Here is a 1,153,433-nt window from a genome sequence, read left to right on the forward strand (position 1 = left end):
AAACTTTTTAATGTGCTTGACGCAAATTCAATTGGCTAGTCAGAGGATCACTACTCGACTGTGAGAAAAGTCACAAGCGACACTGTACTTTCTAGACACTGTTTCTACATTTCAGATACCAGGGGATAGTTACTTTCCATTCCTACTTTTACATTCAGTATATCTCAATGACTTAATGCCTCCATTTCTCACTTCACTCTCCGCGCTTCTTATTTTTAAACGTGGCTTTGATACTGACAAGCCTTTTTTTTTGTAAAGCAATTAAACTACATGTCAGAGTGTATCCTTTCACGACTGTGACGTGTCATTTGAATTTGCGTCGAATGTAATCTGGCCGACGATTGCGTGCCACTGCCGAGCCATATCAATAAACGTGTTGTTAGCGCGTACCACGAGTACCCATGCACGTTATATCAAATATTTAATGGCCAAGCACATCAGACGACGAAACGATCGCTACGATGTACTTAGAGAAAGCGTATCAGGGTTTTCAGCAACAACAGCGGTCGAGCATTACATATTAGCTCGACTCTGGTCGCGCTTCTTCACCTGGTGTAACACGCGGATAAAATTGTCGGCCCGTCGAGAATGTCTTGAAGTAAATACGCTTAAATGGAGAATAAGAGCTAAGAGAAAAGAAAGCATTAACAAACTCTGTGGATTTCCTCCCTCGTTATTATACATATATCTCTGTATCTTCCCACTGGGTACGCATCGAGAGCGTTGTTCCTTTTGTGAGCTTGCCAGCGCAAGTGATCGTTGAACAATCAGACGCGTGTGTTACGATTTACATTTGCAGCGGCGAAGAGAGGAAAGAATGTTGGGACGAAAGTGGCGAGGAGAGAATGAGCCGCGAGGGGGTGTGAAAAAGAGAAAAATTTGAAGAAAAGACGGCGATAAAGTGGAAGGGGAGGAAGAAAAGCGGAACGACCGTTGTCCTCTTTGTAGTGTGTGTATACTCGCGCGGAAAGAGAACGAATCTTTGCGTTATTCAAATGCTTAAGCTAATGTCTCTTTAAGTTCTCTTATTTTCGTCGACAGTATCTCGTCTGTAAGCATGATCTCTTGACGGATAATACGCATACACGTACACACTACACAGCAAACACACAGACACACGTAATTCTGTGACTAGGTATGTATATTAGTTAATGAATTCCAAATCTGAGGAACAGTATCTCTGTGGAGAAAGAGAGAGAGTGAGAGTAAGTGAATGAACGAGAGAGCGAGAGGGTAAGAGATGAACGAATGAATCTTATGGAAAAACGAGAACCTCCGTATTTATATTGCTACCCTGCCACGAGCTGGCGCGATTATTGCTGCAACTATGTTGCAATTTAGCTTGTAATTTTTTAGTCGATTTTTCAAGCATCACCGATTTTAAATGATATAAACATGACTGACTGCTGGTTAAGTATGGTTGTGAGCGAACATAAGAAAAAGAAAGAAAACAAAGAGAACGTTCCTTCTTTTATTTAGGATATGTTCTTTCTCGAGGTCTTTGATTTTCTTTTTTCTTTTTTCTTTATTCACTCTTATTTCGTATAGAAAAACTATTATACACTTGTCCCGATAAGGCGATTATCCGTTTATCCATGAAACAGTAATTCGGTTTGAAAAAAAAGTGATTATTTGTATATGTGTAAATTGGTGCGAATAGATCAGACCAAGTTCAATGCATATGATGTGTCTTTCATTTCCTTGCTCTCGATAATGTGTAAAAAAAATTATTCATTATGTTAATAGTGAGGTCTGATTCAATCGCAAAGAATTGCATAGAAGATACGTGCTTTTCGTTCAAATTTATTACTTTTGTTTCATTTTCCATAATCATAGTATTTTTTTTTTAATTTATCTCCTTCATCTTTATTTATCTTCAGCGCGCATCTTATGCATGAAATTGGGATTACTTAGCTGTTTCATTGTATATATCGCAACTTGCTTTTATTGTAAAGCAAGGAAATTGTCGTAAAATTTCAATTCTATTCTTTTCCTGTAATGTGATCGCTTTTGAATGTGAGCGACAATGATTGGAAATGCATTGACAGCTATGACTGCTGCGTCGTACTTCTATATAGCGAACTTTTCACGCGATATGTTACTCTATTGAATCGTGATTTAGATGATATGCGATTAACGTGCGTTACGATTATTATCATTATTATCATTTTTATTGTTTTTAGCATGTATTTGTTGCTAAAGGATTACGTAGCTTGTGTTCAATAATTATATTCGCCATTTACATGGAATTGGCAGCTGACGTGCATTAACAATAGTGTGTACCCATGTATATGAGTGTGGTTGGTGACGTTAAAGACGTTTTGTGATGTTCATCGATATAGCGAGGAGACGTTGCGCTACGCGAAACGAGAGCAACAAACATCGGATATATCGGTTTTATTTTGTAAATAGAGATTATATCGGAATGAGGAGAACAGTACGCACACGGTGACACGAGGAGTTAAGGGGGACATAAAACACGAAGTGTCGGATATGTCAGGGAATGTATCAGCTTCAAATTATATACACATATACATATTATATAAAATTTTATCAATAATGACGATTGATAAGCGATAATTATTAATATCGGTAATCGCTGTTGCCGTGCGATCGACTAATTTTATTACCAACGCGTATCTTGACGCCAGTGAGAGAAGTGGATATGTGTTCTTTACGACGAAATCGGATTTCGAAGAAGCAGCAGAAAAAAAGGGAAACTCGTAATCATATTCTACTTGCTAATTTATAGAGACGATTCAAGGGCATCAAGGATATGCTTCGGGCCGAACTTGTCCATTTCGTACATGTCTACAAACACAAAAATGACACGAACGCACGTGTCCGAAGTTTTTTGCGAGGATATTCTATACTATATTAACGAAATGAAACTGTTCACTTTTAACGTGCTTTTCTTTTTTGTTATACATTAGTGGATTCGTTTTCTTTCCACTTGTGAAACCCGTCATCTAAAGTAATCGATTAATGACGAGGAAATTAATGTACATAGAAATTAAATTGTTTGAGTACTATCCAGATGGAATTCTGTGTTTTGCGATGATAAGCGTTAAGGGAACGAAGGCGGAGAGTGGTTTGCATGCCGATGATGTGTAAAAATACGAGACTGAGAGACACACCGGACCACAACAAATTTCATGCGTTCAATTCACGTAATATATACGACAACGCAAATACGATTTATTGAGACAGAAATATGTTTTCGTTAGTTTTGTCAATCAAATGTGCACCTCTCTCCCCCCCTATACATGTACTACATTTTTATCGTATTTGTAAGCTGTGATTGAAATCCTATCTTTTAACTCGTAATCACTGGCTTACAAACTGTTATTTAACGACTACTATACATATATAAAAGAAAAGAAGACCGTCTGATAAATCTGCTTTAATAGAACTGAAAAAGACATTGAAAGTGTGAGGAAATTCTTTTCCATGTAAATATGTGTTGTGCCTATGCACCTAGGAGAACAAAATTCTTAATGAATTTCTTATACATCTATATTTTGATTTATGCAATTTTAGCTATATCTTTTAAGTTTATTTCGCCTTATTTTTTCTACAAAGTAGAGTTCTTTACAAAAAAATTTCAAGCTTCATTAAAAAATAGTAACTGAAAAACAAGTATCAACAGTTTATTTTTCATATTTTTTGCAAAAAAATTTTGTGACATGTTGCCTAAAAGAAAATTAATATATTTTGTTTAAACTTTTACAATAATTTCAGTTTTATAGGTAGATTAGTAAAAAAAAAACAAATTCCATTGTAGGAACAGCATGATTAGAAAAAAATGAACAAAATGAATGAAAATTCGGACTTTCATTATGTAAAACTATTAATTTAATATAACATTTATCATAACATTATGTTCATCCATTGCTCCAAAGAGCAAATTAAAAATTTATCAACTGCATTAGAATTTGTTTTTTTGTACTTTTTTGGATTAAGCATTAAATATAATTAGTATTAGATAGTTTACAGTTCCTGAATATCTTTAATTGGCCTTATTTTTACAATTAATGGAAAAATTATCTATTCATTTAATGAACAAGACAAAAATAGGTTTAGTACGGGTCATAAATTATATTTCTGGCATGCTTTTTGTTTAGAAACACTATGGTAGGGGAAGAAAAGTTCTGTCTAGGAACATTTAAGTTGACAGTAAAATCCCTAGCTCAAAGCCACTCCATATTCTGCTAGTAACTTTGCAGCAGGATAGATATTTTAAAAGTTGTTCCATTAAATTGATAAATAATTCTTTAATTATTATTTCTAATATATGGCAGAATATTATAGGAACCAAATCTATCAATTTTCTTTTGAAAAGCATTTTCAGATCATCGGATTTGCTGTATCGTATGTATTCGACTCTGGTTTAAGCTTTTCATTGGTGGTTACTTCATTTATCGGTGTAGCGCAGCTGCACAAAATTGCATAAGAGAACATGTAAGTACTTTAGTTTGTTTACAAATATTTCCCTTTAGATGTAAGATAGAAATAGTTAGACTGAACAAGGAATGCGTTTTCTGACCCACGCTTTTGGGACTCTAAACTCTAAAACCCTATTATCATTTTTGTGTCACGCTCAACGTTAATGGCTATACGTGGAATAAGAACATAGCAATGTGTATGGTAAGACTTAAAATTATTCTATCGAAATGAAATTAAATATAGGGTGTCCTGATAAGTCAATAACAAATTGATAAAGCATATGCAGGAAATCAAATGGTTGACGAAGTTTATATAAAACATAAAATACTTACAAAATTTTGGGCCCAAACTCGAATAAAAATAGCACATATTAAGACAACAGAAAATGAAATTGACGTTTGACTGTATTCTTCACTTGACATTTATTTGATGATTATTTAAACCACGTAAGATTAAAAATTCCTAGACGGATGCAACTTCTTCATTTGATGAGCGATCTTCAGCTAAAGAGCAAAGAGGAACCTAGCGAAACAAGAGTACTGAGAGTAACCAAAAAAGTATACCAATGAATGGGGAAGTCTCCCCAAGAACAAGAGAGAAACCATAGACAGTTCAAAGAACGAACGAAATAATTCCTCCCCCTTCCCCATAATCTATTTTTATATCTAAACAAAGTGTACAGCCATTAGCTCGGACAAAGTCGACCCAGGTCTCACCACGAGGAGGTTGCTGTACTGGAGACCCACAGGAAGATAGATGGAAACATAGTTCCATCGATCTCCCTTTACAAAAATCTTACAATGTAAACTTATAAGTATTGGACCAGTCACGTGAATATAAAACAAGCGTAAGAGTTCGAAATATTAATCGGATTTATCTTCTTTTGATTTAGTAATAAAGATAATAATTGAATGTTAAATCATAAATGTTGATAAAGAGTGTAAAATTATCAGTAGAGGTTGGAATGTAGCACAGTACACATAAGAATTTAAAAAAAAAAAAACAAAGCAGAAAAGATGGGGCACAGTACAATACGAAATAGGGGTAACAGAAGATATAAATTGAAAATTTGAGTAAAAACTGACTGGTCAACCACGATGACCACTGGTCAGCCATGATGACCACTGGTCAGGGTTGTCCAGGGGTTCATAGTGGTCCGAGGTCCAGGGCCCAGGAGTCCCTGCAGGTCCTCAGGTAGGTCCGCACCCACCGGAGGACCAGCGACAAGTGAGACACTCGTGCTCCTGCAGCAGTGTTTATACTGTCTTGAGGAAGATGTGGAGCCAATCAGAGAAGTTTTTCGGTTGGTTAGAATTTCCAGATTGATCTAACGAACGATATTTTGCGAAAAATTGATATTTTGCGTAAAATAATCATCTCAGCAACAATTTCTGGTACACATATTGTTAATAACAATCACGCACATTGTGCAGTTGTACAAATTATTGATATTTATTAATGTTAGTTAACAAATGTGGAAATTATTAACTTTTTGCAAATTATTCTTCGTTCGATCAATCTTGCAATTCTCGAAAATCTTTTAATATTTCTTTAACTAACAATTACAAATGTTAATAACTTGTATCAGTGACTGCGTGCGATTGTTTTAACAATATATATAACAGAAATTGTTATTGCAATGTTTATTTGTATCCACTTTATTTCTTCAATCGGTAACCAGAATATTATCGACCATGGCTATCTTGCTTAGCAAAAGCAACAGTGGGTAATGCTGAAATTTATGCCACTCTTAGAATAGTTTTATTTATTTAAATGATCTCATAAATAATCATGTAATTTCTCTTCTTTAATATTTAATTTAATTATACATGTATTTATTAACAGATCTGCACTTCCGTTACCATAAGTTGATACTAGTAGTTTCGGCGACTTCCTGTAACAAGACGGAATTTGACTTCAACAGTAGGTATCATTTTAACGAGCTTTACCTTACGAGTCACGCGTTCGAATTTTTTTAGTAAATTTTAAGTGAAATTTAAACGTATTTATAGAAATATAGTCATAAATTATTGTGACCGTGTAACGTAAGCTTCTGGAGCTTCTTTTTTGGTTATTCACTTCAGGTAAAAGATAGAGATCGTGAAGATATCATCGAAGGAAAATCATACAGCAATTTGCAAAGACTGTGGGAAAGAAGGTAAGGAATATTATCTTGGTTATGTCTATTTAAAATGATACAAATTAAGTAAAGTAACGTGTAATATTTTGGGGGGAGGAAGAGGGGGGGGCGATATGTATAGTAATATATGACTCGTTGTCATGTACCTATTTGATTCAGCAATTGTCAAGCGGCTTGTCAGCCATTATGGCGCGCTAATTCAAATCGACTAAACGTCAACACATGTAGGCGTACCTATGACATACTTGTCTATTAATCTACCCCATTGCCTATTGCGTTATATTATATATGTTTAATTGTTCTCAAAATAGTATTCGACCAATTCCCATGTACATTACGTGTATATACATATATGGGACATCATGAGTAATCGATTAGACGGTATTTCACACATTTTCCAGTTTGCAGAACATACCCTTCTGTTCGAACACAATCCCTACCTGGGCGAACGATTACACGTTACCGCCCTCGTGCCCTTTTTCTGCCTTTCGAGGAGCCCTCTTCGTATAATTTTGGTATTTACGGGATTAATGCTCATGTCATGAACAATGTATAAAGAGATGGGTTTTCGATAGATCGGCGGCCCAGCTGTCATAGGCACACGTCGTTAATCCGCTTACGTCAGCTCACCAAAATTTTTGCGCTTTTTTGGAAAATCGATCTCTAATCCGACAGCCGCTGGAATTATGGGTAATTTCGTTGGAATCAAATGATAATTGATTTGTAGGGTGGGGGGAAGAGATCGTTGCGTATGTATTTCCAGGGGGGCACTTTGTACAAGGATCCAATGTATTCACGCACAAGAGTTGAAGAGTTGTTTCAGCAGACTTTAGTATTATAATAATAGTAACGAAAATAATTTCTTTTTCATATAACTAGATATATATTCCTTAGATTTATATGATCATCATTGTTTCTACTTATAGCTGGTATTAAAAATTAGAGGCCATTTTTCGAAATACTAAATTAGGTAAATTAATTCAATCTACATGAGATTGCCCATAGAAAATTTCGCAGCTCATTGCAACAATTTCGAATGGCGTCACGATTCAAGATCGATCGAAATTAAACAGCGTTTAGGGTTGAGTTGAACAACAGTTTACCCATGATCAAGAGCCAGCTTAATAAGTTATAGCCTAACGTATTAGTTCGACTCGGCATCAGTTGAGAACGTACTCGTTCCTCGACGAAACACCAGAAGCGCATATTTCACGGCCACTTGAAGTCTTCACGTTGCTTGGAACATTCGTTACGTCGTAACTAGTTGTTCCGCTGCGCTGTGCCGTCTATCGAAACTTTAAAGTGGGAAACTACGGTCGCGCGGAGTGAACAGTCATTGTCCCGTAATACCATGCACTGTGTACAGTGCACATACTCACGGATTGGCCGAACGTCCACGAAGGTGTGAACACGTACGAGAAGGAAGAGGCCTAACTCTGAATTATGTCGAGCGTTTTACCCCGAGATTACAAGTTACAAATGAGCCTCATATATCGCCGGATTATATCCCAGCCGAGGTGGAATTGAAAGGAGAACCGCAGCCTGAACAAATAAGGTGGATGCTTACAAGCGCGAGCAGACTGCCGATGGATTCGACTTGAAACGGCAGACGCGTATCGTGTGGTCGATACGTATGAATACTCGGAAACCGTGGCATATGCATCCGCAAAGGCAATCGCATAATTCACCAGAACGGTATATCAGAGGGTGCTGGTCTACGATCTGTTTGGCGTCGGTCTAGGAAAGCCTCGCGTCGCGCTTTGCGTTATTACGCCTCCTACGAATCTTCTAATACACGTCGTCGCGAGTACGTAGGAACTTTAAATTATCCGCAGAAACGGGGTAAATCTGGAGCACAAAGCGAGAGGAAAATGTTAGATGAATGTGTGCTATTTGGGATGTATTTTTTGAACCGTAATGGATTCGAGGAAATGCGGGGGAGCTATGTGCAGTGGAATATTAAAGGCATTTATTGCACTTTATTGAATGCATTTTTGGGAGTATATAAGATTATTTGAAATATACGGGCACCATTTTGAGAGTGAGTTTGAGTCATGGAAATGATAAAAATAGTTAATAGAAATACTTCTCATATTTGATTCTGTTTTCAAGTTATACACTAGTTTGTGTTCCAATGAATTTCATTAAAAATTTAGAGAAAAGGCTCTGAAACTAACATTCACTTTTGAATGATTGTCTACCAGTTTAGCAAAGTTGCTTTTTCAAAGATTTGAAAATACGTATAAGATTGATTCACTTCCTAAGGTTTGTTCACATACTTATAGCAGTCCTTATTCAGATAACTGGAAGGAATTAGATAAAGACAGTATAAATGTTCAATATTTCATTTTTCAACGTAATAAGACACATATTACCTACTCACTCGTGGATCGCTTCCGTGTGAAGCAGATAATGACGTAAAACAATGTGCCATTATTAATTGGAAACTAATACTTCGCGAGATTTTAATTATGGGAGTTGTAATTAAGACTCTAGGCGAAGGAACGCAAAGAAATACGTATCGATCATTTTCGTCGGTATTATCTCTCGTCTGGAGACTCTCGTTATCCGACGGCTGGACCACGGGAGTAAACGCAGCCGGGAGAAATTAATTATCGGAAGAGAGCTGCTTCTCAGAACTTCTGGATTAATTGGGCAGATGAAAAGAACGATAGAATACTATTGCGCAATTTTGGAATCGTTATATGTCAAGGCTGGCAAACGCTATTTCGTTATCGACGACGCAGAAGAGATTTGTATCATGGTTGAGTTCTTTTAACTGACCAGTCTCTCTTGTGAATGAATAAATAGAGCTCCGAGGCATTTTAATTCGGTTTCAAGGTATAAAAAACAGTGGGAGATTGAAAATAATGTCCATCGTAGGTCAAAATCGCACACTGTTCGCTCGATCAAATTTCAACTTGTTGAACAAGGTTATATCGTCGCTATTAATCGGATTACAAGTCATATTTTTCACAGGAAACTTTGTTATAAAAGAACATTTATGCTGCCACGCGATGCTGGTCAATATTTAACGCGGGGCGCACTTGATACAATACTCTGTTCAACTTTTTCCGCCAAAAGCCCAATATTTCGCATCCCTTTTCCCTTTGCCCGTTATTTTGAGCGCGCTTTGACGAATTTATCGACTGTGCCCACTAGGATTTTCCATCATTCTATTGAACCAAAATCCAAACTTGGAATCTCCTTTGACAACAGAAGGGGGAGAGATCGGGTGGTTCGAGGAGACATGGTTTTAGGACGACAAAGAGCAAGCATGAGCGAAAGAGGTGGACGATAGGGACTGGTGCAATGCGCAATAGAATTCCCTTTCGGTCAAGGGTGCACTGGGAACTTTTTAGTTGCGGAAACTAAAAAATTATTTGATTCCCTCTAGATCTGCTTTCGATTCACCTACAGAATTTTACTCTAATTATACTTAGCAATCCAGTGGTGTCAACGTGGCAATTTTAATGCAAATTCAAAAATCCTCAGAGTGCAGAGGGTTAATAAAAATGTAGAACATTTTCATGGAACTAGTTGTGAAATTCAGATTAAAAGAAGGGTTGCAGAGAATGTACCAGACCAGTCGCTAGTACATTTTTGAAACTGTTGCTAACTTTTCACTCAATGGTACCTATCGAATTGTTAGGACATGTAGCTATTGTCGAGGACAATTGAAAGCGATAGAAACTATGAACAACAGTACGTGAAGTTTTGAATTTCCCTACGTTCGCGCAATCGTGAGAATAAATTCAGTCGATTCGACGCAATATAGCCGGACCAACCACGTTCCTTCTAGCAGGATATAATTTATTGCGATGTAAGCATTGCGTAACTAATACGCCATAACTAAAGATAGGCTTTGCCGACACTCGACGCCACTCGAACACAATATCGAGGTGCTTTCGCAGAAACGGTGTCTCTCTGTCATTCGAGTTTACGTTGGTAAAAGGGGCTCGAACACTGTCAACGTGTATGGTCGATTCGATCCGCGTTAACGGCACTGGGGAGAGATGTTAAGTAGCCGTGCTTTCGGAGCCTACCGTTTTCATCATCGTACACAAGCGCTGGTAAATGATAAATAAAAGAAAATTGAACGCAGCGGAGGTAATCTTTCGCAAAAATTTCAATTAAGGTTTACATGAATTAATCTTTATTTTTGTCGTTTTTTTTTTACGTCGAATGGAAGGGACATCGATCGCTACCACTTAATTTTGGACCGTCCTTTTATACTTATTTCGCCTCGAGTACTAATAAGTTCCTTCCTCCTCGATTAATTTTCTCTATGGGTCTCTCTTCGGGGTCTTTCGAAGGTAAACCCTCCTCGTTCATGGTAGCTACTTCATAAATGTTATCACAGAGCCCTCGTAAAAAGGCAGCAAATTTCGTAGAAAGTTCTAGTGTTTGAAATGCGATTATAATGTCGTGATTTGTATGGAAAATGAGCTATTCAATGTAGTTGTGTAATGTCGAGGGATAAAGAATCGTACAATTAATCGTGTTCGATGGCAATGAGAAATATATGTATATGCTCGAATGAATCAGGAAGCGATATTTTATTTTGAATTTGCAGCGCCATTGCAGTTATAATCTTTTATTGTGCGAGGACGAATTCGACGTTCATTATGTCGTTTATCCCTTGAAAGGTTTAATCGATGAGTCGGGAAAAAAAGGATTAATCGTGCTACAGTGGGTATGTTATTCCGAGGTGAATCAAGTCTTCCGTTTTTCGTTTGGCGTTTTCATTTTTCGAAAGCTTTGCTTTAATCCATCACGCACGTTTTTCTAATTCTCGTTGAGACTTAAGCGACTGCAAGATATTCAGCTTTAACTACTTTCCTTTAAAGAAAGAAGATGCTTTTTTCTGAAATAATCTGAGCGACGGTGGAAAAATTGGTCGATGCAACCCTTCCAATCTCGAGGTTCCAGGACGAGTCAAATTAAATTTCCCGTGTCTGTGTTTTAGAAACGAAAAACCGACTGAGTCTTTGTTATCGATTCTCTTGCTTCTTAGCAATATCTGTGTCTGTCTCAGGCCGAAAGCGCTCCAATAAATCGCGAAAAGGTTTAGCGACGCCCTCCTCTGTTTCATCGTCCGAAATTGCAACGAGAAGACTATTCGACCGTTAAAGGAACTTGCCTCTTCGCTAGTAAAGAAAGAGTTTACGAGTTTTGACTTCAAACAATCTGTTTAAAATTTTCAAATTTTCAAATTTTCAAACATTCAAATTTTCAAAGATTTAAATATGTAAATATATGAAAAGCTAATTTTGACGTGTTCGATTTGTCGAGTTGTCCAAACTAGCAGAGACTCATTAAAACATGAGTGGTAGACCTGAAAATAACTCTCTGACTAATAAATTTTCTAATCGCAGACTACGCGTAGACTTCATTATTAACACGACCGCGATACTAATAGTAGGGAAAACGTGTTCGATCAATGCCCATAAATAATGCCCTATAAATTACGAATATCGTCCTAATAACGAATTTGTTCATTCGTGTGCATGAAGTATTGTCATTCGACGATGAATCAGAGAGCCATTTAATAGATGAACCTCGTCGAATATTTGGTACAGGGCCAAAGATGTCCTTGCCTTTCGATGAATGCGATTACAGGCCATTGGCCGTTCGATCGGGACACACGTTTCTCCATTGTCGTTCACGGTCCTACCTGTTTTTGTGGAAACCACCAAAAAAGACGGCCCATTAGCCACCGCTGTGCGTTGATCGAGTGGCTGGAGGCGTTGGTTGGAGGGAAACGGCCAGGAAGAGAGAAATCAGTGTCTCCTCTTGGAGGAAGGTAGGAGGGTGGCAGAGATTTTTCGGCGACACCTGGTGCAGCGTCCTGCACGCGGAGCGGTTCCATCCGATCGGAAAATTGCCGTAAAATTGCCGCAAAGAGCGATATTTTATTCCTTTCAGAGGCACGATTTACCAACCGCGCTCGGCTAGATCCTCGGGGATGTTTATGGGATTTTATGGACTCGTGTCGACCGTCTCTCTTTCTCGAATTCGAGGGGGAGGGTCGAGCGCGAGCCATATGCACCTGGCCAGGGTCCACGACGATCTGGTGTCAAGGGCAATAATTACTTCTACATAACTGCAATATCGGCGAGCTTTTTCGAGAGAGTCGCATTTTCAAATATTTTTCACTCGCCTGTATTGATCTCTCCTGGTCGCTGTGTTTAATAAAACGTATTATCGTGTGAACAATGCTTTCGCTGCGTCGAGTGCGCCCTGACACTGAAACGCGGAAAAAACCGTCGATATTTCTATCCACTGCACGGATGTATAAGCGTTCACTGAATCGTCGATATCCTATCGAACGTCATCGGCGATATCGTTTTCGACATGGTCGGTTTCCAACGAGCCATGCATAAGACACGAAACTATGGCGAAGGGAAAAGTTTGCCCGAGACTTTCCTTCCAGATCGCCTTGAGGAGCCTAATCGAGGATCTCGCTGCGCTACGAGCAAATTTTCCGGCTGCTCGACAGGCGATTGCAGCGATGCGCTAGTTGCGCGGCGACCGTGTCTTTCCAACCGATAAATTCTATCCGTTTCTCGTTTCCTCGGCCAGACTCCTCCAGTTTAGTAATTAATTACGCTGAGAGCAGTAAAGATCGAGCGTCTTCGACGCTTGGATGTTGAAAGTTTCCATTCGACGCTGGCCAGTATTTCCCATTGGTCTCGTAATTTCATTTTGTCCGCGTGTCGCGAAGGGAAGGCTGACTCGGCCGACGATTTCGCGTTTCGAGGCACGTCCCGATTCGAAAGTCGCGCGTTTCGAGGCCTCGGCTGAGTTTATTTCGTTCGGCGCGTACCTTGCGCACGATAATGGGATTAATCACGGGACTGACGCGGCACGACAATGCGCCCGTTAGCGCGACGACGTAGCCTTCATCAGGAGCTGCCTTCAGGAATGATTATCCCGGCACGCGCTTATTATGCGCCACGTGATCGGAACTGGCCTCCCACGGCCATGCATCGCAAACGAAGTTACAACGCAATCTATCGTTTATTGTGCCGCGATGAAAGTCGTCGAACGAAGTTTCGTTCACGATTCGGAAGAGCCATGGTTTAACTCTCTTCGGCTTTCGATCTCTCATTCGAGCCCCTGTTTATAGCGGGGAAAGGGAGACATGGAATTTTCATCGTTTGTTCAAATATTCAATACCTTCAATAGCGATATGTTCAAATTACGGGAGCGCTCGAAACGTATGAACAGAGGGGAGTCAAGGGTGAAGAGGTAATGAGAAAAGTTTGTAGAAATATTTACTCCAGCTGACCTTATTTCTGAGTTATAGATAACTTTGCGTTTCTCGATGTCTTGAGACACCTTGAATTCAAGTTTCTCGGTATCCTTCTTGTATCAACTTCCATACCTCGTTATCTATGGAGTTTTTCAGGGTTCATGGGAGTTAAATTTCTTCCACTGATTGAGAAATAAATTATGGTAATAGGAAACTGACTGACTGGTAAAACGTCCTGATACGTTTTTCGATCCACCTATCTAATTTGACAATATGTGATACCATATTAAAATTGTCTGCAACGATCAGGTATAAAGAGGGCAGATTCTCGATCATCCTTTCCCCACGGTAGCCTGATGAATTTATAAAATGGTACACGACGAGGGGCTCCGGTCGAAACACCGACGGAGAAGAATGGCTCTCGTATCGCCGTGTCATCGCGAGTTCATTTTTCGCGCAGCGTTACTTAAGGGTTGGGGGAAATGGCGCACCTACGGGGAGCCAGGTCGCGTCGCGTTGAATAAAATAGCGAGCCCCTTTTCTCTCAAACGTTACTGTAAATCTTGCACTGCCTCGTAAACTTTATTCTCGTTTCCGATAAACTGTCTCTCTGGTTCGCCGCGGTTTCTCATGCAAGATACTGGCTGGTTACGATTCTAGAAAATGAATTTCGGTTTCACTTATGCAAGAGGAAGCTCGACCCTGAAAATCTTCTCTGACAAGGATGCACTAGGAAAATAAAGCGAGAGCAGGTTTTGAAATCACACGGACTGAAAGAAAATCCTGAAACACCATAGCTAGGTCGCGAAGATTATCTTCATTTTTCGCACGTGGAAACACGGTAAGCTTTGGTGAAAAGCAGAGATGCGACATTTTAATCCGCAATTTACCGAAGCGCGAATGCAGCTTCCCGACGAAATAGCGAGATCCGATAAAACAAGTTCGCAGTCCCCTAAAACAAAATCCTCGTTGTACGTGGAAATCCTTTCTCCATTAGTAGCCTCTCATTTGCCGTCGCTTGTCCCCCAAAAATTCTGTGAAGGGTGGAAATACTCTTCGTGCCAGCTTTTCATTCGCTATTCGATCCAAGCCTACTTCTCTCTTTTTCGACTTTCTTCACTCGACTATTGATAGTCCTCAGTATGGCGTATCTCATGTCCAGTGGGTAATCTGTTGGAGGCTGGAGCGTGAAAATAAATAGGAGACAAAATTCTTTACTTTACCTTATTATAACAATAAAAAATAAGCACACCTTGTAGCCTTGATTGGCGAAATAAGAAGGAGCTAAACACCTTGAACCAATGGAAAGGCTCCTGCGAAGGCACCCATAAAACACACACGCATGCATACACAGATCCTTAAATTACATAGAACAACAGATGTCGCTATTAGTCTCATCCGTCGTGCTTCAACATAATCCTTTTTCTGCTGATGTCGCGAAAAACTAAGCACGAAAATTACGATTTAAGAATGTGAGATCCTTCCAGCGAATGGGAATGCAAAACACGAGCGGCTCGACCGTACTGAGTAATTTATATTGACGCGCGGCTGTGCACGTTCACGTAAAAGGGATCCTCCGGTGAATTTTTCGCTTTCCCAGCCGCGGCAAAGGGAAATGCGCTTAGCGGTCCTTTATCCGCCGCTAAAAGGTACAAAGTATAGTCTTTTAACTCTGACGGGGGGCGGTCATTACATCTCATGATACTCTCACGGCTGTTGAGAAATTATGAAGCGTACAAGAAGATCGTGCCCGATTCAGAGGGTGCAGCAAACCGTGAGGTATCCATGGACCGACCGACCAATCCAAATCTGACTGCGCCGCTAGAGAAGGCTCCTCGGCGCGTGTCAAAACACTGGTACCAAGGCGGAAACACCGAGGATCATGGCCGAGGAGCCGATGGAAAAAGATGGGGGACGCGTAAACCTAGTGAAATTATCGAATAAATTACGCTAGGATGATCATCGCGATGCGGGAAGGGTCATTGTTGCCGACAATGGAATGGGAAACAATACGATCATCGCCGACAAAAAGGTCATCGATGCACGGTTGCGATGGATCCAGGTCGGGGCCGTGTCTCTTCGAGACTTAACATTGTGGGGTTAATTTACAAAATAATTAAGCTTAAAAAAATATCCTGTAAGAGAAGCGACAAAATAACGATTTTAAGAAACAGTGAAATGAAGGATAATGTGTATGCAGAGATTTACCTATTTTGTACCTTTTTTTATGTCGGCCTCCTCTCTGTTTTTCTCGAAAAATCCCTGCATCATTCGCAAAAGGTTGTCTATAAAAAAAAACGATTCACTTCGCGAAAGGCAGTCCCTCGTTTCGCGAGGAGTATTAAGCTTTTTCCTAGAAAGAAGTAACCCTCACTTAATCGTGGTCCACGGAGTAGATTATTGAGTTGAGGACTTACGAGTTCGTCGAAAGTTTGGGTGCGCTAAGTACGTAACACACTACGGTCGCTCGAGTGTCGGTGACTAGGCGGATACCGAAACGGGATTCCTGGTCTACACGATAAGCTTCTTTCCGCGGTACAGGCTGAACACGCAAACTTTTGCCTTCCGCATTCGGGGAATTGATAAACACAATCCGATACTATAATAGAAATTACCGAAGTTCCATTCAACAGGATATCGTCATCCTATCTGTACCGATTATTTCAACCCTTGTACAAGGTCGAAAATATGAGATCGACAATTGAAGAATAAAAAAAAGGGTAATTGTTGCGAGCGATGGCTCGTATAGATACCTTTCTGGTCTTCAACAACGAAGGGGGTGAACCACGAATAAAGGATTTTCGCCAAAGTTCGCTCTCTCGACTATGGTCGAATTATTTGCTTGGCGTGGCAGTAAAAGCAGAGATCCGAAATCGTATTTGCCATTCCCATGATTATTTGGCCGAGCTCGGCACCGTTTCTTTCTGCTTTCGTTCTTTTTTTTCTGTACGTTCACGAGGCCCTTTTATAGATGACCAATAGCGTGGGTTGTGTCTGGCCTGAATAGGATGCTCCTTTGGGATCGCGTATCCAGCCCTAAGAATGCACTTTTCCGCCGGGTGAAATGAGCCGAGCTAATTTCGGATCCTTGCCTCGAGATCGAGCACAGACCGTGGAACGAAACGGCCAGGATAATGGTCCCAGGAAAAAGGAGCGGGTTTACCGAACACGACATCGATCTCGTAACTCTCTTTGATCGCGTAGCAATCGGGAGACGCGATTGATCCATGGATCGATCTTCACGGAACAAACTCCAATGAATGTTCCCTCTTCTTCATCGTGTATATATGTTTGGACGGAGGCATCGAAGCCTCGTCGAGCACCATTGCGTTTTTTCTCCCTGAACCCTAAGGGTTGTTGTCTCGTTACGTTACGCTTTATCGCGTCCATCTTGAAGGCTTCATCCTTCGATCGCTTCCTTATTGTCCATCGACGAATCCTCTTCGCTCACGCGAGTCTACTGTTCTCGGCGAGCCCGTTTTTGCTTCTCCTCGAAGTTCCGGTTAAACTAAATTCTGAAGTCGACGATCCGGCAAAAAGGAGCAAGAATGGAGAATGCAAACTCTTCTAAAGGGAAAACGCATCGATCACGGGGTTTCATTGCGCGGTTCTGGAGTTGAAGAAGTTGAAATCGAATCTATCTCGGATGTCGACGGTAAGGAACTCTGGCATTCTTCCAACCACTGCCGTATTTGATTACTCCACCAGGAGGAGACCGAAATTTCGTTGGATCACCACTTGGTCCTACACACGAGCAAACTTTTCCTGGAGATCCCTTCTGGTATCGAATATCGTATCGTAAAATATGTACATAACAAATAGTTGAATAAGTAGAATCAAGGATCATGGTACTTGATACCGCAATCCTGTTGCATTTGAGAGGCTGGAAGTTAGTATCTCTTGTTTGATTTTGGTATTATCAATAATTGAATATTCGTGAACTTGAGGCAACTATTTGGCAAAATTTTCGGCATACACTTGAGTGACTCCGCCGGTTAATAGGACAGGCTTCCACACTCGGGCCAACTCCGGTGCACACTTTACTAGCTTTTCATTCAGCCTTGGGGTATCGAACATTGTGTGCAAGTGCAGGGAACTATAACGATAAGGCGCGCGGGATTATCTATAAGTAATGTCAGAGGGTTCGTCAGTTTTGCTTTGAGAACGACGGTATGGAGTATCAACAATGTCACTTCGAGGGAAACTTGGGAACTGTATCGAACTAGGAGGACAAGTTTCGAACCAGACGACGATGTTGAGCGGCACGATCGGGCTGAGAAAATTGAAAAGCCTGACCCTATCGAGCATTTTGAAAATATACATGCCAAAGAACTTCGAAGACGAGATAGAAAGACTGGAAAACTGAAACGGGCTACGACACGACTGCTCCTTCAAAGAAGAAACAACGTAAAACACAAAGTAGTTCCTCGACTCACCGATACCTCGCGTTCAACTAACTTTTTCAATTATATCGACTTCGAATTTTCCTCCTGGCTCGCACTCTGTGTGCCCTTTGTTTGCGCGAAACGTTCTTCGCGAATTTCAAATGCAACTTTAATATTTCTTCCTCGAAAGGAGATTGAAGATTTTCAAGCGGCCAAGTGCTGCACTTCTGGCTGGATCCTTTTCCTCGGAGTAGCGAGCCGCGTTGTCCTCGAATTCCTTCCACGAGAGCGAAGGGCACGCCCCTCGTGAAAAGGTCAGCCAATGGGGTGGTTCAAGGAGGGGTTGCACGCGAAATTAAAATATCCTTCGGCCGTAATCACTCGAGATACGCGGGTAACGACGCACGTGAACGGGCAGAGTGCGGCGCGGGCCAGCGTAACTTTGTTTGCGATATTCTGCGCGCGTAATATAAGGGTGGCGCGCGGTTCCAACCCCTCGCTGAGGGTGCGCCTGTAACCCTTCGAATCAGCCGGTTCCGCCGGACATATGCTGAAAGAGAGAGAGATGCGCTTTGTATTATTCACGGGGCTGCTCGTGAGATAACGTTACCCCCGTTTTTAATACGAACACAGAGGGTCGGGCCACGCTTCTCCTCGCGCTGTCTTGGTAACATTGTAATGGGATTAGTCGCGTTATTAGGGGTTTAAAATCACGGCCTTGTTTTCTCTGATCTTCCGCATGTTCTAACAGCATTATCGGTCGCTTAACGCGTGCCAGATCGTCTGTGTTATCTCTGGATATGTACAAGTGTCCTTAGCATTCGTTATCGTGACTAGCGGTGTGAAACCACGGATTGGATAAATATATCTTAAAGTATAAAGAATCTATACTTAAAAAATCAAATAAACACACTATTCAAAAAAATGAGATCGATATTTAATACTAAAATTCTATTACCCAATTATCAATCTCTACAATATTTTTCTTCACGATACACAGTCAATTCTCGAACCATGCCTCGCTGTAAGGATTAATTCCAGTCTGGAAATCGAAGAAGAGTATTCATCATGTATGATAAATCTCTTTTCTAGCCCTGCGTATATACTGCGATATTATCATGATTTATCGCGCGTAAATAAACGCGACAGTGGTCGTAGCATGCGAGACTGCGCGGAAAGTCTGTGTCCAGCTTGCAGCAGGTGCGCGACGGGGTGGGTGCTCGTATAAAAATGTGGCACGATTGACGAAGTGGAAACGGTGAACAGCGACGATACCCCGATCGACTGAAAGGACGCTCCGCGTTAAATATTAATTTTCCGGTTCGTGAGCAGCGTGGGCGCACCGTACGACACGCTCGATAAAACCCCAGCTAGTAATGAAGAAATTAGACCGCGGCCTCGCTGCAGGGTTGCACAGTGCGCGCACGTAACCGCATTTTCGGTTGGGCACTGGTCATCGGGGCAAACCGTTTCATTATCGGAACACCACTGTTTCCTTTGGTGGCCTGGCCCTCAGGCTTAATTAACGGCCGATTAGAAGTATCGAGTCCAATTTACCTATGGGATTCGGATGCACTAATAATTTTCGGCTCGTCGTTGCAGTCTCGACAACTATGTCGTTCGGGGAAAAATGTAATATCGGCGACCGGAGTTTCGGGAACTATGTAATCAAGGAATTGTTTGAGTTAGGGAGTCCGTGTCTCCACCGATACTGGTAACTGAACGCTCGTCCCCGTTTCCAGGGCTGCCTATGTGTTCAGGAGATCGCGCATGCTCACCATCCCCGAGATTGTTAAAATTCTTGGTGGATACAGGGATACGCGAAATTACGCAATTCGTCCACTGATGTCATAACGTTGGTTAAACACGCTTTGAACTTCGTTAAATAAGCCTTACTGATTGGTGGCAAATATTTAAACGCTTAACACTGATTATGAGCGTTGGGGATTACGAGCGAAGGAGTGTATCGGAATAATTCAATGATGGTACTCGTAACGTTAAATAAAACCAGGTTTAATTAGGGGAATATTCGAGCATAAAGAACGAGAATTATTGTGGCTTCTCTGTTCATGTTTTTTCCTTGTAAAATCTACGAACGTTGCGTTGATTTCTCGCGCCTCTGAATTTCGTTAGGAAGATACACCCACTCAGAGGAGGGAAACGTTGCTTGGGGATGCAAATTGTCCGATGGAAAGCGAAGAAAAAAGACGCTGCGCCTCAGGTAGAGTCGGAATTTGATTTGGATCTCCTGAGTTGCTGAATATCACTGCGGAGGGAAACGAAATTACTATTCAAACGACTTCAATGCGTTTTATGGAAACGCCGACGACGTTGAAGTCAAGACCACGGGTCTTGAAGTTGAGAGTGAAATTGATTCTCTTTGGCGATAGAATGTTTATTGTAAAGTTGAGCCCTTTAGCTTGAAAGGGCAGCGGAAGTTAACACTTTGTATAAGCACTTCCCTGGAAGAAACAATAAATACTTATAGTATACGAATATGTAATTCGAGAGGTATTTACATGGTATTATAGAGGCTTTATGACTTCAATAAATTAAAATTCATTTAAGATCATCCACAGAACTTTGAGGTAATCTGAGAGCTGAACAGTTTTCCTCTGAATCTACATTTAAATGTCCCGGTATAAAACACTTCTCCAAATCCGTCTAATTTCAAGTCTTTAAGGACTTCTAATGACACTTTCTTAACCGCGGTGAATACCTACATCTCCAGCCACTTTCTCCGTGCCAGCTTATCTTGATTGCCCGCACAGATTCTTCAGCACGTTCCACAAGAATCTAAGCGATAATCGTCGACGACAAAAACGCGTACTACGCTCCACGGCTAGTTCGAAGAAAAATGGTCGGATAAAACGTCTTTCTCTTTTGTCTCCGACCACCTGGAGATTGCAGCTTGGGAATTCAGACCGTCATCAGGGGAATAAAAATTAATCGAATTTGTCTCACGTTCTACAAGACAGTAACATTGCAAAAATACTTGGGAATGAAGATGGCGGTTTGAAAACTAGAAGAATGAAGATAAATAGCTAGAATCTACTGACAAATCTTTAACGCTCGTTACATGTATTATTTTCAGTCAGCTTGTATTATCACACTCTACACAGAGTAATTATTCAATAGTAATAATTATTCATCAGAACAGAAAATGCGAGAAACTTTATCCACGAAAACATGCAAACGACTCAAAAACCGAAGTTCAAACCGATAATGTATTCGCTGCATCTATTTGCAGGAACGAAGGACTTGACAAGTAAACATAGAATAGTACTCACAACATCCCCTGGACGTTTGCGCTGCAGCATCCACCGGATCGGAAGATCATTTCTGCCAATTTAAAGTCATACTTCAAAATCATCGCGAGGAACGAATGCGTCGGGAAATAATGAGACGTCGGTGGGGTTGGTCCTACAGGGCAATAATAGTGGAAAGATGGGTACGATGTAGTATAAAGTTTCCGGACATATTAGCCACCCGTCGAATTAGCGTTGCGAGAAAATGCCCTACTCAATGTCGATCCCAGGGGAGGCGAGCCGTTTGGTCCCCGTCACGTTGGGGTGAATTGAAAGGGGGCACCCTTGAAAAAGGGCGGGGCCCCGTACAAAAGGGGCCCCGAAGAATACCAACCCCTGGGTGGAGTTAGCACCCTGTATATATGCCTGTGCGGTGGTCCTTCAGGATGCAGAACACGGTGTACCATCGTGCCGTGAACACCTCGGGAGTCTATATCGTATTTGCTTTTCGAATGGACCGCTTGCAACCTCTTCAAGTCTCGTGAAGAGGAATCGCGATACGAATAAAAAATACTCAGAAGAGAAGGTGAAATTGAAACTAGTGAATCTTGGATGGAATCGTGTGCATGAAGGACTTACAGTGGCTACTGAATTATATAGTGCATGGAAACTAGTGCTAATTTTACCTGGAGACCCATAAACATAGACTAATCGTGAGAGTAAATACTCTGACAGTATGTCGCGAAGTTTCCTGGTGGACTCGCTCATTGGCAACAATTCACCACCCGTGTACCCGTTGCCCTATTATGGGAATCAGGTGCCCAGCTACATGTTCAACTTCTTCAATTTGGGATTGGGCTATCAGCCAATCAGGCCTGTACCCAGGCCGCCGACCATGCCTGTTCCTGTGCCAATTAGCCCGCCAGCTTTAGGAAGCTTACCTGTCCCTGGACAGAGTCCTCCGTCGCCTTTGAACACCTCCACGAGCAGACTTTCAGGTAAATATCTGCTGTTACTTAATTGGTAACTGCGGCTAAGTGAATCTAAGAAATTACTCTATTTAGTTTCATAGACAATTATGCGCTAATATTGGTTTTTCTTTTTTAGACATTTCTGCGCCAAGTGAATCACCATCACGAAATAGTACTCCAACTCCACCGCCAAAGTCTCCGAATTCCATGAGTAACAGTTCTAAGAGGATTAGAACCGCGTTCACCAGCACCCAACTATTGGAGCTAGAACGAGAGTTCGCGTCGAACATGTATCTGTCGCGGCTCAGGCGGATCGAGATCGCGACGAACTTGAGGCTGTCTGAAAAGCAAGTGAAGATCTGGTTCCAGAATCGCAGGGTGAAATACAAGAAGGAGGATTTGCCTTCTGGACAGAGTCAGAAGTGCTGTTGTCTGAGGACGTGCGGCAAGAAGAAAGAGGGCTGCTTGGACGACTCGTCGAACCGAAAATGTGAGCAGGAGGATGAGTCTCGGAAGTCGCTGAAAAATGAGAAGATAGAGGCTGCTGATAAGGCTGTCGACAGAGTCAGCCACGAGGAATCCTCGAATCTCGTTGCGGATCGTTTCGAGCGATCGATCTCGTTGCCCCTGGCAGACAACTCGCAATTTCATCAGGACACCGAGGAGAAATTAAATCTTCCGAGAGTGAGTCCAATGCCCGATCGTTCTGGTTACGAGAGGGATGCGCACAATTTGTCGAGGGGCTTGAAAAGAACCATGAGCGAAGTGCGGGTGGAAACGGACGAGAGAAAGAGGCGGTTCGACGGGTCGTCCGTTTATCAGAACACGATTCAAGACACAATCGGTGGCCCCGTGTTCAGATCCATTGGATGTACTAAGCACACAGTTGACAGAATCGTCAATTCGTAGGGAACAATAAATATCAATTTTCTGTTCTTTCATTTCGTTTGATGTTTGAATAGTAGGACTGTACATATTTTTGTATATTTTGTAAATATATTTTTGTACGATTCTTGAAAAGATGGAATACACTGTATATTTTTAATATATCTTTAAGGAGAATAAAATGATTCCTTTAAATATATTTAACACTCCATTTATTGCGTTTTAGATACCTCTCCAAAAAAGTTAATTTGCCTATTAGGTTATCGAACAGTGCATGAAAGATTCCAAATACACTTTGAATGATTGATCTTCACGTAGAGTAATTTCGGTAGCGATTCTTTCGACACACTTTTATAGTGTGCAAGTTTATTAATTAATTTTGGAAAATTTATAAATGCATGCATGTTTCATAGATACTGTCCGACAGTATTACACCTATATTTTCGATGCTTCGTAACAATCGTCCATTCGTACATGTAGTATTGATAGAACTGAGTTATTGATTCGTACAAATATCACCACTCCTGTGAATATTGCCGAAGCTAATATAAATTTTATACATTACACTGGCTGGATTATTTATATTGGGGTCCTCGGCAAAAAGCGACGTCGTTTTTATCTACGTCGGCATGTATCGATAAAATTTATTGGTCGCAAATCTCCACGGGAAAATATCCTCTTCCTCGAAACGAGACATCCTATAAATACGAGCGAAATGTCACGAGATCGGTGAACGAATTGTGGATTTTAGGAAATCAAACAAATTCGTATACGTCGATCATAAGCACAAAAGTCGAATTCCACAAATTGAACCTTGTACAGTAACCAATAGATTCATTTTTTTTAGAATGTCACGAGTACAAAGGGTCATCGTTTAATCCTGCAGAACAATTTAGTTTATTGAAGTATTATCTGAATGCAGTTACACAGACACTCGTAAAAAATTTATCATATTTTTCCCAAAATTGGTGAACTTTTCCAACGAAGTAAAGACACAATTGGATTGAAGAGTACTCAAAGGGCTGCAATAGGATTAACTCGCACGGACCATTTCATTGTACCGTTTCGAAAGAAACAATTTGCCAAGACGAATGAAACCGATTAAAGTTGCTCAAAGCTAGAAAGAGAGGAAAAAAAAACAGAATCAACGAGATGACAAGAGAACGAGGGACAACGACAAGAGAGGCTGGAGAGGATCTCGAAACGTGGTCAGAGCAGTGGAGTCATTGTTGCCGAGAAATCGGCCGTGATGCCGTAAATCCTGGAAATTTGTCAAGAGGCCCCCACTTTGGGTTAAATTTAAGGTAAAACGTAGTTAATGGTGTTAAGGAGCGAGGCGACAATGCCCGGAGGCACTCTCGTATCCTCGTCGATCGACAATAGGACACTTGTGTCGCCTTCGTTCTCGCAGCGGGCGAGCCAACGTGAAAACCGGCTGCCTTTTTTTCGGTCCCCGAAGTTGTCGGGCCCATTCACGTCGGTTCCTAGACTCCCAAGTCCGTCTCGCTGGTTTCATTCATTCGCCCGAGGAGCGAGGAGGTGAGCTCGATGAATGACCAGGTCTAGGAAAAGTCCGAATCAAAAAATTGTCACCCTCGCGCGCGGCCTCGCTTTCTTTCGCTTCCTTCCCTCTTTCTTCCCCGAGAGACGTTGAACGGAAGGGGCGGTCGGCACTTTTGACGATCGCCCTGTTCACGACTTTAAAGGACGTTTAGTGGCACTACAGTGGCGAGTTACTGCGAATTTCGCGGTCCTTTAACGTGCACGGTACTCCAGAGTGGATTTGCTGGAATTTCGAGCGTCGAGGGCCCGATCGAATACGCCTTAAAGTATCGTTGTCACTCACTGTGAGGCTTTGTCAGGGCCAGACAAATTTCGAGTGCTTGGTCCTTGAATGCTGGGCACCATGGAAACTTTCGAAATTGCTTCGAAAGCAAACCTTGCACGATGTCTCGGTATATCTTACCTCGGGGTTACCGAAGGTCTCGAGGCATGAAGAGTGTTGCCTCGCCTCTCACGAAACGTGTTACGCGAAAGAGGGCGTCGCGACGTCGCTCTAACTGCATTATCAGTTCAGCGTGCTGGGAATTTCCCAGCCCTTTCTTTCCTCCGAAATACAATTTTCTCGAGGGGCAATTGACTTACATAATACATTGCCCACGTGACACGCGAAAATCTGCTCCCTTGCTGAAATTTGACTTTCAAATATGATCCCAGTTATGGAGTCTGAAAATAATATCCACGAAGATTCTCGCAAACAGAATGAGAAGTATCGTTTGAAGGTTCCTCTGAAAGCGGCTCACAGTCCAATCATTGCTCCTTCCGATCGGCGAAAACCGCGTTTCCGGTCCGACAGTCGCACCATCCGATTGCTCGCCCCGCAAATTCTGTATCGACCTAAATGATTCTGGAACTGCATCGTCGCCGCTGGACGAGCTGCAATTCAATTTTCCGGGCCCTCGCGTGCTCATCCTCGTCACGCCTCGAATTCAATCCGATCCCTGGTAATACGAACGATATGCAGATGCGTGGAACTGGCTCCTTTACAAATCTGTTAACATTTCAGCCATTTGAGGGACAAAGTTGCTTTCACGTATATATGTCGGGATCTCGGCTAACGAGGAGCAGACAGATAATTAGCCACGTTTCAACTCTGTGTCACTGGAACTTTGGATAAAGCGAATTAAACTGGCCGCTGTCTCAGCTGTCTCCACGTAACTCGTCAAGGGTATGCTAATGTTATTAGACACGCGTGCTCTCACGGTTTTCCTGGCCCAGGGTCGACGACATGGATTCGGTCGAATCTGGGGAGCCTCGATTCGCGCCATGCTCGGTGAATTGGCGTCGCGTGGCTGATAGTTTAATTGTTTCGGTCGCGATAGACCAGTTATGGCAATGGAACCATATCTGCAATTATGTCGGCGTAATTGCTATTGGAATTGTAATTACGTGGCGATACGGCGATTACCATTAGCCCTGTGGTAACGATGAGCAGTGTTGTTCGCGATCGATTCGAATAAATTTGTACAGTTGAATCGGAACTGGTGATATTGAATCGTTTCATTGCTTTAATTAGATTCAGCTGGCGGGGGTGGCGGTGGCCGACGAAGCGGACCGATGGATGTACAAACGATAACTTTGGCCCAACTCGAAGTTGACTGAACGTAATTCAATAGTACACAATGGAATTCAAATAACGAATGGAGCTCTGACGCGTCTCTTTGCTATGGGATGACGCGATGGTTTCGATCAGTCCGCTCCGTTCCTTCGAGCGGAGAGCATTTGTCCGTTTGATGACCGATCAAGCGCTTCGGCAAACTCCACGACAATTTCACACGAGTTTGAGGTTTAACTGTTTCCTACTCCCTTTCGAAAAGTGGAGCTGTTCGTGGCTTCGTCGGGAGGGTCTGTCGAGTGGCATTAATGAGTACGAAGCGACTCGCGACACTCCAGAAAAACTGTGGTCCCACAAAAGTCTCAGGATCAGGGGGAGGGAGGAAACCGCAACGGTTCTCGCGCCTGGAAGCAAGCGAAGGAAAGGGCGCGGATTGCAATGGAGCGGAGGGAGACGACGCCAGCTAGTGGGAAGGCAGAACGAGAAGGAAGGGGAATGGACGAGGAGAGAGAGAGGGAGAATCGAGCTTTCCGGTTCCGGCGCGCTAATTCATTTGATCTTATGCGCACTGAAGAGGCGCTCGATCAAAGCTGAAAAGAGTCAGCGCGACAGCACTCGAGGTTCTCGGTGAACGGCGGGGGCTGCCGCTTCGGCCTCTCGTGGCTGTCGAAGGGGGACACTGTGACAAGACGACAGAGAGCGAAGGGACACGGTGCGGGCACTCGAAAGTTGAAACCGTTTTCACGTGTTTGCCCGAGAAGAGGGACAATGGCGAGGCGCGGTTTCCAGTCAGCCACGGGGATCCTTTCTGCCGCGCGACGTGCACGAGTGCTGTAACGAATTTCTCTGCGCTGTAAAAGATGCGCCTTTCAAGGTGGACTTATTTAGAGTTACGTCGCAGATTTCAGTCGATTCGAACCGAATCAAATTTTTATTCGCCTCCATTCCCTTTATAGAGAACATGGAGATTCGGATATTGCGCCATTTTGCGAGTTCGAGAGGTAGCTTTAACTTGCATACGCGAATTTCTCTCTTACGATTCTTGTAGCAGGGAAACCGGGTCACGATTAAAATATTTACTTTTGGGTCATCTTTGATCCTGTTCGGACTTACTTCTCGGTCCATTACTAACTCCGTATAATATCTCTCTAGCTTGTCTCTTTTTATTATGATAGATGCAGTCAGCTATCGTACTCGGTTATGAGATGCAAAATGCGCTACGAAAGTATGAAATTTTATGAGTTTGTATTATCAACGCTACTGGTTCAAAGTTTGGAATTAGTTTGCGAATTAAGCGAAATTGGAGTTTTCTCTCGGAAATATTACAGTCGTCGTAACATGGAATGTAGTGGAATTTTATAATTCACGGCGAGCTCAATCAAAAACTCGGCTTTAATACTCTACACTGTAATATTTGTTATCAGAATGGGAATTGACGTCTTCCCATTGGTATTCCGCTAAATAATGTCGTCCTCTATAAAGGACGAATTATTACGGGTCATTTGGTATCGTGTGCGCGCGCTTGTTCCATTTTGTCATTCCTTTGGAACCTCGACGCCTGCCGCCTCCCAATGACGGCGCACAAAACCTTCGACTACTTTTAGGAAACATCCACGGCGCAGCTTTTTCATTGTGAAGCGGCTTGCATTGTGCAAAGAACGCGATCGTGTGCATTGCCGATTTCATTTAGTCACCGGTGCTACGCGCACTGTGCTCGACCAATGACGTGGGAGTAATTCCTCTGTACTGCCCACAAACACGGCCACCTTTTACCTGAATTCGATTTAAAAGGAATACACACGATCGCCGAAGGAATTCACTGGGCGACGTGTGTTGGCGTTTCAGTGGTCATTGTGAGCAAGGGAACTTGTCATCGATGGAGATTAATTTATGGAAGAGTTCTTTGCAGCTCTTAGCAGGAAACATTTGTAATGATTTATGAATCTACCAGAGTTACGAAAGTAACTATGATTTATGAAACTAACTTATGCTTCTATTAAATATGTATATTTAATTTTGAATTTGAAATTCGAATTTTTGAATTTTTTAAAGTAGATTTTCTATAATACAGGAGCTTAGTTTCATGTTTTAATGAATAGGAATTCTTTGTAAGTATTTTTGAGAACCTGAATACACTCGGTTTTCATCTGCCATCGAGCTCTATCGAGGACCTATATAGAGAAGTTAATTAACTGTGGAATAAGAGAAAGGTTCCAGCCGTGAAGAAACTTTCCATACTTACAATTAAAGGAACAGGTTCCTCTGTTCCGTAATTAGAACCAGCGGCTGTTACCTCTGTAAGATGACTGAATTTTCGTCGGTTTTCGTAAGAAACAATAAAGACCGAGTTTCGACTAGTCATTAGAGGATCGTTACGCGTGGCAGGTGCCTGTCCCCTGTACAACGTATTACCTGCATGCTGTTTGATTTTCCTATTTCACCGTGAAACACGCGTGTCCCACGCATCTGCGTCCATAGTGCGCCCATCTAATTCTAGCTCGCCAACTTTCAGGAAATTGCCCCGAGGGTCCATCGATTCGGTTTAACCGAAAACCTGGCGAACCGTGACGATCGAATGCTTGAACGGGTGCCTCGAAGGGTTAATAATCGAAGGAAGAAGGAAGCCGGCTGTAATAATGTCAGGTTAGATTCAACGTTACAATTTCACCTACTTTTCCGCGCATGAAATCGATACACCTCGGCTAGTTTTGCTTATTACACGCTTGTTGTGCGTGAATACGTTCCACTTTACTGGGAACTTAAACGATTCGAAATACGCTACTCGAAATAATTATATAAGAGTATTATCTATTCAAAAGACCGCATCCGATATTCTTTTAACGCTAGACTTATCAAAGCAATCAAAGTGAACGGTGCAATCATTTATTAAAAAACCACTTTACCTATATTAAAGAATGAAACGTTTTTGAAAGAAGTCGAAAGTGAACATTATTTTTTAGAATTACGTATTTTTTTAAAATCTGAAATTTTGATAGTTCTCATAGAAATAGATATTCGTTGATAATTCTAGTATTCAGCATTCCACCTTGAATTAAAGTACTCACAAAAATATGATTGCGTTAAATAGGAACACTTTATTTCAGACATCACATTTTTCTAAATTTTGGCCTCTGAGTTATTTCGAGCAATGCATTTTAATTATGGAACGTGTGCGCAATGAAATATGCAAGGCGCTGACAGCAACAGAATAAGATTAATTATGACTGTAGGAATGTAATCTAATAAATACGAATATTGTGTTAATGTCGATGGTTTCGGTAGACCAGCTTCCACCATGCCTAAAATAAACACTTAGAAGTTGTAAGAAACAAGGCATTATATTCTGTTCAGTCGTGGCATTAGTAAAACGCGGGGATGCAAATGAGCATCTGCCGCATCTGCAACGTAGATTGATTTACGAGCTTGACGTTCGAAGCTGGGCACAACGAGAGCGTGGGTATAGGAACACGATGATACGTAGAAACTTCAACAGGATTGATATTCGCAAATGTTCGACAGGCTGGATTTTTATGCGTAATAAATGCACCGTCTGTTGGAATTTCCTCTTTCGCTGTTTCATTCGCAACTACGTTTTTCACACGAGTGGTATAAAAGTGAAGTGCAGGAAAATACACGTGGCAAATAATACCGATTTAAAATTTTTTTATTTTGAACAGACGCTTCATTAATGGTAACATATAAACATTAAATAGAAATTTAATACACGAATAAAAAAATATATGTATCTGGTTGTAAGTGTTTTTGTAAAAGTAAAATATTATTGTTTTAAATATAACAAATTATTTTGCATTTGCAGGGTGCAAGCTGTATTTTTTCACGTGAAATGGAATTGTTTGTTGGAAGAAAAAAATTGGGCTCAGCCGGGATTTGAACCCGGGACCTCTCGCACCCAAAGCGAGAATCATACCCCTAGACCACTGAGCCGCTTGTGAAAAGTGAGGCTTAATACTGAGTGTCGTCGTGGATCGTAACACACTTTTTCATAATTATTCTTATATTTCCTATTTTTGTTTGAACTTCATTCGATACTATAAAATATAAATTTCCTAAACATTATACGTATACACTAGAGTTAAATTTATACCCTTCATAGACATTTTATCGAATCTTACACGAAATTACACAAAGTTATGAATTATTTTTCAATTACCGATAAAGATTCGTAGCAGCAACCTGTTGCATTCATTGAAAGAGATTGCTTTAGTCATTATTATACTCGATTAATAGTTTCATTCGTATACAAAGAGACACGCAAGGAACGTGGTCGTGGGTGAAAGTATTTACACACACATTTAAAAGGCAGAAGAATGCCTTCACCTTGGCACGGCCAAGATATTCTTAAACACTCGCTAACGAGAGTCTCGTGTAACGACCTTTCCAGTAAAAATATTCACGGGCTTATCTCGCCCGTCGAAATTAACTTCCTGATATAATCTTAATTAAATTATCAGCCTTCTTGAACGTGACCGTCATAAAGAAATTAGTCTGATCTGTGTGATTCGTTAGAGAAATTTATTTCTGCAGTACAGTCGCCATTCTCGCGAAACACCCTCGGAATTATATAGGGGAAAAAGTTGTTCCTGGAACTCTTGCATCCACTGAGCAATTTCCCGGGTCTCGTAGACGATGCGAAAGAAAACATTCGTCCTGGAGTATCCCAGGAGCATTTGTAATTTTAAAGTAGCTTAAAGGATTACGGCTATGAAAATCTAAAAAAAAATAGCAAATTTTCTGAGAAAAGTACAAACTGTGATAGAACTATTTCAAAATATAATATGTGGTATCGTGTGAGATATATCCTGCATTTTTTAAAATAAAACTACTCTCAATGGCACAGCCGACAATTTCCGTTGAAATTCTCCACGCGACCAAAGGAAAATCGCCAGCTTTGTAATAAGATACGTTCTATGTTCCGCGATATGAAACCAGATAACTCGATCACAGAGCGCGACCAGCTATGGTTGACCTCTGACTCTGCTGCGATCACCATGATCGCGGTATTTCGCAGTTATGTAAATGGATAAGTGAATCGAACATTTCCGTGGAGCGTTTCAATTTCTTAAAAAACTAGGCCACCGTTTAGAACCTTATCGAATCAAAGAGAGGTGTACTTATGAATCCAGAAATAAAATCGCGCTTAGATCGACAAAGGATTGTAAGGCCGAGGATTTGTCGTATTTATCATAATTAGCACCATGAAATAGCCACTTAATTTCGAGCTCCCCTTGCAATAAGAATTGCTCATCGTGTCATTCGAGGTGGCAAAAAACCACTCATTGTGTCTCGTCGCCACGATCATCCAGTACGAGGACACGATGCCACCCTTTTGGACCAGTTACGCAGTTTCGTGGGGTGGAAGCTCAGCTGGCTAGGAGGGTAGAAAGATTTGTAGCTCTTCTGTGATTGTACAGCCAGAGCGAGGTCAAATCTAATCTACAGACTCCACACCTCGATTTCAGCAAAAAAGACTCAAGGCGATTTGAGAAACTGGACATGCCAAAACGAACTTCGGTTTCGATGATAAAGCTTGAATGACGTTGTCGATATTCTTCCCTCACTTCCAGCGATTCGTCGATGTCTGTCGTAACGTTTCGTGACTAAGAATTTAGTTCATCCATAGGCTATTGTTAACAGAGAAGCTTCGAAATGGAAGATTTCCTCAAACTTCGAATATTAATCTTCTCCGTGATAAGAGCTTTGAAATATGGGTTAAATATGGATTCGCCATAACCATCGAGTTGCTCGCGTGCATTTCTTTGAATCTCTGAAACCTGTCGAGTGTGTAGAAGTCGGCAATGTTTCCAGCAAGGGATCCTCGAGATGTGCGTGACGAAGTTCACCTTTTAACGTCACTTTAACAGGTTCAGATACCGATCTACCGATGTTCCCAAACTGGGGGTCGGACTTTTTCACGGCAATTCCAGGATCGCTCAGAGGAAAACCGATTGGTCCGCGATTGGCTGGGTCTCTGACGAAGAAACGACGCCTCGATTGACCGTGCTCTCGACGATCGACCGCCTGTCCTTAAATCTCGCCGAGTCATTGCGCTAATCCTTATTTAACCCGAAGTCTATCGGCAAGATCGGGCGGGGCGGGATTAACTTAACCGTTCGGCAACAATGGGGCACAGGAAAAGACACCACTTAGCGCAGGCTACGCGTTCGGTATCTTGATCGGTTTGGCAGGCGGGATCGCGAGGAAAGTTGTCAGCCTTCGTCGAGATACGTGTCAACGGGGGACACGCTGTAATGGAAATTGAGTAAGGAATGCAATTAGCGGGGACACCCGGGCCTACGAAAGCGACAATTAGTGGTGACACGCTTGACAAGCCGCCGGTACTTAGACAATGCGATAATAATGATCGTTATCAACAGGGATACCTGGCCGAAGATATCTTGGGCATGTCGCGAAGCGTTAATTAATTAACGTCCTTTAACACGCTCTCCAACGACGTTCAGGGGTCAGTGAATTTGGTGGTTGAAAGGACGAAGGTCAATACAAAACCTTTGACGACGGAGGCTTTTGAGAGACGATATTGTGCTTCGCTGTACTGTTCCCTCTGGGATATTAGGTCTAGATACTTAGGAAGAAATTTTTGAATTTTTGAATTTTGAATTTTTGAATTTTTGAATTTTTGAATTTTTGAATTTTTGAATTTTTGAAATTTTGAAATTTTGAATTTTTGAAAACTGTTTTTTCCGCTGAGGGAGAAAATTAGAAACTATTTTCGGATTATAACATTTAACTGACCTCTGCTATTTGCTATTGGAGTAAATCTCATAATTTCCTCAGAAATATTCGAAACGATACAAAGAGGCGACGAGTGACTGACGAAGGATGGCTGAGGTTCTAATTATTTAAGGGTGGCGAAAATTGTTGACATTTCAAGATTCATTAAATGAACTGCGATTCAAGAGACGGACGAACCCGTTACACGCGACGAGGATTGCTATTTCCAGTGTGGGGTCGCCGTTAATGAGAAATTTGCATAACATTGGCTACCCTTCGACGCTGAACGAATGTTACTCCTTGCGAGCAATATAATGGCGGGACAATGAGCACCGGTCTAGGGACGATGCGTTAAACGGCTATAAAAAATCGTGCCCACTTATGTCTATGCTAATTTTATCTTCTGCCGAGACTAATCGCGCCATTAAATCGGCGGTCGTGCGATCCGTGGAACGGAAGTTAATTGGTCTTCTTTACACCGCGAAATTCGACATATGAGTGTAGTAGTAAATATTGTAGCCTTCTTTTTCTCGTTTGTATCAATGGAGCCAAACAATCGAGGTTTAATTTAAATGGCAGTGTAATTCATAAGAGAAGACCAGCAAGTACCTACTCTTGGATTTTCATTTTATCGAAATACGAAGTAGTCAAAATTCCGATCTCGTCGCGAGAACCATCAGACACTTTAATTGCATCGACCGTTGACATTTATTTTGAATGCCTCCAAGCACGACTGAAAAGAAGAATTCTCCTTTTGTCGTTTATTCCATCACGTTTCTTTTTAATAGACGAGGGGGTAATTTAATTAACCAGGGATTTTCTGGTGAATTCATCTTCCCGAAAATAAAACGGGACGCTTCAGCGTAACGACGGCTATGAAATTACGGTTCTCCTTGAATACGTCTTGCGTTTTCCGTTTTTCCCTACGGCACGAGTCGCTGCGGCTGATAAACTCAAGATAATGACTGCTATCTTGCCTTCACGCTCAGGCACGTCCCATTTCCCCGCGCAGAGAGGCAACCCGTCGAATTTCGAAATAAAATTGCGACACAAAACTAGCGAATGGAATCGCTTCCCGTTGCGCGGACTTGACATAAGTCCTGCTTTCGAAGTTTAATTGAAGTTTAAATTGAAAATTCTCGTTTCCAACCACTTTATGTCCCGTTCGCACGCGGTTTATTTCCCTTAACGAGACATACGTTCCATGTCACGTACAGAAAGTCGCTTGAGTTTTCCTGAACCAACGAGAACCTTGAGAGGTGTGCAATCTGTTACGAGAAAAAATTTCAGGGAAGCGTCCCTTTATTTTCATTCACTCGATCGTTTCGACAGCCACTTCGTGTAATCCAGTTCCCTCTAAAATGTATCTCGATGTACCACAGTGGAAAGAGTGAACACGTTTATTAATTACACCTGACAGCTTATATCATCGACCATTCATTGGTCAGAAGGTAAACGTTTCGCGCAACTTGTGATTTATAGCCTCATGCAACTACCGCCCGATTGTTTTGGCAAAAGCTTCAACCATCGACGATAATGATTAATAGTTCCGCGATTAGTCGACGCCAGTCTAGAGGAAGCCGTCGCTTATACACGTTATGCTAGAAACAGTAAAACTTTATGATTTCCCTGGGGACTGACGCGTGACTTCCCAATGACAATGGCTAAGAGCACGTGAGCGAAGCTCTCGAAAGCCACAATGAGTTTCTTCGTTACGTGTACGTCATGCTGCAACAACTGATTAGGCCTCCGCGGTGCAGCCTTTTAAAAGTCGACATTTCGGGGCAACGAACGCTACCAAGAACTTGGGAATTTACTAGCGTTCACGGAGGGTGAAATTTTATTAGCAACTTTGGAAGAACGATCCCGCTAGAACGAGAATTCAACGATTAAAATGACCCTTGTAATTACGGTCGGAGCAGTTTGCATCCTTAAGAGCTGCCAGAAGTTTTGGGAACTTCGAAATGCTCGATGTTTCTTAAATGAGAATACTTTCTCGGCGCGGTTAATCGCTGCCCTTGGTTGATCGATTGCTCGAAATTCTTCACCCCCGCGAAGCTTTTAATTTCGTCTGGTATCGACTACTTGATATCGCGAGAACTCGGAGCTCGTGCTCGCTAAGATTTACCGATTGCCCTTCTTACGGAACCGCCTCTTTCATTGCTGATAAGAGGACACTTGGCGCGCGTTCGCTTCCTGGGCTGGGCGACTGTCTACGTAGATTGCATAGACTCTGATAGCTTATCGTACGGTCGAACCGAAACCCGTGCGCGCCCGACTTATTTCTCCTGGTTCGGGGGTTGAAAGGTTACCTGGCAAGGACGCACGGTTCAACGTCAGCCGTTTTTGTTCGCGAAATTAAATATCGAGCTTCTTTACGGGGAGAAGACGCGTTGCGTGAATTTGCCAGGTCAAAGGCTACCATAGACTTCATTCTGGATTCAATATGAGGATACAGAAGGTGAGAGAAGCTGTGATGAGGAGGCAAAATGCAATTTATGAAGAATTTCTTTCAATAGGAATTCAATAGGATGTTCAGACAACGAATATTCGATATATACCACGAATGATCTTTTATTCTTTAAGCCCTGTTAGTGTATTTCTCCACAAATGAGGAAGCAGGGAATTAATTTCTCTCAGCGAAATATAAATTCATTATTCACACTTCAAAGAACTATGAAGTAGTTAAAGAAATGACTGAATTAAAATACTGGCTGCTATCTGAATTAATTGCTTTTTGTAGTGGACTAACAATGATTCAACTCGAGTACTTTCATTATAAGATTAACATCATACCAACCGAGGGTTAAATTCCGTCTGAACTATTTCGAAGAATTCCCCTGTCAATGGCACACAATTAATGCCAGTCGTGTGGAGTTCCATTAAGGAAATACCTGCGGCAGTTCCAGGTGGTATTGGCCGAGTCGATAGTGAAATTCACGACACGAATTCTTCCGCATCGCGTGAGAGTGGCATTTGTAAATCACCGTAAATACCAACGGAATGGATTAGCGCGAGGGAAATCCTCCGCGCAAAAAGGGGCTCCGCTCTTTTCGCTTCTACGTGCTCGAGCAGAGGAGTGCACTTAATTAATACTCAGCATCCCCGCGGCTTAATGGCATTGTTACCGTCGCATGTGTTTATATAATGGGCGCAGAGTCAATTGTTCGACGTCCGATTCGACGATTTCGGCCTGGCAAGTGAACCGTTAATGCCACATCGAGTGGCTTCTCACTCCTCGTTATGCAGATTGAGCACAGGCGAAACGTGCACCGAGGAGCTCGACTGTTGCTCGAGTGTCCTCGACTTTAGCCGAGGAAAACGTTTCCAAAGGATATAGACACGCGAAAACACCGGAACTGCCGATAGCCCGCAATCTCCGCGACAACCCATCGAGTTTATTCAAATCGCTCGAATCCACTTAACGTCGGTCCACTAACTTTCCAATTCGTTTCTCTCGGATCCTCGATAAAAGAAACAGAAGACTCGTTTTTACTGTTTTGATGCGGAACTTTTAACGAAGTTCGACTGGGTTTGATTGTTAGAAAAGAATGCATGGAAGTAATAAAAACTTGGATGTCGAGGAGTGAAAAAGTAGGGAAGAAGATTCACAAGAAAAGAAGAGCGGAGACGTTGAGAGACTACAGTTCCCTGAGAAACCTAAAAATCAATCCCTGCCCTCCTTTATTCCCTGTTCATTAAATCCTCCCACCATATCTCACTGATACGACGCAAGTAGATGCAGCGGAACTGCCAAAATACACAAATTCAGGCACTAAATCAAGAGGACTGGAAAGTTTCTTCCAAAGAGAATCAAAAGTTTCACCAGGGTGTGAGTCTGATTCAACGAGAAAATTTATTACTGAATTAAGTTGGCGCTAAGAATTTCCCCATTGGTTTTCAACATCGGGATCTTCTTTCCTCGGCAGATCAATGTCGTCACTTTAACAAGATGCGCGAGCGTCAGGACTGGCCCAATAAATTCCTCGAAAGCGACCAGGATCAATGATTCCTCATCCCCTAGCATCAGGACACACACTCCTCAGGTTCACGCCCCGTAGTTATTTGACATCAGATCGAGAGCTCCTTTCTTGCCACTGGTATTTACATTTCCGTGTGTGCCGATCTCCTCCTATTGGCCACGTTAAACGGATTAGAAGGGGGCGTACGACAAACCACTCTGCGTTTTGACTCGTCGCTTGCTACATTTTACAGCGAGGCTTGCGTGCAAGGGTTGTGTACTCATCGGTTTTGTCGCGACATTCAACCGCACTTCCTCGGGTCGTGCATCTTTTAGCATTCTGTATCTCGTGGAAAGGAAAAGAACCGAACAGGAGCTTTCCGCAACAGGCATTAGGATTACTAGACATTTAACAGTGCACATAATTTAGAGACGGATGGTCTGGGATTCATCTCCGAGCGTATGAGTTCGCTCAGCGCCCCAGTTCTCCACAGAGACATGAAAATCGTTTATTAAACGCGGCGTGCATTTGTCAAAGTGGCGTGCAGGGACCAGTACGCTGCATGACACGTCTTCGACGCGACGATTTCGCCGAGGATTCCGCGGCGGATTGAAACGACTGGCCAATTTCGGTCGGGCACACGGAGCTTGCCGTCTTTCTCCATGGAGAAAGGGACAGGGTGATCGACAGCTGGGGAAATTGCACGCCCATGGGCAGATTTCGAAGAAGATTTACCTTGTTCGAAGGACAGGATCGCGTGGCTTCCGTAGCGTAACAAGAACGTCTTTTCCTTAAAAGTCACTTCGATAAATTTAACATCAGTTCAATCACACGCCACCATCTCGAGGTAACGCATCAAGGCATTATCGCTGTGAAAATGATTCTTTTAGAGTCGATGTTCGTGCCTCAGCCAGGAAACAAATCGCCCTCACGTGGAGTGCTACCTTACAGGCAAGAACGTCGTTAAAAATAGCTGAGATTCCGACTCATTACGTTAAAGAGTACAAATGACGTGCCAGAGTCTAACTGAAAAATTCGTTCGTTGTTGAACTGTCAGTAACGAAAAATCGCGGAGGAACACGCGAGGACTGCTCCTGTACCGCTGATACGTCTGTGTATGTATGCGCGTCCTTAATCGCATGCAGAAATGGGAACTCGAGGGACGTCCTCCTCGGATTTGCATTTTCTACTCTTTCATAAATTTCTCAGAGTTATGTCGGTGTTAAGAATAAATTAGATATAAAGCCAGAGAGGATCAGAGGCAGGCGCAGCGGATTTGAAAAAATGTACTTTTATATCTGTTCGTTCTGACATTTCGTGCTGGTCCTGTTGCAAAAACCGTTCGAAAAACGCCTCTTTGAAAGCCGAGAACGATCGTTTAATGGCTCGTTAAACGTGCAAGCATTATGCGAACGGCTCATTCGTAGAGCAAACAGAGATCAAAGTTATGACAGCCATCGCTCTAGGCCTTTGGTTATAATTTTTCCTCGCCCATAAGGAGCGGAACGATCCTAGGCTCCATGAACGAGCCTAAGTAAACGGCGGGAACGATATCCTCGAACGTTTCGATGTCGGTTAGCTTTTATAAAACCACGAATTCGAACATCCTCCACTTTTTCCCTTAACATTAAATACGACAGCCTCTCAGTTCTTCTCTAAACATTTTGCTCTCTGAAAATTGACGTTTTAGCAAGCTTAAATCAAAATTTGTGTCTATCCATTTCGCATGAATTTACAAAGCGGGCTACCACATGGGCGAGCACAAAGTTTCAACCAGTAGTGCTCATTAAAACTGAAACAGGTCAGAATCGCCGTGTGTGGTATATTAAGAAGGATATATGATACTGCCAGAAGCAGCATATTTAAATCTGTCCTCAACGTAGCTTTGATTAAACCGTTGCTTCTCATTGCTCACGTCAGTGGTTTCCAGCGTAATCCGAAATTTCAAAATGGAGCGCAACATTGTGGGCTAAACTTCTCCTATTTCGTCAGTTTCAGAGGGTGCATGTTTTTTTTTGCAACGAGCTCTCGGGATCGTTTAACGGCTCTTACAGGCCGATTTAATATTCGCCCCAGCCCTATAGGGTTGCAATTATAATAATTCGACACAAACGGTATAATAGCTGGGCACAAACACGCAAATAACGCGGATGATCCGCGATGCCATAAAGGGACTTGAGCAAACGTAGCGATCGTGGATCCGTCGCTAGTGAAAAGTAGCCGAGTGGATTCGGTTACGTGTGTATCGCTGGCGAGAGTGCTCGGTGCGCGTTTGATCGAGGCAGGAGCTATTGTGCGTCGATAATACATGGCAGGACGGTCGAACAGGCCGAATCCATGGGGCCCGTGGGTGCCCCTATTGTTGCCATCGACGATGCTACCCTTGGCTGTGTACAGAAGTGCTTAATGCAATAATGCACTATAAAGATACCATCGGGAGCTCGATGGCCCGTGTTCTTTGCTCGGCACACAGCCTGACCCCATCCGAACTAGTCTTCCTTTCGACGGGAACGTAAATTAATAAGCATAGCCCACGACCTCCCTTCCACTTGCTTCTTGCTTGAACCTCGTGATCTCGTAATTGCCCAAATCGTGACTTACCCTGTTCACAGTAGCATATTCAGGGATCCCAGGATTCATGTACCCCGAGTATACTATATCGATGGCGATCGAAGTTTCAAACTACCGTTTAATTATGCTTGAAAAGAGTCCAGTGGACTTATAACTCGGATCGCGCCCCCATTAGTTTCGTGACCAACAGTCTGGCACGTTAGGTATGCACCGCATCACGCTTAGGATCACGACTTCCCGAGCATACGAATAATTAACTAGGTCAGGTCACCGGGCACATCGGCTATGAGAGTCGTAAAACCGAAGAAACCGGGCGAACGTAATTTCCGCTTTATGGGGCTGCACAGGTGCGCCAGCGGCCAGTAGGATTAAATCCAGTCAGGTACAGATTTATCGACCGACAGGCTGTTGATGATGTTTATGACTAGTTCTTTGTCCGAAATTATGACACGCTAATGTAATTGCATTAGAAAGATCGAGGTCATAGATCCCCCCAGTCCCCTATTTTTGCTTGTTCGATAATCATTTCAGTGTTCCAGCCTGTTCGAAGTCCTTTAAACGGGAAACAAGATTAACTCTAGTAACTGGCCACCAGGCAAATTACGTCACACCCCGCGGTGTCCAGGTATCCACCAGGTGTCACCAGACCCGTCCTATAGGACCATTAGCCATTCGAATTCTTCTGGTCCTCGAAAGCGTCTTCTCCTTCAGGCGCCCCCTTCTTCTGCGTCGGAGTTCCAGCCTGTGTTTTGCCACAGTGAGAGCAAAGTTGCTCGTTCCTAGCAGCTCGGCTTTGTCAGTGACACTGTGTCACGTTGGTTTCCTGACAAATTGGGGGAGACGAGGGTAGCCTATACGAGAGTGAAAACAAATTTGTCTGCAGGGTCGTTGATGGATCGTGCCGTGTATGGTCTTCCAATTTGCCACTACAAACGTGTAATATCGTTTGTCGATTAATCATATCGCTGGCTATCGATAGGAGACATTCACTTCAATCTTCTAATCGCATTGCATGAGCTTTGCTCTGCTTTCTTCTAAGTACCTAAATATTTAGCTCTAAAAAACAATATTATTCAGGTGACAGAAAACAAATTTGGAAATTGATTGCAAACAAGCTCTAAGAGTATCGAGTATTTGTACGCGGTAGGTACGCTGTTGCAGCGTGAAGAATCTCAAAAAGAGTCTCAAGAACCGTTCACTGAAAAAGACTTAGGGCAGCTGCGAGATCTCGAGACTCATTGCACGCCGATTTCCTGCGTCAGGGCCGAACGATTTGTCGAGAGCACAGTGGGCCTCCATTTAGATTTGATACGCTGGATCTAGGATGGATCCTGTGGCACGGAGGACCGAAGGATTTCACGGCTCTCGAGGAGCACAGCGCCTCTTTGACGCCGCCTCTTGTACATTAGATCATCTACGCAGCATCAAGGGAGAGGCAAGCAAAATACACGCGTGCTCGTATGCTTCTGTCCGTGTGAAAGGGACAAATCGACAGAGGGCCGAAAACCGTGAACGAGCTTAAGAATCCGCGCGACACTCCATCGATTTTGCGGAGGACGCGTGAAACCGAGAAAAACTCGGGAAACCGCAGATGCAGCGTACGCGTCTTCCCTTCCCTTTCCTTTCCTCCTGCTTTTTCGCTTTAGTTTCATCCCGTCACTTCTGTGCTGATCTTTAATCGCATCTCCCGACGTGCTCCGAATCCCCATCGATTATAACTCTTTTCAAGCACTGTATGACACTTTGATCCCGATAATCGCGATAAAATATCGCTGTCTTCTCGCGAGAATGTGGGCGATATCGCTGCTCGTTTCACTCGTCGTCGTTTCATTCTATGACCCAGGAAATTCAACCTTTTTAGATTTCTTTCTTCTCTTTTTACAGATATGTGGAATTCCTTCATCTTTCTTGTCGTTTAGCAAGGTCACCCTGGAATCTCGTGATGTAATCTTGCTTGCAAGTGAGGGGATGGTTTGTTGCCGAGCTTCCCAAGTTTCTCTTTATTTTCTGGCTGCTTAGAGGTAGAGTGGAGGATGCGAATTTTAGTAAGACTCCTTAAGGGTTTGATTGCCTGTCGCTAATTTGTTGTTTGATTGGCGACAATGTTTCGGCGGGAGCGTACAAAGGCGACAATTAACGCGTAAGCTGTCGGCAAATGTTTGCTTGGTATGGCTGTTGGAAAATGTCGGAGAATTTGAAATGAGCTCGACGTAATCGCAACCTATGAACCGAAATGCCGACCGCTCGAGGAAAGGTTAAAGGCACGTTAAAGCGGACAGCACACGCTGCCTCGTTCCATTTCCTGGGTCGCCCCCGACAATTTCCGCTTTATCGCGACGGCCAGGAGCTCCTTATCAAAACTGTCATTCTCTCAGGGAGCAATGTGGCTCAAGATTCAAAGCATGCCCTATCAAAATGGATTCGCCAAATCTGTTGGAACCCCGATGCCTCGCGGTTAATTTAGGAAATGGAATTTTCTTTTACCCTCCGAGATATCTGACTCTATTACGTTCTGTGGATTCCAATGGAAATTGGTCGGCTGACAAAACTGGATTTTACTAGGTGAGAGTATTAATTACAGTGAGCTCTGTAGAGCTTTCGCCATTCTGACTGTGCAGCTTTGTGCTTCTTTTGGTAATCCTTTCGAGGAATACAGACTGACGCAGAATTCCAGGCACAGGGATTTCACAGGTCACGTGAAATTGTAATAAAGCTTTGAGTTAGGGATTGCATGTCAGCTGACAGGGAGTACGGAGATCCATTGAATTTCATTTTAATTAACGATATCAGCACCATCCTCTGTTTGATTGATCTGTATTTTCAGGTCACCCTGTATACTTTAACTATTTTCCACTTTATTTTTACACCGCTAATGTACCGATCCATTATTAAAGGAAGAAAGGTTCTTCGGTGTTTGTCTTGGGTTGTTCTAGCAATCACACTTACACCGAAACGTGTAATGCAATCGATATCACAGTGAGGTCAGTTTTTCACGGTGCATGCAATCGCAATTCCACTGTGAACCAGTCCATCAGGGTAGATGGAAATTGCAGAAGCTTTGAATGGCATTTACCTCCGCCAACCACGAAAAACCGATACATCTTGAACATTCACGCGCTGAATGAAATCCAAACGGCGACAAAGGGATTGCCTGCTTCTTACACGACGTTTCAGGGAACTGGCAAGTAAATTGATTCGCGAAGCCTCATGGGAAACGGCAGCTTTGGATCGTTTTGTCTGGCAAAGAGACAGAACGAGTTGGAGCGGTTTCAAGATGAAAGTTCTGTTGCTTCCATAGATGTACATATATATATATATATATATATATATATATATATATATATATATATATATATATATATATATATATTTCCAGCGTTCTTACTTGAGAAAAAGAACGCTTTGAGTGGGTCAATAGGTATCACATAAAAATGGAGTAGTCAACATAATCCTATATCTCCACGAATTTGCACGTATTGTATCGAAGAACACTAAGCTTCTTCTATTCCTAATGGCAGACAGAAATCACTTCCAAGGTTGACAGAATCCATAGCCATTAATAATCGTAACACCCTCACGAGTACTTGAAATCCTATTAGAAAGTTTCCAACAATCAATTCGTTACACGCGGGGACATAAGAATGAATTATTCCGTAGTTTGTAAGTTAAAGCCTCTGCCGATATCATTTTTCGAGTTTCGAGCTGCCAGTAAAGGTTTGCTCCGAAGCAACCGCTCGTAAATCTTCGCAGCCCTTCCAGCTGGTGCACCGTTCGATACTTCAGACCCGATAAATTCAACTTACTCCCGATCCTCCTATTAATTCCGCGATCCCAATAATCGTCGATGAATTCCCATGAATCGTAACATCGTTAACCGCGGATTAACCGTAGAATTGATCAATAAATGGGGTGAAGAGTCCCGATATGGAAATCGGATGAACAACCATTGCGGTAGCTTTATCCTGCTCGAGGGTCGGAAGTGGAGGAGGCCGATGAACGAACCCGATCGATGATGGAGTTCGGCCAAAGGTAAGCAAATTGAGGGCAAAGAGTAGTGGCTCTTCGGGAACTGGATTTTTCATCGTGTATCGAAATATTCTCTCGACGGTACTTGGATCGCTGACCTCTTGCCTCTCTTTCAAGATGCCACGCGCAGGGGAGAATGAAAGTGAACTGAAGTATCGTGAATCGAGATAAAGCTTTATTCTCGCGCTGATAAGCGACGATAGCTATAGTTACCTTCATTGATACGCTTCTCGCGATAATGGGAAGGGAGAACGATGTGGAAGGGTATCTCTGTTGGTCCAATGACGTACTTATATTTCTGACAAATTCTCACCTGTTCGCTAATACGAAATCGATAGCGCGAAGCGTCGAATGTAAAGGCGAGAAGTGGAAGGAAAGGAGAAGGCGTTGCAGATCTTCTGAACGAAATGGACGCGATTTTCCATTGAAGGTCGGAACACGTGTCCTTAGCATGGTGTCTCGGACCAGGTCAGCCGATACGGGGATCTTTCACAGGGTGCCATAAACCACCATAAAGGAGAAGAGAGCGATGCTCGGTCGAGGTCTTCGAGGCTCAATGATCCCCGAGAGGCCATTATTATCCTCTCGTAGTAAGTCGGGCTGACCAGATGCTAAGACCTTCCCGTTCTCCTCGACTTCTTCGCTAGTATGGATTTCATTCACAAGATCTTCGCTGGCTTCTCGAGTCGGGCCCCATTGTGACTTTCGAGTACCTGTAACCTAGAAGACCCGGAGGACCTTCTATCGTGTCCTCGTCTGGTAGTACACTGGAGAAACGTAAAATTCAAATTTCTTGCACGGAGGGTGGCTTCTCGAAAGCGTTCGAGACTCTCATTGAGAAATGCACAGTACACCGTACAATGATAAAATGCCTCGAACTGAACGTTGAACGAAGGAAGAGAGAAAGGGACCGAGGGAATAAGGAGAGACAGAGAGAGAGAGAGCAAGGGGATATCCTTACACCAGCCATTCAGTAAAAACACGATGGAAGCCTCTCTTGAGGGTGTTTTCTTACAGACAATCCTCGCGCAAAAGCCAAGTGCCTCTTCCAGTCTCATTCAGCCTCGCGACGATGAATGGAAACCGAACGGTTCATTCGTAGGCGTTAGATGGAGTAATGTCATTGGTGAAGTGTTGCACACGGTGGGGTGTCTTCATGACTGCCGAAAAAGTCGATCCTCCGACGAAAGGGTACTACGAACTGGAGAACGAAGGATAGACGTTTTGGGGGTGCCAACAATTAACCCTTCAAGGCAATTGGATTTTTATTTATATTAATTGCGACGACTTTCCGAGGGAAGCTTTTCCTGTTTTCTTTCCACCGTTGAAAGGAAATATGGATGGAAATATGAACACCTCATAATATCCTCGAAGCGAGGGATGTTACGTCAGCAGACTGCAAGGACAGCGGAAGTGAAACGGGGAAATGGATTTTATATTAATTAATGAGTTTCCTCGTGGAAAGGTCAAGTCTCAAGAAAAAAGATGATGTAGAGGAAATGAGTACAGAAAATCGAGATGAGGAAGAAGTACGTTCGTCATGGCTTCGACGTCCTGATTCTGGCGAAAGTCGATTCACCTTCGAGCCTGAAGTAGATTTGAATAAAAAAGGAAATCGAAACGCTAAGGACAAGCTTCGTCAAGGGGAGCCAAGGAAAATGCAAGGCTAAATGATAACCTACAAAGAGGAACGCGTTCGTTTCGCTTTTGCAGAGTGAACTGCTTGTTTTCTTTCACGAACGGTTTCCTTTTGTGAGTTGGCGTGCAAGGGCGGTGTCAGAGGCTTCCTTCGGTAGGATTTTTCCGCGGCACGGAGAAAACATGGTGATAACAACGTATAATCACTTGCCGCGACACACGCGCAAATACATCGTTATTTCAGCGACCACGCTTTTTCACCTTCCCTGTCGTTGCGGTGACTATATCGCGCGAACGACGTAAAAGGGGTGGGATTTATTTTCATAGTGGAGGTAAAAACGAGATAGAAAAATGAATGTGTTTTTAATAGAGGTGTGGAGGACGTTTGGATGAAAGTATTTTTCTTTATAAAGAATGATACAGAAAAAGTCTTTTGCAGTAGATTTACTCAATGTTAGACCTTTACTAGCGTGATGTAATTCAGTAACATTCTACATCCTGATTTCTTTTTTGCTAACACTTTCTCTGACACATTTATTTTTCTTTCGTCTTTTTAGCTACATGATGCGAATGAAAAATTCTCTGGTAAAATACGCAATGTCTTAAAAAAGTACGTCCACGCTCGTTAACACCGATTTTCATAATCCACCTTTATTCATTCATAGAATCATTCAATGCTAAATGAATTAGATGCAAACCAAACCTCTGAATTTATAAGTTCTATCGACAAATGTCAAGTTTACTTTGACACTTTACAGGTTAATGGGTTGTAATTGAGATGGCACGATAGCACGGGACGTGTTCTGACCCCATTTCCGGTGACACCAGCTGCATAGTTCCTGGTGAAGTTCTATTCAAACTATCTGATTCTGACGCACGTTCGACACAGAAAGAAGCCTACTACATTTGAAAGATGAGAGTAGTTAATCATTGAGCTATTAAGTAAGGATTTGGTGGAAATGGTCTTAAAGTCTTTAATTTTATTAGCGATATAACTCGAGGACTCTTCTGCCGACTAGAGTGCCGCCACACTTTCTCAGTCGTAAATTTTTATTTGTTGGAGCTTCGTAAGCCCTGCTGGCAGCGCTCCGCTGCCTTCACGCACAAGCTTTCCTACCCTTCTCGAGGCAAAAGGAGACTACTGGTTGTAATTTGCAGACAGCCTCGAAAGTCGGCTTCGAGACATTCGCAAGAGAACTTTCTAGTACTTACGAACGAATCTCATCTTTTATAAAACTTTAGTCACTCGCGTCCCCATTGCAAAGTAATTTCGTTAAGACTGTAAAAATAAGAATCAAGGACGAAATAGCAGGAAGGTAGTCGAAATCCTCCCTTTTACCTCCTTTTCCTAAGATAGCTCCATATTAACATGAGTTTGAAATCTGTAAAAACATCGAAAGTTAACACAAGTTGGCTCTGGCTACATTACATAGCGTGCCATTATATCTTGTAATTTGCTGTAACATTACTTTTTCACTTCTGCAACTTTTCGTCTGTAGACCTTTTCCTGACCAGACAGGATGCTAGAAAATATCTCCACGCTCTCTTCGGCCATAAATTTTTATTTATCAAAGTTCCTGAAGCCCTGGGGGCGTTCTTAGCTCGCGACGACGAAACTTTTCAGTGCCTGGCGGAAATTCGTGCACGAAGTCCCCAGAGAATTCGCGATCTTGGAGCTTGACTTTGACGACGCCCGATGTTTGATGTTTTATGTAGGAGTGCCTCTGTTGATTTTCGGCCTACCGTTTAGGAAGTTGACAAACTTGTCTTTTGTATTGCTCGTTATTTTCTCGATTCGCTTCCTTTTGATTTTCCTCCGCTATCGACCAACGTTTTCCAATTTATTCAGCGTTTCGTGCAGCAAATAAAAATCGTAAAATGAAACATCTGCAACATTCCGTGCTCAGAGGAACACGGCTGGTAGCCTTACAATTAAAAAATTCTGGTTGAATTCAACGACGCATAGAATGTCGAAAATTCCTGCAGCAAGCATTCATTCAATTTCTATTTTAATCTAAATAAAGCCACGGCAATTGACGCGTATGCACGGCTCGTGGGCGATCCTTTAGAGTAGAGAAATTCGGTAACGTTCGAATTAAGCTATTTACGAGAAAGTTTTTGCTTCGACAACGGAACCGAATTGTTCGAGGCGCAAAGTCTGCCGCTAGGGAATTGATCCTCTTTCGGTGTATGCGTTAGTGGGAAAATAATTTCGTGTTCGCGCGTCCTACAACTTTCCAGGAAGCAACCGCGATACCAGAGTCGCTTCCTTTCCGCAGACGACGTTTATTAAATTAGGACTAAAGGGAGAAATACGATGGATGACAAATAGCTCGAGTACAGCTGAGGCTCTGAAGCATCTGGGATACGTGGCGAGGAATCTTTGCGTCGTGTCTCAATGAAGTGAAACGTTCGCGAGGTCGCGTGGATTCATTGCGTTCCAGAGATACTAGTCTATCGATCGAAACTCAAAATGAAACTTCGTGTACGCTAAAAATATTTCTATCGCCGACAGGTGGTCCCTTCTCAAAATGAAAATATTGCGCAAGGGAAAGCAAATATTTCGTGAAAAATGCTGGAATTATAAATAGGCCGCTAGGCTTCATTTATTGGTCATTTAGTCCAAATTCAGGATGTTTTGTTGCAATCAGCTGCGCTGGCTGGTTCGACGAATTAATATCGCATCATCGGAGATTCATTACATTAAGATTCCGCAGATTCATCGAATGGCACCGGTTCGTTATGTATTCATCGTTCCTCGAAAACTAATAATTTCACGATCGTTATAAAGGGACGTAGCCAGAGGCCCCGGCTGGGAGTCGCATTAATCTTCCAGGCGAAGTTCGTAGCCTTAATAAACGCGTGATATGACAGTCTCGCCATTACGGGGCAGATCCATTGTAGGGCTTCCTTCCTTAGTCGAGCACCTCGTTACATTTAGCACACCGCTGTTCGTGCATTGGTCGCGCCTGGCTGCACCGATGGACCAACTATGCAGCTCCCGAGGCTTCGTTTCGGAGCGATACCTTAATTATTCACTTGACTTCGGAAGACAGAGGGATTTCGATCTTTCGACCGCCATTGGATTTTCTATTCTGACGAGTTGACCAAGAATATTTAACAAGATCCAGCATACAATACTGATGCACTTCGGTGGTAGGTGTATTTCTCAGCAAAAATTTTCCGAAATTCGTTCAGAGTATCTGAACGTCATCCTTCACTGTCGCTGTTACAATTTTGCATGGTTGCGTCCTCACAGGTAAACAGACCGAAAAAGGGAATAGTGTAATATCATTGTAGTTGCAGGATGCAGCTGAAGGTGATCGGTCGTCGACCAAGTCGCGCGTTTTTAACTAGGTGTACTGCGGCCTGTTAGGATGACGTGCAATATATCATAATTTCGTAACTGGCCCGCGAAAAAAAAAAAGAGGCGAGAGCAGGGAGAGTGAGTGCGTTGAGGGGGGAAAATTGAATATGTTTCGTGTATTCATAACCCAACAATGGACACTTGAACCTGCCTTGTTAGATGGGAGCAGTGAAGCGAGAAACTGGGTGGAGTCGGCACCTATAGGTCTCTTCAGGATCCGTTGAACATTATTGATGGTGAAATCGTTTGGCGGATGTATCCCGATAACAAGGTATTCTGGATGACTGAGGGATTCGGTGACGCTGGAACGTGCTCTTCGCCTATCTACCGAGCTACAATTGACAAGAAAACAGTTGCCGTTTCTGAAAGCCGAACAAGCGTTATTACTAGGCATTCCATACGTGCTAGAACTGCTACATGAAACACTTTCGCAACCAGAATGTGGAATATTTCAAATATGTGTACAATTTGACCATGTTTGGTTTGGATTACTTCATATAATTAAACCATTTATTTGTTCATTTCCCTGGTTATTCAATGTTCCCAATTTAATACGCAATGCAATCAACGATGGAACGTAAGGTAAATTGAATCAGCCGTGATTTTAACAATATGAAATAGTAATTGGAGATATAAAGGACGTGAAGCCTTATACTTGCTATTGATAAATATTCTAGCGACAGCTCACAGCAATGTGATTATTTCAGAAAATGCAAACACAGTTCTGGGGTTGCAGGAAACGCGATTATTTGTTAGACTGGAGGGTTTGATGAATCCACTGATAATCGGAGCAAATTCGTCCTGTTATTTGTCGGGCATAGGACAAATTAAACGCAATACCAAACCTGACTGCGTCAGCCAGCGGCAGGGTGAAAGGGCTCGTCCGCTGACGAATTTAATTCTTAATTAAACTACGAAACGAAAGTTCGATTCGTTACGCGCTGAGCCACCCTTCTCGCTTTTCGGGCCGCACCTGCACGCCCGCGCCATTCTACCACGTGGAATCCGTACAATATTAAGCGCATAGCGACCGAAAACAAATATACGTCACCCAGGACGAGTTCTCGAACCGTAAGCAATATATGTCCTCGACCCTAAACTGTCGAGTTGAAAAAGATGAGGCGACGCGTTCAATCCATGTATACCTCTTCAATTGAGCACTGGCGCAGCATCCGTCACATTTTCTCGCTAATCCCCCGATCATCGCCTAGGAAAAGCACTTCGCAAACGTTTATCTCGATGAACAATACTCCTACAGAGAATTTATCCACGAGGGAATGAAAGAGTTTACTCTGCTTGTGCTATAGTTGATGTTTATAAAATTATCGCAAAATTGAACTGAATTTCTCTGTTGCATTCCACTTCCAACTTTTGCATAATCGTTGCAGTTACTTTAACCGCAAGTTAGTGGGGCTAACCCAAAGCCAAACTATTTGCGCTGCAAGTAGAGCTGAACAACCATTTTGGCCGAGCCGAAATGTATAATTTGCAGTAAATATCAAGGGATGATAACTTGCATGATCATCCTGTTGCGACGCCACTGGGAGCGGAACACCAAAAGGCAGGGTTGTTCTGTCGCACCCTCTCAACGCGGTACGCGACGCACGTGTGCGATCCTAGGATTCGTCATGGTTCTGGTTTCCAATGTGTCCTACAATAGCCCGCGTTAATATGCGTTAATGTGCGTTATATATCGGGTACAGTGTTTATATTGAATACCAGTTAGTGGATATTGCCATAGCAGACGACTATCGCATTATTTATGGAGCGTCGTTGTTTTTGGAGCTGATCTCGAGTGCAAGTCACGCACGGATCGTGAATATTCATAGCGTGTACAAAATCGGATGGATGTGGGTCAGTGGATGGAAAAAATAGACGAAAAGCGAGGACATACGAGTTGCCTCTCGCAAACAGGACCTAAAAAATGGGGACGTGACAGGCGCTTAAACGATGCAATATTTGTGCGCGTAGTGATCTGAAAAAATCTATGTTTACACGCGGAGGGATGAACGAAACGTGGCTGTACATAGCGAAGGGAAAAAGTTAATGATTCTCTGTTGTCAGCCGTCGATGACCGCCAAGAGGAGCATCGACGGAAATGGAGTCGTCATCGATTTCATTCGTAGTAGCCGATACGACAAATTCGTATTAATGACCAGGCAAGTTCCTTTCGATGGTTTTTTGCATACTCATCCATGGCACAATGTGACGTAACAGTTGGGCCTGAGTGCAGTCGGCGCGCGCCTGAGTTTCTTTTATTGTCGAAATTCGAATCGGTCGGAGATCATATGTCGGGGAAGCAATGAGGACACGTTGCGCGTCTGTCATGCAGATTCCGTGGACGTCTCTGATGGCAGACGGTTCGATACGGGACGTGATGCAGGAGACTCCGTATAATTAATTAACCGCCAGGATTATTGGTCGACGACTGCATCATTACGAATGGAGCATCGCGAATTTACATACCTCATTTTTTCACATGATAAATCAAGCAGAACTGTCCCTGAACAATGTTTATACACAAATAATTGCGTTTCCGTCGGTTCATAATTTTGGAAAATTGGATGCTTTCGATATCAAGAATAAAAACTCCACCAACGCGTACAAATATTAATTTTATGCAGCTTGTCATAAAGTAAGGTACCTTATTCTATTTCTGAAATTCGCAAAGGATGTCGAACAGTTCGAGTAACAATGTACCCATGAATGTTAATGAAAATTTCATTGCGCTGGATGGACAATGAGTGAAATAACGTTCTTTCACTTACTTTTATATTCACAGTGGTCTATGATGTGAATTAAATTTTCCAATTACTACCCTTTCCATTCTACGTATTATCGAGTTCGTGTCCAAAGTGAGTTCTACGTGTTCAAAGAAACGCTCTTCCCCATCGATATTAGGTTAACCTATCATCCCTCAAAGCAGTTTCACCTTCCGCTTCTGTTTGCTACTCATTATCTCGTGGGTTTATAATATTCAGGGACACGGGGTGCTTGCGATCGCGCGCATCATCAAACAGCCACGCTTTTTGCCCAATGTTTCCCGTGGGATGGTATCCAAACACACGCTCGTTGGCTCACAATCGGCGATGGTCGGGGATGACGGAGCGCACAGTCGGTGCACGCGTCTTCGGCTTTGCTGCACAATCAAGTGTCCCTCATTATTGTTCGCGGTTATTTGTTTGGCGCAGTAGTCAATGCGAAGTGATTTAGTAAACAAGTAGCATATTGCCGATGGCCGTCCGCTCAGCCGTGTGATTTAATGTTTCGTGGAATACGTTAGCGAGCAGGATCGATTCTCGGTAGACTCGGTGGTCCATCCAGCTGATTATTGCTGGGAAAGGGGGAGTCCGCCACTCCACTCGTGCTCTCTGATTTAAGTGCGCGAATGGTTGGGCAACCTCGCGACTCATTAAACCTTCCCAAAGACCGACACGCGTATCAACTAATCTGTCGATCCTCGGGACACGTAATAGCGATCGTCGTGGGACCGGATGATTAAAAGTGGGGATAATTATCCGACTCGCTTATGTTCGCTAATCGGTGTTTATGTTTGTCCAATTTTCACCCTACAATTCACCCCAGCTACTTGTTGATTAACTTGGTCAGCACGAACTAAATTAGTAACGCGCAAGATTAGTGGGGATAACACCTGTTCCTTATTCCTTGCGATATTATTCACTTTTTAAACTCCATGCTGCAACGTGTGCTTCCGATATTCCATCACCTTCCGACGTTCTCTGGCTATTAGACCAGCCTTCACTGAGGTTCTCTTTTGTTCCGAACAATCCCGTAGCTGTATAACTGCGACTATAAACGAACAGAAACGCGAATCCTACGCGTTTGGGTTCATTGTAAAAAGCTGACACGCTGGATCGCGTGTCTGCAGGGTTAATGGTCCGATTTACAGCCAAGACTCGGAGCAAAGAGGGAGCGAGACCGTTAAAGAGGTCAACGTGGACGAGTTTCGAGAAGGTGGGCCGACCAAAATGTGTATATCCCTCCGTTGCTTCCTATTTCGCTGGTAATGTAAGTAATCTGGCAATTTTCCGGGACGTTGGGCGTCTACAACGCGAAGTTCGTAGAAGTCGTAGGAAGTCGGGTTAGTTTAACACCTATTTGGCCGACCCAGACCGCCTCCATTTTCGACCGTCATGGAATATTTTCGTGGATCCTCGATCGGGCGCACCCTTGTCCAGAGCACGCTCCAGAAACATATGTCGGGTCCTTTGTGCGAGGTCCTCAAGGTTTCCTTTCTGCCTCGCCCGCTATGATTCCCTTTTTTCGCGTCGTTTCTTTTGCTTGAACACCCTCTGCGACCTTTCCACGCGATCATCGGCGCGTGGTCGATCTCGTTAATGACCCACGCCCGTGGCAAACATCCGTTTTTTCCCAGTCGACGCTGGAAAGCTGCTCGTTTCGCGTGGTAGCTTCGGAAAATCACACTGACCTTTTGCAGAGCGGTCCATAATCATTAAAACTAAATTGTACCTTGTATTCTATTGACATGGTTCAAAACAGTTGGTATTTGGGTGAACTCTGGAGTAATTACAGATTGCAAAGATAGAACTGTGCGATATTACAAGAGAGCTGAGCAAGTGGAAATTTAGTTAATTAACTCGCAATAATGTTTCTTACATAGAAACATTATCCTCAAAGAAGGATCACGATGGTTCTTTGTGCCCTGAAGACCAAGGTATCAGGTCTGAAATTCTTCACGTCAGTCTGCACATTTTTATACGTCTGCTTTTTGCAGGGAACTAGCTGAACTCAGCGTCATCAATCTCGAAGAGGCGTTTCGTGCTGCTTGGCGAGGCAGACGCATTCTCATGCACTCAATAGCCTCTGTGGCTCCCCTTTCGCGTTCTCCTCTTGTTCCGTGGCTTTTCTGCTTTTCCACCTCGCGTTCGATCGATGACTGCCCGCTCATCGGACCGATATCGGAGGAGGGCGCCAATTGTTTGCACTTCTCTTTTTTTCCTCGACTCTACCGCCTGCCTCTCTCGCAAACATTTATTCCTTGGCGTCCATTTCCTCGCCACCTCGTGACATGAATTTTCACGCGAACGACTTCTCTCGTCCGTATAAATCATGGACGACATCTTGAACATACTGCTAATGGATGGAGATATTCTCTGATCTCTCGACACGTGTCGATTTCCTCCCTCGGAAATCCCAGTCCATTGGTTACGAATATTTCTCGACCAACTCCTCTTTGACTTAAATATTATTAAATACAGTATAGCAAGGCTTAATCAGAGCGTTGTGCAACAGGAGCTTCAGCCTCTTATAAATCTCTCTATGTGATATCACGTTTTAAACTTCCATTGCCTGTTTACCACCCACGCATTCTATTTATATTCCTCGTGTTGGCGACTGTAAGTCACAGAATGGGTGAAGCCAGAAGCGAGCTGTGGTCGCTTTATTCTCTTTAATCCGAGTCCTCGTTAATCGAAGCTGCTTCTGTCCCTTTCACCTCGAATTATCGGACCTCCACTGTAATATATAATACACAGGAAGCGTGGACGCTGTAAAAACTAATTACCCTTTGATTAAACATTACGTTGCCCAACCAATGTAAGCGGATCTTTTCAAAGTTAATTTGGGAGCTTGAAACTTTGCTTTTTGAATGAGGGATTAAATCGACTGGGACCGTCGCGGAAGCTGCTCCGAAAGCTAAGATCACGGGGGCAAAATTCAGCTCGAGTGCAATGTCTCGATATGGTTTCCACAATCTATCGTCGACCGTTTCCCTGTAATTGACGGAAGTCTGGTAAGTGTAGAGCGGTACAGAATTCATTGACCACGCGTGCCAGGGCTTCTCCATTGGAAAACATTACTTGGTCAAATGCTACAGCCCCTTCATCGAAGGATTAAGTCCTGTATCTCTCTTTACGAATCTCTCTAGCCTCGTGCAAATTGGTTGCTTCGTTTAGGACTTAATTCCACCTGAAACGTTATTATTAATAAAACATCAGTGCGTCTCTGTGATGAAACATTGTAATGGTTTCATTCACTCTTAGCAAAATTTGAGTTTTATTTTTCGAGGAACGTGCGAGCTGCTTTTCGATACGATATAGGCCATACGCGAATTATGTTTATTAGCCAGGCGTCAACAAAATAATCAATTTTCACACAGCACACAGATAATGGTCCAGGGAAATACTTCTGTATCTACGTATCGCATTGAAGTGAAAATTATGCCCATGTATAATCAGATAGCATCGAAATATGCTTCCAAAACGGCCCGTGCAAATTGGAAGCTGGCGAGCAATTTTCTGGAAATAGCAGAGAGCGACTGGTATTTGCATGCCGTTGTTTCGTTCTGAGAGTAAGTTGAACGCCGGAGGAATGGCGTGTTTGTTAGGCCAACAGTCAGAGTTCGAATATAAATTCGTTTACACCGCGCAACACGCTCGGTAAAACTGATCTTGTCGAAAACGTTTATTCCGCTCGACGAAAAGGTTAGAGATTCTCGATATCGATTCGTGCTCCACGTTACGATTTTCTTTGAATCCTGTTCTTAGGTATAGCTTACAGATTGAAAATCCTGCGCCTTCAAAAAGACGACTTAGGGAGTCCTCTGTGCTAGGTTGATACCTAAACAACCGACAGAAAATATATTTTCAGCGTCGTGTCCGAGGGAAAGGTCAAACACGATCCTCCTTCGCCGTAAAGAAATGGATATCGTAAAAATGAAGCCCTCGCTGGAGGAGGATAAAAAATATGCAAATATCCAACGCTGGCAGAAGGGCGGTCCAGTCATTCTTCTCTGGTGTACGCGTCGATAATTTGCAGGAAAAGTAGATTCACTCGCGAGAATTCTCTTTTATTATGCATTATCGCCATTCCAGTGCAAAAATTCCAGCGAAATTTTTTCAGGAAGTCCGACCTACTAGTTTACTGGAACGTGAATGCTCTGTTATTTATTTCCACGCGATCTGAAGCCTAAAAGGGCTGAAGTTTTTTCTGTGAAAAAATCGCCGCGCTAAAAATAGGGTCTTCCGCTCACCCTCGTCCGGGAAGCGATTTACACGGAAGCCTGCGTATTACGATTTCCCTTGGCAGGGATGACAATTTTCCGCGAGTTTCAGACACGATCTGAACAACCACGATTCTGAGACGCTCCACACTGCCGCGGGGTGGAGCGAGCACACAAACAGCCGCGCGAAATCCCCAGGAAACTGTTCGAGGGTGGATCTCGTAGGGTTAGAACGCGATTTAAGTGGGTGGTACGCGTGAGAAATTGCGGTTCGCCCAACCAGCCGAGATATCGCGAGTCTTTTCGTCCTGGCAATCATCTCTGCCTCTGCCCCCTGTTGCCCCTTGTCCAGCGATACCTTACCCCACAACGGGAGCCAAGAAAGGGAACTAATGCCCAGTGATAGCCACCCTCCGACTGCGAGAGAACGAAATCAATAAAGCTGAGGCAAGTTTTGTTGCTGCTCTTTCCCTCTCTCTTTCTCCTTTCGTCCTGTCATCCTGAGTCCTCCTGCTTCCCCTATTTTGTGCTACTTACCTCCTCGCACCCTTTAATCTTTAATTTCAATTAGAACAGAATTATTTGCAATTGCTACCAAAAGGCAGACAAATTGCCGTTTTATTCGTAGTTGAACACGCCTGTGAATAAAGGACGGTGGAGCGTGGAAACGTTTTATTGATTGCACCTACAAACGTGCAAGTTGTACACGAGCGCTAACGCTATAATTAAATTAAACGTTTAAGCGAATCTTCGTCGGAGAACCAGCGGCAAATCCATCCGAGATAATTCACACGACCGTGAACCTTGTCGACCCTGGACGTACACGTGCGTATCGCCGCGCTGCGTGCGACGGGACACGAAATTGCTTCGTTCTCCATACCCATGCAATTCAGGAATATTGTCCTGTGTTATCTGCTTGCGACATTGTCAGTTTCGATACGCTGGAATTAATAGGCTAAAGGCAACACTTCGACGATCAAAAGGATTTATGGAGGCACCGTGACTATAGAGAATGGAGATGCCTTTGTAGTCTGCCTTTTTTGATTCTCAAAAATTACTAAGAGTAATTTACTAAATGTTTATATTTTAGAAGTCCTAAATTTCAGTCGGACCATTCAATAGGTGGTTCTACTTTGGTAGCATATTCTACTTTAGACAAGCCTCCTAATAATAAATTCACCTTCTAAATTCTGTGTTTATATTTTGCAAAGAAAGAGTTTCTGTACCCATGTTTACACGACCTTTCTTCATTCTGAAGAATAGTAGAATACGCTAGCAAAGTAGAACCATCTATTTCAATGTCACCTTACATAAATATTTACTTCAAGTCATTCAGAATTTTGCATAATTCTTTTGACCCGATAGCAATCTGATCCTCTTCAACGCATTCATATTCAAGTCTCTCACGTATGCGATGGCTGACCGTCGTCGTGTCACGCTAACTGAAACCACGACTTCGCTGGTACGGGGTGTGACAATAGAGAGGGGATTGTTGCGGTCTGACAGCAAACCCCAGGTGAAAAGTTTCGGTGGTGGCAGCGAGATCCGGTTTTCTGGTTGCGTCGCGAATCGTCCTCATGCGTGCCGCGTTCACGGTAGGCGTGTCGCGCTCGGCAAATCGTCTTTCGATGTATGCCTGAGCGATTTCGAATAGAAGAAACTGCATCGGGAAGAGGAGCACCCGGGAAACAAGGGGCTGGAACCATAAATATCATTATCCCCCGTGACTGTACGTTGCCTCGTTCCACGAATCCTCGCGTTGCCTTCGCAGAACAGGTTTCCTACCGCGGCGATAAACTTTGCGCAAAAATGTGGCCGCGAGAAGCGATAATTCAGTCTTAGGCGAATGCGCGTCGCGCGCCCATTTATGGAAAAGTTTTCGAGCTGATGCGCGCTGCTTCGAACGCACGGTTGCCTCGCTCGCCCACCTGAATTTACCTGCTTTTCCCTGATTCGACGCTGGAGCGTGGAAAAGTTAATTAGTGGGAGGCGTGAAGCATCTACTTTGAAATTAATTACCGAGTTTGTAGCCGATTTAGCTCCCACTCCACGATATCCAAGCGGAGAGTTGCAGAATTCCGACAGGCGGGGAACTTTCGACTGGAAGACGGTAAACAGCAGAGAAAAGCGGGCATCAGCCACGTGTACACCAGTGTCACCCGCAACGCGTGATCAAGGCTGTTTCCCTTGAACTCTGAACTATTAACGCCACACGGTCGTGATAATTGGAAAGCGACGTCTTCGGAAGTTGAACGTAAGTTGGAGGGCGTGCGAACATTCGCTAAGCAACGCGACTCATTAATATCCGTTCCTGTTGAAGCGCGAGCTGAATCGTCCCGGGTAGCAGTTACTTCAGACCTTGCAGTTTTTTCACCGACTCGGTAATTTTGCTGAATTAAATTGTTCACTGAAAATTTTACCTCTCGCGTGTGTATCTATTTGCTTTATTTGTTTGTGAACTGTGAAGTTTCCTTCACTCGCAACTGAACTAAATCCCTATTATTTTAATGAAACGAAGAGAAAGCAATAAAATCCTGTAAAAAATTCTATCTAAACTAGTTATCACCAGTAACTATCCGCTCGACGCGTTCAATCTCATGTGCTATTCCGTTCGCGTGTTCGATTCGAAAAACCTGAAGGACGCTTCGAAATCGAATTAAGCACTAACGAACGTTAACGCGCGCGTTAACGAGCTCGGTCGGTCGGAGCTGCGAACGACACGAGTCATTTTGGGTAAACAGTGTGTCTATCCGACTATCGGGGTCAATCGATCTCAATACTGGCCTGTCTTGCATCGAAGACACGTCAATTCATCCGAGCGAACAATGAGAGATTCGATGGAGCACCTACGGCCACAATATCAGAACACTGCGCTAGCATTGTCGGCGCCCTACCCTTGGTTTACCTGTTTCTCACAATGTGCCCTTTCAGCCCCAATCCATCGACGGTTTCTTTCAGGGCTGCGGACACCAGAGAGCCCTTTATCGATGTATCGAGAAGAGGTTAAACGTTGGATCACGAAAGCAATCGGGAGGGCCCATCTGCAAGAATCTCCGAGGTTTCAGATGAAAGTGTCGGTGTGCTCGACGTCGGCAGATTCAGCCCGAGAGGCTTAATTCGTTTTGACGTCACCGTTTAACCCTCTACGCTGCGTCCTTGAACAGCCTCCTCCTGTGTCTCTGCCATTTACTAACTGAGTTAGAGCGTTGCGCACTTCAGCAGATGCCAGATTTCTCGATAAGCCCCGATACCTCTGAATCCTGCCCCGCGCTACCAGAGAATCCATTTGCAACGCTAATTCGGTTTAACTCGTTTCATCGCTCTACATGGACTCCTGTTTCTTTTTTTTCCTGTTTCTAAGTTACGTCGAATGCAGTAAGGTTCGTACGTGACTCCCTGTACAGGAGTAACGGGAATTTTCAATTTGTCCAGAAGAAGTTCGCTCTTTCAATTTGCGGGGCTTTCGAGTTAAATGATAAGAGATCCGGAAAGATTACAGCGGAATCGAGGAGGAACCGTCAGAAATTGAATGCTCCACGGGCGCATCCTCTTCAGGGAGGCGCTATTAATCGTGAGGCGTTTTGAACGCTCGAATTCGAGCAGGTGTCCTACGCGATTAAGAGTCCGAGTGCACCCTCTGCTCGATCGATGCGCCGATCTCTCGAAACAATTACCGCCGACGAGGGAAAGCTTTTTCGTTCGACGCAAAATGCGCCGTCGCAATTTCGGCTAGCAATAAAGCGTCTGTTAGAGCTGGTTAATGGGCCATTAAGTGACCTGTAATAGAAAAACTTTCCATACAATGCAACTTTATCTGACAGGCCTGTGATCGCGCCAGCGACAGCACACCGCTGGCCAATATGCCAGTAACGCAACACCAGGCTGCATTACCTCTTTAATCATCAGCTGTGACGTATGTAATCTCGGCGCTGAAGAGGATATTAACTTTTCACGATAATATCTACCCGTTTGGCGAACATAAATTCTGCCCACGATGAACGGGGACCATTCGATACTGATTATACCCTTGTGCTATCGACGGCAGTGCGTTTGTCCTGCGATTTTAGCCCCGATTTTCCCTCTTTAAATATCGACAACCTATGGCGTCTCCCTTTCTGCCTAGGCTTTAATAAAAGTCACTATTCGTCAGGTATTTGGAGTATTCTATTTTGTAATAATCTAAAGCAGAGTAGAAAATTAGAGATTTAGATAGACTTGTTTTTTTCGGAATTCGGATGCGTGAAGGTTCCCATATTTGATTCGTTTAAAATAGAGTGCTTGCTTTATTGGCCCTGACCTTATGCTACCATCGACATTGGATTTTCATGGGATATTAAAATCCCATCCGTTCGTTCAATTAACTCGCATTTCCCGACAGCAACATTATAAAAATGTACGCGTGCATAAATTGATCGAGTGGTGCAGCGATTTTGACGGTCTTCAAATTTTAATGGATCATCGAAAGCAAATAGGTTTATACGCTAAAGCCGAAACTGACGTAAACAACAGTTTTTTTCGTTATTGGGTAAATAATTTTCCTCGGCTTTCCCCGGGTTTTGTGAAATAAAAATAAACATTCGTTGGTAATTCAGCAATATCGTCTACCTACGCATCAGCATTTTGATTTATGGATCAGTAATATAACATGTATAGAAAAAATAAACAGAAATTACTATTTACAAATTAACAAATAAAACAAATTAATGATATTTATCGAGTATTAGTTGTAATGGGTTTGAGAATCGAAACAAATCTATGGAATAAGTGAAATAATCCGCGAAAAGAATTAAAGGAAATAACAATATTGGATTACTGTGTTATTTTGCAGGAATTCCACAATAATCGTCTGATAATAGCACGTGTAACAATTAGGTATCGGAATTGCTTGTTGATTCAGCTGGTTCCCACACTTTTAATTGGTCGGCCGCAATGACGTTGGGCGATTCGATTAAACGGCTGTCACATAGCTACCTCGAGGACAATTAATGCTGCCTCTTTCAGGCATTCTCCTACCAGGGGCTCCATTGTCGAACTCCTTTTTTCTAGGCCGTACGTTATGTGACGAGCGTAGAATTGTCGCAGGTCGAACAAAATCGTCGCCTCGTCAAATGTCAACCCCAAAGTACGGCCACTCGAGTTACTCGAAAGGGAAATACGAGGCCGAAAGAACGAGCCAGCGGACTTTAACGTTGTCAGTTGCTCCCAACGATGAAAGTTAGAGTAAACCAAAGCGATGTAATCCAAGTTCGTATTTAACTCCTGTAGAATTACTTCTGTAGAAGAGGGACACGTGGCAGTTGTGGCGATATGAACAAGGCGAGTGAATAAATTCAAATTTAAATTCAAATTCAAATTCAAATTCAAATTCAAATTATTTGGCAAAAGGAAGTTGTGGAGTAACACAGAAATTAAAAGTGGAATAATGGGACAAGGGAGATGTACATTTCGTGGAAATATACTGATTTCCAGATAGCAATGAAACTTGGTCGTTAATATGCGATAGAACGACGAGTCTCCTCTTCAAAGGAATCAAATTAACTTGAAAGTAAGAAGAAGATAGCATTTTACATTCTTAATTATGGTAATAGCACGTTGCTCGCAACTTGCAAGTTTGAGCTTCCACTCTAATGAGCATTCATTGGCATCCAGCGCTGGTAATCCTCTTACTTGACACAATAAAACGCCGCAACGAGACCTCGTTGCAAGAGGAATTTAAGCGTCTTACGATTCATTTACAAGAATTCGCCAACGTTCGCAACTCTTTGAAGTATATGGCATCTTACAGGGACAGGAACGATCGCGCCCACACGGATTAGTTTTTTTCTACGATTCCACGTGCAGCATCGCTCCGCGCCTCGTACTTTCCGTCTGCTTAGCGTTTTTCGGAGAAGGCGTCTAGGGATGCACCGCAGCCATCAGCGAGACTGCACAGAAGCCTGAAACGAAGTATTCGACGAACTTCTTCCTCTATTGTTTGCGTCTTTTTCTTTTCCCCACGCGAGTACTTCCGGAATATGTCCCAACGCATATTTACATTTAGATTGAATTCTGTATTTGCCAAGACAACTACGCGCCAGTATGCTTGGCTGACTTGACCTCAGGCGAAAGCAGCCCATCTTCCTATGTTCCTTAAATTCGACCTTCCCTTTCCTTGGTCGAAAGATAAATGAGCTTGCAGCTTAATAAAAAGGGAATTGTGCTTCCAGGGCTTCCCCCGTCTAAAGTATTTCGTGAAAGGAAACAATGGAGTGAAATCAAAGTAGGTCATTAAATTATTAGACTACTGCTTCAAATTTTCTCGAGGCTGATCACGATCCTGTGATCGATACTCAGGGTTACTCATCCAAACCGACAGGACGTTCTTATCTAATTGGATTCTCCATGGATAACAGAATTATGGCTTGTTAACGAAACGTGACAGTGTTGGAAAATTCGGTAATAAGCTGAAAGGAAACGTGGTACGCGGTTTCCCTTGACAACGAGACCCGTCCTGTTTCTCTTTTTAACTCAATTTCGAAGTTCGGAGATACATAAAAGAAAACTACTTTTTGGTAAATAAAAGAAGGAATGGCGGACGTACCTTTGGCGACTCCCCATTACGTCGACCTTTCATCTTTCTCCAGCTGTCGCGGGGCCGTCGAGTAATAACGATATGGTCAGGGCGTATCGAGCAGCTCGTGTGACAGGTCAGCGGCGAAAGAGATGGGAGAGCTGGAAATGGACGAGGGTCCGGCGTGGGGGTGGTTTTTCGGGGAAGTAGCTGCGGTTTCGGGTCTAAAGAGTAGATACACTCGCCATTTACCACATAGACAGTTTTTATTTCCAGTACTCGGCGGTTACGTTATAAATGGGTTACAATATGAGTCCATCGTACAGTCCCCGCTGACAATCGTATGCTCTCTCACTCTCGCGAAATATAACGCCGTGAATACGTGCGCGTACAGTTAATAAATCTCTCTCTACGTGTCGCTCATATAATTCTACGACGATAGATTGCGTGCACGCGTCCCGATAGATTCGAGGATGCGTGCACTGACACTGCTCCATTGTTTTCTCGCACGTCTGATTGTCGGTGCGCCTTCGCGACATATCCTGATGTTCTTGCCGATCTCTCTGTCCCCTTTCCACCCTCATCCGCTCAGCCAATCGCTTTCGTAGACACGATCTACATTGAACGCCGCGTGAATGAAATGCGCACAAAAGATCCTATCGCGCTCGCCTTTGATTAGCCCGTAAATGACAGGAGGCCATGGCAGAGGCACAGAGCCTCGCCACCTCGCCGAGGTTAATTTAATTAAACAAAACATGTGCCTGGATAAGCCTCTGCATTGTACAGGGCGTTGCTTGTCGTCTGCTACGTGCAGATAATACGTTACAATTCGCTGGTGAATTTATTTTAAACGCCTGCCAGTGGCTGGACATCAGCGATTCCAGGGAAGTTGACCTTTCCTGGAAGGGCTGTTATTCAGCTCCATTGTGGAGGAATTTGTTCCGGGTCGATCGATCTTTTTGGGCTGACTTGAATAATAATTAGCGACTCATATCCAAGCTACGTGAGGTGTAGTATTTTTGTAGAAGTTTTCGAGAGGATTTTCGAATTTATAAAGCCACGACAGAGAGTCGACAGAGATAAAGGGTTATCCCAAAATCTCCCTCATTAACAGAGGATAATTTTTACTGGCATGAGTCTGTGGAACTTTCGTCATCCGCCTCACCAGCTTCAATGAAGTCGCGTATTCCTGTCTCTCTTTCAACAAGCGACCATAATAACGCCACAAAAATAAACTAAGAAATGTTTGTAGAATCGTCTCGGAGTTGGATAAGCTTAAACAAAATTTTCCTAGTTACGTGACCCACAACAAAAAAGCGTATTTCTGAGCTAACTGGAACCGCAATCGTCTCATGAAGCTCCATAATTACAGGGAGGTTATACAACTTAAGAATTACACAAATGATCAATCCACGAGTTCATTAAAAATTCTTATGCAAAAAATCGCTCGAAAGTGTATAATTATTTTTCGTAAAATAAAATTAATCACAGCACAACTCTTTTTTTCATTAAATTGCTACCCCTTTTTTCTCATTCAAGTATACTTGTGCTACTGTATTTGTGAGTTTTGGAATATGATAGTGTTTTAATAATAGAGAAGCTTCTGTTATACGAGACACATGAACAAAACTTTAAAGCATCTTTACCTGGCGTAAAGACAGTAGGCGACGCGAGAGGGAAAAATCATGCGCATCCCTTGAGCGCGTTACATCACCGGTAATACCAAACTTTCTGGAACATGTTCCAAGAGACCGTTTTGCATGCTTGAATCGCGATAAATTGTTGTGATATTCCTTTTGACATAGGTACGTTACGATGACTTGTAACACGTACACACCAATGGGTATCCATATACATCTACCATCAAAGCGATATGTTAACATTACATAAGATGTTGATGGCTCAGATGGTTGAGAAAGTAGCGAGCGTCCTATTCCAGGGAGATTCCTAAGCCCCCTATTTAATATAGTGTCTTTAAAAACGAATTTTATCTGTGTTACAAAAAATGTAGTAAATTTTTGGAGACGAATAAGAACAGTTTATACATTTATACTGTATCGCATATACTTTCTTCGTTATAAGCTATCTTATACACGTACCTTAAAACACTGACCTGTGATATCAATCAATAGCCACGGATCGATATCCCAGTGTAAATATTTAAATCCTCGATTCTTGAACTCGGGGACGATGGTTGGCTTAGGTCAGTACCTTACGTAATATAAAATAGCTTGCAAATAAGAAAATAAATATCCATGTACACGAACTCTTCTTATTCTTTCCCCATTGCCCCACATTTGTTATAACACCTGCTATAACATCGCCAAAGTGTTTCAAGGTACAGTCACACTCGAGCGATATGCCTCGATCAGTCATGGTAGAAACTTTCCACACTTCGCACTTTCTAGAAAAATAATTTTGCTCCAGCGTCCAAGCTTTTCCTACCTTTTGCTAATCCTATAACATTCCACCCTCGAGGTGACAATATTTCATGGCTAGTCTGCTCGCTAATTTCTCCAGATGGAGCCACGGAAACGAAGTTGTTCGGTGAAGTTTGAGCGTGGCCCTCGGAAAGCGGTGTTTCGGTTTTGTCAGCGAACAGAGAAGAAGAGTGCTGTTTCGTCGGCTGATACGTACATGTAGTCGATGGCATCTGGATAGCAGTGATTGGACCTTCGAACAAGTCTTCGTCGTAGAGGCGATGGGAAGTTGAAGTGTGTCCATCGGTCCTGCGTCTTGTTCTCGATCCAGATGCGCTTTCAACCTAGGCGCAGCGATTAGCAATAGGCGAACGACAGCTTCGTCGGTTCTGAGGACCGATTACAGACTGAACAGAATTTCACATAGGTATTGACTGCCTTTTTATTCATTAGATAGAAAAAGAAGAATCGTTCAGTCCGTAATCAAGTTTTAGAATCGATAAAATACTCGTTCACCGATTTTCGGTCGTATGCACCTAAGCTCAATCACCCCGTGGGCGCTCAATACGAAGTGGCAATTTGCTGTCCACCACGGGCTTGCGCGGGGTTTTTATTTCTTCGCGCCAGGGTGACGCGTAATTTCGTTTCCCTTGTTTGGTCGACGAGACGAGTTGTTCTCGAGAGACACGTAGTCGACGCGTGAATGTCACTTTATGCCGCGAATCGGGTGAACGCATTAATTTCGCGGGCAAATGAGGGGACGTCGAATGGCAATATTAACCAGGGGTAGACTGAGCAAATAAACGCGTGTGTCATGTGTCGTTCGAATGGCTTCGCGAAAAATAACAGGGGCGAGTTAACGTTAAAAGAATCGCAGGTGGACGCGGTTTGAAGTTGAGCTTCCATTGTAAATACGAATACGAATTTTCGCGCGTTGTACATTAGTCTTGTTGAATATTCAGGCGAAGCCATTCGCTGTGATCGGTTGTATTTTTACAAAGATTTCGCGGTTAACAGAAAGGTAATTGCTGAAGCGTTTCTCTGTTATATTCGGAGGAAGGAAAATCAATAACGATATATTGTTGTCTAGTAATCGCAGAGTACTTTCGCGGGCACGTTTCAACGTGTACCGCTGATCGGATATCTATCTTCCTTTTCCTTTTATACGCTCGTAATAACCGGACGGCCCAATTAACAGTTGCGTCGAAACGATGTTGGATGGAGATACGCGTTATACGAGCGGGTCACGTCGCGGCGACGCTCGCCTCTAAAGGTACCTTTTTCAATATCGATTTCGCGCACGATATGCCTCCTCTTTCTCTCCGCGCACGGACGATCGTGAGGTATACACTGAAACGACGCGATTCGCAGTCGTCCGTTAGGAATAGTGCAAATGGTGTAGAAAAATGTAATCGATGTCTGAGACAGGTCGATCAGCTCCGTAAATAGCGCTGGGAACCTCTGCGATCTAACATGTGACGATAGAAGGGGTAATGATACGTCAATGGTAAGGCGTTGAATAAGAAAGTAGTTTCTAGCTCGTCTGGGGTGTCGGTAAAGTTTCAAGCGTCTCGTCGTAATTTACACAGTCGAATATTGATGATGAAAACGCTCCAGCGTGAAAGGGAGTCGACTCCCATCGCTATTTTCGGGGCGAGATGAGGTAACGTTTGATCGCGTCAGAATGGTAAAATCTACGTTAAAGCCTGGACCACAATTCGCGACGTAGTGCGTGCAAATAATCCTAATCACTACTAAATGGGTACAACACGACTAAACGCACTCCACGCATCTCTAAAATCTGACCGAAAAATGTCACGTAATTCTACGTATGAGAGATACACGCATATAATTATAGGACACTACGTATACGTACATATACATGTGTATTACTTAATTAGCCATGGTAATAACCGATGAGAATCGGTGAAATCAACGTGTAACTTGGTCAAGCGAGTCGACCGTATTCGAACATATTCAAGAAACGAAGAATTCACGCGGCAATAAGGAACAGCCCATTTCTGCCTTCTTAGGTTGATTCAATTAAATATGGTGGACTCTATCGAACCATCCAGTATAAAAATAAATAAGCTCTCTATTCTATATAAATCCAACGACATCGTAACATCTGATATATCAACACAATCGTTTAATCCTTACTTACTAGGAATGAAAACAGTTGCGAAAGGGAAACGGTATCCCGACATGGCTTCACCATTTGGAGAACGGAAGAAAATACACGATTTCCCTTTCCCGACTGCCACCGACACACGGTTAAATATATATTACACTCAGTTTATTGGCCACCGATATTCATGGAAACGTTAAATCAAATCGGGAGTCGATTTGGTGGGTTAATTTGATATTTGCCATCGCACAACGTTTTAATTAAAAATTTCACTACCTCCGCATCGATCCCTTCCTCCCTCGCTATCTCGTATCCCCTATCGCGTCAGCGAAAAATATTTTGCTCTAGTAAAATCGGCTCCAAATAAAAAGCATCTGGCGAATTTTTTCTAATTGCTTTTTTTTTTTCAATTCATCAATTTTTTGTCTTTCGAGCAAAATGATAAGGTGTGGTAGAGATCGATGCATAATCAACGCCAGCAACGTTTCCACGAGCATTCGATGACGCTCTTCATGCAACTGACATACTCGTACCTAGACCATCGGCTAGTGTTAGAACACATTCACATGCATTGCTCACTCGTCCATGTACCCGTACACGCGCGCGACCGTGAATAGAGATAACGATAACCCAAATAGTTAATCGGCAATTGATGCGTGTGCGTACATCGCGCATATTGCGAGTTTCCACGAAATGGCCTATGGCCAAAGGTCAAAATGCCCGCGGTTAGTTTCGGAACAACTCATTGCTACCAAAAATGCGCGCTTCGTTGAATCTTCGATAGAATTAACGGTTAAACAAGGATTACATCGCCGCGGGCTACCGCGCGCGAATACCGATGCTTGTTACATTCATCTATCGCGATGATTAAATAGCAGTAACCACGAAAATGAACGAAAGGACGAAGGAAGATTCTATTTCGAGCAAATTGAACATTCGATACATTTGCAATGATCCTACTGCAACTAAAACATTAACTTAGATGCCATGGAAATATTCTCTCTTTTAATAATTCTCTTTTTCTCTCTGCCCTTATCCTAGCAATTCGCTGCTGCAAATCGCGAAAAATTCTCGCGGAAAAGTCCCATCGCGAGTGAAACATTTTGATCGCTGGAAATCTAATTGCATATTCAGGTCCCCTTTTTCGTTCGTGTGCCCCTAGTTTCAAGCGATTCTCAGGTTCGCCTTTTTCTTTATTTTATTGCCCCTTCCTTTTATTTGTACTTCGTTGTGTACGCGCGTGACACTCGTGCCGAAGCGTTGTGTGTACACACGCTCGTCGACATCGTTATTACGGCACGATGCGTCGCGTCGGCGTTGTTGATTTCCCCTCGACATTTGATATTCCATGGAAACTGTTTCGTTTACAAGGTTCTCTAATTTCGTACGTTTCCGGTAATTTTATAATATTCTGCTTCAAAAGCTTTGAGCGGAAACGATTGAAAATATCTGCAATTTGGTTTGTGCTTTTTCTAAATCACATCCAATTTCCGAATCCTGTGAGTGGTTCGTTAATTGTATCGATCGCGAATGTCCCATGATCGAGGACAGTAGTCTAACGAAAATGGTTCATGCGTAGTCGTATCGGCGAAGATCAGTTACTTTTATTTGTACGGACGATAAAGTATGGACCCGTGTTTGAATCATCGCGGAATCATGGAAATCTAGCAGTACATAACTCGTTGAGCCTTCCTACGTGAACCAGTTCCATCAAGTTTTTAAACTACCTACCGATCCCTTCTCTGTTGGTCGATTCTTCGATAACGATTATTTAACATACAAGTGTACATGTATTTATATATATATACATATATAGAATATACTTTTATGATTACATCAAATTGTCATCGATTGTTTTCTTTCTACTGCATGGAATATAATCTCTGTGTTTTGGTTTAATTGACACATATTTTGTTTTCTTGCTTCGTTTCGAATGGCACAGGTGTCGATCATCTTTGTTACCCTGTGCCCTAACTGATTCAGACTCGAGTTCTTGACTCGGGGAGGGTACACTCCAAACGGACAGTTCACGTCATTTTTTTTTGTTTGTATTTTTTCAGAACGACAAAAGAGTAGCTTGTTCTTAAAATAGCTTATAGACAACACTTTTTTTTAATTAGGCTTTAACATTGAATCAAGTCAATTACCATAAAGGATGTAACAGTAAAGGTTTGACAACAGATAACAACGAAATACATTATCATTGTTGACATTGCCACTACGAGGCGACCTTCCGTCACCTCGATTTAGGATGGACGTGGATTGACAAAGCAATCAAGCACCATAGGTTGCTCTGATTGTGGATGACCAACGTTAACTGTTAACCGAGCGCTCATGTTACCTTCGGTACTGTGAACGAACGTCGAGAGGCCGGAAATTGTGGCAAACAGAAATGAACATAGAAAAAAGAGTGGAAAAAAGTACCTCGATAGCAATCGCAGGTTGCACAATCAGTTAACAGCTAAAAGGATTGTGTTTCAGCGTTGGCAATGCGCGTACACCAATATTGTATCCCGTCTAACACACAGTATGAATGGAACCCCATAACCGCCGTTAAAAACATTTATAAAAAGTAGTATATGTATACAACAAAATTTCATGCTAGGGATTTTCTCGTGACGATTGAATATTAGCCATTCGTCACGAGTGGAAAGCTCGTCAATAAGGTTCGGACAAAAACTATCGAGAAAAAGTGTACCATCGTAGACCAGATATCGTGATGCAAAGTCGTCATATGTAAACTGCTGGCACTGACACGACTCGACTTCCGTCGAGGATCGCGAGTGCAGTTAAAGGAACAGGTAGAAGCGTGTTGCTTACCTCCAATCTTTCCCGACAAATTTCAGCATCAAGCGGCAGGAGAGCGATTGTGAGCCCTTACGTGCGCCGATTAAAATCGTGAACTTCCTTCTCCAAGATGTTTTACTTCGTCCCGGAAAAACCTTGCCGCTTGCCTCCCTTTTGCAACGCGCTCAATTTACTTCATGAAATCTTTAGTGGCTGCTTTCAGCTCGCGAAATGCTCGATTCTCTCAGCTCAATATCCTGAATAGAATAGAAAGCAGAAAGAGCAGCTGCAGTCGGGTTGAAAGTGAACCGATGCTTCAGGTTCGTCAGCCGTTTGCGCCTTTCACAACGTGGTTAGTTTTGTATCATTTAGGAAACAACTCTTTCTGAACGCGTTTCGAATCTACATGCTTCGACCGCGTTACATCGTCGGATTTTATTCTCCGCGAAGTGGATTTTGGTGTAGATTCGAACAGCGGGTTGTTACATCTATCTACGCCCCGTGACAATAAAGATCCAATATACTTTTTCGTCGATTCGTAGCCTGGAAATCGATCAAATTCTCTTCTTCGTCCTAGTAATCCACTCTTTTTCGAGGAAATCCTTTTCCTTTCCTCGACGCATCTACCCTCGCACAGATGGCACGGACGGTTCATATCCAACAGGATTTCACGCGGGATCCTACTCGTTGGAGTCTTCTTTATTTTTACGAGACTCACACTCGTCGCGTTTTTGTCGATGATGCTTGAGAGCAGATCGGACACGCCCACGCGCTATCAAGCACTCGGTGGTGGTAACCATCGACACCATTATCTTCTTCAATTTCACAGGCAGAACTTTTTTCGCTGTTCTCGAAGAGTGTCGTCGAAACTTTCTTGTGGGTGCTCTGAAATCAATTTTTCTTCGACCACGTAACTTTTAATGGGAAATTTGAGCGTTTCGTCTGCCACGCTTTGGTATTCTATTCTTCAGATTATACTGCGTTAATCGGGAATTTTCTGCTTTGATAGAGATAAGGATTCTGCAGCTAGTTTAATTTACACGGTGATAGATTCCTATCCAATTCAGTTTGGTGGGTAGCAGATTGCAGGTTACTTGAGATCAGAAGTTTCTCGATTTTATGGCAACTCCGCCACTCTAAAGGTTCGGTCCACTTCTGTTGCTTCTCGAAGGTGCCAAATTACACTTGGTCAGATTAGATTCCCGGGATGACCTCGTTATTAAAAACTTTTAGAGGATTGTCTCGACTCTTTTCGTCCTAATTTTGCTTGACAACAGTCTTCAAATAATGTTTTTGTCAGGTAAGCGGGTCGTGGTAGTTATCTGTATCTGCAAAGAGACGCGATGGAAACGGTTGGACGGTCAGTTGCGATTTCGATCTAAACTCGGTCGATCGACGCTCGGCTATCGACGCGCGTATTGCATGCCTCTTTTTCTCGGTCTTTTGCGGTCTTGTGAGCTGAATGGAGCAGAGATAGGTGGAAAGGAGAGGAGTGCGAAAAGGGAAACAGAGACCTGCTTCGTTCATCGCAGCGATACGCGCCCCCTAGATCCTTGGTATTTATGAGCCTTTCATGCCGACATGCGACCAAATTCGTTGACCTACTATTTTCCTCGTATAGAAGTCTACACATCGAGTTGTATGCACGTGCACGTACGACCGGTTGATTGCTTCCCGAGCTTAGAATATTTGGCTTTGACGTCGCATGCGGAATATTCGCGACGATGCACGGCGCAGCCCAATGCCCTCGCAGATTTCTATTGTTAAAGGGAGGGAGGTGGGAATTTTCATGTCTCGAAGCAAGTGATGGGTATGAGATCACTTGAAATGATTTCGAATTTGCTTCTTCGAAGATAATTCGAAGTGGTCTAGTCTCATCACTAGTTGCGAAGCATATCTCGAGGCAAGTATATCCCGTGCAGGAGATTCTTAACATATGACATGAGACAACTTTGATCATCTCTAATAATAATTGAAGTAACTCGTTAATAATAATAACAGTTTATTAGATGCAACGGGAAGTACCCTTTGTGGTAATAATACTTAAAATAATAGAATAATAACAAAAAGTAGTAATAAAAATAAAATAAGGTCATATTGCTCTCAAGACAACGTTTGATTCTACAAAAAAAAAAAAAAAAAAAAAAATAATATATATAGAGTGATGGAGCAGGAACTGGTATGGTGTGATAAAGAAAAAAGAATGAATGAAAGTTTCAATACGCAAGCCCTTCAGTTTGCTTCAATAGTAGCAACTCATATTGAAAGCTTTGTAAAGCCTTTGAAAAGCACCGTGCATCTGCCCACGCGAATTCGCTATGGCAAGTGCAGATAGTCACGAGTTTATCGCGTCGAATTCCCCAGTTTCGCGATACCACGATCCCACTGGCGCGTATCGCGGGAATGTATCATGACACAGAATCGCGGTTTTCCGAGCGCCGAGCCGCTCGCGACTGGGCTGACCAGCGACGGTGATTTACTACTGGCACTCGTTCCGATCGCGGCAGAGATCAAATCGCTTACCTTTCCGACAACGGGCACGCCAAAATTCTAAAAGAGGCCAGGACCATCATCGTGAACAGAATAATGGCGAAAACTACGTAGATCACGCCAAGGTGTACCACAGCGAAGGTGTACAGTTTCTTGTTGCAGAAAAAATTCGGGTTGAACATCGACCACTCGTCTGGGGGCCACCAGACACGAAATATCCAACAGTTTCCTGAGAACAGAAGAGCTACGAATAGGAACTACAAAAGAGCTGAGTTTGTAAGCTGGTTTGAACTATTTGTAAGGGGGTATTAGTCTGCGAATATTTATGGGACCCTTTTTTTCCACCGTAAATAACAGCCTTAGTTTATCACCGCGGGTTAAAACGAACCGATAAAAACCAAAGGCTCGTAATTTTCTAAACTGACACAATTATCGTTTGCAAATGTACGCGGTAAGTAGCTTCTAACTGGTCTCGATCACGAACGAAAATTAGGTTGCATTGAAGCAACTTGCCACCCACGTCGAGCAACTGCTCTCGCGAGCGAAACGATCGATCGTTTTCGGTAGGTTTTGAAGCGCGTCGAGCTTTCGATGTTCAGCGAATAGTGATTCGAAACGTATCGTAACACGGTAATTTGTATCGATGAGCTTCTTTCACAGCTGTTCGTTTCCCTATTTTTCCTTTTCCATAATGTATGATCTACCCTTTTAATCCCCCGGACTTTATTACAACTATGAATCACTTCATACGCTGTTTTCGTGCCAGCAGGCGCTTGTAAATGCACGGTCTATCAACTGTTGCAGCGCATAAGTTGGTGTTCGCGATAAAAGCATTAAAATACGGGGACGGTTAAACGAAGCACCCTCGACGTCCGTTCCGAGCGCGTCCGTGATCGATCTGTTCCTCGCGAGGAACAGACTAGTCTGAGATAAAACTTATCCGGGTACCAGGAGGAGACATAAAGGAACCTTGCTATTTCTCCCTTGCGTCGCATCCTATCTCGAATTTTCTCTTGCACTTACCCAACACGAACCAGTATGTTAAGAAACACGTTAGGACGATGACGATCAATTTCATTAGAGAAATCTGTTGTGACGGTGGCGGGACCATTAGTATCTCGGGCCTTCTCGAGCGTATTTGCGCGTAAATGATCAGGAACATGAACATCGATCCGAACGTTCCTCCAATAATCATGTACGTTGCTATCTTCGGCTCCACAGGGCATTCGTTGTAGAACTTCCAGCCTGGAACATATGGTGAAAATTTCGTCAACTCGTTTTCGTCGTTTTCCGATCGCGCCACCGCGGTTCGCGCGATTGATCAATATCAAAAAGTTCTCGCGCTAAGTGCGCTGAATAATGTAAACGCTAATGACGTTGCCTGACTTCCACTCACTGTGTCGCGTCCTATTTCGATACTTAAATAAGGGCGACGCGGCATGCGATCTGCTGCAGGGCTGCTCGCCCCTCTTTTCCTTCGTGACAGACGATTATTTATTAACCATGCTCCGATCATTCCTCAAACTATTGTCGACCGACATTTTGCTATCGCCCTTTTGCAGGAGGGGTGAGAATTTCAGGATATATGGAATATTTCGATCGAATGAGGAAATAAAGTGTCCTTGATGGACAACAGAACTTTATTCGTTTTAGGGTTTCGCGTGAAATAAGTAGATCTGTTAGAAGATAAATAGAAATATACTTATTTCAAAACTCTAAATTACACTCAGGAAGACAGAAAGTATCTGAACTATTATTCGATTCTCCTAAATTGATCAAAAATTGTTTTTTCGAGCTTTCATGATTACCTCTTATAACTACATTGAGAAGATCTCAAGAACCGTAGATTGAAACGTATCATTCCGTCCCATTGCTCATTAACTGAAGTTAGAACCTAACTCTATCTCCATGAATAAGCATCTAGAGTTCCACTTACGCCACCGATGCAATCAATTTTACAAATGGTGTGCGAAGTTCTTCAAAGGTAGTTCTAGTTTGGCTTGGTCTGTTCCGTAACGAATGGCACGCTGTTTATTGATTCGAGTAGTTCTATACTCGCGACGAAGAAGGGGTGAACGTGCCGTTCTGCCGATTTCGAGCTGAGAATCTATGCCTCGGAGCACCGAGCACAGGGGATCTAGCGAAAAATTAAGTGGGCTTGCATGTCGTAAGTAGTGCACGCCAACGGTTTGCGTGTCATAAACTCGGCAGGGTCGATCAGTTCGGAAACGATGCCTGTTTTGCGCGGACTTTCTACTTGATCTGAAGAAACGAGGATACCGAGTGCATTTTCGTGACACTGTAATGTTCTTTGACGAAATCTGTGTCCCTGATTGGCCTAAGCTTCATTAGCTATTAGGATGTTCGTTGATTAGTGAAGTTATACATAATTCCTGAGACGTAGACTAAATTGGCTTAGTAATACATTAATCTAGATGATATCTACATATAACTAATCACGTTGATGATATGATTCTAGGTAGATTTCATTAGAAGACACTGCGGTGTTGGTATCGACGATAATTGGCAATCTAATTGCATATTCTGGGAATAAGGTCAGTATTCGTGAAACTAGACGACAATTTTGGAATGACGGAAAATTTCCTTTTACTTCTTAAAGATTTATGGTTCGTTGATTTAACTGCTTAAACAAAAGTGTCAGTTTAGTTGCTTCTTGTCGAGATAAATTATTACAAATTATGTTGGTAGAACGGACAGAATGACCTATGAGCGAAATTAACGCAACTAAGGTTAATAAGCTGCTTTAATATCGCGGGAGCACTTTCATCGTATTAGCGTGGAAGCGTATGTAAATTGCAGCTGCGTGCAATTCATACATTGTTGTATATTTCCGCGTGAAAGCAGCCCGTAAATGGGGCGGTTGTATATAACGAGAAAAATGTCTCGTGCATAGTAAGGAATCGCTTGCCATTTGTTTCTGATACCGCTGGCTTCCACCATTAAGGGAAGCATCAGGATGCATTTCCCTGATAACAAACCGTATTTATTGCCTCAATTTAGGGTGTGCATCTTCACCGAAACTCGTCGTTTTTGATCAAAAATCGCATCTACTAACTACAAACTAGGGGAATATAGAAGGCTAACCACGAAGAAATTCTCACAGGTCATCTAAGTTATTAAGGCCACGTTCACTTCTCGAGGATTAATAGAAGCGCAAGTCGCTTCGATGGCGTTACGCGCAGCGATAATTGGTTTGCTAATTATTGACAGCTAATTATAGACGAAGTATCGATACCGAACATATTTAGAACGTTACTCGAAAATTGTATTCATTCTAGGTAAATGGAATTTAATTAATCATAGATATTGGTTAGAAATACTCACCGAAGATCAACATTAAAACTGGAAGCGTGAAGAGCAGTATTAAGCATACTGTAACCACTCTGGTCTTACTGACCACTTTCATCGCACGAAACACAAAATCGCAGGTATTGTTTGCTTCTAAATTGGCGTCCTTCAGCTGGAATACTACAGAGCCGTAGGTTATCACACCGAGCTTCCTGTTTTCCATTGTGTTCTCAGGTATTTTGTCAACGGTAGTGAAAAGTCGACGGGACTCGTCGCCTGAAAACTGAAAAATTCAAAAGTTCAAGTTCATATCTTGTTTAAACCAGCGGAATTTTAAAGCTCTAGAGAATATAGACAGATAGAGTACGAATGCATAGATCTGGAATGCTAAACCAGCAAAGGGGAAACAAAAATCGCTCGTACTCGGACATTCGGTGGCAGGAAACCCGCAAGTTCGACCGTTAGTTAGTGGGAAATCCACAAACTCGAGCCTTATTACACAAGGAAACTTGCAAGCTTGGCCGTTAGAGCCTAAGAAACTAAAGTTTGCGGTTACAGCACAGAAATCCTGCATACTCAGGGATTATAAACTATGATGAACAAAAACGGTGAGCCCCTCGTGCCGAACTTGTAAATTCAAGCATTAGGAGAACTAGGAAATTCCTGCGAGTCATCGTTCGACTTAATTTTTCTCTAAGTGTCCCAGCGATAATTGCACACGCGTTCGTGGTTGCAAAATGTTATTACTATTCAAATACAAGCTATTGCTGGTAGGGGTTGAACGTTTTTTACGAGGTGATAATTTCTTTGACACCCCTGGGAGTCTTTTCAGCAACTGTGTGTGATTTGGATAGTTTGCTATTTCCTCCGAAAATTTCAGGGAAAAATATGATAGAAGTCTCACGTTTTTCGAAATATGTGGTAGGATGAAGAATATTTTCAAATTTTCAAATTTTTAAATTTTCAAATTTTCAAATTTTCAAATTTTCAAATTTTCAAATTTTCAAATTTTCAAATTTTCAAATTTTCAAATTTTCAAATTTTCAAATTTTCAAATTTTCAAATTTTCAAATTTTCAAATTTTCAAATTTTCAAATATTCAAATTTTCAAATTTATATATTTTAGAGCTTTCCAAATCTTCGTATGTTAAACTGTGATATTATAATTTCCTGAACAGTTCTGCTTACTTCTTCGCGGTTAATATCGCATGCAAATTCGAGAAGCGAAACTATAACTAAGTATCTCTATCCATCGTTTCCTCGTTATAACTGGCAAACTTTAGTTATTATATCGCGAATACCGAAGCTAGGAGCATTTGTATCACAAAACTAAATATGTGTGATAAAAATTCTTGACAAGGGATCACTTGACGTTATAACTTTTAATTGCCAACTGAATTAGAGTATCAACGAAAGCAAAAAATTGTATGTAAAGCATTCAGGATAGTAGTATGCCAAAATATTTAATTGACTTTTTCAGACTAGTGTAAATATTCACTAATAAAGAAATTCAAGAAGAGGTGAAGAGTTGCGTACCTGCGATACAGAGCTGCTAGCTCTTCTTGAGTCCTCGAAAGCCGGATTCGGTCCATGTCCTAAGTTTATTTGAACCATGTTTCCGCCTGACTTTACATTTCCTAAGTTCGCTTCTTTCTGTCGATACGGTGTGACGTTTCGACTGCCACTCAAACCTTCACAAATATGAAGCACGTTCGTATTATAATCGCCATGATAGTAAAATTTGTTTGCATTAGTTGGACGGCCGGGAATAAATGTTCTACACGCCGTATTTACTCCATTTTATCACTAATTATATTGAGAAGTGTACTCGTGAGAAAATAACGCAAATAATCCAACGAGCTTGCACAGAATTGTTAGCAGAAGAGAAAAAACACTCATTTTCCGCTAGAAATCGTGGCAGTGAAAATAACCAGCGAAACTTTGCCGCAAACAATTCGCTTCTCTTATCTGGTTCGCTTTGAAACGTACACTATGATCATGTGTCAGAATCCGGTTATTAATTTTTCTCGCTAGTTCGTTTTCTGGTGCCTCTTTTCTTCTGCATCGATAAATTCGCGTTTTCAATATAGCTTTCACTTATTCAGTCTGGTAGAAAGAAGACGATAACCACGGACGTGTAAAAAGAGAAATCGGTACGAAATTCTTATTCTATCGATAGTTCATTGATTTCGCTGAGGAATTTCAACCGAGAAAATATTATCTCCGACCAATCTCATAACTTCTTTACTATATCCATTATCTATCTATCTGTTCGATACGTTTTCTGCGTATCTTTTAGCAAATTACTTCAACATCGATTCAAAATGTTTCTTGATAACATTTCCCATATGCTCCTTTTCCCTCCCTTACTCCAATTGGTTTGTAAAGTCAAGGTATACCACTATTTCGGGGAAACTCGTACAATTTCTGGTCGGATTGGTACATTGCATTCGATGGATGTAATTTCCAGCTGTTCGACAAGTACACGCGTTCGTGTCGAATTTTACGATGCTTCATTGGGTTGTTGCTCGTAATTCAATGATTTCAACGACAGCTTTGCAGCAGGTATTTGCGGGGCGTGTATTTGGCGCGTGTGTTAAACTCTGTGTTGTTGAACGGAAACGTTGCGTACACGCTTGCTAGTTTGGCTTAGTCAGTTTAACACGATCGTATGAAAACCGACAAAGCTTTATAATGCTAACCCTGCCTTATCGTTATCCGCGATATATTCGTCGTTAATGGGTTCGGTGATCAGGTGAGCTTTTTGACTTGTCAGAAATACTGTCCCAATGTTGTAAAAGTTTTTTTTAATAATAGATTTTTGCATTGAAAAAGTAATGGAATTTTTATGCCACAAGTAGCTGCACATACGATCGTTTTACGATGTTAATCAGCACGTTATCAGGTTCAATTCCCCTTGCTTGGATCGTATATAAACATAAAATCGTCTGTATATACATCTATCTAGAATTCGTGGGTGAAACGAGACAAATTCATGATTCCCTTGAGACGTGGCGTCAAGGTGGACGATAATGAGCATCAAATTGCCGTCGAGTTTTCGATAAGAGGATCGATTAAAGGTCAATTTATACTACTGACATATGTATATACTGTACACATTAGCGAAAAATCCCAAATACTCAATTATAAATGATAAAACACTATCAATATGTGTTCCGTCGCTGCAATCATTCCGCTAATAAATCCATGTTGAATCGCGTTCGATGGATGAACGCGCATTTGCAGGAAAACAATTCACTTTATTAGAACAAAAGGGTATGGATAGAATTAATATAATTAACAATTTCATTGGACACCGTATATCAGTGGCGGCCTCGGAAATGAATTCACACGTGCGACTAGTGGTTTTAATTTTCACAGAGTCTCGCGAATTTCAGATGACATCACACCCCCTTCCCTATTTGTCTCTGCGAATATATGCACGCGTTCACCGCGATTATTCCATTTCAGAAATGGCTGCCCTGCGGTTAAATATATTCAAAATCAAGAGGTGTGAGCAGCGTCACCGTTGATAGAACATTTCAGAAATTACAAAATCTCATTACTCGATTCCGTCCTCTGTACAATAATTTCCACTTAATCATTTAACTTTTCTTCCTATCCTATTGCAAAGAATAGACGAGCTTACATTTAACCAAACTTCACTAGTCAAACATCGTTTCCAGAAATATTCCTAAGACCTCGTTCCCCCATCGAGTTAACAGGTCACTAGGCATACTCGAAGACAAACGAAAACTTACCTTGATCAGCAGAAGCCCTCCTCGGATCCTGCGCCATCAGACTCGCCTTTGTGGCTCTTCTATCTTGCAGTCCAGCCAGGCTGCCCCTCGGAATTCTGTCGTTGGTCTGTGGATCGATACTACGCCGAGGACTTCTCATCTCTTCCTCGTTAGCCCCGATGGATCCTCTGGGAATGTCGCTAATGCCGATACTCCCTCGCGATGATCGGCTCACTTGCTCGTAAGGGATGATTGAGTTTCTTGGACTTTGATTCAGGCACTCGGAGCCTATCGAGCCGCGGGGGCTTCTCTGTGGGCTGCGATCGACCATTTCCATATTAGTGATGCTGCCACGGGGACTCCTCGAGGAGTTCAGTATCAACGAGTGCCTGGGGCTTGGGCTGGGTGTAGGATTGCCGTTCTCGGACATCAAAGACGTTCGCGAGCCAGTCAGAGGAACCAGACTGTTCCTCGGACTTTTGCTGTGAACGCCTGGGATTATTGAATTCCTAGGGCTCAGAGCAGCCTCTGGGACCAAGGAATGCCTTGAGCCGTACAACATCATCTCGCTGCTTAAACCAGGGTCGAGAATTAAACTGTTCCGAGGGCTTCGTGGTCCAATCCGTGGACTTCGGTAGTGATCGTTAGGTACCAAAGAATTTCCTGGACTTCGGCTGACCTTTTGGTTCAGCATGTTTCTCGATCCACCGTATTGGTCTCGGTCCGGCAGGATCCTGTGACTAATGTCCTGTAAGGTCAAGGATGATTCAAGTTTACTCGGTAAAGAGAAGCGCCGCGAATGTTTCGTGTTGGATATTTCTATAGGAAACTTTCGCCAATTAAATGCGAAGCAGTTTCGAGGAATCTAGTCAAAAGTTGTTCCCGCTCTGTACGATGAGAGTACCTTATTTTCCACGGCGAATTTTCCGTACTCAACTTTCAGCCAATTATTTCGTTCGAGTGGTTACGAAACGGTAAGCGTCTGGTTTCAACGTTACCTTTGACGCTTCCCTATTGGCACGTGTCAGATTTGTCAGAATTTTTTGCCTCGCCAGGACAACTCTCCTGCTTCCGAAAATTTCTTTGCTGAGCTTTAGTCAGGGAGGAAGTAATACGTTTTACAATACTGCCACTTTCGAGAGAAACGACGTCGGAATGCCAATACATGTTATTTGTCGAGAGTCTGCGATCAATACTATCGATACTTCTCTTCGAACGTTTGTGTGTCAGTTATGATGGGGTAACGAGACGGAAACGAGACTCCCTGTTATTGTGATATAACTACATTGGGATCTGAAAGATCAAAGCCTGCAGCTTATAAATCTTCTTCGAGTAGATACTATCAGACTTTTTACCTTCTTTATCGTTTAACAAACACCCGCTCCTAAAATATTTCTTACACCCTGAAGGTATTCGAGGGCTTTGAGTGGAGAACTCAAGAGAAACAGGATACGATTAGGATATCGTTATTGCGCGGAAGTTTTCGCAAGGAAAGAAGCGTATACTGTACCTCTTCAGCTGAGTCGTTCTCGGCGTCGAAAGCAATGTCGGGTATAAAGCTGCCGCGTGGCGATCGTTGCCGCTCCACGCTTCCTCGAGGACTCGTTTGCAGCAAGTCAATCGGTTTATCGGTAGCGACGCTCGCACGTCGTCCCCTTGGCCCTGTGGCGATGGTCGACGATTGACTTTGGTTTGTCATATTTCGCGAGGCCCTGTAGCGTCGCGATGATGTGCTTCGATGCAACATCACAGGAGCATGCTCTCATCCCTGAAACGCAACAAATTTTATTTTACAGATAAATTCATTTTTCGACAAGATTCATTCATTTTTATTTCCTCTATTTTGCTCTGGTTAGAAGGATAAATTTTGAAACTGCTGCGTGCAGAATAAAAACGAATTCAATCATTACTTTCTATAACCTTCTGTCAAAAAGCGTCGAATTTCTGATAGTTAATGCTTCTCGTGTTCTTCCGTCATTGTAACTGTGCACAATATCTTTGTTTTTATGCTTATCAAAGAGTCGTGAAATTACCCATAAGTCCTTCGTCCCAGTTAAACGACAGACACGAAAAGCAACCAGCACCCATTAACGATATATTTCGGCGAAGTTTCGGAAGTCTAACCAATGTACTTCGTTTCTTTTAGAGAATATGTCTACTTGACGAGCATGCAAAGTGTCCATGGACACGAAACGCAGTCTTCAACGAACGCTCAGCTTAGAGAAGCTATAGAATAGACCACTATTCTATACTTAGAACCACTATCCTGTTAGGTACAGGACAGGTCAGGTATGTAATGGACTGTATTCCATATAAATTACCTAGATAGATCATCATCGGTCTCTATTAGCTGTCCCTTTGATTCTGTCGGCAATTAGCAAGAACTCTCTCCTAATTACTCAGCGAGAAAGCATGACTTTAATGCAGTTTCACAAATTTTGCATTTTGGAATCCCATTTTCCTGCAAGGATCCATCTTACGCCCATGGCAGCTCACATGTTTACAGAACACAGTACAAAACTCGTGAAATGAGCGCTCCCAGGGTGCTAAAATAATTTCAAGGGCCAGCGTGTGCGAAGTTACAGTAGCGAAAAGGTTTTTCTAAACTCTCTGCAAATTCGTCGGCAAATACGTGGAATTTCACGCGGGAACGAATTTCCTGAGCAAACATGGAAGCGTTTCCGAGACGTGGCGCGTTTTTTTCCCGCCTGTCGCGTTCCATCGCCTGTCGCGATCCTTGCCATTGGGTGATCGTTCACTGGTGAATAGAAGACACGCTCGCGACCAAGCGGACATTTTTTTTCCCGGGAAATTGCATTCCATCGCAGCCATCGGATTTTTAATAACTCAGCGCAGCCGCCATTAAGCTTTGTAGAGGACAATCGCGGTCGGTCACAATTAATGTCCGTGCATGAACTCCAAGGGGGAACGATGTTTTAGGTAAATCGAACGGAAATTGCGTGGCGCCTGTTGCGTAACCGTCCATTCGCGTGTTTGCACGAGTTTTCCGGGATGGTAGAGAAATAGTACCTCTTACAACATCCTTGATATAAATGATTCGGTAGAGTCGCGATTCATTTGCCAGTACCAACACGCGATAAGTCACTAGGACTGATTGAATTTTTTTGGTACTGTGTTTAGAGGTATTTAAATGCAGGAAAGTGTTCTGGTTAATGCGTCCACAGTCCTATGACCCATGTATGATTTTTTACAACTCTTTTATCAGATTCTGAATTATCGAATTTCTGGCAAAAGAATATGTAGCTTTAAGATTTCTTTCTTAAGAACTTAATTAGCGTATATCTACTTTTAGCATTAGCAAACGAAGCTTGAATAACCTATAAAAATAACTGTGCATAGTAGCGCCCAAGGGCAGTCGTCATTGGAGTAGTAAACTGAATTGTGAATGGCTCGTTTTGAATGAAGTCCAAGAAACTCAACTCGAGACAACGTTAATGCCTCCGTGGCCTATAAACGAGGAGGATATTATGCAGGACATCAAGTCTCATTTTTCGCTTTGTTTTGGTTCTATCAGACCAGGTTGATTCAGTTCACAGAATCGTTAGGGAATTGCTCGCTTCATCAGATATCATAGCGCCTAATGGCGCAATTTTCGTGCAATTTTCCAATCGTTATACAAGTCAAGCATAAAATTCAACGACTGTCGCAAGGAATTGGAACGATTAAGTTAACGATTCGTGGAAGTGTATACATATTATGAAACGGTTGCATCAAGGTCTAACTGATGCATCTGCGAAGGTGCGCGAGCTACCTTGAGAGAAAGTTCGTCGAGACCTTAAATCAAAAGTTCTCGGAACAAGCTGTTGCCTGAAGGATGATATACAGCGTCACTTTGGGTAAACGTTGTTCAAGGAAGAATTGTATTAATAAGTAAATAGCAGGGGAAGTATTAGGGAATGTTGTCGAGTTTCATGGACACGACGAGGGTGGGAGTAAATTGGTCTGTGTCGATGAAGTTTTAAGTTTTATAATATTTTCGTCGATAAAGCTATCCGATCGAAATTAGTAAAACGGATCGAAGATAGATGACGTGGATGAAATAAATGTCGACAACGTCTACTCGTCGACTTGTCATGAAGGAATGTAGGTTTTAGCGATAAATCAATGTATCATCACGTCCAATGCGCGTTTATGTTGCTTGCGTGTAGAGACACACTTGACAACGTGTGAAGGACACTTTACTGTAGTGACTTGCTTACGCGACGAACTTGTCTTTTGCTCTTTATTATTTTCACGGAAGCGGTGATGATTGTAGTCGAGGAAAACTTTCCACCCCTGTAGCTTAGCTTTTTTAATTTTTCAATTAAGTGTTAGTAGAAGCGTTATTAGATTAATATTATAAACTGTAGTATTAAATTACTGTATGACAAAAAGTGAGCAAAAATATCACATTGTTCATTTCTTCAGTTTCAACACTTTCCAATAACAGTACCATACAGAATTCTTTTTATACGTTTTGTCATTCTCAGTTCATTTCAAAATTGGAATAGGAATTTAATTGAACGAGAACATTGACGGGACGACAATCGATTTATGCTCGGGGAAGGTTCCAATTTCAAATGGAATAGACTTAATCTGACCACGGGCGACGGATCAAAAATTAGTTTCTTTCATTGCCAAAAAATCAGTTTTTTCACATTCGATGAGTATCTTGGAATCGGAAAAATTTAATTGAAAATCTAGGAGACTATTGTTTCTCCATTATGATTCAAACGAGTGATGGAGGATTTCCTGTATTTTTGTGATACGAGCCAACTTTTGAGAACCCTCCTATATATTTGTCTTACGAGAGAGATTCGATTAACTTGCAGGAGGCTGAGCCCCTCTTGTAGCTTCTCGTCGTTCCTCGACAGACAATTCCTTCTATCATTTTCCCCGAAGTCCATTTGTATCCATCCGAAGCGGCTTGACGAGGGAAACGGTGCGATGAGTTCAACAGCTCGGAATGGAGGCCAATTTTGGGAAACAGGGCAACTTCTAGAACGAGTATCCACGCAACGATTTTTCTTCATTTCAATTGCAGCAAAATCGTTTTAAAGACAAATCCCTCTAGTTCGTTGGTGGAATTTCAAGTTGAAGAGGAGAGCGTTTTATTTAAACGAGGGTGAGTAGCCATCTTGACAAATGCATGGGTCGCCATTTAAAAACTTGAACGCTTCGTTTAGAGCGAAATCCAAAAAGCGACCACTTAGAGAAGATCGATGACCTCCGTTATCGCGAATACCACTAATTTGCCATTCGAATAGAGACGAATGTTCGACGAGAGAAATATGGCGGTCGAACGAGCTCTTTTCCACCACCACGACTAATTTTTGCGAGTAGCGAGAGCGAATAGGGGAGAAAATGTTCGTTAGTAATGGATTAGTTATGTGATAATATCAAGGATATACTTGGTCATATGGTTGAAGGAAATTGCTCGAGAAATGGAACTCAGACGGTAAGGATATTTGTCCAGGAAGCGTGTCAGAAGGACTCCTTCTGTCAGATAGGAAATTTATTCGTATGGCCTGGTGGAAATGAGGATTTTCAGTTGGGACTCCTTCGCGATCGTTTTGCAGGCGATCAACTTGGAATTCTGATGCAGCGATCAATTTCATTTAAAAGTTGGACGATAAAGGATAATGGAGAATGTCGATGTTCCTTTTTACGGATGAATTTCCTGAAAATTGAAGAAAATAGTGTTTCTATTCGTCTCCATTTCTCGAAATCGTCCCCACGAGGTAGAGCGCAAGTGGAAAGACCAGAAGGAGCGCAGAGAAGACGACAGAACGAGAATTGAATATTTTTATCAGAAGAGCTCTTGCTTGTCTTTAACCGTCATATGCTTCCAACGTTTTTATTTCAATATTAATTTTCCATATATTTTTTAGGAAGAATACTTTCCCCGATTTCTGTAGTCATATCACAAATTTGGGATATGTTAGTTGAAATGATTTAGGCAATCAACCGTAGCTTCAAGCGTTTCATTTGCTAAATGTCTAAATGTCATTCCCTTTTTTAAATCGAAAGCCATCGAGATCGAATGCCAAAGTTCCCCTACAGAATCACTGGAACGCGTTCATTTAATTTTACGTCAGAAGTTTTAATCTTTCTGGAAGAATAAAAGATACCTATCGCTGCACCGACTCCATTTATTTATTCCTATCGATTTTCGAATGGAAAACTACGCCGAATGCAGGTCGAATTTTCCATAAGACATTTGACGTAAAGAATATTCTCTTCAAAATTAAAAATTTACTTGTCACCAAATATCTGGAACGCAATTCTGATCAATATCCTTTTACTTAATGTAAAATTACATTTTCTATCGCAACTTTTTGAGTGATTAATTTAATGATCTCACCTACAAGGTCATCGAAGGTGAGAAAAGCAATCTTTGAAACTTTATCAAGTTTAACTAAAAACAAACAAGGGTAAAGGAGACTAAGAAAGGTAGGATCTCACGTAACGTGTTGACAAACAACTATGCTAGTAACATCCAGACTAAACGGACAATGTAATCGTATCAGCGGGAACTCGAGCCCCGATCCTTATTCCACGAAGTTTGCATAATAATGTTCTCTGGGATCCTGGAATTTCGGTCCGGGAACGCGCTACTTCGGGTACACACCACGATATACATAAGTTCTTTAACATTTGGCTGCAGTAGATAATGCAAAGTTGCGACTGGGTACGCAACGTGGATTAACCTGCCACAAGATTAACCCGAATTCCAGTCAGCGTGCAACTTCCAATGAAGGACATTTAGTAAACCATTACGCGAGCAATAACGATAGCACTACGATATTAGAATATAATGACGATTTTAGAAGAGCAGATTCGATAATATTAGAACGTAGAGGTGTGTTAAAGACAAATGGTTATCCTTTGAAGTATCCCTTCGCGTTTAAGGGAATCGTGAGTAAAATCCTTTGTATTCTCCTTATTCGAAAATAATTACTGCGGTAGATTTCGCGGAGCTGATATCGCGTTAGGATGAATATCACGTTTCGTCCTTGTGGTGAATACTGAGGTGTTTCGGTGATACGAATCGGGTTAAGGCGCCACAGTGTCTTCCTTTTGTAATTAGAATTGTTTTGTAATTTAATTTAATAACAAATGTATGCTTCTAGCAGAAGGCAATAAAGCAGTGAAAAAATTTGACTTATACTGTTTCCTTTTGTAATTAGAGATTCTTGCATAAATTATGTTACCTTATATTCTTCTAATTAGTAATAAAAAATGAAAGCTGTGTTATTATCATTACATTATTCGAAAAATGAGAGAGAACGTATTCCTCAAAGAAGGACCTTAAATCGTCAGGTTCTGTAATATATCGACAATGACATAGATGGAACAAAGGGTTTCAGCTTGTACATCTCGAGTTTATAAGGAGTACCTATTAAGTATTAATTAGGTGGAAAATGTGCCTTAAATCCGCAACGCGTGTGCAAGATTACGTGCCCCGAGGGAGATCCTCCCTTTAACACGGGGAATGCAAGTATTAATGACGGTAATTAATTTGATTATTCAACTACTGCAAATTCGCAAATCCGACCGCACTGGCATAATTCACGTTGTATGATAAAGCAGACGCAGCGATTCCCAGAATAATTCATTTACAACGGTATTGCCTTTATTTTTGCTTATTAGAATGTACAATTCCAGAAGAAATGAAGGATCATGTTCCTATATGAATCTTTGGTCACATCGAAATCGTGCGATTCAATTAATGAAACGAAATGAAATTCCACTCCTGGGCTATTTAATTTCGTTCAAATTTCGACACGTTTCACGGATCGACAGGATCGTCCGAAATTTATCGCTGATAATTTGAAAACGAGGTAATTTCTAAAACATGTGGGCAGCCATGTTTGCAATTGCATTTACTATCTATAAAAGCGATACGTGACTGACGCCGTACGACTTTAGGTTCTACGATCGATATAATGCAAACAAAAATAGACCATAGTACACTTATTTTATCTGGCTAGGCAGATGCAGAAGCCAGATGCAATAAAACGCTGCCGAAATGGTGCCGCCGCAGTAGTTACGGTGTTTTACGTGTCAGCCAGTGTGCTTGGTGGGCGCGAAGCAAAGGCAACCGCATATCATTTAGATTTACACGAGTTCACGGGCTGAATCCCTCAGCAGACGGTTCTTTTCTCTTCAAAATACACACGCCCCCTTATTTAACGCGTTAGGAACTGTGTATTTTCGTAACAAGCAGGTGAAAATTCGTGGCATTCAGACACGAAGTTGCACTACGCTTGACGAAGATTTTGCACAGCAAATGCTTCTGAATGGTTATCAAAGTAACAGACAATGCCATGGGTTTAAATAACTGTATTTCAAAATATTCCCAAATTTTTGAAATCCCAGTAACTATTCTCATCGTAAGTGATTGAATCAAGGATTAACTCTCAGAAGTACGCTTGTAATTGTGACGCCAAGTGCTGCTCAGAGAAAAGGTCGAAACTGTTTGAATGAGAACTGTAGGCGTTCGAGGACAAAAACTTTTAAAATTGGATGCGACGCTCGTCTCAAAATTACTCGAAACTTTGATAGAATTCGTATGGTTGAGTTTCTGTCGAATTAGCCTCGCGGCTGTCGTTTGTTTGAAAGTAGAGGGTCGGCAGAATGAATATTCCAGGAAGATACTTTCCGAATACGGTTCAGAGGGCAGAAATGGATATTAAGCAGGTTATTATGAAAATGCACAGAGTCTTAAGGGACATTTTTTGAGTGAAGTTTATCACGGCTTACGCGCATACGTTTTACAATTTTATATTTGTACTGAAGGTAGTGGTCCAAAATTCGCTGTTCCTCATTTCGTTTTTGTTAAAAAATCTCTATTTCACAAAACAAGCACGCGAAAAGATGAATACGATTTCGAAAATTTCGTTCTCTCTCGTATTCGTAATTTATTTTGAAATTTGCAAGGTAATTGCAATAGGTATTGGGCAGTATCGATAAAAAGTATGTATTTAAACAGTCCAATCACTTTCAAAGCAATTTGCCTAATGAAATAGAATATTTGGTTCAAAGTATGCAGTATTTTGTTGTTCGTATTACCTTCGCGGATAGTGCAAAGAATGTATGGATTCTATCTAGGAAGAAGAATTTTTCTTGCTTAAAGATTCATCATTTAAATCCATATATATAAACGCGTCGATTTTATTAAAAATTCCATCTATATTTAATTCAGGTTCCTATCCTTTTGCGTCAAAGTAGGAGCTCGAGTCTTCAATATCTGTGCGATGGAAAAATGTTAAGTTAATTATTTTCGCGAGCTAAGAAATTTTTTGAGAGTTACTCTACTGAATTGGACGCTCCAAAAGTTGTGAAATATTTACCTTCTTGACCCACTTTGTGCCAAAAAGTGTCTTCCTGTCATAGAAAAGACTTTATACTAAATTCTGAGTTACGATGAAACCCTGCACCGATGAAAATGAACACAATTGTAACAAGGCTTTCGCCAGCGTACCAAGAACAGGGTCAACGCCCAAACAGTCCCTGTGTTTACAAACGTCTTTAAAAAGAGGCACTCCTTACATGGCGCATAATTATACAGTAGACATTTAGTCCCTTTCATGTACTTGTTTGAGCGTCGAGTTTGTCCCCCAGCCTTTCCATGAATCGCCAAAAAGGGGCGACTTAATCGCATTCGAAGTCTCGAGTAACTAAGGGTTGCTCCTCTAGTCCGCCTCAATTATTTACCCCCTTCTGTTTCCGTTCCCTTTCTGTCAATAACATCCTCGCGAAAAATTAACACTATGCATTGCAAACTTACTACCATAATCAATCTCTCGGTTCATTTCACCCACTCTTCATATAACATACAACATAAGAACATTTCCACCCCCTTTCGAAGCCATTTCTGTACCTCTCCAATCTTCGTATATAAAAAAATGGTTTAAAAAAAGAAACGCTGACAGGAATCCACAGAAGTGGGCTACAAAAAATGTAGCAAAAACTCGAGCTCCTTGATCATGAACGCGATTATTTCGAGGGCAGACAGGAGCATATTATGAAACAAAGTTTCTCGAACCAGGTAACAGCATGCACGAGCCACGCAGAAAACATTTTGGATCGACTTACCTCGGTACGCAAAAACGGTGGTGTCATGTTCATGTCCACCAAGGAGTAGGATCGCGAAGTTTCCCGCTTTTTTGTCGGTATCATATGTAAGCGCGGTGCTCGGTCGTGAGTTGATAGAGACTAGATCAGTTGTGCAGGAGGGTTTCTCCGACTCGAGATCGGTGAAAGTAAGCGAGTCTACGATTGAAGCAGTTTGTCGGTCGGTAGTGGTATGGATTGTTTTCTCGACAGACCCACGGTCACGACGCAAGTAGTCGCGGTCGCGGCTGAGAGCAGACTGAACGCGCCCCCGTCGTTCTTGCCGACAAAATAGCGTGGCGCGCACAAGGGAGACGCTCGTCCTCACCGATACGCCTGTGATTGTGGTTCCATTCGACCTTGAGCGTGATTCAAGGCCGATTGCGGGGGTATCTTTTCAATCGTTCCTCATCCTCTCCGCATCTCCTGAAGCTTTCGAGCCTCGACTCGTAGATACTACCGTCTGATCATTTTTTCTGGAAGTTTCCATGTGAAACGTTGCTATATTCTTTAATACTGCGGGTCAACTTCTTTGGAAGAAAATTCCACGAAAATTTTTTGCCCTTTTTCTACTCACCAGCGACACGATTACTCTCCACTTAGCGATCTAGCACACCGAGACCATTTATTGAGTCACTGGCTGAGTTTTTGCCGACTACTTCGTGGGTTTTGCTCGCACTGTTATCGCGGCACATCTGCACGGTCTGTACAGTAGGATCGCACCGGTTGCAGGTTAATTGATTTACTTTCGTTCCCTCGTTCCTCGGTTGACACGCGATCTTTCCACTTGGGGGTTCCTCGTGGTAGAAGCTGCTTCTGATGGAAGAAAATTCCGCGAACAAAACAGAGTTTTGGAATGCTTAGGGGCGTACCTCGCTGCAGAAGAACTTTTTTTGGTATTGTATGAATTTTTCATCTGCGTTGAATTCCCCCGAGGGATGTCGTCGCGTTGAGTTTTTCGCGGAGCACGCGAAATGCTCGAGTACCGGTCTCATCTCGTGTTTTGTACTAGAAGTGATCTGGGAGAAGTAATTTGGGACGCTGAAGGAAGCACGTATGGGAACAATAACACGACCGTTGGACTTTTTAATATAATTGTTTGTCTATCGATAACGTAATGAGGTATTGCAACTGAGCAACTCTGAATGGGTGACACGAATGCTTCAGGTAATCGAGTTTATCAGGCTTCGATATAAATATGATATAGGTACCGAAGTTTCGACGGAAGCAAATGTTATTAAAAGTTGGTACTGCAATCACAGGGCTATGTTTAAGCGACCTGCTAGGTGATTTTCCTGTTTCAAAAGTACAGTTTGACTAGCCAGATCGATGGGCTTCTGTAAAATATAAATGGAAATTACCGTGAACTTGTCTATATATGGAAGAGGAAGTAACTAATCTCAGAGCGATCGTTAACATCTTATGTATCTAGAATGAATTAAGTTGTTCCTGAAATTTCAAGGTGTATCCCTTACATTTTCACTGGTATTTGTTTGAACTTTCGACAAAAATAGACACCATGTTACGTCTTTAGCATTCTTATCATTATATTTGAATGAAACAGAAATATGAAAGTTTCGCTAGGTGTATAGAGCTAAAGTTCTAAAAATGATTATTTTGGTGTAACGGCGGCTATATCGTCCACACTTTCGTCGCATCTGGTTCAAAAGTTTATAAAATTCAGCATCATAGCATCGTCATAACAGTGATACTAAAAAATTCTTATTACCACAATATTTTTGCGTTTCTGCTATTCGCGCAGAATGGCTGTGGTCTGACTAAGCAAAGGGACATTCTACTTCCTTTTTTGGTAAATCTCGCTGGTATACTTTTTTCTTTTCGTGCTCACGTGTTTTTCATTTACATACACATGCTATAGATTTACATACGTAAAAAATTGTCACTTTTTTTTAAGAGAAACGTGTAATAAAATTTTAGACGCTGCGTGTAACGAACATGTATTTCCTCTTAGCTTAAGTTAACTAGTACAACTTTGGAAGAAACTACCCTTAAATTAAGTATAATACGTATTTTATAATCGCAGTTTTCATAAACTATTCAACTTTTACGATATTTTTTTATGATTACGATCTCTATATTCCCCTAATCCTAGGAAGTGGGCCACTTCCTTGACCAAAGGAAACTCCTTATAACGTTCCCTTCGCCATCCAATTTTGTAATCGGGAGTGTGGATTTAGTAATTAAGGAATACTCATTCTGTATTAATTAAAATTTCTGAACTGCTTAGCTCTGTAAACATCTACACTACACAGTAGCTACGTGTGTAATACATATTCAACAGCTTTAGTGTACTTGGAAAATTTTTAGTGATTTTTCTAATAAAGATTCCTTGTGTTTAAATAACGTTCTTAGTCGCGGAACTTGTACACGTTTATAATGCATTTTATACGTCGTCCATGAAATGCCCAAGGAGACGAGAAGATGTTTGTCCTCGTGATGTTGCATAAACGTACCATATTTACCGACAACAGTGCGATTGCTATCATGGAAGGTTGCAATAAGAAGCGCGTGGCGCAGACACGTGGCGAACCGGGCAAATTCGCGAAATCGTTGAATATTTAAATTCTTTTGCCACAGTATACTCTATAAATATGCATTTCCTGCGGTTCGTAATCCATTTTCATTAAATTTATTAGACATCGATTTACTCCGCCTCGTTTTGCAATATACATGACCTTCAAGAGAGCTGACCTTCGACAGGCATTTCCCAAACTCGTCCCTGTCTAGAATTTATATTTTTTAAATTATCATTTCTCGAGCATCGAGACGCATAGTAATAAAGGATTTCTCAGATAAAACTTTCTGCGATGCCTTTTCAAGAAAATTCCCTCGTTTGCACATTTCGCCATTCCCACTGGGATAAATCCCTTGTATTACTAAGCGGTGATTCAATTTTCTATGTACGATGCACGATACGTAGAATTAGTTTATACTTAGGGAAATTGAAGATTTTTAAATTCGTATACAATGAATTTCTTTGAATCGTGCTTCATTTTACTGGTAAATGCAAATTCAATGGGGTGGATTAGCGCATGTTGCGAGCCCAGGATTTTTCAGCCGTATAACGTGAACTTCAACCTTGAACGTAGAGGATAGAAGAGGAAAAAAGGTTTGATATTAAATTTCTACGATCATTATTTTCCTCACTATCAATCGATCTGCAGTCTGCGATATCTACATTTGTTTTGGTCTGCAGAAGTCTGTAAATATTGTGCAGAGACATAGAAGCTTTGAATATTATTGCAGGATATAAAACGAGCATAAACCTCGAGATTTAACGTTTGAATTTAAATTGATCGTTGACGGAGAACAAAATTTCCAGCTATGATGAAAGATTCACCTCGATTAAGATGCTGAATACGGCCACTTGTACCATTCTCAATTTGAACTTAATTCGAACTTGGTGCAGCCACTAACAATAGTCCATTGTCGATTCTGCTATTGTGATTGGATTCCACGAAACCACAGGTCTCCTTCGATCGAATGAGTTCACAGTGCGTTAAAGCTACGTCTGAGCAATTCGATGTGCATAGTTCACTTGTTTCGAACGCGAATATACGATTAAATCGTTATCTTTTGTTAATGGTTTCGTGATTTGATAATTGAAGCAGACATGTAGCAAGGCTAGGGATTATAATTCTGCAAGCCTACCTCTGTATCCAATTAATCGCAAATACGTCCGTACAGTTCATTCAATAATTTCACGAGCTGACAGTTCATCGTTTCTGAATTAAGGTGGCAGGTTTCATCGATACGATAAATGGTAAAAACGCCGGTATGTGCAATTTTCGACGCCAATATCGCGAACTGAACTGTTACAGTACCGAGGGCTCAGGAGAAATACGAAAAAAAGGGAAAAAGCGCTCCCTTTTGTAATTTCACAAGGTCTGATAATTTCCGATAATGAACCAGTTAATAAAGCGCGCTTTTAGCGAGATCAATTTTGTCCCTGACGCGTGGTTGCAATTTAAAGTTGTTAAAAAATCGATGCACGACGTCGACTAAAGTGTGAGGTGTCGGTGAATATATCGGGCTCGACGCGATGGAGTTACGTACAAATTTGCAACATTTTAAAATTCCCTTTTTTATTTAAAATAAGGGGAAATACGAAACATGTCGCTTTGATGAGACACGTAATTAAAACAGCTTGGAACACTGCGAGGATTAATGCCTGACACAAAATTCGTCGATTCCACGATGCAATCATTAATTTCACGGTATGATTACGGACAAACGAAAGTCCGACAGTTAGCAGCAAATAGCATCTGCCTGAGTTCTCAGTTTTTGCACGTTTTATGTCAATTAAAATGGCATTTAGTGTCTAGTGGGCGTTGAAACATCGCGCTAAGCGCACTACCATTGGGTCGATCAATGTTAATAAAATTTGAAAGTCGCACGAAGACGGAACATTTCTACCGCTATCTCCGAGACGAAACAAATGCGCAGCGAGCACACACGGTGAAGTTATTTTTATATATGCGAACTTTTGCTTCCTGCTGTTTCAATCCCTCGTGTTAATTGGATTCCATTTAATCGTTGCGGTTGCAGAATCTAAAATGGGTTTTAAAGCTTCTGATGGAAACAAGAGGAGGGATCCACCCCTTTCTCTTTCCATCGAAAAGAGGGGACCAGAGACACCATTGAATTACTCGCTTTCCAATTTATGTAGTCAATTTATAAAGTCGTCCCTCCGTCTTTTTCTTCCTCGTAGGAAATCGCGCTCGAACAGTTGCCAGAGAGTTTCATTTTTCTACGACACTGCTTCCCTTAATTTCATTTGCGAGACACTTTCACGAGACAGCCCCCGATTGCCTATGCGCCCGACGATCCAGAACAACGGGCATTGAAGCGAGGAGCTTTGTCCTCTTGGGATTGTTATGTTAAGAAGGTGACGAGGGCGGCGGAAACTCTTCCGCGACGTGTCGCGGCCGTGCCATTCGTCATAATGAAATTAATTAAAACTGTCGTCGCATATAGTTGCTCCTTCCCAACATTCGTTACGTCGTACAAAGAAGCTGAGTCTCGGCTGCTGCGTGACATTTCAATGCTTCTCTTCGTCGTGGGCGATTCCGTTTAAATTTTAAGCAAAGCTCCTGGAAACGAATTATTGCAATTGCTTAACTTCTCTCCTCGTCGTTTCAAGTTCCCTGATCCTGTTCTTCTCTTTGGGTCGTCATCTACACCTCAGAACGAAGTCCTTCGCTGGCAAACGCACTGGTGATACGCTGAAGGCACTGGAAAACCTGACGATCGTCGTAAATTTTTTCCCATCGAGCTCGAGCGCGTTCGTTCTCGCGTTATTTGGACTGAAAAGCCGGCACGTAATAAATTTTCTTGGAAAGGCGCGCACTGGTAGCAAAGAGAAAACAGAAATGACCAATTTCAACGCGATCAGACCTACGATCACGTTGACCCCCCCTCTTGCGTTGAATGAACTCGTGGGATTGGCTTAAAGGAGCCGCGCACCCTTTTAGTCTTGCCCTCCTTTTATCGGAGACACGAGTGTAGAATTCTCGGATCGGCTGAACGATTTTTCGTGTCGATGGAGAGCCGATCGAAATCCCGCGATTCCCAATACCGTTGGCTTTAATCCGAAACGCTTTCTCTTAGATCAGCTAGAGGTCCATTCGAGCTTCTTTAGACTCGAATTTCCATACATATTGCAGCTAATGGAACCGAGTGTGAGAAGAATGACACAGAAGAATGGAAATCTTTCATTGCGTCGCTAAACAACTTTCGTTCTCGGCGAAATCGAATTTCGGTTTCAATCGAAACGATCAGTCGCTCCGATGGGGTAGTCGCTCATGAAAATGAGCCCTGAAATTTCATTCCGGCCAACACGAACGTGCAATCAATTTACGAACTGTATTAATGAACTTCTTGAAGGAATCGATTCGATGGTATTTGATGAGATGCCGCTCCATCGTTTTCCTTATAAATTACTTGGTGGCCCGAATAATAAATGTCATTTCTCTGATCGGGAGTAAACTAACTTCTTTTTTTATGCTACATCAGCTTCTGCCTGAGTCTTTTTTTATTTTCTTCTATTGTTTCCTCCGGTAGGAAGTATACTTTTCGAAAGACATTGAATCGGAAACGAAGTACGCTTTTTGATCTCGGTTTCTTTATCTTCCGTTGTCATAAAGATTTCTTTTTATTCATCGATTCTTTTCTGCGCTTTCTTTTTCTTTTGAGATACGTTAGTCTGCTTTAGGAGCCTCGGAAACCAAGTTAAGGGGTTGCCCTAAGCGTCTCGCAGGCTGCGATAAAATACCTGGCTTTGAAAATATCTGCAGGCGAGTTTTTGATTGATTTTAAATAACAATGAATCCTCTTCAGCGTCATTTCAAGCTATGTATCTCGCTCCTAAATGCATAGGAATAACACAGAAGAGTGTATCGTCGGTGTTGCTATATCAAAGACTCTTTGTTTTCAGTCTCGCTTTCCGAACAATTCATAAATAATTTTCCGTAATTTCTCTGTTATTTTCTTCCTCATCTTTTACCAGAGAATTTTTCACTTTCCCTGAGGGCTCTATCTTACCCAGCACGTGACAAGGAAATAATAACACCTGTTCAAACCTGGTTCCCTCTACTATAAACAAAAATGAGACTTCTGGATTTTCTGATGGAATTAAATGTCAAGGATGAGTCAACTGATCTTGAAATGTCGTGAATGCTAAAAGGAAGGTGACTACCTTGTGAACTCCTGTAATGAGCGTCTTATCTTGAGGCCGACACACTCGATATTCCTTCGGGAGTAAATGACATTCCATCGACCTATTTCTATCATACTCTTCCGATCCATGGTGGAACAGATCCCGCTGACTTCGCAGATTACCTGCACTTTCCTTTCTGGCGCAGATATCTACTATTTGGAATTTTTATTTAAGAATTCGGAGTTGTTTCCGAAGATACTCCAACTCGGTTGCAAAACTACTGCTTCTCTTTTTACTTTATCGAGGAAATGTTAACCAGTGAATTGTATAATGCATTGAGCTCTTTAGTTATCTTTGGAAGAAGGAATTTGAGTTTTTTTTTCGATTTAACCATATAGCCATCGAGGTAATCAAAGTAGCAATGATTATGAATTATTTCCCTGGATTTTGTAGCTCTCTGAAAACCCCTCACTTTGATCGCTTCAGTAGAAATAAGTAGATATACCTTAATCATTATTGCTGGGATATTTGATTTATTACGCGTATTTCACAATTGATCCACTTACGAATTCCAGAGGGTATCGCGTTGTAGGAACGTTGCTTTACGGCAGGATATCCAGTTGACATTATATATGCATTTTCCCATTGGTGAAATACCGATGTGCGCCACGAAAACTGTGAAAATATTTGTTCCGCAATACAAAAGGTGGGTCGAACCGTTCTCTCTGGTATCCCATTCTCGAACATACATATAGTCAATAAGAACGAGAACGTGACTGTAGCAGGCATTAAAGAGGAGATGATACGAAGAAGAGACGTTCTCCACCTTGTAATCGTTATCCAGGGTTTTGTTTTCAGGCTCTAACGATCGTTTTTACCATCAGTACGTATATAGCTTACTAATATTGCTCCCTGAAAGCAATCAGACGCAAAATACACAGAATAATCTCTCTCCGATGTCCTTCGTATTTCTACGTCTTTATCAAACAATACCAATAAAACCGTTCAAAGACGGTCGAGGTAAAAGCTTTCCTTGAACTTTTATCAAGAAAATAGGACCCAACATATCCAGAGCACAATGTCTTCATATTGTTGGATATTATTCGATGATTGCGTTCTATCGAGGGAAATTTTCTGTCGTACAAGAACCTGTAGTTCGCTACGATTAAAGTATTCATTAATGCTGAGAATACTTGCGGTCATAGAAAAGAAGTAGAAATGGAATCTTCGTGTATAGTAGGCAGACTTCTGCTTCTATTTTTTTTGAGGAAAGTTTTCATTAGCGATCAATCTACGGTCAGCTATCGCCCCCGAGAACTTGAAGGTCAGCATCCTGATCGATCGTAGGCTCGACGACCGTAGGACTGAGCTTTCCATTCCCTCCATTCAATGTATTATTGTATGGCAAATCGAGTCCGCGGCCGATCGAGAAAAATACACGGAATAGTCATCTTCTGTTCGTTTCCCAGAAGAAAACGATTTCTCGCGCTCTGTTACAGGTGTAATTGCGGAAAAATGTTTCCGCTAGCTGGACTGGTCGCTGGTCCGTTGGATTGCCTGTAAATTAACCGCTGCCCCAGACACCGAGGAAATAACGTGGCTGTGCATCGTGGTGGCGTAAGTCTGGCTTAATTTAAATTTACGGACCACCAATTTTTCCCGTGCACACTGGGCACTAATTAGCAGACTTCGTATTATTTTTCCTCTTTCCCTCTCCACATTGCACGAGCCATCATTCATGTACAATAGGAGGCTCGCTTGGCCGCGAATCAAAATATCAGCCACTGAAGATTTGTTCGTGAAACGCGCGGATTTCGTGATCCTTTCCCGAGGTTCCGCGGGAACTTGTGGTCGTGGATTTTCTTCGAATAATATTAACACTTTTCACGCGAATGTCTCATTTTAGTGGTTCATTCTCTGAGTCAAGAATAGAAGCTCCAGGGGATGGGAATAAAATTAACATGAAGAAATTTTTTAAAAAATTCTTTTCGTTGTTGAATGGCGGAAGTGTCGACAAGATTGTAAATATTAATGTGCCATCTGCGCGCATTGTCTCAGGGCGCATCGACTTCCCATTCCTATTGGAAATATCCCTATATGTAAATCTCGTGGTAAACAATTCCGTCGCGCGCATGAATATTTATGTCGTTTAAGAAACTGATAACAACCCCGCCGAGACCTGGGAATTAGGTAAAGCAAAGTGTTATCTGAGGCTTACGTCGGTGCAAGCTGTCTCGCGTTGGGATTCGTGAAATTGTGAATTGAGTAAGTGAAATTGGAATGCCTCAAATAGAAGAATTACCGTGTTCTAAAGCACACTGGCGAAACGACAGATTTTCCATTCAATGAAACTCTGCTGGCAGCTTTGCCGTTCGTAATCCTGTAATTTGTCAGCTTTTTGTCAGAGAGCCGCGCGTCAAAGGCAGTGGACAAAAAATTTCTGTTTAATTCTTATCCGCAATGGGTTGATGTTACGCCAGTCGTGAAACTGTACATGTTGGGTGGAGTTTTTCAGGAAGGCTTTACCATGCAAATTTCGATTTTGCGTCGACGAGTTTACCTAACCGAAAGGGAATTTTAATAAAGTAACTTATATGCTCCAGCTGTATTAAGGATAATCCTTCTTCGACAGAAAACATTTTTCTTTAACAATTTTAATGAAACTCGTTCCTTGTTTGTGCATGTTCGTCTATGTACGTGCACGATCCCCTGGAGGTAGTTCAGAGCGATTCGTACTCGTCCTAATTTTCTCGATGAGCTGACGATATTGGACAAAATTATAACTGAAAAAATAGCTTCGCTCGTCGTACTGTCAGGGAAGAGATAAAAGGGATATCGAATCGAGTTACGAAAGTAGCTGGATACGTTTGCGAACGTGAGGCAAAGAGAAAGCATCGTTAGTCCCACTGGTCGCTCAGTTTGGAACTGAAGAGGGGTGTTTGCAGTAACCTTAAACCTTTAGCTGTGTACATAACGGTCAGTGACCCTCTAAAGCTTTGGATCAAGGCTGTCTCCATTCCTTCAGCCATTAGGTTTCTTCAGAACTTCCAGACTGTGGTTGTTTCTTGTCGTTGATAATGGATTCCTGCCACTGAACTTACAGTACACGGGTTAGGAAACGCATTGGTTTGATACCCACGTAACTCCGTGCGACGTGGAAATTGTCTTGGCAGAGAAGTGAAAGAATTTTTTATTCTAATTTAAGAGAATCCGATAAAAGTTTATAGAAAGTTTCAGAACACTAGAAGGAGGGTTGTCTTTATCGTAAACTTCTTGGTTGTATAGCAACGTCGTCAGAACATACTTCTTTTATGCGAAACTCAGCAACGTTCAGAATTTAGTATTCATAGTTGCATCCCGCTGTGTACTCGTGGAGAAATGAGAGGTAGACGATGGTCTACGTGTATACGGAAACATCGATACTTACAATTGATCCAGCGACCTAGTAGTATTTCAAGTAGGAGGTGTAGCTGCACGAGTTACGTTGTCTAACGAGCAATGGCCTATGTTATTACGTGCAGATTCGCAAAGGTGTTCAATTGTTCTATCATATCTATATTACAGCTGGTGTGGCCAGTATATCCATTGTTATCGGCACCATATCACGTTACAAATTGTCTCTGAGAACGAATACGCATCGTGTCTGATATATTGCGGTCGTTACTACTAGCTTAAAGATATGTACTATACACAGACACGAGTAGAATGACTTTTGGCTGAATATAAATTCCTATGACTTAGAAATATGAATTTACGGGGCATAAATCATTAGACTATTCTCGGAATACCTGCGTCACTAGTCTGCTATGAAAGCAAGCCATAATTTTCAATTGTCTTGAAAAAAGTGAGCGTCAATGATGCAAGGAATAGTAATTGTGTTATAATGTTATTTACTATACTTCATTTTGCAAACGAACAAGAGTCCACTCGAATTAAATGATCTCGCAATTTCGCCTCACCGCTGGGTGATCAATAACGGACTCTACTACTACCAGCAGCGCCAAGATCAAGGTTCATTTATGTTATGCTTGTAGTAGGGCCTGTATTGCGCTTTCAAAACCCAGCATTTGAAGCTTAAGTAGCTGAAACAGGTCAGTATTTAGTAATGCTTCAACATTTGAACACTACTTACTAAAATCCCTAACATAATGCTTATTCAGAAGTGAAATCTGGTAATGCGATGCAAGTGGCTAACTACGTTTATTGATTCATCATTATACCTTTGTCATTTTTGCATTCGCGGAAGTTGGAGCATTTCCATGCCAGCTGCATCCACTTTAGAATCCTGTATTTACGGTGATAGGAAGCATTCTTTAATTCGTGTGGTTTCCTGGATGGAAACATAATCCGGATACGAGATTCGTTTAGTAGCGTCAGTCCACTGAAGTCGAATGAAACGTTCGTTTAGACGGTAATTAAATGTTTCCCGTTTTGCAGTTTGTTCAAGGTTGCTGAATTAAAAGTTTAGAGGTACAGACTCTGAGTAGCTTGCTGCGTGGAAATTAATATTAATAGTTAAATACTCGTTAAGTAATATTTAGCACCATAAACGAGTTTAATTATTCTTTCTATGTAGAAGTAGTTCAATATACATGCAACTGACATGAGAATATTGCTACTAAAGGAAAAATAGGAATCGTATTTCACGAAGTGTTTTCGCATCTTGAGGAAACACGATCTAATCTTTGACCGTGAACACAAACAAGATTCAAGATCGTCTCTGTCGTAGCTGTTCTTACAGTTTCAATTTAAGTCTCTTTACTTTCATGTTTCTATCTCTGGTCTTATGTACGTTTGATTCCCGTATAATTAAATTCATACTCCATGCTCAGCGCGCTTCTACTTGCGCCTGGGAAAAGGAGATTATGAGAACTTTTAATCTTCAAGTTCCTGTTAGCCTTCTTAAGATTCAACAAAATCTCTTTTGTACAAACAAAGGAGTGTCTCTTTCTTCCTTCCATATAATAGATACCAATATCACTCTTCTCTATGACTCTTGTCTTACCTTTGTACGTTATTTCGCCGCAACATAAGAGTGCTCGTCTCCTTCAAAGTCATATTTTCATATTTTCACTACCAACTGTTATTGATTATTAGATTAATTTCCTTCAATATCAATTTCCTTGCCTTTCAGCGACAAATTTATTCAATATTAGTTCTATATTAATCTCCCTCTCGGGGCAAAGGATCCGACGATAATATTTATATTTACGGTATTGAAATAACAGGCCGTAAATATTACGATGCAGCTGTCTACAATTTATCTCGGTAATGTTTATTTATGTAGCTCATTAAACTAGACGGAGCTAAAATTTCAGTGGCTCGTTTATCTTGACGGACCACTGCCGCAAATTTTCTACAACTTTTTGCGCGTAATCCGGAAGGCGTATTTGAATCCTATTTCCGAATCGATAGCGTAGAAACTGCGTCAAATTTCAGCTGCTCGAGCGGAAAATCGACGGCCTGAAATCCCTAGAAGTACATTCCCTTTGATAAAGCGGCTAGTGTCAATTCGAAGGGATCGTTGAGGGAAAAGCATATCCTTCATCTCTCTTCGCTATACATATAAGTGGGTCACTGGTGATTGCATAACGTCGCTCGATTCTCTCCATACTGAAGAAATATTGCATTCCGCATCTTTTTAAAACGAGGTCGAACGTAAGCTCGGAAGTTGTAGAAGGTATATGGGACTCCTTGAATTTCGTGAACTCATTGTTATCCTATGGATACGTAACGTAGTACGGCGTATCTTGTATAATGGACGGTGTTTCTTGTTCTTCTACTGACAGAAACGTTTCATTTGCATTCGGCGTTGCCCGAAAGAGGAATGCATACAACGTTTTATTCTGTTTTTGAAAAAGGACAGTTGGTAGTATTGACAATTCGTGTATAAGTGTTTGAGGAATTATTTGATCGTATTTGATAGCAAAAATTACAGTTGAGTAATAGTTGGTCCTTTTTTCTTCTATTTTTAAAGAGAAACAGTCAAAGTATGTAGATAGAAAGCTGAATAAATGTACAAAGCTAATTAATACTCACAGTCGCAAGTGTTCTGTTAACCAGTTCCCAGCTACCCCAGACAGTAAATAATTCTCTTCCGAAAGTTTCGAACTTGCCAAGGGAACTAGTAATTCTCGAATATCCGTTATACATTATAACTTATCGCGTAAAAATTCACGAAGCCTGATTAAAACTTCTGTTCCTTCTTTGCCAAATGAAAGTACTTTAAAGGAAAATCCCTTCACAATCGTTGCTTCTGAATAATGATCGACTTTGCAACAAGCATACCTAAAGAATCGCACAAATTGATGAAAAGCAAGGGTTTCAAAACGTTTTCTCTCGCCAGTAATGTTTCCCAGTATCATTATAAATTATTAGTTAGCATATGATAATGATAAATGCGTGTGAGGGGATTATTCATTACACTCTGATAAAATTATTATTCTACAAGACGCATAGTGGACGATAAAAGCATTGGGTTCAGTTAATTGAATGATATGATGGGCAAGAGTACGTAAGACTGGATAATCGTGAGGAGCAGATCGTTATGAAATGCAATGGAGATCAAGGTGTGGTAGTCGAGTAGAAATTGGAGAGAAAGAAATCTCATCCTCTTGGGAGTGGAATCGAAAGGGTAAACATTTTGAGCTTTCAGAAACTCCGTAGTTTAGATAAAGCTGGTTTCCTTTTCTTCCCCCTACAGTATTTTCCTTCTCTCTTTCTTTCACTGCTTTCTCTGTAAACTCCTTCAAGGATTTTCTGTCTACGCGTCAGTATATGGTACCAATTTGGGGTATTATAATTATTCTAAATAATATGGCTATTTTCCATACATGTTATGTAAATTCATTTTAGAGATAATAGGACAAGAGTATCATCAGTTGATGCTTGATAATTAGTTATCGAAATGTAAATTAATACGTACGCAGAGATACTTGCATCGATAGACAGTTCCATGAATTATTCATGAGAAATTGAGTTTGGAAAATTGATTTCACTGCAAACACTGCCGACAACACCTGTACGAATTTATAGAGTATAATATGGCCTGTTATACATCGTCAGATTTACCACCGAGGTTTATGCACTACCGAGATTAATGCAGTGGCGATATGCACTTGTTCCACCGGGGGAGGGGTAGGAATTTTGCTGGCGAATGAAGCATGCCGAGCTTTTGCTTGAGCTCGATGAAACTGTTCAACAGGAATTTGAATGAAGCGTGAGAGGAATCGTTCTGCTGGAAATGACATAGGAGTTTGCATTGGTCGTGCACTGCGACTGATTCACACTTTCATGTCTCAAAGGGATGAAGCTTCGATACGACTTTGCGTTCAAAACGATTTTGCGCTGTAGCTATATGTAGATTGCAAATCAATAAGATAAAATGTGAAACGATGTTTTTTCTCGATTTAATACTCTGTAATAGATTGTAAAAAACAAATTTTTTATATTTATCTTCGAGGGGTAAAATTTACCTTTTATTTAATAAACATAACAAATATATTATTTATTAATAAACATAACGGTAGATTTGGCTTTAATATCTTTTTATTTATAGCTTTTAATATAAAACGATTCGTTCGTTTCTAACACAAAATTATTACACTTTGCTTGCATTACAATATAACGTAATTGAAAAGATAATTTGCTACATTTTCTTAACTCATTTTGTAATAATCGACTTTCAGTGTATATTATCGATTCGGACTATTTGTTTATACAAAATATTAACAGACTAATAATGCAGAAGAATAACGTCTGTTTACAAATAGAATCAATTTACATATGAAATTATGGTAATTTCTTACATTATAATTCATTTTTACCTCATTTTACATGAAATAATATTTTTTTTTCATTTTCTTGTCAAAATTAGTCATATAAAATTCAAAATAAATGATACCGTGAATAATCCATCATAAGAACAAGAAATACTTGAATGTCTATTCATCCCTTAGATCGTTCAAATTGAAAAGCGCGCCGCCATCTTGATTGCATGCTTCGATAATCGATTGCGCAGAGCGATCTCTATACCGCCATTAGCTGCGCGCGTCGCTTCTTCTTAACGGTCAGCTCCGTCGTGGTTGTACGCGTTTTAAGAAATATATCGCAAAATTTGTGTATTTCATATGTAAATTACACTTATACGATCGTGTACGCGTAGTTTAACGATAATATAAACTTTTCGCGAGTGTAATTGGTTGACTGACTTCGAAAATTGGTCTTAATCGCTGTCACTTCCCCCACCTCTGTCTGAACTCGAATGGCGCGAACCGACATCGCTACCAGAAACGGATTTTCTGGATTCTGGAGTAGCAGATCTGGAAAAAAAGAACCATAATAAGTAGCTGGGCTTGGTAGTCGACGCTGAATCTATAAATGTAAGTGTCTTTTGCATGGAATTACATTCTAATAGAATCTCAAAATAAGTGGCAAATTTCGACAGAAACACAAGCTTCTCGATGAAAGTGTTAGCATAAAGTAAGAAATCACATTCTAAAAGCAAAGACATGCCACCTGTTTTGAAAACCTCATATTAATTACCTTGCCGATCCACTGGGACTGCGACTTCGACTTCGTGAACCTGATCGTGATCGTGATCGTGATCGTGATCGTGATCGTGATCGTGATCGTGATCGTGATCGTGATCGTGATCGTGATCTCGATCTCGACCTCGATGCAGATTTTGATTTCGATCGACTTTTACTTCTTGATCTGCGTTCTTCTCCGCCCGATCGTGAACCACTCCTTGACCTCGACCTTGACATAGCTTTTCTGGAACCACTAGGTGACCTTGATCCGCTAGCCCTAGATCCTGACTTTGATCTTGGCTGCGAGCCACTTTTCCTCGAACCACTGGGCGACCTTGAACGCGAGTGACTTTTCCTTGACCCTGATCTCGATCTTGAACCCGATCTTGAACGTGACCCGCTCTTCGCTGAGCCTGACCTCGACCTCGACCTCGACCTCGATCTCGATCTCGATGGGCTGCGCGATCGTGAAGGGCTTCTTGATTTTGAACCCGATCTAGATCTGGATCGAGAGCGAGACTGGGATCGCGATTGCGATCTTGATCGAGAACGTGAGCTACTTTTAGAACGGCTTCTAGATTTTGATCTGGATCGAGATCTGGAGCGCGAAGCTCGTGATCCTTCGGAGTCGGAGGCGATTCTTCTGCTTCCACGTGGACGACTTTCGTTACCACTTTCACCTCTGTGTAACAAACGATTCATATTGTTCATTGGTTTGATGCATAGTTCAATGTATTTTATTTTCTGAAGTCATGCTTACCCGCTTGCGATTTTAAGACCGCCTGAATCACTATCAGATTCACTCGTGGATATGGTTTCTTTGGATAAGGGCATTTTACCCTTTGAAGTTTCAGCTGTACTTTTCCTAGAGCCTTTGTCTTTTTTAAGAACTCCAGGCTTCCTTCCACGTTTTGGTTTCGGTCGGTCGCTGTCTGAACCTGGAAGTTGAATTGTAAAAGATTAGCATGAAAGCTTTGAGCGTTAATTAGAGTTAAAAGTATAAGATATGGTTTTACCACTTTCTCCACTTGCGTCTTTCTTGCGCCTTCCTTTGCCCTTGCCCTTTCGTTCTTTACGTTCACCACTTGCTTTCCTTTTGCGTTTTCTTTCCCTTGGGGCTTCCTCTCTCCCTTCTTCTCTACCAGAACCACCACTGTCACTAATGTACTGATCGGTACGTGCTCTCTTCCCTTTCCTTCCAGGCTTCTCTGAGGGCATCTCCCCAAATACCAACGCGTTCTTTGTTTTCTCAACGTATTCCTGTCGCTTCTGCAACATCTCTTCTTCTTTCTGCCGCCGCATTTCCTCCAGCTTCCTTTGCTCTTCCGTTTGGCGCATCTTGAATGCTTGCCTGTAAAGATATTTTAAGATTTTTATCAAGGTCGGAATTAGCATTGTAGCAAAATAAATTCTTTATAGTATTTGGTTTCATTCGTCATATTACCTTTCTTCTTCTTGCTTCCTTCTAAGCATCTTCTCTTCTTCGTCCAATCTTCTTGCTCGGGCGACATGATATTGTGCCTGTGACAATAAATCTTGGCACCTTCTGGCTTCTGTTTCTGCGAGTTGCTCCATTCTGTCACCGTGTGCTGACAAATATTGGAAATATTTATGCGAGAGCCCCAGTTCATGAACTGCTTGGAGCACTGTGGTCAGTGTTGACTTCTCGTCTTTTAAAATTTGTGTTGCCAAACGTTGGAGTACAAGCGCAATATTGTATAACAAAACGGTATCTTGCGGGGCTACTCTTCTCGCCTGCCAGCAATGAAATTGAATATGTTACTTCTTTGATTCACATAGTTATTATTAACATTAATAATTAATTTTGTTTACCTTTAATAACGTTAACTTTGCTTCTTTCAATTTACCAGCTTTAAAGTAAGCCCTCCCTAGATATTGCAAAACTTCAACGTGATGATACTTATAAAATTTGCGGAGGCAATTTTCATACTGAAAAATAGATACATGTATAAAATAGTACTGTGGTTATAAAATATTTGTTTGCAATATTAAAAATAAAAAATTTACCATTTGAATGGCGCTAACAAATTGTTTTTGTTCCACATAGATATGTGCAATGTTTAACCAAACATCACAGAATTCCGCCGTTGCTTCTCGCACTTGAGCAAAAATATCTCTGGCTTCATTGACACAGCCTTTATGTGCTAACACAGCTCCAATGCCATTAGCAGCCCAAATATTTTTAGGATCGTTTCGTAAAACCTATAAGTTTTACATGTATAATATGTTTAAGAATATTTATTATTTTTTCTATTTTTTATTTATACCTGTTTGTACATAGCCAGTGCTCTATCTTGATGACGCTTCTCTCGATCTTTGTCTTTGCCACTTTGATGTAAAGTTTGCAACCAAATATTGCCTAAGGCGATCAAAGAATAAGCATCTGTGCTACTTGTTGGATTTTTAAGAATTCTTTCGAATTTCTTTTGCCCAGGGCCCCATTCCATTTTTGCCAAGTGTAAATTACCCAAAAGAGACCAAGCATCTGGATGTTCATTATTAATCCTCAAAGCATCTTTGAACCAATCAGATGCCTCATAGATTTGCCCTTTATCACGAGCCATACAGCCAAGTCTTAAATAACAATCTACGTAATTCGGGTGTTCTTTCAAAATGTCTTTGTACAGTTTCTCTGCTTTGTCGAAAATACATAAAGCTTCATTCAGTCGTGCCAAATTATATGTTGTAGTAACTGCTATTGAATTATAGTATACAGAATCATGTAAGGCATCAGCTTTGGAACGAGCCAAAGATTCTTCCAAATTTTTTCTAGCTTCCTCTAAGTTTCCAAGCCTAAGGTTTCATGGTAAATATTAAATTCAAGTTAAAATTAAAAGATCATTTTTAAGGATATGAGAAATTACACACCTATAATGTAGAGCTCCAACATTGTTTAAAATTTCAGGTGGTATATCCGCTTGAACTTTCTCTTTTAAAATTCTAGTTGCAGTACCATATGCATTTAAGGCTGCATTAAGGTCACTTTGTTCTAATATTTGAGCTAATTCGATCCATGCTTCGACGTCATCGGGAAATTGCTCTGTTACTTTTCGAAGGTGATTTTTGGCAATGTCGCGTTTCGATTGAGAACTTGAATTGGCATACAATGACCCAAGAATTTTCATTGTTTCATAGTTTCCTGGTTGAGCTTTTAATACTTTTTCGAAACACTGTGCTGCCTACAGTAAAAAGAGATTTAAAAAATTTGTTCTACTTTTCTTTTAGTGTATGTTACAAAATTATGTTCAATACTTACATTTTCTGCATCACCACGATAAACATACATTTGTCCCAAACCAAAATGTGGTAAAACGAAAACTGGAGGTGCAAACTGTGTTGCTTGATAATAATATTGAAAAGCTTGGTCATAGTCGCCCTGAAACAATTTAATTATTTATTAATGCCATTGGATACATTTGGGTTTTTACTTAAAAATAACTTACTTGAACATGGAATGCTCTGGCTAATTGATAACAACTTTCTGCACGCATAGCTTCATTCTCAGTATTGTGAAAGGCATGAAGCGCCAAGTGTTGTACTTTGTTGTAATCTTTCTTGAAAAAGAAGTGATTTGCCAAATGATTCAACACCATAGGATTTGTCGAGTCAATTGTATAGGCTTTAGATAACATTTGTACTCCAGTTCTGATACTATCAGGTTGTTGTTGATTTAGTTTCAAAACTGAAAGTCCGACTAATGCACCCACGCATTGGCCATCTAATTGTAGAGCTCTTTCAAATGCTAACCGTGCCTTTTCTTGATTGTTCAATTTCATAAAACAATGTCCCATTCCTAGCCTTACAGCTGCCGGGCAGTTTGGATTTGTTCTCAAAGCTTTTTTATAAAATGCAAGTGCACCTCTGTAATCTTTTTTGTTGAATGCAATACATGCTTTACCCAGAAGAGAGGGAATATTATTTGGAGACTGATTCAATACAAAATTGAACTGGGCATCAGCCTGATCCATTTTATCTCCTTCCAAAAGGCAAAAGTAAGCTCGGCCGAGTAAATGATTCTTTAACATAAATTATATTCTTGTAGAACCTATACATATTTCTTAATGTGAAATAAATTATTATAAACAAACTATACCTGGTCATACATAATGATTTTATCAGCAGTTGTATATAATAATGTAGCTTTTGTAAACAGATCTCTTTTTTTGTCCTTATTCTTCTCTCTGTTCGCCTCTTGGACATAATATGCGGCCAACATGTCCAACGCACGCATTTGATCTTTTTCATAGTCACGGTAATCAATATTAGCATCAATCCGAGAAGATTCAAGTATTTTAATAAAATCCTCAATCTTATGTTGTTTATAATATTCAAGCTGTAACCAAAATCGATGTTTGACTTTCTACTACTCCGATATTTATCTATTATAACTTTTCAAATGCAAAATACATACGGCCAAATTGACCCAAATATGAAGCTGTGCATGTTCTTGGCGTAATATTCCAAGAACTTCATCTCCTTCTGGTAACTGATCATTTTGGAGTTCTATTACCTAACAGAATGTAATTCACAAATTAACAAGAATTTCTATTAAAAGAACAGTGAGTGTAATGATATGGTAGGCATTTAATTAGACAAAGAGTGGATGAAAAATTCAATTTATTGAAAATATTTAATTAACAAGTGGCTAACGTCCGACATTTTATCATACACATTACAAACCAGAGCTACATCAAGAACAACATAAATAAAATAAAGCCAATGCACAGGATAAAAATAATCCAATCGAGAGAGTGAATGAAATCAGCACCGATGCATCGTGACGTAAAGTAGGTTTTGTTTTCTAACGTCGTGTGTACAACTACGTCGTCGCGTATATGCTTTATCGCAGTAACATTCCTCGTAAAGGTTAGGTTCATGAAAAGGTCTTCTTATTGAAACAGTCGGCAAGAATTTCAAAGTGCACTTTATGGACGTAGGACAGGACACATGTAACTTTTCTCCAATGCCTTAAAAATAATAAATCGATGGATTAGAAACGAAAATATTCACCTCGTCTGTGTCACGAAGTGGAATCTCTATGGAACCCGCCATTGCGGCATCGTCACTGATTTGCACGTAGTGTGGTCAACAGATGTCCCATTAAATGAATGGTCGCTGAAAAAGCGCGGGGTTTTCCGATTCGTCTACCCTCAATAACAGTTTAATCAACCTCAATGAATGTTACTTTGGTTCAGTACTTTATTTGAAAAAAATATACACAATACATGAAATAACCTTTTGACACGTGGCATGGACGATAGAATAAGTTAAGCGTAATTCACTCACGAACGGAAACATATTTGAAGAATCGTGAAACAACTATGATAGATTCTTACTTATTACTCTGTAACAGGAAACTTAGTTAGCTTTCTGTAGTAGAGTCTAGTAACAATTACTTCTATAATTTACAAACTAGCTTGAGCAACAAGAATATATAATACTTGCAGTATCGATAAATATTCAAATTAACAATAAAGATTGTGGTGTATATTATTGATCGATATTAAAATCGGTTAGATTCTTAGAAAAACGATTTTTTTTTTCTTGATTAATCAGAATATCGTAACGTGTATTACAAACTTAATCGATGGAGATATCCCTATGTATCCTTATTGTGTAATATTGTGTAAACGGTGTGGAGTCTTCGTGAATCGTCGATTTAAAATCTCGTGTAAAACTTCACAGGAGCGAATCCATGGATGATTTCCGTATCCTGGATCGTTTCGCGCATATCTCCCATTTAACGTCAGTCGTCGTAGCTGTCGTAGAAGGACGTGAAGGCTGTGTTAGAGCTGAAACTCGGTGGTAAACTGACTGCATCGACCATGTCCCTTTCGCTACCAAAGGCTGACGCCCTTACATCAAGGGTGCCGCTTACTCCAGACATAACTGAACTCGTTGCCATTTCCACCTCCCCGACGTCGGGGTGAGCGATGTGTCTTAAAATGAAATCACTTTAATTTACGTTTGATTTTTTCTTCTACCTTATCAGACGAGGAGAACCCTTAGCAAAACTAACAACTCATTAACTATGTTATATTGAATACTTTAAGACGGAAACATGAGTGATTATGAAATATCTTTGACTGTCTGCCCTTCCCTTATGTATTTTGCTGCTAAATGAATCTAATAATAAAGAGGAGTAAAACGTTACTTGTGATCTGGAACAGGCGGTTCAATGTGCTGTCTTCGCGACGACATTGGGGTTCTCTTTATTGCGTAGATGTAGATACCAGTCATTGTCAGCGTATACGAGACGAAGTACAATGCGTGGAACTGGAATAGATAGAATCGAGTTAACGTATATTGAGTTTCGATTCTATTGCTACAGACACGCGTGTTCGTAGCATTCGGAGTTATAATAGAAATTAGAAGGGAAATTTAAATGAGATGAATTATTGAGATATGATAAAAAATACCTTGTACTGATGGACCAACATGCCAGACAAGACGTTGAACGAGTCTGCAGTGAGTAGTGCCAGTTGCAACGCTGTTGCGCCAGACTCGAACAATATAACAGGCACCAAAGAAAAAAACACGAACTGCGTGATGCAGTAGACCACCAAGCATGTAATCACCGGTGCATTGTTCCAGTGAAATTGCTCCAACTTGAGACTTTCAAGTACAGCCCTGAAAAAACGTCGAGAATAATGAGAAACTGAATTACGGAGGCGAATTGTTGCTTTTTTTACTTACGTCTGCGCACAACATAAAATCGTCCCGAAGAAACCGATCATACCCAGATACTCGATAATATCGACTGTTTTAACTGCTAGCTCCTGTAGAACCGTAGTCACAGAAAAGAGTACCGCGCCACCGAGACATAGCATATCCCCAACGAGCTGGTTCTTTCCTTCGCGTCGAATATTTGAAATTCAAAGTTTTCGATAATTAAAATCGATGAGGCAATCGACAACCTATGAATCATTTAGTTGACAAGTGAAATAAACCATTCAGTTTCACAAAAATTTGTGTCTAGGCAATATCTAGATAATTCTAAATATTTAGTTATTTCCATAATAAATTGTGAATTTATGCCACTCATTAATTACGTGGCTTACTGAACTGTCTATTTCAAATTTCGAGGGATAAATTAACAAAAGACCTAGCGTGTAATCACCTGTAGATGCGGGATCTTTATTGTCATCGATTCCTGCCCACACCAGGCATCCCACCCCCATCAGACAAACGGAAACGCCGACGATGTGTACCATTCGGTACCTCACCCCCAGAACCAAACACGATAATGCCAACGCGACTGGTATAGCTACACAGTCGAGTAACTGAAACAGATTTTCCGATGTTCCGGTGTATTGATAGCTGTCTGCATCATTAAATGTTGAATGCAATGCGGATGACAATGACGAAGTCTACGTTGCTCGTATCTCGTTCGACTGAGAGTGGTCGGCGAGGGGTGAGTACGCTGGGTCGAAGACCCAGCGTTCTCCTTTCATCGGTGGTAGTGCATCCGATACAATGGATGTCCCGTGCCATTCATCTCAGTCACAAACACTACGCCGGTTTAATTGACGGGTAAACAACAAAAGTTTGCTCTTACGGTCGCGCACAGATTGTAAGCCGCAACGTTTGCATACTACTACACGCTGGGGTGGAGATCTTGTACCGGTGCCAAAGATTAAGCAGTTTTTTTCATTCACCCGAATCTGCCCGTGTACCGCGAGTTATGAATAAATTGTGAATCGTAAACGATCCATTATAGAATTTACCAGTGAAATGAAAACGTTAAATAGTGCTTGAAAATGAATTGGAGCGTTGAACTGAATAGTCGAGGTATTTAAAAGTCGTTTAAATACTGTTAACGAAACCCTCTGGAGCAACCACTCTTAAAGTATCACGGTATATAGAAAGGGGTACTCTTTAAGTCTCTCTTTCTCTCGAGATGCAACGTCAGACTTTTGTATGACATCATTAGCGCATACCTGTATGCTAGCTAGGCTGGTGAATTGATGCGAGGATGTTATAAGTGTGCATGCTTCGACGTCAATGAGTGCCAACAACAAGTACCTCCATCCACGGGCTCTTATCACTGAAATTAGGCCGTTCCCTACCCCTCTGCAGGACATCCAGGTTGTGTATACAAGGCACATCATAACGTAATGCGGTAGATTTTGTCCTACCTCGCAGAAAGCAATGCCCGGCTCATAACAAGTCGCTTGCAAATTATCCATGCCAATGATCGCTGGTTAATTACTCACCGGTCGGGAGAGCGAGCTGATACGTGGTGTTGATGTGATGGTTCGCGAGTGTCATGAAACACAACACCATAGACAAGAATTGCCCCATTATTATCGCCCTCCATACTGCCCTGTTGATAAACAGAAAAAAAAGATCAAGCTCGTACGCGTAATATTTACGCTGCAGGAAATGTGGAGTAGTTTTTACGCATGCCGAATTGATTGCGCCAAACAGCACCGTTCTGTGTACGATTAAACACTTTTTATTTGAACTATACCACTCGAGTCAACAATCGAATGTACACAAATATACTACTAAAAAGAAAACATCATTGGAGTATTATATCACGATACAAATATGATATTTACGAATTTACACACAACTTTCTAAAAAGAAAAAAATAATAAATATAATTCTCGAAACACATATTCAAGCGACTTGTAGGAAAATTGAACTGAATCGGAGCAATGGGTCACAAACTTTAGACACTTCGGGAGATGAGCAAATGAGAAACATCGTTTCTATGGGTACAAAGGATACACGAGAAAATTCCTCGTAAACGCCCGCCACTTTTCTCCCAGGAACCGTCCCTTCCCCTCACTGTTGCCGCTGTGTAGCCGGTACAAGGATGGACCAAGGTTTGGTTTCCCTCGACACTGTCTTCCTCGCTTTACAACCCTCCTCTACTTACGTACCACTGTCCAAGCTCGGATATGTAATTTTCGATTTTATCGCAGACCCCGTTCCTGGGCTGCATTGTCGTAGTTTGGCCGCAGCGACGATCGCTCGCTGACACTCCCTTGCCATGGTGCATTTTCGCCCTGAGGCTGTGAACCACCGGCTCTAAAGGAGAGGCGCTTGCGCGACCTCTTTCCCTCCAACGGCCCTCTCTCCACACGAGGGATCGCGGTCTTTTTCGTTTTTCCAGACGAGACCGATGAAAAACGGCGAACGGGGCCGAGAACACGCTGCCACCGTGTTGCTCCGCCGTCTTTCCTTGCTCCCGGCTTCGCATCGATTCTGGCCTGCCACTGGAAGGGCAAAAGATCGATGGTGTTCCACTGGCTACCCTCTTTTGCGAGCCGCTGAAACGTTGACCTTTCTTTAGATCGATCGATCGTTAAGAGCAACTTCCTTTGGACTGAGAGGCTTTAGCTTATTCGATAGTGTTATGGAGTTTGGTCCTTCGAACTTGGGGTATCGAAAGAGATTTCATTTAAGATGAATTTTTTCAGATTTTTAGAATAGAAATATTGAATGTCCTGGAGTGGAAAAAGAAAGTGGGTAAAAAGGGTCGGCTGCTAGATTGATTTAGGATTTGATCTGGTTCCAAGAGCTTCTCTCAGTTTGCTGCTAGTAGTTGCGTTATCGAATGTAGGGTACTCTAGAAATATCGGAGGTTGATAAAGAAGGTGACGGTTTGGGGGTAATTGGTACACTAGGCGGGTTAAAGAAGTATGTCTTTCTTTATTCTCAGGTAATCTTGTCGTAGATTGTTATTTACAAGGTATTGACATTCTTTGATTATATCGTGGTGATCTCAGTCATCAGTGATCATTCAAAAAGGTCTCACGTAGCAGTAAAGACTTCCACATTTTATATAAACTTTAAACATCTTCAACTTACGTAATATCTTATAGAATATATCTCGAGCATCACGCGCAATGAATTAAATTATTATGCACAAGTGTGGTCATCCTGACGTATGAAAAGAAGGCAATCGTAACGTTTAATGATAATGTAGATTTGTGCAGTCGGTTCCTCTTATCAATGATCAACAACGCGTACTTTGCGATTACCTATCTAAGGAGGAAACTGTTGGTTATGCGATCCAGCCACCCATAAAAAGTTGGAAAAATAGGTTGGAAAAATATTTCACCGATCTCCCAGCTTGGTTGGTTTTCGCGCGAAATTCGGCTTTTGATTTGAACGCATATAAATCGCGCGATCCTTAACGCGACGCGCTGAATTCACGTCTTAAAAACTTTACGCAAGATTTGGAATAACGATAATTGTCGAATGTAGAAGATACACGCATATTGAACGTTCTAGTCTATCTATCAACGTACGAGCAGAAATCCTTAAGTTTGATCGTAGGTTGTCGAACGTTATCAATGCATCCATTCGCGTGTAGAAAGTGGAGGCTACGATTATCGAAGACGTTTTAGGAGAAGAAATCTTGTTTATCGAATGACGATCGACTGGTCGTCCAGGTGCGCGTACATTAACACATGTGAACAATTTTATTTCTTCTTGGCTTCCTCCTCTACCGCTTCGTTCTGCTTACGGAAACAATCACCGACTGGGAAGAAGTCCCAACACCTTTGTTGATACATGTTCCACACGTACGTTTCTTGACCGGTGTACTCGGTGTCTGGTTTGTTAATTAAGTGCATAAGGAAGAACCTGTAGACATAGATTAGAATAATTGCTCAATATTCTTCTTTTCGAGATCCATTACTTATTTAAAGACTTACATGTAATTAGCTAAATTATGTTCCTGCTGAACGTGCGTATCGAATCCATGAGGAACCGTATCGAAATATTCTTTCCCTAAACCGCAGATGAAGCAGTTGCTTTCCATGTTCGTTTTCACGTTCTCGAGCTGGTCTCGAAGTTCACCGAACGCGTCGATGATCAAACCTAAGGAAAGTAGAAGAAATTTAAAATATAGGACTCGTGTATTCTATATTACTGTAAAGAATAAAAATCTTTTTTAACTGACCCTGAATAATAGCTAGTAAAATAACAATGACAAAGAAGAAGAAAGTAATGTCAAACATGATACGATAGACTTCGTAGTCATCGCCATCAGGTTCGCCAATTTCGTCACCGATGCCACCACCAGCTCTGACACCTTTGTATAGATGGAACACGAAGCACTGTGGCAGAAATATTATAGAAATTATACTTCGATAATAGGAAAAAAATATTAGTGAACTGTGGAAACCTTCGTACCGTTAACATGTCATGGCACTTCTTGTCCACCTCGTCATCCTCTTCTTGAATGTAAAATTTCCTAAAGAAGTTGAAGGCTATGACCGTGTATATATACACGACAATCGTCAGCAACATTACGGTTAACACCAATTGTTTGCCGTTGTGCGTTACGGATTGCAAGATTGTCCTCAGCGTCTTAAAACCAACCGCGACATCCAGCAAGTGTGCAGCGAAGAAGAAGTTATTGTAGTTTCCGAGAATTGAGAATACGAAGTACCATAAACTGTATAAAAATGCCTAAGGGAAATGGAACAAATGTTACTCTGTAGCACAGAAGCTTCATAGGATTTTGTGATGGTTACTCACGTTATCCGTGATGGTGACTCCAGCTTTCCAAACTTGGTACCTCCAGTCGATATTTACAATGCTGAAAGGAATTGAAACTTTATAGAAGCCGAAGATAACACTTCAAACTTAATAATTCAGTTTCACTTACAAGTGAATTAAACCGGAACCTTCTTCTTCTTGCTGACTGAACGAAGTCTTCTCCATACCAAGTAGATTGCTGATGTAATCGAAATCATATGTCTCACTGTACTTCTGTCGGACCTTCTTCTTCACGAATTTATCCCAATAGTTTACTGGGAACGTTTTCGCCGAAATGACCATCTTGTCCCAGTGAGCCTTGATGTCGTCTTCTTCTGGCGTCTCAGCAATATATAAACCATCGAATTCCACTCGTCGAGCAATTTCCTTTTCTCGTTTGAATATAGCCAGCGGTACCTAAATTGTATCATAAATGTTCCTTGATACCACACTCGGTTATTTGGAATTCAGTTATGGTAATTTGCTTTCCGCACCTTCAAGTGATAATAAGCAACCAGCATAGCGAGGGAGACGATCGCGTGGAGAATAGCCATAAGTCTGATAACATGAGCCATGTAATAAAAGTCTTCATCCACTTCCACATATTCCAAAGCGTACTCGTCTTCCTCTTCTTCTGACTCGACTTCCCCGCTACCGCTACCCATTTCCATCCCGCTGCCATTTCCTGAACCGGATGGACCCTCGCCAGACATCTCTGCCAACATGCTCGCTATTACTTGCCCACTGCCTTCCTCTTCTGAATCGCTAGCCAACGAAGACACCTGTAAAACAACATGTAGTGTAACGTGAGGTGAAAATTCGTGTCGGCATCGTAGTGCCAATCGCTCAGACACCAAATTATCCTCACCTTGTAGAACAGTAGCATGAAATTGATGCAGAAAGCGAGAACCAGAGCGACGTATTTCAAGTTGTAGAAATTCCTAGCTAAGAAAGATACGATACGATGGGTATACTCCGAGAAATCGATACTGGAGCCAGACGGTTCTGCTGACGTTTCTTGCTTCGCTTCAGCTTCGACAGCTGCCATGGCTGCCTGTTGCGCGGCTGCTGCTTCGGCTGCGGCTGCTGCCTGTGCTCTGGCTTGTTCACCACTGATAGAGAAGACAAATATTAGAATATGTTTCATCCAGTTGTGATAGAGAAATTGGGAAACCTTCTATCGTACCCTAATAAATCTGCCAAAGAAACAGGTGACTCTGCATCTCCAGTACCACCTTCAGCCCTTGCACCTTCCTCACCAGCACCTTCTTCAGGTGTGCTCTCACCAGTTTCTTCGATGCTCGATTGTGGTGTCGAAGTTGCTGATTCGTGGGGCGCTATCTTTATCTGACCACCTTCCTCTTTTGTTATATCCATTCCGAAGGCTTGCACCTGTACAGGAATTAAAATATTAGCGGTATTGTTAACGTTATTGTTCTTAAAGATATTAGAATCGAACCTGTAGATTTGATTCATCCGGCGTTGGTGGCAAAGCTGGCAAATGCCTCGACGGTTTTTCCTCTTCCTCCTTCACTTCCACGACAGGCTCTTCCGTGCTTGGTCCTCTCATCAGTGCCAAAAGTAACCTCATGAAGTAGCCGATTATGCAGCCAATACCGAATCCAGAGTAGTAGAACGCATAGAATATCATCTTGAAGAATCCAATGAAGAGTTCCAGTATCGTCATCTGTTGCATCTCGGCGATCTTATTCTTAATATTGCTGGGCGAGAATATGGAGAAGAAGAAGTAAATACTATCTTTGAATGTCTGAATGCTCCTCCTGATGGGATCCTTATTCCTTTCCTCATCGTCCTCAGTCATGTACGTATAAGAAGATTCTCTTGCTTTCCCAATACCTCCGCTCTCCTCCACAGCCATCAGAGCACTCGCGTGTTGCATTTCAAAGATAGCATCCTCACAGAAGTTAATGAAGGTCTCCAATTTCTCTTTCTCGCCTGCTTCCACGACGGTGTTGTAGAAGTATGTCCTCTTCGACTCCTTAATCTGTGGTTTCTCCCACTGTTCGATGTTGGATTCCTTGATTTCGAAGTACACTCGTTCGATTTTCTTGTTTCCACCGAGAATCTCGATCCTGCCGAGGAAGGGTTCGAAGTAATTCAGTACAGAGCCAGCTGTTTCGAGGAACCTAGCCAGTCTGGGTTCGTTTGGCATGTGCTCGGACAAGTTGGTGAGCAAAACGGCAAGATTGAAACCGATTTCCTTTGCTGGTTCGTGGAAGCGGTCCATGAAGGCGACGTAGTCGATCTTGCCGTCGTGATTCGTCTCACAGCAGGCCAGAAGGAACTCGATTTCCTCGCTAAAAAATTTAAGAATAGAATAGTTATGTTTTTTCTATGGAATTTATGAGTAATAGAGATGTTAGAGTATTTACTTGGTATAACTCTTCTGTTGCTCCATTTTCTCCTTGAAATCTTTTGGATACACCCATCCATCACTGTTGAGATCCACTTCCAAGAAACTAGGCGACGACACAAGGTCTTTTAATTTCAAGAACATGTCGAAGTACTTCAGAATCAATTCGACGTTGCCTGCCGACTCTACCAGTGTGTCTACCATTTGTTTTCCGATGGTTCCATTGACAACATTACCTATAGTAGAACAATCCATGAAATAGGAGTTCAAGATACACTGCGTGAGGTGGAATATTAGAAAAAGCAATACCTTCCAACATAGACAGCATCATGGTGATCATGTCCTTCTGTAAATTCAGCAATTCCTTTAGAAGGTCCACTTGACTCGAGTGCTTCGATAGCTTGTCTTGCATATGAGAGAACAGGAACAGGAAACCACCGACTGCGTCCCACAATCGAGAGTGCGCTAGGGCCTGTTGATTTTGAGCGCAAGGTCCTTGAATTACTTCAGTGAGGGTGTTGAAAACTTGACTGGCAACTCCAATAGCTTTGAAGAAATTGGCCTTGCCGGCTGGGTCGATGAGCTCCTTGCTGGAGTAGTGCCAATAGAAGTCCATGATGGACTCCTGAAGCCGTAGAAGGTAATCGACTGTGCAGATGACCACGTTCACTGTTGTCGTGTTACCTGCTTGGGTTCTCAGATAATTCTGCCAGTCTATAAAAATTAAAAGTGCTCAATTAGCATATTTCCCTCTCATTAACATACTTTATTTTTTAAAAGTAATTCAAAGCAACGTACCAAGATTGTGGCCTTCGCAAGTAAGTTGGATGAATCGAAACAGGGCACACGTAAATTCAGCGTCGTGCATGTTCTTCTCACCAGCTGCTCCTTCAGAGCCAACTCCAAGACCCTCTGCTTTTGTATTCCTCTCGAACGCGTCCAAGTCCAACACGCTGCAGGAATTCATTAGACCAGCGATCGAGGTGAAGAAGCCCACGTCCTTCTTCTCCTTCAGGTGGTTCAACATTCCTCTCTGGATCTCTATATTACCACCGCGAAGAATAGAGATACCTAATTCCAAAGTCTTCATGACCATCTCGCTAGGGATACCCTTGCAGGCTGATATATGAAGCAGCACCATTTCTGCCACGCCACGATTCGCGAGACGAGCTTGGTGGAAGAGGAGCTTCTGCTTCTCCATTTCTTGTTCCTGTGAGAGTTACAGGAACAAATATAAAATACTATGTACATTTGATGTGTTACCACAGACGAAGTTCTTTTCTGAGTAGTCTATTCTTGTACTTCGTTTGTGGTGTGATTTATATTTGAAAGCATCTTACCATGAGTTTATGCATTGGTCTCTTCAGGAGAGCATTAAAAGTACCACAAAATTTTGTTAATAACATTAGTAGTAATACTGGTTTGAGCGGAATGAAAGTTGTTAGTGAAAGGTGTGTTATGGAGTATTGTGTAGAGTTAGAATTGTGTGTGTAAAGTGATCAAGGGATTTGGCCATCTTCGATGCAAGCGTATTTACAAGTACATTCACAAAATTGAATCGGATAACTGTACAATGGAGTATTGGCGCTTAGCACAATGGTAGTACTGTATTTTCTAATCGGAATTAACGAGCGTACGGCTTATGGAAGCAAATGAGGTCCGCAACGACTACTTATTCTTACCATAAGTAGCTTACGCGCCCGCTTCTACAGGGTTAGTACACGGGAAAAAGATATGAACTCGTTAATAAGTTAGAATCACACTAGAGAAACATGTGTATTTCCATTTTCCTTAAGTATTATGGTTATAGTAGCTTCAAGAGTTCAGTACAAGTTGCAAGGGAAATATTTCAGATACTTACATGGATCGAGGCGCCTCCTTCTTCCTCGCCTCCTCCACCCTCGTCTTCGCCTTCCTCTTCCTCTTCGCCACACGATTTCGATATGATCTGAGCATAACTCATGTACAGAGGGTCTTCTTGAAGAGCACCGGATCGTTCAGTCATGGCTCCACGACAGAACGTTGTCACAAGTTGCGTGAGCGGGTCTGGTTTTCCCTCGTCCTCGTCTTTATCCATCTTCTTTAATTCTGCGTCTTCGAAAGATTGCTATAGAGAAAGGGGACATCAATGAGCTACATGTTTCGTTCAATTCTTCGACGAGATTAGATTTTTACCGTAAGGTCTTCAATCATCACTTCTTGACCGACATTCTCATCCTGCAACCAGAGCTCGTAGTACGTTCGTGCGAAAATGTTTATAGCCCGATGCCTGGAAGAAGCAGATGCAATAATTAAGCTTACGGGACGTAACGTAACTCAATTAAACAGTTACCTTACCTTCGTAACTTGTAAAGTGGTTCGCTACGCAGACATGCAATCGCTGCCCTCTTTCTTGCTGCGCACAACACACGCTTCCACCCATCGCGAGATGGTGGAGGTTTCGTTGCCTTTTAGCAGCATGCACACACAACTATAGTTGTTAGATCACTAACAAATAATTACAATCCGTATCGTCGATTATTAAACGTTAATTCTTTCCACCCTTGTACAAGCTCTCAAGGTACACGTCAAACACAACTAAAACATTGGTTATTGGTTTAAGATTATGTAATTAAAACATAATTCAAACGTAAAAGAAAATGAATTTTAAATTCTTGTAAGGAAAGCGTAAGGAGCAAACGACTCATCGTTTCTCGGTCGATTATGATGAGAAGAGATTATCACGGAACACCAGTGACGCGATCAAACCAAAAGAGGATACCTGGGCAAGGAATGTAGGGAAGTTTGACGGAAACAAGCGATCACAGCTCGTTTACGTTGTATCGACACCACGGATCGATATTGACCCTTGCTCTGCTGTTGCGGATGATCTATCTACTCGAGAACACAAAATTTCTAAATGAATCGACTAGATTCTCTCAGGAAGCTCTATCTGCTATAGAAATAATGATCATAGAATGTATTCAGCGATTGATAATAATCTTCCACTTACCATGTGCAAACCGTAAAGCACTTTGGCCATGTCGGTGATCCTAGCAACGACATCCTCCAATTGTTGTGCCTTCACGGGTTCCATAGAATCTTTCTTTTGACCCAACTTCGAGTACAAGTAATGCTGCCATGACATTTCGTCAGCTGGGTCGATTTTGTCTGGTAGAGTCAGCTGGGTTTTGGCGAATTCAGCTATTTCGTACTCTGGCATCTTCTTCAGGAATCTATCTTTGCAATGCTGCACCAGTTCTTGTTCACGACCAGCGAATAAGTTCAAGCCGACTGGTAGCAGTCTTTTCAAGCAAGCAACCATCAGAGAGGCTTGCACCTCCTTGTCTTTGTCCCTCTTCTTGTCACGATGTTTCTTCTTTTTCTATGGATCGAGTTATAACACGAATTATAGATACATATTTGTTTTAAATCACTACTAGGAATTATTAGGCTTACTAACCTTGCCTCCACCAGAAGGCGCAGTTCCATCCGAGATAGCGGCAGGTCTTCTGGTCGCTGTTGGCATAATCAGCACCATGTTATCTATCTCGTTCGCGGATATGAAGTTCTGCTCCTCGCGTAAGAAATACTGAGACTTGGACCAAATGTTGAATATCGCTGCCACGTGGTTGTAAAGGTCTTCAGCTTCGGGAATGTTGTTCCTCAGCCAATGATTCCTCTGTAGATCGACGTATTTAATCAGAAGAGGATAGAATGAGTAGATGTCGCGAACTAATAGTTGCCAGTCTTCTTGAATCTGCGCCTCAACTTGCGAAGTGTCGTCAGTGGATGATTTGATGAATCCTCGAAGAGATTCTTCTTTGTGGAACATAGTGTCAGTACGTTTTCTGACGCGTTCGGCCAAGGGAAGGAAGGGATCTTTCAACAATTCCTCTGATGAATTAATGATGATCTGCTGCGTGTAGGCAGCAATTCGAGTCATCCAAGGAGCATTCTCGTTACCGATGTTCTTCTTGATCAGCTTCAAAACGTTTTTCAACAGCTGATTCATGTGATCGCTGGTAACCATGCTCACATAGGTTCCTTCCGTTGGATTTACATTGTCTGGTCCCTGGGCCCACCAGAAGGGCAAGTAAGAGCACAGCAAAGGCAAAATTACGTCTACGACGTGAGGAAGATCGTTGTAAGTTTTGTCTGACTCGACAAACTGGTCCACTTCGGTTAGAATCGTTTCCAGAGTCGGCATGCTCGACTCCATTTTGGTCATTATATCCTGCGCCTCCAAGGAATGGTCAGCGATACGATTCAGTAAGGAATAGGGATTGTGTTTGTTCAAATGGGGTTCCAAGAAAGCAACAGGGAAGCAGCTGGAAAAGGCACCTAGGCAGGAACCTAAGTTAGGCTTGTGACGTTCTATCTCCGTCTTCAAGTACTTCCTGTCGTGCGTCAGGGAAGCATCCACACCGAGAGTATAGAGAGATGCCAACATTTTGTAGGATGCCACTTGAATTTCGTCCACTGTCAAGAGAATAAATAATACAATTAAGTATCCTAATCATAAAACACAAGTACCTCTAATTTGCAAGTTATTTACTTACACAATAGATCGCTGCCATATTCACATGCAGCCAGGTGATCAAACATAGCCGTGAGTACAGGTAGAACGACACTGTTGATGTATGACAAAGATGTGGAAGTCTTCAAGTGTGTACCCCTAAGATGGCTGTACTTTCCATCTTGGAGATTTAGGATCGTGTGTCCTAAATCATCTGCTGTATTATTGAAGAAAGTCAACATGGATGTCCTAATGAACTCGGGACAGTTCTTCACCAAACTCTTTGCATCTATGCCTTTCACCAATACTTGAAGGCAACGAACAGTGATCCTGACGTCTGGCCCAAAGGCAGCTAATCTGGACCTCAACAGACTGGCCAGTTTGCAAAAGAGAGCTGCTACCATTTCCTTCTCTTTCAAAGAAGCAGCTCCAACGTTGTTCGTCGCTGTGGCCACTGCGATGAAGTAGTTTCTGTGTGTGCTAAAATACTTCTCCATCAATGGTAATACTACTTTGCTGAAGAACTTGATGTCCCTCGTGGATGTCTTGAAGCTGTTACGTCGGCTGAATGTGTCTGACGGTTTCAGTAGCTTCATGTTGATGGTAGCTTTGTCCAAGTATGCTATCAACTTCTCTAATAAGGAGTAGGCGAATCGTAGCTCTACTGAGGCTCCAGCAGTGGCGACTTCTGATTCTCCGCCTCGATTGGGTTTGTGGAGCTTGTACCCTTGGTATTGCAAATATTTCAAGAATTCTTGGGAACGCTCGCGGTCCTTTCGTTTCTCTTTATCAGTCAGCAAATCGTAGGGCACCAACTGAGGATGAATGCCACCACCTGCGAAAGGAATTGTTTAATTGAATCTTCTGTCCTGGTTTCAAAGCTGCTTCTAAATTTTCTATTAACACATACCGCAAGTAATGAGTTCTTCCTTTTTCTTTTTGGCCCAGATATCGTGTGCATTGTCTGCCAACCTTTCTGCCATATTCTGCATTTCTCTGCTGAGTGTCAGGTTCGTCATATCAACTGGATGGGGGTTGTAATTGAATGGATTTGCCGAATCACCCTGAAATATCGTGATAGTTATTACTTGGAGAAATGTGTGTGAATACTCTGTAAATTACTTGGGCAACTTACTTGACTTTTTGATGATCTTCTCATAGAGTTGCGATTGGTAGAAGGTACATCCACTTCAGCGTGCTCGACACTCCACCCTATAGCCAACAGAGCTTTCAAGCTTTCCCTGACTGGCTCCTTGTAGCGTTCCCTTTCGTAGTCGTTTAACATATTATAAGGCTTCAACCTGGGATGGGTTTTGTTTACGTCGGACCATTGGTCACCGTAGGTCCAGCCGTTTTCTAACTTCCGGCTAGCCCAAGCGTCGTGGTAATGCTCAGAGAACTTTTGCACAATCTGATTAAGGTCGTTGTTGAGAACCACACTAGAAAAAATGAATTAGAAAATAAGCGTGATTTAAGTTCGACTATTATTTTTTATAAAAAGAGAATACTACCTAGAAGTATTGATTGGCTGTGGGTTGTAAGGGCCGTCAGGTGATTGAGTGGACGCCGATTTACTGCCATACCACTCGTCGTCATAATTTTTAGACAACGAATAGTCTGGTGGCAAAGCACAACCAATAGCAGTGAGACAAGGCAGAGCTTTCCCAAACAGTTCTGGATCGTAATCCATTTTCGACAGAGAATCGAATATATTGCTGAAGAGGACCATAGTTAAACGTTTCTCTTCGTCACTCGACGCACCGTATGCACCTTGTCCACCAGTTGAGCCATAGTATTTTGCACATCGATCATAGTGTAAAGTCAGTAACTGTGAAGTACAAAAATATAGTTAAAAATATGCGAAAAAATTCTGTTTCTTAACTACTGAATGATCAAGTACTCACTCTCAGTGCAACGGTGGTATATTCTGATAGTTTGGATACGTCTACAGTCAACTTTCGAAGCAGCTTCAACAGCATACTAGGCTGCATTTGGCTAAAAAGGGCAGTCTCTTAGAAATGAATTATATAAAAATGAAATTACGACGACAAATATGTACAGTAAGCACGATTATCCTTATAGCATATTGCTATAATCGCTTTTGTACGCAAGAGTACAGACAAGCAATTTAAAAATAATATTAATAGAACTTACGAGACATTTAACTCGTGGACGTCTCTTGTTAAGCAACAAAATGATTCTGTTAATTACTTTAGTTAGATTTCCAAGAAGATTGTGCTTACCTGGTCAATGCCACGAGGAAGTCCGACACAGCTTCACGTTGACCCTTCGTCAGCATCCGGTTCTTGCTCAATCGATAGACAGTGTGCAGAGTAGCGTCGAGTAAACTGGCGTAGTTATCTGCCTCGTTGTAGAACTTGGAATGCTTAATCAGCAGAGGTAGAATACTGTTTCCAATGTAACGATTCATTGCTAGCGCCATGTCAGACTCGTAACCATCATTCTAAAGTGGCAATATTGAATCGAAGTTACAGGAAACATTTTAATTCACGTATTTCATAATTAAAATGATTTTCCACTTACTCTATCGAGCATAGTCGCCGCCCTGAGGTCAGGTAAAAATGCTTCTTCGAGGATCTTGAAGAACAGCTCTCGAGTTTCGATACCGTAAACGCGTTCCAAAAACAGGACGATACTCTGCTTGTGTCCTGGTATCAAACCAGATGGCATGTCGCTTTTTGGTTTCTCTTCGCCAGCTGCTGGGTTCAGTAGAGTGAACCTCAAAGATAAGACGCCCTGTAGGTCGTCGAGAGGCACCAGAGATCGTAGAATGGCTCTCGCTCGTAGAGATTCGTTCTTGCCTGAAAAGTATATCTTAGTTTAGTTTCGCTCTAACAAACAAAATTTTCAAGAAAAGGAAACTTTTATATCGTATATATTACCGACAGATTCTTCAGAAGCCTCTGTTGCTCATTAAAAAATAAACACTCTTATTAGATAAAGAATTTTTTCGTGTTACGATTTTCTATTGGCTTAGAAGGAAACTGGTAATGGTATAAGCCATATTTTGGAAATGAAGATAACCCCGTTTACTGGCTCTGAACTTGTGAATTTATATCAGACGATGAAGCAGGTGCAATGATACTTACTAGATTGATGATTTAGGGGATTATGAATTTTAGTTTCCTTACCTTGTTCGATTACAGAGGAATCTGGGGCACAGCGTCCTAGTAAATCTACTAGAGTACAGTAGAAATTCAAAATCGCTGCGCCAGTGTCTATGTAGTCCTCATCGTCATCTGATTCTGGAAGGGGATGCTCGAATTGCATCACTGCAGTGCCCTCCGCTTCGTCGTGTACCTGTTTTAATAGTTAAGTCAATGTTAAATTACACAGAGACCAATACAAAATTGCAATTTAGTTATACTATTTAAACTCGTTTTAAAATTTACCTGTCGTCGGTCAGCAATGCGTTCAGACATCTTATTAGCGTCTATAATAGCCCTCAACAATCCTTCACCTTCGCCCCGAAGAGCTGGTCCCAAACATTCAGGTCTTCTGATCAGCAAACGTATCACCAAGTTTGCGTTCTCTTCAACACTTTCACCTGAAATGATATAAAAATTAATTTAGATTTGAATCTAACATTATGAGCTTCATCATTAACTCAAGTGTCTTAAACTCACCATTCACCCAAACGCAGAACCTCAAGAAGTCCAGATATCGTTCACCTTCCACTGGATCCCACCCAAGATCAGGGTAGCCCTTCTCCACTAACTCTGAATTCGATTGCAAACCACAACGTGACAAATAAATGGCGATCTTTTCAAGGTAGTGTTCTCTGAGAGCCAGAGCGAGCTCTGTGTTCTCCATGAGAGAGGAGTAAGCCACATCTAAGGGGGTTGAGCCCCTCAAAGACGGCCTCGACAGTAGAATATTACTGTTCTCCAATAGGAAGTCAAAGTGATCGAACATGGCCTTTTGATTCTGCCTGGAGGTACGGCAGAAGTAGCAAAGGAATCTGCAGCAGGCTACGACCATCTCATGGGACGTGTCTTTCTCCTTGGAAGCTGGTTCACCCTCCGTCGTTTGTGGTTGAGTTTGAGCGTCAGATTGCGCCTGTGCCCGCCTACCAAGCGTGTTCATCATGATCGCCATCACGTTCTCGTGTATTCTTAGCACTCTGATCAAATCTGGATGCTGGAAGAAAGTGTGATTGTTCACCAGCTTCCAAAGTCGCTCTCTGACGAGCTCCTCCTCCTCTTGAGACATTTGCACAGGCAGTAGAGCACGAATTTGGCTCAGACCAACCCACATTAGAGCAGCGTCGTCCCTCGTTTTACTGTTTATTACGTAGGTCTTCTCTAGAGCTCTAATTAACTCGCCTACGGTATCGTATTGACGAACCAATAGGCTGAACATCTCGCGGACCAATTTAGGAGTCTCGATTTGGGATTCCTCCGCCCAGCTGACGATGGTTGATATCAATACCTTACGGAATACCTCTGTAGAAAGATAGAAGAGCACATTTATAAAGTTATGAGTTATATTTTATGGTTACAGCACAGTAAAAAGGTAATACGATAGAATTTTACCTTCTGGAGTCTTTTTCTCAGGTTCAGGTTCTACTTTCGGCTCTTCCTCCAACTCTTTCACAGCGTTGATGAAGTTAAACAGTCTCTTGATAGCCCCAGGCTTTTGAACCTCCTCTATTGGTTCGTTCGCAGCGTCAGCTGCATCCTGAAGTGCGTGCAAAGACACGTACGACATCAAATTATTATGGAATTCGTTCATTTTGGTTATCAAGTCCTCTCCACAAGGAATATTATCAGGATCGTCGGCGTAGTCCGTGTTCTTGAAGCTCAAAATCGCGTTCATCTGCTCACGTGGCGGACATCTGAACTCTCTGGTCTTCTTGGCTGCCACTGCTGATGGCAAGTCGGACTGCTTGATCTCGATGTAACGACGAAGCTGATCGGACTGCAGGTCACCGACAAAATCGTGGCTGAAGGCAATGATAGATTCAACGCGATGTCGAAGCTGGATGTCGTTTAGATGATGAAGCAAATAGCACATTTGTAGTTTCGCTCCCTCTGCCATCTTCATGTGGAGCAGTCCTTTTCTGTGCTCGTCTTTTCCTTCTGCAATAAATCATTATCATTATACCTATGTTCAACCTACGAATAATTAGATTACACTGTATCTTACCTTTGTCAAACGTTGGGTCCCAAGTCTCGGGATGAATCATGATGAGAAGCTTCATGACGTCCTCGTTCCTAAGCATTCCAACTAGGAGCAGCCTGTCTACGAGTTTCAAAAGCGGCCTGTAAAAAGCAAAAGCGGCATAAGTAAAGGTCACGCGAACAGTGTGCAGCCAGTAGCAAAAGCGGCGCAAATTATCCTGAGAACGTCTGTCCATCTCACGCAATCGTCGTCGAAGATGCTAAGTTATGCAGAATAGCCCAGGCGTGCGCGTATTCATAATCTTACATACAGGAAGAGATTCTCATTGCTGCCACCGATCGGGTCGCGATTGTGGACTTGATTGACCTGAACGGCCTCGCTCAGAGCCTCCATCACATAATCCCGTACGATGTCGAGGGGGAAGAAGGGACTGTAGAGAGTCCTTATATTCTCGATCGTTTGGTCGCTGGAAGGAATGTCCCTTGATGTCGACTATTAGTCAGGGTGTTCACATCTAGGTTTGGATAAAAAGTACTTACCTGATGTCCGTCATCTTCATTTGGGGGCGAACGGACTCGGTTTCTAAGTACCTGAGGCTGTGCCTCATCTCTTCGTTTTCGTATAAGTCCTTCAGCTCTTGACCTGTGGATAAATTCAATTAGATCTGTGTTTTAAGATATTTTACTGTACCTTCAGATTAATTTTCTTACCTAAAGGAATGATGAACTCGTTCTTGCACACTTCCATTGTTGTTGCGTGCGACTCGAGGTGGAGAGCGATTAGCAAATCGTAGAATCCTTGTCGTAGGGGCCCGGACATGTATTCCGCTCGGATTGCATACAGCAATTGCTTCTGATCGACGTGTTGGCACAGGGCGTGTGCTGCTCTGTAGTTCGATTGGTAGCACAGGGCTGCGTAGAGGGTCAAGGTATGCGCGTGGAAACTGCAAAAATTTAATAACATTATTAAAAAAAATGAATATTTGTATATCCATTATTGGTCAAATAGTTCTACCTGAGGAGCTTGTCCATTTCGATGAGCTCCAAAATATCAATGCACCTGTCCTCTTCAGGAATATGCAACGCCAGCATCGATATCGCGTCCTCGCACAGCATGGACCATCCCCTGATATCGGATAGCTTCAGAGCGTGAACTTGAAGCGACTGATTGGGCACTCTGGCCCACTGGTGAGGCTTCAAGCACTGCACCTTCAGCCTAGGGGGGAACTGGGGTATCACGTGTCGTTCTGAGTTCTGCAAAACAGCAGCAGACAAGGGTAACGTCGTGGAGGTCCTTCCCAGCTCGATCTGGAGGATCTCCTTGCTGGTAGCCTCCACGAAGATGGCAGGGAATAATTTCGTATCTGGTTCCATTTTGAATTTGTGGCTTGTCTCCTTGCCCTCGCAGGTGAAGGAGACCCAGCCAGTTGCTGTGTCCACGAAGCAACCGACGAACATTCCTTGCGATGCACCCTTACCTGATGCATCCTGTGTGACTTCGTTGTAGAGCTCGTCTGCTCTTACCATGTAGCAACTCTGTCTGTCGACTCTGTAATGAAAGCAAGTGTCCATTGTTTAGTTTTGGAGCTTCTTGAAATGAGTATAATTTATTGAAAAGTGGAGAATGAAGCTTACTGTTCAATGGGACGGTCGTAGTCATCGGTGATAACGACTGAGCCTTTTCTTACGCGGGATAAGTTGAAGTCTTTCGTGTGCAGATGGTACTGAGAGGTGACCCAGCCGACGTAAACGTGAGTTGGATCCTGCCCTGGGAAAATTCGTACCCCATAGAAATATTCGTTCATTAACTTCAAGCATTCTGAGTCGTATATTTCGTTTCCAATTGCTTCGACGCCGGATCCGCTAAGGACTGACATCGCCTTTGGCGCGTTGCGTTCTGGGATTTGAGGCGGTACCACCTTTAAATCCGCCTAGAGTGGAAGATGACAATTAGTTTAGGTTTGTAAACTTTACTGAATTTATGAAGCAGTGTGGTTAGACCCAGTTGGACATATAAATAAATAAAAAAATTTTTTACATTTGATATGCGAACTTGAGGAGGCCGGCTACTTGCTTTATTCATTGAGAGTGTCTTGGTGCTCTTGTCGGAGACGTCTGAGCGTACAGGGGGCTCGGGCGTTTTCGCTTTCGCTTCCGGAGACTTCGCCTTACGCGAGAAGAACCTAGAAAAATTATTTTAAAATGAGAACTACTGAAATTAAAATATATATAAAAAGAATGAAGGGGACAGTAATATTTGTTGGGTTATTGTTCTTTGGTCTGAGCTACTGGGATGTCACTAAATTCTATTATTACTACTTAAGAGAAGCAACTATTTATGAAGCAGATCTGATAAAAAAGTTATAGAATGGACTTACGAGGCATCCTCCATCTCTTTACTATGTTTGCTTGGAAGTTTCAAATATCAGATTCAATTTGTTTCAAGAGTACTTTATTAAGTGTTCATTACTAACCGGAACGGTGAACGCCCGCGTTTCTTCTTATCGTCCTTCACATCGCCATTCATGTCGCCATACCCATTCATTTCAGCCTCGCTGGCTGCATTCTCCAAGTTTCCACCCCTTGACCCATAGAGGGAACCTTTCCTGGGGGGTCTAGCTGGCTTGTTCCTTTGCATAGGAAGTGGAGACTCTTTCATCATTTCATCCGCCTCCACTGCATCCTCTGAATAATTTCTTTGTAATCCTACGTTAAATAAATTCCCATTAATTCTGTATCATTTAATTAACCGATCGCATATAGGTTTCAAACGCGAGTATTTTTTTATTAATCTAATCTTTTACCTTTGATATCACTCATGCTAAAGCCAGACTTCATGATTTGCTCCATGTGAGCCGATGGCGCAGCTTGTTGTGCTTGCTCCACTTGCTCCGACAGCAGTTTGTTCTGGCGCATCTTAATTTCCTGCCATCTTCTTACTTTCTCATTCTCGGAGACGAAAGTGGACTGACAAATGACTGGCAAGGACAATCGAAGAAATTCCCAGTTCGCTTTCTCCATGGTTTCGAACATGTTATGGGAGATCTTCAAGCAAGGTGGGGTATCGGAACCTGCTGGAATCCTAGCGACGTCTATTCTAGTGTCTGCCATGTCATCTGTGTTTTCGAAGATTGGTTGATCTTTCGTGTACCAAAAAGTGACTGGGCGATTCATGTTCCTAGAAAAATATTATTAATTTAAAAAAATGTAGAATTAAGATGGAGGAGGAATGACGTGACAAGAAAAAGATTGCTTACACGCAGAATGGTTCATAGCCCTCTTGCAAACCACATGTCGTGAAGAACTTCAAGGTGTTCACATCTTGTCCAAATGTCAGTTTTGCTTTTTGTCCAACCCCCAGTGTGAAAGCTGGTACGAAAGAGTCTCCTTGCACATCGGCGAAAGATGTTTCGCCACCGAGTGCATCCATGAGTAACTCTCCATTCAGAGAAAAGCCTAAATAACATTATGTCGTGTTAATTCTATTATTGCTGATTGATTACATAGGTGTGTGAATAACTACCATAGAAAATAGTTTAATTATAGTTATTTCGTTCAGCAGTTAGTAAGTTCAATAACGCAGTATCGAAGCATAACGTATTAGATAAATTACAATTATCATCGAGCAATAATCATTAAGACATGTAACACATCTACATGAAACTATGGTTTTGCAAAGCAAGTGCGAAAATCGAGTAGTATGGAAGTATGAAACTCATGCACATAGTATTAAAGTAGAGTATCTCGTATTGAGGGCTTTAATATAAAAAAATTGAATAAAATTGCTAGGAAGGAATATAATGATGAAAGGAAGTTTAACTTTTTCTTGAATGGGGGAAGGATTGTTAAAAGTCGATGCTTTAGAAATTTCGAAATAAACGCGATGATATAGTGTTAGTGTAATTAGAGTCGTCTTCAGATTATCATTTTAGTTAGTAGGTAATTGTGAATCGAATGAATTATGAAAGCGCTACTATCGCTGAAATTGCAACACCGAGTAGAGTACTGGATACCAAAAAAAGACAAAAGTGAATGTGATTGTTTTATTAACAATGAGAACACGTAGTGGGTCGGTTGTGCAATGAAATTTCCAACACATACGAAAGCATTGCTGTAGTGACGGGGTGAACAAATAGTTGAAGACAAGTGTTTATTTACTTCACAAAAGCAATTGTAGTGTACACTTTTTTTTGTTTTGATGCAACGTCTGGGTAATCAAGCAAAACAAAACATTATTTGGACTGTACAAAGTTCATACAGAACACGATAAACTACTCAATGCAAATGAGAATTTGTTTTAGCAACAACTCAAGGGTATTTAATTTCGTGTATGCAACTCTGTGTCGATCATGGATCTGTCTGATTTTGGATCTCAGTTTCAATTCTATTGTCTGTATCCAGTAGTCTATCTCTTCGATCAAATTATATGTATATGTAGCTTAAACTGGCAGCTGAAGCGTTCACTTAAATATTCCGTCTTACTAATCGTTCGGTCAATTAGATCCAGGAAAACCCCGACAACGTCTCCAACTTGCCATTGTTTGCCAAATGTTTCGGCTGTGCCAGAGTATACTTTTTCCTCCTTTAAAATAAAATTTCACCAATTCGTCATTTCGTTCCGCGATGAAAGGCGAACCCTGTCGACTACCTTACAATAATACTACTCGGTTAACATCGGTATCGTGTGTGCACGAGCGAAATCGAGATTCGAATATAGGGAATGGGACAGAACAGTTGGTATACACTTAGATCGGTAATCGATACACTGTATGTACAAAGTAGCTTTGAGAAATGATCTCCACAGATTTCGTCGACGTCGATAGAAGTCAAGCCACACTTTCGAATGAAACTCCCATCAATTTCATTCAGCCTTGGGACAAGGATGCAGAAAAAAAACAATCAAGTCAACATGAAAGAAACATATAGAGACAAAGACAACAGTAGTGATGAAATAACTCAAAAAAACGGAGGCCCTCTAGATCGGGTATTGGTAAAATTGGACTCTTACTGATCGTTCTGTCCACGACGTCAATGAAACATCCAACTACGTCGCCCACTTGATATCTGTGACCAAACGACTCGTGGGAACCGGCGTGTACTTTGGTCACCTGACATTCACGATTGGCATCAATTATTCATGTCTTTTCACGACGCGTAATAAATTCATTTACTCTCTATTTTATCTTACCATAAACACTGCTGATCGTAAAAGTATTGGTCAAATTTCACTCATTTTGCGTGAGATCTCACAAACGGATTCAAATATCACAATTACAAAATAAAAATCAACAACTTACATTGTAACCATCAAAAGCCCAAGTAGTCTCGTCGCTTCCTAGCATACAGCCAGGCATGCAATCAGCCTTCGCCCAACCAACGCGCATGGGACCAGCAGTCAGCACCTCGAACTCGAAGTACCATTTGCCACTGGTGACTGCATAGTGCTTTTCCACTCGATAAGTCCTGAAGAATAGTTGCCGCAGTCTGTTGGCCTCCAAAAGTAGGGCTGCAGACACAAAAGAGTCCGTGAAAGGTCAGATCACGTAGTCTACTGTTAAGGCTCACTAGGACAGGTGTTCACCTTCGTGTTGTTCTCCAGTAGGTGGTTCTAACATGTATCCATAAACCAGGAGCGTTCTCACAGTTTCACTTGCTGTGTCACGATTAGCCTTCTTTATAGCTTCGTCGACTTTTGGATAGGGCACCAGATGAGGGCTCCTCTTCATCTCAGAATCTTCGTTCAAGCCATAGGTCCAGCCCTGACTGATTCTCTCCTTCGCCCACAAATTGTGAGTATTCTCAGCGAGCTGGTCAACCAGTTCCTCCATCTTCGGAGTAAGATTGATAGCAGTCAGATCAAGAGGAGCTGGCTTGTATCCACTGCTCTGTAGGAAAGGTTCATTCGGAAGCCTCAAAGTCTTAATTCTAGAGGGTGGCTTGTCCATAGTGATGTAGTACCCCAGAGCTAAAATAGTCTTCAGCGTTTGCACAGCCAGCTGAGTGTCGTATCGCTTCTCTGCAGCTGGTAGTCTCTCAAATTGCACGATGCAAGGATGAATTTTTCTCATATCATCTCTGTGCTCTCCATAGACCCAGCCAGCTTCGATCTTGTTCATAGCCCACATCTCGTGAATATTCTCTGCTAGTTTATCTCTAATCTGTTCGACGTAAGATGGAAGATTGATCATGGAGGTATCGACTGGAGCAGGCACAAAAGCAGTGTCATCTTCGACCAACCATGGTCCAGCTAGTACCACTTTGTTCATGTTCCCAAAATAGAAGCAAGGATCCAAGGACAGAATCTGTTGAGGCAATAGACTTTCCACCAAAGGCGAGAATTCTTCAGGTGGCTGGAACTTCAGTCGACCGTGGTCGCCACCCAAAAGAAATCTGCAAGATAATTTTGAGGAGCAACTGATCGCGGGGAAAAACATGCCGTCTAGGTTGAAGTTCCTGAAAGAGCCCATGATAGGCGCCCCATTGAAGGTGAATGTTATTATGGGCACTGTTAGGTCCAGTGCGCAGCCAATCACGTCGCTTTTTCTGATATAAGGTTCTGTGGCGTTGTGAACCACTTGTGTCTTCCTGCCACCGATCCACAAATGCGCCCCATCGAAGCCAAATGAGTAGAGGTCGTCGCCAACACCGTTTCCTCCCCATTTCTCCCCACCACCGGGATATGGCATGTATCTATTTCAAGAAAATAGGTGGGTTTATAAGTATCAGTTTTTCCCGATTGAAGAAACTTATGAGAATGGAAGATTATCGTACCCTGCAGTGTTCGCCCAACCGATCCTCAAGTGAGGCATCATGTGCGTCGTCTGTTCGATGTGATCGACGGTGACTTCGAAGTACCATTTCTGATAAAGCGCTGAGCCTTCGACTCTACCAACGAATATATTTGGCCTGACGCTGGCAACGTGGTCGACTAGTTGTGTTTGGAGGAGGAGGTTCTTTCCTGGTAGCAGGAAGTCGCAAATGTTGTTCTGCGAGGAGCGAACAGCAACACCATTACCCACGCAGAGCGAGCAAAGGACGTCTAAGACTTTTGGGTCCCTTCCGTGTTTTTCGAGCAGAGATATGATGACTTTAATGTGTTCGTCCTGTACAGAGAAAAAGCTTCCTTGTATCGAGGGATTTATATTAGGTTGATAGTTTAGTTTAGGAGAGTTTTGTGCTTACTCTCATCATGTTTAAAGCTTCAGGAGAATCGATGAGGACACAGTGAAGTACATCCAACATTCCTGTACCTTCGCTGGAAGCTTGTGAACCGAGACGACTGAACAGCCAGTTCAAACGGTTGCTGTTAGCGAATTGGGCACAGTTCGTGTGATTTCCTTTGATGATCGCAGCCAGGAGTTGGTACAAATAACCAGATATTTGGTCCCAAGCCTGACCACTCTCGTCTCCGGAAAGCGCCACGAGGAAGCCCTGCGAAGTGATCACGTTGATCTTGTCGATGGCTTCCAGAATGAGATTTAGTATGCCTTCCTCTTGGAACAGGTCTTGGCGATTCCTTAGGGCTCGGAATCTATTCTGTTTCTCTTCGTGTTCTGTGGAAAAATTGATGGCCTAGTACATCTAGTTCAGCCTTTAGGATTTTAGAGAATAAAAATGTGAATCTTACCCATGTCATCCTCGGGTTGAGCAAAATAATTAATCAAGTCTTCCAGACACATCACCATTTCGTTCAGATTCACATTTTGGAAGAACATAGACGCTCTTCTATCTACTTGCAGCGTCTCTAGGCCTCTAAAACATATTCGGTCCTTTTAGCGATCTGCCTGTCCATGTTAATTTATCATTCGGCTTGTAACTTTCTGTACGGCTCTGTACGGTTCCATCCAAGCCTCTACCATTTTTAAGTTTTCATATTTTAATGTGAACCACTGTTGCACAGCTGATCGATAGACACTCACGTGATGAACTGGGTGAACAAGCTGCTGCACTTTCTGATCACACGGGCTGTACGAGACTCCTCTTCCTGAGACCGGGAAAAGTCTAAACCGTCGTCCATCTTTCCTTCCTCGTGAAGGACTGCTTGCTTCTCCTCTACTTTACCCACGCCTTTTTTCTTCGTCTCGTACGACTGATATCACCATAGTCAACATTAAGTACATTATCTAGAACAAAATTCTAGACGATTACTTACCTTGTATGAGACCCAGAGACACGTAGTAGCGTGCTGCATAATGACAGTCGAGTCACCATACTTGATAATCGGCATTCCAATGACCTCCAGATCCTTATCCTCAAGGACGATCTTCTGGTCATCCTTCTCTTGTCGTAACCAGAATGTGGACGTTTCGATAGTCGCCTCGTTCCTTCAAATACAATACAGTATCGTTTACTACAGATCGCTAGGACGACATTTACTGTGAACTTTGAACTTTAATATTAAATAAGCTACCTATCGACTAAATACAGTTCATTGTTCTCCTTAACACCAAGATAACGTCCAGTAGTCAGGTGCCTGATCCTCATTGGGTGCAGCCAGTTGATGAATCCTCCTGCCCATTTGGTCCTCGCCAGCTCGAGCCTCCATAGAGATCGAGCTTGGCTCATTACGCTACCACCCTCATAGATCACTATACTGTAAACAGTGCAGTGAATTAAGTATTGGAAGCCTTATAGAACGCGAGCCTCGCTAATCGAGTTATCCACAAAAACGATTAACCGAAAGGGTAATGACGACTCGCGAGTAACCACAAATCTGTTATTCTAAATAGAATTATCTCAGGCTGTTTGGGTGGAAAATAAAAATGATGAAAATTTACTTTTGACTCGGGTCTGTGCTCCAATTAGACGGTATGGTGAGACACTCGTCACCGCCATGGAAAAATCGCAGTACATCACCGCCAAATACATAACCGACGTATTTCATTCGACTGATTCCTGTTCCGTATGGCTGTACTGACCAATGGGTCACGTGGAACGAAGCATTCACCACCGACAGATCGTTCTCTTTCGTGGTGTGCTGAAAGAGAACAGGTGCGTTAGTGGCGTGCACCGTCTGGCACGAGGAGAGCTCTGATGGATCATCGGCGAAGTGGTTACAGACGGGCAGTGGGCCAATAAAACCTCATCGATTTTTTCGCCGAGGTAAAGGGGTAAAGATCATCGATTAACTGTACAAGGGATTGCTTACCAAGTATCTTTCCGTGGCTACGGATACCAGAATGAGGTCGTCACCCACTCGGACCTTTTCACCCTCGGACCTCTGTTTCGACGCTGGGTGCACTGTCCACCAGCAAGCCTCCCCTAAACGAGTATCGTGTTTTAAATTGTAAGAAAAGTTTAGGTGAATTTTTGATGGATAATAATTCTTCTAACGAACCTTGAGAATGTTGTTGTAGACCCACGTCGAAAGCCAACTTATCGTTGGACGAGCTGGTCGATAGACAAGCCAAATACTGTAACAAGTGTAGTATCGAGTCACCCAATTGTCTTCAGAGAAAAGGAGTATTAAATGTTTCAGTAGGTACTTACCATATCGCTGTTCTGATGCCTCAATAAAATAGCATTACCATACAAGAGCGTTCTGTGTCCAGATCCGGTACCTTTTCCCTAGAAATAGGAGTAGGCATCGTAAAAATCGAAGTACGTCTGCAGGGGGCCTGAGATATTTATAAATCGAAAATCGGTCAAAGGAAAAAGAAGGAAAAATCAAAGTAAAGAAGCGTACTGATAAGAGGAGGCCATAAATAATGATCGCTAACGAATAAACGTTAATGTGAAAGCGCGTTGAAAGTGTTATTCACTCGTACACGTAAAATACAATGCGATGGTGTCAGCGTTAGAACATAAAAAGCAAACAAACGCAATTCGAACAGAAAAGTAACGAACGTACAAAGAAAAAGAAGAAGACAGAATCCAAGCAAATGATGTTACCCAAGCATGAACATAAACGGTGACCTGAAGTGATACGAAAGATATACTTACTAAATTTTCTTGCTGCTGCAAAGAGAAACATAAGAGTTGTAAATCTTGTCTTTTTTCTCTCACCAATTGTGTGTGAAGAAGGTGAATGGTAAAACACGCGTACGATGTCGTTCGATTGATTGAGAATGACTTCGTATAATGCTTTATGGACGATTCACGTTTACGAGCGCTTGGTTGCGACGCTTCTGCGAGCGCAACAAAAATTGGAGAACAGAGAAAGGGGACAAAGACAATACGAGTAACGACAGACAAATTACGTTTTGTTACACGACTACATGGACGCATGCCACAATTATTGGACAAAGGGTACGATGAGGATGCATTCAGAAAATCGTTCAAATCGTTTTCTCACAAAAAAAAAAAAAAATAGAAAAACCTGATCGTCTCTAGAAAATCGTGTTTTCCAGAAAAAAATACTCGCGATCGTCTACTTTCTAAGTGCATCGTTCGGTTTAGTGGATTTGTATCGTACAAAAATAAGTCAGCGGTTTCGTTGATTAATCTCTCCTGCATTCGATGCGATATCAGACTTTATGGCCCACTCCTATGCAGGTGATTTGCGTCCGGTGGTCTCTAAACGCATAATGCAGAGGAGAGCCTCGTTCATCATGATTAAGAAACTTTGCGCTCAAAAATGCTGAAAATATGCTTTCGTCGCGTCAACGAGCAAAAACAGGGATTATGGTAAAAAATCGAACACGGATGTCTGCACAGAAAAAGTGAACGCAGTATGGATGAACCCTGTTGTATTTACAGATGAAGAATCGCAGAATTGTTTTGGATAGGTCGTATGACGACGTTTGCGATACATGAGAATCTTGGTAGGACCCTACACTGTAGGGTGATAAAGAAATGGTACGTTACCGTCTCAGAACCGGCAGCAGTGACCAATTCCTGCAAAGCCCTCACAGAGAGAGCCTGTTCTATTACGAATACGCATTGCGACAGGTCCGGTGGTATATTCTACAAACATAAAAGAACCTTCGATGTTAATGCTGTTCTTCCTTCGTGCTCACGGTAGAGCCATCAGTTATAGTTAACAAGCTGATTATGACTTTCATTTTCGCTAACCGCATCACGTAAATGGATTTTAAAGTTTACTGAAGCTCGTGTAGAACGTCTTCTAACTTCTCCTAAAATATCCAGCTTTTCATTAAATTATAAAGATTCGAGTCAGTTCTATTTTATCGTAAATCGTAGGAGAAATTTCATTAATCAATTCAGAAACTTTGAAGCACCTCTGTTATTCTTGAGTGTAACGTATACACTATCCGTATGATTAATTTGGCAAGTTGATACGTCCAGACTGATAACTGAGAGCCAAGAGATTACCTTGTCTGCGATGTTCTCGAGGAAACAGTGCCTGTTACCGAATCCCTCGGCTGCTAGGCACACCCTTTCGCCTGTCGCTGTACAGGATAGACATACCATATCCTCCTAAAAATTTTAATTCATTCTTCAGTTTCTTTCTGTTCATCGTAACTAAATGTTAGTATTTTAAACAGTTAGTTCCCCAAAATTATTATACAGCAAGCACTGATTCAGAGTCTATATCACTTAAATTTTCAAAAATTCAAACATTCGAAAATTCAAAAATTCGAAAATTCAAAAATTCAAAAATTCAAAAATTCAAAAATTTAAAAATTCAAAAATTTAAAAATTCGAAAATTTAAAGATTTAAATGTTCTAAAGTTAAAAAATTTAAGAATTCAAGAATTCTAAATTTCTTACATTTCGAATCGCCTATCTCCTTGGGAATACTTTCACGTACAGATCCAAAAGACGTAACAATAACCGAGCACACCTGTATTCTGAAGAACCTTCGGTCTGTTGAGAACATATTTCTCTAAATTCCAATACATAAATTTGGATAAACCGCTCTATCAAACAGGAGCACGTAATCGTGTACGATACAGCCAAGTGGTGACGCAACCCTCAGAAATCTCTGCAAAGAGCGTCTCTTCCTAGGTAATTGAGAATGCTAAAAGGGGGGATGTCGCGTGAGGGGAAGGCAAGATTGCGCGTTGAAAAAACGATTCATTGATGCGTCGGAAATACGAGGAGGGGCATCACGATGACCTTTACGAAACGCTGAAATATGATGTGAGCCAAACGGCAGATGATATGTTCAGTGCCAGAACCAATTTGGACCAGCTCAGGAATGCGTGAACGTGTTTGCGCCGAACATACTGGGAAACGCTTCCCAAGATTTTCGACGAAACTTGTCTCCAAGCAGCGATGCCACTGTTTCGCTCGGCAGACGAGTTACTTAAGAGACGATAATCGCATTCTCGGGCATAAACTACGGATGAGTCAGACAATGCACGAAACCATCACAGGCTTTGACATTGGGATAAAATATTCACTCTTCGAAGTAAATAAGCAACACGCTTTTGGAAGAAGCCTTGAATAAATAATTCGTATTACGTTAAAACATAAATCGCGAAGATTGTGAAAGTAGAATCCAGAAAACCGTTGAGATTCTCTTTCAATGTAGAGTGATATTTTTAAACGGCGATATTAGCATCGTCGACGCATTTAGATTCTCAATTTAAGGCGAATGGTTGATACAGATGTCCACGTGTGCTCGAAATTAGCGCGCTACCTGTTCACCAGTCAGGGAGTGGCGCGCGCGATAACGTAATTATACGATTGCGAATACGTATATAATTGCGATCGACTGTGAACAGTGTAACAAGGTTATTTCCATCGAACGACCGAAGAAAACTGTCGTGTCGCGTATAGCTCGAAATTCCGTGTCGTTTCTCAATTTATAATTCGCAGCCACGCGAAACACTGGTCCCGTCCGGTTACTTTGCATACTTTCACGCAGACAAACGCGACACGCGCGTGTCCGTTCCTAAACGCACTGGAAATAACGTTGCATAAATAACGCACGTTACGGAACGAATTACCATAACGTGTGACTGGGTTAAATGAAAAAGCACGCGAATCATCGTTGCGTCGACTTTACTTGTATTTCCGGCATGCGAGGCGCCGAATATCTCCGGAAATTCAGTCCAACAGACAGCTGATGACTTTCTCCAACCCCCTCGTTCGTCTGCTCCTCGAAACGGCGCGCAATTTCCGGTCGAATCGATCGACTAGCCGAGGCGTACCATTGATCAACGCGCATCGTCGAGATTTATTGTAATGTTTGATCACGGTGATAACGTGGGACAATCGAAAAAAGCGAACGAACATTATAATGAAAGTGATAAGCCGATTAGTTCCACTGTCCGCTGGATCAAGCACGATCGAAGCTGCAACGTGTTGCGGTATAGGTCAAGGGTGCGTCTATATTTTACTAACGGATAATCGAGCGTAATTTTCTACCAGGGAAAAGTAAATATTAATCGCGTGGAGTTCGGTAGGAAGTGGAGCCAGCAGTTTCGACTGTCTGGCGACTTCCAAATTTTTAGTCCGAAAGTGACAAAGCAATTGTGGAGGTCAGCTTAAACAGATAATGCGTTCCGTCTCTCCATTATTCAACTTCGTTTTATATCTTAATGGTACTTTGCAGAGGAAAACAATTTGATCAGAGATGCAATTATCTTGCAGCAAGACAAAGCAATAAATTATAAATTAAAATCATTTCATCAGAGGTAAAGGAACAGATTCCTCAATTCGAATCCATCGATAATTACCAATCGATGCCTCTATTATCTTAGCAAGCTTTTAGTGCTTTCTAAAGCAATTGTGTCAGCCAGTTGCTACCTCACTACATCGGACCCACAGACGCTTTGTAACGTAAATGCTGCTTTCTTGAGGATCGTGTACGCGGACACACGATCGCTTTTCGAGGTGGAATCTTTAATGAGGAGGAACCTACAGAGGCCAGTATTGATCATACGGAACAATGCAACGTCGATCGCTAAAATTAACTGTCGCTGCTCTCCTAAAGAAGACCGAGGAGAGAGGCGCCTCGCGAGAGGAACGCCGCCGTCTGGCTCTGACGGCAATTAATAATTATTTTTAATTACCGTGGTCCATTCTTAAAAGCGCGAGAGGCTCGCGAAAGCGGATGATAATTTTAAGCGGCACGCCAGGATGCCAACAGTGGTTGACTTAATTAACGATCGTTACAAAGAAGCGAACCGCCTCTGACGACACAGTTTTCTACGCCAGCGATACTCTGCTCGGGCCATTTTACACGTAACCTCATCTCGAACGTTTCAACCCTCGAGCGATTCTGTTCAAAACAGTTTTACCATGCTTCCTCGTATATTTTTTTTTCTTGCTCGAGAAGGAGCTTCTCGCAGTGAAATTAGAAATATCGGTATATTGAAGTATCGATTCCTCATTCGACTGCCCAATCGAGATCCGAGCGAAGCTAGTCACTGAAAACTTCAAATGTTTCGTCATTCGGACATCTTGCATTTCGGCCCCAAACATCAAATTCTTCAGTAATCCCTAACAGTAAATTCTCGTAAGAAATCATGGAACCAACGTACACCTTTGAAAACAGCACGGAGAACAGGTGAGAATGTGGCGATCAGAAGATTGCTCGAATACAAATGCGCTACGATATATCCGATAGAGTCGAATTTACGATGTGATACCACGAAACGAGACTGACCCTTGTTTGGGCGTTTATATCTTATTCGATCAAATTTTATCGGCCCCCTGATCATAAGAAAGCATATTTCTCACGCGATAGCATAACGCGACGAATCGACGTCGGATTCCGTGTTTGTCGAGGGATTAACCCCCGAGTATGAGGGTCAACGATACAGCCGCGTGCCAATATGTTTCGTTCGGTTGAACAATCGATTTAGGAGTTTGTTCTTCTTGGAAACTTGAGAAGACTTGTTGAGGGGAATTGTTACGCGCTCGTAAAATTGTTCCCTTGTACATGTTTCACTGTCTGCGAGGGTTATAAAATTTGGGGATCGATAACATTCTTTCCTGCTTATTTATCCAAGTCACGAACAGCACTTCAAGCTTTTTAACACATTGTAAGTAAAATAAAAAGAGATGTACGATACCGCTTAATTTTATTAGCATGCAATTTCTCTCTTGGTTGCCTTTCCTCGGTTGAATCAATCATATTAGCGTTTATACGCGAAAAGGGAAGCCGATAGGCGAGCAACTGTTGGTTACTAATAGCCTAATCTCTGAAATCGCTGTTTTGACGCATTTCTGGATGATAGTAATTTCCTTGGAGACCTTGGAACTTCGACGTGTCCTTCTGCGGAAAAAGGAAGCACAAACTTCCGAAGATTCTTCCATGCAAATGTTGGGTCACGAGTAGTCTCTGTTGACCCAAGCCAGATCGACTTATTGAAACTAGTTCGATGAATCGAGCAACCTTGGGTCTTCTTGGAAATTTCTATCATAGCGTTGAAAGTCGAAGGAGCTAGACTTTTACAGACCGAGTGTCATCGTTAATAATTATCTGCTTTCCGATAGAGAAGAAATGCAGCAGGACGACAGTCAAGAGGCACCCATTGTCGAGACCGAGGTGGTCGAAAGGGGATCAAAGGGGAGATGCAAAAGCCAAATGAAAAAGAGTACGTGCTGCGCTTGCAAGAAAAGGAGAAGGAGATCCCGCAGGCGGAGATCCCGCAGGCGGAGGTCTCGCAAGGGGTGCAGGTGCAGGCGAAGGAGTCGCAGAAGTCGTCGAAAGAGAAGACACAGGCAAATTCTGTCACAGAATCCCTTCTTCATCTTCTATTTGGAGATGCTGGCTAGAACCCCGAATAAACGCGTGACGGAAGTGGCCTGCAGGGCTGGCAGGAGATGGTGCTCCATGAGCGACAAGGAAAGACAGAAGTACATAAGGCTTGCAGCAAGAGTGAGATGCAAGGCTACGTGCTCGAAGGGCAGAAAGAGATAAACTCGGTCAACGAGGGTCTCATTTCTGTGTCGAGAACGGCAGAATTCGAGATCGAAAGAGAAACTGGATCGAAGGAGGCAAGTACGCTCGGGCGCCAGGGAAAATGGATCGTGTGTGAACAGACACGCCTGAAAGGTGAGGCGAGTGAAAATCTCGACGATCCATTGGGAAGCGAAACGATTGTAAGAAAGTCGTATAATCGTGAAATTGAATCCTCTTGTTGAAACGAATGAAAAATCTTCGTCCGATAAGACCGTGTGTTCACTCGTTCACGCGATCGTAATCTTGTATTTTCTATGTGCATATGCATACATATATATAGAAGCAATAAATATATATGTTTTTGTTAACAAAGAGAAAGGAAAAGGGCGGAAAATCGATAGACACGCGTGCCGTTGGTTGGTAAACGCGTTCGAGATAACAGAGCCGCGTGCATCAGAGATGTATTTTTATTTAGGGGCCGGTATCGAGCATCAAGCGCGTGCAGCTTACGGAAGCTCAAGGCTGCGGTTACCCTCTCGGTCACTATGCTATTGCTTGATCCTTGCGGAGACGAACGAGGTCAAGGTCGTTCAGCGGGGGAACTTTAAGAGCTTCCACGATTCATTGAATTCCTCCCTGCCTTCCGCGTGTACAAACACTCGTCCTCCGCGCGAGGAGTATCGCGATTTTATGCAAGACTACAGTTTCACAGAGGCGGTGACAGGAGCACCATAAATACCGTTCGCCGTGAAGCTAACTTTAACATCGTCTAAGAGGATTTGTCTCTCAGCGTTGCGCGTTTTCCGTCGGAGCGCGCTCGAGCCCCAACGATAACGCGGCCTTCTACTCGGTTACGTTCTTTCATCGGAGATCCTATTCCTTTGATTAAGCCGCGCGCTTTTCGATGTCCCCACGTGATCCCTGACAGGGTGACTCTATCGAACTTAACCACGCGGGGCAAACCTACGAAATTATTATAAAATTTATCTCTGTCTCCGAAAAATCAGTGCTTGCTTCAGGTCTGTGTACAGAAGACCTATTCCCCTGAAGGGATCTCTAATTTTTGTTCCTTATAAAAAATTTTCTAAATTACCCATAAACACGTATTAGTACAGAGCAAATTCTATGCCATGTTTGATTCCAGAACTTAAGGTCTAATAAAAATTAGCAAAGCAATGACTCACCGTACGAAGGAAGGATACGTCATCCTGCTCGGAACCACCCTCGCTGTCAGCCATCCCGTCGGTACGTTTTCACGTAACCTGGACGAGCTGTTTCGCAGTTTGGCTCGCCTATTTCCCTCGTTCCGTGTCTACTCCCTCCTGTTCTGTTGCTAGTCGACCGAGCCAGCCAAGGGATGGTCACACGCAGTCACGATTCGACATGTTTCGCCCCTCGTCTCCTCTTCCGTTACTCTCTGTCTGCCCGGTGCAGAACGTTTCACTTCGTCAACGACGACGAGCACGGTGCCGACGACGTCCTAACCTCCGGTGGTGCACCAATGATCAGCCACTACTGGCCCGAGGGTGCCTCGCGTGAACGTCGACAGTCCCTGCGCAAGCGCCTGTTCTCTTCAATCAAATTCCGCATGCTCGAAATTCCGTCGTTACGGCCACGATACCGCTGCTCCCACGACCACCACGCGTGCAACCCCTTCGTTATTATTTTCTTTACGACTGTCACTCGGTGGATGATGATTAGATAGTCAGAAGTTAGATCTCGAGGAGATTGGACTGGAGATTTCAAGCGAGCTGAGTTTTATTTAAATACTGGAGAATTTTTCTATGGGGTGGTTGGATATTTTTAAGAACGTGGAAAAATAATAGATTTTTAGGTTCGAAGGTGTTTGAAGCTACTAACCATGGCCCAGTGTCTTTTGTTAGTTAATGCAGTTAGGAGACACGGTGTTGTAGCAATTGAATCAGGGGTAATTGCGAAGGGTGCTGGACGGAGAAGGACTTTGTCTAATGAGTAGAAAAACTTGAATGTTGTCGTGCTTAGTTGGACGGTCTGTGGAGACAAGTAATTATGGTGACCTAGAATCGCGAACCGCTGTGCGTTTCGAAACCTGAAATACCTATATTTACACGCCACTCGATGGAAACTTAGTATCGTTCGCACAGGAAAATTAAATACAAGAGAAAAGCGTATTAATCGAGTGGAAAAGTAACGCAACTACGCTGCTCTTTTATTATTTACGATTTTCCTGTTATCCATTTTCCTATCATCGTAGTTCCTGCCGCGTAGATTCAGATATAAAATTGAAAGCTCTTGATAGGTTTAAGTAAAAATAGTTCAGAGCTTGCCTAGCCCATACTTCAGGATCAATTTCAGTCCTCAGAATGACTCACTGAATGACTAAACTTCCTGTGGCTGTATAGCATCAGAAACTGTGTCAAACAGAAATCTAAACGAATCACCGAATCATCACCAATTCCTTGCACAATTTACACCCTTGTCAACGAGAAAAGATTCAATTAGCCGCACTTCATGTCGACAGCACACGATGAACGTCGCTCGCGGGTTAATCGGATAATCAAATGATCTTTCGGAGGATGACAGCCTCGTCGATCAGCGACACGAACAGCCGCAGGCGAGCCGAACCTATTTCATTCTAGTGTCTATTTCCAGCAACGGGGCAGAAATAGATGCATTTAACAGCACTCGTTCGAAATCGCCATACGTGTTTGGCCGCGTTTCCGCTCGAATTAGAAATGGTAACGGCGTTGATCGAAGGTTAAGGATATCTCGATCGACCCGAATACGCGGGAACCAGGATTCATCGATCGTCCAACAGATTCCGATCGTTCGACGACGTTCTCTATCGATACGAATCACCGTCGCCGAAACAACTGGCAAAGGATCAAACATAGAACATAAACGTTCGCGCACTAGATATTTCCTTGGACAATTCTCGTTGCTCGGAGCGAGAAAATACACTTTGTCATTGGGGTAAAGCCGTCAATGTATTCGCCTCTCTGACCGAACGCGGTTTCGTAATTTCGCCGACTGGCGTGCCAAAATACGCGATACTCTGCTCTATAGCCGAGGATAGTTACCTGTCGTCGAGTTCGAATACCTGAGTAGATCTCCGGGATCGAGATGGATATCGATTGATCCTGGCCACGATTAAATAGCCGCAAAGTTTCGAGAACGCTCCCTGCGGCTCGTATCGCACACGGCCGTACGCGCGCACGCACGAAACCCACACACTCACCGAATGCGTATCATATGCAAATGCATCGAGGTCGATTGATCTTTCGAGCGTCCGCAATGCAACCTGTGCTGCACGCCGCGTTACCGTCCAACTTCACGATTTTCAACCACTGGTAAACTCACTGTTCATCGCGGAACGAACGATGGTCGCGGGGCGTAAGGCAGAAACGGAGGTAACACTTTGTTGGGAAAATTCACCTTGCAACGGAGAACTCTTCACTGTATGCGTGTGCGCGCGTGCGACGGTACACGCACTTTTCAAACTCGATTTCCGGTTCGACCTCGTTCGGTCGAGAAGTTCGTTCGGGGTGGCTGGATCTTCCGTTTGTCCGTCGGGGCCCCTACGACGAAATTCGTATCGAGGCTCGAGCGGTTCTGTCGGAGTGCGGTACCGAGCGGAATGGAGCGAGCTAGCGGCTCTACCCGGCTATTTTCAGCCTCGAGCCGAGCCCGCGTTGGCTCTCCTCAAGCGACGCGCCGTCGTTTCCCTATAGACCGGCCTAAACACACGACGTCTATCTCCTTTATGTTTTTAAGTCGTCAAAGAGGGTGGTTGTGTGTGTTCTGAGAGAATTCGTTGCGAGAAATTCGGAAAAATTCGGGAGTGACTCGTAAATGGTGTGGACCCTGGGCGAGTAGATGAATATCTATAATTGTCTCGTTTTATTCATAGATGAAATAGAACTGGAGGTATATTGGTAATGTATTAAAACGAGGACTGTTTTAAATATAGTGGTGAGATAGGGAAAAGTACTTTGAAAAATTTTGAAAAGTGGATTTACAGTCCATCTGTGACGTTTCAATCTTATGTAGATCTAAATGCTAATTAAAAAAAAAAAAAGCAGAAACACTGGGGAGGAGAGAGAGGGTGGTATGTTACTTAAAAGATAGAATTAATACCAAGAATTTGGGTGAACATGACCAAGGGACCAGTGACCACAGCTGACCAGTGGTCAAGAGTCCAGGGGACGTAGGCTGTCCAGAGGTCAGAGTGATCCGGGGTAGCCCAGGGAATTCAGAGGGTCGCTGGGACGATCCGTACCCTCCGGAGACTCCCGTGCGAGTGAGAAATTCGTCGACCTCCAGGGGTCAATATTTCTTTACACTCGATTAATCAATTTCTACCACCCGAAGAACTTGTTTCGTTGGTTCCCCCTCTCTTGGTTAGAAAGTATATATACTCTTGAAGGACGACGAATTTCACACTCGCTCCGGAGTCTCCGGAGGGCGCGGATCATCCTGGCGATCCTCGGGAGAAACTCCCTGGACTACTCTGGACTACTCTGGACTACTCTGGACTACTCTGGACTACTCTGGACTACTCTGGACTACTCTGGACTACTCTGGACTACTCTGGACTACTCTGGACTACTCTGGACTACTCTGGACTACTCTGGACTACTCTGGACTACTCTGGACTACTCTGGACTACTCTGGACTACTCTGGACTACTCTGGACTACTCTGGACTACTCTGGACTACTCTGGACTACTCTGGACTACTCTGGACTACCTTGGGCTACCTTGGGCTACCTTGGGCTACCTTGGGCTACCTTGGGCTACCTTGGGCTACCTTGGGCTACCTTGGGCTACCTTGGGCTACCTTGGGCTACCTTGGGCTACCTTGGGCTACCTTGGGCTACCTTGGGCTACCTTGGGCTACCTTGGGCTACCTTGGGCTACCTTGGGCTACCTTGGGCTACCTTGGGCTACCTTGGGCTACCTTGGGCTACCTTGGGCTACCTTGGGCTACCTTGGGCTACCTTGGGCTACCTTGGGCTACCTTGGGCTACCTTGGGCTACCTTGGGCTACCTTGGGCTACCTTGGGCTACCTTGGGCTACCTTGGGCTACCTTGGGCTACCTTGGGCTACCTTGGGCTACCTTGGGCTACCTTGGGCTACCTTAGTCAGTGGTACTATCTGCCCTTATAGTTCTTAATTATTTTTCTTTTCGTAGATATTTGTTACGTACTTCTCCAAAGCATTTACTTAAACAATACTATTATAGTGATGAATAAAGAGCATAGTTTAGAGGGACACCTTGTATATTGAATAGTATGGTAGGAATATCTTTTCGTTTACTGGTATTACCAGCGTCAGTGACGAACATAATGTGTTTTCTACTCGAAAATCGCAGAGGGCACTCGGAAACCAATGGTTTATCCAAAAGTCGGTATTTCAGAACATAAGACAGAAACTTCATAAGCTGTTCAGGTTATCCTGTATACTCGTCTGGTCATCTATGCTCGTCTCCTCACCTGTGAGACCACCGACTGATCGTAAACCCCTGAAATATTGATTACTGCTACAGTTTACCCCTTGCTTATTCTCGTCTGTTGGTATACTGTGTTATATTCCAGCAGTGAGTAAAGTAGAACAAGACATCATGTTACCATCCAACTCATATATGATGAAGCAAATGTAGGAGAACAAATTAAATGTTATGCATCGAATGTTTGGTATTTTCCCTTTTACTAAATGGCAGGTAAGCTTACCATTACCAGAAAATAATTTTTTTTTATCGAGACAAAGAAGAATTTTAAAAATTAGAAATTTCATGGATTGGGTTGTTACTGATATTAGGTACTTCGTTAAATTTACTGGATCCAACATAAACTTAGTTTGCTCTTTTATCTTCAACTGTTACAACCATTTTACAAAGTATGCATAATAGCAATTAATTGATATTGATCAACGGGTGTCTGTTATAAAGACAATTTACATTATATCGAGTGCAGTTTACACGATTGACAGTGGAACCAGGTAATAAATCTTACGCTACCGTTTGTTTTTCACGGCGCGAAGCTACCGGTTGATTGACTTCCTCTGATCGATGGTCGGCGTAGATTTATTGTTCAGCAACGGGGAACTTGTTAAAATTCCCTTCGCGTGATCAATTCTTTCTACGTATGAATTCCATGGAAATAGGTAACGAACGATACTGACACGCTTGTCTATGGGTATCCAGCGAAACGAAATTCATCGAAGCGACTGGTCAGGGTCTCCGAAAATTCGGCCGTAAATTATTCCTGACAAATCGACGACGCTAAACCTTTGCTCTCACGATCCTTCTGCGCCCGAAGCAATAAGCGGCGCGTCAAACGCGAGAAATTATTGACTTTATCTGCCCTCATCGAAACCCCGCTCATAGCCGTGTAGCACGGTGACTTTTTATCGAAAATGGCAAACTTGCCTAGACAATAAATCGCCTTAACCCTGCCTGGTGTGATCCCTTTATCGCTGGCCCTTCGAAACGAGGAGAGGCAAGGGCTCACTCTTTCGTGCTTCTTCGCGCAAATAAATTTGCACGATCGTTCTCGTCCAGCACGCGGTGGATTCTACTGGGGAGCGTAATTTATTTACGCCCGTCTACACCGAAGGCAATTGCATCATTTATATTCGGACACGTGCTGCTAAGGGTTGGAGAAATTTGAAATTAAAACCCTCGTTTCAGTTGAAAATCCCCGCTGCACGACACTCGCTTTCTTGGCTTTAAATTGACTCGTCACGCGGTTACGACACCTCAAAAATGGCTAGCTAACAGGTGGGACGTTACCATGCTAGAAATGCGCACTTCGTTGCTGGCTTTTTCTCGAATTTTTTGGCGAGATGACAGATATAGTTAGTAGAAACGATATGGGAAGAGTATGGGAGGAGCGAGTAGGGTATGTTTTAATAATAAGAATCGTAGAATATTTCTACTTTGCACGTGGAACGTCTATCAATAATAAAATGTGGCTACTTATTATGGGGAAACTTAAAAACGTCCATTTTTTGTGGATATTAAGAATCTGCACTAAAGACTGAGTTTAAAAGTTTAATACGAGCTGGTCAATAATTTACGAGTGCAAGAGGATAAAAGAAGAAGAACGTGGATTCTGTAACAGTCTCCTGAATCGAAAAGTTTCTCCATCGATGCAGAGACGCAGTAATACCCGTCTTAAGTAATACGAGTGCTGTTACATCGAAGGTAGACTCGAACGTCTTTCGGGTTCTCTCTTATGAATGAGTATATTTCTCATCCCCTTGATTCGTTCCCTTCGTTGCATTTATTAATTCTATTTGCCCACGAAGAACGTAAGCGGTCGCGGCAACCCGATAAAATAGAAGCGAATAAACGAGGAACACAAATTGTACATTTCAGTACGACACGACAACGTACAAGCTGCACGGAAACTCATATTTTATTCCTGCTATTTTTCCGAATTGATATTCTACAAACAACGCATCAAGTATTTACCGGTTGTGGAAGTTAATACTTTAGTGTGTTATTGTTGACGATTCCCCTTTAAATCCACTACACGTAGCAGCGGTACATAAAAACAAAATGAAATTTACAATTGCACCGAAGATCCATCGGTGCTCGGATGACGTTTAATTTACTGAATGTTCGTTATTTTCGTCGAAGTTAAACAAAATAGAAATTATTTAAAATACAATCCGATTGCGTGGCAATATCGTTACAGGAACTGTGTTTCAGATTTTCTGATAAAATATCAGTCGATAAAATTTGTAAGGTTGACACCGATCGATTCGTTTTAATCTGTAAAAGCATGATCTAAAAGTTCGTAAAAGGGGAAGGACGAGCGAAAGTGATTTACTGATTCGGCAGATTATCGTCGAAAGGTGACGTGCATCGTCTCAGATCCATTCCACTCGAAAGAGTGCCAAGGTATTTCCGGATCATAATAAAATTTCTATGTGAGCCCGTTCCTATGGGCGCATGAATGGTTTAGTAACCAAGGCCACGACATCGTTCTTCGTCGACCTTAATTTTCGACGGCCAGGAACTCCTGCTAGCTGGCAGGAATAAGACGACTACAACACTCACGGTACAAATCTCGTTCTCGCAGTGCTCGCTCGAAAACGAGCCACGGTGAAATTTTTTCCACCCGTTTCCTTCAGCGAATTTCTGCGTGGAGAGGTCTGCACTTACAAGACGGCTTCTATAACAGCCGGCCAAATTTTTGCAACGTATTCCACCCGTTTTGAGAGCGAGGAGAATTTCTGAAGACGTAAACGCTTCGGTGAACGTTCCCTCGTAAGAAAATGGGAGTGTTCCAGCAACTTTTCAGCGCCTTTGATATTTTATGAAACGGTGAAAAAATTTGAAGGGTTCTTCTTCTTTACGTTCGTCGAGGGAAAATTGCGTTCGAAAAGTTTCACTCCTGATTGCACATCCTCGCGTAGAATCACGTTCGAACATACTCCAGCGAATAGGGATCGAATCTGCCACGAACATTTGATTATATAGTTAACGCGGTCCCATTAGAACTTTCGGCTGAAAAATTTCTTGGACGCAGTTCGACAGAAGCTCGAGTCGGTCAACGAATCACATTCGCCCGATCCGCAATGAACTTTTGCCTCGGTGGAATAATGTTTCTGTCATTTCGGTGTGGCGTAAATGAAGTGACAACTGACTTTATTGGAGCAACTGGAGAAAATTGAGTCGGCCAGGCGACGCAAGGCGCCTGCTAACTGGAGTACGAAGTTAATCTCAGACTCGTCAACCGCACCGGGATTAGCATATAAATTTGGCAAAATGCTTCGTCTATGTCTGCGCTCGCGTTAGTCTGTATCGCGACCACTTTACGATGTCGCGCAGGCTCCCGATTATTTTCTCTATGCTGATTCGTTACGTTTGTCGGCCGTGCGTAACTAAAATTAGCTTCCGTAGGAATTGCTTTGCCGCCGCGGCTTCACTTGTCAGGAAACTTCGCACATGAATAGAAATAAGCAGGCTAATGACTAATATAGAACGAATCCCTCGATAAAGTGACATAGCAGAGCGAACAAGTAATACATGTGTTACTCCACAATAATGGGAAATTGTGTGCCGCCGAACAATTGCGTATCGCTGCAATTTCCCCAGCGCGTGTGCCATCGGGATATAATAATTTGTCGTGAATGAAATGCTAATCGGCGGCCGATTGTGACGTCGAACGGAAACCGCATTCGCGTATTGACGATAAAATGGATGCCTTCAAAGCGATTCGATTACCCACCCCTTTCGCTACAATAATTTACGGTCTTATTATTGATAAACGCGGAGTACTTGCGCATTGTATCGGCTACTTAATACCCCGTTACCAATACGTTGGGAATTTCGTTACAGGGCTAGCTGGCAGACATGCTGAGATCCTTCGACTTCGACGCAGACGCGCAGGATTGAATTATTTAACCACGGCTTCCACCGGCGGCCGCAAGCCTAATTACGAATGGAGGTGAGTTTAGAAACTGTCAGACAGCTGGGGGTCCAATTAAATTGTTATTCGTCTCCTGACTTCCGTTACTGCGAAGATTTTCCGCGAACGGTTATCAGGAACGCGCCAAGTCCAGTCGCTTAAATGATTGATCTACGGGGCAGAGGTCGCGATTGGTTTTTGAATTTGTATCCAAGCTGTTATATAATGCATTTACTTTTTTTAAATAGTTTACAGCCTCTTTGTTTTCAGTGATGAATTTCAGTGAAAGGGTTATTTTGTTTACTTTAAACACATTATTTCGTTCTAACGTGCTAAGCTAATTTTCGTAACATTCTAAAACATCATGAAGCTGCAGCGTGCCTGATACTCGAGTTAGTTACCCATCGAATGCCAAGCTTTTAAACCATCATCCTCGTTTATCTTGTAAAGAATCGCGCTGCGAGGCGCAACGATAGTGGCAGCTGAGAGAGAGAGGTCGGGGGTGGTTACAAATTAATGGAAAAAATCTCGGATTCGTGACACAAAGAAATACAGGGGATTAGGGCTCGGAGCCAAGAGGAGAGAGGCCGAGGGTAGATGGAATCAGTTTCCTCGCTGGCTCTATTTAGTCTCGCGAAGGATCTCTAAATCGTCGGTGTTTGTTTCGCAAGCAGAGGAGCGCCGCTGCGCATCGAAATTCTCGATAGCAGTCGGTGAACGATGTCTAATATACCAAAGAATCCTCTTTCGAGCCGATCGTGACCTGTCGATTCGACGTTGATCCATTGCGTCCCAGGCTAAAAGCTTTTCGGACAATCGTTGGCCAAGCGAAACAGAAGTTAGGAGTTCAGAAAAATCGTGGAAATTGTTTGCCCTGGTGGCGGTAAATTTTTCCAAAAGCGCAAGGTTATCAGCAAGAAAGAGAAAGAATCGAATAAGAGTGTTCGGAGGCTTCTAAAATTTCGCAGCGGAAAAGCTCGCGTATAGTCGAATTGTCGATGGTTCTCAGCGTTGCCATCGTAATCATCGTCCCTGTCGATGCAAGGCTGCTGTTTCACAATAGATGGTACGTTCGCGTCGCGTCGCTCGATTTCTCGTGAATACTCGCGCACTGCGGCCGCTGCAATATTTTTTCAGACAAAAAAGAAGGAGCGTCAAAGGAATCTACATGCGCGATAAAGGTTTAATCAATGAAGTTTCATTTCGAAATCGACGCCGTAGTGAACGTGAATCGGAAAAAAGGGAAACAATCTATGCTGGATTTCGGAAGTTCAATTTTCCAGAGAGGACGACACTGGCAGCGTCGAATCCGTATGACCTCTCTTTCGCGATTCCGCGAGACTTCAATTCCCCCTCGCTGAATATTCATGCAACTTTATTAACCGCGTTTCGAACATCGCTTTCCTGTCCTCAGAACGCCCTTTATCTTCTTAGACTCCCCTTTGATTTCACTCCCACCACGACTCAGTCGCGAAATTAAATTTTCATTCTATCACATTGTTGAGTTTATTTTCTTCTTGGTATTGTCAATGACGATTAACTGCGAATAAAATGGTTCTCTTGAATTTAAAGTAAGGATTCTGATTGTCTATGATTTATTACAATATTTTCTCACCCTTCTCGACAATTGTAGTGAAACTTTGGTGGCGATAAAAATTGTTAATTACTGAATAGTTTTCTTGGCCACGAGCGAGTTTGGTAACGGGCAAACTAATTTTTAGTTATAATCCAAGGAAAAATCGTCGACCTACTAGCGAGCTTTCTAAGTGGTCGCAGAAATTTATAGTACAGGGTCCAAGAAAGAGAGTATGGATAGAAAGGGTTGAAGGGGTGAACTGAGGACCTTGGCAGCGACTTGCTCGTTCGACTGTGTAATAAGGATATTCTCTATGGCACGTACATAATGTGTAACAGTAGTTTCGAGGCTCTCGCTAGGTTCCGAGATTGCCCGTGTCCCGGTTACGTTCTCGATCGGACGAAAACTTTTCTACAAGTGGAGTCAAGTGTGGCTGAAAAGGTATATAAAAGGCCAATGAATACACGCAGTATTTCTATATGTATGTATATCGATGTGGGTAGATTGTGGGAATCTCACTCGACGCTCAGAAAAAGTGATGCAAGCGAGGAGGAAGTTCATGAATAGCGACAAAACTAATAGTATATTCGGAGGATTAATGCATTAATTTAATTCAACACAACTGTAGAGGAACGATGAAAGTAAAAAGTCATTCGATGTCTAATTAGCGTTGCAGTTTTCTGCATTTTTTTTTTGTAGAGATACCGGAAAAATATCTGACCTCAATTTCAGTCTCGACGACATACCAGAAGGTTGGAGGGATGCATTTACAAGTTGTCGTTTCAGTGTATAATTCCGTGGAGTATCGAATTCAGACGGTTCATGTAATTAGCTCCCTCGCGAAGTTATATTAGCTTGATGATAATTAGTCGTTCTTACTTTAATGATAACGACTACGTGCCCATTGTCTACGGTATTTATGGCATTAATAATTCACGATGGAAAGTTTACGTATGCTTTCCGTGTTGCATCGGTTCTATCTCTTTTTCTGTTGGTTATTACAGTAGAAAGATACGATGTATAAAGTGCACGGTATAATTAGCGCACAATGCAATTTCATACGCAAAAAGTTTGCAATGCAAATCCTTCTGCTTTATTAGGGTCCTTTAGAAAGCAAATATCATTATAACAGTAACATCCTTCCAATTAATGTTATTAATCCCACTAATTCTCAGAAATTCGTTATATAGTTTATCTAACCATTACGGTATATAGAGACATTGCGAATTACGACTGCTAGCGTAGATCGTGTTTACAACGAAGGCATTATGAGAAATAGCATTTCGGAGTATCGCGTGAGACTCAATTCTGAATTTCGACGCTCTTCGAGCACAATCGCCATGCAAGTGCACCACCACCAAAACACACCGTATTTAATAAAACGAGTAGCAGCGAATTAGCTCACAGACACTGCGAAATTTCAAGACAGCATACGGTGGTCAGGGGTTCAAGCACGCGATGTTAAACTTTTTACTTGATAGGTCAAACTTACTGAATTGGAAACACGACTGGTTGTACAAGCAATCCATTCGATTCTGCCTAAGCAACTAAAAATACACGCCAGTGAAAGTGTCTGCTTCCACACGCTTCTCGTCTATATCCGATAAATTGCTTTGGCCATGCACTTGTAGTCTGTGGTCAGAATCGAATGAGCTGTCTGTACACCGTCATGTCATCTATACTTTCTTCGACCCAGTCACGTTGTTCGTTAGAAATCGTTTCCTCATCGCGTGGCGAGCTTCCCGTGAAGGTATTCGCAAATATTAGCGCGATTCATCCTTCAGAATAGCGATAACCCAGCGACCTGAGCACAATTTATCAAGGCACAAGGCAGCAGTACCTCCGCCGGGCCTTGGCTTACTTATTTGCACGTTTCCGCAGTTTACATCGTTTTAGAGCCTTCCGAGCTCGTATCCAAGCGCGATTCCACGGCCAGTTTCCACGATCCAGACGAATGAATTGGCAATACGAGCCGGAACGCTTTTACTTTGTTTCGAGCTCGCGCCGCAGCAATATCGCTCGTATCAGCTACGACTTGGGCGAGAGAGAAGGCAGAGCCACGGGTTAGTTGTAAGCAGAGGAGCAAAGGAAAAAATATATCGCAGTTTCTGCGTTTGTTCCCTACGCGAAGCTTTCGAGGGAGGGATTAACTCTTGGGTCGTCTATGTATCCCGTGGGGCCACTTGGTTTGCGCGGAAGATTAGTGTTCTATTCATTTCGCGAAACGTTCAACAGAATTTCTTAGGTATATCCCACAAATCGCTTCGAATTATTTTTACATTAAAGAGAGACCATTGTGGTATCAAAGAGAAACACTATTTTATAAATCGATGTCTCTGATACAATGATCGTAGCGACAAATAAATTGGTTCCTGGGCCCAAATAAACTCAGGCATAGGTTCTGATGCAATTAGTTCTCAAAGCTTTCGCTGTCAAAGAGTTAATAGCAGTGTCATGGCATCGTCTCGTGTAAGTTGCTAACAATTATTATTGATAATTCACGAGATGTATCGAAATTTGTTACCTATTTCATCTTTAACATAATGTAACATCATTGTACGTCTTTCCTATTGTTTAGTATTTTTCTCAAACTTTATAGGTAAGTGGTAATTTGATGCGGGTTCATAGTAATTTGTTCACTTATTATACTTTCATTTTTATTAACATTTTATTTTGAGTACCCCTATTGTTTGCTGATTATAGTGAAATTGATCGTATACTAATTGCATGTAAATAGATAATGCTTAAATCATAACGGATTAACGGGGCTTATTATCCATTTAATTAATGTTTGTATCCCATTAATGAGCGTCCTGATTAATATACATTGTCTTATGTACGAATGATCAACAAGCAGATCGATAATTTCCTAGGGGTGGATTGGAGCGTTCAGATGGAATCGGGGGATGCCAAAAACATTAGTCGTACGTGTCATTCAAAAGTTCAATAATGCCTGCAATGAATTCAAACTGAGGCACATAGGGACAATGTAACCTATATCTAAATTTTTAAACGACCTATCCACTGACTAGTGCATCCGATTCATTGAATCTTTGGAAGTTGCGAAAGCAGAGAACTTTGTGTTCGTAATTGCTGCAGTTACAACTTGCCATTTTAATTTCCGGTCAACAGTATTTCATTTATATGGACGAAACAACAGCCAGGAATCGAACTTTTCGATTAAATTTTCGTTTACACGTTCGAGTTGTTACGTAGGTGTTTGAAACTTAAGTACCATCGCGGGACGAATGTAGAATATAGAATATAAAATATCCTATGTATAAGTGACAGATTAAAATGTCTTTTTATCAATATCTTTTTTGTTACTCCGTGGAATTTTTCCAATATCATGTGTTTCATTCTTCCAGTGAAATATTCTCTCATCACGTCATCAATAAATCCAGTCGATATCGTTTCTATTTTCTGCACAAGTCTCTGGTCTCTTTACACATGTCAAAGTCTTGATATCATGGAAGTTTATTTCTATCATTTTAATCTAGTAAAATGAGAAATTCACAAACCTCAGTCTCTCCGCGAGCGTAAACAAATCCTCGAAACTTTTCATCAGGTGCTTTTATAAAAATTGCCTTTATCGACCTGCTTCTTCTTCCTTTTGTCCTTTTATATTATAGATAGAGAAAGGTTCAGTTTTATTCTTGACTCGGAAATGTAAACCCTATGTTTCCATCCGAAACTTTTGATCGGCAGTGCATTCCAACGCTACACGTTTTCATGGCGTTTCTTCTACCCCTCAGTTGTTCTCTCGCGGTAAAGAGATTTGAAATTCTCTTCTCGGCGAATTCGCGTGGTAAGCGTTTATTCGCGTGACCCTTAAGCTGTAGAAAATGGACAAGAACAATAGAGAAGGAGGATAGGAAAGTTACGAGCAGTTTTTCCGACTGGCCGGTTTGCAATCTAGAGTTTTGAACCCCGAGTTAACCGCTCTTGTCCGATGTGCTCCGCGATGCTTAACCCCGTCGGGTGTTGTAGACCGAACAGGATTCCATGTCGACGCCGATTCCCACTTTCTTCATCCCATAGCAGCGCACGCCAAGAATGTGGTCAGGACTGCGAGAAGAATTTTCTGCCCCTCGATATTTGTTGAGTGTTCGTCAGGAGGGAGCTTTTTCGTCTATAGCTGTTCTACTGCGGGTCTCGAGAAAAAGCGAACTCGACTTCTTCGAAGAACTGGAACTTCGAGAGCCACGGAAGTAAAAGGGTCGTGAAATTTCAAACATTGTCTCAAAAATGAAAACGTTCTCTTCAGTTATGTAAGAAGGGTGAACGTGATGGGGTGGATGAGATCGAAAAGTTGGGGAAAGTAGATTTTCTGCTTTCGTCGTTTGCAAAACGAAGCTTTTGAGCGGTGGGTTAACTGCTCGAGTTCTGGAACGACGATGTCCGCTGCGCCCGCGGTACTTAACCCTTGGGGCATTGTAGTCAAAGCGGAATTTCGTGCAGGCACCAGTTTCTCCGTTTCCATCGTGCCAAGGCTGACGCTACGGAATCCAGCGAGACTTCTCATCCAGTGAACGCCGATGCCGTGGCGGAATTGTTTTTGATGAGTAATTTTCACGGCAGTTGCTTATCCTAGTTTCTACTCGCCTTTGTCTGTCGTTAGTTACAACAAAAATCGAAATGCCTAAATATATTACTCTATGAACTTATTTTCATGAATATCCATAATCTCTGTACTTTCGTCTTGAAACCCAAAAATAAGGGTATTAAAATACCCTTCTGGTCTGACCATATATCTCTTTGGTTTATTGTATAACCCAGATAAAACGTACAGTCGTTCCAAGAGTAGATAAATTGCGAGTAGACATAGTTAAATGGTTATTACAGTTTCTTGTTTGCTGCGAGGGAACAGAGCGCAGAGAAATGTGACCTCGTGGCCGGTGTCTCAAGACATTTCGCATTGATTTACATACAAGAGGGAAAAACGCTGCGAAATCAAATAAGAAATCCAAGCATGAATGCAATAGTCGAAGATACTGTAGAATCCCGAATATAGGTTAATGATGTAATAGCTTTACACGAATAAACGAAGGATTTCTAAGGAAAACATTCCTCAAGTACTCTTATTATTCTTATTCTCATCATCGATTCCACAGACTTCGAAATCAGAGGGAAGAAGCTCGAAGTTTTTCTATTATTCCAGCAATTATATACTAGAGTGGAAAATGATATACATAACCCTCGTCGTGTCGCGACGCAATTCCTCGTTCGGGCGAAATTTTTCCGATCCATCTCGACAATCCGATCTCGAAAGCGACAAGGGAGTATAATTCGTCCTCTCAAACCACAGTAAACTTCCTAAAAGTACAAGTTTCGAATCAGCCAACAGGAATGTATTTCACGAGCTTCCACCGCGGTGCCATGTTTGTCTGAAGTTGCAAATCTTCCATCGAACCAAATATTGTTCCCTTCGTAAGGCCACCCCCATCGTGTTCTAAGTCTCGTGCATCGTAATCGCTAAATGAATTTTGCAGCGATCCCTGGCACGCTCAGATTCAGTTTCACCCGAGACAGAGCCACGCGAACGTTTATTGCGTTGCGTGTTCGATTGTATCGGCTTTAGACGGGGCTGGAAAAAATTCCAAAACACAATCCCTTCGGTAGGCGGGCTTTTAGAGGCGGCCAACAAAATTGGTTATCGATCCTCGCTGGTCAGGGCGCCCAGGCAGCGAAATATCCCCAGGAAATTACTCAAACGGACGATAATGTTAATGAGATCGTTCAGCAACATTTCATTTATTTTCATGACCCCGACCCAGCTAGTGTTCACCGCGCCTTCGCGAAGTTCTTCGACGAGGGTTTTCGTGGGCACTTTATCGGTCGCAGGCTGAGTGGATGCCTTTTTCCGTCACGGGGAGGGCCACTCGACTTGTTAATGGAGGTGTAAACTTAGGGATTATGGCACGTCGAACCGTAAATTCATTTACGATCAACGTAACCGCGGATATTGAAAAGGAACCGAGGGAGCAGCGAGCATTATCCGGTCGCTTTTATGGCGGGACGAACGCTGAGACGCAGTATAGCCTCGTCGGAGGTCTTGTTGCGTGATTAAAACGTGGCTGGAGTCATCCGCCAATGAGGAGGCAGGAGAAGCGTATCGCGGCGTACTCTAAAGCCGCCACGCATTAAAGGAACAGTGTCGGTATAAGGAGTGGTGAAGAAAAAGGGAAAATTTCTCGACCTGCCTCTGGAGCCGTTTCCTTTTGACTTTTCCTTCTCGCGAGTCTCAGTGGTTCGTGAACATATCGCGAGTGTGTTACGCTTCTGCCTCGAACAAAGTAACGCTTGTTGGCGTTCAAATGTTCTGGTTAATTAAAGACGTGGTAATAACGTGCGTGTGGTAATTTGCACCTCTATCGGACCGGGAATTACCAGCACAGTATAACGTGATTAATGCATAATAGTCTGTGAGTGGAACGGTACATTCACGCAACTGGTTAATAGAAAAGTCGAAACAGATTTTGCTTTCACCTTTACGGAGGAATTATATGATTTATGAGATCGAAATGCGCAATTTGTGCGCTTCTGTAGCAGATAAACTTGCGAGAGATGTATCTTTTCTCAGTTCTCGGGTTTCAAACGAAACCATCTTTATGAATTTCATTCCCTCTTACGTTACATCTCTCTCATGCGGAAAGCATCCTCTGAAGGTATTCCCCTCGCTTGCTATGCGATGAAGTCGTGTACTTCCTGTGCATCCATTTAGCTAAGTGGAACATATTTCTCATTTGTTGGATTCAGATTATGATTTTTGACCTGTTTCGTACTTTCAAATTAACAAGTTTAGTTACTTAATTTGTAATTGGTAGCGCCTAACTCTGTAGGAAATAGTTTAATTTTAATTAAATTTTTTTTATTATCCATTATATTAAATTTTTATCACTTTGACTTATAGCAGAGGCGACAGGAATAATTTGGAGAAGTGCTTATTGGTCCTGGATTGATTATCCTTTCCAGATTACTTCGTACACGATCTTATCGCTTCCTCACTCGAATGGCATCCTTTATGGCGGGTGGAGCACACAGAAGGTCAGACATTATACATTCCAAGAGATCCAATAGGATACTCTACATGGATTTAATTTCATTTCGTATTCAGTGGAACGCAAGCTGGTTTTGCAGCATGGGTGACAATCTGGCTACATATGCTTCGTTTTAGTGGCAGTTTCAAGGTTTCGTCGTAACAGAAGTGATCGATTCGCGTTTGTAGGAAACCCATTACGATTCTTAGCTCGAATTAATTAAAAGTTTCGTCTGCGATTGCAATTACCTCTGGACGAACCGGGTTGCTCATTATACATATAAAATTTGAAGTCAAAGTGGTTTCGTCTGCCACTTTGCATCTGAGGAAAGCACTTCTTCGTTAGTCATTTCTGCCAAACAGGTTCCTCTGCATTACTCCATTCCTCTCGAAAGTTATCTCTACTTAACGAAGGGAACATCAATATTTTTTGTACGTTAAATGAATTCCAACTTTCTGTACTTCATTAATGATTCGGCGAAAATCAGGGGTGAAGGTAAGCAGCTAGAATTTACTTAATTGACGGGACATCCAGTTGCACAAGTATTTTATACGCGTATTTTATGTTGCCGTTTCGTGGGAAAGCTCACGATCCACGGAGCGCCGCGAGAAAAAGGGAGATTCCGGAAAGACGGCGAACTCGACGGGGGGCATCGCGTGGAACACGAATAAATCAGAAGTAAACCTCTGTAAACATCGCGAGTTTAGCCCACCGTCTCTTAACATACAGACGAAGGAAGATGCTTACATCCCGCTGGAGAAATTATGACGTCTTCGCGAGCGTGAGCGAGTCGTAAAAAATTTCCAGAGCTTATGGTCACGCGCGCCCTAAAACGTTCCAGCAGAAACTGATATCTTCCCCCGCTGAACGTTATTTTCGTTTAACTGGCGCAACAGCGGCGGCATTACGACCTGTTAAACCTCTATTACGGCATTTAACGCGATGCATCCTGGACGAGGCTTGCATCATGATTTAATTTCTGCAGCTTGATGGCCAGTGTCTTCGTTCTTCTATTACCTGGTGTCTTGAGTTCGTCCTTAATTGGCGCAAAGAATACGGAGTATTCCCGACGATTTGATGCGTCGTGGCCGGCCCCTTTCATCAGTCTCGAGATCGTCTAGAAGGCAGCGTTAAAAATAAGATTACCATTTGTCTTCATCAACTTACAACTTTCTCCTCGTCTGACACAGAGCTCTTCCCCTTAATCGATAGCAGGGACATCCGTCGCGTCGTCCTTCCATCCCGACCATCCATCTATCCATCCATCTGTCCGTCCAACCATGAAACTAACGCAGCCTGCAACGCTCGACGCAAGAAGCGTCCATTATCACTGTACAGCTTTTTGCAGCTTACGCCGTCGGACTTTTTCCATGCCTTTAATTCGTCGAAATGAAATTCCGCCATCTGCTATTCGCTAAGCATCCGCGGAACGCTTCCCCCTCGAATTCCACGAGCCTTCGGTGGTCTCCCGATCTGCTTAACGATCGCTCGACGATGAATTAATCGACGACTTGAATAAGATGACGACGTCGAGTCAAATCGAAAGCTATCAGCGACGATCCTACGTGTCTACTGTTATGCCGTGAAGAAGAAAAGGATGCAGTTCCCTCGACAAATAATTCCTCTTCTTCCTGATAACTCGAAGTTTATTAAGAATAGGTCTCACACAGACTTTACAAGAAATTGTATTGCAAGAATTATCACATGTATTCACAGTGCGGTGGTAAATTTGGAAACAAGACCCGAGCTCGGTGAAAGGGCTCCATACTAATCTTACACAAATAATCTCAAGTTTTCTCCATTTGTCAGTGGCCACATAAGCCTACTATTCATATCGTAGCCAAATATCCGACTCAGCTTTTGAGTAAAGGGCGGAGACAGGGTTCAGTCAGGCTCTATTGCTCATATCTTACCTTAATAGGTGATGCAGTATAACACCACTGTGGAACTTCATTAATCTTCAGCTTACCGATCCTTAAAAAACCAGGATCCATCGCGTTTAAAATAATCTTTCGAAGTAGAAATATCTTAGGGACACTAGGGCACCTAAGGAATTGAAAACGACGCTTGGTATCAACAGCTGGTGTTAACAGCACGTTTCAGCCGGTCGGCGACCGAGTAGATTGGAAATCGCAAGGGGGAGAGATGTCGCTAAGGTGCATCCAGGGATGGACACGGGCTGTTAGGGCGGAACAGAGATAGCGATAGATTTTAGAGGTTTGTTTTCATTGCTATTCCGAATCGTGTGGGCTTCCGCACGGCTTCTGTCGTCCTGGACGAGAAGACATCGGACTGATTGGTAAATCTACGGCTGCTCAATGATGCGTTTATTTGCCGGGGAATTAGGGCAGGAAGCGAGATAGAGCGACGAGGGCGAAGAGCGACGGGAATCGGAGTTAGGAAACGGAAGAGAGCGGCCTCCCGGCAGGGTGACCCGAAAGGGTGGATACGTCCACCTTTCTGCGGAGGGCTGCCGTACTCTCCACTGCAATCAGTAAACCTGTAAAACATTGGATTAGGTGGCCTAACTCGACCTTACTCCGGCTTCGCTGGATGGACGAGCCTCCAATTTCCAGATACGGATTGCCTATACAGCCTTTGTTTCGGACCTGTGATACTTTACCCAATTTCGGCTAAATTATTCGCCCTTATATTCCTTGATAGTCAGAAGCGGGGATTTTAGTGATTTTATTACGAGAAGGTTTGGATTTTGCATAAGTTTAATTACGCGTCGGAGGAAAGTAGGGAGACAGGATTTTAAGGCAGAGCTTTGAGGCAATGGCTGACAATTAGTAATAATAGAATGAATCATTTTAAATAAACTCGAAATTCCCTAAACTAGGGAAGCAGATAATTAAAGGATAAAGCTATATTTCTTATACCTTAGAATTATTTTCAGCCATATTATGCAAGTGTTATTAGAATCATAGGTTGACTTCAGAAACACAACCCTCGTTAGAGAATTGTCAGTAAGCTGCGAGTCTCTATCAAGAAAACACTGCATCGAGCGTTCCCTAGTGAAGACACACTTTACGAGTGAGATTTTTCCATAAAATCCTGAATGGCGTGTAGAGTGGTTAGCGACGAACTCATGGCTTTTCGTATCGGGCGCATCATCACGCCGATCAGTAGAAGTTAATCGATGCGTGCGACTATCACTCGTTATTCTGTTTTATTACTTGCCGTTCGCGAGTTTTTGTTTGGCGATGCTCCGAGAGTCCAGGTATTTGTAGTTGACGTTTCCCACCGCGTTTCGTATGCTGTTTGCGTTTAATATTTCCGAGCCGAGGCCTGATATTTCCCTGAAAATAACGTTTTATTGCGAAACGCTCGAACGGATGACGGCCAGGATGCAAGCCAAAAGATTTATTTTTCGCCATGAGGGGACGACCGACCGAGGATTCCCAAGCCTGATATTCGTCTTCCTGCGACGATCTTCGCGCTTAAGGATTCGATCGATTACCTGGAGCAATCGAATTGCCTGGTCGCCGTGAAAATTTAACGACGTTCGACGATGAAAAACCCTTTTCACAACGGCGCATTCTTTGCCAAGGCGAACTAACCTTTGTGTTCTGCCGTTGCCGCGTGTACGCGGATCCTTGTGACGCTCAAAGGGTTCTCGAGTAATTTTTCTCGCGTCAGAACATTAGCCTTCAGAAGGATATTTCGAACTTTGACTCATGTATGGAACGAAGGAACGCGTCTCGAATTATTGCAATATAATTTAATCATTATACGATGTAACTGCGCAGAAATTGGAAGGTTGGGAGTTCGAAGGGATGTACACAGGTACGTATATATCTCGACCAAGAAGATAACTCAGAGCTTTCGCCATCATGTTGGCACACGCGGAATGACTCGCAATCCTTCCATATAAATCGAAATTGCAACGCGTATTTGGAAACTTCCGATTCCAATTTCGATCTACAAACAGCCGTCGAATGCGTCCATTCTTTCCAGGCTTTCGCGTATTTTCGTCCGTGGGTTAAACTTCGTGAGAAATACGAGTTCCTCTTTTTATCGAACGTTTCTTAATAAACAACGGGACATCGCGTAATTATCGCGAATTAACAACGAAAGATTCGAAGAATTATCCTTCGAAGCTCGACGCGATTAAATTAACGAAGGAAGAACAGGCGAACTGACAGGCAGTTAACGGAAAAGAAAATCAAGGAAGTGCATAATCTAGGTTACGGAGAGGCTGCACGCGAATTCGTTAAGAGTATCAAATTTAAGAAAGTTCGTAGAAAGAGATTTATTTAGCGCGAGAAAACAGCAAAGAAAAGTCCGTGTTTAATTTAATCGCGTCTTCCTCGAGTCCCGTTTAAATTACAGTCGAACGTTTAAAGGCTACACGGTAGCGAGCACTTCGTCGCGATGGGATTAAATTAAAAAGAAGCTTCGTGCATCGGGAACGATAATAATAGCGTTCATTGGAAACGACATATTTCAATTACACTTTATCAATCGAGTCGGCCTTTCTCTTTTTTATACAGTCGACAATTTTGTCGGGGCGACGATGGCGAGAGTAGATCAGGGGCTTTTTGTGTCTGCGTCCAATTTCGTCGAATCAAATCCTTCGGGTCATGTGTCGAGGGATGTCGAGCGGCAGCGCTCCTGTCTGAAAGTGCCAGATCCGCTTTCGTAATTGAAAAAAGGGGAAAAGAGAGGCAAAACTGGTGGGACTAAATGGGACCAAATGGGACCAAATAACATTTAGATAGCAATCATGCCCGATATTAAGCTTGAAAACAAAAGAATCACAATCCCGTTCAGCAGAACGCTCGATTTTTTCCCTCTCTGCGTACACATTCAATTATTCATTCACCCTACAAAAAATAGCCCTTGAAAAACTAAATTTCACAGATCCTACATCAACTCTGCCGAAAGATTCCATCTAAAAATTGGAGAGAAATCCTGGTAAAGCAGAAACAGCATAGTCAGGGGGTGTCCACATTTCCCGGCGCTGTTTTATGCGGGCTCGGCCGCGTCGATCGCACAGATTCGTGGCGCGGACTTTGGAACGCTCTCAGGATCCTCGAGACTTGGAGTCTCGAGCAACCACTCGACAATGTTTTCGTCCGAAATCGTCATGCAGCGTGGTGTAATCCGAAAGAGAGATAGAGACGTGTAGGAGGGCGAGGCGAACAGGGAGGATAGAAAAAAGAAAGACGCGAGAATGTGGAAGGAAGAGGACGAAGGAAAAACTGTAGAAGGGGGATAAAATCGAGAAAGGCGGTGTGGAGTGAGTGGTACCTGGTGCGCTCGCGCACACCAACGGCGTGGAGGGCTGATAGGAGCGTCCGCGCAAAGTTGCTTTCTGGAGAACCGAAGGGTGGCGCGGTTGTGAGTGTCGTGTCACGTACGCGCCCTTGCGCCGGTGGTGGTCGCGGGCGTCGGTGGTGGTAGGGAACGACACCGAGAGGCGAGGCTGGTGGTGGTGGTGTCGACGTGGTGGTAGTGGAAAGCGGCGGCGGTGGTGGTGGTCGCGATAGTGGGGGAAGGATGTCGGAGGGTTGCTGAAGTTTCCCTAACGCTCGATGGCGTACCAGTGCGGATCGTGATTCTGTGCGACGTACAACGTCGCGGCGCTCACCTTACTTTGCCCTCTCTATCCGTCCGGGACCAATTGGCGACAAAACGTATCACGCGATCGTAGCGTACGACGTTACATCCATCGGCTTGCAAATCGGTTCGGGACCAGAATGTTGACGAAATAAAAATCGCGACGGGTCATCGTGACGATCGCGACGGGTCATCGACGTCAGACGTCGTCGGCGTGTCGCGTGAAATTACGTCGACCCGGCAGACGAAGGAAGAGGCGGAAAAAGGAAGGGTCGAGGGTCTCCCGCGTCTGGCAGTCGCTGCGCGCGTGTTTCATAATCTTCAACGTCTGTCTGTTCCTTGCCCTGTACTTTGCTGTCTTCGCGCCGGAAGCCAGACCGGGACCGGAAGGTACGAGACCATGGGTACCAGGGGAGGAACTTATTCCAGAGGAATAATAATTTCGATGCTTCGAAATTAGTCCCATTCCAATGGAATTCTCGTCCCATTTTTCAATATGTTTTGTCGTTTGATCGCGGAGGAACAGAGAACGGGGTAGAGGCAAGAGAGCCTCACAATGGCGAACGAAACGGGCTCTTTTCTATTTCACTCCCCTCTCCCACGTTCTCTGTCTCTATCCTTTTTTTTTGATACGCTCCATTGGAAAGTACCGCTCATTTTCTCCAGCGTAATTTTCTGCCTGCTGAAAGTGCGAGCGTCCCGGCCGCATTGTTCGACCTTTCACTCGCTAAATTAATGATTCGAACGTTTCACCGACTGTCACTCGGTTTAATCGCTCGAAACTGTTGCGGGGGAGACGCGACTCGCGCCTCCAGCGTTCTCCATCGGTTGGACTCTATTCGACGATTTTCGCGCGCCGCGACAAACGCTCGCCCGAGCCGTAACTGACCCGTATAATGCGCAACGAGTCGTGCTACTTAACGTAAATCTTCGCCAATCTAATTGACCGATCTCGTTGGCGTACAAATCCTCGCGTCGCGAATGGAGGGACCGAAGGGACGAAGAGAAATGACCGTTTCTTTCATGACTTCCCCCGGGGACGATGCGAGTTATTAATTACAGTATGGGTCGTGTTTAATGAGCAGCAGGAAATACTTGCTATTGGGACGTCAATGATATGCACCATGCTTATGCAGTAGTCGTTATTCGCGACCGTGCCGCGGTGCAGTATTTCGCGACGAGTGTGGTCAACGAGACGAATACAAGGGGGATCGAAAAAAATGGGAAATTTATGCAGCTCCCGTGTCATTTGAAATCGAAAATTGGACAGCTCGGTCGGCAGTTGCGGTACGATCGTTCGAATTCGATTCCTCCCGGGAAAAATGTAAACGACACGCGCGTCTCTTCCGCGAACCTGGTAAAAAACGCATCCCCGTTTGGCTGTCGATCGGACGCGAATCCACGTTAATCGTTGTACCGATTCCCTTTTGCTCGTTTCGTCGGATCCTGCCGATTAAAAGGTAATTTTCGTGACCTCGTAAAAATTTGAAAGCGCCTCCGGTACGACCTGCGAGAGAAGTTATTAAATCGCTCCAAGGCCTGGTATCGCTCTCGATCTTCGCCCTCCTGGTCGTTACCTCTTTATCAATTTCCATCGGGACGCCGTCCGACCGTTATCTCCCGATCGTTGGCTCCGTTCGACTCGTGGCGAGCGACATTTCCGTGGCAGGATACGACAGAGCGAAGAGTTGGACGGCTCGTAGCCACGTTTTCTCCGCTCGTGACCTTGAGCATTGGCGGCGAGCGATTATGTGCGCCAACAGGCGAGTAGACGATGATAAAATTTCCGATCAGCCGGTTAGCGAGACGGTGGAACTGGATCCAGAGGCGATCGAGGTTTATCCGGATCTAGAGGTACGGCGTACGGAGCGTCGATCGTCAGGTGAACGCCGAGAGATCGTAAAGAGGCCGACCGAGCAGTGGACTCATTGTCAGTGGTATTTCCAATTGGCCCGTTGCGATCTCTCGCGAGGAAACCGGTTCGACGACCGGCTCTCTGACTTCGCCCTCTCCTCTCCTCCTGATTCCACTCGCGAGTTGCCTTGTCCCTTCCTCCTTCGCGTCGCGAGTCTCCCTTATCCTCTCCTCGCGGCTCGTTGGCGAACCTCCGCGGAACCCACCTTCCTCTTGGCGCGTTCGGCTACTAGTCTCTCCGTTTCGTTACAGTGTTTACAAGACGGACGTGTTGCGGCTCCAGCAGTACGAGTGAGCGCAGGAACCTGCTGCCGTTCAGTGGCCCAGGACTCGTCTGGAACAGGTGCCGCGAAGGATCGACCTTCAGCTCCGTACAGGCCCAACGGAGATGGAGGATCTCTTGTAGAAGAAGGGAGAGAGTCGTGGTGAAGATCTTCTTCTCGAGAACCCGATCCAGCGATCCTGTTCCTTTTCGAGGGATAGGAGAGACAGCGGGGCATTTCGGCGAACCCTTCAAGGCGTAAGAATTTTGATTATGTTCCATCTTTGAAGCGGAACGGAAAGTCGGACCACGAAAAAGCACTTCGAGGGGAAACTTCTTCCACGGCGGTCGATGTACAAACTTTTTCCTGGGAGTGAGGCGTCTCGAGGTGCCGTAACGTGTAGCAGCTCCGAGGCTCGCGAAGAACCTTTTCTAGTTCCGAGAGAAGGATGGCGTGAAATGTCGGCGAACAGTCAAGCGAGCGCATCCTTTCTTGCTTTGTTCCGCTGTGTCCTGGACCGTCTGCGAAATTCACTCTCGGCTCGTTGCTTCGGCTGAAGGAGGGACAACCGAGGCGACTGATGGATGTTTCGTTCGACGTTTAACGCGTGAAAATCGTATACCCCTTTACAACAATCTTTCGGTGTCTACTCATAATCATTAAACGCTTTGCATGTTGTGTGTATACGTGTGACTCCACATCTTCGTCGTTTCAATGTCTTCGTATTAATATCTAAACGAAAGTGTGACAATTAAATGGACCTACTCCTGGAACCAATTCAACTCAAACCAAACTTGCTAATTCCCTTCGATCAAGTATCAAAGAGACACTAGAAAGAATCACCCAGCGAGGAGGCTTCCTCTGCTGGATCGACAGCCTAAAGTACTGCTTAAAAGCTTGATTAATTGCTCGTGGGGGCAAGCCAACCGGTGACCGGTGCACGCCAACCATGCATCGCTCGGGCCGCGTCGGTAGCTCGAGAAATAGCAGGGTGAACCTCATTTCCTGCGAAGGAGCCGATAATTCCCTGCCACGGTGTGACTTATCGACGAGACGCGAAGGACTCTGGCAGTAGGACAGTGGACGAGGAGCAGCGATCGGTGTAAACGTGGGCGCGAGTGACCGTAAGACGCGAGACCCAAAACACAGACCGAGGGAGAGAAAAACAGAGGGTAGCGCGCGCGGGGGTGGGTGGGAGGAAGGGGGACGGGGCGGGAGGGAGGGGTAGGAGAAGGCAGGAGCGAGAGCGGATCGTCAGTATTTGACCTGACGCGATTCAGGCGACAACAGAGGTGCGCGTTCGCCGGTTGCGAGTGTCATTAGGAGAGGGTGAAACTCGAGCTTCCCTTCGTTGGTATCGGTGCTCCGCAATCGCGCCCCCGAGTTCGCCGGAAGCACGTATTTTGTCGGGGATTGCGTGTGCGCGCGGTTTCGTGCCCCATAGCCGTCGTTACACGTTTAACCGTAAGTGTAACAAAACTTCCTGTATACGTCGTGTATCGGCCCTCGACATCGTGTCACGTTCAAACCGCCGTCGATTCTCGTCGCGTCGGCGATTCGTTTCCGTTTCGACCGCGATGACCGGCGCTGAGATGGATCGCCGGGAGTGAGCTGTACGACTAGGTGACGATCGTCGCGATTTCGATGACCACCCTCGGACGAATCGACGCGCGAAGGGCTCAGAGAGGGTGTTCTCCACGGGGAAAAGGGACGGACACGTGAACGCGTCGAGACAGTGCGGTATCCAGTATCAACGCTGATCGAATTAGATTAGGGTCAACGACGGGCTGTCCGCATCGGGGCGGACGAAGGTCGTAGACATCATGGATTGGTGGCTGCGGGGACGAGTCATCTACGCGTATCTGCTGTGGGTCGTCTTCAAGCTAGCTGCCGCCGGTGGATTTTTCGGTGAGTGTTTTCAATGCTACCTTTTTTCCTTACTGATTTAAACCTACGTTTATATTAGACAAACTCTAGTCGGGCAACCGAGTTGATTAATTTGAAGTTGGTCGAAATTGTCTATGTAAAATCAAGTTCAACCAAGTTGACACGATTTCTGATCGTTAGAGTGGATGTAATCTATTCGGCCATTTTTGGTCGACTGACCGAAAGTTGTCTAATGTAAACGTGGCTTAAGAGGATTTGCTGAGCGATAATTCCTCGTTATCCTGAGCAACATTCTCGACACATTGTGGTATGTTTGCCGAAGGTTACTTTCTTTTTGCTTGTTATCAACTCATGTTAAACATCGTTGAACGCTTTAGCGCGTGGAAAGACGTAATATTCACGGTTGAACGAAGTTTTCGTGACAGATTGCCTGGGTTTTTAATTACTTGTTACGAATTAGCTTCCCGTCACGCTCGGCGTGCTTTCAATTTGAATTTGAATACGAAGTTATTCCAGTATCGTTGAAATTTCTTTTCATCGTTACACGGGCAGTTTATTTAATAACTATTATGGACGGAGTGAACGCAGCGTGACGATGACCGAGAGTAAAACGACTTGAACGCCAGTCATTTTCCGAGACGATTATTGCGATATTATGAGTGTAATATTGGCGCTCGAAAGCACGAGCTGGTTCGACGAAGCTTTACCGATAATTGAAAAGCATGCCCTGGCGTTCTCGCGGAATTTTTCACGGTAACGCAGCGGCCCGTTCTGAAAAGCAGACGCTAGCATACGAGTACATAAACAAGGGGAAACGTCGCATGAAACGGGACGCGGAATTACTTTAACCTTTTCATTGGTGTGCGTCGTACAAAGGCTGTACTCCAGTCAATGACTTCGTTGATGTGTACATACACGGTCGCGGTTAAATCGAGCACGTAACATTTTTTTTTTTATCGATCACTTCCGGGCGCATTCTTCACGCCCGCGAAAGAGAGAAAGGAAGAGGGGAGGGCATCGTATTGCGCGTATAATTCACTGTTAGCGCTGGCGCCGCTGTAAATAAGGGAGGGTAACTGAACGTAAATAAAAGCCGCCTTTTGTCGAAACGTGAAAACGTGCTCGAGAACGACCGTTCCACGGTATTCAGAGTTATTTTCGTCGCGCGATATTTCGCGCAATTTTCGAAAGATAATGGCACGAGTTGCGGAGCCCGGGGAATTCCTAACAGCGATTCGAGCTCCGATAAATTGAACCGTCTTTATTTCTAATTTACCTCGCGCTACGGTATTCTCCGCGGAGAACCATTCCATTGCTCGGGATAAAGCAAAAATACATCAAAGCCTCGAACGTCGCGGTATAACATTGCGTAGAATACGATATGGCGAAACTTTGATTGGTCACAAACGGCACCGAGAGTCACGGAATAGTCGAGGTGGACAACTCGATTGGATGATAAGGACGAGCAGTGTTGGTCTGGGTTAGGTCACGCGGCCGGATGTCCAGTGTCTAGAGAGGGACGTTCCCCGAATTAGCGAGCGGTAATGAAGTTTGCGTCGCGTCGCCGTTACGAAACTATTGAAATTGTTGGCAAAGAGGGAGTCGAAGGGTGGGCTCGTCGAATCTCTGACACGATAATCTATTATCGCGGCCGGCCCTAGCTGCATGGTTGTACCCCTGGCGGGAGAGCAGCTTTTAGCGCGGCAAACTACCGCTTAACTTTTCGCGAGCCCGTCAGGCTCACCTGATTGCGCATATTTGTCAATCCGTAAGCGTTTGCGGTGCGTGGCCTACGAGATCATATTACCACCGAGTTAATCGCCAGCTTACCGCTCGAAATTAATTAGTGACCGCGGTGAACCGCGTTTCGTATGCTTCTAAATGCCTGTTGCCGGCGCTGGGGACGATACCCCGCAACATTGGCCTAGTATCAGCGTGTATCATTGTCGGGATGCGAATCTATGGTCGAAACGAACGAATTTCAGTAATTCAAGAAAGGGGTGATAAGTGGAGTTTCATCGAATTCATCATCCTTTAAAATATCGATGGGTTGATTCATCTTTAATTGCTCTTAAACGCACTATTATGAACGTATCCTATATATATTTGGCTGATGCATGGGCTCATTGTTAATGATTTAGTAATCGCTATTCAGCTGCACTCGAAATTGGAGCGATAACAATAGGACAGGTGATTATGTTTAACCGCGATCATTGGAAATTGTAGAGCGTTAAAGGATTATTCAAGAGAAAGTTTCCTGCACAGTATGGAGCATGGACGAAAGAAAATAAACTGCTGTGAGAATGGCAGGGTCTCCACAAAGGGGAAACTTTGACATCGTTTTATAATAAGTCGATGGAATTTCCATTTCGCGCGTAGTGCATAAACGTCGTCCGGGTTCCTAGTTAGTAAGTCCGCAGGCGGAAGATTTAAAAGTATGTTTCGATTAAAATACAATTAAGCCAGGATTCATAGGGCGGGAAATTAAATTAACATAAATTAGCATCGGGAGCGTTGGCCGTTCGCGCGTATTAAATTTTATTTAAGCGAGGGACGCGGAAGTAATGTATACAGAATCTACAATTAATGCACGTAATACCAGTGGTGCGCCCGTTGCTCTTTTACGACCAACCAAGTCGAAGAGTGTTTTCGTCGTTGCACCTATTATCATAAATCTCATCCACGCCGAAAGATACCCAGTCGGGATTTCAATCGAAGGAGGATTTAAGGGTGAGTGTTTGTTGCGGCTAAAGGCCAGTATTAATTCGAGAATACTTGACATAGCTCTTTTATTAAACCCTTCAGTATCCACTTCGGAAGGTGCCGTACCAAATGGCTGCTCCCTCCTTCTCTTGCGCGTCGCGAATCCTCCCCATTTTTTTCATGAATAAAGAATTTTCAATTTGCACGGGAAGGGAGCTGCACAGAGTTTAGGCTGTGGTCGTCGCATTTTCTACACGATAATAAAAGTATGAATAGTAAAGGCAGGGCAAGGCGGGAAAGCGAAGTTCGGTGAAGAAGTTGCGCAGAACCGAGCCAAATCGATAACTGCCGTGCGTTCCTTCTCTAACGTATTAATCTTCCGGCGAACAGCTCGATTCGGCCAGGTAAATCGAGTTATTAAAATGCAGGAATTTTTTACGCGCCTCGCTGAAACTGTTTGTACAGATAAGCCGTGACCAATCGACGATCGAAACTGTCGATGGTGTAACATTCGCAAATCTACGGAATCATTACTGCATCGATGCGCGACCGTGCATCGCTGCCCGCGAGTACAGCTCACCGAATGTCATGCAACGATTCTTCGATCGCATTCGATTTATTCGTAGCATGCGGTTCGTGCGTCACCCAACATTTATCCGCGAATTTCGCCGATTATTCTCTGCGTAAATTACTGCGTTCTATCTCTCGAATTTTAACGAATTTAACTGTCAATAGGTTCATTCAATTACGTTATACCGTATCTTTAATTTCATTCATGGGCAGACGCTTGATATTTAAACTATTCAATGCTGACAGTTGAGCTAGAAATTTTAGAAAACGATCATTGATATTGGTTCATCTATTTTCTATTCATTCTGCCGTCGCATTTGGCAGAAAGAATGTTGCTTTTCTCGAGACTCTGATTTCGTCTAACTCTGAAAAAATGTGTTCACGTGCTGTAAATACGTCTACGTCGCGAGGAGATTGCGGCCTGGAATAGAAAATGCGCTCGAGGAACGGATAGAGTATACTGTTAAATCCGACAATCGATGTGAGCGTCATTCGAAGAGCTGCACATAGGTCCATTTTGTTCTCTAAACTTATTCGGATGCATAAAGGAAACTGGAAGTTGTAAGCGTACGTATACAGACAATACTTCTAAAGTCATGTTAGGATGTTCTACAGTACATAGTATAGAACCCAGTAGAATCCATTGTAGAATCCAGAGGTAGATTTGATGATAAATTTCCTCTTCTACTTTATTTTCAATAACTGCAGAATTATAGTCTTCCAACTAAGCGTTCCAAATAAATTTACGTCACATTTTTTGAGATACCTTGTGCATTAAATTTTTCATAATAAATGTTATCCTTCACGACTGAAACCAGTCTCATTTTCCACTCCGTGTTTCAGTAGACGGCAGCTCGTATCGCCGACGGCGAGTTATTCTTTCCCAGAAGTAGTACTACTTAAGAATTTCAGAGTGTGAATATCAACAGCGCCCTTTGATTTATCGCAGATTAACGCGAAATTCATAGATCCCGATATTGGTTATTATATTCTGCTCACGGTATCTTGTTCCTCTTAGGAGGGATGCTAATCATTATTGATTATGTCGTTGAGCTGAATGGGGAAGGATACTATCTCAAGATTAGGAAACTGTTTCGCATACAATATGATACAGATCGATATATTACGAATATTACAAAGACACTTTATTGTCAATCAGTTTTCATTATTATTACGAGAGATATTCTAGAAACATTGTACTAATACAACGAACTATCAATTGATATTTTACTCTCACTAAGAACCTTTCCTTCTCATTATTTAATAAAATGGAAGTATTTACAAATAGCTCCTGCCGTTCCACAAATATACTTCAAATATTACAGAGATATTTTACTGCCAATCATGACCCATTTTCGTTATGACAAACCTTCCTAAAAATATTTCATTAAATTCACGAACCTTGAATGAATATTTCACTCTCTCCAAGAATCTTCGCCTTTCCCTAACCAACGAAATGGAAGTACCCATGATAAACCTCTTCCGTTCTACAAAGATCGCTGCTTGAGTAATCCTGTTTTATGCTAGTGGAATGTGGCCGTTCATATCCAGCCAAACTCGTTCCCAATCGATGAGCGCGTTCACTCTCTACTTTGTTTTTGCATCACAATTACCTCGTCGCTGTGACCACTCGCTGATGCTCCTATGAAAGAACTCAACTGTGGTGACAGGCATACAATAATAAACGAACTTGATAGTGACTCTTAGCCGAGCAGAAACTGCTGAACGCGACGATTATTTTAAAATCCAGACAAGATTCGTATTCTACGCGGTGGCTCGATAAAAACAGTCTAAAGTGCTCTAAGATTATAGCGAATCTGCGAGAAATGAGGATAGGTTACTTTCTGAAAGCATGAGCTTTCGACGCTTTGACAAAGACATTCTGAGATATCCCTGAAGAAAAATTGCTCGTTATGGTATTTCATTTGTCGTTTGTTTCCCCTTCCTTGGCTATGAGCGTGTACCGCTCTGTTAGCCTCATGACTCTTCTCTCTCCTCTCTACTCCCGTTTCTCTTCGCCGCTTCGCTATAATCGTTGACTTAAGGGTGAAAAGGCTCGCGTGGCGTGGCATTAATACGCGGGCACGTCTTTATCGCGGAAATTGTCGAAGCGCCAGGCATGCATTTAGCGACACGAAAGAGGAGAATACCCCGTTGAATGGCGGAACTCGTCGCCGCTGCCGGAATGCTCGCGTGTTAATTATCGCAATGATCCGCGCGCATAGAAATATATGTTCTGGTCGAAAGACACCTCGTTAACGTGCTTCTAAATGTCATCGTAATTATTCGTCACCTACTTCTTTTTTACGAGCCATCCGTCGATTGCAAGCCCCCCCAAGAGAGGCCTGAATATTCGAATCTCGTCCGAAAGCGTTTCAATTAAGGGAGGCGGGCGAATTCACCGAATATCTGGAACAGCGTCGAATACGCTGCGGCTGATTCACGAAAACGAGACTAGCAGGGGCAACGGACTGATGCATCAAGGAGGGTAGTCGACATGTACATTTCCACGGGATTTTTTCTCGTCGCAGAACTGGCTCAAGTGGCTCGACTCTGACGACGACTGGATACCGATCAATTGTTGAACGTCGGGAAACCGTGACGCGTACTTTATTCGCGGACCCGATCGCGAGGTCTGCAGCGGGAATGTATGCCCTCCGAAAAGTGGAACGCCAGCAGGTGGACCCTTTGTGACCTCCTTGCACCCTTCTCGCGCCCCTCTCAAACTGACGCTTCACACGAGGGCCTTGCATATGTCTTTCACCTATTATTAACACTCGCACCGACGGAACGCCTGGTTTAATGAACACTTACCAGTGAATATCCCGTTGAATGTAACGACCTCGCGATTCGGTACGTACGAATGGGGTAAATGAACCGTGCAGGAAGAAAGGTCGCATTCCGGAGATAGCGGGTACGCGCCCTCTGAATTAGACCTAAGGTATGCGCGTATAAACGCGTGCAGATGTGTAACAATCCCCGTATGTAGGCGTGCAGAGGACGCGGGTACATGTACGTGGGACCTGCGCGCGTCTGGCTCTGTGTGTGTTGCGGTGGATACATTCGTGCTTAGCCACGATTTCGTACGCGTGTGTACTTAATGATAACGACTTAACATGGGATACATGTATGTGTACACGTGTATGTAAACAGCTATGATAGTCTGACTATGAGAAACTACGGTACTAGGATTTAGTGCTAGGCGTGCTCGGGTCGCTGTAGTAAAATCGAGGAGAGCGTATGCATTTGTTTAAAGGCTTTACATCTTAACCTTTGAACTCAGTGTTTTAGAAATATGAGCAACACAGGATGCCTCGCTGCGATCTTTTGTATTTGAAGATATTCCAGAGATTGAGAATTCTTCAAATTATTCTGAATTTAGTATTTCTTTTCCGACTCTTCTCTTTCATACTTTGTTAGCGTCTTGCAAGAACGTACACCAGAATCGAAAGTGTTAGGAATCATCGTTTGATAACCACGGTTGCTCGCAGCCAGCAGCAACTGAAACGAGCAACGAAGCCGTAATTACGTACGTGCCTACCCGATACTCGCGCTAATACCCTCTCCGCATATACGCACACGCCTACTGAGCCTAACGCGAGCTAACAGGTCTTGGCAAGTACCTAACACTAGTAAGTGTACTTACCGAGTAAACGGCGGCGAAACAGCTCGGTACGTGTAGGAGGCTGAAAGATTCCGAGATTTCGACGTGTGTATCGTTACGAACCTATTCATCGCGGACAGGAGTGATCATCGCGTTTCATGCCCCGTCGAACGTAGTTATTGACAATCCCCGCATCAGAACGGCGGCAGTTTAATCTCGCCTAACAATAAGACGGATCCGACTTGGCGCAAACGTAGCAGTAGACTTCGTACCAGATCCAGCTAAATCAACTGTTATTCTAATTGAGGCCTGTCCGGCTGACCTACAAACTGGCATTAACTTCGGGCTGACGAAGTTGCATTGTCGCGAATCAGCCTCGACGATAGGAGTTGTCAGGCAGGGTCTCGTGACATTCGCGGAAATAAAGGTAGGATTCGAGATCGCGTGCTCGGTATTCAATAAGAAATTTCATTTTGTACATCTCTCCGGGAGAAATTGAAGTCAACGTTGCATAAATACACGCCGCGACATAGTTCCCAGCTGGAAGTGGCTGCACGTACATAGTAGCTGCTCAAAGAAAGGCATCCTTTGCCCACGGTGCAGTAAGTGGATCAAAGAATCTATTATTCCACTCGCCAGAATTTCATTCTCCAACTCGCGTCGCCGTCACTGTGCAGAAGAGATTACTCAAAACGTCGCTCGTCAAACATTTGTCCAACGTAATGGCGTATCAGGAGCGAGCGCCGTCGCGAGCGCCGTCGCGAGCCGGCAAAACCTTTCGAAACTATATATCACATGGCCATAACTCAAGCTCGATCACGGGAAAAGAATCCAGATCGAAGTTGCACGAGTCTCTAGGCCGCGTGGGAGGCGATGGTGGCCTCTTGGAACGCAGGGTGCATCGATCCTGCGGATCTCTCGGGCTTCTCTAAGGGCGAGCGAGAGGAAGGCTCGTAAGTATAGAAAGGAGAGGGTGGGTTGAGCTTCTGGGCCGAATGCCGGTGCGTCTGCAAAGGGAGGGATGGCGGGAGAGTTAGGCCAGTCATCAGTATCGTCGAAATTGAATTTCTTGAGGGCGATTAGACGTGGCCGCGTATGTAGGGTAAAGTGCGAGAAGAGGAGGCCGACTGAGGGGACGAAGACAGAAAGCGTGGTAGGGTGGTTGCAAAGGGAACAGGAACGGAAGCGGAGAACTCGTCGGAGCGAGATGGAGGAGGATAGAAATGGAGGCTGACTGCGGAGCTGGAGCGACTGTGGACGGGAAAAGTTGAAAAGCGAAAATACGCGAGGAGGGAAAAACAGAGGCAGGCTGGGGAGAATGCTGGAAATGAGTTGGTAATGGTCGAAATATGTCGAGCTTCGTGACAGTAAAGTATCGATTTGTGGTCATCCCATCGACGTACATATATTGATTCGCAGCGAGACCGCGGTTTTTTTTTACAGAACGCGCGTGAGCTCGATTTTACGTGCTCTCGGTCTGTTTGCGTTTACACAAACGCGTGCAGCCTCCGAATGCACTTTTAGAGTCTGCACGGCCCCGTTTGCACACAGGGAAATCAAGTCGATGCGCAGTATCGGTCTTCGGTCATGTCCCTATTGTGATCCCATTGTGATCATTTGATCACTAGGACGCCAATTCCCCTGCATCGTTTTACAAGGCGTCGTTGGTATCGACAGAACGCGATATCGTTCCCGATCGAGCCCGTTTATTTTTTAATTCGACTGAATGGAATCTTGGTTATTGCAGCGGTACCTTTCAAACAACACGAATCGTATTTCCTCAATACCCTGAAACTCGTCGACTGGGAGCAGCGGAAAATTCAAGCGATTTTCCAACTGTTTCTGGCTTGTCTCGGAGCGATATTAATTCGAGAAATGAAAAAGGGTAGAAAAGTCGCGTAACGAAGTTGCGAAGTCTTGGCAAATTCGTCGACCGAGAAAAGTTTCGGCAGCGAGGCGCGCGCGTATTCAATCCGGTCGATTGGACGAATCAATCGCTGGTTTGTCGAACGCTTGTCGTATTTGTGCTCATCCCCATATCATTCCGCGCGGTCCACGTTACCTTCCTTATCGTGTTTGCCAAGAACTTTCTTGGCGACCGTCCCTGCCGATGATTTGCACCGTTTACAAACGTCTGCGAGAGACCTGACTAATTTACATTCAGCACGGCGGGTCCGCACTTGTCGAATTCCTATTAACACCGATGAGGCACGCGGCTACACGGCGAAACTATACCTGTTCGAGCCCTCTGCACCTACAAATTACATCGAGCTGCTAACTAACACCGTCTCTTCGCGGTACGACACTTGCACGACAGCTGAAACACTCTTTAATCCCTGCGTCGATTGAACCCATTACCAGCTTTAGTTACTTGTTAAATATTCAACTCCCAGAGAAAGGAAAATATCGTATTAAAGCTTCTCTTCTCCTCGCTCACCCGATTTAATAAACACGAGATTTTCGATCGGCGTAAATTCTATCGGATGCTCTCAATATCGTAATAGTCGTTAACGAGCTAGAGACAGACACTTGTGGTTATTCCTCGATTTTTTCGCAATTCTCGGAAAGCCGTGCCTTCGTTATATTCGCTCGTTATTCGTTTAAACGTTTTCGCCGCGATTTACGTGTGCCTCGGTCCCGCGGTTCGCTGAAACACGAGCAGGGGAGGGAACGGGGCTGGAAATTGATGTACATTCCGTTGCTGACAGTCGTGTTTCTGTAACATTTTATTCGCAGCGACGAGCTCGAAGCGCACAAATCATTTCTGGAGCTTGGAATTGGGTCGCGTCCTGTCTGATTTACACGTACGACGTTTCCACTCTCTCTTCCAACCCCTCTTTTCCTCTAGTTCTCCGCGAATTAATCGTTGATTGTTAAAGTTCATTGAAACGTTACCTTCGTTATGTAACAAGGATTTTCTCGTTAGGAAAATCTTTACGAGCTGGCTCCCCTTTCATATATTACCTGGCGTCATCCGTTTTAGCCCGTACTCCCGATGGAACAGCTTATAACTCTGTAATTATCACAAGGGCCATTGCAGGATACACCGTAACGCGAAAGCACTGCGCACTTCTGATGAAGAACGACGATAGCAGCTGTATTATTTATAGCGCGAAATGCCGTGTTTCATCGCGTTTCCCTTTAAGAGCTGTAATTGCAGTAGCCCTGGATATGTGGCTTCTCGGTACAGAAACAGTGTCGGGCTGCTCTCGCGCGATTGTATGAAAATCTCGATCAAAGAGCTACCACTGGCCTCTCGGTATCTGTGCAGGTGGAATAAATTCGAAGATCGACCGATCTCTTCAGGCGTTTCTCCAGAGGGAACAAAAACATTTTCGAGGAATTTGGGGTTGGATCGACGAGCAGTCCAGTTGGCGCCATTAGAGATTGCTCGTGAAACGAAATACATTTTCGTAATAGGATATCCGAGTTCGAATTGTTCGACCAGAAAAGTTGGCTTAAGCCGTGCACCTACTCGGGTTCGCCGAGAACACGATAGGATAGGCAATCGTAATCTCGAACTACTCGTTCTCTATCTCAAAAATTTCTCAAATTTTCTGGATATTGAATTCCCAAGCTAGCTATTTCAGAGGATTTAACTCTTTTGGTACATTTAACGCTGTCGTAAAATTTCTGTTCACTGCGAATGATTTACCGACTTCGATTTGCTTATTCGTGACTAAGTAGGAAATGGAGCGTACTATTGTTAATGGCAGTTCGTTAATAGAACGACGATTCCGAAATTCTCTATTAATCGCTACTCTTGACCCAGTTTTTCAAATTTAGGCGGAGGGACGAGTATTCAACAGTTGCGTTTTGATTGAAATTCGGAACCTTTTCAATTCATGTTCATAAGTACTTACTACTCGTGACCAGTGATCATTTTTAATTCGCGGAAATACTTCTCTATTAGATTAGAGCAGCTTGCAATATCAAATATTGCCCAAATTAAACTCGACCAGGAATAGCAGAAGAGTGTACGCATCAGACTGGCTTCAGCGAAAATTCTGGAGCAACCAACGCCCCGTTTCGAAGGGTTCCGCTTCCTCCTGCGGTCTAATCTTTCATGCAAAGTGCACAGGCGGTATGAGCACACAACGCTGGAAGCTTCCCGCAATCATAATGCCTCGAAATGGTCCTGTAACGCATGCTGCCGGATCTGTGACACCAAACAAACTATGCGGCCACAATAGAAACTTCGCCTATCGTAGACGCGGTATCGAAAGGCGAACGTGAAAAGCCGAGCGCTACGAGCCTTTCTGGAAAATTGCCGGCCGCTGCAGCTTTCAAAGTACACGGGGAAATCTTTGCTATCTGGAACGTTTTGTGCATAAAGGTTACGATGTAATAGCGTTTACCTTCTGTTGCGTCCTGAATTCCCTCAACGATTCTCTCGATATCGGCTCCAAACATTCTTTCCTAGTCTGCCCGCGATTACTTACAAGTTTTCGGAAGGCTCTATAGGAGAAACGAAATTAGTTCCTATAATCGATAATATAAAATCTCCTACAGACATATTGTCCGCAATTTTTCTTATTGATCTCTGTTTTTGAAAGAACAAATAAGACTCTTAGAAATGGTAATTGAAATTTGAATCTTCTGGGAAAAGGGGACAATGAGAAACCCCACTGCTTTAAAGTTTATTCTCCGTGACATCTAATAGTCAGTCTTCTTCGTCTATTTTTTGTTACGCAAACTGGCTGAACGAATCATGATTGCATTGTCGTACTTTTTCAATACTCTTTGTGGAATTTTTGAAGGCTTTCAAAAAATATAGCATTGTTTTATCAGAGATACCAATTATTTTTTATCCGCAAAAAATCGTCAAAAGCAGTATTCCCTGGTAACGAACGTTAAGCTTTCCTCGTATCGACGAAGACCGTAATGATCAAAGAGCTGTCCTGAAGATACTATTAGTTATTCCTTATCAAGCAATTTTTACGCGAGTTAAAATCTCGTCGATAGATCAGACAGTTTTTGCGTTATTTTAAGCCGATCCTTTCGTTCGATTGACAACCACGCTAATTGCATCGTTTCTTATTCGTCGCTAAAAGGACGATTCGTGTGTTCCATCGACTGTTAAGAGGAAAAAGGGGACAGGAGGTCGTTTTTCGTTCTAATGATATTCGAGCCAAGCGTGTTAATGTGCGTTACAATTTGCATGGACGAGAAAACACGAAACAAGTTTAAATACTAACGAAGCATTCTAAATTGATTTAATTATTTCTGTTGGCACATGTGATTTTAAATTTTTATGTGTCTCCCTTGGAATATTTGTAGAATCGCAATTAATCGCGATAGGCAACGATTCATTTATCTCGGCGCTGTGTTCGTTGCTACAATGTGTACCTGGCGATCTACTGTCTCTCCTCGATGGAATATATTCGAGCATGATACTGTGATTGTCGTTTAAATTGCACATACACTCTCCTCTCTCGTGACTTCTACCTACATATTATATTTTTTCTGTGATCGTCGATACAGTTTATTGAATTACTATTTTATTTGTTGCAATCTAAAATATTTACCCAAGCCATGGTGCGCAAAGATTCGTAATCAAGCTCGTTACTGCTAATTAATATCGATGAATCGCGCTCAGCAATTAATCCCTTACCGAGAAAATTCGTGTAGAGTTTTCTCATTACTCATTAGCTTTAAATATAACGAATTTATTACATAACTTTTATTGAACACCTTCGAACATAAACTAATTACCACCTCTAGTATTATTCACGATCTTGATATCACCTATTGGTCCACTCTCAGTTTAGAGTTTCAATCGTTCCCAAGAATTTCAGATGATTTAAAAAATTACGCGAGAGACAGTGTTTCAGGTGGTCTGTCGTCACTGTCAGTATCTAGACATTCGTTCATTCTCTAGGTTGCGTTTTGAGCAGACTCCACTGTCCACGTCAATCTGGCAATTTCCATGGATTTCTCAGTTCGTTCGTTCACGACATGTCAGAGGGATGCACGGTGCTGTTCAGTTTGTCGAAAGATCGGATGTTGTTGCTGAAGAAAAAGGAAAGAGGGAATGAACTGATAGCTCGGTCGAGACAGGAAGAAAAAGCGTAACCACTAATTGGTTTGAAGTCTCTGGTAGCAGCGCGATCCGCATTCCCGACACTCGGGCCACTTTCCGTTCGCGTGGGAAAAGCTCGGGCGCATTATAACTCCGCCAAGTCCGTTCGAGATCTCGTTCAGCCGCTCGTAATTCGCTTTCTTCAATTTTATTCTCTATTACGACGTTAACTCGCCGCCGCTCCGCTTTCTCCGTTGTTTACCGTCGCGTGATAGGAACGAGAAGACGCTGGCGAACCCAGCTGGGACGCATAATAAAATTTCGCGAGATACATTCCCGCTGGGTCGCGATGGATCTATTATATGGGTGGCACGCGATGTGACGTGACTGCGCAGGATGGACAAGAGTTTTCTTGCTACCTATCGGCTCGCGGCTTTATCTTTTACACCTATCGCGTCTCACCGCGCCACTCGCGGAAACGTCAACGCAGAATGAACGCAAAGTGCTGGGAACAAGGGAATCGCAATGCAAATAAATATGTTCTTTCTTCTAGTTGGATATTATCGGTCTGGAATTTGTGAACATGGTACTGTAGTAGTATTAACGTGAACCAGCTCAAGTAATTACACACGTACAAGGTATTTGAGAATCCGTGGTACAAACGAAATGGTAATGATCCTATATATAGACGTATGTAAGTCGAAAATATGAGGAAAAGTGTAAAATCTTAAAAATGTAGAAGTTTTCAAATTTTCAAATGTTCAAATATTCAAATTTTTAAATATTCAAATTTTCAAATTTTCAAATTTTTGTATTTGTGAATTTTTGAATTTTTGAATTTTCAAATTTTCAAATTTTTGTATTTTTGAATTTTTGAATTTTTGAATTTTTGAAGTTTCAAATTTTCAAATTTTCAAATTTTTAAATTTTCAGATTTTCAAATTTTTAAATTTGAAGTATTCAAAATTACATAATCTCATGCTCCATTTCCGAGAAACTGATATCAACTTGTAGTCGCATACACATGTCCAGACGTACATTTTTAGACGCTTCTACTTTACAGTAGGTAGGGTCAGTGGTCAGACTGGAACGTTCTACTTACCCGCTTACCTTATGTACTCTTCAAGCATCTGAAACTGTACCTACATAACACGAACAATATACTTTTATGTATACGTACAGTCATAATTTTTACGCTTCTGATATCCATTCTCTAATACTCCGTACTTAGAACAAAATATACAAATGAATTAAGTAGACGCTAATAGGAGAAGATTATGAAAACATTTTCTATCTAATACACACTTTATTTCTCAGTTATCAAGCTCCCTATATACGTATGAATTCAGATATTTAATGCCATTAGCTCGAGAAGAAAATCATACGTCCTCCAATGCAAAGCTACAGCTGCTGCAGCTTCTATTTCAAACTTTAATACTACTTAATAATACCCGGCACATTCTGAGACTCCCTAACAATCCTCCTATCTGAATCATCCCCATTTCCCTGGTATCCAGATATAACTAATAACCCCTTAAACGAAAACGAAACAAATTTCCCAGAAGTTCAGAACAGTTCCGTTTTAAAAACGATTGTTGCACAGATAGTTGGCGAGCTCGGTGAGTCGTCCAGTTAAAATCTCTCGTAAATAGATCGCGCGCAGTTTACGAACTCGGCGGGGTGTTGGTTCGATGCTGGCCACGGGATCGGGGAGGCAATAAAATTTCCTTAAACACAGGTATAACGTAACGCTGCGCGCGTAATCGCGGCTGGTTCCACGACGTCTGTGAATCTCGCCACGCAACGTGGGCCTGGCTGGGTTTTACGAGACCGTTAAATTTTCAAGACCGGCGGTTTGCCATTTCTCGGCGGAATCATAGTGTTTCGGTGATATCGACAGCGGGAGTGAGCACTCTGAGATTGAGGCTAGCCGCGCTAGTTTGGGTGCGTGGGCGGGGGCGTTAGCCAAAGGTGCATCGGCCTGGCCGCCAATTGCAACGAGGACCAGGCACGTTCAATAAAAGTGGAAAAAAGCGTTTTGACAGACGTGTTTGCCAAGTTCTCGCGCCGCATATGACTGTAATCCTGACGAATACGAGGCGCACAAAGCTGGCTGCTGCTCGCGTTCGACGATTCACCGGGACGAATCTCTTTTTAATCAAACGGGTCGTCGTACATAGCCGAACAATCGCGATAAAGCTGTCGCGCAGGCAGCATCGCGTGGCCTCGCGATTTCGCGTCGTTTAAGGAAAAACCCGCGCGTGTTGGTTGGCGCGCTGTATAGCAGAGGTTTGCTCCGCGAGCCAGAAAATAGCCCATAACTCTGTGGCGTTCTCTTCTCTGTTTCTAGAGTGCTGCTTCTTTTGCCGCCCCTTTAATAACGATTCTCGTCTCACCTCCCCCATCTGTTCCTTCGCGGTAATTTGCATAGGCGACGAAAGGAATACTTCACGTAGACAAGACGAAGCGGGAGCTGCTTCCTGTCTCGGGAAGAACCACGGCTCAGAAAGAAATCTCGAGCCTAAATTGCATCTCTAAACCACGAGATTCTTCGCGAGCGTTGAAGAATTCTAGGCCAGACGAGGACTGTTTAATGATGTATAAAGCGACCGATGAAAGGCTCGAGATGTCTCATTGACGGATCTTCCCGCCAGCGAGGCGACAGAACGATGGAAGCCTCCATCAAACGCTTTGTTCCCCTTGAACAATCATGGGAACGAGGGGAACGATCATTCATTTCGCGGAGTTAATTTGTGAACAATCAATTTCGTATGTGTGGAATGGATAATTATACGTGGGATCTACTGAGTGAAGCAGTAGTGTAATCTTCGTTTATCTACTTCGATCTAAAGAGTAAACCAAAGAGCTTGTTTTCATTTCCAGAGAAAATTCATAAGGCTTCTGTTCTGGTAGCGCGAGTTTCGCCAATATTATCTATCTGTGCATCAAATCCATATTATTTCTACCGCGTTAAGTTACAATATTATGTCAATCGCTGCGCCAGATTATTACGCCATCAGCTGAATGGTAGGTATAGGTAAAATTAACGCCTCCGCTAGAAGCTGATATTAAATAGAAAAAAAATAATCGCGCTAGGATATAACGCCGAAACCGATCGAACACGATTCATACTGGGTCGTGAAATGTAACACCGATCATCGCCGGAAGGCATTTTTACGCAACAAAAAACTCTCGAAAATGGTCGACAGGCATGATTGAATGAATTCGTAAACGCATACATATTTATCATAGTTCAGCGAAATTCACGGATAATTCGATTACACGAATGATTTGTTTTGGTATATGAATTCAACCGAGAAAAGAACCAATCCCCATGAAGTAGTCAATTCATGCACCCAAATATTACTTGCCTAGGGCGCTCGATATTTGTCATTCATGCTTACTGTACCATTTTCAATTTTTCCGCCGATGTAAATTCCAGAGAATGTAAGAATCATCGGTGCAACAGAAATGCTGGCCAATGTGCAACCTTCCAAAAAAATAACGCGGTTGGTGATTTTAGTTTTTTGTAAATAACAGCGCTAGAGACCCGAGGGTCGAAGCAAATACTTGATACAACGTTTTACTGCTTCGTTGTTTTTGACGAGAGTCGACAGTGTTCTCGTCGAAATAGATTTTTTACGAGAAAGTGGGAGGCGTGGCAGAAGGTCACCGAAGTTTATGGGCAATCAAAACGCGTTATTCGAGCTCCGCGAAATTCACGAAGCCGCGCCTCGAACTTCTCAAGGGCCACGATAGAGCGTTTCCGAATAAGTCTCGGCAAAAACGCGTTCACGAGCGTCTCTCCATGCGTCTCTTCGCGGCGAAATTGTTGGTGCCGCCTCCTCATGGCGAAGTGGAAGCTCGAATGGGTCTAATAACCAGCAGACAGCGAAGAAATCGTTCATCCGTGAAGCATAAATTCGAAAAATTTCGCAATCCTCGCAGATAGGCTTAGCTCTCGGTCCATCTCGCTCTATTGAATAATTCACAAACCACGGAATTGCGTTCTACCAGAGTAGAAGGAAAAGTATCACGCGATTTGCGGGAAGATTCTTCTTACACTCGCTCGAAACATTCTGCAAGTAGGAAAAGCGATTCTTCGGCTTGCAAACTCCCCTAACAATTAAGGGTTTCGAATGATCGACACGGCAGAATTCATGACTTGAATCGCTATCCACTGTAGGCATCGCAAAAAGTTGCAGCCTATAATAAACTTGGTAATAACTGCTTCGTCTCAACAATTAGCGATCTAATGTCGGATAAGCTAACATTCCTGGCTTTGTTCCTATTATCGCGTGTGATAGCAGTTCCGCTGAAGTCTATTAGACGTTCGGACTTTGATTCCTCGAAAATAGACTGCAGCGAAAGAAGAAAGTATCAACGATGATATATGATCGATCGCGAGTTCGTGATTTCCTCGGATACATAGCTTCTGAGACTGTACAGGTTATCTGATAAAACCTATTTCCAGCTTGGTGACGGAATTAGAAACGACTCCGATAAATTCGATTGAAATTAATCCGTGACAAGGATGACGAAATAAAAACAGGAAACCTTATTAGTGCGCGAAGCATCGTTGGCCGCGACGTCGCTCCAGCGAAATCGGTTTTTCAATGTCCATTAAGTAAATGAAACGGTCGTTTTCATTTCCCCTCCCTTGCTTTCTCAATTGCTCTTTCTTCCTTTTCGTTCGACGATGGATTATTACGGAGCTTGCCCCGTTTCGTTTTTTATTAGGATCCGCAGGATTTTTATCCGCACTACCGGGTGAAAACGCCAATGGGGAGAAGCGAGGGAATGGAAAAGAGAGAAGAAAAGAGGGGCTATCGCGAGCTATTGGAAAAACGCGAGTCCCCTTCTCGAGCGTATGCGCGATGTATCGCGTAATCCTGCGGATCAGCTTAGTCCCCTGGCGTCGTCGCTTAACACCGCCATTAATATTCATACGATTCGAGGAGCATTTGATATTACCAGTGGTGAACGAGGCAGCCAATAATTTAATATCCCCCGACGTAATAACGCGACGAGGTCGAGTCACGGAACCATCCGGCTGAACAAGGACGAGCAAAGGGGAGCTGTAACTGCGACCCACGTGTATGGACCTACCTCCCAGGCATTAAGAGATTAATCCTGTCCATTCGCACAATAACTCGGAACAAACACTTCTTAGCGGTGCGTTCGCATGAATGTTCCTTTTGATCCATTCGCGGTCGGCGTTACTGCCACGAGTATTTCCATTTGTGGGGCTGCTTTCCATTGCTGCCGCTAGTTGAACATAATTACATATTTCGAACTCCTATTTCGACTTCACGGCAACTCTGACCAGGTTATGGGAGCTAAAGTTGCGTTTCTTCTTTGAAAAGGAGAGGGTACGTGGTTACCTTGTTTCTTTTATGTTTTTTAACATTTCTTAGAAGTATCTACCTAGTAGTTCCTAGAGCTACTACGAAACTGACGCGACAGTGAGCTTATTCTTAATTCTCGTTGAATACTATTTTTGGATACAACTTTCAATTAAATTCACTTCGATAGAAATTTTCAAATATTCAAATATTCAAATACTCAAATTTTCAAATTTTCAAATTTTCAAATTTTCAAATTTTCAAATTTTCAAATATTCAAAAATTCAAATTTTCAAATATTCAAAAATCTAAGATTTTCTTACGTAACACATTATTTCGAACTACTAATTATTTAAAACACCTTCTTGATATCATGTTAAGTCTTCCCCAGGTAGGTGCTGCTTCTGCAGTAGAGTTTGGGAACAAAGCTCGTCTGGATTCGTGAGTAAACGCACGAACGTTCATCTCATAGTCGCGTTGAAGCGCAAACCGTCAGGGTGCATAATTTATTTCGTTTGCGCATCGTTTTCGCGTACAGATAGGACGAGGTTTGCCCGTCAAGAGTGGTTGGGCGTTTATTTGGAGGGGTCGTGGCATCGGATGGGGACCGATCAGCGAGGGAAGACGGTTGGGACGTTCGGGAAGTCAGCAATTGATTTTCCATGCCATGTATGCTGCTGGCGATCCTCTTCGGCATTTCCGAAACGACCTGCTCTGTCGATAGAAGCGATTTGTTGCAGGTTCCGGCTGATGGTTGCGAAATTGACTTACGGCAGCCTGAACGCGTCCATCTTTTCCAATCCACTGATCGCACGCAACTTCACGCGCTCTATTTCCGCAACTATTTTCAAAGAATATTTTTCATCTTCGTCGCCTCGAACGCTCTACATACATCCACCGTATCCCAGATGATCCTACGATTTTAAACTTTCTCTAACCGAAGCTAGGTCCATTACAGAACAGAAATTACAGTATAATATCGAGTTGGTCCAATGTTCATATTAACTCTATTCCTGTTAATACTTCACCATGTGTCCCTGAGTAGGACCAAAATTCGCTAATTATACAGTCGGTGAGCAATAAACGTTCCCAATACGTAAGTGGTCCTGAAACACCTTCTACGTCGTGAGTGTCGAATATCTTCGAAATTCAATATCAACTTTGCGCGAGAATCGTCGAGTACTCGACTTCGGGAAGTATTTTCAGACGTGCCGCGCAGATTCTCGCCATTAACCATCGTCAATCATTGCACGTTCCTTACTCGAAGGGTGCGCGATACAGTTTCCGTAGCGCATCACACGAGAAAATATCGAATATCGATCGAGCTCCATTTCCCCATTTCGCCACGCTAATCGATATCTTATTTCCGATAGCTGGCATCCCGAATTCCCGATTCAATTCCACGCGGAACGAAGAAAGTTGACATAACACGACGACGTCTCGTGATGGCTGCGTCGTAACCGTTCCACCTTGTCTTAGACGGTGCGCATCGAAGCTGGAGGATTCGCGTAAATCAACTGTACGCGCGCGGGGGTGGAGGCTGACTTCAGGGGTTCAAATTGATTTCGTCAAATCAATCCCGCACCCGATACGACGGGATTTGCAGGCGAGGCCAGCTGGCTAGGGACCTCGGTTTGCTCTGCGCCCCCGACAGCGAAGGTTTCCACGGCTGTCTCATAAAATCTACACAAATCGCGCTTGGAGCGTCGGTGCGCGCGGGGGCGTGCAAGCGTGGCCGTTTACGGCCGTGTATAGACGGTCGAGCAGCGTGTATTCGCGAGAACCGATGCGAAATTGAAGAGCGAACGCTCGGCCACGGTGTACATCTCGAACGGCGCTGCAGTCGAAACGCTGGCCTGTTTACATTCGTATTACATAGCATTCCGTTAATTGCCGCTCGTAACCTGGCTCCTCGAAATAAACAACCGCCCCCGCGCACTCGGCAAATCCGCTTTAAACGGAAGATACGGCCGGAACAATATTGCTCAGCGGAATTCGCTTCCATTGACCGTTTTCCATCCCTCTCCGACCTGCGGCACGATTTTTCGGGGAATGTCTTTCGCTGCTATTCCGTCGATCTACTCGCTGCTGCGTGTGCTTCCGGTACAGCTGCTGCGCAATCAAGCGAGAGGATGAGGAAGTGTAGTAGACGCTCGAGAGATAGATTATTGCACTCGAATGTTCCTTTCTATGTAGTAGAATTCCACCGACTGAAATACTTTGGTTACTGACAAATTCTTTCTAAATATTACCACAGCAGGAAATATACTATCTTCTCTGTCTAGTGATTTATTAATAATCATAGATGCTATCGACAGGTCTCTTCTTCGACACCTAGAAGTACTACTTGTTAACCTGTTACTTGAAAGTAACGCTATGGAATTACATTTTAATTATAATTAAAATTCTCATACTCTACTTTCAAAGAGAATACAAGTAGATTTTCGCACTTTTCACTGTCGAGACTTTCTTGTCACTCGCAAAACCCATTTCTACATCCCCGTAAGAAGTTGCAAGATTTCCTTCCATTCTACCCTTATTTTAATCGCCGCTTTGCCGACGCTCGTTCCGTATCCGACGGAAGATTTAATTGCATCAACGAAAGCGACTGGTTTCCTTCCGGGGGCAACAAGAAACGAGCCTCGCCGCTCAGCCCGGTTCCTTTAATCAGAACGATCTTGCCGATTCTTAATTAGTTACCGTCCGGCGTTACCGCTCGTTTCGTTAATAAAAGTGTTGGAAGTTTCGTTAAGTATAATGCAAAATTTTCTACGGGAGCTTCGGGGATGTCTGGGTGTCCTGGATCGCGGCGGAGGCGCACGGCGAACTTCGATGGTTCAAAGTTGAAGCAACGAGTGGAGATAGTTACAAGACGCGTGACGGCAGGAGGGGAGGGGGAGAGGATGAGAATATACTTCGGATTAAACGATTTCAATTTCCCTGGCTCCTCCCTGTCATCCCGAGTTTCCCGAGTCAAATTCGTCTCGACTAAAGCTGGCAAAGTAAATTGATCATTAGTGACGGAGATATGGTAGGGCAAGTCATGGCGAGATTGTCGCATGCACCTGTACGTTTTGTCCATGTAAAGCGGCGATCAGCCAGCTAGCTTCGATCTAAACTCGTTGTGCAGGAGATTGAACAACAAGTTTGTTAGTCGGAGATGAGCATCTCGAAAGAATGTAAGGAGCGTCGGAAGCACTATCATGAACAGTTTTGGGAAAAGCTTATACTTGCGAAGCTACGTAAGAACACTGACAGGTTGCTACCTCAGGGCATACAATCTGCGAGAAAAATGTGGCACTCTAACACAAATAAAGTGTTACTCATGTAATCTGTAACTGTAATGTAAGAAAAAGGATGCATTACTATTTTCACATACACCACTGTTAGAAGACTCTCTCGTTAGAAGTTCCAGCAAGAAAAAACGACCGATTTATTTCGAAGGATTAAATAATCGAGACTACAAACGGAAGGAGCAATCCGTTCGACAGCAATCCCAGTAAGGTAGTCGTCGGGCTGTGCAAAGTTATCCACGAGAAATTACGTTAAAAAGTATCTCCGTCGCGGAGTACATACACCACCAATCACATACCCGAAGTATATCAGAAGCTACCCTCTTGAAACTTCTTTCCGCTATCTCGCCCGAGCTCCAGTTCCAGTTCCAGCCGGTAGCAGTATCCGACGGTTTACCTCTCGTGAAAGTATGCTGGCCAGAGGGGAAGCTATAATATTAGTTTCGACCAACGCAGGGTGAAGTAGCGATGGAAAAAGAGAGAAATAGTGGAGGAACGAGAAGCTGGTCGCGAGAGGCACGCGTGTTGAAGAGGGATGGAATGGGACACGAGAGGATGGAAAGATAGGCAAGAGGGAGAGGTGGAAAGAAAGGGCGGTGCGGAAGGGAGGCTGCCGAGAGGGCCAGAAGGAAGCAAAAGAGAAGGTTCCGTACGTGACGGCGGGACTCGCAGTAAGGTGTCTCAGAAGTCGCAGATGTCTCTTGATTTATTGGTGCGACAGCTTCCGGAGACGAGCGGCATTCCGAAAATGGCGTCGTCGGTGCAGCATCCATCTCTCCCTCTCCTTCCGCGGCAAACTTCCGTGTTACCTGTACGAGGTCCGTCCCGAGGACGCTCCTGTAATTTTCATTTCTGATCGGCTGTAAGGGGGTCGGGGCGCAGTCGCGTCGCCGAATTAAGTCCTGGATAATTGACGAAGGGGGACAACTCGTTAGTTACGGCACGTCGGCTTTGCCTCTCGATTCGTATCCGCCGAACACGCTAATTAAGAGTGATTCACGAGGCCTGCTGCCTCATCCGCCGCGACGAATAAATAGATGTCGTTTACGGGACGAGGGATGGGGATTACCTTAAGTCTGACGGCGACTGTCGTCGCAGCTAGTTTCGAGACAACGACGATTTGCCTTCGAAATTTGCCCCTTTCCGTCTGTCCCAACGTCGCGCAGACAAATACGGGAGGTTGGTTAATGCTAGGGTAGAGGATTTCGGAAGATTGATCGATTCTCCTGACAAATTCTCTAAAGCGACTTAAATAAAAGCCTGTCGAAATAATTCGAAGCTTTCATCTCGCTTCGAGTGCACACAAGCATGAAGTGTCAAGCCCTTGAAAATAATAAAAAAGGATATTCAAAGAGATGGAGACACCGTAGCATCCATTCTCCGCAGTTTCTCCTCGGACGACAGGCGTGTAAACAGCCAGTGAAAGGAGAAATGAATCGTCGGACTGCGAGGGAACAGTTCTAGCACTGAACCGCGCGCGACGCTGGATGAAAAATGCAGCGTGATGTTTCCGCGGGATGCTCGTGAAAGTCGAACGAATTAATCCTGTTGTAAATGAAAAATCGAACGTTCTGCTCACGTATCGCGAGAATGGGCGGAGAGATGGACGAAAAAAGGATCACGGTTAGAGTCCCTTAACCACTCTCTCAATAATGCTCGCACGAGCGTGAAACGAGTTCACTCGCCTCTTTTTCGAGCAGACGCATCCGTACACCGAGATAAACAAACACAAACGGCAGGCACGCGCGCTGTGGACGGTGCACACGTGTTATCTGCTTCCGTTTTACGAAACAGAGCGGGAAGGAAAGTCAGGCAACAGGAGGGAGTGGAGGAGGCCCAATGGATGCAAAGTTGACTCGGTCGTGAAATCGAAATTGCAGGGAAATGAACAGCTCGTGACCGCCACCTGAGATTAGACGTTTGAGAGCTGACACAGAATGGTGCGCGATCAGGCTGACGATGCCCGGATAGCTCGCATCGAATCGTTGGAATCGACGTTGGCATCGACGTCGGGAGGATCCTCGGACGTCCCGAGAGGGTGTGGCCGACGCTTAATTTATCACGCTCGCTCCAGGATGCCCTTCGCCTCGAGGCCCATTTAAATAATTGATTTCCAAGAACAACGCGATCTTGAGAGTTTCGCTCTTTCCGAGGGGCCGTGAGTCCGACGCCGAGTTTCCACAGTGATTTTCGCAAACATTCGATGGCGTGAACGAACCTCGCGCCACAGAATTTCGATGAACCCTCTCGCAGTTGCTTCGGTTCCCGATGCCAACTGCTCGCTGTCCCCGAGTTTCGGTGTCTTGGTTTAACAGAAATTAAACTTTCTTTGATTCCGAAACTTCTGTTTACTGCGTCGCCGTCGCTAATTCGATTGATCGAAACGCCTTCGAGTACACAAGGACTTAATCAGAAAACCAGATTCGCAGACTTCAAATTTCTACGTGTGTTTCGAGAGGGATTTCTCTTTAACGACTCAATAAGCATCTCGATTTCAACGCTTGCTAAAAATGACTGCTAGTGAGGTCTCTGGATTCCCGAGAGGATCGATCCAAAGCATTTAGTCGGGGACACACTTCGAGGCCATTACAGTTTATATCGAGAGGTACGCTAGAATAGGTTTAGCCTCGGAATAGCGACTGGCCATTCGTCGAAAGGAACAACCGGCAGGACATCCGAGACGATAGATTGGCGTGGAATTGCGAGCGATCAGGGACGGTACCTAGCTCGCTGGGAGGATGACGAAGGGCCAGGGGCGTGGAGGGGGTGTGGAGGGGGTGAAGGAAGCTGGAGAAGCTTATCAAACGGGTTTTCAAATTACAGAAGTGATCCTCTACGTAATAGACTCTCCTATTGCGACTTATAGGATCTCGCTTGGCTCGAGTTGGGTAGAAAATTATAAAAGAGAGGGGGCAAGGGGTGGCAAAGGGGGAAATGAGAACAGAGGAGCTGGAGACGAGAGGTAGTAACGATGGGTTGTAAAAGGGACACGCGTCGGGAAACGAAGGGGTTCGAACTGGCCGAAGGAAAACTCGCAATGGAAACGAATCCTTTTCCCTGACCAATGAATCGTCATCGAGTCCTCCTCCCAGCAGAGTTAAATTGCTAGTTTGTTGCTGCATAATCCGGATCGCGGTGCGCAAATATGTCCCTTGTTGCGTGAAATCAGGATTTAACGCGATTATTTCGATGGCGATCGGAGCGTTGGATAACGCGGCTATGTAATTGTTTCCATACTGTCCGATGCTAATACGTACAGTAATCTCGTCTGCCAAAATTGTGATTTTTTCCCCATTCATGATTGGCCTGTGACGTATCGATCTCGAAGCGAGTGCGCCGCCGACAATCATGCGCGCAGAGCTGACGCTGCTCGCGCTTCTGGAAACAGATTCGCCCGCGGATGCGCTGCAACAATAACTCCCCGTCGACGCGTTAAAACGACATTAATGGTGTCTGTGCGCGAGCGAATTCGCTTTCGGTCCCAAGGCTGATAACCGCCGCGGCTCAATTTTCCGCGACGCAGAGTTGCGGAAAAGTAAGCCGCCATTGTAAGAAGCTCGTCGCGCGGAAGACAATTCTAGCGGAGTAATAGGACGGGAGGTTACATTCCTGCATGGGCGCCCGAGTTGTAAGAAGTCAGTCGAGAGATTGAATTTTCATCGAAATGATTTTCCCGTTGCTAATTCACCATCAAATTCTTTTCATTTGATCGAAACGTTACAGTTGGTCGAGCATTAACAGTTTAGAATTTCGATCGCGCAAATGTTTCAACGAGCCTTCATTGAACGAGCTGCGAATGGCCAGCTTTTGCAGCGGGACCATCGATTAATGGACCCGAATAATTATCGAGATATCGATAGTGATAGAAGGTCTATACTCTCTCTTTTGTTTACCTTTCAGCTGCTCCTATTTCGAAGCACCTTGGTAAATCAATTATTAAATATTTTACATCTTCTCCGATACTACGGTGCGGAAAACGATCGTCAATGTCGCTCGGTGTAATTACGGTAATGTAGTTAATGGAAACAAGTTCAGGAGTTTCCGATAATTTCGTCAAAGCGTTGCCCGCAAGTATTCGCGTCGGTAGGCTTAATGTAGGAAGACCTCGTATTCGTTTTTGACTTCGTTACGTTGACAGCGGTATGAAACAGGTGCTCTTAGAACCAATTTCGCGAACGACACACGACAGCTTCTGTAATCAAATACCGTGTATCACTGCTGTATGAATTCTCATATCGAAAATCAGCGTAGTTTTTAAACTCGAGTTAATGTGTTTCAATCAGTCATATCGTTAATCCAACTTAATATTACACAAATTTCCTATTATCTTCGTATTTAAAGGGTACCCCATATTGGCCTGTATTCGATGCAAAGATGTGGGTCATGGCACTGTGAACGTGTTAATCGCATCGAAAAATAGGACCACTCTTCGGTTAAAAACGAACCCCGCTAGTAGCACAATTTAATGCAATATAAATCGAATGACACAAATGATTGCACTTGTCGCCGCCGTCGTCGCCACAAATTCGCCCAAGTAACTGTTCAAGAAGGAAGGTGTTCTGTTCGTGCAGTCTTCCTTGGCGGTGATAACGTGTCGCAATTAAGCACGCGCCACTGAACGATTCTATATACGTCTTGCAAAACCTCGTTACGTATGTTTGACGTTCGTAGACTGGCTTGTAAGATATTGAAACGCAAATGACGAAACGAGTGGTTTTTTAAGAATTATGTTGGAAATGGGGACGTTTTCTACAGTGACGTGCCTGTCTTATCTGTTCTACTCGTGAGATTATTTGCACCTGCTGGGAACTACGGTGTGCTCTTTCCCGAATAAATGCCAGTACAATCGAAATATAATATTAATAATTCTATAAAAATTAATTTCCAAACAAACTGTTCCCAACCGCCTCTAATTAAGCTCGCTTGTTTTTCTTAACGAGTTCCATTAACCCAGGTTCGTATTCAGAGTTCACTGACACCACACGTTTATTCTCATATGAAGTAGAGTACAGTATAATTTAGATATAATACCTCGGACAACAAAAAGGCACAGCGAGGCAGGCAACAGTAGGCAAATAAATTACTTGCGCAATTACAGAAGTGTGAAGAGTCAATAAAGTTGCGTGACATGTGAAGAAACACGCAGAAAATTGTATCTCCGGCAGAATTTTTCAAATATCGTTCGCGATAGAAATTACCACAATGTAATAGCCGGAGGATAATAATTCCTCGTGTAATGCACGCACACGATACCGTGTCAACAGCCAATGTTCGATATGAAAAGTCAGCGTGTGGTGCATCGGACAAGGCGGATGAAACAGTCAATGGAGGGAGCGAAACTGTGAACGCGCGTGCATGTCGCCCGATAAAACATTATTCTACACCTTTAATCGTATCGAAAGGCGCGAGTCGCTTTATTTATTCATCCCTTCCTCTGGCATCCGAGCCACGCGACCTTAAACATTCTTCTTTTATGTATAATTAATCGCAAGTTAACACGACGACTACACAAATACCATAGGAAAGACAAATTTAAAGTGCTCTTCCGATTCATAAATGATTCACGCACGCTGAGAGAAAGAGGGAGAGCACCGCGATCCAGAGTGTGCACAGAGTTTCCCTTTAATGCTAAAAGGCACGTGTCAGTGCGCGTGTATCAATACACAATGTTTGCCCTGTGCATGAGCCGCGTGTGTAGATCGTATAATTCGTCGATGGAGGAGCGAGCAACGGCCAGCAGAAAAGTGCGCGTGGCTTTAGGGAAAGTGGCTGTCCTGACAAACTGATCGTTTAAGTGGTTGGTTATTCAGAAGTTGCAGCGAGTATCGCATTGTTGACTGCTTGACGCGGCAAATTCTGAGCTACGAATTTGTTACGTACAGTTCCCTTCCATTTGCATATATTCTCTTCCATTCCGTAACAGCTACTCCACCGTACGAAATTTAGTGCCAACTATATCCGCCTATCTTCTCGGAGTGATACTCCGGAATTCCCTACCCCTTTTTCCGGATCACTCCGCGCTACAATTTTTAGTCACGATTCGCGCGTTCCCTCGCCCTCGGCAAGAACTCGGTTCAACATCCATCGTCGTGCCGCTCCCTCGAGCGTCACGCAAAGCGATACCGCATAATTACTATAAATACAGTAGAGATCGTGCGGGGATCCATCGATGAGTCACTCGCGTCGTAAGTCATGCAGATCGATCTCGTCGCGGGGGGTGGTCTTTTACCCCCGTTCTTTCCTTTCTCATACGCGTGTCTCCGTACGTCATGATCACGCTATCGCGGCTTTTTCAATCCTGGGGTAAAATATCGTCCCGGCAGCAATATCGGAAGTAAATCACGAAGACCGCAGTGGCTCTGGACGACGAGAAAACGAGGGGAAAAATCGCTTGCCTCGCGGTTTAATCGAGTTAAGTGAAATTGTGCGACTCATACAGCGAGGAGGAAGGGAATGGGGGTAAGAGACGGACGACGAAACGATTGCCAGAGAAGCAGGGTATTTCTCTCGAAGCCACTCGCACTCCGCGCAAATTACGCCCAATTTCACGCGATACCGACAAACGCGTCGCGTTGCGTGTACGAGACCGTAACGTGACGTGTTCGCCAGCGTTTCTCCTCTCCACGCGTCGAGCCTCTAATTCTCTGATTAGTTGATTAAACGATCAGCGAAACGTTCTTGAGTAGAAGTGTCCGTGAGTTCTGTTTCCATTCTACGGCCAATTAAGTCGATTATATCGGCGGTTGCTGCGCGTAGACCGAAAAGAGCTGTCGATTAAATCGGGGCTTGATAAATCACCCGGCTATCGAGCTCCGCTGGAAAATATTATTTGCATAATATCGGCGGGCGAACAAGGCGATAAACGCGCAGCCAGGGTGGCGTAGGGTGTCGCTCTCTGAACGAATTTCTGGCGCATTGCACTATCGATGAACAACTACATCGAAGCATCTTGAGTTATTTTCTTCTTCGCCTCCCTTTTCTTCGATTCCTCTGACGCTTGAGGCTACTGGAGGTCTCCCCTTAACACGTCGATCCTAACATCGAAATCGAGCAGACAGGGTGCACGAGATATCTCGAGGCTGACAGAAATAATAACCGGACTGGCTTTTAGCCAAATAGAAGGCTGACGGGGGTCAGCCGTGGCAGTAGGGGTCGTTCGAGATCCTCGTCCCTGACTGATGGATTTGTTTGTCCCCGACGATTCAGTGCCGCAAGTTTACCAGCATAGTTGGCCGCGTGTAACATCCTCGGCGTGCACGCGCGTGTAAGCGCGTCGGGTACGTGTGCGCGCGCGTGACAGGCCGAAATACAGTGTCAATAACCGCGGCCCTAAATGCACAGGACAGACTGCGGCGATACCCATCGAGAAGGGGGTGCCGATGCGGCGTCAGCCCTATTATGTCTACAATAATTCAACGTTGTACGAGCAAGCCGGAAACTCTCTGACCCCGTTGCGATGCTCATACATACGGGATGATATCGGGGCAACGGATCATCTACGACGGGATGGTCATCAACTTTCTTTCGTCCCCTCTCCACGATTGCTCGTTTATCCCTCCTCCCTTTCTATCTCTCGGCTGCAATCATTCGCGGTCGATGGGCCGCCGTTTTGTCCCCGTATCAGAAACCGCAATGTACATCAATCTCGTCGCTACGATGGGTTCGAGGTTCCCTTAATTGGATAACTGTCGCGTTTTTCAATTTTATCGCGGCCAAAGCGAAATCCTTCTGACGAGGGTTTCGCCTATCTCGGAAGCGTTCGATGCGATTTCAATCAAATGGGAGATAAAAGCAACACTTTGCCCCCACTTCGCTCTTCGTGTTCTTTGTCTTGCCTCTTTTCCCTGTTTCGGTGTTTTCATCCTCGCCCCTCGGATAGTTTGCTCTGCAACGGTGTCACCTTTGTCCTCGACGCGATATAACGTATCAAATATGCAACGGAGCGGAGGTGCACCCGAGAGATCGGACGGGGCGACGCGTGCTGGCAAGTGTTAATTGAAGTGTTGGACTGTGGGGTGCGACTGGCGGGCTTTTCAACTCGTATGAATAGCCGACAGGTGTTTAGCAATGGTCTTTAATTGCCTTTCGTTATTCATAGTGCTGAGGGGAATGCTTCTAATGTGACTTTTCAAATTTATTTCTTAAAATATTGATAGTAGTTCTCTCGTACTTTTTGAGGTATCAAATTTTCACGGGTATTAGAATATATTATTTCCAAAAACTTTCCGAACCAATTTTCAAATCCACACAGGAGAATCTCATAGTAGCGTACAGAGAGGAATCATAGAGGATATTTATTCGGGAAATATGGTACAAATTTTGTTGCAGTTTTGCAGAAGGTTAATATTTCCCTCGCTCGTCGTTGCTCTAAAAGTTCGTTCATTTCGGCCTCGTTCGCGTCGTTTTTCTGTAAACTCCATCCACGCGTTCTCCTGTTCGATCTTGCGCTGCTCCGTAAAGGCACGCATAGTACACATAGCGTACGAGGATGCGGCTAGGGAAACGCGGAAGGAGAATCGACGTCGTCCCTTGTCCCAGGTCAGACACGCTCGACATGGAGCGGAGTCAGCAGTTTTCTTCTCCCTTTACTACCTGCGTAACGCGTAGCCATTGGTTTCTATGAAACCTCTGCACCATGGCCATCCATAAATTTTGTGGACTGACCTTGCAGTCTCGCATTCTTCTACTTACAGGCTGCAGGGAGCGTGGTCTACCTGCACATGTTTCTTCTACTTACAGTGATTATCAATTACTTTATAATGTTTTGAGAATTCTTTTTTTACGATTGGCGAATTTAATTTTCCGTTTTCTTTTGCTCATATTTCTCATTGTTTAAATATTTCTAAATGTTAATACTGAATGAAAAATATTGTATAGAAGAATCGTGCATATTTTAACTTTGGATATACATGCAACAGAAATTCTGGTTTGGAATAAATGTTCTCCATGCTCATCCCACAAAATTTGATACCATTCAATTTGGTTTTTCACTCGTGCGATTTATCCCAACAAGCAACGTTTATTTTCATTCAAATTTTCGCAGGTGTCGTTTTTCTCACTCGTTCAAATACTTTGTATGCGACTGCCCATTTCTCGCTTGAAACTATCATATATGATGGTCCCTCCAAGTATTCGAGATGTATTACCATTGAAAATCGACCGATCCCAGTTTCCATGGGACTAGATTTTATTTATCGAAATCAAGATAGCACTCGCATTGAGCAGTATTGTATTAATCCACAATTGATGTGCGATTAACGGGAGGCTGTATCGCCGGTTATTAATGGTCGACAGCACTTGACGCTATTTAATTACACTCGTTGCGTCCTGGTAGCCTCTTCGTTTCTCTGTGGAAGTACCGTTCTACAAACTGTTAGTACTCTCACTAAAATCGCCCAAAATCGACCAAAATCGACCTAAAACATCGCTCACCCCTCGATTCACTACGCCTTCAACGCACCCCTTAGCATGGTGCGTTTATCGAGGAAGGGTGGATCCCTCATAGCCACGACTTCGACACGCGTGTGCCTGCATCGACTCTCGAGATCCCCTGTTCAACAGAAAATGCACCCCCTCGATCGTGTACATCGCCACGCGACATCGTCACGGAGATTTGTCACATTTGAGTGTCCCAGTGCTCCACTAACTGATTCGTTTCGCGGGGAGAGGACGACAGAGCGATGGTGGGAGACTTTCCTGCGACGTGCACGCGTGCTCCGCGGGGAATTCTGGATCGTCGATTGCGATTGTCCCCGAGGAACGAAATTCACGCTTCCACGAGCAAAATCGGACGGGCTAAACGTGTTAGAATGAATTGGACAAGAGGAGCTTTGAAAGTTTCTTGAATGGCACAACATTAGTTAGATCGCAACTCTGTATCCCCTTTTTCAAAGCTTTTGCCCACGTGTAGAGACTTCTACGTTCCTATATCAATTGCTAACAGGCAATTAGTGAGAGCCTAGAGGGGCTGTAATTAGCAGACGGTGGTTTTAATTTCCGCTGTGCGTACAAAGTCCCCTAGAGCACTCCTCTCATATCCAATCACGTTAAACGCAATTCGAACGCGAAGTCTACGTTCTACAATTTCATAGCCTACTTCGACATTTCATAGCCGTCGTTATCGCCACTTAATTCAACCTGGAACTACCTCTCCACCTGCCGCAATCGTCGCGAATCCTGAAACACCAGGGAGAGATAAATCGCGGGATTTTTTCCCTTCATTTTGTTTATAACCGGCCCCGTTTTTCCCGAGAAGTCGCTATTTATTAATGGAGATTTTATGCGCATAAATTTACCGAACGGAACAGAAGGACTTGTATATTTCGCCAGAGCGAGTCGTCGAGTGGCGAGACGCTCTCCATTCCAGCTCGGCGGAACAGAGACGGGTAGTTTTCCAGCGAGGCGTGAATTATTCCGCGTGCTCGATGATATTTCTATAATCGACGGTAAACGAGGAGGATACCCGCGAAGTTTCTTTCTAACGAGCAGCCTCGGTTGCGCCACGCGACGATTAATATCCATTGTTCGAGGAAGAAGGAGCTGCCGCTTCCGAGCTCGCTGGGGAATAGAAAAGTTTCGGTTGGAATGCAAATACAACGACTCCAGTTCAAGTTCTCGGGGTAAGGGTTCAACCGACGCGATCCTAGCGCTTGTGCCAAACGACCCAGTCGCGTGTGCCACGCACAAATTCCTGGCCCGTTGTCTTCGAAGGCAACGCTTGGGCTCGCGACGTTGGCAGACTCGCCCTCCATCGCGGTCCAACTTTCTTTCCGCGACATTAGCCGAGCGATACGTAATTACCGTATCGCGTGGTCGATCGATCAACCACGGAGAGGTATAATCGTTCGCGAGACTAAAGGGAGCGTTTTGTGGTTAAGCGCGAGCGGGCGCAAGAGAGAGGTTCGAGCCTCGTTTAGGATGCGATTAATGACAAAGTTATCGATCATCGGGCGCAACGTGACCCGGCACGATACCTGTAACGCGAAACAATCGAAAGACTACCGCCATTGTTATTCCTTGACGTATCGAGGAATAGTTGGAACACTTTTTTCACCAGGAGAATGATGGTTCGGTGAGTTTTATTAACAATGAGTAATGCTCGACGATCGCGGGAAGAAAGTTTCAACTCTGCCCGCGGGGAAATAGCTTGCAGTACGTTCGATCCCCTGTATCGTATGCATTCGCGGCAACTTCGCAATTGGCGCTTAATTCCGCATCAATCAATCGTTCGGTAAAAAGAGTAGCGGGAGTCTAACCATGTGAAACGAAGTTTTCCCTGGGATCCAGGCCTCGCGAGAACCGCGGGGTCGCGTGTGAGTCATCGATACCACGCACAAGTGAAAGTTCAGCGTTTCCATCGGCGTCGATTCATAATTCAGGAGTCGTTAACGAGCTCCTCGGTCCGCGAGCCAGCTCCCAGGCGTCCAAGGGATTAGCTCCGCTGGATTCCTCGGATGGAACATCGCCGAACGACGTAACTTTTCCCGCGCTTGTCGCTCCTCCCTCATCCCTGGGACGTCCAACTTTCTTTTCAAGATTACGGTCCGCCCAGCGCGCTGCTGCCCCAAAGGAAATACAAATTCCTGATTGGCGAAGTCCGGTTGTCGTTCCCTAGATAATTGCTTTAAATTGGACGGCGACCGCCTCGAAAGACGAGAGTGCGCCCTCGCTCCCTGAGCGTAGCAGTTAGGAAACTAGTGGAATTAGACAAATCGGGTTAGCCCGCTAACTCTTCGGGACCGTAACGGGTTAGGCCGCGCGTGCGTGCACGTTTCTACGCAATTGTGCATCACGTTCGGTCAAGAGGAGATTTCTACGTTTTCTTGGCCGAAAAAGTAACTTCCTGTAGTAGAAGCAATGTTTGTCCGATTCTGAGGGTATGCTGTTTCTGTCTGTTGACTGTTGTTTTGAAGTTGAGCTCGTAAAAACAATGGGAAAGTTTGCTGACCTGTTTTCCTCATCTTTATTTTCTTGCTCTGAATTTTCATATGGCAAAGACGCTTTTGCATACCCTCGCAAGTTGGAGGAACTTCCATCCACGTTGTTCTTGGCTTTAACGACGATGTCCACTTTCCACTCGTGGACAAAGACTACCGAATAATTTTAATCCTCAATAACTGACGAGCCATAACTGAGATAGCGTTTCAAAGGGTTTCAATTTTCAATATAGCGATAGAAGTTGGTATCCCGCAGTCTTTGCGAGCTACAGCTTTGAAATGGGTCGTGTCAAATTTTCTCTTTCAAATCCATTGACGCCAGGGAGCGGCTCGCTGATTTATTAAGGAGTGGGGAGAGCGAGAGAGAGAGATCACAGAGTAACTTGACGCTGAGAGATCGAGAAAGGTATCGTATACTAGAGCAAATATCGCAAAAGGTCGAGAGGTAGCGAGAGTGAGGGAAAGAGAGAGGGAGAGTGAGAGAGAGTGAGGAGCGACAGCGTGTGTAGAACGCGAAATTCCAATCTCGAATTATCCGAGAACTTATCGCGTTCCATCAAGTTGCGCGGAATTGAAGGCTGCCTGGAGAATATTTTCATTCGCTGTGAAATCAGACACTCGAGACAACCAGCCAATGGGGTGCAGGGCTATCAGCCTCGTATTCGACCGTAGCGTGTAAAATTCCGCGAAAGAATTCGAATTAAACCTGCAAATCGGATCTCGAATGTGAGCGTTAGTGTGACCGTGGCTGTGTGTCTGCGCAATCGCGCAGAGAATGCACGCCCTTCCTTCCGGTCGCTCTGTTTCGGAGGGAAATGGAAAATCGAGCGCGTTTTTCGCGAGAGCAGAGTTGCGTTTCTCCGCCCTCGGAAGCTGCCTCTTCACGGTCACTTTCGCAGTTTTATTCAACCTGGTTCCTGTATGAGCGCAGCCTGGGACGGATCAGACCGTTTTGCACACGCAAACAGAAAGGAATATGCGATGGGATCGAAGATTTACTCGTTTCTCTTGTTCCTTTCGGTTTACATCACTTGCTATTCTTCTTCGATTGAAGAACTCAAGCGTTCGCTGAATCTTTTAGTAGGGATATTTGCTATAATATTGAAGCATTCACAGTCTCTAACTGAATACATAATCCTTGTCGTTTCTCGTCCCTTTTGTGTCCAGGATGCTGACGTTGAGTTACATATATCTTAGCAGTTTGGTTTCGTGACTAACAGCAAATTCCTTAAAGTGAATTTTACATGCGCAAGTTCGTAAGAGGGTGTAACAGGAGGATAGAAGCTGGGTAATTAAATTCGAAGAAAATTCAGAGGATCTAACTCTGCTTTGAATTCAGTTTCCTCGCCTGGGCAGATAATTTGCAAACGACTCGGTCCAAACAATTGAATAATCCATTAACGAAGACTTCGCAAACGATGGTGGCTAGATTTTCGTTTGTACGAAAACAGCGTTCACTGTAACCATTCGTCGTTGTCTAGGTCTGTATCGATTGCAGTAATTCGATAATTGTTCGTCGATAATTAAAGTAGTATCGCGATACTCTGGTAAGCAAGAGGGAACTCTGCAACAGATTCCAGGGGACAAAAGCGAGTCATTATCGATACAACTGAGCGAGTAATTGCACTTGGAATACGTAAGAGTAACCGCGTTTCGAATACACAGTCGTGAAGCCGCGATCGGAGAGGGCGAAAGAGCACACAGGCAGCCTTTCCTCCTTTTTTAAGCTTCCGAACTTTTTGTCTCGCGCAACTATTTGCATTCGAGATTTAGCATTTAATTAAAAAGCCATGGTCGCAGGAATTACCATTAACGCAGCGCGTTGCTACTTCCGCTGGTGACCGGTGAATTTAAAACTAGACAGGGAGCGTAATTAGCTGCATCGCTTCTTCGTAGCTCGGCCAGCGGGTAGAATGCATCGAGGAAGGGAAACCGCGAAAAACGTTTCGCGATCGAAGCGCATCGCGGGAATAGAAAATCTCTCTCGAGCGCCGTCCACCTCTGCATTGGAAATGATTTTACAGTAAATGGACCTTTAAGCGACTATCGTTTCGCCGACGATTATCCGGTTCCGCGTTATAGAAGTTCATTGAAAATTTCCACACGAAATGGCTGCGCGCCTTCGTCTACTACAGCTCTCTAGCGTCGAATAAGCGTCGGATGCGCTCGGCTTCTCCTTTCTTCACCTTTCTCCTCCTTTCTCCTCCTTTCTCCCTCTAAACGCCCTTCGCCGTAAACAGGCGAGAGAAACGACTCCTCTCCTGTACTCGGAATATATAATTTCGAACCTCGGAGCCTCCACGAAGGCGTCTTCTCATTTACTTCAATTCCGCGTGATTGAAGAAACGGCTCGGAGCGATCGATCGTAACGCGCTGGGGCTGAACGGAAATAAACGGGCAAGTTTTATCGAATGCTCTTCACGACCAGAAGATTAATAACCATCGGTAGTCAACGCGGGAATATGCAGCGGATGGAATCGAGAGCGCTGTAAATAAGACATTCGAAACGCCGCAGAAACTCTTGCCAGTCTATTGACCAAGATGGATCAATTCTAATCCCCATTGTGCATCTGTCAAACAGGAGATCATTCAGAAAATCTTCCAGATACTTATATGGCGAGAAATTACGCAACATCAAATATGGCCCAGCTCTGTGAATTGAGACAACTCGACTGCTCGACGACCAGCAGACCAACCCTTAAACGGTGAACCGTGATTATTCGTAGACTGAGAAGAAAGTGCTCGACTGGCCACGCGGCAACGTCTTGGAAGCCAAGCTAGCGAGAAATTTATTTCACCTGTCCTTTGTTTATCGTTCCCCCTCGAGCAGGGTGGCGAAGAGGTTCCCAGCCGCTTTCTTCGTGGCCCTATCTCCCTCGGAGAAATTAATGGAGTCCGCTCACCTTAAATTGCAATTACCCTTCATTTACTTGGTGTCTGTCGGAGACAATCGCGTTGGATGCCTGCTTGCTTCCCTCGGGCGCCCGTAAAACAGCGCCGATCGAAACAACGGCCTCTTCAGTCGGTCGTTGGAAACGCGCTAGTAGGGTACATAATCTACGAGCTGGCTCAGCTATGCGGAACTAAGAATTCGTCGACGTGGTTGGCTGACAGAGAAACTCGAGCCGAACGTAATATCTGTATAAATGGTTCATACATAAGGAATCTCGAATGGAATGCTAGTCTCGCGTTTCACATCAGATGGAATAGTGAAGGTGGAAGGTTTTCCCGACCCCTCTCCCCCGACCCTGTGCCCTGGGATTCCGTGCATTCAGGTGTATCGTATTGTTCAAACGACGTACTTGTTTTCTTACGCTTGGAACGGAAATGGGACCCGGTTCCGCTGATACTGTTGTCTTAATGCGCCTCAAGAGATCTGTCCTTCATCTCGTTAGAGTGGATTATTAATGACGCGTCGCGTTGCCGTTCTGACGAATGACTCTCAATTTGTCAGGCGACGATCGAATTCGAGCCGAGTTGATAAGATTTGTCAGACCTCGGAAATTTCGCTGGATTCAGGGACTACCGTGGCACTGGAACTCAAAGGATTCTAACGTTTCCAATTAGTACTTTAATCGCATCTTCCATGCGCGATTCAATGAATTCAACAAAAGACTAGCATCATTTGTGAGCTGAATGCTATTAATAAGACATTTTCGAGGCGAGGATATCCAGCATTTCGTGGATGAATCAAAAAGCTGAAATGCATTAGACGCTTCATGTTATAAGCTTCTTGCTTTGGTTGCGGCACTTTCAAATCGTTCGACTAAATTGTTACTGGCTATTAATTTCCCAATCTGCAATCAGGCCATATAAAAGAGCACTGTATATTCCATTTAGTCTGGGATACTATTTTCCTGACCAAAATCTGCGATCGATTTGATCGAGAAAATAGCTTTCTCTCGTGCCAGGGTAGAATTCAGCCATTAGTCTATGTAAAAGCAATTTCCACCGTGAGTGAATACGAACGGAGATCACGTATCGTCGTTTACAATTATAGTTCCATTTTCCTGCCAATTGATTAAATATGAAGGGATCCCCAAATTGACCGAAAAGTCCAGCCGTCGAAAGCCAGATCGTCGATTGTCCGTCAATTAAAACGTCCCCCTCGATTTCGAAGCTGATGACACACAATGGTCGCGTATCACGGCAAATAGGGTAAGTCATTAGATAGAAGCGTGGTCCATGAATCCACGTTAATTCCTTAACTAATAGAATTAGCTATATCGATCAGCAAACAGCTTTCTACGCGGATGGATAACCGCGGTAGCCACAGACGCCGCAGACGCATCAAATAGGCATACGTATTAATCGAAGCGATACGCGCACCTCTGGCTGTGCACAACGATCTGGAATACATACTTCCGTCAAACTAACAGGCAAACTTGCTCAATTATCTGGCCGTTCCGCTCACGATAGCTACTCCAAGCGCGAATTGCTTCCCTCGAACGGTTTTTCCATGCTAAGCCCACGGTTATCGGCGACCTCGATACCGTTCCGATCGTTTTCATCCACCTCCTGTACTCGTTTTATCGCCGAGATCTACAGACTTCAATTTTTCTTCGATGCCACGGCTCGGTGCGATCTGGGGGCGTTTCGCGAAATGTCCCCCGATAGAGGTGAAAGCCTTTTACCCGGCTAACGATTATCGGTCAATTTCAATCTCATCGCGGCGAAGGCTCATCCGGGATGGCCGAGGATTTTCGAATATTCACGCTGTCGTCGATGTATTTTACAGGAGTCCAACTTGCTCGTCCAGTAATTTGCGATTGAATTTCTCGGTGAAATTTCTGTCTCTCTTCTCTCGGCTTGTTCGAGGTAAATGGCTGAGCGGGTAGTATAAAGTGCGGGCGCAGAGTTCATGTTCTGTGTACGGAAGTTGGCGACAGGGGTCGTTCCCGCCCGCGTTTTTCCATTCGTCACGACGACAACGTCGCGAAGTTTACGGTAACGCGGGAACACCCTAATTTAATTCGTTGCAGTACTCGCGACGAACGATCCTTCTTCGGTTACTTCAGCACCTAATCGATCTTATCTTCTTGACGACACCTGCACCGGCGAACTTTCTGACGTAGTTATCGCAGACTGAACTCATAAGCCATGTTAACGAACCACCGCGTCGTTTCGTAGTTGTTCATGTCATAAGTTAGCCAATTAGCCCCCGACAAGATTACGGGACGATGTATAAACGTCTCATTTCTATTTACATATGGGGTCAGTACTTGAAGCTCGCAAACTCTGTCTGCTCTGCGCTAGGCGAGCGTACAGTCGTATTCGAGGCTGGGTACGTGATCGTACACCTTAATTACAACTGATGCCACGTGGAACACTCGGAAGATGCTAAAAATTGCAAAAATAATTCGAGCCCTAGGCCTGGCATGAATAATGCACAAGGCGTATTCGGAAACGCGACGCGGCCGTGATTAAGTTTTTATCGAAATAAGTTTGAATAACGATAACGCGGATTTACATCCAACGCCACCCTCGGCCTGCTTACAAATCGATGGCGAATGAACGCTTATTCCGTCGAGGGAAATTTTTATCAAGGGGAGAACTTGATCGGTCTATTCACGAACCTTGTTCTCAGCTTGCTTCATACAAAGTACACGTTCTTGAAGACTCTATACCTGCAACGGAATCAATTGACTATACGAAATTGCTCGATAGCGTTATCCTGACCGTGCCTTGGTCTTTTCACGAGAACTTGTAGATACTGACTTATTATCAGCTGCTAGTTAGTAGATCCTATTAAAAAAAAAAAAAAATTTCGCTACTTCAGTAGAGTGTCTCTTACAAAATTTCACGAGTGAAGTTGAAACGACAGTTCTCGAATGAAGAATAAAAGTCTTTTAGTACCTTCGTATCTTGAATCACTTGCATTAAAGCTTCACCGATGACGATGAACCTCCTTCGATGTAATTCAGTTGAAAAAGTACTTGGAACAATAATGACGACGATTATTGCTCAGCGGAGGTATTCAACCGTAGAAAAAGAGCACGTTTCCTGCAAAGTTCAATGTCTCCGTGAATTGATGCAGAGAGACGGCAGATATACGCACGGCATAGCTGCGCATAGGCACGCGTTTCTGTACAGGTTTATACGTCTGCGAGTGTATAGATGGATAGGCACATAGGCATGTACACAGCCATACATTACGTTTCATTATCTCCGGCCGCTGGCTGCCGGCTGTTGCTTTATGCAATACGTTATGTTCGCGTATCGCGTGTTTGCGTATTCTTCGCTGAGCGAGAGAGCGAAGCTGCTACGTAAATGTTGTGAATTATATTGCGCGTTCGAGTCTACGTGTAAACACTGCCTCGCTAATCTGCTTTGGTCCATCCGTAGCCGCGTCTGGTAAACTCTGTTTTATCGGATCCTCGGCGATCGGAAATGAACAAATCCTCGACTGCGCTGGATGCTAATGGACGTAATATTAGAATTAACTGGCCGCGTAATTTAATCGCATTTCGACAGAGAACATGATCGATACGCTGCGAAGACGGAGAACTAGTTAGACACGGTTTAATAGAGGCTACATTGAAATCTGTCCGTTCAAGGCTTAAATCCTTCGTTGAGAGTCTATAAAGAAGTTGGGAAGAGATTATAGAGGATTTAGGATAGGATGAGGGAAGAAAGGGAGTAGGTTTAAAGGGAGAAGAGAATTAAAAAAAAGAGGGTACTAGGAAAGGTGTAGAACAATAGAAAGAAGGAAAAAGAAGGGTAAAAAACTACATAGTAACCAGGAGCCATTGAGCTTAGATATTATTAGGGATTGACTAGAGATGGAATATCAATTTTAAATCGCAGCATTTCAATCATGGAGCAATTGTTCAATCCAAATGAATCCTACTGTTTCCCAAACCTGACAGTATTTCCCAATTGGAGCGTATTAATTATGAAAAAAGAGGATTGATCGTATACACTGTTTCCCTTAGTAAAATTCGAAGTAGGTTCCTTCGTTTAGCGAACGATTTCTTGGATCGATCCCCCAACGAATCAGACCCCAGACTCCATCATCCAATTCCACGGGAAAGGTTCGAAGAGACCTACAGTACGAAAGCCTTCGTTGTCCTTCTGTTAGACTGTACAACGATTGCTTGCATTCGAGAAGGAAGCGAAATACTGTGTTTCGGTAAACGAGAGGTAAAGAATAGGTGGGCTGGTAACGGAATGGGGTTGGAGGAAGGGGGGAGGAATGAAAGTGACTGAGAAAAAGGGAAGAAGGGAAAAGAATGCGTGGATCACGGAAAGGAGGAGCCTAATAATTTCTGCAGCTCAGTTGCAACAAGAACAGAGCGCTTCCTGGGGGTGGTTCGAAGGAAATATGTATTGGTGTATATCGAGAGGGGTTCGCCTTTACCATGTACCAAAAGCATAGACGATACAGACCCCAAGGAATTTGCCCCGTGTGTGGTCACTGACGCATACATTATAGCGAGCAGAATTATACGATTGGTCCACATGCTTCGCGTAAAGCACTCGAGAAAGTCCGAGTTGATAATTTCGCGTTCCTCTCCACAGGGCGTAACTCCGTCGAGAACAGCGCGAAATCACCCCTCTTTCGTATAGCTTTTTTAATTTCGCTTCATCGTGCCACTAAGCAGATACGCTTCTGCGCGGAGCAAGACCACGCTTACCTATTTTATTTTACGCTATTTAAAATTGAAAATTACCTTTTAATCATTTTCTGTTGCGACGTAATGTCGAACGTGACCACCCTCAAAATTTCTGACGCTTTTTGTCCGAGCTAAACTAAAACATCGATTAGCTGCCAATTCCTAAATGCGCTCTGATTTAATCGCAAGCTTTTCGGTTCCCTACCTTCGACTATTTAGCATAAAATTCAGTCACAAAATTGTTCAGATCGCAGTCTCGAGGCTATAACAGTAATTACATGCGAGATTTTTGAAGCGGACCATTTAAAGAACTCATAAATGATTAACAAATGCGCGATTCCGCTAAAGGAGAAAGCCTGGTTGTTTTCAAAAATAATAGGATAATGCGTAGGTATATTCCAGCGGGTCCAATTACAGCCTCGCTTTTGGTTTACGGAAGTGTGCATTAATTAACACAAAGTTTCGCTTTTTCTCTTTCCCTCAACCGTTTCACTCGCGGTCAGGAATTGTTCGCCGAGACTTTCTCACTTTCAGACAAGCACGAGTACGTACGCGCCTGTGTGCACGGGTTTCGTAGCCAGCGAACAAACATCGCTGTTACGTGGCTAGTCGGTACTTGTTCCGACGAATAGAACGGCGCGGCGCGGCGCGGCGCGGCGCGGCGGCGAGCCTCGGACGTGTTCGCCTTCAGCTTATTTTTCGCGAAACGAGTGAAACCGCGCGTGTTCGATCGCTGGAAAACACTGCGAGAACTCGCTGCCAGCAGCAGGGAATTATTTGTCCTTTTTGCGGGCGTACGTGTAATAAAGTGGGAGATAAGTCGCCCACTGGCTCTGGTTTCACGGCAAAACATCGCATTCGTGCCCGAAAGCCAGCTCACCGAAGTCGCGAGATTTCTTCTCGCCGTTGGTGTTTTAACAACTTCGAACGATTAAGATATATCGCGGCTCTACCCCTTTCGTTTTTTTCCATTCGCTTCGACGACCACGCGATGGACGCTGGCATCGCCACTTTTTCCCCTTGACGCCAATACGACACGCTTATTTGTTTATTCGAGCGTGCAGCACGCGCTACTTCCGACAGGCGACTAATGGAAATCAACCTCATGGTAAATGCGTTTCAGTCGCGCCATCGGTGTTCAAATAGCGTCGGCGATGGCGAATCGATCGCATGAATGAGATGTAAGTACCCCTGCGATACACAGGATTTCCAGTCCGCGTTTCCGCGGGGCTAATAGCTAAAAATGTTATCGTATTACCGGGAATATTAGTGGAACAAGAATATTGCGTATCTGATTTCCACGAATATTCTGTTTCCTCGAAACTGATCATTCATTCTCGCGAATATTCAGTCGAGTAAGGCTCGTTGGCTATGAAACACAGTACAACTTGATCGCGGCATAGGTAGACGTGTTCATTTTGTTAATAGATGCTGTAAGTGTACGGGTTGTTTAGAAAATTGTTAACTCCTAGCTAATGAAATCTCAAGTAACTGTAATACAATCTTGCTAACATTTCACCTAAGGCTGTTTAACTTTCGCGGAATATATATGCCAGAGGAAATTTCCTTCCCGCGATACGTAATTTGAAAATTAAATAATCCATTTTCTGCGCTTTCACGATAAAGAATACGTGTTCAATATTGTAGTTGTTTCGAATGGCTGCTCCGTTCGGTATATGTATGCTCCAATTTGAAACCTATTGTATCCAAATTATTTTGTAACGTGCTTAAAGAAGAAAAGAAAAAAGAAACAGAAAAAAATGGGGAAAAAGGCAATACTTTTGCTGGCAGTGAAGAATCGTGTCAAAGCAAGGCTTGTTGCGGAATAGTATTTAACGCGAAATTAAAAGCGTCTGGTGTCACTCGAACATTGCCTTTTCGCCGCGCAGAAACTCGTTATCGCGGGCTTAACATCGATAACGAGACTATAGGACCTAGCTGGGCTTCCGTAAACTGGACACTGTGACCGTGATTTTTAATCAAATCACTGGGTGGACGGTGCTCGGGGAAGGAAAAAAATTCCCCACTCACGGCGATTGTACGTCGAAAGTTTGCAAACAGGCGGTCAGAATGGAACAGGAAGAGCATAAACGTCGAATATAATTGCGAGCAAATATCGATGGTATTTCCGGCTGGGGATCGATTTCCGATCTTTGATTTAGGATTCGTCTCAGAGTATCTGCCAGGAGATTGCTGTACAGTAAATACTCGATGGTTAATCGTGTGACGCGTATACATATGTATAGGGGACGGGATATTGCTGTCGATTGATCGATCGCGAATTATTTCGAACGATTCAACGAGTGCTGCGCGTTCAGATGTCTGTTTTATCAAAGAATATGGCGTTAAATATTCACACGTGAAAATCCGATTCTGTTTGATGTTTTAATTTGTGTGTTATCATATATAACAGCGTTCTGACTAACAGCCATTGAAAGTAATTAATAGAAATCGATTTTTATTGGTAAAATTAAGCTGTGGGAAGGTGTAAGGGTTGAAAGCAGTGAAAGTAAGAGGGAAGCTAATAATTACGGAAATATATGGGAAATAAAATTACCTATAAATAATATTCACCTTTTAATTGCATTTTGCACCAATAGCAAATATAAATACATTTTTCCTCCTTTCAATATTTTTTAAGCAAAAAAGTGACCTATTGAATTACGCTTTTGATTAAAATGTTGATAAATTTGAAAAGTGAAAGTTCGTTCAAGCAAGACAATATTTGTAATGAAATATAGAAAGTTGTCTGTTGGACTTTCGTTACGATTGAAATTGCTTCGCTTCGTTTCACCACGTATTATCTCTTCACAGAGTTATTCATTTTTAGCATTGAGTTCACAGATTGCCTTTTAGGGAATCGACCGTAAACTGTGCAGCCTATGTGTATTCTACGTTCAAAGCTGTGCGTCGTTTGAATTGTGTTTTGCAACTTTTGCCGTACCATATTTCCTTGCCGAGGCAGAATTTCCATGAATTGGAAACCTCTTGAAAACAATGGTTGCTTTTTAATTACAAACCGATCGGTTTGCAATGAAAACAATAGGACAGGATACATCCAGAGTTTTACGTTCCACGTAAATATTACCAAATTTTGCCCATCTTTTACGAGTAATCATTAGCGATCGTTAAATCATCGAGGAAACGGGGAAGTGATGCGAACAGTTGTTAAAAAGATGATGCGCAGTCAGGTAACCAAGAACACGGCATCCTTCAAGAGGCAGAGCCATAGCGCTCTACAAAGTATCGATTAGTATGTTGAAGATATAACATGGTACACCGAGTTTAACTCCTGACGAGTAAACTCCCTTTGAGAGCACGCATAAACGTATTGGTATGTGGAGCAGAAAAATTCTGGCTGATATTTGAATAACCCGATTACACAGACGCGTACAGCGGCCTTATTCTCAGAGACTTCACCGATAGGCGAATATGTTTCATCTTAGCGGACACAAACTCACCCACGACTGAATATTAAATTTCCAAAAGCAAAAAGATGTACTGCGATCCCCGAGCATGAAACTCTTGACAGAACTACAAATTTACATATACAACGCTTCGAATCTCGACGGTTCTCTGTTATTAAGACGAGATTACACAGCCTCGAGAGAGTTCCTCCGCCACGTCTTACAACAGTCGCTTCGTCTCGAAACTTATTACTCGTCACTGTGCATTATTCAGTAGATCAGGCGGACACGGGTCGCATCAGGGCCACTTTAATATCGGCGGGCACGCTTGCATATCATTTACGGCTGAGATATCGTTCTCGGTGGTTCCCGTGTCGGTTGGACGCGCAGCAAATTGTAAAGTCGATTCTTCCGATTCGCCGACACTGGCCCACAAAATTTCCACAGACTCTCAACCATCGGTGTAATATCCAGACCCAGTATCTGCATTCGATTAAGATATTCTTCCGTGTCGCTGAAACCAGCACAGTTGCGAAACAAGTTGTCGCGAAAAAGGGAAGAAAGCGAGAAGAATAATTGACGTAACTGGGATCGATGGTATGAAATATCGAATAAAAAGGACGAAACAGGGATCGTTTGACAATTACGCTCATCCGCGCACGAATAGCGAAAGAAGATTCCGATGTTCGAGAATGGAGGACGTAGAAGCTATGTTCGATGACCAACGAGGCTGCGATTGAGGGGGTGGTCGACGCACTGCGTATATCGAGGCGAGAATTAGAATCGAGTTCGAACGCGATGCACGTGAACAGGCTGCAATTCCACGGAACGAGTAATTAATTTCTCCGAAGCCCTCGTATTCGTCCTTTAAAATCAAGCCCTATCAGCGAGCCCTCTCGCCCCTAGGAATCCAATAAAGCCATCGTCGAAAGGAGCCGATTCCACTTCGATCGCGTGTCCCGTGATATCGAGACTTTTTTGCTGCCCACGAAAATGACTCTAATCCCGAGCAATGGCTGGGCTATCGATCAGTCGCGATATAAATTGATTACGTTCGATTTGAGATCGCGTGTAAGTCGCCATTCGAAGGGGTGATCAGGTCCTTCCACACTGATGCAAACTTTCGTTCTACACTCTTTGGAAATTAAAGGTTTCCATGCCTTATACATCGCCCGCGACAGGGGATGTAAAGTGAAAATTTCCGAGCAAATAATAGCGTACTATTTAAATTGAACCATCCCTAGGTTATCGTTCTGCTCTGAACCGAAGAAACTCGAGAAAAATGAATTGCCAATGGAATTAGGCGTATCGGTGCGAGCGAGGTGGCGCGACCGATCGTAGGACACTTTCGCGCCAGTCGAGTCGGAAACTCTGGACAAAAGCCATTAAAGGGCGCGGAAATGACGGTAATTTCTGCTTATCCCGCGGCGACGGTAATTCCCTCGTGGACAAAACCGTACGTTTGATTGAAATATTAACAGGTCAAGTGCACGCGACCGCAAATTTACCGAGTTTTGCGCGCTGGGCGCCGTGTAATGCTCGGCTCGGACGTGTGCGGGCAGACGGGATGGGCATGCCAGTGGTAAGCGCAACCGCCACCGCGCTCGACTTTCTCAAAATTATTCGAGCAGTCGTGGCGTGGGCGGGCGTTATAACGCCACGGGAAACGTCGGCGCGAGGCGTTAGCGTCGCTCTTTGATTAAAATACGGAATCGACTCGTCGCGGGAAGTTCCGTATTCAGGGAATTCTGCCGCGGGGCGGGCGCATCCGGGGTCTCTGTAACGACCAGCACACCGCAGACCGTGTCTATAAACACGATTTCGGTCGAATCGTGCCGTTTCATTTCGCGATCGTGAATATTTAACCGCGGCGTGGGCACGTGTAAATACGCCGAAACCACATTATCAGTTACGAGCGAGCTTTTTAGATTGCCCCGCTTGTCAGCGATGCACGTCGGCTCCGTCGGCGAATATTGCCACCGCTGATGGTTGATGTTGCTTTCTGCAAAGTACATACGCGTGCATACTTTGTAAAGTGGTTTGACGCGTGTCGCGGTCGGCCGAAGTAGAATTGACTGCGACTGGTCAGACATCGCTTTAATACATTATTCAGCGCGGACGTCTGAGTAATAATAAAAATGCGTGGTGTATGACGGCAGGAGGGGAAGATTGATACGGGGTGAGTGAACCTATTGGGGGCTTGGTGTTTGTGATGTACAGGGTGCTTCAAAATTGATCTTCGAATCCTGGAAACGAGGGATACTTTTAGGGGCTCCCATAAAGTATTCGTTTTATGCGTTTTTCAGTATAATTAATTCACTCTCATGAGTATATAAATTTTGATGATACCCGACGGCAGATTTTTAAGGTAGATTTTATTGCAGAAAAAGAATCTTTACTGTTCTTTTCATGAGAATTCACTTCATGGTATATTTATGTACTTTTAGTTATATATAGTGTTCGCAGTAGCTTTATAATGAATTAATCTTGTATGCAAAAGTTATTTAAATATCGCACAAGGAATAAGTAAGCCTTCAGCACCTCGCGCATTTAAGGAAGAATTGCCAGGTACTTTTAACACTGAAACGCATTTTAGTTGCATCAAGAGCTTGACATCAAAATGTTGCCACTCATAGGATCATTGAGAAGTCCGCTCTTCTAACTATCCAAACTAGGAAAACGATAAATTCTGCATTCGAACGTGCTCGAAAACCTACTATTTCACCGAAACCGGTCAAACACAAACAACAGCAACTAAACCAGTCGTACATTAGCAGAGACCACAGTGGAGCGAGCCACGTAGAAAGCCCCACTTCATTTCGTGAATTACTGCATCGTCTATCAACCATCCCGAAGAGCGAAACGTTAGCAGAAAGCAGCAAATGTTCCTGTTCCGTCACGGGACGAATCTATCCGCGTCTCGGTCTCTCAGCTAATAACTTCTTCGCAATAATTCGACGGACACACGACCGAAATGAGACTCATTCCCGTCAGGGCGTACAAAAGCGTCGCGCGACGGGCTCAAACAAAAGAGGCTGGAGCACTCGACACGAGATCAGAAGACGCGGTCTGTTCGTTGAACTCCGTCGAAAACAATGCTCGCGCGATTTAGGGAGCTCCAGGATAATTTGTACTGATTTTTGAGCGGATTGTACAGGGCTCTGTACATGGCAAAGAAGAAGAGACCTCTCTGCCGCTGACATTTGGTCAAGACATACGGTCGGTCCGCCAGGTAATGCCAGAGAGGCTGTCTAATTTAAATTGCATCCTGCTGGTTGCATGCGATAGCCGCTGCAACGAGGTCTCTGTGTGCAAACGCCAGCTGCTCGACGAAATCTCCACTCGGACCGAGGAACGCTTCGTTTCGTCTGTAAATCATCGCATTTCTCCAGTCCACGTTTCGAGTCACCCTATAGAAGACAACGATAGGGTCAATCGGTTACAAAACACTGTGGCTTCGACTTCCTTTTGGTGACAATTTTCGCGGGACACTTCAGCTGGAGCAATTGTTTGTTGCGGTACAATTGTTTCACTGTTTCATTCTGAGGCGGTAGACGAGGGTAAGAGAGAGAAAGACAGAGAGAGAAGAAAAAAGCAAAAGAAAGCGTTTCGTTCTGAGCCTGCTTCAGGTCAGGAAGTTGTATTTGTAGGAAAGGACAGATGACTCCTTTCAGGAAAGTGTAAGTAGGAGAAAGTCCCTCTTGTGGCAAAGTATGTTGTGGAGGAGCTGCCGCCATACTTCGCGTCCTCGGGGCCAATATTATGGTAAAATTCTCGACTTCAGTTTTCCCGTTTCCAATCCGCCTGCTGGAATCGCTCGGTGAAGGTTTCGAACGGCGACGGCGCAAGGCGTCCAACATCGCCTCGGATACCTCGCCGCCCACTGGGGGCCGAGTGTTCGTAATTAAATGTAAAACATGACGCGTGATAAATTATACGCGCATATCGCGAGCCGCGCGGTCCGGGCGGCGTGCATTCGTATTAATTAGACGCGTTTAACGAGAGTTTACGAGCGTGCGGGTGTATTAATCGTCCGTCTCAATTTCGTAAGAAAATTACGGGCACTCGCGATCGTTCGCGGTACAAATGACGTGCTTTAAAAAGAAACAAAACAGGGCGGGGAGGGTGGGAACGAGTAATTAGAATTTAAGGCAGCGACGCTCGACGACCGCGGCCGATCGATATTTCGAGTTCTCTCTCGTTTGTATCGTACGTTACGAGGACCGAACGAGCCAGCTACTCGTATCTCGTGCAGTTTATCAACAGCGTGTAATTAACGTTCGCTGTGCTCGCGGAGTTACTTACGTGCCCCGAGAAAAGTTTCGCCTTAAAGTTGCCTCGTCGTTGCTCGTCGTCCGGTCCCGTCGAAGTTAATCGGATCACGGGAAATTGCTGCCCCGTGAAACGTGCGATTTTTTAATGGAAACTCCGACGCTACCTCGGCACGGGCCGATGAAATTTATAATGATACCGAGTAAGTTTGAGGAGTCTGTTTAGCTAAGAACCAAGCTGCGAGCCTGGGAAAATCATCGAAGGAGAAGACGGCTCGGGAGCGAAGACAAGGGGTTGTTTTCCGGGGCGTGAACGAGCCCCGCTGCGCAAGATACACGATATGCGTTCGGAATTCCGCGCGCGCGCGACCGTTAATACCATTGGACGGGTAATTAATAATTTATACGCGACGCTATGCATGTTTCATGAAGCCGTCCGTGCGTAAACCCCTAGCGTTTCGGTTGTATACACTGAAGATGGCTTTTTAAAAATTGACAGAGCGTAGGTGTCGTGAGCGGGTTTGCCGACGATTCCATATCGCAAATCACGGATGGTAAACGATATTGTTTGGCTGGAAAGCGAATTAAATGGTGTATTTACTATTGCGATGTTTGACCGAGTCGGTGGGAATTCATCGTAAACGCGAAGGCGAATAAATACGATTAATAGCGCGTTTATAGTAGAAGCTGACGGGCGAATTTCGACCCCCCTTGGGTGACTACGACCTCTGCTGCGAGGTAACTCGTAATTCGTCGCGGTATTCCGGACACGAGGAAGCTGAAGAAGCTCACGCGTTGGTACCGACCAACGAACCGACGCGGAACACGTACGCACCATCTTGAACTTGTCCCTGCTGGGGCTCAAGAGCTCGACACGCTCGAAAATCCACTGGTTTGTCAGGGAATCGCTTTTCTCCTTCTTCTGTTGCTGTGAACTACTGCATCTTCTATCAGCTAAATATAATTCCGGCAATGAAATGGGTTCGGTCAACAAGAGCTGTACCAATTTCTCTGCGAACAGATTGATATTCTACATTACTGAATCAACAGTACTGTGCATTATTGAGCTTGTGTCAAAGTGGCATCACTGGTCACTAGGCGCTACCATATTCATATTTCCTGCGCAGTGGAAGATTAAATATTTATGCTTCGATGCAAATTAGCTGCACTCTTTGTAGTCGTTCCCACGATCCCTTCATTCTTTTGTAAATTTATTATTTCCTTTGCTACTCGGATCTTCTTAGGTATTTAGAAAGCGTCGGTTCGACGATTTTTATGATCGCACGATCCGCCTTTTTCGCAATATCCGGGGTTAATACTGTAATTCACTCGGTCGATTTGCGAGTCGAGATCTTTCGCTCTTACACGATCCTCCAGAGACCTAAGTAGAAGTAGTCGTCGCCCACGCACGCTGGGAACGCGATAAGACTAAGAATTTCCGCATCGATGCGGACCATTTTAACGTTCCGCGCTTGACTGCCATGGATCGTGAATTTCATGACATTTGCCGGTATTAAAGGAGTGGTTCTCGCTCTCTGAGAACGGGAGGGCCCCCTCCGGTTTCCTGGAGGTCCCCTCAGTCTCAGTGTATGCGCGAAGGTAAAGAGAAGTGGTTTCCACTACAGCGTCGTCTTTCATCTCTATCTGTCTCTCTTTCGCCGCGTCCTTCAGTGTTCTTAACCCGAATAGAGTTGCATACTCGCCTAGGCTATTGTGAAATCTCCCCTTCCCGATGCGTGTCGCCCATGCTCAGGGACCGATGAAAAACTCTCGTGGTTTTTCTGCGTCGATGTTAAACTCCTGACGACTATCCTAAACTTGTCCCTCGTCCATTTGTGACCTGTGAAAATTCACCTCAACGTACGAATGGGTGCTGATACTCCAGTGCACTGGACGCTTTCTTTCCCACGAAGAGGTAGAATGTAATATCCGTAGAATGTCCACATTTGTGTAAGCTGGCGGAACCGCAGAAACGAAGTCGAAGAGGTCTGGAATGTCTACTCGAAGCGAAGCCTGAATTTGAAAGTACGATCCAGTCTTTGCTGAAGCTTTCGTAGTAAAAGGAACTGCTCAGGACCAATTTTCACTTCCTTGATCTCTTGTGGATGGGAAATTTCATTCTAATGTGAATGGCAAGCGAGCAGACTAAGGGTTTTGTTTGGAGTTTTATAACGCGAAGGGATAGAAAAATGGGATGTAAATTTAGAGCACAGAGAAATGGAAATTTGTTAAAAAGACACTCGACTTACAAGTGCTATGAATAAAAGTGTCCTGCAGAAAGTATCGAGCGATTCCTAGGGACTGCCTGACAGTAAAAGTAATAAATAATCATTCGATAATCAAGCATTCGATACGCCTTGGCACACAGCCGATTCAGAAATCTATTTCTTCCGGCTTCACAAGCTGTTAACACACAAAAATACTATGTATCTTTCAGATCAGCAAACCTGCTCGATACCGCGACCAATTAAATTATGCCGCGGTAGATAGGCCCCCGAAGAAACGGCCTGCGTCGCGCGATTAGTCTCGCGACACGCAAACCTCTGTTCTCCGGCGAGAAAAAGCGAAGTCGAGCCAGCCACGATAACTAGCCGCGACGTTCGCCTCGTTAGAAACTCGGAGTCCCCTTTTCGAGATCGGTTTCTCTGGTCGGTGTTGCATTTCAATGTATGCACGAACCCGCAGAGACCTGCTTGCAACAATACTCCCTCCCGTCCTCTCTATTTCTCCCCCTCTCTCTTTCTCCCCCTAGCCATTCCCAACACGAACAGGGTCACATACCTGTACGACGAGCACGCGACCAATAAACTCGTGCAAAACATATACGCACTGGGTAAAAGGAGTCCCGAGAAGAGTAGGGGTGTCGAAGGAACGAGGCGGGGGCGAAAGGGGGTCGCTTTGTTCGAGGAAGGAGGAGGTGTCTCACGCGTTAGTGGAATACGTACGTGCATTGCACGTGGGAGCAGTGGGAGCACCGCCACATTGAATATAAATAAGCTGAATTTGTTGGATTACAAAGCGGGAACGGCGTCGTCGCTCGGTCGCTTTCTCGCTCGGCTCGCTGGGACGGGGCTGCTTCCCGGGCGAAAGGTGCCTACAGAAGAGGAAGAATGTGCCAGAAAAGGGTGTGGAGGGCTGAAGAAAGAGCCCCCGAATGGTTGGCTCGACTTCGCCTCGAGCCTTCGGGCTTTGTATACTTTCGACGCTTTGTACGTGTCGCAGAGTGGGTGGGACTGATCGCTTTAAACTGAGAAGGGTTCCTCCCGCGAGAAGTGTGACGCGCTCTCGCCTCCTGTATAGCCGACACGACCACCCTTCGAGCAGAGGATATTGCGGGAAGAGCGGGTTAGCGCGCGATGCACCCTTCCGTCTCGTGCACACTCGATCTCCTCGCCTGCACCCTCCGCGCATCCACCTGTCTCCTCGTCGCCATCGTCGTCGTCTGCTCGTTTTATGCGCGAAGACAGCCGGCGCGACCGACTTGGATTCCCTTCCTCATCGGATCGGTGAAATCGGGAGTTCACGGATTCCCTGAAAGGATGGAAAGAAGCTGGTACTTTGGAAAGCTTTCAGGAAAACATAAGGGGATATTCTGGAGTTGGTTCGAACACACGACACTCCGTGTTCGTACACTCGTAACGCGATCGGATCCACGATCGGCGCTCGCCTCTAATCTACATGCGATATCCGCAGATTTTCTGCGTCGCGAGAAAACATTCTGTAACATCGTTCCTTTTCTTCTGTCTACAATTCCCTTCTGTCATCGTTTCACATCTACGTCAGAAGATAACAGATGACAGGCGATTGTATGTACGCAGGATGAGTCACCGGATTAACTTAAGTGATAGAGCTAGGCGATTCATCTTGTACGTGCAGCCTTGACTCTTCAAAGGAGACGGACCTATTCAGAAGATCTATTTAAAATCAGTCAAATAAACTAATTTTCCCAAACTGACGAAAATTCTGTCTCTTCAGGGGTTAACTCCACATATCAAAAATTCTCGTTTCGTCTCTGCAAAAACGAGGGACACAGATTCTCCCATCCATAATCGATTACATTCGAAGAAAGTACTCAAGTACTACCTACAGCAGAATGGATCTGCGAAAATGCTCGATGGCAGGATTATGTCGCCCTTGCCCAGAGCCTCAGGCGAGGCGTCTGCAACTCGCATTAAAAACAATGCAGTCGTAGACACGCAGCCTCTCGAGGACCGAGGTACGTGACACGAGTTCGTGTCTCCCACGCTATTGTGTCCTCCTCAACGACACTCAAAGAACACCGTAGTTACTCAAGAACCAGCAAGGTCGCTCAGACTCCTAAAAATCGTGCACAAGTCCTTTGTAATTTTTGGACATGGAAGAGTAAAATGAAGGTGACAGTAAAATCGTGTAGCTTCCCTAGAGCCCACGGCGGCAGGAAAAAGTGCATCAAAATAGGCGTCCAGGTGAAAGAGATTCGTCATAAAGTCTGGAACGGAACGACGCAGCGCGTATCTGAAATTCTATGGGCGCGCTGTTCATCCGATTAGAGCAACCCCTGTGACACGCCGACTGAAAAAAGTAGCGCGAGCAGGACGGTGTGAAAGAGAAGAACAAATAAAGGCTGACAATCAGCTGGGCGGGTGGGAACGCGCGAGCAGCCGCGTCGAAGAGCTGGGGACACGGCCCGTAACCGGAGGGCTAAGAGAAATCATATAGAGTCGAGGTCTCTCGGGTGGTCGGTGATATAAAAGGAGACAAAATACACACAAGCCACGGGCATACGAGATATGGTGGAGGAATGAAAACGAGATTTCCCTCCACGCCGGGGAATCGCTCGAGCTTTCTCTTATTTTTCTTCCGAACGTTTCAGCTTTTCCCCTTCGCCCTCTCTCACGCGCTGGTTCTTTGCAGTCAAGGAACATGTCGCTGGCCCTGCCAATCGTGGTCCTCCAGCATCGAACACGCTCCAAATAGCACGAACAACGTCACCCTCTGGACTTTTTACCCTTATTAACTTGAGAGGAAGCAGGGGAATGGATGACGAACCGCGGCTCTCGCTCACTCTTTGAGAGCATTTGACTGGTTGCTGTGTACACTTTCGTTCCGGTGGCCATTATTACCGCCGCGTATATCATTGGACGGGTAATTAAATTCGTTGTGCTTGAGCCTGGGCGTCATTAGGCGAGTGCAAAATTAATGACGACATTAAGTGCTAGCACGCTTTTGTTCGCGAGCGTGTATCGTTTAGCATTCTACGATCCCCTATTTGAGGGACGAACTAAGGGGGATTGATGGGATACTTTTTTCGCGAACCGTCTGATACTGTACTTTCCTTAATAATTTATGACTCGAGCGTTGCGAGAGGAGCGTGGGTGCATCGATCGTGGAAGGTGGTCGTTCAGAAATGTAACAACGCGTTTACGATATTGCTGTTGGCATTTCGTTGTAGGTAGTGGATGAAAGGGTCGTTCGAATATAAATTCAGCACTTTTCGATTCATTTCGCCGATCTTTCTTCGCGTGTAAGTTGTGTACATAATATATAACTTGTGTTTACTACCAGGACTCTTTGCTGGTTCGTTCCATCGCGTATACTGTGAAATAGAGAGGAGGATCGCTATGAGACCTAACCCAATGAGCTATACCGCCAACTTTCACGATAAAAATTCCATCGAGGGTTTTAGTAACCGCGTTGCCATTTAAGGGTTAATATTACAATACCCTGCGGAATTGCGCGAATCAGGGGAGGCATGTTGTAACCATTTTATGGCGCTTTTATGACTCAACGTGCAACAGTCGTTAGGCTTTTAGGTGGTTAGATTCGTCGCGATTGAAAATAATGATTCAGAGGTTCTATAATTACATCTCCAAACTGGATAGATCAACTTAAATCTGAATTAGAAAGGAAGAAGGAAAGAAGTGAGGACGTTGATCAACATGGACTTTTGTGAGACGAGTTACCTAAAAGAACACACAATTTTGTGCTTCTATAGTAGACTCTACAGTTAATAAAAATCGAATTTGAGATTTGACACGATATTTTCTTCACCCGATGGTGGTCTTTAAGCTTAAACTCATGCACACTTCTATTTGCGCTTGAGATAAGTCAAACACTGATGATCGTCGCAAAGCAAACCATAGAAGAGCATAGACCGATACATACGAAGTGAAGTTCAAACGACGATTTCCGATTCCTCCCGGACTCTGGCAATATTCTGTACACGGAAAGCATCGATGTAATCGTTACGTAATTTCCCAGGAAGAAACTCATGGAAAGCGTTCTCGTGGAAGTTGGGCTCTGTTTTGCGACAGAATTCGATAATAAGCGCATCGATATCCAATACGACTGATCACGCAGTTCACTGGGCACTGTGACTGACGTCGCTGGGATAATCGGATGCGAAAGGAGCTCGGCGCAAGGAATCTGGATAAAGGACATCTCTCCGAAATAATCCCCCGCTCGATGCCAACATTTTCCGTGCCGATACATCCTCGACGAGCTGTACGCGGGCTTCTCCCATCGGACATCTATGTAATTATAACGTTTCATTACATATCGATCGTGTCCAGTCGAATGTTCCTCTCAAACTTCAACGAGAGTCGGTGGCAGCGCTGTTTCGCATCGCTCTGGCGTCGTTCGAAACATCCTCGATCGGAAGTGGCATTATTGGAAGAGAAATAGCGTCGAGGATGCAAATTCATAGACGAGTTTGCTTGAAATCTCGCGTGAAAACCTGGTCGCGCTCTTGAAGCTATCGAGCGAATGAGAGACGAGCAACCGAATGCTTTCCCTTGCAAATAAACCCCCCCTGGTTCGGTCGCGAACTCTTAAAAAAGTGGGAGACGAACGTAGGAAATCGCGAACGAGCAGAGTGGGAGCACAGAACGAGAGAAACAGAGTAAAAGAGGGAGAACAGAGAGAGAAAGAGGGAGGGAGAGTGAGAGGGGGGAGAGGGATTGAAAGCAGCGAAGCTTTTCAGAACAGGTACTCGAGCCAATGAGTTCGGGATATCTCATTGAGATGCATCGTGGAGTGCATCGATGACACAGCATGACGTCGGGGATGCACGTGTACGTAGGGCAGCGTACGTACATGGGCTTCGTACACACTCGACGTTCACGGTGGCGGTCTCCAGTGCACGTGTGTTAACGTTGCAGGTCGATCGGGCCTGACCGTGTGTACCTGTTCCCTGGTCCACGTACACACGGAAAGTGGGACCGTAGTCTAGCCGAGTATATCGTTTGGGACGTGCCTGGATTAACGAATGAGTAATAACCGGAATGGTTGCTCGGCTGGTATTCGCATCTAGTAGTAAGAGAGTCGAGGAGGCGAGGCAGAGGCCAGTAGACCAACGGTGGAAACTTTACTGGTAACTCCGTGGGGCGTAGATATCGTCGTTGGAGGAACCTCCACCGCCATGTCCTGGCAATTAATATGCGGATTATGAGGTATCCTTTAAGCGAGCCCCGACGACCAACCTCTGATCTATCTCGATGCCTAGCTTTCCCTGGGCGCAACGACTGCAGAGCGTGTCTGACCATTGGCGGTCTTATTCTACTCGCAATTTCCTTGAGAGAGCCTCGCTTGGTACTCGTGAGCTTCTGTCATTGTCGCGTGAGCTTGCAGCTAAAATTTTCATACACCTCGGAATTTACGGTCGGAGTTTACGGTCTTATGACCCACCACTCCGTTAATACGAGGAGTGTAGCCTCTGCGAAGTGTTTATAAAATCTGAAGCATCTGCGAAGACACTGTTCCTGGGGTGGAATGAAAATTAGAGGAGAGGTCACTGAGCAGGACGTGAAATTTTCGTTCGACTGTGTTCTCCCTAAAGGCCAGGCATGCATTTGGTACAGAGAAGGAAGACACACGTAATTAAATCGAAATCGAGCTTTTTAGTCTACCCTGTCTACACACTCCGTCTTCAATTAGAACCAAGCAACTGTCCCCAATCCCACAGCATTAGAATTCAGAGTACGGTCCTTTCCCCGAGCGACCCTCTTCTCAAGAGGCAGCATACCCACGCTTTAAACCTAACGCTCGTGTAGATCGAAATCTCGTCCAGCCTCGATGCAGTCGGAACTGTTACCAGCGCTACGATCCCAGGGCACAGGCACGAGTCTGGCGGTACAGTGTTCGATAAGCGTGGCGCTAAACCCTCTGATAGTAGAAGGCGGCCATAGGAGATCTCTGGAAAGTTGGTTCTAGCGCGCTCAAAAGAACACAAAGTTCTGGCCCGCTTAATAGTTTCCGGACGAGATGTTCGATATCAGATAATAATAAATAGCAGCAAGAAGGCGTGGGGGTGGCAGCGTGGGGCGAACGAGACCGAGGACAATGGGCGGCCGCAAATAATTTCCAAACTCGAGAAGAGCAGCCGGCAGGTTCGGGTTAAGTTCCCGCTGTCGTGAGCCGGATGAAAGGGAAGAGGCGGGTGGAGATAGGCGAGTGGGAAGTAAAAGGTGGGGAGGTGGGGTGTAGCTGGAAGGGATGGACATAAATTCAAGCATTTTTCGCGAAGTTTTGGCCCCCGGGACACAGTAATGGCGTGCAGCGAGGCGAGCACGATCGTTTACGTCGGAATATGAGGGAAGGCCGAAGCAGGTGGGGGTTTCGAATGGGGCACAGTCGGATAGGTGGCCAGGAACGAAGGAACGTCTATCTAGGCCGTGCTTGGCTTGGTTCTTTGTTCCTGCCGGTATTACGGAAATCCCTCGCGGCATTGAAATCTGGTTTTCCCCCTGGTCGGTGCACGTGGCGTGGATTGATTTAATTCGTACGCATCGGGATATAAGTCTCCCTCGATCGATCGGGGACGGGAGCAACTGTAGCAGCGAGTCCCTTTGTGAGCGAAAACCTCTCTCGAGGTGTCCCGTGGAGCGAGACGTTTATCCCGATTGAACGTCGGTAATTGAGAGTGCGATCGTTCGAAGAGGACATTGGCGAGCGATAATGCCACTCGTTTGCTCGGCCCGAACCGACCGATGAATAATAGATAGGCGTGGGATCCGTGTGAACGTCGCGACGAACGCCTGACGCAACGAGGTTCGCCGTCCTCGTCGACGATGGCCGACGTCGTAAAAGCAACCAGCAAAAGCTTCGTCTAGCACCTCGTGGCTGCCATAAATGAGGGGAAATGGTGTCCCCTTGCGTTTCTGATGTACAGTATTATGGAATATAATACGCTCGTCGGCGGAGCAGCGGATTCACCCGGAAATAGCATCTTGGACGGAAGTAATCTGTACGCTAAACACGGGGATAAAAGTTGTAATGAGATCGAGTCACTGATTTTTCCAGGGCTAACGGAAGAACAAAATCTTATTACGGGATTTTACGAGCGATACGGAAATCTGCTGCTCGGGAGGGCGTACTCGCGTTACCGGAGAAGGATACGAAGCTCCAGCAATCCCTTACACCTGCTTGCATATTTTTATTACCCTTGTATCATTGCCTTCGAAGTCCTTAAGATGGAAGCAGTAGTAGACGTAAATATGTACTTTCCAAACTAGAGGCAAACTACTAAATCCCTCGCAAATGACTACCGAAACAGTCTCGCGGAACATCGTTTCTCTCGTGATCTAGTAATACAGCCGTTGGCTAGTGCTGTTCCTAACTCGACGAGATAAATGCAGGTTTTATGATTTTCTTCAGCCCAATAAATATATGGCAGGGAATAAAGCTGGCGCCAGCTGTTCGCACGCCATTATAAAGAATCGCGGAGCGAATTGCTCGTATATCGGGCTGCGGTGGCGAAACGGCGCGGTTAACGTCGCGGTCCTTCGGATTCAGTTAATAAGGGAAGCGCGAAAATTCTATTGTTAATGGAAACCTATTTTTAATTTCTCGGCTCACGCATATTTTACTAGCACTGTAATAACGCAAATTGCTGAGATGGTCGTGCGCGAATCACAAGGAAACGCTCCCCTGATCGAGTAGCCCGCGGAGGAAGCGGAAACAATGGCGGCGTAAAGTACCCCATTGAAAAATGTCCAGCGCCTCGAGGTGCACAATTTTCCGTTATATGCGTACATCTATTACTTTAAATAACGACGCCCATAAAATATCCTGTCGGCTGAGCCACGAAAATTTCCCTTGGTCGGGATACTTTAGCCGCTGGCAAAAAGAAAACGCCTGGACCTTCTATCCGGGATGTTAATTTAATAATAACCAAGTAAGAGTTAGACTGGAGAACCAGCGGGGTACGTTGGAATCACAAGCCCTTGCTCCACGTTGCTAGGGTGGAGAGCGAACTGAGCAAAAGGTGGGAGGATCGTGTGGTTTGTGGACCGAAGGAAACGAGAGAGGAGAGGAGGAGGTCAAAATTGGAGGGTTGAATCGTAAAAATACGGGGGACCAGCTTGTCCCGCCTTTGTGTGTATCGTATACAGCTTTGCTCTTCGTCCGCTGCACTGATTTCTTCAACATTCAGCTCGTGACGTGAATTTCGAATTATAAAGGCAGAATTCGTGGGAGAGCCTAAAGGACGAGTCCTTCCGAGGCTGGTTAGACAAACGTCTTGGATGAACGCTGATTAAATCCTAAATTCTGGTTCTCATAGAAACTATTTTGTCAAGTATTTATGTTTCTTTACGTCTAATAGATCAATTCGTTAGTTTAAAAAATTGGGTTGCTCGTCGGCCGCACCAATGGAGTTAGAGAGATAGATTTCAGTGTTGAATTTTTTATTGTTTTGCTGGCGATATTTATTCACCGGATTTCATAGATTTTTATACAAAGTTTCCCCAATATTTTCTCTAAACAAACGCGAAGAAATTAATTGCTCGACCAGCGGAAATCTGCCGTGGCCTGTGCGAATTGTGTTTTCCTTTCGATTTCCACGGAAATGCACAACATATCGACGGACGTCGAGATATTTTTCAACTTTTTTTATCGGCGATATTTTTTCCTCTCCTCTGGGGAACTTCGCCTGGTGAGCGTCGCGTGTTTTTCAAATTCCGCTTCCGCAGCACACGTTGCGGTAGTCGGAAATCTATATCCAAATTAATAAAAAACAGCCATCGCTCAGATAAACACCCGTGTTTTTACTAGGGTAACAAGCCTTCAATTTACTAATAACTCGAAACACAATACGTCATGATTGCTGTTGTCTCAGTGAGCGCGGCTGCACCGTATTTTTAAGAGAATCGGTAAATTCTGAATGGCAAACGGGACAATTCGATATATTCGAGAGAGTGGAAATGGGAGCTTTGAGATGGAGCGCGTAACGATTGTATGTTTGATAGCGAAGTGGCACTCACGGAGGGTACGTACTTTTCTAACGGTATCTCCGATTGGAATTCTGAGAAATGAGTTATTGGATATTGGAATTCCCAGGTTTTAAGGTACCGCAATAAAAGTAGTTGCAACCAATATCTTGCCGTCTCTGCGACTGCCATTTTCTATAGGACAGCCGAATGAATATCGTAAACCGACTGCGAGCTAGATGATTACCTGCGTAACAATTCTCCATCGCAGAATTTTATCACTAGTCCGACTCGATTTTCGAATGGTGAATAAGATTCAAAGGGTGAAGGGTGGTTGGTTCACTTAACGAAATACACGACATTCCAGCGTACCTGTTCCTGGCGGGAACTTTAACTGCATCGATTTCGTGCTTGCAACCTCGCTGTTCCATTCTTTGTAGTGTTGAGAATTATACGAAGCTTTTAATCCAAGTCGTACGCCCGTGGACTAGGTGCGACTTAATAAGCAAGCGACTTAATGAAAACTGATTTTTGTCGCTCGCGCAAACCCTGACTGCGACCTTCCCTTTTATTTTCACTGGGAAATTTTCTCCTTGGTTAGTCGTGCTGGGCCGAGGAACGAGAAAAAAGAAGACCACCGTAGTCAGGCTGCAAGAGGCTCTTGGTCGCTTTGCGTCCTGGCTCCCTCCTCGCGAGGACTCTCGTCTCCTCGGCAGAATGTCCTCGCTCCACAAACGTTTACTAGGCATTATCTAACAGGTATCGTTCCTCCTGGTCCCGTGCAGAAAGTTCGTTTCGGATCGATAAGCAGCCGAGCGTTCTGAGCGAACGACGCGATGGAATGGCGGTCGAATGGCCAGGAGTTTTTATTTACTTTGGAGTCGAGCAGGGGAAAAGAATTCAAAGGCACGCGAATAGATTTATGTAGCTGCATACTTCCCCTTGCAGCTGTATCTAGCTTCTGTTCGCTGAAAGATTTTACTCGCAGTTGAGGCTTCGTGTCTCCAATGTTGATTACTATATAATTCATAGATGTTGCGAGACGGATAAAACGAAGAGAGGAAATTTAAGCTGTACCTTAAGATCTCTCTCACAGTGAATCTCAAGATTCGAAATAAACTTCCTCTTTTATTGTCACACCATGCAGAAATAGTCTCAGTAATCACTGCAACGAGAAGTTTTTCAGTAGAAACGGAAGAAATGAAAGAGCAGCCCGTGAGATCGAGTTCCAGAATAGAGAGATGTCCCTGTCAGAAAAATTTCCCGAGCACGCATAAGCAAATTATTCAACCGAATGCTCCGCTCGGGGACGTTAAGCCCGCTCGTCACGGTAAGCTACGTCTCCGACACCGATTTCCTGCCTCGTCCGAACAGTTTCTTGCGCCAGGAAACGCGGACTTACAAAGGACTTCTTTCCCTCGACTTTTTCGATTTCTCTTCCTTCACTTCGAAGTCGTTCTTACGGCTGGCGCTCTCCTGCGTCGCGGAGCGATTTTAATTAATTCGGCAGGAAAAAGGAGTTCAATAAGAAGCTCACTGTAGTTCTGTTCCTCAGCTCGCGAAATTGTCTCCTCGCGTGAAGCGCTCCTTTCATATTTTTTTCCTCGAAGGAGCGTCTATTCGTCTCGCAGTGAGTCGTCTTTATTCCTGTATCTTCTGGAATCATTCTTTTACCCCTTCCCCTGTAGTTTGCTCTCGAGTCGTTAGGTCTTGACTGTAATTGAAGGATATATCGTCTGGTCATCGAGCGTCGTCTTTTTGCTAGTTAAAGAAGTGTCCTGTTGGGGGCCTTGAAAGGTCATTGGTGGAGCAACGTCGAATTGCATCGCTCCATTGTTTCGTTCCGCAACAATGCTAACCTCGGGTCGAATAGCACCTCCAGCTTCCGCTGTACGCAGTGGGATAAGTAATTACCTCGCGGTCTCGTGGACAGAGAGGCATGTCTGATGAATGGCGAAGGGAAACGTCTGAATTTTCTTTTCACCTGGTTTGAGACCACTTCTCGCTGCTGTTGCCTCAATGAAGGGGAAAGAAATGAGCCCACTCGGAACGGCACAATTGTTAGCTACATCGAGAATGATTTTCTTCCGCCACGGTTTACCGTTTACTACGTTAATTTCATACGAATACATTAACCCGCATTACGTATGCACCTTAACATGTTATGCTTCCGCGGTCTCTTCAAGTTGTTCGAGTTATTCTCGTGGCAACTTGCTAATTCCTCGCGATAACCGAGCTGCGAGGCTCGCGATAATTGATTTTCATACAGCGTTGAAACTCACCAATTTTAGAGATAGTGGGAAAATTACCTGACTTAAGTAGTTGCACGTTCTCTACGTCGTCGAAATTTTGACGCAGCATCTCTGAGATGCGATCGCGAACAGGGAATTTCGTATTGGCGAAGAACACTTGGGGGAACTTATCAATATTCTGACACCAATATAGTTAATTGAGTGTGCTGTTTATGACACTGAAACGAGTACTTATTTCGAAGATTCTAACTAGGTGCTTGTAGATTGCAATGATTAGGTTAAGGCTGTTTTATATCTAGAGCTCCCTAAAACTCCTTAAGTCCCCTTTAAAACAAGACTTTGAAAGCTCTCTACGGTTCTCTAGAGGATAGCTAAGGACTAACCGACCGTGAGAAGTAGACTCCTTTTCACAACATAGAGCTTATCTAGAAGGACCACACACACGTACCGCGCGCTATTCGCAAGGACCTTTCACTTAGCTGCATCCTTCCTCACCTCAGCGTTGACGCTAACCAGTAGTAGACTATATTCGGACGTGTGGTTGCCTAGTGTCTATATTAACGTACCAGTAAAAAGGATAAACCCCAAGAGTCCTTTGCACTTGAAAATCACAAGTGGAAGATCAAGTTTTCAATTTTTTTCAAACTGGTACATCTTCTGATATAGCGTGCATCTGTGAGAATTAAGTGGTCGACATCAAGAATATTGCAGACAGGGATGGATTTAATAACATTAGAAAGGCTCAAACACTTTTTCAGAAGTCCCTGACAAATGCATCTACACTCGTGATGCGCAATAGCTGAGCTCAAGGGACTCCTCGGAGCGAGTTTACAGGCGACGGTGCTTTGAGCAAATTAAAACGCGCTTGCCTGTGACAAGTGGTTCGTGATTCAGTTAACAGCGGTATTATTCGTCGGCGCGTTGGCTCTAGCCAACACCTCTGACAGCTTCCATTTTCCTATAGTTTCGTCGTAGTAGTATGAATTTCAGAAATCACGAATAATATCTCTACTTTGTTAATTTATCATTCTGCGCTTTAAAAACTGCGGCTGGATAGATTAGCACAAACTTTAAGATTTTCTGTCTTCATTGTATGCCTCACTACTTAAACTGCATACACGGAATAAAAAAGTAATAATAAACTGAATTTACGATGCTCTAGAGGTCTTTCTCTAAAGAGGTCAACTGGAAAACAAATTTCAGGCAAAAAGTCAGTTCCTACTGCGCAAACGGAAACATTTTTCGTCGTCCTTTCTGAGTTTCGCACTGTGCGTAGTCTTCCTCTGCCTTTCACCCCGCGCCGTCGAAAAACAGCCATACTAGGGGAAGCGTACACAGCAAAGAAACGAAATGAACGTGCAAGTGGCACAGAGAAATGGAGCGAGGTTGTCGGTGTCCCGACCGCGCACACGACCGCCGTAAACGGCGTTAAAAAGAATTTAGAGCCGCGTGTGAATGGTGCCGCTAACGGCTCGGCCAATGGCATATTTCGAGCCACTCGCTCTTTTTTGCCTCGGAACTTCTTCTATCTTCCAGCTACTCTCTCTCGCGGAAATGCTGGACAGTCCTGGAGCGATTCCTGTGGACTGTCGCTTCGAATAGCCCTCGACGATGAGCCGTCGTTTCCTGGATGAACGAAAAAGCGCGTGTATCATGAGCGACCACTTTCCTAGCCTCTGGGGTTATTCGAGTTCGTGCGTTTAGTAGCGCGAAATTGAAGGCACTCGAGGTCAAGCCATGGACATGTTTAAACGCGATGCTCATTTTGTCCACTCGAAAACGTACGTCAGCCAGAATAGCCTGGTCTCCTGGATTATTTTTCAGGCCTGTCTATATTTCATTTCATTTTTGATGGATTAGAGGATCCTGTAATCTGGGCTGTTGAGAAGTTCAGAGATTGTACTGTTTATTAATCGAATTTCGGTCCCTATTGCGCTGTATCTCGGAATGATTCTCGCCGCATTTCCGCGATCGTCAGAAGTTCAATATCCCTCGGTGAGTTGTTCTCGACAAAGACCGAATTGACGCGTATATGGCGGGTCGTGACACGCAGACTCGAACGCCTCGATAGTCAACAACGCGTCCCTGTGAAGCACATCGAATGATCTGTCCTCGATCCTTTGTACTCAAAGCGATCCCTCCATTATCTATCCAGAAACACCGTCGCGGGACGGAAGCAATCGACGATTCTTGACGGCTGTGACATCCTGCCGCGGTTGCTCGCTTGTTAAATTTCTGGGGAATTCGTGTCGGCTTGGTCAAATCAATTCGCTCTTCGGAAAGCCTGTACGTTAATCTTGATATCCGTGCATAATTTTGTCTCCATACAAGCTCACGATTTGTAACTAGTTGGAAGTTTCGAAAATGGTAGGAGCTTGGTCTCCAAGGTTCCCAGAGATCAATGTGAATGATTTGCTGCCTTCGCAAATATTTAAATAGAAAGATAGCTTCAAGCAAACAGGAGTTCGTCGAATTTCTATCGAGACAAGATTCTTCCCACTTCCTAGTTACATTGAAAGCCTGTGAATATCAAAATACACAGCTTAAAATACACACCTAGAGTCCCTATCGGGTGACCTAACATGTTTCAGGACTAAAGCTAGTCATCCAACAATTCACTCACCCTATAACATATATATATGTACATTGTATGTCTCTCTCATTCCACACATCAAGAAAGAGACTCAGGTTAAGTAGTCGCAGCAGTCTCACAGTGGTCTAGAAGAACTGGGTCACCCGTTTCACATTATCCGCCATTAAGAGGCCAGATGGTAGGGTCGAATGGCCTCTCGTAATTTTTACGGCGGACTTCCTCGTTTATTTAACTGACGCAAGAGTCATTGAAAGGACTCTCAGCCTCACGAGACGTTTTCCCCACGAAGGAGGGATGCTTGGGTCGGTTCGGTTCCCACGGAGTGTCCTCGTTGCCGTCGTCGTTACTGTCATCGTCGTCGACGTCGCCTGTTGGTGGACGATGGCGCGGAACGACGAGCCAGGAAATAAGAGCATTCTGGTTCGCGACCTCGGCCGTAAGTGGGACTTGCGAAACAGTTAGGTTCGAATGGTCCATCCACCCTGATGAGGGGTCACTCGAAGGATAAAGCGCGACAAGACGTCGCGTAGGTGGATGTGGGGTCGAAAAAGCTTGGTCGTTCGCACGTTCGAAGTTACTTCCTCGTCTATGTCCTCAACCCCAGCCACCCTATACCGCTCCATCGAGGTTCCTGGCATTCTTCCGCTCCGTCTAGTGGGGATCGACGTCAAGAGAGCAAGGCGAACGAGACGCTGGGCAGATTGATGCGTCTTCGTCGACGTAATCGGCGCACGCGCTCGTACAGTTCGCTACGTGACCCAGAGCGTCGACTTTGATAGGGACTAATCGAGTTAGGCGTTACTCATATTTTATGAGCTCTTCTAGCAAATTGGAAACGGAAGTTTGACACATAAGAACAATGAGGAGATAATTCATGGTGTCTCTAATTGACTTTATCTGGTAGGGGTGGGGTCGAGGTTAATTAAAAGGAACACTCGTGACATCTTTACGTGCAGTATCAAATGATATTGGGTTCTGGAACTTCTTCTGAATTCCTATTTCTTCATATATACAATTTCGTTCTTTTTTCACTGCTGAAAGAGTCGCGAAACGTGACGGAAATGAACCTCCAACGTTTTAGTGGCAATTACTCTTCGATTCGGTATTTTGGTGTCCTGTGAAAGGGTCTTTAATTCATGGTCCAGTGTAAATACAAAGTCAAGGAAACTCAGCCAATATGTTCTTTACGTTTGATGTGCCGTCGAGTGTGTGATTGCTGGACGTTTTCGAAGTTTTCCGCGGAATTGAAACCCGAATCTGGTAATCGGAGCTCAGTGATTCAGCAATTGCCAAACACGTCCAAAGCAGAAGTTTCGTCGGACCACGCACACCTGTAGCTTTTAATCGGCGTGTCAGAAAGGAGGCAGGGAAAATCGCCCGCACTCGGTCGACTTCGCGCTCAGTCGACCTTTCCATGCACAGTCGCTTCATTTCCTGTCGGTCGGGAAGGTCGAGTCAGTCGATCCCGTCGCGACAGAAGACAATAATAGACTTATCGATAGTTATTGGAGTGCACTTTCGTATCGCGCACGTGGCGCATAGCTACGTGGCTGCCATTGCACCATCTTTTCCTGGCCATTCTTGCGGAATAAGTTGACTATTTGTCAAAGCTCTTCTTAAGGAGCTTCCGACGGCGAGTAAGCTCGCTTGATTGAGTAAATCACGGCAGTTTCCACCCTCTGCGAAGGTGGAAAGGTCTTCTCCCACCCTTTTTCTAGGTCTTTCGTTTTGCCTCTTGTTTGGGTATCTCATTCTTTCTTTTTCTGTTAGCCATTCGTATCCACGTTCCTATCAGGAGCATCTTTTTTCCCCTTGTTTCGCCTTCGTTCTTTTTCCCCAGATTTTCTCCCTGTCCAGCCTCTGGGCGCTGATTGAAATTCAGCATACGCTTCCGCAGGTAGCTGGAACGTCGATTCGAATTCTCACGCGCCTCGGATTCTCGCGGAACTGACCAAATCGACGTATATTCCGCTGGCCTCACGATTTTCGCACGAACGCCAGCTGGAAATAGGCTCCAAAAGATTTCTTCCAATGCCGCCTTTCGTTGAGCACGTGACGAGACATACGTGTACCTTTTCTGAATGAATCCGTCAGAGCAAACTGGTCCCTTGGATACTTTATCTACGAGGGAGGACGTGTTGATTGAGATTTCTTCGCAACTGTTGCTGTGCGCCAAGTGACAAGTCTCTGTTAGCGAACAATAATGGGGAGTCTTATCTTTATTGTCTTAAAGTCTTCTTGACTGAACTTTAGTACCTAGAAAGAGAAAATTCTTGCTTCCTCCACTTTGCGAAGTCATCGTACATTTTTGCAGGCTGTCCTTTCATAAGCACAGAAGTTCAGTTTCGTTAGAAGCACATTTCTATTCTTGCCACTTCTATGGCAATTTTAACAGTTACTGTGATTGTGCAGTAGGCACAGGCAAGGCAAGGCAACAAAGTTATATGCACATTGAATTGAAATATGCATGGTTGACGGGGACTAATCAAATCTTAAAATCCTGTTTCACTCAGCTAGGACTTAACGAGTAACATGGCAGTACGTCTCAACACGCTACGGGTCTAATAAACGTTTCATGCAAATCCCACTCGATTAAATAATGGTTCCGTTACATGTCACGCAATAACGCTAACGATAGCCATTGCGTCGAGTAATAATAATTGTCGAACGACACGGCCGATCGTTGCTCGGAAGCTTCACATAAGAGGCGAATAAACCAGATAACCGAAGGAAATTAATGCGGCAAATTGCTCGCGTTTCCGGCGTCTCTCAACAAGTATCGCGTTTGGAGGGCGGCCAACGTATGATCAAACAAACGACGATAGAAAATTCGATAAATGAGGCGACTCTGCAAAACAGAGAATCGCTTGCGCAGAATTGATTCTCGTGCCGAGTCGGAGTGCCAAGCATCGAGCGTCGCGATTAATTCTAGTGATCCCAGGCTATTACTGTACGTCTCGATTCGAACGATCGAAAGTTATATTCGAAGATTCGGTGACGGCGATGTCGAGTTAATATGGCACCATCTTCGATTATTATTCATAATCCATTACGCTGGCGGGATCGACGTCGCCGAGTCAAATTTAAATATCGACGCCTACTTCCGAGCGCCGCGTGTATAAATAATTTATGGTCGAAGCCCAAGAGGAATCGAAGTCGTACTGTGTGCTCGTGTACAGAACTCGTGTCCTGATTGACGAAAGGAAGTGGGACAGAGCCGCGTCGCGGGGGTGGCGTGAGTCGAAACGGTCCCTGGGAAAACGTTCCCCTGAATTTCTTTTCGCTCGCGCGGATAGAAGTTGCCGGGTCTGTACCGTCGGGGATCCGATCCCAAATGACTTTTTACAAATGTAAATTCCTTATCAAACTCCGAGTCGGATTACAAATTCGAAACGAGGCGAAGTTTTTCCCCTCGCGGCGCCATACCTACCTTCTTTTAAGAGGACTTGCTTTACGAGTCCTGTGGCAGAGGAATGAATCAGGGGAGAGGGTCGATCCAGTCTAGGGAGAGGGACGAAGATGGGCCACCAGGCAAGCAAAGAACTTATGAGAGGAGAATTACGAGTTCAGCTACCTAATATGCATAGTAACGTCCGATTCGGAATTTGCATTCATACCTGGCCTCGGCGAATCACGACGGAGCCGAGTTGCATGGGATGCAACGGGGTATAAAACAACAGCGGTCGCGATGTAACTTTGCCTCGGCCGAGTTACAGTTCCACGCAGCGCATCGTTCTAACGAGTTGTGAAAATTACGCGGCTGGGAACGCTGTCCTCGGAACAAATTGACGATGTAACCGTGCCGCTAAGTGGAGAATATTATTGGCGAATAATGCGTTGCGGGCTCGTTAGCGGTAACCGAAAAGAAGAAAGAAATACCTCGCTGGGGATAGAAATAGGTCTCTGAAAAAAATTAGAATTCATCTGGGTATGAATAGCGAAATGATATTCTCAGTTACGTGTGACAGTGAGTAATACCTATATTTGTCGTTTCATAAAAAATAGAAACAACCAATCAGGGTATAATTCTGTTTCGAACAACACCGAAGATAAAATCTGACAAATCGCAAAATCTCGCAGTAGACATTAATTCGTGTTTTATTGGGACCGACGCGTCGGCTTTGTATTTCATTGTTACGGTTATAAATCGACCCATTAGCGCTACCGGTGTACAGACCAGCGAAGTTAATCCAGAACGAAGCAACAATTTTCATCACTTCGTTAAACTCCAACCGAACCAGTCTTCGTAGTTCTGTATCTCCAAATTGCTGTCCCCGTTTTCCTCTTCGCGCTGGCTCACCTAAGTTCTATTTAATAAAGGACAAAGATCGCCTGTCTGAGTACACAATTTAAGCAGGTTACGCGATTCAACGACGATCCACGCAGCGGTTCGCCATTTGGGTAACTTAACGCGCGACGCTCGCCGCACTTTCCACCCTTGCAGACACACGAACGCGCCCCGAGGTTCGGTGAAGCAATTATGCAGCGCCTGAATAAAGGGATGCACTCATATCTGGTTATGGAACAAAATGGCGGCTGGACAGGGTTTTCGGAACAAATTCTCCTGTCATTCCCTATGCTCACTTCCTTCTTGTGCCTCTACTTCTCGACTCCTCTTTACATTTGCGGGACGTTGCCTGAAAGTCACCACAGTGGCTGTCTGAGAAGTTATCGAGGTAAGATGATTTTGAGATTGGTTTATTAGGACTAGATAGGCTCGAGTAATTTTTTAATGTAAGTTACCGAATTTTTAGAATTTTTCGAACCCAGAATTTGAAATGTTAATTTCTGTCATTAAAACTAGGTATCTAAAAGAAGGAAATTCTGTAGTCACCAGATTTTTTGTACGAAGCGTTCCTACGATTTCAATTTTTCAGTCTACCTATTTAATTCACCCTATGCACACTTTTAAACCCATTTCCCCAGGATCCCTTCCTCCTTTTCGCGGTTAGGGTTTCACTTTTTGCCCAGTGCCCGTTTGTGGTTTGGACGACTCTCACACGTCCAGGTGAAGTTGACAACAAGCAGCCGGTGGGAGACAGTTAAGCCAGTTCGTCTGATAACGAAGCTGAGGGGTGGCTGGCTCGTTATTTATTGAAATGCATGCGTGCGAGCAAAGTGGCGCAATTGCACTCTCGCGTAGGGACAAAAGGGGCCACAGAGAAACCGATGTCGTCCACCGAGCTGGGACGATTTATTCGAGGGCAACGTCTAATGGCGACCACTCGCGTGCTTCTGATTACACATTGAACTCGATCCCCTGGTAATTGAGACACGCGGCTGGCTTCGAATATTGAATAAATAAACAAATAAATGTCCGATCGCGTGGGCGTCGAGGCGAGTTGACGTTGACGGCCGCGTTACAGCGTCGAAGCGCGATTTCGACGTCGCTCCCTTGCTTTTTTCCTCCCCCTGTGTAAGCGCGAGGGGTGTCGCGCGAAAGAGAATGACAAAGTTAAGCGCGTTGCTATAGAAATCACGGTATATCGAATATAATGTGTCAGTGACACGTGTCGCTTATTCCCGCTTGTAACAAACGCACGCATGAAATTCTATTACCAACTACTTGCTCTCCCGTCGCCGGCACGGCCGCGCAAACGAAACGATGAAATGTCGTTCGCCGCGGGGGACAAAGGATCAGCGAGAGGCGTAATTCACGAAACCTGTCGACCCCTGCTGTAAATCGCAGAAATACGGAAAAGTGTGTTTTGCTTTGGCAGCGATTCACGAGCAATCGAGAAATTTCCTTCTCTCGCCTCTTGTATCCAGTTCAATTAGTTTTGCGCTCGGAGCCGCGAGCTGGCTGTAATAACGCGAGCGAGACAGTCTACCCGTGGCGATCGACCACGGCAAGGGGGAAGAAGGTCTTCCGTGAAACTGTCCGGTCATTACGTGGCTATTGTTCCTGGGAATGATTCCTCAAATCGAAACCAAGCCGTGTTCCACATGTCGGAGGACAGTCGATACGCGACGACGCCGCGTTGGTAATTCCTCGTGTCATTTCTCGCGGTCAGTGGCGCTTCCGGGAACCAGTGGATTGGCCTCGAATCGCCAGTTCACGCGTAAGCACGCGGGAAGTGACGACTTTGCTCGATGACATTAGTGTCTTGTAATTATTATCGAGCTAGTAACACCACCACCGCAAAAGGCTATAAGACGTATATGGCTCGAGTTAGCTATCTTTGGAACGTAACTTTTATTTTAAAACGTGTTATGACCGATAGATGAGCGACGCGTCAGCGAAACTAGAAGTTAATAGTGACTGAAAGTTTAATGCGCCTCGGTTATAGAGAAACGACAGATTAAAGGGGAATTTTGAGGATTGTTAATTTAGATGCTCGGAAGTGTCCAGGAATCGATATACGACTGTCGCGCTATTCAAGAGAATAGGACGGGCAGTGGTCAGACACGACTTTAAGTAGGACGGCTCTGGTCTTACACTTTGCATTCTTTTCGCGTTTTTATGCATATATATCTAATATGGGGCTCGATCAGAATGCCTTTGATGTTTCTGCCCGTCTATTTTTAAAGACTTTTGACGACTCGAGTGACTGAAACAATAAGCTTGTTCTGAGAAGTAACTTCGATTATGAAGGATGAATTCTGGGAAGCTAAGAACCACAAAGGTTGACACAGACGAAATTACCCGCGAAATTATTGATCTAGAACTCCTGGAACCGCCTAAGAATCGATGTGCGACGCTCACTTGCATCTAGTAGAATAAGACATGCAGTGGTCAGACGCGAATTCATGTTCGCCGCATGGCACATGTTTGTGTCGTTCCGATTCTCGTGATAAATCAACATACAATGTACGTGACTGTAATAATTTTGTACCCAGCTTCGATGAAAATTGCTGTTTTCATATCCTCTACAGCGAAGGGAAATAAAATTATCTAGAACATAGCAGAGCTAAATGCTCGCGGTAGAGAGGAAGTAGAATGACTTTCTTGTGCGTCCGTAATATCGTTAGCACCTTCCCTTATTAATCCACGACGAGAATATCAAGAAACATTAAACGTTCCACCGTGACGAGCAACGGTGGCTCACAGTTGTCTAGAATTACATCGGGGGGGCCTTTTAAATACGTCCATCATTTTATGTATCGTAAAAACTCATCGTAAAGAATGCACTGTGTTCTTTTTGTTACAGGTAAGCATCCCATAAACGAGGCTCACCTTTAAGATGATGATTCAATTTCTCCCAGGCGTCCAGTAATGTGTAAGTTTCAAAGCGTACGATTACATAGCTGTAAGAAATTGCTGCATTAATATTTTACTCGTGCCCCTATACGCTGCCATAGGCCCGTATAAAAGTATAATGCTGAAGTCGTAAAGTCTACGGAAGAAAGTGGTAGAATCGTTGAAGAGCAAGTAGACCCTAGTAATTGGATAACATCCTGTGCTTTCTACATTAACAACTATATCAACAGAAAGACTTATCAAGTTCCAAAGCTACCAACGCAGCTATTACCCTACTTCTCACGATTCTACACCCACGACTTCAGCACAGCAGAATCGACTATCGATTCCCCCGAATTCCTCAATCTAAAAGGTACACCCGCATAAAACGTTAAAGTAGGATCGATGACATATTCCTCGAACAGGTTCCCGTGGGAGAACTTCTGAAGCTCCTTACTCCTCGGTGGTAAACAAAAATCCCGTCTCCAGGGAAAACGGGTGACGCGTGGTCCAACCCAAAATCGGAAGTTGTTAGCGTAGGTTGGGGGAAGCGGGGCGTAGGGGCTGGCCGATAACTCGGCGAACAATCGCGACTGATTCTGCATCTCGATGAAGTTGGCGGAGACGGCATCCAAGGGGTGCATCCTAAGTCGCCGAAGGAAGAAAGGCGAAAGAGGCGCAGGAGGAAGCTGGGAACAGGGATTCGTTTGGGGTGGGGACTGTACTTCGGGGACGACCACTGGTTGAGTTTCCTCAGACGGCTCAAACGAAACTTCCTTGGCAAGTTTCCACGACGCGGCCCGCGGAATAACAATCAATTAAATTTCCGGAAATTCGCCCGACAAGGTGCTCGCGTCCCAACGTGTCCTCGTTCGTCTGTACGCGTCCTTCGGAAAAGATCCCTGTTGACATTCTTTTCTGATGCTTCGTCCATCAGCCTCATCCTGCACTTTTCTCTATCTTCCACCTTACTCAAGCGTTGTTCTGTTGCTCGTTGGGGAACTACCGCGGATGGGACGCTGTTCAATCTTCCGCCGCGATGTACCCAACATTTAAGCGGGATACGCATCGTCCGTGCAGGCTTGCTTAACAAGATTCGCGTGTTTGCAAATAACGAGTGAGGGTGGAAACCGCGACCATGTTCTTCAGTGTTCTCGGCGCGTGTTCGTTGATTGATCCTCGATGGTGCCTGCTGCGCGATGACTGAACACGCTCTTGCGTGATGCCTCATTGTCTTTCATCTACAGTAAGCTACTACATTGCTGAGAGATAATTTAAGTATTAATATTCGTATTTAACGATACGTAGATATAATATAGAAGCTGAAGTTGCATGAGGAAGTAGGCTGTTAGTTAGAGATTCCCACTCGACTGGTCTCTCGAGCAGAGTGATTTCCAATGTATCGAGTTGACGTCGAACCCTCTTCTTCCCTATGTATACGAGCCTTTCCTCGATTTTACCTGGAAGCATCGGACCGATAACGATTTCCCGTCCAATGGCGCGTTACGTCGTTTCCGATGTCGTCCGCAATGTTTAGTTAGACAGGTTCGCGCGCGGCGTCGAAAGGAACAATAAGAGCGGGAAAGGGGTCTGCTAACGAAAGCCAAGAACGCTCGCAGCTATTGATAACACGATGTGGATAGGTAACGAGGGGATGACAGACGTTGCCAAGAAATTGTGGAATCTACGGGCAAAGTGGAACGGAGCGAGAAGTTCGTTCGGGGTCGCTCGGTAAACGAAATCGTCTCCTTCTTTCGATATTGTTAGCTTTTTCGATTCTCTCGTTTGTTTCTTTGCCGCTTTTCCGGCTCGCCGGGCAAACTCGCCTGGATCGCCGCGAAAGAAACGCGTGGCTGCTACCCGAGGGCGAAGGTACACAGAATTAAACGGTTCGGTAATTGAAGTTGGTGTGTTCATCGAAAGTTTGGACCTGCATCGGAGACCCTCCGCTTTTATTGTCACCGAGAGTATCGAAGTTCAGCGCGGCAAGGAGTTCTTCGTGAAACGCGAGGCACCGTTAGGCGGGGACTGCCAGAAGATAGATGACGAAGGAAGGCTCTCTTGAGAACAGGCAAGACATAAGACACGATAGCGCACAAGTTTCCGCAAGATCGTATAAAAGAGGAACCAGCCGAGGCAGAAGGGAGCCAGTGAGAATTCGGCCCGCTGAGAGCGCGCGCTCACGAGGAGAGCGAAGAAAATCAAGCAAAGAAAAGACGGAGCACGGTAAAGCAAATTTCGAGGACTGCCTACAGAACGTACGTCTCTCTACGTCAGCGGCAGTGCTCGCATGAATAAATTACGGTCGCGCGAACCGTTCGAATTCCCGAGTAATACGATTTTTAAACTGCTCCCTGCGAACCTTCTCTCCGAATGAAACGTCGATTGCCTGTTTGTTTGTTCTCTGAAAGACAGCGTCGCTGCAGGAAAAATGCAAATACATTGCACTCTTGGTGCCAGACATTTCGCTTAGGAAATAATATTTATCGTGCAGAGTATGCTATACTTATTTCAGAATTCAAGATTATTTAATCTTTCTTATTTTCTTAAAGACAAAGATCATCAAATTCCGAAAATTGTCCTTCTAAATATTCATCAATTGTCTGGAATCTCGATAGGTTTCAATGTCATCCAGTTCAGAGTAGTCTTCACATTAATATCATTGTCACGTGATTGATTCTGTTCAATTAGCATCGAGGATATTGTTCGGCGATTGACTGTAGATACGTACGCCCATCAGAATGAGCGAGAATTCGCGAAGAAGAGATTGGTCAGGAATTATCTCCGTGATTCACGCGGCGAATAATTCGATGAAATCAGTATGTGCGCCTGAGCATGAAATTGACCTCGACTACCTGGACTGCATCATTTACGCTATACGCCACCAACGATTTCTCGCTTCGCTATTCGTTCTCCCCTCCGCCACTTTCTTCGATTCTCTACATCCCTCTACTCGAAATCAATACTTTTCAAATTTTCACCATAAATACCTCCTACCTTAAAAATGGTACACAAGCAGAATTCACCTCTCCTCGCCACAAGTACCGAAAAAAAAAAAAATGAATTCACTGAGATCCTGCTCAATCTGAGACCTAATCACTCGATATCGTTAACTTCTTACTCCTACTATCGTTCCACAGTCGGGACTCTCGATTTTCCCCTCTGCAACTACGAACGATCCAATCACCAGTCGTTTTACTTTCCATCGTCCAAGCATTTATAACTATTATCATCGCGGGGACGCGTGTTCCCTGCATCGGCTTCTAAGCGCGTTATCGCAGCTGCGCGGCCGAAGTTACGAGCATGCAAATGCGCCGTCCTCCCTCGAGGGCTTTCTACTCGGATACGCTCTACACAGCGAAGAATTACGCGGAATCTTGTACACTGTAACATCAGCCGATGCCGAGGCAACGGCGATTAACACGCAACTTTTTGAAACAATTACGCGAAAGAAGTTCGAGCAGGGGATAGCGAGAAAGGAACGACGCGTCCCTCTTGCGCGAAGTTTCCAGGCGTGTGCATGCCAGGGACGTTCTCACCTCCTTTTTCTCCTCAGTGTTTTTCAGCGGCTCCTTTACGGTGTACCGGCCCATTTCCCTGAACCGGGAACCCGAGCTGGAATTAAATTAAAAATGTATATCAGGCGAATCGACCATCGACCGCCGTTCGGCTTATCAGCGAACACGCGTTAGCGCCCCGCCACATCCATTTACTCGCGTGACTGTGCATTATATTTTCCTTGCTTCTTTTCCTTTTTTCTTTATGAATTCCTACCACCGAGTTATGGAGGTAGCTTAGATGGGAACTGTGACTAGGATACATTCGTCTGGTATTAGGACTGTGGTTTTCTTGGTGTACTTATGTTGGGGTATTGTAGTCAGAGGAGAGTACTATTTTTGTGTCAGGTTTAGTAATCGTATGAATTCATACGATATATCATATCGATACGTACCTTTGTTATAGGAGCTTTCATTAATAATTTTGGGAGTAAGTACTCCAATGTATCTCTAAGAATTCATAGAGTTGTGAAGATTTACAAGTGAGACGTTTCCAGTTGATTTTCTTTTCAACTGATCCCCTTCAGAGGTTTCAGAACAGTAAATAAATTAACGAGCATCCGGTCCCCTCACTATTCTAATATAACTTCGGCTGGAAGTTAGTGGAGGCGTTTCTTGCATTACGAACGAGAAAAGAGTCCAAAGATCTACAAAGGAACGCGCATCGAACGAATTAATCGAGTGTAATCTGTCGAGCGCTGGTTATAGCGAGTCCTCTCTGAAACTCGAAGCGTCAAGAATTGAACGAGCCGAAGAAAATTAAGTTCGACGCCAGACGGGTAGGGGGACTCTGTCTAACAGATAATTCGAACTAAAAACAGCTCGTTAACGACAAGAAAGGCAGGCGGCCGCCGAAATAATGCGAAACTCTGGGGAGAAGCGAGCCGAGACTTCTTCTTACTTCGTTCCTGTTAAATCGAGTTCTCGGGGAAGCATCGAGAAAATATTGAATGCCTTCGTCGTCCACTCTGCGCGAGTTTTAATGGGTCGAGAGCCTCGAGCAGGGGGGGAAGAAGCTTTCTAGAAACGCGCGGTATCGCGTCGAAACCGACGAACGACATCTGGGGGAAAACCGAAACTCGACAACGAATTGAGCAGAAAGGAGTACACATTTTTTATCATTTTTCCGTGGTTATCTAACTTTCCTTCCTCTGCTACCTTTCTATTTTTGTATCTTCGTTAAGTCACCCTTAAAGTATTACCTCTTACCTCTTCCATTCCTTACAGTACAACCTCTTGCATTTTTAATAAGTTTCAACTCAAGTCCTTCGGTATCTCTCCTTTTCAAAGGAAATGGGGAATAAATTTAATTTTTAAAAAGGGTAATAAACTCCGGAGTATAAATCTCGGAAGAGATACATCGATTTTTCCTAACTTTATACTGGATATAAGGCACCTGGTAGAACTCTTAAACTGAGTGTGTTTAAATCTCTTAATCTCCATAGCAGATCAGGAGGTTACTAATCGTGAACAAATACTGATATATCGGATTTCCCTGACATACTACGGGAAACGTGAATAGGAAGGGAAACCGCGATCTGAAGCATACTTGAAACATTCAAGAACCCAGGCAATATGCCGCTGAACGTTCGACTCTTCGAATCGATTCAACAACATCCCCACTGAACTCCCCCAGCGGAAGATTTCTCAGCGAAGATATTTGTAACTTCCTGGAGTGATACCTCCATCCATCATGTCGTAGCCAGGGTCCTATCAGAATAAAGCTGGTTTCTTCTTTCGAGCCTTCTGCAATTTACGTAATCCGTCCTCCAGCAACGCACCCCCCGCAACATTGCCTCCCATCTCTTCATCCTCTTTCTCACTTGGTCGAGTCACTCCCACGCTGTCGCTCGAGTGGATGAGAAACTTTCTTTCGAATCTTGCTCGCCTTTCGAAATCCCTGTGAGCGTAACTCGTCAAGAAACGACTTCGTCGGCGATATTTTGCCTTGAAACACCCTTTGACTCGCAATTGTATTCAATCGAGCGAAGGTCTCAAAGCTCGGTTGTCGTTTCACGAGTGTGTAAGATTGATGAAGCCCCGCCGTCGGCGCAGGCAAATAATTAAGAATTATCTTGACTTCGATCCAATAGGCGATGAAACTTTTTCGTCCTGCTTGATGGGGAAAGGATTACAGGCTGGATTCATGTGGTAATTTGGTCTAATGGAATTATGAGAACGCGAGGATGGTTGCGGTCTGGAATACGCGCTGCGGAAGTATGAGGGTGGAAACGTGGTAGTAAATGGGGTTCAGTAGTGTATGTATCCAAATATTAAAATATATTCGATTTGGTTCGTGTAACCAAGTTAAAATCGTTGGTTCGATTTGTTGCAGGAAATCCTAGACATCGGCACAGGTATTTCTGTTTTTACAGAGCTCCAAAAGTCGTTCATTCGACGTTTCATATAACTAGCATTTAGCTAAAAAATAGTGCTGGGCTGACATGAACGCGTTGAGGTGCGCCGATTTTCGTCAAATTCGGTCGACTTGATTCGTCGGTTATTCGACTCTTTTCAATGTTCCCATCAAGGGGAAGAGAACAAGAGGCACAAAGGAGGTCTAGATCGATTGCCCATCCACGTATTTCGACACGATTAAGTACAGGTGCGTTCAATTAAAGTGAAAGAGCGTAACTGGATCGCGAACAACGCAACTCGAGTACTATTACAAGTTTTGCGATCAAATGTAAATCGAAACGAAGCGCGATTCGATTCAATTCCACGAAAAAAGGGCCCCCTTTTCATCTATCGTTCCGTGGGGCGTTATTGCTCGCGTTCTATTGATTTTCAATTCGAACTTTCATCCACGCAGACCGTAGGTCTTGTTATCTGATAACAAACCGTTCTCTGGACCAATTATACGAGCGCGAAGGTTTTTTAGATAATAGAAATGTTTCAATCGTTCTTCCAAAGAATGACGTGGAAAGAGGATGGGTGTTTTCCATTCAGAGATTTCAATGGGGCAAGAAAGGCACTTTAGGCATACTTCGTGGAGTTCTGTACGAAAGGAACATTCGCTGAGATGATTCCAAGAAAGTCTGGACGATTCGGGTCACGGGTCTCCGATGGGGGTTAATGTTATATTACTGAAAGACTTGCCATTCCTCGACTTGGAAATAGGCAATGGGGTTGGACGGGAGTCGGAAGGAAAGAGGCTACGAAAGACCTCGGTCGAACTGTAATTCGTTGCTCACCCTCTATACCATGCTTTCGTATTTGCTTCGCTTTCTTGCTATCTCCAAGAACCGAAACGCCAGGTATAACATTCTCATATCCATTTTGACATCCACTGAAAAATTTATAAAATATCTCATATTTCATATTTTTATTTAAACGTGTCATATTACTGAATTTTTTGACCATTATTTGTAGGAACACTGCTGAAACTATTATACACTGACCGAGTATTCGAAGCGTGAAACAATGCACATTTTTCATAGATTACCCTCGCGTGTCTATTTTAAATTTTCCAGCTCGTCGAATAATCAGCTTCTTATTCATAGCGAAGGAAATTAACCGAGTAATGAAACGCTGAAAAATGTCTGCCGCATTGAAATATGAAATATCGAGCACGTATGCTTCGAATACGCCCCCGATTCTTAATCATTTTCCCTCGTCCAATGTAAAGCGAACTAATGATCGATGAAACGATTATAATACCATGGGAAACGCGGAGAAACGCCACGAGTACCGAGAGAGCGATTTTTCCAGAGTACATCATCTCGGAGAGAAGCTGAAGTATGTAAACGATCGAGATGTGTACACAGACTGTTGTTCATATAGGAGAGCAACATTCCTTCGCGGTAATTTCTCCTTGGTATTGGTGAAACGTTCGGTCGAAAATACATAATTAATACAGGAACTCGCAATAACGTTCGTCTAGCGGTTCTTGAAGCAGCAGCAAGACTAAAGCGAAACGAGCGATCCCTTACAAGCGACACTTGCTGCAATTTGCACGCAAGACCCGCCGAAATTCCTCGACGAGTACGCGAACATCCTCGCCAACTCGCGAGGTAAGTTATTAACCCAGGAGGGTTTTAAACCACTCTCTGGAAAATCAAGCTCTCCGTATTTCGTCTCGACTTATATCGAAGCGTCGATCAGTCACGAGAAATTCTAAAACCCACGTACCTTGAAAGCGTTTCACTCCGTATTGCCAACAGTTTCTATACGTGTCTGCCTCACAGCCTGCGCCTGGATTACAGCTTTTTCTGAACTACCAACGAGCGAAGATTTATTGGAAAGCCTCGAATCGGTATAAAATTACTAATCCCCTCGATATTTCAATGGTTATTATTGCGGAGATGTCGAATGAAATTGAACGGAGATATATACTCGGAAAATAACCGAAATAACAGGATGTTTAGAGCGGGATCTCCGCTTCCTGAGTGTACACAGCTAGTATCAACACGTGCTTCCAGATAGATAATTCCTCTCTCGTTTTTCTTCAAAAATAAACTCAATCTGTGAATGAAAAAAACATATTCACGAATAACAGAAGCGATACAAGGTATACCCACCTATCTGAAACTAGAGATAGCTAAAGAGGACCTCTTCTACCTTCCTTCGAATGAAGACCACCGCCTAAACAGGTTCACGTTTCCATGCACGGGGAAGTACAATGCAAAGCTTAGATATTCTCCTCGATGCAATTTCACTCGGCTCTGCCAGTTTCTTTTCACCGACTTATCACCAAGTTCCAAAGAGGACGTGCCTCGTACCCAGTTCACCGGGTGAAATCTATGAATTTCATCGACGAGTCGTGCAACCTGCTCGTTACAACGCAGCCAGCGGGAAATTGAATGAATAAAAGAAACGGTGGTTACATACGGCGACCCGATGAAATCGAATATCCTGGAATTTTTGCCGCGTTCTATTGAGAGATTACGCGAAACGTCGCGGTACATCTTCCGAGCGGATAGAGGAAAAAACGTCGGATAACGGAAGGATAAATCTTCTCCTTGCTTTTATTATGATTTCTCGGTCACGCAAATACGATGCGCCGCCGAACGAGGGGGACAATGGTGTACATACCCTGTCATTTCAATATCCCAGCATTATTCTCTTTTAGCCAGGGCACGGGGGTAGGGAGAAGAGGGCAGAAGAGCTCGCAGTCACGAAAATGGAAAATCAACCTGCCACAGAGTAATCGGACACAGCCTTTTCACCGCGCTCAAAGCCCGTGACATCGCAATAATGAGAAATTCGCTGTTCCGTGAAAACCAAAGGCGACGAAACAGCGTGGGCGTGCGCGTTGAAGCGGGGAACCGTTTTATCTGTTTCCTGCTGACGATATTGAAACAAAAATAATCGCGGACTTGAGTCGCCCTCGATGTATCCTCGGTGTGCTGGAAATCGCCGAGGTCCGAGCGAAGACGCGTTCTCGGCGCGATCTTCTATTGCCACCTCGCCTCTTTTCGATTTCGGGACGATTGTAAAAGCACCGCGTGTTTGCGTACGCAGAATTTAATCAAAAACATAATTCTCCTCTCTGTCCGCTCGCGGACGGTGGAAAATAGTTTCTACAACATTCTTTTTCACTCGCTGCGCTCCCGAAGTTTTCTGTCTCGCTGGATTTCGTAGCGACCTAAACAAATAGTGCCCTGGAGCAAATTCGCATTCGAGTTCTTTCGCTCTGTCCATCAAGATAATTCTCGCTTTTTCGTTGCAGTCGCGCAAAGGGAATGGGAAAAATCGTAACAGCGAGGGGAGTGGGTGGTGCGCAAGATCGTCGATGAAAAACATTGCTGGTTATTGCACGGACTTTTTTATCGAGGAGGAATCAGGATGGGAATCTCGTATGATGCACAGAGCAATAGAATGTAAAGATTGACAAGGTTCGAGATTGCGGAGAAAGTAGCGAGGAAAAATATTTATCTGGATATGGTTAAAAACGCCACGTAGAGCGATATAACTCATAACCGAAGAAACGACTTCGCCTTCGGTTTTTACGCCGCTGCTCGCTCTTTAATGTATCGTTGTTCCACGAATAAGAACATTCCGTTCGGGAACATTATTTTTACATTACTGGAATTTATGTGCAGAAAGCGTACGAGCTTAAAAGCGCCTTACTTCGAATTTAACGCGAAAATGTTGGATGCCTGTACATAGCCACGGGTGTCAGATCGGGAAAGCTGTTTTGTATTACCTAAACTCGGAAACTTGTACCGATTCTTGAAGGTGCTTGGTTCTAAGTATCTTACATTTGGGCGTACTCTAATAGTTTCATGGATTCTTCAGATTTAAGGCGATTTGTCTTATCCGAATTAGCAGAGAAGGAATGAAACATCTTTCAAGTAAAATAGTGCGTTTTGCAAGCTTTGATTTATCATTCTTCAGAGTTTGATATTTCAAAGAAAAGTATTCACGGTGATATGAGCTGGGATATGACAAACTGTACTTCCATTTTATAATCTTCTAGAGACTTCATAAACTCCTCGGGACATGGAGAAATAATCCAAGAATGTTTACCGAAACGAACATGTCAGACACTTAGTAGCAGACGCACTTATCCTATGTTTTCTCTTCGATTTCTTGTTTGCTTTTCCCTCGTCCATTGGAACACAGTTTACTTTTAATGTTTCTATCGACACGTATGCGACATCTTCCGAGGATGTTTACAGTGGCTTTCATTTTTATCTCCGCTGACTTCTCTAATTTTCCATAACTGGGAGGTCTGTTTATCGTCGTCGAAGAAACAAAAGCCTCAGGTTGTGCTCTATCCAGAGACTTCGAAAGGATTATCGAATCACAGGGGGTGAATCATAGAGAGAGGGTGCTTCGAAGCCGCGACATTTACCAGAGATTCAGCCGAGTAGGGCCTAGGCGAAGGGGGAAGACAGCGAAGGGGTGGTAGCGCGGAATAAATTGAAAGTTCACAAGGAATATCGGTCGCGAGGGGAGGGAAATGTCAGCGATAACTTTTCTCCACAATTTTCCCCGCGATGTCTGTCTTTTGTTCCGCGGTCGCCTTCCGGTGTCATTAGTCTCGCAGTTGCAACATTTCGACCGATTCGCTTGCATGTCCTCCGTGCAGGGTCGATTCCAACAATCCCTTCACAAAAGCGTGATGCATTAAAATATTTTCTATCTATCCCCGAGCTATCGCGAATTCGAACCCCCGCCCGCGGCTCTTGGAATTTTTTCCCAACTTTTTGCGATGTTCTTCCGTCGCGACAGATGCACTGATACGTAACTGATACTTCCGTCGAATAATCTCGATCGATCAGCTCGCAACCTTCAGTCTGCATAAATTCTCGTGCAAGAACGAACCTACATTTCCGTAGCAATATATGTTATCTTCCTTCCAGCTGTGGGGATATTAAAAAAAGAAAACGAAAAGTGGGACCTCAGTATCGCGAAACCCGTGTTTCATCGTAAAATCGAAACGTAGCAGCAAACCTGCTCATTTTGTGGCTGGTCGCAAAATGCATGAGTCGAATATTTTTATTGAGCTAAATTTTTGCCTGAACTATGTATTCTCTTAGGATTGAATTTCCTCGAGTGAAAAGGAATACTTCTGTCGAGATGTGCTACACTTGTACCACGAAGCAATTTGTAAAAGTTAGGTTCAAAATTGTATATTAAATTTCCTGAATTTAAAGGACATTTATTTCCTCCACACCTTGAGCTCTCGGTATTCAGTCTCTTCTTTAGTGGCTCACTTTGAATTTTGAGAATATTCCTTCTCTTGCCCCAACAGTTATACTGTCTGTCTTCACAGCAGCTTTTATTTCTGTTTCTCTCGGTAATCAGTCTCTTCTTTAGTAGCTCACTTTGAATTCTAAGAATATTCTTTCTCTTGCTCCGGCAGTTATTCTTTGTGTCCTCACAGCAGCTTTTGTTTCTATTTCTCTCGATATACAGCCTCTTCCTCAGTGGCCCACTTTGAATTCTAAGAATATTCTTTCTCTTACCCCAGCAGTTATTTCTTGTGTCTTCATAGCAGCTTTTGTTTCTGCTGTCGGTCTTTCCAACTTGAATCTTCACAGCAGCTTACCCCTCTCGGTGACTCTACCTTGAGTTTTCGTAATACTTTCTTCCTTTTCCTTTCAGTAACCTCATCTCAAACTTTCCCTTCTTCCAGTGGTCCCACTTTGAACCCGTCAAAGTATCTTTTTCTTCCCCCCGTGTAGACCTTCAACAGCGCCACTTTTTCTTTCCGCGAGACCCCTTTTTTGTTTCAATGATCTCGTTTCAAAACTTCACAATATCTTTCTCTTTACTCATCAGCTCTGATCCTTCCCAATAGCCTCCCCCCTTCTCTCTCTCTGCACCATTCCCACCTCGACAGCTCTCCCAACTTTTCTCCCTCTCTTCCTTCGTCTTATTTGCAGCAAACAAATCCCCGACGGTGGCACGGCTCGCGCCGCAAAACCACCCTCGATCCAGGGAATGCAAACGTTGCAGGTGCGGCGAAACTCTTGAGCGATAGCGTACGCGGACCGGCGGCCGCGATTGGCGAGCGCAGGTGACACACAGGATACACCCGAGGTGGGCCACAAATCACCCTGCATTTCAAGCGGTCGTAGAGAGCGCCGAACTTCGTACGTCACCAGAGAACGGCTGTACACGTAGCTGCGGACGTCAACTGAAATATTATGAGATTACGTATAACGAATACGCTTGGCCTGCAATCTACTCGAGGCTCGCGCTTTCTAGCAAGCGACCGAGGCGAATAAGCTGGCGTGCACACGCGCGCGGGGAGATACACGTACAAGCGGAGAATACATCCGTCCAGGAATGAAAGCCGCGATCGTTCGCGGGCGTACGCATCGCGCGCGAGATTTACGAGGGTCGATCTTTCTTTGGCCGTGGAATTAAAACGACGCTGGGTTTATGATTTTCAATTTACCGGATGGTGGACACGCTTTTAAGCCGCCACTGGAAAATTGAATACCGCGCCGGTTTCCCTACCCTTTACAGCTTACCGTGCCCCGCATAGGTTAAAAATATCCGATGAATTAAATCTACGCTGCTCGGGGAGAATTTAGCCGAAGAATATGGTGTACATGGGAGAAATATGATAGAGGAGAGGGTTTTGGAAACGGACAGAACGTGAACGACGTTCGAATTTTGTAGCGAGCAGGGATGGTTTATTAATTTGGATAAAATCAATACTTCACGATAGGTAACCTCTGTACCAATATTTTACGACTCTTATCGGTGGTAGAATATATTAGTCGTTCGTTTCACATCAGGGAAAGCTAGCTAAGGAGAGAGTTCACGAGTAATGCCATTTGGATTTCGCTTGGTCTGCGAGGTTCGCGAGGGTCTGCGCGATTTGTCACCCCCGCGCATTGGCATGTTGACCATTTTTCACTTAGCCGCGGTCGAAGTGGCAACCGTGGTCTTTTCCTCGGTCGAAGGTGACTTTTATACGGCGAAGTATTTATGTGGGCGAAGGGAAATGCCGCGAAGTCAATCCGCGGGCGCGGCAACGTAAATTCACCGAAATTTATTCCACACTGACGCTGTACATTTTTCATGCTCCCTGGGAATAAATTCAGGAGTTGACCCACCCCTGGCTCTCCTAGCCTGGACTCCGATCAGTTTAGATTTCGCATCAGCGAGCAGGCGCGACCAGCCACGAGAACAACGAGCTCAGAGGCAACGAACCGTGGTGGGAACGCTCGAAGAGGCGATAAGGGAATAAGGGGCTCCATCCCTCTTTAATTCATTCCTTTCCGAACAAGCGGCGAACTACGCACGAGTAAACATCGCGACGAGTGGTCCCGCGGGTGAAAAAGGAATTCTAACTGGCGCAATGCATTTCCCTGCTGTTTCCCGCTGCTCCTAAACGGCCTTTCAGCCTGGCGGAAAATATTTCCTGGAAGAAGCGAGCCATTCGCTGTCTTGCCGCCCCTCCCAAGTACGTGTCAGCGTATTTTTATGAATGAAACTACCGTCACGTTTGTTTATTCAAGGAATTACTTTATGCGCCTGATTACAGGAGCCGTGTAATTATAAAGTGTAATTAACTGCTTTCATGTTACAATGTGCTGCTTCTTTTGCATTTAATGGAAAATCGAGTTAATGCTCTGGTTAATTACCACGAAAATGTTTTCCTTTCTGTTGGATAATTAGAAATTTGTGGTGGATATAAAAGTTTGTAAAGTTTTCAAGTACCTGATAAGTAGTCAGTATAATCTGAGGGTAGTAGAGAACTACTCGGGATAAGAAAAATTGTGTCGTCTGGTGGGTCACTAGTGAACGCGTCGTTACGATTATCATTCGGCATCTATCAACAGGAAAAAGTGTGGAATGGACAAGAGGCTAGAAGGGTCAGGAGCGAGAGGAATACGAGATGACCCGTGGAACGATTTATACGGGTCATAATAATCCATCATGTCCTCTAGCTGGTGACCCTCCTTGGGACCAGCGGAGAAATCATCCCTGCGATTTAGCAAGCTGCGGGGCGATACCTTTGCTCCTTTAGGACGATATCGTGGGCCTAGACAGTGGTGAATTGCTGTTGAAGAGCCTGCGCAAATTTTTCACAAACGCCTTTCTCTGCCCTGCTTCACTGAAACTTGCAATCGCAAATTTATCTGCGCATAAATTGTTTGAGGAGAAACGTATAGAGAAGATAATCAAAAAGGAAAGAAGCTGTGAAAATATGACCGACTTCGCATTCTCAGTTTTTCCGAGTTGCAAAGTACGTAACATTTTGGACAGACGGTGGCAGAATATTTGCGTAGGATTCTTGGAACTGTAAGCTACAGGGATCCGAAGTTAACATTCTCCGTGAACTGACTCGTAAAAATTTAGTTTCTGAATGCTTCCTAAAGTACACAGTGAGTCTACATTAATTTATACACTTTTCAAACATTTCAGAGAGTACTTGTTATCATTTAGTGGATAGTACGTGGTGTATCTACTTGTTCAACTCCTTCAAGACAGTATTATTCCTCTGTGAATTTTCGCAAGGTAGAATATACCCCAGAAGTGTCTTCTGTAATGTCATAAATATATCTAGGTCTGAACAATTCCTTTTCACCATTCAAAAGAAGAGTTTCCTCAGAAGCTTCGCAAAAAACCTGGTCAATATTTCGCGAGATACGAAACTAACACTCTCCATTGTTCGAGCGCTATATTCATTCTCTTTTGCGTAATAATTTCAAGGAGAACAAAAAGGATGACGCAAGGATCCTCTGCAACGTAGCAGTAACCATAAAGGGGATTAATGTACTCTGAAATCCAAAGAACAAGTAGCTATCAATGCTACCATAATTCTAAATCAGAGCAAACAAACGAGAAGATAAACCACCTCGATACATCATAGTATTACAGACAATTGAAACACGTAGGAAGCCAAGCACACAAGCGCTCGCAGAACTCTGGGATCGCAAAGAACGAAACAGATGGAGTTTATGGTGCAAGTAGTCGAGGCAGTCGATTCGCGCGGCGCCGAGTCTGACCAAGACGCAACTGGGACTAATCCCCTGAAAACTGGAGGTCGACGTGCCAGCGACTGTTCGCAGCGTTCGAAGCCGGCCCTCCGCCATTTAAACGTGTCAGCCAAGTGGAGCAGTGGGATCTCCCAGCCCTGAACAGACGAGGACGACTGCACGTCCCAGGGCACGTACTGTTAGCCCCCTGCATTTTTTACTCTCTCGCGATAATATTAAGGAGATCACGTAGCACCGAGGATCGGCGTACTTACATTTCATTACGACGGCCTATTCGACCCTTTCCCCTTTATTCCCGACGCCTGGAATACTTTGGGGTACTGTTAGAGCCCCGCGGATGAAGGGACGCGCACCGTTTTTCCAACATTACGAGTATCCCACTCGAATTTATTCTAACGAGCCGCGTTTCTATGCACATACGTTCACATAAATATCGTAAGATACGCTGGTTTCGCCTTGCTCGAGTAAATACAGTAGAGGCGTTCCTTTCTTGGGAAAATTCGAAAGGTATTCCGAGGGAGAACGTCTATTGGCAATTGGACTGGAGTAATATGATTAATAACGATAGTAAGGAATAGCTTGTTGCTTATTCACCCGTGTGTGATGGTAGAAGTATCAAAGAATCGAGGGTATACTATAACTATGGCTCTATCGAGAATGGGATTGGTTGTTGAATATGAAAGTATCTCTGGTTCTCGGCAAAAATACAAATTCGAGCGGCAGCACTCAAGGTTGCCATAAATTCTCGTGCAGTTCCGAGCGAGAAGATTCGAAGAGCCAAATTATGCTGTCGAAAATATAGAGAGACGAATCCTCGGGCCATGGAAAGTGGAACGGATCAAAGTATCCGAGGGATGCAAGTTCCTTCGCCACAAAAAGTCCATACACACGCGGGGCAACTCGTAACTTGCAAGTATCGTAGTATTTCTCGTGATCCCTCAACTTTCAACGTCTATATCTCGGTGCAGCGCGGCGGAAGGAGCCGCTTCCAGGGAAAAATCGATCGGGTTTCGTTCGACACGAATTTTACTCGGCAATCAGGCCAACCCTTATTGCGGCAGGGAAAAGCTTTTTTCCCTCGAACCAGGGGCGAGCTTCCTCCTGGCATCCCGTAGCGAAATTAAATATTCTTCAAGCTATTTGCGGTGGTGTGCCTTGTAATCGAGGACGGCACTTAGTGCCTTTTATCGATACATGGGAGAAATTAGGGCTGGAAATAGGCTCTTTATATTCGTATTACGCCTTCAGTCTTCTCTACTCACGGCCAGAGAGATCGGGTGCCAGTAAGTACATTCAATTTGACTGATCACATCAGCGAGACGAAAGAAGACGAGAAAATGACCTTAAGGATGTTTATTCGAGACTATATCGGGGGGGAGTCGCCTGATACGCGTAATTAAAGAGGTACCTTGGTTTTAAGAACGCTCGGGAAAAGCAGCATCAACTTTTTCCACCCTTGAGGGTATTAGCAACGATCCACTCAGGAATCAAATGCTTAGAACTTCTCAGACTCGTTGCTTTGTTTGGACTCTTTGGTTGTTGCGAAAGTATCTCTAGAATAAGAGAAGAAAGTAAAAGGAAGTGGAAAATAGAAATTTATCGTAGTCCTTGGCTTATGGTGTCACTGTTACTACGTAATATAATGGTATCACTGCTATTCCATTGTGAAAAATAATTTACGATAGTATATAGGAACTTCAGAAATTTTTAAAGCACTATCTACTGTCTGATGAACCTATTATATCAGCTAAGGGTTAAAAAACAGTGCAGGAACCGCACGAATTGCAGAGATCCTGGATTGTAAATCGAAGCACAGAATTGTAGACAATAATCCAAACCGGGTTTCGCTTGTCTTAAAGAGTCCGACGACCACTTTGAATAATTTAACAAATCGTCGTAACGAGGATTCCTCTTCCCAAGTCTCCGTCAAGACAACGCTGTAGCTGTCATAAATGAAGAGGAACATCTCAGCATAGTTAGAAGGAAAAGAAGATCACTTGGACGCCGGTGTCAGACTTGAAAAATTCTCTGCCTTACCGTGGAACGAGTGACCTTTGAAAATGAGCCTCATTAGCGACGCTGTTCTTCGCTTCTGTTCCTGCCTTTATCCCTCTTTTTGACGCCTTGATTCGGATAGGCCAATTAACTGCGCCTCTGCATGGTTTTTCATCGTAAGCCCTGGAAACAACTACCTGCACAGAATCCCCACGAAAAGACTTCAAAAATTTACGAAACCTCGCTGAACAGAGGCGGAAAACAACGAGCCACTTATCGAAACGAGAATCCTGTGCACACCGACATCCATTCACCTCGCACATTCGATTCATATCAGCAAGTGCCCGCCGCGAAAGCTAACCTCGAAACTCTCCCCTTAATTCCTCGCGTAAAAATATCGCCGCAAGTCAGCCACGCATGGCACAGATTACACAGGCGGAAAATAAAGTGCACGGAGATGTTTCAGGGTCTCGTTTAAACTGCCGCGAACTCGAGGCTGAAGTGGATCTACTCGACATCCCTCTGCACCTCCGTGGCCCCGTATCATCTTCTTCGCTTTTTTCTTGTTCCCTCCTCTTCTTTCGCCTCCGCTACACTCACGGTAGCCTGGCCAATTACCGAGGCACTGGAACAGCCAGACGGCGCAAATTGTGATTAATTGCAATGGTGCCGTGCGAGCCTCCGTAATTAATAAAGGCTGGTAATGCCGAGTCACGTCCACTGTAAACGCGGACAGTGGTACATACCATCCTCCCAGCGATCGGATCCTCAGTTAAACGGCTCGATTGCTCGATAAGGCGATAGCAGGAAGCACCAAAGGCTCTCGGTTCGTCCCTTTCCCAGGGCTTTCATTGGTGCAATGTGACATTAGCGCAGGGTGAAGGAAACGGTGACACAGAGCAGGAGCTTACTCCCTTAGACCTGTTACTTTATATCTCAGGATCTTCGTATCTACACCTCCGACGTACAGAGACACGCGACCTGTTTCGACATTTCAAAGGAGGACACGCTAGACGCAGATAATCAACGACGCTGATTTGAAGTTGTCAAAATCGTTATTGGTCGTACCGAGCTATTCTTCGTCGAAAAAGGCGGCGCAGCGTCACCCTTTGTTACCACTGACAGTTTTTATCGGTAAAGAATGCAACTGTCACGCGTGTGCTAGCCCTTTTCACGGGAGGGAATTTATTGAAATAACATTCTGCAGGTCCTCGTTCCACTGTAAAGGCTGGACCGAGCGACAGAGCGCTTTGTAAGTGACGTGACTTTGCAATCGGCCCCTGATGTCAGTATTAAATGGAACCACGGAATCCGGCGAAAGGACAAGTCAATTAGCGATGGTGGGAGAGTGCTGGGAAGCACTTGAAGCAGCGCACTTCATTTTTCCCCAGAGACTCGATCGGTCTCCGTCACCAGACTTCGTTTACGATGTCATAAAATATTAATACACCCGCGGGGCCAGAAAAGCTTCAAAGGGCTGTCTGCTCAAAGGTCACGTCGTGAAAAATCGCTCGCGATACATGAGACGCGTCGTTTTGAGCGGGACTTTATTTCACTGGAAGTTTCGTGATAAAGAAAAAGGGCAAGAGCACTAGACACGTGCGGTGGATGACACGGTGACGCTTCTCGACTTGGGATTAAAGATTTAATTATGAACTGACTAATTGTGACGTTAAGGTGTCGTCAATCTAAAAGTAGAAGAATAATGAATTATAAACTGCAGTTGAATCTTTAACGTCATTTTCTGTCACTTGTGTTCATTACATTTATTTTAATCCATTTGTAATGGTTTTTACACATTTACAAGTAATTTAGTAGGGGATTTATTTAGTTATCAGCTGTATGCTTTTTTGGCACTTCATTAAAATTGATACTCAAAGAAAATCGCGAAAAGGTCAGCCACAAAATTCCTCGTAGTAAAAATAAAGGGGTGACACATCCCGCTGAGAAAAATTGCGAATCCCACAAAAAGAATCGAGAACTTTGAACCTTCCTGCAATCGGGTACATTCGTCTGAGGGTTCCAATCGAGAACTGAGCTTCTCGAAAAAATCTGAAACGAGGTTTATGTAAATCGATGCTGATTCGACTCCCCGAAGAGAAACGAAGGGTCCGCGAAGGATACGACAGGGTGCAGGGAGAAAGGGCGTTCCAGTATTCAGGTTTTTCTCAGGAAAAGGCGAAATGAGCTGGAGATTCGTGACGAAGATTTGATCGGAGGACATCGTCGAGTGCGCGGCAAAAAGATGGCAGTCAGAGGTTCAGAATGGACGAGCAGGAATTTTCTGTATCCGGTTTTTCATATGGAAACTTTTAGTCGGTGCTTAATTGCCTATCACTATCCAGATCTCTGCAGGAAGGATTAATTCTTAAGTTACTTAAGAACAACCAACTAGGGGGTTGTATCGAGTTTCGTTATTGGATGTTCGATCTTGACAAAGGCTTCGTCCAAGAAGGATGCAATTCTGTATCACTGTACCTTGCAATATACCGAAAAAACGCTGCACAGTATTTCATTCCCTGTATCTCGAAATTAACATCTTTGAATTTCTTAAACTCTCTAAGAACAATTAACTAAACGTAAAGAATTTATATGAATCAATTTTTATTAAATATTATTCAGTCGAATTAAAGGATTACTAACGTCAATATTCTCTGATGCACTTAGACTCGTCCAAGTATTAAAACCGAATGCTTCGTCGATTCTGGAACAGGCGCGATAATTAATGGGTCGATGTAAGCACGTGAAGGCGGATTGCGTTTGGTTAATTTACAGTGAAAGTCACGGGCACCAGGTCGCTGATCTATGGGAAAAGTTCTGTTCGCGAGATTTCTCCGCGCGGAAGCAACAGCCGCGATTCACGGCAAGACGCGCTAAATCAACCCGCGAAAATTATTGCCGAAAAAAGGACGACCGTCGGACGCGCGGTCATTTCTCATTAACGCGTCATTAACGCTGGAAGGGTGGCGAGGCGAAAAACAAAGAGGGAAACGGCGCGGGCGCGAAACGGGCGAGGATTATCATAAATTGACGAAGACAGTGGCAATCGTGTGACCGCGTTCCTGTATTCGCAAATAATTTACATTTCAGTTTACATTATTCTCAGAATTAAAACCGCAATCAAAATTAGACAACATACAGTTTGTGAAAATTCTGGTAATTCATATTCTTGTGCGCGAGTATTCTATCGAATGTAAAAGCTTAGGTTTCCAGAATTCTCTTTTCCTCCACAAAAAGCGTCCAAGCATGTACTGTCTATATTTCCACGTGTAAACTTCTTCTAAAATGCTCACAAATCACTAACAGCACCAGAGCAGGTTTATTTGTGCAGCCCTCAGGGAATCTGGACGGTCCATCGTCAGAGAACCGCTCCACCACTTGGACCGTCTGACCATTGACAAGCTCGTTCTCCTTAAAACGAAAGTTTCTCTGCAATCAGTGCCTCCAGTGGCTTGAAACAGTTATTCATTGCGTTTGAAACAGGACGAGCGTTCTTTGATATAATTTATTATCCAAAATTCTGCCCGGATTTAATAATTCTATTACTTCCTCCCTACATATAATTGCCGAGAATTCTATTAAATTTTCAATGCTTTCCAATCGACGCCGCATTCGGCGCTCCTCTTTCCATTATATTATGCTTCAACGATCTGTTTCATCATTGCGATGACAATACGAAGAAGGGGGGTCGTATTCACAATGAGGAGAGCGGTTCCATTCATACAGCGGTTCTTCGGAAAGCGAAGCGATAAATGTCGCGCAACATGCGGATCCGCCGAGCATATTAATTCATTTGTCATTCCGTCGGTAGGGTGATTGTATGCCTGGGATTATACGAAGACAACTTAATTAGTAGAGTATTAATTAGCCTCCGTACGGGAATAATGCGCGTTTCGTATGCTGCGCAATGGTTTTGCCTACATTTTCCGCGGTTCTTTGATAGAATATATTAATCGTATCCGCATGGAACCGGCCGACAGGCGAATACCATGGTGCATCATGAACGGCAGGGCAGATGAGGAGCGAGCAATTCTGTCGCGCATTTATTACCCGTCAGGCATATTATTAGAAACGCATCTCCGCTTATTAATTCCCCTGCGTTCGGCACACTGTGCACAGAATCTTCGAATAATGCTAGCTGTACGCATAATGCGAGACAATCAGTCGACGTATGCCGATTCAACGTACACTACTGTGCAATGCCTGACAACGTAATCGAAACATGAACAACAGGAGATGCGGATAATTAAGAGGCAGCTAATAGAGGTTTCACCTATATTATACATTCGAAAATTATCATCAGGAAAAAATGTAAAAGGTTTAGTGCGTTTCATGCTAGGGATTCAGTACATTCTAACGAAATTAGCGGCGCGCATTTGGTGAATATTATTTCTAAGATTGGGGCGAGTAAACTCCCTTCTCAAGACAAGCAATTGTTCCCTACGTTCTCATCTCGTCGAGAATGGCCCTCCACGTATTCCACAGCTCCATTGATCGCGATTACATGCAAACGCGGCCACTTCATTTGCCGCGTACCTCATCGCAAATTCATTCGCATTCCACCTCGCAGGAGATAGCACCCTTCATCCAGCCGTTGATCCTCCGATCGTGGAGTGAGCGAGGAACTTCACGATTGAACGTCAAAAGACAGAAATACTTGAGGAGATATTATTACTGTCGAGAGAAAGGAGCTTAGGTATTTTCACTGTCTGCTTGTTTGTGCATATTATAAATATTCATACAATATACGATAAATAACAATACCTTGTTCTCAAACGTTGCTGAAATGGGGAGTCCAAGTAGTTTTATTTTACCAGAGGATAAACTACGTCCGCTGAAAATTGACAGGAACAAATTTCCACAGTTGAAAAAGTAGATCTTTTCGAAAAGACTGTAGGCGTGATTACGATAGATTTTTCACGCTGCAGTCGTCATTTAGTTCGTTACGCTCATTCCTTTCCTCCTGACAAATGTCGCGGTAAATGATCCCATGCGTTCCTCAAAGAACCATCGCGGAACGCGGCAGCGGAAAATCGTCTCTGGAACGTATCGTTGTTAAACAAGATTTCGGCCTCTTTCGTTCTCGCGGCGTTTAAATTACGCGATAACGAGACAGGATCGGGAGATGCGCGACTAGCGGCTGAAACGAGAGAGATAATAAGGAAAAATATCATGCAATATGTGCATCGCGGAAATACGAGTGTTTCTGCGACGACGGGACCAGCCTTCTCTATTCTTTCTCGTTAACGAACCCGTTCGAGCAATACAACGTCCTTTATCGCGGCTTTGATCTTGTACGATATTCGCGAATAATATCGCCAGCCTTTCCTCCAGCCATGCAAGAAAATTCTATTCCCTGTCGCCTTGTCTTTCCCGCTTTATACGCGACCCATCTCCACCCTACTATACCCTACTTGCGCACCCTTTCGAATAGAGAATACTCGTACGATGACACGTCGATACCTCCGCCAGGACGAGCAGCTATTTTCTTGTCCCGATTTTGGGGTTTCTTCAACTTAGAAGCCTCTTCATCCAGGAGACTTGTTAAGAGAATCTTAATGCTGTTACAGGACGTGAAAGAAAATTATTATTCATAAGGTTTAGAAAATCTTGAATTCTTTTAAAATCTCGAGTTTCTATCTCTTTCACTGATCTCGATATTCCTGTATTATTTCCTGCAGTTGATCTTCTGAAGTCAGATATTCACGAAAGTCACAATCTGAATATGTACTCTGAGTAGCATCAATTTATTTCACTCTTATCGACGTTACAATATTATATAATTGTAAGAAGTAATAGCAAAGTAAGCAAAGCACTTCAAAATTTTCGTACCTTTTCGTATCAATCTCCTGAAACACAATTTTATTGCGAAAGCTTTTATATAGACCTCAAGTCTTGCAACCTTTTCCTTGTACTGCCAGAGTATAAAGCCAGAACAAGCCATCCTCCTTCCTACATAGTAGAAAAGTTTTTCGTTAGAAAAGCGCCCCGTAGCTTTCGAAACGCGTAAACATCCGCATGCACCCTTTGAGTTTGATCGTCGATTGTGTCGTTGCACCAGCGTAAGTGCATCGCGATGCACTTACAGCCAGGACTATTTGCGTTCCAGCAGGAGCCAAGGCAGCTTTTTTATTCCGTCTAAAGGGGAGCTTGACTTCTTTACTAAGATATATCTGCGGGGCGTGCTTTAATAAGCTGGATGAGACGGCTTATTATGTAACCTGGCGCCGCTAGGTTTTAATATTTCCCGCCTTTACTTACCATTAAACGTTCTCTGCCTTCCAGCGTTGCTCCGTCCTTCTCCGTATCTTCCGAAAGATCGTTAGCGATCGAGTGAACGAAGGTCCACGCCCTTCCATGATCAGTTTCGTGAGTCGTTCCCAGCTTGGTTTCACGCGTTCCATAGGACCGATCGCACATTTCCACGCAGAAAATCGGAAGGCTGAACGTCCCACGCGTTTACTCGTAATTAAGTTGAAAGATTGGCCGCGTAGTGCAGCGAGTTGACGTAATGGAATTCCCAGGGAATCCGATTTAAACTTATTTCTCGTGGCATGAAATTTTGAGGTAAACGCTAGCTCACTGGGGAACTCAAAGATTTACGACAGCGATGTTGAGGAAGATTCTACTCGCTCGCCTGGAGTCCCTCGAGCCTGAAGACCGAGCCACGCGAAAGAAGCCGCACGACAATGGGATTACGTCTCTAATTTCGATGTTGCCCAAACCTCACAAACGTGGACTTTGGTACGATAAAGTTTTCCACGCGAAACAAAAGCACGAAACCTGTGATAAAGCCACCGATTGTGTGAAATCTACAATGGAGTTTCTCTCTAATCAGAACCCCAATTTTCTACTGTTCCAAACAGTTCAAATAAATCATAGAAGTGTGTTCAGTTTTTCCTGAAATCTCTGTATACAACATTGAAAATGCGTAGAGCTAAAGGCTCGACGTCTAAGGGATCCTGAATTAGTCTTCGCTCACTTCACCTTGATGAGACTTTCAAGATCGACCACGTTCCTTCCAGCGAGTCGACTCTAATAAAACGCAGCCGAGTTCCCCCGAGAGGTTGCGTCGAAAATTTCTGTGGCTTAGCATTGAAGAGCGAGAGTGGTTGCGTGGCAGGGAAGAGGCGAATTATCGAGCCGATTTTCTCGTGGCGTTGCGCGCGGTTGGCGGAACGGACAGATAAAACGCCGACATATCTCGTCTTCTTCTCTGGGCGGGCACGCGTTAAGTTCGCCTTTTTCGCAGCCATTTTCTTTCCCTCCCCCTTCTCGCGAGCCTCTCGTCCATCTTCCAGTCCCATTCCGTTCGCTTAGGATCCTTTCCTTCCTCCTCGCCCCTATTCTACCGCAGACGCTGCATCGAGTGCCGATCCAACTGGCTTTCCTACGAAAATGCTCGCTTTATCCTGGCGAAGTGGCCGCCATTCCAGGCCCTCCCCTTCCACTCCTGTTTCCAAAAACGTTGACGACACTTACGGGCTCTTTGCCCCTCGCGTTCGTTTTTCTTTTCACGCTGAGAGGGCTCGATGCGATCCCCCTAGTCCACCTTCGAGCGTTCCACGTTCAGCTTGCGAGAGCCCTCTGCAACCCGCGACGCCTAGAGGAAATGGAAGGACGAAGACGTTTGTTTCGGCAAAATCGAGCCGCACGAGCGCAAACAGCGATTAAGTTTCAAAGCGGATCCCCTCGAAGCGGAAGGGGTTCGAGGGCGTCTTGGAGGAGATGTTCGAGCGATCACTCGTGTTGCCCGCGCGACTTAATAGACTGGAGGGGTAAAAATAAATTGCCCCTCCGCTGGAAAAAGATTTCCCCCGCGGCGAGGAGCGCTTCGTAGACTGCTGTCAGACAGGGGTCGAAGGGATGGAGAGAGCCCCTTTCACCGCAACCTCCTCCGAGAAAGGGAAATTGTTTGCGCTTTTAAGAGGTCGCGATGCTTCAGTGACGCCGCCGTATCGTTTCAACGGAATTTCAGATACAGTGGCTAGTCAGTCTCCATCGATCTCGCTTTTTCGGTACCAGTCGAATCCGTGGTATGCTCTCTAGAGGATTTGAGCTACATGGAAGATGTATAGTCGTGCTTGAATTTTCTGCTTCCCGACGACTAGGGATTCAGTATCGAACAAATGGTATAGGGTTGGAGATTTTGGAAGTCGAGGGGATAAAGAGAAATTTGAGTTTTTTTGATGTTTTAATATACAAATTTTTCAAATCTTCAAACAGGCAAAAATACAAAAATTCACTTTTTTAAATCTTCACATACTCGCATATGAATATCTTCAAACATTAAGTACTTACCACCTCGCGAAACGTGTACGAAGTCATAGCTGTCAAAGTGACTCCATGGTACCAATGTGTTCTCAGTTTACGGTATTTAAGTACGTTTAATCTCATCGCTTATACCGTATTAAGTCTGCTAACATTAAAGGGTCGGGAAGAGCAGATTTGTTCACAAGCCGCTGCTGCAACGGCTATTCCCAGCGAAGGTAGCCAATTGCAGGATATTATCTCCCCTTTCCATTAGCCAGACGGAATCTGCTCCAGTTATTCTTTCTCGTCACATTCCCCGCATTCAGGTCGTATATACACGTCTACGCGGTACATTTGAACACTGGGAAGATTAACGCAGTCGGGTTGTCATTCGCAGAGGTCGTCTTTCGCAATCTCTTTCTCGGTGGGATCTACCCTCCGAAGACTCGGCTCTATCTTCTCTGTAATTACTTTCTGACTCGTTCGCGCTTTTCACGAGCCAACGCTCCCACCGCCTTTTTTCTTCTCGAATGATCATTCTGTGCTCACCGTGTCGAACAAAGCCACAGGCTCGCCATCCGGGGAAAACAGACCGCGTCGACTGAATTCCAGCTTCCCTCGCGAATTTAGTATCCAGCTTGCCCTTTGACGCGCTCCCTCCATCCTCGATTACAATTAACTTCCCGCTACACTTCGCTATTTTGTCCAACTTAATTGGATTGCTCAGCGATATGGGTGGTTGACACATGTTGCGACAATTACGTGTTCTTCTCCTTTCGGAGAGTGTTCGCGTAGAAATAGAAACAAGACATCCATTGAAATTTAATGTCGAGAGTTATGTGAGTTTAAAGAATATTAGTTTTCGGGCTTCTCGACCTCTTCCAGAATTACATTCTCACGAAATTAAAATAACCATTCTACTGTTTTCTGTTTGCAATCTCCGTAGATTTATCGATGCTGTATTCTAGTCGGACGTTCGAAAAACTGCTCCCATTCGTCAGCTAACCACTAATGCTCCCTGAATGTTTAATCAACGCCGAGGTCGTAATAGCCAGCCATCTTATATCGTTTAAATAGAAAGTAGAAAGGCAGAAATAACGCAGCTGCTAATGGACGTTCTTACATCGTTAATAAAGGCCACGGTCGGTATTCACCAACTCATAGCATTCACAGCGTCCGCCTTAGTTTCGTTGTTCCCTGCCTTCTCCTCTATTTCTTCTTTATTTCAATATATTTATTCTCTCGTTAAAATCTGATGGTCACTTCCGTCTCTGACGTATGTTGTTTTAATAATTAAATCACGAATTTATGCGAATTGTTCAGCGGACCCTGGTTCCCCCACTTCAGTGGGAACGAGTGAACGATTGGGAGACAGAAGGTGGAATTATAGGGTCCAGTGAAAGGGAGAGAGAGAACGCAAAGAGCGTTTCCTGGTCCATGGGACGATGACTGTGAAAGGGGAACACGTCGGCGGATAATGCCGAACAAGCTTTTAATTGTTGGTTAAATTGTTTTATCTGTCTCTATGAAGTCGCTGGTGGAAATTCCATCGGGGCGACAGTTATGCCCCATTTCAGGGGATCAGGCGACGTTATACGTTAACAGAGATCGTTTCGATCGGAAAACGAAACAAAATCGTACCAGAGATCGCACGAAATTAATTGGCAATACCTCTTTCGATAGATTGCTCGATCGTTTACGCCGCAAGGATAAAAATTCGCTGAAAATATCTATTTCCACCCTATTGCGAATCACTAGCGTGAAATGACTGTTTCATTGCACAGAGCAACGTCAGATACCATTAGTTCCCGACGTTTGCTCATTCCTCATTCCCAACTCGCTCTACAATTTAAATCGCTTTCAAACTCGCTTAAGAACCGTAAACTAATTAACTGAAAGAATAGAAGACTCGCCACTGACTTACGAAAATTAGTTCTGGCTTCTGATTCTCTTTGAGCATAAACTAGCATAAATTTACTATATCGTTAGAGCAGCATTAATTCTTAATCGATCAGCTCCTAGATAATTAAAAGATAAAGTGTTTCTGAAACTAAGCCACTTAATATCCTGTCAGGAGACAAGACTATTCTATTTCCTTGGGGTGAAATTGAAATTGACGCGCGCGAGAAGTGCACCGCGGTTCGCAGCGCCTTTGGAAATCCGTCAAGTTGAAAGGTTCCCGATGAAAAATCCGATTTCTAATCGAGCATCGATGTACGACGGGTTGAGGGCGCAGTAATAACGCTGGGCATCCTTGGAATGCGGCTAGAATCGATATAGTGCTCGCGGGGTCAATCGTCTCAAGGGCCCGTACGTGGAATGTGCGTAGAGTGCGTGAGGGTGTATGGAGTGGATACGGATAATCTCGGTAAACCAGTTACGCCCCGAGGCATCGGCACCAGAGAAGATACTCTCTAGTATCTAAATAGAGCCATCAAATATAGATCACGAACACGATACGTGAGAAAGCATTATCTATATGGCGATACCCGTAGCTTCGTAGCTCAGCTGGTCTCCCTTCCATATTGCGCGCCGCAAAATTATGGCGAGATCAAGGTATTCCTGGTTACTGCGAGCCGTTTCTGCGCTTCTCCACCTTGCTCGCCTTGCCTCGGGGCATCGACACGTTTCGCTGTGGAGACGGTGAACGTTTGCGTCTGTTGTTACCGCGAGAATTAAACGTTGGATCGAAATATCGAATATCATTCTGCGGTTTTTGTGGAACGCTGGGCTATTTTTTTTATCATATTCCGATGGTTGAGGATTCAAAGGTTTTTGAAAATAGGAATCGCGATTTGTTGCAGCGTAGCGTTGCAATGGATTTCATTCGAATATTCGAGAACAGCTTTTATAAATTTTAAAGTTTGGTCCTACATGCTAGTACAAGATGAAAATCAAAACTGATGAAATTGCGTTCGAGTTATTAATTGTTGAAGTAAAATGTGCGGGAAATGTGTCTGATGCACTGACCTGTACATACTAGATATGTGTGGGTTCTGAACGAAGGGAAGTTCCGTAAATAGAGAAATTATTACAAAATTACAACGTTGCGAATTTCCGTACATCTCGTTAACTAACATTTATAAATATTAATAATTTCCACGGGCCACTGCGCATGATTGTTATTGACAATATGTAAAACAGAAATTATTGCTACGTTAATTATCATATGGAAAATATCAGTTTCTTGTAAACTGTACTTCGTACGATCGATTTCAGAATTCCCACCACCGAAGAATTTAATTCATTGGTTGCCCCACTTCTAGACAGGCAGGTATATATACCCCGGGAGGGGCACGAGTGCCTCACTCGCGCCGGGGCCTCCGCCGGGTCTGGGTGGCCATCCTGGACCAGACCACTCCGGGGGTAGCCAGAGAGGTGGTTTAAGGAGTCCCTCCACAGGATCACCAGGTCCAGCCGCCCCCGCTGGTGGTCCTGAAGCTGAGGCCAGTCTAATGGACTATACTTTGGACTTTCCCTTGGACTATACTTTGGACTATTCACTGGACTAATTAATCTAGTCCTAGGGCTAGTCTTTGTCCAGTCCTTAGACTAGCCCTACAACGTCGCAGTTATTCCCAAGGTCAACATTGATACCAGTCGCCCCCAAGTCTCCTTTCCTTAAAGGCGTCAATAAAACGAAGGACTTTGTGGAACGACACGGAATACTTTGGTGGTACGAGGGAACAATCTTATCGCGTCGTTACAATTGAAAATGGCTCGGAAGCCAGAACGAGCGGACCTCCCATGGCGAGGCAATTTTCATACGTTTCGCAGAGTTTTGCAAGCGCCCTTCGAACAAACCTGGCTCAATTGTCCCTTTTGGAACGCGATATGCTTGCTGGTCCACTTCCTCCGCTAACTTTATTCCCCCTAGAACCCCTTGGAATGCGAGTCGAGCGATTCTTATGCCTCGAATTGTCTATCCGCCCTCTCAACGAGAGACAGGACGCATCGCTGCTCCAACTAAATCCCCTCTAAGAATCGACGATTCGGAAGTTCCTCAACGATCTATTCGCACCGACGGACGATGACTTTTTGTCATTGGGTACGCCGTTGATTCGAGAGGTGCTTCGAGAGCGCGACGCCGCGACGTCTCGTGTTGGGATGTCGTTCAAGGCCACTTCAAAACCCGACAAGGATGAAAAAGAACCTCCTTCGTTATGCATTCGTTACGAGGGGCTTTATTCGCTTTAGCGGAGGTAGTGGTACGATGAAACAAGCACTCTGACGCAAATGAAGTAGATTTTGCACGCGAATAACGCCGGATGTGTTTATAGAATTCATTTTTACGCCTGTGAGCGTTCAAGACGCAAAGTGGCGCACTTTAGACGCGGGTCGTGTTCGCAACCGTTACACGTACCATGTAATTTCCTGTTCTCTTTTTTCATTCCTATCCATTTTTCTCAAGCGATACATGGCTGTCTCTCTCCTCTCGCCGCCTGTGGCAAGTCAAATATCACGTACTACTGTAGCGAATTGGATGTTCATTTTTAGGATGATTCGCAAATTTAAAATCAATCTTTTCTCTCTGCCAAGTCGAAGTTTCCATAATAATAGAAAGTAGAGATAATACTTCAAAATTTTTGCAAATATTTGTTTTGGTAAAATTAGACAGAGTAACATGGTTTACTAGTACTAGTTCAGAGAAGTGGTTATAAGAGGGGAAAAGGATCGCCTGGACAGACACTCGAGTATTTTTAATACCAAGTCCACTGTGATCAAAATAGATTCAATAATGCAGCACGCTGCGTAAGGTTAGGGAAGCGTTCTCCACGGAGCAGAAGTTAAACATAAAGTGATCACAATCGGTCGTTACCAAATGAAGACGAGTTTTCGCCAGCGTTTATCGGAAAAAGTGGATTTCCGCGGGGTCGCGTCTGTGAATCGTATTTCACGTCAACTAAGCGGTTCGCGGGCACAACAGATAAATTCGTAGAACACCACCACCTCGATGGGGGTGCAATAAATGGCCGCTAGGCTCGAATAAACAACGACGTACGTGAGGGTGGGGGGCTTATTTACATTCTATATGAGCTCCCGGATAATCGATATTCCTAGCCAAGTGGCGCCGCGATAATTCAAATGGATGGTATTTCGATAATCTCGACCCGCCTGCGTAATTGACGTTTCAATCTTTCGCTGAGGTTATCGACAATACTTCGCGTTTACATTTGTGTATTCGAATTTGCGGATCGAATTTATGGATTGAAGCATTTCATCTCGCTAAAATTATAAGCCGGATTGTTGAAAGAGGTTTAGTAAATCGAGAGTTCGTTCTCATGTTCACAGAATATTAGATAATCATGGAAGCTGCTGTGGTATACTTACTTCTCAGCTTTCACGTGTAACTCTTCCTCAGTTTCCTTAATTTTAATACCAAGAGTAAAGTATAAAACAGAGTGTGAATATATTAATTTAATAATCCTACAGGAACAGATTTGTGAGTTACTGTGCACTCCCCTAATGAGGAAAGTAGGACATTAATTTTCAAACTTCTACTTCAATAATTTATTCATTATCGCAGGGTTTCACGTAAAAATAGACGACGAATTCCAAAATCTCAATATCCCGAAAACATACAAAAATTCGTAGCACAATTTTCTCTGAGAACCCAACTACATATAACCCCTTAATTTGTCAAACATATGCATTCTCTTCTATCAGACTTTTGGGAGGAGAAACGAAGGCATTTCAAAACGAGAGAAATCCACAAGCTGAAAATGAAGGTAGGGGAATGCGAATTGCTAAAAGAAACTCTGATCATGATCTTAATCTCTTCAAAGGCCACGTTGAGCTCCCAGAGAACGCAATTTCGCGATTCGCTTGGTGGAATCAGGGGAAGGACGACAGTTCGAAGTCGGAGTTGCAAGACAGGCTATATCGGTAGGTTCTCCGCGTCGCCCATGCATCCCCTTCAGCGAAACTTTTAAAATCAGAAGTCGTCGAAGCAACGTGAAAGTGGTCGGGAGTATTTCCTCGTCGAGATGAAGTTGTGGAGACTCCTTGTCGACGCCGACGCTAGTGTTAATAATTTGCAGAGGCACGGATGTACGGAAGCCGCAGTGATAAGTATAACGCCGAGTCGGACGATCTGGCACGTCCAGCCTTCGCGTGAGGCGCCTTAGAAATGAATTAAGTTCTGAACTTTGCATATCTTCCGCTCTACAGCTATACACAGAATGATTCAGAACTACAAGTCTATCGGGCTGGAGTAGCAAGGAATGAAGAAGCACTTTACACTTAGTGAGCATAATTTTCCTTCAGCTTACATTTTTTATTTATGGGGTTTAGGAATTAGATACCTTTGGAAAAATTCTCCTCACGATTTCCTACGATATTAGAGTTAGGATATTAAAATAGTAGTAATAATGATATAAGGGTAATATGAAATTTTTCCATTCTCCCCATGTGCTTTCCAAAACCAGGGTGGTTTTTTACAGGGGTACACTCCCACTTCTCTAACTTTTGCGCTTCCTTCTCCATCTCCATTCTCGTTCTTGCGATTCCTTCATCTCTATCAGCGTCTCTATTGTCTATATTCTTCAGTTTCCTAGTTCCCCCTCTTTGCCACGACCAATCTCAGTTTCATGCTCTTTCTCGCGGCGAGGCAGACCCTCGAACGCTTCGCCCAGCTTCATTCGGGCGACCTTATCTCTGAAATTATTCCAGCCACGGGCCCAGCCAAGCATTGTCCTCTGGCAGGCATGCAGCCAGCCGAAGAACGTCAACGCTCGTTCCACCCTGACACGTTATTAAAACGGACGTTACGTTGCCAGTCTCGTCGCGGTAAAGCCAGCCTATCCGAGGACCTTCGACCCGTCTGCTCGTCCGTTGGAGCTTTCCCCTCGTTCGAAGGACAACCGCGACCCAACCCTGACCGAGGACTCCTGAAACGTTGCTTTTTGACCGGTTTATTTGAACCTGTCCACAAAAGTCGACGCTGTCATAGGGTCTCTCCGCAAGCAAGGGCTTTTGAGCAAGACAGGGCCACGGGCGAATAACGACTGGCGGATTCTGTGGAATCGCTTTCACTCAGGAGGATACGATGGACGTGTATTCACTGGCTAAAACGTTTGGCGCAGGGACGGTTGCTTTCGGGAGATGAGGGGCGAAGAGGGAACGTTGAAATGGAAACTTATCAATTGTAAGACGGTAAATAGCAAAGGTGGACCGTCAGGAATTATGAGGTTTGAGGCAGAGAGCGAGAACGAGAGAGAATTATAATTTGTAGGAGAGTAAAATGGAATTTCTGGGCTTTTAAGGTCTTGGAGGGCGCTTTTATAGAACCAGACAGCCCTTTGCTTATTGGACATCTTTAGTATATAAAGGTTCAGAGCTGACTGTCTCATTCCATGCTTTGTGAGACAGTTTTCGTGAATTAAACAAGCTTCTGTCGAATATTTCTCTCAGACGATGCCTTGGAAATCTTCCAAAGTTATCAACTGAATTTTCTGATGCACGGTATTTTTTAAATAACCGAATTTTCAGTGCCAAACAAACGCGTCGGTTTTCAATACCGTGGAGCAGCGTTCTATGTATAAACGATCTTTTGTAGTTCGCTGATCGCTGCCCGATTGACGTTTCTTTTAAAATGAACAGTGGAAATATCTGAACGACAATGTCAGCTCATTAAAATGCGTACTATCGAGCACCTCACACGGAAACATCATCGAATTTTCGACAGCTGAGCTGTCGAGGCGCAATTGAACGCGCTACCTCCGCCAGGATATTTTCCTGATGGCTTTTGAACGTTTTCCATAATTTTCCCACGAAATCACGATTTACGGGTGGCACCGCAAAAATTCATTAAAAGTGGCGTCGCGCAACGCGTGAAGGACCTCTGAAGCTTCAAAGCTCCAGCGTTCCCAGCGAGCAGTCAATCACTCTCGCATCGGTGTCGACGTAATTCCCTGTTCCGCGTGAAACACGAATTCTCCAACAAAATCGCGTTTGTCTGAGAGCTGGGAGCGTTCTCGCGCAATCTGCGCGGGATACCATGGCGGTCGGCCGCGAAATATGGACGGGGCGGGAAATAAAATCGTGCTTAATCAGCTTAAATTAAATCCCGCGAGTTATAAAAGGTATGGGTGAGCGCGACGCTGCGGTGCTTCGCTCATAATTCTGCGTGTTATTGTGGTCATCGTGCTCGATTAATCAGCGTTGTCGAATGTTCCGCGTTCCAGCGTCAACGGTGCAACGAAAAATAAAAGGGGAGCAGTGGATGAGACAAAGAGAGGCGCTCCCATTCTGTCTAAATCTGCCCTTTCAAACGCGACTGTAAATCAGCTACATCTGGGCAGGATAATTTGTCTGGTCGATCCGATTCGAAAATTCGAAAATAGGGGCACACGAGATAGCATCCCCAGTCAGCGAAGGGGCACGGAGGAAAGAAACGACCACAGATATTTCATTATCTCCCTCTGTCCTCCAAGGGTCCTTCGTATCAGCCCTTTACACAAGCCTCAGTCCCTGCTCCCTCTTACTGCGTCGATAAGCCGTTCAGGTTTTCCCTCAGAGGTCAATCACTCGTTAAAGAGATGGAGAACGAACAGCATCGCTTCTCGGCGAATCGTTCCCGATCACCAAAGGCGGATTTACGACGAGGAAGGGGGAAACCTCTTGAGAGGGGGCGTCGAGTGAATAACTAAAAACGTTTAACATAATATCTGATCTCGCGTAAAGGCCTCGGGGGCGCCCTTTCGCGTAGTCTCGTATCTTATTCTTGAGCCCAAAGGCTGCCGGGGACAAATGCAATTTTTCCAGGAGCGTGGAATCAAATGAAAGATCCGACCGCCATCGGTAACTACCCTCATTTTTATTCCAGCTCCACTTCGCCCCTCTCTCGTCCCCGTGGAACTTCTTCACCCTCTGTACTCTCTCTTCCTCTTTTTCACTATTTTTATTCCCGACCTATCTCCTTCCTCCATGCAACTCTTCTCTTCGACCTGACTGTTTTCCCTGTTAACTTTCTCCTTCTATCTCTCTCCTCGCTGGTCCCCTTTCTCTCGGCGATTCTTCGCACTCGATATCTCAGCCAGCGGTCCCTTCGACGTATCAGTGCTCGTTATTTAAGCCAGTGAAGTCACTCCTGACACACTGCAGATTACCTGCTCGCGCTCGAGCCACACGTGGAACTCTGTCCTGGTATTGATTTTCGTGGCGATTTTGTGGATACACTTCTTCACATATTTATGATCGAGTTGGCTTCTCCATTATGGAGAGTAACTTAGTTCAAATATTGTGATAAGTTATTATAGGAATACTTCATATTTTATTATAGCACAGTTCCTTATTCAGACAGTTCACCTTGAAATCCTCTACTGTGTACCATTACTATTCATTACTAACTTTTTATAACTAGTTAAAAATTTCATCCTCACGAATTTAACATTTTCCTCAAGTAGAGATCTATTATATTATAACCATCAAATCCTTTCGCCATAAATCTGCTGCAAAATTACAAGAACTTGCATTACCAAGTCCAAGAGTATGACAACGATGCTCCATAGGAAATACAGGTCGCTTTCATACTGATCAAAAATGCCCTGGAAAACCTTGCACAGAGTTTACTGAGAACCGTGGAACTTTTAAAGCAGCGATGTTCCGCAGAGGGAAAGGAGACAGAGGGGGAGGAGGGAAAAAAAGTCACGTCTGCATTTCTGCCGCGATTAAGGCACGGCCGATGCGTTTCTGGGGCGAGCGCGATTTAAACGTTGAATCCGAAGGTACACGAAGGGATGCACGAGATGCATTTACGATACACTGGCTCTTCCCGTGTGTCTGCCTCTCTGGGGCGTTCGCGCGGCCATGAGATTTGTTTGTTCCACTTTACTGATATTTCCTGCCGGATCAGCTGTCCTGGAGATGCGCCGGATTTATAGCCTTTCGTGTGATTTAACGTTGCCCGGCGTAAAGTGCAAAAAATAAAGAAAACGGAGGTCGGGGTATCACCGAGGGAAAGCTCGGATCGAATTGTGGAGAGGGCGAAATAAAAGTCGTCGATGTTCGTGGATGTCGTGGCTGATCTTTTAACCTTTGAATTCGCTTCATAGTGACCTTCAATAAACCAAGATGGAACAAACTATTGGTAGAAAAATATGGGAGAGATAGAAGCAGAAACCTGTGGTTACATGCCAAAAGATACCTCTCACATATTTCTATTTTCGAGATATTGACGTTCGATGTTTTGAATCCCAATTCCCTATCATGATATCATGAAATTAAACTATGACACATATTGTTCCACCTACTTTGTAACCACAGAAGTAACTGAAAATAGGAGCGAATGAAAGCCAGAGGAACGCATGAAAAATAAATGTGTGAGTGAAAGAGGAAAAATAATAAACTTGTGGAAGTTGATTCGAAAAAACGTGTGAAGAGAAAATATGACAGAATTGCGAGGAACAAGGAAGAACAGGGGACAGAAGAGAAATTCGTGTCACGATACGTGGAGCAAATATATAAAGAGACCGATATGATGAGCTGATATCGAGTATCCGACGAAAAGGGGCCTCGGAGAAAGAGAGAGCGTGCTGGGGCTTAGAACTTTATTTAAATGCAGTTCTTTCGCCGCGCAGAGGTGTCAGAGAGTTGCATGGTGAAGGCTGGTCGTAGCTGCGGAAGCGTCACGGGTAAAGTCCAAAGGATTAAACAGGGATACGGATCCAGGTTGTAGCAATGATAGTCCCGGAGCCAGCGTTCGTGTACGTTACTGTGAAACCTATGCAAATTGCCACTCGGAGCCCGCATTAACGGATTTAAAAGCGATATACGCCTCGCAGCCGACCTACGACATTGCATTAGGCATTCCATCGTTCAACTCACGACAAGCTGGATTTACCAATAAAATGCGAGCATTGATAGAAAGTTGTATGAACGGATCGGGCCTACGGGAATTGTCCTTGCTTATCGAGCTCGTCGGTTTCGCTTAGCATCGTGAAACCTAGTAATGGAATGGAGATTAAACTGTTTTCAGTTACAATAACTCGCACAGGTGGTAAATGGCATTATCTAGGAGTGGTTGAGTATTGATCTTCCAAGAGAGAAATCCCCTGTTATACCTTTATTGTTTCGAAAAAGTTTTGCAGGATGTACGCAGGTCTCTGTTACTGTTTAGGGAGTGTTAGTAATTCGGTACTTCGGTAACATATATCTTCGAAAACGTTGAGCTCGTGCATTACTGTCACACCGCTCATGGTACAGTACCGTCAACTTTGTAAATGGACAAGTTGACTGCTTCCCCTGTTAGTATTCGGCCCTGTTTACGTGATAAATGGAAGAAAAGCGATGGAACATTCGAAACGTGGATGTAATATCGAACTGGGTCGCTAAACATAGTTCCCGCATAACGAAACAATGGAACGGCGAACCGCATGTGTACGGCCTACATAGTGGATTTCGAGAGCAAAACATTTCGCGTGATAATAAGCATTCGAGGGAACACTGCATGCAGCTATGCATCGTCACGGACCCTATAGTATTAGGGGAATGGTCTGTATCAAGATTTTCCGAGTCGGAGACCTACTTCGTCGCGTTAATTGCGATCTAACAATAGCTAATCGCGTCGAACTTCTTCATGTTCGAGGACAACTAGATCTATGGATCTCCTCTGTAGATTACCCTCGATCCAAGTAGTTCGAAATAGGACGGAAACTACATTATACGGAAATTTGGATAAGAGAAACAGGTATGACGATGAGACTTATAAAAAGCTGTATATCAAATTTTCAAATATTCAAATTTAAAAATTTGTATATGTTCAAATTTTTAAATTTTTATATATTCGAATTTTCAAATATTCAAATATTCAAATATTCAAATATTCAAATATTCAAATATGGAAATTTTCAAATATTTAAGTATTCAAGCATTTGTAAGCTCTACAAATTCGTAGATTCACCAAAAAGCGATCGCAGCACTTGAGAAGCTCCTCTCCTGTGACACGACTTGACACCACCAACGCCATGAGATCTGTAATTAATACTCTTGTATCAATCCGATCCAAACGGACACTTTGAGGCACTCTGATATATGACTATTCTATTGATACGTATCCGTTACATAAAGCTTGATATCCGTTTAATTACAATCTCGGACAGACAATCGTAGACGTCGGATAGATTAACGATCCCGTAGCCTGTAGCGTCGCATAGGCATAAAGAAACGAATGCAACGAGAAGTCGATAGTAATTGCACCGTAATGAACCTGCTACGAAAATTAGCGAAACAGAGACCGTTAATAAGCGCGTCTCTCGTTTCATAGGAGAGCGCTCACGACCGTTAGTTTTCATTAAGACGATAAATCGGTAACGGGAGCAACCGGGGACGTTGCGGGAGGGAATAATTAAGGGCGCGTGATGGAGGTGGATAGGGGAGGTGTTTAAGTGGCGGTCGCGCTCCGCCACCGGAACTCGACCGTTTGTGTGTTTTAAGGTGAACGGAATTAGGAAGCCACAATGACGTGCCCGAAATTCTGTTGACCTCGCGGGGCCGCTCGACGCAGAAATTGGATTATTCGTGTTTACCCGAGGACCCTTAACTGGCTCAGCCACTTGCCCTCTGCTCGTCGAACGTCCTCCGTTATTCCAAGATGAAGCGTTCGATGGTGATCGGCCGGGGCCCTGTAGCTCCAAGAGGCGAAGGCTGGCTCTGGGGGTAATTTGATTAATTCGACCCGAGCCGAATTAGAATTCGTCCGACGCGACGCGACGGTGTACACGGGGTAAACGTCAAAGTGCTCGAGACCGACAATGGTCGGAAGGGTGGGCGGTTCGTCTTTTGTTCGTTCGCGAAACGCGCGAGAACCAGCTCGCACTATTCTCTCAGCCGAACGAGCTGCTTTCTTCGGCGATACTTTCGGTGTCCCGCCGGTGATAAATGTATCGTTCCCGGGGAAACGAAGAGGCCACTCTTAAAACTCGACAATTCAAGCCCAGCTTATTGTTCCTTTTAATTACATCGCGGCCAGCCAGCTCGTTTCGTACGTTCTCTCTAACACGACAGCATCGAATGTGCCTCGTACACGGGCGAACGATTATAATGCCCGAAACTCGGCGCGCGTTAATCGAGGAAGCTCGCGTATACTTAATACACCCGCGCGTTAATTCGATCGATATTAACGGCTCTGGTCAATTTATTAAAAACAAATCCGGATGAGTTCGCGTTTTTGATCGCTTACACAGATGTCGCAATAACAGGCCCGCGGTCGGGCTGCTCATAAATCGTAATGGATTCAATAAAATCGCATGAATTTAACAATTCGATAAATCCCCGGTAACCGAATCAAGCACCGAACGGTAATAGGATTGCAAATAACATTTTAGTGCGATTCAACGACGCTTCTTGAATTATTTCCCCCCTGTGCTCGTTCGCCCGCCCGTTCGTTCGTTCGCTCGCTAGATGAAGCATTAATTCGCTCGACTCTCGACTCGCGTCCGTATTCAGGGCAGTGTTTTCAAAAACTCAATCATCGGGGCCGGCATCGGCGGCAACGCGGCACGATCGATGCCATTTCGACGCTGTAATTGCTCCGTAAGCGATATTCGCGGCGGGAAGTCGGTGCCGCCGCTACAATTCCAGGGTTAATTTTCCATCGATAAGGCAGCCGGCGACGAAACACGGAAATTTGACTTCAAGACACGTTATTCCGCCGTGGAATTAACGGTATCGATAAATTTGTAAATTATATCCGGCACAGTCTCCAGGGGCGTGTTTCCTTTCATTAGATACTGCCGTGACGCTTGATTAACTGGTCTTAATAACCGCTCGAATTCGCGGTTAACAATTTCCTCTCTCCATATGCTCCTTGCATGCTTCTCACGATCATGGAGAATGCAAATTTCGACGTGTACTTGTTATCACTTTATTAGTCGGAGGGGTTGTAAACTGAATTCTTGATAATTGGGTTTAGGAGAAAAGATTAACAATAAAATTTATTTCTGAATAAATTTCATTGTTCACTTCACTCCCTCTCACATATTATTTTCTAACAAAGTGTACACAAATTTTCTCTATTAATTCATTTTATGAGCTACATACAGAGAATAGTGCGTGGAATATTTATAATACACAGGGAGGAGTATCGTATTTCAACGCAAGGATAATACCACCTGATCAGTGTCTGTACTATGTATTGGGTAATAAAATTGAATGGCGTTAGAATCTCGAGCGCGCACCCCAACTGGTATTAAAATCCTATCATGCGGGAACTCTTCACGGTGTCCCCTAACATCTCCCCGATAATAGCCCTCTCCGCGTAACAAATTGATCCCGAGCGAGGGCAAAAATGACCGTACATTAACTGGCACTCGAAACTCTGACGAAAATTTTATTGAATCCCCGTGTAACGCGATCGAGGGAGCGCAAACGATAGTGTTCCAACTAGGGGCATCTCGCCCGGAAAATTCGCGGGTCGCACCTATTAAAATCGTTAATTTTCCTCCTCGACACGTAATATCCGAGCCGATGTTATCGACACGATATCGATCCCGCTTGTCCCCGAACGCTTCCCGATCCATCACGACGATCTGACAACGTCACGGGACGCGCTTGACTATAGGAGAGCATCCAGTGTATGTCAGCTGCGAGTAGTAAGAAGTTTGCGAATCCTTGCTGAAACTTTACCTCAGTCACTTACGTCCCAAAGTTACCCTGACGCATATGTTCATCTATCTGAATAGCCTTTGAATTTTCATCCCTTCTATTAGCTATTTAGTAGTTCTATCCCAGATTTAATATCGTAACAGCCTTTGAATTATTTTCAAGTGAAGCTCTATCCTAACTGGAATAGCTGTAGTATTAAATGATAGGTACCAGATAAACTATAAAATAATATTAGTAATCCGACCTGAAAATCTGATTCCACCATCTGAAAAAACCAGTGACCTATCCAATAAAAAGCGAAAAATCATGTAATAGTCTCATCACTTTTCCTGCTTTATCACGCATGTCTATCGGTTTCACAAAACGTAGAAATTCCGCTGCATTCCATGCAGGTGACAGATCGACTCTCATCTCTCGCCGCATCTGTCCATTTCATCAGGCTTTATAGTTAATTATTCCGAAGCTGAGACTATTTACATGTGAGCTCCCACACTGGACGTACCGCAGCTATCTCGTGCAAGTTGTGTTCACTGGCCCACTTCGAAATGAGATTTCGCTGGCAGAGAATAACAGAGCGATAGCAGAAAGTAGCCCTAAGGGCCAAGGGTGTGATTGCACGTCCAATGATCGTTTGGAGGGGCGACGCGTTTCCGCGGCTGTGAAATTGCGTTAGCGCCGCGACTCGTAACTTGGCGATATTTAAGGTCCACAGTCCTGTGGCCACGGAACGGTTAATTGAACGCTGCCTGCGTGGATTCGATGTTCCTGATAGCCGCGCATATTGCCTGTCGTGGAAATTTTCAGGGTGCAGGTATCGTTTCCGCCACTCTCCCAAATTACGATTCTGTTCGTTGATTAAGACTAGAACAGTCAGTGAAATTACTCTTAAATATGTCGTTCTCCTGCTGCAACATGAATGAAACGGCACTCTGCAGTTTCCACAACCCAAGTGGAAGGGTTGATGATAGAGAGATGACGCTAGAAGTTAGGGAAAGAGAGAGAGGAAAACAGAAGAGAGGCTGCGCTTCTTCCTGGGTGTAGACCACTAGTAGTAGTGGACTCTTCAATAAGGCGAAGTAGCAAAACTGTGCCTCAGAATCGAGGATAGTCGAGTGAGGACAGAGAGTGTATTCATAGGGAGGAATGGTTAGGTAGCCATTTTCGAGAAGTGTGCATGTTAATGAATATCTCTCCACATAAGGACTTCCTACGAAAGCTACATAAATCATGTACGAACAGGATAATTCTAGTTTGCGTGTTTCGCGAAGAGGACACTCAGCACTCTTCTATTTCTAACTAAAAACGAGGGGTCGAGTCGTGACTATTTGTTCAGAACGTTACGAACACGTCGAATCACGTGCCAACTCACCTAGCCTCCCTATCAGCGATCGGTGTCCCGTGACAGAGGGAAGACCGTGCGCAAGGGAGGAAAGCGTCGCTCCAACGTTCGCCGATAACGACTCACTGATTCCGTTTTCGATTGCGTCAAAACGAATCATCCGACGATTCCTGCCATTTATCGAGATTTCCTTCCCCTCCGATGACAGGGCTTGCGCGGATCGGACAATCGCTCGCATTCAGTTCATGGTTGCTTGAAAAACGATACATGTACCAGGTCACGCAAATTCTCGTAGTTTTTCTCTCGCCCCTTTGTCGACTTTAATGGATTTATACGCGATTTTCGAGCAGAAAGCATGAGTTCCACACGGTGTTTCCATGTTTTCGAACGTGTCAAAGGTATGGGGCTTCTGTAGAGACGTCAGTGGCAGGAAATAGTGATTTCGAATTTTTGGTACGTTAGATACGAAGAAAAGTTCGAAACTGTTGACATGTTGGCACTATAGAAATGTTAATGTACCTAAATTAAAAATTTTGATTGAGTTTTGTGGAAATGTGATGAAATGTTTTGTAGTGTTTGCAGTATACAATTGTTGATAAAAGCAATCGACTTTCTAATACAATAGAAGAAACTTTAACCATTTATTGTTCATTTATATTAAAATATGAATGAAGCAGGATGTGATTCTACGAGCCAAAATAGGACGAAAGTTATGAGTGACGAAATTGCGTTTGCGGCCTCGTTTCCGAGTTATTAATTGCTAAATATACATTTAGAATGCACGTAGAGTGCGTCTGACGCGGACGGACTTATCCTACTGCCGCTACCCTGTCTGGTCTGGCTGACGCACGACAGCAGTAGAATAAGTTCTCGCCCCATACACATTTCACGTTTCTCATCAACAATTTAATAACACGAAAACGGAACCTCAACCTCAATTTTATCATTTCTGTTTTTCGTTTTCCTTTTGACTTGTAGAATTACCGCCTGTGAGTTAATAATACTCGTACAGTCGTACATTTAATTCGGGTCACAGACGATTCTTTGTTCCTATATTTGACTGTTCGAATATAAAGCTAGAAATGAGGGAAACATGTCGAATGGCCGCTGATAACGCCTCATTAGGTTTCACGATGAAGAAATCGATCCCTGCGTAAAGTGGTTTCCGATATGAGTCAAGAATTAAGTACACAGGGGGCAACGAAATGAAATCGTCGGTCGAGTATCACCTGTGCATTTTTCATTGGCTCGTGAACGACAATGAAAACAGCGGAACAGGTTCGGCGGTGATTCGATATGTTTGCGAGTGGAATAACGCGTGGCCTCGTTCAACCAGCAAACGCACTTGAAATTAATTGGGTCTTTCGTCGATCCGTCTAGTTGTGAAAACTTTTTTTCGCGTATTTCCTCGTAGGGTTATCATCACACACGTAAACACCGAGAGGCTGAAATATATCCTATTTAGCCTCCACTTTTTATTGTTCACCTGAATGTAATCGGGAACATTGATCACTCATAATGCCAACCGCTGCCCTAGAAACATTTTCAATGAAAACTTTGTCTATCCAAAGTGTGCGCGAGATTCGAAAACGCGGCTCGATCGAAAGCTAAATCGTTAATGTAGCCACTAATGGCGAAATAATTACGTGCACTATGCTCGAGTCTAACCGAATTGGTTGGTGACAGACCGCTTGGAGGGTAGGAAAGAAGTTCTATCATTTTATCGCATACAGCGTTCGCGGAACTGGGTCGACCAAATAGCCGGAGGAACCCACGACATAAAATTGTTGCACAGCGACCCTCCGCGAAAACCATCGAGAATATGTTGTTAATGAAGTATTGCGAGGAGAGTGACGAAACAAAAAGCAGGGGAAGAAGAGGAGGGTAATATGGAAAATCGAGAGGGGAATAAAGCGTTTTATGACGAAAAATGGAAGAAAACGATATCGGCGAGTGCTTGTCCATTTACGAACGTGTTTTATGCGGTAGTTTCCTAAGTCAAGGTAGTAGTTCCACGTAAAATTGCTCGACGAAAGCATCGTGTGCTGGGTTTCCAAGACAAATCTAGGAGATGGTTAGACACGAAGGCATCGGCCCCGGCCGAGGCAACCTCCATTTGTAGGGAACGAAGGGGTGGTTCCATTTGTTTTGTCTCTACCAAATGATCCATTAGCGGGAACGTCAGATATCGGAATCCCACGAACCGTGCGGCGATCGCGATTCCAGTTTCGTTTTTCACGAGAACCGGTGAATCGAGAACGTTCCAGATACCACTTGCTTCATATAAGTGTGCTGACTTGGTATACTGGATGATAGTGTTAATTATAGTCCATTTATCAAGGTGGATCAGTTACCAATACCTTCGCTGCTAAAGTGGGCATGGGTACTTGCTTACATTTTGTGTCAGAAAATTATACTTAAGGGTTCATTTGAGAGTTAGTGATTGTTAAAGATAATATCTAAATGCCTGTATAGTGTGCTAACTGAGGATTTATTTTACTAAAATCACGTCTGACCTGGTTAATCGAAGTCGGCAGTAGAATCAGACCCCTGGTCAGACACATTTCTCTTTAGCTGCCTCTTGGATAATTAATATCTCCAAAAGGAAGTTTCGAACGCAATTTTTTCATTCTTTCTATTCGTCTTATTTTAACATCTAGAATCATCCTTTGAAGTTTCTTCATGTAGTGAATCTTTCCTACAATTAATATACCTACCATCGCTGATACATAAGGCATTACTAAGACTGGCAAACAGGAACATCTTCTTCCCGTCTTCATTGAACTCCCACCAGTAGCCAGATTAAATGCAAGGAACACAGACATGTAATGAAGTCGCCACATAAGATCACTAGCAGCGGAAGTAATTCCAGTGGAGTAAAATGCAGCTGTACGGGTCAGAGCGACGTACTAATCGACTCCCCGCGAGGTCTCGTCTCGTTCCTGCGGAAGCAGCCGAGAGCGGAAGCGTATCGAATCGCTGGAGCATCCGAAGTCAGTGATTTACATGGTACTCGTTACGCTCTAAGGGGGTAAACGCTAATTAAATGGGAGGTAATTAACGAGACAGGCTGGCCGAGAGGCCAATTAAACTAGGCGAAGTTTACGTATTGCCGTCGCGGCCGATTCGGAAATCGCTCATACGTTGGCTAGAACTCGTGTTCGTGTTCGTAGAAATTCGTTCAACGTCCACGCGAACCAGACACCGATACGTATCAGTCGGTGATTGATGGGTCTGTTTGCGAACGGCCATCTGTCGTGGCTGATCGACGGCCATTCTTATTAGCGGTCAGATCGCCGAGCCGATGAGAGCGATGTTTAGCGATCGAGGCGGATTGCGTGGAAACGCCGCTTTCTCCATGCGGCGATAGCATCGTCGATTCCTTCCGAGGCGCGAGTTTCGCAGGGAACAGTAAATTGCGAGCGTTTCACGTGCACTGGGGTAGAAATGGGAGAACCGGTCAGATTCGAGGGCGAAGGGAGAAAGCAGGGTGAACAAAGGGGGATAGAAAGAAGGGTCTGTCCAATTTTGTGGTCGCGCTAGTGGAGATACTGTTGGGCGACACGGCAGCGCACCGTAACGAGGAAAAGCGGGGGAAAAAAGGAGGAAAGGCGGCAGCTTCTCTTGTATACCCAACCTCGCGACAACTCTAACGAATTCCTCGGTGGAGAATTTTTAAAAAATCATTCCTTCGGAACGGGGAGCCTGGGATATCCTCGTTTCCCGCAGCGAACTTTCGAGTAAACACTTCGGCGTGAAGGAGTCGCGAGGCTCGAGCCGCGAGTAACAAACGCTTTCGCTGAAATAATGACATTCTGGAAACTGCCGCGTGAGAGGGAGTCATGCTCGGTTGGAGCCACGAGATCGCTTTAGGCGCAGCCAGACCGTCGCATGCGGCCCAAAGGGAGGAAAAAAGAACGAGGATGGAAATCTTGCCCGTTGCTCTTTTTATCGCGACGTAAATTCCCCATTCCTCTCTATCTCTCTCTCGTAGAATAAGATTTGTTTACGGAATTGACCCTCGTTCTTCGTCAACTATCTACTGTATTCTGTGTCTCTTCAATGAGTCAGAGAGGATCTCAAATTGACTTCAATTAAGTGTCTGCTGACAGAATATAATTCCTTCTGTTCCTTCGCTTTAATACGAGACACATTGCGGGCTGTATTCAATAGAACAGGTTCTAAAAGTCACTAGTAGGTATCCTATATCTTGTTAAAAAATCAGCAGAGCATGAAAATTGTTAAACGAGGGGAAAAGCATTTTGGATGATATTAGAGACACCTTTCACAAAGGAATTGAAAAGCATCATTCTCACTTATCGCCATTCTTTAGGTTAAAACACACCTGCTACAATCCGTACTCCCCAAAGTCGCTGGTTCACCAATTCCTCTCTCCACTGTCTACGTTCACTAAACGCAAAACGCATTATCGCGAAGCCTCTACGCGAGGAACGGCAGGGAGCCTCGGCAATTACCGATCCTGTTAACCTGGCTTTGCCCGTCCAGTGGATTTTTCTAAGCGGAATAACCGAGTGACGCAGCGACGGCTAACAGCGTGAAAATTGGCGGAACGGTTCTCGTTCCGTTCGAAATTCCCTCGAGAGGATTGTCACGCAGCCGCGTCGCACGAGCGATCCAGCGTTATCGCCTGGCGAAACAGAGGCGCCAAGCGATACACCGTGACGCAACAGAGTCGCAGAGACGTAACGGAGCAGGAAAAAGGACGTGTCGCGAAGGAAGAGGCGGAGGAAGGACGAGGAGGCGCGAGGAAAAAATCGCGGGCGAACGAGTTTAAACGGAGCCGCGACCCGTGAAGGGGATGAACAACGATAGCGGAGAGAAAGAGACTTAAGGGACTACAGTGGACCCGAAGCAGAGAGGAGATGCTCGCGCGAGGCCGCGGAGAGAGTCGGTGCTGTATCCAGCGGCAGAAAAGCGAAAGCAATTAAGATAGTTACTTGGTTATGAGACAAAAAGGCCGAGTGGAACGAAGGTAGGAAGGTAATTACCGTGGTAACGGCTTGCCGCGGCCCTGCGACTGTACCCCCCCGAGCGAGCTGGCTTCTGGGGAAATTAGTGCTGGAAAAATTCATGCCCGCAGAAGATTTGCGTAAATTAATTTACGGCGCCAAGCTGGTCGCCTACATGGGGCGTGAGGACGAAATTCAATTTCGAGATGAGGATGGACTCGTCGCGACCCAAGGCTGCCTCCGCGAACAAGGGAGGAGACGTTGGGGGTGGAAGTCGTCGAAAGTATCTCGCGGGAGCCTTGCGACGAAGTTCATTCGGGAGAAACTCCGCCGTCTTCGCGATCGACGCAAGTCTGCCCCGAGAAAGGAAAAAGTGGGAACCCTGTCAGGAGTTCCCACTCGATCTGCGGAAACGCAAAGATTCTCCGTGAAATCGAGCGAATAATCGCCGACAGAAACTTCGATAGCTGGCTGTGTTAAAGAACTGCAATGTAATTACAGAGAAACTGGATTAATCGTAACCAGGGCGTCGAGAGAAAACACGAACCCCAGCTCTTTCTCACTCCCTTCGTCCTCGTTCCTTTTACCTCCCCGTTGTTTCTCTCGCTCGATTTCCCCGAGAGTCCCTGGCGGTACGTTCTCTGGTTGCCCGTACTTTTCTATTTATTTGTGCTCCCTCGAGGGTTCGGTCGAATACCGCGATCTACGAGATGTCTCAGGAAGGTTGTACTTTATCGCAGCGCGCAAAGATGTTTATGCGAACACGCGTATGTAGATGTTTCCTATTCACTCGAGTCGAAATTTCCAGACACGCTTTATACGTGGCATTCGAGAGTAGATACTGTCGAGAGTAGTTACTCTGGCAGAAGACGCGGTAGAAAGGCAACTCGCACCCGAAGCAAGTTGAGAGTTCGTTAGCTGGGTCGAGCGACGGTGGAGGAACGCCATTTCTCATCGAAAATATTACACGAGACGCGTAATTCACAGTGGCGAGGAGTCGTACCGAAACGGTGGTATCTTTGGAATAACAGTTTTAATTGCGTTTAATTACGGGGGCCATTCGCGCGCGCTCATATTCGTAAAAGCCTCGCGATCCCTTCATTCCACGCTTCGCTGTTAAACTTCAATCCCACGCGCGAGCCGGCGTCCTAAAAATGCGGATTTCAACTATTCAATTAAACCAGCTACGTTGTTAAAGGGCTGACGTTTCCTTGGCGCGCATTTGCATAACGCTCTGTGCCCTCTCTCCGCCACATCCCCCGAGATTATGCGAATTACCGTGGTCAGACGGCTCCCTCTTACAGACGCGGTCTAATTATTCGATATAGATCGCGTCGAGACAATGAGGCAGACTCGAACGGGAGAGAAACCTCGGAGCTCTTCGTTCAACGCCTCTCTGCGCATTTTTCTCCTTGGTTCTCTTTTCTACTCTCGCTGCCCGTGATATCCACCCCCGCGCCGTCCCGTTTCAAGAACAGAAGCCAAGATAATGGCAGAGCCTTTCGTTCGATTCGCTGAAAGAGACAACTAGCTGGAAGTTTCTGTTTCCGCGGCTTTAAACTGCGGTAATGTTCCAACGGCGGTGAAGCTGATTCCGAGAGGGGCCTCGATTCGAGTGCCATCCCCATTGCTTTCCACGTTTCTGAGCGAACGCGGACGCCACTTTGCGACGAACTGATACAGATACTTCCACTGAAGGGGAGACGTTCACTGCGAGATGCATTGAACGTTGAACTGGCTTGGTGGATTGCGTATGGTTGACTACCAGCATGAGGTAGTTGAGGGATTAAAAGTGCTGGATACTTTTTTGAATCTTTTTTATTTATTAGCAGGGATTAAGTTCCGTGAGAAATTATGAGGAATATTTATTTAATTCTTTCATGCTTTATGTACTGAGTCGGTACTTCTATTTAATTTTCTTTTCGTTTTCCTTAAAATAAATTCCTAAGGAGTCGTAAAGAGAGTCGACAGAAAGAAATAAGAGGATGGAATTCCAAGACTGCAATAATCGGGCGCTCCGATTCTTCGCAGAAAACACGCCATACATTTCCTGATACCGTGGCTTTTTCTATTTCAAACCTCTATACTCCCCGGTTCGGTTTTCCACTTTGCTTCAGAATAAATTCATAGAGAATCATAAAGGTATTCGATTGTGAGGATCGGGGATATTTCAGAACCACCATGACCTCAATACCCTCAAAACTTTCGTGCTCTTTGACTCTACCTTTTCCCGACTCCTACACATTCTGCTTCCGATTCCCCTTTTCGTCGTAAAATAAATTAAATCTTACAAAGGGATCGTCTCCGACGCGTAACTGCGGAATAAAATATTTAAAATACGTATCGCAACGTTTCCTTAGCGAGGAATCCTTATTTCAACTAGTATCTCAGGCGAACAAAGGAACGTACGGAGCTCCAACGAACACACCAGTACAAAGAAATGTATTAAACGGTCGACGTAGATCGGGGGTGCGTTTCCATTATCAGAAGCTTGGAGTGTCTTATTTCACGAGACATATTTTTAGTCGATGAGGCAGCAAGAGGGAGCCGAGAATAAACAAGGAACAGCTTCCTTCGAAGGATCACGTCTTTCGAGGGGGACGAGGCGTGCAAACTTTCCGTCATCATCGCGTTCATCTACCTCACGGCCCGTGAGGCCATTTCGCGCGCAAGTTAACATAATGTAAAAAGTTTCCCCGTAGTAGTTGATAACGCGCGCTGCCCCCCACTCTATACGCAGCGATAGCCTTCGAGAGGCTTCGATTCACTTCGAATACGTGACAGAAAAATTTGCATCTAATGGAACACTGCTCAGATTTGTAAATCCTTAGAAGCTTTAGAACAGTCTAGCAGCTGGACGTGTTTCAAACACCTCAAAGTTATTAAAATTACTATCACTGCGAAAGTGTTAATTAATCTCAAGCAACTTCTACTAACACCACAGACTTCATCAAAGAATTATCCTGAATCTCTGTGAAGGTGTTAAGAAAAGCTAAATCAAACCATAAGAGGGATTAAAAAGTGGTAAAACGCATAAAAAAATATTGAACTCTTCTCACGACTCATCGAGTCGCCCATCGAGTCCCCATCGAGTCGCGTTTGACCAGGATAACCACGCATTCCGTTCGTTTGGTCAGCCATCGAGTGCAGGGAGCTTGTACCGAAGTTATAATGTGGCCGATGAAATTATGGTAAGGTCCTGGGGAAATTTCCATCGTAACTTCCAGTCTGGACTACGGAATCGACGCAGAATGTCGGATGATCAAAGTTCAGCGCCGCAAAAGCGTGGACGGACGTCGATCGACTCGCTGCGCTGGCGAAAATCGGTCCGCATCCGTGGGGATGAGAATCGAGTGGATGGGCAGTCGAGGGAGAGAGAGAGAGAGGCAGTGGACAGGAGACAGAATAGACAGCAGGGGACTTGCACTTTATGCACGTATGAATACGTACGCGTGAACCGAATGCCCGCACACATTCACGCTCAGAGTTTACGTCGGGGATTGTAGATGGAATCACTCCGTGAATCACGTCACAACGGCCTTTCGTTTTGAAGGATTCGATTCACCCCCGCGATCGCCGCTCAGTCAATCTGCCGAACCGCGCTCTTCTTTTTTCATGGTAAACCGCTGCTCGATTCAATGGAACCAGTCCCTGCACTCGAGACCTCGAAAAAGCGTAAAAGCGAAGGGGGATGGTCTGTGTTAGGTCCAGGTGAAGAGTCGAAATCACAGGTGATTGAGGAACACTGGGGTACGAGAATAGAATAGAGAAAAAGAATTTTCATACGGTTCTTGACCATTAAAGTAGGCCTCTAAAAAATTTCAGTTACTGAAACATTCTCCTTTATATCATTGACGATTCTCATTACATACTGATTCTTTAAAACTTATTTTAGTTTAATCTTGTACAGCTTATAATTCTTCTATCCACTTTTACTTTAATTTATCTCAAAATTACAGTGTAATTGATAGAAGCGATTGAAAGAACTTTCAGAATATTAATAATTACTGATACCTACTTGAAATCTTAGGGCTTCGGGAAAACTCACAAAAGGTACGGTTGAATTAGAAGCGATTACCTCGTGCTTAGTTCAATGGTTACAGAGGAGATTCCAGACGAGGAAGAAATAAACTAGAAGCCAAGGAGAATCAAAAGGAATAGTTTTCAGGGCGACGTGTCTTTCACTCGTAAACTCGAAGTCGATTACAGATAAATTTGATTCGCGTTTCATCTTGTTGTCGGTAAGAGGAAAGGCGTTGACGTCTGCCCCGATCGCAGTAAAGTTCAACCGCGATCGATTCAAGCTGTAACACAGCGGCGGGATACTTCTCGACTCGTAAGGTGCGATAGGGAATCGTACCCTTTTATAGTCCTTCTGAAACGAAACTGCCGGAGGTTTCATTGGCCAGCACGACGACGATTGCTATTGTTGATCGACGAAGAACGCTGATAGCGTCGGGAGTAACACGGTCACTGATATTATCGAGTATTTCTATTTGGGCCACACATTATGGTCGCGTATGCGATAACCTTGCTGTGAATTAAGACCATAGCTCCGCACAGTTGGGGTCGAGGGTTCGGATGGTACGAATCGGAACCTCAACGCCGACGACTCCGCTTCAAAACCACCCCCAAACGCGGAGCTTCGAGGGTACGTGTGCTTCAAGTAACTGCAGTTATCGTTTGATCCGAGCCATTGCGTTTAATCACCCCAAATGTTTCCAATTACGTAAAGCTACCACCGTAAGTAGCAGCGAAACGTCCAAAAGCTCAAAATTCTCCCCAAACCTCGAGCAGAACCGGAAGCAAGGAACTTGTCCTCTTTCTGGCTCACGTAGCGAGACACGTTGGTCGTGCAATAATCTTAATCAATATCCTGCCGATTCCGCGGATCGTTCTGCGAGATTCGAAGCGTGTAACGTCGGGTCGTAAGAGGGCAGACGAGCTGAGCCATGGAACTCGTTTTATCTTGCCTGCAGCGAAATGGTCCTGACGCAGGCAGATCCTGCAGATCTCCGACTGTCCACGTAGACCAGCTCGGTCGGTTTTTTATTCGCGCGATAACGGCCACGACGTGACGAATGTAACGACGTACGATCTCTCTCTTTCCAGATTCCATGGTGGGGGAGATGGTGGTCGAGGCTGGCAAGAACGTGACACTGAATTGCCCCGGAGTGACGGAGGACTCGCTGATACTGATGCTCGAGTGGCGGGCCGACGGGAGACAGTTGCTCGAGTACAGCAGCAGCATCACCACCGTTTGGTTCCATCAGAGCAGGGTCTCGCTCTCGTCGAAAGATTACGCCCTCCAGTTTCATCCCTGCACCGCCGACGACACCGCCGAGTACACTTGTTTAGTCAATGGTCGCAGCACTCCGGAGGCTGTCATCAAACTCATAGTGCAAGGTGAGTGGGAGACCCTTTTCTGATAACAGGCAAAATTTAAACTTAACAAATTGGTGAAAGATGACAATTTTTATCCTTTTTATCCACGAGATTGCAATAAGAAATAATTGCTTGGCGATTGAGACACTGAAAATTCATTCTCATTTCAAGTTAATTGAAGAAAGCGATTACTTTTCTATCTATATAAAATCAATATTAAATTGAGGGGTGAGGAATGCGCGAATAGTCAATAAATCCTGAAAGCTACGCAACAGTTCAAACAAGCCAAAAACCGCGTGTTTATGTAACAGATAGTCCACAGTTTGTCCACAAAAACACCGAAATCGGTGCCCCGTGACCGTAATTATGTCCAATCAAAATGAACCCCGTGACTTTTCCCGCCCCACCTGGATTGTCCGGTTACGGGCCAGGCGTAGAGGGTGAATTAAAAATTAACCCCAGCCCGGTTGGCGTGGTTCCAGCAAGCCAAAGGGGTCAGGTGTATTTGCGTTTTAACCTTGGCTATCCATAACTCTCCGAATTCGTTTAAACCGCCGCGGACGTATTCGACGAACGTTAACGAACTTCCAATTAAGGCCGAATCGATCCTCGTCGGGGGGAAACGCATCGTATTTTCCAGGCGTTCCGTGCGGACATAAAACGCGTCGTAAAACGGGGAACATTCGAGAGTGAACGGGCCCCGCGTATTATTCTAGGCGGAGCGACGCGCGTGTGCCGTGTGCCGCGGAGAATTTTGCGAGTCTTATTATCCTAAAGAGGGACGTCGAAGGAGTAAGTTCGCAGCTAACGAAGGCAATTCTCGAGTCGTCATAAAGTATGGTTCAACCACGCGGTAACCGAGCTCTCCGGGCAACTTCGATCCCTCGCTGCTTCGACGATATTGGATAAACTTGCGACCCACTGGGGGCCAAATTTCCGCCCTAATGCCGAGGCAACTTCGCCCACGCCGTATCGATGATCAGAAGTTCGGCTCCGCGCGCGAACACGCGCACCGAGATTCTGCCCGACTGTCGTTTAGCCACCGAACCTGAATTACATCCCACGATCGCTCTGCGCCCGTGAAGTCCTCGCGCGAAAAATCCTCCTTCCGCCAGCAGAATGGGAATCGCGGGCAGAGACGCTCAAGTTCGAATGCGTTTCTTCTGTTCGTCGCATTGTTAAAAATGACGAGAACTTTCCTCGCTGCGCTCGCCTCGCTTTTAGCCACTGGCTGTGCAACGTTGCCGCGGGACCGCAGCAATTCGCGCGTCTACACGCTTTGGAAGGTGGAAACGAAGAATCGTTGTAACGCACCCTCTAAGCGCGGAATGGTATGCCTTTGGGCTGGATAGCGACAGTTTGCTACTACTTGGATCAGTCGGACATGTTTATGGATTTTTGCGTACTTTCAACTTACAAAGTAGAGTGGGCTAGAGATTTTAAGTATGTATATTAAAACTAATTTAATGGTATTACGGAAGTAGAGAAGTTTGGAATTATTTGCGCAATTTTCTTGAAATGCTTTTCTCTTCAAAATACAGCAGAACTTCGATTAAGCGAAAACTTTTGACTTCCAGCGCTTAGCAATGTTCATTGAAATGCAAATTGTATGATTAGCGAAGCCTTGTCTTCGCTAAAAGAATTGCGCTGCATTATGGGTACGAAAAATATAACATCTGAAGTGGCAAATTGAAAATATAACACGGGCAAGACTATAAAACGAATTTAACGTCGCAGAAAGCTTAACCCCGAACTGCAGCGTAATGCAAACATTAAACGGAGGAAAAATTAGCCGATTCGTTTGACAGAAACGACTCGTAATGGCCACTCTTTCATCCATCTCGCCTTGTCGCTGCAATTTGCGTTCATTGAACCGGTTCGCCGCAAAAGTTGTCGAGTTTACGGAAAGTTGGCCACAGCAAAGTTCGTAGCGGCGACAAAGGAGCCAGCAAAAGGGCTAGAAAGGGATGGTCCTGTCTAACTGCCTCGTTATCCGCGGTCCTTCTAATGCTTCATTTTACAGCCGAGCTTCCCTTGCTCGTCGTCGTGTTTGCTCTAAGTATTTACGGCTGATTTGAATTCGTCACGTGCAACCTGCCGCCGCGTCAAAAGCTAACTTTTCACAGCGTCCCATAGGCGCCGGAATCGCGGGAGTTCTCGTTAAAACTTCCCCCGCGTAACTTTTGGCCTGAAGTTTGGCGTGCGCGTGTATTCCCATGAAGAAGAGGAGAGAAAAAGGGAAACCGAACCCCCCTATCGCGCGTTATGTCGCGGTCATTTGCATTCAATGCACGATCCGCGACTCGATTTGAATAAGAAGTTTCCCCCGCGGCTGGGGAGAACTACCTCGGAAAAAATAAATTTAATACTTTGCTCGAGATTCCCTCTTTCGTCCATGTCGCCTGGAAACAAACGGCAGTTTCGTGAGCGATTAAGAGACTGGTCCCGCGTAAATAAATACATACTCTCGTCGAGTGGTCCATTAACTCGTTCAAGAGGAGAAGACTAGATAAATTGTCATTTTGGGAGTGTATCTGCAGTGAAACGAGTTGTGTCGTCAGGAAAGGTGATAATGGGTTTTCTAGTAAATAGGTGAACGCAGAAATTGGTACGAATGTTTCATTAACTCTGTTTCAAAATTTACTTAGAGTGTTGTCTTACATTCTGCACAGTCAAAGAAGTACATGGCAATAATCTTCTCGTTGTGGGTACACCGATGTACACGGCATGAAATGCATCCACAGTGTAACAGTATACATACCTCAGAACTAATGGAAACTGTTCACCCACATGTGAGAGGATTGAGCAGGAACTGAAGAAGACTCGCGCTGAGGAGACTAATCGCTCCCTAGTTCATACTTCGATCCCCGAAGACTAACCCAGCACATACTTCGTGTTCACGCAGTTCCAACTTCGAATACCGTAACAGTGTTCGTCTTTTATATTGTACATTCCATGTGCCACGTGATAACTCTGATATTCCAGCCACGTAGTGCTTCAGTGGTAACCAATATCCGCGTCATATCAAGCATTAAAATGAATGTTTCTGGTAGCAGTGCTGGGGCGAACTTTTCGTCAGTAACTGTCGTTCTTCTTGATTTCTTTTCGAACTTCGCGAAAGTGCTCGCTCGTTTAGTTTGTCTTTTCCATCGAGGGACGCGTTCATGGTAAATCTAATTCTTTCTGAGACACGTTTTGAGAGTTTTCTTCATACTATGTCTCCTTTCGATTAGTTGGACAATCACTTGGTCCACGCAAAGGTCTTCTCAAAGAGTTACAGTACGGAGCGGTCTCCTGTGACTTTTCAAGCAGACTTTCCTGAAGTTAAATCAGATTCGCTGGGACGCGGTTGCGCGAAGCAGAAACGATTTCTCGACTTTGAAGATTTTGCGCGTCAAACGCTCCTCGTCGGCACTGTGTTCTTGTTTTCAGTTTTCGCTCGAAGGACCACCCCTTAATTTCTATCCATCCTTATTTCCCTTGACGACGATGAGCCAGTCTGAAAGTTTGATATTCAGCCCTATGAAACGCTTCGAATCGTAAACGCTTTTGCAGAGCAATACTTGACGTTCATTTCGTGAACTTCAAGGCTGAAATAATACAGTCACGAAGAAAGAAAGCGATCAGTGAATATATAATCTCCTTTCATAAATATCAGCGATAATTCACTACGATCCTCCTGGTATTATGTTTTCATGGAAGATCGTGACTCGTCAAATCGTTTCATAGTATAACTATAATTCTGTTGATTAAATCTCATTTATGTTTCAATCGGACGTCATCATCTAATCATCGAGAGAGTTTAAAGTTGCAAATTTTATTGCTCCAGAGAAACAAGTGGATTTTGGGACACTCTACTTCAGTGTCCTCAAAGAAGAAAGACAATAAGAGTTTGAATAACAGCATATCCCGTTTAGTTTCGTTTCCAAGTTACAGACACTTCCGCGTACCCAGGAAGTATTCATCAATTTCCAGAGAGAACGCTCGAGAATGATTGCTATCTTGTCATAGGCTTTCTCGCCTGTTCAATCGATCAATCGCTATCAAGATGTCAGGGTTGATCAAAAAGTATTACCGAAACACAGCGACTGCCACGGCCTCGAAACACGATCGAATGAGACACGAGATTACATGAAGTTCTGTTTCTTTTTCCCGACACGTCCTGCACTTCGAACTTTCCCGTTCCCCAAAATAAATGTTGTCCCCCATACGACAACAGCCGAAAGTACTTAGTTCACGTTCGTCGATCCTCGAAACTCGCTTCTCTTAACGAAGCGAAAAGCTCAGCGAAAGGAATAGGGAGAGGAATAGAGGGTGCTGAAAAGAAAGTGAATAACTTGAAGGCTCGATAACGATCCCCGTTTTCACCCCCTCTTTATTTCACCAAATAAGTTCCCCTTCGAGGCGCGAGAGCCGACGAAGATAACCACGTTTTCCAGGGAAATGGCTCGAGTTCGAATGTGGTCTTAGGACGCGAACGATGGCAGGGAAGAAAGGAGTTCGATTGAATATGGAAGGGGCTCCTAGGCCGGTCTCGTTAATCTTCAAAAGGCCAGACTCTCGCGTGGGGTAACGTCGAAATCGAATAAATGTTTTCGCCTTTTGTCCACGACCATTGGGCACGCGTGTGCTTGAGCCTGCTGACGAGGAACCTTCGAGGCACGAGGGTTCGACTGATTTCGTTTTATCGCCGAAGGGAACACAAATAGTACCCTCGGAGATCGACTCGAATTTTTGGTCCAGAGGAAAAAGCGCAGGTGGAGGTCTCTGTTAGAAGGTGTCTCGGTAGCGTCGTTAATCCCGTCGAAAGTCGCAGCGACTCATCCCCCTATTTATCGGTTTTTACTGCACCGCGTGCGCGCGACCCCGATTCGTTGCACTTTGTTTCAGCGTTTACGGCTCCCAACAGTGACAGCGACGGTGGCACGACAATGGGGAGAAAAACGGAGCATCGTTGCTACGTAGCACCGTATATCGTCGCGGTTTGAAATTCGATCTCTCTTTCCTGCTCGGTCTCGTCGCCGCTCCTTCTTTTTTTTTTTTTTCGGCCCCCGCGACGATGAGAATTCCATTAAATCAAGCGGAACGACGGTATCGATGCGCGTCGCTCGTAAATCACGCCCACCCCTCGAGAAACGCGCTCGTGATTGAGAGTTTGATAAAGGTGCGAGACTTCGCGGGAATATCGAATTCGATGGCTCGGAATGTCACCGTAACGAAGTTCCCCAGAGTTCTTCTATTTGCGGGAGTTCACTTGTTGGAAGGCCACCAGAAATATGCAGCTGTTGTAATTTCCTGTCAAGCAGCGATCGTGACAGATCGCAGGAAAATCTACCCACTTTGTGGCTCACAGCTCGTTCCTGGAGCTGACTTTTCGATCGGCCTTCTGCAATGGAACGTTTACCGGACACTTCTACAACTTTGAGGATATTTGTCAATCTTCGTTTCGTTTCCTCTGACCTAGAATCTTTCTGTATGCTGAACGTATCTTCGATCTTGATCGATCTTTCCCCGAGGGATAGAGACAAATTTCGAAAGTCAGAATTTTCCTTCCTGAAATCAATTTTTACGTTAGTGCCTCGGTGTTAGTGCTAATGCTACTATACTGTTTGATGGCAACCACCCTATCAAGCCCTCTGGCTTCTCATTTCCAATCCCCCGACCATTGAGGGCTCGTTAAACGACCCCAGAATCGTTCGTTCCCTTTGACACAGTAGCACACCGAGCGTCGGTGATTGGGGAGGCGTTCAGCGTGAGAGAAAGAGTGGGACGTTGATAGAATTCATTCTTCTCGGTATCTTGTAGCGGACGCACGGAGCACAGGGCCTGACGTGAATTATCATGTTGCATCAGAATCTGGCATGCAGCAACCAGGGCCATGAATAACCGAGGGGAGTCGTTTAACGGCGCGCCACGCCGCTTTTTTCGACTCGTAGGCGAAATCATTTCATTCATATGCATGACAGAATATGCAAGGAGCACGGGAGTAGAGAGCAGTAGAGACAGACGGCGGCCGAGCTCGCTGGAACGCGGAACAAAAGCGAGGAAAGGGATGGGGGAAAGAACCACCGCGAAATCTCGGTGCTGTCTAACGAGCCGCGATTATTCCGCGAATAACGACCACCTGCAGACATGGGGACGATCTTTGCATCTTGAACGTGACTCCGATACTGTTTCTGTAAATTCGTCTCAATCTATTCGAAATGAGGGATTCCTCTGTGGTCGGGCCGATGGAATAACCTATTTTTGGAGAGGGAAAAGTGGGTCAGGAATGCCGAGGGATCAGGGGTTAATTTTATTTAACCAGTATCAGTTTTGGGAGCTGATGATTCATAGTCTAGGAGATATTAATCAAGGTACTCTGTCGATTTATTCTTTTAAAGGATTTGTCAATCTGAAATTTTAAATATTTGAATATTTCAACATACTTCAATATTTAAAAAGTGAAATGTTTCAGTATTTGAAAGTTTAAACAAGTATTTACAAAATTGAAGTATTCGACATTGTTTTGCTTGAATGTTCGAATATTTGAACACTTGAAAGTTTCTAAATCTCTAAATCTAAGTTAAGCTACCCTTCAAACAGAAACCCTCAAGTGTTCTGTTCCTCGTAACTCACCCTGTATGGTCCTTGAATACTCGGAGAGCTATAAAAGCTGTCCATGTTCGAACGAAGTTTCGAAAACTTAAACAAATCGTCCGCACGCTACCCCCGTCCGGGGACATAAAGAAAGCCACCCTTCGAGAAGTCCTGAAAAGGAAGCTTCTCCATAAAGGGGAGCACTTTGTCAAAAGGCAACGCCTCGTTCGCGAGCCGATACTGAAACGTGGAAAAGAAGGATTCCGAAACTGCAGTGGCAGGCTGGAACAGTGGTGAACTGTGGACAGTAGGTGTGTGTAAGTAACCGTTCCCTTCGACGTGCTCTTTTTCTCCGTGGGGCGAGACTCGCGAGGTATATAATTAGAGCAAATGAAAAACTCGGCGAGGAATATCCCCGAGGCATTCCGGAAGGGAAGGAATCTCGACGCTGTAAACGGAGGCATAAAGCGACGAAGGAGAATCCTGCGCGTCCGTCGCGGAGTAAGTGGGACGCGGTCGGAGGGAAAGAGAGCAAAGCGGTTGGAAAAGGTACCGATGGAACGAGCACCGCGACGAGGAAAGAAGGATCGCGTCCTTCCGCGGTGGGACAAATAAAATGTCTCTTTGTGTCTTGCCAGAAAAGCCTTTCTACTCCCCTTCTACTTTCTATCCTCACCCTCCGCGTCTTTCGCGGTCATAGTCGAAGAACTTCGTGCTTGACGCGATTCACAACCCCGTTGGGGGAAGGGGCTTGTGAATGGGAATTGCACCGTGGCTGTAACGAAAGTGCACGACTTAGACGTACGCTATCGATTGAAAGTTTGGAACTACTTGCTAAATAATTTTCATCGAAGTAGTAGTGCACACGGAAAAGTATCCCTGTCTCAAAGTTAGGACTTGATTGATACAATTGTTTACTATTATTCCAAGTGTTTAATAAGGTAATACTAATTCTATAAATTCAGAAAATTATACGAAACTTTTGGGCGTAGCGTGTAGTATACTGTATGGTCTGACTTATCGTTGACTTAATCTACTGCCGCGTACAGAGGCAGACCAGATGTCTCGTGAGCGGTGGAGATATGGTTTCACGAAAGGGATTTTCGACTCTGTCAAAACATTTAGTTTCCTTTCTCAATTGTGTTTCTCTGCTTTTGGAAGCTGTGATTTTCTCTGTTCGGTTTCTTGTTACATCTCGGGGATTTCGAAGCAATAATATTTGTTGAAAGATAGTTTCGTCGATTCTGCCTTCTAGGATCCACTGTCGATTTATTTGCCATCGGAATAACGATAACCCATTGACGTAAACTTGGATCGTTGAAACTGTCTATTTCATGGAGCGAGAACTGTATTCGACATGACAACCGAATAGGTCGCCGAAATGGCTAGCGTTTTAGCGACAGGATAAAATTGAACCAGGTTCATTTATAACTTTTTCGATGCGGGCACCATTCCGATGGGAAGATTCAAAAATTGAAAAAAATCGCATGACAGATCGATGCAATGTCCATATGAAGCAACCTATATCTTCCCAAGCACAATCTGTCGCGCTTGTACCTTGTGCAGGGCGAATAATAAAACGTACTCGAGCAAGTAGGTCGATCAGGTGACTTGGGCGTCGGAAATGGATAAAGCCAAAAGGGAGAGACACTTCCGACGGAGCAAATAAAATTTCTCTTTCTCGAGATTACTTCACTAGCTGTCTTCCGAGCGTTATTGTCAGCTCCAAGAGCCGACGACTCGTTCCCTCTTTTCATCCCCTTTTTCTTTCCTTTGGGGAGGGGTTTAGTTTCAACGAATCTCAGATCTAATCGCAGCTCGAATTACCTGAGTATTGTGCTTCGACTGAGTTCAACGTAGCTGCACCCTATCACTCTCATAACTTTGCACTAGATATTTGTTGATCTATTCGTAACCACGTGTCCTGAAAGTGTCATCCAAATGTCCTAACATTCGACGAAAAGGAAACATGGAGCACGTTGCATCACAGTTGCTGGTAATCGCAACAAATCCTGAGGCCACAGGATTGCGGCTATCGAGTTCCGGTAATTTGAGCCGCGCGAGAATTTCCAGCCACAGACCGTAAAGATCGGTGAAGGTACTTGTAAATTTCCTGTTTCGAGCCCGATATCGTGCAAGTAGGCGCGAGATGGAACTCCTAAGATACATCTTTCGCCTCGAGGAACTTCAAAAAACTGCTGAACTTCAGAGCCCCTGGAGGGACAAGAGTGCTAGGGGTATGTTGGTAAGGGGACGAACTTTCTAGGGCGCCAGCACTCTGCATTAAGCTTTAACCCCTAGTATACTGAGATAGGATCAACAATTTTGAATTTTCAAATTTTTGAATTTTCAAATTTTTGAATTTTTGAATTTTCAAATTTTCAAATTTTTGAATTTTCAAATTTTCAAATTTTTAAATTTTCAAACTTTTAAATTTTTGAATTTTTAAATGTCAAATGTCTTCAAATTTTCAAATTTAATAAGAGATCATAAACTGCTACAAAAAGCACGGCATTCAAGAATGCATTGAGTGTCGAATCTTTACTGGATGTTTTCTAGTGTTAGTAAATTCAAGTTCATGAATGTGCTCTGCCGTCAGATCCCCTGAGAACAATTGAATTCAACCCTAGGAGGGATGTTACTGCTAGCGTGACGATAGATTCCAGGATACGTATGGAACGAGGACGCCTATTCTTATGGGTACAGGATTCTTCAAATCAATGGAACCTGTTATACCTCTTGATAGTTAAATCAGTACTTACCCTCTGTTATTTTATAATATGTAAATTCTCAGTAACTAGAATTATTCTTTCTTCCTTATTATTGTTGGATCTTAAAATAGTCCTAAAAATTCTTCCAATTTTCTTCTCCACATCTTTTTTCCGCAATGGCTTCGCGAAGAATCGTTTATTCCATCTTCAGTGGATAAATTATTCCCGTGCAACTCGATTCTTTTACAATTCAGCAACCATTACATGCAGCACTCGCCTTAAGCTAGTCAGTACGCTACTACGTAAACGTGGTCTCTGGAGTCGGTGAACAAACACGGTGTAACCGAAACGCACACACAAACGCGACGGTGCGGGCAGAATTCGCGCGTCCGTTGGTAGAACGAAGAAAATGGAATCACGGGTAGAAAGCACCGAAGCCAGACGGAATTTCCAGTCTAGGTAAAGCGGGCGCTAGCCGAGAATCCCGTTTTGACTGTATAACTGTCGTCTGCACGCTCGCGCTCGAATAAACTTCAGGTTCAGTGAGAATGAAGCTGCTCAGACTTTCATCTTGCTTATTGAGCTGAGACGAACAATAACGGCGTCGACTGTATCAAGCGCCGCGCCACTTTCCCTCTTGCTTGATCACTTAGAGCTCGTCCCGTGACGATTGCCCTGCTTCTAATCGCGTTTCCCTGTGCCGCTCGCGCTGAATAGTTGCGTGTGTAATTTAAACGACAGGACTCGCGATAAACTGGAATGGCGTATAAGGGATCTTGAATATTTCGCCGAGGCGCATCCCTGGGACACGTCGTTCGGCGTTGTTCGTCTGGAACTCAGCCAAAACCGTCTTCCGCGTGTCTCGATTTTCGCATTATTGCATCCAGGGAACGGGCTAGTGGTTCCGCGTTTTGTACTTGCTAGAATGGCAGCGAGTGGAATTCTGTATCTCTATGTCGGCGAATCTCTCCCAGTTGTCTCTGTCAGGAGGCCATGTTTCGGTCGCGTTGCACCCTTTCACGAGAATTGAAGATTGTTAAGGTTTGTGAATCCTTGGACGAGCGAATGCGGCACCGTCCAACTTATAAAACCCCTGGCTGATCTAGCGCGAGCGGGACGGGGAAATTACTTTGCGAATAAATCATCTTCGAATACGGAATGGGATGCCACCAGAGCTTTCAGACATCTGGAGTGTAGTAGTTGGGGGACTGTGTGAGACTGCTGCAGGCAGTAGTTTGGGATTGTATTTGGAATGCTTGAATCGTGGCAGGATGGTTTCGACTGATCGAAGATTTATGGATGGCTTTATTAGTAATACAGTAACTCATGGATTTGACCATGTAAAGTATTCAGAATACATAGTCAACTGTGAAACCCACTGTGATGCATTTCTATTTTAGTTTGTTCCATCTCTGTGTTCCATATTTTACTCGGATCTAGTGTACTTAATTCTAATGGAACAGACAGAATGTCTTTTAAATTTTAATTACATACACTCTTGTAATGGACTTTGCGAATCCCTAAATACATATTAAAAGAACGTGACTACATCTGCTACTGTTATTTATTGAATTAAAATATATTTTTACGTCAAGTCATCGCTCTTTTTTCTTCTTAAGTCAGCTCCAGAAGAACACTTTCGGAAACTGGCTTGAATTATTCTCTCCTCTGAGGGATATTACCCCCTCGACGTTACAGCTCGAATAAACATTCGAATCCACTTATATTCTTATCCTACGAGCAGCCAATCGATGGCCAAGCACTCACCACTGGGCAAAGTAAACATAAACCGCAGAAACCTCTCGACAACTCAAACTCCACCTGTATCCGTGTACAGAAGTAAGTGCCTTTAGCGCGAATTTCCTTAACGTCTTGAAAATGGAGCATATTATCGCCTCTCGAACCGAGCAAGAGCATTTTCCAGTGAAAATCTCGTTACTGCTCGAGAAGTTTCCAAAGACGTTAAACTCCTAGATCAGCACTCTGTACTCCGAAGATCAAGGAATGATCTAAAACCAACATCATAGCGAACTCTTTCACAGTGAGTTTCGTGTCAGGGGGTCGTTACAAGTATTCCACTCCTATTCTGCTTACACTAGTTGTATGAAACTCTTTTTCCAGGAAAACCAATTACCTGACCTGCCTCTCTCTCTCTCCTCCTCTCTATTCTATATGCATAGGGCGTGTTCGCGATATCACGACACCGAGCGCGTATCGAGGCCGTCGAATCTTTCTCCGTTTCGTTAGCGCGAGGACCAGGCCCAGTTTCGCTTCTCGCTCGAGGGAACCGCTCGAGAATATTCAAGCTGACCGAGGAAATCCAGTTATCCACGATTTTTTCCCCTGTCGCGATATTTAACAACCGCCCTATGCAAATCTCGCGCGATTGCCCAGCGGTATCGCTTTCCAGCATGGTCCAGGTTCGATCCTAGCATAACAGCACGAACCTTCGTGGAGAGCATCCCGAAAGGAAACTATCAAATTGCGATAGGGGTCGCGAGATCGAAGATGTAACATAGCCCAGTTACCATCCCTATTTTCGCTCTATCGACGTGGCAATGAGAACGCGAAATTAAAAGGGTCGCGAGAGTTCGCCGAGAACAACCAGCGAGAAAATCGGATGATCAGCCAGGGAATGTGGGGGCTATTGGTCTCAGGGCAGGCGATACATGCAAATGGGAAACAGAGGAACGAGAACGGAAGGTGGATTAATGGCTGGAGCGTTAGACCATACGAATAAGAAATAAATGCCCGACGGAAGTTGATTCTCCGAGTAATCGAACGGTGTTGCGAGGAAGAACCGATGGAAGCGCGAGGGAGACCGACTCGCCGTCACGTGCGCCGGAAAGTCGATAGAGAACGGCCCCAGGATCTCGCTTCTTTTTCCTGTCCGCCTCCTCTGCGCCCTTTACCGCCGGCAGCGCCGCTGCCCCTTTTAATTGAGGCATTAACCAGCCAGCGGCAATTTATTCCAATCGATCAGCAATTAACTACCGTCCCAGAAGCAGAGACGCGACGTACAAATGCCCGACGGGCACCGGATCGTGCCCGCCTTACTTTACGTCCAACGTGACGCTGCAAACAAACTAATCCAGCCGTTTCCCAGACGCTCGCGAGAACGAGCGCTCATGTACGTCATTAGCCGGCTTGATCGACGTTCACCTGTTACTCCCGTTCGACCACGCAACTTCCCTAGGCCAGATGGTGTAATAAGTCATCGGTTTGCGCCGCGGCTTCAGGCTAATTTCTGAACTTCCCTTGTAATTTATACCAGCGAACGCGCACGTACCGCCGGAATCATTATTTTCTGAACTATGCCCATTACGCGTCACCGGCGCCACGCCACCGTGTAATTTAGTTTCGATTCCGCGACCGATGAGAATCTGGGAACCTGGGGACGGAGATTTAACGCGACGAACGATGAGTTTGGAGTTCTTCTGAAGGGACGTAGGAATTTCGGGGCGAGTGGCAAGAAGTACCTTCGAGCTAGCGATTTCCGTTCTCTCTTCAATAATACTGCTTGAAATTCGACTGTTTGGCCAGGGTTTGTTTCATATCCTGCCGTCTCTATGGGGAAGATATGGAAATAGGTCGATGAGCACTTGGAAACAGATTGAGAGATGCATGATCAAAGAGAGAGCTGGAAACTATTACGTATTAATATTTATTAATTCCTGCCGTGTTTTTAAATTCAATTAAGACCTCATGCACGAATCTGGTTTATTTTGATTTAAAACAGCTCCATTGTCCCTATTTCAAAAGCTGACTGAAATATTTTTACAGGACGTGGCGAAATAATAATTTAATCTTTAGTTAAGGGTGCTGATTTTTAAAACAGAATTAGAACCCTCTTCTCGAACCTCAGGAAGGCTCTCTAAACATCAAAATGTCCTTTTGGGTCGCGTATCAGACTATTATTTTGTGTTCACCACGAGTATTCAAGCCATGCACGATTCCTTCTATGTGAAGAGAGCTTGATGTCTTTTGTTCTTTTATCATCCAGCGAAAATACGTCGGTCAGGCCGTATCAAGAGCACGATCGTTGAAAGTAAAGCGCGATTAGTCGAGTAATCGTCTTACCGTGGGGCAGCCTCGGCCTGGATTCCGCTCGGCCGCTCGATTTCACGTAGACAAACTACGACGACTCACGTGCTGGCCGGTTGAATAAAAGGAGCGATTTAACATGTGAGAGGCGAGCATGCTACGATATAAATGCGGCTGCACTGCCAGGCCGGAAAGGGCTTCGGTTACCGAGATAATGAATCGCGCGCTGAAAAATAGCGACTTTCCTCAAATAAGCCGCTAAACCGCACGCTCCTTCGCGGTCCTACGTTAAATTTTCGGTATTATACTGTAATGTTTCCGCTCCGTCTTTCAACGAACATGCAACGCTCAACCACTTTGCCTCGTACCCTCATGCGCTGTGGAAATGCGGTTGCGCCTTGCTATCTCGCGATAATACGTCGATTGCGCGATGCTCTGGCCGAATTTGAGGAGAGTCGAAACGATTTCGAAGAGCCAGGATTTCCACTATCGTGCTGAATCTCTTTAGAAGCTTTCCATAGGGATCTTTAGCTTGATGCTTGGACTGTGGTTGCGCAGTTAAGCGGTTTAATATTGAGACTTGTTGCTTTGAATATCTGTGGAGTTGGAAATGAAAGCTTTGAAAAATATAGGAGCTAGTTTAGAAGTAGTAGGAAATGGATCCTTAGAATTATTGATAATATAGTGATTCGAAATTGATATTATAGAACGGAGGATATTGGATAAAAGAGGAGTCGTGATGTTCCTATGTTGCGATACTGGATTTCGGCGAGAATCTCGGTTGCCTCGTATGCAAATCACTTGCGTCCGGTATAGGTTGGTCCATAAAACTTTGCCCGAATATCGTGCTTTTAAAGATTCACTCATCTCCAATAGCTCAGGACCGTTTTCGTTCGCGAATTTTACGACCCCTCAGTGAGACTCCTGACGCTCGCTTGGCATAATTTTATTTGCGTGACCACAATTTCGCCTCGGATTGAGTGCTTCTCTTAAGACAGTGTAGCACAAAATTGATCGTTTCGGGAGACATCGAGAATATAAAGATACTCCTTACCTCTGCTCCATACTGTCAGATATAGCTTGTGAACAGCGTCCACATCAGTATCAACAAACACAAATTGCCGTTTGCTTTGGTGTGGACGTTTAAACAAATGTTAGTGTAAAATTAATGTATAATAGCTTTTGTTATGCGTGCTGCTGTATTGGAATAATTGCAGCAAGAGACAGTTTAGAATTCATTTTATAATATTAAAGTTAATGAGATAATTAAATATTCAAAATTGGGTAAATTAATATAAATTCCGATATTCAAGGATAATAAGCATGTGCGGCTAAAATTATCATTGCTATATCGATCTTCCATGAAATATTCTTCGGTAGCTTAATTTTGCTGGTTTAATCAACCAATCCATTAAACTGACGTCATTACCTTGCTCTCTAGGAGAGGTATAAATACAACCCCGCGAGTGTCAGTTCTTCAAAGCCTTCTCTGGCTTCACTGGAGACGGATCTCCCTGGACACCTGGGGTCCCTTGGGTGAGCACTCCACGGGACAAGGTACCTCCCTCCTGACCCACTGTCCCTTTTTGCTCCTGTAAAAGAAATTGTCCCACTGATCCTTGACCCATTCTGCAAAAGGCTTCTGACCTCATTTTCTTCTTTTCTTTTTTCATCTTCTCAGTTCTCTCATCTTTCTTATCCTTGTTCAGTTCTGTCTCTCTTCTTTGATCTTTCTACAGTTATCCTGGATGATATAGGTAGTAAAGAAGGTAGAGGGAAATTGAGGAAGTAGAAGAAAGTAGGGAAGACTGAGAAAGGTTGAAATGAAGAATAGGAGAAGAAACGAGTTAAAGAGAAAAGTAGAAGCGATATTTTGGCAGTCATTGGAAAAAGGTATTCTCAGGAAAATGTCGTGCAAAAGGTTTCCACTTTTCTAAACTCTACTCAGCTTACACATGAGACTACTCGCAAAACGCCCCCAGTCAAGTGGTAGTACTCAGTTTGCTGCGTTTGCGAAATGCAAACTGAGGACAATCAACGGCGTGGAGACCTCTTCACTGCACACGCTTTGATAAACCGAGTTGAACCCTGTCGAGTGGAGACTCTTTATATTTTTTCACGATTACACCCGCTCCCTATCGCTTACCAATCCTCTCCCATATACCAAATAATGCATTACTTATTCCTTTACAATCTTCCAAGTGTTTCGCAACAGTCTTTCTCCTCCAAGCGGTAACCAAACTGTCCATTCTTAAACGATCCTTTTCTCCTGTACGTACGCGCGAGTGAAAGTGCGCGGTGGCTACGAGCCTCCGTGAAATATGAAGCAAAGTTCCTTTCTCGGGCTTTCCCGATGATCCATTATTTACGCGCTCTTTGCCGGTTTACCGTAGACATCCGACTCCGTCCGCCTCTGGCACTCTCGGTGCTAAATATTCATGAACAAGTACAGCCTCGTAAACGATACGCGACCCGTCGTCGTTAACATTGAATATGATTACGTTGAACGGTAACAATAGCAAAGGATTAAACTTGGAATAGTCCAGAAAATGTTTCACACCCTATCGTCAAAGTGTATGAGCAAAGAAGCAGACTCTGTACTACTCGTCTCGTCACCAGTCTTCTTCACTGACGAATCAGAGTATACTAATTCAGTGGAACAGTGGCGAATTTTAATAGCAGATAACCACTATCAGCGAACGTCTCACCACAGCTCCGTTTCTCGTCGAGCAGGAATAATGAAGCGACTTCTGCGAAGACGTCGCGCTGGCCAGCAAAGTCGAGCGCAGAACTCGGGCAAACTCCCTAGTTGGATTTCCTTCTTATTCAGCATAGGATCCGGCGTAAACTGCTCCTTCGAGCGAATTAATTTCTATTCGACTGTCGGCGAGCGAGGTGGACGTTACCCCGCCATTTCGTTGACGTCTGACGTCGCGAATTTTATTATCAACGAAACGGTATCCCGACTGACGTCCTCGGTGACCGTTTCAAGTGCTTAAAAGTCCATTAAAATCGCTGTCCAGCTGAAAGTAGCGGCGAGTCTCTGCCGACCGGTTCGTTTGAATTTCGTTCGGGAGCTAAAGTGGAACTTTTTCAGAAGTCTTTTAATTGGACATTCTTCTACTGTCTGTGGTTCGAAATTGGTCCCTCGGGTGACGGGAAATTCGCTGGCGAGACGGAGGAGGAGTAGTTAGCAGGCTTCGAGGTCTCGTTGGAGCGTCGTCGAGTCTTGGTTCTTCGGAGGCAGGGAATCGGTGAAGTGGAAGGAATCGAGAGGAAAGAAAATACGGCTCTTGAAAATTTCGATGCAAATTTGACTGGGTTCAGCGATCCCTGTATCTATCTGCAACCGATGCAAGTTTACGGGCCCCTCGTTGCAGCGTGGAAACCGGCTGAATTGGATGATGCTACGAGCACCGAGGGCTTTCTCATTGACACGCGTGTTCCATTTCGATGCAACCAACACTGCACGACCTTTCGGCCAGCTGCGAATTGGCCATACAATTGTGCGGTAGCTGGGCTCCGCATAGAAAATTTATAGCTAGAAACGGTTCGAATTGTGGCTCATCAAAGGCGGACATTGTCGGTTAACTGGGTAAAGTAACGCAAGTTGTGATTGCTTGTTTGTGATACTAGTTTCTAGATACCAAGTTGCAAACTGCAGTGACGACCCGAGCATATTTTTCCATTGCGTTTATATTAGGTTGGCAAATGAATTCGCGATCTAATTTCTTAGAATTAAACAAGTTATAATTTATATATCAAAGTAATCACAAGAATCTGAGCTTTCAGAGAGTACATATATAAACGAAGATAATGAAGAAATAAGTTTGTGGTTAAAAAAAAGAATTAGCGAATTTACTCATTAACCTATTAGCTAAATTTTCTAACGCATTGAAACTTAAATACCCATGAATAATTGCATGAAAGAAAGGCGTGGGCTTGAACGGTAGGATGCGTCACTCACGAAACTGCCGGAAGCCTTTTTGCATCGTTTTTGTAATTACCGCCACGGTTTCAGCGGAACAACGATTAGTCTGCATTAAGGCTCCATATTACGACCAAGACGCATGCAATGTCTGCGCCACTACAATTAAAAGCCCGCTCGTACCATGACCCCTTCTTCCGCTCTTCGCGTTACTTAATAAAGACAGCTGTTCGGAAACCAGAAAACTTGATCGAGCTTTCGATCATTTTTTCAAACCCCAGGCCTGATGGTTGAACGAAATCCTTCATCCAGCTAGCGGCCCATCACGAATCCTTTTACAATTCATGAGTAACCACCGCACTTTGTTACAGTCTGCAAACAAACCATATCACTCACGCTGACATCGTTTAAATCGGTCAGGTGGATCGCCGCAGCGCAAACAACTTTGGTCCCTGGTGGTATCGGGTATAACAGAAGCTGGCAGACTGATGGTCGTATCAGCGTTCGCCGCGAGCACGCGAAACGCCTCTTTCATCGTGCGTGGCGGCACACAGAGGGGAAGGCGTGGCGGTGACTTTCTGCGCACAAAGGAAACGAGAGTCATCGACTCTGTTTCGCGGTGATTCCGCCGATGACGTGCATTCGCAAAGAGGACAGGGGTCAGACCACCGGATGCCAACCGTTCCGTGCGCGCCGCCACCCACGCAATCTCGGTGATCGGCAGAGGACACGCGTGAATTTTCAGTCGGTCGATCAGTGTCAACCGATACCACCGAGGCCGTCCCTGTCAAATGAATGCGAATCCTCGGCGTGGCCCTAGATCGATAGCCGATTTGCAATTAGCTCGCGCGAAAACAGGGAGATGCGACCGTCATCACGGCCCAACCTCTGTGCGTGGGCGTGGCGTGACTCTGCGCACACAAAGGAAATGAAAGTCCCCCCTTTGTCGAGCCGTGGTTTCATCAAAACATCGAGCTCGGTGGTTGACGAAAGAGAGATACCTGTACACGGAGATCGCTGGATATTACGTGAAATCTGGAACGACCGAGTTTCTGGGGAAATGTCAAGGCGCGTGGAGAAATGTTACCCTTTTACCTCGAACCTTTTCGCGTTCCTCCGCCTTCCTCGTGTATTATTCTCTGTAATAGGATAGGTTTGAAGAGCTACTTCCCCCGTCTTCTACCACCTCGAATTACTCAGACTTCCAGCAGTCACTGTGCATTTAGGATCCTAACTAGGATACGACAACTTGCGCCGTCGTCCAGGGAGGACTAATTGCAGCTGACAACTGACCAACCGGAGGGTTGGGACGGACGTTGAAGGGTTGGCTTCGCGGTATCGAAACCGATCGGCACCAAAACCTCTGGCAGACGAGGCGGTGCTGCACAGCAGGGTTGCGAAGGGAGACACCGCGCGTTACGTGGCCAGAAATGAATAATGCAACGCATCACGTCAACCGAACCGCTGCACTCTGTTGCAAATCTCGTCCTCCGAGCGATACCAGGTAGAATCCTTCGTGACCCAGGACTCGCCCCCTGTTCTCCCTCGGTGCCCACCTCGCTGCTCATTTTCTGCCCTCTTTTCTTGCCGTTTCCGGTACCGCCGTCGCTTCTTTTCCGCTGCTCTCCCTATATCCTCTTGTATTATCTTCTTTCGAGCTTCTTTTCTTTTCGATGTCCTCCCACTCGCTACAATTCATACCACGTTTCTTTCTGCTTCTTACCCTCCTCCCTCCCCCATTCTACTCTTCTTGCTCTTCTCGCCGGAAGCTCGCCTTCCTTTTTTTCCTACCGCTTCGATGCCATTATCCTTACAGCGGCGGCCCCGATTCCGTGCCCTCGGACACCGACTTCGTTAATTGGTTTACGATCGTCCGACTATTAACGGGCGGCTCGTTATACGCTCGACTCGGCCCCAGCTCGAACTGAATGACGAGTAATCGTGGGATGATGTCGAGGATCGATGATGTGTCCGTTCCCCTGAGGGAAGGCAGGGGGAATTTTTCAAGCATTCTCTGCTGTAAAGTGGATAGATTATTTCATCGTCCGCGGTTCCCTCGATCCACCGCTAGCAATTAATTCCCGGGGCGTCTGTGACCAAGAAATTTTAATTACTCTTGGAGCTTGAGACTCCACGGAGCGCCTCGACGTGCATAAAATTCCAGGTGAAAGCTTCCAGTTTTTATAACATTGCGGAAATTCAAATTTGGTACAGTCAATTATCAACGGGAAGATAGATTGGATCGTAGAAAAAAAACTGAAGCCGAGATAATTAATTTGTGAAGTGTGGAAGCGATTCGCAGACGTTCAGGGCTCGTTTACGCGATTGTTCCACGTTGGAGCTTAGGCTGCCGAGCGATACGCACCGTTTCGGTTTACCATAGCAGCAATGGGGAAATTCTAGCTTCACGTCACATCGCTCGTCGTCTCCAGCTGACATCGCATTTGATTTCGAATCCAATTATGCTTCTCGACTAGGAGGAGTCGAGGATGCTGCGCGACAGGAGGCTGTCCCTCTTGGAAATTTAACGATCAACTTCGAGTTTCATAATTCCTCCAGAACTATATTAATTATTCTCCAAGGAACCATATTTATTCCTATATACTTGTAGAAGTTAATTTAGAGACTGCGTTCTCTTAAAAGGAAGAAGAAACCACTTTTTATTTTATGCTGATGATTATCTCTATCGAACTGTCCAGAAAAACATTTGAGTCAGGCACGGTTCCAAATGTGCATCTTGAAGCACATCTTCATTCACGTGAAGTTCATTCTGTGGCATCTCCAACGAAGTAAATAACATTCACACTGTGAAGGAGCTTCCTCCAAGTGTGGCTTCGCGCATTCTATTATTTTGCCTTCTACTTGTTCCATTTAAATGTGAAAGGGATTTTCCCTGGCAGTTTATACAGCAATCTGTCAAAACGGTTCTACACTAGTGGTTCAACACGTCTGCGCTCTGCTCTCGTTCTTGTTACCCTTTGACACCGATCGCTTCCTTTTCAGAGGCACTCGTAAGCACACGTATCTCTATCTGTGCAATGATTTTCTGGCACACCTTTGCGAGCCACAAGTAGGCGCTTTTCACCTGAGAAAATATAGAAGAGTAGAAGCTGGATGACAGGTGCGCATTTTTCTATAACCTAGTTCGTTTTACTTACTTTTATTAAGCCGCAAACGCATTCACGCGGTAAGAGAGCCACGTGTAATGAGGATGGAACGCTTCCGGGCGAAGATTGTTTTTCAACGAGATTTTACCACGACTCCTTAATTATTTCGAAATGACCTTCTTACGTTTTCCCATTCGCGGGAACGAGCCAGTGGAAAAACCGAGCTTCCTACGAATAAATTGCACGACTCGAACGTAATCGGGTCCCGCGACAAAATAAATGTCCCCCGCGAGATGACGTCCTTTTCAAGTAGCCAGTGCAGGATTAGTTTATAATTTTTGAGACGTAAGACGGTCACTGTGGTTACGAGGCGCCTTTCCGAGGAGGGAGCACTCGAGACAGGGCAAATGAAACCTCTTTGAAGGGTACTGTAAATGAAAGCGTGGAGAAGGGGCAGCCTCGCGGTAACATCGACCGCTTCTGGAGAGCATATAATTTCTTAAAAAGCCGAAAGCAAATCTTGCTTGAAGGAAGCGGCCTGTGGAGGAGGAGCGTGAGACTTACCTTTTCCATTATCAAATTACTTCTCCGTGAAAAAACAGTCTGGCCCCGTTCAATCTCAACCACGAAACGCGTTCTCCACTCGCTCTACGATCTATCGTTTCCTCTCTCGGTGTTTCGATTTCGATGAAACCGTATTTTTCTTCTCCATGTCTAAGATACTCTGAAATTGCAGCTTTAAAACATAAATTGTCTCTGCTACAATTCTCAAGCTCCAATAAGGAAAAGAAACTTCTGTGTGCAGACTTAATACATAAGATTCGATTAAAAAATAAAATCCAGTAGAATCTCCATTAACCAACTTATCACTAAATTTTAATTTGAAAAGAACTCTTCTTATAACTAATTCTATTATTTTTCGTACACTAGAATCATTATTGTATTCACCTTCCACCACCATTATATCACATAACTGCGACTCTGTATAAAAAAATCTGCGAGTAATTATACCTCCACGTCACTCATTAAAACACATAATCGCAGCATCCCTTCAAAGCTCCCACGAGTAATCACTGAAAGCAAAACTGTCGACGAGCAAACTTCAAAAAATGTTCGCAGCTCGGTCGGCACGCAGGCAGCAAAAATCCCCAACAGTGGCGAGGATCGGCGATAAACCGCTCAGCGAAAGTGTCCAAGTTTCACGAAGGGTCGGCGATACAGTTTAAAAAATATAATTACGCCGACCACCGACGACCTTATCGCGATAACAAAGTAAATGACCATCGTGTTAATGTTTGGCCCAGGTGGGGTTGCAGTCGTTGGACGCGAAGGAACAAGTGAAGGAAGGGTTAATTTCGCAGGCAGGAGACAAAAGTTCCAGCGATGGCGAACTTTTAAAGCATTCGACATAAAAGGACAGAGAGACGGGGCCGATCCTATGCTCGTGACGAGGCTCGAAGCGTCGGCGGAAGGGAGACGAATAAGCTGTGGACGGGAGGGGGTGCGAGTAAATTGCCCCCGGGGTAGTTCGGAACTTCTAAAAGAAAAATTGTATGAAAGACCAACGCGGGAAAAAGGAAATTTCCATATAATAATTAGGTCCCCAAATTACTGTAATAAAAGAGTATGATTAACTCGGAATATCTGGCTACCCCTAGCCTCTACCACCCCATTCGCCTTGTACTTCTTTCATTCTACATCTCGGGGACCACGGACTGAGATAAAAAATCCCGAGCACGGGTTTCGTGGTATTTTTTATGGCTCCCTTAATACCTTCCCGCTCTGTTCGCCCCGTAATTTTCCGACATTAGTGTTCATTCCGCACGAAGAATCACTGCTATGACGGGTGCTACATTTTCCGATGCTCCTATTAACTCTGCGGTCGCGAAAGTCGAACGTGTCCACCGTGAATTCATCGATTCTTCGACCGTCCAGGTTGCGCTATTTCATTGCTTTGAATCATTCAACGTGTGTATGTATAATCGAGGAAAAACGCGGGCACCTGTGCAGGACACGTGTCGTTCGTAATTTATTTAACGCGATCGAGAGGGGGCTAATGATACACGATAAAAGGGACGCTGCTATTACCGCTGAGATCGTCGACATAATTCACCCGCGCTCGGTGCTGGGGAACAGAGGGAAAAAATGTCCAGGTGAAATTGTTCGACGCTGATCGAGCACGGAATGCTGGCCACGTTTCCGTGTTTAATTGACATCCATCAAGCGAATAATCGCCTCGACGGGCATAATATACTCGACGTTCTGCGTGATGCTCTTTCGTGCCTGCGGACGCGCCGCGAGTCGGGGAATATGAGACACGAAGGATGTGCGCTGGTATTCTCCAGTGAAACAAGAACCCTGTTTCTGGGAGAAAATTTGCATCGATTAATTACAAATGTGAGAACTGCTAGAATGATCTGGAAATTGTTCATGAAGGTTAGTGCAATGGAAATTACCTTGGGAGCGTAATGTTTTCAGCTAGTGGAAAGCCATAGCTTACGATTGCAATTCGAAAATTTATTTAGCTTTCATGAAGTTAATTCACAGTTCTCTGTAGCTCGTGAGTTATCATTTTCATTATTCTTAGGTGTTGTCTTAGAAGTCACGGTACAGTCTGTTAATCAAGCGAAGCTGTTTTAATTCTCAATCAAATAGCAATTCTCAGTGCATTTCACTCTTGTCGATTTCCAATCTTTGTAACAGTCAAGTTCCAAGTCCGTTCCTAATTCAATTACCCTTCACGATCTCTGTGTACCGACACAATAGAAGCCAGTCGAAGCATCTATCAATTTATTAATGCGTTTAACTTTCCTTGAATTCCGATCCAATAAATTTTCTTCTCGTTTGTATCGGACGTGCCATTTATTATCCACTTTTACCTGTCACCCCTCGCGTTTTCCCCATGACACGATAATTCAATTCCCACAAAAGCTGTTCCTGGCGAATACTTCGACAGCCAATTAACGACACGCTCGAAAGTCTTTGAAGTTCCTTCCGCGCTAAAGAAATTTTTCTACGGCGATCTTTTCACGTAGCACCACTAATTCTCGCGCTTATCCTTATCCACCTTCCCCCTTTGACCTCTCACAGGTTCTAAATTCACGTTAATTAGTCAATAGACTTGCAGGAGGGTCTGGAGTATGCTGGTTAAAGTATTCGTTCTTTCATTGAAGTTAAAGCGTCCCAGGAGATAGGGGTGGTAAGCGGATCTCGAGAAGCAGGAGCAATAGAAAAGAAGCGGGACAGTGAGTAAAAGAAAAAGCGAAGAAATAATAAATGCAGGTGAAATAATGCAACTGTGCGTCGACGTTCCATAATGCTCTTGCCTCAAACGTTCCATATAACAGGACTAATGCACTTTGTGTTTGTATAAAAGCAGAAGCTCTTCTTAAAGGAACGGTTCTAGTAAAGGGGGTTTGCAAATCGTTTCTCTCCCCTCCTTTCTGCGTGTATTTGTCAGGTCTCAATAGCTCGAATCGAACGAGACGTAAGAATATACGATCCAAGTTCCGTGTAAATAAACGAAGAAAAGCGAAGGGCGAAACAGTGGCTGTACCAATGCAGTTATCGAAATCTCGATTGGAAGCGCCACTTTGGAAATTCGAAAAGAATCGCGATATTTGCTTCGGAGTTTCCGAGAAAACGTCGCGCGTAATGGAGTCGAATGGGAGCAGATGTTTTTTCGACCACGATTCGAAAACTTTCCTCGGTGCACGCCACCGCGTTCTTACCGCTCTCGCTCCACGTCACGACGTTTCCCCTCGATTTACGATCAATGGCTTACATTGAGATATGAAAGGAATTATTCTTCTCGGTATCTCGATGGGAGATTCCATCGAGGGCAGTATTTTTGGGAAAAACTCCTCTGTTCCTACCTTAATACCCACATAGAAGAAAGTTACACAAGACAGATTAGATTTGCCTGTATCAGTTACTCATTTTCATTCTTATAGTACAATGGGAACTTCACTGACCAAGTTTCAATTATACACAGTCCCTTTTATTCAGACTTACAGTTACTGACCCTCAACTTTCATCTAATTCTGGATGCCTTTTTAGTCTCTAGGTCTTAGAGATCAGAGCCATCTATATCGACTATTTCACTACTGAAGGCAGAACCCAAAGCCTCGAAGTTCAGAACACAAAATATCTAAACCTAATTCGCAACCTTCTCAACTGAATTTCTATCTCTTTCGGTTCACAAGCTCCAAAGACGCAAAACCGTTCCTCGCGCAACCAAAAGGAGCTTGTAATGAAACTTAACGCAAAACAAGGTTCCAGGGGTTAAAGACAGGCTGAACTAAGCAAGGTAGAACATCGCCCCTTTTGAACCATAACCATCGGGTTACGCCGAGCAAGAAATTTCAGGTCGACGACATTATTAAGCGAACCTCGAACGTGCAGCCCTCGCGTATACCCTAACCAGAATTATCCGTCGTTTGCACGTGCAATCCTGGAGTGCCTCGCCTTTTTCCTGTTCAGCCCGACGCAACGGAATCCACTACTCTAGCCCTTATCGCGACTCGATCGAAGACCTCGGTCCGTATCGTTCCTCGGGCAAAAGTCACTTGCCGATAAGACTGGCTCGCCGCTTAAACTCCCGTGCAATTGCTCCCAGCATCGATCCAAGTTTAAGCTGGGCTCCTCGCGAACAGAGGAACCCAAGAGTTCACGCTAGCTTTAGCCCAGTTCGAACGGAAAGGGTCGAGCACAGAGGAAGGGAGGCTCTTCTTCTTCCAACCTTTCCCTCGCTCTTTCCGCTCTCTCGCTGCAGAAGGATCGCGTGCGAATATCTGGACCGTTCCTTGGTCCGTTGGTCCTGGCAATCCTCCAGCAGCCACTCTTCGCTCGCGAACCCCCGCGTTCCTTTACCGATCGAAAATTCGAGCCAACTCGCAGCTTCTTCCAGATTGTGTTCACTCACCTCAAAAATGCACGTCGCCTAGCTGCGCAAATAATCCATCTAACGCCTGTGGGTATTGAAGAGCGCCTATTTTACTTGTCTACGAAAATCTATTTATTAGGGAATCGCGATACAGATGGACTGTCGACGGCTGGAAATGGGGAGGGAAATGGGTAAATAAGGGGGGGCCCTAAAAATGTAATTTGCAAGGCAGAACTCGGCCGTTTCAAAGAGCTTGCATTAGGCCCTGATTCGTCGCTGCCAAACTCAATTTGCCAGCGTATTTCGAGCTACGTCTTGAGAGGGGAAGGAAAGTAGAGAACCGTGTACGCAGAACTATTTCGTTATTTAAATCTATTCTTCTAATAGTTCGACGATAATGCGCTGAATTAATCATAAGGACTCCTCCTACTCTTGCATCTCATTACGACCATCTCGGAGAAGAAACGAGGCAACGATTAAGGTCCCTCTGTCCCTTTTCAAAGAGCCTCGATGAGTCTAGAACTTGGTCACCGTCTTTGACCAAACATTCTCGAAAAGCTTGAAGAAACTTTACGCCGCGACGTTATTTAAAATATCTTGAAAAGGTTGAGCTTCAGATTGAAGTCAGACATTCATATCTTAGTATATTTAAAGACACCAAGGAATATTCTCAAATCTCTTCACGTTTCTAAATGGATAAAGTAATCCTTTCAATCTTAATATTTATAAATATGTAGATTATCCATTATACCCTAGATATTTAAGTAAATATTTAAAACTTCTTCTTGTGGCCAAATACATAGGTAATTAGAACAATTAACCTTGTTTCCTATTATTTATTCTAAGAACACAGATAACGCTTTAAATGTCGACGTAACTTGGAAATAGCAGTAGGTATTTAGTTAAACAGAGAACATGGAATACTCAAGAAAAGATATTTTACTAAAATACTGATCATCGTTTCTCGCTTCACTCAGAAGCACACGATCAGTCTTCAAACTCAGACGAGCCAAAGCTTGTAACGATGATAACCCAAGCGATCAAGTTCACGAACAGATTTCACCTGATCCGATATTCAGCATCCAAAGTTTGTCCAACTTTGCAAAAGCTGGGCATGAATATTGCATCAGGAGAAAAATAACTGACAGTCTATTGTTCTCGTTTCACGGTGTACCGATTACCGCGTGCCATAATCGATATAAATGTACGGTGTAATCGACGCGAGAGGACTTCCTATCTCGCAATGGTGCAAAGTGGATCCCCAAAGATATTCTGTGTATCCGTTTATTACGCGGCTACCGACCTCTCCTATATTTCTAATATACTCGCACAGTCCTGCATATACTTTACAGTCCTATTACTCGGCTGCCTCAGAAATATTCCGCGTTCTCCCCCTTATTTCCATGTTCTCAAACATTCTACGTTCCCATTTCTATAATATTATTCTACCCAGCTCCATGTTTCTCAAATACTCCCCGCGCCACGGCTCCGACCGTTTGCCCGACAATTTCGTTTCCCGACGCCCGTTCTCCCTGGATATCAAATAGTTGCTTAACAAACGTCGACCATCCGACAACGTCAGATAATCCCTTTTTCTGGGACATTCCGTCTAATTCCATCGTTTCGCTCTTTTCTGTTCCAGGTACGTACACATGGTCCTACCATCGGCCAGCGAGTGGTCGTCGTTCGCGCTAATCGCGACCTAATTGAACCCATTATCGTCGATTACGAGCGTAACGCGATAACAGCCGCCCAGGTCAGTCATATTCTAATTTAGACGCTCTCCCCGATTACGACCGACTCGATTAAAATTTTAATCCACATTTTAATACTTCCACGCGCTACCGCCATCGTAACCGCTCGTTCGGCTGGCTTTCGCCGGATGGCTGGAATTAGGGGCAAGAAGAGGCAAGAACTCAGCCTTGGATATGGTCGAGGGGCGAAACGGTGGGCGGCGAATGATCGAACGAAGAATTACGTTAACCGTCCTCGTAAAATGTACGCGTCGAGGGTCGTTTCGTTCGCTCGGGACATTCGATCTGCAAACGAAATGAAAATCAACCAGTGTCCCGTGCGTTGTCACCGAGCTTCTCTATGAATATCGATTTTATATCCCTCCACGCGAGTACCTAGCCTGCTCTCTGCGCGCCTTCCTCCCACGATCGTTGTTCTTCCTTGGGACGAACGTAAATTCGCTTGGATTACCGGAGCTACTCATTCCTCCCTGAACGTTCTCTAATCTTCGGTAGCGTTGCTCCTGCCTTGCAGAACCTTTGCGATAAGTCGGAACTCCGTGGGACATGGAGTTTCAAGCGACGTTTATATCGTCGGTTTGCCATAAACAGATTTCCGCGCACAATCTATACTTTCTGCTGGCCCTTGCGACTGTCTTTTGGAATTTGTATGAGTTCGACGATTCGTGGACGTCCTTAGTAACAGTGGATGTTTATAGTGATGCTGAGTGATAAAGAGTATTTTAGTTTAGATGTTCAAAGGGTAAAGTGCAGTTAATTTGAGGGTTGTGTATTAACAGGGTTTTAACACTGTATGTCTTGAGATATTTTGAGCGTTGTGAGATTTTTAGGGGCAATGTCTAAGAGGAGAATGAACTCCTTTATAGACTGGTACTAACTTATTATTTATCTGTGAAACTGAGTAACTTTTACGAATTTTTGTTTATTTAGAATTTACATGTCTTTGAATTCTTGATCGCATGTTTCATGTATTAGTGTAACTCCAATGTAAATCAACGTGGACGAAAAATAACTGTTTCCTTGAATAATTCAGAGCACTTTCTGGAATGTCGAAATTGAATATTTTATTTAGTGTCTGTGATAGACATTGTCCTTTAAAAGAAACAGTGTCCTAAAATTCTGACCTGTAACATACCGGAAATTGCAAACCAAATGATCTTTCTATGATTACAATCTCGGTCAGGATTATGAGCAAATTGTCTACGAAGCGAATTTGTTCATGGAGTAATGAAGAACGTAACACTGTCCGCGTATCTCTCTCTCGGCGAAGCGCAACCATTTCCCAACTAATGAAATTTAATGTCCAATTAACCGGGATGATATTAAGTTACAGTTGCGGCGTCTAATTTGCAGCGTTTGAAAATCGCCGTTACTAATTTATTGCCTCTAAAGGGAACCGCAACAATTACTGTCGGGGATTCTAAATGATCATAGAAGTAAAAGCAATAACGCGAATTGCTTTCGATCTTGAATCGTGACTACGTGTTCCCAGTTGCCATTTGTTACATTCACCCGCGATATCGATGGTGTTCGCGTTGAAGAACGTCGGTTTCTTTTTCGACCGACGCACCATCCGCAGCGCTCGAAATTTCTTACCGCCGAATGAATATTGTATGAATTAGAAAGTCAAACAGTGAATTCTTGTAAACCATTCCTGAGCGTCGGTTGCTTTTAAGGCAATTACATTAGCTTCATAAAAGCAGCGAACTGTGTCCTAACTAATGGCTTCAGATTAGCTTTTGTCAGACGGTTGAAAGTGTAATTAGATGTAATTACATCCGAGCTAATCGTTTGCAAAAACGAAAAAGCAGTGGATATTGTTTATGAGACTGAATTATTAAAGCATCGCGAGTACTTAGCAGCCTTTTCCTAATTCTTCCTAATTTTGCTCTGTTTCAAGTTTTCACAGTTTCCTTCTGAAGTTCTGTCTCCTGAAATCTATTGAAGAGAAGACCTTGTTCGTTTCCTGTCTCATAAGATACAGAGGAATCCTGTGTAAAAGAGTCAGTACAAGCTAGACACTTACAGAGAATACAGAGTAAAGAAAACGCGTCTACTTCACAGTAGTCTTCACAGCCATTGGTCAGACAAAGCATATTTCTCTTTTGTAACAAACGGACTTAGTAATCAGACTGCAAGTGTTCCTCTTATACAGTAGATAAGGGCAGTAACCAGACCATGTCACCAGAACCGTGGTTCTCTGTTTCAGTAGATAAAGTCACTGGTCAGACTATGAGCGTCCTTACACAGTAACCATAGTCAGAGGTCAGACTATAAGAATTCCTTTAACCTCGTACTCCGAAAAGTTCTATTTTCCCTTTTTCGACTTCTTTGTCCTGTGATTCCTCCTTTCCATTCCCACCACAGTAAAAATTACCTCATAGAATTCTCCACCGCGATTTATCAATTCGTAAGATCCCACGGTCCCCACCCTTAATCACAATTACCACACCCTTTCCCTCAAGGGGAACTCTTCCACGCACAATCTCATGGACAAGTTTCATTGCCTCATCAATTATTTAAGAAGACCTCTTGCCACCTTTCTCCCCGATTCACCTCGGGTCTCATCAAATTCTAACATACGCAAGAATTGAAGATTCCGTCGGGGCGGATCGCCGCTTAGCATTCACCGTCGACTGGTCCAAGAATTAAACAGGGGAGCCTCGTCAAAATTCACCGTTGCCGCCTTCTAATTGTGAGCTCACCGGCGAGCTTTTGAAGGCTAGCCCCGTATAACGATGATTTACGTCGCGATCCTGCCGAGCACCAGCCCCTGCGGTGTCCTTTATGCCACGGAAAGCCCCTCTTTGCCGTCATCTCGCGGTCTACGAGGCGCGGATATCAAGAGAGCTTTCCCGTCCATTGTTCCGGCGACGGAGCACAAAAGCGTCGTCGCGTGTGCTCGCTCGCGTGCACGCACCTCCCGCGCGAATACATTATCCACCAGCGTCTGTTTCTATCTCGCGCGATCACGGGAAAAGCGGAGCGTTCCCCGCGAGAAATTGCTTCGTAACGTAGCCGCGATTCGTTACGCGAGACTCACCCTTCAGCGGGGGTGTCTTTGAAATTTGACTGATAGCGACGTATCCTGGGGCATTACAGCTGCCTCAAAGGAGAGGAGTAATCGTCTCAGGACAATTACAGTTGAATTTGTCGTGGGAAGCGCGGGGAAAGGATGACTCTCTTAAGTATTGTATAATGTGACCTAGAGACGAGGTTTCTCGGGTTTAATAGTGCATACCTATTCATTGGGAATTATTGAGACTTGATACGGACAACAATTTCGGGTAATATTGTGATTACAATAGGGTACTCTCGACTGAATGGGCAAATTGTATTCGCTTAATAGGGTTTCATCGATGATATCCCCCGCTTAGTGCGACGAGGAAGCAACACGTGGAGAAATGTGTTTGTTAATCGATTCATATAATGACGTTGTCCAGTGGGAAGGTTCTAATGGCGTTAGAAGAGAGCAAACTATTCGCGGCCCCTATCGATTCACCGGGAAGTGTCCCGTGTGCGAGTCAATTAATTACTGGCAATTAAAGTGGGTCGCGATTGATCACGGTAATTTACTCGATATCTGGCGTCAAACTCTGCTCTTATAGCACGAGAAACGCCTATTACTCTTTGACGCCGTGTTACCTACTCCGCTGGGACGATAAACGAAAGAGTTTCAGAGAAACTATACCTCAGACAAAATCTAAGGGTCTTTGTAAGCTTTTTTCTAGATTCTATGTTACACACTTTACACTATTTCTGCTTTGAATAATTAAGTTCTTTTAGTTTCGTGAGTTATAGAGTATATGCAGTTGCAGATTATCGCAGGGGTAGCACACTGGGGTACTTAAGTGGCGAGCATAAATCGTAAACTGACCAAATGCCCTTGTTTCAACTGTACTCCCCACTTGCGAGTTTACACACCCCGAACTGCGTGTAATTACAATCACGAAGAAGTTGATGGACGTTTTCAGACTTACGTTGATGTGTTAATCACAACAGAGATAGACGGCGATTTCTGAGCACGCACGGTCGACTGCTTTCAGGTTGGATTATAATTAGCAGAAAAATCGTGCGCCCCGAGATCCCCATCTGATCGCGGTGACATTTTTATCGGGCCGCGTGTAATTCAACCTTTATGTAAGCGTTCAGCCATTCTTCTTCAATTTTTGAGACACGGCGAACATTTAAAGAGATTCCTTGCCACGTTAATATTGTAACATTGTAGAAGCGTCGACTAAGATATGAGATTCTTCTTGGCGCTTCTCTTTTCAAGACTCGCCTATTATTGCTTCTGGTTTCCTTGAAAAATACATCTGAAGATGAAATTGTTCTGCCACTGAAACGATCCATTACCGATTTAAAAACATAGTACATATTTCTTTTCTCACCGTGTTTGTTCAGACCCCTATTTTCTCTGAGGAATGTACTCCTTATAGCTTGGTATTAACAATGAGTGATTCAGTCTCTGAAAAGTAAATCTTTGAATAAAGATATCATCCCGTTTACTTGGACTTTCAATGTTTCCTTGGAAAGTAGTAAAGGAACCTTAACTTTTGATTACTTTGAGAAATACTACCGTTATCATGAATAATAAAAGACATTTTTATTTTCAATAATGTAAGTATGTTTTCATGAGAATGAAATTATGAAATATGTTAAAAACTCTTGAAATTTTCAAAGGTTACACAACAAGCTCTCACTGTTTATACCTTCAAGACCAAGTGGTGCTCGTCGAAGAGTTTTTGCAGTACTTTGACCTGACCCCACTCTGCGAATCGAGCCTCGGCTTCTGTGCCCTCTAACCATTCAAAGGGATAGTCGTGTTTTGTCCCTTGTTTCGGTCACATCGTGAATTGACATGTCGCGTGATAAATTTGTTTGCATCGTTCTTCGTCGAGTGAAGTGGTTTCTTCATTGTGCTTTGAACTCATTACACAGTTACTGATATTCAGTGAACTTTATTCACGTGTGATTCTTTTTAGTGGCATTCAGATGCACTCTGTGAACGATCAGTTGGTGTAATTGTTACTGATTCTGAAGATCCCAAAGGCAACAGTCTTCTGCAAAGTTGGAGAACAGGTTTGTCTATATTTTTCAATAGAATGTTTCTGACATTTTAGACATAATAGACATTTACAAACATTTCAAAACTTTTATCCTATCATAAGCATCATACACAGTCAGTCTTATTCGCGTGCAATCGTTATTCACCAGCCTAGAAAATCAAATAAAAACAAGCATGTCAAAAGCAGTAGCTCCAACGATAATAAAAAAACACAGAACAGAGTTGAGGCTCGGATAAAATATTGAATCTGTTGCAAAGCACCTGTGGTAAAAGCAAGTTAAATAACCGTATTTCGAGTTTGTCATATTTATGAATGTTGAAATATATTCTATCAAGTCCACAGCAAATGCGAGGTTATCGAACATCGTGACTCAAACATAATTGTCAAACGAACCACATACACATATGGCCCTACCAATTTCAAAAAAAGTCTTTGTCCATTGAATTTTTTAGCTGGTTGCAAAGCTTACAATTTCCCACGATTTTTTTGTTTCCATCCATATAGTTTCATCATTCGTGCATGAGCGTGATGCACAATTGCTGCACCTGCACAGCAGTCGCGGAGGCTCGGGCACGTTTTCCCCCGACTGTAACTTCGTTGCATTCGGTTCATATTGTGGCTTTTGCGCCGCCACAGACACGGTCCACGTTTTCCCCGATTTTTCACAGCCACGCGAACGTCTCCGCGAGCCATCGTCCACAGGCTGTATCGAAAGCTAGAAAAGGGTACAAAGAGGCTGATAATAATACGCTCCGCTGGTGAAACGTCGATGCAGTTATTAGTTTATCTAGTCGCTTCGATGTCTGCCAATTTGCGCGAACTGAATTTGTCACGAATGGCGTTGCCTCTGGTCGTCGCTAGGAAAAGGCATTTCACGAGCAACCTGTTTTGGGAAATCGCGGAAAGTCTTTGCCAGGCGAGTGTGGAGCCATCGACCATGGATTCCTCGCGTGAATCGCTCGATTTTCGTGTTCAATTTATCAGCTGTGGGAGTTTAAAAATAGTTTCCAAGAGAGAATAGCCGATTTTTCGGGAGGACCTTCTTTGGAAATATTTCTGGACTCCCGTAATGGGAAATCTGAAAAGTCTGGCGACAATAAATCATGAATATTAAAGAACGTCGCGAGCGCCAAATTCACTGTGACGATAAGATTACATTCAAAGGGAAAAACGGATTCTGGGGAGGAATTAAGGGCGCGGATAAATTAAAACTCGTTCGTATAGGTAGACGTTCCTATAATTTAAATGCAAATCAGTTTCTAGTCAATCGACGGAGTGCCGTTCGTTTAGCGGGTCTACGCCCCACCACGACGATTCTTTTTTCGCCTCCAAGACGTTTCCGCGATCCCGTCAGGCCGTCTTATTGAAACGGACGTAATCCCTCCGCGCCGTCTACTCTGCATTTGCATACTGGAGTTTCAATCGTGGTTGCGTGGTGGAAAAACTGCAATTAAGATTGCTTGAGGAATCTTGGCTCGAAACAGAGTCCTTGGTAGGCTGGTATGTTCAATTATACGAGGTTTAAATGCCTTGAATGTCCGCCTCGATTTGCGTCAGAGTTGCTGTCTTCGCAATTTAAAACCGGGAGGTTGCAAAGAAGGTATTTTTGTGGGGAGGGACTGGCCACGTTGCGCCTTTATTCGCCGTAATATCAACTTCCTTTTCCCTTTGCTTGGAACATTGAATCTTCGTAAATATCGCTTCAATAGATTTCAAGTAAATTGAATTCGTTTCTTGGTTACATAGAAGTTCTTGACATCTTCGTTAAATATTTGTAGACATTTTGGATAGTTAATAGTACCTATAAGTAAAACTCAAAATTTCTTAGATGTTTCGTTATACAAACACAAGACTGAACATCACTGCTTAAAACCTTCCTCACCACTTCAGTATAAAAATATAAACCAATCGCTTCTTCGAGAAACTCATAGCCCAGTCCCACCTCTTCCCTCACAACTGCTTATTTTGGCAAACCTTCCAAGCACGGGTCATTTCATTCGCTAAGAAAGCGTCTAGGCGCACGTCTCGTCGAGATTCAAGGAATCGATAAGGAAAAGGGACACGGAAGGGTCGAGGCAAAGGAGAGAGTCGAGCGTCCATCGAATTCCCAGGCAGCTCGCAATCTCTCGCGAGATACAGGTCGCAAGAGGGCGAGGGAATCAAAACGTGTCGCAGGATGGCGGTTCGGCGTCCCTTGTGATGGTCCTACGGAAATTCTGACGAGACGAGAAAAGGGTGGACGGGTCGGCGGAGAAATGGGGTCTCGCTGGAAAATGGGAATGGAAAATCGAATTGATTGCAGAGCGTGCAACCTGTCGCGAAGCTTCTGCGTTTCACCCTTCACCCCCACGCTTCCTCGTCGTTTTTCCACCACCCCTGGCAGACAGTATCTCTGTTCCTTCGTCTCTGCTCTTCTGCTCGCAAGCAAGGCGATTTGTTCTACGGGAGTAGGCGCGATTAAGCAAAACGTCTGCTCGCACACGCGCGTAAGAATTAAGCGACACTAGGCGGACGAGTCGAGGCTGGACGAAGGCAGTGTTTATCTTTAGACGCACGAGACTGTTTGCCGAGAGCAGACACGGCGACTCTCCTCTCCTGAAGAGGCGGTCGCTCCGTCGCTTTCGAACGATCCGACCGCCCCTAGCCTTCTCCATTGCAAGCGTTTCCGCTTAATTAAATCCCCAGCAGCGACGGAGTTTAGCCGAGAAAATCGGTAGGAAGTCGATTGTTTGACGGTCCTTCGACGGGCGAAAATTTCAGGCTCTTTTCTCTGGTAGTTTTTAAAGCGAAAGGGGATGAAGGATGATCGATGAGGGATTTGTGGTATTGTGTCGCCGCGATTGGAATTCAGGTTTTTAAATACTGTTCCCCTGGTAAGCGGTTAATACAGAGCGAAACAAAAGCATGGAAACATAACGGTACAAAAACGTTTCATAATTCCGCGGAAACAAAAGCGTGAGGCTGCATAGAGCTTGGTAAACGCCCAGCGTACGTTCGCGAAATAATAGTGAGTCGAACGTCATCGTATCTCTTTTGTCTGTAGGTTCCTTTTGATTATCGGTAATTCGATTTTGAAGATAAATCCGTCCGTGGATGTGAGGGCAAAGCTTCTTCGACGTCTATTTATTAGCGTATACACTTTCAGCGTGTTATGATTGTATAACAAAGCTGCTACAACATTTTCACGAAACGCTGCGTCACGCGCGTAATGCCGATAATAACAAACTGCATTGCGAGTATTATGCAATTTTGTACTGTTTGTACACATCGAGTAGATATTGTGCAGCCATTCGTTGAAGTATATGTAAAAGTCCAACAGCTCGCAGAAATGATTTACGTTGATGGGAACATGGTTAACACAGTTTGATCAACTATATAGAGCACGGTATGCTCTTAATTAGAAAAGGAATGGCGCCTCAAAGCGAACAAAATTAGTAGAGTATTCCGAGTCCCCTATCAACCAAAAATTCCCCCTTTGTTATAACCTCTGCAGCGCGAACCAAGATACATTACAAGTTACGAAGCCACCGTCAAAGGTCCTCGAGCCCGATCTCGAAAGATATCACATTGTTCGTAGCAGAAGTATCTGCAACTCGTGGCAGATTAAAAGGAAACCTGCACTGGTTTCTTCATCCCGATGGAAACGAGTTTACACGAACGAGAAGGAATTTTTCTCTCATCGGCACAACTCCCCTGCTCGCCCAGGGACCCTTCAATTTCGCATTCATAAGCGATTCCGAGTTGCAGGGAAGCTCGATGCTTAAATTTAATTTCTTTCACATAATAACCCTGTTTACACGCGACCCTCTGTTTTCTACAAGTTTTTCAATTCCACTTTCGCGGGAACCGCGGGCGGTCCCGGGGGAACGAGAGGCCAGAGAGGGTAGACAACGAGCGGAAGTTCGGCTCCAACAACGGACACTTAACTTTAATTCCTTTGAACCGCGAACTCCAGGAGAGCGGTGGTCGCTCGATCGCTGGAGAGCACCCCTTTGCGCAAGATTCAGGCACACGCAGCCGCCACAAAATCGCATGACTTCGATCCTTTTTCATCGGACAGAGGCGACCAGGCCAGAAACCACGTCACTATTTTCACAGTGGGAATACACCCCCGATATTGTTACAAACCACAACGACACGCTGCACGCTCGCAGTTTTTCTCCCCTATCGATATTTCGACAATGGCACCGGGGTATATCGTCGGCATGACATGCCTGGCTGATCGATTCAAGTGAATCGCGCGTTAGAGAGTCGCACGCGTTGGCAGAAATCGAATATTCCCAGAGTTAGGCACGAGTCTGCAGTTTCGCGCGACTGCACATCGCTCTCGACGCGCTCGTTGCGGGTCACGTCGGTCGAATCGACGGCTCGTTCGTTTGTATTTTTCATTCTCTCTGCCGCTGTCCCTTTTTCCTCTTTCCAGCCTTTTTTTTTTGGTTTCATCGTGGCGCAAGAATGAAACCGCGAAAAGAATTCGATCGGGCGCCAACGTAGCGATAGCAGTGTTTTCGGCTCGGCCAGGGCACGAGAGGAAAAAAAGCGAATCAACCCAGTTACACGAAAGCAGCGTACGAGAAGTTTTAATAACGCGGTTGCACGAAAAGCGGAAAGACGCACGATGGAAGTTTGGATTGTGGCGGTGGCCCTTTGATCCGCTGCAAAATTGCACCTACTGTTTGCGCAATCTCATTAGCTCGGCTCGTTTGGGCACAGTTTTAATGACTTTTTAATTTGGTTCGAATACTAAAAGCTTGGAAAAATCGTCGCTGTCGAAACAACGACCAAACAGATCTCGCTGGAAAGAATTCTCAAAAATAGATTCTCTTTCATAAGGGCGTGTCCCTTTTGTTGCTCTTTCGATCATGGACTTACAGCAGCGTTGTCCAGCGTAGGCCCCTTAATCTTCTACTTCTCCTTCTAATTATTCTGTTGCTCCACCAACACATATGTCGCTTTTAATGTTTGAGCTTTCTTATAAACAGAGACATTAACATATCATGTCCACTTTCATAGCGTCGCGAGGTTTCCTTGACGACGGAAGCGTGAGTAGGAGAGCCTGCACCATTCGTTAGCCCTCGCTCAAACAGCACTGGACTCACAGCCAAATTGGACAATGCAGGTGAACAAACGATTATTGTCCTCGGTAATATGTTTCGTTTTCCCTGGGAGCATCGCGATATTGTCTCACCTGAATTGTACCGTCGTAGATCCCTCAGCGAGAACGTGCCCTGCGAGGAGGGGTTTTAGATCGCGGATGCTCTTGCGCCGACTTGACAGACGGTAACGGAGGCGAGGGAGTACCCTGCGGGACACCGAGTAGCTATTTCGAAAGTGCAAAACTTTGTAGAGGAGTTTGCGTTCCGTTCTTCCCTCGCGACCCTTTTTCGCTCACCGTCTGTCCATCGCTTCTCGAAGCTTTGCGAAAAGAAGAACAGTAACTTCTTTACTTGTGATTCTGTCGTAAATATTTAACTCTCGCCTTTCATTTGGTCTTACCTTAGAGGGGTTTCAGTTTCTGCAATTAATAATGGCGATGTGAGTTTAGTAGGCAGGAATGGTACAGTGAGTTTAGTGAATTACATGGTACTCATTAAGATGAATGTAAATGGGGGTAAATAAAAAACTAGCGGAGTTGGATAGTAAAAAAACTGTGTGTGAGGTTAATGAAGCAATAGAAGAGCTTTCAAATTTTTACGCCCGAATGTTCAAAGATTTGAAAATTTGAATGCACAAATGCATTAAATGTTTAATTTGATTAAAAAGCGCATCCTCAGACTTAAATAGAGGATGGAATACAGAATACCCTTGCACTTCGCAGCATTTCAAAGAATTCACGAATTAGTCTTCAGAATACACGCAAGTGTTTCCTCAAGCGTGGGAAAACGTGTAGTAGTTTCAAAAGGAACATCAAAAGCAAGCAGCATACGAAATGTTCTCTCGTGTCCTATCCTTTTGTTCCAAGGTTCTCACGTTTTCGAAATCATGTAAGTGTAACTCTGCTTCTGTTAAAATTTCATTCCGCTTTTACTTTCCTTCGTCATAAGCGTGTCTAATACGAGGGTGGGTCTCAGTAGTCGGGTTAGCCGCTTGCATAGTAACTACAGGGCGTCACGAGTTTAGTGAATTTTTAATGTCGAGCAGCCAGTGTCGCTACCAGTTGCATTCCTAATGAACTCATTATGTGATTAAGCCAAAAACACTGTGTACATATCATAGGTGCATGTTAAAGGTCGCATTATGCTTCAGTAGCTTCAAAGCATTCCAATTTTCTGAGTAATTTCTATTGTGACTGGTAGGGCATATATCTAGTGATTGACTCGTACTACTGAATCGCGTTGAAACACCTCTATACCACTCGTACTCTCATTATCCGCATTATCATAGCTATAACCTTATTTCAAACGAGCAGAATCATTGAGAAAAGTTTATTATAGACTCATTCACGTTCCCTAATCAAGAATAATAAATCTCTCATTTTACTTCTTAACAAAACTTATACGGATCTTTTAATTAAAAATTCAATATTTCTCCGATAATTTAAAAACTCTCATTCCTATATGTTAATTAAATATTCTCCACTCACTGACTTCTATATATCATATCAATGCTATATTCCACTCAACCAGAAATCTCACCCTAGTATTCTATATTAAACCACAGTCCTACGACTCTATATTTGTCCCCCAATTACACGGTAAGATGACTACAGTATTTTTCCATTCGTTGCTCGAAGCAGAACTCTCCTCGACAGACGAGAACACGCGCAAAGAATGATCCTCGAGAACGTGAACGGATGACGCGTGCAATTTTTCCTCCAACGGTGTCGAGCACGCTTCTCGATCTTCGTCGCGGGTCAGTAGCGACGGTAGTCCTCTCCCGCAACTAGTCCAGTGATTTACGAGCCAGTATTTAAAGAAATTAATACGCGACGCGTGAATGTTTATCGGCTTTATCGCGACGATCAGCTCGCCTGCACAGAAAGTCAGGCCCGACAGAATCGCGCCTAGGACCACGACCCAAATGCGCCGAACGTAGCACGCGTGTCCCTGTTGGTCGCGAGCGATGCCCTGCTCTTCATGGAGTTAGTTCTCTAACTGGTCTGGAACGTGTTCGCGCGACGTTAATTTTCTCCGTGGAAAAGTGCTACCACGGGACAAGGAACGAGCTCCTGGTCGTGCAAGAAAGGAAATATGAAGCGTACACAGTGTGTCCCGAGGCTTGAAATTGATGAAGCCGAGGGTGAAAAAGATACCCACCTAGCGAGCTACCTAAGCCTTGTTCTACTCTTTGTCCACCGTCGGATCACTTATCTCCTCACTCCCGTAACCAATGAAAACGTCGTTTCAATCTACCGCGAGGAAGAAGAATTGCGCCTCTCGAAGGGACGTATTTCTATTATCTCGCTGCCAGCTTCTCCTACGGTATATCGAGAAAATTGTGCTACACTGATGGCGAACCCTTTGAAGACTATTAGCAGAAGCCCCTTGTGACGCGCTATTTCGTCTTATTGTACCGTTTCGCGATATTTATTTCAGAACAAAGTATAATACTAGTAAGTAAGACAATTTGTGGACTAATTCGATACTTACTACTTAGTGTTTCGGATCTCCTGGGAATAATTTTGAAAGTGTCAAAAGCATAAGAAAACCTATCTTCAACTCCTAAACAAGATCAAGTGACATAAATTATTGCATTGAATTTTTCATCACTAAATTAATATACTGATATTATTTAGGAATATATAATACTAAAAAGAACTTATACTAAAAGTCCAAAGTCCACGTTAAAAGTCCTGAGCTGAAATCTGCCTAATTTCATGTACCTTTACTGGCAGATCAGTTACTAGTCTCGTTTCAGTCTCGACAAACCAGCTTCCCCTTGTCGTCAGCTATATTAATGATCCTGTGGGGATGCGCATACGTTACCCTCTTACGACACCGTGTCCTATACTTTAAATGCAAGGTGGTTTGTTAGTCGCGACACGCAGTGAAACACGACCGGCCGCACAGTTAAGCCGTGGCTTGTATAATTCTGTCACGTCCCCGCTGGAAACTGAAATCTGATTTTCTTGATATTTCGTAAGGCGTCGACGGCGAGTCGCGGCTGTTTAACTGGATTAAAAACTGAATCGTAGCTGAGGTCGAGATTGAATTACATAACGTGTTAATTTGAAACGGAAAGCTGAGGACACTAGATAGAAGCGGGCTATTCGATTAACGCGCGGCAAGGCGACTCTAAAATCCCTTATTCTTACGATGCTACTGAATTCGCTGTTGATGAACGTTCTGAGCGTTAAAGAATGCTTGGGAGAAGTCAACGAGGCTTTTGACATTTCCTCTAAAACGTAGAAAATAAAAAAATGAAATGAATTATTCATAAGTTGAAAAGCTCGGAACATTCCATTGCTTCGACAGCACGCAAACTTCAGAACATTGGAAATTCGATTGGATTCGATTAAACTAGTAAAAAGTAACAATTTTTCTATAAACTTCTTCGTCGCGTGAAATGAGATCAAAAATGCTGTATGGCATAGCTACAGCATAGTAGAATACGTCCAGCACGTCGCACAGCTGAATGCACTCACGTTCTACAGATTTTTATGCCAAGAGTTGCAGGAAGGATCCAAGGAGACGCGCGATTAATAAATAATCCAGATTCCGAGGATGGCAGTATTTTACGCGAATAATGCGACGTATTGTATACCCGTGCAAAAATTCAAAACCCTTTCGAGACTTCTATTTCGCTCCCTTCCAGCGAGCGTTCCTCAGCATTGTGCCGCGAAAGCTTTTGTGCTTCAGGAACGCGTATATTAAAATCAGGACAGGACTCGTGCCGACGCGAGTGGTCCATGGTATCTGACTGCGATTGTCGTAGAAAATTTATGGGATATCGAGTCCTCGACGCGCTCCCTCGTCACATGTTGTCACCCTTTATCGCTGTTTTCGGAGCGGAAGATGAACGATGCTCGATTAACGCGATTAAACGAACTTCAGCCTTCGTTCTTTTAATCCTTGTAACAGATGGATCCCGCAGAAGGTGAAACCTGACTGAGAAAAAATTTCAAATTGTGTTAGTCGCTGGGACCACTTAAATTTCTCGTAATTCCCCTGTGGCTTAGTCCTATTTATTGTTCCCTCATTGAATCCGTGTCTCGTTTAATTCCAATCGAGCAGCTGTTCGATTGTCAGGCTAATTCTCCCAGCCGTATTATGCAACGGTTGGGAAGAGTCTTTCAAAGGAATTACGAAGATCAGCCAGACGACCGCATATTATTTCGCGCCACGACGCGGCATCCTCTTGCTCAACCAATTGAATTACCAGTCGCGCGTGCGGGAGAACAAAGTGAACGAGAGGAAGGAGGATGGGGCAGGCTACGATGCAAGATCCTTTTAATTGATCTTTGCTCTTCGCTTTAACCATCCTCTTATACCACTGACTAGACTGGCCAGAGGATTCGAGCTGCGGAAACCTGGCGAAAAATAATGATTTTATCAAGGCTCTCTAAGTAATTGAATATTTGTCGAACACTTAGCGTATTATAGCTGCTAAATTTCTGTTCTGAGATTCTACATTTTCGCGGTGCTCGTCAACTTAATAGATCTCAATGTGATTACCCTTCGATAATCCCGCGATTCAGGTTTAGTAATCGCTCGAAGTTAAGGGTGCGCGTTCAATCTGACGGAAGCAGCTAATGAAGGAATTGGGTGGTGGAAACGAAGACTTCTGCGATACAGTGTGAAAACACACTTCGTTCGAAATTCCCACCGAAACTCGGCTTTTCTCTTTCAAAGACTACCGTAGCATTCGTGTCCGCCTTAATTATGCACCTTAATTACGAGCTTCTGTTACTTTTAATTACACGGACCACTCAGTAACTGAAACTCCCCGGTTCAATCGTGAAGCAGAAGGGGGAAATGCTACAAGCAACGTGAACCACTTTGGTAGACGACCTTCAAGTTCACTTTCACGAAATTGCTAAAAATAGATTAACAGAGTTTGGTGTCTAGATCTACACTTGTGTGTCGTTGAGGATTCAATTGAGTGACGGAACTGGTTAACAAGTGAAACGTTGCAGTGGAGGATCTGTGGAAAAGGTAGATAAATAGGTGTAAATAAAAGTGGAGAAATAGTAGCAGCGAGATCTGAATAAAGAGTTAGACAATTTAAGGGTATATCCACTCCTTCAGCCCTTGAGAACAAAGTCCCATTTGTCCCATATAAAAGATTAGTATACCACTAATTTTTGTAATTATTCCCGAGTTAAAATAAAACAAGAACACCTTGACAATTTAATCCATAAATTAATACGTGCACTAAAAATACGCATGAAAAGAAAGAACAGAAATAGGAGTATGAACAAAGAATGACAAAAAGTAGCAGCGCAATGTTATAAAAGAAATGCAAGGCAGCAGAGATAAAGCGGAAAGAACGCCGAAGTTTCAGAAAGCATTACACGCGTACAACATCGTACGTCCTTTAATATGAACGTGCACTGTATGTACTGCAGAGCCTTGTCCTGCTAGAATGCATAAATAAATAAACAAAGTTCGCTGGCCAGAGTAGCTGAAGCGTTCTCAGGCCAAAGAGAAGCATCTGTTCGTGCCCGTAACTTTGGACCGGCGTCAAATTGGGTCAACGTGAAAGGGAGCAGAAGCACAGGGAGCGTGTCCAAGCCTCCCGTTTCGCCGCTCGTTTTTCTTCCGCCCGTGATTTCCTCCCCGCGTTTCGTTCCCTTCGCTGCCGACCGTTATTGCGTTCATTAACGAGCCTGTACACTACTCCCGCGTAGTTTGAAATCGTGCGTAATTAACCGTGTTACGTCGTAATTAATCCTGTTCCGCCAGATTCGACTACGCGCCAGCGTCTGTAACAGCGAATCGGGAGCATGTAACGAAATCGTGTCGGTGCCCTCCCAGTCATCTAGGCTCCAAATCTGGATCGAACAATTAAAACGAGTCAGGGGTTGCGGGGGAGTCGCTCGAAAGAGGAGCGAATTCAAGAAGGGAGTCGGTGAAAGGATCGTGATTAATTCATGGGGGATGAAAGTGAACTTCTTGAGAATCTTCAATGTGGAACGGATGGCGAATTCACACGTTCACATTTGACTCTCCACTCGTGGGTTCCGTGGAGATCATAAACGGACAAAGTGGTAAAAAATCGTAGAATGCACCAGCATTGTTGCGTGCAGCGATGTTCGTCCGGAGTGTTGAGTTCCGAAAAAGAGACGCCCTCAAAGGGTTGTTTGACCATTAGCGCGAAGCATGACAGATGTGAAACAAAAGCGAGACAGATACGCGGAAAAACGGCGATGGAGGATGAAGATGCAGGGAAAGAGCGAGACAGGGGTGAAGCACGAACGAGGGGCGAGAAGAATGGAAGACATTAGGAGGCTCGTGGCAAAAAGGCGAATCAAACGGGCCGTGATGATAGCAGGGGTGCTCTAATCGTATTAAATGGACCTCCAACGATTTTTGACGAGAGAGGGAGCCCCTTTTTTCGAACTATCGTCCGCCCCAACTCCCCACAGAAATATCTGTAAACGAGCGGGGCAGCGGGCGAAATTGTGGGAAACTCGACAGGTGTGTGCAAACCCTGCCCGTATAGCCGACAAACCCCGTAGGCGCTATCTTCATCGTAGCATCAAGCTAGCAGTTAACGTTACCAAAAGTAATTTAACCTGGCTGGGCTTTCATAATCACCTTGGCAGAGTCGTCGAAAAAAGGACACGGAAAAGAAGCAGGAGCTACTTAGGGGGGGAAAACACTGAAAAACTCGAAATTAGTCAGAAGTATCTCGACGGTAGCTATGTCCAGAAAACCTCGCCTCGAGTGTTCCTTTTTCCGTATCCCCCTCGTCCGAAACCCCTCTACTAGCGATTATTTAAATGAGGCAAAGTGTTTGGACCCCAATCGTGCTTCTCGAGCTCTTTTTCGGCGTGATTGAATTAATTAGAGGCCAGGGGATTTGGAATCGCGTGCAGGGCGCTTTCTGGTAACTACATGTATCGCCATCGCCGCCAGCTACCTGTTTACTAAGTGAGTTCAAGGTAAACAGGTGGAAATCTTCCCGACAAAGGGCGCGCGGGAAAAAGTCAACGTACTTAGGGAAGCGTTCACCCTGCACGGATCGATATGAAACGATATCGTCATGAGTCTGTTCGACAACACCAAACAATCGCATTGAGGGGTTACTCGAGGGGTGACGAGGGCGCCATTGATCAATGAGAATTCATTAACGGGAGATCGTTGATGGGCTGCCATTGGTGTGGCTCCCAATCATCAGCCGCGCAGTGGTTTAATTAGAAAAGAAGCTAGGCAACGAGCTGGAAGGGAAGCCTACGTAGTCGAAATTTAGGATTCCGATACACGCTCGGAGCCTCGAAGCTGCTATCGGTGCTGGCGCATATTTACGCGATCGATAAATTAGCCGCGAACCATTAATACGAAACGATCAGATTCGAATTGCCGATTTTACGGGGATAACCCTGTCGTTCCCACCGTGCACTGCTACCAGCTATTTGTTAAAAACAATTAATGTGTCCCCGGAGTATTTTTATAGTAACTGCGCCCGACCATTAGGTTGCTCATATTCGACACACGAGCGTCGAGCAGCTTATAATTCCCTGAGCGATCGGGAGCTCCAGCTGGGCGAAAGGAAGAGCGCTGGGAAATTGTCGGGTAATTTCGTTCACTCCTTTTTCTGGTCCACGATTATCTGCTGTAATTGAAATGCTTAATTATAGTTCGAGAGAAAGAAGAAGACTTTGTTGGGGGGATTTTATTCATTATGATTGTATTGGACGTAATAAAGTGATTCAAAGTTTCGAGGCTCTTGGTAGAGAAATGTTTCTATTTAACAAATATAATAAAAGTTAGAAGGATCTCAGTAAAGTTTACTTTTTATTGATGTAATAAGACAGTGATTTTTGTAGGAAAATTGTGAGGCAATTATTTTGGCTGTTTTTTTATCGATCTTTTGCTTCTTCTTAGTGATTAAGGAAGGGATACAATTTGGAATCTCTCTGTATATGTAATTATATAACGCAAACTCTTGGTATAATTGTTCCACGCCCCTTTGTTTTTCTCAAAGAATTGAGCAACGCTTGGCAACGCTTAGCGTTCCAGTTACGAGTTCTCATGACTGAAGGAATCTTGAGGAACGATAGCCATTCAATTAGCATGAATAAACGATCCAGGAGAGCAGGGTAACTTTAAATCGACACAAAGCTGTTTTAATCGAGCGGCGAATATAAACAATAGCTCATCAATGCGAGAACGGAGTCGTTCCTCGCGCTTTCATTTCGATAAGCGTCGCCCCAACCCCCTCTCACGGCACTTAGGCAAACGTTATCGTTTCGCAATTACCAGCGAACTAATCAGAAATTAGCGCCATTGAACCGCTTGCCTGCTGTAACTATTTCGCCCTGTATTATTTCATCATTGCTATACCCTTCAAAGCTCTAATAGAATCACGTTTCTCGTTAATTCAACGTTTCAGACAATTAGTTATCCCCCTATAACTTAATTTCCCGCGATAATAGTAATCCACGCGACCGTTATCTCTCTTATCGGTCTGCAGCTAGTCTCTGAATCATCTGCCGCGTTTACGGGCTCGATCGAACTTTGGTTACGTGCGAAATGCAGCCACGTCTTAGGAAAAAGTGTTGTTTACGAATATTCTTCGGAAACGCGACTTTACGGGCCACCGTGGCGCGATTTTCCTTGCATCGCTTTAGGCAAGAAATATTAGGTCAAGCGGCAGGTGAACTACAGGATGTTTAGCTAACTTCACGGTAAGTTCCCTACGAAAACATATCTGCAGCGTCCGCGTGACTTTCTTAGGAAAGTTTATCGTACAGAGGGTAGTTCTGCATCTTCTTGGAGGGGTGAACGTAGCACGTCCCTCGGGAAGACAGAGACGGATGTAAGTTCTAGAAAACACACTTAGAATAATTAATAAACACAAGTGTAACAAAGTTTTAGTACCTTTTATTACTTTTTCTTTCATATTCAATCTCCATTCAGATTCACTGAAAGGATCTCGGTAAATTCATTAGTGATACCATTTAACTTCCTCTCAGTACTGCTCGATTTTGCTCCCTTTTCCAAACTTTCTGTCACAGTTTTCGAAACATAATGCCGAGGTCGAGCACGCTTTTACGAACAGTTTGGCGCGACGAGGTTATCGGGACACCGTGTATACAGGCACGAACAGCGTCCTCGAGTAACTCGAAGTCGCGGCGAACTTTGAAATGGCAAGTGAATTGCCGTCCCTTTTTATCAACCCAGCCCTCCCCGAGTTCCCTCAATGCGCTGGTGAATCGAAGTGCGCGATAAGAAAAGTCTTGCCACAATATGGCGCGGCACATTCCACTTAAATCCTCGCGATTCTTGTGGCCCGCGTTCGTTTCTCGTTCCTCGGGGCCAAGGGTCGCATGAATTCTTTCGAAGCCTTTGATCCTCGCTGACTTATTTATTCGAAGCTATTTACGAGGGGAGGTTCTTTGCTGCTGCCTTTTCTTTCGGTAAATTGCGTCGCCGTGATTCAAAATTCCGCATACCTTTTCTACCCGCCAATACTTGTGCCATTTCGCCGTGATTCCAACGCTGAAAACGCTATAGAAAGTATTGTAAAGTTGGGATAATCGGTTTTCACGACAATGCAATATCGAATCTCTTGGCTGCTGGAATACTGTAACGATCGATCAGGTTAAAGACATGTGTGACTCTTTCTCTGGCTCTAATTTAGTATCTACAGGGTGTTTCAAAATTTATGGTCGTGAATTCACGTATTAGAGATACATTGGAAGGAGTTATTTTAAAGCAGATCTTGAATATCTGCCACTCGATATAATTGAGTCAATCAGGGATTAGAGAACTGCAAATAGAAACCATGAATTCCCTTCTTCATCCCCCTACTACTTAACTTAATTAGAACACCCAAGAATTGAACACACTAACTCGATTACTTTATCTATTTCCTGCCTTAATCCAGATCACCACCGAAATTGGTACCAGAATTACAACTGTTAATAATATCTTACCAAAGATATTCTTTCTCCTTTCCAATCCAATGTTTCACGCAGCCACCGAAGCACTCCTACATTTCCTCTCTCCCAGCAGGCTCGCAAAACGTCTTCCCGTAAATTGCCCCAAAACAGAATGCAGGAAGACAACGAAGTACGCGAAATTACTCTAGAACAAGCAGAACGTCGAACAAGTTCCAATAAACGCGCGCCTGGTTGGTCGACGAATTAACTCGTTTCTCCGGAGGATCGACTGGCTTCGTCGGCGGTTGCGGTTTCGCGGCGCTTTGGACGCAGTAACCGTGTTCGGCTACTCCCGACGGTGCACAGCCTCCTCTCTTCCCTTTCTTCGGGGGGGCGTCACGACGCCGGACGCCGTTGCGGAGCTCTCCGCGACTCGGAGTAACTTCGCTGATTTACGAAACAGACATCTTCTCTAGGCGAAGCGGAAGCATCCACGAAACATGGCTACGTGGTGGCTGCGGGGGTGGAAGGGGCGCGTTGAAAAAGAGGGTTCGAGCTAAGAGACGGGAAAGAAGGCACAAACGTGTGCACGCTCCGTCGACACACATTGTTCGGCGTCGAGACGCCTGGCGGAGTACGCGCACGCCGCGGCAATAGTTTCAGCGGCGTCGACGCCGAGGGGGAAGCGTAGCCCCGCGACAGCGTAATACTTCCTCGCCTTGGCTCGCCGCTTCCTCTTCTCTCGCCCCGGTGTGTTCATCTTTTAGTTACGGAAAGAGCCACCACCAGACACTTTTGTGCGAGCCGCACAAAGGACACAGCAGGACGGACGAGGTGTCGCGAACGGGCTGGCGCGAAATTGCGATGATTAGCGCATTCGTCCGACGTCGCGTCGACGGGACCCTCGAATTTCTGCGTTAATGGCTGAATTCACTAGGATGCGTTCTTTCGACGCGTATGCGTCTGGGACGGAGGCAGACTAATTTTCTGCTGCTGCTGGGAAATTGTCTTGCGACGACTTGCGGTAGGAAGCCTGCATTTACTGTGCTTCAGTCGCAAATTATATTTAGATCGTAGATGGTATTGAGATTTAGTTATCTCTTCAGTGAAGAGTAATTTTGCGAACAGAAATTTCAATTTAGCTTGTTCCAAGAATTTTCTTTACGACTAGTGGCAGTGTGAATGAGATTTGTGACGGAATCTGAGTGACTGCAATTGAGAAGTAGAGCAAGAGTTACGAAACTATCCTAGAAGATATTGAATCTGAAACAAGGGGGTGATTCTTCGATTCTTCTGGAGATTGAAGTCCAAAGAAATTTCGAAATCAATTTCCTCAACAAAGTATCTCCTTGCGAAAGAAATTTCATCTATAGCGTATTTTCACATAAGTCACTCTCCTTCCAAGAAATCTCGCTGCAGTCGGTACAAAAAAAGTAGAATGATACACGAAACCTAGAAGTTCCCTCAAATCGACTATCCAGCCAGACCTATAAGGAATCGTACACGGCGGATCTCTCAGTCGCTTAAGGACGACTGGATCGCTCAAGGAATTACGAGGATGTGGAAGAGAATGGCCTCAGGTATGCGGTCTCGCGACTCTACGCTCTGAACCGATTGGTCGGATCGGACCTGATAGGCAAAACTTTAGAAGAAGTTGAGGAAAACTGGGATTCTGTCGATATTCGCGAATCGAGTTCGAAAACTACATCCTGCAAGAATTGAAGCCTGTTCTGTGAATCGATGCAATGCAAGCCATTCGAGCAGGAGCGCCCAGAGGATCCCGAGGATGCAGTACTCCAAGTGGACCACTGGAAGCTGTATTTGCTCGTCTACTATCCTGAGTCCTCGTCCTCCTTCATCTTTATTATCATACGAATTTTACTTTAGAACTCGAACCAGCAGTGTTCGACGAATCGCTGTAAAATCTGCATCTCTACGCAGAATTTGAACAAATCTCCGACAAGGAATCTCCAACCGGTGAACATAATTCGCATTCGTTTAACTGCTATGACGAGTCTCGTTAGGAAAGAGAGAAGTGGAGAGGAGCTGGAAATTTCATTGGAAATTCGCTGTCAATAGTCTCCTCCATCACACAAGATAGAAGGCAATGATTCTCCCAATCTCCCTCGATCGCGATGTTTGTCCCTTGCGTCCCAGGCGGATGCAAGTTTGGCCTGGCGCTAGAATTCGTCAGCGTGTCCATTTCCATCGATTTGGTTTGATTACGTTCGCGCCGATTCATTCGCGTGCACACACAGTGAACTTAGAGCCATGGGCACTTGGCACGTGAATGGAATCGTAGCCGTGTGTTCTGGGCATGGGAGAGCAGGGTCGAATCAGACCAATTCTGGCCGACGTGTCTGTGCCTACGAGATCGGAATTACCTGAAGGCGACAGAGTCACAATTGCTCGATTATGCGGCATCCTATGCGCTTGATTGATTCATGAGCATCCCCTTAATACCGTAGAAACGCTTGACTTTCTCGATGGTCTTCAGTGAACGTTAATCCGATATTAAAAGCCTAGATGCACATTGAACATTACACAAATTGGTGGTTAGGTTAGATTACACTGCCCTTACAAGATCAACGCTATGTTTTCTATCAAATAATATCAGCAGTTTAAGAAAGCTTGCAGCCACAGTCGAGCCTTCTTGTATTTAATGTGCACCTAGATTGAACGTCGATTCGACGTCAAGGAGGGCCAGCTGCATGGCGCGATGCTCCAGTGAATTACAACCTGAAGGAATGGCTAAGTATCCGGGCGAACGCGATAAACTGATTTACTGCGTAACCGGGACATTATCTGCGCGGAAGTTGAACCGACCGCTCTATGTCTCCGTCCAATGAGCTATGGGGGTATTTTTCGAGAGCAGGCGGCCCAGCCACCCTCCACCTATCGAGCTCGCGAAAGTTGGACCACCCCTGGGACGCGGGCCGGAAGGCAGCGTCGGTGGCGCGCAGCTATCGCTCGGCGGAAATTTAAAATTATTCAGAACGGAACGGCGAACACCTTGGCGTCCGAGTCCCGCGTCGTATGTTTTTGACTCGGCATAAGAAAGGGGCCGGAAGAGATGCGGCGAAGCTGCTGACATTTTTATACGATCGAGCGGCGAGAATCGCGTCGACATGCAACGTCGATCCATTATGCATGCCCTCCCCGAATTCGCCTTTGCACTCTCGTCCGGTTTCTTCTTCCACCGCTCGCCTATTCTCCAGTCGGTCTCGTAACCCGGCGTCGAACGAAAAGTGCGCTTCTTTTGCACGGAAAAAGGGGGCACATAAAATTCTGAACTGGCACCAGCGGTGATATGGACTCTCTCGTAACAGGGGGATATCACTTCATCGGTGGATTTGGACCGTTGCGCTCTCACACGAGGGACAATTGTCAAGGGACGATCTTTCTGTTATTCATTGTAGGTACGTAGTGTTCGATAACCGGTGGTGTTGGTAGGGTAGTAGAGGTGCTAGGTGTAAAAGTAAATTGAAAATGTGGAATAGAGATTGGTATCACGTTCGGTTTTCTGGAAAATTGACTAGGTCGTATCTGCTTGTAACATTTTCAAATTTTCAAATGTTTAAGTTTTCAAATTTTCAAATTTTCAAATTTTTAAATTTTCAAATTTCAAATTTAAAAATTTTTAAATTTTCAAATTTTCAAATATCGCGTTTCATTTTTCAGAATATTCATTTTTCATTTAGCCAAATAATATCATTTCATCGAAGTACAATTTCAGCTGCTTCTACATTACAGTAGATTAGCCTCGTTATTGGTCAGACGCGCAGAGTATTCGCTCTTACCAGCGAATTAACTTCACTAAACAATTTTTGTGTCAATATTTAACGAAAATGCTCCTAATTGAGGCGTTTCCTAATCAAGCGCCAGCCAATCAACTTTCATACATCCTCCATCGAGATAACCAACACTTTCCTCAGTTTCCCAGAGAGAAGTACACAGAGCATCTCCTTCTCCTCTGCATCTCCCCCCCAGCAAAGTAGTTCAACCACACGAACTTCCGAAACTTACTACCAAATGTACTTTCCCGATCTCTCCCTTCGGAACAAAATTAAAGATAGCCTTCCACTAGCGATATTTATAGCCCTTCTTTCGTTCAATCTTCCACCGTCCAGTTCGCCAAGTACTAGATCACAATATGGCTTAATTTTCCAGCTTTCGATCCTTCCACCCTCTCGACTCTCTTTCAAAACTTCTACTTTCTCAACCCCAATCAAATTCGAACACAAGAATCACGACTAGTCCTCAATTATTTTCACGCGTACAAAACGCAAATTGAGCTCGCGTTCTGTTGGCTTCGGGGAGGTTTACGATGTAGATAAGCCGAGGTGCAGTGACGCGGATCTTTCGTCGCGTTCCGAAGCCTGCCGTGACTTTACGCTATCGTAAAAGCCGAGGATGCATCGGGGATAGTGTGCTGGTTGATGGCAGCGTCCTTTCCAATGGTTCCCCGTGCACCCTCGTTACCCGATAGCGTGCCACCCCCTAAAGATCCACCACATGGGACGAGTCGCTGTTTCCATGCAACATCGAAATCTGAGTCAGCCGCGTATCACGTTAATATCCATACGAATGAAATTTTCATCTCCCCTCTCTGGAATCCTTGACGCGATGTACTCGGCTTTGTACGCGACACACTTTGACGTCGAAATGGAGCGCGATTGATCTCAGCGCGGTTTTAAAATTAATGGCCTACCCGACCTCCAGAGAAACTTTCACGAAGTACGAACGAAATATGACGAATGAGGGGAACCTGCGGCTGAATCGCCATATAATGGCGGTCTCAGCGAGGCAGCGCGATCGCTTTTTCCCTCGCCACCGAAAGTGCCTGGGAATTCAACGAACGATCGCGTTCGCGTTCGAATGAGATCTCGCGGCAGAACGGGATATAAAGAGTTACGAGGTTTTAAGGGAAATCTTCTGGGGATCGCTGGGGTTCGCGCGCGGAAATAAATTCGAAGATAGCGGGGCTCGATCGTCTGAAAATTTAGGTTGCACTCGGTCGGAGAGAAAATTGGGAATCGCGCGGTTTTAGAGAGCTTCATTCACACTCGAGATATGTGAATCACTTTTCTGGAGGCGGTACTTGGAAGTTTGATATAATTTGTTCCCTGTCGACTTACTTTGATTCAATTGCGAATAATGTTTCCATACATTTCTTGCGAATATTTACGTTCATTCTTGTATGGTTATTCCACACTAAGTTGACGAGTTTTTACACGCAAGACCGATCGATAAACACACATAACACAGATCGTTGCCCTCTGAAAGCTGTCGTCACTTTCAGAAGGGAGAAACGAGGGGTCTGAAAAAGAAGCACACGATCGTCCAAAAAATTAAGAGTTATGAGATCCTCAACAGATCTTCCGCTGCAAAAAATTGGCCCATTCTTGAAATACATACGAAATGCAGCGTCGTGAGTGGAGCCACAGGGACGAGCGTGTGTATGTAAATGGAACGATGTCGGGAAAGCTGTTGAGTTTGCGGAGGCCGAGAAGGGCTCGGACTCTCGGTGGTCGGGGGATGATGCATGGGACTGGTACGTGAGGATTCACGTGAGAGATCGCCGGTATTTCTTCTATCTCATATATTATGAGTTTTATGTTCGCCGTCGGAACATTTATTTGTTTGACTTCCTTGCAAGAAAGCCAAGCCACCCCTCGCTGTTTCGTCTCTCCACGACGTGGCTAGGCAACCTCGACTATAGGAACTTGACAATTATCGCTGGATTTCGGTATCGCGTCGCTTGTCCGGCAGATAAGCCTCTCGGCCGAGCAGTAGCCCCGAGGAATAAATAATAACACGGTCGGCTGGAGATTTCGATCATCACGCGATGCAATTAATTCTCCTTTGCCTGGTGCATGAGCGGCGCAAAGCGTGTCGCGTAATTCGTGGCCGTTCGCCCCGAGGCACACACGATATCGCCTTCGAAGCAGGAGGAAACGCTTCGCGAATTTTCCTTGCTGGAAACAGAACCATAAACTGAACAGATCAGAGAAGTCGAAGAGGGATGGCGGGAGAGAAACGAGCTCGAAAGAGCCACGAACAGCAATATCGCTGGGTCGAGATGGCCAGCAGAATGGCGGAAGAGGGTGGAGCACGGTGTTGAGGTTTTAGGACGGTAATAAGGGAGGTCACAGTGGCCTCTATCGCGGATGCCTGCTCTATATCGCAGTCGTGCCGTGTATGTCAAGTAATTTATTAAAGGAAGCGTGTCACCGAGTTCTCTTTCACAAGGGATTGGCTACCACCGACGATAACGTAGCAAAAGAGGTTCACCCTGAAAGAATGTGTCTCTCGGACGACACCTTTGTAGGATCCACGCAATTAAAGCAGCTGGTTAGTTTTTCCTCCCACTCAGTCTAAGATCGGTGCAGCCCGACTCTTATTTAAATTCGCGATGGAACTTGCTCTCGGTAAACTCGCGCAACTTCCTTCGCTTTTCTGCAATCAGCGACGGGGCACGGGCTTTCATTTCTTCTTCTCCTTCTTCACCCTCGTTTGTACGTGTTCCGCGAGGTAATGAAATAGCTCTGAAATGAAAAGCGAAGGAAAAATGATAAGAGGGCAGCTGTACGCGTGCATACGCTATTTGACGGAGTCTATAGCGCAGAGTGACACGGGACGAAGAAAAAATGTTCGGTTAGAGAGGCTCGACTTATTCCTCGCGCCTCGCAGGCACGCTTGATGGAGCCCCCAGATTCACCTTTAAGTCGTAAGTTAGTGGGCTCCGTGACCCCGATACGTCCTCTTTTCTCGGCGTATAATCATACCCTCTGTTCGTGCATATTCATTCGAATTCATGGGCTTGATGAATATTAAATATTATTCAATGATTCGCGTAGCCGCGTTTTAAAGTCCCGCCACTCTCGCTGGGGAGCGTCGGAGATCCAAGGGAAAAATAATTACAGGCCGAGCAAACTCTGGCGAGAGATCTCGGCCATTGAGGGTTCCTCAGCCTCTGCCTGGTGTCCTGGCTCGGGCGCACAGAAAGCCGCAGCTAAGGATCCCGAGATATCGCGCGATAAGGGTAGGTGAAAACGTATCAGTCAGTGTCAACGACTGCGTACGTGGCTTGTACGTCCCGAGGCGTACGTCCCTGTTACGGGCACGATGTAAATAGCTGATAGCTGGTCCGCTGAAAGGGTCCAGGAACCTCGTCGTCCTTAGTCTGCTTTTGGGCAAACACTGCGACCCCGTCAGATAACATCTTAAGCCATCCAGGCTAGGCGAAGAGCTCGGTGCCTCCGCTTCTTTTCAGACGATATGGAAGCTCTAGATCGAGCGCGATAACAAAGGATCACCTTAGCTGGAGCAAACAAAGTCCTGTGCAACAATTCGCGGAAGTGACACACACGGCTACACGGGCCGCCAAGATTTTCACTTTGATGAAGCGAAAGTCGCGAGGTTCGCGCGTCGCCTGACGCGTTACACGTAATTCACCCTCCTGCAGCGTGCTTAATAATCGCAGGTCAGGAAGTATATTCGTTGGAAAGTGGAGTTTTTGCCGCTCCGCTTTGGCCTTTGATTAAGAAAACATGATTAATCTTGTAGATTGGAGTTGTGATGTTTCGTGAGAAGTACGTACAGGCAAGATCGATGTTATTTAAATGAATATTGTGTTAGGTAACTAGAAGATTTAATTTAGAATTGCGGTTCTCGATTAAAAATATTCCATATAGGAGGTGCATTACATTTTTCTGTGTCTACTATTAAGGGGAAAAAACTGGTCTCTTATTTTTTTGAAGTGGAAGATGATACTAATTTCTTGCTAATTTTTGCTAATTTTTTGTGGTACTAATTTTTTGATGAAAAAAAATTTTGCGAAAAAATTGACTAATTTTGATTGATGATACCTCCACGAAAAATTGACAGAGGAGCATGATTTTTCTTTTAAATTAGAGCCTGGAGTCTGCACTTTAAGATACTATGACTCAATTTTAAGTTTCTTACACTTCTACCACTGTAACTTCCTAAATTTAAAGGTATGTTTGTCACATTGAAAACTGCAAAGATTGACGAAGTGCATGGACTTGAGAAAATTTTTTTCCGAGATGCCGTTCATAGTAGCATAAAAGGCAAAGCGTCCTCTTTAACTTAAAAAAAAAAGTAAGGCGCTGCGATTTTTTTTCGCAAAGTTACAGCACTTTAAAGAAGCCCTTGCATTTTGGTCATGTACCGCCAGCACGGACACCACCCTATAAATGCAAGGGTTACTTCAAAGTGCTGTAACTTTGCGAAAAAAAATCGCATCGACGTGTTCTTTTTTTTAAATGGAAGGGGAAGGACTATATTTTATGACATTGTAAGAGGTTTTCCTGAAAAAAATTTTTGTATGTCCGTGTTTTCCGTCAAACTTTGCAATCTTCAATACGACAAACATGCCCTCAGATTTAAAGAGCTATAGTTATAGAAATGCATTAAATCTAAAATTGAGAAACAGTAACTTTAATCAAAGATTTCAGGCTTCAATATAAAAAAAAGTTCCTGATCCTGTGACGATTTTTCGCTGAGTTATCGTTACTCAAAATTCGCGAATTTTTGCCCAAAACTTTTCCATACGGTAATTCTTTTAAACAGTATATTTATTGATTTCGGTGCAAGTGTTCTGTAACACTTCACTTAAGCAATCCTATATAACATATACTACTTGTGTCACAACCTGAGAGACATATTCCCAAAGAAACTGTCCCAAAAATCCCCTCATCCCCAAATCGCATCGCCACCCCCATTTCCTCGCCAGGACAGAAGACAGCATCAGCAAACCAGCAAAAATTGAAATCCCCCATGTACCGAGGGTCGCAGGAAAAACAATTGCGCCGTTCTTACGCGCTAGAGAGGTGACGAGGATTACTCCCGCATCCGTTTCAGTCTGAAGCTGTGCATCTGGTTGCCGCGACCCGGTTTCCTCGTCTTTCCTCCTCTAATTCTCGCTGGCGGTTAATCCGCTGCCGCTGGACGCGATCATATTTCGCGGATCTCGTGAAACGGAAGCAGCTCTGAAAGGCTTATCGTCAGCTCGAATGCGCTCGTCGTTGACGCGCATTACGAGCGGGACGAACTTGCGCGAAACAGCACCGCCCCGAAAACGACGAATGCGCTTGGACGCAGCCAGGTAATAGGCAAGGTGCGAATACGAGGATGGGCGAAGTGTGTCAAGGAGGAAATAAAGGCGAGAAGCTTCAGGAGGAAATAGAAAGGGAAAAGGGGGGTGGGAGGGGGAGGGGGGCGCAGAAGGTTCGGGGCTAGGACGAGGAACAAAGACAGTCCCGAAAGGGCAGAGGTGTATGAAAGAGATAAGGAGAGGAAGAGGAAGAACTTGAAAACTGCCGGGTCTCAACAGCAATTAAAGTAAAATTATACAAAAGTGCATCGCGGAGTGGCGCGTCAGGCAGCCGAGAAACAACTGCAAGAGACTTACTCTCCTGCAAGCCCTCTCCGCTTGTATTACCCCCCTGCCCCGGCCTCTTTTCCCAGTTCTTTCTCCTGTACGCGTGTAGCAGCGTTCCACGAGAGTCTCTGCAGCGAGATCTCTCATATTTAATGACTCAGTTGGACCGCCTCGGGCGGCAAGCTGAACGCGCTGAATTTTAACACCATCGCGACTGACGCGGCGGAAAAAGGACTCCCATATCCCCGCGGAAAACTCGCGTAACGAGCTCGTCGACTTTGAACTTGATTTCCGCTTCTTCTTGCGTCCCCTTCCGCTGGGGCCAGTGATCGACCGATACGGATACGAGAAATGAACCCACTTAGAGCCTGGACTGGACCACTTGCCGCTACACACGGATTCAGTCGTGGAGGGTGTAAATATTTAAACTGCGATCGAGAGTTAAGCGTCCATATCTTTCTGTCACCTCCTACGCTTATCGATCCTCGAACATATAAAGCTAGAGGCTCAGCATAGAGGAACGACTCAAAGAAAGACCAGCATGGTTGCCAGCTGGACCCTACACGTACAAATGAGTGAGTGACGTTACTCGTCTCTAAGCGTCTGGCAACTGTGATGACCAGCCTTTCCACTTCTTTTTACTCCACACTGTCTATCATAGAATTAATTGGGATTCCAACAAACTGTATCCCAAGCTCGATTAGAAAACCGTCGTAAAATGATCGAATGACTTACGGAAGGCTCACGTTCCAGCGTCTCTGTGAAGCTACTCGCCGAGCTGTATCGGATGAGTTCCAACACTTTGTCCCCATTCGACGTCGCTCACAGACGAAAGCCTTTCAGGATCCCCGTGCTTCTCGACCATTTACTCGGCTCCTCTCTCGCCGATTCGTCTGCTCGCGTAAACTGCGGCTCCATTTGGACAGGCTACGTGGGGGAGGGCCGAGGCTGAAAGGACAGGTTTTTTCTACTTGTATCGCGCCTCCTTTCACGATGTGTCTCCGCCCGCTCTGGGGGACGTAAAACTGTTAAATGGATGCAACCGTCGCTCTATTGCGACTCCTTGGACTTGAAGACAGCCTTTTCGATTTTATTTACGCCCTTCCGTGGAAAGGGGTGGCTTTGAGATGGAGGACTCGCGAGACTGAGCGTCGCGGGAATAAAAATTCTATTAGCGCGAACGTAATCAATTCCTGGCTTTATGGATGGCGGACACGCTAAATCTCGTGAAATTGGCAAAGATTTTAGACCACGTCTGCCCCATACATATTTCACTGTTCGCTGGAGGGGGTGAAAAACCGTAGCTACGAACGATCGTCGCGCGTGCAGCTTCCCAAGATTTTCAGCAACTTCTCTCGCTGGAACGTCACGCTGATTACGTGAAACAGCGGGAATAGATATTCGCTGTGGGAAGAATATAAGATTTGCTGGGATTTAGAGTTCTGTGAGTTGGAATTCCTATGTAGGTGGAGTCTGCGCGTAAAGGAACGGAATACTTCTTTGCGCTGATATTTTTGCTGCCAATGCAATGCTCAGAAATTCTAAAACTACATGAATAGGGAAATTGGATAGAGATATACAATTCACTAGCAATCTTCGATCTAACCAGTCCCTGGATTTCTGCTGGCTGTTCCAAGTAGTTGACCTGCGAAGTTGTCATATTATCATAGTGTTGTTATAATACCTATCACTATAAAAGGAAATATCTGAAAATCTATTTTAAATAAATACTTAACAACCATTTCAAAATATGAATAATAAATGGATACTACTCTGACCAACAGCATCTCGCGAAAGACGAGTACAGAAAAGAGGTACGTTTATTAAGCTCCATTTTCCACAGTTACATTCCAGTAATCTCCAGCGAAAATTTAGCAGTGGGGGTGAGAGGACACGGGCAGGCGTGGCGTGGCGAAATCGCAATAAATTCCGCGTATTTGTAGAGCAATTATCGTCCACCGAAGGGTGCACTTAATCACACGGATTTCCGGGTGGTGGCTGGTAGTGGCGCGGCACCCGCAGATTTCGTCCCTCGCCGGGACACAATTCCTATAACAAATAAGGCGCATTATTTATTTGGACACTCGAGATGTCAGCGGTAAAGTCTCGAGCCTCGTCGTGGCACCGACCGAAACGTGGCTCTCGCCGACGAGAGCTCAGTTCGCTTCGGGGTTGAAACGCGAAATAAGGGGGTGGAAACGTCCCTCCCGGATAATATATTTCACGGGCTTCCCTGGTATCTTCTGTCGCGAGACGTACACGGTGTCCCCGCGAAAGACACGGCGCCCGGATGCTGCTCACGTTTCGAAGGTAAATTTCCCGCTCGGCGTTGGAAAAAAATGCAGCCATTTAATCCCGCGACGGGGTTCTTGAAAAATGGACCGCCTCCGATTCTCGCGCAGGACCCCACGCCTTGGGCTGTCCCTTGAGTCTCCGAACTTTCGCGGGGAATGGATCCTGGAAGTAGTACTTGCTCATGGATCCATTTAAGTAGGGTATTAACCTTTGGAGACTGTCGTTGGAAGTTTTCAATTGTTACAACAGAACGTCCGTGGACGAATCTGGGTCGAAGCTAGGTGAAGCTAGACTGTAATGGTACTCTGAGTTTAAATAGAAAGGCTAGGGTTGATTGGAGACACAAAAATGGTAAAAGTGTGTATTAATGTTCTTTTTACTTAATTTGCTTTGTCAATTATATATTAAGGTAGCTTTGTGTTTCGTTAACTTTCATTACGATTCAAGGTAATTCTGTTCGGAAAATACTTAAAGTAACCCCTTGGGTTAGAACAGAAGAGTAGGATTATTTTTAGTGGATTGGGTATACTTGCCTTGGAATCCTCACTGACAGTGCCATGTAGTTCCTCTAAAAGTATATATTCAACCTTAAAGGTATCGTTATTCGAGATCTCCAGAAAATAATTAATCCATGGTGACCTAACCCAGATCTACACTGACTAACTTGGCCAGTAATTCGAGAAGCACGATTCCACTGGGAGCGAGGAGAGTGCATACGTCTCCCGTTAAAATGTTTACGGATCTACCTGAGCCGTTATAGTGCCACTACTAGCAACGAACGGATTCCAATTTAATAATTTTTCAACGAGATAAAAACCTGCCATGCATTTAAACTTCCATCCCGCGCGGTTTGCGCTCCCCCTTTCCACTTATTCCGTTCCGTGTTGTACGCCTCTGCACTTTTGCGAATAATTCTTATCGTACTAGGCCAGCTACTCGATTTCACGGGGAATAAAAAGAATGTACATCCCAACGTTTCAATGAAAAATATGCTTTCGAATTCATCTCCGGTTTGGAGTTCCGTTCGTCGGGACTGACACACTACGAAAATAAAGCACGTAAACGAGATCCGACGAAGACTCTTTGCATCATTTTTAGAGATCCAAAAGGATATCGGGTATAAATATTTTCTTTCCTTTTCAGGAAAATTCGAAACTCTTTGCTCGAGAGTCTCGTAGGTAAATGAGGAACAGGAGCTGAGATCTGAAAGTGTTCACACGAAATTTAATTTAGAGTTGTAATGTTACTGCGTAACAGTGGCGGTGGTGGTGTACTACCAAGTTCCGCGAACGTCTTCTGCAACTTATATTAAAATTCAGGCTTTATTAGTAGGTACATAATACCCTTTTTCAAGAAGTTTCTGAGAGCCACAAAGTTTTCGAAGCGCTATCACGCAAATGGAAACTGAATGATTTTTTTACATTTCTGAGAACAAACTTAGGCGCTGCTGATGTAGAAGTCTGTGCATACAGCAACCTATACTACTTAAATGTTAAATCTCTATATATAGAATTAACAGCAATAAGCCGTTAATTATAGCTACGATTTTCAGCTTGAGTTGTAAATCATTTTTAAATGTTTAATCTTTTTAATTCTAAAACCCTGAAATTTTTAAATATTCCAGTAATTATACATGCCAATACTATTAAAATTTTGAGATATTCAAAACTTGTTTATTTAAGCATTTCTCGTTCAAATTTCAAACACGTCGAGAGTGGATATTAATAAATAATTGTAATTAACGGACGATTGCTCGAGTGGTGGAAAACAGGCTCGACCAATGAATACATCCACGCGCGTCGCATAACGGAGTGAGATACCCTGAGGATTCAGCGACACTCGCGAGGGTGAGTTATTATCTTTTGTCGCAAGTAAACCCGTTGAAGCGTTCTCGTTGGATGGCGAGCCGCTGACAAAACAGATTAAATTACCTCGTTAAGTTGCCGGCTTTTTTCCCTGTTTCGCCCATACGCATTCACGCGCTCGTTTCGCTTCTTCACCATGCACTGCATTCCACTACGAACCCCGTTACATTTGTTACATTTAATTACGTGTGCTGACCACTTTCTTGCAACCAGGGCGATACAAAATCAATTACAGAAAATTCTAGTTAAAATTAATATTTTCCTATAAATTGAAATAAATTATCATTCTCTGGTATCTGCGAAGAGAGAACCTTACTTATTATATTTAATTGCATACGTTTTAAATTCCAATGAATTCGTATAGGATGGGCTATCATGTAATTGAAACCACTTTTATTATTATCTGAATTATAATTTTGCTGGTAATTATTGAAATCATCATTTATAATTAATTGCTATTATTTTGATTCATAAGAGATAATACTTGCAAATAAATTATCTCAAGAAGTGAGTCATCTTTCCTTTCAAATTCCACGTTTCAATCGATCATCGAGAAAGCCTCAACACCTTAAACTCTTCTCAACGTTTCCACTATTGGCCTCAAATCATTGATAGATTCGTTCACGACAACTTGGCGCAGCATGACGAATGTCCTCGCGTCTCGAACAGAGTCGTTGCAGCAAAACTCACACCGTTCCTGTTAAAAGCGTCACACAACGCTGTCTTTTATCACGAGCTGTCTTGGTAGCTTACTAGGCAAGGCAACCGAGCATGAAAGAACTTTCACGCGAGCAACGTCGATGAAAAATCGTCATCTTCTCTCTCTGCAGACTCTTGTCTGTCTTTGCACACTGAAATAGTGATCGATAGATGATCGATTTAAGAAACACCGCGATTCTTACGCTCGTTAAAACTCTGCCAGAGAATATCCAAAGCATCCAGGAGGTCGATATCCTCCGTTTCTCTTCTCCCGAGGAAGTTTCATTGGTTCCTATACCATTCGCCCTTTCCTGCCCCAGGCATTATTAATTTCTATCTTTCTTCCGGCGACTGCACTCACAGCGCAAACATTTACGAACAGACTCGATTTATAATTCGCTTTTTCTCAATGAAACTCCTTCCTCCCGACAAGTTCCCTCCGTCGAGAGTATCGAGAATTAAGTCGCTCAGTCTGTTGGAAAACACGCCAGCGATGCTCCACCTACCTCCCATGGGATTTCTGGGCTAACATTGTACATGCAACATCGGTCGAGGTCTCGTAAATGCCACTCTTCGCAAACGATGTTTTCGAAAACTTGTTTCCAGTCTGTTCAGATCCTCCATCGACCAGAGACACGAACACGGGTTTCGATTTCCACTAGCGCGGTCAGTCACCGGTTGACACTTGCCAGACTACGGCCTGGCAATCGAAGTACACTGTGTAATGGAAAAAAACCGGGGGGCAAGGCTTGGTGATTGTTTTTCAGCTGAACGCTACGACCGAAAGTTGCGGGAGCTGAAAATCCTCGGCCCTTTAGCCCAGCAAATTTTTCCAGAACGTAACGCGCTCCCTCGCAATTTCCCATCCACGCAAAATTCTCCACTGCACCGCTAATAGTCTCCAATTCTCCCTGTCCAGCTTCCACGGGCGTTCAACGAGGATAATCTGATCACCGCTAATTCCCCCGATCCCCTTCCCTTGTCCATTAAAAATAATTTCGCGTGGGGTATCTCGGCGAGCATCAGCCGCCCCGAAACTTTCGCCGCGAGTTTATCGTCGACCCGTCCTCGTCGCGCCAGATTTCCTCTCCCCCGATCTGCTCGCCTACCGAAGCCACTTAGACACCTCCGCCCTTGCTCTAACCCCCGCGTTTCAAACTTATGGAACGCATGATTATCTGTTAGCCGTCTAATTCGCGATACACAAGCACACGGTTTTAGAGAGAGCGAGTGGCTAGGGGTGCAATGAGCCAACACTACGGAGGACTTCGGTGGTTACAGGTGGAGGGGAGGGAACAGAGAGAGAGAGAGAGAGTAGACTAGACAACTCATTACCGAGGCTGGCAAACAGAAAACTAGGTTATGCAAGCTCATACGTCATCGGAATTAGAACCGTAGTCCGCCCCTGTATCTCAAATGTACACTATCGCGCGAAACATGTTCCACAACCCCCTCTCTCCCTCTCTCACCCTCTTTCTCTCACTCTCACGCTCCCCTCTGGCTCCCCAGTCTGCTCATCTGAGTGGTATGAATTTATGTAATGCGCCGCGGCTCTAGATTGCCAGGGAAATACGTCCGCTGGGTGTGTGTTTCGCGCGACCCCGTGTCTACACACGCTCCGAGCTGAAGATAATGCAAGGCGGCCGACCACAATCGATATGTTGCGGAAATTTCGCGCGCTGTCCTTGCCAGGACTGAGCCTCTCCGTCGCGGCTTAGTCCCTGGGTGCAGCCTGGGGCGACGGTTGCAGCTGGACTTCGCCGAGCGTGCTCCTTGACTGTTTTGCTGCGCGAGGGTGGTTTGAACCCTCTCGTTTTGGTTTCGAGGGGCTGCATTCGTCCGCTTTTCTGTGACATGTGGAAAAGGTTAGTAGTGAATTTTAGGTCGATGAATGGTGAACATTTTTTCTGCTCTCTGGAGACTGATTTGCATTTCTTTTTAAATATGAAGCTTCATAATTGTATGATGAGAAATTTCGCTTTTTTAAAGGTTATTTGAATTCCTCAATTTTTTACAAAATGTTGAATTAAAAAGTTCTTTTTCCAGAGAAATGGGAATAGATATAATCGCACATAAATCCATCCCAGAGAACAGAAGCTCAAAAGTTTGAATGTTAATTTGTCGAAAATAAAAATACGGGGGTTAAACTACTTTTCCGTGCGATCGTAGCTATATTCGTTGCATTTTTCTATATAACAATATTATTCGAATTTAAATGAAAGCTGCTTTCAAACAAGCCACTAACTCCAAACTTCCGTCACACAGTGAGTATTGAAAACTACCCTTAATTATACGGACAAAGCCATCTCTGTTAAAGCACATCTCATTTTAATGAACACTGAAACTGTCGTTCATTCGCTACTAAATCACTCTGGATTCTAAAACGCTAGTTGCCTGCAGTACTCTGACAAACAAGGGAATCTTCGTTCCCTCCGCTCCCTTCGTAACTCTTTTCGTCGAAGAATCATCGTTAGGCATTCAAAGGAAGCTCCATTCCTCGCATTTAGTGCAACTGTTTGTGTATTGTGCACGCACTTCAACAACAACCTACGCAGCGCTCTTCTCCCCATCTCTCCCTCTCCCAGAATTATTATACAATTGCAAAGCTCCGGAAGCTCCCTGCGAAATTCCATCCACGCGTAAACGCGCATAGACAGTCATGGGGATGTAAGCGCGTATCTCGCTTCGTTGGATATTAAGTCGGAGGGAAGCGCGACGAGTAGCGTTTACGTCGAACTCTTTCACAAGAGGGGGGAAAGGCGCATCCCACGGATCAAGCGACATTATCGATGGCAGTCCTTGTTTATCCATTGTGTCAGAACCACCCCAGGATGCAGGGGGGACGACTCGCTGTCTAAAATTTATTCGACGAAACAGTTGGCGCCACGGTCTGATTATAGATTGTCGCGTGCATGGTTGACATGTTCCACTGAATTCAACGAGACGCTCTCCAAGGACCACTGCCAGAAGACAGAACGTGTCCTTTGTCCGTGTTTCACGTGCGCCACAGCAACGAGATAGATATTCATAGTTAGTAAAATGCAATGTTCGTGTCATGGGGCAGCAGATAATGAGCGGTGGAGTACGAAATCGCCGCGACTCGTCACTTGCCTTATAGTAGAACACAGGATCACTTGTTACTGATTCTACCTTTTCAGTTTGATTGGAAAATTTTGTAGGTTTAAAGGAAAATCGGTTTTTTAATATTATATTTACTATTGAGTTATATAATATTTAGCTCGTAAGAAAGTACTCCTTTTTTTAAAAGAAACTTTTTAGAAAAGTTTTACTTCTTCGATGGAATTTTCTGGTGAAGCTAGTATTTTATTAAAACTAAAACATTATAATACTAAAGAGAAAAAATTGTACGCGCAGGAATCTTGCAATGCTTAAGTCTACTAATTTTTCTAAATAATTTCCTGTATAATAAATTCCACACTAAAGAAGCGGAGGTAAATTCGACGCCAACTGGAGGTTGAAAAGCAGATTTGCTTCTTTGATCACTTTAGCATCCACAAACGAAAGCGATACTTTCAGCGTGAATAATTGAATGCACTCCACGTTGCAAAGGGACCGTCGAGCGCAAAGAAGAGGCATTTTTCACGAAAGCGCGGGGACGAGAACGGATCGAGAGGTTTCTTAAAAGTTTCCAAGCGCGAATCTATCAAGACAACACCGCGGCACAGCCTAATTCACCCTTGAGTCTTTTCCCCTCGTGCTTTCTTTCCGCGTGGTGGCTCGTCGAAAATTGAAAATCAATGGATCGGTCGTTAGGTATGCTTTATACCCGTCTACGATTTTCTTCTCTGCCGCGCGTCAGCCTGCCGGCACTGCCTTTCTTCTCAGCCTCATGAAAGTCCGCTTTAACATTTTTCCAAGCAGGATCGGATTCCCGCGCTCGTTTCCAATGGAACCTCGTTTCTTCCGGCACTCGATCCCGTCGAGAAGTCGATTTACGCGCGATATGTCGACGGTCGAAGGACAAACGAGCATCGCCATTGAAAATCTATCAGCTCAATCTGTAAACGATACGAGCATTTTCCTTTCTTCGCAGCTAGTTAACGCAGAAATTACAGGACCAATTGTAACACAGTCATTTCAATGGATATTGTATTTTTAAATTACGCAATTTTCTAGAGGTATTTAAACCCCAGTGCACACTGAAATGTATTAAACCACTTCTAATATGGAATTAATCAGCAAATAAAAGCTAAAAGCATGGAGAGCTTGGAAAAGTGGATAATCAATTTCAGACCGATGAAAATCCGCGTAGGTAATTTAAAATGCAGATTATTAAACAGAGGAAAGTCGACGTTTACACCAACTGCGTGAGGAAAACATTTCACTTATTTTCTCAAGTACCACAATTCAACTTTAAAGTGGTCCTCGCGTCCCACGAGCCACCCCCTGTACTCCATTATTATGCCCAGCCCCTCGTCCAATCGTAACGAGCAAATTAGGATTTAAGGGGCACGGTGTCTGGCTGAATCAACCATGAAAATCAATTTATTAAGCAAGACTTCCCCAGGGGTTGAGACTTGTCCTCGGTACGGGCACAGCGAGGCCGAGGCACCAGAGCTGGCTCACCGCAGCTGAAACCATGCAGGAGACTCAATTGGGAGAAACTCTGCGGGCTGCAAAGGCTTAATTGGGATGCGAGAGAGCAGGGACACCAGGCAGACACGGGAATTCCCTAGTCATCCCCAGAAGAGGTGTCTAAGGGTCGATTTCTTCCCATTCTAAGCCCAGACGAGGGGGACATAAGCACTATACGTCGCTCGCCCGACAATTAACTTTAGCTTCTGCGGTAGGGAATACAGCAAAATCAAGAGTCGAAGTCGCTGCTGTCTTTGAGTCTTTCCAACGCATCGAACGTTTCCTCGTTCTAGGGAACTTTGGGTCATCTTTGCCACAATTCCACGTGACATGCTTAAGAGACAGTGATCGAATGCTGTTCAGTTTTAGAGACCTAGTCGAAGAAAGGTGAGCCTCCAGACACGAATAGTACTGTCTATCGAGTGAGATACGAAGTAGCGGATTCCTAGAATAGAAAGGGCGAGGGCGGAATTTCTGGCGTGGAGGACTGCCTCGACGTGTAACGCTGTGGAGGAAAGCTTCCTCTGGGGGCTCCTCTCCGCGATTCGATTCGTTCCCTACTCTAACGTAATAAGGAGATAGTATTCGCCCGATCGTAAAACTGTGCTTCGCTCCCAATGGGATACTCGGCTGTTTAGCGCTATTAAATTTATGGATTGCGTTGTATTGCAGATTTCGTTGGCGCAATCTATCTTTACGACTGCCCATTAAGCGAGCAATCTAAATTTTTCACCGGCACAGCACGAGCTGCGAGATTTTATTGGCGGCGTTCAAGGGCGCGAACGAACTCTTTTATTTTAAGGGTAGATAAAATCCTCGGAAGGGTCTCACTTGTCGATGGCACGCGAGGTCGTAGGTACTCGAATAGCGCGAGACAGTTTCGCGGAATTTATCGCGATTTCGAGGACAATTGAATCAACGCGTTTTGGAATTCGTCACGTTCGAACGATAAAATGTTTCGCCGACTGAATCGTAATTATCGAAAGCAACTTTACAATTCCCTTCGAGCGTTCGACGAACCACACAACAAACCCCCTTCAGCTGCCTCTCGCAGTTCGTTTCTCGTTTCAAAGGGTCCAGTTACAGAGACTGGGCTCCCTTTCGGCGCTAGTATGAAATAATTTCGCAAATATGCGCCGAGCGAGCGTGTCGGAAAGCTTTCGGAAAATGTTTCCCCGTTTCCATGAAATTATTTTAACAATGCGTCTTTCTGGATCCGTGTTTCTTGTTCGAAAATGCCCTGGAAAATGTGCTTCGAGTTGGTAGTTGCGAGGTTTTCGAATTAAATCCTGAAATATGCTTTTATTCGACTACGGAGGCATTTTATGCAGAAAAGCAGCCGCTGCACATGGATGTTCGATGCACGTAATTGTTAAATCGTCCCAGTGTCGGCGTCCAAATATTTGCCCCATCTTGCTTTTACGTGTCGCGAGCAACGACACGCGTCAACCCGTGGCCATTGCGCAATGAAACGAGAAGGGACCGCGATTGTTGTCGCTGCCACGGCATTAATATTGACGTAAATCCTGTCGGTGGTTAGTCGATGCAAGCGGAATCGTAAAGGCTCAGCAGGTCAGCGTCCAATAAATCACAGCTGCCATCGTCACTGCTCACCGAAGGATGTTATTGCTTCTGTTACGACTTCTTTATCGGTCAACAGTATCCGTGAGAGGCCTTGCGTTCGCGAAATCACGATACTGGATGAATCCATCCCTTAAGGGGTTCATGATATCGGTTATTTCACCCTCTGTTGATACATTGGACAGGTACATATAAAATTTTCAATTATTGGAAATGCAGCGCGTATATTTTTTTTTTAATAGAGATACACCGATTTTTGTGAAAATATTTATCTGGACAATTTAATCTAGCGTGGCAAAACCGTGTATCCGTTTTATTGCGTGTAATTGACTGGATTAAATAAAAAACTCAGAAATGAAAAATACCGTTGCCTGAAGCTCTTTGTTTCAAATTACGATTTGATACGTGTCGGTTCAGTATAGGGATTTTCAGATTCAGAATATAAAGGTGTAAAGTAATCGTGCGTTTGTGTAAAATGTGTCTGAGTCAAGCGCAGAGCAAGTAGAATAAGCGCATCAGACATATTTTTAACAGATCTTTTAAAAAACAATTTAGGCGCACTAAGTTTTTGTCTTATTGTGTTTTTGTCTTATTCTGAAACACCCTGTACATGTTGCTCTCAAATTGCTGTTAAAAATAACGAAAAAAAATAATTTCTGCACATCTTATGTCCTGCTCTGGTCTTATGAAAGATAAACCACAAAATTTGAAAAATATATGGTTCAATTAGAAAACCCACGAAGTAGAACGGTACCAGTTTCTACACAGACAGCTTATGAGTATTTAAAAAGCAGAGATTTTTTCCACATTCACGGTCTTCCAGCGCAGCAAAAAAATTTCTTCCTTATCTCTAATTTAAAAAAAAAAATGACCTTGCTAATACCAAGAGTAAAGATCTGGGTACAATTTTCTTCTCTTCATCAGCATCACCTCGACCCCTTTTACCCTAAAACACGCATCATCGCCCAGGAAAAGTGAAACACTCGTCATTAAAATTCAGCATCCCAGGGGTCGCAGGAATTCGCAAAATCGTGACATTCGGTGGCGTCGAGGGCTGAAGGGATGACACGGAAGCGGCCATTAAAAAGCTATCTATAACCTTGGCAATTTTCCTCAGCGTGTCGAGGTCACAGCGTTTAATGGGTATAACGTCTGAGCGAGCGCGCGCGCTATCGGTCCAATATATCAGACCCGTGAGCCGTGGCTGTCTCCTGACGAACGAGCGAGCGCACGGGCCAGAAGAAAACCGAATTTCGTGAAAAAGCACCCCCGGGGAAAGTTTCGTCGAATCGACAAAATCATTCGACCGAGACGGTCGCCCTATCGAAAAGACATTCTTACTCGTTCCCTTCGCGGCCGAGGATCAGTCGTTTTTTTCACCCGGATAAGTGGTTCCCAGTTTATTTTAAGCACGAGTTTAACTCACGTCAGGCTGGAGGAACAAACCTATCGTTCGTCCAGGCTCGTATCTCCACGGAAACAGCAGTCGGAAAAAGTTGAGAAGAAAGTTATCTTCGGCCCGCAAAAACGCTTCTCTCGTAAAGTTAAATTCTATTCACTTCTGCCCTTAAATTCTATTCTGTCCTCCTCTGACACAATAATTCCAAGGCGATATATCGCAGTCCAGCACAAGCCACCAAAAGGTTGCTCCTACTCGTATAACATCACACCCCAGATTTTCATCGACATGGCAAGCCTAGGCTCGCGAATTCCCTTCCACCCGAAAAGTTCTCCAAGTTTCAAGCTCGAACGTCTAATTGCGCAAGTTCGCCGCGGCGCGCCGACGAAATATGCGACCGGAAGTTTTCGTGGAAATTAAGTACCCTGCCGTCGGTTTTGCTTAACGCTTGAATGACGTGCGGCCGCGTTTCTGTGCCAAGAGTTCGATGCTCGTAAACAGTCCTCTGCTCTCTCGGTTTACAGGAGCAACTTCCGCACCAGAATCCGTCTCGACCTTCGAGACGCTTCGACGTGGCTTTTTTCCGAGAACGAAGGGTGGGATCGGCTTACGAAGCATTAAGACCCTGAAGACCGTGGAAACTCAGACGGGAGAGAGACGGATGGGTGGGAGGGAAAGGGTCGAGCGAAAGAAAATCTCGAGGGAAATTTTGCAGGCGTCGAAGTTCCCAGTGGGGCAGAAGTTACAGCCGGATTATTATGACATTTTAATCCGTTCCGTTCCCGGTTGTCGTCGATTTTTCCAAGCGGTGGCGCGAGTTCCGCGCGGCCGAAATTCCGACCAGACGCGCCCCCGCGACAGCTGGCGCGACAAACTAAACCGGTCGACGAGGGACTTCGAACTTTTGCACAGGGCCAGCGGCCCGCGCGGCCAACCTAACGCCCGTCTAATTAAGACTAAATACATAATTAGAGTGTTGGTCACGTGCAGGGTCGGTGTAATTGAACGGTCAGCTCCCCTGTCGCTTGCGCGCGGCAAACACGTACCATGCAGTCAGCACGTTTAGATTTTAAGTTTCAACGATCGCGTCGCTCTCGACCGCCTTCGCTCCTATTTTCTCTCGGAGCTTTAATGCTGCAGATTTTTGGATATCCCTGGAGATCAGGAGCCTTGATCAAAGGAAAGGCCGCTTTGACGGGGTGCAGACCCTTCAATTAGCTAGCTGAAGCGATAATATTTTCATTTCTGGAGAAATATTGAGTTAGTTTTCAATTCAATCACAAAAATTTCCACCCTTGTAACGTAGTATTCAAAATACATATTAACCCTTTGCACTCCCAAATTTTAAAAGATTTTCTTTCTAATGAGTCTCTGTTATTCTAAAAGCTTTTTAAAATTGTCGAGTGTGATTCGAGATAGAGTTCCCTCAAAGAAAACTGATGCCGAGTTACCCTAGAAATAGGAGGGCAAAGTATTAATAGAGAAACTTAATTCCATTAAACATGGAGCAGATGTAATTAGGTATCATAGCATCACTCGAATCCCACAGAGCAAAAGTTGGCTGAACCCTCTGTACCTTTGCGGGTACATTGCACTTGATCGCGACACTCGATTTCTCCGGTAACCAATTAACCTAGCAACGAGCGCCTCCAACCCAGGCGAAGTCTAATAGCAAACTCCCAGTGTCGCAGTAGCTGGCTCCACGCAGCAGCGTGCCGCGCTCAGCCAGGAACTTAATTAGTATAATTACCGTTATTGGTCATCGGTCGTGGGGACACGTGCACACGCGTTGTAACCGCAAATTAATTACCGCCTCACCGATGGGAAGGATCGGTGCACGAGAGCCGCGATTAAGCACACTTTTCGTCGAGAACGTTGCTGGAATTCGGCAGTCTCTCTAACCGACTATACGCTAGATCAATCAATTCTGGTTGGTGTCCATCCCCTCAGAAACTAGGTACATCCTTCGCTCACCTTTATACTACGCGATCTATGTCGAAGCTCTTCACGAAATACCGTGGTATTAACCAGCAGAGAGCACGTCATCCGTGTCTCTCAGTCCACCGAGAGCGCAATATCGTCGCGTTAAACCCAGGCCACGTGGCGAGCCGTGAAGCAACGCGAGTCAGCATTGTAAATCACGCTTTTTCGGCCGACTGATACACCGTGTGCAGCAGATGCGGGGGTGGATGAAGGGAGTCTACTCGGTACCGCGACTGTGGCAACGACAACAGTTATAACCAGAGAGACGCGGCCAAAGGGAAGTTGCCGAGCCACTAAATAACGATAATGTTACTTCGCGAACAGTTTATAACCAGTTCAGATGTGGATATCACGGCATCGCGTCGCGGGGGGAAAAAAATATAAAACAGAGTGTGGACCTCGTGACCTCGGGCGCGACGCGATAAGCGTGCTTGCCGTCTATCTCGCTGTATATCAGCCAGCTATAATGAGGTGTATTGTTAAGTGTGTTTAAGGGGAATTTCGCCGGCAGTTTAGCAGCAACTGTTGCGTAACTACCAGGGCACTCGATACCATCGGCACGTACGGACGAGTTCGGAGGGAGCCTGGAAAAGTTGGCCATCGTAACGCGTTCCTACGCGCTGGGAAAGTCGACGGCGATTAACGTTGAAATTTACGGCCGATGGAATGCGCGATGTTTCGAGCAGAAACAAAAAGGGAAGGGAATTTGCATTGACGAGAATATATATAGGAATCCCTTTGATACGCGGTGTGAGGAGAAGTTGAATGATTGTTGGCAACTCCGTAACAGATCTAGGGTTAAATATTCTATGAGGTAAAAAGTAAGGAAACTAGAAGCATTCATCTCGTTTCGCCTTTGAGAAAATAGAAATTCAATTTCTACACCTCTGAAGAATTCTAGCTCTAAAATAAAACCAACATACTACTTTTAGTATTCCCCTCAGTATCAAGAATTATAATTAAACTACCCATTAGGCAGTATTAATCTAACACGAATCTCGCAAACAAAGAACGCAGTAAATTAAAATAAAATATGTAAAAGATGATTAATGCATTCCCCGTTAGCGAGATAATCTGAGAAGCCTGGAGAGCTTATCGTCACGGTGTTAATCACTCGACGAAACGCGGGTAACAGCGCGGGAAAACTCGACGGGGCGATTCAGCCGTGGATATCGTCCTTGGGAGCACCCGCGGGCGATTTGATCGTGCGCGCGCTTTAAAGGACGTTAATCGGATTAGCTGGTCGAGTGCGGCTGGTGAAATCAAAGGGGAGAGGGGGACCTAAAGGGAAAGGGGAGTCGAAGGACTCTGGCCAGCAAACGGGAATTTAAATCTATCGGGGACGAGGAGACGAGGTCCGTCGGAAAAAGGAGAATCGTTGGCGAAGAAGGGGGACAGGGGACGAGGGGTGGTCGGTGAATCGTGAAAAACAACGGGCTGCTCGTCGGATTTATAGGTGAAGAGGAGGGAGGTTTTTGCCTGGGGCACAGAGTGAGATATCGCGCGGTTCACGTTCATGGATAAGTACGACGTCGAAGCTTAGTGACAATATGCGGGCGAATAGTTCTACGACCGACTTGATTGCCCTCGACGCGGCCAGTTACTCGAGAGAACGCTGATGCCATCTTTATATCTGCCAGTCCGTTTTCGCGCCCCATTCGAGTGGAATGACCCTATTACCCCGCGGGCTGTAATTTCCAATTTCGGACTGATTGGGATCAGTCTGAAGTGTTCATTACGGGGAATTAGAGCGTTTGTGGGCTTAGATAACATCCTGAAAAATCTAGTTTCTTTCTCTTAACGTCTAAAGAGATAGACCACGATCTTACTCTTTTTATACCAATTTTAGAATTACCAATAATTCGGCGCGACGATAACACAGCGAGGTCATAATCATCCATCGTGCTCTATTCAGCCTTTTTACCCGATCAGAATTTAATTTCGCAAACAAGTACCTCTTGGAGGGCGAAACGAGTCGAAAGTCGGGCACGACGAAACAACGAAACAACGAAACATCGATAGCGGGTCGTTTAATTCCCCGGTCAAAGCCGTCGCTATGCCCGACACTTGGAATCCTTTCATCCGTTTTCCCCGTTGCCCGCGGTCCAGGCTGTCCAATTGCGTTTCACTTGATTGCGAGGCGAGCGCGAAACGGAATAAAACGGACGCCGTGTGCTCGCCGATCCGCTTTTCGGACGGCCGATCGCCCGATCGCCCGATCGCCGTGTTCCCGTTGAACTTTCACACCGCAAGCTTAAATATCGCCGGCGCAGAAAGGCACGCTAGAACGCAATCAAATCTGGCCCCAGTGGCAATCGCCTCTGGTGAGCTATAAGTGCGACGCGGTTCGCCCGATATCGCTTGGTTTTGCAGATTGATTGAAGGCTCGTCCGTCATGGACGCGTGTCGATATCGAGACAGTTTATAGTGGCGATTTAGGGAAGACTCACCTCTCACCTGCCTCGAATATAAACGATCGAAATCGGTTTTGACGGTGCGGCGCGATGCTCACTGCTGACCAGTGTTTCGAATGGGCTAACTATAAACTTGATGAGAGTTATCGAGCTTTTATACAGAATTGTCCTGCGTGAGAGAATGAGGAACAAATTAATTCACCTGCCGATTTTTTGTCAGGTCTCATTGTAGAACTGTCCTTTCAAATGGCTACTATTTTTCAAGCAAGTGGATTAAGACTTCACTTATCAGATTGGTATGGAAAACCGAGTGGATTTGGGGGACCAGTGTGTCGTGACGGAATAACAGGAGGAATTAATTCGGGAGGACTATAGATGTTCGCCAGGATTTCCATAGTGATATAATACCATTTTTTCGTCATATTCTTCCAATGAACAGCTTTCTTCGGCGTGTTTTATTATAAAACTGCCCGTTGAATTGACTACTCTTCAGCCAAGTAGATTAAGATTTATCAGCTCAGCCCGATTCCAATTTAAACTCGTCGTAAAACGTCAATCAACTCTGTCTTATCTTTCATCCTCGAAGGCCATTTCCTATTAGTAACGAGGCGCCAGCAACGGACATTTACACCGTTTTCGCTATTAGCACTTGAGGATGGCATCACTTCACGCTCATTAGTAGCACTAGTCGATCGGCTGCGATGCGTGCATATATTTCTTCCAGGAAGCTGCCATTATCTCTCGATTTTTTCCGCTGCAACGATCTTACACTTTCGCTGTCTGGTAGTGAACATCCTCTTTCTTTCACCTCGACCATATAATTGAGCACGACATCAGGCTGATACGAGATACGCTGGAACGAGCACGCTACGTCATTGGCTCGTCCACGTCTTCCGCTTCACGGAATCGCCTCTCTCGTCTTCTATTTTACAAAAGACAAATAAAAACAGGGAATGGAGAAATAGAACACGATCGGAATTTAATTACTGCCAAGTACTCTTTAACTTAGAAGGCTAATTAGTAACACTGATTGGCTGCAATCCATTTTCACGTAAATCAGCTAAAAAAGAAAACAGAAACATATTTCCCTTCGCTCTCTTCCCAAAGAAAAGTTAGGATTTACGACGAGATACAAAGTACATGGAACGTTCCATCGATCGTGATCCAAAGCTTCCTAATTTCTCCAGCGAGGCCCCACCTGAAAAACGTCCACAGAGGTTGCGCCAAACGGACAGGTTGAGCCTGATAAAACGTCCGTAAATGCGTCCACGTGTACCTGACGAACGTGAAACATTCACCGCCACATTTCTCGATACGTCGACGCGCGGCTCGAGAGTGTGAGGTTGTTAGGCTGGTGTGGCTTCACGAGAAGATATTTGCCGCGGAGGGGCGAGCTGCGATGCAATTTTTCACTTAACCAACGTCGCCGCTTTAATGCCCCCGAGCGACTATTTTTCTTGTCATCGAAGCGAGAGCTGGCTATCAGGCTTGATATGCGCCGCAGAAGCAAGGGTTGTTTTATACGCGCGATTCTTGCGTAATGTTGAAGGTCGTTACGATACGCTGACAGCCTGTGACACCTGCATTGTATTGTGAAGAAAAATACAGGGAAATGATACTCGTTTTTCAGTCATTAAATATTTCAAAAAATTGAGGAACTCTGAACACATCTTAGTGGGCAGAAGATCTGTTACTGGCTTGGAAAAAAATGAAAATTAAGAAACATCGTTTAAGTTATGAGCCCCTCCATTAGTAGACAGTAATAGAATAAAAATCTATGAAAGAGAATAAATAAATTGCTCAATCAAGAGAAAAAGATTACTTTTGTCAAAGGCCACGTTACATAATCGAATGTTATCTAACAAATAAATCAGTAAGTAATGCCTTCCAAAGCTGCATCCCCATTAATTTCAACAGCACTGGAGGTCATCTCCAGTAATCGTCATTAAAAAGGCGTCATCTCAAATTGAAGAGCAATCAAGAACAGATTCGCCACTGGGAACAGTCTTTCACCTTACCCCCATCCTCGAGCACCACGCGTTCTCCAATGTGTCTGTCGGCACCCTTCAATGGCACGCGACGTATAGAAGGAATGGATACAGAATCGAGACAGGAGTGAATGAAATGCAACACATCGAAAAGGCGTAGGAAAAGGAGAAGGCGGAAAAGATTGTCGAAATAAGAATTTTTCACGCCAGTTCTGCTCAACGTAAATGGGGGAAAGTAGTGCGAATGGCACTTCCTTCAATGCTTTTTATTTTCCATCGCGAAACAAGTGCAAGCGACGAAGGAAGTGCAGTTCGATGGAAAATACATTCGAGGCGAAATTAAAAACACGCCAATGGAAGACATTTCGCCTGAGAAATCCCCGAGTCCATGAAGTAACGCCACTAAGAATTAATAAGCTCGATCACGATTCGAAGGGAGGATTTGGACTCGCGAATAGCAAAATGCGGGGCGAAGTGCTCTCGAGTATATTCTAGGTGATTTCAGCTCGAATTTCAATAAAGACGCAACAACCTCGCGCGTCGAGTTGCCTATACCAAAAGCTTACAAATTGAGAGGGGGCAGGGGAGAGAGATTGAGGGGTAAACATCCCCATGGAAAGAGGGGATGATGCAGAAGCAGGAGGCCATACTGGGTCGAATATTCGACGTTCCCTCGTAAATTGCGAAACATAAATAGAGAATTACGCGCGGTATCGTTATATCCTCAGTAAAGAGGCAGCCTGACAGAGTAACTGAAGCAGGGGGATGAAGTTCCGCGTTCTCCACTGTATTCTTCGCGAAACTTTTAAAGAAGAAACCACCTTCCGATAGAAATGTCAGTTCTGCGAAAATGGATGGAGCTCCGACGGAGGCTCAGCCTTCGTTCCTCCTATCGTTGCATTATATCTGCTTCGGCGAAGAGAGAAGTGGGTTACCAGCGCGTCGATGCTCTCGTTCAACTGTTTCAGGATTTTCCGAGCCTCAGAGAAACCGAGAAGGTTGCAAGGGATCGCGTCAGGTGATCGATTTCTTCATCGACTAATTTAGCCACGAATTTCTTCCTGCGCTTCTTTCAGTGAAGATTGCCAAAGATCGAAGGACGATCATAGGTATGTTATCGACGAGTCAGGTCTCGAAAAGGGGCTCAACACCTGGCGAAGTCTGGACACGTTCTTGGAGTAGAATTCGGTTTCTGCGTGCCCCTGACATTCCCCGAAGACGATTAAATTGCGATCGACCATAACGTCGACGTATTTCCTCCGTCGAGCTCCAGGGAAAGATATAATCTTGACATCGAGGGACCGAGAATGCGAGCAGAGGGAGCAGTAGGAAGTCGAGTGCCTTCGAACGGGACAGAATTACGGGGGAATTCGGGGGAAGCGCATCCTCGAAACAACTATTCTGGGCATCTAAAAAATTTAGTCTAATTTCGAAGCCCGTTCCACAGTTCACTCCCAGAATTCCCGGCGGAAGTTCAAAGCTGCCGATCGACCGCGACATAGCTATATCTCCTCGTCGAACGTGCGCTTCGTCGAAGAGATATAATCCGATACGTAACTGCGGAAGGAGAAAAAGGAAGATAACTGGAGTCGAAGGGGAACGGGGTAACTCGGAGCGAGTCTGGATGTTGGTACAAGGGTAGAAGCATCCCTTGGACAGGTTAGCATCCCCCAGAGTGGACCAACCGATAGATCTAAAGCTTCTAACGTCGGAGCTGCATCGGCCACTATTGCCCGTGGCGAACACCCGCTCTGCAGGCTACGAAATGGACCCTAGAGTAACGTGACCGATAAATTTACCGTCCGGACAAACCCCTACCGAAAGTACGGACTGCGAAAAGAGAGCAACGATTTCACGGTTCACGAGGATACCAGCTGCGCGCCTGAATCGAGGGAGGCAAGTTAATAGAGCGTGTTGACCTTGCGATTTCAAGGCTAAAATTGGATACTCTTAGGCTGGTGGATTATTTTCTGTGAATTAAAGATTTCGATAATATTAGGAAAGGCGAGATGTTACATCAGTATTGGATGCAAAGAACTAGTAAATACACAAGGATTTTCACGAAGCACTCAATTCATCGAATCAAGTATTATTTTCAAAAAGCAGCGTAGCGAAAGTCCCTTACGTGTCTGCCGCTCACGACAGCGCAATTCGTCAAATGACAGTGAATGCTCAAGCTCGAACACTGTGTACGCAGCTATGCACATTTCCAGGCTCCTCCATCCACCCTTGACGGGCATAAATTCAATAACGCCGGTGACGTAAATCGAAGCGTTGCGTCCCTGCTAATTGACGATTCTGATGAACAGCGTGGCCAGTGGCTGTCCCGCGGAGGATCATCCGTTATCCACGCTATCCACGGTGCTAGATCCCTCGGTAGTTCCGTCCAGTTCCCACGGCTTCGAGGAAATTTCGTGGAAAGGTACATGGAACAGAAGAGGCATTCTGGGCGATCTAGCCAGCAGAAGTGCCAGGCTCTGAAGCAGCGAAAAGTTGAGGGAGTATGGAGGAAGGGGAAAGCGGCTTTTTGCCGTAATATTTTCCCAGCAGCTCGTCGCGCGATATTTTCGCTGGCAGGCAAAACGTTCGGAATAATCCTGGCCTTAATTGCAGCTCGCCAGGTCGGTTTTCGGCGTTGCCGCGGTATAACATTAATTAACCACGGCGAACAGTCTTAATAACTCCCAATGGCGACTCCGTTCTCACTGGTTAAATCTCCCCGCGAAGTCGATAACCACGGGGGAATGTAAAACTGCCTCCACCTCCTCCTACACCGTGGAGATTCTATTACGATCCCTCGTGTTTCAGGGCAGACGATGGCAAGGGAATGGAAAAGAAACAAATGGCAAATTTACTCAGCATAAATGGCCGTGAGTCCTGGAAGTGGCGGGAAATTTACTTAGTCCCTGCTTGCCAGCCGATCCAATTGCATAATTCTTGGAAACGAACCGGAACGGCTTCTGAAATGTCAGAAATACGAACAATTGGGCACACCTTGCCCCCTTTTTGGTTGCTCTTTCCCCTGAGTTTTGACCTAGCCATCCCGCCTCGGCCCTCCTTTCGATCGTTCGTCGTCTCTCGAATTTCTCAGTTTCCGAATTTTACGAGCTCCTAAAAACTGGAGGTTGTAACGTCGATCCTAGAATTTCGGACGTGACAGAATTCTATGGAGAAGTTTGAGGTGAAATTCGATTTTTTGGGATTCGGATGATTGAACTTGCAGAATAAAGACCATAGAGTGAGGTGACTAATAAATAACATGAAGTAGAGAAGTTGAAGTAATGATACTCCCTCGTTAATTCGTCTGCAATTGATAGAGCGTTTCCACGCGAGGCGCAGACCATTAATTGTTGACTGTTAGTACACGAATTATCAGGGTCTCGGAAATATTGCAATGGAAGCGATTGGGAAGTTAACGAGCATCGATTTTCCGCAACTTTTCTTGCCCGACTGGCTTGTTAAATCAGTCATTAATTAAAGATCGAGCTTCGGAACACAGCTTTCGGCGATGAAGAGCGAATAGTGTATTAAATAATGCCTCGTCCCACGGGAAGAGCTTTCGATCGCGCCCTCTTTGCCGCTGGATCGGATACCACTTAATTAACGCTAACTTTAACACCCTCCGGCAAGGTTATTCGACTAACTGAGTTATTTAAGTGCCAAAGAATCCTACAAGGAAGACTGAAAGGAATTCCTTTATACCTGATCGCGTTTCATCTATAGTGATCGATTGGAGACAGATGTGCCTAGCAACTGACATATTGGCAATATTGTGCTGAATGATTGGCTAGAATATAAGTGACATATCCTAAATAGATTCATCCCCTTTCGAGATGATGAACGCTTTTGAATCCTAGAAATACTTCCTCTCTGACACGTGCCAAGTGATAGATATTCCGTGAAAGCAGGTTCGGATATCGAGTACCATGATTATGAAAATTAAAAACATTTTCAATCATGATATTGGCAAGAGATGAAAATAGTATCATAAAATATCAAAACCAATTGATTCCTGCGAGATAACCCGAATCGGATACTCAAACACAATCACAGCACATGGCATGAGCGCTGTGTTCATCCAGAACAGCTTCGGTTCTCATCATTCCCCAAACAGAAAGGAATTGTACTCGCTGAAACGAGGCTAACTATTCAACTCTGCAAGACGAATCGAGCCCAACCTGTCCAAGCCAACAGTGAATCAGCTCTCTCTCGAATCCAGCAGGACAAAAGGATCGCCAGGAACGTCGGGAATCCCAGTACGAGGACAGGCAATCTCGAAGATACATCAGATCGGACCCTAACGCAGCCGAAGTTTCGCATTAAAGTGTAACAAGTGTATCCGGTGACCCAGTTCGCTTGTAAGATCGGATTTGGTCGGCGGCCACGACAAACAGGGCCCGACACCGACTCCACCGACATGCAACGCTGAAATTTCGAGTGGCGCGCGAATACATCGCGCGACCGGAAGAACGAATACCGTCTGTCCCGACAGATGCTCCAGATATCGGAGTTACTCAAACGAGCGCCGTCCCCCCCACGGAGGTCTTCGATATTTCCTTTCTGGTATATCATCGAATACACGTTGCGAGGAAGAAAGGAGGAGTCCATCGAAATCTCGGCGGCGGGGATAATCGAAACTCCCTTATCGAGGCGAGAATCTTGTCTCCAACAGACACGCGATAGAGTACGACCGCTGATGATTTCGTGAACTGTGCACAAACGGACTGGGTACTGAAAGGTGGATTCTGCAGGGAGCATTCTCTTGAAATCTTGAGTAGAATAAGCTTCCTTGCAGCTAGGAATCAGGCGGAGTCCTCTAAACCCAAATGGGTTAGGTCTGGGTTGGATGTGGACTAATTTGTCCTTATTCAGATACTCGGTAGTGGTGAGGGAAGATTCTTTTGCGGTACATATTGTGCAGACACGGACTGGTCTCTGAAGGGTGGGTTGTATACTTGAAATCAGGAACACAATAGATTTCCTTGTGACCAGGGAATCGGATGAAGTCTTAGGAACCCTCTACGAGGATTCCTCCTTCGATGGGGGATAATTTGTTCTCATTCAATCACTTGATAATAGCTGATGAATAGACACCTAATCATAGTGTCCTTAATAGACAGTACCTGGAAAACGAGTGAGGCTTAGCGCCTCCATGATATACTCGTTGCCACCTTCCTCCCACCTCAGTAAAGGACTAGCACCGAAGCCTCGGTCTCTCAGAGACCTCCAGAACTAAAGCAACATTCAATACACAGAACCAATCTACCTACCAGACACCTATGTCCACAAGATACAGCGCTATCACGCGTCCAGCTCTCTTAACAAAGAGGTTCCTCATAAATTGCCGAAGCGTGGAATTAGGTCGCAAGGATTGAATCCTGCAATCGAACTCGTTGTTTGGGACATACTGCAAGCATCCCTGAGAACTCCAGCGCAAAGAACCCGAGGAATAGAACCTTTGGATCGACAAGATCACCTGTTCACCTGTGTTTGATCCTCTCAGTGGACCTTGAATAGGGGACAATCTGCAGAGAACGCGTTCCCTATCCAGGGGAACGGAAGATCGTATCGCAAAGGCTAGTCGCTGATAACTCGACCATGCGAGTAATTATGCAGGTCCAAGCTGTCGTGTGTATCCGTCCCCGCGAATCGGATGCACTGCGGATCCTTCTCGATTGCAAGGCTGCGTGCATTAAGCGACAACCGTCTGATGGACAGATGAAACTACCTAGGTGGAACAGATGCACGCGTCGGACGCGTTATTGTCTCAGTGGTGGTGTGCCACCACTATAATCCAATCCTAGTTAGCGAAACGGTGCCATTGTTGTTGGAAAGATTACTAATATTACGAGCAGCTTGAGTAAGAGAGCGTGGTAAGGATTACCTCGCGACTGGCTCGATGCGAGATGTTCGGCTTGAAACAGTGAAAGAGGGTATTGGGGCTTGATCGCGTTGGAATTCTGTATAGGGGTCAGAGCAGGGTATTAAGATATGTGGGATGTAGGATGCAATTGTTCTGAGGGGATGAAGTTGTTAAGGTGCTTTACTTGTGAAAGGATTATTAACCCTCGGTTTGGATCCTGTGAGTGTATACTGATGGTAGTTTAATGGGGTCGCCGTATTTACATCATAAGAAATGATTTCATACAGGGAAAAAACAGAGGTTCTGGTTTTCAATTTCTGCAGGTTCTCGCAGCAGAGTTACATCAATCTTTCTGTGACTACGCGGACTATGAATAATAAGTTTAGTGATAAACCAGTGGGGTCATTAATCACCGCGCAGACTAAGGGTGAGCCCATTGAGATTGCATTGATTTCCCTAATGAATCTAGGTGGATATAAAATGAAAACCACCATTTAATTCTCAGGGGTACGGGGAATCCTGGAACTATTTAATACACCCTTAAACGGGAACTAAATAATTAAATAAAGGAATATTCCCGCTTGACCGAGACTACTTTTCCACATTCGCCGAGTCCACGCTCCCACGCGTTACGAACCGCAAAACCAGAGATCTGGGGACAAGAAAACTGTCCGAGAGCGCGCACTTCGCGGTGAGTGGAAACGGGTAGCGTCACAGTGATGACGGGAGGGGCATTAAACGGCGTCGAAACGACGTCAAATGAAATTTTGCGCGCGGCTCGCCGCGTATTGCGCGGGTGAACGTAATCGGGTTACCGAGAGCATATCCACAGGGGGTGAGTTCAGTTTCCAGTAACGGAAACGCGCGATCCAATCGCCTAAAAATTCCTTTTCCGCTGAGTTTCATCTTTAAGAGTCAAATAGAGTCGCTCGGGGGTCGGCGGGTCAGGAAAAGCGGCGGTCGAAGTAAAATATTGAAATGCTTGGAGTGGCTCTCGGTGACACGGGGTTTGGGAGGGCAGGGCATAGAAATAATTACGCTGATAGAACGGTGGCGCGCTGCCAGCCGCAGTATCGCGAGCTTTGCCAAAATCAGATAGCGCGTTGTTGCGTCCGGATGCATTATTCGACGAAAGGGACGCGGAATAACGGGGCGAGACGCGCGGTTTACCCCAAGACGAATGCGCGCAGATATGACGAATCATCGTTTTTGCCGCTGGTAATCCGTGTCCCCTGGCTTTATCCGCGACCAGATCTCCTACGCTCCGCCTCGCACCGCCTCGCCAGTGCAACGCTCTCGCGGCGAGTATAATGAAACGAACGACGAGACGTGCTGCTGTTCTTTCAGCCCTTCGCGCCCACGCGTTATCCCCGACATCGTGAAATATCGCTCGAGCTTCGCGTCGCTATCGCGCGCAAACTGGCGGAAATTTATTATATAAGCAAGAAGAAGTCTGGCTTTCTTGCGCGACGCCTGCGACGCGGACAGCGTTGAGCCTTGTAAGCTGGACGCTGTGTAGCGACTGTATATTAAGATGTGCATGGCGTCTCGCTCGACGGCTTAACGCGATCGAGCCCCGTGGAAAATGTTAAAGGCGCTGACGCTGATGAACCACGCGTGAATTTGGTGAAATGTTTGTTGAGGAACGATCTGTGAGTTTACTGTAGGTTGAGTACGAGGTTTCACTTCCTGAGATGCTGTCCTGAGTTACTTGTGAGTTAGATTATACTTGACGCTACTTAGAGACTGACAAGACCGAGGTTAACCTTCTATAAACTTGTGATCGCTTGCCAATGTAAACTGTTTGACTTTCTATTCCTGGCAAGTTTTAGAGCAAAGTTACGTCTTCCGCTGATCTCTTTTCAAGTTATTTATCTATTTATTTACGAGAACTTGACCCTATTTCTTCCAGAAAAGAGTGAACTCTATTGAACTTTAATAAAGTGAAGTAACTTGTTGAGTAGACAGTTCGTAAGGGTATGGATTTTCATAAGAAATCAATAATCCGTGGAATATTCTCTTAATAAAATACGGTAAAGAAAAATCGTGAAGAAAATTATATGTAAAATTTAAAAAATTAGTACCTCATAATATGGTAATTTTCAGTATAATTATAACATGAATAAAGTAATCTAAAAAGGCTCTTTTCCGCGTGGGTAGAGCAAAGAGTGCTAAAACTAAACTACTAGCAATCGCGATCTATGCTTGCTGCACGAATAAACAACTGGTGGAGTTAATCCAAAGGCAGAAAAACCACAAGCAAACCTCATAACCAAAGCTCAAACATCGTGCCGCTTTCTCAGGTGAAATGCCATGGCAAAGAAACTGGAAACGGAGCAACGTCCGCGGTTCTAATTGCGGCTGTATATTTCATTCGATTTCTGTTTATTAGGAGCCGTAACCGAGCCGTTTATGGCTTAGCAGTCGAGATCCTTACGAGCTTTTCGCTCGTTTCCGAGGGTGCACGCTGTTCTCCCTGCTATTTTCCTCCCCACGGCAGGCAACGAGGGACGTCTATAACGTCTATTTTCAGCACTGGCTCGAAGTTCTCTCAAGAATGGCTTTGTATCCAGTGTTCTCCTCTCGCGGTTTATCTCTGCTCGCTGAGTATATATTCTCAATTGAATTAGTTATTAATTAATTAAGACGACCTCGTTAATCTAAATAGAATTTACTTGCTTCTGATCTACGGTAGACTAGCACCATTATGTTTCATCTGCATTAGTACATTCCATATCAAATGAATACAGAGTGATAGAGGACTGTTTGAACATCCAGTAAACCATTCACTTTATGATAGCAGACAAAAAGGAACTATTATTGAAATTACTGTACCGTGGAAAATTGGTATTTCTCAACTTTCTTTTCTCCACTACTATGGACAAAACATCGAATCGCTGTTGCTGATAGACAGAGTTCTTAAAATACCTGCCCAGGGAGTAAAAGAAACGAAAAGATTCTTCACTAATATCAGAGCCTTATCAGGGACAATACCTCATTCCAGTGGCCATAAGCAAAGAGCGCTATCTTTAAATAAGATCTGCCTTGTCATTCGTTCCCAAAAAGTCAAATTGATCCAGTATCTACATACAGAGGGTGGATTCGATTGCTCCTGCAGAGCGTCCCTGAGGAGACCTCCGCCCTCGAGGAATATCGAAAGGGCCCGCGCCATCAGGAAGCGGCCCGATAGCCCTGAGGCGACTCGCAAGGCGGTGCTCCAGCCTCGATAAGCGGTCGTTCGACGGACGGCAGACGCCGATTTCGCGACTGTCGCGTGACGTTCGACGAGGGATGGGCCAGGAAATGATTCAGGAGGGCGGCAGTGTTTGGAGATGACTGTCCCGATAAGGAGGCATCGCGTTATGAAGGAATCATTCGTAGCCTCTGTCGATAAGAAACGGCTGGCCCCGCCTCGACGGAAATACGAACGACGCGATCGCGTCTCGCGACTTTTGATATTCGACGCTGCACGAGAGCCGAGGGGAGCAGCAGAAGGGATGGGAGAAACGTTATCGAGCTTTATTCTCGAAAATACTCCTAGCTAGATGGAATAGCGCGAGATTGTGAGCAGGAATTCTTCCACTTCTTTCCCATTCCGAGTTCTCGTTGGCATCGTCACACTGGTAAGTGTAAGCAAAGCGCTGGAAGATCCAACTGAGCTTGCATCGCGATTTCTCGCGATTGAAAGCATTTCGCAGCGAAGAATGGGTGAATTCATCCGTCGATTGGACAGGAATCACTGATGCGTAGGAATCATTGCCGTTTCTCAACAATTACTTACTGACAGAGTTAGTCGTGGAATTCTTACTTTTCAACGCGTTCACGGTCCTATAATCCATGCGTGGGTCAGAAAAATTTCAACGATGATTTCTGAAGATCTTCTTAAAAAGCCTTGTAATACATTTTATGAGATCCATCATGAATATTTCATACGAAGCTAATAAAATCGTTGAGAAGATATTCCAATAAATCCAGAACGCCGTTAGAGCGTGATATGGAAAGTAGGATCCCATGTACCATAATCATTGGCCGTATAAAAATTAATCGACAATGCGACCAAGCAGAATGACGGTGCTCTCAGGCAGGGGAAAAAGGGGCAATCGAGTCCGGTCGCGTAGCTTTCGGGCAATCGATGGCCAGCTGGCGATGATTAATTGCTCGTAATTAGCCAGCTCGGGCTCGTCGATAAGCGTCGACGTCGGGCAAGCCTAGGCTACTTTCTGCTCCCCCCGCGGGCAATTTATCAACGATTTATCCTATTTTCAACGCTCGCCCGGCCGACGCCTTGGAACCCGAGCCATAAGAAAGATACACGGGCTGGAATCTCGCGTGCGTAATGCCTGCGAATATAAATTATGAATAATTGCGAGCGACGTCGGTGGGAGGAACGCCTCGAGTTCGCGCCCCCGTGAAGTGAATAGTTTCGTTAGGAATCCTAATAAATTGCTAGCGTGTGTCGCTCCTGCGGCGCTGCTCCGTCTATCGGCTTAATTTCGTGGGTCGAAGAATACGCTGGAAATTGTCACGGAAGAGAGAAGAGAACGTGAAGCGAGAGAAAGTTAGATAGGAGAGATGGTCTAGATTCTTCGAGACGAATTTCATCTGCCGCCTACTCGATTCTTAGAGATGGACGGTGACGAGAGGCTGGCGCAAAAAATAAGCGATATCCTCCTGAAAATTGGACGGAGATAGCGTTATGAATACGAAATTATGCGACGTGACTGGCGCGTGGCGCTGTCAAACAGCGCCAGAGACTCTGACAATAACGCAGCGAACGAGACACGTGTCTGTTTACAAGCAAATGATGTCAGCGCTGTGTGAAATTGTAAGCCAGGCGGATGAGGGAACGAAAGACGAAATATTAGATGCGACAAATCTTATCGAATTTACTCAAGATTTTTAGACCCGGGGGAATGAGATCACTGGCTCTCATTACACTTTCAATTTACCAGCTTTTCATTAAAACTACCCTGAAAATAACCTCTTTTCATTCCTTCGAATTTCACTAAAATAACTTCCAAGACTGATCCGATCAATAAGACTGTAACATAAAGCAATCCTAATCAGAGCAGGGATTAAATTAAAGTCAAGCCAAAATTAAATTAAGTTCTGACGGCACTATTTGCAGTATGACCCAGTCCCCTGACGGAACACCGTTCTGTGAACTTTCGACCCCCCGTTAGGTGCACCCTATGCTTTTTCCGCGCGGACGCGTTACCGTTAAATTGCCGCTTCAATTACTTAACGCGACCTCCCCGGCGATCCCCCGGTTAATGAATATTAAATTAGCACGAGCGCGTTGAAGCCTCGCAAAACGAACGCTGAACGCCCGGGCCGAGGACACAGGGGCAAGAGATACGTCGGGAAGTTTTTGGGAGGGGGTTTCGGTCGAGGCGGGCAGCCGATGGCGGACGTGGACAAATTTCCTGGAGTCGAGCCGGTTGAAAGCGAAGGGTAGCTTAATAGAGAAACTTCGTGCAGCGAGCGCTTTGATCTACGCGGCCGAGGCAGAATATAATGTATCAGGATCAGCAATTGGATTTTCTGATCAATTAGCAGTTAAAGCCAAACTAAGTGTCTGTCGCGGCGGGTTAAACTTTCCACTAGGGCGAAGTTACGTCGCTCGCGATTGGTTAAGCCGCGCCATCGATATCCCATCGACTGGGACTTCGCTCTCTCCCGGCAGCTGGATCCTGTATCATTTACGACCTCCTTGTCCACGAAACCCGGGAACGATCCCTCGTGACGTCTTATCGACTTCGTTTGCCCCATCTCGTATTCCAGCGACGATAAATATCTGTCCGCGGCTGGTGGTCGATTCAAATTGAAAATCATACTAGGCCCTCGGCCTGCTTTATTTACCCTCCGTCGCTGTTCGGGAACGTGATCGCGGTGAATCGTGGGAACGGGCCGACACGTGAATAAAATATCGAGGAGGTCAGCGTGACATGCACTTTTGTCTCGCATACCCTGTCCTCCGTGTCTTCTTCCTTTTTCGGGGCTTCGTCGCAGCTGTCTGTAGCGTGTTACAATTTTGCATGCAATCGATACAGGGAGCCAGGGGTGGCTGCAGCACGATCCCAGCCACTTTATTCACGATTTTGTTGACACGCGCACCTATGACGAGCCGCGCGAGAAATCGCCTCCTGCGCTGTAACGCAACGAACAATAGAGTTTCGCGCGTGATTGGCTGGACATGGCTCCACATTTTGCTGCCCTGAAGCTTTGATCGAGACTGGCCAACCGTGATTTTCCCTCAGTAGAGAACGCATGGATCTGTTCGGTTCGCCCTGTCAGCTCGTCGCGATGGAACTCAATATTATTTTATTACGTCCTCCCTGGTGTATGAATAATTCACGTGACGCCAATTACGCTAGATTGGTTGGAACAGCGGCGATGCTGCGTCGCCGTGGATAACGTTGGACTCGTCTTCGAGTTCGGTTCGTTTATGTTTGAAAACAATGGCGACGGATCAGACGCTCCTTGGGGGATGTCGTGGTGCTCGCTCTCTCGTGACTGGAAACCAAAACGACTTACGTGACGTTCTAGTCGCGGATGTATTACGAGATTACGAGAACGAAGATCCCTTTTAAGGGAGATGGTTTTGTGGCTCGACACTATTCGGCTGGAGTATTTATTGTACATACTTCTAGATTGCAGGCATTCCAGGTATATTGTATTCCATAAAAATTTACCTACGTACTTCAGCTTCGCTATCTCGCGGACCAAGCTATCCTGCTACTTTACATTTCTTCGTGTTTCTCAAGTTTTATATTTCTCAGCACGCAATCGCATGCATAATCTTGCCGCAATTATTTCGGTCAGATTTACATATTCTTCAGTTTCGAAGCAGTATCGTTACTGCTCTAAGATCATGTCTGAAATAGGCCACGGAAGTATCTCTAGCCGAGAGGCCTTTCAGCGGCCGACGACGTCTGACCATAAACTTCCTTCACTACTGAAACCACTGCTATGACCCTACAGACGCTGGAACTATGCATATAGCGACCTTTGCATATCGCTTATCTTTCCCTAAAGTAATTTATTGTACCCCTTCCATTCCTAATATCTTAATTCGGAGAGAGTCAAAGAAAAACGAGAGGTTCGTTATGTAATTCAGAATCAAAGAGAAAGCAAACCATCCCTTCTCTCCCTCGATTTCCATCAGGTCTGTCGAGCAAAGTCGCGGAATGAAATCAATCAAGAACTTTAGCCCGTCTGTTGCTCTTCCATTTGGACGTTTAATAATGACCAGTGTTCGAGGCCCATCGAGGGGCGGAATTAGCAAGCGCAAACTATCGACTCGGAGTGGCGGGGCGAGGGACGAGGCAAGAAAAATAGTGGGACGGGAGGGAAATTGAAAGCCTCGTTTCTGCATACGCCGCACTCCGCGAGCACTCTTGATTTACTTTGCTCGGGAAAATATTTGAAAATTTACGATCCCACCCCTTGGCCCTGCCACGCGAATCCTCTGTTCATCCCCCTCCTGTCTCTCCCCCACCCGACGTCTAGAATCGGCTTCTCCCTTTTTCTCCTGTCCGTCGTCCCGTGCTGAGTCGACTAGAACAACGCGGCAATTACTCTTCGAGGATCGTTACACCCTGGGAAACAATCCTTGCAGCTTGTACGACAGCGGAGCTCGTCCCTAGTTAGGAAGCTTGATCTTCGGACGCGAATCGAGTCCAGCTGTGCTCCGTTTCATCCCCGAGAGTCTTCGCCATTGGTGTAATTGACCTCAGACATACGTAGGGTGGATCAGGAAAAATATTGGGTTATAAATAATGCCGTTTTGTTTTTCACGCTATAATAAATATACAGAGGCGAAGAAGAGAGTTTAAGAATTAAGCAAAATAAGAATACTTCATAATTAATTAAATTTCAAAAACTGGGAAGATGGTTCTACGTGCTACAGTAAGACGAAAATGAAGAACGATCAAATTATGTTTGAGGCTCCGTTTCAAAATGATTATTTGTTGAAGAAATGCTCAGTTCCCTTGAAATTCGTCTGACTAGTCTTATTCTACTGAATTCGCTGCGCTTGGCTATTAAACACTACTAGTAGAACAAGTCTTCAAGTCAGACACGTATGACAAACAGGCAAGTTAAATCTTCTAAAAGCTTGAAGCTACTTTTCAATTTTCAATAAAATCACATTCCAGCATAAACCTTCTCAAGATCCAGAGTCAATAGAGATTGCAATGTCCTTTTCAAATCTCACACCTAAAAATTTTTCATAGAAGCAGATAATCAGTACCGACCATCGTTCCACGAGTCCGTCTCAGCTCCTAGAAGCTCAGGATCCACTCAGAACCTAGTCGTAGAGCTTATGTTATCCGCTGGCGTCCATCTCCACAGGCAGGTCGATAAGGGGAATTCAAATTCCCTTCAGGAGTCGCGCACGCGTCAAAATTCGGGGATCGTGCTCGATGTAGGGTTCAATAGGATCCCCTTCCCTGGATTCTGGGCTAGATATCGCGCTCGCTTTTCAAATATCGTCGAGAGACGTTTTCTGCGCCGTCACGTATATCCCGCAGTATGCTGGATAACTCGGAGCAACGCCGCCGCTCCGAGGAAGCATGACGGCCACCCCGAAGAAAATATATTACACGTTTCCCACTTAAAAAGCAAATTTGATATTCCGCCCAGCTCGATCCAGGGAATATCAATAACCGGGGCTCGCTGAGCACGATTTACTTAAGGACGTGGCTCTGGGACGGTTTCAAAGGCGCCTCAGCTCGCAGTCTCGCGTGTAACTTCATTTCGGCGTAGCTACGATGCCACGACTTCCGTCGACGGCGTCGTAATTGATCTAAACCCATGGTTGCGTCGAATAATTGCGCTGCTATGGTTAGTAAAGGAATACTTGGAATCCTCGTTACTCGAAAGTTCATGTTCACGAATAGCATTCCATTGAAGTGCTATAAGAACTTTTTTGTATTAAGAACAAAATCGTTTATATATATATTTATCATTTATACGTAGTATAATTCTGTATGTATAATTTCTTACCCGAGTTTAATGCCTTATTGCAGAGCTAGAAATTACAAAGTGCTTCACCCATCACGCTCAATAGTCTTCGTTCGAGGTTCAACCTGAGCTTAATACGAAGAGTGTCTAACCTTCGATCGTTCTCATCAGATAAATGTTGAAATCCACAGATGGCACATGCTGCAGATGGTAGCCTTTACTGCATTCACCGACTTGAGACTCGTAACACGTTTAAGAACGCATAGAAGAGCATAGTGAGTATTCGAGGCAGCACCTTGGATTCTCGCAGTGATATAGATCGACGAAACGCGAGGCATCGTAACGAGTCGTGGAAAAGCTGATCGAATGCGTCGAATTTGATCGGGGATCGAGTTGCACGGGTTGATTACAATACACGTAGCTATGCATATGCACTTCATACGTCTATGCATCCGCATCGCGGCAGGAAATCCAATATCGGCGAGCGGCTAGTTATAATCGAGTAGTATAACCGATAGCAATGGGGACAGGCCAATAACGAGCCAATAACCCTTCCAGCTTACCATCCGCGAAACGCTATGAAATTAGCATAGATTCTCGTGATCGGGAAGATCAGACCCATGTGCGCGACGTGTTTCTGCTAATGCGGCTAAGGAAAATCCGACACGCTGTGTTTAGCGACGCGTGAACGCGCGTTCGTACCACTGTAACAATCGCTTGCCGTATTCCTGGGGATTTAGCGGGGCAATCATCGGCGACAGGAAACGCTCCCCAACGTTCGAAGCATAGAAACGCTCCAACTATCGTCCCTCGAACGCCTGGCACTCCTTCGGGGTCTTCCTGGTTCCTCCGCTTCCGCCTTGGGTCCCATTGCTCGCTCATTTAGCGAGAATCAGGAAAGTTTGCGATCAATCTAATCGTACGATAATTTTCTACATTTTTCATACATAAATGGTTGTAGAGATGTTTCTTGTGTTCCCTGCACGTCTGATCGCCGGCATGCAGGTAATTTGAAAGGGACACGGAGAATTTCATAAAGTTCGGAAAGAAATGAAATAACGCCGGACAACACGTCCTCGAGCGATTTGTTTAAAGCATCTTATTATTGCAGTGGAACAGGATAGTTGGAAACTTTCTTGAGAATTTATAATATCAGATATTCTGAAGGCTAGTGAACCTTGAAAAATTCCACACGTGGAGGATCGAAATAGCTATGTACCTATTCGAATGTCAGGGAGGAAATTTGATATCAAGAGAGAGCTTTCCAAAATGACTGATAATTTATATAACTTTCTTTTAGCACTTGCGCGCACTGTCGTATTTTCTATAAGAGCAAAGGAGTCTACTCTTCCTATTCCTCACTGTAAACTTTTCAGAGAGCCATGGCTCGGTATCAAGAAAATTCAATAACACTGCCCTATTTCCCCAGAAAAAGTATCATCCTTGGAAAGCAAAATCTATTCAACTCCAAATTGTATGGAGAATGTCGGTAATCAGCGAAACGAGGTCCCTTACTTTAGGGGATCACAACGACCAGGCGATTAAACCGAGAACTCGGGGCACACGTGGCGCTTCTTTCACCGCGACGCCCTCGTCATTTACCGTGCACAGGCCGTGCAGAGGAAGTTGCAAGGCAGCATCCGCTGCGCGTATAACCGTCTAACGGGACTAATATTCGCGTTTCGAATTTATCGGTCATCCGGTCCGTCGGGATTCACGGCCGTTTCGCGACAACTTTGCTCCCGTCGTTTGTGAGTTTGCCTTTTCGTATCTATTACGTCGACGGCGAGCGTCGGCCACGACGAAAATGACCGTTCCAGAGGAACAACTTCCGTTTCAGTGAGCGTCCCGAAGGGAGGTGGGGACCGAGGGATACCTCGATTAACGTTACAGCCCTCGCTGACGGCGAAACTTCTGACGAATTCACGATACCACACGAAGAGACGCATCGGCATAGGGACACGTTACCTCCACGACACCTGCAACGACGCGAACGAGACAGCCGTCTGATAGCCCATGTCGTTCGACGAATGGATTCGGGCAGGACACTGTCAGGACCTCTCTGATTAGTGTTCCTGGATGAGTTAGGACCTGAACAGGCAGTGACGTTCACAATTATCGTGAAACTGCGACGTCCACATCGTGAATTCTTGATTTACGAGGGTCTGGCGTATGGACAAATTTCACAAAGTGGAAAAGGAAAAGATGTCTAACAAATTAGTGCAAAATGTTCGTAAAAATTTCCATGAAGTTGAGCTGAAAGTACACGTCTTTGATACATCTGTAGGAAAGAACTAGTTACGTATCAGAATATTAAGAAAGTTTTATCGCCTTTGAAGTTAAAATGAGGCAAGTGGAATTTACAAATTATCTTCTCCTCTCACAAGTTACTTAAAAAATATATAATCAATTTTATTTCATCTTTAAAAGCGACAGAATCTTCTTGCTTATCTACTACGTACACAAAAAGGAGTATATCTATAGAATCTACAATTTTTAATTAGCAGTGCCTTAAAGTATCTTACATTTTTTGAAGTTTCTCAAGAAGGTCCTTAATACGAGGACTCCTCAAGTGCTCGGCTCATATTTTCGATCGCCCTTCTCTCTGCAATCAGCTAATGGTTTCATTCCGTTATTGGTCGCTCGATAAGCGACGTAATTAAAAGGCGGGACAATCGGAGCGTCAACGTTGGGACAGACGAGAGGGAGCAGCCCAGGCGAAGTGAGACGAGACGATCGTAGGCGGATAGATAGAGAGGTGAACGATTGCCCAGATGCACCGGTGCGGCACACGCAATAGAACAGATAGAATGCAGCTCATTAATGTTGCGCCGCGATAGCACCTGCTCGCAGCTGATAAGTTCGCATGTGTTCGACCACGGCTCGTACATGCCAGCCCCGCCAACTCGCACCCTTAAAACCACCCCCACCGCTGCGCGTCGCTTTAATCTTGTCTTCTGTGATTGCTGGCCTTGTTTTCGTATATTCCTCGACCACTCACGCGCGAGTCCTCTGTTTAAGGTCATAATCTTCTACGCCACGTTTTATTGAACTTTGCGACTGTAGCGTTCGTTGATCTTCAGGTTTTGCTTTCTCGTTTCTACATCAGTTAACCATGAGATGGTGTTTAGAGAGAGTAGTAAGGGAAACTTTGAGAACTGTAGAAAGGGAAGCTTAGGATTTGTTTAGTTTCTTGTTTAATTTGGGATTTGAGACCGTCTAGTATCTAAGAACGCCTCGGTGGCGGAGTACCAAGTGTTTGTGTTCCTGAGATTAACGTTTGAGATGTCTAGGCAAACAACGACAATCTTAGCTGTCCTGCGTATCTACAATTAGTGGATGTACCTCTGGCAGCTTCCTAATCTAAACATCAAAACTCATGGTTCACTAGTCGACATGAGTGAGGGTTCATTGTCGGCCATCCTTGTCGTCGTATCATTCCCGTGGTGCACGTGACATTTGCTGGTAAGCATAATGCACTATGTCGATCAGATATTGTTATGAATTCATAGGTATCGCCTGGGATCAAACTTGCGATAGCTAGTTATATAAGTTGGTTACCATAGAATCCTTTTATAATCAATGTATGCTAGATTGGAAGTTGTTTAACGATTGAATTTAAAAATGAGAAAAGTGGATCTTGTCGCGAGAGTGGATAATCAACAGATGGAATCATCCTATTGGAATGGATTCAGGTGGCATCATGCAGGCGGACAAATTGCACGTCGACCAATAAATTAATTGAGACCGATTAAAACTGGACAACAATCGTGCAAATTTGGACAGGTCACGTTCCTCGGGTCCGTTGTCGGTAACGAATATTATGACGTTAATTAGAGCGACAACGATTGCACGATGATTCACTCGATTATTGGTAAAACAGTCAACAAGCTTTCATTGCTAGCCCGAGGAAACGTATATGAGGAAAATTATGGAGTTTTGCGTGAAAATTTCAGAAGATAATCAGCATTTCAAATATTTATTCGATGAATTATGACTTTAGGGGGGACAGAGCTTTTAGAGCTCTGAAAGCTGCAGCTAGGGAATTCTTCGATCATTAGTGAGCTTTGTGGTATTTGGACATGGGGGATTTTGAAAATCTAGCATATTTGGATCCTTGAATTCTAGGTCCCTAAGATTACAAGTTTCGAGATGTCTAGAATTTCGGAACTACTGAACCCTTGGGTTCTAGATACCTAGAATCCCAGATTTCTAGGATTCTATAACACTAGACACTTTAAATTTTCGGATTCTAAACTCCTAAGGTTTTAAATCATTGACTCTTCTGTTTCTCTACTCCTCAGACACCAAAAGCTATAGGACTCTAGAACACGTTCAAAAATCATAAGACTCCAAAATCACACAAGCCAAGAACTCAAAGCCTCGAGAATGATCTCCACATTAACCTTGCCTTACCCTAAACCCAGTCACCGCATCTAAACAATTTGCAAGCTCGACGCGCAATACAGCGAGGGCCCGAAATTTCGGATCATCAAAGATCACAAACCGAGGCTCACCACGAAGTCTGACCGCCACAGAGAGCGGAGCGCAGCAATCTCTCCGCAACATCCTCTGAATACAATTATCTTCAGCGACACAACAGGCTCGCTCTCTAATTATCCCGATCAGAGTGACTCTGTAAGGTGTCGAATCCCATACAAAGCAGCACCGTAATCAGAAGCATCGAGGGGACATAGAATCTCTTAACGACGGGCTATAAACGAACAGGAACGAAGGAGCAAAGGGAGCACGAAGTACGGATTCCCTGTATCTAGGGTGGCACGCAAATCTCGGGGATCGGTTGCAAAATCCAGGCTACGACATCCATTCAATTAAGCAGATGCAAAGCGAGCGACTCCTCAGTGTGCCCTGTTGAAATATTCCTGGCTTCTTTGCCTCGCCACATATCACACGCCCCTCCTCCTTCGCTGTGTTCCACGTAACGCGCCGTAACACATATTACGTTGCCGCGAGTTATAAATTGGATCGCGGCGTTGCATTATTCATGGCCCGAAGAGTGTCAAAGCTCTTTGATTCATTTCGTATCCAACCAGTAGACAGCTGAACGCCTTCCGAGTCCCGCGACTGATAGACGCGCGCGTCTTCATCGACGTGTACCCACCGCCCCTTACCTCTCCACTGTTCCTTCGTGCTTCCATGTCTCGCTTTCGATTCGCGAGCAACTAGCGCCCCGATCGACCGCGGAAAGTAGCTGGAATGCTCGATCTGCTCCGCAAATATCGTTACCAGAAAGATTCACACGGATCCCATCTCGTACTCGATTGCACGAAAGAAATCTAGTTTGTCTCGCGAATCCCCAGCTCGGCCAATCTCGGTGGATCTCGTAGTCGATAATTGGCAGTGTTTCTTTCCGCTGTGCTCTCTTTTCTCGTTGTACTCCATATCCGATGATCCACAAAAGAATGAAACGTAAAAAGTTTTTGTAGGGAGAATGATGAGTGGGTGGAGAAGCAGAGCGCACGAGAGATTACGGAGTTATAATTGAAAGCGCTCTTTCATGCTGGACTGCCCTGCGAAACGACACCGAGCAGGATGCTATTTGCTCGTGCATCGTGATCGATTGACCATCCGAGTTGATTCAACCTCTGAAAGTTGAGAAGTCGAGGTTTCTTACTTCACTGTTTCTGAAGGAAGAAAGTGACTCCAGCAGTCAGAGTAGTGGATGGGAAAGGGCGAATGGTCTGTAAGTAGTAGAGACTTGAAGCTGTCAGACTTGGAAACAAGAACATCTTGCAACGAACCGAGTGCTATACCCATAAATCTATTACTCAGTAGTGGAATTTCCAGTTCAACAACAAATCAAGTCTTGTCTGAACACTACTGAATGGCCACGAAACAGCAGACACTGAGAACCACTCCGCAAAAGTGGCGATCTTATTTTATACTCCTTTCAGCCGCCTTCCTCAGAACCTAAACCTAGAAGAGATCGATAGTCCAGCCCACGAAGGAGCTCTGTAAAGCAGCGATCAAAATTGCCTCGCAACCTTGTTGAAGCGGGCCCATTTTCTCCAACCATAGAAAGTTGAACATTTTCATTACTCCGTCGGCGCGGGCGGCAAAGTTACCAAATTAATTTCGGCCCTTTTTCGCGGAGGAAAAACGGCGGGTATGTCCGACAGCGTCGGGGCGAAGGTAACAGGGCGGGCGACGATTTTATTCGAGGCTAGCGCGAGGCAAGGCGACGACGGTGGCGCGAATTTATTGCCCCGACGAAATTGAGCAGGCTATATAGACACGTACGTACACTCTTTTAATCCCGCGCGCAATTATGCCAGCGTTTTCTATATTCCCTTTTTGAATGTAGATTTACAGCGGCGCCTGGGCACAATGTGCTTCGGCTTCGCTTTTCGGGGCGAAGTTTCAAGTGTGGCCTGCGCGCCCCGCCGCTGCTCTGTTTTCAAACGAGAGAATTATGAGCATCCTCTCTGCCTCCCCGTGGCTCTCCCGCCCGCGAAAGCACCGCTGTTTACACCGAATGTGGATTTTAGGCGGCCGCGCAGTCGTTTATCTAAAGACGCTTTAACCGAGTCGCCTTCTACCTCCCCAAGGCTGAGAGAGAGCTTGCGATGAGCACTGAAACGGGGGTGAGGGTCCATCGATATTTGGAAAGGATAAGGAGCTTAACGTTTGTACCAGATTTTGAGAATAATTGTAAGCGCTAGAATGGTACCTTGGTATTAATAGTTAATATTTGTATTTTTTTAGAACACTCGTTTTTTTATAAGTCTGTGCCAGGATGTAGAACTCATTGAGTTCAATATACCAATATCTTGCTTAAGGCCTTATAGCTACTAATTTCTTAAGAGATATTAATAATTTAAGTTCTTACGTATGTCTTACTCCTCTTGGCAGATTTCAAGATATGAATATTTGAAAATTTGAAAATTTAAAAACTTGAAATTTTGAAAATTTGAAAATTTAAAAATTTGAAAATTTGAAAATTTGAAGACATGGCTATGTGAACCTTTCCAATACTTAAATACTTAAAAACCCTTAAATTTGAAAATTCAAATACTTGTTCATTTAAAAATTAAATCACTTGAATATTCGAAAATTCGAATAGATGGGGTTTTGAAATTTTCCCATTATTACTTGAAACTTTCGAGAAAATGAAGCAGAACAGCGTTCCAATAGATTAATGACGGATTATTTCGTGATGTGAAAGCTCCAATCCTGTAAAGCCACTGTCTGAATTGAGTCGCGAAATTGCTCAAAGACTCACAGCCAGTTACGTTTCACCTCATCGCGGTGGAAAATCGAGCCAGACGCTGAATGGCCTCTTAAAGTCCCGCAGAAGAATAGGCAGGCCGAGGTGAGGGGAACGAACTGACAGGAAAATTGTCTACGGAACAGCAATCGGTGCTCGATAAAAGTTCGAAATCCCGAACGATGCGCCGTGCAGAACCTCGAACTTTCCGACGTCCGCGCTCGGCTGGCTCACGCTGGAAAACTCACCCTTGTTTCCAACTATAAGCTTACGCATTCCCGGAATTCAATCTCGAGGACCTTATCGATACGGTTCCTCCATGGGAATTCGGATTGCATCGACGGGCGGGGCGGACTTTGAGAAGGGAAAGCTGCATCCATGTTTAAAGGAGAACTGGACGAGAATACTTGGTAACTGCAGCTAACAAACGCTAATAACATTCAAACTAATAATGTCAAAGATAGATAATACTTTTTAGAAATAAGACACTTTAGACATCACAGGTTTTTAAATCTGTCACTCTTGAAATAAAAAGTAAGAAAAGTCGCAAGATTACGATTTCAAAGAGCAATTTCCGAAATCAATTTCTTTGATTAAGTTACCAGAACTTAGAAACCTCATCTGGTTCGTTCACTCGCCTCAGACAACACAGCACATTAATATACATTAATTATATTCTAATACTGCGCACCTAACGAAGATATCGCGTGCACTCCCCTCATTTCCAAGATTCTGTGGCTCCCTCATCACTCGCGATGCTTCTTCCGCATCTTGCTCGATGTTTTGCTCATTTCGATCTCTCTGGCGAACACGGGCTATAGTATGGAACAAGCACAGTTGCGTGTATTCCCAATTCGCAATTTGTTTAATATTCCCGACGTAGTGGATTACGTACGAAACTAATTGCAATTAAATGGACGGTTTTTGAAACGTCCTGCTCGCGAATCGTAATGAGAGAGTAGCTGGTCGAAACAATTGCCACGATAATCTCGTTACGCTCATTCTTTCGATTCACTGTGGCGATACAATGAATCATTAACAGTACTGATAAATGATTCGCGTTATAATAATGATGGACAAGAATTATCGAGAGTAATACTTGACGATGAAACGATAACATAAATTCCGTCCTGACTGAAACTTTTTGCTGCGATAGAAACATTTATATCATAATATTCACTAGTGTATCTAAAACACTAATTTTGTCTATCACCCTCTCAAGAGTTATCTGCGGCAGCACTTTCGAGCACACTTCCAAAGCATCGAGCGTCAAATACTCGAGCGAGATCGGTCGAAAATGGCAACGAGTCACGTCGAAATAAAAACGTTCAGCACACAACTAATTTTTACGTTGCTGTGGCAAGTTCAATTACTGAAAATATCGTTTGACCATTCGAAACTCTATTTCAGCCCTTCGAATTGTCCCAAAAGCACGAAACGGTTCGCAGCGCCGAAACGATGGAATTACTTTCGAACTGAATCAACATCGCTCATCGTTTTCCCCTCGAAAGATCCATTTGTGAGGTCGATTCGAGGCAGAACGCTCACGAGGCGTCGCGCGCGAATAGTTGAGAATATTGCAGAGCAATATACCGTTACGACGACAGCAAACATGGGGTTTGTTTCGGCATTCGCGCAACCATGAAACGGGCCATGTTGCGACTGAGTTACAAGCGCGCGAGTTGCATCGAAATGCGCACGGAGGTCGATAACTGGCGCGTTAAACGGCGACGTGTCAAGTTACTATTCCCTGACTGTGAGTCAGTTATGGAAATCGGTGTGTTCGATTGTTGGGGCTGTTCGGAGATCGAATTCGCGATACCAACACCTGGAATACTATACCGATGGGGGGATTTTCACTGCAGAGTTATGATTTCAAAAATTGATTCATTAAGATAATGAGAATCTGAAACTTCTGCGTTCAATATTTAGTTGGTATACAAATTTTGATATCTATCTGAATGCAATTTTTTATTCATTTATTCATTTTATTCAAGAGAACCCCTTGGGTAGAATAACAACTAGACTGAAAAAATAAATGCACATGTAAAATATTTTATAAAATAACATGAGAGCCAAAACTGGGAATTGAAAAATGTATACTTAATTACACAGAAAAATTGATGATTTGTGTATGGCCCTCAGCGATTTACCAGGCCAGACCTTTTCAACTATTGGAAATTTGTATCATTGGTACATTTTTATTTACGTAGCGAGAGGTATCTTTTTCCGCAATTTGTGATAGCAATATGTCACTTTTTCCTAGTGTTGGTAGCAGCGACAGATATCATCTCTCCTGGTATGCCGTCGTAAACGTAAGAATACTACTTCCCCGAAGTAAATTCCCCACATCCGAGGAGGACACAAAGAACAGCCACGAAACGCGAGTATACGCCGAACATAGACCGACTCAAAGTAGACATCCACGTCAGAAACAAGTCCTCGCTTGGCAAACTTTCATCTTATCAGTAAAGTCAAATGGTTACGCTCGGCGCGTTAAACAAATGGACAAATCGCGTTCGACGTGAGCTGGCACTGTCCTGCGATCTTCCCACGCCAACGTTCTACTTCTACCCTTATCTCTTATCTTACATCTCGTTCTACATCATCCACAGAGCGTCCGTATCTCAGCGATTGTTCGCCAGCGGCTTCAACTCGTGGCGCAGGAATCCTCGGAAGCCTCAGAAAGTCTGATCTGATTCAATTTCGCTAACGGCGATTCACGTCGCCGCACTTGACAGATTATTCAACGTCCTTTTCACAGGCGCGACCAGGGCCCGCGAGCAATCGTGTCAGAAATCGCGGTAATTTCGTTAAAAGGGAAACGGTCGCTGGTTCTCTCAGGCTTCCACTGGCAACGACGATTAATCGTTCCAAAGCAGCACAGCCGCTAACCGAGGCAACGCTCCGATACCATAAATCGTCGTTTGAAACGACGTGACCGGTGAATCCGCGTCACGTAAGTAGATTATTCGATATGAAACAGATTATGAAAGTCTGTACGTTGCACCTCCTTTCCATCGCGGTCTAATCCGAGGTGATCGATGCCGCGCTCCGTCGCTGCGTTGCTCGAAAGCCAGAGATGTTTATGGGGCTACCGAAAATTTTGAACGTCGCTGGGAACTTGTGCTCACGTGCACGAGGTATACAGAGGTATTTTGATAGAAATATAAAGGCCACTAATGAGTCCTGAACTGTCAGATGTCCTGTTTTAAGTGTAGAAATTAATTCGATGGCTTTATATTAAATTAATCATGACTCTAGTCATCTTTTTTCTATGAAGGTATTCGAAAATTTTATTTCTACTACTACTTTTATCTTTATTATTATCACTTATCACTGTATTATTTTACGTATTCCCTGCATTGGGAATAGTTGAGTATGCTCCTGAAAAGTACCACTAAGTATAAGTCTCTCCACCTGAGTGTTCTAACAATCAGGAGAGGAGAGGCTCTGTATCATTGATTTCCAGGAACAGAGTTCCTTGGGAGTTGTTGAAAGATTTCAACGGTCCCGCGGAAGTGCAGTCGCCTTAATAAGATCAATTCAGAGGCGAGGGAATCAAATTCGAGAGGCTGTGCTCGTTCTCCTTCTGCGAGCAATTTCATTCACGGCGCGCTTAGAGGGAAAATTGAAACAGAGAGCCAGTCGGTCGGGGCTGGAAGTGTCAACCGCCCTTCCGTCTGCCAAGTAAAAATGTGTCCCTTTTCCTGTGGCGGTAGCGGCTGAAAGCTTTAGATTACTTTCGCGGTGACGATTCTGTCGCACCGACGAGAGCGGGGTTGGTCGCTATTACTTTTCATCGTCGTCGTTTAAGACACGGCCACGCGAGAGTGCATATTTACGCGTAAGAGATAGGGGAGATGAGGTAAGGGTGAGGGGAAGGGGGCTTCCTTTCCCTCGCAACGCTCTTATTCCATCTCTATTAGATTATCGTGTCTCCTCCTAAGAGAGATCAGAAGACCTGAAAGCTCTTTGTCCCCTGAAGGGAAGGGAATGCAATTCTGCCGAGGCGTTTTTACTTCTGGCCCGTTTGACGCAGCCGGAAGAGCCTGACGTCGCCAGCCCACTCCTAACCTACATTCCTCCATCGACTTTCTCTGCATTATTGAATTTCGAAGCTGCAGCCGAATTCCCGCGCAGCCTGGCGAAATTTACATTTAATTCCAGCCGCATAAAGCGGTCAAATGAATAAATAACTTCTACTCTGACTATCCTTTTAGCTGTGGACAAATTTCATCGAATTGGACGAATGGACCCACAGCATATATAACACTATTTACTAAAAAAACACTTTTGGTCAGAATGACTCTCCAAACACCCTGGCAAAAACCTGAAACACCCTGTACAGGCCACAGAGAATCCAGAATACGAGTGGCGTATTGAAAAAGGATCCCTTATTCCGATGACCCATCAGCGTCTGGTAAAGCACAGGGAAAACAGAGTCCTCGCCTCGAAGGAAGCCTTCCAGCCATGTATACACATCCCAGCACTGCATGGAGGGAGGCAGGGTGTAGGACAGAGGGTTGATCGATCGAAGTTGGTGCCGGTTATGTCGAGCGGTCGCGTAAGCGTCGCGGAGCGCGCGCGAACCGCGCTTACACGCGCGCCGCCCTAAGACCGTGTATTTTGACACGCGACCATAAATTCCCGTCCCATCGCGGGGCTGTATCTCCACGCGTGCACGCGGACACTTATGCATACTAGCGCACCGTGCAGTATCGGCCGCTTTTATGAATATATGCATGCGCACGGGATCCACGTGGCCGTATTGAATTCGACGGGGTGGAAGGCCGCCGTTCGGGAGAATCAGCCGACGTTTCAGCTCGAATCTCGAGCGCATCCGGACGCCGTTCTATCGCCAGACATCGCGTTTTTATCCGACGCGTTTACAACGCCCCGCTCTGACCCCTCTTTTCGCATTGTCTGATCTCGATCTGCAGAGTGGGCGTGTAGGACGAGCGGCGAGGTGTTTGCTGGGGGTGGCTAATGTACTGTGTTCTATAAGTATGGTAATTAAATGGCATAACCACTTGTTTGCGGAGGATGTGTGAATGGGGCGTTTAACTAAAGGCGAGGGGAGGGTTATAAAAGGGGAATTAAACGTGGTAATTAGGAGGGAAATGTGTGTAGCTTTTTTTCTCTGGGGCTTCTCGATGTAAGTTCTGTCCTCTTGGAAGAAATTTTCCTAGGTTTTTTTAGAATTTTTATTAATAGAAGTTTTAACTATTTAGATTCCATGTTTACAAGGCTGGTTCTCCATATGGAAGAATCTCGAGTAAACTGTGAATAAGAAAATACGTAGCATGTGGAATTCTGGGGTTGGAGGAAATCAGAGGTGCAGTGGACAAAGTGGAACGAGCCCAAAGACGAAGATCCAGCTTTTGTACCTAGGAAAGGGGGTGAACTCCCAAGGGGCAGGAGTAACAACAGCCGCTGGAAGATCACGAGCGTTTAGCCGTCGTATTTACGGTGAGCGACGCGTAAGTGAACGAACGAACTCGTTGCACCGTAAATACAAACGGCCATGATCTGCCTGTTGTGCTGCCTTCTTCCCTCCCGCTGTCCAAGCTCCTTCCGAGGCTTTTAGAGGCTGGGTTGGATCGCGTTCTGTGCAATAGAACGGGCGTAAAGCTGCTCTTTGTAGCGCGCCAGTCATAGCAGTGTAATAGCAGATACCTTTGACGCTTCCACGGTGCATCGTCCTTTAGAGGCCAGTGGATATCATTTATTGGTTCTTCGTGTCGCCGATAACTCCGTCGCTACTCGTTTGTTCGATTCGATGCAACCCACTGTCGCAAACAAACCCTTCCGAGCGTTCACTTAACCCTGTCGTCTTCCTCTTCGCTCTCAACTGGCTCCCTTTGACGAATCTTGCCCTCGCGTAACATTTATTTCGACATAGACTGACATTTCACGAGCCCCTCCCTGGCCCTCGCCCCTCTGTTCCTACGTGGGAACATACAAGGATTTCATTAGGATTGAGATTGGGACACGGATTTCCGATTATGTCTGAACCAAATTGCTACCGAATCTGCAGTAATGGGACACAGGGGTCTGACTGATCTTCGATCAGACACCTGCGACTGTTGCTAACTGCACGAACCCGAGACGCGGTAACTTGAGATCGACAAATAGTGTACCATGACGTTGCAGGAGAATAATAGGGGCACACGTTTCTACCGAATAAAATATTCATGTCCTGAAATGAAATATTCCCTGTTGAAATACTGTGTTAGAGTCATACGAGACGCATCGTAATCATTAATACGCTGCGACACGGGCTGTTGCTCCAGCAAGTAGTATTGAGACAGCTTGGTCAGGCGTGAACCGAATCTCGTCTGACAGGAAATAAATTTCAACATGGTTACGGGACAACCGATCGTTTCCTGTGGAGGACGAGAATGTAGAGCCCTGCACGCGAATCTTGTGATCCCGTTTCGACGCGCATGAACGTCTTACGATGATTTAATGGCGTGAAGCACGGTTTCAGCCCGTTTATACGAATGCTTAAGGGAGTGAATTATATCCACGACTAGCGACAAGGACGATTCTAAGGGAAGAGGGAATTTTTCAAGATGTATCCAGAGAATTTTCATCATCTCATTATTTTTCAATTGTAAAGGGGGCAAATATTTAAATGATCAAAACGGAGGTTGGAAAAACTCCTTAAATCTCAAAGAAATAAATCCATAAGGAGTAGAAGGTTTTCTAAAATCGGGATATTATTTGTGTTGATTAATGCACCTAGGTTCAAACATCGTTTACGAACCGAAAGTAGAGTGAAAGGACCTCTGTTGCGCGAAACTGATTATAACGAAAGAGGTGAGTGCATTCAGTTTAGCGAAGGTTGCTTCAAAGGGAAAAACCAGATCGTTTAGCTTACAAAATTTCAGACACGAGGATCAAAGCGCTCTGTAGCACAGGTTTTAATGAAAATTTTTGAAACTCAACAAGTAAGCTAACGATTCAATCTTCGATGTCCTTTAACTTGAATAAACTGGACGTCGAGCGCGTTTAGGACACATTGATTATCTTGCTCTTCGATCTGCGCGTGTACCGATGAAGACAGACGTACGTCACGGCCTCAGATACAATCTCGCGTTCATTATCCCTGTTGTTGCTCGATCTGACAGACAATAAGCATTATGAGACAACAATGGATACAGGGATCTGTGACATCGAACGCTGGGGGAACGAGAAACAGAAGGATCACCAATGGGATTATTTGCTTTTCGCGAGGACGGAGCTTTCGAAGAAGCCTGCAAAGTGAAATATCCGAGAATCTCATTAAAGGATAGCTGTTGCGACCGCGACGTCGCTTCAGGGAGAAGGCAGACAACGTTATGACAGTATATCGCGAAAAAAGCAATAAGTAGATCAACAGAGCTGTCGCATCGCGTGTTAAGGGAACAAAAGGGAAATATGAGACTAAATTGATGACTACCGAGCGTTCTCGCTACTTTTTCACTCAATTTTTCCCGAATCGTTTTTACAGATTATTTTAATCCAACGAAATTTACACGTGACTAGACGGTGGTTGAAAAATTATAAATTTCAAAATGCGATCAGGATTGTATAGGTCTGTTACGGCTCGTAATCGTTCGCCATTGTTCCAGTTGATTTGCTGAAAATTCTACGCGTTTACTGTCTGAAACGTACTTCTCCCGCGCTCTAGATTAAACAAAGGGTCCATTTATAGGTATTGTCGCGGAGCGTGGATAAATCTGTCGCATTGAGGGATTCATACATTTTATTTATATCGTCGAAATATAAAGGTTTCGAGAGCTGCGTTGAAAAATTAACGAACGAGCGCTTCCATTTGTTCCTGTGCAATAATGAGTAGACGTGCGCGTACTAGTGGTACCATTGCTAAAAGTCGCCCGACATCAACGTCGTCGAAATCGTGCATACTTCATGGAACCAAAATTCATGGCCTGCTGCACTGCGTTCTACGCTATACAAAGGAAGGGAGATTCCAGAACCAAACTTTCAATCCCTTTCAGCGAGCATGCCGAGCGAGACAACTGGATGGGTCGATACAGATTAACCCGGAATCGCTTCGGAGGGGACGTTTATTTTCACACGGAAGGCTCGAGATTATTAAGCGAGGTGTAATTTCGATGATAGATAAATCGACGTTTGTCCTCTCTCCCTCGACTCGTAATCGTCTCCCCGTTGCTTCGCGCGATCGAAACGACGAACGGAGGCTTCCAAGAATCCTGAAGCCTGCTCGCAAATAAACAGTCCAGCCCTGCGTGACCCCTTTTATCTGATCACCCCTGATTACTATACTCTTCTCCATGAGCTGTCATTTGACTTCGCCTGCAGCTATTCCTCGATCGTTAAGCGATTCGTGGATAGGAAAATGGTGTCAGCGCGTGTTTGCTACCTCTTTGGAGGGAATTAATGCAGCAGACTTTTGCGAAATGACTTCATGGATTAGAAACAAACACTGGGTAGAGACGAAGGAATGAATAGAGGAATCAGAGAAGAGAAGAAGAGCGGCTATTAAGGGATTATAGAAGAAGAGAAGTCTTCACTTTGCTGGTAGTAGGGATAAGAAGGTGGAAATAACTAGAGGAGCAATTGAATGAAGAAATAAGTAGAAGTAGAGAAAAGTAGAACACAGATGAGAATAATAACAGGAGAAACGGGAAATTAGAATGGAAATCCTATAACTAGAAGCAAAACAGTATCAAGATACACTATATAAGGAGAACTCTCTAAAGCTACAAAAACAATAGGAATTAGTGTCGTATAGAGTGAATAGCAAACTGATATCTCATCTCATTTTGATATCATTAAAACGGTCGACTATGATCGATAGTTTTGAATGCGAACATTACGCCAGATTGGAGCGACACTTGAAACTTTGAGCTCCTCAATTTCCCATCCCAGCGTATTAGGTCGGATGAGAGGGTGATGAAGGAACGGCAAGCCTGTTAGAGGGGAAAGAAGGATCGTCTTGGAACGTGCCGAGAGCATAAACGGCATCGATCGACGTGCCTTTATTTCGTCGTAACTGCCAGATATCGTTCCGGTCGCTCATTACCTTTAATTAACTTGTCCGATGCAATTACGAACTTTCGTGGTCAAAATGTGCTCTCGGTCCATTTTAACCGCGCGACGGGCGCTGAACGCGTCGCTAGCCTGGAATTCCATCGATTTACGGTAATTAACGTCAGGATGCGACAATAATTTCATTTGTACGCGATTATTGTAACCACGGTGACGGTCGAGACGATGGAGCACGTTATAAATTGCATTTAGTCACACCCCCTCGGTTCTTCCTAGGCTGCGTCAAATCGAGCAAAACTTATTCAATTTTAGTCAAATCTATTTCAATATTCTTCAGTCCCATCCATCCATTATATTTAAAGATGAGATTTATGGAGACGGTTGGACCGCAGTATAACGCAAGTTAACCTACTTTCATATGTTACTTTCACGCGTGACAGTAGATATAATCTTTCTGACAGAATTTCGAAGAATTAAATGTGTCATACGAGTAAATATGTGGTAGATTAAGATCGCGAGACTGCAGATATCCTCAAGCTTTCAGTATAATCACGTCCTACTATAAAAAGCTTTATCTGCTCCCTCTCTACCTTCCACCTCAGGAAGCTTCGTTTTTCTTCGTTTCATCAAACAGAAAGCTAGTTCCTTAAGTTGTCTCCATAGAGCGACTTTCAACCATTGTGTAGCAGGTTACTCGATTTGGTCACAATTAATGACTTTTTTTCGTATCGATTCGGAGTATCAATCTATCAGTAACTCCTAGACGAATTGAGTTCTCTTCAAGCCTATAATTCCTCCTAGTATAAACATCCTGCGAGAAAACTGTGGCGATGTTAATTATTAGATAGTTCGATTTTTCCATCAAGGTGGCATGTCGCTTAAATAGGGAAAACTTGCGTTTCAATGGTGGATCGATCGTTCTCTTTGAATATGGCGGATTTAGACATTTCCGACTCCAATTTCATCTATACGTTCCGAAATGGCTCGTTAAATTTACCCCCGTTGTGATCCAATTTTCGCGAGGGTGGTGGGGGAGAGGGCGACGTGGATCCATCCCCTTTCCAGGACCAGCAATTTCGGTTCTCGGACATGGCAAAGGTGAAGCATCCGACTTCCTATTCCTAAATGGTAATCGCGGGTCCCCCGTGAATGGTGTCCGCCCCGTAATACCACCCATAAGAAAGGGAACTCCTGCTCGCCCCTTCAGACTTCGCACTTAACGACGCGTCGTCCCTCTTGCTTAACCTTCGACCGTCTAAGCTGCTGAGGACTTAATTAAATGAGTCGCGGATCTCGTTCGCTGGGAATTCTAGATACGATTGTTGGTGGTGCAATCGTATGGATAGTAGGACTGTTGGTGACCCTTTGTGGGCGAAATTCTTCAGTTAATCTTACTTGTTAATCCCTTGAAGATGATGGACACTCGAATGAACTGCCAACTGTGCCATTTTAGTTAAGGTATAGACTAACGAGGTGTTAGGGAAATTGCACAGTGGGAGGAGGTGAAGGGTGGAAATCGATTAAAAAGGAAAGTACTCGATTCAATTATTGCACGAAATGGTAAGCGAAAAATAATTGCCCTATCGCGCTAATATCCTACAAGCCGATTACTTCGCGGCAATTACAGCAAGATCACAAGTTCTTGAAGATTATCCGTGGCCCCGGTTCCTTTAACTGGAACGTTCAACATGACATAATTAAGAACGATCAAGGAAGAAAGTAGATGGAAGAGGTCACAGGGGGTTCGAAAGATCGAAATAGGATCGCATTAATTTCCCCCCATCGACGTGCCGCGAGTCGTCTTTTTCGCTCCACCAAGGGAAATAGATTAGACGGCGGCGCGCTGGTCGGCTCGGTGTATTAAGCTGCGGGAAGTTGAGGAAATTCGGTTAAACTCGATACCCGATACCCTATAAAAGGAAGATTAACGACGGGGGAGAAAAGCCCGATGGACGGTCGCGTTTTGTGTACACGGTAATCGACTCGAACACGTTAATAAGAAATTCAGGAACGGTGGGACGTTGTTGCAGCGTCGAGTCCAGCTAAGCGTCCTCAGCTTCCGGTAGCCAGGGGAGGAGACGGAAGTTTCGGTCTGCTCGCGAGCGTGGAACTTTCGACTGGCATTAGGAGAGATCGCTGCGCAACGAGCCACGCTCGAAAACGTGCTACCTCGAACTTTCCCATTTGTCGAAGACCATCTGCCCTCTCTCGACTGGCCAGTGCACGAAACGCCGGTAATTTGTCGTTAATGTTGCAGACGCTGCTCTCCTCGAGTCGCAACGGGTCGCTCTCTCTTGGAGATTGATAGAGGCATTGGGAGAAAGAAATTGGGGGGATTAGAGGAGACTGCATTGCGAACGGGTTTCCTACGGTTGAGTGCCTCGACGCGACGTCGATTTGTGTTTGATGGGCGAGGATGAAGGCCTTGGAGTGGTGAAACAATCGGATCATTGATCGTACTGAGTCGAGTGACTGAATTGGGCTGACAGTCACGATACTTGTATCAGAATTTCTGTCAGACGAAGTTCTTAATGTACTACTGTTTAACAGGGGTATTTTTAATTAATCATACTGTGCATTATTTGAGTAGAGTTTCAGGCAAAACGTGGCAGAAATATTGAGGATTGATTCTCTGTGCTAAAATAAGACGAAAATGAAGAATATCGTAATTGCATTTGTGGCTTCGTAACCGATTTATTAACTGTTGATAAATTGGTCAGGGTATACGTGAATGTCTGAGTTGACTTATTCCACTGATTTCCTCTACTGCCGTCACTGCGGTCGACTTGACTACTGCACGCCAGCAGTAGACTGTTCCTAAGTCAGACACAAACGCTCAGAGGACGCGTGAAATGTGTCTGACTTGACTTATTCTACTAATTTGTTCTGCTGACATTGCGGAACTCGACTTGTCTACTGCACGCCGACAGTAAAATAAGTCTTCAACTCAGACACATTTCACGAGCGTTTTAAGTACACACATTTTACCAAGCCTTTTACATTTTCACTTCGTAACAGTTCATTTTGGCGATATTATTGTCTGAGGTTTCATTTTTTCCTCTGTTTTATTAAAAGCATAATCCAAACACATTACACGCAAAAATCAGAGGGAAGAATTAAAAATTCATAGCAATTCAACTCGTTCTGTGCACCCACGCGTTTAACTGCACATTTCACAGCATATTACTGCCATATAATTCACAATTAATTTCGAATCAACCCTTGATGGATTCATCGATTCGTCCTACCCGCGGTGTCCATGGCCAGCTACGGGATTAATGACAGAGGATCAGCCCTCTGAACGGACAAAAGAATTCTCGTGGCGGGAGCGCCTTGGAGGAAACCTTCATTAAGACCTTTGTCCAGATTCCTCTATAAAAAGTTCGTTGTCCGAGGTGGGTGGTTTCGTTGTTAGCGAAAAAAATATCTTATGATCCTTATCCATGCAATTTTTAAATCATCCCCTGCCTCCAGGTTCAGCCCCTAGCGCTGAGGAATGCAAGTTATCGCATTCTGTCGAATCGATTAAGTCCTCATTTTTCGGTAATGGCTGAACGCAAAAAGACGGGGACAAACGGCGTCAATTATTATTTCATCGCTCAGGAATAAAAGGCATTTCACTTAACCGAAGTGAACTATCTCGTAGACAGAATAATAGCTGTAATTACCTTAAGCTTCCTCATATTTTCTAGAAAATTGATTTCTTTCTTCAGCATGACACGAACGATTATTCTAAGAATTTCGACGTAGCTGTTTAAAAATTCAACTGTGCTGCTCCGAATTTTTCCTCGAGGAGGGAAGAATCACGAATAGCCGAGAATTCTGCCGTCCTATTATTAATCCATCGTTGAGCATTCGAGCGACCGTTCCAGCCAAATTACCCGCCCTGAGACCAGTTTTTCCTCTAGAGACCCGCAATCGTACGACGATAATCCAAGCTGACGCGAGATTCGTGCCTGTCCGACTGTCATTACGACGACGGAATCGAGTCAGCAAATTATTCACGCACGACGCCTTGTGACGGCCCTAACGATCTGTTTCCCTTCGCGGCTACGTCTGCCATCCTTGTGCCGCTGCCTCTGCTATCTGGCGATCTTGAAATTCAATGGCGACCGAGACTCCAACACCCTCGCCAGCTTGGCTACCCCAAGGGGATTAAAATGTGATGTTACGCGCTTTTAACGTCAAAACGAAATTCCTCCATGCTTTATTGGTCATTGTTCGCTGTTACATAATTCTGCACAAAGGAGAATAAAGGTACAGGAAACGAAATTCCGACAACGCTTGAATATCAGGATTTAAAGTATTCCTTTTGACTGTTTGACTTTCATGAATTATAAAAATGTACTGAAACTATAGCAAAGTTCACTAGAGAAACGAAACAGTTTGAATTAGTTAAGCTTCCACTGATGTTGAATGATTTTTATTAGTGAAATTCAGGATTGTCGAATGTACCTATAGGTACTTGGTAGTATATTCTGAATTTAAAACGGCAATCTATCGGACACGAATAAATTAACGTGGTTACAGGAGCCCCCTAGAGCAAGGGTAGAAGGCAAGATGAAGGGGTCAGACAAACGAGAACGCGGGTAATGCGCACGCGGGCCACGATTTATGGGTTCGCCGGGGTGGATCGCGAAACACTTGGGGGATCCAAGTTCTAAACCGACTTCGTAGTTGTTTCAGCCCGGGGTGCAGCAACAACGGCTCCCAAATGGCATAGGTAACCGACCCGCTGGCCTCTAACGTCCCTCGCCGAGGAGCGGCGAGCTTAAATCGCGTGCACGGTCCTAGCATAGATAAGTCGCTGATCCGAGAGCGTTGCTGAGGACAGATACGGGGATCTTGCTAATACCAAGTAATATCTGGCTAAAACCAGATTTTATGTATCTCAGTTTACCCATAGTCTCTTTAGTTAACTTTCGATTGCTCTGATCACTTCTCTTCCTCCATTGAATCAGGTTACAAGCGTCGCGGGGATGTGGAAATTCTAGAGAGCATACTACGAAAGCATTAGATAGTAGGATTGAACGTGGGATGTTACATGTCGAAGAATCTAGGGAACCGGCTGAAAATCCCTACTGGCCATTCCATGTCCTTTTTCTACATTCGAGATCTGCTGGGAACGACTTGGAGGGAGAAATTTAGCTTCCCTTAGGGGATGAGGTGGCTTGGAATCCGAGGAAGGAACAGCTCGAGCTTCGTAGAGCCTGGTAATCGAATGGATTAGAATTTTTGTAGGGGAAGATTCTGTGAAACGATTAAGACTTAGGCAATCTTTTAACGTGTAGTGTAAAAGTATATATATATAAGCAGTACATATAAGCAGAGAAACATTTCCTTTTCGTTACCATATTCACCAGATGCACGGTCGTCTACTCCTAACAGTGTTTTACCATTAATCAGGCTGCTACTAATATCGAGGTTAAGGCTAAGGCGCGATTATCATCTGTGCTCAACGTCTAATGACAGTCCCTAAGTTGCGTGCGATCGTATCGATTTTCATACACGTTCGTCGATTATCGTTCTTGTTTTACGATGCGTCTTTGCGTTCTGTTTCAATCCCCATCCACCATGGAGCCTGTGCCCTGTAATACGCCGTTACTGCATCCAGCCGCGGCATTATTCCTAAGTTCTATATTTTACGATCGCCCATAACAAGCTAACAGTAATTCGGAAATTTGCCGTCACGCTCGAACGACCGTGGTCCTCGTCACGTCAGGTGTAATTTGTACGTTGCATGCACGCTTAGAAAAGTAGTCACCGAATAACTGGGCTAATGGCCATTCTGATTCGCGATATAATACCGGAGTATTATGGAGAATTAATTCTCCCCTGCTTCGTCGACGTGTCTCGATGGTCGTATGCTTAATCGATGCTCAGGATATACGAGGGTGTAATGAATGCGTGTAGCTAATTATTTAAGTAGCTGTAATGCGATACTGAATTATTAAAAGATTGCGTCTGAGAGGTCTTTAGGAAGAAACATATTTCAGGTGATTAGTGTCACGAATAGGTTCTACATGTGGTTACATTTGCGGTGCTTTACAGAGTGAATTTGAATGTCTCTCTCTGAAGCAGTGGATCTGTTTTGTCTACTCTATTGTGCATCTCTGTATGGTATATTAATAGCAAGTACTTTGCGACTGCTTGTATTCGCGAGAAATGTAGTTGATTGCTGCCTCAGTGTGGATGGAAGTGAATTCTTCAATCGAAATCGTATGTTTTAATGATTTTCTATTTTACTTGAAGCGCGATCGTTGTCCGAGATATTTAAGACGAGATACGATATTCTTCCAAAAAGACCATGATTAGAAGAAGGATTCAAGATATTTTCCAAACCCCCAAGAAAATGGAGGCAAGCAATTTGCTAAAAGTCTAGCTTGCAAGCAATTCTCGGGCCCAAATAACTCTCGCCTGAAAGCCCAAACTTCCTCTTTAAATCGGTTTCCGGGTACAGAAACAGAATCGGAACAGAATCTCTGGTTTAAAGTAAGTCTGAACTGAGAAGTTGCCTCCGAACGAGGTCGCTACACAGTTAACATTTATATTATTATCTACTCTACTGATATTGATAAGAGAGTGGACTCCCTGGGCGGATCCACAGAAGTAGAAGTAACTTTAATAGTTTGTCGCTTCCCCAGGGCTTGTGGCTCGTCCACAGACGGGATTAGCGACCCCGGGGAGCTCGAGGTAGCTTACCAGTCCTGAAACCGTGCAAGGAACTCGGTCGGGAGCAATTGCGTGAGTTACGGAGCAACAATCATGACTTAAATGGTACCAGGGATGTTGAGGTACGCGAAAGTTGACAGTGGTTGCTTCCAGCCTCTTTCAGGAGATTAAGAAATGGTCACACAACTTCTTTGAATATTGATTCAGGGCTTACATAATTCTTACTTATCTTCGCAATACTTAAATTCCAACTTTATCCTAGTACCCCATTTCGAGGATACCCATGGGAGGTCTTTAAACTGTATAACTTATTCAAAGCTGAACTTTGAAATGTGCCTCAAAGTCGAGTCACTTACAAAACTTCTTAATTGTAAAGAAACTAATGCAGTAGCAAAAGTACATGCTGATATAGTATATTCTAGAGTATATTATCTACTGATAACTGCCTGAGATATTACAGAACAATTCTATGAATTCATGGATTCCACAGAGCGCGATGGTACGCTTTGAAACTAATCTAAGCCATTCATTGCAGCGGTAGATAAACTGAACAGCTACTGGTCGAACAGGCAGCGTAGCCGAACAAACAGAAGCCGAGTCGCGAAGAGTGATACTTAATTGAATCGATCGTTATGATGTTTATAGAGTGGAAGGCGTCGGGGCTATCGGAAACGGCCCGAGGGAACAGTAGACAGCAGATTTGACATATAATTGGGTTAATCGATAGCAATTGCAACGAAGCCACGTACACCTTGCAGACGCATCCGTTTTCCGAGTTCTCGCGCACCGAAATTCCAACTGGACGTTCGAGTCGTGACCCGGGGCATGGCTCCGAATTATTTCCATCGTACGTGGCTACGACGAGATAGCAGATAATTCGACCCCTCTATCCCCTGGCGGACACGTCTTCAAATTATTTCTAATGATTCTTAACCGTGATAATCGTCGCGACTCGGCTAAACGATTTCACCGAAGCCGTGAATTCATATTCGTCTCCACCCACGAGACCCCTAATGTAATCGACGGCGTTACGTGCCGTATTATTAGAGGAGAGATCGATCCGTCGTGAACAGTCTCCTAAAATTTACTGTCCTCAAGAACGACGCTTTTATCGCGGTCTTGTCTCTCATTATCGACGTTCGTCGGTCGCCCTGACCGAGGAAAATGGCTTCGTCAGGGTTTCTACCCGTCGAAAAACTTGTTCTCATCAGTCGAACGAGTTGACGATCGCTCAGCCGAGAAAATAAATGGACCACGGGCCGCGTTAATGTTAACTGCCTTCGTGATAGCGGGAAACGAACGAAGATCCGTGGGAGATATCTGGCCGCGACGGGGGCTGAAAGAGCCCTGCTGAAGTATAAAATAAAGCGACGCAGACGGTCCCGCACAAAAGCAGGCCAGCGATAGGAGCCTCGAACCTCGCTATCGCTCCTTCGAGGCTGCCCTCGTATTGTCTCGCCGCTTTTTTGAGCCCGCCGACCGCTGGAGGACGCGCGTCTTTTCATCGCGACGCTCCACGTAACAATGAGGTCCTACGGGGACACCTTCGGCCAGAATCGCGACGATACGTCCCCACTCCTGTTCCTCTGTCGACGACTCTCGTGACTGTAACAGAAGGCAATGCAATTAGGCTGGTTTCGATGGCAACCGATTCGCTGGAATATTTTCCCCCAGCAATGGACGACCTATTCGCGATCCGCTGACACGCGATCACAGGTGCGTGGGCCATTTCGAGCGGGCTGAATCAAACGGCGAGGCATTTTGATTAAAAATCAATGCGGAGACAGCGGTGTACGGGCACAGGAAATGCGCGGGAAGCGGGGGTGACTTTTTCCAAGCGAAAACAGGCGACTTCATTTAGCCATGTTCCGATCGTAATCAAGCCCGGTACGACGAAATTACATCCCCCTCGCTCCCTACGTTCTCCTCGTTCAACGTTCGCCAGCGCAAGATATTCTCTCATGTGTATTCCTTCTACCGCTGGTTCACTCGAAATGTAGATAAAATGCGCCGCGCACGAAGGGCCTAGGGAGCCGACGTCAACAGCGCATCAGTTGTAGTTTCGATTCATTCGGGACCGCTTTTAGCGTTCGCGAACTCTGAACTTCGATCGATTGAATGGCCAGGTCCCCTGTGATGCATCTTCTGCCAGGTTACCTCTCGATTGCTGCGGCTTTTTGGTCAGTTTTATTTCTTGAGTTTCATTTCTTGCCTGAATTCAAAGCATGTCATACTTAAAAGTGTCTTTTAGGAAATTCAAATATTCAAAAATTTTATAAAGTTTGAATTTGAATTTTAAAAGTTTGAATTTGAATTTTAAAAGTTTAAATTTGAATTTTAAAAGTTTGAAAATAATTTTTAAACATTCGAAATTTCTCTTTTCAATCTTAAGCTATCTATCTTAAACATCCATTAAATGAGGCTGACGACCATCAGCGAATATTAGCCATGTATAGTTTTACTTTCAGGAAATGGATTCTTAATCCTTCCTAAGAATTCAACGCATATTTCTTCAACTTTTTTTTAGAATAGAGACCAGCGCTCGCAAAGACTTCCTTGAATCGAAGACGCCCCAGATTTTCGTTCGCCAAGGTTTGTCTTGGCAAGTAGCTGCGCGATAACTTCATAGTTTTGCCAGTAATGGATTTCGAGGTGGCCAAATGGTTATGTCGACGAGCTCCTTCCTTCTTCCTCCTCCCCTTCAAATTCTCCGTATCTACCGAATAAATAGCAATTTCACGGTTCGAAATGACCACGCGTCCATCTTTGTGGAAACGCAGGCTATATTTCGGGAAACGCAAAAGAATTCTAACCATTTCTGCACACTGTTACTCTGGTTAACTCTCTTCTTCTAACAAAATTTATTCGATAACGTGATACTAAAATCCAACAGAGACCTATTAGAATTATTTTAGCTAATTCTACGTTGTCGAACGATCCTCAGAAAATTTCAGTGAGAAAATACTATCAATTACATTCGACCACCAGGAGTATCCGTGAATCGCTTCGATCCGACTTGTACAACCAGAAATCCTTTGTCGGAAACTGTAGCGAGTGTCACAGCTGGTGGAAGCTGTCTAAGAGGATCGATTCGACATTCGAAGTGAAAAGAAAATGAAGGTAGAAGGAAAGGGCCGTCTCTATTAAACCCAGAGAGCGTTTCGTATTGTTTCGGTTGAGACTAAAGCCTTGAACTAAAGCTTTACCCAGTTCTATTGCGCCTAGGCGGAGCATAAAGTGGATGGAGGGCAGAAAATATGGAAGCTCTTACAGCGTACATATGAAAGTCGTATCATAAAACAGTCTGCCAACCGAGTCAATACTGAAATATCGCCTCAGACATCGACGTATTCATATATTTCTTCAAATGACATTTTATCCTGGTACAATATCTTTAAACGACGATAATTGCTTCTGGAGTGTCCCCTCGACGCCAAAGTGGTTTTAAAAGTATCAAAAACTTCAGAAGGCTCCTTGAAACCTTCTTTCCAATTTATCCACGATCTCAGACGAAGTACACTTCGTGACACGCAAATGAACTTCACAGAGTTCGCAATGAAACCAAAAGGGAAAAAACTTCCCTCTGGAGGGCTAAAAGAGCTTCTCGCGTGTACCGAGACATGCCCCCGCGTCCTTCGATTTTGTTCATCCGCCTGGAAACCACGCTTTCGTTTATTTACACGGAATTCTTTGATTCGAGACAGAAAGGGGAGAGCAATTTATAAGACTTCGAGTCACTGCTCGCTATATTCGACCTTTTGGAGAACCACCCCTACGCGCTGCTGTTTCGTATCAATCTTCATCGTGCAGCGATCATTTGCAGGAAACAACCCATGGAAGGTAATTTCGTCGAGTTAGTTATGCCAAAACTAGTGTAAACATCATAAATGATTGGTATAATATAAATGAACAAAATCCACTTTCAGAAATTGATAGTAGAACATTATTAAAACATCAGGTAATCGAGCAGTGCTGTCCAAGCTTTACTCCCGAATAAATCACTCCTAATTTTAGGGCTTCCTACCTTTGCTACTACACACAGAATTGCTGGTTCTCACGCTATTACGCTCTTACAAGCCCCACAAATGAAACATCATATACAGAAACAGACAGCCCTATTCACAGTATTACACTGCTGTACCGAAACCCTTCAACTCCGCAAACTTCCCCGCGATTCAGCAGCCAGCAATCCAATATCCCTGTCCATCCCTCAAAAAATCGATCAAAGTGGTTTACCCTCCGCGGGTAGCGTAACAGAGCGCGCCTCTGTTAAGGTCTCAGTAAAGTCGAGCGAATCCAAATTCCCGTCCAGGAACATTGACATGTGGAGTAACTGACGTTGCCCGTCAGTCGAGATTGCGCGTGTTTGTTCGCGCCTGCGAGCATTTCCAGCCAGGGATCGAAAACAGGGGCGGACACGCGGAATTCTCCCCAAGTCCCCTCGAACCGAGGGGGAGCAGTCGCGTCGACGAAGATAGCTCGAATCCGATTACCTGTTGACGGCGGACCGCAACGGTGATCTGGCTTGACCAAGCCATGTCCACCGAAAAACTGTTTTCGAAATTCGGGATAGAGCGAGCCCAGCTCGACGATATTTTCGCGAGCCTCTGCTCCCTTTATCCTGCGGGTGCATCGTGCCCACGAATTTCGGTTTCGCCGCGGTACGCCAGCTTTTTTGCCGGCTTATCGATTCCAGCCACGAGTTCAGTGAACCAGGAATCCCCGCCAGCTCTGGGGAACCCTTCGAAGTGATCAGGGTCTGCGCTGGGACGAACAGAGGGATTCAGCGGGCTCGAGTGCTCGATAAGGCTCGGGGACACGCTGTGGAGGCAGAGCTCAAAGAAAGCTGTGTTCCAGAATCTATGTCAACTTCCTCAGGGTTTGTGGAGTTTGGTATGTGACGAATTCAAATAATTGGAAAATTATTGTGGAAAATGTCGGGCATTCTTGTGGGGCAGGTGATGATAATGAACAAGTGGATGCGACTGACAGCGTAATGAAAAATTGTCAGGCTGAAGTGTGACCGATTTAATGGACAGGATTTTCGTTTCATGGTATCGACACTGGGAATGGTATATTGAAAGTTGGTCGTGGGTCTGAAACTGTTGTGCAGGTAAAGATGTTACACAGTTGCGCAATGTGAAGGTGAGAGACACAGATAACAACTACTGTGCGAAGCTGTAATTAACTAAGGTGAATAATTAACGAGAGTGGTCACTCACTCGAATTGCGAAAATGTCGTTACGTGATCCAAGGAAAGAGGAAAGGGGCTAGGATGAAGACACAGAAGGGAATCGACCAGTCACTGGGGAGATCCTTTACAGCAATTTAAATTGCGCCAGATGGGTACCAGTAGCGCGGGTGTTCATTGATCCCGAGTCCTTTTTCTTGCGACAATTGCGATTGGAAATTGCGCGCTCGGTAGATAAACCGGAAACTCGCCAGCGTATAGGGCTTGTTTCTTCGCTCTTTTTCCTTCTATTATCAAGGAGACCGCAGTGACTACTAATTGTGCTCTTAACAATAAAGCCGTTATCGAGGCGGCTGATTGGAAAGCTGAAAAACGAGAGACCACTGCGGAGGTTCGTTTAAGTGTAATGAAACTTTTACCAGACACAGATGCGTGTTTCCACGTTGCAGCCCTATGTTAAGGTTAATACTCGAAACAGATAGCAGCAAACTTTCTCGTTGTGCGAATACTGTATCAGTAGTCAGAACTAACGAGATGAAATTCACTTTGCCTTGTTTCCCTGGGAAGGTGCATGAACAAAGACAACTCGCGTCTGATTTATGATTGACTCGAAGTGATACTATACATAAAATACATAAAGGGCTGGTCCATAATCCCGAACGCAGTTTCTCAATGCCTTGAAAATCTGTCAGGCATAGAAATCCATAGGTAGAAATATGAAAATTCGATATCAGTATTCTTAATTCACTTTTCTGAAAAAAACCTGATCAGATTTCACAGGTAATTATCTGTGTGAAAGCTCGAATCGCCAGCCAGCAGTTCCAATTCGCCACGAGCACCGTGACAAAGTTCCTCCCAGCTAAATCAAAGGCCCACCGCGGTTCAGGTCGTATCGACACTCCGAAAACTAAATTGACAGGACTCGCAAGCTCTCTGAGCACCTGGCGAGAGACTGCGGCCATACGTCGCGGATTCCACAGGTCTAACTGGATTAAACCCGATCTCGTCGACCATTCCGTGAATCGTTGTTAAACTTGATTACCTTGCTAGTTTAACCGGGAGTGAATATAATTATCCTGGTCGACGGGGCTTTAACGGGCGTTTAAAGTTCCCGTGCAGGGGAGAGATCGCCGCGGTTCATCGGAGGCTGGTCGTAAGCCCGACATCGGTTCAAACTTAATTTCGCCGACGCTAAAACTTCTGCAACCAGCATTTGATAACAAGGCATCGAGTTTGCCAGGGTCGCTATCGTGTTACAGCCTCGTATCGGGAACAATCAGATTATCGCGTTAATGCCAGCCACCAGTGTTCAAGCGATGAGGACGTATCGCGACCGCTAAAACTTCCACCTGCCAGTCAACTTTCGGACCATTTTCGTTACCTCGGGAAGCTTATCCACGAAATTGAAGCATTATCTAGGTCGATTGTCTCGCTCAGAGTAGCAGTCTGAACTGGTAAGCTCGTGGTGGCTGGGGGAGCTTTAGAATGGATTTTTGAGGTGAAGAGAAGTGAAGGGAAAACGACACGTGGATCTTTACAGGAAGTGATTATTTTATTTAATGATTATATTTCTGAAGTTTAGTATCAGCGGAGTGCTTGAAAATTGAGAGCTTGCAAGGAATTATTATGAGATGATTCAGAAGTTTGTTCGGTGAAGATTCGGTGTAGAGGGTCCATAAAATTTCATTTAATCCTGTGTGGTATTGCTGGGTATATTCGCTCGACCCTGGCAGTTTTATTTAAGCGCAACTAACAGTCATGTGTCACGCAATCATGTACACGCAATTTGCGCCTGTACAATGCTTCCAAGGAGTGAGCGCTGAGGGAAATGTTTCTAAGGGTAGCGAGATGGAGCTCGAAGGAAGCAAGGATAGCGGCTGAGTTAAGAGGAAACGTATGAAACTCGGTTGTCGGAGAACGACGTCGCGAGAGCTCGGACATCGGAAAATTCCTCGTGGATGCGCTTCTTGGTTAATCCTCCGCCCCCACAACCACATGAATTTCATTCCCACGATACAGGCGCACGTTCTCCTTGTCGACTGCATTCCAGCAGATAAAATGCGAGTCTCTTAACATTTTCTTCGAAAATGTTTTACAACTCGTAGTGAAAGACATATTTCTCAAATCAACTCATCTCCTGCCAGTTTACTTTTGAAAACCAATGAAAAATTATTTAGAAAAATTCTCTTGAAGAAAACCGTAGTACAGTATATCTTACATACACTTCATGGAAAGATATAAAAGATTAAAGTACGTGCTCCTTCGTTAGAGATGAAATCTACACAATGTAAACTAGATGCATAAACCCAACGCTCATAAAATCAATCACGCAGCGGTTCACATGGAATCGACAAGTTTCACATTATGAACACGATCGAAGGCCCTCGTCGTATAGGAGAGGATAAGACATCTGAGTTCTCCCTCATTTCCGCCTGCTAGGAGTGCACAAGACGTGAACCAAGTTCAGGCCAAGTTTCAGTTGTCTGATTTTGATCTGTTGCGATCGACTGGAGGGCGAAGTGCAGCCGCGGGGCAAAGGTGCAGAGGACCCAAGTGTCAAGTGCATTCTCCGTGTCCTCTTGTGCAGTTTAGAGCGCGGAAACTCGAAAGGAGTACAGTGAATCTCGCGATAGACTACGGTAAATCGCTGGCCAGCTCCCTGGCCGAATCGACGCTCTGCGACGTCTAACGCCGCCCTCCAGGGAGCGAGCAAGAGGATGTGGAATGTGAGGTCTCTGAGCGTACTTAAAGCATCCCCGTGGACTGTGTTATTATCGTGTCTCGCGCAGAAGAATGCCTTATGCTTTTCGTAGAATTTTTTCTGCAGTTTCTGTGACTCCCTAAGCACCAGGGAAAAAGTCAGAGATAAAGCTAACAAATAGCAGGGCGACACACCTCCAGATTTTTATGACATTTTTAATTTTCCCAGGGAACCATTCCTCCCTCTCGGCCATCGTATCCTCTGCGTTCTCAAAAGCATTGCGCTGTTTCGAGAACTTCTCCGAGGCGACGGCGGACATAAGTCACAGAAACAGAAAAAGCTCGTAAAAGCTCGTAAAGCTTCACCCCTGATCGTTCGCGGGGCCACGACCATACTTGCTATTCGCCACCCTTATCGTTCGAGGGGGTACAGAGGCAAGGCCAGGTGGCAGGGGCAAGAGAGAGAAACGGTAGCGGATAACACGATGTCTTTTTACGTCTTGGCGGGAGGGAGCGAACCATAAATTATTCTAATGTACTCCCAGGGCAGGTCACCGATTACACTGATTTACAGGTGCCGCCCTCCTTTTTTGACGATACCTCATCCGCGGCCCTAGGGATGCATACAAGACGTGGTCTGACGCTTTAATGCCCGCCTTTTCACTAACACCATCGCGAACTTAAACTGCCGCCTCTTCATCTCGCCTCCAGCCTTCCTCCTTCCTTCTTTCTTACATCTTCCACTTTGTTCTCCATATTTTCCTCCTCCACCCCTTCTGTCGCCCACTTCGACCCCCGCTGTTCGGCACCGTCTTCTTCCGACTCCTCACCACTCCTCGCGCCTTTTCCACGTTCTGCTCCCCTATTTTTCTCCTCCACGCACAGACACAACCCTCGCCTCCTCTCCTACGGGAAAAGTTACGTTCGCCTGAGTTATAACAGACAATTAAAGCGAGCCAGTATCTACCCGGAGCATTAATGGACCAAGCCAGCCGCGGGATGTAACGAGCGTAGCGCGCGTGAAAGATCAACGACGGCGAGGAACAAAAGTGGTCCCCTCCTTCCTGTGGACCCGCTCGAAAAGACGGCAAACGCCTGGCCTGATAATACATGCGGAAATTATGCATCGCGCTATTACTCTGTATAGATAGGGACCAGCTTCTCGCTGGACATTCTTCCCCAAGATGATCCTACCGCAACCCCTTCAGATATATTGTCCACGGGGGATGATCCATAATTGAAGCGATCGAAGTTTCCATTTAACCCCGTGAACCTTATGAGTTCACGACACGACCGCGAATGGACACGGTCAGCTCGGTCGATTGATCATTGAGGGAATTGGGGTATGGGGATGGTTAAAATCGCGAAACATCATCCGAAAACTCGGTCGCGTTCGTTCGCTCAACTGTGCTCGATCAAACTGGGGCCAATTAATCGAGGAGTATTTTTCGGCTGATTTTTTATCGGGAAACGATCATTATGCGACCGATAGGAGTGAAAATGGCTCGCGGCACGCGAAAATACAGCGATCCTCCCGTACTCGCCCCCAGCGTCGTATCGCGGCAGGGGGGCTCAAAGCGTGTCTCTCGATTGGCCATCGAGAAGCAAAATTAAATTGGCCGACGCTCGATCGTGTAACAGAGCTAATGCGAGAATGATACTGTCAGTGTTTCGCGCTAAATTATCGCCTCGAATAAAAATGTCGGATACGATTCGATCTTCCGTGGGATGAAGAGGGGAGAGAGGGGGAGAGAGGTGGAGAGAGGGGGAGGGTCATGTCCATCGGGTCGCGTTCCCGAAACAACGAGCAAATTCCGTGCGCGGGAATTAATGAACGATCGAACCAATTACGGCATTAACGCGAACGTTATTCGAGCGCTTCGAGTCGTGTCAGAAAACGCGGGATCCGCTCGATTTTTCAACTCCCCTCTCGCCCCCTCGCAACTGCCACCAACGATTCTTTTTTTTTTTTCCAAACGAAGAATCGTTCCCAGCGAGACAGGACTCGCGGAACGCGTTGCATATTCGCCTGGAATTATCGCGGCCCATCGCGGCGGCCGCGTACGCACGATAAAAAGGGGGATGCGATGGAAAGGGGCGAGTAAGAGCCGGTTTTTCCATTTAAATCTCGGAAACGGCCGGTTAAATCGAGGCGAAACGAACTCGACCAGCCACTTTGAAGCGAAGAAAACGGTGCAGGTAGTGAAAATATAGTATTGCGAGGATAAATTCGGACACGGGGACAGGAGTGGGAGAGTGGAGGGGTGAAGAATCGAGCGCGAGCTGCGAGTTGAATTAGTGGATAGAGTGGGAAAAAACGGATAGATCGTAAGGGGGATGGAAAGAATATACAAGGGAAAAAAGGAAGGGATAGAGTGGTGTTTAACCTCTTCATATCCACCGTATCGTTTCCGCGCCAGTTTCAGGCAATTCATATTGCTTCCACGATATATTCACTGTACGCTGGCCTTTCATGAGTTATGTATTCTTTAAACAGCGTTATTCATTATTATTATTGTTGCGGTTCTTGTTGCACCTGCGAGACGGGGACAATGGAAAACTAAAGCATACAGAAAAGTAATGAGGGAACAAAACTATGAAACGAAATATATATGTATGAGAGGGAAATGCAAACTGGAAATAAAAAAGGGGAGGAATAAATAAATGAAACAAACACGAATGAATCACCAGTGCATGAGGCTGGGTACACCATGGGCACACAATTGCTTGAATTTCGTTCGTTCGTGAATATGCAGAGGTATAAGCATATTCAATGCGGTTAATTGAATTTTTCTTTTCTTTGGCATTACAATAAGCTGAACTTCTATGCATTCTGAAGGAAGGATTTCATCGATTGCACCGAGGTGCAAACAGGAAGGAGTTCATTATCGTACAATCGATATTGATAGCCACTCTAATACCCACACTGGATCCCCTTCTGTTTTTCCAATTTATTGTCTTCCTATCTTGATAGTCTCCCTCGTTCTCTTTGTAACACCCACTCCACTTTGACCACATCCCTCAATTTCTGCGCAATTTCCTACTGACAGTAGCAAAGCGGCCGAATCATTAGACCGGATTCCCTTTCTTTCCTTCGCCACTAAGATGCTCCCCGCCTCCTTAACGATGGTAATAATAAGACAAAGATAATGAACCGCGTATGAAATATCCATGGGCTGCTCGATCGCCGAGAAGTAATTCGATCCCATTCGACTGGAATTTATGAGCGAATAAACAGTTCGCTCGGTGTTGCGCGATAAGCTTCCTGCTCACGAGTCCAGCGACGGCTTTTCATTAAATTCCGATACGATTTTTTCCGCCTCGAGGTCGGCGAATCCCTCATCCGAAATCACTTTGCGTCAAGGGATCGCGGGATTTTCAACTCAAACGCTTCGGTTCAGAGACTCGAGGATTTTTCAGTGTTAGGAGATCCCTGCTTCCTTGGAAAAGAATTATATCCCCTAAAACGTCCAGGCTGTAGGCGTATCATAATCAACGTGCTCGTCTAGTGGACACGCAAGAAATTCCATCCACCGTGAAATTGGATGATCCTCCGTTCTCCAAAAATGTAAGCTTCGTGGATGTCGACCCTACCGCCAAATAAATTACACTCCAATAAATCGCGATGAGACGATCGTGTTTTTCGTCGTACATCTTTCGCGATTTCGCGCCTACTTCTGGCAAACTTGCGTTCAACATTCAAACTCGAATCGATCTTGACTTGGGAAGTTCGTTGAAGAGGTAGAATTTTTTTCGTGTGCTTTTTATTTATGTGATCTCGTGCGATATTGGAAGTACCTGAGAAAAGTATGAGTTTTGGATATAATATAACTGTTCTAATATTTTTTTCAAGAAAATAGTCGGAGACACTCTATATGAATCAGGTTGTAGGAAATACCAGAAGAAAATGTTTCATATCTCTTTAGATACAAATCCTTCTCAAGATATCTTACCCGTGTCGTATTCAGCTTATAGCAAAAGCTTACGCTTTCATGTCGGCGATTCAGCCACCAAACCGCCTAAGATTTATTAAACCTCAGACTTCAGAAGCATCGTATAAAAAGGGAGTATATTAAAAAGCAATTGGGCATTTCAAACAAAATTCACCTCTGAAGTCTTCAATGTTTTTAAAATTACGTAGAAAAATGTCCTATACAGAAATTCAGAATCTATTTCCCCAATTAAATTGAATTTCCTAACAAATTTCTACGCTTCAATACTGAATCACCGTACACGCCAATCTAGTTACAATAAAAAACAAAACAAACTAGCTACAATAAAAGAACAAGCACAGGTATATATTAAACGCCAGTAGTTTCCACGCCAATATTGCTTCAGCAGAAACTTCCATGGAAACTACGCAGGCTACAACATTTAACCATTACAGTTTATAAAAAGCCAGCATCGACCGAACAATTTGCTCGGCAAATATTGAACCATGTAAGCCGCCAGCTCGAAGTTCGATGTAGGAAAACCGAAGCAGAAGTTACTCGCAGGTGAGCCAGCCGAAATTCAGTTTCTTTTTCCCTGTAACTATAAAACCGTGGATTTAAGTGTCCCCGATAAAAGTCGTGTCTCGAGAAACAAGCCCTCCAGACTTTTGCGACAACGTTTCGCGTAACTTAACGTCTCCCCGAACTTCCTCCCATCGACTATTATTACTTTCTTCTCGATTTCCCGATTTCGTTCGGCGACCTGCTCGGCCTCGGTCGCCCCGCGAAGATACGAGGCACTTATTATCAAAATTAAATTTCGCGCGGCCCCGAGGACTCGTATCTGGCCGCAGCGCGCGCGTGCACGTACATATGTGCACGTATGTACTGAAAAGGGAGAAAGGAAGCGGAAGGCACTTTTAGGTGTATGTATACATACGCGGAGGACACGTATGTAATTCGTAGAAGGGCGAAAGGTTCAGAACGATAACAAGCTCGGATAAAGGAGGGTGAGCACTGTTCATGGCGATCCAAGCTGTGACCCCGCCATAAATTTCCACGGGGAGCCTGACGCCTGAAAATTCCCGACGTAAGAACAGCCCGCGCACGACAGGCCGAGGCTTTAGGTTCTCCGACGTCGTTCTCTGTTCTCTACGGGCTGTAATCGAGCCCCGAGGACCATCATCGATCCGAAAAAAGGGCTCATTTGCCCCCGGTGACGCCATTTTGTCACCGCCGACAACCCTGCCGCAATATCCAGCCGGCTTAACAGTCACGTACCCTCTCAACTCGACAAAATTTTTGCTCGATGACTCTGGCAGTGTCACCAACACTGGCGCGCTATCGACGTGACCCCCACGTTATCACCTGACCTACCCTGTTTCAATCCTCGGTGATTCTATTAAAGTCGACGCGATTCAGAATCGATGGCCGGAGCTCTCTATGGAAAAATCGAGCCTCGTTTTCCACCGAAAACCGACGAATCCTCTTACCTAGATGCACAGCTGACTCCGACAGCCGTCGAGTTCCACGGCCGATAAAAGGCAAATATTTCCCCGCGAATCCGATTTTCTAGCGCGACCCGCGATTTGTGTTTCGCGGACTGTACGCGTGTACCAATTGCCCGTGCTCGTTCCCTCGTTCTCGACCGCTTTTCCATGCCCCCGCTGAATGGCAGCGCTTTGGAGCTGGCTGGAGTGTTTGAGTACGCGGCTAATATTCTGGAAAAATTCGGGGCTGCCACGAGCTTCCGCGAAAATGACGTTCGAGGCTCTGGGGGCTTTAGAGAATCCCCTCCGTCTGGCAGGAAGAAAAGGGGAAATAAAAGAAACGCTTGGACGCGGAGCCAGCCTCCTGCGGATCATTCCGAGCGGCTAATTAAATCCTCTGACGGAAGGACCGACACTAGCGTCGCGTTGCCGAAAAGCGTGTCAGCATTTAAGCGTTTAATCACGAGTTGTTGATTGCGGCCACGTCGCTCTGCTCCGCGTTTTTCAACGCTACGTCGACTTGTCAGAGACCGTTCTTTCAATTTGCGAGGACCTGAGTTTTAACTATACTCTGCCACTCGAGGGAAGAGAATTCGGGGTCCCTTTTATCCCGAAATATTTCTCCTGGATCATTCCGCTCGCAATCGAGGGCGAATTAAATTTTTCCTTTGATCTTACCCAGATGGCGATCACCCTTGATGGTCCCAGTCCTCGAGGTCACCGCTATCCCTCGCATTAAACCCCTTCCTCAAGGGAGAGGAGGCATTTCGCGGCAATTTCGATTCGGCCTCGGCGTCCATTTCTGCCATTTGCCGAATAATTGCGAGACAGGATAGGGTTCGTTACTTCCTTCGCGGTGTATGCATGAACTTGGCGCGTTCATTAGTTGGCCGAGGCTGTACACGGGCACGCGTGACGGCGTCCTGCGTGGAGGGAATTGACTGGTCAGCCGGCTGTTGTAATTGGCAAAGTAGGAGTGGCTGGTAATTGGCAAAGTAGTTGTGTTTGCGCGACGAAACGGTTATTGGCAGGACCTGATTACCGAAGGCTCCGAGCGCTGTTATTGTTACGCCGAATTTCGAGGCTTCAATTATTTACTCGTCGAACGAGGCGCCAAGATGTAAAATAGGTTGCTCCTTTTCACTGTTCCTGTCAATTCAGCGATACTTCGAAGATAGAATTTTATTCGACTAAATATAAAAAGGATTTCCACTTTGAAGTTTTCCAAATTTTGAAGATTCGACCACATTTCCCATTTCGAATTCTCGACTTTTGGTCGGCTAACTGCGTATTAGAAATCCTCTGACACACTTTTCACTTACACTCCCCTAATCGAGACTCAGTCGGTCAGTGCGCAAACAATTGCCCTTCAACCTCGTTCCCGCCCTCGATAGTGGCACGACATCGACGCCCCCTTATCATTGTGACCTCAGTTTCGTTTCCTCCGACAAGAGCGTCGACGTTCGAGGACATCGTGGCTATTTCCCCGTGGCGGCGCGCACAGGAAAACTTCCTGATTGCGGGGCCAGGAAAATTCGATAATAAAACGAGGACCGGGTCGAAGGCGGAAGGCCGATAGCGTCCAGAACGTGGACAGGCCACGAAGGGACATCCAATTTTGAGAGGAAGCGAGTCGGACGTAGCAAGAATTGTCCGAGAATAATGGTTTCCCGGCATCAGGTTTCTTTTGTGAAATAGCAGAGCGACATTTTTCTGGCGGCATGGATATTGAGTTTCCCCTTCACCCCTTGCGACCGACTTCGAAGCCTTTGTGTCCGCGCGGGACTCGATCGTTATCGCGCGATGTATCACGCCCGTTGACGCGTTGAGTTTCGGCAATAATTCATGGATAAGCAGACGAATTCTACTTAAAGAGAACCTTTTGTCACTGGCACGTGGGCCAGTGGCGCCATTTTATGTCTGATATCGGTTCTACAGACACAGAATGACGCTTACGACGAAGACTATCCTTGCAGATATAAAAATAACCATAATGGTGAGTCTTCACTTAATAGCTAGGAGTACTACATGATTCAAGGAGTCAGTCATCGGTGCTAAGGTACCAGAAAGCAAGTTTAGGTACGAGAGAAAATTCTTCAACCAATCTACAGTAACTCCAGAAAAGTCTCATATCGAGCTACGTTTTAGTGTCAATTTCAAGCATCCTAAATTCAGCACTTTATAATATTTTCAAAAAATAGAAGAATTCCAAGCAGCAAAGAGGAAACTCTCAATTGGCACGACTCCCTCCAATTGGATTCAAGGGTGGCATCGCCTGCTTCTCTCTCGCCCCATCCAAAGAGGTATCTCTGACGGGCACAAAATATACGGAAGAATGAAATTCCTCCATAAATCGCGACGAAGGTGGCCCGTCAGGCAGGATTCGCGCGTTCGCGCCCAGACCAACGGAGGGTGCCCACGTAGAACGCGGATGGAACAATCCGGCGCAAGGCAGAAGGGATGTTTGTGTATCCGCAACTTCCGTGGCGGGGCATAAATCAAACACGGGACATTCTGTGTTCGGGCCCGACACCAGAAATAAGCCACTTCTGTCTGCGCAGGCGAACGCCCGCGAAACACTTCGATATATATTATTCGTCGCATAAAATCTTGGGCGTCCTATCCTCGCTGCATCTCAGAGCCGCTTACGTACCTTTCCTTTCCTTCTGGCTGCATCTGAGCTCCTTACAATGGGGAGAATCAAAGACCCTCGTTGGCGTTCCTTGTCGACGTCCAATTAAGAGGAGTGCCTCTGATGCAGTCGTCTCGGTATTTGACTCCAAGGAGAGTTCTTCTAATCTTTGAGTCGAAGAAGGATCTAGGATTTCATAGAATAATATTTTATTTTAAATGAATTCTGATCCCTCTGTCTGTGAGCTGTTTACTCTTCCGTGGATTACGCACGCAACCCCCTACGCAAATTAGCGTTCCTGTGCACAGTGGCGGAAACAAAGAGGAAATCGATTTGCTCGCGAATACCAGCACAGATAACTCTGGTTCATACTGTTTAATTGGTATTTAAATTCGTGAATTTTGGTTATTGGACGCTTGTACGCAGTTTGTCATCAGATTTCTTTCCCCTGAATCTGATATTCGTCGACTGACCGCGTTCCTCGGTCGCTGTGGGTTAACAACGGCTTTAACAGTGCCCCCGACCGACGCGGGAATTATTAGCTCGCTAGAGCGTCGTAAAAGGTTTATGGATCGTTAATGACTGCAACTTTCCGCGGGTAATGGAAATTGTATAACTGTCGCGCCCGCCCCGAGTTGAATGGTAATGCGTTACATTATCATGAATGACTATTGTTTCGTTGGCGGCGTTTCACCTCTCTCTTTTATTTCTCCCCTCCCTGCACCACTGCTCTCTGTGCCTCTTATTTTTTCATTACGACCTGTGCATACCCGACGACTCGAAAATTGAAGTTTCCATGGCGACTGTACGTTTCGAAATTTCGACCAGATTCGCGGGTCCGATTACTTCGTGCGCGTGATGTTATGTCGTCGCGCATAACACAAATCAAAATTGATTCCAACGTTATCCATGTCGTGCGTATGTCGACCGAGAAATGTACTACGATTATTATTGGTATATTGTTGAGACCGCCACAGCCGGAAATGTCAACAGGAACATCGATCATAATGGTGAATTAATTATTTTCCGTGACGAGAAAATTGTGATATACAGTTCTCCATCTGTACATACACGATGCCTGAACTCTGCGTTTCATGTTGTCGATAGGTGGATACTTTTGAAATCACTAAGCAATCGAGATATTGAGTGCAAGAGTAATAGTGCAAGAGTAATATAATACTCAAAATCCAATTTCGCCCATCAAATCACAAGCTTCCCACAACAACGCTAATTCCCCCGGCAGAAGCAAGCAAATCGCAAGAAGAAATCGATTATCAGACCACTTACAACCTCGGAGGCCAAGCAACGTGGGGAAAACAGTGAGCATTCCAGGAAAGGTTAGCCGGGCGAAATTTATTTCGACACGATTCCGCTCGTGCTCAATTTCCCAGCGAATAAATTCCAACGATAACAGGCGTCAGCGGTAGTTTCGCGAGGCGAAAAGTTTCCGCGACGAGGGTCGGCTCCTCGGCGTTCCCGCGAGTGTATTAGACGATGGAAGGGGGAGGATGGAAAGACACCCCGATGGGCCACGGAGGAGCATCGTGACTGCTCGAGCAGACTTGACACTCTTGGCAAATTTCCACGGCCGGGGCTACGCGTTATCTTTTGTCTCGGAGTAATTGTTTCCTCGTCGGTGGGGGCGCGGCGACGACGGCTACGACGACGGCTACGACGACGTCGTCGTCGCGGGGGACAGCGGCGGGGAACACGGCACGGGACTATCTCAGATATGGACGCGGACATTTATGTCGTAATGAAACGTCAGCCGGTTCCGCCCAACCGAATTTTGGGAACTCTCTGTCCCCGTTTGTAGATGCTAATTCGTATCCGCTCGTATTTCCAGCTGGAAATCTCGTCCTGTCCGTATCTCCTGGCGAATTTCTGCTCGACCCACCCCCCGTCTACCTGCTTTGTTATCGCTCATTTGCTTAACGGACGATTCCTGTGCCATTGATTTCGCACTGGCCTCGCGTATTCACAATCGCGCCTCTCTGCCGAGCATGATGAATGTGTACACTCTGATAGGCTGCTCGAATGACAATGCTGATGTCCAGCGGTTCGTTTCAATGTAGATATGCCTCTATTTTTCAAGGAATAATAAATGTTTAAGAGAACATGCAGAAACACTTCTATTCTGGACAGGAAACATTTGTTGGGGGTAAAACATTCAGATATGCGACGAGTCAAACGTTTGTCGAGATCGTCGGAAAAACATTCTCGGCTTCTATTTATCGGGTCAAACGGTCGCTCTGTGAAACTCAGTAGTGCGACCGTACAAAGGACCGTACGACTAAAAACGTCCCGAGGAAACGGTTTAATTAGCCTTTAGCCGAGAACGAAGGCAGCAGATTTTAATCGCCACGAGGTAATTGTAGACATTACGCTGTTAACAGTGTTTGATTCGAATCTCCCCTCGGTTGCTCGTTGCTTCGTGGCTCTTCTTCTCTTCTCGGGACGTCGACGTCACTTCCCGAGAGTGGCCCATTGGCGGACCGTCACGTCGCGGCGTTTGCCATTCGATTTTCGACGATTTTGAATACTGCCTGCTAACAGACCCAGAATCGATGTTATGTTCTGCCATCACGCCCAACCGCCGTTCACAGTTCGCAAAAGCGATAGTTATCTGCCGCACCGTTCATTTTATTTACCTTCTATTTTTACGGCACGCGCGTGTCGTCAAAAAAACAAGGCAAGTTCATCGAAAATCGGGCCACAACAGCGAATTTCAAAGGAGCACCATCGATATGTTCAGAATCGCTAGCGGTTTTGGGCTTGTTTTTTTATTCTCTTTTTTTTTGACTGCTCTGGCAATCGTTTACTTTTTCCATTCATTTTTACGCGCTCTCACTCGCCACACGGCGCTGGAAGCTATGAATCATTCTGGATATTCTCCTACACTAGATTTTATAGTCTTCGTGAAGGTAATTAGCGTCCCGATATTCAGAAATCCTATGATCGGAGAGTCACAGCGGAGTTTCAGTTATTTCCCCCACGAGCTGTTGCTGGAAACGCAGTACGGAGTTTCCCCTACGTCATGGAATGTATTAATAAATGGAGATTAGCTTCTGCACAAGTTGCGTTCGACTGTCGTAGCGTCCTGCTGGGTTTGTGCTTTGAGCAGTTCGGGCCTGTCACGAATCCCCGCGGCGCTCTTCGTAATCCTCTTTTTCATCTGCATTCATTATTTTATTATGCTTGGTTGTTCTTTTGATTCACGCTTTTGTGAAATAGAAATCGGAAATCTTTGTTCATACAGAGCGCCTTCTGCACACTGAACTCTAGAAAATATTAATAACTACCTTCTATTCTTTAATTAGAAAAAATATACCTACCAGGCTGGTGGTCACGGAAGAATCATAAAAAATCATAAACAGTAATAAAGGATAGGAAAAAAGTAGAGCTTGAACCCTTGATAAAAAAATCAAATAAAGGAAGGAAATAAATTCGTACGAAAGGTCAAGGATAAGACGAAGTGGTCGTTGCGAATGTAGTATAGGACTTTTTAATTTCGAAAGTAGCTTTGAAATGAGGGGAAAGCAAGCTTCTGGAAGAGCAACCAAGAAACTTTAACGGAATATCTTTCGTGAAGCTTCGTCCGCCGCAGCTGGACGAAAAAAGTTAATGGTACGTATCGCGATACTCGTCGCGGCGTTTCGCCGTGTAACGCGCGCAAAAACTGGACGAAATCACATTAGAGGACGAACGACGAGAGAGCCAGAGAGGAGAGGAAAGCCCGCTGCGTCCAGGAAAATTTCGTCGTTCGCTCGCGGTTTTTATTACCGTCGCCACGGCGGAATCGAGGTTTAGCGTAAGCTTCATTTACGGGAGAACGACGAAACGGATGTGAACGCGGCTGTTTTCCCAGCGGATCTCAGAATAAATAGGGTACTCTGGCCTTTCTTCCTCTGCTAGAGTCAACGCAAATAGAACCAACGTTACAGAGGATGTTTTTAATTTTTAACTGGAATCATAGCATCCTGTAATTTAATATTCAACACGAAACCACTGGGTCATCTTGCGACCATAAGTAGTTTTGCTATGAGTTACATATTGTGTACAAGGTGTAATAAGGATGCGTTTTGCTTAAAATGGAGCAAATTGTTTGAATCCCTTGAGTGATTGGTCCTCATTAGGAAGAGTGGAGACTAACAATTTCTCTAGAATTTTTTGGAACTAAATTCCATTTCCAAAAATGTTTTGTCTCTATCACATAGATATTCATTACTTGCAATCCACACAAATCTTTTCATCTTTTCCAAAAATTAGTTTGGAATTCAAAAGGATGAACATGCACAGAGAAATATTTTATCTCCAATCTAATATGATCCCTCGACACGGCAAAGCTTTTTCCACATTCTTTCCACGATGAAATAGCAGCATTTCATTTCATTTTATTAATTCATTCTAAATATCTGACAATTTGCTGCCTCGAAGAAAGATCCAATGCAAAATTAATTGTCGACTCAAAGATGCTGCGTAGTATCTAGTGCTCGATAAGTGATACGTCTCAACGATAAGCCCTACGCGAACAGATTAACTCCTAAACTTAGAAAGCTCAACGAAGAAGTTAAAAACTAGATCTCAATATATGCAAACAAACTCAATACGTAAAGTAGCACCTTCCTGAAAATCTCGCTGTATTTCTCAAGGTTCTTCCCCGTTACGCCATTATCGCGTCGAAGCTTTTTAGCCAGCCCGTTCCACAGTCGCAAGTATTACGTCGCCCTAAACAAATGGCTTATTCGCTCCGACATTTGTCTTTGTACTTCAGCCGGGGCGTACTTAAAGCATCCGAGACGCAAGTAAAATATTTGCTCGCGCGGTACACCCCGCGATTCTTCTTTTTGTCGGTCGCCCTCCTACCGCCGGCTGTTCCCCGTCGTCTTATTCCGCCCTCGGCCACGGTAAACCCGCTAACGTGTATTTTTACTAGGGGTTCGCAAATCCTATCGGTAATTCCGGCCAAACTATTTGCAGAGGAAACGTCTCGTCGTGCAGGCAAATAACCCTCGAAGCGGACAACCGCTCTCATTCTCCCTCGCGGTCGAATTAATTCAACAGAAATGAAACAGAAAGCGGTGGAAAGATAATTTATGGACAGCAGTCAGGGACCCCCTATGACGTAGCCTCTGCATCGAGGAAAAATGGCACGGGTCGAACGGATGGACCAGTGGGATTCAGGCGAGTCGACAAGTTGCGTTCAAAATTAATCGCAGCCGAAAATTCAGGCGGCCCCTCTCGAACAATGAAATATTCAGGACCGTGCTCAGCCCCGAGCCGAGTTTCTCCGCCTCTAATGCGCTGTTTTATATTCGATTAATTCCATCCGGCTTCACGCGAGACCCTGACGTGGGCGTCGCTCGAAAAATTTCCGATTCAGATAGTGTCGAAGGTCTACGGACCCTCTGAACCCCGTTATATCAGCATCCGCGGGTAAGAAACCACTCCCCTCGACCTGACGGGGCGAGGTAACAGCCCTCCACGCCTCCACGACACCCAGGCCCGAGCTAGTTTCACGCGTACGTGTAAATGGAACATCAACACAGGGCAGGCTACGTCAAACAGGCGGCACGATCGTGCCAGAGCAACATCGTAAATAGACCGGCAAAATCATATACGCGCAAACATCGCGCAGAAACGCGACATTGCAAACAGACTCACGAGCAGGTGAACAAATATTACGCACATACGCGATCGCGATTGTCAATACGCCGCGGAACGGAGGAACAGGAACGACGGGGACTACCTTTAAGGAAACTCCTGCCGGGGGTGGATTTCGACTTCGCCCAGGGAACGTCGTGTCTGGTTTCCCTCTGGGGGAAGAGCCGATATTTCGCTCCCTTGCTGAGGTTATTTCCACCGAATGTCTGCACGGCGCGTGTATGCATTGCTATTCGCGATGCAAGAATTTTGCGAGGATAAATGTTGTTCGGAGGGATGTGAAACATCTGTGCAAGACTTATTTGATTAATAAATATGGGTTGTGGAATTTTTTGTGGGAGAAAATAATTATTGTGTTGGGTTTCGAGATGCTACTCTTTAATTCGAGTTAGTTAATAGTGGGTACATATTTTGTTTCATTTATCAAATATTACTGAGTGTATATTTTTATATATTTTATGTGTTTTATATTCCTCGTGCATTTAATATCTGCAGTCTGCTAATAATTATCCGATAATTTTAGTTGTATTTCATAGTGTATTACCTTAACACTCCTGCTCAGTGCTTATTAAATATGTAAATCGATTCGATACTTTTATACTTCAGCAATTGTCTTCAATTCAAATATCTTATTATTTAGTTGACAGTACTCGAAAAATGTCATCTGCGATTACTTAATTTCTCTCGTCCCAGTCAAATCGTAAATGTTACGCGATTTATAAATAAAATTGCGAATTTATTAAAAGGGGCATAGAATTGTTTTACATGCTTAATATTTCTAGGGAAGGATGGAAATACGTTGAAACAAAATGTTGTACAATTTTCTGCACAAGCTTTGTACGTATAGAACTACACGATTCTCGTATCAAATATTTCCTGTATTATTTTCTTTCCAATAATTCGCTCGGTACGAGTCGCTTCCAGCTCGTTAACGTTACACAACCACGAATATTTTCATATTTACGCGTCGCTGAAACATAATGCGCCGTCCCGTACGATATTTCGAATCGCATATTTGCATGTTTGAGTTTGATACTCGAGGCAGCCGCAAATTTATCGCGACAGCCTGGCCGAGATTTACACGATCAACTGCACCAATGGTTTTACCCTCGGCGAATTAATAGCGCTTGGTCGGATCGGCCAAAAAATCTCACGATACCTTAATTACGTTCATCAAAAACAAACAATCGCCAGTTAATGGCGCGGCAAACACGATAACCCCATCGATTTCGCAGCTCTTCAGGGGGAACTTCCATTATAAAAGTTACGTGCTCTGGGTCTGCGTAATCCTTGATTATTCTACTTACAGAAAAGTGTCGTGCAAAAAAGTAGATTAATCACAATCTTTCGATAAATCTTCTCCTGTAATATAGTACCATTTCGGCTTGTATAATAGTTCACAACTGTCAGAAGGCACAGAGAAGCAGAAATCAATCCCTAAACCCTGAATTTCGACTGTGCTCGTTAACTTCTGATTATTCGTCTACTCCTGAGTTCAGTATATGTACAATTAGTGTATAAGTACTAATCAGTATATGTACTAAGAATTCGTGTCGCCGAGGGATCAGTGTACTTTAGACTAGAAATCCCTTGAAAGGGAGCAATAAACAAGGTCGAGGGTCTCTCGAGCATGGTAGGAGGTCTTGTGTTCAAATTTTCGCGGCGAGCGGATCGCGCAACGGGAAAATACAAAACCACTGCTGTGGCTTTTGCCGACTGGTCGACCACGGTTGCCCTCCAGCTGGCAGAATGACACAGAAAAGGTTGCCTCTAGGTTGTCCAGCTGCAGCACACGACACGAAAGACCCTCCCATCAAAAACATCGCCGCGAAATTAGTGCTGCGCGCACTTTTATGCAGACGACCCTTCCCTTGCGCATTCGGCTGCAGGATTTCCATGCTTGTTGCGTTGTTTTTCGGGCCAATTTCGTTTGGACTCCGAAGCAGCAGCGCAATGGATGCTAATAAGGCAATTCTGGCCCGAAAAATGAGTAGGATATGTGCAGTGACAGATCGGCCATGTCGTCTCACTCTTTTGGAGAAAATTGTATTTGAGTGCGCGTCAAGTCAGGTGCTTTTCGCTGATTGCTAGCTGCGTGGTCTATTATGGAACTTAAACTAGTTCGCAAGACGCACTTGAAGATGTCATTACTGAACGTAGGAAGATTCTATATTATTCATTCACTTCTCCACAAACATTTATTGAAATTCAAATAAAAGTAGAGTAGGTATTACATATTTCTCGCTGTCAATGAAAAAGTCGAGACAGGTCGACGAAGAGAACTTGCAAAGCGCGATAGGTCAAAAAAGAAGTCCCAGAACTCACCTTCTGAAGTAGATAACCCCCATATCGGATCGTGTCAGAGGTTTCGCAGCAGATGTGCCGAACTGCAGAGAGATTCTGCGAAACAGAAGCACAGCGTTGCGCACGTGCCGCCACTTTTCAAAATCGACTTCCCTGAAACGGGATACCCTGCGCGAAAAGATTTCATCTCTGTGCTTTCCATTTATTTTTTCCATAAGCGATCGCCTCTTTCCGATTCCACTGCGGGACAGCTTGTACCTCGCTCGATATGGCCACGGATGTCGGTGCAGAAGGGTGAGAATCGCGAAAGAAGAAGGTTCCAAGCTCTCGCGAAGAATGCAATATCTGCGTAACGGTGGGCAAATATCCGCTTTACGTGAACAGAGATATAAAGAGATATAATATTGATGCAGTGATAGCAAGAGGTGACAAAGGACCTGGATCGCTCGATCCACGAGCGTAAAGCCACGAAACCTATTGAGGATCTTTTGGGAGCGTTTCCATTGCGATGCATGAGCACATAGGTGCATCAAAAAGGAAGAAGATCACTTAAAGCGAAATTTCGAGCTTTTCAGGAATATATTGAATTATCTGAAAATGTGTGGAGTTTCAATATAGAAGTTCATATATGAAACTCGATTTTCCCATTGCCAGTATTTTAATTGGAGGAAATTCAGAGAATTATTTTTCTGAATACCGTAACTTATCTCTAGAGTACGTATATTAACCAGACTTCAAATTACCAGTCATATAAACGTAATTTTCTCCAATTGAAGTTCACTCTCAGGGGATCCTCGAACCCCAGGTCAAGTGCCACAGGTCACATGAATATATTTAAAAAAGCCGAACATGATGAGGAAGAAAAGTGAAAAAGGAAGGACGATGACGTAAAAAAGCGTTCAAGATGAATAGGTAACGAGGGGTCAGAGGAGAAAAGGGGATCCCTTTCACCTTCGAAGTGTTTCTGAACGCACTTCGTGGAAACTGCTTTCTATTACCAGCGGCCGCCAGACACCTGGGTACCAGGGCTTCTCCAGCGCGGATCCACGCAAATCCCGGCGAATCGAATCGATATCCCGACGGAAACAGCGACCAAGAATGGACCAAGGGCCAATTTCCCCAGGACACTTTGCGATTTTTCACTTTGCACGTCGACCCGCGGTCCGCGTAATCCCGTTTCCCTCGCTTTCTAACAATAACCGTGGGACCGTGCGCGAAGGGAAAACGTCAACTTATATCTCGACAGAAGGGAAATGCTGTCCCGTGTTCGACCACGTCCACAGGAAGGCGGGCCAAAGACGAAGGAACGGCTGGTTGTATTTGTCAATTGAAAATATCGGCGGAGGGCGACCGCTATCGTTTGCTCATCCGGCTTGTCGTGTCTGTTCGATACGTGTCGCTATGTGTTACGTTCGAGAACATATTTCACGTCTTGTTTGTTCGGGATTTTGCGTACCATGTGCACAGTTATAGGTTGAAGTTGTGAAACAGTTTTTGGTTTGTAATTTGTATCATGAAGAGGATGTCGTTTTAAGAGAGAACATTTTGTGGAAGGAGTTTCTGAAAGCGAGGTTTTAAGGGGAATTGAGAGAAAAAAAGTAGGAAAAATTGCAAAAATATTTTTTTCTGTTTGAGAATAATTTGGTGAATAGGTTAAGTAGAACAAGTCAATAATTAGGTTTAACCTCCAAAAGTATATCCACTTGTGCATTATTAGTGTGACAGTGATTCTACGTACTTTTTAAGTTTCCTATGACCTTCCCATGACAGCTAATACGCTGTACGCTCTAATATTTGAAGTCTGAGAGCGTAAGGCAATTTGAAGTGTGCTCGTGTTTCCAATATTTTCCAACACAGCGTGGAATGGATGGAACCATAGAAGACAGTTTATCCTCTAAACTTTATCCTCCGCGCGTCTCCCGGTAGGAAATGATACCTCTTCTTCAATTTCTCTTCCATCGAGACTATGTGAAATCGATTTCAAACACTGCGCTGACGTTCCGTGGTTGTCTCTGACAGTGATTTCTTTCTCACCATCTCAAACCGAACTTAGCGATCAACATCAATAAAAATTCAGCATTGAAAAAAGGAATAACGAAGAAGTCATAATTAATTCTCAATTATCATTAAGATAACTATAGGCAGAGTCAAATTCATAAACAAGTGAAACGTATCAAAATTACACCGACTAACGCGGCGGAACTCAAATAAATGTAAATATTACGAGGAACGTCGGTAGCTGAGGAATGCAAGGGAGAGGGATGCTAACAATTTCCTGGGAATATGTCACGTGGAAACGGCGAATGTAACGGAGAAGGCTCAGATGGTACAGTAACGTTTTCAATAAGGCTGGATTGAACGCCTGAGATACACGATACTTTATCCGATCAAGTATTCGCTTGAGAAGTCTGACCTACGTGTACCTACGTACCCGTACTGGTAGTAAAGGAAAACGAACGTTAAGGGATGCACCAGGTAGACAAGAATGAGCGAAAGCAGAATTAATACTCCTGTAATCCAATATAAAGTGAGATACTCTACCATAAACACATTTGTAACGCGCTGTAACGCATGGCAGCGCAAGAACGACCCCAGGAGAGAGAAAAGAATGAAGCCGCTGGAGTGTGAAGTTTCTCTAATTGCCTCACAGTTAACTGGCAGGCTAATTATCAAAATGACGTCAGGCAAAGGGGAAAAGGTGGCGTGTAACTACGCGAAAGGCGACAAGGGCAAGATATACGGGTGGAATCCAAGAAAATACAGGGCAAAGGGCAAAGGAAGCTGAGGGCAGGGTTAATGGTTGAACGCTGAGCTTTAACGACAAAACGTAGTGAGAGATATTTACGTGGGAGCCATATGGTTGAGCAAGGCAAAACAGTTCTTAAAATGACGCTCATAAATTTCGGTAAACGGCCCCGCTGGAATTTATATTCCGCGTACAGCGAAGGACGGTGCACCAGCTACGTCCCTCCGCGTGCAGTTTACGTCGGTATGCACTGTAACCTATATAACTTCCGGTATCAAGCATCCGCGGATGCTCGTTACCCACGCAGAAGACACATTTCGCCCTGTGTTCCGGTAACCGTGCCTCCCCCGTCGTTAATTGAGAAAAATTGTCAAACGGACAGAAGCCACCGCGACGACAGTGCTTTCGCTTACAAACCTCATGCGCTTCCCTTTCAATTACGCCAACTTCAATTACTGAAGTAACACTATCTCCTTTCTCGTAAAGATTGCTTCACCCTTACTCATTATTTAAACATACTAAAAACTATGTTAGATGCATTTGATAGTGACATAAAAAAAATTGAATTTTCGTGCAAAATATGAAACTCTTCGCTGACAGGTGAGTAAGCTTCGTCAGAGTGATAGAGCTTAAAGAACGTAGACGCTCATGGTGTATTGCTTTTTGAGACCAAGATGGCTCGTTAAAAAGAAATCACATCACTTGGATTCGCTCTGAAAATGAAAGTCTCAATTTCTAAACACTCTAGCCTTATCCCAATCCCCCTGTAATTTAATTCCAACTAAATCTGTTTCTCATTCGCCCCTCCCATTTTTCCAAGTACTCCCCCTCTTCCAGCAGAACCCTGAAACGCGACTCGACAGGGTCACAGAACCAGCCAATAAGTCTCGAAGGATTCGATCACGTCCAACACGATAAGATTGCGCAAACAAGCCCGCATCGTTTTTTCGATCCCAGCAACGAGGTGGCATTACTCAGCCATCGAAGGGATTCATTAAGCGGCGACGACGGGCGGTTTACTTCGATTTCCTTCTCCTCCGTTTCGCGTTCGTCTTGTCGACGGCGACTGAAGGAACGCCAGCTGTTGACCCTTTAAAGCGGGCCGGCATGAATTATTAATGAGAGATGGAAATTCCAGGGCGGAGCAGCGATGTAAGGCTGCGTTTAACCAGCCCGCGAAATTAACGGCGCGAACGAGGCATAAGCGGGCCGCTTTTTCGGGGAGACTCACCCTGTCCCCCTCTTGGTAGCTTCCAATTGAATTTAATTGTCCCGAAGCCACGGCGGGGAAATCGATGGACGAGGAAAAACGAAGACGCAGACAGCTTCGTAAATAAACCTCGGTGTTTATCTGGCCAGACTGGCCGACTACGCTCTCAGAGCTCCGTCATCGCAAGAAAGCGTCAAGTGGCTGGTATCGCCTCGGAGTGGATAATGGCGAGGGCTGAGATCAAAAAAGGACGTCCAGCTCCGTGTCGGCGGGGTAATTTAATGGCATTTTTATTGATTTCCCCGTGGGCCAGGAACAAGAACACAAGAGCAGCGGCTTTCTTTCTACGATTCATGCTGCTTTCATGATCCTGGGGAGCCGATACACCCTGGGGCTTCGAATTAGAGGCGGTATCCACTTTGAGGGATTCAAGCGTTGATGACTTGACAGAATCCGATGGATCAGGGGGATCTTGAGGATAACTGAAAATTATTGTGATGAAGAAGGGGATTAACCTTTTGCTCAACCTTCTCTTTCTTTTTTTAGTGGTAAACTGGTTGGCTATTTTTTATAGGCAATTATTTCTTTTTTCGGTGATACACTTTTATGGGGAACTAATTCGATACCCAGCGTTTAATTAATGAAACTTTTTCAGGAAATATTAGAACATGAATTAATGTACAGTGGAAGCTACCAGGGCTTCAAATATCAACTGTGGTATCTGGGTGGATCACAGGTCATGCTCCTCGTGCAACCTGTGTATAATGCAATATTATATTACCTATTATCTCATGTAACCACAATCGCTATTTCATCCTGGAATCTATACGAAAGTGGCTCCCTTCGAGGTTGACTGTAAAACGCCTTAATTGCCAGGTTAAAGGGGGAGATCGATGCGGTCCCTCATGAATTATCTTCAGACGATCTCAAAAGTCGTCCCAGGGAGTTCGATAAAGCGAAATATGATACCTCGAAGGGGTGTTTGAGCTCGTTTCATTTGAACGTGAGATTAATGGAAACGTGGTGAAATTGTTTTAAAATTTTTTGACATTAACGTGAAATTTAAATGGGTAACGTGATTATTTACGAATTTTCCAGAAACAATATAAATGGTAGTTCTGGGCACTTCGTTAAAGTGGAATATAACACTCTCATGCCCTGTTTTATTTTTATATTAATAAAGCTGCGAGAAAAAGAGAAAGCTTTACTCCCGAATTTTGTTCATAACAGACATGTAACACTCTCAACAATTTCATATATAAAAATAAATAGTAATAAGCACTCTTATTTGTTTGTCTGAACTATCGATTTTGCTGTTTCTACAAGCGGCCAATTAAAGTCCTAATATAATCCATTTGTTGAACGAACAATTTCGCTGCGTTTATTAAAAAGGTATCCAATTTCAATTTTTCATCGTTGTTGCTTATATTTGAACAAATTTCAATTACGTTTTGTTTGCACAATTCAAAAGTTATTGTGAAAATGCAATCTTTTTTATAACGGTAAAAAATCATTGCGAGTTGGAAAAAGTACCTTTGAACATATTTGATTTAAAGCGAAGTACAATTATCGTGCTGTGAATTTTAGTGATAAAATGTTTTAATAAGCGGATTAAGGAGGACAGATGCGTTTGTAAGCTCTTTTTGAATGATTATAGTAATGTTCGTAATATCCCATGAAAATTATATAGAACTCATTGAAACGTTATTTGAACTTGAAACTGTATCAAAGATTGTGAATTATTCAATAAAATTGATATGAATATATTAAGCTTCTGCGACATTTAATATGCAGTTCATTTGAGGATTTTAAATGAATGAATTGTAAAATTCATAAAAACTCATAGTTTTAAACATGTTATCTTACAGCTTATCTAACCGCTTCTCCTATTATGTTTCATTACTGACTTACACTGTAATTGAAAAATTAGAAACCACATTACATTCTCTATTTGAGTACAGTTAACTATCTATTAATCGCTTACTTCATACTAAGCTAGCAAAGACAATGTGATGAAACTTCCAGCTAGTAGTATAGATCAGCGACTGTCAGACGGCCACCAGGAGCGACATCGTAATATAAGCTAAGAGGTTAATCCTCTTCAACAGTATTATAAACTTTCGCTTCTCGCCAACTATACAACGTTATCCACCAACTTTCTTACCACATTACTAACAATCATACGAACACTTTCGTCGAGCCAACAGCTTTCGGCGAAAGTAAACGAGCAGAAACATTTGGAGCACTCTTAACCATCACCTGAAACCTGAACAATTTGCTTTCAGATGTTCCCAATCCACCGGATCGTCCTCTCGTAACGAACTTCACTTCGAAATCTGTGAATCTGTCCTGGGCGCCGAGCGTCAATTCTTATAACAACCCGATCTCGTACTACATCATCGAAACTCGGTAAGTCCTTTAAATATTGATTTTACCCTTTCCGCGCGATGTAAGCCGGGTTTCCAATTACAGTCGCGCTTTGTGACGAAAATTCGACCAGCTCGGAGTCGTAGCGGAGGATGATCGAAGCCTCTTCGCCACTTCCACAAATGGAATTAATCTCGCGCGAGCGAGCGAGATTAAAACGTTCGACGCACAGGTTCGATTGTCCCGCTCCTTCGAATTCTTTGCTCGGCGATTCTTCTAGGCTTCTTAATTCAAAAAAGAAAGAGGGAGGAGAAAAAGTAAGAGGGACCCCTTAAAAATAGCCGTCTGCGTTCGAGTACGTCTCGGTCTGATTATCTCTCAGATACAAGGTAGGAGTTCGAGGCTTTAGCCCCTGAACGGCAACGGAAACGGATAAAATAAAAGGAGTTACTAGGGATAAGAACTGCGGTGTCGATAAGCACCCTTTGTTCTCCCTCGCTTCGCCAGGACCTGTTATCTTCTGCCCTCCTTCCTCCACCTTCCGCCCCGTTCCTTTCGTTCCTTCTTCTGTCCCTCGCCTCCCTGAACTCGTAAGAAGGCAACCCTCGCGAACTCACGCGCGTACTTATCCCTGGCTTCGCTCGTTCCGCCGATTTTCCACGGGAGAAATTCGCTATCGACATTTCCGAGTGGCACGTATATCGAATGACCACTCGCGGAGGTCGCAGGGGTGGCTGGGAACTGTGCAGAGGCAAGTTGGCCACAGTGCAGGTGGGGATGGTAGAAAAGGGCGTGGAGAAGTTTACTTCTTCAATACCCCACCCGCGTCTATTTTACTCGTTGTACTAACTCATTCGGTTTTGTCGATAGCTTTTGTCGCGCCAAACGCTAGAAGGGAATTCGGTCGTTACCATAACTTTTATCGAGCGCTGCATAAATCGGGACGACTCGGGGCGGATTGTAAATAACGTCGGTTTAATTCAATTTGCCTCACTCGTGTGACCCCTGTACTCCAGCTGTAGGCGCGCCGCTCGAATTTCTGGAGCGGTTGGAACGTAGACGAGCTGGCGTCGCTCTGATGCTTCGCGGGTCTCTGAACTTAGTGGCTTCTCGCTACTACTTTGCCTACTGAAATTTGTTAGTCTGTGACAGACAGCATGGTGATGAGGGCAAAAGTACCGTGGTGGTGTAACGTCACTGAGGAGTGGTAAGGGTCTAGGACAATGATAGTTGAGTGACTTAACATGAGGGCTCATAAACTACATAGCAAACAAGCAAATTGTTTATTTTAATAGATGTCTGAGTTATTTAGAGGATACACTATACTATCATATAGTGTAGTTTGAAACCTGTCTGACTTGGAGACTTATTCTACTTGAAACCTGTCGTTAGTAGAATAATGGTCAGACACAGGCTGCCAGTAGAATAAGACGTGTTAAACCTCTTGGTGCCCTCATCTCGACCAAAAGAGACAGCGAATAATTAAGACACAATTAATCACAGTTCCCCTGCAGTTCTAAAGCCCTCAATACCCTCTCACGAGAAGAATATTCTCTGTCACTGGCCAGCAGCGGGATCGATCCCGCCAGTAAACGCATAAATTTGTCACGCGCCCGAGACAACCGCCCCATTAGGACGATTCCTGGCGTCGCGTTTAGCCACCCCCGCATTATTAAGGCGTGCTCATTTCGCTCGGCTTACGGCTCACTGTCGCGTTTTTTATTGCGCGCCGTGCCGCCAAATGAAGCCGGCAAATTGAAGCGGTAGAAGAAAGGAAGGCGAAGGACCAAGGAGGCGAGACGCGAGGGGGAAGTACAGCGAACGACGAAAGCGCGACGGCAGTGAGTGGAAAGAAAATTAGTTTGAGTCTTTGAAGAGGCAAGACAATGGAGGCTTCTCGGCTGCTGCGGAAAGTGGATCTTCAATTTTCATTTCTGGCTGTTCCATGGCAGCCGCGGTCGATGTAACGGTCCTCGGTATCGCGGTAACGCTTAGTAAATAGTTTTAAATTACAGAGACTCGTAAATCAGTCCCCTAATAAGATTTCCTCCCCCGCTTAAATCCGCTTTTCGTGTAGCTACGACGTCCCTCCCCCCACGTCACTCTCATTCACCCTGTACATTCCTTCTCCCTGCGCTTCTCTTCTCTCCTATGCTCGTCGCGATCGACGCAATTAATATCGTTCGATACTGGACACCTTGCCTCTGCGAATTCCCCGACGTCAGTATCCTCGATTGCATTTTAATTATTAAGCCGGATGAACAGGCTAGAAGGCAGCACGTACGACGATTCATTCCCTCGATAACGCGGATCGACGGGGAAACAGAATTGCGTGATGGAACAGCGGGGACAGTCAGAGAATGAGAGGGGCGCAGGAATTCTTAATCAAGTTTCTTTTCCGATCTTCCTGCCCCCGTCCCAGGCGGCTGGACAAAGCCGTAAGGAGCGGCGAAGTTATAGGAAATAATATATCAGCCGGTGTCGTTATGGCCGTCGAATATTGAAGTTTCGCTCCGCGAGAACCATTTCGCCTTGCCGCTTTACTGACAGGCCCTTTCAGAAAACTATCGTAATACCTCATAGAACTTGGAAAATATTAGTTTTATAATAAAGTTCAGACAAACTTCGAGCACCCCGGCCTCCGTGCCTCCCACGCGCCCCGACCACTCGCCGCGAAGGGCTTCCGCAGTCATTCCGTTCGTGGATTATTAATCTTCGCGGAAATCAGCCTGCGTTTTGACGAGAAACCTCCTCACAATGCCGTGTTCCGACGATTCTCCCGCGGCGACGTCGAAACTTTCCTTCGGGAACGGTAAACGACTCAGTCGCGTAACTTCCCTCGGCGGGTCGAATTAAAAATTCGACGTCTCCTGGTTGAATTGCTCTGCCCCGTCCCCGACCCCATGGGAAAGATCGAGTTTCTTGGAATTCGTAATCCCACCAGAGGGATCAAATTGCCCTTAGAGAAATTTTTATTAGCAGAAATTTGAGCTCTCCTGCGACTTTGAAGTTTGAATGCAGTGGAACTCAGAATAGGGTCTTCTGTTAGGAACTAATATTCGCAATACTAATTGGACAGGAATCGAAGGGGTTCTCTAAATTGCGCGATTCTGAGGGATAAATATTTCTCTATCCGTCACAGCAGATAATCGATATTCCTGTTTCCATAGGACCGATCAGTGTTGCATAATGTTCATGAAAAAGTGTCCAATTTATAGTATATCGAAAGACTGACTGAAAAATCTATAATCAGTGTACTCAAATGGTACTCGAGGCTCATAACAAAAATCTACTGGATTTTTAGCAGATAAAATCTCTGATTATGCAAACTGAAAATTCGTCAAAGTGATAAGAAGTCTCCTTAAACTGTTCTCCCATTTTTCGTCGAGGAAATTGCTTCATCGAAAATTCTCAATAAAATCGCAAACTGCGTCCGCTGGAATGATAGAAAGAGAGCTGTAGTATCTCTGTCAGAGGTACACACGAATTACCTAAGAAAACTCCGTGTACCTCGGAGTAATGAAGTCACGAAGCTAGTCGGTCCAGCCAATTGAAAGGAAGTAGCTGTCCCCGATGGAAGACATCGATTAGACGTAAGTTCGTTCCTGATCGAACTCTGTCCTCGCGATATTCGATTAGGGGGACTGCATGTACGCGGCGTCCTTTGTGCTCACAATGGAAGGACTCTCAGGTTTGTTTTCACTCGCTACACAGAGCATTTAAGCTCGATCGAATTGTCCCGGGGATAGGGTCGTGTTATCAGACTCCCCGATTTCCGCAAAAAGACGTACCTGGGACGATAAACACCTTGCTCCTCGGGGATGTCGGAGATACGCTCGCTCCGCTGGCTGGTTGCTCAATAATCGTTAGCAATTTGTACACAGCTCTGTTGGAGGACCGCCAATGCTGTAGAATCTCCTTCTATTCCATTCTACTATACGTATTTTCTGGAATATTAACGATGTCTCTTAACTGAATCGGGTGTGTTCAGCTCGTGAACAGACACCTAAAGCTGTTCTTATGTTAGAGTGCATGTAGAATTAATTGGAAACATTCTGACTTAAACCCTGGATAAGAGCTGTAGAACCTGTAAAGTATCACATATTCAGAATTTACTAGCATGAAAACGTTTTAGATTAGACCTATGTACTTGACTTCTATCTATAAATTCTAAACTAGAATTGGGGACGCTATTTCCATCTACTAGAATCTCGCCCAAAGTGACAGAAGCTAAAAATAAATAGAAACGAAAACTGGCGCCAAAGAGAAACAGCAAAGTGATCCCCAAACTAGCTCTTTTGAAACTCTATGAACAGACTGGCGACTGTGCAAAAACAGCACTCGTTCGTCGTCGTAGGCGAGAAATGCAGGGCCAATTAAGATTAACGCGAACGGAGAACGACGTGATCATTTAGCACTGGCGCCCCCAGCTGCAACAACGTAAACTCTTCTTTGGCGCAGCGTGCAATGGCCCACGGCGTTGGCCACACTTGAAACCGTCGCAGATTTTGCGCCATTCACCCTCCCTCTACCCTCTTCGCTTTCTTCGACCCGCGTTTGAGCCAGCTTCGCAGCTGGCGCTGGGTTAAGGACCGCATGAAAAATTCCTCGGACTTAATGGGCGTAATTTCACACCGTCGAGACAGCCACGTTCCTCCAGGGTCCCCCGTTTGAATAATGAATTAATTTCCCGTTGGTTTGTTACCGTCGAACAACGAAGAGAAGTCGCTGTTCGCATTACCTCGTCGAGCATAATTCAATCGCCGCGAAAAGGAGCGATCTCAATCGCGTTGCGGCGCGCTAAGTAGCCCCGCTAATTTGATTATCGTCGAAACGAGCACAGGGCCTGGGCATTCGTATGGAAAATCATTGACCCGTTCCACGTATTATTTATACGCCCGCGGTCCCGATCAAACAATGCGTCGGTCGAGGAACAATGGTGGACCATTTTCGCGAGAGCAACATCGACAGTTTTCCACCGATCTCCTTTCGGATCGCTCGTTCGTGTAGCGAAGAGCTCTTCCCATTCGTCGAAAATATTTCAATGTGCGTCTCCCTCGCATCTGATCGACCCGATATCGCGCTGGAATATTCCCAAATCAGGGACAATCGGTTCATTTGAGAATACCAATCGTCGACTAGGAAGAATAATCGTGAAAGAAAGACGCTCGCGGCTGGCCCGCCATAGATTTCATCACTGGTTTTCTGCGAGTGCAATCTCGAGGGCGAGGAGTTGCGAAAACAGGTGAAGCACGAGCGCTTCCATGGGACAACGATCTCGAAGAATGGAGGAAACACCGCGATTATCGGGAATACCCGTCCCGTGCCTCTTGGAAAAGGAATCCTTCTCGGAAAAGGAAGACGTATCGGAGGAGAAGGAGAAGGGCGGAGGAGGAGCGTGGATAAAAGCGTGCACAAAGAAAAAGGAGGCAGAAGGCGGGGAAAAAGGTGAGGGAAGGAGACGAACGTCCCTGATCCTTGTCGGAAATCCCTGGGAGATTTGCCGCTTCCATCAGCGAGGCCTTGCCCCGCGATACCTGGGTCAGCCGGGCTTAATTCCAGAAATTGTACTATTGCCATGTTTATGGGCGGCGCACAGCGTTTCGAGCGATGCCAGTTAATCGGCCATCGCGGAGATTAGACGGAAAACTTAATTATAAAGATCCTGATTGGCTGGATCCTCTGGAGGCCCACTGCCGCCGGAAAGACAGACCTATTCCACTTGGCCATCTTCGCGCTAACAAGTTCTGGAATTGCATACGGGACGGCGCCATGAATCTTTCTGTCTGGCCAGCCTGCAGGTGTATCCGTGCAATGGTTACCCTCTCGCTGGAGAACTCGGGAAATATTCGACGCCGTTTCCTAATTGCCACGAGGTTACAGACAGTGGATTGAGTTTAGCAGATCGCTGGGAGGAGGTGGGATGATTTTTCTTGGGAATTAGTTCTGGTCGTGGAAAAGTAGATAGATTGGTAGTCAGTAAGGAGTGTTATTGGATACTGAGCTTCTGATAATCGACCATGGAAGGTTATTTGCCGCAAGTGGGGGAAGATTTTATTTCTGGGGGAGACTTCAAAAGGAGACGAAAACTAAGAGTAGTTAATTTATGCTATAGAAATTTGAGAGCTGAAAGGTCTACCTGAACATGTGATCTACAGTTTCTACCGCACATTTTGGGACAACCTTCTGAAAACCAGGGAGAACACAGAGACTTCATCGAGGGTATAAAAGCCTGTCTCGTCACCAACGCTACCATCCTTCAATTCTTCATCCCCGACAGCGCGCAACACTTTCTCCAGCGATAAAAATCGCCAAACAACACGCGTCGTTGAAACGAGCTGTCATATTTCACGTGTCGTTCGATTTCAGTGTGCAGGACAGCAGAGGAATTTATTAAATCGCCGAATTTATATCCTTCCAGCGAATTTTTCAAGCAGCTCTCGTAAGATTACATTTTCACCGCCGTGGAAAATTGATTGGACGAGGGCCGAGACCGGGACGCCCTGAAACAGAGCGTGGCTGCGTTAGGCGCGTCGATAAAGTAGGCATTTAAACGCGTCGAATAAATCGTGCTCGGCCCAATAAATCTTCAGCCGTCAGCCTGGCCGATCACCCCCTTGCGTAACCCAGGCTTACGCCCACGTCCCCCTCGTTTCGCCTAAGACCGACCGCTAGCTTTTCCCACATCTCGCGAATATATTCCGCCATCCCCCACCCCTAAGCGCCTTCTTTTTTCTCTCATTCCCGCCGACCGTGAAATTGCTTGTCTTGCGCCGCCGCCCTGGGACTACCTTCTGGAACCACCTTTCTTCGCGTTCCCACCAGTCTTTTAAATCATCCTCGAAGCCGCGGAGACGCGCGTAAGAGGTCCTCGGACAGGGCGCGTAATTAAAAGTTCCCGTTTACTCAACAACTCGCGGAGAGTCGCAGCACAGGGACAGCCTGTCGGCTCTGGACTCGGAATATAAATCCTGTATTAATAAATTTATGAGAGACCCGTGTTGATTTGTGCGACTCGGTAAGTCCCGCGAGCCAATGCGACCTTATTTGAATTCTTTATTTAGCTTAGTAGTAGTCCACGAGGGTATTCAATTATTGCGTTTGGGAGTTCGGAGAGGTCGGTGATAAAGGAGAGGTACTTAAGTGTTGGCCTGCACTTTGCTGGAGTTATCCCGCAGCTCGTAGCAATACTATGGCTGGGTCCACTCGGAACCAAGTATCGTGCGGCGAGAGTTAAACAAAACCCTGGTGCAAATGTTACAATGTAAATCAATTTTATGTCGGTATTAAGAAAGTAAGAAAAAATACTCTTCGTTAGTATTGAAGTCATAATATCGTTGAAAATAGATTCGTTCTGTCGATTCACAATAATTTAATAGCTCACTCTACAATAATTACATGCAGTGTTCCACTCAGTGTTCCAATTTCTTGTTATTTACACTTTAGCACCCTCACTCACTCTTGTCGTTTTATCTTCTACACAGTCGGTCAAGGTACACACGTTCACACTTCGCTAACACGGTCGTTCCCCTTTGTGTCTCCTATTTCCTGACACTAGACCTATGAAGGGAAATCGATATATTCATCGATTCAGGTCAAAAGAGCTTATCAGCTCTGTAACTGACCAAAGTCCACAATTCTCCATCGCTAGATAAACAAGTCTACTAAAATCGAATCGAAATTGCTAAACGAGCTCAGCAACGCAAGTCAAGAATAGTTTCGAAGCAAGGATCACGAGAAGTAGTTTGCTAAGCGCTGTAAATCTATCATGCCAGACATTGTTTCCCCTCGGCCGAAGTTTACATATTATCGCTAGCACTGCTTCAAACCTCCTTAATTACTCCACTCCCCTGAAGCTTCTCCTTTTTCATGAATTTCTCCTCGACGACACACTTCGACCTCTCGTCACGTCCGACTTTCGCGGAAGTATTCCACTTATTGCCACAATTACCGCGGCGATATCGAGTCGTCAAGATTACTACAGTAATAATCTAGCACTTCTACCATCATATTATTCACTCCTCCGATATCGAGGAAGGCTCAAACGGGCTCTTGATCTTTTCACGGGCCGTGGAACATCGATCGTCTAGGCGGATCAAAGGGGGTCGTAGGTCCTCGGTACCTCGTTAAAAACGCATAACTCCGCGGGAGAGGAAGCCAAGGGGGCGTGAATTCCTCGCGGGCGGTTAGAGAGATAGGCGAGGCCTGTGTCGAGGAAACGGCGTACGAAAAAAGCGAACCGGAAGCCGCGGACCGTGGAGAAGTAGGAGCGACGTCGACTGGGAACTGAAAGGGGCGGCAGGGTTGGGGATCTCGGTGGGGGGTGAGAGGGGTCGAGAGATTTCGGTCGGCCGCAATTCCACGGGTTACTTCCAGCACATATTTTCAGGTTAATGACAATTATTATCCGGGCCGGACATGCGCCGCTGTCTGGCCGCAGTGGTTTTCCCAGATAATTGCATTATTTATACGGTCCAGGGGGTCGGGGGCGCGGGAAGGGTCGACCAGGGCTCTTCCTTTCGGAAAAGGCTGGCTTTTTTCGTTCCAACCACTGATCATTTCGAAACGACGTGCACATAAGCGAAACGGCGCATGGATACACACCGGAACGTTCAATGGGATCGGCTCGAACGTTTTACGGCGCTACGTGCTGGTCGAAATTTCCTGCGCGACTCCGTGATTTATTATTCTCTCACGGCTGACCGTGAGATGAAATAATATTACCCGATTCTGGTCATTGTTTGCTCAATTTTCGCGATATCGTGCGAACCAGTCTGCTGGTGTTTAACCAACCGCGAGGATAATTCCCCAAGTGTCAAGGCTGGATGATCAACGTTTAACTTTGACTCTCGACTTCGTTCCATATAACGTTAACAAACTAGACGAAATTCTGTTAGTTTTGGAAAGCTTCGCCGAAGGCCGAGGCATTTCAGCGTCTTTTGAAGTGTCTTAAAAACAGACACTGCAAACAGTATAATTGGACATCTCCACACAGAAGTGACTTCAGAAGCTTTGAACCTCTGTTTACTTCGCAGTCGTCTCTTCATCTGATTCACCGTTCCCGCGTTTATTTGCCTCCATCTTGAGTTTAATTTTTCTTTTAATGGAAAACGAGTCTCCACCTTTCGAGTCCCAATTCCAAGAGGGACAAGAACTCCACACCCGTTCACGCAAAGTTCCACGTGAACAAATATTAACCACGCGGACGTCTAGTCAGTGATTACGGGGAATAATTAGGTGTCCGATCGCATGGCCCCTTTTCATTAAACTCTTGCTAGACAATGCGCAAAGGCATCGACGCCCGTCCACCCCCTGGTGTAATGTAACCTAATTAACCCAACAATGGGTCGCTGGGCAGGGTGAACGGTGCGGAGGACGTCAGCGCGCGATTCCAATGGATACATCCCGAAGGAGAAGATAAGACCTTTGAAATATCGACAGCGGGCTGAAGGGTGTATAGACGCCGAGACAGAGAGATAATCCCCCTCAGGGGCTCCTGCCACGAAGCTTAACCAGTCAGGGATAATCACCGTAAGGCACCTCTGTATCCACGTAAAATGGTATCGACGTTGGCGATCGTCTCGAATTTCAACGAGGCCGCAATAAAGATTCGTCAGACGCTTACAGAGGAGTCCTCGCTGAGCCGAGTTCAGCGGCTTTTTCCTTTTCCTCCTCGCTGCTCTCCCCCGCCCCCTTGTCCCCGCCACGGGATTAGAGCCCGCGAACCGACCGACCGGGAAATTTCAGGCGGATTTGTGATCCCGAAAATTGAAGTCGGTACGATGTGCGAAGGAGAACGTGTCGAGTGGTGTCTGGAGGAAGGAAAGACAGTGCCACTGGGAAGTTCCGGATTTTCACTGGAATTATAAGAGTTGTTTAAAAAATAGGTTTTAAATGGCGTAGAAGTGGTTTGTTATGTTTTTCGCATGTACGCCTGAAGCTGTTTGCGAGGATATAAGTGGTTTCTACTTCAGGTATTTAGAAATTCAGACAAATATGAGGACTCTACAGAGTTAATGAACGTGAATAAGTAGTATAACCAGGAATTCTATACCTAGTAAGTAGTATAAGCTCGTCTATGGTCAGACACACAGCCAAGAATATCCTTTACTCAAAATTTAGTAAAATACCCAAGTAATAAATTCTTTCAACTCCAATCGCAATCACTATTCCTTCATGTCTTCTCGATCCTACCTTCCCTAAGTATCACAAAATATGTAAATTATTATATCATTCCCAAGACCCGTGTGTTTTATTTAAAATTCAAATAACTCCTCTGCAAAAGAAAAGCTTTCACAGTGTCCCGACTTGTACGACAATTTCGGCGCAAAAAAATCTGACCACGAAATAACATGGTCGTCCCGGAACGTGAATTCACTGGATTCATCCGAAACCGCTCCCAGCTAGAAAAATAGTGTTCACCGGAATGAAGCGACGCACGAGGTCGCCTCGTCGAAAGTCGCTTTCCCTGGCGTCAATCTCCCGACTTTATTACCGGCAACCGGCACTAAACACGTGCCGAAAATCGATAAGCGCAGTGATAAGCGGGTCCCGCGGACTCGTTTGCATATCTGCATTACGGCACGGTAACGCGTCCGCCCGCGGCCGAGCCTTTATGTATAGATTAATCCTCGGCTTAACGACACTTCCCCAGATTCCAGGTTTTAAATCCGCACCTATCCTGGTCTCCTTCCCATCCCCTTCTTCTCAGCGTTTCATCCCCTCGCGACTTGTCCCTCGCGACGAGGGAGATTCGCCGCTTCAAAGCATCGCCCTCGCTCGGCGAAGTTATGGGAATGACGCGCTGCGTCGGATCATCCTTCCAATGCGCAGAATTTTGACACGAAGGGATCAGGGCGAGGAAGGGAGGGTCGTGCTGTAATTTACAGATTTGTAGCCGCGAGCGTATTTGAAATCCTGCTTTCCGCCAGCATTATCGCGACGGTAATTACGGCTTTACGATGAATCGCTAATTCAAGCGACGGTATTCTACGCAAAATCCAGTTATTAGTGGCCCGTTGAAACGCCAGATAGCTAATTATCGTCGATCGAATTAAATCTTTATTTCACGAGGCGGACAGACAGACCACGCCGCCACGTTTATTGAAAAGTGTCGTTAAGCGACTGATTAGAGGATTCCGTCCCTTGCCATTGTTCGAGGGATGATCGCGCATTGGAATCGATCATGGACGACTGTTTAAGGGGAATATAATTGGTTGAAAACATTGGGTGACTCCCTCTCCCGCTTTTTGTTAAGTATGAAATTAATTATAAACAATGCAATCTCAACTCGCCTGGCTCCCAATGAATGTCCATAATATGAAAGCTTTCCAGAGGACTTTGAAAAAGAGATTTGAAAAGAATCCTGTCGCGTGAGTAACGTACCCCTCCCATGGAGTCTCCTGGCAAACTAACTTTCATGCCATCAAATCATGCCAAGAAGCTGGCCAAAAGAAGCCAAGAAGTCTTTCCCAATCTTCCGAGGAAGATCCCTCTGAAGGGTGATCCAGAACTCAAGAAGGAAGAAGATTAATTCCAGCAGCATCCACGTTCAGCGCGTTGCGTCTGTCTGCGCGGAAGACCTCGCGCGGTTTATCTTCGCCGCCGAAGGACACCGCGACGTTGACAATTAATCGGGCAGCTCGAACAATGGAAAGTAACCCGACGGTTTAATCTGCGCCTCGAATGAATTAATCGCGGCGGACAGGCGACGGCGAGGACCGCTTCCGGTTGCTAGGCGACAACCTACAGTCCCATGAACGCGAAAGCTCTCTGGCTTGCCCGACGTCTGCGAGGTCGCCTCTAATTCTAAGTCGCCTAATCTGAGCCACACTTCTGATTTGTCCTTGGTGATTAAACGCTCCTCCACGCGTTTCCTGCCAGTCAGTTTTTGCTTCCCGATTCGCGCCGGTCCATCCATCGGTTTTTCCGAGGGAAAAACGTGAGACATCAGTGCGGGGGTGGGTTTCTCGAGAATTTAAGAATACTTTTGTGAGAAGTGATAGTGGGAAGAAATGATTTTGTAAAGAGGAAGTAGAAATATGGATATGTATTTGGTATAGCTACGAAAACCTGAGATTTCCTATATGCAAAATTAATATATACAACAGAATTGCATAGAACTACAAAGAGGTATACAGTTTTCGAAATACTGAAAATTCATGAGATGTAAATCGACTGGCTCAGTTGCGTACATAAAGTTAAAACAATCGACCCCAGGAAAATGCCTCAGATTTTCCTTAACGCTCTGTGTAAGGTAGCTTCGAATATATTTCAACAAAATTAATCTCCCTCCTACAGGCTGTTGGTTCGAGAACGGTGTTGGTAAAGATTTTCCGCGGTTCCTTCAGGGTTTGCAATATTCCAGAAAGTGGCCGTGGTCTCTGGAAAACGATCAATGAAAACGCTGGCTGGCTCGTCTACGTCGGTGCATCAGCCGTAATTAAAAAATACCGTGCACAGCTTAAATATTCCCAGTGTAATCAGCGCAAGATGGAATTAAAGTAATGAAAGACAGCAGGGCGAATATGTCAAACGGACGAGGTTTCTACCCTTGAAAATCGTCAGATCGAGGATATATTCCCCCCAAAATTCTCGAAATTCTCTCTCTACCCATGAAAATTCTTGGCAGGTAGAAACCCTTCGCCTGGCTAATTGAAGGAAAAGCGCTAGGGACAATTTCTGTAAGGAATGCCTCGAGGAATCCTATTTTCTGAATTCATCTTCAGAAGACGACGATCAAAAGGCGCACGCGACTTTCGACGGAGGGAAGACTTATCTCCGATTAGAACAGTAATCCCAACAAGACGGCAACAAGAGTTTCAAATTTAATCCAAAGATCAATGAATATTCCTCTCATTCCGAACAACAGAAGCAACAAGCTAAGACTTCTCGGAGCCAAAGAGACAGGGGAACAGTTTGAATGGGAAGCTACGCTCGTTGTCGGGATGAACGCATGCGATTCGTTTCTAGCGCGCTGGCATTCATCCTTTTTCCAGTTTCTCCCATCTAGCAAGGAATCAATGGATGGGAGCAGAGGCGTCGCGCTGAATGCCGATTGAAATTTTTAATCGCGCTAAATGCAGCCCGATTTGATGTTCCTTTTTCTCCCTTTGAAATTTTTACCCCTACTCTTCTGGAGGACGAACATACCGATTGCCGCTTCGCTGGCGACCAAATGTATATACATCTGCATATACATATATGTATAGACATGGCTAGGTTAGATATATATATATATATATATATATATATATATATATATATATATATATATAGATGTAAAAATATATACATATATATATATATATATATGTAGACGTGTATCGATTATAGGCTGGAGAGGTTCACCAGCGCGGGTATCCCTCGTCGAATTTGAATTTCAAGCTCCGCCGCGCAAATAGATTCAATTTTTAACGAGCCGCGTTGTTCGTCGAGCGCGCGCTAGCTCCCTTGCTCGCTCGTTCGCTCGCCAATGCGTTCCCCAACCTGAATAATGTTACAGCTCGCCATCCGTATCCCCCCATAAATATAAATGGCCACTGTCCGGGATTTATCGATCGCGGTCGCGGATTAGAGCGGAAGATCCTCCCGAAAACGATCGTACCTGCGCGCGGAAAGGGAGGAAAAAAGGCAGCCGGAAATCGAATGGCAAATCGTCCGGGGAAATTGTCGCGATTCGCGGGAGGAGGCGCGACGTGTGTATGATTTTCGATCGATGGCGGAGAAAAATTCACCCGCGGCCCACGGGATTTTGTTCCGCGCCGATGGAATCGTCCCCCGCGATCCAATCGTCGCGATTCGCTTCCTGGAATCTATTTTCGTCGGGAATTGGTGGGGGCTTGGGTCCTAGTCCGGGGAATATTTAGATCGCTCGGAGGTACACGCTAACGCGACAGAATGCACCGGTTACGAAACTGCCTCGATGGATAAGAATGCATCGGTGGACAGTGAATCACGCTCCCTCGTGCGTGTAAGGATAAATTGTCCAATATGTGTTCATCTTCTGCAGTGGAATAGAGAATAAACGAAGGGTGAGGAATATAGGCAAGAAAAAAATTGCGAGCCACAATAGAACTTGGATTATTCAGAACTTCTATTCATCGATTTTTTCAATTTTGTTGAATATGAGGACACTGAGAATTAAATAGCGTTTTAGTAATAGTTTGCAGCAAAGGATAATAAGACTAGCTACCAAAGGGCTTCTTCAGGTTAGAATCTTGTTGTGCTTTAGATAACCAAACTACTACAATAACTCAAGTGTCAAATTGGGTGTCTTCAGTGCTGGTTCACGTCACTCTACTGTATATAGGCCACTCGATTTGTCAATTTGTAACTAGAAATATTGTAACACCTCTTGAGGAAATTGAGGAAGAAGTCTCCACTGCACACAGAGATCTGTAGAAACGAAAAATAGACAGACGTAGGAATGAGAAAAAATGGGGAAGCCTCTGTGAAACAGCAATACACCTCAAGATACAAGAACGTGATAGGCTTGCCAACCAATATAATAATAGACCAAGGCGTGGAAATGAGAACAAGGTGAACGAGCTCTGGAAACAGAACAGACAAGAGCGATGGTATCCTTATCGCCAACAAACATCAGTATTCATCGACTTCAACGAATCTGAACCTCCTTACCGACAACCACTAGCAAAACCAACTAAAAAATTTCCACGACGCTTTATCAATTATCAGAAATATATCAAGTTCTCTCAGAAAACAAAATAAAAGAGCAGGAAAGTAAAAACGAGTAAGAAGTCAGTGGCCAGCTCAGAGTGCAGCGATGCAACTGTGCCATTATGCAAGATCGATAACGGCGGTCACGTTAAATTCTATTGTTCCAACGGCGGGGAACATAATGCGAAACGGAAATGAAAAAGGGACGTCGGGCGAGGGCGAGGTGGCGGGGGGTGGCAGGGTGCAGAGTGGGTGTAACGGGTGGAAATGGAAAAATGCCGTTGGAATTCGCGGCAGAACGGAATGAGCGGCTGTGGGTTAGCATTAAGGGTAAAAGGAAGGCGGGAACATTATCGGGCGGGTCCATAAATTCAAGAAGATTAGTCCATAGCGAATCTTCCTGGTCCCGGGGGCGGCCTCGACCGGGTATTATAAGCCTTCGGATACTTAAAACCTTTTAAACCGCCGCCTGTATAATGATCAGCGCTGGGAACATCGTCGTCGATTTAGATTTTATTCTCCTACGGCGAACACTTTTGTTGCGTCTCCGGTTTTACACGTCGTGATCGCGAGCGGGCGCACGCTCAAGGGAACCGACGTAAGTTAATTAAAACGCAGCCCCCTGGAAATTATTCTGCTGGCACGTTCTGTAAAAGCGCGCCGGCGCACGCTAGTCGGGAATTAATTAGCAATTAATACGACGTAAATATCGTCCTCTCATTATAGCAGGGCGGTCGAGCCAGTTCGCAGAAAGAAATCATGATTGGACAATCCGCGGGTTAATTTTTTAATCAGACACCCCCTCAGAGTACTCCACCCCGCCACCCAGCGCGATAATAGGATTCAGCGTAATAGAAGAATCCACCCCCGTTCGTTCTGCTTTAACGCTCACCCTGGGTTCTTATTAATTATTATTCACGCCCTTAATCGTGCCGGCGATTGCGCAATTTCGAATACCGTTATATGCGCCAGACCATTGTAATACGCTCGGTTATTCCGCGCGAATATTTCCGTGGTATTTACGCGACAACATACGGTCGCGTTAAAAAATTAAGCATAAATTAGGGGGAAAAGCAGACAAAGAAAGTGTCCACGTTCCGTGCGTTGGTTTACTTTTAAAATATAGTGATAATGTACGGTCGTGGCCGCGGCAATAAATTAAGAGGAATTTTTGTTGCGAAGTTTGCCAAAGGGGAGAAAAAGTATCGGAGGGGGTTAGAAGCTCGATCGAAAATCTCCGTGAAACCTTGCACCGCTACGTCGAGCCGCGTAAGCCATTAAGCGACAAGGGGGTGGGAGACGAGAAGGAAAATGCTGAGGGAGAGGAAGGGAGAGAGAGGCCGGTTGCACGAGTAGATAACCAGATAATCCACCGAATCAGCAATTAGTACACATTGGAATAATTAACGCCGATCTCTCTATAAACCTCAGCGAAACACCCCTGTAACGTTTCCCGATTATACGGACCAATTGTTTGCTCCAGCCGACTATCTTTGCTTCTTGGAGATAAAATCGACGGGCAAATAGCAGCGAGCTGAGACAAATCGGATTTTCAACCAAATCCTATTCATCAGTAACTACTAAAACTTGCAGTGATGTCTCGTCTAATTTTTACAATACGTAGGTCACAGGTCAAATTACTTAATCATAAAAACTACTCTGCTGTACCTACCTCTTTACTCTATCCATCACATTTTCAGTCTCCCATCCAATATTAATATTCAATTAAAAAATACAAGCAAGCTGCCTAAGCTATCCATCATGGAAAACATAACTATATTCCCACCAACCTAATAAAAAAGAAACGCTTTAGCACGAAGCTTCATTTTCTAAAATGAACTTAGGAAGTCCCTCGCCTACTGTCACAATAATTTGCCAAGGAAGATAATAGCAGTGCCTAAAGAATCCCAGACGTTAAGGGGAACAATACCAATACCGCGAACAGGGGATTTATTTAAGTCGAGCCGAACTACAAGCGGGCGAGTCGGCGGGCTTTATCGCGAGTATTCTTTACGAGTGTCGAGCAAAGGGTTTCGAAAGTTTCCGATGGAGTACGTGGCGGCACTCGTCGTCGGTCGACCATTCTTTCGGTCACGGCTCATTCCTCCGTCGATAGCCCGACACGTTTCGGTGCATTGTTTGGCGAACAGCTATTTATTAGTAAATGGCCGACCGTATATAGATGAGGGCGGGTGTGGGTGCCACGATTGCATCGGGCGTAACCCGGTCGAGGGTCGTTCCTTTTCCCCGTTAAATCTCGCATTATGGAAGTTCGAGCGTAACTTCCACGCCGCGGCGCTCTTTACGAACACCGTCGCCGCTTTTAACGGTCTATCGAGCACACTTAACCCCACTGGATTACGCACTTTCGCCTCCTCGATGTCCTTAGAGCTGGAGAACTAGCGGGAAAAGTCGAGAACCGGTGGCTGTTTTGAATTTGCTCGGCGCTCAGAACCGTGATTCCACTTGGTCGAGAGGGAAGGGGAGGTTTGCGCAAGTTACATGAGTGGGGTGGCTGCTTCAGAAACTTGGTCACGTAATTGAGACATATTTGCGATACCGTGTTTGTTATGTAAGTTGAAGAGTAGAGTAACTTGGATATTTGAGGAATTGAACCGTGTCAAAGGAGTCTAGTTGTTCGTCTGAAGAAGCTGTAATTCTGCTCTGTCAGTGGATTAATGAGAAATGTAGTATCATAGAATAATAGAACTAATTAAACTATGTGAAATTTATACTCACAAGGAAGGTAGGACTCAGTCAGGTTACTTCAATCTGTGTGGACAGATAATCCAGTAGTAGAAACCTCTAGCTAGTCAGACAAGTAACTTATGCAGATGTTAGGTGACTGTACCAAGTAGAATAGAGGCGAAGTAGAATGAGACAATCACTACATAGACAAGTAGAATTGCTTCTGCATACACAAAGGCGCGAGAATACAATCCACTCAAACGTGACGAGATCTCTGTAGTGACTGCTCGATAACGCTTAGTCACCCTTGCACACCCATATCAGTACAAATAGACTGAGAAGCAGCATGTCTACCTGAGTAGAACATCCTATTATATGCTTTTGGCCGAGTAGAATAGCATTACACCTAGTCAGACAAGTAGATCCTCACAGATAAATAGAATGTAAAGCTGTAGAGTGTAGCAGGCCGAATATCTGGAATGCAAATGGAACAGGATAGTCTCTGGTCAAACATCGAGCTCTACATCCACGTTGCCCAGAGGAACGAGCGGAATACTTGATCTGCAAGTAGAATAGAATTACATATAGAAAGAAAGATCGTGCACGGATACGCAAGTGAAATAAGGCGAATATATCTGAAAGCAGTGGAATAGGGCACTTTATCGACTTTCTCAGTGAAACAGCATGGTGTGCAGGGAGACAAAGGGAACGGTGTCTGCACAGGCAAATAGAATACGACGACTTGAGGACAGTGGCGCGGCGCGCTGACTGTATAGAGAAAATGAGACGATAGCTAGTCAGACGGAAGAACCTCCATCTGCACACAGCTAAGTAGAATGAGACGCCACATACGGAGACAAACTATATTCCTGCATAATGTACAAGTGGAATAGGATAGTCCGTAGCCAGACGAGGTAGTGTCTACAGTGCCAAGTAGAATAAACATCTGTCGAGTTAAGCACGTAAATCCCGTAAGGAGAGCAGGCCAGTATTTACTCGGACAAATATAGGTAGGACAGTCACTGGTTGATTGAATTACGTCGATCCGATGAACCAGCAATTAAGCGCGTCAAATTGCAATGTTTGGAATCGCGCTAGGTATCCGTGAAATTTTCACCGCGCTGCAAATCGTCGAATTTGTTTAATTGCTATCGGAAAAAAGTTGAGCCCGCCTCGATGGCGCTAAGCGAATTAATGATTCAATTGCATCGTGCTACCCAGCGTTGGTGTCGCCGTCTCAGCCTCCCACGTTGTTTTTGCGAGTTAATACGCATTAGCTTATACGACAGCGCCCCGTAATTCTCAACTACCACTGCCCGTGGACTCTTTCAACGTTTCTTCTACTTGGACGCTCGCCAGGTCTACTTCTACCACTGGCATCGCGAGACACCGCGAGTCTCCTTAATTACGGTGAAATTAGCCTGGGCCAATTAATGCGAATACATCATCCGGCTGAATTAACGCTAATGCCTGGCGAATTTTTTGCGGCCGATAACGCTGATCCAAAGCTGCCGGCGAGTTCCGTGGGACGTTCTTCTTGAAATGAGAAATTCCTGGAAAGATGGTCCGCCGAGGAGAAGAAATTTCCGCTTTTTAATTAGACATTCGTGGGTAAACGAGATTCAAGCGTTTATTAACCATTCTTCCTGTAGAACTAGCGAAATTATTAGTTGATGTTTACTGATGGAATTGTATTGAAACAAACAGTGCGCCCAGGTGCATTTCCCATGCGAGTTTGCTTCTGTTTAATGACAATATGGCACTTAAGATTTGTAAATATTTGAAAAAGTCAAATACTAGCGTGTGGAGGTGTGGGGAATGGATAATCCTACAGCACGTGAAATATGAGACAATTATACGCTATTATTCTATGATAATTATGAGATTATTCCGTGACAAAATAGGATTCCACGTCTGCCAAAGGAATTTCCCAGATTTAGACGCGTTTCGGGGCCCTAAGTCGCTTCTGAACATAGAACTGGAGTTTCGTAGGAAAATACTGGTGTTTTAACAACGTCGGATTATTCGCGATTCATTCTCGAATATCCAACCTCCCGACGTAGACACGTCCACGAAATATTACACCACAAGAAAGTGAGTCATTAGTCGCGCCTAAGCAACGCTGAATCAGTCGCCGATGCGATTAATACGCGGCCAATTAAGCACGTTCACTTTGCATTCGTAGTGAGTGACTTTCCAGCGTGCCTCTGTCTCTATTCTCATCTCGGGAGCGGGCAATCAAGGAAGCAGCATGGAAACGTAGAAGAAACGGATCCACTTCCCACGCGATGTGTTTCTTGAAAAGGAAATTCAATTGGAGAGCTCGCCTATGGGTTGAGATCCAGTCGGATACGAGCTCCCAATGTTTCCCTACTGCTCCGTCCCTTGTATACTTTTGCATTAGTTTAATTAACCTGCTCCGCGCGAGCTTTTTCCACGGTTAGCGACCGAAAAGTTGGCCGACCCATTCCAAGGAGAAACGGGATTCCTCGTCCGATGATCTTAACGAAACGAGCTCGAAATCGATCCCGCTTGATCCCCTTGAACCGAGGAATCCTTCCACAGTCAAGAATCCTGACGAGCCAGGAAATTCCTGGTCAGGCTCGCTGCTTACAATTTCCCTGGTCGAGGAGTTTGAAAGCTCCTCTTTAAAGAACTGTCCCGTTGTTTCTCTCGTACTTTTTCCCGCAGTCGCGTCGAACCCACCTTCCTCTCTTTGGCCAGCTTTTACAGCTCGACCTCGTTTTCAAATTCCGCATCATCGTGAAACAACCCGTAGAATAGGTCCTTTAACGGATAGCGCCGTCTGTGGAGCCGCATTCCTTTCAACGCGAACAATTGCAACTAGCCGGGCTCAGAAATTTTTCCATTCTCGTGAACCGCGTCAAACGCGATTAGTCCCCGCGCAATTGCGAGCTTGAAAGTCTTGCTGCCTCGAAATCCACCCGTTCCAGCCGCCGCTGGTCACGAGTGGAGTTCTTTCGGCCAACTGGGATATACGTCTCTCCATTCGAGATTAGTGACACGGAGACACTTTGCAGTTGGCCGTGCGGTAATGGGTCAATGTGGATGCTGAGCTTGGAATTAGAGATAACTACTGAAGTATTGTTCTGGGGCGGATTAGGTAACGGAGGAACACTTTAGATAAGCTTAGCTTGTTACGCATGTATTCGTTGGTGCAGGTTGTGTATGTATAAAGCGGTGATTGAAGAAAGTTTAGAGTCGGTGCTGGTTTATGTGTGTGGGTATTATTTTAACTCTTGATGCAGTCTCAGTGGAGCTGCAGCAGGAAATTTCTAGGGAGTCCATGCACGGAGTAGAATAGTATAATAGTGATCTCTCAGTGTAAAGGAGATCAGTGTAAAGTAGAGTAGTGTATAGTTCTCATAGGGTAGAACAGTATAGAGTGATGTACAATTTAGAATAGTGTAAGCTAAGGTAGGGTAGATATAGTGTGCTGTAGCGTGCAGAGGAGTATAGTATAATAGATCAGTGTAGACTTATGCAGCAGGAAATATACATATATGACAGTATTGCAGTAGTGTATAATGTACAATGTATAGGACTGTGAACCTACATCTAAGAAACACTGCATTAAAAAATTTCAAACGAGGCGTATTCCAGCAGCTCCACACTAAATAAACTCGAACGCCATACTCCCAGAGAATATTACTAATATTTGCAAAAATGTCGCCAAGCACATTCATTTGAAGCTCACCCAGCAGGAAACTCTGAATTTTCCATTATTTCCAGGGCGGTCTTCGTGACCACCCTCGTTGCTGTCGTGCAGGAGGAATCGTGGCGTCAGTGCATTATCATAAATCAATCTCGCCGCAGCGTCACTCGACACCGCGACTCCCTACGGACGAATGCTAATTGCCGAGACCTGCCGCAGAAGTATCGGAAGCGGAAGTCCCCTCGGTGGCCATGTAAATAGACGATTTTTCCGTTTCGATGTTCAATTTGCACGCGTCACCGCGGCACGCAGGAAAAGCATTAACATATGAAGAGGTCTGCCCCGTCCTGGCGAGCATTAATGCGCAATATTCATATGGAGATTCCGCCTTGAAGAGTATTATGTATCTAACAAGCCGTGGATAAGCTATTTTACATAAACGGCATCGTCCAATTTTCTTCCTCCTCTGTTTCACGCTAAAGCGTGTCCAGTACGAATTGATCCACACGTTTTCAAGTCCCTCTAACCCCTCGTCCATTTTTTACGAATTCTTTTTCGAACAGATCCACCCTCGACTCTCTTTTTCTTGCTCTAGATTACAGATTACACTCGAGGACGCGACCGAATTCGTCACTTATGTACAAATGCGCCGCTTTCGGCCCGATTATCCTTTGATGTTCGCTGTCGCTAATGCAGAGAGATCGCCCGCTCGCAAGTAGGTCGACCGAAAAGCGTCAGCCTGTTCCACCCCCGCGTCCCATCGAGGAAAACGTCAGCTGTTGATTCCCGTCGCTACGGGAAATGACCATTCGATTATCGTCTCCCGAGGAATTCGTGTCGCGTTTTGTACTCGCTTTTCCACCGACCATCCCTCTCGCCCCGTTTCCCTCGTCGTTCCGCCGACGAAGGCGCGAAATCCCGAGGAACGGCTTCCAGGCGATCCGACGTCGCCCTGCACTCTCAGCTGCGAGTCATCAGGGAGTAATTGTACCCCAGCGTCCTTCGTCCCCAAGCCCCTCGTTGTTAAATAATGCCACGGAGGGTCTGCCAAGTGCCTCGACGCCGCTATCAAACGGATCTCGCGACAATCGATTCCGCTTCCTCCCTTGGAGGAAGATGCTTCGAGCCTCGGCCGTGAATGAAATTTTCTCGGAGGTGACGGAGGATTACTTCAATGGAGTGGAATTCTTCGAGTTGTCGAACGTGCGTTAGCTGGGTTCCTTTGTTAACCGGAGGAGATGCACTCTTTAAGGGGAACTGAACTGAAATCGAAGAGATTCAGGGAAGGGGACTATGGGTATTTGCTTTTTGAGCTGCTTGTTTTTTATTTGAAAGTTTCGATGAACAGGGAATGTGAGTCCATTGAAGAGCAGTAAGAAGATTCTATTTCTATTAATATATGCGATCTGGTTCGAGTTATTTCGATTATGGAGGAATAAGCGTTGACTTGCATCACTGAATTTCTAGTTCACTGAAGATTCCAGTCGGGAATTTTGTGCTTTGGACAATGGGATTATTGCATCTTTAGAACGAAGTTAGAGGTTTCTTAATCTCTTTTATTTTAAAGAATCACCTTTTTTCTAACATATTCTTTATAAAAAGAAACCCACCTTGTTTTAATATTCTTCATATTATCCTACATAATCAAATGTCTTCATAACTGTATTTAAATATTTACAACCTCTGCTTTCGCGTCGAATTTTAATCTAGGGATGTTTCTGATGGAAGAGATTGCGTAAGGGATGCAAAACGAACGATAACCTGTCAGTGACCAACAGACCGACGCGAAACAATTAAATAACGAGGTATTGCGGCCAGCGGCAATGTTTATTTTCCGGGAACCGGCCGTTCGAATAGTCTGTCGAAACGCCAATAATATTTTTCACCCTCCCTCGGCCGTAAAGCGTCAAAATCGCCGCTCGCGTGACAGCAGTTTTGCCAATTAACTTTCGCGGTACAGTGAAACGTGAAATTGCAACATAACTCGTGCTAGACCAACCCTTGACGCTCCCCGAGCGTTCTTTGTAATTCTATTCTTTTCGGCGACGCTTCGAATAACAATACTCGTACTGGTACTATGGGAACAAAAGGATGGGATCGACTTCTTGAAATTTGGAACCTGAAGGCAAAAGAAGGTAATACTCATCAATTCTACGGACAATTAAATACTGATTAGAAGTTAAATTGAGTTCCATTACATTTTTTAAAGACCCTAATAGAGGATGGACCTAAATTACCGAACAAGAAGGGAGTTAAGAGACTAATTTTCACGACTAAGCACTTTCTCATTGTCAAAATGATGATATTTCCTGTACCCGATGTTCAGTGGAGAACCTTCACCCTTTTTATCGAGGGACTTTTTATTCCCTCCTTCCTCGAGGGGGTGACTTTTTGGGCGTTGTAACAATATCACGAAATGACTGGGGTGTTATTAAGAATCGAGGGTCGTTTATCGGCGCGGCAAAAATGAAGTCGTAAAAAGTTCGCGGGATCGAAAAACTTTTATTCGTTTTCCAGCCGCGATCCCCAAACTGTGTCTCCCCGTCGAGTTTTTCTCTTTCTCTTTTCAAACTACAGGCACCTCGTCGGTGAAAGAGGATCCTTCCCTATTTCTCGCGACCGATCTCTCTGATCCCGACTCTCATTTGCCAGAATATCATATCTGATACTGGCAAATTGAGAATCGGTCTCTCCCCTTAACCACGGACGACTCTCGAGCTCGCGACACTTCTTTTTCCAACTCCTGAGTAGAAAAAGCGAAAAGAAATCTGCAATACTTCTTTTACTTAAATATCTCATATTAACAGATACCTAAGCAACGAAAATAAAGATTTTCGCTAAACAATCGAAATCTAATTTTTCCACGTCAACTTAAGTTTCACAAACATCCTTTGTTCACGGATTCCAGCGAGACATGATCTTTCTCTACTTAATACGACACCTTAACGCAGAAGTCCTCGAGTCTAACTTGAACTTCGAGAATCTCAGAGCGAATTTCTCCGCTCTGTTCCTCTTCGTTTGCGAGTTGCACTCTTCGAAAGCACGAGCTTCGACTTTCTCGCGGATCATTTTAGACAGCCGAAGGAAGAGGTTCTATCAACTTCCTCGAAGCTCCTTAATATATCTCGGAAGCTACTTCCACTCTCGAAAGCCACTTCGAATTGAATCGGGTGCATTCTACAGCTGAGGGTGCGGCCGACGAGAGCTGAGGGGGTGAGAAAGGGCAGAGCCGTGAAATGGGAAGAAAGAAAGATATAGGGGCGGTGATTCGCGGGGAAATGACGACGATTTATTCAGGCACAGGCCATGAGATTGAATAAGAGCAGAATAATAGGCTCGTGACCAAATTGTCCGACGGGGCACACCTGACACCTCTTCCACCCTTTCCACTTAGGGAATTGGAGAGGGTTGTGATAACGCAGTATTTCTTTGCGACGCTGTCAAGTGTCACGCGAAGAAGAACGACCCTATCGAAGGTTTTAGATGGTAAATTAAGCACAGGAAAATAAGAGGGAAGTAAATGTAGACGTGAAGGGTAAATAGCTTCGTCAAAGTACTTTGCATACTGTGCAAACTGCATTGCTAAGAAGACAGTTTAATTAATGACAATATATAGAAGTGCACTATTAAATTAAACTGAAAATGTGGAGCAATTATTTTGAACGTAATTCTGATAAAATTTTCCAAGGAAATTAGATTTTACCCTAGAGAAATTCCTAAATTAAAAGCAGAACTTGGTTTCAAACAGATTCGAGAAACACGTCTGTCAATCGAATTGACACTAACGAATGAAAAGTAAAACAATGGAAACACCTCCAAAGGCAAATGTAATTACTGCTTTGTTTTCGATCCCTTTCAGTTGGCTCGGGGGCGTACGATACGCCGCGAGGTAATGTTGGACGAAAAATTAAAAATTCAAGCGCCGCGATGTGGCCACGACACAAACGCTTACGCACGTTTCAGCGAGCACACGTTAAATATTAAATAATTATTTCCACTTCGACCGTGGCGCTTCTGCATTTAACAGAATGGATATTTCCAGGTTGCGTCTGACGCGGCGCGCGTTACGTGCCATTTTCATTTCATTATTTCGCCCTGCTAACGCTTTGTCGACCGTTATTTGCTTTTACAAAAAAGGAAACAGTGTTTTTGACATGCACGTTATGTTTTGAACGATTTACAGGGAACTGTTTCAATTTCCCTCGCCCCCCCTCTTTTAATCAGGAAATCTGTCGAATAAACAAGGAGCCCATTACGTGTGATAAACCGAGAGAGGTTTTAAACTCTGGAATAAAATTTTTATGTTGACGTATACTGCGCGCTGGTGTCAACGTGCCTGTTGCCAAAACAATTTAATACTAAGGAACCACAAACTGTTTTAATTTCATAATTTCTATTGATCTCTCCATGCGCCACTGTTGCTCCAATTAATAATATGATTAATAAATATACTAATAAAACAGTACCCCAGTTAATTAAAGACTAACAATAATCCACTGTTAACATTATATAACCAAGGTTACACAACTAAACTTACATAACATGCAACGTAGTCGCACCTTCGGAAGAAAATGATTAATTCAAGGGTACAGAAAGACCCCATAAAAATAGTCTAAAAAAAACGCTAGAACCTCGCCTTCCTTCCACCGCCACTAAATTCAACCCAAAAAAAATGCAACGTCCTGTACAAAGAAATTGACCCAGCAGCGAAACCACGCTGTTAACCGGATGTTGCCGCTTTTCTGGTCACCGTTCGGCTTTGTCCCGCGTCACTCGTCGATATGACGAGAAAAATGTGTTGCCCGTTGCATCGTCGCTGCCGTTCGCTGACATATTGCCGCGCGGAGGGTGTAAATCACAGCGTAGAGAAGCGCGCTCGCGCGCAAATACGCTCAAATACGCGCAAACGGAAGACGGTGACTGTGTACACAGCGAGGGACGAGGGCAGAGGGATCCACTTGGCTGTACGTTATTACAGCAGATGCGAAACAGCGGTACTGATAGCGGTAACCGAGATCCCCGTGTTTGGAGTAGTTACGCAGCCGGCCCAGATTTGATATGGCGTCGAGCGCGCTTCCGGCTCGGCCAAGAACAACGGGCCAACGCGCGTCACGCGAAACGATGGTGTAACGAGCCGTATATAATCGCTGTCCCGCATCCCTCCAGAGATTTTACGTGGCAGATTCGAATTGGATCGTTCGTGTTTTCGGGCAAAAAGTGGACAAGCTTCTGTGACCAACTTCCGTCGGATAATAATCGAGTTAATTCCGCGCGAATTGGTGGCTTTCTATTATCTCCTTTAAAGTTGGACCGCTCGGAAACGGTTCGTCCTGGAATATTTAACGGACTTCGTGGAATGATTCACAGGAAAATACGGGCGCCATCTGTATGCATTTCCATCACGAAAAATAATTAATTGTTCGACTGTAAATATTCTACAAGCATAGCGCACCTGGATTGTGTAACTCTGGAAAGATGGGTTTTACGCGCGGTAATAATGCAACGTACATGTTAGTTATTCATATGATACAGAGCAGAGTAATTTAATGTTCTTCGTGAAATGAATTTCGACAAAATTTGTCCGGCTGAATCCGAGATCACTCTGCCTCGACTATTTCTTATTGACTGCATAAATTCTGTTTGAACAGGGAATGTAAATCAGTCCAGCTGCCACAATGGACAACTGAATTGTTTTAATTAAACTCTTAGAGACTGGAAAAGTCTCACTAGGATTGAGCATTAGAACTCTAAGAATACGAAGCCGTAGTGTCTTACGTATGGTTATACTACTTAATTCCGAATAAAGTTCTTAGTTCCTCGCATAAAACCTTTGCTCACTAATATACTTCATGTCATAGAAACAATATTTGTCTAGCAACTAGATAATTTAACAGCCTCCTACTGAAGAAACCACATTTCCCCGTAAAATCAATAAAATAATTTCAACGCAAAACTCGTCGAAGCAACTTCTCGCTGCTCTGTAGAACAGCCTAGAACGTTGGAACAACGATTGAAAGTATCGGTTATCCGCAACGATCCTCGTTAACGAATTCCTCGTCTACCCAGAACGAAGCGCGCAGTTTGCTCAATGCGAAACACCACATTCGTGCCCATATATTCCCCATTTCTATTGCATTTGCCCAACGATTTTTCGTTCCCCTCTCGTCCCCTTTTTTCCCGCAAAAAGCGACCCTTTTCGAGCAGGCAGAAGCGAAAAGTTCGACTCGACACTTCGACGCCACCATGGACACGGACAATTATCGCGGCAACGGTAACCCATGAAAGGAATCAATCGTGAAGGGGGTGGGAAGCGAATGGGTAAAAAAAAAGCGCAATGCACGGTGGTCTCGCTCCGCTGGCTCCCTCCTTTTTAATCCGATTCAACGACCGCGTATCGAGATTCGCCTGCGCGCCAATTGTTTCTCGCCAACGCGCACCAAAAGCAACGAATTTCTAGCGAAGCCCCCTGCGTGACGAACGGGAACAGAAACCGTATCTTTGTCGTGACGTCCAATGATTGCACGCGCGGGTCAATGGTTCTCCGATCGAAGATAACAGGAAACGCCTAACAGTATTTCGCGCGCGGAGAATCGGCCACATTTTTGCGGGGAAAAACCAAAGCCCACCCGCCGCAAAAATAATTGCACGGATCACTGGAGAATTTATTCGCCGACCACCTGCTACATTCTGTTTCTTGCTGTGTTTCGATAAATTTTGCTAACGGGAAATGCATCGATGAAATTCGACCTGCAATCGAAACTGACGAATAATCGTAGCAATCAGAATGAGTTTCAATTTAGCTCGAACTAAAACCTTCCGGAGGCTATAATTACACAATATGTAGCCAGTACAGTGTTTAATGATATCTGTTACAATTCATTTAAGTAATATTAACGCAGGATTTTAGTAAATATTTTCAAACAGGAGATCAATATATTCAAATACGAACGAGCCACAAATTACTGTACTCTCCAATGCTTCTTGATGCCTCCGCTTCTATTTATACATGCATTTATTTTGCTACGCCATAGTTTGCACAATAACCGCCTCTATTTAAAATGCGTATCCTACTTTAAATTAGCCCAAACAGAATTTGTATCACAATTTGTATCTGAAGTTTAAATATTTAAGTTTGATTTTATTTTCCGCTTATTCGATTTCGTTCAATTTGTTACCTTAGCGAACGGAGGGGCAGCCGATTTAACTCCCACGCAATCGATAAGCACGCGAGCATTTTATCGAGAATATTCCCCTGACACCTTGATTCATGCGCTCCGTTGTCACGCACGACAACGACGAGTTACATTATTTTTAATTCGAACGAACCAACGGGGGGTTGTCGTTCTCCGTATGATTCGTGGCCGCGCACCGGATCCGCTGGAGAAATTTATGCTGATGGTCGCGTAGGGAGGAAAAAATAGGACATAAATTCGCGCCCCTTCGGAATTTCCGCGCCGCTGGATTACCGAACAAATCTTTTTCGATAAACCCATGTGTAATGTCCCTTCTCCTTCTATTTTCTTGTCATCCCATGTCACGAGATTCATGATGGAAATGGAGGGAGGACGAGGCAGATGCAAAGTATCATTATATCGAAGTGACCCCGACCAAATAACATTCTGCGATACGAACACAAACGCGCGAATCTAACTAATTGTATACAACCAGAACCATCCACAGCCAATGAGTGGTTTCGTTGAACTAATTCGAGGTATTCGCGAACATTCGAAATTTTGATTAAATTGGAGGGTTTCGTTGAATTGGGTTTGAAGTGGGTCTGAGAGTTCCAAGTAGAAGCTGAGGAATGTAACTTGTTATAATAACAGAAACGGTTAACATACTAAAATTGCTGCGTATTTTAGTTTATTAATTTTTGCCTGCCATCCGTTGTATCGTTGTTACTTTAACTATTCTAGAACTATTATACCTGGAGTGTAAGTAACAAAGGTGAGGTTAAACGAGCGAAATCAGAATAACTCTGACTAGCTAAGGACTAATATTGGATCATTACAAATTAAATTACGATTCTATTTAAAAAGGCTAGATTCCCTCAATTGACTATTTTTGATTTTCTTATTTTAGCTGAAAACATAAAATAATAATATACTTCAGATGTCATGGTAGTTAAAAATATACAGGAAATGAACGTTCACTGAATATTTACTGAGAATAAAAATAGAATTGTATCTCCATATCGATTAAACCTGCAATCAATGGTACTAATACAAATATGTTCCAAAATACCAACTTGTCTTAATCAAAATATATAATCCTCACATCGTCGGCAATTTCACTTGCTGGAAATCAATACTCTTCTCCATTCTCCACAATTCCACTTTCCATTAAAAGAAGCTCCCAAACATTCTCGACCGCGCAAACCCTTGAACCAATCCAGAGCTAACAAAGAGCCGTTCATCCAAGTCCAAACACCAGCAACAAGGGCCAGGATATTGTTCGAGGGCAATCGCAAACTCAGTCACCCGTCGACAGGGACAAACGCAGTCGGCGTTCATCACTTGAAATTAGAACGCGCCGCAGGATTATCATTGACGTTCCGCCGATTCGTTTGGAATGGAGGAACGCGCGCGATACGCGACCAAGCAGATAATACGGTCCAATTTACCATTCCGACCTAGCATAAACAGTGGGTCCGTGCTCGAGCAGTGGATACAGCCTATCTCGCTGCCGCCCGACAAGATCCGCAAATCCCTGACTGGGCATCCCGAATCGAACTCGTGTCGAGGATCCCAGCCCATCCCTATCCGCGGGATAATTCTTGCGTCAACAACGACGCGAGAGTACCGTCGAAGCTGTGTTGCTGACGGAACACCGTGAAAAACGCCCCTTGTTACAGAGGTATTAAGGTGAAACGTATTTAATTAGGGGCAAAGGGAAGGTGACAGGAGTGGACGGTCGACTGAGCGAAAAACTGCGAGTCAAAGAGGACAAGCTGGGGTTGCGTCCCTCTATGGAGAAGGGAAAAAGCTAGGTGGTAACTTTCGCCCGTGATATTTTCCCTTCCATTCTGCACTCGACGTGCTAACGGTTTTAATACAACGCGTTACGAGTGTCGTAATTAATGAGATGTCACTTCTTTTTAAACAGCTCCCTTTTGCGCGGCCCCTGTTCCGTATGCAAATAATTATTTGACGTGACTGGCGCTGTGCAGGTGGCCTCTGTGAAATTGCGCGGGAAAAGTGGAGGCAGATGGTGTGAATTGCCCTTTGCTGATCGATGATTCGATAAGGCATTATTAATTTGGAAGCGTTGGGATGGGCAGGAGGAATAGAATTTTGCGGAGATAGTATGGAGATACTCTGGACTGAATAACTTTAGTTGGAGGTAATAAGGAATATATTTCTATGGTAATAGTGGTATGTAAATACTACCCCTTGGTCGATTCTTTAAACCCAGGAACTCGGTATAAACTCGTTAAACTATTTGAATAAGCCTCCTTAAAACTCGCTAAGGGCTCCCCATGTCCGTCCTCTCTAAAAATTCATTAAGGACTCTCCGGAAGGCCGCTGAAGTTTTCGAGTGTCGAGGGCGCACAAAGAAAGTAGAGATGCCTTGCAGAAACTACGTAACTTATAAATCAATTACCAGAGAAAATACCGACTACAATATAAAAATCTCATAAAACCCTGTTACCCAAGAAATACTAACAATCTTCAAAATCCGCTGCAATTCGGAACATAAAAAACCCAATGCCTTATTTTCTCAAGATCTCTCGAAACAAGACTCGCAAAATTCGAATCGAAAGCTAAATCAAAGCCTGCAATGGCGTCCTACGTCTCCATGTCGCGACGCCTCTACAACCCTAGCGAGGCTCAGCCAACTATATGAGGAATTTACGGGCGAGACAGCAGGAAAAGCAACAGAATTGCCAGATGAAACGACACAGCATCGATCCAGAGCGACCGATAAGAAAGGATTGAACTCTTCGCGGCGGCTGAGGAACACTCGGTGCTGCGACGGAAGTCGAGCCAGCGGCCCGCTCGAAACTTCACTCCCACCGCCAGTTAACTAAGAATATAATTGAGATCACTTAGGGAGCTCTCTATCTCCGCGGACGACCCAGTTTCCTGGCGCGGTCTCTTTGTTTCACGGCGAATCGGTGGCGGGCCGCTACGGAAGAGGAATCCGAGCAATAGCAGCCGGAAATAAGTAGAGGGGCCGAGAAATTCGGTGCAGCTCGAAGGAACGGGCCAATCAAAGAGATAACTAGATCCCCATTAAACCGCTTGTAACTTAATTAATTGAGGGGCACGGGCTAATGTACCACGGTTAACGCCGTAGATAGTGTTCTCAGAACGCGATATCACGTGTAACGTGATTTGCTCGTTAACCGAACTTCGGCAAGTGGAATACGCTCTCGACGATGGCTGGCCCGCTTCCGGGTCACACGGTATGTCGAATTTTCCGCGTACTTCCTCTACTTGCTGCCCGAAACGACGCTGCTGCGAGGTAAGCTGAGGTTCGCTAAACTTGGCCTTGTTTCGAAGGAGACAACAGTATTTCTGGTGTTCCTTGGTTAGTCTTGTAAGAAGGAGCAGCTAGAAGATGTCAGTTTAATGGAAGCCTTCTTTGATAATAGAAGAAACTAGAGGGGATGGTATTGATTTTCCTTTTCTGCAGGTCGAATTAGCGCGCTGATTTAATTGGGAATTGAGATCGTGAGATAAATAGTAGAAATTTCTACTAATTTTTGGTGGCACAAATCCATAATGGCACTAATGCGAATTTAATCAGGGAAGTTTCGGGAAAATTTGTATAGGTCTCGTTAAATTATAATTTCGATTGAATAATATAATAGAATGGTAAAATAGAGGAATATAGTGAATTGATAACTAAATACAGAGTATTTTAGCGCGATACAATATTGACGAGGGAACAGAGGGTCCACGTCAACGCCCAATGAATTACGCGCTCGCGCGCACTGGGAAGTTTATTTTTACAAGACGGTTGTCAGTGATGATGTAGTGCTCGTAACCGCGCCCCAGTTGTATCTCGATATATCGAGTTTTATTTTTATGGATCGTTTCGCCCGTGGAGTGATTTAATAACGACACCTATTACTCTTACCCCACCCTCTGGAGGGTGGCGTACCGTTGGGACGGGATGGATCGATGATTTCGATATAAAACGCAGAGATAAACTAGAGGTTTGACTCGTGCACAGCAAAAGATACTGAATCTTTGCCCTTCCCTTCCTCTCCCCGCTCGACAGAATTTCGATCCTTCAGAATCGAGCCACGAATATTGGCGATGCTTGAAAAACTGTCAGGAATTTCAACAAGGAAGCCAATATAGGTCGCTCCAAACATCGATATCCTCCACTGAAAACTATACCCCCTGATTGATCACGCTCGACGAGTCGATGCAACATCGGGCAGCGCTACAAGTAAAAAAGCCTCGCTGTGGAACGGAATCAAACAGGTTGCAGAGAGCGCCGTTATGATAATCATAGTCGATCCCTCGGTCACGGTGTTATTTTCGCCGTTTCATGGGTCGAATCGCGTTGCACGGAATCCCCAACACACGCAACCGATCGCTGCGCTTGGTAAGACCCTTCAAGAGCGGGTGTTCGATAACACGGCTGGTTATGCAGGATGATGCAGCCTGGCTGGCCTGATACCGAGAAGAGGAAAGGTATTGAGTTACGATGCGCGGAGAAATAACGCAATAAAGGGGAAACGCGGCTCTCTGCGGGCAATTGAAACGAAACGGTTTCCTCTTGCTCGAGATCGAATCGGTAGGCTCTAGTCGAGATCAAAGCAGCGCGAAATGAGCGAGGCAAACTGGCTCGCGAAAATGGTACACGATCGGTTTTTACCCGACGTGTATTATAAAAGTTTACAGGGGCTCGCGGGCATCAGCGTCAGAGCCAACGGAATTGACTCGGAGAAGCGTTCCCAGCTTAATTCGTCTGGCCACGAACGGAAACGGGCTTGTCTCCTCGAAGACGAATGCCCTCTGTTTCCTTCGGCGACAGACCCTCTCAGGGCGGCGGCTGTTGATCGAAAAGTTAGAGACGACGATTTATTTCGACGGACTTGGGGGAAACATTGCGAATCAAAATTTCTGATACGTTGACCCCACGCTCCTTCGAGGATGAAACTTCTGGCCTCGAGATCCGCCTGATGGAATCATGCATGCCGAATAGGATACGGAGAAGTTTGTACTCCTTCGCCCTTTTTGGAGAAGTGGTTTGTCTCTGCGTGAACAAGAGCTACCTTTGTCGGAGTTTCGAGGAATAGTATTAGCTAAACAATTTGTGTAATAGATAAGTTCCTAGCGATTGAATTTATATTTAGTTTATTTGTGTGTTTTTAATTAGAAGTAGAGAAAATCAGAAGTTGTAAATTAATTGAACTAGTTTCAAATTCAGAATTATTAGAATTTTTTAGTAATTAAGTGGAAGTGCACTATGAAGCTTTGAAACATTGAAGATAATGTAAAGTGATATCCTGCCAGATTTATAAGAGTAATGGGCTTGATATTATCCATCCTTTTTATATTTGAAATACGAGTTATTAATTGCTCAAGATGGATTAAAAATGAAACGTGTCTGGATTTAAAACATATTCTACCGACGTGCATTAACCAGATCAAATGGAGTATCGTCAGTAGAAGTCAGACATATCTCATGAATATTCTGTTTGATTAACTCGGAAATGAATCCTCAAATCAAATTTCATTCTTCACTTTTCTCACATTACAATGTGTAGAATCGTTTCTTAAAACTGACTTGTCGAAAATTCCAGAACTCTAAATGAATCACTAAAACTCATTAGAACTGCAAACAACTGTAGCCAAAGGCTTTCACTGAAAAATCCATGAAAAATCAGAAGTGTATTAATCACCGCTCTCTATCGGGGTGATTAAATGTCATTTCCCTACGCCATTAACATATCATAAGAATGCAAATTACTATCGAAGGTACGTCATCATGTACACAGAACTCGTAGAGGATCCAATATCCCTGCACCGTGGCCACGGGAATGCAATAATGAGGGCGGTGTCACGCGAGCGAGAAAAAACAGTTGCGTTGAATTTAGCAAAGCACAGGGCCAGTCGGTGATATCGATTCCGTGGCAGGCGAGAAAAGCCAGCGAATGACCGTGTGCCGGGCGTGACCGAAATTGAAATGATCTGCTTGTACGAACGATAAGCAAATCGGGACGGGCGAGTGACGTTAATTGGAAACGAGTTATCAACTTTATTTTTCTACCGGGTCCCACGAGGGCGAGTGTCGCTTGCGCACGCGTCGAAAATCGTTCCGAACCCGTAATTCTCCCCGCGAACTAGGCTGCTCCTGTTGCGTCGATCCGACACTTCCGGCCACGGGAGTGCCCAGAGGCGGAGGAAATTAAAAAAAACACTCGGCTCATATAATCCCGTGGCCGTGACGCATCCCCTTTGTTTCGTTGGAACAAGTTCCCTACGTAACAGATAGTTGAATGCATTGTTATTAAATCTGCTGTGAAAACGGTCGGTCGCCCGCGAGCCGTTTAAACAATTTGCGCGGAAGCCGCGCACTCGTGAAAATATCGTTGGATATTTTTCTTGGAAACAATGATGGAAATAGCGGGGCAAATTTGCACGATTCAGGGATCCGTGAACGTCGGAAACAATTTAACAAATAACGTATGATCGATGCTACCGTACACTGTATCGGCGTTTTTGCATTTTTCCTGTTTGTCGTTTATCGAAGGGAGAGTTTACAGAATTGAACAATTGAAAAGATACATACTATTCTGCGAATTTGGTTATACGGTAATTCGGAATAACAGATCGATAGAGTAGAAACTGAAGAAACAGAATTATTGATAACATGTGTCCAATATTTTGGGGAGAAAGTATGTCTGACTTAAGACGTATTCTACTACTGGCATACAGATCAGACGCAGAGAAGTCAGTAGAACGAGTCTAGTCAGACATATTTTACGCGCTTCGATCTGTCTTTAATGATTAATAATTCGAAAAGGGAGTCCCAAATGCAAAAATTCCTTTCGCAATTTGATGAAGTATTTCGTGGATTTTTTGCGAACCTGTATGAGGATTTTAATCTAGATATAAAACGAGATGGGATGCTTTTGAATATCTAGAAATAACTGGATATTGTTTCTAAAATAAACAGAGTTGCAATATCCATTAATACAGTGTACTCGAAACAATACGTGCAATATTGCGCTACGCACCGCAGGGAACGAGTTGGGATAATTGTGAAAACTAAACGTAATTTTCTGGCAAAACGAAAGGTAACATTGCGAATCGAAAACGCAACATAGCGAAGCAATGGAATTTTTTTCCAACGCCTTGGAAATTCTCATTCAGATTCAGTCCTCGAATAAATTTCCTGAGGCAGATTTTTAAAATTTTTCGAAATACCGTGAGCAGCAAGCGCTGAAGCATCGTTGGAAATAAACGAAGCGGAGGGCAGTACTCGAAAATTTTGTCATTTTAATTCTCACGGTGAACTAGCAACCAGTTTGGGAAAGAATGGAAAGGAAAACACGGGGCTCGTTACGCAATTTCGCGAAACGAAAGAGAATTCTGATTTCAGGGGAGGAAAGTTGTCTCGCTCGAGGGTTTCCATCGAAACTTAACGTTTACCGTCCGCTCTGAATTCAGTCGTGTGTGCTCCACAAAACGGAAGAAAATCGAGAAAAAGCTGGACTTATTATTCGTAGACACTACATGGATAGCTGATGAAAAGCAACAAAATCTACTGTACTTTGAAATTTAATATACATTTACGTAAGAGCGTTACATGTAATGAATTTCAGCGATGTAATTTTCATAGCTAGGAGACAGAAAGCTCATCCAAATAAACATTCCTACCCAACAAGAATGTTTTCAGAACTTCTCCCGAGTTTTATCCTGGCCTATCGCTCTCATTTTTATTTCAAAACACTTTGGAAGCCCCGCATAGTTTCCTATTTGGGGCAGTTCCAACTCTTAATTCAGTCCACTAGTAATTCTGAATTCAGTCCAGCTCCAATTCTCACCTTCCTCCCCATTTTAGCTTTTTCTAGAAACTCTATATATTTTTTCACTTGCTCTACTTCTACGAGCTCTGACTTCCATCAGAAGAAACTTTGATAACGTGTGGTTACAACGTCCCTATCCAACTTCATTGAATCCCTAAAACAGTATTCTTCCACGGTTAAATTCCTGCAATTTCAAAGATCCAATCAAACCCCTAATCAAATCCAGTAATTGCACACATACATGAACATTGGACTAAGCCAAGTGGTAAATCAACCGAATGCAAACTGTAGCAATTATCCAAACCAAAGCTGCGCGAGAACTTTCCGTAACAGATCGACCGCCAATTAATAATCCCCATTAATTAGAATGTAACGTGGCCTTGTGTAATTTACAAGACAATAAAATTTGTGAGCAGAACCACAGATTTGTGTACCAGTATTGTTCCGCGTCATACGTCGAGAATCCTGACAGAACTTAGACGGCTTGGTGTTTCTAGTAGAACCCTTTTGTTCACCGACTCGATGCTAGTGGAGGACTTAATTAATCGTATGCATCCATTGTAAACTCGTGTGCATTTGAGTTGTCAATGGTCCGTCAAGGATACCCATACATGTATTACATAAGGTCTAAATGCAGCTAGTCTATTGTCCATTTTCCAGACCGTTGTTACGGATGCCAATTGACTACGGAACTATGTTCGTGTTGCATTATTTCCGGAATGATATACTCGAGAGTCACGAGTTCCCAATAATCGATTTGTCAGTGGCTCTTACAGGTGCTAATGTACTTTTGCTCTATGATAAATTACGAACGTTTATTGCTCGCTGTAACAAAACAGATTTTACTACAAGGGATTGAAGAAAAAAAGATTGATTGTAAATAGATAGAACAATAGGTTAAAATAAAAATCAAAATTTACTTTTTCAATTATTAAGTAAGTAACAAGAGGTACGAAAAGATTTCTTCAATTTTCTCCTGTATAATCAGCCCTCATGTTTCTTCCCATTTATGCATGTAATCCAACAATCAGCATACATCTATTTCTATCATAAAACACCAAAAGAGCACAGAGAACGAGTTTGAGAATGAAACCACCCCCTCCTCATCAACGTTCACGTTTAAAAGCAACGTACTAATGACGACGCGATTGCTTTCAGAATCCATGAAAACGGACCATGGAACGCAACAAAGGAAATCGTAACTCCAAACAACAATACCTACTACACCATCGAGAACCTGCGTCCGTTCACCGTCTACAGCTTCAGGGTATCAGCCGTGAACGCGATGGGACGCAGCAAGCCCAGCCCAGCGTCCTACTACATCGTGACTCTTCGTGAACGTATGTTTTTCCGATTGTAATTACCATTACCCCCTACTATCAAGCGCTCGTGTCGCGTTTCGATCGGTTACGAGTTACTCCAGTCGCTGTAACATCCCTAGAACAATTCTAGTGGAACTTTCTACAGCCATACTTATCCTAGGAACCTTCAGGAGGATTTCCCTTAAATGGTCACCCTTGGAAATGGTCTTTGAACTTCTAGTAGCGGTTCCAAGAAAATCACCTCATAGATTTCTACCTTTATCTTCGAATTAGGTACCCTTAGTGGCTAATCTATGGTCGTTCAGAATAGTCACTAACAGCTAGACTATAGAAGGGTTACCCTCTTCAGGTTCATAATTAAATGAAGATAGATTAGAAAGTGTGAGGCTGGAAAACTTTAGAAGTATCTTATGGGTGGTAGCGATTACCCTTCTGTCTCTCTTACTAGAGCACCTCGCGCCTCCTATTATTAGAACTCAAGGGACCGCAATGAAAATAAACTGGACACTCGCGAGTAGAATCCTTAATTCGTAAGTATCAACCCCCGAAGACCTCGAGGCGTCAGTGAATGAAACCACTGTGGGGGATGATAACCCACCTGAAATCGAGTCAGGGTCTAGCAACGAGTCCCCAGTGGGCGATATTCGCAGGCCCCACGAAAACAGACGTTCCGATTCTGGGAATAAAGGTCGGAGCACGAAGTCGGAGGGTGGTGGAAGGGAGAGGGTAAGAAGAATGGCCAACACAGCCGATTTTCCACGGCGAGGGAGCATTGCAAGAGGGTGCAGCTAGCTAAAGAGGTGCTAATTGTTGCGCAGGAAGGAGCAGTGTACAGCCACGCTTAACTCGAGCGGTCCGGCTAGTTTTCACTCTCCGTTTGTCTTTCTCGCTCGGCCAGCCTGGAAAATGGGTTGAGCAGGCCGCGTCGAGCCCTATAAATTCTGTCAACGCCGCCGGGATTGGCCGACGCCCGCTGTATACCCACGACGCTTGGCAAACTTTGCGCCACGACGATGACAAAGACGCCGATGGTTGCGAGAGAACTTGCACGACCTAGATTCTCCTGCGTCTCTAACAAGTAGTGCGTTTCTCGTAGATGGCTCGTGAGAGGAATTACTTTCTCAGGGTTTAGATGAGCGAATGATTGAGGAGAAGCTAAAGAGGATGGTATTTATTAATCTACATAGTTCTGTAGTTAAAAAATTGTCAGGGGAAGATGACTAATAGGGATGATTCTACACCTCGGAGACTGAACTCCTCCATCATCTTCAGACTCAACTTAGTCTTCTACCCCTTCTGTCTCCTTAGCTCCTATACCTCCACCTGACTCTTTTCCTTTTCTTTACTTCCTTTCTTCTACCACAGTTATACCCCTCCACCTGTTCATTTCACCCACTCTCGGTCTTGTTACAATTATCACTCTTCTGTCCCTCTTCTCCTTATTTCTTCCCCTGTTCCCCTCTTTGCTTCCACTTTCTTCCCTCTGCCTTTTTAAATAGAGAAATCCCCAGGCAATATTTATTGCAAATAATACTATACAGTTTTTGTACGTATATATTATGTCTCGGTATCCTTTCCAGTTATATGCCTTTTCCGCTTAAATATCAAAATACGTATAATCACGTACACATTTATCATCTAAAAATGTACCAAAACATTACTCAGTACATCCTGTTAAATATCATTTAAGCTCCATCAATTATCGAAGATTGATTATTAAATAACATAACATATTTCTGCACTAACAATTTCCTAAACATAATGAATTAGTTCAACCATGCCCTATTGTGAGGAAAATTCAATGCATGAAAATCGGCGAATTTAACAGTATCGCTAGACCAAATATCGAGTTACATCGTTACCATCGGAATCAGTGATTGATATCGTATTACTTGAATAATTTATCCCCCAGCGGGTGTGGGTAATCCCAATAATAACAAAAAAAGTGATAAATATATTACAACGCAATAGACGCCGCGATATCTGAATTTGCTCAAACATGGCTTCTCGTCATTAATAATATTTCTGCAAAAATATGAAACAGAGAAAATCCAAACTAAATGGTAGTATTAATATTTATACATATATGTATATAGCGCTAATGACTCGCTCCCATTTGCCTCGTATTATTTCATTTTACTGCCTAAAATTTGTGGCTATCATTTCCATATTTAACTATTAATAACCAAATTCTTCGAAATAGTAGACCAGAGGTGTACTTACTCAACTTGCCCTTTTTAGATACTAGTAAAATATTACACATTATATAGTAAATAACTTCTAACAAATAATTTGCCAAATTTTGTTCTCCGCTCCACAACTATTCTTCCGAATTCATAAAACTGAAGCTTACTATAGATTATCCGATAACAATGCAGCAGGTGTCTCAAAATTAATTGACCGCGAAATAGGCGTTCGATTCAAAGCGAGAAAAAAATGAGGACACATTTGACTCGCCGCCAAATACGGGCGCGAATGAACGCGATTTGAGATCTCGTCCCATGTTTTCAGGGGATCGGCTGAATCTATGCAGGCCCGATTATAGGAGCATCGTTGTCGCAGAGCGTCGAATCGGTGGCTATTAAATACATAAACTCGTGCGCCAGCGGCGGGTTCATTATGGTAGCACGCGAGATAGGAATAATTATCTAGTTATCAAGGCTGGCCCGCATCGGGGGAACGATTGGCCTCGCTCGAACTCGTGTCAATAACTAATTTAAATACCAGCTAGCGTCAGTGGCACCGCTGGCCACCGGAGAGATGAAGAGAAAAAAAAGGAAGCGAACGAGTAACGTTACGAGTTGTTAAATCGAACGCGATTATATTCGTTTCACGATATTGCACCGACTCGTTTTTCTCCGCTCTTGCAGTTTTCCCCCTTCGTCGCTTTTTCCGATAAACGGGATCAGAAGCGATGTTTAAATGCCGTTTTCACAGAGAACTGTCAACAATAACGTCACACGATCGAGCAAAACATTGACACGCTGGTAGCTTCGCTGCTAAAAAATATGAAAAAATATCAAAATTGCTGTAGGATAGGCGGGAACAGGGGTATCTTATTTTTTGAAATAATAACTGCAGTTCGCGGACTATATGTGTAGCAAAAGATACAATTTGAATATTGCATTAAAACGCAGGCGGAAATTATTGACTTTGATGACAGAATGAATAATTTATGCTTCCACTCCGCTCAAAATATTGAATTCTTCCAATGTATATTGTTGAATTTGGAAAAGTATATCATCCATACCGATAACTGTAATTGTAACTCGATCGTTCTATCTGTGAAGTTGAATCGTCGTGACAGCTGTGACATCTCTATCTCAGAATGGATGAAGTCTTTCAGAAACGCATTACACTCATTCTTGAAATGGGATGACAACCCTTTGGTCGATAGCGAGCAATGTGTCAGTCATAAGAGAGCAGCTTCCTGGTGACACGGTCGAATGAATTTTTCGAAAATGAAACGAATCATGGACATAGATAAGAGTTCGTATTCTATGATGTAATAATATTCATTCATTAATTTATATTATACAACCACGTCATACGAAAAAAATTTACAGAATCATATCTAGATGTAATATCAATTAAAATTATACAGGTTATTGACAGACTCTTCTTTCCGAATCTAATATGAAATATCATCCACTGATGACATAACATTCAATCAGTCATTGAACTAATTTACTCAAGTAAGCCAAACATGTAGAATACAGAAGAGCAATCGGTGACCACTAAGCACTAATTTCGAAAATTCAAATCGATGCAACCTTCGGGCGAAGGCTGAGGAAGATCCGAAACTTTCACTGGCGTGAACGTGACTCCTATTAGTCAGACAACAATAAAGCAAATACGGTGAATATAAGCGGATACGATGTTTCGACGTACAGGGGAGGAAAAAGCCCCACTCGACGACGATAATTCTCCCGTAATAACGAGATAATGGCAGCTATCAGGGTAATAAACAGGCAATTAATAGGCGCGTGTGTGTTTAATACTGTCAATACCAACCGTACGCTCGTCGATGAACGCTAAAAGGTAAATAGAGAGACGGAGAGGGTGGGGAGATAGGGAGAGATTGAACAGAAACGCGAAACGAGCTAGGAGAAACAGCGACATTAATATCAGCCTTGCGCAGTCTCATTATTTAGGTCAATCTTTTTTAGATAGCACTAAGTAAACGCATTTATAGTTGCGTCTTCCCTTCTTTTTAATAACATTTCTACGAGTTCACAAGAAGGTTCTTTGATCTTCGACCGCTGGGGTGCTTTAATCTCTCCCCGCAAATAGATACGCCTTCAGAGAATAATTAATTCTGCTGGCAGTAAACGTTTCTCCCCTTTGCAGTCGTTAATGAGATACTATGAAACTTTTTTTCCTATCCCTCCTTGCTTAACTTGCACAACAACGCTGCAAGTATACACTTTTAATCCGCTCTCGTTGGCCAACAAACAACGTCAATTCACGTACTTTATCCACCTGTCGAAACTTCTATTGGCTATTACAGTGGAAATAATAGTAGCGATTAAATTTTGAGGCTGCTTTGACGACTCTAAATTGACTGTCAATTTCCTGAATACAGTTGATTATAAAATGGATATATACCCCACAATTGGGTGAATAAAATTTGTCCTGTGATTTTTCACAGGCCATGAAAACTGAAAAAATAATAAAGCAAAGACAATTTTTTTTATTCATTGACTCGAGGCCAAAGTCCCCTACTATAAACGCAACCTAAGAGTTACGTAAAAAAAGCGATGTAACGCTTCACGTGATGCTTTCACCGTGTTCATCGCGAAACCCGCGAGTCATTCAGATATTTCAATCGACCTCGACAATGGACTGAAATGAAACGAATGAAACCCTATGCACAGATGGACGATCGACTGATAACGCGTCAACAATCGAGCGCAAATACATTCCGCGCCAGTGTCGGCGCAATTTATCGCGGCCATACGTCGATTTGCGACCCTAATTCGAGGATAACGGCTCGTGAACAGTGGCCAAAATCGCGCGGTTAAGTTACTGACGCTGCACAGGAATTCTCGGTGGCTTAAATGAAAACGCGGCCTGCTTCGTCCTCCACCCTCTCTCGAGCCTCCTTTTTCTCTGTCTCTGCCAGATCAATAGGACACCAACGAAACTTCTACCACATTCACTCGGGCCAATACGGACACGGATTCTCGTTCCCGTTTCCGGAGGTCGTTCGCCTATCCTCCCATAAATGTACCCCGTAACAGAGCCGCCAATTAGCCATCGGGACAGACGTGTCGGGGTGCACACACGTGGGGGTGGTAAGTCAGTTCGTTTTCTCTGGCTCTGCGCGAAAATTGGAGGCTTCGTGAACAAGCGGGGCGTTATTTTTGGTAATATCGTGACCTGCTGGACCAGTAATCACGATAAGTTATAAAGTTGAACGCCAAGGTGGTAGGCGTCTCGTGGCTTCAGTTTTTATTTCCCTTAGGGTCTGGTAGGGGATCCTGGAAATTTCTTCCCTTTGCCTTCGACTTCTTTTTACGCCGTGGAAGATGTAATTTGTAAAATAGCGCCGTTTTTATCGCGGGGATACACCCTGTATATTTAGTTTATAGTCCTTCCTGCGAGCACGTGATACTTTTTATTGTTTCGAATGTATTGAATTAGGTTTCTTTTGGTGGAAGCAGCGGGATGTCATGTAACTAGTGCATGGTTGTTCACTTTTGGTTGGTTAATGTCACTTTCGCAAGAAATGGTGGCAAGTTGTGGTCGTTTTTTGCATACAAGTAGTATAAATCAATGCTAATGCTCGTGTTGAATGTAGATTCTGATTCTACTATTGCATAGAGATAGTTGGTTTTAGGGAGTGAAATTCAGGAACTGAGACGACTGGAACGAGTTTGAAAAATGCACTACATAGACAACTTTCAACAGAAATTCAAAGAAACTTTTTTCGTTTTCCTCGAATCCTCAAATAAAAATCTAGCACATAATAGTTTTCAGCAAAGAATCACGTGTTAAAATTGACTTCCCCGCTTAAAGTATCATCGCAATAAAGGCAATTCCGCGAGAAATCAGGGCTCGCGTAATTTTATCGCGCGACGATAAAGCCAGAAGCGGTGACCATCATAAACGCGGCCCAGTAAGGATCATAATAACTTCACGCAGATTTAGAGTCGGTAAAAAAGCAGATCTCGCATTTATTACGACGCTAAATTACTCGGGCGAAGTAGCCAGCCGGAAACGCGTGAAAGACTTATCGCGGCTCGCGTATTCCCGTAATGCTTGACCCGCCACAATGTCTCCAGCCACGCGTTAATAATTCCAGTTGTTTCGTTAATTGGCTGTCGTCACGAGGAAATAATGGGGTCTGGCAGAGGATGAAAACCAGACGAGAGCAGAGTGATAAATGATGTCGACGTTTTTCTATAAACCTTGGACCACAGTAGAAGGTGCTTTCGAAATGATCCTGTCTGACATCGGTACTACTTATTCCCCTTAGAATACGAATTTATGCTTATTTACGTAATAGAATTCAATCTTCTCTTCTTCTGCTAGAATATTACGATATTTTAGTTCTAAACTAGAATCTTCTCATGAAAAATGTAATTTAAATTAATAGCAAGATGGAAAATATAGCAACTATGCTATTTATTAATATGGACTACAGACGACAATATTTCATTTAATGAAATACCAGAATGTTTTCACATGATGTAATTGTAAGAGTTATGATTCTGCTATACGATTGTCGACCGCTTAATGAAGATACCCGAAAAAACAACGAGGCGAGCGGGAACTAACATTCGCGCAATTAATATCCGTCACGAGACGCTGAAACAAAACACTGTCCAGAGGCTTATGAATAATTGCGCAACAGGAGAGCACCAGAATGAAAACCGACACTGGCAGAACTAACCAAAAAAATTACCCGGACCTTCCGTACCAGTCCATGTGTAAATAAGAAGAAAGCAGAAGAAAGTTTACTCAGTCAAATTAAGTGACTGAAAATAATTCTGAACTTTGTGTGTTTCATTATGACTCCGTTTGCCGCTACAGCTGCAATTACACCTCCAATTAATGCTCCCGCGAACCAGCGGTTTGATACTGCTACCACTTCACTTTTGTTCATTATTCTGCAGGAATTTTCAATAGCTCCCGCCAGACGGTTTCACGTCATTTTAAATTAAATTCCAAAACTATAAATTTACCTTAGTAATGCCTTTTTTTATCCAACTGAGGAGTTCTAAATTAAACCATGCAATATCGAAAATATTGAACGCTACTTCCCAAAAAGTGGATACTCTGAAATTTGAAATTTCAATAAGCCATCATGGTAGAATGTTAATCAGGTATTTTCCTCGCCAGTGGAGGAGTTCTTTCTCAAGTCGTTACACGGAATAATTTAGCCATAACCATTCTCAAAAATTGCCCCATTCTTTAGACCGTCACTTCGACGCTACCTCTTAATCTCGTCAACAGCACCCTATGATTTCCTCGGCCAGAAGCAACGGAGCTCGGCCGAAACTCGGTCGAAAGGATAACTCTGGACGCGATTCGTTCGAGCAATTTGTCTCCGCCTCTCCGTCAACTCGCTAATCGTCGTTGCGCGCAATTATTCGCGCGAATAGCCTCGTTCGAAGTTTGAGTCGCGATGCTCCGCGCATTAATTACTCGGGGACTTTCATTCGCGACACGCCCCTCCTCCACGTCTCCTCTCCGCTGCATTAATGCTTTATTTTCGCGGCGGTCATCGTCGCTCTGCGAGGAGAACGCTTTGTGCGGCTATTAACGAGCCGACGGAAGTTCGTGTCAACTCCCTCCTCGAGGGCGACGCGTGACGCGCATTAAACGTCTTGAAATTATTTCTATAACAATCCCTCGTTCCCGTGCCTTTCCTTGGCTACGAGTTAGCCGAGTTTCTGCGAGAACATTGCCGCGCGATAACGCGAACTTTCGCGAAAGCTAATTATTTTGTAAGGAAGCCTTCTGAAGGGAATGTTGGAGTCTTCGTCCTCGAGTAAAGCTGATCTTCCCGAATAATATTAGTTCTAGGGAATGAACTTTCGATAGGAACAGATCACATGTATGATTTCGTTCGCTAATTAAAGAGATATAGAGATATTTGGTGTACCATGTAACAAGGACAGCCAAATAGGGTTAGTAAGCCAAATATGGCTCTTTTAGATGTATACTGCGGCTCTCATCGTGTCAGCTCTAATTTCCAAGTTTTGAAAGTAATCAATATTAATATTTGCTATATACCTGTATAATAGCGCGTATTTTTAATTCTATCTACTACAAAATACTATTTCAATAAAGGACACGACCCTGTGGTATTTCTGATAGTCGAGATGTGTCTCCTATTATAATGAAGTTACCACTAGTGATACAGTAGCTCCAAAAAACAAAGTTTATTTTAAATGGCTATTTATTTAGAACAAGTAAAACGAGATCGATCGTATCGGATTCCTACGCAAATGATCGTCATCATTAACCATTACCGTGGCGCTTCCATCGGTACCGTCGATCGCCTGATAAAATTCAATTAGCCAGAGAAAAAATTGAATTATACACGTACACGTTTTAAAACGCGTCGAGAGCTATCAATTGTCGAAAATATTGCACGAAACAATCCATCGAAACGCTTTTCCCGACTGGGAATAATGGAAGCGCATTTAAGCATGCTTATTCGTTCGACAAAAAAACAAATGCGATCTGGACGATATATTTATTGCGCTCGGATCGTCAAACAATCGTTGGAAATATTTTTTACGTTCCTGAATAAAAAACAAGTTCGATGGCACTCGTGTTAATCCACTCGCTTCGACGCTTCTCAGCGTTTGCATCCATTCATCGCGCGTTACTCATTGCAACTTCGAGAGAGAGAGGCCCTTTACCCACCCGAACAGAGAAGGTAATGCAATCGATAATCGCCCGCTTTTCGCCTCGAAGATAGATCCGCCTTTCAGGACTTCAGCTGTCCCTTGACGTCGATCTTTAATCCTTAGCGACAAGGCATTTCGCTGAAGTAACGCTTCCCCTGGCGAGGATTGACAAAACCGGGTTGAAAGGAGAACAGGGGTGAAAAAGGGCTCGTCGTTGTTTGTTCAAGCTAAGGGCGGGCTATGCGATCATTGGCGCGATAGAGGAAGCTGCATCGAAAATCTGAATGCCATTACTGTTAGTTGTATAATTATGGAAACTCAAGCCAGAGGAAACTCATTCCTTAATTAGTATGATTGAAAGTAGGTGTCTCATATATAGAGTTTCGATGAGAAAATATAATCAGAATGCACCCCTCATAAACTGTCTTTATCCCCTATTTTATTACAATTTTGTACCCCATTCAACTAGCCACTAACTACACATTTCTCTTTCCAGTAGGATGATTATCCTAATTTTTCTTCGTTACGTTTCAGTTCCTGATGGCAAGCCTATAATTACCAGCGCGTACAACACATCAGCCACGTCGATTTTCCTAGCGTGGAAGGCACCAAGTAGGGACACGATTCACGGAGAATTTTTAGGGTATAAAATTGGATATAGACCAAGAGATAAGACACATATGGAAGTAAAAACTATATACATACGTGACCCGGCTGTTGACGTAAGTTACGTAAGAATGCGTTTCAATCTTTCTTTTTTGTGTGTTGTATTCGGTGTTCCGCCTCCATTTCCCGTAATGTAACATCGCTTTCTCATTTCCATTACAGAATCACAGCATCCACAATTTGGAGACGTATACACAGTACCTAGTCTCGTTGCAAGTTTTCAATCCAGCTGGACACGGACCTGCAACGACCGTTTCTGTGATGACGGATGAAGGAGGTGAGTTATTGTTCTGATATTCTACTCTCGACGCGCTTTCAAATATTGGCGCTTAAAGCTCGATCCATCGATAAAACAGGAAGGCACAGTAATTTTTCTCGTACCCTCGGTCGATAAACGAAACTTCGACGATATCTACTTTAACCGAGTTCGAGTAGGAAGATTCCTGCACGATCGCACATTTACCAACAATCGTTAAAAAAGTTGGAAGAGAAATCACGAGCAATTCCTCCTAAAAAGGTTATTCAAGGAGAGATTAAATTTGTAGAAAGTACAATTTTAAGAAAAATAAAACTATTCGAGAAGCTATCAACAAGAGGTATAAAGTTGTAACCAGCACATGAATAAGGGAGTCGTTAAATTTGATTGGTCTTTCGCCAGATGTCATGTAGTTCTCGGTTTACAGTCGAATGATAAGGATTTATCAACTCCCTTGCACGTGTTGTTACGGAGCCCATATCGAGATCACGACTTTTTTTATCTCCGGCGAGTAAAAAGTTACCTTACATGGAACGAGGAAAAGGTGGCCGCTCTCGAATCAGTTTACAGCCTTCCTAAAACGTTCCTGGAAGGTCCGAATAATTCAATTACCCCATCAGAAGTAGCGCATTACTCTTAATCACCTCTGCCAAAGCAAATTCACCGATTACGCGACAGATAGGGTCTGCAACGTCCGTGAAACAGCGGCACGATCTTTCCATAACTGGCGCAGCCAATGATATCATTTAAATTCCTCGTACGTCAGTGGCGGTGCTCCATGCGCGGAGCACTACAAAGGCGAGCGCTAATACATCAGCAACTTTATGCAAACCGCCTCTATTTCGGTCACGATCGGGCCTCTTTTTGCCTTTTCTGACAGCTCCATGCGTCTCTCCGTGTCCCTGATTTAACTTCAACTTTGCCCCCCTACCCAAGCATGCCCCCGGTAGCTGTGTCACGGGCCGCGCTTGGCCTCGATGAATCTCTCAGCTCTCGCCCCAAATTTGCCTCTAACCAGCCCTTCCCCGACTCTCGCGCGAAACCAGAAAAACGTCCTGGTTCTCCTAATCTAACGCGACCAACCGTTTCGACCGACGAGAGCCTTATCAATCTGAACCTCCATCGTGCCCGCTGATACACCCAATTACCGAACACCGTATCGCGATCCCGCTGACTCGCAGCATCGCTTTGTTCCTCGCTGGCCCCTTCATTGTTCCCGCGAGCGACGTGAGAACACGGAACAAAGACTCAGGAAGGGAGCCGTCGTTCGTCCGAGCCTCCGTAAAATTCGATCGCTCGGAATATTACGGATGCGAGAGGTCCATTCGAAAGCGGAGAAACCGAGCGTCTCGACGGGGGCGACATCTGCGCGGAAATCGACGCGCAGATCACAGCGCCGATGAGCGTCCTAATGACACTGTTTCACGGGAGATTCTTATCGGCCGCCGTGGAAGATCGCAATGAGATACTCTGCACTCGAATCACGTCTCCAGCAATGACAGTTACGGCCACGTGGTACGGAGATCGCCTCCTACGTCCCTGAAAGGCCCGCTCGCCAGCAGGTATCCAGCTGCTCTTCTCCATCGTCCATGAGAGCGGCTGTCGCTGTGTGCTCGGCCGTTTCGCTGCAGGGGTAGGGCATGGTTGGGATTTTCATGGCCGTCCGCGCGTTTTTCAGAGGCCTGTCCGACGTTCTATGAATCACTGGGACGGCGTCCTCGTCGCCTCATCCCAACGAGAGGATCGCCCTCGCCGAATTTCCCTTCCCGGGCTACCCGAAAATCCATACGTTGGCACAGGGCAGGGACCGTGGCGGACAAAGACAGCGTGAAGGGGGTCGCGTCGGGGACGAGGATAGCGGAGACAGCGGGGCAGACAATATTGCGAGCGAGAGAAAGAAGGAGGGGAGGGAAAATAAAGAGCGAGGGGGACGGACGCACACGTGGGCAGAGGAACGGAGACGAAAGCAGGGAGTCGCAGAGATAGAAAGAGGAACGGAGATAATCGTCGGCGGGCTGGAGAAAGAAAGACAGAGGGACGAAGGGGGACAGCCACGCCGTTTCGGTCGTCGCCACCGGCGCGCCTCTCCTCCGATCGATTTTCCACGATTTTTCACTCCATCGTGCGGCGGCTCCTCGAGGGAAGAGAGTGTCGCGGTACGTGGCGAACGCGACACGGACAAAAGTCTCTCGCCTCTCGCCTCGGCGTGAAGAAGACGCGATAAGCGGGGAGCAGCCGAGGGAAACGCGTTGCAGCCACACGAGCGACACGTTAAACACAGCCGGCACTGTGTGAGTAACGTGTCTCTACCCCCCCTATCTCGCCCTTCGCCCCTCCGCAGTTTCTGCCTTTCTTTCTCTCACGCACATTTCCTGGCGCACGTGTATACGCCGCCGGCTTGTCAGCCACTCTTCTGCGGCTGTGTGCGCGCGGGCGCCCCTCGTCGGTGTGCCTGAACGCGCGCGCGCGAGTGCTCGCACACACTCGCCGGCGTGCTCCATCCCTCTCGTACGTACACGTTGCACGGTCTCTGGCACAGAGAGAAGCAGCCGGTGCTCGAGCGTGTGCACAGCGTGAGTTTCTCTCCCTCTCTCTGTACGCCTGTCCGTCCGTTCGTCCGGCTGTTCCCTCTTCCCAACTGGAGGCAAGTCGGAGAAGCGAGCGTGCAGAGGCAGCCGCCGGAGTCACGGCTTTACCGTACGCGCGCGAGAGAACGCTTCTGTGTCGGTGTGCGCGCGGAGCTCGTGGGAGCGGGCCCTGTGCGTGAGTGTACGTGTTACTCGCGGAGGGCAGTGCGTTGTGTCACTTTCGCGGGATCGCAACGCTCCTCCGCGGCTCTGCTGCTCGCGAGATAGTCAGCCCGAGCGAGTTCGTCCGCGCTCCGAGAGCCGCCAGATCAACGTCAATCGGTGTTTCGCTCGAAATGGCGTTTGATCCGTCGCGCGAGCAACGCCTCCTCCCCGCCGCGAGTGACGCCTAGTGTGAGAAAGTTTGCAGTGGTTCGCGGCGCCCAGCATCGCTCCACTTCCGGTCGGGGACCGCTTTCCTCGCCCCCGAAGGGATACGCGAAACGCTCCTGGAATCGCGTGGTAATGATCGAGCCGGTACGTGGGTCCCGGCGTGTACGTGTTCGACGTGGGCGGAATCGTGGCTCGAAGGGTCGATATGGCGTGAAGGGTTCTCCGCGCGGTGCCGAAATCACTCTCGTCGGTTAAGAAAGTGTCCTCGCGAGGATCGAATCGAGCCCAGTGCCCTTGCACAGACCACTCTGCTCCCTCCCCGCTTCTCCTAACACTGGCCTTTCTTAGAGTGTCTGCTCTTTCCTGTTTTCGCGAAGCGCGTCGACACTGTGCAAGATCGAGCTGATTCGCGGCGTATTTGTTTCTTGTGAAACTTTAATGGGAACGCGGCGTGCTCCAACGTCAGTGTCACTCGTTTCGATGGCAATTGCCTCTGCAACGTATTCGGAGCTGTCTACCTTATCGACTCTTGTTGACGACGGTCAGGAATGGAATTTAACCTTTTCGGCGCGACGAACTCGTAAACGCCTTCGTTTAGTTTGCCAGAAGATTTCTGTGCGCAGCTGTATACGGTGCACGTTTGAATCTCACCGCCGAAAGGGTTGACCTCGTAAGTTCCCCCTCCCCGAGACTCGAGGAAATTCGATCGAAATAACTGGCATCCCCGGTGCATTGACAGAGGACGATCGACAAAGGGCAACACCCCTCGAATCTGACCGCGGAAAGAGCGACGTCTCGCAGAGGGAATCGATCAGTCCTCAGTCCTGTCGATCGCCGCGATCCCACGCGACACGGTGTCACCGATGCGGCCGACCTATGCAAATGCATCGGTGCATAGTACGACTCGGAGCGAGTTCGACGCAAGCTTTCCGACTCATCGTCGTGGAATTGGATATTTCTCGTCGCGAGGGATATTGGAATCGGAAGCAGCCGTCGTCTCTCTCTATCCCTGTCCTGACGTCCTTCTCGTGAAACGGAAGTCGCCAGGAAATCGTCGATAGGTCGTCAGTCGTCGGGCGAGAAACGCAACATTTACGAGCAACGCGCTTTTAATGAGAACGCGTACCTATAGGGTGTATCACAATTCGTGAGAACCAGTTCCATAGGAAATTCACACGAAAACGATGGCCGTTGTGAGATATGTATAAGTATACGTTTTATCTGGATTTGTTTCCTTAAACTCTTTCCTTGATTAATCATTCGGCAGCAGTGGGTGATGCTATGGAAATGCTTTTAGGTATTTTTTAAATACTGCAGTATGATTGGTCCTGTGTATTCTTTCCAGACTTGCCATTGGTCGAATTGGCAATTTTTCATTTTGGAGCAAAAGATATTTTTCGCTCAGGTCACAATTTGGGACCATATCTAGTCACCTATGCGAAAATAAGCTATAAAACCTGATGAACCTACCAATGACTCCTTAATTATGCAGAAATGAGGTCATCCTAGAGAGTAGTACTGTGCTCCATTCTCCATAAAACTGAGTCCATTTACCTGTAAATTACGGCCCACCCTATATAGATGGACGCGTGAGTGCAACGCGCATGTGAGTCATCTTTCATCGTAGAACTCGAATTTTCATGTCTGCATCGCCGGAAGTGTTTTTCTGCGTTTATCCTCATCATCCGTTTGTCGAAACACGACCTCCCCAGCAACTTTCTGGCCAACTAGGATGAACGCTAAGAGTTTCTCCGTGACGTATAAATGTCAAGGCTCGCGGTGTGCTCGTGCACGCGTGCAGCGCCGTTGCGGTCGGTTCTTGGTTAACTTGCGGTTAATATCGCAATCGTTGAGTCATAATTGCAAGTCGTCAATCCGTTTGCTCGGGCTGTCTACTAAATCCGCAGTAAACAATCCCTCTTTGTTCGAAACGCGACGATTTTCCCAGCGAACGGAAGGAAATTCAAAAGTATCAGACTACGTACAAGACGATTATTTAACTATTCTTTGACTACTGCGTTAATTCTAGATTGTCACGCAAGATGGATTTGAAGAGCTCTGATTGTAGAAATTATTGAGAATTATGGTTGATCCAGGGCTCAGATGTCCAATAGGATCGAGCTACCCCAATGCTCTAAAGTTGAAAATGTTGTACCTGCAACATTTTAGAAAGTTAGATATCGATTAGTTGCTGTAACAATGACAGAACTCCAACTATTGTCTCTTCAAGTCATTGTTACATTACCTCCCATTTAGAATACTAATGAGTTTTACTCTGCCTTTCTGAGTAATCATCCTTATCTCAGAAAATTCAACTTCTAGCTCTACTCCTAATAGTCCCAATATTTAGAGCTCCTTCCACAACTTTCTAAAGCCTAGATTTTCATATCAACTCTAAATCCAAGGTGAGGCACTTCAGACAGAGGCACTTGGTTCTCTGAACGATGTCCCCAGCCCCAGACACCGTCAATTTTTCACCTCTCTTGTCTGGACTCTCAAAACGTGTGAAGTTGTTTCCCCTCTCTATAAGCCACTTGAAATCGATCGATCGTGTGACAGTTGCCAGGTTGAGAATCTCTGACCCCTGGGACCCGTCCAGGGAGTAGGAGATTTTCGACAACTCTTTCTGTGGAAGCGCGAAACGAACGTCGCTCGATCCCCGACCCGTCGTGGCGGCATACGCCCGCGCGTCCCCTCGCGTACTAAAAATATAAGGGGAAGCCGCTTTAAACCATTCCAGAGGGGCCGTGTAATTATTGCTGGCCAGCCGGCGAGCCCGATGCGCTCGTTGCTGGCGGCGGTCTTCGTTGTTGCTACCGGCGCTGTCGCTGCCCCGGTGTGTATGGCGACGAGAAACAATCGAGGCCATCATTCTGACTAATTGAGGCGGTCGACGTCGCAATTAGGACAACGCGAGCCACAACTGTCCTCGAACAGACTCTAACCCATTCTTGTCACTTATTCCCATCCCCCGATCCAGGAAAACGACGGTAGTAATCAGCTTAGCTATTCTGGGGGAGGAGAGCAAATTGGGCTGGTCGTTCGATCTCGAAGCCACGTTTAATATTCCGTCCACGTCGCGTACGAGGTACGCACACATATCGGGCCGCTAGGATGCAGCGCGAATCCAATCGCCGCTTCGTTAGCCTCGATCCTCGCTGCCCGACATATTCCTCGACAATTTCCCATTTTCCTCCAGGCGGCCCAGAGACACGGCAGCCAATCGATTACCCGCCCGATCGGCGTTCCCGTGCCATCGCCGCGCAGCGCTCGAAGGATGATCGCTCCTCGGTGAGAGAGGCCCACCGTGTCCTCCCCTTTTTGGGAACGATCCTCGACGGCGTTCTTATCGTTCGGGGACCGATCGAACCTGCGCGATATGAGACGACGAAAAGTGTTCTACCCCGTGGTGCTCGGGCCCGCGGCGTAGCCGTTTGCGTGGCCAACGCGGCATGGACTTTCGCGGACCCTCGGCTCGCAAGACGGACCGTTGTTCGGCGTATCCCTGTGTGCGTTCGCGACGAGTGCCGTTGCAGGGATGAAACGGGCGAGGGCGACGAGATCGGCCGGAAGAGTGACGAGGATGGACGCAGCTGCAGTGGCTATCATGCTGCGGATCCTGTTCGCCTTCGCGGAGCCGATCACTCAGACCGAAGAGCAGACCTACGAACAGACCACCTACACGGTGCCTATCTCCACCACGGAGAACGACAGCGACATTTGTCGAGGTAAATCGATTCGATTAGCGGAAACTTCCCTCTGACCAGGGACCACGATGAAACAAAAGCGTGCGTGTTTGCACTGTTCGAGCGTTGTCGCAGCGCAATGTTTCTTGGAGATCTTGGAAATCGGTTTTCGTTTCGAGAGCAAAAGGCGCACCAGACTGCAATGTCGTTATTACCTGCGAGTCTTTCGGATCCAGACGGTTTATGGGTTTATAGTTTGCGAGTGGGGGTGTACCTGAGGACCCTCTGTGGCCGCTATTGTTGGGAACTAGCGAACCGAACAGGTAGGGTCTCGAGTAACCCTACGAAAATTGTGTTCTTTCAACGCTCGATTTCAATCTGTTTTCTATATTCAAATATTCTGGTGATTATTTTAGCAGTAGGGCTGGTGGATCACCAGCTGTCTGGGAACATGCTGTTAGTCACTAGGAAGCCCCTTGATCAGGGCTTTGTAACAGCTTCGTCCAAAACAACTTATGCTTCGTCACACGTTCTATTGTAAAGTAAAAATTTGCGTGGATTTCGTATGAATGAAGCGTAGAGGAAGCAGTAGTACAAGGACTCTGGTCACCCCCTCTCATACATCTATCTCATTCTTGTAGATTACATATACTCACTTTTGTACTTCAGTTGCATTTACAAAATCTTTGTTAATGCTGCAGGAATTTGGTTGTCTGTGTCACCGACAAATTGAGAACAAAAAGAAACATAGCAGAATTTTCCATAGATTAAGATAAGCGACAGAATTTGCTTAAGAGGCAGACACAATCTTTGCACGCGTCGTGTCAATAGAGCAAAGATTACTTGTCCGTGTTTCTTATTTGTCTAGGTAACTTCCGTTCTTCTACGACTTCAAGAAAAGAAAACTGTCCGAGTCGTATATCTCTTGGTACTTTCATTTATCTTTAATAATGTAACGTCTTTCCTACATCGAGTACAAAAGAAAGACAAGCATCAGAAGTCACTGGGAGGTCATAGACACACTGAATGCGCGAAAGAGTTATACAAGACGGGCGCAATTTAACCGATTAATTGCCACTGTTGCTGATCCAGCATGTACTCCCTTGAAGCGATAAATAAACGAGGGCGAAATAATGTCACGACGAATAAAATCTCTCCATAGGACGTTTTATTATCTGTGACTTTTTAATGAACCTCCCTCCAAGCGCCACTCTGAATGTCCCATTCGATGTATCAAAAGTGGGGACAATTTATGGATACGATTAACGCTCGTGGATTTATCGATACCGACACTGTGGAGAAAATATGACTGGCAAATTGAATATTCTCGAGGATAAATCAACCGTCTTGCCTGGTTGGGAGATTTAGAGCTGGAAGTTTTCAAATATTCAAATTTTCAAATATTTAAATTTTCAAATATTCAAATTTTCAAATTTTCAAATTTTCAAATATTCAAATTTTCAAATGTTCAAATTTTCAAATATTCAAATTTTCAAATTTTCAAATTTTCAAATTTTTAAATTTTCAAATTTTCAAATTTTCAAATATTCAAATTATTAGAAATTTAAATTCTCAATTCTTTCAAGAAAACAAAATATAATGAACAACTTTAACTGTGAATATTTCATAAGGTGTTCACTCCATTTCACAACAAATTGAGTGCTACACTCGACAATCTCTTTTCGTCATTACCTACTAAATATACCCGCAAACAATACTACATAAGTAATAATTACAGTCCTCGATTGAAAATAACAAAAAGGAAGTCACAGTATACGCCCCCAATATGAAATGCAGACCCGAAGCACCCAACAGAATCTGAACTGGAATTATCTCGTTTCACTCGCAGCGAGCGTCAAGGTATCTATTCCATTTGCCAGATAGCAATTGAACTTCCGCGACGAGTCGACTCATCCCAGCCACTTAGCAGGCGAAGATCGTGCCGCTTCCTTCTCGAAACGAAGTCACCCGCGGCGATCGAGCGGAAATCGATACTCAAGAAAAATATCCGCCGGGGCTCGGTCGTAATCTCGCGGCGAAGATTTTCCAGTCGCGTGCAACCGACTCGCGCGCGACTCATTTCCTTTTCCGTCTCGATTTCGAGGAACACGGTGCAGCAGGCTAGTATTACATTTCTCTCGCGGAATCCACCTCGCGGCCACGCTCTATCTCGCTCCCGATCCTCTCCTGATCTCGTCCCTCTTCGAGGGCGTTACGTAAGCGGCCAACCCGCGGATTCACGGGTGCACACGTTATCATAAAGCCATGAAAACGCTGCCTTACGTTTCTTCTCCGCCTGTCGAGTTCCATGGCGTGACCACGAAACGAGTTTCCATGGGAAACGGAGAGGAAACGGCTCCTAGGCGTCACTCGATCCTCCGCGGTGGACAGGAAACGAATCCCGTTTCTGCTCGAAGAAAAGCCCGAGCCAAAGGCGTGGTTCGATGATTTCCTCGGCTCATTCCGATTCTGTATCGCGATGGGTTATCGTCGGTTACCAAAATGTTGTGTTCCTCTTCACGGAGCTGTCGCGCTCCGGCTGACCTTATGCCATGTTCTGTCGGCCAGGTATAAAATTATGGAAATAAGGCTGTTGTCGCGCTTAGACTCGGTTCCTCCTCTTCTCTCTCTTTTTTGAAAGTCGAAGCACGTTATCTCTCACGGGGGCATTCAGACGTTCTATTTTTACGGGCCAAGGGAGGTGTTCGCCAAGGTCGCGACTCTAATTCGCATGCTCGAAAATGTCTAGCCTTTTTGTCCGTTTGCTAATGTCCGACGCGTATCTTGAATTAATGGCGAACTACGCCCCGTGACGTTGCCCCAGAGAAACGTCCCACACCTTTTACTATCGACCGCTGGCGATTCTGTCGGATGGCACAATCGCTTGATATAAAATTTTAGTCATCGCGAATTCAGGGGAACGCGTCGTTCGCGGAAACATACGATAAGGGATTGATCTGATGGAGCTTCTCGAAAATTCAGGAGAGGCTCTGAACTCTAGATAGAATATTGACTCTCTGACGAGACTCTGCTTGTTGATGAAACCCGAGACTGTCGAAGTAGATAATGATACGTGGCTTTCAGAACAGACACTTTAGTGCTGCAGTTTTAATCCACTTGTAGTTCTCCAGCATCGGCGCAGCAAAAACTACAGGTAGATTAAAACTTCAGTATCAAGTGGCTCATGAATTATTAATTGCCAGCTCTCTACAGAATATATCATTACTCTCGATATCGTACGCTGCGTCACTCTGCAATAAATACGCTTTAAAGGTCATTTTGAAAAGGCATTCCAAGTCCATAAGGCTAACCAAATTAAAGCAAATTGATTGGTCAATCGAGTGGTCAACCCTGTGTCTAAAACTAATTACAAATTTCAAAGCTCTTAGTTTAAAGAAAAGACTTAATATCCTAGTTCCACGTCTTATTTATAGTCTCCACAGCCTCATTGAAGAGTCAACGTTACACCTGGGTATCTCTTCTTCATCGATCTCTCCTTTCACCTATTTATCTTAGCGCCAAGCGGATAAATAATACATGGATTTATTGACCTGCGGCGGACTCGCGATCTCGCGGTAGGGTTAAATAGCGCGGACCAGCTCGGGTTGGTCGGTTGTAAAATTGCATTGGTTGCATTTCAAGTTCATAAACTTGCCGTTCAGGAAATGAGAGCCACGTAACGCGAAGCAGGTAGCCGGCGATCGTTTTCTTATCAACGGGTTCCTTTCACTCGCGCGCCGTTACTCGAGCCGATCCTAATAAAGGCACTTTCGCCTATTTCTCGTATCCTCGAAGGAACGCCTCTTATGCGTCGCAAAACCCAACGAAATTACCTTCTAGCTAATTGCAGGCAAAATTCCCATTTGGACTATGATTCACTTCGGTAGACAAGTTTGCGTTCGTGGAGACTTCTGAGGAACTGAAAGTACTGTTTCTATCAAGAGGACCTATATTGTACGTTGAGGAGCAGCATTTTCGCTTCCCAATTTTTACGAAATGATACTCTTTTAAATATAGATACAGAATGCATTCTCCTTGTATTATACAAGAATTATATCAGCCTGGTGTAATCACTTAAGCGCCAAGTAATAAAATAAATATAAAAGTGTGATCACTCTTCGTGACTTCGATAACATCTTTCTGTCTTACCAAACCATTTTTCTTCACGCGAGAATCCTCGACAGGGAGTAGTTAACTGAATAGTTGCCTGAGAACTGACCATTTCGCGTTTAGATTATATTAAAATTTTCCGGTTACTGCACAGTTCCTGTACGTAATTTCCACGTCTGATGGTATCTCGCGGCAACATTAGCAGAGAAGAAAGCAGCCCTGAATTATTTCCCCAAGCGGCTGAAGAATACCTCGAGAGTTCCAAAAGTGTACGCGCAGAAAGGAAAAGCGTTAGCGCCGTAAATAGAAGAAAACGAAGGGAACGTTCGCGTTTTCCCTGAACCCGGAAAAGTCGGCCGCAGAAAAGGCGCGAGACCTCGACGTAATCGTTCCCTCCTTTCTCTTCCTTTTTTTCTTCGCCTCGCCAACGCTCCGCAGCGATGTCGAGAGTGAAGTTGCACACGCTCGACCTTGCCTCTATTCACCGCGATAATCGTATTCATTTTTCAGCCGGTGCGTGAGCGCGCGCGCGCGCGAGCACTCGATACACAGTCATCAGCCGGGCAGACACGAATTGTAAAAGGTTGCGGTCGATTGTCGTGACTCGCCTTCTCGCTTTTATCGCGACACGACGTGAATACGAAGTGGAACGAGACTGTTCCTCTTCGCACACGGGTTTTCGTCGCGGAGAGGGCCATTATTCCCCTGGGGCTGGCGAAACGCGAAACGTCGCATTAAGTTGTCGCCAAATGCATCCGAGAAGGAGTCGGACCCGACACGAGACAGGAAATGGAATGGATTTTGTGAGCTTGCAAGCTGCAGGAGTTATGAATCGCTTGTTCGTTCTTGAAGGTGTCTGCCTCTGATGAAGTATATGCTACTTCTGATAGGAAAAATATCGCATGGTCGTAATTAAAGGTATTGAGAGTTGAAGATATTCGAGGTAATGGGGCCTAGGATTAAGTTTACTATGGAGTAAGTACTTGGTACATACTTAGAAAAGTTCGAACTTTACTAAGCAATTGGAATATTCTGTGTTTCTTTCATGTACACGCCACTAGAGAAATCGATTTAGAGTCGAGATGCTTCGTACAGCCTTATGAAGTGCTTGTATCACAAGAGGAGCATTAAACTTCTTATTCCGATAACCTGAGCGTGGTAACATTAGTACTTTCGCAGACTTTACGACCATGCTATAGGCAGATATTCTTTTTAGCTGTTTCTTGTGACATACCTAAAAATAGATAGTTATTCAGCGTGCCTCATGAGACTTGTTAACTTATCTATATATCTAGAATTAAATGAGTTGCGGGAATGAAATTGCTATAAGTCACTCATGCACTTCTTCTAGGAATAACTGTCAGGTATTTAGTGTCCAATCTCTAGATTTACACGTGACAATAGATTACAGTGAAGTTGCACGAACATTAAGACAGTAAATAAAGCGTTAATATTTCTGTAGACACTGATACAAGAGATTCTACCAACTAGAAACATATCAAATAAAAGAAACAGTTACCTTCCACTGATTATAGCACAACGAATCCAGCTCCAAGCAAGTAATAGAAACCTTCAACCTTTCACCCCTCAATTCTCTCCAACAGCAAGAACCCTAACAACGTTAAATTTCATCACACATCGAACGTTCCAGCTCCTTCCACCCTTGGATCTCGAACCTCCCGAACCTCACCTGTGCTCAAACACGCGGCAAACAGCCGCTCGAGTTTAAACGGTCGCGCACCCGAGGCCTAAAGTTTCATTCTCGTTCGCGCGTGGACGAGTATTGCGTTACACAGAAGCACTAAGGCTATACCGTGCATTATTGAAGTCCGTTTGGTGCTCGAGGGGTATCAGTTTGCCAGGTAATTTATCGTTTGAAATCGGAAACATGCTTCATCGGTGCTCCTCCAGCCGAAAATTTCGATAAGCGGCCACTCGATCCACCACTACCCACAAAACTCGTTGGTTTTCGAATTCAACGCTAACAGGAATCTCTGCTTCATTTCTCGAGCAGTTCACAGCAGAAAAATGTAAGAAACTCCATCCTGAAGCCACGACAGGAGGCTGGTGAAACGGTTGAAGCTTGTCGCCTCGTTCCATCCCTCTTGCAGGTTTCGTTGAAAGAGAAATCGATGATTGTCGACAAAGGATTCGACTCTTTGAAGCGCCCTGCGAACTCGCTTCTTGAGGAAGGGCGTTTTAGGTAGCTGGAAGAGCACGCAGCCTCGATCTTAGAAGCTGCGGTCGCAGGGAACGGTGTCTATAGAGTTACTCGTCGACGCGAGGGGTCTGAGAAGACACTCGAGGCGAAATTAATTATTCAGACTTTGGCCGTCGCGGCCTCGCTCTCGTCTTTGTGCGCGGAAAATTGGAAGGTCGTCTTCCAAGGAGGATGATGAGCGGCCGACGAAAAAGAGGGAAAAGAGGCGGCGCCGCCAAGTGCACCGACCGAAAAATAGTTTACGGAGCTGCGGATATTGAGCTGTGCTGCGCGCAAAATACGGAAAATTGCCGGTTCGTGCTATCCACCCGCAGGATTCCTTCTTCTGGAACGTGCCTCCCGAGAATCGTGCTTGCGGATAATCGAAAGCGAGATTCAATCATTTCTCTTCTTTTTTCGGGTAGAAATTTTCCAGCTGGGAGGAATGCTTATCGTTCGATCCTAATTTCTGTTTCTGCTCCTTCGCAGTGCCAACGAAACCATTGAATCTCACCTCTAACGGCATCAACTCTACCACCATCGAACTGTCATGGGCCGAGCCGGACTGCGCCAATGGGATCATTTCCGGTTACCGTATCTACTATATGTACTCCAATTACACCGACGTGCAGATGTACAAAATCAACGAGGAGAATGGACCGATCATCGATTTCCTCCTGAAGGAACTGAGTGAGTAGCCTCCAGAAATATGAAGCAATTTTGTGTGATTGGTTCCGTGTCTACTGTTCTTCCGATTGCTGGTATTTGCTGCAGGCTCAGCCAATAATTTCTGTTTGGAGGCTCTATTATAGAAGAACTCCTTTAAAGAAACAATAAAGCACTAAGTTGAATCAATCTATGTCTAGGTCTTTGTTTCTAGGACATTTTTCTGAAGTCTTTCTTTTGAAGAATTTATTTTCCTTAGTTGTACGGAAACAGTACTCGTAAGTACATATCTGTTTCGAGAGTTATCGTATCGAAGTAAATTCTGGTGTACGAGACTCATCGATAAGCTGGAACTCTTATCGGTGGAATGCGTTACGGTCTCGAGCTTGAGGATTGCAGATGAATGCATCGGTAGATAACGCATTGAGGGCGGAGTATTGGTTAATCAGTGAGGGGACAAATGAATCTCGTTCGAAGTTGCTTAAGCAAGAAATTAATGACTGTGCCTCGCTAGCATTGATTTTTCTTTGATCGGTGTTCTTTATCTACGAAAGCAATTTATCTACTTTTATAGCTACGAAAAACTAAGTAGAATAGCCTAAAATGGTCTGCAAACTTTCTTTCTTTTTGCGAGACTTGCGCTCTCCTTACCCTGAGAACATTCTCTTAGTTTTTGATAGTACGTCGTTAGTATGCGTCACTATGGTGCAGGATATTACAGAAATTATTAAAGATGATGTCGTCAAAGCGTCTTTTAGTTAGTCTTTAGAGAGTTTTACGAGAGCACAGTTCTCAGAAGATTTTCATACACGGTAAGTATAGTCTTCATAAAGTTCTCACAAAGTAGGTCTTTAGAAAGTTCATCAAATTGTAGAATCTTCAGAGAGTAGTCTCTAGATACGACTTTTCAAATCCCACTGTCATTTTGCAAAATATTAAGCCACGTAAACTATGGCGAAAGCTTTTAGACAAACGACTATCCAAGAATTCGTAATACAGTAAAACAGCATCTATCTGGCATCCTGCGCTATCATTTAGCGCAAAGAGAGAAAGGAGGGAAAAAGTACAGTCTCCTGTAGAGCGAATTTTCTCTGCACGGATCGAACGACCTTTTTGTTCCAGAACCAGACACCGAATACAAGATATGGGTGAAGGCCTACACATGGAAGAACGAGGGCGAGCCTTCGGACCACATCATTCGCCGCACAGACATCTCAGGCCCAAGCGCGCCGCTCATCCTGAACGTTACTTGCCAGACTCACGACTCAGTGTACATCCAATGGGCCAGACCGAACTACTTTCGGGGCTCGATCGACTACTACTTCATCAACTACAGAATCGAGAACAGCACGCGTTGGGAGGAAATCGAAGTAATCGCCGAGAAGGATCACCTCGAGAGCGCTGTATGATTCCACATTTTTTGCTTCCTTCACTTCGTCCGATGCTTCTGTCACGGTAACCAAACGCAGAACCATCATCTGACCGTTGCAATGACAGTCATTTCCACTTTCTGCCTGCTTTTCACTCAGAACACCGAGCTCGAGGAAAGAAATCGGTAGTTAGGGTCACTGGACCGGAACTTGTGCCCAGAACCTTTCGTTTTCTCGGCCGATCGAGCGTCTCTGATTGCAGGCGGATTCCTTCTCTCTAATTTAACAGTCAGATGGTTCGCTAGATGATTGATCATACTAGACATAAAATTGTGGCTGTCGGTGGAAGCTGATGGTTCAGAAAGCTGGATTAGGCTGGCGACGCACAGTGTTAATCGGTGACTAAGCACTGGTTGACCGTCTAGACGTATCGGAAGCGCGTAGAGTCCTTCTTCGAAGCCGCAGGATGACTCATAATAACATGTATCGTTAATTCACAGACGATTATACCCAACCTTACAATGAACACCGTGTACGAGATCTGCGTGCTAGGAGGCACTTGGAGCACTATCGATAATCGAGTGATTATACATGGGAACGCCTCTGTTGTGAAGAAGGTGCGAGTCGCCCGTGATTGCGACAAGATTCCGCCGCTGCTGTCGCACAACACCACGGAATTCAGCAGCGGTATCATCGCTGGAATGGTCTGCGCCTGCCTCGCTGTGATGCTGATGATCACCTCCTTCATCCTATGGAAGTGAGGATCTACTTTCTGTTCATGTTTCTTTTTTTTTGCGCGGTCCTTCCTTGGTTTTTTTTCACTCCCCTGCGTGCCCATAACACGTGTCGAGGCGTGGCGATTCTTTAATTGCCTTGATAATGAAAGTCATAGCTTAAGCAAGCAGGACTTTCGACGATCGGTAGTAGAATACTATTTTGCGAGGTTTACTTCTTATGGCCTTGTCGAGTGCTAGTGGTGGGCATTGCTTTCATCGCGAGAGAGAGGAAGTTTCGTTGGTCTTTAAATATTTCTTCATCTCTTCATCTCTTCATTTCTTCATTTCTTCATTTCTTCATCTCTTCATTTCTTCATTTCTTCATTTCTTCATTTCTCCATTTCTTCATCTCTTCATTTCTTCATCTCTTCATCTCTTCACCAAATTCGATCAACTCAGTCAACCTATCGAAATTTGTCTGATGTAAACGAGCTTATACTGCGACAGCAGTAGATAATTACTTCAATTCAGAAGAAGAGATTCGAGATATAACCTTGTTTAAGGTGAAAAATTCGAAAGCCATCTTACAAGAAACCGTATCTAATCGTATCTATATTAGCTCATCCATCTATTTTTTTTAAGATAGCGAACGGCCCACGTCGCACAAAGACAATATTGAGAAACCACTCGAGGCATCGAAGTCGATTAATTCTCCAGGAAGTCCTCGCACCGAGTCACTTCCTCGTCTGGTCTCGCGCTATTTAAACTGTTCGCGGCCGATCGTCGCTAATGAGACACAGAAACAATAACAAGAACGGCAAACAATCGTTCTGGGTGCTTCCCTGTTCCCGTCGCCCCTGAGCTCCCCGTGGCTCTCGTCCCTCTTGCCTCTCGCGATCTTTCTCCTCCTCTATCGTCGGCTGACCCCTTATCACCGCGATAACAGCTAGTAACAACGGCGAAGTGAGTCTTCCCAGTCGAGCAGCGGCGTTTCGCGAAGGAGATCGTTTCGTGGTCGTGTGGCGCAGGTCGTGTGTGCCCTCGTGTGCAGAAGCACGTGTATCGCGCCTATTTTCTTTGCCTATTCTCTTTGTCGGTCGATGGAACGAAGATGCCCAAGGTCGTCGACTCAACCGTGATACCACCTGACTCGCGAAACGATTCATAAGAGAACATTTTTGGGTCAAGGTCGGTGATTCGAGGTCTTCGCACTTTGGAGTCGATTCTTGGTACCGATCGTTTGGAAGCACTCTTCAGAGAATGGATAATATCGCGTCGACGGGATGAAGAAGTTCCTCGAATTGTTAGTTGAAGAAAGCTTTCTAGAGCACCGCTTCGATACAAGTAATCGCGACAGACGCGGAGAAACGAGCACGCTCGAGTTTGTTTATTACGAGGTACAATTTGTTCTATCGTCACTCCCAAGACGGCGAGGCGGTGATAAGAACATTCGGTAACGAGCCTGTATCGTTTCTACGCCGCGATAAATGCCTCCTCCGTGTCTCCCTACTCCGTTACGTTCTCCTACGTTTCTTTTGCGTTTACGTTCGAATGCATGCTTATGGTGAAACTGATCAGGCCTTGCCTGAGGCCGATTTTCAGAAAATGCTTCCACACTGCATACTACTTTCTCGACTACCCGCCCCGCAACGTGCCCACGCTCCAGGAATGGGAGAACACCGAGCAGGATGGCGAGAGGACCGCTGTGGCGATCCAGAAATTTGTCCAACACGTCGCTAGCTTGCACGCAGACGGAGACATTGGGTTCAGCAAGGAGTACGAATTCATTCAATCAGAAACAGGAAAATTCACCGCAGAGAACTCGCAATGTGTCGAGAACAAGGCGAAGAATCGATACATGAACATTGTAGCATGTAAGTAACTGTCGTGGTCGGTTAAAGAAGACGAAAGTTCTTCTGCTCTATTTTCTGTTTCGTTTCATTTAGTCTGAACACTCGTGAGAGAATATATTTCGGTGGGATTTGACAGTTTTGAGCGTGGCTTCGACAGATCCACGCGCTTCTATGTAGCCACTGTTTTCCTTCCTGATAACGATCCACCATCGCTCGATGCTATTTCAAGCCCCGCGAGTTTTTCTTTCATCCTCGCGATACATCGTTCTGTTTAATTTTACTTGGCTCGGCCAACTGTCGCGAATGGTCGCAGGTTATCTACCGTCCAGGTCCGATCAAACCGCGCCGATAAAGCTATTAGGTTGGTTTAAAAGCTCTTCGCTGTCTGGAGCTTTTTCGTGGACGTTGCGTGATTGAGTCGTTACATCGAACTTTCGTTGTTTCGTCATCGACCGAGTCGATGAGTATTTTACCTTCGTCGGGATAGAAATGTAGCTAGCACAATGCGACAATTGTAATCGCGCGTATCGGAAGTCTGCAATCGTCGCGACGTCAATCGTCCTCCCCTGAAAACGGACTCCAATAGAGCTGAAATTGTGCTCGAGCTCACTTTCTATCCCGCATAGAACGGCTTTCGTTTGATTCATAAAACTCGCTGGCCCTAAGTGACCACTGCTGCGTGTCTGGTCGCCTCGTTAGAGGTAAATCGGTTCAAATGCATTCGCGTATTCGCTTGATGGATTGATCGATGGTTCCGAATGGTTCGAAATATACAGGGTGTACAGTCGAACATGCTGACGCAAATTACAATATCTTATCATCATTGCTTTGTTCTGCTTCACAAAGACCCTCGTATTGAGATACTGAGTTTTAGATCGCACAGAAAATCGAAAAATAAAATCCTTTACGATCTCAGAACAGTAAAGTATTTTGTTTCATTTCGATAAGATGAATCATAGTCATGACTCGAATTGAACCATGGAGGATCACAGAAAGGGTCGAAGGACACGAAATTCGCGATGCTGCGAGCACTCTCGTCGGTCGTTCGCAATGTTATCGGATTAACGGGCAGCTCTTGTTCGCTTTTAATGTGAGTGACCGGCAGCACTGGACAATGAGGTCACAGATGCTTCATGGTTCTGCTCGTTAATGCCTATCAGCAAGAAAACGAGTGACAACAATGAAAGAGACGCGTATTCACCTGAGATGCATATTGAAATCCGTGATTTGGTACTGCGAGCTTTTAGAAAATAGTTCCAGCAGAAAATTCCCATAATAAAATCTATATTCCTAGAACTTTCTACTAGAAATAATGATAGCAATTCTCTTCGTTGACTGAAAAGACCACGAGTAGAACGTGTGAACACTTACCTTTATTGCAGACGATCACACTCGAGTACAGCTGCTGTCATGTGGCGGAGGTCCTCCCAAAAAGGGTCACGACTACGTGAACGCAAATTACATCGATGGCTGGCAGCGTACACGAGCTTATATCGGCACACAGGGTCCACTACCACCGACTTTTGACGGATTCTGGCGCATGGTGTGGGAGCAGCGAGTGTCGATCGTCGTGATGATCACTAATCTTGTCGAACGTGGACGCGTGAGTGTTGTCGCCCCTCCTGAAAACCATAAAACACGAGTCAGGCGTGTTCATACATATTTTTTCTAATTACAGAAAAAATGTGATATGTATTGGCCTAAGAAGGGATCCGAAACCTATGGCTGTATTCAAGTAACTCTACTAAGGGAGGATATCATGGCAACCTATACTATACGTACTCTCCAAATTCGTCATCTAAAGGTTGGTTTAGGATTAAACTCTGAAATCTAATTGCAACTGATACTAAAAGACAGTATCCTTTCGACCTAAGCAGGTAAAGAAGAGGAAGAATGGAGTGAACATGGGCGAGCGCATTGTTTGGCAGTATCATTTCACTGGATGGCCCGATCATGGAGTCCCTGAACATCCACTACCTGTTCTGAGCTTTATTCGGAAATCTTCTAATGCCAATCCACCGGATGCAGGACCAATTGTCGTCCACTGCAGGTGAATGAAAGCAGAAATTGCGGGGGGAACACTGTACCTAATCTGAACAGACTGATTGACATTGATTTCCCTTTTTCAGTGCTGGAGTTGGTCGCACTGGCACCTACATCGTCATCGACGCCATGCTGAAGCAAGCAAAATGCAAAAATGAAGTCAATGTGTTTGGATTTCTGAAGCACATTCGCACACAGAGAAATTTGTTGGTCCAGACTGAAGAACAGTACGTGTTTATCCATCATGCTTTGCAAGAGGCTATCGAGAGTGGTGAGACCAATATCGAGGTGAACAAGTTGATGGAATATGTCCAAGATATGCTGAATCCTAATAATACTAACACTGATGCTTGGAACAACATTGAGGCACAGTATAAGGTATTATTAAGTAGCTATGGTTGCACCTTGTTACACGTGGACTTCGTTTTTAACATTAATTATTTTCAGCTTGTAACATCCTGGAAACCAAAAGAGTTCAACTTGGTGTCTGCCATGAAACCCTGCAACCTCCACAAGAATCGTAGCCAAGATGTGATTTCAATTGAAACTGCTCGCGTTCATTTAACACCCAAACCTGGAATCGATGGGAGCGATTACATCAACGCCACGTGGATTGCTGGTAAGTAATTATTTTAAAAAAAAGTCCATAGATTCGAAGTTATAGAAAACTGAAGTCATTCTTTGGTTTCCCAGGCTTTCATCACAATCGTGAGTTCATCATCACCCAGCATCCAATGGATCATACAATCACGGAATTCTGGCAAATGATGTGGGACTGCAACGCCCAGACTGTGGTCATGTTAACCGAATGTGACGAAGTAAGTGAAATCTCAAATGAAGTATTCGATTACTAGGTTTTATAAGATTGAGAGTATTTCATGGTTGCCTTTTTATAGGAGTATCCCGAATTCTGGCCAACTGAGGGAAAGGACTTAAAAACAGAGACTTTCCGCGTCCGATCTTGCGGAATCAAAGAAACCGCGAATGGAATAATCCTCCGTGAAGTTGCAGTACGATCTCTGCAAGACGATTACGAACTGACTGCGAAAATCGTCCAGGGACCACGGTCCCAACCTGGCTTCTGGCCACACAACATCAATCCTCGCCTTCTTGTGACGCTGATTCATGATTTACATCGAGATTATCAAAACGGCCCGATCGTGGTAATGGACAGGTAATTAGACCTTCGTCAGTAATTAGATAAATATTGTTAGATGTTTCTTCAATGGAAGTAATGGTAATGATTGTTGGTTCTAGGTATGGCGGCGTCGAGGCAGCAGTTTTCGTCCTCCTCACCACCTTGAATAAACAATTGGAATTCGAGAAGAGCGCTGATATCTACATGTTTGCGAAACTATTATACATGAAGCGACCTGGAATCTTCCGATCGAAGGTACCGATTAGAGCCGCCATATTCGGACTGCAATAACACTTAACACTCATGTTCATCCTTTGTAATTTAATCATCTGGAGCTTGGAGGTCACCTCTGTATCCTTTCTAAAATGTACACTATTATCCTTGACACAACTTCAACCTCTCTGAATCTCGCAATAACGTCCCACAGTTCAAGGGCAACTTCCACATCTAGATGCTATCTCAAAATTCATCAACATTCTCCACAGACCCACACACTCCACTATCACATCTCTTTACTTTCCATAGGAGGATTACGTGCTGTTGTACCAGACTCTAGAAGCCATGCTATCATCGAAAGCTCACGAAGAACCAGATCTCTATTCCATGGCGAACGGCCACGTCTCTACTATGACAAACTCGGTCGAGGTGCCGACCTCGTCGATGCAACACATGCAAATGGACTACTCCCAGAAGCCAATGATCCGAGAATACGCGACAGTGAAAGTGAACTCCATGAACGAGTATTCTATCCCGATTTGTGTCGACCACTCAATGGAGCCGTGCAGCAGCCGTAGCAGCGAGAGCTGTCTGTCCATCCACGCGACGAACGAACACGAGAAGAACATCGTGATGACCCACCAGACCGTCAGCTACCATAATCATCCAGGCAGCGTCTCCGTGATCGTTGACGCGAACGGATACGTTACAAACGGCAGCATGCGCGTGCCACCAGAAGGTATGGAGACCAGCTGCAAGATTTTGCCTCAATGATGCCTGCCGATCTTCGGTTGCAGTGTCTCCTCGAGCCGGTCCGAGCCGCTGTAACCGATCGAGCTCTACACTGCCCGAAGTGTAATCCTGATTCTGTGAGTATCTTGCATTAAAGTTGTAAATGAATGACTGAATTTTACTGAAATTATATCTTTTTTACCTTCACGCGCAAAGTTATCCTTCCATGTGCTTTGTGACGCATTCAGGTATAGGTGGGAGAAAATTAGAGGGGTGATCCTGAGACATCAAAATATGTGAGAAATTGCGTTTGAGTCTTCGTTTCTTAATTCCAAATGTTTAAAAAAATAGTAGTGATCATTGTAGTTACTCTTATGAGGGGGAAGAGTTACTAGAGGGCATTTCTATGATCCTCCACTCAGGTAATGGCTATGATAATTATGAATTTTTTAATTAATTACAAGAGGGCAACCTTATTTCTTCATTCTTCATGTTCATCTTATTTTGATGTCAAGGACTACCTCTTCAATTTCCCCCACCTGTAACCAAACACTCTCTACACTTAACCATAGACTGAAGTACGCCCAAACTTAGAATATTCAAAACCCAATCACGTTAACACACCCCAAGTGGACAGCCACTTCAAAGCTCCAACAATGACAACACTGTCACACTTAATCATACCTCCAAGAGTTCCCCACGATCTCTCCACTCAGTACATTCTCAAACTGCACAATTCTATCAGCCACGCGACAAGGTTCGTCCCGCATACACACGAAAACTAAACACTCACCGCTGAGTACACAGATACGCATCCCAAGAGGCGCGAGAGCCCTCTCTTCTACAGCGCTATAGGTTTAAGGAATTTGTATTTGCACCGTCGAGCGGTGTGACCCAGGCAGAAGGCTAACAGAGTGTTTACAAAGATACCTTTTTCTCCCTATGCCCAACGCAGGCAGCAGCAGGCAAGGAGTCCCAGATTGGACACGTCTTCGCACAAATGAAAGGACAGCGACTCAACTCTAGGATCAACTTGAAACAAGAAGTGAAGATTCCTCCCCGAGTATGTTTAGTGTAAATATTAACCAATCGCGTATGCGTGGACGCGTACGCTCCCGCGAGGACGCGCGGCGAGGGTACGCGGGCACGTTTTCTTTTCTTTTTAGGGAAAAGGTGGGGCCCAGCTTCCGGTGTCGCTGGGTGCCAAAAACCACTTGCTGAAGCGCGCCGCGGTCGGGTCCCAATTTTACATTGTTTCGCGTAAGTGTACACTCCTCGTTTTTGTATATACACACGCAACACGCGTACACACATACACACGTTCGTAATCATTCACACTCACGCACGGCCATACATGCACATATACATGTACGTGTAATAGGTTTACGTAAGTTGGATCATTCGACCACTTCTTTACCAAAGAATCGCTTATATTCGCTCTCGGTTCGTTTTACGTCCCTCCCTCTGACCTCACACGCAGATCGAAGACGCAGGAATCGAATTTGAGTTGTGGAGGATGCTTGTGATTGATTCATATGATTAGGGGAGCTTAGATTTGATGAAGAGATGCGAGGTAATTAAATATAATAGGGAAGAGCTCCCTTTGTCGCCCTTTTCTCTCTCCGCCATTGCGAACATGCAATGTCACAAGGAATTGAAGATCCAAAACGGTCGAAACGAAGGCACATGACTTCGGGAACCGGAAATCGCAAATGTGCAATTGTAGTACGTGGACAGGACCTGATCAAAGTCGTGCAGACGCTTTTGAATCGTGACTAAACATAACCAATCGTAACTCGGTCGCTATAAATTGACTCTGTGGGATATATTTACTGTTATAAGCGTAAGTTTAACGTGTAATATTCGTGTATATCTCTAATGAGAGAAAGGAAGAGAGAATGAATGAGTGCGGTTGCTCCCAGCCCCAGTTCCGAGTCTAAATAATTAATATCATAATCGATTATTACGTGTAAGGTTTAATTAAGGAAACGATTGACGTCCTGATCGAACGTAACATAACTTTTTCCATTTTTCACCGACGATCATGGTAGTTTCGTGTTTCTCTCGCAAATTTCGCCTCCGCCGAACGACCACAAAGTAACAGAAAAACGGCGACGACAATCCTGAACGCGTTCGATAATTAACAAAGTCCTCTGATCCTGCCCAGGATCGAGCAGCTCAAAGGACAACGCTGTCCGAAATCGTGTGATCCAACGACACTTCCATTATTGTGATAAATTTAAAAACAAAATATTAACAAAGGAGAACCGAACATATTCGATGCTGTACCGTTTTTTCTAGCCACGAGTTCCTTTGCCGCGCGATCGTTTTTTATCAAGACCTTCCAAGACTGTTTTTGATCTAGGACTCTTATATACGTATATATATATATATACATATATACTTAGATACGCTAAGTAAAAAGAAGAAAAAAACAAAAAAAAACAAGAATTACGTGATAACAGAAACGAAAACTGCCTGTGAACGAGCACCGCGATAACTAAGACTCGAACATTTCACTCTCTGTAATTTTCTACAACATGTTACTGCCAATTACGAGATCAATGACGTAAAAAAATATTGAAAAATCTAAAAAAAAAAAGAAAAAATAATAGATGTGTACATGTAATTGTGTCTGTGTCGATTAAAATGGTCTTATTACATTGTCGGTTTTAACTGCATATCGGTGTAACTTTCTTCAAGCATCGCACGTTTTTCCTCGAGTTGATCGGTGTGAGGGACCGATAGCGGGGTACGTGGAAAGTTGAATTGAAAAAGGAAGAGAAAGTGTTGCAATTCGGTTTGACTGCTGAATGGTATCTCGCTGAATGCCCAATCATCGATCGATATCTCGAATGAGCCCGACGAGACCTCGGGGAGGACCGTGCTTGAAGCTTGAGACATAAGTGTAGTTCGCGTGTCGAAGAGATGGGGAAGAAATACTTGAAATTGGTCAGACTCCAATTATGAACAGGGATTGATGTTGTAGACGTATCTAAGGTTAATAGACTTTCATCTTACCGCTTAGAATATTTACTCATTTTCAAATTTTATATTCAGAGAAGATTCAGAGAGTGATTTTTAGATGTATCTTTTTATAAAAATATTGATCACAATAAATGTTACGAATTTGCGTCTACGAAGCTATCTCTCTAAAATAATCGTGATCCAATGAGAAATCCAACATTCAAAAAAGTATTTCTCGCTAACTTTTGAACACGTCAACAAAGCTACAAATCAACTGGCGAAAGAGGGATGAACTGGGCGCAAAGGGGTTGAGAATAAAGAAGAAAACCGAAACAAGCTAAAACTCACAGCTAAAATTCGATTCCTCGCATTTCGACTTCCCTTTGTATTCGACCAAGCTCACCAACGAAAAAGGATCACCCTAGATTTGTACACATCCCCATATAAACTTAGTTCCATCCTGAATCCTAAGTTCGCGTTTTCCATCGACGTAGTCACAAGGTTCATTCTTTCAACTCACGATGTCAGATCATTAATTCGATAATGAAGCAAACACAACCGCTTGGAACCGTCTTTGGCGAGTTCTGAGCGAATCAGAGAAACCGAGCCGACGTCCAGCGCCGAGCGCAACGTTCATTAAGAGCTGCGCACGTGACCAACCACCCTCGCGCCTCCCCCCTTGTTCCTCCGTGCGTGACTACCTTGTTCAGCGACGAGTTTTCGCTTTCAACCTAGCGCTTGAGGAACCAGAGGAGGAAAGCTGGACCCCCAATTGCATCAGGTTGATCGCATGCGCGTTGAAACTCTTTGTGGAACGCCGAAAAGCTCGGGCTGGACAGAAACGAGGCGTCCCTTCGCGAGAGGGGAGGGCGCCTCGATCGTAGATATTCCTCTGAACCGATCACAAGTCAGCGAATCCCTCCCTGTAACGAGAAAGCGCTCCGGAGGTGTCTGTGTACCATAATATCGTTGCGCATTAATTAAGGGTAATTAGACGCGAATCGGCGACTCGCGATGGCACAGCGATCGTGCAAAGACGTGTCACCGAACAGACCAGAAATCCACGCGTACCTACACAGTCAAAGCCACGGATCATCGAGGAGCGTCTAGGCTCCAGTAGAATTCTAGTGTACCAACAGATAGTTACTGCTTGAGGGGAGAAAACGAAATGGGAAAACGAACGGAATGGATCGCATGAGATAACGCGCATCGTATACATAAAGAGAGGGAAAATTATATATATATATAAGTATAAATATATAAATATATAAATATGAATATAAATGCAAATATAAATATATTATATTCAGATATTTATGATATGAACGGTCGAGGAGACTCTATATACTGCGAGAAACTGTAATAACTGCGTTTCGATATTGCCACGCGGGATATCGTGATGGACATGCATTCTGTATGCGTGCACACCATTACGAGTTTGTGGGCGTTTGTGTGATAGTTTGGTGTGGTCCCTGTTCATCGGGGACGTCACCATTCCCACGTAGTCCCTCCTTTTTCGCGACGCCCTCGCCACGAACCATTTAACGAAACGCGTTAGATACGAGAAAACAACAATGTTTGTGCGTGAGTGAGAGAGAGAGAGAGAGAGAGAGAGAGAGACAGAGAGAGAGAGAGAGACAGAGAGAAAGGGAGAGAGTGCGAGAGGGAGAGAGAGGGAAGAGGAGGGGGGAGAGAGGGAGAGAGAGGGAAGAGGAGGGGGGAGAGAGGGAGAAAGAGTGGGAGGGATGGAGGGAGGGAGGGAGGGAGGGAGGGAGGGAGAGAAGAAGATTGCAAGAGCGAGTGAAAGAAAACAATAGAAATGAAAAGCTGATGATAGGAAAAAGACTTTTATCTGTTGCATGTCACGGTACCTACTTGCGCATCAACGCGATCTGTATTGTATTTTACGATAAGGATTATCTTAAACTCTGAATGTACCTATATGGATATATAAAAAAAGAAAAGGAAGAGTGATTATAAGGACGATACGAGGATGTAGATGAGGTTGGTTTCCAGCCCGATTCTGGAACCGATCCATCCCATCATTTATACATGTATAAAATAATTATACATACTTCATTCGGAAGAATGAGACAAAAAAAAACGATAGGTGTGTATAGATTAATAATTTAGAGTCTAGTCAGCATAACACAATCGTAATCGACGACGCACACGTTTCTCTCGTTCCGTTTCCATTTTTTTTTTACCACGTTGCGTAGGAGGCGTCGGGTCTCCTTCCAAGTCCTTCTCCGCATCTCGTTGTTTCTCTGTACTCGACGCGTTCGGGTTTCTCCAGACGGAAACGGAACCGATCTGCGTTCGCGACTGTTCGAGCGCTCGGAGGGGTGCGTTCAGCCGCGTTCCCACGTGTGCAACACATGTACGAAATACGCTTAAAAGGCTTGGAAAGCATCCCTGTTGACGCGTTGATTCTCACGATATATTCGCTACAATATCCATCAGGCTATGCGCAGTGACTCTGATTTGAAATAAAATTCTTTTTAATACACCTTTTCGTTCCTTTATAGCCTTCAGTTTTTTAATTGAATAATCTTAGATGTTCTCGTTCACGCCATTTATAAGCGTGTAAATGAGTTTCATATGTGGGAACGCGGCTTTACGGAAAATGTCAATGTCTTTCGTAACGATCAACGATATTACTAATGTCCTTCTAAATTCTAAATTTCGCGACGAACAGTCTACGAACCGCCACTGAAAGTTGCACTGTGAAGGAATGTGACGAGGGCCTACACGAATCGCAGATCCGACGAGCAGCGATCAAGATCGATTCACCTTCTCAGGCATCTTTCGATCCAATTTAATCTGTAGTAGTCTGCGAATCGTTTGAAATATGAAGACAGAGAAAAGTCGAACGCTCGATCGTACAGTCGACCAAGAAAAGTCATTAGAGAGAAATTATGGGGACGAAGCATCATCGGGGAATCGGTTATAGCGGTAGAGTCACATTTCCACAGAGATCGAACCATCGTTTAATCGCCCACGCACGTGGAAACTACAAGCGAATAAACGAATAAGTATAAAAAGAAAAATTGCAAAAAAAAAAAAAGAAGAAACGCGACGTAAGGATACTTTTTACGATTCAATAATTTTACTACGATCAATTAGTTCCGTTCACGTGGTGTGTCGTGTTCAAGTGGATTTTTCTTCGTTGATTTCCATCGTCTGGCGTGTCGAGTGCAATCGAGCGCGACATTCAAACGAAATGCAAGTATTCGCACAGGCCTACAATAAGAGATAACTGTTTATATAATCCATGTTTCTCGTGTATACTAAATGTAAACCCGTTTCTCGACGGTCGTCGAGCCGAAATAGAGATCAGCCGACTGCGTCGCGCTCTAGAAGACTACGCTCTTCGAAAATACTATCGACAAGCTTTCACCCTCATCCCTTTTCAAGCGGACTCACCAGTCCGCTCTCGTCAATTGGCCTAATCGATGGACCTTGCGGTGTTTCTGGAAAGCCATCGCGATAGAACTGCAAGTCGGAAACAACGGAAAGAAGAGAAGACGTCGATGCTCGAAGACGAATCTAAGAGAATTGCCTTCCTTTTTAGATTATCTGACACGCGATCGTTTCCTCCAGATCCCAATATATTTGGGCGTGCGATTAATTTTAAGCGAACCGACTGAACATTTTTATTCCTGCGCTTTCTTTGTGGCCGCTGGCGAACATTGCTTACGAGCGTTTTAGATTTTTTAAGAATTTACGATTGTTTAAATTACCTAACATTGCGTAAGATCAAACATTCAGGATGGTAGATTTTTGTAACGGGATATTGAGAAAGATGCGCTTTGCGTCGCTTTCAAGATGGATGCATCAGACTGCAGTTGCGTCGCGATGGATATTCGTTTGAATTTCAGTACAAAAATATTTCACGAAAAGTGAAAGACGGAGAACAACTGTTGCCTCGAGAGATTTGACGTGGATGGCTAACGATTCGTTCTCTTAGAATTACGAGGAGATCGGTTGTTCTCGCGTCCTCCCCCCATATAGTAAATGTAAAAGCACAAAATGAAACGCGCGCGCGTACACCCTCCTTCACCGTAACCACAGTATCTTGACCAATTAAATACTAAGCTAGCATGGATGTATACACACACGAGATAAATGTTATCCAGTTACCTGCGTAATACTCGATGTTAAGTGTCGAACTGATGTTCGTTCGGATTTTCTTGATGATGTATCCTCGCTCGTGAACGTTTTTTCGCGGTGTTTTCCTTTCTTCCTATCGTTGCTTGCGAACAAAACATTACCAGTAACCGTCTGTCAATCATTGCTTGCGTGGCAACTTTTATTCGAAAGGAATTAGAGGAGAAATGAGAACGAAAAGCAGGAAAAATCAAAAGAGAGAGATAGCAGATGATAATGGATATGCCGATACAAAAAGAAACAAAAATATGATAAGAAGACATTCCGTTATTCCGTTATTCCGTTATTTAGACGATCAACGATATAACATTGTTTGACTGCTATACGCGCACTATTTTTCATGATAATTTTATAGACGTGACAGCGGGGCGTTCATCAACTGCCTCGCGTTCAATATGCGATCCACAACCAACGATTTTTTCTCAGATCTTTCTTTTTCTGTACGGATTCTTGTAATCTTATTCTGGTGACGCGACTACACGACACGTATTAATACGCGAACAAACTGTTGTCACAAGCTGATATGTGTGTGTTTTTTCTTTGTTGTATACGTATCCGCCGTGTAGATGAGTAGCGAATATCTCCAAAACCCCTCTTCAAACCGCCCCCAATCTTTCCGATGCGATCATTGTTGCAATCGATATTCCACAAGTATGTTGTAGTAATATACACTCCTTACTATCGACAAACTGTGAGTTTTTATTGGGTTTCACCTGGGAAAAATGTTATTTACCCTTTGGGCTGATGTGATTGACCTGTACTACTTGTTTTTCTATTCTATTATTTGCTTCTACTACTGCTGTCGAGATTCACGGGTAAGTATACATTTTCTAATTGAAAATCGAAGAGTATAAGAATATGTAGAATGGTAATGTAGAATTAGCTTAGAATGCAGTACTAGATGGCTGAAGAATTGATGATTGGTACTTTAAAAACTAACCACGGGACTCGCAAAATGAACTACTCTTCCCTTCCGCCCATTGGTTACTCCTTGACCACCTCCCTGAGGTTTTTACCATCGTCTTCTCTTTCTTTTCCTCTCTCCCCTATAGAGGACTGACGAGAGAGGAGAGAGGAGAGAGGCCTGAGGAGAGAAGACTGAAGAGAGAGGAGAGAGGAGAGAGGAGAGAGAAGAGAGGAGAGAGGAGAATAGGTTAGGAATAAGGGAACAAGGCTCTTCCAAGGGAGTAAAGGGTCAAGGACACGAGGCAGGAGAGTTCTCTGTCCCTTGAGTAAGCCCCCTTGGGATACTCCCCCCAAGGCTCCGGAGGTCCAGGGTGGTCCGTCCGCGACGAAGTCACGGAAGAATCTGAGGAATTGGCGGTCCCGAGGTTGTATTTATAGCACACTGAGAGAACAAGCTAATGACCTCCACTTAATTGATTGGCTGATCGAACGCGCCAAATTAAACTGTCGCTAAATAGTGCGCGGAAGTTTATACGTCTGACACAGTAGTGACTACTGATGGCAATTCTAACTACAGTATTTTTTATCAACAATTTCCTCCTCAATAAAGCATGGATAGGTCGCGGAAAATGGTAGAGACAACCCTAAACAGATAATTGCCTCCCCCCTAATTGATACACCACATTATATTGATCGGTTAAAATCATTGTAATTACGAAGAGAAAATAATATCAATCACCGAATGTATTCATCTTTCGAATCGAGTGGAAGACGATGGTTATTATACATTAGACTCCAGTTTATCCCTCTTTATCTCCGTTCATCGACCCCAGATGCAAACGCGCGATCATATCTACGGATTGTCCGGGGATTATATGTATTTCCATTCCGTGGATACGTAATTGACATGTAACTAATAAGCACTGGCAATTGAATTGATTGACGTCTCGTTTATAGTTATGGTAATACCCATGAATTGTCATTTTAATGGACGACTATCTCTACGAAAATAGCAAAGTGATCGATCGAAACGTGTTGAAACTGACTACCGAGAAATTCGCTGAAATTTTAACATATGCTTAAAATATTATTACCTTTTTGAATTGGCGTCTGCTAAGCTGTTCCTTCTCTTCGTTCCGCATTATCTAGAAACGTTTTCTATCAATGTTCTTGAGAATCTCGAGTGTCTATAACAAATGCAATACCAAAAAAAAAACAAAACATTAAAAATAAAATAATTCAAAGGGCAGGATGAATAAAGAAATACAAGTTCGTTTAGGGATTTTTTCATAATTTTTTTACAAAAATACCTCTTTATTGTAAATGGATCGTCGACGGTAGTTACACGGAAAGACAGTCATCCATCCACAGAGAAGCGTTGGGTGATCCCGACAATCTCAACGGCGAGGAAGTTTTCTCTTTTGTGTTCTTTTTTCATTTTTGAATTAACACTCATGCTTGGCAGCTTTATATTTCTTTTCATACGTGTGTGTACGCTCGTGTGTCCGTGTCAGTGTGTGTGCGATACGCGTGTATCCTTTGGTTGTGTTTGCCCTTAATTATACCTTTCGCTGTTTTTTTTTTCCATTCGTTCGAGAGCGTTCGAATACTTTGATTAAACACTTAGACAGTGATAGTGAAGTCTTTAGGTGATTTGGAGAGCGAGTTAGACGGAAAACCCGTCCTCCTTCTGTGGAGCTTCAGCTTCATGTCGATGTCGCACTCTGCCTCGCTGGTCTCGTGCGCGTCCGTGAAACCTGTCGGAGGCTTCAGTTCCAACGTAGACAGCTCGCTGCCCCAGTCCTCCTCCCGCCTCGTCATCCTGGATGATCCAGGCTCCTCTAGCAGGCACAGCGATTCCACGGACTTCCTCGGGCTCGGCTCTTTTCCCAGCCTGTCGCAGGAGCCAGGCCTCGTTGGATGGCTCGGCGATCCTCCCCTCGAGTATGAATGCATCCCGGACTCCGAGAGCTTCATCACGGGTCGAAGGATGCCTGGTACGCGACCGTCGAGCCCCATGTCGGCCGTTGCTCCTTGATTCCTGCAAGTTTCCCAACGCAACATCCATCAATATCCGTCGCCTTTCCTCTTCCGCTTCTGAATTCTGTCAGAACGTGATCAATTGAAATGGAAGGAAGTACTGCTATTGCGCGTTGCTCAGACGTCTAGGGGATTGCAGAGGAACAGGAAGAGTTCGAGGCTTCATGTAGATTTGTTCAGAAATTAGTGACGAGTCCCTAGGAAACAGTGGACCATAAGGAGGGAGATTGTATCATGAAAAATTGGTTCAGCTTTCCATTAGTCGACGCATCTTCTGAATAATGCACAATAGGTGAGTTGGGTCGACAAAATACGTAACAGATTGCGGTACACGGTCCACGTTGAGTAGTAGTGTCACAGTCGAATCGGGATCATGAGTAATTCAACGCTATCATCGCTGCGGTTATACTTTTGAAGACAGTAGATACGTTCAAGCAGAGATGTACTCGTATGCTGATTAATTCGTCGCTGCCAAACCGCAATGGCCGAGATCCATGCAGGAACCGCAATGTGTTAACAAAGTAGTACAGAGTTCTACATACGGTGCAGGTAGTGTAAACTTGGGAACTTTCATCACACAATTCTAGTGCTCGGATACAGGTTATATATTATAGTTTTGATCTAGTTCTATTGATCAAATATACCATCTGAGAAGCAGTGGTCTCTATTAACTAAGACTTTATCCAAGCTTCGAGATCCACCTCCAGTTGTACTTATCTATTCTCTATCGAACAAAGTATCAAAGTACTAGAGACTCTACGACATCAAAGGAAATCTATAAGCAATTCCTATCTGCACAAAACTATAATAAGAGGAGGCAGGATTTGATTTCCTTACCTTTGCTTTTCGAGCCTCGGGAAGGTCTTCCTCTCAGAAATTGGTGACGGCTCCGTTGATGTACTTGATTCGTGCGTGTGGTACAGCACATCTGGAAGGTGCACGCGAGACGTGTTGATGCAAGAAAGGTGAGTGGTTAGTGGCGGCTGGATGCTGTTAAAGGCGGTTGCCGGCGTCGACACAGAAAATCGAATACTAACTTACTATGATGAACCGGCCTCGGGACCAGGGCTAGTCGTTGCTCTCTCTGCCCGATCGAGTTCGGCCCTGGTGACCTCGTCATTATGGACGCTGGTCCAGAGTCATCTAGGTGGTTCGAGGACTCGGTCCGACTGCTGGTACCGACCTCCGTGTCGCTGTCCGAGCCCAGAGTGTCATATTCCTCCGACTCCGACTTGAACGACTTTGACTTGCGACGTGCTCTGCCTCGTACCTTTGTATATTGGTCTATATCGCACTGCAACATTTCCACATTAAAGTTGCAGGAAGCATCAGAAGAACACGCATATAGCGCAGGACATTTACGAGGCATGCACGTCACCCTCAAAAATATTTTCCCCCTCGCTATTCTAGTGAATATGATGAAAGCACAATTGAAAATATATCTGTCTTTGTAGATACTATATAGAATTATATGTACAATAACTATTAAATCTTTGCATAAATATTTTTGAGTGGTAGTATACGTGGAAGTCACTCGAGGAAAGTGGTTGGTATCTTTGACAGCATACCTGATTGCCTTGCAGCATCGTTTCGCTGCGTTCGTAGTAGAACGCTTGTCGCATCGGGTTCGCCGAGAGGTTTTCCTGCTCGGGCAGATTGAAGGTGGCGTACGGATAAATGTCTTCTGAATATTCGGGAATTCTTTCCAGCGCGCTCACCTCGCGACAAGGCGACTGCTGGCCTGGTTTCCTCACGGTCGCGTAGTACTGTTCCCTCTGCTCCATATTGTGCTTGTTCTCCAGGGCAGCCTGCGTTTGCGAATTCGGATCGTTCGCTCGCCCGGACCGTTCTGCGTCTACAATCATCGACAGACGATCTCTTCAATTTCTGAACACTGATGTTTTCTGGCAATTGCAAGTAAAAGGTCACATTGCTTATACTCCATTTTTAAGCCTTGAGGCTGCTTTTTTAAATTATTAGTTGTTAAAGAAGCACCTAAAATGTGAGCGAAGTATGTCTGACTGGATATATTCTACTGAATTATTCCACTGCTGGCGTGCAGTAGTCGAGTCAGGCGCAGCGACGTCAGTAGAATGAGCCAGTCGAATGTACTTAGTCAGACATACTTCACGAGCATCTTAGACGTATCTTTACCATCTAATAACGCAGAAACGTGGCTTCACGTGTAATTTCTTCTTTCTGCATTTTCGTCTCAATTTAGACATCTGTCGTCGAACACCTTGTATTTTGTGTAAATAAAATCTTCGATTCTTCCATTTAATAAGGTCTAATGGACCACTCTATTCCTACTACGCGCATTAACGTTTCTCCCAGCACATTGCAAGGACAGCCTTAGAAAGCCCTTCACGTCATTGAGACCGCTTTCTATACGTTCCAGACCTGACAAGCCCCTAGATTGCGGTATCGGTGAGAATTTCAACGCGTAGCTTGCCTTTGACAATCTGTTACAGGAATTACGAACAAAGGTCTCCGTCAGTCAGCTACTGCTATGGCTTAGAGCAAGAGAAGCTTAATTCCAGAAACGAAATAATACCTTCTACAATTTAACAGGTATTTATATTGAATTACGAGACCTTCTGAATCTACTTTCTTACAAAATATACGAAAGAATTCCACTACGTTCTTCCCCAGCACTTATCCATTGCATCACGTCTCGGAAAATAAATTTTCCAAGAGAGCCACTCAAATATGCCACGAACCAATTAATTAATCATGCCTCTTGAATAAGGCAAATCGATTTTGTATTGACATTAGAAACTATAAGAGCGCAATCGAGTGAAAACGCACGCACCGACGAGAAAGAAGAGGGACGGGGTGAGGGTCGAGCAGGGTGAGAAGGAAAATCAAGAATCAACCGACGTCTGTTAAGGGTCGATACCTCGTGGTTCGCCACCCCTCAAAGGTAGAGTGTCGTAATTGGAGTACAATCCTGCGATGTTTAGCTACTCAATAACGACGAGTAGCACGAGCACGGCGCCAGCACGCCCTCTCAGCTTAATGCAAATTGTCGGTACCGCCGAGAAATTCTATCTCTAGCTCCTGGAATGGTGGCACGTCGATTCGCGGGGTTCGATCGAGCGACTTCGTCTCGGCGAGTTTCACCCACCGTGACCGATGACCCGTGAACATTCATTGCTCGCAGCTTCAACGATCGATTCCGCCGACTTTCGAACTCTGATCGCTGTGGTATTCCTCAGTTCGATCTAACTAGTTTCGAATCGACTTCGATTGATGCCCTTGCTCGGGGTCCATACGGTGGTTGGATTAGAAAGGGCTTATCGACTTTCGAACGACATAACTGGTAACTTTAAGCAGCTTACGGGGAAAGGGAACATATGTTTCTTTAAAGGGAGGGAAATGGAGAGTGATTTTGTGATTGTATAATACGAGACGTTAATAAAAATGTAGGATATTTTCGTAGAAGCTTCACTTTTTCGATTAAATAGTTCACATTACTTTCTAAGCTTATAATATTAATTTTTATTCTGTGACCTCATCCCACGTTTTTATTAAAAATCTTCAGGATTTCAGCAAGTGAGTTCTCACCGACCCCTAGTCAATGAATTTCGACTGGTAAACTTTCTGGAATCCTAGTAAATTCGTGCTACGAAACTAGTCAAAGTTTAATTATCTACTGCTAGTCGAAATTCAGCAATTCTGCTTGCAACGAGACCTCAGTATATCCCGTCGAACGATTCTATTCGACGCACGTTCAAGGGTTAATATAATGTCGACGAACGAACACGACGATTGCGAGATTCGCGCGTCGAATAAGAAACACGGCTGGCTATGGCCCCTTTCGAGAAACTAGGTCGGGACTTACGTGTCTTCAGGCAAAAGCAGACGCCAGCCACCGCCAGAAATACAGCCAGAAGCGAGATCACACTCGGTGCCAGCACGTGCGCGTCGAAGAACAGGGAGGTTTCCTCCGTTTCCGGTGGATGCTCGTCGTGAATCCGATTACTACCAGTCGGCGACAACGTGCTGAACAGGTACTCGGCCTGCGTGGAGCCCGCGTTGTTATAAGCCGTTACACGGAGCTCGTACTTTGTGCCGCTTTCCAGGTTCACGATGGGGAATCTCGACTGTGGCGGCACGTTGTTCGACACTGCAAGGAAATTGAAGTGAATGGGTTGCGATTTAGAATATTTTCAATCAGAAAACTCGATAGAAACTTTGCAAATCTAAAGGTAACCCCAGTCATGAGAAATTTGAATTCTCGTAGAAGTTCGTGATTTACCTTTCGAGCCCTTACAGTCCCTCTGAACCCATTTGTCTTGAAGTTAAGAATACTTTGACGTATAATGTATATAACTTTTATAAGAATTATGAAGTCACTCTAAGTTTTCTGGTATTCTTCTGGTAGAAGACCCCCACGTAATTAAAAAACAAATTAAAAATCTTTTACATGTAACACCTTGCTTAAACAGTTACAAAATATTTATCAAACTTACCCAGAAGCCAATCGCCAGGAAGTCTCCTATATTCCACCACGAAGTACATCAATGGGCAGCCACCATCCTGCCAAGAAGCCAGCTCCAAAGTGACGAACGTCTGATTCACCCTAAGCAACTGGTGCTTCGAGGGTGGCACAGGCTTGGTTCCGTTCGTCTTCGCAGTCTCGATTTTGCTGGCGCTTCCGCTACCGATCCTGTTGAAGGCAGCTAAGGTGAACTGGTACCTGGTACCACACTGCAACCCTTCCAGCAGATGTGTATTTGCCTTGCGATCCAGCATCACCTCCTCCCACTCGGAGAACTCTCGACGATAAGCCAACAAGAATCCCTTTATGGGGGCGCCCCCATTGTCGCCCTGCTTCCATTGCAACTGCACCGCGTCGGTCGTGGTGCCTGTCGCCAGTAAAGTCGGCGGGGTTGGCGGCACTAAACAAAGTTTGTCGATTAGAGCTGCAGCCTGAGTGTTTGGAAACGTCTGCTTGGCGATTGATCAAACGAGACAATGGATGGAGGAGGTATAAATAAGGGATCCTGCGGGAGATAATGGGTGTCTCTTTTGTGGATGATGAGGGCACAAGGTGCGGTTTATGAAGTTTGAGTTCCTCGTACACTTAAGACTTTTTGTCAGCCTTTGGTGCAAGTCCAATTTTTTTTATATTTAACACTTTCTAGTATCTCTTAGTACCCTCCTTTAAATATTAAATTAAATTCCTCTCAACAAGATCTCAAAAAACTGATAGTCATATATATATATATATATATCAAAATCCCTCATGAGGCTGCCTCCATGCATCCTCGAAGCTGAATACCGCAATTCGTAAAATCGAGGCATCCAAAAGGCGAACCAAGAGTGTGTCTCGCGAAATATATTCCGTGCATTTTTCTCAAAGTTGGTAGAAGCTGCAGTCACATATAGCTGGGCGCATTCGGGCCACCGAGAAATTGCATCGATGCAGCAGAGGCGTCCACGGTCGTTCGTCCACGAGAACGAGCGTGACATTCCCAGATAACGAAGTATCTCCTCTCTAACATGTTCATAGGCATTCCTTACGTAGAGGCTTAAATTATTCGAGGTAGAAGAGCGGGGATAACGGGCCCAAGCGACGGGGGAAATAGTTTCAGTTTAACTTTTAACGAACCAACCTCGTGACGAGCTTTTTCCGCTGTCATTTTCGCGACGATATACGCGATATTGCCAGCAGACGTAGAAAAGTTCTCGCGGAATATTGAAGCGTTGCGTTCGAAAACGTGGGTCGTCGACTCGATGTATCTGCCGCGACATGGTGGTTATCGTCACGCTGCTATCTGTCTCTCGTTGCAAACGATAACCGCCTCGCGAAACGCGAGCTATGAACCCTGAAGCGCGAGAATCGATCGGTGTTCAGGAAGTGTTCCCAGCTGGAGGAGAAAACTTTTGAAATTACCTCGAAATGGGGGGAAGGAGGTAAACTTGCGCTACGTGTAGAATTTGCACTGCCGGTGTTTCCAGAGAAATCTTGTACCTCTGATAATAATGTTTCTATTGCACAGGGAATACTGCAACGTGTTGAGATACAGGGGAAGTGATAAAGTGTTCTACATGTTTTTGTATTTTTAGAGAAGGGTTAAAAATTGTAAAGATTTAAGGAAATTCAGAAAATTTATAAATGGTCTATAGAACGTGACTGGTGTAGATAGCATGATACAGTCAATAGTAAAGTAGCGAGCGATTTTATATACAAAAGCAGACTCTGAAGCTAGTTTGTCAAAGGGATCGCTATCTACATACATGTTATTTATTGATTTTCTCTATTCGATTCACTGCAACATGATTCCCGGAATCATGTTTCAGTAGAACTGCACTCAAAGGCAAAACATCGATGAACCGATTCAAACGACACTGGGATTCTAATAAAACAGTTCTAGTGGTGTCACCAATCGCCATAAGAACCCAATAGATCAACAGTATTTTCTAACAAATCTCCGAGTTACTATATATATGTACCTTGAACTTGCAGGGTATAGACGATCTCATCCGATCCAAGAGCGTTCTTAACGTGACAGGAGTAGTTGCCTTCGTGAGTCCTTTGCACATTCCTCAGCGTCAGCGCATTGTCTGGCCCGATGTCTGAACTGCCGTGGAAAAAATTCACGATCAGAAATGAAAAAAAGTCTAGTACCCCTCTCACTACTTACTTTTGATGCAGTTTAATGTCCCCCCGTCGCCATTCCACTGTTGGCCGCGGATTACCCACAGCAAGACAGGCCATATTGACATCCACCCTCCACGGTACTACCAGCGGCACTCCGAACGATATTATGGCTGCTGGAACTAATTAAAAGTCTCGGTTATCGTTGCTCTTCGTTAAACTTCAGCCAGCCACGAACCGTGTTTGAGTTCAGTTTTGAAAGTTCACTACTGCTATAACCCTCTAGTCCACAACCTCGCCATTAAGCGACTACTGAGGATTTTTCTGGCTACTCGAGAAGGGAGGACCATCGATCCTTACCGACATTTGCCGATACTTTTGATGGAAACAGGAGTGTACACGGGCTGGCCGATTAAAATGCGTAATTGCGAAGAAAGGTAATCGGAAAGTTTCCTTCGATTCTTATTATCGTGGTCCTTCATTTCTCCGCCAAAGTTCGAACTTCAACTCAAAGAATCGTGAAGGAGGTATCGATTAATTGCCCCTCGCATACTGAACGAGCCTCGAAGATTGACGGACTTTCCCTCGAAAAATTACACAAAAAACGAGAAAGGCAGGGAATAATCGATTCCTTCAGGGGCTCTCGCAAGTACTTCATAATACTTCCGCGCAGTTACTGACTCGATTCTCGTGCATAAATGGCCGAACTCGAATCAATTCCTTCGAGACGAGAAGTTAGCTTATCTATATAAAGTGAAGCAGGTTGCCAAATGGTAAACTTTCAAACTCTCTCCAAGACGAAGTTTAATACGACACAATTTTATTCTACTTTGTGCAGTGATTATAAAAACACTCCAAGTCATACACACGTCACAAACTTCTACTTCAACTTTACGATAAAGATATCACCCATAAAACAATTCCCATAAAACGAAAATGAGCAATTTCCAACTACTCAAAATCTCCACAACTTTTGCTTAGACCACTCCCGTAATTAGCGCCCCATTTATGATTGACTCATACTACTGTAACCACTAGAATCACGAGAATAGTTGCACCTCCAAACACCCTATTCCAAATATAAAATAATTCTGTTTTCACAGAAGCATTGATTGACTCACCAGTATTGCTCAGTTGAAGTTTGATGACTGGCGTGCTAGGTCCCTGCCCCACTTTGGTCGAAGCCGTGACCCAGGCTTCATAAGACTCGCGAAGCTTCAAGCCCGTCGCTTCGTGGTGCAGTTTATGCGCGGGCAGCGAGCTTTTGGTGATCTTCACCTCCTGGCCCTGGTCCAACACGCGAATATAAACGGTGTACTTGGTGAGGATGCCGTTTGGCCGCCGCGGCGGGAGCCAGGATATCACCACCGCGTCCTCGTTGCTGGTTACGGCCTTCACACGTTCTGGCGCGTCTGGCACTGCGAGCAGAACACCATCGTCACGACAGCCAACCCCGGAAGTCGAGGAAAAACGAACCAGATTACACGGAAACGCTGCTCTGTTCGATATAATCGATCGCCGCGAAGGGAGCACCGATTTCGAGCCTCTAACTCGTACCCTGCCGGAAGTTCCTCCATTGTTCGCGAAATTTCGGAAATTGCTGGGAGTTTAGTAGGAGTAGGGAAGCTGAATCTTCGTCGAGGCCATAGCTTTTCGCTGACACTGGAGGATATTACGCGCGGATTATGAAGATCGTGCTTCTATTTTCGATTTACTACTTTGAAAATAAATTTTATATGAACCCATCGATAGCCAAACTAATCGATATTGGTTTTTGTTGAATTTTTAGGTCTCCCATATACAGGTCGTATTTCCTTACTTATTTCTTTACTGGTTTAGAATCAAATGAGATGAATAGTTGCTGAATAGCTCCGTTTCTGAATAGCTGCACGTGTCAGAGGCTGAATGACGAAGGAAATAGCATATTCTATTGTAATGACCAATACCATAGCGTACACAAAGCTGAATGAAATAACGCTTGTCGAATTTGAGTACAAAGGGCAACAAATAATGCACGATGTGACGAGTGGGCGACACGGATGGGGTAGAGAGTCTACAGTTGACAAACTCTCGGGAACAAGTGTTTTCTTCGAGGTACACAAAATTTTGGTTACCGCCGCAAGAGCGACACGGCGCGCGTGGATTCCCGTTATATTATAAATTCCGCGATAACGATATAATTATTCGTGAGCCATTTCAGCGGAATTTCATCGGACGCCGAGCGCCGTGTCGCGTTTCATCGTACAGTTGCGTTTAATGGAAAACCAGCTGCAACAGAGTTCCCCCGAACCAGACTGAAAACGTTACTTCAAAGCGCATTAAAGTTTCTGTCATTGACTCTCTTTTACCCCTGTTTCACTCGTTAACCAACAGTGGCCGATTCTGGGAAATTCGGCTGCAGGTAGTCCACTCCCCTCTGGAATGAAATTTAAAGCAGCTGCGCGGGTACGTTTTAACGAAAGCTCATTTTCCTATTACGAAAACGTAAATATTCACTCTTTACCCTGTTCCCTAGAGAGCTTTTAACTATGGGCGATTTTTGGAGCTTATTACGTGTTTCTTAAATTCTTGGACCATTAATCCCTGACTTTGGGATTTATAGCAAATATGAATACTTCAGATATCTAATCTCGTGTCCCCCTTTTCATGTTTGAAGCTAAATTAGGAAGCTATTTCAACAGTTCCCATATTAACGTTCCAGAATAGCAATTCTGCTGACGAGCCTAGTCAAAGTTCAGCTCAGCGCATGGAGCATACGCAGACTAGACCCGTCAGTTCAATTCAAGGTATAAACTGGGTCACTTCCCCATCAAAAACATCCCCTATGCTCAAGCGAAGCTGCGGGCTATGTTCGTTATTTTGTTATAACAAACCACACAGTATCATTCGTTATTAACTTCCTTTCTTTCTCTATATTAAATTCAATCGCGAACTTTAATTAATAGTTCCCAACTCGAGACACTGATACGTTAAACTACGTACCTTCGCTTTTAAATTAAACTCCTCTGATTTACCATATTCTCATACTTTCTACACCCACTAGACATAGTACCCCACTTGTGCACCCATTATTATCCACGACCCATTAAAATTCCAATAGCCCAGCGATCCCCCCACGACACAAGGCCCACGACCAAGACCGCAGCGATATTTCCCACCGAAACTGAGAGCAGCTCCAGGATGGAACGTATTGACCTATCGAAACATCAACAGCACGGCGCGCCATAAAGCACCGATTAAACTACCCGACTAACTCTCTGCCCTCTGCCTTCGACCGTATCCTCGCTGGCAAATTTACTTCCGTTTGCCAGTCCCTGCTCGTCTGTCGTGGACAAAACTACACATCGTCGAAATGATTTACCAGTTTCTTCGGTGGTGCAGGACACAGGGCTGCTGGTGACTCCCTCCCCCGCTCTAGTGTACGCGAGCACCTGCACTGTGTAATTAGTGTATGGACTCAGTCCATGCAGCACCGTGCTCAACGCATGGCTGATCTTCGTCTCACGGCCCGCCTGCTGCTCCAGGACAGCGCTCGCCGCCTCGTACAGCAACTTGTAGCCCTGCACGATCCCGTGAACTTTGTCCGAAGGCGGTGGTTTCCAGGTCACTTGGATGTTCTGGCCGGTCAGCGCCGCGCAGGCCACGTTCTGCGGCGGGGCGCTTGGAACTGCATCAGATCGTATCGTAAATTCGATGAACCTCGCCTCCTCGCATGCTGGAGACCGTGGTTCTACGTTCTGGATGGAGGGAACGGGAAATCTTCGTGAGAGGAAGGCTGTCTGCGAACGACGACGTAGAATGTTAGGGGATCCTGGGGAAAATGGGATTCCCCGGGATGCTGGGAGCTGAGGTACTGGGGATTGGTGCTGTTGGGGACTTCTGGTGTTTGATTTCCAAGCAATTGTTGAGGTGTGGTGTAGTAGGTAAATAGTAATGTGCCGTGAGGAGTGGATTCAGGGTTTCACTCTTTCATTTTTTGTGCTGGGTTACTTTAAAGTCTTTAAATACGGTATTTTGAAGATAATATTAGTAATAGTTTTTATGTTGTAATTTAGTAAAAACAGATAAATGCTAAAGTAGTCACAATCTCTTATTACATTTCTGTTTTAACCTTATGTTAATACCCAAAATTGTCGCCACTTGAAAAGCGTAGGAAAAAGGCTACCTGGGTATTGACATGAGTGTTGAAGTTAAATTTAGAAAAAAAAAGAATTACTAAGAAGTATCTAAAAATGTTGGATAAGAGATCTGCTAGAGGAAGCTCTTGTCCATCCGATCAATGGCTCATTTGCACATGCATCGCAACGTGCTCCAGGAACCCCAAAGCGATCCACTTTCCTCATTGCTTGCGCTCGGAACAGACCTCGCCCGAAGAAGCTCGTTCGATGGATCGTTGTCTGGGGTTCTCCATAGTCGGTGAAACAAGATGGAAAATGGAACGCGGTCGGTAGCATTTCCGGCATCGTCGAGAGCAACGCCGTGCAAATGCACTCTCTTTTGAGATCTGGGTAAGAGGACGCAAGCAGAAGTCCCCGGGTAAAAGTATTTTCAAGGTGGACTCATTGTTTTCGAGGGATTAACGTGACGGGGACGATAGGTGGAATTAGAGAAGGGTTTAAGGAAGAAATATTTGCGTTTAGCGACGCGCATCGAGGCGCTTGTTTCCTCTAATGTGTACAGGATGGGACACCAGCATTGCACTCTTGAAATATTTTCATCGTTCTGAGGTGTAGAGGTCATGTGGGCGCCTTTTAGTACCAAAGGGGACATCTTCCAAGATGAAAGTAATTACGGGAGATGCGCGCTGAGGTAGAGGAAGAACTTAATTGTTTGAAATGGGGCGCCATGCGTTTTAACCTCATCGCGATAATGCCTGTCGAGGCGAGTCGGAACAACAGGTTATTTAGAAGAGATGTGGGATTGGGTTAATGACCCTTACCTTATGAAATACTCTTCCAACGCAGTTTTATTACAATACAACGTTATAAGGAAAACTTATTCGTACGATAATTCATTTTGGAGACTTTTATGAGCAAGAATGTACGACAATCTTCCAAAGGAGTGTCTGAAAATTTCTGTTAATACTGAAAGTTCAGAAAAATGTTCTACTGAAGTGATATTGAAGTTTCTTTCTCAGAACGATTGAAGTTCTGCAAGTTATCTCTACATACTATCAAGATGTAATGCCTTCGCCATATTTTCCTTCTAATTGTAACGTAACGTAGCCCCAACTGAGGGCCACCAGTTTCTCAAATAATTTCCCTATATACTTCAAAGCTTTTACCCCACCCTGTGCTCACAACTCAGACCTCCAGCACCTCCCAACTTAAAATAACAAAATTCTAAGCTCTAAAAAGTCTCATGCAAGAGAGGAAAAAAAATAATTCCTTCATGCTCACCATCCTCGAGTGTCTGCACAGTGACAGGGTCAGATCCTGGTCCGTCGCCTTTATTATTGAACGCCTTCACGACGACGCTGTACTGGGTGTACTTCCGTAGGCCAGTTAGCCTATAATCGTACGAACCGTCTCCGTTCCCGGTGATTCCCACTCTCGTGATGTTCACCGATTGATCATTCCCTCTGAAATAAAGCCATGGTCGATGTTCCTCGAAGCGGAAAGATAAAGCGCGAGAAGGAACGCGCGGGACTCGGCGATACTTAAAGCCATCCCAGAGAAACTGGAGCGAAAAATGGTCTTCTGATTCCCTGAACTTTCCCCGATACCCTGGCCCCTCCCTTCGCCGCCCCTCGCCACGCCTCGACGGCATGAAACTCTCGTCGACGAAAAGGAACGTTTAGGGAGCTCGCGCCCGGACGACCCAATCGACGCGGCCTCCCAGCGCGTTTCCGTGATTCTTCGCGAACTGTAATCGACAAGATGAAGCAGAAGAAAAGAATCCAGAATCCCGGGAATTCGCGACTCGGAAGAATCCGATTGTTCCGACGAGAAGCGCGCAGTTGAAAACTGAGAAAGAAAACTAATTGGAACTCGTCCCGACGCGCTTTCAATCGAATATTAAATTTCCTCGGCGAGCTCCTCAGCGAGGTGAGTTTCCACGCGGCGAAGCAAGAAAAAAAAAAGATCTCGTTCGAGAAATATCGGTTTCGAGAGCTCGAGAACAAAAAGGGCGACGATTACCCGCATTTCCCGCTAGCGGAAGCGCGCGCCGATCGTCGGCTCTGACCGACTGGTCCATTGTCAACAATCGGTTTGATAATCGAAGATTCGAGCCCTCTCTACAAGCAGAGCTTCCTTGGCGGGTTCGAGGCTCACGATTGGACTGAGAACTACTCTAAACAGCTGTAAACGGATAACGATACCCGAGATTGGCGTAGCTGATGGTGTATCCCAGAAGTTCTCCATTCCACAGGGATCTATCCGGTGGTTGCCAGGTGACCTTCACTTGCTGCGGTCCTAAAGGCTCGGCGATGACGTGCCTGGGGGGTCCACTGGGTATCTCGCCGTCTGTCTGGGTCTGTGCAGTGGTTTTCGACGCGACACAGGAGCCAGGGAGAGGAGGATAGAATAATAGATGAGTAAAGAGACGGTCCAGTCTTCATGAATAATATTAAACGATGATCAAACGCGACATAAATGATAAGATTGAACTCGTTCTTTTTTTCTTTTTTTTTGAGGCATGCTGATATGTTTGATACTGACATGAAGGATGTCGCTTGGCGCTGATGTTCCAAGGTGATTTTCCGCAAGCACCCGAAAGTGGTAGGATGTCGCCGGTTTTAGAGGCGATATCAGCGCGACCGTGTTGTCCCCTGCCACCATCTTCTGCGTGTTGTGCTCATGCCACACGTCTTTCCAGCAAAAGACAACGACAGACGCTTAGAGGGGTTTTGTGCATCGCTGGTCGGTAGGGTAGTCGAGAAATTTACGGTACGCAATTCTGGTGGACGACGCGGAGTGGCTCGACTTTCCGCTCTCGCTTCGAAACGGTTACTGATACCTTTGCCCGAGGATCCAGAACGTTTGCATCGATTTCACGTTTGTCTGGCTGACGATGCTACACTATTATCACTCGTAAAGAGAGGGAAATTGTTTGGACCGTGTTCTGGGTCATTTGAGGGTGATTAGGTGTGATATAGTAGTCGATATGAATTATAAGGGGACACTGTGGCATTAGGGCCTCTGAATTATCGAGCACGTCGATTCTAATTAAAGTGATCTGTCCTGAATGTGACAATGAGATTTTCAGGAGTATTGTATCGATCTGAAGCACGAATTAAGAGAAGATAAATGTATTGAGATTGAAAGTACATCTATCACTCTCAAATTGAAATGAATTTTTTCAGATTTTTGACTCAGACTACTTTCATAATTACAATGATTTATTAATTACAATATAATATCAATCCTCATAAAAGATTCTGTAATCCAATCAATTTTTAATCCTACTTATTTTACTTTATTCCCATTTCCAAAAGAATATTATTGAAAAGAAGCTAATTAATTGCTCCATAAAAGCCCTTGAATTGACCCAATCGATCCAAGCAACTTCTCCCCCAAAGATTTCGTTATTTATAGGGTTTTACAGGGTGGCAACGTTAGGTGTCCCCGAGATCGCGTTACCTCGACCGAAAGAATTAGTTTGCCATTAACCTGGTCGGGTGGAGTAGCAGTAATCCGCCTCGAATCGTTCTAAAAATCGAGCGTACGAGGGAACGATGGCCTCGTAGTCGACGTAAAACGGGATTGCCCGAAATCCCCCCAGCCCTTCGATCGCTTTAGGGTAAGGGTAAAGTTCAGAAGGGGAAAGGTAACTTCGAAGCTGGAAGCTACGCTACTTCGTTCGAAAGCGCTCCAAGTTTAATCAAGTATGCTCTGGTCTGATTGAGTGAAAACTCGGTGGCCATGGTGGTTTCTGTTACCTTCCCTCCTACTGCTCGTTGATGTCGACAGAGAGTTCACGTCGAGCGATCCCATTTGCCGCAACTACCTTGGTGACTTAATCTCGCGTTGAACTTCCGACAGAAAAGCTGCGTGGGAGGAAGAAATATGCCAAGCTGCTTGGGACACATTCGCGGGGTGTGTAAAGTGGTATTCTTGAGAGAACACGCCACTAAAGATGCTTATCGCCGACTCTTATTAGACTGTATCAAGGTTTAAATTTTTGCTCGCTTTTGTCTATTTAGAGCCGTAATGCATACTAAAACTCCTTGATGGCGTGTTCTGGATCGATTTAATGAGATGACATTACTTTTAATATTATGTCATTCATGCATCTTGATTTGGATCAAATTGAGTAATCTAGAAGGCAGTTTCATGTTCTAATTTCTTATCTAGGACAGTAAAGTTATACCTGCCGGAGATTTCATTACCTATTCAAACATTTTAGTATCCGAACGTTCTGTTACTTTAATAGAATCTTAGAAAGAAGCTGTATAACTTCTCAAAAAAATATGGGATCCTTAGAGATTGCAAAAATCGTCAGTTTTAATGTGAGGTAAGTGATTCTTCTTTTATCTCAACTCAGATATAAAAGATTTTACCAAATTTGCACTCGAATATTATTATATTACTTCTACGATTTTATATTTCTTCCACCGACCACAGATTTATCCGCACTTTCGCAAAGCGTGTCGCACTCGCACGATCGACTGCAGGCTCTGTCAAACGAAACCAAGTGGCGAATGGTCGTTCAGGCACAGTCACTCGACAGAGACGATAGCGCTTCAGTCGAACACAGAAACAGGTGAAAAATGCGCGAACGCCGCGCGGCATCGAAAGCGTCTCGTCCGAGCAGACCCTCAATCGAGCGGAATAGTCTCGCCACGAAATCCCGACGGCAGTGATAACAAATTCTCGACTCGGTGCTTGCCCTGAAAACGTGTTTCACACGCGTTAACACCACCGCCGCGGCTCTGCCCTGCCTCGCCATGTGTTAAGTTCGATAATTTAGCGGGGGCTGACGATTCGAGTCGATTAGGCGTAAATGAGGACATCCGAAGTTAACGAGGGACCGAATCCTGGGACGGAGGGTGCAGGCGAGGCTCTTTCAAAGGGAACTTTCCTCCAGGAGGGGAAAATAAAGCGGAGGGCGGCGAAGAAGCGTCGCCAACTTCGTGCCAAACTTTGGCCGCCTTCGTTGCCGTTCGACGCTTTCATGAAAAGTGACCCGACCCGCTGCTGCTCGATATAACACCTCGGTATCCTCCCCCTTTCAAAAGGGGCTGGAGGAAGACGAAGAAACGGGTCATTCGATGGGGAGCGGTAATTAAATATCGTCGAACATAATGAGAACGGTTTCCCGCGATCGCTGGCAGCGCCGAACAACGCGTTTTGATTCGCCAGTTGGCTTTCATGGAAATTGAAAAACTTTCGTCGGTCGGTATGCAGATACGAAGACCAAGGGGCGTCTAAGGAGCGAGCTATCTACCCTTCAGGCCGAGGAAAATTAATTTTTCCATTAAAATGTTAAAACGGAGGGCCGTGAGCTGACTGCGCCAATGAAGGGTTGCTTATTATTTTTTCGTTGGACTCGAGAACTTCGACTGCGATAGGACACCTTCGATCGATGACTCGATGAGAAACAATAACCTCGGCTCCTGCGTAGGATTGATTATATATTGTTTGCCACATTGGGTTATAATTTTATTCCCCTCGATTGCCTCCACAACCTCCGCGCTGAGTATTGATTAAACTCGAGATCGAGCTTGACAGTCCAATAATGGAGTCTTAATGCTCCCGTCGAGACATTACGAATCAAACTACCTGTGATGGGGCGGTCGTAATGAAACTGTGATTATGCTTCGGCAGGAACTAATTAAAATATGAGAGAAGGCAAATGAAAAATACAGTGCGTCGTTCTACTCTGTGAAGCAATTTCCTTGAGTTGAAAAATGGGAGTACGTGATAGGGAATAAATATTCGCTTTTCGTTCTACTGGAGAGAGTTCTTAGAATATGTAATATGGGTAGGAAATCGGTGACTTTGATTCAGCGAAATACGTAAGAGTCAAAGCAAGGGGAATACACGTGGGATCCAGCGATTTTCCGCTCCATGGTATTTCCCTAAATATCCAAAAATATACATACAAGTTCTTCCTCCCCGCAATGGAGGCATGGATCGATCTCTACCCAGCCCCGGTCAAATTCAACGAGCCCAGCGTTTCTCAAATACCTTGGACACCTGGGAATGCTGTTCCAGCACGCTTTGGGATCGATTAAGATGTGCCAGGAAGCTGACAGGGAGAGCACCATGAACGTTTCGTGTCGAGGATGAAGCAGAAGAACGTGTACGATGGAAGAACGAGTACACAACTTTTTCTCGAAGATTACGATGCTTTAGTGAGGCGATATCAAGAACGTTTCCTTCAGAAATGATTACAGGGAAGTCAAAGGATCCAGGGATGTCAAGAGACACGGGGATAGAGCTTGGCGATGGATAACGTCCTCGCGATGGAATAGGTCTCGATTTGAATTCCAAAGCAGCTCCCTGAGAGTCTTTTTCCTGCCGCGGATGTCAAAGCAATAAATCAACTACTCCCTCTTATCTGTAGCGATTCTGAGGAGTCGACCTCCAAGCGACTTCTCATAATTCCTTACGTTCGATCGATCGTAATTTCATTCTAATTCTGGACAGACGATTTGGAAAGCTATTTTGGTGTCCAGACTTTAAAGGCGTTTCAGAATATTGCGGCCATGTTGGAGCAACGCTGAACCGCATGAAGGTGAGTGCTTGTTTCTGACGTAGCATTGCCGAGGTTAGATTATCCGACATAATCCGGAAACACTGGCGTGTCTATTTCCTTTACCGTATCAGCTTTCGTCTACTAGCGGGGCACGTAGAATGCAGAAGCTACGGGAAACGAGCGGAAAGTAAGCGTACGAACCTCAAAAGAACATCAAAAGCAACATTGCTCCTGGCAGTTCTGCTACCAGCTGTCGTGCACCGCAACATCAAAATAAACTACCGCCCAAACGACAGAGACACGACCAGCCGTGTAATTGCTAAGTCGCATTAGCGAAGTTCTTGGGATTAACTTAGCTGCGTGTCCTCGAACTTCACTAAGACGAGGCTGAGGGGCCTGCCTTTCTCGTGTGTTTAGGGATTAAGGAAATATGAATGAAGAATCTCTTGGGTATGAAGTGTTTAGAATGTTGGAGCTTGGAGCGTTAACGCATATAGGGTGGCGGTGAAGTTGTTGGAACGTTCTTGTTATTTTTACTTATTTTTCTTGTTTTATGAATTGTATGTTTACGAGGAAACTGTCTAAATAAATAGAATTCTTGAGAAGAGTGAAATAAAAAATATCTGCTTGCATAACTATCTACTGAATATAAAGTACAGCTTGTCAAAAATGAAAATTTCAAAGCTTTTAGAGGAAAATTGAAAAGCATTTCACGTGTATCATAATATTCATCTACTCCCAACAGTATATTATATCATCCAATGACCCACTTTAGGGTCACGCCACCCTGAATGTATTAAAGCATACAAGGTATTACAATATCGCAATATTTGAACCCCAGAGACATCAGAATACTGAAACAACGAAATGCTGGGATGTAAGTTCTTCAGAATATTATATAGCAAGGAACGGAAGTCGACTCGGAAGCCGTCAGCCCTGGCAGCATGATTACTAAAAATAATACACAGTGTTCTGCAATATTTGTTCTCTCCTGTTAGCCAGAAAAATTCAACGCTTACTCCAGAGGGCTCAGTGGTGTGAACGCGTTTAGAAATGGCAACGAGTGCACTATGAATATGCGAGTCTAGTGAAAATGAAGCTAACGTTCTCTACGTAGTGCATTTGGACGCGAGGGAGGACCGATGCCCGATTACCAATTCCGAAACGAGGCGCACGGACACGAACGCGATCTGTGCAACACTATCGGCGCTCAATGTGCACAGGACGCGTATTTGACCGCGATCAATCGAAGTCACGCGTACACGCTCCCGAGACACGCCTCTCTGTCTCGAGGCAGGTCCAATGTCGCAGGTAGCTTCCCAGAGTCCCTCCTGTCCGTCGATTCAATAGCCCTTTTCGTGTTGGCTCCACGAATGAAGTTAGTACGTTTAATACTAACAGAACTTTTATCAATTACATTACATACTCGATTAACTGATCTTGAGATGCAAAAAATGGTGGGGATATTGATGACTTTATATCGTGACTGAGAATACAGTGTACACTGCAAAAATGAAAATTACTCACAGAATACAGTATTATCTCGACACAAGTTCGCAGGGTCACTCATATTTCTTTAGAGCTACCTTCCTCTCTTCCAACTCTAAATTAATTAAGACTATACTTAGCAGATAGAATCTTAAATCTGCCACCTCAAAAATAAGACTCAGATAAAGTGCAAAATTAGTTCCAACAAAACGTGAGCGTAATATGAAACTTGCATCGACCAATCACTGCCCTGACAAAGTAATTTTGGCTCAGAATGGCCTAACAGAAAGGACATCAGGAGCTCTCAATAAACCTGCGACGTAGCGGGTAACGCCTGATGGACAACCGCGTCCCTCGATCGATAATCGCGCTGTTAGCCAATCTATCGCCGCGGTCGTGTTTCGAACGGCAGACTAAGCGAGGCTGTAGAACGTACCCTGTGCCTCCTTGTATTGTACGATGTAGTTGGTTATGGGCGAGCTGGCGTGCGCTGGGTCCAGCTCGCTGGACGGCGATGACCACGCCAGCAACAGCGATCGGCTGCCTTGCTCGGCCACGTGTAAATTCCGTGGAAAATTCGGCGGCTCCTGGACCAGCAGGTGGATCGTCGCCCTAGCGTGGCCGTAAGCGTTGGTTGCGACGCACACGTAGTCCCCACGGTCGATGTGGTTCGCCTGGGTGATACGCAGCTCGGAGATCACCCGTCCAGCCACCTTCGTGTTGTCTATCGAGTACCTGATCGAGGAAGGACCAAGGCGTGATCGATACTGCGCCACCGAGAGACAGGGACCGCGTGGGAACGTGATGGATGGAGGCCCGAGGTGGATTCTGTTCTGTTTTTTTGATCTCGAACCCATTCGATCCCTCCACAAACTGGAGGGAGCAACGCGGCAGATCCGCGGGATTTGATAGATATTTGACGAGGCTACGCTGGGAATTATTGATGAACGCTGCGGCTCCAAGCTACTGGAGTAATTTTCGCGCGAGGGAAAGTTGCCGACGAATGGGGCGAACCGTATGATTCTGTAATGAGCGAGCGCACCGCGCGACAGTTGTCGCGAAAACGCTTCGGGGGAGATAGGTAACCGCTAGAGTCACGCACTTGGGAAGATTGACGGGGGTGAGTGAGACGAACTTGAAGGGGATTTATCGAGGAAGTTATAGGGTTTTGGTAGCAGACTTGGCGGCATTGTTAGTTCATTAGAACAGCTTTCATGGGTAAGAGCACTAGAACTAGAACTAATACTGCTAAATAAGTAGTGACGTCAAAAGAATCTCTAGAACTACCAAGCGTACGTCTATTTCTAACAGTCTGTCTGAGTACAAATTTGTTAAAAAGTAGATACATAATTCAGAATAATAAGGAACCGAATCAAGTTTGTATGTAAGAGTTACTTAAATATTGCACAAGGGTTAACATATTCAGGATTGTCAAAATATCTTCATTGTCTTCATGAAATTTTGTTTGGCTGACTATTGAAACTATTTAATTTCATTTTAGGGAGAGTACTATATTATACTGGATTGTTTCAGATGACTCTTGCTGTAATTACCATATAGTGTTGGTAGTCGATGGCAGATCGAAGTGTCAGTCTCATCGATCGCGCAAACTCGTGAGCACAGAAGGGGAAGGGCATTAATTAATTTCGATACAAACCTAACATCGTAGTTGGGATCGACTCTGCTGTCACGCGCACGCCAGCTCAGATCAAGAGGAGCGTCTCCTTCGGCCTCGCAGCGCAGCGTCACGCTCTCTCCTCGTCGCACAGACTCCTGTCGGCTTTTCACCGATACCTGGGGACCCGCTGTTTCACAAATTACAGCGTTAATTTTTCGTCTCTTCATTAGTGGGAACGCTGCACGCGGAAGTATTTCTTGGACCTGCTTCAAATATTCGAAAAGTTTGCAACTTTACTGTCGCTGGGCTGATTAATCAAATCAGTGAACCATAGCTCGGGTACCCCGGGATCGCTAATCCCGTCCTGAAGACAACCCTCAGGCTCTGGGGGAATTTCAATTTAGACTATACTTGTGATTGCAAGACGAAACACCGTAAGTCATATTTTTTTATTTCTGAGATATTCATACCCTGTTCAAAGATCTCTGTGTACAGGTGCTGTCTACTATTTCGTAGACTTTAATTTTTTTAGAATATGTTTTATGTCGCTCTGCCTTGAAACCACAGAAATAGAAAACTTATAGTCCCATGATAAATAATTTTAAAAAAAAATATAGAAGACCCATCGCCGAGAAAGCCAATTGAGTGAAGATACTAATTCATATTAAAGTAATCTCGCTTTCCAAGAAACACGTCTCGAGTACGCTATTTCGAAGCGTTTGCTTCCATCGTATGAGGCCAGCTAGCGAGCAGAAATTCGGCCAGGAAAGGAAGAATTCCAGAGAAGCCGATCGTGGCCGGAATCCCAAGTTCGCAGGCCCGTTGGCTAACACAGATCCATCCGACAGTAACTCCATGTTCAGTGAATATTTTACCGTGAACTGTTAGGCGAATGAGCTTGCTGAGGCCAGGCCCGATACCGTTGCTCGCCTGGCACAGATAGAACCCAGCGTGTTCCCGGGACACCCGTGGGATCACCAAGGATCCGTTCCCAGCTACCCCTGCTCCCTCCGTTCCACTGTAGCCCAGTTCTCTGTAGTCACCCGGAGTTTCACCTGAATGTTCCAAGGGACGGCCATTACTCGCCGAAACCTACCCGTTACAGCTAATTCGCGCTGCCAGTGATTCGGTTATTAGCGCGAACCACGATAAAGGTACCTCGAGCGACAGCCATTTCGACTATGAAACTTCTAAGTTGGAAGCCACCAATTGAGGGTTTAAATGGTTCGATTTGGTAACACATTTCGGTACGAATAACACAGTCGAATTGGGAACGTGGCGAGAATCAAATTCTGAGAGAGGAAAATAAAGAAATAGAAAGTGGATCTGAAGTTTAATAAGAGGTAAGCTGGGACATGGTGAAGATTTTATGAGAGCTGAATTTGAGAGTGACAGTTGAATTTAGAACCTGCTGAGAATCGAATGTAGGACACGAAGGAAGTTGAATTTGAATTATAAATTGAGAATTGGTAAGCTCCTACGGGTGGTAGGTAGTCTTCCCCTTCTTAGAGACTTCCTACCTGAATATGGCGATTGAGTAAAAAGGAATCTCGTGTCAGAGACGAGACTGGAGTTTATAGCTTTACAGAATTTCCTTCGATATTACAATATCGATAGGAAAACAGCGGCGAAGCACCAACGTATCTCCCTGTTCCGAGGTAGAGACATTCCCACGTTAGGAGATCCATGTCAGCCGATGTTCCTTCCGACACAATAAACATCAGGAATGGGTAACTGTCTGAAGAAAGCTCGGTGTTGCGTGAAGAGATACAATGTCTCTGAGAATACAGTCAAAAGATAGATACACTGTCAATGCATACTTTAACAATGTATATTCAAGTTGATGAGAAATCTTGAATAAGCAGTCCTTAGCTTAGATATCAATCTCGTACGAAGTTAAAACTGTGAAAGCATTCTCTATAATTTTCTTCTTCGTTCCACTGCAAGATCCAACAAAATCCCAAAATATGCATTGCAGAAATATACGATCCATCATAAAATCAGAATAAATGTCCCAGTCACAGTGAAATAGCCAACGACTGAAGGATGAGAGGAAGAATTTCGCTCCCCTGCTGCGTGGTATAATGTTCACGATCAACGAACCGATGAAACTAATTATAGCAGCGTTTTATCGAGCGAAGGAGCTTATTTCAGCCCGAATGAGACCGTTGAAAACGTTCGATCAGCAAAATTTCTGATGGATCCAGCCCCTCAGCCTCGGGTTAAATACACCCGGCAGGTGTAACTTAATGAAAGCGATGAGTGGTGGGCTCGGGCACAGAACTCATCCAAAGTTATTGGACTCCTCGAGCGGAAGAGGAAGTAGTGAAACAAAGAAGACCTGTGGCGAACGATTTCATAGCACCCTCCAGGGGTCACTGGTGTCCCGTAATAACTTTCAAGTGGCAAACTGATGTTTCGAATTGTAACGTCTCTCAGATAATCCCTTCTCGAGCACCGATGGTTATACATATTCCATCGTTCTGACCCGAGAATCGATTCTGTCGAATAGAATTTTAAATCATCTTTTCCGATACCGTTTTGCTTTACTTTTCTCCTTTGCGCTCGCACGTTTTCCGGTCTGTTTGGACTGGCGACGACGCTCCAAAGAATTGATGAATCTTGTTAAAGTGCTCGTCGAAACACGCTTCGGCCATTAAGAGCTTCGAGTTCGAGCGTTCGTGAAAGTTAGCCGAAACAGTACTTCTCGCGAGGCTTTTCAATTTTTAAGTACTGACTGCGAGCTAACGCTTCTTTTTTGTTCAATGGCCGTGACTCGAGAAGAGATGAGGATGTCGAGTTCAACTGTACTGTTTAATGACAGCAGTGTTATGTTTTCGCGTTCTTATCAGCAGAGAAGTTCAAGAAAGAAGGCACGTTGATTCCATCAATTAAGTAAGGTCAAGAGAGGCACCGAATGAATAAGACATTCAAAGCCTCTGGTGAATAGGAACAGTGTAGAAAGGAGCCGCGTCCCACTTGGTCGGACGAATGAAGACTGCTAATAAGGATCAACGCCAGCAGTTGCCAGTATAAAATCGACGCGAGCATCTCTGGCAAAAGGGAGCAGCCGTCAAAGCGGAAGCATCGAACTTCGCTTATTAAGCGACATCAAGCTGCGACGGATAATAAAATCGAACTTAAAAAGGTGCCTGACGTTTCGCCTGTCATCTGTGAAGGCGGTATGGAATTCTTTTATAGAGAGGAAATTTCTCAGGGACCTCAATGTGGAACAGAATGCCATAAGTCAGAAGTAATGACCTCGTCTTATGGAAAACTAAAGAAGACTTATTGACAGACATTTGAGTGTGACAGGAAATATGAATTTATGTAAACAAATTGAAAACTCAGAGGATTGTGGATTTCTGTCGCTGTGGTTTCAGAAAATTGACACTTTGCATTTGGTTTGACCTAGAAACAGAAGCTGCGGAGACAGATCCCCAATTTTATTGGAAGACTTATCAATAAGATACGTTGAATTTTTTAAAATCAATAGGTATTAAATTAAGCGTTGCTAGAAAATACTGTCAACTCAAAATGCCAATCATCCGTGATTACCATGGCGGTAACTGCCTTAATACTTCCTTCCCTTATTGCTCTCCTGAGCATCAAACTACTTTTCAAAGTACCTGTGCAAAGAATAACAAACCTAATCAGACGTTAAAGAACCAGGAAAGAGGGGTGGAACAAGGAGCTTAATTACAAATTATCCTCGAAGCTCTCTAGCCAATGGCTGTCGATTCTCGATTCGCAAGGCAAACTGAGCAGCGTTTTTCAAAGGCAGCCCAAAGGAAGGCCTGTCGCAGCGGGAGGCTGGCTACGAGGTGCCGTGACTTACCGATCGATTGCTTCCAAGTCACGGTCGGAATGGGGAATCCTTCAGCCTGACAGGCGATGGAGACGCCGTGACCTACAACGGCGTTCTGGTCGATAGGTTCCACCGTCCACCGCGGCGGCACTAAAAATACGATCCAATTGGCTTAAGATCTTCCGGCTCGACAGCTCGCGCTTCGAACGAGCGTTTCATCCGGCGCCTGATCTCGACCGATCCTCGTCACCTCGACAATTCCTCTGACCTCTGTGTCCCAGCAGACCCCGAATCGCCGTCAATTACGGCACTCGCGCGCTTTGTCCGACCTTTCACCTTCTCCCTTGCGCGTCGAACGTAAGAGGACCGTTTTCGTTCAACGACAATGCTTCGTTTCGCTGGACGAAACAGCTGGTCGTTTCTACTTGAAACGTGTTCGTTTCCGGGGGCCAAATTGAACCCCCTATGGGCTGGTCGACAGGTGGATCCTTTTGGACGGATTTGTCGCTTCTGCTCGGGGGATAAGGAACAGAGGAAGGCTACAAGCTTTCGGGGAATTGTATTGGTTACTCGTTGGGGCTGGAAGTGGTAATGTAGAAGAGGGGTGATTCATCGTGGGAGAATGGATTGACAATGCGGAGCAAGGGTTCTTTCAAAGGGGAATTAACCTGTAGCTGGTATGACAGGCTCATGGGATTTATACTAATTCAATCTCTTTTAGTATTACAAATATCTATGTATTACAGAGTGCTTCTGAATTGTGAAGTCTTGAATTGAAACAGTAAGTAGAAACGGATAGTAGTGGTCAGACGGGTTAACCAAGTTCATCAATCGTTTCAATTGATTGCCACGTGAAGAACAATTTGGCTCCACATTGTTCTATCTGCTTTTACACGGAAATGAAACCCTTTTTACCTGAAGGAATAGACGTAAACAGGCTTCTTCAATATTTCGAATCGTTAAGATCGTCAAGGGGTGAGGAAATTTTTTTATAGAACGATTGGCATTGATGAGGAACTCGTACCTCGATCAATCAATGGGTCCTCTATCGTTCGAGGCCGACTGACGCGGAAGATCACTTTCTGTCTGACCAATTAGCCATTGTTCTCCTGAACATCAGAGGCAGGAGATCGAGCGACGAGAATCCGCCTGGTCGGGCCACAATCTCTACTACTGTTTTTACTGTCGCGTGTAGCTGTTTGTACATATTACGTATTCGTGTGGATGTGAAACGCATGCATTCTCCAATCGGTTCGATGTACTGCATACTTACGCATCGCTAAGTGTAAGTAAACAACAAATGTGTGCTTAGGTTGTGGGTGGCGATGTGTGTGCATGTGTGTCAACAAAACCGATACACGGTATGTCTGTATCTGTGTGGATTGGATTTACTTGAATTGACGATGTCGCATCGAAGGGATGGAAATGCTTACTTGTACGTTAGTCTCGATCAACAAAGGAGCTAATTACCAAGAAAACTTTCGAGCATTAATTGAAGCTAACTAAAGAGTGAACGAATGGAAAATACTTTGAAACGAGAGAGGGAGAGACATGCATTGTACGAGATAGAAATAAAAAAATGAACGTGCTCGTTGCTTGAAAACGTATTCGTAAATAGAGAACTAAACCTCGATCGTTCAATGAAGGAGCATTAAAATGGCGAATACAATAAAAGGTGAAATTTAAAGGAAAGAAAAGGGGGTAACTTATCGATCGTGCTCGTCAAATAAGAGGGAATGTACTTCAGAAAAATTGTATCGGATAAAAGTATATAGTGGTGGGCGAGGAAGTAACGTGTCGCATGCGTAAATCGTTATTGATAAAAAATATAAGAAACACGGCAGGCAGGCATTCCAAGTAAAAAAGATTGTAAATATAGAAATATAGTAATGATCCCAAACGTGATAATTCGAATAACAAACGTACGAACAACGCAAACCTATCTCAAAATGTTACTTGTGTAATAATATTACGAAGAGAAAACACGCAGAAAATTCGAGGCAACACAGTAAATGGTTAAATATATTACTTTCCAACATTCTTCCATCGTCATTCCAAGTTGCTCGTATGTATATAGATATTTGAAATTTAATGAAAAATAATGTAGAATGGAAACGAATGGAAAAAAAAAGGTTGTACGAGATACGCACGAACCAGAAACGTTAACTACGCGAACGCATGCTTTTACACTCTGTCACAGACATATCTGTTGCATTGCACGAGCACAATAAGTATCTCTCGGTACACGAGACCGCTACAGAGAAACAATCAAAGAATTATGGATGATACTCTAGCTAATATGAACACGCGACAACAAAAAGTCGAATAGTTACGTAAAACGGAGAGAAACAGAAAACTCAAAGAACGATTGAACAACATAAAAACGTGAAGTCTAAATCTAATTAGAAAACAAAAAAGAAAATACAAAAACTCAGCTTGTCCAATTATTTTACTCTACGTCGAACTTTTCTTTTTGCAAGATGCTGATGATCGTGAAAGGATGTACGATAAATAACGATGAACAGAGAAAAGAAACTAATAATATAACAACAATCAACTCTCGTACTGTCTCTTTAGTATCTTCTCATATCTCTTTTTTCTTCCGATTAGTCGTTTCTTCTCGTGTTATTGAGCTTACCGGCTCGTTGACGTATTCAACATGGCGATGATCTAATCGTCGATCGGTAGGAAAAGCGTGGCTGTCCCGGCACGTAATTACACGAACGAAAGAAATCGTGTCCACGAGTTCGTTAGCATGCAGTAGAAAAATCAACAAAAGTGGATCACGCGTTGTAAGCCTGCCTCCCTAGAAACGAGATTCTTTCTCTTCTGTCGCACGTGTGAGATAGATAGAGATAGGACAGAGAGCTCTGGGCTCCCTATATTGTGCTAGGGCCTATCGGGTCGTGTCGTATCCCTTTTTCCCTTAGCCGTTAATCGCTTCCTCGCGCGAGTGCTGTCGCCTTGAAGAGGATTGGAGTATCGGTGTCGTTCGCTTCTTCCAACTCGCGACAGGTCCAACAACCCCCAACAGAACGCCTCGAGGGGGACGCTTCTGGTCGAATGCACTCCTCGAAGCATTACCCGATTCCACGGGAGCACTATGTGGAACGCTATGCGGACCCCAAAGGTATTCGGAGGAAACAATCCTCTTCGAACCTGGTAACCCGAATTCGACTATCCAACGAGTTTCCTACAGACACGGATAACTGGAATAGTTAGGATCACTCTGGTGACCGGAACAATACTGTCGGGATGATTCCCTCAAGCTGTAGGGCTTTTTCGCGCGCGTGCCCCTTTTGGAACAGGAACGAGGAGACCTGGCTCGAGGCTCGAGGAACAACGTTTTCGCGTCGAAAGATATTGCTGTTCCCCCGTTGTTTGCCATCCATTCTTCTCGGTGAAAGGCGTCGGGACGACAAAGGGCTCGGAGACGCTGCAAACGGCAGGCGAACACAAAATTCCCGATAAAAGGCGCGTCGATCGTAAACCTGTTGCAGAACAGGAGACCGGGGCCGCTGATGAACGCGGGGCGAGCTTGAAAGCGTCATCGACTTCCGTTCGCGCTGCTGGGACGTGCATCGCGCGTCTCTACCCCGTTTCTACCCCGCCTCCCGGCATTTTCGCGCAAAAGGGCTTCGAGAGGAATCCGTTTCGCAATTCGGCCCTCGTATTATTGAGGCGCGCAACTTTCCAGCGAAATCGCTCGCGAAATTGTAGAGGAAACTTGACGCTTAATTATTTACGGACGTAATGGAGGCAACCAGGAAGAACTCGAAAGGCTGCAATGCTTGTTTTTAAACGGTGAATGAACTTGAAGGGATGTATGAATGTTTCGCTGGCGCTCGTCGAGCGCTATGTACGACTGCTAATGGGCTTTGGTATTCGAGGGGATGAAAGGCATTAGTAAAGGCTTATACTCACGAATGAGACAGTTTAATTTTGTTAACGGAATCACTGGGAATTTTTAAGCCCTCGTATTCGTTTGGGGTAGGTGTTTCGTGATTGGCAATTATTGACAAGGGGCGCTTTTGGGGGAAGTTTGACAAAGAAATCGATAGAGGAATTGTGAGGGTAGCTTTAGATGATTATTGTACGTCTTTGTACATGAGATCAAGGATGCTGATAATGCAGTCGAACTTCTATAACTCGAAAATTTCTGAAGCTACAAGTAAAAAACAATTGACTCTAATTCGCCTTTATCAAAACCTAGATTTTAGAAAGCTACAGCTACTTAAAGCCCTTTAAGCTACATATTATTATTCAATGTCCTGTCTCAGTAAAATCTAAGTCTATCCCAGTCTGAGCTTATCGGCCCACGAAGAGTAGGTGTAAATCCGACTTTTACTAACGTCTTTAACGTAACACGAATTATTGCGCATAAAATCAGACACCGTCGTTTCCATTTGATGTATCCTTCTGAAACACGAAAGTACGCAAGTATCTATTTCCAACCGCCAAGCAAAATAACAAGTCGGCTAACAAGTTCTTTTAGTTGAAATGACGCATGGGTCGACTGTATCTCCATATCCCTTCTAAGAGTTGAAATATGTATGTACCATTTCCTCGTGCCGAGAGGCTTTCATCTAGAAATGGCTTTCGAATGACGAGCGGCGCGGGTCGTTTTATAAGCATTAGGACACACGTATCCGATAACGGGTAATGCGTGCTTGGTCGCGTGCGCGTTTATCTGAGCACGGTCGTCGTTCCCGTTCCAGCTGCTACATCTAGGGGTAGCCGGAGATGTTATTCCCTTCTGGAGCACATCGTCGTCCGATTCCAGGACACCGACCGTATACCGGAAATACTGCTACGACGCGACAGGGCCGGCTGTCTGGCTATAATAATGGGAAACAAATGGGAAGTCAGGTGTTCCTTATCGTCCCGAGCGATACTGGGCGAGCTCCTTGCCCGTTATCATTCTCACCGCGAGGACCATTCCTGCCCTTATCGTTTCGAACGTTTTGCAGATCGACGGAAATCGCAATCCCTATTTTCCGATCGATTGACCCTTGTTTCGATAGGACACTGGCGCTTCGCTTGAACACTGTGATTTCATCTGGCACGGGATACGATTATTCGTAAGATTCGGTGCTATTGCTTGAAGACTCTATGGATGTTTCTTCCTATAATTTTTCCTGATCTCTTAATAGAGTTGAGAGTTATTTAGAAACGTGAGTGTTAGATTTATGGCACCTACTGGCTTGATTTTTAGCATATTTTTCATTTTTCTTTGAGGATTTAATAGCGCGAATACTAAGTTTAGAATAGACTTGACTACTCTACCGTCTAGATTTCCGCAGAACCACAATCATTTAATTCGCAAAACTCCCATTCCCAGAGCACCGATTCCAGCAGTTCTATTTAGAATCTGCATAATAACCCCTTAATAGACCGAACCTGTCAATAGCACCGTGCCAGAGGCCCTCAATGCGTCTAAGAACCGAGCAGAAAGTGCCCCCTCGTTTAGTCGATCGATGAAACGCGAAAATTTCCGGGAAATCCGCCAGCGGAGTTCAGAGGTTGCACGAAAATTATTTCGCGACTAATGATCTGTGTCCAAGGCATTGTTCTATCCACAACACCTTTTTTGACGTCGAATTGGACCAGATAGGCTATGGAAATAGTTCGTTAACGAACGGAATGTTCGAATGTCATTCCAGGGCGCGAAAAACTCCAGAAAAAGGAAAAGTTGATCGAAAAAAAAAAAAACGATACTGAAATCACGACGAACGCGTATACATTTCACAAACGCATTGATTCGCCACCCTAACTCGAATTTACGGCTAGTTTTTGCATCTGCCACCCGCGACAGGGCCGCCCCTAGTGAATATGAATGGCGGAGAACATTATGCTGCAACCGAGCTTGTCGCACCTTAATACTCCCGACATTTGCCGCGTTGCTTGAAACACCCAACTGCTGTTTCATGTCTTTTTTCTTCCTTTTAGTCCTAGCCATCCCACGGTCCCGCCCCAAGGGAGAGAAGCAGGCGTAATGGATGTTATCGTTATCAGAAGAATTCATTTTCAGATAACGAAGATTAACGCCACACCCACCCCCTATTTTCTTCGACCAACCCTTCCCCCTTGGTACATTATTATTTATTTCGGTGTTGTTTCTTCGCGAATAACGTGCAATTCATCTCCACCGTCTCATTTAATTGCCCCCATGACTGAAACGACGAATTTTTTAGTTGCTTCCCGTAGTTACGAGTTTTGGCCTTTCAAGCAACTTCAGCTTCTTCCCATTCCCACCGAAATTGCCACCAATTCTGATTCGTAAGTGAGTCCGACGAATACCTTTGGCGACTCGAAATCGTTGGACTTCTCAGAGACTTCTTGCAAAGTCACATTACACTGCCACCTTGAAATTTCGAAACTAATTTCCTGTCCATCGTACCATAATACGAATACTCTAGCGAAAACCTCGATTTCTACAGTGAAAGAAAGTTTCATCCCCTTCGTGGAGCGTAGAAATCGGGCTGATAACGCTGTTCGGGGGAACAGAGAGGACGTCGTTGTCCCGAGAAAACGGGCATTCGAGTCGCGGAGTGAATGCTCGTTGGAAAAACCTGTTCATCGTTCTATGCTTAAACTAAGGAAAATCTCGATGCGTGGGAGGGAAAAACTGTAGTTGGAAAACTGTGATTGCGCGAAGGGAGGAATACAATATAACTTCTGGTGAAAATATTTGGAGACGGTTCTCGAAATTCTTGCTTGGATGATCTTGATTATGATTCTGCAGAGTAGTGCAATATTTTCGAGGTTAACTAACAACATTTTGAGTATCTATAATTTAGTAAAAATTTAGGAGAGGATCTAAGCTACTAAAGATTGTTCACAGCTCTGTGCAGTAAGTCATCTATAACACCATCTCTTTGCACTATTTCTCCCAAAAGGCAAAGGAATCCCTGGATTCCAAACTCTAACCGAACTTCAAAGGGTCTCTCCATCGGCGAAAAAGTTTTCATGAAATAGTTCTAGTGGATGGCATCTCGCGATCAGGACGCACCGAGCAATTTTCCTTGGGATTCTGAATACAGGCTACGTCGAACTTAATCCACTGGAGAAACGTCAGCATTGAAGGATCACGGAAATCTGAGAGGATGGGCCGTGTTGAGATAAGGAGAGGAAAGAAGCTCCGAGAGGAAGCTGGGCCACCGGAAACGCTGCACGGAATCGATTTCACCGAAACACATACCGTACTCCAATCCTTCCCCATGGCTTCTCGGTTTTCTGTGCCGTAATATGTATATATATACATCTGTGTATATACATTATATATACATGGTGGTCCATGGATTACAATCGCTCAAAATATTCCTTTCTTTCCTCGGCAAAAAACTGTTATAACCATTTAAAAATTTTGGAAAGTTGAAGCAAAGAGATGAGAAGATTCTTAAGAAGATCCTCCTTTTTTAAAATTGATTTTTCTCAAAAAGTAGATACATGGTATTCAAAAAATGTTGGATTAAAAATATTCTTCCTCTCTTTCTTTTCTGCAAAATTATTTGGAGGTCATTCTCTTACACTTACATAAAATCTAAACTAAAAAACTTGAAAAACTTTCCATTCGTCTCTATATACACTCTCCTCAAGAAAGCTCTTCCAAAAAATAATGCTACCGCAGAAGATGATAGTATTCAGAGCGACCATAATCCACGGTACGTGTCACCTTGTACATACGAACACACACACAGACAGAGGAGTATATATCGGCGCACACGGTCTTATGTACACAGGTTCTTACAGCTACCATGTCGATTTTTGTTCTTGCTCGTTTGTGACACCAACCAGCAACGGAGAGGCTGGTCGAGTACTCGGCCAGGCCAGCGACGTTGCTGATCTGGCACGTGTAGTTCCCGCTGTGCTTAGCGCTGACGTTATTTATCGTCAGGATGCTGGAAAACGGCGGATAGTCGCTTATCTGTATGTTGTTGCCCGTGTGGACGACGGCCGCGTTGGAACCGGCCGACGACGACGACGACGACGACGATGAGGACGACGACGACGGCGACGCCGACGGACCGTCACCGGGCCTGACCTGTATCGGTTTCTCGTCCACCAACCACGTGATGTTGAACGGCTGGTCACCCTGGCTCGTGGTACACATTAGCTGTGTCCTCATCCCCTCCGTCACACCGTTCTCGAAATAAAACGGCGAGATCCGCGGTGGAACTATAAACGTGACGTGTGATAATAGTTGATATGTACCTGCGTGCCGCCGCTAACCGCTCCCCTATACGCGTATCGAGACCAGAGACGACACTTGTTTTCGTTCCCTTCTTTTCTCGGGGGTCTGGGGTCTGATTCGGCGGCTAAAGTAGGGAGGGTGGGAGCTCGGGATATCGGGGGGGTGAATCGTGTTCATAAAGGAGACGTACAGCGTTCGCGATGAGACTTCTGTGCGCTTTAATACGAAGCTGACACGAGATGGCAGTAGAGATTCTGTAATAATTTGTACGTCGAAAGAAGACAGCAGAGTGAAAGAGCGCGGCCGCGTGCATCGGAACAGCGGCAACGAGTTCAAGAGATAATTACATCCAAATCGAGAAACTCTGGTCGAGTCCGCTCGGGTCAACGAAATGGAATTAACAGCGTGGCTCCGCGTCGAAAAGGACGACGGGCTAATAAATCTTCTTCCACGGACGTCTAAAATTAACATTAAAATACAACTCGTGGATACAAACTGCTCCGGGTTTAATCCATTTCCGGGGAACGAAGGGAGTGTAATTAATGTTTCCCTCGGTAGCGGCAATGTTTCGAAACAGTCTGCAAAAAGGAGCACGGGTTTCCATAATATCGCTGCTCGTCAGAATGAAACACGAGATTCCTACGTTTTTCTCTTTCCTCTCGCGTGGCCCTCGAAGTCTCATCGATGCGATGGGGCGATGCAGGAAGGTCGCGAGGCGTGAAACTGGAGGCCTCTCGTACCCTTTAAGGAGCCTCTTTCGTTCGATGCCCGCATGCCTTTCACGAGAAAGGAAGCTCCAGTGCGCTATTCTAGTGTCTGACCAAGCACAGGGCTATACCACTTCCCCGTGCGCGAAACATCGCTTGCAGAGAATCGTGGACGTAGGAAACCCGATAACAGCGCGTTTGGGCTCCTTTCATCGCTTTTCGCCCCTCGTGACCTCCCGACACGGGCGCAGGACAGGTGCAACGTTCACACCGCGGAAGCCAGAGTCCGTAAAAAATGGCTGCGCGTCCATAAATATTGAAACACACGCGCGCCCCGCTGGCCGGGAAATGAACATTTATGACCCGTGGCAACTGTTAATGTCCACCAATGTGTCTTTACGAGGCTGCTGGCCAGGGAAGTTGTCGGTAAGCCGCCTACCCGCGCAATGGCGGCAGTCAGCGACGCCGGGTGGTTGCGATCGAAATTTTTCAGTGGGAACGTTGAACCTGTTTTTCGCTGTACATTCCCCCGCTGCTTTCAGTGTGCGTTCGCGCGAGCAAAATGTTTCACGAGGGCAGTTTTCGAGAGGATCGTTGGCTTCTGCGTTCGCTGCCAATCTACATACGTGACGTTGCGTTACTTACCATGGCCCCTGCGGGCCGACGAGTGGATTAGAAATCAAAACGAGAGAGAAAACTAGCTGGGACGAGGGGACGCGAGAGATCTCGCGCGTATTTCGAAGTGGATTGATGCACAGTGATTTGTATTGAAATTTTAGCAGGATTAGTAATTAATTGCGTGATAGAGAATTGAAATCGTTGATGAATTAACTGCATCGTGATCTCTCGCGTCGATTTCGTCCCGTGTACGATTCACTACAGTCCCAACGATATTACTTCAATAACGAATGATAATAATAATGATAATGATAATGAGAACGATGATAGTACACAGATCTCGAGCGAAACATAGCACAGTCCTCGTAAAAAGTAACTGCTCTACTAAGTGATAGTAATAATGATAAACAGCTCGGTCAGTAATCGATGGAAAACGTGATCGATACAACACAAAGAGAAATATATATATGTAATAATATATAATATCCAGTGAGAGCAACAAAAGTGATACGATTCATTCGAACGGGGCTAAAAGATAGGGCACGACTCCTACTGGATCGTGCGAGCGTGTGTATCGTTTAACAGCGAACCGACGACGTTGCAAAAGATTTACCATAGAGAGACGGATGTATAAACGGTGGTGATAATCAATCAAAAGATACATTACGTGTACTTCTCGTTACGATATACGTTAATGCTGTATGATGCATGAATACACGGTAGTTGTGCGAAGTGATTGAAAAACCAGCTTGGAAACGGTCAACTTTTACGGTGAGAAGCGGTCTCACGCTGTGACATCGAACCCAGATGCTTCGCGCCGCGACTCTGCCACAAAATTAAACGATAGATCCTAATCTGACACAGGATAACTCCCTTTAATTTCACAGCAGATCATTCTGTTCGCGGTCACGCAAGAATCATAATAACCATAATCGCGTGCTTTCTATTCCACACGGAATACAAAGCATCCCAGAATCGTCGATGTCACAGATAAAACACGATCTACGAACATACTTGGCCGACTGAGCGTCGATACACAGTAAAAGAAAGACGTTCGTACAAACGTGATAGCACGTGACACATTGGTAAGATATCGTTTACATACACATATACATAAATATATAGAGAGAAAGATGTAGATACACATACGTTTCAAGATCGTATCCGTACAGGTAAATCTGAAGCGTGCAATTAGGCGTGCATAGAGAACAGCGTGCAGGATCACAGAGACAGAGTGTGTATAAAGACAGAGAGAACGAGGGGATACCAAAATTGGAAGTAAGAGATTGAAAATTCGCAGCACGTTTGGACCAGGGACAACGTTCTCCCAGCTTGAGGGGGTACTCTCGCGACAGTGTCCGTCATCTAAATTGAAATCTAATAATCCGCGATGGGGAACCGTGCGGCACATCCCGCCGCGATGGAAATCGTCTTCAAATCTATTATTAAAAAAAACTGCGCTGCAAAATACACAGATTTCAGCAATGAAATTCATGATGCACTATGGTTAGGTTGTCTCTGGTCGAACGCACTGCGAGGCGTGCATCTTGGACTAGCATGTAGCAGAAACAGGTCGCATCGAATGACGTCAGACTCGGCAATCAGGTCCAAAATCATCGACGATTTCCAGTGTACTTGGTGCTTAAGAAATTCGACTCGCGTACGGCGACAGAGGTGAACAGCGAGATAATTGATACGTCAATGTCAGCTAATATATTTCAGGGCACCTTCTATCGGGCAAGTGGAAGCAAAACTGTTTTTTCTCTTCGCGAAACAGAAGGGAAAATTGATCACGCGGGGATGCACAGGGTCAAGCAGGCTGATTGATCGATCGCGTTAGACCGCGCCGCCGTGCTTCCTTACCGGACGATCAATCAGTTACTTTCCAACGCTAGCATATAATCCGTTCGAGCTGGAAAATCGCCAGTCCTTATTACGCTCCGTGAATCTCGGATCACGGGGAAGGCTGAGCGCGCGGAATTCGAGGCGCTCCTCTGCCACGAGTACCTTCGGCGCAGTCATCTAGAATACTACTTGCAAGTGGTGTAACTTTAGACTTAGTCGAGCCAAATGAGGGGTATGACGCTGGCTATCGTTTTTAAGAGGAGTTTATATCTTGTACGAGTATATATTAAAAGCAGGTGAATTTAATGAATTATTTTTTTAAGAAAAAAGTAAGTTATCTAGTTGCAAAGAAGTTTATCAATTTTTTTTCACTTCAATAACCGAAAAGAAGAACTTATCTTCTTATACACTGCCATAATTTATTCTTCTACTATCCATAGTTTCCACTAAAAAAAATTGACAAAAATTGCTTCTAAAATTGTAGTACACTGGAATCCCCCTTGGTATACCCTTAGAATATCCCCCATATGATCTCAAGCGATCGACGTATCACCGAGAGGGTACTCCGAACCGCGCCGTCTCGCGATTAACGTCAGCTTGCGTGCCGTGCAATTAACGTCAGGATCTCGCGACGCATCGGGGCATGCAGATGCGTCGAGATCGAGAGCAGCGATCGAGGATGAAAAAAATGTCGAGAAGAGGGGGCGATGACGGTCGGGGGACACCTCTGTCGCCGTGCAGCGTGAACGAAGAAGTACACCAACGGTGTGCGTTTACCGTTGACGTGAAGGAGTGCAGAATGAGCGACGGTGGCAGCGTCATTGGCCACGCGACAGGTGTACGTGCCATTGTGCGCGGGTGCGATCGTGCTAATGCTCAGGGCGCTGGTAAAAGTGTCATATTGCCGGACGGTAATGGCCTTTCTCGGTGAAAGGCCCTGCTCGGCCTGGCCGTCGGCCTTGGGGCCCCGCTTGGGCCCCTTACTCGCGTCCCCAGGACCGGCCGGACCCTGGACGCGGCCATGGCTGGACGACGGAGCATCCTGCGACGTCCTGATCGTCTCTATTGGGACGTTATCTTTGAGCCACGTGAACGTCAGTGGCAGATCGCCAGTCACGACCACGCACTGTACGCTAGTACGGTCCCCTACGTTTAAATCGCGAGCAAAACTGAAAGGCGTGATTTTAGGTGGCACTGAAAGAACAATACAAAGACAAAAGGTGGCATTCCAGTCAAAGCGGTTCAGAACGCTAGAGAATCGCGTTTCTTTTGGGGAGAGGATCGAGTGGCATTGGACATGGGGGAGAAGATTAATCTGGGGCCGAGGGGCGGTTGGAGAGAGCACGCACGTCGAACGGACGGTCATAATCGTCCACCGACGTCGTCGGATTCTCGATCGATAACTATTTCGTGGCATAATCTCGGGGAGCGATAATTATTTCACTTTCAGATTTCCACTGGGAAGCTACCGTTTAACGTTTAAATCCAGTTCCTCGAAGTTCGCGTAAGCCACAGGGAAGTTCGATGCCGATCTAAGAATCCGACAACGTCGGTCAAGAGAGAAGCGAGTTCGTAGGACACTCCTGGCAGCGCTCGCCAGCGTCATTGGAAGAAGATGGGCCCGAGAAGTTCGTAGGAACTTTCAATCGATGGGTCGAACGAGAGCGACTCCTTCTTAATGAGGATGCGCCGAGTCAAAGGCTGTGCATATTGTGCCGCTTCTAATTACAGTGACGTTAATTAGATTTCCCCCGTATGACTAAATTAGAGCCCTAAAACGTGGCTTTGAGAAGCCTGCGAAGAATATATTTTTCCCATGGCTGAGAATTTTGTTACACCGTGGAGCTGCTGCGCGAAGTGTCCTAACGCGCGGCATATAAAGGATATCGTTTTATTGCGGTTGTCTATATATAAACGGACAGCTTCAGAGATAGAGCGCGCGCCGTGAACTTTGCCAGTTACCCCGTGTTTGCTTTACTCTGGAAAAGTTGGCTTATCGACAATCTTCGCAACCTCTGCTGCGCATTTACGCGTGCTTCTACAAACGCTGCACTTAACTCGGCGGTGTCTGAGCTTTTTAGATAACGAGATAGACCATAGTGGCTGGCAAGGACTCTTGGGAAAGTTGTGACAATTTCAGCGGATGTGGACTAACTAATACTCGAGAGATTCTAATTTACAAAATCTAATTTTGAATATCGTATGTGCAGATAACTTTGACAAATTTATTTTTTTAGGGAAATAAGAAGATTGAAATCAGAGGACTTTTCCTCTTCAGTAGTATAGAATTCAATTTCAAAATATTGAAAGCTGATAGCTCGGAAATAAAAATGTGTCGTGTTGGCTTGTTACCACAAATATGTTGCAAGCGCTCAATCGAGCAATTAATCAAGTGAAAACGAAATCAGAAGGACTCAATAAATCGAGTATAATAAAATTGAATCGCGTTTCGCCACCAGTTACATCTCTTTCACCCACTTTGTGCATTTTCCCAATTTCACATCCCCTTATGATGTTATGAATGTAATTTAATACGCGTGGCTGTTAATAACTGTAATTAATAAAGCCCAATGCGTATCCCTTTTAATGGAATACTCGACGACAGACGATTATTGGGGAGCTGAATGACTGATATTTATCCCCGACTGCCGTCGAATTTCAATTGATCTCCACATTTACCCGCGCAAAGAGCTTCGAAAAGTTCTGGAAAAATATCCACGGTCGCATTAATGCACCCCACCAACTAACCCTCCATTTTTCGGTTAAAGATTCACTTTCCAGAGGCCGGCTCAATCGACAAGCTTTCGCAATTAATTCCCAGCGCGAACATCCCCCATTCGCGAGCAAATTTCAAGTCCATCGGATAAACGGCGTGAAAAGTGGCACGGGTTACCGTGAGTTTCCCCGACGAAAGGGAAAACAATCAATCGACAGCACTCCGATTGATTGCTTTCAAGCTTGCATAATTCGGCCCACGCCCGTTCAAATGGCAGCGTCTGGTTTTCATCCTTCAATTACGAAAATTGCCGATAAAATCGCCACGTCCTCGCGCCGGCTGTAACTTGCAACGCGGGGGCGAACTGTCAAAGTGCACGGCGCCCGCATGAAAGAAACGGCGACTGAGTCACGCAATAGAATATCGATGCTTCGACAACAGCGTGTTTATGTACAAGTGTGTGCGCACACGTTTGGGTGCACGGGGTGGTCTTTGACGTGTTCATAAAATTGGGTTACTCTTGGATGAGAGAATAGATAGTAGGTTACTGGACTTTTAAAATAATAGAATATTTATAGTTACTTTTAATAAAAATGTTTCAAAACTTAATGGCCCCTTTTTTGTACTTTCCGTGCGTCAAAGAGAATAGTATAGCGTACATTCCCCAAACTGTTACGCGAATCCCCTGAAAGTAGCGCGAGCATTAAATTTTTATATATGTTGAAAGTTATCTGCAATTCCAGGAAATCGAGTGTAATATTGAAAATCAAAGGCAGCTCGTTGAACAACTCAATAAATATCAAGAATCCTTGTAGAAAAGTCAATATTAACCTGCTCGATATTTTTCACGCCCTCCGCAATTTTCACCTTCGCGATAAGGCAGAGGGGAGCCTCTTTGAGCCGATATGGAGGCAGCAAAGTTCTTCGTTGACGCACGACGCGATTAACACCCTGGCTCATCCCTAGCACCCCGTGCACTCAGTGCGCACATACAGCGGGCCAATACCTTCCGAGTACGTGGGTATCGCCGCCCTATGAATTTTTATGTACAAAAGTACACGTACACGGAATATAATATACAGAGCAGTTAGGCGAGCGCGTGCAAGGACAGATGCTTGAGCGATGCAGTGAAGTGCTGTGCTCTTGGTGCGTGGGTTCTTTTCGCGAGTGTTGTCAAACGCACGGATATCCGGTAACGCACATAGATAGAACAGAGAATAGAGAAAGATAGAGAGTAGAGAGTGGAGAGAAAGAGAGAGAGAGAGAGAGAGAGAGAGAGAGAAAGAGAAGAGAAAGAGGTAGACGCATACTCGCACACGTACACACCGTAGCGCACATGTATGTACACACGTTGCATCCGTGATTTATCGACACGCGATAAGAGCTCGTAGAAGAAATTTATATTGAACGCCTTGTACGCGATACGATTGGAAAGTCGGTAATTTTGCTTGAAAAAATAAGTCAGAAATGGAGATCTTTCATACGGGGCTTTGTTTCTCCAGAAAAATGACTTTCGAGGGTTGATAAATATGTACAGGTATTTACGATGAAATAATTCACTAAATTCCGATAAACCGATAGTAACCACCTCGATAAATATTTAATTTAAGATTACTAAAATCGAGACTTTCGTGGTAAATGAGAAACAGATATGTGTTTTAAATAACTAAAAGAATATTCGAGTGGACCATAAATAAAAAGATTCCATTTCAGATTCTCAGAATATTCCTCTCAGTCAAAATTACCAATACGCAATCATACCAGCAATTACAAGACACCCACGAATTGCCTCGGGCTGAGAAAACTTTTCAGACCGTATGCAGACGAGTGTGACTCCTGAACGGTTGGATTGCATTTCAGAGAAGCGTCCTGCATCCGCGAGTCAGTGGATCGTGTGTTCCCTTTGATTGTCTCCTCCTTGACTCGCGAGGCGAATCCAGTGGCATAGGAATAAGACGCATCCCCTCGTTCACGGTAATTAACGACTCGATCGCGGTCACGTCGTCGACGAGGGTGAATAATTGTCTGCCGTCGCTGGATTAATTAGTTTCGCTGCAGTCAGAGACTCCCAATTCCTATCGATCATCGGACCATTGTCTCGTAGAATTTGATTTCCCTTTGACAATTTGCCCTTCGTTCCTCTGTTCCATACAGCGGTACAGAGTCGAAGGAATTAAGAGGACGGCAAACATTCAGAGCCAGACTTGATGGATCCTTTCTAAAAGAACTTCTTAAAGTAAACAAAATAAAAGGTCGCAAACTTTTTCCTAGAACTGCTCGAGTCGCGAGAATGGTATTCCTGCACCACTGAAACACCAACCGGAGGATCCTTTGAAGCAACTTACGGCAAGTTTCTCGAATTTTTAGAAGTTCCGCCGCACTTTCCCAGCTTTAGAGTCATAGACAGGATTCCATGGGTTTCCTCGCGAGGCAGCGTCGATTAAACAGCGCGGACTACTCCCTTCAGGGAGTTCAGACGTTCACGTCTACTCGGGTTCGTTTCACTCGTTTCGGAATCGAGAAAGTGTTGAAAAAAAGATTGAAAGAAGAGAAAACACCTCGACGAAAAGTTTCCAGTAGTGGTTGCTGGAGAACATAGTAAAACCTTGATCGCTGTCAATTAAACGGCGACGTATGAACCCTGTTCTTGATACGCGATTGTTGCTTGTAGCTCGTTGTTTCCAAAATTCGCACGCGGAACGATAAACCCGTAATCCAAAGCAATGCTGCCTCGCTTCGACTAATCCCTCCCAGCGATAAATAACAGGATACACGGAATACGCTCCGTGGAACTGATATAGAAACCCTGCGCGAAGGTAAATTTGGCGGCACGCGTCAAACACCCCCGGACATTACACATACACGAACCTGTAATTAATATGCGATTGTCTGGGGAACGGAAAATCACAGAGGGGAACGAGGTAGAGTGTGCTTAACGAGGGGATGATGTAACTTTGCGTTTGTCAGCGCCGTTGTCGATCATCCTTTGACCCGTCGAGTGATCGCGTGCGGCGCTGTTTCGAGACAATTCTCTCGTCCCTCGGGAAGGAAACAATGCCCTTAGAAATCTGTGTTTCGAGAGTTTGTGAACCGAGCTTGTGGAAGGAAATTTTCAAATAATGAAGTGGAGACGCTATTCAGACAATATGGTTAATTCCCAATACCGAGGGAAACAATTTTTCCAATAATAGGTTCAGATTGAAATCTAAAAAGTTTGTGCGAATAAATATCCAATCTTGTCCTACACGTATTATAAGTATTGTTATATTGATGTTGAAATTATTTCTCTGCCAGTACCGAAACTCTCCAAACACAACATAATAAATTCTCGATTTTGATCATACGTGAGCAACAGAATCCAGACGACTCGATGAATCGAGCTGGTCAGCTCTGCAACGCCTGTAAAAGACCAGTATCGGAAAATATTTGTTCTGTGGTCACTCACCTAGGACGCGCACCTCCACCGAACGCTGTGCGGTGAAATTATGCTTATTCCTGGCAGTACAGGTATACGTGCCCTGATCAGCAGCTCGTTGCACGGTATCGATGAACAGACTGCCGTTCGCCACTCTCTGTCGCATGTTGGTGGGTAACCTTACCCCGTCTAGTAACAACATGATCAGCCAATGTACGTGAGAACACTTCATCACAGTGTGTAATCAAAATTACAAGGAAATGCATGTTCCTCAGGAAATGGTATTTTCTGAAGTATCGAAGATAAGCTTTGATTAGCAATTTATGTAGCGTAGATGTAGATCAAAGTTTGTAGATCATCTTACAACGTGCCTCTACCTTTAATTATTGGTTATTAAGCAATTTCGTAATAACGAGAGCCATCTAAGTGTAACGTGCGCTTTTTAATGAAATGCTGACAATTTGTAAAACTCGTTAATACACAAATTTTCAAATGTTTAAACTTTTAAATTTTCAAATACTCAAATTTTCAAATGTTTAAATATTCAAATTTTTAAACCTTTAAATTTTCAAAGTTTCAAATTTTTAAATTTTCAAGATTTCAAAGGCGGTATTCAAGGTATTCGTTCATTTTCAAAAACTTGCGAAGACTCATTAAAGAGCGAGAGTTACACGTGAAGAACTTTGTTCATAAAAAACCGAGTAAACCAACAATTAAAAAAAAATTAAAGCTCCACTATTATTTTCCAGCTCGAAGTCAACTTCATCATAGCCTCAATCTGACACACCGTACACATGAATTCGAAAATTCAGCGGCAGAATCTGGCGTGCGCACGGTAATTGAATTCGCATGGATGCGCTTCTGACTTTAATTACTCGATGTAAATGAGCCGCGGACGGGGTTGGTGCGTTTAATAAAAATAAAACGCGATTACTCACCTTTCTCCCAAATTATCGATTCAATGGGATATCCTGCGACTGGGCATTTGATGTGGAACTGTTTCCCAGCGACCGCTGATACCGTCGACATGGCCCTGACGTACGGCAAGCCTGCGATTGACAAGCAATAAAACATATATTTCGAGTAATTTCCTCTAGCCGCGGGCACCCGCGCTAGTGCTTTTTCATGTTTTCGCGATAACTGACAAAGACGAAGATTATCGACGATCGTGTTGGTTTTATTTCCCCGCTGCCCCAATTTTGCCTCGTAAAAGCTCACCTTATACTAAATTTTACTTCACTGAACCACCCTGATGCGGTAACATTAAATATTAAGTACGTTTTCAATTTTCTCTATAATAAATCATATACGAGGTGTGTCAGAATACATGGGAGTCACTTTAGTGTTGGCTTTAGCTGCGCCGCGATAATTCTTTTAAGAAAATCGAAAGCACTTTTACATACTAAATCCATCGCTGAAATAATTCCCACATAATACAAAACATCCTATATATTACCCTACATTTCATTTCCTATACACCCTACAAACGATTGAAGATTACAGCTGAAATGAAGCCGTCAGTGACTACATTTTTCCCACCCTCCCATGATCCACCCTCGATAAACCAACTGACATGATAACGGTTCCCCGAATGCCAAAATCTCCCCCGTGACGCAAATTTCGCGCATTTCCGTCTTCGCACACCATGCCTCGAATCCCATGAATTCGCTGACGAAACAAAGCCCGCGAGCCGATTTTCAATTAACAGGGACCATTCTCGGCCAAGCAGCGGCGCTAATGACAAAGGATCCCATCGAGCCGATATTCCCGAGGATCGATTCCGTGGGAGGGAACGTAATATTCCCTCGGGTTTCCAGTCAATTTCAATCGACACTAGTCGGCAATTCTTCTCCTTAACAGCCCCCTCTGGCGCCCCCTCTGGCACCCCCTCTGGGCACCACCCCCCTCTGTACTCACCGTAAATATTGAGCCGAGCCGAGTGTCTGGCCTCTCCCGCGCGGCTGCTGGCGATGCACTCGTACTCGCCCCCGTCTTCGGACTTCACCGACGAGATGTTAACGTGCGATATTACGTCCCCGTACACAGTCACGTACTGGCCAATCAGCAGCCTGTCGTTTTGCGGAAGCGGAAATCCATCCAGCAACCAGGATATTTGCGGCGTGGGATTACCCGCGGCGCTGCATTTCAGGGACACCGATGGGCCGGTCTGCATTGTCTGCTCGATGAATCTATACACCAGCTGCGGCGCGATCTCTGTTAACAGACAGGTTACGATCGGATTACGTACGTCTGAAAGCGTCGATATATTGTACACCCGTCCCCCGTTTCACGGACCCACCCTCGACGTCGTCCACTCTTTCCGCGTGTCGCGGAGATCGTTGACTGGTTCTACTGTGACTGCCCGCTGCGGTTGACTGCTTCCACTGTGCAGGCACAGCAGTTCATTAAAACCATACCGGGGGACGAAGTGTCTTTTGTTGGACGAGATTATTATTTTCCTTGATAAATGAAGCGATTTCGAATTTTTTAGCGGACGTGTATGCAGAGAGCTGGTCAAAAAAATGTTCGGATGGAGTTGTGAATTAGATTCTGTGTACAAAGGTACACCAGTAGAGTATTTTGCTTTTGTGAAGGCGTGAGTGGAAAGACAATGGAGAATGAGAAGCTAGAATGCGGAGAAACAGGGATCGAGTTTATGCGTGTGTAGTTTTGCATTTATTTTGTTTCAATTCCTTGCAAACCATACACCAGGAAAAGCAAAGTGGCATGCTAAATGTAAATAATTGTTTCGAGAGTAATTATGCTGGCAATTTTGTAAGTAAACGGTAGATCTCTGGCTTCCTTTGAGATAATATATCAAAGTCGATATGGACTTTAATTAACAAGAGTATTCTCTATCGCTGGAGTACCTCGGCCTGCAATATCCGAGTTTTTCCATTAACAGCCTCGAATTCCACCTCGTTTTCTTATCTAGTGTAACATGAAAGAAGTTCTACTTTAATTGAATTTATAAATTGTAACCTTTGCAAAGTGCCAAAGGGATTCGAGAGGCTCAAACATCTCACGACTCCCTGACGACGAATACCCTCGCTCGTTCTTGAAATCTCCAGCCACGGCCACCGCCGAATCTGTATCCCTTCTCATTAGGTGGACGTTAACAGCGACGAGGACTTTGTCCTAAATAATTAGCCCGAAGATTAATGGATCCCAGGGATTAAGTGTGTCGCGGTCTAACGAAGAAACATTGAAAATAACCGCGGCGCGGTTTCCTGAGCATGCGTTCCAATTCCAGAAGGGCTCTAAATGAACGCGCCGCTCCGCGTAACGAGCCCCGTCGGTAATGAATTCATGAAGTTCATAAGCACGGGCACGCCGACTACGAAATAATGTTCTGAAAGTTTTCGTATGCATACCGTGATTCTTGCACGCCTCGATGCTTATACACGGCCGCACCACCGCCGTACGAGAAGTCGGCGCTCGTCGTCGTTCGATCAATGAACAACACGGGCGAAATTAGAAACTTCCGCGTACAGTTTCGATAAGAAACTGCGCAGGCGTTCGACGGTTCGTCGCGAGAGTCAACTTCCAGTAATGAAAACCTTAAATCTCGCGGGAGGGGGGACCCGTTCTGCGTGAGTCCAATTGAAACACCGCCGTACCAAGGAAGCTATTAGTAAATTAACAATTACGTCTGTCCAATTAGCCTGGCTCGTTATTTCGCCGTTGCAGCCAAGGAGGAGAACTGACGATCCTCGAGCGCGCGGAATAATCTTTGAAAGAGGCGCGCACCTCGAGGCCCGTCTATTTACTCAAATAGTTCAAAACAGAGACAAGGATAGGGAGAAAAACAGTGCTCCCGTTCCCTTCTCATCCGTATCCCACCTTTTTACTGGTACTTCGCGCTCGAGCCTCGATATTTATAGCAAAATTATGTAGATTAAAGAGATACCAGTTGTTCGAGTTTCATAGATTCCCCTCGTTTCCTCTGCGCGTGCCGAGATGAAACATCGTCGGCCACCGTTTGGGAGGCCGCTCTCGCGCGAGCGATAAAAACATCGGAACTCCAGGAATTCCAATAACGCGGGTAGGAATCCGATCGATCCGCTTGATTCTATCCAAACGACTTGCCCAGCGAGTAGATTGAATAAATGAGATTTCTCGTCGAACGGAAACGTAAACGTAGGTAAATCAGTTGTTTATCGTTACGACTAAGGGAAACGAGGGAAGGCGTGTAAATAATAGCCGAGGCTGTCGTCAAATATAATCAGCGCTCGTAAGTGCTCGTTCCTTCCCCTTCGCTCGTTGCAATTTAAATTAAAAACCCGCGGAAACGTAGACGGCCTGCGGCCGTCTCGTCGGGAAACTTAATTTCGTGCGTCCCGGGGAGGGAATTTTCCTTTTTCTCTCTTTTCTTTTTTTTTTCAAGCTCCTCTCTCCGTACACGACCGCGTTTCTACGCTGCAATTCACGACGACACGGCGACGTAATCGACGCGAGGACAAGATACATTCGACGGCCATTAACCAGATTTCAGCCCCATGCGTTTAAACGAACACAGTTCGAACAGACTCGCGACCCAGTTACACATCCCTTCTAAATCCGAGCTACGAGATGTTAGGTTCGTTTAAAAATCCGCAGGGAAGAATAGAGAGGATGATTAGAGAATGGGAGAGTGTGAATCAATCCTCTCAGTGATGACAGCATTGATTTCTAAACGGACGATGATCACTGCAATTTTTTTATACAAGTACTCTGTGGTACAGAGGTATTTAGATACCTATAGCTACGCGTTTCGAAACTGTATGCGAAACTATTTACGAAAAGGTAGATTTTCTTCCGTATTATTTAGTTGCTGTATAAACAGTATACATGATATTAATAAATCCAGCAACAGACAATAATGGAGCGCGCAGTTTTTATTGCACAGGATGAAAGGAACAAGAACTAGTCTCGAACAACACCAATATCCTGGAAGTTAAACAATCTCCCCCAAACAAAGCCCGGGGATGAATTTTCCGGAGTGTGGGGCTGTAGAGAGTAGAGAGTTTTCGTCATGGCGCATCGTCGAGTTAACGAAAACGTGGGCTGCAACTGGTTGCAGCAACTCCTAACGCCTCTGCGACTATCTCCCGCAGCGTTCCATCTCCTTCTCTCTGTCACTCGTGACGCGGTTCCTTTCCTGACGTATCTATGACGCATAATAAATAGACGTAGCTAGAGCCACAGACTGGGGCGAGATCGTGCTCGGCCGGCATGCAAAGCATCGGCAAAACCGCAGGAATCTCGTTAGCGTATGCAAATCCGGGCTGGCGGTACTAACTATCCCATCGTGCCGCGGGCCAATCCCCACCTTAATGTACACTGTATGCCCCGCAGCTTAGAAATCATGCAGCCGAGAAGAATCTCAATGACAACGTAACGGGGACGGTCGAACTTCAGCGACTCGAAAATCGACCCGTCGCACCTGCTAATTGACTGACGCCGTCGACTCTGTCCTTTCCGCTGATGGCGAATGAAGGAAATGGAAATCGATAAAGGCGTGGGACTTCGTTTGGACAACAAATGGTAATGATACCATTTTTTTGTATGCTTAGTGTTTATCACTGAAGATGTTCTATGCCAAATTGGCGATCCAAGATGACTCTTGAAAAAAGTAAGAAAATTACTATTCACAAAATTACTTATCTTAATTATCAAAAATCTAGTAGTTCAGATAAAAATTTTACAATTCCAGTGTTCTCTAATAGTCTCTAATACCCACTATCTCTCACTGCCCTAGTATCTCATCTCTTCTCCTAGTCTCTACCCAATACTATTTTACTCCGTTCTAGTACCTCTTCAGTACGATTCTAATTCCCTTCTAGTCCCTTCCTAGCACCATCTCGTACAAAGAATCTCATACAATATCCCTCTCTTCAGCAAGATTTTAGCAACTCTCTCCAGCATTACACAGACAAGCGTAACGAGATTGTTAGACTTTCCAATTCCTGCACCTACGGAAAGGCTGGAAAATGAACAAGAGAAACCTCTCACCCTTCGGATGGAAAAGTAACCTCGTTCCCTCTCGCTTCAGTCCTCCACTCAGAGAGCGACGTGAAATAGCGCGTAATCATCGTCCCGCTTAAACCTAATGAAAAATCGCTTACTACAGCTAACTCCGTGGGCTGGCAAGTTATTGCGGCCCAATGCAATTGCGGGTGAAGCGTTCAAAGGTTGAATCCATTACCGTTGTTTACTCCCGTTCTTGTTTCTATCGCGGTCAGCGAGGAACCTTCTTTCCTTCGGGCCTTCAATTATCCCTCGACAAGCGGGGGTTGGAGAGAAAGGAAATAGTTTCGCCGCTGGTGCCAGTGGAAACGAAATAAAAGGGAGAAAAGAAAAACGAAGCGTGTGCAGCGTTCGAAGGGTCGTGGCGCTGTATCAGACTCCGCCCGGTCAGATGGGGTTACAGCCAAGCGATCCCGAAAGAAAATTCAAAGTTTCAACGGCCATCGAAGTTACCAAACGGTCGGGTTAATGGCCCGGGAAAGTACGTAGGAAGTTTCGGGAAGGTACGAATCGCTCTAGAAGGGCATTACTCCCTTTACAGGATCCCCGCGCCGCGGCAGCTTGTCGAGGAAACACAACTAGGCGAAAAGAGAGTAATTAATTCCCTTCGTAATTGCGGCTTGGTCGATTTCCCCCGGCTGTTTCGTAAGAACAATTGTGGCTGTACGTTGTGGAAATCGCGCTGTCTCCGTTTCAAAGTTTTCCACCGCTACGAGCCTCCTCGAGGGATAATTTACGGGAAAGCGTTCTAACTGGCCGCGGTAGTTTCTCAGAAAAGTAACTTCGAACTACGATGCTACTCTCTATTCGTAATTGGTGTCTTGCGAGCACAGCCACAGCTCGCTTCTTTTTAAAAAATCAACAATACCGCGGTGGAATAGAATGGTATTCATAAAGTTATTGTTTTTTTTTTCTCTCTTTTTCGAAGTACTCGACTAAAACAATCTTGTCCCACTTTTTTAATTGTTTTTTCGCCGCATTTTATAGAGCACATGCTGTATTTCCCAGTGAAATCCATCCGTCACAGTGTCCTCGTTTAGAAATATCCACCAACCCAAAACGCTCCTAACGCGGTCACATTTATCCCTTCTCTGAGTGTATGAATCGCAGGGAAGCACGCATCGGGTTTATTACATTCACAGGGAAATTCTGATATCACTATGCCTTTCTGTGGAGACGCCCTCAACTCGTTCGCTCCTCCGCTTGAACTTACGACTCCGGGGCAGGCGTGTCGCGTGAATCGAACTTATCACATTTTCAGTAGAATTCCCGCGGTTTTCGGCGACAGGCTGGCACGCACCGTTAGTTCCGTATGTTAAAGAAGGGGATAGAGAGCGAACGAGGCCATTTTCGAGCAAAAATAGCGCATAGCCTCCAGCGAGTCGACTTCGTAATGGAAAATATGCTACGAGGAAACGACGCGTACGCGTTTCGGAACGACGACCTATATGTACTTTCGAAACGCGGTCGAAGACTCGACAGGGCCAGTTTCGAGCGATTGCCACATCCTGTAACTGAGCAGGACGAGCCAAGCAATCCGACTCGGTAAAAATGTTTTAATTGAAATCTTCGATGCCGTAACTCGAAGCCATCGATCGCCGCGTCGCGTCGTGATATCCCGTTAATGGAAAAAACGTCGGTGCTGGTTACACGAAATATGGCGCTTGACCGAGAGTATACAAGGTCTTGTGTAAGTGGAATTGAAAAGAAATTAAATATAGAGTAAATGTGGAGAACTCTTTTCAATGTTTTGCGTACAAGTAATGAACTGTTATGAAATATTCGATTGAGGTATATGGAATTGTAGCTTTCAATCAGACATTCCGGATAATAAAATATTTCACTTTTGGCTTGATTGTTTGATTGAAACGATTATAAGGTTGTGCACGATTCTTAATGGTGTGCTGTAATTGGGAATATTAAACAGTTATCTAATAAAATAGTTATTTATGAAAATAAAGAGGTATAAGGACAAAAATGTTGAAGAAAGAACTTCATCGATCAAATAAAAAATAGAATTTAGACCGAATTAAGAAATTTTAAATTTAAGTCATTTACCACATTCAAAGATTCAATTTTAAGTTTCCTAGAACATTTCACAATCAATCTCAAAAGTTACTCACTCCAAATAATTAAGAAAAAACCGCACGTAAAAAGCGTCATTATAAACGAAATCCCTTCGATCAGAAAATCATTTCAAAGTGTTCAATCCAAAGTTATCGGTAAAATTCCAGATCAGAGATGTTTGAAATGAGAGCAGGTCAAAGAATAGGTACGTGATCGACGTTCGAGGTTCCATAATTAAAAGCATTATGGGTTCTTTCGAAGAGTGCGATTAACGGGCAGCAAACAATGATTTTCGCGGCTAAAGCACGATCGGAGAGAACCGACGGGGCCATTTTCGCGCAAAAATGGCACGTACATCGAGCTAGAGAAAAGTAGCGCCGTGATGGAAAACGCGTTACGATGGAGTGGCACGCAAACCCGGAATGGATCGTATGGGGAAGAGTTCCACTGCATTAACCACCAGCAACCTATCACCGCGGAACCATTCGCTCGACAAACAAGCCCACCCCTTTCTTCCCCGTTCCATCCACGGGTCTGTCTTCCAAACACCGCGGCCGCGTTTTCCATCATCGGCCAAGGAGCCTCGAGAGTCGAGCCAGGAGGACGGTGAAAGATGGGAAAAAGGGAAACGAGCGAGGAAAAAGGACGTCGCTCCACAAGATCCCGCATCCTTCCTGGTCCCTTCCCTCTGAAGCTGATCCAATCTGATCAGGACCGAGGCAAATTCGTCGCGAAAATTTAACGAGCGACAAGTTAAACTGGGAAGACGACGTAATTGAAACTTGTGGCTCGGATATCGTTGATGTTACTACTTGCAGTGGCTTGGCGGTCTCCTTTCGGGGCATGCTCGTTAACTGTTTCCCTAGGCCAAGCAGAAATTTTGTTCGCGAAGGACACTTACTCTAATGGTCAAAGTATGGATAACAACTTCATAGCATCAACATTACTTACTAGTAAACCATCATACAATAATTAGAAAGACAATGCATTAAGTACGAATAAAGATTACATCGTTATGCAATTGGTCCACAATGATCGGCGATACAGAACACCTAACAAGTCAGGTGGTCTCATAATTTTGGCTACTAGTACCTAGTACTGAAGCAAATATACTGACATATACCGATCAAATTATTCATCGAATCTTATCTATCATATTAGAGGTAAGGAAGCTAAACGATAGTTATATATGAAAGCTGAACAACAGCCTTGACAGCGATTCTATCGCTTACGTATAACCTGAATCTGTGGTCAGTATACGTGGCAGTCGACGCGTTAAATGGTATAAACGGTGGCCCATTAGGATGCTACACGAGCTGGAACAGCGGCGCATGTCTGCCAGGGGAAAAAGGATTTTACGTAACCGGGGAACTGAATTAAATGGCCAGCCTTGAATATCCACTAACGACGTTCAACGATGCTTTAATAAAACGATCCCCCGTTCCGTGGTGTTATAAGGGGAACGGTGTTCCGTCTGTTCGCTATTTTTCCACTTTTCATTTCCCGCCCGATAGCCCAGGCGAGGACACACGGTGGACGTAAATGGTAAGCAAACAAAGAAAGGACTCACCGCCCAGCCGCAATTCCGCAATTCCTTGAGCCATTTCATACTCGTTCCTCACAAAGCACTGGTACATGCCGCGATCCTCCCGTGCCACGGACATCACGGAAATACGCTCCCTGGAAACCGCCCTTATGCGAGCGCCCGTTCTCAATGGTTGGCCGTCCTTCAGCCAGTAGAGCGCCGCCTGCGGAAATCCACTCGCGCTGCACGTCTGAAATGCAGTTTTAGAGAAAAGGGACTGATGAGAACCGACCAAGTTTCCCGTGCACACCATTCCCTCTCCCACGCGAACTGGTGCAGGCCCTGAGATCCTCCGACGTTCCTTCGGAAAACAAGATTGCAACCTTACGCTGTGAGGAGTGGTAAGAGTAAGCGCACGCTCTGCACTGAACGCTTCTTTCCGCCCTTCCTTCTTGTGTCCTCGTAAAAATCGGATTACCTCGGGTACGCGACCGCGCCAAGTGGCTTGGAAATCAACAAAAAATTCACTGCTGGATGGGTTTTCATATTGGCAGTTTTGACTTAGAGGTTCCATTTTGAGCGCTTCCGATTCTGTTTGCGACGATCGCACCTGGTTGCACGCACTTACAGAGCGATTCAGATTTATGGGGCAATAGAGCAAGAACGAAATTCATGTGTTGTGTGACTAGTTTAAAGGATGGGATACTTTTTTCAATTCTAGTAGTGGATAGGTAGACGTATAGGTCTGATCATAGGTGCGATAGTGTATGAGAAGGAACACTTGTTTCATCTGAAGAATTAAACCCTATCGTAATAAGATAGGGTCACTCAGCATTTGTAAATTAAAATTTTGAATATACGAAAATTTGAAGAATTTGAAATATGAATATTTAAAAATTCAAAATCTGAAAAGAATTGAAAATCTGAAATCTTTTATTCTATTGAGATATAATTTCGAATCACCCAATTAAAGCAGACTATTTTGAACGAAGCACTAATTAGGTTAACAGCCACGATGAAAAAAGGGAGTACAACAGAGCCTCCATAATCTATGCTGACGTCTTCCAACCCGATTAACCCGATTCTCGTTTATCTTGAATTATGGAGGCCCTGCAATATCAATCGCGGGGAAGCATGAAAATCGTCAATTACCAAATGAGCGGCTTTCCCAAGATCGACGGTCTGAATCGATGGCTGAACGTGCACGCTCAATGGCGCAGACACCGTTAACCTCACTTCCATAGATTCGCTGCCCTCGGAATTACTGGCGGTGCACATATACGATCCAGCGTCGTTCTCCTGGACACCTTGTATGATCAACGAACCGTCTCGCAGCAGGTAATGCCCGGACGTATCCTCAATCGGTTCCTCCCGCTGGTTTCTGTTGTAATACCACCTATAGACAGAAACGAGAAAGAAAAACTAGGTGGTACAGAAATACGAAATCCGTGGATTTCTTCGTGGGAATATAAAACCATCGAAAACGATAAAGGAGGTTGGCCGTGGATCGTAAAAAGACGACATCGCGACGCAACGGGACAATCGGAAATTCTATTTTAGATCCCGTCGATACTTGAGCAGTGTGCTATCGTAAATTTCTGGAAACGTTTCCGAGGACGCTACTTTACGCGTTAAAGAGGACCTGTCTTGACGGAAAAATATTTTACTACGAATTTATCGAAATTTGTAACGATAGCGACTATTTGGTCTCCAAATGGATTGAGAATGCTTCCAAGTTTATAAGCCTCATATTCCATTTACCTTGAACATTGAAAGATTAAAATTTAATATTCTACTATGTAAGTCCCCTACCAGTTTCCAAGAATTCATTAATTCAAGAATAGAAGAAGAAAGAAAAATAATAATACCACCCAACAAGTTTCCTCCGCGTCTGACACGAAAAAGGACATTCTACTAGCAATTCAAGCGTACTGTTTTCTACTGTGCTCAAGCCCGATGAATCGCAGAGCTGCATCACTGCACGTTTCGCGATACGCGCCGGTATATTACGTCCGATCGGTGCTCAAGATTCACCACTGGCAAGCAAAAATATACACGCATACCAGTGGCGTAGGACAGACAGCGATATTGCTCGGCCCAGTATCCAGCCTTTCCATTCCGGTAGTGTATCTCTCTAGTGCACTCGCCAACCACAAAATAACAACTGTTTCATTGGAAAGACTGAATACACAGCACGGCCGTGAATTGTGCTACGCTACCCATACGTTCCCCTTTTTCCCTCCTCTTTTTGTTCCGTTTCGTTCAGCTGCCCCCGCCGCGAGGCCGCGCGTGCATCCACCGTGCTCCATGTACTGGCACGTTTTCAAAACACTGCCGCTTGAACAACCATCCGGATAAACCGCGCCCCGTGTCGCGGAACCGACGAACGAAAATCGTTAATACAGCCTGTGGATCTTTAAATAAGAAGCATCGACCAAAAGTCGGCTGCACGCTCGCTGGAAATTGTTCGCGCGTTAGTCGCTTCGACACCGATTCCTTGGATCGATAGGGCGCAGGATAACGCGAGAATCCGCGGCGTTCCATCATCGAATAAGGTTTTCGTCCGACGAATTTAAAGCGTCTCGACAGATTCGGCAGATAATCGAATCGATCTCGCGCGGGCACGCGCGACCTTTGACCTCGTCGAGCTGAACCACTGACGCAGAAACTGAGCCACTTCGATTCCGCGGAGCTGTGATACGCGATCGTCTGCCTCTTTGGGAACATTAACCGACCTCTCGATCATTGGTAACATGCTCCTCGAAGCTCGCGACAGGTACTCGGTGAACGATTGCGTCGTGAAGAAGGGAAATGCCGTGGCGTTGGGCTCGCGAGTGAAGTCAATATTTACTGCGAGAAGGTAATAAAATTTCCCTCGTGGCTGTATTGATTTTGGTCCAGTGAAATATTTGTTATCCAATCGTCGAGGCTTCCTGTTGGCTATGATATTATCATAAGAAAGGTGTGCAGTTTCATTCGTTTGTGTCTATCCTCTATAAATCCTCTGTTATTACAAGTAATATAGTTATCATGTCCCCATTTCCGTCTTGAAACCTCCCCCAAGGCAGAAGAATTCCTGCAAATGTTTCAAACCACTCTGCATTCGTCAACAGAAGTCCAGTCCATACACCGCCGCAGTAGAGCCCCTCTTCAAGCTTCACCCAGAATCCACTCCTTTTGTCTCTCCGCATCCATAACGCTCCTCTGTTTATCGGTCATCCAGCAAAATATTATTCTAGAAAACGTCCCTTTCGCGTCGCGGCAGTCGTCGCGACAAAGGTTGCACAAAATGAACCATCATTCTGGAGCGTCGCCTTCTACCGCCTGCTGCGACAGAGGCAAACGTGACCGCGCAAAATCGGGATCCACCCCGTGTCCCGGAAACGCGTCGCGGAATCGTCGCGGAAATCTAGGCCGCGCGATCTCTGCAGGCCCCTCGACCGACGAATATTTTCCACTCTCAAATCTCGAAGCTACAGTGACCTCTTCGGGGGATGAAAGTCTTCTAACTTCGTCCAAAAATCATCTCCTACCTCCCTTATTCCGCCGTTCCTTGCGGTGATTGACCTATCCGATGGAGTTTCGAAAGGCAGCGTCGTTTCCTCGACGGCTTGGTCGGCTCGCGAACGCCAGGATGAGGCTGGAGGTGCAGAAGGACGATGCCGATGAGGTTGAAGAGTCGCAGGACGCGCGGCAGGGGGGAGGGAGGGGACAGGACGACGACGAGGAGTATACCTATAGATAATCGAATTTACGGAGGGAAATTGGCGAGGGAAGGAGATGGGATAGGGAAGAGGCGAGTGTGAGGGAGCCTAGAGATGGAAGCTCTGCCACGCTGGCAAACCCTCAGACTCACTCCCTCTCCCTCTCCCTCTCCTTCCTGTCCTCTCATCCCTGTCTTTCTCTCTCTCTCTCTCTCTCTCTCTCTCTCTCTCTCTCTCTCTCTCCCTCTCTTGCTCGGTTGCATCCTCTCTTTATCTCTCTCAGTTATCCCCTGGTTCTATCTTCCTCTTCGCTCTCTTTACTCGCCTCCGTCAACTCAGTCAAGCCGCGGAAGAGGCAGAGGAAACGAAGAGACTCCGCACGAGAGAGGACATACGAGAGAGAGAGCGAGATGGCGAATACAGCCACGGAATACTCAGTGACGTCGGCGTACACGTAAATGCGGAATATTTGATGGGCTGTCAGAAGCAGTCTCTGTAATCAGCGGTTTGTTTGCACTACCTATACACTAGTCCCGTCTGTATACCGCTCCAGTCGCCTTCTCGTTCCTATCCGTCGTATCATCGATGCACAAACGCGTAAACGCGCGCCTATTAGCCCAGCTCGCGTGACTTTTACGTAACTGATCTCTTGGGGCCTTTCGATACTTGATATGTCACACCCACGCGACACCTTGAGGGCAAACAGTTTTGACAGAGCTCGAATCAAAGTCAAATCCAATTTCTCTCACTTTAGAATTTTTCTTAAGCTGCAGAATTGATGTACGCAGTCCTCTACTGTTATTCTATTAAAAAGAAAACCAAGTTTGTAGTAGATGATAACGTAGAGTCAGCCATTGAAGACGTTTCAAGGAAATACCTATTTTTTAGCGTTCACGCGATGTGTATCGATCGAGACCAGTTGCTGTCCGAACAAACGAAATTAATTACAGCTGTCAAACATCGTCGACAGAGAATTGTTAATAAAGCGGGGATCGCGCGAGCGCGTATCGAATCATCCGCGCCTCGCGTCGAGCGTCGTTAAAATTTTGATAACTAGCCGGCGAGCCGGTATCAGCCGCAAATAGGGTCGACTATGGTCGTTAACGTCGAGCGATTTTAACGGCGAGTACGAATCGAGGCTCGATGCTAGCTCGATGCCAGTCAATGGTAGAACCACGTCAAAAGTAAAAGCGACAGGAACGGAACGATTGCTACAGGCATATTTGCGTGTCGATCTCGTTTTACGGTATATATTTTCAGTAAATCAATATCCTGTATTGCCTTTTAACAGATTTAAGGTTTAACGCGAGTATTTTTAATTTTAATTAACGTTGCATACTTCTCTGTAAAAGAATATTACTTTTTAGTACTCTTCTTTAGATTACTTTTAAGAAATATTTCTGTGTTTCTGTGAATAAGATTCAAAATTTGTACGTATTGTATGCTCCCCATTTTTGATTATATTACAATAAAATCTGTATAGTTAGTAAATATCTAGCACAGACGTTTATACACCAATCATAATTCTGTCTGAACCAACTATTCCGCATCACTCATTATGGGAACAGGCAAAGTGTGTAATCCGACATGTTAATCTAATTACACGCGCGTAATAGGCCCTGTCAGTGGTCTTTTCCCGTTCCTGTTCGGAAATCGCCGCCAGGGTAAAGAGAGTAGCGTCGTTAGACGCTTAACTCATTACCTAGGGAAACCTAGTTAACCAGTTGCGAAAGTTTAATAATTGCAGCAGTGTAGGAGCGGTAAGTAGCAATAGAGATATGTAATTTTAATAATTTTTAAAAGCGTCTCCCTGCACAGGTGAGTGGCTTTAACTTACCTAGTTTAACGGATTACGAACGACCGCTACAAAGAGAGACACGGCTACTCGAAGCACAAGTGCATTCGGAATTGTAACATGCAGTCGCTTTGCCCTTTGTCCGTGCAAACCAGCGCTACGTCGGACCTCTTTATTTTAGTAGGTGCACTCGGTAAAGCTCGCGGCAAACAAAACGATCCACGCCAAAGTTCATTACGACTGTAATTGTCGCTTTTGTACTCCTCCAATTCTGCGTAAGGATTTCTCAAGCTCGACCACACAGTTGTTTCATTCCTGTGTCTCTATTCAGTGGAACTTTCGATAAAGAAAACCACGCCTTTGAAGGGATTCTATTGATACAAATTCCGCGAGGGACCACGATTTTCAGTGAATTCATTCGCCGACGTTACTTAAGAGAATACGAAATAGAGAAGGAACTTCTCCAGATAGGGATCCTTTTAGCACCTTCATCTATTCGCGAGTAAACTCCGTGGTGACGAAGTCTAATTTCTGAGACGACTTTTTCTCGAAGTTGGAAAGAATTTTATGTACAGGATTTTATGTTCGTATGAAAGAAGTGACCTCTTTCTGACCCACCACTTTTCTCCTTCTATTTCTCCAAATACACCGGTATGCATCGACGAAGTTCGCGTGTTTCGCCTTTCCGCGCAAGAACATCTCGGCCAGACCTATGTTTGAAATTAGCATTAATATAAGAAAAATAGAGAAGCTCCGGCTGCTCGCTCGGCGAGGCGCGCTTTATCCAGCTGCCAGGATCTCGTTTCCTTCGTCATTGTTATCATTCATGACCCACCCCAGGCACCTGCCCAAACGAAATCACGTTCCAAAACGTGGGGCTCCCTCGAAAAACGGGCACTCCGCGGCGAAACAACGTATCCGACTCGCTGCGCGCTAAATTGTAAAAGGTACAGCCAACTGGAAGCTCAGGTCCGCCGCGAGGAAACGAGGCACGAGAGTGTTCGCGTGTTTTACCTCAGAGGAAATAGAGTTGCAAGGAAAGTCGCAGGAAATTGAAATTTTTACATTTTAGTAATACGGTTCGCGATAATCCTTTGGTCTACTAGTTGTTTGTCGGGGATTACTGTGAATGATTCAAGTGGTAGATCCAACCGGAGGCCTTTAGGTAAATCCACAGCGAACTGGATATCTTATTAATTCGAGCCGCTTCTTTTCATTGCAAAGCCGTTGACCTCTGCTTTAGCGGCGGATTACGCGGCCACAGCGAAAAGTAAATGGCTGTTTAGCGCTTAATCGTATACTGGAACGCGGAACTGAGTACTGGGGATGAATAAGAGCGGTCTGGGTTGGGAGGAATGAAAGCGAGAACTGCGCCGAAAGTCGAATAATCCACCCATTGGAATATCGTTGCGAGGTGTACAGAGTGTTTCAGAATTATGGATCAATTAAATGGTAGGATGTGATCAAAAGAACAATTTTTTTATGAGACAAATACGTGCTGTTAGGAAGCTTCAAAGTGAATTTATGGTGCGATATTCGGTGTGTTTACAAGAATAATTAATTCCTCTGAAATTTTAATGACAGGCGGTGTGTGGAGGCGACATGTATTTAGAGATAAAACGAGTAAAATGCTTTTGAAAATTTGAATGTACGAATATTTAAAATACCTGATATTTCTGACACTTTCTCGCTCACAATTTCCCACCAATTCTACTCGATCAATCTATACTTCTGAATCACCCTGCAGATAAAATATCCGGTGTTCGCTCGCGAGAAACGTCTGAATCAATTGTTCGACATTGATTTGGCTGAAACGTTTTCAATGTGTGTTATGGTAGATAAAATAGTAAAGATAGTCAAACGAGAGGCAAACGATCGATGAGCTGTGAGTGAACGACGGCAGTCCAAATATTTCTCGCGAGGCAAGAAGACTACGTAGCAAGGCTCATTCCTACGAAAGAGCCAATTAAACTTCGCCAATGCATCGTGGACCCCCCTTGTATCGGAAAACTGTTTGGCAAGTAAGCGAACCGTGTTCGAGGACCGTTTCGCAAAAGTCGGCAATTACGAAACGCCCTAGGTTTGTATGGAGGACCCTTTCTCCCTCTCTGTCGCTTTATTGAATGTGAAACAGTATTCTAAAGCAATCGTAAAGGGACTTTCTCTGGTAAGTGAACTTGGGGTTTCACTGTTACACATTGTGTAATATCTTTTGGTGTACTACATGCGCACGAGTTCCAGAAATGAATTGATGGGTCTGGTCGACAGCCAAAATTGATTAAAAATATTGAAACTGTCAGGGAAGATTGCTTAACGTTTTATGTTGTCTATTACGTTATTTCTGTCGATTAAAAGTACATCATATTATACAAAATAAATATGAAGCAAAATATAAAATGAAAAATTTTAAAGCGCGTATCATTCGCTATAGATATTGATTTATACTATCGATGAGATAGAAGCCCCAAAGAACAAACAAAAATGTGATCAATCACAATTTTATCTGAAACAAATAACTCTTACTTCATCCAACTTTTGACGATTCAATTTAGACCTCAAATGATCGATGCGAATGAAACACTCAATACATTACTGGAAGAAGTAAATGGCTAAGCGTAGCACTGAATTAAGAGTTTCAGCGACCATAAATATAAAGCACTCTAGATCTCCCTATTAAAGAAACTGAGCAATCAATTATCATGCCACAAGCGACAGGCACTTAACGTCAAAATCCCGCGGGAAAACAGGATGGACGAGCGAGTATGCAAATTCATGCGTAGTCTTGGTATCCTTACCTGTTCGTGGGGGTGGGATTGCCGTATGCAACGCAGGGTATCACAATGGTGTCTTTCAAGCGCGCCGACATGTACACCACCTTCTCGTTTATCATCGGCGGCATGGAGCTCCGTATCTCTGCAAGCAGAAAAACCGAAAAAATCGCATAAATCCTCCGACGACAATACGCCTTTCCGAACGTCTCTGGCAAAGAGCGAAGGGAGCCCCGATGCGTGAAATAATAAAGAAATCTTCCTTCCTCACCCGAGCAAACTTTTTCGCGCGGCGAAGAAACTTTCGCAAAATTTTTGGACAACGATTCAACGGAGTAGACCTCCCTCTAATATCTCGCCCAGGAAGACCCTCCCTCCCTCGAGACGAGTTCGTGCAAGTTCCACTTTACGATGGTACACGAGGTATACCTATATTCCCTCGTCTAGTGGGGATTACAGAAGCGTTAACAATAAAAAGAAAAACGGCGGCGGAAAATTAAAAACCGACCGTCGTAAATTATGACACGAAACTCTAGCTGACTCACGTGCCACCCAGTCAGCCCCCTTTCCAAGACTATCGAGAAGTGTGAACGTTACACGAGAAAATAACTGAAACATGGGAAACGGTATTGGATTACATTGTTTGGAAAATTGATAGTGACAATATCGCTGGAGATTTAACAAAGGATAGACGCTGGAGGAAGGAAGCAGCAAAGGAAATTCATCCTTCGTGATCCTCCGGGGTTCTTTCCTGGCGAAACAAACACACGCACGCGCGTGTATTCACGTGCACATGTACAAGACTTAGCTCGCAACCCCGACGCACCCTTCGCTTCCCTCAGGACGAGTTCATGTAAGTTTGTTCCATGATATACGGGAAATGTTTTCCACAGCGCGTCATAAATAGCCGTCGGGAGAAAAAGAGCAGGAACAAAGGTTCTTCGTGGTGAAGAAGAAAAGTGGAGGAAGAAGAAGAAGAAGAAGAAGAAGAAGCGGAATAGGACGATGGGAGGAGGATCCAGTGGTGCACGCATCAGTCCCGACGTTTAATGGGGAATTATGACCGCAGATAGTGGCTTCGTCTCGCCACGTGGCGTACCATAAAGGGACAGATAACAGCGAGCTATCTCACCGCTGCTCCGCGAGAATTTGAAGTTGCCTGGTCTGTCGAGACACGCCCCAAACCCCTGCAGGCCAGCCACCACCTCTTTCTTTAACTCATAGTCAGAATTTTAAACGATGAGACACCCTCTTTCGTGCGAGCTGCAAATGGAATCCCTTTCAGACTTCTACGACTGCAGTAAATATTTTAATAATGATCAGAAGTGTGAATTTTTGCTTATGAAGTGTAATGCAAACGTTTGTAAGTTTAGAGTTTTAAAGATCCTTTGCATACGTAATTTGATCGCTAACATATCGTTTCGACGGAATCATACCTTTCACAAAATTATACAGGAACGCGAATCGCGCGATTCAATAAATGGAAATTGTATAATTGTAAATTAAAAAAGAATTAAGCCAGTCACGCGAGCATATCTGCAGCAATTTTGACACACTTACTCCCAAATGATCACTGGAATTCATTCGCCCCTGTTAATGAGATAGCAATTAAGCTATTCGTTTCATTAAGATTCCATTAATGGATCGTTGCGTAATTAGCGACGCTCGTAATAAACCTTTGGGGGATGCGCAGGATATGGTAATACTGTCATTATGAATATTACAACAAAAGGGAGCGAGTGTTTGCAATGGAAACGATGGGGACATGTGATTAAAACAGACGATTTTTTGGGTCGCAAATCATGTTATTAGCCCCAGCTATCGTTCCGACCATTGAAATCCGACCGAATTGAATTCACCCACGTGTTTCGATTTCCATGCGCGCTCGACCCCTATCGATTCGTCGGCGCACAAAGGGACGCAAGTGTTTTCCAGGTCTCCGCGACCCGGTGACACACGAAGCGCGGCAAAGCACGCCGAAAGCACACGTGGCATCGTTCTCAGCGGGGGAATGCAATATGTACTCTTGGCTGCGTCACCAGGAGCATGACATGTTGTCACTCGAGCCGAGTCGCGGAAAGAAGACACTTGTGTCGCGCGGAACGCGGCTTTTAATCGTCGATGAGCGCGAAACGCTTCCCACGAGAATGCAACGAAAGGAGGCGACGCGATCAGCCGCCTGTCGCGTACAGATCTGCCAGTGAAACGTCACGATGCACCAGTTTCCCCCTGCGACGCATTCAAACCGCACAAGCGCTTCAAGATGGGGTGCGAGTGACATTCATATGGAATTTTGACTAGCTGGGCTTTACGAGGTTTCATCCGACGAAATTTATGAACGTCGTGTACAGCGAATCTGAATCGTTCGTTTCAGGGACTTGAGTGGATTTTCTGCGGTGTCGCGTCTTAAGTGTACGAGGATCTTGAAAGACATGGTGAGATATTAACATAGTTGTTTCAGGTGAAGTTATGCACAGATATTTGAATATTTACCCTGTAATTGTTTTAAATTTTCGAATTTTTGAATTTTCAAATTTTCGAATTTTCAAATTTTTGAATTTTCAAATTTTCAAATTTTTGAATTTTTGAATTTTCAAATTTTCGAGGCTTTTTCGTACCTGAATTTTCTACTTTTTAAATGTCTGCTATTCCAACTCTAAGAAGTCAATCAAGGTGATTCTACCTTCCTAACACAAAAGCTAAGAGATGTTTACTTTATCGCAAACAGCAGGACTCACCAGAAGCCATGACTTAAAACGCACAATGCAATTAACACTGAAATTGAACTACGCTAGGAGTTCGCGATACGTGACTATCGGAAAAACGAGCCTCGAACGAGTAATCGTGGACCGGCAAAGTCGAGTCTCCGCAATGAAATCCAACTTGCCGCTGATTCGAAAATTTCACGCCGAGCTCTGGGAGACCGATAATTTCGAAAAGTTTGCTCGTTACTCGCGAAAACTGCTGTACATCTGGCTCTCGGTTAATTTGGTTTATTCTGAACGGAGGATTGGGAGCAGTCTCTTCGCAGGTGGAAGGAGCCTGGAATATGCAAACGATCGAGCACCTTCTCGTCCCTCCGAACTTCGTTATTAAGTTAATAAGTATGTAAGTGCGCTTAGCATAAATTTATATCTCGCTGGAGGGCAGCTTGGCTTTATTACGATCCCGGAACGAGTGACCTGAAGAACTGGGCTCCAGAATTCTTGGCGAGACATCTGACTTTCTAAGAGACTTCGAAAACGAGGAGTGCAATGTCTGACAGTTTGAGATTCCCGCGATATCCGACTTAACGGGTTAACTCAAGCACCTGGCAAGACGGATATACGACACTTCCACAAACGCTAGACAAAATTTTATGATACACGAGGAGAGGAGTCGAAAGTTAGGGAATGGGAAAAGACGAAGGATTTGGAAGAATGACAGTCTTGGTCTTAACGGATCCCAGTTCTTGCTGGGGATCAAAAACATTTGACCAGTTACGCTGTTTTACTGCTTTTGTGAAAACTGCAAAAACGAATCAGCGTAATATAAATAAATTTTGAACAAATATTTTCAGGCAAAAATTACAAAATCCAGCTTCGGACTTTGTTCCGGTGCATCATGTTTAGCAGTTCTGACGAAAAAATTGTGTATAGGTCGAATCGTTCGAGGGATGTTGCAAGTTAAACGAGAAACAGGTTATTGCAAACAAATCTTCGGCAAAGCTAACAATTACGACGTGCTTACACACGAACCACCCTATCTGAACTCGTGTATTCTGCCCAAGCTAATAATAATTTGCAATCCCGTTAGAGATAATCTGTATTTAGATAACGACTACGCGGGTGCATAGTAAACCAGCTGTTTACTCTGCCAGTGAATACGTAGGAATCCTAAACAATTGCCGTAACGTGAATTTTCCTTGATGCCACGTCGTTATTCGATCATTCCTATTTCGGCACTGGGGGCCAGGTAAACATCACCTGATTCTGCCTATCTCGTGAAATGTTTCGCCGGCTGTGGTAAACGATTGCCCACGAATCTATATTCCATTAAAACGAGATCCCTGTTCGACCTGATGCGCCAACTGCAAACAGTCACGAGCTGTTCTGTACATCCGAGATGCGCTCGAATTTTCACATGTCACGATATGCCGTTAAATATTTTGCCACGATAGAACTTTTCAGGCGATTTCTACCTGTATATTTGGTTCCAGTGTTTGCGTACTTGGGCTGAATTAGGCACAGTTTGAGAGTTGGGTTTGGATTAGGTCAGGATTAGACTGAGTACTAGGGGATTAAAATAGGATTGACTGTATTTGGTACAGGATCTATGGTGTCTGAGCTTGAGTTAGGGATGCGTCACCCTGGATTTACGTTCAGATAACTGCGAATAACGGAGATCTAGTTCTGGTTAAGTCTAGGTTGAGTTGAAGTTCATTCTGAAATTTAAGTCTCTCTAAAATTATATTTAAAATAACGGAAATCATATTCCCGAATGAAAATTAAAAAAATTCATACTCATCAGCGGGGTGGAATTAAATATTTTCAATTTACTTCCGTAAATACACGTGTTCCGAGCGTTCCCCATATTGCCTTTGTCATTCTGCTGTAATACTGCTGATTAAACTTAAATAGTAATTCCAGCGTATAACGTAGTCATGATTAAAAATGCAACCACCACCGCATCGCTTCGAATCCCAGCTACGTTACATCTAAAGATAGACATCCTGGATCCAATTTTCAGCACATTTTCGTTCGCCTATATCACTAACGCAGGAGCAAACTATAACCATCTGGCAGCTTATAATTGACCCGTGACAGTGCATTAATTATTCCGCGACAAGCTGCGCGAGCTAGTCGATTGACTGACAAGCTGCTATACTGGACGTTCGACGTGGAAGTGCAACGAGAGGAAAATAAGGGGCGCGAAGAATATAGGTAAGAGCGATGAGTTATGACGCTTGCTACGTGAAGGATTAACAGGATAGGAAGAGAAGGTGGGAGGGAAGAACGTGCAGAATGTCTTAAGGTTTTTTTCCACGCATCTCGTAGAGGCACGTCTGAGGCTTGAACGCGAATCTGGAGGGTAGGTGTGGCATGTGAAGAGAAGCATCATTAGTTAGCCGAGCTCGAGTGGAGATTTCTCCCCTTTCTGCTTCTTCTTCACCGTCTTCCCCGTCTTCCCGTGTGTACAGTCCCCCTTGCCCCTTGCTCCAGCTGGAGCCGCGAGTATCGCGCACGTAACCCCAAAGCAGACGTTACTACAGCGAGGCTCGCGTCGGTAACGAGTGATGCAAGCTGACTAAAACGACGCCAGGGAGAAGCTTTTCAGACGACCTCTCGATCGCGGGCCTCGTCGCTAGAGTCTGGCAATTACCAGGCTAAGGGAATTTTTACTTTGATCGACCGCCGAACATCCGAAAGCTCATTAGCTCACCACGATTTAATCTCGAAACCGAGAGAGATACCAACAGGAGATATCGAAGCGAAATCAACGTGTCGAATTCACCTGCACTCATCTTTTCCCTCGTGTTCCGCTAATATTCTTAAAGATGATGGGCGAAAATTAATATCAGTGTTTAAAAGCGAGATGATGCGAGCCTAGATTTGAAAAGAATTTTGAATTGTTGCTTCTTTTTCAAGTTATTCCTTGTGGAAAATATACCTATAGTGTGTCTGACTCAGGGGCTTATTCTACTGCCACTGCTGTGTTTCATCTGCCTAACATGCGCTCGCAGTAGAATAAGTCAGTGTATACACAGACAATTTGTCGCTCACTGTAAGCATATCTTCAACAATTAATAACTCTGAAATGTAGCTCAAAACTCAGGCTGGTTACTCTTTAATTTTGTCCCACTTTGGTATACAGAACAGCTCTTAAAATTACAGATACCTAGTATCAAGCATGACCCACTAGGGTAACCAAGGATTAAAAAATCGGAAGAACAGAGCATAATAGAGGATAATAGATCGCGTTCGTACAAGAAGAGAAGATCCCATAAATTCTTCCAGCACACTACGTACATCGAGTGAAACTCGAAACGTTTATTACACGAGAAGAATAAGCCACGAGTAACTTTAAAATGTGCAATTACTTGTCCCAGCATCGCAAATTGCCGTGCTTCCTTCCATGCAATATTTAATACGAACTTCTCTTACAGAATCGCGATTCCTATTAAAAGACCAACCCTCCCTGATTATTCACCGAGCACGATTCTCCGAAAAAACAGACGCATTATCGGTGATAAGTGGCCCCGACCGCATGAAACAAGCCCTCTAATTGCATCGCGTTCGTTAATGAACCGGTCTGAACTTAACTCAGCCGGATCGAAGCACTTTTTTTCCATTCACCCGCAAGCTTTACACAATCGAAGGCGAATCGATCGATCGACGGTTATTCGCGGCGAGCTACGCGTAATATCGAATCGCTCGTGCGACCGTGCTCACGAAGGGAAAGGGGGAAAAGCGAGTTTATCGTGGATTTCCACGTGCAGCGTAATATCCACCGCGATGTTTGCCCTCATTCGACATGACGCGTGCAGTTTTGCGCGAAACACGAGGGACGGGGCCCTAAGTGACTTGAGCTGAGCCAGATATCAGGGTTCAAGCCATTATCGATGCGTTACCTGGCGAGCCCGAGCTTAAAATCTTCCTACAGAGAGGAAGAAGAAGCATGAGAGAATCAGACCGCGAGAAAATTGGAAAATTTTCGGGCGGAATTGTGGAATGGTGAAAACTACAACCATTTTTCATCAATAGAGAAACGCAAATAAATTGGACGTGTATCACGGCGAAATAACAATACGTGTTTTCTTTGGCGTTGACCCCTTGAGCGACGTTTTTCAGTCAGAAACAGGATAATTGACAGACCGTGCACTCAGAGCAAATATTTAATTGAAATCGATTGTAACCAGGGGCGTATTTCGAGCAAAACAGAGTTCAGCATCCTCCCTAGGTGAAAGGTCGAGCGAATAACCCGCGGCGATACGAGACCCCGTTTTTTGCGTTCCCTTTGCCAGTTTGTTATTGGAAAAATTTAATAACCGTGGATACCAGTGTCTTCGGCCGAACCTGCTGGGCTAGAAGGGTGAAACAGAAGAAAAAGAGGAGAAAGGGAGGATGTGAAACAGCCGTGGCGAAACGTCTCGATTTTTCGATGGTCGAACTCCGACAGACAGTAAAGACAGGAAAATGATACTGGCACTTGTTCAATTACGGAAATCACGCACTTCGAGGTGACCCAGATTCGCGGGCATCGATAGAACGCTTGGAAGCCGAGGGAATGGCATTCTCACCATCTGACGCTCTTATCGGAAAGTAGCCTGTGCTCATAAATATTCAACAGTCCTCCCGAGAAATTTGTAAATATCGTATCGGGATGTAATAACTTATCGTTCGACGACGACGCTGGCTTACTGCCTCTCAAATAAGAGCGTGATGGGAACGGCGAACGGAATTTTCCTGCTAGGAGGGAATTGCTTGTCGCTCACACTGACCCACAGAAAGGCTTTTATTTCTTCGATATTTCTATTAACACCGTAGTCGCCCCGTAGAAAAATCTTCCATGCTTTATATAAAAACTTTATTACCTCGGTCGAAAGCCAAAGGGAAGCGTCGAGGGAACACGGCCTTTAGTTAAAAGTCAAACCTTTGTTGATGGAAAATCGTTATTTCCTCTGGACAAAAAAGAAAGCCCGATTCCATGGAAAGGATTATCGCGCAATTTGTTTCTGACTGCAACGTTGCAATTTGCGAACGCGAAAAGCCGGGGAATATTTCCGCAGACCTAATGTATATGCTTAATTAACTTGGTGCAGGGTACGCGCCCTTCAGTTATGGTATGAATTTTCAATTAAACCGGGACATCGGGGATCGAGCTAGGAACGTGTTATCTTATCCTGACGGCAGCTTCGAGTGGATTTTAACGCACTCACCAGTCAATTGAAGCCTCCCAACGTTGCTGCTGACGACCGTTTCCTGCGTCAAACGGTGGTGCGTCCTGCACCGATAAGTCTGCTCCGCGTCCTCCCGCGTGATGTTCAGTATCATCAGTTCGCCGCTCGATAACATGTGGTACTTGCCATCTGCAAACAGAGAGCGCGGCCCTATTGTAGTGGAATAGATGGAATTTCGTGTGTTTTGATTCCCTGCACAATGGGTGTTTTGAAAATTAGATTCCTGAGGCTATACAAGCGAAACGGGAGTAACAATGAATCTAATTTACAATAGAACTCCAAAAACCACTCTGTATTGGCGTTGACTAAAATAAAGGAATATTACAGTTATAGATACTATTATAAATAAGTAATCGAAGTAATAGCAGTAATATAGTATAGTAGTTAGCAGTAATATATATTAAGCCACGAGTAGCAAATTCCATTCAAGTCTTTCTTCTAGACAGTTCAAATTCGTTCAACTTCAATCGTTCAAACATGCAGCGGTAAAAGTTTGACAAGCTATCGATCTATCCTTCTCCCATCGACGACTGTATTAACAAATCTGTCTGGACTATTAGTACGCACATTCAAACAGACTTGACGACACGCGCGCCTTGATCGAACTCCCCTATAATTAATGAAGTTTGCCTCGTTAGCAGCGCTCGCGGAGCTCGTGACGAAAACTTCGCGCTACAGAGAGACAAGTTCGAAATAAGCCAGCCAGTGAATCGTGAGAACACCTTCCTTTCAATGCCGCCCCAACCCGCTCGACTTCGCTCCAAAGTCACTACAGTGCCTTTCCTTCGATCTTGAACCACAAACGGCTTCCAATCTTATCCGAGCATTTGTTCCATCCACTCTATCGCGTTCTCTATCGAAGGTTAATGGAAAAAAAAATATCTTCGACCGCGTTCCTAAGTGACGCTCGCATCCGTGAATGGTAGAACAGTGTTTGACGAAATAGGGTCGCGCGAAAACCGAAAGACACCATGATCTGCGCAAGACGTATCTCGACCTCGTTCGGATCCACTCAATTACCTCCGCGAGCCGCGATCACCGTAATCCTTGAAACCGTCTACGATGAGATTCTGAACGAGAGCTCCCCTCCAGGAGTGCGCGCTCCCTCGCGAGTCCTCCTCGGGGGTAAATAGATCCGGGAGGAGAAGAATAAACGGGCGGTATCGCGCGACGGAAATATTCGTTTCTCCCGCGGCGAGGGGATCGCGTTACTTGGGCGCTCATTCTTATTTATGAGGGAAGTCGAGGAGAGGAGGCGTCATTAAGCGATATCCACGGGGCCACGGCACTCACCTCCCATCGTGGACGGGTAGATGTTGAATGAAGGCTCCTGCAGCCAAGACGTAATAGTGACGTGGTCGCCGACGAAACTGGGAACGTTGCATCGCATAAGCACGTTGTTGCCGAGGAAACCGCCGGGACATTGCACTTCCGGATCGTAGCGTTGGTTCACCACTGAAACACAAAAACAACACGGCCGCTAGAAAACCATTGCTGAAGTACCTCCCCCTCCAGGCGGAGGCCAGCCTCAAATCCTCTGGTCCAGGAAAAAGCCCGACTTTTTCCCTGGCAGCGGGGTCGAACGCGCGGGGGAAACCCCGAGATGAAAGTTGGTATGCTAATGACGAAAGAGGAAATTCGTTTTTGAGCCTGGCGTCCGTGTTACTCACTGGAGAAACGAAAATTATGACGATCCACCTGACGGGAGCATCCTCGACCCACTTAGATATGCGTGTATGCGTGTGCGCATGTGTGTTTAATGTTTATATAACAGGGAAATTTCAATAAGCTTCAGCTTGGAGGAGGATTTATGGTTGTTTCGTAGCAATTAATTGCCCCCTTTTTGTTCCAACATTATTCTACGGCGTACGATCGCGTGGCGTTAATAACCCAACTTGGGTAAACGTAATAACGTTAAACGTAGCTTCGTTAACGGGCTTCAGAGGCGCAGTACCTCTCCGTCCCGAAACATTCCGTAAATTCGACATAGTATCAATTATACACCCAGAAGCGATGTATAATTGCCCTACGCTCCTATGCAAATTTTAGGAGGGAGTGAATCGATTCGACTGTGGCTGAACGTATCAAATATGGATTGTGAAGGATTCTGTAAGTAAGAACGCACCTTTACCAAGACGAAGAATGTTAACAAATGAACACGTAGACACCAACTGGCACTGTATTCACTAAATACCAGTATTTTAGCGAGGCAGAGTCAAGTATGTAGATGAGTCATGTGGATCGATGCGAACCGTTTGCCGTCTAGGAATACACTAAGGTGTGTGACCGTCGGGTAAATCAGAGTGCTGACCTCTGAGCTATTTTCAGGTAAATGACATAGACGAGTGAGGGCAAAACAAACACTTTCGATGACAAGATCCTTTAGCCTGTTTGATTTATTGACGGTATAATTATGAAGGTTAATGGCCCTTCATGCAATTGTAACTATAGCGATTCCTGAGGGTGTGTCTGGGTGTTGTACTGCACGTACCCTTGAAACTATTCTCTACACTAACACTGTTGAACAAAAGTTCTGTGCTGAAGCTTCTCTCGATTCCATTCGAGAACTTTCGATGAAAACTGCGATGTTCTCTACTTCAATATAATTGCAAAAATAAATACATTATCGTACATTTATTCAAATTTCCCTTCATTTATTGAGAGAACCATTATACCCTTTCATTTGCAAAACGATGAATTTCTATCTAATTAATTAACCGCAAACAACACGAATCGCTATATTATGTAATTCAATACATCCTATATAATTGATTAATATAATTATTATAACGCAGAGTTAAATAGTCGAAATATCTACAATACATGTACAGTATATCTAGAATTAAAAAGGCGGGGTTTCCAAAAACTTCCTTCGCTGGTGGAAACCAATTCTTAATAGCGTAAGCCCACGAGTCTACAGCCATTCGGATTCGTTCCTGAAGGCAGTCTGCGCGACTTAATTGTCTCCCTGCTGGAAGGTCGCTAAGGACACGGGGGCAAAGGCGAAAAAAAGATTGTCAAGTGGCGCGGCGAGGACGAGAGGGACGGTGGGGAGGACGCGCAACGAAACCACGGGATTAAATCCGTCGGTCTTTTGTGCGAGCGTAACCACAAGATGTTGATACCATCTTCGCAGGATCGACTTTTACGGGATAAAAGCCGAGTGGGCTCCAAATGAAGCGATGTCGGATCCTTAATTAAAAAATCTCGATGGTTCTGCGGTGAGGCTTTCTCTACCTCTGGCTTCCACAGAGTTGCAGTAATGCTCAAGTATGAAAACATAATGAAAATTGAAGGCGAAGAGAAATGGAATAAGGTGGCGAAATGTATCCACGGAGTGTTTGCAAGGAAGAAGAGCTCCACGGAGATCCGCTAACGATAATTACCTAACACAAACGCGGGGACTATGTACACCAGACTTGTCCAGAGCTCTGCTCGTACGAGTATCGAAGAGCTGCTCGCACTTTTTAAGCAACCAAGCTAGACAAAATGCACCTTTAGGAGCAAAAGCTTTGCAGGTTAATAGATACCTGATGTTCTAAGTGTAAGCTAAGTTCTAATCACTTACACCATTAGAAGAGTATTCCTAGGCTGTCTGCTCGGACTCGTTTTAACACGCTCCAATTCGCTCTAACTTACACCATCAGTGATTAGACAAAAAGAGATGTCGAGAGTATATCCTATCTGAAATGAATTGTTTTTGAAAGAGAACGGAAATTTCTTGCTGACTTTCTTGAGAACATTTCACGAACAGTTCCTAGGGATTTTAGAAAATCTTCATATTGTATAATATCAATGAACCTTGCTTCAGTAGAGAAGTTAATCAGCTCAGCTTATTTCAAATTTCGCTCTTGGAGCTTTAAATGCATTCTAGGACTGGTTACAATTGCGAAAGCAGCAGACTCACTCTAAGATATGTATTATACTTTACCAGACCCCTACCACAATCAATCCCCACTTATTTTCCACGATCCCTCCCTTTTCCTTCATCTCGCGATAAATGGCAGTCATCGTTGAAAAGCTACCCCCCAGTGGTGGCCAGTGGACCTCAATTTCGGCCAATGATACCGTCGTTCTTTTTCCCCGACACCCGCATCAGCTGGTCGCGTTAATAGACGCAAGAAATATCTTCGGACCGATAGAAAGCGGCTGGTAGAGGTGCAGGGGGTCGGTGGAGCCTTAAAAGGGTCGCGGTATCTTATCGAAAATCTCGGGGCTGTCCCAATCCGGCCATGAACTAGCATTCCGCGTAAGTTGATGGTCTCGGCTGAAAGGTTGGCGAGAGAGCAGACCTGGGAAAGGTTGAGAGAAGGACGCAGCACGAGAGACCGCGCTCTGGAGGGAGAGAGACAGAGGCTGACAGGGGGGCACAGGGGAGCACAGGGGGGGATGAGGGTGAGCAAGGGGTGGGTAAAGGAAAATGTGGTGGTGTGTGGGGCCCGGCTGTGCAACCCGTTTCGAGAGTCAGCGGAGCGAGGCACTCAGACTCCAGAATGGGGTAAAAACTCGGTGAGTTCGCCTCCGCTTCCTCCCCCTTTCTCTCTGCCTCCGCCCCTTTTCCCAGCCTTCCTACCACCCCGTATCACACGGCTCTCGGTTACGCGGCAACCAAGCCAAGCATAAACTCGGCAGACGTATCGTGGCAGGTAATATTTACAAACCATGAAACCTACAGGAAGAGAGTCGAGAGAGATAGAGAAAGTACGGAGACTCGTCCCCTATCCATCCTAGCCTTCTAACCCATCCCCTCTAACCCGTAGCCACCTGCCGGAAAGAGAGCTCGCATGCTCGAAATTCGCGTCCTTTTTCGGCGGCTCGAATTTTCCACGGAAACGGGCCGAGAGCCCGTGGCGTTTTCCAGACGCAGCGCGCCACGTTGGTAATTATGTCTTCGTTATGCTTCGCGTCTGTCACGAGACGAGCCCTCTTGTCGGGGGAAATTGTTCGAGCCGCCACTTGGCGCCAACGGGAAATCATTATTTATGTATCCTTCAATTGGATGGAGCGTTGCATGCGCTGAGATATAGCGAGATATGAAGTGGCTTAAAGAAGATATGCAAGAAAACTGTAAATATGTTTGGATATCGTCAGACAGGAAAATGCCATTTCAAAGTATTCTATATTTTACGTACTAAAACACTTGTCAGTATTTGGAGTTCCTTTCTTCTTTCCAGTAACAACTTAGAATATTAAAAATCAGGCTTTTCATAATAAAGCTCTCGTAAAGAAGACTAGTCACTTGTTCAACATGAAAGTTGTGACAATGTAGAACATCTGTACAACACAAAACGAGTTTGATGATCCAGTTCAGCCCATCATCCATGCCACGAATAATTATTTCCACAAAAGTTTCAGCAAATACTGTTCCCAGCGAATACAAGTTTGAAGAACACTCGAACGACGAGAAAGAGGAAACGTTCACGTGTTCGACTTCTGAAACCAGTCACCCATAACCTATAACTACGATATTCTTTATTCGAAGGAACATTCTGGCGAAGTGCCAGGAACTTACAATTAAAAATAATTGTTCCCTTCTCACCGCGACGACCATGGCAGGATTCGCATTTCCGACAAGAAATTTTGTTTCGCTGCGACATGTACCTGACGTACGAAAACATGGGCGGCACAGTTATGATAATAAGATTACTTTAAGCGTCTTGTTTCGAGCACGTCGAATAGAGTCTGAGCGTCTTATGCGCTCGCGCACAGGGTAGCAGAGCGGAAATTCCACAGACGCTTCCCGTCTAACCGACGAGCGAGACGAAGTATTCTTGCGATTCGGTAAAACGCGAACGTCTTCCTCATTCGTCCTCTCGTTCCATGAATTTGCGATTCGCCAGCACAGGTATGTATATTCAAGCGATTCGATCTCGGCCAGGTCTGTTCGTGCCTCGGGAAATAATCATTTCGATTGCCAACCATAGCAGAACTGTTGTTAAATCAACATGAGCCTGGCATAATTGTATAATTGAAGTGGTCTTTCCCATGAGCAAACCTTGGAAAAATTTTGTTCTGTACTGTCGAAAAATCCAACATCTGGAAATGTAAGTAGTCTATAGAAGTTTGGATAATATTCTGATTATCGTGTAGACTTTTCACTAAATAGGAAATTTTTGACAGAATCACTTAACAAATTATGCAGCTAGAAATGTACCGAATGCAATTTAATGCAGTTTGCTTTAGGGTTTGAAAGCGACATAAATCTTGAATGGATACACTTATCGAAATTAAATCGATAAGTGAGTTATTTTAATTCGATGTTTTGAATTTTTTGAGTCCACATTTGTGCACAGGGTGTCTAAGAATCGGTAGTATGTGCAGAAAGTTGATGATATTACCTTCATGAAAAAAATAAGGCGGCAATATAAAATAAAGTTCTTTGATTGGATCAGTTCCAACTTGCACCGACCTTTACGGAAAATCTTCAAAGAGAAACTCATGGTCTGACCACTGACTCTCTCTACTGAAAAGTAGAAGAGTTTCCCTCATCCTCTGTATCCCCTAAGCGCATAAAAGTGTACGTCAGTGGGAGTGTACGCAACTAAAAGACAAAATGAATTTTCTTGAAAAGTCTAGAATTAAAAAATATGTAATCTATATTTTTTATTTATTTTTTCATACATTTTATATAAAGTCACCATCTTTTTGCGCGATCCGCCGACTTTAAGACATTCTGTATCTCTTTTTCTTCTGTAGTCTTTCCTTTAAATATTTGTCTTTCTATATATCATCAAAATTTGAATTTACTATGAGAGTTAAGATTCATGTACCCTTTGTACCACACAATAAATTTATAATTAATAACGGAGCACCCTCTGTGCCTACAATGTCATAACTTTCTTTCAACAATCAACCCCTTCTGATATGCTACTTCTATACCCCTCCAGTCTTTGTTGTCCTGTACTAAAAAGGTTGCCAATATTGTCGATCGAGGTAGCTCGAATATCCATTGAAAGGCTGAACAAAGAAATGTTCAGCAGCAGAGAGGAACATTTATGCGGTAGCGCGTTGTTTAATGCTCGCGGTGGTCGTTAAGATCTCTGGTTACACAGCAGCCGAGCGAAATTAAACCGGAACAACGAAATTTACAGGAAGAATAACTCCGAATATATATTGCGCCGAGTAAAACGGAAGAAAACAAACGTCTTAGCGAGATCGACTCGAGCGTAACGCGCCACCAAGCGCCTTAGTGACCGAACAATGCGTCGCTGTCGTTGTTTTTGCAAAACCGCCGTCAAACTTCCAGCCCGCTACCCTGAGGCGTATTCTTGTTGCGAGATTTACACGGAAGCTGGTATTAAACGTTGCATCTCATCAACCAGACAGACTACTCGTTCAGAATCTACTTTCTACCGTCAACAATATTCATTCCCTTTTAGCGAAACTTCCTTTCAAAACGCCTTGAGTTTTGTTCAAACTGGGTCGCATTCGAAGAAACTATCATTGTCCCGACGAAAGTACGCGAAGATCTCTCGATATCTAGAAAGATAAACAATACCTTTAAAACAGCACAAAGGAGGGAGAAGGAATTTTTACTTTATCATCGAAGAACGAGCGTCTGCTAGCTGACATGTAATTTCCTCCTTTGACGATCTTAATTAACTTCTTTGGCTATGATGTGGACGTACTTTAAATAGTACGCTGGATGAGAACGGAACTAAAATTACGGGAAATATAAATTCGCTCAAAGGTGCACGTTTCTTGCCAAAGGATGAGTTGTATATCCTTCGGATAATTGAAAGAGCAATATTTATGGCTTCCAGTTTCATTTACTTAATTTTATCGAGGCATAATGAAAATTTGAAGCATATTATATTTAAGCTGCTGCAGAATACTTACTTTGAAGTCTGGAATTCAATGACGTCTAAGTGGTAAGAAAGAATGCTGTACTTTAATGTTGGAGAATGAAGAAATAATCGTCTAGGGCGTCTGACTTATGCTACTAATCTATGTTTGACTACAGGCTGATTTTTCTACTTGCGCGTAGTTCACGATTTTTCCCTTAAGCTTGATATCTTCTACACTTCTATAATAAATATTTAATCGACACAAGATTAAGCGTATTAAACACCATAAAACCGACCTATTCACGAAACGACCCAATTAACAGGTCTGCCTCAAACTACCCCATAACACTCTCCGCTTTATATCCCACACATCTTGCACAGATTGAAGAAATCAAAGGGCCCAATAGGCCTCCATAAAGCCTGCTAGTCGTTCCATTCAAGTGTCCCAGGTCCCCTTTCTCTGCTCCTCTACTGATACACTTGAAGCCCTCGTCAGAGGGTAATCGTTAAACACAGCCACCCTCCCGACGTGTTCCCCTTTATCAGCCTAGTTACCCTCATTTCCTGCGCGATTCCCTGGCCCGTGTGTCTGTCGGGGGGAATGCGGAAGCAACGGTCGAACGCGATCGTGCTCTTCGCCTGGTCCTAGGTGGTCTCATCGGCGAGAGGCGTGACACGTCCGACGAATAGACGAATCGTACGTGTTCCCGATCAGACACCGAGATTACCGATACGGTTAGACGGGGGAAGAACTGGGAGAGCGGAAACGAGGGCCTCCATTGTTGTTATTCGATTTGCGTATCCAGCAGAGTCAGCAGCCAGCGGCTGTTCGAATGCATATGTAAGCCTACGGGAGCACATGCGAAATCATATCCACTTTGCTTGGGTGGAGCACACGTATCCGTCCGAGGAGACAGTCGCGCCGCGGAAAAGGACAGAATCAGCGAAGTCAGGAGGGAAACGTTGCAAAAAGGACACTGTTCAGCACCGAGACACGGGAAGGAGCGAGGCGGCGAGAGGAGAAGCTGACGCGGCAGAGGTAGCGAACACGAATCTGAAAAGGTATGGGCTGCGTTCACGCGACGATGATTTACGGGCATATTAGGTCGATAAGATATCTTCCGGTTCGTTGGCCCGAAGGAAGCTCTATTTTTAAGACGGCCGCGGAGACACCGAAGCTTTCGCTCCATCCATCGCCGCTACCCTCGCTATCTGCCCGCCCCATCCCCCATGGATCTTGCCACGGTTTTGAGGGGAGCCTGATAAAACAGCGAACAGAAACAACACGACCGTGAACGTTTCCCTCTAAAGACGAGCTTCTCATCCGCGACAGAAACTACGACGTCGCTGAGAATGGGGCCCGATAAGGCGTCGTTCCTCCCTTTGTTGGCGCTACTCGACGACAGGAGTTTGAATAATTCCGTCGATCGATCTCGAGGCACCGCGTCACGGGAGAAAGAATGTTCGCTCGCGAAAAGCAAACTCGTCTTTCTGTCGGCCGTCAACGAATTCGAGCGAGGAACTATCGGCAAACTATGAATTACATTCCACTCGTCCGCCTCGACCGAGGTGCCACAAACGGAAATAGAAGGCGCCCAGGTGCGGCAAGGGCACAACGACGGCACGAAGCAAATCACGAACCTGTTGGGAATAAATATTTCATATCGTCGAAGACGTACTATCCACCGATCGCGGGGAATGAATTATTCCGTCTAAGAAGGGAACTCTCGGCTACGTGAACTAGCGACCGATGTGGGGCGATGTTTAATGTAGAACGAACCTTCCAAGAATTCCTCTAGAGTCGAAACGAGCGAGTTCCAGAAACCGTCAAGCTCGCAAGCTTGCCCTGACATAGCTAATGCGCGGTAGCCAGAATACGAGCGACGATCAGAGGAAACGACAAATATTTCCATATCGACGGACGCGTACGATCAATCAAAATCGCGTATTATTCGGGACGAGGAGGAACAGGGTCGTTCTTCTTCGTTTCGAGTAGAATCGATGGGTAGAAAGGAAAAAGAACGAATAGTGGAAAAGTGTTACCGCAACAGGGATGGATAACATAATGCAGATAACGAGCAAGAAGTTGGCTTGCCTGCTCTGACAGTGACGTCTCTGCTAACGATGGCGCCGACGCTGTTCACGGCGGAACACTTATAAATGGCCCAGTGGACGTCCTGCCGGAACACCTCGGCCTCGAATCCTGGGAAGTGGATGGTCCCGTTGCCAAGGACGTGTCTGATTCCAGGGATACTCGTTATGCTGCCGCCGTCCGCTGCCAGCCAGTCGACGGTGGGCGCCGGATTTCCTCTGACGATGCAGTCCACTCGGCCACCGTTCACGTTTGTGAACTCCACTCGTGTCGGCGGTTCCGACACAAAACGCGGGCCCTGCATCTCGTACGAGGCGTTACAACCTGGAACATACAGAAATAGCTATCGTCAGAGAGAGTTTGAGACTGTATCAGAGTTAGAGACTGTATCAGAGATTAAGTATCACAAATAGAAAGTAAATATTCAGATATCCACGTATCTAAATTTTCAAATTTTCAAATATTCAAATTTTCAAATTTTCAAATTTTCAAATTTTCAAATTTTCAAATATTCAAATTTTCAAATTATTTACAAGATTCACAAAATCCTACAAAACTTGTAAGAAACCGAGCACTTTCAAAGCCCACACAACTACCCTCAACATTGAACTAAATCCAATGAAGAGACCGTACCGCCCGAGTCAAAGTTCGAATCAGCCTACCTAAAAATAAATTTTCCTTACTGTTTCAATCGGCAGTTAGAAGGACATTAATCATAGCAGGACCGCTCGGACACCGGGTTGATGAATTTTTTCGGCTGGCTTGCCGAGTTCAAAGTAATTTTCAGGAATAGGGCCACGGGATGGGCGCCTGGGTTGACACGGTCGGGACGGCGGGTGAAAGGGAGATGGGTGAGCTGTATCGCCGACGGGACATGAACGAAGATAATACGGCCGGCCATAAATCACACATTTAACGCTGAAATTCGGCCGTAATAGCTTCCATAAATGGAGCGCATTGCGTCCCCCGCGAAGCCTGTTAACCATTCATCACCCGAGTTATGTTGATTTAAGTAGGAATGCCGGTCCGCACGGATGTATTCCGCATTCCGTCCGACATTGCCCATCTGGAAGCCGGCCCAACGAAGTGCACGCGGAATACGCGGAGGAACGTGCAACGAATATGGCCGTGCATCCTCTTCCACTCGTGCTCCACGAACGTTCCAGTTAATAACGTCTGATGGACGCGCTCTCCCGGATCCCCGGGTAACTGCCGCGGGGAAGAGAACCGTCTGAGGAATCGTAGGACGAGGTATCATTCCCAGAGCTACAGGAGCGAGCCTTAAGCGTTAAAATCGCATTAAGAAGTTCGTGCAAGGGTCCAGGGGAGCAGAAATTGCTGAGAAAGACGTTTCGGCGCGGCACGATCGAGAGCAAAGCGAAGAAGACGGCCCTCCTCCCACTTCGTAGCTTCTTTTCACCGTACGTTCCTGCGGACGATAAAGTCAGCGTTAATTAACTTCTCGTCTGGTCTCGGAAGCCCGCGTCCCTGACACGGCGATCCCTTATTCGCGGAGGACGCGAGCCGACTTCGCAAATAACGAAGAATCTCCTCGTCGACGAAGTCGGGAGAGCTCCCTCCTTTCCGCCCGGGATTGTTTCCGAGATGCACTTAGAGCCGTGACCTGCACCGCGATCTCGAAAGTGATCCCACCCCCTCCCGCCCTTCAACGAAAAGAAAATTGTAGCGTCCTTCTGCGGGGTCTGTATTATTCGAAGGACTCGGTCGCATTCTCTTCCGAGATTCCTCTGGCTTCCTCCCATCCCCTCAACCCTCAACCCCCTCTCGAGCGACGAGGTAATACTTTACTACCTGAACCCACTCTTCAGGGGCCGCAACAATTTTTTCCCTAAAGGAAAGAGCAAAGCGCGCTATAAACGTAATTTTATATTTCCCGACCCCGAGAAGTCTATTCCGCTTTACAAAGGTAACTTAATTTCCTATAATGTCAGACGCACGTCGACGGACCAGCATGTTTTGTTGCTTCAGTGCTTCTACCTTTCCCCTTGATTTCCTCTTGATTCGGTGTTCAATTAAACGCACCATGGCTGGCACGTTTCGAATCGTAAACGAAATGCCAGGAGGTATCGGAACGGAAAGTTGCGTGGAGAGAGAACGCATATTTTCGTTGGTATTTGTGAAACGTTGTTTTGTGATTGTTCGCTGAAGAATGTCAAGCTTCGCGGGGATTGTATGAACGGAAAAAGGCGTCTCGCGTTGATCTGTAATGTTTACTTGAGCTGCTTAAGCAAAGTTTGCAAAGGATTGTTCGTAGTGAATGTCGTAATGTCGGGGTGCTTGTCGAGGGAGTGCCTGTATATAACTATGTTTAAAGAATGGAAGTATTTGTGTGTATAAAATGTTTCGAGATTGAGGTAGAAGAAAAACATAATATAAAGCTTTCTGGCGAAACAGTAATAACAGTGGAATAATTCTTAACCAACATAATTATGCTATCGTACTTGTAAATTTTGTTACGATAAAATATCTACGCTAAGTTTCACAAATCTCAAGCCTTGGCCAGATAATTAACTTATGGGTAAATATTCGTTAAGCGTTGGATACTTCATACTCTAATATTATAACCTCTGTAGATAATATTAACAAGAGATGGTGAGAGCGCAACAAAAAGAGAAGTAATTAAATTAGAAATTGAAAATAAGTGGAGAACTCTGGTCAGTTCAAAAGCCCGATGGTAATCGATGTTTACGAGAAATTTCCATATTTCCAGTTTCCTGAATTCCCGGGAGCTCATAATCCGGATTAACATCGAGAAAATCGAGTATCTCGGTAATTCCATTTCCCCGAGAGGGTGGGTAAAAAAAGATCGAAAAGCCCTCACGGAAGCGGTATTTTTAATTTCGAATAACGGCAGATAATCGCACTCTAACTGCAGAAAACATGCGTTTGATCAAATGAAACGCGCTTTCTCTATACCCACTATTCACCACTCCCCTTCTACTGGTATAAAAAAGAAAGAGGCAGGAAGCGAAGGGGGGAAGGGGAAACTGCAGTCTGCATTCGTGCCTATCTGCATCGCCAGCATCATTACCATGAAGCGAAGTTATTGAACAAACCCCAGTTCTTGTTCGCCAATTTTTCCCACCCCAAACACTTCCTCTGCATAAAAAATACCAAAACCATAGTGAGTGTTTAGAATAAAAGAAGAGTCAGATGCCTGTCTACTTCTTACTAACCTCACATGACTCACAAAACTCGCTAGGAAAATTGTTTGAATTTCAAGAGCGAAAGAGATTTGACACCTCTTAGCCCCGAACATCGAACACACCACTTGTGCGCGTTCGAACTCCTGTCTGTACTCCTGAAGTCCTCTGTAGGTCTTACTACGCCTCTCCCGAACCCAATACATTCAACCCCTCGATCGTTTACCCCGAAGAATCAACAGCATTCTCTGCTCGAGTGGCTGTCCCAGCCCGCCCCACAGAAACGCAGGCACGCCTCCGATTCATCTCGGTGGTTCCGTCCAATTAACCGCGTATCAAAATGTCCAGATACGAGGAGCGGTCGCTCGGTCGGGACAGAAGACGCGAGGCGCACGTGCGCGCGGCCGGTTCGCGAAAGGAAGCGATGCGTTCCCTGATATAATGGCCCGCCCTCGAGTGTATTTGAAATGCACTGGCTCATCAGAATAACTAAACAATAGACGCGGCTGGAGGAGGACAGAATGAACGAGGAGGGTCCGTGCAACCCTCTCTCCCTCCGGCACGCCGCCGCGCCGCCGCGCCACCACCCCGCGACCAGCTACTCGAGAACGCTCCCTCATCTGCGGGCGCACTCGGCGATGCGGCTGTAACAGTGAAAAAGGGACGAGCGTGGAGACGCGCGTGGAGACGCGCGTGTCCGTGGTACACTCTCAGGCACGCATGTGAATGTTTGCGCGCTCGCCACCCCCTTCGAGTCGTACACGCGATCCACGCTGAGTGGCCTAACCTTAGTCAACCCTCGACGTCATCGGGAGTGCCTCTGAAGCTGTACACTTCTGTTTCTCTGTTGGCGGTTCGAGAGACGAGACAGAACCGTCGCGTCCATCGACCATCTGCGTAATGCTTTGCGTCAACATCCCTTCGAGGCTCGACCCAGCTCCCCTGTCCTCATCCCCATCGAGCAGCCTCCTTGCGATTCTTCTTTTAAGCGTGCTCGAATGACCACTCCGCTTCCGACCTTTTAAGTTCGCCCGCGATTCACGTTAACTGCGGCGTTATTAATGGCTCGTGATCAAAGTTTCCTGCCACTTTCCTCGATGCCTTCTCCCTGCCCTCTCCTTCTCGTCCCCAGCGGTTTTTGCGCGTTTTTGTACCGTCGCGCGTGGGCAAACAGCGGGACGGGTGACGCTGTCGAAACCGCGGGCGACGAATTAAAATTAAACATTAATCTGTGCGAGATGAAAAATGAAACGCGACGGGGACCGCCGTCGGTGAAATATGAATGATCGTCGGGATCGGAGCGGTGATTCGTACTCTCTTTTTTCGGACGAAATTGCTATCGCGCCGCGTAAATTTCTGTAATCACGACGCGCCTTTCCGTGCATGCGCGCGCCAGTATAGCGCCGAGTAAATTCGCGGTCGTGAATTTTTTACAATTTCCAGAATACTGTCGCATGGCTAGACAGTTAGGGAATATTTTCAACCCTTTCGTTCCTCTGAAATTCCGATGTTCTATTAATCTAATAGAAAAATGAATCGATATCTATTCTAGTCGAGGAAATTAGTCATAAACCCAACGCCAATAAATTATCAAATTTGCGCATGGCATGCAGATGAAGCAGCAGAGGAATAAAATTCACGGAATATCAAAAAACTTGCCGCACCCTCGCACGCAATTGCTCAAAAAGCCGACATTTCGCAGGCATCAACCCGACAGATTAAACCCTGCCGTCCTCGAAATTCATAATTCGCCCGGTGATTTGCAGTATCCACTTTTTTTATCTCGCTGCCGCGTTATGCACGCGATATGGCCGTGATACCCTCGCTGCACGGGTTGACGAGGGGAAACATCTCGAACGATCGAGTATAATGCCCGAAACGGCCCTCGTGTATCGTCAACGCAGCGGTAAACGGTTATGGACGTGAATAGAACACTTAAAAAACCGCACGGCGATTGTTCATTCGCCAGAAGTAGATTGGGAGGGGCGGGGAGAAGAAAGAAGGGGAAAGAGAAGGATACGCGGCAGTTATTGTATCCCTGGTATTGTCTCCCAAGCGGCATTGTCTCAAAGTATATCCACTCGAGTGCCATCGATAGGAAAACATTTGAAAAATTCCATTGGCCGCGAGCTGTCCCGCGTAGCGACGACTGGCACGCGGGCAACGTCGGGGACTCGTGGGGCTCGGCAACCCGATTAACTTATTAAAATCCTCCGCGGAGAGGGTGGATATCTCTCCGACTAATTGCTGATGCGCGCGTTTCACGGCCGAGCGGCGCACCGACGACAAGGGAGAAAAGCTCGCGTCGAATGGAGCAGTCCCCATTCCGGAATCCGCGGCTCATCCGCCGGTTTACAATCCTTTCTTTCAGTCGGGCGATGGAAAACGAGGCAGGGCCGTGCGTCTCTTTTCGCGGAGGAAAAAACGAAAAGGAGGCGAGCCCGCACACGCGCACACAAGGAAAACGGGGCCGAGGGGGTGAGAGAGAAAGAGGCGAGGGTGCACGCGTACACGTAGGCGCCCGACAGAGACAAAGGGTAAAAGGCAGAGGACGCGAGGAGAAAAAACGAGCTTGCGGGAAAGAGAGAGTGAGAGAGAGAGAGAGAGGGTGGAAGACAGACAGATAGACAGACAGACGCACGCCAGCGTCCCCTGCGCATCGCCGCGGTTGTCCGACAATGCAAACCAACTTTCTCATTTCAATGTATTGTTTCCATTGTTCGGGCGCGCAGGCTGTGAGGGCTGTAGTCAGAAATGCTGCTAGGGAAAGGGAAGAGCTCTCTCTCTCTCTCTCTGCTTTCCACCAACGATCGTCATCGTGAAACTTTCGCCTCTTCCCTCCTCTGCCCTGTGTCTCATGAACCGACCCCTCGCCCCCCTTTCGTACACCCCCGTCTCTTCGAAGATTACGAATAATTTCAGGGACGGGCCACTGCTCGGAGTTACGCTCCGACTATCACCAGAGAGCTTCTCTATTGAAGCTGACTTCTGGTGCCCCGAGATTCTTAATGTAGAACCTTTCTTCTTTAACGTTCGAGATTTTTTTAATATTGAGCGGTAGAAGAGTTTAGGTTACGCCTCTTCTGGTGATTGACAAATCTTTGTGAAGTTAAAGTTGAGCGACAAGTCACTTTAAAAACTCGCAGCTCCGGGGATATCGCTTTACATATCACTTAAGAGGGAGACAAGTGTGTGGTTGGATTTCTTCCATCCACTACACCAAAGATATCGTCGCATCCTCCCACGTCTTGTCAAACAAGGTACTTGTAAAATGCTCCGTGGGAGCGTTGAAGATTCCCAGAGAAGCGCGGAATCTTCTGACGTTTCATTCCGCTACACGCTCTTTGCACCGCGTTATCAACAACTTTATCCCCCGCTGTTATTCCCTCTCCACTGCGAGCTTTATGTTTCCACGCGGATGTTCTTTGTAGCTGTAGCCAAATTCCGGCTTTAAAGGGTAGACTTGATAAGTGCTCTCCTTAAAAATGGGAGAATGCTTTTAAAGGTTCACGCCCTTCGTCAGGAATAGCCCATCAAGGATGCATACGGCGATCCGGAAGAGAAGGTTGAAAGATGAGGAAGCACGCAGTCGACGACCATTCTGGGTGGAATTTCTTTTAGACGTACAATCTCAATGGGACAGCTGACCCTTCGTCAAGGAGCGGGCAAAGCGAAACTATTTCTTTCGCTCAAAGGGCAGAAGTGGATTTCTTCGAATGTATCCTGGGAAATTCTACTCAGAATTTATAACCGCCGTTACTGAAATGTTCCGTTTCTCCTGAAAGTACACACTGAAATCGCAAAACAGGTTCTGACGATTACGAGAACTTTAAGTCAGTTTCTTGCTGGCAATCTGGAGATAGCATTCGGGACAATCAGGCTCTACTATCTATCGTGAAAGTAATCAGGCTGGCACAAAGTATGTTGTTTTTATCACTTGCTCGGTACCATGTATAAACTCCACTATAAGATACATAGTTCGTTTGTTAAATGATTAAGAGAAGTAAAAAAGTAAATTAAATGTACTGTCAAATTGATCCATTACAGGCTTAGTATATCTATACGTCAGACCAATCGTTGGTTATACTACTTGCTATGCAGTTACATTACATCACAAATTATATTTCTACGCTTCTACTTTTTACTCCATCGTACATTCATAATTAAAGCTGATCCGTCCTCAAAGTCCATTTTTCTTTAATTAACTCCGCCAGCGAACTAGATATCCCGAAATTGTGGCAAGCAGCATCATCGTAAATCCATTTCGCGACAGGACTTAATCAACGCGCATCGCGTGGGTTACGTGATAAGCGTACAAGTGCGCGTTACGAGCGTTTAATGCCCAATCCCATCGGGGACGGCAACGACTACATTACTCTAATTATGCTGCCAGGACTTCTTGGCCAGCGAGGCTGCAAGGGAAATCCAGGGATTTGTCACATGACGTGGGGAGTCACGGACCACGCGGCAACCCCCTCCGTTAATTAGTAGTAATTCGTTGTACTCCATTAGCAGCGGCTTCCACAGCCAGAATGAACGACTGGTCCGTCCTGCGCAACGGCGCCACAGCGTTTCGCTGTAACGACGCGTCCGCTCTTTCCGCGTAACCCAGCCGCGTGTTTAATGATCTGCGAGTCGATCGACTCACCCCCACAGCAATCGAATTAATTTCGTTGCGATTATACGTCCAATGTACTAATCAAATCTCTGCCACTGAAGTTAAATCCAGTCGTTTCGATATCGTTTCGATTTTTCGCTCATTGGCGTCTCGATCAACCCTCCCCGACCAGGCATCGAATCGAACTCGCTTGTACCCCTGTGTATCATCGGTTTCTCTCAACCATCACCCAGATATCTACCCGACAAAGCGATATGCTTCCGGGACGAAAGCTGATACCGCTGACTTGGGACACCAGGGAGTATTCCCAAGCACAGTGGAGAAGTTATTCCAGCGATGTAACGGTACACTGCATATCAAGTTCCGCGCGGCATTAATATTCAGGAAACTAGCGTTTACGGGACCGTTCCGTTTCAGTCGGTCGCCAGTTCCGTGTGCAACGAACTTATATGCAGTCCCCGATGCTCCTATTACCATCCTGATGGGACAGCGGCTCGCGTTCGGACGGTAAGTATTCAAATTCGTAAAATGGCGAAATCGAATCACGGCGGCATACAACCGCGCTGCAAATCGGTCGCACGCAACTCGTAGCTCGTCCGTAGCCCGCAAAGGAATTTCAATTGCTAATGAAATTACAGGAACGTACGGGCTTGGGAATCCATCCCCTGCAGCGACCACGAGGGGGCAGGCGACGAGGGGAGCCGTGACATCGCGTTGCTCGTCGGACGACGAAACACGGAAACGCGTATTGCGCGCCGACGTGTTTGTGGTCGCATTGTTTTGCCGAGGGGAATTGATTCCTATCGCCGGTGGGGCAAGAAGCTTTAATAGCGTGAAAATTTTGTAACTAGGACACTGCGATTCGTTGCACAGGATCGTAAAAGCGCGCTGAGTAAATTCGGAGTGGAAGCCTGGAGCAATCTGGCTGGATAGCGGAAGCGAAGAGATTGTAATAGTGGAATGAAGAGATGTAAAGCTGTTCTATCACTGCAGTATTTGCTGTTGGATAGAGGGGACGTAAATAAATTCGAGGTGTTAAGTTTGGAGAATAATGAAACTTATTCGGGGATGTAAAGGGATGTTGAAATCCTGCGCAGGAGATGTTCAACGAAAAGGGCTTCAAAGGCGTAATGCTCAAATTTTAACGAATCTCTGCTAATTTGTAGAACTTTCTAAGTCCAATGTGCTGAGATTTACTTTGAGGGATCTATGGAAAATAGCATAGGATATGTTAACAGTTATTATTGTCCTATGAGCTTTATCTACTTAAAAGCTTTTGAAATGTGGAATTTCAACATTTGAATATTTGAAAATATAAATATTTGAAATTTCAAAAAAAATTTCACCTCAAACACCATGCATCAATTCCTACACAATAAATAACCACTTCGTATACTCCCATAGATCCTCACCTCCCACGTTCCTATCGCAGTAAATTTTCCTGAGAGGATAACAGCGATGGGTCACGTAAAGGGACACTCATCGAGGTTCAATTTCTTGCGCAAGCTCCGCAAATATTTAATCGTGCAACAGAGAAACGCATAATAATCGACGCCCGCGGGCTGTTCGAAACTGTAACGACCTATTCACCTGTAAAGGGTCAACTCGGCCCGAAACCCACTTTACCTTCGACACAGGGATTTAATCCCCTTTAACAATCGCCAGATCTGATCTTGCCTTCGGCGGGGAATTATTAACAACCCAAAAGTTCTCATCGGTTAGCCGACTATCGATCCTCTCCGTAGGGGGTCGTGAACTTGCAATCCGCCACGCTGTATACGAGTCCACTCACGGCGATGTTTCAACTTCAAGTCGACGCTCGCTGGCGGGCAACTTGTTGAAAGACAGAGCAACGAAGAGCCTCCTCTCCTGAGTCGATGCCTCGACGAGCTTATTCGATAAGGAAAACCATGGCTGACGAGTTTCCCTCGCCTTTGTTCGAAATTGAATTAAAACTGCAGCCAATTCCAGTGAATCGCGTTATTTATCCTTCAGCAAAACAATGCGGGACAAGGGAGTTAGGCAAGACGGAAATTATTCATTGTTTCCCTTCCCGGTGGGACGAGAGAATACCATGTGTATCGGATCAGCGCGATAAGCGCCGAGGGAACGATTTTGTGGAAGTTGAAAAAAAAGGAATCTATCCAACATGGCGCTCTCTGCTTGCTGGAAATTCGTTTAGTTTGACGGTGATTCGCCAACGTTTGAATCACACGGTGCGACCCCTCTCGCGGAAATATTTAAATGGGATTTAGAACGAAACGGGTCGTCCAACCAACCCGCTCGAAATCACTGCGAATTTTATTATTTTCCTTCTATTGTCGTCGAGGATTATGGAAAACTGTACGAACACGAGAAGATTGCCGAGGAATCGTTCATTTTTGTCTCTCGCAGATCGTGGTTCCATTTTGAAAACCTGTAAAAGCTTTTTAGTAGAATTCATAGGGCAGGAATACGAATTTCAGGTAAAACAACTTTTCCGTATAGCCGAGCGTAGATTTTCCGAATACGCAAGCACGATTATTCAGAGGAATAGAAATGGTAGAGAGGGAATGTAATTGAAAGGCAGAATCATCGATTCCAGTTAACGTTGTTTCGCGGTACAGTGATGATCGATTCGTTCGATATAGCACTTTCATGAACACGTGAAAAATTCAAGCTGCATAACGCAATGAATGGCCTGTACTACAGGATTACCTGAACGCTCGAAACAGTGCTAGAAATCTGATGAAAATGCGCCTAAAATAAATTCCATGAACGCATTAGCACTCTGACTATTGGGCAATTTTTAAAGAGGATTTCTGCATGTAAGCTACTATAATGATTAAAGTATTAATTGATAACAAATATTTAGCTAAATATTATATACATAAGCATTCATTACTCAAGTGTCGTAGCATCAAACGTGATTTACATCCGCTGGCGTTAGAGTGTAAATTTTGTATGCCGTAATATACTATGGGCAAGCTGCATCAGCAATTCGCATCGATTTAGTTGAGCCGGTTCACGACGATCCACCTCTAATTATTTCATATCATGGAGTGGCTACGCGTATTAGTCGTTCATTATCTTGTCTCCACGATCAGCATGATTTCTAACTGAGCGGCTTATCGCACTGCTTTCAGGTGATCGAGGTCAAATCTATTTACGACATTAGCCCCATTAGAAAAGATGATAACATGACCATTCATGACTGAAGGAGAATCTGGAAAGTTATGCGTAACACAATGCTCGACTGAATGATGTTCCTTCGCTTAATCTATGTTACATTTCCCTCAAATAATTGAAATTTTCAAAGTTGCAGAGTTCTAGAATTTCATATTTTTATTATCAAATTATCTTATTATCAAATTCACTCTAAATTTCTTTCCAAATGGGAAATAATTAGTTTAATAGGCTCCCTCCATGGCGAGAAGTATACTCGTAAATGCTCACGTGCACCATGTTTACAGTGCCCGCGAGTTCCGGTGGTTAAATTTCATTTAGCAGAACGCGTTGGCGATCAATGACGCCTGGACGCGCGAAATTATGCGGGACAGGAATAACCGTAATCGCATTACTTTCTATCGTATTACATCGCGTCGCGTCCAATCGCTGTACAACCCACCCCCGTTTAGCGTGTCTCGTATTTTCCACCAGTATTTTTTTCTTCGTCAACGCGTTGCGTATTAAAGCGACGAATTCTGCTGTTTATATAATGTTACCACACGCATCGAGGCATTTCATTTACAACAGGCAATTCACAAATTAATCAAGTGGAAACATGATCGACAGAGAACGCGGAGACTATTGACGCTGATGCTGGAGATGCATTAAAATTTGATCAGTTTTCACTTTGTATAGAGGAGAGTGTATTTTTATCGACTTCCTGCGAAATTGCTCACGAACTAGTGCGCCTTATCTTCTCATTCGCAGTTCTTGGCGTGTGCTTTTCTCACGGGCGCTCGGTAGCGTCTTTCTCGAGAAACCGCTGAACAGCGCTTTAAAATCAATTCAGGAAAAACTTACGATATCGTCGATAGCATCACTCTATCAGGAACTCGAGTTCTATTCGAATGCAGCGCGTCGCAGTTTCAAAGAAAGTCGAACCCTCGAGACGGAGGCAGCCAACGAGAAAAGTCAGAAATTGTTCGAAATACAAGAGCAGTAATGGTCACAGTTTTTACGGATAAGCTTATGCATCTGGATCAATGGAATTCTTGCTTCACTTAACAAGCTACTCCTAGAGAAAGACCATTCTCCTCTTACCTCCTCTTTCCTAGGATCTGTGGTTGTAAAAAGCAGAACGACTTAAACCGCATTTTCAAGGAACTTGAGTTTCTACCTTATTTGCTATCTAGAAAATACATTCTGTCTAGAGGGAAGGAAATTGAGTTAAATTTTTGCCTTTTACGAAAGTACAGGCAGTCCAAGAATTGGTAATACAAGTGGAAATGCGGTGATTCTCCATGAAGAATTAATTTAAAGAAACAAAATGAAACTTGTTAATATAGTGTTCTAGTTTTCAGGAAATTGAAATGGATTATTGACCGTGTACAAGTGTACAGAAATATGGCTTCAAGCTCTTGAGAGCTTCCCAGGGAAAAGAAACACTCACGGTCTGACCAATGACTCAATCTACTGCAAAGTAGAAAACCCGAAAATTCTACTGCAGAACAGGAGCACTCGCTCAAAACTCAAAATTAGTTTTCTTGGAAAGGAAGCACTACGCAAAAAAATCGTATTTATACATATCTCACTTATTCCTTCATACAAAATTGCTACCTTTTCTCTCTTACTACCAGTTCTCGAATTCTTCTTATAGTACCTCAAACAATCTGACAATATTAAAAATGATATCACGCGATCCATATCGTTTCATCCCACAACCACGAAAACATCGCGGGTATCATCTACTACCCCATGAATCGACCACCAGAAAAGCTGGTGAAACTACACCTTCCTCCCTCACAATAGGCAACAATTCCCACACTAATTCCAGGTTAACGCTGAAAGGTTGCCAACAATCAATAAATCCAACCTTTCAGTGCCTCGGCCAAAGTTCATTGTCAATATTCATCGCTTTTGCGGGGTCCACGATACATCGAACAAAGGGTTCGAGAACCGCCCGCATAAACGCCGATGAAAACTCCACAAAAAGCGCGTTCGACGTCCATCTGCCAAGCGAATCAGCGGGAAAACGAAGAGAGATCGCGTAATATCGTTCGCGGATTCGCGAAAAAAAGTGGTCCCGACCCTGGAGAAAGGAGGGTGGGGACAAGGATGGTAGGGTTGAGGAGCAGATAAGTGGGGCTTTCGCGGTCGGGTAGACGAATTAGTTTCAGCGGGTTCTCCGCGTCGGGCAGCGAGCACGTTTGAACGTGCAGCTCGTAACGAGTGGATTTAAGCCAGCCTGACCCGGAGAAAGTTCGCCCTCTCGACGAGAGCTGTCCCGAAAGGTTCACTCGTCAGAGATCGTGGCCCCCGGCCTGAGTTTTTATGTCAGTGCTCGCCTCGCTTCATCGTTTTAATATTCGCGAGAGAGGGAGGGAGCGAACGAACGCTTGGCTGGCCGCGGGCTTTTTTTCGCCCAGTCAAAACGGCGTTTAACTCCGATACAAGTGTACGTGGCGGGCAGAAAATTGGCTGCACAGGGGTCAGGTCGCGCGCGCTGCAGACATATGAAGAGCGCCGAACCGAAAGCGAGATACTTTCCTACCAGGTAGGGGACATTAACGTTCCAAACTGCAAATTTCATGAGAGTGTATGTATAAAGCGACACCGGACGCCGAATCAAAAATTATTTTCCGAGTATAAACCGTCCGCCCCCGGCGAATTCTCGGAGTTTCCAGCGCCGCCTGTTACCTTTTTAACTGTCCTGCACATGAGTTTGCCAATTAAATCGGTTCTGTGAGCTTGTGCGATTCCAACCGACTACTCGCTCTCAGTGGGATTATTGTTCCGTGTATAATACGAGGTATTAGGTTACCCAATGAATTAGTAAATACATTTATTATTTATTAGTATAGTCAACCAAAGGATATTATTAGAAGTCACTCTTAATGGGCTAACCCATTAGAATAATCCTAAAATGTGTTCTAGATTATAGAGAGTTTTGGTTTAAGTACCTTGGATTCTAAATCCCTCCACACGCGTTCCCTGAAGCCCAAAAAGCACCACGCCAGCGGATGCATAAACGCAGAAGTGATACTATTCCCCCGATATTACAACACTGCGTGCATGCAACTGATTACAGCGGTGCACTCAAAACCCTGAAAACGAAACAGCCACAACGAATCGTAAAAGCTGCGCGTCTATGCCCATTTCAGAAACGTCACGAATACCCAGCGGAACGGAACGGAACGGAATTTAAAATGCGAGGGTGACGCGTGACGGGGAGTCCCGCCGCTCCACAGTGGCTGCTCAAAAAATCATAAAGGACAGTTTCAAAGGCGAGCCGTGACCATGAAGTGAGCGGTCGGCCGCTTAAAACGGCGCTCGCTCTCGGAAAAATTATCTCGTAAAATTCGGTGCGGCTGATCAACGGGCAAAAAGTGTTTCTTTGAGAGCGTGCCGTTGCTGCTGCGCGCGCTTTTCTTTGTCAGCAGAGAAACGGTGCCTTTAAAATTCCATCCGTTTCTCTTATTAATTCAAGAATAACCGTCCACCAGGAAGAATTGCGCTCGTTTGAAACGGTTCCTCTGACGGAAAAAAAATTCCGCCACTCAACTCTCTCCCCTGCGGCAATTCCAGACCACTCTACGAGCTTATCTCAGCTCCTGGCCGAACAGGATTCGAGGAACGAGGCGCGGTTAAGCCGCTATAATTGAGCGAATCGAACGCCGACCGGGAAAGTTGCCTCGCCTTTGCTCGCGGCCAGTTTCGATATCTCTCTCGGCGGCAAGAAATCGATGTCGGTTTATGACAAGCGAAGTCGGGTTAACTGCTTTGGAAACTACTCGAGACAGTGCGGGATCATAAACTCGCTGGCTTTAAGGATGATTTAATCCAAAGTTCCCCCCGCGGCGAATAAGAGTGCGCTTGATGGCTTATATAGAAGCTTTGACGACGCAAATGAAGTGGGGAAAACGAACGTCTCTGTTCCGTGGTGGCGGAACATCCCATGAAAATTAGTATGGGCCATTTCGAATAGATAAAAGCTGCTTAATCTAAAAGTTTGCTCGTACAGTGGCGAGGAGTTCCTAGGGAATCCTCTTGAATATTTCGGCGCCGGCTCGGTGATTAATTTAGCGGAGTCCCTCGCGGAAAACGGGTGAGAACCTCGAATTGAGTGGTTTAACGATGATTTAGAGACCGACTGCGCGAAATAGCGCGAGTGTCGCGACGAGTCTCCATTTGGGATCGAAGGAGAGACAGGGGAATCTAAGGAGTTAGAGGAGACGGTAATGGAATAGGAAATCCATCTTGAAAGGGCCAAGGAAACGTCGAGCCTTTGAAACCTGGGATTATCATGATCGAGATGGAGAAAAACACTCGTAATGTCTCTAGATACCTGATAAGCAGCGCTCCAAAGACCTCCAAAGTGTATCGCGGCCGCCTGACAAAGATCTGCCCGAGTGACTCTGGCAGCTTTTCCCAAGGAAAAAGTTCCCAGCTGCCCCGAAGTCTCGAGAACTTTGTCTTTGCCCAGTGGGGACGCCGCGAGGCTCAAAGAGCTTAATTTTTTGAAATTCAATATTTTTCTCGGCCGACAAACACTGAGGGAACCTGCTTCAAGTTTCTGGCTGTATTTCGAGTACGGCGGAAACGAAATTCGGCTGGAGATTGAAGGCTTTGCGAATTTAGGAGAGCACTGCTGAGCGAAACGGAGTAACTAAGTAAGACGTGACCTAGGAAACTCGGCATTCGATAAAGTTGCAACGAACTTAGGTCGTGAAAGGGATAATGTTAGATTTTAAATGAAATTAGACTCTGCGTTATTCCAACTTCTCCGATCTTGCATATTTTTTTAAAGAAGTCCTTTAAAATACCTTTGCAACGTTCTAACCAGTGAGGTTCAAGAAACGCTAAGTTTCGATTCGACTTGCAACCAATTTTCAGTCGATATTAACCCATATTTTTTATATAAATGACAGAAGTTCTTGGAATTACTTTCATAAAGTTCTAGCTAGTAGAGTTCAGAAAACTTCAATCCTAGGTTCGACCTAATACCAATCTTCAATTTAGTTCAATTCAAGTTCCTTCATATTCCCCTCCCATCACATTATCTTCCGCAATAGCCCATCGTAGAATCATCGTAAGATCAAATCCACACCGCATACTAGAGTTCACGGTGGCAAACTGTATTACGAAGGATTAATTCGTCCCGTGATGCGGGAACGCTCTCCAAGCCCCAGCTATTCGACTCGCCATTTTCACGTCGATCTCACCATCTAGCGGTGGCAAGAAGACAATTCCATGGCTTCTCTAGCATCAACGACGATTCAAATGAAGCACATTTCGCGGCGATGTTAATCCCGATCGTTCCAAACATCGACTCCAAAGAGTAGGTCGTCGAGGGCTTAGAGAGGAGCCTCTGCCACGATTTCGCCATCGCGGTCGCGTCGCTGATAAGCTCGCAGAATATTCCCATGCATAAAATCACCTCAGAGAACAGCCATTCTAAAATGCAGTCGATGATTCAAAGGCTCTTTAACTGACCAACATTTACTAATTACGATATTCAGATATAACACATCACCTGGAGAGACTTCGCAGTCGCTGATCCAGATACCTTTCACGATGATTTAATCCAAAGTTTCTAAATACTGACTCGCAGGATAGTTGGTAGACTTAGAGAGGGACCGCAGTGCGGTTAACAAGATGCGAGTAGATCCGCTGGTCCAGCCGTATAGAGTCGGGTCAGCGCTGAAACTCCGATGAGAGAAGCTACACACGAAGGAATACGGACACGTCGAGGAGGAAGAGAGACGACGAGATTTGGGGCAAGGAGCGAAGAGAAGGAGGACAGGAGAGCTGCAGCCTAGTAGGCGAACGAGATATGCGTGGCAGGGGTGAAGGAGAAGCGACGATGGAAACGGAGAAACAGGGAACAGAGACAGAGACAGGTGGAACACTAACAGGGACACACCGGTACAAAGACCGAAATGCAAATACGTATTCTGTGTACTTAGGAAGCTGTAGCGCCAGTGAGCCTCATGCATAGAGATTGTACGTTGCCCATGTAAAATCGACCCTCAACCACGCCGTCGGTTTCCTACTCGCTGCCTCCCGCTATCTGTCTTTATCCCGCAGCCAGCCGCGCTCCTCGCCCTACCCCTTCGCCCCGTATATTTTCGAGGCGGTAGGTTTGCGCACGAAACCACACGCTGCTGCAGTGAATTCACCAAACTGCCATCCTTTATCTGACCTTTGATCCGGCTGAAGTTTGAACAACAGACACGTCCCAGTCGTTTTTGCGCGTTACGCTCGAGGGTGCACGCTGCGAGGCGTCGTCCGCGGGGGAAACCACTTTCCAGGAAAAACCGAGGGTTGACCGAAGCACCGATTGACCGTCGCGAGAAAATCCATTCGACGCTGGCCTATTGTCCGATCAGTGGCACGATTGCGCTACTTCGGTCTCTCGATTCATGCGCCGCGCCAGTGATGGATTATTCTACTGGCCGACCTGTGACGAATAAGGACCGTGACACTGAATTTACGTCTGATTGCGAGTCCAACGAATCTGGACGATGTGCATCGCGATCGATTGACTGTCCCCTATATTTCTTGTGAATTATCCAGCGAAGAGGTTATGGAACGTGCCGTATCGAACCGGGAACCCAAGTTAATGGCAGCGTTTCCATAACGTATTTTGTAATTCGACCTCCGCCGCGTTTCTTCCCAGATCGAGCGAGATTTCAATCACTGGGAACCTATGCTTAACGATCCCTCCACCCTTCGCTCACAGGAAAAAACACGTCTTGTAATTTGATCGCGGTTTCACTGAACGATAGGAAATTTCCAATCGCAATGGCGATTATAACGATACTGTGTGCTTTGCAGAAGGTAAATGTAGGATTGAATGAGGAAAAAAAATATATGGGGAGGAAAGATGAGAAAAAGGTTTCAATTATGTGAGCATAAATTCAAGAAGAAAATAAAGGCAGAAAAATTGATGAATATTAAAATCGAATGAAATTACTTGTGAATTGGAAATGAGGACAAATATAATTTTTCATAATTTTTTAAAATTCCTTTAAATTCACATATTACATGTATTTTAAACCGAAGACCAATGTGTCATTGAAGAACGAAAATAAAGTGGTACGAATTAAAAAAGAGAAATGCATAATTTCCATACTTCACTCCACTGAAATGTAGATGTTCATATCATACATGTCAACGTGTTGATTATTTAAGCATATTCGCGATCTAGATTCCTTGAACGACCAAGAGGAAGATGTAACACAGAGAAGAAGGGTGTATTTTTAAATGTGTCGAGTTCCGTTGACGTTCAATTACTCTTTAAAGTTCGTGAAGCGAAACAGGGGTCGCGTCGAAGAAGGGAGAAAGAAGCGAGCGAGCTAGTGAACGCAGGGCCGACCGCAAGCTGGCATCGCGTCCGCAGCGCGCCTTTTGTAAGCTTCTATCTCGTTTACGCATCTGCTGCTAGGGCTGGCTACACTGAAGCGTCGCCATAACGACGGCATTCTTGTCTATCGCGAGCAGACACGCTCCTCTCGCAAACAGAAATGTCTATTTACCGTCGAGCAGTCTCCTGAAACTCTGTTTTCCCGTGCGCCTTCCACCGTTCCGCCCTTTTTCCCCCATCGCATCTCACCGTAATTATGGACAGAGAAAATTCCGTGAAAATTAGAAACTTACTTTCAACCTGCAAACGAATCGTAATGAGAACGTCCATTAGGTCTGACCAATTGTAACTTCCATCACTGTTTCGTTCGCGCTGAATTAGAGCTTCGATTTGTATCATCCCTTAATTAAATTTAGAATACACAGTCGAATTTAACACAGCGTCGCCAAAGACGCGTACTGAAATCTATTTCCCATAGTATTTAGCAATTGAACTTTCTGACACTCAATTTCTGCAAACTAGAGCTCTGTTGTGAATCCTATTAATACTTACACGATAAAAGTCTACAACTCGTGAACTATTGACGAGAATCTGATTCCCATCATCGAATTTGAATCGTATGATAAGTTGAACCGCAGATCACGAGCAGAACACGCTGCATTTCAGCAGCAAATACTCGTCAAGTGTTTCCAAGCGGATCAGTGAGACGAGATCGATTGGAATTTCGAGCCCACAGAAGACCCGATCACGCAGCGGTCGCTTTGCTAGTGGACACGGTGCGCGCAATTTATTTCGATGCACTACCGACCGATTGAAACAACCACGGAACGCTTGGTTGTTTTATTTTCCCTCGGCGATAGCCAATGCAGCCTGTCGTGGCGTTATCGCGCCCAACAGAACCCTTCCTCAAAGCGCGTATTTACGCGTCCTCTTTAATCCTTGAGCACGTCCCGCTTTCGTTCGAGAAGGCTTGCAAGAGAAAGTATTGAGTTCCAAACGAGACTAAATATAAGACTGTGAATTTATTTATATTTCTTCTAATCGTCCCAAAAGACGGGAAACCTTCGTTTTCCACAAGTTGTATAAATATGTTTGCATTCCTCGTGTGTTCTAACAGATGTACGCTCGCGTAGTAAACTGATTTCTATGTCAAGCACCGTGCAGATAAACTGCTTTGAAAAATTAAACGGATCCCGTATGTTTACGCGGCTACAACGCAGCCACGCTTTTCAAGCGGCTTCTCGATGATGCTCGAACGCGAGATTTCCATTTGCCTGGAATTTTTGGTATTTACCGAGCTCCGAGAGAGGCTGAGAAACACGGCGAAACGGGCCACGAAACTCTGTTACGAAAAATCGTTCCACCGTCAGCGACTCTGTCTAATTCGAACCAGCGTGAATTTGATATTTGCTGGATATGGAGCTCTGTTTCTCTCTCCTCGTATCCTCCATTTTTTATAACTGCTACGTATCACTCGGAAAATTTTAATATAACGATTGTAAAGAATACACGAATAGTTGCAATTCACTGCATCAATTTCATTTCCACCGGAGAGATGGGCTTTTCTTGTACATTTTTCATATTCCACTCTTTGCACTCTACTGATTACTTATAATCGAACGTTTAATTATCAATTGATATGATGATGATACAAAAGTGCTCGGTAATGATTACCATTTTCTTGGGTTGTAGTTACGTGAATTGCTCTCACCACTTTTTTTCAAATTTTTCAAACTTCCAGATATTAAAATTTAAGTATTCATACTTTAAATATTCTGATATTAAAATCTTCCAACTAAAATGCAAAAATTTTTCATTTTCACATTGCTAAAGTCTTTGTATTTGTTTCAATTTCCGCATTCCAACTTCCAGAATAAAGTCGCCTGCCTCCTCTCGAATTTCACATAAAAATTTTACGAAAATTCACAACTTCCAATTTATTATTCTCCCCAAGTTATCCGCGAATACTTTTCCTAGAAAATATTAAATTTTCAGATAATATAAATCCCACAAACTCCATCACACTTAGTCATTGAAATTGCGTTGTCGAAGGAAACCCAATCTCGAGCGCAGTAGATTCGCCAATCAACCTTCCCGCCGAATTAGCGAGTCGCGAACGATTAGATTTAGAGTCGTCAAAGGCCATCAAAGTTTACGATCAAGACCGTATACGAAGCACTTTTATAGCCAGTCTCGACATTGTCCCGCTCGACATCAGGCACAGCTCCCAATCGCGGCGCACGCCAGCGGGCGTAGCTTTCAATGACTGTTGGCCAGCCAGTGACACGAGTCGGTGCAATGGACGACAGTGATTTGCTTTGCGGTTCGGGTTGAATGAATTTGCGGCGCCATGGCCTGTAGGCGGCTGCGGTTTCGTATAATTACGCACTTAATTGCGTCTATTGCGAGGTCTCGACACGATGACGGAACCGTCATCTCTGATTAGCCCCTTTGCCCATACACTCGCTCACTCATTTCCCCGACACACGTCGCGCGGCAACGTACAACCGATCGTGATGACTCGTTAAAAACTAATTTCCGAATGCAGGCGTGAAAGAGGCAACTAGCTGCGCCCTCAGAATCACACGACCTCGTACCCTTAAATACCAGCGAAAGATTTCCGCGGCCGCGTCCTCGCGTACGCGCGACCTGACAGAGGCACGCGCTCCTCTTTCGGCGTTTAATTAAAATCTCATTAAACCGGAACGAAATCGATTAGCTCGCGTGAGCTGACGCGAATATTTGCATGAAAAATGCTGCCCGCACTTTTCACCCGAGACCTAATAAACTTGCGTATACGTCAATTAACAAACGCTGCCGTTCCCATTGAACGACTGATGATTATTAAAAAATTTTAATATACGTCACCACCGCTGTGCGTCAATTCAACCGGGGCATTCCGTCGATTGGGACATACCGTGGAAAGGGAAAGGTTATCGCGAAAGTACGCTGAAAATTATATTCGACGAGAATTCAACGGGTAATTCGGTGAAGATATAATTATGATCGCATACCGAGCGAACTTTGGCTGATTAATATTCCTGCTAGCTACTTCTTGAACATGGAGAGTCCAATATTCTGTTCGTTTCGCTGAGCGCTGAAAATCCACGAGTATCGTGAATGCCTGCCCCATTTCTGGCAGTCGTCTATCGCGAACCAATCGACAATTGTTTCGAGGGCATCGTATCTTGTCCCTGGTCGAAGAACTCGTACCATGGCACGCCTCGTTCCACAGGAAGGACCAGTCACACCGACGATTTAATCCCAATAACGCCTGCTCCGTATCGACTCGGAAATAAGTTTTCGCAAGTTGCGCGGAATGGAGGAAATCGCTGCACCAATCGCTTCCGGTATTGAGGACCCCTCCTTTGGCAATCTTCGCCGTTTGACCCCATTCGCGATTGCTGCTCTACAATGCGGTCGTGGATAGACTTTCAATGTATAGAAAATTAAGGGAAGAATGAGGGGGGGTCAAGTTAAGTTTAGAAATTCAAGTCAAATTTAGAAGTTTTGCGAAGAGAGCTCGTTATAGATGTAATTCGATTCCTTGAAGGAAAAGGAAAAGGATGCTTAAAATTGCCTGAATCATTTTAACAGGGAAGAACAATTCTGTTCTTTTTTTAGAAACCTTTCGAGATTACCAATGCTCACTCATAGCCAAAAATGTTGCGTTATATGAGATTTACAATTTGACAAATGGATTGACATAGTAGGATTTGAGTTTAAGTGTCTCTCTTGATAACTCGGTTGACTGATTAATTTTCACCTGGCAACAGAACGTAAATTGCCGCGCGAAGACGTCAGCGTATTCTGGACGCTGGTGTAAAATGCATAATTACTCGTTACCTCGTTGTCATGTATCGCCCCAAGCAGTTGGAACTAAGTTACTCGTCGCGGAGTTCCTGCAGGGAGGATTCCGCAAACAGGGAATCGTGTCGCCGAGACTTCCCAGCAAGATCTGTGATCTTCTCTCAAGCACAAACAAACGAAGTAACACGAAGTACTCTGTATCACCCTTGACGCACAGTTACCAACAATTCCCAGTGCTACTATAACATTAACCGTATACTGCTTTCATATGTATGGATTATTTTAGACTTAAACTACTTATAGCCATACTCGATGTTAGATCATGACATCGATTAGTTAATATGTAGTAGTATACAGTAAAAGAGAAAATTAACTTTCAGAATGATACCACAGAAGCAGCGTTTTCTTTTGTCTAATAAATTTACCTAATTCTCTTTAAAAAATACTATTCCATAAAAAGCAGAGTCGAACCCATTCCTAAAATGTTCAGTCCCTAGAACTTGCACAAAGACGTTGCAGAATCGATACCAGCGAAGAATCGAGAACACGGTGAAAAGAAACTGGCTATAGCAGAAGTTTCTTGTTTTTGGTATACAAAAGTATATTGAAAACGTCTTTTTAGCGGACGCTTACAGAATAGCGGGTTTACAGGAGTTTCCGCGCGCAAATGCTTAAAGTATACGTAAAAATAACTCGGCAGGAAGTTTCCTCGGAGTTTCATTTCGACAAGATTGAATCCGGCCGGGCGAAAGCTTCCGGATTATTTTTGAGGAAGGAAAGGCCCGATCAATTCCTCGACAACGACACCCGATAGACTGCCGGGGCTGCCAGTCACGGAAGCCTGAATGCTGATTTTACGATGATAGGATCGGATCAGCGGGATGATAAATTTCACGGAATCACCTCGGAGACGAAAAGCAGGAGAAGGCTTCCAGCGCTATTCACCGATATCCATCAGCGTCCTCCATTCGATTAACTTCCACCGTCTCCTTCGTCCGCGTAAACATCCAATCGCGAGCCACCCCATCGGCGATCACAGTCGACGCAATTACGGAACGATAACCTCGCGCTGCCAGAATCATTACCAAACAATGCACGAAGAGCTGTTCTACTAGCTCGGCATCACCGAGTCCACTGGATTTCGGAGCAACTGGTCTGGAAGAAACGGATTTTCTTCCAGCTCGATTAGGTACCGGTTAAACCCAGACACAGTCGCGCAATCTCGACGCAAACAAGTTCTTCGATCCTGAAGAAATTTCTCCCAACGATTCCATAAAAAGCATCTTTACGCAACAACCTCGCGCGATGACGACTGAATAGCACGATCCCGATCGCGATCAAATTCTACCTCTGGATTTCCTATTTTCTTCCCGACACGACTCCATTCGCGCCTTCTCATTCTCTTCTGGCTCGTGCTCCGTCGTTTCTACCCGCTGGAACTCGAGGGAAAAATGAAAAACAGGCCAAGGAATCAGAAGAGCGCGGAAGAAAAGGTCCAAGCATCGACTGAGGAGCGAGCGTAATTTCGATTCCACGAGAACTCGTCTGCCTGGGACAACCCTCTTTTTTCTCTTTCTCTCGCTTCACCTCGAACGTGGCGAGAGCTTCGGCATAAAGGTCTCGGGAGGTGGGTGGCCGACAGGTGGATGGAAGCTTCATTCGCAGCCTACCAATCGCCACTGGTTGCTACTCGTAATTGTTTGTTCGTAGCTGACACTAGGTCTAGCTGGGGTGCAGCAGCGGAGGAGGTTGTTGGTTGCGCGCGATACCGCCTGCCTTCGCTGGTGTTGGCGGAGTAAGAGCGAGGCGCGGTGGTTAGGTCGAGGGTAGTGGAGCGGCGGTAAGGTTGATTGTAAAGAGAGACAGAGTCGGGCCAGAGATGGTGGTGGCACGGAGAAGGGTTGTCGTTCCTTCACCCCTCGACTAATGAGACCGCGCAGTTACATCACAGGCCGGCGACAAATTGAAACGTACGAGCCTAGAGGGGCCGCGGGAACGGAGAGCAACTTCCTAATGCGTGACTGTGGACCCTCGCCCCAACGACATCCGCAGCCCGTTAACACGCTCGCCCACCGCTGCATTACCACTCGAGGAATTGTCCATTTTCGAATTTCATTCCGACAATAAGTGTGTCATTGCGCCCACCCGCCACCACCGTCAATTACTGCGCTCTACCCGCGTTTCTGAACAGGATACCAGATGCCAAGTGGAGATCTAGACGCGACAGAAGGTAAATGACCCATTACCGGGACGCCCAACAACGAGATCGCTTCAAAGAGAATAGGTGTTTTTACTTCGACGAAAAATGGCGCGATATTTGCATTATCGATGCGTTTCTCTGCGAGATCTTTGAATTTTAATATTGCAAAGTATATCAGCCTGTGTTGAGGGTATTTTGATAAGTTAGGGGGCTGAAGTGTAGTTGAATTTTTATGAAGTGTTCAACGATACCTTGGCAGTCTGGTAATAGAAGTCAGAGATGACTGGGTTTTATTGATAGGTTATGGAAATTGATGCCAGTTATTGTGTAATATGTGTATTGAAATTTTCAATTTTGTAATGAAATTCGATAGAACACGTTTTAAATATGTTTGTAATATTCTCTCTATTCGAAATACATATTCACTTCATACATATTCAAAATTTAAATTCCAACCCTCCCATTTGTGTTTGGTCAAACTATTAACGAAGTCTATAATGTATCGAATAATAATTATATTGAAGGATAAAGTATCAATTATTGAAAATATCAATTACCTTTCGAAGACTCATTTCATTAATTACTACATATTTCTACTGACGCAATTAAGGTGAAATAATTTTCCCATCTCAAACTACATAAATATGTACATTCAACATATACAAGTGACAATTATTTCCACCGAAAATTGGAACAAAATATTTGTAGAAGCCGAGTCATTTCTCCAAAATAATCCAACGGGCTTGGTTATTTTATTCTACAAACATAACTTATCGATAAATAACGAGGCGTTCGAGTTTCGGCGAGGAAAAGGAGGACGAGTTACGGAAGAGGCTTTCGGGTAATAAGTTTCCAAAGTGATTTATGTGTAATCTCTCCGCGAAAAGCGTCATTATTCTCGCAAGAGCTTTCCCGTCGTTCCTGACATCCTTCGCCGTAGCGCGAGTTCTTTTTATGTCCTCGTAGGCGGCCGCCGCGGAAGAAACCAGCGGAAAAGAGCGCAATGAAATACGTGCGCGCGGTCTGGAGGATTATAGGAGTCAGGAACACGAGCAACGCTGGAAAAGATGTATAAACGCGAGGCTATAAATTAACCGTCCCGCCGTTGCGTACTCGCCCATCTTAATCTCCCATTCTTATCGTTACGACCGCGCGCCAATTAAAAGCTGCGTGACGGTAACACCATTAACCCCCACTCCCACGAACCGTTGGTCGGGTCGAGCCAGAAAATTGGTACCGGTAATTGTCACCTATTTCCCCTGGCTACGCGAGCAAGGAAATTATTTTTCCCGGCTTCCCCACACGCTCGTTCACTCGCCAAACAGTATCCTATGCTTACGGCGGCTGTGTTTGCTATACACTTTTTATTTCTTTCATCAGTGCACTTCATCACACGGCTGCAGAGGACTGGAGGCACAAGGGAGCCACAAGGTATTGGAAAATGTTCAGTCTTCTAAAATCGTATCCATCAATTATGTGCGATGTAGAAAAACAGCTGACAAAAGTAAAAAAGTTACGCTTTTTTGTTAAACAAATAGGTCGGCAATTCTTAATAAAATTGCGGCATATTGTACTTCACCTTTGAGAAAATTGAGTTTAAATTTTAATCAAGCGCGAGTATTCTGGGGAGATCTACTGCGTAAGGGGAATACTCCCTGTCTGACAAGGGCCTGACTGTATTTACTGAAAAGGAGAAGTGCCTATAACTGTACGAACTTCAATACACGTATACGAAACTAAAATTAAGTTTAAAAATTTTAATATATACCCGAAAATTTGAAAAGTCAGAGATTTGGAAATTCAAAAATTTGAAAATTCAAATATTTGAAAATTCAAAAATTTGAAAATTCAAATATTTGAAAATTCAAAAATTTGAAAATTTGAAAATTCAAATATTTGAAAATTCAAAAATTTGAAAATTTGAAAATTCAAATATTTGAAAATTCAAAAATTTTTAAATTCAAATATTTGAAAATTCAAAAGTTTGAGAATTTAAAATTCTCAGGTCTTCCAAAAAGATACAATTACAAATTTTATTCCACACTTCCAATTAATTTTCCCCCCTTTAAAATACCATGCACCACGTCCCCGTTACAATTACACTACTGTAATACAGAAGAGTTATAAAAACCTCATTCAAACTTCTAAGTCCATTATTAATACACACGTTTAACCTACATCCCCCAAGCAGATATCCCTCAAATCCCCAGCAACTTGAAACACAATAATCTTACTAGAAGGTCCCAACGAAAGCGTCGACAGCCCTAATTCCATTGCACGCGATTCTCCCATCACCGTTGTCCCACTGACCTATTAAACGCGTTCCACGTTAACGCGTTAAACAGCCGCGCATTATTTCAAGCCAATCGAAGCCCCGAAGTCCACTTGAGCCGGATCGGAATTCACGACCCTCTCGCTTTGCGATCCTCCCTCGGCGATCCTGTCGGAAACAAGTGCCTGGATAACCGATTACGCGCCTCGAAATTTCATCGGCGAGAGGTAGACCTATTTCACGAGGGGAGGGAAGGACGTATTCCTGACGGCGGAGTTCGGTAATTGATGAGACTTCCATCGCCTACGGGAGGGGATGGTGGAAGCCACCTACCGGATAGGAGGGGTTGGTGTAAGACGGTGTAGTGCGGTGCAGGTAGATTACGTGGCTGCTGCCACGCGTTGTCTGCGGAGCCGTGCGAGGGGAACGACAAGGATGAGCGGCAGCAAATGGGGGGACGGATTCGGTGGATGGATGCCGCCTGAGGGGCGACGCCGTGGAGGGGGCTACGACACCGATGAGGTTGGCGCTCTGGGAGCAGCAGGGGCGAGGCGGCGAGGGGGCGAGGGGACAGGGATGGATGTAGCAGCCCGGCAGTCTAGCATGCAAAATGCTGCGTCGACGTTATCACGCCGCCAGAGATTAAGGGGCTGACGCGGTGGATACGGGGCGCGGCGGCCTTCAGTCTTCCTATTTTTCGCCGTGCTCTGCTGAGTTTTACTTGGCAAACACCCCGCACGCTACCTTCGGGCTCCTTATTGTTCGACAACGCTCCTCTCTCCGCGTTTCGTCTCTGTTACGATCTGCTCACCGCGCGGCAACGTTTTTTCCCTCCCACATAAGCCTCGCCAATCCCCTTCTCTCCCACCCCTGACCGCGCTGTGTCTCTTCGAGACGATTCACTCTCCCGTCCCTGCAGAGAGCGGTCCGTATTAGCGCGTTTATGACCGGAACTCATTTACCTGCAGCTTGCAGCCCGTACAAAGGAGCGTTGCCTCTTTGCCAGGCTCCAAGGGGGGTGAGGAGCGGCTGGGAGGGGAACGTGATTAGCCAGCGGCCGGGCGCGGGTCTTCGGTCCCTCTGCTTTCGTACTCTCCTCTGGAAAATCGATTGGTAAACTTCGTGTTCCGCTTATGAGAAAGTTGCTCAAGCGGTCGGAGATTTTTACAAAGCACTGGCCGCGGTAGCGACCACACGCGTAATTAAAAGTCGAGACTGCTTGATCGCGGACCGAAGGGATTTAAAGTATCTGCGTAGCGGGCTCCGTTTTGACGAGGGTACGTGGGGAATTTCGAGGGTAGACCAAGTGGAATATGGTGTAGTAATTAGTCTATTCATCTGATGGGGTAATTTGTAATCTATCGTCGATGCATTTAGTCACGTACAAGGGAATATTTATGCGAATTTATATTGTTATAAACTCAACTACAGAAACGGAATTTGCATGGAGATTTGTTTCACTCTCTAGATACTATAAAGTCTAGTTTATCTGGGTTAGGTATTTTACATATATTCTTGCATACTGTATGCAATTTGTACTGTTTACATATTTTAATTTTCTATAAATGCATAAACATCTGCAGTCTACTCATGTAGAACTGAATTAAATATTTCCCTGATGTAAATTTGCAACCGTGTAGCTACACCTAATAAACTGATCAAAATATTACAAATATAAACGATCCTTTTACATAAATAAGGTTCTATTAAAATTGTTAGACGAAAATTTCTCTCGCAGTCCACATTAATTCAGCCATGAAAGCGTTAAGCTCTACAACTAACAAGTAGTAAAGACTTAAACTTTCCAAACAAGTGAAACGAGCAAATACATGGATATACTATTCTCAGATTATTTCCAGCCAAAATTTGATTCCCTTCATACCCCTACAGACATCTCAGAGACAAGTACCCAATAAGAGGAGCGTAGGATCGAGGCTCACAAGTGTCCGATTAGCGAGATTTCGGATCTCGAGACCGCTCGGCCTCTCGCGATCCGTGCTGAGCTTTCATTTGGCAAACGTTCTGCATTAGTTGCGAAGTATTGTTCGGTATCGTTTGAGCGTGTCGGGTCGAGCCATTTCGCCCTCCCGAATCGCTCACGTCCTCGTGTCTACTTCCTCCCGCTACATCTCTCGCCCTCGTCGCCTGCCAGGGCTTTTCACTGTGATTTAGACTTGCTCGCGCCGACACGAATTACGCCGTTCATGACCGGAATTTATTTATCTTCATCCCTCTACCTGCCCCGACGAATGCGCTATGCATTCTTCGCCGCAACTGCAGTTACTCTAAGACCCCCGAGAAACGTCCTGGACTTTCGTAGGTAAGAGAAAGAGGCGGACGTGATTAGTGGAGAGACTCCCTGCGGAATCAACAGAGATCGATAACCTTTGAACCTCGGCTTTTACGTATTCTATTCGAGATAATTCTATCTGCGGGGGGGAAACGTATTTAAATAACTCAATCCAGCGAACGTTGACACATGGATGTTCAGCGGATTCAAAAGTATCTCGCAATCTAATATACATGCATGTGTTTTCTATATGACTGCAGAATTTCTCCTTGTACCTCAACCACTGAAATAACTTTGGGTGAGTTATTTATTAGGTTTTAAAGAAAAGGAACTCTGAGATTGATTCTACAAATTTTCGTATTTATCGAATGAAGATTGATATTCTAGTCTTCGCTGCAAGTAGTATCGATAACTCGCGGCAATTTCCAGATGGAGGAAACAGCTGAGGCGAGCGCTTTTAATAGTAGAAACACGCAACGTCACAGAAAATTGAGTCCCAGTTAAAATTTCCCGCCTATAGATCGCATTTTCACCGTCAGCAGTCCCGGGTGTTAATACCGTTTTCTTGGCTGTTAGAGCGAACGGTAACTTTAACGTCCCAGCGAGCTGTGCGCGAATTCGAAGCTGAATCAGCGCCACGTCTGGCCATATTATCGGCTCCAACTACTGAAAGAACACGTGCGTCTAGCGCGGCACGTACGCGTGCCAGGGGAGCGAATAATTTCGCGACTAACTATCGCCCCGCTGCTGCTGTTTCGAAGTGAGCGAATGTCGTGAAACTTCCCACGATTTTGCTACGGAGAGGCGGCTGTAGTAACGCGACATTGGATTTAAAATTATGCGAAATATGTTGGTTACATTAAACGAGAAACTGAGAGACGAGTAGATATATCTATATTAAATTTCTCCCCCTTTTAGATGGAATGAATTCAATTTAAACTACAAAATTGAATTACTCGGAGTGCTTCAAACTGTATAGATATAATTTAAAACCGCATTTTGAGGCTACAAAGCATCAGAAGCAGAAGTTGCCTAAATAATCTACCACAAGAAGTTTCAGCAGGATTTCCAATGTTCTCGAAAAAGCAGCTGAACGCAAATAAAAAGGTCAACGACCCCGGACCTCCGACAACAAAAGCTGCTCGGATCTGCTTGATCTCTTCCCCCAAGAACGACGAAAACTTCTTGCACGAAACAGCTAGGTGTTCCTTTGTATATTTATACAATGCAAGACGTTAGAAGATTTCAGTGAAAGAAGCTTTCAGTAAATATTGCTCGCCGCGGTAAGCCAGCGCAGCGAAGGCAAGCGACATCCGCAAGAGTCTAGGGCACCGTAGCGTGCCTCTCCACGGCTCCGAATATTCACCAACGACGTTCTCGAAAATTCCTTGTCCCCGCGAGAAAATTCGAACGAAGTGGCGCGTTTAGGCGCAGCCGTGCCAACTACTCGACAAACGGTTGCAGCCTCGAGAGCGAATCTCGGCAATCATTAGCGGCGCCAACGAAAGGAGAAAAAAAAAGTAAGGTGAAGAGAAAGAAGGGGAGAAAAAAATCATAGGCAGCAGGGTACTAGTACCGTGGTGCGGCCAAGACGACGCTGCGCCCGCGCGCAACGAAGGCAGGAGGCGCGAACAGCCGGAGCAGTAATGATTCCAAGTCCAAGAGCCCTAGAGCGAGTCACAAAGAAGGCCGGATTCTCGACGAATTTCCTGGTTCCGCGTAACCGCGCGTCGCAGCCGAGAATTTAACCTCGACCAGCCTCCCGGTGTCTACGCCCTCAGTCTGCGGCGGCATTATCGGTTCGAACGGCGGAAAGGAGGTGCACACAGGCGCGTCAGGCCGTCTATTACCGCGGCAAACGCGTCCTGCCTCGCACCACGCGCCACACGACCCTATATGTATAGTATATACCGTGCATCCGGGTTTGCAGCGATTCGAAGCGATTCGCAGCGTTAAGAAGGAGAACGCACCGACACCGACGACTCCCGACCACGGGAAAGGGCTTTACTTTTTCGCTTTGACGTGTGCTTCTCATTTATTTCCGTGGTGCCGCGTCCGAGGGGCGGCGAGAACACCGACGACGACCGCGCGAGCAAAAGGGAGAGAGACGATGGGGCAAAACGAGAAACTAAAGGAGAAAGCTGCGGTAAAAAGAAACGGGGCAGAGGGAAGGAAGGGAGGGGGGAGAACGGGGGGACAGACCGGCGTTAAGGAGCGGCGGAGAAACCCGAGAATAGGCGAGGGGAGGACGGAGGAAAAAAGAGGTGAGTTTCACCTTGGATAGGGTTCCAGGCGAGTTGTAGGCCGCGCAGCCACAGAAAAGACGGTGGGACGGGAAGCTCGGTGGAAACGAGCGTGGAAACGAGCAGTGGCGAAGGCGCGGATAGCAGGAAGAACGCGGCCGCGGGGGGGTCGGGGGTAGGTTACAGCTAAGGGTGATGGGGTTGTATTGTTGTGTGACGGCGGTGACCCGTGGAGCGTTTGCAAGCTCCTCTAAGCTTCCTTTCCCTACCCCTGGCCCCGACGTCTTTTTCTTTCATCCACCTTCCTTTTCTCTCGCTCCCACCCCTACCTTTCTTTCCCTCTTTCGACCGTCTTCTATCTGCTTCATCTCGCTTCGTTTCAAAGTCCCCCAGAGATTCCCCGTCCCTTTAACTAAACGCTGCCACTGACAGCTGCCCGGCCTCTATCGTCCGCGGAAGAGTAAACGGGGGGACTCGCTGATATTGTACGAACCGCGCGACCAATAGACCGTGATTGCATGAAGATCGTCGACCATCGACAATGCCTAGGACTGGTCTCAGTAATTGCCTGCGCTTCTGATTGGCCCTTCCACGGGCCCTGCGAATTCACTTACGCTGTAACTCGAGATCCACTCCAGACGAGGACGCTGTCGATGAACCGACTCTCTTACATTCCTGGGTTGCCTCTCGATTAGCGCGTTGCGAAGGAAACTTATCAGCAGGGATGTTGCTGGTCTGCGTGCACCGCTTAATTCCCCGATGCATTGTCTTTGCAGCTTCTTATTCCGCGGACCCTTGTCTCGACTGTCTACTTTTTGCGTCGCCCCGCCATTTGAACCACCCTCTGTCTCTCGGCGTGTTTTTCCCTGGGTCTCGTCCGCTTGCTGAATGCTCCTTCTTAGTTCTACAGCTGTCTCCGCGGAGTCTCGTCGTTTTAACTAAACACTGTCACTGGCATACCGTCCCTACCGTCTTATCGTCGCGGCGAAACCGCCACGGGGATTTTTGTAATATCGCGAAACCTCGGTGGGAACGGTGGATCGTGAACCGCGGCGGCGTGGCGCCGTTCAAGGGAGGAAATGATATTGCCACGGAGAGTATTGGTTCCCGATAGTACTGGACGTAATTACGCCGGGATCTTTGATCGTTCGCCCGAGCAAATCTGCAAATTGATTTTTTTCCCTCGCTGGCTCGTGATTACCGCGCTAACGAATACAGAGGCGAATAATTGGTTAACGACGGATCGATCGACGACGTCTTATTGAAACCTCGTCGTTTCTAAAACAAGGGACGGGCTTTCAAATAGCGCGTGCGATGAATATGCGTTTCGTTCTGCCAGAGTGTACGCGTTGAAATTGGGGAGATACTCGATATCTCGATATTAAAAAGAGTAAAGTATGTAATATCCATTAGAGTATTAAAAAGAATCACAAATTAAGTGAGTAATAATGTCTGCATATGGCTGAATCTATGTGGGTGAAATATATCTTTCTTCGAATGAAAGAAAAAGATATGTAGCTGTTCTGAAAGCTACCAGAAGCTACATGGAAAAAAGAACGTCCATCATTCAATGTCATGGTAACGTCACGGTTACGCCACTCGTGTGCTCGTGAGCCGATGAAATTAATTAAACGATTCGTGTTTTCCAACCAATACGAATTTCCGCTTGTCAGAGTCGACCGAAATTTGATGATTTAACGGTCAATCATAGCTGTTAGGATTTCATCAAAAAGTAAAAGCAGAACAGTGAATGAGTTAGTCTTTATTTACACCGTTGCTGCTAACTGCAGTAGTATAATCCATAATATGTCAGACAGTCTTCGACTGAAGGCTAATTTTAAATTAGCGAGGAATTTCAAGTTCGCCGAGAAGTACAATTATTGTTCCAATATGACGAGCGTTATGAAAATTATTCATTCGAAAGCTCCCAGGCAGAAGAGACAGACATAATTAGCGCGGGGGAGAACAGGGAAATCGAAACAGTCGTATTTATTAAATTTCAGTAACATGCTATCATCGACGCGTGGCATTTCAACATTAATTAATTGTTCATCAAAGGTACTACCTATGTCGCTCTACGTTCCACTAACAAGTCCACAGTGAATTCGGATATGACTTAATAATGAACTGAAAAATTGACTTCAGTTTTCCCCGGCTGTTCCTCCATATTTTCACGACATATGCATTTAGCCCACGCTTTCAGACAATACAACCAAATAACAACTAGTTGACTCCCATAAAACTAAAAAATTCAAATATTCAAATTTTCAGTCTTTTCATCTACTTCAATTCCTAAAAAGAAGCATCCACTCCTTCGCGACTAGTTTCACACGCGAATTCGAAGACCCTCCCTACAATCAAGGACCTCTATTATAACGAAGCCACTTCTAGACAACTATCGCGCCACTTAAAAGATTAATGACGCACCTCGAGAGAAAGAGAGGGAATCGAGTATTTCGCCCAAAGTCACTGTAGTGAATTCTAAGACGGTTCGAGTTGAACAGTATCGAAATCGAAGGGAAGGATCTCCAGACTCGTTGATGAAAATTAATTACACCGAGCGTATTTACGACCTGTTAAATCCCCAGCCCCTTTCGAGGAGGGAGATAAGCCGTGGCAGCATCCAGCGCACAATGGCCGGTGCAGGTAAAAGAACTGTCTTTTGATGGCTGCCACGGAAGAAGCTGGCGAGGAAGTAAAAGTCTGCGGGGGAGCAGAGAAAGGGAAGGAAATGCCTTGATACGGTGCCCGGGGGTTAAAGTTCTTGGTTTTCTTCGTGCCGGCTCCGCTGGCACGGGATAGCTTGTGGGCGGGTCAGAGGAAAAATAAGAGTTAATGGAACAACGAAAAAGCAGCAGCTCCGGCTGGAATGGGCCAAGATGAATGGACCTCTATAGCATGAAACGTTATATCCATTGTACCGTGTATTTTCTCGGCCGACGAACGGAGTTGATAGGTAAAAGTCGTGTTTCGATGTTAATCGAAGAATGGGGACAGCAGAGGGTGAGAGAACTTACACCAGTCATTTTCTTCGACTCCAAATTCCAAGTCTTATAATTCGATAAAAAGCTAGGAATCATCTAGGATAGAACAAAAACTTCGATACTACAAATAACAAAACTCATACTATACCCACTTTTTTATGGACGCAACGATACATCCCTATAACTGATTGAATATGTAGAGTACATATTACAAATACAGTCACTGTTAGTCAAGCGATCCCTCGCGCGTAAAAATAACAACTCCTCTTGGATTTATAGTAGTCGAAGTTTCACCCCAGTCAGGTAATAAAGACTTATATGACTCGAGCATGATCTAATCTGGAATTCCACGCGGGTCGCTGCTACTTCTCCGTACGCTCAGTGGAATTCGATATAAGGTTCCAGTGGTGGAGGATCGATGGTTAATCGGGTTTGAAAAATTTCGAGCAAACCCAGGCTCTTCTTTCACTCGTCTCCGTGGCCAGCTCGCCCTAGACGTTTTAAATTGTATTTACAACTTGTTTCCCCTATACCCGCGTGTCGCTGGGACAAGCAACTTTCGAGGGAGGAACGTGAGCTACCTTCGTCCTCCGTTACTCCATCGGTATATTTTCCAATTCCCTAACGGGGTTCGCGAAAGTTTACGTACAGAGAGATCGATGCTGATAGAATTGCTCAAAGATTTCTGGTCGATGGCCCGTCCACCGAGAGGCAAGTTCCTTTCTCCCTAGGTAATGGAAACACATTTCCCCCGTAGGAACACAAGACGCACGCCAACGATCTGGTCTCTGTTTCACTTCGGAAATATGTGGAATAATATTGGCTCGTGGAACTTAACCGAACGCCGTTCCGCACTCGCCCCCTTCTCCATTCTTTCCCGAGCAAATTGAATTTTCTGCCCCATTAAGGAGATCTTAAAGGATACTTAAATTTCCACCGCGAGACCAATAAGGCCAAAAACTGCCGTGGCCAAGAATCGTAACGCTTTTCCTTTCTCCATCTTCGCCCCCCTCCTTCCCTCTTCTCCTTGATTCACATTTATATTCGTAACGGAATCTGCATCCTACCGCAGAGTAACGCGGCGGCTAATATAATGCCGAGGAAGTTCCCGCTACGGAAGACAGAGCTTTTTAGTTTGAAATTATGTCAGACGTTTGTCAGGACGTGCGTGGGCAGAATATCTAACAGAGTCAGCACGACCTGGCAACCGCGAGGTCTCGTCAGCGCAAAGTTACGAGACACGGGGGCGAGAAAAGAAAGCAACAGGAACAATAGCGTAGCAGGACCAGCAACGAAACTATTCCCAGAAGTGGCATGAATAGCATTGTTGCGGTTCGGACCACAGATGCATCTTTCCTACCGTGGAAAACTCTCCCTGATGCAACTCTCGAAATGCCTGTACTCACGAAACCGCATACCGATGCGATGATTCTTGTCGTGTTACGTTAGAGACGTAGCATGTATGCACGAGGATGTTTATAATAGCCGTAAATCAGTGGACATGGATAGGGCGGTCTTGAAAGTTATTGGATGCGAGGAAAGTACGAGAACACGAAGAGAAATACCGTAATGCTCGTTTTGAATATTTTGCCCTATTTAAGGGGGAATGTTCGACAGTAATTGGAGTATTAGAATAATGGACCATTAGAAAACTTCAGGATTCAAAAGCTTAAAGATTTCAATATTCGAACGTTCCTTGAGAACTGCTTCAACTACTCTTCTCCACAATTGCCTCAGCAATCTAAAACTCTGTTCACTTTTACGGCAAGTCCAGGAAGGACTTCGCCCAACAATTCACCCCGTTAAGTTCAGGAAGTGCTCTGCAATCCTGTGTATTGTGCGAACCAGTTAGGTGCCTGGTAATTTAATCAGAGCACTAGTCCAACATACATTTCCGCCCGTATCGAGCAGGTTCGAGAGGAGCTAGTGTCGGCGTAGACGATCTAGGCGAAATAGAAAATTGTCCTGAGCGAGCGGAACCATGTCGAGCGATGGTGTTTTTACCCTCGCAACGAAGCTGTTAATCGTCTCTTCCTGGATCGATAATTCAATCAAAACAAAGCCAGCTCGACTGATAGCTCGCGCCTGGCGGTTTGTCAACACGTGTCACGTGCGTCGAGCGTGCATAAACGCTCTTAATGCACGGCGAATATAATTTAAGCGTTGCCAGGGTATAACAATAACGTGACTGCAACGACAACGGATCGGGCATTTCGACTCGACGAGCGTTGACGAGGTCGACGCGACACGACGCCAGCGAACCTCATAATTGCTTCCCGATTAGATATTCTGTATAACGTTCGGTCGGTCGATTTCGGGTTACGCGTGTGACCCCCACCGCCACGGTTCCGCGCCTATCGACAGATACATCGCGAGAAAATCAACAGGCGGCCGTACGCGCCGCCCTTCCTACATTTTTCCGATTAACAGCCCGTACGAATGGAGCGGGCGCGATGCGTTACGCGTTCACCGTCGCGCGCCCACGCTTTCGCATCCCCACGCGTTTTATTTAATATCGGCAAACCGTACCTCGACCCCTCGAGCCCGATTCACCCTCGACACTACCCCAGGGGGGTTGCCCTCGAATTAATTTTAACCGCTCTACGTACACAGCGAGCCACTTGAAAAGGCAATTCTTGCTTGCTTTGCTGCCCGTAATACGCTGATTTCAATGAACCTGTATATGTATATGGGAATTGAAAGATATAAACCGAAAATCCCTACCTCGTGAATGTAGCATTCAAGGATCATCCTCGCGTACTCTCGGTTTAATGAGTCAGCTCTCGAGTGAATGTTGAATTACCCTAACGTAGATATTTTGGACTTTTGGTAGCACTTATGGTAAGTGGTATTTAAATGACCGCGCTTTGACCTCGAATAGTCCTGCATGATCTTCAATGACTCTTGAGTAATCTTGTATGGCCTTGGTGTTACTTTGGATTCGACCTTAATATAACCCTGATGATTCACATGACTTTTACGTAGCCCATTTGAAAACTTTAGGTTTGAGGAGGGTTTCAAGTCATCTTTCATCCCTCAAAGTTTTCATGAAAATTTGTTATCAAGCTAACCATGACAATGATAATTAATGGCATGTTTCATACACATGGTTCTATACAAACAAGGAAGCCGTCTAATATTATCGGTTAAAGCTTCAATTATTGATGGGCAGGCTGAAATTTATGTTCCATTATATTCCATTGGAATAATGTATCGCCTTGTAAATTAGAGGGTAATGAAAATTGACGGTATAATAATTCAGTAAATTACTCGCGAGCGTGCCAACATTACAAGTTTATCATGCATTGGCGATTTCTCGTTGTTGTCTAAACGGACGCTGGAAAATGGGCAGCGGAAACTGATCGAACAAATCCTATATAGTCGAACTCAATTAAAATTCCACGGCGCAGTTTCGAACTGGGGGTAGGGGCTGTCTTTGTTTTGGAGCCATAAATTACGTCGAAACAAGGTCGTTCTCACGGGTAGCGAAACAGCCATTCCGTCAGGCATTGGCTCATCATTCAGGATAAATCGCGATTGATCGCCATTACAGTTGCGCGTTTGGTAGCTTGCTACAGTCGTTAATAGGACGAAATTGGAGTAGTTGGTTAACCAAACTTGACGGCTACTGAAATTTAACGACCCAACCATTTCGTGCGCCGTTTCTCAAAACTGTTTATCTCCTTGTTCTGCTGAATTAAAGCTCCCTGGTTAATGAAACTTTCATTTACAGAGAGCACCTTAAACTCTATTTTTAATGATTTCGAGGAAGCCATAAATATAAGAACTCTCGTTAGATCGATAATTCTATTACAGTCCCAGGAAAGCAAGCCTGTCGATCCTGTGTAATCAGCTAACTCTCGATAAATGAATTGTGACAGAGGCACCTTTCCTGAAAGAATCGTACTATCGCAAATGGAATTATTAGGTATAACTCGACGTTCATTGGCTCACCATTACGGACTTAGCGACGAAGATTCTGCTATCACGGACCCATTTGAGCGTCCGATATTTACGAAGGCACGTTGAAAGTAAGAAAAACCGATAGAAAGGTTGCAAGTATTTCAGCCATACTTCAGCCACGTTACACGAACCTGCATTGCAGCGAAATAGGTGACTAGACCACAAAAAGAGAGCCAACAGCAGGCGAAGCTCGCCATTCTTCTTATTAAACTGCCGTTTAAAAATGCACCCAGCGAACTTCGAAAAACCGAGGCCGTGTCGAAGAAACTGGGACAGCATCCGTTCCGAAAATAGCACGCAACGTTATTTCTGACCACCGAGACGCGAAGGAACAACAAAATATTGGAAAATATTTATACACCTCGCTGCCAGCTGACCCTTTCCACAAGGAATTCCACCGAAAGGTAACCGAGACTACAGAGGACTTACAATTCACGAAAGAGGGAACTTCTATTCCCGACCAGTTAGAGAGTTCAAGAATTTCCATGAAGCTACAGTATTTTGAAAATTCGCCGTCCACTCGACCGCGTCCTCAAACGCTTTAAAACCTGAGCTCTACGAAAAGGTCTGCAATGTATGCAAATTTCTAAAAGACAGACGTCGATGAAATTCACCCTCGCCGTTCTTTCCCCCGTCTTTTCGCGTCTCGCCCGCATAATAATGTCGCAAGTGGCGTGCAGCGTCTTAAAATCTTTAAACAGGATTATACTCTCGGCCAGAGCGGGGCGCGTATCTGCACCTTTCGCTCTTAAGCTTTCACAGGGTGTCGCGTCGCGGGGCCATTAACCGTGAATTTAAGGAACCGACGTGCTACTTGGAAGCAGCATTTGAAAAGACGTTTTCCACTGTGAGAGGGGGTGGGTAGAAGGTGGGTAGAAGGTGGCGAGAGGAGCCGTGGCTACAGTTAAGAAAAGATAGCCTGGACGCATTTTACAACGTACGTACCCGTAATGGCTGGACCATGAAATGGGTCGGTGAATGGACGACGGTCGGGAGTCGGAATAAAGCAGAAGGAACGCGAAGGAAAGCACAGAAGGGTGGCTCTGATCAAGAGGTAAATGAGCACGGCTCGGATTGCCGGCTCTCATTATCCACCGCGAGTTATCACACACGTTATTTTCCCCTAACGAGACTTTGTTTCCCCTCGATTCCGAGCCGACCGTAAGAACGAGCCCGTCAAACATCGAGTATCGGCTAACAATCGGCTGCGAGGACTTGAGATTGGAATTCGTGGGAATTATTAACCCTGCAAGGAAGCAGAACATTTTCGCTGAACTGTTGGTTACTTGAAATTTTGATGCTACGAAAATGCTTTTATCCCCCCAGAGGCGCTAAATATACGTACATGATCAGAATTATTCAGCCACTTCATAAATATGAAGTACATAGTTACTGTTTAACGTTACGTTGACCCATGAAATGCAGTCTGAGAGCAATTTTCATTTCTAAACTATGGAATGAGAAAGTTAAATATAAAAAATTATTAACTTTAGAGCTTGTAATTTTCTAACACGATGTTAAATTCTGTCGCATAATGCGTTCACATTAAATTTACTGTTCCTCGCAGAACATATTAAAAGCGAAAAGCCAGAGTATATTTTCTTCACCCCCGGCAGCAGATTTATTTTACAGTGGAAAAAAAATTGGACATCGTAGTGATCTTTATACAGGAAACTCATTAACCAGGATGAATTACAGCGTGCGTCAATATCCTCGGAGAGAGTCTTTGTTCTCATCATTTACATTGAGTCCCGTTCATATAATACTGTTGTTAATTCACTAATTAACGCGTTACTATTACATGCGCGACTGATGCCAGTATTGTATCGACGGCACGATTCACTCCATTTCGAGTGATACAATTACAATTCTATACATATACTGTCACGCTGTGCCACTGACCACAGAAGCAAATAATATTACCTTCCCTTCGATCATTAGTGTAATCCATATCGAAGTCAAAGTCGGTCAAATTTCTGCATTATTTTTCGCAATGTGCATGTTGCAGTGTTCAAGGAAAATAGAGCAGAAGAACGAAAACTAGAAGGTAGAATTGATCAAAACTGCTGGGAAGTTCCCGTGATTTCACCATGCAAATTTTGCAACTATACTTGCAGCATTCTCCTCATTATAATTTCCTGAATAAAAAACTGCACATCTATGCCTTTCTTCAACTTTCCATCCATGCAACCTATAGAAGAATATCATCACACTGCAATAATTAAATCCCTGACTCGTGATAAAACAAATATATCCCTCATAAAAAAGGTACTATTAATATACATAAATACCAGCCATGAAGATCAGCGTTTTTAAAATCCAGTTTCACTCGATAATTAAATATTTCCTCGCTCTTAATTACAGTCAGTTATAAAATTGCACTCGCAATACTGCCCCAAGATTTTCCATCCTCCCCACTTTTTCACGATTTCATGTATCCGTAACGTTCGAGTATTCAGTATTTTTTCTCCAAACAGTGAGGAAAGTCCATGGTATCGATTTGCAGAAGGACAACCAGTCCCGAATGTTTTTCCTGTCGCGCGTACCTTTCGAGCTTCCAGCCAAGAATGTCGGGAATCACGGATACGTGGAAACGGCATCTCGAAAGGCGTGTTCTGCTCATCCAGCCGAGAAGGGGTAGATAGATCAAGCCGTGTAGGCGATGGTTTAGTGCATTCCATGTCGTAGATCCATTGTGGCCCCAAGGATTACCCAGTGGTTCAATGGACGCTCCGGCTGGTCGATCCAGTCTGCGTTGCTTGTGCTTCGTATTAAGTGGGAACGGTAATTAAACACCGTGCTCGATAATCTTTCGTCCCGATAACGAGGGGAGCTTGGACGTTCACCCCTCGCGATGAGGTAACAGTTAACGGGCGTTCTTTCCGCCCAAGAAGCTCGCTCGATGCTCGCCGATGTCGGAAGTCTGTCTATTCGACAAACAACGCGCGCCTCTGTCTCTCTTCCGCATCCGTCGCGCGGCTTTAAACTTTGTTCGTAAAACCCGTGGGAGAGTGGGCTGGGCGAAAAGGGAAAGGGGGTGAAGAAGGTCTTTACGGTGTATCAATTTAACAGTTTCGAGGAAACGATATATAGAACCGCTCGTTAAGAGGCATTCGACTTCCGCGTTGAATTCCCGGGGACCCCGCTCATTATGGATTTTACGTCGCCTCAAGTATTTCGCCCCTGCTGGGATAAAGGCGACGCTCGTTTCAAAGAAGACGCGGCAACAGCACGAGCTTGCCAAGAGCGATCGTGGACGCGTCCTTTGAGTCTTTGTAACTGCTTGGATCGATCGTCGGCGAGAGGACGGAGATCTAATGGGAGATTTGAGCCAATCGATGGTATTAATTGTCTGCATGGAGTGGAGATACTGTTGCTTCTGAAGATTATTTTATGTGAGGAAAATATTATGGTGGTACCTTCGTTAACTGGATCTTGAGTAAAAGAAATATAGGTAACTTTAATTACGAATTTAGTCTTCAGTTGATTAATCAAGGTCCTCCAATATTTAATTAAATAAGTTTACATAATTTTAGATTTTCTTTTGCTAAAAATTCCACCACTCTTGAATCAAACTGTGACTCTAGAAACGGTACTACTGTTAACTTTAAGAACTTAAAAATCCCTTTGCTACCTCGTGAATCATTTAATTTCATCAAAGTGAAGTAATACTCGAGCGAAACAGTATCCGACAAAGCGGCTGATCGCCGCGGAATCGGTGATTAATTCAGCCAGTTGAAAGCGAGGCGCGCTAAATAGCAAGGAATTCCAGCGTCGAAGGCTTCTGAAAGTGCGAACCCTCGGACTAATTTGGTCCTTGTGCAGGGTATCAACGAAAAACGACGTATCTACCGATAGGGAAGGATGTGGTCAGCCGTTCGTTCGGCGTCGACTCGAATGAATGAGCGGCTGAACTGTTCGAAGGGCAAGGGGGACGCTGCTTTGCCTGAATGAATGGCTGGTGAACGGGTCACAGGGAAGCGTCGATACTCATTATTAGCTGCGAGTTTGCGCCGTTCCTATCCTCTCCTACGAGCCTGGTCGTCGAGTAAACACTTTGATTTATGTGCCAGGGCTACCAACCGATAAGGATAAACCGTCCAGACCCCCAGAGGGATGGGAGACTCCGGAGGAGGCAGCATCGCTGCACTCAACGCATACAATCCGGCAAACTCTTCCTCTGGACCCCTGTAGTCGCTTCTCCTGTAAATTTCCTCTCCTCTCCCCTCCCGTCCAACCCCTTTGCCTTCCTGTTTCTGCTCTGTGTATCTTGCCTCATCTCTTTGTCCTCGTCTATCCGTGTTTATCCCATTCTTTGCTGTCCTCCCTCCGCCTCCGCGGCTCCTCCTCGATCTACAGCTCGCACGCTATGTACATCCCGCACATGTACACTAAATTTCCTCTCTCTCTCTCTCTCTCTCTCTCTCTCTCACCCTCTTGGTCGTTCTATCTCTTCCACTCGCGCAACGGTATATCGTGGCCCGTGTACGTGGTTATTACACGGTTCCGTTGCAACGGCACGGTCGTGCATCCAGACAACGGATATCCAACAGCAGAAAACGGGAGAGGAGAGGCTGTGAGCGACACTGGTTCTGGGGTTGTAGCGAGCCGCTGGCAGATCGGAAGAATCGGGAAACACCGCGTCATTGGCCGCTCGGACGGAAAAATCGTGCACGAGCGAGCGTTTCGACGGTTGCGCGGAATAATCGAGGAGGCGGTGCTCTTCGTCGCTGAATTTTAATAACGAGCAGGACTCTCGAAAGGGTGGCCCTTCCACTTTTGAATGCACTCTAGTTTCCTGGGAAATTGAACCCAGCAGCGCTTCGAAAAATTTTGCTCAACCTGAACGGTTTGCTTGTGGAGCAGAGCCTCGGTTATGAATGGATTATGGGAACGTGGAGAAATCGAGCAGGGGGCAGAGGCTTCGTTGAGTGTTGCGAGATCCTCGCCGGTGTCGCAGGCAAATTGAGAAATTTAGTCACAGAGAAGAACTATTTCGTTAAATAAACCCTAGTATAAGCATCGAATGTATTCGGGTTACCGGTTTTGTTTCTTTCGTTTTAGAACGAGCTCTGCGAGATAAACGAGGGCGAATGTGAAATTAGAGAAAAAGGATATTTTGTTTGAATCCCATCTCTGCAGGGGGAGCAAATTTTGCGATGTTTGCAGGCCAGTTCCTCCATCCGCGCGGCGCAACACGGTTTCACTCAATTCCTTGATTTATCGTATCTCATAAACACGATTACCGTGCGGTTTCGTCGGTCCGGAACGGTACACGTACTGGGCAACGAGCATATCCAGACCGTTTCAGTCTGCTGGAAAACAGAAGTCCATAAATGGCGCAGGCTGGCGCTGTTTAACGACTTTCGCGAAGCCAACAACCGAAGAGCAACTCAGTGCGCTTGTTGGAGAGTCGTTCCCGCGCGTGGATGTATCGCGCGTGGTCGTTGGTCCGCGAATAGCAAAATTTTCGATGCATAAAACAATTTGCACGCATGCAGGAGAGAGTTGCCAAAACCCTGTTACCTAAGACACTTTATATCATATTTCATATTCTCTTTTTAGGAGTCTATGTGAAGTTGGACCCACTGTCGCAGAATTTTGGAGTGATAGTTATTTGTTGCCCAGTTGATGAGTAAACTGTGGATGTTTGAAGAATATAAATTCTATTTAGAGACTTTGTTCACTCTCTAAGTATTGTAGCGTGTGGTTTAGTATGGATATTCTGTATCTACACTTTTGTGTACTTCGACGTCTACTATCGTCGAATATTTTCCTGCTTCTAAACATTTTCCACACTTTATATAAATAGCCTATATTTTCCACTGAATCATGTATTCTTCACAAAAATTGGTGAAGTGCAGTATGGATAACTAGTAACTAGTAACCATTAAGCAACTCTCCTTAAGGTTCGGTCCAGGTTGAATGTCTTCTACTTCGTTTCCGCTTTTCATTCTATATCCGTTCCGAAAAAGGTTCCATTTTTGTATTCAAGCCTTCCGTTCGGTCAGGCTATTCCTTCGTCACTTTATTTTCTGGCTCCGCGATCCGAACTTTTTCCTTTTTCTTCCTTTTTTCCGTTCTCCCTGCGTCCAACGATATTGAATTTTCATCATCCCGCATTAACCTTCCTTTTTTGTTGCCCGCTATCCTATATTGATTAATGTATCCATCTGTTTCTTCGTGCTCTCGCTTCCGTTTTATTATTTTCCGCGCGCACTTTCTATCTTCTGGCCAGGTATCGTTCGTTTTTATTTCCCCTTGCTCTTCCCATTTTTCCCATTCTAGCTGCCAGTAACCGTCGGATATCGTGCCGATAATGAATATTCAAATTTTAAAGGAGACGCCCGCGCGCCGATATCCGACTACGCAGAACGGTCGCGCAAAAATTTAGAAACAATGGACATTCCGATACGTGACTTTGCGAGGCTCGACGTGCAATCGATCTCCCTGAGCTACCACCAATATCCTTACTTCTTCCTCTTCAATTTATTCGAATTGGCACGCTGTTTGCGTTCGTTTCGTTATATCGAAAGCGTAGAGGCGTAAAATTAAAATTTCAAGTGGAATGGCCCAACTTTGCTTATAGAACTAAGATTAATTTTGAATCTTCTTTATTCAGGCACTCGTATAAGTTTAATAGAAAGATCTATCGAGAGCGATTGTCCTTGTTTTCCAACGTTTCCCTGTGTTTCTTTCCGCTGAAATTTCCCGAAAAGACTGGGAAACTCTTGACCTCGCGTTGATTATTTATACTGCTTCGAACAACAAAGTTCAACGTTCCATCCTCTGAAGTCGTTGTTGCAGCGTTAATACACGTAATGCACGGTGCCCAACTCCCACAACAAAGTAGTTCAGGCCGCTATTAGTCTGACGGGTGTCTGACTCGTGACGACCTTATCTACTGCGTGGCTGCGTGTCTGACATAAGTACAGCTTATCTACTTTCCGCCCTGAACAACTTCCCCACGGATCGTTTTCCCGTGATTAATAGCGTTTTTATTACGCTTGCCAGCTTCATCTGCTGTGATTCGGTAAACGAAAGACTCAAAATTCGTACAAACCTACAAACTTTCATAATACCTAAGGAGCAAGCAGGAATGCGTGAATTTTCGGCAAATAAGTATTTCCATAATTTGCAAAAGAAAAGGATTACTCAAACGCTGCGAACACGATGACGAGAAAAACTTCTGCTTCGCGAAATTCCAAAGCACTTCTGCACATAATTCATTTCATTTAGCCAGGATCATAAAATTCCTTCGGAAAAGCCGTGCTGGATTTAATTAGTCTCTTTTGAATTTACATACACATTCGCGCAGCGTCGTGCTTGACAGATCTCGAATTTTATGAAACACTTTTCCACAGCTTCGAGTTTTTTTTCCCGAGACATTTAACGTTTTAATCGACAGAAAAATCTCATCGGGTCCGCAGCTCGGCGGCGCAAATTTCGTCGGCTAACCTTGCCCTGTTAATAAAATGGCCACACGATGGCTTGATAGCGACGCAACGAAAAACAAAGGTCACAATGTCGCGTTAAACGAGCGCCGGTTACGCGCTGATCCCGATCGGCCAATTTGACACGCGACCTGGGCTCTCACCTCACGCGTTGACGGCTCCGCCATCGCCACTATGCTTAAACTAATTGCGCCTACATATACCATGGCGATACACGGAAAAAAAACAAAAATCGAGCACCCGTACAGCGTCGTTTGGCGTGTATAAACAGTAACGAAACACATCGGCCATAATTGCGTTCGCTGTTTGCTCGACGGTTCGAATAACGATCACCGTTGCCGTAGCCGTGCACAACATCCAAATATTTGTCCTGCTCCATCGAATCATTTCGATGCGTGTAAACGTAAAAAAAAACATCGCATCCTGTGCTAAACACCGTTGGCTGCAAACGCGCCCAACGATTCGCGAGAAACTGCTTTTTGATTGGTCGTTACGCGTTCGTTTTTCATTCTTCTGCCCTCCGGAAAATACCATGAAATTATAGAGAAGATATCGCGTATCGAACGTATGGAGGAAGGTAAACGAGGAAACGGTTGGACGGGTGCGCGTGAGTGTGTCGAAGTCTGGTCTCGTGGAACACGTTCCACTTAGAACACGTTCAACGAGAATTTAAGATTCACGAGCGTCGGGGAACGCGAACTACTTCCTCTAGATCCACGATCTTGTTGTCGAACCACGACTTTCCATCAATTAGCCCCGTCCCTAGCGATAACACGAATGATTGCGATCCCTAGAACTGTATTTCACAGAAGCAGGTAGTTCTGTTCTCATTCTTCTTCTACTTGGGGTTGGGGGGATTCGATTGGCTTTAAGAATTTCGAAGTAAATGAGTGAAAATATACAGGATATAGTAAGAGCATTATTAATATGGATGATAATATACTTTGCATGTCTGTTTAGGAAGTTGGGTAGTTTGAATAGAAGGAACATACTGGGGCAGTTGAAGCCCCTTCAAATGGTGTGTAAAACCACCGCTAATTGGATCACGCACGGCCAAAATGCTTTCAGCCCTTCTCCCCTTTTGTGCTTATAGATAATAGGAAGATAAAACAATGGATGCAGGAATACCTGCTTATACAAATTCAAGTCTTTAAATTCTCAAATATTAATAATTTTCAAATATTTAAATTTTCAAATACTAAATAAAAAAATGGACTCCAATTTCACGTAACTACGTCCACACACTATTGTACTATATTAAACTCGAAAAATGTATTTTCATTTTTTTCCAATGATATAAAATTGTCGGAATCTCATGTTTCATTTTACAACCTCCATTATATAACTCACAATAATATTTGAATTTTAAAAAATATATAAATTTAAATCTACATATGCTAGCACTCTCACAGAAACCAAAGAAGCAGGAACTCTTCGAGATAAACCAAGTAGTCGACTTTCAAAGGAGTCCGATGACTTTATAATTCCCCCGTACACCCGAGGGTTAATCCTTTAATCCAATCACGATGAAAGAGACGTTCGGTGTTCGAACGCACTTGAATCAAGATCAGGAAAGGCGACTCGAGATCCTTTCGGATCGGAGGGTGATAAGAAGCTCCTCAAAGGAATCAGGAAAGAGCGGTTGCTCTATTTCAGGGCACCCGATAAAAGAAGAATATAAATGCTAAGTGTCCACTCTCTTTGCGCTCGAATCTGCTCCTCTCACGAATACGCAAGCTGTCGTTGCGCCGCGAGGAAACCGTCACGTTCTTCGCGAGAGAAGACTGAGTGATCATTCCATAGGGAATTGCTTCCGAAATTGTGGCGTGCATGCGTAACACAGCTAATTCTCCCAACAATTATTCCTCTACGGTTAACACAGCGGCGCCTCCTCCATTAGCTACATTAGACAGCCTACAGTTGATGCACTTTAGCAATGCCCCACCGCGTCAACTAACTTTCCTCCCTAATCGCCTTTGACGATGAATAACTTGCGCCGTGTCAGATCCACGCAAACGGGAAAATTTTCAGGAAATCTAGTCACTATTTTATACCATATCGTTACGTTACACGAGTTTTCATTAAGAGAGTAATGCTTATCCAGTGATAAGTTGGTAGCATATATTGTTAACACTAGTTTTCTATTTGAGTACACGTCAATGAACTTCAAAGGGAGGATTGACCCCTCGATTATCAGCGTGTTATGTTTGACCGAGATCCTGGGAGGGAGTTGTATCGCTATGTATGCTAATCACGTTTACGAACTGGCTTTAGGTGATTAGGACAGGATTCCTCTCATAAGTCAACTGTCTTCCTGTTTTCATCTAAAGTACCGCTTCCCAATTTCTAGAATCACTCTCTTACTCACTCGTAGAAAAGAAATGCGATCAATCCTCAGCCATAAATCTCCATAACAAGCTGGAACTCCGAACGTACAAATCGCTAAAACATGAATTGATCGAACCACTAATGACTCCGAGCATCGCGCAAACAAACGATCGCCTAAAAGCCACCCCCGCAAAAAAAATTCAACTGGTATGCGCCGTCCATGTCTGTATTCGCAAACGTACCATTCGCCCGCTTCGTTAATGTAAATAACAAGATAAATTGCAGAGAGCCCCGCCCCGATTCCGTGTGGGAACATGAAACAGGGCGGTTCGAAGGGCAAATCGGCGAAAAGAAGACACCACGATGTATCAGCGTTCGGCAATCGCATTAACCCTCCCCTATTCGCCACTCACCCCCGTCTCAGCCTTCAACCCCTATATTCTCGCGCCTCCTTCGTCGCCTGGCACAGTCCTGACCCCATTCTTGCTACTCAAAAGTTAAGTCTGGAAGTTAACTTTACAGCTTCCCTGTCCCTTCTGCACCTCTGGCCAGGGACTAATTTCGCGATATGCAATTGGGTAACACAGGTACGCGTCTTGGGATTCACGTACAGCAAAGTTCCGTGAAAACGAGTGGAAATTTGTTTCAACAGTCTCAAGAATTTGCGATCCGCTTTGGAATTTATCAATTTCGTGCTTGCCACTCGATAGGTGGCTCAGGAGAATATGATATTATAGTGGAATGTGGGAAAGTGTCTATGAAGAAGGAATGTTATAGAAACATTAAAGTTGAAGTGCCTTGTGGGGAAGAGTTTTTTACTATGTGGAAAGTAGTAAATAAGTAACAATATTCAATATAACTAATCAGTGACCCAATTCATAAATATTATATTCTGATATGATTTTGTGTCTAAAACAGGGGATCATAACTAGAGGGATTGCTTCTTATTACGACAGGCAAATTGGACGTTAATCATGTCGATGCGACGTCTCTGATCGAACGTCCTTTATCGCGTCGTTCTGGCAGGAGGGAAATGGAGTTCATTGGTAGGAGATCGATGATGCTCCTATCGTCATTCACGGCGCATTCTATTTGATAACAGACGCAGCAGCATGAATGCGTTAAGCTACGTGAAAAATTTACTTGCTATGAAAATACGGATGTGTCTGTTGTTCTTTCCTCTCATCCATGATCAAAGTTAGGGGAAAGAGAACGAGATAACTAGGAAATGCAAATGAATTCTGAATTCTGCTGTTCAATTTGCGAAATGAACGAAACTACTCTCAAGACACAAATACGTTCAAGGTATAGAGATGGTGAAAATCTATTCTGAAAGGTTATAAAAGAAATGAGGTGCTTCAGAGCTTTACCTAGAACGATAAAATAATACGAAAACTCAAAGAGGAAAATTCCCTATGTCAAAAACTGATGACGTATATTTCTTCAACTCGTTACTTTCGAGTGGTATACTAAAGGCTTCTTAACGATCAGAATATCTTACTTTTCTCAGCAACAGAGAAACTTAAACTGTTTACGTTTCGTCTACCGAAGAACGCTCGGTCTATCCAACAACCTACGCAAAATAACTTTGCCATAAGCAATCTGTCGAACTGTAAACATACTTCCACAGTAGCTGAACTTCCAGAAGAGTTCAAGGAAATCTTTATACATGTTTACAAGCAGCCAACAGAAGAGAACCTTAAATATCACGTATATCTACTCACATTGACTTCAAAATACCCCGTAACATTTATCCGTCGCTTAATCCCGTCGAAAGCAACTTGCCTTATGCGATCTAACACAGAATAGCACGCGTCTCTCGACAAAACCCAAGAAAGCTTCCTCATCAGCCGCACACGAGCCCCTTCATCTCTTTTTTTATTTATGAAGTCTGGGGCAACCCGGATAAAAGTTGCAACGAATTTATCGCACCTGGTGGATCAGGCCAGTCAGTTTACAGCCACCTGAAACGGGGCGAAAACATGCTTACGGGAAGTGAGGACGAAAGAAGTAAAGCCGATCAGCGGCGACTGGAGTAGCAGCAAGTGGACCGAGCGAGATTTTCATTGGCCATCGGCTATTAAACTTCTCTGTACGGAACGCGTTGTGTCCTTTCTTCCTCGATTCGATCCAAGTCCACCCCCCTGCAGCGATACGACTCGCTGTAAGTTGCACGCCCCGTCATAAATCCAGCAACGATTCCGCGCGGCGAAGGCAGTTCAAATTTTAAAGGAGCGCACGATAAACCACGTCAGCGGAGCTCTGCGTTTCGACGAGCGTAACGTGCAACTAGGAAATACAGCGGTCGCTTTATCGGCTATATTTTTCGACCATTCGCGGCGAGCTGACGCGGTTACGTATTGTTTACATGATTATTATTTTAATACGCTATGGGCTGGCGAAACGACCACTGGTTCGTATACAGCGACTCGTTCGTGACGCTTTGTTACATCAACTACCAACCTGAATAACGACTACGTGGTATTCCCGCAATGTGGAATATTTCGCGGAGTCCATGTTTTTAGACAAAATGATCAGAATATTTCATAGCTGGAGAGCTAATAATGTTTTTGCGCAGTTTGATGACATAGTGGTAGAAAAATATGTGAGAATTAAAAGTGGTGGTAGTTAAGATGAAAGTTAAAATTAACGCAATTATAGTACAGAATAGGTGAAAGAAAACTTTTGACTTCTAAGAGATTGTTTTATGTGAAGATTTCGAATGGGTTAAACGAACTTATAAATGTTTCAGTTTTCCTTGCATTTCTATCTAGTTTTGATTACTTCAGTTAAAGAGAGAGGCGGATTTTATACAGAATAATAACGTTCGACGTTGAAAGCACAACAGTCTAACGAGCCGCAAAAATAGCAGCTGCCAACTTACGTTCGACCCCTTTTATCGTTTCCTATGAAATAACCGAAATCTATTCGTACCCGAGTCACGGACTTTCCCAACGAGTTCGTTAGCTTTTTGCGCCCGTTTTACCCCTTTGGGTATGAAGGTGGGGCTCGTTTGCCTTCTACAAAGTCTCGCAAAAACTTTCCTTTGCTCTTACGTTTAATTCGACGATTTTGCGAGAGCTAGCGCGATTCGTGATTCATTTCGGGTCAAGTAGAGATCTCGTAACGGTATTAGCTTAAAGTTAATGCAAAAAGGAGGACGTTTATCTGATTTACTGAATCTACTAATATTTTCATTGCTAAATGTAGGCTACCTCACTTTAACATGGCTTTTATATTTCACTGTGGTGGGAAAAGAATTGCAACCCACTCAGTTTCGTACATTTTTCATGCAAGAATTATACGTAAAAAATGAATGAAAGAATGCTCATGTTACTCGAATTGTACTGAAGTGAGGGAAGAACGAGCATTTGTTCGCTTGGTCGAAACGCACCATAAGAAACAACCCCCGCGATTGCATTGACTTAAAATTGAGCTCTGAAACCGGAGATCAACGAATCGAAGCAAACTCGTTTCCCCCCTTCCTTCAACCGATCATTTTTCCTTTTCAAGACTCTACTTCACGAGATGCCTCAGCAAACAGTGTCTACTCACGTTACCGCCACAGTGCTCCAAATGTCATCTCTCCCATTGCAAACCACACACCCTCCTTTCTGCATCGACCAGCATGCACAGAAAATTCACAATGTAAATCACTCACCGCGCAGCGCCAGGACGACCGCGACGATCCACAGGAGACTTCGACCCACGTGGCGCGAAGGATCGACGAGCAGGCTGCGGTGCATCCCGATGCACCGACCGATCCCTGGCCGTTCTCCGTTGCTCATCGAACTTCCGAAAACGAGACGAAACGTCGAAGATGGCACGTCCACCGGAGTCCAACCCCCTCGCAGGGGTGGCTGCCTTCCGCTATACTGCTCCCTGGCCCGTCCAGGCTGTGTGTCCTTCCCGATCCAACTACGACGCGCAACTGTTCCTTGATCCAGTCTCTCGGGCATTCGCCGCGTCGGGCGCCAGTGAGAGACTGCTCGACTTTGGCCGCGCGCGACAGGTTCCCGCGGCGATTCGTGATTCGTGCGCAGCCGGTCGGCCTCGACCACCCTCGGCTCCCCTCGACACCCACGCACTCAGACGTCCTGCGCTCCCGCTAGCTGGCCACAGCCACCCTCCGTGCACGTACACGACCGAGGCCTAAGTACGAGTATCCACGGGGTTACGAGAATCTCCGACCGCAGCTCAGCCCGCGCACCACCACCGCCGCTACCACTACCACCACCTACCTCCGCGCTTCGTTCTGTCCAGGTACAACCCCCTCCTCCCTCTCCGCCTCCTTGTCTGGCCAATGTACCGCTGCTACCGTCTCTCCTCGGCGCGTGTTCTCGTGCAGTTTCCACCGTTGGGATCGCCATCCCCCGAGCGGCGACCATCAAGCAGCCGACCTCAAAGGGCGAGGGAACTCGGTGTAACCTTACGCCACCGCCGCGGACGCAAATTAAATAGCGAGCTGCCGGGTTACGGTGACGATTAGCCGCTCCTACGAGGACTCCGTTTCGCTGGTCCGTTGGTTCATCTTCAGCCTAAAATAGAATTATGTTGCTGGAGAGGGACGATGTTACTGTAGTTCTGAGTCTGATTTCGAAGTGTGTTATTCTGCCCTCGTAATTGTATTTATAGTGATTTTCAAAGGGATTGTTTGGTTTGTTAGCTGAATATGTATTTTCCGAGGTAGATCGTCGGGGTGTAGAGATATGGGTTTTTGGAACGATGGAGTTTAGAGAGGATGAAGTTGGTCAAAGGGAGGGTTAAATGGCGAGAACGCTTAGTAAGGAAACGTTGGCGTTTCTGTGTATGAATAGCTAAAAGGATGAATCGGTACGATGAGTTGTAGAAAAAGAACTGTCGGTTTTTGGTCGCCGCGCTGTTAGGTACGTACCTACGTGGAAAATGAACTAAGGAACTACACTATCGAGGTGAATTAAAAGGCGAGATTCGAATAATAATCCGCCGTGTGGCCGCGTTACTTAATAAAATGGGGGAAATGAGGGAACGGCGATATTAACAGGAGGGTAGTTGAAATTACACGCGTTTGACGAGAGCTTTTAATCGTGCCCTGCGACGAAAAGATGAAGACCCCACGGTTTTATGTAAACGTTGTAGATAGGAAAATTGAATCAAATAACCATTTCCCCCTTTAATTAAAATACATTTCGTTTGCTGCTCGCATTGTATAAATATTTCTTATTAATTCCAGCACAGCATAATCGCGAGATATTATAAACGTGTATTGATAATCGTCAGATGAGACGGAGCAAGCGTGCGTTTATCACAGCGACGTGAAATGGACATTAAATCGAGATGGAAATTCGATTTCACGGCGAGAATTATTTTCCAGGTTTTCAACCGAGTTTTCAAATGTCAGAAACGAAGGTGAACTCGATAATCGACAACAAGTGACCCCGAGCGCACCGTCAAAGAGCGATGGGAATTGTTGCCGTGGTCATACGCGAAAATTAAATTGCGATAGAATACGACAACGATCATCCGCATCGTTTTCTCCATATTCTTCGGAAGAGAGTTAGTACAAGAGATAAGCAAATTTTCCGTTTCTGAATAATCGTGTTACTTTCTAAAAGTTAATTAAATAAATCAATATTCACCTCGCATTTAAGAAAATTTCTCTGGCGTTCCTCTTAATAAATACAAACTAGCGAGGATGGATTAGCTTTCTCAGCCCTCTCTTCATTTTCTTCCTTCCCTCTCCCATCACCACAACCCTTTGCCCTACAAAAGAAAATTGAAAATTGAGGGCTGAGGAGAGAAGGGAGGAAAACGAATGAAGGCAGAAACCCTCTGAGGGATGGGATACAGATAAGAGGACCTGAGGGGGTGAAAAGGGATAAAGGGACAGGAGGGAGGTCCCAGGCATCCTGAGTCACCACCCTCGAGATACTCACCCAAGGAACCCCGAGGGCCCGAGGAAATCCGACCCCGCCGAAGGCAGCGGAGGATCTGTGGATCTGACGGTCCCGTGGTTGTATTTATAGTTTGCAGAGAAAACAAGATAATGATTTCGAGTCCACTGATTGGCTGATCGAACCCGCCAAATTAAACTACCGAGACATAATTCGTGAGCGATTGATACACCGGATGAAATAATAACTGTAGTGCAAATTCCACCTGCAAATACTATTAATAATAATTTCACCTATTGTTTACCACAAATTGTTAATAATTCCTATTCTCCAATACTGAAATTTATATCAATCCCGCTAACTTCCATACAATTTCCTATTCGAAGTGAATTTCACTTTGTCCTTAAAATTCAATTATTTTAGTAGATATTATACATGTTTGAGAGCAAGTTGCAATAAAAAAGAGAATCTACATTGCAAGAGAAGTTAACTTTTCAATTCCCTTTTTTTTAGAATACAATGTCTCAAATATCGTGACATGGTTCTCAATAGGAAGCAACTGGACTATGAGTGGCCACGACAGCTGAAACAACTTGACACGAGCGATACGATTAAATAGCCGTGGCATATGCGACAGATTAACTCCTCTTTCCGGCGCGGCGTTCCGCTTCCGTAAATCCTTTGACGTTCGCAGCTTCCGGGCTCCGTGATTAACTTACCGCCGCCCGACTTTTGACGTTCGCCCGCAAACTCTACCGTTATCAGGCCGTCGCAATCGAGTTTTGCCACGGGGGATAAGTGAAAAGTCAAAAAGCTACCTATTCCGATCGATATCAATCTTCATTCTTCCACCGAAAACAGAATTACGAAATCGAATACGTGAGCCGGCTGAATAACGTGATGATACTGTACACCAATTCTACCTCGAAATCAATTTTTCACTCCCCCTTAAAAACTGTCCTATTTTCAAAAATGAACATCCTAGCTGCATAAATATTAATAAGAAGCTTGATCACCTCTCAACTTGGTCGTTTTAGCGTTGTCAAATAAATTACTTTGAAAATATGCTCCCTTCCTTTCCACGTAATTTATTTTTCACAGTGATACCCTATCAAGGACATAAATGTCTGCCGACTCGAATTTTCCCAAGGAGAAAGAAACGCCACAAGTGTATCTGGGACAGTATCGAAAGCGATCGTTCAACCCGTGAAATAACAGCACGCGCCATTATACGAATAGATATTGGAAAGCAGTTTTTATTGGAAACTGATAGCCGTCGAGTCGCTTTTTGCCACACGAAATCTATTGTTGCAGGCCGAGGCACGGTCGACGATGCAAATTGTTGGAGAACTTGGGGCGCAACAAGAACACGCATAAATGGTGGATCATTTGCGGGCAACCCCCTACCGCGATCACCTTGTTTCTGCGATTATTTGTCGCAGGCGATTGCAACGACCGCTCTTAACCGCTAACATCTCCGGTCAGGCGATCGCGGACCAACGTTTTGCGGTGAGTTAATATCAAAGTAAAGATAATGATTAATCGCCCACCTCGGTGATATATCATCTGTGGTCCCCTACTGATTGCTCAGAGTTGAAACAGTGGAAAGCAGAAGGACACGGTGGAAAATTGTTTTTCTGCATTTGTGACCTATTTTTCTGCGCACCCTATGACCTACTTAACCCTTGCTAAGGGCGACGTGTACAGAGCGTCGACCACGAGAAGTATTATAAGCTATTTTCTCGAGAACTGTCAGACGCAGAGACAACTTTTTTTAATATTTTAGACTCCCAGGAGAGTAACACAGTGCATATCGCTTGTTTTCTTTATGACGGAATAGCTCCTCTAAAATTAAATAATGACTAGATAAAATACTTTTTGCATGTCTAAAATACAAAGCTTCCGTTGAGTCTTTATCTCTAGTAGTTATCGAAAGACATTTGTAATATTTCTACTAAATAATTATAAAAAAATATAAACAAGGCAGAACTCTGAATGGAAGAATAATTAGCAATTATTAATAAAAACATATCATGTGCCCACTACAGCAAACGTATGTCAATGATAACGACGTTGTTACAACTCTCCACCATGTAAATGTTACTGCTCCACTCTTGCAAACTAATTCAACTTCAATTGAAACATGGGAATAATGTTTATACAATGAAATGGATTTGTGAAATTTACATTTAAGTGAGACAAGCTCGTGCAGCTTTACTCTTTTTACTATTTCCTTAACTTTGTTCGATCCACTATTCACCTGTCGACACTGCCATTAATTATCCTGTACCTGTAAGTAATTATTTCAACCCCTTCGATACACCTCGCAACGATGGTCGAAAAATTGCTAAAACTTTCCGAGTAAACGAGATTGAGGTACCCTATGGGTCTCTTTTTTTCTTCAAAATACTGAAACGTCTAACCAGAATTTATTTCTTCCTTTATGTCCGCGTTTCACCGTGCACCCTACTAGACGCGAATAAACACTTCAATTAACTCGAGTCGAAGGTTTTAAAAATCGATTCGCAACAGCTATCGCCACGTACTTTTGCTTTACAATTTTTCTCCACTGAAATGTGACAACCGTAATAATATTCACGCTAACTACGAGAGGCCACGCGGGTCAAGTAATTTAAAAGATAAACTGAAGATACAAATTACGCGAGGAAAAAGAGATAATCGTAAGTCTAGTCAGATGCAGAGATAATGCAATTTAAAACCACGACGAAAAATACGAGCGTCACGCGGTGGACCTTCCATGAACGAAGATCGCACGTTCATTCGACCCCCTGCTCGCGTAATCGCTGTCCCTTGCTACGTTAATATTTTTAATGGAAAGCAACGGTTATAAAATTTTATGAAAGTTTTATGCGCTCAGCGCCAGAATCAATGGACCCTCGGCATTTTCGATCGTACTCTGTTACCCCTAGTGAATGGCAAAATAAAACAAGCCATTCTCTATGTGAACAAAAGGCAAATAAATTCTCGAGATTATTACTTTCTATAAGATCGAGACTATTTTCTTAAGATCATAGGCAAATACAAATTTTCCTAGTCCTAACTTTTTAATAATGGTCCTAGTTTCCAATAAAACAGAAAAAATCCGTATGACCTTGGAATCTAGAAAACTGAATTTTTCAAAGGAAAAAGAGAAATTCGACAGAATCGGTGGTGATATTTTCTGGCGACCTACGTTCACATAGTTCAGATTACAAATTCCAGTTAAATTCGGTTACTAATAGAAACGAGGAATATGGCTGGGCCAATGCTATTGAAACGCGTAAACGAATTGGCCCAGTGTTTCCAATTCGAATCGAACCGATACCGCGATACTATCGATTCGTAACGAAAGCAATTTGTCGGTTAGATACGAGCACACACGTGTCTTCAATAGCGAAAGGGCCGAGCGTCTTGTGTGCCCGCGACACCCACACACCTACACGTGCACACGCGTCCCCGCAGCAATCAACGTGCTAATCAAGCTTTTGAATCAATTCAAAGGATTCAGTTTCCTGGCGGACGGAAGTTAAGACGAACTTCCGTTCCAATCGATGGGGTCATTATGGTAACTACGATCGCCCCGTCCGAACTATGCAATCGTGTTAGAACGCACGATTCGCAAGTACTTTCCTAAATGCATACTAAAGACTTCTCAATCTAATCGAAATATAAGAGCTCATTCTAGAGGAATAATTTCCGCAGCTGTTGTTGATAGGATTTACCTGACGCGATAGTACCACATTGAACAAATTCAAAGAAAGATTTTAAACATTGGAAATTTGAAAATTCCCACTTTAAATTTTTAAAGAAACTAAAATGCAAAAAATAACTTTAACTGCTAATATTCTTTTCTTCGTTTGCTTATGTATCAATGTGTATTTCAATTTCATAGAGAGTATGCTGCGAAAACGGACTGTTCCAATCACATAGTCGAAAATGGACTGTTCCAGTCACGTGACCGAAAATGGACTGTTCCAACCGGGACAGTCAATTTGTACTTTAAATACTGAATTTCCTAACTTTCAAAATCTCTACTGAATCTCTTACCTTTCAAAATCTGTACTGAATTTTGTCGTAATAAAAATCTTGTACAACTATTGTGCAATGTAGAATATTCACAGAATGGATATGTTATATTTTAAAATATGATCGTACATACCTCTCCTCCAACGAAAAGGCCATCAATTTTCTCGATGCTCTTCTCTTCATAATTAACCACCCGCCACGGATAACTTCTAGTATTTAACTTCATTGGTATACACGAAACATATTTGTTAATGTAAATATAATTGACAAATATATTTACTCAAAAACAAAATTGAACAATGCATCTGCAGCGTGCACACACTCTGTCGCCTTTAAACCAGTTTCAACTAAAGAGAAGGCGCGAGGCGCGAGCTTCAAAATACTTACGAAGCGCGCTCTAGTGTGTGAATGCCATACTACTTTTTCACTAATTGATTTTAGTACGTAACCTACACGTAATTAGAGAATTTATTACTGCTAGTCCGCTACTAACGAGTATAGAGAATTAACTGGGCAACACAGACGAAAGACGAATATACAGAATAAATAAGATAGGTTAGGAAATTTCGTGTCTCGTGTCCCATATTTTAAAATACCGACTTATTCAAAAACCACTGGTCTTCCAACGCCCTCTGCGATTTTCGAGCGGAGGATACTGGAAACACAATGTATTTCATTTTTAGCACTGGTAATACCAGCAACTGGGAACATATTCCTACCATACCAGCATTATTTCAATTCTTACCACGTATAGCGCTGCACTCTTATTTCGTGAACAGCCGCTAACGTTGAGCGCGACAGAAAAACGGTAATATAACACTCGGTTAAACTTTGTGGGAAATGATAAGGGGGCTGGCGAACTCTTCGAACCGAAAACAGGACAAAAAAATATATGAGGTTATAAATTTATTTTATATATTATTAATGATAAAACCGACAAAAAATTTCCAGAAAATATTTCTCAAATTTCGAAGAACTGTTTATTTATTTTAGCCAAACATTTACAGAAAAACGCATCCAGTTCAGTTCAGTAGAAATGCAGTATTTTCAGTGGCCTTAAATTAACACAATAACACCATAACATTATTTGAATCATTTTCAAATATCTTCGAAAACTGAAATCATCCTTCAAAAATATATTTAAACATTTGAGTCATGTCAGTGACATAAGTGTAATAAATTCCCATGTGTGGGTCGATTATTGAAAACGAGAGTTGGTGGGGATTTGAAGAAACGAACTAAATCGAGCGAAGAAAGCCGAATGTTGCCGATTCGCCGTTCGAGCATATTCGGCTTCCAACCCGAACTGCATTCGGTGCTCTTCTCGGAAAGTGTCAACATCGTGTCTGTTGCATGGTGTTTTCTGTTTTCATTTTCTTTATCGTGTGATCTAACGTACACATTTCAACGATACATAGCAGCGTGCTGTTGTACGGCTCGGTTTAAGATAGAAAATCGGTTGTGAAGAAAGTATAAATATGGCGGTAGCGAGTGGTGCTTTGTATAACGCGAGAACCGCCGTTCAGTCGTTCATGTCGTCAAACACGTATTACGGTTACGTACCGCCTTATAGAAACGAAAGTCAATTCAGTACTGTTCTCGAGCACGCGAATGTCGAATCGCCGGTGTTTGATCCCTGTTCGTACGATACAGCTATGGAAACTGACGATGACGGATGCGATTATTCTATAGCGTCCAGCTATCTGAATAACAATTCCGTAATTCTAGAGGCATCGGGGCAGAATCGCTTGGGAACAAACGAGAAGCAACAACAATGTCCACAACTGGCGGTTCACAGCGAAGCGGACACGCTTCGGCGCAGGAACCGGAAGCGATGCAACGGTGATCTCAGCCCTACCAGCGATCAGAAAAAGTTTCGTGAAGGTAGGAGAGAATTCATAATTCTAAACTTTCGAATTTCTTTATGAGAGCAATCGGTGGACACATTCCTGTTTACTATTTTATGTAAACATTATTCAAAAATGCGACCTCATCAATTCATATTCGTACATGATTCAAATAGATCTTGTTAGAGGTCGTTGTTTCTTTCCCTCTCTACGTTTTAGCGGGAAAATTTTTGAGCGCGGGAAACCACTTATTGGAAGTAAATCAGTATCTGTCTTTTATAAAATGTATTTCTTGGTAAAATAAATCACTCTCAAAGGAAATCAGTAAACGATGGAAGCATCAATGTCGTTTAACACCATCTCAATGCTGTAATTGATATTAAAATATGTAGATACTCGGTTTTCCCTTCTATGGGGAATGAGATTGTATATTTACATGTGACTACAGTGATTTTCATCCGATCCTGGCATTAAATTTATTTTGAAGCTTAATGCATCCTGTCGTCTTCTGTACCATGGCTAATGGTATGCAATGGAAAGCGTGGATGCTAATATTTTTTCATAAACTAATGACACTCTTAGTAAGTTTGGTCTTTTTTTGATGGTAAGGACATAATTTGCTGACAAAATGGATGACATAGGAGATATTCAATTAAATTAGTCAATAAATCAGTGGGTTTCCTTTCAGAGGCGGTGGCAACAAACACGCACACCACGATAGAGGAAATGCAGAAGACCATGGATTGGCCACGGTGTCTTATGAGTCGGACCTGTTACATATAAAGATGTTCAAGGATACAACCCTGAAAGAAACTTCAATCGTAAATGGGGGCTGCTTTTGGGCAGCAGGTAACCATAATCAATTAAATAATTCAGATTATAAATGTTTATCATCAAGCACTGGGTGTAAATCAATTGAAAACAGTACTGAGTATGAGAAGATTTTATTTGAGACACATGGATGTTCCATATATCACCTCCATCGATTACAAGCATACGATGGCAACACTGAGACAGAATTTTAAATAGGATATTCGACAATCGTCTTTAATGTTTATATTTTTTGTATTTGTTTCACAAAATGTATATTCATTATGCATAAGTATGTCATTGCATTGTATTGTATAGTCAAAAATAAATACTTACTTTTCTAATTCACAAGTCTAATCATAATCTAAGTTCTAAATAACACAATACAACTAAGAAAGACACAAGAATACCGTCCAATATCAAAAAATCTAAAAGTTTCAATGATGTGTATTTCAGTTGAAAAAGATGAGAGAAACAGAGAAGTTATAAATATTTATGATTTATTGACTTATTATTCATAAGCATAAGAATTACTTTATAAAATATTATAATTCAATATCAGAAATGATTGCTTTCGTTTCTCTCATCCTCTGCTTTTGCAGCTAGGCTTTCCAAATCTACTTCACCATCAAATGTTGGCTGTATAGGTACTAGTGGTCCAGCTGCTTCTTCTTGACCCTGTTCAGTGTCTTCTTCATTATTAGAAGTCTGTAACATTATAGTCAAGTTGCATTTCTATCCATTTATTCTTAGTCTCATTTTAATACGTGAACTTTAAATTACCTGTTGATTACCAGAAGAATCAGGCCTTGATTGATCAGCCTCTGCTAAGTCTTCATTATATCCCGATTTTGTGTTAGATACAGGAAGTACAGCACTTGCAGAATCAAGAGATGATGTTCCCTACGGAAAGTGATAGTATGATATGTCTTTCTTAACTGTCTAACGGTGACTTATCGGTAATAGTGCTTACTGGTAGATCTAAACGATCTATTAGTGGTATATGTGCAATAGGAGATGATGAAGTTCCTGCTTGAGATGATGCAGCTAATTCTCCCATAGATGATTGATTTTCTGTACCTGTACCTAATACTGCATCTACATCAGAATCTTCATCGCTAGATTGACAACTTTCACTAGCAGTTTGATCAGTTACTTCATTCTATAAAAAATATTGAATAATGCATGTAAAGATGTTTAATTTTTATCATAGATAAATTTAACAATAGTACTATGCATACCAGTGGATTACTTGATGATTGTGCATCTTGTAAAGCACGTAACGATCTCAATAAACGAGGTCGCAGCCTATGATCTTCACTTATAGCTTTAATTTCCCTTAATATAATGAGTAAATAACTTGGTCGCTTTTTATTTACGGAAATAAGAGAGCTTAGAACGTCTTTCAATTCAGAACTATATGATAAAATACGTAAATTATAGATTATAAAAGATATACTTTTTTAAGAGAAATTATACCTTATATTTTGAAGTGGATGTTCATCGTTTACTGTCGATGGTAGTCGAAATGATGAATGTGCTTCTTCCCATAAATTGTCAACTTGTTGTTGAGATACCTCGTTGGTCAAAATATTACTACGTGTAACAGTATTTTCTCTTTCTTGCTGTTGTAAATTTGAAGGCAATTGCAAGTTTAGAGAATACTGTGCTTCTGATCCAGATAAGGATGGTAAATTGTCACTTCCTTGGTCTCGATTCCGTTTGTCTTTCCTTCGGATAAAATTTATACGATGTAAACGTAGAAATTTTATTCGCGAGTGCCTATTGAATGCTTTACATAAAGTACATACATGAGAGAAGTATTGACACTCGATATAGTGTTTGAAGAAGATGCTGAATTTGCAATAGTTCCCGAAGAAGCATCTGTCGTAGTCTTCACACTTCCTGAGAGTAAGTTTTGTCTAGAATAACTAAAAATATAGAAAACAAATTTATACATGAACTTTAATATGGTATTATTTTCAAAATGTTCATACCATGCTTGAGATGAAATGAATGAAATAACAAAACGATACTTCGTTTAGTATATCACTTGTTGCGTAAAGGAGAAAAAAACACAATAGATGACACAAAAAAGAATGAAGCTGGAGTTATTGCTGATTTAGTATTTGTTGTTAGCATGGACCAAAATATTTGTGACCTTGAACACATTGTATTACATACCCATTGTTTACCTACCAACATACTATCCTCATTTAGATTCATTTTCGCTACCCATTGGACTACAGAAGCAAAATCTTACGTGCGACATGTTTTAAACGAGGGTAGTAATAAGTAAGAAGTACAAGACAAAAGGTGCACAGATAGACCGTGAAGTTTATTACTTTATGCAATGATACAAAGATTTACACAAAGATGGAAAGTGAATGTGCACGATCTCTTCATCACAAAACACCTAAACTCATAGAAAACTGTACTTTTTTAAAATAGTATCCAATTAGAAAGAGAAAAAACATCGCTTATTTCATTTAATAAGAGATCTGAAAAACTCAATTCCATAATTCGTAAAACAAATCTTACTTCGATATTGTATAAATAACATTTTTATGCTAAATGATTACATGATTGAAAAACTGACAATGACGCATCAAAATAGATAATAATTGCACCGCATTAAAACAGATAATGAAATTCATATTGAATATGTAGTGTATATATACATATATGTGTATATATTTTATTACCTTCGGAAATTATCCCAATAGTTGTTTGCTCTATTGCCAGGTGGTACTTGATTGTTTAGTTGCTGCTGCTGATGTTGGGAATTAGCGGATGTCATTGTAGCGGTATGAGATAATGCGGGAGATGAATTTGGTAATGATACCAAATTCGGTAGAGATGAGCTCGGCGGTAATGTAGAATCTAAGTTTTCACCGGGTGGATGAACATTGCGACTCAGATTAGAGTAGTCATCATTTCCGCTATTACTTCTCTGTTGTAATTGTGGTTGTTTCAACTGCATTTGTAATTGAACAATAGCTGAACGCATAGATTGTAATTGACGTTGTTGAGACCATAACATTTGACAACATTGTTGTATCGTTGCGCCCATCATTTGAAGCTGCTGAGCTTGAGAACCCATTACTAATTGCCGATAATATTCATTTGACCCTAAAAACAGGATATACAGTTTTTCATATGAAACAACATTATAAAGTTTAGCTTTCTGTGTTGATTATATCTTTTACCTTGCGGTAATTGATTCAATGGAGGTGGTGGACACGCCCACCAATTTCCATTGAGCCCATTCTCAAGTGTAGTCGTTTGCGGTCCCATATCCATTAAATTCTCCGCAGATACGCCATCTAAACCTTCATCGTTAGATCCTCCTTCGCATAAAAAATGATCACAAGGTCAGTATCACGGTAATTACAATGTAGTGCATAATATTTACCTATAACTGTAGAAGAAGGCCAAACGTTAGCAGGAGTACTTGTATGACTAATATGCGAACTTGAACTTCTATGGCTATTTACATCAGTTGGACCTCCTATATCACGGTTGACGCTAGATGAATGTGATGACTCCTACGTTCCAATAGAGTAAAAATGTTGTGGATATGGATAGTGATAAATTTTTACATATAATAATAAACATAAAATAAGTACCTTCCGCATAAAATCTTCGATTTGACGTCTTTTTCCTTGATTAGACTGTGACTCTGAAGTACTATTGTTGTCTTGCTTTTTCTCAGAACTAATGGATGTTGTAAGTGATGGAGGAGGCGTCGAAGTCGGATAAACAGATGAAGAATTACCATGGGTCCCTGATGCTGATGGTCGTTTAAATCGGAGTAGTTCGGCCTTGGTCGTTTGTAACAAAGCAGACTGTTGCCGAATCTCTCTTGTGACAGCCTCAATTTCTTCAACCGTTAGCCTTCCACCAGTATTCCTGGGTTTCTCATGACTCATTTCATCAGTATCACTTTGACGTTCAAACGAAATACTTGTTCCATTTTCTTCATGTCCATCCACATCAGCTGTAGCTTCACCATTCATGTCTACTTCAGGTTCAGCATCAGAGTTGGCATCCAAACACTCACGACCTCTTGTTGCTTCTTCCATTAATGCTTTTAAGTGAGCAAGTTGTGCTTTCATGGCTTCTAATTCGGCAACTTTATCTCTGTAAACGTTTCTTGGACCTTCAGAGCTACAACTACCCTTCTCAGCCATCTCTATAGCTTGCAATTCTGCAACAAGTTGATCCATGTGCTTCTTCTTTGCTTGAAGCTGAGCTAATTTTGCCGTTTCAGTTTCAAGTTGTTCCATGTTTACAAGTAAAGGCATGGCCAAACTAGATGTATTTTGATTGTCTTGTTGTAAAAGAGCTTGTTGAGTTTGACGTGCTTCGTTTAATGTTTCTGTAACGCGTAATTGTATTCCAACTAAACTGGCTTGATGTTCTTGTAATTCTGCAAGTTTCTCCTGTACATCTTCTAATTTCTTCCGTAATTGTGCTTCTCTATTCATTTCTTCATTTTCTTCTCCATCCTCCCAACCATTTTCCCCATTCTAGAAAAAAGATAATAGTACAAAAAATTGAATGTAACAGTTTTATATCAATTAATGAATAATAATTTTATAAGTTCAATAACCTCGCAAACCATCCCACGATTTGGATATTGTTCTAACAGTTTTGTTAGTTTTCTTTCGCTATCATGAAGATCCTCTAGCATAGTTCCTAGCTTCTCGCACTGAGCTTGTGCACGCTACATAAATTTAATATAGAATAAATTAAATATATTAGATACAAAGAAATTTTATATAACTCATGATAATCTTATGTACTTACTGGATCACTAGATTGATTAAGAGAATCCATCACTGTTGATGTAACTCTGATGCAGTCTCTGATTTCATTTAAACGAAATTCTACTTGACTCCTATCCGGCTATAATGATTGGATTAAAGAAACTATAGACATGCAGTATTAGGAATACTTAAAAATAAGAAAAATAATTATTTACCATTTTATTAACATTAGAAGGTTTTGTTCCCTGAAATCTTGGAGGAGATTGAGTTTGAGAATCTGTAGGAGGAACCATTTTTTGCCAATTGTATGTACAGTGATTGTATGGTTGTCCACAACTATACGCTAACACAATAATTTTTAGAAATTATAAATGAACTTATTATAGAAGAAGAAAATTAGTATTGAAAAACATACCAAATAAAGTAGTATCTTGATAAGTAGTCGATGGAACTGAGGAAATTTTACTGTTAATATTCCTATTCCTTTTTACTCTTAAGTGTTCCCTTCCGACAACAGGTTCCCAATCAAGTTGGTACTATTACAAGCAATTTATAAAATAAAACGGACTGATTAGACACACAGGAAATTATTAGTGGTTCCTAGAAATGGTAAGTGAAATACTGTAACTCTACTGCCCAGAGGTAGAATTGTATCTGGATATGTATTCTTAGAGAGAACTTCCCCACTATTCAGCTGTCTATTAATAGATTATCTTTTCACCTACTATATACAGATGCTGTATAAAGTTTTCATTTAAGAAGTTCAAATTACATCAAATTTAAGAATAAGTTGATATTATCTTTTAAACATTTTTTATATCTGTAATTAACATTGTATGAATTCAATTATAACAATATTACCAAAATTTATTTCAATTTATACTAAGTACAGCAACTTGTAACTTATGTTATTAACTTAAATAATTTTCATACATTATATTGTATTAAATATATTAAATAATACATTATAAAAATAAATAATTTAGAACAGAAACAGTATGCTTATTTTTTAATCAGTTTACCAAATTCTTAGAGTGCTGTATATATCCATGATAGGTAGAACGGTTTGCAAATTGATTAGCAGCTGACTGCTCCCTGTTTCTATCATTTCTGCTATTGCTTTTCGGCAGTGTGCCCGTGTTGCGTGTGCCATTGTTAACTCCCGGTAACATGTTCTGTCCTTTATTATTAAATATTTTAACACTGTTGAAGAAAGTTTATTTTTTGTTTGTTTGTTGATCTTCCACAGTTAACCTTGCTACGCACAATCTTTATCACGGTGTCATTTTAAGGAAACGCGATTTTCTATAAACGAAGGAGTGTCATTTACCTGTAAATACAGAGTCAATTACACAAGAAAGAACATTTCAGGCAAGCGATAATCAACTAAATCTGTGATCATTCCGACAAATGTTATGAAGACGGAAGTTCCAATGTATGAATCGGTATTCCGAGGCTCTTGCGTCAAAATACTTGGCAGGCTAATAAAAAGATTGAATACTAAAAATAAGTTAGGCCATTGACGCATTTACGGCTACGATTATAAGAATATATCGGTCGAAGTCAGGTATGGTATGGTATAGAACCTGCTGTCCCTTCTGTCAAGTGACGTCACGAGGTAGAGTGGAGACTCCTGTTCCATGAGTTCCTTCTGTCCAAACGTCACAACGTAGAGGCTGTGTTCCATTTTCACTGCGTGTACTGTAAACATGACGTCATTTCTACTTGCCAATAGCATCCCATTTCAACGAAACGCTATTGGCGAATTACTGTGATGTCTCAGATTCGCAGTACTCCCAGACAAAAATAAAGCACAGTCAGAGAGAAAACTTTACAAATGGGGTGGGGGGCCATAGCAACTAGTGTGTCTTTACTGATAGACGGAACAATGGAAATGGACGGCAGATTCTATACCTTTGAAGTATCATTCTTTCTTAGTTTGCGATTACGACCATTTTTTAAATGCTTTATGGGTTATTTTTTGCTTTGTTAAACAAGATGTGTGATATTTAAATTGTACACACATGTGGAATTACAACTTTATAGTTATTTGAACAAAAATATTTTATTTGAGTAATAATTTACGCATTACATTATGCAGAACAGAAGCGTTTAGTCGTTTATTTTATTATAAACAATTTTATGCTAATCTTAAAGAATTTTTTGCATAGAATTTTCAACCATTTAGAAGCTATAAATATCTAGTCTTGTAAAAATAAAGATACACAACGTATTTAATTTCTAAGATGAATAAGCTAAATTTAGACACGAGGAATACAAAAATAGAAAACTGAAATCGCAGAACATGGGTATTCAGCAACTCAAACTAAGTAACCAAATAACTAATTAACTTAGCGTCTAAACTCATGAAGAATATCAGAAATAATCCTTATGGTGCCTATGCTTTACATTTCTATTTAAAAAACATATGCGTCATATCATAAACCTAGAAATATTAGAAACAGAGCATAAGTCTACTGGTATGAAGAGTGAAGCTATCACTGATCTCAGAAGAAATCTGTGACTCTTTGAATCGCGCCATTTTTCAAAATACCTATAGTCGCCACCTGAGCGGAGTCACTGGTACTAGGGTTTCCACTCACATGTATTGCCGACAACAGGTTAAAGATGGCGCAGCTGGAACGCCTACAACAATTTAACAACTATACCGTATCTAGAATATAGTGATCAATGGACGAACCTTTCTCAGTGGGGATGATCTCGTGATCCCCACCCTCGTCATTAAAGGGGGAGTAGGGACGAAAATTTACCACCATCGTGCGACGCGCACACATAGCGTCAGTTGCAGTCGATCGTTCGATTCCATTCGGTCTCTGGCCTTTTTTTCACTTTTGCCAGGAGAGACGTTCGGTGAGAGTGAATCGTTTTTTTTAGCAGAAACAGTGGTCGCGGTAACCCCTGTGCAAGGTGCACGTTGCAAGAAATAATCTTGTGTGATTCGCTTCTGTTTTCCTCTCGGACAACGTAATTTCCCCAGTTCGATCGAAGATGAGCACGCCGGTGAAGAAGGTGCCCATTCATCTGCAGGTGTGTCTTTGTCGGCTTTATTTATCCTTTCTCACTTATTATTTCGCGCAATTTGTCAAGAGATCACGCGTTACCGATCGTGCAGCCGCATGGTAAATAAATTGCGTAAATACGCAGTTTAGATGTAGATGTAGATGAAGCGAATTTGAGACGACCGGCGTATCTAGTATTACACGCAGCATCAATCGAGGGAATAAATTATGTTCTCATGGTCGTGCTTGATATTCGATATCTCGAACTGCTCTTCTGTAAGATTTTTCGAAATGTACGATCTTGATGGACCAGTGACTTTGATCTACCTAATACCCATGCTGCTTCTGATTTTGGTACCCTTATGAGTAACAATGAAGCTACCTCTAATTCTTTTTCGCGTGGAAATATATGTATTTATATAATGAAAGCGTCACATCTGCCGCTGATCACTATTAGGGCAAACTGTTACATAAAAATTTATCCGGTTTACGTAAAACATGTTATCCGTATTACGAGAAGTATCAGCGACTGCAGATACTGAAAGTGGGACTGGCAAGTAATCGCTCGATAAATAATATCGCCGAAGAGTAAATAGCATTCCATCTAGTTGTAAAATAAATCGGGCGCCAGTAATCGTCTGTGAACCGTGTGCAAGCCGGTATCGATGTGAATATCTATAAAGCGTGATTATTGCAATAAAATGATTAGCACGTCTCCTGTACATCCGGTAGCGTCCCAATGTACCGTTTAGGAAGAGTTCGCCAGTCCTTGTACCGATTTCGTCAATGTTGTATTTAATAATCTATTAAAAATTATATTAATTTTCCGTTTCGAACAATATTTCATAGTTTAAATAACTGAAACGCGCCATTGATAGCCTCGAATTAGGTATACATATAAATGCGTAGAGTCGCTGAACTTCGAGCGATCGATAAAGAAAGCTTTGGAGGGGATTCTCGTGATTTAAAAAGGCAGTGAATTTGAAAGTGGAATGGTGGGGATAATTTAGTTTTCTGATTTATACTAAGACCTTGATAGAAGTAAATACTTTATCTCTTTTCGGACATGTTATTATCGCGAATAAGTTGAGAGCTATTTTGAAACGCGAGGATATATAGAAAAAGTCAAAAGTAGTCGAAAGTAAATACAGGCGTTCGTTTTTGTGTGTCACTATTAAAACCGAAAGTTTGGCCGCACCATCGGCAGCAATCGCAAGGTTGCTGCCTTATTGATCCAAAGTCTGCCGCCCGGCACCTGGTCTACGTATCTCGTAAAAGGAGCTAAAGTGCATGCCCGTGTCAAAATATAGCTGTATATATACAAGACATTTGTACACAATGCGTCGTCAATATTTCGATATGGTCTATCGCGAAACAGTGACCATGTTCGTTTTTTGTGGGGACTCCTTTGGGGAATCACAAATATCGCTGGGACGGAATTGGATCGTTACGTGAGGTTTATTTCCCTCGGCCATGATGTAGACTTTATTTTAGACGAATTTATGGTTGGCCGTAGCTGTATGAAAGTTTAACTCTGCTTGGAGAAGTATTGGATCATATTAAGAACGATTGTAGATTGCAGACTTAAAATTGTCTTTAGCGAATAATAGAATTTTTCGTTTCACTGTTTAGTTAGAGTGATCAGAGACCTCTATTCGGTAAACATTAACATTACCGAGTTAATGTTAGTACCTTTAGAAGCCAGTAGCGTGGAATAGCAATTTAGTGATTTAGGCCCAACCCAGATTTGAGTCTTCCTCGTGTACACCCCCCAGAATAATAGCAGGGTCGCCTACACTACATAAATGATTCTATCATTCATTACAAGTTACAAGCCTCAATGGTAAAATTCAGGGAACGTATTACTCAATTTCACTTCATTAGTGTATTGCATTACTCTATTAACTTGGGTGGTAGCTTTTCCATTTCTTCGATCCCCTCTCTTTACAATCAGTTTCCCAGGAGCTGGCTCCCAATTTGCATCATAATATACGAAATTTTGAAACGTAAAATACTTTAATGAATCATGAAGTCATTGGAATAAATCATCTTCAAATTACATTCAATCGTAAACTTGATACCTCACTTGCAACTCATCTCAAGGTTACCGAGATAGATTCATCGTTCAATTAAACAACCTTTTAATTACCTCGATCACTGTGCTCTATCTACACGAAGCGTGACTGGAAGTGTAAATGTGTCATTCGAGCAGCCATTCTCTAATTGCTTCGAGCAGCGTGTACTCTGTCGATCAGGAGTTTACAAATACTCAATAACGAGGATGTTTTTGCCGATATTAGTCTTGTAACAGGGCAGTTTGCAACTATAATCCTCTGTGAGAAAATCGTACGGTAGTGGGAAGTGGTGCGGGTAGGCGGGCAACGCAGACGAATCAATAGTTCGTCGACACGACGTCGGCCTGAAGTCGGAAAAACCACACGGGCTCGATTTTACGAGCACCAAGCTCGTCATTAGTTGCCAGACGAGGCCAGTCGAGCAGAAACACCGATCTCTTCTCCGTTTCGCATTGAATGTCTCTGCGGGCTGGCTCGCGGGAGCACAGACGCTTTCCGCAAGTAAAAATAAACTGTGGATGTTGACTGACATTTTTGCCGCTGGCTTTTACCTCGATTAGAAGAAGCTTCATTTAAAGGAGAAACGGACGAGCTCTCGCGTATGGATGTTGAAAGGATTCAGATCACATGTGGGTGTTGGGTGACGTTAAGTAATAGGTTTGTGGAATTTGCTGGAATTGGTCTGCATATTCGATTTGCTTAGACTTGCCGAGGCTTGATTCAGATGGGATTTGTAGCGTTTGAGATTCATTATTTCGTGGAAGTTTTGAGTGGAATCTACTTGAGCTCAAACTGGGTGCAACTTGGGCGCGACTTGGGACCCATTTGGAGTTTAACTTGGATTCAAATCCATTCGAGTACAACTTGGGTTCAACTGGGAGTTTAACTTTGATCCAGTTTCAGGTCCAGTTGAGTCTCATCTGAGATACCAATTTTACCTCGATTCATCTATAAGTGCATTTGTACAAAAACGGGACCAAAGCCTGCGCATGCAGCAAGTGGCTCCAAGAAGCGCACCAATTTAGTGTTGTTTCTTTGTCTCACCGAGAACTTGACGGCAAATTTAGTCGGATGAAAGTCGGTCAACCGAAATGTGGATTACTGGCATTATTCTTGAGGCATAAATAGATGTGACGGGTGAAGCCAGGTGCGACCTGCTGCTGCCCGTTTCCGTGGCAGTTCATATACAAATGGAAATTAGAACACGTAGCCAGTTCGGCGTTAACCCCTTTCGATCGATCTTTTTATATTTGGTCATACACCTGTACTATCTGTCAGTGAATTACACCTGACCAGATCTTTTCACTGTTAGGTACACTTGCACAATCAGCATCGATATCGATTATTAATCTATCGGTTATCACTGTAGGCGAACTTGGAATTATCGAACGATTGCTTATTCCATATCAATATCTGAAGAAATAAATCTAGATTAGAAGCTTCTGAAAGACTAACCGAAGAAAAGTCAGTGTGTACAATTTTATCTAATCTGTTTTCCAGTATTAGAAATTCTCTGCTGTTGTCAATGAAACAAAGTGTTAGGAGCACTCTACAACTGATCTTCATCTACTAATCCCGTTTCGAGTAAAAAATTATTGAAGTGATGTACATGTTCTAAAACAACGAGCAGTTGTCTATCTTTATATTCACTTTCTCTGATTCATTGTAGCATCAAAAGTAAAGCTTTAATGATATCTATTTGCATAACATTTTTCCCCTCATTGTTCTGCAGATTACTTTCTCAAACTGTATCTTATCAGGACACAATCTCAGTCTACCGGAAATCATATACATTCATCTTAAGTATTCCTATTCATCACTGACTCTACTCCTCAGACTCGAAAACTGTCGCTTTAAGAAAGCATTAAATAAAATGCGTAGTTATGTAATGTTATGCAATTCTTAGGCTCTTAAGTTGCATCAACGTATTAAATAGCCAAATGTTATGCGCTGCAGGAGCCTACTTATTTGTCTCGTGGTATCTTCCATAAAAAATTACTTCTTAATGATGGCAGTGCTTAGCGTCTTCAGTATGACGTGTATCGAATTGAATCTCATTACTGTGCACCTAAAAAGAAATGATTTCTACAAATAACTGAAAGCGCTACTAAAGAATTATCGAAACAATTTTAGTTTAGGAATATCTTTAGAATTATTGAAACAAGAAAGTGATAATTTTCTCGGGTTAAATACCTACCGATTAAATGGTCAGATGGTCAACTAGATAGAAACTCGAGTTTCGCTCCTTAAAAGCAAGCTCAGGAAAATCCTTTTTCTTTCGCGTGAAAGTGGTCGTTAATTATCGTCATTTATGTGTCGACCGCACAGCTACACCGTAACTGAAGAAGAAATCTAGTATTAATTAAACTGCGTGCAAGGTGGAACGACGATGTTTCGATGGCGCACGCGACCATGTTCAACAAGAACAATTTCCCCTGGAATCGGTCTAAATAGAGCCGCTAGACGATGGAAGCGATTCTATAGTGGACTGAATTCACGCGATAAGAAGAATAGAATTCCTGATTCGATCAATCTGTATACAGTTGGTTGCACGATAGCATCTTCTGTTTGGCTGATATACGCTCTCGCGCGGAAGGATTCGAGGCGTGCACCCGGGAAATGTGGAGAATATCGATTTTCCCAGGAACGTATTTTCAATGGTGGTGGAAGATCTCCTAGCCTTCTGTTCTTCCCTTACTGTGTTTTAGGGGATGGAATTCACTTGGAACGTATTTCAGTTCTATGACTCTATTAGGACTTTATTAGAACTCTACTAGAACTTAAAAACAATTGTATGGCAATTGTTATTAAAATTATAGGATGGATGTACCTAGATTGCACTTTAACTGCACTTGGATTGTGTTACTATACTATTAGAGTATTATTAGAGTTCTGCTTAGTCTCTATTTGATATTTGATAGGCATGTATTTTTGATGAATGTGGAAGATCTTCATGACAATAGTAAATATATTATAATTGTACTCAGATATAAGTTGGAATATCGGTTTACATGGTGGATTCTATTTCCTTCTAAAACACTTATACCTGACAAATAAATACGAACTATACATATGTACTTCATTATTTTATTAAATTGGAGGTATAGAACATGTCTATCAGTTCTACGAAAGGACAGACAAGATCAATAGCTTGACAAACTTCAATCAAATTCTACCTACACTATCCGTAGACATCCTAAACCTCGATTACCCAACAATTTTCCCCCAAAGAAGGATTCACTTCCCAATAATATCAACAAATTATCAGCTTACCGAACAAACAAGAAGCACAGAATAACGACAGAGGATACACAAAACCGCATACAATGAAACACCTTGTCTCAGTCATCATGGGACACAGACAGGGTAAATACCATCTCCGCGTGAATCAACCTGAAAAGAGTCGACAGAAAGAAGTGTAGACCACGGACGACTAAAGGACTTTCGACAAACCACCCCTAGGCGTTCCCACCCCGTCCACGAGGATGAAAGCGTGCAGGGGAGAACGACGATGGGGGAGAAAAGGACAATCTGCCAGCGTCGCCACCCACGTTTCATAACCGACGCAGGGTCCGCGCCCTTTGCAACCGCCTGGTGCAACAAACCCTTCGGGTCCCGCCCTACTTGAAATCGTTTCGACCCCAGCGCGCTCTTCCAAACCGTCGTCAGCTTCCGAGGCTTTCGTGAAATCGATCCCCCCAATCTACGGCACCCTTTTAGTGTTGCAACGTGTAGTTGGTTAAATCGGATTTCCAGCGCGTCGAGGGAAGGGTTTGCGGTTGTGGTCTAAATGAGTGACGATCGTTCAATTAAGGGATTCTTTTCATGTCACACTTGGAAGTGCTTGAGCTTTGTTTCGAGTCAATTATGTTATTCCTCGCATCGACAAATCTGATGTGAGGGCTTTAGGCTGTGGGTTTTGTCCCGTTCCAAAGACAGTTTAAGTATAGGATTCCATTGAGGTAAAACGTGGCACGTGGTTTTGTCAAAAGGTTGTTTCAATGTTATTTCATTTTAACAGTTTAGAATAGAACCTCTAAATCGAATAATTGAGGTTCTACTTTACCTCATAAAAACCACTCTGCAGTAAAAATAAAAAATCCCTTTTTATCCTCAGTGTCCCAAAGTCATCTGTCCCCAGCCATAGATGTCAGAACATCTCTGTCGACCTTCGATCCAACGATGCTGAGCGGAGTATCGAGAGGTCGTCGCGAGATTCACGTGGGCAGAGACCTTGTCACCCCCGCGGTACAGTTATTAGGCACGAGCGTAGCGGACATGTGCGTTTCATATGTCCGAGGGGCGTCTGGATGGGTATTTTCAGCGGACAGGCTTAAAATATATGGTGCCCGTACGCCGCTGTGATTTTTGTGAAACCGCTCTCGCGGACCACTTCGGGGATTCTACACTTTGTGCGCACTCCGACGCTTTCGCGGCAGAACAGCTTTGGAATAGTGGAATCCCTCGATGATTTGTATGTTTTGAAAGTAGACCAGAACTGCCTGCTCATTTACATCAAACGCCTGGGTAACTAAGTCTTCAATTACCCCTGGCGGCGTTCAAGAAAAATTAACATCTGTACGATGAAAGTATGAAAAGAATGAAAAGCCTGAAGAACAAAGACATCGCTGATCCACTTGCTTTAGGAATTACAATGTTAACCAAAAAAGTATACTTTGTTGTTCGACAAGGCACGCATATGGCGAGCACGATTTTCAAGGGTCATTGTATGATAATTTTCCGGGTTAATGAAAAACTTGGCTTTTTCCGTGTAAAGAGTGTCCGTTAAGGAAGAAATCCCTCTCTCTATTTCTCCATTCTTTCGAATGGAAAGATGCATCGCGGTAATACCACCGTGGTTGTGCGCTTATCAGTCGGAGCACATCGCGTACTGCTCTAAATCCAGCATTGGCGGAAGTGCGTGAAGCGTAGCTTCTATTATATACTGATTGGTATACCATAGCGCGGAGAGCAATATACGCACGTTAATCGTCTGCGCCGGATGTCGGATCCGACGCATGTTGCAAACGAATATCGAGAACGGTGCTCTGGAGGGAAAGATTTGGACATTGTCAGTGAGAGATAATTGAGGGGCTCATAATAAAGAACCTTATCAATTTTTTTTTAAGTTAATCTATAAGAATTGAAGGTACTAGAGTACTTTTTGTTCTCCTAAAAAATGGCAAAAATTGGAAGGATTTCTTCTGACATGAATTCCGCAATTTTCACAGAGATTTTTTAATTATTGCAGGTATATTACTTAATAAATGTTTCTAAGTATTCGGATCAGAATTGAATATCTGGGAATGATGAAGTAATGTTATAGAATAGTCTATTTAAGTATACACAGCGTAAATTCATTTGCAATCTTCTCACGAAAACTGAGCATCAGCAAACTTTTAGAAAGTGAACGTACTGTCTTGTGAATTGAGACCTGAGTGCTCCGTATAGAAGTGCTCTTCAGCTTTTTAGGCGTTTTAGGGTCGCGGTAAGAGTGATGAGAGGGCGGAGGATGGTACTTTACCACGCAATTCGTGTTCAAAAAGCCAAGACGGTACAGAGTTTCTAGCAGTAGTAAAATACATATCTTAAAATCATGAGCGAAAGTCTGACTAAGTTATACAATTAGGAATGCAAAAATGAAAATAGTGTAATTTTAAATTTCAAATGATATGACGTTCGTAGATGAAGAACGCCTTAGTGAACAAGTTAATCAGCGTTTATTTTATTTTAAGTTCTTAAACTAATTTCACCCTCGCTTATGACTCAATAATGACCATTGATTTCGTTTCCAGAGCGCGCAAAACAGGCTGCTGATCAAGAATGGAAAAGTTGTTAACGATGATGGCATCACGGACAACGACGTCTACATTGAAGACGGCATCATCAAGTAAGAGTCGCCAAGCATGGGACATTAGTTCCAAACTCTTGTTACACAATCGAAACAAATGCAAATCGTGTCTGTGTAAAACAGGACTCACTCCCCTGTATTCTCCATACGTACGCGTCTCAAATCGCGAGTCCTTTCATTGAACGCCGACGCTTTTACCATCTACTATCAATAAAATTGCATAATAATTCTCAATGATCGCGGGGGCAAATTAACACGTCGCTGTAAGCAAACAAACTTTCGGATTTACGTTTCCGAACGATTAACATTCTCCATTGAGCATTCTAGTCGCGTGTTTGCTGACTACTTTACGCAAGCGAAACGTGATACACGCTGGTCGTTTTATCAATGAATAGCGAGTGTATGGTCGCTGAGATAACGCGTCGATGGTTAGGTGTAATACGTCAAACAAGCATGACGTGCGCTAGTTAATAGACAGTTGAAAGGCGGTAATATTGGGCGTCCGTTTGAGTCACGTGATTATCGGCCTGTATAGTATAGAGGACAGGTAACCAGATTGCCCTTATCAATGATTTAGAGCTTTTTTATTTCCAGCTCTCTGGGAGCTGAGCCTAACCAAGCAGATCAAACTGCTTGTCTTTTCGGTTCTTTTGTGGAGGGAAAAAGGTCGACTGGATTGTTAGATTGGAATTCGAATCTCAATCTTTTGTTTGCTGGCTTTCTACCGTAACACTTGGAATGTCTATGTTATTGACACACTTTTTATTCTTGGACAGTTTCTTGATAGCTATGGTTTGCTTAAACACGAGTTGTTTTATCGAAGATTGAAAGGATTAGCAAATAGCTCAAGTTTAACATATTTCGAGTTGTAAGTTCAAGGTACTTCCTTAGTTATCCTCTGAGTTGAACCGTGTTTCCATTTCTGAAACTCCAACTCGGATCCACACTTAATTAACTATGCATCGCAATACTATTTCATTTCTTCTTGTTGTTGACATGAGTTGGATATTCTATATATGGAAACACGGCTAAAGGCAAATCGTTCCTTCATACTCAGAAACACGTAATTCTGTTTGCTCACTCTGCTACCTGTTCCATAATAATGAAGACGTTTAACAGTGGCGGTAATGTTCTATTCATAGGCAAATGGGACGCAACCTGATCATACCAGGTGGCACAAGAATCATCGATGCTCGTGGAAAATACGTGATGCCTGGTGGCATAGATCCGCACACCCATTTCGAATTGGAGTTCATGGGAGGCAAGTCGGTCGACGATTTCTACCAGGGCACCAAGGCTGCAGTCGCCGGTGGCACGACCATGATCATCGATTTCGTCATCCCTAGAAAAGACGAGTCCCTTCTGGAGGCCTACGATAGGTATCGGGAGACCGCCGACCAAAAAGTCTGCTGCGATTATGCGCTGCATATCGCTGTTACATCCTGGAACCCAAAAGTGAGCCCTGAATACGTCAATAATCGTTGCATGAAACATTATTCACGAGATCGTAAACTCTGAAACGATCGCTATAATCAGGGTCGAATTAAGGTTTTATAAAGCCTAAGGCTGGATAAAAAGGGGAAAGATGTTTGATACTGTACTAAAATATTCCTTACTTTTTGAGAAGAATTTGTAAAGGATAGTTATTTTTAAGCTTCAGGCTAAAGTAAACTCGAAAGCTCCACAGTAGATGAAATTTTTTAAGAAGACTTTCGATGAACCAGAAATCATTTTTTTTCCTTAAGTATTTGCAGAAATTTCTTTTAGTAAGCATATGAAAAAATGAGGTCCCTTAAAGGGTGAAGCCTAGGGTTATTCCCCTTTTAACACATGTTTTAACAAGATCTATGATACTGTCGCAATGCCTGCGTTGCGCGGGGTCATCGAGCTTCGCATTGCGTGGTTCACACGCGCTCTCTACTCCATTTAGTCACCCAGAATGAGATAATTACCGTAACACGAGTCCTTCCTAGGAAAGAAAGCGTGGCTAGGCACGTGACCCCTTTCTGGCGGAAACTGGGTTCAACAACATTGTTTTGTAAAGTCGAACAAGTCTCATATTTCAAGTGTCTATCAACCTTGAACAAGACTAATACCGAACGCAGTTACGTCAGGTTCTAAATGGGTTTTACGTAATTAGTCACTACTTGTCGGAAATTGCTAGGAGGATGCAGCGTACTTAATGCTGCTCCAATCACTCCGTTTTGTGGAACATCCATGTCCATTCAGGTGACTGACATCCGCGAATAAATTAACAGGAAAATCGCGCTGTAGATTCATTACAGGTGTCTCTTATAATCGCACCTAATGGAGGAAAATTGAAATCCTTAACATATACACTTATAACAGATAGGTGATTGTGAAAGCAATGAGAAACAAGATAGACCTAGTTATATAAAAACGATAAAAGAAGTCTCCATTTCTGGGCTATAAGACAATCATTTAGGATTACGAAAGCTTGTAGTTGATAGAAAACCATTCTCACACCTTGGTTCACGGTACGCCTATAATTCCCAGGGATGAATTTCACGGAAAAAGAAAGTTGAACATCCCTTCCCAGAAAAGTGAAAAGAGACTCGTGCATTGATGGATTAGACTAGAATAATGGAATGAATCGGTTGTACTTGAAACGATCGTCGAACCTCTGGCCTAGATGTCGATCTAGCCATGGCTCGTCGAGTGCCTCTAAATATGGGAAAAGAGATAGACCTCCCCGGGGGTAAATTAGCAAATCGTGCGGATCTAGTAGCAAGTTGCGCCCGTGTCACCGGTCTGTAACTGTATTTGTGCTCGTGAATGGAATATCGAACGGTTGCTGTGAGGAAATCGTTGTTGCCGCATACGGATGCATGTAAATCGTTGTTCCTTATTTGCTGCTACTTGTCAGGCGCTGTGTCCGCTACGGGACGATTCTCCTGTTCGATATGCTCATGGCTACTTGTTCCATAGGTCAAAGAGGAGATGGAGACGCTGGTGAAGACGCTCGGGATCAACAGCTTCAAGATGTTCATGGCCTATCGAGACACGTATATGCTAAGGGACCCAGAATTAATCGAGTCATTCAAAGCGTGTAAGGAGCTTGGTGCCATTGCTATGGTTCACGCGGAAAATGGAGATATAATTGCATGGGTAAGATCTATGACCTATGGAATCCTTGGTGAAAGAAGTTAAAGGATTGGACGGTCTACGATTTTCACATCCCAATTTTTTAGCTGTTTTCTATAGTCCTAAGAATTCTTTAATGCTATTTAACTCTCAACTGGTATGGTATCAACGTTATTACGACTTAAATACACACAATACATGTTAGTTGAACTTCTATATTGTTAGTTTAACTACTTAAGTACAACAGCTGTGTAGAGTCTGAATAATAAATTCGGCAGTAAAGCAGGTGGGTCAGAAAGCCCTCGCCATACCAGCTGTGGGTTAAAGAATGTGTTATCTATTGCTCGCTTTTATTGCCCTTATCTTTGTTCGAGTAATGGAGTATAAATTTCTAAACTCATTTAGGATAATAGCCAGGCGAAAGTAGATTTAGTTTTCTGACGAAATTTTCGGAAGATAAAGGCCAGATCGGGTGTAATTGTTTCAGAACACGAAACGACTGCTCGAGGCCGGAGTGACGGGGCCGGAAGGTCACGAAATGTCGCGTCCCGAGGAAGTGGAAGCGGAGGCTGTGAATAGAGCGTGTGTTATAGCCAGCCAGGTAAGTCAGACGCGCGAAATTATTCAACACCATGACGGAACGGAGCGTGCCATTTTTAGAACCCGGCTTTATATTTATCTATTGTGCTTGTCTACTATTTCTGGCACGCTAGTTTAAAGAAAAATAGATCTGTCGTAGCCCTGTGCCGAAGCAAATGTCGATGAACGAATACAGTCATACTTTTTGTTACTCTATTCAGTTTATTATTAAGTGTAAATGCTTTACACATATTGTTTTTGTATCGTTTAGTTTGTTTATTTTTGTGCAACGTGAGTCATCTAGATGTACGAAGAACAACTCTATCTTTTGTTGAAGAGAGTAGGGAAAGAGTAATTGGAGTCCTTAGAAGTTATTGAAACGTAAACATTTGATCAATGACCTTTAGATCATGAAGGGTGACCTTATCTTCAGTGTACCTTGAGAAGGTCACACGCCATGTATTCACTACTATGCCTTATTTATCTCAGACCACCAACTTCTATTCACAAAAGACAGTGAAGTCCTCTATCAGCTGACTCATGCCACATGTTTTTAACGCGCTTCTGTGATCTGTAAAGATTAAGAGCTTGATATTCGAAGCACAAATTATTTAAGTTATACCCAATCGTGATTCTGCATGCTTAGGTGAATTGTCCACTGTATGTAGTGCATGTGATGAGTCGTAGCGCCGGGGAGGCAGTGGTAGCCGCACGTAAGCGTGGCATTTGCGTCTTCGGCGAGACCTTGGCGGCCGCAGTTGGCACAGATGGTACAAACTACACTCACAAATGCTGGAAGCACGCCGCCGCGCACATTTTGAGCCCACCCCTCAGGCCAGATCCAGACACACCTGACGTGCTCCTGAATATGCTCGCCAAGTGAGTCGACCTACCGACCTTTTTCATTTAGGGGTCACTTTGACATTCAGAGCATAACGCATCTTAAGATCTATGAGGCTCTTATGATTCGTAAGTTCTCGTAGCTGATACTGCTCAAGAGTTTCGAGGGTGAGGACGATATAATAGATAACTAAGAAAGTTCTGTCGCTGTCGAAATTAAAAGGTCTTCTGGTTGAGGGAGGATGAACTGGAAAGCAAAATTATTTTATATAAAGAATGGAAGCGATTTTATTGCAATTTCAAGAGCGACAGATCTTTCTTCCTTTGATAGTATTTTTGATTGTTTTCGTACTCGAATCGTTTAACTTTATCGCTGAACAAAGTAACTACTTTACGCTCGATGGAAGAGGAACAGTTGTTCCGGAAGTACTCAGTGATAAGCTTCCATTTAGCGAGAGTACAGAGGTACCGTTTTCTTATTGTAGTCTCTTACTCAACGCAGCCTTTGTTAACTGTATCTTATCAATCAAAAATTGTACAAGCGAAGCGGCAATCCAAAGAAGTCCATCCGTCAGGCTTGAGCTACCAGCAGGATATAGGTCATCGTGTAAAGTGTAACAGCGGATTCGGATTATCTGTGCTCACGCAAACTGCACCGAACTTCCCCGATATTGCATGCGAACGAAAATTATATTTAGAAGTTTCGTCGAAATTCTCGTGCATGTATGCTGGCCATAGTTGCAGCTAATCCCACATTTCCTTTGCCCTGATTTCTTTTCTGTTCCGGAAATCGCTGTTGTACAGCTGGCATGTTTCTCTCTGTATCGATATGTAGACGTTGCTGAATGTGTAATTGTGTATACGAGTAGCTGAGCGCGCTGTGAATACGGCTGAAAAGTTATGATCAATTATTCAAATTAGAAAAGTTGCATCGAAATTGTTCAGCGAAGCAGAACTCATGATATACAAATCATTTGAAGCGATGAATAGCTAATGAGAGGTAGTTGGAAGCTAGATAAGTTCTCTTCAGTGACAAGTTTAGAACTCGTAAAGCTCCAGTAAGTTTGAGAATATTAACTCAATATAACTGAGTGTAAATTATAGATCACTAGATTTTAGAGCAGTGATTCCATATTATAGGCTTATGATTCATCGACTAAGTCGTTTATAGCGAGGGACACGTTTCTAGGATCAACTGGTACATAACTCTTCTTCTCGTCAGAGATGGGAGTAGTGACATAAGCAAAATCCATTCGTTTTAAACTATTCTGTGGTAGGAATATAACAAATTTGCAAGAGAAGTGATATCTTTTCAGTCGTGCTCACAGTCGAAATTCAGTGTAACAAACCAGACCAGTGAAGAGGGTTGAACTATCGCGTTTAGGTGAATTGCCCGCTGTACGTAACGGCGTTATCAAGCAAGTCTGCCGCTGACGTAGTGTCGGCGAAAAGGGCCGAGGGTGTTGTCCTGTTCGGGGAGACCCTCGCAAGTACCGTGGGTGTCGACGGTAGCGAGCAATACGGGAAAGATATCGAAAAAGCGAGGCGTTACATTACTTGCCCGCCACTGAGACCCGATTCCACCACACCTGCTTACCTAATCGAACATCTAGCTCAGTAAGTAGCCCAAGAACAAATTCTTCATTCTAGTTAAACAGAAAAAATTGTCGGAGACTCGTCTAATCCTCCACTACGTAACAACGTTGTCTTGACCTATCCAAAGACTGTCTTAGAATTTGCTCCCGCGCGTTGATCCTCGAGGTGCCAAGTGTTACTTGAGCAACCATCTAATCGGAGGCGACTAGCGAGGCAAAACGCTTGCGAACAGGCGACCTACCCGAACGTTTCCGAAGTTAATCCTCTGTCGAGTGTCTTTGGGTACCTATATTTGTCTCGAGTGATCGACAAGAAACGCGTTTACAGCTCGGTTTAGGAGAATGATCGACTGATAGATCAAAGATACAATTTACATGCGATTGCAATATATCTACGCGGTATTCAAACGATGGTAATAAATTACGACAACGAATTGGCACGATGTAAGCTTGGCTGAATGTAATTTTAATAGACACAGCGTGGGAAGTCGTTTTATCTCGCGTTGGGCAGATTAACTTAATTAAACGGGCCGAGGGAAACTTGCTCAAACAGTGAGCATTCGACTGTCCACATTTATTTTACGATTTTATTAAAATTCTCGAGTAGTAGAATTTAGAGTCTATCAAAATTGCCTTAGTTTATCTGATGTCAAGGTAACCTTTTGATTTTTTATCATTCTTTTTTTCTTCAGCTCTATGTGTTTATAAATCGCTGACTTGATGGTTTATTTTGCTAGAGATGACCTCCAGGTCACTGGCAGCGATAACTGCACCTTCAATGCGGAACAGAAAGCATTAGGCAAAGACGACTTCACGAAGATCCCCAACGGTGTGAATGGCGTTGAGGACAGGATGTCGGTGGTCTGGGAAAAAGGTGTCCACGCTGGAATAATGGAGCCCTCGAGGTTCGTAGCCGTGACTAGCACGAATGCTGCGAGGATCTTCAACTTGTACCCGAGGAAGGGAGTGATAGCAGTCGGCTCAGACGCCGATATAGTCGTCTGGGACCCCAACAGGAAGCGTACGATTTCCGCCCAGACCCACGTCCAGGCCGTTGACTTCAACATCTTCGAGGTGAGCCCTGGTCCGCGTATTAAGCTCTAATAAACTCTTTGTCCATCGATATTAATAGAAAATTCCGTGATCGTAGCTCAGGGCAGCGCAAACAGGAAATTCAATCAAACCGCCTTCGCTCGTCAGCCCCGAAGAAAAATATTGTGATTAATGAGCAGTCGAGGACTTAATCTGTTCCAGGGTATGGAGGTTCATGGAGTACCGGAGTACGTGATAGTAGGAGGCCGTGTCTGCGTGGACGAGTGCGAGCTGAAGGCTGTCCATGGCTTTGGAAAGTTCGTGGAGACACCCAACAACACGGAATATGTCTATAGCATGATCGAAGACAGGGAAAAGGTGTGTACCTGAGTAAACACTAGCAAGTGCAAGAGCAAATAGTCGATTACGCCTACGAATCTCTGCAAATAACGACTGTTTGCTCAGAGACCACGCGGTGTGGCGCGAACGGAAGCAGAGGCGAAGAGATATGCAGAGGAGGACGCAGCCATCGCGAAGGCTAAAGAGGAGGCTAGAGCGGCTGCTGCAGCCTTAGGCAGAGCTCATCAGACCAATGGCACTTATGAGTCGCCGAAACCGAGGAAGATAGTACCAGATTGTATGCCTACTCTGCCCGACTCGGCCGTGGTCACGCCATCCTCGAAAGGTCCTCGAATGGAGGGTCAGAGAAACTTGCAAGATTCTACTTTCTCCATCAGCGGTAAGTAGAGAGATATTTTGTATGGAATAGGTAGTATACTCTGTTGACAAGAAGAGTCCTAGGAGTAATATAGATCTGTTGGTCCAAGAGCTCTTCTTGTCAGCGGCGTGGTATGTGTTGCTGGTATTACTCAGAGTTAGACATATTTTTTTCTATCTCAGTAGCACTAATATTGTATATTTTTTCACAGAGGACGTCGAGGAAGCGAGAAGAGCATGCATCCGCGTAAACAATCCACCTGGTGGTCGCAGTGCGGGAGGTTTCTGGTAATTTATGAAAGAAAGAGTCAAGGTCCGCTTTGCGTACACGGGATTTTGTTACGAAAAAAGGAGATTCTTCTCCTTCTCGTCATCTTTCTCATTTCTCTCTTTCATTCGCATACACATATTTTCATTTCATTTCCACGTGAGAATCGTCAATCCGCTTTCAGGTTCGCTACTCAAACATTAAGTTAAGTTCACTCGTTATCAATTGATTCTGTTCCCCTTCATCGATCAAGGTCTGTTCCATCAAAGGAGGATTCGACAGTCACTGGTCAGTAGTGTGTACGTTCTCTCATATTCGTGGTATCATCGTTCCATTTCTCTCGCTTCATTATCGCTTCATTGCCGCTCTGTGTACCCGTGTGCTTCAATCATTGACCTTGGACTGCTGATGCGTTCCTCGAGGTTCGCGCATGTTCCCGACGGAAGTTGATATTCGTGCAATAGACACTGGGGGAAAGGTTTATTTGACGGTCACGGTATATTTCAGTACCGTGCGTTGGCAATCGTTTTGTTTGTACAATATTTTTTGTTGTATTATATGAAAGTTGACAAGTCATATGGGAGTTCAGAGGATATTGATGCACGTTGTTTTATGGTTGTATACATACATTTTAGAACGTCACCAAGGTAGAACTTTTATTTCTTTTTTTAAGAGAGTTTCATTGGAGTGTTTACATTTACTAAAAGAGGATCGATTCAGTATGTAACGAGAATACTCCAAGGTCAAGCTTAAAAGCAAGTTATTTATTGCACATACCTGTATACATCACTTCACTGAGTGTTCGCGATGTTAAACACCTTTTCAGGTCACACATTCATAAGTTGTACGTTAAACAATTGTTAGTCGATTATTGTTATCACTTGGGTTTCTGTATCACGTAATAATTTATGTAACATCAATGTCCATCGACCATTAATATCGTCAGTCGATTTATGTATGCTGTTGCGAACGGTTACATGCCCGGTGTAAATGTTACCTGAGATTGTTCCGTACTCATCCGATCAAGGTTTTTCTAGCGTGAAACTGTCTCATGGGCATAATACAACATTTTATACGTTACGGACACGTTAGCCTTAGAATCGTCGTATCGTAAGTTTAATTAAATGACAATTGTTCTGTTTTTCGTCAAGTTCTAGTGTTACTGTTACGTTTCACCCTGGACAATAGAGGAGTACATTAATTGTAATTGAGTGTATATAATATTACAATGTTCTCAGTTTATGAATAATTCAAGGAGTTTCAACAGTTGTTCTGTAAAGAACTGGAAGATTGTATGCTATAAACACCGCGCGGACTTACATGAAATTATGAAAAATGTGAATGACGATGGGTTATTGTGAATTAGAGCTCAATTACAGTAAAAATGAACACACACTTAACGTGTAAGTGGAAACAAAGCGATATGGAATTAATCTTTTTCACTGTGTTTGTACTTTCGCAGGATTTGCGAGTTTAGAATAGTTCTGACAATAGGGTGACCTTGAAAGACCTTGAAACTCGTGGTAAGGTATACATTCTAAAATCAAACATTTCTCGTAGAAATTTTTCATTTTCAAACATTCGACTGCGCAGAATAACTTTTCCGAAGCTACTAAAGAGAAAAAAAAGTTTTTATCCGTCGGTATGATGAATAATTTATCAAAGTCTACAAGAGTCAAACCGAGAAGAACGCTAGTATAGCTTTTAATAATATTAGCTGAATTACGCACAACTGTTTCACACACTGAAACGAATGTAATACCGCTGAAATTCTAGATTGATAACTTTCTGGGCCAGAGGAAAGAATTAATGCGATGCATTTGACAAGAACGCACACTTGTTCGTTCACGATTCATGTCATAGAATTTTCACGCTAATGACGATAGTTGCGAGATCATCTAACATTACTTCATTCGATCAAAATTCGCCCTGATTTCGTTTTAGCGTAAATCCTACATTCCGAACTGAAATATGCTACAAAGATCGTTCTTTTATTCTTTGACATCATCACGGACAAGATATACATTGTTATTATTTTATTAAATTATTCATATTGTTGACCTGTTCGTCTGAGAAAGTAAGCTTAACGTTAAGAGTAACGATACTTACGGTAATATTCATTGCATAATAAATAACCATTACGTAATCGCTATCGTGTAAGACAAAGACAGCCGGAAATTTCATGAATATAAAATAAAATAAGTAAGGCTTATCTGAGCTACTCGTGAACGACCAAAAAACTTTGGTTACCATTGTAATACTTGTAACACAGAATTTACACAGTGTCGTGAACATCGTGATAAAACACTTTCGGGACGAGGACTTTTTAGATTCGCATTTAGAATGTATCCGTGGGAAATTCCCCAAGTAGATTTTTTATCGAAATTTCGCAAGCGTATATTTCTAAGAATTTCTATAAGTGCATAGAGTTTGAAATAAGTTATTAAGAGGTACAGAGTATGACGTTAATTATTTCGAGTAATTTATGCTAGACCTAGACCTTTGATTGCGATCATTTTATTGAATGGGTTCTATTGCAAAGCAATTTTTCATGATGCATTGTTATCTTCTAATAATAGTTAAATATTATAGAATTAGTTGAAGACCGATTGATTAAAAGATTGATTTATTTCGATTCAAAGATTAAAACAATGTTACTGTCGTTTCATTTTTAACGTTTGTAGACTATTAACGTTTATTGAGTCTTACACTTTTATTGTACATGTTACATTGATTTAAAAATAATCTGTGTATTTCAATAGTTGAGGGTTTTTGTACGTGTTTATCATTATACGAAAATCCGCAGTTTTCATGTATTGTTCTGGGTCTGACGGCTTGGCAACAGATTTACCTTTATAAAAAATGATACAATTATCAATGTGTTCACGTTGCGTGACCTCGAGTCGAGTATTCGAAAGGAAATATGTATAGTTTATCGATATAATAAGTGATACAGCTAGAGTACCTATTTATGTCTGTTACAATGTATGTGATCGCTTGAAATAAAAACCTGACATCAATATTATAACCAAATTTAAGATTTATCTGTCTGTGTAACAGGAATCTAGCTCTACTATTTCCATATTGCATATTTCATAAGCAAATGAGTTTTCATTTCACGTGATTTCTGACACCAGATCCTGTCTTCATTACTTGAAATATCTGTCCAACAATTATAAGGAAACAGTACATGGAATCTCAAACATTCATTGTAAAAAACGTTACGAGATATGTTATAGATTATACAATTATATTGCTCGCGTTTGTAAGCATCATCACAGAATTTCATAAAAAGAAGATAATAATACTATCACTTAATGGTAAATGTAATATATGTTATTACATTTTTCTATGCATTGATATGTATTTTTTTTGCTTTACTCCTCTAATCTTTTCAGAGTATTTGTAGGACTGATACTCTATTGTTCCTCAGCTCGATGTCGAGCCTTTTCTAATACTTGCTTCAGCTCTGATGTTCGAGGGTTTTTCTTCTGCAAAGTACAAAAGCAATATTATTATTGCATTTCATAATTATTACTATTTTAGTGATGCCACGTACCTCTGCTTCTGCCTTCGCCAGTGTAATTTGACTGTACAGTTTGCTACCCTCTGTTACACCAACATAGCTTTCGAACTGTCGCTTGGTTAAATCGAATACGTCTGAACCAGTCATGTCCCTTAACTGCTTGCAAGCTCTGTAACAAATAGACAATTAAATTTAGTACTTTACGTGTCTTTCTATGGTTTAACATAACACGCAGCTCAATATTAAAAAGTTATATCTTACTTTTCCGAAAAGCCTTTAGCAATCAACCAACTTTGCACCTCGCTAGGACTGGAATACTGATCCAAGACAACTTTACGATTCTCAGCGTCTTTTTCAGTTTGCTTCTTCTCTCGGAGTATTGTTAAGACATACTTCAACTCTTCCTGCATCTGCTCTTGATTACTCAATCCTTAAAAAGACACCATATTAAGCACCCTTTTATGAGTCACAAAATGAGAAGAAATATTACCATTGATAGATTTAATGCTTCTGTAAGTGCCTGTCCTACTGGAACAAGTAGAAGAAACTGAAGTCTGGCTCTGAAGAGGTGGTGGTGGTGGAGGTGGAGGTATAGGCGTTGATACTTCAGAACTAGTATCTTCACGCATATCAGGAGGTGGAGCGTGAACTTCAGCCACCTCTGTCACCTCGTTGGGCTTCGATTTCTTCTCTTCTTTGGCGATCAATTGTTCACTGGTGTTAGTCCCATTAGTGATAGTTCCCACGCTGGAAGTGGTAGAGATTGTTTCGGTAGACTCGTCTATAATATAGAGAATACATTTTAATTTTCTTAGTTTTGTAATACAGCAGCCCTATTAAATGCTACATACTACAGGCATTCTGAATATGAAAGGAACTTACCCTACCAACTTTGGAGGACACAAACAGTGGACACTTTTCCAATAGACGATCACACTGACGATGAAAAGCACACGATCACAGTTTAAGCAAACCCAACGGCACATTGCTAATGAACAAATGGATGGTATTAAACCCATAGACGCGCACAAAAGCGTTTCGATTTTCTACAAGTATTCGACAGTTCCAGGACATGTCACAGGTGCCTCAGAGCTTTAAAAATTGAAATGGAATTTCCAACTTTCTATATACGCACATGGATGGGACAAATATACTCACACAGAGACAAGTACAATCTGTAACCGAGTATATTTATTCAATAAGTGATGTACATAAATTACAGTGCAACGAAATACTATTTAGACGGATCGGTACCCCCCATCCCGTGGACACAATAACGAAACATAGAGTTAAGAGAGTTTCGCTCGATCGAGAAGACAGTACAATAGATTAAATGATATTGTGCACAATTTTATGCGTAAATGTATATGTTGCTAAGTGTCCTCGTGGAAGACTTGCTCGCGAGACGATTACTATAGCACAATTAAAAATTGTAAAAAGGGGAACAAAGGGGAAGAGGAGAGTCGAACGAACTTCCTTTGCAAAACTGTGGTTTTCTTAGGTAGACTAGTGTTGCTGTTGCTAATTTGCATGTACAGGGTGATTCATTTTGATGTAATCGATGGATACAATTTCTGGAACCTGTATAAAGCGACCTTGATAGTTCCTCTAATTATTCTTAGATTTCAAAGAATCATCCTGCACATAAATAACCCGGCCACTTAAGAGTAAATCGATACAGTATCTATAACACGTACTAAAAGAAGCATTGCTCTTTTTTCACCTTTTCCAAGGAAGCTTACGCAACGAGAAAACAGTGCAGTCACGCTCGTTCATTCATCGATCGCTCGCCTCCCGTTTTTTGCTATCCCCTTATTCGCTGGACGGATAAATCGCGAGGGTCGAAGTCAAGCCAGTTTTTACAGTTAAATTGGCAGTCGCCTGGACAGCATTCTCACATAAAAATATGATAGAGGAGCTGCGATGGCTCGACGTTCCTCGCTCACTGAATACTTTTGATTGTTCTTCCTGGAGCTTATCTCGATTACGCTCGGGGAAGAATCGTGAATAATACGATTCCCTTCGCGTGTTTGTACAAGCTTATTCACACTGATACGTACAGACACATGCGACGGACACGCGTGCAAGCATCCAAGAGAGAAAGATCCGAGTTGTCGATTAAAGCCATTGACAAGTACACGAGTTAGTCCCTGGAATGTTTATACTTTTTATCGTGGAAAAATTGTTCCATTATTGCAAGACAAACAAAATTATCAGTGGCTTCGATTCGACCCGCAAAGCTTTTTCTCTGAATCGTCGGGGATTATTGGACGGACACAGCGAGCTTCCGCTCGTTTCGCGAATCCATGGTTTCTCACGCAATTGACAACATGACGCGTTAAAATATTGTTCATAGAAAACTATACATATTGTTCTCTTCTGTTAAGTATACAATATACTAGGATTTGGTTAGTCGATAAATATATCAAAAATATATAATATGGTATCGTCCCTATGGTCGCTAAAAAAAAGGTACGAGTGTTAAAACTGAAGTCGACACTTCGATTATAATATCTTCTGATTAAACGTGATAAAGAGAAATATAGCCCGCTGTACGTTGTTCGTTGTTCGCTTCCATGGCTTTTACCTTGGCTGCAATTGCTAATTCCTGATTACGAAGCTGTATCTGATAAAAGCCATTGTCTTATCGCTAGTACCTCTAAGCTGCTAAAAGAGAAAGAAATCGAACATCCGACTTATCGCGGCGAAATAAATTACGTTCGTTCGTTAGACGATAAAATTTTCGAAGTTCTTCTGCGCTCACAAGTTTCGCGCAGAGAAGAGCGAAACTCTAAATAAGGTCGAAGAACTTGGAAAATAGAGCCGCGATAACGTAATCTCTTCGGTTACCATTGGTCCCTAATTGTAACAACAATATTGACGGATTTACCTATTACTCGTATATACCTCTTTATATATTTATATAATATTTATATATATATATACACACAAGTAGAAAAACACGGTATTAGCGTAAAGAAAAAAGATCTGAATTTGTAGAGTGTTTCAGGAGACTGAGACATGAACTAATTTGTGTGTTCTTGATACTTAATGCAATATACTTCGTTTCTATATTAAAACTGAAGTTTCAGGGTATAAACCTTGGTCTTTTTAAAGATACCTCAAATTTTAATTACTTTTAGACTTCACAGAGCCTAACAATTATTTCGTACTTCGTCTCATTGAGCTCCCCATTTTATTACCACCTCCTTCCACACCGATGACCACACAAATTAAGTGGTTCTATTATATAACAGTGTCTCAACTGTTCCAAAATCCCTTAGGCAAAGGCAAAAACTACACACGACCCTGAGTCACTAAATGGCTTAAAAATATCGGAATTCACCTTTTTTCCCAAGCCTCTCTTTCCTCACCCAATCTGCAGGCGCTGGCGGAGGAATCGCGTGCGTCCGGTGCGTGGCTTCCGGTCCCGGACTAGTGCTAGTTCTCTCGATCTCCGAATCCTAAAATTGAACCAATTATTTACTTTATAATCGCACAACCACATTAGAAAAGCTGTTACAAATTAGCGTGGCTGCTAATGGAACCACTTACGGCTCTACAAAGCACACTAACACTCACTTCATAATTGTAGCCGTGCCCCTGTCGCGGATATCGGCTGGTGTACAAGGGATTGTTGAAGACGTCGTTGTCAGCTGAATGGGACGGATTGTGGGGCGTGACGATAGTATGGGGCACGTGGGCAACCTGTCCCCTGGAATTCCTCGCCTTCCACCACTTTCTACTGTCATCCAGGATCTCCAGGTACTCACCCCTGACAACTGTCAACTCCTTATCATTATTAGCAGTTCTGGGATAGGTGACTTGCACGATCTTAGCGTGTCTAGCCACCAGGTCATCCAACCAGGCCTCCTGGGCCCTCTCCATCCCAGCAGCTCTGGGCGTTCTCTCAATCGAGTCAACAGATATATCGCTATGCGCTCTCGTCTGGTCGACTACTCTCTCTTCCCTTCCATACAGCTCCGAGCCAGGTCCGTAATTCCTGTCAAAGTACTCGTTGCCATGACGCTCCTCTCTACTCTCATACTCCAAATAGTCACTGCTGTAATGCGACTCGTCCACCTCCCTATGATTATAGTAAGGATCGTTCTGCTGCTCGGGTATCTCGTCCCTCTTCTGCTTATCAGCGTTCAATAACGAGGCCAGGTGATCGTGATCTCTGTCCTCGGGGATCGGGTACTCTGGGGACCAGCCATCCATGAAGATAGGGTGATAGGGGGGTACGTGAACCTTCCACTGGTCGCGTGGTATCAGCCAGGTATCACCCAACGAGTGCCATAGCTCTGTCTCCTTACTAGTGACGCAGTTGATCAACAAGTTGACCGCCTCTCTAGTCAACAACGGCGACACCACTTTGCTAGGCAGATTGGGATCGTAGTTAGTATCGTGAGACGCGTCGACGATCAACGCCAGAGGCGTGAACAAGAAGTGGACAAGCTCTGGAGCGTTAGGATCGTGTATATGCGCCTTCAGCTTGGCTAGAAGATTGAACGAGAGCTTGAATTTCTGAAAGATGTCGATGAACTCCATCTCAGGCGGCGGCTTCGCCCTCATCGTCAGCATCCCATCGCCCTGGTTCCTCTTCTTGGATTTTCGGTTGCGCCTGCGCCGCTCGAGCTCCTTGGACGCAGCCGCGGCGTGCTGCAGCCGGGCGATAAATTTCTCGATGTCGTCGAAACAATGGTTCAGGATCGTCACGTCGCGTTCGTATTTCTCCGAGGACGTCGAGGAGACCTCGTCGTTGTTTTCCTCGCGAGATATATCGTTCTGGCCGTCCGCTGTAAGTCAGAAGCAAGAAGGTTTAAGTTAAAGGACGTGCGCGCTTACTCATGCAATATTCAGCGAAGGAAAAATGAGCGAAAAGAGACTCGTACCATTGTTGGCGTTAAAGGACTCTTGCTCGCGAACGTTGACCCCGTTCAAGGGTGGTTCTGGCGGCGGCAGAGTGGGTGGAGGCGGAATTCGACCTCTGGGACCCCTGGGTGAGTCTCCTGTGACCAATTTGCCCATCTGCAACATTTTCAAGTCCTCGACCAGGTCCTGGGCGGAGACGCTTTGACACTGGAATATATGCATCTCCGCGTGCTGACCGGAACCGCTGTCGTCGGCCACTGTGAAGACGAGAATGTTGTTATACATCTCCATAGGGTCCCTCGACGTGAACGCGGTCGGTTCCTCTATCAACGAGGCTGGGTATCGCTCCATGACGGCCTGCATACGAATTTATCAACGATGCATTAAGTGAAACTGCTGCGCCACGAGACTGCCGACTAAGTGTAATTTCACAAATGTTCCACTTCGTATTTCATCCTATTATATCGCTCGCTATTGTGTACACACACGTTTTCTAGCTCCGTGTCACCGTGCACACGTGCTATTTCGCTGGGTGAATCGGCGCACAGTGCGTTGAATGAAGGACTGCGTATAAGAACCAAGACACTCAAATTTCAATCACTCCAGATTACTAATGAAACTCAAGAAAATGGAAAGAAAAAATAAGCCAATACCAAAACTAAGAGTCTCTACTCTTACTCAACCATTTTTTTACTTCTGATACGATTGAAGGTTACTCATTTATTTATTAACCCTTTCTTTATTCACTTTAACAAGTATCTTTAAACACTCCCATGAAGACCATCAGTACTACTAGAGAATTTCCTCCTCTATTTTTACTACATAGCCAATGCACTGTGCGGCGACTCTCTCACTTTGCTTTCCTTCTATGTCAAGAAGATGGTCCTCTTACCCCGGTCTCGTTGTCCATGATCAGCACCCAGTTCCGTTCCAGACGGAGCTGCATCTTTTGACTCCAAATGCCGTTACTCTTCTCCAGCTGCAGCAGTCGTCGCATACCATCCGCAGGATAAACAATACCGGTTTCCTTCGTGACCGTGAACGTGGCCAAATGCTCCATCATGTACGTCGGCTCTGAACTGCTCACCCGGCCTCCCGACGTGCTTGATGGGCCACTCGATCCTCCATCTGGTGGATCGTAATTTTCATTAGTCTCGCGATTAGTGGTCTCTTCAGTGACTGGGTTAATGAAGTGGCAAGTCGAAGATGTGTTAGCTTTGTAGTATGATAGAACATGGGAAGGGTGTAACGAGAAGAGAGTTTATTGATAGAGTGGATGCTTGGACTGCCAGCTCGGTTAGCTCTGGCCACGTAGCTGTGAATTAATGATACTGCAAAGAACTGGGTTTTATTTTACGTAACTTTTTCTCTATCGGTAGCATATTTGAAGAGTCAATGCTTCTTCGATGGTAACAGAGTTTAGTTTAGATTGACATCTCAGTGGAGACGCAATTTTAGAACCAAGTTTTCTTATTTATAATACGTTTAGCTTCAGCTGATGCGTGTCAGAACCTCTTGCACAAACATATGCTGGCACCCATCCTCAGCAAATATAGATGTACACGTATGCTCATATAAAACGTATATAGGTTTTATTGAAGTCAAGTAAATAAGACTGTGAACACCTAGGGTCTGAAATAACATGTTTGCCTCCACTGAGGTCCTCGATTTCACTGTATTCTAAGGAAATGACCCATGCAAGTATAAATATTAGCTTAGAACTCATTACTTCCATCAGAAGATGAAGACTCATGAATGAGAACTTTGTGAAAGACCGAAGACCCAAAGCAAAGTTAAAGTTCCCCTTGCAAACTCCAAACTATCAAACCACTGTTCTCTTACCTTTATTGTAGGTGGAAGGACTGTGCCCACTATTGTAATACGGCATCCTGGCCAGATTAGCGTTTCAATTTTATCTGAAACAGACAACAGCACCACCAGTTCAGCAACGTAACACTTTATAGAGGAAACTCGATGAATATTGAAAAATTTACAGAGATTTCGATTCGCATTCGACGCGCTGCTTCTTGAACGATGCCGAAGGTTCGCTATGGTGTACGGTTTAATCGCTTAATGAAGGAGACGGTCGATAGTTGCACGTCGCGTATCGTATCCGGCTACCGGGTCATGGGGCCCATACTTGGCGGCACGAAAGCCAGCTTGTAACCAAAGTGAAATTCCAATGAGCCTAATTCGCTCGCCAGACATGTCGAGAATTCCTTTCGCGTGCCTTCCACTTATCGAACTTCGATGTACGAAGGTGAGATCCCGTGGACAATGGGACGATAAATATTGTTCATTGACTGGGCCCTTCGCGGGGACCAGTCTTATGGGGACCCATGCTGGTATTATGCCGAGTATTAAAAAAAGAAAGGGCCTGGAGAATTTAGAGGTAGGCAGAGGAATCTCTGAAATAACCACTTGGTAAAAAATGAACTCTTCTCCATACAGAAGTGGAAGCCTCTTCATTAATACCCTCCATGATTGTGAATAATATTAATTTACAGAATTACGAGTGATATCAAGAGGAATTTCTGGTGAAGGCCACATATAAAATAAATATGTAAAAAACAGTTTCCTGTTTTCGCTAACATATATTTACTGTGTCCAAAAATATCTCCAGGAATTCGCCAAACATTCGGCCACAAAATGTTGCTCTATTAATTTCGTTTCTCCGTCTGCTCCACTCTCCTGAATTATACAACCATCAACCGCTCTAATTGTTCCCAGACTGTGCGTATCGAGTATCATAGTTCAGGATTTCTTTTTCACTAATGTCCCATCGTAGAGGTATAGAAAAATTCCCCGCGGCTCCAGGCAAAGAGAGAAACTACTGCTTTTGCATAGTTATGCGCGAGGAATGTGAAATTCTGAATTTGCTCCAAGAGAGAAACCCATTTGACTTCAATGGCTCGCGTCTCTGCGTAGCCAGTTTTACCCAGGTGTTAAATAAAAGCTCGAGTGACTCTCTCGATGCGGGCTTGGCGGGATATTTCGTCCATAAAGGCTGTAAATTTCCTCGAGGCGCATCAGCTCCGACGCGAAGGAATCCTTGTGTCTCGTACACACTTTGCCTCGTCGGAACCAACGCCGAGGTAAAACTAGATAATTTCCCATGAGCGATAATTAACGATCGTATGCTATCCAATTACGACGTGTTCCCTGCGTGGATTAGACCACCTCCTATCGGCAACCTTGGGGTGGGCTCAATTCTTGGGTTCCTCGACTTCCCACGCGTGGATACATATTGTTTCCGGGTCTTAGGGAGTGGAGAAGTTTTAAAAGAGCTTGGATGGAGTAAGGAGACTAATTGAGATTCAGTTTGAGTTGTAATTGAAATCTTTAGTTATAGTGTACTGAGTGTACTGAGTGCTTGTGAAGAAGAACTCGTTTAACCCTTGGTTGGTATCGAGAAGTCATTGACACCGAACCCTCATTTGTCAAGGAAGTTATCATTCATGTTATTATATTCCACGTAGCTATGGGTTGAAGTAACAGTAGAGGAAATAACTTGAGAAAATTATGGTTTTTGAAATAAAGCCTAAATGTAATCCTGTTTTCTGCACACCTAGTACATTATCTCGTTGATTACAATCGTTATCTCGGTGTCTGCAATCTGAGAGCAAATGTATACTCTGTGAACGACATTTATTTTCGAATACCTCTTAATGGAAAAAATCCATCAATAGCTCGTGTGAAGAAACTTTCTACTGCTACAGTAGTCTATGGGAAATCCCTTAACGATTCTCCTGTTACGCTGAATTTAAGACTCCGCGTGTTATCACAGATGACCTGAATTATGAGACTCTCAGACAACTGTAAACATACGATCTCGAATATTAGATTCAGAAAAGACTTAGATATCGGGAATTTAAAAAGCTGGACTCTACTTCAATTCTATCCTCCACTCAAAACAATCTTTCGAACCAATCTCTCCCTATCCAACTTACACCGAAGTAACAAGAATCCTTTCAAACCAGAACTCGATCGCGTCGAAGCTGTTTAATATTCAAAATCTGAACCAAGAAACGTCTGCTGGCGGACAGGAGCTACTCCAAGCGAATGCTTTCGCGTTGCCAACGATTAGGCGCCATGGGAAACCGCATAACGGAGGAGGCATTGTTACACGTTCCATCGGGTGTCATTTTGTGCGTTCGAACCTATTCCCACAGTAGCGTCTTCTGTTTAACCCTAGACATACTAAGAAAAAAATAACTCGAGAAAAATTGAACTCAATTTGAGCTATTTTCTTTGTGAAAACAGTTCTCAAAAAATTAGTTACTGATACATCTTTAAACTTAGTATTCAAAAATCCCCATTGAAGGTTCCTCTGAGAAGAAAGGAGCACTAAGGTGTCCCGAGAACTCACGGTTCAGTATTCCTCATCCTTCCCTTTCTCATGGTAATTCTGGTCAAATCGACGCCATCGGTCTTTTCGACGCCAGGAAGCACTGTTAAGATAGCTATGGCTATGCATTTTTATGGTACCTACCTACACCAAACACGCTTCGACGACGAGATTAGAATGAGTAGGAGCGCCGGTTTGAGAACCAGATTGGCTTAATGCTATGATTTCATTTCGAGTATACATTACGATTTTACGCTGTCAGCGAATTCAGGACGTGGAACTATATCGGTTAATGGTATTGCGTAACGTGAGATACGTGACTCGATAAGAATGGTTGTATCATCGATGGTGGGAATGCCGTTAAGTTTCCATGGGATGGAAAGGCTCGGTGCGTATCTCCACGACGTTACTCTTTTTCTCTTCAAGTCCTGCCTCTCTACACGCGATGCAAGTTGAAAACATGTTGCAGGTATGCACTCTCTTTGAGAAGCTATAGACATTAACTTAGAGACTTCAAATACTCATTGCTTATGTTTATTACAGTGTTACACCATTTCCCCAAACTTTGTCATTTTACTCTCTCAAATAATTTAGATTTTAATTAAAAATCTGTGAAGAACAGTTACACTTCAGCTTCCAATTCAAAATTGTTATTTTGAATCAGAACTCAACTTTCCAAAAGAACAAAACACCTTTGCGTCTTAAAAATGTTATTCAATCACATAGTGAAAGCCCTTATTTGTTGCGAATGCAGTTACCCAGCAATCTATCCAACAAAGACTAATGAATTCCATAAGTTTTCAACCTCATGTAATTCCTTAAAGGCGGTTGACTCGGGACCATTGCGTGAGGGGTCATTTTCGCGCGTTCCACACGCTCACGCTGCACGAAACGATTTGATATCGACACAATCCGTTTCGATTACAGTCCTGGTAAACGCGGAGGATAGGCGATGGAGCAATTCATTCCTTGCCACTGTTGTCGAAGCCGTAACGGCGGACTTAAATGTCGTAACTGCGACCTAATGGTGGCCGCAGCGAAAAGGGAAGGGAAAAGGAAGGAAGGTGAGTGGGCTTCGTTTATATGCCGCGAGATTGAACTAACCAATGCGTTTTCAAGACTGCGAGCCGTGCATTCCTCGGCGACGCTCTGGATTCCAGATCTAGTAGAAGGTTTTCATTCGAACTCTGCTTCTGGAGAGAAGCTTGGAGCCAGGTCAATGGTTTTCAAGATTTCCCTCTTTCTCACTTTCAGAGATTTCCAGCTATTTCCACGTATGACCTATTTAGATGCTGATCTAACATAGGCCTAGCCCAGAATAGTTCCTTTTACGAGTTCAAATTGCGATCTACGATTTGAAAAATTCGCGGCCTCTGATGGCATCATTTCTTTAAAGTGCCGCGCCTTTCAGTTCTAAAATTGGAGTTTCAGAAATTGACATATTGAGTGCCACGCTAGGCATCGGTATGATTGACAGCTTTCAGAATTCTCAGAGCATCGAATAGCGAAAATTCTACCACTCAATTTTTATTACTCAAGATACCAAAAAAAAGAAGTATTCGAAAAACCTTCACGAGTCCACAGACTAGAGTAGCCAGTTCGACTTTTAGAAGTCAAGGCCCACTGTTTCCCTTGGAACCACGCTCGAAAAGTAGAAAGTGAAACATTGATCCACAATTTACATCCCGTTAGCGACGGTCTTTCGGAGGACCGAACGATCGGAGGATTCCAATGCGGTTTCACTGAATGGCGCCGATGGAAACGGAGATTCTTGACGGGAGACGATCGCCGCCGGTGGGGGCTAAATTATGCAAATTTCCGGGAGTGTCGGGCCCGATTGTACGCAAAAAGGCGAATCGATGGAGCGGTGGGTCCGCGTGGAATTCGATTACGTGTCCTCGCGGTCGATCCGCGCAGGATGCGTGCCGCGGAGGGAAGAGGGCAGCCGTGAAAGAGAGTCGTGTATGCGTAAGTAGATGTATGTTTACGACTCCGCGACAAGCGCGAGAGGATAATTGCTTATGGATGCGGGCACGCCCTCCAAGAAAAATTCATCCCGAGAATGCGCTGAAGTAAACGCGTCCTTGACCGTACTTGACGGAAACGGCGCTCGATCCGCCGACACCTTCTGCGTCGCCTCAGATGGACTCTTGGACTCGGGACTTTCTGTTCGAAAATTCTGCGGCAGAATTTGAACGTTGGGCAAAGAATTTACGGTTCAATAGAACTGGGTTTATTTGGTATAGCTGATGTATTCCGAGGAGGAGCTTGTTATGCATATTTATGAATATGAATTAACTGTTTTACTTCTCAATGTACTCGCACGAGTCGGAATGTTCTCATCGAATTTCTTATCTCGTTACTATTCAGAGAATTCAATGAACCTAATTAGGTGAACGTAGAATTTGTAGAAAATCGTGGGCAGGAAGACGAGCTTCAGTTCCGAATGAAGTAATTATTTTAATACAAATTACATGAGAATTTCTAGGAATAAATCTATAGAAAGCAATGTCGGAATATTCAAGTCTATAATTTTCTATTTTAATGCTGTGATTGCTGTGTCACCTACACATGAATACTCGCATACATAGTTATGCACAACGTTACAAGATACGACTATGAATACTAAGAAAAACGTCTAACAAGTTCTACCGTAAGTATTAATAAAAAAGCAGTTTCATCTATGTACTACTAAAACTACTATGAAAGTGTATACGTCTCGACAGAACCTCCCATCGCGCAAAGCATAGCAAGCCAAGTGTTAAGCCACGAAAAATAAACTTCAGACGTCTCGTATATCCACAAAACATTCTCCCTTCTCCTTCTCTGCATTATGCCATAGCTTTATCCCCTCGAAGCGTTGTTAACGCCCCATTATAAATCACTTCGCAGATCGTAGAATTATGCACGACGGTTCGAACCGCTGCCACGTCTCTCAAAAACGATGAAATGCAATCACACCCACGTAATATTCGCAAATCACCGCGGAATATTATGCCTAGATTGGAACGCGCGCGACGAGGATGGAAACCGATTCGAGGCGGGAAAGGGATGGAAAGGCTGGCATTCCCCCCGATCGCGTTTTCTCGACTTCCACTTCTACGCAACGTTCAATCGCATCTCATCGCATACCTCGAGCTTTCCGAGGTGCAGTCGCTTTGATAATCATCAATTCCGTAAACGGGACGCAATAAAATTAATTGCTCGACACGAATTTATGGTGGCAATAAACACGATTGAGCTAACATATGTAGGAAGTGGCGTTGGAAAATTCATTTTCATCGATTCTGATTCCGAGTAGTTAACAGGACACGAAAATGATAAAAGGTCATTCACCTCTAAGCAATAATTTCAGGCCTAAATTCAGCAAAGAAAATGGTAATTGAAGTATTCAAGGCAACAAGGATATATAAGTCACACTGGACTTACATTGAAAAAATCATTAGGTCCTTCCTGCCTCAAACACTTTCATTGATCATCTTCATATTTACGACCCTGCACACTAATTGGTTGCAATAAAGACATTATTATTGCTATCATTCTCCTCGGCGACTCCTTCAGGTCGATTTACGGCCAATTTTGTATCTTTTCATCGGGCGAATTCCGTCGACGATGTTCGTGTGCGGCAGCACGTGTTCGCGCGAAAAAGGGGAGGAATTTATGCCATCGTTAACGTAACGTTTCTTCGTGCAAGGTGGTTACAAGCAACATCGTAAAACCAGCGGCTTCCCGATTTATCATAGTAAGAGCAACAAACACTTGCTCGCATTCCCTTCCTGCGCTAGTGCGTGGAGTACATCGCCAAGGTTGTTCACCCTTATGAAGTAAACCCCTTTAATCTGATCCTGAGCGAGTTGCAACGATGATGGAGGAAGTTTGAAAGAAATTTCAGTGGTTTTTACAGTCATCTACTATAAATAAGTGTGTCTACAAGTAGGATGACTAAAAAAATAATCCTGACGACCTTATTAACGAAGGAAAATCAGATCGTATTGATGCTATCGAGAAATGATTAGAAAATTCGTGGATCTGCTGTTAGGTAATGAAACATTCGATTGATTAGTCTGATCAAGATTTGTATCTACTTACTATTACTATTTACTAGGTACTACTGTTAGAAAAAAAACTGATAACAAGGTATCTTAAATCATGCGAAGACACTACAACAGTTTCCAAGCATTCATGGTGCTCATAAACTTCTAATTTTGTGCCCATGGCTCCAGCGCATTAAATTTGACGACTTTATCGTCGTAAACCCATAAATTCCAGAATAAGCACATTCATTATACCTTCACAATGCTTGGGTATCTTTTAATGACCAGAGTTAAATAAAAGGTGGAGCAATAATTCCAATGGATCGTGAACGAATAATTCCAAAGGATCAATTAAGTACCTGCTGTAACCAATTCGAATGCAACACCTGGAGAAACCTGCCTGGGTCATTTTAGCCCAAAGCCACGAATAGAGGTGCAACAGGTGGACTGAACGAGCAGGAGACACGCTTTTCCAGAAAATACCTGGCTCGAAGGGGGCACAGGTAAGCGCCTGTTGAAAGTAAACATATCGTGGACGGACACTCGTGCGAGAGCATTGAAAAAGTGGAAAGAAAGTTGCCAATGCGCCTTCGCATACCTACTGATCCGCCGTTCGCGAACAAGTTCTGCAGTGAATGGACCGAGCGAATGAACTTTTCACTCGCTTACATCCATCGGTCGACGAATTAATTTCCGATTAATCGAAACTTTCTTGCCGATTAATTATGCATTTATATCATTAAAAAAGGAAAGTAGAGGATATTTTTGTACCCTGCTTAAAACATGAGAATTAATACTATTATCGTTATCAGTAAAAAAATATCCTAAAACAACCTTTTAGTGAAACACGTTTCAGTGAAAACACCTAGTTAAGAAACATGTTTATACGAAAAATTACTATATTTTTTTCAGTAGCGAGATTCTAAACCGTGATCATTTCTGACCGATGTAATCACGCGTCTTATCGAACAAATTTCGAGATAACTTTTAATCGTTTCTACGATATCCCTTTGCAAAATTTTACTGTCGACACAATAGTTAAGTACGCTATTTGTAATCAAAAACTGTAGCTTTCGTCAATACTTATATTTCTTTTATTCGATTTCAATGACGCGTGAAGAACTGCTATAGTAAAAAGATTCACTGATAAACAATGGTAAGAAAAAGGTACGAACAAACTTTTTTTCAAGGTACGCTATTAGCGGAGTAGAGCGAAACGGAAAAGACTGTCGTTGCATTTTGTACAATTTTATGGTATTGTGATCACGCCTCCACTTAAAGTTTATGGTGTCGTAAAAGATTTGATTTTAGTTAAGAGTCTGAGAAATCCCTTAAATAAAAGTGTTTTTGAAATACTAAAATACAACAATAAAGAATATCTAACATTTTTTCGAATCGTTTAGGGAGATCGTAAAGTATTCTAATTTTTGTAATCAGTTGCGCAGATTAATAATCGATGTTATATCTTGTTACAATCGCGTGGTTGTTAGAGTTGAACGCCACAGTTTACTCGTCTCTTCTTAGAATATCGAAGGTCATTCAATGCAATATCGATGTTCGCGAAGTTCTGTAAATATTTGCAATTTATGTCACGGCAGTCATAATGGTAGACATGTAGGCACTTTGTAGGCGTGAGTTACAGGTGGTTACGGTATACTCGCGATGCCATCGTCATCTTCGTTTTCCACTGCTATAATTGTGCCATTAAACCATTAGAATAACGCAATTTCCGATTATAATTCTTTACTTTTTATCTCTTTGTTTTACTATTTCATACTGATACCGACTCATCATACTTTCACAATCAATATCAATCGATCAAAAAATGAAACAGAGATTCTAATCTACAGTGACGTACAGATTTGTTCACATATGTTAACCGAGACAACAATTTCCTCAATTTAAAGTGCAAAAAATCGTGAAGCACGAAGTCTCGGAATTGCATCCGACGTATTGACTGTCTTGAAAGATAAGGAATTTCTGCGCGATACACAAGCTATGTAATTTGTCACGGCTCTGTTCCGAGACAATCGTATTTTAAAATTTCGAAAGCGCGTTATCGATTCGTGATAAACAATGTGTTTGCCGCGGATCTCGGAGAATGTCTATCCGTAAATGTCATGGGCGGGGAACCTCCTTATAAAATGTTCAAGAAATATTCTCCTCGTTCCTTCTCATTTCCATAATCTCGTAGACTGCTACTGAAATATCTTCAATTTCAACACGTTAGATACAGTTACGTATCCCACACAAATAAGATAAAGTAGATTAACACGTTCACAGTCCACCAAAAACGTCCTGTTTCACTCCCACATTCAGAAAACGATACAAGTTTCTAAAAATTATTAAAAATATCAAGAAAAAAATATGGAATAGAATATTTTATACGCCCATACTTTTGTTAAAAATCTGACACAAAATTTGTGAAAATATCCCTCAGAAATGGTCTTTAAAATTGCCCTGACCCACATATGGGTCATGTTGCTGCGAACCTGTTAAACCGTCGCGAAGTGTCTCCGAAAACCTGTCCACTGTCCAAATAATAGAAAGCAATTGACAAATAAAAAAAGGAAAACGAGAGATCCCAAACAATGAATCACCGCGATTCAGTGGAACGTGACAGTGATAACGCGATAAAAATGCCCTCAACGATTTACGATCGGTATGGTGTCGTTATACATACGTACGCAGAACATCGTGTTTCGCGGATCGAGATACGGTTAGTCTTTCTCAACTCCCGTGTTTCTCGTCGCGAGACCGTGATAAGCTACGTTTTCATCGCGATTTCAGTTCCCATCAAATATTTCTCGGAGCAGAACGAGTACGAGTACGAAACGAGACGTCGTTCCGAGACATGAAAGAATTGTTTACCGTACAACCGGATCGTGTTGCGTCGCGACGACTTGTCACCGGAAATACAATTACATCTTACACTTTTTCACACTTACAGCGATTTAATAATTCATTTAATAATAAAACTAAAATTAAGGTTAAAGAAGACAAGAGAAGAGTATTTGAAAGTAATATATCACGAATCCTTATAATCCTCAACTACTGACACCGAGATTTTCGATATTAAATATTAAAAGAAACATAAGGTGCGCTAAGATTAGAAGCAAAAGCTCAGAGGAGTCTATGCAACTCCAAGAATGGTAAAAAAAGAGAAGCATAAATAGGTAAAGATAACAATTTTCTAATATAAGGAGATCGTTAGCTTTGAGAGTAAGATTATAATAGTACTTGGTGTAGTACACACAAGTGTCAATTATAGGAGGATCAACGGCACGTTGCCAATGCGATTGAAAGGAATTTTTCTCGTTCGAGTCCGTTACCGTGACCAGCCACGGAGTATATACGTAGATATGCAGGTTCGCGTGCCGATTATCATAGGCGACGTAAGGCAATAGGTGTGATCACCACGTCGGTTCTCCGCGGGGAGAAATCCACGTCGGTGTATTCGGTGCAATGACTCCGATAGAAGAAATCATTTCCATAAATACCTTGACAGCAGCGTTTCACCGAGTCCCGCTGGATCGCTCTGTTCCGCGGTTCGACACCCGTACGGAAATATAAGCGGGCATCGTACCGATCACAACTCTCGCGGCGACGTGAATGCGAGCGAAACTCTTTCGTGCCTCTTGCCGTACTTTACTTACCTATTTACAAATTTTTCTTTCACAACTACGCGCACACACCAAAAGACAACAAGGGAGAAACAGAGAGAAAAAAAGAGAGGGAGGGGAAACTTTTTGGCAGAGAGCTACGTGCCGATCATGCTCGACTGGAAATACCTGAACAACTACCTGATTGCTCTTTGCCTCGTTCGCTTCTTACCTGCTTTGCCCAGGTGCATAGCTGGTACGGGCTCTCCCATTGGTCGAGGACTACCTGTGGAATATGGCGCTCAGATCTAACGGAATCGGATGCTTTCGACACGGTGCGGCAGGGGCGTACGTTAACGTCCTGGGAAAATGCCGTGATTGAGAAGTAATTGGCAAGGAGTAATGAATAATTAAGGTTTATCAATGCTGCGATCTCTGGAATCGCGCGGATTAATGGAGTAAAATGAGAGGAAAAATAGGGGGGTACTGAAGAAATAATAAAAAGAGGAGAAATGTATTCTACTGATCGTGTTTTACTATAATTTGGCAGCGAATTAATGATCACTTAAATTCAGATGTTTTTATTGTAATTTACCGCCAAATATTGCTTTTCTTTTGTATCGTATTTGCTATAAGATAGTATGTACATTACTGGATATTATGATTTTACTTCGAAATGAGTAATATTTTGAATATAATTGTGAGAATATTGCTAATTATGAAACTAAGAATTATGATTTGTATAGGAGGTTATAGTTTAATATATGAATTGCAATGAAAAAAGTATGAGTTTTGCTTGTTTTAAGAATTGCTTGAACCAGAAATAGTGAAAATAAAAAATGAACAATGTACAGGGTGTAGCATTTTAACGCGGGAGGTGATGTCACAGAAATACCGAAGAAATCCGATGACTTGTGTCTTGAACCAATGAGACTATTCGTTACAATGAACGTATAATACAGAATTTTTCTCGAAGAAAGGTAACACCTGTTGATTAGTACTTGATGAAAGATAAATGGAATGAAACTTTTTGACGTATAAAAGTTCATTGAGATATCGAAAAAATTCTTTTTGTATAGTGACTCTCCTTGACATTTTCGTTTAAAAAAATCTATCACTAAATGACAGAGAATATCTAATATAGTAATGTTAGTTCTCACTATACATAAAGTTTGATCTGCTAATTTAATGGAAAGGTTAGTCTACTAAAAAATGATTTTATGATTTTACATAAAATAACCATAAAATTCGGCTTCTATAGATTGTAAAATACAATTAGAGAATTTGGATGCACACAATACGTTCATTCAAATGAGAGAGCCTGATGCAGCAATTCAAAAGTTATCTTAAAGAAGTTTTCTTTTATGATTTAAATGACCAATTCCTGAGTAATATTTCAATGTTTATTATAAGTTAAATATTTACAGTTATGTATTCTAATATATAGAATTTCCTATAAGTGGTAATTATATATTTAAAGAACAATTTTATGTATCATTTTCATAGTCCTTTGGGTTCTTGCGGTGTGATTCTTTAAACTCCTCCTCTGCCCACTCCATGATCATGTAACTACCTAAAAACCCTGTAACATACAACCAAAAATGTTACCTATTAAATAATATGTTTCACATATGTTTAAATATTAAAAAGATAAAGTATCAATACTTTTTCATTGATAAAAAATAACACTTACATGGTGCAACACGTAGTACACTTCCATTGAAACGGCGTACCAAATTAGGTACACCATGTTTTATCATTCCACCAAAAGCTTTCTGCTCATGTGGACTAATTCTAAAGTACGTGATACCGCTGAGCTTTGCGAGATTTCCCCATGTCTTACCCATTTTAAATGGATTCTGGAAAAAAAAAATATGTTTACTTTTCAAAGTGGCAGAACATAACCAAAAACTAAAATACGTAATATAAATGCTATCACGCTTTCGACAGACATTATTCATACAAGAAATTCATTTCTACTTTATTTAAATCAATAACAAATATTAAGATATAATTATTATAAAATTACAACACTTATATAACAATTTACATACTCGGCAACACGAAAGGTAGAAATACTCACAAAGTACTGGTACTGACTTCTGAAGTACAATACACTTCGTTGCTGCGAGAGATCGATTCGCAACTAGTACATAGAAAGCGGCAAATTTAAATTGCGTATTGGAAACGTGGCCTTCTACTAATATTTATGCTAAGAAACGTTAATAGTTAATCTCTTTATTAAAAATACATACACTACAGACTACAAAAATGTAGAATTTAACATGCAAAAGTTAACCGCATAAAATTTCGCAACGTAGTGAAATACAAGATCCTTCACAATGAGAACAAATATTTAAACTACCTGCAATCTATCCTATCACTCCTATTGAACTGTCACTACAAGTCAATAACTAATCCGATTACATAACACCAAAAAAAAGACCCGAACAAACTTAGGGAATTTTCGTTTCTCTGACTCCCTCTATCCCAACAAAAATTTCAATCCAAACACTTTTTCTCCACAGACCTACACATAACTCATCACACATTTCTACACAAGCCTGTCTCGCTCTATCTCTACAATCCTCAAAAAATCTCTCTTTCAAAAGAATAAAATAATTTCCCACTCACAATTGGCCCGTGAACCGACGACGAAAAGCGCAATACGCACGAATCACTAGTATTGACACGTTCTTCGGATGGCAGTGGCGCCATCGTCGGCCAGCCGAGTTACCCAAGGGTAGAGGAGGTGTACGGGAAGCGACGAATGGGACAGTTGCTCGTGTGCGAGGCTCCGCGTGATATCGTGGGTGTTGTGCGCCGTGTGTTTCCGTGGCTCTCGTGTACATTGTCAACCGCTTTCCACCGGATACACAAATGCAGCCTGTGACGATGGTCTACCTGAGCACGTTTTCGATCGAATCGTCGGGCCCGGCGGCTGAGTAACGGTGCTGGAGCTGGCGCAAGGCCCTCGGCCGCGTTAGGTGCGTGCGGGCCGCCTATCCGCGTCCAAGCCTGTGCTGCTGGGCACGCGAGTCATGGTATCGAGGTTCGACACGAACTTCGGCTGCGAGGATTTTTTCGGGACTTATCGTTGCGCCCAAGACATGGCTTGCGACCGTGCCGATTCGGACTTCGAGTTCATTATACCGCCAGAGGCGCCGGTCTTCGAACCGAGCATCGAGGAGTTTCACGACCCCCTCGGCTACATCGCAAAAATACGACCGATCGCGGAGAAGTCTGGCATTTGTAAGATCAAACCGCCGCCTGTGAGTAAATCCATATCCCGTCGCGATTACATCAATCTCAATTTCTTCGCTTTTTTTCCCTTCTCTCTGTCTCTCTCTCTCGCTCTCTTGCTTTCTCGCCTCGTTCCTTCGTCCCTGCGCTTTCTCCGTACCCGTCGTTTATCGTGGGAAGAAACCACGTTATAACACAACATTGATTCTGGCCCCGTGTTTCTCGCTGTCTCCCGGGGCCCTTCGTAATAATGATTCAACGATTTTGTGTTTTCACGGGATTGTCTGGCCATGCAGACATGCATGCACGACCCCGTTTACGTGCTGTGACGCTTCCGTGCGGACATCACGGCCGTGACATCACGAAATAAACGGACTACTCTACGTAATACACGCATTCGGAGGAAAATTAATCGTGGAACGGGGATCAATTCCTTGATGACACCATATTTTCGTATCGCTATTGGCAGCCTGGCTCTTATGGGCGAACATTGAAACGGTTTCGTTTCTGGGTAAGAGTGTAGGCATGTCTCCGTCGACACGAGACGAGAGATAATGCGATGGAAAAAGGGAAAGAAAGGAGCCCGCAGTGTTATATGTGTGCTTCTCTCGTGGCGTTTTGATACGACGAGATATGCTAATAGGTGTTGCATAGACGTCCGAAGTGCGTCGATATTTTTTTCCTTTCGAGGAGGTTTCGAATCGCGGCCGAGAGAACTCGGAGAACTGAAAAAAAATCGTGGATTCAAGTACGCTAGATACTCTGGTTTCGTTGCGACATTATTATCGTTATAGCTAGGAGGTACGCTATGTAAAATGGCCGAGACAATCGAAACAATGTCACCTTTGGTAAAATGCCTCAAAATCTTGCGGAAATGCTAAATCTTGATGGACATGGCATCGATAGAGAAAGCGTTGAAAAAATAATCAGTATTTGTGGTCGTCGATCCTCTCGAGGCGTACGTGATATCGTTAAGTTGCAAATACGGGAATCGTTTGATGTTTTCCCAGAAGTTTCTATTTCGTCTCTGAGCACGTAGACACTCATCAATTTCGGTATCGATAACTTTTCTTGGCTTCGTATGATTATTATACATAGAGCATATTATAAAAATCGCGTTGCTTAATGCTTTTTTGTTTTGGAGAAGTATCTAGTACGACTTCTTTTACTTTTTATGCTGTAAGTAATTTAAAGGAGTGTACGTTACAGTTATAGGTCTTTGGAAGAAGATACATATAGGGAAATTTTTTAGTGTCTTTTTAGTTATCTTTTGAGATTTTTATTTTTACATGATTGTTTACTCGTTTTGCAACATCAATCAAATTTATTCGTTCCACCATTTTGCTTCTGCATGTATATAAAATATAACTACTGCAAAATGATATTCTAGAAATCGATAGAGGTTTAAAAAATGCTAGAGAAAAAACGTAAAGTGGATTTAATAACCCTAGGGCAAATTCAGTGCTGCAGAAGACAGCTTCTATAAATGGCCGTATAAAATGCGTAATAAAATCAAGATACTAATTATTTTGGGAAAGTACATTGTTATTAGATTAAATTCCATTTTGAGACTACCTGTCGAGTAATCGTACCTCGGATCATTGCGTGAAAGCTACGATAATGCAAATTATTTAAGAAAGATTTCATAAAATAACCGTTGAGAGATTCTAATTAATTAATTGCATTTGCTTTAATTGTTGACCTGAAATCGTTAAAAAATATATAGCACAGTACGTGAAATTATTTTATCATAAAAATGTTCAACATTCAATATTCATTACTTATGAGTATGCTTGTTTTAAAGCTCAATTATTGGATACAAGTAGTCGTTAATTTGCATTGGAATTTTCATAAGCGATTTCTTTTTAATTAAAATGAGAGTTGTTACACAGTTGTAAATATCACAAGTGCAGAATGTGAAAATATCATTGTTTAATTGTAATACAACTTTTCCTGTATTAATAATAACATGTACCCTTGATGTTTTGCTTCCGACAAATTAGTCTTTTTAGGTTCTACTGTACAATTTTAGACGTCTATCATTTCCGTCCGTTCTGACAGGTTTACCTTTTTAATTTATCCGATAATCCGTTCCAAGTGTATTGGTTTATTTATCATTAAAGTCTTAAAGGAAATGTGTATTGATTTATCCATCAGTCGGGTCTTAAAGCAAATTTATATTTTGTAACGAGATGACGCCATTACAGAAATAACTATGGTCGCGACATTAAATGGGCGTCGTATATGGAGAAAATCTTCGTCGATGTTTCGTTTATTTTCAACTTGGATTTATGTGTTCTAGCGCCGTGCACATATCGTTTGGCTACACCTCGATGTTCATTTCCTCGCTATAATTAAATGTAATGAGTTTAGATAATCAATGAAAAAGATTTTTTCTATTGTAACTTCCATTAAAAAGAAATAATGTATCCAAAAAGTTGATCTTACAATGGTGTTGCGTCACGATAGGGATGAGGCTACGAAGGCACTTATCGATTATTTAGATATATATATATTTATATGTTACTGTCTTTCCTGATATATTTTCAATGGCTTAGGTACTGACAAAACAACTGTAATTGTTTAATTTCCTTATCTCATTTGTTACATTCGGTCAATACCGACTAAAATCTACTATTCCGATGTTACCATAAGTTTATCTGTATTTTACGATTAAATCCTCACTTTATTAAATTAATTGACTCATCTGAAGACCCTGTAAGTATTACCGCAATGGTACACGAAAGGCGTAAATAACGTGATACGAGTCTCGAAGTATACATATACCTTTTCTAAGTTAAACAAATACATTTTTTTAAACAAATGTTTTACTGAATGAAAGAAGCAAAATTGTGTACATGGATGTAATTATACAAAAATAATATTTTCGTAATCTTGTTTAATACTTGGAAATACTAATGTGTCTTGAGTCAATAACAATATGTTACTTTAATGCCATCTTATGATCTTATCTTTTGACCTTATTATTTTCTTGCATGATAAATAAAAGTAAATAATGTTTATAGACCATTATTGTGAATTTGTTATTGTTTGTTTTATAGAATTGGCAGCCACCATTTGCTGTTGATGTTGATAAATTTAAATTTGTTCCGAGGATACAAAGATTAAATGAATTGGAAGCAAAAACAAGAATAAAACTTAATTTCTTAGATCAAATTGCAAAATTTTGGGAGCTCCAAGGTTCTTCATTAAAAATCCCTCTTGTAGAACGCAAAGCTCTTGATTTGTACTCTTTGCATAAAATAGTCACCGATGAAGGTTCGTTTCTACTATCTCACCAATCATATTTCATTATCAAGATTGTTAATGAAATTGTTGCTGACATCATAAACTGAGAATGTTCATATCATTTGCAGGTGGAATAGAAACTGTAACAAGAGAGAGAAGATGGGCAAAAATTGCAAACAAATTGGGTTATCCATCTGGGCGTAGTGTAGGGAGTATACTAAAGAATCATTATGAAAGAATTTTATATCCATTTGACGTCTTTAAACAAGGGAAAACTTTAACAGATATAGTAAGTTCTTTTTTTAAAATAATATATTACTTATCTTGAGTTAACATATGTGTTATTTACTGTTGATTAAATTCCACAGAAAATTGAACCAGATTCCAATACAAGTGAAAAAAAAGACAGGGATTACAAGCCACATGGAATCATATCACGGCAACAGATTAAACCTCCAACTGAGAAATTTTCACGTCGGTCAAAGAGATTTAGTGGTCAAGAAGAGAAACAAGAAGTTTCGATTAAACAGGAGGACTGTAAGGAAGAATGTGATTCTGACACTGATTGCAAAGATGGAATCCGATGTAAAAATAGTGATGACAGCAAAGAGCTTAAGAAACTACAATTTTATGGAGCTGGCCCAAAAATGGCTGGTTTTAATACCAAAGAAGGAAAGAAATCTAATAAAACAAGGGGGGTGAAACTTGTTTATGAATTTGATCCTTTGGCAAAGTACATTTGTCACAATTGTGGGAGAGGTGACAATGAAGAAAACATGCTTCTGTGTGATGGATGTGATGATAGTTATCACACATTCTGTCTTATGCCACCATTGACAGAAATACCAAAAGGAGATTGGAGGTGCCCTAAGTGTGTTGCAGAAGAGGTTTCCAAACCAATGGAAGCATTTGGTTTTGAACAGGCTCAGAGAGAATATACTCTTCAGCAATTTGGGGAAATGGCTGATCAGTTTAAAAGCGATTATTTCAACATGCCCGTACACGTATGTTATTACAACAGGTGGTTTAATAGAATGATAAAACTTATTAAATTATTTTTTGCAGATGGTGCCAACATCCTTAGTAGAAAAAGAATTCTGGCGAATAGTATCTTCGATCGACGAAGATGTAACAGTTGAATACGGTGCAGATTTACATACAATGGATCATGGATCTGGGTTTCCAACAAAAACAAGTGTTAATTTATTTACGTGTGATCAAGAATATGCTGAATCTTCGTGGAATTTAAACAATTTGCCGGTTTTACGTGGAAGTGTCCTAGGTCATATTAACGCTGACATCAGCGGTATGAAAGTACCGTGGATGTATGTTGGCATGTGTTTTGCAACATTTTGCTGGCATAATGAAGATCACTGGAGTTACTCAATCAATTATCTACATTGGGGAGAACCGAAGACGTGGTATGGCGTACCTGGTTCTCAAGCAGAAAGGTTTGAACAATCAATGAAATCTGCTGCTCCAGAACTGTTTCACAGTCAACCAGATTTACTTCACCAGCTAGTTACTATCATGAATCCTAACATTTTGACTAATGAAGGTAACATAAAATTAATTTTGAATTCAGTACTCTGTTATAGGGTATCGATTATCATCCATATATTCCTATCCTATCCTTAGGTGTACCAGTATTCAGAACAGATCAACACGCGGGTGAGTTTGTTGTAACGTTCCCAAGGGCTTATCATGCTGGTTTCAATCAAGGGTATAACTTTGCCGAGGCTGTGAATTTCGCGCCTGCTGATTGGGTAAAGTAGTCCTCTAAATTTATACTATCAAATCATTTTTTGTACATATATATATCTTATGGATTATATTGTGTGTTTAATAGCTCAAAATTGGCCGAGACTGTATTACACACTATTCGAATTTAAGACGATTTTGCGTGTTTTCTCACGATGAATTGGTATGTAAAATGTCATTGGATCCAGATTCATTGGATATTGGAATTGCGACTGCAACTTATCACGACATGCTTCAAATGGTAGATGATGAGAAGAAACTACGCAAAAATCTCTTGGAATGGGTAAGTCGATAATGTGAAATTATTTTAATACATAAATACTAACATATTTTTGTTCTGTATATATTGAACTATTTAACACAATCACGGTTGATTTTGATTATTTCTTCAATCGGCAGTTGGATACTGTTATTTTCGTTTTTGTTCTCAATTATTTTATGAATTCAATTAATTTTATTTTTAATCAAAATGTATAACAAATTTAGTCGAGTTAGTTAAATGAATATACAAATTTTTGGATATTCAAATTTTGCCTCTAAAACGAGCCAGCCATGTAGAACGAGTTACGATTCTAAATATGAGGACCGATGTATTTAGGTCAAACAGTATAGTGAGTGAATGCTACAGGCATTCCCTCACCGACTTACGCGCCACAGTGTTGCACTCACACGTTGGCAAACGCATACAGACTCGCAACCATGCGGGCACACGCGGTAAAAGACGTGTGTGTGCGGCTGATATTGCCAACCATTGGTCATCGCAGTAGAGCTCCACCATCCACGTTATATTCCTCATTAATGCCTCCATGTATTTCGTTATATTTGGTTAGCTTGTGTTCGTTGTCGTTGAAATAGTTTTTGTGCGATCGTTCTTTAGTTATCGACCTTGACTAGCTGATGTCTATTTGGTGTGTCTCTGGTCTTGATTATGTAACTTTTATTGGTGAATAGAGGTTATGTTTTTAAAGCCTTGCCATGATGCTAAGTAGACATTACATTTTCTCTGTTGGTTCAGGGAACGTTATGATTTTTCTTGTGTATTTATTTGAAAGCGTTTGTGATAACCTTAAGTGAATCATATATTTGCCAAATCTCTTTCTACTTCAAAGTCAATTTGTCTACAGATGGGTACATGTGTTTCAATTGATAGCTACATTCTAATTTAATGTTATTCCTAAAATGTAAGGTCAGTGAATGATTCCATAAACAGTGTTTATGTTAAATATTGTGTCTTTTAGGGAGTAACAGAAGCAGAACGCGAAGCATTTGAACTTTTACCGGATGATGAGAGACAGTGTGAAGCGTGCAAGACAACTTGTTTCTTGAGTGCAGTTACATGTTCATGCCAGAGTTCACAGTTAGTTTGTTTGAGACACTTCACAGAACTGTGTGATTGCCCTCCAGAAAAACACACATTACGTTACCGGTATACTTTGGACGAATTACCAATCATGTTGCAAAAATTGAAACTAAAAGCAGAGTCATTTGACTCATGGGTGACAAAAGTGAAAGAGGCAATGGATCCTGATAAGAAAAATGATAAAATTGAATTGAATGAGTTAAAAGAACTTTTGAATGAAGCAGAAAGCAAAAAGTTTCCAGAGAGTGAACTGTTAACAGCTTTAACAACTGCTGTGCAAGATGCAGAAAAGTGTGCAAGTGTTGCGCAGCAACTTCTGAATAATAAACAGCGTACCAGGTATGATTATACTCTAATTTGTATGTATAATATGTACATGCGTTATGGAAGTGAAGTTACAATATGAATCTCCTTTGTACAGAACCAGACAATCAGTTGAAACTAAATATAAGCTCACAGTAGAAGAATTAACACTTTTTTATAAGGAAATCACAAACCTGTGCTGTGAGTTGAAAGAATCTGATGGAGTAAAATATATACTTGATCAAGTATTACAATTTCAAAAGGAGGCGGAAGAATTAGAAGCTAAAGAAGATAATTGTGATATTGAACAATTAGAAAAGTGCATTGAATTTGGAGATTCTATTTGCATAGAGCTACCTCAGCTCATTTGTTTAAAACAAGTAATATATTTGTTGTCTTTTTTTTCCCAATAATATGAGTCTATTGTCTAGTATAATTAAATATTTATTTATTATAGAAATTAGCACAAATACAGTGGCTTGAAGAGGTAAAGTCTATTCAGGAAGATCCCAAGTCTATACATCGGGATAATTTAGCAAAATTGATTGAAAAAGGAATGACAATACCTCCTCATTTGAGCATAGAAAATACTCTTTCTGAGCTACAAGCCTTAATAATTGCAATTGACAAGTGGGAGGAAAAAGCAAAATTGTACCTTCATACAAAAAGCAGACAAACTATATCAGCTTTAGAAGAATTCATTCATGAAGCTGATGAAGTGGAAGCTTACTTACCTAGTTTAGATATTCTTCAAGATACATTGAACAAAGCGAAAAATTGGACGAAAATGGTAGAAGATGTGCAAGCAAGGGAGAATTTCCCCTATTACGACACATTAGACGATCTAATTAAAAAGGGTAGGAGTATCCCGTTGCATCTAGATGCTCTTCCAATTTTAGAGTCCACTCTTTCACAAGCAAAGACTTGGAAAGAAAGGACAGCAAGAACATTCCTAAGGAAAAATTCACATTATACTTTAATGGAAGCCTTGTCGCCACGAATCGGAGTCGGTATACAGGCTCTGAAAGCTAAAAAAAGTAAAAGTGAAGAATCCGTAGGACCTGTCTTTGTCTGTGATACAAAGTTGGACGATTCCAATGACTCGGCTACTGTTGTAGCCGCCTTTAAGTTAGCAGAACAGCGTGAAATGGAAGCCATGAGAAACTTAAGAGAACGAAATTTAATGAAAACCGGGTCTGATGATTCGAGGTATTGCGTTTGTCGTCGACCAAGGTTTGGGCTCATGCTTCAATGCGAACTTTGTAAAGATTGGTTCCACTGTAAGTAAAGTTTCTGCTATACATGTAATTACATATGAGATTTCATAGTGATTTAATCGACATTGTTTCCTTCAGCGAATTGTGTACCATTACCAAAAACATCATACAAAGGAAAATTACCAATGTCGAGGGAGATTAAATTTTTGTGTCCTTGTTGTTTACGTTCACGACGACCACGATTGGAAACAATTTTGGCGCTCTTAGTTAGTCTGCAGAAGATTCCGATCCGTTTACCAGAGGGTGAAGCATTGCAGTGTTTAACAGAGCGTGCAATGAATTGGCAGGTAAGTTTTGGGTACAAAAAAGATATTAATAATGTTATACCTTATTCGTAATTCTAAATATTATTAATAGGATCGAGCTCGACAAGCATTAGCCACAGATGAAATTTCATCTGCGTTAGCAAAATTATCTGTACTCTCACAGAAACTGGTGGAAGCGGCAGCAAGAGAAAAGACAGAAAAGATCATTAGTAGTGAGTTGAAAAAAGCAGCGAATAACCCAGAATTACATCAGAGGGTACAAGCAATCGCTCCACTTAGCGGTGTGCACTCGGACGATAGTGCACTTAGTATCGCAGTAAGTGTTAACAGTACTAATCAACTTTGTGTAACAATATGGCATAAATTTATATATAAGATAAGCTATATATATATTATGAGGTTCTATATGTACACGATATATTTTAGGATGATGATGACGATGTTGTTACGATAGATGATGACGAGCCAAGCTGTAGTACATTCGACAGTAATGAACATGCATACTCATATAGTAAGAATTTTCTCTTTAATTGAAATAGCTTTAATAATATGGATTCATAACAGTTATTTATTTTTTGTCATTAGTATCTAAAGTTCAACGGAAATCGCAGTCAAGTGATTCCAGTGAAGCCACAGTTATACTTTCACAATCTGCAAGGTTACGTCTGGAAGAATTAATGATGGAAGGTGATCTGTTGGAAGTTGCGTTAGACGAAACACAGCACATCTGGCGTATATTAAGTCATACGAACAGTCCAAGCACTGTTCGCAAATACGCTTCGTATGAAGAAATTCAGTCTAGTTTAAACCAAGATACGAAAGATATAAAAAAGCGTGGAAGAAAAAGGAAGTCCGAGGAGTTCGAGCTACTCAAAAAGCTCGGACGTCAAAAAATGGAAGAAAAAAATTTGGTTAAACGCAAGGGACTACAGAAAGAAAAAAAATCTGCTAGTTCCCCGGTGCCGATAAAACGAGGACCTCGCAAGGTACTTAAGTTTAAAAATATCATCAGCCTCGAATTAAAACTTTTCAAAATTATGAGACAAAATAATATTTAAAACTTTACTGAATCGTATAGTTTTCGATGAAAAAGTTTAAATTCGAGATGTATTCAAATTTAAAATAATTTGAATAAATACAATGCTTTGATCATCGGCTAGCTCGATTTCAGTTAAATTTGAATTGTAGATGAAACGCAAGGAAGGTGAAGAGGGCCCCAAGAAAAGAGGTGGCAACCGGAAGAAAACCAAACAGGACACTTCGGATGAGGAAGATGACTGTGCTGCCGTTAATTGTCTGCGGCCCAACGGTACGAATAATATACGAATAATACATTATTGTGGCAAGGATTGGAATACCGTTAATATCGTTATAATTGCTTAAATGTTTTTATTTATTCGCGCAGGTAGGGAAGTTGATTGGGTTCAGTGTGATGGTGGCTGCGAAGGTTGGTTCCACATGCACTGCGTCGGATTAGATCGTACAGAAATCGCAGAAGAAGACGATTACATATGCAGTAACTGTAAGGAAGCAGAACAAAATTCAACCGTAAGTTTACATGTCTATGTTCGAACACATTATCGCTATCAATTGTAGACCAAGTAATTTTTTTATGGTCGTTTTGCTGACATTATCGATTTATTGTCATGCATTTTATTTTTTTTCATTGATTATAAACCACGCAGCTAACAGAATTTTAATTTCAGTTAGTCCAATTCTAAATACTATTTTTTGATAGTTTCCCCAGCTTTATCTTTCATTTGCTAAGTAGCGGATTATGTTATAGTTTTAGAGCAATATTTTTTTATGTTGTTTACACTGTAGTCGAGAGCGCCAGATCCGCTAGCCGAATCATTAGGCCTGGATGCACTTCTTTCCCTTTCTCAATCCCAGGGGTACCAGGGCACAGACAGCGAAGCAGACATTCAGGAAACGACATCCTTCGTCAGGACCTACTAGCCCACTTTATCTTATTAGCTCCGTACAAGACTAGGAGATACTTATCGAATTCAAATTACTTCGACTGTGAACTCTACAGTCTGATAAATTAATGTTACCTATCAATTTTATCCCAGTCAGTTGGTTACTGCGGGTCACCGTGTGTGTCGATGTGGTTATTGCCGCGAGTAGATATTGGAGGTAAAAGTATTACATCACAGTCGAGTTACGATTTTATTAATTGCGAGCATTATTTTTTATTTCAATTTGATGCGCGCTTTTCAGAATGCCTGTTTTTCATATATATAACATCTTAAAATGTAATTTATTTTTTTCCTTTTCTTTTTTTGAGATAAAAGTACATTTATCCTTGTCAAAGAGGGAAAAACTTTTGTATTCGTTGTAAATTATTTTCGTGTATTACATTCTTAAACACCTGATTTGAGATTCATTTAATGTTAATTCATGGCATTAAATCCTGAGTGTTTCAGTTTGCACATAAATGATGTATCGATTCTAAAATTAAGTACGAGTTGTATAAAAATAATTCCATTTGTGGAATCATATGTGGGTATCACGGATGAACCGTGATTCATACATGAGTTGGAAAAAATCTGTCTTACGAGATTGTCTCCTATCACTCGCTATCAATATCGATCGAGAAGGAAATACACGTTTTGTGAGGCCAACGACTGTCAAACTAATGGTATGCGTTAACATTATTTATAAAAACGATCCGTAGCGCAAGTGTGATGCTCTTGATACAAATGAAGGTAGGAGAGGTGTAATAGAAGCCGGGGCATTGATTGATTTAACGATTGTAGGCGATTTGCGAAGCGGTAAAGATTGGCGAAGGCCATAGGTATACGTGACGAAGAAAATGAGTCGTTTGAGAACACTTTTATTTCGAAGAAGATTCCGTCGGTTTTTGTATCAGCTTTTAATTGTAACAGCGTGAAATGGAATAAGGATCCATTCTCGCTTTGTAGTATGTACAGATAGACTGAGAGATGTGTGTATTAAGATATAGATATTATACATATTATTATATAAGAAAATTAGATTGGAACGTATAGATAGACGTAAGATTACAATTTGTATAAAAAGGGAAAACAATTGACACGCAGATACATGGCATATCTAAATCTGCCTTCCTGAAAAAGATAATTGAAGAGAATTGAAAACTCATCGGATTTTGGACCAGAGTGTACAACTTTTCTAATTCGTGTGTTTTACGAATCGTTTGTCTCGTTTCATTTCACTTTGTGATTTCTTTGTGAGTTAGGAATTTCTCAAAGGGCCTAAGAGAGAACTGTTTCTTTTACTAACAAATTCTAAAGTTAAAGTATTATTCTAATGTGTGATTTTACAATGTCAACCATTGAACGAAAAATAACGTTTGTCTTAACTTTTTTTAATAACTGTTATGTTACATAATATTCGATTCGGCGGGTCAATTAATCGTGATCGATATTGTAATTTGGTAATACTTCACAAGTTATTGTTTTACCGATTCAACGTTAAACTTAAATTTTCAAAGTTGTTGAATGTTTCGAGTCAATCGTTTTACATGTGAAACTTAACTAAATATTTTTAACGTCCACACTATATAACGCACCGGTGTAGTGTAATGTGAAAGCTTACTTATTACTTTGTACATTAAAGTATTATAAAAGTCTCTGAATATTATATAAAGATACTTACACAATAACGATAAGATATATTCCGTAATAAATGATTTTATAAATATTGTAAGCGTTACGAACATGGATCTCATTCTCTGTAAACAAAAAATAAAAAGAGTACTTTACTATCACTAACATTGATGTAAAGTATGTAGATTACGGCGTACGTAATTTTTTGTGTATTTGGTGTTAACTCTGGTACAAAACCATGCTTCGTATTTGATAGCTTATGATGACCTTTTCTAGTTACATTTTTAATGTGGTCGTTGAATCGTGTTTCCTTTTCTTTTTCCTCCCTTTTCAAATTGGAACTGATCCGTTTTGCTCTTGTGGAAATGTGTTTATGTGCGTGTCTCTGTGTCTAAACTTGTACGTAGCTGCTCTTTGCATTTAGGCATCGCAAAGTGCAAAAAGAAACTTACTCTAGATTGATTGGCGAAAGAGCGTTGTGTCAGCGACGTAAGAAACTTTGTATAATTACTTGTTAATGTGGACGAAGTGTATCGATCCATGCAAAACTTGAGCTCTATCGAATGTGTGTTATGTGTGGAACGACGCGCGGCTGACAGTGTGTTTTAAACATTCGCCTAACGAAATATGCAACACCAATCGTCGCGGTTGACATTGCAAATGCATTCTGTTAACGAAATACTTGTCTATGTTCCATTGTTAGGGATAGCATAAGGAAAGCACAGGGATTGTTTGATCAATCGGTTAACAGAATTCATTATACTATATTATACCAAACAGCGAGATAAGAGGAAGATAATAAAAGGAGAGCAGTATGCATCATCCATAACTACTGCGTTGCCTGTTGCGTTTAAAACAGACTGTAGAACCGAGAATTGATGAGACATGTGTACACACATATATTTTTGTACAGACACAAATAGATGCGGTAATCCTCTTTAGATTATCGCATCTAAATGTATGCGGGAACACAGTGAATTTCTAACGATAGTGTTTTCGTGTCCCGGTTAGGTGAAGCATAAGAAGTTTCATTTGTTTCCTTTCATAATAAAAGGAAAAAAGATAAAAATATACTATATATAGATTGGTTACATATATTTTATACGAGGTACTTAGTATCATTTTTCTATTAAGCGACATAAATGTAACGAGAAAAAAAAAGAAGGACATATATGAGAAATTCATGAGGTGCACTATCATTAAAAATGCATTGTGACTAATGGTATGAGAAGGTCGGAACTGCGTGATTATTGCTCACAGCTGTTGTTCTTGCAGGATGGACATACGAACATTGTACTTCATTATAAGACACTTGTGTACTATGTTGAATACTGATCAAGTTCGTTCAGTATATACAGGATGTTTCAGAATTGTGGGTGCAAGTTTAACTTCTTTATAAAATTTATGGAAAAAGAGAGAAATCCTTAAAAAAAAAAGATTAACCTGTTAACGTATCAGCATAGTGTTAAATCTGCATCCATTGCTCTGACAATGTTCTGTAAAAAAGGCAAGTGCCTACGCGTTCCACGGAATTCTACCAATCATGAAAGAAAACTCATCATTGTTACTCCTTCCAATGACGAGCACAAAAACGGTCTAGTATTAATTTCTGTCTTTCTCGTAACGAAACGTCTTACGTAGCCATGCACCTACCAGCCGATTAAACTTTACTGGATTCAAATGAATAGCCTGTATTATTAAAGAACAAAAGTATTATGTTTCGACCAAACAGTTTTTGTAAATTAATGTTGTAATTAGATGTCATGAGTTCGACGTGCAACTAATTGTTGTTTCTAAGCGCAGCTAACACCTTTTTTTACATCGATCATCATAATCATTTTAATTTCATTTGGGACACGTTTTGTTATAGGAGTTCGTGTAGTAATTCAAAACTCCTATTTTTCTTGTGATATGTTTGTAAATTGTTTGCTCGGGCGATAGTAGCTATCGTTTACTCCTGAATCGATGAATATTTCATTACTTTTCGTTATCGTAGATTTGTGTGTATATGTCTCTCTTTTCTATGTTGAAAGAAATTGTTAAATTTAACATAGAATTAGCGATCAGTTCATGACATTAATATTGGCCTAATTTTGTTGCACATACGTGATGTAATTTAGTGAAAAAGCGTTACTTAACTTCCAATTACTAATGATTGCCATCACTAATCACCTTTTTGATATACAGTTCGATCACTTTATTGCGCTTCATTTCTTTTTACTCTGTGTACATTTACAGAGGAAACTAACGTGCTTTAGTTACTCTAAGCTTCACCTCGCAAATGAATCTTGAAATTCCACCAAAAATGTGTGTATAGTCGCATAAAAAAGATATTGTTAATTTCATATTTTTTACATTCTCACTTATTCGCGTTCCTTTTCTTTTAATTAGGTGCGATATTCATCATTGTCACTTGTATGAATGTCTATTTTATTATAAGACCCACAGACATAGTTTATTTCCTTATACGCGAATTGTTGTTGTAGATGGGAATATTTATAAAAAGTGAATGTAACTTAAGGCTAAGTAGCGCTAAAAAATAGTAGTCTTTATTTGTAAGATTATACCACTTTGATTTCCGATAAAATATATTAAATGTATATGTGTACATGTACATTCAAACCGTGAAATGCTTGCACTGTTTTTCTGTGCTTACCTTGTAGTACTGTTAGATTAATGCATGCATTATTTTTTTAATTTTTTTACTTATTTGTTAAAAGAAATGTATTTATTGACCTACCCACAAAATAGAATTTTTTTGAAAAATATTTTGTACATCTTATAAAGCACTATGTATGATTTGATTTAATTTTTTTTTCCTTAATATGCAAGGGATAAAAAGTAGAAATTCGTAGATTTTCCTTATCATAGATTTCATGTGAGACATATTTCAATATGAATGCATCTAGGGAGTAGATCAAAGTGTCAGAAAAATTCTTACAGGAGTCGAGGCTCTGACAAGTCGATCGTCGCTCATCTCCCGTGATGTAACATTATTTAAAAGGGGTCGATGCCCGTGGAAGCGTATTCGTGTGACCGGTGGGAGAGATAGAATGTCAATAAAGAGCGGCGGAACATGAAAGTTGGGGGAGACATGAATTTCTCGTTTACATGACGCTCAGCGGGAAGTTGGGCAAGCTGGGTTAGAAGATTTTCACGTTTGTGCGCAAAGCAGAGCTTTCGGCGAAACTAATATCTCAAACTTTACTAAAAAAAAAAGAGTAAGGAAATTCTAGAACGCGAAAATGATTTTCATCTTTCAACGTCAACCCTCGTTTAACTTTCCAGAATTTTCCTTACAAAATACAAAAATAAATTTTTTATTAACAGTCTACATTTTTATCCCTATTCTCATAGTGTTTATTTTTTCGTATATTTATAGTTTCATAAATACAAGTAGGATGAAAAAGTCAGCGAGATGATTCACAGAAAAGAAATTTCAGCCCAACTGATCGAAGAAATTGCGTTTCAAATACGTGATGGAATTGCACGTATCATTTAAACGATAATATCGGAATGTCAAATCAATCATGGAAACGAAAACTTCCCATGAGTTTCATCACATGACTCAACCAGAATTTTTCGTTTCCGATTCAGAATTCTCGCACGCGAAAAATGATTCATCAACTCGAGATTTCGTTGTTCGTCGTTCCAACGAGGTTTAACGGCCGCAAGTCATTTAGCATCGCACGCCTGTCCTTTATTCAAAGATTTAAATGAGTCACTGCATTTACCTTGACAAATTTACATGTTTGTAATCGTTAATTGTAATTATAATTTACAATCACACATTTGTTCCAAAGTACACAATATGACTGTTACAATTTCCTCGAAATAAAAATGCTACGATTGGATGGTTGTATTCTCATCGTCCAATCAGGCGACCTGTTTCAATATTCCAATATATTAAAGCGAAACACTGATGAGCATACCATTATCTTTATCCGTGAATGATAAAATTCGAAACAAGAATGGTAAACACCGTTTCAAAAACAACAAATCTGAAATATTTCTGATTTTTTCGATTTTAGATGGAAGATTTAATTCAAATTCTCAGATAATAAAATAAAACATGGTTTCTATTTAAACTATTTAGTACTTCATGCTTTGCTCAAATCTGACACGGATTAAGCTGTGAAAACGTTTCATTCATCTTCACTGTACTGATATTTTCAGAATATCGTTAACAGGATCGTTAAATTCGAAGAAAAACAGTGTATCGCCGCTTATGGTAACCGGTTTTATTCCGTGGATGATCATACGTAGTACAATTTCCGGTACACGGAAGTCAGCAATATTTCACTCCGTGTTCCGCAATTTTATGGTGCAAGGCACTCGTATTTCTGTCACGCGCGTTGAAACAATCTTAGAAACGGTATGACTCGACTTGGAGGTATTCTGCTTCGGCGATTTATAATTTTCTCGTGGCTGACAAGACGCAGAAGTAAATGTTCAAACGAGTTTCTAACAAGAAGAAAATTTGGGGGACCTAACCTCTCTGACAAGTGTTACCAATTTCGTGCTAGACAGAAGAATAGAACAGTGTCAAAGAAAGAATCTGTGGTTCCCGATTAAAGAACGAGGTCTCGCGTTGGTTCCAATGAGATCATCCGCGAAGAAGACACTTCTCAACTCGAGGCGGGTTTGACAACTTCCGCCCCCAGGTTCTCAACACTCTAACGCCGTGAAAGATGGGGCGGAACAATTTTCGAATAATGGACGCTTTTGTTCTCCTTTTTGTCTCGTGTTCCACGAAATCCGAAACATTCGCTAGCCAAGAAGAAGAGATTTCAAATTCAAGAACCTCGACATTTTTTACCTTGGGTAAAAGACTCAATTACTGTTACTTGTAGGATTGACTTTAATATCACTCCATAGATTTTCTAACTCAGTAAAAAATTCAGTGATTCTGAAAGTCTTCTCTTCTATTTAAAAATCTATTAATTTGAAAACAGTATCTCGATAGCTAGATAGTACTGTCACTTTACAACTCTACTACAACCTCTCTTACTTTCTCTTTCGTTATCAGTATCTCCAAAAAATTAACGAAAAAGGATGAGTGTAATTTTTTCTCTCCGACAAATTACTAACTAAAATAGCGTACAAAGTGACAGCACTTGGGTCCTTTACCCTAAACTCAACCAACTCAAGAATCGAATAAGAAAAAAGCATTCACGCGAACGGCGCAATAATCTCGCGTTTCGCTGTATTAAAAGCACGTCTCCCTTGGAACCGCCAGATTTCTCCCTTATCGAATCTCTCCTACAGAAAAGAGAGCAAATACGATAAAAGACAGTCGGGCGTGCAAGGGTCAAGCATACAGGAATCATACATTTCAATATTGACGTGTTCGAATGTTTCGTGGAACCGTACGGACCTGTCCCAAGGTGTCGAGCCGTCGAGCCAGCGGCGGTCCCTTCGTGCGCCGTCGGCCCTTCTCGTGGCTCCTCGGCTCGCTGGCGCGCGCTCCGCTCGGCGCTCGGGCGCCTCAGTATTCGTTGCGACTCCGTGATAGTGGGACGCGTTCCCGCGGTGTGGCTGCTTCGTGATCGTGTCGTAACGTAGGAACGCGTACGCGAGGTGCGAGAACGCCCCGAGTAAACCGTTTTGGTAACTATCCCGCGTGTACCGGGTGAAAATTACCGACTCGCGTTCGCCGCGCTTCCCGTCTTCATCTTACGCTTGGACAACGAGGGCAGAGGCCTGGGAGACAGGAGAGAGACAGACAGAGGGAGCGAGAAGGGCCACGCGCAGGGACTGCGGAGAAAGGAAGGAAAGGATTATATATTCGGAACAACATGGCCACTGCGATCGACGACCGGCAGGAGTTGTTGGAGCAATTTCAGGCGGTGAGTCCTTTTGTCTCGAATTTATTATGCGCGTTCGATGGACCGTTTCGGTAACGTGAATTATAATGTGCGCGTTACTGTGCTCTTTCGTTGACGTTGTAATGCATCACGCGTGCAACCCCGGCTTCTTATCGATCGCCGGTTTTATCAGCATGCTTTCGTGGAAACCCACCCTCGTGGGGACTACGCCGGGTGTCGCCGCCCTGCAGTGGGTTCACTCCTTTTTTTTTCTGACAAGACTCGTTGCGATTTAGATCTATAGTCCCTGAAATTAGTCGTGGATTCTTTCGTGATTGCTCAGAAAATTTGTGGAGATGGAGGCGTGATTAATTTCGAGATATTTATTGACATCTCTACTGGAGGTTTTCCGATTCTCCGTCTGGAGAATCATGCGCGTATGAATCAGTGAATTATTATTACTCAGTCTTTAGCTAATATGTGATTCATACATAATTGATTCGGAAAAACAGTACTTGAATTAAGTACGTTAAATTATGCTAGCAACGTCGACGACGCTAAATGTCAACGTCTCGAGCCGATCGAGCACGTAATTACGTATGTAGGATATCGTGTATCGTGGCCCAGTCGCTTTTCGCTTATTGCTTAGCCGCGTGTGCACGTATGTTTACGCACGTGTAGACTCGCCGTCATTCGTACGTAATAATCGCGTGGTCATGTGCTTGTTAAACAACGCGGGACAAAAAGACACTTCGTTTTACTATTTGCGAAATGATATTATGGTAGAACCTCGATTATTCACATTTATGTTATTCGATATTGTGTGAAGTATTCGATGTAATAACAGTAAGAGTACAGTGGAACATGACTTGAGATTTAGACAGTGATCTAGTACGTAGTACTTTTTCGAAGGTAGTAAAACCAGTTATTCAGATTTAATCGAGGTTCTACTGTATCTGTCGTGGGGATAACTCGAGTTACCGAGTCGTTTTATTTACATTCTGGCTCGTTTGGAAACTGTAGTTTCGTAGGAAGACACGTGACGTCACAGCAGTCAAGTGTACGGTACATGCGGTCAACAAGGGGTCGCGTTGTTTCTAAAAGTTGAATAGACAAGAATGATTTAACGTGTGACATTAATTTAGAAACTAATTCTCAACTTATCTCGTCTCGACATTGCAAGTTGCCTCGCTGTTTCATTGGAACAAACGTGTGACGTGTCAACACGACACCCAAACTATACGTTATCGTGTTTATGGTGCAATTGTCGTACCGTTCTCTCAGGGACTTGCCTTTCATAACGGAACCAAAATCTGGGGCTTTAATTCGTGCTGATAAATGTCTAAAATTCTTCAGTACCGTTATACCCGCGTACAAAGTGGTCCAGCGACTATTAGTGCCTGGATTTTTAAAGAAATCTCAGAGTTAAATTTTTTTATAAATATTACTCTTCTTTAGAAAGAGATACTCCACATTTTTTTTCATATTTCGTACAAGGGGCCTACGTAACTGATTTAATTTTGCGTAATACACAAATGTAGGTAGTACTTCCACGATATAATTTCACGATTCATTGAGCAGGCTCACCTTTCTAGGTACAGCCAAAGATATGAATGAGAAAATGTGAAAGTAAAAGTTACACGGATCGCTACTGAGGTGTAGTAAATACAGTAATGAGCTTTTAACGAGAAAATATTGTAGTCAACTCATAAAAGATAACGAATAGCGTCTTTAGAACATCTGAAATGCCACGTAGTTTCAATATGGATAAGACATTTACGTCTCATGAATTTCACAGATGAGTTTCGACACACTCGACGTTATTACATCTGTGGTTTCGATCACTGGACGACCATATCGCTGCACGCGACAGAGAAACACGTGAACACGTGGCTCGTTCTCCGAATACCTACCTACGGTCATTCTAATTATGTTTTTATTATATGTACAGTCGAGGGTTTCCTTTCGAGAACAGATGTGCAGTGTTCACGTAGAGCGCACTGGCAACTCGAAGCCAGTGATAATATAATAATAATGAATTTTTTATTAGTACCATAATATCGTAAATAAATTAATCTCATTCACAATCATACAAAAATTGCTCCCCTGATATGAATAACATGGACTTCAAAGTGTTAACATCGCTCACTCTTATTTCCAACACATGGAATGGCTAACTGAAACATCCATCGTAATGCGAAAACCGAGAATTCAACGAGGAAATATTGTACCTATCTCACTCAATGATCGCAGGTGCTTAGCGTGTCGTGGTTCTTCGAAGAGCACCTCGGCTTATCCCTAGTTACCAGGTCGTTGTTTCTTGTTTTTACGAGTTCACTTTCCACGGTTGATTAACTGACCGTGCAGTTTCGTTTCGAAACTTTTTCTTTTATTTCTACCCCTGTTTTCCTTCCCCCCAGAGCTGTCTGTTGTCTTAAATTAATTTGTCGCGTACACGCTTGGGTTCAGGCCACGCTTCGACGTCATCGAGATACTCGAGCCTGCGGTTTATCTGTTTTTCTTTTTTGTGCCACATCGTGCCGCGTTTATCCGATACGTAATTAGATGTAGCGTCGACAGCACGCGGATCGCGAGTAAACCGATATGCCGGATTATCGGTTCGTGAACTGGGGCTCACGCCAAGTCCCTTTCGCCTACATTGCAGGTTTTCGAACTTTGCAGTCGATACATTGCTTTGCACCGAGGTAAACCAGGCAAAACTGGGGAATTAGATAAATATTGACACACAGAAATCCAGGTATATAGACATATCGTGCAACGCAATTTTTTGTCAGACATTGAGAGAGCTCATATAAATATACTTAAGAGAGGTAAAATGAATGATAGCAAAAAGTGAGCTAAATATTGCACAGATTTGTCTGAATTTGTTATCTTATCTTCAGACACGTTCTTCAACTTTAATCCGTTTACAGTTTCTCAGTACATAACAAAGAATTGATACTAGAAAAATATTCACTTCCTCGACATCAATATTTCCGTGCAAGTGACGAATTCCCACAGGAGGTACATCCGCCTCCCTCAGATGTTTCCCTCAGACGTTTCCCTCAGACGTCCTCTCCCGCTGGCTTATCGATCGAATTTAGAATTTATGAGTCACACGCCCTCAGCGTACGCGTCCTTCCTCTCTCCGCGATTTATTCGTTTCTGACGGTGGCCGAGGGCAACGTAGTTTCAAGCCAGCAGGATACAAATTACGAGGCGTCCGCGCGACGTCGCTTAGGACCGAGACGAGAGAATCCCCTCGAAAACAATGACCTTGCTCAAGTGCATGGGAGATGGCGAAATTGCTCCCTTCCGCCGGCATTGTCGAGAAAGTCTTCAATTATCTTATTGATCGCGTTACCGGTGCCCAGAGCGCAACCCTTCCGAGCGACGTGTATCCTGCTGCATCGCTGCGAATCTGCACGGGGACACGAGCGCGAAGGGCACGATCGAGGGGACCACCCCTGAGCTACGCGTGGGCCTCGGGACGCGCCCAGATTTTGGCTTCATCCCGAATTCATGTGTCTGCTGCAGTTCCTAGAGTCTGGAGTGAAGTTAGAGGCTTTAAAATGTTGGAGGGCTAGGGGATAGTTTGATTCCAGTTGATTTTGTTTTTTATTGTTTCTTTAGCTCTTTTTTTCGGGTGGTATATTTTAGTAGATTTGATTAAATTGTCTCTTTGGAGTACCTGGCTATCTTTTCACATCATTTGAGCTCGTTCCCCTCTCTTCGAATCGCTTTCGAGCCATTTAAACATCTTTCGCTCCATTTAAAATTTCTTCGCGCCATTTCAGTTCTTTTCGAACCATTTGGAATTTATTCACGGTACTTGAATATTTTTTTCCTGCAATTTAAGATCTTTTTTCGAGCTATCTGAAATATTTGAGCACTTGACTCGACTCAGCCGGGGAAGCGGATCTTAGGTCAGTTCGTGGTTTCTGGAGTCCTCGAGCAACTCCAAGGGACTCCCTCCGTTTCCTCCCTTGGTTCGTGGGATTTGCCTTTCGGTAGCGAAAGTCGTTAGTGGAAGTAATCGAGGTGTGTTTCGTATTTACACTCAGCGGAGGGTGCTCGAAAGGGAGCGGCACGATATAGTACTCGTGGGTCTGGAGAGTTCTAAAGCGATTATAAGACCATAGTCTGTTTTCCTTCCAGGATCGTGAAAGCCATTATAAACAGTATAGAGAATTTTATCGTAGACACAGTGTTGCTTCCGAACTCCAAATCGATCTCTATAAGCTGTACAATCAGGTAAAAAGTACTTGAGAATCTTGATTCTCAAAGATACTTACTACGCAGTACACTTCGTCACTGTGAAAGAAGCTTGTAATATTTTATATCTCTTCTCTTGATCCAAAAAATTGCCATAGAGTGTTTTAACTCTGCTTACATTTTCGGCTGCTTGTACTACATCCAGTAAGAATTGCTTTATAGTGGCTGGCAGGTTTCACCTGCCACTAGCTTCGTCAGTTCGTTCCACAATTTGATACCTAACGATATAAAAAATAAAAAAGGAATAGAAAGAAACGTGGTAAAAAAATTTGCACTTGTCGGCACGTAATAGGCGGAATTCCAGACAGAGATCAGATAACGACATCCGGAGCAACGATTTCGAATCCTCGAAAGCGCGTCGACTGCGTGTGTCGCGATATCAAGCGATTCCTCGCGTCGCTTCGGCTTTAAACGAGCCCCGGCAGCTTTTTTTTTTTAGCGCATCCGAATCACCCCTCGGCTATGTAAATATGTATTTGGGGGATGATGGCCGCGTCGGTGTGCATTACGGTCGCTTCGATGTGCTAGGGGTTGAGAGTCACCCCGTCAGATACAATGTTGAAAGGGGCGTTGCTCCGGAAGGGGCGATGCAGTAAACGAAAGATGCACCATTTCACACGTTTTCTTGTTGCATGTGTTACCATTTCAATTTCACGTCATTGCGAGGATATTTGACGACGATTTGATTAGCGATCGTATTTCTGCAATGAGTTTATATTGTAAATCTTATCGTTTAATAAACTGGGTGGGGTCTGTAAATTAAAATATGTACTCTGAAATTTCTGTACATGTTCGTTTCAAGAAAAGCTGATTCAGATATTTTATCAAGTCGTTTGAAATGAGAATAATTCAAATTTTCAAATTTTTAAATTTTCACATTTTCAAATTTTCAAATTTTTAAATTTTTAAATTTTCAAATTTCTAAACAGTATTCAAATTTTCAAATTTTTAATTTTTCTAACTCTCAAAATCTGAACTCTTCAATCCGATACAAAATTCCCCGTTTTGAATAATTTCACCTGGGGTCCCGAAAACTGTACCCATAATTAAGCACCTCTCGTGCATATTCCAAGGGCCTATAGAAAGAACACAGTGCGCCGCTTCTTTATTCAAAGCCACGTATTCGCAGTCCCCAAAGTGGCCCTCGATGGAAGTGAGCCACTAGAGGAGCCCTGGCACACGTCCATCGGAAAGGGTTCAATGTCTCGCAAGGCTTCCGTTCGGCCAGTTGTGTTCCACTCGCGTTGGTAAAACGAGTCGGCGTAAATAAAGGAGCACGTGCTCTCGCAGCCCCCCGAAGCGTCCTTGCGCGCCGCGGCACCGCAGCCACGTGCCGTTCTTTTCTCGACCAGCCTCCGTGCCGTTGGTCCTTTGCAGAGAAGCGAAAATAGACCATCGACGCTGTTGGGTTCCTGGGAATTAAACGCTCACGGGTTTAGGTGGGTCCGGGTTACGACGCCGCGGCCGAGTAGGGAACGAAAACACGCCGCTCGAAGCAATCAGGGGTGCCGAGTTTCTGGGGCTGCACTCGCTGCCAGCGACTCCATATCGGGGATGAAAACAAACGCTGTGCATTTAATCTCCCTGCCGGCGAAATTCCGTGGAAGCTGCTCCATTTACACGGATAGAGAGATCCACTTGTTCGAAAATATTTGCGCTGGTATTAAGGGCGATATGGATGCACTGCAGGCATGGAATCGACGGAGTGGCTCGTCTTAATTCGGTTTTATTAGATAGATAAGAAAGGTGGGGTTCCTTGAGAAGATTAGGATTCTAGTCTTTTTTTTGGAAAAGGGGATATTGCATGCAGTTAATTTAGATTTGGATTTTGTACTCGTTGACGAGGTAGATTGGAATAAGAATTTACAACATACACCTGTTATATTCTGTTCTTGTTCGAGAACACTGTGGTCCTCCACTTTTGTAATTAGGAAGAGTAGACTTCATTCGCTCCCTTAATTATGAAATAGAAAATTATTACTGTCACATATGTAAAAGTTCGCTTGATGAGTTTCCAACTCCACCCGCAGTGATTTAATGAGATGCAGTGTAGAGAGTTTGATGTGTACGTGGACTTTTAGGAGGGGTCATTTAATATGGAACAACCGAGCAGTATTCCGCGCAAGGCGCGCAGAATTTGTTATTATATTTCATGCATCGAGTGTTTCTCAGGTACCGTGAGATCGCGAGTTCATACCAAAACTGTTTCATAGCTGCGCGAGCATGAAATTAATGCAGAAATGCGCTCGAATGTTCGCGTAGGGAAACATTGTACGCTGTGTCGGACGTGGATAGTCGCGTCATCGTCACAAAACCCTCTGTAAGCCCCAACAATCCAAAACGTATCATCTTGCAATTGTCTGACTCGAATTGCTCCGATAAGCTGATTAATATAATTAAATAGCTTTTGCATCGTATCAGGGGCTGTTTACTGCACTCTGTCGCGCGAAGGAAAGCTTTTAATTTCCTCAATTAAGTCAAGGATATCTGTCGTCGAGTTGTTTAGTACTCGTTCCTCGAACGCTGCTCGAGATAAGTGCTCGTCGTGAGCTTCATCGTTTCGTAATGCAACGTCGTAAACATTATCGTACACCAAATTCCTTTTCCCCCGCAAAAGCACGCTATTGCTGTTAAGCAGCTCGTTCGAAGCCAACAATGCGTTCTGCTTGAATCGTTACTCAACGTTGTTATAATGGCTTGGAGCGATTATTATGCAATTGCACGCCGTTGGAATAACAAATGGTCTGCGATCGGGTCGCTTAAAAATATCGGATCGTTGCGAAACGCGGTCACCTTAGGTCGACTAGCATATTGTTCGGTATTGTTCTGGATTTTTCCTGATGCATTCTCCACTTTTTGAATCTTTTTTGCGGTATATTATAATTTCATACTGTTGGAAAGGCATTAACTTTGAAGTTTGACGTATCACAACTTGGAAAGGAACTACACACCAACTAAAGATTAGAGTCCTGGAGAAAGGTAATAGGGGAAAGGGGACCTAGATAAAGAGGAATCCTAGGGATTAGTCTTCCCTAATTCTTTACTTGTATTCTCACTAGAAATAGTTACTTTACTGATGGTGAAAGTCGTCTGAACTTACCTGATCACCAAAATTTATTTTTCCTAAATTATCGAGTATCTCTTCTTAATATCTATTCGAGAAGCAGCAGAGTTCAGTATATGATAATATTATTCCAAAATCCTGAAGGTTTGAGAGCCACTGTTTCTCTACCATCTCGCGTACGAGACACGCAGGAAATTGTACAAACGAGAACGAGTGGACAGCGCGTCAAGTTCGATTGTGAATCACCCGAAATGTTTATAACGGTCGTTAAACGATACGATAATTGCGGACCTTGAAATTTCCATATAAATGGAGCGTATCAAAGAACATGTTAGTCCATTCGATGGATAGGGGAGCCACTGTGTGGTTATTCACGGGACTCTTGTATGTGGACGGAAGTAAGAGACCGTAAAGTAACCAACGACCACTCGTAATGGTTACTCTAACGGCGAAAGTTAAAGTGAGGTGTCTTTAAACTCTTTGTGAGCGTTTCATGTGTTCCATTGTAACTTTTTGATTGATACATTTTCTCTTTTAAGTCGCTCGTAATACAATTTAAATTTTGCAAAATTTATGAACTTCACTGGGTCGTCTACAAAGTTTAAATTTTTTGCAAGGAATAAAAATATTTTTACGACTTTTAAAGTCTCTCCAAGTTGAAATATATAGTATCCAGAGTGATTCCAGAGTAGAGCCAGGCGATCGAAAGTGATTCGCTGCTTATACCCTTGAGCGAGTTTGAACAAGGCTGTAAGACTCTCCCAGGGTGATCCCAAGCTTGATAATTCATCAGTCAGGTTCTTACATCCCCGCGAAATTTAATTCGATCCAATTTATATTCGTTACAGTGCTGAGATTTCTCTCGCATTCATATTCACCGCAATTTCCGTGGCGTACAATGTTCCTCCTGTTTCCGCAAGAAAAAATACGCTCGTATCCATTCATCGAGAATTTCTTGCCTTTGAATGTGGCTCTTATGGCGAGAAAATGTACCGATACAGGTTCCAGAGAGATTGAACAACTCTAGTACTAGTCATTTTTCCATTTCAGTTGCTCCGAATGAATCTCGCTCTGACTTTGCTTACAGTCCAATATAGGCCTTTGTGATTCTTTTATGACTGGAGCATTTGATTTTTGTTTCTCTCTTAGGAACAATAATATTCAAGTTTGATCTAGCTTCCTTTATAGATAAGCCATTCGATGCTTTTTGTTTCTGATTGGTGCAGCTTTGAGGGAATGAATAATCGAGATTATCTAACGTCAGCAAGACTCATCGTTGCTCTTTAGCTTCCATAGGCTTTTGTTTAACTTCGTACATTCTATGATAGTGTCAATTATCTTATATCAGAGTCACTGTTAGGGGTTCTACATTCCCTGTAGCGACGCCATACTGATATGGGTGCTCATGGGGAAGTGGATAAGCCTTCGAGGCCCGCAGGATATAAAAAAGGTCGCGTGTTGGCAATTCGTCTCCTATATTATCGGAAAACGCGTTCCCCAGGCTCGTTTCTCACATAAGTGCATGTTGCACATGCACTGGTGTTTACAGAAGCAGTGTGTCTACACGCGTCTTTTGCCGCTTCGGTTCCCACGCTTAGCTCCTTATTACTGTCTGTATTTATAATTAATCCTTCCTGGGGCAAGCTTTCAGACATCCAAGAGCGCCACGATAACACGCGACGAAACCAACTTCCTTCGACGGAGCGAATGGATCAAACATAGCGTCCGCTTCGGTCGATTCAATTTGCCAGCAGATTCTCATGAATAAATTACAGGCCGGCTCATTAACCATTAAATGAAGAATCAATGATCGAAGGAAATAAATGGTTATTAATTTCTTTGATGTAGATCTTGGATCATAATGCAAGCACATGGGAAAGGATTTTTTTGTCGAATAAATTTCTTTTTAATATGTACACTATATGGATCTAAGGTGGAGAAAATAAATATTGCTCCCAATATCTACAAGTAAATTTGAAAGTTGATAGTAAATGTATATTCGGTAAAATTGATTTCTGACGCGAAAGTTTTCTCCAGTGGGTGGGTCGAATACTGGGAACATCGTTTTGCAGAGAACTTAGGAGGAATACCAATTGCTGGGGCTCACAGGAAGTATATACAGGGTCTTTCATTATTTGTGGTCTGTCTTTAAGGTACACAGAGCACGTAGAATCAATTAGCGCTAAAACGATCGAAGCAATCAAAATAATTAGTACCTACTTTTCACCTTAAGTTCTTTTACTCGTTAATCACTAACAGTTTTAGCGTTAATAAGATCTAGATTGCAATCGCGTTTAAAAGACATTTATAATTCTCCAGTAATATCAGTAGTAAAATCAATGAGTAAGTCTACGCTATATCTTATGTGTATTAAAAGTACAACTAGATAAATGGAAATGTCTCTAAGTTCCAGTGAAGGTCGAGTAAATCATGTTTACACAAGCATGTTTTACTGCTATCGAGTGTTGAATTTTTAAAACAGTCTGTATATCCGAGAAGGGATGTCCATCCCGTGTCACTTAAAGACCCTCACATCAGCACGGATTTCCTGTCCATCTTAAGATTCTCTGAAGTTTCTACGTAATTTCTAATAAACTTGCCTTCCAAATGTACATTGAGTTTTATGAAAGATAATAATTTAGCAGATACGAGGTAATTTTATCTTTAGTCCTGAAGCAAAACCTCCACTTGAATACTAATGGCACTTAAAAAGCCAACTCTAGAACCCGATTATGTACTCTGTACTACATATTTAATAAGTATACCTCTAATCACTATCAAAGTTACTCGTTCTCACATTCTCTGCAACCAGGTCTCCACTTCATCGCTAAACAAAAACATATTCACAAAAAATCACCTTCGACATCAGTTTTGCTTTCAGTGAAAGGCGACAGACAGGCAGCACGTCAGTGACCACACCTTCCATAGTTTCGTTAGCGTTTCAAATCATAATTTCGATGCAACAACACGGCTGTTAAACCCTGTTGCCTGCAAGGTTGTGATAAGGTATCAGGGTACTTGAGCGCGACCGTCCCTTAATGCGCCTTATGGATAAATAAGGTATCTGGGAATTGATGAGTCAGACAGCGGATATATCTTCTTACGGTGCCTAGCCCTATGGGGTTAATAAAGTTTGGTCGGGTTACCAATCCGCGAGGACGTGAACAGTGTCGCGTGACACTCCAATCTGTCGATGGCGGTTTTGAGTTTCGCTAAGGAGCTTCGCTAATCGAAACGCGATGTCCGAAGGACGATCAGTAATATGAATCGCAATTAAGCTGGCGTTAATAACTCCATTCGCTGGATAAGTCGAGTCAGTTTGAGTAGATATCCTTAATGAATCGAGAATTTTTCAGTTGCAGCGACGCGGCGGCGGTAACAATGACGTTTCCTTGGGTCTTATGGATTTATTCTTCCGTATATCGCTGTGATCACTTGTTAGTGTTGCCATTTATGGCGTGTTCAATTTGGAGCGTGGGATCATTTAGTCTTGTGAGATCCTTTTTTGGGTTGTTTTGTGGAAGGTGTTTTCTGTGGGATAAATTGTTGATACATAGCTAGATTCCATGCTACGTAGAATTATCTATTGTTACTAGGATAGTTAATTAATTTTAATTTGCAATAGTTCTCAATGACTTCCACAAATTTTCAAAATATTCCACGGTGTTCTAAAAATCTAGTCACACGTGTATAGGATTAAACTTTTTTGTTACCTGAAAGTTAGCTGATCGGTGGTCCGATACTCCCATCCGCTAAAAATATGCTCCCATGGAATGTCCACGGAACCGTTAATCCTCCTAGCCCGCGTACGGTTCTCAATGTAAATTCCTCGATGGCGGCGCATCGCATCCTTCTTAATTAATACAAGAATCGTTGGAACAATGGAGCAAGAAGTGCCTCTTCTGGATTCCTGGCTGCGTCGAGTTCGAAGAAGCCAAGAAGAAATAATCCTGAAGGCACAGTAGCTGTATCTATGGGAATTTTCCTTGTCGGCGAGCTGCGGTGCCCGCCATCCGGTGATTTTACCATTTCCTCGTGATAATTATCAGAGCTGCCAAAGTCGGAAGAGGAAACGCGGTTATTTCGATTCGAATTGGCGGCGAATTTTTTTCGAGAAGTATTAAAAATTTTAGATTTTAAAGTTTGTGAATTTTTGAATTTTCAAATTTTTGAATTTTCAAATTTTTGAATTTTCAAATTTTTAAATTTTCAAATTTTTAAATTTTCAAATTTTTGAATTTTTAAATATTCGAATTTTCAAATCTTTGAACTTTCAGATTTTAAACACTTAAAGTTCGAGATTTGTGAGAATTCGAGTATTAAAATTTTCAAACATAAACTCGTGATTGCATGTGCCTCTCTATTAAGAAAAAGATCTCATCAGCTGAGTCAACAGAGGGTGTATAAGTACAGTGTCGTGCCGAAGACACTGTGTGTTGTTCTGACGTGAAAGTCACGGAGGCTCGTCAATGATTCTCTCGTCTTGAAGAATTGTTTTTCCCGCTGTGGTTTCCAGGGGAAGAAAATGAAGAGTGAGAAACATTGCGGAGGAATCGTAGATGACCACAGGAAACGAGATCCATCGAGAAACTCGTTTAAATTAACGGAACTCGTATCTACTTTCCGATAGCAGTTTCTGCATAACGCTTTACCTCCTATAATTACTAGCATAGTTGTTTATAGCAATTGTGGTAGATAGATCGTTTAACGCACATCTGGTCTTTCAATTTCCAATGTACACTACCTTTTATCGCCATCGAGTTGTACACGATAATTTAGTGATTGATTGTTTATCACTTATCGCAAGTAATTGAAGTACCGAGATTCCTGATGTGGGCCGAGTTAGAAACTAAAAGGATTTTTAGTATCTACATGTTCATTTTGTTATCGCTAATTGAAATACTTTTTTGACACGACACTATATCGAATGGGTGACCTCCAGCCAGTCTGAGCGGGAAGCCGAGATAGATAACGTTAAAAATAGATCTTAATTATGAAAATGAGCGAGATGGATTTATCTCGGATCCCCTGAGCCAGCACATGGAATATGAATCATGCATCATCAGAACTCTCGACCTATCGTCAGCACACTCTGACTCATTTATTTTAATTTCCACGATCGATCGGGGCGAGCTTGGTCTAGTGTTTGCAATCGGATCTCTCCTGCTCTGATTCTCTCATCAACTACTTGTTGACCTCTTATGAGAAGTTGGCTTGCGCTGCCGCCTTGTTTGGAAAACTTATAGCAGCTCTGCCTTCGAGGAATCAACTTCTGCGTCGCTCTTCGCAAACTTCAATCTTTATCACGATAGCTGTATCATCAGTTTACTCTGAACTGTCTACATAGTTTGTTCTTCGAGTATAATTGAATTGAATAAATTTGCTTATCAAAAGGACGACTCTTGAGCAACTTGATGGTTCACATTCACAAATTCTAAAGTACATATTTTCAAGTTAGGTCAAAGTAATACAATAATACCATACCCTCGTAGATCTATAAACGCATGAAATTCTCAAGTGTTCCAATACTCAAATGCAAACTATACTGTAATCCCTCGTTGTACGTTCATCAACCAGATCCCCTCGTGATCACTAAATAAGGGAAGGCTTCAACTCATTTCTCAACCAAACCACAATACCTTCTCTCTCCACTAATATCGCCAACATATCTTCTCTTTCAATACCGATCGTCATTTATCATCCCACAAAAGTTAATCTCAGCAACAATAAGAGTATTGTCGACCACGCATTTCGAGATCTGTGGCCCGACGAAAATCATCAGCGTGCACACGAACCACGTGCGATTCTCCGCTTACCATCCGACCGAAGGGAGATCGGTGACGGTGAGTCAAGCTCGCATTCTTCCAAGTGCGATCACCTCTGATTTTATTTCATTGCTCGACGCGCGGAGGACCTCCTTATACGGTGCATACGCCTCTAAACATAAACCCAGTTGCTCGACCAGCATTCATTCACGACCACGCGACGCACAATCGCAACCAGCCGACGATTCCGTTTCAGCATCCAGATTGTGTTTCCACCTATTGAAACAGCCCCCTTCCCGCAGCTGTTTGTCCGCTCTGGGGCTTAATTATACGCCGACAATTAACGCGACGTTTTGCGCAATTCGAATGCCAAGCGAAACATCAGATAGAGAGATGCGTCGTGGAACGCTAACGTGTCGTGTCGCTGGTAATTTAACCCTGCTTTGAGGCAGGGGCACCTCTTCTACTTCGTGACAGTGGGTTTGTTTGATAATTGTGGAAGGGAGGGAGGAACATGTGGACAGGAGGGACGAGTTTGGGGTGTTGGGATATGAAGTCTTTTTCGAAAATTTGGGAAGTGTTTTTTTAAGGTCTACTTATCTTTATTTTGTGATAGCGTTTTGGAGACAACGTGTGCAATAAGATTGCTCTTATCCCGACTACTTCTTCATAGAATACTATTTTCTCAGGTTGAACTCTTTTATGGACCTTCTGGAGTAGCCTGGGGACTCCTCTAGCATTTAACTGTCAAGTTGGCAGTCACTTGATATCGTATTTAGATTCTATTGGAACCTGACGCACCAGCTTTGAAATAAGAGAAGCAATCCAGTATCTTAGAAGGGATTTAACTACGGATTACGAAAGACTACGAGCTCAATCCTCAATCTCTATGAACCCCGAGATTAGTCATCACCAATAGTATCGTTCAATTATCTCCTAACAAGGCGTCCAACTTCACACTTTAAACAGAAAGATCACTCGAATCCATCAATGTAAATCGAACCCTACAACCTGGTCCATTTTCCCTCCATGCAGAAACTAGTTCTACGACAAGTCATGATTCAAGGTGTTCTACTTTCGAATAGTATTTATTACCTGGCGACACTCGTAACCAAATTTGCTGTACAATGTTCAGTAAGCAAGATGAATGTAATTGAGAGGATCATAACGCAAGAACTACTGTTGTCAAATTTTACAGTTTTTCTTAGATTTTACATCAAAAACATATTTTTGATGTATGAAGAAGAAAAGAGAAAAGTGGCGCAGTACGAACTTATCCATTGACCCAATATTTTGTTAAAAAAAGTTTTACTGTGTTGAACAACAATTAAAGATCCTAGAGCTTCTTTTTGCTGTATGGAGAAAAAGATTGACAAGAGTCGTTTCCTCCGAGTCCCTTAATTACATCGGGGATCGCAGAAACGCAGCCAACGATGACACAGGAAAAAGACAAGTGGAACGCTTGGCGTTCCTCGCGAACCATTCGCGATTCCATCCATGGCAATTAATTACAGCTAGTAATTGATCCGTATCGTTAACCTTGATCGCGTCGAGTCTCACTTTCGCTCGCGTTGTAAATCAAATCACGCGTGAACCGAGTGGCGTGTGCGTAACACGACCGACCAGAAGTACGAGTCGCGAAGAGGGAATGATACTTCACGGAGTCGTGTCTCGCGACAGTAATCGAGGGAAAGATCGATCGATGCTCCCTGGATGCTGGAACGTTATATAACGACGCGCGATTCCGCGGTGACATGGAGCAGTCGCTTGAACCCGTGGAACCAGTCGCGACTGCGGCAGGATGCATCGAGTAGCTCGCGTTGCACCAGGCGCAGCTTCCGTAGCCTGGGATGCGGCATTGTCTCCCTTAATCCCTCACACTCTTCCAAATTCAATGGAGCTTTGTTACTCCGTCTAGTGGATATTCGCCTGCCCCTGGAATTGAGATGGAATATTTGGGAAAATGGAAATGGAAATTGAGTGCAGTCGTGTGAGATGTTTTTATTTTGGGCTTATGCTCCATCTCTATTATGGGAAGTTGACTTTAGTGACTAGAATTTGGTTTATTGTTTGATTTCTAGGAGAGGATTAAATAAACAATATTCACTTGTTATCAGATTGCAATTGTTTTCTCTATTTTTTAGAATGATTGGTTCTACTGTTTGCTGAGATGAATCTTTGAGAAACTAAATTAGTTTCAGAAATATGTAGCCTGTACTTTCTACTCCTCAATAAATCTGCGAAAGTCAATACTTTCTTTACCATAAATTCATCTTCAATTTCACAAGAAACAGAGGATCCCAAAATCCACAGAACTCAGACCTAACGCAGCAGACAATTACTCGTGAAAGTTTCCTGAATCACGGAAGCAATATCCTCTCAGGCGAAATTCTCATTCTGCCACAAATTCCCTACTAATTCCCTTGCATTAGCTCCCAAGGAACGCTCAGTTAATAATCGAAAAAAAAAGGATCACGAAACCATGGGTTACGCAAATGTGATTGCACAAGCCTCTCTCTCAGCGTTTAAGTTTGCTTTACGGCAATAGTCGGGTGCACCGTGCGATTCATAGGCGAAGGATCAGTGGAATTGGAGCAAAGCAGAACCGATGGCCTATCGAGCGGCCAACTGGTCCCTCTTAACGTATTCTTCTTCGAGCAGTTCGCTCGAAGCTGTTCAATTATCGCCACTTGAGTCAACTCCAAAGCGACTGGCGAACTTTTTACTCTCTCTCTCTCTTTCTCTGACTGGCGCCCATTAAGGGATCATCGCCGAGCTTTCAGCAGCGTGTGTAAACCGCAACTGTAATTTATTCCGGCGTGACAACGCGTCGCCCGTCGCATATAAATTGAACAGGGCCTCGAGTAAAAAGTGTGACCAGCCTGGACGCAGAGTACCATGACTTGTCACGGAAATTGCCTTCGCGTTGTGACACGGACGGTTTCGTGTCGGAATTACTCGACCATCAGCGAACCTCCTGTTTCGTCGCGACGATTCACCATTTAAAGCACCGCTCTCGATACGCTCCTCTCGCTGCCGCGTGCGTAATCACTGGTGACTGGCTGTCGTCTCTATGACGATAGCGTCGATAGGGGGAACGGTGGAAGATCGTCTAGGGAGGCTGGAGTGCGTGGGTAGGTGAAGGTCATTGGGTGATGGTTCTTGGAGGTGCACGTGGGAAGGTCAATGTTGAGATTGTGGAGCAGGGTGATTGGTATTTGCATGGAGATGAGTTGCTGGATTTGTGGAATGTTTGGGGTGATGGAGTGTGTACTTGGATTATGGGATTCATTTGTTTGGATTGGGTGGTGCAGTGAGCCATCGGGTTTGGTATCGCTAGGGATGCATTGATCTGTGAAAGCTTGCAGGATTTCATTAAGGACTGAAACCTGTTCTAGATTCCCTAAAAATTAATAGAATAGTATTCTTACTTCGGGTAATCCTGAAAGTTTAAATTTCGTAAGATTCTAAGAAGTAGAAAAAATATATTGTTTTTTACAGAAGTTTTCCCGTCTCGATGCAAGCTACTCTTCCAATATTAATGACTGCCAGCACTTAACCTTCAGCAGTATTCTAATTAAGTCTAATTGCATTTTATCTTGTGTCTCAGTACGATAAGTCGGCACGGAAGCATAAGGCAACGTTTAACAATTGTTTCGAAAATTCCAGAACCTCGTGCGTAAATCGAAATGAATAGTTGCGATGAGTAATCGCTTCTCAACATCCTCATCGTATCGTCATTCTATCGTCATTCTATCGTCATCCTATCCACGATCGGGTGCCGCAATTAGTAGGTGTGCCTTACGAATAATTTCACTTCACGGTAAAATATTCATGGAACGACCTACTTGCACGTTTGCATTATATAATTGAAACGAAAATCTAGTACTACATTGTGCTTGAGGCAAAAACTTATTGCATCATTTACATAAGCTATGTAAACTCCATGTAGTTTCTGCATGAACCTGATTATGGCGCACTTAATCCTCCTAATGCAATTATTGCTTCTCCTAATTTACACGAGGTTGGTTTTAATTGCTTCATTTATTCTGAAACGTTTAAAATTAAATTCATCTAGGATTTAGTAGGAATGACTTTCCTTTTCCCCCTCCTTCAGATTAAAGTTACCCAACTCGGTGGTCTTCGAAAGTCATAATTTCCAGATTCTGTGATCTCATTTAGATTATTCCTCTCTAACGCATTTCTTGTCCTCAAATTTCATGCTTTCTTCCAGCTCACGATCTTTCCTGTTACCTCAGTAATACAAATGAGTAAACAGTCCCAGTTGTTACACTCGAGACTCCTGACTGGTACACACTAGGTACATGTTCCCTCTGCAGAACATCTCCCCCGAGATGCAGCAAAAAGCCAAGCAGAAGAGAAGAACCTGAAACGTACGTGTTCGTAATCGAGTGTAGCCGATCTCGCAGCCGGGCTCGCACGTGTTTCATGTAGGTGGAATCTCGCGGTGACGTAGTCGAGTCACCTCTATCGCCGCCTTGAAATCAAGGAAACCCGTTGACTCAACGATCGAAATCTGGAACACGCGTCTCAAGCACTTTGCGCCGACTCTTATCCCCATCACGTTTCTTGTCGGCGCTGTTATCGTCCAAATAATCGTGTTAGCCCAGTCGAAAGGCATCCTCTCGGGCAGAGTGCTGTCGATATCGACAGCCTCGCTCTCGATCTCGCTTATCCAAGAAAATTCGTCGACGTGTAGGGCTTTCGGCTGGCCGCGACGTTCGTCGAGGTAGATTAAGAAATGACAGAGGTTATTAGGCCGCATTAAGGCCAATATCGTTGCTCGTTTCACGAGCAGCCGCTAGCCTCTGGCAGCAGCCTCTAGTCCAGATTGTCTATTAACGGCAGCGGCTCCTTTTTCTTCGAGTAATTCAATCGTGATTTCCAAGGGAGAGGAGCCACCACACACGGGCGCACTGACACACGCGTGGATCCCTGAAGGGGGTGGGGACCCAGCGCAATGCGACGCCAGCGAAACCAGTTCTCAGGATAAAAGCGAAGGAGAGAGAAGTCTGACCCCGACAGAGCTCCCGCGTCTACAGGGTGTCCAGTAACCTATTGCAATTCCTTCTCGAAGAACGTGCTGAAGCCTCGGAGCGATACTTAATACCCTAGCCCGCCGCCTTCGCAACCTCTGCTCGCGATCCCCCTCGCGAAATCGTGAGCACTTTGAGCGAACCGAGCACGCCCAAAACACGATACCCTTGCGCTTCTACTAAGGCGGTGTACTTTGCAATAGAGTATACGTAGACTAGAGTATATTTTATGGGTCGGTATCCTTGTGTTGGCGGGCTCTGTCGATTGTTTGAGAGCTGTGAGTTATTCTCTGTTTTCTGGCTTGATATACGAGGGTTTGCAAGTTAATGCAAATGAGAGGATATAGGTTCCTTCCTCCAACCAGTGGTGAATCCCTTTTGAAAAACACACTGATGTATCCTGAATTCTAATCAATTTTGAAAAGTAGAGGGTTTAGAAAATATACCTCTTGGGCGCCTACCTCTGAGCAACCCGACATGCACTACCTCAATAGATGTCGTGTTAACATTCTAGTAGGTTTTAATAGCTTTCGATAAGAAATTACATGTCATCTGAAGTTTTTTAAGAAACCAACTTCTACTTTCGAATGTCTTCCACCTTTCCTTTAATCAGTATTAGGTTTTTCTTGCTTTCCAAGTGTTCCTATTTCCTATTCCGTAATTGAATAGAATAGTCATTGTGGATAGTGAAGCCGTCTCGCATTCACGTATTCCACCTATATAAATGGGCGCAATAAAAGCAATCTTTCAAACTGTCTAGGCTATATCGAACTACCGTGAAGCCCGAAGGATGTTGACTTCCATTTGAGGGCTTAGTTCTTTCTTCCCCACGATTCAGAGTCGAAGTGCTCGAGTAGTCGCAGCCATAAGTCGAGATTTGGATCTCGGGAAAGGTTGCACTCGTCTCTTTCGAGGCTGCCACACCGTGCCTTTGTAATTCCAGGTGTATGAGATCACGGTGTACTTTAGCCACGAAAAAGTCGAGAAAGTTATTACGGAGCACAGTGTTTCCAGCCTTTTTGTGCTCGTTACTATGTGTCTGTTACAAAACCTAGCAGAACCTCTATACTTACGGGTACAATTGTACTAATCACGTATGTAGGCATTTAGAAATGAATTTCTATCCCTACGAAATGGACTTCCCTTGGGGGACTGCGAAAATTACCGTTCCTGGTAAAGGAGTCGTTGTTCTCCAGGCTAAATAGAGGTGGTATTTCCATTGGGAGCTCTCACTCTGAGAATTTTGTTTTAAAATAGAGTAGATTTGTCTGTGCTTGAAACATTTTATGATTCATATTGGAAAGTTGAGCTCGGAGCAAGGAAGGGCTGAAGACTGAAGAGAAATTACTTCGTTAATTAATTTTTTCTAGAGAGAGCGGGAATATTTCAATTATTATACAGAGTGTTTCAAAGTATCTGGCCTATAATTTTGATGCTCAGTGGGAACACAAAAGTAGTTAAAAAAAATTTATGCTAATATTTGACACTAATTGTGTAAGTTACAATAAGTTGATGTCCAAAACCTTTAAAATATTACATATCACAATAGAAAAAAAATTCCCAGAGATTCCCTGCACAATTACCCCTCAACAAGACACCACAATCTTCAACCAGAAAATTGCATTGGCCTGCATTTCTCCAGTAGCTCAAAGCGCAATATGCAACCATCAGTGGGAACTTCCCGAGACTTTTATTAGGCGTATCGAGCATTATCAGCCGAGAGGAAAAGGAAGATGAGGCTTTCTCGGCACGAAACGCCAGGCGTGTTCGCGCGCAATTGACTTCGCTCCTCGTTGCTTCTCGCGTCTCCTTTTCCGGATTCCAGCCAGCATCGGCACGCCTTGTATGCAAAAATGCGTTTCCACTGATGCACCCGCGATTCCCTGCGAACCGACGCAGCCCATAGAATCCTAGAAAGCGAAGAACGACGCCGCTGGTCGCCAAGGCGTGGAGAACGTTTCAGGCTTGAGTAAATGTATAACTTGACTTACGCAACCGCAATTGCAATTGCGCGCGCGCATGTAATTTATTGTTCTCTGTTCGGTTCCCTTGGGTTGGACAAGTGTTTGCCGACTTTTCCACTCCCTCATCGCGTGCTTTTCTCGTCCTTAAATACTCGACTCTAGTTAACAAGTCATGCTCTGGTTCAACGAGCAGCTTGGATTTTCTTCAGGGTGTTTTCTGTATGGTCGTAGATCTGGGTCGATCAAGGCGGAGATCGAGCGTTCGAGATTTTTATTTCAGCTGTGGGGAGTTGTGAAAGGTGAGAAAGTTTTTAAAATTTGAAAATTTGAATATTTGAATATTTGAAAATTTGAATATTTAAAAATTTGAATATTTGAAATTTGAATACTTAACATTTTGAAAATTTGAAAATTTGAACATTTTTGAACTTTGAAAATTTTCGTATGAAATTACCTATATCATTATAGCAGTTTAATGAGATTCTGAATCAACACGTATTTATCGACCCGTCTATTAATTCATATTTACATTACAGAAAATTTACTAACAGTAAACGGTAGGCTCGAATGAAGTTTGGGAAATGAAATTTATTTTTGATATGCACAGCGAGGTATAAATGGCGGGTGGAAAGGTGCGTTAACGTTGACCCGGTTACAAATTACCCACGATCGAAGTGGTGCTGCATTTCGCTGGGTCAACGTGCTCCAAGCCAACCTCTCGTTGTTTCGAGCGCAATATCGCGAGATTAAGTCATCGACGATACGAACCCTCATATCTTTAATCTAGCACGTTCACTATTTAGCGCCAGACTCGTTTAGGCAGGAGCTAGATAACCGTTTTACCCATTCATTCGTCGCGAAGACGTGAATGGTCTCACTCACGATCAATATCTTCTTGTTTGCTCGTTGGCTGCTTGCCCGAGCTCAGAATTCTTTCTCTGAATTATCATTGTCGCTGGACGCGAAATTGTTTTGTTGCACGGCAATTCAGCTCGTAACGTTTGCTAAGTAATTGTCTGCAATAAAGACCACAGAGTCGTGTTAATCGTTTGACCGTGTCTTCGACCAATTAACGGCTTTGCAAAATTTAATCCCTGTACCTCTGATCAGTGATTTCGAAATTGCGGAGAATATTACGGAATTGGTTTCCAACCATTCCACTCCACCTGTTACATATTTGCTTTTCATTGAATTATAAATATTCTCGTTCCCAGGGTTTCTATAGCAACTCGTTACGTCGATACTGCGATAATATTTCTAGTAAAAAGGGAGGAGTTATTCGTTGCGTTACGTTACAAAATTATAGAAGTTACAGTAATGTTGCGGACGAGAGCCGTTTCGTCTACACGGACGAGAGCCGCGGTTTATCCCCACTACCTCGTTTGATACATGCCGCCGAGAAACCAATTCTTGGAACCATCGCGTTCGAGCTCGACGCCCGAGAACAAGGATGTCATAAAAAACAACGATAGCATTAGGGATTTAAATAGGAAAAATTGAAGTTTCTTATTCGCAAACGGATTTTCACGCAAGTAACACCAATCGATTCCTTATGCTCTCCCAATTAAAATGATGTCAAACACGACATGATTCCGATTATTTTTAACAAAGATACATAAAACTTGGTTTGTAGAACGAAAGGTCATGCTCGTAAACAGACCCGGGCGCGACTCTCGTCCGTGAGTGGTAGTCGATTCTAAGGCACGACTAGACCCGAGCGCGACTCTCGTCCGTGAGTGGTAGTCGATTCGACGAGCGCGGCTCTCGTCGTAGGGCTAACTCCCTATTATTCCCTCATATTTTTGTGTTTCATTATTTAATGACTGAAACTATTAAGAAAATGAAAGCGTAATACAAAAAGTATGTATATAAGTTCTGTTTTAAATGTTTAGAAATTTTTATTTTTTTATTTTTAATATCTTCTTTCCGACATCGATTAAATATAATATACATAAATTCTGTTTATGTCATTTTTAGCTCGTAAAGAACTGATAGAAAAGTAACTTTGACGATTCTCCGTAACCGTCGCAGGGTTCCAACCTTTATTATTTAAATATCTTTATTATAAATAATAGGAATCATGTCGTATTTGATATCATTTTTATCGGGAGAGCACAAGGAATCGATTGGTGTTACTTGCGTGAAAATCTGTTTGCAAATAAGGAACTTCAATTTTTCCTATTAAATCCCTAATGCTATCCTTGTCTTTTCTGACGTCATTGATTTCGGGCATCGAGCTCGAGCGAGACCCTTTTTTTTGCTTCTCCGGTCGTGTACCAATTATCTCGGCGACCGAGAGCAAAGGAAGCCGAATCGACTACCAGTCGCGGACGAGAGTCGCGACCAGACCCGAGAGCGGCTCTCGTCCGCAACATTACTGTACTTTTTAGGTGCAATTTTCATTTGTTACAAACTAACAAACATTTTGTCTTTAGTAACACAAAAAACTATCATAATTTTGATCCTGTACCTCTATTAACTATCTCCATTTCAAAAATCGAAACCAATGAGGATAATTAAAATCTAATCGATCACATAAACGCTATCGACATTACCTATCATGTTATTCCGATAAAAATTAATCACCGCAAATTTCTTTCTTTTTCAATCGGTCGCGTTTATCGAACACGCCTGATAACACATTGATAACGCGCGTCGAATGCAAGGCACCAGTCTCGCGCTGCATTTTCTCGGAGTCTGATCGTTTTTCGAGCTCCGCTCAAAGGTACCGCCCTCATCTCTTGCCCCTTTTTCCTTCGTCATGGAAATCCGACAGATGCGAAGGTGGGACGTTCTGGAGGAGTACTTCGAGGACTTCTCTTATTTCCTTTGTTTAGTAAGTACTCTGAATTTCCATCGGTCCCGACATGCCTTTTACGTAAGCCACTTGACTCTGGCAGAATAGATTAATCGTTGGGCGTGAAAAACAAAGCGAACGCCGATCCTGCCATTGACAGAGAGAAACTAACGAGCGGGGCTTTAACAATCGTCCAATCGGCCCGATTACATGGCACACTCACTGAATTTGGCATTAGGATTGAGTCACGTTCGTCAAGTGTCACTTCTGCTAGATTAGAAATCTCAATTTGCTCGTGCGACGCGCTGCGATGGTAGAGGAAGGGTCAGTGATTCGAGGAGAACAGAAAGGAGTCGGTGATTCGTGATTAAGTTGGAGAACAGTTCGCTGCCAAGATCCAGATGCTAATTAGTCGACCGTAATACGGTTTCCCGCGAGCCGGCATAAAGAACTGTCGATTAACCCCGATGCAGTTTTTTAAGAAGCGCCGTGTATGACTATCCCCGATGACTTAAGTCTATTGTTCGCGTGGAAATAGTGCGCCGGCTAATGGTAGTGAGTGAATTCTTGAAATCTGGCTCGCTTCTATTTGACTCAACCTAGATATCGCTCGTTCGAAGGGGCACACACCCTAGCGATAAGAACTAATCTTTAATCTTCTTTTGCACGTGCAACAAAATTAACTACCTGAAGACACCTAGACCTGAAGTTCCCAAGATCCAAGCTCCAAGAAACATGAAATTCCAAAGACCTAAAATTCTCAAGAGACTCGAAGATTCCAAATCCTGAATCTCTGCAAGATCCTGGATCCTGAAACTCCTGAACAGAAGGCCTTGACTCCCATTCCCACACAAGAATAGAAGACAATGTTCTGAAGGCGGCTCTGTTTGACAGATCGATGAGAATGGGGACGGTTTCATCAACCTCACAGAGCTGCGCAGCGCCCTGGACATCTGTGGCTTCAAAATGCCTGGCTACAAGGTACGTCAGATGATCGAGGAGTACGACGACAAGCAGAGATCTGAGCACAAGGGGCGACTGTCCTTCGAGGAGTTCGAGAAGCTGTGTAAAGAGCTGAAGGCCAACGAACTGGGATCCACGTTCAAGCATGTGGTGTCGAAGAAGGAGAATCTCGAGACCTTGGGAGGAATTTCCGAAGCATCCAGCGAAGGGACCACGCATTCGGTCAGACTCGAGGAACAGCTTGCGTTCAGCGATTGGATCAACACCAATCTGTCACATGATCCTGATCTGAAACACCTGCTGCCCATCGACCCAGAAGGAAAGTTGCTGTATGAGAAGGTCAAGGATGGAATTCTTCTTTGGTATGCATCTGATTTTATCTTCTGGTAGTTTTAGGAACTTTCGGAGTTGAGCAAAAAATATTTTTTGAGTAACTGTAGAAAAATTTGCATTACTAGATAAAGTAATGCAATACAGTTAATTACAATCTATGCACGTAATCCTAAACTAAATACCCTTATCTATGAACTGTAAACTCTTTGTGGTCAAATTCTTTTTTTTACTGAACCTCTTTTCCTGTACAGTTGTGCAACAGAAAATTGGTATTACAGTGAATTGCCAACGTAGAACCACAAAGGGTTGTCTTAAATATAAATGTCCCTAATTGTTTCATTTTTCGATTTCAGTAAAATAATCAATCACTCTTGCCCAGACACAATCGACGAACGAACAATCAACAAGAAGAATCTAACCCTGTACAAGAAACACGAGAACTTGACCTTAGCCTTGTCCTCAGCTCAAGCAATCGGTTGTAACATAGTGAACATCGACGCTCACGACCTCACGAAAGGATCCCCTCACCTGGTCCTCGGTCTCCTCTGGCAGATCATCCGCATCGGTCTCTTCAACCAGATTACTCTAGAGAACTGTCCTGGCTTGGCCACGCTTTTGCAAGACGGCGAACGCATCGAAGACCTCTTGAAACTATCCCCAGAGTCGATTCTATTGAGATGGGTGAACCACCACTTGGAGAACGCTGGCATCGCTCGACGCTGCAACAACTTCCAGTCAGATATCACTGACTCCGAGATCTACACCTATCTAATCAAACAAATCGCACCGAATAGCGCTGGAGTGACTCTAGAAGCACTAATGGAGCCCAACCACACCTCTCGAGCGGAAATTATGTTGCAGCAGGCAGCCAAATTAGGCTGTCGCAGCTTCGTGACGCCCAGTGACGTGGTTAATGGCATCTACAAGCTGAACCTTGCCTTCGTCGCGAACATGTTCAACAATTACCCAGGCCTCGACAAACCTGAGAGCAACATCGAGGGACTGGAGTCGCTGGAAGAGACCAGAGAGGAGAAGACCTATCGAAACTGGATGAACTCGATGGGAGTGGTACCCTATGTTAATTGGTTGTACTCAGACCTGGCAGACGGCCTGGTGATCTTCCAGCTTTACGACATCATCAAACCAGGCACCGTGAACTGGAACAGAGTGCACAAAAAGTTCACTAAGCTTAGGAAGTTTATGGAGAAACTCGAGAACTGTAATTATGTAGTCGAACTAGGGAAAACTATGAACTTCTCTTTGGTTGGCATCGCGGGTCAGGATATCAACGATGGAAATGCTACGTTGACATTGGCACTGATCTGGCAATTGATGAGGTCATACACGTTGTCTATTTTGACTTCGTTAGCAGGCACGCAGGGCAGCACTCTAGTGGAAAAGGAAATCGTTCAGTGGGTGAATTCGAAGCTGCAGGGGGCAGGGAAGAGCAGCAGTATCAAGGGCTTCCAGGACTCCTCGATATCGGATGGGAAGGTGGTGATCGATTTGATCGACGCCATCAAACCAGGAACAGTGAACTATGACCTCGTTAAGGAGGGAGGCACCGAAGAGGTGAGATTATTGGAGGTATTTGGAGGCGGTCTCTGAAAGATCGGGTCACTGATTTCTGAATCCTTGGAAGTGAAGTCGTTGCAATGGTTCCGTCTGCTGAATTTTCTAGAGTTTTATTGCTTTTCGGGTTACGGCGTCGTAAATGTCCCCCTGGGGATTTAGTGTGGTACTCGTTTAGGAACTGGAAAATTAGGTTTGTCTTACTGATATCGTGATACTATTTTCTTCGTTTTGGGTCAAGTCAATTTTTAGATATTTTGAGATTCGAAGTAGGACATGTATTCATGATGGATCCTTTTTTTTCTTGGAGAGTCACATTTTTTATTTCTGATACTTTCAATATGCACCTCTCACTCACACATGCACCTCTAACACCTCAAATACTCCAAAACTCTAACTCACATTCACCAACATTTGAACCTCTCTCTACATCCCACGAAGCTCAAGAAACACAAAAATATCCTGAAGAAGATATTCAACCCAGAGCCTACTCAACTCTTTTCCAGCACACCTATCGAATCTCCAGGAATACCGAAGACCCTCTTAACCAACACCGATCGATGTCACCTCGACCAGCTCCCAGATACCAATCACAGTCCCAATCATTATCATTCGTCAACAGCTTCAACAGCGGACGTTGCTCGCGAATCAAAATTAGCAGCCGGGTCGATGGGCATCGGGAGATCGTATCGGAGAAACTTTCTGTTTTCGCGCAATCGATCGTCCCGTCAGCGTGACTAATCGATGACTGCCGCTTGGTGTTTGTAGGAGAACCTGGACAACGCGAAGTACGCGATATCCTTGGCCCGGAAATGCGGCGCGCGCGTGTACGCGCTACCAGAGGACATAACCGAGGTGAAACCGAAGATGGTGATGACGGTGTTCGCCTGCCTGATGGCGATGGACTACATCCCGAATATGGACTCTGTGAAGCAACAGAACAACGTGAACAACGGCCAATAATGTCGCGCCATCCTCGTAACCGCGTCCCGTCACCGTTGTGCGCGAGAACTGTCGACTGAGCCGCGGTTCGCGCCGCGGCGCACCGCGTCTCTTTTGCGAACGTAATAATTGTATATATACCTAGGTTAGGGTAGCTTGTTTTCCAAAATGAAAGATTCTCTATGAGAGAACAGAGAGAGAGAGAGAGAAAGAGGGAGAAGGAAGGGACTTCCTAAGAGGAAACGGATGACGGTATCCTCGGCTTTAGTAGATGTTTCTCGATAAGACGTAATCTTATCGAAGGTTTGAAATATACAGGCTGTTCGGCTACAGGTGGGAGAAAATTTTAGAGGTGATTTTAGATGTCGAGTGAGATAAGAATTTGGAATAATGTGATTGAGAATTTTTTTGATATTGAAGAAAGTAAAAATGGGGAAATTTGATTGAGACTAGGCTGATTGGGTAACACCTTATGGCAAGAGTTAGGCTATGAAAGAGTCATTGTCTGGTTCGAGTATTAGAAAGTTTCACTGAAGGTATGAGGCAAGTAGCTAAAATCGCCACTGGTTTCTTGGATTACTTATTAACTAAGAAACGAAAGCTCAAATGCAATTTCGTTTTTCTTAATTTCTCTCTCACTTGACTGCTAGAAATCCCACCTCTTAAATTTTCTCCCACCTGTAGCCGAACACTCTGCGTGCATGGTTTAGGATATTAGGCAACGCCCCGCGTAGGTCTTGCTAGCGAGCTTCGAGTAAGGATCATAGAAGAATGAGTGAGACTCGATGGATCTTAAAGAAACGTTTCTTTCTACAGTATAGCTCACAAGTTCGAATCAATGTGGGCGTTCCCTGAACAGCGATTGACGTGGTGGGGGAAATTAAGCTCCGCCTTCTGAGTCACGAAACCCCGTCATTTGCTGCACAGAGTCACGTGACTCTGATACACGGAAATAGTGGGGGTATCCCCTAAACGTCCATGACCAGCCAAGCTTGTGAAATGTACTATAGATCGTCGATTGTGCAGGTGTTGAGCGATATGGGATTCTCCTTCTCCAAAGTTTCCACAATCATATCCTTGTCTCGGTCTCCCACATTCGTGACGTGACTTTAGATTTGTATAAATATCGATTTTGTAACAACTCTCTGTCAATGATTGACGTACGGGAGAATAGTCAATGGAGGATCGAGGTATTTGGATCCACTTGTTCACGTACTGGATACACATTAATTAACGACTTCTATCGAATAGTCGGCCGAATTTCTATCTCGTTAAGGTCGATACCGGAAGCTTAACGTCAAACGAAACTAACTAGCGTATACAGGATATACGTGGCTTTCAAATTGTCGATTATATTATATACATATACACTATATTTACATTCTTAAATCATATATTATATATACTTGAGATGTATACACGTATTTGATACTGTGAGCGTGAAATATTGTCATAACTTTACAATGACAATATCCTTAATCAATCAATTGAAAATACGTAAAAGAGATATCGAAACATACAGATGCATTTAATTATCAGGAAAATGAGCAATTACTAGCAAGGTTTTTACACTTGCATGTTCGTCTTTGGATCTTTTTCTAATAACACTTTTACTGTTCATTGGTACTATATACAGGCGAACAGTTTTAAACTCGAACGTAATTAAATTCTAGCATTTTTTAAATCCACGTTTGAATGTGTTGGTGATTGCCAATAGTGAATGAAAAAGAAAACGGAAACGAATTGTTTAACAATAAATGTGCGTGTTACCGGGCTCTTCTGAGTACCAATATCAGTCATTCGTAATCGTTTAATCGTTAAAATGTCATTCGAAGAAGCAGCGATACGAAATCAACGCACAAAGATCATTGTAATCGTGCCATTATTAATATCGGTGCGCAATCGTAATTGGATGTTTACCTAATATGTATTTAACGATCGATAAAGAAAGGAACGTACTTACGCATTTAACGATGTCAGCTCGCGAACGAAACACGTCGCAGATTGCTTTCTTCATACCTTCCGCGGGTAAAACGACGCTGGTTCCTCTTGATCGTACACGCACGGCTCTCTAACGTGTACGTGTGTGTGTTTCTTGAACGAGGTGCATTTAGCCCCCAAGTGTGAGTTACTTTGAATGGAGAGGCGGGAAACGATCGACTGAATTTACGTTAAACGTTGTTTTTAGAGGAAATTTTATATGTTATACTGTTTTGGTAAATGTGCACTGTGTTAGTAGGTATTCGAGAAATTAGGAAAAATACGTGGGGGAAAAAAGATTGTTTTGAATATAGGATCGAGTAATTTGAGTCGAGTTAAATTTGTATTAGGATATTGAACTAAGTGCTCTACTATTTGAGTCGTAGTTCTAAGGATTGTATCGTCCGAGTACAATGAAAAGATCAAGAGGATAATTAATACGAGAGAACTCGAGTACTGGAGTACTTAGGGTGCACAAGTGTCCAGCTCTCTCTGATCAGCCGATGTATTCAAGGAATCAAGTTACTCTGAATATTTAGAAATTCTGAGAGCTCTAGGAGGAAGGATTACACTACGTTGCCAAACGGAGTCTACGTTTAATTATGTCTCAATTAAATTAAGACAAAATACTTAGCTAATTGCTGAAGCATAACGATTAAAGAATTAAGTGTAGGGAGAATTGGATGAACGTGCAATCCACCGATACTGCTTCGAGCATTCCCAAGCATAAAGAAAGACATACACGTTTCTCAATGAAACAGGACACGTTAAACGTTTCCTTGAATTGTTCCACTTAACGTTAATCACGCTGAATATTCCTTTACGTTATCCATTCCACATGGCGATAATATACGACTCGTACCAAGTTGCATTTCTTGCGTCAGGGCGCGAAATTACATTCCCATAGTGTCCTGGTTCGAGGGAATCGAATTCGAACGCTGGAGAGAGCGTTCCTGCGATTTTATGACAATTATCGTGAGTGTCGAGGCACGAACTTTTACGAGGGCCGTTTGCAATCTGCACACTTAGATGTAAGCTTTAGTCACGAGGGTAGAATTCGCTTTGTTCCTTGAAGCAGAGTCGCGATTCAAAAATAATGAAAAAAAGAGAACATACACGAGGGTGGTCATGAATTACACGCTAAAGGTATGAATTTCTTTTTTTTTTAATAAATTCGTCAATCGACTTTAAACATAATGATCGCTGAACTATGAATTATGAGTGCGTACGTTCACATACACACGATATTCTGTGCGTAGATGAACGTGTGGGTCACCGTAGATATATAATTTAATGTATCCGTAATTTAAATAAAAAGAAATTTATCTAATAAGACTCTATTCTACTTTACCACGAAGAAAGATTTTGTTTCATGAAATCTTTGCTAAATTTAAGGTGCATATTCCTTCAGGGGTAAAATTACGTAACTCAGTATTAAGTAGGAAATTAAGTTCATTGTGAAATGGGGTCCTCAGTTTATTTTTTATTAAGATGCAAACAGTGTTCTTTATACAAACGATTGTATTTATGTTAATTTATGTTTAATTAAGGGTAGGTCTTTAGTTTCACGATGGGTTCTTAAAAGAGTAATCGAAGCGCGGTTTATTTCCCCGTAAAGATTCTATCTACATCTGAGTTAGCCAGTATAGCGGTTCTCGATGCTGTAGGGATCTCAGCTAATTCTCGTTTTGCGGCTCGAATGTCCCGTAGGGTTAAACTGATGTATTGCGACATGGCCTTTAGATTATTCATCTTGTCTGATCCCAGAGTACCGACCCTCGTCATCGATGACACGAACTGCACGTCAGACACGAAGATGTGACTAGACGAGCTCTCCTGCAAGAGAGAAAAATAGAATAAGTATGATATTAAAAAATACCAGAAACAATTACTAGATTCACTATTTTACTAAAGGTTATCCAAGGTCAATGAAGGTCATTTAAGGTCATTCAAGGTCCTATGAACTCTTTAAGAACAAATTAATGACTTTCATCATACTTTTTGATTAGGGAGATACAAAATCTGTGTTCAAGATGATTTCATCAGTGATCTGATGCGTTAACGACAGTAACACAGAGAAAAACACCGGTTCCCATTAGATCACCGAAGTTTAGCTACGTTCCGAACGACTAATATACAGATGAGCAATCATCTGTGAAGCTTCGTGTTGTTAACGCATCACTGACTATTTCTTCTTGAAAACACGTAAAACAGTGTTATCTCGATACAAACTCGATGGAACGTTCATGGTTCCTTTTAACTTCAATTCTGTTCAGTTCTCCATACAATCCTACGAGTTAGAATCAGTCAAGGAACTGAAATCCATTTATGAATTAGGCACAAAAAGACGAGTGTATTATGGAATTTGTATCGAAATAACACTGTATCTCTCTTTCACTAAATTTGCAAGCTTGAATCCAGGTCACAATTTCGCCATATTTCTTCAAACAACCAATCATAATCACATCCCTCACTCTCCTATAGAAATCACAATCCCAAAGTCTCTTACTAAATGAGAATTCAGAGCAGACTCCACCACCACGTTGTGTCCATAGGATCCAAAGTAGAAAGATGCATAATAAGTGCAGTTGTTCAGGTTGGTCATCTTCTGGATCACTATAGCCTCTCCTGGTACCTTATTCAGCTGGGGCAGAGACTCTAGCTCATAACGATAGCTCCTCATCTTGTCCATCAGCCCCTTCGAGGGAAAGTGATTTATCCCCATGGAGACCACGCACTGTCCCACTGTTGTATTCTCCATGGTCTCGAACGTTCCATCTGGAACTCCGTTCAAGTCTGCTCCAATGCTCAAACGCTCGGCCAGTAATTTTAGGTCGTTCAAGTTGTCCACGCGAATCTTCTCATGGACCACCAGGTGCTCCACACCGTGCTCGTTGAACTTGATCTCGAAGGGCTCCTCGCTGCACAAGTGCTTGATCTCCTCTTCTGGTATGTCAATCTCGTTGTCGTTGGTCACGTCCATACTCTGCCTTCTGCAGTTGTTCAGGTGACAGTTAAGCTCGTCAGAGCCTTTGGGTCTGCAGAACAGGTTCATGATGGTGTAGTTCGACCTCTGCACCCCGTCGTGGCTCAGCGGGGTCGAGGTGATGTTCATCTTCACGTCGAAGATATACTCTGGTCCATGCTTCCACACGCTGTTGTCGACCGTCACGCGGGCGACTGGAAGAATTGTAGAAATATTGTATTTTCGAGGATACTCCAGATATATTCCAGAATTAAGTTAGCAAGTACTTTGTTCAGTACAGAGCCTTCATTATTGTATACTAATTAGCCTGTTTAAGCACATGTTTTTTAAATTATCTAATTATTAACAACACCCTGTTAACTTCGAAACGTAACGAATGTCACAATTTTTTAACCCGTAATTAGTTATGAATTATCGGGCGCGTAAGTAGTTACTGGCTTGATTAGAGAGATTGAAGATAAGGATGGTTAAATGGAAAATTGGCTTACCGACCTAAGAAGAACGGAATTAATGAGGCGAGCATGTCGCAGCGCTGTTCTCCACTGGTTTAGTTCTCTTCCTCGGCCTGAAGGTCCTTTTATATCACCGATGCACTCCGACGACCTCGTAATTTAATTAAGCTGCCCCGCAACGGGGGGACGTAATTATCATACGACTTCGTGGATAACGCGAATTCTGCAGCCAATGCAGAATGGAGTTCTATTCTATGCACTCCTCCATTTTTACCGATTAATAATTTGCATCTCCGATTTTTCTGTAGAATCACGGTGCAATGTCCCAATTCTCTTTTGTCGTCATTTCTCTGTAAAGCTGCAATGATGGACTATGAGCATCAATTTGCCTTATAGATGATCAAATTCGCTATCTCAACAATTTCACCATTGATTTGACCTCATTTCACAACGAAACCTGACATTACATCTGAAATAATTTGCTAAGGGATGCGAAACGCTTTCTGCTGTACCGATTGTTGTTAATCTAGCGGATTATCAGGGTATTGTGATAATAGAGGGTTTGTCAGAAGAACTTTTTGCGATTCATAGTATCGTTCAGATTATACTCTTGCAAGGATTGTTATTTTTTGTTTATTTAGAGTTCTGATTAATTATACATATATACCTAAGAGTTACAGCAGTCGGGATAACGCTTTTAAAAATGCAAAATACTTAGTTTTAATTCTGTTAGTTATAAAAACTGAGAATCATTCAGATTGTCTATATGTATAAAATTTGCTTTTTTATCAAAAGAAAATAAGATGAAAGAATCAGTACCCATAGCCAGGAGCTTTCAATATGTAGGTATGATATAATTTTATTGATACTCCTCCATGGTACTTATCAACTTATTACAATTATTTCGCTCTTTTGTCACATTTCGCTGCAAACCCCAAAAGATAATACGATCTATCTCAAAAGTTTTGCCTCATCTCTTCATCGTACGGCAGTTTGACCCTCTGCGTCAGGGTCCCAAGGGTTATCTTCTCCTTGGCAGGCCCTATATCTACAAGTTCCACAGTCATGATATCCTGCACGGCGAAACTCTTCTTGCTGTCTGGTTTCTTCATTTTCAAGTGCACCTCTGTCCGGCTTTTGAATATATTTTTACCGATATACTTCTTGTTAATGGATCTCGCCTGAAAAATGGAATAAAATCCACACTTTAGGCCTATACTCTAATTTCAGGTTCAATATTTAATATGTTGCAGGAGTTCTGATCCAGCTGATACGTTCACTGTCATTTATGTATCTAATGAAATTACAATTAGAACCCTAATATACCAACAGTAGTTTAAAAGCACATTTTCGAAACACCAGGAATAATGAAAGGGTTAGAAGGTGCAAAGAACGCGAAAAAGATCATACACGCGTTAGCTGACTTAACACACGCCTGCAACCATAATTTTCAATTTCTACGTACGCTTACGACGTCCTTCAATGTACTAGATATCGATGAGTCTGTTTTCACGCATCCCTTTTCCTCGGTCTTCTTCTCGATAACAATGTATGTACCAGGTTCCTGTCTTCCCAACGGCAACACGTTTAGACTGTAATTGCGTTTCTTCGTTTTGTCTGGCTCGAAGACACCTGTGTCCTCGATTTCCGAAACCGTGAATGTAGTATTGCACTCGCCCAGCACGTATCTCTCTTTCGCCTGGAAAGTAGGGAACGAATCGACTTTAAGCTCCAGGTCAGTCCCAATGCTCAACTCCTTCGCGATTTTTCTGATGTCGTTAATTTGCTTAGTGGTGACGTCGTCTGGGAACATCAGGAATTCGATTCCACGGCGGCTGAACATCATTAGGAAGGGTCGTTCGAATTCGGTCTCGTGCGAGCCGTCTACCAATATTCTTTCGAAACGACAATGCATAGTACGGAACACACGTTGTTGGCACTTCATTATTGCAGTCGCGTTTGTTTCGTAGAAGGGCTCTTGGAACACGTCCATGGACACCAAGTAAGACATATTTACGTGGAAGGTGAATTCCGGACCATTGACCCATTCCTGAGTCTTGTTCACTGTCACGTTAGCCGCTGGAAAAGCAGAATGATTCACGAAATCGGTTCAGTTCAGAATGAACCACGCTACATACGGAGGAGATTATTCTGGCGAGTCAGTGGAAACTAGAAAGGATAGTGAAATAATGAAAGACTTTTGTGGAGGGTGGTCCTTTCGATTGGAGACTTAGCAGCGCGGTCACAAAATTTGTTTGTATAGAGGGTGTTCTACAAGAGATGTTACAAATTTTAAAGGGGGTGATTGCTGGAATAAGGCAGAAATCAAGAATGAGAATACTGTGTTTGAAGCTTTGCTTTCAGATTATGAATTGTCGCAAACGCGCCTCGAATTCGCGTGAAGCGTGTCTGACTTGAAACTCATTCTACTACCGGCGCCCATTAGTCAGGTCAGACAGAGCGATGTCAGTAGAATCAGTCGTAAGTCAGACACTTTCACGTGTATTTTAGGCGAATTAAATCGTGTGTGTCTATATGACCCATATTTTTTTCTACTACTGCACCTAGAATGACATTGAAAGTCTAATTAACGAAACACTTAAAAAGAAGAAACAAAAATAAAAGGTGCTAAAAGAGATCAGTTGGTCACAGAAGGGTTAAAATCGGAGAGGCTATCTTTCTACACTATGATAAATGAAAAATTCTAGATTTCGTTTCGAAGTGTAAGATGGATTTTTAAAAACACTATTTAGATCTGAAAAGGTCATTCCTGAAGAGATCCATTAAAGACACCTCCGCGTGCAAAGAACAATTTACGAACTAAACATCATGCTTTTCAAGGAAGCATTGCATACTGAAATTTTGAGATGCTTTCTGAACAATTGCAGTCGTTTCATGCCAATGTGAGAGTTTCCCGAAATTTAGGCTATGATTAAGATTAATTGGCTTACCGACCTAGAAATAAGGGGATTACAGCGAAGAACATGTTGTTTAGCTACGTGTTGCGTGCTTAGGTACGGAATTGTCCTCGTTGCAGTTGAAAGCTCCTTTATAGTGGTGACCACAGTGGGAAGATTACTAAGCGCGTCAGTTTCCCCTTCGACTGCGCTTGCGTCTGTTAATTTAACGTAATCCTCATCTACGAGGTAGTTGAACACAAGCATACGCGCGCAAGCGCGCCTCCGCACGAGTGTAACGCGTGCACATTCCCACGTTTTGACTTCGACGCTATTCGAACGTGGCCATTGACCTACCACAGAGAATCCTTTGATGAGCCGATGATTCCTTTTTGGTCCCAAAGCGTTGGATTTTGTAGAGAGTGTGTAGCTACAGATAAAGAAAAATTTCAAGGGATGATCCTAGATATCAAAATAAGACAAAAATGAAGAATAGTGAAATTCTGTTCGAAGTTTCATTTTTTAATTATAAGCATTCAATGAAAGCAATTATTATCATAGTCACTGGCATAAGAGCATTTAGAGGGTGTAGCCAAACATCTTGTGAGTTCTGCTCGAACTTAGATTGAGATGTTCATTTTTCTTTCTTTTTTATGTATTTATTTTCTGAAGAATTAGAGTATCACTTCACTTCAGTTCATTTCAATCGAAAGAAAATTATTCCATTATCAGTGTCACCTATTGCTGGCCGCGGAATTAGCGCGTACACTTTGATGCTTCAACGAGAGTAATCTGTACTGTGAATGGCTCCTGTTGCCGAAGTGTTATTCTATTAAATTTGTTACGCAGTTAGTGCGAGAGGTCACTCCTGTCCCGTGCAAATTACTGTTTTCTAAGCTGCTCAAACGTTTGGCCGAACCTGCAACCTCTTTCACCTAATATATTCGGTTATTTTATTGATTAAAAATGAATGTTACAGTTTAGCACGTAAGATATTATTATATTCATCAAAGTCAGTAGATTTTAAAATTAAAAATAAATGCTGACAGAAGTAAATCGAATGGTACAATTTTTCATTGCACAATTGAAGTCGTGGCTTGCAGCAGAACAACCTCAAGCGGGATTGCGTTAGTATAATTGAATAGAATGCCCTATCTCAAAGGGGCTACGTCAAACACGTTAATATTATCATACATATATGTATACTGTTACAATCAGACAGATGATCTATTGTAATAGTATTCTTTTATGGAGTCATAATAGATACCCACGCATGGCAAAACTAATCGCATATTGACTTCATTGCGATCATGCTGCCTTCCGCTGGGAAGCACGCAACGTCTTACTACATGATTGTCTTACCATTAAGAGTACAACTTGAGTAATCAACTTTACAATAGAGCACGAAAAATAGGATCTTTTCTCTCAAAATATTTCGTTCTATCAATAACAGACTTGATTAAAGGACCTGGAAAATCCACTTCGATTTGTCTCTGATTCTTGAGTCCTTCAAGTCACGTATCATACCACCTAAGTAGATTTATCTGTTCTATGTCAGCCTAGTTGGTCGTTTAAAATATCAACTGTTTCACTGAGACACATTTCAAATGAACTTCAACGCGTATTCCTTAATATTATCGTATAATCTGTTGCAATTAGGGGCCAGCAAACAATGTGAGATGGGTTTAAAAAATTAGATGAATTTTAGAAAGCCTTATTTTTTATTCAGAATATTCCTTCCCTTTATGCTTCTTCAGGGATACGCTCGAGGCTCATATATGCGTACAAACTTGTCGACGCAGGGTTCCAAATCTCTGGCAAGGGAGTTCGAGCAGGATTAACACTCTTCAAAGTTAAGCTTATTTTTTGGTAAAGTTGCATTGTCCTAGGCTTATCCAGGGTCCTCATCACCCCTGTGTTTTCAGTGTATGAGTGCAACTCGTTTTGTGAGATGCTTATGTGGCTGTTCGACGTGGTCTAGAAACAAACATGTAGAATATTAATAAAATATCAATTATTCTAGTATTTAGTAAATAGGATAACTTGTCTAGAATGAAATATTTTAGAAAAAATCCAGGATCTCACCATATCCATGAAGGTAGTCTTATTTCCAAGGCTGAAGTCCTCATGGTTACCAAAGAAGTAGATTTTTCTGTTAGGACATTTTTTCGGGTGTCTGATTTTCTCAATCTTAAGGGCCGCTCTATCTAAGGATACAATATCAGGCCTCTCTGGCTCGAAAACAATCTCCATGTCCTCGTTTTCTGTACTTTCTCTATTGTACCCTGTCCTCCACATCTTGATCTCCACTTCGCAGTAGCCAATGCTGGAGTTCTCCATGGTAATGAGTCGCTGATGTCCCTTTTCCAGCTCAAAGCCAACGTTCATTTGGCCCACGATGGTCCTTATCATGTCCAGCCTCCATCTCGGTATGTTTCTCGAGACGACTAGGTTTTCGATGCCTCTCGAGTTGAATCTAATCTCAAAGGGGTCTGCGTTGATGAATCTATCGCTGACAGGCACGAAATTCCTCGCGTTCGAACATCTGTCGTCTTCTGGGTCTGGTCTGACTATTTTGCCATTGACGAAACGACAGTTGAGCGTGTCGCTGCCTCTGGGTCTGCATTTTAACTCGGACGCGATCATGGAGCAGAAATTGTCCTTCTCGTGAACGATATTGGCCAGAGACATGTTCACCAGGACGTCGTAAGTGGATTCAGGACCATATCGTTGCCAGTCGGACTCCGAATACTCATCGACGGCCACGCGTGCGGCTGAAATGGCAAACAGCATCGTTAAACTGCGGCTAAGGGATAGATCAAATGTGCCGACAGAGCCCTGGATGCAGCCGCCTTTGATTTGGATCCTATTATTGCATTTAGGGCCATTGCGTGCGGAACCGATGCTCAGTGAGTGACCTCTCATCGAGGCTAGCTTATTAATCCTTGTGCTGGACAACTGCGTCGCTTCTGTTCTTTGGCTTTGAATGTACAGAGTGTTTTTTAAGTATTTAAATATTTAACTTTTCAAATATTCAAATTTTTAACGTTACAAATTTTCAAATATTCAAATTTTTAAATTTTTAAATATTCAAATATTTAAATTTTCAAATTTTTAAATTTTCAAATATTCAAATATTCAAATTTTCTAATTTCTGTAATCCATATATATATCGCACATTTATTGATCTGAATTTACTAAAACCAAAAGTAAGAAAACGCAAGTGGATAAGTGTACCGTAAAAAAAACAAATTCGAGTGTTCTCTCACTTGTGCACCGCAATGAACGTTAATACGTATGTATCTCCTTGGACACGTGTCGAGACCTCTCGTGTTCGCGATATGACCTGCTTTCAAAGCCCCTCGCTTGCAATCGAGGACTATTTTATCGGAAAAGTTTGATCAATTTTTATGTCAACGGGAGACTATAGGAAAACAGTAAATTGATCATTAAGCAATATCATGGATAGGGGAAAATGAAAATGGTAATTAAATAAAACAGTAACGGGGATGAAATTCGCGAAGTTCCAGAAAATCGAAATTACAAAACTCGTTTGAAAGCTACATGAAAAGTATGAAAATCGTGAATGTATTATATGTCAAAAATAGAAGAAAAATAGCAAGCACTTTGGTATTTTATCATACAATTTTTATAAAATGAACCAGACTGATATAAAGCAAGTTATTAAAATAATGTAAGTTACGTACCCAACAAAAATGGTAGAATTATTACCAACATCTCTGTCAGCTTCTATCGGTACGACTGATGTGACAGTCTTCCCTCTGTCTTCTCTTTATACGACAGATAACTTGATTCATTACCGTCTCCTTGAAAACAATTTCATTAACAACTGCTTCCGTGCGGATCGTGGTTCCTGCACAGATCTTCCATATCGTTTCGCACGTTTAATCTCATTTTCCTTAGCTTTAATAAAGACACGCCTTGAAGATTCTAATCTTGGTCGCTACTGTCCTCTGTTGAGGAATAACCAAGGGAGGTCACAGAGAAAATAAAATATGTATGAATTATTATTGTATGTAGAAGATTCTGATAGAAACTAATAGACTTTTTAAACGAATAGTGTCTGGCCTATGTAGCGAGGGAATTGCAAATTTAACTAATTCCTGGAAATTCAGGCATCCAGAGAGATCGCTACCTGTCAGAGGACTGTTAATTATTTGCCTCGGTTTCAGCGTATTCATGGTTGCGCAGTGATTGAATTAAAAGTGAGGATGCATTGTTGTGGTATGCATTCTCATCGCTAATAGAGTGCGGATGCACCATGTAATGAAACCTCTCGCATTTCAATCTGGTTAACTAAATCATTCGATGCATCTTGAGATTAAATTGGAGGTCGTTTCTAGTCTCTTTATTAAATAAATAATACCTCTCACTGTTATGTGGTAAATTGACAGTAATTACATTTAATAAGGACGGGAATATAAGATAACTAACATCTTTCATTTCAAGTTTACTTTATTTTGTAATATAACAAAGTGTATAACACTTACAAATATTAAATATTACTATACTGCGTTTAAATAATGCAATGAACTGCATAAATTCCTTAAACTCTATAATTTAATCTATACTAATTAGGGAGAGGGCAAAATGTACAAACAAATAATATCTTTATTATTTACAATTCACAGAGTCATATAGTACTTCAGTTACAAACTGTTTGCAACGATAATAATAGCATCAATTTATTTACAATATCCCCTGATTACTCCTCCATTGAAGAATCGTCTTCCTGCGAATTTTCCATCATTCGTGTTCCTATGTATACTCCTGTTATCTCGGGGTCTTTCACTTCTGGCGGTGGTCCTTTCGCTGGCAAAATCGACTCCAACCTCAAGCTTATATTTTCATATAACGTTATCTTCTCGGACGCATGTCCCATCGTTATAACATTCTGGGTTTGAGAGACAAATTCGGAGAGCGAGATCAATAGGTTGCTTTCCGCTGAAATCTAGAACAAAAAGAATTTATCATTAGTAAAAGTACTCTATACCTTCTAATATCGATGACACTTTTGCAAAATACCCTTTGGTTACCCTAAGCTTGTGGGAAACCTGGTAACTGGGCCATCTGGATATCAGAAATATCTTCTTATACAATGAATTATAAATATAATGTTTCTTTGCTATATTTTAGATATCGATCCACATTTGTCTCATCAAAAATTGAAACTAAACTCTTATAAGACAGCAGGACTTCAGGAATCAGCTCTTCATCTCTTTCATGATACGTTTACTAAAGTTCATTGGACTATCATTAAATTAGGGATGGAATTTCACTCACCGTTCTACTAGTCTTACTAATCCTACACCCTAGACACTTGATTTAGCCCACTTAGCAGGCTTGTCAAAGAGTTCCTAGCCGAGAGGGCCCCCACATATTCCTTAACAAGATATTCATAGGCGAATTTAGTGTCTGTGGAACGTGCAGGGGATTCGCTTCCCCTCTCAGCCAGGAATTCTCCGGCAACCCTGCCCCCCAAACGCAGCAGTCAGATACTCACAAGACTAGACATATCATTGTTGTTCTGTTTGCTATCAGTCGCGCTGCCAAAGAAGTAGGGCACTTTGTACTCGCACTTGTACAGCATCCTGTACTTCCAAATCGCTATCACCTCGCCCTCGTTCGCGTCGTACTCTGTCCGCAGCACGTAGTCGCGCCTCACGTCCAGCCCGTATTGGTCCACGTTTCCACGCTTCACAGAGTAGATCGTCTCGCACTCCCCGTGCGTGAAGTTCTCTGCCAGAGGTGTCCAGTTCATTTGCTCGATGTTAGCCATGCGGACGATCCCTCCGACGTCGAGCTGGCCGACTATCAGCCGAATCATGTCCAACTCCCGCGGCTGTATATTCTCATTCACCACGAGACTCTCCAGCCCCTGCCAGTCCCTCGAGAACTTGATCTCGAACTGATCCTGGTGGATCTCATACGCCTGCTGCCTGTTGGCCGTGTTCTCGAGGGTCCCAAGCTTGTAGGGGTCGAGGCTGTCGGTGAAGAAGCTGTCCGCCTGGGAGTCCTGGAAGTGGCAGCTGAGCACGTCCAACTGCTTCTGCTGGCAGACCAGCTTCGAGGTGACGTACAGGCGAATGCTGGAGTAGCTGTCTTCGGGAATGGCCACCGAATTCACTTGGACGTTGAAGGTGAACTCCGACCCTTGGCTCCATGGCTTGTCCACGGTCAGGTGCGCGTCTGAAAAACGTGTAGGATCACAGACCTCACTGGCTACGCGACCATGCTCCACGTTGTCGCGTGAACGTGAACATTATCGCGCGACACAGTCGCACGTGCACCGCGAATTGAATGATTGGACCGTCTGAATAGACGATTAGAGGTAGCCTGGTGCTCCTCGATTTGTGTCACGCGGACACACCTCGTGTTAGCTCCTTTATAGTTTTGACTTTTCGAGCTATGGTCTGTGCTCTGGCTCCAGCGCGTCCAGAGACGACGAGGATCGCGCGGTAGCGAGACCTGCGCAGGATTAGGGGATTCTTCGTGGACTTGCGTGGTACCAGCACGATTTTACGCGCGCCATACCGAAAAGTTGCTTACCTAGGAAAAATGGGATCACGTGTAGCACTAGATGGTACATGCTGACACCGTGCAACGTTCTACTTTAGTGGTGGAACCGACCAGGGGCCCCTCTTATACCGTGGCTAAACTGCACTACTGACCTCTTCTTACGATTAGCCGACTCCCATTTATCGGAGCCAGCTCTCTCTTTCCAGGGGAGGAAAATAAAGTGTGCAGGAGGATTGATAGGTTTTGGGGGATCGATAGGGCTGGGATGATGCCAGGGGAGTTCACTTGATACGGCTTTTCGAAACTGATTAGCAATTGCATCGAGTGTCAATGGCCGTTTATGTCGCAGTATGTCGGTGTAGTTGAGTTAAGCCTGCTTGCGTTTGGCTATTGCTTTATTACTTTGAACTATGATAGTTTCATTATGATGGATCGTAATCAGATGACTTTAGTCTCAAGCACGTCAGATATTTGTTTACTGATGTGCTTGTAGCTCATTCTTAGAAAGGAAAATTGATTTCCGAAGTTAAATATCATGAATCGAAACGAAACTTTCCTTGTTGAGTCGAGTGATTTGTTAATTAAATGAGTCAATTAAACTTCGCGCTAACTGAGTCTTAAAATCGATAAATTATGCAGCTCGATGCGTCTTCGCTTCAAGGTAAATGCACAGTCAGAATTTCAAGAAACGAAATTGTATCCGTGTTTGGACTAATTATCATTAAGTTGGAACATTTTCCTTATTAATTGATTTACACGAAACAACCTTTACTCATGAATTTGTACTGCTTTAAAAAATAATTAAGGACAAATTAATCTACTCTGCTAAATTCAATTTTTAAATCGAATTGCAAAAGTTAGATCTTAGAGTACAAAAGTACAGTGTAATTTAGCCACTTCAACTCGGTGAGCTAGCTTACCTCTAATTATTCTCACATTTCCAGAGTCAAGATCACGCGTTGATCATGAATCTCTACAGCAATCCATTCCTTTATAGATACACATTTCTGGGTAGATGAATATTTGTATAAGGGATCGACTTATCAGTCATAGAGTTAACTGATTGCAGTGGGACGTGACGAGATGGTTGGAAATCGGGTCACTGGTGGTTCTCGTACCACGAACAACTTTTCGACAAATGATCGGGGAGAGATTTGGTGTCAACGTGTTTTAACTCGTTACAGCTTGACCCGTCCTTCGTGAACCATTGATGATACCGACAATAACCGGTCACAAGTACCAATCGAGCAATCGCAGGGGGCTTTAACTGACCTAGGAGACACCACTTGGAATAAACTTCGTATCATTCTTGGCGTTTCAGTCGAAGACAAGTTGACTCTCCTCTTTGGAAAAGAAACTTGCTTAGAATCGTTTATCTATCTTGAAGACTTCTAAGAGGACCGATAAGGTGATGGTATTAAATACTTTTCAATATTCCTTCTAATGTAGTCGTATTGAGACGCGATCAACATTTGCAAAGTACTTTTGGTAATTTTTCATTAACGTAATCCTAAATCAAATGATACTTAATGAGCGATTAGGTACTCATTCGTCTATCTACAAATTAGTCTATCGCCAAGAGCAGGTGTGCGCTCGACTGTGTAATTAACGTGCACACCAATCATTCCGACCGAGCGTGTAATTTGCAGTATTTGCACCCTATTCGATTTGATAAGTGGATCAGTTTAGTGCTGGAGATTCAATTTTACTAAAGTTCTGGGACTGCAAATAAGAAACTGAACAGTAGTTGCAAGGAAAAGGAAAAACGAGTGGGCGGAGGATAATCAAGATGCATCAGTTATAAGAACCTTGAAAATGACATTTATCTCGTAGAGCAGAGAGAGTAATTTTGTCATTGTCGCGTTGATCAGCTGCAATGATCTCGTCTGCAATTCTAAATTAGATGACGTCAATAGTTAGTGTAATAATAGACGAAACAATGGCATTTTTCCGTAAATATTTGGAAAATTGTTTAGTCCTGAGTACCGTGTGAATGATGCTTACTGAATTTAGTAGTATTCTCTTTTGCAGTGGAAGGATCCTTAGATATTTTAAGCGCAAACTTTCTGAATCTTACCTCTGTTATTGAAGAATTGTTAAATGAAATTGAAATAATGAAATATTTTTGTGGACAAAGTACTCGACTGATCTAATTGCAATGCTCAGTAAATACATTTGTTAAATATTTTGTAAATAAGAAAATTCATTTTGCCCTAAGCCAGTATAGCCATCTGGCGAATCGAAAGCAAAACTAAAAATGTGATCGACGCGCTCGTCGGTCGATACAAGTCCTAGTAATGTACTTTTACAATTGGTTCATAGGTAGCAGCTCTAGAGCCTATATTGCTTTTTCATTTTTGAAATAAACTTTGTAGCGTCTATTTGTCGCGAGCATATTATCGTACTGCGATTATCTGCTTCGAAAATTAAAGGCAGATGTATCATAAGATTATGTAGTTCATAAACAGATATGAATAATTATGAAAACCGATTGCAAACCATGACTTGCTAATTAATTATAGTTGTTTATCTATGGTGCTATTTTTGCATGTAAGTTATAAATTCAAGGAAACTCTTGGAAAGGAAGTAAACACTACAACTGATTTCTTAATGTTTTGAACAAGGTCAGGATTAAATACTCATTGATTATATCACCTTTTTTAACTACTCACTACTTTGTATATCGATTCAATTTATCTCCAATACATCATATATTTAAAAAAAATTCATCATATCTTAAAAATACAACATTTCCTCATATATTCAGGATTAACATAATCCCATCCTACTTTAGATTTTTGGAACCACATTACCCCCCCCCCCCCCCCCCCCCCCCCCCCCCCCCCTTCAAGATTCACGGTGATTCCCTAACCTCTTCGTTTGTATCACGGTATTCACTATATCTTGGTTATTTCCTTCAGAACTATAAATGTCAGAGATCAGAAAAACGTCGCTTAATCAAATAAAAGTTAGTTCATACAGTAATTCCAGTGACGTAAGACATAGAACAATTTGAACCGTACTTCCTCAGCAATCGTTTCGATCAAGAAACGTAAACACGATTACTGTTACATCGAAATTAAATAAGGAAATTCAATTACGCATTGACATACGTCGAACAAAGGTTTCGCTAAATCATTTTAACAGGAACAAGTGGACGAAGTACTTCTTTATTACTGCAAAATGAACTTTGTCATACTTTGATGTTTGGAATGGATTGGGAAAAACCCCGGACGACATCATTTCTATAGGATTTCTCCGATCTTCGTTTCTTGCGTATGGGACGAGTAGGACGTAGATTCGACCCGACAGTACAAATCATTGCCACTTTCCTGCGTTTTCTTTTTGCCCGTAGGCAAGGACACATACACACAAAGGAACAGGAAACTATACAAGTGGGATCCAAAGACGCAGGAGCGGCTGAAAATAGAAATGCAAACGCGATTTTGTCCTCTTAGTATTTCCATGATTTTATAGACCTCTGTAGATAATGATTACTCTTTATCGATTGGAAAATTTAGCAGCAATGAAAATAGTATCTCTCGATTTTTTTAACCTTTGCCCACATTACGAGGAGTGATGCTTTTATTTGTAATTTCCAATAAGATTGTTTACTATTTTTCTTTTTGAGATAACACACTTTATTCAGAAGCAACGACGCTGCAATATTATCGACGAACGCTGCGTGCTTTAGAATGTTTCAAATTTTTACCATTTTAATTGTACAATTTTTGTTGGATAGAGGCAAATGTTTGAAGTTTTAAGTGGCAAGATAAGTGTAGGGAGGTTATGATAAGAGGTTAAGTAAGGTTTTCGAATAAGCGTGTAAAATATCTTTCGAGAGGAGTATGTCTTGATATTTTATGGCTAATTAATATTGTTTCCATTCTTGTTTTCTTGCCAACTGTGTGCGTAACCTCATTTACGTTCATGCTTTTCTACCGTGTCGAGAGATAAATGCAACTCAAAGACGAAGATTTCAAAGGTGATGTCAGTTGAAAACCGCAGTGAATAATAGCCTTATACGTAACCAAAGAGAATATCTTCATACGTGCAAACTTATTATACACAGGTAATTTATGGTTCCAGGCTGAATGAATCAGAAATCGAATGCGCATTTAGTGTGACTTAGCCCGCAACATTAACGTCATTCAAGATTCTGTGATATAATTGAAAATAACGCAATGACACTTTCATTTGCTTTTGTTATCAAAATTAAGCTATCACTCGAGTTCGCGAAACAGTTTCATGAATGAAAACATTGAAAAAAGTGACAAAAGAATGTGACGTAAAAAGCGTAGAAAACACGAGTATTCTACTCTATAAAGAAATTCTTTCTTTTATTTCTTTATCTCCTATTTCTTCTCCTAATTCTTTTAGCTTTACTACAAACGTAACATATAAAACGCCAGTTCAGAGTTTAAACTATTTTCCTTCTTCTAATTGTTAAAACAGATTCATATTCAAATATACTGTTATTCCTACGCTTTTGAGATCAAGTATACACTTGTCCATTTATTTATTTCACGAGAAACATAAACATATAAAAAGACTTCCACGCGAGAATCCAGTTTAGTAGGGTACTGAAACATAAGTGCCCATTCTGTGTGAAAGGTGTCGATGATCTACAGTGATTCTCATCAATATTTATACACAAATACAGTTTCGAAACTAACTCTACTTAAAAAATGAGGTTATTCCAGTTTCATTATTCATGTTTGCAAAAATGACCGAATATTTATGTTTTATGTTTATTCTAAAATTGACTTGTATCAGAATATTAATAGAAGTCACCGTATATACAGTGCGTTTTCCCCAGATGCAAGTATCACATCTTAAAATGTGTCTACACGCTCGGGGAATCAGGCACGGGAAGATGCTGCGATTTTCCATCGACGTATGATTCGTCCGGTTTGCGAATTGTGGTGGGGATTCCGGTTATCGGTAATTTATATACAAGACGCAACAGCGTGTTGCACAGATCGGCGTCGACACTGTAATCGAACAGTTGGTTGAATACGCGAAAACATACTCAAAAATCGTGTGTGATACAATCGTGCTAACATTAAAATATCATCATGGTAAGTGTAGTTTACGTTTATATTTCCATTTTACATCAAATTTTGAGCAACAAATTTCGATTTAACCCTTCTAAACTATTCAGATCGATTTGAGTTGAAACTTAATTCTAGTTTTTAATACTTTCGTAATAAGAATCTAATTTACATAAAATATTTGAACAGTGCACAAGTTTCGAAAACGTTTATTTCACAAATAATTAATCCTTCATTTCGTCTCTGAAGTAGTTCTAGACAGACATAATTTAACATTCCAGATGAAACACATCGTATTCCTTTTTGCCATCTTTTGTTTGGCCCAATCGCAGCGGCCAATGTACGCCGGAAGTGGCAACCGACGCTACCCTCCGGTTCATCCGCAATATCTCGAAAACCAAACCGCATCAACGTCTGACGCTGTTGGACTTGGAAGTCGAATTGACGGCGTGGGTATTCCTGGATCTGTACCTGTAACCACGTCAACGATTCCTCCCGATCTACCAGTCGATGCCTTAGGAGATATCGAACTGGTAAACAGAATCAAGACTTGGCCGAGAGAAAAGCAACCCTTCTGGTTCATCAACTGGCAACAAATTCAAGAAAATCGTGGCGACACCAGGCATAAGAATAAACCTGTTGACCCTATGGCTTTGTGAGCTCAACCTATTGATAAACCTTAATCGACGAATTCATACACGAAAAGCTTCTACATGAATTCATTCTACTGAATATTTAAATAGTGATAGTATTTTTCATTTACTTAATTGGAGACGACACTGTCGTTGTTTTTCTACTAGTCACACTTTGCTTTTTTATAAGAACCGAGTGAAATCTACTGTATCGACGCAGGATTAATATCCAGTGACTTAAGATAACTTTCGAAAATATTAATTGTAATAAATATACAAGACTAAGAGAGATTACCACTGTGAACAGTAAAAACACAATAAACAACAATTTTTTACTATAATATCAAGAAGTCCGAATTGTAGTTATTAACAAGAACAGTTTCATATTTTTCTCAAAATAAATCCTTACTTCGCAAGTCACTAGAAGGGAAGAAGAAAGGGAATCAGCAGATGAACGTGGTAAGACTAATTTCGCTTTCAAAGAGATTTAATCTCCGAAAATCGAAGCCCATACATAGTTAATTAACGGAAGAAGTTCGTGTCAGTTCGTGTATACTGTACGAAACTCCCTTTAAATTTCCAATCCACCTGCTGAGCGTCGCGCGATCACCAATACGTCGAGCGTAGACGGAAGAGAAATCCTCGGCGTCCGATTGGATCGCGGCGCAAGTTGCGCACGAGTGGTCGGCCGTAGTTCGGTGACGTCACGGACACTCCGTCCAATTGCAGGCGCAAGAATCTCAGTAATAACCGTACGTGCGTGCCGTACGCCGAAGCGTGTTACACTCGTGCTCGGGCGTACAAGCGAGAAAGAGGGAAATAAAGAAAAATATTCTCGTTCCGTGAAAGATGTTACCCGACATGGGCATGCCAGTCGTTGTTCGCGTCCGATAGCTTTTTCCATTCATAAATAGAGAATCGTAGGGAGCACGCGTCCCTCACGAGGTAGAGCTAAATGTATCCGAGGAGTCGGCGTGTCGAGAGAAAGGCAGCAGACTGTACGCGACTCGGAGCTGCCGTCGTACCTGACAGTCCACGCGGCCCGGCCCCAAAACACTTTCGCCTCGCTATAGACAACACGCGAAATCGCATCGTGTTTCATTCACAACGCGAGCGCCACTGGCAATGTCGGGAAGTGACAGCCCAACATTCTTTCACGGCCAGCCCTGGTCCAGCTGGATCGAAAGAATCGGACGAGACAAGCCGTTGAGTAAGTGAGCCGAATCTCATCGAACAGCTCGTTCGTTCGTTCGCTGTCGCTGCAGCGACAACGACGAGCGTCCCAGCTACCGTCTACCTAACCTCAACCTCGATGCTCCTTTGTCCGTCGGGGCTTGACGGGCATCGGCACGTTAGGGCCCCCTCGACACGCTTTTATTTTCGAATTGTCGGCAACGATTGTCCGCCGTGATCCGCGTCCTTACGACGTATCGGAAAGGACGCGGCGCGCCTTTTTACGGGCCCTTCACGCTGACAATTATGTAATTCCGTGCGATAGCGACCGTGAAAATACGCACGGAGCGTCGAACCGTTTTCGGCCTCGGCGTGCAGAAGTCTGGCATGAGTCTCGCGAAACTATTTTGATTCGATGCTCTTTTTCATAGTTCTGCTGGGATAATGTTAATGTATATTTCTATTTTTATATCTAAAACTTTCTTTCTATATTATTCTAGCTTTCTTAGGTAATTCTATTGGAAGATTCTGCATGTACGAAATGTAAACATAATAAAAGTTGTTTACCCAGAAGTTTGTGTTTTTTATTTCACATTCTGCCGTTGCGACTGACGGGAATGAATGAGAATAGTCGTTTTAAGATAAGATTTAGGTGATATGAGAGTAGAAGGTAGTGTAGGATCCATTGTGACCTTTGATAAGGTGATAATTAGCAGCATAGGTTTCATGAACTTGAACTTCAGTGTGAAGTTCAGGGTCAGTCATGAGAGATTCTTTTAGTTTTTTATTTTGAGTATTTAGCTTCAGAATAGTTGATAAATAAGGATTGTATAATACTGTTTATACAATAATTTAGATATATTTAAGATATTTTTATATTAAGTGATGAATGTTTCAGTTATTACATACAAGTGTTTGATTTGTTGCAGGCGATGATGAAACAGAAGGACAACTCTCTAGCTCAGTCACACGTCTTTCGGCAGAAGGTAAATTATATTTTCTAATATAATCTACAATAGTAGAGAATGATTTTGCAGCAGGTATTTTATAATGTCCCTTTTCTAACAAAATTATTCTTATTTCAGATATTGATTTATATGGATTCTGTCCTGAACGAGATACTTTTTACACGGTAGTGTGTGAAACGTGCCACGCCATAGTCAAACCACAAGCTCTCATTCAGCATATGGGTATGTTCATTATCATTTCACAATATCCTTTAGCTATTAGTATCCATTGATTTAGAGTTAGCTCACTTTATATACTGCATCATCTGTAAGCATTGATCTTTGGTAGATAATCTAGAGTTAAAATATAGAATATACTTATACAAGACAGAAAAAAAATATACATTTTTTCGCTAACAGATATTTACATGGAGTATCACAGATCACAATCACTTCAATATCTTTACCATCATAACATTTTCAGTTCCCTCAGTTTTCAATTCAAAATCATAAAAAATAAATTTGTGACAACTTTATCTCAAAAACTTGACTAAGAAACTTGTAAAATACTGAAATTCTAAATTTGCCTAAAGCTAAAACATCATTCAACCCAATAGCAATAATGTGTTAATAGAATTGTAAAACAAAAAAAAGTGAAAGTCAGCATCACAAAAACAGTCCCTACAGCACCAAAGCATAACCATTGATCGCACTTCTGCCGCAGAAAGTCGCCATCCCTCCGGCACAGTCAATTTTCCGCCACCCTCCACACCGGTCGTAAAGCTTCCCGTGAAAACGCCCTATTGCAAAGTATCGAAACTGAAAAAGGCGCAAACATCCTCGTCCTCGTCCTCGTCGTCGTCATCGTCATCGTCATCGTCATCGTCGTCGTCGTTGTCCTCGTCCACCGCGTCGTCGCCTCAGATCACAGCCGGGAATAAACTGAATCACACGAACGTGAAACGTTCCACGGACCAGCCGAACGTCTCAGCGAGCTTGCCGCCGTCGATACCGATCACCTCGTCGCCGCGATCGCCCCTCGAGTCGTTGCCAGTACAGAACACGAACTCGAGCGGATCGGTGACAGCCTCGAGCCCCGTCAAAAGTCCTGGGACCGCGGGTCAGCCTCGTCGGAAGAGGCTCAAAACGGACCGATCGCTGCTCAAGGACCGCGAGTACGATCCAGATCGGCATTGCGGGGTCTGGAACGACGAAACTGGCAAGCCCTGCACCAGGTCGCTCACGTGCAAGGCGCACACGGTCTCGTTGCGTCGGACGGTTCTCGGCCGAAGCAAAACCTTCGACAAGCTCCTCGCGGAACACCGCGCCTCGAAGGAGATTCCGAACAGGCCGACGAAGGTAACCGTCACGGGCACCGTCACCGTGTCCTCTGCCAACTCCGCCCTGAATCCTCTGACGCCGAACACCTCAGGCCTTGCTGTCGAGACGGAAGCACCCAGCTCGCCGCCAGTCTTATCGCTGCCAGACACATACCCACTGCCAAAGGTAAGAGACACTTTTGATGCATTTCTTTTTATTTTCGGTCGCCTCTGTTGCATTCTGATAGGAATCATCGTTTGATCATCTTTCATCTTGCGGTATTACGTTGTTTTTAGAAGGGTGCGAGAACCTGAAAATGTTGGGTTACGATGTTGGGAAGGGGTTGGGAAAGGATTGGGTTGGGTTGGGTTGGGTCGGGTTTATGAAAGTATTTTGTGATATTTTTGGTTCTCGCAGACCCCCTGTTTTTTTTGTTTAGTGTTTGTATTGGTCGAATTTTAATTGTAGATCGAGGTGAGGTGTCAATTTTTGGTTTATCAGAGGAAATGGAAGTTTTTTTTTCGAGTTTGTTTTTTTGCCCTAGAGCGAGGTATTTCGAGGCATATTTTTTGGAAGTTTATGAGGAGCGTAGTTCAGTGGTCAGACATTGCGAGTTATTTATTTATTTTTTGTAGTATGTTTCTGTGATAGTTGTGAATTGTCTATGCATGGTTTAGTAATTTTGAACTCGTAATGTGTAGCGTGTACTTTGAAACTTTTAGTTCTCGGTGTTTAGTGATGGAGTATAGCAAAATTGGAAATACTGATGTAATTTGATTTCGTTTGTAGCTGTTTGCCATTTATTTGTGTGTTCGTATTCGTTCGATCTTACGATCACGATCTGATTTCTGGTTGAATAGCTTTTATTTTTACCGATTTCCTCCAGTTCATTATTCCGTCATCCACTGGAAATAGTTATCATGGAAGAGCTCTGCATTTGCATCAAATCATTCGTTCATCGTTATCATCACATATCATAGAAATCATTATCGCTTACAATTTTTAGAATAGTGACGAATCTCTATTAGCTTCAGGACTTCGAAAAATTAGAAAAAGTCTGGGTCGCTTCACCCATTACTTTAGAGTAGTTAAAAATATTGCAGAACTTTAAGAAAGCATTAAGAAGATTTGAAAATAGAGTCTTGAGAATTAAGTGTACGTTATTTGGAATAAAATTCCGTAGCGTCCTTAAGAAATATACGAATCTTTGAGGGGTTGTGAGAATTAATTGCCTTTACGAGTTGAGTACATCTATCACATTGTTTAACTGAAATATCGAATCGATCTGCGGGATGCAGCTTAGCAGAAATTAGATTTCCAAGAACGAGAGCAAAGCAATTCTACAGCTCGTTAGTCAAAATTTAGTCCCCTACATCGTTGAAGTTCCTCAGACAGGTATCAGTCGATACCCGCGACTCGTCGTTTTCGTAAATCTCTTAAGACGCACCAGACGGAACATACCGAGGCTAGAGAGATTAAAGAAAGTCTAAGAGAATGAACGAAAGAGAGAGTGAGAGAGCGAGAAAAAAAAATTGAGTAAAACGTCGCTGACGAACATGGATCGATCGACCCAGACGAGTCAGCTGCGACGGTAGCCCGCAACGAGGGTGTCGGTTGATACCTGTATTCTGTTTTTGTTATTGCAGGCTGTTGATTTGCTTTATCGGTGTCTGGCCCCGCATGGCTCCACTAAACCTGTAAGGCATGGTTTCTTTTGGGCACTTAAACGCCAACACCTCGTAAGGGCCTTACGATTCTTATTGCGAGTCGCCAACGCTTCTCTTTTTTAGACCAAGCTCGAAGAGGACTTCGCCAATGAGGAGCTGAGGAGCCTGGAGTCGTCGATAGTGAACTCGACCGGTTCGACGTCGCAGCCAGGGTCGATGATGGCGCCGATATCCGTGGTACTGCCCTCCCTCTCGCCTCTGCCAGCGAACAACGAGGAGTCGTCGTCGTCTTCGGTCGCCACCCTGATACCTAGCACAACATCCCCTGCGTTACCGGTTGTTCCAGCAACACTGCCAGTCACCTGTACTCAGCCATCGCTGGTTACGACCGTCCTCGAAGCTGAGACCCCGGTCGACATCGACCCAGAAGCAGCCATGACCATCTACTCGCCCGTCTACAAGGACAAGTCCCAGCTGGTCGTGCAGCTACCGCGCTCCAACAATATCGCCCATTCTCCTATATCCAGAAGCTACCAGGTACAAGCCTCTATGCCAAGTTTGATATTCGAGCCGATAGAGCAGCTGGAGCAACTGGAGCAGCTGGAGCAGCAGCACGCCACCCAGATCAACGGGAAGAGACTGATAAAGAACCACGTGTCGCAGCACTCGACCAGCCCCGTGGCGCAGCGACCGTCGAAGAGGACCAAGCACGACTACCAGCAGGACCTGTCCACGGCGATACAGGTCGAGGCGACGACCACCTCGTCGCCTTACCCCCATTTCGGGGACATATCCTGGTCGAACTGTCACCCGGAGCCACTGGCGGTCAGCCGGTGGCTTCGTATTTCGTCCAGCCGTAAGCAGTACAACTTTAATATTCACTGACATAAGACCCCACCCACTCCAGGCTGAGGACCGTGCGCCCTGGGCGTTTCTCTACCTCCTGTTCCTTTCGAGATCCTCTTTCTCATGGTCGCCGCCGTCGATCAGCTAGGTCTGAAGCCTGTCGAGAAGGGGCAAGTCTTGTACGGTGAAGTCGGTGTGAGCATGCGCGCGAGCAATGTCCTGCGGAATTGAGAGTTCGTCCTTTGCATGCCTCTGCGCTGGAACAGATCGGAACAGGTATCTTTGTTTTGTTCTTCTACGTGTCGCGTATGTAGAATCGTGATTACTTGGAGACAAGAGTATTCAGAAGCGCTATGGATCATCCCTCGTTTTTGGGGTGGCCCTGTATAGGGTCAGGAATGGTCCATGGCGGCTAGTTTAGAAAAAGGGGGTTTCAGAGAGTAGAACAATTTTAGTATATTCTTTTTATTTACGTTTTCGAGTAAATGTTATGAAAATCGACGTCTAAAGATTTTTACGGAATTCGCGCGGTTCGCAAAATCGACGTGACCTACCGAGCCCGTAATACATTAGAAAACATTCCTCGTCTCGGTAGTCTACGTCCAGATCGTGAAAAAAAATATCATTTAATCAGCATCTCGAATCAATGCCTCCGTTTCACCGTCACATCTCCAATAATGCGACAATAGTAATGCCAGCCCTTTTAGAGTATTACGTCAGTAGTAAATAGTGCAATCTGACTGATATACAATCTACTCCAAATCTACGAGTGTTTTTGTACCAAATCACAGCAAATCTCAGTGCAGTGACGCGTAGTTTCACTGATATCTGCTGACGAGTATTGAAGATAGGTTTTATTTAAAAAAAAAAATCTGTTCGTGTGGAATTGACAAGCCTCTGATAGGTAACATCAAATTTGGGACACGTTCAGTGTGCAAAGGATGAGGGATAGTTACTTGCGGAATAGTTAGCGACCATTCGACAAACTCGTGTACAGAGCACTAACGGACATATAACGGTAATAGATAAGTAGAGTCTGTATCGAAGCCACCGTGTGACACGCATTTTGCAAAGCCACGAATTTTGTAAATATACCAGAGATCGTACGCAGTCGTCTTGTAAATAGAATCCGAGGATAGTTTAGCAACGCGGAACGGTGGACGATAAAAAAGAGGAAGAAGAGGTCTCACGCGCAGAAACTTGAACGTTATTTTCCATGATTCCGGTCCGCGGTGGGTCTCACCTGTACATACATATACCATAGTATACATATATATATTTTTTTTATCGATCACGATCTCTTCAACATTTTTACGTATACATATATATATAATAATAATACATATAAATACGCCCCAGCGACCTCAGTACGGTACCGTCATCGTTTCTACCGAAGTTTCGTTCTCCAACTTCCTCCGCTTCTGTTTTCGCGCGTACAACTGTATAATCAATTAGGTACGATGTTTAGTAATTAATTTTTAATGCCACGTCGATCGATTTAGTTTACCGTTCGCGTATTTTTTTTTCTGTTTTTAGAAATCGTGTTCCGTTTCGGTGAACTTTAGGCGTTCGTAGCGCACCCCCCGGCACTCTCGAGCCAACGAGGCATTGTTAGTGAGGCGACGGATCGAAATTCGAGAGTTTGTTGGTCGTGAGGCTGGGGACGACCCTAGCGAGCCATAATTGTCCCGATATTATATAGTAGGGGTAGCACACCACCATCAGACGATTATTTATTTTTGTAAGTGTGTCGGTTCTATATTTCGTGTCGCGCCCCGTCGGTTTTATCAGCGGCGCGCGACAGGTGGCATACATCTACTTGTATAATGGACTTATCATAGATTGTGATATTTAACTAATTAACGATTAGCGGAAATAATTCTAAATCGTTGCGCATACGCCAATGAAAGTGTGGGCGGCCGCGGAAGAGAAACTATGAAAAAAAAAGAGAGAAAAAAAAGACGGGATCCTATTGATCCTAAAAAAAATGAATCGCCGCTGTGATTTACGAGGAGGACTATAGAAAGAGAGAATGAAATGAAAGAGGTATCACTTGCGCTTAGTTTGACTGCAGTTTTCGTCCCCTCTCCCCCCTGCGTAGGAGAATACGAAATCGCTGTGTATATCGTGTTTGTAGCGTTCAGAGTATATCGTTGAGTTTTCGCTTCTCGCGTCAGCGCCAACACGCGAATCGTTTCGTTTCGTCGATTTACGTAGCGACAGAAAAGGCAGAACATAGAAAACGCTAGGAAAAAATAAGAAAAAAATTAGTTTCGAGAAAGGGAGGAGAATACGTCGCCGACGAAAGGACCGTCGGAGCTTTTGTTTCTGCGCAGTATGATAATTATGATTGCTATCTTCTGACGAGAACGCCGCGTCGTGTTGGTCCAGCATCCGATAGAGGATTAAACATCGAACGAGACGAGTGATCGATGGGGCGCTTGAGTCATCGTGTGCAACGCACGCACACCTCGCTTTCATTGACCGGTATAAACGACTTCTTCGCCTTACAAATATAGCCATTAATCTCGCCTTAAAGATAAACGTAGGATCATAGAAACTCAGAGAAACCGTTTCGAGCGCCGGTCCATCGGTCAAGCGTCGCGACGTCGCGAGCAAAGACAGCAATAATTAGCATTTTCGACTGAGCAATGGGAGAACGAAGACCAGCCTTGACGCAGATGTGGACCGACGTCGACAGATCGTTCTCAGGCGTCGTTACTGATCTTCTCGGCTACCTGAACATCGTGATATAATTTGTACATAGACATTCGCGTAAGTAATTACCCGCGTACCTACGGTGCAGTTGGGGGCAGATGAGTTTGGACTCGGAATGATATCGCAAAGTAGAACACTTTTTAGGTTTGGTAGTGGCACCACATTTGACTCTTAGCATACCAAGGTGGGGTCTCTCGGGTACTCCGATATCATTTTCGTTCCAAATTTTCAAATTTTTGAATATTCAAATCTTTAGTTTAGAAATTTTTGAAGTACACTAGAATCTAGATTAACCGGGTCTCGCAGTTTTTTATTATTCGCGGTCTTTTTTATTTAGCATTTATATTATTCTGTGGAATAATAAGAATCCAATGTAATATCCATTGAGGCTTGAGCTATGATGTAATAGTAGTTCTACTGTAAATAGTAAAATTAACCATCAAGACGTGGTTCATGTTTGAGTTTAATGTTAAGTTACTTAATCTAGGTTCCACTGTATTTTTTATACATTTATTGCTTTATCTCGATAGAAATCTCTATGTATTACCCATATTAACGCTATACATCTATTAAGACTGCTCTGAGATTATCTGTTTTGAACCAGGTCCAAAGTCAACTACTTCCAATTGTGTCTCAATGAATTCTATATAGGTATATATTATATATATATATACGCGTTGGAGTTAAAGGGGAATGAATAATGAGAATATCGGAGGCGTCAAAAGCTCTAGCCGCTCGTTTCGAGTGTATAATCACGCTGTGTGTATTCGAGAGCTGCATAGGCCGCATTATCGTACACGTGTACCGTATAGCGTGCGCGTATAATCTGAACTGTACATAACAAGTGCCCTGGTGTGTGCATGCCGCCGCGCACGAAATGCTGCGTGCATGCGCGAAACACGTATGATCTTTTTTAGTACTGTGCCTGTATGTACCACACGCGCGTTAATAGTGTTCATCGATCGATGGTTGTTTCGCTGCGAGAGCTACATAATGTACCAGCGAGTTTCGAGCGGTCGAGAGGACTGTAACATCGTGCGATGTGGACGACGACTATGTGACAAATAGAAGCCGCGAAAAGAGCTAATCCATCAACTGACGAGTTGCTGATAGGCTCTTGCCATTGAGAACGATCGACTGACAAAGATAGTAGAGTCACTTCGATCGCAGCTATCCTTCGAAAACCTAGTGTTCGCGTGGCCGTGGCAGAGAAACACTTTTTTAATCTTTCAAAGCAATAATAGGTAGTTCACGATCAAGAGCAGCAATAATTTCATTAATTGTACATAAGATTGTACGCGTTTGAGGGGGATAGCAGTTTCGTTTGAAAACGTTTCGCGTCTCCATTTGATACCACTTTTATTTTTCTTCGACGATCTCCCTTTTCGTTCGGTTGACGAAATCGTCCGTGAACACAGGACACCGCGGTAGTATTCCCTTTTGTTTTCATTAGATCGTTAACGAACCCACGTGAAACTGTGGTGCGCCAGACTTCTCGTGAACCGCATAAGACTGAGTATGCTTAGGAACGATATGAAAAGGAGATCGTACGTTTTCTCGCAGTTTTCGTCTCCTTACGGGAAAATTAGGTGATTAGAACTGTTCAGCTTCCGGTTCAGTGACGGAAACGGTGCGATGCTCCTTTCCGTAGTTTCCTGCGTACATAAACTAGCACCGATGCATGTCGTTCGTTCATTCGTACGGTTCGTTGGTTCGACGTCTCAGGCACTGTAATTTCACGTGGAGGAGAATGAAACTAGAGAGCCCTGACTTCGTTTAACGACGCAAGACAAGATACTTTTTGTGGCATTTAATTTAAATATATGTTTTATATTTATTTGTAAGCTGATTTTGTTCATTCTGTCCGTCTGTCTCACCTTCCAACCATAAGTGTTGAGCTATGGATAGGTAGACGGTGTTGTTAGGAATATTGTAAATTGATAATATTCGAGACTGGTGGGTGTAAATCATGTCCTTCTGGAAGAATACTTTTATCACTTGATGTAAACTTTCACTCAGGATCTAAGGACAGGAATTATTTAGCATGTTCTTAGATCACTAGTGAAATCCTTAAGGTGGATGATATTGGCTGCTCAAGGTTGCTCTGAATAGCTACTCCCACTACGTATGGTAATTTATATAGCTTCTATTAGATATATTTTGAATTCAGCACACTTGATTATATATCATTTGGACATGTCGTAAATATGTCGGTAACTTTCTCCCACCCACGACAAGTCTGCCCAGATGTTGAAACGGGTCAACGGCTGTGAACCACGCAGAAAGCACCGGTTCCCGTCAGATCACCGAAGTTAAACTGCGTTGGGCATTGTTACGGATTATGCGCTGTTGGCCAGTTAGAGAATTCATAGACTCCTACGTTACAATCCCCAAACTATATTCGATTACCACAAGACTGCACTGTGACCAAATTCTAGAAGGACAGTATTTATACTCAGAAGTCTCAAAAGTAGTATTAACACATTGCGAACCACTCCGTTTCCAGGAACCTTGTTTCTGTAATTAATCCCTTTTCATTTCCATGAGATTCAGGTCTCATTCATCTTCCAGAAACTTTAGTAAAGATCTGCCAAAAGTATACGACCCAGTAAGCAAATTCCATAACCCATCTCTCACCTAAGGAATCAAGGACAAGTTATCTCGAAGGCAGCCTCTCAATCGATAAAACGAGAGGAAGATATCTTAAGTTCGGTCCGCAATGCGTTAAGCAAAAGAATTCGAGTAGCAAAGGGCACGACGATATTGTAACAGTAGTAGCTCAAATTTATCGCTTGTATCATCAATTCTCCACATATCATTGTCTAAAAAGAGAGAAAGGACAGGAAGATGGGACAAACCATCGAGTGCTACGCTTCGAATTTCGTTTGACTGCCTTTTTCCTCGATTCTCTCGTTTGTAATTGTATGCTTTTCGTATTGTACATAGGATTCTTACATAGCACGGTATCGTTGCACCGCGCGCGACGCATCGATGCGTGCTTGGGGGTGTCCACCCCTTGTAAACATAGTTACTCGAAGCGCGCTGGGTTTCTGGCACGTTTAAAATCGAATTTCCGAGGCGCATAATTAAGCGGGCCGATTGAAAGGCCTTGCATCGAGGCTGATACGACGCTCTCGTAATGCAATCGCGATATTCCGTTGACCATGGTCAATTCTCCGTGATGCGCCATTGAAATCAAAGTTAGGACGGGAAGCGCGAGTATACTGTCTTCGTTAAGCAGCATACATGTAGTTTGGGACATGGAAAATCCTGTTGACTGACTCTGGAGACTAACTATCTCTAGTTGGGGTGAATAATTGCCTCTCGTAACAAGTTTGATTTGTGCAAGGTAGGATCAGGGGCGCATTGGCAATTAAACAGTATTTTATTGTATTTTTAAGGCAGTACAATGAAAATTAAGCAAGCCACAGTTTTAAGAGCAACTTCTTAATGTAGAGACTCATGCCCCTGAAAGCTAGCAACAAGCTTTGCCATATAAAAGACTGCAATACTATGACAATTCCTTTAATCCTGCTCTATGACTTTACTTGCTCTTTGTACTGACTTCTTATTTTATGAAGGGGCTGTATCTGTTCTACATTAGACTGTGGTCTATTTAAACTGAGGCCTCTCAAACTGATTATGAGAACTATTCAGTCCCCAGCGCATGCTGCCCTAAGCTATAGGCAACCACGTACTCACGACTATCTAATCGCCAACGCGCGCCAGATTTAAAACATCGTGTCAATCCCTGCTATCGAAGATCATTCAAGGATCCAGCGCGACGGTTCCAAGATCACAGTCGCAGGTTTTCCTACGCGCAGTCACCTTCGACAAGGGTTATTTTTAAGCCAATTATCCTCCGGTAAGCGCCTTTTCTTACGAGCAGAAGGGAGAGGGAGGAGGAAGCGAGAGGATCCAGCAGGATGTAAAATTAGAAAGTACACTTAAAATAGTGCATGTGTGTGCATGTCAGTCGCCTTTTGAAATCGGACATGCCACGCTCCTCTCGTCGCCAGCTTCCCCTCCCCGCTCGAACTCGCGTGCGACAGCGATGGGAGAAAGAGGAAAGAATTACGATTAGCCTAACTCATAAGCTGTGCACCGTGTAACGCGCGCGCGCGTGCAACCAGCGGCATAAATCATCGTGACACTCTTTTTCGACTCCCTTAGCAGCGACTAACTTTGTACGATTGCGATTTCCAGGCATTTTGCGCTGAACGCCGCGCGTGTCGCTCCTTCGGCGTGCACGCCCTGCGACACTGTACGTGCGATATTTAATACATATTTTTTTATTCATCGACTAGAAGACACAGATCGCGGATATTGTATAGAACGATAGTCACTCTGGTTACAATAGCTCACATCGAAACGGATGAGTGTATAGATAGTCTCCTTCGACCCGACGATCATTCACATCGACGTAGTTATGGATCTTTATTCATCTACATGAGTAATACGCATAGATCGAGGAAAATTGTATAGTATATAGGAAGGGAATTTGTCTGGCGAAACTTGTGCTTTATCATGCCACAGATGAGGTGTCAGAGTGGATTTATCATCTGACTGTATTTTTGGGACTGATTTTTTGGCCTTTAAAGCAGTGCTGCTGATGAATCAGATTTTTTTAGTTGTTCTGTTTCTCTCAGGTTGTATTTACCAGTGACAACTACTGTGGAGGAAGTAAAGTAGGGGAAGATTATTCCATTCCCGAGTAGGGGATTCATTAGCACTGCTATAGAGGTCTATTAGTGTTTCTGTGTCATCTGGGATATTCCAGCAGATTATAACACACCATAAGACTTACAAATGTTTACCACTGGGACGCAGCTATATGCTAAGTATCTACATTTTTTTAACTATGTTTACCTAAAGTTAGCTACTTAATCTCAATTTCTATATCCATAAGCCAATCGACTTGTATCATGAAAGTTTATAAAGGGGTAGTCTACTCTTACGCCTCATCTGTGATTGTAGGTTTCCAGCGGTGCGAATCGATGTCATTTCAAGAACCTGTTACATTAATGAAAAGGGAGAAAGTATTCGAGGATCCCCCGAGTGTTTACCTTTGCGATCGCACCGCTCTAATTTCATAAGAACATTCATCAATAATGGTATTTCTATCGTGTTGAGGTATCATCGGCCAACCGTGAACGTTGGCGTGCTGTATCTTTGTAAAAAGAGGAAGTAATCTAAACGTAACCGGTCGGCGCGTGCTGACACACGCTCGTGATCACGTTTCTCTCAGGTATTTAGCATGTTTGTATCTAAACGACATCTCTCTGTAATAAATAATTCAGAGTAGACCTCCTTCGGGAAACGTTCGTACGGTGTGAAGAGCGTCGTCTTTTTCTTCGTCTTTCTCTTAGCGGCTCCCTTCGTAATTGTCCTCAAATTTCACTTTCGAAACGCGTTCGATGCTTACTGCGTGTAGATTTTCGATAGATCACAACCTTTCAGGCTACTGATCCTGTCAATTTTCATTGTCCATTTTGTGAAATTCGAGTTTCATATGGATTAGAGAAACTGTAGCTTTTCTGCAGTAAAATATGTGAAAATTCATATACTGGCGAAGGAAAGTTTCACGAGAGTAATAATAATTGCATAATAGCCACTTCATTTTTAGTCCTCATAAAGCTGTTCATAACGATACTTTATTCACAAAAATCGTATCATTTATTATCACTATATTATCAGTAAAGACTACCCTGCCTATAAGAACTCTACGTTCATCAAAACTTAATCTCTTAGATGGTTTACTGGAGTATCAGTCCTTACTCCACTCTACCCAAGGTTCACCCCATGAACTTTAGCTCGCCAGTGTATACCTAGTCCATTTCTCCAAGCGAAAAGGAAGTAAGAAAGACATACTCTTAGCTGAAACCGAAATTCTTCGTCTCTAGAGTACAATTTCTATATCAAAATTTTATCTCGTCTAAAATCTTCGATATTCTAATATTTCGCGTCAACTACTCTAAACACATATTATCACTAAAAATTGTAAAATGCAGACAAAACATTAATATTCTCTAAAAGGTATTCTTAATCTTCAGGTGGTGTGGCGTAAATAATTAGACCATTGCTTCATAAACAAAAATTAATGCTTTATCACTCAATTTTTTCGGTACAACTAAAATATTCTTAATAATAGTACCTAATCCTTAGCATCCATAGTAACCATTTTTATAGTAAACTCATTTTATAAGTATCTACCACGAGAATGCTAAATATAGTTCCAAATATCAAAGAGTGCAATAACCCGCCACACCAGTTGATTTTTAAAATATCAGAAGTGGAGAAAAAAACACTTTCCCATTTAAAAAAAAATTTGCGAAGGCACGCCGCGGTTCTCTGCGTCGAGAGGACCTCCCCCATCGACGTCACTGTATAAATGTTTAACAACATACTCGCTAGCGTTCGTACGCGTAAGATCTCCGCTGGCCACGTTTCATTCGAGGGCAAACCAAGCAGTATTACCAAGCGTTCTTCTTGGCCAGACCAGACCGACGCGGTCTCAGCGAACGTATCGTCGCGGGACTCGTTGCTCGATTACAAAATTACGTGTAACGAGCAACTGGTGTATATGTTACGTAACGTCGGAGACGATAGCTGGCCATCGACTGCTTTGAACTGTGCAAGGCGTTCAGGAAATGTAACGTGCAGGAATTGAGGAAACGAATGTTGCTTATTAATTGAGAAAGATGAAGAATGTTGAACACGTGTGCGAGGGAGAAAGAGAGACAGAGAGAGAGAGTTTTGGTTACGAATCGAGCAGCGACAGTATTGTTACACCGTTGATCGTTATATGTGCATAACAGCTTCGGAAATAAAAGAACTTTAAATTATGGAGCGTTTCCCTCCCAGTTCGATCGTTATCAATCATCATTATTTACAGTTAGTTAACGTAAGAACGTGTGAGGGACTCACTTGCGTTTACAATTTTGTCTCGATATAAGCTCGACTTGAAATCAATTAGAAACTCATAGAAAAAACGAATAAAGTGAGGACGAGGTGAAGTTAAAAAAGTAATTTCAAGTATACATTGGTGACAACTCTGTACTCCTAATTAACGTTGATTTATGTTACTGTTGATTAATTTATGATAGATCCGTGTGTCTAATTTTGTTTGAGTGTCGTTTTATTTGACATCGTTCAGTCTTGAAAGCAACGTCCGACGTTCCTTTCGATAAGACTGATATCAAGCAGCTGCGAAACCCGCAGCGAACGAACGAGTTTTGCGCGCAACGTGAAAGGACAGCTTGCTCGGATCTTCGGGGACGGAGAACTGGTCCACCCACTGGGAATTCCAGCTTTTTCCATCGGATATCGCGCTGGGGAGGAGCACGGGAAGCGAGCGTGAACGCGATCTACGCGCATCGATCGTTTCGATCGAGAACACGATCCTTATCGTGGTGCTAGCTACATTTAGGGTAGTCTTACTTGTTGAAGCTTAAGGGAGAGAGGGAAGGTTGAGAGCTAGATGTTTGTCATTAAAATTGGAGTAACATGATTAGTGAGGAGCTTGAAAAAGTTGAACTTAGTCCAAATTTATCTGTTAATACTTATTCCTTCTATTTTTTGTTGTTTTTAGTCTCGCAATTACTTTGAGTTTATGAAGCTTAAGAAACTTGAGTTTTGATAGAAGAGGTTTTTTGTGAACACTCCAGGAAACAGAAGAATGGTTACTCAATGGTATTACTCATTAAACAAATTTTATTTCCAGGTAATTATCATCCTCAAAGATACCCTCATTACTTAGTGCAAATATTTATTAAAAAATATCGATATTAGTTTCATTTTCCAGAGCCATGTACATTCATAATTCTTCCACCTCAAGCACTCCAAATTATCCAGTAGCACCATCATCTCCTTAGTACATAGACCCTTGAAGCCATGTTCGTCTTTCACGATGCGTCCCATAGAATCCTCACATCAAAAGCAGCGAGTGTATACCAGGAAACCCTTGGAAACCAGGTACCATTTATTTATGTCCTGATTTAGTAACAGGATAGGTAAGAGGAAGCAGACCGTTTAATTCGCGGTGACCCGACTCGGCCGAATGGATAACGACAGGAGACAAATGAAATCGAGCTACTTGGCTAATCCATCCTGCTTCTCTTCTCACGTTTCCTGTAGCGATGGGCTAGTGTTTGCTTTGAATCAGAAATCTTAGAAATCCTAGTAATTTTAGAAATCTTGGAAATCTTAGACATCTTAAAAATCTTTAAAATCCTAGAAGTATTAGAAATCTTAGAAATATTAGAAATTTTGAAAATCTTAAAAATCCTAGTAGCCTTAGAAATCTTAAAAACCTTTGACATCTTAGAAATCTTAGGAGTCTTAAAAATCTTAGGTAAGAGTTTCTAAGAGAGAGTGTCGAATGCCCATCGCTAATTTCCAGCGACCTCAGCGAACACTCCGCTCCGCTCTTTGCGCAACAAAGCGAATATTAACGAACCGTTGCGTTCGCGCGAGTGCGGCCGAGGTAAAATTAGAGGTGCGGGCACACGGTGCAATTATTAAAATAGAAGAGTGACCGGTGAATCCGAGTTCAAGTGGAGAGAGCTTGACTCATCCGTCGTAACGCGACGCGGAACGAGAGGTGGAACCGCGAAATCTATTTGTTGACTACCCTGAGAGAGCGCACCAGCTGGACCTAATCGAGAGATGTTGCCTACGCTCGCCCCCAGGTCATTGCCATCGCGACGTGCCATCACTTTATCAGCCGTTGTTGACTTTGGCAGTCGGTCTCGGGGAATTGTCGTAAAGATGCCGTCTATGATTATCAGTTTCATCTGATTCTATACGCAACCGCGATGAACGTGACCCGGGTTTATGAACGACCCTGCTATTCAAGAGAACCTCATTTCTCAAGGCGAACGTATCCTGGTGAGATAATATGTTACCGTTTCACCAGATTCTTGACTCAATTTGTGGGTCAGTTTAACCCTTTGGCATTTAATAAAGAGATCACAATACTGGTTAGAACTTTGTCCCAAATATTGGAGCAGGTTCTTAAAAATAATGTAGAAAAGAGAAATATCTAAATGCGTTTCCAGCCAGTACAAAATTATAGATTATGGAAATAGCCAATTAGCTTAGATTTTCTTCTTCTCATGAAATGAACTGTGGTACTTAAAATCATTAAGCAAGGGACTAAAAAAAGTTCAGAGGTCGTTTAAAGTACATATTCTGTATTCTATATTCTACATAAAAGTCTATCTCAGCTGGTACATTAAACTTTGATAAAATTGAACTTTCTCTACGCTTCATCCAATTCCGCAATCCTCTGGAGGACAGAGTGGCCAAAGTTCCAGGTAGGGGTCTGCAATAACCATGTACAACGCCTCGAAGGAGCAGCCTGGGTCATTCTGACCTCACTCCACCGACTGGAGGATTAAGTTACTCGCGCATAATGTTTCCAGCCGCTCCTTTTTTCAGTTCGATGTAAAAAAGAGCGACCCTTCGTTGAAGCATGCTTCCAGCACGAACTAAGACGTCCCATGATGCTTGTTTCTATTCCAGAGCGCGAGCGCAGGCATATCGGTCAGATCTTTTACCTGGCTAGGAGGGTACAAATGGTCGAGGACTAATCTTTGCAAAAACAGGTGGTGGGGATCGGTCCTCCCCCCAAAGGGACCCCATTCAGGGCAGAAGATTTGCGAAGTGAATAGCCCAGTTTCTTCGAGGAGGAAGAAGACGACGTTTGTTCCTTTCCTGTCACGTTCTTCCTCTGTCAATATTCAAAGGCAGATCGAACGAATTTGTCAGCTGAATGGGGCCAGGTAAATATATTGCTGTGTCACGTGTATGTCTGCATTTAACCCTTTGCCTTAGCATTTTTCTTGGAACCTACCTGTGCCATATTTATGTCGAGGCAAAAAAATGAGCGCATATTAATTACTTACTAGATTTATTACTCCCTGTTTTTCATTACATTCAGTGATATAGCAACACTTGTTCCAGTATTTAAAATACAGTTATTTTTAAGACTCGCTGTTGTAAAACAAGGGGTTAAAACAATTTCCAGTTCCCTTGAGCCACTCTCGCCACTCAACTCACGCTACTTCCGCCGCGAGTTTATGTTCTATTTGAAATTCAAACGTAAAATAGCGATGATCGCGAAACAGTCGACGTGAAAGCAGGCTGATAATTAGCCGAGTGTGATCTCATATCTCGTTTACAGTCAGTTACATAAGAAAGGATAAAAACGCGTTAGTCTTGCTAATTGCACAGTTTTACGCAATCGTTTGAACATCTTTTCCTTAAAAACTAGTTCTTCGTTAATGGCACACCTTTAAGATCGTCTTATCAAGCTGAAGTTAATATTGACATAGTTAGCTACAGTTCAAGACTCCTTCCTCTTAAAATGCTTCGAAGATTCCATTCTCAGTTTAGCACCAGTCGATAAAGTGTTCGCCTTTGTAGCTTCCATTTATTACATCGTAAATTTTTTTTTAATAGAAGATAGATCGCTCTTATCAGTGGACTTTGGATAATTCTCTACCCTTCTCGTAAAGTTCCCAAGTTCCAAACTCTCTCCTACTATAGCAGTAGGTACTCCTGAGAGACTTTACCTCTTTTATATGCCTTTTAATTCAAATTCAGAATTTAATTGAATTCTATACAATAGTAGGGAGTTAAGGTCTTCAAGTTCTCTACCAAATCAGAACGAAAGTGAGTGAAGAGCTCTCAGAAATCACAAACTACATTACTCACAAACCTCAGGTCTTCTCAAAATCTTTGCTGAAAAATTCCCCAAGACCCCAAGCATCTGGCAGTCAGCAAACTCGCGACTGCGTCCCTGACCCTTACCTGATCGACTTCTTTTCGCTCGGTGGGGCCCGGCGTTCACCCTCGGGTGGTTCTTCGCAAGGAGCAACCTGTCGTAGCCTGGCGTCTCTCCCCAGCATCCCGTCCCTTCCTTCCTTCTCTCTCCCTCGGTCGGTTTTTCTATTTCGAACGTCGCACGCTCTCCCGCCGGATCGTAAACTACATCCGTCTCTTTTTCCTTGGTGCCGCAGCCAGAGCATGGAAGGGGCCAGAGGCCGAAGGAGAAGGAGAAGAACCAGTCGTGAACCAGAACCGTCGGTCCTCAGAATCTCCCAGTCACCTCTTCGAGTCTGTGCGGGGACCAGCGCGTGGATTCGCGTTCCCGATCTCGCGCGCGTCCCACCGATTCTTCTCCCCGCTCTGTCTGCGCCACGGTGATCGCGCGCCCCGAGGATCGAGGATCCAGGATGACCACGGGGACGTCGAGGAGCTGGGACGCAGAGGATCGACAGATCGGTGAGTCAGGCTTCCCTTGCTCGATCGCTCGCGAAAACCGGTCCAGAGCTGTCCCACGAGGTAATGACATTGTCCCTTAAAAACCGGTATTCCCGTAGATGTGGATACTGAACTCTTAAAGGGAGTTAAAGGGGCGCGATATTTAAAGGATCGATAGAGGGATACTCGTGTGGTAAGCTCTGTTACGCGGCGCTTTATTTACGAATGTGCTGGTCGCTATGAAAGTATTGTAAGTCAAAAACGTAACAAGGGTTGAATTTATCAGTCATTTGGTGTTGCATTGATTCATGTTATAAAGTGAATGAGTAATTCAACTACCTGAAAGTAGTGACTTAGACTACCTTCATAGTTACTGGCGCACATGAAAAATACTACTTTGTTTCTGATGCATTGTCGACTCCTGGGGCAGTTTGCGGTGATTTACGCGAAACGACCCATTTTGCATTGTAAATTTGAATCGCACAGTGGGATCACGGGACGCTAATAGCGGCGCCACACAAACGCTAGTGGAATTTGGAATTCTACCGTCGATGCGTAGGTGACTTTCTCGAATCGTCATTGGGACGATGTAAATGTTTTTCGAAGGACGAAAAGCGTGGGTCACAGAGGTAGACCGCAACGTAACAGATTTCATCAGAGATCGATCTGACGGGAGTGATGCATTAGGTAGCGTTAACGTTTGCCAAGGGGAGACGGGACAATCGATATTCGTGTGCAGTTAATTAATTGGCAGCTGTTATTGGATTTATCTCGTTATTCAATGTCCATTCGGTAGCCGTGGTTTGTTGACGTACGAGGTGTTTCATAACTGCAGGTGCAAAATGGTTAATGGAACTCGTTCAGAGGGAGAAAACGGTTTTATTCAATATAGATTCTAGTCTTCAGCAAGCTGTTCAATTCCTGAGGTCGTGGGGCAACTGTTTTTTGCGTAACTGCATGTAGAGCGGTGGTGAATGTCAATGTCGTAACATCTGAAGAAGTAACTTCGGAGAGTAAACATTGAATGATTAATTAATGTTGCCGTGGATTGGGTTGATCACGTTTTCAGTAACCCAGAGAATCGCTCCAAACACTTATGTCTTCTCAAACCTATCAGCTTCCTACTATTTCGCAAATTCTTATTTTCATCTGTTATTAACTCTAAGTATCGCAAAGTTTTTTTTATCTCAGAGTACCAACTTCAAATGCTGGAACGTAGGATAAACCCAAATGGTTATGAATTATTAAACATATTTCATCATAACTTTTCACTCCTCTTCAGGAATTCCACCCATCAGGTGCACTAATATAAACAGTTCTGAAACGCAATGTAAGCCGAGTCGGACACAACTCACTGGTCCGATGATGCATTCATTACTGCAGCATCCACGTACAAATTGCGACAATATATAGGTTATTGAGAATAATTATTTCATGTTAGTCTGTGTATGCGCATGGTTCCACGTGGTGCATGGCCACTGAAGTCAATAACCTGGCTTGCAGCCTGGGTCGCGGGGATATACGATAAAAGTACCACGATAACGATGGACTTTGACGTTCCGATATTGCGGAAAGGATCATGGGGCGTGCTCTCATTAGACGGGAAATTAAATCCATCCGAGTATTGAATACCATACAATTCTCTGAATTCTCTACAGAACAAAGGGTCCTCGGACTTCGAGGCATCCCTCATAATCGTGAAAGCGGATTTCGCTTCGTTCTGTAAGGTAAATGCTCCAATAAAAGATGTCAAATATCCTAGGAAGTGAACAACCTAACACTGTCCCGATACCTGAATTATGGCGTCCCAGGCACTGAGTACACTTTATGACATTAGTTTTTGTTCTCAAGGGTCTTTGAAGGGCCATATCTGAACCATTTAGTAAATGTAAGGCCAACCCAGTCTTCTGAAGACCAGTTACATTAAAATTTAGTTCAGGTACAGAGACACAGTTGGCTACGAGGATATTTGCCTCACGGCCGGTGTTTCTATAAGGAAATTAATAGGAGACCTGCGATGTTTTCGAAACGAACGTTTCGTCGTGAACGAGGGGTTTTTGCCGGTTGCTCAAGCTCTCTACACCCACGTCCAGCCACGATTTGCATATCGCGTTCCGCTATTTCTTCGTGTTTACTAGTGATTCGATCGTTGCTTACATTCCGCGCGCGCATACTCGCGCTCGCGAACAACAAGTGGACGTCGGGCTACGTGGGAATTCGACGATAAGACACGCGGTCTTTGTAGCTGCCGTCCTTCCAACTCTCGATAAATCATTGCTGCGTTTGCAATTCTTTGAACATTTGATATACGGCGCACTGGGTAATTAAAAGATGGCGTATCTGGATGACTTTATCGTTTGGAACGGTGTAGGGAGTTGGATGCTGCTGCGTACTATACAGGGCGCCTCAGAATTGTGGGTGGAGGTTTCAGAATATTGTGCAGCCAAGTTTATTATACTTGCAGAGTGAAAAGGTGTATACTTAAGAGACTTTTCTTATTTAAGGCATGGAATGTTCTGAAGACTATACAGTAGGTCATACAGAGTGTTTCAAATAAGTTCACTTAGTTAGTAGTTTATTAAAAGTATTAACTTTTACTGTTCGAGATAAACGAGAAATTATCTGCTCGAACTACATTATATTCAGAGAGTGAACAGTTTTAGTACGTCATACAGAGTAAGCAAAAACTTATCAAAGTCTAGAGGTACGTAATACTCCTCAAAGTAAGCAAAAAGCTATAGTAAACAGAGATCCCAAAGTAATTATGAAATCTACTTGAAAGAGCTCAGGGTAGGAGACTTTCGTGCTTTTAGTATCGGAGTTTGTGTCATTCTAAAGTTAAGCGAATTCATTGATGAGGGACTCGTTCGAGGGGTCATTTAAAGTTTCGTTAGAGAACTTTGTTCTCGCGAATGGGCGAACGTGTTCTCGCCTTTGATCGACAGATTAGACACGTGTCTAGCTACTAATACTCTCTATACGGAACGTTACACGACCCTTCTTAATGAGGCATACGAGTCGAACATTGACCATTCTACACTCTCAGCTATTCATATACAAATTTCTACGACGTGTGTTGAACTCCACTTTTTTTATCTTGAAATTCAAATCACGTTTTAAAATTTGAAAGTTTGAAAGTTTTAAAATTTGAAAATTTGAAAATTTGAAAGTTTGAAAGTTTGAAAGTTTGAAAATTTAAATATTTAAAAATTTTTAAATTCTTCAAAGAATATTATTTTTTGCGACTGACACTTGGTGTCTTCAGATTCTTCATCTTCCCAATCCCCGATTATTTGCAATCTTCGATGCATCGTAAGGTCTGTTAAATATGATGACAGACACCACATTTGAATACATCGTCAGCCACTTCGTGATGTGATCTCGCGGTTTATCAAGATCTGCTTTTCTGTCGCTACATATAAGGCTACCTGTTAGCAGAACGATACCGATCCACGTTCCTTTTTTTCTCCATGATTCAGTTTTACCCCGAAGCACGTACGATCAGCAAATCGCATTCCTTTGATCTCACTTACTCGGTAATAAATGTTCACGGAGGTCTGGATTACTAGAAACGTAATCATCGAACGATTATCCGAGGATTAGTCTCAAGTCAGCGTGCATCCGTCGTTTATACTAAGCTTGTTATTAACTCAGTATACAACGAAACACGTTCATCTAGTTGATTGCACCAGTTTTGACACACAGAGAGGCAGGCGAGAGCTCTTCAGCCCGTTTTCAGGCGTCGCGCGCCTTCGCTGCCTTACGTGCATTTCCTTCGAGATCTCGTCGCGATAAAACAGGGCTTCGTTTTCACGTTAAAGCTCTCGCACAACTTAACTAGGGCTTCCTACGTGTTTACAAGCATAGAGAGACTGAATAGACGGAATTCTGCCGCTTGAGGGCATAATTACTCGCGACAGGGTAGCGCTCGAGATGGAATCATTAATCTTTCTGTGGAAGACAGCTCCAGTGGGTGAATATCTCGCCAGGTTTTTGTTTTCGAAGGCATCTTGCCTTAGAAATTAGATATCCCATAGTTCATATTCTATATAGAATAGAACGATTAACCAAGTTTAGAGTCCTACTGTATTCTTGATATAGGGTACTTTAAAATATAGGTAGAATAATTTTAAAAAGAAATTAGTGTAATAAAGATAATTAGAGAAGTCTGTTTATTATTTGAGAAAACAAAAATCCACGTCTCGGTTTCCTCACTTAGAACAGAGGACTGAAAGAAGCATGGTCACAAGGAAAAATTGTTATTCCGGTTCTCCGACGCTCGAGCATCTGCGTCTACAAGTATCGTTGCACATGTGCAGTCTTACGTAACTGTTTGTAATACTCATTTCGTTTGACTCTCAACAAAGGCGAGTATTTAGCTAGCGCGCGTACTAGCCGCTTCTATGCTAATCCCGCGCGTTTCATCTGGGACAGCAATTGAACGCAGCGTCGAGCAAAATGCTAATAATCCCCTCTTTCGGCGGAAGCGAAACGCAAAGGCCGCAGATAGCGCGGGAGGGCCGCGGGGTACAAACGAATAAACGAACGGAGCGCAAACGTGCAATTGCTCGACGCGTATCGCGACTTATTCGTTGCCTTTCGTCGAACGATTCCATTCCACCAGCACGGAATCCTTATTTGGCGAGGGCTTCGCTCGAAGCTCGTTAAGCGATCGGTGGAAAGTTCAGCGAGAGAAGAGAAACGGGTGAAACACGCGCCCGCCCAGTTCGCTTTATCGATACCTTCAGCAACGATTTTCCGAAGGTCTGGCCCCTTGACATTTCGGCTTCTAGGTAATCGCGTTTCCCTGAATTCCCTGAAAACGACCCATCGCAGTGTTCCCACGAATGTCACGTGTGCACGCAGCTGCTGGCATTTAACGTGAGCAACACAGATTTCTCATCGAGACCATAAGTGGCCCGTACATCTGCCTGGCGCGTGCGTTACTGTGACTACGTGTCGCGGAAACAATCGGCGGTCCCTCGCCGTGAACTCTCTCACCTGAGATCAGACATCCGCAGGGATCGTTGGCCAGGCGAGTGGACTCATCTGACTTTCACCGCGGTGATTTGGTAACACATGTGGTCAAGTGTATCGTTGGCGATTGCCTCAGGCTTCAGGTTTGTTTTCGATTCAATTTGGTCACTGATTTTGGGGATTTGTTTCTTGAGGTTTTCTGTGATTTGGGTTTTCATCATTTTGGAATTCGTGAGGAGTTACAATTTTTTTGTGTTGAAATTTTTGTAAATAGGGATGATAGCTTTTTACTAATATGTATTGTGTTAGTCACTAGGCATTCTCTTGATAAGAGCTTTGCAACGTCTATGTATAAAACAGCTTGTGCATTATCAGCAAAATTACTCATTTAGTAGTCTAGAGATTCTAATCTTCCTCTTCCCATAAATCAATTAGTCTGAGACCTAAGATTCATTTTCCATTTAGTTCTTTATTTTGTTAAATTAGAATCGATTTTCTAATAAAAGTGTGTCTTACAAATGGGGGACTTTAATTGCTCTTTAATTTTCGTCGATGTCTGTGGAAACTCAATTGGGTAGGTAGTTTATTATTCAATTACTTTAGGACCAATTTAGAAATTGAAATCGAGTAGACATTTATTGGATCTTATAATTATTCCAACTATTCGCCTCCTTTACTGGTTCTCTAGAGATTCTAATAGATCCACGAGAAATCTATTAAATATCAAATGGGTTAAGTCATTTAATAGTCTATTCTGTCTGAAAACTATGCAGATTTATATCCACCTATTTCCTGTAATCAATATAAAGCTGAATTATATGAATACTTCAAAATTTGTTCCTGGAAATTACTGCAAATTCCATTTTCATTAGTCCCTCTCTTAAACAAGGTAATTCTCCTCAACAATTTTCCACCAATCTCCCCGTGAGTCACAGTTTGGTCATAATCCTCATAAGCTCTAAAACTCCATATTCCCTCTCCCCAAAAACTCTTTCCAGAAGAGTATCGAAGTCCATCCACTTATTATCGTTTTAGCTCACCCCTCCCACCATAATTTTTCCAAGCATAGTGTGGGCGAACCGCTTACTCATTCCATCGCTTTTGTAAACCTGTTACTGTATTCTTCGCAACTTTGTTCTACCGGTCAATTTTCCAGGCACGCCCGCGACCTTGGCATTATTCCTTGACTCGATTCAGCGGACATTTAATAATCGTGGATCACCGGGGGCTGTCGCGCGCAGCAGCTTTCGATGGCTATGGGAATAACTCGGGTTATACGGTGCGTGTAACGTCGTCATCGGTCGAACGTAATCGCCTTGAAATACGCTCCGCGAATACGCAATCCGCAACTCGCTCGCGGCTGCCAGCTCGCGCGAGATGCGCCTTTATTCTTAATTGGTTCGAGCCTGCGTTTGCTTTCAATTGCTAACGAATACAAATGATGTCGACCGACGAGGAGAATAGGGGAAGTGAATTATCCTGACCGCAAGCGAAATTTGTATCGATGATTTACCATAGCGTGTGGGTAAAAATGAGCCGGTGAATGGTAAATTAAATTACTGAATTGGCCTGCTCTCCGAGCTCTCACCGCGTGCTATCGAATTTCCTGCCCTGACGTTTGCGTTAAATTGATCATTTATGAATGATGAAATTATCGAGCGCTGAAAGGGAATTTAGTTCTGTTGGAAATTGGGACGAACGATATTCTCTGCAATACTCTCTTCTTGAATAAGAGATAAACTTTGGGAGAAAACTAAAAATACTTTAACTGTCTACGAATACTGAATAATTAAAAAGACGGCGAAGTTTGCAAAGAGCCAACAGGATAAGGTTTATTAAGTTTTGCAAGTATGATGATAGGAAGCTTTTTTACTACTTCTATTTTATAGTTGGATTAGTAATGTCAGGAGCCACATAAATTATCTTTTTTTCTTAAATTGAGCTATGCAGTAAATCGTGTTATTCATGTTTAAATACATCAAACGAATACAAAAACGACATACTTACTTTATCTTGGAATGCATGATACTTTGAATGATAATAAAATACAGCTGGACTTTGATTGCCCAGTTCAACATTAGATTCGAAGCTCAAACTCTCTTTTCATGACTAACTCATTTAATTATTTCCACTAGACTACTATGACACAATTATTACAAAACTACACAAAAGTAATTTCTTCTGCACCTAAAACATTTGACATTAAAAATCCATTAATCCCAGCAGCAATTTCATCCAGCCACCAGGTCGCACAAGCTAAAAGCAACTACGCCCAGCAGGAGCTTCACTCGAATCGCGATAAAGTCATTCAAATAAACGATCCGCAGCTCGTTCCGCGCAATTTACAAGCGATCCGCCGATAGATCTGTCTCCCCTCCGAAAGCTAGGATCCCGCGAACGTGACAGTGACATCAGCGCTTTGAAATAAATCACGCTCGATCGAAGCGTCGAGGTGAATACTGGAGGTCGGAAATCGAGGATCGTTTCCGCGAGGCGCGCTACGTCAAACAAGCCTCTCGCGGGACGAATACAAGTAGAAGGAATTTCTCCCGTCTTATTACCTCGTCCTCCTGCGTCTCTCTCCTCGAAAACGGATGTATTTTCCTGTCCCAGGGAATCCTCGACACGCGGCTGCTTTCGCCTCGCGCCGCGGGCAAACAAGTCGGATGTGTTTTCCGTGTTTGTTCAAAGAAAAAAAGGGCATCGTATCGATCGGAACTGCGGAGGGCGTTCACGGAACTCCAATTGTTTTTATACAGCGCGTGAAACGGGTGAAAAATGACACGAGAGAAAAAAAAAACGATCACGTAGTTTGGCATTATCCGTAACAGCAGGAGCGTGGCGTGCTGGCGTGCAGAAACATTAATTGAGTTTTTATTTATATTTCAAAGCCTGGGGAGGCTGGAGAGAATTGGGGGTGGAGTGCAATTTACCAGGGGGCTTTAATATTTTTGCGCGTTTCTCTCTGCCTGTCGGTCTCTAAATATTCGCTGAATATTCTGTTTGTCGAGCGAGAACGCGCGCCTCCAGGCTTCTATCGCGGTTGTGGCAACGAAAAACGCAGAAGAAAATTATCGGTTGACCGAGAATTGAGCTTCGAGACATCGGGCGTGTGTTTGCCTTGCGTTACCTGGCAATAAGCCTCGGTCTGGGCACGGTCAGCCGGCTCTGAAATAAATTACACCTCGCTCAGTTGCCTTTCTTGGTCGAGTTTTTGTTCCTCGCCGTGCTTGCCCTCCCCTCGACGCGAGGGTAATTATTTCAATGACCGATACTTGCAGCCTGGTGAGCAGGACGTTAATGCACTCTCGGTATGCGATCTTTTCATTAAATTAGCCTGTGTTCGTGAGCGCGTGCCGCAGTTCAAATGCCTCACTTTGACTTTTTCTTTGCTCACGGTGGTAAGAATGGCAGTAATATGATCGTCATAGGCAATTTTAGTGAGCTAGGATAATAAATAATATGAGAGATAAAAGGGAAAGTTTTTATGAGGCTTGAAATAGGTGGACATCATTTGATCGAGGAGTAGGTAATTTAATAATGGATGATTTTGAGGAATTAAGTTTGCGTGGGATTTGAGGCTTTTGTAAAATGTGATCTTGTGTTAAGTATTTAGTGACTCCAACACGTGGGAGTATTTACACAGATTTTTGCAATTGTTTATTTTGTTTTATTTCACTCGTAGTTTTTGGAGTGGATTGAGTGCTCGAAGACAACTCGAGTAATCGCAGAAACAGGTTTTCCAGGATTGCTCAATCGGATAGCTTCTTTCCTGATTAAGTTCCACGTGCTCTAAAGGCTATTCGTGCCATGTTTAAACACTAATGAAAAAGTTCACCTGAGCACTCTTTAACGTAAAAAACGAGGACAGAATTTTAAAGGTGAACTCAGCCCAGTAAAATAATTAGAGAAAGATTCATATAAACATTTATCCAATGTGACCCAGTTTCAAAGTGCAGAGGCAGTTTTATGTCGTACCAGTTGTTCGCGCCTGTCTCCATAAAAACTGGTACTGTAGTCCTCTGTTGTCAGGGAAGGGGTCGAAATGATTCATGGAACATTACAGAAGAATTTCCAAATAGTCGTGAAAATTATATACGAGACTAAATAGATTGCAAAGACCTCGGTGGAATAGTTTTGCAACACATGAATATTTATAGGCCAATACTTCAATTTTAATATTAAGTCCACATTCCTGCTCAACTAGAAATTGTTGACAAAATCATATACTATCGCATGCATCGTAAATATCTCTACGAAACAATTTTGTAATAAATTGAATATTCAGCTTTCTATTTCATAGCAATACTTAACACTGCTTTACTCAATTCATCGCTCAAAATAAATCAGAATCATCTCTACTCTCATCTCAAAAACAATTCTAAGTAGTTCTCCACACTCGATTAACACATAATCGCTCACGCAATCTCGCAATTTCCACCCGCCAGTAACTCAAGACCTCAGCAAAAATCAATTTCCCATAAATAAACAGTGACAGTCTGCAAAAAAGGGAATTTCCAAAGAAACCTCATTAAGAAGGCTACAGCTACGTGGAAGCGCTTCGACGATCGGTAATGCAAATTCGATCCTCTTATCTTATCCACGTCGAGGCGTACGCAGCGACAACGCTTCGTCCTCCCACGCGAATCAGCTCCTCTGAAAAACGTTACCTGCGCCTCCGACACGGCCTCGTCCATCTCCCAGATGGCTGCGACTATTTATACGAAGATGAGCTTATTTTATTACCATAAACATTCACCGAGCGTGAACGGCCGCTTGAGCGCAAAATAATGGAGGGCCGACGCGAGTCGGCATAAATTATCCGAGCCTCGCCGATGCGATCCCGTCCAGGGACGATAGATATTTATTTCACGACGTTTGGAATCCGACGATAGACGATGATCGCCGGGGGCGGAGGAGGATGGCCGACACGATTAAAACTAATCAGCCCCGGATGGGTCACGCGTTTATCCGCTTTCTCTCAGCGTCCCCTGCCTTCTGTTTCGTCGTCATAACTCCAAGCGCGCTCTCGTGAACGAATATCGAATATTTGCCGTGTTCCGCGCTGAAATTCGTCAAAAATAATCCGACCCGCTTCGCGTTTCGACACATGCTTTGATGACATAGACGCACTGGCGAGAGAACGCGTAATGCACAGTGATTTCGCTCGTTAATTCGTTGACGCGCGAGTGTATCGAATAATTCGGCCCTGCGGCAGTGAAGAACGGAATAATAACGCTAACGCGCCACGTGTGTGAAATTCCAACTATATTAACGGCATCGAGAATTCCTCGTTTTATTAGAGAATTTGGAACCTGCTTCCTAGGTTGATATGGGGTTTGGTACAGGGTGTTTAATAACGTAAGGATGTGGCTTTGAGGGTGAGTGGGGAAACAGAAAGGGTGGGATTCTTTTTGATGGGAGCTGGTTCTAATGGAGCTGGTTTCTGTGTTGTAGGAAGGGGTTTGTGAGGAATTTGGACCCCTATTTTTGAAGATTGTTGTAGCTATTTCGTGGGAGTTAACTCCTCAGTGGTGGTGATTAATAATACACGCAAGTAAAGTTTTCTGATTTTAAGTAACTTTTAATTGTATCTATAGTAGAATTAGGTGCTAAATTTTAGGACCATATTTTATGGTACACCCTCTATACCTCCACTCTAACAGAATAATATAACTGAAGGTATCGATCATAGCGATGATTCCGCCAGTTATTTCAAACATCTAAATGATCAGTATCGGGTATGCTTCCGCGTCAAATTCAGGGGTCAATTTTTGGACCAACACTCAGAGGTAATGCCAATGTATAATTGAAGCTTATCAATCACAGCGATCAGTTCGCAGCTATTTCCAGCAAACCTCTCCTATTCAATTTGGTATTCATGGATTCCCAAAAACGTGCCGTAAATGCCGAAAAAGAGGCAGCCGAATCGGTAAGCAACACGTTCTTTGTTCGTTGACTTGTATACGATCCATAAACTAGTCGATAGGGCGTTCGCGAAGTTTAAAATTCATTATCATTCTGAAAGCATCCCGGTTCGCGGAGCTGGCGTTCAAGGAGCCTCGGTAACAACTCTCGATTATATTTCTGACGTCAAACTGGTCCCATTTCCTTGGACGATAGAGGAGATGCAAATCGAAATATGAATTTTGCCTTGAAATGTTATTCCTGGGGAAACGAACGGGCGAAGCAGAACGCATTCGTAACTTTAGATCGTTGGTCAAGTTGCAGGATGCGCTGGGTAACCTGAGTGCACTTTTTACCGCCTCTTTTACCGTTGCAACCCGAAAACTCTCACCTTTTGATCTCGGTGGGATTCGAGCTCTCCTCTGACAAAGAGAAGAATTCGAAATAGGATGCTACTGTATGAAGGGGTAGGGGAGAGGAAATAGATGCGAGAAATCTGAATGCTAAAAGCCTAGGAATTGTTTCGACTGAGTCTCTGATTTCAAGTGAGTTCTGTATCAAAAAAATATATCGTGGATTGCACGCTGATTCAGAGGATACAGCCAGTTGATTTTTCGCGCCAGTATTGTTTCGTTCTCTCTTCGAGACTGTATCTTCAAAATTTGAACACCTAAAGACTGGCACTTTTTAGAGTGGTTCACGATCTCTGATAGTGCTGAATTCCTGGTATCATAAATACAAGAATAAATAGAGAATAATATTGAGAAGGTGATTCGTAGAGAAGCTTTATCCTGCCCTCGGCATTCCAGATACATTTTTTACGTACCTCAAAAATCCTCATCTAATTCCACCGCAGATCCTCCGATCCCCTCTGGCGAATAAGTCCCCTCGAAAAGCAGACCACAGCTACAGTGGATCTCAGATAACGATAAGAAAGAAAAACCAAAAAATACATCTCCCCGAGCCAAAGGGAGAACATCAAACCATGACAAGCCAAAATGAAGACAAAAAAGCAGAAGACATGAAAGTCGAAGGTGGAAGAGGCAAAAGCAGAAGAGAGAGAAGGGTGCCTCGTATACTCTCGACCAGATGCGGACCGGATCTGGCTCGAAGCGACGCGAACGGCGTCGTCTAAAATACGAGCTCCTTCGCTAGCCTCGACGACGTATCACCTCGTCTCACCTTGGTCTGGCGATTTAGAACCTGGCAAAAGTCACGTCGTATCGTTAGGAATTCCTGTTCACGCAAAGAAAATCGAATCCAAGGCCCCTCGTGCTCGCGAATCTCGCGTCAGCGTTATTTACAATTGCGACACGCTTCGATTTTTCGCGCTTCGAATCGACAACGTGTCACCCCCTTTTTAGATCCAATATTTTACAATTTACGATTCTGTAGGATTCTATGGGGGAGCAGATCGAACTTTCCCATGAAACGTCACCGATAAAAGCGTAGCGATCACGAGAAATTGTCGCCTTGAATGACACTCAGCTATTCCTCTGCGACGACCGCCTCGCGTCTTCGAGCTGTCAGCCGAGGATCTAATGGAATTCGCAAACGGCGGGCGTATATGGCGAGCGAAATGTCCCCCCGCTGTCGGTGTTTAAAGCTCTCTTAAAGGAATATGCCTGTATGATCGCGAACCGGGTCGTGCGTTATTCGCTCTCGGCGCACGCGTGTGCGTAAGTTGCATGGGCGAACGAGAAAGGCTGATAGGTGAGCCCACGTGAGCTCTTATGTTCCTTTTCACGTACCGGGTGGAACCGAAGTGGCTGTAAATCAGAGCCTCTTCCTGGAAGCCTCTTCTCGCGCTTCGATCTTTATTATTCCTCGCGGGGGAAACCGACGTCCCCCATCCACTATTCTCTGTGCCTTTAAGCTCGCTCCTAAACGAGACAAAGGGAAATAAATTGGGAACGAATCGGGATGAATTCAAAGGTTTCTCTTTGTGAGGATGCTTCTGTTTCTTAAGGCAGCAGGGTCTAGAGATTAATCTTCCGTGATCGTAATTTCTCTGAGACACGAGTTGTCGCGATAAAATTGCTGGAGAACTTCTTGATCCCTGAAATGAGATCCCTCTCGATATCCCTTTCTCTCTTACCTCGACTTCCCTCTGGATTACCAGCCAGCTAGTCGCCCTTATATCTCTGGGTCTATCGATCCATCCGTGGCGCACCTGAGAACGAGTCCTGATATCGACAGCGTGAAAATTTATGCGACAGTGATTAAACGCCGCGTCCTTTTCGGTTTCAGAGGTTTCCCTAACTTGTGGTCAGGGGAGATCGACTGAATGGGATCAGTCTTGTTTTTTTCCTAGAGTTGTAGTGGGGCAGGTGTATGGATGTTTCAAGCACCCTTTACATTTGTTCACCCACACTGTGCACGCGCGCGTGTGAGAGGAGAGCACGTCGAACGCCCACGCGGCTCACGCCTTCGCGGCTCGTTGCATCAGGCCCCGGTGTTACAGGCCCAATAAAGGAGCACGCATACACGCGCACGCTGCAAAGAAACGCGACGTGATAAAGGAGAAAATGAACCGGGGACCTGGGGCCGTTTAACCGTCTCGAGTAATTAATCCGCCCGAGCAGACGCGGGAGAAATTCGGTCGGATTGCGCAAAGATTGAGTCCTCGTATGTGTTCGGGGCCTGAAGGGCCTCGGCGAAGGGGCTCCATTAAACAAAATTATTGGGTACGGTTTCTGCTTTTGGAGTCTGGGCTTGAGGGAGATACAAAGTTGACGTGAGGAGGAGGTTCAGGACTTTCGAATTATGAAACTTTCGAAGTTTCAAATTTTTAGTAGGATAAGAGACCCTATTACTGTGCCTGAACCTATTACTGTGTTTTCCACATAAAATCTATGTAAAGCACAGTAATAGATTCGGGCACAGTAATAGAGTCTCCTACCCTATATTCAAATATCTCAAATAAATCTTCAATTTCTTGAAATCTATAAGTCTCTGGAGATCATCTGACGATCTGACGTCTGACCTACTGACCTTTTCGCTACTGGGTTCCTCTGACATAACCAACTGTGGGGTTAATTCACTTTTCTAGTACCTGTTATAAAAATCCTGTGGTTATATGGGCTCGAATTGCTTTCTGAACATAAGCACGAGGGAACAGCTACAGCACAGAGATGAGGTGCTCCCAACACACAAAGCTTCAAACGGCCTGTTCCGTAGACCGACGACCGTAACCAATTTACTTGGTACACGTGCTCGTAAGCGACCGCTCATTAACTTTCGTTATACCTGATTCCGATAACGACGCCTACGTCCCTTTGCGAGCGTTAGAGAGTTCGAATTAAAATCTCTTCTTTAATGGAATCTCTCGTCAAGAGGCCAGCACGGTTTCACTGCCTTTTAATGGTCCCGCTCTGATATTTCATTCTAATTACTATTGCTTCTTGAAGATTGACTTCTTTTTCTTTTGAAAGAACAAGTAGAAACAAGGTTTATTTTGCCGTAACTGTAACAATAACTAAGTGATGTGGAACGTTAATTATACATAATTCATTCGTTTAGAGAATTCTGGTTCCCATTTATGTTACCTCGTACCTAAGTACCTGCATTTGTGGAATTATGATGGATTGATGATAAGAAGAAAGAGCAAAGTATAAGATACATTAGCAAATACCATAAAACAAAGATTTATTCACTTTACTGTCACAACTAAGGTCTTCGGTATATTCCACCTCAAGATAAGACAAATAACCTGTCAGTAAGAAACATCCCAACGAAAATAACCAACGAGAGTGCCATCAAATTTATCAGTATCCATCACTTTCTTATAAATAACACTAAACGTATCCTCAACAGAATTCCCAGGGAAACAGAAATTTTCAATAAAGCCATAGCCTCGAATAACTCATCGATACCACCCATTATGCCATCAACTAAACGCACATTGCCACCAATAACCAAGCATTAACGATACATAATCACCCAGTCACGGTTATCGAGTGATTAGAAGTTATTAGAAAGCCGTAATTGAGACGAGGCAGATCCTAACGGTTCTTTTTATCTCAGGAAAGGATGATTCGCTGCTAGAATGACCGAAGAATCTCGCATCCGAGGTCCGCAGACGGCCGGAAGTCGTTCATTTGACCGACAATATCTATGCAAAATGCACTTAAGTCCGTCGGCGGAGCAAGAGAGCTTCTCTCTCCCTTCGATTTCTTCTCGTAGCCGAGCGACATTTAATATCGACGCGATTGTGTTCGCTTCGTTGTTTTGCTCGTCGACCGCGCGCGCGCCGTAATTGCATCTCGCGATTTTTCATAACCACGCCGCGCACCGGCGTCGCCTTCTTTGGCGGCGCATAATACCGATGCAGTTGACTGCAAAACGCCCGCCGCGGTTTTATTCCTCCTCGTATAATATTTTCTCGTTAGAGCCTCTGTGTTCCGTTCCGTCGTGGAACGAATGCGCTTCGTTAGCAAATTCGCGTTGCACGGAACAAGTGGCGACCGATTTCGTGCTTTTGTAAGAGGGAAGGGGTAAGAGAGGATCAGACCGGGCGCTATGTGGTCTCGTCCTTCGAATGCCTTAGGTCTATGTTTAACTCTGTAAGTGGACGATTTGTAACGTTGTTACGCGTGTGGATCGAGGTTGACATTGCAGGACCTCGTATCAGGCTACGAGAACGATTTCAGTTAAAAATATGATCGGGCTGTTTCCTATAATTAACCGCGGCCGATAGGCTAAGAAGCCACTCTGATTTCTCTTGACGCGAAAATAAAGCAGCAAGGCGCGCACGACCTGGGTTAAATTTACCGATCGTTTGTTTGCAACGATTAAGCCGCAGCATCACTTGTATGGTGCTTTGTGCAGGATGCATCTGATACAGTTTCAGATTTATATTCAGTTGCTGTGTAGATACGATGGAGTTCTTGTACTGGGAGTTTCAAAAGAGTTTCTTTATTTTTATATCCTCAGATTGATTGAAAAGATTTGAAACCCAGTGTAGAGAAAATTATTATTAAAAACCTGTTTTCTTGAACCTATCTATTCTCAAATTCCACAGCACACATCAGCCAAGCGAGAACGCGGCTTAACTCGACCAAAGTTGTTCATCAGGTACCGCGCACTAACTAAAAACGAAATAAAGGAGCAAATTACATTGCTCCCCAGTGATAGAACGATTCAATATCCCGGCAAATCATCCATGAAACAGCGCCGCGATTCGTTTCCACCGCTTTTTCGAATTACATTGACAGATCGCGTTCACCGATAGTTCAATCTGGCTCCAGCAACACGCACGCTCGTCTAATTTCTATTTATACCCTATCGCTGCGTTAAATAAGAAACAGAGAGATCAATTTCACGCTCAACTAAGTGCCGCGGTAGTACGTGTATCGGATATCGAGAAATCCTTGAACGTGTCACGATTTTATTGTATCAAGCTTAAATGGTATCCGTGTGCATAACCTGATTAAGATCGTCAAAAGTGGGAAAGGTGAATTCCAGAGGATTAAAACGTTCATTGAGAACCATAACAGCAGCTGCCGAGTTCTCGCGATTCTTTAGTATTTCATTCAGCAAAAATATCTCTTTGCGCGGTCATCCGCGACGTACATAAATGGCTAATGCTTATTCCGCAATTAAGTACCTGAACGAGTTTCTCACAAGTTCTATTTCAATTATGGTGAAACCGAAACAAGTCAGTATTTTTTCTCTGCAAACTATGGTCTCATAAAAAAGTTTACATTCTCATCCAAATGATATTTATCTAATAAGATGTTGATTTTTATACAAATCGTTAGTTCTTCAGAACGGAACCAGCCACCTCAACGAATGCTCGTTTGAAAGAGCATTCTTTAGGAAATAATTAGACAGGGGAGAGCTTAACGGAAGAATAACCGCCTTTCAGAGTCTAATAATCGTCTAGAGGTCGTTCCAGCTCTCTGGCATACTAGCTCGTGTTTTCTGTCAACGGACAAAAAGTATTTCCTGTTTTTGTACGAGCACTGAGGCGAGCAACAGAGACAGGCCACAGCGCTAAGAAGATGACAAAAATACGTTATGCTCTTCGTCGTCATCCGGTTCCCCCCTGCGGTATTTTCGTCCTGGTACGTTCATTGAGAAAACGCCTTAATGGGAGAGTGCGTACGACCTCCACCTCTCATATTTACTATGCTACTCGACTCGTATCCACGATCCTTGATGCACGTAGGCCGTGTGTCCTCTTCAGCGTATCTTGGAATAAGATAGAGTGCTCTCGACCTTTGTAGCTCGCCGTTGCACCGATTTCGTCGCGCCTCTTATTTCGCTGAGCCCTCTGAATGAAACGACGCGGGAAGTGTAAATAAAATTTACGATTCGCAGATTTCGAAGCGCGCTTTGAACCCTGCTGCCTCCCCCTCGTAAGGATCTCGTTCAAAAGTACTCGTGTTTGCTGGGCAAACAGGGACACCGTGTGCGAGCTGGTTCTAAGAATTTTGGGGATCTTTAAGGCCACTGTAGATAGAAATATCGTAAATGTGCAAATATGATAAATGGAGGACGTGATTTAGGTCTGTGTTAGCTATTTGGTAGGAAGAAAAAGGATGGAGAGGAAGGGATAAAATTAAGTGGAGTAGAGAGACAGTGACAAAGCAAAGTGGACTGTTATTACGTTGGTTAGTACTAGGGCTTACATGCAAAATAGGATGGGTACTATTTGTCTTCTGGAATGACGCATACTGCATGATTCAGAAGGAAGGGTCGATAACTCAAAAAATTATAATGCTGACCTTTCGTAAAGCTGTTTCTACTTCTTCTTTATTGGTTCTTCTTAAAACTGCTCTATTACATAGCAAGCACTAATTACTACTTTTTCTCAGAGTCTATAAATATTGACTTATCTTCAAAAGCAAGAAGTTACAGAACCCTTCCTTCAATACTCATTAAATCCCTTAATAATTGCTCAGTTAATCCCTCTGTTTACTTTTTTTCAACTTCAACTCTGATAAATGCAATCTGATAGTTCCACAAAGCAAAAGAGTGACAGGGACACTTTAACTTCGACCCACCCTCCTGGATCACCTCGCAGAACATCAAGAAGCACCGCCTGATGAGGGCAACTTTTCCTCCCAGCAGAAAAAAAAAAGGAAGGAAAGCTAGAAAAATGAGAAACGATTTGTCACAAGCGGCCTCCCCGTTGATCCTGATGCCACACGATCGTGCGTTTGTACTTTCACGAGGCGGGGACTTTTTGTAAACCGCGACAGGGTAGACGGGGGAGCAGAAGTGAACGATGCGGTTAGGTGTATGATTTACACTCAGCCGCGGCGGTTTAAGCGCTTCCTTCGAGACGCTAGAGATCGTCCCGTGGTCGGTGTTTAATCTCCATCAGGATGCATCCTTCTCATCATCTCCGCGGGCTCTTTGACTGCGCGTGACTTTTTATCTTGCTAGAACGCTCGGTTCTGCCCTTCGGCGCTCCTATATTTATACACCCGCGAGAGGTGCTCGTTGCTATCTTGCTTCTCCTCCCTCTGTGTCTCGTCAGCGGGGTTAATGTTACCCTTCGAGAGAAAGAAGCTGAACCAAGACGGTGTTACACAGGAAATTAATCGCGAACGTGTACCGTTTTAATTCTTCCTCGTGATACGATTGCCGCGCCTGGACATCACGTTTTAATTGCACTTCGCGCGTAATTAAGCAAGTATTTTTTAACGGGACGCATTCGTGGGAGGATCCTTCAAAGATTCTTTTTATGACGAGATCAAGGATCTTGGGGCTCGTGCAGCTCTTCCGCCATGCTGAATTGGAAATTTAGATCTTGTTTTTATTTTAATGTATTCGTGAGAAGAGCTGTGGAGTTGATTTGTGGAGCTGTGGTAATGTAGATTTATGCCTTTGGTAGATAAACTGGTAGTTTGTGGATTTATGGCCTGGGTTAATAAATGGGAAAATAAAGTACCTTATCTTATTGCAAGATTTAGAAAATTTCAAATTTTTAAATATTCAAATTTTCAAATTTTTAAATATTCAAATTTTCAAATATTCAAATATTCAAATTTTCAAATATTCAAATATTCAAATTTTCAAATATTCAAATTTTTAAATACTAATTTTCCTTCACTCAAGCATGGATCATAAGACCATAGCCCTAAACGAATTAACTCTGAGCTCTTTTCAACCTGTCATCACTCCAAACAGAAAAGCAACAGGTATCTCTGCTCGCTACCCCGCAAGCCTGTATAAAATAGCGAATTGTAAATTCAGCAATGTCACTGGTTAATCGAAGCGGGCAAACCGTATATTTGCAAGCATGTTCCATATCTCTCACGTGTAGGAAAACATAGAATTCTGCGGCGATAGGCAGCAGAGCGAGTGCACGCACATGCTGGACAATGCTAGCAGCAGGCGGGTGGCTATCAGGCCGAGCGGCTTATCAGCGAGAGCGTGTAAACTGCCTATCGATCGATCCCATTTAGCAGCAGCAGAGAATCGTGTACTGATTTCACGCCCGCGGCTTTCTCTATCGGCTCGAGCCTAAACTGGACGGAGAATTCGGTTTGCCGTGGTTCGCGGCGTGCCTTTATGCAACGACTCGGGCTCTTCGCTCGCTTCGGGTGCTTCGTTTTTCTGGAATTGGGCCACGGTTTCCGACCGAGTCGTGTCGCTGACTTTACTTTCCATTCGACGCTGTCTCTGACGGGGCCTCCCCATGGCGTGTATACGTGAGTCGCCTGCCAGCAATCCCTTCGTAATTTCGCGTTGTCTCGATCGCGTTACGGTGAATTAACCTTAAGTCTGTCATTGTCGGTTTCCATGCACAGTGGAGAGGGTAAGCCTTGCATTAGCTTCGTGTATTAATATCTGGGATTTTGGGGCGGAGTGGAGGGATAGGACAAGTTTCACTTTGGCATTGGTAAATCAATTATGTAGATTTTTTTTCATTTATGTTGTTTTGTGGTGTTCTCAGGCTGTTTTGTAGAAATAATTTGAGATTTAAGCAGGGAGCTACTTTTGAATATTTTTACTTATTTTTTAATAGGGTTATTGTCTGCCTATAGTAATTACTGTTAGGAACTGTGCAATAGAACTGTCCCAAGTGAGCGATGTGTCACTCAAAAGTACTGTAGTCATTTATCAGGCTCTCAATATTGTCATTGGATTCCACGGAAAGATAACGAAACGTTAATGCGTCGAGGTACAAACGATGTGAAGAGAATTAACGTTGCACGTAGACGTGTCACAATCCTGACTTGAATTTCGATGAGACATTTCGTTCTACAGATCCAACAGGGAAGATTTTTGGCGTAAGGCGTTGGAGGTTTATCCAAAATACTTATTATATGTAGAAGTCGCATTCTTTTTTATCAGTGAACTTTTATAAATAACACGCACATTACGTACATTGGGTATGAGAGCAGATAACGATTACGTCGACTGTTTTGTAGTATCATGATGATGACCAACACGAAAAAAATGTAAGACATATCACAGTGATTACACCTAGACTTTTTAAATCTATTTAAAAACCACTGAATATTATACTCGCGATAAAAAGAAGTAATATAAAATATGTAGGAGCTTGACTTCCTTTAATTCTTCTTTATGAATATTTTAATATCAAAGTGTTTGAGGATCATGAACGTCTATCATATCTACCATCCATTTTTACCGAAAATAAAAAACTTCACTGTGGACACCTTTATCCCCATGTTTACAAGCTCTTTATTGCGAGCACCGAGCGTCGAGTAAAACAACCTGGCGCCTCATTAAAAATCAAAGAGACTTCACCCACCGGGGAAAAGAGGAAATGCTCAGTTACGTGCCCGCCTTAAGGTCCAGGTCCTACAACCTCCACTCAACGAAATGTCCCTTCACGTCGCCACATGAATAATAATCACCTCTGGGAATGATTCTTTTATAAATGTATCACGTACGCTGTCTAAACTTTCCGGGCCAAGGCTAAAAAAGAACTCAAAGAATGTCGAAACACCTCCCTCTTTAAACCCCTTTCCAAACCTCCACCTCTAAGCAAAGAAAACAACCTTAATTATCCTCCCAGCTCTGTCCCAAGTTTGTCGTCCTAATCAACGTTCAAACATCCCAACAAGTCCACCTTGTTCCAGCTACCTGTCACCTATTCTCACTACCAAAGGCCAACAATCTTTCCCAGAAGCCGAGACCTTGAAAAATTACCCTTCGCCAGAAAGCCTCGTAAAAATACCCAACACCTCCGCGTGGAACAATTAAAGTTCGCGGAGTCGACGAGCCTTTCAGAAGACGTGTTGCCGTCAGACCAGAAATCCGGGCTACGAAATTAGCCACAGCACTGCGGGACGCCGTGGAAATTGTGCTTAAAGCCCCACGATGAGACACATCGAAGCACCCCACGTTGGGGACAGCTCCACGTGCCTCCTCTTCCTCCCTCGAGCCCTCATCGCTTCCTCTTTCTTTATTTTGGACAATTAAACGGACCGAGCCGGAATTCTTCGAAACTAATTGGTTTTCCACGCGCGCGCGCCTTCCCGCCTGCCTGGAGTTCTTTAACGCTTTATTAGAAGCGGGACCCGAGAGATTTTGCTGGGTGTAATTGACGACGATCGCAGGAGATCTCGATGAAGGAGGGAACAAACGAGCCGACGTTTGACGGTTCTAGATCGGGATCTAGAAGCTAGTCATGGGTCTAACGAACGCCTAATGAAATTACGCGGTACCGAGAATTTCCTGGAGAACAATGGTCCCGCGTAATAAGCCCCATCAGACGTTGCAACGAACGAGCTTTCCGCGTGGAATTTTTCGCGAGCCCCCTTTGTGCCTTTATCAGAGAATCGATTCCCTGGGCGTGTGCAGATAACTAACGGTGCCGATGCTTTCTGCTTCCAGGACTGTGAAAATGCTGCAGTGAAGGGGCGTTGGTGAATCTGACCTCCAGGAAAAATGGCTTTGACCGTCGTGCCCTCGGCCCGCGTTTTCAACGGAAACGGTGAGTTGCAGATTTTAGGTGTGGGGGTGGAAATTGTGTGTGTGATGCGTGGAAATGATTTATGAGGAGGAGGAATCGATAGGGTGGCAGTCTGGGTCGCGCGGAGCTGGTGAATGCGATATTGAGAGGGTAACAAGTTTGAATAGGTCTGGGTTACCTGTGAGTGGTCAGATTTGGGATTTATGTTGGGGTTGGTCCATTAGAAGAGAGAGCTGACTCGTTTTTTTTTATATATAGTAAATATTTGAATAAGGGTTTTCAATCAGTGATACCAAAATTTTAATTAGCTTCAAAATTCATTAAATCTGCATCAGAATATGTTGTGCATAATAAAATGCTAATAAATATCAATACCGTATTCATAATACGGATAACACACTAAGCTATCAAAGCCTCATGACGCAAGTCGGGTTATCTACCAGCAGGCGCCCCGACCATCAGACATAAAACATTCAAACCTAAAAAATTCTTATCTTACACTTAAACAACTCTCATCTGATAAACCATTCCATTCTATTTATTAACATTCTCACACGCAACACGAAACAAACAATAACATCAGTCTGCCCATGACACGGTTGCGTGCTCGCTGATCTTTGAGTCGGATAAAGAAGGTATTCCAACGGTCCAAGTAACGATGCAATTGAACCCGTTCCAAATTCAAATTTCACGGAAACGCGGCAGGGCTGCTTTCGTCAGCGGCTTAGCGGCTCACCCCGAGGTATCTTCAGGCTATAATTACCCTGGAGGAACGATCGCGATGATTCGCCGCGAAATGAGAAAAAAAGTGATCGAGACGCCGCGGGAAACGATGGATCGTTCGAATATAGCGCGGTTGCAGGAAGTCGCGGGCGAGAGAGTTCCTTAAGTCACTGCCACGTAGGTCGCGACAGCGAGAGAGTATGGTCCCGCGACGAGTAAACGGGGGATCCCCACGCTGGCTCTCCTCGGCTAACGAACTTTGCCAGATTATTATTACCGAGCCTCTGGATGGTCGCCAATGGTTACAACATATTTCGGTTTACGCTGAGCGTCGGTCGTTACCCTCGAACAATCAGCTGCCCTGGATGGACCACAATCGATCCTACCCTCCAAAGATAGATCCTTTCACTGATCGAAGAAAGCCGAGGCCGAATCCTTTTTGGGTGTTTTGGGCTTGGGCTAAATCGAACTCTGGGCGATTGGAGAACGCTTTGATGGATGTGTAGAATGGGGAGCGTTTGATTGTTGATATGGGCTACTGTCGGTGAGGGTCTTTATTTTGGAGTGGTGATTGAAGATGTTAAATAGGGAACATTTTAAGAGTAACTTTAAAAGTATGTTAATAGGTTTTTAGTGCGGAGTTTTATATTTTAATTCTGGTACTAAGTTGAACTCTTGTAGTAGTTATTTATCAAAGTAGCTATCACTGTAGTTTTTACTTAGAAGATAGCTATTAGCGACTCCTTATCACCAACATATTAAAGCTGAACTTGCCGTAGTAAGTCCTAACTTACTGACAGCGACACGTATTTCTCTCTGTGTTTATGCTTAAGGGAACAAAAACGCTAATCCTAGGATTTGATTGGAAATAATCCTGTATTATGACTTCTGGTTTATAGTGGGGACGCAGGCCTACGTTTCCGGGTCGACAGGGTCGAAGTGCCTCTGCTGCCCTTATGGCTACCACATCGACCTGGACTTTGTGCGGTACTGCGAGGCAGTCGCGGCAGGAAGTGCCGGCGACAGGTCCAGCATCGAGAGACGTAAGAAAAGGGAACGTCGAAGGCAATGTCAATCAATGGAGGTTCTCCTGGGCTTGGTAATTGATCGCTCGATTCCATAATTAAACCGTTCTGGCGAGTGGAACACCGTTCGTTTTCGCAGCTACGCCATTAATTAAGATATTTCCTCTCTCTTTCCTAGACGGTTCATTATAAAATAACTGCCTCGATGCTTCACCGTTCAGTTAAATATCTCTGAGATTCTCTTCCTTTGAGTCGGTTACGAAGCTTTTTAATGAAGTTTCAGCGCGAAACGAGCAATAACAAGCGCGATAAATATTTAAGAGAATCAACAGCTGTCTGTGAAAGTCGCCTCGTAAATTCTTTCTTATTTTTGTGCGTAGGTGAGTCCAGCCCTGGCAGGAATAGAAGTCGAATTGCCGAAAATACCACAAGAACCTGCCACCGTCAATGGCCTGACTACTTTGCCGAGGTCGAGCCACGACAGACAGGGCTATACGTTGGAATCGCCTGCCCTCGACCTCAGCGACGTTGTGGGCGACTTCGAGGCGACCCTGAGACGATCCTCCAGGTCGAACAAGACCTTTGATCGACGAGAGCGCAGCGAAAACGGTCAGACAGATTTATTGTTTGCTTCTAATTGTGAGGGAACCCCCATTATCTGATCAGGCTTTATTGTCAGGCACATTATCGTTTGAATATTTTATTATTCACACGTTTAGGGTGGGTTAATAGAGAAGGAATTATAGGATTTGCTTGTTTTAAAAGATTTTATCTAGAGATGCTAAAATGGAATCTCAAATTAGATTCTCAAACAATAATAAAGTGAGAAGATTCTTGGAGTATTTTTAATATTCTACAGAAGGCAGTTTTGCGACTCAAAGCTATATTTCTTCTTATTACTTTGGATAATGGAGGTTCTACTCTCAACTCTTCTCTCCACTTTCCTTAACTCACTTCATCAATGCAAATCATGATTGCTTCCTCTCCTCAACCAGCCTAATTTTAACTACTTTTTTCTCATCTGATATAATACACTATTGTCACCATTTCAAGCAATAGTGCACCACCTCTATCCCCTCAAACCTAATTAAAAGTACAATCTCGCCATACAATGCATTCAAACGTGAACGCCAGATTAATTCCTTCGGTGAAAGAGCAGAAAAAAGAAAAAGAAGGCAGGAGATCCGATAATTTCACGCACATTTGATTTCCTTGCGCTGAATCCGCTCGCCTCGGCCATCTTTGGCTTCTCTATGGCCCAATGACCTGCTACACAATAATACCGTAAAGAGAAATGCTTCCTTCACTTTTGAGTCAGCGTTTCGCTGGAATGGGTTAAGAACGGGTGCGTTCAATAAAAGCTCGCTAGTCGCTAATGAATCCTCTCTCTCGATCTCTCCTTTTATCATGCATATTGCTTCGGGACTCTCCGACTTGAAATTGGCATTCATCTCCGAGGCGACAGACAGCCAGGGTTGAAAAGATGAAACTCCACCTTTTCATTTAATTGAAGGCTCCGTAATAATCCTCCACAAAGTCGAGGAAAAAGAAGAACACTCTGGACGCAAAGTTGAACCAGGGAATTTATTAAAAATTCGCTGTTGCAAGCATAACGCAACCTGCTATGTAATTACAGCTATCAGTGTTGCATGAGAGACGTATGAAAATTTCTCTCGGCTGGTTGCATACGTGAGCGTGCCCGCCACGAGGAACCCGTCGCTTCCGGGTTTTCGATGGCTTCCAGCAGACGCTGCTCCGGAACAGATGTCTATTTCATTATCCATTTAACGGGCCATCAGTAAAGTAACTCCTCGATCGACCAGGCGAAATGTCTTCCTCTCGTCAGCAGATTGCCTCTTCACGGTGTTTCAGCGTCACGATTGAAAATCGAATGACGGACCCGCCGATTGGATTCCCTCCAATGGTTTGCCTCCGAACGCTGCACAGGTTCCTCCGCCGAGCAGCTGCTTTTTTACATCTGCTAAAACCGTAAAACTTGAGGTTTACTGTAATGACGCGGAGTAAGACTATTCGAAGATCGAGAGGCATCTTCATGATTCACGTTCGACAAGGTTTGTCAGCTGGATTCGAGGATTCACACGGTTTTCACTCTCGCCGAGGAACAAAGCGGAGGCTTTGCATGGTTCAGTTGACAGCGGCTGACGAAAAGCAATAGACACCCGGTTTCTCACGGGACCGCGAACTCTATCCTGTAAACGAGCGAGGAGAGCGAAGAGAGCTCGTTTGCAGGAAGATTCTCACGTTTCGCAACGACCTGCCCGCTTTGGCTCCCGTTTCCTGTCTTATCGCCTGAGAGACAATGGAAGCCTCTCTGGAAGCGTGAACATCTTTACTTCGGGGAAAGATGAGATCCTTTCTTTGGTTTTACTGTCTGACAAATTAGATTACTGGCGTCGGCTTAGCGGGGGATTTCAATCGGATGCTGTTTCAATTTGATGCCTAATCTGAAGATAGTTTACGTTTAGATGTCGGATGAATGATGGAGAAGATGATTTGAGAAATGTGCCTGTTAGTACTTATTGGGTTCTTTAGTACTGTGAATCTAAATCAGTAATTTTGATGGTGAAATTCTCTACAGTATTTAAATTTTTTACGTTAAACGGTTTCAAGATTTGAAAATTTGAAAATTTAAAGATTTAAAAATTTGAAAATTTAAAAATTTGAAAATTTGAAAATTTGATGATTTGAAAATTTGAGCTAAGTACACCAATGCTAAAATTTGTAACTCTTTTGTTTGTTATTGATCTCTTTGTATACCATTTAATTACACGCTTTAATTGATTGATATCGTACAACCCACTCAAAGCTATCGTACCATACAATCGCACATACATCATTAATCTACCCATTCGCGAACTGTTAGCAGTACCCAGAATTGATTTTACGCATCTCCAGTTGCACAGTCGCACTACTAACGCCTCAACAACAATACAAAACCATACTTTTTAATGAATGATACGCATCGAAAATAAAAGAGAACAACAATTTCAACTACGTAACAATCCATTAATAAACGCGAAACAGATTCCAGCAGCCCATCCCCACAATTACAATTCCTACTATCTAACAAATTAATAAGCAGTGTATAAACAGTATCCATTCATTAAACTTGCCGGTGCAGAATATTATTAACCTAATAAACCAACATTAAACATTAACATTAAACAATGCAGCCAGATCTCTTTGCACCGTTAAGTAATCAACAGAAAACGGTTGTTCGATGCAGCAGCTCAGATAAATAAATTGCAAATTCCCGCGGTCGATCGTCGCTCCAAGAGATAGCTCCTCCAACGTACCTCAAGGGAGGTTCCATTCGCGGTTTGAAAGATAGTGGTTTCTTGATTTGAGCCAGTGCTCGAGCGAGGCGGAACGGCGTCGAAGTCGTCGGTGCGTGGCTGGAACCACCTGCTTCCGGTGGTCTTCCCGTCGGTTGGCATCGTCGCTTCAACGACACCTGTGTTACCCCATAGCAATGGCGCAGGTTCTCTGTACCCCTCGTACACCCACCAATTTCGTTGATCATTCTCGTGACAACGGTCGGATCTGCACGTCAGCGGACTGGAATGCGACAGAGCGAATCGACGAATCGATTGTGGTCGATCTCTGCAATTTTTTCCCCCATTCTGCCGGACGTTTCCTTCCTCTTCTGTGCAGCACGCGAGGAAGCTTTGGGAATTGGTACCGAGGCCTCTCCCTTTTTTTTTAGGTTTTATCGAGCATTGTTTTTCTGGATGGTTAGCTGCCCTCCGGGTATACGCGAGGTTTTTCGAACCTTTTCTGGGTTTGGTCGTAGAATTCAGGGAGATTTATTATCCGGTTTTAACGGAGCTCGAACTTTTTGTGTTCATCTTTCTGATGGACGGGGATTATAGTGACCCTGGTGTGTTTCCCAAATTTAGTTCATCTTTATTTGAGGCGAGGAAATACTGGAATAATGGAAATAGAAATCGTGGAATTAGTGGAAATTAGTTCGAATGAATTTTTTTTAGTTTTTATTGCGTAGTAAAAAGTGGAATTGGTATGAACGTCGTTATTTCTAGTAAACGTACTTTGAATTCGAACGATGAAAGTTAGTACGTAATGTCGTTAGTTTCTTGTATAAGCTTCTTGAAGCCATTGCAGTAATCGTTTGCTTTAATTATACTCTTGTCAATAGCCTTGCAGCACTGGCTTTTTGTTAACGTTTTTCTATACCTGCTTCAATTATTCTCTCATCTTTTACGAAGAAGACTGACCCAGTAATAAGCGAAAACTGTTATTAACGGAATAAGAAGTACACGAGTTAGCAGGAATTTCTCCGAATTAAAGCAACAAGTATCGACGATGAACACTGTAGAGTATCAGATACCAGCATACAATTAGTGCACTTGCTTCGTCTCCGCGAAAGCAGAGATCCTCTTGGATGGCCAGCAGATACATACGATTACCATAATTCGAAGCAACATTGAATTGAGTTCTCATCTGGCCGATCATAAAGTAGCCACGTCGACTATTTAAATTAGTAGCTAATTACATTCTCTCGAATGCATCAGCACATGATTAAAGGCTTCGGAATTACTCATAAAACGTTAGAAGACTTTTCTAGGACGAGATTTATTCCACAGGGTGTCCACGATTTCATAGAGAAGAGTATTTTAACGAGCCATTATTCTAATGTATAACTTTCTCTACGGCAAAAAGATTCAAAAAATGCGAAAGTGCATCAAATCGAAGCAGCACGCTTCATTACTGCCACGCGACGACCACACACCGAAGTAGGAGACATAAACTCATCGCAGAGAACACTTGACATAAAACTAAAGCTCTAAAACAAAATAAGATACTTCACAATCTTAAAAAATTCGAGTTAATGACTGGATTATTGCCAGATCGCAAGAAAAATTTAACACTTCAAATGTTAGTGCCTCGAAGAAATAAACATGCGATCTACATGTTTTTGCTTTATAGCCACAGAGGCATTAAACACACTCCATTTACGATATCAAACATCCTCCAGAAAAGTGTACCAAGCGATACAGTAGCAACGAGGAATCCAATGAAAGCCGCTGACACCATTAGCCCTCCCCTCGTTAAACAGTTTAACAATACTCGCGAGTCAACGTAGAAAGTGGCGAAAAAAGGCAGCAAAGGGGATATCGTGATCTCGTGGTAATTTCGCTTTTGCGTGTCGAGGATATCGAGCGCGGGCGCCCATGTCGAGCGCAATAATTGAATTTTACAAGGAAACGAGGCAGCATCCACTTAAACCGCCTAATGAGGAGCATAGCAGCAAGCAGGATTTTTCATTCCGCCGAGAGGGAACTCCATGGGTCTGGGTTAAAAAGGCGTTCTGCCAAAACGCGAGCACGAAAATAAAACGCGGTCATAACTGCGCGACACGGATCCGTCGAGGACGTAATTCGTGGCATACGAAAATACGCGTGTTTCGCTATCGGGAAACATTTCTGGGAAGGCGCGGGAATCGAGGGAATCAGGACGCTTTTCAGGGGAACTTCTCGCGGTTAAACTCCGTGTAACTCGATTTGGTAGCTGTGACTGACTTCATCGGGAATGCTAAACCATTTTGGTGCAACCTTGTCAGAGCAAGGTGGTCGCATATGGCCGCGTATGCACCTGCCGCTCCTAAGCCTCACGCAACTGCTCCGACTGTTACCTTTCAACGTTCCGCGGACGGAAATTTAAAAGACTCGATCGATAAGGGGTAGAATGAGGTGTGGGAATGTCTGTTGGAATGATGGAGAGAGGAAGAGGGGGAAAAAATTAATTTATCTCTCAACAATGGACTGCGTATCTCGTACCATTTTTCTGCATTATGAAATGCATAAAGGATGCGCATGCCATGATTCTCTTTAAAAGAATATTTGAATAAGTTTTCAGTGATGTGTGTGAGCTATTTAATTTAGCAAACACAAGGCTTCTAATATATATAATTTGCATTTCCTTTGCAGAGTATATCTGCAGGAAAAATGCACAGTTATTTTCAGAAGAAAATTAATTGAAAAACGCAGGGGTGTATAGGATTCGTGGGAATGTTCAAATCACACGATCTAGTGTAACACCAAGGCTAAACAAAAAATGTAATTTATACTCTAAAAGATTGATGACATGCTTCTTTTAACAAATAAGGAGGGTTATCAGTGATAAAACATATAATCTGAGTATTAGCATTGACAACCTTCTAGAAAATATTTGATAGGGAGAAACAATGTGGAAGATTGAAAACAGAAAGGGGAATTATTAAAAATAACACAATACAATAAATCATCTGTTCTTTAATGTCATACATTATATTTTATCTTCACAAGTAGTGTGATTTCTCAGTAATACTAAAAACAAAAATTAAAGAACATTTACTGCCCTAAAAATCTATAAAAAATATTACTCCCATATTTTCATTAATAAGACCCAACATCCAAGTTCGACACTTCAAATAAATTCCAATTATTACATGCATAGTAGTATCACTTCGGTATCAACAATTAAGACATATTAAATTTCGCGATAACACAGCCGCCGCCGAATCAAGGCTGCCCGCTATCAGAAGCATCGCTGCCGAAACAGAGCTAGGAAGTGACAGGGGAACCGAGTGGTAGGGGCAGCGATAGGCAACTTTTTTTCTCGTCGGGACGATTAAGAAATCGACGAGCACACCGGGCAAAGAACAGGAGAAGAGGCACATTTCCCCTCTCCATTCACCTCTTCGCGAGTAGTCGGAGTCCTGGTTGGCTATAGCCCAGAGAGTTCGGCGTCACAGTCAAACGCAAACAGTGGCCGCGGCAAAACAGATCGTCGGCACGAATGCCTGAAAAACTGTGCTCGAAAGGGCAGCCCTGTCGGCACGGCCGATGGGATCGAGTCCATCGAACGATCGTCGATCGTCGTCCCTTCTGACCGCGATTTTCGAACCCCTTACGACCGAGGCCACTTCGATCCTCGGGATTTATTGCGAGTATTCTTCGTTTCCCTTCTTCCTTTGTCGACTCGACACACAACGAACGAACGAAATTACCGACGACGAAGTACAGAGTCTAACGGCTCTCAACGTATAACGGTTCCAAGCAGCCGCGATCGATTTTTAATTGATCCCGTGAAACGATCACTGAGAGCTTTTTTGTGGGACCAAGAGGACTCTGTGAATTAAGAGTGCGCGAAAAGTTGAATCTCTGAAGAGGACTTGAAGAACTGTTTGTGATGTTCAGTTGAAAGTGAGACCTTTGTGGGTTAATTTTTCTTTCTTGGTTGAAGGTGTACTTATAGTGAAGGAGCAAAATGGGGGTGAAGAATTTTATAATGAAAAGGATACCCTTCTGCAAGATGAAGGCGAAGAGAAAATACCGTGAGTTGTTGTGCTTGATTTTTCTTTGGTTTATGCTCCCTCGTAACGAAGTGTGCTTCAGTGAAGTCTTCTTCCAGAGGGAGCTAGACTTTTAACTGTAGATATGCGCGGCGTCTGACACGGCCGCAGTGTTTTTTTTTCTGCGTATCTACAAAACAGGAACGATAACAAGGTTTCTTGCGTCACTCGATTTTCCTCGGGTCATGTTTTTACGTGGATTATCGCGCTTTACATATCATCGACGGGGTAATCCGTTACCTTGAATTCGGGTTTCGCTGTCAGTAGCGTGTGGATGACCACGACGCGACGTCGAAAGTAATTAAAAGATACTTTATCTGAGCTGTCCAAACAAGCTGAATTCATTATCGTAAGCATGCGATATTAGGGACTCGTGTGTTCTATTTGACCCCAGAATTCGTATCTTCCTCTCCTTTCGAGTGGACGAGAAACTTGAAAGAAAACAATTGAATGTCTGAAAAAATTAGAATGAAATCTTTTAGATTCGAGGTGCGAAAAATTGTTGTTAAATCTTCTGAAGAGATCGTATCGAAATTCATCGAGATAAAAGAGAGTGGAGGAGATCGTTCGGAAGCATCTCTCCTTGGCGAATTTCCGAGAAATCTTGCGTTTCAGATCTCTCGTATCTTCGTGGTGATTAAAACCTTTCACAGTGGAATAAAATCGTGAGAAACGGTTCAAGGAAATGTCTATTCTTTTGTTGCATTTCGTTGCATTCGTTGTTTTCGCTCGTGATAGATGTTTAGGTGAGAGTACGTTTCGTTTCTTTTTCGAAATTGGCATATGAGTTTTAATTGGTATGCTTGATGGAACACTTGCTAAAGTGGCTGCTGAGAGGTCAAATTATTAATAGCGATTTGTGGCTGAAATTAGCTGCTGGTCCTTCCTTTCGACTGATGCTGAAGTTAAGAAGCTTTTGCCATCTCAATATTTATTATTACAGTCATTAAAAGTCATTAGGTGTCCCGATAATTCAGAATATTAATTACAGTATTAGAATACTACATCTATTGAAAATAGCGTAATCGAGGAAAATAGTAAAAGTTCCATGTCACCTTGAATTCAGTTTAAAGTTCAGTCAGTTATAAAAAAACTCTCCAGCTTTTCCCAACTCTCCAACCTTTTCTACCAGTACCAATGGTAAATTAAAGTTTCCACTTTCGAACAAAACCGTGAATGGACTAATTTGTCGCCAGCAGAAAAAAAAAAGATAGAAGAATCCGCAGATCAGCAAAGAGGAGAGACGCTTCTCTTAACTTGACTTTCACGACCGACATCGCCTCTGCTCGCTCTTCTCGTACGAGCACGCTTCTAATCCACATGTGCAGAGCGCGAGAAACCCGCGGTGTGTCCTTTTCCATATAAAGCGGAACGCAACGATTACCAGCCATTATTTACATGGCCGTGGTTCGTTTGCGTTGTTGCTGCTGCCGAGAGAGCCGTGTAGAGCCCTTTTAAGGACGCCGTAATCGCGAAGAGGAACGCCATAAGCACACGACTTTCCTGACCAATTTTTAATTATGTCGACCCAGAAATTCCTACACCCTCGCAGTCGTAATTCTAGGCGAATCGTGATGAACTAGTTATTCTTAGTTTTAATTTAACTCGGAAAGTTTAGCTAGTTATTACGTTTACTTCAATTTTTTTTTCGTGAATATGGTACAGAGATAACTTATAAAGATACGTGTACCTATTCTGATGGAGGTCACGGTATACCTCAGAATATAAGGTCTCATGAAATGAAATAGTTATTAAAAGAACTTCTGAGTTGGGGTCATTATGCAGTAGAAACTCGATTAGCTGGCTTAGCATGAGACTCAAACCTAAAGTACCCTCCTGATAGCTAATTTTATTGTTACCATACTGTACTTTTATTGTTATTACTCCGAATAACCGTAAGCTGGAATAAAAAAGACCGCGAATATTTGAAACTCGGTTAATCGAGGTATTACTGCATACCGAGTGTTCGTCCGATTTCTAGGAGAAATATCTTTCTAACTTTACCCTTAGCAACTGATGCACATGAGCACAGTTTATTCAAGACACTCTATGTACAAACAGAATACCTATGTGGGGCTGCTTTCTGGAATATGCAGACTATCTTCCATATAAATAAACAAATAGGTGATCTACAATGTAATATTAAGGTTGTTTGCATGAGAGCGTATGAGGCAGGTCGCGTGCAGGATATTCTTTGGTATTAGGTCGAGCCTGCGAGTCGTGTCACGATATCGAGTCAAACGGATACGAAATGCCGCGACGTCTGGCGCGTTTCTTTATTGTCTCGCATGGGACAAGCCAGCATTTTCATGCCGTAACGCCACGGCCCCTTTACGCAACGATCAATTAAAAAAATTGAACGAGCGCAGGTGAACGCGGTTTACGTAACACGCGTGCGTACGAGGATTCGTTGGGAGACTTCTTCCATGGGGGTTGCTATGACGCAGGAAATTCTATTTGCTGGTCATTTAAAGTCCCAATGAAAAGAGAATATTCATACTTTGGTGGAAGGTCCATTTTCTTTTTTTAGAAAAAGTAGACTTTGAGTCCTTAGTAGAGATACTTAATTAAAATGAGATAAAGTGTCTTCAAGGATTAGCGTATAGATCAATATTTTGAGGGCATGAATTGTATTTTCGTATCGTCATCAATTGAAGAGCAAAATATTTGTTGATAAACACTGTCCATAATAGTCGGAAAATACACCCATCAATTGACATTACTGATTAAACACATGGGATATCAAATACGTGTCAATGGTAAACAGAAAAACACACCCGGTATGTCCTATTTCGATGCATGAATAAAATCTGTATTTTCACTTTCTTTTTCCTGGACAATTTATTTATAGAAACATGTGTACATCAGGATTCTGTAGTGACCGTAAATATATACTTTCATTTATTTATTTCCTGAAGCAGGCATTAATAATTCGCTAAATCGTGGTAATTTTCATATTAAAATATCTGTTTATCTCTACGTGCATTAAAACGAAAAAGGATTTATAGGTGTATTCAAACACTTGTATCGATTTGCATCGATTTCAATATGGAAAAAAAGCATCATAGCGTCAAAGTATTTCCTCGTTATATAAATATTCATTGGTACGGGGGAGCAGAAGCTACCGATGCCCCTACTCAAATATTTGCATGAAATTTCTACGTCGAACCAATTTGTGCATTCGTACCATGTTGAAATATTCATTCCCCCGCGCAATGAGAGAAAGAGAGGAAGGCATTAAGTCTGTCAGGCGGTAAATTTATTTATCGAACTTTTCGCGTACTGAGAATTTTTTATTCGACTAAGAATCACGTTTTCGCTAATATTACAGTGATAAATATTCATTGGATGTCGCTTGAAGAATTATTTGCGCTCGTATTGAAACTTCTTTAAATAAAGAGAAACTGTCTCCCTGTACTGATTAAAGTTTTACTTATTCTATGACACGTAGGACTATTAATACCTTTCGAATATCAAACAGCGAGACTTAACTTTAAAATTAAGCTTTCTGTTTACTCCCCCACTCACTCTCTTCTTATAGTTATACTGCACTACTTGCTCAGGGATCATTTCAACTTCTCCTTCTTTGTAAATTAAGATGCACCTTAGATAAGCTATAAACTACGTGTCACAGTATTCTACATTACTTCACAAACTCCCCAAAATTGTCATCCCCTCTACTGCCTAAACAAAATTTCAATTTCTTCTGAATTTATCAGCCATCCTTTTCACATACTAAAATCCTCCTCTAGATGGAACGAACACAGCCACGCCGATTCAAACAAACGTCCAGGTCGATCATCCTGCGGATTTCGACAACGCGAGCGTCGGCAGCGGAAACTCGAATCTCAGCACAGGCGCGCTACAGGTAGGATCCAAGCAACAAGTAAATCGAGGGTAATCGCGAATCGTGAAACTCGCGACGAATCGCTCGAACTCAAGGCGCGCGCCCACGTGTTTCAGAACATCAGGGAGCAAATGGCAGCGTCGTTGGAACGGATGAAGGAGCTGGAGGAACAGGTCAAGGCGATTCCCATGCTGCAGGTAAAACGCTCTCGACGTGATTTCGCGCGTCGTCGAGTACCGCTGGCTTTTTCTTCGCGTGCATCAACCGGCGAGTGAGTCACGCGTGTAGTTCCGTCTCTCCGTTGCGATACTTCCGACGGGAAAGCGTAATTATTCGCAATCGTAACGAATTACTCGATTCACCTCTGTCTAATTAACTATTTCATGAGAGTTTAAGAGCAAAAACTATTCGTCTTTTGAAAGCAGAACTTTAACGACTTCCGATGTTTACGATTATTAATTCTTTTCTTGTCGAGGTGGACGATTTGAAGTTAATGAGTTGGAACGTGAATAATGAATATGCTACCTATAATATATAAATCTAAATGATGGTAAATTAACGATAGAGGCTAATGAAAGAGTAGGTCTTTAAAAGAGTATTTCATTTAAGGGGATAATGCTTGCTTATACCTGTTCTAAATATACTCAGAATAATACAATACTTTCAAAATGAATTCTATTCGCATAACTATAATGCTTCTCCATTAGTTCAGCTAGTCATACAGAGGAAGAAGGCATGCAAAACAAGTCCTAGATATTTTCATTAGTATGCATTCGTAATTACATGACCAGAAGCAAAAGAGCTGACTATGCATAATAAATGATCATACAATCATTTAAACTGCCTCGGTAATTCCGCTGTTAAGATCAACGAACTACATATTCCGCTGGAAACATTGAAACCACAAATCCATGACATCGATTGTTAAAGCAACAAGTCATTGCACAACCACAACATAACTCGAAATGGAAACAGTGCGAAAGGGGTTGCGCGTGGTATCGATTAAATATTCATTAATTGCAAATTCACTGTTAAGGCTCATTCAGATCAGTCACCTCTCAGTGACATTATATATTATACAATGTATTATACATACGTAACAGTTTCACCGTGTTCATACTGATCAAGTTCCTCAAAATGTCTTGCCTTCAAGCCTCTAGGAATCCAATTAACTCGACTGAACGAGCCTTTACCCTTCAAATGAAATAATTGAGCAGTAACAGACCGATCGTCTTCTATTTCCCTATCCATACCGATCACTTTCACGCGGACGTTGCAGGTGCAGGTGTCGGTGCTGAAGGAGGAGAAACGGAATCTCCTGCGACAAGTGGACGAGCTGAGCAAAACGAATTCCTGTAACGACACTTTGCACAGGCACCGTAGCCAGTCGTTCTCGGAACAGCGCGCGAACCTGCGAAACCTGAAGAACGCCGCGTCGACGCCTACCAGGGACATGGGAACGATGTGCGGCGTAATGACACGGGACGTCGGCGTCTCGCACCAGCAGGTACGCGCTATCCTCGCTTCCGTTCCTTGTCGGATTTATCGCTGGCTCGATCTACTTTGTTGCGCCCGGAGAAACTCGAGAAAAGTGCCTTCGAGAATGCACGGTTGCAACGGACCGAGAACAATTTGCATAGCCCAGACGGTCGGAGGAAAAATTCTGGCTTTTTAATTGCCCGATAAAACCAGCGGAATTAATGCTGGCCGCGAGTGAGAAAGTCCTTTCGGTTTTTCGTCTGATGGCTTGCTCTTGTGGAACTAATATTGCTGGAATTAATGACTATTAACGTGTACCTCTTTCTGGTTTTATTGCCGGTATCGTCTGAATATTTATAGGAAAATAGAGAAAATTATACATACTTTGGACTTGAGAGCAACTTTTTATTTTTAGTAAAAGAGCTTTCGTACATTTGACTTAATTAGCAACTGTGTAATATGGTAGGAACTCTTACAAGTGTTTTAGAATTTTTTCAGATTTTTTAAAACCTTCAAGTAATGAAAGAAATAATCTTTGGAAAGGGGATCACTTTGGCTTCAGAGTCTTCTTTTGAGTCCTAATTCTAAAATAGAATAATTAATTACCGAATATAATTATCTTCATTTCCTATTCTTTAACTTGCAATTACCTTATTTTACCTAAAACCGAGGAGACTTTCTTGATTGCCTTATAACCCTCAAATAACACTTACTCAATTTAAAATAATCTTCTTAATATAAAATGCCAGCTTCTAAACAATAGTAGATATTAGCCTAAACAAAAGGCACCTCGACGAAATACTATAACGTGATATTGTCACACGAGCAGGTCCGAACACGAGATATCGGCATGATAACGAGCACCCCGATAAAACAATCCCTGCAGAGGAGTCGATTGCAGATCGAAGAAATCGTACCTGATATAAACGACCAGAGCACGTTGCTGGACGATCGGACGTCGTCGTCGAGCTTCGGTAACCTCTACTCGGCCAATTCTCGCGACAGTTGGAGGTCGACCTTAACTCGCAGCCAACTGATGTACGAGGAGATCGCGCCGGAAACGAAGACGTGGGATCGTCTGAGGAGGAGCAGACTTCAGATGGAATCGATACCGCCGACCAGTCCGAAACTGGTCAGGGACGTGAGAAAGTTTCGCGATATCGGGACAAACACGAGGGACAAACTCAGGGACCTCGTTTGCAGTCAGTTCATTATTGAAGATATCGCGCCGGAAGTGAAGAAGGAAGTCAGGAAGAGAACCACTGGTACTACGACTAGTCTGAACATGAAGGACATTTTGACGAAAGAGGAGGTTGCAATTATCGTCGACGACGCTCTCAGGATCTACAAGAGTACGTTGGTCAAGGATACTATGTCTAGGGGGTGTCAGTGCACCCCTGAGCCTCCTAAAGTAGTCGAGAAGAGGGACCAGTTCGTTCAGGTCGCAGAACTCTTCAAAATGAGGACGAACGTGGGAGTAATGGTGAAGCCAAGGGTGTCTGAGATCGGAATCGAGGTCAGGACTGGACCAGGGACGAGGACCATCGCGGTTGGTCCTGACCCACTAGCCACGCAGTCTCTGTCCCTCAACTCGATGAACTCGAGGAGTCATTCGTTTAACTATGGTGATACCAAGGTTAAAAGGAAGACTAGCAAGTCTGTTGGCGTTATGGTGGACGACCTGATAAGAACGACGGTAAAGAGCACCGACACTTCCGGTCTGGCGCCCAAGAAGAGGGAGTTTGGCACGTCGCCAATTAAAAAGAAATTCACGGACGTGTCTGTCGGCGAATCTGTGAGACCTCATATTTTTATATCCTGTACGGCTAATTACTGCGATAATTGTAAAGAGACTATCAAGAACTTGGCCAAGCAAATCGTGAACAACGCGGAGAATAATATGAATCATCAGAACACGAATCTTGTCTCGAGGATACCCAGGCCGTCTCATATTCCTTTGAATAACTCGACAGAACACAGAAGGCAATTCAAGAGGCAGGACACGTACACGAAGATACCTGCTGCGGGAGTGATAAGATACGATTCTGATAATAAGGAGCAGTATGACAACAGTAACCGGTTAGTAGCTCTTCATAATTTAGTAATTAATAGGGCTGTGTGTGAGTACTCGAAAGTAATCAAGTACAAACTGGAAAAATGTCTCATATTTACGTAGTAAGATTAAAAAAAATAGTTAAAAAAATCGTAAAATTTATCAAGGGCAGGTTTCGCTATTTTTTTAACTTTGAAATTCAATTCCCTCCGTCGATATAATTTCTTAGAACACCTGTTGTGCGCCACCTATTATCGGGAGGGTGAAACTACTCAATAGGGGTAGTTTGGTAAAAGAAGATCCCTGCACTGCGGACGATCAATGTATCATATAGTTAATGACAAGTTGGCGCATGTCAAGGGGGAGGGTTGTTGGTTTTTTTGACTCCATGGTTGCGCGTCCTATGCGTCATAAGTGTTTTCACGGAGCTGCGCAGAGGTCAAATTGTAAATAACACCTTCGGAGGTCAGTGACAGAGAAAGTGTGTACCTAAATCGCTCGCGAATTCGATATGGTGAATAAGTGAATCGTACACGGTCTCGACAGATCGATGCTGCAACAGCATCAACAACACGCTGCGCGTTTAGTTAACGATACCGCGTCCACCGAAGTATCCTCTGCAAGTTTCGTTGACAAAGGGTAATCAATTCCTCGAAACATTGCATATATCCATTGGGTTCTTCTAAAAATAAAAATTAGAAAAATCTTGTTACTACTTATGAGTAGTTTAAGGTAAATTTAATTGTTTATTTTCATTTTTTCTGATACACATCTTTCTTCTGTTTACTATAGCATTCAACAACTGCAAGGAGAAAAGGGGAAAGATGAGAAATCAGAGGAAATATACAATACAGAGAAGCAAGCAAACAATGAAGAGAAACATGAGCTACCAGAGTCTGCTCTGTTTCAACCAATCCAAGAGAAACCTAGAAAGAAGGTTGAGCCTTCGAAGGAGATGCAGGCCGCCATGAAGGTTCTCAATGACAGCCTCAAAAAGTCACCCAGTAAAAACATCTCCCACCAGATGAAGAATGCTATCAACATTATCCAACAAGAATGGTTCAAAATCTCCAGCACAGTGAATGCGAATCCCTTAGAAGTAGAAGACTACCTAGACTGCTTTGAAGAGTGCTCCAGTTCCTTATTGGAGTACATTGTTAATATGACTGACTCAAGTGGCAACACCGCAATGCACTACGCAGTTTCACATGGAAATTTTGATGTTGTTTCCATACTTTTAGACTCTAAAGTTTGCGACATCAATAAGGCCAATATAGCTGGGTACACGGCTGTGATGTTGGCAGCTCTAGCTGAAGTCAGAAACTCCACGCATGCCTCTGTGGCTAACAGGTTGTTCCAGATGGCAGACGTTAACATTCGAGCAAAATTGGTAAGGATTTCATATAATAGATCATAATTTACCCTCTCTACAACATTTACTTCTTTTTTCAGCATGGTCAGACTGCCCTGATGCTAGCAGTATCACATGGTCGCAAGGACATGACCCAGTTGCTGCTAGATGCAGGGGCAGCAGTGAATATTCAAGATGAAGACGGCAGCACAGCTTTAATGTGTGCTGCAGAACACGGACATACAGATATTGTGCGATTGTTGCTCGCACACCCAGACTGTGATCCATCGATCGTTGATATAGACGGTAGTTCCGCTTTGAAAATTGCATTAGAGGCGGGCAATCGAGACATTGGTGTACTACTTTACGCCCACGAGCGCGTAAACAGAGGGACGAGTCCATACTCGTCAATGAGAAGGAGCAGGAGGGGGTCCAAACCCACAACGCCTACTGGACCCTCTCCTTCGGCTCCAGTTAGTCCAGCCCCATCCCGAAGACTCCATTCATCAACCGTTTCCCTAAATTCCTCGAAGTATTCTAAATAATCCACAAGCATTGGAAGACTTTAGTTGACGTTTAACTTAGCAGCAGATAGCTCGAATTGTAATCGTAACGTGCGAGTAAGGAATATTACAATCGGCGTCCCGTGTTTCCTATATTTATTTCTAACATGTTTATTTAGTATTTATCGTCGATTACAACGTTCTAGGTGTTAACCACTGAGCAAATGATCGTATTCTTGCCTAACGATTCATTCAGCCTCGACACAAGCATTTTAATTTAAGATACCCGTTTAACTGCTCAACTTTGTATACAATTATTCGAGAGAAGTTTGAACGTGTCGTGTTTTGTAAAGGTAGTTCGTAGAAAGTTGACGTGGAACGCGTCGATTCATGATAGCTGATAGGGCAGCGAGTTTGTATAAAACGTGAAACTTCTTTCCAGGTGCTATCAGAGTAAAGATGAATCTTTCTTCATTGTTGATAGATTTTTATATGTCACGAGTGTGGAACGTCAGTGTTCTGTAGGAACACGTTCAAAATTGATTTCTCGACGCTAGAAACCGCATGAAAGTACAAAAAGAGTTATACGTAACACAAGTCACAGCGCAAAAATCAAGTAACGTCTTCCAACATTCTGTGACATCAAAACATTCCAAAGTGAATCACGAACAATCCGAATTTCTTATCGCAGACTTTTTTTCTCACATCCACGATAGTACTGTGTTGGAATTCTGGGCCTAATTTTTGTTAAATCTGGGGGATCAAACTGTCCGTAGAATAATTGTGTACTGATATACATAGAAAGACATAATAATGGTGCACAAACGCGGGACAAGTAATTCTCGCTGTAAATGTTGAATTTATATACGAGGAACATTCTTAGAACGGTATCGATCGTCGTGTTCGATGTTGAAATAGAAATGTTACATAGACGTGAAAGTATAAATATAGTGTCCGTGGATAACAATGCTAAATATCGAAGGGCATACGAGGAAAACTGACTGAGTTTAATACTTGTTAAAATCTTTTCAGGGTACAGATTTTACATGGTAGAGAATACACTATAATGCAATTTTTTTTTATTCCTCGTTTATGCGTGATATCACCTTCGCGATTAGGAATTGGAATATGTGAGAGAAGACATTTTTAACGTTGAGCGTTTTTCTTATAGGGTTGTGAATATCGTAGAAATAACAAGCGTATTTAAGTTCAACATCAAAGATTTAGGTTTAACGTTGTAATGAGTATTCCTATCGTTAAGAATCTATATTAATGTTAAGTGGCGATTATGTGTATCAAAGGTAGCATCGAAATTAAGTAATAGAATCGTAGGGATCTAGAAAGTAGATGACTACTTTTCATTGTTTGTGCCTTTGTCTTTAACATACTGTAACTGATAATAAACTCGAAAGGATACAACATAGAATAATTCGGTCGTTTCGTTCTGTTAAATCAATCTAAAAAATTTAATATATAAAATATAACCTTCACAAATTAAAAATTGCACAAGGGAAAATAGGTAGGTACAGATCAACTGTTAATTACTAAAACATTTATTTAGTCATTAGATAAATCCTAACAACCATTTAGACATAATATAAATCTACGCGTAATATTATAAAAAATATTTCTATTGCATATTTCTAACGTAATTTAAAAATCGTTCAAATATGGACACTGAAACACTATAACCACCTAGCGGTGAAACCTATGAACTAACGCTCCATTTGAAATGCACGTATATAAAATATTCATTAATTAATGAGTTATTCACTTCTTTAGTTGATTATGAGTTATATTTACATACAGTATAGGCCATTCTGCATGATATTATATTAAAATAATTCCATTTTATTGCTTTTTAATTATTTTCTAGAAATTTTCAGTAAAGGGGCGCCAGTACTTCGAGGTACGATCCTATACTAAGTATGCACTGGCACCTGTTGGTACGCTCCTGCTACCGCGGGGTATATAAGGGATGCAGAACCAGCGAAAGCTCAGTGAATCTGCGGATTCTGTAGAAAAAGGGGGGGTAGGCGTCGCAAAATGAAAAAATCAGAATTCTGATACGTTAAAATGTAGTTCATCGATATGCCGCTAGGCGGCTATAGTGTTTCGCCCCTCATAACCCATAATCTGCAAATAAAACTTTTCTCTATTCAGAATGTCTTATCTGAATTAATTTTTCTTATAATAAATCGTAACAATTTCAGAAAAGAATAATTAATATAACTAATTATAATTAATTATTCTGGAATTTTAAATAAAGTCTAAAAGTTGGCTAACCTGGCTACACATCATAACGTGACGTTGTCACATATTGTTGCTCGTGCGATATCCGATCGCTTGACAGTTCTTTTTTGCACGGTTCGTTATTAAATATTTAGATTAAATTTACAATATGAAAATACTTTGAATGTTTAAATAAATTTCATGAAGTTCCTACAACAAGCAATCTATGTTTTGTTGAAATATTTAATACATCATGGTTTACTTTTTAAGTAAAATTAATAAATGTTTATGAAGCTCTTGTTTATACGTTCCAATATTGCATACAATTTTTTATGTGCATCATAAGATTAGAATTAAAGGAATTAAGAATGTAGTCTGGATACCGTAAACAAACGTAAATTATTATTTTGTGACAGTTCCATTTTTATACATCAATTATGATTTTTTTGGTTACAGAGGTGTCATAAACAACCGCCAAAATTGAGAATAAAATGCGTAGATCTCATGCAAGTGAGTCAACTGATTATAAAATATTAATTTAAATTTATTGGGACTTTGTAATTATAATGTGATGCAATTTTGTTTTTGCAACAGATTATGCATATGAACCAGTACCATCGACAAGTCATGATGGTTTGGAAGATGAGAATGAAAGGATGTCAAGTCATTTACAAGAAAAAATTCATGCCCTGAAATCACTATCAATAGACATTGGAACTGAAGTGCAATATCAGGATAAAATGCTTCGTGGAATGGTGAATAGTCTATCCTCATTCATAAACAATTACTAATGATATACAACTATGCAGTTTACAAATGTATACATAAACTCTTTTTATTATAACAGGATGAAGATTTTGAAAGAACAAGTGGCTCACTGACATCTTCTGTTGCACGTGTTTTACGCTTATCTAAAGGAAGCCACAATTACTATATTTTATATTTATTTGTATTCTCCATAGTTGTCTTCTTTGTACTATGGATAGCACTAAAATTTTTTTAACTAAAGAAGTTTGAGGTCATAGGACTGTTTGGAGGGAGTCTTCATTCCTAAATTATTTCATTATATACATATACTTGTAATCATTCTTAAATACGGTTTCGGTGTTCATATATAAAGAACAACGATATTTTAAATTTATTTATACAAATTGTACAGTTAACAATTTCACTGAATTCTGTGTATCATATCTTAAAAACACATGTTCCATCTAAATGTACATAAATTAATGTAACTGTACAAATCATGCAAAAGCTACTAAAGAAGCTATTAAAACTATACGTGTACAGATATATAAATATATTTTAATTAATAAAAATAATTGAAATTTTCGGTACTACTATCATTGTGATGTTTAAAAGTTGGCGGCATTGCAAGTACGCATTAACCTAGTCTAACCCAAGAGCAAGTATCATCACACGTGAGAAATCGCATATGCAACTTAGAGAAAACAGTTTTAAACACTGATTAAATCAAAAAGTGTGCGAAAATGAAGCTTAAAAATTTAAGGGTGAATCCCTTGAGGCGGAGAGCAGAAGACGATGACGAAGCTGGACCAAGTACTTCGGAAGACAAAAAGCCAAAGGTTATCTTGCCATCTGACAGCAATTTTAATCACATAAAATGCAAAGCTGTACGATATAAAAAATGTCAGAAGTTAATGAAAGAAAAAGCGAAAGCAAAGAAAGAGGCAAAGAAAAGGAGAATTCAAGAAGATGGTCCGAAGCAAGTGCCACATACTCTCGAAAGTTTGAGAGAGAAGGACGAGACCACAGTCACTGGTGATCTGGATGACGAGGAAAATGCAGAACTCAAAGTGGACTTTGAAAACGATGAATTCGCTTCATATTATAAGCACTCTTATGAACCTAAAGTCTTGATTTCTTATGCTGATAATCCAACAAGAAAAACTAGAATTTTTGGTAGAGAGATGACAAGGATAATACCAAACTCCATTTCTTTGTACAGAAACCGGTCCAGTGTAAAGAAAATGGTAAAAAGTGCTATTGAGAGGAATTACACTGATATCATTGTAATTAATGAAGATCAGTGCAAGCCTAGTATCCTTTTTTATAAATGACAACAGGTTATTCACATAAATATGTTAATCATTTTTAATTATTGTCTTCCTTAATGAGTTTCTTAGATGGTATGTTAATTATTCATCTACCTGATGGACCAACAGCATACTTCAAACTTAGTAATGTTAAAATAACACCAGAGTTGAAACGTAGTCATAAAGAAATTTCAGAACATAGGCCAGAAGTTATATTAAATAATTTTACTACTCGTTTGGGTTACACAGTTGGTAGAATGCTAGGAGCTCTGTTTCATTATGAACCTGAGTTTAAAGGAAGGAGGGTGGTAACATTTCATAATCAAAGAGATTATATATTCTTCAGGCATCATAGGTAAAATTTGGAAATTCTTTTGGAAAATAATCAAAAAGAAATAGTAACAAAATAATTGATATTGCAGGTATCAATTTGATCTGAAAAGAGGAAAGCCTAGATTAAGGGAACTAGGGCCTAGATTTACTTTAAAACTAAAGTATGTGCAACATGGAACTTTTGATGCTAAACATGGTGAATATGAATGGCTCATACAAGGAAGAAGGCATGATATGGAAACTAGTAGGAGAAAGTTCTTCCTGTAAATCTTATTAGTTAGTATAAGTACTGCTGAGGAAACAAGTTTTATCATTGCATTAAATCTATACAGTTTTTATAAGAAATGTAAAAATTTATTGTATTAAACTCTTATGAAATATTAACTTGTAATAGATAATAACAAAACTTATAAATCTTTTTCTTTAATTATGTTTGTACTTTGAGTTAGCAGATTTTGGCTTATATTTTTCATAAAGCACATCTGATCGTTTTAACACATAAACTGCAGCTTGAAGACCTCCTATATTTACACCTAACATTTTTGTTACTCTGAATAAATCTCCAGCAGTTTGTAAAGCCTATAAAAAAAGGTTTTTATTTCAATTTAAAAAAAATATATATATAGACCTAAATATTTCTAAAAATTTTCGTACCAAATTAAAGCTACGTCTGTCGTAAGTGAGTAGAACTGTTCGACCCGTCGATAACTTCAAAACTCGTCCTAATTCTATTAAAAATTCCTTATACAGTATTCTGTTATCTACCATTCGACCACTTCTTTTTCCAAACGGCTGAAAAAATCATATAAATATTATAAAATATGTAAGAGACAAAAAATTTAATGTTTAATTACCATGTCAGACACAACAATATCAATGTAAGAGTCCTTAAATGGTAACTGTGATACACTCCAATGCATCAAGTCAATTTTGCATCCAGTGGCAGATGCATCAATGTTAGACTTTGCTCTAGTCACAGCTTTTGGATGATTATCACCACCAATAACATAAGTTTCAGAGTAAACCAAAGCTGCCTAAAAAAATATCTACATTATCTAAAACTCTATTGCATTGGCATACATCAAAATAGATTATATTAGAATTTTTGAAACAACCTCTATTGGAATAGAACCTCCACCACACATTGGGTCAATTATTATATCTCCTGGATGTGGATGAGCTAATCTTAGTAAGTTGTAACATACAGTTGCTCTAAGAGTAGTGGGTCCAAAACACGTGATATTTCTACGGTGCTTAGACTCATGTGTAACACGTAAATGTGTTACAAGTTCATCTGGTAAGTGTGGCACACATTATTATTTGCAACAATTATCGTATATTATCCATCTTACTTACCATCAATTAATTTACAAACTATTTCTAGATAATATGCAGACAAATCTACAAGCCACAGATATTTATCTTGTAGCTCTCCTCCAATAATTCTTGCAACATCAGCTGATTCAAATACATGTTTGCCAGTTCTTTCACATGTTACTCTGTATTTTAGAATTTCATCTTCCTTAGCATCATGGGGGTCCTGCCCCCTTTTTCTACCCTTAGTATTTGTGGTTACAGTATCTGTGTTTGAGAGCTTACGATTTTTCTCTGCTATATCATATTCCTCAGTAGTTGGGTATATCTTTCCTGAAAAGCCTGTGATACGCTTCCAAGCATTCAGACATTTTTCTAGTTTCATATCATTATGCACAGCATCTTTGAATAATTGTAGATCAGCTTCTTTATCAGTTCCACTAAATGAAAATTTTCTTACATCCGCAATTAGAAGTATATTATCAATTGATCTCATTTCTTGTATCTGAAATTATGAAGTAAAGAAGATAATCTAATAAATCTATCTTTTAATTATTTTGTGCAGTAGAATTCTCTTTCACTTAAATATTATTAAACGTTTATAACGTAAGTTACGTGGAAGTAGAAAAAAAGGACAATACTTGTTCAAATTGATTCCAATCCACATTAAAAAATATCTTTCCGCGTTCCTTAACGATCTTAACATTTTTATTTAATTTTTCTTTGCATTCGTCTACAGCTTCCCATTCGAAACCTGAAATTACAATGTTTTAGAGGTTACTCCGGAAAACCACGTGCTCTGCCCTTTAATTAATAGGAAGATGCATATCTACCTGTATCCACTGTCGTCGCAACCATAAAAACATTATCGTTAACCAACGATTCCGCGAAAAGTTTCTGCAAGTCCGATTCTTTATCCGAATTCATTTCGAATTTCGTACTTTGCACGTAAATTATTTTGCGTCCCACGAGCACGTGATTATGCACGTGACTATTGTCAAACTAACTCCACGTGTTCCGATAAGCGATCAAACGTATTTAATTATAAGTTTGCAATAATCAATAGGCGAAAAAGGATATAATTACAGTGTTTCATTCTTCGTTTATTTGGTTCTACATACTATGTACTTTCTCAGTTTAGAGTAATGTTAGATTATCTAGAGAGTACGATAACAAAACTTCATTACTAACTAAAACTATTCGCTGACTAGTATCAAGAAAGTTGAAGAATGCGGAAAGATGCACGCTTCCTTAATTCTCGGGTGAAAGGAAGCAAAAATCGCGCGGTTGCGGAGTCCGTTTTTGTGCAAAATAAAGAACACCTCCTCGAGGCTCCTATTCGCCTGATACAAAATGTCAATTTTGTTGAACAGTTTACAAAATTTTTAACTTTTGCGAAATCTAACAACAAACTGTTATCAAATACATTGTACAAAACAATAGGAGGGATAACATACACTGCATAATATATTATAATTTTTTATGGTTTATACATAAATATAGAGAATACAGTACAGTGTAGCGAATTTGGTTTCGTGGTATGCAGCAGCGTGTGTATATGTGTGTAATCGTATTACATTTTATCGAATCACCGCCGACCGAGGCAATGCTTGGAAAGATAAAAAGATGAAACTTTTTTCGCGTTCGAATTCATTTCGTTACGTACTTTTAATTGCAATCAAAAAGCAAAACACTGTAAAATCAAATAAATTTAGTTTCCTTCTACCGTCGGTTGCAATAAATTACCTTTCAATCAGTAACTAAAATATCATTTCAGAAATTTCTAAATAAATCCTGATTATATGATGCATATTTAATGGGTACTCTGCCTGTGACATTTCTCTAACTTTAATTGAAAGCAATTAATAAAAAATTAAGTAATAGTTTAAAAATATATGTACGTTCTAGTGTGTCTCGACTACTTTATCAATATTTATTCTCTGACCCTAAAACGTCGATACTACTTAGCGGATTCTTATCGATAAAGAGAGGGATTTCAATGTTTGAACTCGTGCATGATAATGCAATTAAGAAAGTAATCAATAGCTGACAAAACTCAGCTTTTAAGATAGGACAGAAGAAGTACAATATGCTTCCACCCATGAAAATGTCTATTAAAAAAAGTCAAAGGCATGAAGTAGGGGATATTGCAATATCTTCTTTATTTCCCCATTTTTAAAAACTTCTTTTTTATGAACAGATGTATTCTACGCTAACCTTAACATATATTTGTTAATCGTTTACTTGTATAATAGGTTTCCGAGCACGTCATTCAAAAACCACCACATCAAAGTTCTGTTCTCCTGTACCGTATCATTTGCTCGAACGTATATAACGTAAACGCGTTACTGATTACGTTTATCAATTCGCGAACCGTATTACTCATGCACGTCTGTTAAGTAAAGTATCACGTTTCATTCAGTTTCATTAGGAGGTATCCCTGCCTCCATAATCCCACACGTTTCCAACGCTCAGACGCCATCTCTAATAGAATTATGAAGTTTTAGTAGAAAAAGCAATGCAGTGCCCCTCATCCTTCCTATTGTTTCGGGCTCTTGTTTTAAACCTCGAATTTCGCGGCATAACCTATATGTAATACCTAACACTAACATGTTTACTGCAATGCAATTGTATCTATCTACTTACAAACTTTAGCTAATAGCTCCAAACGTCTAGCTTCTAATACACCTGAGACAACACTTAACGTGTACGTCTTGTAATTACTTTAAGAAAACATTACTAGTCTAAAGTGTCTGTTACCAGTGTTTATAGTGACAAATGCACTAATTAATGCATGCTTTCTATATTTACTCAAAAATTGTGTCTGCTTAATTAATCACGCACAGGACCTGCCTTAGTTGCGCGGAAACGCTTATTTTAAGACGCACACAGGAAAATACGCAATTTCCTGTCATTCATAGAGAATCGTCTGGTATCCTAGATTAGACCGATCATTGAGGTGGTTGCTAGCCAGGGGGAGGCTTCATCGCGGTAGGTGAAAAACTCGCGGAGGCGTCTGTATCTCGTTCGGGTCATTTCAGGTCGAAAGTTCGCCAGGCCATACGTCTCTATACATAGAAGCGATCCACCCTTCTCTCCCTACTCCTCCTGTTCGCCGTTCCTCTCTTTCTCGCGCATCCTGTCCCGCGGACTGACAGCTGAAGCCAGGAGTGACTGAAATATTCATCGGCACAAGGCGAACGAGGCGCGACCGAACGTCGATCTGTCAACCCGCTTTGACTATATAAATATGGACTGACGATATGCCAGCGAGCTCCTGAGCTCCGTAGATTTATACACGCGGGAGAAAAATGTTTTCAACATCTCAATCCAATCTGAGAACCACGATTCATCGAGATACTTTAATGTAATCACAGGATACCGGAAGTTGGAGCGGAAGCTGCTCTAAAAGAGTTAATAGAATTTAGAATATTGATGATAACTTGTTCACTCATCTCTTTTGTAGTTTTTACGTTTTTTATGAGTGAATAATATTTATGGCTATTATTATCTGGTAAAGTAATGAGGTAATTAATACCTACTGTCAAGTTGCAGGAATTAATTTTTTCCTACTTTACTTTTTAAGTATCTTATTCGTAATTTTTGGTTGAGTTGTTTGATGAAATATATTGCAAGTGTTTTTGTCTCTGTATGGTACCTCTAAAATGGAAGGTGTTTTAGGATACGTCAGTCAGAGTATTATCAAGGGGTTACGTTTTCACGAATGTCGAAAGACAGTGGATTTAGAGGGAAAGAGATTTCAGAAAATCTAAAAATATATATAGAGTTATAGCATAATTCTCACCTAAAATAACACTTTAATAAATATTTCGCACATCCCTGAAGAAAACTGTTTAGAGAAATCAATAATCCAGGAAAATTGAATTGAATCCTACTAAATACGTATTCGTATGCAATTCCTGGAATCAATTTTACAAATTACTCACTTCCAAGAATTGGATAAAAGTACAATACCTGCAGGGGTAAACGACATTTCGCGATCTTCCTTGAATTGCACTAATTTTACGTTTCCCTGAAAATTAAGCAAGTTAAAAAAATAGTCCACAGTTTAGGGTTGCTAAAAGCACCGAAAAACGTCTTAGGGTAGAACTAACATTCTAATTATCTATCTATTCAAACGTGTGCATAAAATCTGAACGAGCCCCTCCATCCATAAATATTCATACTCTAAGAATTTGCCATTATGATATATTTCCGGCGATATAACATATGCGCATAAAATCGAGAGGGGGGACACGCGAAATGTTTTCGGTGTGTGACTTCGATGGTTGTTTGTCGTTCAACGCGGCACGTAAACGGGGTGGCAGAAGGGGTGCAATGGCTAACTAGACGGCGAATTAAGCCTGCACTCCGAAATGCTTTTAAAATTTAAATAATGCATCGTTGCCTGACCCGTCGCCTCGCGCCATCGGAATTTCTCATCGTCTCTCCTCGTCCACCTGTCGACCCTCGTTGCCTCGACTTTTTGGCAGTTTTTGAGGAACGCCGGACGTCGCTACCTGTTACCATCGACGCCGAACCAAACGTCACGGCGCCTCTTGGGCAGGAAGGGAACCGTCGGCGACGAGCAGGAAGAAGAAGAAACTTCTTGCGGATCCGCTCGATGCCACTCAGAAATATCGCGTATCCCTCTCCTATCGTGGCAGATATATAAAAACCGGATTTCCAGCCGGGCCATTTCCGGTAATTAACGTTGAATATTTTATGAACTTATCGCTCTTCTTCTCGCCCGTCGATCGTGGCCCCTCGAGCGGTATTCAATCCGATAAACGGTATCGATGGACGTGATTTTGGATGGTAATTATTAATGGATCTATGAAAATAGTGGAGGTTGGAGAGCAGTGGGAAGAGGTGTGAGAGGAAGGATGTTGAGGAGATACTTAAAAAGTGATGTGAATAAGGGATAGTAGATGGAAATATTGAGTTCCTGTAGAAATAGTGAAAATGAAGATTCTACGAAATTAACAGGTGTATTTCTCAATAATAAAATTGGGAAAGTTGAAACGTGGTAAAAAGTAATAATACAAATAACAGAAAAATTGTAAAACAGTAGTAGTGTGTAAATAAAATTATTGAATATATAAGTATTAGGAAAGTGGTAAAATTGTCGCAGGAAAATGCTAAAAGTATTTCAAACCAGTTCTAACAATAAGAGTACAGATATTCTAAAAGGACAATTCTGAAAATTTGATATAGGAGAAGAGAGCAAAATGGTCGTTTAACAGTTTATAAAGTTGAAGGTAGCACTTATCGACATGGGATATATACCGTTCAAATGACACATTAATATGAAGGTATTTGAATTATTTGAAACGTTCTACCGTTGCGCAAGAATGCTTAATTAAGGTATTATTACCGATACTGCATATTTAAGAAATGAGTGCATACTGTTTCCAGCACTCTATAGTAAATAAAATTCATTTTTCAATTAAAAAACTGTATAAAAATGTTAAAATTACAGTTATAAACGGAATCGACTATCTGTCGAGCTCAGATTTCGCAATATTTGCAGATAGTAATCTACTAGAATTAACGATGAATGTGAGATAACAGTGAGCAAATATTTCACGTTATTTCATAACGGAGCGTCTACAATTCTTGAAACACAAATTCCAAAAAAATGTTATCAGCAGTTTCCAACTTATGTAAAAGTTATCAGTGAAAGAACCCCTTGAGATTGAACTAACTAATCAGACATGTCTTATTAGAAAGAAATATAGCCCTCTAGTTAGTAGTAATTCTGCTGCAATACTGAAATAAGTACAGCCTTATATTAAATGAGAGTGAAAATGTTGAACACATTATTATGCCAAATAAATGATTGTTTATTATCAGAAATACATATATCGGTAGGACGGGTACAATTAAACGTAAGTATCCATTAATCGATCACTGAAGCAACAATTAGTGCCTGGAATCACAAAAGTCGAGTACGAGATTATAATCTCAAAGAGAATAATTTAATTCGATGGAAGGCAAGGCAGAGGATAAACAGAGAGAAAAATAATGGTCGGGTATCGGCGGTAAAATTCAATAAACTGCAATAACACGAAAGGTAGTGCTCCCTTTATAGTCGATTTTATTTGAAAACGCAGCCATGCACCAGATGCATCAATCGCAAGCAATTTGTTTTTAACTTAAATGCCTTGAGATTCAATCAGGATTTCTCCTGCATTTAAATCGAAGCGGAATTCAATGGCTCCTGAAAAGCGGCTTTGCCGAGGAAAATGCAAATTAAAGATATTTCCGAACCTGTTGTAATATAATAGCTTTTTTACAAATTGAAATTGAAGATGTTTTATAACTAACCATAGTAGTAGTATCATCTAATAATAGCAAGGACTAACAATAATAATAGTACAATATTCACCAGCTCACAATCACACATCAGAGTATTATTCCACAGTACCAATTACTATAGATCTTGTTACTAACAAAACTAATTTGTTTTTCAGGTATCGACGAAAGGAGGGCTGCTACTTTTCTTCAACATTAATTCACGATCGGTGAACCAAAGGAATGCAGTCTGAAATTGCACCGACTCGACGTAACAGGTGCCGGCAGCAGTAGTTACAAGTTGAGGCTCTGCCCTTTCGTGATTATGATTATTGCCCGAAAGCCAATATCGTAATCAAGGCTTTCTGAGCAACAATCAAAAGCATAAAGAGCGTTTGCAGCTTGCTTCTGGGAGATGAGAATTCCTTCCGCAACTATAACAGAAAAGGTAACTGTAATTATCTTCCAATTAATTCTCTACTATCGTGCATTATATTTTATTACGATTTACAGTGAATACCGAGAACGAAGATGCAGTCAAAGTTGCACCGCAATCCCACAACAGAAGCGTAACGAAAGATGAAAGCTCGTAGATCGAAGGCACCTTGCACGGTCGTCAGTCTTCTCGGTAACATGATTGAGATGAATGGCTCAGCGGGGCCATCAGATCATAATTTTATTACATCGTGGATACCCAACAGATGTTATTGTGTGAATGCCTGCGAGTAGAATGGCTATTTTCACGCTCGTTGCGAAAGGGAAGTACTGCTATATGAAATGTGAAAGTAGTTTAGAATATTTTTTACTTAAAATTAGTATTTTTAGGTAAAGTGCAGTTAGGAATATTTGGAGAGGCTATTATAAATCACTGCATTAGTTAAATAAAAAATGAAATAGGCTTCTTTGGTAGATCGAGATAGCGATAACAAAAACAAATTGGGTTAGTCAGGTGGTAGCAGGTTTCCACGTTACCGACAGAGTTCCCATTTTAAACCAAGTGGCGCGAGTTTAAATTTGACGCGCCACTCAACTACTCAACTTGAAAACTAAATACTGAAGCGACTTATCCTCTTTCAGGAACCAAAGTGTAATCTGCTACCAACATCCTCAAACCTATTACAATATCCACCATAATGCTTCACTAATCGAAGAAACTTAATCATGCACCACAATCTACCAACTACAAACAACCAACATCCGCTACTACTACATCAAGACCAATCTACAACAACAATCTACCAATCACTATCCATGCAATCTCTTCTCAAAGCTACAAACTCTACAAGAAAACCGAAAACAAAAACCAAGGATCAAAAAGAGAACCAAAGTAAAAGGGGAACCAAGTCCGAACCGCACATGACGAAGCTATACTACCAGTCAGAAGCGAAGTTTCACCGAGGTGGGCTCCAGCTGGTAACAGAGGCAAACAGCGCCTCGTGGCCGAAAGAACCGGAAGCGGAAGCGTTGGACCACGACCGCCGGAGTCCCGGAGTCGAATGACGTAACTTCGAACCCGACGGAAGGGTTGCAGGTGCAAATGGGGTAGGGGTTGCTGGCCAGTGGCCGTGGTGGGAGGTCGCGCAGCTTCTGCGCAGTATGGGAATCGCGGCGCCCGAAGGTGGGGGCTAGTTGTTCGAAATCGCGACGAGCCGTCCCCATGACTCGACGTCCATTAGATATTCTCGATCTTTGTAATTTGACAATTAGCCGACGGCAGAGGTGGTGCACCGTCAGTCAAACCAGGTTGATGCAGCCGATGGGGTCGATGCACCGGCGGCTTGATTTATTTTATTAATTAGGCGACAACGTCACTTCCACGGATACCTGCCACGGCTGTATCACTCTGAATTCCGGCATCCTCGTAACGCTGGGACATGTTAGGAGCATTGATTCCATTATCTCTTCCTCCTCTTCGGCCACTTTTCATATTCCGTGTCATTCATGGCGGAAGCAGTGTCAGACTTTGTTTTTTCGCGGTTCTGATAGCCTTTGAGAGACGTACCGGCGGGCAATTTAATTTTCCTGGAGGTTCGAAGGGGGGTTAGTTCTGATATGACAGGAATGTAGTATTGGACTTCTTGGTTATTAGTGGATTGGAGATTCTAGTAAATGGCGTGGTAAAGAAGGGATTAAGGTGTGTTTGAGAGATGAACAAAAGGTATTAAGTGATTATTATGGGTAATAAAATTTTAATTAATGTCTCAAGTAATCTATTAAAACGTTTAGGGCGTTCTGCCAGTACATATCTAATGAAGTTATTTCAAAAGAGGAAATAGCAGATGTCACATAATATAGAATATACAGTAATAAAATCAGGAGGCTGAAAAAAGTGTCCATATTAAATTGGCCACGTTTACAACGCTGGGAGATAAAATACAACCCCGATTGACAATGCCGATGAGAATACAGAGCTGCATAACTCCTTTTCGTAATTAGAGCGGCTAGAAAAGGAGACTCGAGTGCATTATGCAAAGTCCTCGAAGCGAACGTCTGTCAATGAGATTAAGCTTGTTATGCGGGACTTCGCATCAAAATTTCACGCTATTGAATCGAGCGGATTCGACGAAGGAAGGATGAAGTCGCTTTCGAAAATAACTTGGGAACCTTCTGAACCCTGCAAAGTACCTGCGTGACATCTTCACCTGAAAACGTGAAATATGCCAGGGCTTTGAAAAACCAAGAGCAGAGCGATGCACGATGAAACCCAGATACCGCAAATATGGGACAAAAGATAACTTTTTCGTTTTCGCTGGATCTGTCTTTCATACACGATGGACGCAGTTGCAAGGGAATGCAGCGGTGCCCATTACTGAAAATTACTGAAGCTTTCTACGGCGATACGTACATTTAATAAAAATGTTCCAACTGTTACGAGAATGTTGCAAGCTTTACAATATCTGCTTTGAAAAGGAAACAATAGATTCTCGCAACGGAGAAACAAGCTATTGCGTCATTGAGTTAACCGTTTCGTGAAAGGTGTGCTTAGAATTACATCAATTGTGGGATATTAATAAAACAAAGCGGACAGGGTTCATTCAGGGATCCTCTGGATAAAAGACAGATGTACGCTTGCGTGGAACGCACAGTGGTATTCAGCAGACGTGAGTACCCTGTAGCCATTGATACTCCGCACGCGCACAGTGTTCAACGTCACAACATTGAAAGGATTAAGTCGGTTCCCTGGCGACTCTGACAGAGAAGACCAATCTAATTCTCCTTTTTTCAGAGAAAAGCCACAAACTCTCCCCAAAATGCCTCACTTCCTCTTCTTTAGTTTAAGAATCATATAACATTCCCCTTTCCCACAAAACTACCCCTAGATTTTTTTAACATCTATTCACAACATAAAGGTCCTTTCACAAGTATCAAAACTACTCCAAATTCACCACGTACATATACTAATACTCCCATGTTCTTCACGCATCCCCTCAACAATAATTCACAACGCCGAGTACCAAAATACATTTCCATACACATACTGCGTCATTACGCCATTGTTCTCCAAAGTGACGACGTCGTTATCAGCTCGTGGGACGCGACCCTGCGCATCGAATCATTAAAATGAAACATGGTCTCTCCTCCGATGAAGTTATTGCAGATGTATCCGCGGGAACAGGCGAAGGAGTCTTCTTATCCCCAGTCAAACAGGGACATGTAAATCCTCAGGGCACACGTGACACAGCATCGTTACAGTATTGTTCTAGGAGAAGGAAGAGGAAGAAGAGGCAGCAAGAAAGTGCATTGCCCCCGATCCAGCGTGGCCACCGGTTGGTCCAGGATCCGCTGCGAGGGAATCGGCCCAGGCTGTGCACGGCCAGAGGCTCGATTCCGATACAAGGTCACCTGGCGAGAAGCATGAGTAATCCAACCGCGTGGTCAACGACATGTTATGCAACGCGACTGTAATAATCCTTTGGTGTCGATTCCCCGCGCCTCTTCCTTTCCCTTCGGCTGGACTGTCCGGCTGTTGCTGCGTGGACCCTTGCACGATTGTCGAGGCGTGGAGCTTGGAATATTCTAAGGAGTGTGTGCAGGGTAATGGTATAGTATAGTATGGAGGAAAACACTTATGTAGGATTAGTTTTGCTGTTAGAGAGGAAGTATCGGGACATTGCGTTAGGGCTCTGGAGATGGGAATTGAATTTTCTATGAAAGATGAAAGACCTTAGACCTTAAAAGCTGAAGTGTCTATCTGATCCTTAGTTTTCGTTAGATAATTATTAAATTGTGATTCTATATGATAAGTATTACTCCAGCTAAGAGTAGAGACAATAGCAGCTGAATACTAGCCAACACTTTTAAGTGGAATATACTTCGTCTGCTTGTCAAAGCGTTAATTTATGTAGAGTCACGAGAACCCACCCAGACCTAGAATTAGAAGCCAAACCCTTCCTTCCTGAAGAGATTAATCCTGCCACGAGGCCACACATGGGTCCCACGAATTTGTGAACCGCTATAACACGTGAACCATTGATCCCTTCCATAGAAAGGTCTCCTAATTCTTCTAGCATTGTGAAACATGCTGATCGAAGGTCGAAAGTTTTCTCTCCACTGCACAGGAAATGGATTATTGGTCGTATCGCGGCTAAAAAAGGAACTTGGAAATAAAATAGGGAAACCCATGGAGTCCTTCTTTTTAGAGCCACGTAATCCGATGTGTGTCGTGCTTTTAGCCATGTCCCCGCGCTGTGGAACATGAGTTTTTTACCCTCGAAAATCCCGCCCATCGACTACATACGTACGCTGAGAATCGAGCACGTGCTACTCGAGTAAAAGAGTCCTCGACGCCGAGAGAGAGGTGAATTAGAGGGAGAGGGAAACCGGAAAGGTAACGAGACCGAGAAGGATAGCGACAGGGAAAGAGGGTAATATTCACGAGGCGCTCCAGGCGAATCTGTTCCATCGAGAACATCGACGACGATCGGGGAGCCTTGATAGAATTGGGATCCTTGAACAAATACCTCAAGTTTCGAATGAATTCGTCGTGAAACCGTGCCTAATAGAATCGAAAAATCTGCCCCCTGTCTCTCGCACGCCCCTTTACATCGACATCACTCTCGAATTTCAATCTACTGATCCTTTACTTGGGGACACACTAAAAATAGTATACTATTAAATTGGGAATTCTACTGATCTCCAATAGAAAAAAATTTCTACTTTCAAGAACTTCAAGCTAAAGTTCTGAGAACTCCAAGCTCTCAGCTTCATCTACCAAAAAAGGTACTTCAAACTGTAATGAAGCAACTTCCAAAAAATGCAGACAAATTCCAAGACACTCCAGAGACCAGATTCCCCTAGCCTCATTAAACCCTCCATCTTCACTAGCGTGCACAGTTCCATTACTAAAAAGACACCAGTCTGCAGAAGTCAGGAGCTCGCAACCGCGGCTCAAAAACCGCGAAGTCCATCCGCGTCGATTTCGCTGTCCGTCTTCTCCTTTTTCATCGAGTTAGCACACAGGATCGTGAATAGACGGCTGACAGTGACACATCCGTCCTGCTCTCTAAACTGCTTAGAGGAGAGAGTTCCTAGTTCCCTACAGTTCCATCATTATCGAATGCCCTTAATTGCTGGCGGGCTCGCGTCGCTCCACGTCTCGCTGGATCGTCTGTATACAGGGACGCGGGAGAGAAAGGCAGCAAGGTTCAGAGGGAGATCCAAGCAAGAGGAGTAGGAGGAGATGGAGAAGGAAGAGGGAGGGGAACGAGGGAAGAGGTGAGCAAGGGAGAGAGCCGAGAGGTGGCTTTGAACTTGGAATTGCAGCGAGTTGAAAAGCAAATCATGTTCGCTGGGGAATCCTTGGACGTGTATCGCGTGCTTCCCCATCTATAGGGTGGTTCAATTTGCGAGGTTGCGTGTGTCCACGCGGGTTAACTGTTAATAGTCAATCAGAATCGATCGGGGCCCCTAATCGAGGCTAATTAACGTATCGAGACCTACTAACGCGATAAACCAGTTAACAAACGCGAGGTAATCATGGGCTAAGAGGAATCATCGATGGAACAGGAAACGTGGTCAGATCGGCTATTTAACATGTTCTACGCCAAACGTTTTTTTTTAGAATTTTCTTCAGCCCTCATTGCATGTTCTGCTTCTTGCGATATTCAGAAGCGTGCTCATGTGTAATCGTGTTTTTTAGAAGGGAAAAAAAGATACAACGTGTGGAGGAGTTTGAATGGATTCACCTGACACGGTGTTTGCGCAGCTGTAACGTTTTCAAGGAGCCTTTGCCTGTTTCCAGCTCTGCGAACGATTTCTATGAGCTATTAATAAAATTGACGGGGATGGCTCTGGCATTGAACGGATCTGCCGATGAATACTGTGTTTTGCAAATGATTAGCATTAACTTGGGGTTCGGTTGAAGAAATAGCTGTCTAATGTTTCTTAGAGTTAGCTCATAGAATTCTCAATACGAGTCTGTCCATCAAGGAAACTTAAACTCTTAATTTTGTAGCACCCCACAAAAGAAGTTACACTTCCAAGGCAGCTTAATAATACACTCCAATTCTCAAACACAAAGGTCCCCCAAACCAAGCATACATCTTCATAAACCATATTCCCCCATCAGCACCTCATTTCCTGTCAATACCAGAAGCCTACACGCAACAAAATCTGCCAAAAGCCACCATGAACTACGAAACAGAAGGTACCCATCTCGTCCCTAAAACTTAATTAACTTTCTTCACGCACAGAAAAGTCGCATCATTATCCACCAACAGTGAAAATTCAGGGTGCAAAGCAGAGCACATCACACACAAAAAAAAACAGAAGGTTGGGACTGAGAGGCCCCTGCTTCTGAACCAGAGAACATTAGATCACTATTACGGGAAAGGCGCTGCACAGTGATGTGGCAGAAAACGAGAGAGGACGGGTTCTATTATCCCCCAGAAGAGAAAAAATCCCAAAGGCGGGGATCGGGTGCCTCTAGGAAAGGCCTCTGAATTGGATTCGTGGAGATCCGCGAAGCCAAGACAAGAAATCGAACGGTTCGATCGTGAGAGTGTGAGGCCGGAAACGGTCGTGAACAATCGGTCGATCTCCGAGAGCAGTGAAAGAGGGAAAAATCGCGGCCAATGTCACGGTTCCCTGTTACGAGCGCGGCGAGACGAAACGAGCGGGATTATGACCCGTTAAGGGGTGCACCACCTTGAAGACCTAGAAAAATGAGTAAATTACGAGTTCTTACATTGTAGCAATTATTGAATAATGTATCAAGACGTTTTAAAGGCAAGTTGAGCAGTGAAACTTTATTCTTGCACAGTATTTCACAGTAGAATCACTAGGGCTAATGTATGTCTACTTTATCAGTTTTAATTTTATTCAGCTTTCACAGCAAAAAAGGATAAATAAGGAGTAATGGTACAGTTCATTTTGATTCCTCTAGTGGTTCTAGTGCAAAGGATCCAGAGTCACGGACCGATTGCGTCCAGAGCGCTGCCAATTGCGGAATAGGAGCGTGAATCGACTCGCAGCAGGCAAGCTATCGATTTCACGGGATAGCCTGAATTCGCTTCGCAGCCAGATCTCCGGTCTGTTTGACTTCCCTTTTGTTTCGTAACAAATCAAAAATAATTGGAGGCAGGATGAGAACGCAGCTATGACGCAAGCGGAGGAAATGCCAGTGGAACCTTTGGCGTTGCGGCGAAGGAACATAGGCACGTTCCCCAGGTTCTGCAGCCGTGAGAAAACTGGTGGAGAACTGAGGGAGAAGTCTAGACCAGGCGTTGGTGGTTTTTAAGAAGGAATATCGAACTGGCTGCGCTCGTTAATCAGAATACAAGTTCATCGGCTTCTCGCTCGACGACGTCCAGCCATCATTCGTTTCTTGAGAAATTCGCGCCTGGCTGGCCACAGGCTTCTTCCAGCCAGCCGTGATGGAACAATTACCAAGCTGCGTCGTTCGCTGCCAATAAACGAGAAACGAGAAAAGTAATTAAGTAGTCCGTAAGTCTCAAAGGAATTAGCGTTTATCGATTTCGAAGCGAAGACAAGAAGGATTTGTTGATGGCATCTTAATTAGACACAGTGGTCTTTAGGAAGTTAAGGTTTGATTAAGATGAACCTTGCACTCATTGTTTTCGAATAAAATTGCTGTTGCAGCTGCGTCGTTTATGGACCATTGGAGCTTATCCTATAGCCTTGACTATTTAGTCGAAGTTTCGTAGCCTGAACAGCCCAGGAGACTGAACATGTCCAGAAGGATGAGCATATCTAATAAGAGGAACGTATTTCAGTTAATGAACATGCTCCAAGTGAGAACATGTCCGAGTTGGGGAACATGTCTGAGTTGATGAACATGTCCGAGTTGATAAACATGTCCGAGTCGATGAACATGTTCAAGTTGGTGAACATGTCCGAGTTGGTGAACATGTTCGAGTTGGTGAACATGTCCGAGTAGGTGAACATGTCCGAGCAGGTGAACATGTCCGAGCAGGTGAACATGTCCGGGTTGGTGAACATGTCCAAGTGGGTGAACATGTCCGACTTCGCGAACATGTTCAAGTGGGCGAACATGTCCAACTTGGTGAACATGTCCAAGTTGGTGAGCATGTCCAAAAGGTAGAACATGTCTGCTACTGAACAGACTCGACTGTTAACGACAGATAAATCGCCGTGGCTGGGATCGAAAGACAATTGGGTCAGCAGATTAGTCTATCAACGCAGCGATTACCTGAAGTACAAGTTCGGTTTTTTACGTTCCCTAAGAATATAAGTGGAATCGATCCTTAACACGATTAATCGTGCGACACACCTGTCTCACCATGATACTACATTTCTGTCCTATTTACTACTTAACTTAACGAGCATCTGATTCCTTTCTTACTGAGTTCTGTAATCTTATAATTAAGTATATAATTATCATTGTACCTACATTTTCGTAACAGTAACATAATTAATTCTCTCTCTTTAATTCTGTAGCATGATTCTAGAATACTCTTAACACGTTTTTATTTGTTACACCCCATAAGCTTGTGCGTTTATACTTTATAGCGAGGAAGTACACACCATTTAGGAACTTCCTGGTTGTTCGAATCTTCTCACGTGAATACAAGGTCACAGGGAAGTACGATCCTTTTGAAACTCCTTGTAGGTTCTAGATCGATGGAGAACGGAGCATCGATCGCGCGAGAGAGGATTGTGGTTTCACAGGTGGAAAGTCTCAGGGACGAGCAGTATAATATGGCAAGTCATGATAGCCGATAAACCCTATACTTCTTCGAACACGGTATAATGAACACTATAAAAGGGCTCAACAAGGCAATCTCTTCTCAGACGCTTCTCCAGAATAACGCAAAGGCATAGAAAGGCTGCGCTGCATGTGAGCCATAGATTAGACCCTGTCCTATTTTTTCTCCCCTTCGCAATACAAAAATTTCCAAGAAGAAAAGGGGTCCCCACTGGCTATCGGCTCTCTAGGAATCACTTGTTGCTTTCGTATAGTCATTCAACTGCAATTCCACCTGTATGCATGATGCAATTAAGCAAACACGAAATGATTGCGACTCGACGTCAGTGAACGATGACGCACGATCGAAGGGAGCCGATGGGAAATCATCGAGCGTGAATGGATCGGTTCGATCTCTGGTTGCCAACTCGAGGATATCGACTCGCGAGAGTAGAAGAAGAGAACTTCCTTTCGAAGGGTAATTTTCTGTCATTTGCCCAGGCACAATGCGATGATTGCTAACGGTGAATAATGACTTTCTGTGGAAACGAGTTGTGGCCGCATAGCACGTGTCATCAGCGACTATAAAGATAATTCTACGCAACTGCTGCGCGGAGGAGGCTGAAGGATACCTCGGGGATAGAAAAATGACTGCTTTGTAGTGGAACTGAATGGAGAAGTACAAGCTGCACTTGAATGTAGTTAACTTTCTATCTGATTTTACTGATCTGAATATCAAATCTGAAAGAAGATCAGTGATGTGTCGTGTAGAAATTTTCTACAATTAAAATAGGAAGCAATTTTCAATTCTCAAAAAAAAGATATTCAGTATTCATACTCTAATTTGTTAATATGGCAACCGAAACGAAAGCAGGATTCTGTTGCTGAGAACTCGTGCATCCCGAGGCGTATCCTCAGGAAACGAAGACGATTGCAAATGCGCTTAGAAACGATGTAATACCGGGAAGCTGGCCTTCGAGAGGCAATAAACGTAATGCAAGCATCGCTTGGCAAAGATTCCGTGCGCTGAGGAACGCTGAACTGCCACTTCCTCAGGTTCTTGCGAGAATTCCTCGCTAAAAGCAACAAAGGACTCAGGCGTTGTTCTTTCGACGCTGTCGTAAAACGCTGCCACAACTTCGCCTTTCCTTCGATGAAGATTCTTTCTCGATCATTGAGAAATATAGGGATTCTTCCGCTTATATACTGTTTGAAATGTTTGGAGGATTTCGTGCTTGGGAGATGAATATGAGAAATAATAGAGATGTATATTTGTAGGGTACAAGATGGAGTAGCTTTTAAAATATTGATTATTTTCGTTGAATAGGGGACTTTCTCATCCTCAAGAGTAGAGGAAACTTGTGGAATGAAAAGGGATTGTATATTTGATGCGCTAGAATTTTTATTGAATATTCAAAGGAAGAAGCTTGGATAGCTTTTAGAGTATGCAGTTATTTACATAAAGAAATAATCTTTTAATCAAATATTGAGGATGAAAACGACACTGCGTATTTAATAGTACAAGATCAATATATTTAGCTTTAAAATACTGGACTTATTAATTTAAATGATTATCAATTAATTTATCTCTGTCGTATTTTCTTCATTTTTCTTTCGTCTTGAGAATCATAAATGTCTTGAGACTTCTACAGAAGAAATCTTCAGAATGCACATCTACAGAAATCCAGACAACTTGGCTGTACTTAATGGTATTTTTAACTTTTTAACGAGAAAGTTAAGTGCATTAGGTCGTTATCAGACTAAGAATACATGGGATCGTATCGAATTAGAAGCGGTAAAGTAATAGACTCTGCTATATAGTAGCGCTGACTCGCCTATAGCGATACCACAAAGTTCATCGCTCTAGGAGAACAAGTTTCAAGACCGAAGTGTGGTAAGGTGCGAATTCCGCGAGCATCCCAACTGTTCCCAAGCGAAGACGCTCTCTCACCTAATTCCAGGATCAACGCACTGGGTTGAGTGCACCGAGCACTTGGAAACTAATTTTGGCAGCCCTTCTGTTCCTCGCGCTAATTTACAAATAATACTCCAAACTTCCAAAAGCAACTTCACCTTCAGACTGCGTCCCAAACTTCAACACAACCCTTTTTGCTTCACTTTTTTCACAGAAAATAAGTTTTCAACACTCTTTGCCAACCCTACATTAGCTTATAAATAATAATCTAAATTTCTATGAGCAAGTCCACCGTCTAACTACGTCTAAAACTTCACAATTAGGTATCTTTTCCACTCCACTTTTCCCAAGAATAAATCTTCAACGCTTCACAAGAAAACTGTTACAGGACATGCAACAAAATGAGCCGATTTGAATGAAACACCCACCCCCACCGTCGGAACGTGTGAATCCCCATGAAATGAAATTCTACTAAAGCTGATAACGAGCCCGTGAATACAGTTAATTCGGAAATGCGTTCAGCCTGCGATACGGCAACCAGCCGTGCTCTGTTGAGCAGCCGCGCGTCAATTATTCAGGCGCCCGTTGCTTAATTAGAATTTGATTTTCGATTAATTGGACTCACCTGGGCGATAAGGCGGCCTGGGCTATCCTCGCGGCAGGATACGAGTAATAGACGAGCCGCGTCTCGCTGGAAATCCGAAACACCGTCTGCGATCCCGTTCTACTCGCGGGATCGGCCGAGACTAGTTAAGAATCTGCGCTGCGATGCCAGAGAAACCGCGTCTGGTGAATACGAGTCATGCTCCGAGAGCGCATTCCCCGCAGAGGCTCTCCTGAGAGCACCTGGAAACAAAATATAGGGGATTGGTGAATATCAAAAGTGGATTAATATGTAGATTTTATCTTTGGTTAATATTAGGAATATTAAAATATAGTTGAGGGGATTAGTATGGAGTTTTTGATAAAAAAGGATATTCTGTAACTTTTTTCAGGGGTTTTGTTACAGATATTTCTAGTTATATCCATTTAAATAGGGCCTTTTTTATAGGAGTGTTTTGAAAACTTTTTGTATTCTTTTTAGGCTTTGATGTAGGAAGATTAATCAATAAAATAGTAAAAATTATTTAGAGACTTTCACAGTGAACAGGATCTCGATATTTAAAAACCTTAGTACATACATAGTAAAACTATTATATCCTTCAGTTATTTAGCTTTCCAGCTAACTTTCTAATTTTTTGTTAATAAAATTCTTTAAACCATTTGAACCGAAACTAGAAAACGTTGCATCATGCTGCCTCTATAGATCACTACACTTTCTTCCTAATTCAACGATTAATCGTGCACCTGAACAAAATCAACTTCTCTGTAAGCCTTCTTATTCAAAAGAAGTCTTTCAGAACCTCAAGGAAACGCAGCTGAGAACCCCTACGGATCCTGGTGCATTAGCCTACTTAGAACAAATGCGCAGAGCGAGCCAGGAAAATTACTACCTCACGATCCTATCGTCCAGGCAGAAACGAAACCACCCTCGACTCATGTGAGCGTCCGTGTGTGCATTTACCGATTAAAAATTTCCCAAGGATCGAGGACTCGTATCTGCACTTTCCACTCGCGATCAGGAAGCCTCTGGGAGGACCACGTTTCAGGACGATGTCCCTCTACCCGTCCCGTACGCTCTTCAGGTTTATTTGTTCCTCTGTGAACCAGCTCGGCTCACGTACCGACACTCGATCTACGAAGGGGACATTTTAAGAACCCACACGCGGGACACGACACAGATTTTCAAAGCTGGGTCCTTTGTTCCAGGACTAGATACAAAGTGGTGTCGTGTGTCTCAACAGCCTCGACGTTTCCCAACATTCCTGGGAAAGGGTGGGGTGAGATTTACGTAATAGAGAGCAAGTTAGGCAACATTTTTCGTGGTAAGGCTCGATCCTCCATATTTTTCGTTCATTATGCTAATGCCAATTTTTGAGCCGATTATTCGCCGCTGTTCTTTTCCTGCCACGAGTGTAGAATTCAGTAGAATGGAATTCGACGTGCATTTTCACCTCTATTTGCTTTTTGCTTTCCACTGTTCTGGCCTGGAGGAATGCGAGATCGCCTCTGATAATGCGTGAATTGGAGTTGTTGTGCTCGAAGTTCCTACATAATGATGCACCGCGTAAAAAAGGATGGAATATGCTGTGGAATATAGACAGAGAATTGTGGTTGACGGATATCAGACGGGACAGGGTAGATTCTGCACTTCCTGCGCGGAAATGTTCAATTGATTCTCTCACGTATGAAATCCGCGACTTCCACGAACTTAACGGCTGGGTACGTGGCCGTGAATGGGCGCACAGGCACGAAGGACTAGGGAGTTTAAAATTCAATTACACCCGATGGGTGGAGAATAATCCGACAACCCTCGCGCCGCCGTCTTCCCTTGCATTAATCTGATTCGAAACCAGGCGTCTGATATGCGAGTTTAAATGTCTGTGTAATTTATGGTGACACGTGGAGTGCAACTGTTTGCATTGGGGGACTTCTTGAGAGAAGAAAGTAAGAAGAAGAAGTGGAAAATTTTGAAAAGCTGTAGATCCTTGGGAAAACTACAGAAGTACGAAGAAATTCAATATGGAGATGTCTTAGGTCTCATTCAATTTCAGGAGATTTTAGAATTTTCTTGAGGAGGTGAGGAAAAAAGTAGGAAATGAATTAAAGAATCACTTGAAAATATAGTCACTAGGAATCTACTTAAAAAACACCTTGAAGTTACACTAAAAATACCAGTCACTAAATATTTAAGTTCCCTCTTCAATACACACTACAAAACACTTAAATTACAGCACACACTCTATATTTTATTCCTGCACTAAGTGACCATGAAAACCTGAAATCAATCTGGACGAAGAAGTATTTCAACCCCAGCTCGAGCACCCAGAACAAAACCAGTAATTTTCAATACAGGATCCCGAGCCTTCCCAAAAAACCCGTTGAAGAAGAAACTCCTGCAACAAAGGGGGCTAGATGAAAAAGTGCCTCAAGGACGAGAAGTTCGCAGACAACATCCCGATGAAAGACAAGGTTTCGTCAGGGAGTTCTGTCGTCGATGATGTGTGAAGGCCAGTTGCTCAGCAAGACTTCAATAAAGCAATGTTGCGACGATGGAAATATATACTCGTAAGTTAACGTAAAGACAAACCGGTCTGCAACCGAGTAATATAAGTACTGCACTAGCTACGAACATAGAGAATGATAGTTAGAAGGTGAAGACACGAAAGGTCCGAGCTAAAGAAGTCCCTAGATGGGACTTAAAGTTTGGTGGCTTAATTAGAGACCTTGTAGAGCTTGTAATTGCAGCGTGGTCGAGTACAGAATCTTTAGACAGTGGTGAAAATACCCAGTGGAGGGTCTCTATCTGGTTTTTCTTGAAAATGAAACATCTTGGAAGATAAAGAAAATTTATCTTTACTGTTATAGATAGGGAGTGGGCGAAGCAGATATAGGGAGTAGGTTTTCCGTAAATGGTGGATACTGGACGGGAGACAAAATGGCCAGTAGTAGCCATTGTAGTGAAGAATAGGCTCCTGTGGTCGACTTCTATCTTATCAAAGATGGAAGTAAAAGTGTCCAAAGTAGATATTATAGAACTTGATTATTTTAAATAATTTCAAGATGTTAAATTAGTATAATAAAATGTATATATTTAGTGAATAGAATAACAAGCTTATAATGAAGAACTATCTGTAGGAAACTAAAGAATATCGATTTTCAGTCTTATTTATGTAACCCTCTCGCCGAGACTATTGAAACACATTGACTTCGCCACCTGGCCAACGTAACAACTTCACTATATTTTTAGCACCCGATCCACATTTTAGCGCGGAAACGATACGCTCAGATCTTTGTAGTCGCGAGAACAGAGGAACATCTGAACTTCCCGGGGCAGATGGTACGATTTAAACCTCTGAAAGGGGAAACTTAAAAAAATCGATAGAAGGGTGAAAAAACCGTTGGCGGCGAGGCCCACCGAAAATTGCCCAGATACCGGTGACAGAGAGAAAAAACGCAGTTACCTATATTTTTCTCCCTTGATCAGAGAGAAATGAAATTTCCCGTGGTCCTTGGAGGACTCCCCTAACGTAAAGGGTGGGATTGGCTCCGCCGCGCGTCACCATGGTAACCATAGGTCAGGATAGGGATAAGCAGTCGGTAATGCTCCCTTTTTTCAGGGAGGAACCATCTTGCGAGTGCGAGCACCACCGATGACGCGAACCTTTTCACCCCTACGGCAACGATTCGCCCCCCTAAAAAAACGAAAAAAAAGGGGAACGTGACGCTCTCGCCTTTCGTTCCGAAATTTCACTCTTTTCTCGACTGATCGAGCATCGATTGGGAACTTTTTTTTGTACCCTCTGATCTATCCAGAGTTAGAGTAACCAGCGCGCAAATCGGGAGACTAACCCTACACTTGGTTTGATGAAAGAAATTTATTTGATGAATGCATCTGGGAGAACAATGTGATCCAGGTGGTGATAGCATGGCACCCTGTACACAGGAGCAAAGTGCCTTTAATTTTTTAGTCCTTTTTGTTCGATCGAAGACTTCAAGATATTGGATTGATCGATCTAAGGAAGGCAAAAAGGTTCGATGTCTCGAATCTGGATCATGTTGGTTGTCTCGAGGATCAGAAAAATCGGTTATCAAGGTGAGAGGCTTGATTAAAATTGAATTAGTCACGGTCCGCGAGCTATCTTCGCGGAGACTGCACTCGGGGATAAGGAAGGCTGCACTGAGGAAGAGGTGATGCATTGCTTTTATCGTTTCGCAAATATTTTAATCTCAGGCGATCCGTAAAGAAGTTACCAGACGAAGGCAGTGTACAGCCTTGGGGTGATCGATAAAAAACGGATAGAAGCCGAGGTCTTTTTAACCTCCTTAATCGTATCGGGGACGACTCTGAGGAGTACTAGAAAGGAATCTTATCGTCTTTTTAGCTTGACAAACTTAGAAACGAGGGAATTACTTGGGACACCCTGGATAAGGCGACGACCATTTTTATTTTGCGGGGAATAATTGGTTCTCAATGGGATAGGAATAATCTGAAGGATACTTAATATAACAGAGCCTTGAAAGCACACTTAATTGATGTAGTGCAAGCAATTTTTGCAATATCAATTGCTACTAGAAACTTAAAAAGTTTGTCTAATATTTTTCTTCAAGCTGATCACAGAAATGAACACTTCACTCCAAAATTATCCAAACATAATTATCTTCACAAAACATGTATTATTTCAACAAATATTCAACAACCTATATAACTTAATCTATTAAAAATTGCAAAATCAGAGCAGCTTAAAAAAGTGACCCAATAATTGATGTTCACGAATGAAGCAATAAAATTCAGCAGAAGAAATGTACGTAATGGGCCGATTTCGCGGTATTGCGATATCCATTTCTGTGAGATTCGAGCACAATGTCGTGCGCGCGATGCTCCATCAAGGCGCAATCCAAAGATATGAAAAACGGGCCAGTGGAGATCGTAAAATGTCAGGTGAAATTAGCGATACCGTCATAAAGGCGATTATTACCAAATGAATCATAGTGGAACTATAGTGGAATCTGGAAGTATCCACCAGGTTTCTGAGTTCTACTTTTTTACAGCGCCACGTCTGGGAAGGATAAACGCGACGAAAGGCAATTATGGGGTACTTTCTTTTGGATGTCGAAATTTCTCGACACACTTGGTAGAATACTAATACCTGGAATCGATAAAACGCGAAATATCCTTTTCTGGAGCGGGTAACACTGACTTGTTCAGATTTATCGTGTTACCAATTTTTTGTTCAATGTAAAATGTCAGATAGATTTTTAAATATCTCGGAGAAGTTAGAAGTCAATGTAGTAGTGTGTGCAGAAGTAGACATCAAAGTGTAAATTGTTGACTGAAGTCGTGGAGTCCAATAAAATATCTAGGAAGCGCTGCTGAGATTTGCGTCCATTTTCTAGAGCTGGACACTTAGAAATGGAGTCGATTTTAGTATCTGGTGCTTCATTAGACAGAATTGATGGTGTTTTCAGGTTTCATTTATTCTCTGTTTCGCGAGAACCTGATCATTTTGATGTGAATTCGAGAAAGCGATCGAATGCAACGGTGAGCGATCACAATGGAGTGGAACGGTGAAAAATCGCGCGAAGAAAGGGGGAAAAAGTGGTGTGTCGAATTATTCCGCTTCCATCGATCTCCCCGTCGAAAAACTGTTGTGCAAAACCGATTTTGTTTTTGCGAGAGCAGAGACCGCTCTCACTTCGATACAAAATCGTAGTGAGTTGAAAAGTTTTCCAGAATTTGAAAGGGAGATCGATGACTGATCATCATGTGAATAAAATAAATTTTTTCTAATATCATTAAAAATTTTCCGATTACAGTATCTATTTTATTTTGTAATATAGTTATTTTACTGTATTTGGATTTTTGCAAAGTGCAAATAAGTTTAGGTATACTTCAATTTACGAAATCTGAATACTGAAGTGTAGCTGTTGAGAACTTAATTAGGCCTCTTCTACGATATATGTAGAAGTACTTTAAGGGCTTGTTTAATATTCATTAACCATATAATTTTCTCCGAATTTCACGTATATAATTCCAATATTTTTTTTCTATATCTACAATAACATTTACAATCTTTAATCAAATTCACATATTTTAATTCTTAAATTTTTCTATTGTAATATTTTAATACTTTAATAAGTAATTGGATGAATTTTTTCCTTATATATGTATAAAACTACTAGTGAAACAACAGGTAATTTGCAATACAATGTAAAAGAAAATAGTATAAACTGTGCTCAAAGATCTTGTTAATTACGGAGTACTTAGATTCACGTTTAACGGAGATGCATTTCAAATGCAATTATATCTAGGAGATAATAGTTAGCGCTTGATTCGTGGTTTTTAGTAGATAGTCGACCGCGAACAATTCGAAACGGTATTCGGAATCGGCTGCCTAAACCATCCCCTAATTAATTATGCTTCTCAATTAGTGCGCCGAAAGCACGGTTCAATTATAATAACATGATAATATATGAGCCATGCAGAGGTCATTATACCCATCGAGTGACGTCATCCACTCGATGAAAAAAGGATTTTTTATCGCATAATACAGATCTAGAGGAAAGGAAAATATTCATGCAGGAAGGAAACCTGTTAGCGTCAATTAAAATGTATGCTGACAGAGCGTATATGGTGAAAAAATAATTACAGATGACTTGTAGCATACAGAATTTAACTTTTATAAAGTAGATATTGTAGAAATTTTCTGTTGTAAGTAAAATAATATAAAGTATAAAATGAAATAATGTACTAATTAAAACCTTTAAAAAAAAACAATATTTAATTAAAATATACTACTTAAAATAGTCTTAGGCATTCATAATATATATGTGCATTAAATTCTCTAAAACTTTTTACTAAACATTTAACTCATTATTATATACATTACGCATTATTTTACATACTCTATGTAGATCAAAGATATTGAAGTAACTTTTCAGTTATAAATTGTTACAAATCGTGACAAGATATTATTACCTCAAATAATAACAATTCTATAATAATAATTAAAATACCTGAATACATAGAACCTCCGACACCTGTTTAAAAACCATCCAGCTAGGTTAGGATACTGGATCGTAGATTTCACGACTTTCAATGATAAATTTTCATTGTGACAAACGTTATTGATTTTTATACACACTATATGCTCTAATTGTTTTGAACAAAATCGTTATGATAGACTTTTTCGATTTTTTCCGGTACAATCCCTTTCGTACCGTCACAACACTTCCGTCGATCACGAGCGCCCGTGACGGAATGCTGGAACACTCGTACCCGATCTTTCTCGTGCGGTTCGTTACCCCCACTACAAAAGACTTTACAGTTTTTTTAAATCTTATTGACACATTTTTAATAATTTAGTATGTATTTGTTAAATAATTATAGAAACATATATAATGATTATCACTTCAAATATGAGTAGATAGATAAGTGTTTGATTTTACCATACGAATTATAATGTATTATAACGTTGCAAATATGTATAAATTTAATTTACTCTTGTAAGTAGAGCTATACTTTGATCATAACAAATTTTTATATTTTAATCAGTATAAGTAAAACTATTTCTATATCAACAGCAATTTCATAAATGTTATGTATTTTAACTGATGCTTGCTGTTTCACCAAACACACGAATAAAGAAAACATGAACTTAAGAATGGACATGACTTAAAAATTAAAATTTTTTAATCATTGTGTGTTACTCAAATGTAATTAAAACTACTAATTGATTTACAAGCATGAACACAAAATAATTTCAAAAAAGTGTTCAGTGATCTAGTCATCCATTTTATACACATTGACCAACTATTTTCTGTAAATGGAAGAATACCTTAATCAGACTGTCGTTGATCAGTTTCACTCGTTTGAGGTAGCTCACGCATTATCATCGGCCAGCGAATAGCCAATACGGAAGCATCACGAAGTTGATCACATGACTATCCACCCCCACGTGTGTTCTTACCCTCCTTCAACACGCAACACATTCATACGTCTGTACCACGATTCCACATTTTCACAGACGACCGACGCAATTGCTCAAACAAAATGGCGCCTTTGTATGATGATTTTATAATTTATAAATAAAGAATTGAATAATTTAATGAAATTAGTTTTTTGTTAATATTTTATTAGTATTTCTTTGTAATTTTCTTTTCCTTTTATAATTCATATACTCTTTTTAATATTATTATGGAACATTTTATTACTTCATATGACTATAACTTTAGTTCCAGGATATGAGTTTATGAAATTTCTTACTTTAAAAAATAGAAAATAGGACAGAAACAATTATATTTCTTCTTGTAACTTTTGAAGACAAAAGCGAATTTGTTTTTTTTCCAATTTGTTGTCTTCCTGACAATCCCTGACTAAGTATTTCAGTCATTTGTCAGAATGGTCAATGATTATTCGAATCGTGTTTCACCAAATTAAATTACATATTAGTTGTATTATATAATTAGATATAATACATCTAATACATATAATATATCTAATTATATAATACAAGTAAAAGATAAATAATTATTGTTTCATACTTTATTGCAGACACTTTAATTTAATTTGCAATCTGCAATTACAAAATTGGAAACATGAATGATGTTATTCGTAAAGTGGGCAGGCATATGATACATATTTCTTTCGCATTTATTTATACTATTTACTACTTCAAAATTTATTGGATTTATGGACAAAAAGTTGTATTCATTTAATCGTTTATTCGGTTTGAGTTATTTCCAGCATATTCTTCTAGCTAAATACATACTTATGTCACTGACGATGACAACTCGTCATTTAATCATTTTCAATTAGCATCATACAAATAATTTACCTCCATTTCAGTAACTTCACAGCGTGCTAATTTATTATAACAACATATTAAATTTGTATTAATATACCACCTTTACTTCATTAAGCTCATATAATACCAAAATATAAAAATTGGTTTACTCAGTGGCTAAAACGAAATACAAGATTAAATCAGACTCGACATTCGACATTCGACATAAAATTATTTGCCAAGAGTCAACTAATAACAATTCGAATACGACTTGTTCATTCGATAGGGCGAAATATATTTATCTTTACTTTGACTTACGGAGCGGAAAATTATCTCCCTCGCAAAAAATTGTTATGGATATGATATGAGTATTGCAAACAAAATAGTAGAGAAAACACTTATTTAATACTTTTGAACTCATTTGTATTGCGAGCAAAGTTATGATGTTATAGCCATCTAGTGGTTACAGTAGATACCAGGTATAGAACAGACCCATTCTCCTAAGGGCGTAAGGCTGCGATTACAGTGGACTCGTTTTCTGACAAACTGATATTCTAACAACCATGTCTGAACTTGTCTCATTCGTACGAGAAATAGTTCGGACATATTCGTCAGAAAACTCTGCCTTCAAAAACATTGTTTCTGGGAATTACATGTAATGTAATCAAATGCAACTAAGTCGATAAAAGCTGCAAATTTATATATACATGTATGTGTGCTCATAATTCGATCTTCTTGTATATCTGCTGATATAACTACAATCTGCAATTTGTAACCTATTAGCTCAGTTACCACCAATTGCCCAGGTCTCACCACGAGGAGGTCGCTGCGACTGGAAACCCGCAAAAATTCAATGGAATCAAAGTTCCATTGATCTCCCTTTACAATAAACTTAAAGTCAAACGCTTGAATCTTAAAGTCAAAACCAAAGAAATCGCTAGAATCAAAGTTCCATCCATGACTTCAGTTTAGGCCCCAAGATAGAGAACTGCCAAGCTGTCACGAAGCAAAGTTTAGGGACTCTACCGCGCCGCGCCGCAAATCGGCATTCAATGGTGCAAATCCTCCCACCTTGGTTGAGTTCAGCAAAAGAGTTAAGACCGGCAACCTCCCGGCACTCAGCGTGTCCAGAAACCCTAACGCACCCCCGGACGAAGATGCAAGCATACAGCCCAGACAGGGTGTCGGCCGGCACCTGGCCAGACCCGACGGGCACGGCAGGCGAGGAAAGCCAAGGCGACGCGGTCGACGTCTCCAGGCCGCCTCCGGTGCTCCGTGCCGTGCTGTCCGCCCCAGTCGGTGGACTCTACCAAGGGATGAGCTGACCCACCGGTACACGACCCACAGGTGATAATACGATACAGTCATAGATGCGGCAGAGGATGGTTACCTCCGAGCTCGCCCTGGTTTTCTTTGGCCCCGGAGGCGAAGCTCGTCTGTGAACTTCGCCACCCCAAGGGTCAGACGGTACGCTGACATACCTACACCCTGGCTGGTCACCGAAAAGAGAGAAAAGAAAGCGACCTTCTCATCGGAGATGAGAAGCGAAGGCGGAACGCACGAAAAATCTACAGACTGATGACTTGGCGATTGTATATGAGATCTTACACGACAAATTTAAACCTAAATACTAAATACTTAACAGGCCGACGATGATGCCAAATAAATTTCGAGCCGGCATCGCTTTCTGTCTACCTAACACTATTTGCAAAACCTGCTGTTCCGTCTATTAAGACTGGATATGCTTAAACAAAAATTAACACCAACTAATACTATATGAAGTGCTTCGATACGTACGACGTATCGACGTAAGTGATGATTTAATTATACGAAAAGGTGGATTCATACAACAATTTGTATTTTTGAAATAAATAATGCCTGTTATCACAACAAACGCCACAAAAATTATTAATATGGATATTTATAGAGTATTGCAAAGTTTCGAAATATCACATTCAAATGTATATCTGAAGGATACTATTTTAACTACGAGAAACAATAATTACCTTAGCCATCTAGTGGTCGAAATCGGACATAAGTCTCAGTTACTGAAATTTGACGAAAATTGTTCTTTCTTATAACCGGGTTATGATAATGTCGACCTTAATAAAACACATAAAAATACAAGTAAATATGACTGGAACAGCTATAACAACACCCGTAATAGATAGAAAAATAAATTTTCATCCATTAATTTCTTATCTTGATATATGAAAAGTTTAAATAACGTTTAAAATTTATATTATTTGATCATTTCGCATCCAATTCTATTAATAATATATATGAAAACTTTTTTTTCGTGATTTTATAATAAGCTTTGCACTGACATAGCTTCTTCCAAAAAATAATAATATGGATATGGATATGTTTTTGAATATTACATGACCTATTTCAGTTAAGGTTCATACATATAACCAATACTAGATGTATTGCCTTACGAGAATGTTTTTGTCACTGTAGCCCTCTAGCGCAAGAATTAAGTATCAGCGAATTAAAGCAAGGTAGGAAATAATAGATGCATAAGGCATAAGACACAAGGCAAGTCCCACTATTGGATATCAGATAACATTACATTGACGGCAGTGACAAAAAGTGACAACTGTAATGAGTTGGTCAAAATCGTTGAAGTTGACTTTATATTTAAATACTATTAGAGTTTATTAAATTCAAGACATGTAAAGGAATGTTACGATAAATTCGGATTAAACAATTTTTAATGGTTCTTATTATTATATCTATTTTACGATTTTTAATAATTAATATGTTCTTATGTATTGCATTACATATTTTTATTGATAAAAATAATCACATCTATATTACTATTTAACTATTTATGTTGGGCTTAAGATATCTACATTTGCAGTTGTATCTTGAATATTACTATGAGCTATCATATATTCTGAAACTGATATGTAAATACCAACTAACAATCCAATTACACTTGCTATATAAATGTTCCTCTGGAAAATAATACATGTTGCCACACAGAGACCAAAATATGTAGCATATCGTGCAATATTTTCTTGTTGTTTGCGTCCAAGAAGATCAGAACCTATAACAACAGTTATATTATATCAAATTATATATTCTTAGAAAATTACAATCACATATTTACTGTGACACTTACTTATGCATAAATTGTCCTTTTTGTAATAATCTTCTGCACATTTCAAACACATATCTGGACCATCACCGGTACAACCTTTGCAAGCTTTATCACAACCTAAAATAGGATAATGAATTAGTTTTCAAGTTATTCCTCAAGTGTATTTCTCATAACTTACTTAAGCATGTATAGCCTCCTTCTTTATTAATGCAAAATTGATTTCCAGGACAATATTTATCACTTTTCATACATTCATCAATGTCAATACAACCTTGTTCTTCTAACATTTGCCATCCTTTTGTACATTTTTCACAACTTTTAGGTCCTGCTCCTTTACAAGCACCATCGCAAGCAATATGACACTGAGAACAAAGTAGCTTATTTTCATCTTTATAAGATTCATAAAATCCACTTGCACATTCCGAACAATTATCTCCTTCATAGCCTTTATCACAAACACATCCGCCACTTCCTTTCCTAGTGCCTGCTCCTTTACATTTTCCATTACTGTTACAGATTTTATCCGGGAAACCTGGGCATGGTAAGCAATGTGGACCAAAATGGTCTTTAGGACAACAACGTTCTGTTTGTTGAATACATATGTAATCATAAATATCTGGATGTGTTTGTTGATGATTAAACCACCAATCTTCTATTGTGTTTTCCAACTCTTCTGCTAAAGCATGACATTGGGTTTCACCACGCTCTACTTCTTTACACAAATGTTCTTGTATTTCTATTAATCTAGTTTCACTTTTTGAATATGAACCTAATTTATCTTCCTCCCATGCACTGTCACCACCATCAAATTTTTCACGACTTGTTCTTTCTATACCCTATGAAAAAAATTATGTATTAAAAAATAAACATGTTCGTAAGCAAATAAACTTTTATTTAACAATGTATACAATACTAATATTACCTTTTTAAAGCTATTTATTAAAACTTTACAAGCTGCACAAGGAGGAAATTTTTGTGCTTTGAGTTCTTCACTTGAAGGTGATTTGGTACAATTCACACAAATAAATGTATTGAGTAAAACAAACAAAATCAACAAATGAAAATGACTAACATTAGTCCTTCGCATTATGTATTTCACTCGAATATACCGGCCGCTGTTCACATCAGCATTCACTTAGAAAAAGCAATAAACTGTTTACTCTGCTCCAGAAATTAAAAAAATTAAAAATTCTACTAAATTATTTTATAACATCTTATAAAGTGTTGCAATTATATTAAATATTTAAATTATAAGGAAAATAAGTGAAGAAATACAAGATTTTAAAATCGGCAGTAGAAGACCAGACGACGGAACAAGTGTTCCATAAATGAGTATGCGCACACTTTACTAAAACAAAGTTAAACCAATCCAAAAGTAACACAATGGCATATAATGATTCTAAAAATTTTATCAAAATCTTTACTTTAAATGTAATTTTATCCTAATATAATTTTACTTTAAGTTTGTAATTATTCTTTGCACATTTTCTAAGATTATTATAACATTATGCTATTGTTGAAAATGTTGTCTAAAACCTGAAACTCTAAACTAATTAATTAATTCGAAAGATCAGACATATACTGGAAAAATAAATATATGACTACCCTAACTGTAATATAATAAAATGTACATTATAATCTTTAAATAAATACAGTGCAACGTTAAATTTCTTTTCGTAATAGTACTTACCAGTGCACGTGGACTGCACTATCTATCGAGCTTCTGTACTTCGTGGCAATAATAGTGACGTGTCTTCAGTCGTGTCAAATTTTCAAAGGTTAGAAGTGGGGAATGTTTCCTTAAACATACAATTTTATTTAACAATTAATAGAATCATGTTGACGAAATTAGAAACAAAATCTGCTCGTGTAAAAGGGTTATCTTTTCATCCAAAACGCCCCTGGGTTTTAGCGAGGTATTTACTGTACTATTATTCATTATTTTTTATATCCTATCGTTAAAATTTCGTAAGAATATGTAGCTTTATTTCATTAGCGAAGATGTATATAGTATATAATTTTTATATAGTATAGTATATAATTTTTTTTATTTGTATGAATTCTACAGTAGTTTTGATGTATTTGTTACAGTCTACATAATGGAGTTATACAATTATGGGACTATCGTATGTGTACTCTATTAGAGAAATTTGATGAACATGATGGACCTGTCCGTGGAATTTGTTTCCATAATCAACAACCACTGTTTGTATCTGGTGGTGATGACTATAAAATTAAAGTATGGAATTACAAGCAACGCAGATGCATTTTCACACTATTAGGTCATTTAGATTATATCAGAACAATTGTATTCCATCAAGAATATCCATGGATTCTAAGTGCATCAGATGACCAGACAATCCGTATTTGGAACTGGCAAAGTCGTACTTGCATTTGTGTCTTAACTGGACACAATCACTATGTAATGTGTGCACAGTTTCACCCAACTGAAGATATCATAGTATCAGCTTCTTTAGATCAAACTGTTAGAGTATGGGATATATCTGGCTTAAGAAAGAAAAATGTAGCTCCTGGTCCAGGAGGATTGGAAGATCATTTAAAAAATCCTGGAGCAACAGATTTATTTGGCCAAGCTGATGCTGTAGTAAAACATGTCCTTGAAGGACATGATAGAGGTGTCAATTGGGCATGCTTTCATCCCACATTACCTTTGATTGTTTCTGGAGCTGATGACCGCCAGATTAAAATGTGGAGAATGAATGATGCTAAAGCATGGGAGGTGGATACTTGTCGTGGACATTACAATAATGTTTCTTGTGTTCTATTCCACCCTAGACAAGATTTAATTCTTTCAAATTCAGAAGATAAAAGTATTCGTGTTTGGGACATGTCAAAACGTACCTGTTTGCATACATTTAGAAGAGAACATGAAAGATTTTGGGTTCTAGCAGCACATCCTACACTAAATCTCTTTGCTGCTGGACATGACTCTGGAATGATTATTTTCAAGCTTGAGAGAGAACGTCCAGCGTATGCCGTTTATGGAAATGTTCTTTATTATGTGAAAGAACGTTTCCTTAGAAAATTAGACTTTACTACTTCAAAAGATACATCTGTTATGCAAATTCGTGGAGGTGGAAAAACACCTCCTTACAGTATGTCATACAACCAAGCTGAAAATGCTGTTTTAATCTGCACAAGATCACCTAATAATATCGAAAACAGTACTTATGATCTTTATATGATACCGCGCGAAGGTGATTCAAACACTGAAGCTGATACAAAACGAGCTCCAGGTGTCACTGCCATTTGGGTAGCCAGAAATCGCTTTGCTGTGTTAGATAGATCTTATTCTGTATGTATTTTGAGAACTTCAGTTTCTTACATTGTGTAAAGATAATTATAAATCACATTGTAATTTTTTGTTGCAGTTAATCATCAAAAATTTGAAGAATGAAGTAACAAAAATGGTACAGACTCCAAATTGTGATGAAATATTTTATGCTGGGACAGGAATGCTTCTGCTACGCGATGCTGATCAAGTAACTCTCTTTGATATTCAACAGAAGAGAACATTGGCAGAGATAAAGATCTCTAAATGCAAATATGTCGTTTGGTCCAGCGACATGTCTCACGTTGCCTTGCTCGCAAAACATACTGTTAATATTTGCAATCGACGATTAGAATCTCTTTGCTTCGTACATGAAAATACTAGGGTAAAGTCGGGAGCTTGGGATGATTCTGGAGTATTTATTTATACTACAAGTAACCAGATTAAATATGCGATCAGCAACGGTGATCATGGTATCATTCGCACATTAGATTTGCCAATCTATGTAACCAGAGTCAAAGGCAATCAAGTATACTGCCTTGACAGAGAATGTAAACCAAGAATCCTACGAATAGACCCAACTGAATATAAATTCAAATTGGCTTTAATCAATAGAAAGTATGAAGAAGTTTTACACATGGTTCGCAATGCAAATCTTGTTGGTCAATCTATAATTGCATACCTGCAACAAAAAGGATATCCTGAAGTCGCTTTGCACTTTGTTAAAGATGAAAAAACTAGATTCGGTCTGGCTCTCGAATGTGGAAACATCGAAGTCGCTTTAGAAGCAGCGAGATCTCTTGATCAAAAATCATGTTGGGAAAGTTTGGCACAAGCAGCCTTACTGCAGGGTAACCATCAAGTTGTAGAGATGTGTTACCAAAGGACAAAGAATTTCGAAAAGTTATCGTTCTTGTATCTCATAACTGGTAACTTGGAAAAGTTACGTAAAATGATAAAAATCGCAGAAATCAGGAAAGACGTTTCGGGTCAGTATCAGGGTAGTCTGTTACTTGGAGATATTTATGAGCGCGCAAAAATTTTACGGGTATGTATCTCTACAATTTTTGGTACGTAATATTTCTTCTAAAGATATTTATTTTATCCTTTTGTATTACAGAACTCTGGCCAGGCGTCGTTAGCTTACGTAACAGAGAAAATTCACGGTATCTCCTCTTCAGAAGATGATGTCCAGTACAGTTCCATGAGCGAAGAACTTTCTGCCCTCGAAAAAGGAGCAGTATACCTCCGACCTCCAGTACCCATTCAGCAAGCCGAAAATAATTGGCCTTTATTAACAGTATCGAAAGGTTTCTTCGAGGGTGCTATGCTGTCACGCGAGAAGAGTCAAGTAGCTGCAGCTTTGGCTCCAGAAGAAGACAATACTGTTCCTGCAGAAGGATGGGGCAATGATGAAGAGTTAGGAATTGATGATGAAGAAGGTGGTGAAGCTGAGCCAGTTCCTGAAGGTGAGGAAAGTGCTGCTGGATGGGATGTTGAGGACGTGGATCTGCCGCCTGAGCTTGAAGCTGCGGCACCAGCAGTGGATCAAGGATACTACTCACCACCTACAAAGGGAGTACCACCAACGCAGTATTGGGTGAATAATTCTCAATTAGTCGTGGATCATATATTGGCTGGATCATTTGAAACTGCATTTAGATTATTAAATGATCAAGTTGGTGTCGTAGAATTTGCACCTTATCAGAATCTTTTTATGAATACTTTTGCTCGTGCGAAAACGGCATTTGATACCTTACCTAATATACCGTCATCGTATGCATTTCCTCAACGAAATTGGAAGGATACGAACCCAAAGAGTGGGTTACCTGCAGTTGGACTACATCTTACTGATTTAGTTCAAAGACTTCAAGTATGTTATCACTTGACGACTGGCGGAAAGTTCCCGGAAGCGATAGAAAAGTTCCAAGCAATTTTACTTAGTGTGCCACTAATTGTTGTTGATACAAGACAAGATATTGCGGAAGCAGAACAACTGATTCAAATTTGCAGAGAATATATTCTAGGATTGAAGATGGAAACAGAAAGAAAGAATTTGCCTAAAGCTACCCTGGCTGAACAGAAACGAATCTGTGAAATGGCTGCCTACTTCACACACTGCAGTTTGCAGCCTGTACATCAGATTCTCACTTTAAGGATAGCTGTAAATATGTTCTTCAAATTGAAAAACTATAAAACTGCTGCTTCATTTGCAAGAAGATTACTTGAATTAGGGCCTAAACCAGAATTAGCACAGCAAGTTAGGAAAATCTTACAAGTATGTATCTTTTTATGTGTCTAATTAATATATATAATTGTAAAACAGTATTATTTCATTTATTTTTCTCTCTTCAGGCATGTGATAAGAATCCTGTGGATGAGCATCAACTAGCATACAATGAGCATAATCCATTCTCATTGTGTGCAAGCACATTTGTTCCAATTTACAGAGGAAAACCAGAAGTTAAATGTCCATTATGTGGCGCAAGTTATTTGCCACAATTCAAAGAAACAGTGTGTAAAGTCTGTGAAGTTGCATTAATTGGTAAAGAATGTATTGGTTTAAGGATAAGTCCTATACAATTCCGATAATTATTTTCTAGTTTTTTACATGTATGTATCTAACACTAACAGTATCATGTTCACTTATAAATTGTATGCATTATAAAGCATTAGAATTTAATGCAGCCTTAATTTTATTATTTTTTACTTATGTAAAACAGAAAATATATCATTCCAAAAAGTATTGTAAATATCATGAAACATAAACATATTAATCCACGATGTGAAAATGTATTTCTTCAGTAATATCCCATGAAAAAAATATTTTCGTCATCATTATCATTATTTCTTTATATTTAAATAATACAAAGCGTATTTTAACAATATATTGACAGAATACAATAATCTTTACAAAAGATTAAGCACAAGAACATAACTGAATTTTATATAAATGCCTCTGGTTTGTACGATTTATGTTTTGCCTATTCAATAAATGTTATTCTGATGTGTTTTTGCAGTATTCTTTTCTTTTATATTATAATAAACTCATGTTGACATTAATATAATATTTTTGAACACAAGTGACACTCTCTCATATCGTAATCAATTCGATTATCGATAAAGTTATCTAAATAAGTCAATTTATGCATTGAATATACAGTCATTAGATACGTATCATACAGTGTTACAGTTTCAACAAGATCTTACGATCGTATTTAGGGCGTTCCAAAAGCAACAGATGAAAATGAACCGCAGAAGAAGGCGCATCATCGAACGAAATTCCTAAAAATCCCCAGACGAACATAAGTTGGTAACATATGCGGTTGTTACCGACGCAAGTTGTGTGCAATGGTGGACGAAGATTGCGGAGGCCGCTTGTGCGTGCCGTCAAACTACTGATTGCAATAGTTTTTTTCGGCAAGTACTACAAACCTCTTACTGTATGCTCGTCACATTTCATCGACCCATCTATACGTTACAATTCATGTAATTCGTACAGTGGTTATCAGTGCATAGTGAAATCTTTTATCGCGCCGTTTTTCGTCCGTTTGACGGGAGTTTCAAAAGGGACGTAAAACTCAGCTCGTCCCGAAAACGGCCGCGGCTACTCTGAAAAGATCAACCCCGAGTGAAATATACCATCACGACCGTTATTTGATTGCAACGATGATTGTGCAACGTGAAAAATATATACACAGCCGGGCCATTGGTGATCGCTGAGCGGGCACACTAGAAGACGTGAGACCAGTGCCGTAAACATCGTGAACGTAAATATACGGTGTGCGTCTCTGTGTATACGTGTTGCGTTACAGACGTCTTCTGTATCGCATAGAATTCCCAAAATTCGAAACTCCGATCGGAAATAATTCATTCGATCTCAAATTCGCGCCTACGATCCATTAAGATCGCCGCGAACGGACGGTCCGCGAAATACGACGGGTAAAGGGAGGTTAGAATCGAAACGTACGATATCGACGGTGCTGAGAACATCGAGAGTAGTAAGTTTTCGTCGAGTGTGCGAACTTTCGAATTCGTTCGAGTCGGACTGGAAAAATTGAATCGTGATTATCGAGGGGACGCAAGTTCGAAGATAAGGAAGGACGCACTATCTTCGAAACCATCGGGCGTCCCACTGCTCTAGGGGTAACTCGGTGGTGCATAGTCGCGCGGTATGAAAAAATGATGTGATCGACGGTCATCATGGCGGCACCCATGCTAAAGTGGAAGCGGATCACAAATCCGACCGGGCCCCAGCCTAGACCCAGGCATGGGCACAGGGCAGTTGCCATTAAAGACCTTATGGTCGTTTTCGGCGGTGGAAACGAGGGCATTGTCGACGAGCTTCATGTCTATAACACTGGTAAGTTGCATCGCTGCTGTGCGTCTTTGGTGCGCGCCGTTCTTGATGATTCCCGCGATCCAAGATGGCGGCATACGTTGACAAGACGGTCACCGGCCGGATCGCCGTGGAAACTCGAATTTTGTTCGTGTCAGATGCCCTGTCACGATAGATTTCCTCTAGATCGGATATACCCCTGTCGGGCATGCCTTTTTAAGTCTCATTTATGGAGTATCGTGATAGTTTCATTGGTAGAATTGGCGCGGTCTGTCATTTTTCATGTTTATACGCGCGGGAGCGGCCATTGCTGTCCTATACGCCCCACCACCGACATGCAACGCGCCGCGTTTCCCGTCATTCCACGTTCACGCTTCACCTTTCCTTCTCTTTTTTCCTTCCGTTCCTATTTCTCCTCCCACTCTTTCGTTCTACGTTTATACATCCCTTTCGTATCATATATGCGCACGACTCTCTCTCTCTTTCGTTACGTTGTTCCAGTTACGCGCGTGCGTATCGTACCCGCGCATTTTGCGTTCAACTTTGAAATGTTTTCTTGAATGATACTACTCTATGTATGTAAGAATTATTCTATGGATATAATAAGTAGAATTATGTGTATTAATGAAGTTAATATTAGTAGTAGACTGAGATTACTATAAATGTAATTAATATAAGTAAATACGATTTTGCTTGAAATTATAAAACTTTGTATTTTTTGTACCTAGTAATGTTAAGAAATGTTTTTATTTAGAATAAAGTATTTTATCACATTTTCATGGGAAATAAATATCTTTTACAGCAACTAATCAATGGTTTGTGCCCTCAACAAAAGGTGACATCCCACCTGGCTGTGCAGCGTATGGATTTGTTGTAGATGGCACCCGTATTTTGGTTTTTGGTGGTATGGTAGAGTATGGAAAGTACTCCAATGAACTCTATGAACTACAAGCTAGCAGATGGGAGTGGAAAAGATTGAAACCAAAGCCTCCAAAGCATGATCCACCGCCATGTCCAAGATTGGGACACAGTTTTACTCTTATTGGTAACAGGGTCTTCCTTTTTGGAGGTCTAGCTAATGACAGTGATGATCCTAAAAACAATATCCCGAGATATTTGAACGATCTGTACACTCTTGAATTACTCCCAAATGGAGCAACAGCTTGGGATGTGCCACAAACACATGGGCATGCCCCACCCCCCAGGGAGTCCCATACTGGAGTGGCTTATACTGATCGCAATACAGGGAAATCCTGTTTGGTGATTTACGGCGGAATGAGCGGCTGCCGGTTGGGTGATTTATGGTTTCTCGATGTTGATTCGATGACTTGGAACAAACCTGTGGTCCATGGACCTACTCCATTACCACGTTCCTTACACACTGCCACATTAATTGGTCATCGGATGTATGTTTTCGGAGGATGGGTACCGCTTGTTGTTGATGATGTTAAAGTTGCAACACATGAGAAAGAATGGAAATGCACAAGTACATTGGCCTGTTTAAATTTAGGTAAGTTAATATTGTATAAATGAGTACAAAATACTTCTTATTGTCTAATATAAAATAAATATTGTTTTAGAAACATTAACGTGGGAGCAGTTACAAGTTGATTCCTTAGAAGAGAATGTTCCTCGTGCCCGTGCTGGTCACTGTGCAGTTGGAGTGCATAGTAGACTTTACGTATGGTCTGGACGAGACGGATATCGCAAAGCTTGGAACAATCAGGTTAGGGTTAGTCCTTCAATTAGTTCATTGGAGAATGGTTTTACCTGTTACACAGTATGTTCTTTTGATTCATAGGTCTGTTGCAAAGATTTATGGTACCTAGAAGTCAGTAAACCACCTGCACCATCCAGAGTGCAATTAGTCAGAGCTTCCACGCAGACATTGGAAGTTAGTTGGACAGCCACACCATCTGCACAGTACTACATTCTACAAATTCAGAAATACGACATGCCTCCAGCAACAACAGGCACGTTTCCTACCGTCAGCACACAAACTAGTACTGCACCTACTACAACACCAGCAGTGGTCACGCCTGCTACTGTTCCTGTTACATCTCCGCCCATCACTACTGTTGCTGCTCTTCCATCAACTCCAACTTCTGCGAGACCATCCTTAGCACAGACTCCAGTACGAATACAATCAACTGTACAAAGTCCAGTTCAGAAACCAGTAGCATCACAAGCCGCAACAAAACCGTCGAGTCCAATGACTCCAAGAGTCGCTGGAAACCTCATCAGAATTCGTTCTCCTGTAGTCACTACAGCACCTACAACTACTGCTGAACCAGCTCCAGCCCCTAATACAACAGTAGCAGGCCAGACACCAGCTGCTATGTCAGGAATTGCTGCTCTAGCAGCAGCAGCTGCAGTCACTCCAAAAATAAGCATGAATAACGTGCCGATTCTTCCCCAAGCGACGACTAATACTATTAGGATGAAGAATGTTCAACCAGGTCAACAAATACGTTTCGCTGCACCTGGAGCAACGGTACTGAGAACTGCTTCTCCGCAGCAGAGCAAACAAATTATTCTACAAAAACCGGGACAAAATATCTCTGGTCAGCCTCAAATTGTACATCTTCTGAAAACTGGACAAGGTATGGTAGCAACTGTGCCTAAAGTTAGTCTCATTCCTGGTAAGGCTGTACAAGCAACAGGTGCGAAACCTCTTAATCAAGGACCAACGATATTAAGATTGGTAAATCCTAACACTGTAGCAGGATCTAAGATTCTCACGACCATGAAAACCTCTAATATCGTGGCGATGAGTAAAGGGCAGAACATCAGTGGCAAACAAACGATAATGATTACGAAACCAGGGGGCAATGGTGGACTGGTTGGTCGAAATCAAATAATCGTGGTTACAACAGGATCAGGTTTGCGAGCTGTGCAAGCTGTTACTACCTCTCAGGCTGGTAGCGGGCAAACGGGTAATATCACTACTCCCGTCAATGTCTTACCCTTATCAGCATCTAATCACGTAACTAATCAGCAAGGAGTAAAGATGATTGTTGTTTCATCTGGAGCAATGGGAGGTGGGACTGCAGGAAAGCCTATCACTATCACAGTGCCAGGTCAAGGTGGCGTACCAAAGACCGTGACTATCGCTACTAAAGGAAATCCACAAGCCATCTTTAACGCTGGAAAGAGCCAAATTGTTACTATGCCACAGATACAGAAAACCCCAGAGGCTGTCACAGTGTCTGGTAAGCCTGTGACGTTGCAAATGCCCGGAGGAGCGAAGACAGTTACTCTTATGCCTACGAGTAGTTCAATAGTAACTACCTCAAGTGCATCAGATGCCATGGACACGGGGAAGCTGTTATTCCTTCCATCACAAAAGCAGCCATCGGCTTCGTTAGCTTCTACGTCTGATGGACCTGCTACTACCGATGCAGCGTTGGCTGCATTAGCTGCAGAAGCAGGTTTAATAGACCCAGTTCAAGAACCTTCCGGTGGCTTATCTTTCATGGTAGCAACTGATGACGGTGGAGCAGGAGATAACAAAGTGGAAGATAGTTGTAATGGGAATGAAGCTACCACAGCTGCTGCTTTGGTTTCTCAAATGGGGGCAGGGGAACCTATGCAAGTTGATGGAGATGGTAATTTCGTGATTCCTCAAGTCGATGGTCCAGCGGATATTCTTTTATCTGAAGACGAAGAGAACGATAAGATCGATTTAGATGAGGACCCTACACCAGAAAATCAAGAAGAGTCGTCAGTTGTTGATTCTGCAGAAATGGAGCAAGATATTGGTGCTGCAAGTACGGATGATGTTCATATAGAAGAGTCTGCTGTTAAAGATACAGAAGATTCTGAAGATCCAGCAGCGGAGCTTCCTGTTTCGACGAGTACCGCAGAAGAACTTCCAGTAGAGCCAGAACCTTCCGTTGATGATCAGCCAGATGAAAGTGAGGTACCTATGGAAGCTACTAACGAACCTGAGCCAGCCAGCGAGAATGACATGCAGATTGTTAGTAATCCATCATCAGAAGAAACGCAACTTAAGCCTGAAAGTGTTGCTTTGCAGGAACCAACAGAGGCTCCATCGGAAGAAGCATCTATGCCAGATGCTATGGAGGAGCCGTTAGAAAATGATGAAAGCGAACAAATTGAAAATAATGATATGAAAGATGTGTCTATGGACACATATACTTCTGATCATGAAAAGTCACCAGCTCCTGAACATATGTCACCTGAAGATAGTATATCACAACTTTCCCAAGAGGATAGTCAAGATGCTCAAAAAAAAGATGATGCTGTGGAACCGACAATGGATCTTCCTGAGGAAAATTCGTCAATGGAGAAGTTGGAAGACACTGACGAGCCAATGGTTACAGATTCTTCTTTAACTCCTGCAGATGTAAATATGCCAATAACAACTCCCATTATAACTCCAGAGATGCAATTAAAATTGGAGCAGCCTCATGAGCCAATGGAACAAGATAAAGTTCCTGAACCACCAACATCGACTATGAATGGCGTTGCACCTCCTGAAAAGGAAATGGATATTCAAAAACCGATGACTCCAATCAAAATGGAAATAAAAGAAGATATTAGTAAAAAAGAAAGTTTGAAACAAGAGAAAATGAACGATAATAGATCAGAAAGCGGAGATGATTCTACAGCGTTGACTACGTTAGCAACAGCTGCTTTAGGTTCAGCAGAACAGCCAATAAAAATAAAAACTGAACAGGTAATATTATATATTTTTCTACTATAATTGCTATTTACGTATTTTTTATAACGAGCATCTGTAATATTTTTTTTAGAGCGAAGAAGAAAAGAAAGAAGCGGAGTGGTACGATGTGGGAGTGATTAAAGCTACGAGTTTTACTGTACAACATTATTATTTACCTGGTGACGAGCCCTTAGACATCATGCAACCTTTAACTATGGATGTTTTTAAAGGAAGAACCAAGGTTGCCTTAGAACCTGGAACTGCTTACAAGTTTAGAGTTGCTGCTGTGAATAGTTGTGGACGAAGTGCTTGGAGCGAGGTAAATAAAATGCAAACTATGCATATTATAAAAATAATGATATTAAGTTAATGTACCTTTTCTCATTCCAAGGTATCTGCATTCAAAACGTGTCTTCCGGGATACCCTGGAGCACCTAGCGCCATAAAAATCTCCAAATCTGCAGAAGGTGCTCAAATTTCATGGGAACCACCATCGAGCAACGTTGGACCCATTCTGGAATATTCCGTCTATTTAGCAGTGCGGAGTGCTAGTACTGCATTGAATAATGACGGAGAACCAAGGACAATTTTGTCAACTCCAAATCAGTTAGCCTTTATTAGAGTCTATTGCGGTTCGAATAATTCCTGTTCGGTGACTAATAGTTCTCTTAGTGCCGCTCACGTCGATACTACTACAAAACCGGCCATAATATTTAGAATAGCTGCAAGGAACGACAAAGGATATGGACCAGCAACTCAAGTCAGGTGGTTACAAGGTTAGTGTACGCTCTTATTTCTGATAAAAGGATGTATATTAAAGCAGAAGTAACCAAATAACATTTTGCCAGCAGATCCGACCACAGCTGTCAAGAGTAATCCTCAGGTGAAGAGACCTGGTTCAGACATACGCTCACAGGCAAGCTCCCCACAGAAAAAGGTGAAACCAGAAACAGCAAGTGATAATTTCTCGTGAGCCTGTTTTCCCTTGGCCTCTTACAGCCCAAATGTCCGAACAGCGCTACTCATTATTTAATTTCCGCTGGTACACACGCCTAACAACGATAATGAAACAGTGTATTGTTCGAGTAAGCGACGTGATAATGCGAGTATAAATGAAAGAAGTGAATGCACGATACAGAGCGATGGAAGAAGTGTCCATAGCTAGATTGAGGTATAAACATAAGGGTTAAAAAGTATTTTAAGTGTTCTATACGAATACAAGGTCTTTCTGTACCGCGTTTTCTGACTCACCGTTATTCTCCTATTCCTTCGCATATGCGCGACATCTTTCTGTAAAGATAAACACGAGTACTGTTAATAAATGGTAAGGTGGTTATTTTGAAGTTAAACAAATTTTTTCATGTTTATAGTGTTTTCTGTGAATGTGGTAACATATCGGCAATGGCTACACTTGCATCATTTGTCATAACAAATAGTTTCGTTTAAATATTGACCACCTTCGTTTTTACTTTCTAATAAACGAGTTTATCTCAAAAGTTAGAACACACTACGGTGAAAATCACTTTTTATTTGATTTCCAATTTTAAATTATTCGTAATTTGAAGTTTGTATCATTATTGAAACATACATACATATAAATTTTTTAATGTACATTAAAAATTCTGGAAGCTTACTTTTTACATTCATATTGATTCTTGTATATATTGTGACCAAAAAACATCTCACAGTTTGTTCTAAAATTTTTGATGCGATGCAAGTGTATGGGACAAAAGGTTTCGATTATACCATTCTGTATAGAACATCGGTGCTACACTTTACTCTGACTACTTTTGTTACTGCCAATTGCAAAGAAAACATGGAATCAATGAGAGAAAGGAGCACGCAGTGTAAAACTCTTTTAAACAGATGCGACACAAATTTATCTTTGCAGTTCTGTTATTTTTAGTAATGATGCAGAGATATTTTGTAAAAAACAAACTATAAGTTTGTAGAATTGCACATACTGTCCATGAGAATTATAATTTGATTTGAGAGGTGTGAATTCTAGAAGATAATGATATTTCAAAGAAAGTTAAGAATATTTTTAGATGGCAACGAAATAATTATTTGAATAGTATATCATTATAATATATTATGTCTAATATAAAAGTTTAACATTTTAAGATGCTAAGTCAGATAATTAGCATAGAGAAGAAGGAATTTATATAAAAAGAATGAAACAAACAGTCATGCATTAATGCATTAAGGAAATACGCATCTTTAGTTGTTTTCAGCATAATATGTATTTTAATTAAAGTATATAGGAAGCTTGTTTTAAAAAGCCGAGATTGGGAAAACCAATAAGTTACAGAAATTATGAATACAATTCATCTCGGTGGCTTGGGGCTATGTTAAAACTGCAATAATTTAAGCGCACATTTTACTTTTAGATAATCAATACACACATTTTGTTATTTGCTTGTAGTTTAAGCATTAACACAGCGTTTTGAACGCTCAATATGTTACGCTGAAATTTACATTAACAGTACCATATGAACTGGAATATTAGAAGTGTGTTAAGAGTTGAAACTATCCTGAGAACTAATAACTTTACGTTAATTTAGTGTACGATCTCAATTATAATTTCATTTGTAACTCCAAAATATACTTAATACGTAATATTAATAAGAGACTAATATATTTTAAAAAATACTAAATATATTATTTTAACGATGTAATTAAAAAACTGACATGACTTGATATTAAGAATGTTTGTACAACTAATTGATAAAAAGTTATTAGTTCCTTCACTTTGTTTTGTAAATTCTGTTGACAGGAAATGACACTAAACCATATTGGAATAATAGTTGATAACTGTCCAAGGCATTGTGCAGACAGAAATATTTTTAAATGTACGTGTATGTGATACAAAACTTCGTTCTTTGTAAAGTAATTCATACTGCATTTATACTTTCCATGCAATATCCAAATATACTGAAAAGAATTATGAATAAATATAGAGAAACATCTTATATGAAATACTCGTTATTTCATTATAGTAACATTTATAATAAAAACGTGTACTTACGCTGTAGATACTGTGCATTATCAAAACTGTAACTATACTAAAATTACTAAAACATGCGAAATGCATTTTAATATTCTAATGAGAGTGTCATAATCTGTCTCGTATATATCTGAAATTTATTAGAAGATTAATCGCTCCAGGTACTTTGGTATGAATAAAACTAACTTTTTCTCAATACTTTTATGTATTTTCAGATTTTTATTAATTTTAGTATAGGAAGTTTGAGTTCTTTATTCATTATCGATTGATTCAAGCAAGATTTAAAAGAGTACTATACGTACAATATTATGATATTGACTAGAAAGTATTCTTAGAGCAATGTAAAAAGTATATGATACAAATGTGTAAATTTTCACTTCTCTGCACTCTTCAATCTACGTTTCCCGTGTTGCCTCTCTGTTGATCGATATCTCTTGGCAGTAACGAAAGCAAATATTACAATATACACACACGCTGAGTTATCTTCTTCAGTTTGCTTTGTATAGTAAACAAAGTAAAAAGGTTTTACAATTAAGAGAGAACATAGTCTCAAGTGGTTACAGTATTTTTTTCTCCTTAGCAGTTAAATTATGTTCAAACGAATCGACGAAAGAGATTGGTCTTTTCAAATGCATAAAAAGCTTTATGTTACGAACCTGCGTTGCAATAACGCGAATATTGGAAAAAAAGTAAACAGCAACATCGGACCACGATTTTACTAATAGACTCTTTTTCTACGAGACTAGAACTTAAAAAACAACTTAGCGTTGATCACAATTTGCATAAACGTACGTAAACTACTGAACGTATAGAGAGCGAATTGTACGCATTAGAGGAATTAAAAAAAGGAGGAAACAATGCCGTCAGCAAAAAAGTTTTACGAGCGAAATTGATTCGCGTCAGCGGCAAAGTTTCTTGCAGGCGTGTGTTCATGCCGCGAAACGGATCATATTGCACTGCACTCAACCTGCAATGGTACTGAATAATATACAATTTGTATTTTTCGACGAAACTTCGCGGTCCTGGCGTATGCGTCGCCGCGAGCAATTTTAAAACTGTTTTTTAGTAAGAAAGATTCGTGTGTAATTGATCCTTTCCAATAAGGTACTAAGGTACTAACAGGTAAATTGAGACGGTGCATACGAGAAGAACAATTCTACGATTCGTCTATATCGACTTTGAAAAGAAAACTGAAACGTCTTCTCGTACATATCCTCTGAAGATTTACCGAATTTTGTAAATAAATCATTTGAAACGTGTTAGATATTCTCAAATGTTTAAACTACATTTACAAAATTAGTGTGCCTGATCGCAGACCCACAGAATTCAACGTTCACACACCCAAGTTTTATATGTCTGTATAAATCTATAAAATTACGTTCATACATCGTTGTAAGACAATTGTCGCTAATAATCAAAACGCTACACATAGTAAATGTCATCGTATTTTTTAAGACCGAGTCGCACCTTTTATAGGAATTATTATTTCGAAAGCTACACGAACTTATATAGGGTCTGCGATTGAAATATGAATATAACGACGTGCGATATAAGAATTAAAAAAAAGAAAAAAAGAAATAAGCGTTTCTTTGATCGATTAATTCCATCGTTCGCTCATTTACGTTACAATTATCTGATTACGTTCACGTGCTAGGAAACGGTGAGAACGTTTAACGTTCTAACATCCGGTTGCTTGATATCCGGCGCGATAAAAGAATATGCAGGTTCATTTTCGAGCTGGTTAGTGCAATATCTTCCTATTACGTTTTAGACATCATTGGACATCCGATTTAAGCGTCAAAACTCGTTTTTCCGAATCAGAGTTGTCTGATAGCAAAATACGATTTAGTTGGGCGAGACACCGCAGGAAAAGTTCAGTTGCTGTTGATAAAGCGCTGCTTCCGTACTTGCGAGAAGAACGGAGATGGACCGAAAGAGGACATGAGTTCTGTGTAGAATTCTATGCTTCGAGCATCGCCATCGATCGGACAGATCTCTTTGTCGAAGGCGAATTAGAAACGAACAAAACTTTCGTACCCAAACCACAAAATAGTAAAGAAAAAAAAAGTGATCCCGCGAAGAAACCACCATATCGACCGAGAAAGTAATTGCGAACAGATTTGAAAAGACAATATTCATGTGCGCAAGAGTCGAAGTAAAATTTATTCATAGTAGCCAGTACGGATGTATCTATGTATAGAGAGAGAGAAAAATGGTACCTTCGGGACTGTCTTTCCCCCCTTTACGAAGCTCATTTGTGACTATAGACAGATATATGGAAGATGTGGACCTCCAGTGTGAAAGAGATGTCAAGAAGTTACCGATTTTTCGATCGATAGTCTCGTAAAGAAAACTGTGTACCTCTGATGAATATCTTTCGCGGAAAGTGCAACGTTTTTACGCATCTCGATGTTATTGCCATGTGTTTCGTTCCATGTGGTATATAGCGAACACGTTCGCACACACGAAATGTTCTATCTAATTTTTCTGTTCAACTTGTACGACAAATTTCTTATTTTAAGGAAAGTGTGAGCCTGAACTTGATATAGAAAAATGTACAGTGTTTACTCGCTATAAGCTTACAGAGGTTACAAAAAAATAGGATGTATTTTACTGTCAATTTCCGTGTTTTTGTCTTCTCAAAAATACGACAGAAGGAAAATTGTAATAGAAAAAAATATTGACGAGTTTATAACGAGGTAATACTGTACTGCTCAAACGAACGAACTCACATATTTTATGTTGTATATTAGATCAAATTACCCAGTAGTGTGTTTTATGTTCTTATACCATGTTCCATTGATATTTCTTAAGGAGCGTATTACGTTTAAATTAACTAGAGCACGTCAAGATCAAAACATCGCTCCAATTAAAACGGTTATTTTTCATTTATTTAATGGCTAATTCGTTTAGCCAGAGTGAATTGTACATCGATATCGACTTTTTGAAGTAGCCTGGTTATCGACCGCTACAAGATAAAGTTAGGTGGAACGTGACTCGTGTGTGCACATATGCGTTCACAAGTTGCATACGAAAGTGCGGAACACCAACGTACGACGTACGCAGCGATAGATTATTTTTCGACGTCTAGCTCAAAATGTTTCGTATCTTCGATAAACATCTGCGCAGCCAGATTTAGGGAGTAAATGTGGGTGATCGACATTCAACGAGGCGCTGTCTCGCATGATAATGATGCCGGTGCCGACGGATGTCTGGAGCACATAATATATATTAAATTTCTCATATATTTTATTTTCGGTTCGCGCGCAGGCAAGGTCGCTGCACGTGGGAGGTGAAACTGTGACAATTGTCGATGATAATTCGTGCATACACGATGGGGCGTTCGTTCATGATTCGTAGTCAATTTGTTCATAAAAGAGAACCAATATACCGAAACCAGTTCGTATATTTAATTAAGAATGAATGACTTCTCAACCACAGACACTTGTAACACGCGAATGTCCTTATTTCCTTTAAGATTGTAAATTTATTAGAAATTTATGTGCCACCGAGAGTGGGGCGCAGGTAATATAAGAAAATGGGAAAATATGTGTAAGCTATTTTTCAGTTGTATACATCACAAGAAGAGAATGCGTTGATTTAATTGTACATGTTATATCCTTGTTTCTCTTAAATCGTAAGCGAACAAACTTGAGAATTGTATACGTTGAAGTTACTTTGCCTACTGGCAGGAATTACGATTTACGGACCCGCATGCCTGTACGGTCCATTTTTATGTTACTCGTTATTAATCGATTAGTTGAAAAGAGTTTTCGACATTTCTTGAACCAGTCATCTTTCGGTAAATCGTGATCGCGGTGGATCGAACGCCGAGGCGAATCCCGTTCCTCGTCGTTCGCATTCAGTACGTGACCACAGTACATTTCACTCTATTCAGCTATGAATTCTCTTCAATGGTACAGTGTTAAGTAAATATATATTATATATAATAAAGAGAACAGAATAAATGTGACTTTTGTACGTATGCATTCTTCATAAACGTCTTCCTTCAACTCTCGATCCTGGTACGTTTCACTGGATCTTTAATTTCGCGATCAATAAATCATTTGAAGACACTACAGTTACTTTATTCGAGTATATATTTATTTCTCACTCGTAAAAGGTTTCTTTCAACGTTTAAGTAGAAACCGCAAAGAGCAGTCGTCAGAGATAGCTACGCTAAATTATCGCTTTGCTTAAGTCGAGTGTGTTTGTTAATAATTCACTACTGCTAAATGTATTCAGCGTTTGCAAATACTACAGCACATGTAACACGCGAGGATATGATACATCATGATAAGCTGCTGCAGTTACCGGTGAATCTTCCTACTCCCGGATGTAAGGTAACGTCGTAAAAGCAATTAATGAGTATAGAGAAAAAGGTAGTACGCGTTTCGTAGAGGTCATATGTATTCCCGATAGTCTACGAGCTCTTTGCTAACTGACGCGATCTCTGTGTGTATACAGGGTGGCATCGAAATAGGTGGTCCCACTTTGGTAGCGTATGGTAAATATCCCAATACTCGAACGCTCAAGATGTCAAATGTCACAGTAACTAAATAACCTAAAACTGCCTGAATCGATACTTCAATTATGATTCCAGTATATCCCAGTCCACTATTTTTTGTTTTTAATTATCTACATCAGAATCTAAGCTTAAAATTAAATAAAATTAGTGTCAGTATTTAGGTACTGGGATTTAGTCGACTATCAGGACATAACCTTAAACATTTTTTGTTCATGACACAATTTTTTCAGAGTTTCCAGAAGTATGTGTACATGACCTTTGCTCATCCTCAAGAAAAGTAGAATATGCCAGCAAAATGGGACTACTTATTTCGGAGTCACCGTGTATATAACTGCAATGTGTGCACGCGGTGCTATCAGGTTATACGTGTGCATGCAAGCACTCCGATGCATGTGTGCGACCGCCGTGGCTGCTCGTCAGCAGTCGTCACTGTTAGTTATCCCCAACGCGATGAATGTACCGCATTGATTTTTAAACCGTTTTTATGTTAATGTCACGATCGCCAACGAGTAGACGAAACTGTCGCCGCGCGTTAAGGATTCTGCGGTGGTGAAACGCGACGCGATTCATTATTTCCTGTCGAAAAATGCGTTTGCTTCCGATACCGGTACCGTATATCAGAATACGCCCACAACACGTTACGCGGGTCCCTTGCGCTGATACCGCATGAGGATTGCTCGAAAAGTTTGGTTTTTGCTATAAGGCTGACACGGTGTTTCATTTTTTTGTATTCTAAGCGTAATCGCGAGTAATGTCTTGTGACAGTTGATAAAGCCATTGCTTGTCTCACGATTTTGGTTTTTTGAAACGAAACGTCAGTGACGCGTATCTTTTTTTTGTATTCACGCGAGTGAAGTAACCGGGCACATGTACATTTGGTAAATACAGGATACAATAATTAAGGAATGGGAATTGACAGTATGAGGGTCGGAGGAGGCCGATGTCCTCCCCTCCTTGTTGGAGGACTTCTCGTCGCTTGTTTAATGCTCATTTGCAACTGGTGGACCTTATCTTCGGAAAATATCGAGTTAGTTAGACAGATCGACGAACTAAATGAACAACTTAAGATCAGGTATTGTTTCTTTTATATGTACCTCTGGATCAGTCGTTGTAATGTAAATATTGCACTTGTGTGTTTAGTTCTACTCTCTTTTTAAGTTAGCTTTTTATTTATAACAATACTGCCAACACTATGTTATTTATGGAGAGTTCTACTATCTTGAAGTTTGTAAGATACTTGTCAAACATGTTGCAATTTGAAATGTTTTTTAGTGTTTTTGTGTTTCTAATTTGCCATTTGTCAAAAAAGTGTATCTGTGTATCGGAGTATGTTGCATTAACATTTTCATAAATCAAAGAGATACTATATGTGTACTGTTTAATATTTCTCATTATATTATCTGGTCTAATTCCCTGATAAATTTATATCATAGCATTAACTTAGAATCCTTTTAAAATGATTTTTACTTACCATGAAATGATTTAAAAATGTTACATGATTTTTTTTATCATTGTCTCCCAGTACTTAGACTTTAGATTTGTATTTCTTTTAGTGCTGAAGAAAGAGATCAATGTGTTACATTACGAGGGAATTTGGAGCAGAGGTATAAACATGCAGAAGAAGAAATAGCATCCCTTCATGTACGTTTGGAGCAACAAGCAGATATAAAGAAAAAGAATGATGAATTGGAAGATTCTAATAATATATGCAAGAGTGAATTGGACTCCCTCAAAAAATTAGATGCCACCAAAACTGCAACGTTAGAAACACTGAGGCTGGCAAAAGATGCTTTTAATACACAATTGTACGAAAAACGAAATGAAAATAAAAAATTACAAGAAGAAGTAGATCAGGTATAAATTTCTGTTCCAAAAAATCATGTATTTCATTACAGTAATTGAATTAATGAATTTTATGTATGATAAAATTTTTTATAGTTGAAGAGTGAACTTGATAAGCTTAAGCATGCATGCTCTGAAACTCTTGAGAAAAAAACTGATATCATCCAACAGTGTAAGTGGCAACATTTTATAATCTTTCTAATTTTAATTTATTTTATGGTTTTTAATCCATATAGTTTTACAAGAGTATAAATCAGAATTGATTTACATTTATAAATTAGATTTCATATTGAATAATTTTTCCTTAGTTTGAGTTGCTAATTTAATGTGGCCTTTTCAAAATTATATTTAGTTTATATTGTTTAAATTATCCAATAATTTCCTAAATAATTCTAACATGTTCGGGGTATTGATAGAAGCATTAATTTAACTTCTGTTTACTTTCATTACTTGATGCTATCACTTGATTTAGTATTATAAGATATTCTGGGGGTTTGCCGATTTAGCTACAAGAACAGTCAATAACAAGACTCAGTTGGATTCTGTCCCGGAGTCAGCTGTAAAAGTATCTGTAGCTGGCCAACGTGGTTTGAAGTACCATGGAATTCCAATGCTTCCAACAGACCCACCAGGCGCTGTGCGCCTATATCCTCGCCTCTCAGTTACAATGCTGAAAGGTAGTGATACTTTTCTCCTACCTCAGGGGAAAAGAAGAATCTCAGAGAAATAAAACAATATTCATGCAGTAACTCTGTATAAAATCATTGTATTTTCTGTGCTTCTATCATCAAACATCTGTTGATATTAATTGGATAAGTTAAAACAAACAGCTACTGAAAATACTAATGACTCTACATCTTCCTACTGAAAATTTACTTAAACTTGTGATTTGTTACCTATAACTAATTATTGTTATTGTTGAAACTATTTATAACTATTTTGATGTTAGTCAGTGAGAAATATTTAGTACTGGAATAAAATTTTTAAATGTTTTTCAAATATTCTTTTCATCCATGAAATAAATTATTAGATTACTGAACAAATTTTTGTTTCCTTCTCTAATTCAGCTATATTTGGTTATTAAACATTTGGCTATTATATCAATTTTATAGTCGGGTACATATAACATTAATCATAGATTTCACTCTATGTATTTGTATCATCATATTGCAAAATAAAAATATATGAACATTATAAATTTCAAGCATATTACACAATATTTTTCTTTGCTGTATCTTTATGTATCTTTAAGGGAAATATAATTTAAATGTATTACTAATTTGGTAATGTGGACTCACACTTTCCATCAATAGAGTAACTAATTGGTGGAGGTTGCACTAATAACTGGAAAGGCTATTAAAGTATTATTTAAGTGATGGTTTATCTGTATTTAAAAATAGCTATAATTAAAACATCAAAAAATATTTTTACTGTTTTATTTTAGAGTAGTAATTTAGTTTACATGACTTTCAGCTCAAGCAAGTTCAAAAGATCGAAAGAATAATCAAGGGACAGTACAGGACACAAAGCGCAAATTAGATTTGAATGAAGGTGGTAATACATATTATAATTTAACCACGACCATTTATTAAATTTCAATACTAATTTGTATAGACCACGAACAGAAATAATAATGGATAGCCATTCAAATTATTTTATTTTTTGTTTTAATTTATATAGAAAATAGTAAACAATGGAACGCAGGATCGACGGATGGCAATGTAGTAGAAAGTGAAAGAGATCAGCAAATGAAACCAGCAACTACTGAAGATCAATAATAAAGAATACAAGGGACTTCGATGGAATGAGAAAAGCGTTTTAAACATTTAAAATTTAAATATGAATGAATTATAATTGTTGGTCCAGAGCTGTTGATAAATAATGAGAGTTTATAGTTAGATGTAATTTATGTTTTAATCTGTTTTTGTTACATCAAAATACTTAAAGCCTTCCATGGTTTAACAACTTTGAATCAACACACATTTACAATTACACAGTATAAAAAACTTAACATATAACTGTAAGTGCCAATTTACTCTGTTTATAAATATGTATGCCAATTTTTTATCACCTGAAAGGACTTCCTCACTGTTTTGTGCTTATACTTATGTCTAAACAAATAAAGTTTTTATTGTGACTATTTTATAAAAATGTTGAAAAATCGCATTAGTCAACAAATTATATGCTGTTATATACATAATTAAGAATCTATACTAAGAGGAACATTTAATAATAAATAATTAAAATGAAACTGTATAAATAAAGACTTTGGTTTTTTATAATAAAATAAACAATAGATTATGAACGTTAAAGAGTGACTAATATTTCAAGTATGTATTGGAAAACACTATAATTATGAATTAGGACCATGTATTTTGAATACTTTTACAGCTTGCATTTTACCATTTTCATCACATTTACAATTATATACGATATTGTACATAAATTTATTCCAATTATATCAAATTTATTGCCTCATGTTAAAAGGAGCACGTACATGATGTGCATTGTTTATTTTTTGTGATATTAAAATTTTGTTTAATGGTACATAATTTTATTTTGTCTAATATTTTATCGTATTGTCATTGCAAAATGTGTTTCGTTTACATTTTATACAGAATTCATTTAGATCCAACATGTTAAATGTATTATTTCTAATTCTGAATATTCGTATGTTTAATTGGATTTACAAATATTACAGATTGCATGATATACTATTTAGCAAACATAGTCATAAAAATTTCATGTACTGAATACTTGAAGCTCAAGCACATTTTACATAGTATACATGAATACACAGATACTTTGATACATGTTTAGTTACTACACTATGTATAGCCCTTTTGTATTTAGTAATACTCTTCGTCATTGGTATAAAGCTATTATTAATGTACCATGCAATTATTATTTTGACAATACTTCAATATGTTCTACAAAATAAGTGTTTTATTAGTTATTGTGGTTGCTGATAGAACGAATCACCAGTATCTCTTAACAATTGTGTGTTCATAAAATCTTCGTAACGAATATAATACTAACGCGTATAAATATTTATAATATATGATAAACCATCATGTTAAACTGTACTTAATCAAAATTCATAACTGCATATTTATACTGCAAACTATTATGTGTATAACAAAATGCAGAGCTTGACTAGGAAACATTAAGTAACGACTAGACGTTTAGTATATAAACTTATGGTTTACCACTTTTTCATTTATAGCGTGACTATTTGCCATTAAAAATTTATTTCATTATGTGGCAACTATTTAAAAGTATAATCCTATTTATATGCTGCTAAACTCTATTGATCTATTGATAACTGTATAATTTGCATACGTTCTATAAAAAAAAATCGCGTACTCTAAAGCTGCGCGAATTCCAAAATTTTAATAAATTACAGCTATAAAAAATGATAAAAATAGAGTCTATCAGATGTATATAAAGTTTTTTGGAAAACTTGATTCTACTTAGGAGCCATTCTAGACCTTTTTGTAGTTCATAAATAAATTCACAAAGTTTTACTGACTTACTACAACATATCACGGACTGCTGTTATTATTCGTTTAATTTTTAAACATAAAAATATATATATGTAAATATATTTTTTGATTGGAAAATGTTTTAAAACGTTTTTACACTTTGTGCGATTTTTAAATATGTAACATGTGTAAACTTTACAAATTATTATAACTTTTATATACTTTACAGCAATTCATATATCTTATTTCTACAAAAAGTAGATTGGCATAAATAAAATTTGAGGTTTATCTTTAAACTCTTGATTAAAGCAAAATAACAATTATTATTATAAAGCTTTCTATATATCTCACAATTAAAAAATGTTCTGTATTCACAATTCTCTTCTTTGGTCAAATGATGCAATAATTGCACTCATAAGTGAATTTTAAATTCTATGTAAAAAGAGATACTGTTTCAATATCAAAATTATCTATTATTTTCTTTGATAAGTTATATGATAAATATTAACAGCCTTTTTAATAAATAGTAATGAAAAATCTATAGTACTAAAAGTGATAAAAATACTATTATTTTTATACTGAAGGCTATAGTACCAACAAAAACATACTTTTATCAGATATAACATTTCAAGTTTAGTTCTTTCTGGACAGTAGAGATAATTAAATCTGTTTCTGAAATAACATTGCATGGTCTATGATAAAATACATGAATCTGCAGTCTGTTTTATGTCTTCATTGCTATGTCCAAAATATAGTGGGGTTTATTTTAAGGCAGTGAGATATCAGTAAATAAGTCTCTAAATAGGGACATTACATGAAATATAAGACCTATTAAAAGTTTTGTTCGTTGTAATCCGTGGAAGTTCAAGCTGTTTGCTTTGTCATGCTTCATTAATATAAAATATATACTATCAAAAAAATTTCTATGGAAATAATTACGCTCAAGGAGAATAACGATGATTACTGTTGTGTCTTTTTCTTCTAAAAATAAACGCGAAAATTGATCGAAGTCGCCACCATCGGCTGTGTTTACGCACCGAATTCCGCGATCTTTCTTTAGCCCGAATTTGTCTGACTAAGGAGTAAAATGCATCATCTATGAATTGCCTAAGTGCTGCAGATGTTTCATAAAATGGACATCCAAGTTGATCAGCAAGTGCTTTGCCTTCTTCTGTAGTTACCTACAATATACTCATATGTGCAAAATAATAATGATAATAATTATAAGTAGATGCTCTACCTTTCTCTGATGCTGCAAATCAAACTTATTACCAACCAACACCAATGGTATATCCTCATTAGCTCTCACACGTGATATTAACTTTCTATATTCCAAAGCTTCCTGAAAGCTATGCCTATCAGTTACCGAATAACATATCATAAAACCCTCTCCACATCTCATGTACTGATCCCGCATAGCTGTAAATTCTACCTAAACATACAAACACAATACACACAGTATATCAAAAAGCAATCTTCTACATCTCTTACAGACTTCACGCTAATAAATCCTGACCTGGCCCGCAGTATCTAATATATCTAAAAGTGCAGCCTCTCCATCTATAACTGCTTGTTGCTGATATGAATCCTCTGTCAATAACAAATAACATTAAACCATACATTATCCTGAAACCTATAAAGCTCTAAGAAAGAAACATTGTAATCATTCGCTACACAATTCTAAATTTTACATGTACTCTCTACACCAGCATCACACTCTTACCTATAGTAGGATCATGATAATCAAGAAAGCTGTGACTGACAAACTGCAAAGTGACAGCTGAAAAATGATTTAAAAAATTTTATACAGATAACGCAGACTGTCCCTCAAGTGACAGATAATTGAAACTTGCTATACCTGATTTACCAACACCACCATCACCCAAAACAACGATCTTGTAGACCCTAAGTCCACCCCTGGTAGTGGGCTGCGAGACTACCGGTACGTCGTTCTTGCCGTTCAAAGTGACACTCTTATCCTGCAGGATGTCAGCTGACATCGTCGAGGAATTTTCGCTCGCCGGTAACCCAATGCTTACCACGGCTACGGCACACGTCGCACTTTTACAAAGCGACTGACATACTTGGTCACGTATCGGAACACGCGCGTAGACACACCCGTATCGGCTGTCAGATCAGGGAAATGAGGGTGCATGTTTGAATGCGATTGTGGACCGTTTCTTGCAGTAGCCCGGATCTGCGCCGAGCGACACTTAATGTCTACGATCCATGCCCTTTACATTTAGGCGCAGCATGACTAGTGGACACGGGCTGACGACCGGGCTTGACAGAACATGACAGCAACGAAGATTAAGCACGCGCGCAATCGTGCGCTCAGGGGCGTATCCATCGACTCTGTCATCGAAAGAAAGATCTTTTGTCTGGGAAATCGATGACGATTCGGTCTGTCTGGCTAGGAGCAGATCAAATCGGCGTCTGCTTTCTTGCTGGCTGAGTATCTGGCTTAGGATATATGTCTACCTGAGAGTTTACTGGATTTAATCGAGAGTGGTCGAGAGTACTCTCGAATTGGTTCATCTTACAGTCCTTGCTATTCTGAATTACATGTTTTATTTATGTTCATACATATTTTATTGCGATTTAATGGTGTAAAAGTAAATGTTCCAAAGGCTATTATACAACTATGTAAAGCGATACAGTTGTAAGAAAGTTATTGAGAAATGAGATCTAATAAATATTTAGTTTTTTATGTTATTTAAGAGGTGGGAGTCTAAACCTATCACAGTGTCCCTAATATTGATTATGTAATGTGAGTATATAATGAGACCGTTTATTTATTATTAAGAGCTATTGTTACTTATTTGTTAAATGCGAGGTAAAAGTTTCGTCGTTCGTTCTGCGCCATCTATTAGTAACTTTTACAACTTTTTTTGGTATCCTAATGCCATCTAGTGGTAAGACCTTCGAACTAATTTTTTTGGAGGTATTCAGAGAATTTTTACCCGCGCACCCCTTGTCCTAATTCCAACACGCGAGGGGCATAGGCGTCGCCACTAAAAATCTATAAATCCAGTGGCGTCACCTCTTCAGAAATGTATAAAAACTACTTTTTACTTAGGATACTTTTATCTAGGATTTTTTTAGGATATCAATTTGATAATACTCTTTTTATTCATTAATTTGTTGAATGAGATTATTGCCCGTGAATTCATCACATGTTTAAGTTCTCATTCGATACTGTAAACCACGCTGTTAATCATAAATTTTGATTATATATGTATACGTAAAGGGTAGTGAACGTGCATCAATTGTATTTTTATTCTGTATCTCAAAATAACAAAATTACGCATCAGTTGCAAAAAAATTGTACTACTCATCCGTCTATTCTAGTAATCATACTTGAACGACATCTCGATTTACTACAGATATTGTTAGAAATACAAATAATACTACTAAAATAAAATACTTTTCATTAATTAAATGTTTGCAAATCTTTCGTATTTGCAAACAGAGCCACATACACATTCTGATATTGTATCGTTCTAAGTTAAATACTTCACAAAATGAAGTAGTATCAAACTAAACAGTGGTAAAAAATGAGTATTTTTCAGTGATTAAACAAGTGTTATTTAATTTGTATAAAGAAAAGTCGCAATAAGGTAATCTTGAATAGTATCTGCTGCGATTTCTGTACAAGCCAGTTTAGGATTCAAGAGAAAAGGCGTCAGTACCACTATGGTTTAATGCACCAGTGGTAGGGCGACAGGAACTTTCCGCGAACAAACTACGAGTTGAAGTCTTGTTGATTTCGCTAGAGATAGGAGAATGGTATACTTTGATCTGGCGTGTATCTAGCTGAATTGACGTATTCGATTAAATTGATTATCTTCAGATACGTGCATGCCTGACTGTGGAGGTTATAACTATTGTTACGAGCGTCGAACATTATGAAGACTTTCTCCAATGAAATAAGACTGAACGATGCGTGTCCGACGAATAAATGTCAACTTGTACAATCGCTATCGGTGAAGAAAACTATTGGCGCAAGCGTTATCCACGAACATGTTCGATACCACGATATTGCATCAAAAATCCAACTGACATGTTTGGCAGATTGTTATTATCAACGAATGGAGAACACGTGGGAATTTTAACGGCCGTGTATACATAGCAGATGATAATGAAATAAACATACACGGCAAGGCTCCTCGTGTTTTTGATACCTAAGTTTTTTGATTCCTGGATGAACAACTATCTCCTGACACTTTACTACTTGCTCTCGATGCTGGCAAACAGAGTGCATGTGTATTAAATGTTTCTAAGTATTGTTGAACAGGGTAAAGATATATATCTCTGCAGAAGTTAAGAATAAATGAAATAGGATTATAAGAACTGCTGAGAACAAGTCCTAGAAGAAAATTTTAATTGATAAACATGAAACAATGGGTACCTTAAGCAAAGCTGTAAGTATAAAACTTGGGTTGAGCAAGGTATGAATTTGTAGATTCTGTGACATAAGAGCATGTATTAAAAAATTCATTTTTTTCAGATATTTCAATTTCTTGAAAGGAGTTATCATATAATATGTTAATTTATAGCATGAACAAAAGTTTTTGAAATGGTTACTTGGTACAATAATGAGCGAAATGTTTTTCTATATATGCATGCAGTTGCATTAAGACAACTTCTTAAAAATGTCTGTTCCTTCTTGTTCAAGAACTAAGAGGATGGATAGCGTAAATAATAAAGGAGAGAGGATGTATGAGAAATGGGAGTGTTTCCATAATTGGGTACATTGTATATGTATTGTTACTTTTGATCTTGAATTAGGCCAAGCTATAGAGGTATTTTATGATCATTATATACTTTTTACATGTATTTTATATTTTTAATAATTTGTTTATTAATTTCACTAGGCTATATATCCAGATCATATCAAGTTGTCTGAACAAGAGAGGTCTAATGTCTGTTATCTTGCTTTTCCTGATTCCAACTCCGGTTGTATGGGGGATACACAGTATCATGTCAGATTGAGACAAAATGGAGCTACAGTTCAGGAGACCAAAGCTTTAAAAGAATATGATAGAAAATCACCTCCATTTTTACAATGTGATAAGGATTATTATTGGGGTTACGTGTACTTCCGTCAAGTAAAAGATAAGTCCCTTCCAAGAGGATATTTTCAAAAGGTTTGCGTTACTTTACAACATAAAAAAGTTCATGATTAAACATCTGGGAGTGCAACATCATTTATATGCTTTCAGAGTATTGTTATAATTACAAAACTGCCATTTGTGAATCTCTTTGGTGAGTTATGTGCTTTAATTGCACCTGAGTTTTTTGAGATGGGTAGTGCAGTTATGGAAGCTATTGTAAGGGAAATGGATCGTTGGCCTCCTCCAATACCTGGTCAAATAGTACACTTACCACTTATAGGTGTTTTATTCCAGGTAAATATTGATATATTTTAATTTTACCTTTTTGCATATTGAACATTATTTTTTTTGTTCTTCAGACATATATTCCAAATCAAAACTATAAAGCAACAGCACCCACGATTGCTGCCATGGATCATGCGCCAAATTTTCATGCAACTAGAAGACTAATTTTAACATCTGCCTATGAGGGAGATATGTTTAGAAGTTTAGCTAGTGTTGTAAGTTATGTACATCTATTATGGGAATTAGTATTACTCAGCGAACCAATTGTTGTTATGGCTAGTTCACCTACTGGGTGCTCCGAAATGGTTCAAGCACTTGTTGCGTAAGTACTACCTTATAATTTGCATAAGTAGTTACAGAGTGAGGCTTATCAAACTCAATTGTTTTTAGGATGATAGCACCATTAAAATATTGTGCTGACCATCGACCTTATTTTACGATTCATGATTCTGAGTTTAAAGAATATACTTCGGATGCTCCATCGCCGCCGGCTGTAATATTAGGTGTGACTAATCCATTTTTTGCCAAGACTTTGCAACATTGGCCTCATATTATCCGAATAAGTAATGGAGTTAATACTGGTAAGTTCTATGACATATTGTATGAGTGAGGATGTTTAAATGTCTCATGTTTTAGAGAATCAAAGGTACAAAATAAAGAAATCTGAGAATCTCAAAGTGCTGGACTCAAAACCAGGAGTTTATACGCAATACAAACCGTTCCTTCAAAAAGATAAAACTATATTGAAGAAGTTATTTAGAGGTATCCAGACAAAAAGACCAGGCGAGGTGCAGACGGCTCTTTTAAAGCGCCACTTAATAGAGTTAACAGAAAGTTTTATGATACCTCTGGAAAGATATATCGCGAGTCTTATGCCACTACAAAAGGACATATCACCGTTTAAAGTAAGTATCACTCTACTTATTTTGTACTTTGCCAAGACAGAATAATGTTATACAAAAGAATTATGTTCATTTTAGGCTACGCCCATACCTGAGTTGTTTAATCCAGATGATTTTCTAGCTACTCTCAGTAGCGCAGGACCACAATTAACTACAGGCATAAAAGGTGACTGGGTCGGACTGTACAGACGATTTTTCCGTTCACCTAACTTTTCTGGATGGTTTCACACAAGATATACTGAATTATCACAAACATTGCAAGTTATACAACTCGAAGCATTATCAAAAGCGGTGTGTTTTTGATAACAATTTGCTACAATTTTTTAAATATGTATCGCATTTTTTTCATTACGTAACAAATGATTATTCCAGGATTTAAAGACGTGGGTACAAGGGAAACAAGAGGTAGAACTAGTTGATATGATCCTTAGGATTCGACAGAAACTAGAAAAGACTTACATTGATGAGGTACCTATAGGTAATTCCGTGAGAGAAAAGCTTCAAGAAAGAATAAACGACATTACGCATACGCTACCAGACGACCTAAAAGATATTTTGAACCATGAATCCTGATATTACGAGTATTCTATTAATTTTAAGACTCGCTAAAGTACATCTTCATTTAGATGCAAATTGAACTCATAAATATGTCAATGAGGGAATTAGATTAAAAATGTGTCCAAATTATTGCTCTCTTTGATGATAATCGCGAAGAAATTATGCGAACGAGAAGAAATAGTGAAAAAATATCCAAAAAAAAACGTAGGAAATGTGGAAATCTAGGAAAATAACTACGTTGATGTACTCTGAATGAAGTTCAGACATATTCTCAATTTTGTTCTTCTCTAATTTCCTGTTTAAATACTCCAAAATGAATATTTCTGGACCACGTATTCTTTTTATACTTAAGAAGAAGAGTGATACAGAAGTCAATATTGGTGCGTGAAATATTTCATAGGTGCGAGTAAAGACTTACGTGCTCATCTTAATACTTCTATGATATTTAAATACCGTGTATTTTTTCTGACTGAACACAATTTTTTGAGATTTTAAAACTCATATTTACGTTATGCAATCACGTTTCTTCCTAACATCATTTATTTTTATAACCAACTAATAATTTTAGATTCAGTTTTCTTTTTTTATATTTAATAGCGAAATAACATTTTTATTCCATGAATAATTGTAAATCCTAATCACTTATGAATGTAATAAGAAGGAATAAGAGCACTAACTGCTGTATGTACAGATCTGTAAATACTGATATGAAGGATGAATGTAATAAAGATTTATTTTAATAATGTTGTAATATTTATTCTATGAACTAGAAAAACTGATATAGTACTAAATAATTCCCTAAATAAATGACTATATTTTTAGTATTTCGCACTGATGGGATGAATAATTGTTTCAGATGTTTTTAATTAAACTGTAACTCTTTTAATTAGCACTAGAGGGCGCTTTGATTAAAAGTAACGTATATTTATACACACTTTCTGATTCGTTGGTTGAAAACGCATTTTACTTCTCATTGGTTGATCGATAAGCGCGGTAATGGTATGTTCGTGGAATTTTCTCCAATCCGCGCAGAGCATTCTTACGGCGAAATTTCAAAATGAGATATTAACCGTTTATTACAGAAGACGCAGAGTCGTGAGTTTCCTAAGGAGGCGCGTAAACGTTAATTTATTATTCTAGTGTTTGATAGAGTGTTTAATTCAAAAGGTATATGTTTAAAAAAGTCTATCAATAGGTTAATGTGTTTGTTCTCGTACTTATTAAGAATCAAAATAATAGTTATCTTCAAAAGTGTACAACAAGTGATGATTTAGAGGGAAGTTTTGGTTTGGGCTGCAAAAAAGTGGGTACTGAAAAAAACAAAACGAGATACTGACTCAAACTTTTATGCAGTGTATTCATTCCAAGTGTCGAGCAAGATTTTTTCTTCTGCAACAAAAATGTAGGTGAATTTTAATTAATCTTGTTTTCTCGTGAAAATATGTAATCGTCCGAGAAACACGAAATAAACTTTTGAATAGAGGATATTACTCGTCCCTTTTATTTGGATAAACATTAGTTATTGATAAATCCCTCTGATATTTAAGGAATGTTTTATAAACCTGAAGTATTTTATTAGTTATTCTTAAACCTAAAGAAGCAGAAAAAATGTCAACACTTATAAGTTTATAAGGACATTGCAATATCTAAAATATTTGTTATGTTTTGAACTTATTATTTTATATTAATCATTTTTCTCACTTTTTATAGATGGACTCCATTCGAGCATCTACAAATACATGCTCACAAGATGACATGTCATATTTATTTGCAAGAGATCCAAGTATATTAGCATATGGTCAAAGACCTTGTGTTTCGAAAGAAACAAAAAAGAATTTATTATCTTCATATGAAGTTGAAGAAGAATGTACTTCTATTGAAGGAAGTTCTTCTATACATTCAGATTTGCAGTCATTACAGACTGTAAAAGTATATTTGAGATTGAAGCCATTTCCTAAAAAGTTAAAGTTAACACAAGAACAACTAGATGCTTATAAAATTATTAGTCCAACTACCTTATCCACAACATTGCCTGCTTTAGACAATAATACTAGTTGTCTGAAGAGATCCTGCAACAGTGATATTATACGTAGAAAATTCACATTCACTAAGACTTTTGGTCCAGAAACTACACAATTAGAATTATTTGAGCAAGCTGTGAAGCAACATATGATAGATTTCTTGGCTGGACAGAACTCAACCATTATGACTTATGGTAAAAATATGAAAAAGTTTGACTATCAAATTGGTGCAGTAGTGTTTTAAATATTTTAGTGAAGTATTATAAAAATAGCTGTATTATTCTATAGGTACAACAAATTCTGGGAAATCATATACACTACAAGGAACTACAACATCACCTGGAATTATACCCAGGTGTTTGGAATTTGTGTTCACCAATATTACACCAAAATCTGTTCCTTCTTATAAACCAATGAATCATTGTGATGTTGTGAGTTTAGACCCCTTAGAACGTGCTCAAGAGTTAGAGATAAAGACTAAATTATTGACATTCGCTTCAGTGGACAAACATCAGTATATTAATGCTTATAAAGAAATGCAGAAACTTCTTAGAGAGGAGTCACCCATCAGGCCCAGTCAATGTGTTGATGCTCATTACTCTGTTTGGGTCTCATTTGCTGAAATTTATAATGAAATTGTGTATGATCTTTTATCTAATGAATGTCAGAAGAAGAGAACACCTCTCAAATTAGCAACAGATGGTCAGGGAAGAGCATTTATCAAAGGTTTGAAAAATATTTGTGTCAATTCTGGGTCTGAAGCTTATCAAGTTTTAATGGCTGGACAGTATAATTTGAAAGTTGCTGCAACTGCACTGAATGCAAGAAGTTCTAGATCGCATTGTATATTCACAATCAAGTTATTAAAATATTACATTGAAAATAATCCTGAATCAGTTGATGTTAGCACGTATGTAAATAATGTCCAGTTCTGTTGTTCCTATAAGTAGTTTTTATTTTATTACATATTTTTTTCCTAAATGACAGATTTACATTTTGCGATTTGGCTGGTTCTGAGCGTTTGAAAAAAACACTAAATATTGGAGACAGACTAAAAGAAGCACAGAATATTAATACGAGCCTATTGGTATTAGGCAGATGCTTAAAAACAATTCACGAGGGACAGGTATCAAAACAAAAGATAGAACATATTGGTCCTTTTAGAGAATCAAAATTAACAAGACTTTTTCAAAAAGCACTGTCTGGTAAAGAACATATAGCTCTGATAGTGAATATTAATCCTCTGCCAAATTTATATGTAGAAACACAGAATGTTCTCAACTTTTCTGCTATTGCAAAGAAAATAGTTATAGAGCAAAAAGAAAAGGTGCATAAGAAGAAGTCCAGATTTTCACAAATAGTTACACAGAGCATAAAAACGGTAACTAATTGGGATACTACAGAATTAGAAAGTGAAGGTATTTGCATAAATTACACTTTTAAGTGAAGGATAGCCTTATTGGTATCACTTATATTTTTTTATTAATTTTACAGATTGGCACACCACAATTAACGGGGACAATGTATCCCATTACGTTCAGGCTGAACATTATGAGGAGTTACTTAGTGAAAATGAACAACTGAAAAAAGAAATTGCTAGTCTGAAAAATTCTGCATTAACCCGTGATCTTCAAATACGTCAAGAAATGGCTGACACTTATACAGCTATGATAAAAGACCTAGAAACAGAATGGAAGTACGTATATAGTAATATTTTTTTATATATTTTTATAACATCATGTATTCATTCAATTTAGGAATCGCATAAAAGATGTAGAAGAACAACAAGAAGATGTACTTCAATGGTCTATTAAAAACGTCGAGGAATTTTATAAACAAAAGTTAAACCAAATTAGTAGCCGTAAAAAAAGGCGACAATCTGTGGATGATGATCTGGATGACAATTTGAAAAATATTGAAGAGTTAGAAATAGAAAATTCACGCCTGACCTCGAAGATTGTAGTTCTGCAAAATAGTGTGAAAGAGCTTAAGGAAACAAATCAAAATTTGGTAGTGGAAAAAAATAAAATAAATTTTGAATTGGGCATTGTAAAAGAAGATTTGAAGAATGTGAAAAATTTGCTGGATAAAGCTCAAGAAGATATTTATTCTGATGAGGATACTAAATGTTATATCGAAGAATTAAAGTCTCAATTATTTGCTAAGCAAGAACAAGTGAAGGTATTTACAGTAGCTTATAATTATCATCATAGGTCTAATTTAAATTACATATATTCTCTTATAATTGTGTTCTTTGTTTTAGAAACTTAAAGTATTTTTAAACGAAGCAAAGGAAGAATATATTGCGATCACCACGGAAGTGGTAGAGAAAGATTACATTATTAAAGAGCAGGAGAAAGAGCTTCTTGAAAAGCAAGAAGTAATAGAAGACTTGGAAGCAGATTTTGAAAGTATTAATATTTGTTTGACAGAAAAAACTAAGACAGTAGAGGTAATGGAAGAAAAAATGGAAATCTATAATAGGCAAATAATAGATACTGAGATTACGATGAAAGATCTGCAACATCAAGTAAATAAGTTAGAAAGTGAAAAGACGCTACTACAAAATGAAGTTGAGTTGCTGAAGAAATTGGACTTGAATAGAAAGAGCATGAACACTTCCGACTGTAAGAACGACATACTTGAAGTCTCCCAAAATTCTTTGAAGTCCGATGAACATAAAGAAATAAAAAATGGAGACATCTCTTGTGATCTTAACTTTGAAATATTGGAGAAGACATACGAGAACGACAAGAAGGGTACTGAAGAAGAAAATGAAGAACCTTATTATCAAATGAAAGAAAAAATAATGATTATAGAAGCAGAAAATTCGACGTTAAAACAAAAATTAACTCAAAGTACAACTGAAATACAGAGCTTAAAAGAAGAATTGGGAGTAGCCAAACTCAAATTACAAGATATATCAGATCAAGTGTTCAGTTTGTATAATTCAAAAAATAGTACTGAGAAATTTAAGACAGACAGCAGTAAGAGTACAGAATCTGATGAAAGTGTAGATACAGTAGAAGTAGGTTGTCAAGTGAATATTGAACCTGAAGAAGAACCAAATAATACTCAAAATGAAGTACATAATAGAAGTTGTCAAGTGAATATTGAACCAGAAGAAGAAGAAGTACATAATAGAAGTTGTCAAGTGAATATCGAATGGGAAGAAGCAGACGTGCATAATAGAAGTTGTCAAACTATTGAATGTGTAATGAAAGAAGAAAGTAATCAAACTAGTTTTACTGAAGAAAATGATGTACATAATAGGAGTTGCCAAACTATTGAATATGTAACGAAAGAAGAGAGTAATCAAACCAGTTTTTCTGAGGAAGTCGATAATGATGATACTGTATTGAATGACCTAGCAAAACTAACAATAAAATATGATGATATGAAATCTCAGTATAAAGAAAAATGTCTGGTATGTAACAAAGTTGTTGACATATTAATTTCTACAATTTGACGAATTTTGTGTAGTATAACGAGAATTTCTTTTGCTTCATTTTTAGTGCTTAGATATTCATATCGAAAAAATAACAGAGCTCGAGAAGAATCTTGAATCTTTCACTGAACTGCAGCAACGGATTCAAGAATTGCGTAAGACTTCTGAAATGTATCAAGCTGAGAAAGAACATCTGCAAAAGTTATATGAAGAGTATAAAGACAGAATTTCAGAGCTTGAAGATCGTTTAGAGCACGCCGAAGAAAAAGAGCGAGAAAAAGATGATGAAATAAGTTCTTTACAAAAGGGTCAGTTGTGTACTCTTAACCTATGCATAACAAATTGTTTTCACTAAAATAATGTTCATTTTTTGTGATTATTACAGAAATGAAGCACTTGATTCAAAAGCAGGATAATGATGATAGGGATGACAAACTAATGGAGACAGAAATGAAGAATACGATTCGAGATTTAGCACAGACAAAAGAGTTGCTCTTACGACGAGAGGAACATATTGAAGATTTAGAGATGCGCTTGAAGCAAACGTCTGAACAAAATGCTAAAATTTTAGACCTTTTGCAACAGAGCGCTCAAGAAAGACAAGCAGAAAATGAAAGGCTAAGAACTATGAATGAGGAACTAAAAAATAGTTTAATCGAGAAGGAGCGCGAAATGGAAGCGTTTATGAAAAACAGAGACGAAATGGTTACCAAATACGAAGATTTAGTGAAAACTCAACAAGATGAATTAGAGAAACAAAAACGAGAAGTATATCTTTTGTTAAATTATTCGATAGCGTGCATAATCTGTGAACTTACTTTTAATCATTATTTGCAGCTACCACAAGGTTCTGAAATCAGAGAGCGTCGTATAAGGCGACCACCGAAGAGATATTCACCAAGACAGGATGACGATACATCAGTGATTGAGCTTTCCGGCTCGGAATCAAAGTACATACTTTGGAAATCATATTTGATAATTAACTTGAAATTAAACATTGAGCTACATTCACCTTTTACTTACGACTTATTTCAGACGAATCGGGAAGCGTACTGTTTTACCACCACCCGTAATAGAAATTACTTCTGAGACTAAGAAAAAAGGTTCTCGTAGGAAGAAGTTATTCTCAAATGACGAATCCTTCCAGGATATCGAGCCACAAGAGGTAAATTTTTGTAATCTTATTACTTATTATTACGTGTGTTTTATGAATAATACTTATCGCTATTGATATTTATTTCTGATTAGGAAGCAGTACCAGTGACGCCCTCTTTACAATCTCGCAGTTTAAGAAGTAGGAGGAAATAAACTGTATCGTTCACGAATGCAAAGAAAAAGGAACGTGTTCCTTAAAAACATTACGTTACAATACGTGTTGTCTGTGATATTTCCAAACAAATTAATCAATGTAATTAGCGTGGTAAGATTTTGTAAGTGCTAGAATAGTATTTTTGTACTTTTTGTATCGTACTTCACATTAAAATAACGTATTATTTTTTAACACCTTGTTATTCTTTTTTCCTTTATTTTCTGTATTTGCCCTTCGACAAATGTAAAAGTGTTGGAATTGACCTGAGCAGCTCCAAAAAGATAACACTATAAACTGTGTACACACGTATTTTACCTTAGCCATACATCACCGTATGTTCTTGCAAAGAAAACTTTAATAAGGAACAGATTGATGGGTTATTTATTATCTTATTCGCTAATTTTTTTTTTTTTTTAGTTTATTTTTCACGAGGTACACGACCTTTATTGTTACATTCCGCAGTTATATTAATTATTTCCTTAATAGTTCCGTAAATTTAATGCTTGTTTCCTTATATACTCTCACAGTAGTTACTCATATAATATATTATCATACTTTCAATGGAGTCAACAACATATATATTTTTTTATTTATTTCCATATGTATATATATGTATATCATTTTTATATATACGTATCGGGTGTAAGTTCATCAGTGAATGCACTGTACCGTAGGATAGCGTTTTTCCTTTCCTTTTTCTTAATTACATGATTCACAGAGTCGCTTTTATATATTTTTTTTTTTTCAAATAAGGGAACTGCCGAAGTACACCATATGATGATAATTTCGTAACTTGGCCATGGAATTTGTTTCGTCTCGAATTTAGTGTTCAGAGAGAAAGACGTTCGTTCATCAATACATTGCATTTCCCTCGATTCACCCGTTCTTATTTTTTTTTGCAGCCAACATCGAGGATCAATGAAGGCGCGATGGTCTTAGAATGTATTTTCTCACGTCTCGATCGGGGCAAGAGGACACCAAAACACGGACTACAATTAGAATCAACACGGAAGAGGATAGCTCGACAAATGAAACCATATAGAATACATATAATAGGTTCATTAACGAAAGTCTTAACGTCGCAATAGAATTCACATATACTCAATAGTGGCTTGAGAAACACACACACGGATTATCGCCTCGAAGAGAATTCATCGAGCCACGTAACATTCCATCGCGCGTGCACGCGACACCTTCTATTTAAACCCCCTTAAACTTAGGCCTCAATAATCGTGACAGCTTAACGTTAATATATCATATACACATGTATATTTCATATAATACGTATATATATTTACCTAACAACGACTAGTCCGAATGAAACACCTCGCAGCGAGCTGGGTAAAACACGTGCACGCAGTGGACCAGCGTTGAGTTCAGAATTAGTCTTTCTTTAGAATGCTTAGAAGCATTTCTCATTGAGTCAAAGACAAAGGTGACCTTCAGAGAGAGAATTGACGATAGATCTGGACTCAACACAGTGGCGCACGCAAAACGAGCATTTCAAACACATTCTTTCTTATTTCTTGGCCTTTTCTCAAGCGTTCACTTGATTGACTCACCCTCTCCTTTGTAACACATCTTATTAATAGTTTACAGATTGCAACAATCAAGGATCAGTTTCTGGTCAATTAAGATGTCCATGCAGAACAGACTTATCTACTTTGAGAATGATAAAGTATAGTGTTCTTCGTCCATTAAAAGTTATTTAGATGGTAATTAGGGGTATACGCGATACAACTCTTTATCCATATCTCTCTACTCGCAAATTGTTGTTTTGCCCCAGTTCCATCAAGAATAAGGAAGTAATTGGACGGCATGTCGCACACACAATCATGTCGAGAAATTGTTTCTGCAGTTCTAAATGACTAACAGGACTCCTTTAATACTCATAATCTTTCTTTTCAGATCATATTTTCGATTTCAATAGGTAGCGATTAATATCTCATCTGCATGGACATCAAAATCTTCTGAAATATAATCAACATCAGCGCAACAAAAACGTTTAACAAATAGCATTGAATTCAACGCAAGAAACAACGTCGTTTATCGAAGTGCAACATTAACAATAGGTCTCCTAATTGATATAAATATTCTCCATCCATTTTTACAAACTCCCGTGTTCATGTATCGCAAAGGATCCATGAGATTCGTGTCAGAGCAGATCGCGAATGCTCGTCGAATCGAGTTACAATCTTTGGCATACGAAATCCACGATAACGAAGCAACGAAACAAAGGATCGTCGCGGATAAAGCGTTCCGCCGAGTACTCTGGATTTTTTCTTTAACAAAATAAAGCCGACGATACACGTCGATCTGTTCGAAACGGTGTCCTTCGGCACACGGCAGTGTAATAATGTGAGTTGGAAAAAGTTCTCGATCCTTCGAACCCGATGAAGACCGCTCAAATTGATTCTTTTTTGTTTTCACTATATTTATATGTATATTCCGTAGCACAGTGCATTTCGAGTTAACATTGCGTTAATACGTAGCATACTTATTTGTTTTTTTTTCTTCATCATTAAATATTCTTAACGATCGATATTACAAACGAGAAGTGTTGAAATTTTTTACATATTTTTTCCTGTATTTTTTTCTTTAATTCTTACAACGCCCTAGAAGTAATCGAGGGCGAGTCGTCTAACAATTGACATAAGTGTGGCGTTTAGTGTCATTTTCCTTCGTGTGCACACCCGTCCACCGTTCGGTAGATCCACAGATCATCGATGGATGGAATTCGACGGAGGTTCCAGAAGCGAGATCGATCGATCGACAAAAGTAACAAGTCTTCGTAGAACTGGGCAACGCTCCTCCCCCATCTACCCTTGCACACACCCCTCTATCCTCAATCATCTTCATCGTGCTCGAGGATCGCAAAGGTACGGCGTTCAGACAACAGAAGAATCCAGAGGAAGGAAAACAAGGAAAAGACTCTTTGTTTTCCCCTCCAAGTCATCCTTTCCTTCCACCTTCACTTCCCCTCTCAATCTCGATCTAAGGCGACTCCATCTACCCCATGTTTACCTTTCCTCTCTCTCTCCCCTTCATCAACCCCCATCCCCTTACACACAGTCTTCTGGATTTAATCGGTTTTTGCAGGTACTCGATCGATCAGCTAAACAGTTAATAGTCGTGTCTTCGAGGCTCTCATAGTCAGAGCAAAAGAACTCGATACAAAGCAAGAAGCAAACGAGATCAAGTAGGAGCGGTAGTTGCCTACCGCGATCTTGAGAGATCAATATCTTCCACTCTGACTATGGCTCCCGAATATCGGCAATCTTAACCTTCCAACAATAAGAGATCTTCGAAACGCCTGGTATATACAAAAAAGAGAGAAAAGGGGGTAAACAGAAGGTAGAATCTCTAGATGATCCCCTCCGAATGTAGAGGAAGATCGATGGAAAGCAAGGACGCAAGTCAGCCGCCGATCTCTCACACTGTCCCCTCCAGGATCTCAATTGAAACGCGACGAGATCGTCTCTAACCGGTCACAAAGAGGATCTCCCCGGCTCACTTGAGGTCCTCGACGTCCTCGTTGGTTAGGAGCTCGTCGATCAGCTTCTTCAAATCGTCTTTATTCACCGCGGCGGCGTTGTTCCCGCCGAGCGTCAGGACGCCGGTTTTCTCCTCGTTCCCGGTCACTACCTCGTAATCCTTCAGCTCGGCTTCCAATTCGCGTTCCCAATCTTCTTCTGCGGAGAGTCAGAAGCAGCGTTGTAGCTAGTTTCAAGCGGGCCACGCAAAGGGATCCCGTAGCGCGCGAGAACGCGGTGTCAACGTGTGTTCGTGTGCCGTGTCTGTCTCGTGTCGTTGTGTGTCTCTGTTCGATGCACGTGTAAGCCTGTGTGTCTCGATGTACCTATATGTATATGTATGTCCACGCTCCCACACACGACACGTACACAGCTATCCATGTGTGTGAGTGGGCGCGCGAGTTTTGCAGCCTCGTGTCCCTGTTTCTTCGCATCGATCTCGCGACACGAGCGTGTCTCCGTGTGCCGGTGTGGGAATTTAATCGTGTCTGTGTGTCAGTGTTAGCCGGGATAAGCGGGAGCGGGGTGGGGTACAAAAACTCAAACCACACAAGGACAGAGAAACCGAGAAAAGGGGTGACGCGAATCGGGGAGAAAGGGTGCCCCTCGCGACGCTAGTTCCTTCCCCTTGGAATTCGCTCCGACGAGATTCGACGGACCCGCGGGTCATTTTCCCGTCGAAGCAACGGCACCACCTCGCCTCGCGTTCTCGTCGAAACGATCGCGACACTCCAAGATGACGAAGCGTGCTCAGGGTCGATTGATCGAACCGGGAAACCCTACTCCTGGGGAACGCGACTTAAGCAACTGCCGCGTCGAGACTGGGGATCTTCTACAGTGATGAAACTATCGAGCTCTTTGCGAATCCGCTTGTTCAGAGTTGTCTAGATAAGTGGCGAAACGCGTTCGTTTCGCTTGGCTGGCGTTGCTATCAGCTCCCGACAGCCCCGAACGATCTCGGCCATGCCGACGCGGCATTCGAAAAGCGAGCCAACAGCCACCGAATTTTTCCGCCAGCAGCCTGACACACGTTCACTCTTCCCTCGCCCTCTGCCGCCCCCGCGCGTATATCGATTCGTCTTTACATGCGCTCTCCATGTCGAGTCGGCCGACGTTCGATAGCCTCGCGAACGCCTGCGGAGGTCTCCGTTCGCACCCTTGTCGATCTATTATTTTTCCCTCTCCCTTGTCAGCTTTTTTGTCTCTTTTTCTGCTCCCTCGGGAATCAGGTGCACCGGTGCACACGCGAATCCTCTCGCGTGCTCGTTCCTACACCGCTTAAGCGTCCGTCCATACGTGAAAACGCGACTCGCGTGTCAATTAATTTTATGCAAACGATTCGTCGGGGCGTTGGAACATCCCCGTGTCCCTCCTATCGTTTGCCCCCTCCCTCTTTTACACTCTCGATTTTTTGTTCAACGCTTTATCTCTCTTTTTTTTCCGTTTTTCATTTCGCCGCGATTCTCGTGTTCGATTCGGGTGGACGGGCGTGTAAGCGCCCCAGGCTAACTGCTCGTTTGGTTGGTGTGTTATAGGTTTTCTTTAATCTTGTAATCGGAAGGAAATCACTACGAGGACTACACCCACGAGAGACGAGACGAAATTACACCTCAATCCCCGTTGTATTTTTTTTTTGTTCTTCTTTAATACACGTATTGTCATTCAACGAATTTTTTATCTTATTTTTGTCTTAATTCTTTATGTTAACACTTAGTAAATCTCTTTGCTCTCTCTCCTGCGCGCACTCTCTCTCGCTCTATCTTTTTCTCTCTGTCTCTTCATCGCGCGTGTTAGTGTTCTCTTTTTTTTCTCACGGTTTTCAGAAAACTACTCGATCGTTGCCCATTGTCGCGTGATCGTCAACATTTTTCAGCATCAACGTCGTCCTCCCTCCCTTTACTACAGTATTATCATTATCATTTCACATTTGCATCCCGTTCTTTATCTCTTACCATTGCGTTCCACTTATTTAATTAAATCCTTAACGGTTTACAACACGGAGAAAATCGACAAGAGACAATATAGTTATTGATTAAGAACGAAGACAGACAGACGACAGACAAACGGACAGACATACAAGACATTTAGTCGACGAGTTTCTTTCATCTTTTCTCCTGTTATGCGATGCAACATTTTTTTCCTTTTCTTTTCGTTTTTTTCTTACTAAATCTATCCTCGAAGCGTTCTCTTTCACCCACCCACCCGCCCATTCTCTCCCTCCCACGCGCTCGCGAACACACGCTCCCCTCTCTCTCTCTCTTTCTCTCTCTCCCTCCCACCACATGTCTCTACTCGCGTGCGCCTAGCGTTATCGGTTTACGCGTCTCCTTATCACGCTTCAAATCCGACGTATCCCTAAACGTTGCTTCCTCGCACGGGTTCTTATTACTCTCTCTTACTCTTCACCCCTCCACGTAACCTCCCTCTCCCTCCCTCCCTCTTTGCAGAATGTTATTTAGTCTCGTTAGATCGATCGCGCGATCGACGGTCGTTCGCGCGCTGCAAACGATAATCTATATCGACGAAGACAACGGAAACTATGGCGAACTACCCCTAAAACGGTCGATCGTTACGCGAGTGGCGCTAGACCGCGTGTCTCGGGGGTGGAAAATTCGAGAAAGAAAAACAGAAGGGTCGAGATATAAATGGGAACGAGGAACGACTGGCGGTTACCTCGGACAGGGGATGTTAGTTGATCACACGCGAAAACAAGGGGGGACGAAAGAAACAGACATTAAAGAGAGAGAAACCAAAGAATAGAGAGGGAGGGTTCGAGGAGATCGTGGACGAGAACCGAGAAATCAACGTCGGCCTTCGAGATAGGGAAAGAAGCTTGTCGTATTATTTTGGAGGGGTGTGGTTTGGATAATGTTTTATCGGGGAGTCTCCTCTTCTTTAAGCTGTTGACAAAATAGAATAGAAAAGCGGTCGTTTAGTCACATGAGGTTCTTTATCATATAAGTCGATGTTAAATGTCAGGAGACGAGCAAGGCTTCAAGACATGAACTAGAAATAAAAGGATCGTGTCTGGCATATCTAACTATAAATATGGAGAAGGGGGATACAACGTGGTACGAGCATAATATCCCTAACTAGAAAGCACACTGACAGGGGACTTGAGGGGAAAAGCTCGAACAAGACAAAGTGAACGAAGGAGCACACAGACTACGATGACAACGGCGCTAAACGCTAGTGTGAATAGGATGGAACATTGAGATCGAGTTTCACGATGACGTTGATTTACGTATCATACTCACGGGGGATGGTATATTTCTTGGACACCCGGTGTTTTGGGCATTGATCACTCGATCCGAGGAGCCTCTCTTCCCTTTCCTATTCTCATTGACATATTTTCCCACATACTTTTCGTAACAATTCTCTCTACCTGTATCGCTTTTTCACCCCGTCGACGCTGAATATTCATCGTGACAGAATTGGAAAGAGGAAGAGAGTACACCCCCTCACGATCGTTATTCTCTTGCTCGGGAAAAATTTCGTTGGTGGTCGTAACGGGACAACGCGCGAACGTTTCTTTGAACACTGCGTGAATCGTCGGGGTCGTGTGTGTACAGAATAATAATTTTGAATCAACGTGCACACGTGGACTCTTCGAGGGTGGTCGATCGAGGACGCTGCACAGAGAAGCATCTCGAGACTTCGTAATAAAAGTCTTCTTTCTTGACTCATTGATAATAATTAGAGTAAATTGTTTGGTAAGATAAATATGCCAATAATTATGAAAGTGGTCCAAGTAAAAAATCTAAAAAAATTGAATTCACTGCTTATTTAGTGTTGACATTTTTTTAGATTTTTTTACTTAGGTCATATTCATAATTACTGGTACAAATAAGAGGCGCTGAGGACTCGTGCCACGAGTCAGCGTCGAAGTGCTTCATGGATCCGCGCAGTGGTCCTTTAAGCAAGGTTAACGACGACCAACGATCACTAACCTTTCGGTGGCTGCATCCCCAGCTTTTTCATGCCCTCTCGGACCTCTTCGAGATCCGTGTCCGAGACCCTCATGCTATCGGACACGAATTCGTGGCCTGGCGAATCGGCCAGGGCGCTGTTACTGCTGGTGGTCACGGTTCCGCTGGGCTCCTGGCCAGTGCTCACTTGAACTGTTCGCAAGACAACACTCACGGCTAAACTAGAAGGGTGGGTACTGCCTAATGCTAAAGCTCTAGCTCTACGGGGGTCTCTTGGTTTTCTTCTCGCTCAAATTATGTTCGCTATTCAAAGAAGGCGTGGAATGTGCGGCAAGCTGTGCACACCTCGCTGCTCTTCTTTGGAAACGTTAACAGATTGGAGAGAGTGTAGTCAAGGTAGACTTTAGGTCTACTGGAAGTTTGATATGAATTGAGTGGCAGAGAAAACTTGATATTCCGATGAAAGAGTTCTGTCTTTCTAGAATTTTTAAAGATTAATCAATGGTAACTTATTCAAAAGAGGGATGCTTTATGCTGTCTGGAATAAAGTTCTATAATCATCTCCCTTTCAATCTTTTCTTCCGTCCTTTTCACTCCGCGCAAAAAAGATGATTCGATTTCCTCAACCTCATCTACCTAGCGCTTCAATTTTTCTTTACCTTCGGTTATAAATTTATTTTGCAAAATTGCTCGAACAATTTCCGACAACCCAGAGCGAGTGCTCGACAAATCCAACCCGATAAAAATCATCGCGCTTGAAGCACGACTTCAGCGGTCACCGACCTGTTAACGTTTCATGAACTCATTAAACTCGGAGTCAAGTTCGTTGAAGTGCAGCGAGTTACCGGGATCGAATTCTCATTTAGCGAGATAGAAGGAAACCGGTTCAATGCTCGGAGACACAGCCGATGGAAGTCAGAAGGGGTGAAAGGCCTTCCAGATGGCTTAGCTATTCGCAAAATCATTTTCAGGATTCATGAATCGGACAGTATTTCGAGGATCGCTTCGATCCTTCGAGCACCGACACGAGGACTCGTATTTCGTTTTATCCCCGTCGGCTCAACTCTTCCGAGGGAAATTCCATTGTTTGTCCGCGCCTGCCTCCTGCACGCCCTCCCTTCAACCCCTTCTGATTCCACGGTTTTAGCTCCGAACGTGACTAACGATTCGCGTGGAAAGCCCACAGCGTACTTTTTCCAACGTACTGGTGCGTCGATTTTCCACAGGACGCGCATCAATATTTCGTCGGAGGCATTATCGTATCACCTCGAATTAACGCTGCAATTAGAATTCTGTCGTGTACGAGATAATAGGCAGCACGACTTTAATCAACCACGGCTCGATAATTTCCCAACATGGCATTCCCTGATTTTCAGCGGCCTGCGTTATCGCTGTTCCGCATTCTGCAATTTTGCTTCAGCGTTTATCTATTTCGCGGTTCAAATTCGGCTTTATATGATACTATACAGGATGATCAACAATGGGTTGAAGAAAATTTATCTAAAAAATATTCAAAAGGTTGCCGAACCACAGACATCACCCACTCAAATGTTCGAGTATCAGATTTTTTACCAGAAATTCACAAATGAACTAGAATACTTCTTATCGATCATCCCACATAAGATATCTCAATCACCGTCACTTCAAATCGTGAATGGTGTTTCGAGTTCAGTGAACAGCCAGCGTTTGATCAATTCGATCCACCAGTACGTTGCAGGTAGCTCGACGAATAGAGAAATCTACACGACGCATAAGAAATTCTCAAATGTGCCATGCAAGAAGATCCTCATCTTCGAGAACGTTGTGAAAGGCATGGATGGAGCACGACTCCTGGTAAACGTTTCCTCTTCTCGATTGCGTTCTTCGATGTCCCCTCACGTTTCGCTCTCGGAGCTCGTTTACATGGAGCCGTGCTTCGAGACCGAGGGTCGAAAGGATTTCGTCCCCATGGAATGAGAGGAATAAAGGTAGCGAGGAGATTCAAAGTCAAGCAGCTCGAAACTGCAGTGCAAACTAAAAGACAGCGAGCACCAGAGAACAAACGAAAGGTGCGTGCACGTTGCACTGGTGATCCTCTGATCGACCCCTTTGACAGTGACTTCGACTGGCTGAATTTTCTCACGGTAGCTTAGCATCTTTTTCTATTTTTTTTTTGTTTCTTCATTGGATGGAGAATGCTTGGTAATTTTATATGAGATTTTTATGTTTTCAAATAAATCTGAGGGATGAGATGCAACTTTTTATAGCCTGCATGTTTTTATGCTTGCATACAAAATTTGTGTTTTTATAGATCCTTTTTATGGAAATCAGGACAGGATTTATTTTCCTACATACAAGTGCTCTCGAAGTGGAAAACATTCAAACACACATGACAATAATAATTTTGAATTGTCTCTCGAAATTCTAAATTTCCTCGAGCTACAGATTCCCCAGTGTCAAGAAGTTAATCTACCAGCCGCTGGCTATACACAATCGAGATTTGTCTATGCAAATGTCTCTCATTTTCATGGAGATTTGAAAGTCCAAATAGCCTCGGCGAGCCTACTCCGCGCGAAAGCTAGTGTCTCTGAATTTCTCTACTCAAAACACGAACTGAAACCTGAATCATTCTATTAATCACGATGCTTGACTTTATGAAACTGTCTCCTCAAACAATGTCCCTCTCCTAAAATCGCGGTACTCCAAATGAACGAGGTATCTCCTTAATTGAAGTCAAAAGGGTCGAGCAAGAGGCTGTGGGCCAGTGCGCCGTGCAAACACGTCGGCTAAGCATGAAAAGTGTGGACGGAAGTCGAGTTACCTTCTGATTGTTCCACGGATCCGGCGGTGCTGGCGTTCTGGTTATTCTCCGCCTGGCTGGCCATCGCGTTCAACTCGTGGCTTTGACGGAGAACCGACACCCGGTAGAAGTAATTCCGCCAGAAGTTCTCTTCCGATATACTGCGCGACAGGGAATTAATCTCGATATGAACTTCAAGCGGATACAGGAGCACGCGGCTTCCGATTTACCGTAATCAGACACCGGTTTCGAGATTGCCAATTAACGCTTGGCCACCGCGAGCCGATTTAATTTAGACCGGTAATCAATTGACTCGCAGATACGAGGACGAATTTCGTGCATTTATAATAGGATATGGACTACTTGGAGTCCTTTAGTCTCCTGAATTTCAAGTTTTGGCTCTAATTGTGATTTTAGGCAGAAACAGGACTACTGGTTGACTCTAAATTCAGGGACTGCGTTAATTCACCCCTTCGCTGCTGATGTAAAATGCACAGGGAATTTCAGAATATTTGAAAGGAACTTCAGGGGTAAATTGGAGATAAATGTTTTCGCCAATTCACGTTTGAAGTTATGCTTTCCTGTGTGTTATTTTATAGTGCTCTGTATGTAATGTAAAAGAAACAGAAATTTATTTGCGAACCTAAGTACCATCTGCTTTTTTGGTTCTCCATTAAAAATATTCAGTGTTTCTGTTAAAACCATGTTGCAGCGAAGGGGTTGAGAAGAAAAATATTCGATATTAAAATAACTGAATGAAACTACATACACTTTCGGTACCAGCTGGAACCTCATATTCTGAAGATTCGGATCCAAAGCGAGAGTAGCCTGGGCCATTGGTTGCACTGCCTCAAAGTCCCATGTGAAGTCCACACCTTCGGGTGGGGGCCTCAGGAAGTTACGTTGGTCCTGAAAATAATTTTCGTATGAAATATACAATAAAATCTTGTCGATTTTGTCACACGGAGCTTCTCGCGCGAGCTCATTGAAAATGACACCAATCTGGCTCGAGCACATCGAGGACAAAAATTTCTGCCGAACGGGACATCCCAGCTCGAGGGATCTAATTACGGAACAATCGGTTCAATCCACTTGCCTTCTGATTAGCGTAACAAATGACCCGTGACGGTTCGAGGATTCAATTACAACTTCTGCGATCGCTAATTACGATCCGTGATCCTCTAAATATAATCATCAACGAAGTTCGAGTCTTGGCGCAGAAAGAAAAGAGAAAGTAATTGGAAAACTTGAGATGACTCATTATCTTTGCTTGTTTATTAGGCGATGATTCCTGTAGTATAGTTTCAATAAATTGTCTATGCCTCTTGAGTAATTATTGATTCACTCTTGCGTGTATATAGGAAGGATAAAAGCAGGGTGTGGTGTCTTCCTAAGTTTTTGAATCCCCACACATTAACTCGTTCCCGACGTGAGTGTAATTTCACGCCACTCTGCCACTTGGCCAGCACTTAGGCCGCGTTTTTGCGATAAGGTACATACGTTTACTTTGCCTCTTTGTCGCGAAGAACAAACACACGATTATGAAATCTTGACCCACTACGTGCCGCCTATCTGCCGGCGTTTAAAAGCTCCACTAACCCACGGATAGAATAGCGTAAAAGAGTTAAGGGCCTGGGACATCGAGATGAACGAGTAAAACTATTTGGTTGGTAAAGAAACAGACAGTTGGTGACTCGTATCCTCAAGCATATCGCTTTACGCAACAGTGGAGTCTGTCTCGAGTATTTCAGTAAATTTCCTCTATCCTCCGTTCACCCCACTTTGTAACAGAATCCAATTGCGTCTACCCTTTATATTTTTCAGAGAATTCGCAGGTGTAGCGAAGCTAGAATTATTTGAACGAAGATATTTAAATATCTCTACTCTGTTTTTATGATTTAAGGATTGCTGTATCCTAAGAGACGATAAAAAAGCAAATTGAATCTCTTATAAGGCATCATTACTCTTACCTAAACTTATGATACCAGATTTATAATATTTTCTGAAATAAAAGCTGAGAAGTGCATATATTATAGATAATGTCTTGGAATAGAAAAGAATCTACTCACCGTAGAAAGGGACAAGCACTCCTCCCGCAAAACGTCCTCGTTCGGGGCACCGACCCATGGTGCAACCGCCTCTCCCTTTTCGGTGTGCTTGTTCGCTATGAACGCTTCCTGCTCTTTGTTCAGCTCCGCGACCAATCTCTGTAATACCATTAATTCCATATTAGAGAGAAAGAGGAAACAGCTGGCGGTGATACGAGACGAGTGTCGCTTAGGATGGGAAGATAGAGAGCAATTATCGGTGTCATCGATGGTCGCGCCAGCGGCCACGGAAATAGCTGGAGAGCGACGCGTCAGTACGTTCACCTCTCCGTTAATTAGATCGTTATCGTATTTTTGTCGATACCGTCGCTGCATTCACCTCACAGCCGACTAAGATCGTATTGATCGGGCGAACATGAATTTCGCTTATGTCAGATTTACAGAACCATTCGGGCGGGCTGAAAGGGTAATTCTATGGTGGCTGTCCAGAACACGGTATTAGAACACCATTGTTTAGGATTCGCGGGGTGCAATTTACAATGAGATCCTAATTATATTGGTAGATAGGTAGTTCTAAAATTAAAGTGGCTTTCAGTAGACTTATATTCTGAATCGATTCATGGAAAGTGGACTCTGACTAAGAACTGGAAAATTTGGTAAGACTTTGCTCCATTTATAAAAATATTTTCATCTAAAGTTTTTCAATATTTCAGGGACCTAGGAGACGTATAATTCTATATCTGGATTAAGATACTGTAATATCGCAGAAGGTCTATATGAAATCCAGACTCAACCTGAACCTGGTATCATTCAATTCCTCAAAGGCAAAGCCTCCGAAATCGTACATCAAAGCCTCTCCATTTGCCCCACAAGCACCAAATCCAACCCCACCTCCACCCTCAACACTATATCATCATAATTTGTCTTCTAAATACGCGAACTTAGACCAAAAGCAATGGAGAGCAATGCACGCGGATAAGCGTGGAACCTGGAGGACGTATAACGAAACAAATGGGCGAGGACTGGGACAAGAACGAAGAAAAATGGACGTACAGGGATCACGTGGGGATACGAAGCATCTAAAAGGATTAAAGACAGCGAGCCCTGTGGCAGGTAGAGCTTAAGCTCGGGATAACCCAGGCCCCTTATTATCGCGCTGTATTTGGGTCAACGAGCTTCTGGACTTCGCGATCCCTTCCTCTTTAATACGCTCTGTACAACTATCGACAATCAAGTATCGTCTCGGCCGCGTTATCCAACCGCGAAATTCAAACTTCGACGGAGCGATATTTCACGTGCATCAAGCTAATATCGCTAGACGGTGCATCGTGTGGCGAGAGGGTTCAACCTCGGCTACGCGGGCCTCCTTATTATCGCCGCTCCTCTATTTGGGTCAACGAAGTTCTCGTCCTCGCGGAGACAGCGCATCACAGGGGCGACAACGTTTGCCATTAACTGCAAAACTTTCCTCTGGAATCGATATTTCAGCGTGAGGTACAGTGATAGACCGAGGAATTAGCGAAGAGAAAGTTCTTTAAACTTGTGCAATTTTTAGGTTGAAGTAGGTTCCTTTGCTATTGATGAAAACTCTTTTCAGTATCGAGCATCATTAACCTCTTTTTTCCCCTTTTCCATAAAAGCGTGTCTAGGCTAGTTATTATTTCCCCCACGCAATTTATTCGCGGAATGAAAAGCACGTAAGCGTCTGATGGATTGATCGATCAGCCCCGACGAGGGAGAAACTAGTAACAGATTTTTGACGAGGCACGATCGGAAAAATGAACACCCAGGGTTGGTTTACGGGCGTGGCTGTCCTATAATGTTTGCTTAGAGCGCGAGCGTTAAGTTTAATTGAACGAAGCCGGTTGGCTGGTTGTTTTTCCCCTGGGTGGCACGGTCTGTTTGCATCTCGAATGAAACGGGTCAGAAGTTGCTGCGGGATGTACAGGGTAGAACTGGAAATAAGGGGTGAATGGAATCAGGGTTCTCCTTTGTCGAAATTTCATTTTAAGGTATAATGGGAGGAGATCGATAGAAGTGCCGCGAGATTTTGACGAAAAAGGCGGGCATAAAATGGGGCAAAAACCTCGCGTTAAAATATTGTGGAAAATGGCGAGACCACCGTCGGACGGAAGGAAAGAATTCCTGAACCCTTTTAAGAGTTAAAAACTCGGAGAGGCGTCGTTAAAAGTTCACGAGTTTTTGTTCCCCACCGAGGGAAAGTTTCCGTGTAACGCGACTTCGCAAACGAATATCTATAGTCTGGCTACTCTCATTTTGGGGGAAATTTTGTGTCATAAATTCGCAATATCCTTTTTCTATTTTCAAGAGATGTGTTCCTTTGCGCAAGGACATTTCGTCCACCCTGTACAACTTCTAAGAATTTGTACACTGGTGGCCCAGAAAACTCGGTTTATTTTCGTTCCACTGCTACGTCGATGAGAGCACGTCACTCGTTTACAATTGTGTATACGTCCCCGGCGAATTTTTACAACCGCTAGTCACGCGAATATATGACTTCACCATTATGCCAGGTCGCGGCTCGGGCCATTCCCACGTACGAACCAGCGGTGTTTTACACCACAGATGACGTTTCGACATGACACTACGATTTCGGGAATTAGTTTCTAACCCCTAGATCAATACGCGAAATTACAGCTGTGTACTATTGTTCGCCAATTGGTCGAGCGAGGGTTTTGCAATAAGTCAAGAACCAAGGGAGGAAAAACGCGGAGAGAAAATGTTGGTAGAAGCTTTTTAGTCATTTAATTGAAATAGAAACAGCTTTAGTAATGAAGGAGAGCTTTTCAAAAGATATTAATAATTTTTAAATCTTAAAACTCCTGGGAGATTTCACGATATGGAATAACTTAGTTATTAATGTCTCAAGATTACTGACTCTATTTAGCTTGACAAGTTCCACAAATTAATCAAGATCCATTAAAAAGTGAGTGTTCTACTTAGAAACCTCTCAGATTAATATCACCACGTGAATGAAATACATTACCCACTATACTTAAAGCTACTATTTTCAACCTAAATAACTAAAAATAACTTCGTCAGTAAAACAACATATCTCTACAAATATTTACTATTCCAGAAGCTCGCAATTCTGAAAGCATATTCCTCTCGCAGATTCCTCAAGATAATACTACCTCTCAATTCGCTAATTCAGGACACGAGAATCCTTTCGTCACACGATGTCCTGTCCCAATTACCCGATATCGTGGCAGCAGAAAGTTAGATATCATTTTGATCGAAGGGTCGGATCGTCGGGCCAGATCTTCCAGCATTCACGGAAGTCTCGGTGACACGTGAACTCGTATCGGTCTGGAGATAAGCGGAGGACATGAAAGGGCACTTGGTGACTCTGGAGGGTTTCGATCCCGAGACGGGAATCCAGGACTAATCTCCAGCTGGACGATTTCATTCCGGCTTCTATTCGCGTACGCCACGGTCTCTCGCCCCCTGTGGTCGCCACGAATTTCATTCAGCGGTCGACTCCATCGACGTATGTATAGAAGGATTTCGACCCCTTGCGGAAGTGGCGAACGACATGTGGAGGCTGGAAAAATACCTTCCGGTCTGAAGGATCGGACTCGATAAATCGATGGTAGTCTGTGACCCGAGAAACGAAATGGCAGCCACGAGGGATTCAATGGTGTCCTTTGAACGACGATTCGTACGGAATGCGGAATGCACAACTTTCTTTCTGTACCTGTGCTCGCATTGAATACAACGCACTGTAGTCCATGGCTGCCTGGTCGCGAAAAGATGTACTTTACTTTAAAAGTATAATCATTGGGGATAAGTCGGTTAGATATATGATCAAGATGCTCCAATAGGTCGAGGTCTATTCTATTGAAACTATTTGCAGCTGCTATGAATTTTTTTTTAAAATGTATGTGTAAGGATTTAGGATTTTAGCGATACCAAAAACTAAATCACCAGAGATGGTCGAAATTTTGCTTGATTTTTTTCGCGAGCAGACAACCATTTTGAAATACTGTGCCACGCTGAAAAATGTGTGCACGCGACGAAAAGTTTCATTTATTTTACAGTAGAGGCGGTGGAAATTCTATCGACAACGAAGAGAAATTCGATTCGAAGAGGGATGTCGAAAAGGGGTGTTACAACTTCCGCGACGCTCGCAAAAACCGAGATAACATCGTGACGAGCGATTGACTTTGTCGAGTGATCGATGGCTCGAGGGATCCACCCTGACGACCAACTTTTTCCTCGTCTGGGAAAGCGCGTCTGCCTCCCCCGTCGCGTCGTGTATCGTCTCAATTGACGCCACGCGTAATTATTCTCCGTGTGCTAATTACCTAGTCGTTTTAAAGCTCTTGGGATTATCACGCTACAAAGCGAGGATTGCGTTCTCGGCGGGGGAGTAAAATCTTCTGCGAGTTAATTAACTCCGCGATTCCCCGTTTCGAGCAACGACTCTCCTCTCTTACTAAGCTCGCCCGATTCTCTGACAGAATGAAGGATTTCTTCGCTTTAATACCGTGAAAGGGGGGGAGACGCTTGTTCTCGAAATTTCCTTTGGTCGGCGTGATATCGAAGGACGAGGATATACTCGTACCTTTTCTAGCAGATTCAACCTGGCGATTTCATTTTGCATCTTAGCGGATTTTCCGCGAGAGCCGACGTTCTCGAGGAAAAATGATTTTAATCGCGAGGCGGTCGTGAGAAAGGGCGCGCAGCGTCTTCGAGGCTGGTATTACGGTCACGTGGGGGTCGCGAAACGTGGCCCGAATGCGGGGATTCCTGTCTGTGCCAAGTCGTTTCGAATTACCGCCCAGGGATTAAAGTGGCAGAGAAGGGGGAATGGGGCGTCGTTGGACAACGACGAATCTTCCTACGCAGAGGTTTCCGTCTCACGCGAGCATTTTGACAATTAATGGTGCCGAGCCAAATTAATTGGTCTAATGAAGATGTACAGGGTTATGTAGTCGCAAATGGGGTGTGAGACGATGAGCATTGCGTTGTGGGGGTTGGGCTGTGGGAATGTGAATGACTGACAGAGATATCTCCTGAGCTATTAAAACGCACTAGTGGATATCTGGATATATTTTACAGAATCGTAGATCTTTGGTCTTGAGATCGAGTTGGTGATAGAAGTACTGAAATAATGGCTTTATTACGGCGCTGGGTAATTAATTGCATGAATTTATTTCCTCTGCCTTATCTCGCTGAAGAAAATAATTCTGTATCCCTGGTATATTTACTATTAATAGAAAATACAGTTTGCTAATTATCTGTATCTAACTATCAGACTAATAATAATAAAAAACACGATAAACGTCACGTTGGCCCTTGAGAAAATGTTCATTGTAACCTAACTCCGCACGCAACACCTTAGCCTACCCATTTCCACTGTTGTAACGCCAATGAATTAAGCTTCAAATGGATTCTGAACTACCAAGCCCTTCCACCGAAGAACAAAACGCTTTTAACGAAAGCTCGTACAATTTCATAGATCATTGGACAACCTCGATTCTCTTCAACTATAAAATTTCTAAGATCCATAGAAATTTCCGCAATCTTCTTGAGAAAGGCGTCAAATTGTCGGAAGAATGCGATCATTGGAAGTACATTTCCCGTCTACTATCTTATTACCCCTTATCAGTAGTCGATTAAACCGCAGTTGAAGCGATCCACTTTTATTTATTTTACCGAGCAAGAGTCCTTATTTCGATAAGATTCCCACCACTCGGCGTCCATTCACCTCCGCCATCGACAGCCTCTCAATTGACCGTTCTTTTTTGTGGATCGTTTCGACGCCTGCCACGCGACTCTCGATATCGAGACAGCCGTCAGCTGGCGTGTTTTTACGGATCGAGTCGCGGTGGAATCGTCGTTAAAAAAAGCTCGCTGATCATGAGCAGCAACGTGGCGTTTCCAGTGTCTGTCGCTGGAGCATCGACCTAATTTCCAGTGAAATGAAGCGACACGAAGACGTGAAACGTGTGCTGGAAAAGTTCAGCAGTCGTGAAACAAAGACGGAGTCACGTTCGTAGGGAATACGTGGGAGTCTCTCTTACTATTCCTCCGTTTCTCTCCTCGCACGGGTAAATCGCCGCGATAGTTATTAGCCGGGGGAGAATTCGGGTTACATCGTGACTTGGCAAACGCGAATCCGAACAATCGATACTCCCTCCCTTGCGGAACATGTCTCATATTTCAGCCGCTCAGCCGCCTCCCAGTGACATTTACAGCAATTTCCCCAGAGTGGAGGGACCCCTCGAAAACAGAAATTAATGTTTCTAAAGTTTCGAAGAGAAGGGTTTTTAAAGATCGAGAAGGTAAATGGGGGTTGGTGGATGAACTCGTTTACCCGAGGCGCGCAACCCTGAAGCGATGGTAACGACGCAGGCGGGGCGGATCAAGAGGGAGATTGATAGGGGGTGATTACAGCTAACTCTAATTGCCGTGCATGGAAATACATTAGGATGTAGCGCAAGGGCTCGCGAGCTGGCTCTTCGAACAATCCCTCTGACCTTCACCCGAAAGCTCTCGGCTATTGAATTCCGCTACAGATGCGTAACGACCTATTTCCCATTCTTCGAACTGTTAATCTATTGGGCCACCCTTTACGTAATATGTACCCTTGCGAATGTATCAGTAAAACGATTTTCCTTTTTTTGGTATTGCATAATATCCGGAGAAAATGTGGAGCACTTTGATATTTCCTGGCACTCGAGCTTAGCCCGACTGACACAAATACCACCCCCTTTGATGGTTATTCTAACATTTCTTATTTCTTTTAAGTGGAACTTTCTGTGATTTCTGACAGATGCAATATTATTTTCTGGATTAAGTCAGCCTCTCTTGTATTCGCGAAAAATGAGTGTTCCTTAATCTACAAGTCAACTATTTTCCCTCGGATTTAAGCAGAACTTTTTAAATTTTTTATGCAAGTAATTATGACTACTTGGAATAATTTATAAAACTTGTCATTTTTATCTCTTACTATTAATCAGCTGATCGTCATTCAATGCAAACAAATGTCTCAGCTGCAAAGTGACTTCAGAAATTGAAGTTGAGACGGAGCATGCAAAGTGACGACAGCAGGAAGTGAGACAAGAGTAAGAAGAGCTTTTGTATTCAAAGGACAATGCTATGACATGACTTTTATGCCCACGCTTCCTCAAATGTAAAGCCAGAGTCGTTGCGAGTGCCTGGACCAGCCAAACACGGGTACACTTCGACTCTACAGGAAAATAATTTACATCGTCAATGTCGGGTCTACGCCCCTTCGACGCGGAATTTTCGACGAGGTGTATGGGAGGACGTCCACGAACCAACTACAAAGTTGACTTTCGACAGGGTGAATTATGAGACGTCAGCAGCGCAATTGCGTGCCATATGAAATACTAACAACCGTCTCGATCCTCCGCTATGAAAATAGACATCCCCTCTGGTCTTGTCTTTCGTGCAGGTACGATACTCAGACACAGAGGGAAATGCTCGACGATTTATCATCCATACCCTCTGCCTCGAACGATATTTTCCTTCAATCTCTCGCGGTCGATACACTCGAGCAGCTCTACACAAAATTCGATTACATAGTATGAGAAACCGCTACTATCCTCTCTATATTCAGACAAATGATTCAGCAGAAGTTCAAAAAACATCGAACACCTATTTGCCGAAAAAAGCTCCAAGCAAATATTGAACAACCGTTCGAAAATAAAATTCCTCTGGAGAAGACTACCTACATCTATTTTTGATCGCTATTTTCGTTCGAAAGGCGAGCAAGCTATCACGAGAAAAGAATTCCTGCGAACCGATTAACAGCGAAAGACTTTCACGAGTAAAAGCCGCTATTGATCCACACAAGCCTTGACAGTAATGGACTCGCCGCATTACCAGACCACCTTTAATCATTTTACGTCCGATGTTTTTACACGGCGTTCCTGTAACCCGTTAAAATATCCCTTTCCCGAGCGTGGGACGCGATAAAAACCGACGGCGAAAGGATAAATTTTGAGGGCGTCTAGAAGAGGCGAGAGAGGCACGAGAGAAGAGGACGGAACGAAAAGTTCCGCGGCAGAACGAGGAACTTATTGATCCGTGACGGGCTCTGTCCGACTTCTCGCCTGAACTTTCGGGACGTTTCATTTGAACCCTGTCCGAGTTAAATTACTATATGCAGATTCGCGCTATAAAAGTTGGCGATCGTCGGGGGAACGTTCACCAGCGTGCCACGGTAAAAAAGGTCCCCCCTGAACCAACCCCCTGGCTCTGGTGGCACGTGGGGAAGTCCTGAAAAATTCCCAGCCGATAGCTCCTCCTCCTCCTCCTCCAAAACGCGATTCTATCAGACGCGACGGCTGAAACTTCGTTCGATTGCACGAGCCTTGTAAATTTCGAAGGAATATCGGCGAAGGGTAGCGCACCGGAGGTTCGACGAGTCCAGACGGCACGTACAGGGTTCTAAACTGTATTTTCGATAGGAAATGCGCCCATGAGAGCGTCGCGACGCTCGAGAACGGGTCTCCAGTGGAGAACAGTTAAACGACAGCGGGGAGTATTCTCGCGGAGCGATCGGTGACGAGAGACGTTTCCGAGAAGAAGAGGCCTATTGATCCGTGAACCAAGTGCCAAAGAGATGGCGGTGCCTGGTCCCTGACGTAATATCCGTGTTGCTGATAGAGAGCCGCCATTTACGATTTTCTGCTCGTCCCAAGGGACGACTAAGCGCCGTGACGTTCCTTATCTCTCTATCGTGCTGACATTCTGCTTTTCTATGTCGTCGTTAGATACTAGAATTATACTGCACGCCTTATCCTACGGTGACCAGTTTCCTCGCGATCTACTTTCGATAATTTTCTTACTGTATTCTCGGTAGACGTCTGCGAATGGCATAGTTTCTTAACAATCGCTACGAGCAACGCAGCTGCAGCTTCGAGAATAAAATTACTCGTATCAGAAACGCTTTACATCTCAGTGAGTCGTAATTACGTTCATGTCTTAAGATCCTCGTCACCAGAAGACCTCGTGAATAACTGAATGAAGTTTTATTATAGCCTCGTAGGATTCTCCTTCAGGAGACTCGAATTGATTAACTCGAGTTCTACTTTATTTTCGCTTCGTTTAAAATAGAGACACCTACCTACGACCGAACTGATTTTCGATTATTCGACTCGTTACTCCTGGGACGAAGAAATCTCTAATGGGACAGAACGCATTGCTAGTCATTAATAGAAGTCAAAGTGGATCACAGGGCAAAGTTGCGTCGTAGTTGGGTAAATAAAATTCGTTGAACGTGCAACGGCCAGCTTTCCACGAGTTTCGGTCGCTCCTCCCCGAATTGGGACGCCAGCCGTGCAACAACTTCTGTAATCAGGCTCGACGAGGAAACTCTACGATTGGACTCGACAATACTCCGCGCAATTATGCGAAATTGAATTAATCGCGCCTCGAAGACGGGGCGACGCCGAAGGGGAAAATGCATCAGTAGTATAGACCGTCTATGGTCGGACGCCGGTTCACCAATAGAAAAATCAATGACTTCGCGCACCGAGGGTATAACACCTACGAACGTTGAATTGTATCAATAATAAAACGACCCTACGTGCTTGCTTCACGAATTGTTTCATAACTTGCTGCTATTTTATTCCACTATGGATACTCAATGTCCCCATAGAATGTTCTTTTGTTTGAACTATGCAGTTTTGCTAACTGGAGGTCTTTATGTGGGTAACTGTGATGAAACGTTCAAGTTGAAATGTGATAGGGTGGTATTCTGTAAAAGGAGGGTTACAATTCCCTTTTTGTGCGTTTTAGAATAGCCACGTTAAGTAAAAGCTTTTTATTCTTTCCGAGAAAGACTATGAGAAGAAACGAAATTAATCTGGTCACTCTCAGACTATTATATTCGAAATTCGAAGCCTTTCTGACAGCAATTGTGACTTATTCATCATTCAGATCCTATTAGCAATAGGGATATTAATTCCAGCGCAGTGATCATCAGAATTGCTGAAGACCTTAATTTGACAGTGGAGCTAATATTGCAAGTAGCATGAATGAAGCTTTTAAGAACAATGTTGCAATTTCTTGACTAACGAAGGCAACTCTATAGAGGCGGTAAAGACCAGAGAATAGTTGCTAGATGAATATAGCTCTAGTTGCAAACTATAGTGACGGACACGATCAGAGAGTAGTTAAGGGTCGTCCCGTAATGTGGACAATAGCAAGGGGGAATGTCTGCGGTATAGTTTGTGCCGCAATATAGGTCTTTTAAGCGAAGACACGGTACATTCCCTTATCTCGTAAAGCGTCAGTACGAAGAGGCTTCTGATAAAATAATCGTTTAACTGTGAACACGACTCCAGCATGTACACGACACCCTGGATACATTCTAAAGATATTCAGCAGACAAGAAACCGAGGCTGGTGAAATCGATTCCACGTCAACATCGATCTCGACACTGTAACGCGACGCTGTAATACCATCTCCCATTTACAACACTCGACCATTACCAAAGTCCCTGAACACAAAGTCATCTAACTACATACCACATTCGCCAAACGATACTTCATCTTTACTTAACAACCAGCCCCAGAGTTCGCCTATAACTGAAAACTGAAGACTACATATATTTAATAAACAGAAATGTTCGCAATTCCGAATAACTTCTCCGTGCAGAACGCAGAGGCATTCTAGCTACCTCGAGGAACTCGTTATTAATCCGAGTTCCGCGCAATCCATGTCCATTGATCGTCAAAGATCCGCGGTTCGACCTAGCTCCCAGTTTAACCTCGTTCGAACCGCTGTGTCATGAGAGACAGAGAGCGTCGAAAAAGAAGGAAGGGTAGTGGACAAGGGTGGAGGAAAAAGGTGGCGGACAATGAACGGGAAATGCCGACAGGATACGATGCTTTCTCGTGACCCTGGCACGAAAGGCAACCTATGTGGAAAAGGGGTAGCTTCCCCAACGTTGACGACCTTCCCCTGCGGAGAAGGAAAAAGAGAGGATCTTCCTATAGATATTTTTTACCTTCTATCTCTGGTCGAACCCAAAGAGTCACTGCTCGAAATGGAGGCAACTTCTGTTATTCATATTCTTCTCATTATTATTATTTAATAAACGGGGAAAGTCTCGTTAGAAGTCTTAAAGCCCTCTTAATGGAGGACGCAGGACACCATTTGACGCTTTTGAACGTCAAATTAATTCTGTCCGGCAGCGCAGAATGCATCCCGAGGAATTGCATCGGCTGGCATCGTTAGTGTCATCGACCAGCCATTATCCCAGCACGGAAACTCGATTACTCTTCCAATTCAGCGGAACTTTCGGCGGTGAATCGCCTCGGTACAGCAACTTTGCACACCGATGTGCATGCGTCGCGTTCAATGCACTACGAGTTCCCGTGTGTCTCCACGACTCTTCCACCCTCGTTGCGTCCTTGTTCCGCGTCATTCCGGGTCGGTAGCCCCGTCGAGAACCAGCCTCCACTGCCTCTTCCGTGACAGCAGGGGAAGGAAAAAATCGCCCTCCTTCCGGTGGTCGGGAAATACCCTCGCGTGGCGAGGGACTGTCACGGGAAATGAGAGGAAGTCGACTCTAATGGATTCCGTGCGACACGGAGCACGAATATTTTACTAGTTATTAGTGGTACTTGGAACCACCGGAGATACGCATTAACGCGTTATTCGCCAATGTAATTTGTCTAAATTTTTTGCATATCTTCAGTTCTGCAAATATATCTCTGGTTAAGAGCTTTTTTTAATTCGACTAATGCCTTAGGTTTGCTTATCAGAAGCGTTTGTAGACAATATTTCCAATTGAGTGTTGGTTATTGATGTCCACATGGGGGTGAAAGTCTTCTCCAACGCGTGGAATTGTTGAGCAATGTGGATAATATATAGGGAAGTACTGCGATGTCATTTACATTGTGTAATTTAGTGGAGTGTTCGATAGCATCTAGGTACATCGTAGAAAATACGGGAAGTGAGTGCTTTTAGTCCTCAGACACGCGAGCTTCAGTGGAAGCACTTGTAGAATTGCATGTATGGTGTCTGTGTATTTCTGTACATGGTACAGGAAGTGAGTTTACAGGAGGCGGAAACGTGTCACCTTGGGAAGCCTTCCAAGCCTTCCAAGTCTTGCAAGTGTCTCAGGACTCTCTCTGCAAGTTTCTGCGTCGAATCAAAATTCGAGATGGAGTCAAAGCTTAGGTTGATCTCCAAGTTTATTATCAGGAAACGAAAGAGAAAATGTTAATTCCACTTTCTCCGTGAGCTGCGTCTACCTTCCGTGTTTCTCAGGGTCCACTTAAACGAGTTTCCAGAGAAAATATCCTTTTCCGGTTTGAAAACTTCGTGGTCGTCCTAATAAGATGACCCAGTTTTCTCGTGGCGGCCTCATTTCCTTATAACTCTTATACGATTGCACGCATACTGTGTTGAAATCTTCGACCACCCCCTGGCAATATCTTGCAATATGGTTTGTTTGCCACCCCCGCTGCATAAATTCATTGGGGCAGTTGAATATTTATTTGCAAGTCCACGAGCCAGGGGCTTTAAGCGAATCTTTCTTTTCGATTCCGCGACACGAACATTTCAAGGCCGAAATAAAATTGCGAGTAGCGATCCTATCATTGGTTTTAGTGGTGTGATACATTTCGAAGTTATTAGGAGCCGCCACCCCTGCTGTCTGATCGTTGCAAGGACATGCAGTTTGTGGCTTGTAATTATAGGTAGACGAGACTCACGGGAAGTAGTTAAGCAAGGGGCTCACGTTTATGGAGAAACTTTCGTCTCGCTGGAAGAGATATAGCCCTCAGTATCGTATCTCCTTTCGGGGCTTGAGCTCCTCAGTGCTTGATATAAATATACTTTAAATTGCTCCGTCTGGTATGCTTCGTCTTCTAAAGCTGAATGTACTGCAGTGAATTGTGAGCCTGGGGGTGGTTGGTTTCTTGAGGGAGGACCAATTAGGCTGGGGATGTTCTTTTCTTTTGATATTGATTGTTGGTTTCTTGGTGAATAGATCGGTTCGATGTAAACTGTATTCGTAGGGGTAGCGACCCCATTAGAAAACTAAGATTGGTTTTACTGAGCTTGAAATATGTATCGAATATACAGTGATCCACAGCTCCGACTGACAGTAGTCATTTCTAGTAATATTTCGAAGTAATATTTCTAGTAATTTCTAGTAATAATTACTGTAGTGTACTTTTCTTTCATCTGTATCATTTCTAAGTTTCACATTTACTGCTTTCTAACAGCAATTTTTATAACAACTTATATTTCTTTTACTTTCAAGTGCGCTTGAGCAAATCCAATAATTAAAGTGTTAAAAGAAATCAATTCAGCGTCACAGGAGCATCGCAAAGAATAACACAAGCGAACAGAAATCAATGATGCTCTCCGACGGCCTTGAACATCCACGGAGAAAACACTTGTTACGGACTCCGAAGGTTCTCCAATTGTTCTAATTCCATTGCTCGACTTCCCGGATATCAGATCAGGCTCGAAGGCTTCAAGGCAAACAAGCAGCTGGCAGTCGCGCGACACGCCTCCCTTCTAATTGGAACGTTTAATGAGCGACCAAGGAGGGTGGAAAAGCAACGGCGTAATCAAGAGAATTTTTATCCCGGGAGGGCTAATTGGCGACGGCCGCTCCATTTTAATGAACGCGCTACCCCGAAATGAGTGAGAACTTCTGGCCGATGGAAACGCGTGAACCAACTTTGGATACCTGTTTTACTTGTCACTCTGAGGAAAAGAGCCTCCTCTTCCAAGAGTCTGCATTAAAGTTTTTCTACAATGGTGTGAAGCGCGAAGGAGTTCGGTCGACAAGGAGGAAAAGAAAAGAAAGGGGATGTAACGCCTTTGGAAACTTTTGCACTCGCTCTAACTAGAGGCTAACCCTTGCTCCCATTCTATAAGGGAAACGGACTGCGTTCCAATAAATTGTCGCTGCTGGGGAAACGAGGCGCGCGAAAATAGAGGGTGAAACGAAGGAACAGCTCGCGATAAAAGGGAGGGACGAGAGAAGAGCGATCGAAGGCACCCTCGACTCGGTCGAGGACGAATCGATGACCGCACCACTGTAAAACACGGCGAATCGCCTCGAGGAGAACACGTCAAGATTACGCCCACTGGATTGGGGAATCGATGATTCAACGAATCGGCCAACAGCCTTCCTCGATCATCGGACCTCTTGTTAGCTCCGAGCAAGCGTCCCGAATCGAGAGCTGGTTATTTGCAGGCTATTCCTGGGAATCTCCTATGCGAATGCAGGCTGTTCGAGAGGCTTGAAAGTGGTTATTTATAGTCAAAAATTGATACAACTTGAAAAAATATTTTTTTAGAATTTTCGTTAGTATATTTTCGGTTTTCAAAGTCCAGTCAGTAAAATTTCCACAAATGTGCTTACTGAATTGTTTCATGATGTACCTAAAAAACTGCATTTTCGTGTCATCTTTGAAATAGATGTTTACCACACAAACAAATCTCCCGCACTGAATCGCAGAATCTACCAAAACCACAAAGAAACAAAAGAGCCTTCAGTATCGATCACGAGCGAAACTCGACCCGTTTCCCATCAAAATGATGCGCAAAGCAGCCGAAGGTAATTAACTCGTCGGCAAAGGCGAGACTATAATGCATACACGTTATAAATCACGCAGTGGCCACAAACGAGCCGCGAATCAGCGAGAGAACGTTGAAAGTCAGAGAGCGCGGGCGGACGTAGCGTGATACGACACAAAGAGAACGGCTCAAAGGAATTCCGTGAATTCAATTTCCTGTCGGGAGAACAGCGAAATCTCAGCTCCCCTCGGTGGACCTCTGCACGAGTGCATCCCCGAAGAGTGGCATGCAAAACTTGCGTAAGCGCGTATGCGGTCGAGGGGGAGCTCTGCCCCCGTCTATCTGGGTCACAGCCTGTCCTGACCCAGATGACTGTCGCGTGACGTCATCGGCCCAACTCCCTTCATCTTCTCCTCTCAGTGGTTGGTAGGTTCGTCAAGGTGCCGACTAAGTATCTTGCAGTTCCACCCATCCCGACGTCTCTTTCAGCAGGGCCTTCGAGACGCTTCGACTACCTGCTCAACTGCTTTGTAACTTGGGAGCACAACGCTCACGGCACTTCGAACCGAGTTACGGTCCGCGAGTAGTTTACGGGCTAGAATAGCGTGCAAACGCGTCCCTAACGCGCGTCAGTACGTTTGTAGACTCGTCGAGTCGAAAGTAGCATTGTGCTGCCTCGAGGGAGGCGTTTCAGGTGTTTCTCTGCTACGTGTTTCTTTGTCACGCGTTCTTTTCACGAAGGATGTTTACCTGACAAATTGGGATTAAATCTTTTAAATACGAGCCTCGCCTGTGCTCGACTCGTTTTACTTAAACGCGCGCTTTTGCTTGATTCTCGCCAATGAAAGTAGAGGGACGCTTTTGAAGTTGGAGCTTAAGCTGGGGGAATGGCGATGAGCTTAGGGGGACTGAAATAAAAGGAAACTACGCGATACTGTCTAGAACTAGGCAGATTTACCTATGTAAAATAGATGGACTCCTTGAAGTTTGGAAGCTGGTAGCTCCAAACTCATCCATCACAGAGAATAGTTATAGTTTCCTTGGTTAGAAGTAATGTCGTTCAAATTATTTTCTTAAGTCGATTACGCGAAAGTAGTTGCATGAGTGGTTTGTTCCAGCCAGAGACAGCCGGAAATAGGAAGTTCATAATCTCGTTGAATAGCAGACGCTTCCGTCCACAGGCATCGCAATTTCGACTCCCAGAAGTCGGTGCACGAGGAACCGTCGTGACGTTTAGCATGCATCCAGCAATTGCAGGCGCACAATGCACTTAAACGCGTCTATGGGAGCGACGTTAATGCCTGAGGCGTGATACACAGCTCGTGGAACGTCTTACCACGCGAGTCGGCGGATAATTGATGTAATCTAAATTAACAATCGGAAGATCGATCTTCCCGAGCTAAGACAATTTGCTTCGGGACCGTCTCACCGACTCCATGGGATTCAATTACATTCACCGTGTTCTAGTTCACACAGGATGATCCCTGATACCTTTAACGCGGAACATGTGTTACATTCTGAAGGAAGATCTAACTATTTCTCAATGTCGAGGGAAAATAATTGGTGATCGACTTAACTCGGACTTGAGAGGATATATTACCTTTCTCTTTAGCAATGACAGAGATGGAGAGTTTCAAATTTCTGGTTTAATAACTGAGTAGTAGTAATTAGGAGATATGAATTAATATTAGAAAGTTGAATCTTTGATCTATTCTACTGATAAAGAAATGTCAAGTGTCAGAAGCCCACTCAAGTAGATTGTAAAACGATATTCTTCAATGTAGAAGCCTATTTCCTTACAGAGCTATGTTCACTGAACTATGTTCATCGACGTAATTTCTTTATTGAAGTCTATAAAGTACGCTGAACGCATGGACTCTTGACTTGTCGCCAAGCCACTCAACAACGTTATCGATTTTAGCCCTTCCAGCTCTTTCATCTTGGCTATGTATATCTGTTGCACCAACTATACCAAAGAGCTACTTGCTATTACTTGTGCCCCTTAAGTACCTTTGTTTCCTTATGCACGTGGTCTTTTATTCATGCAAAGTGCAGCATACGGGAGTAGAAATAGCTAATCTCTGAACTTCAGACGATGTAGCACTGGTTTTCATCAGCATGGCTCACAAATGAATCATTTCGCACCTGTTCACTCTCCATGGGATATTTGCGTAAACTAGGCTAAATAGTATTTATGTGTACAATTGTAGGAAACCGATTCGCGGAAGTTCGCATGAATAGTTCTAGTTTAGATCTCCTGGAACCCCAAATGTTTGTTTCCCGCGGAAACTTCAAATGCCCCAGAACGTGTATAGGGTCACGTGCACCGTGGCTGGGAAAGTAGTAAAGCCCATGTTGGTCAGACGCGTGTGGAGATATGCGACGCGTGGATATCTAGCATGGTTTGGAACGTGTGCAGGTGACGATAGCGGTTAAAGTGGTCTATGGCCAGCTCCAAGCTATGAAACAGGGTGGATGTTTGCGCCGGTTAGTTGGCGGTCGAGTAGTGTTAGGAAACGTATTGCTCGCCAATTCCCTACCTTTATTTCGTCCTCACGAGACCTCGTAGATCGAGGCAATTTCACCGATCGATCGATACCTGGCGTGCCTGTGTTTGCTCGTCCTCGTTTCCCTTTTCTTTTCTTCCCGTTTCTGCCGAATTTCCGGTGCACTTTTATTATCCCGCTTCATGCATAAAACTTCGCGAGAAAAGTTTTTGATAGCCACCTTTCGTGTTCGTACTGGATCGGTTATAATGCCGCGAATGGAAATGGAATGACCCAGAGGTATATTTTCTTCGATTAGACTTTCCCGAGAAACGTGCACTTCCTTTTAAAGTCGGTTGCTGGACTACGCCCGGAGTTCTTAGAATTGGAACAAGGATGGCGTGACGGGCTGCTTTTTATGCAAATTCGCTACTGAGCTTTATTAACACGTTTAGCGTTGAGGGTTTTACTAATCGAGGGGAAATGTATTACACGAGATCTTTTTAAACGCGGTTGAGTTTTAAGTGGAGGCGTAGATAGCTCTAAATAGATTAAAGAATATTAGGGGTTTAGTATTTTCTAATTCAGAGTGTTAGAGAAGTGAAAGTCATGGATCTATGTAGAGTGTTCGATAAGCGTCGGAAATTCTAAGTGCTGTCTGACTTAATCGGGACTTATTCTACTGTGGCATGTAGTAGCTAAGGCAGACGCTGCAGTGTTAGATTGAGATAGTAGAATAAACTAAAGCAGACACATATCGTTTCAATTATGAAGTCTCAAACCCCCTACAATTTCTGACAATTCTATCGATTTATTTTCCAAGAAGGTATCACTAACGAAACCCGAAGTGTACTAATGGAAAATAAAATTCATTATACCTAGGTACAGACACCAAAGAATCCAACTCCAGTAGAAATGATCAATTGATCATCCCTCGACAGACTCTTTGAAATACTACCTCACAAATACACCCTCTGACGCAAGCGCGACTAAAAATACTCAAAAACAGCGACTGTCCAGCGATAATTCTAGACATCCTCGAATTCCTCGCGCAAGCAAGAGCACGGATAAGAGAATATCAGAAAAATAGTCGTCCTTGTGCCCGTTTCCCAATTCGCCGATCCTCTTTCCCTCCCTCTCGCGCCTCCTGCCCTTTTCATTGAAAGTTCCGCGTACGTTTATCCCTCGATAAACGCGGGTCTGGCGGAAACGTTTCATCGAAATCCTGTTAGCGTGTTTCACCTTGAAACGCGCGGCGTCGGTGCCGACCTCGGTGAAGTTTAGCGCGCGCGCTGATCCAAGCGCCGCGCATCCCCTATTTTCCTCCTATAACGTTCTCGAATTCCAATCCCCGTGTCACGGTTGGCTCGGCCCCCGTTTCGAGGGATTTAATTAACGTCAAACGAACTGGCGATAACGAGCATCGCGGGGAGCACAATAACTAGACTAAACGGGACGCAGCCGGTGCGCGAGCGGCGAATTTCAAGTTCAAGGTGATCACCTGGCCGACCTGCTGCGCGGTTTCCAGGCTGAGCCGAGGGTGAGCCGAGGGTGAGGGGGCGGGCTTTTATTCGCCGAGCAGACACCTGTCACTAGCCGGTCGGCGCGAGCGAACAGCGGCTGACCGCTGCAAAAATCGTCTCTCTCCCAGCGCCCAGTGCTATATCGGCCACGGAAACTGGGACACGCTCGGTGTTTGCTTTCCACACCGCTGTGGACGAGTCCAAAGAGAGGAAACCGCGAGAGGGGTCGGTCTGCGGGAAAAGAGAACGAGGGGGGAAACGCAAGACCTTGGGAAGTTTCTACCTCTGGTTTCTGGATCACAGGAATGAGAGGAAAATTTCAGTTTAACGTGATATTCCGTTGTTTCGCGCTGCCATTAGGAGCCCACGCTAAGCGGATAATCCGATGCTCGCGAAAGGAACTACGAGTGGAATTAACGAGCCGATTAAAGCGAACGCGGGAGATTTGTGGAGTACTTTGCCGAGAATACGAGGAATGCACGCATCTGTGCATCTCGGTAACAGAGTTATCTGAGTCCTCTTATAATGGGGTTTTGATAAAGTGGTTGACTTTGCTTTGAAAATGTCGAAGGTTATTAGCTGAAAGGTACGTAAATGAGCGGATATTCTGGCGGGGCATTTCATGTTCCAAGTATTTCGAGTACTTTGGCGGGATTTTGCCTTTCTGATGTAGGCGGAATGGTACTTAGTTTCTCGGCTGTACTTTAGGGATTATTTTATAGATAATTCCTGATATATTCCAATCCCAGGAAATTGTACAGGAAATTTCAACCACAGAATTTCAGGAAAATTTCACTAAAAACAGACCAACTGTTCCCAGAAATATTTCACCATAATTAATCCCCAAGCAGCGTTGCGCAAAGGTGAAACCATTGCGCAATATTTAACCAGATTATCCGCGAAACGAGTTAATTATTAATGTAAACTCATTAGCATATTTACAATATGCATGGCTGCAACGAGATTCCAACGAGAGCATTGCCCATCGATTACACTCTGGCCCGAAGGTATCGGCGCTCTTCGCGAAGGACAGGGGCCGAATTTTCGGATGCAAATCGCCGCTCGCTCAAGATTGACCTTTGCAGAGAAGAGAGATTTGGCTTGCAGATACGCCGCGCTTCGAGTTTGCGGTGTATCGATCGCGACTGGCACGGATACACGATTACCCGCTAATCGGGAATTAATTAAGTTCACACTCGCAGCGATCACTGTCTGCGCTTGGCTCGAGCCCCAAGGCGACTGCCTCGGCTCCTCCGCGTACGAGGAAACTGGAGCATCGACTGAAAGAAAGCACGATAACAAGTCCATCCCTCGTTCAAAGGGTTGACGATAAATCAACTCCATCGCGTAATCAGCCGCATTCTGCGTGGAGAAAGGAGGCAATTCCGTTTAGCCGAATGGAGAGACTGTTCCTCGGCTGTATCAAAGATTTAATTCCGATTCGTAATGAATTCTGGCTTTTGAAACTTCCTCGACGACTCTTTATGCTCAATATTGTTCGAATGCGTTCTCCTTGAAATGAAGAGACGAGAAAAAGAAGAAAAAAGAAAACGAATCAGGGGAGGAAGCTGTGAATATAAGAGGCGAGAAGCTAGAAATATAGAGGAAATACAAGAGGAAATCCAGAGATCGCTCGAGGAGACTGGTAAACAATCCATACACTTTCAGCTTGTCTCCAAGGTAACGAGAAAACTTTCCATCTCGATTAACAAATACACGGGGGCGAAGCAATGATTTCTCATGCATGCATAATTACAGAGTTACGCTAATTTCAAGCGTCTTCCACCGTTTCACTCTCGTTAAGAATCCACGTGCGGGACTCTTCGCTTTTCGCGACCTTCAAGCTTTCAAATGCTGCATCGGCTGTTAATGAGGAAACTTCGGCGCGAAACGACCGACTCAGTCACAGTTGTCGCCCAGCAACCCTAATTAGGAGTTAATTAACGCGCGTTCACGGAAATGTTGCGATAGCTCACCGATGCGTTTCCACTTCGATGTTTATCGATCGTGACACGCGCTAGACTCGGTATACCTAAAAAGATGACGCAGTCTGCGCTCCTGGAAAACGCGGAAAATGATGGAAAAGCTACTCCAGGCTCGCGTCTCTGCAAGCGCAACAGTTTAGATGCTTTTCATCGCCACGATCGCGATAACGACTGCTCTCTCGCCAGACCTAGGCTGATTCAGTATTCAACGCGACCACCACCGTAGTCCGACACGTGTCTTTCATTCATTACTGCTCGGCAGAACCGTTTAATTACAACCAACAGCTGGCTGACGTTTCGTAAAACGTTTCCAAAGGGGAATACGTTAAAAACGAGTATCGACAGGGCCCTGATGGATGGATTCGAGCTTGGATTTGACGGACTGTGGCGTATAAAATGTTTATTCGCGGAAGATTTTATAATGTTAGATAGGGGCAGTAAAATCTGGGGGTCTGTTGACAGAAAATGGTAATTCTGTAAACGAGTCCTTATTTATAGTCGAAAACGAGTTTAGAGATAAATAGAATTCGTGTATGTGAACTTGAGATTCTGATTTGCTGTATGTCAGTCTAAATATTGTTTTGATTTATTAATCTTAATATACTTGCAGTATTGTTGACATGTACTAATGGCATTGACTCAGGAACATGCTTTTTGCATCGAAGGCATGTAACAGGAACACGTTTGCTGTGTTTTTGTTTTATGAGGACAAATATTGCTGCTATCGTGATATTCATCCAGGAGTTATTTCTAAAGAAGCTCCGTGCTAATGTTATTTCTGTACACACCAGCTACCATGGTAATCAACGTAGTAACTTTTCTTCAAAACAAAATTTCGTGAAGAGGAGCTTACGTAAATACGAAACTCTAATAAAAGCTTTCTACGTACGCAATCGTTTGACTGTTCAAATACTGAGTGTTTCGCTCAATTAAATCACATTAATCGAGGAAACGAGTTGAAAGAAAAATTTGCAAAATGAAATGACTCAATGAGACGCGTCAAGCCAAAGCTACGGTTCCCTGTCGATACTCATTAATACCTCGAGGAAATATATGTCGAGAAAATGAACATAGGAAGAGATAGCGAGTCGGTGGAGCGATAAACGCGATAAAAATGATTTAAAGCGATTAGTGGGAAATAAGTTTCCCGAGTCGAAGTTCGTTCAAAATAAGTGACTTTTATACGAGCTGCCTCTCGTGTTCATAGTTCATCTAAAGCACGAAGATAATACCTTTTCTATCCGATATTATACTTTGCAGGTGTTTGAAACATGCAATATCAGTGAATTTTTAAGATAGTTTCAATCCTTGGTGAAAAGCCGATCGAGTCGGAGTCCGAAAAGAGGAGCCGCGAGACAAATTTAGGTAACAGCGCATTTTGCATGCACTCGACGATGACAGGTAGTCGATACGCGATATGATCGCCTATTTTGCTGGCGAAATCCGTTTGCAGAAAGCAAACTGGATTTTCATAGCGACGGGGAACATCTCACGGTGTGACAGTGTATAAAAATTCAGCTGTTCGTCGTCATTTAAATCCCCGTAAAGCAAAATGGGTGACAACCAGAGCGCGTCCTCCGTTCCCATTTCTCAGTTGTGTCGAGCTCTGGAAATCCGATTTCCCGTGAAATTATAAATACACGTGGCCACCTCTAAGGTCGCATGGAAAAACTAGAAAATCAGGTCATTCGACGACACAGAAAAATACTATACTTCGACAAAATAATTTTGAGCACGCTTCAGGCGGGGAAACTAATTTTAGAATCGACAGTTTCTGTCAAAAGCTTGCCATACCAGTCAAAAGCAATTACCCGAGGCATAATTAAAGAGTGATGTTTTAGTGACAGGCGGAAAAGTGGAGTAACGTTTGCAAATTTGTTTGGAAACCAAATTTGCAATTTTAATTAAGGTATCAATTTCATAGTAGCATTTAGATTAATAATTCTGTATTCAATTATTTTGTGGTGATTTGTAAATTTTATACTCCCTGCCTATAGATACGTAGTAAATACACAGTAATTGAACAGAAAAAATAAAAGGGAAATCAAGAAGGGGAAAAGCCACGCCTGTTGCATCGACTACACGCGAAAGGATGCCAACGAATTTTCCCACAGTGAAATTCAATCGCTTCCGATGAAATAAATTTCCCGTTTCGACGAACGTATCGAAGCGCGACGAAACGAAAATAGCTGATTAACCATTATGGGATACGCAGGTCTGATTTTCTCTCGTAGCGTTGATAAATTTAACGCGCCTCTCATTAAAATGAATTATAAATCGCCATTTAAGCATTATTCGACCGATATTCTCAATAACAAGATTGCAATACGTTTTGTTCGTGCTGTAAGTGGCGTTTATCGTGCAACGATGACAAACAGGAATAATTTAAAAAAGAAAATAAATGAGACGGAATGAAAAACTGAGACGACAAAGCGCAAAAAGAAACGAAGCACGATATTGTTCGTTTAGCTTGCGTTTCATATTTTCTCGCACAGTAGCATGGGTGAAAACTGAACGCGTGAAACGTGAAGTAAAAGAAGACGTAAACAAACGAAATAAAAAGGAAAAAAAAGGAAGAGGAGGAAAAAGGTATCAGAGAACGAAGAAAAATGAGATATAACGCTGGTCGCCTTTGTCGCGATTCATATTTATTGCGCGATATTATTATAGGTATGCATCAAACGCAAAAGAAGAAACAAATAAGCGAGGTTGAGGCGGTAAGAAATAAGACGCGACCGTGAACGTGGAAAGAGAGAAGGAGGCCAACTTTGTTTGTCTACTTTGCGATTCATATTTATTACACGGTTAGTGTATAAGGACGTCGAATGCGTCAAACCTAAATGGAAAATAAATAAGGCAAGTAGATGCAGCAAGTGGATGGCAAGTGTGCGAGGCATGAGAAAGGAGTAAACAGGAGAATATGATGAAGAAACTGTGACCTAGATAAAGAAAGTTTGACGATGAAGAGTCTCATAAACATTAGCCTTAGTTCACAAAGGAGGAATCGAACAGTTTTAATATCTATTATGCAACGAAAAATTTAATTAAAAGGTAGAAGATACAAAGGGGAAGGAAAAAATGCAATCTCTCGAGAGAAAAATACAGAAAGGAAACACCACAGCGAGCTCTTCATAAATCGTTCGCAATTCAATGATTAATTACTCTGACACGGTTTCCTCTCAGACATTACGATTAATCTACAGAAGGAGGGTCGAACAATTTAATACCAATTCGACATACGTCGGCGGTAGGAAGCACACTGAATACGCGAAAGAAAAATATGAAACAGAAAAAAAAGGATGGGGTAGGAGGAACTCAGGCCAGTGGAACGTCCAAGCGATAAATCAGCCGCCTGACTCGATTATTAATCCAGCTAACGCGCAGTTTCCTTTCAGGCATTACGTTTAATCCGTGAAAGGGAAGTCGAACGATTTCGATAGGGATTCGAAATACAAGCGCTCGCCGGATATTAATCCGCGAGATGTGCGACGGCGTGCCTTGAGCGATGCACCGGGGCAGCCCTACGAAGGTCAAGGCTCGTTATCGATTACTCCCCCGAGTGTCTGCTCTCTCGCAGGACTGCCACGCTCGCCCGCGGCTCGGTTGCGGCTCGCATAGCCAGACTACCCCTAGCATAATACCGACCCCGTATTACGTGAACGACCGCCGAAACCTTGTGTAAATCAATTTACGGACTGATCGCTGGGCAGCCTCTCTCTTTGCCTCTGTCGACGAATGTCCACGCGTCACAGGCCTCCGAACTCAATATTCGAAGAGCCAAACGACGTGCACCACCGTAATTTGCCTCTTCCGCTGTCGTGCAACCTGATCCACTACCTAGACCGACCCTTTGAGCCATGAGATACCTTTGCCCGCCCAGCGAACCCTCTCCGAGTCGTTTCGTCTTCAAACTGGGACGGCAGAGGCGAACAGGGACGCGTTCTGAGGTCGAATGGGAATATCGCTGTGGCCTGGGCATCGGCTGGCCCGCGCAAAGGGTTACTTCGACCGGAAATCAGCTTTGACGGAAACGAGGGCGAGAATAACGGCAAAACTGCGGTGGTCGAGCGAGTTCAGATGAACAGAGAAGCCGTTTTTACGTGATGGAGATCGCTGACCGACCGAGAGCGCTTTGTTTCGTTTCGCTTTCGTGGATCGAGCAAATATTTACACTGATCATGGAAACCTTCCATCCGTAGTCGCGGTCCTTCCTCTTTGCGAGGGTAAAATCGACTGTTTTATCGCGCGCTACGCGCTTTTTGCACGGTTGTTCGTTAAGGTAAAACATTGGACCGGAATTGCGATCGAGGCTTCTGTTTACTCGTCTCGCCCAAGGGAATCGACTCGATTTGTGTTTGTTGTTTATCCAGGTCGATGTTCCGTGTTTTGCTGCGATTTGTGTTTAATTCAAGACTGTATTTCATGAATAACACGCAGCTGGGGTACATCCTGGGTAGGGTGGCTTGATGACGTCCTTAATTGCTCGGTAATGTAGACAAATGAAGAAAAAGGGGTGGGTTTAATTATGATAGATGGCTAAACTGATGTTACTCAATTAATTGTGACACCTTGTTATAAAGTATCTAGGATACCTCGAAACGCAGAAACCTACTAAATATAGCAATATCCAATTTAACCTTTACTTAACGTGAACCCATTTCTTGTCAGTTATTACTCATATCGGTCATGTCCCATCTACGAAACGATTCACCTGGCAAAACTACCAGAAATGTCCACAGAACAGGAAAACGAACACTGTCATTCGCAATTATCTATTCCATTTGCTTGCCATATAGGGCAAGCCATTAACTCCGCCAGAAATATTCGCAAATTGCCTGAGCGATCGGCTTAGAGAAGCAATCTACCGAGAGAGCAATCGTATTCGTATCGAAGATGTCATATATAAAAATAATAACCAGGAAAATAGTGACACGAGAGAGAGAGAGATTGGATAATCGATCAGAGTTCTTCGGGCCCGAGGCAACAATGATCTCTGACCGGTCGTTGCCACAACATCGTTTCACGCGGTGTCCATCAACGTCCCTTTGATCTCGGCGTGAAAACTCTATTTCGGTCCATGGCCTGGTATCGGTGTGGCCGCATCGCGACCGCGCTACTTTAGATTGCGGAATTTTCACGCTGTCGATGACCGGAGTCGACCACAACAAAGGCTATCCGGTCACGATCGCGAGACTAATGGAAATTGAGCGACATCGATGGGTGCTTTGACCCCTGTGTCAACCTAGAGAGCCCAACAGTACACGACATCGAACCCTGTAGGTCCAAAAAGATCTCGTTGTTTTCCTCTGCACCGACAACAGCTCCGCAAATTGAATTGAAAGCCGACTAGCCCTTTCCTCCACGTCGCCATTGCTTTTCTCTAACAGTCACAGAAAGAGAAAGAGAGAGATTACCCCATGCCAGAGGGATAATTGATAGGGATTTAACAAGAGTGGCCAGCTCCAGTATCTCTATTAATTTACGTACAAACTGACCTTCGAAGCGGATCCCGAGCCAGCTGGTACGCGGTCGACAAAAAGCTTAGCGCGGCGGGGGTCGCGGCGGGGGCCGCGGCGTCGGCGGGCCAACGAAAATCGATAGCACTCTCTGCGCGAATGGCAACAGCTTTTACGCTTCGACCCGATAAATTCGACGATAATGATAGAGCGAGCATTCCCGCGGGCGCGAGTCGTCAGGCACCGGTTTCCCGGGGCATCAGCTGTTCGGGGAACCTTGGCCCGTCAAGCAGCTGAAATTCACAGGCGGATGGAATCGACAGCCGATATATACGCAGTATCAAATCCGTGCAAACAGTCTGAGTGGTAGGGGGTCGACCGAGGATAGGCGAGGCGAGGCGAGGCGAATCTAGGGAGAATTAGAGACGGGAAGCTTCGTGTGCGTAGTGCGCTCAGGCTGGAGAAAGTTCAAGGCTCAAGGCATCGATTCTAGCTAGCTAACTGGGAGGGCGCGAAACCGCGCGTTCGGGAGAGACGAGACCGAGCTGAATCACGGACAGAGATTTTACGGGAAAACAAATTCGAGTGAGGGGATTTAGAGAGATAGAATTGATGGAGAAGAGAGAAAACGGGAGAAGGTGGAAATGGTTAGCGTATCGTCGAGGTGTGGCCTTTATGGCCATTTTTTTCAGGAGATGCTTAACAGGGCGAGCTGGCCCGCGCTCGTATTAGGGTCTCGAATGAAGAGGCTGCCGCTTGGATCAATACCAACTACCTCTATTCTTTGCTTGTATGCACGCAGCGTAGCTTCGTCGCGAAACCCACACGGACAGGGGTGTTCGCGAGTAGCTACACATGGAGGCTCGTCGACGCACACGAGCGCAGAGTATTGTTCGCGAACGTGGGTTTTCGCGAGTCTAACCACCGAGGGGACCATCCGAACGTAATCGCTTCTGCGGCGAGACGTGCCTGACCATGCGTGGGCTCTACTACTGTGAACGCCGCGACATCCTGGCGAATAGGGTTGGATCCACTTGTTGGATGATATTGGGAATCATTATCGTTGCATTATTGTCGCGATTGAACAGGGTTACGACGGACCTCGAAATTTAAGTACATTTGAGTGAAACCTGCAAGCTTCATGGAGGAGAGAATTTGGACTTTGTTGTTCAGGCTCGCTTTGTCTGTTGATTTTGAAAGCTGAATGGATTCCAATTAACGCTCTGCGTTTAAGCTCGACTGTAGCCAGATTAAATTCCTCGGTGTAGATTTCTGAAATGGATTTCAGTATCTGGTATTGAGATACCGAGATCGCTCTTTGTAAATTGGCTTATCGTCACGAACGACCGTGGCCAACTGCTCACGCTATTTTCTTTTCGCGTTTTCATTGGGCTAATGCAACAAGCAGGGATCTATATAACTTTGATACGAGGTATAGTACATGCTACGTGACGGTAACGCATTTGCGCGGTCCTGAATGATACTCTCCGAACCCACCGTTTAGATTACCGAGGATTTATTGGCTCTCGCCGCGATCCAGCGGTTCTAATAATTCACAGAATTTAATATTGCTACTGCACACTGGAATCAGTTGATTGGAAAAAGGTTTCCGCGTTAGCTGACACCGTGAAAAGTATCGCTTACATTAATCGGACCCTTTCACCCCCATTGACTGCTACTGCTGCCGCTTGATAGACTCTGCTGGATGGTTGATCATATATCATAAGGAAAACGTCAGATGCCAGAGAAACTCCCGTTAATACGATGCGCATATATTGTTGGATGTTGTTAGGGATGACACTTATCAGATAGTCAGACGTGTGATGTGTCGTACGTCCTTTCATCGAGGTTTCGCGAGAAACCAAAGGATGCAATAGGGAAACGATTCGAAACCTTCGAGAGAATACTCGGATATAGTTAGAAGTTTGGAGATTGTATGAATGTGAAAGGTAATTATTTGAGGTGAAGTAAGTTATACTACTCTAGGGATTAATCGGCAACAGAAATCGGTTATTATATTCAAATTTCGAAAAGTTGCACATCTGAATATCAAATATTTGAAAATTTGAATATTTGAAAATTTGAATATTTGAATTTTTGAATATTTGAAAATTTGAATATTTAAAACTTTAAAACTGAAAGGGTTAATACGGAGAACTATTATATAGAATCACTTTGTAAAGCCTCATTAAATAATCAATACTTTCTAAAGAACTACTACGTCATCTTGACAAGTGTGTAAAGAACTTACGTTGTCAAACAAAATGGATACTGTTTAACAACTCTACCGCCAGTTGTATAAGTATCTAAAAGCCATTACCTACACTTTGATCTATTATTCGAAACTGTATACCCTTCCAGAGACGTAAATTTCCACGATTTTCCTAAAAGCCACGCATTCCCGAATCCCATTTTAACAGCAAATTTTTCACACGTGCCAAACGCGTCTGACACCTCATAACTTCATTATCCACTCGACAGATCGTGGGCCACCCCCTCACTATCGACGAAATATAATTCATTCGATCATCGAATAGAAGTGGCTCGCTTGAATTTGCCCACAGCGTAGGCGGTGAGAAATCTAATTTCGATCTGCATGACGTTACCCATTCATCGACCCATGCGTCAATAATGAATTGGCAACAATATGTGCGCGTTATCCGCCAACGCTTCCATCCAATAACGCGTCACTTACAGACGGCTAATTTCAATCGCGGCTTTTCATTCGTGTTTGACTGGCTGAAATTGAGAATTATGCAAATATTCTATTTCCTTGAATGTGGGGTCCCAAAAGTATAAACGATTCGACTTGTACGCAGAACGTTCTATAAAATGTCCTATAGATAGAGCGTCTATAATCAGTACAATAATTTAAAGAAGCCCATGTTCAGGAGGCAAGCAAGTACTATTTTTCAGAGATTCTAATTTCAGTAGATGAATTACTAATTCCTAATAAAAACTGTGTAGAAGATACACAGTTTGCGTGACAGGGCTGCCACAATCACTACGTTAAAATCGAAGATAAGACAATCAGACACCAGCCAGTACCTAGCACTCACAATCTCACTGCAATTCGTCCAACTGGCAAGGTGCTAAGCGCCCCATTCGGACAGGTGGTCGCGATCGAGTTCCCAGGAGTAGTAGACGGACGTCGTAACTCCTCGATCGTATGAAACGCAGGATCAGAGCATCGGTTACACCCTCGCGAAATTACATGTCACATACACACAGAGCGCACGTCTCGCGAGGAGACAGTGACCTGTGGGAGAGATTGCTCGACCTCCTGAGAAAATGCGCGACAGGAAAAATCCTCTGCGACGGGGTTGCAGCGTAGATTCCCAAGGATTTGTAACGATCGACCGTGATAGTAGAAAATTGAATTCCGTCAGATTCATTAATATTTGTCCGTACAGTCTTTCCTCCCCGTGGCGCACTGTGAATCGCTTTAACCCAGGCGGAGAACGAACGTCACGCGAGTTAGAAATTAAATGAAAACAGAAGGCCACAGCTAATAAATTTCGCCGACCTACATTTTAACCCGCGCCAATTAAAAGTCATTTTGCTGAAGTTTTTGATACGGCGATCGACGCGCGAGAAATCGAAGGACACAGTATGCATCTATTTCGCGATGAAACATAGAGGAGGCTCTGTCGCTTTGAGGCACGTGTATCGTTGACTAGCCCAGAATTGAATAAATTGCACAGGCTCGCTCATTGTGTTAGGATTTTCCGCCGATAGTACTGATCGTAATCTTCGACGCGCCAAAGGGAGAGTCCTTTTCAGAATTTCAATTTGCCACGAACAAAAGTCTCGCCAATCGCTTGCCAACAATCCCTCTATGGAAATGGAAAATCGTGATTGACGTTACGATCTGCAAATATGTTTTTTTCATGCGCTTCAACGCGGAGCTTGGCTTCGACGGTTCTCTCTGGCGCTTTATTAGTTTCCCAAAGCTGCTTCTATTAATTCTGAAAATCGCTTATTGGAAAGCGAGTGTTCAAACCGCATTTTCGCTGAAATAATGAACCACGCAAATTCGTGGCAACTCTTTGTTCCTCGATCGTTTCATGCGACAGGTAAACCTTTGGTTTATCGACGCTGAAAGGTCTCTTGAATGAGACAGGGGAAAAGTTGAAACGGTTTTAAACCGACATGTTTGAAGGAATAAATTCACGTAATTCTCGATTTTGAGTAATTAAATGCAGCCGTTAATGGTCTAACGTTACGTGGTCAATGTTTCATATCGTTCATTTCCCCCATAGCCGCGAGGTGTTTTAACGGGGAATATTCAAAACAAGTTTTACTCTACCTCTGTGCAAATAACTGGCAAATATTATTGTTTCGAAGTTGATTCAATTTCCGTTCTATCGCCGTCCGATCAACGAACTTGTTAGGAAAACACGATGGAAGGGAAAAGTTTAATAACCTCCTGTTCCTGTGATAAACTGAGTCTATACAACGCGATAACAATGGTCGTGATTCAAAGAATTTCTATTCAAACTCGCGATCGCGAGAGTACATTGACGCGAGTGCAGAATTAAGAAAAAGTTGGATGCGCACGGAACGCGGAAAAATCGTCCAGATAAAAGATGAAATATGAAAGGGAATGCTTAGGAAAATATTCAATGATTCCTATTCTGGGTGAAAATGTCTACGTGTCACCGAGCGCATTATACGAGCGCTCTCGCTCACGAGCGGAATTCTCGAATATCTACGCTCTTTCTTTGCGCACGTACCTAAATATTGATAAATCGAGGGTGACAAAAGGTGGAGCTGACACTAGAATTTTTATCCAGACATGAAATCGACTTGGTAATTTTTAGACGTTTTAGAAGATCATTGCCTTTTTCAAACTAAACATTGAGAAAATGATATCACTGCAGATAATTCTAAAATGCCTGGGAAGAAAATTTCAAAATCCTCCTAATAATTTGAATCCTCCATTACACTAATTATAATGGAACGAAATTACTATTATTATTATAACTGCCAATATAATTAACGAATGAACCTGATACGTTAATTTCATTTAATTACAGATACAGACGCACGTCATACAACAGATATAAATAAATTGATCCCGCGCGTAATCGTCGAACGTTTACTGCTGACCCTGCGATTCCATCGTGTTTTATCAGGCTCGTTAGCGACGGATTAATCATCCGATAAATGAAACTCGATTCTTGAACGGGAACACGGACGTTTCACACACTCCTCCACGATTCTACCTAGCAACAATTTTAACATGGATGGGGATAGAAGTGTAACGATTTCCTCCCTCGTTCAACCTTTTTCTTTTTTAGAACACCACGACACGCGGAAATTATTTTCTACTTGGTCGGAAGGCGACTTGTTCACCAGACGGAAATAAGGCGAAACACTTTTCCAATTACCACGCTTCGACGGTAGGATCCGTGAAAATTCGTGGAATTAAGTCTGAATACCAAGGGAGAGTGAAAAAGGAAACCACCCTCGACGCGACGATTTTTTAATCTCGGCAATATTGCACCGCGTAAACACAATTATTGGGAAATTTCATTTCGCATTTGGAAAACCGCTAAAGTAAACTCGCCACTCGCATCAATGCAAAAGCAACCGTGCACAAAGCCACATTTCTCTTTGTAAAACAAACATCTGTGGCGCTGGTCATATTTTTGCAAACTCGTTCGTCGATCAGTATCGCCGACACAGATACAGTGAATTTTTCATGGGCGACGCTTAATGAAAAGGGATAAATAAAGCCCTTCATCAATTTTACCTGCGCAATACTACAGACTGCCCATGCGAAGTCGACAATACCCAATTCATTAAAATCCTATTTTATTTCATCCCTCTGTCGCGAGAAAGACCATAGAAATCGGGTGGCTTATATAATAAATCACCGTCTCAGTGCACAACAAATAAAACTCGGAAATAATAGGCTCGGAATGAAAAGAGTACTCACGTTCTCCTCGACGGTCTTCTTGATCTTCACGCCAGCCTCGACGACGGTCTTCCCAGCTTTGTTCACCGCGCTGTACAGAAATCCGCCCAGGGACTTGGCGCCCTCCAACGCCTTCGTAGAGACTGCATAAAAGAAACGACAGGTAATGAGAACGAATGATACGTTATCCATGTAGCTGCGAGTTAATGGGGGTAGCCAGTGGTAAAACGTCAGCCAGAGACGCGAGAAATCGCTCTCCCCATGGAACGCGGCGAACAAACGCGAGGAACCGTGAAACGTTCGGTGTCCCAACCCAGATACGTCACTTGAATTCCTCGCTGGGGGATCTTTCTCAGGGTTTCTACCATTTATCAGCGGTGGCCAACGAAATCTAAGCACCCCAGCGAGGGAAATTTGAGCTGCGCCACCGTCTTGCCTGGAAACGACTGATCACCCAGAGTTACTCTGTCACGAAGCGGGGAGATAAAAAAATTCGAGGGAAAAGGGACTGAGAAGGTAGAATGTGGGATCCTCGGCGAAACAACCGAGTCAGCAGATGGACTAAGCACCAGGAAATTTTTTTCCTCTCTTGGATCCTACCTCCTTTAAGTTACTTTTTATGACGGTCGAGTTGTGTTAGTAATGAAGGGATTCTTTGTAGAGTAGACTGAAATTCAATACGATATTGTAAAGGATTTCTCAAAATATACATTAATATCTATTCATAGTTGTAAGAGTCGAAAAGTTGAGAAATTCTCAGCCATAGAACTACGGTACGATACAATTTCCTGAATAAAGCTTATAAAAAAAATATTTCAAATGAATTCTAGTTTTCTAAATATAGCAGAGCTAAAGCAGAGTTACTCAGTATTTTTTTAAACAATATAAAATAGTCTAAAATTTAAAACAATGAAAACTGCACCTTTTTTGACATCCCAAGTGCGCACCCTTTTTTCGCCAGGACTATGCGTTGGACACCCAAGTTGCCACCTGACGGAGTAGTTAACGGTACGCAGGATCATATTATTCTAATCCACGCGTCGCCTGAAGGATCTTGGAACAGGGGGGAGCCTGAGTTTTTTAATAAATCGTCGAGCCCAGGGAAGCAAGATTTGAAGCTATCTCCAGTGCAGTTTGTTCCACAGTCCTCAGCTATTTTCTACAGCGAGCTTCGTGCAGCTGAGCCGGTGTTTTACGGTGAAAAGGTCGGTTTAAATCGCTGAAGGAATGATTGCTGTCAGCTCGTGAAGGAGCTGCGTTAACACGCATACAGCAAGGGCGTGGTAGTGGAGTAGGACGGTAACTCGCTTCTCGACGTAAACCGAGGCCAATTTAATCAACCAAATTGAGCCACTTCGATTCGCGTGGCTTCGTTTCCCCCCTATCTGCCTGCACACATCTCTCTCTCTCTCACAAGCTCTATTCCAGCTTCCCTCTTTGTCTCTCCAATCATCTAGATCCACGATCGCCTATTCGAGCGCATACAGTAATTCTGAATCGAAGATGCTCACCCTGAGACCGTATTTGCACGATTTCACGCGATGAACTCACCATAGAATGAATATAGGGAAAGAATAAAATTTTTGGGGTACCCGGTCACCGATGCACACTCGTCGCCTCTGGCACAGTACCAAGGGACGGCGAACAGGTGCCAAATATCGCACGAGCCGCGCATCGTTCGAGCTTTTGCCTGTAATTTGTTACCCGACAAGATCGACCTCTGCGCGCGGAATACTGCGACCACGTATGCACACAGAATAATAAGGAATATCGCGCGAGGCTGCACTTTAACTTTCAGTTTATCGCCGATAAATCGATGGAACGGGCCGATACCGCCTAGCTGCTTCCCAGCTCGTCGAAACAGACCTGGAATTGGATTCGATATTGCAGCGATACTGGGGTCGCGTTAATACTTCTGACACCTTGCACTTTTATCGCTGCACGTGTTCTCAGCGAGTATGGACCAGTGTTGAGATTGCCCTCGTTACTGAAGCAACGTCAGTTTTGGTCGATGGTTCGTTGTAACGTGGTCCCGAGAGATTTGCTCGGTGAACGACGCGAATAGTTTTAAAAGGAAACGACTCGAGGTTCTATTCACGGCACACAAAGTACCACGGAACTATTCTCGCCTCGAGTGGAAGAATTCGAGGGGAAAGTCGATTCGATCGGCGAAACTTTTGTGGCTACGTGACGAGCGATCCCCGACGCGGTGCTGGTCGACTGCGCTTTCGAGCGACTGGCAGCCTCGTAAAGAGAACGAGAGGAAAAGCACGTGAAGGATGACGATACAGGGTCGCATAATCGGTCCGCGATAACTCGCGTTCCAGTCGGCGGGAGAACGGTCGATAAAGCCGCTTTTATCGGTGGGACTCTTAAAAGTGTTGATCGCGCAAATCGCTTCGACGTCGCGAACTCTGGATTCCGAAATGAGGAGAAGCTTGGAGATCAAGGTTCGTATCGCGAGTTGAAAAGTATCTGATTGGATGGGACGTGTATTTTCTCGGGCGAGAGCTAATATTCTGGAGAAACTTGTGGATTATTTTCTGCAGGGGTATCGGTAAAGGGGGCTGCTGCAGCTAATGTAATTTGGAAAACTCAAGATAATTTATTAAGTTAGTTTGAAGGGGAATTTGTTCTCGCTCAGTTCATAATGAAATAAAATTAGAAGGATATAGTATACGAGATAGATTTCATTAATAATAATTAGAATTTTAACCTTTAAGTGCTAATTGTAATGGAAGCTTACTTGTTAAAAGTAGTTCGTATTTCTGCTCGAGTCACAAATTATTCAGAATTTCAGTAAGGTAATATGCACAGAGCGTAATAGTTATGAACAGTATAGTAAGTGAAATTCTCAAGTATGGTTTCGAGGTAAGGAATACGCTGAGCGCGGCGCCGGTCCCTGGAGATTGGCAGTGGGCTTAACAAAATCGACACCACGCTTAACGTGTTAATACTCGTTACACTATTCCTTTCACCCCACTTGAAAATGTAATAATGTGAAACGATGTCCTTTTTTACCTAAGTTTTGCACGTTAAACGTAAATATGAAAGTTTGACTAACGATCCTAACTTCTACTTATGATTACTACCTTTTATTACTGAACGGTTACCCTTATCTTTACACACTCTCTTTGAACTTTCCTTCAATTCGTTCCTGCTTTTACTATCGACCATTATGACATTCGTGAGGTCACATAGTTGTTAACCGTGCAATTTCCAGTCCCAGATTATGTTCGTGTGCAATAAAAGTTAGAATGACCCTCTTCTGCAGAAGAAAGACAAATACAATTTTATCCCTAAATTATATGACGTGCTAACAAGCATTTAATCAAACGAAGACCTTGTACTTGCTTTCAATTCTCGCAACACCGAATACCGAGACGTGAGAAAACGAAATAAGGGTGAGAATTTTGTGTGAAAGATACACTATATTTTTCTGTCACGATGCGCTGCTGGAAGCGCAAGCACGCTATATTCTTTTAAAATAGCGTGAATAACTTGCCATTCCACGGGAAGCTGTTTGGTTCTTTTAAGCGCAAAAGGAATGCACAAGGTCTCAGCATAAGTTCTATTCTTGAAAAAGAAAGTGATGATCTTCTTTAGAAACGATTTGGATTAAAAAATTTTCAAGTTTTCAAGTATTCAAATATTCAAATACTCAAATGTTCAAATATTCAAATTTTCAAATATTCAAATATTCAAATATTCAAATATTCAAATTGTCAAATTTTCAAATATTCAAATATTCAAATATTCAAATGTTTAAATTTTCTGCAATTCAAGAATCCAAGGTCCACGGTGCAACTTTAGCTGTTAATATCTCGTAAAATATTCCCCATACACCTCTAAAAACAGTATTAAAGTATTCAACCTGTCGAATCCTAAAAGTTAGCAAAGACTCATTAAAAAAATGAGCGTCACTCTTAGCAACTTCTTTTCACAAGTTTCGCCCTTGTACAAATCACAGAATCCCTGAACTTCTTCGATCTACGTACATCTACATTTCCCAGATTTCCTTAACACGATTCGCATGAAAGGGCTGCCTCATTGCATACAAAATCATATCCTTCATGTCTATAAATTCTCATTACGAGATGGCTTGTACACCCCACCGGGGGCGGAGGATGCGCTGGTAAATAAGGTTAGCAAGCAGCTTCTTCCTTCCCGCTACGAAATGATTTAATAATCCTACGTACGACCTTTAGCCGGGTCGCCAAAATGGATTTAACGTTTGACCGTAGCGGGTAGAGAGATCCACTCGCAGCTCGTTCTTCCTGCACTATCGTCTTCGATTTATTACCGTAGAGTCGGTGCTCTCGGGCGACGGTGCATTGAACCTCGAGGACGATAACCGAGGCGGAAAATCTCCGAAGCATTCTTGTGAAAAGCGAGCGAAAGTCGAGCGAGAGGGGCGTCGGAGGGAAGCACGTAATAGGAGCAGGTATTTGTTGCTCTCGAACGACCTCGGCGAAGCAGGAAGCTCTCCTCCGCGATCAGGTTAAAGCACGGGGAAGGCTTTCAGCCGGAAAGCTGGAAATACGATACAGAGGAATTTAGCGATTCTCAAATTTCGATTACTTCCTCCGCGAGCAGACGCTCCGATCCGCGCGGCCGCGGAGTCAAAGAACCCCCCGGGCTCATAAACTTCTTCGGTGTCATCGAACTCTGCGTCTGTCTTCCGGGACGTCGATCAAAGGGCGCGCTATTTCGCCCGAGGGCGACAGAGGGAGGATGTACCGAGTCCCCTGCAAAGAGGCCAGAGTAACGAGAGCGGAATTCTTTCTTCCTTTCGTCCATCATCAGGGTTCGACGTTCGACCATCCCACCTTCTCTATTGTGGAATCCCATCCCGCCCTTTGTGGCTCATCCCCAACATCCTACCCCCTGCCTTCGCCCACCGCCCCTTTGAGCACGCTCGACGACGGCTGTTTGCACAGCGACGAAATGCCCGCGGAAAACTGCACGGGCCAATCTTATCAGTCTCGCGATCGCGTAATTAATTCTAGTGGCAGGCACACAGAAGCCCCTTGTACCAGGACGTCGAACGGCTCGTTTGCATCTTCGATCCGACCGCTAAACCTCGCGCTAATCTCTTAAAGCCCGTGCCTAAAGAGGATTCCTCTGTTACCTTGTAAATTATGTCCTCGCGATTTGCCGCTGTGCTTCTGTTTTCGATTTTTCGGTGGGAACGTGTGTATAGAGCTTTGGAGAACGTGTATCCTTGGTGCAACGTTGTCAATTGTGCGGGCTGATCGATAGACAGGGATCAAGCGGCGTTTCGTTGAATATGGAAAGCTCCCACACTCTTTTATTTACTGTAGTTGGTAGTCCCGCGATAAAACCCGAGCCGTGGGAGTTTCCTTTTTGAAATTTTATCTGTAGCAAAGGGGCTGGCGGAGGGAGGTGGTAACCTTTGAAAAGCAAGCGTTCAGGGCGATCGTTAGTCGCGAGGAATAAAAGGGGTGGAGGAGGGGGCGATCGTTAGCACTTGTCGACGTAAGAACTCGGTTTACGGGCAGAGGCTCGCTGCCAACAGGCGCCCTATCGACGGTCAATGTCGAGGCTGGCACGACGGGAATCGGTACGCGACAAATTAGAAAATTCCAAGGGAAACAGTGGGGCGCAGTCAAGAAGTGTGAAATCGAGGAGCATCAGGGGAGGCGTTAATTAAAACGCAGCTGCTCGGGTGCTCCGCGGAATAATTAGTGCGTGCAATTAGCCGACGAGTGGTCCATTAAATTTGCACGATTTAACGGTTGTTTGTCGGAAGCCAACACAATTTTCTCCGTCTCGGGATTAATGTCTTTCCGGAGGTCTCGCTCAAGAATGCAGCCTGCATTGCAGAAAAGGATCGATGGCGAGCCCTACGACTTGGCCTCGTTAAAAACTCATGAAACTCCCTCAGATTCAAAGGGGAACCTTTCGAACTCTAAAATATTCGCCAAACACCGATCAAAGCGATTTCGAGAGCAATTGGCGTTCCCTAATAACCGAAAGAGAAAACGGATGAAATACTACGATGTCCGTGGCACGAAAAAAAAAAAAAAATATGATGAAAAGTTTCGGTGGGCTGACACGGAATTGCATTTGTTATATTTGTATGGCATCGGTCAACCTAGATTCCCCGTTGAAAACGCACTAGCTGAGCAACCTTGACCCACCGCGAGGCACGGGTTGGAAAAATTCGTGAAAGCCCTGCTGTTTTCCGGCTGGACCCATCACCGCGGATAATTCCGTGCGACTGTGACGAGTGCGTACGCTTTGGAAACTGAATCCGCCTCTGGCCAGCGCGTGGCACCTGACTGACGCTCGGGATTTGAATTTCATCGGTGAAATTCTACTCTGGTATATCTCTTTGACCACACAAAACACCTAGCCTTGACCGTTCGGTTCGGGAGATCTGTGGAAAATTCTGTGGTTGAAAGAAGATCAGTTGAACAAACGAATCCTAGAAAAAGGGGGCAGAGTGAAAAAAAGGAAAGGGGTGATAGATAAAAAAATCAGAAAAGAAGGAGATAGTTCGAGCCAGCGACTCTTGGCTCCATGTGCACACCGTGCTCACTGATTTCCCAGAGAAGAGTCGCTTGGGTAGTCGTATTGATCGACGAAGATGGGGTCCAACCCCTCGACGCGAAGGACGGCTACTTGCTGACTGGATCTGGTTATGCTCGGGGAAATTCGTGGCGAACGTTTCAGTAAGCCAACCGTCCCACCCTTCCGACCGTCGCTCGCCTACGCCAGCGACAGATATAGCGATTTATACGTATGAACGCGGTCATCGAGGAGCTCGAGAGCGACGCAGAGGCCGTTTCAGCGGCCTGGGTGCTCGCTCCTCGACGCTTTATCAAGGATCGCCGGTGTCCAGCGTATCTGGATGCTCTGCGCCCCGGGCCAAGGACGAGTCTGTCATCCTTTCCTTCCTTCTTCCTTCTACCCTGCCCTCCGCCCTCTACCACCCCTTTCTCGCGGCTCCCTCATTTTTAGAGGCTCCTTTGCTTGAACGCTCTGCAGCTAGTTAATCCCCGTTTCGATTCGCGCACAAACAGAGAAAGAATTATGGGGGACTTAAAGAGCGTACAGGGCGATTTAGAATTGTGGATCGATTGAGCTCGAAACGGGGACGGAAGAAGTAATCTGTTTAATGTTTATCTCTTTTAGTTCTGAAATGAGAGTTTTAATCCCCTTAAGATGGAAAATACTCAAAATTCAGGTGCTGTTAATTTGTTGGGAAACGGTATTTTCAGTTCGTTTATATTTTTCTATGTGTAGGTTGAACATGCTTATCGAATATGGTTAAATTTATCAGTTTCAGAATAACATACGTCATAATAATTATGCTAAAAATACCTTTCGAAAATCAAAGTTCGTGCAAGATATCGTGATCAGCTGCGAGCAGTTAAAACGATATAAATAAAATGACGCTATCTGTTACCATGTGTACAAGAATAATTTCTTCAGCAATCTTAATTACTACTAAAATTTATATATAAAAATTATATAACGTACACTTCCTATCTGATGACGTATAATTTCGCATACAAAATGTAACTGAAATTCCATAGAAACTTAAACAACGTCTACCTCTCCAGACAGTGCTTGTATAGAAGCCTGAATTTTTAAAATCTCATGACTAAAAAATAAAGGGAGATTGAAAGCATGCTTACTGGATAAATTATATATTTGTTTCATTGTCTTCTGTCACTGTTTACTTTATCGATCTATATTTTTTAATCGCCCTGTACAACTCGTTGAAAAAAACGACATTTTTCTGACGGAGGAGTTTCCATTGAATCCCTCGACGAAGCATTATTGAGACGCGCTCCAAAGTCTCGAAATTCCTTTTATGCGGAGAGGGAAGTTCCTCGCGGTACTGGCAAGTAACTTCTCAATTGTCTCCGAGGGCGTGCTTTATTTTCTTTCCCGAGGACTAAAGAACGAATCGGCTGGGGGATGTCCCGAACGAAAGCTCGAGCCTCAACTAGCGAAGAACACGGCATTATGCAACGGTTGTTTCATTTCCGTAAACCAGAAGTTTCCTTCTAAGGCTAATGACGTTAGGGAGATTGCTTCCACTCTATCGCGTCTCTGGCGAGCTGGCAAACAAGAACGTCTTCTGATTGACACAATGACACGACGAACAATATGCCTCGCGTGGCTTCGTTTGAATCTACAACTTGTTCGCCCTATTGACTCTTGAAGTGATTTAATATCTGGACCACAGAGACAGAACGTATTGAGTCCATTTGAAAATGACATCTTATATATCCTTTGTATGACATTTTCCACATACTTTGATTTATAAACAGATTCAAAGCTAAATAATGTTAAGTCTAATTTTTCTATCTTTGATTCGCTCTCCTCTAGTGCTTCAAAAGAATGACTTACTGTGCCCTGGGGCTCTGGGGACTAAATATACTCTATCCAGATTCGAAAAAATCCTTTCCTTTCTGACTGACAACGAAGAGAACGAGAAGTATTTCGTTTCGAGGAAACGCCCCTGTGTTCCCTGTCTGGATCGACCTAGTCTTTGTCCACTTGGTGGGCTAGGGTCTCAAGGGTGACGTGACTCCGCAGACGACTTCTGCGCGAGTGCTTTCCTCTACGCGTGTCTCGAGTCGACCGCGGAAAATGCATGACCGAGTGGCTTGAATATTAATTACATAGCCCGCGACGCTGCGAAGCGAGTACGTTGTAAAAAATTGACGTAGAACACGTGCACGTTGTTCCATCGAAGGAAGTTAGAATAGTGAAACAAATCTAATTTTGCGCAGCTAGTTACCCTTAATGACTGTCGCGCTATAGAATATCGCTTCCTGAGAGCAGCTAAACTCGTTTGGGTCGTTAAAAAAGAATGGAGACAAAATGGAGGAAGCTAGATGATACCGGAGATTTATGATACAAGCCGGATAACCAGTTCTGGGCTAGATAGAGTCAGGTACCGTTAGCTGGAGATAAGGATAAACTTCAAGTGTACTATGAATTTAGAACATTTCTCGATTCCATTTCTACAATACGATTCTCTGCAAAACATCGCTCTTAATCATTCGTGTGCGTGAGTGAAGATAATGGGTACGATTCCCCCTGGGTCTTGAATTCGTGATAATCAAATCAGTATCCCTTTCAGGTTCATTTCATCCTGACAATGGATCAGTATTGAACAGACTGCGAGTATGCAGTCGCAGAAAATGCAAATGTGCAAAAAGTAAAGCATGCACAGTGTATGCAAGATAAAACACTCGTTATAATACTCAGAGGATGAAAACCTCTGTTTAGTAGCACTTCTTTAATTAAGTTTATGAAGCCATGAATTTGCATGAACATTTATAGTCTAATAATGAAATATTTATATATGAATATAAGTGTTGCAGTAAATCCCCTTCAATTATAGCTGTGATAAATTTTCCTCTCGCTCCCACGAGAACTATTGTCTCCATATAAAACATCTACCAAATAGAAGGTGCACACAGTCACCAAAAACACGGTTAATTGTTATCTCAGTTGAAAAAGAAGAAGCGATCTCGGAAAGACCTCTCCGAGAGCAGTCGTAATTTCAGAGTTTCATATCTTTGTCGGAAAATACGGAGACGAGATTGCAGAGAGACGCAGAAAGGACTGGGAGATAAAGGGGCATGGTCGATATATAAGAGCAGTGCTCGAGAAAATTTCTGCACGCGATGCTTGTCACGTAAGTCAGTTTCGCGCGAAAACAGGCGACTACGGTACTGTAAACAACGTTCATTCTCGCAACAGAAGCGCTGTAACGCGGAATTAATCGGTAGACGGTGGCGATAAAGCCGATTCGATCTGACGAACCGGCTAGCGAGATTAAAATGTTTTCATTCGACGGAACGATCCAGCGTAAAACGGTATTAACCGCGCGACAATGGGTTGGAAATATTTTCCATGGAACTTTCGCACGAGTCGGCGAACAAAGCTCCCAGCATACGTCGAAATAATTACTAACGAAAATGTTCAGCTTTTTTATCCCGGGTGCTTAGCTTCTGACTCGCTCGTACCGCGAGCGAAGTTTGTTCGGGTGATGCAACGTTAAAATCTCTCTCAAATTCAACAGTATCACTTGTACCGTTTTCCAAAATACCGTACCAGAGATTCATTATTTCATAGCTAATAATGCTGGTAAATCCTTGAACCTTTGACATTAAAATCGGAACATGTTATTCGATACCCGGACAGCTTTAAATTGTACCACGTGCCTGGCTTTTAATTTGAACGTCGAACAAAGCAAAAAACTAATTAAACGAACTTTATATAAAAACAGAATTCTCATCGCTACCATTTCGACAAATTGAAATAAAAAAGCCTCTCGAAAATTTTCATGGAATTTTATATGACGTATGGATCACCATCAATTAATATCGCAACTGAACGTTTGAAAATGCAACGCACGAAGCTCAAGCTTCTGCTCCCGATCCCCAGGCAACGATAATGCCAATTTTTCTACATCCCTGACACGTGGCTCGTGCGAGTGCTTGTACAAGTGTTCCTCCCGATGAAATATGTAGCCGAATGCGTCGGGAAAGCGAGGATAAAGGGCTTGCTGGTATACATATCTCGCGTGTTACTCTGAAAATGTTATTGATGAGATCGGTGGTCGGAACGAAGAAGCTTCCAGCGTTATTTGTACATCCGGAGGGAAACAATCGCAGCATCACGTCTCCTGGGCGGAGAAATGAATTTCACCGAATATAGTTTCATCGTGCAGAGTAAAATACGAGCCAGAAGTTGGAGGAGAGAAAAAGGGAACAGAGATTCGGGGGAGGTTGAGCAGAACGGCGACACTTGTGAAAAAAGTCGACTATGAAAGTTAATTTAATGGCTCGGTACATCGATATCGACGCCACGGTATCGGATGGTTAAACTCCATCGACAGCGTTCGATCATTAATCAGACAGACTCGTTGTGGCAAGAGCGTGGGAGGGAGGAAGAGGCGGCTGAATCTTTCAGGCTCCGAACAGTCCTGGATCGAGCGTGCATTTCGACAATATGCCTCTCGGAACATGACTATTCGGGAAAATCAAATCCCTATTGTGAGGGATCAATTATGGTCCAGTGAGCAACGCTCTGCACGTATGGGATTGCACAGGGGAGGCTTTTGCCCGTGACACGATCGATTCTCGTTAAGATTGCAAGCTGTACCTCGAGCTCCGTAAAAATGGATCAGACACGGGAAGGAGGTCAGAAGTTGAAATCTGTTTACATTTTTGGGTGATCCGCTTATTTCCTCTCTAAGTGACAGAATAACGAAGGCAACGAAACGGCGATGTTAAGTCAAAGTAAATACCCTGGGTACTGGCCCGAGAACTTTTCCAATGAGTTCAATTAGACATCCAATTAACGTTAATAATTCTGTTTAAGAAGCACCTCGAACGACTTCAAATAAAAAGTATTATCTTTTTTTATCAGTCAACTTGTTTTTCTCGGGGCCGACGGATGAGAAATACTTTTCTTTGTTTATTAAGCAGGTGACTTGCCTCGTCGCTCGCAACGAGTATCAGTGGCAACGGGGCCCAGTCTTTTAGAAGGCCTCGAATCTTTTCATCTTCGCCAAGTTGGATTTAATTAAAAGTTTCCTTCGCAGTTTTCGAGCGCTCGCTCAACTAAAATGATTAAGTAGCGCGAAAAAGTAAATGTGGAAGACAGTAAATACCCTGTTAAAAATAATTTACGTTAAGACGCTTAACGTTAAGACACATTTAGACTCTGCTTTCATAGTTGTTGAACAATGAATTACTGTACTGTGTTCAAGTAGTTCGATAATTAACTCATTCTTGAAAAGCTATTTGAGTAAACTGCGAGCTGCTTGTAAATTTGAGGCTTATCAGTAAGATGTTAAAGAGCACGAAGGTTGTACTTTGTTGCCACTTGTACTAGTTCACGAGCGACGTGGCTTTATGAACAAATTTTTGACTCACCGGCGCCGAATGCTTGCTGTCCTTCTTTGTCTTCGGTCGGCGAGCCTTCTAAACTAGCTGGAGCACTGTCTGCTCCACTGGTAGCGCTGTAAAATGGAACATAAATTAATTAAATAAGAAAAATTCAATCTATCATATCGTACATTTTAAGCGTGCTAATAAATTACATACATGACACAAATTCACTATTCACTGTTTCATTATTTCACTGAATGATCGAGAGAAGTTTGTCTGTATAGGTATGTATTAGCATTGTTTGTGCCAGAATCAAGAGCAAAGTGCTATAGGTCACGAGTAAGGTGTTAAGTCAATGTAAATATTTGGAAGTAAATATTTACAGTCTTCTGGAATTTATAGTAGCGTTTTTGTGTCATGTATGAGTTTCTTTGTTCGCTTATGCAGAATGTTTATAAATACAGATGTTGCAATGATCATGAAAAACAAATAGACAAGATATAAAAAAAGATCTGTCGATATTAAGAGCTCGAACCTGCTAGCGTCGTCATCTTTGGTTTTAACAGTAGCCTGGGTTTCTTGCGCCGATTGATTTTCGTTTACTCCAGGCTGTACTTGAGCTTCGCCTTCGGCTCCAGCACCGTGTGCACCAGCACGGCTTAATCCAGGTATGCCTCCGCTAAACCAGCCAGTCATTTGAGTTTTCACCCCAGTCAGCATTTCGAATTTGCTGCTTCCGCTTTTAGTGGGGCTGCGAACAATACAGACACTCGTTTTAATCTATGCATATATTGCACCCTGCTCTCCTTGTAAAAAATGTAATTTACGGGATTCCAAATTTCAAATTGAAATTTGAAACTGGTGTTACAAATAAACATTTACAGTGAACGCCCACGATATTTTTACAAACGGCATTTTTTTATTACTTTACAAGTTGTATACATAGCAAATACAATTCATTTAAAAATTGATAAAACGATAACTGATGGAGCCCAATTAACGTATTTTCAATCAATCTCGAGTTTAGTTTACACATTTGGTATTTAGTTTTCTATTTATGCAAGACAATAAAATAAAAATGTTGATTCGTTAGCGTATCAAAGTAATACAATAACAGACTCCTCCATTCGTTTCCTGCCCAACTTCGACGTTCTGTACTCCAATCCCCAGTTAGAGTTCCAGTATGTGGCTCACAGGAAACTTGTCTACAGTGATTTGATTCCTGCCTATTCTCCGTAAATATGTTACCAACAAAAACAGGTCAGTGTAACCGAGTCGAGTGCCAGCAGAACACTGTCGCAGCCATAACTCATTTAAGAGTACCGTGGCTTTGTAAATACTTTACCGAGGCTATAACCGTGGCCCATTAAGCAGGGTCTCCGCCCTATGATACAAAAAATTTCATGTTTCACCTCTGACCCCCTCCCCTCGTAACCCTTTTTCCACCTGTCCGAGGGCAGATGTTGGCGACAAGGAAAATTACGTACACGCGTTGGGTAATTCAGAGCTTATGGGTTCTGCAATGCGAGCACAATGGGCACAAAAATATCATGTAGTACCATTACGAATGCGCCATCAATCTGACCAATCACATGCAGCCGGAGTTATAGGTGGAATGAACCCGAGACCGACCAACTGCATGCAACTAGGTTGATTGCTGATGCATTTATGGCAATATAATGCTTTCTATTACAACATGTTTTGAAGATAAATTTTTTGTGAATTTCTTTGTTTACTTCCTTCTTGATATGTTAACTAAGCAATTAAACCTTATCTAAATTTTTGAGATACCCTGTGTACGTGTATAGGTAACACGATAATAACTAATAACGATTCCCCGATAATAACCGATATTACATTCGCATCGAACACAATTATTTCAAATTACTTGTTTGTGCAGCACGATAATACTGCGCGATACGGTTCATCAGTACAGTTCCACGCCGAGATACATTATCGAACGGTCACGGGACGAACAGTGATCCCGTTGGATCGTTAAATATTCACAAATTCTGGACATCGACCGTTTGTGTGCGTGCACAGTGAGCAAGAGTTTAAAAACTGAAACAACGACTCTCATTACCATTAAACCGAAATTTAACGGTTCTGTGGGAGGCTGGTCGCGGTATCGATTGCGACCTATATAAAAGATTACCAGCTCCCTTTCCCCGTGCTCTTTGTGGAAATATCGGTCCCAGCTGTCTTCGACATTCTTTTCATGCGCGGATAGAGCCAGCAATGTTCGAAAGCAACCTCATCGAGCCCTCTCCACCGATGCCGGCTACTTGTTAAAAAAACATTGCTGCTCTGTACATCTATGCACGGTGAATAATCCACTTTTTCTCTCAGAGCGACCGTCACGTGAAACAGCCCTCGTTCGATGCATGCTGAAATGTTTATACCCATGGAACACCTTCAGAGATCCCCAGAATATAATCAACCGAGCAATTGACCCGCAGATTACTGAATTATGCACGACCTTTAGTATACGTCGGAAGCTGTTTTCGCCTGCGCATAGGACATTAAGGTATTTATCTATTCTTACTTTTCTTTTCTTTTTTTTTTTTACGTTTCTTTTGCCTCCGCCCTCGCTGCCTTCTTTTTCACCATTTATAGCAGATGAGGCGCGGGCGTATTAAAAGCCAGCTCGATAACGTGGTCGACTCGAAAAGCAAGCGACGTGTCGGTTCGCCAGTGTTTCACACTTTTTTTTTACCCGGCCCGTGTAAAGATAGCTCGGCGCGGTTGAAAAGGGAATTAAATTAACTCTTCGAGTACGGAGCATTTTCACGTTGGGAAACAGTGGACAAATGAAAATGAAATTTATAGCTTTGAAAAGCTTGTGTCTTTCGAGTTAAATGGTATAGACGCTGAAAAAGTATTGAGAAAAATTCTATTCAAGAGAACTGTGATACGTCATGTGGAAATGCTATGTATGAAAAAATGAGTTTGTAGAGTGCATAGAAGGGGTCTTCGAAGGGTGCACGCGCAGACGTGGTGTATTTTATCAAATCTATGAAACCCTCGTGAAAAGTGGATATTCACAGGCAAAAATATAAATTAGCACTGATGGGTCGAAAAGAAACGGACCTGGTAGCTTTTGTTATCAGTTAATTAACCTAGCGAGGCGCCTGATCACGATTACAATACCTGTATAGAAAGGCGCGGGAACGTTTAATGCGGATAATAACGACATTAAGAACAAAATGCTTGCTAATTAATTGCAGCGCGAACGCATGCTTAATAACGTGACGTATACATAGGGGATACATTCGATTGATTAAAAATATATTCTGCAATTAAAAAAGGATGCTTCTTTAAAGTTTATGGGTTGTGTTGGAACGTTTGAATTCTGTGAAGGCCAAAATATTGGCAGATTAAGCAAGAGTGTAGTACATTTCCCTAGACTACAAAGGGAGTATTCTGTATCGAACGCATCACAAAGCTCGCTAGACAATTCTGCATATCGTAATGGCGCTCCTCCTGCCATCAGAATCCTATTTTCGAAATCCATTGTACTCGACGTAACTTTCTGACAATGGCCTCGTAAACGTCATATTCGCGTCACAAAGTCTGTCGATAACACCTATAAACTGCCTCGCGTCTTGCACCTTTGAAGTACAGAATACGAGATATCTAGCCGTATCGTCGAAAATCCACGAGACCGAGAAGGAGCATGATATAATATTCAAATGCTCGTAACTTTTAATATGCGAGCATGTAACATAAAATTACAGTCGTAGGATACATCCAGGCTATATTTTATACAGAGAGTCATAAACTAAAGAAGCATTCAGAATTTTCATTTATTACCTTCATACAAAGACCACTTGACGTTTAAATATTAAATGTCATGAAACAAAAAATGTCTCAAATATGTGACCCTAGAATTCAGATTCCTAATCTAATTGATCTATCCGAGTGCACCTCGATATGCCCCTTCCACCAAACTAAGATTAACCATTATCTTCGTTCGATATTGGTGACTGACAATCGCGAAAAAACCGCGTAAAAAGGTTAAGCGCAAAAGTGCATCGAGTCTGCGTTAACCTCATTTCGATTCACGGAAACGTGTAACATTGTCGGTGTAAGCAGTACTTTACGTAAGAACAGGGACGGTTGCTATCGATCTAATCTCAAAAAAGCGCCCAAGATTGTTCCAAAAGTTACGACGCGTGGAACAGATGCGCAAAACGACCGATGCACCGACCGATGAATGACCGCGAATCGGGTGTTTGGTTGAAAACAATTGGCTCACGTTTGACAACCGAGACATCGTCACCGAGACGCAATACATTCCTTTGCAATTGCAACGCACAGGAAACGTTAGATGCGTGCATGTGTGACCGTGGCATAAACAAGATTAAATTGGAGTACAGAACCTCGGAGCGTCGTACATAAAGTTCACGTCAAACGAGTTACACCGCTCGATACTCAGACGAAAGTTTATAGGTTAAAAGCATGGTGACACTTACCTATCTTTTTTCTCCGGCTCGACTTCGCCTTCTCCCACGGGAGATGTAATTTTTTTCTCAGCCGGCATCTCCGGGCCGCCGTCTTCGGCCTTCTTGCCCATCCACGTAGACATCTGATTCGTTATTCCAGTGAACATCTTCGATGCTTCAACTGCTTCTCTACACTTAAGTGTGCGTGGATAGAGGTTCTACGTCTCTTCTCTTTCGATCTCGTCAGCCAGCGAGTACGTTACTCAACCCCGTACGGGACCGGAATGACGACGAGAACTTGTCCGTCTGGATAGTCGCGCAACCACGAACTGCGTGAATTGTACGTGTGACGGCGCGCTTCGTACTGCGCATCGTAACTCGGTCGCCGACAGCGCCGCTGACCTCGGACGGGAATAGGACGAAGTAGGGGCATAATCGATTGTCGTGAAGTAGAGTATACAATCTAAATGACGGTTTATATTATGCGTAGGGGTGCTAGGGAATTCTGTGCTGCACGGATATTTTCGTGCGCGATTTACGAACACATATCAATAGAATAGAGATTTTTTATACCTTTAAAGTAAGCTTTTACAAAATTCTATTTTCTGCTTTCCCTCATTTTCTTTTCGTTTTTTATCCACCTTTGGTTAGGAAAGAATATTTATGGTCTGACTTCATGTTTTCTGTAATATTTTATTTATACAAATTACTACTATCAATAAATGTTATTAATAATATAGTTTTATTATATTAAAGTCTAATCAAGTTTAAAACTTACTGAGGTTTTTCTTATTGTCCAAAATATTTTCATTTCACGTCGGAAATTAGAACGAACGTATTGTTTAGCATCTGCGCAGTGCTTGCCTGTAAAGCGCCACCTATGATAATCATTCGCGATTGCCCTGAACATAGTCACTTTACGTCCGATTTGAGCATTCGATTTGGGCGCCATTATTTGAATGGCTTTTATAGAGCTTTCAATATTCGATGCGAGATAAGTAAGTTAAATTTATCCTTCGGCAGTACAGCTGAATTATAATGGAAATGATGTATTATGATACATGTCATAGAAAAATATATTATTTTATTATATCTATACAAGGCAGTTATAACATTATCGAACTGGGTATACAATTTGTACATTTTCTACTTCCTCGAATTCTTCAGCGTCAGTGTTGCGAATCGTTATAACGAGCATTGTACATTATTATTCAGAGGTAGATTTGTACGTGAACAAATGTACCTGACTAAAATATTATCCCTACAGATTGGTGTACTATCATTGGTGTTTCAGTTTACAGTATATGCCATTAAATGTTGTACTGTATTACGAATATGTATTTTCGTATATTGTATGTATATGTACTGTATTACACTATATATTTTGCTGGTATTTTGTACTTATTCTAGAATTTTTCATTTATGCATTGCTTGTGGAATAAAGATACGAACAGCACCTTAAGTTCGATATCACAGTTTGGCACGAACGTTTTATTACTTTTTGGAATTTCAATTTTTTAAAGGTTCATGTGCTTTTTTGGGGTATTTCGAATTGTCTTAATCGTAAGACTTGATTGAAATGTTCATACTTTCTGAATGTTAATACTTTAAGCTTCCTAGATTTGGTGTCCTATTATTGGTGTTTCATGTTTTCCGAGTGTTGATAACCTACTTACGGTGTTTCATGTTTTCTGGGTATGGTGTTTAAGTTTTGGCGTTTCGAACTTCCTGAGTTAGACACTTCTTATTCCTGATCTATAATTGCTTAGTATTCCATATTTTGCGATTGCATAGTTATGGTGTCTTCATGATATGCTTAGCAAGTTTCTGTGATTGCATGTACTCAAAATTTTAGGGGCTAGGCCTCCGTCTAGCCCTTGGTCTAGCCTTTGGACTAGCGCCTGGTCTAGCCCTTGGTCTAGCCCTTGGACTAGCCCTTGGACTAGACCTTGGACTAGACCTTGGACTAGACCTTGGATTGGCCTTTGAACTAGCCCTTGGGCTAGCACTTGGTCTAGCCCTTGGTCTAGCCCTTGGTCTAGCCCTTGGACTAGCCCTTGGACTAGACCTTGGACTGGACCTTGGACTAGACCTTGGACTAGACCTTGGATTGGCCTTTGAACTAGCCCTTGGGCTAGCACTTGGTCTAGCCCTTGGACTAGCCCTTGTATTAGCCTGAAGTGAAATATTTATAATTTGATTACTCGACATTTTTTAAATGACTCAAAGTTTATATCGAACAGGTATTACAAATTTGTGGTATTTCCTTTAACTTGATTTTGTCTTTGTTTGAAATTACGTAATGGTGGTATATATACCGCGCGTTAATTAAATAGTCCTAATAATTTAATTATATACATAAAATATTTTTATCCCTAGGAATGTGCATCACGCGTATAGAGTCACTGTTTCACTTCCATCGCTCTTGCATTTTGTAACGCTGATTGTTCACGTTGATACCTGTAATCAGATTTAAATGTCTCATGAATTTTTTATAACATAGATAATTATAATAATTACACAACAAGAAAACATAAAAATAAGCACACTTTGGAAGCGTGGAATATGGATTACTTAAAAAAATAACTGACATCGTGATTACTTTACGTTTAGACACTACTTAGCTAGATAATTTATTTTACAAATTTGAATAATTGAAGGACAAAGTTTACAAATTTCCATGCATATCGCTGCAAGAAAAGAAACTTACTTTATTGCCCTACCAACTTGATACATCGACGTTATCGCGACGAATAAATTCACGCTAAACAGGCTCCAATTTTTCGGAGTGATCGCTAAAGAGTACCTGGTCCAAATCAAGCCAGTAATGCCCAAGGCAGATGATTGACCAACGGAGAGCTGATTTGCTGGCCTCTGCAGATCACCGAGACCAGCTATTACAAGTCCCTGTAATTAAAATTTATTCAATAAAAGAATCTCCCAAAATCCCCCTCTCTCTCAAAAAATGTTGAATGCATAAAACAAATTAAAAATACTCGGCAACAGAAACAAGTTCTTTTTTCTTTTGCAAAAGATGAATAATGAAAGGGCCAATAATTGGGGTCGTATTGCGATTGTTTATTTTAGGGCTGACCCATTTCCAGCTACATCGACCACAATGTCTTAAAGGCATGCGCGCGCGCGAGATTTCAATCTATGAAATTTTGTATCCACCGTATAGACTTTCCAAGCTATGCTGTAATCAGACATTAATGCGATAACTACGCTTTTCCTTGTTTAACGGTGCGAACTGTGACGAACCGTATCAACAAAGCATTATCGGTTTCATGGATTGTTACCGGAAATGTAAAACCGATACGGTACTGTCGAAGGTGATACGCTATAACGATACTACTCGTTCCTTTCGCAAGCTACAACACAACACGTGACAGCGTCGCACTTGGATCACATCCACGAGGATGCGACCTCATCATAGTACGAAAATATTTCTGTAACGTGTTTATTGGCTGGCAGCGTAAAGCCCGCGCACATTGTCTACCTTGAAATAGAATTGATTCGGTTATATCAATCAGGAATCACACACATATATGTATATACATGAGCAGGAAATGAAAATGTTAGAACTCAATTATCAGACCCACAAAAATTCTACGAAACAGTACAATTTATGTAAAACGTGTATCTAAACATAACGCTGAACGAAACGTTGGAATTTCAAAGTTATTACTGACCCATTTAAAAGCTGGTGCCCAGAAGAATATAGTCTGCGGACCTGAAAGGGGAAAAATAGGTCGATGCTGCAGTTACGTTCTTCTTTCCATCATTTCTGTATCATTATCAAACAATACCAAGCAAAAAGCTTTCCATGCATCCTTTATCTAACGATCCGAATCATTGCACAGTATTTATACGATCGAAGGAAAACCAGATTAAATTTCAAATTCCAAAGATGGTCCTTAATCCGCGGCAAACTTCAAGTCGCTTCTACGCAAGTTAAACTCTCTCTACGATCGTAGCGATCCTTGAACCCGTTAACATTACAAAACGTTCACAGAAACGTACGGCCTAGCGTGCTTAAAAATACGAGTTCTGGAATATGAAACAGCATGTCACGAGATGACATTGATTTACATTTACGCAATACGGTGGTCGAGTCCATCCGGATTAGACAGCGTGTTACGCGGTAGCGTGGCGCAAAAAGTGCTGAAATGTCTGACGTTGATAAGCCACTGCGAAATTGTCTCGACGCCAATCTTAATCGAATGGACATTTCACGGTGGTACGAGCGCGTATGTGTCCCAGCACATGTCACGATACAGGAAAAGCCGAGGGCAGAGTCGTCGAAAACTTACTAACCAGCTGGGTGATTCCACAGTGGCTGGAGCTTCTCGGGCACGAACTTGCCAATCTTGTGCATCGATTTCTTATAGATAACCGACATTGCTCTTTCGCACGTTCACACGGCTGGAACGCTCCACAGAGAACGCAATAATAGGGAAAAAAACGAAACTCGGTTTCGCGGAGATCTGCTACGGGACACGGGTGAACGTGGAAATGACAAGCGGCACGACGATCCGCACACTGAGACTGAATATCGCGAAGTGCAACGATTGGTAACCGTGCTGCCGGGTAGTCAGTTCCTTTTCCTTTCCCCGCACAGATTTCCGGGACCCAAAGCGCTAGTAGCAGTTACGCACGATACGCGCTGCTATCGTGTGTGATGTGTATGTGCTCACATTTGCAAAGCATTGCAGAGCAGCTGAGTATTATTTAGGATCTTGTTAAACGCATATGTTCGTTGATAAATAGATGTTAACTGATAATGACAACATAGATGGCGAAACGTGCGACTGTGTCCTTAAAAGTGGCAATTATCTAGTATGGTATTGACAAAGTAATCGAAAGTCTTCTAAAACGTTCTTGATCAAGTTTACGCTTCATTAAACATGTGTAGAGAATTTTGATTGAAGGTCTCTTATCAGCCGTATCGCTGAATTGCATATTTGAGAAGATTATATCGTTATCAACGAATACCTGATACGAATGTATCTGTAGATAAGGTTACAATTGAAAATCCAAATTTAATAGTTTGAATTACACTTATCTTCGAAAATGTATGTAAATATTGATTTTTAATCGTGTATCTGTAATGTTGGGGAGTGTCAATAGTTTATAAAATGCGATTGCACATCTCTTGATTCACAACTTTGTTTTAGTTCTATCTATTGTACAGAATGTAGCTTCTGATAAAGACTTCCGGATCTGGTAATGGAATCATTTGCTTCAGTTTATGGATACTACATTATCAATGCATGTACTACAATGTAGTAACCGACATTGGCCTAGAGTATAAAATTGGATGGTTCGTAGAGTGCCAAGTCGAGCGTCGCATGGTCAACCTATTCTATTAATATATTGTCCACGTGCAACTGTTATACATCGCGATGCGGCAACGCAATTCGTAAATGCCTTTCCGGCTGTAGTCCATTGATCTCGTGAGAACGTGAAAGTTGTATTTACAAAGCTTTATTTACAGTTAAATGCATACACTCTTTTTCTCTTCTAACATCAAGTAAAATACAGGCGCTTGTAAATAATACAATAAATGGTATCAAAAATTGAGCCTGACGAGAGAATGTAAACTTTGTCTTTTGCTGACCAAATAGTATCACCATTGGCCTGCTGTTTCTGAGCGCTAAAGTGTTTACATCTCTTATACATTGCACCATAGTTCAAAACGAATACATCGATCATATGTATTCGCGTATCACAAATCGATAAACATTTTGACGTATACATGACCAAGTTCGATTACATGCATATTTGTCGATACATATGTAATATTTTATGACATACTTTTTCTTATAAAATAGTTCCTTAAAAACGTGTCGTTTTTTATACGTCACTGTTCGTATGTTATAAAATATTCATAATGGAACATTCCAGTAATAGTGTTGTACCACGAGATCGAAAAAATTAAATGCAGCTGTAGAATCGAGCAATATAGATAAAATATTGTTTTATAAAATCTGTAGTAAACACTGTTTAAAATACGGGTAGATAGTAATAAATTAGATGAGTCATTTTAATTGATGCTATTATACATACCAATTAAAATGAGGTAATTTATACAATATATGACAATTTTTAAGATTTTTTTAGTTTTTATATGTATATAATATGTAAAAGAAATTTGTAACGTAAATGTTGCTTAAGGAGAGTTGCATCATAAATTGATGTTTAAACATACAATAAGAATATACAAATATATTAAAAATATAACACAATTTATGAACAAATTTTTTACTCCCCTTTAAATATGTATATCATATATTTAAGGCACATAGTATAAAATAACAATAGGAAATTATATCGATTTTATAATTCGAGAAACGAATAAAATTTAGAGATATGGAAGTTTTTCACAGTTCATGAAATATTAACAATTCGTGATTGTGCCGATACTGATTGTAAATTTTAAGTTTACTTAACATTTAAATTTGTTACATTAACGCGATTAAATTAAATGATCTAATACTTAAATTAAATACTTGTTTCATCAAATAAACAAATCTTTTTTTTTTAAATCTTATTCAACACTTTTTTTACTATGAAATCCTCCATATCATTAATTGAAGCATGATCTTTTATCTCAGAGAATATGAGTAGATATATATTAAACAGAAAAAAAAGAAAAACATAGAAAAGTATCAAAACATAATTATAAAATTTGTTCTTCCTACAGTCTACAGGTTTGACTTGTAGTGCTAAAAATAAAATTTCTAATCATTAAAACTACAAGGTCACATCTTTTTGTGCCAAATTTAGCAATTGACATTTACAATAATCAGATATATATAATATACTAAAACGTACTCTATATTGCAATAATACTTTTAAAACAAATATATTTTTATGTATGTATATACCTTATATATTATATTCTAATTAATATTTAATCATTTAACATAAATGAGAAATGTTTATACAAAAAGTAAATAGAGTAAAATGCACGAAATATGCTAATAGCAACTTGGTTTAGTTAAAAGTATTTGTTGATAGCATAAAATACCTTGAAATATGCAAATTTATCTCGTATGGAATCTTTCAGAAAGTCTTTCTTTTTGAGCTATGGTATAAAAAAAGGCAAAAAAATGTAACTATGATGTTATAAAAAATGTGTAAAAAAAGAGATCCATTCAGTTTCCTGTAAATGCAGTTGGCAGTGACAATAGAGTTACTGTTAGAATGTGTACATATTTCGTACGTAGTCTTGAGCATCAGTCAATAAAAAATGTATAGAGTTGTTGTGAAATGCATAATAATCACCAGCTAATCATTTATGTCTTAAAAAAATTTCACTTCTTTAACGTAAAGTTTCGTTTTGGTATAATAATAATTATATCTACCAAACAGAAAACTCAAGTTAAAAACAATTTCTTATCAAAAAGAAAAAATCTCATGAAAAACTATTAATTGTTCTTGATAGTGTTTACGGTTATTGCACCTTTGCAGTATCAAGATTAAAGAGTTATTTAGTAATTTCTCACTTAACACAATTATCATTAATTATACTCACGTATTGTAAAGGTACTAATAGATCCATATATATCAACTGTAACCAACTTTGTAAAATCAGTAGATATGCATACTTTTGCAAAGAAGTTCGAAGATAATTCAACAACGGCTAATAATGCAGGTTGATTAGGGTCTTTGCCCTCTTTGGATAGCCAGTACTTACTTTGACTATTTACACTATCAGTGGTAACATTGTCTTCTACCTCGCATTGTGTATTGTATATACTTGAGTCTGCACTTTGACTAGTAGACATGTGCAAATTGGCATTTGCACTGTCACTGACAGTAGGGAAACTGACGCAACGATTAATTTTGCTTCTGAACTTTTCCTTTTGCTTCTTCACATGTGTAGCTAAATCAACATTCCACCAAACTAATTCGTCAGAACTTACAGAGAGCAAAATTGGGACACCGATCACAGAGGGTGCCCAAAACAATTGAGTAACAGGACTGGTATGGAAACGTAGCTTATGTATTTCTTCACATATGGATATATCAATAATCTAAAAATCAATAATTATATGTTTAATAATATGGTTAATATGTTTATAGAAATAATAAATTCAGAACTTACAGAAATATCACCATTCTCAGAACCAACAGCTAAGTATACTTCATCCTGTGAAATTTCACAACATGTTAACTTCTGTGTATATTTAATTCTGCAGTATTCAGTTAATCTTATGCATTGTGGTACTGTTATAGTATCCTCTTGTAATTTATACAGAACTACGTCTCCATTATCATTGAGCACTGCTAAGGTACTTTTCCAGTAACTCAAACAGCTGAATATAGTGACCATGTTTGACTCAGAGCCACCAATGGTAACGCTGTCCCTTCGTAACCAACTTGTATGATTGATAGTCCAAAGAGCTACTACACCATTTCGCGCTACTGTCACTATATAATTCTCATTTACTTCATGAATGGAAATAACATATCCCACATTTTCAATTAAATATGACAACTCTTTATGCTGCCAAACCTATTAATAATGAGAAATATAAATTAAAAAATATTACATGCTTGTAAATTATCAACAGATTAAACATTACTTCAAACTCACCCTTAAATTGTTATCTGTTTCTCTACAAACAATCATGCTGCTACCTTGTACAGTTAAAATTTTTAGTAATTCTATAGTTTTTTTAACTGTGAATATACGTATGGCTTCCTTGCTGTCTATATCAAATAATACAACAGAACCTTTGTCCGTAACATAAACTATTTTTTTTCTATCAGTTGAAAGAATTAAACTATACATTTTTCCATCAATTGGCTTAGATTCTGCTATTACTTCATCACCAACTAATGTAACAATAGTATTTGAAAGAGTTTCTGTCACAACAACATCTTCTTTTCCATATCGCTGTACCACAGCATCAAATAAAGGTTTCCTAATTGATTTAGATATTCCTTCTACTGGCAATCTCCATTTGTGAAGTAAGCGATTCTCACTACCACAGATAATGTGATATCCATCTTCTTTTACCCAATATGTATCCAAAGAAGAAACACGACATTTGTAAGTGGCTATTGGGTGATCTCCAACATCTATGTTCCATATATTTATGAAACCAGAAGAATCACCTAAAACTATATACTGGCCATCATAAGTTAATGCAGCACAAGTATAAACAGTGCTTCTGCTTTCCACGCTCGCCCGTATTTGTTTACTGTAATTATGCATTTGTTCATTGTGCCACCTAAACCATTTTACATATACAGCTTTCTCTTCTGTGACTATTATTAATGAATTAGTCTTTTCTGGCACATTACGAAAGTAAATAATCTTCTTTTTTCCTAAATCTGGATTGTATTGTGATATATATGTGTATTCTGTACCATATTTATGATACGATACCAGAACACCATGTGTCTCCTCCATTATATGGAGTAAGTTACTTTCCATTGAAAATGCGATATTTTTAAGGTAACTCGTACTGCAAACATTTTAAAGATAAATATAAGAATACTGACAATTTATAAAATACAAAAAAGAAAAGAAAGGTAAGAAAAATTTACCTTTGTGGATTATTATTGTGACTAAATAATATATTTCCACAACGATCCCACATCTGAAAGAAGAAACATAGTATCAAACGTGTATCAATTCAGATATCGGTAATAGATTATTTACACTTGATTATACCCTTATTGTTCCTCTGTTTGTACAAGCTGCAATACAGGTATTCTCTTGGGCAAATGTCATGTCTAATATAATTTCGCCAACGACAAAGAACACTGTTGAACTATCGTCGTGAAAAAATTTGTTGGTAAAAATTCCACTCCAAGAAGGTTGTTTTTGTTTTGGACTTAACAGACTACGATTTTGGTCGTAATTTTCATCTTCAAAAAGCCTGAAGAGTTTTACTATACCATGGTCGTCCAATGATAAAAAACAATCACTTTCCGTAGATATGACAATCTTCTTTATATTACAATTCTTATCATGTCCATTAAAAACTTTCTGTGTCTGACTATAACTGTCCCATAAAATTATTTCACCTGCTTTACCTCCAATTAAAATGAGATCTGGATCACATGCAAAGCATGATGTATGAATTTCTGTTGACATTTCTTCACTCCATGGTCTATTCATTTGTCCTAATTTTCTATCATGAAATACATATAATTTCTGAGATCTTTCAATTGCAAGTTTAATAGCAGTACTTTTAACGTATCCTTCATAAGGATGATTCATAGCAATTTGTACTATATCGAGGCACTTTTTACGTCTATGTTCTGCTATAATGCTTGCTTGTTCGTCTAAGAATCTTTTTAAATCAGTAAAATGCAATTCATAGGTAGCATCATAATTTTTTGTAATATACTGTCTGTAATTCTTTAAATCAATCAGAAAATTGCTTAAGCCACTGTGAACTATTGTGGCTTGAATAAAATCAAAATTAAAGTATATATTAGAAAACTCATCATACAATTGTGCCTGTTCCAAATGATAACCAATGTATGAATAGCTATAATTGTCCCTTGGCAATTTTGAAAAATCACCATTACAAAAGTTACGATATTTTTCAATTAATGATTTATGCATTTCCACTAATTCGTTTTGTGAGAACTGTTTTCGTAGATGGCAAAGCAATAAATCATGGACACCATAAATGTAACTATGCAACTCATCATTCCACTGTTTAGCTGCAAGTGACTTATGACATAAATCAAGCATCATCTCTTCAACTTGAAATGGACATTCTCCCCAAAGAATTTCTAAAGTCTATAAACAGAGACAGATGTTATAAAAAATACAATACATAAATAGGTATACATACTTTAACAAAATTCAGTGCATTACCTGTGGTGTTATATTTACATCTTCTCTAAAAATAACTAATTCTTTATAACGTTTTCTCATTTCAACAGGTAATTGTTGTATATACATATTAAAAATGGCTTCTTGTTTCTCCATAAACTTTTTCACCACGCTGTAAAATTTAAAAAATAGATATGATGCTGTAACTAAATTAACACAAATATTTATATATTCGTAGCTTTACCGATTTTTTTCATCTTTGTTTCTCAATGAATTTAGATAGTATCTCCATCTTTCTGGGCGTATTTTCATATCAAACTTAAATTCCTCAAACTGAGCAGAAAACATGGCTATTAATAGAGGCATTCCTTTACATTCATCATGAATTTGTTTTGCTTCCAAGGGAAGTTTATTTACTTCTGTTTCTAATACTTTGGCAAAAAGACCTAAAGATTCTGCTTCAGTGAAGCCATCATTCATCTGGAAAAAAAACGTTTTCCTGTCATATATTTATTGAAAATATAAATGTAATATAGTTAGTATTTGTGTTGTAAGAAGAAAAACACAGGAAGTAATTATCAGTTACCTCAATTACGGATGGCCGTTTTTCCCATACAACATCAAGATCAGCAGTGATTACTAATGTTTTACATTCAAAATTAAATGCCTCAATTATTTTACTATCACAAACATCATCTAGAATTAATAAAGCATGGCAATGTCTGTCTCTGCTAAAATGATGTTTCAAGAAATCAGTTAACGAATCTTTCAGTGATTCTGATTTCAATGATTCTGGCAATAGTTCCAAATTTTTAACAAGATGATACAATCTATTAAGCTGGATCAATATTTCTTCATCAATTGGACGTTTGTAACCAAATTTGATCCAGTACACTTCATTCTAGAAGAAATAAAGTAAATTTTCTATCTTGTTCTGAAATGAAAATATATTATAAGATATACAAACTTACGTAAAATAGATCTCTGACAAATTTTGTATCCTTCAATGTACTAGCTGTTAAACATGATTTACCAAACCCTTTCATTCCATGAAGAACAATATATTCATTCGGTTGCAATTGTTGTAAATAATGTTTTAACTGGGTCATCTGAAATCGCAGATCATAAGCCTGATTTTATGTAGGAAATATATGCATATAACAAAATATTAATGTCACACAATGTTTGTCAATTTTTTCTAAAACTTACATGATTCATTTCCACAAGCATGCATACGAGATAACAAATGTAATATTTAGCAACAGAAATTAATTTATTGTATTTGTACCTATATAAACATTGTTCATTCTTATCACCTATTACTTCATCTAAACATCAATGAACTTCTAATTATATCTTTAAATTTTATTTATTTGTACATCCCTTACCTTTTGTTCTCTAATAACAGACAGAGGTGAAATTGGAGGAAGAATAGGTGCACTGGCAAATTTGATATCACAGAAAGCTCTTGCATTCTCTTCTAGTTTATCCATATCTTCGCTAATCCATTCGTAATGACGTCTTAAAGCTTGACGAAAAGTATCAAATGCATATGGTCCACGACTAAAAATTGAATATAATAGTAATATGAGTTATTGATTTTTCGAGTAGTAGATAGATTACATATAAATTTGTGTATCACAGAATTCATACCTTGGAAGTATATCTAATAACTTTTCAGCTTTCTCTTGTTTGGTTTTACAACTTTGGATACTTTCTACATCATGATTTGATAATATATACTCTGATTTTAATGGTTGTATCACACCATTATTTACATCTACATCAGCAACTATATTTTTTCGTAGAAATATCAGGATATTCTGATACAAGCTGTCCATATTACTATTGTTTATGTATGTCTTTTGAGATGGGCTATCCATTTTGAAGCTGTTTACGTACGTTTTGGCATATTACATCTGTGGTATTTATTGATCAAGTTATCTATATGAAACCAATAAAAATCTTGTTTGCAATAAAAAAACCTTGTATAGTACCAAGTAAAAATGGAGAATTCTTTTTTTTAAAATAAATACATCTTAACAACCTGTTTCTTCCTCACTTTTCAAGCAATGAAAAATCATAAATAAAGACACAGGGAAACATTGTTTCACTTACATATATGTCACACAACTTCATCTTGACATTATCACAATAAAAGAAACAATATGAGACAATGTTAATGAAACCATATTTTTATTTGAGATTTCTTCACAATGAGATCATGGCGATACCTATTTTCTTAAATACGCAGCGGTGATAACGTATCACTTGTCTCACATGTACTTGCTAATATCTCACAAGATCAAGTTTAAAAAATAGAGGACTGCGGTCAATGACTCCGAAACAAAGTCTGAATATAGGTCTCACGGTCTTGCAAAAAATGATTTCGATGCGAATACAATTAAACTTTTACCTTAGCGACGCCGCTTACAGAAAACGCACAGCGTTGCTGCGTTTTACGCGGCCTTTGTTTGAAAAACTGTGTAATTGTTCCACCATCCAGCTACGACACTAGTTCCTCACTACTAATACCAACAAGCAACTGAACAACTGCCGCGTGCGTGAGTCAGGAAGCGTTGTTGCCGTTGTTGCCGTTGTTGCCATTGTTGCCACTGTTGCCATTGTTGCCAAATGGACCAATCAAACTTTTACTTGATTGGATATCGAGTATGGTATGACCTAACTTTACCGCTATTTCACTTTTTTTAAAAAGTTTATCTTTTGAACCAGAAGCATTCCAAAACATGCTCACAAATATGCTAAATAAATTGACCAATGGGTATTTTAATGTCGATAGAAATATAATTCAGGAAAACGAATTACTTACATAAACCATCAAGAATACTTTTCAGCATAACCTATTCAACTCTAAAGTAAGAAATTTTTATTGGCTCAAAAATAATTTGAAACTAATCACATAATTTCATATTTTTCGAAATAGTTATACATAAGGACTCAATTCTCTGAAAATCAGAAAATTGTCTTCCATCAAATCCGATATGGTCTAGTGGCTAGGATACCTGGCTCTCACCCAGGAGGCTCGGGTTCGATTCCCGGTATCGGAAATTTTTTTTCTTTTTGCAAAAGATAACTGTAAACTGCATATACAAATTTTCAGTGTAGTGTTTTTTTATAAAAGAAACTAAAAATAAAATTATTTTGAATAAATGCAAATATATAGAGACAAAAATAATGTACTGCGATGGCCGGGAATCGAACCCGGATCAACTGCTTGGAAGGCAACTATGCTGACCATTACACCACCATCGCAGTTTTGAAAACCTTCTCTTTAAAAGAAAATATATCTTGTATGTCAAATATTTGAAGCGTGAAAATAAAAATTTTATACAAAAAAATAGACACTGCGATGGCCGGGAATCGAACCCGGATCAACTGCTTGGAAGGCAACTATGCTGACCATTACACCACCATCGCAGTTGAAAATTGTTTCCTTATTACAGAATGTGAGGTCGCCACTATATCAAAAAACTACATATACATATAAAACAGTATATTAGCACTTGTATACACATTATAGATCTATATACATATAGTATATTAATATACTAGTTTCCTATTCAGTAGTATATTTCATTATCAAGTCATATTAACTGCATAATTAAAGTAATAAAAAATATTAAGTACGTATAATGAGTGTAATGAGCACACGTGAAGCATTGTTTCCTGTTCGCCAATTAAACAGTATTATCCCACGGGAACGGTGTAAATTACGCTTAAAACCCGGAGCAAACTATGCTTTATCCCTAAAAATGAAAAAAGTTTAAAACCTGCCAATACCTGTTGTTCGTAGAACATCCCTTTAGTCATACGAATATAGCTACTCGTGAATTTTATAAAACACGTTCCATTATATTCTGAGATAACACTTGGTACTAACTGATGAAAAATATTCATCAAAAAGAGTGTTCTACCTTCTCTTTTACGTACAATTGAGTGTTTTAATTTTCGAAATTATTCTGATGATGAGGTGGAAAGTAATTATACTATGATCTAGAGTAAAGACTTTGTCAACTCACCCTCGTAACTATATATTTAGCTACTCATAAAGTTCCATCGTATCGATGCTATTCCTGTCGAAAGATTAAATTATCCTTCAATAATCCGCGCGGCCATCGTAACCGGTGTCATTATTGTCCGCGATACGAGATTGCGAAAATGAATTATTTGATTAGTATAGTTGGCTATTCGACGCTGGCACGTATATGTACGCTATAGCCCTCGGTGTATCGACTACACACGAGACAAGCTGCAAATTTGATTACGTTAGAAACAGCATTTGGCGCTCAGCCCGCATTAGCCGTGCATTGGTTACTTGCCCGATTAATTTGTCGCGGATTCACCGTTGCGAACTGTGCCATCGGAAGGTACACACGCAACCGATTTACTGCCATTTTACCGGCACCCAAAACAAGTAGCTTTCCATAATGAGAAATCAATAGGATAATCCACTCAGATAACGCTATCTCATTAAAGAGATACGCACGTCTATGACACATCACTCGGTTGATTTTAACTATGAACAACTCTATCTCGCGTGGTATAAAATTGTATTCCATTCGACGCGTTCGTTTCGAGACCCAGGGAAAGACTGACTTTAGTCAAGCACTATTGCTGTAAAACCAATGTAAACCAAAGAAGGAGGAAGCACAGAAAAGGATAAAAAAGGGAGAAAGAATTGCAGGCACACTGAAGAACGTAAACAAAGCCAGGAAAGAACCAGAGACAGGAAAGAGAAAGAAAACTGTTCTCGACTCAGGGCCTGTTCGCCAGATGTGCTTGACAATAACTAGGCCTGAATACACTCTCAAAGATACATACCTGAAAGAACAGACAGAAAATAGCAAGGCAGCTTGCAGAAGTAAAAATGAAAAAATAGGAAAAGACCATAAATAAAACTGCCTTTACACAAGAATAATCTAAATTTATGGAGTACAGGGACAGCAAGAAGGGTTGACATCATCACGAAAGAATTTCTCATCACCTGTAGCGAGCTAATGACCGAGGCGGGTCCGAAAGCATTAAGATACCACGATTGTATTCTTTAATTAGGAGGATCTCATTAGAAAAAGAGCAGCGTCGTGTGATTTACGTGGACGGGGACACGCGTCGCATTCATCCATGGATTTGCATATCGCGTGTACGATGCCTTGTATGCACGTGCATCGCGCTGGTTGCCTAACTCGAGGCGCAAACAGAGTTCATATCTCCCGCCTACGAATTACGCGACACGCTCGACTATTTGTTCTTCCTTCGGGCTCGTTTCTAACTGCTGACGATCAAACAGTGAAGTTTCCAAACGGCGAGCCGATGTCCGACTTCCGTTCTTCCTTTTTCACCCGCGAATTTATATCCTGGCCCGACAACGCGAGATTACTCGGAAGTTATACGGCGTATCTAACATTGGTTCGCTTCCTTACCGGATCAGGCGAGCACACGCGCGCCAGTTTCGTAAAAGTTTTCCCCAGGAACTTGGCGAACAGGAGTTCGTTGCCCGTCCTGTCGTTATTTATTTACGTTTTGTTTGCCCAAGCCGCGGCGGAAAGGAACTTTGGCTCAGCTCTATAACAGAGAGGAAGAAATACGACTGAGATGGAATAAATATCGTTCGGGCTTAATAGGATATCCGGTGTCGAGAGGTGCTTGGCTATTGTCTGATCCTCTCATCTCCCATTTCTCCGTCTCTCTCTCTCCCTCTCGCTCATCTCCTCTTCAAAGCCCGTGGCGATTGCTGGGAGGATGAATTCGAACCTCTTAGGGGTTGATCGATCGGTACTAGTCTAAGCACTTCAAATAGTGTGATCGCGGTATGCAAGCGGGAATGGCAATAACGTTGATAGGATAGTAATATGATTATCACCTGCGCGAAAGGACATAGTGGTTGCTACACGTATAATTAGAGGTGGGATTGAAGAGCCGGATAAGGGGCAAGGGTAGGGGCAAGTATAATGCCATGCAAATACGCCTCATCACTTGGTCCACCAGGAATAGAGTGCATTAATCCGCTAATGCACATGGGTCCCGTAAAATTAGATTCGGCCAGATTTAGTTGGAAATGCGATATTTCAGTGTCGAGTGAATTCCAAACGACTCTGCTGCCCGACGGAACTCTCGTTCCTGCGAGACTCGACTGCCGTGAAACGTTGTTACTCGTGGGCCAGATTAACGCCGACGTGCACGCGTGTCCGTGCATCCTGTCGATCGATGCGCGCGTCCCGCGGCGTCCTTAATGCGGCATTAATTCAAAAATTTACGATCATCGGGCTGCGTCGATCGCGAATGCTCGACATTCATACGCGCCGATCGCGTTATCCTCCTAACCCGCGGATATTCCGCGCCTGGATTACCACTGTCGCCGCGATGCCAATTTAATTTAATGGGATCAACGTTTGCACTCATAAATCCGCGATTAACTAACAGCTTACATTTATGTACAATGCGATGAGCAGTTTTATCGCTGTAGGACTCGTTGAATATTTATAGCGGCTGAAAGAAATGCGGAGAAGTGGCAAAGGTGTTGAAGAGGATAGTATAGTGTCTACTAGGGACTGCAGACTTATATTCCACCTGTAGTAATAGAATCTTACACTACAGTATAACGTTGACTAAACCGAGGCTCAGGAGCCGCATATGGCTTCTAGGATTTAGAAATTCTCTTAAAAAATTTCTAAGAAAGCAAAGCACTTTTACCTTTTCTCCCCAATCCAAGTGCAAAAGCGTCTCCTAGCTAGAAAATTGAGCCTGAAGAACAGGAAGCTTTTGAGTATTTCTGGTTGGCGAAATATGGCTCCTGTCACGTCAGGGTTTGGCCACCACTGTCAATATAGCATTACGTAAAGGTACATCAAAACCGACGAGGGACAAGTCGAATGTTCCCCCTGCGAATGACCCATCGATAAGAGTAATCGTTCCAGCAGAAACGTCGGTATTTCGCCAGCACTTTATTTCCTAGCAATCGCACTCGGCGTAGCCAGCCTCTTGGCAGCCTTTAACGATCCTCGAATTCCACGTGCGTGGCTTGACCTCTGTCGCACCGAGCGTGCCAACGATACGATGAATTTTCTTTACTGCTCGTTAAACAGTTTCCATCTCTCCTCCTCGAGCCTTGTTAACGCGCCCTAAACGTCTGCGTATCTAATCGCATCGATCTTCAAGCTTTCCTCATTCTTGCGCGCAATTTGGCCCTCTATCCAGTTCAAACGGTTCCCGCTAGAATATCTACGATCGCTTCTACAACTATTCCCTAACCAGCGTGTCTCCCTTGCTCTCCCTCGCTCGGCTCCACCCTTTCTTTCCAGCATCGCGCCGCGGTGTCGCGCGATTACTTGCGTCCAATTAAATTTAACGAATTTCCACGGGTACCCAACGGGTTTATTGGTTTCATTAATTACGCATGCACTCTGTACCGTGGATCGAGCCGGCGGCAGCCAGGCAACAGCTCCTCCGAAATGCACGCACGTCCGGCTGGTCGACGTTTCGCGGGGTTTTCATCGCGCCTCTGCCGCGCATAGCTCGCAGTCATTCCTCTCGCGCCTGGTCCATCGACGCGAGTCGCAACGGCCGATGCCGTGGAAATCGGGCTCGGCGAGAGGACGATTGAAGCCCCCGATTGTTCGGCTATGCCCTGCGGGATCTACGCGCGGTCGACGTGCCGATATTCAGAATTTGGTAATTAAATCCTGGCCGCTTCGATCCCGACGGTTTCACCGATTTACTACTTTACTAAAACAACGCCGCGCGGCACGGTAAACTCGTTGACTCGCGCTGGGGATCGCGGGAACGCGGCCGTTTGTTTCCGAAGTTTATGACGTTACGCCGAGCTGCACGGAAAAAAGGATTGGTTACAGCGTCGATTGTTACCGCATTTTCGATCGCCCCTGTTTCCCCTGCGCTTTCGTCGCGAGTTTTAATTCGAGCCTCGTTTCCAAATATTGATTCCACGAGGCTGATAACGCGATCAGTGGGAAGAAGAGGAATGGCGAGATAAACGACGTGGAAATCGAGGAGAGAACAAGGGGTGGTCGAGCAGGAAATTAGATGCAAAGTGGTGAACACAGGAAAAAGATGTTTCGTCGGTAGGATCGTTTTCAGGCGCCAGCAGAAGTACAGGACGAGCGGCTGACATGCGAGATCCTTATATATGCCTATCGACACGAATATGCTAATGATCCAGTGCCGCGTTAGTTATGCTAATTCCACTATGATTCACCGGGGCGAACATATGCTGCCTTGCATTTTATACCGACCACCTGCGGCGCTTTAATTGTCGATGAATTATTAATTTACTGAGAAACTGTTCCTTGTTCGCTCTTTTAAGCTTACACTCTTCGACCATTCTTAACACTCGCCATGAACGAAAGCCTCGAAAGTGTGCCACACTTCTAAATTTCATTGAAATTCAATAACTTACTTCTATCAAGCGCTACGCGATTATCATATTTACTTCCTTATAGCCACGTAGTCGATGCATATTTCATGCATCGAATACTTTCTACGAGTAATAGTACACAGACGTGCGGGTTGTCAACTCCATCGCGTAAATCCTTCGACGAGCATCCTCAACTATACAGACACCCTCCACAGTGGCCTTCTTCCGCGAGAATGCTAATTAACAATTGGCAATTCGCAGGCGGCGCAGGGCGAGACCGTAAAACGGTACGTTGGCACGGGCTAACAAGGCGTGAAGGGTGATTTAGTCGGTGACGTCACGTGGGTGTAGGAAAATATTCGGGTGCATGGAGGACTTCGAGAACGGAAAGACGACGATCGTGGCGTTGGCTCGACTGGCAGCGAGAAGGGCGGAAAGAGAGACAGATCCCCGCAGGCTCGTAAACTGGCGCAATGGCCCTGAGAAGGGGGAGGCCAGGGCCAAAAAGCGGACGGAGGTCGTCAATGTTGATGATGCGTGGATCACGATGTACTGACGGCTCCATCATAGCTCGCTGTTCTCTCCGCCCCTTTCCTCGATCGGCCTGCTCTTTGCCATTCTATGGGAAGATATACCACCTCTGCGAAGCCTATTCCATTTGCTTTATTGAAATAACTCGGAGGACGCCGCGCGTCGTCGACACGTCGCGGATGGGGAGGGTGGACGATCCCACCGAAACGATTTTCAGCGATTTACTTGCCGGGGATTGTGTGCCGTTGCCAGGAGAAGGAGAGTCAGGGTTCGGGGAATATTCATCTGAAGTGGATGGGAGTTGGAGAAGAACTGACCGATCGTATAAATTCTGTTAACGTGGAGGGCAATCGCTCATCCACTCCTCTGCGAAGTTGTTATTGAATACCCACAGGGACGAGACTAGAATGGAAGTGAGACGTTCGAAGGAGCATCGATGACTCTATCGACGAGCGTGTCTACTGGTTTTTCTTCAAGGAACCAGGTGATACGTGGGGGAATAGTAACGATGGTAAAAGACGACTTGTGCGCCCGTGGCACTACCATCCATGGGTCGTCCCCCTCGTGCTTGTCCCGCTATTTACGGACTCACGATCAGAACGAGTTTCACCGTATTACGATTAACTCCGGCGTAATTATAATTAACCTTGACTGCTGCTCGAGTATCGGCGAGCTTCCGTGGTCTAGGAAGCCCAGCTGCCGTCTCGTCGTCTGTACACACGTGCGAAAAGTCGTTAGCATCTACGGCAGTAGAAGCGGCGAAGCCGGAAACGTTCGAGCGCGTGTCAGTCCGGAATCGTTTTGCAGTCGCGAGAAAAACTGGTCCCGTGTCAACAAACGTGCGCTGTTTGTAGGCGTGCAAACGTGCTCCACAGTAATGATATTTGTACGACTCATCGTCGGGAGAACGTTCGGCGTTATAGGAACGACGGAAATGGCGGTCCGTCGAAGATTACCTGCTGCACAAATATACTTTGCACTCGAAAGTTTGCGGCTCCTATGTGGAGAGTGTTTCAGGATGTCACCGAAAGTAATTCTATGTGTAAAAATGAACGAGATATTTGGAATACAAATGTTCCATATGATTCCAGAACTCAGGCGAACCCGTACAGAAACGTAGCATCCAAAAATGAGCTATATGTTATTCCTGCCCTGTTCCCAATCCTGCTTACTCCCGCTTCGTTAGGAAACTTTTCCATCTCATATTTCTGTCTTTTCTCTTTAGTTGATCCACCATTCCGTGTCAACGTTAGGTCTTCTGCTAAAAGAAACAGAAGAGAGGAAAGAGAGAAAGGATAGGGCAGAGGAGAGAGAGGAGAGAGAGGAGAGAGAGGAGAGAGAGGAGAGAGGACTCCATGTGGGTGTTGGTGGGAGTTGGGAAGGGTCAATGGGTTCGGGTGTCCTCTTCTCCTTGACCACCCTTGAGATCCCAGAGGTCCAGAGAGGTCCGTCCCCGGCGAAGCCAGGGAAGGATCTGAGGTGCTCACGGTCTCGACAGGGTATATATAGTGATCATGATAATGACATCATCGAAGCTGATTGGTTGATTGAACCCGCCAAGTCAATATTTCACTAATTATCGGTATCTCTGTTAAAGCAATGATTTCTGTCAAAATTCTTCCAGCACATATTCTTAGCGACAATTTTATCTATTGTTTATCACAAATTGTTAATAATTATTATCATTCAATATCAAAATTTATATAAATTCATCCAATTTCGAAGCAATTTCTCTTTTGAACGAATACGATTTAATCTTATGATTCAATTATTTGTTAAATGTTAATATTAAGATATTGATTCCAATGTTCCTTGCGCTACTCTATTCAACTAAGCTAGAATAAAAGAAGAGGTATGTGAAGAGGGTCGGAATCGATAGCTTCTCGAGGGTTTCTCGTCGACAGAGTCGTATCCGCCCGCCGTCACATATTGACGCCTCCACTTTATTCAATTGCTCATCCGGACACGAGGCCCCTGACACTTTAGCTCCGGGTTCAAACATGTTTTTTCGCTTTGTTCATTTCCGCACCGAATGCGCGACATCCTCCGCGGTTCCGGGCTCGTCCTGTTGTATCGTGTGTCTTTTCGACGTCGCCGACAGGGTCGTTTAGTCTCTGACCACGCAATCGGGGGTGAAAATGTCTGGGAAGAGCGCGTGGGCAAAAAAAGGAAGAAATCAATCTAATCGGAGGGTGAACGTGCTCTGCTAATTTTTCGCTCATCAGACATCGTTCGGGAATTTTATTGGTAATTAAAAGTCACCAGCCTGTGTGATTGGAATTAATGGTCAAACGGTCAATCCGCCGGGAGGCAGAAACCGAGCTGTAAAATAGCCTTGGTTCGTTGGACCGAGTTGGAACTTTGATGGGGCACGGAATCGTTTCGATTAATTCATTTTCATTCTCTGACACCTTTGAAATAATTTATAAAAAAGGTACCGACTGTTCTTCAGTGCTATAACTTCGAGCAAAGTGAATGTCTTTATTCCTGGGTTATCCTGTGAGAAAGGAGCAGTTGCGCTTGTGCGTGACAAAGTACACAACCCCTAAGATTTTCGTCGATATTACTACGAAGGGAATTTACGTCGAATAGCCACAAAACTAGACCTTTTAGGACGCGGTAATGGTTATGGAACCTTCTCTTTCTCTGTGTCAGATTCTCTCTGCGAGCCATGGGTGGTATAATCGCAGACGAAAGTATATAACAATTCCAGAAGCATAACCGAAGGAAAAATACGAAGGCATAAACGCTGCGAGTCTCGGCCCGGAAATGGAGAGAGTAAAGTGGAGACGATATCGAGGAAACTAGGAAGAAGCGCGATCACCGTCGTAAGTGCCGCTCGACGAACGCCCGGGACCATATGGAATTGTTTATGAACCATGCAACTTTATTCTCTTCTTCCCTACCCTTCCGTTGCTTTCGATATTTCTCCTTTGTCATTCCCTGGCAACGCTATTGGCGCGTGACGGCTATAGTGCGTTAGCTCAGTATCGTCTACCACAATTTTCTGCTACAACAAATTTCGGAGCATCGAAAATGGTACAAGAGAATTAAAGGTTTAAGCAAAAATAATACATATTTTAACGAGTGAAAATTGCCAAGAGTTGACGGTTTAAAAAATGTATTTGAAAAGGGTGAAAAGTGGCGTGGAAAATGTAATAAGAGAGTGTCAAAAGCGCGAATGCAATACAGGCTATCAATTTCCAAGTCGGTCGGCGTCGGTAACGATATTGAAAAATGAATGATAGCAGGTTAATGAGCCCCGGTTGACGTAATCGTGTTTAGAAGAAATTTCCATTGGCGGATGGAAGGACGCCAAGAAACGAGGAAAAGTAGATAACTTACTTTCCTCGTCAAATTCATTCTTGTCAGGGCAAAGTGAGCGAGTTCGAGTCCCGGGTAGGGCGAGGGAATATGCACGTAATATTGATGGACAGTGACTCGGCTGGTTATCGAGTCGAGGGTAGTTTATCATCCAGGGAACGAGCGCATTATGGCTCGATTAATCTTCGATATTTATATTAGGGCTTCATTAAATAAAATATTCCAGTGTGACAGGCGGGGGCCAGCGACTTCACGCTCGCGCTCTCTCGCTCTCCCGGAAGAAGTTCGTCCTTAAACAACACCGAAGAGGGTGAAACTTTTCATTACCGTCAGCGACAAACTTTTTCACGGATCCGTTTTATCTCTCCCCGTTGCTCCTTCTATTTTGTTCTCCTTTATATCTGTACTCCGCGCTGTACGTCACTTTTATCTCCCCCCGTCCCGGAAACGGTCTAGCCGGGCGCGTAATTTTAAAACATATTCGATGGAATCGCCCCCGGGGAAAATAGAATCTCTCGTCGAACGGAGGAAAATAAAGTCGGGGCGTTTTCGAGTAGTCGCTCGAAAACTTTACGTATTCGCGGAGTACGGAGATCCGTAGGTAGGAAGGAGCACGATAAGCGTTATCAATAAAGTACATGCGCGTATATACGCGAAGTTCAAGCGAGCTACATCCCAATTTCCCGACGACGCCGTCGCGTTCCTTTTTCGAAAAACGTCCTCGCCCTCCCCGCTCCCTTCCACAGACTCGAAGCCGAATATATAACCCATTGATATGCAAACTAAGTCCCGGATCGTAAAATTCGCGTAATATCACCAAGACTTTGCAATCCCTGCACCCCTACTCCGCAGTCGGCCAAACTACCTCGTTCGAAAGCGTCTTCGGAGTTACCGGCTGATCGTCCGACGCGATTTTATCCCGCATTATCCTGAATGATACGCCAGTTTAAACTTTAACTTGACCATAATCACGGCGTAAAGCTAAAATACAAATGCGCCACGGAGAGCCGTTACCCGAGACGCGCAAGAAATCGATCCACCTTGCGATTCGCTACTACCATTGCATTCGCGAGCTCTGTAGGAACTCTTAACGAGATTTGCTCGCTTTGCCTGTCAGCCGCGCGACTCCGACGCTCTAAATTCAACCACCGAATGAAGTCGACGCGTATCTCTCGCGCTGATCGCTCCTCGAACGACCCTGTCGCGAGTAATGTAGAGATAATGCGGTAGAGGTGGCCATAATAAAATGGTTTTACCGTTTTCCGCGATTTTTACCGGTTTAGTTGCCGTTTCTTTGCTGACGGTTTTATTAAATGCTTAAAAATGGAGCACCCTTGTTTACACCGTCGAGTGTAGTCTCCTGGATGAGAAGATATTAAAGTTGGTACAGAGGTGCTTAAAAGTAGTCGTTTTCCGTGGCTGTGAGTGATGCTGTTCTCGAAAAGAGGTGATATTAGTCTAGAAATTTGAGAAAAATAGAGAGACTACGAAACTATTGAAATTTGAAATTTTGAATATTTGAAAATTTGAATATTTAAAAATTTGAAAATTTGAAAATTTGAAAATTTGAATATTTGAAAATTTGAAAAATGTTGCGCACCGAGGAAACAAAAGAAAATGAAGGCGATGCATTTACCTATAAACCACAGTGAAAATCACAGTTATTACCAAACAAACATTTCTGTATCAATTTAAAATGCGGTATCTGAGTTTTCCACAAGGCAGGTTGCTATTAGTTGCACGCAATTGAAAGTATATTAAAGCCACATTAGCGCTTAATAACGCTCGCCGAAGGGACAAATTGCAGGATATAGTCTAATAGAGGTCCACCCTGTGCTTGCTTCAAGTTAATACCACACAAAAGACCATACAGGCTTCCCGTACGGTTTTTTCGCTGGCGGATCCGCCTTTGTGTAACATTCTCACCATTCCCATGCAAATGAACGAGCACATAGGCTACGAGATACCGCCGAGCACCATCTCTACCTGCGACGTTTGCGAAAACGGTCGTCCATGGCTCGACCCGTAGCCGAGGAATCACGACCGCAATTGCGCAACCTTTGACCGAGGAAAGAGTTATCTTGCCAACGAGTTTCCACTGTCACCCCGAAATTGGGGTGATTCGGGGGTATCGCCGAAGGCATTGTGTTTCTGTCTTGCGAATTTATAAGCCGCTACGTCGAGAGCCGAATGAAAAGGAGAAGAAAGGAGGAAGCAGTAGAAAGGGGAGAGAGCTCCGTTAGAACGATGAGGAGGAGGTGTAGAGGAAACGGTCCAAGAGAATCTGCTTTGCATATCGACGAATTTACGAGCCGGTCGAACCCGTCCTGTCACTCAATCTCTCTCCTTCTCCCTCCCTCCGTTCCGCTGGAAGGGAAGTTTCAACCCCCGAACGATGGTTTATGATATCGACGAAAGTCGTCTCTCTCCTCTCGCGCTTCCTTCTCTGTTCCCTGCACGGCCAATCGGCGCCCTCGATGCAATTCCTCACCCCTCGCAGCCTCACTCCGCTCTCCACCTTTCCCCATCTCATATCGACGAATTTATTGTCGGCACCGCTCGGTCCATTGTAACGTAGATTGTTTATGATATTGACTCTTCCTTTTATGTTAATCCCGTGTGTCCGAACGGTTCTGCTTGACGCAATGCATGCACGACGAGCTGGCTACACGAACACGCATCCGTGCGCACGATTTCTATACACACAGAAGCTGCCATGTAAATTCGTGTGCGAACTTCTGCGCGCACCGTGGGGACCAGGGGACGAACTATCGACGAATTTACGAGGAAACGGACGTTCTCTGAAACTCACAGTCCTCTCTCGTCGCGTTATGTCGCCGCTATGCTAATTGGTATAATTAGCATAGGAAGTATCGGTAAGCGACTACGAGCCGCCGCGACGCCCCGGTGACGTACGATATTGGCGAAGGGTGGAACAGCGATATTTGTCCCGACATCGACCGCAATTAGGCCCCGGTACAATCTACAAAAACCGTCCTCTTCTTTTCTCTTCGTTTCAACGACGCGTACCATGTAACACACTCTTTCAACAGAAAAAAAGTCGACTACAATACTCGTTGTTTCGCATAACTGCTCCAAGCATCACGTGTTAACCTCATAACAGTATATCTCGGCGAAGAAAAGAGCAGAGGAAAAAAAATCCTTGGAAGCACCTGGCGAACGACACACGCGTTTCGCTATTGTCATCCCCTGCCTTGTAATCTCGTGATAAGCGAGTCGACCCGCTTTCGACGACGCTCTTCAGGCTTTGTTCGCCACTCAGGAACAGCCCTGACTCTCATCAGGATTTCGGAGGGCCGGTATTAGGTCCCACCCCTGATCTACCTAATTGGCGAGGATAATTAGCATGGCAAGTGGCACGATAGCGCATCACTTTCAGTCCTCGCGCATTCAGCGCACCCCCGTTTTCCCGGTGGGCGCGTTACACCGAAATCAGGCATTCGTATGTAAACTTCCGGCGATCTTGCCGTCCCACGCCCTCCCGCTCACTCGATTTCGTCGATGGTCCAGCGAGGATCGTGGATGGCGTGGCGTCCTCGATGGCTGAGAAACGTGGCCACCGAGGGACTTTCCGAGTGGTTTACGAGGTATATGGATGCCCGAACCGCAGGACCAGTCCCGACATAGATTGCATCATGGAATATAGATGGGAGAATAACTTCTCTCCCAGAGAGAGGCGAGATGACGAGCTGGAATAGGGGTTCGCGATTCGACACGGAACGTTCTCGGTCTGCGGGTGCGTTTAGTTAAGTCATTCGCGGGGATTATGAATCCGCCACGGGTCATGATCTTCTCGAACTTGTTCTCCTTCGTGGAAGACAAAGTATTGCACATCGGTGCTCGTCAGCTAATGATTCGTGAAATCTCTGTGAGATGAAACTATGGAGCAGCGTCTACGAAAATCGTGGAACGTTACAGGAGAGTTTTCAGACGCTCCAGGAAATTTCGTAAAAATAACAGACAGAAAGCAAAGCAAGGGAGGGAAATTAAGCTTGTTCTCCGTTACAAGGGAAGTGCTTCTAAATTTTACATACGCCTGCGGTAAACTTCCAGCCGTGTTTTCCGCCGCTGGTATTACATCCGCATTTTTCCTGAACTCCACGATCTGTCGGTTAATTATCCCCGTAGTCCAGCGCGTATCTCGCTCCGTGAAATTAGAAATTAAAATTTCACCATTTACGAAGTGTACGCATCACCTGCAGTTACGTAAAATGGTCCTGCTCGTTCGAAATTCCGCTTCTCTCATTGGGAAACAGAAAATAATGTCATTTAGAAGCGCGTTACAATCCCCAACTTCCTGTGGCTACGGAACACACGTTTACAGGGGCCGTGTCAGCGTGTCCACCTCGATAAAACCAACTCGGACAGTTGTAATTCCCAGCGTGTTGTGCAGTAATGCGTTACGAGATGGACGTGTCTGGTGGTAACGCGACGCTGGTAGAAACAGAGCGACACCGGGCAAGGTCGGTGAATAAACAACGAACTGTAACTGAAAAATAAAATCTGCGTAAAAGCAGGCCTCTCGCGTGGCATATTCGCGTGATATCTTGATGGACGGTGGCGAGCCAGCGATCGTGGGTCGGTCCGGTTACAAGGGGGACACTTAACAGGGAAGTACCGGTCGAAACGAGCGCCGTTTCATTGCGAAACGCGGTACACCGGTATGTGGCTGCATTGCGCGTTACATTGACTGATTGAGTGGCATTGAATTGAATCGAGGGTGCACGTAGGAAGGGAAACTGGCAAATGCCTGCCCGTTGCAGCGATGCATCGAATCCGCGCCTCTCCTACTCTCCACATCCGTGTCTGACAAAGTTCGTGTGTATGTGACGCGTGTAACACTCGCTTTTTTTTCGCACGCGTGTGTACGACCCCTGTACGGGGGTCGGAACGCAATTACACCTGAGTAATTGCGGGCACGAGAGAGAAAGACGGCTATTGGGTGATGGGAAAGGGGAAGAGTCCACGGGTTACATCGGGCGCTCTTCTGCCTACGATCCAAGCGTAATCCACGAGCTTCCAGGAGGGAAGATATCTCTCTCGGGGAACGCTGGGTGAAGGAAAAATGAAAAAGAAATGGGAGAAGGGAGAACTTTTATTTAGGGGTGTGAGAGGAGAATGTGGAGGTTCGGTTGATTGAGAAGTGTTTGGAGAAGGTGGAGGCAGTGAACGAATTCACTGAAATAAAGGTGAATTATTTTAGTGAAAATATATTGATTCACTCTTATATCTAGGAACGCTATATAAATTCCACAAAATTCTTTAAAATTGCACTTTCAATGTTTTATACGATGAATAGGAACATCTATCTACCCAGATGAGGACAACGATTCTGTTCTATGTATGGATTAACCCACGACGGTCCTTTCACGAATCAGTCTGCTTATCAAAGTGGCGGGAATTTCAAGTAATTACGGGTTCCCGGTGTCCCCGTAGGCGCGAGGCGAAGCTATGGCAATTAATCACGGCGAGCCGAGCTATTCACAGCCGTTCCGCTGAATACCGTCTAAAATTCAGTGAAACAATCGAGGGAAGTTGCGCCCCTGCGCATACGTGTATGCACAAGTGCCATCCGCAGGCGAGCGGGGCTTCCAGCGGGGCTTCCAGCGGCCTTCCAATCCATCTGTAAACTGTCCACTTTGATAGGACGACAATCACACCCTGTTGTAACGAAGCTCCGCGGCGGTATTGTCTCGTTTGCGCGAAATTGTAGTACCTGGTCGTTCAAACGTATCGGGGCGGGCCCGGGCGTTGAAAATAAAGATCACTCGGCGTTGATTGCGCCATTGCGAAGTAATCGAGGCACCGGCTGCCGTTGGATATCCACCGCCCTACCTCGCCATCGTCGATCGTTCGATGGGTACGTATACGAAACGCAATTCAATGTGTCTGTGCGTGCGTTTTTTCAGTTTTCTATTTACTTTGTTTTCCCAGGTCCAGAGAACGTAGGCGTGGAGCACATCGATTAACGACGATAACCTACGAAAATTGCATCAACGAGCGAGCCAGCGAGTCGTTGCTCCGACGGGGGTGGAAGACCGTCGATGAAAAATAATCGAAACGCTCCGATTCGGAAATCAATTTTGACATGCACTTATTGCTATTTCCCGTAATTAGAATAATTTAGGTACGTAATTAAAATGCGCCCATGCATACTGGGCAATACGGGACAATATACGCTGCTCTATTATTTCGTTGCGTACACGGTTCCTCTCCCAGTCAAATTTATTTAATTAAAGAGAGAATTAATATGAATACTCGGAGCCGAGCCGAACGAACGGGAAATAAACGATATATCGCTCGTTAGCCGAGTATCGAAGCTTCATAATCATATCGGGTTCCTAATGAACGGAAAAACAGCGTTTGCGCGTTTTAGCCGCGGACTCGGCCGGCCAGGCGGCGCTCTACTTTAACGAAGTTCCGAATATATAACTATAATTTCGTCCACTTGTCGCCGCGCTCGATACCCATTAATTCGATTCCGATGGCACAAAGAGAGTCGGTGCGCGAATGCGTAGGTGGCTCGTGTCACGATAATGCTGGAGCGCGCGAGTATTGGTGGGAGATCGCTAAATCAGAATGATCGATACGGCCGATCAGACGAGGCTAGGATTACGGCGACGCGATTTGTTCAGCAAATTATACCGGCAATCACCAACTGTCCGGCTTAATCGAGTCGTTATGGCTTCCTATATAACGCTGAAAGCCAATAAAATCGCGGCTATTCGTTTCGGGGATATATCGTTTCCAATGGAACCAAAAAAAAAAGGACCAAAAAGAGAGCTTTTACGATCGAATGACCGGCAGACGTGACCGAGGCATAAAAATATTTTTAATTGTTGCTCTTTACGGCCATAGGATTGTATTTAAAACGCAACTCACCAATGCGATGAACACCGTCTGGGAACTAAAATCGATGGACCATAGGGGTCGAAGCACCCAGGACACGAACAGACCATCGAGATTCAAGGATTAGCTCCGATCGTGCAATAACCCTTATATTCGTCTTGAGCCGATGCCAAGGCGAAGGGTTTTTCTAACGGGAGCAACAAGTGTCGTATTCCTCTTATTTTCGCGTCGCGCATATACGTATATAGAAGAATATATATGTAGCTAGGTAGAGAAGCTAGTTGAAATTTAGTGGGCAGTAAAACTTTCGGCGTATATCTCGCAAAGTGGCGGCATCCATCTTGGAAATGGCCCGGACGGTACTACGGTCGCCGCCGGAGGAAAATGCAAATTGTCGAATATTTATATGCGACGCTCTTCGGGAATGATTTGCATGGGAGGTCGAATCTCTACGCCGTCCCTTCCGTTCCTTATTCCCGTATGCAAAGTACCACCTAATCGTCCAACCGAGGAAAATCTTTCTGTCGTATACTACTATCTGTCGTCGAACCCAAATTCGCTTTCTGAATAAGTCCTTGTACTCTGTTTTAATGATTCATTTCGAAAGAATGAGGTAGTGAAATCATAGGTGAGACATTAAAAAAGCTGATACCGTTCCTATGATCAATATACTATGTATAGAAATGGATTAAAACGGTGTTCGATATAGTGACGCATGACGTTCTCCATTCCATCTAGTTTTCCTTTCATCCAAATTTTCAAATTTTTAAATATTTGAATACTCAAATTTTTAAATATTTGAATATTCAAACTTTCAAATTTTGAAATTTTCAAATATTCAAATTCTGGAATTCTCAGCTTTTAAATATTTGAATTTTTCAATGCTTCAAAAGCATACATTTTCAAGCATTCCACTTTTTTCTATTTGCTTCAGAAATAAAAGAGCTAAATGCTGAATATGTAGGGCACCAATTTTATCTGCAAACTCTAAAGTCCAAACTGTCCCCGACATGGAAGATGTACCTTTCCCTATATAGATACTACCACTCTGAAACGAGTGGACTAAGATTACAGTATCTCTAACTGCGATACCTTATCAAACTCACAATTTCACTACTACCACATCCACTCCTTTCCATCCAGCCACATCAAAGAAATAATCCACCGTGGAGCAGTAATAAACTATTGCCGGTAGACAAACAGACAGACTCAGAGGAGATAGCAGTCGAGTGCAACAGTTGCATTACCCCCAGGGAGGGCAAGGTAAAACAGCAGTAACAGAAGCAACTGCACCGATGTTGCGCAGCAGCCGCAGCTTTTCCATTTTCCGCGGCACTATTTCCGCCGCAATATCGCGCGGGCACACGCGTCCCATGCATTATGCAACGAGTGATATACGCACGATATCGCGCATTATGCGCGCGACAGATGTAACAGTCTGTTGCGCTCGTTGCCCGCGACTTACATTTTCACCGAGACCTACGTGCGCGACCTTCCACTCGGAATCGGGAATAAGGATCTACCTTTGCGTTTCGTAATTCCCTGAAACACTTTTGGCGAGGTTTTCCTCGAGACGAGTGCCTCGAGAGGGATTTCGAAGACGCTTGGCGAACGAAGGATCCACCTGGTGCGCGGCAGGGTGAAAAGCGAAAAGTGAGATTCATTGAAATTTGCATCGAGCTTGCACGATGTATCGGCTGGTGCAAACAGGTTTGCATATGCAATCGTACCATGTGTCGCGGTAGATATGTAAATGTGTGTATGTATACGCCGAGTTTCTACATGGTGCTATATTATGTACACAAACACAGGCGTACCCTGATACATAATTACAGCCGGTGTACACGTATCGTTTGTCCATGTGTGTACCTAATGTATGTACATATGTATATGTATAAATATATGAACAGGAATCCCCACACACGTCGATGAGCGCTTGTATTGTATATGCATAACGATTATATGCCTATTAGAGGAATACAGGGACGTATACGTATATACAATATAGACACAGGAAGGAAGAGGAGCAGCGGAGAGGGGGCCGTAGCACCATTACTGGTATTGATGAGCAGCTGACCAGAGGAATTGGTTCAGCATGTGTGATCGATCTAGCTAATCTCCCTTTGCGGCCGGCCAGATGCTAATCTTCGATCGATATCGGCCCTGATACGATATTGCGTTAGCGGCCCGAAAATCTGACAGTCCTAGAAACTATTGCCACTCAAACGTGTCCGGAGGACGGTCGATCTGGCTGGATTTATACCCGATCAGGTATCGATCAACCTAAGATGGTTTCTGTGATGGTACAGGTTTACTTTGAAGCTATTCACAGCAGCCGTTTGCGCTATCAATAGCGCGCAGGAAGTAATCGCGCGGCGCAGGAAATGAATTCGGGTCTCGTTTCAAACTGCCTCGATCCGATGGCAAACGTAACCCTGTATTACCATTACCTCGAGTCAGCTCTAACAGACGCACACCTCCTCGATAGAAATTACCCGGAAAATGAGCTACGAATATTGCGAGGCTGATACTCCGCTGAAACTGTACCAATTAGAACGCATCGATTGCGCCGTTAATATCCCCGCGCGACTAACCGCTGTAAACAGCCTCTAATTAACATCCCCGGTGCCCCCGCCGCTTCGAGCAGACTTTTACGACAGTTTTTACAACGTCTTTACGGCGGTTCTTTTTTTACAAGAAATTAGAGATCACGAGTGCGTGAAAATTCACCGTGACTGTCGGCTCGAGACCACCTTGTAACCTCGCCGGTTCTCGCGGCAGAAGGCAAAGAATGCGCGCCTCGTTCCTCCTTTTCCTGATAATCGTTCCCCGTTTCCGGCTCGAGCTGATCGCGACGAGGACGAACTCATTAATGCTCGCAGTTGTCCACGTGCTGGTCCTCGCCGCGTTCTCACCTGGACGCGGCTGCTCGCGTTGCGCAACGGGTGCGTGAAGGATCGCATCCACCTAGGGTGCACCCCCTGTGCACTTTCGCCGAGCGGAACGGACAAGGTACTTTGCTAAATTAAAGCGCGAACCTCACGCAATTCAAGCCCGCGCATATGCACGCACGCGCCAGACGCACGCACGCATCCTGCGTTTCCGCGCGAACCTCGGCTCACCTACCGAGAAATTTCGACCGGTGTTCGTGGCATAATAGTCTCTGTGAATTACGCGGGGCATTCTTCACCTTCTAATCAGAGTTCACGTGGCGGAGCGATCGCTGCCTGATAGCGACGGGTAGTTTGCTCGAGGGGGTGGCCAGATGCTTGTCGGAGGCTGATAAGTTAAATGGAATCATTAGTTGGAGCGCGAACCGTTGTTTCGCTGTGTTACCTTGTAAGTATTCCGCGCTACACTTTGTAACTCCTAAGGCTGGAATTAGTAGAGTCAAAGTGGCGTAGAGGATAGTTTATTATGGAGATACTAGTCATTTCGCAAGAATATTATATTTACTGATTAAGTCGAATGTAATTACTTGTCAAGTTGAACATGAAAGTTTTCAAATTTTCAAACTGTCAAATTTTCAAATTTTTAAATATTCAAATTTTTAAACATTCAAATTTTCAAATACTCAAATTTTCCAATTAATACACAAGTGTCTGTTATCCCCAATGTGGTTAACCGCCAATAGTTGTCGCATTACCAAATAATGGATTATGTAATTTGGTGGAACGAACGGGGTTATGGCTAATTTATTCGATCTTGCGGTAGGAAAAGGTTTTGGCACAATTTGTCCGCGATAGAGCCCCGAAGGATTTATTAAAAATTCATGTATGCGATCGTTCGTTAGTGTATCGTCGATGCTTTTATTGTCGGCTAATGTGGTGTGTGATCGAAGCGGTGAACGTCGAGGGGAGACCGCGGAACAATGAAATGAAAAGCTAGATTTACTTTATTGCGCGCAGGTGTCGTCGCCCGTAAATTATCGTGTATATTAATGCCATTATATTCCGCGACGGATTCACGAAAATAAATAGTCGTCTTTCTATAGATCGAGCCGGGGTTTTAGCTCGAGCAATTATCATAATTTTGCTCTTAAGTGGCTCACCGAGTGTCTAGCTAACTTTGAATCGCCTCCGAACAATATCCATAATAAGCGCGCGTATTTTCCGACAGGGCAAATAACGGCGTAGTCGGTAACGGTAATTCTCTATAATTACGTTTCATCGTTTACCATTTAAATTGAAATGCATTTTGTTGTCTTTGTGGGCTTTAACCGGATATCGCGAAACCCTTTGTCCGCTTATAAATCTATCTAGGGGGCAGCCTCGGTCGAGCTCGCGACGAGAGGAACGAACTCGGCAATTGTACGGCAATCGATTAAAATATTTTCATTAGGGCCGCTTGCAGTTGGACGTCGCGTATAACGAATGATTCGAATCGGGGCTGATTGTAAATTGAGCGCGAAACCGCCGTTGATTGGTTTAAAATCAGATCACTACGATTCCGTCCGTCGGTCAGTTGGGTGCATCTATCGTTTGTGTGCATCGGCGAGGAGCGAAGAGTGGCAGGAGTGCATTGCGCGAGGGTGAGTGCAATAGGGGCTTGCATACACGTTCCCCAAAATGAATTACACGGGCGTGGATCCGTTGCCAGGCAACGTCTCTCTCTTGTAATCGTAATGCACTCGTCCCGCGCCAACGTTTTTGTTTGCGTTACAAAATCACCCTGTCACGCGATCGTCCTGCCCCGGTTGACATGGGACCTGTGAATTTTTGGGTCGTTACAGGAGCCACGTGATTGACCCGTACCTGTCGCGCTAATCAGCGCGTGAAAAATTTCACACATGTTCTTCCGTAGAATCTCGTAGCGTCGGCCTGCCGAAATTTGTCACTTGCCATTTGCATATCACCATCGCTGACGTTGCAATTATAACTCGGCATCTACGAGGGAATACCTGTGCCAGGAATTTCCTGAATTTTGAGATACAGAATAGCCTACTGTATCTGCAAACGAATTTCAAGCATCGTGATTGTACCCTGTCAAGAAGGATAAATTGTTCAATTAATTCAGAAAAAAATAGAGGAACGATAGACAGAGATTGTTGAATTTATTTAGAAAAGAGTACGCGAACGATGGACATAAATTTCAACACGCGAACGACAATCGTTTTCAACTGCAGCAGGTATGTTTACTCTTCTCTTTTTTTCTGTCTTTTTTACCACGAAGGGGTTTGAAGATTTTTCCATTCACCGACAAATGTCGTGGCAAAAGGAAGGATATTGGAACGTGCGAGGGGTTCGAAATGAATATCCTTTTGGTTCCGGCTGCACTCGACACAGAGTTCCCACAACGCGTCGCCACCACCCCCCAGTTTCACGGTTGTAACTGCGATTTGCTCTTTCGCGAGCTGGCCTTTAAAGTTTCAACCCTAAAAGTGTTTCACGCTTGGTATCACCCATTGATCGAATTTTAAACTGATGCGTACCCGCCGTACCCGTTCGGGTGACATCGCTTTGACACCCGGATGTGCTGATTTTACAAGCAGCCACGCGGCGGAAACGGATTCTGGGAATGAAATTTAGGGTTGAAAAAATGACAGAGAAAATCGGTGAATGAGTTTCGAGAGTGTAAAGTAAAGGGTCGTCCCTATCTTCGCCACGTATTTATCTATTCGTGCACTGTCAACTTTGATAAGCATGGCGAATTTTTTTACAGTCGCTTCTCGACGTTTCACGCTGGCTTAATTAATCGTATCGAGGCTGGTAGAGGGCCCATGAAAGTTTCATTTCCACTATACCCTATTAAATACACTCTTATTGTATCCAACCAAATTTTAATACACTAATAATTAGCAGTGACCCAATAATTAGATTACAAGGCTACGCCTGACTCTGAGATACCGCTAACGATCCGGTTTCCTAGGTCGATACCTAGAATGGAACACAAGCTTTCGAAGGGGTTACAGGGACTTCCGTCAGCAAACTGGAACTGGGTTTCCAGGTAAACGGGCGATAGGATTCCGCTGTGGCAGCACGTTCCTAGACTGCCGGTGATTTCGGTGAAGCGATCCTTTTCGGGAAACAGGAAAGCCTAGCACAGAAAGGGTGTCATTCGTATTCCCTTTTCTCCCTTTTGCGTGAGAATTCCGTCGAAGCACCGTTACGACCGAGTACCATCGGATTTATTGCGCAATTCCTAGAACCGATCGATACGAAGGTAATTCGAACGATCTCTTTATGTTCCCATTCCGAGCTGACATTTTCTCCAAGCTAGAATCGAAGTAGTAGCCCCGATAAGATAATCGGTCCTCAACTAAATAAGAAGCAAGCGTGACAACGTCTACGCAATAAGCACAGCTGTGACGATAAAACGAAAAGAATAAAACGTGAACGATTTTAGCGGATAGACGATTATTCACGGCACAGTCGTTCGTTATAGTCAGATTACTCGCGGGACGTATCGACGAATGGATTAACGTCGGGTTGACTTAGCGTCGCCGATAAGGAACCGATAACGGGCACGTAATTGCGACGAAACGGCTGCCGACACTTGCCGCGGCAGGAGGTCTTTCACGCGGCCGTCGTTCTCGCGGTTGTATCGTCACGGCATCGACTCGTAAAAAGGGCTCCGACTGTTTTGCATACGGCACGATCGCGAAATCGGATGTCACGTCTCTATTTCACGGGAACGGTTCCTTATCGCTTCCCCAAGGCCGTTCCATCGATTCTACATGTTTTTTCTCTCACCTTGCACCGTAACGAAACGCATGTACATATGTATGCATATCTATCGACGGGGGATTAAGTAAATCTGGTCACGTTGAATAGACACGCGAGGAGCATGTGAGTCAGTGCGATGCTTCGTCGCGGCAGATATACGCGCCTTATCTCCTATCTTCCTCGATTCCCCCGCTTTATCTTCCGTGTGTAAAGAAACGAGTCCGCTGATACCGGAATGGAAAACTCGAAGACGGCGCGTATTTACAGAGAACTTTTCTCGAACGAGCGCACAAAAGGGGGCTGCCGCTGCAGGTTACTTTCGTGTAAACAGGAACCTCCGGGGTTATCTCGGGATTATTTCTTTCATTCATCCTCGACTTAAGGATACTAAGAATAAAATATGCACGGCTGGTTCTTTGGGGAGCACGCGATTCTTCGGTCCGGCCTGTTTCCTTGTAATTAGGCTCGTTAATTGCCAACGACCGTCTCCTTTCTTCCTTCTTCCACTGCCTCGTATATCCTGATCTTACCGAGGGATTAAAAGAATGTTTACGAGACTCCGCTTTTGGGTGTTAAAAGTATAATAGGATGTATGCCTCTGGGTGGCTCTCTCAGGCTTCAGGGATTAATATCGTTAATTGTTATGCTCAAAGGACGCCAAGTATGTCGAGTCGACAGCCTGCTGGGGGCCTGGCCAATGACTTGGAAAATTAAGGATTAAGAGTTCGAGGCCAATATTACTTGGCGTTGCGTAAAACACGAAGGAGGCTAGCTGAAGGTGCTTTGTCGGCTGATTCGGGGAACAAAGGGGTTTTTGAGGGCCGAAGGGGTTCGTAACAGCGGAGGATTTACGTTCGAACACCAGTTGGTGTAAGATAATAATGAGTGTTTCGAATCTGCTGGGGAATAGTTATCTTTTCCTTCGTTTCTCGAGAATAAACAACAAAGGATGGGTGGTTTTTATAATAAGAGCATGGGGCTACCAAGATTCACTCTGTTTTCCAAGATGCTCTCGGGCATATTGTTTTAAAACACTGTGCTATCATTCTCACGTTACTGTTTGCCTTTGGACTTCCAAAGAGGGAGATTCTCGGATTTATACGATAAGAATACTCGGTTCTTATTCGTCTGCCTCTAAAATATCGCATTACACGTATCGGGTTACGATTTATCAAGTTTTTGGGCATACAGAAAATTTAAAAGGGGGATATCGAATTGCGAGTTAGTACGTTATCACGGAATATTGACTCTAGGGCGAAGATATTGCGAGAGGAGATCTATGATTGATCAATCACGATGTACATATATGCACACCTGAGCCATCTAGCTTTCTATCAGCGATATGAGCTCGTCCTTTGTAAGAGGAAAAAATTATAATAATTGATTCCTATTTACAACCAACGTACATGGTCTCTAACTCACGCTTAAGTATTACTACCGCGCTAAGTTACAACGTGTACACATTTGTTAAAAATATAATGCAATCATTATGATATATCCTGGCCGGTTGGAGCGCGTCTCGAGTTACAGACTGGTTTAACAACACCGTTACACATGTAATTAAGAATATATCAACACGCAATGAATCGTAGCAGCCAACAAGTACCCTCGACCGATCAAACTACTGGTTTTCGTTCACTCCAAAGACTTCCTTCTTCTTTCTCCTCTCTAGAACCCGTCGTTTATTATAATGCTCCATTCTGTATCGTGCGCATAAACATCTCTTGGCCTTTAGAAAGCACAGGGAACGGTTACTTTCACTTTTACTCATTCTATGTACATGCGCGTGTAACGCCTGCTTGACGCATAGTTGAGAGGTGTCGAAAGGTCTGATAGATGTTTCTAGAATGATTTTGAGAAATCGCTTTTCCCTGCCCAATAAAATGTAGATTATAAGTTAACAGGTCTGTTGAGGTCTTTTGAACACGAGTCTATAATAAATGTTCAGTGAAGAGGATTTTTATGGCGAATTTCAACGTTGATTCAGTAGCGTGTCGCGTTACAAGTATAGTTTGGAAGTTGGACATTTTTCAAGGCGAAAAGAGACACGAAAAAACACGAGCACCGTGTGCAAAGGACAAAAGTGACGCTGCACCGAGCGATAGATCTTCATTAGAGACCGCCAGTGTATAAGTCACGCGACGGGGGGTGACTTTTAGCCACCCTCGTAATTCTTCGGCACGTACTCCAGCCCCACGTGGATGCATAGCAATAATGGCCCGCAATTGCGATAGATGACTATTGATTTTACCTCCGATCCTCTCGTGATTCGCGTAACAGGTCTTTATACGGATGACATGATGATACATGGATTACATATTGCATTGCTGAAGGTGATATCTCTCTAGAGAGATAATTAAAATTGTTTCAACAATGTATTGTATGCGGGTATAGAACGAGAGTTAACGTCTATATGCTCTTCTTCATCAAGTGGTATATGTATATGTACATACAGTCAGTTATCAGATGACTAATACGAGGCACTGTACTCTGCCTCGTATTACAGTATGTCGTAGCACAGTATCGCTTTTCATTCGTGTTGTAAAAACTACAAAACTGGTGGGGATACCAAATGTGTTTACGTCTCAGGATGAAGATGATAAATATTATTAAACACTTTTGAGTAGTTCTGATACGTAAGACTCCTCTTATACGCCATAAAAATCCTAGGTACTCGTCGCGGGGATGTAGCTCAGTGGTAGAGCGTTCGCTTTGCATGTGAAAGGCCCCGGGTTCGATCCCCGGCATCTCCAAGGCCTTTTTTTGGTACTTTTTTTTGATGAATATATCAATGTTTTGAATCAGTGTGCTACTCATAATATTTTTTGGGTATTAAAAATTTTCTCATTGTTATATAATAAATGATATGTCACAGTCTACAATATATTTTTATATGAGTACTTAGTGAATCAAATTACATAGATAAAAATGATTAAAAAGCTTATAGAAAAAGCTAAGTAGTTCATCCTTCACTAAAACCTACTGTATAACTAGTATATTTTATATTTAGAAATAATTTCTGTCTGGAATATTTTTTACTCTATCGGTTACCAATAAATCAATTGAAAAAGGAAGATGCTGTGCGATATAGTGAAACACGATCTCCATAAAAAGTATAGAAGTAAATTGAAATAACAGGAAGCTGTGGAACATACATATAATCATCGATTCCCCTCGAGCGTGCGGTTGTCCGGTAGCAGCAATCAGAACCTTCCTCTTTCTCGTTTCGTTTTTTTCTCTCAAGAAACCCTGCAACTGCCGTCCATCGACCGGACGGATATTTTACGTTTCGCGAAGCCAGAAAATCGCGGAATTCGCCAAGATTTTATTAGGGTTTCCGTACTTAATTTTCCAACAATATACAGCGATTCTATTCACGAGGAACACTCGGGGCAGTTTCTCGTTGCGTCGGAGCACGAAACAACCGACCGCCGGTATCGCGGTTGATAGAAGCATTTTTAGGATTTCGGGGAAATGCAGGCAGACCGAGGTAAAATTATGAAACTCGAGGAGTGCGGGGCCATTCCGTTTCAACTAAATTTTAATTATTCGCTCGGGGCACAAGAAGGAAAATACTTTCCGCGGCGAATCAAGTATTGTAGTCGAGAGCGAATCGTTCCCTTTCATCCCGCCGCTGCGAAACAAAGACAAAACGTCAGTAACTGGCGCAGCAGAAATATCGAAAAGCGAGAAGGAGGGGGGACGAAGAGAATGAGCGCCGATCGAGCGTGCGTAACTCGCCCCGAAGGGGTTGCTGGTTGCTTGCTCGCACCGCGTGGCCGCCTCTCCGCTCGCCCGTCCGTCTCCGATGATCGAAAAGCAAAAAAAAATGCACGCAACTGCAGATTCGTGTTGACTGCAGCGGAATAACACGGTTCCCGGATCGCGTTCACGTTCATAATCCACTTAGGTCGGTGGAACTGCATGCGAGTGCACGCGGTGCGGCGGAGAAACAGCGCGCGCTGCGCAAAACCGCGCGGCGCCGAGCCGCTGAAAACTCCGCGCGCAAGCTGCTGCCGTGCAGTTCTCTCAAGCTAAATGCGTTTATCGCTGATGCACCGAGGGAGAAAATCAGAGCCCTCCGGTTGCTACCGGCGCACCATTGTACTCGCGTACATCGCCGTTGTGTTAGAGGACGCCGCGGCGCGGAGGTGGCGAGCAAGGGGTTGCGTTGGAGGGTTCCGAGTGGAAGGACAGGGAGTAGAGGGTTGTACGCCGTTCCTTTGCCATTACGTCATACGTCGATTCTCTGGGGATTCCCACGGCGTCAACCCGCGCGACGAGAACCTTCCGAGCATCGTCGTTGCGCGAAACAGGTAACTAGTATTTTAAACGTCTTCAATTATTCTTAATAAGGCCTCGAAGATTTTTCAGTCTCGGTCAGTCTTTGTTTATTTTCACTTCCACTCATATTTTTGATACGTTGAGTCACTTTTGTGAATATGAATATTATATATTACATTGATCAGAATTCTATTTTTTTCATGAAATAGATCAACTCCTTCATAGAGAAAATTCAAATATTTGAAAATTTGAATATTTGAAAATTTGAATATTTAAAAATTTGAATATTTGAAAATTTGAATATTTAAAAATTTGAATATTTGAAAATTTGAATATTTCAAAATTTGAAAATTTGAATATTTGAAAATTTCAATAATTAAAAGCTTGAAAATTAAACATAACTCACGTGAAGGAAACAGAAAGAAGGGTGGAGATATAATAAGTAACTCGGTTCCATTAATTTCTGTACTTGTAAACGAGTTGTAATGCCTTTTACTTTCCCCTGCTCCATCACTTCTATTTACACAAAAATTCATTTCTTCTCAATTCATCTATTTTCAAACCCTTTCCTCAGCACTTTCATTTTTTTAATCACAGCGATTAGTCCCATCACAGTCAGGACACGCATCGCACACGAGCCCGAAGGAAGCACTCGCTTTTGAATTAATTCCACCCGCTTGACCGTGGCGATTTGTCCGATAGACAGCATCGACCAGTAATCGGGCGTTCCACGTTCCAGGCGGTTCGTCGAACGAATTAAAAAAAGGGCGGAAAAAATAATGGAAAACGGTGTCTCGCTTAGGGGTAATCGTCGTCGCGTGCTTCGTGCCTAAAAATGGGGCTGCAGGGGCTGATTAATCATCGGCAATCTCGCAAGAGCGCGACGCAAAGGACGCGGCCATTAAAAGCAAACGACGAAAACTTCGTCACTGCTCCCATCCGATGAGGACAGCGAATCGGCTAGTGGGTGGCGTGTTATTTTTTTTCCACCTCGCGGATATAACCGGGAAGGAGGAACAGAGACGGTCGAGTAATTTAATTGAAATTCCCCGACCCATCCAGCTTGGCTCTCGAAATTGTGGAAAAATCGAGTCATACGATCGCCAGGGCTGCGTGAAAATAGAATTACAGCGGGAAACGAGGTTTGTCCGATGATGCAGGTGAATGTCGGCTTCGCGAGGGACAGAGAAGATAGAGGTCGAGGGACGGAGGGGAGGGCGCGTAGGGTTGCAGCTCCGTGATCCCGCTCGAGAGGGTTTGTCGGGACAAATTTTATGGTTTTGAATTTCCGCGCAAATTGGCCTTGCAAAATTACTCTCAATTACCGGATCGTGCTCGCGAGCTACCTCGATGCGCCTACACGCTCTCGTGCGCCGTCTGGCCTCGAGCAGCCCGCAACTCGACTGAAAAATATCCTATCTCCGGCGAGCGCGCGTGCTTCGCGTGTGTGTACAAATTGCTCGACACAGATCGATCGATAATTCCGCCCGTAATCGAGAAGTCTTTCCGCCAATGTCAGTGGTCCGTACACCCAGAAATATTAACCAACGAAATCGGACCGATGGCACACCGATCATGGGATCGTCGTTCAAAACGCGTTTCATTTCAATTGAAAATCCTCGATCGTCTATAGCCCGCATAAAATTCACATTACACGCGTCGAAGCTTTGGAAACTTCCGCGCGAATAAAACAACGTCAACCCGCGATATTCAAGCCCTTCTACATTCTGTTAATTATAAATCGACCAGATCGAAACGCTCGTTTCGATATGCGCATTTTAATTAGCGCCGTCTACGACCAAGGAACGATATCTCGCGGCAGAGATAAACAGAAACAGTGTTATTCGATTCGGAAGGAGCAAATATTTGAGCAGGTTGTAACGCTGTGTTTCCAGAGGTTAGCTGGAGCGAGGCGAGGTGCGGTGGGCTGTGCCGGAACCAGTGCAATGGAGTGCATATAGACACTTCATCAGCGCGCATCCGGGAATCGCCGGAGGTCAGTTACGCGAAAATATTTTCCCGTTGTAACGTGCTGCGTTTCGGTGGACGAGAGCCCGGCGGCTGCCTTCGATCCGGAAACAACCGACCATCGACCTGGCCTGTCGAGCTCATCTCGACCGCCTCTGTGCACAGTTTACAGCGGGTTGAATCGAAATGGAGGTCAGTTACGAGAAAATATTGACTGATCGCGTGTAATGTCGCGTCCGAGGGACAACAATAGAATCGTCGTTCTACCTCCACGCTTTCATCGCCATCAGGATGCAGGGCACGCGCCCGTACAGATATTCGCGCACGGGAACGAGCGTCCAAGCGCTCACTGTATTACCCAGGGATCGCATACATGTATGATACAGAAATGTACGTACCTCGGGCCTAGTAGAAGCGCGCGGACGATGTTAAAGCGCGGACATTTCCTGGTTCCTCATCAATTGTCATTAAACGGCATGATTATTGCGCGTGTTGACGATTATTGCGGCGATAGAGCGTTAGCGGAACACCAGGCGAAGCCTCATAATGATCGATGCTCGATACAAGGCCATCCAGCGTTTCGTTAATGGCGGGCACATTGTGTCGCGCGTGGCCTCGCGAAAACAACGAAGCCCCATCGGCGTTTCGTTAACGAGCCGTTTCGAGGAGCGAGCTTCATGCAAAGTCCCCTTGCCAGCAAGCAACACGGTCTTCCATCGATTAATTCGCGAATTTGCTATCGATCTGCACCGATTCCGCGATAGAATGGTCCCTGGGAGAGCTAACAATTTCAATTGTCCCGAGAACGAGCGCTTAACGCGTGACCGTGAAACAATCGTATCATTCGGTTAATTGCCTGCTCGAGATGATTTCGCGTGGTTGCATGAAGTGGAAGTCACGGAACAGGCACCTGCCCGCCCTTATAGCCTATCATCCTGCCTATCCCCCATGAATCGTCGAAAATAATAGATTTATCATCCCCAATTGGCTTCTAGCAGTCTATTTCACGAGGATCCATATAGGCGAACGCCCACCCTCTCATATACCCGCTACGTGATATACGCGCAAGGATTTTCTCTATGATATGCAACATGCGGGACGTAATTCAGTCCGTGCAAGTCATCGGGATCATCTAGGCGGGAGGACACGATACAGCCACTAACGATCCATCATTTACCGCGACAGCCACGAGTATTAGGCTAAAGTGGTGGCGTGATTCTGCTAAACGCGATGCTAAACAGGTACGCTCCCGTCGCTCGAGGCTTTCGGGCTAACTACGGTCAAAGGACGTCGTCGTTCGCGAACGACTGGACATCTAGACGCGAATTTCCATCGTCGACGACACGGACGAGCCGACGTCTCGAAGCCGCGGGACGCGATGAATGACGGCGATAAAGCTTCCCGCGATTCGACTGGTCGATAAATATAGAGAAAGAAAAGGGCGAGGGGGAAGAGGAAAAATGGAAATATTGCAGAGGAGGCGAGGTTATAAAGCATCGGTGTAAAGAATACGAAAGAGTCAGATTTATCTTCTATTTTCTGCCGTCGCCGTATCTCCGAGGCCCGTAACGAGGGGATCCTCACTTGCAAGACCGATTTCGGCTTATCTCGTCGGCTTATCGGCTATACGAATATTCACGCGAATTTATCGATCTGTCCGCGGTCGTTTCGCCACGGCCGGCCGTTTTCTCTCTCTCTAAAGCGTCGGTTTTACGCTCACGCGTCCCCCGGGGGACGTGATAAGGGAAAAAATGGAGAAAAGAGAAAAGGAAAATAAGAAGACGCTGCCGGAGTCGCGTTATGAGCATGAATTTTTATATTGAGATGTTATCGGACCTGCCGCGCTACCGGCCTGCCGAGGGAGAATAAAAGGGAAAAGATTCGCGTCTGTAATGATCTACAGTCAGCGTGGCCGCGAATAATTTCGTTGCTTTTCTTCCTCTGCATTGACAATTACGATGCGTAACACGCTACCGAAAATAAAGAAAAAAGTGTCAGCGACCGAATCGATCGTAAAAACGATTTCTTCCATTAAATTAAGTGTCTGCAGCTTTAATAGCATCTGCGGATTTCGCATGTATTCGCTGTCTTCGATTCCTACAGTGTTATGTAATTTTGTATCGAAAATAGACGGTGAGCGTTTGTATACTGCGATAGAAGTTACGTAAAGTACTATTTAAATATAACGTTAGAAGTGTGAGGAATTGTATAATTGTACAGTTGGAAGAAATGAGATAATACATGCCGATTAGGTGTAATCTAATACGATGAGTAGTGTAATAGTGGAGGGAAGGTATACGAAATGATATATATAGCGATATGCTCGTTTTGTACCGAGTTAGAGCACGACCATTCCGAAGGCAGCGTGGCCGAGCGGTCTAAGGCGCTGGTTTTAGGCACCAGTCCGTAAGGGCGTGGGTTCGAATCCCACCGCTGTCAGGATCTTTTTTTTACTGTTTTTTCATTAAATTTTCAAAGCGATCAAAAGTGCAACTTAGAACTGAATGATTAGAATAATTGTTAAAATATATTTCGTACTCGGATAAGTCGAAATGTAGTTTTTATTCATTCTCATAAGTAGATACTAATTTTTGTATTAGATACGTAATATCTATTATACTAATTAGGGTTGGAGTATAAACAATAAAATATTAGAATAATTTAATTGTTTTAGAACAACAAAATAGATATCGCTGAATGCAATGCACACAATGCAACTAATTTAAATCAAATATACAACCTATGCATACGAGCGTGGTTAATATTCGTAAACAGTATTACAGAACATATTTATACTAAGTACAGAATTGTGTATTCAATAAACGCTTTGTAAATAAAATAAACATACGTATTTGTGACTATGTTTATGAACTTATATTGAGAATAAAACCCTCATAAAAATTAATGAATATGTGGCTAGCACTCGAACACCATTGAAAAATGTTTGTTGCTGAAAATTGCAAAAGTCAAGGTCCCACCGAGATTTGAACTCGGATCGCTGGATTCAGAGTCCAGAGTGCTAACCATTACACCATGGGACCCTCGAAATTCTGAGGTAAAAGTAAACATAATCAAGGACCAATAAAAATAAACAATCACTCTAAGTATAACGACTTTAGTAACTGACTTCGTAAAGAAGGTCATATTCGAGCTATTAATGAATGTGAGTATATTTATACTTGTACTACATCATAGTACTCCTAGACAGTAAAAAAATGTAAACAAAATAAGAAATTTTCATTCAAGAACATCGATTTTTTAACACTTCAGACAAAGTATAGTTCTTCCTACGCTATATCGACACTCATCATCTTCTAAGTCTTCCATAAAAACACTTTAATGTTCAAATGAAAACGTTACACATTTAACTAATCACATTAACAACGATATGAAAATTGCTCCAAAAATCGATATCGAGTAAAAAAACCTAGTCTTTCAATTATAAGCACCCATTAAAAAACGGGGATGTAGCTCAGTGGTAGAGCGTTCGCTTTGCATGTGAAAGGCCCCGGGTTCGATCCCCGGCATCTCCAATTTTTTTTTCCCCCCACAAAAGCCATTTATTTCCTGGTACCAAGGGAAAACGCAGATCGAATACGAAAATTGCGAACTTCACTTTGCGTTATCTCGCACTGTGCGCGCGATATTGCAACATTCGTGCGTAATCCACGTGCACGCAGCTGTACTGTGCTTCAAAAAGCATCAGCCACGGCGCACTTAAACGTACACCTGCTGGACTTGACGACCGAGATCATAGTCACGGCGTTGCCCGATTATCAACATAGTCGAGTGGTTAGCAATCGACAGACACTGATTGCTGGGAATAAAACATAGAAAAAGGAGGCAGAAGAAAAAAACGAAGGATACCGAGGCATGCGCTATTGAACGCGGCGGAATGGCCGTGGCCGTATGTAAAGCGAAACACGGGGGAGATGATAGGATGCAAACGAAGCCGAGCAGAGAGAGAGATTGAATGGTAATAGTCTCCGATTCGTCATATGCAAAAGTTTCGTATAACCGAGTGAAAAGCGGCCCCTTGCCTCGTCGCTGGTAGAAAGATGGTATCATTTGAATTGCCGTGCTCATCGTGCGCGGCCACGAGATATTGTCTCTTGGCTTCTATTCGCGAGACGCTGGAGAGAGGAGGACAGAGAGCGATCGCGCGAAATACGCTGTGACAGGGTCTTTTTTTTCTTCCTCCCGCGGGGTATGCACCGTCGCGGCCTGGAGAGAATTAATCATCGGTGAAACGACGCAGTAAGGCAACAGCGGGAGCATAGCTCGGGCCTAACGTAATAGAACGCCGATGAGTAGCGCGATGCAAGAAACACGCTGATGCGGATAAAGGCCTTGATTGATCGGAGGTAAACGTGACCGTTTAAACGTTGCAGTCGCCTCGGAAAAGAGGGAAAGACTCGGTCGATCGCAAAAAATGATAGTGCCACCGCGGCGGGTTCAGTCTCTTTCCATTGTTCTCCGATAGAAAACTTCTATTATCTGCTATGCTAATCCACCGTCACCGTGACTCTACTCTCCGTTACGTAAACCTATTTTGCACGGGATATAGGATGCGTCTTGGAGGACATGACGTCAATGCAGGAACAATGTCCCAACTTTGTTAATGCACCGAGTTTCTTCTATGGGACTCCGTACGTGAATGCTTTTCAATCAGGATGAAAAGAGGACAAGATGAATTGGATATTTAAAAAGTGTAGACGGAGCACTGGAAGCTAAATTTAGGCTCGGTGGATCGCAAATTCGGAATACGCTTCGAAATCTAATAGAGTCGACCAAAGGAGTCGGCATTCCGAGTATTTCCCTGAAAGGGAAAGCAGAGACGCCGTGGGTCACCCTCGTCAGTGGACCGTTATAATATTCTGTCCAGCAATCCCGTATCTATTTTATTCTGTCCCCGAAAGCGGCGTAACTACGTGAAAACAACATAAAAAAATCTCGTCGCATAGATATCGAGTTTTGACCCTGGATGGGGTCAGCACTGGAGCGTGTGACCATTTTGTCACCCTCGGGAAAATTTTATTTACGAATATCCTTCTCGGTGCACTGTCCGAGCGATCCCGACATAAAGCCGTCGCCAGTTGGCTTTCTTCTCCTCGCGGCTCGAGGCGCGAAACTTCCGGGCTGAATTTAAATGTCCAATTGAACGGGGCTGGCGGCTCTGTCCCTGGCAGCGCGGGAGAGGATCCACGGCAGGGGGATCGACAATGGTGAAAGGACTCGGTGGTCGTTCCATAAATTCGTTCCTCCCGACACAGCCGTGGATTCGCGTCACGTCACGGCTTCATTTCGCCTGATAAGTCTCCGCGAAGGAATAACGCGTTAATTCGATGCTCGCAACCCCGGCGTTCTCTCGCGACGGAGGAGGGTGCGAACACTGCGAACACTGCTAGCCTGGCTGAATGGCGGGAGAAGCAAAAAGAGAAAGGAGGACGGAGAGAGAGGAAAAGGATTTAAAACAAAAAGTCAGTGTCGGGTGTCCAATGGCACGAAGCGCAACGGGAAGTGACGAGCGCGAGGTGGTTAGAGGTGACTGCTGCAGAAATCCATCAGATGGAAGAGATCACGCCTGTCTCCATGCCCGGGACAATGACGCGGCCCGCAGACGGTTTTTGTATTCTCCTGCACTCTTTTTTCCTTTCTTTCTTTCCTCCTTTTTCTATTTTTTTTTGCCCTCTTCTCCTCTCCTCGCGCACTGTTACCAACGGCACCAAACAGTGGTGGGGAAGATGGTCGGAGGTGGGGGCGGAAGGGGAGCTTTAAATATTTAGGCGGCTAATTTTCACGGTGGATTTTTAAGCCGACGAAGGAAAGTGAGAATTGAAAAGAAACGCGGTGACGCGGGAAGGGAGGAAGACCTGGGCGAAATGTCCTCCAGACTGAAATAATAATGAGAGGCGCCAGCGCCTTTAATCACGATATTAAACATTTACGATTGCCATGCCGTCCTGCCCTTAAGACTATTCTTTCTTCTTTTTTAACGCCACTCCGATCCGATCTTCCCTTCTATACAAAGCACGGACTCTCCCGCTTCGAAACTGTCGTCGCTGCGTCACCTCTTGTTTATGTTTACGTACCTTCTGATAACCTTACGCTGAGATCAAGCTCGTTCCATGGCAGCTTCCGTGGAGTAGCTTCCGCGAAATGATGCCAGGGAACGAGCTTCGGGTTACTGCGACAGAGAAGCACTACGAAGATCAGCGAGATCGCGACCACGTTATAGGGGAGAGGCGGAACGAATTCGTTGAAAGGAGCCCTGGTGGACGCTGGCGAAAAAGTCCATTTTTCTTGGCCGCTACCGCGAGAGAGAGATTATGTCCTGGGCTATATTGATGACAATGGCAAAGCCACCGAATCGACCGGACCAGCCGAGCTCAATCTAGTTCTCGGTTTGTTTTGCTTTCACGCAATTTGTCATCCATTGTCTGACCATGCACGGCTAGCTGGCCAGCCTGGGCCGCCGCGAATCGTTATTTATGGTTTTCGGTTGATTAATTTTTGCCTCATCTTCGTGATACCTCGAAATTGTCAGCGTCAACCGCAGCCTTTGTGGCTGACACTCGATTTACAATTTACAAGCTTGCCATTGTCGTCGCAGTGTTGGAACGAATCTCGTCCGTGAGCGGACTGAATTTTTAAGCGTGAGTCTGCGTTCATTTCGGTGCAATTTCGAGGAATCGAAGGGGAAAGGATGAAGGACAATGGTTGGCTGCAGTCACGTTTTTAAGATTCGACCGAGGTGACGATAACGCGAGGCGATAGCCCAGGAAGACAGAGATGAATTTAATATTCGGAATCTCGGTAACGCGATTTCACGGGACGTTGGGCCTGAAATGCGCAAGCATTAGAAATACGATTTCCCTTTCGGATCCGCGAGGGATAAGGGTGGCGAACATTCTCGCCGGACCTGTTTTCCAATTTCTTTCGTTCTTACTTTTACGCTCGACTCGTCGAAATCGAATTACCATGATACCACTCAGAACGAACGAGCGAAAAATGAGGAACGAACGAGGCGGACCCTTGACGCTGGCGGAGTGACTGATAAGAGGCCTACTAGAGCGCAGATAACGCAAATTACATAATGCAAAGTGGCTGCGCGATAAGCAGCGTCGGAAGATCGACAGGGGAAAAACAGTGGCTCGAAGCGCGCGGGAAGGAAAAAAATAATGCGAAGTACCCCGACTCGCGGACACCTACCCCCTGTTACCTCCTCGGTCTCCCCCATTTTTTTCATAGCGGACCCTTTATACGTCGACCACAGTATCGACAGGAACAGCAGCCCTTAGCTGTAGGGGGACCTTGCAGGCTCCATTGTACGAGGTTCGCGCAAGGGTTGCTTGAAATACGCGCGTCTGATTTTTTTCAACGCAACTACCTCTCGTCCTTTTACCCCCCTTCTTGTCCCCTGCCGGTGAACCTAACGAAGAGAGCCGAGATATATTGGCGCGGTAACGTGAGAATGACAACAGATGCGGCGGAATGAAATTACAAGTGTCCCGGTGTATTGTGCGCGACTGGAGTTGTGCTTTTTTAGCGAAATTGTTGTGACAAGCATTTCAACGGGCGACTCTTGGTGCTTCCTTTCTGCGCCGCCGCCGATATGCCGGTACACGAGGACTCCCCTTCTGAATAGGGTGGTCTCGCGACACTTTTACGGTGTCAAGTCCTGGCCTTCTGGGAAAAGGGCTGCTGCCTCGTCCTTTCGCCGCTACCACCGACTCGGTAATCCGATTTAATCGGCTCTTTTTCCGTTCCCGGTAGGACGATTCGAACGAAACTGTTGGTCAAACTTGGAAACGTCGATAAACGCATTACCGAGTTTTTATCCCCCGCGGAGGGGGCAGAAGGGGATGGCTCGGGCGTTCGTAAGGTCTCGTCGCGTTCAATGCCGAATGAATACGAATTATGGAGGGCGGGGTGATGATGTAGGCAACATCGACGATTATGATGTTTCGCGACGATTCGATCGCGCGGTTATGTAAATAGAAACAGGCGAGAGCAGCCGCTTACACGGCTCCGCAACGGGATTAACGGGCTAAAATTGCTCGCGCGTAGTTCGCTCGGCTTATCTCGGTCTCCCTAATTGTCTATGACTATTCATCAAGTCGTTTATACTCTCGGCTCAATTATCGCCGCCATCAGTTACCGAGCTCCGAGTCACTTCGAATCCAACTACGACGAAAGCCCGGATCATTTATCTCCTCGACGAGATGTTTCGTAATTGCAAATCAGCTTCCACTCCTTTAATTAATCACTTGTTAACGAAAACATTTTTCTTGTAATATAAACGCGTCTTAGTTGTTGGGAGAAGTATTCGAGGTTTCTGTAAGCCTGTTAATAGGATATTTTGTATTCTTTATAGCGAACATTCATTTCTGTTATTTTTGTTAACGAGATAACGAGTTAATTGCGGTCTATGCGCGAGTGAGAGGAGATAGTGTTGAAGTAATGAATTGGTTTTACGATGAGAGAGGGAAAAAAAGATTTTGCTAAGTGTGGGGTTCGAACCCACGCTCCCTCACGGGAACCAGAGCTTAAATCTGGCGCCTTCGACCGCTCGGCCAACCTAGCTTCGCTGGATCCAGCGTGAGTATTTATCTTACAAAAAGGGCTTCAAGATATTCTTTTTTTTGGAATGAGCTTTGAGCTACTGTAACTTGTTAAAAAAAAATCGTACAGCAATGGGCTAGGGCTTATTTTAAAGAGCAAAGCTGATACTTTTTTATGCCTCTACTGAATTGTCTCAGAGAAAATTTTTTTCGAAGGACTTCTAACACTTAGAAGCTACCGCGGATATCTATTCAGAAGGGCCACATGCGTCTCGCGAGTCACGGTTCGACCATTGCTGGCCGAGGTTTGCCAGATAATATTAAATGAAAAATCATATTCGCCCGTCACAATACTTTTTCATTACGCGTAAATTAATAGACACAAGCGCATCGAATTACACAATCCCTGACTAATCTACCGTGAAACACTAACGAACTTCCTTTGTTCTACGAAATCAAAGAAAAATGACGAAAGTTGTGAAAGGAGAAGGGCGATTTGAATAATACAGTCATTATTCACCCTTCTTATTCTGAGCGTTGACTAATGAGCGAGTCGAGGAAATAGCGAGCACTCGTAAAACTCGATTGCGCCCAGGTAAATCGAGCGATTGCTGTCGCGTGCGCGCGAGCGCGACCGTTCGCCGTTCCATGCCAAGAAATAATTATGATTCAGTCCACTTACCGAAACGGTGGACACACGTCGCGTTCCAACGATGACCCTGATACAATCTCCGTCCTCTTCGAGGCCAGAAAGTCCAACGACCCGTTTCCATTAGTCGCTTTAACACTTAACACTGTGTTCCGCGGATTTACACGCGTATCATCCACGGTGCTTCGCCCGATATAACGAGCATGCATTGTGTACACAATATGGCCGCGTGGTCACATCGTCGATAAGTCAGCGTGGATACGCCACAGTCCTGCAACCCAGGAATAAACCGAATCATATGTTATTGGATTTTCAAGAGATTTTATAAGTTTATATGTAGATTATATAATAATATAGTTATTTATTATAAACTTTTAAAGAAAAAGGTCAACACGAGGATCTGCACGCTCTGAAGGTCGAACAAAGTCTGACACTCAAAGAGCGTCAGCATAAAATTTATGGCCTATTGAAACCCAGACATCTGGGATTCATCTTGTTCTTTAGTTCGGTTTCAAAGTTAGTTTCTTAAATATACAGAGTTCAAATGATTTCAAACGTTGAATCTCCAACATCTCGAATGCGCATAGCGTCGTAAAAAAGGCAAATCCCGAGGATGAAGGCGTCCGTGTTCTCCGAGGGTTTATTCGTATACATATTTACGCGGGCTGTCCGTTGATGTCGTTGTTGATGTTGAGATCGCGTGCCACCGAATGTCGTACCAGTCTGCACCTATCCCGTCGTTAAGCCCCTACTCGACCGTGTCATTACCATAATCACTCTCCGTCACTTAGAGAACTTCTCCAAAGAGCACTCGATAATTTAAGTAGAATAAACTTTCGACTTCACGAGAAGTCAAGACGAGAATAATTCGAATAATTCGGGGGCTTCGCTTTTATGAATCTATTCAGAAGATACGATTGTATGAGAATTTATACTGATCGGAAAAGTTATGGCGCAGAAAAATTTTAGGCAAAAGTTGGTCAACTTTGACCGACGATAACTCCGCGAAAAATTGTCGTAGGATCGTGATCTTTTTTTTAAATTAGAGATTGAAATCTTCACTTTAAGATACTATGTCTAAATTTTAAGTTTAATGCGCTCCTATCACTGTACCTCCTTAAATCTGAGGGCATGTTTGTCATATTGAAAATTACAAAGTTTGACGACATATAGAGACTAGCAAAAATTTTTTTCGAGGATGCCTTTTGCAGCAGCATAAAGTTCAAACCTTCCCCTTTAATTTAAAAAAAAGATCAAGTCGCTGCGATTTTTTTTCGCAAAGTTACAACACTTTAAAGTAGCCCTTGTAATATGCCTCCGACATTGGCACTGCCCGATGTGTGGTGAAATGCAGGGGTTACTTTAAAGTGCTGTAACTTTGCGAAAAAAAATCGTAGCGACTTGCTCTTTTTTTTAAATTAAAGGGGAAGGTTTGAATTTTATGCTGCTGCAAAAGGCATCCTCGAAAAAAATTTTTGCTAGTCTCTATATGTCGTCAAATTTTGTAATTTTCAATATGACAAATATGTCCTCAGATTTAAGGAGTAACATTAGTAGAGAGGCACTAAACTTAAAATCAAGATACAGTATCTTAAAGTAAAGATTCCAAGCTTTAATTTAAAAAAAAAGATCATAATCTTACGATGATTTTTCGCGGAGTTATCGTCAGTCAAAGTTAGCCAATTTTTACCCAAAATTTTTCTGTCATAATTTTTTTTTGGCAGTACATATTTCTTTACAGGGACGTTAAACGCGGCGGTAATAACGAAACAGAAGAGCGATTAGATGAAACACGCGTTCTCTGGTAAACACGTGCGTCACGGAATGTAAACCCGACAGCCCAGAAATGGATGCTGAGTGCATCGTTGTCCTCTGAATTTAGGTTAACATATGTCAAACTCGACTTTTCTTTGGAGGATGCGAGATCGTGCAGATGGTTAGACGAGAGCTATTTATCGTGGGATCGTTTGAATAGAAATAACTGGCGTTGGTATTTGGTCGATTTGAAAAGTATTCGATTGGAATCCAACGCGTTCTTCTGATTTTTATTCATGCGCTTTCGGTAAGGAAGATCGATAGAATGGATCGCATACTTCGAGTCGCGGCATTATAAAAGACCCTCCGTTTCGAGAAAGCATTTCTTGCTGTAAAACACTCGTCGAATTCTACGAAAATTATAATGAACTTGCGTGTGAGCTAAAGAAACGAATATCGTGTCGCGGCGTGAGATGCTTCCCGTGAACGCGGGATTCCAATTGACAGGTTAGGTTATCGAGAAGTAATCAGAGGATAAGAAACTACAAACCTGAGAAAATGAACGAAGGGCTTTGTGCTCTAAGGTCGATCCATCAACTTGTTTGTAAACACTGATTATAAAGTATCAGCGACATGCAATCGTCTTCGACCTACTGGGTTATCGCTCGAAAGCGAACAGCGTCCCTTTGTATGATTTTTATCCCCTTCATTTTTTGCCCTATCACTCTCTGTAAACACTTTTTATCTACTTCGATTCCGAAAGAATTCAGGAGGAGACCGTGTTCGACATCAAAACACCAAGTTGAGCGAAAATTTTCTACACTGACGATATTTTAATTTTTTGGGCACAAATATACAGAAGAACAGTGTAGCCAACGCATCATATGCAAAAATTATTCATTGTAACAAGGCTGCAAGTATTGAACCCCACGATTGGTCGATACCATAGATCCCCATGATTGGTCCTCGTGACCCAGTTTCCTCAGACGGAGGATAAATGAAAAAGATTATTTCTCGACAATTAAAGAAGAAGGAAGAAATATAGAAAACTTTTAAATATTAATTCAGGAATACTTACATAGTCAATATCATTATATATTTAGTAGAGGATCTAATTTAAATATATTTAAAGAAGAAAAAACGTAATTGGTTGTTAATAAAATTTGTGGACCAATCAGGAGTGGCGATTGTCAAAAAGCGCGGTAACTGACCGCGAGACATAGTTGCATAGGTCCGCCATGTCACTTTTGTACTGAAACTTGGAAGGTGCGGGTGTGAGCTACGAATTTGCTGAAATAATTCAGGTAATTAATTCTAATTACTATTCACTCGTGCCTTTTCGTGTTCGTAGCTTTGAGATTACCAGTTGGTAGTGTTCGTATGCCTTTGTGTGTTCTCAGACTCCTAAAATATACGACTGAAAGTACGACGGTATTTCCGCTTTCTAGAAAGTACAGACGGTGCCCTATAATGATGTAGGTAGGTAGTCCTTTGACTTTGTACACGGTCGCGGAGAAAAATTAGCTTTTTGAAATAATCCACGTGTGTTATTGGCTAGTAAGGGTCGTTTCATGTTCACCGCTCATTGTTTTCGTCGTGCCACGCGGGACTGCTTTTATGCCAATACTTCAAAGTGGTGCACACCTACGTGGGGAGAGGACCGTTGACTGCAAAAGTTCTGTGGACTGGAATCGGATCATCGCCATCTTGGAGACAACTCGATGTCGTTGGAACCGTTCAAGTCGCCATTCGGTGAGTCCTAATAAATTACGTAATATTCACAATTTTTCAAATGTGTATATGAACATGTGCCTATTTTGTTGAAAAAGACACACAGACTGTGATTAACTATATTTTTACGAACATGTATATTGTGAAATTGTCATTCGATATTTCTGCTATCCGAGTGGAATGAAATTGAGACGCAATGGCGTCATATTCCTATCTAGAGAGTAACGGTTTTTTTTGTATTTCTTTTTAAATTTTTTACTTGGAGTATTTTTACTATTCAAAAATATGTTTTATGAAATATATTTTTGAAAGTAATAGCTTTCTATAATCTCCATATTTTCTGTTATTACTTTTTTACGCAATCACGTCATATTTCTTTCAACGCAATAACGGTATTTTATATTTTTCACATTTTCAATTTACGTGATTTTTACTGTTTTAGAATATTTCATAAAATTTAGTTTCGAAAATAATTCTTTTCTGGAAGTTTCATATTCTCTGTTATACTTTTTTTTTAAACCTTTTTAAAGCGAGCAATTTTTATTACTTTTAAATACATTTCCTGAAATTCGCGCAGGAATATTTTCTAAATATTCCACATTATTAACTATCCACAGTTTTTGTGCAAAGTCAAAAGCGAAATGAAAAATTATGAAGAAACGTACTCTACTTATTATTATTCATTATACTTCCTGTTTGAATTTTTGCTCGGTCTGTGTGTCTGCATTTTTTATCATAATGAACAATGTCGAAACGAGGAAGCTTATGATGTGCGCGTACCGAACTGAGCATCGTGGAGCGCAGTACGCACGGCGGAGCACTGTCGATTGCATCCGCCGGCAGGAACACTAATCACGGGTCCCGGTGTCTTTTAAGATTATTAAAATCGTCAAAGCTTCAAAGTCCTCAAAGGGTTAATTACCCTACGGGATATTTATGGCTGGGTTACTCTGTTCCCTCGCTCGCCAGGGAGCAGAGGCAAATAAAGGAGTACGCGGACAGAGAAGAGGCACACGGCGAACTGCCGTGGAAAGAACCTTTCTCTTCGTGTGTCATTGTCAGGGCTTGTAGATAGATTGCTCAAACGATAATTGATTTCCTGTGTCGCGTTGAATAATGAAACGTTCAACATGATGCAGTTTTGCATTTTCAACAAAAAAGGGGAATAAGAAAATACAGAAGAAACGTTACGCGATTTATGTAGATATTTCTTTAACGCGTCTCGCTGAAAACGTTTAACTGCGATTCGATACACTCCGACGGTTATGAGACGTTTACATTACAGACGTTAATTTATTCTGGAAAGAGAAATTATTTTTACTGCTGGATTGATTATTGGGTTTCTTGTTTTTAAGAGTAGAGAAGCTTTTCAAGTAACTGCATTTATGAAATGGAATTTTTTGTGGGAAAGAAAATAGTATTCATTGTTTTTTAGATCAAAATTGAAAAGAGGCGGAGAACGCTGCATGAATATTCATCAGTGGAATTTCACGGGTGAAATGCGTTATTATAGAAAACAAAAGTTATATAAGTCACTCTATATTTACGTACAATTATTCATAATCTGAAATTGCAGTTCAGAAGGAAAAAAAAGTAAAGGTCATTGTACCTACAGAATCATTTTTTTATGAAGTCGCAAGGGAGAATGCAATATCGGAACGAAAAATATCCTGTTTTTCGACCCGTATTTATTTACAATATCTGTTTGCAAATAACTTTAAATTTTAATTTAAAAATTACTTACGGTAGCATTTCACTCGAACCACCCCCAACCACTATGCGTTCGAAAACAGCGTAACGTCAATTTCAATCGCATCTCACCGAAACATCGCGTTTCACAAAACCGCCCGTCGTTTTTTTTCCCTCCTTCCGCAGCGTTCGAAATTCAGTTAATCCCTTCGCGTGAAAAATGAATTTTTCGCAACACGAGAGGACAGCTGTCGCGTCTAACTGACAGATTTCAGTTGGCGAGCGCGAACGAGCGTACGTTTGATTCCGTTTAGCGCTGGGCATTATTATTTCACGGCTCGAAACTGTAAAACGGTAACGATTCGTGACACGATGAAACCGGTAAATGGTCCGAGGGCGCGCGGAAAAAACAATCAGGCGTGCAAGGCTGTAGGGGCGACGATATCCGACGCGTTTATGCTCTATCGCTGACGTACACGTGTATTTAGACAAAGTACTTGCTCGCAATCGCTAAGAGCAGCATCTCGCCAACTATGAGAGGTGTTAAGAGGAACGTGAGCGGCCTAGCCGCGCGATAATGCGCTCGTATAAACGTCGTACGCGCCATCGGGATTAACGGTGAAGGAAAAAGGTTCGGTCCCACTGATGGGCACCGTCGTCACTTTTAAAAGGTGCCCTGCCATGCTGTTACTCGTCCACCGATATGATCCGTTGCCTCTTTCCTACGGTCTGAGCCGGCATTAAATATTCATACGCACGTATCCGTGAATAACGAAAAAATAACGAATGCTAAATGCACGCGATTTGTGTTACCAGCGAACCGTTTTAGTGGGAATGTCGTATCGTCCGTGGAATGTCTTGACGGGTTCGTATCGCGTCTTGAAAATGGTCCCTCGGGAAAAGGACCGTACGTAGACATATATTGCTCTTACGTAGTTTCTCACAAATGCTCGTTGCGCGTAGTGCATGTGATTTTTTTCGAGATATCATTCGAACGCAGAGAAAATAGCTCGGTAGCATGTAATCGTCTTGCATGGAGAGTATTTCCATTTCGTGAACGATGATTTCTGTGACACAGAAGTGGTTATACTTTAGCTTGTGCTTCCCTTCTCTTTCATCTATCCCCAAAGACGTGATATAAGATTAGGGTCACGTATCTATTTTTTAGGCTAGGAATTAGCATTTCTCGTAAATTCTTCCTTCACTTTCGCTGTCTCCGCAATACGTGATAAAACGTTTTGGTCACGTACCTTCCCATTATTCGGGATGCGTGCATGTAAAATTTCTTTTTATGATGTCGAGATAATACCGCGTGTAGCGTAATAGTTTGAACGTTCGCTTGGTTAATCGATTCTCGCTTTAATTTCGTTGTGGAAGACGTTATACGACCCCGTGCGATGACATTAACGAGACGACGAATTGTCTTCTGTTCTGTAGACGCGTTTCCGTAGGTTTAACGCGGCACTAACTTCGAAATGACGTGAATTACATCGAGGTGTCCTATCCTACAGGATCGTTCATAATAGATCCTAATTTTCTGAGAGACAGACAGCCATTAAAATAAAGAAATTCTTACGGAGAATAATTGAATGTACGAGTAAAGTACCGTTAATAATAAATATAAATTGGTTATTAAAAATATGAGGGGACACTGAAGTCAAATAGCATGGCAGCTGTAATGTAATACTTCAAAGACAATATAATATAAAGGAGGAAGGGATACATTTCCTCCTTCGAAGTATCAATAGAGATACTGTTCATAATTCAACAATATTGAGTCGTACTACTGTAATATCGTTTTTTCTGAAGTTACGTAGAGTACTGAATCCCATTGAGAAAGCAATCACAATATTTACTTCAGTATAAAGAATGTCATCACGTTCGACAATAGATGACAAAAAATCACACACTCTATGAAGTGTTTTACAATCATTCGAGCCAATACGCGTCGACGCATAATTAAATACAATTCCTCTGGCATCTGAATTCTATTCGACGCGCGTTTCGCAATTTGCACAAACCTGTAAGCATATTCAAACGTCGCCATTACGAAGAAAGGCTCCCTTATCGTAGCGCGCAAGCGAGGCCGGTCGACATAACGTTTGGAACCCTCGTTCGTCGCACTAAACGTTCCTAAATGAATCGTTAATCGTTAACGGCGCGGCGTTACGACTCTCGGTACTCGCTTATAAACCGGAAATTCGTTGGTCGAATGTCCAACTGTCCAAATCGTTCGGCAGCCGAGTCTTCCGGTCAATAAAGTCAGCCCCCAGGTTTATTGCCAAAAGAGACGTAGCGCGACCGAGAGCGCAGGATCTGCTTGCTTCTGACCTGTCATTAAAGCGTACGTTAAACGCGCTTTTTTTTCCATCGCGTTAAATCATTCCGTTCCCCTTCTCCACGGTCTTTTACGTGCCCTTTTCGCCTGGTGCCGAACGAGACCCGTAGGATCGCCGAAAGGTTGTAAACGGTCGCTCTCGTCCAATACGGAATGTCGACTACGAACGGGAATAGTCCGGATTCCTGGCTTTATTAAGCCTTCGGTTTATGCGGGACATTTTGAACGTTGACCCACGGGCGCAGCATCGGAAACAAAGCCGCGCGCGTTCGCGGGGGAGAAATTGCCGGGTTCGACTTTGGCTTTTGATGAGCAGCATAAAAGCGAGAAGGCGGTCGAGGTCCGATGATAAAAACGATTACGCGCTCGAGGAAACGGTCTCTCTCCCCGCGTTTAATCGTTGCATTTTAGTTAACGCGGGCTCGCGATTTATCTTTACGGGTGAAACTCGCCGTGAAAAGTCCCACCTTCGTCGCTCGATCCTTTCAATGAAAATTCCATTCGACGTGGCCGCTTTTACGATTCGTTCGCGCGTTATTATTATTTTTTCCTCCCGGTCGAGATTCATTTGCAACGTTTTGTAGTCTGGAGGGGCGAAAGGAGCTGTTTGTCGTTTATGGGAAACGGAAAAACGATAGATTTATGGTGTTCCGTATTGTGAGCGTAACGGTAGACAATGCGATTGCGGAGACGCGACGGTTTTATAGTTTTATTAGCAGCTCTCGCCGAGACCAACGAAAATTCTAATTCGCTTTTTGCGTCTCGACCCTCGGCTTTTTTGCGCCCTTTCGTTCGTCCCGCGGATGTGGACGCATTCAACTCGGTCGCGCCCCAAATAATCGTAAAATTTGATAATTAAATTTAATCGTGCCCCTTTAATGGCCCCGCCATTGTGTCCGTCCTGCCCAGCGCCTACTTTGATGGTCGATTACGTGAAGCTTTAAAACATATGCTTTATACACCCGGTCTTCGCGCGATGATACACTATTATGATCTTGACACGTCATTAACTTGCTTAGTACTTACGCTCGGGGTATCCCCTATTCGAACTGCTTTGAGCTTCCGAAATCGAAACAGTCGCTCGCTGGCAATAAAACCTGCGCAATTTTCCACTGTCTTCTTTTTATCATAATAAAACGTAAATACGAGTATGTAGATACTTGATGTTTAACAAAAAATTGCTAACGGGTAACATTTCCTCTAGCAATCCTCGGTCACTTACACATATGACACGGTACCTCGATATTCCATTAGACAGAGTCATTTACCGATAACGCGAGAGCGCAGGTTTTCTATCGTATTGGTCATCCGTCTTGAAGTAGCTTTCGATTAACCGTCGTCTTGCGGTTCGCGCGAAGAATGCGATTGAAATTGCGTGTACGTATCACTCGAACGCTGCAAACGAACTTTTTCGTCGGAGAAAGAAGCAAAGTATGTGCTACAGCTAGCATCGGTCGCAAAAAACCACCGCAAAGCTATTTGTACTCTGTCAGAGTCGGCGGGGTCGTCGTATTAGCGACGCGACAGAAAACTTATCGTGACGGTTAAAAGCGCCTAGGCGGTGTATTAAGCGTCGCGATAGTAACTCGGGTCGGGCAATCTTGTCCTGCTTAAATGCTAGAGTGCACGTAATTCCACGGAAGATATTGGATAACCCTCGGGAGTGCATCGAGTCGACCGTGAACGCCACTGGGAGGGTTAATTACGTGGAATATGTCTTTATCGTGTCGGTGAAAAAGGGCGTATCACGGTGATGGTTCATTTTCAGCGTGGTGGAGGGCTTAGGATCGCCAATTAAAAAATTGTATCCTCAACAATGCGTGGGACGGGGGCGGCAATTTCGCGCTTGATCGACGTGGGCTTCCACGATGCAGAGTACATACGCGGTCGTGGCTTCGCAGACGCGGTATGAACCGCGGCCGTGTACTTGCACGCGAGCACACGAACGCGGGGAAACGCACACCGTGCACGAGCCACCCCGACGCTGGCTCTAAGAGTCGATACAATGGAGCAGAAAACAAGAGACGGTCGGGAGACATCAAAGTGCCGGATGTTATGGAGTGAGAACTCAGCTGGATCCGGCACAGACTGATAATCATCTCTACGAAATACTTTGTAATCGTTAATTACGCCATAGCATTGACGACGCTTTGGCCAAAGGATCAGTGGAGTCGCGGGGGGCGAGGGTTCGCGGAGATCGCAGGAACACAAGGGTTTTATAGTCTTTTATATCGCGGAGAGCGGCACAAATACGCGTGTATATATATGTACGCTCGTAGATTTCAGTCCTCTGTAGGATTCTGCTCTGGATCCTTTTGAGTCGGGCTACCCCTTATTCAGCACTTCACCTTCTTTAACCGACGGGTATTACCGATTACTTCTCGTCAGTCTACTTTCCCTCTGAATGCGCGTTTTCTATGCTCCGCGATCGTAATAAGGTACGCTTTGTGAGCTCCTCGTCGAGAGCCACGACTTTTCGTGCGACGGTGGAAAAGTTAAATACGTTCAGATTTTGTCTCGGGAGTCACGGATTGAGCTTTTGCGGTCTGCCTGGTTTATTAGGTAGATTGCGGTGAAATGTAACTCGGTTTTTAGCTTTTGAGGGCTTTGGGTTATAAAATCCTGTAGGTAATACGGTGTACAGAATATGTTTTGTTTTGTGCAAATGTATTTTACTGAAAAGTCAAAATATTTTATAATAATTTGAATATTTGAAAATTTGAAAATTTGAATATTTGAATATTTGAATATTTGAATATTTGAATATTTGAATATTTGAATATTTGAAAATTTGAATATTTGAATATTTGAAAATTTGAATATTTAAAAATTTGAAAATTTTTATGACAATTTACTATACTTTTTGGAAGCTTAAAAATTTGAGACCACTTGCCTTGAAGAAATACAACAGCGTCAAATAATCATGGGTATTATCTATAACCTGAAATGAATATCATACCTATAAAGTATTTCTGCTTTTTCTGAAACATTTGCTATATTGTAGAGTAAAACGATGTACTTCATATGTATCTCTCTATACCAGGAAATGATTATGTTACAATCTATGAAGTTGCTTCAAACCACAGTACACTTTATACGCAAGCATGGACCGCAAAAGGTTAATCTGGCTAATAACCACACTAGTTGCTATCAGTTAACACGCGCATAATGTCAGTACAATATTTTTGAGGTCGTATATCTCGTTTACTTCTCGATCATAACATACTACAAAAAATCATTTCTTCCACGCATGAAATATTCCATTCGTTCCGTACAATAAACCCTGCTTCGAAGCCAAAGACAGCCAGCGATTCTGTAGATAACAGTCAAATTTGTCGCGGATCCTTCCGTGGAGCTGTCAGATCGCGGCAGCGTACGGTACGTCAAACTGCTCGCCAGGATGAAATGAGGCGTCGGTAGATTTCGCGAAAATTTCACCGGGACCCTAGCCATGAAAAGCTCTTTTTTTCTGCTCCCGAAGGGGCGTAACGCCCGAGTAAATGAAGCGCACTGGAAAAGAAATCGCCGGAGGAGAGAAAGGCTCTCTGCTAAATATTCGAATGCTCGAGTGCATTCGAAGTGGTGCTCAGGCTCGGTGCGCGCGTATCATGCCTCGCTATATTTTAAACTTTTATGTGCATGCATTATCCTTTATCGCGCATATATTTCAACTGTATCTTTAACGCGTGCACAAGTACTCTCTCGTACAGTGTACGAGCAAAAATATTCTTTATTCGCATTCTTCGTATCATTTTAATCGATCAAATTAACTCACTCCATTAACACTCGCTAAACGCACAACATTTACCTTTTATGTATCATCCGCGTGCAGCCTTTCCGCGAAGACAAGCCCCGCAACCGTAACCGTAACTCGTCCGAAGAGTTTGAACCGCGTCAGAAGAAGTCCGGTTCGAGGAGGTATTTGCCTTCGCGCCGAACGCGGATGTTTTCTCGTCCAACTGGACTCTCCCCCCCCCCCCCCCCCCCCCCCCCCCCCCCCGTTATTACTTACCAACGATGATAATTATTATGGGTGGGTTTCGAACGGGTATCATGTAAACGGTGCTCGCGCGCTCGGAGCTTCCGAGTTTCGCGAGCGCCTTATTCGTAATCGCTTCTCGGAAGATTTCGCCCCGTGGCCAGGGCGTGTCGTCGTTTGTGTTCGTTCGTTCCTCGTTTCTTTGTTTCGTATCGTCCATTAACCGCGAGAGCCTCGCGGAGGCTCGTGCCGCGCTAACCGCACCAGGAAATCAAGACGAGTTATCATTACCGCGCAGAGATTACCGTAGACTGGCGCGTACAACCCCGTGTTGCTAATAAGAGCATCGCGAAAGGGCGGGATACCGGTTGGGGAGGGAGGGACACGGAATAGGCCGTAGAAACGTTATAAAATCTGAGCAACCACAAAAACCGCAGCGCTGCGCCGCTCTAGGTTCAAGTAGCAAGTTCAGTGGCCTTGATAAGCGCTGCACCAACAGCTCCGCGTCTCTACTCTTTCGAATACGGGATAAATTGCAGGTGTGTAGGCTCTGCACACTCTGTAGGAGTTTCTTTCTTCTTTCGCGAAGGAACTTGGAAATTATACCGTAGTAATAGTTTTGGAGGATCGCATTGCTTCTCTAAAGTTCAGTCGTCACGTTAGACGAGTTGAAATTAAGGCAGAATGTTTTACTGTACGATTCCTGGAAATGTGTCCGAAGTAGAGTATTTCTTGCACGGTCAGGGCTGTTCGTACGGCCCTGAGGCGCTTGAAGTCGAGACGCACGTACGCGTGCCCGGAAGGTGGTGGATAATAATCTGCCGTACAGGTGTGCGTATCTACTCGTTAGGGAAATAGAAAGTATGTACTCGCTCTGTGGACTGTTAAACGATAATATTGATTGCCCCTGGCTTGGCAGTTTTTCCAGGCTCCTGGTAGATACGATCGACCGATCGATCGCGATTGTGCGAGCCTTCTCGCGGTGCCGCACGAGTGCCGCCGATTGCGTTCTAAAACGTGTATCTAGCGCGAGAAAAAAAGATGCTACGATTACCGTCTCTTGTAACACTGAACGCCCCTCGAGGCTATAGGTCGCTGGATGATTTATTGCGCTCGATCTTCGAATTCTCTTTGTTCCGATTGCATTTTCGATACTTTACACGCCCACTTCGCGGGCTTCCAGGTCGAGAGGCTCGCCAACTTGTTAGAGGTCAAAGGTACTTTTCTCCCATTAACCCTTGGACCGAAGGCAATTTTATTATCTCAAGGCAGCTTATTCGATATTGCAGTTCTTTATGCACTCATCACAGACAATTCCACTTAGAATAATACCGCTTCGTATTACGTTTTCCTACCAACGAACAAGATTTTTCAGTCTATGCTAACTTGAATATTTCATTAATTTGAATGTGCCTATTTCAGAACACCTGTATTTAATATCCTCTTGAATTTATGACGGAGTAATTCGATTACCCCTCTCGATAATTACTAGCTTCCCGAGATCTTGATGATTGAGGGTTAAAATGCACCTCGTCCAATTGCACGTTAGTTCGTCTTCTCTTTGCTCGTAATTAAGTCGCTACTACGCAGGTATAAACGCGAATCAGCAGCAAGATTCAAGTAGGATCGAATATCTAGACGCGTCTAGTGGAGGTTAACGGGCGTCAGGTGTGTGGAGACGCATCACGAGCGCGTGCATCCTCTCCAGGCTGCGTGCACCGCAGGATGCACGTGCACATTCGCATGCATCGACCTGCCGGACCGGTACGACGTACTACGACCACTCACGAGCCACTACGTTCCCGTAGCTGCACTACGGGTTTCCCTGTGAATTAGGGGTAGCTTGCTTTGGATTATTACATCATAACAGTACGACCACCTGGATGCAATTGCCCGTGTCGATGCGCTGGAACCTGTCGTCCTATTTATTGGCCGTCTGCGATCGCGCGCGTTCGCAGACGAAATTGCACGGCAGTTTCGTGCAGAGCTTGTTATCTTGCAGAATTTATCGCGAAGGTGGTTACTCCTGCCCTCTAATACTTCTTTTTCAGTAATCGGCAAATTCGAAACTTGTATTTGCGTGACAATTTTCTTCCTTACCCTCGAGTTTATAGTTTTCTCAGATTTCTGTGCTCGCTTATTAAGTGTAATAACCGTTGCGACACTTAAAAACAACGTGACAACTGTGACATTCGTCGCGACACCGTAATCTCTGTCTAGGAACTTCCTCGAGACCCTTGACGTCAATTTTCACGGCCTATTTGGTGGCACTGGCGTAACACGCGTCACGAAAGTAGTTACATACTTACTTTGTTTAGTATCAGACTCCGTCGAGCCTCGAGAACCCCGTTTTCCCTGATTTCTCGCGAGTGATTCATTCGACTCGGTCAAGGGAGACTCCGCGTGTCTTCGTGCTCGTGAAATTAATGCAAAACACAAGGTGCAGTCGAGTATGCGCCCGTAAAGGCGCATGGCAGCGTTGCCTCCGTAGAGGCAACCATAAAATATGAAATGTATTAGATTGATAAGACTCTCTGGGAGAGACTCGGTTGTCGGAGCGCAGAGTTGCTTCGGAAGGGCGAGAAGACGCGTTGGGTAGAGAGAGATGCGATGAGCATAAACGTATTTACTCTGGCTCAGCATAATATCGCGAGCTTTTATAACCAATAAAAGTTACAGCTGACACTTCTCTCTGCAGCGACTGCGATACGGGACCGAATGCACAGACACGCTCCTTTTTCGAGCGCCACACGCGCAAGGGCCAAAGGATCGAGGCGATTTATGAGCAACGAGAGACATGGTAACGAGCCTCGGCGATCGAAACAATCGGTGCATTGTGCCTCGAGATCTCCTCGTGCCTTCCGGCTTTTACCAGCGACCATGGCTCGTGACCTACCACTCCTAACGCCTCGTGATCTTAATTTAATTACTAGCGATAGTTTGCTGTAGCGCGTGTGTCGAACGGGGCTCAGTGAGTTCTTTCTTTGAAGCTTTGCGATGAGTACTCGTGGCAATTGGAGTAATTGTGTAGTAACAGTGATATGTATTTAGGCTCGTATCACCTGCAGGACTAAATTCTGTGTTCCAATCTATATTTTTCGATTCTTTTCAATTTGCAATATCAAAATTCAGTCACCATCATAACTCACTCTGAAATCTAATTTTACTTTCCCTTTGTTATCGAACTTTCTCTCACTCCTCCGCACACGGAAACTGAGATTTTTTTAATTTCACGACCTATAGATTTTATGTTTTAATAAAAGCCGAACACGACGGGTGTCTCTGCGCAATTAATAACGCTAGACATGTTCGTGAAAGGAAACGAAGCTACAGGAAGATCGTCCCGTCGGTTGTATTCCTCGCATGCAAGCATGAAATCCGTGTTACGATCGCTCCTACGATTCACCCATTGGCAGTCGAACTCTAAATATCAGGGCAATAAAGATTTTATGAAAGCGTGTCGTTCCCTCAGTAGGGGGGCTAGCCAGCAATTAGAAATATTTGCTCCTGGGGACAGTTAATATCTTCATTCTAGCCGGACGCTGCGTGTGTCTCACGGAAAGGGAAAAAATTTTATCTCCGTGAAAGAAAAAGACGTGGGTGATGGAAAAGCAGAGAATCGTCCAGAGTAGAAAGGGGAATAGCGATTCCCGAGGCCCGAGCCATCGAAATGCGAGTCGCGCTGCTCCGTTAAAATTACGACCTTATCCTTGCTCCTGGTTTCTCCTCCTTTAAAGGAAGTCCAGGATCGTCACGATTCCGCCTCATTCTGACAATGTATACCGAAACGGGGCGTACCAGCGGCGGAAAACGTTCGCTCTCTCCTCGTCTGCCAGCCTGTAGGGGATCGCCGTGAAACTGCCACCACGAACTGCAGTCTGATGCTCCGCGACTAGTTTCGTTGGATGGTCGCGCTTTTACGGTGCTTTTACTGCCCCTCGAATTAATCAAATGGAATAAAGTAACGAGAATGACTCACGTACCGTTCTAGTCGCGAATAGGATTTATTGTCGCGCAAAGTGCCCTCTGTTTATAATTAGACCCAATGGAAGCTTTATTGTCGTTGCCCGGTTGAAACTGCGATCGACTCGATTCACGATGCACTCGCTCGCCTAGACGACGACGACAGGACACGCGCACGGTCGATATCTGCGACGTGCTTGTGCTCCTTCGGGTTTTATTGGTGCTCGTGTCACCTTATAGTTGCATGTAATAATAACACGGGTACCTTGCGCGCTAAGATGCCAGAGATATGGTCAATAAAACGTCCGGGAGCAAGGAACGTGATTTTGTGATAAATATTAATGTCGTCCGGGTACATCGCTATTTGCTGTTCCAGTCGCGAGATAAGACCACGAGCGCGCCTCTAAACGAAGGGGAATCACTGCAATGTTATTCCATTAAATCCGATTAATAACGAAAATTGTTTGCATCGATCGAAGAGGGAACCCAGTTATATCGCGTGTCGCCTCTGCACGAAGAAATCAATTAACGCATAAGTTGCTGGAAATGGACGCCTAGGGGGATCCCCAGGGTAGTTATGCGGCGTTTCATGCAAATACAAGTTTCCATGGACTCTCGGCCCGTGCATACGTAATTACGCCGACCGGCTCGCAAACGATCACTCTTACGCGGGGCGCCATTTAACGATCTTCTTTCGTTTCGAAAGTAATTAAACCGTGAAACAGCTTTGGCACGAAGCAACGACGGGAAAATAGCGATAGGAAATGCGCGGCTGAAGGGTTGATAAAGGTAGCGCGCGCACACGTTGGTTAACGGGAACCGCTTTATACAGCCTCTATACCCTGGAGAATATCTGAAGAAGATAGCGTTTGATATACGACTCCGCGCCAGTATAAATTAACTCGTGGTGACATTTAGATTAATTGTTCGAGTTGGCGTAGCCCGGGGGCCTCTCAGTTTTTTAGGGTAAAGGCGCAATCGTAATCATTATCGCAGCTGCTTTCTGTTCAGCTATTAATAATTGAACGCCGGTCGCGAAAGTTCCTGACGGAGCCTCGAATAAATTACAGTCGAGAAATTAGTTGTGGCACGTTCGGGGGGCATGTCTCGTGTGCGCGCGTTATCAGTCCTGAAAGACGTCATAGAATACACTTTTGATTCGAGTGGTGGTGGGACAATGGTGACACGGTGGGGGGCAGGGTCGAGTGGCGGGCATCAGGATTTCGCCATTTCTCGGTCACGAGTGCTCGTTCCGAAGATTCTCGATTTAATTTCAGGGGACCTCGGGGGTGCACGAACCCCGCGGGTTTCGTCGACTCACCAGCAAGTCTCAGGTCATTAGGACAAAACGCTCCCTTTGATCTCGTCACGATCGCCGTGTTCCCGCAGGAACGTTTTCCCAAACGATGTGTCCGAGGTCCGTGGTCGCGTCCGACTCTTCTTTCTATCTTTATTGATATTCGTCGGTCTTGGGCACGAATGGGGCTGCGGTAAGGCGCCCGCATTGTGTCAACAACCCTCGACGGAAAACCAGAAGCTGCGAATTATGATAGGGGCTGAAGCACCCTGGCGTTGTCATTAGTGGCGGATGAAGGGACGGGGGGAGAAACCGACGTAACGAATCTCGTCGAGCACGTTTTCAAACTCGCGCCACGTTCGGTCAATTGTATCCCGCTATTTCTCGCCCGTCTGCAACGAGTTTACAAACTCGAGGAGTTTCGTGAAAATGACTCCTACGTTTCATACGTGTAGGGGATGCGTACAAATTCGTTGCAAGGAATTTTGGAGTATTGAGTAGTTATATGTTAAGATTGTGCATACTTACCATACATTCATTCTCAATCGTCGTCAAGAACAAAAAATTCTGACCACATTTCCATTTCTGTTCCAGCAGTAATTACTTTGCAATTCATTTGAGAAGGCTTCAGTGAAGCTTCGCTACAAAATCACTGGCTCTTTCGCCACGACTGGTCGTTTTGTTTTTTTTCTCTTCAGAAGTCGGAGCCAGCCGACGCCGGGAAGAGCAATTTCCTCGGGCATATCCGGATTTACGGTACTCCTCGAGGATATCGAACAAATTTAGCGCGAAACACGTAACGAACGAGCTTGGGAGCGGCGCAGGACGCCGGGGGCGGGAGGTGGGAAGCATATATATCGCGGCGGCAGTTGAAAACTTTAACTACCTCACAGCTCATAACCCCGTTATGACCTCCGTGCCCGGCATACACAGGGACGCGTACATGCACGCGTACATGCACGCGTATCTTTCTCTCATCGCTTATTATTTTCTTGGCCGGCTCAAGACAAATATTGTCTAGACATTAGTGCCTTCGGTTAGCTGGCGCAGCATCATCCTCTGCGTGTTATTCCAGGCGAAATACTTTCCTGGAGCCGGTGGGAAGGGATGGGGCGAGAGTTAAGCCGAATCTCAAGGACAGGGCAATTTCGTGGTCCTATCGCTTAGCAGACGATGGTCACTTTTGTGTCGATTTCACGTGTCGCGCTCGCCGGGGAATCTCTGATCCTTTCCCTAAGCTTCAAAGAAGATGTTATGTCAGGATGGAGGGTGGCCTCTTCCTTCTGCCTCTTCCTTCTGCCTCGCCCTTCTATTTCCTCTCAATGGATTCGCCTCTGATCTCCGCGACGCCGCGCAGATTCTCCGCGTGGAAATAACAAGCTTCCAACAACCGAGAATATCTTCGGCGAACTCGTCGAGGGGTTGAGGGAACGACGCGAGTATTGTGTACTCGAGATGATCTCGTGGCAAATGTATCGGTCGGTGTGTATGTGTATCGTCGTAGAACGAAGGTATTCAGGAGTAGATTTCGGGTGGTTTGGTACCGCTGGTGCACGTAGCGAGGTTGATATTTTAAAGGATTACGTATCGAGCAGCGAGCGTGGTCGAAGCGTTGCAATTTGATTGAAAAAAGCGCGGGTGCAGGAAAGCGTGTTTCACCCCCGATTTTGTTTGTTCTAAGTTAAGCGTAACGCGTCCATTAATCTTCTAAAAGCGTTGGCTCGTTGGATTCGTGTTCAGTGTATTTTACGCGACAGCTTCTATCTCGTCTCCGTGTTTAGCCGGCCGAGACAAAACGTTTTAAACGATGATTCAGCTTGAGACTGCGAGAAAGAGCGGAGAAGAGACAACCCCTCCGTCAGTCAAGGAAGCGTCAAAAGCTGCGATCACCCCTTGACAGCCACTTTAAAATTATACCGATAATGAAATCCAGCCTCGACCCCTAATTCCTAAGCTAAACCCCGCGGACAGACCGAGGAACAGATGCGGGGACAATGGCGAGTCGATCGTCGGTACGAAATGAATTTAAAGTCGGGATTTAAAGGCTTCGGAAACACAAAACATTCCCCCCTTTCAATCTTACCCTCCCGTGCCCCTGTGCTCGCAATTATTACAAGCCGATCAGCCGTAAGAGATATTGTTAGTCTTCGAGGGGGAAGGAAAGTGTTAATGGTGGCTCGTTACAAGCTTTCTGGTTTTATTCGATGCTTCGTAATAGTAAATACCAAGCTATAGAATCCTCTACAAGCATCTGAACACATATATTTTGAGAACACGAAACCTCAGATTTAGTATTACTAGCCTTTTCCACTGCTCCAAAGCATTTATTTTACTTTCGACCGTATTTAAAGTCAGACGTCTGGCTAGCTGAAAGAGCGTACAGTGTTTTTTGGACAGATAGGGCCATTAGGAGTTACGGTCGATAGCGAAGACGTCTTAAGATGCTTTTCGCGTGTACATAAAGGCGAATGCGGCGGGCAACCGTGAATGGCTCAGAAGCGCCGCGATTTCCCAAGTTTCCGCGTAAGTTTGTCCTCTCCCATTTAGCGCGGAAGATTTAACACTTCCACAGCGTGGTTTACGATACACACCGTATATACATGTATACCTGCGCCAGTTACGAGTGGGAGGAAACTGGTCTACTGGTTGTAGTTACATATATACGTACAAGCGACTGGCGTTATGCATGGGGTGCCATTCCGGCGCGCTTTAACACCCGTATATAAGGGTGAAATTACACCTCCGGCTATTCCTGTATTTTCGGAACTTGATTAACGCCGCCGTCCGAGACGATTATGGCACTACGTGACGGGGATTAGTTAGGACCGTCTCGAAGTTTGCTTCTTCCTCGATAACGCCTCGGTAATTTCGCGCTCATCCCTTTTTCTCCTTTTAGAATCAGACATTAGGGGGGCTCGGCTTTATGCCGATGTTTAACGTAGTAAAAGTCACATGAAAGTTACCTTGAATTAACTTCTCTATATAATAGATACTAAAATATGCAGACAGGGATTTCTCGTGGAAAGTATCTCAGTATAACACCTTGTTATCCAAGTAGAACGCTGAACAAGCATTCCCAGTAGAAACTCCGTTAATCCCTCCATGCCCAGCTGACACGTAGACGATCGACAAAGGAGCGAGTCAGTGCGTTACTATCGCGACGACCATTCCAGGCATTCCAGTCTCGATCTTTGATGACAACATAAAATCCTTCATTTCCATTTCGAAATTCGAAGCGAGAGTAAGCGGACGTGTGCACGATCATGTAAGGGGGTTGGTGTCTCGCGCGTACCCAGGAGATTTTTAGTGTTGCTTAGGGTGGCAGGGGATGCAAGGCGATAAAAATCGCGAAACATTATACAGATTTGTCGGTCGGGCTGGTTTTACGATTTTTCTTCGCACCGCGGGTAGAAAAACTGGGAACCATCGTCGGACCCGCGGTGCTCCCTACCTCTTCCCACTTTTTATTCTCATAATTTAATTATCTCAGCTTTACGGCCAGGGACTAGCTCTAGTGGGTTAGATCCATCGACCATAACGCCTGACATAAATCCAGAGCGAGAGATATCGCGTTTGCTTCACTCGAATCTCCTCACGGATATTCCCCATAAACGTTGCGCGTTCGACTCAAGAATGCTATATACGAGTAGATTCTCGACCTTCATCACCCCGCTCCCATTTGTCAACCGTCGTTTCGTCCGATCGAAGCTACCCCTTTCGAATATTCAATTACAAAGTTACGCCACGTCGTGGCTCGAATGCGGTTCCGGTTCGCCGCTAATTCTGACCAACATCGATTTTCGAAATTCTGCAAAGTTCGTCCCAGTAATCCGATTTCCCTGCAAGAAGCTTCTGAAAATTTAGGAGAGAGACTAGTTGCTTTGAGGTATCAAAATGTACAGTAATCCTTCGTTGCACCTCCTACTTTTCAATATTTTAAAGCGAAAACACAGACGTAAAATTCATACAAAAAATAACTGACCAATTAAATGAACCTAGCACAAGCTTCCTCCAGAAAGCCTCTAAATTAAAAGAATTCCATCCGCATTTTACCAGCCCGACGGGTGGCGGTGAATAATTAAAGCCAGCAACGCGGCGACAGCTAATGACCGCAGCACGTGTTCCCGTGGCATAAAAAATAGCGCCGCGTCCGAGTTTCGCACGCCTGGTCCGATTTCGTGTAAGGGGTGGAAGCGTGTAACCCCGCGTAGCATCACGGTGCGATGGTCATCGGTGGCCAGGTGGTCGTCCTCGCCGGAAGTGGGATTCTGATATCTCGAGGAGCGTCCCTTGGTAAACGGTATGGAAATAAGGTCAAACCACCGTGGCGCGTTCTCCTGGGGTCGAAAGATCGGGGGTGAGCTCGTTGCGTGCGTGACGGAGAGGAACAAGGTGAAACGCGGCGAGTGGAGATCGTGAACCGCATAATGGGGAATCACCGTGCAACGGGGTGCAATCCTTGGCAACACAGTACCGTTTTGAGTCGTGCACAGGGGGTGCGAGCGCGCACAATGAGCCAAGGGACACGGCGAAGGAGAGGAGGGGAAAAAAAAACGCTAACAACATAACGCGGCACAATGGTCGTCAGGTTCCGCGTCACAGTTTCTTGGGGTTCGAAATCAGCGGGGTGGCTCTCGAGCAAACGTTCGACGGGTAATTAGACGACACACGAAGGTCGACGCGGGAAGGTTAGGGGAAAGTGTTTGCGCTCCTCGATAGCTTTTTTTCCTCTGTTTGTTCCGCGAGCATATAAAGAGATTGGAAAATGTTGCGTGGTCAAGGGCATTCAACTATCTCTCGTCTATTCATTTCTTCCTTTTTCATCGTCGTTTTTTGTCTCCTCTGTTTCGTCTCCCGGAAATCGGAGACGGCTCGTTAGTGGAGTAGTTTCTTTTAGATGAAGCGACGTCGCGCGACGCCCATGGTTCACTGTCAGCGTATTTGCTCGGGGCAATTTGTTAATTTGAAGCGGATAAGCATCGGCTATTCCCAAAGGGGAGAGCCGCTGGCATTCGGGGTGAAATTGCGTATTTATGCCGCGCATAATCCGACCATTCTCCAAATGGTGGCGAATCTATCAATGCCGTCGCATTACCGGCTTTCATTTTCCTACCTACGTCGATGGAGACACGCCAGGGGCCTTTAAAAAATAGATTCCATCCGGCCTTGGGTCGTCCCGCTCGGCCAGGATATCGCTCAATTTTTTACTTTCGTTTCGAGCGTCCGAGAGCTGGCCAGGAAGGTCCGTCGACGTTTACTCGCGTTCTTTTTGCCCCGCTTCCGGTCTTCACAAAGGATCGAATAATCGAACTCGGCCAGTGAAATACGAACGAGCCTTTGATGATCGAGGCACCGTGACCACTCCATTGGTCGAATGGAGGGACAGAATATTTGCCTCGCCCGCCAAAGAAAGGAGAAATTTGATTGATCTATTTTTGATTATTGTCATTTCCCATTCGTTCACCAAATAATACATAAATTCTCTTTGTATCATTTTCCCTCCCCTAGTGAAATAGTTAGTCGTTCCGAATGTCACCGTTTCCTACTTAAATTTTACTCGACGATTACCGCGCGCGGCAGTCGCAGTCCCGTCAGAGATACGATTTCCTTTCAATCAGCAGTCGAATCCTTACGAGGCGAAGTTTACGCGACGCAATAAACTCCTGCGTTTCCATCCCGGGGAAGGTATCCGTCGGAAGTTCTGTATCGTTAGGGAAGAAGGAGAGATAGGAAGAAAGGAAGGAAGCGGATAGAAGACGGAAAGTGACGGCAAGTAGGCCTGCGAGACGAGGATGATTGCAAGAAATAAAAGTCGCAGGGTGTGACTGATCGTTTATCTTGCGACGGGGATGGAAGGTTAGACTAGGTAACGCGTACGTGCGAGAGGAAAATGCGAGGAGAAAGAGGGAGGAGGGTGAAATGAAACCGTTACGCGTCGAGGGATATTAGGGTGTTCTGAAGCATCCTACCCTTCGCGGCACACACGCGCACACCCGAGAAGAAAAAGCGTGGAATTTGTAGTTCTATGATACTCGTTTCGCGATAACGTTTTCAAGTACCCGTCGCCGCATTCCAGCCGTTTCATTTCGACTTTTACGGAATGGTTCCTCCCCCGTATCGATACCGACCGACTCGACGGAGGGACAGAGAGCCTGCTGTTATTAGGTAGAATTTAATCTTCCCTCGGTATTCGTTACGCTATTGCACTCTACGGTCCGTGCAATCGAGGAAAGCCGTTTGTTTTTCTTCAATTAAACGATGAAGTCTGGCCAGTGGGAAAGAAACGCTGTGTTTTTCGCGAGTACAGGTAATGGTACCTAATGTGAGATTGTATTAGGGTTTATTGCAGGTTTTAGCTGTTTTTCCAGCGCGAATTGATTAAAAAATTAATAGAACGAAATATTGAATTACTTCTCGCAGAGGCCATGCTTTGTTAAACTCTGTTATCTACTTTTTATATCTTCCATAAAGGTTTTTCTCCTGCGGCAAATCTGAACGATCGATTATGTTAACTAATTGCTCTATACTTGTTAGATATATGTTTTTCTCTTGTCGTGTTCGATGAGCGCAGAATCTCTCATAATTACCGCCGCTGACACGATACATAGTAACCATATTTCGAAATCTCGCGGAGGACAAGAACGTAGCAGGGTGTAATTACCTAATGAGCTAATTGGATTAGCATTCGCAGTTGTCGCAAGTTTCCCACCGCAGCACGAACCTATCGAGCATCGAGACGCTCTTCGTCCTTATCGGATGGAGTCGTGTGCCGCGTGTAATTACGCCATCGCGAGAGATAATATGCTAACGAGCAAGCCGCTTTTAATGATATGTGTGAATCCTACTATAAACGAGTTCTCGCGATGGGTGACTAATGGATGCACAGGTTGCCATCGATTATTAAGGTCGTGCTTCGAAAACTTCGAATCCTATCGCACCATCTTTCATTATGGATCGCGGATGCCGCGTCGGTCACGTCTGACAAATTAAGCAGAAAAATCCATGCCGCGTTCGCGAAATATTCAGGAAGCGTTCCGTGGAAGGGGAATGGGGTCGGCTAATAAAAGTGTCTCTGCGATAATTAGCTTTGGCAGAGAGCGGTGGCCCTTTTAATTGTTATCGTTAAAACGACGACGGAACTCCCTTCGACGGGAAAAAAAGATACGAGGGTCGAAATAATAGCGAGAGATAAAAGAAGGGCTGTTCTTACTTAAGGGACGTCCGTTTATGATTGAGCCTGTTCGTGCTTTAGTGGCTATTTAAAAACTCTGCTTTATTACGTCCCGCCCGCTGGCATAGGAGACTTTTATAATCATTATCTTCCCTCGAACTCAGAGTCCCGGATTCTCTAGTCTGTTGTTCTACTCGCACCCACTCCGATAACTTCCCCCCCTCCAGTCTCAAGGAATAATTCATAATTTTGCTCGTCGAAATCCTCTGTTTTTACGATCGTTTAGTAGACTCCTCTTCCCCGGCGTTTAATTCAACGAGCACCGCGAACGCGCGAACCCGAGGATTACGAATGCAATCAACTGACGGAAAGTTGTTTACGTTCACGGTATCTCGTAACCAACAGAAAGGAAAGAGTCCATCGAGCGTAAATATTTGAGAGACGCGGCGTTATTTCTGGTAGTAATGGTGGTCGACGACGAGCGCCGGCAGGACCGACAATATCCGAAAGTGACGATTCCAAGCGAGGGAATTCCGTGGCTCATATGGCGGCTGCGGTCGCCTCTCGTATACCTTCGCTCTCCGAGGTCGTCCGACATATAATAAGGAAGCGACCTCGGCCAGCGTACCCGTGACCCTCGCCGATCTTCGGACGCGCGACGACGCGCGTCTTCGTCAACGACGTCACGGCGACTTTACATACGCTTGAACCCGACAATGCTCGGGTTAAACGATATTACATACGCATTCAACGACGCGAGCAACGTCGAGCCCTGTCGGGTTAAAGCGGAGATAAATCAGCGTAACGTTATTACGGCTCATAGAAATCGTAGCCACTTCTGAATCCATTAGGGGCGCCACGTTGCGTGCTGTTATTTCGTCGTGGCATCCACCACGGGGCCAGGTGTAAAGACCTATGCCTGACCATGAGGAGGACCGAGGCAACTAGGCGAACAGGGTCGACCGTGGATCGCGGGCCTGGAAAGCTGACTGATCGTAGACGATTCGTCAAACGGCGTTCCCATGGACGTGCGCGTGTCCGCCTGCACGAATCCTTCGAGGCCCTGCTTATGGGGGCAGGTATAGACGTTTCGAGACGGTAAGGACGGTTCTGGCACACGCAATGGCCCTTTGTCGTGAAGGTGAGTCAACCTGCACGGAATCGGGTCGTCCCTGACAATGGATTGATTTAGTGCACTTGCGTTTGAGGCGGCCTAGGAATGCCTTAGACAGATCTTAGCCTGCCCTCGAACAACACGCTCCCCTCTGCTGCTGTGTGCTCGTGTATTGGTACATAGGCCTCTCCATATGCGCTAGCACATGCACGTAAGTGCGTTTAACCGAGCACGTGTACTAAACGGCGCGCACTCGGGTCTATTATGTGCGGTAGTGCGCTCGGTGTCGTCGCTCGACGTGCCTGCGCCTTCCACCTACGTTCTCTTTTCGAGAGCCGCAGCTCAGAAGCCTCGGGGATTATCGCGTTATCGGATGCGTGGTCACGCACGTGCGTTTATGACGCGCCTCTCGCATGACTCCACCTGCAAATCCGCGCCGCGCTCGGATTTGAGACGCGCCCGTACCTACCGTTCACGGCTGAACGACGAGGAATCGATTAGCGCTTCGGAGCATGGGGTTTTATAAGTTACTCGACCTGTAAGCCGATTGCAAGAGTTGCCAGATTGTTGCGACCGGCTTCGAGAGCTACTGAGCGAAGCGAATGAGTTTTAACATGCTTCTGAAGATCAGAACGCAAACTCTGAATAACTATATAGATAAATTATTAGATAAAGTGTTATGTAATATCATGCGTGTGGATAAGTGATAACACTGTGTTTTACACTTTTCTGTATTAATTTTCAACTTGAAATTCCTCTGTCCTCGATAGAAGATTGCTTTGAACTCGCAATGAGTGGGATTTTTGAAATTGTCCCTTCAAACGTCAATTTTTCATATTCGTCCATCGATACAGATCCATCGTCACATTTTTTGATGCCCCTGTTAGTGTCTAGTTCTCCAATAGGCACTCTGCAGTTTTCGTTTTTCAGTTCCCGTGTTAACCAATTCACCCCTCTGTTTGATTGCGTTGCTTAAAATTTCTTGTCAATATCGCGCGGCAGAATTATTAATTGCCATTTCGTCGCGTGACGCGATTCGCCTCTTTTTCGTTTCCGGCATTCCAGCGCAGAATTTTCGGCGAACGAGCGCGTGCATCGTCGCATTCCATGCACTCGATGACCGGCGCGAATGAAACTCGGCCATTTGCCTGGGGACGTACGAAGAGCAGCGTTGACACGGTGCTGGTTGCAGAATTACACGGGCGAAAATGCCTGCGTTGGATGGACAACCATGCAACCCAGAGTCAATTACTTTCGCTAGGACAATGTCTGGAGGCTGTTTTCCCAGGAAATTAGATTGAGCTCAATTTCGAAAATGGAACTCCCGTCGCGCCTGAACCGAACGGGAATAAAAAATGCATCCTCTGCTTTTCGAAACTCGCGAGTTTAATCCATTTTCCTTCCACACGGTTCTCATTTTATTTCGATTCGAGAAAACGATCCAATTCATTGGACAATCTGGCGAACTGTCGATTGTTACGCAAAGATTTACAATTCGTATTGAATGGATGGTCGAAACGATACGATTCACCGAGCCCTCCCTGATTTTGAAGTCACCCACGAGGCTGCTCAGCGCAGCGCGTTCGTTTAAGCAAGCGGGATCCTAAGGGCGGTTCGGTCGGATTAAGGGGCCGGTGAAGTGGTGCAACTTACGATCAGATTTCACGAATGAGTGCACCGCGGCTCTGGCTGACAGCTGGCGAAAAGTCTGTGCACATTGTCGCGGAGAGGCAGGTTGTACGGAGTTAATCCGTGTTTCGATTCTAAGCAGGACCCTCCTCCGGATCGAGGTCGATGATATTATCCGCCTCGGCTTTATTTCGGGACACGGCTCCGATTAAAATTCACGTTACGAAGTGCCCTTGACTTTTAACGAAGCACTTCGTGCCTCTTCACGGTTCTGGACGAGCACCAAGGACTCCGTCTCCGCGCCAGCCGCGTTTCTTCGAATATTTTTTCTCACGGCTGTGCCGAAGAATCGTTCTTGGCTTTCTCATGTGGAAAATCTAGAGAACTTTTAGAAAGTTAGAAGATAGGAAAAAGTTGAATATTTGAAAATTTAAAAATTTGAATATTTGAATATTTGAATATTTGAAAATTTAAAAATTTGAATATTTGAAAATTTTTGAATTTTTGCTCTGCCTTCTGCTTTTCTCTCTTACAAAATATATATGAACGCTTAAATATTTAGCAAACTGTACAGTGTAAAATTAACCAATCAAGATCTAGACACATTACCTATCGTTACTTTGACTGAAAAATTGTAGATACAATGAAGAAACAGCATCCATTGTTATCAAGTTCAACCCTTACCCAAAGGGAAGATTCATCCAAAAACGGCGTTAGTCGAAGGCAGGCCGAACAATTGTTTTCGACGCTGGTTCGACGAGGTCGATGCGAGTGGACGCGGGATCGTCCATCACCGGGTGACAAAAGTCTCCTGTTTTTGCGCGTGGAAGAGCGGGCGTTTTCTCGGTGAGGGATGATCTCGCAGCCGTAGACCGAGATATTGAAAAATGAGCGGTTCATCGGGTGCACTCAGCCGATCGGCTCAAAACACCGGCTCCGTTGTTTTGTCAACGGTGGCGTTGTTCTTTTTCGCGGGGGGCCTGAAATATATTCGCATCGGTCCGGAAGAAGCGAACATAAGCCATTACGCGCGCGGACGAGAAGCTCGGGAGTGGCGAACGAGCGCGGAGGGGTTGGCGGATGCAGAAGAGGGGGAATAATTTGCAGGAATAAATACGGGGAAAGTATGGCCTGTAACGACGAGACGAGAGCACCGAGCGGTGCTACGCCAATTTTCCGTGCAGTAAAAAGTCTCTTTTCAGCCGATGGACGAGGGATAAAAATCGGAGACAAAGTGTCCAGCGCGGCGCGGCAAGGCGGCGTGATTAGCGAGGGAGAAAAATGCGCGACGGTGACATTATGCGCACACGCGGGCACACGGTGGTGCACGCTCGGTGTGAAGCATAAACCGAAGCATAAACCGGGGCGGGCGGGCGTAAAGCATAAAACGCGAAATGCAACACGATGCCCGGTGACAGATGCCGTTTATTAACACTGTGCCATCGGCGGGGCCGTGTGTCTGCACGCGTGGAAAACGAGCACGCTCGTATAGGTGCTTTCTTTCCTGGCTGTGCGTTCGCTCGGTGTTTCGTCGTTCCAACCCTGTTCATACGCCATCGTTCTTTCTCGCCTCCGTTCGCCAGCAGTGTCGATTTTTATTATTCATCTCGGTCGTCGCCAGGAAACGGTCGCGACGAGAAGTACACGGGGGTCCTAAAGATCATGCGATATCGCTTTAATTTATCTCGCTCCCTTACGCAATCTCGGATTGGCAGCTGTGTTCATGTACTCTCTCTCCTCCGTTCTTCCACGAACAGTGACTAACCGTTCGACCGAAAGGTTCCTTCTGGAAACCATGACTCGCTTCTTTTTTATCGTTCAGGTGCTCTTATTCGGCGCTGCCGAGCGATAAGCCACCGACTTGCCTCTCCGTTTCGAGCGCTTCTCTAGCCAAGAAATTGAGATGGATCGCTTCTGTTCGACTGCTAGTCGTAGTACCAATCACGACGCCGTTTCAATTTATGTACGTTCACTGAGGGACTTCCGTGCTCGTCAAAATCGTTTCCATGGATTGTCCCTCTACCAGCAGGGAGCAATATGTCCACGAATGGTCTCTTAATGACGGAAATTTATGTATTTCTTTTATGGACTTCATAAAATTCTTCTCCATCTGCTCCGACACGGCTCACTTTTTCTTGATATATAGAAGCGGTTTATGCGTATCGCTAAACGTTGCTCCACCAGCACAGTCTACTGTCGTGCTTCTATATTTATTGAATTATTTCTTGATCAACTTGTGCATCTTCTATCAAGAAAGTTTCCGTATCTGGTGGAACGTTAACGTCCCATTACCGTGAAGGGTCTCATTATCGCTGACACGAATTAGCTTTCGGAGCGTTAAAGTATGCAGAAGCTCCTTGCAGCGCGCCTCGTACAGAGCGACTGATTAAGAATTAATTTATCTGTAATCGATTCACGTCTTTCCGTTGTCCACTCAACAGGCTCCTCCACTTTTACCTTTTATCCTCAACTACGTCATCTCGTGCAAGTGTATGTACTCCATCTCAATTGAAATGTTGACGAAATCTAAAATACATATATTAGAGCGGAACGATTCAACAAATATTGCTTCTGGAAGCAGTCGAATGGACACATTGAAGCGAGTAATGGAATAACGCGGAAATTGTGTTTTAGATAGGAACGGTGAACCTGACACTCGGATTTATGAGTGTGAAATCATTGGCAGTCGGTGCCGCAGACGGAGGGAAGATTTTCCTGATGTCGAGGGCTGCGCTACCCTCGCTCTTCCACGACACGTGAATTAAATGCATTTTACACTCTGTTTCTCCAGCAGAGAAAGAGGGGCGACCCTCTAATGTCCGGTGACTCGGCAAAGTGCTAAGATGACCGAGGCATCAATCTTCACGCTTTCTCACTTTTTGTTAAAAGCCCATGCTGGGGATAAGTCTTCCGTCTTTGGTTCTTTAATGTTCGCCACGAAACGCGTCGCGACTCTGGTGAAGAAAAAAAATGAAGACTAGCTGGAAGGACTCCGTTCCGTGGTTTCGAGCATCCTCGAGACCGCTTCCGGTTTCAAGACGTTGAAAAATCATCCCTTTCCACCCTCGCGTTCGCCTCTTCCAGCATGACGAATCGAAAAAGCGTAGCTCGTAAATGCTTGACGATAGCGTTTACCAGATAACGTCTACGTCCCTACTGCTTCTAGGGATTTGGCATTTTCATTTCTACCGCGTTGCCCAGAAAGTAGCTTCCTCGATAAAAATTCCCTGCGTCTCTAGGCGAATTCGTTCCCATCCTTCGGATTTCCATAGAGCGAAACCGCCGCGACGCAGTCTATTTCCGCGAACGAGTGCCGCGACGCCCCGGAGCTTCTTATTCCAGGCTTTCTCGCGCCGTGTCACGCATAAAATAAGTATTATGCAGAGTACAGAGAGCGAGGGTCTCTGGCTGCTCGTTCCACCCTTGGCGCGACTGCTGCGAGGTCGCCCGGGCCAAAAACTAATAAGATCGAGTGAAATACGCGGGTCTTCCGGGCAATAGCCTCCGAAAGGGCGGCGGCAGTAATCGTGAGGCAAGAGACGATCTTCGAATTCCTCCGCGAGAGGAATCCTACTTGCGCGAGACATGCTTTTCGTTTATCCTTGTTCTTCGCACGCAAACGCAATCCGTTATGGGGGGGCAAAAATGGCAAACCGCGACGTTCATCGACACCCGTCGCCTTGGTAAGGTCGCGAGCTGTCGATGAGGGAAGGTGTTGGCGTTTACTGGCGTAACAAATCGCGCCACCAACCGCGAGTCGAGGCAATAAGTTTCGTTGGTTTATCGCCGAGGCTTCCCTGAAAGTTGCAACCTCTGAATCGTTGCGGTGACCGCACGTTGGTACAGTACGGGGACCAACCGCGCGTTCCATAGGTGCGAGAGGCACGTGAACATTTTTCGGCTGCGTATATCAGCTTGCGTTACGCAGTGGTCGCAGCAAGCGACGGATGTTTGTCAAAGTCCACGACGAGAAGCAAAAAGGACGAGGGTGTCGAGCGGTGCATTCGGATACGGTGCGCCGCAAATCGTCGTTACTACTTCGGGATATTCCCTGACGTTTTTATGGCCCTACTTTCGAGAGCTTCTACGTGTCCTGGGTACACTACGCGGCACGAAAAGTCACGGCTGTAAATTGAAAATTGCTCTCTTTGCCGCGGTCGTCGGCCAGCGAATCTTGGGAATGGGTTTCGTCGGCTCGGGATTAAAATGAGGGGACAAATATTTGCGTGTGACACACCGGGCGCGAATAGACTGGGCGAAGCGACCGATAAATCTTGAACGATGCGAGAGTTAACGCGAGGAACGTTCGAGGGATAGGGAAGGAGGGAGTTTTGCTGAGAAGAATTAAGTATGAGTCGTATATGGATGGGGAAGGTTTGCTGGGCGAACCGCGAGGAGAAGACGGGTGAGCAAGTCTGGCGGTTTCACAAAGCAAATATTTTTCTCGCTTTACTACCGACGGTCGCGTCACTTTCACGAGCTACCAACGTTCGTTCGAGGAAAGAGGAGCAATATCGTAGAATGTAGCCAACGATTTCGGTCTGTACGTTGCACTTTCTGGGGCTAAGGAACTCGTACGCATTTCGTCTTGACAGAGGATTTATCTCGAGAGTCCTTCCGCCAGCACCAAGAGGTCGAATCGTAAAACCGCCGAAACTGCGACTTTCAGGCTTTATTGCCAGTCGTAAGTTAAATTCTTTCTAATTAATTCTATGGATTGGGATATTTCATGGACGACACGAGGATAATAATTCATAATTCTAGTAGAGGACTGTGTTCCTTCGCTTGCACGCGATCCTGATGAAATATTCATTCCCATCTCAAAATTGTTTCAAATCTGACTCGTAGATTATCATCTCGCTGCAATGGAGATCGAAGGATAGAGATTAAGCATCAGTATTCTTACTACATCTTATTTCACGCTCCGTGTGCTCAGTTCTGACGAATATATAAGTCCACGATTTTCTAGAGTTTCAACTTTAATCCTGAGTCGAGATGACGAGGATAACTTTTTTCCCTTCATCTTCTTTTGCAAATACAGAAATTAAAAAATGAGTCTACAAGGAGGTAATTCTATAATACAATCATAGTGATGATTTCATCATGTATAGATACCTGCCTACTAAAATCTCCCAAGTTGAAAGTTAATACATTTCTCGATATGCTCCTCACGACTTGGCAGAAGCACTCCCAGCGCCTTCTTGTTGCTCAACTCTCCTCTGGCGGCGTAGGAAGAAAAGGATTTGTCGAATAATTAATCGTGGTCCGTTCGGCGAGAGGTGGTCGCGCAAGTGGCGGTCCGACAGGACGTACGGTAGCTGGTAATGCCGGTAGTCCTGACAGGATGAGGGCCGGCTGACCGCAAATTAATCCTCGAGAAAAATTCCGGCTGCTGTAATATTCCCTTTCGGCGGACGACGACAGAAGCGGAGGGGCTTGGAAGAGGGAGCCTCACAGAGGGACGCCGCCGCGGTCGAGGCGCGAAGCTTAATCGAAGTCTCGACCTTTAAAGGTGGCGAACGTTGTCCCGCGCCCGCTGCGCGACATTATTTATTTATTTACGCCACATTCAATTATGACCGCGAGACCGCAAAACTGATTGCGCCGGGGCGGCCGCGCGACGCCGACGTAGCTCGCTCACGCGGCCGGGATTCGCGACGCTATTTGCATGCAAATTCCTCCCAGACGCGATTCCGCACGCGGAAGAATCCGGACCATGACGAATCGGGACCGTATGCGAGCCGAGGGCGCGAGCGCGAGTACTCTCTCCTCACCTTCGACCTCCGTTTCTCGTCACCTTACTCTCGCGTCGTGCCGCGTCGTTCTTTATCGCCGCCGCCAACTTGCCACTCTTACCACTCGTAATCGCGCCCTTTTGAATTATTAACTCCTAACTCTTTACTGCGCGCCGTAACTTCGGCCGCGCTACGATGCGCCGTCAGGATTGTTTGTTACTTCCGACTGACCGAGTATGTAATTCTCATCTTGAAATACGGTACGTTCTTCTAGTTACGATCGTTACGTAATCCATCGGGCCTGAGTGTATATCGTGTTTTCCATTGCCTATACAGGCGTGTACGAAAATAGATTCGAAACGATATTGAGTGGAGGTTCTTACCCTTTTCGCGACACAAGCGATACGTGCTCGAAAGTCGTTTCTCTGTAGCGCCGTGCTCCCGTACAAAAGGCACGCCGTGGGCGTATTCGTGGTCCCTTCGTCAAATAAAATTGATAATACAAGGAGAATCTGGCCCGGCGGGGCCACCACCCGGGGCGCAAGATGCCGCTGACAATAATCTCGCTGTAAACATTTCGTAACAACATAATTGCTTGTTCGGAATCAGGCGTGCGCGCTCCCGTTCCGACCTCTCTCTTCGCCTTTGCGCTCGGTCGAGAAAGAAGCGCCGGGGGTCCTTTTAAATTGGCGACTTTTTCGGTCAACAATCGACCCTTCCGGAAGGTCGGTAGCAACCGCCCGTCTCGTCTGCTCGATTCTCGGCCGTGAACAACCCTATAGACACCCTACGGCTACGCTATAATGGCCACGGGAGTGAGGGCTGAAAAGAAACCGCCCTCGAACCTATACCTATATACAGTGTACCGATTCGGTGTATATAATACACTGTCTGCGAATGGAATTTAACTTTCACTAGAATCTTCAAAGGGACATGCCGGATTCTTCGTGGTTTAAGGTGAGATTTCGCGTTTCTTTGCCTCTCCCTTATTTATCTCCCCTTTTTTGCTGGGACGAGGTCTCTGAAACGTTAGCTTGTTTGCGACAAATATGCGCGGCTGACTCGGTGCTTCTCCCTTTTCGAGCTTGAGACAGTGTCAAAGCCTTCTCGCCTGTATTTCTGCCCCGTTACCTGCTTACAAACGCACTTTCTTTTTCAAGAACTTGATATACCTAAAAGGGGAATACTGTTGTCATCAGAACTGGATAAATGTTGGAGTCTGCGCAAGTTGGCGTGGCATGGAGTGCTGTGCGATTTGACGAGGAGTAGCTCGCGTATGCATGACCCGCACCGAGTCTGTCGATTTTTGACAGATGGAAGATGGCCCGACTGCAGCACGTGTTCTCAGCACGTGCCTGTCCGAGGGTGTGAAAGGAAATTTCGATTAACTGCAGTGTCACGCGTAATGCGTGATGCTTGTTCCTACCGAGCGGGATAAATATCGTTCGAGTCGCATTCAGGCTTCTAATGCTCGCCTAATATGAGAATACTTCGTCATCTCGACACGAAAAACGGGAGCGCATGAAAACAGGCAGCGTTTACCGCGAATGATAAAGGGGGAACGTCCCGACCTCAATTTTTATTTTACGCTCGCCCATTTCCGCGAGATATTCCCGTGGAAAAGTTCATTTTCCATTCCGCTAGTGGCCCGCATCGGTCAAAAGCTGAGATCTCCTCGCGCTCGTTCCTCTTCCCGACGTTTTACCATATTCCATCGCACGCGGGCGAACGTGAACGTCTTATCGTGTTTCCGATAAGAAAGTCAGTCCATTCGATCCGTTTCTCTACGTCTCTTCTTGGCTTTTTCGTGAAGTCTCCACGGGATTCGCATGGCACGTACGTGGGACGTCAAATTTCGAAATTTAAATCTCTCTGGAGGAGACGAGATAGAAGGGTGGAGGGGGGACGATATTATGGCCAGTCGCTCCTCTGTTCCCCGTATTACTTTTAAACTTCCGACGATATATCACGAGTGGAACGGGCAGCGGTCAGTTTCTGCATGGATATCGCACGGACAGGGGCTCCCTATAAAATACGTCCAAGCCATTAATCCCGAATAGAAGGAAAATATTCGGCTCGACGGTGAACGACCACGCCGTCGACCTTAATATGAATACAAAAGCGATATAATTCCGTGTCTATTATTTATCGTCGTGTCGTTTGCGGGCGCAAAAGCACTTGAACCGAGACAACCCGAGGAGAGGAGAGTCGATTTTGTTCCGTACGTGACGTGGACATACCGTTGCTGCATTTCGAATGCGCCAAAGGGCCATTTCACAAGCGCGCGCATGCACACACTGCTGACGCTGTCGCGAATCGTAAAAGGGATTAACACCTTGCTTGCGTAATCGTCGATCAGCCCTTTATTTCGTCGTTTTATCGTTCAGCGACGTGATACACACCCGGACCCTGCTAAAAACAAACTCGTCCAGTCGTTCAATTGTAACCCCGTTGTTTACGCAATCTTCTGGTTTTGTCCGTGCTTTACAGGCACGTTCATTACATCAAAGGAATTGACCAACGCTTTTGGGACGATGGAAAATATTGTTCAGTCTGTTTTCCATCCTTTGCATCCGTTTGTTTTCTAACACGCCGACTATAATTTTGGTGAATTCCATGAATTGGTATATCTGTAAATTACTCTGAACTGTGTGTGTGTACAAATATTCATGATCCAATATCTGTAGTATTATCAGATATAAACAAGGAATTTTGATAATCCAGAACTGCCCAAAGTGCCTCTAAACCCAGAGAAGCATTACCACTTAATAAACATTATCGTTCATAGCCAAACATAGTTTTCCCCGAACACTATCCCTCTCTCATCACGTATACCGAACCTTCCTCTATGCTGGCGTCGAGTCTCCTCGCGGATGGCGTCGTTTCCTCAACGGATATCGGCATTATCGCGTCAGATCGGGGCAATAACCATCTTAAGCCATTGTTGGTCACAGATTTTCGTCAGCAGCCATTCCGGCTAGCGTCGGCTATTCGCGCAATTTTCTTGGCGCAATTACTAGAAGACCGCCGGTGATTTCGAAGCGCTCCCCTCTCGTCCCCTTCGTCTCTTTCAGCCTAAATACGAGGCCGTACCTCCCGCAGTACCTACGAGGGTGCTGAAGATAACTAATCCCTGTTACCGTCGGCGTTACGTTTTACGTTGATTGCGTCAACCCTTCCCCCTCGGCGTCGTTGGACAGGTCGTCACACTTATCTCCCACAGAGTGGGACGACTCCCGACGCTTTTAGCCTCGGATATTCACGCCCGATGCTCCGGGATAGCCGACGCGCTTGTTAACAACATTGTTAATTTCGGTTCGCGGCGGACGCTTTAACGCCCGATTCTGATTAGGAGCGACTCGCAGCTTGATTAGAATTGCCAATTTCTAGAGCCTCGTGGCTTTACGATGTGGCAGCAGAGATTGCGATTAGAGCAGGAGAGAGTAAGAGTGGCGTTTGTAAATTCATCTTCCTCTTCGTCGTATCGAACACGTTCAGAATCCCAGGGTATTAAGTCCACGCGCGATCTGTTGACTTCCCGATTCATCACGGAGAATTAAATCACAGACGATCGTCGATCACTAAACAGAGAGCCTTCGTGTGTTGCGAATCGCCCGGAGGTCTCTCAGGTATGTCGTGCAAATCGCCTGCGCGAATCGACACGCGTCTGCCCGAAGGGCGAGCGTGTTTCTGTCACCAGTGTCCGAACTAATTACCGCTCCTATGCTCGAATAAATTAATAAACTCCCAGGGACGGCTGTCCCCGACACGTTCGTCGAACGTACGGAATTACTCGAGCGCGATTCGGAAAAAATGTCTGGAATCGTTGGGCAAACGGTCACGTGGCCGTGACTAACGCGAAGAGTATTATATTGGCAGTAGTGAACGCGTCGATATGCAAAGTAAACGCACCGGTACCTGTTTCGTCGATAGACTTACGTGCATTAATGTTACGGTCGTGTTCGAATCGGACCCGTTAAGCTATCTTAACGTCGATCGAATGGGATTGAATAAAGACGGCGTCGAATGAAAAATGATCGGATCGTTCGCGTTCTTTTCCTAGATTGGAAACCCGACGGGGCGGCTCGGTGGCCCTTCCGGCGATGTCGAGACATTAATTGGACAGCAATTAATCCGAGAGAAAGGAGAGCTGTGCGTGCGAGGAGCGTGAGGTTACAAATGACACATCATTGCGCCTCGAGAACGATCCATTAAGCTTTTTCTTAAGCACCGTCATTAGTTCCAACGCCCGCCTTTATCAAGACTTTCCTTTTTGTCCGCGTATTACTGCACTTCCCCTCAAATCGCCCGAAAAGCCGGAAGAGGTTCATTTCGAAAGACAGTGAACCTCTGTTTCCCCGTTTCCTTTCCCTCGCCTCCCCTCTCCAGCTCTCTCTCTCGATCCTTTTGTCTCTGGAATATATTTTTACGCAATTCTTACTATTCGAGAACGATGGCGCGCCATGAGACAAAGCGACCCGCTTCCTCTTTATACCCGTTTCATTTGTCGCTTAAATTTCGTCGCTGCAGATACAGCCGTACGTCGTTCGTTCACGGGCGAGTTACTTCCTAAAGCGGGCGGAATGCGTCTTCTCTCTTTTCGCCCTTGTTCTCTCCGCTTTTTCGTTTAAGCTTTATTTCGCAGGACACCGTTCCTCCTCCTGTTTACTCGACGAGCCACCGTTGCCTCCTGGAAGCGCCAAAATGCATTTTCCTCTCTCGCCCTCGTCCCTCTCTCCCCGTCGCTCCTTCGCCCTCTCGAAAAGAGTCGACGCGCGCTCTCAATCCACTCTCGAAACTTGGACCGCGTCTATGCGCGCCACTCCGCGAGAAACACCGGAGCGGAGAAGGCGAGAGTTTCAGCAGAGCCACGGCAATCCTTTCAAATCCTTTTAAGTCCATTCTTCTAATTTTATGCTCGCCAGCGCGGACGCGTCTTTTACGAGTGCCACCCCGAGCCGTTCGACCCATCAAATCTGCAGGGACATCTTTTCCCGTCGACGCGCGTCGCCGCGTCGATTTATTTCCCTCATAAGTGAATTACCCGTGAAACGTTGCGTTCCAGTGCGAACGTTTACATTGTCGTTGTACACAGTGATTCATGTTTGTAAAAATCACAGCTAGAACGCTCGCTGGGGACCATCGTTTCGCTTTTCGAAACATTTCGTTTCGATTCGATCGTAAACGCGAACGGGCACGCGCGTTAATCCGATTTATCTTGTAATTCGGCTCAAATATCACGGGAAAAGTTGTGTCCGTTACATTAACGCCCAGAGGTAATGCGATAACGCCCGTTACAAGGACACATTCACGCCGGGATATTGGCTTTTACACCTGTCCCCCCATGCGCGAATTATTAAATTGATACGCGCGGAGAACGGTCGCTGTAATTTACGGTGCATCACCACTCTCGAATGTAATCGACACGTGGTCAAATTGTATTGCGCAAACCACTCGGTATCGAGAGAGCAGGCGAGTACATCGAGGGTGATCCAATTAGAGCGAGATTCGCCAAGTAACGCCGATCAAATTTTTATCCGACACAGCCGAAACCCGTGCAACCGTGCACCGTGTTTCGTTCGCTCTGATATTTTAATAGGTATTTAGTTTGTTTCGTCCCGACTCACCGTACCCATTTGGATTTTCCACGAAAAATCCCGAGCCGTGCGAGGACCACCATCCGTCGACGAATGAATTCGTCATTAGATTTACGGACAGCGAACAGGTTTTACTCTAACGCAGTCTCCGCGCTGTCTCCCTGCTCGCTTAGGATTAGGCCGCGTCCATTGGATTTGCCGAGTTTTTCCAGCATCCCAGCAAATCCGGTATACTGGCTAACGATGATTCGATATACTCTCGGTCTTCCAGCCTGCGAGCAATCGTGTTATCATAATATTTTTCCGATTATCCCGGATTTCGTGCGTGGTCCTGGACTCTCGTTCGCTCGCAATTACTTTCGGATCGAGTTATAGTATACGAGCGTGGACGACACCCTGAAAATCGCGTTAGTCGAGGAAATTTCTGCCTTAGCGCTGGAAAACCAGAGCGAATGAAACGGGTCGAACACGCGAATGTGATTAGTTATGTGCTTGCTTGGTCGATCGAGTTACAGTTTACGCAACTTGCGAGCAGGTTATACTTGGACGATGCATCAGGGTACTAATTAAGATGTCTCGTGGAGATTTATTTTCTAGACTCGGGGGCTCGGAAGAAAATTGCTGTCTTTTATCGAGGAAGCTATCGGGAAGCGCACGCGAGCGATACGACAGTGATAATTTTCGATAATGATCTTAGAAGCGTTTAGACCCCGTTCGACGGTTGTTTAAAAGCGTTTTCACACGAGGACGGCTGACGTCGCGTCGACGGCGGCGTTTTGAATTCCTCGAGGGATGATCGTGCTTTGATGAGGGTGAGAACGCCCCGGGGGTTAACTCGTATTTCACGTGAGGCTTGTTGTCGGGTGATAGGCATTAAAATGGCGAACGGCGCATCGATCAAAGGCCTGACAGATTTTAGATTGGTGTGTAGCGCGCGCGGTGCGCCCGCTGCCGCGTCGTTTCGACGTTTTCGTGGCTCCGGACCTCGTCGGCTCGACGTCCGCACCGCGGCGGGGCAAAGGGCGACGCGTTACGAGATTTCATTGCGTGGAGGAATTCTCTACGCCATATCCATCGCGAGAGATATTCGAATGACGGATCGTCGTTCGAGTATTTAAATTCGAGGGGACAGGGGACGGTTTTGCAGCCGATATCGCGATAGTAGATGAAACTGTCACGTTGCGTTACGCGTATTTGGAAAAAAAAAGAAAAATCAGAAAAAATAGTTAACGTTTGCTAGCCTGAGAATACTTACTGTTTCACGATATTTCGTACTAAAAATTCAATTAAACCTTGACCAATTACAAATTAATGAGACGAGCGTGTAATCACTGTGGGATGTATTTTCGACCAAATATGAGATTAGGATGTCTGCGTGGTCCCAGTGGTCGAATCCGAATCAATTCGCCGAATCGGTATTTACTCCTTCCAGACGACCGGTCGATGCGAGACTGACCGAGGGGTCCGGATGGCATGCTATTATCATGCGTGACTATTGTCGGACAGAGAGTTACCTCAGTCCTTTGAGCCAGCCCGATATGAGCATATTTGAACTCACGCACACGGTGTCTGGTCGAACGATGCGCCACGGCGCGCTCTGGCATTCTGCCTACGAGGTGTTTGAATTTAATCAACTCGCTCATGCGTTGGAGATGCGCTCGCCGCGCTAACTCGCGCTCAAAGCCTGATTAACATCAAATACCATTATGCCAGTAGTCGTCGTAGATCATTGCTTGAACTCTGGCTTAGAGTGGGGGAAATGATACTGATCACTGTTGGAGGTGATAGTAGTAAGCTGGGATAATAGGAACCTCAGTTATTGGGGAAAGATGGAGTTGTAAATGTGTGCTACTATCAAGGCATATAGGTGTTCTAAGTTTGAAGTCTTTTGTCATTGGCAGCTGAGCAGGTACATCTACTTCTTTAATTTTTGCAAAGTATACAAGAGGAAGAGTTGCAAAAAAAGAAGCAGAATCGAGAACCAAGATTATCGTGTCCCTTTAAGTAAAAAATTTTAGTCGCGACCGAAATGTTAACGAATGCAGCCCTACCACCCAAGTTCCTAATTTTTCATCGGCAGAACCGGTAATCGTAGCGCGAATTAAAAGTCTTTGCTCCTCTCCCCTAAGGAAGTATCGCGCTCGGTGACAGATAAGCTTTTTCTATCTTTGCTCCATTGTCGGAGAGCTGCAGCGGAAACATTGACTGATCGGCGAGACACCCTTAGAATATATAATTACCAACCCCCCTCGGTTTCGAACCGCCAGCCTCCGCCTCCTCCTCTTTCCTCCTTCTTTCGCCGCGACCCGCAGTTCGGGCTGGTTGGTACAACACCCCACTAATAGGGGATGACTGTAGCGTGACGTCACCGGGTAGGGAAGAGAGCGAAGAAACGCGAGGGTGAGAAAGAGAGGAGCCGCGTGATTGATTGGCCCATTCAAATGCTTATGAACGGTTGGCGTAAGAGAGAGTCAGAAGTTCGTTGGTAGCTGATTGGCCTGACGACCTACGACGAGAGAGGATCGCTGCTCGATCAGTCTTTCGATTGTCATACGCGGAGATAAATAAATTATTGTCCGAAGATGTCGATCCTAATGGAAGGCGGTTAGGAGGCGACATACGTCATTCCGAGGTGTACAATGGAAACGTTTAAGACGCTAACAATCGCTTAGACGCTAACAGATACACGGTTGCTTGGCATTTCGGGATTGTAAATACGTATCAATTTATACGATCGATGTATCTCGCCGCAAATAGGATTCGTTTGCTAGATTCGGGTATAAAATAAATTACCCCGACTGATTACGATGCAGGTTGCACACTGGGTATGCATTATCCTTTTCGGTGTTCGTTAATGCGACGAATTTCAGTCGAAATTGGCGAATGTCATTTAAAGGGAGGCTAGTGGTCATTTTCATGGATTCGCAATGGTTCGGCGTCGATCATCGGTTGCGGGATAGTTTTTCGAGCCTACAGGGGCTTGATTAATTAATCCGTCGTCGCGGAGTAGAAATGGGACCGGCGAAACGAGCAAGCGCGTGGAATTTCAGTTTGAATGCATATTGGTGGTTGCAAACAGCGTGGGGTCTCTTCGGTATTTACGAAGGGGAATCAATATTCCGCGTCCACGGATTGACGTGAAATATTTTTTGATATTAGTGCTTATTACCCGCGGCAGAACAGGTTTAACCATCAGCGGGAAATGGAAGAGTCTCATTCTGGTTCGCGCGTACACGTGCACCCCTTTTTCCGATTGGGCTTTTAACGTGTCCACCCTGGTCATTTATCTGGACCTCGATTATTCTTCTCCTACAACGGCAAAACAGACATCGGTGATGCTCGCTGATACCCTTCAGAGGACCGAGAAATGTCCAGTTTGTTGCGTAATAGGGACCAAATTTATAACGTTCCTCCACACTCCCTCCACTCGATCGATAAATTTCCCTCGAATTTCTTGCAATCTTCCCGCATCAATCCTGTCATTGAATAAATCCACTGTCGACGTTCGTTCAGCGAAACAAAAAATCCTCCCACAGACTCACCTTATCGACTTCCCACTCCCGCGGTAATACAAACCGATAATCTATCTAATCCTTCAGCGAACTCCCAGTCTGGAAAAGTTTTTTCATTCTCGTTCCAGGGTCGCTTCATAAACGGCGTGAAGTTTCCCCGTGAAATTGGGTCGGCCAGAACAGCAGCCGTCGAAAAGGGGGGGACTCGTATATTTTATCCCCTCTGTCAGGCGCTTCCTCTTTTTTTCTCCGATCGCGTAAAAAATGCAATGGACATTAAGAGCGTTCGTCGTGATGGGCGATGGTCCGCGAACGATGGACGAACGCTCACGGAAGCGTGAATGATCGAGGACTCGGCGATCCACGGACAAACGCGTCCTCGATTATTCCGAAATTTGGTTACGCGCAATACGATTTTCTCTGGTTCCTTCTCTCCTCGCTTCCGTCGGTGCAGATCCTGTTATTTACTTCGGTAATCTTGTATGACGGATCACTGCCATCCCCTCGCCCCCTGCTTCTTCTTTCTTCTGTCTCCAGGGGTTGATACGAATTTACTTAGAGGGCTGATTTTCCCGCCAGTAGTTTTCTGTCCTGACTGACCGGTCATTTGTCCAGACCTTATCGCACCCCAGGGACTGACCGAAGGATATCCCGACCGAGCGTGGCTTGTACTGGATGTTAGATGCATTTCGAAGTGGCTGTCCTCCCGTGCACCTCGGGGAAAATAAAACTGAGCTGGGACGAAGCTCATCGGCCGTTTATGACTTCAAATTCACTGGTGTTTGACGAACCATAAACTCCTTAAGAATATACAGCGCAGTTTTACGACCTATTAATGTACACAAATGAGAAAGAGAATTTCAGCCGCATCATCTCGCGGCTTCTATGTCCCAGAGGCCATTCGCTCGTTGAAAGTTCGTCGTTGGAGGAAATTTATGCTCTATCCGTTCGCTACAAATCGTGCACTTTGACTGGATCCTCCTTGTTCGTGGGTGGCTTGTCGAATTTTTCTTCTCACGTGCGAGGCAGCCCGAGGAAATTACAGTAAGAGGGGAATGGGGGCTGTTTGGCAATGTTACGGTAAATAGGTGTTAATGCGAGCCATTTTCGACAGGGGTGAGGTTTCGACAAGTCGGGCCGCACCCTGCGACGAGATTGTAAAGGACGGCCATCAGGGCGGACAATGTATTAAGTACCAGAGGGACACCATTCACCAGGGATTACCTTAAACGCACGAGCAGGTCCCATTGTCTAAACTGATGGTCCAATCCAACTGGCGGGGCACTAACTGAATTCGCCTGGCTTCCGTCGACACGGGCTGCCATCTTGACCGATTGGGTACAGCGGTTTGCGCTTCTGTTTCGAAACGGTTCTCCTTGGAATTTCGATCTTCTCTTGCGCACACAGCTCCCTGTCTCCCTCGTAATCTGGTTCACCGTCGACTAACAAATTAGCACAGGTTCATCAGGAATTTCATTACGTATGATTATTACGGTATCATTGTCGTTAATGACGCGCGCGAAGTGCCTCTCGAGATACAAGGATGTCTTCGTCGTAAGAGTTTCGCGACGTCACCGTGGCGAACGGGTAACATGTATAATGCAGACTGCGGATGGCAATAAATTCATCGACAGTTAGCGATAGTACGCGTGGCTAACGATGATATAAATTAGCGACGTAATTCATTACGGCGCTGGTAATCGAAGGTCGTGGGATCTGAAAATAGCCGCGAGGCCGTGAGTACTATGTTGTTTACGTATCCCGACCCTGCAAACTGTCGGGGAAAATGTTTTTGTTATACTTTGACCTGACCTCGACGCGAGCCTCGAGACGGGGATTAGTTTACGTATCGGGCGTGTCAGTCGTGTTTTAGTCCTTGTTTCGGTAACGTCGTTCCATGGTCGTATGAAGGTGTCTCGATAGTGGTGTCAAGCTTTATCGAGTAGTGTCTTGTGTTATCGTGAGAGTGGGGCTACGTTCCATGGATCCGCATTTTTCAAGTCAACGTTTTCATAAACCTCACTCCACGCAACGTTAAACGAGGTAAATGAGACATTGATAGTTATCTCGAACGCACCGTATGCATATACACTCGTTGAACTTGAAACGCCTCGATTAATTCAGTTCATCGGTTATCAGATATTATTATGCAAAGTCAATAACATCTCGAACGTGCTAGTTTAACTCGTTACAGTGGTAGTGCACGGCCGGTTAAATAATTACGTACACTCGATTGGAGTTGGTCATCGAGGATTCTTCATGCAAACAACGTTCCTCCTCCTCCTCGCGTCGGTACGCCGACGGAGGCTCTATCCGCCGGAGAATCTAATCAAACATTTATGCTAAATCACGAAACAATCCGCATGGAATCAGCAAATAAAAGGGCCCGCAGCCCCATTTCGCCGCCCTTAAAGCCCTCGCCTGGTCATTTGACTCTCCTATTTACTCGTGCTCGACGGACAAAAAGTTGATGGACATTCCGCGCCGGACAAAAGGCTCTGGATTGAGCGTGGCGGGCGGGAGAAGGGCAGGCACGGGGGAGGGAAACGGGAGGCCAGTGGCAGTATGTAAATTCTTAGGGTTAGCCTCTCGGGCAGACAGAGCTGGCTTTGGGGGCGAATTTGCATGGGCCGCGCATTTGCGGGCGACAACTACCTTCGCCGAGGTCCTCCTGATTGCCCTCGTTTATTAAGATTAACTTTTCTCCGCGTAATCTCGGACCCCAGAGTGGCCCCCTAATGCCGCTGCAGCCCATTGTTTCTCGAAGATTCCGATTACGTGGAAATCGGTCGATTTACTCGGTCAGACGCTGTCCTTATCCGATTGGGGATCGATAGGGGCGTGGGGGCCCGCCTTATTAATGGTAGAGGAATAATTATTCGTCGACGGAGGAATAACACTTTATTGCCGTATGAAACTAGTTAGCCCACGGTTATACGGTCGTATAAAATGCGATGCAGAACGGGCGCAAAAAGTGATATGGCTATGCTCCTATCCTCGCCAGCATACAACTAGCATTAAGTGTTGTAAAAGCGGTCGTTGTAATAGCTAGTTTTATGCGCACTTGCGCCGCGGCTGTCGGGACTTCTTGCATCATTAACGGGTAATAAGAAAATTGAGCGCAGGTAACCGTAGACCCAGCGTGACTGAAAGTAACAATTAAGTTCTGACATTATTACTCCCTTTTTCAAAACCATACACACGCATCCATAGAGAGATCTTATGAGCTTGACCGTTCTGGAGATTCATACCATTTCCTAGAACCTTGGGAAATTTGCACTTTCAAAGATGACGTGTGTTTGCATCGCTGCCTTTCTTCTTGCTGGTTGCATAATAGGAAACATTCTACTTTAATGTTATTTCTCGTATTCCTTATACTTCAACTCGTTAACCTTCAGCAGGTACGATAGGATTATGAATCTATTCTAAAGAATGATTAACACACAATATTATGGGGAATATTTACAAGTTTCCAGTTCATTAATTCTAAACAGTTATCTATATTTTTCATACCCAATATTACAGGTTGAGTTAGCGTAATAATACTGCGACCCTCCAGCATATCACTTAAGGACATAAAAACGTTTCCACTGCTAAAAGTATAAACCCCACTCCACGATATTAAAAATACTATTCTCTGTTTGAGATTAATTTGCAGTCACTTTCGTTGCCACTTGACGCAGAAGTGCTTCTGTTCACGCTTCATTTTAATTACGCCCATGAAATTCGTGCTCAGTATCTGTTCGCCGCGAAACAATCGCCCTCGTTGGAGGCTCGTCGAGAAAGGCAGCGACCCTCCTAATCCGAGGAGTCACCCTGTTATATAATACAACGGTTGATTACATCGGTCGTACTCACACCCCTGTCCTCCCAACAGAAATAGAGTCCGCGTCATTTATCAAACTCGATGCCAGGCCGCTTCTTCTCCTGCCGCGACGCGGAGCGCCGTTTTCGCGTTGCAATTTGTATTACGCGCCGCTCCTCGTCGCCGAGGATTGATCCGGCGAGCCGATATACGAACGGTGACATCGGGGAGCCAGCGGCACGGATCTCTTCCACGAGACATCATCATTCTATTTCCGTGCGACTCCGTCGTCTATCTGTCGTGCTCGGAATTCACCCGCGGTACCGCTACGATCGATCTCCGCGATACGCGACACACACGAATAGGGAAATGGAAATTACCTACGCTGGGATATATTTGTTCCGTCGATCTTATTTATGCCGAACTTCTGGACGCATCGAGGTAGAATGTCGTGACTTTTTTTTTCTGGGAGAACTTGGGGTAATCAATCAACAGTGATATATGAATCATTTTGATAATGGTATACAAGGATTCTTGGTGAACTTGATTGCTGGATGTATCTCCATTGCTTTTGATTGAGGATACTTTTTTGTCGAGGTTATTGTTGCAGGAGTTTTAGAATTAATGTTGCTTTGTGGAGTGGAATAAGATAGCGACTGATAAATAGAGAAATTTATCTGTATGACATGTGTTGACTATCAGATGACTTGAAAGAAGAGAGCTTAGAGTCCCACGAACCTGCAAGTCACTCCCTTAGTGGGCGATCTTGTTTAATGTTACGATCACGAAACATTTCTATTGAGTGCGGCGACTCAGTAAGCGATGAGTGCATTACAGAATGAACAGCCATCATGTTGCAACCGCATCCTCGCTCGATATTCTAATGGAACATCATTTAATAATGGTGGTAATTTATCTGTTGAGGAGCCCGCATAGCTTTGTTTATTTGACGTCTCTAATAAAAAGCCGACCATAAACCTCGTTTTCAATGATACCATAAAATACAATCACTCGGAGTATAATACTAAAAATTATCTGAAGGTCGACCTTCAATACACACGTAAATTTTGCTTGATATTATTTACAAACACAGTAGGGTACCTAATCATAAACCTTCAACAACTCTAATCTCGTCAAAATAGTATCCATGAAACACATTCACTCGTTAACAAAAAATTTCTTAATAACAACAATAAAATAGTTTGGAAGTGAACTTTCCTGCACTGCAGAAGAACAACAATTTGCAATACTGAATAGGGGAGGGAAGAGGAAGGATGAGGGTGGTCGGGGGTGGCAATGCTTGCCACTCGACCGGCCATTCTTGTCGACAAGTATCTTCCCCCTAGGAGTATCGCGGTACGATCAGAGTTTTCGAGGCTGCGAGTTCCGTAAGCACATGAAACGACGGAGCGATGCATCCAAATGCGTTTTAGCGCGGATCAAATGCATTACGCGTATTGCGGACGGAGACCGCAGGCATACATGGAGCTTATAGGCTGCATGCGGAAAGGATTATGCATCGAACGGAAAATTATTGACGCGGTGCCGCACGGAAAATCTAAACGAACCGCGACAGCGTTTGTACCGTCGCCGATGAAACGATTTAAACTGTCATTACCTGTCGATCAAAGAAAGGGTGGATCCGATCGATGATCGCACTCGTACGTCAGATTTGTCAGGAACAATGGGGGGTTGCGCGCACACAGACGCCGGATCAAGACTTAATAACGACTCGACGCCGGATTTCGGCTCTACAACGAAATTTAGGAATACCATCATCGGTGCCTTTGTACACGGAAAACAATGGCGCGCGTTTTTGTGATCCGTGCCGCTCAATTTTTCGCCGCGTACAATGCGCGCGCCCCCATGAAAGCCTCGATGCGTCGCTTTTGTTACACTTTAATTGTTTCGTGTATTTTTCCTTCTCTTCCCTTTTCCCGCTCTCGCTCGATATTTTTCGATTGAAATTTTTCGACGGAAAAAAGTAGGAAGAGAGACATCGTGCAACATTGGAGAGTAGATTGGGCTCCTTTTCTCCACGTCGCTCGGGGGCTTTAATATACGTGTCTCCGCGACGGGCTACTTAGCTAAAGACTTTGTTTATGAGAAAGTCAAGGGTGCAGAGGCTCGACGAAGCGGGGAAGAAGAAAGAAGAAGTAGTCGTAAAAATTGGTGAGCTCTCAACAGGGAAGGAACCTCAAATGCCCTCGGGGAGGTGCTAAAATCTGGGGCATAAACACTGACCGCGACATAAAATGGGACTCGAAGTATTGAATCGTCCTTTCCGCCTTCTTTTTTCTCTCCTTCCTCTCGTTCTCTCGGTCGGCATAAATCACTGCCGCCTTCGTATTTATATTCATAGGCGCTTTGAGGAAGATTGAAGAGCTGTGGGCCCGCTGGGAATTGCTCGTAAAATCCGTTAGATTGTAAAATATTGTTGCGACGATCCGAAAGACCGACCATCTTCCGCCGGATGTACAAGGTTTCGCCATGGTCGGCTTTCTGCAGGGCCACTATATACCGAACTCCATAATAGAAGTCAATTATGGTCTTAATGATTCTCCGAGGTTGAAAGAAAGAAAGCCCATTGACATCTTTATTGCAACCCTATTTCGTGCCTTAAATACCTCTGGTCAGAGCTTCTCTCGCGTCCACATTTTGCGGTGAACCGCTCCGAGGTACAAACAGGGACGAGCTGTAAATATTTATCTGTGCCCTGTGGTAACGATATTTGGCGCGCGATCTCGGAAGGTCAATTACGGGGAAAAAGCTTTACTCGTGGTCTTTCGCCACTGAAACTCGGCACCCAAGGTAATATTTGCGCGTTCCTCGGCGAGGAACGGTGTCGTTGGTCGTCCGTTCTGAAACCGCAGACTCGTAAGTAACGCTCGTCTGGCGGAAGTCTACGCGCAACATCGATGAGTAATGCGACGTGAATAGCTTGTTATTAATCACTGCACCGAGTCGAGTCGAAGGAGCTGCACTGGAGAGCTTAACGGATGTATCTGCCCAGAGAGAGGGAGAGTTGACTACTGCCAGAATATCGATTGATGATTTGTAGACACGCTGCGTCTTCCGTTCAAGTTGAGCGTATCTGTAGCACCTACTTGCATAACGCGCGATCGAGAACACCGAGCGCGTGGGTTACGTGAGCACGCGTGCCCCGGTAGCACTGTAGAAAGTTGTTCGAAGAGAAAAACAATCGAGCAATATGTTTCTCCGATCGTGCCGCGATATCCCGCGTTGTCGCTGCCGACTGTTGATTTTGAATTACGGATCGGTTAGCCGAGCATTAACGCTCGTGCAAATATTGTGCCAAGTGCGCGCGGGCCGCTCTCAAACACAGCGTCGCTTCAATTAAGTCGTATTTCCTAATGTTGCGTGCACACGCGCGCGCCACGGCTCGCTCCGTATTATAATCACGAAGCTGGAGGCACGATGTATAGGCACAGTCACGGCACAACACACCGCATCAGTGTTTGCGGACGTATATTAGACGTTTGCGTTGCTGCGGTATGAACGGACAGTGCTGGGACGTCAATTCATTAACCTTGTATTCGATCATTGAACACCGTTCCGGCAATAATGTTAACAATTTACGCCGACTAATTTCTCGTTGTCGCCGATTAGCGTTGCGAACTTATCAACGCCTTCCTGCCTTCTGTCGTGCCTTCACCCTGCCATTTCCTTGGAGTACTTAGTCCTGTATTACGGGCAAAGTCCCCCAACTATTTTGATACGATGTCACGTCGAACGACGACGCTCGATTGCAGTTAACACAGTATGGCGCTTTATTTATACTACCTATATATTATGTAGCTCGCTCGCGGTACGTTCACGGTCATAGGTACATATATAACAGCGCATACATATGTACGTATAAGGACGTAGACATCGGCACGTGCTGCCAGGGTACAGGGGGTTCGATCCTCCCTTGGTCGTCCTCCTCACTGACGCCACCCGGCCGTACCAGTGGAGGAGGTGGGAAGGGGTGGTTGACAGTGACAGATGACCACTGTCCAGAGTCCAATACGTATACCCACTGGACTGGCGGACAGTCCATAGTGTCCTGGAAGCACCTACGTAACATTCCCCCGGTACACGCGGAGTGGCGCGCGCGTACGCGCGTGCTACACGATAGGATGTAATTCGAGGTTGCACCAGTCATGGATACCGCCGCGAAATGTCACATAGCTATCTTCCAATCACGCAGTTCACCACCGTTCATGACATTTTGCCTCTCTTCCTCTTTACGAGCGCCGCCAAATGTTGACACTCTTCATCGGACGAGCTTTCGATAGAAATGGCAATTACTCTTGGCGGCAAAGAGGTTTGGATTTGAAAAGGGTATGGGGAAAGTTTTTCATATTTTATTACATAAAATATTTTAATGTTAGCAGACAGTATTTTGTTTAGAAAATAATATCATTCCTCAGGTGCTATCCTCTGATCGATAGAATGAAGTTAAAACTCATCTGCTCCTAATAGTAGCTTATCTGGATCGCAAGTCACGTTCCAGAGAAACGGTAGTCGATGGATTTTCTGCTTTGACAGCTAGCTTAATGGGTGTTCGTATTTGATCCGCAAGTTAAATGAATCAAGTGGGAACTATTATCTCTGGTAGCTTCGGAGAATACAATTCCAGAAGTTGTAATTTTTATATCGACCATTTTCATCAATCTTGTGTCGGGAGCGAACAAGATCCCAAGCTTCTATCGCTAACAATCGCGACACTCCATTCGTCGCACGGCTAATCAATCAAATACGAGATAGACGCAAAAGTTCTCCATGGTATCAGCGTAGTGATCCGGGCTTATCCTACGTCCAAGAAACAACCCCACTCGGCTCTCAGCGGGGATGATACCAGATTCGGAATTCCGACCAGCACTCAAGCGACCCTTGACTAATTACCGGGGGATGACTGGCATCTTCTCTCACTTATCTCTATAGCTGCCTCCCTTTCAATCGAATTACTTTTTCTAGGTATTCACTCGTGCGGCGTCCCAATTTTTTGGCTAATTGACCCGTGGCTTCCACGCTGAGATCGAAAAGAAGTGCACCGAGACATTTGTCTTGTCGCTTTAGACAGATTGAATTCGGACGACCGACCCTTAACCTTTCTGCTCACCCCTCTCGATTGTTCTTCGTTAACTTTTTCCAGTGGAACAATTCCATCGGGGCTCCATCGATTTTGGGCTCGACTTGAATTCGTATCTTTAGGTAATTGCAAAACCTACAAACTTTTTCTTAGAACAATCATATTCTAATGCTACTCGAATCCCTTCACTCGTGAATATCGTTTCAAGTGTTAGAATTCGTTTGAAGGGCTCAATCCCTTCTTATTCTTCGAGGACCTTCAATTTAGCATTTTACGATTGTTGATAATAAAGGCGGGGAGGTCCCAGGTGGTGGATTTCGCAGACGAACTCGTAGCGCGGGGTCCCGAGCGACGATTTCGTACACGACGTGGTATCGAAGGGCTCTTTGTAAACAGCCCTAATGCCTGGTTACGACTTGGTTGGCTCGTCGCGCGCCGCGGCCGCCTCGCCGGCCGTTCTTTATGATATTGCTGGATTAGACTGAAATATTTCACACTTGGAAATATCTTCTGTGCTTACGTTTTATGACGCGGCTCGCCCTCTGCCCCCGTACCCGTTGCTCGCCAACTGTCGTAAACGTACTAACTAGATGCGCTCTCGTTTCACGGAATTCCGCCTTTCTCGGCGGGGCACTCTGCCTCGGCTAATCTCCCGCTCGCAATTACATTTCCATTCGCGCGAAACTGCTCCGGTTTTCGAGGTTGCTTAAAAACATTGTGTTATCGAACCTCCACATCGCTCTATTGCTAACCATAAAAGAGATACAGTGTCTTACTATAAACTAGTCGCTCCGTTCCCTGTAACTTGAAATTATTGAGTGCACGAGTGTTTCCCTTGCTTGGACTATTATGTACTCACATCTTCGATAAGGCCAGAGTGAATATAGGAAGGTTGTACCCCGTTATAAAGATACCAATGGATCCTGATTTGATATCAAGGAAAACACTAGTCTTCTTTTTGCCCTCTTCTATATCTTGGCGAATTCGCAGACGAAGCCACACCCATAACGATCGTGTCAGTGAAATCGTATACGCCGTTCAGGGAGCGGTCGCGAGAAAAATGGTACGTGTCAATGTGGTCTCCGCCTTTGACTGCGATAATAAGTACGAATTCGTTTCGATTCCCAGCGGAAACGGAGCGCCACGTGATAGCGGTATGAATAATTGCGACGACAGCGGAGATAAATAATACATCGGGCGACATTATCTGGCAGCGATGAGTTAGAACCCAGCGGAACTCGGCTGCCGCAGGCTGCAAGACGTGGTTCTAAGGGGTAGATCTTAATCTTGAACGAGAACGAGAACCTCACGAAATGAGGAATTGTTTCGAGGTGACGAAGCCGAATTCGAGGGAAGGATCGTTGCAGCCTCCTCTTATTTCCCTTATTTAAGCTACTACCTCGTTTTACAGATTTCAAATTCTCTGTATCTAGCCTGGAAATTCGAAGGACAATTCTCGTATTTCCTGAAGTTCTCTCTGCTTCGCCCACCGAAACGTATCGCCACGATTTAGCAGGTGTCAGCCCGGTCGATTCCCTCGCTCGGAGGGAGACGGTGCAAAAACGTCCTAATTTGATTGGAGAGCACTAACCTCTTAGGGATAAAAATACGTTTCCGACGAGACAAACCGAACATGTAGCCCAGTGTTTTCGAGGGCGGGATTTGAAAAATGCCGAATCCAATTTCCCTGATGATGGTCCCTCGGGATCCACAGGACGCCACCCTCCTTTCCCTCTGTTTTCGTCGCTTTCGCCTAGCGACCACTGTTCTCGATCCCTCCCTTGTCGCCGACTAAAAACAAATAGGGCAGCAGATAATTCGTTTCCGTGACCGATGGGGATCTGGTTTTCTTCTTTGAATCGTGCAAATGAACAGTGTACCTGTTACAAGTCACAGAGAAATTGTATCTTAGCACGCAAGAATCCCTTTAAGAATTTCAATTGAAACGATAGTCATACGCTGGATACTCGAGACAATGTTTCGCCACCTCACCTGATCATTTCTACCGCGTAACATTTCTCGTGTTCCGGTTCGTTGGGGCTGACAAATGCACCGTTTTCGATACTTAATATTCCGCAACACGGTAGCAGCGTAATAAGGTCGCCGGTACATATTTCAGGCAACTCGCCCAGTCATCAGTCACGAAGGCGGCGCGCTCGAGAGACGTAGCTTCGGTGGAACGCTAACGTGTCATTACATCGCACGATCATTATGGTCCCGCGGTGCAATCGCGGTAAAAGCGACGCGGAACGGAGCGGTGTGTGCGCGCAACCGGCTCTGCAGCAGTTAATTTTATGTAAAACGTAAGGTCGCGAAATTATATCAACAAAGCTTGACCCCACCGCGGCGAGTCTCGGCAAATTACTCAGCGTGGTGCGTGTGTAATTTGCGCATACCGTACGCGCGCTACCTTTTATGCGTCCTTATCGCTCTCCTACGATTCACCATCTACTATTATATCGCTTTTACTTGACAATAATTAAGGAATCTCTCTCTCACAGGGCGTAATAACCCATTAGACACTACGGCGATAAAACGGGGTCAAATAATATTTCCGCGTAGGACGCGGGATGCAGTAAACACTAATGACTCATCCGAGTATCCTTCCGCTCGTACGGAGCACGTAATTAACGACCCGATAGTTAACCAAGGCAGTTTCGTTGCTCTCCCGAGTTCGTCATCGACGTTGTACGGAGTTTCTCGCGCGGTCATCGCTTCGAAGTCGTACTAATTAAGACTTACGTCGTTATATTCCTGACGCAGTATCGTCTCTCGAGTCGTAGTCGTCGTCGACGTCGTTAGTTTAAGCTCGACTGCGTCGAGGAACAGTAACGCGCGAGTATTGCAGACGATATGGGAGGTAAGAGAGGCAGCTCGACGAAGCTATGTTTAGAATGGGTTCGTTTCGTCGGTGAACTGCGCAAGATATATCGTAGGACGTATCCTGCCCGCAGGAATAATCCTCGCGACGTTTCTCGACCCGCAGGAATTGCGTGACATTAAACTCCGTCCGCGAACTTAGCTCGGGTTTCGGCGACGAACAATGAGGTGACAAATATCTTAGTCCAGTTGCCTGTGTTCCCCCGTGGCGAGCGCTTCGCAGACGTTAAGCCGGACATCGGTAGCAGTCGGAGGGCTGGCTTTTAGAAGCTGCTTTCGCTGATCATCGCGGCTCCGAATTAATAATCCGATTAAATTGATATTCTCGATTGGGGCTTCGAATTTCCGAAAAAAGTACGTAAGCTTCCCCTTGATATCGAATTTATTAAGAAGCTTATGAATATTCCTCGCATCCCCTGTATTCGAGTTTCTCTCGCTAAATGCTCCAATCTATTTAGGAACACAGCTCCGCGACGAACAATGAGGTGACGAATACCCTGCTCCATAGCGACGGACCCCCACGGCGTCTATTTCGTCGACTTAAGCCGGACATCAGTAAGGCTGAACATTAGGAACATTAAGGGGGGTTGCCGCCAGGAATCCGCTCGAAAGATCAAGGGTCGGAGTTTCGGAGGACGTTACCATTTGTTAAGAAAATCGTGCCTCGACGCGCCGTGATTTTTGCCCCGTTCGAGGCACGTCGATCGACGTCATCGATCTCGCGAGCAGATAAATCTCGATAGGCGATGCCGTGTTTGACGCGTGTCACGAACGTGACTGCAGCTGACAATTACCCATAGAGACGGGCTGAGAAAAGGCACAGAGGCGTCGGCGGAGTCGTGACGAGGGCCCCGTGTCGTTCATAAATAGCAATATCTGTCAGTTTATCGAAGAGAAGCTCGGTTCGGTAACGAGCCATCAGCGAGCCGAGGCCACATGGGTCCCGATAATCCCGGAAGGGGTTACCGAACCCTTGTTGGAATGATTTGCGAAAATTTCAATCCCTCCTCTCCACGCGTCTCTTCTTTTTACATCGCTCCCGTAACCTGAATATTATCCATTCTGCCTCTCCGAACGCTCCCTTCAACTTTTTGTCTCTCTGCCCTCCGCCTGTTCGACGTGACAAGTGAACCTAGCCACTCGTACTCTTCTGCTTCCTCTCTCTCCTTCTCTGGCCCAGTCCCCCAGCTCTTCTCGCCCTTCTAATGATTTTCAGAAGACACGACGGTTGAGCGGTACAACCTTAAGCTGCGAGAGCGACACGATGTTAATTAGAACGGCGTCTGGCAGCGCACCGCAGCCCCTGAGAGAGAGACTTAGTGACTTGACTTGATTTCGAGGTTTTAGGGCAAATTTGAATTAGGGGCGGCTTCCTGTCGAGGCGCCCAAAGGCATCCACCGCCAAATCCCGTAGGAAGTTAGCGCGGATTACGGGGCGCATCCATCACCCGCTTCTTTCACGCTCTGCGTTGCCTGCCAGACGGGAATAGTATTGTCGCGTCTCCATTTCTAAGCGGCCCGACTTTCTTAACTCCTCAGTCGATGCAAAAAGTAGAGACAGAACTGAAATTCGATTCGAGAACTCGGAAGATTATAAATTCGTTGAAAATTGTTCGATAAGCGATGGCAAAGTGTGCGTCGGGTTCGAAGGGTGTCGCAAAGTTCAGGAAACCATTGGGAACTTTTCGCGGGAGATTGCGCGGGATGGCTGGATATTCGAGAATTTCCGCGAAGTTCGAGCATCTCCACGGAGTAACGACCTCGCCGGAATAACACCGTGTCCCCTCTCGCAATATCAGCCGCCCCTAGCGAGGGGATTTAATCGAAAGGACGAAACACATAAATGTAAAGTCTTTTGTGCGCTGCCTCGGCGATTCACACCGAGGCAAAGCGACTGGCGTTACTGCTCTTGGCTAATTGTTTCGTTCTGAGTCCGCGACAGCATTGTCCCCTCGGCGCCGAGAACGATCCTGTCGAGGTATCCGCGATCACGTGGCCCCGGGAGGAGGGCTGATCTCCTTTTAAAAAGGCATTAAACCCGATCGCGACGAGGGGCGCGATCACGGAATAATATCTCATAATTAAAGCGAAGCCCGTGGCGGACGAGTATCAGTCAGACTTAGCGCGGCGATCTGTCAAGTCGGTCCACGAAAAATCCGTACTGGAAAATCTCAACCCTTTTACGCACGGTCACGTGACCTGACAGCTAGGGCTCGCCGACACGTGACCCCTGCCGCCGAGTTTCAGATACGCGTGTCAAATCCCAGAACGAAGTCCTTCGTCTCCCATACCCCCGACTCTCTTTTCTTCCTTTTGCCATCCGTCTTTCCGAACTGCTTTTTTTCGGTGTTTTCCCGCTAACCACAAACCAGCTGCCGTCTGCAGGCGGAGAACGGATGTCAGACTTGTACGTGGTATTTAATTAAACGCTTAATTAAGTTTCACGCGAGTAATCTGGAATTTCGTCCCTCTGTGTTTCCTCGCTGCTGCCCTTTTTTTCCCTTTTCGTATGGAAATCGAAAACGTTCGTCGACATTCGTGCTCCGCCTCCGAGACCTTATCCAACAGTTTATGAAAGGGAACAAAGACCGACCGAAGACTCGCGGTCTCCACTAATTCTTTTTCGAAGTTTCTTTCTTCTCTTTGGTTTTCTTTCGCAGTGACGTCATAGTGTCCAGTTCAGCTTCAGAATGGCGGAAGACGGGCACGTTAATGGCCTCGTAAAAGTTAACGACAATGTTCTCTTACGATTTTCCGCTATCCTTTGCGTTTGACCCGCCCGACCCTAGCCACGACTATCCACTCCGAAAGAGTCGCGTCTGAAATTATTGTCGCCGACGTGGAATTAATTTCCGCCCCCGTTGCAGCGGATTGAATTTCCGTGCCGTTTGTAGCGGAGCTTCGGGGCTCGTCGAACGGTGGGATTAGAAAAACTCATCGGCTGGGATTCGGAAGTTTTCCTTCGGTTCTGATTTTTACGACGCTCTTCCTCCTATGGTCGGCAACTTTTAATCGAATATCCGAAACTTAATTTTCCCGTCTTTGCGGTGGATGGAAGACTCTTCGAAGCTTTTCATATAGCGGCTAATAATCTTTTTTATTACACGATGTCCCCGATAATAGGGCCGACAATAAAACAGGTACCATCCCATCCGAGCTGCCACTGCAACGTTATACGAGCACGCTACCAGCCCCGATCTCTCTGGCGGAGGCCATAAATCCACGGGGCAAGAATCTTCGATAATTGGAAGCCCGCTTAGCATATTTCTGGTTCTAATCACAGACACCAGTCAGTAAGTAAGGGCGGTTTAAAGTCTCCTCCGGCAATCTCTCTGTCTCCCTGAACGCGCCACCCTCGTTGTACCGAGATAGGGGCTTAGGGGTGAGACCAATCTGCTTACAACCCCCTTAGTCTGAATAATTAACCCGGGGAGAGGAGAATGCGCGTACGACTTTTTGCTCGTGTCATTTATTACGAAATCACCTTGTTCGTTAACTTCGTATTTGAATCTGAATAGTCGGCGCGAAGAAGGAGGAGGGGACAGAAGGGTAGAGGGGGACGACAGGTACGGCACAAGGTGCGCCGTTAATCGATCTTCCGGAATTTGTCATACTCCGAGCAAACACGTCTGCCATGACTAGGAATTTTTTTTTGCCCTCGGATACTTTTTTCCTCTCCTTCCGTTTTCATCCCCTCGCTTCGAGCTCAACCCTTTTTTTCATTCACCGCAACACCTGAGCGCGTTCCCAGGTACGTTTCGGGGGATATCGGTGACGCTCTCAGGTTAATTCTCCGTCATTAGTCACACGTCGAGCGTGTACCATGGCCGCGGCGCGTCCGTGGAAAAATTTATTAGCGCTGTGGAGCGGGCCCGGGTTTCACGCATAAAAGTGTGTATTTGCATGCGAGCGCCACGGCTTTCATTTGCCTAAGCCACGGAGATCCGGAACGGCTCGGGATTCGTTGAGGCTGATTTCAACCGCCGCGGTGGACGGGGCGGCAGGGGGCGTCGGGATTAATGGCGATTTTGAATATTTAATTAATGAAAGTTCGCCGGCGAAAGCCTGCTTTCGATGTAGTTTCCCCTCGTGTTTTTTTTCCCACTCCCTCCTCGTGTCCGTTTCCCCGCGGCCAACGGTCGAACGTTTATCAGAAAATTCGGCAGATGCGTCCCGCACGTTTTCCCGTCGGCGTTTCAATCGCGCCTGGTTTAATGGAATTTCGCAGAAGCAAATCGCTCGTGAAGTATGCCGGACTCGCGGCCGTGATTAAGGGCGGCGTCGCTCGCAATTATCCCGATTTGTCAAGCGAATGGATTATCACGCGAGGTCACTGGAACGTTACTTTTAATAACGAGGGTCGTTAAACTTCTGACAAATTTCGTGGCATCCGCCTACTTCACGCTCTGTATGCCAGAGGACGGGCATCCTCAATAGGAATTCATTTAATCTTTGCCACGGGTATTAATTAATAACGACCGTAGACGGAAGATGATATCTTGCGCGGCATCGTGGCACGTTTAGGGGGTGGCGTGAACAGCGACGGTGGTACTGACGTATCGATTAATGGCGCTTTGAATCTGAACCACGTAGTGTGAATAATTAGAGTGCACTTCTCAGATTATTCTTCTTTTGGTAGATACAGGGTCACCACCATAAAATAATCACTTTGGAAAATCCAAATTCAAATTCAAAAATTCAAATTCAAAAATTCAAATTTAAAATTTAAAAATTCAAATTTAAAAATGCAAATTCAAATTCAAATCCCTAACTGCCATATAAAATATTGCCCGCCAACTTTTTCACTCACACCACGTCTCTTCCAAGCACTTCCTTTGTTGCATCCTCTCTCTTGATCCTTTGATAGTCGTGCATCCAGCATCTGAAGACCTCGATCAAAGAGCCGCGGAGGCACGATAACGTTCATCGAAGGAAAGAATTAAAAAAAAAAAAAGAGCGAAACGCCCTTGAGAATGATCGTTAACTCTTGTTCGCGATGACCTCGAGCCATTTGCGCTTTACCCGTCGCCTGTGCACGCTGACTGAGTAAGTACAATCGTTTTTAGACCATACTGTATAAACCCCACGGGCAGAAAGGGGTTAGGGAAGATCATTATCAGAGGCTTAACCACGCGAGAATTTTTAATCAGAGGGTGCGCACCCCTTAGGGTAATACCGTTGCTGCCGATAAACGGACAACAATTGTCGCCCGGCTGTATTTAATTTAGGAAATCGCGCCGATCCCCACGCGGACAATATTTACGCGGGGATCGAGGCTTTTCGAGTAGGTGCTACCCCGTAGGATTACTCTGTTCCAGGCCAGTCATCGAAACCGTGCGGTGACATTAGAAGCGGTCGGTGCACGAGTTCCCACTTTGTATTAGATTCCTCGTCGACGCAAGCGCTTCGATAAAAATACTTGGAGTGCAGGCTTCTATATAGCTGCACAGTATCGCGTGTTCCTTTCGCAGTTTATTGTTACTACCGAGGGAGTATCTTCCACCGAATTTTCCCCTCTTCTCCTTTATTCCTCGTCGCGGGGAAACAGTAACGGAAAAGTTCGCCGCTAAAGCACGTTAGTTTCAAGTTTTATTAGAATATTATTGAAAATCGGCGAAGCTCGAGGAGCGACCGTTTCCTCTCGTTCCACTTCCCTTCGATACCATTTGCGCCATTCACTCGTCCCGAGTCGACGCCGTCGACTGGAGACTGACCCTCGAAAGCCACTAAACCAAACGAACCGTGGATAGAAGCGCGTGTCCTCGGAGGAACACTGATTAGCATCATCTTAAGGTCGTGCAGTCCGTCGTAAGTATTCTGTCCCTTTGGCATTCATATGCAAAACTGACCAGATAGTGACCGGCGATTTACATAACGTTAGATTGACCGTGATTTCATTTGGAGCAAGGGTTCGGCTCCCGTGCACCGTGGAAACTGTTAAGAGGCTTCCTTCGAGGAGCCAGCGACGGAAGAGAGGAAATTCATGCAAAGTGACGTCTCGAGAAGGAGTCAGTCGAAGAGCTTTGTAATCGAGATCCCGAATCGCGTCCTCCCTCGTGTATATCGGATCGTTGCTCGACACGCTTTCTCTTCACTGTGCTCGCAATTGATTTGAATGCTGGGCGTCGAATGATTTTCGGGGGCGTCCGTCCTCGGGCCAAGGGAATCAATACGCGGCACGCTCGGAATACTTCGGTTAATACGCTTATATTCCGCCGCTGGAATCGCGGACCCGTGAAACATGGTATTAAGGGATACAACGATCCCTGATGGTAACAAATGATAGAAGCCTTAATGGTCCGAGCACGTACGGGTCCGTGCGCGTTTATCTGTGTGTAGACGCGCCGTCGAACGTCTCGCCGTGAATCGACTCCGCACGGTTGTCCCTTTGATCGATTGCTTTTGTCACTTAGCTACCGTGAAAGGCTTTGGCGCGATTGTGCCTTTTAATTACGGACTTAATTATCTTTCGAGTTCGCCCGTTTTCCTATGTTCGCTCGTCGAGGAAGGGGAGCGAGGGACGATAGGGTTCAACTTTAAAACCGTATTCCCTGCGGACCGCGGGAGTCTACGGCATCACGACGCGTAATATGCGTCGATGAACTCGTATATATACGGTGGCTCGGATTTTCTCGATCATTTATGCACGTTGCTTCATAACACGCCTTCTGTGTCGCAACGAAATCGCAGTTTCTTTTTGTCCCCTTCACGCCTCACTGGAGGTGCGAAGAAGTAAGAAACAAGAGCAGCTCGAGCCGAGAGGAAAATTGATACCTCTCTGACCGGCTCCATTATGAAATAGTTCGAACGAACCGTGTAACGAGTTTGTGTCTCGGTGGAATTTTTTTACTCGTTGGAAATATTGTTTCTCTGCTCGTGAAACGGATACTCTATTGTCTTTCGCGGGGACAGGGTTCGATTTGGAGCGCTGTGTATAATCATGGTGTATCATAGGTACATGCAGAGCGCGGGATACCGGGTTACTAAGGCCCCCATAATGACCACTGCAATCCTGCCCTCACACACAATCCCATAATTAAATCCGTTAATCAAGGCTTACTGTTCGGACTGACCCTATCAACTTGGTTTATTGTGATCTGCGTAATCTATGCTAAATTAAGACGGACCGTCGTCGCGAAATCGCACGTCTAGTTTGCGTAACTCGAGAGCTATGCGTTCCGCATTAATTAGACGAGTACTTAGTTTTGATTACAAGTACATCGCAATACCACTTGGGTTCAGAACTTTCTCCAAGTTGAAACTATATTTACTAGCAGCTACTCCTCTTCATATGCCAGAAGGAACATTTAATTCTCGTGCTAGTTAAGAGATTAGAAAATAATATTCTTTAACATGACTTGTACGTAATACCTTTACACCCCAGTATCATAGTTTTTCTCAAAGGACCCTTTACCTTCGCATCCAGCGTAGCGTGGCGAACATTTATCGAGATAAAAAGCAGCATTTCATGCCAGGAGCGGATCACCGAGGTTTCTTCATCTTTAGATTCGTCTTAGAATTAATTGTCTGGCTTATCTCTTCGCCTCACTTCCTCGTCTCACGCTTTATTGCTGAGAACGAGACGAGAAGGCACGAGGCTTAGCATCGATCGCGAGCAGATCCGTGGAGAAGGAGGAAGAGGAGGAGGAATTCTCTTCCACAGTGTTGGTGGTAGCAGACCATCCTCCCTCTCCCTTCGTCCCTTTCCGTCGCCCTCGTCTCTCCAACATTTCGTTGGCTTTGAAATGACAGAAGTCAAGTAGAGCGAAATACGGAGAACGCGGTTGAAGTGTAATTGGCACTGGAGTGCACTCGTCTTGGTTCATTAGAGAAAATATCTTCCCCATTGTCGAGGGGCTTACGTAGCTTCTGCTTCTCTTTCTGTCCCTCTCTCTATCGTACCTTCTACCTTTTGCGCCTTTTCTACCTCCTCTCTCTCTCTCTCTGTCTCTCATTGTTTCCTCCTTGTCCGTATCGCTCCCTCTCTTTGTCCTTTCCCCAAGACAGAATTATTTTTGTTTCGAGTGGATACGGTCACTCGATGCAACTACCCTCAGGGGCATGGCCCTCTTCTGGCCTGCGCGCGGCGGCTTATTGTGAAACGCGGAAACGTGGAAAAAGCTTGTGACAGTCTAATCTTCTCGAGTATTCCGGAGAATAGTCCCTGATTCTCGAGTGATCTCGAAAGGAATTGACCTGGTCGAGGCCGCTTCGCTTTCTTCCTACCCAGAATTCCATATTTCGCGTTTCTTCGACCGCTAGCCCCCTGAATCCCTCTTTGAACTCGTGTCGTGACAAGCAAATAGCTGAACCTCCGTATCACTGTCTTTTGATCCGTTGCCACAACTTTGATACGCTCCCCATACTCGACGAGCCGTGTTTATTCCCAGGAATGAAAGTGTGTTTGAATGAAACCGCCCTTGGTATTCTTCGGCGGTCTGTTCGAAAGGCAGAAAACCAAAAGGTAGCGGCGGTTCAAGAAGCTGGAAACACTCGTGACGTACGTTGGAGGCATAACACACATGTTGCATCGTCGAGCGGTGACGCAGGATCGGCGTGGTTCGCTCGGCGAGCGCTTTTCGTGGCACTTAACCGTGCCCTTCCCAAGGGGGAGGGTTGCAATCTATTATAACCGCAAACTTAACACTTGAAGGAGCCCCGCGACCCCGCCGCTCGGTACATCGAGTTCCATTATGCAATAAAAACTCGCGTTTAATGGCCAGCATGTTTTACCAACAGCTTATTAACCGCAAAACGTTTCCTCACGATGGCCCTTTTCAAATTCCCTTACACGGCCCGGGGAATATGACAATGCGCGTGGCTGCAGATGCAGCGGGCGAGAGAAGGAGAGAGGTGAAAGGCGGGAGAAAAAGAGAGTGAGGGGGTACACGTCGCACACTTTCCGAGAGAGTCTCAGCGAGCCCTCGAGCCGGAAAGGAGAAATATACGGGCCCGCTTTGTGCGCAAGTGGAGTGTGCACGTATAAGAGGTTTTTAAGAGACGAGTGCTTACTTCTGCATACCTGCATACTTCAGGTCCGCGAAAGCACCTGTTGAAACCCCGTGGGCTTTCAGAGTCCATTCGCTCACTTGGAAGCCGATTCACCGGTTGCTCTGGATCGTCGAGCGACAACCTCTCGATCGGCTGCCCCCCTCGATCATGCTCGCCCCTCCAATCATATTGCGTTCGTTAATGGAACAAACGGGGCGCACCGATACTCTAACTAAAATATTTTCCCTCTGTCTTTTCCGCTTTATTATTTCAACGGGTGCTGGCAGCGCCCATCTCGCCCAGGCGTACGTAACCAAAACGACGAAACACGTATCTCTCGTGGTTGAACGTGTTTCCCTCGCGCTCGCTCTGCCAGCCCCTCGACGTGGCCGTGTCTAACCGTATCGCGGCTGGAGCGGCACGAGAGCCAACAGCAGCCAGTCATAAGAGGCGAAACTCTGATTATTTATAATCAGCTCGAAGGCACCTGCTAAACGACGTTCCCATGCGACCTGAAATAGTGTTCCGTTTACGAAGGGTCAGCCCCTTCGATAAAAAGGCGAGCACGAGTTCCGTCGCAAGCAACATCTGACACGTTACAACAAGGTGGTGGTGGTTCTCTCGCGGGGCACGCCTGCTAAATATAGGAGGCGATAGAACCATGGCCACCGTAGGGAAAAAGTCGAAACCACTGCCGCGTAAATATAGCGCCTCTCCCACGACGCGTTGCGCGCCGCTAGGTGGATATTTTCTCCGTTTGTTTGGCATTACTCACGCCTATACCTGAAACACGAGAACCCATTTAGCGATCGAGCAAAAAGTCAGGAGCAAGAGAAAGAGTCAGAGGTCCATCGATCGACGTGGATTGGTAAACGTTTTAAACCTCGTCTAATATCGAGAATCGCGTTTGTAGGCGAGTGACGACCAAAGATACCAGAGAATATCCTCTATAAATCAAATCCCCATCGCGGTCGGAGGACTGCGAGGCCGTGACGGGAAGGAATAAGCGAGCGGAGTGGAACTCTGTCGTCGACGATGGCCGAGAAATGATGTATCGCGTGGAGCAGCTAAAAAAACAGCCCCCACGGATTCTGGTATAGATTTTATTGGGGTGCGGAGCCGCGCTACGTGATGGCTCATTACCCGGTCTCATGGTGGACAGTCGAACAGTGGTCACCCCATTGCTCTTTGCGCTCATACACGCGAGGTTATACATATACATGAGAGCGTCTGCGACCTGGAAAGCGGCAAACAGAGCCAGCCATGTGTTACGTCTCATCCCACGCGTCCCTTGGTCAAATCATTCGCATTATAAAACCATAAAACGCGGCATTTTCGTGGCCACTGCCTCGCCCTTTCGTACGTGGGCCATGTGTCCGACACTTTTTCGGAAAAATTGCGCCTATGAAACGGCACATCCCTCCGTTCCATCTCGTCGCCATTCGATCCTCGTTCATCTTCATAAGGGGAAATAGAATAAAAAATTGTTTTTTCGCGAGTTCCTTTCTCCCTCGACTCGTTCAATTACCGTGGCCACGGAATAGCGCTGCTCCGGGGGTGGTGACTCACCCCCACCTGTAATAGATGCCTCGTCCGTGGAGAATAAGGGTGGACCAGGGTGTAGTCGAGGATTTTCAGTGAAAGCGTTGACGCAAAACAGACACTGGGTCGGCTGGTAAGAGACTGTCCTTTTCTCCTGACTTTTCGATGAAGCGACGCCGATGAAAAGTGTCGTCGTTAATGCGTCGGGACAATTTTTGTGGAATAAAGCGTGTTTGTTTTTTTCCTCGGCGAGTGGCGCTCCCGTCGTCGTAGAACGATATATCTTTGTAAGTGGTGGTGTTGAGAGGCCACTCGAGTCTTTTTTTCGACCGTCACGTGGCAGATATTTATATTTACTTACGTATGGAACAAGCGTCCTTCGTGTACAGACATTTGTGTTTTCTGTTGTCGGGCATTCGGTAGCTTCTTCTTAATGACTCGGTTTTTATGTAGAGGAACTGTTGGTAATGGGTGGAAACTATGGGTGTGATGGATTTGGGACATGAGAGGAAAATTCCTGAGCTTGGGAGTATAAGAAGTTCATAAAATTCAGAATAGAAAGCCTTTTTTATGCAATAGTAAAGTAAATTCATGTCCAATGAGTGAGCTGATCTCCACTCGCAATAGAAATAATAAAATCCTCCAGATAAACAGAAAGCTGATATCCAAAATTATTGTGTCAGTACCTACCTACTTGGAGAAGCTTGTTGAAATACAAAACACGCTGTAACTCCGAAAAAAATTCCTCCAAGACACATGTAGACTCTCAGCTTCTTCTTTTTTTTATTTTTGTGTCCTAAATCCACCCCTTCACCGCGTCCCACACTTGCATTATGAAACACTCTGTATTGATAGCGTGCCTCGCGATCATAGGGCTTTCCCCTTACGTGCCACCTTTTAAATATAAAACGCGGCCGCTCCTCCGCGGCGCTCTGGATGTTTTCGAAGCGGTCTTCTGGAACGAAAGACAAATTCATCTTTGCGTCCCAGTTCGGAGCGCGACACCGATGGAATCAGATCCCAAAGAGAGAATAGCGGGCCGAGGTTAATCCCTGGTCTCCTTTTAAAAAGGAGGACCTCTTCTGTAGGTGAGAGTGGATTGAATAGAATTAATATCTAATTGTTACCCGATGCGCACGACGACGAGACGTAGGAGCGCTGCGAGTTTTCGGCGATTCAAAGGCCCACCCAGCCGAAGAATAGTAGCCTTAACTAACTATAGACTCCTTGGACGACATAATCTCTATCCTAACATGCGACGCGAGTGTGTTCTTTGCCGCTAAGTACACATTCAAGCGCGTTCCCTCCTCGCGCGTTTCACCCTCTCTCTTTCTCCCGTTTATATGTAACCCGTGGAGGAGCGCGGGGACTCTGGAGAAGCCTGGCGAGAGAGAAACGGAGAAAGGCAGAAGGAGAGAGCGTTTATGGGGGTGTGCGCGTGGTAAAGCGTACGTGTGAGAGAGGAGGGAACGACGAGGGGACATGCGAGAGCTCTGATCTTTATGAGTCACCGTCATTCGGATAAAAATACCGGGGTGCTTGTACAAACAGTTACCCTTCGGGTGTCTCTTCGAGCGACGCTCTATCTCGGACAGGTTCACACGGCACTCGACCAACCAGGTGGCTTCACCTGAAAGACACGGGATGCTTTTTCCCTCTCCGTCCGCCTGAAAAGAGGACACCTCGTTTCTCCGTGACACGAAACTCGCGCGTATTATGTCACAGGGTTCGAATCGCGACAAGAGCGCAACAGCATTCCTCGTATCGGGACGATGTGTCGAGCTTGTTCGAAGTCGTGTGTGGGTCAACATTAATATTCTCTGCTCTTACTGTTTCGTTATGGTAATCCCGAGGTTCGTAAAACAGAAGTGGCAGATACGTCGTATCCCCGCGAGTCTTAAATCATCTGAAATAAATTCGTTCGTGGCGTACGTACGTTATGGAGCGGGTTTCTACGGTAGACAGCGCTGCGGGTCATTTGTCAAGGAGGCTCGGCAGCAGCCGATAGATAGATTCCACCGTGGCTCAGCCGAAAGATCGTAAACTGGAGGGGTACCGTTAGCACTCTCTTATTTCCGCGTAGAGGGCACCTACGATAAATAATAACCAGTAAGGACGCGACGTATTCTGGTTCATGGGTTCAGGACGGTCATTGGTTGGCGCTTAAACTCTCGTACAGAGTCAGTCACGAGCGAGGGAGAGGGAAGGAGAGAGTAAAGATCGATCAGGCTTCAGGTAAAGCGGTCATAAATACCGTCGACAATGCCCCGCTGTTTGACACTAATACTAATGATCGCCGCTCTGGGACGATAATAGATAAACCGATACAAAGGCGACGGAAAATCGGTGAAATTGAGCAGAACGGATGCCTCGCCGTGGGCCTTTGAAACGGCAGTTTCCGGTCGGCTAGCTCGACTCGCTTGCTCGACTCTCGACTTTAATGATGGGAAATGACGGTTTATGAGCCCGACGACGAGTTTGATTTATTTCGCGTACGCGCACGATCCTTCGCGAGCGCGAGCCACCATTCACGCTCGCTCTCGAATGAAAAGGTGTTTTTATCGCCACTGATGGGTGTTCCGGAGGGGTTACGATTCGAGTGGCGGGCGACATCGCCGAAAATTCGAATGGTTTTCAATCTTTTTGCCCAGCCATACACGCGCGCGCCTTTCGCGGTCTTTCGAGGGATAAATGACTTTGGCTATTTCCCGCTGAAACGCCATTGCATCGCGTACACAGGCTGATCGATAAATTCATTTATTTTCAAACACGATCCACTCGACGGGCCTGGTATCGAATTAAATGCTCGTCTGGTCCTCTCGAATATCCGGACACAACATCTGCGAGTAATTCCGCGGTGAAATATACGTGTGCACATATTTATATTCGACCTCGAATTACCTGGAATCGTTGACGTTCACTGAAGAATGGTTTATCGTGGCTACAATAAATTTGATTCACCCGACGATTAGGGGCAATTATTATTTTACTGCGACGGAGAAAAGACATAAATAGTTCTAACGGGCACGAATCTGCGGAAAAGAACGACTGACGGGGTAACCGATTCCGTGATACAGGCTAATAAAGTTGCACCCGCTAATTTCTAGGACCCTCGAAAAGAGGAACCGTGTACTAGGTCGGTTGATCCAAGGGGTCGACGAGCCACGAAACCACCTACGGCGAAGGAAATACGCTTTTAGCTCTTTCGGAGGGTGTTTAGATTCCAATCTAATAAATACTTCCTCGTCGGTCTTTCTGGGGGGTGAAAATTCGCCTCTAACATCCTCTACCGTGAGAACCTTCTTTCTTCCACCCCGCACAACGCTCGTCACCTGTGCGTTCATCATAGGATTCTATTATCGTAGAGCCACTTTGATCGATCCACATGGCCAGTTAATTTTATTGCGTCCGAAAGTTCCCAGTAGAACCGACATGGAAGATCGCCTGGATCGGTCGAGCTTCGTCGGGTTAAGAGCCGTTTCCCGATACGTTAACGTGGCACCGACGTCTAACTTCGTCAAGTAGGAAGATAGGGAGCAGATAAAAATCCAATTTAATCCGGGGGGTAATCTTTACGAGGAGATTTACTTTGGCGGAGCTCGTGCAAAAGAATAGTAATTTTAATGGCGCGCCTAATGACACCGTGCTCGAGATTTACGGCCAATCGGCGAATTGCCGGTGCAATCTCTCCATTAGAACACGAGACGGACCGCTAGGAGATCGATGCAATCGCGAAAACCGAGAGAGCGGGTCGTTATATCGTGTCTAGGTGGAAGCGCGGACGACCTTCTCTATCTGCTCGCCGGTTTTACTTTATTATTCTTGTCCCGTTGTCCCAGCGCGCGGCGTATCGCGGCAGGGCACACCCACGACGCCCATAATTCACTGCGAAAACCCATGCAACCCGTTCGCGCTGTTTCCTCGACCATCGGGCCACTGGCAGCGGTTTTGCAACGCGCCGAGCGTTGTTCGTCGTCTGTCACTACCGTATACTTATCGCGTTGCCGTTGATCCTGCTAGACGATATAATTCCGCTGCTGAGCGATCCTATCCGGATATCTGTGCACGCTGCATAGTGTGCTGAAACGATTGCCTGATTGAGAAACTCATAATTTTGATGATTTTCTATTAAGTACATATTTCATATTCTAGTCACAATTTTTTTGCTGTTCTCGAATTCCTAGAGATCTTTAATCTTGCTTATTTAAAATAATTTGTATACTTTCAAGTGAAAGCAATTTTTCGCGGTCAGACGGGTGTTTTAACACAGCGCGCAGTCACGTTTTTGAGCGGTTGCCTGTTCCACAGGGAGTCACGTTGCTGTCGAGTTAAACGCCTCGGATAGTCGGATACGTGCAACTTATTGTCTCCCTGGCTCGGGTTTGTGCACCCGCGTACGTGATCCGTCGCTCGCCTCGCAATCGCTTGCATCGAGCTAAGTGCGCACGTCGTTGTTGGAAAAATGCTGTGTATTGTGGAGTAATAGGGTTCCACGTGTTACAGCTGATTTTGTATATTCTCTCTATAGGTCGAAAATCTCTGGTTTGATACTTTAGTATTTTGCAGTGGGTTAACTTTCCAGAAATTTTGGAGCAATTTTAAGCATGAAAGGTTGGTCAAACAGAGGAGCAGAGAGCGGTCTGATTGAGTATGTATATTTGAGTGCCCTTCCACCCTCGCCAGTATCGATTTCGTCACGAAAGGCGAGCTGCAGGATCGGCGAATATTAATTGTACAGGCTTCCGTCCGCGCGACACCAAAGGTTTTCCCCCTTCGCGCTCGATTGATGTCAAGCCCGAAAACGCGCGCATTGACCGGTGGCAGTGTCGGCTCTCGTCCACCCTCGACTCTCGCACGAGAAATCGTCCCAGCGCCGCGCCCGGAAATTGCGTTTTGTAATGCTTCTGACTACGTCGACCCTCGGCCTGTGTGCCATGCATTGCGCGCTCCAAACTGAAAAAAACATAAAACGCAGGCAACCCCAGTGGCCCGTTTCTTTGTGCCACACTGTCGCAGCCCGTAAAACAATACGCACTTTCGGTATAAATATGTTCCGCGCATCACAATAACCGTCGTTCTGTAGGACGAGTAACTTTGGTCCGTTGGCTCGTCGAGGCGAGCACAAGGTACAAGGGATCTCGATACGGTCAAAAGATGAGCGTCCCTCGATGACCGGCGCCCCCTCGTCGCTATAAAGCAGTCACGTGTCCCCCCCGCGTATATGGGGGTCCCCCCTTTCCTCCGACGCTGAATAGTCGGCCGTGTTTCGGAACAGAGATGCTCTCACGATGGGGTCCTGCCGACTGCCCCGATGGCGTGACACGATGGTGTGACCAGTAACCACCGTTCTCTCATTAACGGCTAATGTCGATTCCGTATCTTGTTCTACCTGGCCTCTGCGTCACGGCCCCCCGCTTTTATTAGAATCAGAGGAAGAATATATTGGTTCGTGCAAGCCTGCCACCGCCTCTTCTCCCTACGTTTCTACTCCATTTGCTGCTATGCCTGGTTCGTTAACACTTTATCGGTTCTGTGTGTAGAGTTTGAAGTAGATTCACGCCTGTGATCGATTTCTTTGTTTGCTTATCGCTGATGATATTTGTGATACGATTTAGTTTGAGGCTTCTCGGTTATGCGTTCCTGGGAGTGATGAATGTGAATCGAGATTCTTCGCTCGTACCTGATAAGAGTCTGTAGGCGTGAGCTCATGCATACGGAAGAGATGGTAAAATGTTAACATCTGTTGCTTGAGTCTTCATACTAGTGTAGTGGAACTGGTAGTATTGTGTACTACACTTGTACATTTTTGTAATAAGCTCTTATTGATAGTATGAAATTATCTAAAAATTTGAATATTTGAATCTTTAAATTTTTGAATATTTGAATTTTTGAATATTTGAATTTTTGAATATTTGAATATTTGAATTTTTGAATATTTGAATTTTTGAATTTTTGAATATTTGAATTTTTAAATTTTTGAATTTTTGAAAACTTGCGGTTTTTCTACAACCGCCAATTTCCGATTTCGACAAACCTAAGCGAGAAATTAATATAAGGAGAAAACGAACTGTGACCAGAAGCTCAGAGAACGTTGAACGGGGCAGGCGGTAGTCAACCACGCGTTAATCCCCGTTCATTTTTCATTTTCGTGCGGGTTCCACCTCGAGCCTTCCGAGACGAGAGAATATCGCCATGAACGTGGTGTCGATGAATGGATTCACCGTGGCGTTAATGAGAGGAGAACAAGCAGGGCCTGTTTGGGATTCGGGGTGGCGTAACGCGCCAGGTAGCGCTGAGAGTAAGGGCCCAGGGCTGCTTCGTACCTTGAGGGAAGATAACATCGGGCTAGAAGGGGGCCAAAGGGACCCTTCCGGCGGCGTAAACCGAAAAATGACGACTCCTTAACGCACTCCACGGGATGCACTTGGTCGACTCTTGGCGCACACGTTTCGTTCACACACGACTGCGTGTTTGTGCGCGCGTCGAGAGAGGGTGAAACGGTGACATAAACGCAGGCATGATTTTTCTGTGGAGTTCGGTGGCTCGAACAAGGAAGTTACTCGATAAGCATCGTGGCTCCCGGGTTCGCTTCGCTCGTTTATCACCTTTTTATCGTTCGGGCGTGATTACCTGGCCGCACTCGACGTTAATTTACATTTTCTGGGCTCATATGCCAGTTCTGGCCACGGAGCCCCGCGATTAACCGAAGGAAGTGACACGGTCCCGACGCAACGTAAGCAATAAATGGGAATCGAAGGGATCTAACCAGTTCCCCCTGTACGCGCATTTTGTTTTACGATTTACCAGGGAGACCGTAGCGGAGGACAGTCCCAGACTTACTTTTATTACCGCTATCGCGTTCTCTGTAACGTAACTGTTGGAGAGATTTCGAACATCTAGGTGCGCCAAGAGTAATTAAAATTTTAAAGCCCGTAATGATTCTTGGCTGTCGCCTCCTATCGCCACGTGTAACGCCAACCGAGCCCCCTGTTAATGACTGTCGAGAACAACATTTTATAAGCGGACCTTGCGTTCCATTTCACTCGCCCGCAGTATTACCGTTCGTCGTCTATAAGCCTCGTATAAATTAATTTAACGCAGCACTAATTTACGTAGACACTTTTACGTTCGACTAGATCTCTTGGAGCTGTGAAATAAATCGATTCACAATACGCTAGATGTGCACATTGTTGAACATTTGTTCCAGGCGATAAGTGGAGCATAATACGAACCGTAATCTGCAATACGCGAACGATTACAAGGATAGCTTGTATCGTATTCAAAAGGGCTTAAACATAAACGACCTCCCACTCTCTTTCGATTCGTCACGGCCGCGGAGTTACGAGGCTTAAACTCGGTGAATCACGCGAAACGATTCATCGGGTGGCGCGTGTGACAAGGCGCGACCAACCAATCGCATTATCGGCGTGGAAGCGTCGGTTTAAGGAAATCGACGGTGATTTCTTTGGCCTTCCCAAAGCGGAGAAACTCTCCGCTCGCACGTGCGAGTGTCCTCCTCGCGGGTTCGTTTTCGTTCCGTTCGAGTGCTTGAAAAATGCCCGAGACACATCCCTCTTGTTCTTCGCTCCTCCGTCGACGTGAAAAATTGACGCACGAAAATTCTGACGGGTCGCGATTTGTCAAATTCCCTTCGACTGGTGGACAACGGTTGCAGCTTTGAATACCTTTTTCCTCCTTTTTCTCTTTCATATCGGTATCATCGACGCACACGCGTGCCTTGAGTTCCTCCTTCGAGAGAAAGGGACGGTTGCGCAATGGGGTTTTGGGTTTCAAAATGATTGGGGTGAAATTGGGGTAAGCCGATACCGTCTGGCTACCCTCTGGATGTGATTTCCTCGAGGACGTTACACACGTATTCGTCGGTCAATTTGGCGGCCGTCTGTCACTCAGGGAAGAAAAGATTCTCTTGAAAACTCGGCCCTCCTTTCTTATAATGATCCTGCGTCACGAGACCGTCGGACGTTTCGTGTCTCGGATTTCTGTTGCTAAGGACTTCACCTTCATGAAGTTCCTACATACCTATGGATTTAATTAATTTCATAAAATCTTTGGAAATTGTCTGAAACATATTTCACATTTTTTAATACCTATAAAGATTAGATATATTATACATTAATTACTAATATTAGTTGGTCTTAAAAACACTCGTAATGGGAAGTAATCATATTAGCAACCTTAAAGCTTCTACTAACAATAGGTGATGTTAGAGCTCCACTTTGGAGCGTTCCTGCATTACTGGTATCTTTGACCCCTCGTAGTTCCGGCTGAAGTCATCACCTGGGAACGAATCGATTCCTACCAGTTCAATTTTTCCTGCAGCCGCGTTTTCTATTTCGAGAAAATGAAGATTGACAGGGTCCACGTGTCGGTCGGCCGGCAGCAGGCGTATTCGTTCGTTTCTCACTCGTTTCCATGGACGTGCCCCCATGCGTGGCGGCCCCGCGTTGAACCCCTTTGATGGCGTCCTTCGCAAATTGACGAGCATCAATTAACCGTGGTCAGTTGCGGTCGGTCTAAGACACGGCGACAGGCCTCGTCTCACGGTACTTAGGATTGTTCTCGGCTGGCTTATCGTAGCCGATTGCCCTTGTTCGGGACATGATTGGCAAACACCGGTCAGCCCTGCCACATTGTTCATCCGCCATTGAGTCTTCGTGATCTATGGGAACTGACCACTGGTCAGTTTTCGGCTTGATCCGCCTGTGACGAGCGTGTTAAACATCAACGTCCCTCGTCACTCTGGCTCCTCCATTCAGGCTGCTTCGAGGCTGGTCGTTTCGGATCCTTTTGCTCTCTTCATCGCGATAAGATATATTGAAAGGGTGGTTTCATTGTGGAACGACGGATTTTATGCTCGTCAAGCAGTGGACACTGTGTTAACGAGGGGTGGCCAAGGGTTTCGAAGGGTGCCGAGTGTAAATAATGTTCTGAACGTTGATACGTTTTCAAAAGCTGTTTTATAAAGGAGAGGACATTGATTCATCCGACAGACAGTTTTCTCTTAAATAATAGATGGAAACTTCGGGCTAGAAATACGAGAACATTCTATCTCCGAAAGAAGGATATAGTAATAACGGTGAACGACGAGGGGACGCTGATTCCGAATAAATGTCCCTCGGTTCGGCGCGGGATGAAGGCGAAACTCAATTTCTTGATATCTGAATACCAGCCAATTACGCGCGATGCGTGAGGGGTACGCGACATATGTATATTTCTATCGTTTTCTCCATGCACGAATTTGAATGTCATCTTCGTCTCCCCCCGTTCGGTCGTCCTTTTCAATTTATTCCGTGTCGCGCTCCGCGAGCCACTGAATGATTTGCATTTTCCGAAAAAATATACGTCATCAGACGCGTGGTTTTGCAAGTCAGATGGGCGATATTATTTCGCGCTTGGTGTCATGATAAATCGTTGTTTGCCTCGATCGTTCGAGCGTTAGATGCTGTAAGGTTTTCGTAATAGATACGTAGAAAGGGTGACGCGTGTCTTTGTTGAATTTGCTCAATCATTGATAATGGAGTGTGCGTAGTAATCTGTACTTCTGTTAATAGAAACTTTCCAAGTTTTCTGGAGTTTAATTTTGCACCTCTTTTTGATTTAGAGTAGTCGATGTCACTCAAATATGTATCACCAAACTCTGAAATAACTTTCTTTTTTTTTTTACTTTCATCAAAAAGCTGTAGAATCTGAGCCACAGTAGGGATCATATAATATTAACAAAGACGCGTGAATATTAATGCGTTCGCCGATGGACAGAGTCACGAAAAGCGCGCCGACGACAGACGTACCGTATACATAATATTTGCATGGGAAATTAAACGACTGTTTGCGTACGAGGAATGTCCTTCGTTGAAAAGATCGAATAGACTGCGTAGCCCGTAGGCACGGCCCATGTCGCCTCGCTACAATATTCAGAGAGAATATCGTACATGGATTCGTATCGCCAGCAAACGACGCCCTTATAAAGTATTCCCTGTGATCCTGTCGACGTTGAAGCGATCCCCGTCCGCGTTCGATCCAGTCCCAAAGTTCTCATTTGCGTAGCTTCATGAAAGGCTGTCGCAGTTAATTTCAAACTCCTCTTCTCGATCGAAGTCGAGCAATTTGGGAAATTCGACAATAGCCATCGAGTGTACGCAAAAGGATTAATCCTCGAAGCGTGAGCACAAAGTACATTAAAGTGTCTCTAAAAGATGAAGTTCTTAGCAATGTAGACGGACTCTCTCTATTATTACGGAATGAAAGAACGTACCTTGAACGGAATTTTCGCATTGTCAGCGGTGAGAGGAGCGTCTCGCTAGTACAATTTCTTGTTATCGTAATTAAGAGCGTCATGGATCCCTCAAAAGCGCGTTGAGTCTGTGAGGCATCGAATCTTTCGTCGACTGAAAACGATATCCCTCCCGGGAGTTCGTCTGTGCGACGACGTCTGTCGTTTTCGCAGGTATATAATATTTCTAAGGCGGTCCAGCTCCGTTCTTTGAAACGCGGGACCCATTGAAGGGCGTTCCTTTGATCCGCAGCGGAGCTTTATTGAACGTCGCGTCGCGATTGGTGAATTTCAATCATATTCTATTTCCCCAAGATTAAGGGAAATTCGCAATTATGCGGATTACGGTGGACGAGAGAATATTCAATCGGGAATTTTCCACAGGACGGAACTGTAATTTTGTACTCCGCCTGGTCGGTCGAATTTTTCGTCCCAGCGAGATTGGCGATTTCTTGGAGAGTAGGAATATTACTTTAGCGCGAGCGTGACATTAATGGGCAATCGGCGCGTTCGCGGCAAAGGGGTTGCAAGAAACGCAATTCGCGTTCGACTGTGTCTCCACGTTTTTATTGCGTATTCGCGGTGGTGCCGCGTATTGTCAGATGGTTCTTTATCGCGTCAGTCGTGACCACGTTTCTTTTCACCGACGACGCTTGAATTAGTCACACAACTGCGCACCACGCTCTCGGGCCCGTTCAATTATTTTCTTTGTTTTATAACTGCGCGTTAAACCGCCGTCAGCGGAGCGAAGTTGCGCGGAAATTTTTGTCGATTAAGACGTCCCGTCGTGTGGCGTGATCACGCGGAAACGAATAAACTCGGCCGCGGCAAAAAGCAGAATTAAGAGTCCGTTAAGAACCGTGTTCTTCTTACTACGATACCTCGCCGCTATTCTGCACCGTAATCGTCTCGTAAAAATGCGAGCGCGACGCTCGTTTCACCCTGTTCCGTGACTCCGACGCATCAGACGGCTGTATAAATTTCAAGGAAAAAGAGTGACGCGAAAGGAGACTGAGCAAGGCTCGCGTAACACGCTTTGAAAATATCCTTCCTGCGTTCGTTTACCCCCGTTTGCGTTTCTCGTTACGCGAGGAATGCGTTCGCGATTCGCATGCGAATTATTCCACCCCTTCGGAACGGGCGGTAAGTGACACGACGCCCCTGACACACGGGCATCGTCATTACGACTAGCCGAGCCTCGCTCTCGCTATTTACCCCCGTAGTTAAAGCTGCCCCATAAAGATTCAGATAGCGCAGGAAAAGGCGTACCCTCTCTATGACGGTACGTTTTGTAAGCCTGCCTTGGTAACAGTGGTTGAGCGTTAACTGCGCCACGACAGGTTAGATCACAGGGAAAAAAAAGTTCACCTCGTCCCTCCGTGTCTTTGGCTTTTTAACGTCCGCAGTGACGAGGGTAATGTTTCCTGAGCGAACACTGTGTTTCATGCGCAAACAAAGCTGACGGTAGCTAGACGATGCAGGGTAGAAACTCTACTATAGATCAATCGATATGAATATCCTGGGGCTGTGTTCTTAACAGAGACTGTTGGAAATATAATTATAATAGAACACACTGAGTGTGAAATTTCTTGAATTCTTTCCGGGTAGTAGATTTTTGTTACAAGAGTATTTTTTTCTGTAATATTGGAGCAAGAGGAATTTCAACAAGAGTTGAAACGATAAAAAAGTTAATGCAGCCAGGAAACTGGGAATTTGAGTCTATAACGCTGGCATTAATTAAATCGCAACCTCAAACAAATCGAAGCAACAAAGAAAAAAGATTGCTATTCCCGTGGAAAGTCAGCAGGTGCATAACGAGTTTCGTGGTACACGTTTTTCCGTAGCCAGGCAATAAACAGTAGATAAACATCAATTTGCGGAAGCGGCGCGTAAGAACGCCTCGTAAAGTTTAAGCGTTGCTGCGAGGGTGGTGAATTCGCTGTTCTTTCAACGCCCGATTACAAATAATATACAATGCGGCCCGTTAATTTTTTATTCATCGAGACACAGCGCCGCCGTCGATACGATCTCAATTTGCTTTACGACCGATCGAATGGCGTAGATTAACCGGAAGAAACGAGGCGCAGACCGCGCTCCTCTGGGCTCGTCACGCGATTTCATTAGCCGTCGAGGAGCCGAATGCAAATACGATTGTTGTAGAAGGCTCGGGACATGGCTGGGAAAGCTTTCGAGAACGAGACAGCCGTCGGGCGAGCGACTCGTCGAGGGGTCGCAAGAAAATGCTTCTTTCTCGTTCTCGTCGGGTCCACGGTGCGCGTGTCGCTTTTCACGATTAATTACTCGAGCGTAGAGAGACGGTCGGGCGCGTGTAGGAGCGCGACAGGTTGTCGACGTGCGAGAACGTTGTAGGAGACCAGTATCACCCCCCGCAGGCAGTTGTGCCTGACATTCCGCGGATGTCGGAATTTCCGCGACAGCATTTTTAATCACGCGAGCATTTTAGCGACGCGCTGCCTCGCTCTTTCTCTCTCCCCGCCGCGGACGCTTTAATATAGGAGCAATGTGGTTATGCATAGTGATGAGAGAGGACGAGCGAAGTGGAGGAGCGAAGCTGGCGAGCTGGAGCGGCAGTAAGCGCGAAATGCTTCGGCTAAAAACTCCATCTGTAGGCAAATTGTTTAATTACTTACGATATTGCGGGGGCGCCGACGGGCGGAAATTCGAGGCGGCGCGGAAGCACCGCGAAAAAGAGGAACAGGGTTGCTCGACGGAGGGAACCAGGGAAAAGGGTGGGCTAAACCGATTTTAATCTATGTGGCTAGCAGCGCGCCTCAATTCGTTAATTTCGAGAACTGTGGCGGTCTCGTTAAAGAAATTTAATTGCAGCCAAGTGCGATTGATTGAGCCTTGGAGACACTTCGGTGGAGATTGAAAAGGAGGGACCTCGCTTTTACGAGGTGAATTTCACTCACTGGGTTCTTCTTCTGCGTCACCTGCCCTCTTTCTCTTCTTTTCTCCTCTTTTCTCCTCTTTTCTCCAAGATTGCTGCCGCGTTTCTCGTTAGATGAGCAGCCAAGTGGGATACGACGGAAAAACGAATTAAATTCCGTGGTCGCGAAGTTGGGGAACAAAGCAGCAGCGACGGGGCATCCTATCCACGGTTTTACGCGCGCACTTTTTACGAGGCTTCATTTTATACTTCATTCCCTTTGTACTTCCAGAGGGGTGGCTGTAAAATTGAAGCGGTGTCCGACGCATAACCGCTAGAACATTATTGCAATATCCTTTGGCCAGAGTAATCGTCTGCTGCTTTGTAGACTGAAGAAGGCTTGTAACTTATTTAGTCTCGATGGATGTAACGGGTAGAACCGTGCTTTTGCAACAGGGTTTAATGGGGGATCATCGAATTTGCTCCTGTAAACAGTGAATATCCATGAAAAAATTCCATGCATCCATGAGAGACTGTAATATGCCAGAGTGATCGCGTTGCAGCACGATATTGCTAGCCAACAATGCTTCAGCGTGGCTGTCCGTCGTTTCGGTTCTGCCCTTCAGCCGTGGCGTGCGCTCACTCGCAAAATTGAATAAAACCCGTCAAAATAGCGCGGCTGGGAGGCATTTTCGTGCCCGTTAGAGAAGTAACGCTCGTAAAAATAGCCCCGATATTCGAGCAGCTCGATGCCTCGACAGAAGTGACCGTAATAAAAATCGTCGTACATAGATTGAAGTAGCGTTTCAGTAGGGACAGATTCACGATGACGCACTATTTATTCGAACATGAATATCGCGCATTGACGCGTCTCGGATGACGGTCGGAGGGTTAATGGACCTCGAAGCAGCTGTATCACCTGCTGGGAGTAACGATAGAAGCGAAGTATTTTCATTGAAGGGTCGTTCGGGGAATATGTAACAATAGGGTTCGTAGAAACTCCGCGAATCGACGATTACAATCAGAAATCCGACGCATCTTCCCCCAGGGGGTTGATAGCTAATTAGCGTTTCAGTTGCTGTCGAAGACTTCGAGGAAACCGCGAGTAGTTCGACGCGGCTTTGCTCCCGCGAATTCGTGTTTGTTGCGAGCCCGACTGGCGGCGAGTTACTCCGTGATTTAGCGCGAAAATCATCCCTCTGTCAGGCAAGTTGTCGGGGCTTCGTCCCCTTGTTATACAAGGCTCGCCACCCCCGAGTAACTATGCCCGGGATATACGGCAGGATCTGCACTGGATTTCTAACCCTACCTATACCCTGGTCCCGACGAAATATTTTCATAGAAATGTACCGCGGAAATGACAGCGAGGGGGTGAACTGGGAATATTCGACCACCTATAACCCGCAGGGGCTCAGATGCTCGACCGTTCGTTTTTTTTTTTTTTTTCGCCTTTCCCCAGGAACAGGATGCTCATTACGGGGCGGGGGAAGAGAACGACGCCGCGCCGACGAAACGGTAATTGTTTTTAATCACTTTGGGGGTGGGTCGGGGTAGTGCTATTCCGACGAAAGGAATGGGGACTGATGCGGTTAACCAGGAACTAACCCTTCTCGCTCGCTTTCGCTTAATGTCCTAGCACTTCTTTAACCCTTGCGCGGAATATCGTCGCCGGAAGAGGGTGAATTCAGATTCGTATCTTCGCGGAGCACGTCTCACCCCTAACGCTGTAGTATTTCAGAAGATATTACGCGTTAATATTTTTATGCCCCTTGTGCAGTTTCGAGGTAATGATTAGGCATTTGTTCTGGGAAGTCCTCTCGAGTTTGTTCAGAATTCGTAGTATGAGTTTGTGGTAAATGATTTAGTGTTATTGAATGTGAAATCATGAGATCGTTTAAATCAGAATAAGTAATGTTAGCATTCGTTTAGTTTCATAAATGTGTAGAGAAGATCAGAAAACCATATTTTCTTAATAATTTATATTTCATGTTGAATCTCTTTAGCTTTCAATAGAAAATTTTTTTAACGATCACGGAGATACATGTTTCTTAATGGGGTCATTTACCTTATGCGCTAGGCAACCTAGGTAATAGGCTCAGCATTTTAATATCCTATAACTTCAGTACCTTATAGTGTTCCTAACTATAGTCTTCATAGACTTTGTTTTATTTTATAGAGAAAGGTTAATCAGAAAGGTCGAGGAAACTGGCTTGCAAAGGTTATGAAAATATTACTTGTTGACGTATTTAAGGGCTCCCCAATGCCTTATTTCCCCCTCGAGTTTCTTGTTCTCCACATAGACTCTCACAGGTGTTCGATGGAAATACGTGACATAATGCGAACATTTATGACCGCGCTACCGTGTCTGTTTATATGAATTTCTCGCCACTATAAGGTGAAATGTAATGTCTAATGAGACTCGAAAAGGCACCACTTCCATTGCATCACAACTCGTAATCCGTCGAGTAATTATTTATCCCTGTATTGCGTGCGTGCGCGATTCACCGTCGATAGTGTGCGTGCACCGTACACGACGCGAGATGGAGATAGATCGGAGAAACAGTAGGATGTAATTGGTCATTATGATGGACAGGATAATCGAACTGTAAATGTCGCGAGGGCAAATTGACGTGAGCTATCCTCGTCGATTGAAATAACACGTTTAGGAAGCGAACATTCTTCGGGGCATCGCGCTATCTGCATACACGCAGGTATTCATTTTCGTTATATCGATGTACCATGCCATTTGCGTGCAGTTTGACACTTAATTTTTAAAGAAATCAACTACCTTTGCCACTAGGGACATCAAGCAGGAAAGAAACTTGTCGCAAGTAAACTACGCGCGCCGTTTTCCAGAACGATACCCTTTCCTTCGATTTGCAAGCATTAAACTTGCAACTGCTCAACAAGCACCATAACTTTTCCAATAGTCTCCGATTAATCAGAGTACGTCCGCGCTTCAAACAGGGAAACTCGAAGCCCGACCGATGACAAATAACAAGCTCTCTCCTACAGAGCATGAAGGATAATCGCGTAACGGCGACGTCTCGTGAAAAGTTTGCCCCCTTTTTACTGCTGCGACTCGTCAGGTGGCATGCACCGCGAAGTTTCTGTACACGATGGAAGTTTCCTTCGTTTGATGAAGTTGAACGCTACTGGTGCCTGGAGACGGCGAAGGAAGGGAAAGGAGAGCGGAGCGGAAGGGCACGGGTCCGGTAATATACGTTGGCGAAACTGACAAACAAGCCTCGTAACGGGTTTTACGCGCGAGGCAATTATCAGAGTTGTCAGGCAGTCGGTTTAACGCCTCCATTTATGCGCGTATAAACGCGGGCCCGGGAGTCGAAGCCGCGAGCCAATGAAATGTAAAGCCCAGGACGCATTAATCTCCGGAGTCGGAGCGCGCCGCGGCGCGGCGAGGCGCGATACACATTACAAAATACCATTTTACATCGTTTCGGCTGAATTTACTCGATCCACCGGCTGTTTAATCTGTATTGCACCATTTAACTCCGAGCACACCGCAGCCGTGTCGCTTTGAGCTCTCGTTCCGCGCTTCTCGAAGCCCGCGTCCTTTGTCGTTTATGGTATTATCCATTGCTCGGAATTAACTCGCGCTGTAACGCTCATACGTATCCCATCCGACTTTGATAATCGGACGAGATCGTGCAGGGGAGTCAATTTTACGATAAGCCGGTTTATTTCGAATGGAGCACGTTTAATGTCTGAAATGGGTTGCAGATGTTGAGTCAAGACGAAGTGTGAGTATATTGTATTGGTTTGGGGAACAAATCTTTAGCGATATAGGAATTTCGTATGCTTGTTTCAGTAGTTGTTTTCGTGGGATATAAGATAAATCGACTGAGAATGGTTCTAGATTTTTCTTACATTATTGTTAACGTCTAATATTATGCTGACAGTATCTTACGAAACTAATGGTTTCTAAGCTGCGGTAGTATATAATACGGTACACCTTTTAATACCCTGCCAACGACACGACATAATCTCCTTTTACCGCAGGTCAGGCTATTGTGAGGGGCTCGCTCTGAGATACCAATGCCTTTTTCGTTTTACATTGATACAGAGTACCCATTTCTAGTCGCCACTCACAAAGGGACTTAAAAATGGTTCTGTCAGTTGGATTTCTTTCAGACCGCATAAAGATTCGAGACTATATTCAATACAGAAATATAAATCAAAGTTATTATTACGACGATTGTCTTCAATATAAGTTCTCGAACGCATACTTTCAATAGCTTCTCATTGAGTCCAGAGTGTTTGAAATTCCCTGGATAGTGTACGCTGAAACATATTTCTCTGGCGATTAATTCATTCAGCATACTCGTCATTGACGTATCTCGTAAGATTGGCGAGTAAACAAGCGTACGCGTAACGCGGCAGCCTACGATTACGCCAGAGCTCAGTCGGTCGTTCAACTTCTCGTACTCTATTGCCGGTGGTTCCCGAGCAATAATTAATTTCCGCTGGCTTCCTTCGCGAGAGAAATGTCTTGGGGGCGTGGCTGGCTTCCGATCGGAGATGAGAGCCAGAGAAGTTCGGTGAGTCAAGCGATCCCAAACCGTCGGTTCGGCACGCTATACGGCCGTTAAATCCGTCGACGATTAATATAAGGAAAAAGGAGCGTTTGGAGAAAAGCCACAGCGGGGGTGGAGAGGGCTCGACTCCCCGAGTACGCGTTTCCTTCGACCGCGTTAATGGAATACCGAGCGCGAACTAATGCCCGGCCTAAAGAATATCTAATTATCTAACACGTGACCCGACACGTGTGGGAAGCTCCCGCCGCTATTTTCTGATTCATTTATCGACAGCGTGGCGGAGAGAATGGCGAGAGGCGGTGGCCCCTTGGTGAGATATTTTGTAAAGTTTACTCGGACCTCGCGCTGCGAAACGCACGCCGTTATTAAGGCCTTTTTACGCAATACCGCGTGCTGGCGCGCTCGAGCGCGTGTCTACCTGCGTGTCTCGGCGTGTGCCACGCTCTGCGTTGCATTATGTGCGCAACACTTAGTCATCGTCGATCGTAATGGTAATATCGTGTTCCATCGTCGGTCGAATAGGAACGGGCTGAAACAAAAATTACGAAATGAGTGGTAATTGGCCCCAGCAGCGCTACATCGTCGTCTACCAGTTGGTCGGTTCCTCTCCTTCTTCTTTTCTTCTTTCCCGCGACAAGTGCCGTGTACACGGGCACAAAAAGCTATTAGGCTTCCATAGAGCTTCGGACCATAATGGTAATGCTCGGTGGGCCCCGCGTTCGATACTTTCCAATTGCGACCGGTGCATGGAACGTTGTCGTCCTGGTCGTCGGTACATTCTGCAATACGATATTTATTCTCGTAACGAGAATACTCTAAGCTCGATGACATTTTCAACGAGAAACACAATTGCGCGTAAGAGAGCGGCGGAACACAGAGTATATACACGCGACTCTCGTCGTCGAGCTTTGTTCAAGCCAGAAAATATTTTTTTCTCCCATGAGCAGCGAGTACTCGAGGACGTCGCTCGAGGGTCTTTGCACGAAATTCGTCGAGTGTTTCCCATGCCTGTCAAATCGCCGTCTCGTTCCATCTCCCCAAACGCAATCATCAGGTATGCGCTCAACTATATGCCTACTCGCTGCGCGACACCCATTACCGCCCCAATGACTCCGCGGCGTGCTTTAATATTTACTATTGCATCCCTCGAGCACCCTCGAGCCCGTGTATCGTGCCACGGTCGAACGCCATCGACCCGTCAATATGCTTCGATCCTCTTCCGAAGGGTGCCAAGAGGGTAGCATCTCTCCGCGTGGAAACAGGCCGAACGAGGAAGGGCCGAGCGGGGGCAGGCAGAGGAGGGATGAAAAGGGAGGTGGTTGCACCGCTAACAAGTAAGCGGCAGGAAAACTGGCCCTGCTCGCCACGAATTCAAAGCGGAGTTAATTGATCGGAAGTCTTGAGGCTGCACGTGCCGTTTTTGCATTATGTCGGCTCGTTCCATCGACCCGTACAAAATCGACTCGATGTTATTCGAGAATAAATAGTCACGTATAGAGCCGATATTTTTCTTGTCTGACTGCATCTCGACCAACCCCTTTTCCGCCCCCCCTCGAGCATACACGCACTTTAATCGTTTCATGTTCGCGCTCCATCTACTAACAGGTCCGTGGACGCGTCCCGTGTCGCAATATCGAGCTGATTATGGTTTGATCGCATTTTCTCGCGAGCAATTTTCTCAATTTTCGCCTCGGGATATTAGTTAGCCGACAATTACTCGGGGTTCTGGTGGTCGCCGAAAATTGAACCAGAGTTGGCTTCTCGCACGGTTGAATTAAATTTTCGTAAATCCCCGGGAGTCGTGCAATGCCGAAGGACGACAACGACGGAGATCGTCGTCGTCTCGCAGCGGATACGAGGAAAAATAAAAAAACGGCCAGATAAACCCGAGCGTTAATGCGATTGCGAGAGGGAAGGCTGACTGCCTACCATATATAATCGAGTTTCCATCTAGCTGGGAGAGGCGTAGCGAGGACGGAGGAACGGGAGAGCCGCCCCGTTTTGTAATTGCTGGTATTTATAAGCAATACTCCGGCGAGCCGTGGGGCTCTCCTAAACGTAATATGGTAATACGGGCAATGGCCCATATTGACATGAACGATGCTCGCCATTAGCGGGCTCGGCTCTGGATGACTGTTTTTAATTTCCCCGGCAAGTGAATTTCTGCCCGATGCCTGGGGTGGATATTGCTGCGTATCACTCATAATCACTTTCCTCTGGGAAAGCGTCGGTATCTCCCATTTTTCTGTCCAGTCCGTCCTGTCTGCCTTGTCCCCGGCAATATTTCGCCATCCCGCTTTCTATCTCGTCGCTCGACGGGCACAGAATTCATACGGCTCAAATATCTGAAAAAAATACGAAAGAATGTCATAGGTGGACCACGCGCACGCGTGCTCTGGGTGAGAAACTCGACTCGAGAGATCTCTGCGTCGATAGATAGCGTTTAACATACGGCCTTTTCACCCTCGACCCCCGAATTCGTTCAAATTTATTCTCTCTCGCCGAGATGGTAATCGCGTTCTCCGCGTACGCACACGTGTGTCGCGCTACGCTCGACAAAGTCATCGCGAGGCTAATTCTATTTATCAAAACGACCTAGCATTTGATGTCGTCTAGCATAACGAGAGCGCACCTGCGAGCAGAGTCGCTCGTGTGTATGTGAAGTGGCCATTAAGTGGCACCGAAAAAGCACGACATCTACGATTTCGATCTCGCGCGGTTGAAATTAAATCACCATTACGACCAGTTGCGCCTACGGTAGATCCGCATCGGTGTGGGAGCCCCGCAGGTGTCACGTCTCGTTGTGGTTACGCCACTGCGCCACGCTCTGTGTGTAGCTGCAGAACTTGCAGTGTCGCCTCTCTATCTGATCAACGATTTGTCGCTGTGCCTTTTGCCGCCGCGATATCCTTCCGCGCGCCACGAAGAAGCCACGTGGGGGATTAATTAAGTGGTTCCGCGGCGCGGCCACGCCAGCTGTGGGTCTGAGACACACCCTCCTCTTCCAATGGATCGATTTCCACGGGGGAAGAGATCGTCTTCGGCATCGACGACGGACTGAAAAACGCGAAAGTTTAATCTTCCTAGAGATCTCCACGGGGTTAGGGAGCTCGCGCGAACGGATGGAAGCGGATACTTTCCAGCTCTGCGAATCACGCCTCATCCTTTAAGTCCGAGTCGGAGCACTTGGTCGTTTGGCGGGTCGGGGGTCGAGAATCGTTAAAGCCCCTGAATTCTTTCTCCGAATGGCGTAGAAAGTCGAATAAGCGGGAGAATAAAGAGCGAGCGACCATCTTACTAAAGAGGAGATCCTCGGGGCGGGTGGAGGCGTCCGACGAGCGCCAAAAGTCGGAACTCGAGGGCAACCGGGAGAACAATAAAACAGAAAAAAGTGGACAGAGGGTGGGAGGGAGCAAGAGAAAGGCCGTTGAGGATGGGGTTGGAGTGGAAGAGGAAAGACGGGAAGCGGGAGGGTGCTTCCGTAGCTCGTGAATTACCGAACGGATAATGCGTCGTGGCAACATACTTGTTTCAGGGAACGCCGTCGCGAGTCCATACGTTTTAATGCGCTCGTTAATAGATCCTCCCTCGTTCCTCCCCTTTTAATCTAGGGAATATCTCCCGTAAGGATTACCGAGAGATATATACTGATGGAAACGCGCACGGTTTATAGTTGTGTTATTCTCTTCTGATGAATACCATTTATATTGGCAGACAGACTATATCTGGTTATTAGGGGGATGTAATTAATAGTGTCTTTCTCGCTGCTTCGGGGACGAGAGCCACCCCATCGTTACCCTTCTTCTTCTCAGCCTACCCCGCTGAGAATTTTTCGCTGACAACTTAACGATTTAATGCGACGCTAATCGAGTTAGGCTGCCGCCGTGCAGGCCTCGAAATGGCTAATCTCGTGGCTAAACGAATTATTCTCTTGATTGTGAGACGCGTCTATCTTGGTATCGTCGCCTCTGCAACCCTTTACCCCGGCGACCCTGTTCCACACGAGTTCGCGGTCGTTTCGATTTTTGCCTGACTTTCGACATGCACTTTCACAAGGAACCATTACGCGAGAAGAGCCATATGCTCGCTTGCCTCTGCACGCCCGGCAAAAGGTCGTAAAGCGTAAAAGGCTGCTTTAAAGCCTGACTCTTAATGACGTCCACGTGCATAATGCTTACGTGGAAACGAAAGTCCTCCCTGATTATTGGGAGGCTAATGCGCGTCGGCGATCACGTCGAAAATACCGTGGATTGCTGGCTACTAAGTGCTGCGATACTTTTGCTAATGGTACTCCTTCGTTTATTTTACGATATTATGCGCGTTCGTTTGACTGTGAGTACAGTTAATTAGTACACTTGAGGGTTGGAATGGAAAAACGATTATAGTTGAACCAGGAGTCTAATAGATAAGGATTCAAATGTGCGCATGGGCGTATTGACAGAATTTAAGATTGTAACATATGTACCTCGCGTATTTAGTCATCCTCTGGTTAACTATTTTTAGCCAGTGGCCTGGTGAACAGTGTCTTATCGTATGTCTTCTCGGTCGACGCGTCGTCTAATCTCTGGCTCGACAGAGAAGGATTTTACGCACTCTGTAGCATTGAAACAGCCACTACGTAGGATTTCCACGTCCCGGGGCGTTATTTATTTTCCAGCGGGCCGCGCTAACTCTTCCCTTCGTTTACGCACATAAATACTCGTTTAAGCCTCCCTCGTGGTATCTCGACGAGGCGATACGTCTCTCGTCACTCATCCGGGATCATCAATCGTCCCTCGATCGTTCGGGAGTTACTGCGGCAACTCTCCAAAATACTTTCCAGCAGCGCACTGGCTGAACTAAAATTACACCCATTGGGGACACCTTGCGTTCACTGTAAGGCATTTCTCTTTGCTACTTGCAACTCTTTCATCGACGAACGAGCTTATCGTGATCTAGTATTCGTTTGGAGCTCAGAGTGGTGAGGTTAAATTCTCTCGGAGGACTTAGGAGCAGTGAAAGGAAGATACGAACCACGAGCAATGGTTTTCGAATATCACATTCTGCAAGCATAAATTTCTGTCGATACTAAATTACTAAGGAGTATCACTATCCATTCTTGCTATTTCATCATCCAGCAGGCGACAGCCAAGGCCATCCTCTTTTCACTCATTCCAAGTAATAGTTATTTGTTAACTAGGTCTCCATTTGTCTCATTCAGAGTCCAATAACGAACCCCGGCAGACTGAGACCGACTTCGGAATAAAAACGAGAAATTCCCAGGCAGATCCTTGGATTTAATCGCGCGTTTTACGGTTTCGTCCCAAGGGCGTGCATTAAAAAGTCAGCCGGAGGAAGTGCTCGCGTGTCCCCGGAGCGTTCTCCTCGACGATCGTCGAGGATTAACTCTTATCGTGCCTTCGGATCTTCGGCCGGACGGATTTGCTGGTTGCGCGTTCCGGGACAATAAAAATTAAAAATTCACCGTCCTGGCAGGGGTTACGTACGAATGTGGCATTGGTCGGTTGGAGGTTCAAGCAGCAGAAGGTTTTGCTCGCCTCGGCCTACGAGATAATGATATACCTTCGTACCGTTATCTTGTACATTTATCGGGGCGGTATATAAGCGAGCATACATGCAGTCGTAGTAGCGTAGCGCTATCGTAGCCTCAGCTTGTTTTATTTCCTCGTTCGAGGCCTGGCGCAGAGGCTCCGCGTAATGCGCGTCTGGAAAACGGTTTACCCGTCGCTCGAGCTCGCTCGTTGAACGGTTTCGCCGTTCGTTCTGCGTCCATCGCGTAATCACTGGTTACTACACGTTCTGTGGATTCGTCCTGGCTCTTACCAACGAAGTTCCTGCACCATTGTCTGTAATACCGACGCAGTTCGTCTCTCTTCTCTTTCTACGCGAGCGTAGATTTTATGATCTTCCCGTTACTCCTTTCTCGTCAACCTTTTTCTCCCTTCGACATCTTTAGGTCATCGTGCTGTATCCTCGCAATTCCCTCTCGTGGCCGCAAATGAAATTTGTAGCTCTATTATTTAGGATTGTAAACCTGGCATAAAGCGAGCGTACAACTCTTGATGAAAAACTGTGAGAGGAAGAGGAAAAAGAGGACAATTCGCAACGTCGATATTTGGTAACCGAGTTATGGGCAGCGTTGGTTTATAACAGATCGAACTAACAGTTGTTCGATTTCCAGATTGATACCAAAAAAGCGCAGCTCTTACCGGCTACGGAGCGAGCAAGCTTCAAAAGGAATAATCTAATAAAAGCGGATTGCTCTCTATTTCTCTGATTATTCAGCGTAACGGGTCCGCGAGGCGCGGAATAACAAGCCGCAGAAATAGATTTCTATTCGATCGAAGGTCGCGTATACCAATCACGATTCACATACTGAAATTTTCATACCCTTTTCGGGTACAAAAAAATATCGACGACCATGCAATCGTATAAATAACTCGATCGGTGGGTTCCCCAGTTTGTTTGATCAGTTGGCGCAGGGTTGTTTCGCGCTTTTCGTAATCCGCCGGATGTTCGCCGTTCGTTCGCTGTCAAGTCCGCGCGCGATTCATCGCGATAGGTGTTCGCTACCCTCGAACGACCCATCGATTACGCCTGAAGGGACGCTCGTTACCGATTACGCGCTCTTTCGAGATCTCCTTCGAAACCGACGAGTGTCGTTCAGAGCGCCAGGAGAGGGGAAAGTTTCGGGGATACGCAGGGCAATATCGCGCGCTCGCAAATCACGGCTTAGCTCCGTCTACTTTTATTGTTATGGCGAATATTTTATGGGGATACTGTAAAATTAAAAAGCCCGCTCCACCCCAGCGTCGATTCGGCTTGTCTGGCGATAATAAGGGCGGTTACTCGGGGCCATCGCGCACGATACCCCGTTTAACAGCGAGGACACCATATGCCCCCGCCCTCCGCGCCCCCCTCGTCCACACCCTTGCCCTTCGACATCCCCGAAAACGCTCGAAGCCACCCGGGGTGCCAAACCACTATTTGACTTTCATTACTTCTTATGAAAGGAGAAATTTATCGGGCAGATTTCGCCCGATAGCTTTTTCCCGGGTAATACGAAGACCCCTGATCTCGGCCGGATTCTACGAATTTTCCTATTCGCTGGCCACGGTGCATACGTGAATTTAAAATGGACCACAACCGCGAGGATCCCTTTCATTTCGTGAATGGAACGGCTCGCGAGTGTTTTCGTGACGCGGGAGATTGGGGATTTGCGGTTCTCGTGTGAATATCTTGTGCAGGGGATGCGAGGTGATGCTGGTTTCCTAGGGTTTCGCAGGGAAATTTATTAAATGCTTAGGAACATCAATCTTTTCTGTACTGGATGACGGAGAGCTAGTATTGCTCTGACCTCTTCTTTAGGTAGATTTTGATCAGAGACGGACTGGGGTCCGAGATGGGTCTCGGTCTCATAAACTCTGATGTTCCTCGACGGTCTCTCCGATAACGATTTCGATTTCGTGGGCCAGGTCGTTCGTCAAGTTCCAGCACCTAAATTCTCGGTTAAGGCCAGACTGACAAGGGAGCAATTTGCCAGTTGTTTAAGTGCCAAGTGTTAAGTGCTCCGTCGTTTATGCTTCGCCATTATTGTTTTATGTTTGGCCTCCCCTCGGCTCGGGCCGCACGTACGCTCCACCACACGCGGCTCCGTCGAATTACACACGTAACCGCGTAGGTCCGCGCGCATGGCACGATTGAAATTAATTCGCGTTTATGAGCGACGCGTAAAGCCGGTGCCGAGTGTCGCGGGAAGATAGGCAACTTATGCGCAGCGAGTGTCGCGTTTCCCTCGTCGCTGCCCTCTCCTTTCGAGTATCTATTTCAGAATTCATGCCTCGCGGAATCACGCTTTAACGGCGGACGTTCGCTGTTCTAGGAGAAGGTGATGATCGTTACGCGCTTCTGCAACGCCTTCGTTCTATGTGGGACGCCTGGTATTAAGTTTCATCGCGCAAGAAACACGCGCTTAAATCTTTCCCCTAGCTGTGCTTTTCACCGAGGGCGGTTACGATGAAAATCGTGTCGCTCCCGATGTAACCAAGTGGATGAAACGGATCGCGCGCGCGACCTGTGATGCGATTTCACGGAGCGTCGTGGCACCGTTGCAGAGGCAGTAAAGCGGGGTTTAATCATCCGTCGGATTAAAGCGAGAATTTGATTCGGTTTTACGAGTTTCCAAGATTGCCACTCTCGGAAGGGTTCGCCGCTGTAACGCGAAATGCATTCCTTGATGCACGTAGAGCGGTTGCTGCCTTTGACGCGAGAGGAGGACTCTTTCATACGTGATCGATCAAACGTCAGCCTTGTCGTGTGAAATTGCGACTCTTGATTAATCGTTCTGCAGGTCCTTTAACGAGATCATGCGTCGGTTCAAGCCCTTTGCGCTGTGGAGTTGCAATAGCTACAATAAGTATCACGTTGACTGACTAAGTTGCAATGTTTTATATATTTATATAATGAAAAGTAGATCTGCAATAGTGTACAATAGGTTTTAAACTTTGATTGACATCCATAAACATTCGGTATTTACGTTCAAAAATTCTGGAAATTCCTTCCGCCCCGTTAACTTTGTAACGATTCCTAAAACTGGCATTGTAAACGAATAAACGACATTTCTCCACCGGGATATATCGCTGAACGCTATTCCAGAATCGGGAGATTGACGATTCATTCGATGACGAAATTTTACAGCCCATTCTAACGAGGTCGCTAGCATCGATCGTAAGTTCCGTAACAAGGTAACAGAAAATTTTGGTAGGGTTGAAAAGTGCATCGAGGAAATTGCTATTCGAAAGTTAAGCGAAAATAGCGGTCCCTTTACGATACTGGCAGTAAAGCGTATTCGCGATTTCTCGATAAAAAAGTTAAAAAAGCTTCGGTACAGCATCGAAAGTTAAACTCACGGGATTAATACTTCTACCCCGAACGTTCGTTAACGAGAAATTTTACAGGCAGTAACGAACTCTAGCGTGTGAAGCGTTCGGCTTAACGAGTGGATGTTCGACGCTCGTACGAAGTTAGGGATACTTCGGTCGAACCACTGTGCATCACGCACGTGTCGCCCTATAATCGGATACTCCTAGCCCACTGGATTTTTATCACTACCCGCATCGGTCTATCACGCGGCGACGTCGTTCTGCACGCGCGTACGCGAAGGACAGGAACATATTTCATTTTCTAACCAAGCATGACGGATGCTCGTTTGCTCGTCGTTAACGATCTAGCACCGCCCAACCGCGGCCGAGTTGAGACAGAAATTTAGATAATCTAACAACTACCTTGTAACCGATCAGAAACATCGACAGTCGAAGCCCCTGACGCGTACGATCGCTCGATAAATGCGGGACATGGGCTTTCGTCGCGTACGAGGATGTAAGGGTAGGGGGGAAGGTTATAATAACAGGGTATCCTTCGCTTCCACCTTCTGTGGATCGTGTACGGAAGGGTTTAGGGACACGTAATAACTACCGAGTTCGTTGTCGTCGTCAGTCTCGTAAAAGCAAAGTAATAGAAGTGGAGGGAACACTAAAATACACGAGTATATTACACTTAGCATTTTATTTTAAAATTAAAATTAGTTATTCAACTCGCTTTAATTAACGTTAAACTCCAGAGTTAATTAACAGATATTACGACTATAAAAGACAATAAAAGGTTGAAGTATCCAAACGTACCAATAAAATTTCAATCTATTATTCTGTTCCTAGTATTCACACGTGTTTATACGTAATCAACACGTACTGTCACGCGATTGGTGCCACCCCGTGCATTTTCCGCGCGAAGAGGTCGGCGAGGAAGCTCGTAAAGCGGCGCGTTGAAAAACCGCAGACGACGAGCAGTGCGTTTCGCGCGCAGTCGCCCGCGAGAGGAGAGTCGGCCACCCTTCCGGAAAAACCGTTTCTGGGTCATTACGCGGCGATAATCACTCTCATAAGCCGGATTCGCGAGACTCGAAAACTATTAGCATATTAATGGCCGGCAGTCGAGTTAACCCTTTCATCGGCGTCGGGCAGATTTGCATCTCTCTCTTTGGTCGGCGAGACGCGAGGAGCTGAGGCGGGAGAGAGGCGACGACGAGAGGACGATGGTGGCAGTGCGTTAAAAGCCCGGCTCGGCCACCCTCGCGAGTTTCGCGAAATTAACATGACAAACTACCCCCAGCAATAAGGGGGGTCGAAAAGATATATCGCGCTGGATATGCGGGTGTACGGCAGAAACAATAGATGACGGCGGTCGAGGCAGGCCGAGGGGGTGGGTCGAAAATCGAGTCGGATGAAGCCGCGCCACTCGCTGCGTTTCGGTGACTCCTTGTTATTTGCGTTGCTGGCTATTATCCCGAGCGGTAATACAGCCGACTTGGCCAATATTTAGCAGCGAGAGAGGCCAGCGTTATCGTCGGGTCAATCGTAAACGTTAATGCACCGTTTGATCGTCGAACGCGCGGGAGATTCACTTACTGGCTTTCCGCCGATGGCGAAGTAGCTATTGATTCATTAATGATGGTTGTGATAGAGTGCTAGGTGCATTGAGAGTGAATGTCAGAGGATTGCGATTGAATATTTTTAATATTGAATCCTTGGTTGCTTTATTATAGTCTCCACAAAGGACTTCTAAATGAGAACTCGGTTATCAGCTCTTTTTATTTTCATAGAATTCGATATTGCTGGGATACTGTCCTCAATGCTTCCATTAGGCTGATTCTCTCGAAGGAAAGTATACAAGGTAGCCATTACTGTGGGCTAAAATCGAGAGTCCGGCTTTGAAAGCTTTCACAGATTCGGGGATCTCGTTACTCTGATGAAATATGAGATGAGAACTTTTGAGGGTTGTATAAAGTCGTCGGGACAAGTAAAGAGTGACGGAGATCGGGAAAACAGCCGAGAAAAATTAGCATGGTAATTCGGCCGCGTCACGACCGCTCGTAAACTTCGGTAATTAATCCTTCTGGCTGTCCTATTCTACTCTCGGCTCGTATCGAACGTCTCTGTCTACTGTCTGAGTAAAATAGTAGATTAAGACGTCTGAGCTTCACAGTTTCCTTTACGCTAGTCTAAAACTCGTGCTTCTCCAGAATTTACCACCTCGAATTCGTAGGCTGTGCCATAATTTGTCACTCTCATTTTTCATCACCTCAGCCCTTTCACGATTTTCTTTTCCATCGAAGGAGAAAAAGAGGGAAAGGAGCCAGGCAGAGGGAAAAGCAAGCCAAGGAGGTCCTTTTGATGGCCGCGCTGCCAGTAATGAGGAGTCAGGATCCTTTCAAGGATGTTCTATAGAGTGCCGGTGGGATTTGATAATTACAAGGATTATTTCGAATTTTAAAAGCGGCGGGCCGCCCCTTATCGCCAGACCGCGAGAAAATTCTAAATCTGCTCATTAACCGTGCTAGGCCTGGTGACGATTTTTATTTATTCGCTCTCTGCTCGCCACTCGTCTACGATCGATTCCGCGTCGACTCGTTCGTCTCATTGTCCCGCCTTAATTGGGACACTCGCCGGATGGTAATTAATTTTTAAGTTAATTGGTAGGCGTGCACCTTAATTGAGAGCCCACACTGCAGCTGAAAGCCGCTTCGAATCGCGATTTTAATCTCTCCCGGTTGGAAACAGCGTTTGATCGAGATACATTTGCGCGCGTGGACATGCCACCATATCGTCAAGGAATAAAAACGCGCTTCGAGTCGATCGTGAGCGCTTTCAGGGGAGGGACGTCAGCGACTCGATTACTTGGGCTATTGTTAGACGCAAAGGCATCGTGCTTCATGTTTCCCAGGTTCGCCGTGAAATACTGAACGCGGTAGCAACGTTTCAACAGCGACTCGTTAGCGGCTCGGTCGCGTCGAGTGGCCGTCTTATCGGCAATAATTGGCCGTCGTTAAAAGCTTAAGACGGCTCGCATTATCGGCTCTCGTTTCCCTCGTTGCGCTCCCTCTGCCGCTTCGCTGATTCGTCCAGTCCTTTCGGAACGCTGCGTCTCGTCGTTTAATCCGTTTCTCGGTACGATGAAAATATTTTTGATGGGTTATTAAATTAAACGATTTTTCTGATTGGGAACGGCCTGTATCAACTCTCGCCTCGTATCTTCCCTTCTGTGCCCCCTATGCTAGCCTCCCATGGGACACTTCTGGTGTATTGTAACGCAGGGGTCCTTCCATGGCAACCCCTATACAGTAATTATGCTTTTCTTTTTATGTCCGCGCCATTTCATCGGTCTGATATAATAAGGCATTGTTGCGAAGGGTGAGGGGTCAGGGCAGCGTTTTTAAGATACTCGTTTAATTAGATCTACTCACTGGCCGATCACGTTTTCCAAAAAGAGATCAAGCTGTATTAGAGTCGAGCCGAATCGAGGAATCCTGTTTCCCCTGATACATCCCTACAGAAACGCTTCGAAGTTCCATCGAAACGCGTGGTTCTCCTACTTGGGCTAAGTTATTATCTCATTGTTGTTAGGAAAGAGAGTTGATAGGGTGACGAATGCACGGAGTTACGGTGATCTATTGTGAAGTATTGTGAGGGCTAGGAAAGAAGGAACAAAGGGAGGAGAGCCGACGTTGAAGAAAAATTCAGCAAATCGTGGCGCTTGTGTGTGACTCGGAGCGCCTCGCGCGGCTCGTGTACGCCCACCCGGTGGAATAAAAGCGAGCGTTCGTCAGGTTTTGCAATCGTATGGAAATAAGGTGCTAAGTAAGAGTCGAGGCGAGTGTATGTTTGCTCAAGTGGTACCAGCCGGCTGTCATCTTATACTCCCTCTGATTTCCCTCGTCTCTTTTTCTACTTCGTCGATGAGTTAATTGCCTGGCATATCGATAACTCTCATGGAGAAATTCTGCATTTTATCGTATGAGGTAATAAAGATAACACCTGATGGAACAGCATGTAGACACCCACTCATGGCTGGTAATTGTTGCATTTTATACTTCAAGGCATAGTTGCTAATTTTTTCCAATCGATCTCTTATTTGCATAAGAAAAATATTTCGCTCGGGATCTCTTTGTTCTTCGTTCGACTTCCACTGCGAGACAGCAATATTTTTAGTCTCGTCGCGTGAAGATATTACGCAACCGTGGCAAGGGAAATTCGACGCTCGGCGTGGTCAACATCGTTCGAGATTTAGGTCAAAAATCTCTCCCACATCGCTTGCCACGGAGACGCGTCCTCGAAGATCGCCTCGACGCCGTCGTTCTGGCTCAATAAAACTCGAAGTACGCGTCCACGAGCCATGCTCTTTCGCAACTTTCTTTCCGCCTGCTCTATTTTAATTTCCCAGTCCCCCGGATATCGCGAACCGCCCGGGGAACGACCACCCGGCGAAAAAGCTCGGAGTTTCGCGAGAGAGCCCATTCGCGTTTCAGTCCATCCACACGGGCCGGCGCGTTGTCCCGCGCACTTGCATAAAGTCAGATCTCTATCCGTGTATTTATTCGATCGGTCACCAGCACACAAACGCTGCGGTCTCGCACGCAACAAACGCGGGCTTTTTCGTGCGAACGACCGTTCATATATTTAACTAACCCACACACGCGAGTCCTCTCTTCCTTGCGTTTATTTGCGTACCGCTGCTCGGTTTTCGCCCGCGCTGTGCTCTCTTCGAATCGTCATACGGGAGATAGCGCACACAGGCGAGCCATCGTCGTCCGTGTTTGCCGTCCAAGTTCGGAACCCGTTCGCGCTGACACACAATCGCGCTTATCTAACCGTGCAGTCGTCCGTGTGTGCTCGCTCGCGGATCCGCGTTTATAGCCCCCCGCGTACGTGTCCATACGCGCGGTCGAACGCACACAGTCGCCCAGCCAGGCGACCGCGCTCGCTCGCGGAATACGAAGTTTTGTTTCACCGAAGTCCTGCCTTTACAAGCAGTTTTACGCGACGTAACTTACGAGTCGGGCAATCTAGACGACTGGCAAGACGACGGCGATATTACTTCCTTGGGTTAGGTTAGGATCAGCCGAGGAGACCAGGGTTACCGACCCAAGACCCCCGCGCACGACACACACCGTGTCGAGTTCCTTTAATGCGACTTCTCCTTGTCTCTCTTCCCCCTTCACTTTCTCTTTGTTCGCCCAGTCAGCTCTCGCTTCGCTGGTATTAAAGCGTAAGCGGCGAGCGGGGGGAGAGCCTCGTTCCCGAACAATGTTGCGCCGTTTTCAGGCGATGAGAGTGTCCCCGTGGAAAGCTCGTCGGTCGACGTCCTCGTCGAACGGAAATTCGGACGATATTCTCGGCCTTTCTCGCCCTCGCAGCTCTCACGAAGCCGAGAACTCGACCGCGTTCCAGCCGAGGAGAGCACTTAAGGTGGATCTAGTCGAGACGATCACGACGTCCTCCGCACATCCGAGGATGTTGTCGATGCTCGAAGACTTTGGAGTAGGAAGGATATTGCATAATGTCCGGGTCAGGGGCGGCTATGTTCCGGTAAGAGCCTCGGGAGTCGTAGCAGTTCGATCGTAACTTGCTCGAATATTGCGGGTGTAATGTTTGTATTCATAACATGACCGGGTCGTAGTCGGTATTTAGGATCTTCCACCGATAAAGTTATATTAGTTTTGATAGGGTCGATTTTCCGTGTGCGCCGAGAAGATGAAACTTCGCCCGGCTCTCTCTGAGGACGTGGGGAGAAAATTTGCGTCGAAGGTTGATAATTCCCGAACAATTCGTCGGTGAATCGAGTGTCGGGAGCAGCGAGAACGAAGACAATCATTCCCAGAAAATCGAGGCGTATTGTGAGGAGACTCTTCAGACGTTTTCGTTTCAATATCCTGGTAGTACCACGAGTCGCACCGGCGTGAAGCATAAAGGACATCTTTCATCGTGGTAAATATAAGTGCTGCGGCCAAGAAAGAGGGACGGCGTAAAACATTTTTATTTGGATCCTGATGGAAGGACCACGACGACATCGTCGACACGGCGCGCGGTGAAGAAAGGAGAAGAGGCGAAAGGGAAAAGACCGAGGTGTCCCGAAGTTTTTCGGGGTGGTTGTCGGATATATTCACTGTAGGACCATCCCTGCTCGTCGTCTTACCGGCCCCACCCCCCTCGTCCCTGGTTTTCTCTGCGGAACAGAGCTGCCCCACCTCCCTCCTCGTATTTCGTCTCACGGCATTGTCCCTTTTAGTCCCCACGGGATTGCGGGGCCAACACGGCGAGATATCGGATCAATTTTTTAAGCCGAGGGTGCCGAGACTTTACACTCCTTGAGAGACGACGACGACAGTGGGGTGACAGAGGCGCAGCGAGGAGCCAGAGCGCTCAGGCTCTCGGGGGTTGCTTTCGGTAAGTCAGAGGGGCGCGGGAGGGGCAGGAGGGGCAGCCAGGGTGAAATCAAGCCGCGAAGAAAATTAAAACGAGGAACCGAAGGATACCGAAAGGATCTCGCGGCCGAGAAAGGAAGCTCGCGCACTTACACCACCCCAGTCGTTTCGCCAATCTCGGCGTCGCGAAAGGCAACCCGCGAGAGGCCTCTGCTTCCTTACCCTCTCCCTCTCGCGCTTTCTTTCTCGTCCCTCGAAGCCTCGTGAGCTGGCAGCCCGCGAAACTGCCGTGATTGCTCTCACTCTACTTTCCGCCCCGCGCCTCTGCTCATCTTTACTTACATCCCCTCGCGCCCCTCGATTTTCTCTTCGTTATACTCGGCTGGTGTTCCGCGCCAAGGCTTCCTCCAATTTCCATAACGAGAATCCGCCTGGAAGTTTCCGCGCCCGTTCAACTGCCGCATCGATTATCACGAAAACTTGTTGCGGCCTGTGGGTCCTGGGGACTCATTACCATTCAGCGAGTGAAATTAACGCGCAGAATGGACCGCCAATGCCTCTGCTGGAGACGTAACGAGTAAACTTCGTCTTGGGCGGCGCTCTGGCCCTGGCCTTTGAATAAAACACGCTGCCGTTTCCCATTTTCTTCGCGACTCGCGTCGAGCCTCGAGCGCAATGGCAAATTGCACCGTAAAGGGACAGGGAATGATCGTCGGCGGCGTGAAACGCACCGTAAAAACGGATCGCGCAGGCAGGTGCGAAAAGAATCGGAGGAGTGTATCGGTGAGTACGTGAATGGCCGGATGGAGATGGTTATTTCGATTTAGAGAGGAACGGCAGGGAAAAAGCTGTCAGTTACGACGCGGTATTGGTACGGTTCCTGAAAGAATGCTTGCCTGGAGTCGCGTATACACGTCGGTTTTACGATAGCAGTAATTTCGATTCGCGACGATAAAGAACGGGAAGAGGATGGCGCCATCTATAAAGGCCGCGGATGCGGAGGTGGTTCGATCGAATTTCTACGCGTGTGTGGCACGAACCGAGCTGTGTCGAAACACAGGGGGCGAGAGAGAAAGCGTGCGGTTCCAGAGGTCTTCGTAAATCGCTTCATTTCCCAGTCGAGGATTATAACGCCCTCGACCGCCAATAATAAAATAAATCACGGCCTCGTAAAGGCATCCGTCATGCTGGCGGTGTGGACGAAACGGCGCGCAACTCGGCTCGGTGTGAGAACTGGTGTCGGCGGTCTCGGCGTTCTTGCGGTTGTAATATAGTTTAGTGCTAACGCGCGAATGCTTAGAGACCTGTGGTGGTGCGACGGTGGACGAAAGCGCGGGGCTATATTTCTTTATTTAATGCTGCTAGTAACGGCCCCGATGGTAAATCCGTTTTATTCTTACGCTGACTCAGCTAAGGTGCGCGACGGACCTTCTTATATGGTTCGCGAGCCGTTAAGCACCTATTCTTCGAAGCCGATTCCACCTTTCCGCACGTCATTTTCATCGTCGTGGGTTTTTCATTGTAGGCGGCAATCGTGGAATATTAGGCCCTTCAGGAAAGCATCTCTCTTGATTGGTCCCTTGGATTACTATACCGACTCAGGAATCGTTTGGTGAGGAACAAATTTCAGGCGAAAGGTGTAGACATCTATTTGAATATTTAAATATTGGAAAATTCGAGAATTGAAAAATTTAAATATTTGAATATTTGAAAAGTTGAATATTTGAACATTTTAAAACTTGAGTATTTGAAAATTTAAAAATTTGAATATTTGAAAATTATCAAGTCTCAAGGAGAGACACAAGCCAATAGTGAAAATTAGGTATTAAACTGTATAATTCGTCTCATCAGAAGTGTGAGCTTGAGAAATCTGCATTTCACCTAGCACGCATAATCCATTAAAAAGTCATCTGTTTTTCGTCGTGAATCCCTTTGCTAGACAATTACTGTGAATCAATTTACATGCAGATTTCAGCGATAAACTGGTAAACGAAGGAATTTGATGGGTCGGTCGAGTGGTGCTCGGTGGGCCCGGAAACGAGTAATTAGAACGATCGTTGGGACACGCTATTGGGACGAATTTACGATCGTCGTTAATACAGGGACAAGCTAACGATCCGTCTGACCTAATTACTGGCGTAAGCTCCACTCGCGGAAAAGCTGTAAACTATAGACATTGCCGATCATTCTTCCACCGACTCGTTCGTCATCGTTTTTCCCTCGAATTTGCAAATTACGAGCGATCCCTTTCTCGTCGGTTGATCGCATAAACCTTGGCCGTTTTTTACGATGACGTTAGGCGAAAGTGCGCGTGTGCGTGCGCGTATTTATACTCGTGGCTGCCAATAAAACAGAAAATAATAACCGTGGGGTTTAGACGGCACTTTCGCGGTCGTCGTGGCCTCAGGAAGAAAGGCCGAGCCCCCTTCCGACCGCAGAAAGACCCTGCCTCGAATTGTTTGCATTTCTTCGGCATATTTTTGCCATATTTATTTCCCGCGGTTCGGTCTGGCTGTCAGTCACAGCCCAGCTGCTCGAACCCGTGCTTCTTACGACGCGAAGGAATCGTAAAAGAGACGTGGTGGATGAAGTGTTCGATATAAAATGCAGATACGAGCGAAAATTGCGGTGAAACAGATTCTGCTAAGAATACTTCAGCTTATTTTCATCTTACTCCTAACTCCATGCAATTGAAAATATTCTAATAATAGAAGGAGGACGTGAAATTTTAAGTTATCCAGCATTACCACCAATTTACCCCCCGAATGGCTTGCTATTTGTATTCGAAATAGCGATGATGACACACGTCAGACCCACCATCAAGCAGAATCACCCCCAGCGATCAAAGCACCAGGAAACAAATGCGAAAATCCAGCAAACCTTTCATCTTTGCTGACTCCGTGCGCAACATGTGGCAATGTCTGGTTTTGCTCGCGAAATTACTCGCGCGGCGTAATAGGCAGCGTGCTGGAATCGATTGTAGCCGCGAGTGAGCGTCTTCGTTACGCATGACAATATTCATTAGCCTTCTCCCGTTGCTGTCGGCTCGCAGGCCTCTCTGTACCGTGTCAATAGGTCGGCTGGCGCGTATCACAGTTAGCTATTACGTAAATCGTACACTTACGGTCGGCGCGCACGCTCGGTTAGGACTTTAATGAGGGATCACGACCTAGCGTGGAGCGCTCTTTTACGAGGCGGCGATAAATCATGTAATTAACGGTACACGCGGTAATCTAAGTCGGCGGATTGGCTAACGATCCGAAAAGCTGGCTACTAGGAAAGCGAGCACAAGGTGCAGGAGCGCGTGTAAGACAACGATGAAAATTCTACCGTGTCTAGTAACGACCTCGTAAGTGATAACGCCAGATAAATATTATATGTGCGGCGAAATAAAGTTGCTTGCCGTAAACGGGAGTCAGGGGCTGATTGTGGCTCGCATTGGATCGCGGAGAGTTACGAACCGCCCATGAAAATCGAATGCGAGGAGGAAATTAGTTCGCCAGGAGAAGCTGGTGGCTCGTCGAACAGCCCCGACTGTAAAGATAAAGGCCTCCGCGGGAACGACGGAAAATTCCCGACGCCGCGAAATAAAAGTCGGCTGGTGTGTCGTGCTCGATACCTTTTCCCTCAAGCTTTATTCGAAGCATAAGCTCGCGGTCCCCTCGAGGAGTTTTCGTCGAGAAAAGGGTCGCTTTATCCTTCGGGCTGTCTTTATTATCGGAGCCTGTGAGCGTAGAGAGAGCCGATCGCTTTTCGCCTTCTTTACAACCGCGAATGCAAATGGTGCCCGTATCCGCTCGCCGCTCGACTTCCTGCCTCCGACGGTAGTCGAAAAATGCTCCCAGGATCGAGGGGGGTCCAGGGTACTTAACCACTGGCACGGTAGAAATAATAAAATGCAGATTGGTTCCTTGCTGAGAAGTACTCGTGGTAAGCCAGTGGACCCGTGTTCTCTGCTGCTCTTTTTATATAAGGAGACTCAAAATATTTAACAGGATGGTGGGCAGAAAATGGTTAACCGAATGAGATCAGGAAGAGTAGCACGGATTGTTCGGAAGCGTTAACTGAGATTAAGAGGAGGACTTAAGCGTGGAATTAATTCTCCTCGCTCATTTGATCCTCCGCTAAGCAGATTATCGTCGACCTCGGCCGACTGAGCGCGGATTAATTCGATTGAAGTGTAACCAATGTTCGATTCCGCTCCCTGTAACGGGTTTCGGCTCTGCCTAGGTTCAAGATTTTGGTAGTGGGTCCTGGATGACCACCCTCTGGAAACACACGAGTGTCGAGCGAACAGAAAGGCCGAATATACTTTCGGGCGGTTATTTACGATCGTTTCCCCGATGCTGAACGATGTGTCGCGATCGTGCGTTTCTCTGCTCCTTTTTTCTCGTCGCGTTTGCCCGCGCGACGCATCTTTCGGGGAGAAAAACGCGTCGCCCGGCCTCCGGGCATTAGCAGTGATATTTTATTCATGAAGCACCTTATATACACGGTGCCTAACCCAAACCGAGTGCGATGCGAGGAGCTACTAAATAAAACATCCATACGCGCCTCGCCCATAAATTTCTGCACGGCTGATAGATTTACAAGCCGCCCTTGCCGAACTGATATTTAAATTAGTCCAACTAAGGGGCAAACGGAGTCGCTTCGCCGCGGGTGGCTTACCTTCCACCCCCGCGCGGGCTCCTCGCGATTCTTTCCCTTCTTTTCGTGCTCTGAAACGGGAGCGAGCAGCTATGCACGAGTTGGTGCTAGTATGGGCGTGTTGGAACAGGTCGGAGCGGGTTAAACTTGGTTGCGATCCTGCGCTGCCGGAAGTGCACGTGTTAGGGGCGTTAACTTTCTGCCTGACTGCAATTTTTATACTGTCTACCTTGTCGCACGTGATGTCTCCTCGTGGAGGGTCGTTGAACTGTTTCGTTTGTCTTGGTTGTAAATTTCGGGTGCTCGAGTGGGTGCTCATAAATTGAAAATTGTCAGTCGACGAGTGTTTCGTGGATGAAGTGTTCTTCAGGGGAAATCAATAGCGTAGATTGCGTGTCTCTGAAGTAGAGCTTTCTTTTACTCGCATTCACCGATTCACTGGCTCGCAGCAAGCTTTTATTATTCATCAGAATCGTCAAGGCCCGTTGTTCCGCTGAGCAGCCCGCGCTCGAGTACCTTCAGCAGCCCAGTGGCCCACTTGCTTGGGAACGGGGTTGAAAAGACAAGAAGAATTAAGTGCGGCACACCCCCAGTTCTTGGTTCCTTCGCCGAGGGTCGTTGCTTCACATACGAGCCTCGCCTCGCTGCGAGGGTGTAAATAATGAACGAAGGGATGATACGCAGCGAGCAGCCACGTGAAGGGTTGGCTCAGTAGGTCAATACCTCGCGACCTGGGACTCGTTCGCGTTCCTTCCGTGGTTACGTTCTTAACGAGGAATATAACCATGAAGTGTGTGGGACTCCCGTGCGACTTGACGTATTTTCAAAATAAAACTAATTGCAAGCAACCTCTGAAGCCTTACATGGTCTGCTCCAAGTACTAGATATATTATTTGAATTGAATTTCAGTCTCCTGAAACCCAAGAAAAGAGTATTGCCTTTAATTTCACCAACAAATACGTACGTCAAGTTCAATCAGAATCGACATTGGGCACTCCGTCTCCCTTAAACAGATAGGAAAAAAGGTGCTCCGGAATTGGTAACGCGGATATTTACCGACTTCTCGATGTATTTTGTTTAGCAAACAGTCTCAAGGAGGAGGATCCCCAAAGGGAAGAGGGACGCTCCGAACGATGGAAGCGTGGAAGATCAAAGCGACAGACGTTCAATCGAGAGCTGTCTGCCGATGTACAGAGACGGTAAACTATCTGGAACTATTTCCAACAATAACTCCGTGTCCTCGGGTGAAAACGTGCGCGTTTGGAAATGTTCCTCCCGCGTCGCGGTTCCGCCAGTTCCGAGTTCCTTCGTCTGTAATCAATGATTTTCCGGTATCGACGCTCGTAAAACGAGCAACTTCTCCGCGCGCCCGGGCACGACTTTACGCATGGAATATGTTAAACCGAGAGTCCACGGAAACTCGGAGCGTCGTTTCCTCTTCATGCAAATGCCGCTAAGGTCTAATGACGATCCTGCGCCCCGTGGGCGCAAATCGTCGACTCTGATTTTTCTCTCGTTCTTTCCCTTCTCTTAGGCAGTTCTCGTTCCTCTTTCCGCCTGTAATGGCACATAGCGGCGTGAGCATTCGAATGCAAAGCGGCCCGTATCACTTTGCTGCAGGATTATTCGACTCCCGGCGCAACATAATTCTTTTCGTTGCTTTGGAGTGAGAGGGGAACGACGGCAGAGGTTGGTAGAACTGTGATTTCTTCCGTAAATGTGCGCACGGGTTTTAGAGAGGCTAAAATGTTGCGTTACTTGTAGCCTGAGGAGTCGGGAGAAATTGAAAGTAGCATAGGATGGTTTGTAGTCATCCAGTTTTCGTTGCTTTTATTTTTTCATGAAAGCTACCACAGATGTGCTGATACTTTTGAATTTTGAATTTTGAATTTTGAAAATTCAAAATTTTGAATATTTAAAAATTAAAAATTTGAAAATTTGAAAATTCAAACATGTCAATATGTGAAGGGTAGTAGAGATGTCAAGCATAACTTTAGTATACCTTGGGGTTCAAAATGATGACAATTTTTGCGCACTTGTGTGCTCAGTATTTACCATTGGTTTTCCCTTTATTATAGACGCAAGAATTGGGACTGTCGCGTGGATATAAATTGCACCCTGCAAAGAGCACTCGTCGATCCTTGCCACGCGATTGCCCAGGACGGTAGATTAGGACAATTTAGATAAAATGTATCTGGAAGCTCGATTTTCGTCCACGGAAACGGTCGTATATCGTGACGAAATAAAAAAGGCTAAAGGGGGAAGCCAGACGGAACGGAACTCCATTCCCTGTGCCTCTAATGACATCGAATTCTTTTTCGTGACCAAATAAATGTCTTGATTCATTTAATGTTTGCCTGCTCATTTATTTACGGGCAAATTGAGGGGAAATTGGGTCAAACGGGGCGTCAGAAGGGGGAGTAGCAATCGAAAGCACGACACGGGACAAATAACCGAAAGGCTAGCTATAGGGTAGCGGTAGACGGAGAGGCCAGCGCCGATAAGGGCGTAATCTTACACCTTTTCTCTCGGGCTTGCCTTCACAGGGTCACGTCTCCTTCTGTTTATCCTCTTTATTACGCGAGAGGGCGGAGGCGAGCAGTTGCCTGGAAACCCGACACATCCGATACAAGCGCGCGAGACGGGGCCACGAGGGGGTCGAAAGAAAAGCGAAGCAAGAGAAAAGAAATGGATCCTGCTTTGATGAAAGCAGATAGAGGCGTAGGAGTCCTTGTAGAGGCCCTCGGTCTTTCGTCTTCCTCGTTCGAGTGGTGGCCAAGTGGTCTCGGGGGCTGAACAACCTTTCGAATAACGTCACATCGGCAAAAAATGCTGCCTGTGACAAAGCTGTAATTATGCTCTACTCGTCGATGTTTGCTTCTCCGCAGGAGAAACAGAAGCGAATCCGCCTGAGCGGTTTCAAGCACAGTTTTTTCGTTTCATCGATATGGACCATCCCTTTCATTAGCGTTTCGATATTATTCGATGCACGGTGCGGCGTGGGCGGCGTTATTTGTACCCATCGCCGCGTGATTGAAAGGTTTTAATCAAGAGTTAAATTAATCCTGACATGGCGAAACGTGGAAATTTGAAAAGGTGGCCGCGAGGCCGCTTTCATCAGGCGATACACGCGAAAGAGGAATCGAAAACGCATCGATCGTCGCGTGATTAAATTCGCCGTATCCATAATTCGGGATGAAACGGGGGTGGATCGCAGGGCTTCGCGTACGTCTCTCGCTAGAATATTTATCGTGTAATAGAATATAACCAGTCGGTGGCCGGAACGGTTGCGTTTACGTGCTCGGTTAACTCAGGAAGCCTGGGGAACGTAAACTCGAAACTAAATCCAAACTAACCGAACTGTCTATGTTTATCTCCCTCCCCCGCGCACCCTCGCCGCCCCAACTACTTCATCTCTTCTTCTTTCTCTCTCCAACATTCGCTCCCTCGCCTCATCCCTTCGATTCCTCCTCTGCTCTACTCTGTCGCGCTCTCTCGCCAGTTATGTTCCATGCTTGGCGATTTCGCGGTGTTTCGCGTTTCATCCACGCTCGTTTATCGACGGTGTGCAGACGCGCGCGTGCACTCGACTGATCCGTTTGCGCGTGCACGGACCGCTGTCTGCTGGTATTGTAACCTTCTCTGCAGTGCAGTGAATTCATCGGAGGGATTGTGTTACAGGTTCAGAAACAATCCCTTCGTAACGCGCATTCACTTCGGGCAGGCGTGTGCAGGAACACGCTCATGCGTGTATCGTGGACTCGTAAACCAGTAGATATTAAACTTTTATAATCCCAGATCGTCGACGGGCCCTCTGGTTGGTCCGACAAGAGGTTATGATGATTAGATGTAACGCGGTAATATGCGAAGTCCCTGTATTGTTGAAGGCGGTGTCTTTCTTCCGCTCTCTTCCTCTCTCTTGACTGGGTCTGCGAGAGGCCAGGATCGTTAAAGGTGCCGTTAAATCGGCGGAAGCTAAAAATCGTAAAAGTGGAACAGGGGGACGCTGCCGATCGGAACGACTCTCGCGTGGAGTCGGCAAGAGCGGCCCGATACGGTTCAATTAATCATGTTTGCTCTCGTGGCTGAATTATTTGCGCGCTGTGGGTTATTGGTCTCGTCTGGAATAATAATCTACTCTCTCGACCCATCTGGTTTGCTGTTAAATCGAGGACGGTAAAGCTGGTTTTCATGACGTTTGAGCAACGATTTAATTAGACGAACTTTCGGTATTAATGAGCTCGTAGGATTGAATATGTATTCTGTATACTGTCGCGCGTCCGAGCGTAATTGTATACCCTATATTTCATATTGCTATATTCATAGCATTAATACCTGACAATTTGTTCGAAACTGTGTCGAAATTGGTATCAGAGTATCTCTCATTTTCGGCCACGATTTCCTCGACGATCAGGGAAACTGTCCCCGAGGAATGCGTCAGGGAACGACGAGGGAAATTCGAGGAAGCCACGAACTCGATCGTCGGTACGTACGTCCGGCATCCACTGTTCGGCAGGCATTTTTATGTCCAGGCATAAACGTAACAGCGAGTCGTAACGCGTGTCACGAGCAAATGGCATTGCATATCCAAGTAAACCGCCACCCCGTCCCACCACAGCCGCATAGTAATTCTCCGTATTGTCAAAGCTGAATATACGTCGCTCTCCACGGCCACGCGTCGTTATTAACGTTTATACGGAGTAAGATAACGGTAGGACCCTGCCGAGTAACGATCCTGCCGTCAGGATTGCTGGTTAGCTAGCTGGACGGTTACAATTCCGGTTATTGGACGTAATTCGTGATTGGCACCGGCCGTTTCTCGCGGCTTAGTGCTAATAAATTCGACCCACCGCCGCCCTCCACTCGACTCGTCGTACACCCCCTCGCTGGCATGAGGGGCGAAACTGGCGAGCCTCGAGATATAAAGCGGTTTTGCTTCGGCGGTTTTATGAATATGCTTTCTCCAGGCAACTGCGCCACCAGAACTACCATGGCACCCCTTGCACCAGAAGGAGGAGCCGCCGCCGGAAACCGGGGTTGAAAGCCAAGCGAACATTATAGGTGGACGATAATTCATCGACTTTCCCGGAGAAACAAGGGAAACCTTTCCGCGGTATTCGAGGAGTTCCTCGGGAAACAGGCTCGCAGCCACTTTAACGCGGCGCTGGCTCCTTCGAGTGCGATTCTTTCGCTCGGGGTGAGATGACTCGATACGAACTTCGAGCCACGAACTTCAAGTGGAGATCGAATTTTAAATGGGGGTTGTTTTATGGAGTTTTCTTATTGGAGTCTGTTGTGTACCTAAATAGTTTCTGGTTGCTCTTTGGTTGCGGTTTCTTCGCTATTCTGAATCCTTAACTAGCATCTTCCCGATCGCAGCACTTTACGAAATCAAGATTTAAATATTTCAATAAATGAAAAATTGGAAATTTGAATATTTGAAAATTTAAATTTGAAAATTTGAATTTGAAAATTTGAATTTGAAAATTTGAATTTGAAACTTTGAATTTGAAAATTTGATTTCGATCATGTTAAGGGTCAAAATGGACACCTTTACATTCTCAATTTTATGTACCAAACAGAAATCGTAGAATTAAGAAGCTAGAATTATTCACCCATCAATTAGTTTCATGCGGCCTAAAAAAATCACAAAGCAAGGGGTTAACAAGCCTCGCTGGGATCAAACCCTTGTTACATCCCTCCCGGTCCAGAGATGAAATTTCTTCTCGAGGGGTGTATTCTCCAGTTAATAAAAGGAATGCTCGGTGGCTGGTATATTGGCGAGATGCATCGGGCGAAATCACGTCGGCAGGGGGTTCCACTGTAAATTACATAAACCGAGGAACATTGTCTTACCGATGAAATTCATTTATGGCGTACTCACGAGCATAATCGAGTTTGTCTGGCTAGGAGACGGGTCGCCTTCGACAAAGTGGCTTTTCCTGGCTGATGTAGGAAGCGATGAGAGCCGGAAATACCTTCATAGGTAAGGCGGAACTTCAAAGAGGGAAGGGGTCGGCGGGTAGCAGGGCACCGTGAACATCTCCTCGACGAAATTCTGCCACCCTCTATGGCTGAGTCGTGTTTTATCGCATTATTTATTGCTGCGAACTGCGGGCTTTTCCTACGGCACCCGTCACCACCGCTACCACTACACTCTCGTCTCTGCTGGCTACCCTGGATCGCGCACACGCACACACACCCCTCGACTCGGCGTTATTGATGGATTCCTCCCTTATGAAATATCTCGGAGCTCGGTACGAATTTATTGCGAGCAGTTCGACCTGCTTTATCTCGTATTGTTCATGATAAACCCGCACTGATATCCCCTAGATGTCCAGAGCTCTCCTAAAAAGCCCCCGATGAGCCGTTATACGATTCTTTTTCTGCCCGTTTCGTGGTTCGCGAACGAGAAACGTGACTATCGATGTGAGGACACTGCCAGCTCTCCAAGTGCTCGCATTAGCGGAAAAGAAGACGTCCGTATGGCTGTTTCCGCGGTCGAGGGATAAAAACGACAATCTTCCCTGACGAGCAATATCGTCCCCCGTCCTGGGATTAAATAAGGTTGCACTGCTAAATAAAAAAGCAAGCATGTAGCGAGAGCACTGGATCGATGGGGGAAATCCTCGTTGAATCCTTCTGCTAACGCAGTTAGGCACGGAAACATCGAAAAATATCCCCTGCATTTGCAGCTAAATGTTTCTCAGTATTTGCATAAATTCATCGACCGTTAAGGAGTTTCCAGCATCGAGGTTTCCCTCCAACGGGAAAATTTCGTTTGATGTCGCCTGGCCTCGGAACTTCTCCGCCCAGAAACGACATAATTATACCCTCGACGGTTAAAAATGCACAGGGCGACAGCGAAGGGGGAGCAAGACAGTATTTGTCAAAGAAAATTTTCATAATCGCGTCGGTTGCTGGCGCGCTTTTCCGAGGCTTTGGGCGTCGTTAAAAAAATTTGCACGCTCTCGTCAACCGCTCGTCCGTCCGTAAAGAACCACTCCAAAGGATATCCCTCCCCCTGCACCGACGCTCTTTTTCCCCCTGTTTTATCTTTTATCCCGCAGAAAACATCTTTACGTGACGCGTCACGCGTATGTAACTCGAATATCTGCCGCGATTATGGATTCTGGTAATATTCCTGTGTCTGCCCTATCTTCTTCTCAATCCCTCGCTCTCCTCTTTCGTTGTCTTTCGTGAAACGGTGGAATTTGGGGCAGGTTGCGGTTCGACGACGCACGCGAGCCGGTGGAATTAAGGGAAGCCTGACTTTCTTTACCGCCAGGCACACCGACGACTCGCCTGAACACGATATCGCAACGAGCGTAAAAGTGATCGCTCCGTTTCTCGGCGACGCACGCAAGAAGGCCTCGCTCGAGCGACTGGGTCGGTGGATTCAATTATTTTAATCTCCCGTAATTACGGGCGCGCAAAACGGAATTATAAGGACGACGATATTTCTCGGGGAAATGTCGCGTTTGTTAGCACTTTAAGACACGCATGATCTCGCCGTTCTTCGTCTCTCCTCCTTCACTTATGTAACTCGCAAATCTACAGAAAGTAACATACAAGGAGATCGGAGCACGCAGATTGACTTCTTTCACTTGGGTACTTACTGTAACCTCTATGTTTCATAAAAGTGCTTACGAAACCTATATCTAACTGTGAGTAGTAAAATCGAAAAGGGAAAGCAAGAAAAAATGAAGGTACAAACTTCAGCTCATCAATACTTACTGTAAAATTATTTAGAAAAATTCTTCTAAATAGAATCATATAACATTGTATATTATATCCATTTGACAGTGATATACCCTCAGGAAGAAATAAGGTTTTATCACTGAGAGGTTGCAGATATTAATGGTAGGGGTAGAAAGGCGATATAGGTGTACATAAGTCATTGTTGGAATCATCGTATGCAATCTGTCTCTTTTGTAACTCAAATGTAACTATTGATTAATCCCAGTTGTTTGAAGTTTAATGAATGAAACTACTCAACAGCGGATTTGTAAGCATAGATTTCTCTCCCGCTTCCTCTCTTGAATTATTCCACGGCATTGTCTGTTGTCGGGCTCTGCACGGGCCATGGGTTAATCCGTTCCGCGCCGAAAATCCGTCTTCGTCCTGGGATCAATCTCCTTTGGCTTCGTCCCGGCGCTCTCCGCCCATCGACTGCCGTTCAATTACGTAGTCATTAACTCGCAATTGTCTCTTTCGACGTAACCTCGTTACGCCGACTTGAATCCCGGGCGCGGCAATATTCCGCGCGCAGATCTCAACACAGATAGGCTTTTAGCGTATTAGCAGGCACAATGTGACAATGGAACATAGCCTGTGCGTTACGAGAATAGCAAATGCCGCCACTCTATCCGTTTCCCATACAATGCCTGGCCCGTCCTGCCTGCGCCAGTCGCGAACTGCAAATAGCCAGGCGAAACACGTATTTCATAAACGCTCGCGACGTCGTCGTCGCGACGAGCCCCAAGGTTCTTCGATCTCGTCTCGGTTTCGTGGGAAAGTCACTTGCCACGGAAGATTTTCACCAGCGACGTCGAAAAAAGAGCTGCTCGAGTCCCCTTTTCTCTGTGACAGTCCTCTCTCGATTTTCACGATCCAATTCACCGTTTCTGTCGACCTGACCGTTCCAGCGGAACGAATATACCCAGACACAGAGGGACACCGAATGAAATTCATTTGGAGACTAATTTTTCCTCTAACGCAGGGCAATTTATACCATTTACTGCTTTTAAGCTGCCTTTGACCTGCGCAGGTATCTCGTTTTGTTTCAGCCTCTATACGCCGAAACATCAGACGGAAATATCTGTGAATTTTCATTCGCCGGAAAACGGACCGAAAGGGAACGAGAACCCTGATACGACAGCGAATTCCAAATGCAATAACATAGCGAATCATTCGAAATAGAATTTGTATACGAATCAGCCGCGTCCAAACTCCGAATATACCCTTATAATTCTATATCAACGCGGACGGTTCAGGGTCTCTTATTGCCTCAAACAAACTCCAATATACTCGACGGTTTCCTTTATAAGATTTTCCCGCTCGAAGAAATTCCTCCGCGATATTCAACGACTTTCGATACCTGTATCATCTCTGAAGTACCATCGATGCTAGAAGTACCTGAAATCGCATGGAAGCCCACTATTGACCGATTTAACCACGTTACGAAAGGCAATATTTCACGAGTCATTGGATTTCCGACCTCTGATGATGCACGAGTTTAGAGTCAATCTACAGCCATCCTCTACTTTAAAAGAAAAAGAAAGAAAAACGAAAAACCTCGGTCTCTCGGAAATACAATCACTTCTCCATCATATCGCTTGAAACAGCAGCTCCGCACAATCGCTCGCAAATCACAGAAACCACCGTGTTCCCTGTTTCCTCCCTATTTGAAGGGGTTAATCCCCAGGGCTGTGGAACATTAGAAAGCGGTCAGAAGTTCCAGTCAGACCCAATGAGTTCACCCGATGGGCATAGGGATCGAGCTTACTGGGGTTGTCCGCCAATCAGTCAGATTATGCTGAATCCGTGGAACACGATACGTACGTTATCAGCCGGTACATAGGGCACGCTCGATGGATATGAGCTGGTCATGTACATGTATACGCGGTTTAGTACGAGCGAGCCGGGGTCTCGGTGGATGGACGCATCGGTTCGAATGCCAGGCTGGATGGTCGCTGGCTGGTACACGCGTCGTAAAGTGACGATCAGATCAGGATGCAGGAAATTGGCCGGATTCGCGAGCAATGGGCCATGCTGATACCGGGGCCGAGCCTGTGCGTGGTGCTTCGCCGCGGATATCGGGCCGAAACGCTGCCGTACAATATGACCGACACACGGATGCACATTGCACACGCGTCATCCTAGGCTGCCATCGTGTACCCCTCTTCGTTGTTATTCGTGATCCCCGTCGTGTCCGAATCACCTGGGCCGCATTTCGATCTTCTGTTTGCAGGGAATATCTGCTGGTGCGTGACTCCGAGGTCTTTTGAGACCTCGTGCTCCTGGGCGTTGATTATCGTTGGGTGGAAGTGAATGATTATGGCATATGTATGTTGACTATACGAGGATTGATTGTGAAGGGGTTTGTAGATTCTCTGTTTTCATGAAAGGAGAATTCTGTTTAGGTGTTGAAGAGTTCTGTATATTTTTAGGGCTCCAAGGTAAGATGATGTAAGTTAGATTTTTAAAAAATTTGTCTATAATTGAGACTACGTACTGTTCTTTAGAGATGTTCTACCCCAGTTGTGGCGCACTTTAAAGATCTGGGAAATAAGAGAAAATGGTTAGAGAAAAGCTTGCGATCTCAATTACCATTGAATCAGCGCGGCGAGCGTCCAATCGAGTGGGAAATCCGCTGCGGTTACGCAGCAAATAGAAACCTTCCGGGGCGAAGTCGTGACGAGAGCACGATTTAACGAAGTTCTTCAGGAGGGTGGGCCAATATCGCGCTATTAACCGTAGATAAGCCAGCGGCTAGAGCTCCAGCCAATATTGAATGGTCTGTATAGGTAGTTTGCCCGGAGGGGGTTAGAGGTTTGGTAGGAGGTGGTGGAGCAGGCGGGGGGTGATTGTGCATTAGTGGCACTATTGTGCCGGGGCCTCCCCTCAAATCCATATTACTCGTGTAGTAGTCAGTCAGTGTCCGTTGCTCTCTGTACATCCGTTCGTTCGGAACTACGTATTCGAGTTGTGTATAGAGATCCGCCCCGGTCCCGCCGCGCTCTATATGCAAACCGCCGCGTAATGAGTCCGTCAACCCCGTAACGTCGTTTGCCGCTATCCTTGCACTTAGGCGCCGGCGGTACAGCCATTTTCCACCGAATCCGACCGGCTGCCTCCGTCTCGAATGCAAATCCGTCCTCTCCCCGGCTGATCGCGTCGATGCAAATTTCCTCGCGGCTGCGATTATCGTCGCTTCATCGTTTCAGTTTCAGCTCGCTTACTACCGATGTATTCGATCCGCAAATATAATATTATTCGCGTGACGCCCTCGGGAGGTGCGCCTCCAGAAGAAAATCCTCGAAGCATATTCCTCGAGATGGGACCTGACGATCCTTCAGTTCCGAGCTGTTGCATCTACAGTGACTCATGAATTTGTTTAGAGAGGATCAACCCTCGAGTAATGTGGTGCCAGTATTAAAATGACAGGAACTGGATAGGAATTATACGTAGGTACAAGTTAGAAATATGACACCAGAGTCATTGTACCATAGATTCCTCTCAGAAGTTCACTCAGTATATGTACATAATAGGTATCCTCTTCAACAAGAACTAGCATACATAAGCATAAGCATCGCTCAACTCCCATCGACATATTTGTAGTTTTCGAGGCTGGTACCGAAAACTTTTCTCCAATTTCTCCAACAATATCGCACAGATATATCTCAATATTATGCTGAAGCACATACACTGCAATCCTGCAACCACTACCATTCGACAGAATTCCCGAGCAAGATACATCAGTGGCAAGAGGAACCACGGCGGTTGGTCGTCGTCTTGCTCGCCAGACAAGGTGTGAGATCTCGATTAATGTCGGTTATTAGCGAGCTGTCACCCAGTTGTCGTAAGGATTGCTCTGGCTGCTTTAACAATGGCTCGTCAACGCGCGCGAAACGAGATGACACGGGCGGGCGCGTGCGATAATTATTCCCGCGCCCGTCCACGCTTCTATCGCGAGATTGTTCGCGTGCACTCGTACAAACGCGACGGTGGGGCCTGCTCGCACACAGCCGCGGTTGTATTACCGCTGCGCGAGAGCTGGTTAGTCGGCATCAGTCGACGTCGTCGGCGTAATGTTTGGCATAGCTTGTCGCAATATGTTACACACCATCCACCGACCGAACCCCTTTCCACCGTCGAATCGGGTTACCGCGAGTATCTTCCCGTGCTACGTTACTGCATGCAATCACTGTGACCAACGACTTGCCCCGTACATCGCTGCCTAACTGGATGCCACGTAATTACGAAACGCGAAATAATTCAGGAGAACCGAGTAGCTGACGGGAGCACGCTACCGAGTTGGGAAACGCCACTGTCTGACCATTACTTGCGAATTTTTTGCGGAAATGGTCTTGTCTGCTTGATTGGGAGCTTTGATGGAATAAGTAAAAAGGATCGTTGTACCTAAGCACAGAAGTTTTACATTCTAAGAGTGAAATATTCGAAGAGTTCATAATTTTTAAAGTGTATTCGCTAATATCTTCAGTTTCAAGTCTCCCAGTTTTATACTTGGACAATTTTAAGCTCAAATATCTATCCCAAGGCCAGGGAAATAATTCCAGAAGGCACTGTACGCTTCGAACTCCTCTCGAACGCATTCCACCCCCATGAATTGCGCTGGAAACAACAGTACGACAGCGGTTCGCGTTCAGGGCGCAAATATGCGCGCATACATTAGCGCGGAGTGGCCGAACAGCATCAGTCGGCGTCACTGGCCTAATGTTTAGCATAGCTTGTCGCAATATGTTACACGGCATCCAGCATCCACCCCGTTCCAGTATCGAATCGGGTTGGCGGCAGTATCTCCGCGGCCCGTGTCTCCACTGAACTGCACACACGATACGACTGGGAGATGGGTTTCGTCGTTGACTGTCCCCCCTTGTTTAGAGGTGGCGGCCGCCTGTCAGCGTATGCTAATCACAGTAATAGGGCGTGCGTTGTACCACTGGCTCACCGGTCGTCGCGCTAATATTTCGAAATAACATCGATTCGGCCGCGTCCGTACCTAATCGCAGCTTCCGACCGCTTCTCTCCTCGCTGTTGACTAAGGGGTGCACCAAGCTTTCGGTGTTGTCCATTACGGGCTGTCACAATTATGCACGCCGTTCCGTCAGCAACAATGAGAAAGCGTGTAGAATTATGTAGCCCCTGCGTGGCTATTAGAAAGTGGCGTGTCGGAATAGCTGCACGGAAACGGGATTTGCCTCGTGATCGGAGGTAATTTCGTCGAGTTGCGTAGTCGGTTGATCACGTAATTAACGGGTCAGGGTTGAAAGCCTGCGCAGGTGCGGCGATAAATACGAGGGTGTATAGGTACCTGTAGCAAATAATCAGAGTTCTAGATTTTGTTAGAAGCGGCTATGTGAACATGAATATAGAACACGAATTGTTAGAAGTATAATTACAAATTTGGAGGACCGCTGAGATAATCTAGCAGTTCATTGTATATTTTAATATCTACTCTAAAGATTTCTAGCTCGATTCACACAGAAGATAGAATTCATTTAATTCTGCTGCACAATCGAAGCGGGCATAGGGCGAAAATGAAATGCAAAGGGCAGGAGGAATGAACGTGCCTCGTGTTGGCGAAACAAGACGATAGGAGCTGTAATCGTAATATCCATAATTGACTGGCACGCGATCGAAACGGAGGAGCGAAACAAGGGTGGCTGCCAATTGGAGTACTTTTAAAAGCGGTGTCCCTAATCTTTCGGCTGGCGTGTTATTGGTCGAGGCTCGAGAACTGGGGTAAGGGGGCGCATTAGCGCGACGTTTCGTTGCGATATAGGTCCCTGGGTGCCGGTAGCGCAACCGAGCGCTGCCACCGTCGATATTATAAATTTCAAGTCAAATGTAGCGTATTGTAATTTCGTCGGGATATCACTTAATGCAATCTGTACAGTTTCGTCGTGGAAAAATTGCCCCGACTTTTTCCGGGACGAGTTTGGAACGCTGGCTCTGTATCTGTTTGCCTCGTTCCTCCTCGCAGGGAATTGTTTCTGCTCGAATTAAGATAAATGGCTGAGATAAGATCGTTTGACCCGATTCGCGTTAAAAATCTATAAGCTACGGAAATACGTACGTCGTTGTTGCGATAAGGAACGCTTTCCCAGCAAGATTCCGGGTTTCAATTTAGTCGAGGAAGAAGGAGAAGATATTTGACGACGTATCTCCGCACGATTTCTGTTCCGTGTCCTTTCCGCACACGGAAAGAAAGGATGCGCGGGCACGTGAAATTAAAAATCCTACCCTCTCGAGCAGCATGACAAAAGGAGATGCTCCGGTTGCTCCGCTACCGAGAATACAGGATTACGTCTTCCTCCTCATCTTCGTCCGACAAAAAAATAAATACCCTGGAGCGCGAGCAGAAAAATAAGCCCTTAAAGAGGCTGATGAATTTTAAATCAGCCTCGCATTGAAATCGGGAAAACGTCTCCGCTGCCAGAGGACTTTCAAATTCACCCTCCCACACTCTCGACATCTCTCCCCCTTCCATGAATTTTTGTCCCGGTACTTTCAGTTTTCATCTCTTAATAATACAGATGCACTAATACCCTGATCACATATTCTCGGGGATGAAAGGTAAATCTTACGCTCCGGGCGGGTTATAAGGAGCGCATTAATTCCATTAGAAAAGGCGTTCGTAGACATTCCCCTCCGTCATCTCGTTTTTGAAGGACAGGTTCCTCGGATCCTCTTCCCTGTCAGCGATACACCGTACGACCCCGTTCCCATGTTTCTTTCTCGAAGGCATGGAATCCGTTTACGAGGTCTCTCGCATTCGTTAATACAATCGCGAGTGTGCGTCCTTAAATCGTCGCCAGAGCTTCGTGCTTTACGATCCTCACGGAGGATCGAGGAGAGATTCATTGTTCGCGATTCCTTTTGATTTCGCGAGCGAACTCTACGATCGCGTTAACATTTGTCGAATCCGTACGAGATGCATGGGGTCGTTGAAAAGCTTGGGAATATCCCCCACCTCTCGAATCCTGGCGGAGATTTTACGAGAGTACCCTCCTAATCTCGTAACAGGATATCCCACGACAACTCGCAATAACGCCACTCGTGACACCCGCCAGGAGGCGTCGTAAAAGTTATTATCGCGCACGACAAACGTCGCGATCCCGGTAGCGCGTGTCTTCGCCTCCTGAATGGCTCTCCTTTCGGGGATTGCTAATGCCTCTTACCCCGTCGTATCTCATTTTTCGTGGAATGCTCGAGATTTCCTGTGGTATGTCTCTCTTTCTGTAGAGCAGTCTCGGGGAAAAGCTGGCTCGCGTATAAAAGTAGAATCATCAATTTATGACCGTGGAAACTGTGGAAATATTTTCATCTCAGGTTTCTGCGAGGAGCACTCTTTAATTACTTTGAAATTTTTTAATTTCTGAGGGTCCAAGTACTTACTCAAATTTTCAATTTTTTGTTTGAAATCTTTTACAAAGATATGTAGCTTGCTGAAAGTGGAAGATTACACTGGAAGAACTCTTTTCGTCATTTCACACTTCATCTATACGAAACATACCTATAGTTATTTGCGTTCTTTTGAAGTACGAAGAGGAAAACATATGGCGAAAGAAAGTAGGAAGTCGTCGTCGGTCGATCAGCATTCGAGGATCTGGCGCGTCACCCCCAGGGAAATCGCTTTAAACCTTTTAAATTCGAAACCCCCGAAAAAAGAGTCGAGTCCTCGAAGAGCAACGAACGGTGGCGGCAATACACAGTCGGAGACTGTATACACGGTGGTTCTGGTAGCCGGTTGCACGGCACATAAATATATCGTGCACGGAAGAGGGAAATCTGTTTAAAATATGTTCTCTCTCTCGCCATTTCGCTATGGTCGTTTGCCACGGGGAATAGCTAAATGCTTTTTGCGAGAGGCCATTTAAATCTTTACCTTTCGTCCCGTATATCCTTCCCTCTCGATTCGTCCATTTGTCTTCTCCTCTTTCCTCCGGCTTCGTCCGTCTTCCTCGCTCTCCTCGATACATTTTGCATTCGTCGATTCGAGGGGGAGGCCCTGCTGCGAGCGCCAGTCGAAACGAAAAATCTGCCGCGTCGCAGGAAGACCAAAGAGAACCAAAGCACGGCGATCTGGCAGGTAGATTTTGTTTGCCATCGATTCCCTTTATTCAATCTCGACGGAAAACTTTCAAGCCCCAGTGTACGCACGTGATATCTTTGAAGTATCTGTAAATATTCTCGCATCTCACACAGTCGGACGTACCTTAAATCTCGAAAAGAGAAAAAGAGAAGACGAGCAAGCGAGGAAGTCTCTCCTGTTCCGACTTCTCTTCCTCGCGTCAGATCTTTTTCCCGATTCTTTGCTCTCCCGCGTTTTATCGAGATTGGCCGCGGCCCGTCTGCCGTTCCTGAAGTCCCACAGGAAATGGGGATCCGGATGCAACCGTACAACGGATCCACCGGCGAAATACGCGAGGCTGAGGTACACACAGCCTCTCCTGTATACACAACCACTCGATCCTCGCGTTCCTCCTGCCGTATCCTCCTTGTTCCCCGCATCGTCGAAGATTTCGCCTCCTGTTTGCGCATGCATGCAAGAAACGCGAAAAAATGACGCTGCTGTTCCCCGCGAATTGTAAACGGCAATGCCCGTGGGAGTCGGCGGAAAAGTAGTTGCTTTGCCGGAGACAGCAGAGCGACGGAAATTCCGCTCGTTTCGGGTTGTTAATCGCCTAAGCGCGATCCTCTCGTTCCTCGAGCAGAATTTCCGTGAAAGGCGAGTCCCTAGGCGCACAGTATCCTGTGTCTCTGCGCTGAACCACTTCCTTTCTTCATTTCGGATCCTGGCCGAGCACGAAACGCTGGAAAATAGTCGGGTCGTATCGCGGGCGAATTAATTGCGACGGATGATAATGAAAGCAGCGGTGTCGCGATGGGCGAGCGTGGTATGGAAGACACGTCGCTGAAAGGAGGCTAAGCGCCACCGTCCGTGAATTCGTTGTCGCCCGATCAATGAAAAAAAAGTCGTCCGATCGCTTCGCGAAGGCTGTTGTGACACACGTCGCTCTCGGCCTTAATACCGTCCACATTTTATGTGCGCGACATTTCTGACGAAATCGGCCCCGGCATTCCCCGATGTTTTCTTCTCCATTCTGTTCGTGTTTATCGACACAAAACACGCGGTTCACTCTCGTTTCTCACGTTCCCTGTGTTCTACCGTTGTTCCTATGAAAACTGGAACTGGTACAATGCGTCCAGCTTGCGGAATAAATTCAGAAAGCCATTGAGTCGGGGCTGCTCCTCGCGGAGGCACAATTTACTTTAAATCGAGAGGTCTGTCCGCTTAATAGCGCATAAAGAATCGAGTGGCGACTCGCCCCTAAGAAATCCACCGTTTGATCTCCCTCTTCTTAGCTTCCCTGATCGACCGAGCTTCCCGTCGGTTCCTTGTCAGCGGCTATTGTAAGTAAATCGGTCACTTCGCCACTCATAAACGCAGGGAGAGACGAAGAGGCACGTTTCGAGGGACAAGGGTCGACGAGGAGAGTGGGAACAGAGAACTGACCGTTTTGGCCTCCCCCAAAACCGATGTCCGGTCAGCACCCTTGATTCGAACGTTGCCCTCCCCGTGTACAGGACTTTTATGGCGCATAAATATCAAGAGCTCTCCATGATATCCCTACTGTATTATCAGAGATGCTTACTGCCGCGAGGGGGACGGGCAACTGTAGAACTGTTATTTGGAACAATTCTATATCGCCTGGCCCACACCTACGTCGCGGAATCTCTAAGCTTCGAAACGACCGGAATCGCTGGAGCTCCGCCAATTCCGGAGGAAGCACCAGTCGCTGGCAGAAGCGTATCGCGACGCTACTCGCGTTTGAATTCAATCTGTACGGTTCATCCTTTCCGGGAGGGAAAAAGGAAGAGCTCGCGGTAACTGGCTCGGCTCGTTTCCTCCTGCAGCCAGGGAAATTGTAATTTCTGCTGGGTAAATCGCGTTTAGAGCAAGTCTACCGTCTGCCAGGAAGGATCACGACTCGTTGGAGAGGTTCTGAGGCTCTGCCCGCGTTTCATCTCCGCTGAAGCTCGACGACGGCCTCTGAATCGTTGCTTAACCCATCCAGAGAGCAAAGGCTGCGCGGGGGCGATGCAAACGAGGCCAGCGGTTTCTCGAGTCGCCCTCGTGCGACGAGCATTCCCGTCGGGTACATATATCGAGTATAAGAAATTCACTGAGTCGAGAGGGAGATCGCATATTGTCAGACCATCAGCGCCCCTCGTGCCCTCTTCTCCCTGCGGCAACCCCTCTATGACCAGCAGGGCCTCTTCGCCTTCGAAACGCCGACGACCAGCGAGTAGCAGGGGAGAGTGGTGTATATCGCCCCTATCTGTATCCGTGTATGGTTCCAATAAAACGGGAACCACTCACAGCTTTTGTGTCGAATACAGTGGCGGTGTTGGCGAGGGTGGGAGGCACGGAGGCAGGCGGGAAGGGGCGCTAGTGGTTGTTATCGGCCATCAGGTTTTATATCCACGCGGGGGTAGGTTCGGGGGACAGGGAGGTCGAAGGGAGAGCAAGGGGACGGTCAAACGATACTGGATACCGCGTGTTTCACAAAGATTCTATGAAGATTGCCCGGGATTTTATTACGGGAGAAATGTCGGTTAATAAAAATGAATACGGCGAGGGGCGGCGGAAGAGCGTTCCTTTTACTCTCCCTGTATACCGCCGTCTCCGTCGCCTCTTCCTGACTCCTCGGCATCGGTTCCCCATGCCAGGCGATTCGAAACTGCGATCTCGCGCCTGCCGCGTAAACCTCGTCGTTTAGATCGAAGCGAGAAACAGCGCCACTTCTGTCCGCTAGACGCGTTTATCTTCCACCCTTCGATTCGTGAGTCACCGACGATCAAGGAGGATGATCTTCCGCCAGATTGGAGGTGTAAAATTGTTATCGAGCAGAGATTCTGGAGAGACGAAATACGTTCAGCCAGCTCCCTTTGCTCATTTTCCTCGTTTCTTTATTGCGCGATCGCATCGACCCAGCGGTAGCCGATTTGTCGCGCCTGTAGGAATTCCTTCGCAGCTATTACGCCTTGATTGAAAACATATTTCAGATTCGAACGGTCGATCAGCGGCGTCTGGTATCAGCCTCCCCAGCGAATTCCCTTGGCGCAACGCTCGCCCCGGAGCTCCCGAAGACAACAGATGCAATTCACGGTTCGCTCGCGGGTAACGCGATCCGTCGCCCACGAAGCAGCGAGCTCTAATTCGCGCGGACTCCAGGAAAGACGATACATCGAACCCGGAATCAATAGGGACCTGTCTGAAAGTCTTCAGGCGGAAAATCCAATGAAACGCGTCTCGATACGCGTGGCGCCTTGCCGCCACCGAAGTAGACGGAGATAAAAGCATCTCGTTGGGGGTCGAAATTCCCTTCCCTCGCCTCTGTATTTTTCTTCCCGGACGGCTTCGTAACCGCGAGGACGAGATTCGTCTTCGTTTCCCAACGCGACACTGTCGACGACACGGGTAGACTCATCCAATTTTTCAGGAGCGCGGAGAGAAACCAGCCGGTTAATCCGTTGGAATCTAGCTGACGCTGCTCCTAACTAGAGCCACCGACGAATTTCCGATAGTTCACCGTCGAACAACCTGCATCGTTTCTCGATGTCGCAGGGTCTGGGAGGTGGGGAGGAAAATGGGGACAACGAAGGGAGCAAACCAAAGGGCGGGGAAGGGACACGAGTCCTTTCTTGTTTGCTCGATCCCACCCGTGATGGGGTCAGAGGCGAATTGACTGTCGTGTCATTTGTAACAATAAAGGTGGGAGTCTCGATGTCTGTGCCTTCGAGTTTCGTCTCGGTGATACCGATGACCTCTTTCGAGGAGATACCAGCAGCGGTTCGATATCGTCTCGCGTATGCAATGGGATTGAATAATAGGACCTAAGGCATTTTTATCGACGCACAATGGGCGGGGGATCCACCGTGGCTGGTTGCTCCTCCGGGTGACTGATGTACCAATTTATTTCCCCACGTCGGTGTATTTTCATGGGCGGTTTCGGGCTCGAAAACCGTTTGATACTTCACCAACGATGTCCCCGATTGTCCTAAATAAATAAGCCAGAGGCCAGCGGACGTTTTATCCCTGTCGCTGGTGCCTTCACTTTTTCCTGCGTTCGAATAAGCGACCTCTGGCCGAGGGTTGATTTTATTATTTCGACCGGTCTCCTCGTCTGCGATTGTCTCCGCTATTTATTAGACTCCATCAGTTTCCCGCTAATTCGGCCTGCGTCTCGCGTGGACGTTGCCTCTCTTGATAAAGCGACTTTCTCTTCCTTCTCTTTTTTCTCCTGCCTCTCGTCGAGAATGACAGGGACTCGTTCGCGCTCCTTTTGAAAGGGTCCTCAGCCGTCGTCTCGCAGTTAAGCGATCATGGGAGCATGCAAGGAGGCCCGAGGCTTCTATTACAATGGGCCCTGACGTATGGTCGACATAAGTCAGTCGACAAAGACGAGCCGAAACTTTGTCTCACGAATGACAAAGAAGCCTGGGCGACGGGGGAGAGGAGACCGTGACCGATTCACCGGTCGATTCTCAGGAGGATTCGTCACGGAGTGGCTGTAAGTTTTGGAAACAGCCTGCCCCGAGACCGGAGGTCGGGGCGCGTGTCTCAATATTTTCTCCTGACCCAAACGCTTTTCACAGTTTAACCAAGACGTATGGTGTCGCTCTTTGTGGACCCTGGAACGGTTTGTCCTACTTTTAGTGTCCTTTCAACCCCCCTCGCGTCTCTATTATCTGAAGCTGCAAAACTTGGAAGCTGGAAGCTTGCCAAAAAAAGGCGTGCGTAATTTCTACTTAGAACTTTGGGATCAAAGGAGCCGCCGGTGTTAACAGATATATTTTCTTCGACAGATATATTTTCTTTTCTTACCTTTACGATTATCTATTGTCTAATTTAAGCGTGGACTTCAACCCCCTAAGTGAGACAAGAATTTTTGTGAGTTTAATCCTCAAGAGTGTCTTGCAGAATTTGTATCTAGAATTAAATATACTTGAATATAACATCTGCCTTAAGACGAGTGTAGCATTCCCTCGTAGGGCGTTTACCAAATACTGAAATCAGAATTTATACTGCATGATACCTATTTCATACGAAGCTTGTAGAGCAATGAATAGCATGTTTTACAAGTGCCTACCAGACAGCACGTATAACATAGACAGGTTTCCTTCCAGAAAAACCCATCGTGCAAGTTTCAACTTTGCAACAGCTTCGTAACAACTTCCTCCACAGACTCGATTTTTCTATAGACGTATGTATGTACCAAGCGATTTTTCTCGTTCCATTGAAAGCCGTAGTTACATTCGCATCGTCCCTCGTTTCTCCATGATCACGAACGACTGCGTTCCCCGGTTTTGCTGGACGACTCGCGGCGACCGCAAATATTCGTATCGTCGACTGAAATAGTTGGCCGTGAAAGGGCTGCGAACGTGGCAGGATCGTTCGAGCGTCACGTAACGATTAACGAACAAATGGCAGGTAGTTACCAGTAATTGTAATAATTGTAGACCTCGCGACCGCGGCTTCTTCTTCCTACGCCGCCTCCTAGCGTCTTCGTCGGAGGCCCGATGAAAGAAGTCGAAGACGCGCCATGTGTCGCGGGTTTCACAGTGGGAAAGCAATTGTCGGAGGAAGGCGTGCGTTGAACGAGTACTATGTCGCCCCCCTTTCTGCTATTGTTTCCCGACATTATCGGGGACGAAGTAGAGAGGATAGCGAAGGGGGTGAGTCGCGGTTTAGATTCCTAGCCTGTCATTAAACCGCTTCTCCGAGGGTGTCCTAATGGACTCTTGATTTCCGCTGGTCGTTGGAGAACGACGGTAAGTCGTACCGTGAGAAAACGCGATTTTATTTTGCGAAGATGGGCTCCGCGGAAGGGAGGAAGCAGGAACGTGTTCGCGTGTCGATTCTTTCGCCACCTGCGGGAATGTATTGACACCTGTTCCTTCTGGAACAGGCATCACGCTGGACGATTTCTTTCAACACTTTCTAACAGTTTCGAGGGTTCCCAATGCGCCTGAAGAAGTAGAGGATTATCGGAGGCAGAGGGCCAAGCTGGCTCATAAAACGAGGGAACTCGTTTTTCTTGCCTTTTATTGGTAATAAATATTTGAAAGTTGCTCGGAATGATAACAAATATGTTCATCGTAAAAACCGTTTCATTCTCCACGCTCGAGTTGGAGTCCATCGAGGCGAACTCGGCGATTCTCGTAGGTTTGACGAACGGTGAATCGGGGGACAGAAGAGGGAGAGTCGCGAGGAAAAAAATCTCTTCTACGAGGAAGAAAATTCCTGCAACCGGCGTGCGGGGCATAATAGCTAGTTAGGGTTCATTGTATCGGTAACTCGTGTACGAACGCTCATATGCATGACAATGGTTGTCTTCGGAGCGCTGCCATGCTTTTTAGTGACGCTCTTTACGTTGCATTCCGCCACGACGTTGATGCCCTGTAATTCTTTTAAACAGACGACGGATCGAAATTTCAGATCCCGATGGTCGTTTAGTCAAGCCGCATCCGTCATATCGACGACGGGTGAAATTAGTAACGTGACCTGAGACTGGGACCGAGGAAGACACGTGCTCCTAAATCTCTGTGAAAGATCTTCTAGTTCTTAGAAAACACATATTTCTTAAAATGTATAACATATTTCCTTTTTTGGAAGTCTCAGTCACTGTTCCGTGGCACATAAACTCGATCCAGAGCTATTCCTTTCTCCTCGAAAAAACAGGAATATACTCTCTTCCATTATTCCGATTTTCCATCACGCTAGCAGCGTTGACTGACGTTTATCGACGATAACACTGGCCGAGGTAAAAACGCGAAGCGTAGGAGCCCAGCTGGAAGCCCGCTCGCCACCCAGACGTTTTTACGTTCAAACCCGAGATCTATCGGCGATTCGTGGAACCCGCGAAAGATATTCGTCGCGGTCCCCGCGCCCTTTTTCAGTTTGTAGCCAGTGTAAACTTCCGACGGCGTCGGAGGGCGGCGGGGCAGGATCCTCGGCGAGACTTTTCGACCTTTAGAACCGTGACGTCCGCTATCCCCTTCATCCGTTATTATTACCTCGAGGAAGACCTCACATCTTTTCGGGGCGAGCGACAACCGAGAAACAGTATTTTGGCTACAAAGGTCCGTCACGGCCGCTAAGACTTTTATGGCCGCCTTAGCGCTTCCATAATGGCCTCTGGACGAGCCTTAAGCCAGCGAGTTGCACAAAGTTGCCCAAAGTTTCCTCTCGCCGAGCGGCGAATGCTCCCGAAGCGAACTGTTGCAGCAGGCTCCCATGGGCTCGGCGTGGATTATCGGTCCTGATGGGCGTCGGGATGACTGAAGAACCCCGTGGCGAAACCCCGCGAGAGCCGTTTACGTTCTCGACCACCCACGACCGATTGCGGATCGCCCCGCTGCAAGCTGACCGAAACGAGTCGTGACTAATTTGCGCCCAGCCGCTTTTACCGGGCGAAATTTGGAAAAGGCGCCGACGTCGGCGACTGTTTGGGGAATTCTCGATTCGGTACGTCTTATTCCGGCGGGAAAGCCCCGGAGATCTGAACGATTGCGGCGTGAATGGAGTAGCTTTGTTGGGAAACAAACAGAGGGTAAAATGGGAAAGCTGTTGTGCAAATATGAGTCTCTTGTGACATTCAGTTCAGTGGAGTATTCTGTTATTAGGTTAAGTTACAGTGACTCCAGTTCACTATTGAGAAGTACTACACTCTCATAGAACACTAGTCAGTGCAATATGTATTCGGTATTATACGGTATTCAAGCTGACGTCTCATAAAACACTATATTTATATATTCAAATTTCCACCGTGAAGAAAAATAGGATTCACCTCCTATTGCGACGTCTCCGCAGAAGATAGACAAGGCCACATGGCAGCGTCCAGGTGTGAACGTTCGATGTGGACGTCACGTAGAAGCCCACGCGTTGCGGAAACGGCGACGTCCATTCAAGCAAGTTTCTCTGAATAGAGTTTCTGTCAGAAAAGGCGAAATCCGTGGGAATCGTTAGCGGAATTCCGCGAGGATCTCGAGGCCGATCTGGCGGAAACGGAGCGATGTGTCTCAGTGGGACGACGTCCCACGGATCGCGACTCGTCGACCTCATCTCTCGTCTCTCCATTCATCGATCTCGGTGACGAGCAAAAACGCGGTTTCGCCTTATACGTTTGCACAGGTCCTCCGTCCTCGTCGATATCTGCCACTGGCTTTCCTCTCGTCCGCCCTCGCCAGTGGTTCTCCCCCATCGAAACTGGTCTCCGAGGTTTCCCGCGTTTTGTACATTGATCAATGACTCGAGATTGCAGCCTCGCCGGGGTAATAACGCGCTCGCGAGCTCGTATACCTCCACAGACGACCGGTTCGCACACGTGCACGCCATTGTGACATACGCGATTACCTTGGACTTATACGTGTATAAATACGAACGCGTGTAATGAGTCGTGGGCCGCAGTCATTGTCGACATCGACAGCCTATGTTTCTATTTATTCACGGTGGCGTGGCTGTCTTGACCGCTCGCGACGATTAAAAATCGCCTCTCATTAACCTTTCGCGCTACTCCATTGTTTACAGGTATCGGTCGATCTGCTTATCGTCGATCCGATTTTCTTCACGCCTCGACGCCTATTTAATGGATTCTCTTGACCATTGTCACTAAAACAGGGCATATTTAATTTCCCATCTCTCTTAATACTGAAATATCGGAGATGAATAAAAGATTAGCAATCACCTTAAATCACGAGTACTTCTAGAAGCACATAAACACAGATTTATGTATCGTTAGAATCCAGAACCAATTAATCGCGATTAAATTTGCAATCGAGAGGTTCAAGAACTTTGCCATAAAAAAAGGTGAACGTTTCGTCAGCGAGAATGTCATCGGAAGTGCGACAGCGCGAAAGGTTAATTAGTTCGTCCGTGGGATTCATCGACTTTAAACAGCATTTTTTCCTTATCGCGACTGCGTGGATGCACGCAGCGCTAAGCGAAGCGTGAAGCGACAATGCGTGCGTAGAACGGGCGGTGGCGTATTATCGGCGCGAGTTATAACGCGTCAGGGCGATAAGTGCGTAATTAGATACGCGAATATGAACACGGTAGGGAAAATGAATCCCGTTTATTAATATCTGCGGACTCGGTTGAGCAGAACCGCTGAAACGCGTGCGCGCGTCCGTTTCGCGCGGACAGGTCATCGAGCGATGATAACGACGCGGTTTTACGAGAAAAATTGCGTGCAGCATTGCACGAGCAAAATTACATCCGTCTATGTATTCCACTCGATTTAAAGCCCCTTCAGGATATCTTTCATGTTCCACCAACCAGGAAGCCTTAAACTACGATAATTTACAGGAAGATAATAAACAGGATTAAAATTTGATAGCGAGAGACTCGTCGCAAACTCCTCCAAAATGGACACTCTTGCCGAGAGAAAAAATCCTTAATTCTCATTCGCAATTTCCTTGATCTCTTTCAGCTTCAACCAGAAGCCGGTAAATCGCAATTGGGTTTGCATAAATTAATCCAGGCTCGACGGAGCATGTAATCGGTGACTTTCCAGCGATCTTAGAGCGGCGCACGATTCCCGGATAAACGAAAATAACAAAACGCAATCTAATCCCCGGGGATAATTGCATCGGGGATAATGGTCCTCGTGTGCAAAAGAGTCGTATTAATTGCGGCAGCGAACGCAGTCGTTAGGATTGCGTATTATTGGAACACCGTGTACACCAGGGTCCGACGTTAAGATACGTTTCTTATGAGGCTTGTCCGTGGCTCGGCGTGTATACATATGTAAGACTTATGCGTAGGTCAGTGCGGGCCGCATAACGCAACGAATACGGAGTGCAGGTATGACGAGATCGTCGGTTATGGAAAAACAGCTTTCTCTCTCGACAGGTTCAACCAGCATACGTAGGAATTAAGTAGATAAACATACGTGGAGTAATACGCGATCGAGCGCGCGCGCGCGCCGCGTAATACCGCGATTCTGTATAATATACCTCCAGTCGAGCTGGTGTAACGCGAGATATTCGTTACGCGGTGAATGTACCACATTCATGATAGTGGATCGCGTAATAAGTTATGCTCGGCTCGTTGCGCGTTTAATTCACACTTTCGTCTAACAGTTTTTCCTCTTTCCGAGGCGAAAAACGAGTGGGTTTTACTATTCGCGCTTTTTCGAGCCTGTCGTTTCAGCACTCCCATCGGGCACGTTCATTGATGCAAGAAATGAATAGATAACGCACTCATTTTCTTTCCCTATTGCGATCTTTACGCAAAGCTTTCAATTACATTGAATTATCTTACATTGAATTCTGTTTTATAACCAAGGTGCAATAAATTCGTTTGAAAATTATTTATAGACGAAGCACAGTGTTGTAACTTTCCGTGCCTCGGTTCGTTTCGGTCGTGTTCGATAGATTCTGGGTAAAAGCAGCGAATTACGTGGCAAGCACGATACGGCCGACGCACGAGACGTTACATAAACCGTGCGGAATAATGGAAGAAACCGGAAATTCGATAGTGTACTTCCGAGAGGACCGTAACGAGCCGTTACTTGGGTACAGACTTTCGGTCGTAATGCGAATACACGAGACGGGAGGAGCTGGGGCTTGACTTTAGTAAGAGTTTACGAGGGCAGCCAACACGGGGTTAATTCAATCAGCCTATAATCCCAACTCTAACCCTGATTACCCCTCGAGAAAGCGACCGGCAGTTCAAGGCGATTCAATCCTGATTAAAAGCCTTCTTCGACGTTTTCGCCTAACTGGCAATTATTACCACAGCAATTTTTCTTTTTTCTGAAACCCACCACTCAGCGGTTTCCTAACTTCTTCACTTTTCCTTCTCATAATTTTGAATATTCTGTAAAAGGAATCTTATCGTTGGTTTCATGCTCTATGCGATAATCTTTCATTCCATCGAAGCTTAAAATTTGTGTGGTTGTAAAAGTTCAAAAATGTTATTTTTGACAACCGCGGAGGAGAAATGTTATTCTGGAATTCTTGAAACACAAATCATAACGTTCAGATCGTGGAACGTCAGGGCACGGCAGGGTTGAATGACATCCAACTATTTTTATCTTTCGGAGAGAAAACGCGCGCTGCCATTAGGATTAGTGGGTTGCGGTTCGTTCACCGGTTAAGAGTAGCAGAAAACAATGGTGAGCCGCGTGCGTTCGTGCTCGGTGGCAACGCACTCGTGGACGAAAGTCCATTTCGAAATAGGTTAAGTGCGCTTAAGATAATTCCGAGTCCTTAAAAGCTATTAGTTTGCTCGCGGTTGCTTTGCGGCCGAGTTCATAGTTCGTTCGAGGGCCACTGAAATCTTCGAAACAGAAATCATTTCGACCTTTTCCTTAACGCTCTGTTTAGATAGCTCGAAACGACGGAAATTGAACGAATTACCCACGCTAAATATGACTACTTGGAGAGGATTTTAAAATGCTGCTCTAAAATGTAAGCACAGTGATATTTATGATGCCACATTAAAATTAAGGAGCTTCTGAATTTTAAGGGCAAATGTTAACGACCCCTTGGCACTTACGAATTCGACCATTCCATCGCCGCTTGAATCTCCTAAATTGCCAGCGATCTTATCGCTCGTAATAAGAATATCAGCCATAATACTGATTGCAAGAGCATATCATTCCCCTCGCGATAAGATCGCTGCATCAAATCTACTAACGGTTAGCATATTCGCAGAAACTCTAGCATGCGCAGACAGCTCTAAACACATTTTTCTTCGTATTCCTAGAATCAATCCTATTACACAAATTCCTGCAAATGCACCGAAGCTAGTTCCCAGAAAAATTTCCCAGGAGACAAAGAAAACTGAAATCCATTGAACTCGCTTTCTCTTCGTTTTTCCGCTGAACTCGTCTTTTTAATCTTTATTTGCAAGTTATAAATCCGAGGTTAATTTGCCCACTCACGCGTTCGAGCGTTTCACCGCGGCGCGCTTTTACGATCGATTTATCTTCCTAGCGATGGACTTCTGTTCATCATCATTCCGTCGTATTTGCGTAGTATCCTTTGGACGTGCGCGGAATTATCAAGCAGCGCTGGGGAGGCCGTCACGGCTCGGCGTCGATCTCAGTTTTGATTCGAGGTCGGAGACTTCATTTCCGGGATTGACGGCAATTTCCCAAATGGCAATTTGAAAATCAACCGCGCAGCACAAAGGGATTTATCGAGGAGGCGAGAGAGGGACGGCGGATCACTCGATCGCCCTGGGCGTGTTAACATCGCGCTATCTCTCGATGCGTGCAACATAATAACTGTGTCATCCTTCCTCCTCTCTCCTCCCCGGATCCTCGTTTTCTTCGCTCCATCGTCCCCTCCTCCGACCCCTCCTCTCCCGCAATCCCTGCTCGCCTGGTGCAGTTCTCCGCGCGCGCGATTCTCATTCTCCTCGCCTATCCCTCTGCTCTGCCTCTGGTCTGTCTGTTACATTGCCACCGAGTTGATTGGATCCACTTAACGGGGTATACGGCATGCGACATTACTGCTCTATGGTGTATGGCGAAGTGTGTTGTTGCGTTGCGCCACCATAACCTGACGGTAGCGACGGAGTGGAACGGCTCTCGAGGCTTGGCATTGTTTGCATCTTGTTAGGGGGTATATTGGCTATTAGGGACCTGCTTCCGCAGTAATTTTCCGTAACCTCTTCGCACGGCATGCAGTCGATAAAGGGATCGGTGCTTCGAGTTTCGAGGTGCTTCCATGGCTCGCGGGTTTACGGTTATTGCCACGTTCACGTGCATATCCCATTTAGAGATCTTTTCGAATGGTCAGTCATCGCTCGTTTCCACTCGAAATAATATGCCGTGGACGATGGCGACCCAGGGTTCGAGGTGAATCGACAGCGCCAAGAGGACCAATTAAAAGGGTCGTTAAAATTCTGAATCGCCAGCGTTGTGAAAAAACCATTGCACGTTTTTGTTCGCTCGCGGAAGGTTCGTAGACATCGCTGCGATGATCGGGGAGGAGGAACACGGGTGCTCCGTCGAGGCTAAGTGGACTTTGCTAAGTAACAAGGACCGGCCTAATGACTCGAAAGGCCCAGATTATTTTATTATCACGTCGCCAGTGATTTCGGCGGCGGGATCGTAAAACGGCCCCCCTGTCTATCGACAGCGGTAGCTCGAGTATGAGACGATAGATAAAGGCTCGTATAAAACCGACCTACGGGTAATTGAGCGAACAAGATAAACAAGCTCGACTTAAAATGGAACCCCCTGCAAATTTAATTAAAACCTGCCGTTCCTTCTGACGATCGTGACAATAGCACAATATGTAGATATATACCATTATCTCCTGTGTACTATAGATCTTTGTGCCAAGTGAAACTTGTTTATTGTAGTACAAAAAGGGGCACATATTTCTAGCCTTCTAGATTCTACTGCATTTGGCTTTTTAAATTTCTCCAAACCCACTGAGTCAATTGAATCATATCTATTCTAGGACAAAAATAGGTACATAGCTACTTCTAGATTTGTAGACTTCTACTCTTTTAAAGTTTCCACCTCAACTGCACCTCGCTTCCCAAATTTCCCCGAACCAACCCAGCCCCCGACTCCCCAGAATGACGTGGGTGTTCATCTCATTCCTCGAATCACCGCTTCTTCCTTCAAAAGGTTCGCGGGCAGAATTCGAAAGTTCGGTCATGTCCTTGGCCCTGGCCGAACCTCGCGTAACGGTACGTTTCTATTCATGTGATCGCGCCACGTAATTCGGTACAACACGAGCCTCTCCATCAAGCGCAAGGGAGAGTGGCAGCCTGTTAGAGCAGCGATCGAAGCATGCATTATCCGTGTTGTCGTGTTACGTGTCTTACAACGCGATAAGCCTCTGCAGACAACGTTGCTGTACAATGACGCGCCTCATATTGACGCCGACGACGTCGTCGTCGCGACGTTCGGAGGTCGTGCAGATCCACTCTACGACACGTCCTCCCTTCCTCCCTGTGGGAAAAAGTTACGAGAGAGGCGACGATGCGAACTCCTCTGACAATACGTCATCCGAAGCCAGTAAATATCGAGGCCAGGCAAAACCCTGCACGATGCGCCTGGGTCATCACGCGAGTGTATTACGCGCAGTTCGACGCGAGATTGCGATCGCATCGCGAGAAAATCGATTCGCGCGGCTTCGAGGAGAGCAGATATCGGCCCCGAGGTTGCTCTCCTCAGCGAAACGGGTCGGAGAAGGCTCTGTCTTAAGGCCAATGCTAATGCTCCGTCGCTTGACCCAGTTGCCGCGGATCGACGACGAAACTCGATGCTTTGGAGCAGATGATGCGGGATCGCGTATCGGGGAAGGTATCGAGTGTGGCTCGTTCTGTCGTTTAGGAAATTTATGACAGCTACTCTGAACTGATACCCTTCGGGTCAAAGGAAAATGGTTTTTCTCATCTATCAGAGGACTCGTAAAGAGTGGAATGTAGGTATTAGTAATCTTGGAGGATTAGTTGTTTGCCAAATAATATTCTGAGGGGGATCGATCGATCGCAGACACTGACTAATTACCTGAAATCCCGAGGGCTAAGTAGAATGGTGTCTCGTCAGCGTCTTAATTATGCATAATCCTGACGCGTACAGGCTGACGTATTAAGGGCGATTACGACGGGATCGGCGCAAAGCGATTTCAAGTGCGAGGGCTAATTTTCGTCGGTGATAATCGCGTAAATCATAGTCACGGCGAGCGTGCGCTCGATCTAGATAGCGGGGTCTAATTTAATATAGTGCTTTTTCCAGTCACTTTTGTAACACTGTGAATCAATATCGCGTGTCCAAAGCGAGATGTCGAAACGCAGCGGTAATTAAATCGCGCATAATCGTTCGCGTTCATCACTCATGCTTAGTAATTAAAAAACTTGAAACGAAGTGATTAAAAATTCCACTCGATATTCCCCTTGATTCAATTTATTATTACTGTTATAAAACCTAACGATATGGAGCAATTGCTCTATCGCGGTTCATTTTGTCTTCGAAAAACGGTTTGCTCGATCTGCCATGCATCCGTTTGCTTCATTTCTTTATTAATGTCAGAATCGTTCAGGATGGGGAGTTTTTGTCGTTCTTTTTCTCTTGATCAGCGGCCAGGCGGAAATGAAACCGTAGCTCGATAATAAACGTCGTAATTGGTTGCAAGTTAGAAACATTTTCCCACTGAATGGGACGCCACGGTACGCTACTCGCAGTTTGTAGACCGTTTCCGCCTTCACGAGCCCGATAATAAATTTGCGGCCTCTTTGTCCTGCGACGAAGGGCCCTGGCATCAGCTGTTCGACGTTAAGACGTAACCCTTTCAACCCTTGCGTAACGAACCGACGGGGACGGCCCTTAATTAATTAAGTCCTCCTCAAAGACTCAGGTGTTCGACGAAATCTGGCGGTTTCTCCACGGCCCTATGGAAGGCACGATAATGGCAACATTATCATACACACGACCTATTTAGACCCTGCCTACCGTAACACAGGGTTCGCTAAATTCGGACCCGAGTCAGTCTCAGGTGTCCATAGACGCTGATGAGCGTGGTTCAAGGAGCGATCATTTTAGGCAAATAGATCCACCTTGAATATCACATCGTTCACCATTATCAAAATCGTAGAATATTAGAATGTCTGATATTCTTCGATATATCCCACAAAGAATAGCGTTCATATTTCGCTATCCACGCGAAGATCAAATGACACCATTTCTCATGTCAGTGAAGAAACCAATGCTTCAAAACTCCCTTATCTCTTCCCGATTAAATTTACTGGGACGTGACTTATAAGCTCATCTATTCGCGAACGAAATGGGAATACATTCTGCTCGGGCCAGCTTTAAAGGCATCCCTCTGGAGACAACGATCAAACTGCAATTTCATATTTCATTCGAAAAATTCTGCGCCCGTTCGTCGCGGAATCTACGATGGCTGTAAATATGGCGCGATAGCGTTCGCTCGCGAATCCCAGAAAAATTCGTTAGAGGCGAGTTACCGTAGCTGCGCGTCTCTATCTGGCCGGAGATACAGCTTGAAATAATGGTGTTTGCCCGGATCTCGAGATATCATTGTTAACAGCGGGCCAACAACCCCGTATTTCGGCGAGCTGGCCTCGCTGGCGCGCGCCCGCTCCTCGCCGAGCGATTTAAACTCCGAACCACCTCGGGCAAGTTCCGCGGAAGCGCATAGACGTTCCTGCCGACATGCACGATGCACCGGAGCCGAGTGCATTAACGTGGACGACCTACTTAGCGAAGTTCGAGCGACCATAAATCAGTTTACGCTGCTTGTACTTATCGATGCTGCCACGTAAGTGCACTCTCTCCCCCTCGACCCTCTGCCCCGATCTTTCTCTCTTTCCCTCTCGTGGCCGCGATACTGGATAACACGAGGCATCGCGAAGCAGCGAGGTTTCGTTATCGCTGCTGTCTGATAACAGCCGTTGCTTGGACCGCGTGTCTCCTGTCCCGTGAGAAAGTCTCGACTTTCGATTGAGCGACAGATATTAAATATCGTGGCTGCTCGAATGAAAAGGCAGGAGGCACGAGGCGAGCAGGTAGTCGATAGAGGCTTCGATCGTGCGATTTGTGATCCTTGTTTTGTGTCGATTCGCGACAAATTGGAAGCTGTTTGACTTGGGACGTACCAATTTTCTGAAAAGTGTATTGAATTTCTGGGGGATAGGAGATGAATTGTGTTTTGTTGTCTTATCGATAGTGGATGTACTGGTTCTCAAAATTATGATATCACTGTATAAATAAGTGGTAACGAAGATACTCATAAATTAAACATAGGGTCTTGGAAGAATGTCCCTCCATTCTTCTTGCTAAGAGCTCTAACAAGTGCGCGGAGGACACGTGTCGAAGAGCATTCGTTTTGCATAGGCCAGAATTCGAAGAACCGATAACTGTGTTTAAACTTATTAAAACGTCTGCTCTCCGGTTCGCCGCGTTTGCTCAGCATTTAGCTTGTATATTATCAGCAGCTCTAAAAACATCGAATACTTTTTTCCGAAAGATAAGGACCTTTATTCTCCGTAGTGTAAATACGCGCACGATAAAGCGTGGCGTCGAGCCGACTTCGAGGTTGAAGTCGATTCCCTGGAAAAGAGGTACATAATCCAATTCGGGAAATGATCCTCGAGCGTTACACGTGGCCGACCGTTTCAACCTCAGCACGCACTCAATTCCGCCTAGATATCTTTTTATTGCAGAGAAATCCATCGAATAGCCCGGTGAAAGTATTTCATTATTTTTGCGAAAAAATCTCACGCTCCATTGCCCTCCAGGTTCTCAATTATTCTAACGAGTGGGCCACCACATTATCTCACGTTAAGCCTCACACCTTTGTCTTCTGTTTCCTCTCGAACATTTTCTTCCACGCGTATAGCGAAGATATAAATTCATCGATTCAATCGTTGGAAGGTTTGCCGAGAGAATCGTATTCTATTGATATCAATCTCTCTGAGAGGTCTATAAATCCTCGGAATGTGAATCCCTTCGAAAATGTACGAATCCTTGGAACGTCAGTCCCATTGAAAATCCACGAGTCAGCGTGGCGACGTGAAAGGGGCCAGAGGCGTGAAGCAGTCCCGTCGATGTGGCTTCCCTCGAATCGACTTCCCAGTGACACGGAAAACGTTGTTTATTACACGACGACCGGAGATGGAAACGGACTCTCATCGCAGTCGGTGGTCGGTCAAAGGCATCGCGAAATGAAGCTCTCTGTATGCCGCGTCGTCATTATTGTAAACCGCAGGTAGACAATGCAGCGGGGCGAGCATATCTCGAGTGCAGTCGGCGTACAAGCCCCCGGCGGCCATTGTCGAATCGGAAGGAAGATTCGCTTTGCATGCGACGACGTCCTTTTCAAGCCACTCGACGTGACGTCTGATCCATCGCTTACGTGTACGCTCGCGAAATCAATGGCACGCTCGCTTCGGGCATAGTTGCGTTATCGCGGACGTAGCTTTGGTCCCGCTTTGCGGAAGGAACGTGATTACAGAGGGTATAGGAACTTCGAAACTGGCGTTAGTAGGGTGTCGAGCAGGGGAGTCTTAACCCTTTGAGATTGGAATATATTCAGCCGATTGGAAACTGGGAAGAGCGTCATGGGAGGAATATGCTGTACATCAGTTTGCTTCATGACTACGAATAATATTAGTTAATAAACCATGTGGAAAATAATTGAGTATTAAGTAGAGAGCGAAATTTGTGTGAAATAAGGAATTACTTCATAATTGATAGAATTCACATGAATTTCGATATTAACGAATAATAATTATTAACAATTTGCACTAAATGATAAGCGAAATTATTATTAACAAGACCAATAATTGAAATTATTACTAATATCATTTATATATTGAACATATCGATCTTTCGTGAAATATTCCTTGGTACCTTAATTTCGGGAGTTTAATTAGCTAATCACTTGCTATGTCGTTATTAACAGGATCTCTATATATACCCAGCCGAGATCGCGAACTTCTCAGATCCTTCCCTGGCTTCGTCGGGGACGGATCTCCCCTGGACCCCAGGGGTCCCTTGGGTGGCACCCCCAAGGGTGGTCACTCAAGGGACAGGGGACCCTCCAGCCCTCTTGACCTTTTCCGCCCCCACAGGGGTCTTGCTCTCTCCTCTCTCCTCTCTCTACTCTGCCCTCTCTCCTCTCTCCTCTCTCTCCTCTCTCCACTCTCTCCTCTCTCTCCTCTCTCTCCTCTGCCCTCTGCCCTCTCTTCTCTCTCCTCTGCTCACTCTTCTCTCTCCTCTCTCTCCTCTGCCCTCTCCCCTCTCCTCTCTCTCCTCTGCCCTCTCCCCTCTCTCCTCTCTCCTCTCTCCTCTGCCTTTCTCTCCTCACCTCTCCTCTTTCTCCTCTCTCACATCTCCCTCCCTTATCTCGGCCCCAAATCCCTTTGTCCTCTATCACTCCCCTCCAACCAACCCCCTTGCCGCCCCTACCCTAACCCCTCCTTCTCTCCACTTTTCCCCTTATTCTCTCGTCGGGAGAAGAGGGAGGAGGGCGATGTCGGAATAGTGGATGGAACGAGGAGGGGAGAAGGGAACAGCGAGGAAGGTAAAGGAGGAAGAAAGGTGTGAGTCAAGAGAGGTCATAGAGGTGGGTACATGGGTGGTAAAGGGTAGGTAGAGGGTCACGACGAGGAAGGGTAAGAGGTGAGAAGTGTGCAGTGTAGGTAGGAAGGAGAGGGAAGAAGAAAGAGAGAGAGAGTGGTCTTATTTCTATGGAACCATAGGAGGGAGGGCAGGGAAGAGAGGAGAAAATATTTGTGAAATTTCAATAGATAGAAAAATGGGTCAAGAGTTACAGGTGCATTTATCAGGGTAAATAAGTCCCACGTTATCGCTAAATTTCATCTGGAACGAAGACCTCAGTTTATAAAATAGTGCAATGGTCTGGCATTCCAAAATAATATTTTATAAAAGTACATAATCGCGGCAATTCCAAGTCAGCATTTCGTCTCATTAAGCCGGCAATTTAGCAATCGCCTTTCAAGTGAAAAATTACTCCGGTCACATAAAATTCGTCCCAGCAAGAAGCACAGTCGCTTCCTTCAGCTATTTTTATTGGCCCACTCCGTCTTTCCTCTCATCTGTGGTCTCACAGAGCGAACCACAAATCTCAACCGCGATCGCGTAGAATTATTCAACCCATCCGAACGATACTAGAAAAAGATCCACGCGATCGGCCGTGTCGATACTTTCGCCTAGCCCTGAGCTAAATCTCCCCGTGACCGTTCGATTACGACTCGTTGCTGGTAACGTACACACAGAGGAGCACTAAAGCACAGTGGCGCTTTAATGCTACCGTAGCCACCTATATACCTATATAACCTGTCTATCGTAAAAGTAATTGCATCAGGCCTCGTTTATATCGTCTCTGGTTTCTCTTTCCCTTTGTCGGCTCGCTGTTCGCTTAACAAATGTAGAAAATCGTTCACGAGGAAAGACTATCCTACCTCCTACCCCCATAGTTGTCTTCTCTTCCTTCTACTGTCCTCGTGTTTGTACTGAGGCAACACGTACGGTAAATGCGAACGTAATTGGACGGTGGGACGTAAAACCGGGACAAACACGTGCTGCATGGACCGACGTTGCGTCGTGTTCCAGGTAACACAGGGATTCCCTCGTGGTTCTGGCTAAAATTTCATTGTTCCCAAGTTTCATGATTATGGGAATACTACTCGAATGCATGGCGTGGGTGTAGGAGCTGGAGAGTGGGCGGGTGAGCCGAGTTTCCGAGGGGATAATTGGACGAAGCCGGAAATTTCCGCGAGAGACGGGAAACGTCGATAATTACGGGTCAACCACACTGGGTCAATCACGACGATAGGGTCTTCTCGGGTATATTCGGCCAAGGAAACGATGTTATACGTAATTATCCAAGTACTCAGGAAATTTTGATGATATACCTACTACAGACACTCCTAGTCTAATCAAGCGTCTATCATGATATGGAAACCAATACATTTTTCCAGCGTCTCTTTCCCTTATACTTATAAGGAAAGGGACACGAATAATCTCTCCATATACAGAAGCAATCGTCGAGAGGCGTGAAGAGCTCCATCCAGAGATTGTCGCTCCCGAAACGTAATCCCGAGGAGGTCAAGCGCCGCGGCCAATTAGGGTCTACCGCGATTAATAAACGTCAAAAGAGCTGGCAGGGGAGGAAAGGAAAACATACAAAGGCCACAGTGGCCAGGGTTTCCAACATCAAAGCGGTTTCCTTCGCTAACGCTTTTGTCCCTCCCCGTCTGGGTGTTTGTTGACGCGTCCATCGCGCGGCAGCCCCGGCTCCCTGACACAGAGGCTTCGTTCCAGTTGTAGAATCCGCGCTTCCCTCTTTCCTGCTTCCGACGCCGATGAAGTTATTCGACGAACAAAGCTATCGCGCGCGCGCGATCGCCACCGCTGCCCTCCCCCCTTCGCTGCGTGCCGCGGATCGCGTAACTCGCAGATTAGCAAATAATATCGGGGCCAAGGTTACTACGGGTGCTGCACCGTTGCATCCGCGGAACAATGAAATTTCACGCAAGCCGAACACATCGCGGCGAGTAATCGGTCGGCGGTTTCTGCGCGTAAAAATGCTCGCTCGCCGCGGGGCCATTGTTCTCGCGGAACCACTGCTCGACCGCCGCGGGTTTCTCCTTCGTCGTCCAGGGGTCCGCTCACGGACGCATCTTCGGCCGTTTCCCGCTTCTCATGGCGAGATCGGTATCGCGAGCGCTCAGTCCTCCCCGGATGCAGATATTAAGGATTCATTATGCATTTATGCACGTACGGCGCGCGCTGCGGGCTTGTGCTCTCGTGCTCGCCCTGGAAGTCGAACCTGTCGTTGCCCTGTCGCTTTTATCGGCAATTAGCTCGCGTAAATCACCATCGAGCGACGCGCAATTAACGATCGCTGACGATTTCGCATGCAAATTTCAAGGGTGAAATGGTGGCCGCGAAAATGGTGTTCATGGAAAAGTTGAGACGGAGCGGGGATTGTATTAACCTTGTTACATTGTAGTTTTCTCTGATTCACCTAATACTAGCCAATTTTTTCTGCCCTCTATTACAACTCTCTCTCCTCTATCAAAACCTGATGCCACACAGTATATCACCACGAAAATATTTCGAGTAGCCA

At 43.8% G+C, this 1,153,433-nt stretch overlaps 36 protein-coding genes, 3 long non-coding RNA genes and 9 other non-coding genes across 97 annotated transcripts; 22 read left to right on the forward strand and 26 right to left on the reverse strand.

The window, feature by feature from the left end:
- The first annotated feature begins 22,095 nt into the window (after positions 1-22,095).
- Positions 22,096-24,237, forward strand: LOC143180149 (uncharacterized). Its single transcript, XM_076379681.1, has 9 exons — positions 22,096-22,475; positions 22,585-23,353; positions 23,470-23,481; positions 23,560-23,592; positions 23,652-23,697; positions 23,747-23,828; positions 23,876-24,062; positions 24,119-24,149; positions 24,181-24,237. Exons 1-9 carry the CDS (start codon positions 22,214-22,216, stop codon positions 24,235-24,237), a joined length of 1,479 nt encoding a protein of 492 aa, XP_076235796.1. The 5' UTR covers positions 22,096-22,213.
- A 6,084-nt stretch (positions 24,238-30,321) lies between these two features.
- Positions 30,322-30,393, reverse strand: Trnap-ugg (transfer RNA proline (anticodon UGG)). The gene has a single exon. It is a non-coding gene; the product is annotated as a tRNA-Pro (tRNA).
- Positions 30,394-70,858: 40,465 nt separating this feature from the next.
- Positions 70,859-89,396, reverse strand: LOC143180656 (uncharacterized). Its single transcript, XM_076380536.1, has 8 exons — positions 89,270-89,396; positions 80,679-80,936; positions 79,190-79,916; positions 76,965-77,119; positions 75,465-75,711; positions 73,143-73,364; positions 72,153-72,348; positions 70,859-70,957 (listed from the first exon to the last, which is right to left on the reverse strand). The coding sequence occupies exons 2-8, from the start codon at positions 80,913-80,915 to the stop codon at positions 70,948-70,950; spliced, it is 1,794 nt and encodes a 597-aa protein (XP_076236651.1). The 5' UTR covers positions 80,916-80,936; positions 89,270-89,396; the 3' UTR covers positions 70,859-70,947.
- A 14,113-nt stretch (positions 89,397-103,509) lies between these two features.
- Ctr9 (RNA polymerase-associated protein Ctr9) lies at positions 103,510-109,177 on the reverse strand. Its single transcript, XM_076379682.1, has 14 exons — positions 109,169-109,177; positions 108,930-109,028; positions 108,612-108,851; positions 107,962-108,534; positions 107,775-107,894; positions 107,387-107,697; positions 106,786-107,311; positions 106,526-106,720; positions 106,331-106,447; positions 105,942-106,252; positions 105,514-105,848; positions 105,258-105,435; positions 104,511-105,179; positions 103,510-104,287 (listed from the first exon to the last, which is right to left on the reverse strand). The coding sequence occupies exons 1-14, from the start codon at positions 109,175-109,177 to the stop codon at positions 104,191-104,193; spliced, it is 3,780 nt and encodes a 1,259-aa protein (XP_076235797.1). The 3' UTR covers positions 103,510-104,190.
- A 528-nt stretch (positions 109,178-109,705) lies between these two features.
- On the reverse strand, positions 109,706-113,680 carry LOC143180622 (solute carrier family 35 member F2). 4 transcript variants are annotated; one of them, XM_076380482.1, is made up of 8 exons: positions 113,410-113,680; positions 112,735-112,844; positions 112,459-112,652; positions 111,639-111,801; positions 111,215-111,371; positions 110,938-111,148; positions 110,673-110,794; positions 109,706-110,472 (listed from the first exon to the last, which is right to left on the reverse strand). In XM_076380482.1, exons 1-8 carry the CDS (start codon positions 113,526-113,528, stop codon positions 110,265-110,267), a joined length of 1,284 nt encoding a protein of 427 aa, XP_076236597.1. In that variant the 5' UTR covers positions 113,529-113,680; the 3' UTR covers positions 109,706-110,264. The 4 variants fall into 4 exon arrangements, with proteins under 4 accessions (XP_076236597.1, XP_076236598.1, XP_076236599.1 ...); XM_076380483.1 differs by having other exon boundaries at positions 109,706-110,457; positions 113,410-113,593; XM_076380484.1 differs by having other exon boundaries at positions 112,459-112,591; positions 113,410-113,549.
- A 1,128-nt stretch (positions 113,681-114,808) lies between these two features.
- On the reverse strand, positions 114,809-145,189 carry Ryr (Ryanodine receptor). 29 transcript variants are annotated; one of them, XM_076379535.1, is made up of 61 exons: positions 144,984-145,189; positions 139,311-139,415; positions 138,843-138,941; positions 137,979-137,993; positions 137,526-137,603; positions 137,374-137,449; positions 137,185-137,297; positions 136,814-137,013; positions 136,447-136,629; positions 136,189-136,360; positions 135,956-136,125; positions 135,664-135,788; positions 135,219-135,589; positions 134,808-135,139; positions 133,618-134,726; positions 133,334-133,542; positions 132,519-132,618; positions 131,294-131,492; positions 130,841-131,214; positions 130,511-130,742; positions 130,415-130,435; positions 130,111-130,219; positions 129,672-129,967; positions 129,052-129,585; positions 128,748-128,980; positions 128,577-128,679; positions 128,348-128,518; positions 128,062-128,177; positions 127,449-127,994; positions 126,540-127,358; positions 126,306-126,460; positions 126,045-126,213; positions 125,796-125,816; positions 125,437-125,714; positions 125,136-125,356; positions 125,047-125,070; positions 124,797-124,887; positions 124,404-124,720; positions 124,028-124,331; positions 123,803-123,956; positions 122,936-123,727; positions 121,837-122,855; positions 121,387-121,758; positions 121,156-121,268; positions 120,570-120,663; positions 120,256-120,501; positions 120,077-120,100; positions 119,735-119,755; positions 119,193-119,604; positions 118,704-119,108; positions 118,414-118,630; positions 117,480-118,338; positions 117,207-117,412; positions 116,889-117,132; positions 116,515-116,802; positions 116,151-116,437; positions 116,021-116,081; positions 115,673-115,951; positions 115,440-115,596; positions 115,192-115,357; positions 114,809-115,120 (listed from the first exon to the last, which is right to left on the reverse strand). In XM_076379535.1, exons 1-61 carry the CDS (start codon positions 145,035-145,037, stop codon positions 114,958-114,960), a joined length of 15,423 nt encoding a protein of 5,140 aa, XP_076235650.1. In that variant the 5' UTR covers positions 145,038-145,189; the 3' UTR covers positions 114,809-114,957. The 29 variants fall into 29 exon arrangements, with proteins under 29 accessions (XP_076235650.1, XP_076235641.1, XP_076235640.1 ...); XM_076379526.1 differs by having other exon boundaries at positions 128,348-128,503; positions 130,075-130,219; XM_076379525.1 differs by lacking the exon at positions 121,156-121,268 and adding an exon at positions 120,732-120,841 and having other exon boundaries at positions 130,075-130,219.
- A 48-nt stretch (positions 145,190-145,237) lies between these two features.
- On the reverse strand, positions 145,238-147,804 carry LOC143180151 (uncharacterized). The gene is made up of 5 exons (XM_076379683.1): positions 147,798-147,804; positions 147,597-147,662; positions 147,494-147,537; positions 147,214-147,442; positions 145,238-145,363 (listed from the first exon to the last, which is right to left on the reverse strand). The coding sequence occupies exons 1-5, from the start codon at positions 147,802-147,804 to the stop codon at positions 145,305-145,307; spliced, it is 405 nt and encodes a 134-aa protein (XP_076235798.1). The 3' UTR covers positions 145,238-145,304.
- A 23,451-nt stretch (positions 147,805-171,255) lies between these two features.
- On the forward strand, positions 171,256-508,151 carry LOC143180493 (putative receptor-type tyrosine-protein phosphatase mosPTP-1). Of its 4 annotated transcripts, none has more exons than XM_076380249.1 (20): positions 171,256-171,466; positions 294,665-294,958; positions 438,135-438,258; positions 475,413-475,594; positions 484,978-485,165; positions 485,272-485,386; positions 498,811-499,011; positions 500,110-500,390; positions 500,858-501,114; positions 502,652-502,947; positions 504,309-504,529; positions 504,605-504,730; positions 504,801-504,976; positions 505,056-505,347; positions 505,417-505,588; positions 505,663-505,787; positions 505,866-506,143; positions 506,227-506,362; positions 506,633-507,192; positions 508,011-508,151. In XM_076380249.1, exons 1-19 carry the CDS (start codon positions 171,382-171,384, stop codon positions 507,095-507,097), a joined length of 4,014 nt encoding a protein of 1,337 aa, XP_076236364.1. In that variant the 5' UTR covers positions 171,256-171,381; the 3' UTR covers positions 507,098-507,192; positions 508,011-508,151. The 4 variants fall into 4 exon arrangements, with proteins under 4 accessions (XP_076236364.1, XP_076236366.1, XP_076236365.1 ...); XM_076380251.1 differs by having other exon boundaries at positions 504,804-504,976; XM_076380250.1 differs by lacking the exon at positions 508,011-508,151 and having other exon boundaries at positions 506,633-507,231.
- An 8,227-nt stretch (positions 508,152-516,378) lies between these two features.
- On the reverse strand, positions 516,379-646,207 carry LOC143180742 (cell adhesion molecule Dscam2). The gene is made up of 28 exons (XM_076380687.1): positions 645,985-646,207; positions 594,488-594,808; positions 585,899-586,060; positions 584,585-584,734; positions 576,694-576,811; positions 569,552-569,795; positions 568,445-568,649; positions 560,716-561,012; positions 559,737-559,847; positions 558,829-558,987; positions 549,098-549,481; positions 541,334-541,453; positions 538,371-538,550; positions 537,535-537,682; positions 536,314-536,612; positions 530,408-530,556; positions 530,068-530,222; positions 529,145-529,326; positions 527,107-527,412; positions 524,867-525,163; positions 523,792-523,927; positions 523,601-523,728; positions 521,614-522,042; positions 520,983-521,267; positions 518,707-518,993; positions 518,180-518,432; positions 517,976-518,066; positions 516,379-517,139 (listed from the first exon to the last, which is right to left on the reverse strand). Exons 1-28 carry the CDS (start codon positions 646,109-646,111, stop codon positions 516,722-516,724), a joined length of 6,141 nt encoding a protein of 2,046 aa, XP_076236802.1. The 5' UTR covers positions 646,112-646,207; the 3' UTR covers positions 516,379-516,721.
- Positions 646,208-653,530: 7,323 nt separating this feature from the next.
- LOC143180394 (uncharacterized) lies at positions 653,531-655,223 on the forward strand. Its single transcript, XM_076380091.1, has 2 exons — positions 653,531-654,106; positions 654,760-655,223. The coding sequence occupies exons 1-2, from the start codon at positions 653,701-653,703 to the stop codon at positions 655,092-655,094; spliced, it is 741 nt and encodes a 246-aa protein (XP_076236206.1). The 5' UTR covers positions 653,531-653,700; the 3' UTR covers positions 655,095-655,223.
- On the reverse strand, positions 654,997-661,245 carry Cmb (combover). 2 transcript variants are annotated; one of them, XM_076380090.1, is made up of 16 exons: positions 660,982-661,244; positions 660,674-660,854; positions 660,067-660,187; positions 659,867-659,994; positions 659,692-659,790; positions 659,495-659,608; positions 658,509-659,411; positions 658,295-658,427; positions 658,089-658,229; positions 657,585-658,011; positions 656,691-656,810; positions 656,359-656,610; positions 656,121-656,295; positions 655,853-656,041; positions 655,663-655,782; positions 654,997-655,587 (listed from the first exon to the last, which is right to left on the reverse strand). In XM_076380090.1, the coding sequence occupies exons 2-16, from the start codon at positions 660,821-660,823 to the stop codon at positions 655,438-655,440; spliced, it is 3,222 nt and encodes a 1,073-aa protein (XP_076236205.1). In that variant the 5' UTR covers positions 660,824-660,854; positions 660,982-661,244; the 3' UTR covers positions 654,997-655,437. The 2 variants fall into 2 exon arrangements, 1 of the variants encoding a protein (XP_076236205.1); XR_013002121.1 differs by lacking the exons at positions 654,997-655,587; positions 655,663-655,782 and having other exon boundaries at positions 655,902-656,041; positions 656,121-656,246; positions 660,982-661,245.
- Positions 661,246-661,934: 689 nt separating this feature from the next.
- LOC143181290 (uncharacterized) lies at positions 661,935-662,591 on the reverse strand. The gene is made up of 2 exons (XR_013002261.1): positions 662,423-662,591; positions 661,935-662,297 (listed from the first exon to the last, which is right to left on the reverse strand). It is a non-coding gene; the product is annotated as an uncharacterized LOC143181290 (long non-coding RNA).
- Positions 662,460-678,816, forward strand: Crmp (Collapsin Response Mediator Protein). 2 transcript variants are annotated; one of them, XM_076381695.1, is made up of 10 exons: positions 662,460-662,699; positions 670,542-670,636; positions 671,740-672,052; positions 673,547-673,726; positions 674,190-674,303; positions 674,928-675,160; positions 677,454-677,790; positions 677,971-678,126; positions 678,214-678,487; positions 678,678-678,816. In XM_076381695.1, the coding sequence occupies exons 1-10, from the start codon at positions 662,661-662,663 to the stop codon at positions 678,755-678,757; spliced, it is 1,821 nt and encodes a 606-aa protein (XP_076237810.1). In that variant the 5' UTR covers positions 662,460-662,660; the 3' UTR covers positions 678,758-678,816. The 2 variants fall into 2 exon arrangements, with proteins under 2 accessions (XP_076237810.1, XP_076237811.1); XM_076381696.1 differs by lacking the exon at positions 674,928-675,160 and adding an exon at positions 676,506-676,738.
- A 3,273-nt stretch (positions 678,817-682,089) lies between these two features.
- Positions 682,090-699,308, reverse strand: LOC143181288 (epidermal growth factor receptor kinase substrate 8). The gene is made up of 10 exons (XM_076381694.1): positions 699,173-699,308; positions 688,977-689,050; positions 688,027-688,262; positions 687,155-687,491; positions 685,842-687,058; positions 685,606-685,723; positions 682,750-683,040; positions 682,521-682,689; positions 682,293-682,428; positions 682,090-682,224 (listed from the first exon to the last, which is right to left on the reverse strand). Exons 2-10 carry the CDS (start codon positions 689,020-689,022, stop codon positions 682,153-682,155), a joined length of 2,622 nt encoding a protein of 873 aa, XP_076237809.1. The 5' UTR covers positions 689,023-689,050; positions 699,173-699,308; the 3' UTR covers positions 682,090-682,152.
- Positions 699,309-700,507: 1,199 nt separating this feature from the next.
- Positions 700,508-701,851, reverse strand: Uqcr-q (Ubiquinol-cytochrome c reductase ubiquinone-binding protein). Of its 4 annotated transcripts, XM_076379631.1 has the most exons (4): positions 701,753-701,851; positions 701,202-701,264; positions 700,812-700,977; positions 700,508-700,700 (listed from the first exon to the last, which is right to left on the reverse strand). In XM_076379631.1, exons 1-4 carry the CDS (start codon positions 701,834-701,836, stop codon positions 700,606-700,608), a joined length of 408 nt encoding a protein of 135 aa, XP_076235746.1. In that variant the 5' UTR covers positions 701,837-701,851; the 3' UTR covers positions 700,508-700,605. The 4 variants fall into 4 exon arrangements, with proteins under 4 accessions (XP_076235746.1, XP_076235747.1, XP_076235749.1 ...); XM_076379632.1 differs by lacking the exon at positions 701,202-701,264; XM_076379634.1 differs by lacking the exon at positions 701,753-701,851 and having other exon boundaries at positions 701,173-701,208.
- Positions 701,852-701,982: 131 nt separating this feature from the next.
- Positions 701,983-717,504, forward strand: Kdm5 (Lysine demethylase 5). 3 transcript variants are annotated; one of them, XM_076379630.1, is made up of 17 exons: positions 701,983-702,390; positions 705,424-705,640; positions 705,739-705,899; positions 705,979-706,614; positions 706,676-707,168; positions 707,249-707,376; positions 707,460-707,654; positions 708,610-709,070; positions 709,153-709,414; positions 709,492-710,314; positions 710,390-710,598; positions 710,669-710,893; positions 711,004-711,088; positions 711,163-711,563; positions 711,766-711,886; positions 711,983-712,125; positions 717,114-717,504. In XM_076379630.1, the coding sequence occupies exons 1-17, from the start codon at positions 702,160-702,162 to the stop codon at positions 717,126-717,128; spliced, it is 4,806 nt and encodes a 1,601-aa protein (XP_076235745.1). In that variant the 5' UTR covers positions 701,983-702,159; the 3' UTR covers positions 717,129-717,504. The 3 variants fall into 3 exon arrangements, with proteins under 3 accessions (XP_076235745.1, XP_076235744.1, XP_076235743.1); XM_076379629.1 differs by lacking the exon at positions 717,114-717,504 and adding an exon at positions 712,471-712,606; XM_076379628.1 differs by lacking the exon at positions 717,114-717,504 and adding an exon at positions 712,402-712,536.
- Positions 713,073-715,950, forward strand: LOC143180101 (uncharacterized). Its single transcript, XR_013002076.1, has 2 exons — positions 713,073-713,221; positions 713,340-715,950. It is a non-coding gene; the product is annotated as an uncharacterized LOC143180101 (long non-coding RNA).
- Positions 717,505-719,693: 2,189 nt separating the features above from the next.
- On the forward strand, positions 719,694-750,022 carry Fim (plastin-2 fimbrin). The gene is made up of 4 exons (XM_076379710.1): positions 719,694-720,019; positions 743,794-744,224; positions 744,549-745,767; positions 746,536-750,022. Exons 1-4 carry the CDS (start codon positions 719,969-719,971, stop codon positions 746,728-746,730), a joined length of 1,896 nt encoding a protein of 631 aa, XP_076235825.1. The 5' UTR covers positions 719,694-719,968; the 3' UTR covers positions 746,731-750,022.
- Positions 750,023-750,152: 130 nt separating this feature from the next.
- Positions 750,153-752,390, reverse strand: LOC143180172 (uncharacterized). The gene is made up of 3 exons (XM_076379711.1): positions 752,168-752,390; positions 751,199-751,869; positions 750,153-750,525 (listed from the first exon to the last, which is right to left on the reverse strand). The coding sequence occupies exons 1-3, from the start codon at positions 752,196-752,198 to the stop codon at positions 750,292-750,294; spliced, it is 936 nt and encodes a 311-aa protein (XP_076235826.1). The 5' UTR covers positions 752,199-752,390; the 3' UTR covers positions 750,153-750,291.
- A 354-nt stretch (positions 752,391-752,744) lies between these two features.
- LOC143180262 (uncharacterized) lies at positions 752,745-755,243 on the reverse strand. Its single transcript, XM_076379863.1, has 3 exons — positions 755,083-755,243; positions 753,593-754,206; positions 752,745-753,308 (listed from the first exon to the last, which is right to left on the reverse strand). Exons 1-3 carry the CDS (start codon positions 755,111-755,113, stop codon positions 753,084-753,086), a joined length of 870 nt encoding a protein of 289 aa, XP_076235978.1. The 5' UTR covers positions 755,114-755,243; the 3' UTR covers positions 752,745-753,083.
- A 760-nt stretch (positions 755,244-756,003) lies between these two features.
- On the reverse strand, positions 756,004-758,886 carry LOC143180261 (vitellogenin). The gene is made up of 3 exons (XM_076379862.1): positions 758,732-758,886; positions 757,110-757,798; positions 756,004-757,001 (listed from the first exon to the last, which is right to left on the reverse strand). The coding sequence occupies exons 1-3, from the start codon at positions 758,760-758,762 to the stop codon at positions 756,768-756,770; spliced, it is 954 nt and encodes a 317-aa protein (XP_076235977.1). The 5' UTR covers positions 758,763-758,886; the 3' UTR covers positions 756,004-756,767.
- A 752-nt stretch (positions 758,887-759,638) lies between these two features.
- LOC143180377 (uncharacterized) lies at positions 759,639-761,751 on the reverse strand. The gene is made up of 3 exons (XM_076380064.1): positions 761,595-761,751; positions 760,549-761,234; positions 759,639-759,996 (listed from the first exon to the last, which is right to left on the reverse strand). Exons 1-3 carry the CDS (start codon positions 761,632-761,634, stop codon positions 759,751-759,753), a joined length of 972 nt encoding a protein of 323 aa, XP_076236179.1. The 5' UTR covers positions 761,635-761,751; the 3' UTR covers positions 759,639-759,750.
- Positions 761,752-766,545: 4,794 nt separating this feature from the next.
- LOC143180992 (uncharacterized) lies at positions 766,546-767,593 on the forward strand. Its single transcript, XM_076381107.1, has 2 exons — positions 766,546-766,645; positions 766,900-767,593. Exons 1-2 carry the CDS (start codon positions 766,643-766,645, stop codon positions 767,275-767,277), a joined length of 381 nt encoding a protein of 126 aa, XP_076237222.1. The 5' UTR covers positions 766,546-766,642; the 3' UTR covers positions 767,278-767,593.
- Positions 767,594-768,231: 638 nt separating this feature from the next.
- Positions 768,232-773,242, forward strand: LOC143180991 (ataxin-7-like protein 1). Its single transcript, XM_076381106.1, has 6 exons — positions 768,232-768,460; positions 769,353-769,409; positions 769,509-769,613; positions 770,095-770,876; positions 772,337-772,387; positions 772,481-773,242. The coding sequence occupies exons 1-6, from the start codon at positions 768,376-768,378 to the stop codon at positions 773,240-773,242; spliced, it is 1,842 nt and encodes a 613-aa protein (XP_076237221.1). The 5' UTR covers positions 768,232-768,375.
- A 13,833-nt stretch (positions 773,243-787,075) lies between these two features.
- Positions 787,076-828,761, forward strand: Kank (KN motif and ankyrin repeat domain-containing protein 2 kank). Of its 2 annotated transcripts, none has more exons than XM_076380519.1 (10): positions 787,076-787,210; positions 808,898-808,997; positions 810,599-810,798; positions 811,105-811,333; positions 821,852-821,967; positions 822,063-822,143; positions 823,226-823,453; positions 824,255-825,504; positions 826,271-826,868; positions 826,931-828,761. In XM_076380519.1, exons 2-10 carry the CDS (start codon positions 808,952-808,954, stop codon positions 827,372-827,374), a joined length of 3,192 nt encoding a protein of 1,063 aa, XP_076236634.1. In that variant the 5' UTR covers positions 787,076-787,210; positions 808,898-808,951; the 3' UTR covers positions 827,375-828,761. The 2 variants fall into 2 exon arrangements, with proteins under 2 accessions (XP_076236634.1, XP_076236635.1); XM_076380520.1 differs by having other exon boundaries at positions 824,327-825,504.
- LOC143180155 (uncharacterized) lies at positions 791,429-792,248 on the forward strand. Its single transcript, XM_076379688.1, has 5 exons — positions 791,429-791,514; positions 791,557-791,560; positions 791,624-791,682; positions 791,741-791,982; positions 792,211-792,248. Exons 1-5 carry the CDS (start codon positions 791,429-791,431, stop codon positions 792,240-792,242), a joined length of 423 nt encoding a protein of 140 aa, XP_076235803.1. The 3' UTR covers positions 792,243-792,248.
- A 588-nt stretch (positions 828,762-829,349) lies between the features above and the next one.
- Positions 829,350-830,836, forward strand: Bet1 (blocked early in transport 1). 2 transcript variants are annotated; one of them, XM_076381004.1, is made up of 4 exons: positions 829,350-829,699; positions 830,021-830,074; positions 830,159-830,319; positions 830,412-830,830. In XM_076381004.1, the coding sequence occupies exons 2-4, from the start codon at positions 830,056-830,058 to the stop codon at positions 830,565-830,567; spliced, it is 336 nt and encodes a 111-aa protein (XP_076237119.1). In that variant the 5' UTR covers positions 829,350-829,699; positions 830,021-830,055; the 3' UTR covers positions 830,568-830,830. The 2 variants fall into 2 exon arrangements, with proteins under 2 accessions (XP_076237119.1, XP_076237120.1); XM_076381005.1 differs by lacking the exon at positions 829,350-829,699 and adding an exon at positions 829,889-829,958 and having other exon boundaries at positions 830,412-830,836.
- A 76-nt stretch (positions 830,837-830,912) lies between these two features.
- LOC143180941 (putative ribosome production factor 1) lies at positions 830,913-832,713 on the forward strand. The gene is made up of 3 exons (XM_076381002.1): positions 830,913-831,625; positions 831,712-831,976; positions 832,044-832,713. Exons 1-3 carry the CDS (start codon positions 831,055-831,057, stop codon positions 832,219-832,221), a joined length of 1,014 nt encoding a protein of 337 aa, XP_076237117.1. The 5' UTR covers positions 830,913-831,054; the 3' UTR covers positions 832,222-832,713.
- LOC143180156 (tRNA (guanine(6)-N(2))-methyltransferase THUMP3) lies at positions 832,323-834,195 on the reverse strand. The gene is made up of 7 exons (XM_076379689.1): positions 834,102-834,195; positions 833,910-834,022; positions 833,311-833,773; positions 833,070-833,248; positions 832,809-832,988; positions 832,609-832,746; positions 832,323-832,533 (listed from the first exon to the last, which is right to left on the reverse strand). The coding sequence occupies exons 1-7, from the start codon at positions 834,193-834,195 to the stop codon at positions 832,378-832,380; spliced, it is 1,323 nt and encodes a 440-aa protein (XP_076235804.1). The 3' UTR covers positions 832,323-832,377.
- A 28,553-nt stretch (positions 834,196-862,748) lies between these two features.
- Creld (Cysteine rich with EGF like domains) lies at positions 862,749-864,424 on the reverse strand. Its single transcript, XM_076380479.1, has 4 exons — positions 864,061-864,424; positions 863,317-863,974; positions 863,160-863,255; positions 862,749-863,084 (listed from the first exon to the last, which is right to left on the reverse strand). Exons 1-4 carry the CDS (start codon positions 864,223-864,225, stop codon positions 862,864-862,866), a joined length of 1,140 nt encoding a protein of 379 aa, XP_076236594.1. The 5' UTR covers positions 864,226-864,424; the 3' UTR covers positions 862,749-862,863.
- A 418-nt stretch (positions 864,425-864,842) lies between these two features.
- Alphacop (coatomer subunit alpha) lies at positions 864,843-869,214 on the forward strand. Its single transcript, XM_076380480.1, has 5 exons — positions 864,843-865,054; positions 865,230-866,454; positions 866,531-867,478; positions 867,551-868,708; positions 868,786-869,214. Exons 1-5 carry the CDS (start codon positions 864,975-864,977, stop codon positions 869,020-869,022), a joined length of 3,648 nt encoding a protein of 1,215 aa, XP_076236595.1. The 5' UTR covers positions 864,843-864,974; the 3' UTR covers positions 869,023-869,214.
- A 1,097-nt stretch (positions 869,215-870,311) lies between these two features.
- Hcf (Host cell factor) lies at positions 870,312-876,946 on the forward strand. The gene is made up of 7 exons (XM_076379826.1): positions 870,312-870,793; positions 871,572-872,279; positions 872,350-872,495; positions 872,571-875,471; positions 875,548-875,775; positions 875,848-876,232; positions 876,308-876,946. Exons 1-7 carry the CDS (start codon positions 870,634-870,636, stop codon positions 876,427-876,429), a joined length of 4,650 nt encoding a protein of 1,549 aa, XP_076235941.1. The 5' UTR covers positions 870,312-870,633; the 3' UTR covers positions 876,430-876,946.
- A 5,719-nt stretch (positions 876,947-882,665) lies between these two features.
- Positions 882,666-887,248, forward strand: LOC143180890 (uncharacterized). 6 transcript variants are annotated; one of them, XM_076380916.1, is made up of 7 exons: positions 882,666-882,806; positions 883,880-884,063; positions 884,545-884,845; positions 884,930-885,005; positions 885,340-885,510; positions 886,307-886,387; positions 886,514-887,248. In XM_076380916.1, the coding sequence occupies exons 2-7, from the start codon at positions 883,897-883,899 to the stop codon at positions 886,609-886,611; spliced, it is 894 nt and encodes a 297-aa protein (XP_076237031.1). In that variant the 5' UTR covers positions 882,666-882,806; positions 883,880-883,896; the 3' UTR covers positions 886,612-887,248. The 6 variants fall into 6 exon arrangements, with proteins under 6 accessions (XP_076237031.1, XP_076237032.1, XP_076237035.1 ...); XM_076380917.1 differs by lacking the exon at positions 882,666-882,806 and adding an exon at positions 882,958-882,970; XM_076380918.1 differs by lacking the exon at positions 882,666-882,806 and having other exon boundaries at positions 883,431-884,063; positions 886,307-886,384; positions 886,514-887,243.
- Positions 887,249-889,120: 1,872 nt separating this feature from the next.
- On the reverse strand, positions 889,121-890,444 carry Ric (Ras-related protein interacting with calmodulin). Its single transcript, XM_076380085.1, has 5 exons — positions 890,177-890,444; positions 890,042-890,098; positions 889,835-889,908; positions 889,559-889,750; positions 889,121-889,499 (listed from the first exon to the last, which is right to left on the reverse strand). Exons 1-5 carry the CDS (start codon positions 890,316-890,318, stop codon positions 889,260-889,262), a joined length of 705 nt encoding a protein of 234 aa, XP_076236200.1. The 5' UTR covers positions 890,319-890,444; the 3' UTR covers positions 889,121-889,259.
- Positions 890,445-892,429: 1,985 nt separating this feature from the next.
- LOC143180975 (protein DENND6A) lies at positions 892,430-895,923 on the forward strand. The gene is made up of 9 exons (XM_076381075.1): positions 892,430-892,742; positions 892,829-893,123; positions 893,196-893,468; positions 893,544-893,729; positions 893,795-894,042; positions 894,111-894,301; positions 894,357-894,625; positions 894,701-894,913; positions 894,995-895,923. The coding sequence occupies exons 2-9, from the start codon at positions 892,974-892,976 to the stop codon at positions 895,193-895,195; spliced, it is 1,731 nt and encodes a 576-aa protein (XP_076237190.1). The 5' UTR covers positions 892,430-892,742; positions 892,829-892,973; the 3' UTR covers positions 895,196-895,923.
- Positions 895,924-896,890: 967 nt separating this feature from the next.
- LOC143181206 (uncharacterized) lies at positions 896,891-902,105 on the forward strand. The gene is made up of 10 exons (XM_076381520.1): positions 896,891-897,395; positions 897,490-898,111; positions 898,189-898,619; positions 898,696-898,897; positions 898,959-899,382; positions 899,465-900,628; positions 900,717-900,957; positions 901,035-901,599; positions 901,685-901,814; positions 901,898-902,105. Exons 1-10 carry the CDS (start codon positions 896,891-896,893, stop codon positions 901,955-901,957), a joined length of 4,344 nt encoding a protein of 1,447 aa, XP_076237635.1. The 3' UTR covers positions 901,958-902,105.
- Positions 902,106-905,196: 3,091 nt separating this feature from the next.
- On the reverse strand, positions 905,197-962,798 carry Sap47 (Synapse-associated protein 47kD). Of its 2 annotated transcripts, none has more exons than XM_076381521.1 (9): positions 962,537-962,798; positions 958,597-958,812; positions 958,107-958,192; positions 946,192-946,313; positions 914,269-914,406; positions 912,969-913,108; positions 912,221-912,360; positions 909,442-909,612; positions 905,197-905,650 (listed from the first exon to the last, which is right to left on the reverse strand). In XM_076381521.1, the coding sequence occupies exons 1-9, from the start codon at positions 962,671-962,673 to the stop codon at positions 905,469-905,471; spliced, it is 1,332 nt and encodes a 443-aa protein (XP_076237636.1). In that variant the 5' UTR covers positions 962,674-962,798; the 3' UTR covers positions 905,197-905,468. The 2 variants fall into 2 exon arrangements, with proteins under 2 accessions (XP_076237636.1, XP_076237637.1); XM_076381522.1 differs by lacking the exon at positions 905,197-905,650 and adding an exon at positions 907,708-908,391.
- Positions 962,799-963,059: 261 nt separating this feature from the next.
- Positions 963,060-963,469, reverse strand: LOC143180443 (uncharacterized). The gene is made up of 2 exons (XR_013002132.1): positions 963,285-963,469; positions 963,060-963,189 (listed from the first exon to the last, which is right to left on the reverse strand). It is a non-coding gene; the product is annotated as an uncharacterized LOC143180443 (long non-coding RNA).
- A 1,355-nt stretch (positions 963,470-964,824) lies between these two features.
- Positions 964,825-967,069, reverse strand: LOC143180442 (uncharacterized). Its single transcript, XM_076380172.1, has 4 exons — positions 966,824-967,069; positions 966,199-966,239; positions 965,217-965,413; positions 964,825-964,966 (listed from the first exon to the last, which is right to left on the reverse strand). The coding sequence occupies exons 1-4, from the start codon at positions 966,906-966,908 to the stop codon at positions 964,909-964,911; spliced, it is 381 nt and encodes a 126-aa protein (XP_076236287.1). The 5' UTR covers positions 966,909-967,069; the 3' UTR covers positions 964,825-964,908.
- A 2,914-nt stretch (positions 967,070-969,983) lies between these two features.
- Positions 969,984-975,157, reverse strand: LOC143180425 (apoptotic protease-activating factor 1). Its single transcript, XM_076380141.1, has 11 exons — positions 974,970-975,157; positions 974,705-974,879; positions 974,288-974,425; positions 973,903-974,217; positions 973,561-973,796; positions 973,359-973,488; positions 972,198-973,280; positions 972,071-972,123; positions 971,112-971,988; positions 970,620-971,030; positions 969,984-970,548 (listed from the first exon to the last, which is right to left on the reverse strand). The coding sequence occupies exons 1-11, from the start codon at positions 975,155-975,157 to the stop codon at positions 970,033-970,035; spliced, it is 4,122 nt and encodes a 1,373-aa protein (XP_076236256.1). The 3' UTR covers positions 969,984-970,032.
- Positions 975,158-976,312: 1,155 nt separating this feature from the next.
- Positions 976,313-976,384, forward strand: Trnae-cuc (transfer RNA glutamic acid (anticodon CUC)). Its single transcript has one exon. It is a non-coding gene; the product is annotated as a tRNA-Glu (tRNA).
- Positions 976,385-976,517: 133 nt separating this feature from the next.
- On the reverse strand, positions 976,518-976,589 carry Trnag-ucc (transfer RNA glycine (anticodon UCC)). Its single transcript has one exon. It is a non-coding gene; the product is annotated as a tRNA-Gly (tRNA).
- Positions 976,590-976,682: 93 nt separating this feature from the next.
- Trnag-ucc (transfer RNA glycine (anticodon UCC)) lies at positions 976,683-976,754 on the reverse strand. Its single transcript has one exon. It is a non-coding gene; the product is annotated as a tRNA-Gly (tRNA).
- Positions 976,755-1,001,776: 25,022 nt separating this feature from the next.
- Trnaa-ugc (transfer RNA alanine (anticodon UGC)) lies at positions 1,001,777-1,001,848 on the forward strand. Its single transcript has one exon. It is a non-coding gene; the product is annotated as a tRNA-Ala (tRNA).
- A 5,858-nt stretch (positions 1,001,849-1,007,706) lies between these two features.
- Positions 1,007,707-1,007,786, forward strand: Trnal-uag (transfer RNA leucine (anticodon UAG)). The gene has a single exon. It is a non-coding gene; the product is annotated as a tRNA-Leu (tRNA).
- A 530-nt stretch (positions 1,007,787-1,008,316) lies between these two features.
- Positions 1,008,317-1,008,388, reverse strand: Trnaq-cug (transfer RNA glutamine (anticodon CUG)). The gene has a single exon. It is a non-coding gene; the product is annotated as a tRNA-Gln (tRNA).
- A 420-nt stretch (positions 1,008,389-1,008,808) lies between these two features.
- Trnaa-ugc (transfer RNA alanine (anticodon UGC)) lies at positions 1,008,809-1,008,880 on the forward strand. Its single transcript has one exon. It is a non-coding gene; the product is annotated as a tRNA-Ala (tRNA).
- A 4,969-nt stretch (positions 1,008,881-1,013,849) lies between these two features.
- Trnal-uaa (transfer RNA leucine (anticodon UAA)) lies at positions 1,013,850-1,013,933 on the reverse strand. Its single transcript has one exon. It is a non-coding gene; the product is annotated as a tRNA-Leu (tRNA).
- Between the last annotated feature and the right edge of the window lie 139,500 nt (positions 1,013,934-1,153,433).

This window comes from Calliopsis andreniformis, chromosome 6 (genome assembly GCF_051401765.1).
Source record: "Calliopsis andreniformis isolate RMS-2024a chromosome 6, iyCalAndr_principal, whole genome shotgun sequence".
Classification (NCBI taxonomy): domain Eukaryota; kingdom Metazoa; phylum Arthropoda; class Insecta; order Hymenoptera; family Andrenidae; genus Calliopsis; species Calliopsis andreniformis.

Excerpts from the sequence above, each read along its gene's own strand:
- LOC143180149 (XM_076379681.1), top strand. The coding sequence starts at position 22,214 with ATGTCGCGAAGTTTCCTGGTGGACTCGCTCATTGGCAACAATTCACCA. Across the intron at positions 23,593-23,651 it reads AAAGTTAATTTGCCTATTAG|AGTAATTTCGGTAGCGATTC; the intron begins GTTATCGAACAG and ends ATCTTCACGTAG. Across the intron at positions 23,698-23,746 it reads CACACTTTTATAGTGTGCAA|ATACTGTCCGACAGTATTAC; the intron begins GTTTATTAATTA and ends CATGTTTCATAG.
- LOC143180656 (XM_076380536.1), bottom strand. The coding sequence starts at position 80,915 with ATGTTGCATCGAAGCACATCATCGCGACGCTACAGGGCCTCGCGAAAT. Across the intron at positions 77,120-79,189 it reads GAGGGCTTCTGCTGATCAAG|GTTTGAGTGGCAGTCGAAAC; the intron begins GTAAGTTTTCGT and ends ATATTTGTGAAG. Across the intron at positions 75,712-76,964 it reads CTAGCAGCTCTGTATCGCAG|TTTTCAGGCGACGAGTCCCG; the intron begins GTACGCAACTCT and ends TGAATTTTTCAG.
- Ctr9 (XM_076379682.1), bottom strand. Across the intron at positions 106,721-106,785 it reads CACTGGCTATGTACAAACAG|GTTTTACGAAACGATCCTAA; the intron begins GTATAAATAAAA and ends TAAAACTTATAG. Across the intron at positions 105,436-105,513 it reads AGACGCAAGTGGAGAAAGTG|GTTCAGACAGCGACCGACCG; the intron begins GTAAAACCATAT and ends TTCAACTTCCAG.
- LOC143180622 (XM_076380482.1), bottom strand. The coding sequence starts at position 113,528 with ATGCACCATGGCAAGGGAGTGTCAGCGAGCGATCGTCGCTGCGGCCAA. Across the intron at positions 112,845-113,409 it reads ATATCCGAGCTTGGACAGTG|GGCAGTATGGAGGGCGATAA; the intron begins GTACGTAAGTAG and ends GTTTATCAACAG. Across the intron at positions 111,802-112,458 it reads CCAGCCTAGCTAGCATACAG|TTACTCGACTGTGTAGCTAT; the intron begins GTATGCGCTAAT and ends AATCTGTTTCAG.
- Ryr (XM_076379523.1), bottom strand. The coding sequence starts at position 145,037 with ATGGCTGACAGCGAGGGTGGTTCCGAGCAGGATGACGTATCCTTCCTT. Across the intron at positions 131,215-131,293 it reads GGCTATGAACCATTCTGCGT|GAACATGAATCGCCCAGTCA; the intron begins GTAAGCAATCTT and ends ATATTTTTCTAG. Across the intron at positions 116,438-116,514 it reads TTGCTTATTATCACTTGAAG|GTACCGCTGGCTATATTCAA; the intron begins GTGCGGAAAGCA and ends GATACAATTTAG.
- LOC143180151 (XM_076379683.1), bottom strand. Across the intron at positions 147,538-147,596 it reads CGAATTTTTCCGAATTTCTC|GAGATAGACGTCGTGTGTTT; the intron begins GCAACGAATTCT and ends AAAAACATAAAG. Across the intron at positions 147,443-147,493 it reads CGGTCTATAGGGAAACGACG|CCGGGTAGAGCCGCTAGCTC; the intron begins GCGCGTCGCTTG and ends GGCTGAAAATAG.
- LOC143180493 (XM_076380249.1), top strand. The coding sequence starts at position 171,382 with ATGGATTGGTGGCTGCGGGGACGAGTCATCTACGCGTATCTGCTGTGG. Across the intron at positions 499,012-500,109 it reads TTTCCTCCTGAAGGAACTGA|AACCAGACACCGAATACAAG; the intron begins GTGAGTAGCCTC and ends TTTTTGTTCCAG. Across the intron at positions 504,530-504,604 it reads ATCTTGTCGAACGTGGACGC|AAAAAATGTGATATGTATTG; the intron begins GTGAGTGTTGTC and ends TTCTAATTACAG.
- LOC143180742 (XM_076380687.1), bottom strand. The coding sequence starts at position 646,111 with ATGAGCAACGGAGAACGGCCAGGGATCGGTCGGTGCATCGGGATGCAC. Across the intron at positions 536,613-537,534 it reads GATCCCAACTACGATGTTAG|GTACTCGATAGACAACACGA; the intron begins GTTTGTATCGAA and ends TTCCTCGATCAG. Across the intron at positions 530,557-536,313 it reads ACAATACAAGGAGGCACAGG|ACGTGTGGCATGAGCACAAC; the intron begins GTACGTTCTACA and ends TTTGCTGGAAAG.
- LOC143180394 (XM_076380091.1), top strand. The coding sequence starts at position 653,701 with ATGGCGGTAGCGAGTGGTGCTTTGTATAACGCGAGAACCGCCGTTCAG. Across the intron at positions 654,107-654,759 it reads TCAGAAAAAGTTTCGTGAAG|GCGGTGGCAACAAACACGCA; the intron begins GTAGGAGAGAAT and ends TTCCTTTCAGAG.
- Cmb (XM_076380090.1), bottom strand. The coding sequence starts at position 660,823 with ATGTTACCGGGAGTTAACAATGGCACACGCAACACGGGCACACTGCCG. Across the intron at positions 659,412-659,494 it reads ATCGTGGGATGGTTTGCGAG|AATGGGGAAAATGGTTGGGA; the intron begins GTTATTGAACTT and ends TCTTTTTTCTAG. Across the intron at positions 656,042-656,120 it reads AATCATCAAGTAATCCACTG|AATGAAGTAACTGATCAAAC; the intron begins GTATGCATAGTA and ends TATTTTTTATAG.
- Crmp (XM_076381695.1), top strand. The coding sequence starts at position 662,661 with ATGAGCACGCCGGTGAAGAAGGTGCCCATTCATCTGCAG. Across the intron at positions 672,053-673,546 it reads TTACATCCTGGAACCCAAAA|GTCAAAGAGGAGATGGAGAC; the intron begins GTGAGCCCTGAA and ends CTTGTTCCATAG. Across the intron at positions 673,727-674,189 it reads ATGGAGATATAATTGCATGG|AACACGAAACGACTGCTCGA; the intron begins GTAAGATCTATG and ends TAATTGTTTCAG.
- LOC143181288 (XM_076381694.1), bottom strand. The coding sequence starts at position 689,022 with ATGCCGTATTACAATAGTGGGCACAGTCCTTCCACCTACAATAAAG. Across the intron at positions 687,492-688,026 it reads TCATGGACAACGAGACCGGG|GCCGTCATGGAGCGATACCC; the intron begins GTAAGAGGACCA and ends ATTCGTATGCAG. Across the intron at positions 683,041-685,605 it reads AGAGAGGCTTGGGAAAAAAG|ACGAGTCTACCGAAACAATC; the intron begins GTGAATTCCGAT and ends TCTATATTATAG.
- Uqcr-q (XM_076379631.1), bottom strand. The coding sequence starts at position 701,836 with ATGGCGCCACTGCCATCCGAAGAACGTGTCAATACTAGTGATTCGTGC. Across the intron at positions 701,265-701,752 it reads CGTCGGTTCACGGGCCAATT|TTGCGAATCGATCTCTCGCA; the intron begins GTGAGTGGGAAA and ends TCTATGTACTAG. Across the intron at positions 700,978-701,201 it reads GAAGTCAGTACCAGTACTTT|AATCCATTTAAAATGGGTAA; the intron begins GTGAGTATTTCT and ends TTTTTTTTCCAG.
- Kdm5 (XM_076379628.1), top strand. The coding sequence starts at position 702,160 with ATGGTATCGAGGTTCGACACGAACTTCGGCTGCGAGGATTTTTTCGGG. Across the intron at positions 705,641-705,738 it reads TAAAATAGTCACCGATGAAG|GTGGAATAGAAACTGTAACA; the intron begins GTTCGTTTCTAC and ends TATCATTTGCAG. Across the intron at positions 709,071-709,152 it reads AATAATAAACAGCGTACCAG|AACCAGACAATCAGTTGAAA; the intron begins GTATGATTATAC and ends TCCTTTGTACAG.
- Fim (XM_076379710.1), top strand. The coding sequence starts at position 719,969 with ATGGCCACTGCGATCGACGACCGGCAGGAGTTGTTGGAGCAATTTCAG. Across the intron at positions 720,020-743,793 it reads TGTTGGAGCAATTTCAGGCG|ATCGATGAGAATGGGGACGG; the intron begins GTGAGTCCTTTT and ends TCTGTTTGACAG. Across the intron at positions 744,225-744,548 it reads AAGGATGGAATTCTTCTTTG|TAAAATAATCAATCACTCTT; the intron begins GTATGCATCTGA and ends TTTCGATTTCAG.
- LOC143180172 (XM_076379711.1), bottom strand. The coding sequence starts at position 752,198 with ATGCTCGCCTCATTAATTCCGTTCTTCTTAG. Across the intron at positions 751,870-752,167 it reads ATTAATTCCGTTCTTCTTAG|TCGCCCGCGTGACGGTCGAC; the intron begins GTCGGTAAGCCA and ends CAATTCTTCCAG. Across the intron at positions 750,526-751,198 it reads CTGCTCTGAATTCTCATTTA|GAGAGCTCGTCTAGTCACAT; the intron begins GTAAGAGACTTT and ends TCTCTCTTGCAG.
- LOC143180262 (XM_076379863.1), bottom strand. The coding sequence starts at position 755,113 with ATGTTCTTCGCTGTAATCCCCTTATTTCTAG. Across the intron at positions 754,207-755,082 it reads TGTAATCCCCTTATTTCTAG|CGGCTAACGTGACAGTGAAC; the intron begins GTCGGTAAGCCA and ends CTGCTTTTCCAG. Across the intron at positions 753,309-753,592 it reads CATTGAAGGACGTCGTAAGC|GCGAGATCCATTAACAAGAA; the intron begins GTACGTAGAAAT and ends TCCATTTTTCAG.
- LOC143180261 (XM_076379862.1), bottom strand. The coding sequence starts at position 758,762 with ATGTTGGTAATAATTCTACCATTTTTGTTGG. Across the intron at positions 757,799-758,731 it reads AATTCTACCATTTTTGTTGG|CCGCACGCGTGGCCGTCGAT; the intron begins GTACGTAACTTA and ends TTGCCATTTCAG. Across the intron at positions 757,002-757,109 it reads AGACTACCTTCATGGATATG|ACCACGTCGAACAGCCACAT; the intron begins GTGAGATCCTGG and ends GTTTGTTTCTAG.
- LOC143180377 (XM_076380064.1), bottom strand. The coding sequence starts at position 761,634 with ATGTACCATCTAGTGCTACACGTGATCCCATTTTTCCTAG. Across the intron at positions 761,235-761,594 it reads CGTGATCCCATTTTTCCTAG|ACGCGCACCTGACCGTGGAC; the intron begins GTAAGCAACTTT and ends CACGTTTTTCAG. Across the intron at positions 759,997-760,548 it reads ACAATGATATGTCTAGTCTT|ATTTCAGCGGAAAGCAACCT; the intron begins GTGAGTATCTGA and ends TTTTTGTTCTAG.
- LOC143180991 (XM_076381106.1), top strand. The coding sequence starts at position 768,376 with ATGTCGGGAAGTGACAGCCCAACATTCTTTCACGGCCAGCCCTGGTCC. Across the intron at positions 769,614-770,094 it reads AGCTCTCATTCAGCATATGG|AAAGTCGCCATCCCTCCGGC; the intron begins GTATGTTCATTA and ends CTTCTGCCGCAG. Across the intron at positions 770,877-772,336 it reads ACACATACCCACTGCCAAAG|GCTGTTGATTTGCTTTATCG; the intron begins GTAAGAGACACT and ends TTGTTATTGCAG.
- LOC143180155 (XM_076379688.1), top strand. The coding sequence starts at position 791,429 with ATGGTCACAAGGAAAAATTGTTATTCCGGTTCTCCGACGCTCGAGCAT. Across the intron at positions 791,683-791,740 it reads TCTTTCGGCGGAAGCGAAAC|CGCAAACGTGCAATTGCTCG; the intron begins GCAAAGGCCGCA and ends AAACGAACGGAG. Across the intron at positions 791,983-792,210 it reads CTTGACATTTCGGCTTCTAG|GGATCGTTGGCCAGGCGAGT; the intron begins GTAATCGCGTTT and ends AGACATCCGCAG.
- Kank (XM_076380519.1), top strand. The coding sequence starts at position 808,952 with ATGGCTTTGACCGTCGTGCCCTCGGCCCGCGTTTTCAACGGAAACG. Across the intron at positions 811,334-821,851 it reads ACGAGAGCGCAGCGAAAACG|ATGGAACGAACACAGCCACG; the intron begins GTCAGACAGATT and ends ATCCTCCTCTAG. Across the intron at positions 826,869-826,930 it reads TTAACATTCGAGCAAAATTG|CATGGTCAGACTGCCCTGAT; the intron begins GTAAGGATTTCA and ends TTCTTTTTTCAG.
- Bet1 (XM_076381004.1), top strand. Across the intron at positions 830,320-830,411 it reads ATAAAATGCTTCGTGGAATG|GATGAAGATTTTGAAAGAAC; the intron begins GTGAATAGTCTA and ends TTATTATAACAG.
- LOC143180941 (XM_076381002.1), top strand. The coding sequence starts at position 831,055 with ATGAAGCTTAAAAATTTAAGGGTGAATCCCTTGAGGCGGAGAGCAGAA. Across the intron at positions 831,626-831,711 it reads TGAAGATCAGTGCAAGCCTA|ATGGTATGTTAATTATTCAT; the intron begins GTATCCTTTTTT and ends TGAGTTTCTTAG. Across the intron at positions 831,977-832,043 it reads ATATTCTTCAGGCATCATAG|GTATCAATTTGATCTGAAAA; the intron begins GTAAAATTTGGA and ends TTGATATTGCAG.
- LOC143180156 (XM_076379689.1), bottom strand. The coding sequence starts at position 834,195 with ATGAATTCGGATAAAGAATCGGACTTGCAGAAACTTTTCGCGGAATCG. Across the intron at positions 833,774-833,909 it reads ATTGGAATCAATTTGAACAA|ATACAAGAAATGAGATCAAT; the intron begins GTATTGTCCTTT and ends TCATAATTTCAG. Across the intron at positions 832,747-832,808 it reads ATATTGTTGTGTCTGACATG|CCGTTTGGAAAAAGAAGTGG; the intron begins GTAATTAAACAT and ends TGATTTTTTCAG.
- Creld (XM_076380479.1), bottom strand. The coding sequence starts at position 864,225 with ATGCGAAGGACTAATGTTAGTCATTTTCATTTGTTGATTTTGTTTGTT. Across the intron at positions 863,975-864,060 it reads TAATAAATAGCTTTAAAAAG|GGTATAGAAAGAACAAGTCG; the intron begins GTAATATTAGTA and ends TTTTTTTCATAG. Across the intron at positions 863,085-863,159 it reads AAAGGACAATTTATGCATAA|GTTCTGATCTTCTTGGACGC; the intron begins GTAAGTGTCACA and ends CTGTTGTTATAG.
- Alphacop (XM_076380480.1), top strand. The coding sequence starts at position 864,975 with ATGTTGACGAAATTAGAAACAAAATCTGCTCGTGTAAAAGGGTTATCT. Across the intron at positions 865,055-865,229 it reads CGCCCCTGGGTTTTAGCGAG|TCTACATAATGGAGTTATAC; the intron begins GTATTTACTGTA and ends TATTTGTTACAG. Across the intron at positions 868,709-868,785 it reads AAGTTAGGAAAATCTTACAA|GCATGTGATAAGAATCCTGT; the intron begins GTATGTATCTTT and ends TTCTCTCTTCAG.
- Hcf (XM_076379826.1), top strand. The coding sequence starts at position 870,634 with ATGGCGGCACCCATGCTAAAGTGGAAGCGGATCACAAATCCGACCGGG. Across the intron at positions 872,496-872,570 it reads GCAAAGCTTGGAACAATCAG|GTCTGTTGCAAAGATTTATG; the intron begins GTTAGGGTTAGT and ends TTTGATTCATAG. Across the intron at positions 875,472-875,547 it reads TAAAAATAAAAACTGAACAG|AGCGAAGAAGAAAAGAAAGA; the intron begins GTAATATTATAT and ends TATTTTTTTTAG.
- LOC143180890 (XM_076380916.1), top strand. The coding sequence starts at position 883,897 with ATGGGAATTGACAGTATGAGGGTCGGAGGAGGCCGATGTCCTCCCCTC. Across the intron at positions 885,006-885,339 it reads AACTGATATCATCCAACAGT|CTACAAGAACAGTCAATAAC; the intron begins GTAAGTGGCAAC and ends TTGCCGATTTAG. Across the intron at positions 886,388-886,513 it reads ATTAGATTTGAATGAAGGTG|AAAATAGTAAACAATGGAAC; the intron begins GTAATACATATT and ends TAATTTATATAG.
- Ric (XM_076380085.1), bottom strand. The coding sequence starts at position 890,318 with ATGTCAGCTGACATCCTGCAGGATAAGAGTGTCACTTTGAACGGCAAG. Across the intron at positions 890,099-890,176 it reads TGGTGGTGTTGGTAAATCAG|CTGTCACTTTGCAGTTTGTC; the intron begins GTATAGCAAGTT and ends ATCATTTTTCAG. Across the intron at positions 889,909-890,041 it reads TTATCATGATCCTACTATAG|AGGATTCATATCAGCAACAA; the intron begins GTAAGAGTGTGA and ends TGTTATTGACAG.
- LOC143180975 (XM_076381075.1), top strand. The coding sequence starts at position 892,974 with ATGTCTGTTCCTTCTTGTTCAAGAACTAAGAGGATGGATAGCGTAAAT. Across the intron at positions 894,302-894,356 it reads AAGTAATGGAGTTAATACTG|AGAATCAAAGGTACAAAATA; the intron begins GTAAGTTCTATG and ends CTCATGTTTTAG. Across the intron at positions 894,626-894,700 it reads AGGACATATCACCGTTTAAA|GCTACGCCCATACCTGAGTT; the intron begins GTAAGTATCACT and ends TGTTCATTTTAG.
- LOC143181206 (XM_076381520.1), top strand. The coding sequence starts at position 896,891 with ATGGACTCCATTCGAGCATCTACAAATACATGCTCACAAGATGACATG. Across the intron at positions 898,112-898,188 it reads GAATCAGTTGATGTTAGCAC|ATTTACATTTTGCGATTTGG; the intron begins GTATGTAAATAA and ends CCTAAATGACAG. Across the intron at positions 899,383-899,464 it reads CTAAGCAAGAACAAGTGAAG|AAACTTAAAGTATTTTTAAA; the intron begins GTATTTACAGTA and ends TCTTTGTTTTAG.
- Sap47 (XM_076381521.1), bottom strand. The coding sequence starts at position 962,673 with ATGTTCACTGGAATAACGAATCAGATGTCTACGTGGATGGGCAAGAAG. Across the intron at positions 913,109-914,268 it reads AGTGCTTGTCCCTTTCTACG|GACCAACGTAACTTCCTGAG; the intron begins GTGAGTAGATTC and ends AATTATTTTCAG. Across the intron at positions 909,613-912,220 it reads ATCCGTGGAACAATCAGAAG|TTCAAGTGAGCACTGGCCAG; the intron begins GTAACTCGACTT and ends TCTTGCGAACAG.
- LOC143180442 (XM_076380172.1), bottom strand. The coding sequence starts at position 966,908 with ATGTCGGTTATCTATAAGAAATCGATGCACAAGATTGGCAAGTTCGTG. Across the intron at positions 965,414-966,198 it reads GGGCACCAGCTTTTAAATGG|GGACTTGTAATAGCTGGTCT; the intron begins GTCAGTAATAAC and ends TTTTAATTACAG. Across the intron at positions 964,967-965,216 it reads CAAGTTGGTAGGGCAATAAA|GTATCAACGTGAACAATCAG; the intron begins GTAAGTTTCTTT and ends ATCTGATTACAG.
- LOC143180425 (XM_076380141.1), bottom strand. The coding sequence starts at position 975,157 with ATGGACAGCTTGTATCAGAATATCCTGATATTTCTACGAAAAAATATA. Across the intron at positions 974,426-974,704 it reads CTGTTATTAGAGAACAAAAG|ATGACCCAGTTAAAACATTA; the intron begins GTAAGGGATGTA and ends CTGCGATTTCAG. Across the intron at positions 971,031-971,111 it reads AAACAGATAACAATTTAAGG|GTTTGGCAGCATAAAGAGTT; the intron begins GTGAGTTTGAAG and ends CATTATTAATAG.